At 38.4% G+C, this 1102295-nt stretch overlaps 7 protein-coding genes, 1 long non-coding RNA gene and 1 pseudogene across 14 annotated transcripts; 3 read left to right on the forward strand and 6 right to left on the reverse strand.

Annotated features, from left to right (window-relative positions):
- Nucleotides 1-24218: 24218 nt before the first annotated feature.
- LOC113084623 (myosin light chain 4 pseudogene) lies at nucleotides 24219-25143 on the forward strand (annotated as a pseudogene).
- Nucleotides 25144-110933: 85790 nt separating this feature from the next.
- LOC113069496 (uncharacterized) lies at nucleotides 110934-119221 on the forward strand. The gene is made up of 6 exons (XM_026242600.1): nucleotides 110934-111177; nucleotides 112232-112274; nucleotides 115710-116773; nucleotides 117154-117309; nucleotides 118130-118228; nucleotides 118664-119221. The coding sequence occupies exons 3-6, from the start codon at nucleotides 115724-115726 to the stop codon at nucleotides 118958-118960; spliced, it is 1602 nt and encodes a 533-aa protein (XP_026098385.1). The 5' UTR covers nucleotides 110934-111177; nucleotides 112232-112274; nucleotides 115710-115723; the 3' UTR covers nucleotides 118961-119221.
- Nucleotides 119222-262073: 142852 nt separating this feature from the next.
- Nucleotides 262074-742037, forward strand: LOC113084639 (astrotactin-2-like). Of its 3 annotated transcripts, none has more exons than XM_026254923.1 (23): nucleotides 262075-262502; nucleotides 347527-347714; nucleotides 404432-404831; nucleotides 462364-462513; nucleotides 499109-499210; nucleotides 511290-511436; nucleotides 515948-516115; nucleotides 531445-531529; nucleotides 532995-533069; nucleotides 535526-535663; nucleotides 567908-568058; nucleotides 584071-584237; nucleotides 584437-584625; nucleotides 635605-635729; nucleotides 637385-637489; nucleotides 638926-639105; nucleotides 661428-661690; nucleotides 673707-673840; nucleotides 674637-674785; nucleotides 714111-714252; nucleotides 733227-733327; nucleotides 735178-735361; nucleotides 741639-742037. In XM_026254923.1, exons 1-23 carry the CDS (start codon nucleotides 262190-262192, stop codon nucleotides 741874-741876), a joined length of 3894 nt encoding a protein of 1297 aa, XP_026110708.1. In that variant the 5' UTR covers nucleotides 262075-262189; the 3' UTR covers nucleotides 741877-742037. The 3 variants fall into 3 exon arrangements, with proteins under 3 accessions (XP_026110709.1, XP_026110708.1, XP_026110711.1); XM_026254926.1 differs by lacking the exon at nucleotides 262075-262502 and adding an exon at nucleotides 343279-343450; XM_026254924.1 differs by lacking the exon at nucleotides 462364-462513 and having other exon boundaries at nucleotides 262074-262502.
- LOC113084671 (E3 ubiquitin-protein ligase TRIM32-like) lies at nucleotides 644838-655845 on the reverse strand. The gene is made up of 2 exons (XM_026254931.1): nucleotides 655491-655845; nucleotides 644838-650193 (listed from the first exon to the last, which is right to left on the reverse strand). Exon 2 carries the CDS (start codon nucleotides 650186-650188, stop codon nucleotides 648203-648205), a length of 1986 nt encoding a protein of 661 aa, XP_026110716.1. The 5' UTR covers nucleotides 650189-650193; nucleotides 655491-655845; the 3' UTR covers nucleotides 644838-648202.
- Nucleotides 742038-749084: 7047 nt separating the features above from the next.
- On the reverse strand, nucleotides 749085-870707 carry LOC113084678 (pappalysin-1-like). 2 transcript variants are annotated; one of them, XM_026254936.1, is made up of 24 exons: nucleotides 869596-870707; nucleotides 862856-863148; nucleotides 861593-862362; nucleotides 856394-856539; nucleotides 854354-854647; nucleotides 853378-853570; nucleotides 852428-852549; nucleotides 845064-845562; nucleotides 834444-834572; nucleotides 833382-833473; nucleotides 828194-828390; nucleotides 806128-806235; nucleotides 804797-804932; nucleotides 804464-804677; nucleotides 801136-801304; nucleotides 791816-791999; nucleotides 790517-790718; nucleotides 790159-790351; nucleotides 789022-789169; nucleotides 784571-784686; nucleotides 764587-764658; nucleotides 764436-764486; nucleotides 763539-763637; nucleotides 749085-753510 (listed from the first exon to the last, which is right to left on the reverse strand). In XM_026254936.1, the coding sequence occupies exons 1-24, from the start codon at nucleotides 869981-869983 to the stop codon at nucleotides 753406-753408; spliced, it is 4920 nt and encodes a 1639-aa protein (XP_026110721.1). In that variant the 5' UTR covers nucleotides 869984-870707; the 3' UTR covers nucleotides 749085-753405. The 2 variants fall into 2 exon arrangements, with proteins under 2 accessions (XP_026110721.1, XP_026110727.1); XM_026254942.1 differs by lacking the exon at nucleotides 764436-764486.
- Nucleotides 870708-883039: 12332 nt separating this feature from the next.
- Nucleotides 883040-884991, reverse strand: LOC113069497 (protein ALP1-like). Its single transcript, XM_026242616.1, has 3 exons — nucleotides 884045-884991; nucleotides 883842-883956; nucleotides 883040-883623 (listed from the first exon to the last, which is right to left on the reverse strand). The coding sequence occupies exons 1-3, from the start codon at nucleotides 884614-884616 to the stop codon at nucleotides 883486-883488; spliced, it is 825 nt and encodes a 274-aa protein (XP_026098401.1). The 5' UTR covers nucleotides 884617-884991; the 3' UTR covers nucleotides 883040-883485.
- A 40853-nt stretch (nucleotides 884992-925844) lies between these two features.
- On the reverse strand, nucleotides 925845-958152 carry LOC113084698 (zinc finger protein 618-like). Of its 4 annotated transcripts, none has more exons than XM_026254944.1 (13): nucleotides 957245-958151; nucleotides 953414-953508; nucleotides 942544-942814; nucleotides 941964-942041; nucleotides 940607-940654; nucleotides 940361-940450; nucleotides 938480-938551; nucleotides 936212-936301; nucleotides 934614-934706; nucleotides 931999-932043; nucleotides 931619-931696; nucleotides 930602-930724; nucleotides 925845-930179 (listed from the first exon to the last, which is right to left on the reverse strand). In XM_026254944.1, the coding sequence occupies exons 3-13, from the start codon at nucleotides 942779-942781 to the stop codon at nucleotides 928648-928650; spliced, it is 2487 nt and encodes an 828-aa protein (XP_026110729.1). In that variant the 5' UTR covers nucleotides 942782-942814; nucleotides 953414-953508; nucleotides 957245-958151; the 3' UTR covers nucleotides 925845-928647. The 4 variants fall into 4 exon arrangements, with proteins under 4 accessions (XP_026110729.1, XP_026110728.1, XP_026110730.1 ...); XM_026254943.1 differs by having other exon boundaries at nucleotides 957146-958151; XM_026254945.1 differs by lacking the exon at nucleotides 957245-958151 and adding an exon at nucleotides 956907-957135.
- A 106939-nt stretch (nucleotides 958153-1065091) lies between these two features.
- LOC113069710 (uncharacterized) lies at nucleotides 1065092-1067577 on the reverse strand. Its single transcript, XM_026242836.1, has 2 exons — nucleotides 1067345-1067577; nucleotides 1065092-1067256 (listed from the first exon to the last, which is right to left on the reverse strand). Exon 2 carries the CDS (start codon nucleotides 1066835-1066837, stop codon nucleotides 1065092-1065094), a length of 1746 nt encoding a protein of 581 aa, XP_026098621.1. The 5' UTR covers nucleotides 1066838-1067256; nucleotides 1067345-1067577.
- A 12763-nt stretch (nucleotides 1067578-1080340) lies between these two features.
- LOC113069500 (uncharacterized) lies at nucleotides 1080341-1081492 on the reverse strand. Its single transcript, XR_003279734.1, has 3 exons — nucleotides 1081186-1081492; nucleotides 1080966-1081052; nucleotides 1080341-1080675 (listed from the first exon to the last, which is right to left on the reverse strand). It is a non-coding gene; the product is annotated as an uncharacterized LOC113069500 (long non-coding RNA).
- Nucleotides 1081493-1102295: the final 20803 nt, after the last annotated feature.

Consider the following 1102295-nt stretch of genomic DNA (forward strand, 5'->3'; position numbering starts at 1 on the left):
GGCAGAGAGGCGTGGGAATGAGGAGTGAGGCCAGGTGTAGTGACTGGAGATGGACTACACCTGCGCCCCACCGCCGGTATCGAGTCCCACGTAGGAGATGGAAGGCTATAAAACTGGAGCGACTATAGTGAAGGATGAGAGAGGACCAGGCCTGGGCCATATTTTATGTGTTTGTTTTTTATTTATGCGCACCAGTCATCCGTGAGGGGCTGGTGTGCTGTTTTGTGTTTATCTTGAATATTAAAATGTTATTTGATTGTGTGCCGGTTCCCGCCTCCTTCTTCCCGCTGATTAGGGAGTTATTATCATTACAATTATCAACTTTTCAGTTTGTTTGCAATTCTGTAACACACTTATTGCAGAACACTACACACATTTTCTTATATTAGATACTTTGTCAAAAATGAAATCACCTGTTATCATTGGGAAGTCGCGGGAATACGAGGACAAAGATGAGGACCAGTGCAGAGACATGTATCAAATGACATCAGGGCTACTCTGGTGGGATAAATCATGGACTGTCCATGAGGGAGGCTAGGCAAAGATTCCACCCTAATCTCAGTTGATACACAGTAGCATTTATAATAAGGACATTCCGACTGGAGAAAAGGTATATCTTCAAGATTCTACCCCAGACTGTACATACTGTATGTGTCACATGATTATGTATACAAAAATGGGTAGTGCTGTGAAGTATATGTAAAGGAATAACATTGTGATGTTACAGTACAGTAAAGTTTGAAAGTACAGAAAATAACCTAATCAATGACATCTTGTGATGGCATTTTCTACAGAATGGTTGGACGACCTCCTCAAGGTGGAAGGGAATGGCTCTTTACTCAACAATAAGAGCTTGCCATCATTGAAATGGTGTGAGAAAATAATGCAATCAGACTTTTTGAGTTGCAACAATGCTTACAGTTCCCTATCTGTTGGTCACTACGAGTTATGTCGAACGACATATGGGGTTTCACTCGGGAGGGCAATCATCTTTGACTTTAAGAGAAAATGGCAATGAAAATTGGCTAGTGTATTTAACATACCTGAGCCACTCCCCGCTCCAACGGGTATAAATAGGGTTACAGGTGTGTCTATTCATTAGATTTTAGCTTCAGAGCCAAGTAGTTGATGCATCTAGTCTCTACAAAGCCTTCATCTGTGTGTTCAAGAGCTGTTCCTGGTCGGTGTGACGGTGCAGTACAGTGGTGTCCCTGTGATGGAGATTTCCCTGGGCGCTTCGGCTGAAAGAGCAGTTTCTAAAAGAGCAAATCACTTTCATTTTCAAGATGCCATTTCGTCCATGTCCTTCTGGATGCGGTTGTTTCCTGTCTTCGGTTGACAGTCACGAGCGTTGTCTGCAATGTCTGGGCATCCAACATGCTGATGCGCTCGTGTATTATTCATGCTTCTATTGTGGGTGTATGAACATGGCAGCGCTGCGATCGCGTCTCTCACTCCTCAAGGGGAGTGCAGCAGACCCCTCTGTTGCCACCCGTCCCGGTTTCCCTGGCTCGAGCAGGGGACCCGCCGGCCGGCGCTCTCTGTGAGATCTGAGGGTTACAGTGAGAGCTTCTCTGCCGGGCCACGATCCCGTCTCTCGCTCCTCCCGCAGCACATGTACCATGCAGCTGCAGATTGATTCTTGTCTTCCGGTGCACTGCCCGAGGATCATATGTCGAATGCTGCATCGGGGGATGGGTTATCGACCTCTGAGGATGAGGCGGGGCTTCCCCTTTCGGGTGTTGTCGCTGCTGCCGAATCTGACTTGGAGTTGTCAGCCATGCTTGCCCGGGCAGCCGTGAGTATCGGGCTGGAGGTGACTACACCGCCCAGCCCTCGCGGCTGGATGATTGGTTTCTTGGAGCAGAGCGTGACTCACAACCTCGTTCTGCTCCGGTTCCTTTCTTCTCGGAGGTGCATGAAGAGGTGACGAAGTCGTGGACGACCCCTTTCACCGCCAGAAGCCGCTCGTCCTGCATGCCATGGCTATCCTGCAGGTACATCAAGCCAAGGCACTATAATCAATGCATGAGAGTGGTACCGACCTGAGATTTATGCAGGAACTGCACACGGCGACTGACTTCACCTTATGGGCGACGAAGGTCACGGCACGGTCCCTCAGGAAGGCAATGTCCACACTGTTGGTCCAGGAGCACCATCTCTGGCTGAACCTGGCTGAGATGAGAGATGTTGACAAAGCCCGCTTTCTCGATGCTCCCATCTCCCAGGCAGGCCTGTTCGGCAAAGCGGTCTAGGACTTTGCCTAGCAGTTCACAGCGGTGCAAAAGCAGACTTTAGCTATCCAGCACATCTTGCCCTGACCGTTGCCACCATTCCGTCGCGGGCAGCGCCTCAGCCTGCCCGTCGCCATGGGTGCCCCCCTGCATCCTCCACACCAGTTCCGCCCGACGCTGAGAGTTCTTCGACGCCGGTGAGTCGAGAACTGCGCAGGAGAGCAGTGCCCCCTTTGTCACTCCTGGCTGCTAAGTCCTCTAAAATGATGACTAAGCGGCCCTGACACAGGCAGCTTGGAGATGTGGGAGACTGCTCATCAGGAACTGGCGGAGACAGCGCCACTCCTTCCCCAGAGGAGGGCCGGGTGGAGAATCCTCAGTTTTTGTTTCTTTCTGTTCCCACTTTGTCAATAAAAGAGCAATTTCCCTTTCCTTTTTTTGGGTTGACGATGAGCGACACACTGCCTCCTCATTCTCACCCACGATGCCCCCTTTCGCCAGCGGTCAAGAGGTCGCGGTTTAGAGACGCAACGCCTCTCCATGCATCTCTGGCCAGTTCTTCTGGGAACACAAGGAGTATGGCTGTGATGACTCGGAACGCGGTGCCTTCCGGGCCATCAGACACAACTCCCCATCGCTTCACCAATGCGGGTATGTCGACTGTAACTTTGGTGCCATTGTACAGAGTTTGGGAGCGTGGCTTGTGCTGCCCAACCTGTCACGCTGGCTCATTCGGATGGTCCGACTCGGTTAAGCGATTTAGTTCACCCGACGACCTCCCAAGTTCAATGGTGTCCTCGAGACTTCGGTGGCAGGAGCGCTGTCTTGAGAGACAGGAACTTAAGCTCGACTGAATCCAGCTGCTCAAAGGGACCCCTCTGAAGCCCTGCCAATACAATAGAGAGGTCCCAGGAGGGATTCAGGGGTGACCTAGGAGGATGTATCCTTCTGGATGCCTCTGTCTTGCGCAAGAAGATTGTTGTCCTGCTAACGAAGGACGCCTCCTTCAGAGGCAGGACAGTGGTACCACTGAAACACTTTCAAAGGCTCCTGGGGCATATGGCATTCACAGCCTCTGTCACGCTGCTCAGGTTTCTCCATATGAGGTCACTTCAGCACTGGTTGCACTCCCGAGTCCTGAGATGGGCATGGTGCTGCGGTACACATCGTGTCAACATCACAGCTAGCCTCAGGCTCTACGCAAGTATGTGTTTCCCCCAGTGAGCCTGCTCGCACAGATGTTGTGCAAGGTCAGGGAGGACGAGGAACAGGTCCTGTTGGTTGTTGCCCTACTGGCCCACCCGGACCTGGTTTTCGGAATTCATACTCCTCGTGACAGCCCCTCGCTGGCGCATCCCCCTGAGGAAGGACGACCTCTCTCAGGGGCTTGGCACTGTTTGGCACCCGCATCCAGATATTTGGAACCTCCACATGTGGCTTCTGGACAGGACCTGGCAGACCTAAGTGATGTACCCCCAGCAGTGGTAGATACTATCACTCAGGCTAGAGCCCCCTCTACGAGGCAGGCCTATGCTCTGAAGTGGAGTCTGTTCACGAATTGGTGTTCTTCACAACGAGAACGTGGGCTGTCACCCTCCACCCTGAAAGTGTATGTGGCTACCATTGAAGCCCATCATGATGCAGTGGACGGCCGGTCCCTGGGGAGGCATGACCTAGGGAATGACTCTGTTACGTATGTAACCCTCGTTCCCTAATGGAGGGAACGGAGACGTTATATCCCCATTCCACAACCTTGAACTGGTTGCTGTTGCCGGGACACATTCTTGGCTCCTCAGCGGAAAACCTATTGATTGGATGCACCTATCGCCCTATTTATACCTGTTGGCACGGGGAGTGGCTCAGGTATGTTAAATCCACTAGCCAATTTTCATTGGCGTTTTCTCTTAAACTCAGGGATGATTTGCCTCCCAAGTGAGACCCCGTATGTTGTTCAACATAATGTCTCCATTCCCTCCATCAGGGATCGAGGGTTACTTACGTAACTGAGACATTTTTGCCTATTGGTTACACACGTTTTGCTAAAACTCTACACACAAGCAAATAAGGCACAGTACTGGGAAATAAAGCATTAACATCAATGTCAAATTGAAATTCTGCTATCAAAACCTAACAATCCTTTGGCAAAATGTCACTCTGATGACAAAATTATACCCACTTGCATCATATGAATACACTTTCAGATCAGCAGCAACACACTAGTCTGCTTTATATATAAAAAAAACTGCAGTCTTTTGTATTCAATGTTTTTATTCAGTTCCACAGAGGGCATGTTTTCACAAAAAACATTTCGCATGAGGCGCTGCTGGCAGTGCTGTTGTAACTGAATGATCGTTTCACCTGAGGCACTGGTGACGGTGCTGTTGTAGCTTTATGAATGTTCGCCTGAGGCTCTGCTGTGGTGGTGGTGCTGTAGCTGAATGATCGTTTCCCCTGAGGTGCTGTTGTAGCTGTATAATTGTTTCGCCTGAGGTGCTGGTGGCGGTGCTGTTGTAGCTGTATGATTGTTTCGCCTGAAGCACTGGTGGCGGTGCTGTTGTAGCTGAATGAACGTTTCGCCTGAGGCGCTGGTGGCAGTGCTGTGGTAGCTGTATTATCGTTTTGCCTGAAGCTCTGGTGGGGCTGCTGCTGTAGCTGTATAATCGTTTCTCCTGAGGCTCTGTGGCGGTGCTGTTTTAGCTGTATAATCTTTTCGCCTGAAACGCTGGTGGCGGTGCTGTTGTAGCTGAATGATCGTTTCACCTGAGGCACTGGTGGGGGTGATGTTGTAGCTGAATGATCGTTTCACCTGAGGCGGTGCTGTTGTAGCTGAATGATCGTTTCACCTGAGGCGCTACTGGTGGTGCTGTTGTTAACTGCAGGCTCGACCGCTGAGGCACTGTATTGGTGGTGCTGTTATTAGCTGTGTGGTCATCCACCTGAGGTACCGCGTAGTGGTGGGCCAGATTAAGGGCCAGATTAAATGGCAAAACAGAGACAACAGGACAAGGTAGAATGGGGAAACAGAGACAAGACAACCAGGTAAAATGGGGAAACAGAGACAAGACAACCAGGTAAAATGGGGAAACAGAGACAAGACAACCAGGTAAAATGGGGAAACGGAGACAAGAGAAGTGCAACACAAAACAAGGAGTCCAGGAGGGTGGTGGACCGGCGGAGGATCAGGGGGAGAGATGGAGGGCCAGGTCCTTAGAGGGAAACAGAACGAAAGACACAGACAAGAAACCCAGGAGGGAGGTGGACCGGCGGAGGATCAGGGGGAGGTACGGAGGGCCAGGTCCATAGGAGGAAACAGACAGAAAAAAACAACAAAAAAAAGAGTTCGACTGAGACATGATGAGTCTCTGGAAGTTCTACATAGGCGAGGAGAGACTCTGGTAGTTCATCAGAGCCGTGGAGAGGCTCGAGTAGTTCCACAGAGAAGTGACGAAACTCTGGTAATCCCATGGTGTTTATACTGGATTCCAGAAGATCGGTGCTGACTTGACTCTGCTCATGAAGATCATTGGTGACTTGTATTTGTTCATGAAGATCAGTGGTGACTTGACTCTGTCCTTGAAGATCACCAGTGACTTGACTCTGTCCTTGAAGATCACCAGTGACTTGACTCTGTACTTGAAGATCACCAGTGACTTGACTTGATTCTGAAAGGTCAACAGTGACTAGCCTTGATTCTGGAAAGTCCATGGTAACTAGCCCTGACTCTGGAAGGTCCATGAGCACCTGACTCGACTCTGGAGGGTCCACGAGCACCTAACTCGACTCTGGAAAGTCAACGGGCACCTGACTCGATCCTGGAAGGTCAACAGGAGCCTGACTCGACTCTGGAAGGTCAACAGGAACTAGCCCTGACTCTGGAGGGTCCATGAGCACCTGACTCAACTTTGGAGGGTCAACCGGAACCTGACTCAATTCTGGAAAGTCAACGGGCACCTGACTCGACTCTGGTAGGTCAACTGGAATCTGACTTGATTCTGAAGAATCAACTGGAACGTGACTCGACTCTGGAGGGTCAACGGGAACCTGACTCAACTCTGGAGAGTCAACGGGAATAAGACTTGACTCTGGAGGGTTAACAGGAATATGACTTGACTCTGGAGGGTCAACTGGAACTTGACTCAACTCTGGAGGGTCAACGGGCACCTGACTCAACTCAGGAAAGCCCACTGTAGCTGCAATCCTCTGCAGTAGCTCCGAGCTGGCGGCCATCTTGTGCAGTGGTGCTGGGTTGGTGGCCATCTTGTACTGTGGTGCTGGCTCAGCAGACGTGACGTGATCAGTCTCTGGATCAGCAGACGCGACGTGAACACTCCTGGGAATATCTAGGATCTTTGGCAGCATGGAGAAATAATCCAAAAACGTCTCGGCAGCCATATTGGGCATTGGCGCTGAGCTGGCGGCCATCTTGCACCGTGGCGCTGGGCTGGTGACCACCTTGTGCTGTGGCGCTGTGCTGGCCTCCATCTTGCCTCGTGGCTCTGGGCTGGCGGCCATCTTGTGCTGTGGAGCTGGGCTGGTATCCATCTTGCCTCGTGGCGCTGAGCTGGCGGCCATTTTGTGCTGTGGTGTTGGGTTGGCTTCCATCTTGCCTCGTGGTGCTGGGTTGGTGGCCATTCTGTGCAATGATGCTGGGTCGGCGGTCATTCTGCGCAGCGGCGCTGGGCTGGCGACCATCTTGTGCAGCGGCACTGGACTGGCGACCATCTTGTGCAGCGTCGCTGGCTCAGCAGACTTGCGCCTCTTTTCCCCTCTCCGTCCACCATGGTGAGACGGTGGTTTCCAACCAAACTCAGGGTCGACAGGGGGCCACAGTAGAGAGCGATGCCGGACCTCCTCTCGACCACTCACTCCTGAGCGACCTCCCCTGGATCTACGGGACACGACCAGGCGAGTACCCTCAAAACCGTTCCTCACCCGCTCGGTGACTGGGGAGGAAATGTGAATAGACATACCGCTGGATCCTTTGTGATGGAGTCCTTCTGTGACGATTCGTGTACCCAGAAAGACACAGGGAGAGGGAGAGATACAAATGCAGGTAAGATTTTTTTATTGAATAAGGGAAATCCAAAATCGTTGGCAAACAAGCCAGGGTCAAAACCAGAATGCAGTCCAAACAAAAACAAACAAACAAGAAAGGAATAGGAAAAGGGAACAGAACGGGAACTCAGAATATGAGGAAGGAAGAATCTCAGGGAACGAGAAGGCTGGATACATATGAACGGTAAGGACTCCATACAAACAACAGGGAAAGACTGGTATTTATAAGGAGGCTAAAGACAATAGATTGCCTGCACCTGGTTCAATTAACTGGAGTGCAATTACTGTAAAGACAGGACCAGACTAGAGGAATTCTAGTGCCTACGGTGAAGTGCCTAAGGGGAAGTGAGCCCATTAGTGTACACCCAGAGAAACAGAGACTAGACACCATGACAGACCGGCTGGTCTGCATGAGCGAAGACTAAAGAATACACAAGATGTGTCACTCCTTTAGTTTTGAATGGCATGAGGGACGGTGAATGGGCATGAGTCAAGGGGGGAACAATTTAGACTGTTCAATTTGACCAGCCTGCGTGTCTTGTGGCTGTGAGACATATTGCTGTAATCAGCTGAAAAGAAGGGTATAGGAATGATGTTGGGATGAAAGGATGCTTGTTAGTGGAGATTTATGAACGAAATGTGAGCATTGAGATGAGTGCAGGTGGAATTACGTCTTGCCTGCCGCTAGGGGGCGCTGTGGTTTGGTGCTGTGGAGGATAATTCCCGTAAAGTGGGAAAGTGGAGTTGCCTGAAGTGCCGAGGGCTCAAAGTTTGTTCTGACAGAAGTTTTATTTAAACAAAGTTGCTCTTTTTTTATGTTTTAAATCTAGTTAAAATCCATTTGTTGCATGTAAAACACAGTAGGCTTTAATTAGTATACATTTATTGTGAAATGACTGCATTTCCATGTCAATCCATATTATTTTTTACCGCAAACAATGCGTTGTCATTTTAATTCAGCACATGCAGCACAGCAAAAATAAAGTCTGTATGTAAACGATCGCTGCACAGCTGCAGACGCACTGCTCCTGGAACGCACTGATGGACCACAACCGCGTGCAGCATGAACAATGGAATCCGTTTACATGGGTGCGTAAAAAATTAAGCAATCGCATGCGCACTGCAGACGGAGTATGTGTGAAACGGGTGTAATGTAGAATTCGTTTACAGCTTTCTCAAGCAGTTTGTGATGCACTTGTCTAATGCACCACCTGTCTTGAGAAACCTTTCTAAAAGACTTTTAGTAATTATTTTATTTGGGTAGCACAAATATTCTGAATGCCTTCGGCAAATTCAAATGAGCCAATTTAATCTAGATTAATCTATATTAATTCCAAGATTACAATATATATATATATATATATATATATATATATATATATATATATATATATATATATATATATATATATATATATATTAGAGGTGGGAATAGATTAAATTTTTAAATCTAGATTAATCTCACTGTGATCTTGAAATTAATCTAGATTAATCTAGATTAAAATGGCTCATTCGAATTCTGCCGAAGGCATTCAGAATATATGTGTTACCGAAATAAAATTGACAAACAGTAAGTCTTTGAGAAGGGGTTTATCAAGATAGGTGGTGCATTAGAAAAGAGGCTCATCTCCTGTTTCCAAAATGCATCACAAAGTGCTTGAAAAAGCTGTAAACTAATTCCACATTGCACAAGGTGCAATCAACCTTACGCCTGTTTCACACCAATGTTTAAGTTTTTTTTTTTTCAAGTTTGTAGGTGTCAAGGTACAGAAACTAAATAATTAAATGTAAAATTGCATTGGATAGTCTTCAATCTAAAAATGAAATATACAATCAAACCTACATTTATTGAGACACCTTCAACATTTCTCACATTATTACAGTTTTGCTATATATATGAAAAATGATATCTGGTGTCTGAATTATTTTTGGTTTGACTGTTAAAACTAGTAATTCCGTCAAGAGTAGTGAGTGATTTTCATTTTCATTTTCTTGGATTAACATTACAGCAGCCAGTAGCTAAATTAGGTGCGGTCACTTTAAGAGACGATGAACGTATCCAATATAATACACATCCCATTTTTTCCCTCATCTGTTTACTTTCACTTAAGAAATAACTGACAGTTTTTTCGAGCATAATTTCCAAGTTGGATATTTTGACATATTTTGTATGTATTTGGTGGCACAAGAGCAAAAATAAGCAAATTCGATGTTCAAGTGTTTTGAGACGCCTTTCTATTCGCAGAAGAGAGCTCGGTTCAGTGTCGCTGTCCGTGATATAGAGTTGGATCAGAGTCCACCTTTGTCGAGTACGAGTCAAGACCAAGTCCACAAACATTGAGTCCAAGTCCGAGTCCGAGTCCAAAAGGGGTCGAGTTGGACTCAAGTCCGAGTTCTTAAAGGCCGAGTCCGAGTCGAGTCCGCCCGAGTCCAGAAAGTAATTAAATTAAAAAAGATTATAAATTGGTATTATACATTTTTACATCCTATTAATATTTTAACCTTTCAACCCATTAAACCAATGGCAATATAAAAATGTAAATAAAAAAAAATACCACTGTTACATCTAGTCATTGCCATTGAACATTTTTATTTTATGTCAACAGAACTAGTTTCCTATCAAAAAAGGTTTCAAAGGTTTTATTGTATTACAAGTGCATGAAAATACAAATGAACCTATTTTATTATTGTATCACACTATATTGTCCTCCAGTTAAAGATGACATTTCAGTTATTTAATGCCTCTCCCCTACATTTGACAGAGGTAAAGTGCAGCCAATGAGGAGATCCTTAATGATGACATTATGAATTTCTTGTTGTCTTGGAGAACTTGCATCATAAAGTTGCATTGCTTGTTTGGTCAGTTCTGGTCTTGCAAATCCTGCAATGCTGAGCTGTGCAGCATCTGTTGGTTGCTGCTGCTGTCTTTGGTAGTCGGTTGCATCGGTTTTCGGATCACCAGTACACTGAACCGAAAACCGTTTCTTTCGGAGGCGTCCGATTTGAGAACCGATGAACTGATGATACTGCGCATGCGTGTAATTTTTCAAGTATTTTCTTAAACATCGGAAAGTGTGATAAAACTATAAATATATATATACGTTTTTTTTTTTTTTTTTAAGATAGGGGCTACATGTTTCTAATCTGTATATTGTAGATTATGTATGGGCCAAAGGGGTTTTCAGGGAAGTTGGACAATAATTAAGACTCTAAAGATTCCATGTTTAATATGAATAAGGGATGATTTATGAAATATCTGTACTGTATTTATAGTTAATGATGACAGATTCACAAACTGAGTTAGTAGTAAACAGAACATGAACACGAGTAGAGCAGCTGATGATACTGAACTGCAGCATGTGCTGGTGTCCTGACATTTTATCCTACCCTGTCAGATTTTCCTACCCGGGTTTTGAGCGATTCTCGTTCTCGAGTCAAGAACCGGTTGTATCAGTTTTCAGATCATCAGTAAACTGAACCGAAAACCGTTTCTTTCGGACGCGTCCGATTCGAGAACCGAGGAGCTGATGATACTGCGCATTCGTGATTCAGCATGAAGCTGACTGACTCACAGCGCGTCTGAACCGAACTGATTCTTTTGGTGATTGATTCTGAACTGATTGTGTGCTAATGTAATGAGTGCGGGTAAACCGAGGGCTTGAATGACGGGCAATCTGACGAAACATAAATTCATTTAATAACAAATACATCGCAATGGATTATGTATCCGGTGAACTGTTTTTTTTTTTTTTTTTTCAACCGGTTTATTGAATCAAACCGTCCGAAAGAACCGGTTAGCGGAAAAGAATCGAACTTCCCATCACTATTCCACACTGATATCCAGTGAGTGGTGCGTGTGTTTCGTCTGCAAGCGTGAGACTTCTGCCTGCCGGTGTGGTGCAGTAAAATGACAGAAGGGGAGACATTCATTAATTTATCATTTCAATGTTATGCTGGTTTTATTGTTACACATGACGTGGACTCGACTGTACTCGGAATATTTTCCTATCTAAATTGGGACCAAAAATTATCCAGCACCTTATAAAGCACCATGTATTGCTTATGTGTTTATTTTATTTTATTTTATTTTTTTTTTTGAAATTATTATTTTTTTGAATTGCTAATGCAACCTTTTCACACCACAGTCTGAACAAAATTAAGCATTGCATGGTAATTGGTCAACAAAATATTGATTGTGTGGTGGGTGATTGTAATCCATTACATACATTTCTAAGTTCAAAGTTATGACATTATCAAGACAAATTTGTTCTGACACAGTTTAGTTCTTGTCATATTTTATAACCATTTTACAAGCGATAGCAAATAAACTGTAATAATGTGAGAAATGTTTAAGGTGTCTGAATAAATTTTAGTTTGATTGTATATTTCATTTTTACATTGAAGACTATCCAGTGCTATTTTACATTTAATTATTCGGTTTGTGTACCTTGACACCTACAAAATTGAAAAAAAAACTTAAACATTGTGTAAATAGCACAAATAAATAATAATAAACAAACATACAAATTAAACAATTTCAAACAGGGCCCACTGGTACAACCTTCACCGGGGCCACGCTGACCCAAGCTATGGCTAAGGCTATTTTATGTGTATCTATTCGGTCACCGTGATTTTGACAAGACATGTTCCTGGATCAACATCTTCTGATGATCCTGGATCAACATTATTGTTCAAAAATATAGACTTAAACCAATCCCTACCCCTAAAACTAACCCTACCCATAATTTATTCCCAAAATTAGTTGGAAATGATAGCTGATTGACAATGGTGTAGAAGCACCTAACTCTGGTTGTAAGCGTAAAACAGATGTTTTCTGAAAAGTGATATCTCAATTCTGACTGGTTGATTGGAATGTTGTTCCAGGATCAACAAGGACATTGATCCAGGAACATGGTGTTGCGTTCTTGCGACCCAGTGGTTGGAGACCTCTGCTCTAACAATTATGCCACGACTGCCCCTTGTATCATGTCTGAATATTATAATGCTCAGCTCTATATTTCTTTGCAGCTCAATTTAACCTACAAATTTGCAACAATGGAATGCATAGTTGATAAAAAAAAAAAAAAAAAAAAAAAAAAAAAATGAGGTTTTTATTTACTGGACCAAAGACCTGCCCATGTAATAACCTAGAAAACTATCTGACACTAGATGGGTGCGCTGTTAATTCCTCATCTTCAGTTAAACAAACTCCAGCTGGTCCAACATGCAGCAGCTAGCACTCTTACTAGAAGCAGGAAGTAAGACCACGTTAGCACGGTTCTGTCAACTCTACACTGGCTCCTTACTGAACAATGAATACATTCAAAAATCTTGCTAATTACATATATAATGCCCGCCCTGAATGGTTTAGCTCCTCAGTACTTGAGTGAGCTCATTTCATATTATAGCCCTTTACATCCAGTGCAATCTCAAAACTCTGGCAATTATATACCTAGAACATCAATATCTCTGTAATAATCTACCTATCGTTAACAGGGAGGCAGACACAGTCTGATATTTTAAATCTAGATTAAAAACACATCTGTTTAACCTGCCTTACACATGATACACTATAACTTTTCTAGAATTCAGATCTGTTAAAGAATTGGTAGGCTCCATTAATTTGGTCAACTGGAACCGGGAACACTTCCCATAACACCTGATGTACAGTACTCACAACATTGTAAGAAGAATGGCATATATACTAACATTAGTCTCTTTCATAGTTCTCATTTCATATCTTACTCAGATATCCAGTCGTTATCAAGAGCAGATGGTGAATCAGCACCACCATTTATTTATTTTTTAACATGCAAAAAAAAAAAAAAAAAAAAACTGATTCAGTGTGCAATGGCTTTACAGCTGCTTTGACACAACCAGTATTGTTTAAAACGCTATACAAATAAAGGTGACTTGACTTTTTAAGTTTCAAGAGTTTATTTTTATTTTTATTTTTATCTTTTTTTTTTTTTTTTTTTTACATTCTCCTGTTATCAGATGTGATTATATTTACAGCTTAGATGTTGCATGCAACAAAAGTCTTTCCAAAAAAAAAAAAAAAAAAAACATTCAAAAAAGTAGACATGCAATACTGATCTTTGCATCCAGTAGATTTTTGAGCCACATTGTAAGTTGATTAGAAAGATTTCCTCCTCGCAGCACATTTTCCCTTTCATTGCACTCTACAATCGATGTGCTCCACTGCACATTGATTAACCTTCCGCCCAATGAAGAGAAGATTCAGAAGGACACTCAGCAGCTCTCAATGCATTTCCATCAAGCTTTGTCATCTCATTCTAGAGGCACAGTGAATCATTTACAAGTGAACAAAGAATTGCAGTTCCCTCATCAGCAAATAAATATTTATGAAGCTTTAAGTTGAAGAGCACAGTGGGGAAGTCTCCCCGGTTACATAATGCACATTTGACCATTATTAGCACTCTCACTGTTGTCATCTTGTACATCTAAATGCAATTTTGCATTCTGATGAAAGCAAATGTGTGCAGGCATTATCTGATATTACAGGTGACTTTGTTGAAAAGAATATAGCTAACTGGACTGGCAGGTACAGATTATCAGGTGCTGGATGCTTTTGAAAGAAGATTGCAACCAAAAAGGAAATGTATTTCATTATTTACAATCCTGTTCTCATGTCCCTGCAACCCAAATTATATCAATATTATTATGAGAGTAACTCTTTAGTAGGGATGCACCGAATCCAGGATTCGGATTCGGCTGAATACTGTGCTTTTTGACGGGGTTCGGTTTCAGCCGAACCTTAGGTATTTTTTTCACCGAACCGAACCCTAGGCTTGCGTTACACTGGATGACGTCATGCGGCCATTGATTGCATAAAGGTGTTTATATGAGGAGGAACAAGGCCCGACAGTTCGATCTAAACTGAACTGTTCAGGAATCTTGAGCAGCTGGGATGATTTATACCGTAGCAATACAGAGCCAGCCAATCACATCGGGTGCTGACGTGGAGATAAGCATTTTTTTCGGTGAGCCTCTTCAGTGGTGGAAGACAAACCAACAGCGATTTCTACTGCTGGCAAAAATCTACCTCTGTGCCCAGTGAAAGATTTGTCAGTACTGCTGGGGACATTCGTTCCCACACTCGCAACCGGCTGTCACCTGTTAATTCAGATTTTTTTTCTAATTAAACTCTCATTTCATGTGAAAGATTAGAGGTTTAACATTAATTTAATTATGATGCAGGAGATGTGTGTGATCTTCCATAATATTTTTCGTAATATTTGGCTACTATTCTAATTGTAACCTATCCTACTGTTATAAACGAAAACTAAACAGCCTACTATCCATGTTTATTGAGTTAATGTTCAATTACATTAATTTCGGTTAAGTCACCAAACATATTCTGATTTTTAAAAAGAAAAGAAAAACACTTTTCTTTGCGTACTGCACTTTTATTGAAAGGTTTTGGTTGTTTACTTGGGTAAGCATAAGCTTGGTAATTGTCAAAAAAAAATCTCACTTGTCATCCTGGCATAATGTTGCCTATTCTTTTTATTTTATTTTTAAATTTAAAATAAAATAAAATGAAAAATACACTGCTGTGGACGTTGTTTACTTAATTAATGTGTTTTACTGTGTTAATGGAATAAGGATGCGAGTAGGATTCGGTATTCGGTTTCGGATTCGGCCGCAAAAATCTGGATTCAGTGCATCCCTACTCTTTAGTTCAGGCACCAATTCTCACTATTATCTAGTTGCTTATAAGCATGCCTATTATTAAAATATTAGCTGCTTATTAGTACTTATAAAACACACATTCTGCATTACCATATATACATCCCTAATCCTACCCAATAACTAAACTAATAAAAAATCTAAACAGCAAATTAGAAGCTTTTTATTATTACAATTATTTCCAAAAGTCAGTTAATGGTTTGCTAAATGCAAGAATTGGACCTTAAAGGGCACCTTTTATGCAAAATAAACTTTTACATGTTGTTTGGACATAGATGTGTGTTTGCAGTTTGTGAACAGAACCACCCTAAAAAGACAAAATTGCACCAAAACTTTTTTTTTTTTTTTATTCCCCATTAAACCAAATCAGTCTCATGCTGTTCTGATTCACTAAGCATTGTGACATCACAATGTTTAGACGCCACCTATGGCCACTGACACCACCATTTTAGCATAGACCCCGCCTTGAGTGTGCCATACACAATCTGCCATTTTAGTCTTCATACCAGAGCATTTACAAGCAGCATTCAAGTTAGAAATGTCTTCTTATTAAGACATAAGGATGTCATGGTCTAATGGTTTGAGAGTTTGACTCCTAACGTTAAGGTTGTGGGTTCGAGGCTTGGGCCAGCAATACCAAGACTGAGGTACCCTTGAGCAAGGCACTGAACTCCCAACTGCTCCCTGGGTGCCGCATAATAAATGGCTGCCTACTGCTCCAGGTGTGTGTTCATGGTGTGAGTGCACTTTGGATGGGTTACATGCAGAGCACAAATTCTGAGTATGGGTCACCATACTTGGCTGTATGTCACTTTCACTTACTGAGTGTACTTCGGTTACACTGTTTACTTCCTAGGGAAGTCGTGGCCTAGTGGTTAGAAACTCCTAACTCTATGGTTGTGGGCTCGAGTCTCAGGCCAGCAATACCATGACTTAGGTGCCCTTGAGCAAGGCACCGAACCCCCAGCTGCTCCCTGGGCGCCTCAGCAAAAATGGCTGCCCACTGCTCCGGGTGTGTGTTCACTGCTGTGTGTGTCACCATACTTGATTGTATGTCACTTCACTTAAGTGCAATAAGAACAGTACTTTGTTTATTCACATGCGCGTGACAGCAGCTTTCTGTGCCTGTGCTTCGGGTGTGTGCGTTATGTATAGTGTGTTACACTATATTGGATGTTTAAACTGATATGGCTTTAGAATACAATAATTCAGTGTGATATACACAATGTTTTTTCGGCAAAATATTTGAGGTATGAGCTGTAAAGGTCTTGAGCTGTATCCAGTCTTCCTACCTCCTGTCCCACAACAGTTTTTCGGCATCCCTCCTCCACCCCAACTCCTCATTTCTAATCTATTTATCCCAAATTAGGGATGGGGGAGTTATTTGGGTTCGGGCTATGCTCCGGGCCCGGACCCCTCCCCCAGGGTAGCACGCCAAAATATGCCTACTATTCAGATTAGATGTAAGGATGAACTTGTGAAACATACATGCACAAAAAACTGGATATTTCTGCTTCCACACAAAATAGGCATTTTCAGAATGTTATAATAAATGATCTGTGGGGTATTTTGAACTGAAACTTCACATTCACATTCTGGGGACACCTGAGACTCACACTACATCTTGTGGAAAAAGGGCATAATAGGTGCCATTATTATTTTATTATTATTATTATTTTTTATTTGTATTTTATAGAACAAAAGAAAGCAGTTATTTTCCATGCAGTGACAGAAGAAAGGTGCATGAGTTGTACAGATTACTTTCATGCTGCTTTGTGTTACTTTGGTACTTTGTTCACTATGAACTGTCAGTTAGGGAAGACAGTGTGTAAAGATTCTTCAAAAAGTTTAAATCATTTAAATGTGATACTCCACCTACTGCTCAAAATTCTTAAGAAAATGCACTGAAATCTCATCATCTTATACATTTCAAAGTTATTCATAGAGCGAATATAACTCCATACTAAATATTCAAAATGAAACTACAACCCACTGCCATAGCTGTAATACTGCGTCAGCAGGTAATTTTCTTCATAGGTTTTAGGAGTGTTCTACTGTCAATTATCTGTGGACACATGTAAACTTTGTTTTATCATTTTTAATACAAAATGATTACATGGCTAAGCCAAATGTATGTCTTCTTGATGATGATTCTGCCTTCTGTATAAGCTCAATACAAAAAAAAAAAAAAAATTCTGTTTGCTGCTTTTACAGCTGCAAAAAAGACAATAATAAAAAACTGTCTCAGGTTACTTTTGTAACCATAGTTCCCTGAGTAGGGAACGAGACACTGCGTTCTCTTAGGGGTCGCTTTGGGGAACACATCGTCGTGACTGTTATGTGAGAAATATTTCCACCTAACCTCGGTCAGGTGGAGAGCTGGTGGTTACAGGGGAATTAGGCAAGGGAGGATAAGAGCAGAAGTTAAAAACCTTGTCTGAATCACATCCCTCAGGTCCTGCTTACCTCCTTGTGACCCACGATTCCTCTTGCCCCTGCCCACAGGCGGTGGAGGAGCGCGAGCCGCGACACTAACCTTCTGTGTCCGTCTTTGATCCTCAGAACGAGACGGGACAGGACCCCTATGTTGTTCGGGCTCAGACCTGAAGCTTCGTGGAATGAAGGATTTAAAGGGAGTTGAGCGCGCCCTTGCTTCCCTGAACTTCTCGACCACCGTCTCGACGGAGGTACCTAAAAGCTAAGAAGGCGAGACTGGAGCATCGAGAAGAAAGCCCCTTTCTTTCTTCCTGATGCCTGCCAGGTTCACCCACAGATGTCTCTCCATTACTACCATGGCAGCCATAGACCTACCCATGGCGGAGGCTGCCTGTTTGGTAGCACGGAGAGAGAGGTCTGTGGTGCGGCGCAGCTCGGCTAACTGGTCAGCTGAAAGGCCCTCACCTTTATCCAGGTCCTTCAGCAGGTCAGCCTGAGAGGCCTGAAGCACTGTCATTGTGTGCAATGAAGCCACAGCCTGACCTGCTGCTGCGCATGCTCTGCCATTTAAGCGGGATGTATCCTGGAGGGGCTTAGATGGCAAAGAGGGAGATTTAAGAGAGGATGTTTCCCCCACAGAGAGATAGCTAGCCAGCGTCTCTTCTACAGGGGGCATCTTCTCATAGCCATTTTCACGCATGCCCTCGATGTTAGCACAACTCGTATGCTGAAACCGATGGATTCGTATAAAAAATGGCATCTTCCATTCTATTTCGACTTCTGCATGTAAATCAGGCAAGAATGGAAGGCTCACCTGGGCTGGAGGGCTATGGTCAGATAAATAACGTTCATCAAGGCGACCTCGTGGCGTTATTTTGCTGGTACGCTTCCATGACAAGTCTAACTTTGCTGTGGCACAATCCATAATCTCTAACAGCTCCACATACGCAGGGCAGGAGGATTGAGAAGGCTCAGCCTCAGCTTCTTCACCATCCTCAGACATCTCCTGCTCTTCCTGGGTAGAACCCAGCAGACCACTAACTTCTGTATCAGAAAGGGTTAACACATCTTCCTCCTGAAGTTCACTCTCATCTGCCGCAGAAGAGGGTGAAAGGGAAAGCCCCTCTCTAAACTCCTCAACGAGATCCACCGGTGATCCCCACAAGCTCCAATCATAGGTTCGCGCGTGCTCTTCGTCCAAACAAGAGACACAAAGACTGTGTGTGTCATCAGTTGTCAAATAACGCCCAAACGGATGCACACACTGTTTAAACGCCTTGCTAGTGGATGCCATGATAAACAAAGAAAGATCGCTCTTACCGTGGTTGTTTCTCAGATGCACGCTTCAAACAAAACAGTCAATGAAGACGAAGAAGATAAATGACGTGCTCTCCGGTCACTTATTTATAGTCGGACCGGTAGTGACGTCAGAGGCTGTCGCCGGCCAATGCGTTGGTGTTTTTTCAAAGTGTGCTTCAGACACAGGTCACAACGAGGTGTTCCCCAAAGCGACCCCTAAGAGGCGCAGTTCAAAGTTCCCTCGAAAGGGAACTGGTTTACACCACAGACGTGTGGGAAAACTTATTGGATCTATAGCCTCTTAAAATAGTTGCCTGTGGATGTACAACAGCACAAATTAATAAGGACAAACCTTGTTGTTGTTGATGTTCTTGTTTTCTATTCTAAATGGATTATGTGGTTATTTGATATATGTAAAAAAAAAAAATAATAATAATTAAAAAAATGCACAGAAAGTATTATCATGCGCTTATGTTGAATGTCTACCTCATATTCATCCATAACCTTTTATTTAGGCAAACATTAACATCTGTACCAATGGCTCAATGCATTCAAGACATGCAGCTGCCCTCTGCACTCCATTATGGATTTATAAAGAAAGTATTTGATTGCTTGATTTGCTAGCTCGGAGGGAGCAGCATGATCTGATCTGACATAAGCACAAACAAGACTTGTATATCAACGGCTTTTAGAGTTGAGCTGGTTTAAAACAGTGGTGTGATACTGGTGGGTAAAACACAAACTAATAATCACAATGGGCCAGATTTACTAAACGGGGCAAATTAGTGTGACAATGCACAAAATAACGAACACAGCGGGATAATTTCTATATAAATTGTGCGTCTGAAAGGGAAACTCAAATGCAAATGCAATAAGGCCACACATTTCAATGCTATTTATTAGGGATGCACCGAAATTTCGGCCACCGAAAATTTTCGGCCGAAAAGGGCCTTTTTGGTTTTCGGCCGATAGACTTTTATCACCGAAACAACACGGCCGAAATGTTGTGATGACGCAAACAGAAACTGCGACCTGCACATGCACCTGCATAGAGCAGACCACGAGCTCCACGCAACATTCACTTAACACCAGTGAGAACATTCTCTCTCTTCGTATTCCTTTATTCACAGCACTAAAACGTCTCCTAACAAAGAGATTAAGACGGACCACGAAGTGAAAACAAAGAAAAGTACAGACTTATAGAGTCTGTTAGCACACGTCTCACTGAGATCTTTTCGGATCCTCTGCACTTCATCGCGAATGTGCTTGATCCGCGTTATAAAGACCATTACTTGGATGCGGAAATAAGGCCGCGCTGGATGCGGAGAACCCGTGTGGAGACGGAAAAGCGCCAAGCGCAGGAGACAGATCAGAACGCAGAAAAGACTCGTCTCTGCACCAGATGAGGGGCATGCACCATCGTTGTCTGATATGTTCAGTGGAATTCTGCAACAAAGTGCCTCAAATAATAATAATACGTTGGATATTTTGTTCTTAGGCTACTATATATATATATATATATATATATATATATATATATATATATATATATATATATATATATATATATATATATATATATATACACACACACACACACAAACATATATACATACATAATATCAGATTGTAGCCATATTTATGCTAGGTTTTCTGCTAGATTTCTGCTTTAATTTGATAAAAATGTTTATTTATGCCCTGGCCCTATTTAAATACACTCTCTCAAATATTTCTTAAATGTCAGGCAGATGACAAGCTCAACTGCTCAACAGCTAGATGGTTATCTGTCTGAAGTCCCCATCCCCAGAAGTGATAACAGTCTTGCCAACTGGGGAAGTAATGCACTTTCTAGTCTTACGTAGAAAAATTTCAAATGCACTTCACCTAAATGCACTTTGTTTTTATGAGAGAACAGTTCATTTTAAAACCTTTCTGCAGGCCAGTAGCACTGTACATTATTATTAAATATACACATGAGTGGGATACATTTTTAGTTTGAATTTTATTTTATACTGTGCATTGTTGCAATGTGCTTAATAAATATTTGCATCATTTGTAATTGTTTTTTTATGTTTTTTTTTAAATAAGTTATGTAATTGTAATTATCTTTGAAACTTTAATATTAATTTATGCAATTGCAATGTCTTGATTTTAGTAAAGTTAGTACACGGTCATAGCAATAAATGCAATGGTACTAATAATTGGCATAATTTCTTTCGGTGTTTCGGTTTTCGGCCTTGGTTTTCTCTTTTTCGGTTTCGGCCAAGAATTTTCATTTCGGTGCATCCCTACTATTTATCTCTTTAGTGAATCCTGACAGCAGGTTTTATTTTGTTTTGTTTTGTTTTTTTGTTTTTTTGTTTTAACACCACATGAGGTTCCTTTATCCACACCATAGGAGATTTGAGCAACTAAAGACCAAGAACAACAAGAAAAAGACAGTAATGTTGGTGATTTTTAACATCCAATGGTCTCTTTATTTTTGATGTAGGACATGCTCCCACTCTTGGATTTTGAAAAAAAGCCATAAACACAATTTATATCAGAATTATTAACAAATGGTTTTAGTTTCTAAATTTCCAGCACATAAGCAACAATGAGTTTTACTTATATATCCGCCTAATACAATTATATCGTTGATTTTTTTTTGCAAAGACTCTGTGCTTGGATGTTGTTTGTCACTATCACAGTTTAATTTGGAGAGCAATTTATGTGTATATATATATATATATATATATATATATATATATATATATATATATATATATATATATATATTAAATGAAAATAATTACAAACATACAAGGCATTAACCAGTTAAGCATCTCGTATACTACAGTATAGATTGAGCAGAATCAGCAATAAAAAATAAATAAATAAATAAAATAAATAAGTAAATAAAAAAAACATAAATGAAAAAAAAAAAAAAAAAAAAAAACTTAACGGGGCCATTTCAAATTAACTTAAATGTTTCAAGTAAAGTAAATAATTTAAGGGCTTTCCTTTCCTCCACAAGTTTAAGAGATTTACTTAGAAGACTCAACTCATTCCTCCAATGAGTCAAAATAGGTTTGATTTTATAATACCTGCATTTATGAATGAAAAACTTACCAAATAACAAAAGAGAATTAAGTACAAAATCCACATTCTTATTTTCATCAAAAAAACATTTAACGCAAATAAATTAACGGAAAAAAAACAGAAATATACAAACGTGCGTCATTAACGTAATTTGCGTCACGCAGTTGATGATATTGGGCGTAGGCGGGAGTCTAATCAGCATCTATAATGGCGAAAGCAGTTGGTTGAATGCTGACTAGAAAAATAAGCACCACTTTAGGACAAAAATGGAATATTGAGAGGAGTAGAAGAAAGGGAATCTGGTGAGATTTTCTGGATTATGGGTTAAATGGAGAAAAGTGAGATATTTGAGAGAAAGACATGCACACAGACACGAACAGAAAAATCTTTAAAGAAAATGGGGAAACAGGCTTGCTAGATGCGTTAAAAAAAACATTCTACATCCATGAAATAAACACACACACACATACAAAAAAACACCAGATTCAAAACAGAGATATTGTATTGCAAATGTAATATGGTTTGCTCAAAGGTTTCTCTGTCATTGCCCAGGAATAGTGAAGTATTAACTTTGCACGAGATACTTCTGAAAGAAAGACATACAAATGGTTGTCCTACAGAGATATGAATTTTGTTCTTCAGTTCAGATCATTTGATTTTAGAATAAGTTGATGAAATACTGTGGTTTCTGTGTCTTTTTCTGTTAAGTTAATTTCTGTCTAGAATCAACTGAGATGATATCTGTAAAATTGCAGTGTGTTTCCTGTCCAAATGTATGTTCAGGTCATTTGCTTTTTAATTTAATGTTAAATGTTCATATTAAAGTGACTTAATTCTGAATTTGGTCTCTAGGCAGACTAGTTTACAGTATTAAATGTCTTCTGAAAACTTTTAAAATTGAATTGAGATTGAAACTGTTCTGGTATAGTTCTCTTTGCTGGATATGGCAATTTTGTGAAATGACAAAAATAAACATGTTGTATGCCTTAGCAGCTGATTAAATGCAAATTAGAAAAATAAGCTGTTCTGTTTTAGTTTGGCAAGCAGGTAATTGAATTGAGATTGAAACTGTTCTGATGGTTCTCTTTGCTAGATATAGCAATTTTGTGAAATGACAAAAATAAACATGTTTTAAACAGTGATAAATAGTGTATGTTTAATTTCACAATAAGAGTGTGATTAATCGCAGTTAATCGCACAAAAAGGGTGTGATTAATCGCGATTAAAATTTTTTATCTATTGACAGCGCTAATATATATATATATATATATATATATATATATATATATATATATATATATATATATATATAAATATATATAAGAAAAGGTAACAACATCGATCATAATTTGCATACCCATTTATATATATATATATATATATATATATATATATATATATATATATATATATATATATATATATATTTGATGTTGTTACCTTTTCTTATCAGTTTTGTCATCCCACAATCAACAAAGGGGTGGAGGCAGTGATGTGTGACAGCCCATAAGGATGGATAGTGATTCAGTGACATTTTGTAATTGGTGTGCAATACCAAAGGGCATGAAAATATGTGTCTGGGTTATTTTGGGTGCAGTGTAAACAAGTTTATGAATTTAATCCCATTTTAAACAATTTCTATCGAGTTTGAATTGAAGAACAATACATTAAGTTAAAATATCTGTGTATTGGTGTATGCTAGTCTAAAGCTAGTCTAAAGTGCTATGTGACTTCTTACATTTGTCTGCTGTAGGTGAAATGACAACTGAGGAACACCTGTCAAAATTCACAGTTACATTCCGTGTTAGCTCCACCTCCGTGTTACATTCCGTGTTAGCATTTTCTGTTTGTATAAACTCAAGATAGCCAAAACTAACACATTGTTGGGTACCTCCTTATGCCTCAGGTCTGAAATAGCTTTGTTGTAAAAGTCCAGCTGTCACACACTCCCAAAAAGTACAACATTAACTGTGGTTATATTTAGCCTTAGAATTGATCCTCAGATTAAACAAGACGCAGGTAACCAGATAGTTACAAATATTAAGTAAAGTTTACATTTAAAGTGAAGAATGACTTGTTTGGTGAGTGAAAATATGCTGACATGTATTCCATGTTTCAGAAATACAGGATTATTATTGAAAGCAATTAAGATGTTTTTTTTTTTTTTTTTTTTCATACAGGCATTGCTCATGAATCAGTTGTTCATTCTGTGTAAACCCAGAACACCAGCCAGGGCTTTGAGAGGAGTCTCTCTGTCACCATCAGTGGCAGCTGGGAACAATAGCTCATTGTTGACGCCCAGGTCTATTTTGGATTTCTTCCTTTTATAGTGTGTTACAGGACCTGCTTGTCGGCCCGATCTCTCCTCCCTGGGGTCAAATGATATAAAAGCTTTAACAGACAATCTGCCCTGAGTAGCTCCCTCCCATCCTATCTGAAGCTTCTGACTTCCCTGCTCATCCAGGAGGCTCTTCACATCATCACCATGGCTCCCAAGAAAGTTGAGTGCAAGAAGCCTGAACCCAAGAAGCCAGAACCCAAGAAGGAGGCTGCACCGGCCCCGACTGTCACCAAACCAGCTCCGCTGCCTGAACCTGAAGCCCCCAAAGAACCCCCATTTGATCCCAAGGCCGTCACGCTGGAGTACACCGCCGACCAGATTGAAGAGTTCAAAGAGGCATTTCAACTGTTCGACCGCACACCGAAAGGAGAAATGAAGATTACTTATGCCCAGTGCGGGGACGTGATGCGAGCTTTAGGCCAAAACCCAACCAACGCCGATGTGCTGAAAGTCCTGGGAAAACCTAGACCGGAGGAAATGAACTCCAAGCTGGTGGATTTTGAGACCTTCCTGCCAATGCTGCAGCATATCTCCCGCTCGAAGGATAAGGGCAACTTTGAGGATTTTGTGGAAGGACTGAGAGTTTTTGACAAGGAGGGCAATGGCACCATCATGGGTGCCGAGCTACGTCACGTTCTGGCCACGCTGGGTGAGCGGATGACAGAGGATGAGGTGGATCGACTGATGGCTGGACAAGAGGACACCAACGGTTGCATCAATTACTCTTCATTTGTCAAACATATTCTTTCGGGTTGAACTGGATTGTTAGGAGCTAACTGAATGGATGGTGTGGATTTTTATTCCTTGAAATATGTTGTTTTACAGTAATGTTTCATTTTAAATTTGAATGGTGTTAAACCTCAAATTGACATTTTAACATCCTCTTCAAAACTCTTTTCTATACATTATGACTACTGTGCACGCCTGTGTTTTGTAGATTTCGTCCAATGGCATATTTGTTCAATAAAATCAGATTAGCATGGCTTTTTTTCTCTTTCTCTCTTTTTTATGAGGGAGGTGCAGTATTGCCTTACATTGTACTCGTCACTCTTCAGTAATGGGTTAATATTCATCCAAAAAGAAAAAGAAGGGGTCGGATGCTGTCAAGCTCAAAACAAACAAACAAACAACAAAAGAAAATCTAACTTTTGTTATATGGCAAACCTTCTGAAGCCATACAATATCTTTGTGTAAGGAACAGATGGAAATTTAATTTGTTGCTGGAAGTAAATTAGCCCTTCTGCTGCAATTCTCATTCATGTTCACATAAATGCTCATGTGGCATATCAAGCCATGCCACACTAGGTTTAATATAAATGGCATTTGGTTACGAGACACACAAACACCAACAGTATTCATTGTAATTGTAATGGCACAATATTGTATTTGAAAGTAGTTGATAGTGACTTTATTATGAGCGAACTATTGCTTAAAGCTAAATTTTTAATGCAATCCATCGGTTGCACGGTAATGAGGCAACAAAACATGTTTTCACATCAAAACACTGCCCCAAACCACTACACATCTGACTTATCATATGTCTTTAACTGGTAAAAAAAAAAAAAAGAGAATGTTCAATTAATAATCACTTTTACCCACAAAAGTATTTCATCGTAATAAAACAAGTCTCTATGCTATTAGTACAATGACACATTCTTAATGAAGTTTTGATTCACTTCCATAGTGAATCACATTTAGCTCTGAGATGGAAGCAGTCTTGCTGAACATAACTCATGCAGCTATCCTGCATTTTTGAATCTGTGACCTTTTCCCATGCAGCCTGCAGAGTCTGGGCAGCTTTTTGAAGACACCTTGGGATTTGGCTTTGATGTGGTATGGAGCTTCTCTCTAGAAGAAGGCCAGGCAGGGGGACTGTGTACGTGCATCAATGTGAATGCATGCTATATAATCTCAGCTCAGGAGAGGCAGGTCTACCAGCCATGTACTTAGGAAATTCAGTTATCTATGGATTGTAGGGAGGGTGGTTTAGAGAGAGAGCACTTGAAAGAGTGGCCAAGAGCACAGAAGAGGGACAGGGGTGATCTTTAAACACCATCCTCCTGTCATCAGGCTGACAGCTGCCCCGGGTCTCCCATCTGTGATCCCTGGTGTCAGGCTCACACTTGGCTTAGCCTGTGTGGCAGCACATAAACATGAATTTCACACCTTTGGATGCAAACGTGACGGTGCAAGAGACTTCTGTGCTTCACCGATGCTGCTCAACAGGACCCAACGTTACTGTGATGTAATCCGGCCCTGAATCGGAGTCTGTCCAGGATGTTCTTAATGGGTTGGAGAAGCGGCGCTCATTTATATACATCAGTTTGCAAAGATGTTGAATGGAATGCAAATTGCCAGATAGCTTAATGAGCTGGTTTATGAAAATTTAGTGTTAATAGTGGTACAGGAAAGTGGAAAATATGACCCATATGACTTTCTGTATGAAACAGACAAAAAAATAAATAAAGATAAAAATAAAATAAAAATAGGTAGTGAATTCAATGTGCTTATCTGGTCTTTTCATTTTTCAGTCGGGGGAAGAAAAAGAATACTAATAAATACATCAACTGCTCCATGGAAAACAGAAGCTTTACATAACTACAAGAGACTTTAATGGAGAACTGAAGTCAGGAAAGGCCTAACTGCCTCACGTTTTTTCTTCTCCAGAGTTTTACTGGGACTTGTCGAGAAGACCCAAGACAATCTCATGGCAATTCCTAGCTATTACATCTTGCCAAATTGTTTTACGGTGTATGTTTTTTTTTTTTTTTGTATTTTTTTTTTTTTTTTTGTATGATCTGCTCACTCCCTAATGATGGCTATGTTGAAGGGTGGTCCCTCATCCTTACTCTTTTTCGAAAAACTATGTTTTTTTGCAACTCACATTGTACAAATGTACACATTCATATCAGTTTACAAAACCTCAGAGGACGAAAACAAATCATTTGCACATACATATGGTAATTGGTTTGAATCTCTGAAACATTTACAATATCACATTACATACTGGATCTCTTTCCATCCCATTCACAATTAGAATGATGTTCACAAAACACAAATCTTAAACGGAAATACACATAAACTTGTGTTCATTTGAAAAGTCAATAAAGCAATTTAAACATGAATTACGCAATATTTTATTAGATTAAATAAATAGAAAGAACTGAATATGAGAACTGAATGTCATGACAAACATTCTGATGTAATAAAGCACCATGATATCAATCAACGTGATATGGTTTTTGGAGTAAATCTATTGATGATGATAACGTAATATGTTGTTAACTGTAATTAATAAAAAATAAATAAAAAAAAAAACAGCAGCAATCAGAAATCCGCCTCGTTTTAGAGTGATTTCAGTGATACCAAACCACTCTTTTGTGCATCATAGTCAAGCACAAGCAAAGTTTAAGTATTTGAAATTGCAAACTAGTTATGAAAGCTTCAGTGGAGCATAAGATATCATTGAATAACAGCTGTCTATTGCTCAAAGAAATCTTTCAAAGGTTCTCTTTGACAATGGAAATTTGTAGTTTACACCTTATTTGGATAGTCCACTTCAGATATTCTACTAGCTACAATACAAGTAGCTTTGCAACTCCATGTGGATTAACTCTCATTAGAGTGTTAAGAGAGGCTCTTAGGTTAGTGTTAGTAGAATAAGCTGACACGCAGTTGAAAAGTTGCAAATAGTCAGTAGAATATAATGGTTCTGTTGAGGAACCATCACCTGGATATCACGCAGTCTACAAATACTCTAATTACTGCTAGTTGAAATAGAGTTGCAAAGTTACTTATTGTTGGTAGAATGTATAACAAGGACTTTCAAAATGAAGTGTTATTTCAATTCCAAAAAAGAGAGAGGAAAGTTTGAATATTGTGTAATGCACATTCATAAGCTAGCTCTCCAAATCAAATTTATCTTGTGCTTGATGTTTACTGTACAGTAGCAAGGATGACATTTATCATTTCTCTATAGAGCTTTATTGCTTCAAAGATATAAAAGACATTGACTGTTTCCATGGAAACTATCAGTAAGTAAGAGAACTTTATTTCCTGTGTATCAAAAGTAGAATTGAACATTCATAATGTGGTACGTGGTTGCAGAGGCTTAGCAGTCTTCCATTCACACTTTTAAACCACTGACAGTGCTGCATATGTTGCAACTGTCCTGACAGGGCTGCTGGTGAAGAAACAGAGTTGCTGATTAAATTAATGGTCAGGCTGGAGTGAGACATTGGTGTTTCATAGATAGGTGATCGAGAGCAGTTATGATACATTTTTCATCATTAACATATCCTTTTTCATAAACAAGTGAAAATTTGCTGAAAATATGCTTACCACCAGGCAATTCAAGATGTAGATGAGTTTGTTTCTTCATCAGATTTTGAGAAATGTTGCATCCCATCACTTGCTCACCAATGGATCCTCTGAAGTGAATGGGTGCCATCAGAATGAGAGTCCAAACAGCTGATAAAAACATCACAATAATCCACAAGTAATCCATAGCACTCCAGTCCATCAGTTAACATCTTGTAAAGTCAAACACTGTGTGTCTGTAATAAAATAAATCAATCATTACAATGTTTTTAATGTCAAACTGTTGCTTCCAACTAAGATATCAGTCCTTAATACATACTGCACGTCCTGATTTTGCTGAGTTAGATGTGTTCCTAGGTCAACATATTTTGTTGACCCTGGAACAACATTTTACTCCAAAAATATATTCTTGACCATATCCCTACACCTAAACCTAACCCTAACCATGAGTAATCCCTAAAATCAGAGGAAATGATAGATGAATGACACTGACGTACAAGCACCAAACACTGATTTTAAGCATAAACTTCACAAAATCTATAAACTGATTCTTCAAATCTGTTTGGTTAATCACAATGTGTAAAAATCACAACTTGGTAAAATCAGGTTCTGCCATGCGTATTAACTCTTCCTCCAGTAAAAAAGTAATCCGGTCTGAATCAGGAGATACATATTACATTCAATCCACCTGGATTTGTAAAATGAAAGTTAACTCAAGACTACATATTTTTTGTTTTGTTGTGGTTTGCATAGGACTTGATTGAGGGAGTAAATGTTTAGTAGTAGTAGTAGTAGTAGTAGTAGTAGTATTTATGTGTTTTCAGGGGTCTCATTTATAAACGTTGCGTATGCACATAATAGGCATAGAAACTGCATACGCATTTTCTTACGCACATATCTGGATTTATAAAAAAAAAAAAACTTGGCATAAATATGTATGCTCTGTACGGACATTATAAACCATGCATACAAACTCTTTTTCATGGAGTGAGAATTAATATTTTCATGTCGATATACACATTTACATTAAACTATTCCACTTGCATTAAAGAGATTAACACTGAAATTACATAATTTTACAAACAACATAATTACATAATTTCATTCACAATAAACAATTTTCCTGTAACATGTTATTTTTATTAAAGCGAGGAGTGCTATAGGTGCACAATAATTAATCTTTAAACTAAACTACAGACCACATGTTATGAGAAATATTTTAGCGAGAACAATGATCGATGATGCTCACTTACTGCGATATTATGGCGGACACTGCTGGATTACTGTACAGCCACAGCTGCACGGAGGTGTTAATGTCATGTAAAGTCATCTCTACAAAAAAAAAATTCCACTATATTTGAAGGACATAACTAGGAGAAAACGGTAAGATTTGCATGTTTCCTTTTTACAATACTTTGTCAGTGACGTGCCGAATCAGACAATACACTGCAATACGTTTATCTGTTTCCACTAAAATAGCTAAAATATGTTTATCTCATTAGCAGAACTGCATAAATTTAATTTGAAATCGAAATTCTATTTGGCCAGTGTAAAGGAATGAGGTCATCTAAAATATCTGAGAACTATTTGAAACCATTTTGTTTTTATGGATATTTTCATGTATTTATTCTACAGCAAAGCAGGGATACTATTTCCCTACTGTCTCTGTGTTAAACATGGTGTCACGTGAATGGGAATTCACATGTAAATGATATGCAGATGAGGTAATGCACAGTAAAAAAAAAAGGCGTTGTAAGCTCCATATATGGTGATTTTGGTGAGTAGATGAGGTGGAAATGCACATACGCACAATCTTCCACTGACTGGGATTTATAAAGAGATTTTTGCGCAGGTTCTGGCATGCGCATGGTTTTATAAATCTGAAAACTTTTGGCCGTACGCACAATCTAGCTTTTGTGCCTACGTAAAATTTTAGGATGAAATCTACGGAGAGTTTTATAAATGAGACCCCAGGTCTTTTTAGAACGTGAGTATTTGTAATTGTATTTTATTTTATATTATTAAAACTGTATTTAAGAACCATCACAATGGAATCTTAAGAACATTAATAACTAAATGGTTTACAAAGTAAGGACTTTACAAGGTTGCACAGCTGAAAACACATTGTGAAGAAACAGATACTCTTGAGAGTGCAAGCACAGATATGAAAGCTTCACAAACCTCTTCACCTGTGCTGTTCTCTACATAGACCACTAAAACTTTCTTACAGACCTTTCAGAGCAGCCCATGTAAGTGCATTTACACACAAATCAATTGCAGGAAACAAAGTTTAACTCACCCAAACATTCAGACAAAATGCCTTATGTGGTCTTATCATCATTACTATTTTTTCCTACCTTGGTGATTGTCATGACAACGGCTTAAACTATCTAAAGACAGCTGCTTTTTCTCTTTCTCTCAGAGTATATTCTGCTTTGTTGTATAGAGCATATGTTCCTTCCAGCAATAAATTCTAAATTGTGAGGTTAAGCCATACGGCACAAAATTAGATTGCAGTAACATGTTTTTCCTTTAATGTTAAGAAATGCCTCTTAGCAGCAAAGAGCAAAATACAAAACAGAGATAATGGTCTGCAACCATTTTACTAAGTCTTTAATTGGCCTCAGGCACACAGAGGATGTTATGAAAGGTGCTCAATACACATTTCCACTCCTGGAAAATGAAAGAGAAAAACCATCCCGAGGGCAGAGAAACAGAAGGCAACTAATTCAAAGGTATTAGTAAAAGAAATTGCTATTAATTTAGAGTTCAAGAAATAAAATATAATAAATCCCGCTAATCCAAAAAAAAAAAAAAAAGGTTTATGGGATGCAAGTGCATTAATTAGTCTGTGAAACTTATTATAATTTTTTCAAGTGACATGAGTGCACAAGGTAGTTTTAGTCCTGAATATGAGCAAAACTTCAGCTTTATGCACATACAGAAGCTGCAATGAGCAATTTTATTTTATAAAACTGTTTAATGACACATTATAATGCAGTGTGTATATAGTGACATTTACACTAAGATGTTATGCACAAGTGGTGAGAATCACAATATAATAATACAGAATATAATGTATAATGAATAGTAAGCTGCATGCAGTTATACTATTCTTATTATTAGAATAAAATGCAATATATGTAACACAGACACTGTAACATATCAATCTAAAAATCATCAATTGGAAATTAATGTATTATTAATGTTCTCCTTCATTGTCTGCCAACAATAAACAAATAATATGCTAAATGAAGCTTACTAAGAATGTCAGAAGTGGAGATGGAATTCAGGTGGAGGTCCTGTCTGAATAGAGAGAGAGAGAGAGAGAGAGAGAGAGAGAGAAAGAAAGAAAAACCTTCAAATTAATTTGTGTATTTCTCCCCTAAAATAAGTATTCAAACAAGTGCATTATTAAAATATAGTGTAGTGTGAATTAAATGTAATAAATCATACATAATGTGGATTCATGTATTGTAGAGGAAAACAATCTGCAGGCATGCCCTTCGGCTGCCAGATTCAGACAAACAGAATACATGAGAGAATGGTTTATTAATCACCATTTTAAACTGAAATGATCAAACAGTTACTCATGCACAATCCATTTATGTAGTTCACAAACCAACAATAATTGGCTCCCTTGTTTCCTTTTTCTTTGTCTTTGGGGTTGTCTACAATGTATACTGCCAAGCAATTTAATTGGTTTATTCTAAATAATTACATGATGTGCTATTTAATATTTCATAAATTATTCACATATTATTCACAAATCAACATTATGATAAAATATATAAAATATTATTATTTTAAAATCATTGTATAGATCATTCTAATATGTCATTAGTGTGATAGATGAGAAAAGTATTGATTAGACATTACATAAAGTGTATGAAATACAGTATAAGTATACACATATTTTGATTCAACATTGCATTTTTATTCATTTTTTTATTTTATTTTTTGATATAATACTCAGATATAATAAGCAGTATTAGTATTTGATATAATTTTTGATATAATAAGCAGTATTATGTATACTATTTGAGGGATGAGGAAAGGCCACAAGGAAAAGTTGAGGAAGGTAAAAATAATATTTTTTGAGTCCAAACATTGAATTTTGAATTAAATCTGAGTATTCATATAAAAGACATGACCCTGTCAGGAGCTTATTTATTAATTTTATTTTTTCCCAGCAGACGCCCTGTTGAAAATCCAATTAGGACAGCAAGGCCAGATTGTGAAAGTCGCACTGTTATTACCAAAAAAAAAAAATAAATAAATAAAAAAAAAACATTGGCTTACCTGTTAATGTTTGAACACAAACACAATAAATTGCATGCCAGCTAAAGGGATCACAGTTCAAGAACCTTTTGAAAAACAGGCCTAATTATGGTCACTTTTTGAAAGAAGACAGAACTTATTTAAGTCATAAAGAAAAACAGTTTAAACAAAACATTATATATATATATATATATATATATATATATATATATATATATATATATATATATATATATATATATATATATATATATATTTACATTACATTTACATTTATTCATTTAGCAGACGCTTTTATCCAAAGTGACTTACAGATGAAGACAGTGGAAGCAATCAAAACCAACAAAAAGAGCAATGATATATAAGTGCTATAACAAGTCTCAGTTAGGTTAACACAGTACGTAGCATGGGTTTTTAACTAATATAATAAATAAAAAGAAAACAGATAGAATAAAAAAATAAAAGAATAGAGCAAGCTAGTTAGAGGTCTTTACACATACACACATACATACATATAAAATTGCATAATAAATGAAAAGAAAATATAATACAAAAAGATTAGAAAGGTAGTTAGATTAAAGAATAGAATTAGAATAGTGAGTGTTAAAGTTAGAGGGTCAAATAAAGATGGAAGAGATGTGTTTTAAGCCGATTCTTGAAGATGGCTAAGGACTCAGCTGCTCGGATTGAGTTGGGGAGTTCATTCCACCAGAAGGGAACATTTAATGTAAGAAAGTAATGAATAAAATAAAACAAAACACCAAAAGCAATACAACAATTCATTAAAGAAAGACAGTCTTGAATAAATGTGACTTAATCAACTTTTTAAAATCACCCAACGTTGGTGCATTTCTGACGTGCAGAGGAAGTACATTCCATAGCTTAGGTGCTTTATATGAAAAGGCTCTTTCCCCCATGGTCTTTAGCTTACATGATGGCTGGTGAAGTGAAAGAGAGTTAGATGAGCGAAGAGAGCGTGATGGAATATAAGGACTGATGAGTTCACAAAGATACTCAGGTAAAAAGTAGAGGTCAAATATTATGTTTTGATGCAACTCATCTGCACATAGCTTACATCTCTGCACATCATCTGTCTAGCAGTCCTTATAGCATCGCTATATATATTATATTTCATTAATGGTATTTAACTCTTCATATTTTTTTCTCTTTATTTTTTTTTCTTCAGATATTTCATTATTTGTATTTAATTTCTCGCTTTCTCTCTCTCTCTCTCTTTTTTTTTTTTTTTTTTGCAGTCTAAAAAGAGTATGCCAGACCTACATTTCACTGCTTGTTGTATGTCATATAACTTCAATGTGACAAATAAAATCTTGAATCTTATGTTGTGTAATAAATATAAAACACACATAAATAGTCAACTATTGCTTTGATGCACATGAATTAATGGAACTAATTTAATTAGTTGGTCAAGTGATTATTATATTATTGGTATCATGTCAGTGGAAAGTCTGGATCTCTGAGCAGTGAAAGCTCTTAGCTCAGTCATTCAGCATGACGATAAGGCAGCCTGAGGCAGTAGCTCTTCCTCCTCGTTGTGGTGAAAGCTAATTGGCAGCAGATCGCTTGGACATCATCCGTCATCGGCTGAACCAAAACACTATCTGCTGAGACCAAACAAACCCAAGTGACCCTTCAACATGTAATTAAGGCCCAAAAGTTTTAAACAAGTGAATAAAAAGCATAATGGCACACAGGAAAATTAAAAGGGAAGATTAAAAAATGCAATTAAGCAATGTAAATTCCCTGCATGTTACTGCATTTAAATACTATATTAATTCATTGTTTTTGATGTTAGTTATATAATTTTGCATTGATTGTTAAATCTTATGTTCCTAAATATAACTATAATCTACAACTTTTGCCTAAGTGAACTCTTAATTTTCTGCTTATTAATAGCTATAAGGTAGTTGTCAAGTTTAGCTATGGAGTAGGGGTTCTAAAATGCTCTTGCAGAATAAGGCATTAAAATGTGGTTTATAAGTCCTAATAACAGCTAATATACTAGTAATAATGTTACAATTACAAACCCGATCCAAAAAAGGAAAACTGTACAAATTGTGAATAAAAACAAAATGCAATGATTTGGAAGTTTCAAATTTCAATATTTTATTCAGAATACAACATAGATGACATAGCAAATGTCTAAACCTAGAAAATGTATAATTTAAGGGAAAAATACGTTGATTTTTGGCATCAACACATCTAAAAAAAATTTGGGACAAGGCCATGTTTACCACTGTGTGGCATCCCCTCTTCTTTTTATAACAGTCTGCAAATGTCTGGGGACTGAGGAGACAATTTGTTCAAGTTTAGGAATAGGAATGTTGTCCCATTCTTGTCTACTACAGGCTTCTAGTTGCTCAACTGTCTTAGGTCTTTTTTTTTGTCGCATCTTCCTCTTTATGATATGCCAAATGTTTTCTATGGGTGAATGATCTGGACTGCAGGCTGGTCATTTCAGTACCCAGATCCTTCTTCTAAGCATCCTTCTGATGTTGTAATTAATGCAGTATGTGGTCTGGCATTGTCATGTTGGAAAACACAAGGTCTTCCCTAAAAGAGACGATGTCTGGATGGGAGCATATGTTGTTCTAGAACTTGGATATACCTTTCAGCATTGATGGTGCCTTTCCAGATGTGTAAGCTTCCCATCACACACACACACTCATGCAACCCCATACCATCAGAGATGCAGGCTTCTGAACTGAACACTGATAACAACTTGGGTTGTCCTTGTCCTCTTTAGTCCGGATGATATGGTGTCCCAGTTTTACAAAAAATAACTTTTTGATTAGTCTGACTACAGAACAGTTTTCCACTTTGCCACAGTCCATTTTAAATGAGCCTTGGCCCAGAGAAAACGCCTGTGCTTCGGGATCATGTTTAGATATGGCTTCTTTTTGACCTGTAGAGTTTTAGCCGGCAACAGAGAATGGCATGGTGGATTGTGTTCACTGACAATGTTTTCTGGAAGTATTCCTGAGCCCATGTTGTGATTTCCATTACAGTAGCGTTCCTGTATGTGATGCAGTGCCGTCTAAGGGCCCGAAGATCATGGGGATCAAGTATGGTTTTCTGGCCTTGACCCTTGCACACAGAGATTATTCCAGGTTATCTGAATGTTTGGATGACATTATGGACTGCAGATTATGATAACTTCAAACTCTTTGCAATTTTTCTCTGAGAAACTCCTTTCTGATATTGCTCCATTATTTTTTGCCACAGCATTGGTGGAATTGGTGATCCTCTGCCCATCTTGACTTCTGAGACACTGCCACTCTGAGAGGCTCTTTTTATACCCAATCATGTTGCCAGTTGACCTAATAAGTTGCAAATTGGTCCTCCAGCTGTTCCTTATATGTAAATTTTAACTTTTCCGGCCTCTTATTGCAACCTGTCCCAACTTTTTTTTTGAATGTGTAGCTCTCATGAAATCCAAAATGATGTTTTTGTGACATATCAGGACACAACTCTGTATAATGACATGGGTATGACACAGGTATTACAAGGACTTGGTGACTTATGAGGACATAACCCATGTCTCCATTTTTCAAAACGCTTATAAATCATACAGAATGAGTTTTTTTTTTGAGAAAGTAAAAATGCACAAAGTTTCCTGTGAGGGTTAGGGCTAGGGGTAGGGTTGGTGAAGGGCGATAGAATATACAGTTTGTACAGTATAAAAACCATTACGCCTATGGGATGAACACACTTTACACAAAAACAAACAAACGTGTGTGTGTGTGTGTGTGTGTGTGTGTGTGTGTGTGTGTGTGTGTGTGTGTGTGTGTGGCATTGCACTCCTTCTGTATATTATTGTATTTATTCACCATCCAAACTTAAATGATTGTATTTCATGAACGCTTTGGAATACAGACATAAAGTCTATTTTTAAAGAAGGAAATAATTAGGTTATTGCTGCAATGAAACCATTTATATATATATATATATATATATATATATATATATATATATATATATATATATATATATATATATATATATATAATATTTGAAAATATTTTATGATTCCAGCAAACCCATCATTTCATCACAATTTCACCATAAAGTTAGGCACATCAACCATTACTCCTTCAAAAACAGCTAAAAGCCTTGGAGTTATGATTGATGATCAGCTGACTTTCTCAGACCGCATTGCTAAAACTGCAGATTTGCTTTATTCAACATCAAGAAGATCAAGCCCTTTCTTTCGGATCATGCTGCACAACTCCTTGTTCAAGCTCTTGTTCTGTCCAGGCTGGACTATTGCAATGCCCTCTTGGCAGGTCTTCCAGCCAATTCTATCAAACCTTTACAATTAATTCAGAACGCGGCAGCAAGGTACATTTTTAATGAGCCAAGAAGAATTCACGTCACACCTCTGTTTATCAATTTGCACTGGCTTCCAATAGCTGCTCGCTATTGTTTGCCTACAAAACTACCACTGGCTCTGCACCCATTTACCTAAATTTGTTACTTCAGACTTATGTGCCCTCTAGAAGCTTGCGTTCTACAAGTGAACGTCGCTTGATTGTGCCATCCCAAAGAAGCACAAAGTCACTTTTATGGACTTTTAAATTAAATGTTCCCTCCTGGTGGAATGAACTCAATCCGAGCAGCTGAGTCCTTAGCCATCTTCAATAATTGGCTTAAAACACATCTCTTCCATCTTTATTTGACCCTCTAACTTTATCACTCACTAATCTAATTATATTCTTAAAAAAAAAAAAAAAAAAAGAATAATGTAAAAATGTAATGTAAATGAATCTACTTTGTATTTTTTTAATTGTTATAATAAATCAAAATTATATGTCTAGTTAAGTTGCATTCCAAATTTGAAATTGATATAACAAAAAAATACAAAATCCACAAGGTGACACCCAGACCCCAAACTCCACTGATTTATTTATTTATTTTTGATGCAATTTTTTTCACAAAGGTATGTCACAATGTATGTATATTTATATATATGCATATATATTGAGACATTGAGATATTTCTGACACTGTGTATTTTGTCAAGATTATCTAATATTGTAGTACATTTTGTAATATGGCATTTGGCACCACCCACCAGGGGGAGGAGGCTGTTAAACATTTTTAAAGTACCATTTCCATGGTAACGCAATGTCCAATTTCAATACTGGAATGAGAGGATACATTCTGAGTGTTTACCATGAATTTAAGTTAATTCTCAGAAAATGTAAAATGGTTTTCGAGTTAAGTTTCAGCGACCATATAGATATTAAGCTGACTGATTTACTGAATGATAGATTTGTTCTTTTTACATAATTTAGATTGGATATTAAGTGGTGATCTTTAAAAAGTAACAATTAAAAAGTCCACATTATTTTTATATCTAATATACTAGTATATTAAAGAAGCATTTCATTGTTAAAAACACTAAGCAACAGTATACTAAGCAACAGTTTTCAATAAAATGACAGATCTGTTTAAAGTCAGGCACTGCTCTCAGACCATAAACAATGATAAACCAGATCCATTATTTATCATCCCTACCGAGCCTTAAATCAACATCAGCATGATTGAGGAAATAGATTTTTTTATCAAATAAGCAGCAGTTCATCACCTCACATTTCCAGGCTTGTGTTTGTCTGTGGGGTAGCTGCCAACAGGGAACAACTTCTAGGGAGAAGAGCAGGTCAAGGGGTCGCCATTCCACTTATGTCTGCATGTAATACTGAATAAATTGGCCCACAAAGAGAAGAGCAGGTCTGTGTTTTTTTTTTTTTTTTTTAGTTTTTTTTTTTTTTTTTGCAGTTTTTTTACAGCAGGATTCAAGCCATTCTTGTTTTAAATCTGGTCTTCATGTCACAGTGAGTGAAAGGCTATTGTTTGGACGGCTAAATGAGATTCACATGAGAGGAATATTGAAGATGAAGCATAGTATTACCGCATATGTTTATCAGACATTTTTCCCAAATTTAGTGTAACTGATTGACATATAGAGCTGGTTTTATGCTTGTTTCTATTTTTATTTTTTTATTTTATTTTTTTATGCCCAACATTTCTGTTCCACATTGTGGTGTTGAAAGTGAATTATAAATAAATAAAGAGTTGAGAGTTTGAGTTTAGCTAGTTGTGGTACAATCTTCAAGTTTGGACAAAATGTATAATTTGGGAATATCTCCCTTTTTATTATGTATCTAAATTGTATCTTTTTTTACAGAAATGACAATTCAGAGAAATGTAAAGAAACGTGTAAAGAAACAAATAAATAAATAATTAGTGATGAAACAATTTTGACTAAGAAATTGCTAGTAAATTTCTCAAATAATTACAAAGCAATGACAATTAACACAAAATACTGAAAACACAACAATAATATTCTTTACTTACAACTTTGAAAAATCGTATTCGAGTTGTTATAATTTCCCAAAAAATGATACAGGTGTGATATACCATTAAATATTGTTTCATCTGTGGCTATTCTGGTCTAATCCAGCAAAGGCCACACATGATGCTGATTCAAAACCAAGTATTTTATTATGTTTTATATAGACAAAGACATAAAAATACCATACAATTAGATAGTGACAAATTCCTCAGTACAGTCTGTTTGATTTAATTGCTAAATCTGTGTTTACACACAGATACTATACATCCACCATTTGGCTTGCTACTGTTGGCAGAATGAATTTAGCTGTAGGAATAATAAAGCTGAAATCAAATAAAGCACTCTGCAAATGTGCAAACCCAATTGGAGGGGCCATTTTGTAATTGCCATAATGATGCTACAGCAGCAAAGGCATTCACCATGAGGACTCAGAGAAAACTAAATGTAAAGATGTCTTTTTCTCCTCAGTTGCTTAACCCTGAATGCTGCCAGAACTTACACTAGTGGTAGAAAGTTTAGATACTTATGTAATGTTTTTGAAAGAATTATATTCGGCTAATCAAGGCTGATTATATTGGAATGTTAAATGTTAATATGATTTAAAGCAACTGTTTTCTATGCAAATATATTAAAATGTAACATTTTCCTGTGATGTAAAACTGAATTTCCAGTATCATTAATCCAGTCTTCATTGTCACATGATCCTGCAGAAATCATTCTAATATACAGATTTGCAGCGTAAGAAACATCTCTGATATTTACCAATGCTGAAAAAAGTTGTGCTGTTCATTCATTCATTCATTCATTCCATCAGAAACCATAAAAAACTACCATTGCAAATGTGGGATAAATACAGTATTGTTCAAAATAATAGCAGTGCAATGTGACTAACCAGAATAATCAAGGTTTTTCGTATATTTTTTTATTGCTACGTGGCAAACAAGTTACCAGTAGGTTCAGTAGATTCTCAGAAAACAAATGAGACCCAGCATTCATGATATGCACGCTCTTAAGGCTGTGCAATTGGGCAATTAGTTGAATTAGTTGAAAGGGGTGTGTTCAAAAAAATAGCAGTGTGGCATTCAATCACTGAGGTCATCAATTTTGTGAAGAAACAGGTGTGAATCAGGTGGCCCCTATTTAAGGATGAAGCCAACACTTGCTGAACATGCATTTGAAAGCTGAGGAAAATGGGTCGTTCAAGACATTGTTCAGAAGAACAGCGTACTTTGATTAAAAAGTTGATTAGAGAGGGGAAAACCTATAAAGAGGTGCAAAAAATGATAGGCTGTTCAGCTAAAATGATCTCCAATGCCTTAAAATGGAGAGCAAAACCAGAGAGACGTGGAAGAAAACGGAAGACAACCATCAAAATGGATAGAAGAATAACCAGAATGGCAAAGGCTCAGCCAATGATCACCTCCAGGATGATCAAAGACAGTCTGGAGTTACCTGTAAGTACTGTGACAGTTAGAAGACGTCTGTGTGAAGCTAATCTATTTTCAAGAATCCCCCGCAAAGTCCCTCTGTTAAAAAAAAGGCATGTGCAGAAGAGGTTACAATTTGCCAAAGAACACATCAACTGGCCTAAAGAGAAATGGAGGAACATTTTGTGGACTGATGAGAGTAAAATTGTTCTTTTTGGGTCCAAGGGCCACAGGCAGTTTGTGAGACGACCCCCAAACTCTGAATTCAAGCCACAGTACACAGTGAAGACAGTGAAGCATGGAGGTGCAAGCATCATGATATGGGCATGTTTCTCCTACTATGGTGTTGGGCCTATTTATCGCATACCAGGGATCATGGATCAGTTTGCATATGTTAAAATACTTGAAGAGGTCATGTTGCCCTATGCTGAAGAGGACATGCCCTTGAAATGGTTGTTTCAACAAGACAATGACCCAAAAAACACTAGTAAACGGGCAAAGTCTTGGTTCCAAACCAACAAAATTAATGTTATGGAGTGGCCAGCCCAATCTCCAGACCTTAATCCAATTGAGAACTTGTGGGGTGATATAAAAAATGCTGTTTCTGAAGCAAAACCAATAAATGTGAATGAATTGTGGAATGTTGTTAAAGAATCATGGAGTGGAATAACAGCTGAGAGGTGCCACAAGTTGGTTGACTCCATGCCACACAGATGTCAAGCAGTTTTAAAAAACTGTGGTCATACAACTAAATATTAGTTTAGTGATTCACAGGATTGCTAAATCCCAGAAAAAAAAAAAAGTTTGTACAAAATAGTTTTGAGTTTGTACAGTCAAAGGCAGACACTGCTATTTTTTTGAACACACCCCTTTCAACTAATTGCCCAATTGCACAGCCTTAAGAGCGTGCATATCATGAATGCTGGGTCTCGTTTGTTTTCTGACAATCTACTGAACCTACTGGTAACTTGTTTGCCACGTAGCAATAAAAAATATACTAAAAACCTTGATTATTCTGGTTAGTCACATTGTACTGCTATTATTTTGAACAATACTGTAAATAAATACATTAAATAACTTTTTTCTTATCATTCAAGGACGTGTCACAGTAAAAATATGTATAATGTTACAAAATATTTAAAATAAATGGATTTCTTTTTAAATCAAAAATCACAAAACATTTATCAACCAAAATATTAAACTGCTGAAGTGAATGCTTCAACTACTGTACTTCCAATATTTATAATAATAATAAACATTTCTTGTTCTAAATATTCCAGATTTCTGACCCTCACTGTTTAGAAAACATCTCGGTTACATATGTAATGTCTCGGTTATGTATGTAACCCTCATTCCTGAAGGAGGGAACGGAGATGTTATGTCAGAAAGAGACTGATGAAAGGGGCCGAGCCATTGACCCGGTTGTTCAGCGGAACAGTGATGTGGCAAGGGGACATAACATCTCCGTTCCCTTTGTGTCCCCTTGCCACATCGCTGTTCCGCTGAACGGCCGGGTCACTGGCTCGGCTCCTCAACGAAGTCTTGAATGCGAGTTGCTCGCTCTGCTCCTTGTATACACGCTCTGCGGGGTGGAGCTCGCAATGCAAATTCCACAGACCAAGGTTCTCGGCATACCATTGGCTCGTTTTGTAACCACTCGAAGGTGATTGGGCTCTCGGGCGAGATCCCATTCATCAGTCTCTTTCTGACATAACATCTCCGTTATGCGGGGCAGAGCTTGCAATGCAAATTCCACAGAAAGAAAGAGACTGACGAATGGGGTCCCTTACAAAATGCCACATGGCTGTCTTCAGGAGACCTGTGTGAGTGATAGCACCATGTCGTGAGGCCAGCACGAGTGAGGGCCTATAGCTTACACAGAATGCACTGGGTGGCATATTCCAGATGGACGTATGCTAGGAGGCTGCATGCTCATAGGAGGACTTACAGATACATAAACTCTAAGGTACCCAGCCCAAGGGTGGAAATTTCAACGACAGAGATGGCAAGGGGCTTGCCAAGGAAGACACATGCTGCGAAGAGACTTTCTGTGGACATAAACATGTGGGATTGCCCAGAAAGGAGAATCACAACACATGGAGGCACCTAGTCCAACACAGGGCTGACTGAAGGGGCATGTACACAAGTACTGGACATCAACAGTGCTAAGGGGAACCCAGGGTTCTGAACAGAGGAATTCACCTGAATAGCGCACGCATCCAGTCCGCGGAGTAGAATAGCGCAGCAAATGGATTGACACCGAGCAGCTCCTTACTGGCCAAAAGGTGCGAGAACCAGGAGAACACGGGCTCTACACAGAGATTATAAAATCTTGCAAATGTGCTAGGTGTCGCCCAGCCCACAGCTCTACAAATGTCTGTTAGCGAGGCACCATACGCCAGCGCCAAGGAGGAAGCTACACTCCTAGTTGAGTGAGCTCTCACCCCTAGGGGGCATGGCAGGTCTTGAGCCTGATAAGCCAGAACAATATGATCCATTTTCCAGTGGGATAACCTCTGCTTGGAAACAGCCTTTCCCTTCTGCTGGCCTCTGTAGCAGACAAAGAGCTGGTCTGAGGTCCTAAGTAGGGTGACCATATGCACCGTTCATACGGGACACGTCCCAGCCAGGATTTTAATATTGCCTAAAATATCCAGGTTTTGGCTATTTGCAATGTGCAGGTTGCTTAACATTCATGAGAGCTATAAAGAGCAGAGCAGACGGCTCCTTATGCTTTCGAATCGATTTCACGTGTTTGTTCGTTCGGTTGACTTGAAGCATTTTTTGAGGATTTGTGCACAGCGAAGCTTCATGTCAATCTCAAAAATTTGCATCACTTTGATCGTTCCCTCTAGATCTCACCTTCTCACACGCAGCCCCACGATTGGTTGATTATGTACAATACCTGCATGTTTTAGCCATTATTAAAATCCTGGCTGGGACGTGTCCCATATGGTCGCCCTAGTCCTAAGGCACTGAGTTCTGTCTACATTGCGGAGTTCACTTACTGGACAGAGCATCGCCAGGGCTGGGTCTGCCTCCTCCAGGGGCAGTGCTTGCAAGCACACCACCTGATCCCTAAAAGGAGTGGTGGGAAAATGCTTGCAGGTCCCCAACCCTCTTTATCGAATTCAAAGCTGTCAGGAGCGCAGTTTTCAAAGATAGAAACTTTAGCTCTACTGAGAGCAATGGTTCGAAGGGAGCCCTCTGCAGTGCCGATAGAATCACTGTGAGGTCCTAAGAGATGACTTGCTGAGGGCGAGGCAGATTGAGCCTCCTTTCTCCTCTCAGGAATCTGATGCAACTATGTAAGTTTTGTTTAAAGGTGGAGATTGGTATAAGAGATGTTAGTTTCATGGTAGTTTGTAGTATGTTTCAGTCATATACTGCTGCAAAGCGGAAAGCATTACGTCCAAAAGTAGTAGAAGTAGGGGGGGGGGGGATACTACATTTAATCAAATTACTTGATCTTGTGTAATAGGTAGTGGTGGAAATCATGATTCTTTCTAGAGATTCGTTCATTTTCAGTTCATTCACCAAAATGATTCGTTCAGAATCGTTCAATGATTCGTTCAGTTATCATTTCTTCACTTCATACACTTCTTGTTCTATCACATGTTCTACACAAAATATGCCAGCAGGTGGCAAAAAAAGCCACATGTATCGTTCATTCAGCTCGTTCACGAATGACGTGTTTCAGTTCAGTCATTTCATTCACGAATGAGATGTACTAAATCATTCAACTCGTGCAAGAGCGACATGGGTATCAGTTCAGTCATTTCGTTCACGAACGATAAGATCTCTAGATCTAGTTCAGACTCATATGAAACTCGTTCATTTTAGGGCGTATTCGTTCACTACATTGAACAAATCACATACTCTGTCACATCTCATACTCGAAGGCTATTGGCTCGAGGTTGAGTAATTCTTTGACAAGATGAAATGTTTCAGTTACCCGGTTCACCGAGCTGCGTGTGCGCGTGCCCTACTAATAGTGCCGCGCTGCTGTGGAGGGAGAAACTTCACTGAACGAGAAATATGAGTCAGTGGATTACGTGAATGAGAACGATTCGTTCACCTAAAAGATTCGTTCAAAAATAACGATTCGTTCACGAACGACACATCACTAGTAATAGGAGTTATGAATGGCATGAAGAACAGATGACAGATGACAGTGAGGTGTCTTGTCCAGGATTGTCTTGTATATGAAGAGAAATCAATGATGGAGTCGCCGGGTATGAATGGAGGGCCAGCCCAGTTTATACAGGTCACAGTGATGAGTGTGAAAGGGTGCACTAGTGTCAAAACTATGTGCATTGTCTCCTTTGGTTTACAGTTGAAGTAGATTGGTCTTTCGAAGTGAGATCCCAATTCGTCGGTCACCAATGTGACATCAAGAGTGACCTACTGAAAGGGAACATGAAATACAAGGTACAATCAGATCACAGCAGTGTGTATTTGTTCACATTTGCAGAGAATCATTTTCAATTGCATTTGCGCAACTGCTCAACTTCATGGAACATTCTGTCCTATAATTGCATGAGATTATTGGAAGATTTTAGAGAGAAACGAAATGCAAACTTGCAAGAAAATGGCTATGTTATTGATCATTTGAAAATGAAGCTGCTACATTGAAGGGTAAAACAGGTGAGAATATGAATGTGAATGACAACAGAGAGGATTTGAACTCAAAGTGTTGGTAATTCTGTACTACATATTTTGTTTTTTGTGTTTTTTTTTTATTTTATTTTTTTCTTAAAAAAAAATAGCACATATATTTACAGATGCAGTTTTATTTACACTCATAGTTGACATTCTCTCACACAGTGTGAGGGGTGAATAATATGGATTGGTTTAATGACTGAATTAATCAATTTAAGCAAACAGACACACATGCTGATAATTTCCTTGTGTCAGAAATTATCATATCCCAGCAGCTCATAACAGCAATTAATTTCCATTAAATACAGTTTTATATATTGCACATGTGCAGCATTGCACACGTTCAACTCCCCAAAAAACATCTTAACTCCAGAGTTGTTTGGAAAAGGCAATTTTCAGCTTAAAGTCTTGACAAGCTTTGTGAAGCATGATGTCTCAGCCCTACCATCAATCAACACCTGTTTGACTGCAGGCCAACAGAGCCAGACACACTTATTTCTCTGCCCTGTAAGAAATGTCAGCTTTTATGTCATGCTTTTTTCTCTCGATGCTGTTTAGATCAGATCACAGTGGAGATCATCTATATATATATATATATATATATATATATATATATATATATATATATATATATATAAATAAATGTTTTTTATTATTATTATTCTTAGGGAACATATTCAATAACTCTTGAATATGTTTCTTAATCTGAAGTGTTACCAGAAAATATGATGTGCATTTTGTAGTTTTTTTTTTTTGTTGTTGTTTTTTTTTTCTGGCATCATCCATTTGTGAGGTGAGGAAAACATGTATTCTCCCTTAGTGAGCAAACAAACTGCCACTAACACATAATTCATGTCTTCCTCTGAACCAGATTACAACAATTTGTTCCATTTTCATCTCATTTTCACATGTATGGATGATTCAGAAGACATTATTTTATGTCTAATCCTGATTTCAAAGTCAGAATTATGGCCAGCGACAGAAGAAATAATGATCCTGATGTTTTCTGCTTCAACTGTGTTTTGTCACAGCAAATGACAGATTTTGTTAACAAAAAAATACAAATAAAAATAAAATGCATATATTTCCAACTTATTTGCTGATATATGAAAAAATGCATGTTATACTTATTTTTGAAAGTAGCCTAGGCTCTTATTTTTTTCTGCTTGTGTGTCATGATGAATTAGGCCCTATGTGTGGAAAAAAGATACAAATGCATGTTTGCTCTACATGCTACTTTATAATAATAATAATAATAATAATAATAATGTATAACATCAGTCTTTTCTCTTGTTATTTTGTCCTGTAATTTACTCCATAAGAGCAGTTAGACAGTTAACCCTGCTGATAAAACCATGATGATTTCAACATTGAAACACGATGATAGAGACATGAAAAACAATGCAACAAAACCCAATGCAATGGAGATGGTTTCTCAGCCTCTCAGTTGGGTCCTTTTGATCCATGCTGGGAAAAAATTGTGCACAGACCATTTGCTGGTAGGCCTTACCTTAAATGGGTCTGGGCAAAGCACCCCTATATCCACCTTTCATTTTCCATTTCAATCAGCAAATGCAGTCATTACTGCAGTCCATTTGCTGCTGCATTATGTTGACAAAATAGCCCATTACTATCATGAAGTTGGAGAAAAGCAACAGGATTTTTTGTCTGAATTAATTCCAGGCCTCAACCAGAGCTAGAATTATGACTTCAGAAATGTTTGCATTGCAGGCCTCATTTACCTTCTGCAAAACACGGGACATAAAACAAACTGGGAAGTGGAAATCGTGTTCTATCTCACAAGCTTGTATACATCTTTGTGGCTTGCGCAGGTCACTGCTGAAAAGGAACGCAGTTCAGAGATATGCAGTCCTCTACACCAACATTTCAGATAAATATAAGGACAGCTTAAAAAATAAAAAAAAATAATTCATAATTTGTGTGAAAGGGCATAACATTTGTTGGTGTTTTAATGCCACATTTGTTCATTCAGCCAGAAACTGTAGTGTGTGTATAGGTGCGTTTTCGGAGTACCAACAAAAACACCATGACCAACATACTGTCAACCATCTATCAGTACGTTATATGTGAAATTATCTAGGAAACCAAGTACACATCTCAAAAAAAATAAAAAAAATAAATAAATAAATAAAAACATTAAACATTAAACATTAGAACAATACATCAGAATTAAATCAACACACACAAAAAACACTGAATGGGTTAAAATCCGGAGGGGCGTGCTTGCACAGTGAAGGAAATGAAACCCTAAAGGCAATGAACTTGTTTGCAGGTTGTGACGCTAGGCTGAAGTCAACCTTTCTTTGAAGCTGCTGGTGCTAACTTTACATTGTACTAACCTTAGCATTAAATGTCACGCCCAGAGAATTTATAAAGATTTTTTCTGTCAACCTGAAGTCAAGGGTTGAATGCTTCAAATACGACAGTGCAAACAAAAAGATGCCCTTTTGCAAAAAGAACAATATAAATCTAAATATGGTCCTTTTTTACATCTGATATAGACATTCAGTCCTGTGTGTCTGCTACATATGGGATAATAGTAAATAGTATACTTTCAAAGACAATACAAGTAATTACCTTAAAGGAGGCCTGTTATTCGATTCAATTAAATTTTATTTGTATAGCGCTTTTTACACTAAAAATCATTGCAAAGCAATTTTACAGAAAATGTTTTACATAAAAGTTTCTATAGTATTTATTAGTAGCTTATCAGTGGTGACTCAGTTTATGTACATATGGCAGAAATGTACAGAAAACAAAAACAATTAAAGATGTAATCAAACAGACAACAAACACTATTAACAGTAATTATTATGATGCAACCAAAATTACAGCAAAATTTGGTAGTTCTGTATGTTGTTTAGGGGTTGGCACCAACTGATGTCCTCTAAGGGGTTGGCATCATCTCTTCTCAGGAGTTATGGATCCAGACTGAAGCTTGTTTAAATCCTAGATTACCAGAACAGAAAAACAGAAAGAGACATAATTAGGATAGCTGCTGTTCCAACTAAGCACAATTAATTAGTTTAACCCAAGCTAAAAACTAATAATGTGCATTTGATCAGATACAACTGCAGTCCATGATTATGAGATGCATTATTCGAATGCTTGACAGAAGAGATCTGTTTTTAATCTAGATTTAAACATAGAGAGTGTGTCTGAACCCCAAACATTATCAGGAAGGCTATTCCAGAGTTTGGGAGCCAATTGTGAGGCTAGGTACTACCAAGTCCAGAGTTTTGTGACCCTAGGGAGAGTGATGGATTGTATTGTGTGGTAGATGACTAGTTAGGTACGCAGGAACTAAACCATTAAGGGCCTTATAGGTAAGTAATTATATTTTGTAGCTGAAATGGAACTTAATAAGTTATTTTATTTATTTATTTTTTACTTGGCACTCAAGACTACGAGTTTCTTTCTTTAGAAAGTGGGTATTACTGTTGTACCATGGCCAAGTAAATTTTTTGTACAAGAACCTTTATCAATTTGATGGGGGCAACAGCTTCTAAATAATAGAGAAGATAGTGTCCATGTTGCTAGTCATTTTGTCTTGTTCATATGTGTTTATTAGTACAAAGAGTAATGGAGATAATTCAGGCAGGTTATTTGTCAATCTGTCTGTGGTGGCTGGAACAATAGTTCTGCCCAGATGTTAACACGGAGCCATTTAGTTAATATCAGTGATACACAGCAATGGTCAGTAACATCATCACTTTGAGGTCAATGTCAATATCAGTAAGATCAGTGGCGTAACGAGCCAACACCGGGCCCTTAAGCAGGATTGTCAAGGCGGGCCCCCCTACAACACGTGATGACGCTACGCGCACCAAAAAAAATAAATAAAAAAAAACTGCTGGTGTCGGCGCACCGTAATAACACATTGTTACTGTTACTGTCACTGCTATATACACATAGGCATCGGTCCAAATACATAAAAAAGATGCTCACTTACATTAAAGCTGCATTTTCCAGGCTTTCCTCTGTGCAAAGTCCAGATTGCGCGCACAGGCATTCTCAATTGACAGTATGGCAAGTCCAGAGAGACGACTCTGCCCCATTGAGCTCCTGGGATAGCTTTTTATCAGTTTTAATTTTGAAAAAGAACGCTCTGCAGAGGCCACTGTCACTGGGATGGTCAGAAAAATCATGAAAGCAGTGCAAACCACTTTTGTGTTTATAAGTTGACAACTCCATGTCTGTCTCAAGTTCAAAGTTTTTTACTGTTTTGCACGCAATGCCATGTTCACCCGGGGATTCCCCAGTTCCAATTAGAAACAAATTACACCAAATTCATCATTGTTCGTTTCAAACATTTATTTAATTTTCAGTCAAATATGCTGTTGTCATTATTTATTCAAATCAATTCGCAATTTTTTTTTAAATGAGATCAAACTAAAAGTAGTCAAATGCGATAGGGGGACCCGGCTGTCAATCAAAATCTTCCAGTAACGCGGGCGGGCCCCTGATTGGTCCGGGCCCATAAGCAACCGCTTACCCTGCTTACCGATAGTTACGCCTGTGAGTAAGATCGAATCCATGGGATATAATTAAGTCTAGCGTATGATTAAAACGATGAGTGGGCCTGGTGACATTTTGCTCAAAAGAGTTTATTAGGTCAGTAAACACAATTTATAATGCATCATTTGTATTATCAACGTGAATGTTAACATCTCAGACAATAAGTGCTTTATCAACGGTAACCAAAAGGTCTGAGAGGAAATCTTCAAAATCTTTTAGAAATTGTGTATACGGCCCTGGTGGTCTATACACAGTGCCAGAGCAAGAGATACTATATATATATATATATATATATATATATATATATATATATATATATACATTTTTTTTTTTTTTTGCAACACCACCCCCAAGACCTATACTGTAATTTGGTGGAGAAGACTCATTTAGACCAATATAATCATTTTGATTTAGCCAGGTTTCAGTCAAGTAGAGTACATCAAATCGATTATCTGTGATCATTTAATTTACAATAACTGCTTTGGGTGTGAGTGATCCACAGTTTATGTAAATGTAAAAATTTTTTTTTATATTTTTGTTCATTTATTAGAAATTTTTCTGGTTTAATCACAATCAGAATCACAATCAGAATTTTTCTAGATCCTGCATTAAACTTATAGTTTGACTTCACTATTTGTGGAAAAAAGTCTAGGACACTCCCAGAAAAGATTACAATTATTAACAAACAGCAGCTTCTGTTCTTCACACCATGAAAATAGACATTAATTTAAAGCAAAGAAGTCTACTGAACACTTTTGTGTCCTTGGCGATATGTGGGAAGCAGTCCTGACAGGATGAGCATCGTCGCGGGTGATGTGCTGCACACTGTCATGATCAGGCTCCTGAAGTCCCTCTTCGGCGTCTCCGTCTGCCGCAACATGGTGTCGTCATTTCCCTGTGAGAAGCACGACCGATCCGATGCTCTTGTCGCCCTTCAGGGTCATGGGTATCTAAGTGGAAACATAGAGAACATGAGCAACATGGAAACAGTGATTGGGGATAGGGGAGTCGTGGCCTAATGGTTAGAGAGTCAGACTCCCAATCGAAAGGTTGTGAGTTCAAGTCTCGCGGAGGGGACCGAAGTGGTTCCGGGTGGAGATCTCAAAGACTCCCTGTTGAGGGGGAGAAGTCGTTGCCTAGTGCTTGGATGGTGTCCTGGAACCGGAGTGCAGGACACCTGGGAAGATTGCATCCTGTGCAGAGAAACACATGGAGTAGAGGTGGTGGGACTGTTAGTAGTGCACTCTATACTTACCCTGGAATGTTTGAGCGTCAGTCCTGGTGGTTTCCAGCACGGCTCTCCACTCTCTCAGATGGGCCTGCTTTTGCACCAGGTCACGAATCTGCTTGAACATTTCCTAAGCTGCTCTTAGTGCACATATCCACCAAGCAAGTAACAGTGAGAAAACAATTGTAAAGTGTGTGAATAGAGTATTAGCAATGTACGTGGTGATGCTAAAAGGCTAAAAGCTGACACGGGAAATATGTGATAAGGCGCCCGCAGATTGTTTTAGTTGTAGAATACGATAGAGGATATATTCACACGTTACAGAAATGAAAATGGTGGTGTATAAAATTGATTTTAAAATAAAAATATAGACTATAGAGAATTAAGTTGACTTAGTTAAATTAAGCAACAAACAGGAACTGACTTTTTTTTCATTATAGGTACTGTTTTTAAAAATATGCTGAAGTGTACTTCTTTTTCACCAGGGTTTAGTAAATGTAATGTGAAGTACAGCAGAAAGACAAGCATTTAGTTCTAGAAATCGTTGATTTTCTCAATGGCCTCAGAATGTGTTGCTTCTGCACTTCCAAATAATTTACATTTTAAATCCGTCAGAAGTATGACAAACCTGAAATTGTTGGAAAAGCCATTTAAAAAGGGTTTCTTTGTAATTGTAATCCTTAACCAGTTACAAGAAATGATGCTCTGCTTTCTTTCTGTTCAGCTATCAACAAATAATAAATCTGAGGCATTTAGTTAAAGGCCAAACTCATATTAAAACCTTTTCTGTCATAAAAATATTCTTCTGCTTGGAGTCTTACTCTTTGCTTGCCAGATTGCCATTTCTAGGAGGGGGGGGGGGTGCTTGGCACTGCTGCCATTTGTTTGGATGTGTGACCTTTTAAATACTGTAGAAATCTAAAGCCATCTTGTTTTTCCTCCTGAAATTCCCCAGATGTGCAGCTGGAGAGAGACTTGATGGAAAGATAACCTCAAGGTCATCTGTTTTCAGAGTCGCATGTTGTCACACCAGCATGTTAGTGACCGCTGCTTGTTTGGCTCAGAAAGTGCTATCAAAACAATATTTCTGTTGGACAAGGATGATTGCAAAATTTTAACCTAGAAAAAGGTTGCTGTTAAGGAACAAAATACAAGCACGATTGACACAAAATCATGTGATCAGATCTGCTGGGTGTGCTCTGAGCTGCACACATGCAAAACTAAAAAACAATAGGGTGCAAGGAAAAAATAACTGAATAGTTTAGCAAATTATATTTTGAAAAGTTCATTTGAAACAAACCCTCAAAACCTATTACATCTCTTCCCTTTGCTGTGCCTAGCAAACTGTCTAAACTGAATTATACATGCACACACTCAAAGGAGGAGTTTGAAACTGCTTAATTTTCATTCAGAGTGTTTCAAAAAATGATTTTTGAATTAAAAAAAAAAAAAAAAAAACTTGTGGGACAAGCAATTGGAAGACACTTACAGTAGACACACGTATAATTTGTTATATATATATATATTTTTTACATACAGTAAAGGCATACTTAATCCTCATGAAACATCCTGGTGTTAAGTGAACAAGATCCTGTTACTGATGTAACACCACCCACAACAAATTAATAAAGAAAATATCTGTTGTGTTTTTCGCACTTTATTTATTTTTAAGGCACAATATGTAAATTTTCGCCACTAGTATGTATGCAATGTAATGTAATGAATTATTATTATTTTATTTTTATCACCTGTACCTACCAAAGTTATAAAAAAAGAATAAATTATATAGAGAATGCGAGCGAAAAACATTTTGCGTTATATTGTCAAAGAAGGGTATGTCTGACTTCAGTCTAGCACGAGTTTAAGCACTCTCAAAAAACACTCCTTATAATCAGTAAAGCTATAAACTGTTTGATGAATGAATCTCCTACATCCATCATACATCCATCTGCACTTTGTTGTTTATGATGAGAGAATACACTCAGTGAGCTCACGCACTGAATGAAACTCATCTAAATGCCACTGATTGGCTACGGTGTTCATAAACTCAACAGACTCGTGTGTGATGGGTTATAACACACAACATTATAAAAATGTGGAATAAGATTTTTGGTGCAACATTGAGCAGATCTAAAATTAATACTGGAGTCAACACTTTCCACTTATTATATTTTATTCGCAACTGCTGTAACGCAGCAGCATTTTTGTCCACGTGTGCTGGCATAGTTTCTACAAGCAGAAACCGATATTGCGGATATTTCGTAATTGATAGGCGACAATGAACCAAAATGAGCCTTCATTTAAAACTGGAATTTCTCTGAATTCTCAAATCCTTGGGAACTTTTTGGATAACATTACTGCACAACTGCATGAAATATATAGCAATGTGCTAGTGATTTTATTTATGAAAATCTTACATACAGTGTATTGTGGCTTTAATTGTTTTAAGGACTGTCAAATATTAATAATAATAATGCCAGGCTCTGTGTCATAATGGTTTATTCAAGGCCAAATTTATTCAGAATAGGTGTCAAAATTGGAGTGATATATTGACCAAAGCAGTGAAAGATCTTAAAGATAATTTTGCATGCTTTCTGGTAGATATATGATCTATAGTCAAGTAAGTGTGGTGACTGATTAACTTTGCCTTCTTAGTGCTCAATTCCAATTTTGCTCAGATTTTTATTTTTTATATAGCATTATTTTCTAAATCAGATTTCCAGTGTGAACCGATCATGGTTCTGAACTGACCCACATGTACAAAACAACACCACAAACAGCCAGGTTTTCAATACAAAGTCTGACCAACTTCTTCTCAAAATTAGTCCAAAACTAGCCAAATCATGCTCTGGTAGGTATATATTGCTTTGGTGGGGTCGCTTTAACCCATGGAGTTGAAAAACAACCTGCGGCAACAGTGAAAAAGTAGCCCAATTCTGCTGGGAAGCTGTGGACTTGGCAACACTTGCACAGTGCGCTGTCATATGGAGGTAAACACGGAGGACATAAAGTAAGCGATTAAGGATTTATTTATAGCATGATCTGCTGCAGAAGCCAGACAATATGAAAAGACAATAATGACAGAAGAAAGCAAAGTTTTTAAACTTTTATGATATGTGCCCTTATGATTTACTTCTATAGTCACTGTAATAATATGTTCTGGCATGTACTTCCACTAACTACCTTTCACAACTGTCTTGTTAACTTTGGTTATGTAAAAGCTTTGAAGAGACAGCCATGAGTGCAGAATCGTGATTTAAAGTTGATCTAGACTGACATACAAGTTGCATGAATTCTGATGTGACCGCAGTGTGAACAATCATATTGCAAAACATCTGACCTGTATATCTGATTTTGTATCACATATGGAAATGCCACTAATCGGAATTTAAAATATTATATTCCATTTGGTTTGTGCTTCTCACATTGGCATACGAATAACAAATCTGAGTCATATGTAGGCAAAATTTAAAAAAAAAAAAAAAAAAAAGGGAACAAAATCAGATTTGGGCCAAATTTGCCTGCAGTGTGAACATAGCCATAAATAGAGCTCTTGCAGGTTTTAAATTGAACCAAACAAAAATACAACCAACAAAATAAGTAAATGGGGAATATTCTTCAGAAGTTGAACAGGCCAAAATAATAAACGAAACTTCTGTAGTTGAAGACCGCTTTCTTATACCCTAAACAAAATAAAAAGTACAATATTTTAACCTAACTCCCTAACCAAAAACAGAGATCAAAAGGTTACAATAAACAAAATGGTGTCAAACTGATTACTTCTTCCCAACCCTCTATATTTACAATAACATACAATTATTTACAAGATAAGGCAAACAGGGTTACAAGGAGAATCCAAATCCACATCATAACAAGCAATAGAGTAAAAATACCAAACAGTTTCTACTTACAAAAATAGTATCAAAGTTCAACAGAAACCAAACAGCCAAAAACCAACAACTCTCTCTCACTGCACTGCACTGGAGAAAGGAAGTGACATCAGGGCTTTTAAGGTGTGCCTAAATTTGAATGCACCTATTCAGATGGGCCAATCATTAGCTTGTAGGAGCCAATCAGCATCCTACCTGGACACAAACACTTTAAAATACAAAAAAGGAGGCAAATGACAAAATGCAAAACAATGGGTTGTAACAGAAACATCAACATTTTTATATTGTTATGTTATCCTCCTCTTCAGGTAGGACAGCAGAAATTGCTGGTAAGTTCTTATATATTATATAAGTGATTCGTGTCAGCTGGTGATAATAATTACTTGGGAAATTGAGACCAATGATACTGGGTGAGGGTGGAGCCTGGTGATTCTTTGACAATGACAGAGTGAAATAAACGTTACTTTTTTATTTTCTTTTTTTGTAGAAATACTGAAATAGTAGCTTGTAAAACACACTCCCATAAAACAAATAAAATAAAATAAAAAATACAAATTATATTGTAAAAGATTATATAAATTATATATTCTATGTTATACAAAAAAATAATAATATAGCATACAATATTGATGATGTTACTAGTAATAGTAATTAATTACTTTTTTAAAGTAACTTACCCAACACTTGTCATAACAGCTGGGCATTCCAAAAAAGGCGAACATAACCTATCCAATTTTTTTCCCCTCTTCTCCAGAAATATCCACATCCACATGAAACCACAAAACAATGAAGAATACATGCAAGTCCAGCATGTGGCACTGTAATTCTACCACAGAGATAAACTAAAAACAGAGAAGAAGACATGGACTATGCACATAAACCTTGCATGTGGTACACAAACGAACATGGAACAATACATTTATTAATCTGTGTTAATGTTAGTTAATAAAAAGAAAATCACTCAGTGTGTGTTCATGTTTTTGCTGCTGATACATGATGTGTCTGACTAGGAGTGAGACGTGGGCTGATGTCATCATCGTTTTCCAATTGATCCACTCTGGGACCCGGTTTCCAAAAATATCGGTTTTACTCTCCCAAAATGCCGGATCTGTGTGGATGAAACGGCTATACGTTACAAAATGTGTGCGTATACAGAGAAACTCGTCTCCGTGTGGACAGGGCCTGAATAATAAACAAAAAGAAACCGACTAGAAAGTGTAAAATAAACAGAACAAACTGGCAAAAAAACAAAGAATAAACAAAATGGATATAGAAGAAAAAACAAGCAATAAAAGAAAACAAATGTGCAGTAACAAGCGATTGTGCTGATTAGAAAACAACCTCAGCTGTGCGCGAACACTCGAGAAAGAACAAAGAGAAAGGAACAAAACAAAATCAAAGAACAATGAGATCAAACCTGGGTCCTGACAGTACCCCATCCCCCAGGAGCACCTCCCGGTGCACTAAAAGCCTTAATAAGCAAGTGGTCCAGGACTTGAAGCAGCAGGTACTCTGTGGAAAGCCAACCCTGTTGTCCATAAACATATCTTGAAGCCATCCTCAGGTGATGGTCCGCCGAGATTGTAGTACATCCCCTATATCAGATCAGAGCCTCCCTGGCCTCCTGGTGTGTCAACTTAGGAAGCGAAGCACCACAACAACACATCAGGTATATGATTTTTGGAACCCAGCCTGTAAGGGTTAGTCACACTAGGCACGGTTGCCTTGAACTGAGACCGAGCAAGATTATCGCCCCTCACCACTCCCCCACTGACCTACACTTAAACTAAACTTTCCAGGCCAGGGCACGCTTACGTCATGTATGAGATAATGGAGAAAACCACTTTCAATACTATTCTGCCGAATAATTAATAATAATTAAATTATAATTTATGCCGTGCAATAAAGAAAATTATTACAGAGGCATCTGAGGTTAATCAAATTGCAGCTTTACTCGCAAACTACACTTCCTGTTCATTTATAAGGTAAGAAACAAAGCCATTATAAACCTAAATATACTTGATTTAATTAAAATTATTGAAAAGTGTAGGGTAGTAGTAGAAAGAGAATATTTTTGCGGTCGTAATGTTGACAGTAGCACACACAAAATAGTACCTTTTTTCCATGCTCAGACGCGGTTAGTGGTCACACTGCATGCGTACTGCACCCGAGTCCAACTGAACCATGCCCTGGCCCACCTCTTCCAACCAGGACAGGGCCTGCTAAATGAACCACGCCTAAAATGATGCACAATAAGCCTGACTGGCATTCATTCGTTTAGCAGACTGAATGTATTCCAAGTTCCTATAGTCAGTCCAGACCACGAAGGAAATAGCCGTTACCTCTAACCAGTGACATCACTCCCCCAGAGCCAGTCGTACGGCAAGCAACTCTCAATTGCCAATGTCATAGTTTTGTTCTGCAGAAGACAACCTGAGTAAACTGTGCACAAGGATGCAGCTTATCATCTTGAGGGGATATGTGAGAAAGAACCACCCCAATACCCGCCTCCAATGCATTGACCTCCACCACAAACTGCTTTCAATGCATAATGTTATGTGTAATGAGCATTGCAGCAGAAGAAAAATCTGTGTTTACATTTGTCCAAAGCACTCTGAGCTGCTACAGGACAGGTGAATTTAACTTTGGTGGAAATAAAAGCTGTCAAAGGGGCCACTTTCTGACTAATGTCCTGAATCACAGAGAGAAATTGGCTAAACCCATGAACTGCTGTAAATTATTCTTTGAGTTAAGCACTGGCCTGTTCGAGATGGCTTTCCCCTTATCAGGGTCCATGCAAACCCGTCCACCAAAATTATGGACCTCAAAAATGTAACCGATTGGGCATGAAAGGTACACTTCTCTGCCTTAACAAATAACTGATTCTCAAGTAGCAGCAAGAGCACCTGCCTGATGTTCTAGATGTGTCCCTGGAAGGAAGGAGAGAATATTAAAATAGCGTCCAGGTACACAAAATAAATAAATAAATAAATAAAACTATTGATCATTTCTCTCAGCACATCATTGACAAGTGCTTGGAAGATGGCCAAGATGTTGGACAACCCAGACAGAAGAACCAAATATTCAAAGTGCACTGTGGTAGTGTTCAAGGCAGTCTTCCATTCATCCCCTTGCCTAATCTGAAAATAGTCAGCATTGCATTGATCCAATTTTGTGATCACGCCCCCTGCAAGAGTTCGAAAGCTAAAGACATAAGAAGCAGGGGGTACCTGTTCTGAAAAGTTACAGTATGTCATTCAGCCCCGATAATCAATACAAGGGCGTAGAGAGCCATCATTCTTCATCACACAAAAGAACCCCACACAAGAAACAAGACAATGTATGTATAAAAAATAAAAATGGACTCCAATTAGAAATAGAATTATCTGCCCAGTTAATGCGGGGAGCATGTAAAGAAATCCAAGGATGGCCAAACACTAAGGGAGCTACAGGGGATTTAATTAGATATAGCTCCAACCTCATCCTGGTGATTAACTACACTCAGTGGGCCTGTTATTGACTAAATCTATGAGAGCCAATCTACGATCAATTTATCTAACGATGCTTTTGAGAAACGCAGCCTTGTTTAGTAAAATAGACCCAAAGAGTGTAAAAGAATTCAATGCACAATGTTTTGCTGTTTGAGTCCATAGCAGTATTTTTGTGAGTTTTACCAAGGAAGTTGAAATCCTGATAAAGAGCATTGTAAGAACGATTATATGACTCCATCTTTTGTATTAAAAACACAAATAACGTGCAGATTGCAAAATTTTGTCACATTCATATAATCCTGTCTTAACAGAAGAGTTGTCAAGAGTAGGTATGCCTTAAAAGTCAACAAATCTCTCAACTAATAACTTAATATGCATCTTGTAGAACAAATCACAAATTTTTCAGCAATTTGGATTTGATTTACATCTGGTTTGGAAAGCGAATTGCAAATTTGCCACAATAAAATACATAAATTTAATTATTACCTTATACAAGTTATGCATCATAGTGCCAAAATCTGGAAGCCAGATCATAACCAGTTTTTCCGGCACAAATAACAGACAAATGCCCTTTAATCCCTCTGAATTCTGGGACATGACATGTGACCTTCTGCAAGGACACAAGCACATAGGGCTAATAGCCTTGGACTCTTCCTTTCAGAGTTCATTGGATCGCTTCACTTGCTCTTGTTAGATGTGGCATGGTGGATGAATTTCACACCGTCTAATTAGAGCAGAGTGCTGGATGGTGAGGCGAGGTGGGAGGGCGTGACTGCTTTGCTGAACAGAGATGTTGTCAATGCAGATTCCCAGTGGCATTAGCACTGGCAGATCGATATTGTGTCTCTTAATGAGAGCCTTTGATAAATGAGGAAGTCAACACTGTTGGCTTTGCTCTGGCCAGTTTGCTCTACTCTCTCGATCAAAGCAAATGTTTTGAATGGAATTTCGAAGGTTGCAATTATCTTTTAACGTCTACATAAAAGCATGTTAATGGCAAGCAAAAAGGTTCTTTATTTGAAGCATAAAATGGCAAGAGGGAATATATGATAAGGACAGGAGAAAGAAATTTATGGCTATGTAATCGCAAAATAACATGCATGACCCCTTGCTGTCATAGTCTCCAATCAGTATTGAGCTCAAAAGAAATTTGGACAACCTGATGTACATTGGATGATTGCAGTACTGAATATGAAATACAAACAGAAAGTTCATTTGCAGCAATAGTTTATTTGTCTTAAACATAAACTTCACTAAGGTTTATTGGACTAATGCTTAAACAAGTCAGATAAAAAAAAAAAAAAAAAAAAAAAAAAACCTTTTTCAAAGGGAAGAACTAATCACTTGATATGCCATTCATATCAAGAGTTTGAAAGAGGTTCAGTTTTGTTTGATGCACAGAGCATCATGCAAACTAAATATCTGCAAACATAGATACTGTATATGCTATACTGGCAACTGTGTTTTATTTCTGTGCCATTTAGTGGTGGCTTTAAAGGGTTAGTTCACCCAAAAATGAAAATCAGCCCATAAATTACTCACCCTCAAGGCATCCTAGGTATATACAGTATGACTTTCTTCTTTCAGACGAATCCAGTCAGAGTTATATTAAAAATTGTCTTTGATCTTTAAATCTGTTTAATGGCACTCGGTGGGTGTTGCTGTGCTTCAGTCAAAAATAAGTTAAATAAAAAGTGCCCATCCTTAATAAAAAAGCATCTCACTAAGCTCCAGGGTATGAACAAAGTCCTCCTGAAGCAAATCAATGAGTTTTTGTAAGAGAATAGCCACATTGTAATGTAATGATTAATTAAATCTAGCCTGCGCACACTGTTGTAAATGGAAGCAGCTCCGGTAGGATTATGTATGAGGCCATCTTTGCGCATTCACTGATAAAATGTGATGAACACAAGTGCAAACGAGAGATCAAAACAAAACAACAGCCACTAATTAGAAGTACAAAAGGGAGGATTTGTGAAGAAGATTGAAGAATTTTGATATAAGCCATTAGAAGAGTGGTTGTCCTTTGCTAAATTAAGGAAACTGTGCTTCCTTTGCTCCTGTTAATAAACGTTCGTTTTCATGAGACTCACCAGCACATGAGCAACGCGGACCTCGTACGTCATCCTCCCAGATCTGCTTCCTTGTACAACTGTTGGTGCAAGCTACATTAAACTGATGATTACATTTTGAATTTGGATATTTTTCTTTCAAAAATGCATTTATTTTCTACAGGAGACATTTGTTCACCCCCTTGAACCGTGTTAGATACTTTATTCATGGATGGACACTTTTTACTTCACTTCTTTTGGACTGAAGCACTGCAACACCCGCTGAGTGTCAGCTTGAAAGTTGAAAGACATTTTTTTATATAACGCGGACTGGATTCGTCTGAAAGAAGAAAGTCATATACACCTAGGATTCGATTCAATTTAATTCAAGTTTAATTGTGTAACACTTTTCATGATACAAATTGTTTCAGAGCTACTTTAAAGAAAATTATATTTTTACAATATATTTAGTAGTAGCTTATCAGTGGTAATATCAGTTAATGTACATATGGCATAAATGTACAGACAAATCAATCAACTCCCTGGGGTCGACGGTATCGGTGGTGCAACCAGCTTACCTTCTTTTAAGATCAGTGCGAAAGACACCAGAGTTTGAGAGTCAAATGTGAAAAAGCTCTACCTCCTTTAGTGGAATTTGCTATACTAGGTACTACCAAAAGTCCAGAGTTTTGTGACCTTAGGGGGCATGATGGATTGTAATGCGGTAGAAGATTAGTTAAGTACACAGGAGCTAACCCATTAAAGGCCTTCTAGGCAAGTAATTATATTTTGTAACTGATACGGAACATAATCAATGCAGAGACTGTAAAATTGGGGTAATATGACCATATTTTCTATACCTGGTAAGGACTCTAGCCACTGCATTTTGGAATATTTGTAGCTTGTTTATTGAGGATGCAGGACAACCACCTAGCAGTGCATTACAATAGTCCAGTCTAGAGGTCACGAATACATGAACTAGCTTTTCTGCTTCAAAAACAGGAAACATATTTTTTAGCTTGGCAATGTTTATAAGATGAGATAAGCATATAAGAATGTTGTTTTTGTAACATGGGAAATATGATTTTCAAAAGGCAAGTTGCTGTCTAATATAACACCAAGATTTTTGACTGTAGAGGAAGTGACAGTACATCCATCTTGTTGCAAATTTTAATCCAAGAGATTCTGTGTGCTGTTTTTAGTCCAATAAGTATTTTCTCTTTCTTATCGAAATTTAATAGGATAAAATTATTGTTCATCCAATCTTTTACATTTTAACACACTTTTATCTTAGATAATTTAGAAGTTCTTCTTCAGGAACTCAAGCTGTGTCGAACACTTTGGGGATCTCTGTACATCAATCTGTCAAATGGAAGGGCGAGTCGTCATGGGCGGGGTGACGTAACGACCAGGAAGCTATAAGAGCACATGCCGAACAGCTAGCTTCAGCTTCACATCTTTCAGCAAGCGCTCTGTGTGTGCATGTGTGTGCATAAAAAGTAGCTAAATATGTCAAAGAGCAAGGTGAAAACCAGACATTTGAAGGGCGATTCCAGTTCGCGTTATAAATAGTGGGTTCCTCCTTACCCTTACTACATCACGAGCAGGGGTACACACAGTCTATGCGTGGTTTTGCCTCTTGAGGGGGCCGACTGTCCACATTGCGAATGATTGCTAATGCAAATGCTTCGATCCCGGAGGACTCTCTTCGAGGAGGGAGTCTTCACCAGCGTTCCCTTTGGTGCTGGCCCTGCTTCTGCAGAGGCAGAATGGCAGCTGCACTTGTGGGGTTTGCAGGTGGATCTGTAATGGAGTGGAGTAAGGGAATGGAGATGGGCCAGTCCTCATCTCCTTTTTCATCTGCTAGATGCGACCACACTCTGGGTACGCAATCATGCTCTGCAGTTTCTTCCCCCCAGGGTGAGGAATCAGGACTTCACTTCTCTTCGTCCGAGTAGGTTGATGTGGAGACTGTCAGCTGGGATTCGCTACCCCTATCGCCGCAATATGAGGAGCTATTGGAAGTGGTTAATCGTGCTGTAGACAGGTTAAAAATTGACTGGCCTACCGAGAAAGAACAAGCTACTGTATATGAATGCTTTCTTTCCCGATCTCCACAACGAAATTGCGAGATAGTGGAATCACCACTATTCTACCCTCCTCTTCACCCCTGATTTGTGTAGTGGGGCTGGTAGAGCGGGGTTATAGAGCGATGCCATGGGTGGAACAGACACTTGCGAGCTGGCTTGGCATCGTCTCTAAAGACTCTGGCATTGTCCACCAAGCCACTCAAAACGACTTCTAAGCTGGTGGGCAAAGGGTATGCGGCAGCAGGTCAGGCTGGGGCATGCCTTCACACTATGGCAGTCCTTCAAGCATATCAAGCCAACCTGCTGAAAGATATTGACGACGGGGAGGAGATCAAGTTTCTGCAGTTTCTGCAGTTTTTTAGGGGTACATTTAAGAACAATTAAATACCTTTTTAAGTCCAAGTAAAGAAAATTAAAGGGAACATACATCAATACGTTCTGTAAGTTTAAATGTCTAAGGAGCAGAGAAGGCTCATTAGCAACACTTTAAGTCTTGAAAATACACATTCCAACAGAGCTCCATGGAAATAACTTATGTACTTTAAAATGGCGGCCTATGGAATGAGTGGTTGGTTAGGCTCCACTCTCCTAGCTAAAGTTTGCATATTATTTTTATTTATTTATTTATTTTTGCAGTTTATTGGATTGTTTAATGAGGCAAAAAAAGTGTTCCACCATCAATTATAAACAACTGATGTGTTTATTGATCAGTGGCTGTATGGTGCTGTTAAGGTTAAGGTTAAGGTTATCCGTTAAGGTTGGAAAAGCAGCAAACTTCACCTAATATTCGACCAGGGTCAACAACGGAACAAAACAAGTTGTATTGTTATGGATATGGACATTACATTTTATATCGGAGGTTTGGACAGAAATCGTTGGGACATTACTACAAAATGAAACTCACTAAACAAAACATGGTCAAGTGCAAGAGCCCTAAGTTGCACATTTTGATTACGTTGCTACTGCTGGCTGGTGATGCTCATTTGATTCCTGGACCAAATATGGGCAAAAATGTAAGCTTAAGCACGGCTCAAATTGAACCTGCAGGCTTTGTGAATAATAATTTTTTCCGGGCGTGCAAGATCTCACTGAAAGTGCTCCTGCTGCAGTGAGAACCGGTGTTATGCCAAGGTTGCTGCAGTTTTAAATAAACAAATGGAAAGGATATCTATATGGCTCCTGGAAAATCATCTTACTCTGAATGTTAAGAAAACTGTCTTTATTTGCTTTTCTAATAGAAAGCAAAAAAAAGTAATAATTTGAGAAAATAATAAAGAAATAGTGGAGGTAGATGAGCTTAAATTGTAGGTACTAAAAAATTACCTAACTTTTTTAGGTTTTAGACTCACAACTTAAATTTGATGAACATATAGAAAAGCTATCAAAAATGATAAGGAGTAAGCTAAAATGTTTTAGACCTATTAGAAAATATATCTCAAAAGAGGCAGCTCATCTTTTTATGCATGCAATGATCTTCTCCCGCATCTCGTACTGTATAACAGGACTCAAACAAGTAACTCCTTAATCAAAAAAAATGAAATGTTGTATAATGCATGTATAATAATCGTGCTCTAAAAATATTGGATAAAAAGTCAAAGCAATGGCATCATTGCAACGTCTTAAACAAATTTAATATGTTAAGTTTCTCAAATTTTAAAAAGCTGTCATATATAAAATAGATTTTTAAATGTTTGCATAATAAGTCACCATCTGTTCTATATAAATTAATAAAGAGACAGGATAATACAAGTAGAATTACTAGGAGTTCGGCAGGTGGGAATTGTAGGATGCATTTTTGTAGAACTACACAAAGGTCCGATATTTGATTTACGTCAGCTGAACCACTCAGTTATGTCACTAAAGTTCAAAATGCTCACCATCACTCATGTTGTAGCTCAAATCAGATCTAAGGACTGGTTTGTCACAATAGATCTCAAAGATGCATACTTCCATGTGTCCATCCTTGCACAACACAAGAAGTTTATGAGGTTCTGAGCTTACCAATATCGAGTACTTCCCTTTGGCCTTGCACTCTCATCCTGCACGTTTATGAAATGTTTAGATGCGGCTCTAATTCTTCTGCGTATGCAGAGCATCCGCATTCTGAATTGTATCGACGATTGGTTGATTGTAGCTCAATCAGAGCAGATGGCGGTTCGACATCGATATGTCGTTCTCGCTTACATAGGGGAGCTGGGTTTGAGACTGAATCCCAAAAATAATTTTTTGAATTCAGAACCATTCCAGTTCTAAGACCAAGACCATCTCCTGCCTCAATGATTACAGACCTATTGCCTTGACAGCAGCAGTCATGAAATCATGTGAGCGCATCATACTCAATCACCTAAAAACTGTCACCTCCCCCCTCATGGACCCATCATAGGATTCATCACCAACAACCAAGAAACCGAATACCGTGCACAGATCAACCAAGCAGTGACCTGGTGTACAGACCATGATCTCCTACTCAATACATTAAAAACAAAAGAACTCATCGTCGACCTAAGACGTCAGCCATCCCCCAAAACTCCAGTGCTCATTGAAGGAGAACCCATCTCCATCATTGATACATTCAAATTCCTTGGGACCCATATCAGCAACAACCTCAAATGGAAAATCAACACAGATCATATCTACACAAAAGACCATCAAATACTTTTCCATCTCCGACAGCTCAAGAAGTTCAGAGTAAGGTTTCATCTCCTGCTCCGCTTCTATATGGCCATCGTTGAAAGCATCCTCACCACATCCATCACAGTTTGGTTTGGCAGTCTTGACACACTTTCCCGGAAGAAATTACAGCGCATCATCAACAGAGCATCCAAAGTCATTGGTTCACCCCTACCATCCCTTGAATCACTATACCATAAACGGACACTACGCAGAGCCCACAAAATAATTTCTGATATCACCCACCCTGCACACTATGCCTTCCAGCTACTGCACTCTGGGAGGCGTTACAGGACAATCGCCTCCAGAACAACTCGCTTCAAAAACAATTTCATCCCAATAGCAATACACATTTTGAACTCTGAACGCTGAGGACTGTGGATTAAGCATGACCCCTTATGTATTATTATGTATCAATGTGTCTGTATGTATATATATATATATATATATGTTATTTTATTTTATATGTTTATTGTTTGTTTAATGTAATGCTGGAAACTGTACCAAAGAGCTGTACTGAAAACAAATTCCACCAGCTTGGCTATGTGGTCACTAAATTAAAATCAATCAATCAATGTACTTTCTCCAGTTCAGAGAACCACCTATCTAGGTGTAGTGTGGGATTTGACCGCGATGCGGGCACGTCTGTCTGCTGCTCGGATTGAGTCGATCCTCACATCAGTCAAGAGAGTCAAAGAAGGCCAGTCACTCACTGTCATACTGTTTCAGATACTGTTAGGTCTGATGTCAGCTGCGTCCAACGTTATACCTTTTGCCCTGCTGTACATGAGACCCCTACAGTGGTGGCTCAAGACCAAAGGATTTTCCCCAAGGGGCAATCCACTTCGAACTATCAAGGTCACAAAGGTCACACAGCTCCTCTGGGACTGGACGATATGGTACAGACCTGGCCAATGCTTCATCTGTACGCCTTTCACCCTATTGCTCTGCTCCTGGGAGTTATGGCGAGAGTACACCGGGATGGGGTCTTTCTTCTATTAGTGGCCCCATTCTGGCTGGGCCGAGTATGGTTCACAGATCTGATTTCTCTCCTCGACGGCTCTCCATGGGAGATTCCAATCAAGGCAGATCTACTCTCTCAGGTGCCGGGCAAGATAATTCTCCTTCATCAGGAGTTGTGGAAACTGTGGGTGTGGCCCCTGAGGTGGAAACTCTTCACCTCATGGTGCAGAGACTACCAGCTTGACCCTGTTAACTGCCCAGTTGGTACAGTTCTGGAGTTTCTCCAATCTAGGCTCTCTTCGGGGTTAACTCACTCCAACTTAAAGGTTTATTTGGCGGCCATTGCTGCTTACCATGTCCCTTTCAATGATCAATGGGTACACACCCCCTAGTTACATGTTTCCTCCATGGTGCGCTGAGGCCTCCAGTATGGTCCTGTGACCAACCCCCCCCCCCCAAACGGTACTTAATTGTGGTTCTAAAACCAATACATGATATCTCGGATATACATCTGACTCTTAAGAGTGTACTGTTACTGGCTATCACCTATCTCAAGAGAGTTGGAGATCTTCAGGCCCTCTAGGTGGCCCCTACCTACCTAGACTAGACTACACTAGCCCCTGGTATGGCCAAAGCATTTTTATACCCTTGAGCGGGTTATGTTCCTAAAGTTCCCTCTGTCATGCCACAACCCATTGTACTGCAGGCCTTCTGCCATCCTCTCTTTTCGGGAGCAAGACCAGGTAAAGCTAAATTGTATGCTAAATTGTATGCAAGTTCGAGCGCTGGATGAATACATCCACAGAGCTGCCATGAGGAGAAAGTCAGACCAATTGCTTGTATGCTATGGTTCCCCTAAAAGGGGATTTCCTGCATATAAGCAGACCCTCACTTGTTGGATCGTCAAGGCTATCAGCCTATCCTATGAGTCCTCTGGTCTTCCCCCTCCTTTGGGAGTCAAGGTTCACTCTACTCGGGGTATGGCGGTCTCTAAGGTCTTCTCAGCAGGTGTGCCCCTCTTGGACATCTGCAACGCTGCGGGATGGTCCATGCCCTCTATGTTCATCAGATTTTACAATCTAGATGCTATGGTTACCCTAAAAGGGGATTTCCTGCATCTAAGCAGACCCTCACTTGTTGGATAGTCAAGGCTATCAGCCTATCCTATGAATCCTCTGGTCTTCCCCCTCCTTTGGGAGTCAAGGTTCACTCTACTCGGGGTATGGCGTTCTCTAAGGTCTTCTCAGCAGGTATGCCCCTCTTGGACATCTGCAACGCTGCGGGATGGTCCATGCCTTCTACGTTCATCAGATTTTACGATCTAGATATGCGAGCCACTCCTGGCTCTTTTGTTCTCTTAGCATTCGATGTAACTCGAGTTCCTGAAGAGGAACATCCCAAGGTTATGAATGTAACCATTGTTCCTAGTAGGAACGAGATGCTGCGTCGCATCTCCATACTCCCGGCACCCCTGCCGGCACTTGCTTCCCTACACGAAACTGAAGTCAGCTGCGCGGCATGTGCTTTTATAGCTACCTGGTCATTACGTCACCCCGCCCATGATGTCACGCCCATCCATTGGACAGATTGCACATGATATTCAGAGTCGGTCTCGCCAAAGGCATTGCCCAAAGCGTTTGAAGGTTTGGTGTGCAATGTCATCTGCTGGTGTTGGTCCATTGTGATATTTCCATTGTGAAGTAACTGCACCCATTTACTAAGAATTTTTTTAAGCACTTCATGCTTCCCTCTGCTGACCAGCTTTTTGAAAATGATGATTTCATTTTCCAGCAGGATTTGGCACCTGCCCACAGTGCCAAATTCACCAAAAGTTGGTTAAATGTTGTTGGTGTGCATGACAGGCAAGCAAACTCACCAGATCTGCACCACATAGAGAATCTATGAATTGTCAAGAGGAAATTGAGAAACAAGAGACCAAAAAAATCCAGATGAGCTCAAGGCCTCTGTCAAAGAAACCAATTTTTTTTTTTTGATTATTTGTTTGTATTATTATATTTTTTTTTATTGGTCTTATGAAGTATCTCTAAATTGGTGAGATAATCAATTGTTGGGTGGGTTTTTGTTAAATGTGAGCCTACAGTAATTCCTAACAATTAAAAGAACCACAGACTTAAACTACTTCAGTCTGTGTGCATTAAATTTCTTTAATACACGAGTTTCACAATTTGAGTTGAATTACTGAAAAAAAAAAAAAAATAATAACTTTTCCACACCATTCTAATTTATTTAGATGCACCTGTATATCATGATCTATAGTGTCAAACGCAGTACTAAGATCAATTAAAACTAACAATGAGATGCAGCCTTGGTCTTGGTTTGCAATATAACAAGTGCAGTTTTTGTGCGATGATGGGGCCTGAAACCTTTTCTTTTTTTTTTTTTTTAGAAATTACTAGAAACAAATTGCCCCAGTATTCATATTTTTTATATATCTATATAACAATACACATTACATATGACATATATGACATATAGATAAAGTATGAAACCAACTCTATTTAAAATTGTGTTTTGTCAATTTAGCTGAATATCTTATATCAGACAAGCAGAATCCCAATAAAAGAGATTTGCCTGAAAAGTTATTTTATTTCTGTCATAACAACTCTCGGAGTTTAGCATGGTAATGTGCATGGCAATGTTAATGTGTTTGGTCTTAGTGGAATTGATTTGCTATGCTTCTGCTGCAGAGCAAGTACTGAGACTTGATATTGTCAATACAGACAAGCTGCTGTGAGTATGTTAGAAATACTGCTTCTCCACATATAATATACATGGAATTACTTATTGTTAAGTAATTATGTTTGAAAACATAAAACAAAGGCTCCATCCCCTGTATATGTAAACTGGAATACTGATAATTAACAGTACACCTTTACAGATCTGTATTGGGTTGGCATGCCGACAGCGTTGTAGCTGCACAGTAGTGGTGTACTGTAAGACGAGAACAGAATATATTACAGAGAAAATAAAGCTAACAACTTGTTTTTCATGGAGTCCCACTGGTGTGACGTTCAGGGATGTGGAACAGACACTGGGACTCCTTTGGTGACTAAGGCCTGCTGCTTCAGGCTGACATTACAAATAACATGGAGACTGCAGTATCCACACCAATAGTGGCACAACTGTGAAAGTCTCCACACAGTTAAACTCCTTAATGAGGTCCCTGCCAAATAACACCCCAGGACCCCAACTAATCAGATGGATCTTCTTCACGTTAACACCTGCCTGCCTTTTACATGTCCTTCTTCTCCTCCTGTTCCTTAATCAGATGTGCTGAATCACATCCAAAACACAACAGGCAGTAACATCAAAATTAACTGGCTTTATTCAAGTCAAAAATAATATTTAGATTCATGCATTTTGTTAGATGTTTGCTTGCAGTTAATTTAAGATTCAAGAACAAATTATTGCAGTGTGTTTGTTGTGGATTGATTATAAATGGTGCTCTCCTTATTCAGATCAGACACATTTTTCACTGGAATATTTGTTATTATGAATTATATGAGTTTCACAGTATTTAACAGGAAAGTAATAGAATTGATGCAAACTTCAAAAATGAGGAAAATCCAAAATATTCAATAAACAGCTCTAAAAAGACAATAGTGTCATTCAGCTCCTGTCAGTTCTATGTTTATTCTGATCAGTTCAATAAACTGTTTCAGCTTCTGAAGACAGTAGTGTCATCTTTCAGCTAGATTCAGTTCAGAGTTGATCGAGTTCAGTTCAGCAACAGTTTGGATGCTGGATAATTCATGGATAATGAACAAATTCAATTCAGTTGTAAAGCAGACGACAACAATGTGATTATATAAATATTAATTATTGGTCAGTGAATGGTCAGTGTGTGGTCCAGATGAGTGTATTCTGTAAAAGCTATGTATAGTTTCACTGCAAATGCTGCATTATCATTCAGCATCATCAGCATAATTATTTTTATGTATTATTTTTATTTTTATTTTTAACTGAAGTGTATTATTTCTGAACCAACAAACAAAATAAATAAAAAATGAACAAAATATATTTAGAATTATTTGCTACTGATTTACTCTGCATTTAACAAGGGGATCAATGTGCTAATGGTTTACTTATAATTAAATATGAATGTTTAATTAAAAAGTATGCAAAATATCACACACTTCATCTTTAACTTGGAATAAATTAAATGGTATATTCACAGTCAGCTATTGAGGATGATGCATTAGAATTATAATTTGAAATGCTTGGCATAATTTAATCATTTTCATGCAACTTTTGGGGGATAATTATAATAAATACATATTCATCAAAAGGCTGATGTAGCAATGATCCAACATCATCTTCATCTTTTTTTTTTTTTTTTTCTTTGATCCAATGGATGTTTGAAACCGATCAATGCATTTGATCATTTGATCTGAGAGCTGCAAATATTTACAATTGTTTTTTAATGCTGACATTGAAGAGAAGAGAGGGCTACACGATGTAATTTTTCAATGCAAACATCTCAAATACACACAAAAAAGAGGACGCCCATGGCCGTTTCTGCTTCTTTGACTATTTGTGAAAGACTACATATTATGTTGAAGGAGAAGTCTATTCAGATGCAAATATCAGCAACCACCTCACACATACACAGACGCATACACACATGCACACGAGCGCGCGCACACACACACACACACACACACACACACAAAAACTGTTTTACACCCCCCCCCCCATCTATTACTCAAGCTTTTGCATCACAAGGTCATTCACTTCACTCTGCCTGTATCTATTCATCAATACAAACCTGAAAACAAGAAGAACCCAGCAAACTGATGGTTGTTTGAGGATAAATTATGAACATCCTATTTTAATCTGTATCAACATTTTGTTCAGACATAAAAGTTAATTGCAACTGAATTTTCTGTCTTGTTTGGAATTTATGATGTAAACATGCTTTTTTTTTTGCACCAGTGGTAATGACTGATGAGTCACAGCAATTTTACGCTTTAACTTTCAACTCATTTTTCTCCCCTTTTATTGCTGAAAACCACAATGAAAGGGCATTTTGGCTGTTGCAATTTTAATGTAGTTATTAAGCAGTGAGGAATGTGATCTGAGGGGCTTATACATTTCTATATAATATTTATAGAGTGAATAACATAAAGTGTATAAACCTCAGATTGAGCACAAAGTTTTATTTATTTGTTTGTTTGTTTGTAAAGGAGTCCCATGTTTCCTGGGCTTGTTTGTAGAGATGTACGATTTGACCGAAAATGGTTTTACATATCAATAGCCACACGACAATAAAAAAATATATATATATTAAATAAATAAATAAATACGAAATAAAACAGTACAACTGCAAAAGTACAAAACATAACTGATTTCTTCACTTTTACATTTTCAACCATCAAGCATTCATTTTAGTACAAAACCACAGGGGTCTTTAAAGCTTCACTTTTGTTGGGCTCAACTCATTAGAAGATGCTTTGTTCACAGTGCTTTCCTGAATCTGAGGAGAAGCATTTGCTCTGAACCAAGCCACTTTGAGACTCTGCAGCTGATCGTGTATAAATAAACACAGTGATGCACTTTACTTTGAAAACACACCGGATATATACTTAATTAATTATAGGCCATCACATCCTTTGTGATCTGATATTCCATATCACAATTTAGATTTTTATTAATAATATACAAGTAAGTATACAAAATCTGTATGTGTTTTATTTTGTAACTTTGTACTTAATAACTTTGTAACTTTAACTTACTTTGAATCTTAGAATTTGACTTGATAATCAAGCTAATCTATATCAAAATTACGATCTGGTAATATTTATTATACATTTTACATTCAACATATCTAATTATTAGATTTGAATAAATGCACAAAACCTTCTATAGTGTAATCTGTTAACTAAGTAGTTAAGTTACCTCAGATGAAATAAAGTAGTATTGGGTCATTGTGTGTTTTACTGTCATCACATGGCAGTGTTTCTATAGCAAGTATCACATGCCTTTATTTCTTTTGTTTTGTTTGTTTTCTCTCTCTCTCTCTCCCTCCAGTTTTCTGCTCTTATCTTCTGTGGTTTGGCTTGTATGAATGCTCAAGCAGTTCTTCACACAATTCTCTTATCAGCACATCAACAGAACGGCTCCTGTAAATCCCTCGCCAGTGTTTTCTCATCTTGTACGCCACAAATATATACACACTAAATAAACTCTGTTTTGATCTCGCCAAAAGAAGAACAGACGAAACTAAAGGAAGCTTGTGATGCCATTATCTATGCCAGTCCTACTATCTCTCTCACTACTATATCTTTTTTTTTTTTTTTTTTTTTTTTTGATTTCCAGAGAATCTGTCCCAACTTTCCTTTCCATTCAAGTCAATTTAAAGTTCTGTGTTCGATCTCTCCTGAGCTGTCACATTTCTTTCTACCCCTGTCACCTCAACATGGTTCAATCGCTTTATTTCCACCTTTCCTCTGTCCTCTATTTGTCATTATGGGGTTTGTTCAGAACATTGCACTCATGCAAGATGCTTTATGCCCTGAAAGCCTTGCAGAGCTCAGCTCGGAGAGTTTAATGCTCTCATCTGAAAGTGGCGAGTGATTTTTATCTCTTTTTGCAATCCAGTTTCCAATGTGACTGACTATAGGGAGGAGTTAAGAACATTCCTGATGTATTGCAGTTTCTAGGCATCTGTCTAATACAAGAGCACGTTAGGAGAGCAACAATTAGGCCGTATGGATCCTTGTGGTCAATGGTTAGTGAAGGAGTTCGGTGTCTAGAGACTGCTGAGACTGCAGTCATGGATCAATGAGTGTGAGACTGAGCTGAGAAAGAGATATGCATGGTTGAATGAGACATACTGTATATAGACAGGAAAGCAACAATGGATGTCTTGTGTAAATGGTAGCTTGGGACATGAAATGGATTTTCACCATTTGTGAAATACCTTTTATATTTCATTCCAGTTTCTAAATGGGAATCATGGTAACAAACTCAATGCGTAAGTATATTCTGAGAGTAAAATATAAGAAAGCAGATTTTTTTTTTAAAGCACCTTGTAGATGTTTGTATTTAATTCACAGATGTTTTGTTCTATTTAATCAAAATTAATTTTATCAGTAATGGTCTAAGGAATTTTCACTAATGTGATTTCACTATTTCTTTAAAAAGTTTTCATTTGCTGCTGTCATATTTTATATCTTTATGTGGCCACAAATCTCTTGTAAAAGGTAGATTTTCCCTTTAAATTCTAAATGTCATTATTCATGCATGGACAGCTCCTCTCTTAATTTGTCATGCAGAAAGATGTATACATTTGTGAATGATTATGATATAAAAATTGACAGGTTGAATCCATTCTGAAGCCGGTACCGTTTAAACTGTTCTTCACCAATCAATTATACATGAACTCAGGTATTTAGGGAAAAGCTATCCATTTGAGACACAACTGTGACTGCTTTCCTTTTCCTACACTAAGCGAAACAGACGATGGTTGGATGAGGACACCGGTGATGTACAATCTCAAGCCATCTGGAGGCAATAAACCAGAAGCATATGTCTAACAGTTGAAAATAACAGGTTGAGAAAATGCTCAGTGGTGTAGCCATTTAATCATAGCACAATGTGATTGAAATACATTCTGCAAAAGACTGACTAGATTAATGAAAAAGAGCATATGGACAACTATTTAAAACAATGAAAAGCGTTGGAACATATATGATAAATACAGTATGGAAATGCAATATATATGTACTTAGTTGATGAAATATTGTCACATTTTTTTATTAGTATTATTGTTTTTTTTTTAATTGAGTGATTTATTTATTTTAAATCAACAACATGAGTTTAGGTTAAAATTGAAATATTTGTTAAAAAAATAAAATAAATAACAATTATTTCTGAAGTATTCCATGGCAGCTACCCACTTGATTAATCTTGTATAACCGATACTGCATAGAGAAATACACATATATTTTCTCCAGCTTACAAGGCTACCAAAAATAAAAAAAAGTAAATAACATCCTGGTCAGATAATGTTCCTTTCCATTTGGCTTCATGAATAACCCATTATATTTGATCATTATATAAATGGACTGCGAACCGCTTTTAAGTTGTCTGCCCTGGGCGTTGTTAATAAAGGAACTGCAATTAATGTTTGTTAGATGATGCCCTTTTTAAATTGAACCTATCATGTCTCATCCTTTGTGAACCGTGATACTAATTGGCTTATTTTCGTTGACTTCAACAAGCTAGATTTGATTTTATGAACAGAAAGAAAGGGCTCCATGCGAATAAGTAAAATGGATGGTTCAAAATTGTACGTAATAAGTGAGAGGGGCATTAAAGTGATGAATTTTGGGGGGGTTGTTCTTCATCAAAGGGGCTGAATCTAACCTCTTTGCTTCTGAAAATGGCTGAAAAGTCATTTAAAAGAAGAATAGGTTCAATGTGAAAGAAAGGGAGATTTCCATCATATCCATGGTAACTAGACAGATAATATAACAGAAGGGCTATAACAGAAAAGTTACACAATCATATTTGGGGGTCAGAATTCATCAGTAATTTATCAGTGTTTAATAACTTTCATGGTTAACTTGTAGTGCATAGTCACCAATCATCCCCGGTTACAGTGAAAAGCATTAATGATCTATGCATTGAAATTGTCCCTTCACTAAGCCCCACCTTAATAACATTATTGCCCGTAATTCAAAAGTTAGTCTTAGTTTTAGTTTTAGTATGATATAACGGTCCAGCAGCATTGGAACTTGTGAAGTATTTGTATTACTCCTCTGGTCTGTGTTTGTTCTAGTCAGACTGTCAATGTATGTGTTAATGGTGGGGATTTTAACTGACACTTTCCGCATATAACATCAACAAACCAGTAGATTGTGAGAAGTCTTTATGAGTGAGTCATTGAATTATTCACACAATGAATTCATTCACAAACACTGATTCATTCAGGAATTATACAAGCAGCTGCCTCTATGATTGAGTCAAATAATAGTTCACTTAACTTGTCGTTGTTGTGGTTGTTGTTCTTCTGTTTGTCATTATATGACTATATGAGTGAGTTATTTACCGTATTTTTCAGACTATAAGTCGCACCTAAGTATAAGTCGCATCAGTCCAAAAATACATCATGACGAGGTAAAAAAACATATATAAGTCGCACTGGACTATAAATTGCATTTATTTAGAACTAAGAACCAAGAGAAAACATTACCATCTACAGCCGCGAGAGGGCGCTCTATGCTGCTCGAAGTAGGCTACAGGAGCACTGTGCAGCATAGAGCACCCTCTCGCGGCTGTAGACGGTATTGTTTTCTCTTAGTTCATTTCTCTTGGTTCATGTCAAATTAATTTTGATAAGTCGCACCTGACTATAAGTCGCAGGACCAGCCAAACTATGAAAAAAGTGTGACATATAGTAAGGAAAATACAGCAATTATTTGCAAACTCAACTCATTCAAATACAATGTCATTAAAGAATGAAACAAGGGAGTATCTCTGTATGAATGAGTCATAAAATTATTTACTGAACAAATTTGTTCAAAAACACTGATTCTTTCAGGAACAGTCAAGTGTCTGTCTTTATGAGTGAGTCGTTGAATCATTCACGTTTGCATTCTTATGAATGGTTGTTGGCAGGTCATCTATAATATAATATAAGATAATCAGTGAGGATACATGCATAAATGTTTGCTTTTATGATTTTTCACACCTTGAACCCAATAAAAACCACTAGCTTATACATTTGCAAGAACAAGAGCAGCCCATCAACGTGCTTCATTTGAGTTGTGGAAGTCTTCGGCAGTGCTGCACAGGAATATTCGAGAAGAATGTTGCCAAAGATATGTTTTTTTAAGGAAAAAAATAACCTTGTTAAGCTTCCCAAAGAACCCAGCATTGCATGATCAGTGTTGTTGTTTTTTTTTTTTTTTTTTTGGGGGGGGACAGAAACAGAGTTTTGTGTATGTGTTTTTTTTCACGTCATTTCAGTGACAAATTCTTTATAAACAAGGTCCATGTCGACGCTGGATTGGCACATCGTTTGATTCTGAAAGATGGAGCAATCTCAGTGATAAATGAGCTGAAACCGCAGGTGGTAAGTAAAACTGCATTCAATTTCTTTGTTTTGTTTCCACTTGCCGCACAAGTGCTCGTGACTCTTTAGTGCTGCCTTCGGTACACCTCCTGGATCTCGGCTGTTTTTGGAGAGAAGCATAAGGCTGTATCTTTCTTTTTATAAATCTGACAGAACTAAAGACTCTTAGGGGATGTAAAGGATGCAATAGTAATATATAGGTACTCAAGGTTAACAAGAGATTGTCCGAAACTGTGTGTGTTATGTCCCCTTTAATGCATTATACAGATATTCATAATCTACATTGTAAAGAATTATAATTTTTCATGAATCAGTGTAACCTAAATTAAAATGTTTGAATGTGTGTTTGAGTGTTTAGTGCCTTATGTTTTATAAAGGTCTAAAAATGAATAGATAAGTGTTATTATATATTATAACTGTGGTTACTATTATTTATGAGATCATTATAAGGTGCATTACAACAGTAATTAAAAACTACTTTTAAATTGCATTATATACAAAGTTTTAGGTTCTTTAACCATTGTTTACTATTTATTTCATTTCATTAGTTGTCAGTAATACTGCAAATTAAGAATACTGTACTTTTATTGCAATTGTACTGTAATGATTTTTTAGTAATACTACAAATCAAGAATACTATACTTTTATTGCAATTGTACTGTAATGATTTTTTAGTAATACTGCAAATTAACAATACTATACTTTTATTGCAATTGAACTGTAATGTTTTTTTCAGTCTACTGAAAATTACAGTAATTAATATAAATACTTTATGTATGTTTGTATTTTTACAGTAATGTTGTACTATGATAGAACCCAGCTTGCAAAATGTAACCACTGTTGATTTAAATATTTTATTATTATTATTATTTTTTTTTTTTTTTGAACACGCCAGTGGATGTCTAGATGCTGCTTATAATAAAATGTATATTGTGGTGCAGTAAGCATTTGACATGCTGAATTAGTGGTCACAATTTACAATATGGTCCCATTTGTTAACATTAGCTTATGAATGAGCTTACATGAACTAACAGGGAGCAATATTTTGACAGTATTTATTAACATTAGTTAATACAATTATAGTTTCAGCACATGCTTTGTTCATGCTCATTCATAATCAACTAACAGATGCAACTTACACACACACACTTTTAAAAATGTATTGTATTTTTACAGAAATCTTCTAGCAACTAATTGCCGTGAATTTACAGCAAACAATATACAAGAAATATACTGTTGATTTAATACAATAAAATGCTGTGTTTATACAGCAGTGTTGCTATGATTACAGTAGCATTAATACAATAAAATGTTGTATTTTGTATCGTTGTCGTACAATCCTCGACAATGGTGACAATCCCAAAAAAAGAAAAAAAAAATGCAGCAATGCATGCTGGGAGCCATGAACATGTTTTGTATGCTGGCATGAAACATGTCACCATTGTTGTGTTTATTACGCCAAATGTTGATGTCTGAAAAACATGTTTTTAACGAAAAGTTAGCAAAAACAATATTTATTCACTGTAAAACAGCAGTATAACAACCCCAACAATGTTTCAAATTATTTATTTTTATATCAGTTGGGTCATTTAAACCATTTTAGTTCAGTCAGTTGGTTGTTATTAAAACAGACTTGTTGATCTGCTTCATATATGCAGAAATGTTTTCTGAAAACAACTGCAGAAAGTTGAGGGTCTAGAGCACAACTGAAGCAAACCCTGATCTCTATGATGGTGATCTCAAAATAACATTTTAATTAAGACATCAACATCTTAACCTCTGTGAATTCTCAATAAGAACTTCTGTAGATGCATGACATAAATAAAATCATTCTGGTTAGTATTACTACAAGTGAAGCTGGTAATGCTGTTTGTGGAGTTGTTTATTCAGATCTTGAGAGATTTAAAGTCTTGTATCTTCAGTTCACCTAAGACTGTGGCTGAAGAAAGTTGTAGTTTGTGTTCTTCTCTTTCTTTCTTGCTTGATCACAGCAGGTGTTTGAATGACTGAGAGAATGTTGCAGGAACATTTTACTAACCTTAAAATAACATTATACTAATATTGAAACTGGACCTTTTTATGTTCTTGGAATGTTACAAATCAACGTTCCTAGAATGTTGAATTTTTAAATCAAAATTAAGTTGAAAGAATGTTTGAGGAACATCATACCTTTTCAAAAATTGCTTTTAATATTAAGAAAACTGGACTTTTTATGTTAGAAAGAATATGAAAGTACCAGTTTTAATGCTATCCCACAATGCTTTGTGGTGTCTGTAAAATAATGCTTCTACAGTGTAGTTACAATAATATTACAGGACTGTCCATAAACTTCCCATCATGCATTTGCATTTACAATAAAAAACATGAATACAGTGTATTGTTGTAAAATATATTGTAAAATTACATCAATTGCTAACAGTGCACACATACTTAAACTTTGAAATTAACTTTAACTAAAAAGACAGCTGTGACAGAAGTGTTGCTCATTTATAGTTGATGGAGTTCATAATGTTAACTTATTGAACTGTTTTGTAAAATGTTACCAAATTACCAATTATGCAATTTGAAGCAGGGTTATCTGGTTTTATATAATAGTCATTTGCTGTGTAATTATGGAAAATTACCAAATCTGCATTGATTTCCATCTAAAGTACTGAATATATTATTTGATAATACATTTAACTGTGTAACTTCCCACATGTGGTTTGAACCTTTTCCCCTTTGATTCACAGGTCAATTCTTACACAGGCCTTAACCTCTGTATTATCCCAGCTTTGTCTCTGAGGATATTAGGTATTTTTATTTTTATCCCATATGCCATTGTGCATGTTTTTCCTTCAACTTATGCACATTCTGCAATAAACTGCTGAGACCAGTCAAACACAACAACACACTATCATTTTTAAAATACAGGCTGCTATTCTGCAATGTATTGTGAAAACACTTAAGCCCAAGTAAAAATAACATATAGTATAGAACTTAAAATTAAACTATCATGTAAAGCTTTTCGAAGGGTTAGTTGGGACTGTCACTGAAGCTCTTCATTTCCATGAAGTCTTATGGTGAAACAAAATAATCTTTGATCGAAATTTAGCAACTGAGTATTGAATGTCTCCAAACCAATAATAAACTAGAACGACTTACTGTAATTTTCAAGACAATTGAACCATTCAGCATGGCTATTACTCTGTGATTATTGTGTTTGTTTGACCTATCCACTGTGGTGAAACACAGAATAAATACTGCTCTCTATAAGAAAAGCGTTCCTATCATTGGAGGTTAATTGAGTGTCAAGCTCACACCTGGGTATGTCTAAACCATCAAGACATTTCCATTTGACAGGGAAATTGTGGGAAAGCAGAGAGTGGGTCTGGTTCAGCATAGATAACACACAACAGCTGAAAGCCATATAGTACATCTGAAGTTGAATTGGCTTTCAGACAACAATAGATAGCCAGTAAAAACATTGCTTCACTGAGTAGAATTGCTTCTTCATGAAAAACTGTAAAGTTTGCATTGCAATTCCAAATGGTTCCACTTCTTTGCACTGCTGTAGCCTTTAGCAAAATCAAAATCCCATTCACGTTGTCAAACAGTAGGGTTAGATTCGACTGACTACTTGTTTGTGGTGAGTAGCTTAATTTAATATAAAAATCTAAACTTTAACAACCATATAGACTGACACTATGAAACTGCCATCTTGATGTCACTCTACAGTATCTGACAGAAGATGGATAATGTGCACTTCCTGACATCATTCCCTTTGGATACTGTTCTCTGAAAATGCATTAAATTGATAAGCTTAGATAATGACATGCAAAACAATTGACACATTTCTACTTCCAAGCCTGCAGTGTACATATTTTGTTCAAACACACACACACACAAAGCAATATACAACAAACAAGTTAATAATCAAACTAACCTATGATTGGTGGGGATGATGACGCTGTGTTTTTGTCTGCTCCATGTGCCCGGTCCATGCTGTTCCACAACTTCTACTCCAGCATCAGCTTTTGTAAAACAACTTGATAGCTGATGATTTTACTGACCAAAAGGTGCTACCGATGGCCAGTCAATCTTTCCACAGCCAATCACAGCCCCCATCCTTGATCGGGCCCCTGGGCTTAAGCCCCGCCTAGCCCTATTGTTAATGCATACTAACAATGCCCTATTGTACACACACACACACACACACATTTGTTGAAAAGTGGGGACATCCCATAGGCGTAATAGTTTTTATAATGTAGAAACTGTATATTCTATCGTCCTTCACCAACCCTACACCTAACCCTAACCCTCACAGGAAACTGTGTGCATTTTTACTTTCTCAAAAAAAAACTAATTCTGTATGATTTATAAGCGTTTTGAAAAATGGGGACATGGATTATGTCCTCATAAGTCACCCTCTCCTTGTAATACCTGTGTCATACCCATGTCATTATACAGAGTTGTGTCCTGACATGTCACAAAAACAATAGCACACACACACACACACACACATTTGTTTTTGTGAAAAGTGGGTTCATCCCATAAGCATAATAGTTTTTATACTGTACAAACTGTATATTCTTTGGCCCTACACCAACCCTACACCTAACCCTAACCCTCACAGGAAACTTTGTTCATTTTTACTTTCTCAAAAAAACTCATTCTGTATGATTTATAAGCGTTTTGAAAAATGGGGACATGGGTTACATCCTCATAAGTCACCCTCTCCTTGTAATACCTGTGTCATACCCATGTCATTATACAGAGTTGTGTCCTGATATGATACAAAAACATGCCCACACACACACAGCACCTTTAAAAGGGTTTAAGGTCCTCTGTTTTTGTATTTAAGAGTATTTGTTTACTTATGGTAAAAATCACATTTTGAGTTTTCTCATTCTTTATTCTAAAAGCTCTCTGAAACTGCTTAAAATTTTTTGCTACACACACACACACTTGTGGCAAATTGAATTCTGTATCAACATACTAAATTGCTTGGCATAAGATTTTCTATGTTTATATGCTCTGTAGTCTACAGCTAGACTGAAAAACCATATGATTTTGGCAGAAATACTGTTTTATTGTGATTATGACGATAATGATTCATCTTAGTTTTTGAACGCTGCTGTCTTAAATGGCAGAAGCAGCAATAGTATACAATGAACAAGCCAAGTATACTATATCCTTGAGTACCTTATGGCTTTACTTGAAGATTTGCCATTTTTTTTATAAAACTGTATTTAAAAATACATAAATACACTGTAAAACCCGACAAGTTAACTCAACTCAAATCGTTTGAGTAAACCGATTGCCTTGACTGTAATACCTGACAAGTAAACTTAACTCAAACGATTTGAGTAAACAGACATCCTTAAGTTATGTTTACTCAAACCGTTTGAGGAAACTGATTGCCTTAAACCATTTAAGTTGAAAAAACTAACAGTTATGAGTACTCTGAACTTAACTCAGTTGAGTTCACTGAAAGAAGATATACATTGCAATTAAGTAATTAAGTGATTAATTGAGCTTTAGTGATGAACACCTGCTGTTAACAAACATAATTACTGAAGAAAAGAGAGAAAGGAACAACAGCTGACTTCAGACACAGCCTCACTCAAACCTGACAAGTTATGTTAACTCAAACCGTTTGAGGAAACTGATTGCCTTAAACCATTTAAGTTGAAAAAACTAACAGTTAGGAGTACTCTGAACTTAATTCAGTTGAGTTCATTGAAAGAAGATATACATTGCAATTAAGTAATTAAGCGATTAACTAAGTGCTGATTGAGAATTAGTGATGAACAGCTGCTGTTAACAAACAGAATCACTGAAGAAAAGAGAAACACAAGAACTACTACAACTGACTTCAGACACAGACTTAGATGAAATCAACTGAAATAAAATACATGAAATCTCTCAAGATCTGATTAAACAACCCCACAAACAGCATCACCAGCTCCACTTATTAATAACCAGACTGGCTTTATTTCTGTCAGACGTCTACAGAAGATCTTATTGAGAATGAACTAAGGTTTAGATGTTGATTTTATTGTTTCATTTGAAGTAACCATGTTAGAGATCAGTGTTTGCTTTAGTTGGGCTCTTGACCCTTGACTTCTGTCTTAGTCTTTTCTCTGGCTGTTATAACTGTGTGTTTCTAAAACACATTTGTTGTAACTCAAAAGCCCAGAAGAAAAGCCATCAGGTGTTAACCTGTACCTAGGTGTAGGTTGTTATACTTCATATAGGTGATGATAATTATTCATTATTGTTCACAAATATTGATCTGTACAGAGTCTAATCTCTGAGGAAACAAATGTGTAATTAGTAGAAGTGAATCTAATACAAGTGACCCTAAGAGTCTGTGATAATCAGTTAATATAAAAATGACTTCATAAACATTTTGTACACATTTGTCTTCTATACCAGTAACTGGTCAAACATGGACATCAATAATCAGAATATGAACCTCAACGATGGTGACAAAAAAACATGCTGCAATGCATGCTGGGTACTATTGTAGTACAAAACTCATCCATGGCTCCCAGCATGCTCTGCAGCATTTTTTTTTTTTTTTATGGTCACCATTGTTGAGGTTCATATTCTGATTATTGATGTCTGTGTGTGACAAATTGACACCATAGAAGACCACACTGTTTGGAAAGTCTTTGTATTAACCGATTATTACAGAACCACTGGCTCTTAGAATCATTTACTATAATCAATCAAATTACACAACACATATTGCATCAGAGATTAGACTCCCAGCAGTTCAATAATTGATGATTATCATCACCAATATAAAGTATAACAACCTACACCTAGGTACAGGTTAACACTTGATGGCATTTCTTCTGGTCTATTGAGTTACAACAAATGTGTTTTAGAAACACATGGTTATAACAGCCAGAGAAAAGACTAAGACAGAAATCAAGGGTCAAGAGCCCAACTAAAGCAAACACTGATCTCTAACATGGTTACTTCAAATGAAACAATAAATCAACATCTAAACCTTAGTTCATTCTCAATAAGATCTTCTGTAGACGTCTGACAGAAATAAAGTCAGTCTGGTTATTAATAAGTGGAGCTGCTGATGCTGTTTGTGAGGTTGTTTAATCAGATCTTGAGAGATTTCATGTATTTTATTTCAGTTGATTTCATCTAAGTCTGTGTCTGAAGTCAGTTGTAGTAGTTCTTGTGTTTCTCTTTTCTTCAGTGATTCTGTTTGTTAACAGCAGCTGTTCATCACTTATTCTCAATCAGCACTTAGTTAATCACTTAATTACTTGAATGCAAAGTTTTAAAACTTACAGGGTTTAAATCAAGGCAATCTGTTTACTCAAACGGTTTGAGTTAAGTTTACTTGTCGGGTTTTACAGTGTAAATAAATAAATAAAGGCATACATACCTACTTTTTTAACATATGCCTATTATAATAACAGTAATCATTTTTTTTAGCACCTGGAGATGTTACTTCTCAAAGCCCTTTTAAATGACAAATAAAACATATGAATACAACAAATAAAAATGTATGAAAATGGCATGCAATCAAAACTTAAAAATATGAATAATATAACAATTAATATAACAATACACATACAAGCTACCCTAATAGAATGAGTTATAAGCCTTTTAAGTTTGCTGACTTGGTAATCTAAGAAGTAGCACTGCCATTGATATTGATTTATAATTCCTGAGATTGGATTTGGAAGATTTTCCGTATCTGAATCTTCTCTGCTGGTATTTTTAGATTTTCAAGTATTTTAGAATATGACTCAATGTACTTTTTGCTAATTCTAAGGTGCCAGCCTAGCATACCAATTATATCCAGTTCTGCAAGACTGAATGGGAGTAGATTAGTTTCATTTTACCAAGAAGCTAGGATACAACATTATTGCATTTTAAATAGCTTCTTAGACATTTACTCAGACCACTTCACTTTCCATGTCAATTCAGATTGCCAATCTGTGCACAAGATCATCTCCCTGCCCAATTTATTCTTTATAGCATTTTTGGTTTGAGTCAGATGAGTTTTAGGGAAAAATCCTTATAAATCATTTTATACCCTTCTTGTATCTCTCCAGCCTTCAGAAGCATGAGCTTTTTCTGTGGATGTTTGAGAAATCTATTTCAGGTGTTTGGCTTGTTATCATTCTCTTTAATTGATCCCACTAAAATATACAACAAATAGAAAATACATTTCACCTATGAGCTCTGGCAAACAGCAACAGCCATAGAATCTCATCATTCAACAGATCATTTAATAAGGACTTTTTATACAGTTCCTTGCACATATTTTAAGCTTAAAAATATATACATATATATTTTATCAGCATGCATGGTTTGTAAACAAATACATTTTAACAAATCACATGTGAATTACTCTCAGTCGTACTGTTTTGAGATGCAACATTCCATCTATGAGCTGCTCTATCAGAGTGTCACGAGAACCCCTCCTTAGAACAGTATTTGAAAATCCACTTATCCAGGGTGTGGTTTCCACGGGGGGCTGCGTGGGATTTCCCCTTTTCTGGTCAATATATCCCCGTCTCAAATTAATTAATTTTATCCCGGGTGGGGATAAATTTATCCCCACCTCAAAGTGATAAGTTCTACTACACTAGTGGCGAGACGGATCACAAAACGTATCACGGATCCATGGTTTGATTAAAGTCAATTTTATTTTAAAATGCGCTACTTTGGCTGGCTCTGATATAACTGCTGCTCAGCCTCTCTGTATTCACCACTCTGCAGACTTGCTCAATGTCTGATTGGTTACACCTCACAAGTAATAGCCTATCACTTGCGAGAAGGTTGAAGCTGGTCTGCTGGGCAGTGGAAATGCAAATTTGGTGACTTTGTCGCTAGATAGATTTAGCTACTTTTTTCCAAAAAAGCGACTAGCGACAAATCTAGCGACTTTTTGGGCAATCATTATTTAGTCTCTGAGACTCTCAATAATGCCGACATGGATGCACACATTGTCTAAACGCTTGCTAGTAGTCGCAATGATAGACAGAGAAAGATCGCTCTTACCAGTTCTTTCAGAAGCACGCTTCAAACAGAACAGTCAAAGAAAACGAAGAAGAAAATGACGCGTTCTCCCAGTGCCTGTTTATAGTCGCGCCCGCAGTGACGTCAGAGACTGTAGCCGGCCATCAAGTTGGTGTTTTTTCAATGTACTGTATGCTTCAGACACGGGTCATGACGACGTGTTCCCCATAGCTGCCCCTAGAGGACACAGTTCGAAGTTCCCTTGAAAGAGAACCCAGCATTATGTGAACAGTGGATGCATTTTGTTTTGTCGGGGAACAACAACAGAGTTTCCAAGTGTGTTTGTTTATTCCCATCATTTCGGTGACAAATGTTTTATAAACAAGGCCCAGTTAGATGATGGATTTGATCATTTGATACTGAAAGATGGAGTGTTCCCAGTGATAAAAGATCCCGGTCATGAGCTGAAAAAGTGGATGATAAGTAAAACTGCATAAAATGTTTATGTTTTTTTGGCAATGGGTGCGCAAGTGCTTGCAACTCTTTTGCTCTGCCTTCGGCACACCTCAAGGAGCTTGGCTATTTTTGAAGAGAAGCGTAAGGCTGTATCTTTCTTTTAGAAATAAAATAAAACAAAATATTATTTAAGGATATGAATGATGCAATACTAATGTATAGGTACTTAAGAATAACGTGAGATTAAAGTCGAAAACTGTGTGTGTTATGTCCCCTTCAAGTGAATATGTGTGATTCAAGTTTTGTGTTATTTCTAGAGTATCTGGTCACTGTTTGCTTTCATTATTTGGAAAAGAGCATCATGGACTTTAAAAAAAAATCATGTACTTTTATGCTCCTCAAAAGAAGAAAAAAATGTTTTGAGTACAAGATTTTGAGTAAATGATGACTATATTGTGTGAGACGCATTCTGAAAATGTGTTTGTCGCTCTAACTTTGTTAAATTAAATAAATATGCAACCACTGCTGTGAACAAAAGTAATACTTTAGTTAAAACCATGATTTTCTTTCTAGATTGTTATATAATTGCCACCATAAGATCTGATGTATCATCTGGCAAGACTGATGAAACCATTTGCAATGACCCAAAATGCAAGTTGTAACCAAATAAATATCCATGACTACAATATTTGTTTACAACAAAAGCAGAAACAGCATGTAAACATTTCAGAAATACATGTGAAATATCATGAGGAATCAGTGTAAAGAAAACTGTCCTGAAAGAAAGCCAAACCAAACCAAACCAGTCCAAAATGGGCAGAACAGAAGTGAACATTTCGACCTTCTCTTTCATTCATGCAATATTGAGACATAAGCATCATCATTTGCAATGTGGTCTGTTCCTGTGCTCCATGCATGACAGTAATGTTTGTGGCTGGAGTGGAGGGAGAAATAAATAAATAAATAACTAAAGAAGAAAAAGCCTCAAGAAATCTCACAGCGCGCTGTGTGTACTTATACAGTGTTTCTAATCCCGGGTGAGATTTGACAGATGCTCAGAGAACCAAACAAGACACATTGCACAAAAAGAAATATATCCCAGAAGGAGACCAGAGGAGAAGTAAACATCCTGGAAGAAAGCACGATGCAGCAGATAATCTTCAGATTATGAGCAGATCTTTTCTATATGTAGCCGGATGTTTCCATTGCTTTTGCAGAAAATATTGCTTTTGTGGTATTGTGTGTTCATATATTGGACTTATTGATGGAAATACCTACATTTAGTCCTAATATGATTAAGCTACTCTGTATTTTTATTTTATTGTATTTTCTTTTTCCACCTGTTTCATAGTACAGCAGGTGAAAAGTATGTGTCTGACCTGTTAGTTCGTAAAAACACAATTATCTTGAATAAACATTATCTGAAGAATCATTCTGTAGCTTAAATGCTGCGTCACTGCAAATAAATACATTTTCAGGGTATATTTTTATAGAGGTATGAGTCTTAAAACACTTTTTTTTTTTTCATTTTAGGGGTCCAATACAATAATCTAATGTAAAGTACTGTAGTGTGTCAAGTACACAGATACCAGAGTGAGTACAAATGACCCCCAACAAGAAACACAAGCGAATCATTTAGTGTCCTCTGTGATTTCACAAATAGTTATGTTGACTGGCAAATGAATCCCAGAGACTATAAATAAATAACTATTAAGGAATGAAGCTCCCATAACATATTCTCTCTTACACAACAAACATAAATCTATTCTAAACCCTAATGAGGGACTATAGGCAGCTTTTTTAGGCCAGTGCTTTAAGGCAACTGTGCTTTCTTTTATAGATAAGGCAATCCCGGAATGCAATGCTACAGTTTTTCAGCCAAGTTTCAGATGGAGGTTGGCTAAAATATACTGGAGGAATATATATATATATATATATATATATATATATATATTAAAAGATTAAAAGTTACAATTTATTCACAGGCTGACAGCTGCTGTTCTTTGCTTGCGGCAAACAGTGCAAGTCACTTGCAGCATCATGGAGGCTAGTTCATCAACATCTCTGCTACTGTCATATTTTCATTTTGGTGGTTTAATGCGCATTAGCATTGAGCTATCATATTTCTAGAGAACTGAAGGGCATACCTTACATATTTATAATTTCTTTTTTTAATTTAGTGCTTAATTTTCTTTGTGAAAATTCAGACTCGCACAACAGTTCATTCTCAAAAGTGCAACAGTTAAATGCACATAAGAGCTAAAGCAGCATATGCAGCACTGCCCTCCAGCAGAACACATGTTCCTAAAAACATCAGCTAGCATGCATCCACTCGTTCTCCTCTCCAGCAAGAGTATCACAAACAGGTTATGGAGTGCTGCACGGGGGAGCCGAGGCCTCATTACGCCAGTAGCATGAGGATTTTTATCTAGTTCATATGGAGAGCAGGCTCTGGATATTGATCACATTTTGCTGTGCTTGAATACCTGAACCATGACAGACACAGGAGACTGGCCTTGTTTATTTATATGAAGGCAGCAAACCCTCTTATGTGATTTATACTAAAAGCCGTACTTCCTCCAGATACCCAATTACACCTTAAAAAGCTCTTTTTTCCCTTCTGATAGAGAATAGGCTTTACCAGCTATTAGATTAATAGACAATGAGGGAGATTCTGATCTCTAACAATAACAAAAATTGTGACGTTGAACATTTTAGGGTGCCCGTTCTAGGGAACTCTAATGCTGTTGACTCTGTGGGAGTGCAACCGGTATCTTGGGAGATTTATTCGAGTTTATGGACCTTACTGCGGCGAGATTAGGATTAAGAACAAAACAGAAAGTAACTCCCTGTACATTGGATGAGTGTTACCTGGTGGGGCATAGCCGTAATTCCTTCCTCTTAAAATGTAGTTCCCTTTCTCGAGCCTTCACTTTCTCACACAAATTGACATTGTTGTGTAAAATTACTGGGAGAACCCATATTTGGCTAACATTCAAGTTTACATTTAGCTAACACTTGCCAACATTCTAGTAATGCGAATCTGCTGGGTCTGCACAAGTTTGGATATGTGAAGATGTCCCCATTAAATGTTAACAAACTATCTCTCACCAGGCGAGACGTCTTCACTGAAGGCACTGATTTTGCCATCAGTGTTGTGTCAAAGGGTTAACTCTCTCCACCTTGTTACTCTTTCTGATTGGATAAAGATTGTGAGAGTTCAGATGGAATTTATCGACATGCTCGAAAAGCAGCTGCCAGTTTCAGATGCCAGTGAAGGAGGTAAACTGCTGATGTCAGTAGAGATATCAGTACACCCATCTGTCTGGACTCAGATGCTGATAAACTTTAACATCACATAGATCTCACTCTCACTGAGAGCAGCCTGCTGTTCCACTCATAGGTTTGCAGACATGCATTGATGTTACTAGCTTTTGTCTAGTTCCAATTTCACATCAGGGTTGAAATAATGCAACAGTGAAGCGATTATGCATTATTTATTTATTTTTTATACATTTCATTACTGCTTGCACTCAGAAAGGCACATATAACAAATGAAACCTTTATATACAATAAAATATAGGATAGCATACAAAATAACCAAATAAATGTATATACTCAGTCACGCACACATTGATTTTGACTTGATAAAGCCTTAACTAATAGACTGAATATCAGTCTATCTGTCTTAAAGGGGTCATATGGTGTGTTTTAAATGTTTCCTTTGTCTTTGGAGTGTTGCAAACTCTTGGTGTGTGAAGAAGATCTGTAAAATTGCAAAGACTAAAGTTTCAAATCCAAAGAGATATTCTTTAAAAAAGTTAAGAGTCAACCACACCCACCTAAAATGGCTCACCCCCCACTGTGTGTGAATATTTGCATAGCACTGGTCAAAGATAGAAAGCTTAACTTGTGTAGAGGGAACTTAACAAAGAGGACGATATCCGCTTTGTCATGCCTAGAGTTGATCCGTGCTGGTCCAAGTAGGTATCGCTGCAGCCCGGAGACCTCCAAGTAGGAGGAGCTTTTGCCGCAAGTGGGCTGGACTTCACGGAGACCTCCAAGTAGGAGGAACTTTTGCAGCTAGTGGGCGGGACTTTACAAATGGGCGGGGTTTACACAGAAATTTCAAATTGTGTCATTGCCGGGGTGCAGGCGAATGAGAATGGCATAAAATAGCGATACTAATGAAAAACAGATTTATTGTTTTTCATTGTAGTTAAAATTTTATTAACAAGAGGTTGTTATTTAATTTTGTGACAACTGCAAACATTCAAGTATATTAAATGATATTCATTTCATAATTACATCAGTTTCAAGAAAATGAATGAGTAATTTAAAGCAATAAAATGTTTACTGTATGTTAATGTTTTTCTTTAATGCAAGTTTGAAATCTGAGGGAGAATTATATTGTTTAGATTGTTACAACCCCCTTGGCTCTAGGTGAAACAACATTACAAAAGGCCACACATGGAAGTATTATTTTTTGTATTATTTGAATAATAAACATTTAATTAAAAAAAAAAAAAAAAAATCTAAATAGTAATATGAGAATTAATAATAAGAAAAAGCATTCCAAGATTTAAGAGGAAAATATTAATGGTACTAAAGTCCAATTTAAGACACTCTTTTTTCCATCTCCTTTTTATCACCAACTCAATCACAGGTAACGCTCCACACCATTCAAAATTCAAGTTTTATTTGTTATATGACATGCAAAAAGCAGTGAAAAGTAGGTCTGGCATACTCTTTTTAGGCTGTGCAAAAAATAAGAGAAATTGTAAATACTAATAATGAAACAACAGGAGAAAAATAAAAAGTTTTTTTGAGGGGGAGATAATTAAATACAAATAATGAAATATACACAATATTAAACTATTAAACTACTATACAGATGATTTGTAGAGATGATACACAGAAACTGCTACACAGATGATGTGCAGAGATGTAAACAATGTGCAGTGAGGAGGAGTTGCATAGTTAGGTTGTGTCAAAAAAGTGCAGTGTGCAGAGAGTTATTGGGTAGCCCTAAACAACTAGTCTATAAAGTTCAGCGCGTTTAATATCCATGTTTAGTAGTCTGATAACATGAGGGAAGAAACTCTTCCTGAGCCTCTCTGTTTTTGCCATCAGACTGCAGAAGCTTCTGCCTGACTGTAGCAGATTTCCAGGGTGTGTGGGATCTTAACAGCCCTAGATTTACATCTCCTGGTGTGGATTTCTTGCAGAGAGGGGAGAGATGTTCTGGAGATGCGCTTAGCTACTCTTTGTAGGGCATTTGCATAGCTGCTCACTCTCTCCACTGGGGTCCCTTAAATGATGATTGGGGTAGATCCACTGCTGCCTCAAATAGAAAAGAGTTATTTTAAAATATTATTAAAATTTACAATATGACTGTTTTTACTGCATTTCTGAACAAATAAATGAAGGCCTGGTGAGCATCAGACTTCAAAACCATTACAAAATCTGTCCAACCCCATACTGTCCGGTAGAATAGATATTTAAGGAACCTGAGGTTTAAATCTGCTTGATTTTTATCAGCATTGGAACACTTTGCTGCTGCTTTCACTCCAAGGCTATGGATTATATTTTTACTGGAATGAAGTGTCATTAGTCACTAAACATTCAGTCCAATGACATCCTAAAATAATTCACTGTTGACAAGTTAACGGTTACTAAAGTACAATGATAACATTAATGAAAGTACAATTAGACGTCCACAGAAGGTAATGTCTTTTTAAATTCCAACATTTGTCATTTAGGACAGTCTCTGACCATACCCCTGGAGCAATTTTAGGGACAAGCGCTGTTGCAAATGTCCACCTTTAAAGTATGAACATAATTTATCCACACAAAGACCCACCCACACACACACATTAGTCAAAATTCTTCAGACACAATAAATTACACATCTTGATGCATAGAAAGAACAAAAAAAGGGTGAAAGAACAGAAAAATCAGGAAAGTGATCCTGTGGGTTTGCAGAGAGAGGCGGTAACCAGGTCATTGAAACCAGACTTGAACTTTCTGTAACACAAAGTTTACACATAATGTTTTTGTTTGTTGTTGTTTACTACAATGACAAAATTCATTTTACACCTTATAGGCTACTGTTGATATGTAATGCATGGTAGTGGACACTGCAGTTATCTTCATATATCATCCACTGTTATTGAGAAATGAATTTGGTAATTAAACAAAATGTTTCAATTGCATTACATTATTTGAATTAACGTTACACGTAAAAATAGATAACATTTTAAAAATATAACAGCATGTTTTGAAACAATGATCACCTTTGTTAATGTCAAGCATACTCAGTTAGTTTTAACTAAGACTCATTCTTATGGAACACTGTACTAAATCTATTAATAGTTATTGATCGCTTAAATATCAGTGCAGTTATAATACATAGGCCTACATATTTTACGTAACGTTAGTCACAATATGCTTATGGTCTTCAGTGTCCATAATCTGCAGCGTAAATCCTAAATATGTATTGCAGAAATATCTAGCACAAAAGGGTAACAGACACAATAAAGATGTAATTTATCTGTGCTGCTAATGCTGTTTTAACGTGATCTCGGAATAATCGTATGAGTTTTGAATGTAAAAACTGCACATGAATGTCCTCCCAATTTCAAACTGGAATGCAAAGAGCTTGTAATCACGATTTAACTATAAGACTAAAACATCAACCGCCAAGATACTGCACTTTTTCACAACGTGTAATACGTTGTACAACTCTAAACTTACCCTATTCAAACTCCTCTTTCTTGACGCTGAAAAGCCTTGGGAAGTTGACGTCGTCTTTTTTTTTTTTTTTTTTTTTTTTGGTGGGTGGGGATTCGCAGCGTGCATTAACCCCATGACATTAAATAAACCAATCAAAAGACTCTGGAGGTTTGTACAGCCCACTTGGAGCTGAAGTCCCACCCATTTGGAGCTAACTCGCCCATTTGGAGCTGGCTCCAACCTCCGTTTATACCCATCTCTGCTGGTCGCTGAGGAATCGCCTGATCGGCTTCCATAGTGGACAAAGCGGAGTCCAGCCTGGGGTTGTTACATGTGGTTGCCGCAAGCCTGGCGGCCGCTCCTTTGTCAAATCCACAAGCCACACCATTCTCAAATCAGCTTCTGCTCACTCTAGCCCGCCGTTTCTAACTCTGTTTAGTTGTGGAAGCAAAACTACTTTGTTTTGCCTTCCAAAAGAGGACATGTCTAGAAATCACTGGTAAAGTTGTATTTACAACACTATGCCAGAACATTTCAACCCAAATATTCAGACGTTTGCAACACATTTTATGGAGGAGTGTTTCCTGATCCTGGAAGACTAGGCTGTTCTGACTCTGTAAGTGTGTTTGTTATATTAAAGAGTTTGCAACTGATGATTCAAACGTGAGTTTTAAACAGTGTAGAAATTCAGACATGGTTTTATGTTTATGCGGCACGATGCAACGCAACGCTTAAAAAGGCAGTATAAGTCGTTATAATCAGTAATTATGTCCCCACTGGATGCAACAAATGCCTCGTTTGTAATGGGTTTTATTGGTTTGCCAATCAGTGGTGGTCAGACTTAGTGTAAATGGCATCTGCTAACAAGACAGGTTACAGTATTTACAGGCTATTAGTGTAAAGAGAAGAGTTGAATAAAATGATCAGTTTTGGTATTTGACACATCAAACTGTTGATTGTCTGTTATCAGTATCATCCTAGTAATGACATACAGCCTATTCAACAGTGGCCTACAGTCCATATAAGATGCTCTGCAAACCCAAGCCAATTTAGAGAGTGAATTTGTTTAAAGACTTATTCTTAACAATATTTCCATAAATATTGTCATTTGAGTTGTAACATAAAGGTTACATGAAAAAAATATTGGGAATGTAAAATGATTCATTTGTCAAGCAGAAGTAATTTTCTGCAAATCAGGTTAAGGAAGCATTCGAGCAAGCAGATCCACATCAGCTATGAATCATCACTATTGCTGTGCATTCTCACTGGCTTGTTTGCCTGTGGGTAACTGTATTTTTATCATGTTCTATCAGGCAAATACAATTTTGAAAGTCTGATATCAACATTTCTAAACATATATTAACACTCTGGGGTCGACAAACGTTGATATGTGAATTGTGGAATCTTCTCCTGATAACCCAGAAAAGAAATGAAAGCTTTAGCCTAAGTTCTGCCAGGAAGTTTCAATTACTTTGTCACTTATTACCTTCATCATTATCCAATCACGTCTTTATACTTCGGTATAAAAGATCGTACTTACACATGTTTGAGTTCTCAGATGCCGACGTGATAACAACCTCCACCCTCCCCACCACCACCAGGATGTTCCTGTCCTTACCTTCCAGGGGGGTCGGCTGCGCCCCTGCCTTCGTCTTCAGGCAGGAAATGCAGGTCCGCTACCTTCAGATTACAAACCATGGACGGGGCCTTCCGCCAAAGAAATTAATAATTATGCTTGCTTAGTTGTCAATAAATGTATGCTTCGTACATCATTTTATCTCCTGAGTCTTTCTGGTAGAACTTAAATTATGTCATGTGTTAGTATGCTGAAGGATCATATTACCTGACAACATGCTTGAGCAAACTTATTGAAATAAAAACATTCATGCTTGATGAATATTGTGTTTGGTTACATCAGGTCGAAATATGCTCAGTTAAACAAGTCACCACTGCTATGCAGTACATACACAGAATGCTGTTTCAAATGCTGCTTTTGTGTTGCCTGTAGAGAAATAGTTATTATATTCATTTATGAGAAAGTCTGGATGTGGACTGTGGTCTGCTAATGAGTGACCTCTGCTCTATTTTGTCAAGTTCCACTCTATCTCTTTAGCAACTTGGTGGTTTGTAAAGTGGGACTAAGTCTCCACTTAGTCAAATTCTGGTTGACCTTACCGTAATCAAGAGTGAGTTTTGTGTGTAACACCCAGCACCCATCACTGTGGCACCCAAACAAATGTGCTTCATTAATATGCAGATTTAATGTGTCCATTTGTCATTGCTGATGGATTCTGTGATGTGAAAGGAAGCAGCACATTGGTCAAACATAATGTGAGGAATACTGCGACATCTGTTAAATGTGAAAATATGGTGATGCAAGCTTTACCAGGTACAAAATCCACTTAATTTGCCTTAAATGATCAGACAGTTCCTTCACTTAGCTAAGTGTTTTGTTTTTAAGGTGTTGGGGACATGCATATTAATATTTATCACCTCTATGAGCACAGAAAGATTTGTGTGGTTAGATCGCCTAATTGCGATTCTTCTTTCACAGAAAGCATCTGTGTGATCACCTAAAGTCATCCGTCAACCACACTATTTTCATTAGCCCTAACAAGCTTTGTGATGTTATGAATCACAATGAAAGTCATTAGGCTGCATGAGGACTGTTTTTATCAAAGTGTTTTAAATGGTTGAGAACATGTAAAACTGCACTGTAACACTTTTTATGAAGCCTGTATTTATAACACATTATAAAGGTATTCTTAAGTTTGTACAATGAATCCATAAACTGGGACATGTTTAAACAGGCTGCCACATGCAATAACACCACTGACCTCCAGGAGTACTCAGAGACTGTTTCTGCCTACATCAATAAGTGTATTGATGATGTAACGATCACAAAAACTATCACTGTCCGGGCTAACCAGAAGCCATGGATGACGGGGGAGGTCTACAGACTCCTGAAGACACGGAATGCTGCCTTCAGGGCTGGAGATGAGGTGGGCCTGAGAACAGCTAGGGCCAACCTGTCCCGTGGCATCAGAGAGGCTAAGAGACAGCACTCCAGGAGGATAGCTCATCAATTCAGCGACCGCAGAGACACTAGGAACCTGTGGCAGGGGATACAGACCATTACGGACTACAAGCCCCCACCACGGACCTGTGACAACAACATCTCTCTGCTGAACGAGCTGAACACCTTCTTCACTCGCTTTGAGCAACAAAACAGCACCACTGCACAGAAGACTCCACCTCCTCCCAGCGACCAGGTGATGACGCTGACCCCAGACAGCGTGAGGAGATCCTTCAGCAGGATCAATCCACGCAAAGCTCCGGGTCCTGACAACATCCCTGGGCGTGTACTGAAAGACTGTGCAGCAGAACTGACTGATGTCTTCACAGACATTTTTAACATCTCACTGAGTCAGGCTGTTGTTCCCACATGCTTTAAAACTACCACTATCATCCCAGTCCCGAAGAAGCCATCTCCATCCTGCTTCAATGACTACCGTCCTGTTGCACTTACCCCCATCCTCATGAAGTGCTTTGAACGGCTAGTCATGCACCACATCAAGTCTGCCCTCCCCCCCTCCCTGGACCCCTTCCAGTTTGCATATCGGTCCAACCGGTCGACCGATGATGCCATCTCCACTGCCGTCCACTCAGCACTCACCCATCAGGAAAAAAAGGACTCTTATGTCAGAATGCTGTTCATAGACTTCAGTTCAGCATTCAACACAATCATCCCTCAACAGCTCATCTACAAGCTGAGTCAGCTGGGGCTCAACACTTCGCTGTGCAACTGGCTGTTGGACTTTCTGACTGGAAGACCTCAGGCAGTACGGGTCGGCAGCAACACATCCAGCACCATCACACTGAACACTGGGGCCCCCCAAGAATGTGTGCTGAGCCCCCTCCTCTTCACTCTGCTGACCCATGACTGCACACTGTCACACAGCTCCAACCTCTTCATTAAGTTTGCAGATGACACGACGGTGGTGGGTCTCATTAGCAACAAAGATGAGACAAACTACAGGAGTGAGGTGAGCCACCTGGCTGGGTGGTGCAGTGACAACAATCTCTCTCTGAATGTGGAGAAGACGAAGGAGATTGTTGTAGACTTCAGGAGAGCACAAACTCAGCACATTCCTCTGACCATCAATGGTGCGACTGTGGAGAGAGTGAGCAGCACCAAGTTCTTGGGTGTGCACATCACAGAGGACCTCTCCTGGACTGAAAACACCGCAGCACTGGCCAAGAAAACAGCGTCTCTACTTCCTCTGCAAACTGAGGAGAGCCAGAGCCCCACCCCCCATCATGTACACAGTCTACAGAGGGACCATCGAGAGCATCCTGTCGAGCTGCATCACTGTGTGGTATGGCGCCTGCAATGTGTCCTGCCGAAAGACTCTACAACGCATAGTGAGAGCAGCTGAGAAGATCATTGGTGTCTCTCTCCCCTCCCTCCAGGACATTTATGGAACACGTCTCACCCGCAAAGCCCTCTGCATCACAGGTGATCCCACCCACCCATCACACAGCTTCTTCAGGCTGCTACCATCAGGGAGGAGACTGCGGAGTCTCCAGGCCAGGACCAGCAGACTGAAGGACAGCTTCATCAACCAGGCTGTCAGGAAGCTGAACTCCCTCCTGAACCTGCCCCCCCTCCCCTCTTCTTCCCCAGGCACCACTGAACTATGAACCCCCCTAAACTGAGTTTTATAAATTATCATACTCTTAAAAGCTATAAACACAAATAAGTAAATATTAAAATACATAAACAAATATATTACATATACATTATAATGCCTTAAGAATACCCTTATAATAAGGGCTTCATGGAAAGTTTTACCAATTATGCTTTTTTCAGGACTGAATGGGATCATCAGAATGTGTCCATTCGATTGGTTTTAGAGGATTTAATCCACCCAAGTTGATCTTGAAGATTTGTGTGAGGTACAGATGAGATTTAAATTATTATTCACTCATAATTGTCTGGAAAAATTAGATTTGAGTGATCTGGCAGATGGGAAGATATTTGTGAGCACGAATGTTGGTCTGTTCTTCACAAAGAGCGTCACATGATTCTAGAAGACTTGGAATATAATACTACCATTTAATAACTTAATTAATGTATTATTATATTAGTCTTGTGTGTAAACAACATCAAAAACAGCAATCACTAGCCAATGGCAATTGCATTTCCAGGGTATGTATGTGTAAAGGGTAGATTGATTGATTGATTGATTGATTAGATTTTTTTCTCCTTGAAATTATGTTTATATCTTGTATTATTTTTTTTTCTGCCACATAATGAGGCAACTGTAACATCAATTTACATCATTATAACATCATTCAAACTTTTTTTCTCACAGTTTATATTTTTTTATCTTTATTTTATTTTTATTTTTCCTCTGAATTGCAAGAAACAATGTCAGAATTGTGATATAAAAATTGATATAGTGATATTAAACAGTTTCTGTATTAATTAATTAATTAATTGTTATACTGTGGCAGAAACAAGCTCCCACAGATTTAACATGAAATCCAAATATAGAAGAAGAAGAAGAAGAAGAAGAAGAAGAAGAAGAAGAAGAAACATAATTATTTAAATGTTGGAAAAACAAAGATGTGAGTCAGTCTGAGACAGTTTGAGGTTCATCAAGATTAAAATACATTTACATTTAACATTCATTATTTAGCAGATACCTTTGTCCATCTTTATCCATCTATGTGTTTAAATGTATTAAATATGTATTTGTAGTCTACTTAAAATCTTATTTGTAAAAACTATTTTAAACAATAAAGAAAACTTATCCAAGTGTTCACACTTTTATGACTGATTCTTAAGTACACACTTAAGTACTCCTTAAAAAAATGCTGTTTTTAATAATAATTAATAATCTTTAGGGTACACTTATTTATATAAGTATAAATTACATATATAAATGTAATATATAAATCACATATATAAATGTAATATATAAATCACATATATAAATGAACTCTAAAGTTCAAATAATTCCATTTGATATATATTGAAGGTATAACAGATTTTAACTGAAAATAACAGTGTCCAAAACCTTACATTCAGTCCACACTTACGTATATTCTTTTGAAGAGCATTATTTCCATAATAAGTGCTCTTTTTGAAAGTATGCTAAAGTATACTTCTTTCACATTTATTCATTCTATTCAGCCTATGTAAAAGTACACTTCATTGATAAAAAAAAGTAAACATACATGTGCAAGAACTCACACACACGCAGATGTTTTCTGTGCTTCTGAACACACACAGAGACCTGAGGCTGCTGCAGGCTTTGAATCAGTCTTATCTTTCCTCCCAGGGACGTTCAGCGGTAGAAAGGCAGAGAATGCTGAGATGACTGAACCTGCTTCAAAAACCTGTCTTATTGAGCAGCTGTGGCGCGGCGGCACGGGGCTATCGGCCATCTACACCCCGACATCAAAGACGCTCACCAGCACTTCTCTCATGGGTCTGCGACAATGTTTAAATGAGCTGAATGCAAGATTAGATTGTCACTCAAATGACTTATTAGGAAATAATTCGGTGTGGAAGACTGACACTGCCAATAGAAGTGCAAACCTAACAGAGCAATGGCACATGACCCTGACACGTCAAGGAACTTGAGTTACATAAGCTGACTCTTGAGCATTTTTGATGTTCTCTCTCTAACATTAGTTAACTACTTAAGTTAACATGATCTATGAACAAATAATACCTTTGCAGCATTTTATTCATCTTAGTCAATGTTAATTTCAACATTTATTATTTAAATCAAAAATTGTGCTAGTTAACATTGGTTAATGCACTGTGAATTAGCATGAACCACAAGTGAATATTTTCATGAATTAACATTAACAACGATTAATAAATACTGTAATAAATGTTTTGTACATTGTTCATTCGTGTTACTTAATACATTAACATTAACTAATGGAACACTATTGTAAAGTTTTACCAAAAAATTTAGTGGTTTTAAAACAATGAAATGTTCAAATCACGGTATACTTTTAAACCGTTAATCGGCCCGGGCCTAATAGTTACAGCACACAAAAACACAAACACACCTCAGTACAAGCACAAACTAACTTAATTATTTATTTGATAAATTCAGGCCAACAGCTCTTTGCAATTAAACATCCACTGATGAATAAAAGCTGCATATAACAGAGTATGACTGGCGGAAACACGTGTAGGCCAGCTCACATGTGGAAGATGATTATTCTGAAACAAAGGAAAAGTCAAACTTTTGTTTAGTTGTGATTAAAGAGCCTTGACAGCTGACATAAAAATATTCATGGAACATGTTTTTATGTATCTATTCCTGACTTGGAACAGAAGTGCAGTGCTATATTTAGTTAGCCTGTGTTGTTTTTGTAAAGAGTAAACACTGTGATATGATGCATTCTGAATAAACGAGCCTTGTATTTCTGTTGTTTTATATATGATGTGCATAATGTTTTCAATAAATCCATTTTCTTATATATTATATATATGGCAAGCCGTTCAGGAAATAATTATATTTATAAAATTAAGTCTGAATATATATAGAATGAAAGTCTGAAAATATAAAATGAATGTCTGAATATATGGAATAAAAGTCTGAATATATGGAATGAAAGTCTGAATATATAAAATGAAAGTCTGAATATATAGAATGAAAGTTTGAATATATAGAATGAAAGTCTGAATATATTAAATGAAACTCTTAATTTATTTGAAAGTGTGAATATGTGAAAAGAAAGTGTACATTTGACAATTCTCACTGAATAATGTGTAGCTTGTTTTAGCCTTTTGAATTGTGATTCATTTAAAATGTCATTCACAGAAATTTTCCAATACTTTCATGAGCTACAAGACTTTTTTGCAACAGTGGGTCATACTCCAAACAACATAAACAATTTGGAGCCTACATCACGTCATCTCGAGGATCATATTTCCATTCTTGCAACATTCTTAGCAGTTATGGACAGTCATGTTCAACAAAATGTTGCTGAAAGAACCTTATGCATCATTCTCGAAGGAATTTATGAATCTCTTAGGGAAATGTTGGATGAAATAGTCCTCCAGGTAGAAGCTGATACACAAGTGCATGGTAGAAGTGCACATTCTTCATCACAGAGAGGAAGGCTGAGGTGAGTGATGATAACTGATTGTACTTTAGCCTCTTTGCAAGTTGCAAACAAAATAATTAATACAAGTTATGCATTAACACTTTGTGAATTAGCACATTTTTGTTATTTTGTTTTTTTCTCGTTTGAGGTACAACAAATCAGCTGCTCTGTTGAGTCACATGCGGGACTTAGCTGGATGGCCATTTAGCTGGATGGCCATATCACGAATGTTGTCTGTAAACATTCGAACACTGTACAACCACAGGAGACAACTTGGTTTAGTGGACCATGGGAGTTTCACAAGCATTTCAAATGATGATCTAGATCGTCATATTACTGAGGTTCTTCAACAAACCCCTGGATCAGGAGAGACATACATCACTGGTAGTTTGAGGGGAAGAGGGATCAGAGTTCCGCGATGGCGAGTACGAGAGCGTTTAAGAATCATAGATCCAGTGGGGAGAGCCTTAAGAGGACGAAGGGCTATTCAATGGAGGGTCTACAATGTCTCTGTCCCAAATCAATTGTGGTATGTGTTTTGTAAATTTATAATTACTCTCTAGCTGGTTAATGAAGCAAGATTGCTGCTGTTGTAAAATCAAAATGAAAAAGTGAGATAATGCAACATATGAAAGTATAAGCATGAAAAAAATTATATTTAGATTAATACATTATTTATATTATTAGTATTTATTTATATTTCTAACAACAGTTTTTTTGGCAAGAAAAAGACAACAAAGCCGTGGTTTATATATGTGGTTTATAAGAATAAGAATAACGATAATAATAACTAGGAATTCCAGAAGCCTTAGTCTGGATCCAACCCTTAAATGAAGAATCAAAAACCTGAGAAGAGACGATGCAAACCATCAGAAAACATACAGAATTACCAAAATTTGCCATATGTTAAATACATTCAGTTTCCACAATATATAAATGTATTGTATAAACTTGATTTGCTGTTCTGCAAGAGGTATGACAGAATACATTAGTTACTGATTAGCTGTTACTTCAATAATTACTTAATAGTTATACAGTAAGAAACAGTATTTAAGTGTTACTATTATGGTTGTTGCTGTTGTAAAATCATCATGAAAATGTGAGATACCGATACATAAAAAAAAAGTAAAAGTATATACAGGAAGGAGGAAGAAAAATACAAAAAAGTTACACTTTGATCCAATGTGGTTTATAATAATATAAATAATTCTTATTTCAGGCATATTGACACAAACCACAAGTTAAATCCATGGAGATTTGTGTTTCACGGTGGAGTTGATGGCTATAGCCGCTATATTACCTACCTGAGATGTTGCACAGACAACAGAGCATCAACTGCCTTGCAACTTTTCCAAAATGCAGTGGATCTGTTTGGACTCCCACAACATGTCAGGGGTGATGCAGGTAGTGAGAATATTGATGTTGCAAGGTTTATGATTGAGAATCGAGGGGCAAACAGAGTAAGCTTTATGGTTGGTTGTAGTGTTCATAATCAACGCATCGAAAGATTGTGGGCAGAACTTAACAGGGTGGTGTCAGCTTATTTTAAAGATCTTTTCCTTTTCATGGAAAATGTTGGCATTTTAGATAGCAACATCCCACTTCACATTACGGCTCTTCATCATGTTTACCTCCCAAGAATAAACAGATCTGTTGATGAGTTTATAAGCCAGTGGAACCACCATAGTTTAAGGACGATGGAAAGCCACTTCCCACTGCAACTTTGGAGACCTGGAATGCTCCAACTTCCTGAAAATCAAGGACCACTCAATATTGCACATCTGCAAAGACCTTATGATCATCGCCGGTGTCATCATGAGTTAATCACAGTAAATCCCTTGACTGAATATAACTGGAATATAACTTTTTTTTTTTTTTTCGCAGCATGTAACTTGCTTGAAATAAATACTTAGTCTGCTAAGTAATTTTGGTAATGTTTATCACATTGAAGTTATTGTGGTGACAGAAAAATGCATTAGCATGTAAAATTATGATTTAAAAACAAAATACACTTTTCTTTCACGATGAACCATTGAACATTATCACCATATAAATAGTGTATATTATATGATGCATCCTTGTAAACGTTGTAACATAACCCTGTTGTTCAAGGTGAAACCTGTATTTTAAGTTATTAAATCCATTCATTTTATGTAGTTTTGTGTAGTGTCATTTTGTAACTACAGTATATTATATAAAATGAGAATAAATGTTACATTAAAACGTCTTGGATGCACAAGTCCCACCACTGTAGACACAAAGAAAAATATAAGCCAGTGCACAAAAAGTAAGAACAGAAAAACATTTATTTAAAAGAAAGCCATACAAAGCCTAAAAATAAATAACAATTTTGTCGTAACAATGAAACCGGGGAACATGGCTGTTCAGGTTAGAAGACTGGAACATATAGCTTGAAATACATCTTAAAATGTAATGAAGAACTTCAATGTCTTTTATTGTTTTTTCATGTGCTGTTACAGTAAATACAGAATGTTGGTATCAATGAATAACAGTGAAATAACAGCAATAGCATAAACAATTTAACATAACTCAAGCTCTACATGCCTCTAAAAAAATTACCTCTCACGCTCTTCCAAATCCTGGTGAATTGCGTATTGCCAAATCCATGTCAGATCTGAAAGCAGTGTACACTGCATGAACTGCTATGCGTAGAAATATTTTCACAAGTACTGGCCACTGGAAATCGGGAACAGGTAATGAACTCAAGTCTTGGCTTTCCTCCAGAGAGACATTGTTTTCAACTGTAAAACAACAAAAAAAAGAGTACCACAGGTCTATGTTAAATGATACCACTGGAGTAATGCTAAATTGTTATAAGAGTAGTTATATTTGAAAGGGTTGCTCATAATGTCACATGCAACACTAACAACAGTCTGGTGAGTATAAAGAGCCATTTAGCAGAATAAAAGATAGAAGTTGGTGAAGACTGTAGCAAATAATATTTCTCCAAGCCTCTGTGTATAAGGCAAGGTTCAAAAAGAAATGATTGATCGAGTCAGTGTGGAAGAACTTGACTGGTCTGCATAAAGCTAACTCCAAATCCCAGCTGAACATCTCTGGTGTGTTTTAAATGTGGACCTTGAGTCAAAAACTCATCACCAAACACCAATGGCATGTATATGGACAAACGTATTTGGACACCCCCTTCTGTAGAACAGAAAAATGCACTTCCAAAACTTTGGCAACAAAGATGGAAATATAATTCAGGTATATAAAAGTTGATTGCCATCTCTGTTGCAACAGTTTTGGAAGTGTCTGAATGAATGTACATTGGGGATGACCCAATACTTTTGGCAAAATTAGCTTTAAATTTTATATGAATTAATTTATAGTACATAAACACCAATTCAAACATTGCAATATAAATATATATATATATATATATATATTCAAAAACTATTTTTGAAAATAACGGACTGCGTTGAAACTTGAAATACTAAACTTACTTTCAGCATCCTGAGGATAGTCTTGCCAGAAAGCCAGGTTCCGGCACTCTGCTTGAAATGCATTACTCCCTCTTTCAGAATGAATGATTTGGAAAAGATTCTCCACATCATTTGCGGTTAAGGCCTTTTCAGCCTTCACAAAATGGCACTTTGACTGAACAGGATAGTTTTGGAGAGCATCTAGGACACCCAGAGACGTTAAGCCATCTCTGAACCTAATAAAAAGGAAACACGCTGTAATGTGTAGTTTATGTGATTTGAAACATGTAGCACTAGTATTTTTCATTTTTAATTAGATGAGGTTCCACAATGAATTATTATGCCCACCTGTACTGGTGCACTATAAAATGGAAGTTGAGGTCAATCATAAAATTTTCTTATACTGTAGGCACACTTTTTTAGCAACTCAAAAACTTTTGTTTGTACATGCTTTCCTCTTCTATCTCTTGTATTTCTGCGATTTTACAGCCATTAAACTATATTTAATTTTTCTGACAAAGTACAATTACATTATGTGTTCAGATATAAACATACCTTTCAAATGGTGCACGGGTCCGCTGAAGGACATACCAATGAGCCAGATCCAAAGCAGTCTCCTGTTTGTTTTCAAGTGTTATGTGTACATTGTGACCAGCAAGACTGATTAAGCTAGCAGCCTGTGCAACTGCATCTTGTAGTTGTGAATCAGTCTGGGCCTGTAAGATCTAAAAATATATATAAAAAAACATTGTTTGAATGAAAATATACAACTATTAGCTGTAACGTCAATGTTAATGAGTGCATGCAAAAAGAATAATTTATATCAAAATACAATATAATTAAAGTAAAATATGCCTACCGACTGCAACTGTGACCTTGTTTCTTCATCGGTAATATTTTTTAACCTTTACATTGTCAGGGCCCTTTTGAAGACACTCATACATAAGTTCAGACAGGAAACATGGACTCTGCCCCCCATGGGCAATTGACATTGCCATGATCTGGCCAGCATAGAATTATGCATTGTCTTTCATCGCTATTATCAAATGAAATTAAAACATCATTGTCATTGTAAGTACAACATTTGAAGATTCTTAAATTTCCTACTAAATAATTTCAGGTACAATATATTTAGGAAACCAAAAGAAATCCTTTACTTGACATCAATATGAATTTATAAGTAGTGTACCTTTGGAGTTGCATGTGAGGACTTTGGCATTAGATGGTCCTTCAAAGATGCCAATTTTGTCCTTGATTTCATGTAGACAGAGTCGGAAAATCTCCCGAGTAGGTCCTCCATTGTCCACAGCACCCTCAGATGAACCATAGTCATCAGTAAACTTAACATCCACCTTCTTCTCGGGTGAAAAATTGGATCTGCCCATTGCTCTGGATGTTCCATCCCACACATTTCTTCTTATGATATTGAACCGTACAATCCTGTCATTATTTACTCTAGAACCAGTCTGCTCCATTATTCTCTCTAAAGTCATCCTTGAATCACAGAAACAATAATAAACAATAAAACAATACAAAAATGACAATGGTAACTAACTCCCCAATAATGTAACATACAAAAATTATATATTTTTATTTTATATATTTTATACACTTTTACACCATGAATTAAACAACAATTTATTAAATATAAACAATATTATAAATATTGCTGAAACAATAACCACAGAAAAGATTTGATATGAGACATTTTGCACTCATAAATATATTTCTGAATCATTTAGGTGGTATTTGTTTATTGCTACGAGTCTAGGAAATTAAGCTATTGCTATGATACATTAGAATTAAACATTTCTACATAACATCTTCTACTGACCTCTCATTTGTGCTGGACTCTAAGGACCTTGATATGGCTTCCTGGAGATCAGCGTCATCGGAGAGGTATTCTTCCTCAAATAGGTCAAGGTATGTACAAATTTTTTTATATATCAATATTTTATAATGAACAATGTTTAAGTACATATATGATGTTAACAGAAATAGCTGCATTACTACAGGACAAATATCATCCTAGATGTAATAATAATATTGTCTACTGCTGAGTGACTATTCTAACACAAAATTGTTAGAATACTAATTGTTACTGTAAACAAGGCCTACTGACGTTAAAACCTGACCATGACAATCCTGTATAAAAAGAACATGTACCTGTAGGTTGTGCTGGGTGCATTGGTTTGGGTGGGACTATGGGATGCCTCAGAGGTGTTGCTAGCAGAGAAGCATGGTGTGTGTCCAGTGCCACTGATAGTGGGACCAATCGAAAAGGTGTGTGTAGCCACTAGAGAGCAAAGTCCACTAAAGGAGTAGAGCTTTCTCACAATTGGCTCCCAAACTCTGGAATAGCCTTCCTGATAATGTTCGGGGTTCAGACACACTCCCTCTTTTTAAATTTAGGTTAAAAACACATCTCTTTCGCTAAGCATACGAATAATGTATCTCTTAAATTGTGAGTGTAGTTGCATCTGATCAAATGCACATTTTTATTCTTTAGCTTGGGTTAAAATAATTAATTTTAGTTTGTTGGAACAGAAGCTATGCTAATGATGTCTCTATTTTGTTTCTATGTTTTGCCATGGGATTTACATCCCGTGGTAACTAGGATTTACACAAGCTCCAGTCTGGATCCAGAACACCTCAGAAGAGATGATGCTGACCCTCAGAGGACCTCAGATGATGCTAACCTTGAATCAACAAACAGAACTAACAATTATTGCTAGTGTGACTGCATCATATAATAACTATTACTTATTAATAATATTAATAATGTTCATCACCTGTCTGACTACGTCTTGTCTAATTTTTCTACAAATCATGTCATACGTGCACAAACTGACAGTCACCACTTATAAGCTACTACTAAATGTTGTAGAAACATAATTTTCTGTAATGTTGCTTTGTAACGATTTGGATTGTAAAAAGCACTATACAAATAAACTTGAATTGAATTGAATTGAATTGAATTATGTATGCACAAGGAGTCTAACAACATCCGGTGCACCACAAAGAGATGTGATCTCACATCACCAAGTCCATGTGCGATTGGAGAAAAATAAGAAACCAGAAGACTAAATCCAGAAGAACTGTGTGTCAAATATGCTTGAAGAAAGATCTAACAAAAAATGCTGTAAATTTTGGATGAAAATAATAATTTCCAAAAATAATGAAAATATTTAACTTAACAATTAACTACTATTAACTAAATCATATTAAAGTTTGTGTTTCGACAGCTTTTGTCCTTGGTACACTTGCAAGTAGTTTTGCAGGTGAGTTTCTTCAAGCATCTTCTAGGTGTTTGGTGTCTGGATTTAGTCTGTCTCAGTTCATTCATGTAATCACATATGCACTTGATGATGGTGAGTTCAGATCTCTGTGTTTTGCAGACCAACTGTTGTCCTTGTGCAAACAAAAGTCTAATTTGATTATTACACTTCATGTCAAAAGAAATGTTTTGAAATATGAATTGATATTTCCTATATACACAATACAGCAAAATATATTAATAACTGGCTTATAGCAATTTTTGGAGGCTCAAAATTCTAGGGTGCATACGAATTTTGACAATACTGTAATTTAAAATAAATAAAAAAATCTTCTGCACTACTTACATATCCTTTCTCTTCACTTAAAATGACCTTGTCAGGCCTGACATAAATGGACTTCTGATGAAAAAGTTTTTTCAGAAGGTCTCCACCTAAAGTCTGTTTGGAAGTCAGGGATGGCTCCACTAATTTGTTGTGGCACGACATCAAGATTTGTAATCTGACGAAATAAAAAGCACACTGTATATGAAACTTATTTTGAAGCAAGAAAACCACACAACAGTACATGGAAAGGTATGGTTTCAATACACCATTTGTCTACACATTCAAATTTTTATACTGTCAGTTTATCAGTTGGTCAGTTAATATAAATTTAAAAGAATTAGATATTTACAACCATAATGTATTGGCAAAATCCAATATTTTGTTAATTTTGTTACATATCACAACAAGGTATATTTATCAAAGCACATTATATTACTAGTATTACTGCAAAAATATAAAATAAGTAATAAATGTGATTAAACACAACTAACGTTTACTTGCATCCCTTGACAACTGGCTGGAAGGCTGATGTTATAGTCTGCATAACTTTGTCGGCGTCCCAGTCACAGCCTAATTCTAAGGCAGATTTTATATGACCATTTTCAAAAAGCCAAGCTTTCTTGGCACGCCTTGGCACATGTGTAGATGTATGGTCTGGCAGGAGAATAACTTCTTTGGTGAAAGACTGAGCCACCGGACGTAAACTGCCTAGTGCCTGAAACCTTAACATTAAAGAAAATCAACATATTCAATTCAATTAAATATGTATGTACTTTATATTAAGTTATCTTTTCTGTTTATAAATTGGAAGCTGTGTTAAATTAATTTATTGTAAAATGTAGTTGATATTAAGATTTATTTTTATCTAGTTTATAGACAACATTTGTGCACAACCATATGTCATTACAGCAGTGAAAAACCCAAAAACTACTAATTCCAAAGTTTAACTACTTAAGCCTCATTATTCTACATTACATTTAAAGATGTACAATTGTCTACATATGAAATCACACTTAACATATTTCTGAATTTTGCTATGACAAAAACTCTTATCACTCCCAATTAATTTTGTTCTTACCTCTTATGTCTAGGGCCCTTTCGAGTGAACGGGCGAAGATTGTAGATAGCTGTGGGTGGTCCCTGTGAGGTAGAAGGCATGTTTCTTTCTGTAATGTTTGCTTGATAAGCAGGATCTCCCTGGGCTGTGAAGTTCACCGCATTCGCTCTTCCGCGGTGAAATAGTGAATAAATTTCTTCATCAGTAGAACGATGTTGAGGACGGATGCCAGTATTTTGGCCCGTACACGCATTCGCAAGGGTGTTAATTAGATGATCGTTACTTAAAATTGCTGCTACTTCCGTGCGGACTCGCTCATTGCTCTAAATGTGTAAAATAGTAGATGAATAACACAAGATGGCGCTGATAACATCAGATATTCAGAAATTCGTTTTATATATTCAGACTTTCATTCCATATATATTCAGAAATTCGTTTTATATGTTCAGACTTTCATTCCATATATTCAGACTTTTATTATATATATTCAGACTTTAAGTAAACTTTCAACTTTTCATCCCTCTTGTGTCCATTTGTATTTCAGTCAGTAATTGTCAAAATCATTTCAACCCAATGGCTATCTCTCATCTAGGAGGTAATATTATTAAAATAATTTAGTCTTCCTTGACCGATGTCTCCATATCTGCCTTTCATTAATTACTGCTGATTAAAAAAGCCTCTGAATGAGCCAAAACATGCCCTGGATGCCAGCCAAATGAAAGTGGCCCTTTAGAAATTTATGGATGTGTGACACTGAAATCTGATGCACACTAATTTGGCAACAGAAACATGATGAAACACACAATAAGTTTGAACCCAAGCAGACGGGTAGATGGTTGTTTACTGTGACTACCTCATATCTGCACTGCAATGTGTGCTGTGGAAATACACGTCTCATAAGAAAACACTGTTCTACTGACTTTTATGCAAATGCCTCAATAACTCACTCTGGTGCTGCTATCAACTCTGTGGAGCACAAAAAGACAATATAGAAAAGAACATTGACGACCAAAAGCAGCTACGAATTGTAATGAAATAAAATGAATCACATTTTATAAAGGTTAAAAAATAAAACTCTAAATATGCAGTACCATTCAAACCTAAAACAGTAATATTGTGAAATATCATTACACATATTTATCTATATGAATACAATGTAAAATTTAATTTATTGCTGTGATCAAAGCTGCATTTTCTGCATCATTACTCCAGTTTAATTCTAATATGCTGACTTATTGCTAAAGAAGCATTTCTGATTATTATCAATGTATAGCAGCATTTATTTGCAATAGAAATTTTTGTAACATTATAAATGTCTTTACTGTCACTTTCGATCAACTTAACGCATCTTTGCTGAATTAGTATTTATGTAACTAACAGACTAAATAACTATGTAAACTATTTATTTATTTATGTATTTATGTATTTAATGTTATAATTATAATTATAATTATAATTATTATTTATATTATTTATTTATTTATTTATTTTTAAATCATTTTCTGTTTTAAATTCATTTTAAATAAGTAAATTTTTTTTGTAATTTAAAAAGTTTTAAAATTTCTTGTTTTAATCTTGTTATTATTTTCTTCATTATTATTTTACTTTCGTTCAGGGCCGTGCAGAGACCTTTGGAGGGGCAGGTGCTCAAAGTATAAAAGGGGCACATGGAACAAGGCTTTAAATTGCGCTGTTCAAAATATCAATACAGCAATATATTGTGATGCATTCCTTGCAGATTCACATATCGATATGGATGGTTATGTATTGATACAGCAGCAAATGCTTTGATGCAAAGAAACAATAGAGAAGACAATTTTAAGTTTAAAATAATAACAGCTCTGGGATTAGAAACTGAAATGTCTTAAATTGTCCCAACCTGATGGCTTTTTCTTCTCTGTTTCAGCATTAATCTATTATTTTAACCATCACTACTACTCTTGCACCTAATCAATAAGTCCACCTTAAATACTGATACAAAACATAAAAAAACTGATCCACTGGAATATAGTGATTAATATTATTATTACTGTTGTAGTTGTTATTGTCTAAAATTGAACACCTTTGCAATGTAAACACACTGTAAAAAGTGCTACACCCACAAAGTAGGTTTTAAATACTTTAAATATTTTTAATGTAGTTTATTTTATCTGTTTTATACAAAAAAATAATAAATACACTTCCTCTTTACTTAAAATATATCCGTTTTTATATAACAATATATTTTAAATAAAACTTTTTCAATTTATTTGGGTAGCTATTTGTATGTTGTTGTTGTGTACAGGAAATGTCATAAAAGTGAGTTGGCATACACAATTTATTTGAGCAGCTGTCGATGTGGCAGGTGTGTTCATCAAACGTAAATATTTTAACATTTTTATAAGTTGCCATTATTCCTTTTTCACTGGCGGGAACTTGCCCAGGCAGATGCAGCATATCGTCCTCGGCACTTCAACGGTCAGTTCGCTGCAGCGGATCTGAATTTCAGGGACTGAATAACACGGTAAGTTGAGCAAATTTAGCCGATTAATTGGTGATGTAAAGTCACGCGAAATCGCTTATCGTTACTCCACTAGGGAGCTGAGGTTGGGTTTGCAAATTGTACTGTATAACTAGCTATCGTGCATACATGGCAAGCTAAGTTTGCTGCACAGTGGCAACGATCGGCAGACAATGTCGGTTGAGACCGTGTTTTTGACATGAAATGAAATAAGTGCTGTAATCCAGCACGTGTTTTGTCTAGGACTTTTGCTTAAAACCGTTTAATGTCAAATATGAATTTAAATTAATGCTAACTAACGATAAAATTGAAGCCAAAGTTAGCTTTAAAACACATAATACGCGTGACTACAGCACTGATTTAATTTCATATTAATAACTGTCTCCGTTGGGGGATTCAGCTGTCGTGGGGTGCTTGTGTTATCAGCAGCAGAGATGCTAGCTCACCTGTTACTAGCAGCCTGCTTACATGTAACATTTAGGTTGGACGTGTTTAAAACCGCAGATATGTAGGTAATAATTAGTTGCTCAGATGCCCTCAGTTATTTTTTTAGATCGCACAGATTAAATTTCGGGATCATATGCGATCGAAACGGTCGCAATTTTGAGCCTTCAGGCAATAGTTTTGTGGGCAATTAATGGAAAGTAATGGCGCTTTTTCACTGCATGTTACGGTTGACTTTTTTCCCCCATTGGGTACAGTACCTGGCTGGTACTTTTTTTTTATTATCAATTCGGTTGAGGTTCAACCTTTTACTGTCTATGGGTTCAACTTTCAAGTGAACCGAGCCGTTACCTAAACGTGACGTGTAAACTCTACTGATTACTGATTGGCCGGTGAGAATCGTCACTACCTGAGTCGTGACAGTAGAGGCTGCGCAACTATAGACGTGAATAATTTTTCAGTTTTTTTTTAATGCTGCATAGTCAATTAATGACAGATTTGTTTGTTGAAAACAAAAACTATTGATAACCTATTACTTATTTATTATATTAAGTTATATTTATTTACCACTGATTTGTAACCTTATTCTAACATGCATTTTCCTGGTCTTTAGATACCCAAGCGCTTTTGTTACCTGGGGTCTTCGAGCTTCACAGGTAAGAAAAACTACAGGATATATACATATTACAGCTATAACTATATGATCACCTTTCTGTATCTTCCTCCCCACAACAAACACCAAAAATCACCAAATAGAGCAGTTTCTTATTATCAGTCAGTCTTTCTCTGAGGCAGTTTGGTAAGCTGTCAGTTGCCACTAACATTTACTCAACTTTAAATCCTTAATCTAGTTAAATATACTGTACAACTAAATACTACCAGGCTTTAAAAAGTGTATCATAAAAATTCAACATAACAAAATCTAATGCACCATTAAACTGAATAAAATGACAAATTTCTTTCAAATTTGATCTTGTTGAAAACACTTAGAATAATGCAAGTACACAACTGAAAGTATAGAAGTGTTTTTTGTAGACATTTTAATACAAAAAGTTACATATTGCTTTAAATTATTTCAGTGTTAATAGTCTTGGCATGAACCTGAGGGGTTTCATCCTTGTATCATTATTATCCTTAACATTTGTAAACAAATAGGTGCTTCATACTATTGTAACTGCAAAGTTTACCTAAGATGTCATTATATGCCTTTAATTTCCTCTCTGATTTATGTAGCCACAGGTAAAAATGAGTTGGCTATGCAAAAGATGCAGTGAACACTTACCAACCAGAAGTGACATTTTGAAACATTATAGACTCCATCATGGAACTTTCAGCCATAGTCATTCATTACCATGCATATACTTGGAATGTCCATGTTCTTTCAAAACTTGGAGTGGTTTGCATTCACATTTGTCTCGATGCCATGTGGAAAGTCAGACACAAAGACCTGAGACTGTCCTGTCCTTTACATGCCTGGTGTGTAGGACACAAGGGTTTCCAACAGAGAGAGAATATTTTGCACATGTTGGCCATCACCTTAAAAGTAATGAGACTGTTGAGTGCATGTTTGAAGGGTGTGATTTTCAAACCAATATTTATGGTACATTTACAGCACACAAACACAGGAAGCACACTCCTCATATTTTGAGTGATTTTAAAGGAGCTGTTCTTTTGGAAAAACAAAATGAGGTACCAACTTTTGAACCAGATAACACTAGAGCCACCCATGATGAGAATATGGATGAAGGTAGTGGAGAAGGAACCAGCTCAGGTGCACATTCTGTGGAAAAGGATGACAGGCACTTATTTGTGGACCATATCGCTTCTTTCCTGCTCAAACTGGAAAGTGTGCATAATGTCTCAAACAGGTGTATAGATGAATTAATAGATGAAATGCAGTTTGTGTCATCAGCATCCATACCTGTTATCAGAGACTTTTTTGAATCACACTTGCAAAATAATAATTGTGTGATTGATAGCACAGTAGTCACATCTTTATTTGAGGATTTAAATGAATCCAGCCCCATAAGCATGGCTTTTGATAAGGCTGGCCCGCTGTCGTCAGCTTTCAAAAGGAGACGGTACTTCCTACAAAGGTTTAACGTTGTAGAGCCAGTTGAATATATTCTTGATCCGAATGAAAATAAGAGTTTTCAGTATGTTCCGATCCTTGAATCATTGAAACAAATTTTAAACAATGAAGATATCAGAGAGAAGATGCTCACAGATAATGGACAGTCAAGTATTCCTGCACAGTATAGATCATTCCGTGATGGTGCCATTTATAGAGAGAGTGATTTTTATTCTGAAGAGCAGAGAATCTGTATATTCCTTTATGTAGATGATTTTGAGGTATGTAATCCCTTAGGAACATCTCGAAGGAAACATAAGATAACAGCCGTGTACTGGATATTGGGAAATATCCAATCCTGTTTTCGGTCCACACTAACTTCAGTGTATCTTGCACTTTTGTGCAAAGCTAATGATATTAAAAGATTTGGCTATGCAGAGGTTCTCAAGCCACTCTTGGATGACATAGCTTTACTGGAACAAGATGGTATTTTGGTTCCTGTCCTTGGGAAAACTGTCAAAGGGACTGTTTACTGTGTAGTTGCTGACAATCTTGGTGCACATTCAGTTGCTGGCCTTGTTGAAAGTTTCTCAGGACCATACATTTGCAGGTTCTGTCTTGGAGAGCACATTGACTTTCAAGAAAAGGAAGTGAGATCAGGTGCTTTTCACATCCGGACAAAGGAGGATTATTCCGTTCATGTTAAGACTCTACAAGCAGACCCTGCATTACCCCACTGCTTTGGTGTGAAAAGGCCTTGTCCACTGACAGAGAAACTAAACCATTTTCACATGGTTGAGGGCTATCCACCTGATATTTTGCATGACCTTTTTGAGGGGATAATTCCTATGGAACTAGCACTGTGCTTTAGTGAGTTCATAGCCAAAAAGTACATCACACTTGACGAGCTTAACAACACAATCAAATCATTTCCTTACAAGTGGGGAGATAAGACAGACAGTCCACAGCCCATTCCCATTGCATTCCCCACTCGAAAAAGTATCGGAGGAAATGCCCACGAAAATTGGACCCTCATCAGACTGCTTCCACTAATGATAGGACACAAAATACCACTGAATGATCCTGCATGGAATGTAATCATGTGTCTCAAAGACATAGTTGAACTTGTGGTAGCACCAACCCAAACTGAAGCAAGTTTGTCATATCTTGATGCAAAGATTTCTGAGCATCGGCTTAGATTACTTGCTGCGTTTCCTCAGGTTAAGTTGATCCCCAAACACCACTTCCTGGAGCACTATCCAATGCTCATTAAAGTGTTTGGTCCTGTCATTGCATTTTGGACGATGCGATTTGAGGGAAAACATCGTTATTTCAAACAAATTGTAAGACATACAGGGAATTTCAAAAATGTACTATTTTCCCTCGCAACCAAGCATCAGCTGATGATTGCACACCATCTGCATGCAACTACAACAGTTCCCACGTTCAGTACTGCCAGAGTATCCCAAGTGCCCGTGGCTGTTTTGCATACAAATGTACATAATGCAATACGAAGAGTGTCTCCAGGTCAGACTACTGTACATCTTTCCAACACTGTGTCAGTTTATGGAACTACATACTCTAAAGGCATGATTTTGGCCTATGGGTCTACTGCAGGACTCCCAGACTTTATTGAAGTTCTTCAGATAGTAATTCTGAGAGACAAGGTCTATTTCATTGCTAAAGTATTCATTTCTTGGTATGATGAGCACTTTCGAGCATTTGAGCTGGAGAGCACAGAGCTTGTAGTTTTTGTTGAACAGAAGGATCTCACTGATGTATGTCCGCTCTCAGACTATAAGGTTGCAGGAAGGCGTATGGTGACGCTGAAGCGCCATATTTGTCTGGAATAGATAGATGTCTCATATAGCGTTTGGTATAATTCAAGTGGTACTGATGTATGCATTTTTCACAGTTCTCTTCGAGTTTCTTTGATATACCATTCGCACACAACAAAGAATGATTGCTAAACAATGCCAGACTGAATGTAAAAATAATGTTGTTTTGTCATCTTTTTAAGGCTACTTCATCAAAATGGATGCAGCTTTAAAGTTTCGAGTCATCCTGGACCATGACATAAAGAAACTTTGTCTTCCTGGAATGCCTCATACAGTTACGGAGTTGGAAGAAACAATAAAACAAACATTTGGAATCTCAATGGACATAAGCCTTCAGCGCAAAGACCAGGATTTTGATGACTTTGTTACTTTAAGTTCAATTGATGACCTGAATGATAGGGACACACTGAAGGTAGTGTATGTTCCACCTGTCGTTTTGTTTACAAAGGTTGACATTCCTGAGCTCCCAACAGAAGATTGCTCCGTCTCAAGATCAGTCACAGAAAATGACTCTGCCTCTCAACCATCAACATCAAGTGGCTCCATCTCTGCAGAATCTGATGACACTATAATACTCAGTCCCCATAGCCCTGGAATGCACAAACCATGGCCAACTGAGTTTCCTATTCCAAAGTTTTCATATAACACTGAACTAGTCCTTCAAAAAGGCAATGAAAACTACCTCAGAGATGGTTCCCTTTTATGCAAAGAGAAGGTCTACCCTGGTGTTAAGTCCAACATTCTGGAGTGTTTAGCTGAGCTCATCTTTTCTTACACTCCCTACCCAAGTGATGCACAACGTTGTGCAGTTGCAGAGGCTCTCATAAAAAAGAACCCATGTTTGAAGGAGCCTGGCTCCTTCAATGGTCTCTATGGATGGCAGCAGAGCCTGAAGTATAAAATAGGAAACTACAGAAGCAAACTTCGGATGCATGGGATTCCAGAAGTCTTGGTGAACTCTCTAAAGCGCAAATCTTCTGAAGACAAGCAACCAGCAAAGAATATAAAAAAACCACGGAAAGCTGAGGTTAACTACCTGCCCTCTCATCCAGCCGGGGAAACAGAAGATTCCCTTGAGAGTAACAGGCTGGAGTTGATTTCTGAGACAAAGAAAAAGAATAACAGCAGAGTTATAAATGAGATGATGTCAAGAACCTTCAGTTTGAGAAGACAGGAGATTGTAGGTCAAGCCCCAAGTGTTGCAGATCTTCTAGAAAGATGGCCTGCTCTCTTTAAACCATCACAGGTAAGGTCAACTCAGCAAAGTTGACTAGATGAAGTCAAATTCTTTGTCATTACTGGTATGTCTAAAAAATACAGTGCAGTATGCACTAAGTCAACAGTATCTTCAGTTAAATTTCACATTGCTCAGTAATGGTAAATGGCCCATAGTTGTGAAGACATGGCACATAAGGCAACACACTTGACTAAAGAATACATTTGATTCTTGCATTTTTCATACTTAAAAATAACTGTATAGTGAATATGTTCCTTTACTGCTTGACACGGTCCATGATTTCATTTGTTTGAAAACTAATTTGTATACAGAACTCTCATGTTGTTTAAATCACAGAAAAAACATATCACTTTTGGTATGTAACTAAGATTGTATAGTTCTCTTTACAGATCTGTGAAGAGTTCCTGAGAATCAGTGGCATATCACTTGAGTCTACATTTATGTCACAGTTGGACAGACATTCTCCAAAGCTGTTGTCACTTTTCAACGCAAAAGGAGGAGCCATCGGTCAAAGAATCAGGTTCCAAATGATGACACTCATCCAGGTAATTTTCCATCCAAAATGTATTCTCTATTATGTACTAAGTCATCAATATTTCACCATGTTCCTAATGGGAAGGATGGTGGTGTCTGTGTATCTGCAGCATATGTTAAAATCTACTGAGCCAGTTGTTATGACACATGATGAGCACATTCATACTACCCAGAGACTGATCATAACACCCTACATTGTCAGAACCCCTCCTCTCATTCTGTAAAGGACAACTACATGTAAGGAACTGTTCTAAGTGTAGTGTAGTTTAATTGGATAGTCAGCCCCAACGTTAGTGACAGTGAGTTAACATGACCTTCCTATTTTTATGATCTATTGTGAAAAAGTTTGCCCGAACATTCAGTCAAGTTACACTTCCTCTTTGTAGTCCAGGACTGTTTTTTTTGTTGATAGACATGCTGGCTGCATATGTACGTAAGTGATGCAATTCCCTCATTATTTTCCAAGAGTGTGCCTTGCTCCTAAGCAGTCTCTTTACACACAAAAGGTTCACTAAAACATGTTTAAGAAAGCATTTTAGGTGAGAAATAGACAATGTACTAATATAAGCTTGATTCTTATTGATGAACACAGCCTACTTGGACAGTTAAATCTCAATTTTGTGAACTGTCCCCCTTGACTTTTTTGAGTAAACAACATGCAAAAGTTTTTTTTTTTTTTTCTCTGAGATGCTGGTGGTAGTGTGAGATCTTATAGTACAGTGGTGTATGTAGGACATTTTACAGCAATTGAATGGTTGAAATAGAGAGGTTCTGTGGTTTGTGCTACTGTCATCAGGCCGTGAATTTTGATCAGATTTTACTTTTTGACAGGATCCATCTGCCTCTGTGGAGAAAAGGAGAGAAGTGGTCCTGAGATCCCTGATTGAGTACATGGGGGAGAGACAGGAAGACCTCATCAGTGTCCACCATGTATGTATTGGGCTTAAAGCTACTTGTCTATTTTTCTGTGTATATGTATTGCTTTTGTAATTATATGGGGTAATTACATTTGCTCTTGAAAGATATTTAAACTCTGTAGCTTAATAAACAGTAATGTGATGACCAATCAGGTATAGACAAGGACAATTGCATTGTTTAATTGTAATGTTTCCTTTGAATCAGAAAAAGACAACACATGCTACAGTAGATCATGATAGTATAGTACCCAAACTCTATGGCATTTTCTTGATAGACTTCACTCTGGTCACATGCTCTAGTCACAGTATCTGTCTAGTATCTACCAGCTTAAGCAACAAAATTAAAATTTTGACTTTGTGTCTCATCTGTATACTAGCTTTCTGTATATACATCTCATTACCTGTTTTTCTGACCAAACTCTTGATTCTTTTATGTCTCCACCAATAGAATCGTGATGAAACAGAGGTGCACGCTGAGCTTGGCAGTTGCCCACTGAAGATTTACATGTGCCATCAGCCTGACACGATTGGTATTATCATCGAAGGACAGCCTGTTGTCAGAGGTGTGCCAGACCTGGCGAAAGCATGCTGCCTTCTGTTTGGACTTACCTATGCCCTCGACCTCAAGTATCCCTCAAAACTAGTGCATACATTTGAGTTATATCAGAGACTCTTTGTGGGATTGGACCCCATGCGTCCCAAGCCATCATCCAAGTATGCAAATCTCCTCACCAAGTTGTCTTAGATGATTTCTCAATGTCATCTGTCATTGTTCCCCATCATTTGAAAACATGTAATCACTTGGGTAGGTGAGTTAAAACCAACTTAAGTGTACTGCAACATAATCAGATAATTTTATAATCTTCAGGGTGATTTAAATATTTGTCTCTGAATTTCACCAGTATTTTGATTTAAAATAATTAGTCTTAAAGATTAAAATTTTTTGTTGGTTTTTGACCTTAAAAAGAAAAATGCCACCGCTCTTCCCTCAAGCTTAGACGAGTTGATACGTACCTCTCCCATCTCAGTGTGTGCACTCAATCACTGTAGCGAGCGGTGCCATTATGCTAGTGTTTAACTTATTTTCAACCATTACTTAGGATCTAAACAGGTATGAATGTAGAAGCCACCAAACACTTCAATGTTTTCCCTAATTAAAGACGGTTACATGAGTATTTACACGAGTAAGCATGGTGACACAAAATATAATGCAGGGATTTTCTAAGTGGATAAAAAATTATAACTATAACATATGGCGGAAGAGCACTTCACAGCACTTCAACCTCGCACAGTAATACTAAAGTGCGATGGTTTTCCAGTTTTCATCCGGTTAGAAAATTGGCATGTTATATTTTGTGTCACCATGCTTACTCGTGTAAATACTCATATAACCGTCTTTAATTAGGGAAAACATTGAAGTGTTTGGTGGCTTCTACATTCATACCTGTTTAGATCCTAAGTAATGGTTGAAAATAAGTTAAACACTAGCATAATGGCACCGCTCGCTACAGTGATTGAGTGCACACACTGAGATGGGAGAGGTACGTATCAACTCGTCTAAGCTGAGGGAAGAGCAATAGTGGAATATGGAATAATTGTGGTGTTTTCCTTTGTCTCATTTGACGGATAAAAGTTGCTCAGGTAATATAATTTCCATGGTTATTTTACTTTTGTGTTCATTGTTCAGTGCCTTAATTAATGTGGACTTTGGAGTGTGTTCTGTGCCAATCATTACCTTATGAGGTAACGTTATATACTCAAACAGTATTGTGTGCTCAATTTGGGAGTTCTTAAAAATAATAGTTGTTCAAAATATAGAAATACTGCAATCATTTTTGACATTGCAATTCCAGTGTGATACAATGTGATGTTATGGCTCACATTTACCTTTATCCAAACATTGTAGATTGGGCAGTTTGGATATTTCACTTTACGGTTCAAAACAGGTTGAAAATACACTTATACAGTGTTTGTTTTATATTATTGTGTAAGCGCGGCCACATTTATTGGCTGTTTTGAAGTCACAGTGAAAAGTGACACTGGTTGACATGTTTAATAAATGTTATTGTCTTTAATCTATCTTCCCATCTTTTTTGTCTTCAATTGAATTTGTAATTTTTATTGACAAAGTCTATTTATGTAAAGTTTAGCACTGGAGTGCTCAAAATATAGACATTTAGATTTATTTTCTGAGGTTATAGCCAGGACTCAATTAAAATGTTTATTCACATATGATTAAGTTAATTTTAATAAGAACGTAAAGTTCATAAAACCTAATTAAAATGAGTACAGGTTACTTTGTAGCAACTCATAAATACGTTACCTGTACCAAGAAAAGTAAGTTTTTCTAACGGAGTAATACTAGTACTATGAGTTAACTCAACTTGATTTTGTTGGGTTTGAATTAAGTAATATTACAGAGTTTATTATACTTAAAAAAGGCTACAAGTTGACTCAACTTAAAACAGCCAATGCAGCCACTTGCCTCACTTTTTATAAGTTTGATCTAGGTATTACTTTTTACAGTGCAAATGACAGGCTACATTTGTTATTCATCTCCTTCACAGTGCACTTTGATGTCAGGTATATTATGCATTTTTTATTGACACTGATATTTTTACATTTATTTCCAGAGAGATATTATTGAGTTTACAGGCTAAAGTGGTCTTGCTGTTGAAAGTACTGTTGCTATTGTAGAAAAAAATATATATTTGCGTCACATTTAAAATATAATTATATAACAATTAATTCCTGAATTGTTTTTATTTTTATAATGATAATGAGAATGAGAGAATGAGAAAACCTGAATAAGCCTAACCAGTGTTGTGATAATTATTTTTAAAGCACTCAACGTGTTAAAAAATAAATAAGTACTGTAATATAATAAAAGTTTTGTCAAATAACATAAAAAAGACCAGACCCTTAGATGCCTGTGAAACTTTTCTCCCTCAAACAGCTAACGTTAGTGTTACTTTTACACTACAGGCTACACACAGTAACATATCTGCATGTTCTCACATCACATCGTTCTTGTAAAATAATAATAAGTAAATAAACATCAAAATCACTTCGCTGAGAATGAAACACCACTTACCAGCTGCCACGGTTCTGAAAATATCTTTGAGCAATTAAAAATGCGCGTGCAGCATGAGGAATCTTCCCGGTCAGGTGAAAGGTCAACATATTTTACATATTTTATATTTTTAACATATTTTATTCATGACTAAATTATTATTAATAAATTGTAATAATATTTTGATTGGGCGTTGACAAAAGGGTATGTTATTACAAAAAAAATTGAGGAAATTTTGCTTTGACAAAAGGGCACTTTTGTTGCAAAGGAGCAGGTGCTCAAGTGAACCGGTTCTTTCGGACAATTCGATCAAATAAACCAGTTGAAAAAAAAAAAAAAACGGTTCACCGGTTCTTTTGCGCTCGATGTAATGTCATTAGCGATGACTGCCCTTAATTCAAGCCTTCAGTTTACCCTCGCTTATAACATAAGCACAGAATCAGTTCAGAATCAATCACCAAAAGAACCAGTTCGTTTCAGACGAGCTGTGAGTCAGTCTGCTTCACACTGAATCACACATGCGCAGTATCATCAGCTCAATGAGCGCTTCAGAACTCCTGACCTGATATTTAGATATACTATTCTTCAATAAATATATTTGTTTGACAGGGAAGCTGTGCGCAAACAGGAATATATATTATTTAAAAAAAAAAAAAAAGCACCCCAGAAAAAAGGGCACTTTCTCTCCAGGAATAAAAAGGGCAGGTGCTCAAGCCCCCTTTGATGTCTATGTGTGCACGTGCCTGCTTTCGTTTATGTAAAGCACTTTGAATTACCATTGTGTACGAAATTTGCTATATAAATAAACTTGCCTTGCCTTTTAACTAAAAGTTGATCTGTTAGCCAGCACCCCCCAATGGTCTCCTTGCTGAACTCTGCCCTCCGACAGCCCAACCCCCCCAAACACACACACACATTCACACACACCATACACACAGACTCTTCACCCATCTTCATCACTACAACAAGCTTACAACAAGCAAAAAAAAAAAAAAAAAAAAACTGTAAACTTGTTATTAATTGCACTACTGTCTGTTCATCCAGGGACACTGAGTAATCCATTTGCACACTGAAATATTTTCTATGCACTTTGTATGCCAATTACAGAACATACTGAGATTGCTAGAAATGCAGCGTTTACAATGAATTCTGGTCATATGGTCAATTATCACATGTTAATGTGCTTATGGTCAGTTATAGAAATAGTAATCATATGAACATACAAACAAACACTTCAAGTTTTGGTTAAGAAACCACACTGGCTCTACACAGAGATTATAAATTCTCACGTGTTAGGTGTCGCTCAGCCCGCAGCTCTACAGATGTCTGTTAGCGATGGCACCATGCATCAGCACCCAGGAGGAGGCTAAACTCCTAGTTGATTGAGCTCTCACGCCTAGGGGGCATGGCAGGTATTGGTCTGATAAGTCTTGGATAAAGCTTTGAGATAGCTTTTCCCATCTGCGAGCCTCTGTAAAAAAAATAAAAATAAAATAAAATAAAAAGCTGGTCTGAGGTCCTGAAGCACTGAGTTCTGTCAACATAAATGCGGAGCACACGTACTGGACAGAGCAGTGCCAGGGCTGGGTCTGCCTCCTCCTGGGGCAGCGATTGCAAGTTCACCACCTGTTCTCTAAAAGTAGTGGGGGGAACTTTGGGCATTGCCAACTTTTGACCACTGCGAGGTCCCAAGAGGGAACTTGATGAGAACGAGGTGGAATGGCCCCTCTCAGGAACCTGATGACCAGATTATGCTTCCCAAGAGACTTACCATCAACAGGGTCATGGTGAGCCCAAATGGTCGCAACATAGACCTTCAGGGTGGAAGGAGACACCCTTTGTTCCAACCCTTCCTGAAGAAAGGAAAGCATTGACCCGATCAGGCATCTCCAGGGGTCTTCAAGACGTTAAGAACACCAAGTGCCGAAGAGGTTCCACTTCAAAGCATAGGCATGTCTGGTAGACAAGGCAATAGCCGAAGTGATGGTAGCTAGGTACCTAAACCTTCCGTGACCCATCCAGAACCCACACATATATGTTCCAAAGATCAGGATGTGGGTGCTAGAGGGTGCCCCGTCTCTGAGAAAGAAGGTCCTTCCTCAGAGGAACTGTTCAAGGAGGGGCTGTCACGAGGAGTACACGTTCGAGGAACCAAGTCCAGCCGGGCAAATAAGGCGCAACCATGAGGAACTCCTCCTCATCCTCCCTGATCTTGCACATACTTTGTGCAAGGCTAATTGGGGGAAATGCATACTTGTGCAAACCCAGCATCCAGCTGTGCACCAGAGCATCCATGCCAAGGGTGCCCTCGGTCAGGGAGTAAAACAAATGGCAGTGGGAATTATCTGGAGAGGCAAACAGGTCTACCTGAGCATCTTCCAAGTGTTCCCAAATCAGCTAAACCGACTAAGGGGTGGAGTCTCCATTCCCCAGGGCGAGACTGTTGACGTGGAAGCTCATCAGCTAACAATTGAGCCTATCTGGGATGTGAATGGCATGAAGTGACTTCAGATGCTTCTGACTCCTCAAGAGGAGACATGCGACGGTAACATAGACTGCTCTGACGGTTGATGTACACTATGGTCGCAGTGTTGTACGTATGAACCAGAATGTGCGTGTCCCTCAGCAGGGCCCTGAAGCGTTTCAGAGCAAGCCATACTGCTAGCAACTCGAGGCAATTGATATGCCACTGAAATCTGGGTACTGTCCAGGAGCCTGACGCAGCATGCCCGTTGCACATGGCACCCCAGCCCATGGCAGAGGCATCTGTTGACACAACAACATGTCTGGACACTGGTTCTAGGGGAACACCAGCCCTTAGAAATGAGATATCCTACCACGGGGTGAAGGTTCGGAGGCAGGCTGGAGTGACGGTCACTCTGAGACATGAGAAGGAGACATGAAAGTACGTGTCCTTTAGCTCGATCGCTGCAAATCAATCCAACGGAAACTCAACCAGCTGCGCCGTTTGTGAGGGCATGTGGTCCGAAGAGGGTGGCGCGTCTGGGAAGCCCACATGGTAACCCTCAGATCACCCTGGCCACCAGCCAAAGTAGCCCTCTTACAAGAAAAGGAGCTAGATCGGGGTGCAGCAGAGAAGACTCTATACCTTTTAAGGTAATCAAGTCTCAATCATAACACCAATATGGTCATGTCCCCACAATGAGAATATGAGTCATCCACGAACTAAGTCTCAGCGTGCTGAAATCCCAGACAGGTGATACAGCGATCCTGGCCGTCACAAGAAGCCATATGTCAACCGATCCCAGAAACACACGGGTGGAATGACATCTTAAAAAATAATCAACCACAACAAAAAAAAAAAACTCTTTTAGAAAGCTCTTTCAGAGGTGCTGAAGCATTCAGGGGAATGCGGGAGCTGAAGGCAGGAAGCTTTTGACGAACCGCTGAATTGCACTGTCGCACCAACACCAGCTGACATGCATTAAGCGAAAGCTCGAATACGAGTTGCTTGTGCTGCTCCTTATATACCCACATAGCTGGTGGAGCTCGCGATGCAAATCCTGAAGATAAAGGTACACTGTGTACCATTGGTTCATTTTGTTACCACTTGAATGTTATTGGGCTTTCATGCAAAACCGACTGAAAGGGAACATATATTTACCTATAGGTATCATGGGCACATTAACGCACAGGCTGAAGCCCACTGGTCTACACTTGGGAGGGGCCTACTGGGCTGCTGGGAATTTCTATTTTTTTAATAATTATTTGTATATATGATATGGGAGTTTGCAGCAGTGGCAACATCATTCTGTAAACAAATTCAAACACACATTTTCAGAAATGTCCTGCTTGTAGTATTTGTAGTGAATGGTTTAGTTTAGGTTTCCCCCACACAGTTTGTATAGTTGGTATGTTCCACCGCTATGCTGTAAGCTGAATGCACAATGCGCTAGTAAAGAAGAAGAATGAGTTCTATTTTGTGTGCGTGTCTCTATGCATTCCAGCCCAAGCCCGATGACCCCGACTTTTTACGCCCCACAGGCCAGGCTTTGTGCAAATTTTCACGTCATAGCCTGGCCAGAGAAGTGCATCTTTACGGACTATGATTATAATGAACCAGTTTTTGTAATTTAAAGCTATATATATATATATATATATATATATATATATATATATATATATATATATATATATATATATATATATATATATATATATACAATCATGCCCAAAAATATCGGCACCCTTGGTAAATTTGATCAAAGAAGGCTGTGAAAATTAATCTGCATTGTTAATCCTTTTGATATTTTATTTTACAAATTCACAAATATTTATCATTTCATTGGATAATAAGAATTTAAAATGTGGGGAAATATCATTATGAAATAAATGTTTTTCTCTAATACACATTGGCCACAATAAAGGACACCCTTTTATTGAATTCTTTTTGAAACCTCCTTTTGCCAGTTTAACAGGTCTAAATGTTCTCCTATAATGTCCGATGAGGTTAGAGAACACCTGACAAGAGATCAGAGACCATTCCTTCATCCAGAATCACTCCAGACTCTTTAGATTCCCAGCTTCATGTTGGTGCTTCTCCTCTTCAGTTCAGTTCTCTCATTTTCTGTAGGGTTCAGGTCAGAGGACTGGAATGGCTATAGAAGCTGCTTTGTTTTGTGCTTAGTGACCCATTTCTGTGTTGTTTTTGAGGTTTGTGTTTAGATTATTGGAGAGTTGCAAGATCCAAACATGGCCCATTATAAGATTTCAGTCAGTCACTTACTGATTTTTTATCTGTTGGTATTTGATAGAATCCATGATGCCATGTATCTGAACAAGATGTCCAGGACTTCCAGCAGAAATATAGACCCACAACATCAAAAATACAGCAGTATATTTTTTTCTCTGTGTTCACCAAAACCCACCTTGAGTGTTTGCTGCTATAAAACATTTTATTTATTTATTTTTTGTTTCATTTCACCATAGATGCCAGTCCCATTTGAAGTTCCAGTCATGTCTGATAAATGAATATGCTTTAGTTTGCATTTGGATGAGCTAGGATAATTATTTGTGAAACCCTCCTAAACAACATGTGGTGATGTACTGTAGGTGCTGTTTGACCATTTTTTAAAGGTTTTCTGAACCCGAGACTCAACTATTTTCTACATTTCTCCAGCTGTGATCCTTGGAAAGTCTTTAGCCACTCAAACTGACCTCCTCACCATGCATTAGGACGATATAGACACACATCCTCTTCAAGGCTATTTTATAAAATTTTCTGTTGAATGGAAATTCTTAATTATTGCCCTGATGGTGGAAATGGGAATTTTCACTGCTCTAGCTCTTTTCTTAAAACCATTTCACTAATTTGTGAAGCTCAATTATCTTTTGCTGCACATCAGAGATATATTCTTTGTTTTTTTCTCATTTTGATGGATGATTCAGGGAATTCGGCCTTTGTTTCACCCCCTATTTATATTTCTGTGAAACAGGAAAAAGTGGCTGGATAATTTTATGTTTATAATCCCCATAAAGTACTCAAAATTGTGAATTTGAATGGGAATATACTTCAACATTATTTTGCTCATAAGAATTAAATAAAAGGTTGTCCTTAATTGTGACAAATGTGTATTAGAGAAAAACATTTATTTCATAATGATATTTTCCCCCATTTTAAATTCTTATTATCCAATGAAAGATTAAATTTTTTGTTATTTTTTTTTAATAAAATATCAAAATGATTTACAATGCAGATTAATTTTCACGGCCTACTTTGATCATATTTACCAAGGGTGTCCATAATTTTGGACATGACTGTATACATATATATGGGGGGGGGGGGGTATACCACATATCTTAAGGTGCCTCTTGCTATTTTAGACCAAACTCATCATAAGTTTCATGACATTAAAATCACTAGTAATATCAAAAGATTGCTGAACTGAGGTGAAAACACCAGTAGTTTGGTAAATGCTAGCAAGGTTCATGTGCTTGGGTTCTTACCTGCACATCCCATCTGTGACACAAGATCTCTGAATTATTAGTTAAAAATTAATTAATTAAAAAGTACATTATATTATATTTTATTATATTATATTACAGAAAGTACATAACCTCATCACTGACACTCATTTACCCACCGTTATATAGTCAATTCAGAATAATGCACAATTTAAATTTTTCAATTTTTATTTGTTTAAATTGCTTAGAAAAATAATTTAATCTAGTAGATCTTAACCAGGTGACCTCAAAGATGATTTTCTAAATGTATAATCCTTATAAATTCAATATAAAAATTAATAAATTATTATTAATAGAAAATACAAAATTATTAATCATAATTTGGTAAACTATTAGTTTAGTATCTACATTTAATAATAATAGTCAATTTAATTTAGTAATAACATGATAAAATCATTAAATCAAAAAAGAAATGCTAAAAACTATTATTAATATTCTATTCATGCTCTTAATCCTAATTTAGTATCTAGGTAAAGTCTTTATTTAGTACCAAAATTATAACATTAAAATTAATATATTTAAATTATTGCACTCTTAATTTATTGTTTTAATTTTAAGAAGGTAAATTTCTTATTAAAGGAGGGGGGGGGAATGCTCGTTTTCACTCAATATCCTGTTAATCTTGAGTACCTATAGAGTAGTACTGCATGCTTCATAACTCATTCATAACTTTTTTTTTTTTAAGGTGTAGATTTGGAAAGTGCAGTTTGATGACAACATCGCATGTTGTTTACTTGATGTGCTTACACGCCGATAGCTAAGTTAACAACACAGAGATATTTGAAGCAGTTTTACTCACCGCCTGCGGTTCCAACACACGATCGTGACCCTTTTTCGTTGGGACTGCATTATCCTTAAGAAATAAACGATATGCAAATCCGGCGTCAAACTGGGCCTTGTTTGTAAAACAAGCATCTTCGAAATGCAGGGAACAAACAAAAACACTTGCACAGCTCTGTTGATGCTCTGTAAAAATAAACTGCATCCACTGGTCCCTTAATGCTGTTTTTTTTTTTTTTTTTTTTTTGGTAATCTGTGCAGGGTTGTCTTGCCCTGGCAACCAAAAACACACTTCTTTTGTGACATTTCGCTCTCTCGCTCTGGTCAGTGAATGTCTCTGCTCTGATCTACGTGAGAAGTGCCCTTAAGACCCATATAAGGAAATTCCCCCATCTAACGTCACACAGACCCTTACTCGAAAAAAACTCTCCGAAACTTGTGACAAACCGGAAGGAGTATTTTTCGAACAAAAATACTCCTCCAAACGTACAACTTAATTTTTGAAACAACGTCCATGTTTAGCATGGGAATCCAACTCTTTAACAGTGTAAAAAACCCAGTATGCATGAAATAGCATTTCACCAACCCCCCCCCCCCCCCCCCTTTAATATTGTTGTTGTTGTTGTTGTTGTTCTTCTTCTTTCTTCTTATTATTCTCATTAATTATAATCTTAATCAAAATTAAAATGCAAAAAATCTAAATCAATTATTGAAATTTTTGGAATCAAAATTTCCATATTTATGTTAATACACAAGTCTGAAGGCAGCTTTGTCGTAGTTAATTACAGCATAAATAATATCATATCAAAACAAAGAGGAGGGCTTTGAAAACTGTCTTTGGCAATAGAAACTACTAAAACAAAAGGCCTGATGCAAATCCGTTGTGTCTGTCCTCACTCAACCCACCACAGTACAATGCATAGAAATATGTATATAATAATACATGTATACAATATTTATAAAATACAGTATGCTTTCTGCATCCACATGAGACAGTCATTTGAAAAAACGATATGACTGTTATCCAAAGGTTCGTCAGTGACCTGTGTTGACTGAGTCGTTAATGAAATATTCTCTGCATCAGTGGAGCAGAAATAATGAGAATGTGTCTTTGGCTTGAGTTATGCTTCAGCCCATGAACTTGGCAAGTGAGCTTGAGACGGTGCAGTAAGGTGCCCAGAAAAGGACATCGCCCCCTGTTTGACACTATAGGCACTTCTAACAAATTAAATTAGTCCTGTTACATTTTTTATGTGCACTCAACTCACATCACAGCCAAGTATTATAAGTTTTAAAGACATAGTTCACACAAACATGACAATACTGTCACCATTCACTCATGTTGTTACAAAGCCCATAAGACATCAAAACATGCACATGTTACTTTGCATATAAATGAGGTACAGAGCGGAACTTAAAGGGATAGTTTGCTCAACAATGAACATATGTTAATTTATTCACCCTCATGCCATCCAAGATGTAGGTGACTTGTTTTCAATGGCTACCAACTAGGGCTGTGAATCTTTGGGTAGACAGTGAATAAATTTGATTCACGATTCATAGGTTTGTGATTCAATTCAAGAATTATTTTTTTTTAATTTATTTATTTATTTTTGCAAATTCAAAATGATTCAATTCGATTCGATTAACGATTTGATTCTGCATTTTTTTAAGTGCATTCACAGGATTATTTATATCCTTCCCCTAAATTCTTTGCATGCTTAGTCAGTGGGCATATTACACAGCAGCATTTATGGTTAGAGAAGCATGGGTTAGAGAAAAAAAATATAAAAAGCCTTTTTCCTATGATAGATGCATGACATGGCAATCTAAACCTAGATTACTTAATGGCCTAATGGTTAGAGAGTCGGACTCCCAATCGAAAGGTTGTGAGTTCGAGTCCCGGGCCGGCAGGAATTGTGGGTGGGGGGAGTGCATGTACATTTCTCTCTCCACCTTCAATACCATGACTTAGGTGCCCTTGAGCAAGGCATCGAACCCCCAACTGCTCCCCGGTGCCGCAGCATAAATGGCTGCCCACTGCTCCGGGTGTGTGTGTGTGTGTGTAAACTGCTCTGTGTGTGTGCACTTCGGATGGGTTAAATGCAGAGCACAAATTCTGAGTATGGGTCACCATACTTGGCTGAATGTCAAGTCACTTTCACTTTCATCATCTTATGCTGGGTACACACCAAAAGACAATGGGGCTGATTTTGGGCCCCTTCCTACAATCCTAGCTATGTCCTGATTATCTTGATGGTTCTACAGATTATCTTTAAGATTTGACCTTAGTGTGAGGTGTGTTAAGAGTGTCCAAACCTGAAAGGAAGAACGTCAGAGCCTCCCAAATCGCAAATCATAAATATTCAACATGTTTAATATTTACGATCAGAAATCCTGATGTGTGGGGGGAACCCAAGGACAAACACATGCACGCTCTGGAGATTATTATGTGAAACAAAATAATATCAAATCGGAAAGCGAATGATAAAGTTCTTAAAGAGTGATGTAAGAGCTTAGCTTTTAGCAGCATTCATTGACATAATAACTCCACGGCTAACCTTCTCCAGGGCAGGTTATGTTCTGGGTTAGAGTTTATAGTTTAAATAAACATTAATGTATACAGATCATGTAATATAAATAAGCTTTAGTATTAAAAGATTGCACTATTTAAAAAAAAAAAAATCTGAACTTACACGTTCAAATTTCTATCACTATATATTTTCAAATGTATAAACTGTTAACAAGTTTCACTTGATTATTTATTTTATTTGTCCTCCATATGTCACCGTCTTCAACTGGTATGCCCGTCTTCTGTGAGTGTTGAGTTGAGCTCCAGAGGTGGCGTTGTCTGCTCACGACCCTCCAGAGGCATCAGCATCCGCTCATGACCCTCCCAAGACGGCAGCATCCACTCACGACCCTCCCGAGGCGGCGGTGTATGTTCACGACCCTCCCGTGGTGGCGGCATCTGCTCACGACCCTCCCGAGGTGGCAGTGTCTGCTCACAACCCTCCGGCCCTCCCGAGGAGGCGCCATTCATTCTTAGAGCTCCTGAGGCGGCGGCATCCGCTCAAGACCCTCCGGGGTGGCACTGTCCACTCACTACCCTCTCAGACCGCAGCGTCCGCTCTCAGTTTCCCCGAGGTGGCGGTGGCGGCATCCGCTCACAGTTCCCCGAGGCAGTGTCCACTCACAGTTCACCCGAGGGGAACCTATCTACCTCTTTCTCCAGGCTCTCTTCCACTACACGGGCCTGGCCCTCCATCCCTCCCCCTGATCCACCTCCATTCCGCCTCCCTCCATGATAAATGCTGGCGAGCCGGAAATGCCACCAAAACTTTTTTTTTTTTTTTTGGAACCCGGGTGGTAAAAAAAAAAAAAAAAAAAAAAGTGCCCAATGAGCCTGCCTGGAGTTGAGTCTTTTTAATATATTCAAGGTTCTTATGATCGATCCAAACAATAAAGGTACCCCCAACCCTAACCAATGACGCCACTCCAACAATGCTAACTTGACGGCCAACAATTCTCTGTTACCAATGTCATATTTACATTCGGCAGGTGATAAACGATGGGAGAAAAACACTCAAGGGGGCATTTTGTCATCTGAGGAAGCTTTTTGGGAAAGAACTGCACCTACTTCGACCTCCACCTCGAACTGACGTGTGAAATCAGGGGCGACTAAGATGGGAGCTGACACAAAGCGACTCTTTAGGTTGACGAATAACAAGCAGGTAAACTGTATGGAATGGGGAAGGTCGCTGGCGGCCCGGGATCAAGTGTGGAACCGAGCAGCAGGGACTGAGATGGGGATCCAGCAATGGGTTGAGGAGGTGAGGAAATCACAGCGACTGCGTAAGTGAAGCCATCCATCTTGTGTGATAACAGGAAAGAACTAGGATGATAAACCAGGCAAAAACAATCCTGTCTTCGGTTGACGGTCACGAGCATTGTCTGCAGTGTCTGGGCATCCAACCCGCTGAGGCTGCGCTCGTGGATGATTCATGCGTCTATTGTGGGCATATGAACATGGCAGCGCTGCGATCGCATCTCTCACTCCTCGAGGGGAGTGCAGCAGACCCCTTCTGTTGCCACCCATCCCGGTCTCTCTGGCTCGAGCAGAGGGCCGCCGGCTGGCGCTCTGGGAGATCTGAGGATTACAGTGAGAAGTTCTCAGCCGGGCCACGCCCCACGGACCTCTCACTCCTCCCGCAGTGCCTGTCCCGTGCAGCTGCCGATTGATTCTGCTGGGCCATCTCACGGCGGTCCCAGTGATTCTTTCGGTGCGCCGCCCGAAGATCAGGTGTCAATCGCGGCATCGGGGGATGGGTTATCGACCTCTGAGGATGAGGGTTCGGCGGGGCTGCCCCCCTCGGGTGTTGTCGCCAATTCAGAATCTGACTTGGAGTTGTGGGCCATGCTTGCCCGGGCAGCCGTGAGTATCGGGTTGGAGGTGACCACACCGCCCAGTCCCGAGCCCTCGCGGCTGGATGATTGGTTTCGCGGGTAGCGCCTCAGCCTGCTCGTCGCTGTGGGCGCCCCCCTGCGTCCTCCACACCAGCTCCGCCCCGTGCTGAGAGTTCTTCGAGGCTGGCGTGTCCCCCGTGTCACTCCCGGCTGCGAAGTCCTCGAGGAAGTCGATTAAGCGGCCCTGACAAGGGCAACTCAGAGATGCGGAGAACTGCTCTTCAGGAGATGGCGAAGACAGCGCCACTCCTTCCCCCAGAGGAGGGCCGGGTGGAGAATCTTCAGTTTCTGTTTTGTTCTGTTCCGCCGCTGGTGGAACGGCCAGTGGCACCCACATTTTCAATAAAAGAGCAATTTCTCCTTCCTCCGAGTTGCAAGGCTCGTGGGCTGACAATGAGCGACGCACAGCCTCTGGGAGTGTGGCTTGCCTGAAGGATGCAATCGAGCCGGTCCCTCCAGCCGAGATGAGGACAGGGTTTTACAGCCCTTCATCGTGCCCAAGAAAAGCGGTGGCCTTCGACCTATCCTGGATCTGCGAGTCTTGAATCGGGCCCTACACAAGCTCCTGTTCAGGATGTTGACGCAGAAACGCATTATCAAATGCGTCTAGCCCCAGGACTGGTTTGCAGCGATCGACCTGAAAGACGCGTACTTTCATGTCTTGATCCTCCCTCGTCACAGACTGTTTCTACGCTTTGCTTTCGAGGGTCAGGCATGGCAGTACAAGGTCCTCCCCTTCGGGCTCTCCCTGTCTCCCCGTGTCTTCACGAAGGGCGCGGAGGGCGCCCTTGCCCCACTCTGGGAAGTGGGCATCAGGATCCTCAACTATCTCGACGACTGGCTCATTATGGCCCGGTCCCAAGAAGAGTTGTGCGATCACAGGGACTTCGTACTCCGGCACCTCAGTCAGTTGGGGCTTCAGGTCAACCGGGAGAAGAGCAAGCTCTCCCCTGTGCAGAGAATCTCTTATCTCAGTATGGAATTAGACTCTGTGAGTATGACGGTGAGCGTGCCCAGTCAGTGCTGAACTGCCCGAGTTCCTGCAGAGGCAGGAAAGTGGTACCACTGAAACACTTTCAGAGGCTCCTGGGGCATATGGCATCCGCAGCCGCAGTTACGCCGCTCGGGTTGCTTCATATGAGGCCACTTCAGCACTGGTTACACTCTCGAGTCCATAGATGGGCATGGCGCCACGATAAACATTGTGTCACCGTCACACTGATGTGTCACCGCCTATTCAGCCCCTGGTTGGACCTTGCTTTTCTACGGCCGGCGTGCCCTTAGAACAAGTGTCCCGGCACGTTGTTGTCACAACAGATGCCTCCAACTCGGGCTGGGGCGCGACATGCAACGGGTAGGCAGCTTCAGGGTCCTGGACAGGTCCTCGACTGCTTTGGCACATCAACTGCCTGGAGTTGCTGGCAGTGCATCTAGCTTTGCGACGGTTTCATCCGCTGGTGCTGGACAAGCACGTGTTGGTCCGCACGGACAACACTGCGGCTGTTTAGTACATCATCCGACAGGGCGGTCAACGATCACGTCGCATGTCTCAACTCGCCCGCCAACTCCTCCTCTGGAGTCAGATGTGGCTCAAATCGCTGCGCGCTGTCCACATCCCGGGGGAGCTCAATCGTGCAGCCGACGCGCTCTCACGACAGCTCACTTTCCCCAGGGAATGGCGACTCCATCCCCAGATGGTCCAGCTGATCTGTAGTCAATTCGGGGAAGCCCAGGTTGACCTGTTTGCTTCCTACGAGTCCTCCCACTGCCAGCTGTAGTATTCCCTGTCCCAGGCCCCCTGGGCACAGATGCACTGGCACACAGCTGGCCTCGGGCTTTACACAAGTATGCGTTTCCCCCAGTGAGCCTGCTCGCACAGACACTGTGCAAGTTCAGGGAGGACGAGGAACAGGTCCGGTTGGTTGCGCCTTACTGGCCCACCCGGACATGGTTTTCGGAACTCATGCTCCTCGTGACAGCCCCTCCCTGGTGCATCCCCCTGAGGAGAGACCTTCTCTATCAGGGGCTTGGCACCATTTGGCACCTGCGTCCAGATCTCTGGAACCTCCACGTGTGGCATCTAGACGGGACGCGGCAGACCTAAGTGATCTGCCCCCAGCGGGGGTAGACGCTATCACTCAGGCTAGAGCCCCTTCTACGAGGCAGGCCTATGCTCTGAAGTGGAGTCTGTTCACGAATTGGTGTTCTTCTCACCGAGAAGACCCCCGGAGATGCCCGGTCAGAGTCGTGCTTTCTTTCCTGCAAGAAAGGTTGGAGGGTGGGCTGTCACCCTCCACCCTGAAGGTGTATGTGGCTGCCATTGCAGCCCATCACGATTCAGTGGCCGGTCCCTGGGGAGGCATGGGGATTCCCTCCTGGGATCTCTCTATTTTCCTGGCGGGACTTCAGAGGGGTCCCTTTGAGCCGCTGGATTCAGTCGAGCTTAAGTTCCTGTCTCTCAAGACAGCGCTCCTGATCGCGCTCACTTCCATCAAGAGGGTCGGGGACCTCCAAGCATTTTCGGTAAGTGAAGAGTGCCTTGTGTTCGGGCCGGCCTACTCTCACGTTGCCCTGAGACCCCGGCCTGGATACGTGCCCAAGGTTCCCACCACTCCCTTCCGAAACCAGGTGGTGAACCTGCAAGCGCTGCCCCTGGAGGAGGCAGATCCAGCCTTGTCGTTGCTGTGTCCCGTAAGAGCGCTTCGCATATACGTTGACCGCATCCAGAGCTTTAGAAGCTCCTGGTCTGCTTTGGAGGTCAGCAGAAGGGGAAGGCTGTCTCCAAGCAGAGGTTTGCCCACTGGATAGTGGACACCATCGCCTTGGCTTACCATTCCCAAGGCGAGCCGTGCCCCCTGGGGGTGAGGGCCCACTCCACACGGAGTGTGGCCTCCTCCTATGCGCTGGCGCACAGCGCCTCTCTGGCAGACATCTGTCGAGTTGCGTGATGGGCGACACCTAACACCTTTGCGAGGTTTTACAACCTCCGTGTAGAGCCGGTTTCTTCCCGTGTGTTGGGTAACAGGTAATTGGCGGGAAGGGCTGGCTGGGTGTCACGCTTGCTGCACCATTCCCCCTAACACGGGGATGCGAGTGCCTTTCTTCTCCCAGTAGAGTTCCCCGGTTGGCGTACCCTGGTGGAGCATCCTCCAGCACCCTCGGCAGTCAGACTTGGCGGAGCAGTCTGTCGCCAGGCCCAGTACTGGCGTTAACATGCCCGGAGTTCCGGTCAGCCCCTGTACTGGGCTAGGTGTTCATATGGCTTGGTTCCCTACGGGTAATCCCATATGTGTATTCTTCCACGGTAAGGTTTCCCTCTTGGCAAACCCGTGTCTTCCCTTTACAGACCCGTTCTGTCAGTCTCTTCTGGCAGCCGTTCCATCCCTACTCCAAGGAAGGACCTGCCTCAGAGACCCCTTCCATATGTAGTACTGCCCCCCGGGTCAGTCCATATCGGTTACCCATATGTCACCTCCCTACGGGTAGGATGTGGTCTCCGTAGCGACCTCTTCATAAGGCTCGCTTCCCCATTGTCTTGCCAGCTGAAAGAACAAATAGGGAAGATTTGAAGCAGTCTTTCTCTGAAGGTTGAAATCCCTTCCATTAACTTTATGTGGGTGGAACAGCAGCATGGCCTTCTCCAGCAGCGATGTACTCACCCTTTGGCCCCTTCGGTACCAAGGTCAGTGAATTTGCGCTGGGGCTTTGGGAAGGTTACGACCTTAAGCGTAGCTTTTGTGGCACACCAGGGCTTGTCAACAATTGCAGCGCCACAGGGTTGTGACGAGGTTCAGGTTGTGGCGTTTTCCATAGGACCCCATTTGTCGGTCGACATAACTCGTAGTGACCGATAGATAGGGAACGTCTCGGTTACATACTTAACCCTCGTTCCCTGATGGAGGGAACGGAGACGTTATGTCCCCATGCCACAACCTTGAACCATTCGCTGTTGCCGGGACACGTTCTCGGCTCCTCAGTGTAAAACCTAATGAGTGGATGCACCTGTCGCCCTATTTATACCCGTCGGCACGGGAGTGACTCAGGTGTGTTAATCCACTAGCCAATTTTCATTGGCGTTTTCTCTTAAATTCAGAGATGATTGGCCTCCCAAGTGAGACCCCATTTAGTAGTAGTAGTAGTAGTAGTAGTAGTAGTAGTAGTCCTTTATTGTCACTAGTCACAAGTACCAGCAAAATTAGCCATCAACCTGTCCATACATACATACATACAATATGACAGTGGGGTAGACAGGACAGGAAGACAGGGTATTTGAGGAAGAAATAAGTACAGCATAACATTAGGTAAGTGAGGAGAAAAAAAACCAACACCCAGACTATGCTCCTTATGGGAGCACAGTATGAGAACAGGAAAAACACCTCAGCACAAAAAAGCACATAATCAATACACCATAGACACACAACTTTGCAACTGGGTATGTAACTTGGGGTGGTTGAGGTAATCCAGCGCAGGCAAACAGCCATCCGGTCCCAGCAGCTTGAAAGCGCTAGTCACAGACCCGCCTGCCAGACTGATGGAACAAAGCATCGAAGGCGGGGGATGGGGGTTGGGAGGGTGAATGCATATCTGTATATGTGTAAGAGTTTGTGTATTTGTAGGCCTGGAGAGTTGAGACTCTCTCTAGATGCCTCAGTCCGCAGATTTTACAGCGTCACAGCAAGTTGCCATGGAGACGTCCTTGGTCAGGTCCTAGATAGAGTCAACAATCAGCAGGTGTCTGTGGGAGAGGGTGGAGGAATGCAAGAGAAGTCAAGCTGCCCTGCTCGCCTGGGGGATTTTTGTCATCCAGCCAAGGCTGGTAAAGAAGCCAAAAGAAGATAAGATACCAGTTGTTTGGTCTAGTAGCCGCATTTCTTTTCACGGTCACTATGATTTTTCATTGTCCATTGGTCTCCAAATTCTCCAATTTCTTTTCCAAATCCGTGAGCTTCTTCATGATGTTATCCATATTGCGGTTAATAGTCTCAGTCTCAATGCTGACCGCTCTGCCCACTACTTCAATCATGACGGGCAGCCTTGTGAGGCTTTGGACGGCTGTTCCCGTCTTCTTAATTTTCCGATAACCCAGGGCAAAGCCTAATCCAATCAGCAGAAGACCTGTTATCATGGTTCCGAATAGGTAGATGTCTTCAATGTCCTCCACGGAAAGAGTCGCCAGACACACGACCCGCCAATTCGCCCACGCGTCCATCGTGTATCCAGCTGCAAACGTTCCGGCAGGGAAGTCAGGCTCCCCCGAACGCAGGCTTCTCGTCGAGAAGATGGTGTCAATTGTGTTGAGAGACCAGTTTATGTGGAAGATTTTTATTAGTAAGATTTTAATCAATCCAGAATAATCAATGTGAATCTAGCCATTTTTGTTGCTAGTTGTTTTTCCTTTATAATCCTATAGGAAATGGATAGAAAGGAATATGGTTACGTGCAGGAATGTACAGGGCTAATGAATAACATATGGTTAGACATACATTAAGGACCTCCCCTCCCTAGGGACTTAGGTAAAGTGTAATCTAAAGGAAAAGTTTTACCATGTGGAACCGCCCTGTATAGGGTATATAATGAGATGCAACCTAGCATTCGACAGAACTTCTTGCAACAAGCTCTCGACTTTGTTTTGCTTAAAATAAAGTCTTTTCTTCTGAGAGAAAAATCCCTGACTGAGTTTGATCCTTGGGAGAACTGGCAAAATACACCACAGATTTGGCACCCCAGATGGGACTGGAAAGGAGCAGAGTGGACGACTGCTCTTGAGCTAACTGATGAGCAACACACACACAATGGTGGCCACCATAGAATAAGGTAAGCATTTTTGCTTATATAATTAGTGTGTGTTGTTGACTGGTCAGCTCTGAGTGGTAAGGACACTTAAAATCTGCTCTTCCAAATTTAGAAAAATAATATGATATCTAAATTGAAAAAGGGGTTTTACTCCAGAAGAAATAACTGCATGCACATATTTGGGTTATTAATAGGAAGGCCTTGGAAGGCAACCTCGATTTAAGACAAATATGGTGTAGGCAGAAAGACATGGCATGCTGTGTGTCTGTGTTTATTGGATAGCTGTGCCAGGTAGGACAGTGATAAACGGATAAGCAGATTAAGGAATCGCGAGGAAAAGTCCCATGGATACCGCTTTGAGAATGTATAAGTGAAATTCTCGAAGGACTGAATAGATGGGCCCTTAAGGACGCTCTAGGTAGAGCGAGCTCTAGGAAGAGCTGTGTTTTGTTGTGTGAATGTATCTGTGTCCGGACTGAATGAATGTGTGAACAAAGAAATTCCGTGTTGGGTGGGTAAAAGTTGCGCACCATTCTTGGACCGTCACTTCAGGGTGGCTGGGTGGAGTTGGACGCAACTAGTATCCACTTGAGAGGGATGAATGTATTATGAGCCTTGATAATAAAAGGACAATTAATGTGTGATTATCCCTTAGATAAAGGGAAAAAGTATGCAAGAATAAGCACTCTGGCTCAATAAAGAGTGTAGCAAGTGTGAATGGGTTTAGGAAAATAGCATCAATAAAGTTTGAACCAAGATCTATAATAGATTTTTGCATTTAGGATGTCTGTGTGAAAGGGGAGAAAATTTTCTGAGCCCAGTGTAGTGGGAGTGAGAACAAAGGAGGACGTTTCCACAGTAAAGTTGTATTACATGGGTGGAGCAAGAGGTGCTCTCCCCTCCTGGACCATCACTTGGGAGTGATCAGGTTACAGAGACTGGTGTTGAGAAAGGATAAGTGCAGGAGCCCTAAAACAATAAAGTCAACTGTATGAAGGTTGTTTTAGAGGAAAATAAATACCAATGTTCCAAGAAATGGACTAATATAGAAATGGCAGATATGGTGGAATATAGAAATAATAATAAATCAATTAAAATAAGATATGCATTTATTATTGAACAACTTTTATTAATAGATGAATTTAAAAGATGCACGTGCTTAAAACTTTTTTAGTATGTGAAGACATCTAAAATTTGTTTCTTGTTATCCCTGGGACACAGTATGAAAGTTAATCCATTACAGAGTTTCAGAGATTGGGCTTGTGTAAATGTAAAAAATAAAAGAAATAACTTGTGCAATGTGGAATGAAAGCAAGATTGGGTGGCCAAGTTAAAAGACATTTGGATTCAAAAGCTATAGGCATTTTACAATAGGAAGGGAACTAGTTGCTTAGAGAATTAAATTTAATTATTTTATTTACAGTAATAGGAATTATTTTATGTTGGTTAGGAAACATTAATTCACAAATACCAGATTATTCTGAATCATGTATGCAAATATAGAAGAAAAATGATGATTGAAGTCCTTATTTTACCATATGCATGTCATGCTGTTATAAAAAAAGGTTTATTTTATTTTATTGCAGTATATTTAGATAATAAAGGTAGCTGATTTTTGCATTTTGCAAAGAAGAAAAATGCTTGCTATTTTCCTGCAATGAAGAACTTGCTTTACTAACAAAGAATAAGAGAACTGCTGTTTTCAACCAGATGATTTAGTTTTTTATTAAGGGATCACTGAAAGAAGAGGTTGAAAAGTGAAAATTAGAAAAAGAGCTGACTGCTCAGAAACAATTTGGTCAGAAGTTACATAGGTACATTTGATTAATGCAGTCTCTGAGTGTTAAACTTTCAGATGATTTCTGGAACAGTGCCTTGACAAAGGAAAGCAATGAAATGGAGTCTGTCGAGGAATGGCAAAGCAGCAAACACAGCTGCAGAGAGAAGAAGAGGGAGGGGCTGATGGATGTTCCCCTCCCCTCCTGAAAGAGAAGAACACACTTCAGCAAGGAGAAGACTGAAATTAAAGCAGGAAAAGGTGAATCTTTCACTTGAGACTTTTCCTGAGGGTGAAAAGAACATTATGAAATGCAAAACTCTGGCAGAAAGCAACCAGAAGCCAGACTGAGAAGAAGCAGAAAAACAACGGAGACCGTACGCCACAACATTAGGTCTTTGAGTGCCATCACAGACTGATGACCCAGTACAACAGCCCAGGCCTGATGATGTCATCAGAAGGACTTCCATCCCTTCAGTGCACAGGTCCTGCAGATTCAATGAACACTATAGAGACAGCTTCAGATGTTAATTATTTTATTTGATTATTTTATTTACTATGTTTTAATCTTGATTATTCACTGGTCTCACAGCATTTCTTTAAATTCTGTGTTTTCACTAACTCTCTCAATCTGCTTTTCAATAGGTTCCAGTCCAGCCTCATGTCTTAAAGAAAAATTAATTTTGACAGACAGAAGTGAGTACTTGACTCACCAATCAGATAAACATGGAGCTGGATTTGGCATAGTAAGACAGTTTCATTAACCAACTAGGGGAAAGTGCACAACTGAATACTTGACAACAATGCTGAGCTCTTCGGGAAAGAAGAAAATAAATTAATAAATAAAAAAGGGTATCCTGATGAACAATAGGAAAAATATATATGGTTGAAAAAATAGAAATATTGGTCACTCCATTTTGTGTAAAGGTAATTTTCTAAGGTAAAATTGAATAAAATAATGAATAAAAGATTATTCCAAAGATCCAAAATCATGAAATCACATATACTGTCATCACTGGGGATAACAAAATGGAAATGTAGATGGTCATGGATCCAAGATATGCAGAGATCTCCAATCCTCTTCTCAGAGTTGCTCATGAGCAATAACAAAAAAGTATTTGACTAAACTTTAAATTAAACAAACACATGACATTTGAGAAATGATAATTGGCTCTCTCAAATGCCCAATGCCTAGGCCTAATACTCTAAACAAATTAATCTAGGAGATTTTGGAAAAAGGAAGGAAAGAAAGAAAAGAAAAGTTTTTGGCAAAAAAAAAAAAAAAAAGGGGGAGTGAAAGTGTGTGAAAAAGTATGAATGATGGTGTTGTATGGCATGAAAGAGAGTGTCTAACGAGACACTGAGGCAATTCAATCAATTTGCCCAAACAGCTGTATACAAATTTGAATGTGGGCCCACAGGGCAAATTTATGCCCAGTAAAATAATGACCATGGATGAATTTGGTTAAGTTTCCTGGTCAGTACCTAGGTCTTTGTTGTGGCAGAAAGAAAAACAGTGCCACACATGCGCAGCGTATAACATGGGAAGGCAGAGCAAAGCAAGCTTGCTCTGTCCACCCCACATCTAACTTTCTTTTCAGCATATCATGATGGAGCTGATTGTGTCAAAAGGATGAAATATTATCTCTCTGACTGTTAAAATAAATGCAGTGGGTTGAGTGTTTTCCAGGTCAAAAGGCCTATGCTACTGAGCAACATAGGCCTAGATAAAATATCCAGTGATATAGTGGAACTCAGTTTACAAAATAAAAAGATAACTAAATAAGCAAATTGTTGAGAATAAAATTAAAAGGAATTAAAAAATAGTAAAGACAGCACTGAAATTGTGAAAACTCAAAAAGGGGCCAAGACAGCCCTCAACCCACATTACATTTCCACAGGTCACACCAAGAAGGACGACTGGCAAGATGAACAAATTAGCATGCTTGATAACACTAACAAAAAAACTCTGAAGTTTTCCATTTACAGGTGACAGCAGTTCCAGTAAGGCCAAGGAATTCTTCGCCCCATCAAAGAGAACCAGTGAGGGTGCAGAAATGATCTCGAGAGCCTTGCACGAATCAGAAAAACGGTTACAGAGTGACACCTGAGTTCACATCTCTAACCTTAAAATACCCCAACCAGCTTCAAAAACTCCACACAGCATGAAGTGATGGATGAAGGGCGTGCTGGTAACGACCCACCCTTGCCAACGAGGGAAAGACCATTGCAACGACTCGCAAAGAGTCTCCCTGGTGAAGATGGAATGAGAGAATGATGGGACTGCTACTGAGATCAAAATACTTGGGGGCAGATATGAGCCAACAAATAGAAAAGAAAAGGTGGAAAGAGAATTTTAAGTAATTGTAGATGAAGAATTTGAAGGTTATGAGAAGGGAAATATGGATGTAGGAAGATTTGAAGGGAAAATAGAGCAATTTGATGCAACAAATAGAATGAAAGGAGCAAAACAGAAAAGCTCAAGATTTGTGAATTGAAGAAGGAAAAGTATGTGTTATGTTTGGGGAAAATGCTGTATTTATAGATGGGAGCATTTAATGAAGTAATGATCAAATTGAAAAGGCTAAGAATGATAGATAAAGAAAATGTTGGAAAAGATAATAAAATGTAAGACTGGTTTGATTTACAGTTAGGAGCATGTGGAGCATAGTTTATAATTAAATAGGGAAAGTTTTTAGGAATTGCATTAATGACAGGATATTTACTATTTTACTGTATACTTCCTATATTGAGGTCACTAGTCAAAGCCACAGTTAAGCAAATTAAATTCAAAGATGTCAAGATAATGGGAAATTGATACATAAGGTATCTAAGCTGAAGATCAACTCTTATAATCTTGTGATATTCAATGTGTGATGTGATTTGTATTTGTATGTGTATGTATTTTTACGCCTTTTATACAAAACTGTGATAACCAGACAAATGCTGAACCAATTGCACATTCATGCTTTTAACAATGTCTACTATTAAAGAGGGGTTAGGGAGACTGGATCTTTTACTCACTCCATGTCAAAGTAGGAGAGAGATGTTTGGTCCAGTAGTCCCTCAGAGTGGAATTTCATAATCTAGTCACTGGGGATAATACAATGTGACTTATTTAGTCACTAGGTAGTGTAACTAATATGACTGGATTATGGAGTAGCACTCTGGATAATAATAATCAAATGTGAGACTTATTAAGTCTCAAAGGGGAGAATATGTGGAAGATTTTTATTAGTAAGATTTTAATCAATCCAGAATAATCAATGTGAATCTAGCCATTTTTGTTGCTAGTTGTTTTTCCTTTATAATCCTATAGGAAATGGAAAGAAAGGAATATGGTTACGTGCAGGAATGTACAGGGCTAATGAATAACATATGGTTAGACATACATTAAGGACCTCCCCTCCCTAGGGACTTAGGTAAAGTGTAATCTAAAGGAAAAGTTTTACCATGTGGAACCGCCCTGTATAGGGTATATAATGAGATGCAACCTAGCATTCGACAGAACTTCTTGCAACAAGCTCTCGACTTTGTTTTGCTTAAAATAAAGTCTTTTCTTCTGAGAGAAAAATCCCTGACTGAGTTTGATCCTTGGGAGAACTGGCAAAATACACCACATTTATCAGATCCATATTCCAGTTTAGGAGAGCAGTGCAGAGAGAGTCTCTCAAGTAGACAAGACAAGAGAAAAACAAGCGAAGCAAGGAAAGGCAGGGAGGGAGAGGAAAGAAATGCGACCGCCTCCGTTGAGAGCAAGAGAGAAGAGAACGTCTCCGTTCCCTCCATCAGGGAACCAGGGTTACGTACATAACCAAGACGTTCTCCTCTCTTAACCAAAAACACACTGGTCAATCAGACGAAGGTCGTGATGCTGGATGTCCATGAATGTTTAGTTTGTCTAGTATAGTTTGTCCAGTTAGGCTAAGTTTGTTATGAAAGGTAACACCGATGATCATGATTTTGATGAGTACTGTAAGTTGACCTGAAACAACCTTTCCATCTAACGAACACATTCCTATCCCTACCCTAAATATCAGAGGGAAACAATACGTAGATATAAAAGTTCAAGACTCCCACGACTCAGCAAACCTCATGCAGTTTCAGGATCAACAAGGGTTTTGATTCATGTACTGTACATTACCCACTGTAAGCCCTTTCTCCATGCAAATAAAATTGCAAACATTTCACTTCACACATTCACTTTTTCAGAAACCACAATAACTAGCTGTTCACCATCATAAACAGAATAACCTGGTGCTGTCAAGAGCACACAGTTCATCCATTTACAGTCTCCCACCAGAAGAGCCCAGAGCAAAAGCACAGGCCCACTCATTTCACATTGTGTTTCCTTTCATAATGGCAGTCAAACAAGCTTTCCCAATTCTCCGATTTGCCTTTAAGGATCCACTTTTTAAAAGAGAAAAGTTTAAGCAAACCCCAAAGCAGTGGTAAGAATCATAATAGGGGCTGTGCAATGTCTTGTTGTTACAGGCCGTATGTTTCATCACAAGAGAAACGTTTAACAAATAGGTCAGTGTTTATTCTGTAGTGCTGGTGCTATAAGAAATATAAAGAATCATTTTAAATGGATGGGATGCTCTTGGTCACAGCATGTGCTAGAGTAATTTTAATAAGCCCGTCCACATCCTGCTTTCATTTTAAATAGTCCCCTGCTTTCTAATTTATTTATTTATTTATTTATTACAGAATATGAATATCAATATTTCATCCAGTGTTCACCAAGATCATCACCAGACCAAGTTTTACCAATTGGATTTTTGATGATTAATACTGCCGATGTATGTATGTCTAATGCTGTTTAATAAGGTCTAATAAAGTATAGAACTAAAAAATTCAAACTTTTCCAGACTGTTTCTCAATTTGAGCAAGCAATAATAATTGGAACACTGACATGCAACTGTCAAAATTAACAAGCACTGTTCAAACCTTAGTTGGTAATGATTTATTCAGGAGTTTTATGCTTATTTAAAACTTTCTCAATCAGAGATGTCCCTGATCTAGGAATCCATACTTTACTGCCTATTGAAAATCACTTAATACACAGCCATATAAATTATTGATTATAATGGAATAAATAAAGGAATGAAAAGATTGATTGTATTAATGAGTGAGTCACTCATTATCAAAATACAGCAAAAATGGGCATCTAAAATGTAAGTAACAATACTAACTAAGAAAATCAGGATTAGATTTGTTGTCATGCTGATATCTGGAGAAAAAAAATGCATTCACTATCTATCTATCTATCCATACACAAACCCACCCACTCATCCATTTTTATTTTTTATTTTTTATGTGGGAAGTATGCCCCCGAGACACAACATCTCGTTCCCTGGAGGAACCATAGTCCCATGCTCTTCAGGAACTCAAGCTGCGTCAAAGGACACTTTGGGAGCGAATAGGCCCACGAAGCCTCTGCCACATCTGTACCATGGTATCCAGCCCCAATGGAGCTGGATGAGTCAGAGAGAGAACCAGAGGGGACAGTGCGATGTCTCTCGAGTCGCAAACAGTCCACCTAAACTGATCAAAACATTCTCCGATCTGCTTCACCACCTAGGGATGAAGCATCCATTCCCTGGCCTCGGAACTGCTTGACAGTGAGTGACCAGCCTTCTCTGATGCTCGTGACTGCAGTCTGGATCAACTCGATCCGAGCAGGAGACATATGTGTCTGCATCGTTGTCAAATCCCACACCATGCCCAGATAAGTGGTTCTCTGTGCTGGAGTAAGGACACTTTTCTTGCCATTAAGTCTTAACCGCAGCTCTTTCATGTGACCGTGAACGACATCTCAATGCCGAACCGCCATCCACTGCGATTGAGTTAATATCAACATTGTTGTGAAAGTGTCGGGTGAGAATGCAAGGCCAGAGGAAGAATCGGTATTTTGTGCTATGTTTGTCCCTTCAATGACACTGATGCCAGAGATATACAAATAAAAACATTATGTGAAATAGCAACTTATGAATACACATAATTAATTGTTAACACTGGGTAAAGCATTAGCAGTGTGAAACATGAAACAAGATAACCCTGGATAAATGTCTGTATTTAAGTTATTTTATTTAGCCTTACATGATATCTTACCATTTGCATAATCTTCCATTTTAATGTGCAATATTATTCTTGTAAAGGGATTCTCAGCATTGCCACAATCACGACGAGATACAGTTTTAACAGTACTGAAGCACTGAGAGTTTCACTGATTTTATCACTGTTAGCAAGTTCCAGTCTTTCATAGGAGTGGCATCAATGTCATGTTCAATGGCAGCCCCAAGCGCCACTTTGACCTAACGTGACAAGTGGTGCACACAGCATCACGAAAGACAGTTGCTAAGTAACAAGTGTTAAGTGTGCTTGAGGTCTTTGCTTTTGATTAATGTAATTTTCTAAAATGTGCAATCTGCTAGATTACATTATGTGCACCAAATCAAAAAGTACTATCTCTCTCTCTCTCTCTCTCTCAAAAACTTTAGTATAATACAGTGCAACTGAACACTAAGTTTCCCCCATTTTCTCATTGTGCTCAGAAACACATGAAATAATATGTACTTTAAACATTTAGTATCAGTACATTTTGCTTGCACAGCAAAAATAGTTTTTAAGTACATGATTGGTTCACATTATTCCTGCATAATGAAATCTTGCAGACTGCACAGAATCGATACAATGTTGTTGTGTAGATTGCAAATAATGTGATTGAATCATAGCCATCTCCTTGTAGCCCAAGACCGGTTGCCCCCTGAAGCTAAGCACGGTTGAGCCTGGTGAGTAACTTGATGGGAGACTTCTTGGGAAAGCTAGGTTGTTGCTGGAAGAGGTGTTCACAAAAGCTGCTACACCTTCACAGCAAGCTCAACCTGCAAACCTCACAAAATAAGTTTTCATCTTCAGCAGTAGCAGCAGGACCAGAGCTATGAAACACAGATGCCTGTCCCACATCCTGAAAGAACAGGGACAAACAAGAGCAGAGCTTCCTTATTGGAAATTTATCACGATGAGTGTATGTAGTGCCCTCAAGCACTGAACCTGTGCTCCAACAAAGAAACAAAGGTCATGTGTGTCTCGGGCATGGAGGCTCACATTTCCTAAAACACTTGCTTGACTTCTTGTTCCTCAAAGAGCTTCGCACACACTGAACAAACATCTCCTGAAGACAAAAGAAATCTGATGATGTGGATTACAGTCACCTGCTTATACCACGGGTTGTGTGGTCCAATAAATTTGGAAGTATTTGCATACATGCCTCAGACACATGTCATGCTGATGACATCTCCCATAGTGTCTAGAGGATGCAGTCCCCTCTCGGGAAACCATGGTTACATGCACAACTGATCATTATCACTTATATTATCACTTACTGACCTTTTACAACTTAATTTTGTCATGAAAGCTGAGTTTGCTGTCATATTAAAGAAGAATTTTCAACTTTGTTAAACAAACAAAAAAAAATCTGTTAGTATATATATATATATATTAGTGGTGGGCCGTTATCGGCGTTAACGTGCTGCGTTAACGTGAGACTCTTTCGGGCGATTAAAAAAATATCGCCGTTAATCTATTCTCAAAGTTGGGTTGGGCGCTGGGTCTATACTACGCAAGCGATGATGACTTTCACCTTGATAGTTTAGCGCGGATGTATACCTAGCCGAATCTGTAGGGGGCGAGAACGAGTCTTTAAACCTGTGTGTATGCCTACTGTGAAATTACCACATCAAACGTAATGTGCTAACATGGATGCAGCAAATACATAAAGAAAATAAAAAACACAAAATCAAAAAACTAAATTAGGCAAAATACTATTTAAACACAATTATTTATTTTTAACTATGGTGAGTGTTATTTACTTTTAGACAAACTGAACAAAAACAAAAACAGAATATTTACCCAATATAAAAATGTCACTTTAAATAAATGACGTGTTCAGTTCATGTTCATGTTTTTTTTTACACTTTTTTTAGTGTATAGTTTTCTACAAGTAAAATGTGTTATCTGAATATTTCATAAGCTAGACTTGTATCGTTGAAATAACTGCACATGTGACAGTATAACCACTATCGGTTTAATATGAAGCTCAAAATATGTACTCAACTGCACAATGACTAATTGGGTTCTCATTAGCATACGTTAAGTTTGTTACAGCGGCTCGTTCCGGTTGTGCTTTAGAAAGAGATTTCACAGAGTGCTGCAAGTCAACATCAGCAGTAAAAACATGCGCAGAGTATGAGAAATATGGAGCTAATTAAAGAGAGTAATTGCATTTGGAGGCAACAGACGTAATGTGTGAAAAGAACAACAGCAGAAAATCCTCTCCAGGCCACTGGAACAGGAAGTGCATCAGTTAGTTGTGACAGTTAATCATGTTGTAGAAGAAAAAAGTAGTTAATGCCTCTAAAGGAGCTCTTATCATGTACAACACATGGATGTTCATAAGAGACAGTGAACGCTCTCGTGAAGCATCAGGAGGTCTTTGATGTATTTAATCCAAGAGAAAGAAAAGTAGACAGGAAAGAAAAGAAACATAATGCTTTTATGCAGTCAAACGCGCGTCTGGGGTTAGAAACACTGAGTGGTCCTCCTGAGGTTCAGTAAACGCATAGTATGACCAAAGATTTATTATGCATAAAACATGCCAGTTTCAAAGGGTGTCAAACTGTTTGAGCCACTTTTGTTGAAACATTTCTATTCATTTATTTAATTTCACACTGATTTCGATAAAAGTACAGCTCGTCTTAGAAAACCATTATTTATTCACTCTTGTGTCATTCTAATCCTGTATGCCTTTCTTCTGTAAAACACAAAAGAAGAGCTGCTCTTATCCAAACAATGACGAGGAATGAGGACAGACACTAAAAAGCTTCGCATTCTGCTTTCCAAGTGGACCCTTGTGAAAAAGAAGTGTGCTTAATTGAATAGAATGTGAATTTGTAGTGTACATTAAATTTTATATCTTTTAAAACTGTATGAGGGAGAAATAAAATTCTAACGCTAAATCCAAGCTGTTGTCTGTTGCGCTCTGCCTTGCACTTTCAGTCCTTTATGATTCACTGTGCTTAAATAATGTATTTTATGTATAATAGCACTCAAATCGTATACATGCATGTAATTAAACTTGCAACATTGCATTTCAAGACCAATGCGGCTTCATTGATGTGGAACCTGATGCAGCACATCTTGAACTGCTTGTTTGAAAGTTCTTCACCCAAAAATACTGTATGCACAGACATTCTTCAAGACTTCTAGACGGCTTTGACATCTTTAATGTCAGCGTGAGCATTTTGAACAAGCCTTCTGTTCGCGGTCCATTCCAAAACCTCCATCTGTGTTTTTCATTGTGCCACAAAAAAAAAAACAAAAAAAAAAACATGTTCTCGCACTGACACAAAAAGAGGGTCTTGATATACACTTATATTCTCATTTGCAAATTAAATGGCATTTGCCCTTCACTGGGTAATTTCGTTCCAGCTGGGCACAGACGCTGCATCCCTCTCTATCGCAGACAGACAATTTCATTAGTTTCTCAATGCCACCAGATGTAAATTCTGACTCGATAGCAACCACCCAGATAGGCCCCAGGCAGCCGTGAGCTTCCCTCATTCTGTCTGAAATCCACGCCACCGCCATTTCATTTCAAACAAGGCTTGCATTCAGACAGAAAGTGGAATTATGGGATTGTGTTTTTTTATGTGATTTAGGAATTGTTAGAATAACCAGACAGCCTTATATTGTTCATCAGCCGGCAACCTGGCCATACATCATCATGAAAAGTCATCAGAGTTCAAGTCTAAGCAGTTTGCAAACTCCAAAACATTTTTAAAAGCATTTAGAGTTTGTCCTGCAAAACATTTGAAAGACTTTAAGTTTGTCTAAAATAATGCATTTAACGTAAAAAGGACAAGGTGAAATAAAGTGTTACCAAATTGTGTTATTTTAAAATTGAATATCCAAGAATCAATATGTTTCCTGAATGTGTACAGCCTAAAAAAGAAGTGTACATAACTGTATTGAATATCCACTTTTAGTGAACTTATCATCTTATTAAAACTACCTGGTCTTATGGCAAACATGTACCTGGGGGCACTTTTTCGCTAGACGTAAATCTGCATGTAAGGAAGTTAAAATGGCACGGTTGCATCAACAAATGTGATTTTATATCAGTTTTGCATTTGTTAACACTAAACGTACATATTTCAACGTAATAAAAACATGCCAGGGATCTCGTATTGAACCTGTCTTTTAGCATCAGTCAGTGGAGATTTCTCTTTGAAACTGTAGCGAAACTTTCAATAAGGTTCGTAAAACCGGTGTTGCAAAAAAAAGTACCCAGAGCTACGTATTTGCCATGAGACTGGGTTGTATTAAAAGAACAAAAAAAAAAAAGATAAATAAATAAAAAAAATATTGCAGACAGTAGTGAAATAAATACTAAACTGAAATGTACTTAAATATGGTACGCTTTCATGATAAGGTATTTTAAAAATTGGTCTCTGTAATAATGTGAAATTACATGTTTTACTTGTAAATGTACTCTAGTACATTTTGTTTTCAGCAAGACTTTAGATCAGGGATCACATATTCACTACTAGTAGTATTTATGTTAAGGTATGGAGTAGAGTAAAGGGATGCAGAATAAGGCATTAATATGTACTTTATAACTAAGACAGCCGATATGATAATAAGTAACTAGTTAATAGGGAATAGTGTTCCTTAAATCTAAAAAAGTTACCATGTTTTCTTTTGTTTTTCTTCAAAAGAAATACAGTTTTAGTGTTCTTTTTAAAGCGTACATCCCCATATTGGCTTCTATGTGAAGAATAATTTAGAATTGAAACTAAATTAGGTATTTTAGACAGTATAACATGCTGCCTACCTACTGATCTTCAGCTGCATGAACAGAGCTATTAATGTGGAAACAAGAAGCATGAAAGGACGTAAGAACTGTAAAAACCTTTTTGAGGACAAAACAAAACTCTAGACATGTACAGCTGGGAACAATCTTTTCTTTTTGCATATTAAACATTTGGGCTACATTCCAGAATGAGAACACTATATCCACAATTTACAATATGAACAGGCACAATTTTAAAAGCATTTTGGTTATTTCTGAAAACGACACGTGTAAGGGAAATTCATAATATTTTGATGAATGCACAGAAGTTCTCCAAAATTTATTCTGCTGAGAGCATTTCTAAGAGCTCAAGAGTTATAAAGAAATGTAATTCCCTGACAGGTTTCAAAGAAATACTGTTATGTCTAGCAAGACTGTGTCACAGTTATAGAGAGACAAACGCTCAAAGCGACTCAAGGTGAAAGTGTGATGTTTGGTGGTTCTCATTTAAATTACTTTAAGGCCTTGTCCACAATAATACATTTTCAACTTTTTCTCTCCGTTTTGGCCTTCCATCCACACTGAGATAGCGTTTTTAGTCAAAGAAGTTTTTTGAAAATGCTCTCCAAAGTGGATAAATTTGAAAACGCAGTTTTCGCGTTGTAGTGTAGATTGTGAAAATGGAGGCTTTTGAAAACGATGACACAATTTTAGTCATGTGACGCATATTATACCAAAAGATATCTGCGTTTATACTGGTATTGTGCATGTAATGTGCTATGCACTTTCACACTATTGCTACAAATGTATTACTTTCTACACTCTTCATATCCCAGTCCTGCAAAGGTGAAAGCAAATTTACTTGTAATTGCTATTTGTGGCAAAACATAAGGGCAGTTGCGTTTTAGATCAGACATATGATTGTGAGTGTGTGCGACCTGGACGTGTTGGTGAATGGTGGGTTCTTTTCGTAAATAAAATAAACCCATCAGAAGAACTGCATTAAAACGTCTCATGTTTGTTCCACATGTATCATCTACAATGAGCTTTTTTTTTAGGCTTTGCACATGCGCAGAAACCAAATTTACTGATGTTTCAGTGTGGATGAAACAACTTTTGACAAATGCTAGTGTGAACGAAGAGTGTTTTAAAATGAAAACACCACTTTCAAATGCATCCGGATTAATGTAGACGTAGCCTAATTGAAAAAAAAAAAAAAAAAAAAAATTTGAAGGCATGAAGATTAATGGAATAAGAGTGAAATGTTTTGGCCATTCGCATCAACACATTTCATCAAACACTGCCCTTCGAATTAAAATACCCCCGGTACCTTCGACTTCTTTTCACATAAAATGAGGTTACTTTAAAGTGTTCTGAAAAGATTTTACCCCTTAACATCTTTCACTGAAATCATCAAGAAAATAAAAATAAGAATTAAAAAAAAGAAAACGACTGCAAAGGTTTCTGTCCAAACCCAGGACATCTATTGTATTATAAAACAATAACTGTTATGCTATGCTAAATAAAGACAAAAATATGAAGTAGCACAATTTTTTCAGCATTGATAGTAATTAGAAATGTTTCTTGAGCAGCAAATTAGCATATTAGAATGATTTCTGAAGGATCATGTGACACTGAAGACTGGAGTTATGAAGCTGAAAATTCAGTTTTGTATACAAGAATTAATGATTTCTTACAATGGACTGTATTTTGATCAGATAAATACAGCCTTTGTGAATAAGAAGCCATCTTTCATTAAAAACAATCTTACCGCCCCCAAACTTTTGAACATTAGTGTGTATATTTATAGGAATGACCCAACTACTCATTGGCGCTGTGATCAAACGCCCATTACTTCAGTTTCTCTCCTCACACTTGATGTAAGGTGTCCTATAAGACCTTTGCCTCCCTCATCCTGAGAAATAAATCAGCTAACAAGCGTCTCATTAGCCCCGATTTCCCTCTGAAGTGTGAGAAGCCCTTGTTTGCTAAGTGTTTGCATTCACACCTCTCTCCATCTGACTGAAAGTGCAATTTCTGATCATTTTCATGATCATACGAAATGAAGATTTTGTGGCATATATGGTAAGTGGAGCATTGTGTGGCTTTGTGAAGCTATTAGCAAGAAAAGAGCTGGAGTAAAAGCCAAGGCCGACATGTATTTTCTCAGCTATTTTTAGGTCACCCTCAGAAAAACAACATAAATCATCCCTTGAGCAGGCCAAGATAAATATTAATTTGCTGTCAAGGACAGGTAAATGTATAAGGATTGTCGCTGCTGTGCCATTGAACGGAATGGCCAGTCACCAATAGTTAAGTACAATTTATGGGTCTCCCTTCAAGACCCGCCACTTTTGCTTTGAAAGAAGCCTCAGCTTTGGAGACCGACGGGGGATGGAGGTGAACCGGCTTGACTCTGACTGTGATGCAAAAGGAAGAATATTCTAAACTTGCCAGCATAGCAGAGGAGCTTTTTCTCAGCACATCCTCCCTGTGGATTACCTGTCACGGCCTGTAAGTTGATGCAGGAGACTACAGTGACAGGAAGGACATTACGGACTGACCAGGGTCTGAACTCCTGAGAATACCGGCAGAGATCAGGCATAAATTATAGCACGGGATGTCCATGTGTTGATGTTGCAGAAGGGTCGCGTGTCAGTCAGGATTTCTCTGACCGAAGCAAATTACTGTCATTTGTCTTTGAGGAGCTAAACGGCAGAATCATGCACCTTTCGAATACTAGCAGCTGCTGTGGATTTACTAACGGGCCACCTGGGCGTCTCTCTGGAGGCCTTGGAAAGCTGTAGGGCCTCAAACTGTGTCAGGTAGAGTGCACACATGTGTCTTTTCGAGCAATTTATCATTGCAAGTGAGTGTTAATCTTGAAAATGTATTCAAGTCTAAGTTTTGTCATGAAGACACCTGCTCCTTATTTGTAAAGTCATGTTTATTTGCATTATGCCTATACAGATTGTTTCAAAGTAACTTCAAATTAATTATCAGGGTTACAATAAAATACAGCAGTGTAATGTTGCAAACTTCTTGGTTGCACTTTATTTTACAGTACGTGTACTTACATGTACTTATAGTGTACTTACAGTGTATTTATCTAAGAAAGTTCTGGTAATACAAGGTAACTACATGGGTAGGGTTAGGTTTAGGGGTAGGTTCAGGGTTAGTACCTAGTTATTACATAGTTATTGTAATTACTATAATAAGTGCATAGTATGTACATGGGGAACAGGACTGTAAAATAAAGTGCTACCAACTTCTTTAATGATAAAACAAATACATACATAATAAATAAATACATAAAAAAATATGACAGTTTCATTATTCAGCTTAATTTAGTTCAACGTTGGGTACCATCTTAGAATACTGTTCCTTCATCAACAACAAACTACACAGAAACAAATGTGTAACATTATAGTAACTACTCATAAGTAATAAGGAACCCTTGAGTAACAAATTAGTAAGTAACACTCAATTAAATGCAGTAGTTTACTATCAGCTAATCAGTAACTATTCTGGTAACGCTTTATTTTAAGGACTAATTATTACTATTGAAAAGGATGTATATATTGGCTGTTTATTAGTATTTATAAATCATAATGTTCATTCTGCATGACCATATTTTAGATATCTTACTCCTAACCCATACCTAAACTTAACAGCTACCTTACTAACTTTTAATAAGCAGCAAATTATGATTTTATTAAAGGGGGGGTGAAATGCTCGTTTTCACTCAATATCCTGTTAATCTTGAGTACCTATAGAGTAGTACTGCATCCTTCATAACTCCAAAAAGGCTTTAGTTTTATTATATTCATAAGAGAAAGATAGTCTGTACCGATTTTTCCCGGAAAAACACGAGTGGCTGGAGGCGTGACGTGTGGGCGGAGCTAAAGAATCACGAGCGCCAGTAGACTTTTGAGTTGAGCGCGTCTGGAAGCTGTGACACCGTGAGGACAAAACCAACCAAAATAAACCATGGCTAACAGTCAGATTCAGCATATATTTATGATCCAGAATCAGATGCAGAGGCTGAAATTGAACAAGAGCAGCATCAGCAATCAGTCTCTATGTGGTATGTACTGAAACTGTATATATTTGCTTAGCGGTTTTGGAAAATGACTAAGTTCCACTTTGTCGTCTTTTTTTTTTTTTTTTTTAAGCTGTACATGTGGAAAGTGCAGTTTGATGACAACATCGCATGTTGTTTACTTGATGTGCTTACACGCCGATAGCTAAGTTAATAACACAGAGATATTTGAAGCAGTTTTACTCACCGCATGCGGTTCCAACACACGATCGTGACCCTTTTTCATTGGGACTGCATTTTCCTTAAGAAATAAACGATGTGCAAATCCGGCGTCAAACTGGACCTTGTTTGCAAAACAAGCATCTTCGAAATGCAGGGGAACAAACACAAACACTTGCACAACTCCGTTGATGCTCTGTACAAATAAACTCCATCCACTGGTCCCTTAATGCTGTTTATCTTTTGGTAATCTGTGCAGTGTTGTCTTGCCCTGGCAACCAAAAACACACTCCTTTTGTGACATTTCGGGACGCTCTCGCTCTGATCAGTGAAGTCTGTTGTGCTCTCAGTGCTCTGCTATACGGGAGCGTACTCTTCCGGCAGAAGTGCCCTCAGGACCCATATAAGGAAATTCCGCTCTATCTAACGTCACACAGAGCCATACTCGAAAAAAACTTTCCGAAACTTGTGACAAACCGGAAGTAGTATTTTTGGAACAGAAATCCTCCTTCAAACGTACAACTTAATTTTTGAAACTTTGTCCATGTTTAGCATGGGAATCCAACTCTTTAACAGTGTAAAAAACTCAGTATGAATGAAATAGCATTTCACCCCATTTGTATATTGTCTTATGTTGTATGTGGCCTTTTTCTCCTACGATTATTAAAAGTATTATTTGTATATAGTCTTCCTCATGCGCCTTCCTTACACACCAGCATAGCCGGTAACACTTACATAATCAATAGATAATATGTTAAAAATGTATTGTATTAATACTTAATTGGAGAATTATGGTAAACCAGTAGTAACTTTTGAGTTGGAACTTTTTTGGTCACTAGGTGGCGCTTTTAAGGGCAGCCGCATGACTTTTGAGCTGCTCAGAACATACCTTTTTTTTAGCTTTTTAAACAGTACTAACTTAACATAGTCTAGAAATGCACAAACGGATCACCTAATGGTGTGATTTTATTCTTAAATTGGGCATCAGGACATCTGGATGGAATTACTCTGAGGAGATATTTGATGGATTCTAGGAACATTGCGGCCTACTCGACTACAGTTGGATGGATGAAAATTCTCCACTGCAACCTCTTAAGTAACTACCATTGTCTTTCCCCAAGTTAACAATGACACAACTCAGTTTTAAGAACAATTTAAACTTTATAATAAGCCTGAAAAAATATGCATTCCCTTTGGCCCCTGAAGTCAAAACCATCTTGCAGCAAACTGGGATTCTACGACTTAGATCTCGCCCAAGGGGTAAGAAAGCTGGGAAAAATTACATTCACACAATATGTACAATTGTTGGAAATCGTCCTTCTCTCTGTGGGACTACAGTGGATGCTAAGAACAAGCTGACTGAGTTAAGTTTGTTTGCTTCTGACTGTTGTCACCATCCCAAGAACTTAATTTACATTAAGACAAACCAACATAAATCAAGACCAATCATGCCTGGTTTTCTACTTTCCAATGTGCGCTCCTTACGCTTCAAGTGCGATGAGTTGTACAGTATAGCTGTGAATAATAACTCAGCAGTTATTGCTGTATCCGAGACCTGGCTAAATGCTGATATCCCAGACTCAAATGTAACTCTGCCAGGATATACAATACATCGGCGGGATCGTGAGGGGTGTGGGGGAGGAGGAGTCGCTTTGTATGTCGATGAAAACATCACCCAGATTCGACTGACTCATGTAGAAGAAGACAAACATGAAGAATTGTGGGTCTGGTTACGTCCCAGTCATCTTCCTCGAGGGTTAAGCTGTATTATTGCTGCTGTGCTCTATTTTCCTCCACAATCTTCAACAACAGCACAACCTGACACACTAATCACTCAGTACCTGGATCGTTGCCTTAGGTATATTGAATGCAACTACCAACAGGCTGCAATTGTCATACTTGGTGATACAAATAAGTACAAGTCTGAAACCATCTGCAGTAGACATGGTCTGAAACAAATAGTGACTGGAGCAACAAGAAATAACAGTCAATTAGACTCAATCTTTACTAACATTTCCTCCATGTTTGAGTCACCAGAGCATATGCCTCCTGTTGGCTCCTCTGACCATGAGACTATCCTACTAAATGCTGGAAACTGGCCCATCCAGCCCGTCAAGCACATTTTTTGTAGAAAAAACGTACTTCTGAAACAAACAGGCAACTGGGCCATCTCATGAATACCTCTGATTTTTCTCACATTTATGAGGCTACGGACCCTGAGGCTAAGGTTAGTGCCTTCACTTCCACGATCAAGTCTATCTTAGATAAAACAATTCCATTTAAGAAAGTCTCTATCACAAATAATGATAAACCTTGGATGACCATACAAATCAAAGAAAGACAACGTGCCTTTTGTTCTGGCAATAAAACCTCCTACAGTAAACTAAAAACAACTATTGCCAAAAAAATTAAGAACGCAAAGAAACAATATTATAATCATGAGGTCGAGAAACTGCAAAACATCAAGCCTAAGCAATGGTTTAAGTCTGTGAAGGCTTTAACTGGGATGGATGGTTATAAAAGTGATGTGGTGTCTCAGGATCATAACATCATGCAATATGAGTGTGACAACTTGGCAAAGCACTTTGCTTCTGTCTGGGATTATGCAAGTCATATTTCTCCGTCTGAGGAAGAGGTTGCCTGCAAGTTATCCAGTTGTAGTATACCTCTTTTGAGTATTGGACAAGTTAAGGTCAGACTCCGCAAAGTGAAAGCAGCAAAGGCTGCTGGTCCCGATGACATTCCTCCTTTGATATTAAAGACATTTCACGAGGAACTGGCACCGGTGCTGTGTGATATCTTTAACACGTGCATGCAAAATAACATTTTCCCAAAACAATGGAAGGAGGCTGTGGTCAAGGCTGTTCCCAAAAAAACAAAGCCCAGTTTTCCAGTAGACTATCGGCAGATTTCATTACTCAGCTGTGTTGGAAAAGTGTATGAAGGAATCCTCAGAGACACAATTCTGGAGGACACCGTTGCTAAAATTCAACCATCACAACACGGCTTCATGGCGAACAGATCAACTGACACTGCTCTGATTCAGATTTTGCAATCTTGGCATGATGCACTTAACACCAATCCTAAAATCGACATCCATGCTGTTTTTGTTGATTTTACTCGAGCTTTTGACACAATTGATCATTGTCAACTGCTCTATGCCTTAGCTGAGATGAATGTCAGACGACAGCTTTGGCTCAGTGTAAGGAGCTATCTGAGTAACAGAGAGCAAAAGGTGATGTGGGGCTCCTGTGTGTCTAACTCCTATCAAATTGCAGCTGGTGTCCCTCAGGGGGGTCTTCTATCCCCTCTGCTTTTTGTCATCGCCATAAACAGCTTGGATTCCTTTCTGCCTCCCTCAGTAATTCCGGTCAAATATGCTGATGATTTAACAATTACTGAATTTTTAATGGGATCCCTACCAGGATTAACTCAGAAGGCCTTGGACTCAGTGGCGGATTGGGGACAGGAATTTTCATTGGCAATGAACAAAGGTAAGACAGTGGATATGATCATTAGCACCAGGAAAGATGAAAACATTCCCTGCCCTCCCTCTCCCGTAATATCAGGATATGCAATTGGCAGAGTTTCCACCTTTAAATTGCTTGGAGTCCAAATTTCTTCTGATCTGTCATGGGATGCCCACGTTAATACACTATCTCTGTGTTGCTAAAAACGCTGTCTCCCTAGTGATGTTTTAATGAAAGTATATCTGACATTTATACGGCCAGTCCTAGAGTATGCTAGCCCGGTATGGGGTGGATTACCTAAAGGTCTCTCTGATGAGCTAGAGAGGGTCCAAAAATGTTGCTGCCGGATAATAGGTGTTCCAACTTCTACTGTCCCATTACTGAGTCAGAGGCGCGACGAGGCCACTATACGTACTTTTATAAAACTACATTTAATTATCAATGAAGATTCGGGAGGAGCGCGTCAGATACTTAGCCTAATCATCACAGGTGGACCACAATCAAGTAATCAATCCCACAGTATAAATATCGCTGACTTACCTCTATCCATTGACGGTTTATCAGCATCCCTCCTCCACCCCATCTCCTCACTTCAAGTTCACTTTACAATATACGGGGAAGGGGGGGTACTCTAGGTTCGGGCAATTCCCGAGCTCGGAGCCCTTCCCCGGACAGCACGCCAAATACGCATACCATACATCAGCTAATTATATGTAAGCGTGAACTAGTGAATCAAGGACAGTTCATCACCTCTGCATTGTTTCCTGTCTGGATGACATGAACTTTCTTTTATTCCACGTGCTCTTAAACTGTTTTATAAATAATTTACAGTTTGTTTTGTTTTTTGTTTGAAGCCTGTTTTGTTTAATTTATTTATTAATTGTATATAAGGTTGTTTCGAGTATGTGTTCTGTTTGATACATTTCAGGGTTTTGTTCTTCAATATCCTGCCTTGTCAAACTCTAAATAAAACTAACTAACTAATGACTCAAAAGTTATTAAATTTTTATTAAAGATTTATTATGCAAAACCTCTGGACTCCGCCCCTTACCTAAACCCCACATTTCTGAACACTTGATCTGCACATTAGAAATAATTATGTGTTACACGTAATAATTATTACAATTTACATGGTTTACTGGGAGGTATGAAAAAAAATCAAGAAATAGTATTTACTGAAAAGTAACAATAACCATGAACTAACACATTCAATTGAGTGCTATTACTTACTAATATGTAAACTGGGGTATAGTTAATAGTGGTGGCAAGAATAGAAATACGGACTTACTCACCTGCTGATCCTGTGCAGTTTTTCATTAATTAATAATAATAATAAATGTCTCGGGTTTCGTTCTGCTTGATATAAAAGCCATTGGCTGGATTAAAAAAAAAAGGTATTTGAACTGAGATGGTTTGTGACATTTTAGCTTGATGTTCCTTTTAAGGCCATGGATACAGCCCAAGGTTTCTCTGAAGGGAGCAATTGAAAGCAATTCCAACTGGGTGGGTGTAAAGATTTGCTCTTCAGGAGAGAACTTTGAAAACGTTAAGCCCAGATATATGACTGATGCCCTTTTCAACAAAGCATTGGAGAACATCAAATACCAGCACGAAAGATCCTCAACTTCTCAAACAGTCTTTTTAATCGCAGCATTTCACTTCGAAAGCAGTTCATCTATAGCAAACACTAGCACATATTGCCAATTTCAGAGGCCTCCTCTGACACAAGGGCTGTTATATTTTTGCAGATATTCTCTATTAAATAGTAATTAACCTAGAATGCTCCCCCATATGTTGTGTAAATTTGAAGATAATGACTTATAAATTGGTCTTGAGGAATTAAGCAAAAACCAATTAAAACCTGAGTAATGGCAAAGCACGGTTTATTACCTGAAGAAATCTCTTTTGCTTTGAGTAAAACGAAACAAAATAAATCGGTGAACAGAGTGCTGTATAACATCAGTTGTCCACTTTGAATTGTTTGTAACATTGAAACACGCTGAGAAAAATTGCTTCATTAAACAAAACATCCCGCCAGAAGGGCAGACAGTTAATTAAATGATCCTCACGGCGCTCTGAAGAGAGGCTGGTGCACAGTGTAAGGATGGATTAGATCTGAGCCAGACCTCGATTGCTTTTACATTTGAACAAACCTGCTTAAATAGTACAGAAGCTTATATTTCACAGCTCGAGTGCTTACACAGATGGCTGTGGCTGATCTCAGTCGGAAGAACGCTCAGAACCAACGAACACTAAACTGGGAGGACTGGGGCTTTTAAACACAGGATAATTGGGGAAGAACTAGACACAACTGGAATCAAATTAACAATCAACATGAGAGAGAGACTGGGTCACAGTGAGCAAAACCACACACAGACAGGTTCATAACCCTGACAAGAGCAGGTTTGTGTCATAGTGGACATTACATTACGGGTTTATTGTATGGGAACAGAAATGATGAATTGCTCATGAAAATCAGAGCGCATCGAAGCCAATATGCTTTCAGAATTTACAACAGATGACTGAGTAAATGAATGTATCAAGCATTTATCTAATGTCCTGTTTTAGCCTGTAGACCCAACAGTCGTCACTTCCTGTTTGTTGTTGACGGCTGTACTGCGTTTGAGCTCCGTCACTATATTCTTTTCATTGACTATTTTTAACTTAAAAATCAATTTTATACATCATCGTTTCCGTTTATATAACGCGTGAATATATCCTCTATTGTATTCTACAACAAAAACAATCAGAGCGCCTCGCTATCACTAGTTTTATTTTGATATCCCGGGTCTGCTATTAGCTTTTAGCCAGTTAGCATCAGCAAGCGTGGTTGCTGCTAACTGCGCTTACATTGCTAATACTCTATTCACACACATTACCACTGCTGTACTCACTGTTACTTGCTTTAATGGCGGATGAATGTCTTCACTCTGTGCAGCTCGAGCTCGAGGCCGTGGGGAAGCAGATTCGCGACCTGGAACATAGGCAGGCCCAGCTGAGAGAGTGGAGAGCCATGCTGGAATCATCCCGGGCTGACGCTCACAAGGCTGGGGTAAGTATACAGCGTGCTGTTAACAGTCCCACCACGTCTACTCCGTGTGTTTCTCTGCGCAGGCCCGGTGCACCCAGGACGCGATCTTCCCAGATGTCCTTCACTGCGACGCCGGGACACCACGGACCCTGGGTGCATCCACAGCGGAGGACGCGAGCCGGGTCCCGGGCGATGACTTCTCCCCCTCCTGCCTTCGAGATCTCCATCCAGAACCGCTTCGCTCCCCTCCTCGAGACAGGACGCGACGCTGTGATCATCGGAGACTCCATCGTCCGACACGTAAGTGCTACCTTAGCCGAAGGTAAAGTGCACACTCATTGTTTGCCTGGTGCTCGTGTTCTCGATGTTTCTGCGCAGATACTCGCGATCCTGAAGGACGACGAGAGCCCCAGAGCGGTCGTGCTTCACGCCGGTTTTAACGACACCACGCTGCGGCAGACGGAGACGCTGAAGAGGGACTTCAGGAGCCTGATCGAGACGGTTCGCAGCACGACGCCCGCGGCGACGATCGTCGTGTCAGGACCACTGCCCACGTTTCGACGAGGACACGAAAGGTTCAGTAGACTTTTTGCTTTAAATGAATCGTTGTTGTCATGGTGTAAAGAACAGAAACTGCTATTTGTTAATAACTGGAATCTTTTCTGGGAGCGTCCTAGTCTGTTTCGCGCTGATGGATTACACCCCAGCAGAATTGGAGCGGAGCTTCTCTCTGACAACATCTCCAGGACACTTCGCTCCATGTGACTAGTAAGACAATTCTCAAATAACCATTATGATGAGTTTTGTTCCACCCACTTAAATGCTAAAAGTACTTGCGCTGTAAAACCTATTAAGACTGTGTCTGTTCCCCGAATAGTGAGGTCAAAATATAAATATAAAAATAATGTAGGATCTAGAAAAAATCTTATCGTAATTAAACCAGAAAAATTTAAAGTAAATGAACAAAAACAATTTTTAAAGTTTGGGCTCATAAATATTAGATCACTCACACCAAAAGCAGTTATTGTAAATGAAATGATCACAGATAATAGTTTTGATTTACTCTGCTTGACTAAAACCTGGCTAAAACCAAATGATTATTTTGGTCTAAAATGAGTTTACTCCACCAAACTACTGTTATAAGCATGAGCCCCGTCAGACTGGTCGTGGTGGGGGTGTTGCAACAATATATAGTGTTATTCTCAATGTTACCCAGAAAACAGGATACAGGTTTAACTCTTTTGAAATACTTCTGCTAAATGTTACTCTGTCAGACATGCAAAAGAAATCGAATGTATCTCTTGCTCTGGCTACTGTGTATAGACCACCAGGGCCGTATACAGAATTCCTAAAAGAATTTGCAGATTTCCTCTCAGACCTTCTAGTTACAGTTGATAAGGCGCTAATCATGGGAGATTTTAATATTCAAGTTGATAATGCAAATGATACATTAGGACTTGCGTTTACTTACCTAATAAACTCCTTTGAAGTCAAGCAAAATGTCACCGGGCCCACTCATCATTTTAATCATACACTAGATTTAATTATATCGCATGGAATCGATCTTACTGCTATATATATTGTACCTCAAAGTGATGATATTACAGACCATTTCCTTGTATCGTGCATGCTGTGTATAACTGATATTAACTATATGTCGCAGCGATACCGTCTGGGCAGAACTATTGTTCCAGCCACCAAAGAAAGATTCGCAAATAACCTGCCTGATCTATCTCAACTTCTATTTGTACCCAAAAATACACATGAATTAGACAAAATTACTGAAAACATGGGCACTATTTTCTCAAATACATTAGAAGCTGTTGCCCCAATCAAATTGAAAAAAGTTAGAGAAAAACTTACTGTACCATGGTATAACAGTAATACTCATTCTCTCAAGAAAGTAACTCGTAGTCTTGAACGCAAATTGAGAAAAACTAACTTAGAAGTTTTTAGAGTTGCATGGAAAAACAGTATGTCCAGCTATAGACAGGCTCTAAAAACTGCTAGGGCAGAGCATATACACAAACTCAGAAAATAACCAAAACAATCCAAGGTTTTTATTTAGCACAGTGGCTAAGTTAACAAATTACCAGACGCCACCTGATTCAAATATTCCACCAACGTTAAATAGTAATGACTTTATGAATTTCTTCACTGATAAAATAGATAACATTAGAAATACAATAGCGAATGTAGATTCTACAGCATCTAACACTTCAGTTTCATCCATCGCACCCAAAGATAAACTGCAGTGCTTTACAACCATAGGACAGGAAGAGCTAAATAAACTTATCACTGTATCTAAACCAACAACATGTTTATTAGATCCTGTACCCACTAAATTACTGAAAGAGCTGTTACCTGTAGCCGAAGAACCGCTTCTCAATATCATAAACTCGTCGTTATCTTTAGGACACATCCCAAAACCATTCAAGCTGGCGGTTATCAAGCCTCTTATTAAGAAACCAAAACTAGATCCTAGTGTACTGGCAAATTATAGGCCTATTTCAAATCATCCATTTATGTCTAAAATTTTAGAAAAAATTGTGTCTGCTCAATTGAGCACCTTCCTGCATAAAAATGATCTGTATGAAGAATTTCAGTCAGGTTTTAGGCCCCACCATAGCACAGAAACTGCACTTGTTAAAATTACAAATGACCTGCTCCTTGCGTCAGACCAAGGCTGCATCTCATTTCTAGTCTTACTTGATCTTAGTGCCGCGTTCGACACCATAGATCATGACATGCTCATAGATTGATTACAAAACTATACAGGTATTCAAGGGCAGGCTCTAAGATGGTTTAGATTCTACCTGTCCGATCGCTACCATTTTGTTTACTTAAATGGGGAGTCATCTCATTTATCTTGAGTAAAATATGGAGTGCCACAAGGATCTGTCCTAGGTCACCTTCTATTTTCAAAATACATGTTGCCCCTTGGTAATATTATTAGAAAATACGGAATTAGCTTCCACTGTTATGCTGATGATACTCAGCTATATATCTCAACGAGACCAGATGAAACTTCCAAATTATCTAAGCTAACAGAGTGTTTTAAAAATGTAAAAGATTGGATGACAAATAATTTTCTCCAATTAAATTCGGATAAGACAGAGATACTAATTATTGGACCAAAAAACACTACACAGAATCTTGTAGATTACAATCTGCAACTAGACGGATGTACTGTTACTTCCTCTACAGTCAGAAATCTGGGTGTTATATTAGACAGCAATTTGTCTTTTGAAAATCTTATTTCCAATGTTACAAAAACTGCATTCTTCCATCTTAGAAACATTGCCAAGCTATGAAACATGTTATCTGTTTCTGATGCAGAAAAGCTAGTTCATGCATTCATGACCTCTAGCCTGGACTATTGTAATGCACTTCTAGGTGGTTGTCCTGCTTCGTCAATAAACAAGCTACAGGTAGTCCAAAATGCAGCAGCTAGAGTCCTTACCAGGTCAAGAAAATATGATCATATTACCCCAATTTTACAGTCTCTGCACTGGCTACCTATTAAGTTCCGTATCAGTTACAAATTATCATTACTTACCTATAAGGCCCTAAATGGTTTAGCTCCAGCGTACCTAACTAGCCTTATACCACGTTACAACCCATCACGCACCCTAAGGTCACAAAACGCTGCACTTTTGGTCATTCCTAGGATAGCAAAGTCCACTAAAGGAGGTAGAGCTTTCTCACATTTGGCTCCCAAACTCTGGAATAGCCTTCCTGATAATGTTCGGGGTTCAGACACACTCTCTCTGTTTAAATCTTGATTAAAAACATCTCTTTCGCCAAGCATTCGAATAATGTATCTTTTTAATTGTGAGTGTAGTTGCATCTGATCAAAGGTGCATTTTTATTCATTAGCTTGGGTTAAACTAATTTTACTTTGTTGGATCAGCAGCTATGCTAATGATGTCTGTACTTTGTTTCTATGTTTCGCCAAGCTCCAGTCTGGATCCAGAACACCTGAGAAGAGATGATGCTGACCCTCAGAGGACCTCAGATGATGCTAACCCTGAATCAACAAACAGAACTAACAATTATTGCTAAATGTGTGACTGAATCATATAATAACTTAATTAATAATATTGATAGTTCATCGTCTAGCTGACTACGTCTTGTATTATTATTATTATTTTTATTTTTTCTAAAATCCTGTCAAATGTGCACAAACTACTAGCTACTACTAAATATTGTAGAAACATAATTTTCTGTAAAGTTGCTTTGTAACGATTTGTTTTGTAAAAAGCGCTATACAAATAAACTTGAATTGAATTGAATTGAATGTACTGCTTATGTAATTTAATATCACACTCACATATTCTTCAAGACATCTCATCCATGCAATGGTATGCTAATTGAATTTATTTAATTTAATCAACACATTGCTGTGATAAACTACTTTCCTAGATCTTTCCCTTTTCAGCCTCTCCTGATTTTTGATTTTATTTATTTCTTCATCTATGTTTATTTTCTTTGCTCCAGTGCCAGAATCTGTTGTAAATGATGCCATCTTCTGGTTCCACCTGTTAAGGAGGAAGCGTCATCTCATTGATACTCATCCAAACAGGAATATGGTCTTGACAGTAATGATGATTGCAGATGGTTGGTATTGTAAATCAGTGCCACTGTTGCAGACTCAGGGGTAGTTGCACTCAGTGAAAGGTACTAATTGTCCTTCATGTTTAAAATCAATGTTTTTTGTTGCAGAAAAATGCATGAAAAATAATTTGTAATTTAAATTATTTAAATGACTTATCCTTTTAGAGTTATGTTAAATATTAAGGTGAACCACAAGCCTCTTTCACAAGAAAAAAAAAAAAAAAAAACTATAGCCCAGAGGCAGGATTAATAATTTTGCTCTAAAATATGTTTCTAAATCACAGCATGCTGGTTCTGCTTCTCTTTAATATAAGCCTCAGAAATACAGTACTATCCACATTTTCACCTCATTTAAACCTTCATCTTAATGAAAGCAAGCAACACTGGTGGTTACATTCCTCCCTTACACATATTTACTCCAGTAAAAAGTAGGACTTCTATTTACTTTTATAGTTAAGGCATCCTTACATGACTAAGTTAAAGCTGCAAATGAAAACTGTCATTTTGCATTATTGACACACTGTTTTCCTAATTAATGTTGTTCAGTTGCTTTGACACAATGCATTTTTGTTTAAAGCGCTATATAAATAAAGCTGACTTGTAGACTCCAAATCAGACTGCATTGTGGGTATAAACAAGTCACAAATGCAGGGAATTAAATGGTTCAAAAACTCTAAAATGACTTGGAATTACTTTTGTGGTGCTTTTTATCCTTTCTCGAGTTTGGAGTTTCTCATTTTGCTTTCCACTGAAGAAAGAAGAAAGAAAGAAGTTCATTTAAACCTGTTCCTTTACAGAAAGCCAGCAGTCGGTTGGACAGACCGAGTCACACCTGACACGCACTGGTTAATCCTGCTCTGAGGCCCTTCAACAGGTGCCTGTCTGATGGTGGGCCGTAATGACCAGTACCCCCATTTATATCAGCTGAGTCTGCAGCATGAAGCCCATTACAGCTGCTAATGTGGAGCTCCTCTCCACTGAGCCTCTGTGCTCCCTGCAGCTCTGCTGTTCAATAAAAAGATTTTACTAATCCAATGCTCTTTCATAATCACATATCAAAGCATCTCGACGAGGGAGATTAAATCACTGGAGGCCGTCAGTGCATGTGATGGACCTTATGTGCTTTGAAGGTGCTGGAGGAACAAATTGCACCTAAATTTACTGTGTTGTTGTGGAGCTATTGCCATGCATTTGTTTGCATTTAGGGAGCCTTTGTGTGCAATTAGATGAAAAAAAACCAGACCAAATTCATATGCAATTATGTCCACGGTCCATGGGAGATATACTCAAAAGTAATAAGATCTTTAAAAATGACATAATAATAATAATAATAATAATAATAATAATAATAATAATAATAATAATAATAATAATAATAATAATAGACATCACACCTGAAACTACAATCTGCTAAATGTCAAGGCTGAATTAACTACTAAAACAATTAATAAATTATTATCATCATCATCATCATCATGATTATTATTATTACTATTATTATTATGCCAGAATGTATTATTTAGCATGAATATTTATTTATTTATTTATTTATTTATTTATTTATATTTATATAAAAAACACAGTATATTTCTATCCCCATGACAGCATTATTTATGCATACCTATGATTTAAATGCATATTTCCTCTACAACAGTGATGAGCCAGTCTACATCTTTAACTGCATCTGTTATAAAAACCTGTCAACAAAAAAATCTGCAGTAATTTTATCCTTTTATTTTTTGTTTTGATTGAAGGGATATCTCATATATGTGTAATTCTGGAGAAAATTATACACATTTGACTGTAAATGTCATTGATATTTATGTGTCGGCAATTACTTTTAACTTAAATAACTCTTCCATTCCCATTTGCAATCTTTACCTTTTGTTACAGTCTGTCTTGTACCCCATCCCAATCTTTTAAGGAATTTTAAGCTGTTTCTGTTCCCATTGTTTCAGTGTTGCATTCCTGTATTTAGATCCTGGGTGTGTTCCAAACGGATATATCACCCTTCAAAGAGCACTCCGGAGTGAAAACAATCCTGGTCTCCCTATTGAGGGGTCGTTCCAAACTGATTTATTTAATACTGGCCACTTCAAAGGGCCCTTTCGGAATTAAGGATTTATGGTTTATGGACACTTTGGGCCCTCATGATGCTTTGCACAGGGAAGTTGTTTGGCATCACAGAATGGAAACAAAAGGAGGCTCAGAGTTTGACTTCACCGATAAATGTATGTATAGTATTTTTCTATACTCCTTTAATGTTTATTGAAGTTAGATTTGGTACAATGGTATGGTAAATAAATAAATAAAACTTTACAGCTACATTTATCAGTCCATTCAAATGTTTCAAATACATAGAAACAATATACATTGCAAATACATATTACATTGCATTACATACACAGATATACATTATATTTAACATTAAATATGTTTGGGGGTCAAACGTCTTACAAAATGTATGGCAAAGGCGCCTCTTTGAACTTCTTGTTAAGGTGATGCAGAAGTGTGTTCCAAAAAAAATTGTTTTTTTTTTTTTTCATTCCTACACCCTTCATCACTTTGAAGCTCTTACTCTGGAGGGTTTAACACTTTAAAGGGATTAAGGCAGCCCTTCTCAAAGTCCGGACCCTCCTCCATTTTGTATTTCAAGAGCATTAATTATAAATTGAATATATTTTTTTGGAGATGATAAAAAATTAAGGCGAAGGCGAGATATAAACATTCGTTGTCATGACATCAAGTTAGGGTTTGACGTAACCAAGCGAAACTTCACCGCTGTGTAATATGAGTTATTTATTTATTTATTTATTTATTTTTATCATGGCTATTCAATTGGTGGCCCGTGGGTCTAATCAATCATCTTCATCCAACCCGGGAGAAGAGTAACACACACACCTCAAATAGATTCTTTTGCTCTAATTAGTTTGTCCACAAAGTGGCTACACTGGCCTGGGCCATTGTTTCACAGACGAAAAAGAAAAGGAAGACACTCACCGACAAGTGCTCACATGAGAGGATTATGAGATATCAGGATTTAAAGAGATAGCACTGCTTTTAAAGTAAAACCTGATGAAGTCTGTCACTGATGTAAATAAAAGATAAAAAGAAAAGGAAATAAATCCACTGCTCTAGTCACTAATTAACTTTTGTAGTTTGAGTAAAGATAAATGTATATTAATTTTATAGTTTATACATATACATTTTGTAGTTTGTGAAGACTGTTCACTTAAATTAAAAATGTAAAATTTTCTGAATACTTTTTTTTTTTTTTTAATAATTGCTTTCAATTATATTGTAATGTTGAAAGGCTATAATTATTGCTTAAATCCGAGGGGAAAAGAATTTAATAGAGATATCAGTAAAATTATTGGTGTAAATAATACTGGCCTCCCCCACATGGCCCTCAAATGAAACTAAATGATTAGCCCTGATTTACATCTGTAGGCCCTGTCTAAATGAACATGGTTATTTTTAAAAATGAAGCTTTTTCTATGCAGTTTGGCTGTTGATCAACATGCAAATGCAGCTCCAGATCACTTAAAGGAACACTCTGACTTTTTGGGACTTTAGCTTATTCACAGTATCCCCCAGAGTTAGATAAGTCCATACATACCTTTTTAATTTCTGTGCGTTCTGTAAGTGATATTTGAGGCTCCCACTGCTAGCCTAGCTTAGCACAAAGACTGGATGTAAATGGATAATGGTAGCATAGTAATCCCAATAAAGGACAAAATAATGCAAACATTTTCATATTTACATGTTGTGATCTGTATAGTCACAGCGTTTACAAATAACAAGGCTATATGAGACAGAGACCATTTTTAATCATATAAATACTGGGAACTATATTCTCACTAGGCGTAGGAGCACAGCTAACGTTACTTGGGCGGAGTGATTAGGTATGTATGGACTCATCTAACTCTATATTTTTGAAAATGCCTGCCAGGGTGAAGATTTGACAAAACTGTGGTTGCAGTATCATCATGTAGACAGTGTAACCGGCGTTTTTGGTGTGTGATGTCAGATCCAGCATTGTTATCTCCACCTACTGGAAACTTTTTTAACTGTTGAGATTATATCGTATATCCCCAACTGCTGGTTTGGCTTGCTCTTGGCAGTGCAGCATATCCTTTGCGTTTTTATGTGGACAGAGATTTATAAAAAATTATAAAAATACAATGTATGTGTGGACATGGCCTTATTATGAACATGGCCTTAGATTTCCCCCTGTTCCTTGTGCTATCTGGTTTACTTTCTCATTTGTTGGAAATTCAGTAGCTCCACCCCCTTGTTAGTCTAGTTACCCTGCGTATTTATACCCTTATATTTCAATATTTGATTGTTGGGCATTGTTTTATTTTACGTAAATGTTTGCATGTTTATGGCGAGACGCCTAATTTTAATAAATTGGAAATCACCTACACCTCCCACTCATTCTTCATGGATTAATGATATCTTTCATTTTATCAAACTAGAAAAAATTAGGCATACAATAAAGGGGTCTTCTGACAACTTTTATAAAATTTGGGGCCCTTTTCTAGATTGTGTAGGGAAGTGAAATGGTTTCAAACACCTGTCTATATCCCCTCTGGCAGTAAAGAATCTTCTTACACGCAAGATTAACCTGAATATGTCTTTGGATGACCAAGCTTTATATGGCTTCTCATTTTTTTATTTATTTCATCATCTCTCCTTTTTTTTTTTTTTTTTTTTGTGTACTTTTTACTTTTTGGTTTATGTTGCTGTTCTTGCTTATTGTTTATACTTATGTCATTGTTTTATTCTCTCATGCTGAATGCTGTTTGGACGTAAGTTGCATCATATGACGGATCCATAATTGTATATTTCCTTTTTATTATTCCTTTTTTTATAACTTAGAATTAACTTTATTCTGTCTCTATTTGCTATTTGGATTTGGTTCTTTCTATGAACAAAAGAGACGGAATTGATTACATTTATGTAATATTACAATGGTATCTGTAATTGTGTGATGTTTATGTGAAAAAAAAAAAAAATCAAAATAAATGTTTGCATGTTTGTTACCCTGTTCGGATTCGATTATTTTATTATTTTTGTTATTATTATTTAAGTAGTGCTGGGAGAAGCCAACCTTTTTGAAGCTTTGAATCAAATTGAACCAGTTGCTTCGCAGAATGATTCACTGCTTCAAATTGTTATTCATTGTTTTGTTTGTTTTATGGAGAGCTTAAATAGGCCAGTAAGAGACTATTACCTACTACTCATAATTTTAGTTACACAAACGTTTGATTAAAAATGACTACAAAATCAAAAACCATAGACGCTGTTTCAATGTTTCATCAATATCAGTGAACTCGAACATGATTAATGGCTTCATTCAAATTTTGAACCATTTCACATCAGTTATGTTTTAATAAAGCCTTGTTTACTGAAATCAAGTGACTTTCCCTGTGTTCCATTTGGAAGGTCTCATCCCTATGCCCTAATCCCTTCAAAGGGTTTACCCTCCAGTGTGAGAGCTTTCAAGGGTTGAAGGGTGTAGGGGACCAAACAACTGTTTTTTGAAGTGCCCTTGCTCCATCATCACGTCCCCACAAGGAGGGGCCATCATCATACAAATAATCTGAGCAAACGCTCATGGGAACCTGGAATGTCCATCAGTTGTACCCTTCGAAGCGTCCGGTTTTGAGCACTTCGGTTTGGAACGACCTTTCCAAAATGGGGAGCATGATTGTTTTCACTCCGAAGTGCTCTTCGGAGAGTGATATATACTGTTTGTAATGCACCGTTTGGCAGTTTTTTGTTTCAAAACAAATGATTCTCAAAGGTTACAAAGCTTCAAAAAGCAGGATTTCAAAAATGCCCAACACTAGCTTCAGGAGTGAAAACTTTAGCAGGTCTGCTCTTCGGTGTCTTGTGTTCTTTAGTCCAAGAGCAACGCTGGTAATTTTAACCTCTCAAATTACTTCTGACAGCTATATACACACAATTTCAGTGTAATTAATAATAATAATAAAAAAATACATTAGATTAACAGAGAATATGAGCATGAGTGAATTTAATAAAAATGGTTACCATCCAGTTAATACACTTGTCAGTAAGAAAAGGATTCCTAAAACTCAAATTGAGTTTTACCCTTTGACTTCATCTAGAAAAAAGTAAAATGTGTGACTTTCTTAATTACAGTCATTTATTAAAAGAAAAATATTATTTGCAAATTCATTACTTTAAACTAAATTCTGAGGCTTTACACAGCGCAAATCTATGAATTAATGTTCCCGAAGTGAGGTAAACTTCAACAGATTTCCCCTGCTCAGGGAGTAGGGAGCAATGAACATTGTGTAGGGACCATGTCAATGGGAATACAGTTCATGCACAGAGCTCACTTCTAATGAGCTGATTATCTGAATCAGGTGTGTTAACAAAGAGAGACATAACAAACGTGCAGAGCTGGGGTGTCCGAGGACTGGAATTGAGAGCCACTGCTTTAATTACATTTGTGGCAACCTCTGCTCCAATGTACAAAACATGCCTAAAGCCTTGATAAATGCAGTGACTGAGGGATTTAGTTGCTGTTTCATGTAGGAATGTGACATGATGTAGTAATCCATTCAAAAGTTATACAACATTTACAATACAATTATCATCTATAATAAGGATATAATAACCTTCATGTGCAAGACTTTTGCTGTTTCTAAATGAATAACCATTCTTATTACCAATGTTTCTCTTTTCTGTTTCTAGGCCTATGTAGTTTTGTGATTTTTGTGGTTGCACAATACAAATAATGAAAAATACTATATAGCATTGTTAATCACTTTGTAATTGTAAAGTGCAATAGTTCAATATGCATCTAATATGTTTTATATATTATACTTAAAACTAATATATAACTAATAAAGGCTAATGCTATTCATGTAGTCATATGCTGAAATTCTCACCGGACTGAGTTCTACAGCCAAACCATTCATCAATCATGCTAAAGTTTGTGATGAATACTCAGCCCAGCGTAAGCCAAGAAAGGTTGATGTCCATTTCTTCTAAGCACACAAGAACATGTGACTTCTCTTCAGTAAAGGTCTGTGGCTAGTTCATTTATCCGCAGAAACATTTGCTTCCTTGCAGGGAAGCATCTTTTTTTGTAAGGGAGGATGTTCTTTTCAATGGCAAGCCGTGACCTTTTGTTAATTGTTTGATTGCACATTAGCATTGCTAAAATGAGAACGGGTGAGTCAGCGGCTGAGCTGACTACATTCTGCAATGGAAATTCTGCAGGCAGGTTTGCACATGAGAATATGCAAACATAAAGAGACCAATACAGAAATATTGACAGATTATTTAAAAAAATTTATTTATTTTTATTTTTTATTTTTATTTTTTTTACATGAATGGACATGTAGCTATATCACATGAGATCTTGAATGGATCATCCAGTGCTATAACAATGGTTGTCACAATGTTTTCATGTTAACTGTCAATATGATTTGTATATCAGACCAAATGCTGTGCATCAAATTCTATTCTAGTGTATTTAGTACTTCTGAAACTGAAAGCACAAAGCGGTAAATATGCTGGAACACACTGCTAGTAATCGATTAAATGTAAAATCTATTATGTAATCAAACTCCAATAATGAAGTACTTGTTATTAGATTAAGATTAGTTATTTTTTGTTGATTATATGATTACATATTATTCAAACAATAGCTTTAAGTTATTCATAATTTATTGATTATCCCCCTTCTTTTCATCTTTTAAATTTTCCTTTCTAAAATCTAGAAAGTCTTCAGGTTTTTTGAGTTGCAGTTAAAGGTCAAATGTCTTACAAGTAAACAATTTAAATACTTTTTTTATTATTATTGTTATTTTAAAGTGATTTGTTTTAATTGTACATTTTTATGATTTGATTATTTATTAGCTTTTCATTAAACTCTTGAACCCCAGTTTGGGAAACCTTGGTGTAATGTAATGTTTAATGCACAATGAATGAAATATATTTTGTATATATTGTATTTTTATATCAATGTGGATCAAATTCATCCTACCTAAATCAATGTGATAAAGGAGTTAGGTCTAGTAATCTAAGCACAATCAAAAAGTAGTCTGATTATTTTACCTAAATGGGTAATGTAATCGATTACGTTACTAACTAGATTTATGCAATTTGAAATCAGTAACAGACTAAAATTTGCAATTAACCTACACAGCACTAACGGTTTATTACATTAAAATAATAAACATACAATAAGTCAACTAATGGTCAACTCGAAAAAAAAAAAAAAAAAAAAAACTTTCCTTAGGATCACTGAATGAATAAACATAAAGAGGCCACAAAAGTCCATTCATACCTGTTTGGAGACCTTGAATTTATACCAAAATGCACCACATGTACGTAACGTTCATGCAAAAGACTAGTTTTTGTTAATGGAAATTGACTGTTAACACAAAAGTCCATGAGAGCTAACCAATTAACATATAAATGAATGCATATTTCAACCATTTCTTATCATGTGTGTTCAGCACAATGCCTATAATCATTGGAAAGGGGGTTTGATAAAGGAATAATGCATGAGCCAAACACTCTTCTTGGACCTTGTACTTTAAACTATGTAAATGAACCTCACACCAGGATGGCAATACCGTGACTACTTCTGACACGACTGCTGTTTTCTGCATGACTGAAAAACAGCAGTTTGTGTGCACTTCCAACCCACGAACCAATTTACTGTGCTGGAGCGTGAGCTTCTCCTTAAATCATCATTGCTCATTTCTGGACCAAGTCCAGTCTCATGAGCGGAGCGTGTGTCCGAGAGAACAGCCCAGCTGGGTAACACATGATGATATGAACCTGACACTTTGTCAACATGAATCCCTCTGTCTGTCTTCACTTCTGTGCCAGGATACAGTAAGTTTTTGAAATCAAATCACAAACTCTGGATTAATGTAGTCAGCTATGTTAGCTAACTGTGCAGTTCTAATAAAAGCCCTGCTCTGGTACGTGCAACTGTGAGGTGCACCTGCAAACAGGAAAAAAGGAAAAAAGGGAGACATTTGTGCATGGAAAAATATGATCCATTGCCTGGACTGAACTTGCTAGGACAACTTTGTTCATTTTCTTTCTTTCTTTCTTTCTTTCTTTCTCTCTTTCTTTCTTTTTTAATAAGAAGATAAAATGTTAAAAATCAAATGCAACTTGAGGCAAAAAAAAAAAAAAAAATACTAAAACCTATGAAAATTTGTCAACAATGAGCCTTGCAACAATATTTAGTGCTGTTTTTTTCCTCCAATATGGACTAGTTAGTTAAAGGAATAGTGCACCCAAAAATGTTATAGATTATAGACTTCTAATGGTATTTTGGCCAGAAGCAATGGATTAAAGTTAAAAGTGTCATAATGGATTTGTTTCTTACAAGTGAAGACATGAGAAACATACAGTGTACATTGTGATTTTTAGAGAATATTTCTTGAACTAATTTTAATTTTAATTTCTAAATTTTATCTGAAAATAGTTTTCTTGTTTTTGTTTGTTTGTTTATTATTATTATTATTATTATTATTATTATTATTATTGTTGTTGCCTTTGGTTTAATTTAGTGAAATCTTTGCTCAAAACAGATGGCATATTCCAGTGCACTAAGAAATTGATACACTCTTTAAAAACAGTCTTATCATGTAACATTAATTATATAATGTACATTTTATAAAATATATTTTTAATAGACAAAAAAAAACTTAATTATATTCTATATTATTATCTTATTTAATTTTATTGTTGAGCGTTGCAAATTTGATGAATCACAGAAACCTACTTCTTTCCAGCCACACAATTCGCAGTGTCTCTACTTCTGAGTAACCTTCATTCCAGCCACTTTTCACATTCAGTGATTGGTTATCTGTGGGGCCGCTGCGGGCAGATACGAGAATGAATAATTGACACACGTGAAACTTTATTTGGCATGCCAGGGCCGATTCTTACTGCATCACCACAGAGATGTGAATCAAAGGTGCCCCATGCAGATCAGCTGCAACCGGCCATGTTTTATTAATCGATATTGGCCATTTATAGAGCTACACCTCTGGCCTGTGCTGGACAAACGTGATGCCAAGCTGAGAGACGATGCACGCTACATCAAGAGCAGCTAATTTGTCTGTTGAGAAACTCATTTGCATTACAGCACCTGAGAGAAACTTCAAAATGGACTAAAAGCGTGACAATCCAGACTCCATTTTTCTCACAAGACATTATGTCTCACACAGAGAAAGATGATTTCTCACATTTCTACCAGAGTTAGGTCCCGTATGGTTAACTTTTGCATGTGCAAGTAAGTGAGTGTTTCACAGTCATTATGTTGCTTTGTTTGTCCAATGAGACAAAGGTGAACTTATTAACACTTTAGTATGGGACCAATTCTATTAATTAGTTGCTTATTAGAATGCCAATTATTAAAATATTGCCTGTTTATTATATTGGCTGTTAATTACTACACATAAAGCACATATTCTGCATGACCATATTCTACATCCCTAATCCCACCCAATACCTAAACTTAAAAACTACCTTACTAACTATCAATAAGTAGCAAATTTATTGAGGCAAAAGTCATAGTTAATAGTTTGTTAATAGCAAGAATTTAACTTTAAAATAAAGTGTGTCCCAAGCGAGGTAAACACTTAGAATAGGGAACACTTATTCACAATTAACTACGACTTTTCCCTCAATAAATTCTTTATTTGCTGCTGTAGCATAAGGCAATAATTTGTGCTAATAAATGGCTGATATTAGTTACATGCATGCCAATAAGCAACTAGTTCAGAGACCCTAAATAAAATGTTACCACAATCATTTCTGGAAACTAAAATATACTTTAATGCCATTTCTATTGAAATGTCATTTATTTAAATATATTTGTAATTACACATTTACACATTATACATTTAACATATATTAACTTTAAATGTAGTAATAACACTCTTCAACAAATAACACACTACAGTTAAAATTACTTTACATGTGCTTTAGTATGTTAGTCAACACATCAAAACAAGTGTACTTTTTTTAAAGCATGACAAAACATTAACATTTCAAATGTATTTTAAAGCAAATCTTTTAATTTGACATTATTACAAAGATTACAAAGATTTGATGTGCACATTCAAAACAATATCTAACGTAATTTTGCCAAGGACAACAATGCTATGTTATCCACCTGAAACAGCTCACCACTGAACCAAACCAGCAAGGAAAAACAATTTTAATTTGTTATTGAAGAAAAGATAGGATGAAAAAATGAATCAAATGCCAGGCGGAAACATTTATTTCTCTGTACAGCTTTGGTGAGAGCAAATCCAACAGTTGATTTAATAGCTTAATTTGTAATGTAATTTACCTTTGAGACCCTTTTGGCATCTGCAGCTGTGGTAAGTGCCAGTTCCTGCCCTGGCACGCCTGCTGCTAAAGGCCAAAATGAATAAGTAGTCAGTCTGTGTGCCAGTAAAAAACACCAGGGCTCTGTTTCCACCCTCATAAAGCCCTGAACTGATATTACAGTGCTCAGTGCAATAACTCTGTTATTCATTTTGTTACTGTAAGTCACGCACAATGCTATTTGCACATCCTTGTTTCCCAAAATCACCCAAATCACTCATTGCACTTAATTTCTGATGATGATGATGAGAATATTGTGGTTGTGGTCAGGCATTGGGCCGGGAAAGGCCTGGAGAGGCTCTTCACTGAATGAGGTCAACTGAAGTGGGGACGTCCAAATATAGCAGCTCCAACACCACCTGAGAGACCGTGAAAGTGCTTGTGAAAGTGTTTATCTCTTAATTCACAAAGCTTAATGTATCTGGCCATTAGTCTACAGCACTAATTGATTTCTTTGTTTTAGAAGTGCTAGGGTCACGATATGGGGGAATATATCCTTGTGTATTTGCCAACCCAGGTATATACTAAAGAAACATGCCTGTGGCGACATTTCTACAAAATGACATTATCATGCATGTTTCGCGCCATTTTCAAAGGCAAATATACAGTGAGTGACACTAAAAGCACATTCAGTTTTATCGAAAACTGATAAACATGAACCAGACAGCGTTTTATGTTGGTTATTGCACGTATCACAGCAGTTCAGAAATAAAAGGTACAGTAAGAGATACTAAAGGGTTAATACTCTGTTCATTTTGAAAACAATGTAGCACCTACTCTAAAAATAAACAAATTGTTGACAAAAGCAATTGTGAGAGAGATAAATAAATAAAAAAGTGTCTTTGAGCTCTTTTATTGTGACTTAAGTTTGACAGGACTCGTAGTGCGCTTTACATCGCAAGTGCAGTGTTGTCTCGGGTGTGCTACCTAGCAAGTTTACTATGTCAGAAAAGTCATACATATGCATCTGGTTGTACATCAAAATGTTTTAGCTTACAAAGCATGCACAACGGTAAAGTGTTTTCTTCAATAATCTGGTGTAATCCTTTGAATGAATGTAAATAAAACATTACTGCCTTTAGTGTTAATTTCGTCGGGAATTTGCGGTGAATTGTATGTATGTTTTTATCAACCTGTCATCCAACCAATACGCTCGTATAGGACGTTTGTCCAAATCTCTGAAATACGACCCATCAGAGCGTATACTACAATTGTGCCTCTATCGGCAAAAGGTAGTTTTCATATTAATGTTTTGTACTCTTTTATTTGTACTCTGATTTGCGTTTCGTGTAGCTCAGTTGGTAGATTGTTGCATTATACCTTGTTATGTAATCATGCTTTCATGGGTTCGATCCCAGGGAATGGACGTGCACAAAAATGTATATACTCAATAAATCATAATTTAGCATGATTTCTGTGAGGGTTAGGTTTAGGGGTGGGGTTAGGTGTGGTCATTCGAACGGATAAGCCACCGAGTAAAATATGTAGGAAATACTGTGAGATCGGTATAAAAAGCCCAAACGTTGCATTTAAATAAATGTGTGTTTTGATTGGTAATGGCGTTATACGTCATTTCATGATGACAGACGCAACGTGATACTGTCATTATTTTTAACTTTAAAACCTAAATATATAATCGTTTTTTGTTGGAGGACAGGCTCGTTTTTATAGGACTTTTGTAAAAAACTGTAAGCAGAATCATATTGTTTCCATTTTTATTTTTTTGCCATTTGCTCACTCTGACTGCACTGTTTTAGTACCCACTTTACTACCATACTTAAGTGAATCACATAATGTTCCCCAAAACAATCTGGCTAAATGTAATTGTCAAACAAATTTATGCAGTTCCCCTCTTTGCAGGTTTACTGAGTTTGTTAATCCCTTCTCAAGCACCCCTCTATTTTGGCATGGTGATACAAATGGCATAGTCAAAATAAAAAGGTTTCAGCCTACGAGTCTTTATGACTAGATGCATAATCAACATTTCAAAGCTGACAGCTGAAAGTTATATTACATGCACAGCATTGCTGTGTGTGTGTGTGTGTGTGTGTGTGTGCATATTGTTTGACCTGTCCTCTTATTAGATCATGTGCATGAAGTGAATTGATGACCTGTGGTAGTAATGCTTTTCCTAGGATGACAGTTGCTGGTAGATATGTGTCTGTATATGGACACCATGACAGATGGACAGCTGGACAGCTTCATTCTTTAGTTTTGACCAAGACATGGTTTGGTCAAATAGGGTTCCAGTTTCTTGACAACCGATACATAAATATGGCAAAAAAGAAAAAGCTAATCATAAAAAAAAAAACAATCTAATAACCAGCATTGTACAAAATTGCAAAAATTACTATGATTTGAACAGATAGCAAAGTATTTTTTTCATCATTGTAGCTACATTTAATTCACACAAGTAAATAGCCATACAAATCAAGTCTTCTCCCTCCTCAAATGTTGTGTAGCATCATTAAATGCAATTGCTCTTTTTGCACCATAACTTTCTCAGACATGTTGAGATATATAACAGAGCAATGAACATGTCCTTAGAGGCAACAATGTGACCCAATCTCAAAGCCCTGAGGCAAAAGACAATTTCAGAGACTTTCATAGGAGCTCAAGTCATTTCAGTTCGGGAGAACTGTACTAAGATGGAGCGAGCTGTTATTACATAAGAGCAGATTGTCTCTGTCTTGAAATGCGGACTGGTAATCAATGTATGTGTAACTGCCTAGTCCTTAAGATTGTTCTTTAATTTAATACTCCCACAGTCTGTGTGCAGAGCCCTTGAGGGATAGCAGACATTCATTACCCTTTATGATGCAACCAACTCTGTGTCTGCGATACGTATTGCATCAAAATGTTTCCCCGGAGAATATAAAGGAATCAAGTTACCTCTGAATTATACCAGCTGCATTATAATATATGCTATTATATGTTGGTAATTTTGAAAAAAATGAACCAACATTTATTTTTAGTTCAGTTCACAATATTGCTACAAAACCAATTAGATGTTGGCAAAATAAGTAAGTAAGCAAGTGGACGATCGCCATCAGCAAACCCTTGGTGACTCCAGGACAATATACAGTAGCTGTGAACTCTGCATCAGGGCTTTTCTATAGTGATTATTTTTTGATTAATCAGTTAGGCTTTATGTATAAGAGAGACATGATGTTTAAAAAATCAAGGAAAGATTCTGTGAAATCAAATAAACATTTACGTTTAATCACAGAGAATGCAAACATTTTGTGAGTGAAGGCAACATTTTTTTTTTTTTTATTTTTTTTTTCGGGAGGAACTTAAAACTTGGGAAAGTGAAAGCATTAAAATGTAATTTGTCCTCCCATCTCAAGGTTTCCCAATCACCACACCTCTTTAGGCACTGAGATTTACACCAGAAAAAAAGAAAAGAAAAAAACAACAGCAGGACAGATATACCCCAAAATTGTTTAAACTCCTTCTTCAACATTAGTATCTGTGAAGACTTTGACTTAGGTTAGTCATCTTAAATTGCTTAGGTTATTGGATGTCTAATAATTAAGCATTTGGCACTGCCTCTGCTTTAATTGTGAAATCCCATGATGCTTTGCACAAAATCTTGGTGGGACATAAACAATAACCAGTGATTACAATTAATTTTATTCTGTGCAAATAGTAGCATGTATTTACATAACTCGATACGCACAAAATGAATCTTACGAAAAAACAGTCATGGAACACATTTTCTTAATTTTATTGTGCTTTCAGTAGGCTGTGCAAAAATCCTTTAGAAAGCTAAGAGAACCAGATTCTGGCTTTTTAATAACTCGTTTTGTGTTTAGTCAGTGTCTAATTTATTTACACATCTATATGTTACTCAAGACAGAGAGCAGTCACTCTTGCATAGCATGATGGAGTTATTGCACCAGTCACATTGCACAAAGTCAGCCAAATGTAGTAATATGTAGTAGTGTGCTGTAGTATGAGAACTTATTTTTTATTACCACACATAAGTTGTATATTTAACCAAGAGAAAGAGCATTAACCATATGTTGAAATGAAGCAGGCTCTGAATTTTGTTGATATTTCTTGTGAGCTATACTAGCTAAATATATTCATGGCCTAATGGTTAGATTTTTTACTGCTAACCCTAAGGTTGTGGGTTCGAGTCTCGGGCCAGCGATACCAGAACTGAGTGTCAAGTCACCTTTATTTATATAGTGCTTTAAACAAAATACATTGCATCGAAGCAACTGAACAACATTCATTTGGAAAACAGTGTGTCAATAATGCAAAATGATAGTCAAAGGCAGTTCATCACTGAATTCAGTGATGTCATCTTTGTTCAGTTTAAATAGTGTCTGTGCATTTATTTGCAATCAAGTCAGCAATATCGCTGTAGATGAAATGACCCAACTCAAGCCAGAGGCGACAGCGGCAAGGAACCGAAACTCCATCGGTGACAGAATGGAGAAAAAGAACCTTGGGAGAAACCAGGCTCAGTTGGGGGCCAGTTCTCCTCTGACCAGATGGAACCAATAGTTCAATTCCTGGCTGCAGCAAAGTCAGATTGTGCAGAAGAATCATCTGTTTCCTGTGGTCTTGTCCTGGTGATCATCTGAGACAACATCTTTATAGGGCATATGTATCCGGGGCTCTAGTTGCCCTGGTCTCCGCTGTATTTCAGGGATGTAGAGGTCCTTTCTAGGTGCTGATCCACCATCTGGTCTGGATACGTACTGGATCCGGGTGACTGTAGTGACCCTCTGATCTGGATACAGACTGGATCTGGTGGCTACGGTGACCTCTGAATAAGAGAGAAACAGACTAATATTAGCGTAGATGCCATTCTTCTAATGATGTAGCAAGTACATCGGATGTACTTCCGAAGTGTTTCCGGTTCCGGTTTACCTAATTAATGCAGCCTAAAAATCCTTTAACAGATTTGGATATTAAAATGATATTAGTATGTTATATGTAAGCCAGGTTAAAGAGATGGGTCTTTAATCTGGATTTAAACTGCAAGAGTGTGCATGCCTCCCGAACAATATTAGGTAGGTTATTCCAGAGTTTAGGTGCCATATAGGAAAAGGATCTGCTGCCCACAGTTGATTTTGATATTCTAGGTATTATCAAATTGCCTGAGTTTTGAGAACATAGCGGACATGGTGTAAAAGGAGCTCATTCAAATACTGAGGTGCTAAACCATTCAGGGCTTTATAAGTAATAAGCAATATTTTAAAATCTATACAATGTTTGATAGGAAGCCAGTGCAGTGTTGACAGGACTGGGCTAATATGGTCATACTTCCTGGTTCTAGTAAGAACTCTTGCTGCTGCATTTTGGACTAGCTGTAGTTTGTTTACTAAGCGTGCAGAGCAACCACCCAATAAAGCATTACAATAATCTAACCTTGAGGTCATAAATGCATGGATTAACATTGCTGCATTTGACATTGAGAGCATAGGCCGTAATTTAGATCTATCTTTGAGATGGAAAAATGCAGTTTTACAAATGCTAGAAACATGGCTTTCTAAGGAAAGATTGCGCTCAAATAGCACACCTAGTTTCCTAACTAATGACGAAGAATTGACAGAGCAGCCATCAAGTCTTAAGACAGTGTTCTAGGTTATTACATGCAGAGTTTTTAGGTCCTATAATTAACACCTCTGTTTTTTTCAGAATTTAGCAGTAAGAAATTACTCGTCATCCAGTTTTTTATGTCGACTTTGCATTCCATTCGTTTTTCAAATTGGTGTGTTTCACCGGGCCGTGAAGAAATATAGAGCGGAGTATCATCAGCATAACAGTGAAAGCTAACACCATGTTTCCTGATGATATCTCCCAAGGGTAACATAAAAAGTGGTAAGAGTAGCGTCCCTAATACTGAGCCTTGAGGTACTCCATACTGCACTTGTGATCGATATGATACATCTTCATTCACTGCTACGAACTGATGGCGGCCATATAAGTATGATTTAAACCATGCTAATGTACTTCCATTAATGCCAACAAAGTGTTCAAGTGTATGCAAAAGAATGTTGTGGTAATTGTGTCAAATGCAGCACTGATCTAATAAACTAATAGAGAGATATACCCACGATCAGATGATAAAATCAGATCATTTGTAACTCTAAGGAGATCAGTCTCAGTACTATGATACGGTCTAAATCCTGACTGGAAATCCTCACATGTACCATTTTTCTCTAATAAGGAATATAATTGTGAGCATACCACCTTTTCTATTATCTTGGACAGAAAAGGGAGATTCGAGATTGGTCTATATAATTAACTAGTTCTTTGGGGTCAAGTTGTGTTTTTTTTTTTTTATTTATTTATTTATTTTTTTTATGAGAGGCTTAATAACAGCCAGTGTGAAGGTTTTGGGGACATATCCTAATGACAATGAGGAATAAATTATAGTCTGAAGAGGATCTATGACTTCTGGAAGCACCTCTTTTAGGAGCTTAGATGGTATAGGGTCTAACATACATGTTGTTGGTTTAGATGATTTAACAAGTTTATACAATTCTTCATCTCCTATTGTAGATATTGAGTGGAACTGTTCCTCAGGGGGTCTATAGTGCACTGTCTGATGCGATACTGTAGCTGACGGCTGAATGGTTACAATTTTATTTCTAATAGTATCGATTTTAGAAATAAAATAGTTCATAAAGTCATTACTGCTGTGATGTTGGGAAATGTCAACACTTGTTGAGGCTTTATTTTTCGTTAATTTAGCCACTCTATTGAATAAATACCTGGGGTTATGTTTGTTTTCTTCTAAAAGAGAAGAACAGTAATCGGATCTAGCAGTTTTTAATTATTTTCTGTAGGATAGGTTACTTTCCCGCCAAGCAATACGAAATACCTCTAGTTTTATTTTCCTCCAGCTGCGCTCCATTTTTCTGCTCTGTTTAGGGTGCGAGTATGCTCATTATACCATGGTGTCATACTGGTTTCCTTAACCTTCCTTAAGCGTAAACGAGCAACTGTATTTAAAATGCTTGAAAAGACTGAGGCGCCCTTGAGCAAGGCACTGAACCTCCAACTGCTCTCCAGGCGCTGCAGCATAAATGGCTGCCCACTGCTCTGTGTGTGTTCACTGCTGTGTGTGTGTTCACTGCTGTGTGAATGCACTTTGGATGGGAAAGCAAATGCAGAGCACGAATCCGGAGTATGGGTCACCATAGTTGGCTGTATGTCACGTTACTAAATGTTGCCATTTCACAGACTAGTGCTAAGGACTTAGACGGAGATTGTGTGTTTGAGTGAGACTGAGAGCACACAAATGTGCAGCAGCCAACTGCTGGACTCATAAAGTGTTTATCCATTTGTTACAGTATGTTTGCGGTTTCTTTTCCTAGACATATAAACAAATACTGTAAATGCTTAAGCAGAGCTAAAGTAACATGTGCCCATTGTCCTTTGGTGGAGTCATGTGCAGCTTATCACCTGTGTTGCCAACTCTCTCAAGACAAATAAGCAACCGCAGATTCAGAAACAAGCCCAAAACAAGCCAAATATTATTTGATTATATATAATCATCAATATTTATCAGAAATTGTTTATTTTCAATAAATCAGCCTGCAACACAGTATACTGAACCCACTCTGAGTGTGAAGTTATTATACAAAAATCATCTAACTGCAACAAAGCGGAAGGGCACACTATGCAATGTACGATGATGAATTAAGCTACAGCACCTCTATTATTCCACCGGTTGGCTATGAGCTGTGAGCAGATAGAGACACCAAACAAAGCTGCTTGTCAAGTTTTCTTAACAAGCACACACACACACACACACACACACACACATACACACATATATATATAATTATGTTTTTAAATAATTCAAAAAAAAAAACACAAACCTTGATCCATGATTTTTTTTTTTTTTTTTTTTTTTTTACTCACCCTCAAGTTATCCCAGGTGTGAATGACTTTCTTCTTTTATTTTTGTAAGCAATATTTTTTTTTTTTTACTTTATAAACAGTAATTTATAGTTTCCGCTAAGTGTCATATGCTTGTTATCAAACACCGTAGCTGCGTATGACATAGCGTAAGGTCCAGTGACATTTCAAATCCAGTGACAAATGTGGAAGCACAATGGAGAGAACAAAATAAAACACTGGAGCTTCTTTTGCTCCTGTAAACAAACGTTGTTTCTCACATTCTCACCGGACCTTTAGCTACACCTACACCATCTATCAGAATCATAACAGAAGATAGAGATTACTGTTTATTTATTTTTTAATAATAAAATTATTTTTGTATTATTATTAGTGTATGTATGTATGTATGTATGTGTTTGTTTGTTTGTTTGGGAAGATCGCAATATTACTTGGGTCCCAACACATAGTCCAATGACTATGATACAATGCTGTTGTTATGGAGTAATTTTTGCTATATATTAAATGTAATGGATTCAACTGTTATATTAAAATACAGTTACATAAATGTATCAATAGCATATAAGAGCAATATAAATCAATTAAAATACAAAAACAAACAAACAACCTTTTATTTTAAACAAGCACCACTGAGTTGTTTCCCTATTGATCGGAATTTAAATATTCACTGTCTGAAAGTCAATATTTTCCTGGCAGTCCTGAGCATGTGACAGAGTGGCTTCAGCCCTTCTGCCCAGTGATGCTTCTATAACTCAACAACCAGAGGCACTGGGCGGCTGTGTGTCCTCAGCTGTGCAGCCACTGCCAGTTACTCTTGCCAAAGATTTGAATGTTGTGTCCTCTTCTCGTTGCTGTTGGTATTCAGCTCATTCACCCTTTCTAAGCAGAGGGCAATGGGGAAAACGAGAAAATAATGCACTTCCGCTAGCACTGGGACTGTTCTTTGGCTTGGGCTTCCGAACTCTTGTTTTTTTGAGTAATGGGCTGGCAGAGCAGTCTGTGTGCGTTACTGTCATGCCTTTCCTGCAATTTTTAATCTTTAATGAGCTAAATATAAAAAAATAATAATAAACATGTACAACCATTTTTCATAGCAGACGTGCCTATGGATTAACAAAGCCTGCAGGTGTAGAAAGAAAGAGAACTTGTCAGTTTTGTTTTAAGGTGCAATATCTTTTTTTAACATAATATGTTTGCAGATATTTAGGAAACATGCTAAGTTCAATTACTTGTTCCCCAAAAAAAAAAAAAAACAATGCTACAAGAATTTATTCTAATTTGAGATGTGAATTCCATATCGGAATGCCAGTTTTTGTGTTGTTCTGTGTGACTTCGCCCACTGCGGGTTTACCCAATAGTATCACCATGGAAGCAAGCAAACAGAGTCAGGAATCACAAACGCTACCTGACTTAAAAAGTCCCAGGATCGATCTGAAAGGATCTATGATCAGAGGAATATTAAAACGCAGATAAAACAACATACATTGTAAAGCCATTGTCAGTCATGCTCATTCCTTGTTGCACCTGGCAACCCATGTGAGCGCCAAGTCTTGAGGAGGAGAGGGCAGGAGAAACAACTCTACATCATTATGAAATTGGACTGCAGTATCCATTTCAACCGCTAACTGCAATATTACATACTGAACCTTCAATATAATGCATCATTTTGAGTAAAAATTTCTGAAGATCTGTAAATCCGACTAGCACTGCAGTGACAGGTAACAATAAGCAAACACGAAAGCTAGGAAGTGTTTTATATCCCAAACCCCTTTTACTTTGGCATGCAACTCGAACGAGAGCATCCAGTCAGCATCAAGCACTTAAAACTGACAATTATCTGCAATTTGGATGAGGTCGACTACAGTAGAGAGCCAACTGAGAGATGGTCTGTCTTTCTCCATCTATCAGAGTATCCTGGTCCATGTCCATGGGGGCCTATTGTGTAACAGGTTTTTACAGAAGTAACTGAATTCTAAAGGAGCCCCAAAACACCTTGGAGGATGAACGGCACCGTGACATACATTTGCAAGCTTTTGGATGGGATTGATGGCGTTCACTTAAGTTGTGTTACCATGTCGTATTGATGTCTTGCATATGTTGCTCACCTACATGCATTTGATTCTCATCTGGAGGTGTGGGAAAAGCCTCTCTACTGGCTTGGCAATCCTTCCACAAAAGTGGCATTAAGCATTCAAGAGCTGCAGATTCTGCTGAGTGTGAACAGACAGGTCTTAGGTTGGCTGCTCATGCATTCTGGTTGTTATTTTATTGATGCTCTAATTTATGTGAAGTCAAGCCTCACAGCTTAAAGAACTAGGACTGACACGTCCTGATAGTTGTCATTTTGGCTGCTTGAGAGCTGTTTGATCAACAAAACATGCTTTCAGATAGAGAAGATCAGTGTTTGGGAAGTTTTTTTTTTTTTTTTTTCTTCTCTACACAAAAAAAAGGAGTACGTTTTGCAATAAAATACCATTTCAGTATTTCAACTTCAAAGTTTCCATTAATTCAATGTTATGTCCTCTTTCTTTGTAACATTTGTGACATTCACTAGCATATATAAGTGGAAAATGATTCCACACCAAATTTTGGTAACATTTTATATTATAGTGTCCTTGTTACACATTACATGTACTTAATATAGTAATACCTGTAAATTATGCATAATTACATTCAACTAACTCTAAACCAAAACCCTAACCTTACCCATAATTAATATTAGTAGTGCTAATATATATAATAACTTGTAAAGCACACCTTAAAATAAAGTGTTCTAGACATCTGCACACTTTAATGAATGTGTATGTGCTATAAATGCATTTAAAGCGACATAATTTCATTTACTTACATTTGCCTTAGTTCCCCCTACTCGACTCAGTGAAAACCTGAATATGCACTCAACTGCCTACTTATACTTACGCTGTGATCACCGGCAGCTGGATGCAATAATTGCATGCCAGTGTGCATTGGCTTATTTAGTTTACTCTTGAAATGGTAAACAAGATCCCAATTTGTCGGTCATCTGACGTGATGTCTCTGTTCCCTCATTCAGGGAACGAGGGTTACATATGAAACCGAGACGATCTATTCAAAGGTGTGGACTGACTTCTTTTTTTTTTTTTTTTTGTAAGACTTCACACTGTGAACCAAGATAAATATCAGTTTGTTGTGTTCAAATGGAAAATAAAATGCTACAAGAGTTCCCTTTCAATACTTCACTCATACTGCGTCGAAGATGCTTATGGGAAAAACTAATTTTTTCTCCTGAACTGAAGCCTTATTCAATCATGCAGTGAAACTGCACAATCATTGGTTCGTGCAGTGTTATTAAAACAAAACAATGGCTCCGCAGCGGTGCTGCACAAACCTATGGCCCGCCAAAGACCGTCAAAATGGGCAGGGAATCTGGCTATATATTGCCCGCTTCGCCACAGGAATTCAGATTTCTTCTCCTTCATCGACAACGTAACATTGCTTCACTGATCTCCACTGAACTGCTCATCATTGCAGCTCGTGCAGAGCCCCTCTTTATGCTCGTCAGCCTCCCAAGCAAGCGCCCGTTGCCACCGCCGCTGCCCAGCCTGTGAAATCCGAGCCTCTACACAGTTCTCGCTCAGCCACCAGATGGTTTCAGTTCCATAAACACATGGGAGCCCGGCCCATGGTAGTGCTGGACCCTGCCCCACCACCGTCATCCTGATCTACAGGAAAGAAACAGGAGGGGGCTAAGTCTCGCTGTGGCGGACCACCCCCCAAACTGTATTGTATGTTTTGCCGTCCTTCTACAGGTGTCGACGAAGTTGTTTTTGATTTCGCAGGGTGGTCACCACTTCAGTGCAAAATGAGAACGCTGATGTTCTTCGTGCTGAAGTAGAAAATCTGCTGGTGAAGGGAGCTAAAGAAATCATTACCCCAGCACACCATGACTCAGGGTTTTACAGCGGTTACTTTCTAGTTCCCAAGAAGGATGGCAGGCTGCACACCATCCTGGATAAGACATCTGAACCGTGCCCTCATGAGACAGTGCTTCAGAATGATCATGTTGAAACAAATCCTCTCACAAATACACTCAGGGGATTGGTTCTTTTCGCTGGATCTGAAAGACGCTTACTTTCACATCCAGATAGCCCCCCATCACAGGCCGTTCTTGAGATTTACCTTCGAGGGTGTGGCTTACTAATACAAGGTACATTTACAAAGTCCATGGATGCGGCTCTCTCCCCTCTCAGGCAGAAGGGAATCCGCATTCTCAATTATGGCTAGTTCTAGCTCAGTCAGAGGGGGAGGCATTGGGTTACAGAACTTTGCTCCTCAGCCATCTGGAATGCCTGGGGCTCAGGGTGAATTTTGCCAAGAGTTCACTGTCCCCCAGCCAATGGATATAATTTCTGGGAATAGTATTAGACTTAGTTACGATGAGGGCAACAATGGGGAATGAGCGTGCCGCGGCTCTACAGCGACTCGTGGCCTCTTTCAAAATAGGTGCTTCTCACCCCCTAAAAACATTCCAGAAGTTGCTGGGCCTCATGTCAGCAGCATCGCCGGTGCTGGAGCTCGGGCTGCCAGGAATGCGCCCCCTCCAGTATTGGCTGAAACCACGTGTTCCACCTCATAGGTGCACCCTAGTGATTCAGGACAAGCCAAAAACACGGTTTGGAAAATGGATTCACGGTGTACTCGCTAGGAGGAGCCAGAGGAGCTTGATTTTTTTCACAGATTACCTGTCTCATATTCTACTGTCAGAACATAATGACAGGTTTAATAAATATGTAAAAAATATATTTTTACAAAAGTTCCCTACAGCAACTTTAAAGCCCGGTCGCTAAAGACCGATTTGCTGTTGGCACTAGCGTCAGTTAAGCATGTGAGCAATTTGCAAGCACTCTTGATAAGTCCTAATTGCCTATAATTCGGGCTAATGACTCAAAGGTCGTCCTGAAACCAAGGCATGGCTATTTACCAAAGGTGCTCCCCACACCTTTCAGAGCACAAGTGGTCACTCTCTCTCTGCATTACAAAACACAGAGGACGATCAAGAGCTTTTTTTTTTTTTTTTCTGCTTTGCCCAGTGAGGGCTCTAAAAGTCTACATAGAGCGTTCTGCGCCGATAAGGCGATCAGAGCAGCTCTTCATATGCTTTGGAAACCACGCCAGAGTGTTACCGGTCTCAAAGCAAAGACTTTCGAAGTGGATTCAGCTAGCAATTCAGCTAGCCTACTCTTCTTTGGGCCTGCAAAGCCCAACTGGAGTAAGAGTCCATTCGACTAGAGCAGTACTCCTTCTTGGACATGGTCTAGTGGTGTGACTATCACAGAAAATTGTGCAGTGGCTTATTGGAACTCGCCATCCACATTTACTAGATTTTATAATCTAGACGTCCCAGCACTTCATGCTAGGGTACTTTCTGTGTAAAGGTCACCTTTTTGTTCCTCATTTGTATGCTCTTGGCCATTCTTTGCCCAATACTCAACTCTGCTCGTATGCACTTGGGCCCTGTAGTACTGAGGCGATATGTACAGGGGATGATCAGGCTAGGCCAGACTTAACCTCATTGAGCTTATGCTGCTCCTAGTTGCTATTGCCATATCTTTGTATCACAGATCAAGTATGATTGTGTAGGTCGTCCCCCCATCTTAGCATGGCGTGATTGAACTGGGTTCCCATAAGCATCTTCAACGCAGTATGAGTGAAGTATTGAAAGGGAACGTACTCGGTTACTAACGTAACCTCAGTTCCCTGAAATACAGTAACGAATACTGCGTTCCTTGCCATGCTAAAAGGCTGCACGACTCAGTCGTCGCTTCAGTCTAAGTTACCTGAATTCATGTGGCAAAGCAGCCAATATATAGCCAGATTCCCTGCCCATTTTGCCAGGCTTTGGCGGGCTTCGCTGCCATAGGTTCGTGCAGCACTGCTGCCAAGCCATTGGTTTGTTTTAATAACACTGCATGAACCAATGGCCGTTCAGTTTCACTTCTTGATTGAATAAGGCTTCAGTTCAGGAGATAAAAGGAGTTTTTCCCAAAAGCGTCTTGGACGCAGTACTCCTTCCCGTATTTCATTTTTCAACCTTGAAACTTTAAGCATCATATCCATAACATTTCTCATTATTTTGTATTTTATTTTGTCAATCTAAACTCAGTTGAACATTATTCACTCTATTCTCCATTCTATTGTCCTTAAGTATTTAAGACTCTTGAGAAAAAAAAAAAAATTCTGAAAATGACCAGTGATGGATCTTAAAATGCTATTGTTAATATATACATGTATATCTCCATGAATATACAGTGCATGGCTTCTGTCGTCTTACTGTAGTTTATAATTTTAGCAAATAAAAGGCATAAAAACAATTCCCTACAGCAAGGGTGACCACCCGTCCAGTGTAGCGCGTTCGCACACAGCGTTTAAATCCCAATTCATGCGTCCCACAAATTGAGACTGTGTCACGTATAATCAATGCTTATCTATAATAGGAGAAATATATATATATATATATATATATATATATATATATATATATATATATATAATATGGATGAACGACCAACGGTCGACAAGTCGATCTTGGAAACATTTTAAGTTGATCGCGAAGATTTTTCAAAATCTGAGAAAAAAAGGTGCGAGCCTCCGGTGCGAGTTGAGAGGTGCAATGCCTCCGCTGACTGCGCGCGCACCTCCCGAAACAAATGAGACATTTATACTTGACGCAACTGTTTTAGACTGAAAACCAACTGATTTAGACGCGGGTGCCGGTGTGATGAGATGTACTAATATCCATCTGCTCGGGCATGATTGTTTTAGGCCTGTAATTGATTGATTATTGAGGTAATAGGGGAGGGCACGGTTCGCTGAAAAAAAGAAAAAAAAAAACGTTTCTGTTTATGCATGCGCATTCTGGCTTCCCAAACATTACAAAGAAATGAAAAATAAAAATAAAAAAATAAAAAACTGTACAAATCATTCACTCTTGTTTAACGCTAATGCGGTATATGAGCAGTAATTTATTTTTAAAGTGAATAAATTGTAATGAAAAATAAATAAAATTCAATAGCTAAAGTAAATCGTAAGTGGAAGTGCATTTGTCGATTCTGTCATCAGCATACAGTACATCAGCAATTACACATGTTTAGGGGAAGGTGGTATGTGCTAGAAATGGGTAAACCACTATCAGTGAGTCTGCCCATGCGGTGGGGGCACCACCGCGTAAGGCAGTGTCCCACATTGTCCCTCAGAAACATACCCCTTGTTCCCCCTTGGGCTTTAATAGCAGGTGGTCACCCTACCTACAGCTTTTGCTTGTGTCTTGTTTGTTGTGATATATTTACTGATATTTAAAAGTAAACATTAGAATAACTTTAGACTGTTAATAATATTTCAAGATGACAGCCGACTGAACTGAAGCAGCTTAGCTTTACTTGATTATCCAGACATTTTATTTTAATTTTTTTTTTTATCTCAAGAGTCTCTGATTCTGGTCATCAGGCTTTTGAGTGACATTTGTTTCCAGAACCTTTACTTTCACTGTTTCTCAGTGGAGGAATGATCTTCCCAAGACTTAAAAACATCTCCCGTCATTTGAGGAACATTTATTGTTTAACACTCAATCATCATTGGAGTGCATTGCATTATATGTTTTGATCATTTAAATAACAACTTACTAAGACATATTAGAATTATGAATGATATTTATATAATTTTATGTAAGTATCTGCTATACTTTTATAAAGATCCTATCGATTTATGTTGCAAGCATCAGAATTTCATATTTTTGTCCATAAACATCGGCATCTGCACCAAATTGATTTCTTTTTATTTTTTTGCCTCTCTCTCTCTCTCTCTCTCTCTCTCTCTATCCCTCTGTTCTCAAGTATGAGCTCCATCTTCTCACTATATTATATGAGCCATAAAAGTCTGATGTAAATTCGATTTTTTTATTATTATTCCAAATGTCAAGCTTTACAGAGTTAACATAAAAACATGAGAAAATCAGGTTTCTGGAAATAGTCGTGACTAGCTAGTTCATGATTCATCACAGTGGTGGTTAAGAATTGAGTTAAACTGTTGTCAGGTAAATGCCATTTATTTGTTTCTTCTAATGCTTGCCTATGAAACCCTACCCAAAAATGAAATTGCGGGTAGGGGTTATGCTAAAAGGGTTGCATAACTGAAATCCCTTTCAAAACAAATGGTAAAAATTTAATAAATACAACGCAAGCATACTTAAGCCATTTTGCTAGTCTTGGTGGGTTCAGCTAAGGTCTCCCAACCGAATCTGCTAAAAATTCTAAAAGCATTAAAACAGTCGAACATGGGCAGCTTGAGAGACCAGATACAACCAGCAAACTGGCTTTGGTTGGTTCAGGCAGTTTTATTATATTTGTATTGATTTGATATAGTCTTTGGTCGATGTATCTCATCACGGTGGGACTATAGCACATTATGTTCCTGCTGCTCATCTGAGTTTCTGGCTCTTGTAGAGAAGTTTAATAAAAACAACCTATTGACCTGTTGTGTGGTTCATTACTGCCATCCTGTGTGCAACTGCCATAGTCTTTCTATTGTTCTCTTGTTATTGTTCTAATAAAATATACCTGCATCCTGTCTTGGAGGATGTGTAGACACATCAGATAAGATGTTTTCACCTGCATGTCTGTAATATGTGCTGTTTTTCACTTTTGGTGCAATTGAACAAACCCTTAAAATCATCCTGCACCGTTTGAGCTCCAGACATGAATGAGTCATCAGGTTGTGTTAGTTGTTAAGGAGAGGTTTGCTGTCATTTTAGTTAACTGGTGGACAATAAAATGAAATAATAATAATAATAATAATAATAATAATACATAGACTTACCCACAAACAATTGTGATGATACCCAGAGCAACCACCTAGCAAACACTCAAGACCACTTTAGCAAACTCACTCTCAGAAGAAAAGAGATACAAAATCTGCCAATGGTGCAGTAACTCTTTCAGAGGGTACTGGTATATACCATTTAGGAACTAATATGTGCACACAAGGTACTAATCTATACTTTTAAGGTGCTAATATGCACCATTTATGGATAAATAGAGTACAAACGTGTACTTTTTGAAAAGGTACCACAGCCCCAGTGACAGCTTTTGTAACTATTCAACTTTTATTTTATTATTATACCAACAATCATCACTTCTGTCTTAGCGGATGCATGTGGAAACATCAGGCAGATCAGCCTCATTGTTTGTATCAGTATTACACAATATTTACAGGTGAAACTGTACTTGTGTATGTTTGGATACTGAATTTTACTATTTGGAATTATCAGTAACATCTAAAACAGAAACATTGTTACATATTTGAAGGTATAGAAACTTTAAATATGTACAAATCATCTATACGATAAATATACTACAATGTATAGACATGTTTTAGACCCCTTAACCCTACACTCAACCTCAATATCAGTTGATATTCAGATGGTTTCCACTTTAGAATTAAGTTCACCAATAGCCCTAATCATTGGCAACTGGTGAGTAAGTATTGTTCATCATCTGTGTGTGTAAGCTGCTACATAAACGTATGTGTATAAGTGTAGTATAAATTAGCATGACAAGCCATTAAATAAAGCTAATTACAGACATAGTTCATTGTTAGATTGTGCTAATTAAAATATTAAACAACATTAGCTAATTAAGCTGTTAATGTAAATAGATGCATTAGTGTATGTGTAAATTAACATTAACAAAAAAAAAAAAAAAAGTAATCCTGAATAGTGGCATTGTTCCTTGCTAGTTCATGATAGCTAATGCATTAACTAACTTAGTATATGCTTGAGTTAACATTAACAAAGATTAAGTGATGCTGAACAAATGTGCTGTTCATTGTTAAATTATGTTAACTAATGTTAACCAATACAAAAGTGTTACCATTTTAAGATTCAAAAGTGTTTCCTTTCCCCTAGCATTCTCTCATAAAATAATTTCATTATAATTACATTCCTATGATATTTAGCATTCTCTTGTAAACCATTTGCCTGATCTCACAAAATATTTTTTCTCGTAAAAGTATTGTGTCCCCCCCTAAACTTTGTGTTTTCTTGCAAAACATTTGCATTATCTAATCTCTCTTCTCTGCCGAAACTTCCCCACATTTTTTTTTCATTCTGTTGCAAAACGTTTGCATCCTCTTAAAAACTCACAAAATATACTGAATTCTTATTTTTTATTTATTTATTTATTTATTTTTTCTATTCTGTCTCATATAAATTCACAAACGTTTTGCGAGAAGAATGCAAAAACATTGCTATATAAATCATATTATTTGTTTGGTTTTGTTTGTATTTTTTATTCATTTTTTATTATTTTTACTATCAGTAATTTTTATTAACAAGATTCGTACTACAATATAGTTTTTCCAATCCCTCGTATTATTTTCACTTCAAACATTTTGTGAGAGAACGCTAAAACATTGCTGTCACAATCTTGTGGAAGGTAGGCACACGAAGATGAAGGTAATCGAATATAACATGTAATAATAATCTAAGATGACGAAGATTCGTTCAAAACACAGGGAAACACAAGCAGTACACAAATAAAATACAATAAATGACAAGGACTGAACAGAAATGGGGAGTACTTACACTAAAGTAAGAGAGGGACTAATGATAGAAATTAACAGGACATAGGTGAACATAATGAACTAATCAATTGAACTAAGGAAAATTAGGTCATGAAACAAAACAGGAGAACAGAAACAAGGTCCATATGGTGACAACTGCAATATACATTAATTATTATTATTATTTTTATTGTATTTTTTTTTTGTGTGTGTGTTTATTTATTTGATTTGATTATTTATTTTTTACCATCAACTTGTTTCTTAACAGGCTCCATACAATTGTTTTATTCTCCCACCTCCACATATTATTTCCATGGCAAACATTTTGCGAGAGAATGCAAAACATTGCTATAGTTTTGTTGATGTTGTTGTTGTTGCTTGCTTGCTTGCTTGTGTGCTTGTTTGTTTATTCATATTTATTTATTTATTATTTTATGTATTTATCCAAGGTCCGATGCTAAAGTGCCCTTGCGGTCCAGTCTGCCCTCAGTCTGCGATTTCTTCCAAGGGAAGGGGTGTGCGATATTAATATTTTTGATCGTGGATGATAAAAGTGTCTCACATATATGCTTTTGAAGAAATATCATTGTATTATGCTGCAACGCACATTCTATCAGCTGCAGTTCTGGCACCGCAGAATGAATATACTGCAACAGCCGATATATCCAGTACTATAGACATAGGTATTTATGTCTATGTCCAGTACCGCTAACTCCCACACAGAGTACGTAGTAGGGCAATAACTCCCAGGGGGGCACCATCCCAGTTGCTCAAAATAACGTATTTGTGTATATATACTTAAATAAACATGTAAACATAATGATAAAAAAATCTATTTTAGGGTGAAAACAGTAGACAGGCAAAGTAAATGTGATAATCTTTTTTGGATGTTGATAACATTAAGTTAATAATGTGTTTTATGGACATCACAACACTTGCAAAAACTAATCCTTGTTTTTATTGTAGTAAAATTCTCTTGTGTGTCATTTCTGGATGCTTGAGACTATAAAATTAATCAGAACAACTGTATTAGTAAAATCATAACCATAGGCAACTGTCTAGGTACAATTGAAATTAGTAAATAATAATTATTTTATTATTTTAATTATTTTCACTTGTTCAATAAACTTTTTGAATGCTACTGCTAAATACTTTTGTACCTGCAAAACACCGTTTATTTTTATTTGATGTGGTTTTATTAACAAAGTTCGGGAGAAGCACGATCAGATAATCATCCAATTTGGCACAGGTGCATCTCGTTTAGCTAATAATCTTAAATAGCACGCAAGCGTATATATATCCAGTCTTCCTACCTCCTGTCCCACGACAGTTTTTCGGCATAGACCGTTTGTCAGCATTCGGTTCGCTCTGTCCGTCATCTTATCACAGGCCCAATCTTCCTTCCGACGAAGATATCTATCCGCCGAACACCAACAAGCGTCATCGCGTCAGCTGCTCTTCTCACCAAGCCACACGTTGTGGCCAAAAGCTCGTGCAAATCCTTGAGCTCGCCTCACTCGACAACACGATTTTCTCGCCAGGACCGGGCTCTCTTATAATGCTGGATCGCAGCCGTGCTCCAGTTCTCAGCGCAGTAAACCTCTCTCGCTTTTTTAGCCGTGGCGCAGTTCGATGCTGCCTCCACTAGCGGCGAAGACCGTGCGTTATTGTAGTGGCATGTCGTTCGTGAAAGAATCGTTTTTTCGAATGAATCTTCTAGGCGAACGAATCGTTCTCAGTTTACACTCATTCATGAAGAATTTTTCAGAGTTGTCATCCACAATGAGCGAGTTTCATATGAGTCTCAGAGATCGAGAGCTCTCATTCGTGAACGAAAGGACTAAACCGGTATACATGTCGAGTTGATTAAACGGATTAATGTCGTTCGTAAACGCAATGAACTGGTACATATCTTAACAAAATTGATGAGAGTAAACCGGGTCAGTTAGCCATTTAGCATGTCAATCTTGCAAAATGTAAAGCGCAGTTATAGGTACTGTGCACATATTGTTTACATGTTTAGCATACAAAAGATAAATTCCACGTTTAATCCCCGATTTATGAACGTGAATATATAGATCAATATATGAACCGTCTGACCAAACAATTAAAATGCTAATCATGCAAGAAAACCTCGTGATTTGCTCATCTGAACAATTTAAATAGACGTTATATATAGAATGCGCTTATGAAGACGCCAAAATTTGTTAAACGGCGTTATGACTTAACTCTGTCCGATGACGATGCCACTTTTTAACCACGAAGCAAAGGCTTTTTGCAGAGTTGTCATCCACACCGAAATGTCTAAAGACATTACATTTGCTTTACTGTGCATGTTTAAACCTCACTGAGATGATACAGACATAAGTTTCATGCAATTATTCCGGCAGGATCAATTATTTAGGGACATATTTCACCATTTACTGGCATGATTATTCAGAATTTTTCACGCTACTGCCTCGTGTTTGGCTGCAGAACAACAAGTGTGAGTAAATTTTCTATCGTCTTTTTAGGACTGTTATATGAAAAGCATGCAAAGTAAATGTCTTTAGAAACGGCTTGAATTTGAATTACTGCAATTAACGTTACTGCTATAGACATGTCTATTGGTACAATGGTTTATAAAACTAAACATGCTACATCGTTTCAAAGCCTCTATTTTCACAGTCCATACTACAACAGGAAAACAGCATCCCAAATTTATCTGCTCCGGAGGCTGTTTAAAAGGGCCCGAAGGCCAAAACAAGAGGAAAAGATGCTTTTCCAACAGGACTGTATTAATTCAGACAAGGTTTGAGCAATTGTCAAATCAGCCAACAACTACAGCAGCCAAAGCAAGCATGAAGCTACTTTTACTTGCAACACGGGCCTGCACATCTCAGTATTTCCATCCTGTTACTTCTGCTAGCAGTGCAGGCTACACAGGTTCTTCAAGACATCACACACCCCAGCCCCTTCCCACGACCCACAGCTACAGCAGCTGAAGCAAACGTGAGGCCGCCTCCATTCGTAAACGCGCCCTCAACTCTTCCGCTCCCTCATGCTACTAACCATTTTTCTGTTCAGTGGCCTCCAGCTCCAGATTTGCCAGAAGGCAGAGGGTACCAAGACCTATTATTGGTCAGGCCGATTATTTTATTTATTTATATATCTATCTCGAACCCTCTTCAGCCAACCCCTCTAACGCCAGCTCATCCCCTTTCACTAAAACTCCTAATCTACCATAGCTAACTCTCCTAACATGCCCTATCTATCTGTAATGGTCAATCCTCACTTCAGCCATCCTTCCGCAGGAGCTTTCTCTGTATCTCCCCACCGCCGCAGCATTGTCCGCTCCCGCAGGAGCCTTCTCTATATCTCCCCACCGCCGCAGTATTGTCCGCTCCTGCAGGAGCCTTTTCTGTTTTTTCCTCACTGCCGCAGCAGTCTCCGCTTCCGCAGGAGCCTCTACCTATATTTCACCACTGCCGCAGCAGTGTCTGCTCCCGCAGGAGCCTCTACCTATATTTCACCACTGCCGCAGCAGTCTCCGCTTCCGCAGGAGCCTCTACCTATATTTCACCACTGCCGCAGCAGTGTCTGCTCCCGCAGGAGCCTCTACCTATATTTCACCACTGCCGCAGCAGTGTCTTCTCCCGCAGGAGCCTCTACCTATATTTCACCACTGCCGCAGCAGTGTCTGCTCCCGCAGGAGCCTCTACCTATATTTCACCACTGCCGCAGCAGTGTCTGCTCCCGCAGGAGCCTCTACCTATATTTCACCACTGCCGCAGCAGTGTCTGCTCCCGCAGGAGCCTCTACCTATATTTCACCACTGCCATAGCAGTGTCTGCTCCCGCAGGAGCCCTTTCCATCCTTCCCTACTGCCGCAATTCTCGCTGCCGCAAGAGCCTCAAAAAAATAAATAAAAATAAATAAATAAATAAATAAATAAAAATATATATTTTATGTCCATTCTCCAATTCAACCTCATCAGGCTCGCTTTTGTCTAACTCCGGAACGCCCAATCTAAATTCACGATGGACCCTCCTTTCATCAACGACTCTGGTTTAAAAATATTAGTAATCAAGTATTCTTGAAAAAAAAAAAAAAAAAAAAAAAAAAAAAAAAAAAAAAATCCATCGATTAATCGAGTAATAAAATAAAATGTGTTTTTGCTTAATTATACTGATGTGCGCATGCACAGTAAATCTGATGGGTAGGATAAAATGTCTGGAGATGTTGTTCAAGTCCTTATTTAGTGAGACCGCAGACGCAGAAATTACCGTGAGCGTAACGCGCGCTTCAGTGTGTGTGTGATAAAGGAAGTCGCGCTCCTGCTCCATTCATTAACAGAGACACACAGAACATGCAGGATTTACATTTAAATACTGTTCTGGCTTAATATTTAGAGATATTAATTCGTGAATTGGATGTAAGTGCAATTACCTATTTTGATTCATTCATTCATTCATTCAAAAAAAAAAATAAAATAAAAAAAATAAATAAATAAATAAATAATAAAATAAATAATAATAATAATAATAATTGGCAAGTTCTTTGCCATTCCGCGTTCAACTGTAAATTCCGTTTTTGTGACTGGATTCCGCGATCCCCTCCACGTTTTCTGCATCGTGGAAATTGTAGGGCCCTAGTTGTGGTATGCTAGCTCTATCTTGCAATGGACACATGCCACAACGTTCTCTTTACATCCTCAAATCAAAACACTGCTGACTCCTTGCAGTACGTGATTTTCGGACGCAGCGCTTGTCTCCTTCCGCCAACAAAAAAAAAAAAAAAAAAAAAAAAGCGTTGTCACATTTTAAAAAATACAATAAATCATTGCGAAAGAACCTGACGTGAGATTTAGAATAAATTAAAAGAGGCTTCGAAGCAGAGGAATTTGCCTACATCATTTTTTGTAATCGCGTTACTCGAGGAATCGTTTCAGCCCTAAACTTAAGCAGCTCAAAAGGGGCCTCTCACATAATCCGATAGATGCCCTCGGTTGTTGCTCATCAGACATTTAAAAAAAAAATATATATATATATATATATTCCTCCTTAAATCATGTTGTGTACTTAAATAATAGAAGCCTCTCAGTTATCGTTTCTTCGGCCAAAGTAAGGGCCCTCCAGCCATCGTTACAATCTCCTTGCCTATTTCAGCATCGGACAGGGCTCTCCCTTCCGGTGCAGCTGGGCAGTGGCTCCCTTCGGTCGCAGTGTGAGCCTTTCATCTGTCATTGAGTTGCGCTGCGCGCTCAGCGGCAGACGGGGTTATCCCTCCCGGTGCAGCAGAGCCACAGGCCCCCTTCGGTCGTTGTGACAGCCCTCCATCCGATGCATCAAATTAAGCCTCGTATACAGTCGCAAGGGGGACTCTCCCTTCCGGTGCAGCAGAGCCGCAGCTCCCTTCGGACGCAGCGAGAGTCCCTCCATCAGTCGCGTTTTCTTGCCTACTCCGTATCGGACGGGGCTCCCCTACCGGTGCAGCAGACCCACGGCTCCCTTCGGTCGCAGGGTGAACCCCCCCGTCTGAGTTATGTTGCATGCTCAATGGCGGACCGGGATCTCCCTCCCGGGGGAACACAGCCGCTGGCTCCCTTCGGTCGCAGCAGGAGCCCTCCATCCGATGCATCAAACCGTGCCTCGAATCTTCTTGCCTATTCTGCATCTGATGGGGCTCTCCCTTCCGGTGCAGCAGACCCACGGCTCCCTTCGGTCGCAGGTTGAACCCCCCATCTGAGTTATGTTGCATGCTCAAGGGCGGACAGCGTTCTCCCTCCCGGGGGAAAAGAGCTGCTGGCTCCCTTCGGTCGCAGTGAGAGCCCTCCATCAGACGCATCAAGCCATGCCTCGCATCGCAAGGGGGACTCGCCTTTCCGGTGCAGCAGAGCAGCAGCTCCCTTCGGACGCAGCAAAAGTCCCTCCAACAGTCGTATTCCAGTTAGCGTCAATCAGGGCTCTCCCCTCCGGGGCAGCACTCCTGCTGCAGAGTTGCGAACCCCCTACGGAGGCTGGGAGAACCCTCAGAGGCAAAAAAAACGTGCCTCCATAAACCCGCAATGGGGGACTCCCCCTTCCGGTGCAGCAGAGCCGCAGCTCCCTTCGGATGCAGCGGGAGTCCCTCCAACAATCGAGTCTCTTTGCCTTCTCAGCATCGGACTAGGGCTCCTCTTCCGGTGCAGCAGACCCACAGCTCCCTTCGGTCGCAGTGTGAACCCCCCATCTGAGTTATGTTGCATGCTCAACGATGGCTAGGGATCTCCCTCCCGATGGGGTACAGCCGCTGGCTCCCTTCGGTTGCATTAGGAGCCCTTCATCCGACGCGCCAAACCGCGGCTCGAATCTCATTGCCTATTCAGCATCTGACGGGGCTCTCCCTTCTGGTGCAGCAGACCCACGGCTCCCTTCGGTCGCAGTGTGAACCCCCCGTCCGAGTTATGTTGCATACTCTATGGCGGCCAGGGATCTCCCTCCCGATGGGATACAGTCGCTGGCTCCCTTCAGTCGCAGTGAGAGCCCTCCATCAGATGCAACAAACTGCGCCTCGTACTCAGCCGCAAGAGGGACTCTCCCTTCCGGTGCAGCAGAGCCGCAGCTCCCTTCGGAGGCAGCAAGAGTCCCTCATTTCTTGATATCAGGCATCGTGCTCCTCCCATAAGCGGCACGGAGGGCTCGCTGGTAAGACGTTGCGAGCCGCAGCTCTCGTCGAACACTGCACGGGCTCTGCCGGTCGCTCTGCATTTTCTTCCCAACACGCATATTTTGGGGGGCGACTAAATTTTAGGTCTCTGGCTGCTGTCCTATGTCTTTAAGCTTCTTTTGGGGAGTTATTTGGGTTCGGGCTATGCTCCGGGCCCAGACCCCTCCCCCAGGACAGCACGCCAAAATATGCCTACTATTTGCCTTCAGATTAGATGTAAGGGTGAACTCGTGAAATGTGGTTTTATTAACAAAGTTCGGGAGAAGCACGATCAGATAATCATCCAATTTGGCACAGGTGCATCTCGTTTAGCTAATAATCTTAAATAGCACGCAAGCGTATATATATCCAGTCTTCCTACCTCCTGTCCCACGACAGTTTTTCGGCAACCCTCCTCCACCCCAACTCCTCACTTCTAATCTATTTATCCCAAATTAGGGATAGGGGGAGTTATTTGGGTTCGGGCTATGCTCCGGGCCCAGACCCCTCCCCCAGGACAGCACGCCAAAATATGCCTACTATTTGCCTTCAGATTAGATGTAAGGGTGAACTCGTGAATGTATTATGTGTATGTTTTTTGTAATGTGTATCTTTTTAACAGGTTCCATACTATCAAACTGTTTCATTTCTGTTTTTCCAGGATGCATTTGGACATATTAAGCAGGTTATGTTCACTTGCAAGTTGAGTCATTGGAAATGTTGGTCAAGTTTCAAATCACACCTGAGATGGAAGTGGTCATATGAATGTATGAGGCTAGATCTGCCAAGATGTGGAGCCAGGCTTTCCTTAAAAAGAAGTGATTTTTTTTTTTTTTTTTTTTTTTTTTTTTTAACACGAGGAGGTGTAGAACTGGCACACAGAGGAGTGAAGTAATGCCTTAGTGTGAAGAGTCCATTGTGCCGGTAAAATTATGATAATACCCTACAGCAGTAGTGCTAAAAATCAAGCGCACTTAAAGCGATTCCCTCTCCCCTGAGGTCTGCACACAGGTGCTCCACCTGCTGAGCCCGTTCCACACCTCCATTATTTCACCATACCTGTGAATATCACAAGATGCTTACAGCCGTAATTAACTCCATCATGCCACACTTAAAATCAGGGGGAAAAGAAAACCTTACAAAATGACCCATTTCCATTTTATTCAAGCTGGTCGCCTGTTGTTGAGATCTCGCCACTCTGCGAGTTTGAGTGAAAATGGTAAACACTAATGACAGCAATCCAAAAAATTCAGAGCTGGCCCATAATGAGAGGGTCACCGCATTTGCACCTGAACAGATGTACTGGAGGGATTCATAGGAAACTGAAGATAGACACACCAGAGTTATGCAAGCCTGAGCTTGTCCCAAATCCCACCAGAACGCAGAAAAGCATATGCCTGACATAGTTCAGTTACTGTTCTGTGGTAAAACTGCTGTTTAGGATGAATGGGTTGCGCTAGTTTGTAATTCACATATTTGCTATACACATGGTGTTTTAGGCATGCATTTGTTTGGGCAAAAATACAGAATGACTATTTGAGCACAAAAGCACGTCCTTGGAGACCAAAAGCATCTTCAGTGGCATGGAATCAGAGTAAGAATTTGTGCACATTATAGAGTTTATTCTGAAAGAAGGTGCCAAAAATAACTGTGCTGCTGACATCAGCGAGAGCTCTCATATTCCAGCTGACCTTTGTTACATTCACACATGACACACTGAGACACAAAGGCATCTGTGCTTGAAAGAAGAAAACCTTTGAAAAACGAGTGTGCTTGCATGACTCCTTAATCACCATAGAGGGGGAGAATGTCTAGCTTTCTACCTACCCATTTGACAAAACACACACATGTATGTATATGCATGTATATATACTGTATGTATGTTTGCTTACTCCTTTTTAGATTACTTTTTATCTAAATGGTTTATATATATATATATATATATATATATATATATATATATATATATATATATATATATATATATATTTTTTTTTTTTTTTTTTTTTTACAAAATAAGTGCACACACACACGCACGCACGCACACGCACACACACACACACACACACACACACACATATATATATAATACTATATAATACTATATATTATAAGTTATATTATATTAAAAGTTAATTTAGTTAATAATTAAGATTATACACATGAAAAAAAAAAGTGTCAATTTAAAACTAAAGATCATATATGGACCCAATCTATCTAGTTTTAAAAGTACACCATTCATAGCGTTACGTTATATGTTAATATAGCACCTTACAGTGTACAAAAATAACACTCAGTGTGTAAAGAATTACACTTGCTATTTTTATTCACATTTTACACTATGGGGTGTTTAATATCCCTGGTGTTGTTTTAATTCTTTAAGTGTTACTATTATTATCATTCTTTAAGTATTCTTTTCAGTGCAAAAAATGCTATTGTATGGTTAATGCATAAGATTAGACATAAAATCTTTAGACAGATGTATAAATTCCAACTTTTAATTAACAAATGGGCAAAGTGGCACCTTTAAAGAATATACCGGATGTGTAGATATTAATTAGTCAGTCACATTCATTTAATGTTGCACAGAAGCATAAAATAGTTAATAAAACACAAAAGCATCACATTTATATAGACATAAATTGTCAGGGTGCGGTGTGGAAGAGAAACAAGTAACCGTGAAAGATACAATAGACAGTATTTAATACTTTGCAGAGGGGTGATCCAGAGTAGGGTGAGAGCAAACAGACACACTCACCAAACAGTGCACAAACTGCAACTTATATGAAGAACATAAATGAGGATAATTGACAAGACATACCTGAACATAATGACACAATTAACACGAGACAGAAACTAGAGACAGAAACTAGGTCACACAGAAAACATGGGGAATAAAAACGTAAAATAATGACGCAAATATGATTTGAATATAGATTTGAACAAGATTGCAGCAAGATACTTGTCGACAGTTGTGTAGCATCCATGAGTGATGTTCCTCATTGTCCCAGAGTGGTCTCTTCAAGGTATTCTTCTTGTTTGTGCCTGCATATCAAATAAAAAAAAAAATAACACTCAAGGTCAGCTCTCCAATTGATTTTATTTATTTTAGTCTTTCATATACAACACATCTGGCAATATTTTGAGGCAGACAATAGGTAGTGACAGAAATGTCTAAATGTACCTCTTTGAAGATGTTTTTCAGTTTGATAGAAGGACATTTTTTAGATCCATTGCAGTCTTATGGTGATAGTGGAATCAAATTGAATAGGAGACAAATAGATGCAATACTTCTGTCCCATTGTAAATAACACATATATAACAACTTCAACAAAAAAAAAAAAAACGAACACATGAACACAGATTATAGATAATGCATGAATATAGATAATCTTCTGAAATATAGTCTAACCTCAAATATCAGTTCCATCCTCCTTCACAGCTGATTCCAAGGTCAATCGGGTCCTTAAGGGTCTTGGGACCCTTGGAACTTGGCTTCTTAAAAAAAAATAATGACAACAGTATCTCTCTCAGGAACCATTCTGCTAAGTCACACAGTGGCTCTGTTCAATCCTGAGCATTAGCATGCATCTTGGGTGATGCACAAGTGAACACAAGACAGATATGGCCATAATCTTTTATTACAGTGTTAGATATGATTTTTATTCCACCAAGGATTTGTTTTTCATTTTTGGGTCAACTCACCATTTTCTTTTTGTAGTTTGATATAATAAATTAATAATTAGTAAATTTCACGTGTGAACATAAGCAGATAATTTGTGTCTGCCCAGTTAAACTGTAATTTAGCATATTAATCTGTGTGTTTTAAATTGTACCACTCAGAGAATAACATAGATGACACAGACTCACAGTTCTGGCTTCATCTTCAGCATTCTGCTCCTTTCTTGAAGGGCTTCCATCACTCACATACAGTGTCATCAAACTTCCAGTCTGCAATCTTATGAGAAGAGCTTCCTTTAATTGACACTGCAGAAGTAGTGGCTAATTGAATTGGTAAAATTGAATTTATATTAGGACTGTAAATATGGTAAAATAATGGTGATAAAATTTAAGTATGCTGAGAGCACAGTTAATTATATGCTAAGAATAAGATCTTTTGACGCGATTAGTTATTGAATTTTTTTCTGACGTAGCAAAGCAAAGGATGTTTCAAACCAGGTTTCTGTGACTGCCATTGGGAAACTACAGTTTTAAGAAGAAAATACTCAGCAACGGTGTTGATAGTTTGTCTAAAAGCCTATTAAAAACACCACATAGATAAATAAACAACATAAAAAAAAAACTTAATTTATTTACATTTAGTAAGTCTGTATCCACCCAGGGCCGGTGTTCTGTCGATTTGTCCTACGCTGTCAGATTTTCCTACTTCCCACTAAAACAGTGGGTACAACGAAAAATCCTACTGTAAAGTTATGATTTATTAATGTCTACACCTACCACAACCCTAATCATACCCTTACAGTACTACAAATACAGTAATTATGTGTTATATTCGTGGTTGTAGCTAGAAGGGATACAGTTACAGGAAACCAACAATAAATATTAGTTTCTACCAATTAGATTGCGTTTTTATTAAAGTCTACACCTACCCCAACCCTAAACCTACCCTTACAGTAATGCAGATACATTAAATATCGTTGTTTAGCATGAGACAAAGGACGCGATATTGATGTGCACGTGCGCAGTAAACCTGGGTAGGAAAATCTGACAGGGTAGGATAAAATGTCAGGACACCGGCCCTGACCAATTTGCTGCCCTAGGCAAGATTTTACCTGGCGCCCCATGCATCACAGCCCATTTCTGCCTGTCATTGTGTTCATGATTTAGCATATATATATTTCATATACAGTATTGTTCAAAATAATAGCAGTACAATGTGACTAACCAGAATAATCAAGGTTTTTCGTATATTTTTTTATTGCTACGTGGCAAACAAGTTACCAGTAGGTTCAGTAGATTCTCAGAAAACAAATGAGACCCAGCATTCATGATATGCACGCTCTTAAGGCTGTGCAATTGGGCAATTAGTTGAATTAGTTGAAAGGGGTGTGTTCAAAAAAATAGCAGTGTGGCATTCAATCACTGAGGTCATCAATTTTGTGAAGAAACAGGTGTGAATCAGGTGGCCCCTATTTAAGGATGAAGCCAACACTTGTTGAACATGCATTTGAAAGCTGAGGAAAATGGGTCGTTCAAGACATTGTTCAGAAGAACAGCGTACTTTGATTAAAAAGTTGATTAGAGAGGTGCAAAAAATGATAGGCTGTTCAGCTAAAATGATCTCCAATGCCTTAAAATGGAGAGCAAAACCAGAGAGACGTGGAAGAAAACGGAAGACAACCATCAAAATGGATAGAAGAATAACCAGAATGGAAAGGCTCAGCCAATGATCACCTCCAGGATGATCAAAGACAGTCTGGAGTTACCTGTAAGTACTGTGACAGTTAGAAGACGTCTGTGTGAAGCTAATCTATTTTCAAGAATCCCCCGCAAAGTCCCTCTGTTAAAAAAAAGGCATGTGCAGAAGAGGTTACAATTTGCCAAAGAACACATCAACTGGCCTAAAGAGAAATGGAGGAACATTTTGTGGACTGATGAGAGTAAAATTGTTCTTTTTGGGTCCAAGGGCCACAGGCAGTTTGTGAGACGACCCCCAAACTCTGAATTCAAGCCACAGTACACAGTGAAGACAGTGAAGCATGGAGGTGCAAGCATCATGATATGGGCATGTTTCTCCTACTATGGTGTTGGGCCTATTTATCGCATACCAGGGATCATGGATCAGTTTGCATATGTTAAAATACTTGAAGAGGTCATGTTGCCCTATGCTGAAGAGGACATGCCCTTGAAATGGTTGTTTCAACAAGACAATGACCCAAAACACACTAGTAAACGGGCAAAGTCTTGGTTCCAAACCAACAAAATTAATGTTATGGAGTGGCCAGCCCAATCTCCAGACCTTAATCCAATTGAGAACTTGTGGGGTGATATCAAAAATGCTGTTTCTGAAGCAAAACCAAGAAATGTGAATGAATTGTGGAATGTTGTTAAAGAATCATGGAGTGGAATAACAGCTGAGAGGTGCCACAAGTTGGTTGACTCCATGCCACACAGATGTCAAGCAGTTTTAAAAAACTGTGGTCATACAACTAAATATTAGTTTAGTGATTCACAGGATTGCTAAATCCCAGAAAATTTTTTTTTTGTACAAAATAGTTTTAAGTTAGTACAGTCAAAGGTAGACACTGCTATTTTTTTGAACACACCCCTTTCAACTAATTGCCCAATCGCACAGCCTTAAGAGCGTGCATATCATGAATGCTGGGTCTCATTTGTTTTCTGAGAATCTACTGAACCTACTGGTAACTTGTTTGCCACGTAGCAATAAAAATATACTAAAAACCTTGATTATTCTGGTTAGTCACATTGTACTGCTATTATTTTGAACAATACTGTATATCAGCTTTGCATCACAGAAATAAATGATAATTTAAAGTATAATAAATTGAAAACAAATTATTTTAAATTGTAATAATATATCACAATATTACATTTTTTCTGTATTTTTGATCAAATAAATGCAGGCTTGATGAGCAGAAGAAACTTCTTTCAAAAACATTAAAAATAGTAATGTTTCCAAACTTTTGGCCTGTACTGTATCCCCCCAAAACTGCACAACTGTAGAGTAAAACATTAATAAAAAAGTGATAATAAAAAATGCGTCTTAAAACTGACATGATTGTACAAAATCACAGTCTGGGGACTCAGAACTCAGAACAACTGCTAACATTAAGTTTAAGGTAAAAATAACTGCCATGAAATTATAGTATCTTACTCCTATGCAATAAATTGTTCTTTCACTACATCTCTTTCCCTCTGTCTTTATCCTCTTCTCTTCTTTTTGGCACTGTATCTATAGCAGACTATGCTCATTTATAATGTGTCATGTAAATCCGGCCTTCCGTCACAATCAGGAAACTTTCACCGTGTCTAGAACTGGCGCGAGCTGCCAGGCCCGTTTCTATGAGCTGTGTGTTAACAAAAGCAGTGCTGTCTACATTGGATGCGGCGTCGGGCACGCTACACAACAAATTCATTATTTTTTTGCTTTATTTGGTAGTATTTTGAATTAATGGTTTTTAAATAGTAGCCTATTATTGTAAAAAAAATAATAATAATAATAAAAAAAAAAAATCACTCGTTCACTCGTTCACTCATTCTGGCGCACCTATGGATGAGTGGCGCCCTTAGCATTTGCCTATACCGCCTATGCCGCGGGCCGGCCCTGTATCCACCCAATCAATAATAACAATAATTTCAATAATAATAATAAAAAAAATAAATAAAAAAAACTTGGCAAATTCAGGCAATTTACCATAGAAATATGTTGATGTTTAAAGTTTATAACTTTTCCAACACAACCTATGATTGGATTGGAGAAGACTGCAAAAGTCGATTTTTTTAAAGAATGTCAAATTTTGCACAGTTTGATATGTGAAGTTTTTCTGCAATTTAAGGTCATTTAGCTACCTGTGGTCCGATCGCCATAAAACTTTGCATGCTTGTTTAGAATCGCCTGTCTCTTGTGCTCATTGAATTGCAAATAATCGATTATTAAAGATTATTAAAGTTTGGTTTGATTGTCCGCCGGTTGCTGCCTCCTTCTTCCCGATGATTATGAAGTGAATGCGTTACGGTGGTGCCAAAACCCGGGAGAAGCGCTGCTGAAGATCCCTCTCTGCTGTGGTGAATCGGCGGTGCCATCGAGCAGGCGAGGAAAGTGCCACCATAGACGCTCAAGTTGTTGGGCTGGAGTGGCCATCCAGTGCCCCGTGGAGGAGATCACACAGCTGGTGGAGGGTCTGGTAACTGGATTTTTTTTTCTCCTCTCTCTCGTCTTCGTCACTCCTCATCCTTCCATCTTCTTTTCTCTCGCCTCATCCGTCCTACACCCAGGATCCCTCAGGTCACCGTGAGCAGTCCCCCCCAGAGGAAGGCGGGGGGGCGGGGGATGGGGGGGGGACTGCAAATTGTGTTGAGTAGAGTCTCGGGAGTACCCCCCGGCCTGCGAGGGAAGATGAGGGTATGTGACGAGTTGGGCGGGGCCGAGAGCCGTGGGAAAGGGGCGAGGCCGGTGGAGTGATTGAGAAATGAGTGACACCTGCTCGACCCACCGGTCTCGAGTCCCACGGAGAAGATGGAAGGATATAAAACAGGAGTGACGACCGTGAAGGACGAGAGAGGACCAGGCCTGGATTTTAGTTTGTGTTTTGGATTTGTTTGTGTACAGCAGTCGGCCGTGAGGGGCTGCCGCGCTGTTTTGTGATTATTTGATTATTAAAGTTTGGTTTTATTGTCCGCCGGTTCCCGCCTCCTTCTTCCCGATGATTATGAAGTGAATGTGTTACAGTACTCAGTATTCATTGGCCAATAATGTCCATGCATTTTTGTTTGTTTGTTTTTTGAGATATGCCAATGTCCTTATGAACACCCATAGTATTTTGGAAAAAGACACAGCATAGCAATTTTCATGTTATCACAAAATCCAAAAAATAACATTATGATGTTTTTTTTTTTTCATAACTAAGAAAGCATCTTCTTTTTTCCTTGTGTTTCTATAGCAACTGGATGAAACAGTAAATTGGTCAAACTGTGTTCTTGTTCTGATCTCAAACTGGGCTTTGAAGAGACCACATCACCACAAGAGTGACCATCAGTCTGTTTTATTAACATCTGTCCTCTGTAACTGTACAGGACATGTCATGAATCATGTGTCCTGTAAGTATCATGTCCTGCATGTACACTAGTGTCTCTTTGTGATCTATAAGACTGTTGTATTTATATACACATATAGTTGAGTCAACACACTGCAGCAATCAGTGTTCTTCAGAATGACATGATGTAACATGCTGAAACCCCAGAGGGCAAACTGAGTTTACCGCTGTTGGGCAGATGCTGGATAAGCACGGCTTTTAATTTGATGACAGAATTCAGCATTTTACAAACACCATGCTTTTCACATCATACAGCATACTGACAGGGAGCAAATGCAGAAATAAATACACAAGTTTCTTCAGTCAAATAAATAATACCGTAATTCCTCAAATAAAAACCGGTAGTCGAATAAACACCGCGCCTCTTATAGTGGCCAGGGGCGTGGTCAACACAGACAAATAAAGGCTGGTCTTAAATAAAGGCCGGAGGGAAATTTGTGCAGCAGAGCCAGATAACAAACGTTCATGCCCACTGCCGGAGCGTTTCTCGTTCTCGAGTCAAGAACCAGTTGCATTGGTTTTCGGATCACCAGTACACTGAACCGAGAAGCGTTTCTGTCAGACGCGTCCGATTCGAGAACCGAAGAGCTGATTCTTTTGGGATTGATTCTGAACTGATTCTGTGCTAATGTTATGATCTCTGTCCACTGGAACACTATCGCTTTTAATTTAAAACAGGTTATTTAAAACAATTACTTATCAAACACATAGAATTAGAAATAAAGGCCTGCCTCTAATAAAAGCTTGCTTCAAATACAAGCCTGTTACTTTCTGCAGTTCAGGTAAATAAAGGCCCCGGCTTTTATTTGAGGAATTATGGTAATGTATGACACATTGTTATACACACATTAAAACTGTCAGGTTAGTCGGCATGCTGCTGGTTAAAAGTTGAGTGACAGATGCTGATACAGTAGATACCATACAAGATGTTTTCATGTCTGTGCGGATGGAGCAGTGGTAATCCTTTATGATAAATTAAAATATACAGTACCTTAATAGGTTACACTTTAGTCTGGGGACCAATTCTCACTATTCACAATGAATATTGCCTCAATAAACTCCTAATTTGCTGCTTATTAATAGTTAGTAAGGTAATTGTTAAGCTTAGATATGGGGTATATTTAAAGGATGCTCATGAACAGAGCTGGGTAGATTACTTATGAATTGTAATCAGTTACTGATTACAGATTACATGAAAAAATTGTAATCAGTAATATAATCTCTTAGATTACACATTTTTGGTAACGTAATCTGATTACTTTTGGATTACATTTAGATTACATTTGTGCCAACCCTTATTTGATATCACATATATTCAGTTAACCTGATCTTGTACTTTTAAAAATATATATTTAAATATATAAAATATTCAGCAAAAAAATCCACAATAGCTTATTTGTCAAGTGCAATATATGGACTGTTAATACTTAGAAAATACTAACACTAATTTACCTTGCTGTTTGAGTTTGCTAGTAACACTGAAAAAAAAAAAAATCACATCTTATGATTTTAAAGCATATTTACTTATAATTAAGCACATTTTGAAAACCAATATTGAAAAACATGAAATTCACAGCAATATCTCTACTAGGTAAAATATTTAATCTAAAAAAAAAGAAAAAAACTAAAAGTGAATAAGACTGTATCAATGAAAAATTATCAAACAATATAGCTACACTGCGAACGTGAATTTTGAAAAAGACTAAACTCACTCAGCGATGACATTTCTATCCATCTCAAACCATTTTAAGTGCAAAGTAACAACGAGGAAAAGACAAATAATAACAAAATAACAAAAATTTATATTAAAGAGGATGAAACTCAGAGCAATAACATTGCTAATACAGGGCTCCACATTAAGTGTTTACATGAGCTTGTCCTTCAGACAAGTAAATCAATCATTCACTTGTCTGAGTAAAAAGTATACTTGTCCGGAAAAAAAAAAAAAAAAAAAAAGTTTTTTGGCACAAATGTAATTTATTCTGAATCAGACTAATCAGTGCTCTATCATATATTACTTTAATACTTATATATTTTTTTTTGATATTTACCTTAAATTGATTGCTGTTACACTTTAACTTTATAAAGGAAAATATTTTCCTAAATTGATTAAATGTAGATATCTACATATAAGATGAATTCTCACATGTGATCAATACATTACGCTAGAATAATAAGACATTAAGGTTGTTATTATTATTAAAATGAAATCAGTAACAACAAACTCCATCTGTCCAAATGAATAAATTATGTTATTAGATTAATGTTTTACTTTTTTGGCATACAAAATATGAAATATTGGTAGAATGCAATGATACTTTTAAATATGATATTAAACCACCATTAGGCGTTTACAAGTCACTGTCTTAATGAGTGAATCACTGATTCAACGGATTCATTCAAATAGCTGATTCATTCAATAAATGAAGGAGGTAACCGTTTTATAAATGGCTCACTGAATCATTGACTCATTTAAAAATGAATCATTTATGGCTTTGCTTAGAATTATTTTTGTTTGAAATGAAGTAAAAATCCACAATGTCTCTTAACTGTAAGTCAGTTAATATAACTTGTTTATTTAAATGATGTATAAAATCAATATCACATTTGCAATCGAGCTGACAGTTGGAAAAAAAAACATCACTCCTGGTCGTGTGATGTTGCACATATTATACAGAATATTTATATTTTTTGTATCGCAATGTTTGTTTCTTTGTGTGTGCTGTTCTTATAGTTTTGATTTCTCCGCGAGTCAGACAGACTGCACAAGCCTCAACCGACGCGACCTTGATACTATCAATACATTATCTGTTATAAGTTACCGTTTACACTGAAAGTAATAAAATCAGAATCATTCTCTTCAAAGTTTCGGTGATGGCCTAGTTATTTTTTGTTGTAAAAATTCTGATCAGTTTGTCCGCTCGGGCAAGTAAAATTCTCTTTCACTTGCCCCTTCACAAAATCCACTTGTCCCGGACAAGCGTTAATGTTGAGCCCTGGCTAATATATAAAGACCATTTCCAGGTCAAATATTTCATCTCAAAACACTTGAAGTGCATAAGGTAGTAACAAGAAATATCAACATTACAAAAATATATTAAAGGACATGAAATTCCCAGCAATAACTTTGGTAGGTCAAAGATTTTCATTGACAGCAAATTAATCCATTTTAGGCAGAGTTTACACTGAATAGTGACATTTTGCCATGTCTTTAAAAAAAAATTAAATGATGTCTGAACATCCAGTGATTAAAGGCTGCGTTCCCCTCCATATTCCAATATCTTGCTGATTTCTTCTGAGCGTGATTCTGACACCCCTCCCCCTCTCCGCCGGAAAAACTCGAAGAATCATGAACGTATATAAACGGAAGGTTTATTAGGAAAAAATATAAACGTAAAAAAAAGAAACATAGGAGAATCAATGATTTGTGCATGACTTATTACCATTGTGTAAATAATATTTAGTAGTTTACTCTAATTACAAGTACTTGAGATTTGGAATCTGATTACGTAATCCAGATTACATGTAATCCGTTACTACCCTGCTCATCTCATGAAATATTTGCTTTATAATTACTAATAAGCAGCCAAGATGCCAGTAACATGCATTCTAATAATCAGCTAGTTAATAGTGAGAACTGGTTCCTAAACTTAAGAGTTACCCTTTAATTTTATTTCTGGTAATATTTTTTTATTTGTATTTGTATTTTTATTTTTTAATGTGTCCTTGTTATACATGTTACATTGTAATAACAATGAATTATGCATAATTACATGCAAGTAACCTTAAAGCAAATCCTCATCATAACCCTAATCATACATGTTATTTAAAATCACTCAGTACTATGTATAAATACACTGTAACAAGGATGTCTTAAAATAAAATGTAACCTAATTTCTATTGGATCGTGTATGCAATGTATTTACATATAGGCCTCTTTGCAATTTTACGATATGAAGTACACTACAAAAGCACATGTAATACAATTAGGCACACTTTTTTTTTATAGGTGCATGTGGATGGTTATCAAGAGGTTTCATTTCAGGTCTTTTCCTTTTACTTCAAACATTCAGGTGAAATCCAGTATTGACACCCAATTGTCCTGTTTGACACTGTAAAGCTGCTTTGACACAATGATTATTGTATAAAGCGCTATATAAATAAAGGTTTACGCAAATTACACAAGGATATACTTAATTTGAACAGTTTTGAGATTCCATATTGAATGGTTCACTATACAATGGCATGCCATCTTGTTTTCACATAATGTGTTTGGAAACAGTGAAATCGGATTAGATTTTTTCCCACTCTTCAGAACACCATCCTGTCTCTCCGACGCTGCTGATGGACGTGACACAGAGAGTATTGGATTATATTAAGAAGTAAGCGTGGACGCCGGCGCCCTGTCATTTCACGTTTCAGGTGAGGCGCATCTGGATATGCTGAATTGAGCGCAGGGATAGAGAGGAAGTCTCCCTCCAGATGATGGTCTCAGTGTTGTTATGAATCAAAGGCTGTCAGATCCAAAGTGGAGACCTGGCAGTCTCATTTTGAAATGCAGCATTTGTCCTTAGAAACAGCCGGAGAAAGAGGATCCGTATTTGGGTTCGCAAAGGATTTATAAGCATGTAGTGTTACATTAAAGGGATAGTTCACCCAAATATGAACATGTGTTGTCAATTTACTCCATCCGAGATGCAGATGACTTTTTTTTCAGTAGAACAGTGAAGATTTTTAGCTAAATCCCTGTTCCTTGGTGATTCATAAAATTCAATTCAGCGGCTGCACATTTTTTGAGAATAAGAAATATTTAATAAAAAAAAGCATATCAAGGAATATAAAATTAAGACCCATGGCTCCTGACATCTTATAAAGTGAAACGGTCAGTCTGTGCAAGAAACTGAACATTATTTACAGCATTATTACCTGTAATCCAGAGGTAAAAGATCCGGAACAGAGCACTGTCCAGTCACGAATGAATCATTCTTTTGAATCAGTTCTGTTTCGTGAACTAGTTGAACCAGCTCAACAAATTGGACTGAACTGTCTGAAACAGTTCACATCTCAAGCAGCACTGATCAGCAAGTTACTCACTTTCAGATGCCTGACAGTCACGATATACTGTCGTATCTGATCCTATGATAATTGAACTCATTCAGCGCTCCAGTTCCTCCAACAGTCACTGCTGAGCCACTTATGTCCGCATGTGTGAACCGAGCATGGAAATGAAAGTTGTTTCATGGTTTATCATAGCGTGTATTGGGTGCTTTAATAATAGAATTGAATATGTCACATAACTGCGTGATTTTGTAAAAAAACTGGTGAATTGAACAAACTAGTTGAAACAAACTCTCTAAAATAATAAGACCACATAACAACTCAATATATCGTCAGGAGCCACATGTATACATTTTTTGGTCCTTGATGTGCTTTTTTTTAATTCTTGAAAATGTGCAGCCCATGACTTGCATTTTATAAATCACCAAGAACCAAGGATACATTTAAAAATCTGATTTACTGTTCTACTAAAGAAGAAAAAAAAGTCATGACATGACATGACGTATCTTTTGAGACCACTCGTGATTGGATATTGTGGAAGAGAGTCTGATTTCATGACTTACTATGCCGTTATACATGTTGTTGACACACTGATGCTCTCAAATATACTTGAGTTTTAATCTCATCACAAATGTGCCCTTGCAAGTAGAGTTATCTTTACTGAACTTCTAATGTGCTCCACATGACCTGTGTCACAAAATTCAGGCATAATAAAAACTCTGTTAGTAAAAACTCTGTTAGTGAATATATATATATATATATATATATATATATATATATATATATATATATATATATATATATATATATATATATATATATATATATATATATATATATATATAAACGCATCTTATTTGAGTATACACCAGTATTCACACAAAAAAAAAGTGTTTTGGTCTTGTGTTTCAACCTTTGAATGTGTTTTGAGTTTCGATCACTAAAGTTTTGGACCATGTTTATAATTCAACCATGAGACCGGGTAGTTATAATTGCTTTAAAACACTGTTCATACTTAATATTTATTATTATTATTATTATTATTATTATTATTATTATTTTTTTTTTTTTTTTTTTTTTTTTTTAAAGAAATTTGCTTTTTTTCAGCAAGGTCACATACATTTGATCAAAACTGATCTTGAAAATATAGTTATAGTTTTGTTCTTCTAAGAATAATAATAATAATAACAATAATAATAATAATATCTTTATTAATCAAAGATGCATTACATTGATCAAAAGTGAAAGTAAGGATATTTTTAATGTTACAAAATATTTCTATTTCAAATAAATGCTGCTCATTTTTTTTTCTATCCATCACCGTATCACTGTTTTCACAAAAATATGAAACTGTTTTCAACACTAATATCAATCTGAAATATTTTTTGAGCAGCAAATCAGCATATTACAAATGATTTCTGAAGGATCATGTGACACTGAAGACTGGAGTAATGATGCTGAAAATTCAGCTTTGCATTACAGTAGTATGTTACATTTTACAATATATTCATATAGAAAATAGTTATTTTAAATTGCAATAATATTTCACAATTGTACTGTATTTTTACTCAAATAAATGCAGCATTGGTGAACAGAAGAGACTTCTTAAAAAAAAAAAAAAAAAAAAAATATATATATATATATATATATATATATATATATATATATATATATATATATATATATATATATATATAGTAATATGTAATATATATATATATATATCTTACCAACCTCAAACTGAAAGTTAGTTTTTGTTAAATATTCAACATTTCTGATAGATGTTGGGTTTATATGAGACCTATGACCATCAAAATTCCCCAGATGTAACAACATCTGAAGCCAACATATTGATGAAGAGTTTGAGGAATGAATGAATGAATGAATGAATGAATGAATGAATGAATGCACTAGGAAGGCAGTACATTCCATCTTCCCATCACAAACAATGTTTATATGTTTCTGTGAGCTGCTCACCCACAATATTGAAATATATAAATATTAGAAGGAAACACAACCGGAAAAGGTCAGAATAAATGTTTAATGCTGACCTTCCTGGTCAACAATTACATGTAAGCTGACTGAATTTGCAGGAGCGCTAAACCGAAACTCCTTCCTCTAGGGACTGCTGAAAGACAAGAGCAACTCGACATTTGCCCAATTGTCTTGAAGTTTCAGATAACAAAGGGGGAAAAAAAGAGAAAAAGACTGGTTCGCTGCAAGTTTTAATTAAATAATGCGTCCTGCACCCACCTCTGCTTTCTGTCTGCCTCTCATTTTAAGATCAAGGTGGGTATCCTTCAATCCCAGCATTGTGTTTGGTGAAAATAAAGGTCAAATATAAAGGCTATGAAAGAGGTAATGAACATCGCAGAGCTCGCATTTCCAAGAATGAGTCGCATCACCCTGCACAACAAATTTACATTACGGTAGAACCTCTTTATTCTTTTGATGTGCCACATGCCGACTGTAATTGATTCTGTGCTCTTCTGTCATGCATTTCCCGGCTAGTGCAGTGCATTACAGGCAGAAGAGCTTTCTGGAAGCTCAGAGAATAATGAAGACCAGAGGGTGCGTGAATTCTGCATTATCACACAGCACTGCTGTGGAAGATGCACTGAGGAAGATGCAGCTGGGACACTGACATTCATTACAAATACATTTTTCCTGCATAGCCATACACTTGACTAGCGGCATAAACCCAGAACCGCCCACTTACATCTGACTGACAAGGTAAGTTACAGTTTGTGAGTAGGCTGCATATGTGTCAGTATATATTCAGAGATGTATCCCTAAATGGCTTATTCAGTGCCAAAACTAGCCTACAGCTTCAGTGTGTAAGTTTCTGTATTAAAAATAAATAAATAAATTAAAAAAAAAAAAACTTCCCAAGAGATTTTATCATAGGATAGGTAATACTAGCCACTATTATAAATATGTTTTGATAAATGTTTAGACAATGCAATAAACAACATTTTAATATTTCACAACTATTTAACTATTTTAATGTGGTCTCTAACCAGGAAAACTGAAGAAGAACATCAAATCAAACCATTTGTGTCTTATGCTACATCTATGACAATGTTCCATAATTTATTTCTGTGATCAAAGCGGAATCTTCAGCATCATTACTCTGTCTCTAGTTTCATTGTCACATGATCCTTCAGAAAAAAAATAATAATAATAAACCAGGAAACCCTGAAGCTACTTTTCAAAAGTTTGGGGTAAGTAGAATTTTTAAAAGACATGTACAATGTTACAAAAGACTTATATTTCAAAAACATATTATTCCCTTTCAGTCAGTCACTCTCAATGTCACGTCGGTGGCCGACAAATTGGGATATCACTTCGATAGACCAATCTACTTCCGAATGTAAACTAAACAAGCCAATACACATTGACATGCAGTCATTGCATCCAGCTGCCACTGATCACAGAGCTTTTTGCTTTGGAGCCGAGCGACAACATCATTCCGCTCCATCCAAGTGTCTTCGGTGAGCTACAAGTTCAATGCGCTCTTGGAAGCCTTTGGTGTTGGTGGAATGGCGCTTCAGCAGTGGTTGTTCCTGTGTTGAGTGGGTTTTACACTTCAGGTTGCACTACCCCCTGTAAAAGATAAAAGAGATAAAAGATGCCGTTTTACCCGTGCATTTCTGGTTGCGGTCATTACCTGGCACCGGGTTATGGACACACTGGCACACAGCTGGCCATGGGGCCTACGAAAATATGCATTCCCCCAGTGAGCCTTTTCGCACAGACAAAATCTAAAAAAATCTAGGAGGATGAGGAGCAAGTCTTGCTAGTGGCGCAGTATTGGCCCAGTCTGACTCAATTTCTGGTCCATGGATGGGACACAAAGGTTCTAGGTGACCTACCCTAGGAGGTAGCAAACACCATCACTTCGGCGCGAGCACCATCTACGAGACAAGCTTATGCCTTGAAGTGGAACCTGTTTGTCGAGTGGCGTTCTTCTCGATCAGTGGCAGTTGGATGCAATAACTGCATGCCAACGTGCATTGGCTCATTTAGTTTACACTCACAGTAGATTGGTCTATCAAAGCAATATCCCAATTCGTCGGCCACCGCCCAACTCTCACATTATCTTGAGACCCCGGCCTGGGTACGTGCCCAAAGTTCCCACCATTCCTTTTAGGGATCAGGTGGTTAACCTGCAAACGCTGCCCCTGGAGGAGGCAGACCCAGCCCTGGCGCTGCTCTGTCCAGTACGTACGCTCCACACCTATGTGGACAGAACTCAGTGCTTTAGGACCTCAGACCAGCTCTTTGTCTGTTACAGAGGCCAGCAGAAGGGAAAGGCTGTCTCCAAGCAGAGGTTATCCCACTGGATAGTGGATGCTATTGTCCTTGCTTATCAGACTCAAGACCTTACATGCCCCCTAGGGGTGAGAGCTCACTCAACTAGGAGTGTAGCTTCCTCCTGGGTGCTGGTGCATGGCGCCTCGCTAACAGACATCTGTTGAGCTGGGCGACCCCTAAAACATTCACAAGATTTTATTATCTCTGTGTAGAACTCGTGTCCTCCCGGGTACTCGCCCCTTTGGGGCAGTAAGGACCTGCTTGGTGTCAATCTGCTTGCTGCGCCATTCCACTCCGCAGACTGGATGCGTGTGATATACCCCTCAGGTGAGTTCCTCAGTCAGAACCCTGGGTTCCTCCAGCACTGTTAATGTCCAACACTTGCGTACATGCCCTTTGGTCAGACCTGTGTGGAACTAGGTGTCTCCATGTGTTGTGATTCCCCTTTTCTGGGCAATCCCACGTGTGTATGTCCACAGTAAGTCTCTCCGCAGCATGTGTCTTTCCCTTGGCAAGCTCCTGCGGGCTGGGTACCTCAGAGTTCTTATGTATCACCAACTTGGTGGATACCTGCCTTCTGTAAGTCCTTCCCATGGGCGGGCAGCCTGCTAGCATACAATCCAGCTGGAATATGCTACCCAGTGTATTCTGTGTAAGCTATAGGCCATCACTTGTGCTGGCCTTACGACAGGGTGCTATCACTCACACGGGTCGCTGGAAGACAGCCATGTTGCGTTTTGTTAGGGACCCCATTCGTAACGTCGAACGTGACCGACTGAAAGGCAACATCTTGGTTACGTATGTAACCCTCATTCCCTGAAGGAGGGAAAGGAAACGTTACGTCCCCTTGCTACATCGCTGTTCTGTTGAACGGCCGGGTCACTGGCTCAGCTCCTCAGCGAAGACTTGAATGCGAGTTGCTCGCGCTGCTCCTTTTATACCCGGTCTGCGGGGCGGAGCACGCGATGCAAATCCCGCAGACCAAGGTACTTTGTGTACCATTGACTCGTTTTGTACCACTCGAAGGTGATTGGGCTCTCGGGCGAGATCCACTTCATAATGTCTCCGTTCCCTCATTCAGGGGACGAGGGGTCCATACGTAACCAAGACGTTCTTTTGAAGTGTATAATCATAAAAATAAATTAATAAATATATATATTTTTTTTTTAAATCCAAGTTAAAGCAATGTATAACAGTTTGCACAAAAAAGTTTAAATGATAGTGATAATTCAGCTTTCATCACAGGAATAAATGACATTTTCCAATACATTCACATAGAAAGCTGTTAGATTTTAAACTGTAATAATATTTCACAATATTTTTGATCAAATAAATGCAGCCTTATTGGTGAGCAGAGAGACTTTTTCAAAAACATTTAAAACATCTTAATTAAATTGTAAATTAAACAAAGATTATTGGAGTATTTTTACGAAAAAATTATATTTTATTCAAAATTATATTTCTAATACAAGAAAATTATATTTTATATCATTCAAGAGAGAGACAGAGAGAGAGAGAAAGCAGTTCTTAATTTAAAATTTAAAATGAAAGCATTAGAGTAAAGTGCAAATCACAGAATACCTAATCACATACATTTCTATCAAAGTGACCAACAGTATACATTTATATTGTCAATTTATTTACATGCATACTCCACATACATTATGTATTCTATATATATATATATATATATATATATATATATATATATATATATATATATATATATATATATATATATATATATATATATATATATAGTGAATCAGAAGTCAATTCTGAATAGAAAGCACACTTTCCCGTCCTGAAAGCCTGTATGCTTTATTTGCTCTAATGCGGCCTGCCACTTATGCTCACTCTTGCTGGCAGCGAGAGATGTCTTCTGCCATATCAACTCTTTGAAATACATAAATAAGTAAATACTGTTGTTCAGATTCTGCCATTTCTCTAATTTCAAGTGTATACTGATGGTTTGAAGATGAAACAAAACAGAAATCAGGCTTGACAAGCGGAGGAACATTATGTCTGAAAAATATGTTCAATTTCAGTTTTCTTCTTTTGCAAGCAGTTATCTAGAAAGGTGTTATTTGTAGTGTTTTCTAGTGCTTCTCAGGTAACATATTTCCACAAAAACTTATCAAATATGAACTGGACAAATTTATATGCTGAATTGTGAATAATAAAAATACTCTGTTATATTAAAAATGGAAAGAAACAAACAAACAAAGACAGAATGTCATAATCAATCAATAGACATGGTAAATTACCAGCTTTTTGGTTTGTAAAAGCAAAGTAATGGCCATTAATTGACTTAAGTTTCTCTCTCTCTCTCTCTCTCTCTCTCTCTCTCTCTCTCTCTCTTTGTGAAAATGTTTTTTCTTTTGATTATTGACATGAAAAAATATTTGGACAAGAGCTGAATCCAAAAAGAAATCTAATTTTTATTCAAGTGCATGCCAAAAAAGTAGTTTGTGCCCCAAATTGTCATGACGGGGTGAAAGTCCCCCACATACCGTCCCGCTGTCCCTCATTAGCGACCTGTGCAGCATTAATGTCCCAACAAAGAACAAACTACATCCTCATACAGCCCTACGGCAAATAGTCCTAACAAAGTGACTGTGTTCTTGGCACAGAGCGTCCACAGCCACCCACCATGTTTCTCAAAGTTAATTTTAGGCAAAAGAGTGATTTGTTAAATGATTGCAGCCCAGCAGGTTAGGATCTATTTTTACACGAGGACAGCGATGGCTGAGCACGTGTGTGGCTTCAAGAGTACAAACTACAGTATCGTCATCCGTGGAGCAAAGACAAAAGGAGCGCGAGACACAAGCAGGCCTTTTATTTGCGATAGTAATGCCTGGCGATTCTCAGAGCTGCTTCATTTCGTGATAATTAGTTGGCATTCTCAGCAGAAAATAAACAAATAATGGATGAGTGTGCTGGTTGTGTGCACAGCTGAGCTCGGTGTTTGCCAGCATCAAAGCTTCGCCCCCTCTTGCCCCAGCATGTGCCTGCTAGATGCGCAAAGACATACAAAGACACACACATGACACATGGTCGCCTAGGCCGTACATTTTAGCAGAGTTCCTATAAAGACTGGCATGGCTCCCATAATCCTTTGCACAGGGAAGTTTACTGTATTTATGAGTATTTGTTTTATAAGTTGTATGGCATAATTTAGAACTAAATAGCATGAATTATGTATAGGCAAAATTAATCAATTTAAAGACAAAGAGCAGCCATTGATAATATCTAAACATGTATCTAAATCCAAATGTAATAAAATCAATTTATCTATGATGACAATTTCTTAGGAACTAGGGTTTATATATTATAGGGCTATACAGGCATCCAGTGACTTCATAGTGGTATTACAGATGATAAATGGTTCAAAATGTATATCTTATTAGTCAATTTACACATAATGCGTTCAGATTTATGGAACTCGTGATGCGCTGAATCTCCTCACATTAGTGTCATTAGCAGGACAACCAGTTTGAATGTGACAAGAAACTGCAGTCTGAAAATAAATTAATACACACACACACAGAGAGAGAGAGAGAGAGAGAGAGAGAGAGAGAGAGAGAGAGAGAGAGAGAGAGATCATTTGGAAGTGTATCAATGTTGCTATTTAAGATTTGATTGTTTATTTAATCAGTTTTATGTTATTTTGTATGTAATCTTAAATGAATTTGTTTGGGATTGGGTTGGTCGGGAGGATTTTGCCTAGGGCGTCAAAAAGCATAGAAACGGCCCTGCACACACACACACACACACACTGTGAGAGAGATGCCATGAATCTCTACTGCCCCCTACAGGAAGATACACTGCAAACGTTTCCGGTTAGATTGTTTTTATAAGCAGATACTGTGAGCTGTTATTCCCTGTTCAAAACACACGCAAGTGCACTTAAAAAAAAACCTTTTCAAGCTCAGGTGAGAAGAAAAATCTCAGATGAAATCTTGTCGATCTCAGTTGTTTCACATTAGACTTGGGGCTTTTTATTGAAGTCAGTCTCACACACTATGTGTGTGTGTGTGTGTGTGTGTGTGTGCACATGTACACATTAAAAAAAATGCATAACATCTGTATAACTTAAAATTAATTGCAAAATTTTAATTTAAATGAAAACTTTAACTTTTTTCTCAAAAGTGGTCAGTAATATAATATTTTATAAATAATGCTAAAATAACACTGATCAGCACTGTAAGGTTAAAAAAAAATCATAGGAAATAAATGAAAAGGGTACATGACATATTCTGCCATTATCTGTTAGTTTACAGATTTGCTGTTCAGTCTTAATACACAACATAAGGAAATGCAAAATCAAATAGTTCGACATAGGGGTAATTTCAAATAAACGTAAAAAAAAACTAAATAAGTAAATGAAAATGAGACTTGATTCCTTTGCAAGAAACTTACAATAAATAAATATTTACATTTACTAAAACTAAAACTGATATAAACAAAAATGACGCTACATATAAATGTTTAAATAAAGTACCTATAATAAATATTATAAAATCACATACATTGTATAGACATTTCCTCTAAACCTATAAAAACATCCAATGCATAATTCAAATGAGGCTCTATTTTTATAGACTTTTCTTCAAGTTTGAGCAATATGTCCTTTGAGTTTCTATTGTGGAGTTTCACAAACATAATTTGAGTAAGTGTCAGTTATTTCTTCTCATACAGACTTTCTCAATAGCAGTACTTTATCATTTGACCCAGCTTCAGAAAGACACGCTCGAGCAGGACTTTGAATATATTCACCCTCACGATTGCTCACACAGCGAGTTTCCACCACAGCCAGCTTCTAACATGGCATCACTATGGTACTGTTCATTATATTCCAGCCTCTGACAAGTAAAAATGAGCTGGGATTCCAGCAGGATGCCTTCTCAACATCTCCAACAACAAATAGCCCATGAGAGCCACACGGAAATATTTTCATTTCATGAAATACAGGTGCACTGCAAAAAAAGAGAGAGAGAGAGAGAGAGAGAAAGGATTTTATTTGGTTGCCTTGAAGGAAAGCTCGGCCTGTACAAATACAGCCCAGGCTTTGCCTCAGGAACAGCTGTGTGTGAAGATAAAACTTGTGAAGTTCGTGAAGTTGTTTTGCCTGAAGCCGAAGATGTCGACATGAGCAAGCAAACCCTGATAATCTTGACATGAACGTTTCTCAGCTGCTCCAGGCTGCCCGCTTCAAACCGTGCACAAATGTGATCACTGTGTATGAGTGTGTACGACAACTCAGTCCTAAAGTCACTACTCAAATAACCAATGGTGGGTATATATATATATATATATATATATATATATATATATATATATATATATATATATATATATATATATATATATATATATATATATATATATATACTATAAGTGCATGATGTACTTGATGTACAAATTTTGATCACTCAAAATTTCACAGAACTATTTCAATTTAATATAGTGAATATGTTAAAATGTAACTATTTTCCGCATCATTACTCCAGTCTTCAGTGTCACGTGATCTTCAATTATCATTCTAACATGCTGATTGTTGAAAACTGCGGTGCTGCTTCATATTTGTGTGGAAACTGTGATTCATTTTATTTTTCAGTATGCTATAAAGAATAGGAAGTTTAAAAGAACAACGTCTATTTGCATTATTTTTTTTTTCTAAGATTATAAATGCCCTTATTGTTACTTTTGATCAATTTAATGTCTCCTTGTTAAACAAAAGTATATTTTTTTTTTAACGGGGAAAAAAAACTGACTCCACATTTCTGAACAATTATATAGATATAGTATGCTTACAAATAATAAAAATTTGCATCACTATTCAATGAGAAATTAATATCAGTAACAATTTAACAGGATATGGCCAGCAATTCCATTCTGCCAACAAAATTTATCTCAAAATTAAAACAAACCGGGATCATAAAGAGGGATTAAACCAAACAAACTAAAGCAACAATCTGGATTTGATAATCTTTGGACATTTTTCACATTTTAACAGCCTTGTCACAGATGCTTTTGGAAGAAAAAAGAACAAACATATAAAGATGTAACCATCCGTTTAGCCTATTCACCATTTTAATGGTGCCTTGAGGTCCACTAATGCCTCGAAAATAACCTCCAAGCACAAATAATGGCCTGTGATTTGGCCTCATTCCAGAGAAAGGCAATGCTAACGTTTGATTAATGGTCCCATCGTGCACTTCCCGCTCTCACTCGCAGTAGGACGATGTGAGCGGCCCAGTCGTGTGTAGGTGACCTTGTGTGTGGTGCACGAGTCTGTCTAGAGATACGTAGGCTGGAATCCACGTCCAAAATCCAGCATCAGCAACATTTTCTGCTTCGCTGACTTTTCATCTGAGGTGCCCTCACACTTCACAAATCACTGAAGAACTAGCCAAACTCCACATATGTTTTCCCGAGAGCAAGAGCCGAGCGGCGACCGGACAGATCGCAAGCCAGCGGGGAACATGAAGCCAAGCAAGGCAGAAGCGCAGCCATCACAGAAACACTATTACGCTTCTCCCTGACCCACGGCTACATAGTTACCTTCTGCTAAACTCACTGTCACTGTTCGGATGTAATATATATATATATATATATATATATATATATATTAACTTTGACTTCAAATTAGCAGCAACTCAAGTTTTCAAGTTTGTAGTGTAATACAGACAGAATGATTGTCACTTTAAAATGTAGTGTAACCATATTGATAAAAAGGAACGTAAACTGCCATTTTGGGGTGATTGTGTCACAATGTGTCTATGCAGGTACCACACAGGAGGCATGAAATAGATCAAACAGTCTTTAATGACAAAATGATCCAGCATAGGAGATGAATGAACACAACAAGATAGCAACGAGTAGACCCGACAAAAGAAGACCGAACAAACAGGAACTAAAATACAAGGGATAATTAGTTAACACAGGTGCAAGGAATCTAAATCAAACTAAACGAGAAAAGGAACATGACCAGATAAGTAAACACAGGAAAAATTAGGGTGGTAAAACAAGTCCAAAAGTCTGACAGGTCAGGGGTTTTACGTCTTCTTTGTCATGCTCTCTTTTCTCACTATTGAGCAGCATTAAGTTGTCATGAAACAGAAGTTGTGAGTGTCCTTTCTGTATTTTGATGCAGTACCTATTGATGTATCCTAGTGAAATGTCTTCTCACGGGAAAAAAATACTTTTTGGGGGGTTGGCTCTTTCAGGAATTGACTGGATCATTGTTGTTTGATAATAAATGTGTTGTTGCAAGGGATTATTGCTGAGATAAATCAGGTATGATAAACACTGCATTATTCCATAAAAATAAGTGTTAAATTTGATTTCATGGTGACTTTAATGGGGCACCCACACACTCATCAAGTCTTCATTTTACAGCACTTGCCCAAAGTGGTAAGTTAAATCACAGAATCATGCTGGGAAGGGTTTGCTGGCCTCCGTCTGTTCAGGGCCTTTGATTCCTGCCAATTTTCCTCATTAGAGAGTCTCTTAACCACTATTAGTTATTAATAGTAACCTCCTTTTTAGACCATTTATCAAATTCTCATTAAATACTGCAGGTGACATGATGATCACATGGCCTTTTACCTTCAGCCGCCTCACATTCACAGCCTGTATAGGATCTCAGTGAAAACACAGTGAGCTCAAGAAAGCATCATTCGGACAGTGTTACTTCACAAACATTTCAGACTCAAACGTATTTACAGTTTTATGTATTTGGATTTCATTTGCGGTTTCCATGTATTTGGAATACACTTTATTTTCTACATGTTTATCGTGCACCAACAGAGTAGTAATAATAATAGTAATAATAGTAGTAAGTAATAATAATAATAATATCAAAGTATATATATATATTGTTTGAACTGTTTGAACATCTTTTCCTGTGTTCCTACCTTCCTCTTGTGAGTGGATTATTAAAGACTGTGATATTAAAGAACTCCTAGTTTTCTCGTTCCATGCTCTCCTAAGTGAAATGTGACACTAGTCACATTTTAACCATATTTGTACTTTCTTTTAAATGTATAAACTGAACTGTTTTCACAGTGAACAAATGTATACTGATTCTTAAACATTTTAATACATGCATTTTAAAATTATGATTGCTTAAATAAACGTATGTATGACTGACATATGACATATATGTAATCTAAATAAATAATAGACATTGGTAAAACTTTCTGTGAAGCCCATGTTTATAATACATTATAATGGTATTCTTAAGGTATTATAATTACTGCATAATGCATTATATAATAGTAATAATACTATGTTATATCAACTCATGAATAATCATAACAGCAATTATAATACATCATATTTCTTATTTATTTGTGGTCATAAGTTTAAGAGTATGATTATTTATAACACATAATGAACACCCTATTAAGTCTACTTCATTTATAGTATAATGGACTGTATCATATCTTGACATTGTTTATTTAAGATCTACACAGTATCTTACTACAGCTTGTGAGTGGTTAGATGTTGAGTGTTATCTGAGTGTTTCATGTAGAGCTAATGTTAATTTATTGATGTGAGCTTAATCCTTCAATTGAGAAAAATGCAATGTTTTATATAGTTACATTTTAATTTGATGGTCCCCTTAATCAATCGACTATAAGCAACTTTGCAACTACATACCAACTAACTCTCATTAGAGTATTAGTATGCTCAAGAATGGCAGAATCCAGTATGGTAGAATAAGTTGATGTACTTGAAAAGACACTTACAGTATAGTCAGTTTATCTGTTGGTTGACCATCAAAATAAAGTGTTAGCATATATTTGACACAGTAAATCATGAGATTTTGATTAAAAAAAAGTTGTTAAATTATATTTTCACAACAAGAATTATTAAATGGATAAAATCAAATTTAACAGCTAGACAACAGTGTGTTCGAGTAGATAATAAAAATCTCACAATCACTTATTGATTCAGTTGGTGCACCTCAAGGATCAAAATTAGGTCCCCTGTTATTCAGTTTGTAATGTGTTTGCTTTGCTTTTTGTACTTGTGGATTATGGTTCTTACCATCAACCTGCCATGGACTGCAGATGAAAATTACATAGTAAGACTTGTTTACTCATGTTGATTAATGTGCGTTTTCCCTTTATAAAAAATACAAATACAAATATTTACAGTAGCAGACTAATACTCTAATGATGGCTAGTTGATATGTAGTTGTAGATTTACTTATCAACAGCTGTCTAAAGGGTACCATCCAAATAATCAAACTGATATTACTATAAAAATAGTTCAAAGCAAATCAAAGCAAATTTTCATATTACAAATTTATCTGATTTGATATCTGATCTATTGGCTGTTTGAGAGAAATAAAAATATTACTATTATTATTACTACTACTTATAAGTGGTCTTTGACCGCTTTAAGTAAAGTAGCATAAGAAAAATGGCAAGACATGAGACTTATAATACATTATAACTATGAGAAATATAAAACATGTTCATTGTGTTATATATCATCATACTCTTAAAAGCTATAAACACAAATAAGTAAATATTATAATACAATAAAACTGTTCTTATAAATATTCATGAGATGATACAGCATAAGTTTTTTTTTTTTTTTTTTACAGTATAATGCATTGTGCATTCATTATAATGCCTTAAGAATACCCTTATAATGTATTATAAATGTAGACTTCATAGACAGTGTAACCGAGAAATGTTATAGGTAATTAAAATACATACATTTTAAAATAAGTCCTAGAGAGAGAGTGAGAGAGAATTAGAATCTATCAATCTATCTTCCTCCTGTACCTCCTCATAGAAATGGCACTGTGATATGATCTATCTATCTTTTTTTTCTCTCTTTTAGATAAACAACAAGGCACAATATGAATGCAGTCTTTTCCAGAGTTCATCTAATGACCCACTAGTTCATCAAATCCTCCATTTCCAGCTTTCATTAAAAAAATGCCTTCCAAATCCAGGCTCCAGGCCTAGCTTTACTACCTCATAAATCATATACTGTATATCTTTATGACCAGACTGGTCAGGATTGTAATAAAGATGAGTCAGTACAGATTTATGTTTTTTTTTTTTTTTTTAGTAATTTTCACAGTGGGGGGCTGGATTTAAGCCTTTATGCCAACCAAATGCCACTTGCACATAGCATTAGTATGTAAAAGCTGGCACTGTCTGTGCTCTGCAGTGTGAGAAACTAATCATTAATAGGCTTTAAGAGAATTCTAATGGTGCCTTTACCACAATGCATGAAGGAATTAAAAATGTATGAAAAGATATTGCTTCATATAAAAGCTCATAACTTTGGCTCTTAAAATCCCACAGAGAACAACACAGCAGAAATTACAACAGCTAATGTTATTCTGAATTATGCTATAAAATCTGAAGGGATGTCTGGTGAAGCTATCACCCGATGGGATCACAACATTCAATCCTTTTCATAAGATCTGTAAATGTTTAATGCATTGACTAAATAATCACCTTATTTGATTGTTAACTGTCTGCAGGCAATTTGGAAATGTTACTGATTATGTTCTAATAAATTAATTTAAGGTTTTTTTATTTTTATTTTTTTTTTTTTTTTAACTAATACTGATTTATTAATGATTGCATTTCACTGAAAAAAAAAAAAATTATATATATATATATATATATATATATATATATATATATATATATATATATATATATATTAGGGGTGTAACGATACGCGTATTCGTATTGAACCGTTCGGTACGACGCTTTCGGTTCGGTACGCGGTACGCATTATGTATACCGAACGGTTCGTTGGAGTAATTAATTATATTTAAAAAAAAAAAAAAAAGAGAGAGAGAAATATAATGATATGCGTTCAACAAGGTAGCCCAATAACCCAAACAACTGTAACAGGCAACGCCCCTGACACTCCCGAAGAAGAAAAAAACACCATCTTATATGTTTATGTTAGGCTACTCAGCAGGCGCTCGCTCACTCAGTACGCGCTGAAGGCTCGTTGCAAAATAGCCAATGCGTTTAACAGACTAGAAATGAGAAGATCCTCCAATAACCAACAGGTCTGGTGTTTGGGTGCACTTTGGATTCCCTTTAAGCTATAATGGTGATGGCAAGAGAGTGGTGGATAAAAAAACAACGGTATGTCGCATCTGCAACATGACAGGGTACACCAGCGGGAATACAAAAAAAAAAAAAAAAAAAAAAAACACCAGCGGGAATATCTGGGATATATGCGTCAGTACTATCTGGGAAAAGACGAAAAAAAGGAGAAACATGCACGCAGCAAACTATCCCTGCAGCATTTAGACACTATAGCTTACAGGGAATCCAACCCAAACACCAGACCTGTTGGTTATTTTAGGATCTTATATTTCTGGTCTGTTAAATGCATTCGACATTTTGCAACGAGCCTTCAGCGCGTGCTGAGTGAGCGAGCGCCTTAGGGGCCGTTCACATATCGTGCCTAAAAATGCATGGAAAACGCTAAGCGCGTCTTTCTCCTCCTTTCCAAAGCGCTCGGGCAGAAGCGCTCATGAGGCGTCTGTCTTTGCTAAGCAACAATGACGTGCTCTCTCCATGAGACGCGGAAATTTCAGCGAAGGATAAATGGATTTGCAGCTCTAAAAATCGCTTGCAGTAGCTCTGCTACTAAATTTATTTCAAAATTGCAATCCATATACAACTATGATCAGCTGATCCTTCATCTTGGCTGAGCTCTCAACGTTGTTACGGGAAAGGATGAAGCTGATTGGTTGGTTCTTGTCACATGACCCGCGGTGCGCTTGCGGCATTCTGAAAAGTTGAGATGTTTTTACATTTTGCTGTATCTAAAACGTATCGAACCGAACCGAACCGAACCGTGACATCAGTGTATCGCATCGAACCGAACCGTGAATTTTGTGAACCGTTACACCCCTAATATATATATATATATATATATATATATATATATATATATATATATATATATATATATATATATATACTGTCTAGTGGTGTACAATAAGTATCAAATACTAAACTAAATAAATACAAAAACTGCTGTTTTTAGACCAAGTAACTTTCAATTCAAGCACTAATATTAGCTTGTCCTATTACTAAACATAGTTAAACTTATCAACATATGTAAACACAATATTTTCAGAAACCTCTAATCACCAACAATATAACGTATTTTTATCTTTTTTTACCATACGTTACATACAAAAAACTGATGGCCTTTTAACGTTTCTTCCAGCTCAGAAATTTGAAAGCTGCTTATTACTGTAGATCCATGTGAAATAATATTAAGCTACTCATTGCTCTATAGAAAGTTAATGACCCACTAGCTACAGTAAGTGTTGTGATAAGACTAGATGCTATTTGATAAAGTCTAGTAATAAACTAGTAGTAACCTATTAATTACTAAGCACCTGAGTGAACTTTGCATCTGAAGTAGACTTACAGACCATTAATGCAACCCTGCAGGAGTTATGGTTTGGCTGGTTTTGCTTTGCCATTGACCGCCACATTATCTGTGTATTCTAATGAATAACATATATATTAGTTTGCTCTTAACAGCATGAAATAGGCATGGTTTTCCTGTCTGCTGCATTAAAGGTCACATATAGGGAGTGCTTGGAATAGAAGTGATTTTAAAATACTTTAGTGGGAATGCCAACTCCATGAGCACCTTAATCGCTCTGATATCAGCAAAGACGTTTATCGAACCGCACCGCAGTACACATGCTAGTTCATCTGTGCAGACCTAGCAGGAAAGAGAGAGCACAGCAGGGCACCCAAATCAAGCTAGCGCAATGATTGCACCACTAATAAAGTGTACCTGAGCTACGAGACGTGCCACACGCCCTATAGCATGGCAGTAATCAATGTGAAGTGACTGGGTAGGGATCAATGGGCTTCGGTGGCTGATGAGCTGCGATCAATAAGAATGAGTCGCTGTGGCTTGCTCTCCTCTCACCACCGTTAGTGGTTCTGGTTCAGTAAGAGTGAATGCTGGTTAAGTCATCAGACATTTTGACAGAGATTGAATAGGACCATTATGAAGGTCATTGTGCACGTCCACACTTCCAGAGAGGTGTGCTTGAAGTCAGTTAAAGAGTCATGATTGCATACTTTCATTTTTGGCTCGACCGTTGTATGGTGTTGACACAGGAACTGAGTGGGGATAGGTTTTGATGTAAGCACTGGATCTGAAACCACTTTATTATGTCCTTTTTTTCCCCCACAGGAAATCAGAAAATAGGTGGCCGAGAACATTTTTAGCATCCATTTGTGGGACAATCAATGGAAATTGCTGTTTTGTTACTTTGACCAAATTGCTTTGAAACAGCAGTTCTCTGAAGTGGGTCTAAAATGGATTCTGTTCTCTTTGGAAGTCAAAATAATATTGAATGCTCATGAATTAATTATATACCAAGACCATATTGTAAACAAAAATAAAATAAAATAAACAAATTTATTAAGACAATCTGAAAAACTTTGGTTTATGTATCTATCTTGAGGAAACTGTCTAATAAACGGCATGCCAACCTCAACAAAACATCACATTTTAGTCTTGGATGCTGGGAACCCAGTGGAAAATACAACTGTCTGTAATTGCCTCTAGACTGCTGAATTCAATGTTAAGCCAGGTATGGCAACCCACCATCAGCAATTTAAACCTGTGTGAACGAAAGCGCAAGAACAGCAAGATGGCTGCACTGTCCACCACACTTTGAGCACCCAAAAGAGCTGACACAATGAATCCTGAACAAAACAGTCTGAATTTACTCCCAGTCCAATCCACTCACAAATAACCCAATGAGACTGGCAACCATACTCAATTAGCTGGGATCTGCACAGTTTGTCCTTCTGAAAATGAGTGAATTGTTTCCTCGATGTATTCAAGAAGGAAATAAAATAATTGCAATTAGCTAGAAGTCCGTTAAAATTCATATTCATTTTTTTGTGAAAGACATAAAAGTTGATGTCAAATAACAAGAATACAGGAAGTTATATCACAGAGAAGATTCCTAGAAACTCAAACTCTCATATAAGATAATTTTATTATTATGACATGGACAATTGAGGTTGCTAAACAAAGTAAATACTGATTAATGAAATACTGTTATGATCACACTTTATTTTAGGGCCTAATAGAAACACTTTAGTTTTGGTAACAATTCTCACTATTAACTAGTTGCTTATTAGCATGCACACTGTAATATTGGCTGTTTATTAGTACTAATGCCTTATTGTGCATGAGAATATTTTAGATCTATCCATCCTACCCCATACCTAAACTTAACAACTACCTCATTAACTATTAATAAGCAGCCAGTTAGCAATTTATTGAGGCAGAAGTCATAGTTAATAGTTAGTTTATAGTGTGAACTGTTCTCTAAACTAAACTGTGACAATACACACTGTATAAAAAATAATTCAGAGCAATCAATATGTATATATATGTATATGTATTCAGTAAGTGGTAAGTGGTAAGAAGACAAAATGGTTGACATGATGGTGAGCACACGGTATTTTTTTTTTTTACACAAATATTGATCACTTTTCTATTTTTATGTAATTTTGAACATGTGTTTAAAGGTTATATGTATGTCACCCTTTTTAATACTGTATTTCATCAATTTCATTTGTCACATTTTCACTTTTACAAGAACACTTTATTTAAACAATATAGAACCAGAACCATTATAGAACCATTCTTACCACAATGTTTCCTTGAATATATTACAGGTTCAATCCGGCTGGAGGAATCTGGGGTTACACACCTTGCTCAAGGGCACAATGGTGGAGACTCGTGGTGCACTCCTTGCAGTGGACAAAAATTTCAGGTATAGCAGCCCTGAGCCTCAGGCCAGAAACATACTCTGTGTAAGTGTGTGGTCCTGATATGCACAATTAATGGGTAAATACATTATTGTGCCATTAACAAACCAAATATTTATGGAGCCACTAGAGTTACCGTCAAATGTCTATGCCATTAACATGCCATTTAACTACCCTTAACTTGAAAAGATTCTCATCAGACTGTTGTTCTGCCATGAAAAAAATTACCATGCAAGAGAATATCTCTTACTAATGCTTCTGTAACACAATTTGTATTTGTGCTTTGAATTGCATTCAAATGCATGCAACTAGACTTGAAATTCAGTTTGTATTTAGAAACTAACATTGTAATATATTGATATTAATATTAATATTAATAGAAAAGTAATCATTTTAATTTTGCATGTCTCTTAAACCTGCATACTTGTGTATTTGCATCAAAATACTGCTGAGTTTGACTGCAAACACTACCTTTGAAAAAAAAAAAAATATGAGAATATGAAGCTGATAAGCAAATCAAGTGTGTTGTCCCAGCTATGCATGATTAAAATGGTTGGTTGCATTTTATTATTTGCGTGGTTGGACTTTATTTTTAGAACCAATTCTCACTATTAAACAGTGTGCATATCATATTGGCTGTTTATTAGTACTTGTAAAGTGTCAGGGTTTTGGTAAAGGGGTGGAGCGAGGACTCAACAGTGCAGGAGATGGGCTTTTATTAATAAAATAAAACAAAAAACCCTACTCCTTGGGGGTAAAACACAGGTGACAACAAGACAAGGCAAGGCAGGACACAAGGCACACACTCAACATTCAAAGACAAACTGGCACAGGACTACAATCACAGGAAAAATAGACAGGGAGCAAATGAGGAGGATGACGAGGGAGAACAAGTGAGGCAACTGAAACAATCAGGTAACAAGATGGGCGGGATCAAGACAATTAACATGAGAGCATGACACACAGAAACAAAAACACAAGCACATGGCCACCAAAACAATCACAAGCCATGTGCTTGAACAAAAGAAGAAACGAACACACAGCTTATAAGCCAAGTGTTCAACCAATACATGACAACATGAAAGCACGCAGCCAATGAAAAACTCAAGCTGCGTGCTACACAGCACAAGACATAACATAACAGCATGCAGCTGATAGGAATACGAACTGCAAGCAACAACAACAACGCAGCCGAACATGAACCGCATGCTACATAAGACAATACACATGCAGACAGAAGAGCACACGGCCCGAGTGAACTCAAGACCACACGCTTCCACAACAAGATGAACATGGAACGCGAGTCTCCGAACCCCGACACAAAACCGAAACTCAACAAGACATGAGTGCCGGGATCCAAACAGCACGCTCCAACATGGAACTAAGAAATAGAACGTGCAGATGAGCGTGCATGGCTCGAGAACTCTCGAAGCTGCCTGCTCACATAAAAACAACAACATGACGGGAGTGTCAGGGCTCCGTCACAAAACTATAAATAAACTAGACCGAAGTGACAGAACATTAACATAACACAGTATTGTCATTTGGACTACTGTGGTACTACTCTTTGACACATCTGTAATAAATTATTATGATTCAGTTAAGATTGTGTCTATATGTTATGTTTCTCTTATAGACTGCATACTCTATACACTCACTCTTTATTGGATGATTTGTTCTTTATAAAAATAAATAGAAAACCAATGCATTTTGGGTCTAGGCTATATAAGGCCCAGGTGTGGCTCAGATTTGGGGATTCTGGTTTACTTAAGGCTGAGAATTGGCACCAATAATAAAACATGTTTTGGCCCAGTTAAAGGCCAGCTAAGGCTGATTAACTGGCTGAGATTCGGGCCGGTTATGGCCCATGTGTGGCCCGAGTCTTTAATCCAGTTCTGGGCCACTTCAGGGCCGTCATTCTTTGCAGTACCTGGGCCGAAGGAAAAGGGATTATGTCATCCGGATCTGGGCCAGAAGACATTTGCTATTTGGGGTAGTGGTCCAGATCGTGTTAAAACTATTCTTCAAGTATTGTGAATTTATTTTTCTTTAATATAATTTCTGAACAGAACTTTGATTTCTCAAGCATAGTAAAATCATTTCGGCACGGAGTAAAGGTGGAGCGGTATTTCACATCAGTGTAGCGAGGAGTGGAGCTAGGAGTGGGAAATAGAGAACCTGATGCTGAGCGGGAGCACACACTGCTCTGTGTGTGCACTTGGATGAGTTAAATGCAGAGCTCCGATTCTTAGTACTGGTTTAACATACTGGCTAATGTCAAGACTTTCACTTTCAATACACCCAGCACAGATTTTCATCTTTTAATAGGACCAATAACAATAATAATGTTTATTTCCCCATTTGCTATTTAACATAATTCATGTCCCCTTGAAACTCCCCTCTCAGAATGATGTGTGATTATGGGTCTGACAGTGGGATGGAGGTTGATGTGTTGCTCTCTCACTGAGTTCTCAATAACTGTCCTGCTGGACTCCATATTCTGTCAGAAATGCTGTTGCAGCTGTATTTGAGAGATGCCACTGACTGTGGCTAACACATGCCCAAGAGTCTCTTCACACCTGACCCTTTATAGATCGGTGTGCTATTCTTCTTCTTCTTAGTACTGTTTTCTTTTACCTATCAGATTTTAACATAAACTGATTGTCTAGTACATGCCATAAGATATGACAATAGATGAGTATGATGAAATTGCTTACTGGCCTTGTCTGTGTGAAGTAATATCCAATATTTCCTCTTCAGTGTCATGTCCATGTAAATCTGTACATGGATATCAGAAGGAGAATGCTCACCTATCAGACTAAAATTCAGTGTCAGTTATACACAAACATGAAAAAAAAGACATTCCAGTTTAATGATTGGTTATGCTGTCATGTGCACAGAGATGTTCAGTCAACAACACTCAACAGTCCAGAGAGGATTAGTTGGCAACCTCTTTTCAATTTTTTTTTTTTTTTTTCAAAAGTACTGTTTTAACATGACACAGTGTCAAACCTGACAGTCAAGGCACAGATCCTCCTCCCTCAGCTGATTTATCTGCCGAGTACTGACAGTCACCACTGATAAGCTAATACTAAATATTGTAGAAACTTAATTTTCTAGAAAGTTGCTTTGCAATAATTTGCATCGTAAAAAGCGCTATACAAATAAACTTGAAATGAATTGAATACTCAATATCAGCTTTTGTTTTACTTCATTGGTCTTGCCATTAAAAAACACATATATTCGCATGTGCTTCAATCTTCTCCATATAAGAAATTTTGAGCTAAAAATAGGTCCATTATTTATTATTAATAGTGTCACACAGAAGTCATTTCCATACAGAGCAGCTTTATGTTTGCCAATACAGTGGCTCCGCATGATCAACTTGAACCTGTTGCAAAATCTGCATGTGGAAATCTGCTGACATATTGGATGTTTTTTTTTTATTTTTTATTTTTTATTTTTTTTTATTGGTCACTTGTGAGCATTTGAGAGCTCTTTGGAGGCACAGCATTTAGCTAGACCCATGGTAAACAAAATGGTCCTCCACTTTATAGTAATATTGTTGTCTGGTACAGATATGGTTACTGAGAGACCAACCAATACATTTTTAAGCCAAGTAGAATGTGACGGATGGTGCTATTTGTCCCGCCCCTCATCCACTGTGATTGGACGACTGGGTTTTACCTTAAATTGAACCCATTTTGAAATCTGCAGGTGGGAAATCTTTAAACCTTACACAAAATTCTTGATCATCTCAGTGGAAAAATTAGGTGAATTTTCATTGGGGAAATCCAATCAATGGTTCATTTGACCTCATCTTTAAGCCTGTTGTGAAATCTGTGTGGGGAAAAAAGGTTCGTCCTTATGCATAATTCCCAATTGCATGGATTCCTATTGAAATGACTAGATTTCGATCAATGAACACGACCACAACAATGGTCAATTTAAGATAAAAATAAAATTATAAAATCTTCAAAAGGAGTAAAACTTCCAAGATAACAAGTCCTTTGCAAAAAAAAATACATTTACTTCACTTTGTTGTTTATTTATTGTATATAAAACTAAACTAATTGTACACTGCATACTGTGTATATATACATATAAATGGTTTTATTTGAAATGTAAGTGGCCTATATTTTGCCCAATGTTTTGCATTATTCATGCTAGATAAGACCTCTTTATGTACTGCTGTATTGTACAGGCCATCTGCCATTCACAATTTTGCTTTAACAATCCACTAGTCAGTTGGTTATTCCAAATTATTATGGAATAATATGGAACACAAAACAGCTCTCAAAAAAGTAGAGACACTCTGGCTGACAGCAAGCTCTCCCACCATCCACAATATAACTAATCTCTGGTTTGTCTTCTTGCAAATGTGATCTACAATCTCTTAGAAATTCAGCTTGCATTTACTGTAAAACCAAGGACCCCGTGTACCTGAATACATAAAACAAATGAGAGAAGCTCAGGGTCACACAGACTCAGGTCTTTTGTTTTTCAACATTCATTAGTGATTAACTTCATTTACATCTTAGAAACCTGTTTGCTAGACCTCTCAATTATTCCTACTCTGCATTTTCTTTTATATTTTTATTATTATTTTTTTTTGTGTGTGTTTTTTTGTTTTTTTTTGTAGACTGAAAATAGAAGCAGTCTCAGCAAACATCTATGAGGTGTAATTCTGACATAACTTTACCATTTCACTGTGGCCATTAAATAACTATGGAAGTAATTTGTTTTATATAAATTGTTTATATTTTATTTTATCTGAAGGATAAGAATATTAATTTACGAGGAAATCAACTATGTTATTAATAGAGTTTGAGTTGATTAACCAAGGACATTCATTCAGTATCAGCTAAGACGGTTGTTCTCAGAGGTGGTTGCGTTAATTCCAACAAATGTCCAATTAAATAAATAATCTTGTGGGGAATCCTGAGAGATATCCTACCAAGAGGCTTAAGCATTGTAGTCCGATATTATGATTTCAGAGTGTTTTACAATGAGCTCAAGAGAGACGACTTCAAAGGCTCACCTCCTCTGACTCTCTGTTCTCTGTCTGATAGATATTCAGGCCCGGTTTCAGAAGCACAGGCGACTATGAGGAGAAAGAAAAACAATGCATAAAGTTCACGCTAGCCCATGTTTTATTCATGTTCTACACTAACTGGAACAGATAAGCAGCGTCACTAGTTTTTCCATGGGATTGGATTGGTTGTAGAAATCAGTCTCACTCTCCTCGGTTAAGTTTTATTGGAATGCATTGAGAAATCCTGATCACATCTGACTCATTACATTTCTATCTATCTATCTATCTATCTATCTATCTATCTATCTATCTATCTATATATCTATCTATCTATCTATCTATCTATCTATCTATCTATCCATGCGTTTATTTACTGAAGTGCAAAGAAAGCCAGATGTAGCGATCAGCATGCATCTTCAGTAGTGTTTTTGTAAACCCTGGTCATTTTGAGCACAATGTTGTTTGCAGAATTGGATTTCATGGGTGAAGTGTACCTGCCGCACAACATTTGCTGTGTGGAGTGAAGCACATAGCGATTTCTCCCCCCTGCAGCTCTGTTCATTTTGCAGAGCTCTCTGCCTGACCAGCCCTCCTCTGCTGAGAGTGTGTGAGGTACATTACTCTTCTGTGGCCTTATGTGCTGAAATCTAAGGCAACACTGCCCCCTCTCGATATTTCTGTCCTGATACTGCAACACCTGGGTCATTTCTTCTTTTCTTTTTTTCTTTTTTTTTTTTTTTACTGCTGTACCTTTAGTTGTATGTAGTTTCTGTAATGCTAACAGAATGTAACGTTATTTTGATGACAATTGTAAAGTCAAAAAAAAAAGGCCCGTATTGCAGGTTTTCTTTCTATTTCAATCGTTATGCATAGCAACCAAATTACCAATTGCAATTCATGCAAACCATAGTTGTGAAAGTATTTAAAATGCATGCCCATGTTCAAGTAATTGTGAGATTGCAATATTTTTTATTTATTTTTTCCGAATTTTATATACAGTATTAAGACATGCATGATGGATGCATGAAATGTGCTGCCTAATAGGAAAAACACAAATATACATAAACCATAATATCAAAACCCTTTTTAAAATTGTAGAACTTTTTGCATAATCTAAACACAGGAATGGCCAAATGTGTCATAAAAAGTACAATAAAACATTATGATTATAGAGAACCTGGAATACCTGCCATATTTCTTTCTACATTTTAAGGCACAGCACCAAAAAAATAAAACACACAAAAAAAACAAAAAAACAATGGCATTCATAGTGCTGAAAGGTAATTCTGATTTGGGATAAACTGGATTCACTGCAGCTTAGTCAAGCTCGCTGTGGAAGTGTAATTGGGGGAAGCTAATTGAATTTAGAGAGCACTTTAGGACAAAGCCCAGGGGATATTACCATGGCAACCTCGCACGGAACCTCCGTTGTTCCACCTATAATGCAGCTTCTCGGGTGTTAATAAGATCTCTATCCCAGGAGACATGGCTTGTATCACTTTCTCTGTTTCTCTCTGTTTATACTTGTCTCTTTTAGTCCTCTACACAAGCAGGAGGACAATTCAGCTTCAAGAGTAAAACATAAAACCTCACACCGAGGTCATTTCCAAAATGTAACCTATGCAGAAACAATATCTTTTGACCTGAAGATGTAATATCAGTGTTCTGAGGCTGAATGTGAACTTGCCCTCCAGTACTTCTCTACATATCCTTATAGGAATGGTTTTTATTATTATTATTATTATTATTATTATTATTAATCTGTTTGCTACTATTTCTGTAACCTTTATTAATGTTATTCAGTATTAAATTATGGCATTTTCTATTAGCAATATTAGACAGCGAAAAGAAAAAAGAAGAGCCAAAAGTAAGTCATTTAAAACCCCTTACTAGTAACCCCCCTTTTTTGGCATGGAGACCGAAATTACATTCCCAAAATAAAAAGGTTTCTGCTCATGATTCTTTCTGACTAGATACATAATCAACCTTTGTTCACAAAGCTGACACTTTAAAGTTTACTGTTCAGGAAGCAGAATCACTCAGACTGTTATGATAATAGAGATATAAAAGCTCAAACATAAAAACAAAAATAAAAATATTAAAAACATATGTTTTAAATGTATTTTAAAAATTGTTGATGTAGGAAATGAGTTTGAAAACACAGTGTAGCTAAGGCCATAAGTCTTCCAAAACTTCATAAAAAATGTCATAATCGAATCTGTAAAACTGTGAATTTTATGAAATATTTTCTAAGGCCATGTCATGTGTGTTTTTAGAGAAGGCAAATCAGATTGATTTATGGCCCTTGTCATCTCTGTAAGATCTCACATGCAAACTCTCCTGTGTATTTTGTATGTGTGTTGGCTTTGCAAAACTCCCCATTCATGATTCTATTGTTCTCACCAAACGAGTCTTTCACACCTCCGCCAGGTATGACACATTATCAGCATTATTCTTTTATCATTATTCTTTTGTTTTTATTCCACTTTTATTAGCCTTGATTGTGGTTTTTCAGGCTTTACAAAGCAACAAAGCAGCGATATCACTTCAGTCTCTGTTTGCATTTAGCCCTTATTTATCAAAAGTCTTACTATAAAAATACAACAAAACATTTTATTACGACCTTACGTGAATTATTGAGACAAAAATGCATTATGAAGAAGAAAAGCACCTGCTATTAGTAGCATTGTAGCTAACGTTAGCATCAAGCTACATCAGACAATTTATGAAATTATTAGTAAGTTACACTTTTACTCAAAACTCACTTTAAACCCCGATCGAGTGTTTATAATAACTTCCTTTAGCGATCAGGGGTGGAATTTGGTCGTTTACTGTTGTAAAAATATGTTATTTGTTGCCTTTTTCATCGCTGCACAAGTTAGCATTTCCCATGTAAGTTACATTTTCGATTTTTTTTTATTAAAACGCCCCAGATCTCAAGAAAATCTCATACCAAGCTTTACTATCGTAATCGCGGGTTTATTATTCGGATAGTTTGTGTGTACAGAGGTGTTTCAGTGTTGTTTTGGCCAGATAACTACCAGGAAGTGCACAGGAAGCATGTGACACGATGTGGCGGTGTCCAGATATGACACTCTCAGATTGACATTGGGAAGGCCCAATCGGAGTCTGAGTGACACACCGCACGAGCTGACAACACAGCAAAACACAAACACAGATCGCTGGGAGAGGCTGTTTATCATCTGATCGCGTAAATCAGTGGAAAATGAATAGAAATGAAAATTCTGTCTGAAGAAATATGAAGTAAACATCAGTAAATATATCCATATATCTCCGCAGATATGCATCTTTTGTCTATAAATCCTTATTGACGCTGTTCAGTGAGTCTATGTGAACACAAATAAACCGCTGCTGACCTGACTGAATATGAGTGAGTTGTGAATTTCTATTCAGAATGTGGCATAATACGGATTTATTATTTTGCACTTCTGACATAAATCACTACATATCTGTCACTGCAACAATGTTTTATCAAAATATTGGTCAAATATCGAAACTAGAGTCTTTAAACTTTCAATTGATGCACAGTTTCTCCAGATGAAGTAAGACAGTGATGTTTAATGTGCTGTGAAAGTGAAACAATAATAAACTGGGGCCGTCTGCGATGTTTGCACGTAAAGGGGTTAAGAGGTCCTGCATTTTTAATAATGGTTATTAGAATCGCATGCACATGTATTGAGTTCATATTAATGTATTAAATTAATGATGTTAGATGTAAAATTACAATTTGTGCCACTTATTAAATGTGGATACCAGTTTCTTCTGTAGGTGATACTAGCCTTGGAAGTAGCAAATACTTTAGCTTGCAGTGGCCCGCTCTCACCAGGCAGCGGTGAATATGATTCCACCACAACAAGAGGCAAAGGGAGGCTTTGCTGACCCTGCAGAAGGGAGCACTCAGTGGCTGAATATTTCATAGTGACTTCCACATAATTAAGGTCAGTCATTTCTCCACTTTTCCTGACCATAAGCCACTATTTTTACCCCTTCTCCTATCGTTTTCACCATTTTTGAGTGAGTCTAAGAATGTTTACTTAAAAACACAAGCATGTACAGTACATGCATGTTGCTTACATATTACTGTGTTTGTGATGAATACAGTGCAATTAGACTTGAGCCATTAATACGTTTTTAAGATACAGAAAAAAGCACAAATGTCAGGGCATGTCAAAACATCTCCAGGGCCCCCAATCCCCTCAGACCTCAGAGGGTTAAGGCAGATGATGTCCCTGAATTCCTTCTGGGAAGCGGCGAACTGTCCTTTGGTCTCCCCAGCTGTCAGCAGATGACAGCGTGAGGCTCTCCCATGACGCCAGAGGTACTGTAAACCTTGTGCTGTCTTCTCCTATGATCTTGTTCATTTCTCTTCCTCGATATTTAATTATAATGAGATGCCTCTGTTGCAAGCTATAGTTTGTGTTACGAGTGGTTTCTTGTTCTCATTCATGGAAAAATCAACTAAGCTTCATGCTGCACTTTGAAGCATGCTTTATAGAAAATAAAATTTAATTAAATTAAAAATAAATAAATAAATAAACATATCAACTCACATGTCACTACAACACATCTTACAGGCAAGTTTCAAAACACTAATTTAGCGGCTATATACTCTTTTTACAGTTTAAACTATAAAACTAAAAATGAAGAACTCAAACTCTTTTTCCAGCAGTTGCTTGTCTCTCTTTCTTTTCCTCCGATCTGTATTGTCATTGTCATACAAGGCTTGACTAAGTTTATTAATCACCATTCAAGAATAAAAGACCAAACTTACTGGCAAAACATGTTTTAAAGAGCCACACAGATGGGAAATCAAAAATTACCTGTATTACAGTGTATGATGTAGCTGTCCATCAGTGTAAACAATGTGCAAAGTAATTAAACCAAAAAATACACGATTTATAAAGTTATTGGCTTCTAAAGTAAGGAGTCGTTATAGATTTCAAATCTTTTGCCCATCTCTATGTACATCACTAGGAACACTTTGCATAATAATCTCCGCCTACCGTCTAAAATTCATTTTCACCACAATACCAGAGCAGTACAACAAATCCCTTTTGTTGTGTTCACAACATTTCACTGATGACTGCTTTTTGATTATGAAGTTATGTGTCTGTTTTCTCCCGAGCGTCTTATCAGTATGTGTGCTGTCTGCAGCCTTTGTCTGCGCTGATCTTCATTTACAAACACGTCATTAAAATGAAGTGTAACAAGTGCTGCTAACAGATATTCTGTGATAAAGTAATCCATAAGAAAACAACGCGATGTCTAGTTTTTCACGTCTCCCTTCATTATATCTAATGTGACCACCCCCGCGCTGAACGCGCTATTCAGATTCAAACTGAAGCGCGCGGTTTGGATACACCCACACAGAAGAAAAAGCAGCGAGACTGTTCAAGTTTTTTATTTTACTGTTTGCTTCGCGATGAGAGGAATAAGACATAATTCACCCCAAACAGATGCTAACGCATGGTTTACCTTGGAGGTGTGTGCGGAACAACCAATCAAACCTGACTATGTTAGTTGACCAATCAGAACACAGTATGCTACCAAAAGGTGGGGTTTAAGGAAACTGAATCTTTTGAACAGCTTCGCGCGAACCGTTTGGGGATCTCTGAGAATTGAGGTAATTTTAAAATGATATTTTGACAAAATGACAATGTTTTTTAACCTTGGATGGATTTAAACCTATTGTACAGGACTTATAAACAGTGATAGGAAGCTTAGAATTTTCATCTTACTGGCTCTTTAAACAAGAGCATCTCAATCAAATGCCAGAGTTTATCGTAACTCTTAAGATGAAAGATGGAAAGCTGAAAGAAAAAGTGAAAACCAACATAATGATATCAACCTACAGGCTTAGTTCATCCAAAAATGAAAATTAAGTCATAAATTACTCACCCTGAAGTCATCCTAGGTGTAAATGACTTTCTTCTTTCAATCGAATGCAGTCAGAGTTATTTTAAAATTGTCTCTGATCTTTCAAGCTGTTTGATGCCACTCAGCGGGTGTTGCACTGCATCGATCTATGAAAAGTTTAATAAAAAGCACATCCATTTAAAAAAGAAGTTTCTCACAAGGCTCCGGGGGTGAACAAAGGCCTCATGTAGTGAATTGATGTATTTTTTTTAAAGAGAAATATCCATATTCAAAACGTAATTATCAGTTTAATCTAGATTGGCTCACAGTTTTAACCGAAGCAGTTCCGGGGGAATGACGTATGAGGTCAGATTTGCGTATGTGCCATTCAGAAGTAGCGCAAAACAACGGTCACTAATTAAAAGTACAAAATGAGGATTTGTAAAGAAGAATGTCATAGGATTTTGATATTAGTCAAGAGGGGACTGGTTTTCCTCTTTTGCTGAAGTAAGGAAAATTTGCTTCCTTTGCTCCTGTTAACAAATGTTAGTTTTCACGAGACTCACCGGTGCATGCAGAATGCTGACCTCTATACGTAATGCTCCCGAAACTGCTTCCGTTTTACAACAGTGAGCACAAGCTATATTAAACTGATTATTACGTTTTGCATATAGAGATTTTTTCTTAAAATAATGCATCGATTCACTACAGTAGGCCTTAGTTCACCCTTCGGAGCCGTGTGATACACTTTTTTTTTTAATGGATGTGCTTTTTTTTAAACTTCTCAAGGACCGATGCAGTGCAACACACGCTGAATGGCATTAAACAATTATATTTATTGTATTGGTAAATTTGCCTATTTTGTGTGATTCTGCAACAATTAAATGTAGTTTATTGATTTACTTACTTGTTTAGTTGATGACAAATATGTGCTTGTCTTTACTATCAGTGGCTCAGAACACATATTTCATAAAGAAGCACACTTATAGCTCTTGTCTGGGCTTGATTATGTAGCACTTTTTTGATTCTTCAAGCTGCTATCAACCACTGAAAACAATTTAGTAAACAGGGGAAAGACACCATAAACTGCTATGAGAAATTAAATTACTCTTTTTTTTTATATTTACCTGTTCCAGTTTGTGATAAAGCTGCTGTTAAACACAGGGCTTTGTATAGCTCTTCACTGCCTGCCTTAAAACTACATCATACAACACTTCTTTAACTGTCAATGGCTTTAGCATAAGCCACCTCAAAAGCTCAGATTCATTGTCATTGAGGCAGCATTCTCGTTATTTCTCTGTGACCTTCTTGGTTTTCATGTTATTAGCTAAGGGAGGGGGATAAGAAAATATTTTCTGTTGAAAAGACCAGAGCTAATTATCATGGAAAATAAGCAACCAGATGTTCAGTGTCATCATGCCGATTTAGCACATGGCAGCAGTAGAGAAAAGCATCTGTGCTTACTGATAAGTCTTGAATGTCCTGTGCTTTTTATCATCATTACATTATTCATTATGCAAGTGCATTTCATATTAAAAGTGTTTCTTCAGATATCCAGAGTGGTTTGTTTCTTACCCTAGTATTGCATCACAAAATGGGGGATTTATTTAAAAGAATGTTATATTTACAGTATAGGATGAATGCATTTTGTTCTCTGAGGTGAATATTTCTGTTGTGTTCATTGGAACAAAAACTTATGACCTTAATTTCTGTCAAATGCCATTCTGACACATCAGACACATCATCTGAAAAATAGTTTGGAGCCATTGTATTGCATGTTGCATTTTTATTATTCTCTCTCTCTCTTTCTCTCTCTCTCTCTCTCTCTTTCTCTCTGTTAAATAAATGTGATCGCTCTCCTCACAAATCAACAAAAAAATGCTTTACATGTCTTATAATTTCTAAACATTAAACTGACTAAACATTGAGTTTTTTATATATATATATATATATATATATATATATATATATATATATATATATATATATATATATATATATATATATATATATATATATACTGGACATTTTATATATATATAATAAACACTGTAGATTTTGTTATGCTAACATGTGTGGAAATATATAAACCACGTGTGTTACAACTTACCCCGCATTACTTTGTAAAATACTTAAGTTCTTAAAAAAAAACTTAAGTATTAATATTTTAAAGAACTTAAGTATTAAAAAACGTTTAAGCCTCTTCACACCAAGCACGATAAAGATATATATATTTTTTTTTTATTATTGTTTGTTTTTCAGCTGATTAACAATAAAAACATTGACAGCCATCAATCCTGATCTGACGAGCTCAGCAGTTTAAAGTGGCAGACGTGTGTGCTTAGAATAAATGGATGATATCGTTCGCTGGTGTGGACGCTAATGTACTTATCTTTATAGTTATTGTTCTTGGTTTGAACGGGGCTTTACTCAATTATTCAATTAACATGTACATTCACTCCCCCCACCTACAGTTCCTGCTGCCCCGAGACTCAAACTCACAAACTTTGGATTACAAGTCACCATTAGGCCAAAACCTTCCCCAAAAAAGGGGTCATATGATGCAATTTAAATTATTCCAATCTTTTTTGGAGTATTACAAGCTCCTGGTGCAAAAGAAGATCTGTAAAGTTGCAAAGACTAAAGTCTCAAATGCAGAGAGATATTCTCTATGCGGGGCATAGAGGAGAAACAATAATGTAGACAGTATGTGGAAAATAAAGTGTTTTATCTTAATCTTAATCCGCATAAACATTTTATTACACAAAATACACAAAATAATGTTCTTTTTAACAACATCATACGACCCCTTTAAAAATGGTATTGTGATTCAGCCCGCTCGTACTGGCCCACATATTGACTTAGTACCATATCTTTTAACAGATCAGATTTCAGATCAGTCAGAGTTGAAGATCAAAATTAAATATTGTTCAAGTGGATTCTGGGAATAATAGGTAAATCCAATCCATCTGTGGGCTTATCTGGCCGTGTAGCTGATTGCTATCCAACGGAGTGTGTCCCTGCTCTCCGCTCTCAATAGGACATTAAGTGATGTGTACACTGACAGAGCAATTCCCCTTCTCATCTACTGAAACCACTTCAGACACATTTAGCTTAGCAGGGCCATCCTGAATGAAAGAAGTGGGCCAAATCGTTTGATCCACTCAGTTATAAATACAACAACAAATGTTCTACATGACTAGTGTTTTAGTTTCACTAATATGATGTTAACGAGCATATGTTGTTTGCATCTTGTGGATAATGGTTATGTATTGGGACTATTCACTTTTACCTTCTTCACTGTAACCCAGATTCTTTGCTCTTATATATATATATATATATATATATATATATATATATATATATATATATATATATATATATATATATATATATATATATACTAATTAAATAATTACCTCGGAGTCTTGCAATAAACAAACAAACAAACATACAAATGAATAAATAAATAAATAAAGGTTCACTGAACAGTTCTTCGACTTCATCACTGTGAGCCTTTTATTTGTTAAACAGGGTGTGATGAAGCATAGATTTCTTTAATATGTGAGCACTCAGAGACGCAGCCCTTTAGAGGACAAACCAAATAAAGCATGCACAGTGTCCACGGCAGCTACACCTTCACATGATAAGTTAAATCAGATAACCTTGAATATTGCAAACCTTCAGCAGATAGAAACTCTACCTGCACCAGGTGAAATGGGAGAAAGTTTAAAGATTTTACTGAGTAAAATCAATATAAATGTAAAATAAAGTGAATATATGATATAAAAGAACAAAAAAAATATATAAATTATAATTATATAGTCAAGTCAAGAGGCAAAGCATATTGAACCAGCGCACTGTTCACTGACAGTTTCTTCTGCTCATCAGTTTTAATTACATTTTCTTATTTAAATTTGTACTTTAATTTTTAAATTTTTTTTTATATATAAAAATTTAGTGAAAGCAATAGTATTGTGAAATGTAATCGCAAATTTGAATAACTGTTTTCTATTTAAATACTGTTTATGGTAAAATGTAATTTATTGTTTTGATTTCACAATTATATTTCCGCTCTTTTGAAGCAAAGCTAAATGAACAATGACCAACTCTTCTGCTTCGATGCAGCCCCCCATTGACCCTCACGTAAGATAGACTCATTTAATTAGCTGTCTGAATGAGGATGTGCATAAAAGGCTTTCTTCTTGAGCATCTTGAGCATCTTGTTAGGTTTTGTAAGCATATACATCACATCACTTCATATGTGCTCAAAGTATTTTAAATCCAATTGAGAAAGTAGTCATATTCAAGTATTTAAATGTTTATTTTCAGATTATTGCAGGTCTTTAAATCCACTCAACATTTGGATCAGTTGAGATATTTACACAAAGGCTTTTCAGTCCAATGGAGCCATCCGTTTGATTATTAACACATTTTTTCAGTGCATAAAAAAAAGCTAATAAAAAAGGGCAGTTCTTGATTTTATGCACCAAGAAGCCAGACATTAAAATTATCCAGTAGAGAGCGAGAGAGGTCGTTTCAAAATACAAGTATCTAAATAAATAATAATAATCTATTGTAATGACACGCACCGAAGAGTCATTCCCAATCAGACCAGGAGCATGTGTCTCTTTAGTTCACGTGTTTCTCAGGGTCTGTAATGTAATGCTATACACATTAACATTATGGGATACATGTGAGTGATGCAGTAAAGCAGGAGAAGCCCGGCGTGAGCAGGGAACTAAACGTGTGAGGCATGCTTGCAAAATTTAGCTTTTATAGTCTTGACAGATTTTTAATAGAGCTTTTGATCACAAGGAGGATGCAGAGGGCTCAAAGCTCAAACCTGGAGGGCCACGGATCGGACACGTATGATTGATGCATCCCAGGGCCAGATGAGGTCTATTTTCAAGCGAATTCACAGCCTGTTGAGCACCTTTTAGTGGTCTGCTGGCTTTGTTCCTAAACAAGAAAGGCAGGATAAACTGGAACGCAATCAGTCTGTTTCATCGCGGCATGCTTAAGCACTAATACACACATATAATCAGTGTCCTTCACAAGGGCTAAAGGTTAATCTCTGCATCATTCATCACTCTCCATCGGTCACCATTATGCATTATGCTACAAAGGTAAGCGTCGCTTTAAGATTAAGCTACATGTGATCTTTGAAAAGCAGGACACAACAGCCTTCAAAATGTCCCGCACAGGGATCAAAACTTATCACAGAAGCACAGTTTCACAGTAACACAGCAGGGATGGGCTGATTTTTAGTCTGGGATGCTGAAAAACAAACTAAAGCATGCTTCTTTTGACTCCATCTATAGCATTTTGCTGCTTATTTTCCATGTTTTCGTGTACTATGTTTGATAAGCTATTATTTGACATAAAATTAACCTAGCATGGGTAACACTTTAGTTCAGGGACCAATTCTCACTAATAACTAATTGCTTATTAGCATGCATATTATTAACATATTTGCTGTTTGTAAGTACTTATAAAGCACATATGAATGCCTTATTCTACATGACCATATTCTACATCCCTAATCCTACCCAATACTTAAACTTAACTTAAACTTAACTACCTCACCAACTATTAATAAGCAGCAAATTAGGAATTTATTGAGGCAAAAGTCATAGTTAATGGTTTGCAAATAGCGAGAACTGGACCTTAAAATAAAATATGAATAAAACAGGCTACACAATTGGGACAGTACCCTTTCAAAAGGCACTATTAATGAAACATTAAAGTGCTAATTTGCATACTTTACATACAATGTACTAAAATATATCTATTTATTTAATATATAAAATGTATTTAATTTTGATGTTTATTTAATTGCAGGAAAGACTAGTTCAGGCATGTTTCTAATGTATACATTCATGTCATGTTTAAAATAAGCCTAAAATGAAACAGCTAATAATAATTAATTTGCCTTCGCTTATGTTTAACAATTTTTCAGTGTTCAATAAACCCTTTCACTGACCTTTTTCTATTTTTTATAAGAAACAATTGATAATACATTAGATTATTTTCCTATTTTGTTTCATTGAAAAAGTGCCATAAATACACACACACACAGTTTTCCTTAGAAGTCAATTTTTGCTGCTTTCTTCATCCCTGACGCCCAGTACCTTTGATAGATCCGACAGTTTCAGCCATCGATACAAACCAGCAGACTGACAGCTATAAGAATCAGGATTATTTGTCTGTATAGAGCTGTAAGTCATGGTGGAGAACGAGAGAGACACTTCCCACACATGCTGACTGCAGTAGAGCCCTCGATAAATCTCCCGTTTTTATGATGCTTCTCTTTTCAGCTTTCATCCAAGTGTGTTTAGGCCCTGTTGCTGTCTCGGGGCCTTGGGATGACACTGGGCGACAGTCTCTGGCACAACAATGCCATTGTTCTCTTTTTAAAGAGAAGCGAAACCCACGGCCGGGCCTAAGAGTCTGTGCGCTGCAGGATTCTGTTCAAATACTGCCATCTGTGCCTTCAATTAAAGCCATTCACACAACAGAAAAGTTCCAAGGATGAATTCAAAACAATCTCTGTGTTAGCAGAGCAGGAGCAGGACAACAGCAAGGTTAACCCTCTCTTTTCTGCAGTGGTGGTTCTGGGCCATGCAGGGGTCACTTGTGCTTTCAGATGGCACATTTTTATAAATTCATCTTTACCTCGATAGTGATCTTAGAATCTATGCACATCTAGGCACTTTTCTGCTTTAGGAAACTATATGACACATACACATATAACACATCTATGCACTTTTTTGCATCTGTAAATTATGACACATAGTATATGTATATAACACAAACAAAACATATCCACAAAACCACATATCCACATGACTGAAATGACATATTTCTCTCTGAAGCACGCAGTCTCTGCATGCCTTCTTGCTTTGAGTCATTTCCTCTTGACATAAAAGTTAGGGCACAGTATTTTTATTTCCATTACTGCCACCCACAGACCAATCTGCACATTGCACCCAAAATAGTTTGGTGTGACACACAATTGCAAATGTAGGGGGCCCAGTCTTGCCATGTCTGCTTAGGCTATTTGGGATTGTTGTTTATGCTCGTCTCGTCTCTTAAAGCCGAGCCAATCCTGATTATGGAATTATAAAAGTAGGCAGGTGCAAGGTCACAATTGGATTTTAGTTGATTATATATATATATATATATATATATATATATATATATATATATATATATATATATATATATATATATATAGTGTCATTTAAAAAAAAAAAGTGCATACATATGATGTGCATATGAGACAGACTTGTAACATTAAGGTCATGGGTTTGATTATCAGTACCAGCAGGGATTGTAGGTGTGAGGTAGTGAATGTGCAGTGAACCCCGAGCTGCTCCCCAGGCACTGCAGCAAAAAATGGCTGCCAATGGTGCGTGTGTGTGTGTGTGTGTGTATTAACTACTGTACTCACTGCTGTGTGTGTGCACCTGGATGGGTTAAATGCAGAGCATGGGACACCTAGAAACCGCATAGGAAACCATTCAGAACTCCAAAGAAGCTTTATAGTTTCGTAATCACTAGTTTTGCACTCACACATCTAGTCATTTTCAAAGCTCAATGTTATCAGCTTTCTGATACTGCCTTAGCTGAGTTTGTTTTGTTGGACTGAACTCATATCATGCATCTTTGCAGTAGAGCGCTGTTCATGGATTTCACTCGGCTTGCTTGGCTTGATTACACCTGCTCTCATGACTGTGATCTCCAACCCAGCAGAATTAATTTGTAAACACTTTAATGGTGGGTTAAAGCCATTTTATTGGCCGTCTTTTCTTTACTTAATTGGATGGCATTTTAGCAGAAAACAAAAGAGACATATGCTGAATGCTAAACATGGAAATTTATGTGTAAACTCACAAAGCTGAAAAAAATAGCACTTTTAGCAAGAAATAAAGAGTGTCAGGACAGTGTTAGTGCACTTTTTATGCTTTTAACAGTCCTTTATTAAAAAAAAAAAAAAAAACACTGTGGAAAACAATGTTTGTTAAATGCATTGAACTATAAGGTGTTTAGCAGTTACAAGATTTTTTACTTAATAATGTTAATGAAATTGTCAGTCTTCTAGAGAGCTGTTGAACAAAGCAAACTCTTTCTTTCAAATAAAACATATAAATCATTACAACAACTAAATACCAAATGAAATATGGCACTGAAATAATGTAACTGAATGTAAATAATATAACTGAAGTAATATGTTACCAAACGCATTTAGTTTGGACATTATTGACTTATTTAAAAGTGTATTTAAAAAGATGCACCATAAACCATACACCATACAACAAGTCCCTCTGTCAGTTGCTCTTCCTGTTGCAGCGATGGCCATGTGTTTGGGCCATAGACAGAGCCTGCGACCTCAGTCCTGTGTCTGTGCCAGCGAGCTCCTTGCCTGTCCTGTCTTTACTACAGTGCTCACCTGTGGACCCCTTTCTGACCTGTCACAGCCAAAGTGGTCATTTTTTAAACTATCTGACTATGACTATGCCTGTCATGTAATGACCACGGAAGCCATTCCTAAACTCTCTGCCTGTCCTGTTTCGGCCACAGGGGCTGTTTCTAACTTAACTGTGCAATCGTTTTTCAGATTCTCTTGATTCGGCAGTGGAGGTCACCGGCTCCACCTGTACATCCGTGGTGGTCTTCAGCCCCGTCTGCACCACAGTGGTGGTCTCCAGTACCACCTGATTTGCCCTGGTGGTCATCTGTTTCACCATGGGGATCTTTGAATCATCTGCTCAGCTGTGGTGGTCTTCTGCTCTGCATTGGGTATCTCAAGCTGAACCGAATTCCTGTGCTGCCAGCCCTGCCTTGGTTTCTAAATCCACCTTTGTCACCTGTCTAGCCTGCTCCGCTCTGCCTTCTGTACTTCATGCACCATGGACTTCTGGCCCACCATCCCTCCCCGGGTCTGCCTCCGCTTCACTTCCTACCTGGACTTCTCTGAGCAAGTAAGTAGCATCTGGAATCCTTAGAAGGGGGGCTATGTCAAAATCGCCAGCTGGAGGACACTCCACCGCAGACTACTGGCACTCTGTCATGGACTTCATTCCCCATAATCCTTTGCACAGACTCATCAGCACTCATTGTTTTCACCTGTGTCTCATTAACCCTGTTTTCTCATTCTATATAAGCCTAGTTGAATCAGTCATTCATTGCTTGTGTCAAGTCTCGAGTGTGTCTCTGTTGCATTTCTAAGCCTTGTATCCTGGTTCCCTTGTGTCTTGTCTCCTGGTTTTGATTCTCCGGCTGTTATTCTGGAATTCTCTGTTAGCCTCAGCCCTGAACTCAGTCTTGGTTTAGATTGTCTGTTTGTGTATGACCGTTGCCTGTTTTTTGGACTATGTTTGTTGGTTACCCCTTCAATAAATACTGCATTTGGATCCTCAGCCTTCATGTCTCCGTGCAGTTCATGACAGAACTATAATTTTTCCTTTGAAGACCAAAAAATAGTAACTGAAGGCAGTCAACCGAAAGTAAATATTGCACTAAATAATATTAAAATATAAAAAATTTAAATGCTTTTGATATGGCATGGTGGCAAAATCAAAAGACGTCATAGTTCTACTCATATGAGTAAACTGAAGAACATTGGACATAAACTCTTTAGTAATGATAATATGTTAGAAAAAGTCAGGATTATATTAAAGTCTATTTTCAAAAGGATCAATGCAGTATTCTCACACCATTTTTCTTCAAAATATAAAGTCAAGCATCTTTGCTGGAAGCTTGAAGTGAAGATGCTATTCTCAGACTGTTTGTGAGATTGTAGATATTTTTATCCTAGTGTAAACTCTACTTAATTGCAGTTATAAATGTGTGTGTGTGTGTGTGTGTGTGTGTGTGTGTGTGTGTGTGTGTGTGTGTGTGTGGCGTCAGTCAGGTGCACTGGAGCATTTTAATACTTTCCTAACATACTGAAAGCAATAATAATAGATGACAAACAGCAGGACCATAACACGTTGTGTCACAGAGTTTATTTTTCAGCATTTGTCTTGCTTCCAATACATGTTTTAATATAGTTCTTCATTTATCTGATGCAATCAAAGTCTGTGGCACTGTCAAAGTTTGTATAATATATGCATATTTCCATTAACGTTAAATATGCGTTGTCAAATAGGGAAGACCTAGCAGCCGAGATATGAATGTTGACTTCAATAAATGAGAAAAAGGAAACATAAAAGGATGGAAAAAATGAGGCAGTGACATAACAAAAGGCCAATTTGTTTTATAAATGACAACCATATAAACTGTCATGGCTATGTATAATGGTTCAAGGTTTTCTGCTCCTCTCAACGATAAAAGTTCATTTGTTATTTTATGGCAGTATAACTCAGCACAATGGAGCGCTTCTCCCATCAGCTGGACATGTGCCTCGAAGTTACGGAGCTGAAGGAAATCAGACAGGAGTTTTTCAGGTTATTTCTCTTTTTCTCCGAAAGAATGTATAAAAACAGTATGAAATACTTTCCTGAACAGGAGCTCCCACACAAACAAGAGCAAAGCAAGAAGAAGAAAAAAAAACTGTAAGAAAAAGCTCCAGGCTATTTGAGATATGACTGCTGTACTATACCATTCCCAAATATATTCTACTGATCAAAAGTTTGGGGTCAGTAAGATATATATCTTACTGACCCCAAACTTTTGAGAAATAGCATATATTTGGAAATCTCCATATAAATTGACAATGAATATTTCTAAATAGCACCAGATTAGGGGCATTACACAACTGCAGTACACTGTTTTGGAGTTTCAGAACAATGATGAGCCTGAAGACTAGAGGGAACTGCCTCATCTCAAAGTGTTGAAGCAGCAGATTTCAGAAGCGATGGTTCACACTGACCGCAGATTAGCAGATACAGCAGGTCCATTAGTACAGATAACCCAGTGTGCTCATGCTCTCCAGCAACACAACAAAATAAAAGCAAGCTCCTTTATCAGTTCAAGAAGCCTTTTACTATCCAGCATCTGTGCTGCAACTCAATGAAACGGAACGAGTCTTTCTGAATTCAGCTCACCGTTGTGTTTTCCACACCTCTCATTAGCCTCGGTGCGGTGCTCATTTGCATCTCTACAATAACACACCTCAACACAAACTGCAATCCGCCAGTTGATTTCTGACAGCTAGAGGGTTTCTTATCACTGTTGTTTTACTTTACTTTGAATATTTTGTATAATCAAATTAGTCCCCATCTGTGCTTTTGACTCAAGACTGAAGTGCTTGTGAAAAAAAGTATGTTTGACTGATCAACCGGTGCAAATCACCTGCGTGTAAATATATACCTTTATTTTTTTTTTCTGTGTTTCCTTGGAAACACATTTAATGAATGAATCCATCCTCTATGAACATGAAGCTTTTCAGCGGATGTTTAGGACAATTGAAAGGAATCAGGGGCTTGTTGATCAAATTACTCCACATAACTAAAAAAAAAAAAAAAAAATAAAACACTACAAAACACTAAATCTGCTTGGGTTCAGCTCCATCACAGGACATTAATTCTCCATTCACGCTTGGTAATAAATATTATGAACCCAGTAATGGAGTGTGTTGCTCTTTAAAATGAAAAGCTTTGGCCAAGTCTCTCGTCATGATTTCTGGCTTCCCCAGGAACTGCTTTTTGTAAAAAAAAAAAAAAAACCTCTGAATCATTGGCTAAGTGCAATCATTAAGAATCCAGACAGCTAATACAATGAAAAAGCCCTGCCGTATGGTATCCCACATGAATACCTATAAAATATTAGAAAAGCTTGAAGAATTATTAAAGACATTTTTATTGTTATCATTCTCTATGCTCCTGCACTCTTATCACGGTGTAGTGTTTTGTAACTTCGTGGCAGACAGCATTGTTAAGAAAAAACAACAACAACAAGCGAACATGAACAGTGTACTGTAGAGAATACAATAGGATAGAGAGAAAAGTAATTTAAAAAATGGCAATCTGGCAAGAATATGACCTGGGAAAGCTTGTAAAACTCTACAGATAGCTGCTGTGGTTTAAATTAGTTTTTTTCACCAACAACAGTTTACACACTGAAAAAAAAGGGGGGGGGGGGGTGCTTGATGTTATATTTTGATTATATGATTATAAAATATTTCGGTTTCAAAGAAATGCTGTTCTTTTGACTTTACATTGTAGTTTTCACAAAGAAATTCAGCAGAACAGCTGTTTACATCTTTGGTAATAATCAGAAATGGTCCTTGAGCAGCAAATCAGCATATTAGAATGATTTCTCAAGGGTCATGTGACACTGAAGACTGGAGTAAAGATGCTGGAAATACATCAGGTCACATGAATAAATTATGTTTTACAATATATTCACATAGAAAACCATTCTTCTACATGTTCAAATAACTTAAGCTTCGGTGAGCAGTAGAGACTTCTTTCAAAAACATTAAACCATTCAGAAACAAATAAATAAATAATGCAAAAATAATAATAATTAAATAACTGTAAAGTTAATGGGACATAATGTAATATGGAAGAGCCCTGGGTGTCTTTGTTGGTGACCCAGAAAAATTAATAAATTGTGGCCTGACTTCCTCTGGGCTTTTGAAAGAGAATACTTCATGCTGTTCAGCACCATGGACAGCGACAACCTAACACACACACACACACACACACACTCACACACACACGCGGCTCATTCAGATTCATATACAAGGCCCGAGTGCAAGATTCTATACTAAGAAACAAGGATGTAAATGATGATTTGAATAAAACTACTGTGCTGAAGTAATGAAAATTTAATAAAAAATCTTATTGAGAATAGTTAGGATGACAAGTATAAAACATCCCAGCCCATTATGATGATGGGAGTTTAAGGAGAAGTGTGCTTCATTGTCACATAAATAATACAAATCTTACTCATCCTAAAATTAATACCAAATACATGAGATTTTCCCATGCTTATGATCATATAATGTATGTGCTGAAGAGGCGTTGTGCATGCCTCATATTCATATTACACCCTTATCATTTGAACAGCATCACCCTCCAGCTGCAGAGTATAAATAACTCTGAAAGCAATAAATAAGCATGCTGTTCTGGAGCCTGTGCTGCACCAGTCCAGAGGAAGAAAGGAAGGACAAATCGTTCATTTATTTGTGAAAATCAAGATAACAAGCATGGCAGACCTATGGCTAAGATGGAGAGGAGAGAGGCTGGACTCATTACATGCACTAAACCTGCTTAAAGCGTCTCCGTCTAGACTGACGCTTGCTGTCGTGTTGTTTGTCAAATTCAATTTAGAGAAATCAGAGGACTCCTTGGCACAGAGGTCAAGGCAATTTCGACGACAATGAATCTCATATATCCTCTGGGGGAATGTGAGAAAAAGCCCTGTTAGCTATTAAGAGTGTATCGTTCTCTTTACATATGTGTCGAAACACCGACACTTGCTCGCTCTCCCTGTCTGTCACATGTCACCGTCTGTCTGAGTCATCGGCAAGTTCAGCCAGAAGAGACACTGTATGCAGTCAATGAAATATATCAGTCCTCAGTCTCTTGAGTATCAAGTAGCATGAAGATATCAGCGAACGGTTAAAATATGGTGCTGTGCAAAGCGATCAAAGTATATTAGGACAGTTAGAAACTATGTAATGGAATTGTCTTTTACAGCACTCTGTATGTTAAACAAATCTGAACAGGGGCAGTGACAAATCACACACACAGTACACAGCTGGAGAACGGAGGGGGTCTCTTCAGGAGGTGGTTTCATAGGGCACACGTTTGTTTTTTTGTTTTTTTTTGGCTCAGTCGCTGTGTGAAGTGACATGCAGGAGCTCCAGGTGTCACATTCAGCTCAGCTCACTGCTGTTTCATGTGACACAGTCAAGTTTATCTGCATGCGTTTAGCAATCTATTATTCTATTATGTGATTCAAATCAAAGGATAATGATTTTAAACAAACACACACACACACACACACACATACACACACACAAAAACCTTTAAAAATATATTTACAGGATTTATATATATATATATATATATATATATATATATATATGTGTGTGTGTGTGTGTGTGTGTATATATATATATATATATATATATATATATATATATATATATATATGTGTGTGTGTGTGTGTGTGTGTGTGTGTGTGTGTGTGTGTGTGTGTGTGTGTGTGTGTGTGTGTGTGTGTGTATATATATATATATATATATATATATATATATATATATATATATATATATATATTTATTTATTTTTTTTTATTTTTTTTTTTTTTTTACTGAAATAATAATAATATTACAATTCCAAAGACAAAAACTTTCAAAGTAAAAAGTTTAATTGTTGTGACGACCATACAGATCCAAAATGTTACTTAATGCAAGTCAATTTGTTAAATGCTTAGCCTTTTACAACTTAATTTCACCATAAACAAAAGCTAAATTAGTTATAATTTGAAAGAATTATAACTTATAATAAAATGAACAATGTTTTGTTAGTCAATATTTAATTTTGTTTACGAACTTTAAGTAAACACAACTTCCAAAGACATTTATGTTTATTTTGCTGTCATTAAAAAAATGCATCATGCATGTGCTAAAAAAATAATAATATTACAAATACAGTCATTTCTACAGACAGTACAGCTAGCCAAGTGTTCTGCAAGCCAAATTACTATTTGAACAAAATTGTTTAATTTATAGTTTATAGGGAGTGTTATTTGCTTTTAGACAGACTGAACAAAACCTTATTAATATATAATAAAAATGCAATAAATAAATAAATTATAAATATACTACTACTACTAATAATAATAATACACAGTTGTTTCCCTTTTTCAGTGCAGTACAGTACAGTTATTTACAATCAGGACTGAATTCAGGTAAAGTAAGGATAGTTTTGCCACTGATATTATTAGGAAAAATGTCCCAATTGACCCTAATTCACCCCTATATGTTATCCACTTTCAAAGACCCTGAAGTCACTTTTGTTCATCACGGTAATGACTCAGAATGCAGTACAAACCATTTTTCATAACGATTACCTGAGCTGTTCGTTTTATTATGGATACTATAATATAGCAATAAAATAACGATTTCTTTTTTTTTTTTTTGCTTCTTATGCAAAAACAACAACTACAATAACAACTAAATAATTGTAGTATTTCTAATGTTTTTCAATTTCTGTATTGAATAAGTGGTGGTATCGCTTTGGTTTACTGTGTATACATTAATTTGTAAGATCTCATTGTGTACTGTATGGATGATGCTATTGTTTGAGCGATCATGTCTCAGTGCTGCCGCCTGCCGGTCGCGCTCAGCACCGCCGTCGCTGCTATAAACCACCAGCGCTTTACATGAGACGCTCAATCCACGCGCAGCTGCACCGCGAGCGGAATGACATCGAGAGACGCGCGTCTCCTCCTCCCGCTGCTGCTGGGGCTCCTTGCGAGCGGGACCCGGGCCGGGGGAAAGCTGGACGAGGACCGGGACAGCAGAGGAGAAGCGGAGAGCCCGTGTGAGGTGAAGACCGTGACCGTGTCCACTCTGCCCGTGCTCCGGGAGAATGAGTTCAGCTTCACCGGCGCGGGATCCGGGAGTCTCGCCGGAGGGGAGTCCAGACTCCTGCTGTTCGTCAGGACTGACCTGCCGGGTCGCATCTCGGTTCTGGATGACCTGGACAACACGGCGCTGCCCTACTTCACCTTAGGTGAGACTCGACCGTCCGTGAGTGCATCTAGAGCTGAGCTGAGAGATGAGAGATGAGAGATGGGAGATGAGAGATGGGAGATGATCTCTGCGCGTTTGAGTCTTATGAATCTGAGAATGAGAGAAGAGCATGCTTTCTTCCATGAGCAAACGAGCAGAATGACCATCGCAGGGCTTCTTATTGTGTTCAAAAGGGATTCAAGTGTTTGATAGGTTTCTCACCCTCAAAACTGTATTGAAGTATCAGGTTGACTTTTCCTATAGTTGCAATGAAAGTAAACATGACACTTTTTCTGTTTGACATCTTAGAGAGCTCAGGTATAAACTATGCATGCTGTAGATGGAAGTGAATCTTTTCAGTATAATATCTTCTGACTGAAAGCACATCTCTAATTACGGTAGTGCTCTAATGCTGGAGTCAGATGAACCCTGCATCCGATATTATGGGATATTTCACACTCATCTTGTCATCAGATTCTGCATCATCTTAGTTAGGTAGGAGGAACGTATTACAAAAAATTAGTACTATTCAAAATAATTGTTAGCATTATTATTTGCACATACAGTTAATTGTACAGTACCCCATTGGGGTCTCTGGGATGAAAACAGCCAGTCAAGTAGGTTACATGGTTCTTCAGGCATGTAGAAAGTTCTTCATGTGTTGTTTGAGGTTCTTTATATTATAGTCTTGGTTTTGGGTTATTTATCAGCAGATGCATGGCTTTCTAAAAATCAGGTGATAAAAAAGTCTAATCTGCATCAATTATAGGCTTTTTTGTTGTTGTGCATCTTAGAGAAAGATGTTTCAGCAAATGTAATATGCACATTTGTGGTGGTCAGGGTTACATTTATCTCTCTGGTATGGTGTCTTTGAAGGAATGTTTTGCAATGCTTTCAGCTTTCTATTAATGTATTCAATATTTAATGATAGTCTGGTGTGCTTAACATGAATGCTCAATAAATCATTGAACTTGTGTCTTGTAACAGTACAGTCAGTGCACAGGAATGAATGAAAAACAGTGATGGCAACTGCTCTATATTGACCACCGGGTTGCCCTTTCACCCATATATAGAATTACAGTTACGCTCAGAAACAATATTGATGATGACTGCTACTGGAAGAGGAATACTAGAAACTATCACTAAACATATAGATCACATGATCCAGCGTGTTGTGCAGACTTTATTTGGATGCAACACATGCTACTATTAAATATATCCCGAAGCCATATGTGTAAGGATGAATCTATATGCGTTATGTCAGCAGAGCATTTAAGTTCGTTCAATTAATTGGTGTAGACACATGGCCCATGTTTAGTCCCACAGATTTGGGTCTTCTGTGCAGAAATCTTGGAACACAGCTAGGATTGGAGAGCTATCAGCTGTTCTTTGAGTGGTGAAATCACAAAACAATTGGTGTTAAAGAGGCTAGGAAAATCCACAGACTGCTTCAAAGCAAGCAAAGCTGAAGTGAATGAGTGCCGTATTGACGAAACAAATGATTTCTCAATATTTTATGTGATTTTGTTGATAATTATATTATAAATGTGACAATAAGCTGATATGTTGTATGTGTTTGCACTGGTAAAGTGGCTGGTTTAGGCCTGTCACGGCCAACTGACCCCTGAAGAGTTTTCATATTCTTTGTTTTTGGTTCATTCAGAACAGTGACAGATATTAAAGTGCCTGTTATGCTATCTGAAAGGTTCATAATTTGGTTTTGAGAATCCCCTACAACAGGTTGACATGCATGCAAGGTAAAAACTTTTATTTTCTTATAAAATGCATGTAAGTTTACCTTAATTTTCAACGATTTTCTAATGATTTGTTTGAAGAGTCATCTTTCCAAACCCCTCCTTTGTGTGAGGATGCCCTGCTCTGATTGGTCTGATCGATGACCCAGTCTGTTGTAATTGGTCTAGTGCATACAGCGCAAGTCAGCAACAGAAGTCTATCACAGCTTGGTAGTAAAGACTCATAACTCAAGTAATAAGAATGACAGGCATTTTGTATTATTCAACTCATTTCTAGACAATAGAGGCCCACAGCTGATTAGCAGAACTATAAAGTGAGTTAGCCAGAGACTTACAGCTGCACTCACTATTGTGTATACACAACACAACACAACACAACAAAACTACATATTTTGCACGCTTAACAGAACATCAATGCAACAACTAACAATCATACTATACTTACGGGTTGTGATTCGGAGGAGCAAACTGCTCCAAACAACCTTGGCACTGACCCATCTTTCAAGAACAATCAGTTTACGAATCCCATGTTGAACTTACAGAGATTGGAGAAGCAATGGTGAGTGAAATGACAGAAACACTGCAAAAGTTTGGGATTATACTGGTGTGATATCTTAGTAAAGATGGATTTGAATCACTGATTCTTCACAGCCTTGCCCTTTGGAAGTGAAAACACACTGGATACAACTGGAAACAAACTTCTCGACATTACATTATCCTCGCTAAAAAGCGATGGTGTTTGAGGGGTGTTTTTGCGGCAGGCATTATGCAAATGTGGTAACTTGTGATGTGTGAACCTCACAACTCAATTAAGCGATTCAGAATCGACTCTTTCTTTTGAGAGACAAAAACTTTATTTATGATGTTTACATTCACATACAGTGTTTAGACGTATTTACACTGCAATTTACATTTTTATAAATATTTATAATATACATTTTAAAATATATATATTTCGAATATTGAAAGATTCTTTTTCTATATATGTATATATATATATATATATATATATATATATATATATATATATATATATATATATATATATATATATATATTTTTTTTTTTTTTTTATGTATTAATGTAGTGTTTATTAAATTAAACTAAAACTGCCAGTAGTGGTAAGTCGCGGTCTTAATGATTGAGTAGTTTAATATTTCATTTAACCAATTTATTTAAACAGCTGATTAATTCAGAGACAAAGCAAGTGACTGTCTTTATGATTAAATCATTGAATCATTCACATAATTTAGTATGAAAAAAGCACAATGTGTGGCTCAGAGACACAATGGTTCTGTTGTTGCTTCATCTAGAATATTTTTGTTTCCAATGTCGTTGATAAATTGTGCAAATGTGAAAATATAGTGACAATTGATAAAAGCATGTTTGCTCATGATATTCCTATTGTATAGACATAAGTTAAAAACAGGAACACTTTAAATTAGGGAACATTATTCACTGTTAAATAGTTGTTTATTATATTGAATATTACTAGCATATTGACTGTTTATTAGTACTTATAAAGCACATATAAAAATAAAATAAAATATAAATTCAGCATGACCATATTCTAGATGCCTTATACGAACCCAATACCTAAACATAACTACCTGACCTACTACAATAATCAGAAAATTATCAGCTTGTTGAGGGAAAACTCTTAGTGAATGTGTTACCACACAAATCTAATCTATAGAGATAAGAATTATGCAGGCATTTTTTCTCCCGTATCAACACAAATACATTACCTAGTGTAAATCAGTTTGTCTTTAAATGGGGGGTGAAATGCTATTTCATTCATACTGAGTTTTTTACACTGTTAAAGAGTTGGATTCCCATGCTAAACATGGACAAAGTTTCAAAAATTAAGTTGTACGTTTGAAGGAGTATTTTTGTTCCAAAAATACTCCTTCCGGTTTGTCACAAGTTTCGGAAAGTTTTTTCAGAGTATGGCTCTGTGTGACGTTAGATGGAGCGGAATTTCCTTATATGGGTCCTGAGGGCACTTCTGCCGGAAGATCGCGCTCCCGTATAACGAGGCTGAGCAGCACAGACATTTCACTGATCAGAGCGAGAGCGTCGCGAAATGTCACAAAAGAAGTGTGTTTTTGGTTGCCAGGGCAAGACAACCCTGCACAGATTACCAAAGAAAAAACAGCATTAAGGGACCAGTGGATGGAGTTTATTTTTACAGAGCATCAACGGAGTTGTGCAAGTGTTTTTGTTTGTTCCCTGCATTTCGAAGATGCTTGTTTTACAAACAAGGCCCAGTTTGACGACGGATTTGCACATCGTTTATTTCTTAAGGATAATGCAGTCCCAACAAAAAAGGGTCACGATCGTGTGTTGGAACCGCAGGCGGTGAGTAAAACTGCTTCAAATATCTCTGTGTTATTAACTTAGCTATCGGCGCGTAAGCACATCAAGTAAACAACATGCGATGTTGTCATCAAACTGCACTTTCCACATGTACAGCTTAAAAAAAAAAAAAAAAGACGACATAAAGTGGAACTTTGTCATTTTCCAAAACCGCTAAGCAAATATATACAGTTTCAGTACATACCACATAAGAGACGCATTTGCTGATGCTGCTCTTGTTAAATTTCAGCCTCTGGATCTGTGTCACAGCTTCCAAACGCTCTCGACGCAAAAGCCTACTGGCGCTCATGATTCTTTAGCTCCGCCCACACGCCATGCCTCCAGGCACTCGTGTTTTTCCGGGAAAAATTGGTACAAACTAACTTTCTCTTATAAATATAATAAAAATAAAGACTTTTTGGAGTTATGAAGGGTGCAGTACTACTCTATTGGTCCTCAATACCCCCCCCCCCCCCCTTAATGGCATATAGCAGTTTTTTTCTTTATCAGTCTGTTTAGTAGATCCGCTGACCTTTTCCTGAAAGTCCCTTTGTCAGCCCTTGGAAAACAGTTTTAGGACTTTGAGAATCAGGTTTGCACTGGTGGCTAATTTTACTCGGTCTTCCTTCAGCCCAGTGACCCGTGCTCAGCTGAATCCATACTGCAGCGGCAGGACTTTCAGCTGGGAGCCATCCAACCGTTTTGGGGCTCTGGTGATGAAATACCAATGAAAGCCCTCTTAAAATAGAGGTTTAGTTTCATATGTCAAGTGCTCTTTGATAGAAGCGAATCTATATCCTTGTAATGAAGATCTCCAGCCGGACTTCATCAGCAGTTCTTGCTGAAAAATAAGCGAATGGTTGAAAATATCGATCATTGGCAACACGACAGTGCTGCTTTTGTATTACAAGTTCATGTTTGTCTTTCATCAAGATTTATATGCAACAGACAGTATTGATACCGAACAGGATGTGTCAGCACATCAGCGTAGTCTCGAAGACCTGTGGCTAACATTACTATTACTATACCTCATAAGACAATTGATTTATTCTGGACAAAATATATATTAAATATGTTTTATATGTTGTAAATGATGAAATGCATTCTTGATATTGAAAAAATATATATAGTTTAATATACCAAATATACAGAAATATATTTAAAAACATATTTTCTATTAGTTTATTTAGATTTTTTTTTTTCTTACAGTAGCCTACATTTTTTGTCTAAAAGCAAATGTAGATGGAAAAGTCTACTAGAGTTTAAATTTAGATTTATATATGAAATGTGCACATATTTTCTTGGATTGAAAATGAATGCCATTTTTATTTTTATTTTTTTATGTAAATATTTTTACATATATATTTTGTGAAACATGTTTTTGCAAATTCAATGTAGGTTTAAGGTTTGATCAGATGTGAGATACCTAGCATAGCAAAACTTTAACACTTTGTGAATTTGTTACCTCATGGTATTGATGCAAATAACATTTCATTCAATTGTATTTTATAGCAGTGCTCCAGTTTATTTAGAGAGCAAAAATCCAGAAACTACTGAAACAGCGGGAGGTAGCAGAAAGGCTTTTGTGTTTTCGTCTCTCATGCTTTCTCAGGCTGCTTGCAATGAAAGATGAAGAGCGAGGAGAGCGTTTCGCTGACCGTCGCTCAAGCGCTAACCTCCAGTCTCAGGCATGATTTATTACCTGAAGCGCTCGGGATGTTCAGAAAGACAGAGAGAAGATTAAAAACCGACATGATCAAAGTTTTTATCTGTACTTCTTGTTGGTCTGCTTTTTTCTGGTCTTTTCAATCTAAGCGAGGATTTTCCCGGAGTGTGAAAACACAACTGATGAGTCAGTTCTCAGTGTACATACAGCTTACAAATATTATATTACTATATTCCTCAGCCTTTGGCAAATTCTATTTATATCTTGATATTTACATTTCATATTCATATCACTATCAAAATCATTGTGAATACACTACTGTACCATTCAAAAGGTTGAGGTTGGTGTGATTTTTTAATCTTTTTGAAAGGAATGTCACCATGGCTGAAAAAAAGGTGCAATATTCTGAAATATTATTACAATTTACAATAACCATTTTCCATGTGAATATGTTCAAATATAATTTATTCCTCTGAATCCAGCATCATTAACTCCAGTCTTCAGTGTCACATGATCCTACAGAAATCATTTTAATATAGAAACATTACTGATTATTATCATTGTTGATATCAGTTGTACTGCTTCATATTTTTTGTGGAAACTGTGAGAATATCATTTTGTTTTTTTAGGATTCTTTGATTAATGTAAAGTTCAAAAGAACAGCATTTATTTCAAATATAAATCTTTTGTGAAATTATAAACTGTCACTTTTGATCAATTTAATGCATCATTGCCAATATAAAAGTATTGGTTTCTGGTTATTGGTTTATACTCACTGACCTCAAAGATTTGAGTGGTACTGTATGTACTGTATACCAGCAGCTACTGCTCCAGATTGGCACATCACTGAATGATTTTGGCAAATTGATCTAAAATAAGATCTGCCCTTCATGCTTTGCGGACTGTAACCATGCAGAATATTTGAGTCCCAGCAAACGAAGCACGAACGCTGATGGTTAATGCAGGGGCTTCATATAAACAGTCTCTGCACTGTACAGATGAGCTGCAGCTACCAGAGAAACCAGGAAAGGCCACAATTACAATGTGCACGTTTTTCATTGATTTGTCTAACCTTTTTAAAATGTCACACTAATCGAAGGAGGTTTGTGGGTATAATTAGTTCTCCCTCCCCAATGCAAGGGCAATTAGAAGAACCTGGGAGACAGAGTATGATTATTAATTACAGTATTTTAAAAATGATTACCATTTTGATCCAGTAAAGACCCATGATAAGCTGCACTATGGAACTTCCAGTTGAATTATATATATATATATATATATATATATATATATATATATATATATATATATATATATATATATATATATATATATATAAATTTCCTTCCACTCAACCTTCTGTTAACATGCTTGGATACAGCACTCTGTGAACAGCCAGCTTCTCTGGCAATGGATGTTTGTGGCTTACTCTCATTGTGAAGAGTGTCAATGATTGTCTTCTGGACAGCTATCAGATCAGCAGTCTTCCCCATGATTGTGTAGCCTACTGAACCAAACTAAGAGGCGTTTTGAAGCATCAGGAAAATTTTGCAGGTGTTTTGAGTTGATTAGCTGATTGGCATTTCACCATATTCTAATTTGCTGAGATCATGAATTGGTGGGTTTTTGATAAATGTGAACCAAAATCATCACAATTAAAAGAACCAAAGACTTAAACTACTTCAGTCCGTGTGCATTGAATTTATTTAATACACAAGTTTCACAATTTGAGTTGAATTACTGAAATATCACAAATAATTACAAAAAACAATAAGTAACTAGCTGTATAAAATTATACATTTTTAAATAGAAAGACTGAAATTTAGCCCAACCTCCAAAATATAATTTAGAAATCTTTACATGTCATTAACAACATTTTTGCTAAATAATTAATGCAAGTGCTTTATCAAAAATATACATATACACAAGCTTGTATACCTTCTTTTTCTTTATGTGGGCTTTAAGATAAAGGCAATACAGAAGTGAATGGGAGTATGATGCTTGTCTCATAGCTGATTGTCTCTGCAGAAACCGCAGCTGGCATTCTTTACCTCTCTCACAATGCATCTACCGCTTTATGTGTGGCATTATGTGTGTGTAAAGTTTTGGCAGTATACTAAAAAGGACAAAAACACACACAGTGAACTTTCCAAAGTGTGTTTAATAAGAGTACTCGACAAAGTGTGCATCTGTTTGATTGGATCTCCCACTAAAGAGTCGCTCTCAATTATTCATGCTAAAGTACATCAGCTCTGCTGCATTTGCATTTATAACTCTCTTTGTCACTTTTATAGCAACTTTGAGGAGTGAAACAGTCAGTCTGGTTTTGCCATGCAGTGTTAGAGCATCTTACAATGGACACTTCAGACAACAAATCACACACACTAGTCAAGACTTCAAGACTTCTGGTTTATAAATGGATTTAATTAACTTTCTGTGGGCAGCAGCGTTTAGATTTACACAAACCCTTGATGAATTAAAACCAAAATTATTTGACAAGGGATATACGGGCTCTCAAATAAAAGAGCAGCTCTGATAGATCTTAAAATAGAAAGTGTTGTGCGGACCAAATGTTTTATACTAACACAATGGGCAGACGGATATTGGATTATTTAAAGGCAGTGTAGAAATATGTTGTTCCAAAAACTGTTTTAATTTAACCTAATGTGATGCATATTTGTCATTCATAAATACATGAAACAGCTCTGATTTATCTAGTACTAAACTGAATGTGTTTTAAATACAGAATAACTGAGTTTAAATATTTATCATTAAATCATTATTTCAATCATATACATTTGAACTAATTGAATGTTGATTGTTGCATAGCTACTCATATTGAAATTTATGAACAAACTGAATTTGAATTTGAACAAATGCATTTAAAAAAATAGGAGCTTCTTTCACATCTTTTACAGCCCCTGCTACTGCAGTATATGCTTTTATTTGGTCCTTTCTTGGCACACAAATGAAAGAAAGTGGTATGGGTTTCTAACAATGAGGGTTGATGCATGACAGAATTAATATTTTCGGTGAACAATTTCATTAAATGTTTGCCTATATAAGTTGACCAGTAATCATGCAAAGATGAATAATGTTCCAGTTTTCCATGCCTCTTGGGGTTTCTGGAGCACATTTGAGTTCTTCTGATCAGCCTGATCTTCAGGATGGCCGTTCTGACAGATTGTGTGTAGTTGTTGGTTTGTAGTAGACTGCTAAATCCAAAGACACAGACATCTTCATCTGCTTGACTTCAAAGGTCAGCTTTAATCATTTGTTTTATAGAAGTAGACTTATTTTGATCTGTTGACTAATGTACTAAAGCACATGCAATGCATGTATTTTTTATTTTTTTTATCTTATATTTAAGTTATGTTTTAATGCACTAATTTGCAGAATCACATATGTGTAACTACAACATTTAAAATATATTTAACCATAAATGCTTGCCAGTTCTTTCAGCAGTACACACACACACACACACACAACATATTTCAAAGAAAATAGAAATACTTATGAAATTAGAGATAATAATGGACTGCAATTATACTTTTTCAGGTGAAAAAGCACTTTAATGTTGAGATAACTGAGCTTTATATGAACTGAAACTATAATTGATTTTTCATTTAGTTGCAGTTAACATGCAGCTAAGTGTCTGAAAACATTTTATTCAATTCACACTTAAATGTTCTTTTCAAGTATTATTTCCATAATAAGTTGTTCTACTGTGCCTTTTTCACAAGTGTATGTTAGTCACTTTCACAAATGTGAGAAACGTTGACTTATTTTTTTACTGTCCTTGTGCAATAGTGGTATTAATCAAATTTGCAGATTTATACAATACAATACATTTTAAGAGATGTTATATTTAAAGAATCTGCTGATTCAGATAATGCCAGTTTGTTTTCTTGCTACTTTTAATGCTTGTGATTTTTCCTATTGTTCGAGATGTTTATGATAGGGTGCATGTAAACAGCACAGTATGAATGAACAGCAGCCGGATCGGTGGATATTATAAAGCTTCCCTCTAAAGCCCTGAGGAAGAGCAGTAGGCATTGTGTCAGCATCCCGCCTTTGTTCTTTTTACAGTCTTTTCTCTTCATCTTCTTTTTTTTTCCCCTATGAAAATTGAAACCACCGGTTCCTACATTTATCATGACATCGGCAGAAAAACAAAACCCACCCCTGTTTTTGGTCTCTTTTCCTCTCGCCTGGATGAATTGGATTCTGACAAGTCAGCCTTTTGATAGATATCTTCTGGGTATTGTTGACCAAGAATATGGTACAATTCGCAGACTTGATGCTTTCGCTGCAATCCCATCCAGACAATGACTTTAATTCACAGCCAGGGAGTCGCACACTTTAGTCTTGTCCTACGATTACTGCCAATGTTCAACAGCTGCCTGTGGCTCTGTGTAATAAAACATTCTGATGCTTCCTTAGATAGAAATGGGCCACTAAAAAACTCCCATCCTCAGTATCTGGTTATCGTGGGGTTAATGCACCTGACACTAATTCACGTTTGCTGTTGTTAGTCACTTCACCTGCCGCTCAATAAGACCCCATGCGGTTCTTTAATGAACACTGTTTTATGGAAGTAAAAACAACAAGAGCAAACATGAGCTTTTTTTTTTTTTTTGAGACTAAGGGTTATAACAAGTCTTAAAATACATCTAATAATGTTCTTTTGTAAAACATAGTTTTGAAGAGGAGCATGGGGAGACCTGTCAGCCACATGCAAACCTCTTCTCAACATATATTTTATAGAGAAACATACATGTGATTTGAATTTGTTTAAGCAGTGCTGGATATGATTAAATACATAATTCAACAAATAATTTGACCAAGACATCAAACTGTGTCATTTAGAGTAGCTCCTCTTGCCATGTGAATTTGCAGGCCAAAGTTCAACAAAAACACACAAAATGTGACATTTCTTCACCTGAGCTTATATTTCTGGTCTCCCACAGTCACATAGGAATAACTAAAGGAACAGTGTCTTGTTGTTCCTTTCCAGAACCTTCTCTGTTGTGGAATGAGCTGTCAAAACCTGACTCCAAACTCCTTCAACTTTCAAGAAACAGTTGAAAGCAGCATTTACCCTCTCCCCAACCCTAAACCAATGCACTTTAAATAAATAAATCATTCATAGCCTAGTGAACTATTATACTGGGAATATGCTTTTTGAATAAAAGCATCTGTCAAATGCATGTAAATATGTTTGAATGAAAGTCTATGGTATAAAAAAAAAAGTCTAGTGTCATTACCCCTTAAAGGGACAGTTCACCTAAACACGACCTAAAACCTGAGAGACTTCTGTCCTTCCAATGAATGTCCAGTCCCCAAAAATGGTGACGAGTCACAAATTTTTTAACGTATTCCATATGAATTGAATCTACTGAAGAGACACAATCACTTTACTGTATATTATGGACAGGTTTAGTTTAGGCTTTTATTAATGTATGAACATTTATCCATGCACGCGCATCACAAATGGTTAAACAGAAGCTCAAGCTTGGTTAATGTGCAAGCTCCAATTTTGTTATAACGTATCGATGAACTGTCCCTTTAATATTTCCTATAGACTCTGATTCTCTGGCATTCTGGCTCCAGCATACATTCACACACAAGTCTCTCCAGCAATCTGTTGTGCATCATCAGTGGTGTCAAGTCACACATTTGTGGACACATTTATTACTAAAACAAAAAAGTTTATTGTTCTCTTATGGGAGTCCAGCAGTAATTCATTGTGCAATCCAGCGTTCACTTTAAAGATGCTTTTCAAGTCTCACAGTCCTGATTTCTTGAGCAGCATTTGATGAGTATTTCTCTCCGTTCAGATCGGTTTCCATACAAACTGTGCATACTAGGTTTGTGGACATGGAGGAAACAATACAATAGATACAGTGCCGCTGGATGATTTGGTTTGTAAGGGCAACGGTGGCATGGCTGAGATAGCAGGATGATTCTCGTGATAAACTCATAATGACAGAGCCCAGTGCAGAAACTGAGTCTGCTCACAAAGGCCATCCTGGGTCGGTCATCGCTGCCCTCACTTCTGCCGTTACTGGAGCACTGGGTTCACTGCTATATGTGTGGACATGTTCTAATGCTAGCATACCGCCTCTGATATTAACTGAGGCACCAGCCGTTAAGGTCTGTCTGTACGATTTTTACTCCACAAGGAAATATGCTAATAACATCACACAACGATCAAGAACGCACCTGATTTCCTCAGACAAGCAGCTGTTAATGATGACAGCAGGTTGTTGAAAACACCTCCTCACTTCTGAAGCATGAGAAATGTGCCAACAAAAGATCAAAATCACCAGCAGGAAAGTGATACGTCTTTTGACAGTCAGCATTAATATCTGATTCATCGGGCTTAATAAAAGTTTGATTGTGTGAGACTGAGATCATCACTGTTAAATCACCAACGCCCTTGTGATAAAAAAAAAGTGCACTTAATTGTTTTACACATGTACTTGTAATGTACTTCAGATCTTAAAAATATGAAATAAAAGACACTTTCATGACTGTTTCTTAAATACACATTAAAAAAAACTGCACTTTGCAATAATCTCAAATTACACATTTTACTTTAAAGAACCTATTAAACTAAATGTAACTAAAGCACAGGTAAAATATTTGATTATAATTTGAACTGTAGCATTATTTGGTATCACAGTTGAACTGTTTACAAGTAGTAAGCGGCAACTCTTTCATTTTTACAAATAAGTAATTACAAATATATGTAAATACAAGTTTCGATAGAAAGGACATTGAAGTTTATTTTAGTATACCATAAAAGCGTCTCAACACATTCAGCACTTTAACCACACTGCAAAGACAATATAATTATAACATTAAATATACATTTGTACTTGTGTCCTACTTAAGTGGGTAAAAAATAAAATAAAAATAAAAAAACTATAAATTACATTGCATTTAGTAAAATTACAAGTGGTCAGGAGAAATTTAAAGACGCTTAAAGACGGTATTGGGACAAAATTTAGGAGATCTTGCCATTTTTGTTTGTTTGCCGATTTTGTTGTTTATTGTCAGAATACACACCTACAGTACCTTTTTTATAATTTTTTATATTTTTTTCTTAGAATCTGAATTAGAATTGAGAGAGCTAAAGTTAGAAGGAAATAAATAAATAAGATATATAAGTCAACACGATGACATACTGAGTCATAAATATGAGATAAAAACAATTAGGACATTAAAGATATTTTTTTATTTTTTTTTACATACAAAGTCAATTATGAGATAAAACTTTACAATTATGACATCTTGAAATCATGAGAAAATAATAAATTATTAAAAAAGTCAAAATTGCAAAAAGATAAAATATTAATAAAAAAAATCACAGTGTTTGTAATAATAATAATTTACCAAAGCATTATTATTATTATTTTCATTATTCTGTGGCATAATATGCTTACATAGATACAAAGTGAGCGATACAAGTTATTTTAAAATTACACGTAGAGATGTACTTATGTCTTACTATAGTGGGTCAAATAAATAAATAAAAATAAACATTCTGAAGTATCTAATTAAATGTACTATACATTCAAACTGTCATGCATTTTATTTATTTGCACTTGATATGCAATAAGGTGTTCGAAAACATTGCATTATTCAGTTTGCACTATTAATTTAAAGCATATAATTTTCATAGTAAGTACTCTTTTTGAACATATGATAAAGTGCACTTCTTTTTCTCAAGGGTGGCTCTTTTCTGGGATTCCTGAAGACCTTGAGCATTTGTTTGTTTGTATCCAGTGATTTCATCTATATAAGTGCTTCAATAAGAAACCGAGTTGCCCTTTCGTCCCTGGATTGCTTAAAAACAAAACTGTCCAAAGAGAGAGCACACTCAGGTAAATTTTTAATAGCTGAGGCCATCAGCTGGGAGAATTAGTTATGACAGAAGAAATGCAGTGAAAGAAGGGGACTCTGTAACCAAAGGCTCAGGAGCCATGAAATATTTATGCCTGAATATGAACCGAAGGGCTGCACCGTCCTTCACCGTCTGTGTCTCGCTCTCTCCACAGTCCCGCAGATCCATGTGGCATAGTGTGCGTTTCATCAGTAGCATTAGAATTATTCCAAAAACAAATCAAAGTTTGATGCTGCTTGGTCTTTGAACATGAAATCAAAATAGAAATCACTCGTATTCCCCTTTGTACCACTTGCTCAGGGGTCATGTGAAGATAGAAAATATAAATATTAAAATGCTTTTATTTGTTGTAATTCCATTTTTGCTCTTTGATACTTTCTGAATACTGTAATTAATGGCATGTTGATATTGTTTAGTTGTCTAAAAGAGACGTTCTGAGCATAAATGATAGGTTATGGCATAACACTATTGACCAACAACCAATTACAAAACCCTCCCACTGAATCAATTCACTGCAGCTTTAGAGCAGCGCTGTGTGAGAGGCCTCGCTGTTTCGGTTTTAGTTGCATTTGGTTATGGACCATATAAAGGAAAAAATAGGGTTTTACTTACAGTAAACAATGCAAAGATTCAGCATTAGTAACATTTTGTCCCCATCAGTCAGATTTGACATTGCAAATGCATCTTGGATCATGGTAATCCACTGGATTCCTTAGATAGAGTTGGAGTTGCAATTTTCCTGGGCTATCATACATCATAAATTGCTCTATAACCGTGTTAAACCAAGCTGGTCATCAGGCATGTCTGCTGGGATCTCAGCTTCCATCAACAGCTTCAGAGATATAAAACGCCCCGGGAAACATTTCCCATCAGGCTAGCCAGCAGCAGAGAGAATGCTAGTGTGTGGCAGATAAAAGAGGTGCACAGGCCAGATCTGAGCATCTACTGTTCACACCTGGCTGATTTCAGACTAGTTTGACACTGGAGTCTGGTGTCAATGCTTCAGGGTTAACTGGAAGTGGAGTCCACTGAAAACACCACCTAATGAGACACGACTAATGAGAGAACCTAAAAAAAAAAAAAAAGGTAGCATTTTTTTTCTTTTATTTTATAGTTATTTATGTTTTTCATATAATGAGGCTGTGACTGAATCCTGTTCATCTGTGGCTGTCCATAACTCGGTGTTTGCATTTGGAAACACTGGATTCGGAAAATAAGAACTTTAAAGATGGTTTGAGATGGTCCTGTTACGTTTATGAACTTTCTGTTCCCTTACTTGGTCTTCCTGTTTTTGTTTTGTTAATTGATTATTCCCCACCTGTCTGCAGTTCCCTCATTACCTTCTGTGTGCTGAAATACCCTGTCTGTTCAGTTCCTCCTCGTCCGTGATTGAATGTGAATGTAACTTAATGTATTTGTATCTTAACCTATTGTGAAGTTAATGTGGTGTTGTGTATAGTCTGTATTCTCCATCGTCATCCAGTAAACTCCTCATTTTGATCACTATCCTCCTCGAGCACTTTGTCTTATGTTTAGAACACACCTCATTTGTAACAGGTCCAGGGACAAAATTAGGAGATCTTGCCATTTTTGCTCATCACCAAAAGGCATTTAAGATAATAATAAAAAAAAAAAAAAAAAACTCTCAAATGCACAGTCCCAAACCCTTCACAGCATTGACAAGACAACTACAGTAGCATTATGAAATATGAATGTAACTTATGTAGTGTTTAAAAGACGTTTTTAAAGTTTGTTTATTGTCAGAGTACACACCGACTTTCAAATGGTTGCCAATGGAGGAAAAGTCTTTAAAATCCCATTTGTTTCTCTTTGACAGAAATGGGATTAGACAGAGGGCAAATGTAGAGGGGGTTTAATTTTTTTTATTTTTTTTTAGCTAAATAGATATCCAAATGTATCTACTCTACAATTTCAAATGAGATCTTAACAAATTTAGACTTTTTTTTTTTTTTTTCTCTTGGATAAAGAATATCACATGCTCTCATTTTCAACTGATTTTACCACCAAAACAGCAAAATTGCAGTCTTGTGTTTATTTGATTGGGTAGTGTTGGAAAAAAAATAACAAACATTTAAATGTGGTTCATTCTGAGTGCAAAATGGAGTTTTGTCAAAGATTAAAGCAAGATTTTATAATTATATCATGTTTGACTTACTCTATCCCAGAAGTGTCTAGTCACATTGTTTTTAGAGATTTTTTAGGATACACATATGAGACCATGTTTTGGTAAATCATGGTTATGACATAAATGTCATAATTATGACATACAAGTCAAAATTATTACATACTAAGTCATAGTTTTGAGGTACAAGAAAATCATGACAAAAAATTTAAATTATGAGATAACAGTCATGACATAAAAAGATAAAACTGTGACATACTACATGAATTATGAGATACAATGCTTGCATTATGACGAGTTGAAATTATGAGATACAAAATCATGGCATAAATTGAAATTATGAGAAAAAGTCAAAATCACAAGATAGAAAGATAAAGTGTTTATTCATTTTACATTTAGTCTTCTTTACTATAAATAGGGCTGGTTTATATGACACTTTAGCATGTAACTATTACATGATTCAAGTAATGTTTTCTTTATTAACCTTCTAGTAAATAATAAATAAATAAAAATGAATAAATAAATAAATACATAAACATTTCAAGTGAACCACACATGAAGTTGTCAGTATGATCACTTGTTAAATATCGATGTCAAATATCATGTTTTTGCAAAAAAAGATGCAATAACTACAACTACATTTTGTACAAACTTGTTTTATGCATATTATATGTTCAGAAATAATAATACGAAAATGCTTTAAAAAATCTCAAAAGTCAAGGTAATTCAAAATGTACAAAAATGCATAAAACCGGTAGAATATTATAAATGATCGGTAAAACAATGAACAGCAGCTTTCAGCCTGCGTCTACAAACATGAAATATCACAGTGGTAGTTCTTTACAGGTGTTCATTTGACTGTGATGCTTTTCCATAGTTTTTTTCACAGTAAACATGAACACGACTGACTGTTGCGCTCGTGTCTCTTGCAGCGTCTCATGCATGAAATGGCTTTCTAAAAATGCAGTGCTCAAGTTAAAAGTTTTCCATCTTCCTGCATTTTTCCTATTCCACTTCCCACGTCGCTTCTTTGTCAACATGCACGTTGTTCCTTTACAAAGTGCGTCACACACAAGTGGTTCATCATGTGCACCAACATGCAGTTAGATCATTCTTTTCTCATTACTGTTAACATCGGCAAACTGTCAAAATTTCTAATTTTAAAATTTGGTAATATTTTTATACAAAATCTTAATTCCTCAATTTATAAAAAAAACCCCACCGCCCTACAGTAGCAATAAAGAAATCCACTTTTGAGCAATCAAGTGTTGCTTTTAAAGTGACAGCATCTACAATACCAACCGGGCTCAACTGAAACATGCCAGTCAAAACCTCTTCCAAAACCTAATATGCACACTTTGAGACATACTGTATTATGCAAATATTACCCTCCTGCTAGAGAGAAGGAGCCCATTCTTACATTCCTATGACTTCTGGATGTTTTCCAGTGAGTGAAGACCTGAAAAGTGCCGGATGGTTCTCTAGAGCACATCCTGACTAACTGCTGAGCAACTAGCCCAGTGTGGGATTGTCAAGGGATGGTCAAATGATTGTTTGAACTGCTTCTCACTCTCTGGTCTCATTGCAATCCACTTAGTACTCCATTAGATCTATAGATGGTTGTCTGTATGCCTCACACAGGAAGAGGAACTTTGTGAGGAGTCTGTTCTCTTTGACATCAGTTTTGTATCCTTAGCATGCACTTCACATGGTGTTTGCACTTCACATTGCTGATGACAAAAAAAGTATTTTTTTTCTTCTCTTAATTAATTAGATCTTTTCTAATAAGTTTAATGTTTAATGTCATAATTGACTTTTTATCTCATAATCTTGACTTATCTCAAACTAGAAACCACTCAGATAGCACCACTCTGCACGCGTCACTGACAAAGTAGCCTATTTTAAAAAGAAACTATAAAAATTACCATTTTCTTCAAGTTGTATCCTTCAAATAACAGTGGCATTTTTCATTAATATCGTAGAGATTACTTCACACGACATCAACACCTCTGTGCAGCTGTGGTTGTACAGTAAGTACAATGGACAGATCCCCATAATATTGAAGTAAGTGCACATCATTGATCATTGTTCCCACTAAAATATTTTCGCATAGCATGACATCTGCAGTTTAGTTTAAAGACAAATTATTGTGCATCTGTAGCACTGCTCGCTGTCAATTATGTCATAAGACATAATTCACCCCAAAAAGATGTGATGTGGTTGAGGATTTGAGATTTGGATTTTGTCAGAAAAAAAGAATGAAGCACTTTATTCAGCAGAGATCATAAACATGAGTCTCTTTTTATTTATTTATATACTTGTACTAGTTTTCACATAACGTGTAAACATTTTACTAGTTAGACTTTTTCTGAAGACTTTTTCCAAATATAATTCCTGACTAAATGTATAATCAAGTGAAACATTATGAAGTTTCAATAACAATATACAATACTATACCATTCAAAAGCTTGATGTAAATAATATAAATGTAACAAATAAATGTAACTGTAACAAATGTAACAAACAATGCTGTTCTTTCAATTTATCCCCCCTAAAAAACCTGAAAGAATATTCTAAGCTCTCTTCAACATTAATAATAATAAAAATAATAATTACAATAATAACAATAAAAGTTTTTTTTATTTAGTTTTTTTTTTTTTTTTTTTTTTGTAGAAAATCAGATTGTTAAGAGGATTTCTGAAGGATTGTGTGACTGGAGTAATGATGCAAGAAATTCAGTTTGAAATATTGTTTCCTAATAAACTGCACTCACAAGTGAATATTAAATTATGTTCTGGGATAATTAAATATATTCTTAATAAACTACAAACATAAAATTATATACTCTTATTTTGTTCTCACATTCTTTCGTGTAACTCCTCACTCACAGTGGCACAGCTGAATGAGAGGCTCATTATGCAGCTCATTATGCAGGCCTTTGTCTTCTCAGGTGTAAATCACAATCATATTCATGATAGTTGACGCCTACTCACATATGACTTTTACCAACAAAAAGTGTCTTAGAAAATTTAAATCAATATATTGTTTTCTGTGAGTGAGTAAACAAGATAACATAATTTAGAAAGAAAAATTCTAGGCTACAAGCTCCAGTTCTCAAAAATCCCTGGAAGCATTGTTCTTTATGTGTTTTATGGCCTTTTCAAGTATTTCAACATTTTTAGTTTTTCACTAACCACGCATAAAAAATGTTTTTCTCAAAAACACAATCATGTACATACATGCATTTTACATATTATCGTAGCCCAACTTCTGCTGATTACAGTACGATTAGACTTTACCCATTTAGATATTTATAAGAAACTGAAAAAAGCACAAATGTCAGGGCATGACAAAACTTATCCAGGCACCAAAAAAGAAATGAAAACAGTTTTTAAAGTCATTCCTTATTTCATTACTTTTCTCATGCCAGGAAACAGAGTGTGTACGCATGGTCTAGAATGTCTGTAAGATGCGTAATGTGTATGTCTAATCATCTTCCCTTATTATGACTTCTTTAAAATGATCCAAAGACAGCAATTTCTGTAGCTTCAATTTCGATTGAAGGTGATTCCAGTCAGATGAGGCTGGATACACAAAAGCTTTCTTACCTAATTCAGATGGAACAGCGAGAATGTAATAGTATGAAAACATCGAAAATCAAAATATTTCTCAACAGTTTTCTGTTGTACAAGACAACAAAGATAAGGCAACATCCCCAAGATGGCTTTATAAATAATTAAGTACTAATGCATTTTTCTCCTACTAGACAAAGAGGGCCAACCCAATGTTATACAAGGCACAATGATGAGTTGAGAGTTTACAGTTTGATATTAATCTTAAAGCACCATGATAAACAGCATCTACAGTAGAGACAAGATATGAAAGTGCAAATTGATACACTATGTCGCCGAAATCAAGTACAGATAAAAAAAAAAAAAGGAGCAGAAACTAATTTATTTCATCTAATTAAATGACAAACAAAGAGAACAGCAGGTCCCTTTCTTCTGAGGGCCCCTCAGGTATCATGGCAAGGGGTGATCTCCCAGCAGGAGAAAACAGCAGCCCCTTTTTTTTTTTTCATTCTCCTCCACATTCAACTTCTCCACCTCCATTTAAGTAGCAGGGACGTTCATCCTCTGCTGAAGGATGAACACCAGACCCCTGCAGTCAAAGCTGTGTCTCCTTAGTTTCCTCATCATCCTGAGTTAACAAAATCCCAGTCTATTCTGTTAGTGTTTGTCGGTACTTGAATGTTTTCCATGTGCTCTATTTTCCCCATTTGGATTATGAAAGACTCTCGTTTTATGAATTCCTTGTTCCAGGCTCCCTTGATTTCTTGTGAAGTGCGACACATAATTTAAATAATTTACTTTAATAATTGATGATCTCATAATTTATACTTTTCTGTATAGAAAACACCCAGATTGCAATAGCTTAGAAAATACCCTGCCAACAAGCATATTGTAAATCCATACAAAATCATGGTGTGGAAGGGTGGACTTATACATTAAGTCTTCTAAACTTTGAAACATCCCCTTCGACATAAGCAAATTTTGCATTGTTTACGAAATGTAAAATCTAATTTTAATTTTTACTATTATTATTAATCTTTATAAGCCACTGTTCTTGCAGTATTGTAGTATTGAGCATCTCTGCCCACAGACATCAATTCCAGCCAGTGGCTGTTTTATGCCTGTGGAGGAGCTGTGCTCTGCAGATACAGTTTAAGAGAACTGCATAACCCTGCTTAATCCATCATGACTTCAGGCTCAGTCAGAGATTCATTTGATTTTAGATCAATATATCTCAGATCAGATTTATTTATTTATTTATTTATTATTTAATTTACAAGGATTACATCTTAAATTTCCAGTTATCATTTGAATTTGACATGAACATGTGGTGTTGGGTAATGTTAATTTGCTTGATGGTGAGAACAGTAGCTAGGCAGTTTAAAACAGTGTAAACATTTTTACACGGGCTCTGAAAGATACAGTATGGAATTTTTGGCCACCAGGGGTCACTCAATCAAAATAATAACATAAGACGTACTTTGATGACGTCAGGAAAGAGCTCATGGGAGTTGTTGTTCATTGGAACACGCGCTCTGTCGCTCCCTATCATTCCTCACTCATTCTAACTTAGTATTTTGACAATCACGTCTTTTCGAAAGGAGAGCTATAGACGGTTTCAACGGCATCAACGTAAACAAACGTTAATGCGCGTGAGCGCTTTTGTGGACCTAACTTAACCTCCGGTAGACTTCCAAATAGGATCAATAACAACAGCCAAGTCCCTCTAGAGTAGATATTTTTTGATAACAAACAAAATGTTTGCTGTGTGGATCAGGCGGACTTAATGAAAATGCAATTCATTATTTGCCAACAGTTGATGTTTTAAAGCATAGACATAAAGCGCGAGAAATAGAGGTTTCCCCAGTAACAGCTGTAAACGAAGCAGAGCTGGTACGCTCATACGCTGCTTTATCAGGCATATAACATGCAAGTCTTCCTTCAGAAATACAGCGATATAAAACGACCTGTGCCTCGCTTTGATATTTAAACATATAAATGTAAGGAATTATTATTATTAAACGTGCAGTACTTAACGTTACTCAATGAAGCCTTTTTGAAAAAAAATCAGTTTTAAAATTGTGGTGAGTCTCCAAAAATAAATAAATGTATGGGAAACACATCCCACAGCACAACCACCTGAGCCCAACTTCAGTCTACTCATCACCTTAACTTTAACTGTGTTTGTAGAAGGCACTGCAGCCAGACCGATATACACAACACAGACCGGAAGTTAACTTAGGTCCAGGCGCGTGCGCCCGATGAACCCATCTAGCTAGTAGTAATATATGTTAAAAAACACGGCCGCCTTTCGTTAATAATTATAATTACGTTATACTATGATATCGAACAAGTTAGAGAACTGCATTTGAAGCTACTTTATTTAGCTAGATATAAAACAAATGTAGATTTACATGAGAGCTAGTCCGTCTGCGTTTTACACAAGACATCATATCATTTCACAAAATATACGGATAGATACCGTTAGCTGAATGGATGCATACCTGTTTATCAGAATGCAAGCGAGTTCGGCATCTCTCTGTAGTTTCAGCTTGTCACTAAGCTCTCTCTGTCTCGGAAATGCAACTCCAATATTTACCCGTGTCTTGTAGCTTCTCTTGTCCCAAAACAAATCTCGGGTCATTTATTTCACCCGTGCGTTTGCGCTTCACAGAACATGCAGGCAAAGCATAATCATGATCCATAACTAAGTTATTGATTGAGGTTTAAATCCGAATATAAACAATATAAATATAAAATATAATAGTCTCGATCAAGGCTACTACTTTTTCTTCTTCGTCTCGTCTTTGTATCTGTTCACCTTTGTATTTGGCGGTTCCGCAGGAAGTTAGATAAACTAGAGCGGTCAAAGTTTATATGACGCCATAGACGGGCGACAAAACGGAAATAAAGAAACGTGCCGTGTCTTCTAATTAAACTATAATTTTCTCCAGATTTGAAAGTTCATGGAAACTGTCGGGATGATGTAAGTACACAACTAAAAAATATATATAACATAGATATAGTGATTTCTGCTATTTTTAAAGCAGAAAAATTACATATTGCGCCTTTAAGTGTTGCCAGTTAGTATCTTTTAAGTGAACATTCAGAGATCAACACATTTTGTGGAAAAACAAATCATAACCCCCCCCCCCCCCGTTTTGATACTTTTAAAATATTAAGCTACTGTAATTTGTTTTTGTGTAAAATCAAAAGAATCACATCAGCAAAGTTGTGCTTTGTTTCTGAAAGCAACACCAAAAACTTTCATTTGTTAAATATACTCTGTAAATAAAATATTATTTTTTTATAAATACAGAAAATGATTCTGAACACATCATACACTCCCATAATAATTAATATGGTTTCAGAATGACAATAAATATGATATATTATTTTATGATTTTATGATTATTTTATTATATAATAAGACTGGACATGTCTTTGACCAATGCATTACATATTTTGTATTATGTTTTGTTTTTAATTTTAGTTCATGTTTTAGTGATTTTGTCTTTTTTTAGCTTTAGTTATCAAGATTAAAAAATGGAAAAAAAATGTTGTTTTTATGCAATTTATTTGTTTTTAATTAATGTTTGTTTCTTTTCTTATCTTTTTTTTTTATTTTAGTTAACTCTAATAACACTGGTGTGAGAAGGCGGGTTCTACAGGGAACGGTTGCAGATTTTCTCTTATGGCCAGTTGTTGTTACCCCAGCACACGGCACACATTGGCATGCATAATGATCATGGTCAAATTAATCAGTAGCCGTGATGTTTCGCTCGCAGGCTTAGCTTTGATCCTCCACCCAATTATACACGGCTGTGTTATTGCAACTCATGTAACCCAGGGGTCCAATGGGCCACGTACTGTATGTTTAGAGACCGGATGAGCAATGTCGACCCAGCTATGCTAATTTGTTGCTGTGAATTTATGGTTGTTTCTCATGTTCCAGTGAGGTTAACAGCACAGGTGTGCTTGTGTGTTTATAAACTCAACCTCTCATCCATATTTATCAGCTCTGTCCTTCACAAATCCTCCAAGCTGCAGTAACATTCATACACATGGCTTTAACTCTTTGGATAGGCTTGTACATTTTGATCCCAATCCTTTTCTTGGACATTTGCCTCACTGTTAAAAACAGCATTTTCATCCATCTTAATGGTAGTTGCTTGGCTGGCGCATGCAAGTGGTTGGTTTTTTCTCCTATATACTGTTCTGCTATAAATTGCTATCAATACATTGACTTGAACATAGTATTTCGGGAATTTTTTGTACAAAACTGCGATATATTGCTAATTTATACATTGTGTCAAAAAAAAAAAAAAAAAAAACCTTAACAAGAAGAAAAAAATAATAAAATAGATCATGAGCGGGACATGTGCAAAAGACCACAGAGCTGTGCTTCACTCAGAAACACACAGGACACATATTTATTTCATTGAATTTCAGCATTTGCAATTTGATTTTGCAATATAAGCCATATTGCAATATTTATATATACATGTATATATTGTGCAGCCATAATCTGGATTAAGCCATATTTACTTTAAGAGGTGACTGATCACTGTATGCTCAACAAACAGTGAAAACCATAAATCTGTATCATATAACACAACCACTTGCCCTAAAGGAAAAATGGGTTTCGGTGTGTATTGGTGCTGGTATGACATCTAGCAAATGAAATGAACTGCTGAAACCATGACAAACTTTGACCCTCTGGATCTTAACTTTTAAGTTTTAACCTGTAGGTTGATGCTAGCTACCAAGTTTTATTTTTATAAACCGAATCATTGCTAAGATAAGAGTTGATTTTGTTGATGGACTAAACACAAACAATCTGGTTTGTCAAGAATATTAAGACTTGAAACTTTGCTTTTAGTATTTGGTAAATTTCTGATTAATTATTTTTAAATGAGTTCTAAAAGATATTTTTTGCCAAAAACATTCAAATTATGTTTTACCAAAATTGTGAAAATGCCGGAAAATCTTGTGCCAAGAAAGGGAAAACAAAGTTCCTTTCTAGATAATTTGATTCAGAAGTTATACAATAAAACATACATAAAATATGGTAGAGTCGATTTGTGGTAGCGTATTCAAATTTGGCAAGATATATGAATGCATAACAACTATAATTCAGACAGGTAATTTGCATTTTTGTACATCATTTTGGGTTGCACTTTATTTTACAGTGTGTGTACATACATGTACTTATAGTGTACTTACAATGTATTTATCTAAGAAAGTTCAGGTAATAAAAGGTAACTACATTGGGTAGGGTTAGGTTTAGGGGTAGGTTCAGGGTTAGTACCTAGTTATTACATAGTTATTGTAATTATTATAATAAGTACATGGGGAACAGGACTGTGAAATAAAGTGCCACCTCATTTTGAAGTTCCTTTTCTACAGTTTTCTATTAATTGGCAATGGTGACTACGTTAACTGGGTTGTTCTACTTAAAAATTTCATGTTTAATATTACTTGTTGTTTCCTTGTATGTGTGAAATGTACTAGTGTGTTTTTTTTTTTTTTTTTTTTTTGCTTTTTTCTTCTCAGTGTAGGACAGGCATGGACAACTTTGATAGTGACAAGGGCCAGCATGTTTTTCACTGTTATATCAAGGGGCCAGATTATTAATTCACACTTACCCCATGTAGACTGTTTTACCCAATTTCCTTTTTATTTAAGAAATCCAGTGTTTATAATTAATGTTTGGCTCATCATTGAAATTGAAACGTGCACTATAGGTGCATAGCCAAACGTTTGATTGTGGAGGCTATTAGTGTGCCACTGCATGATATGCAGGCACCTACACAATTTTGTTTATTATTTGTGGCAAGTTTTATCCTCCCTAAAGAGTAAGTATCTTTCCATGACTCAATTCTTTTAATGTTTTAAAAATAATTTTAATGTTTTGATCATCTGAGGATTATACACTCACCTAAAGGATTATTAGGTACACCATACTAACACTGTGTTTGACCCCCTTTCGCCTTCAGAGCTGCCTTAATTCTACGTGGCATTGATTCAATTAGGTGCTGAAAGCATTCTTTAGAAATGTTGGCCCATAGTAATAGGATAGTATCTTGCAGTTGATGGAGATTTGTGGGATGCACATACAGGACACGAAGCTCCCGTTCCACCACATCCCAAAGATGCACTATTGGGTTGAGATCTGGTGACTGTGGGGGCCATTTTAGTACAGTGAACTCATTGTCATGTTCAAGAAACCAATTTGAAATGATTCGAGCTTTGTGACATGGTGCATTATCCTGCTGGAAGTAGCCATCAGAGCATGGGTACATGGTGGTCATAAAGGGATGGACATGGTCAGAAACAATGCTCAGGTAGGCCGTGGCATTTAAACGATGACCAACTGGCACTAAGGGGCCTAAAGTGTGCGAAGAAAACATCCCCCACACCATTACACCCCCACCACCAGCCTGCACAGTGGTAACAAGGCATGATGGATCCATGTTCTCATTCTGTTCACGCCAAATTCTGACTCTAACATCTGAATGTCTCAACAGAAATCGAGACTTTTCAGATCAGGCAACATTTTTCCAGTCTTCAACTGTCCAATTTTGGTGAGCTTATGCAAATTGTAGCCTCTTTTTCCTATTTGTAGTGGAGATGAATGGCCTTCTGCTGTTGTAGCCCATCCGTCTCAAGGTTGTGCGTGTTGTGGCTTCACAAATGCTTTTCTGCATACCTCGGTTGTAACGAGTGGTTATTTCAGTCAAAAATACTCTTCTATCAGCTTGAATCTGTCAGTCCATTCTCCTCTGACGTCTAGCATCAACAAGGCATTTTCCCTTTTCACACCATTCTTTGTAAACCCGAGAAATGGTTGTGCATGAAAATCCCAGTAACTGAGCAGATTGTAAAATACTCAGACCGGCCAGTCTGGCACCGACAACCATGCCATGCTCAAAATTGCTTAAATCACCTTTCTTTCCCATTCTGACATTCAGTTTGGAGTTTAGGAGATTGTCTTGATGAGGACCACACCCCTAAATGCACTGAATCAACTGCCATGTGATTGGTTGATTAGTTACTTGCATTAATGAGAAATTGAACAGGTGTTCCTAATAATCCTTTAGGTGAATTTATGATCCAGCGGGCTGTATTTAAAGACACGGTGGACCGTCAGCTGCCCATCCCTGGTGTAGAAAATCCAAATGAAAAACTGATATGAAGCATAGACTTATCATCAGATGATGCATGATCAGATGAAATTAGATCAGACTGTAGACCCACATCAATGATTCTAAAGGGTTTTTAGCATATTCTGCCCTGCCAGCTATGCAGTAGAAATCAATACAGCAAGTTTAGTCATATCTGTATGAAAAGCTCATTTCATTCAAAGCCACAGATTCATCACTGGCAAACACCGAATACAGAGGCATTTCATCTTGCACATTACCCAGATCATTTGCAAGTGCATTGACTGTGCTCCATTAAGAAACTTTATCATTTAACCAAGCATTGTGACAACGAGCTACAAAATGCACCTACAGGGGCAAGTGGGGTGAGTCATCACTTTTCACCTCGTTTAAATTAGCAGTCACAAGGGACCGCTGTCAGATGACATGAGAGGAATTCATTAGATCTGGAGCAGCCTTAGCATTCACCGACAGAGATTCGCTGGCTCTCTTGATTGCTGGAAACACAGGAGGAGTTCATACTGGCAAAATATTATAAGGACTTCCATTCCATTTGCAAAATGTACAATGCAGAAACAGAAAAATAAAATAACCTTTGCTGTAGTAATTTGCTTTGTAGCTCTGTGATGTTTTCAGATGAAATGTTTTCTTCAAACCAATGGGGACAGAAGACAGTGGTATCTGTTGCCTTCAAGTGACGTGATCACTCAATAAGCATCCATGGCACCAAAATCTCATAATTATCAATAATGACTTTTAGATTTAGAAGTAAAAATTCTCTCAAATCAAGCCTGAAGTATACTTTGGTTTTTAAACTTATGCACAGCTAGTGAGCTCATGAGCCTTGAAAATGTTTTGCACTTTTGCAATAAGTTGGTCCACCAAGTAGCGAGTATAAACATAAAACTACTTTTTACCACAACAACAGTGCTACAGTTTGAAGATATTTTTATTGGCCAACCCGTTTTACACTGGCTTTTGGATTATTTCATCTTACATTAAATGTATAGGCTATATTTATGGTCTTTTTATGCTGCATTTGGATCTTGACAGCTGCTGGTCACTGTCTTTCATTGTGTATTTACATGAGAAGTGTGAACAATCATATCTTCATGAGCTCATGCTTGTGACCTTATAACCATAAACATTTCAACCTGAGACATTTGTGCTGTTTCATTTTAATAAATGAATGGTCTGATTGGACTAAACTTTTTAGATTAGGAAACACATGTTCACTTTTAACTAGTTGTCCCTCAATAATATTAAAGTTGTTGTTGTAATAGTTATTTTTAGTAGTGGGTTGGGTTAATCTAAAGTTACTGGTTACTGGGAGCATTACACCGAAGAAAAAAATAAGCATCTGAATCAACTTAAAAACATTAATCTATACCTGGAAAATTTTATTAATGGGTTAAACCAGGTAATAATGCTATTTAATGTCACAATTGCAGGTTAACACTTTTATACCGTGTAAATGCTTTTTCCAATGGTGCGTAGCCTACACTGAATTATATTTTAGGGTTTTGGTTTTTATTTATTTTTATATTTTTTCACATATCTTTGCAGTGGTTGGGTTTTTCAATGCCAATGGCTGATATAATGCACTCCTGACATATGTGTGAGGCTAATACCTTTTAATTAAATGTTCGATAAAGACTGTATTTTCACTGTTGGTAACCGAGAACATAAAACATGCATTACCTATTGACTGATCCATTGGTAAATTTGTAAACTGACACAATAGAGAGAGAGAGAGTTAATCAGCCAGTCAGATACAGTTATTCACAGATGGTGACAATGTCAAATAAGAGAAGTTTATAGTCAACAGTGTGTTGAGCAGGCAGATTTTGGGATTTAAGTGTGAAGCTTGTGCCATAATGAGGGGGTGATGTTCCATACACTCAAGGGCAGAGATCTCTTCCAAAGCAATGACCTTTGAAGGCTATTATCTTTGCCATCAGTTGATGTTATATGTCCACATCTCCTCTCCAAACTGTCAAGGTAAAGGCTTCGAGGGTGAAAATCTGTTGGTTTTGACAACAGTATCTCTTACGTGTTTGGAAATGACATCTATTGATTTTTGAGGCTGATAAAGCAGAATATTACATCCTATCTAACAAGAAGTCAAGCTGTATTTGTTCAAGGCCAAACTTGCATATTACTTTTTTGGCATTTGCATTGCTATTAGGGTTGCAATAATTGTATTTAATTTTTTGCCTTTCAAATAAGGCCATTTTCAGACTATTTGCTTTTTTAAGCAAGCTAAGGTAGAAAATGCAGCAGATTGCGAAAAAACAAATGCTCCAAATGAGCCAGGTGTCCCTCAGTGTGTTCGTCAAGCATTTGAACGGATGTTGCACAAACTCCAACAAGCCACAGACTGTGCTTTTACCCTTTGAAATGTTAATTGTAAGATGACATTTGACATTTTCAACAAAGTAATCATTAACAGGCACATAGTCAGTCAATCATAATTGAATTAGCTGTGGTCAGTTTATCTTTTAATTACATTTCGATCATGTTTTATTGAATCTGAAATCCCTAGAACTCCCAGGTGTCTGTGAAATGCGTTTCGTCCATTATGTGGGTTTGCGACAGTAAAGCATTCAGTCACACTGCAGGCACACAAATGAGCTGGAATTTGGTCTTTGAAAGGCTCTTTTCAAAGCGCACCAAGCCGAAATTCTTCCACCATGTTCTTTCATTGACATTCGCTGCTGCTCTGATGATAAGAAAAATGACCACCACTCTGAATGCCAGTGAGTCACCAAAAGGCCTGCTATAGTGCGCCTTATTGTAATGTTTATTTTGAGACGATGCATCGTGTGACATTATCATATTTACTAGCGGGGAATTGCACATGCGAGGGAGGGTGATCAATTTCTCTTGATAATATCTCCGATGCGCCTCTGAGGGGGAGACGCATTTTGTCTCTTCTGTGTAAGACATCGAAATCCAGCATACAATCTCTGTTATTATTTGGAAACTAAGTATTTTTCCATTGCACACTATGTGTTATCCCAACAGGAGAGATCACACAGCAAGTTACCCTCAACAAACAATGTTCTTTTCCCCCAAAAAGCACCATTTGGTATCTGTGATCTCCAGGGGTTTGATTGCCTCCGTGTCTTGTGCGATCCTGCCTGCAGAAAAAGGACGGTTATTATATTCAGAGTTAATCTGCTCAAGTGCAGTCTGGGATTTATTCAGCGGCTGTGTGTGACTTGAACGCGCCTCGTCCACTCACATGAGCGAAGAGGCGAAAAGGGGATTATCGAAATCCTTTTATTAAATATTGATAATAAAGCTGAGATATCTCCCGGAGCTGATAAGCTTTTCTCACATCTCTGCATTGACGAGAAGTGTTTAAGCTCGTAAGTGTTGATGGGAAGCTTTTTCTCCTCTCTTTGGAATCACATAAGTGACAGAAAATATAGTTTAATCTAATTGTATATATTTCTGCTTACTAGAGTGTCGTGTTGTTAGCTTACATGCTAATACTATATACTCTATTAGAAACATGCAAATCCGTTTAACACAGGATGTGTTCTTGTGATTTCGAACTGTTAACCACCTTAACTGCAATTTAATATATATATATATATATATATATATATATATATATATATATATATATATATATATATATATATATATATATATATAAATTGATATTAGCTGCAATCAGCTGAACTTAAGAGCTTTTTCGGCCCATTTAAGTATATATTTACGTTGTTTAATAATTATTGATGTTGTATTTGAAATATGGTTAAAGTGTTCGGCTGAATGCAATATAACTATATTGTCATTTATTTTCATAGTATATTTCAAATCTCACATTTGTAATGATGAACTTGCAGTTTGTTCATCATCACCCTCATCATCATCATCATCATCATCATCAATGTTTTACCTGCTGTTTATTTATATTTAATGGAGCCGACCATCACTGCTATATATTTGACAAGGATGCAAGCAAACAAACAAATAATAGTAAAACATTTTATTTGACATTATTACAAAGTGCACTTTTTAAAAGAGTACTTAAGTGTGTTAAGAAACATAGTCATGAAAGTCCCTATCATAAATTACCTCACACTTATGCGTGATTATATGTACTTAGATTGGACGTACACTTGAAGCACACATTCAATACTATTATTAGCATGCTTAGGTCAACATCTTCATTTATGGTGAATGAAGGTGACAAAAGACCAAAAAATAATAATAATTCATAAAACAACAAATTAAACATAGCGCAGGGTGATAAGAAGAACACAGTGTCCCGTGTGAACAGCCCTCATGAATGAATGAAAAGCTGAACAAGCTTGTAAAATGTGGCAGAAGTGGACTTTCCTCCATTACTCCATCTGGATTGTTTAAAGCATTTTTCCTGCTTAAATATCTGCTGAGGCTTATTTAAATGTCTTATTTGTCAGAGCAGAAAAAAAGCAAAAGAAAGCATTGTGTGGCATTTGTTTGCTCCTCTATAATTAGCCGGGCTCCCCGTGTGTGTGTGGTCATCCTGTGGCTTTTTTGTGTTATCGGGCATGTCTTGGCTCCAGATAGGTGGGCCATTTGAGACATTTTCTTTTCTTTGCTCTGGACCCGTGCGATATCGGCTCCAAACACATGGACACGGAGCACATTACTAGTGACTTTTACCCGACTGGTGGTCAACGGCCGCTAGCCACGGCTGATAACCACTGTTTGTGCTGAAGGTCTTCATTGCTTCCTTCGCCGTATAATAAATATTCAGCTGTGATGGGCCTGTGATTTGCCTGCCAGACATGAATGTGGCTGTTGTGATCAAATATACAGACGCGTGTAGTGCAGGGATTATTGGGGTTGTGATGGGTCATTGCAGGGTACAGAGGAGACCACAGCACTGGGCTGAGAATAGATTTCCTCTCCTGTACGTATGAGGAGCATGACTCATTTTTAGATGAACGCCTGTGGCTACATTCTTCTGTACTGAATCTTTACTCTTTTCAACTGGGTTTTCAACTCTGGAGAAAATATTGATAGATACACCAGAGCTGAATTGGATTTTAGGAGCCACACTCCAGTTCCTTTTTTCTTTTTATCACAGGGCTTTCTGGAAGACTCTTGATGAACTGTCAGTCGTGTTATTCTGCCAAAAAATCTTTAACTCTCAAATCAATATTTTACATCCATTTATTTATATAAGTAGCCTTGTAATTACTTCAACCCGATTACCTGCCAGGGTTAATTTGGCAATTATGATCAGCTAACAGTGAATGCATCCTGTATTGTTCATCTCATGTTTTAAAGGCAATCATGTGAACTTATTAGAAATACAGTTTTGAGATCATATTAATCGAAAGACTACATAACTTTTACATACCTAAAACAATATTTATCGCACTCTGTGTGTATATATATATATATATATATATATATATATATATATATATATATATATATATATATAAACTGATTTGAAAAACTCATTTTGCTATTGAAAATTAGACTAAATCTCATATAATGTGTTGGTGTGTGTGTGTGTTATATGTATATATATATATATATATATATATATATATATATATATATATATATATATATATATATATATATGTAGAATGCGATTTTCATGCACCTCTCATCAGTAAAGACGCTCCTGTGATTAGAAATATCGCCAGCACGTGTGTTCAGATCAGGGTTGCCAGGTTTTCACAACAAATCCTGACCAGTTGCTTCTTAAAACTAGTCCAAAACTAGCCCAAACGCATTTCCAAGAGGTTCCCTGATAAAAAATTGCTTCCTGGGGTTAAAATATACATTTTTGGGAAGGGTTTCCCTGGTAAAATTCGCATTTTAGGGGATAAATATCACGTTATTGGTATTGTGATTGCTTCAAACCGCGCACATGAAAAACAACCGCAGACTTGGCAACACTGGTTCAGGTGGAGCGGCAGTTACTACACAGAGCCGTAGTCTACCGACAACTAACATAAAATCGCTTTCAAAATCGACAAAGAATCGCCTGCGATTTTAACAACGATTTTGTGTAGATTGTCAGTGAATTACGGCTCGGTGTATTAAATTCCAACCAGTGTTGCCAAGTCTGTGGTGGTTTTTCAAGCCTTTTGGACTAGTTTTGGACTAGTTTTAAGAAGCAACTGGGCAGGATTTGTTGTGAAAACTTGGCAACCCTGATCTGAACGCAAGTGCTGGCGATATACTTCTAATTACAGGAGAATCTTTACTGATGAGATGCGCATGATATATATATATATATATATATATATATATATATATATATATATATATATATATATATATATAATAAATTAAACCACTTTGATATTTTGTCATACTTGCTAAATTAATTCTTAATTTAACTAAACACAATTAATTTCTTAAATATCTCACTAATCGCGTGTGTGTTTGTGTGTGTGTGTGTATATATATATATATATATATATATATATATATATATATATATATATATATATTTACACTGGGGTGGCATTGAACTTAAAATCTTGCTGTCTTTAAAAAGATTTTATTACTGGCCATTTACCCACATATATAAATAAGCCCCGAGCGCTCACACACACATACGTTCAAACAATAAGCTTTGACATGATGGGATAGTTGTGCGGAGATGCGCTCAGGCTCTCTTTTATTGATTTCTGTCAGAAAGGCCACTAAAGATTTATAAGTGTGTGGATGAACCGCACGCCGCCACACTCACTGGCTCCTGGACGTTTGTCTTAATTGTCTTTCTTCCGATCTGCAGAAACAATTAGCTAATAACTTCAAAGCAGAATTTACATACTCTGTTGTGCTGTTTTTGATTTAGGAGCGTTGTTCGCATAAACAGAGCCATTAATTTGTTTACTGTAATCACACAGTAAAATCGGCCCATTTCTTATCTGTTGACACAAATGGTAGCGATTACAACGCCCGGATCATTGTTTAAACAGTGTTTATCTTCATCCTTGGAGTTGTGCTGCAAGACAGACTCCCCCATCAAACGCTCCTGATTGTAATTCGTCACCAGTCAGTTTGGGAGCCTCCGAGGTCTGTTAGGAGAGCGGACGGAGAGCTTTTTGCTCATATTTGCATTCAGGAAACTGGTGGAAGCTGCTTCCATCGCCCAGCTGTATCGGGATCGTGGAGCTCTTCTAATCTGTCTCTACATCTGTCATTCAGATACATGTTTCAGGCTTTGGTTACTGTGCTCGGGGCTAGCCAGAGGCTTGGGTTACCCTTAAGGTGGGCTGGACCATGTACGTGTGTGTGTTTGAAGACTGATGGGTATTGAAAATCCCAAATGATCTCTGAATGTGAGGTTGTTTCGAAAGACTTTCATTTAAATGAATGGAATAGATTCGACATTCCAATCAGATTTGAAGAACCAGTTTATAGATTTTGTGAAGTGTATGTTTAAAATCAGTGTTTGGTGCTTGTACATCAGTGTCATTCATCTATCATTTCCTCTGATTTTAGGGATTACTCATGGTTAAGGTTAGGTTTAGGTGTAGGGATATGGTGAAGAATATATTTTTGGAGTAAAATGTTGTTCCAGGGTCAACAAAATATGTTGACCTAGGAACACATCGGACTTGGCAAAATCAGGACGTGCATCGGACACACAGTAAGATATTTAGCAGTGTGTATCAAAATGCATCATAATGGAGACAAAATGACACCAAAAATCGTCCTGTTCCTCAAACAAAGAGGATTTGGAATAGCAGTCTGCTGATATTTTAGAGAGCAGGGTGACTTAAGGTCGATATATATATATAAAATAAAAAAATAGTACAATGTAAAAAAAGTGATTTTTCCAAATTACAAAGATTACTGGAGTGCATTTTACAAGAAACAGAAAGAAAAAAAAGAGAAAGAAAGAAAGAAAGAAAGAAAGAAAGAAAGAAAGAAAGAAAGAAAGAAAGAAAGGAAATAAGAAAGGAAGGAGGGAGGAAAGAAAAAGAGAAACTCTTCCAGTCTTTCTACTTCAGAATTTCAAATTAGATTTTTGTAATTACTTGTGAAATTGAATTGCAATTTCCAAGATAAATTGTTTCAAAAGAAAATTGAAATGATTATTATTAGTATTAGTAGTACTATTATTATAAGATTAATCTAGAATGGATATATATATATATTTATATTCTTTATATATTTTTTATTAATAGCTATTAAATAATAATAAAAAACTGTAAAAAATCAGTTTGATACTTATTCTTGATTCATTTATCCTGTTAAATATAGTATTTTATTCACAAATAATGAGATGTAATAAAACATGAAAAAAAACAGTTAAACAACAATTATTTTAGTTTAAAATATATTCTTAATAATTTATTAGACAATACTGTTAAACAATAAAGGAATGGAATTCCTGTGTGTCTGCTCTTCGTGATGCTGTAAAAAATAAAAGCCCTGTTATGACCGGAGCACTCTGCACATTCTGCAGAAATTCTATATTTATGTTTCACAGAAGAAATAAAGAAAATCATTTTCAAGACTTTTTTATGTCGTAGCCTGGTCTGCGTGCATGATATATTTCAAGAAGAAGAAATATAGGGTCTCTTTCAGAGAAAATGTTTGTTTCGTTCTGGGAAATAGATTTGATGAATCAGTTTTCATCAAGAAACCATAATAACATCCAGATATAATAAGTCCAGCCTTAAAAGCATCTATAGTAAAATCAATCATCTGAAGCCAAAGCATATATAAAGAATTTCTGGGAAATCTCTGTAAGATTTCAGGACAAAGACAAATTAAGAGATTGATGATACACATAGTTTGGAAATGAAACTACAATTTGTATGCTGTTTTCTGTAACAATGATAATCATATTCCACTTCCTTTAAACAACAGCGCCATATACGCGCTATTAAAAAAAAAAAAAAAGACCGTTTTTGGGACGTCAAATGTATCTGTCATATTGCCTCGACACACTTTCCCATCTACAAATCTGCACAGCTCTGGGGAAGAAGTTGAATGCCCCATGCTTACGAAGACATTTGGGCCAATTAGGGCTCTCCCTACGGAGTTAAGTATCACAATCTAGCAGAGGTCTGGCACTCAAACTCTGCTGATTGGTGAGGAAGAGTGCAAACAGAGCAACTAAATCTAGATTGGCAAGCGATGCTGTGCGTTTGAGCTCTTCCAGCCACTTTGAGTCAGTAGGTGAGACCCCACTGTCAGCATTTCAGTGTTTCAGCACCGGACAGCTCCCGTCCAGGCCAGCCGCTCTTGTGTTTCACACCAGGAACAGATAATTAGCCAAAGAGCAGATGAACGCCAGTACAGTACATTTTAATTCAAATGTTTAAGTCACTTATAATTAAAGATAGATTATAGCAGTCTGTCTCTTGTAGACATTCCTTTGAATATCTAAATACAAACTGTCCATTTTAGATTATTCTGGCCAAGAACCGGCCACTTAGGTTGTGGACTATAGCCACTTTGCCACTGTCATATTTATATCATATTCATTCTCTAATGTATGTAAAATCAGCATTATCTTTTTTTTTTTTGTTGTTTGTTTTTTTGAGCAAATATGATTCCTATTTTGCAAATACTTTCCTAAGATTACTAAGTAATTCAACTCAATAAATTACACTTGTAATATAAAAAGATGAACTTTAGATAGAAACGTCTTGATTCTATAATCCTATATATATATATATATATATATATATATATATATATATATATATATATATATATATATATATATATATATATATATATATATATATATATATATATGAAAGAGCCTAGACAGACCCATTTTATTTATTTATTTAAACAGAGATTAAATTTATAATAATATTTTCTTATAAAGACACATCTTTTTGATTTAAAATACAGAAAAACTGGATTATTGTGAAATATTTGGAAATAATGATTTAAAATAATTTAAAATTCAAATTTAAAAGTATTTTTTTTTTTGGTCATACTTTACCATAGCCTTAACTACTATTTACTGACATTAACTCTTTCCCCGCCAGCATTTTTTTTACATTTTTCAATAAACTTTCATGGCCCCAAGAACATATGTTTAATGACTGTCTGAACATGCAATACATCAAAATAAAGAACAGAACCAGGATCACACTCAGTAACATTAGCCAGTTTTCATTTATATCCTGATCATTGCTGATGATCGTTCATATGCATAGGCGTACATACAATATATCTCGTTTCCGCGTTTTCCTTGCATACGTTTTTGTTCCACACATTCTAGACTCATTCAGGAGATGCGTAATGTGTAAAGATGCCCCGGAACATATACCTGCGAGAATGCCTATATAATTCCGTGTTTGGCAGGGAAAGAGTTAAATACCAGATTATGGATTTACTGTGTAACTACATTGTGCCTCCAGTTGGAATGACCTGCCTAACTCAATCCTAGCAGCTGTACTTTGTTACCTATTATTTTTTTAACACTATGCTATATAAATATGACTGATACAAAAACTACTAAATAAATACATATTTGTGACTTTGTAATCAAAATGTGTTTGTCCAAAACTTTATTTCCCAGACATATTGCACAGTGCGGAATATTCGCTTCACATATGGTGGTCAGTAAACAGACTGTAGGTGCTCCATGAAAAATAGAGTCTGAGAAAGAGACTGCGGTCAGCTCACACACTGATACTGAGAGCTACTTGAATGTTGGCCTGCTGCTACCTTTCACCCTCAGCCACCCACAGCATGTTGAGAAGGTTCGGCGTTTGGCTGCTTAAGCCTGCAGAGTTCTGCTCTTCAGCCTCTGCAGATGCAGCCGTGGGGGTGGAGATGTGAACAATCTCATTAGGCTTCTGAATGAACCGTTTTGTCTCAGCAGTCATCGATACAATGCCAAAGAGTAAAGCTGCTATGGACTCAGAGATGCAGAGCTGTCTGATTGTACCATCCGCTGGTACTCCGTTTGCTAAAATGCTGCCGTCTCTATTTATTATGCAGGTATAAAAACAGCAGCCTATGGTGCGCTCTGCATGGTCGACGCTGAGCTGGTTAGCCAGCGCTAATGCCAGCGGGAAATGAAACGGCTTTCTAATAACGACTGACAGGGACCATCTATTTTGGTCATGTGATACAGCGACACAGGCTGTCTGAATCCTGCTCGATATGCTCGCTTCCCGTTCATGATGAAAACACAACACACACTTGGCAGATCCGGGCAGAGCCGAGGCTTCAGGATACTTTCACATCAGCTTTATTGCTGTGGATATACTCTTTATTATTTTTTCATACATGGCATGAATGTTTTATTGGGGAATGCCTGTTATTCTACAAGGATCTCCCAAGATTTTTGTGGAAATGCTGCCTATTTGAATTTGCTGAAACAAAAAGAAAAGACTGCCTGGCTGTGATGTAGATTCTGAATTTGGATTTGCAATTCAGTAAGAAATTAGAATCTTTAATGATTCCAGAAATGCTTTGACTTTGGATTTTCTTTATTTTAATCACCTCATAAAAATGTCAATCCAATGTTGACAGTGGTGGAAAGAGTACTGAAGATCACTTGCTTGATATTTGGATTTAAATTATAATTTATTATATTTTAAATGGATATTAAATGCAATTAGCTGAATTTCTGAATTGGAGATTTTATTGGTCATATATAAATATAGGTCAGGGTTTCCTGTTAAATAATTGTGCAATAAAACTGTCTACACGAAACAATGATTGTGTGGATAAATGACATTGAAGTAAACGTACTTTAAATTAAAATGTGTAATTTTACATTATTAGAGTGCATTTTAGTGTACATAAGTGCACTTTTATGACTGTTTAACAAAGTTAAGACACTTAAGTGGCCCTTTATTTCATTAATATTATAATATCTAGATGCAGATCTTGTGAAAATATACAATGGCACACAATTATTCATTCTTATTTTTCAATATCTCTAATTGTTAAAGAACAATAACAACCTAGCTACTCTCTAGCAGCCATCCACGCTGAGTCGTAGTGTATAACGCAGGACCGAACAGCATTTGGCACGCACGTTTATATTTACTGTGTATTTTTACAGTGCAATTATGATGTGCCCTTTACAAGGAATGCATCATTTAAAAACTGTATGACTCGAGAGTCAAAACCTGAAAACTAAGCAGAAATTTCATGTGCCCTGCATTCATGAATCCATTATTGCACCTCAGCTTTGACGGGATTTCACATTCTCGCAACAAACCAGACGGCATGCTTTAATTTTAATTTCTGAGCTGAAACATTAATCAGAGCAGCGCCGCAAGGGGGTGTTGACCTGAAAATGATGCACATTGTGTTAAAATCGTCTTACCCATACCTCACGGTAGAACGCAGTTGACCGATGTTGAATAGTATTCAAATGAATGCACTCCCAAAATAAAATCCATTGCCAGAACTTGAAATGTGTAGTGTGCTACACTTCCATTCCGGCTGAAGCAATAAATCATATCATTCAGAGCCGCTGCAGGTTAGTTATGTGCTTTCTAGGAAATGGAGCATGATGCTGCACCGGACTCAAAGAGATTCACAGTATGGGAGCGTCACACATCAGGATGTACACTCATGTGTGGCATTATATAGATTGGGTGTGAGAAACCCTCGAGCACGGGGAATGAGAGAAAGCACTTTTCTTTGGCGTAGGTGTTAAAAGTCACCACCTGGTGCATGCGTTCACAGTTTTAAAGAGCATAATTCCTTGTCTACATTCTCTAGCCAAGATGTTTATCAAGACTAACACAAATAAAATAAATGCAGTGAATGGGTGCCGTCAGAATATCCAAAATGAAAATCTGCTGAGCATTGTTTCTTCATCAGATTTGGAGAAATGTAGCATCCCATCACTTGCTCACCAATGGATCCTCTGCAGTGAATGGGTGCCGTCATAATGAGAGTCAAAACAGCAGATAAAGCATCATAATAATCCACACCACTCCAGTCCGTCAAGTCCAACTTCAAAACTGTTGTGTACTGTTATTATTGTTATTAGTATTATTATTATTATTATTATTATTATTATTTTACAAACACCAAGGTTGTGTGTTCATTTAACTTATGTCCAAATCCACAATTCTGAGCTTACAAGAAGAAATCAAAGAATCAAAAATGCAATGTTTAAATCCTTCTTGACCTCTGCTGAACACCGTATGCTAACTGTTGCACTTCGTTGTGATTTACATGCATATTTATTACTGAAATGCTGGAAAGTACTTACAAGAACAATAGTCATAAACTGCTTCTCCAGTGAGTGAACGAAAAGAACAAAAGGAAGAAAGAGAAGAAAAGCAAGAAAACACTTGAAATGGATTCATTATTTTGGCTGCAACAGGAATACAATGCAATTTTAAAATATGTTTTTTATAGGCCCACAACTACATACATAAAAAGTTGTGCTGTCAAATAATTAATGGCGATTAATTGCATCCAAAAAAAATACAATAAAAAAAATGTTTACATAATATATGCATGTGTACTGTGTATATTTATTATGCATATATGTAAATACAAACACACATACAGTTTGTTTAAAAAAATATTTACTTGTATATAAATTTATATATTTATATTATTTTTATTTATATATATAAACATAAATAATTTTCCTTAAATATGTGCATGCATGTGTTTGTATTTATACCTTATGCTTACCTTATGTAAATAAGAGGTTGCATCACTTATTCTACTAATCTCCACATTTTGACATACATTATTTCAGAGATAAAATAATTTTTAACTTTGAGAGATTCAAATAATCAAACACACAAAAAATATATTATAATAATAGGACATTAATAAATATAAATTTATTCTCACTATTCCAAGCATATTACATTTTATTTACAGCATACAGTCATGCAACAGGCCGTGGGAGCAATGCATTCCTGGGTTCACAGGATCATAGAACTTGCTTCCCAAATGTGAATAAATTACCAGTGAAATACAAGAGTTTTATATCACTGAGGTGCCATGCAAATTTGTCTTTACAGATGTCCTCATGAGAAACAGTTATCATCCAAATAGGGCTTAAGTGATGTTTTTATCAGCTGTTTGGACTCCCCTTCTGACGGCACCCATTCCGTTACATTTCTCCAAATCTGAAATAAACTCATCTACATCTTGGATGGACTGAGGGTGAGGACATTTTCATCACATTTTCATATCTGGGTGAACTATTCCTTTAAGCTTGACATCACTACAAGCATAACAAGCAGGGATAAAAAATGACTTTGTTATTGGATCATATGTTTACAATCTGTATCATATTCTGTAGTTATTTTGGTGAGAAATTATGCATTGAAATATGAAAATAAATGATGAAATAAGTACATTTTTCTCCCAGGGATTTATAGCTGTCTTAGGCTTTGCATAATTAATGAACTTACACACATAATACTGGTAATTATTCAGAGTACAGCAGCAGTGAAGTGATATAAATGAGCGTTTATGCATCAGCACTGGGGTTTGAGTGAATTTTAACAGACTTCAGAAGCGTGGTGCTACAAACATATATCGAAGAGCAACAGAAAAATGAGTTTCTTGACCAGCAACATTTCAATTCATTAAAGATGATGTTTCTCAGGTAAGAGTGTAGAAATGTTAAGCTAGTATCTTGCATCTAATAATGGAGTTCATGCAACACTGTTGAAATCATGTCATGACATGTATATTACAATATCAATGTAACATCTATTATGTTAAAACTGGACTTTAAGATTTTTTTAATAGCAAATGTTTGCATCTGTCATTCGCATTATTTCAATTTTCTTCTGACACTCTGTTTCTTTAAGGGTTCAGACTAACCGAACAGAACAATTTGCATTGTCTTCAAGAAAGCACTTTACTGAATAATGTGCAGTCGAAAACAATGGACAATTATCTATAAATCGCATGCAGTTTTATGCTGTTGTTATTGGATGCTTTGTTTGAGGCGACGATCAATGATAAGCCTATTATCAAAATTCAATTGAAAAAGGGGGAAAAGTCTCATAATATTGTCTTAAACTGCTGGATAAAGCTGGAGTCTGAGATAAAGCTCGTCACATATCTTTGGCACATTAGTTAAAGGATCAAACATTCAGCTCACATAACGGATTTCCCTTGTGGATGCATACATGATGTTTATGTGCTGCTCATTCATACTTTTTACTGGCTGTGAAATTGTCTGTTAATTTTTATTGTGACCGAGGATTTAGGGCCCACTTCTTGTGAACATCAGCACAACAGAGTCGCTTTCAAACTCATTTCCTTCTGTAATGAGTTCAGTGAAAGTTGAGGTTTGTGGCATGCGGTTGATTAAAATTAAGTAGAAAAAAAGTTTCTACTTAATTTTAAATCTGGATTTATACCTTTTTAAGTGCTTAGTGGTCGATGAAAGATGTGTGCTCTGTATATTTTGACTGGATGTAGATATTGGCTGTTAAAATCTTAATAAGGCCACTATTCTAGTGGCCTCTGATGGTAAGGTTAATATAGACCATTTGTTTTGTTAATGTGAAGTCATAGAGGCAATGTGTATTAGCCTGGGAGATGATAAAAGTTATGAAAACCGTCTGGTACAGTTCATAATACTGCTACTACTAATAACTATAATAACTATTATTATTATTATTTTGCACAGCATGTGTGACTTGTACCCACAATGTTTACAGAAGATGGCAGTTTCAGGACTACAGATTTGCATATTGATACATGTAATAGTAGAACACGTTGTAATTGCTATCAAAATTTTGATATTTATGAAAACACCTGTTATGATGATCATATAAAGCCAGTAAGCCACAATTTATGCGCATTGAGAAACATCCAACATATAGATGTTGGTAACAAACACAACAACAACTAAATATCTGTGCATCACTTTTTTAATTTAAATAGTTTTATTGTGGTAATCATCAACAGAATCGCTTGTCTGTTGACTTGTATCAAACCCACAATGTTCTTTCCAATCAGTGGAATGTAGCATAATGACATGGTAAAATAATAATAATAAATAAATAAATACAGTATATAGCACCATTAATAAGCATCTGGCTGGCATTTGTACGATCTATTAACCAGGTGCATTTGATTTAGGGTTTCTGTAAAGACTAGACTCTCACCTCATGTATATTTCATTGAAGACACTGCAGCGTGCGTCATTTATATTTCAGTCCTGACACTTCCTCCGCTGCTCCAGACTGACTGAGGTTTACTGATCTTTACACGTCCTCATTTTCATGTAATGCCTCAAAAAGGTGAAGTGAAGGGCGTTTAATAAGTGAATTTATGGGACTAATGCTAAGTCAACTTTAATTATTCATTTGTCTGGTAGAACTCATTAATATCAAGAATGCATTTGGCAAGCATGTTTTACGTGTTGACTTATTCATTTGTTTTTTCATGCATAATGTTTATAAAGTATTCATGAAATAAAAATAAATAAATATAGAAATAAATTGCATGTGGCAACATTTTGGGAAAAAAGAGGTAGTTTAAAGGGGACATAAAACACACAGTTTAGATCAACCACATGTCAATCTTAAGTACCTATAAAGTAATATTGCAGCCTTCATATCTCTGAAGAGTCGTTTCGTTTTGTCAGATTTATAAAATAAAGCTAGAGCTTAACGATTCTCTCAGAAAACTGCCGAGCTCCTGGATGGGTGCCGTGAGCGGAGCTAAAGAATCATGAGCACTTATGCGCCGATTGAAATTTGATGCAGATTTACTTACCATCTGCTGTTCCAGCACATGACCGGGATCTTTTAACACTGCGACCACTCCATCTTTCAGTATCAAACAATGTGCAAATCCAGCGTCCAACTGGACCTCATTTTTAAAACATTTACCACCAAAATGGCGGGAACAAGCAAACACGTGTTCCAAACTCCATTGCTGACCCGGAAAAACAACCTGCACCTGTTCATGTAATGCTGGGTTCTTTAGGAAGCTGAACAAGGTGATCTTTCCCTCACATCCAGAAACACACTCCTTTGGAGTCAATCTTTTGGAGCAAGTCCAGTGCAGTGGTGCTGATGACTTCTGCAACCTCAGTGAAGTGCGTTGATGGGCTGCTCTTGCTCCTTTTGCTGTGTGCATATCACAAGTGCGATGCTGTACCGGGTGAGCTATTCAACAAGTTTACTACATCAGAAATGCCAAACATGTGGAGCTGGTTATGTGATACAAACAAAAAAATAAATTAAAAATGAGCTGATAACAAGCAACCATGCAGAAATGAGTCTTCATTAGTTGATATTCTGCCCTGTTATCTTAATTTGCGTGAAAAGGTTTTAAAAGTTGCAGTGAGTTGTATGTATAGGTATGTTTTTGGAGTTTTGCAAAAATGTAGGTGAAACCAGTTTTTTTTCCAATGAGTTTGAGATGTTTATTTAATGTATAATCCATTTAGTACATTTCTTGTATAACTAACTGTAGTGCTCTGTGCTAGACTGCTACATTGATATAAAATGACTGATTATCATGCCACCACTAGAGCAGATATTTGATGAGGTTTTCGTCTGCACTGTGCAGTAGAGAAACACTCGTTGCATGAATCATGCATGGCCGTCCTTCTGCTTGCTAATGAATGAACTCCCTGCAGTCAGTCGAGCATGTTGACTCTCACACCGTCAGCTTACTCTACCAGCAGAATCCCAACGGTGTGCTGACAGATGGGTCCGTCTTAAATTCAAACATGAGGAGTCGTCACTGTGTTTGCGACACTCATGAGTGGCTTTCTTTTGATCAACGGCCCGATGCACGGAGCAATTGAATTAAGAAGACTGGAAATTATTATTCATGCATTTGATAGGCTTAGCTTCTGATCTGTGTGATTGAAATCAGAATCATAAACAGAGAAGCAAGCAAGTTGATTTGTAGGTGTCAAGACTGTAGATAACCCACAGTAAAGCAAGTAACAGAGTAACCAACTTCAGAAGAGGTGATGCTGCATTGTACTAAAACAGAAAATAAATTATGAAAATAGATGACATGAGAAAAAATTATAACTGAATTATGACTTATGTCACAACCGGCTCCAAGCCGTGGCAAATGAAATGTTACATTTACATTTCAGTTTGTTCATCACACAAAGCTATCTTCTGCCTTTAGGGGGTGTTTACAGCTGTGGTTTTCAATCCTGGTCCTTGGGACCCACCGCTCTGCACAATGTGTGTGTCTCCCTCATGTATCGAACCTGATTCAGATTATCAGTTCAATAGGAGAGATCTCCATTAATTGAAGTGTGTCTTATACAGATGTGCGGAAGAATAGTAAAACACTGGTTAACAGGTGTGAAAACTTTATACGTATTTTGGCTTTACATTTAAAATGACAACAGCATTGTAAAGGCCTGGGAACACAAACTTTTGACAATGTTTTTCAAAGTGCAAGCTTTAAAAAATAATACCACTAACATCTCTATGTGAACTTGTGGTGACGTCATGCATATGTATATTACGTGTTCAGTCTATAGGTATGTGTATATGCACAGGCGTGAATTATTTCCACAAACTGAGATGGCATGTTGTTTTCTTTTTTTTTTTCTTTAAGCATTAATGTCCACCCCTACACAAAATGGGGCATAAGCAGACCATACAAAATCTATGAATGAGTTCATACAAATTATCAAATAATTGGCCAAAACACTGCCTTGTGAGTGTTTGAAATAAAAGGTCCCATGACATGCATTATTTTCTTTGTTTAAATGATTTTTAATGTTTCCTGAGGTGTACTTGTATTGTTAGTATGATTTTTACATTTTAAATTTAGAAATAAAAGGCATTTTTATATCCTGACATTAGCCCTCTGGCTTGATTGCTCTGTTTGAAGAGGGCGTGTCTGCTGTGAGACTCCGAGTAAACCACAACTGTTGTGATTGGCTGACATCATTGCATTACATCTGTAACCCTTCTCAAATACTTTTACTACAATTATTATTATTTTTTTTTACTATTACAGCTGTCGAGATTAAAAAATCATGGAAGTGTTGATTATTTAATTATTTTTTCGATCTTTCCCCATCACATGAAAGGCTGCAGTGATGAGCATTGAGTAGACAGAGTCTGTTTATCGCGTGGATGCAGTGATCTCGTCAGTATTGCAACACGTTTTCTCTCACAAAATGCTTTCACCACAACTAACAGCAAACACATGAATACAGTAAGAGCATTCATTGTAACGGCAGTTTGGGCAAGTGTGCAGATGTACACGCGATGTGTAACAGCTCCAGAAAAAAGCGAGCTTTCTTTGATCGCTCTCTGTAGTTAAATCACAATTTAAATAACAGTTTTGTTTCATGCTACTAAGAGAAACAACGTGAATTTGATCGTTTAGTCACTGGCTTGATTCACTGATGCATAAACAGTATTAAACGATTTAGAAAGAAAGTCTGTGTGAACTTGAATGATTAGCTACACATCAGAAATCACTGATCACAGATCAGGCATTAATGAACACTGTTACTCACTAAAAAAGTCTGTTTGAAACGCCTGTGCTGACATTGCGACTGAATTATATGTAAATATTTGGGCGGGCAAAGCAGAGAAAGGGGAGGTAACCTTTTCCCTTATGACGACATGCGGGTAAGATTTCAGATCGCCCCCGTCTGAGCTCTCGTTTTCTCAAAGAGAGAGAAGGACCCCAGGGCTTGGTTTACACCTATTGGGATTTCTAGCCACCGGGGGACCATATACAGGCTAGGGGAACTCATATTAATGTTAAAAAACCTCATAAAGGGAAATTGTCATGCCATGGGACCTTTAAGTAACTGAACTCTTTATGCTGTTTAAATGTGGCACATTTTTAACAGAACTAATCATAGTAAAGTTCTGTGGCAAACTTTGTATGCGGATCGCGTGCGTAAAAATAGCTTATGGTTTTGGAATTACATAACAGAGTTTGTATTTTTCTAAGCTACTAAAATAGTGTGTCATTTTTTAAGAACAGAGTCTTTGAAGGGAAATGTTTGATTTGTGGGTTCAGGCTGCCAAAAAGACAGCATATAATGATGTATGAAAGCCAAGTCGAAACTAGCAGTGAGAGGCCAGAAAGAAGTTTTATGATGTTCTTTGTTCCCATAAGAGATCCATGACCATTGTAATGTTGTATTAAGCAGCTGTATTACTGGTAAACAACATGAAGCCTTTCTCAATGTTGGAGTCTCCTGTGGTTACAGACGGGAATGACTCACTGTCTAATTTTTCATCTTTATTGTCATCTCTCGATTGCTTTGCCACAAATCAACTGACGTCCAACAGAACCACTGACTCATTGAGTCCATTTAAGAGAGAAGCTCTTCAACCACTTAGTAATAACTCAATAATATCAAAGAAATGTGCCTGGTCAATATAAAGTCAGAATTGAAATTGATTTTCTCATTATCAGTTACTTTTGGCTCGGCCTGGTAATGAACCCTTCATCGATTTTTCTTGTTTTCAAAATTCAGCTTTCTATTCCCACACCAAACACGCAATTAACAAACTCTCTGGGAACCATTATGCAGTACAGAGAGAAACACATTAAACATCACCATTCCAATTGCACATACACCATTCAACAAGATTGCTTTTATTGACAATGAAGGCAGGCATTGAATTACCTTGAAAAAAATGTTTTTATCAATTTTCCTAACTTTTTTTTTTTTTTTAAAGAGAACTTAACAATAAAGTTTCAAAAAAGCTAATTTAAAGAGATGTCTTGTTACAGACGCTGTGGTTCGTAATTTACACAAACAATCACAGAGTCTGAATATATGAGGGTCATTATACGAAAACGTGCCATTTTGTGTCCCTCAGGAAAAAAAAGCTCTGTAAATCTTAATAAAACATAAAAGAAATAGAATATTTTATATTTTAGTTTCCATAATGTCTCATAATATAAGAATAAATTATTTTCTGTTTCTTTGGTTTTTAAAGGATTTTAATCACATTTTTGTACAAAGCATCTTGAAGAAATGTTGAAAATGGCCTGTCCCTCAGTAAGATTTTTCTACTTCTACTTGCTATCGAGGCCAAAAAAGTCAAATTATCATAAAAAAAACATATACTTGTATAAAGCCTTAAGTGTCAGTTCATTAGTCATAAATGGATTTTATTCTTAACGTGTCAAATAAAATAAAAAAAACACACAATTTAGTCGGGTCCCTAGGTTCTCGTCAACCCTGTTACTTTTTATAAAAACACCTCTTTAAAGATAATGGACTGTTCCAAAAGTTGCATCAGTTCCAGGAAGTGACATTATCTGACTTTCATGAAGTTGATGGTAGAAGACAAGTAAGTGTTCTCTTCTTTTTAATGAATTTTCTTTGAGGTTATGTAATGTCTGAAAGACAGGGACACGCTCATTGTGTCAGCCCTGTTACCAGAAAAGCATATGTTAAAAAGTTTTTGTACATATTTAAAAATGTACATATATGATAATATTTAAGCCTCTCATTAAGGCACGTAATGTAGTGTCATTACCTATACCTCATGGCTAGTAATGGCCGGCAATAACCTTTTTCGTCAACCCTGTTACCGTCAACCCTGTAACCATTCCAGGGTAAGAGGGTTGACCCAAGTACGCTTTTGTGTGTCTTACCCATGTTGTATACACAAGAAGGGTTAAATCAAGGGCAACTGGACTAGGTACGTCCATATTTGAAGCTATTGCCTCTCATCCAAGGGGTTTCTTCATTTCTAAATGACTGATGGGGAGTGCCAGGCATTTAACCTCTGTGGGGTTGTCACCCCTGAGCCAACCCTTCTTGGATAACTATGACCTGGATGACTGAGAATTTTAACAGACATACTTTTCTTACAAATAGTACACATAATATACATGTTTTTACAGTTTTTATCCCTAAAAATCATGTTTTTTTATTTATTCTACTGATAGATAGGCTAAAATATGTTGAGGTTACTGATCTATACTGATACACACAAGTGCATTGGGTTTTATAAATGTGCTTTATAAATCAAAAGTCATTATTTTTTTATCATGAGAAGTCAATAAATTAACAAGCTTTTCAGTTTGCATTTGGGATACTCTCCATACATTTACTCCATCCAAATAGTTTGAAAAAGTTTTCTTGTCAAAAAATAAATCAAGCTTGTGTGACTTGTATGATTATTTGATGGCATGTGAACTACTTACATTTACAGTATGCTACACAATCATAAATAATCAGGGCTGGGGTGTAACGAAATACATGTAACAGCGTTACGTATGTAAAATACAAAATATGAGTAACTGTATTTCGTTAAAATTACATTTTAAATAAGGGGTAATCAGATTACAGTAACATCTGAAAACTATTTTAGATTACCAGTGATTACTTTTATTTTGATGTAATTTATTAATTTAATATTTAAGTTTGGGGATTTCAAACAATACCACGACTGATTTTTTCCCGTTACAAGCACATAACGACACAAACATTCTCCTAGAAATCACACTATGCATTCAGTCAACAGATCCATACGAAGCATGCATAAAATAAAGGTTTATGAAGTCAAACAATAGCTTTATGTGGTTTACAGATGAACTTCTTTATTCATTCGAAATGTTCAGTATCATCTTTGGCTTGGTAATTCAAGTTCACGATCCAATTCGTGAACAGATGATTCTTATTCGTGAATCTTTTAAAATAATAATTTCCTTTATTTATTTATTTAATGAAACCAGTGTGGAAACCAATGCTTCACTAACGGGATAGATCTGGGTCAGGGTATATTCTGGCAAACCGTTTACCAATCAAGTTTCTCAATTGGCAAAGCAAACTGTGGTACACATCACTACCAACACAGAATGGGTAAATCTGTGTTTTCTCAGCACAATATCATAGAAAGTATGAGGTTTGAGAAGTAGAAGGCGGGGCAACAGTTAAAACATTTTAAAGTTAAAGTTCATGCAAACAGATAAGTTTCTATTTTTCATCATTTTTATGCTAAAATATCTCAATAGAGCCGTCTACATAATATGCTGATTAGTCATGTTGAATTAAAGGTTTATGAATGTCCAATTAAGACTCCATTACAACCATAATTGTAACTCACACAAGCAGTATAATCAATACGGTAGCTGTTGTCAACCCTGTAACTGATGTGTCAACCCTGTTACTTGTATAATATTCTAATATAACTTAAAAAATGTAAATAAAAATGTAATCAATTAATTGTAAATGTTTAGTAAGAGAGGCTAATAATCCACTCAAAATTGAATTGAGGTGTTTAATTTTTGTTTCCATACATTTTTCTTAAAACAGAAGATGCTGGGAGAGTGTAATTTGGAAATGAACGTATTCATCCCTTAAAAAAATAAAACTTTCAATATTCTCAATTCACAAACACTCTTAATGTAACAAGGGGGAGTATATCTTCCACAGTATATCAGATTTGTTCTATACATGTATTTAAAACCTTTTCAAAAAGTAATTAATATGTTGGTAACAGGGTTGACCAAAAACACACATTTAAATTAGTTAAATGAAAAAAATGAAAAAAATAAGATAGCCTGAGATGGCACGGCACATTTTCCTGAGAGGTAAGGATCTACTTAATCCAAAAAGGGGCTTAAAGATTTTCAAAACAGAAATTTGAAAATCAAACATTAAAAGTGGGAAATGGCACGTTTTCGTATAATGACCCGCGAGCCTTACAAACAGCATGAAAGGAAAGTTTGCAGTTTTTGTGTTTAACTTCCATCTCTTGCCGCTCTTTTGCTTATCGGAGACACACCTGACAACCGGTTTGCTAGATTTCAGGCCAGCTTGAATCGTTTTGTAGCTGCTCGATGCGAATGGAACGTGTCTCACACTAGCAGTGCATCAACAACAGACATTGCAGCCTGGGACTTCGTCTCACAGACTCAAAACATGCAAGCGTGTGCTTGGCTTGGATTTCAGAAAAAAAAATAACAAAAAATAATAAAGGATGCACTACAACTGAAGGGTTATGCAAGCATTCAATCACAATGGCGATGACCGTCTACTCTCAGATTCAAGATGTCTTTTGAAATAGATTATTCTACACACACTACGAGGGCATTTTACTCTAGCGACTTCGATCAAAACATTACTGCAGGGCTTATTCAGATAGTTTCATAGGATTCTATTATTTTTTTCCCAGGTTGAATTGTATTGGTAAATGAAAATCCTGTGATCACTGACTGCTCTGCAAGGATGTTGTTATTCCCAGACAAACGTCTGCTCCATCATAACTCTCCAATCTCACACTCATTCAGAAAGCGCCGCCTTGAGACCCTTGCACCAGGTTTGATGTCAATGATGTCAAATGCTTTGGCTCTTTGCGTCTCATGTTGTGTCATGACTTGAGAGGTTGAAGTGTGTGTTTTCGTAAGCGGTGAAAGCGGCAAAAGCGTGTGACTTGGGCTGGGAACATGCAGATGCATGCACACATGTTCACGGCTGCAGGCATAGATATTACAACAAATGTTTAAATTGGGTGTTTTGTTATTTAATATTCATTAAACAAATTCGGTATCATTGCTTAAAGAGGTGTTAATAATTATTTTGACCCAACAGCAAACCAACAGCAACACAATAAAGACACAGCAGCAATATATATATATAAGTAAGCATCATTCCTCCAGTCTTCAGTGTCGCATGATCCTTCAGAAATCATTTGAATATGCTGGTTTTCTGCTCAAGACATATTTCTAAACATTATCAATGCTGAAAACAGTTGTGCTGCTTCATATTTTTGTGGAAACCATGACAGATTTTATTTTTCAGGATTAATCAATGGATAGGATGTTCAGAAAAACGACATAAAAAAAAAACCTAATGATAATAATAATTTTTGAAACATTATAAATCTCTTTAATATCACTTTTGATCAATTTAGTGCATAAATCATTTTTGAGTAAACGTATTAATTTATCGAACTTTCGAGTTCAAACTTTGCAAACAGAAGATTGACAGAAATGATGGTGAAGTTAAATTAATGGAAACAAAGATGTTATAATACATCTAAAATTATACAATGGAAAAAAATTCAAAGCACAGCCATTCAGACATATTTTCTGTTACAGATACTGGGCAACCAATCGTATGCCTTTGACTTTCATTCCTCACTACTGCTGCAAAAAAATTAAAATTAACAAAATAAATGGCCAAATTTTTCTGAATCTGAGGCTCTGTCGATCTACACTACACTGTTAACATGAATCTGTTCTGTATGTTATTTCATTAGACAAGAGTGTGTGCTCTCTCTGAATATATAGTGACATTTCAGCAGGATCTTCAGCAGAAGACCGAACTGTCTGAGAAATAGTCCCTGGCATGTCATGACAGCATACATCCAGCACACGTCACAAACCAGACGTGAGGCTTGACACAGAAAACCCCAGCATAGGAAGTGACACTCACCCCCACTGATGTGAGTGTGGCATCAGCATCATGACATCATCGATCAGGAACTAAACAGCTCATCTGTGACAGGAAAAGTTCACAACATCTCAGTTGATATTCTTTATTTGCCTTGAAAATTAATGATGTGTTTGCCTGTGCAAATGTAATGTTTTCAGGTTACTAGATTTTCTAACTTCTATACAATAACAATATTTTTTAAAAATATTGAGATTTCATGCAAATTATAAATAATTATGAAAAAAAAAAAAATATATATATATATCCTTTATGTTTTTAGATAATTTACTTTAGTAGTATTTTAAAAGTAATACATTCCTTATTTTTTATTTATAATAATAATAATGTTGAGGCTGTTGTTGTTGACTTGGATTACAGCTGTTATACATTTATGTCTTAGAGACAATATTAATATTAATAATGGTTATATGTGTGTGTGTGTGTGTGTGTGTGTGTGTGTGTGTGTGTGTGTGTGTGTGTGTGTGTGTGTGTGTGTGCTCTTGTTTTTGTGGCATATCAGGACACAACTCTGTATAATGACATGAGTATGACACAGGTATTACAAGGAGAGGGTGACTTATGAGGACATAACCCATGTCCCCATTTTTCAAAACGCCTGTTTTTTTGAGAAAGTAAAAATGCACAAAGTTTCCTGTGAGGGTTAGGTGTAGGGTTGGTGAAGGGCCATAGAATATACAGTTTGTACAGTATAAAAATCATTACACCTATGGGATGTCCCCACTTTTCACAAAAACAAACGTGTGTGTGTGTATTGCTATATATAAAAACATAAAGGATATGACTTATGACTTTGCAGTAGAAACGTACATACTTATGTCTTAATTTAGTAACTTTCAAGAGTTAAACTCTTGAGCTTTTATTTTGTCGTAAATCTTACACTTCTGTGACAACAGCTTCACAAACATTTCTTATTACAGATCTAGTCAAAAAAAAAAAAAAAAAAAAAAAAAATGCTGTAATCATCTGTCCACAAATATTTTACATTCAAAATCTAAACATGTAGTTCCAGAGGTTGTTCAAATCTGTATGAGCAACCCTTATCCTTGCTTGGTTTATTTGCACCATTAATGATGTATTCTTTATTTAATGTGTCATTAAGCGAACACTTCCTTATACAAAGTGACTTGCACTTACTACTAGACTGCATTCCTGAGGCAACCTGGATCCCATTATTGCTCCAGTCCATTAATAACATCTTCCAGACCTTCAACACAACAACACAACAAGCTTTGAGTTGCTAGCCTGGAATTTTAACTACTAATCTACACGATGCAGTATTTTCCAGTAATGATTGCTGATTTCTCACCCTTATGCCCTGAACATAGTCAATCCAAGTATGTGAATGCAAATGCTTCAGGCTGTGCTCGATTTCATGCATCAAAATTCTGGGAGTTGTACTGTGAATTCATAACCCTTGTGAAAATGAAGTACATTTAACATACTTTTTAAGAAGAGTATATATTAAGAAAATATTATACTTTAAAATAATATACTTAAATGGGGGGTGAAATGCTATTTCATGCATACTGAGTTTTTTTACACTGTTAAAGAGTTGGATTCCCATGCTAAACATGGACAAAGTTAAAAAAAATTAAGTTTTACGTTTCAAGGAGTATTTTTGTTCCAAAAATACTGCTTTTGGTTTGTCACAAGTTTCGGAAAGTTTTTTTCGAGTATGGCTCTGTGTGACGTTAGATGGAGCGGAATTTCCTTATATGGGTCCTGAGGGCACTTCTGCCGGAAGAGTGCGCTCCCGTATAGCAGAGCACTGAGAGCACAACAGACTTCACTGATCAGAGCGAGAGCGTCGCGAAATGTCACAAAAGAAGTGTGTTTTTGGTTGCCAGGGCAAGACAACCCTGCACAGATTACCAAAAGAGAAACAGCATTAAGGGACCAGTGGATGGAGTTTATTTTTTACAGAGCATCAACGGAGTTGTGCAAGTGTTTGTGTTTGTTCCCTGCATTTCGAAGATGCTTGTTTTACAAACAAGGCCCAGTTTGACGACGGATTTGAACATCGTTTATTTCTTAAGGATAAAGCAGTCCCAACGAAAAAGGGTCACGATCGTGTGTTGGAACCGCATGCGGTGAGTAAAACTGCTTCAAATATCTCTGTGTCGTAAACCTTGTACACCTTTAAAGAGAAAAAAAGACGACATAAAGTGGAACTTATTCATTTTCCAAAACCGCTAAGTGTAACGGAGGCCAGCGAGTAGTGCTGTGCAGGTAAACTTCCCCGATCTCAAGAGACGCACTAGCAACAGACGCTAGTGGCTGTAGCCATTTAGCCTCCTTGTTAGAGGAGACCTGGGTTCGAGCCTCGTGAGGAGCGAGTGCGAGGAGCGTCAGAAAGGACCCGGGAGAGAGGGGTTACATAAGCAAATATATACAGTTTCAGTACATACCACATAGAGACGCTGTTGTAGTCATTGCTGATGCTGATCTCATTCAGTTTCAGACTCGGGATTGACTGTTAGCCATGGTTTGATTTGGATGATGTTTTTTTTTTTTTTTTTTTCACGGTAATGTCACAACTTCCAAACGCTCTCAACGCAAAATCCTACTGGCGCTCGTGATTCTTTAGCTCCGCCCACACGTCACGCCTCCAGCGGCTCGTGTTTTTTCCGAAAAAAATCGGCTCAGACTATTTTTCTCTTATAAATATAATAAAACTAAAGGCTTTTTGGAGATATGAAGGATACAGTACTACTCTATAGGTACTCAAGATTAACAGGATATTGAGTGAAAACGAGCATTTCACCCCCCCCCCCCCCTTTAAATGTGAACTGAATGTAATGTTTTCAGATACATAATTGCATGTTATTGTAATTAAATGAAAATGTCTTATGGTTACATTTATATTAAATGCAAATAGTTGAACTTGGCCCAGTTAAATAGCATTTAAATACATCTTTATATATATATATATATATATATATATATATATATATATATATATATATATATATATATATATATATATTTCATAAATACTTTTATTGAAATATGATTTACGTGTACTGTTCAATGTACTTACAAGCATTTACGATAAACTAAACCATACTTTAGTGTAAAAAAAAAAAAAAAAAAGAAATCTGTAAAACAACCATTTAGGAAACAGTCATGAAAGTATCTCTAAGTATACAAGCATTATTTATTTATTTATTTATTTATTTATTTAAGTATCTTACAAGGGCACTTTCAATCCGATTAAACAAATCCGTTTTAATGACAGATATTTTGAGGAAATTCTACTGCCCACTTGAGTACTAAGGTTTGTTAATGCCACATAATGACGTATGCTAAGTATGTAGGACTCCCTGCTTGCAATGCTAAAGATTCAGGCCTGTTTCTGGTCTACAATAGACAGTGTTTCGCATCACATCTGGATATGATCCACATTCAATAGTTCAAGGTAATCACAACATTAAGGGGCACATCCTTTTTAAGACTTTTAATGCTGTAAATTTGGAAAAACATGATAAAACACATTCTGATCTAATCAGTTTAGTTTAATTAAAACACTCCTGCTGGTATTATGAACTGTGTTTCTCATTGTCATGTATTGTTTTCTTTGCTCTGCAGGAACTAAAAGCTATGTAATGAAACACATTAATCTTCTGAATGGGAATGCATAGAGGTCATTGCCACAGGTGATGGTCTTATGCATTAATGATATTGATTTTCCATCAATTCTTTACATCAAGGATGTTTTTTGTGGTCACTTGCATGGGCTTGAATTTACTGTTCTTGTATAGTCTTATTTCACTGGATGTTTTCCTTGCATTTCCTTCATAGATGATCCTTACACTAGCCTGAGCAAGGTCAAATCTCTGATTTTCATGCATGCGCTTCATTTGGCACACGCAAATTAATCTCATCCAAGAGACATTAAAGATGTTAAATGGGCCAGTTTTGGTGATGGGCCAAAACTGATGCCCTGTTTGCATTGCCTGTTCCAAAGCCAGCCACATTTTAACCATCTTCATTATTTTTAACTCAATCAATGTAATTGTTTTTAAAATGAACAGATTTATTCCGAGCAGTTTGGGATTCGAAATTCGAATAAATGTGCAAATAAGTAGTCATGAACTAGGCCGTGATTTTTTTTTTAGGAATGCACCCTAATGGCCAGAGGTGAAGGTGTACCAAGCACCTGATAGGCCAAAGAAATTGCCTCAATGACCCAATTACTAATTGTTTGCTTAGACACCAGGGATCCCATCCTGAGTGACCCAAAACACACCAATAACTGGTCAAACCTCCTCCATTGAGAGGACTTCCAAACATACATCCAAAGTCTGTGAAGGGCAAAGCAAATGAAGCCTCTCTTGGTCTGCTGACTCATGTGGTGGAGGACAGAAGGCCTGTAAAAATATTGACCGGGCTGCATTCTTTGGGACCTTAGGCACATAACCTGGTCTAGGATGCTGGATGGCTTTCACTCTACCAGGACTGAACTCCAAGCAGGACTGAGGGACAGAAAAAGCTTGAATGTCCCCAACTTGCCTGAGGGATATAATAGCCATCAGGAAAACCATCTTTAGCGTGAGATGTTTCTCTGACGCTGTTTCCAATGGCTCAGAGGGGGCCAGGGATAACCCCTCGAGAACCATTGGACTGGCATGAGCAGCAGGCCTCATCCTTCGTGCACCATGAGAGAACCGTGCTACTACTAAATGGTGCCTCCCCAGAGGCACTAGAACACTAGAACCGCCAAGGGGTAGATTTTACCCGTGGCTGTTTTTCAAATGTACATAACAGATTTAAAATAACACATTCAAGTCTCCCAGTCATTGACTTTTACTAAAATGATGTAATTTTTTCTTCTCAAAAATGTGCAGCCATTGACTTGCATTTTATGAATCACCAAGGACCACAGATTCAGCTAAATATTCTTTACTGGTATACTCAAAAAAAAAAAAAAAGTAACCTTTATCTTGTATGGCCTGAGAGTAAACTAACAACATATTTTTTTTTTTTTTTGAGTGAATTATCCCTATTTATCCAAAAGATATATATATATATATATATATATATATATATATATATATGTGTGTGTGTGTGTGCGTGTGTGTGTGTGTGTGTGTGTGTGTGTACAAATACTTAAATATTAAAAGTAAGCTTAAATATATAAAAGTGTTGGACAATAATAATAATGTAAACTAGTGTAACGGTGTAAACTGGTGTAACGGTACGTGTATTCGTACTGGACCGTTTCAGTACAGGGCTTTGGGTACGGTGCACGTGTGTACCAAATGACCGAATGCAATATTTTGTGTGCGGAACATAGGTACATTTTTGTGTTTCCAAATGAACACATTAAGTGGGGGAAGTTTCCGCGTTTAGCGCAAATCCCGCCCTGCAGCTGATTCTAAGACCGGTGACACACTGGCTGCGTGCCGGCTGCTTCGCGTTTTCTGACGCGGTGCTGGCGCGCTGCTGCTGCTGTAGGTGACAGGGAGGCCGCCGACAGACCAGGATCTTGTCTTCACGACAACAATATCTATACTTCATGTTGAGCATAAATATAAAGCCTACTGATAAAGGACACCGTCAACAGTATTGACGGCAAAATACACTATGTTTGACAGGTGCAATATGCCAGTGTGTCACCGGCCTAAGGTTTGAAAAGGCATCACGCGAGTGTGAACATCACTACAACTAGGAAAAAAAATGATTGTAATTCAAACGCAGCTCCCGTCGGCATTTAAACAGACCTTTGCTCTTAATTCCAATCGGTCCAACTCAATAACGAAATCTGACCAGGTCTATAAGCTGGGATTGGTAATGCTGCACTGTAATCATACTTATTTATTTATGTTTTTAATTATATTTTATTATATGATATTGGTTTGAGACTGATTTTATTAAGTGGAGAACTTTGCAGCAGTATTTTATTTCTTATTATTTTATTTTATTATTATATATATATATATATATATATATATATATATATATATATATATATATATATATATATATTTTATTAAAAAATATTTTTTTAAAGTGTAAACAAATTGTAAAAAAAAAGTTTCTAGTAATAAACAACCCTTACGTACTGAACCATGATTTTTGCGTACCGTTACACCCATATTGTAAACAGTTGAATGCCTTTAATACAGCATTCAACCTTCTTTCAGTAGTTACTGACTGAACTTACTGTATGAACAGGCTACAGCTGAATGTCGTAGATGTTGAAGGGAATCTGATTTTCACTCTTCTCTTCAAAACTCCTCACAGTATTTTGATAATATTCAAATCTGTTGATTGTCAGTTGATGTTAAATTTAATCTTGGTGCTGTCAAGGTTTTATGACCATGACTCCACCTTTTTCATATTTTAGCACTGGTATCTGTTATTACAGAAGTTGCAGCTCTTTCATAAATGCTGGATTTGTGAAATCTGTGGTTGGTTTTTGTGGAGTATTTCTGTGCTGTTTGGACACAGTCCTGCTTAGCGACTGACGGTTCATGTCATTCACTTTCAGTTTTGACCACATTTCTTCTTTGCTGAGGAAGTCTTGCCATGCTTTGTGTTCAGTGTCATAATTGTAAAGAGAAAAGAGCAAAGAGAAGCTTGTGGTAAACAGACTACCGTGATCTGCCTCTTTTTGGACGTCTGACAAGTCACTCATTTCATGGGCCACTTGTTCTAAACACAGCTGAAGACTTTAACTACACCTTCATTTTTGATGAGTAATATGCATTGCTATGAATCTATTCAGACTTTTTTTTCATTATTTTTTGTTTTAGTTTTATTTTTGCACCCTCAGATTCCAGATTTTCAAATCGCTGTATATCGGCCAAATATTGTCCGATCCTAATAAACCATACATCAGTGGAAAGCTTATTTTTTCATCTTTCGGATTATGTATATATATATATATATATATATATATATATATATATATATATATATATATATATATATATATATATATATTAATAAAAAAATGACACTTAAACTGGTTTTGTGGTCCAAATTATATTGACTGAGAATTTATTTTCTCCAACACCTGTACATATTTATTTATTAATTTATGTATTAACGTAGAAATACCTGAAAAAAACACCCTCAACCCCCACATAAAGTAGTGTGTGAAACAACCACTAACTTTGTTGGCAACCGTACCCAACCCTGGGGTAGTGATATTGATAAATACGGTGTGTGTGTGTGTGTGTGTTTGAGTTTGGAGAGTGATGCAGCTTCATGCGTGTGTCCTCTCAGAGGAAGCACACGGTTTCGCAGTGACCCCTCTGGGCACCATATGGCCCTCTTTCCTTCTGAACAGGAGAAGGCGGAGCATCTGCTCAAAGTTTGATGTTTCCAGCTCCTGGCAGAGATCGAGTAGATTTGTCTTGATTTCACTGATACAGATCACATAATGATGCTTTCCACTGAAGCCAAGTAAAAGGAAATTCACTGACAATATATCACGTTTAATTCTACACAGTGGTGTTAATTAGTAGCTGATATATTAGTGGCCTAATTTTCTTGCATCTACTGTATATCTTGAATTTTGGGTGTATGTTTGGTGACATTTTTGACACAATCCCACAATAATTTCTGACACGTGGTCCTAAAACTATGGGGCCTTAACAAACTTCCAAGGGGGCCTCAAGATGATTATTAAAGCGTTAGAATTAACCAAAACGTAATATACATCTTTCTAGTAAAGCTAAGTTCTAAAACATTTTGGGTGGAGGGGGCCTTCAAATATTGTTGTGGATAATAGGGGGGCACTGAATTCAATTATTTTGAGATCTGCTGGTATAAATCACATTCTTTATTTAATTATTTGCTTAGTTCCCTTTCAGTCGGTCACTCTCGACGCCACGTCGGATGACCGACGAATATGGGATATCGCTTCGATAGACCAATCTACTTCGAGTGTAAACTAAACGAGCCAATGCACATTGGCATGCAATTATTGCATCCAGCTGCCGCTGATCACTGCGTGAGTATAAGAGGGCAGCAGGTGCAATGCATACCAGCTTTTCGCTTCGGAGCCGAGCGTCAGTATCGCTCTGCTCAACTGTGTCTGCTGTGAACTACGAGTTCAGCACGCTCTCGGAAGCTTCGTGTGTTGGCGAGACGGCGCTTCAGCGGCGGTCGTTCCTGTGTCGAGTGGATCTGCACACTTCAGGTTGCACTACCCCTGTCGTGTTGCAAGCGGCCATCCCCCCTGTGCGCCTCAGCACTGAAAGAGCATTTCCTAAAAGAGCAAATTCTCTCTAAAAGAGCTTCACGGGTGCGTCTTTGTAAAGACGACGGATCGTCCTTATAAGGATGCCGTTTCACCCGTGCGTTTCTGGGTGCGGTCGTTACCTGGCACCGGGTGATGGTCACGATCGCTGCCTCACGTGTCTGGGCGTCGAGCACGCTGAGGTGGCTTTCGTGGATGAGTCATGTTCTCACTGCGGGAATATGACCATCTCGGAGCTGCAAACCAGGCTCCGCTACCTTCAGGGGGGCGGAGTCCCGTTGCCGCGGCCGCGATCTGGGGCTCGTTCTGGCGGCCGACAGACGAGAACCACTTCCGGCAGTAGCGCGAGTGGTTTGAGGATCACAGTGGTGGCAAACCCCGCAGGGAACCAACCCTCTGGGGACCATCACTCCTCTAGCACCTCCGATCCAGTGGAGCAACCCACGGAACGCGCTGGGCCCTCTTCAAAGAGCGTACCAGCGGTATCCAGTGGGACTCCCCCCGACCAGATGTCGATCTCAGCATCGGAGGGAGAGCTGTCGGATCACGGTTCGGTTGCGCTACCGTCCTCTGGGATGGTGACAAAGCCTGATTCGTATCCCGAAGTGGCAGCTATGCTTTCCCGGGCCGCCGAGAGGGTAGGGCTCGAGTGGAATCCCCCACCGCGTCCCGAGCCCTCACGGCTGGATGATTGGTTTCTCGGGGTGGTGCGCGCTGGTTCTCAGCGCCCCACCCCAGTGCCTTTCTTTCCGGAAGTGCATGACGAGCTCACCAAGTCGTGGATGGCACCTTTTACTGCCAGAAACCAGCCGGTGGGCTCCTCCTCCCTCACCACCCTCGAGGGCGGTGCAGCGAAGGGGTATTCAGGAATCCCGTCGGTGGAGCGGGCGGTAGCGATGCAATTGTGTCCTAAGTCCGCCGCCTCCTGGCGTGGAGACCCGGTGCTCCCTTCCCGGGCCTGTAGGCACTCGTCTGGTCTGACCGGCAGTGCCTATGTGGCTTGCGGGGAAGCTGCTTCCGCCTTACACGCTATGGCGTTACTGCAGGTGCACAAGGCTAAGGCACTGAAAGACCTGCACGAGGGTGGTCACGATCCAGCGCTTCTGGAAGAGCTCCGAACCGCCACTGACCTTGCGCTTCGAGCGACGAAGGTCACCGCGAGTTCGCTGGGTCGTGCGATGTCCACATTAGTGGTCCAGGAGCGCCATCTGTGGCTGGGTCTGGCAGACATGAGGGACACCGACAAGGTCCGGTTTCTCAATGCCCCTGTGTCCCAGACCGGCCTCTTCGGCGACGCAGTCGAGATTTTGGCCCAGCAATTCTCGGCTGCCCAGAAGCAGACTGAGGCGATCCGACACATCCTGCCCCGGCGGGCAGCTGCTGCTATCTCCACCCACCCGCCGGCTGCAGTGCCCCAGCCTGCTCGTCGCCGAGGGCAGCCCCCTGCATCCGCCCCTGCTCACGCGTCGCATCTGCAGCAGCCTCCAAGTGGTGCCGTTGAGCTGGGCACAGGCAGGCTGCCCCTCCCGTCCTGGCCCCCGTCAAACCTGACGGTAAGCAGAAGAGCAAGAGGCCCTGGGACGGGTGACCCAGAGAGAGGTAGCTGCTTTCTGGGGGATGGTGTAGGCACCTCTCCCTCCCCTGGAGGAGGGCCAGGCGGAGAATTTGGAAATCTCGACAGGAGAGTAGTTTCCTCCCTCTCTGGGTCCCAGGAGGGCACGGAGAGTTGCGGACGGCCAAGCAACGGACCTCACTCATCCTCCTCCTTCGCCAGATGGCAGCTGCGGGCGGTTCGAGAGCGTCAACAAAGGCCCTACTCACGCACCCTCTGCCAACCCGTGGAACCAGGTGAGCCCTGCACCCCACACTCGCACCACACTCCGGCCTGCTCACAAGCCGCCCGAGTTGGGCCCCTGTGTTCCACCTCGCTGCCCCACTGCGGGTACGGCTGTGGTTCTGCTGGTCCCGCTTGTACGGTTCTTAGGCGCCTGGTCAGCGCTACCCAGCCCGTCTCGCTGGCTTCTGCGAACCATCAGCCTCGGCTATGCGATTCAGATCGCCCGGCTTCCCCCCAAGCTCTGCGGTGTCCGCTTCACTACAGTGGAAGCGTCCGATGCCCCTGTCTTGCGGAAAGAGATCGCAGTCCTACTGGCGAAGGCCGCGATAGAGCCGGTCCCTCCAGCCGATATGAGGAAGGGGCTTTACAGCCCGTACCTCATTGTACCCAAGAAAAGCGGTGGGTTACGACCGGTCTTGGATCTGCGAGTTTTGAATCGGGCCCTCTATCGGCTACAGTTCAAAATGTTGACACAGAAACGCATTTTCAGGTGCGTCCGTCCCCAAGATTGGTTTGCAGCGATCGACCTGAAGGACGTGTACTTTCATGTGTCCATACTTCCGCGCCACAGACCTTTTCTGCGGCTTGCGTTCGAAGGACTAGCATATCAGTACAAGGTCCTGCCCTTCCGGCTGTCCCAGTCTCCCTGTGTCTTCACGGAAGTCACGGAGGCAGCTCTCGTCCCTCTCAGAGAGCAGAGTGTTCGCATTCTCAACTGGCTGATACTAGCACAGTCTCGAGATCAGTTGTGCGAGCACAGGGATGTGGTGCTCCGGCACCTGAGCCTGTTGGGCCTTCAGGTCAGCTGGGAAAAGAGCAAACTCTCACCATTGCAGAGGATCTCTTTTCTCGGTATGGAGTTGGATTCGGTCGAACAGACAGCACGCCTCACAGAGGAACGTGCGCGGTCGGTGCTAGCCTGCTTGAATACGTCCAAGAGCAGGACGGCGGTCCCACTGAAACTCTTTCAGAGGCTCCTGGGGCATATGGTGGCCACAGCGGCACTTACACCGCTCGGCCTATTACATATGAGACCGCTCCGGCACTGGCTTTATGGCCGAGTCCTGAGGTGGGCGTGGAAGCGCGGCACTCACCGGGTCCAAGTTACACCGGCCTGTCGCCAAACCCTCACTCCGTGGTCAGATCTGACATTCCTTTGGGCAGGGGTGCCCCTAGAGCAGATCTCCAGGCATGCTGTGGTTTACACGCATGCCTCCACCACCGCCGGGGGGGCCACGTACAACGGGCATGCAGTCTCAGGGGTTTGGACGGGCCCGCAGCTGCAGTGGCACATCAATTGCCTAGAGTTGTTAGCAACGCACCTTGCCTTGAACCGTCTCAAAGGTCTCTTACGAGGCAAGCCTGTGCTGGTCCGATTGGACAACACTGCGACTGTTGCGTACATCAACCACCAAGGTGGTCTGCGCTCTCGTCGCATCTTGCAACTCGCCCGCCACCTCCTCCTTTGGAGTCAGAAGGTTCTGAGGTCACTTCGTGCTGTTCACATTCCAGGCCTGCTCAGTCGTACAGCCGACGAGCTGTCTTGAGCAATGCTCCCGGGAGAATGGCGACTCCATCCCCTGACGGTCCAGCTGATTTGGAGGCGGTTCAGAGCCGCTCAGGTAGACCTGTTTGCTGCTCCAGAGACCTCTCACTGCCAGGCTTTCTACTCCCTGACCGAGGGAACTCTCGGCACGGATGCACTGGCACACAGCTGGCCGCGGGACCTACGCAAGTATGCGTTTCCCCCAGTGAGCCTTCTCGCACAGACGTTGTGCAAAGTCCAGGAGGACGAGGAGCAAGCCTTACTAGTAGCGCCATATTGGCCTACTCGGACCTGGTTCCCCGAACTAGTGCTCCTCTCGACAGCCCCTCCTTGGCTGGTTCCTCTGAGGAGGGATTTACTGACTCAGAGACGGGGCACCATTTGGCACCCGCGTCCAGACCTTTGGAAACTCCATGTTTGGTCCCTGGACGGGACGCGGAGGTTCTAGGTGACCTACCCCAAGAGGTAGTTAACACCATCACTTCGGCAAGAGCACAGTCTACGAGACACGCCTATGCCTTGAAGTGGAACCTGTTCGTTGAGTGGTGTTCTTCTCGCCGAGAAGACCCCCGAAGATGCCCGATTGCGGCTGTGCTATCCTTTTTGCAGCAAGGGTTGGAGCGAAGGCTGTCTCCCTCCACCCTCAAAGTCCAGGTTGCCGCTATTGCTGCGTACCATGACCCTGTGAATAGGAAGTCTTTGGGTAAGCATGACCTCATCATCAGGTTCCTTAGAGGGGCCAGGAGGTTAAATCCATCCCGGCCCCCCTGTATACCCTCTTGGGACCTGTCTCTAGTGCTTAAATCACTACAGCAGGGCCCATTCGAGCCTTTGCATTCAGTTGAGCTAAAGTTTCTTTCATTGAAAACTGTGCTCCTGCTTGCACTGGCCTCCATCAAGAGGGTAGGGGACCTGCATGCATTTTCGGTCAACGATTCGTGCCTAGAGTTCGTGCCTAGAGTTCGGGCCGGCTGACTCCCAGGTAATCCTGAGGCCCCGGCCTGGCTACGTGCCCAAGGTTCCCACTACACCCTTCAAAGACCAAGTGGTGAACCTGCGAGCGCTGCCCCTGGAGGAGGCAGACCCAGCCCTGGCTTTGCTTTGTCCTGTTCGAGCATTAAGGTGCTACGTGGACCGGACGCAAAGCTTCAGGACCTCAGACCAGCTCTTTGTCTGTTACGGAGGCCGGCAGAAGGGGAATGCCGTCTCTAAGCAGAGGATGGCCCACTGGATTGTGGATGCCATAACCCTGGCTTATCAGGCTCAGGATGTGCCCTGCCCGTTCAGGCTTCGAGCTCACTCAACTAGAAGTGTTGCATCCTCCTGGGCGCTGGCTCGTGGCGCCTCGCTGACAGATATTTGTAGAGCTGCGGGCTGGGCGACCCCTAACACGTTCGCTAGGTTCTATAGCCTTCGTGTAGAGCCGGTATCCTCCTGTGTTCTCACCTCAAACGGGTAGTGGCACTGAGAGGCCCCGGTTAGTGTCGGCTTGCTAAAACTGCTCCAGAGTGTCCGAACTGTAGACCCTGTTGAGTTCCTCCATCACCCTAGGCAGCTGGACGCGGCGGAACGTCCGGCGCCAGGCCTTCATGATGAATCCGTGAGAACCATGGAAGGCTGGGCTCCATATTGAGACCTAAGCGGTACTCGTATGTGTATAGTGCACGGTATAGCCTTAGAGCCCGTGTTTCCCCGGCAGACTTCTGCCTTCCCAAGAGGGTTTTAATCACCTCAAATTTCTCCGTATACTCCTAAGCGGATGCTATATGTGTATTTGCCTCCGAGACCTCCTTCGGGAAGGATGGGGCTTCCGCAGCGTCCCGGCTCCAAGCGGACCGGGTACGTTTTCCCAGTGTTATCCAATCTCACCCAGTGAGGTGGTGCTTTGACAATGGTGAGTGGAGCTACTTGTTCTGAGCCCCGGCCTACACCTAATAGGGGCGAAGGCGGCTCGCACAGGGCACTGGAAGGGGCAGCACCCATGGCGCTTTGATAGGGATCCCATATTCGTCGGTCATCCGACGTGGCGTCGAGAGTGACCGACTGAAAGGGAACGTCTCGGTTACGTATGGTAACCCTCGTTCCCTGAAGGAGGGAACGGAGACGCCACGTCCCGTCGCCATGGTTGCTGTACCGCCGCTGAGCTGCCGGGTTCCCGGCTCGGCTCCTCAGCGAAAAACTGGTATGCATTGCACCTGCTGCCCTCTTATACTCACGCAGTGATCAGCGGCAGCTGGATGCAATAATTGCATGCCAATGTGCATTGGCTCGTTTAGTTTACACTCGAAGTAGATTGGTCTATCGAAGCGATATCCCATATTCGTCGGTCATCCGACGTGGCGTCTCCGTTCCCTCCTTCAGGGAACGAGGGTTACCATACGTAACCGAGACGTTATTGATTGCACTTGAAGCAGGCAGGTACTTTCGACTGCATTAATGATGGTTGTAAATAAATCACACAAAGCACGGGTAATTTAGTGGTAATCCCCACTGTTGTGGTCTTGACTGGTCTTGCAACAAAATCCAGAGTCCACTTAGTCTGAGACCAAGACAATCATGCTACTCTATTCTAAAATAATTCTACAATTTTAATCATTATAATTTTTTTATTTTTATCAGTATATTTCAGCTTTTATTTATGCTGAGCAAAGTTTTTTGGATGTTCTTGTATGTTGCTTAGAAGGCAGTATAAGAAAACCAAAAAGAACCCTCAAAAACAGATTCTTTATTATTATTATTTTTTTTATTTTTTTTTTGGTGGACAAAAAGTGATTCCAGAAAGTCAACAGGTCTGACATGAACTTGTGATTCCAAGTTCTTTCCATTTTAGTGCATGATATTCATCGGACAGTCATTGAACATAGAAGCATCTGAAACCATATCTGACAATTAAGATTATAAAACAACGTGGTAAATCTGTTTGAATTAATATCCAATTCATTGTAGTATAATAAACAAATGAATAAATACAATTTAATGACTAAGTATATATTTGTTTGTGCCATGTTTTCAATGCAACTTTCAACATGAAATAAATCAATACATGCATACATACTGTACATACTCTATTTAAATGACTACATACTCACTTAACCTGTATTAAGGCAATAATCCATTAGTCTTTTTGGTACAGACAGTGTTTCTGAAGCTTAATCGTGCCGTTGTATATTTTTTAAAGCACTTTAATTTTGTACTTTCTGCACAAGGGATCTGTGTAAATACAGACTATATAAAATAAGCGTTAGTTTGAATATGCAGTCGGGCCGTGCCTGTCTCTCTATCCCAGAACAGGGACAACAATGTGATGTGTCATTGGGCTCAAATCCAGATGACAGCAGGAGACGGCGTCCCCTCACCACAGGCCTGTTTTTAATTCATTAGTGTAACCCCATTAATAACTGGATGTGTGACTTATCCAGACTCCAAAACACACCCTGCATTACTCCCAGCAAGGGCAATAACACTGGAGGGCTTCACCCGCCCCTCAGAGACTGTCCTGTCCCTGCCCAGTGTCCCGAACACCTCAAACTGTATGTGTGTGATCTCATGACGTCAGCTAGGGGCCGCGCTTCAGAGCCACCACACATCCTTGTTACGGCCCCACTGTTGTTCTGAACCTTTGTGATGCTGAGCTTTACGCCCCAGATGTCTTTCCAACAAAAGCTTCCCGATGCCCGCAGTCAGCAAAACACTTATCACTCGACTCCTGGCTCAAGTGCTTCTCCCAAAGAAAAGCAATCAGCACACTTGGCAGACGCTGAGCATCAAGTATCTGATTTTCACAAATCATATTCACACAGTCACTGAGGCCCATAACGGCCATATTGGTTGTGATTTCAATGACACCGCACAACAGAGAAACATGGCAATGTGTGAAACATAAGCTCGCTTTTCTTTGAGAATATGCAAATACTGGAAATGTTTTAGTAGGTTTGCACATACAAACAGAGAATGAACAAACGACTCAACCTAATTATTACACTTTTATATTACATTATTTTCTCCAGTCATAATAGGACAGAACTTAAGCTTGAAGGCCTTGTGCAAACGTAGTACACTTTAGCATACTTTAAAAAAAGAAATATTTATAATAGAAATTATAATACTTTATATATATAAATAATACTATGTAAAGACTACTACTACTATGTTTTCAGACACTTAGCTGCATGTTAACTGAAATTAAATGAAGGTTAATAGCTTAAATTAATTAATATATATATATATATATATATATATATATATATATATATATATATATATATATATATATATATATATATATATATATATATATATATTTTTTTTTTTTTTTTTTTTTTTTTTTTGCACATGCTTAAGTATTTCAGTTGTGTTCATAATAATTAAATTTCTATTGAAACTTGTATGTGATTTATTTCAAAGTTGCGATTTAGTAGCTTACATTTTAAAAACATTTAAAACATCAGTTAAAGTACATATACTTTATATATACAGTGTATATACTTTTAAGATTTGAAGTACACTACAAACTACACTAAGTACAAGTAGAAATATCATATTCAATATTCATATAATCAACTTTGTTCAGAGTTGTTTGTTTGTATCTCTTTTCCTTGGCACAAAAATTGTCTTCATCATTCCTGAGGCTCTGTTCATTTCAGATCATTTAAGGCCATCGTTTGTTTGTTTTTTTGTTGTTTGTTTGTTGGATTTACACCTTGACAGTGAATGTGTACCGCAGTCTGTCTCTCTCTCTCTCTGTGTGTGTATGTGTGTGTTTCTTGCATTGCCAGTCACACGGCAGTGAAACAAGTGTGCATCAGCATTGCTTAGCCTGATAAAAGCTGGCAGGCCAGAAGCACTTTACTGTCTGCCTTGATGCACCTGGAGAGATCTGCTCAAACCTGCCTGTCTGCTTGCACCTGCCAAAACTCTGTTCAATTATTCACATCACCAGCATCTTGATAAACATCCACAACTTCTAAAATTAGATTTAAACCAGATACAGAATCTAGCATCAGATCAACATTCAGAGCATCTGAATATGGAGGCTTGTGATGTGTTCATATGTGACATTTAAACGTTGACCGTTCATCAGTAAACGGCAAAACAGATCACTAAAAATAATACAATTATTCAGGAGCTTCTTTTTTTTTCAGTATTATTTAAACATTTATTATTATTATTTTTCCTTTTAACTGGCATTCATTTCTCTTTATATTAAGAACACATGATAAAAATAAATAAAAATAAAAATCCAACACTGCAGAGTTTGTACACTAACAAGACACTAATGAGACACTAACAAGTGATTATGAGAGCACAAAAACTGAACGATGCACATAAACTTTTCTTGTAAAGCATTTCTTTTGAAGTTTATGTACAAATTATGTGAGCTTTTAAATGTTCACCTCAATTCTATGCCGGTGTTCATAATGAAAATGTCAATATTAATTGAGGTTTCCTGCAACAGTCATAATCTTATTTAGTGTGGTAAATATTATTTAACTGTAAAGTGAGAGCAAAGCTTTTAGTAAAGCTGTTTTCTATGTGATATGCATTAAGCAGACGCTTTTATCCAAAGCGACTTACAGTGCATTCAGGCTATCGATTTTTACATATCATGTGTTCCCGGGGAATCGAACCCACAACCTTGCGCTTGCTTGCTGATTTGCTGCTCAATAAATATTTCAGATTATAATCAGTGTCTGTCTGTCTGTATGTTTGTCAAAGCTCAGCAACTACCTTTTGACATGCTAGAAACATCATAAAACATCCCAGAATTCACCAGTAGCACCCTAGAAACTGCGTAACAACTTATTAGCAACCATCTTGCAATCATATAGCAATGCCAATGTAGCCATCCACCATACCCTGGCAACCAACTAGGAATCACATAGCAACACCTAGCAGCTGGCTTGCAAACACATAGCAATGCCCTCACAACCATCAAAAAACCCACACGCAACCCCCTTGCAACCACCCAGAATACCATATGAGTTGCCTAGCAACACCTTACCAACAACAAAGGAATACCCTAGCAACTGCACAGCAGTACAGTCACTAACAGGCTCCCAGAATTCCCCTAGAAACCACACAGTAAGCTATCTGTTTGAGAGACTGCATGAACTTAAGTTTTTTACAACTGTTTCAAACTTTCTGTCTGGGCCAACAAAATGGGCGACACGGAACAGAACAAGACACCTTAAATAGTAAAATTTGATAGTAAGAAAAAACTAAAAAAAAAGTGGTATTATTTTTATATTTAAGATTTAATTTGACTTATTTTGATATATCAAATAAAACTAATTGAAAATGTAAAAAATATATATTGATTTTTCAAGTAATATACATATAACTTAACTATAGTAATAAGACTTGACTGGGCTTCAAAATCTAGTGAGAAGTACAGGCAGGGGCGCTGCTGAGGATTTTGGGCCCCATGAAAAGAATCTTGACAGGGCCCCCAACACAGCTGAGTTAATATTATTAATTTACATAAAATCATGCTCTTTTATGGTATTTTGAATATCATTCTAATATATTTAAGTCAATCAGACAATTGAACATCCCATATTCACACCTGTAATTTGTCCTCTGCAATACTGCACTACTTCAGTACTGTATAATGTATACAGTGCATAGCTGTACATGTGTCATATAGTGTATTCACATATATTTGTATGAATATTTGTACTGTACACTGGCAATGGCAATAAAGTTAATCTAATCTAACCTAATATCTTTAACATGACAGTTGAAATGTAACGGAAACACTGAAGTGCGGTTGAGAAAATTGAGTTCCCTTATCATGCACTTTTAACACTAGAACGGCCACCAGCATTCATTTTAACTGTAACATTTAAACTTATGTTAATTATCTTTAACACTAGAATGAACACGGCATCATTATGACCGTTTTGAAATTTGCATAGTCAATAACTTTGTCTAAAGATTAATCATGCTGTATTTGACAATATAGGGGACAGTGTAGTAATACAACTCCACATCATCTTCAAGAGATGCACTGAATCCTCACAAACAGCTGATAGTTCGAGTTCATGAAGTTAGACTGCTTGCAAGACAGGTGCAACAGCGTGGACCGCAGCAGGGTGCTGAAAGTGGGCGCCGCCTCGTACAAAAGATGCCTACACCGGATGCATGTGAGGCAAGGCCGTGCACCCTCTGCACCCTGCTCTATCGAAATGTGCCAACTTATCGAAAAATGCTACAGTAGAGACCTAGGGCCTCGTGTACAAAGCGTGCGTACGCACAGAAAAGTGCCGTAGACTACGATCATTGTCACGGGCGGTCCACTAACAATTTAGGCCTAATAACAAAACCACCTTTTCTTGTGAAATATTGGGTAACATGCTGTCGACCCTTTGCCTCTTTCACTTCTCTTATTTTTTTCTCTTTCCGTTTTTGTCTTCCAGATTTTTGAGGCATTTTCACATTCTCTGTCAAGTTGAATCTGCCGGCGCTATTGTGTTGCCTTGGTTACTGGATACAATTTGGGTGGACTGAACCATTTTATGATAATCGAGAGGGGGAGAGGGGCCCACGGACGTTTGTGTTTCCTAAACAAATACATTATTGACACCAGGAAACAGCAAATAGAATAATTTAAAGTTAATAATTTTTACTATCAAATATTTTTTTTAGCACCACAATTTTATTGGGGGCTTCTCTGGGCCCCCTCTTAGTCATGGGCCCCGAGAATCGTCATCGTTTACCCCCCCTTTACAGCGCCCCAGAGTACAGGTAAATAAGTGAAAAAGATATGTTGTCAAATATAAGAGGTGCCTAAAGTATAATGAACTATTTCAGTGCACAGTATTAGCAAAATATGCATATTAGCCCCATGCTTCACTGCACACTTTTCAAATTAAATATTAGCACATTTTAATGCCACGTGGACATCTTATTATATGCTGAAATGGAATCACTGCCATTCAGGGGCATGAGCTTTATTAAAAAGCACAAAATCACCCACTCCCATCAGAGCTGTGTTTCCGTTTGCTTTGTAATTCTCTAATAAGTGTGCGTAACATGGGCTCTTTCTGCCAATGTTGTGTGTTAAGTCTCCAGCCATTAATGAGACCTGTGCTAATGAAGGCTGGTCGTGGGACTCACTGGATCTGACAAAAATGCTCATTTAGTTATCCTCTGCCTTCTCAGTGGTGAGAGATCATTTCATAGCCCTCAGAAATGAAACATTTATTATGAGGGAGAGGTGGGTTAACACTGTTCATAGAATGAGAGCGGTGTCACAAGTTATAAACAGGGTCGTGGTCTTCGAGAAAATACACACGTAAATATTGCCAGCAGAGCCACTTATCCAAATGATATTGCTTGTAGTTAAATTTTGGGGATGTGGTCATGTACAGCATATTTACGTTCCTGTTTATTACTGCATCTTGTGTAATATCTTTCATTCACTTCTTTATACTAAATAAGTTTTTCTGAATCAAGAATTGTGAGATATAAACAGAATTGCAAGATATAAAATCAGAATTGCAAGACATAAACTAAGAACTGTGAGATACAAAATCAAACGAGATATAAAAACAGAATTGTGAGATATAAACTCAAAATTGTGAAATATAAACATAATTGAGATATAAACTTAAAATTGTGAGATTCAAACAGAATTGTGAGATATAAATGTTAAATTGTGAAATATAATGATAATTGAAAAATATAAACTCAGAACTTCGAGATATAAATATAGAACTGTAAGATTTAGACTTAAAATTGCAATATAGAAATATAATTGCAATATATAAACTAAACATTATGAAAATTAACATAATTGCAAGATATAAACTTAAAATTGTGAGATATAATCAGAATTGTGAGATATAAACATAACTGTGAGATATAAACTCAAAACGGCAAGATATAAACAGAACTGAGATATAAACTCAAAATTTTGAAATATAATCGGAATTGTGAGTTATAAACAAAATTGTAAGATATAAAATCAGAATTGCAAGACATAAACGAAGAATTGTGAGATATAAAAAAAGACCTGTGAGATATAAAATCATAGCTACGAGATATTACAGAACTGTACAGAACTGTAACTCCAAATTGTGAGATATAAATAGAATTGTGAGATATTAACTCAAAATTTTGAAATTTTAACAAAAGTTTTAGATATAAACTCAAAATTGCTATCTACAAAATTTTGAAATAATTTTGAGTTTACATTTTACAATTTTGATCTTCTTTTTTTTTTCAGAAATCAGAATAGTAAGGAAAAGAGTAAAAAAAAAATTGAGATGAAGTGTCACAATTATTATTATTTTATTTATGTATTTATGTATTGATTTTTTCTTTTTCATGGTGGAAACAACCTTCCATAAAATACAGTATAAAACATGAACAGAACTGATTTGAGCAACCCTCCACAAACACTGCAGGATGAGACTTGCTCTGATGTTTAATGCATTTGGTTTAGGGGTTTGTTCTAGGTACGAGGATCTGTAATAGCGATGCTTGCGCTAGTAAACACAACTGATAAGGAAATAGATCGCACATGTCCCTCAGCACGCTGTGATCGCAGTGATGCAGATGAATGAGACACTAAAAGATCTGACTGTAAAAATCCTGTGAGAGTAGCGCACAGTTTCTGTCCATGTGAATTAAACTGTATTACAAACCACAGAAACATCATCATATCTGTCTTCAGGTGCTTCACAGCAAGAACAGCAGGCTGTGATGTTTCAAAATGTGACAAATGTGTTAAGCTTCCTATTGTAAGAATGTTTTGTTCTGACTGTCAAAACATCTGTCACTTTCTAATGAAACGCACAGAAGCTGAATCAACAAACGGTGTGATGCGTTGATGAACCATCATTTCAAGCAAACATTCCAAGCAGATTAAAAATTACAACCTATATAGTTAAAATGTTGCATAAGCCAATCGTTTCATACTGTTTTTCATTAAATAAAATATAAAAAAAAATAACTAAACAATTATGCATCATCTGATTACTGATTCTTATAGGTCATTGCAGAATTCTAAGGTCAAATAATTTAGCATAATTATGTTGAATAGTAGTATTGACCGTAATCTCAGTAAGAAATATATTACATTTGTACTACAGCTGTACTTGTCTCATTTCATTCCCTGCTCTCGTCTCACATTAAAATATAAAAATGCCAATAAATATTTTATGTACATTTATTTATTAATTCAGTAAGTATCATGTAATGCGTAGGATAATGCACCACCAGCCTTGCTTTAGCAAAGTAAACTCTGACAGGGTGGATCCCAACTGACTGTACATTATTTAATACATATTTAATTAAATCGATATAGTCGTTTTTACCAATGAACTACAATGTATATTTTTTAATATATAAGAATACTACACAGCATTTTTTTAAAGACATTACCATTAAAATCATAAATTAAAAATATATAAATATGAAATATATGTGTATAAACAATGAGTCCAGGCAGTAAAAAAGAAGACTGTTATTGTGAATTGTTATAATAATATTAGTTATTTATTGTTTGTTTGTTTGTTTGTTGATGGAATAAATGCAGACTTTGAAATCACAAACATAACTAAATAAATAACTAACTAACTAAATAAATAAATCATACGTACATAATCCAACCTTTTTTACCTGTTTTCATTTGTGCTTGATCTGTACATATTTCTCTCCTGATTCAGACAAACCGACTTTTCACTATAGGAAGCCATGTAAAGTTAAAAATAGAGTCTTAATGATGGATTTGTTTTTGATAAACACACATCTTTTGCCTTCACAAGACATTCATTGATGGACTGTTAATTACTTATGAATCATCGTGATGTTTCTGTCAGCTGTCTGGACTTTCTTTCTTACGGCACCCAGTCACTGCAGAGGCTCCATTGGTGAGCTAGTGATGGGATGCTAATGCTTCTTCAACAATCTCATCTATATCTTAGTAAATTTTCAGCATTACTGCTTTAAGTCAAATTTGCACAGTTGTTATTTTAATTCAGCGGATAATTTTAGACGCAACATATGAGTGCTGTGAGTGACTTCTACAGAGCTGTTTCATTGCTAACAAGCCCTGAAATGAGAGCAAACTGAGATTTCTAATGAGACCCAGCACTAGAAATGAACGTGAACGGAATACCTAATAAAATAAATACCTTGCTCTTGTCTTCTGAAATGAAATTTCTGCTCACGGCTGTGTCGCGTAGTCACCGACAAACGTGTCATTCATTCTGACAAAGACGACGGCGACAATGCCACTGATTGAGAGTTTGTTCGGCAACAGCCTCTGGCTCCAAACAAACTAAAACCCACTTCAGTAAGTCAGCCACCAGTCACACATGAAGGTGGCGTCACTTCAGGTGGGCATCAGTCAGACGCTGGCATACAAACAGACAAACAAACAGCACGGACACAAATATGAATAGCGGCTTTTGCTCTTTTAACCGCTTGACTCATAAAAAAACATCCAGCTGTGTTTTTTTCCCCATAACTCGAACAGACAAACAAATAAATCTATAAATAGATTATGTAAAATGCTAAGTTTAAATGTGACCATCTACAGTGGGGCTCGAAAGTTTGGGCACCCCTTGCAGAATCTGTGAAAATGTGAGTAATTTTCAAAAAATAAGAGAGATCATACTAAATGCATGTTATATTTTATTTAGTACTGTCCTGAGTAAGATATTGTGCATAAAAGATATTAACATTTAGTCCACAAGACAAAAAAAAAAAAAATGCTGAAATTATTAAAATAACCCCACTCAAAAGTTTGGGAACCCTTGGTTCTTAATACTCTGTGTAGTCACCTGATGATCCTCGACTGTCTTTCTGTTTTGTGATGGTTGTGCATGAGTCCCATGTTTGTTCTGAACAGTTAAACTGAGCAGCGTTCTTCAGAAAAATCTTTAAGGTCCTGCAGATTCTTCAGTTTTCCAGCATCTTTGCATATTTAAACCCTTTCCAGCAGTGACTTTATGATTTTGAGATGCATCTTATCACACTGAGGACATTTGAGGCACTCAAACACAACTATTTAAAAAGATTCAAACATTCACTGATGCTCCAGAAGGAAACAAGATGCATTAAGAGCTGGGGGGTGAAAACTTTTGAACACGATGAAGATGGCCAAATTTGTTTTATTTTGTTGAAATATATAATTTTTTTTCCATTTAGTTCTGCCCTTCGTGAGCAACAGAAGATACTTGTATGTTTCCCGGTACACAAATTAAGTACAATTTACCTTGATCTTCAAATTCCAAAAGTTTTCACCCCCAGCTCTTAATGCATCTTGTTTCCTTCTGGAGCATCAGTGAATGTTTAAATCTTTTTAAATAGTTGTGTTTGAGTCCCTCAAATGTCCTCAGTGTGATAAGGTGCATCTCAAAATCATAAAGTCACTGCTGGAAATGGTTAAAATATGCAAAGATGCTGGAAAACTGAAGAATCTGCAGGACCTTAAAGATTTTTCTGAAGAACGCTGCTCAGTTTAACTGTTCAGAACAAACAAGGGACTCATGCACAACCATCACAAAACAGAAAGACAGTCGAGGATCATCAGGTGACTACACAGAGTATTAAGAACCAAGGGTTCCCAAACTTTTGAGTGGGGTTATTTTAATAATTTCAGCATTTTTTGTCTTGTGGAATAAATGTTAAAATATTTTATGTACAATATCTTACTCAGGACAGTACTAAATAAAAAATAACATGCATTTAGTATGATCTCTCTTATTTTTTGAAAATTACTCATATTTTCACAGATTCTGCAAGGGGTGCCCAAACTTTCGATCCCCACTGTATACGCTGCTCTCCTATTCTGTGTGCGCTCACTGGCTGTTCTCTCCTCTGTCATCAAGGTGACCTGCATTTTACATCCTATTATCAAGCCTCCACTTCTAGCATTACGCTTTTAAAGCAGCTAGTCCTATTCGGTGATAATACAATTTAGCTGGAGCCGACACAAAAAACACCCTCCCTACGAGAAAATGAGCATCGTTATGGAAAACAATGCTGCTGATGTTTATGGCTGAAGTTATAAATGGTTTGTCCTGCCACTGTTCATCCAGGATTACAAGGGCAGGCGGCCAAAAAGGCCTAATGTATTTAAAGTGACACATTAAAAGGATAAACAGTAGCTTTATCTGCAAAGGACATTGACTTTCGTCGAAAAGCAGCAAAATCCCATTAATGAAGCAGTTGGCCAAGTGATTACACATCTCAGCATCACGAGGGGCAGAGCCACCATGTTGGAGAGGAAAGCAGGTCATAATCATACACACATAAGATTTCTAATCCAGGGTGCAGGGCTGGGAAACCGGCTCCGGTCTAGACCTCTTTTCTAGTCCATTCTTGTACAGGCCGGGGGACTGTCTATTACAACTGCTTACGAGAAACAAAGACCGACTACACCTCATACATACAACATTGTTCTTCTGTATTTAACAGACACTTATCTAAGATGATTTGCTGAAGACTTACTACCGGTTCAGTCCCAGTTCAGCGATACTCTGACACTTATTGCTCACAATGCTGTGTGTCTCAGATACGCATCTTTCACCCTAGGGCCTGTTTTCACCTAGTCACTTCATGTGTTTTCTCTGATCAGATAACATTCTGATCATGAAACGACCAGGTTTAAATGCCCTCCGAAACGCTTTGGAGACGGATTTAAATCTGATCACTCAAGGAGGCGGTCTGGGAAGAATTCCATATGAAACTGTTGAGGTGTAAATGCATCTGGTTGCTGAAACCACATATGCCAATTTTACACCTCCAAAAATGTTGATATAATAAATGTGTGAGTACGTTATAGGCTATTTGACACGTCATAGCCACGTCAAGACAGCACTAATGCAACACTGATCACCACAGATGAGTAGCTGAGTATCTCTTCAGAAAACTGACACACATATGAAACTAAAAGTAAGTCTCAGATGATTAATAGTAAAGTTGTGGGACTAAACAAATAAATAAACTGATTAACTGCTTTCGTTGACTGCTTACATTTGCATATAGCATGGAAATTAAAGATCAAATTTATATATGTTTTGCAGAGACACATTTATTTATTTTTTCAAATCAGCCAAATAGCAGTCAGATCAGAAATTTTGTGAATTTGTTTACATTTCCTGAGCATGTTACTGGCTGCATTTTTACAAAACATTAAATTTGTGGTTTATTTTGCATTCATCTGAAACCATTAAACTTTGCTTTTTTGAAAATAAAGATTATTTGTTGGAATCCATACTCAAAAAATTATCTGTTTTAAATAAATAAATAAATAAATAATGGGTCATTTTGGCAAAAAAAATGTTTGCCCCAGTGGTCTGGGCTGTTTTAACCCAAATATTGTTTTACACTTATAACTGCTAGGTATTAAAACTGCTTAACCTGAAGTGGATTATAAATTAAAATAACTTTAACCACATAAAATCAGAATGACAACAGTAACAACATGAGCAACAGTAATCATCAAAAGGTAACATAGGTAAGAACAGCATGAAATGGACGAAATATAGGGAAAAAATGTAAATTTTACTTTAAATTTTAAAGTAAGAAAAAGTGCAAATTAACTTATACAGCCCACTCAACATTGTGACCAAAATAAAATAAACAAGCAAACAAATAATAATAATTAAATTATTATTTATCATTATTATTATAAAGTTATATATATAAATTATTTTTCTGCCACCATTAATAGTCCCACTGCAGCCAAGCCAAGAAACTGAAATCATTGTGTAAATACTTAAAGTAAGGATTTAGGAGCAATAATAAGGGTTTAAAGAATCAGATAACTCAGTGTTCCATAATAAAATAAAATCTTTCTAAGATTTGCTCTTTGAAAGATTATTTGGGGAAGCAAAAGTGTAGTTATCATGTGGCATCACTGTGAAAAACCCCTTCTAAAACAGTTATAAAAGTAAAAAAAAGCTGTACTATATCCTTTCATTGGGTTACATAAACCCATTCCAAAGGTTACGGAGTCTGTGACTAGGAGCTCAGCAGACAGTTTATGTTGTTGTTGTTTTCTCAAAATGTTATGTGCTTATATGAGCAGCCTTTCTGAAGCAACAGACTGAGTGAAAATGAGTTTTACTCAGCTGGACAAATACTTGACAATCAGCTGGTAGTGTCAGGATCAGCAGAAGGGACTCAAATGCACTGTGAGGGAATCAAAGATTTCTTGAAAACACACAAATTCTCAAATCACAGGGGTACACCATCTTGAGACAGCTCGACCAGCAGGAAGAGAACTATGCCCCAAGAGGTAGTGGAGGGCGCTATGACAAAAGATTTATATCACAGTATTTTTCAAAATTATACTGGTTTCATGTTTTTTCATGCACGACCTTGTGTAACTTATTTTCTACTGATTGAGAAAGGAAATAGGCTACTGCAGTAGATTGACTTAGAATGCCCTATTTTATACTGTCATGATGAGTGAATATTGTAGAAAAATTCCACTCTAAATAACGAAGAAACACAACCAATTAATACATGTTAACCAGGAGTCACTCTCATTTATAATCACGATATCTTCCAACTGAATCATAGCTAAAGCCCCGTTCACACCCCCAGCGACTTTTTTGCTGCTTGACGCAAGATTCGTGCTGTGAAGACGCTTGTGGGTGTTTCTACTGCTTGCTCTTACACTATTGGTAGACTGCACGTCTTGACATATCTTTAGAAGATGTAATCACAAATATATATTTGTGTATTCTCTGCTTATTTGCATAAAGTTGAAGAATTCTCAACTTTAGTCACTTGACTCGCATCGCTTGGCGCGCCCAACATTCCGTCACCAACGGTCACTGTCGCTCGTGTCACTGGAAGTCGCCAACTCTCCATTGAAAATGCATGGGATTATGTCGCTCTGTTGATGTGTGTCACTGGCAGTGCGAACGGGGCTTATGGCAAAAAAAAAACAAAAAAACACTAAAGTTGCTAAATCTAGCGCTGAAGTCATGCTCGTGTGTGTGAGTCAGGGGAGCTGATGGCAGTGGGTGGTGGATACAGTGTTGCCAACTAATTTTCAGAGAAAGTTGCTAAAGGAAGGTCAATTTGTTGCTTAAAGTTGCTTAATGACTTTCCGATGTCACGATTCAAAACTGCGATGACATCAAATCGAAGCAAAAACAATATAGATAAAAAATCTTAAATATTTTTTTAATATAGATTTGTTTGTAAAATAGTATGCATAATATAAATATAAATAACTGTATTTTAAATACATTGAATTATTAAAGACTTACACATTTTTGAATGATTACAATTTAGTTGTTTTTTTTTCTAATAGCTAATAAACTAGTAATACTACACATTCTCAACAATTATGTTTTAAGCGGTGTATTAGTAGTTAGTTTGTATGCTACACTCTAAGAAATGTCTGTAAAAATAGGACACGATCTAGTATGTTAATATGAAATCATTTTCCGTATTGGTTTTTTACCTGCATTTTAAATTGCACATTGTGTTTTTGGGTTACAGTGGATAAATGGATAATGTCCTGGAAAATTACTAGTGTCTTTTCCATTTTTCTTACTAACTGAACAACAATCACAGGTACAAGCTACTAACAAAGTGTATCATAAATGAAAAAAATATTAAATTATTATTATTATTATTAAATTGAACAAGTGCAAATAGCAGCTAACTTAATTAACGTGATGTGTGTTCTGCTCAGGCATCTTTGTTTTCCTCTTTTTGTGTAATTTGAATGGGAAATGTGTTATTTTTTATTGTCTGGGTCACTTATTAAAAGTTGGCAAATATTTTTTTTTTTAAAATGGCAAAATTTATTGCTAGGCTCTTTTGGAAGAAAGAAAGTTTTTAATACAGCAACAAATCATAAAGTCCTCAGAATCAACTTGAGCAACCAGCAGACAGCGGACCTAACAAGACACAACTCAAGACCACAAAGCAACACTACTCAGCATGACACAAGGAAATAGCATGATGTAATAAAAGGACAAAAATATATATAAATAAGAAAATTAGGAAAAAGTTAAGTAAAACTAAACAATCAAAACAAAATGGTAAAGGAAATATATTTAAAGGACACATTATGCCCCTTTTTACAATATGTAATACAAGTATCTTGTGTCCACAGAAATTGTCTGTGAAGTTTCAGCTCAAAATACTCCACAGATCATTTATTATATCATTCAGAAAATGCCTACTGTATTTTGAGTATAAGCAGAAACACCCTGTTTCTCGGGCCTGTCTCTTTAAATGCAAATGAGTTGCTGCTTTCCCGCCGTTTCCCAGAATAGAGCTGTGCCAGGCTCCTACCTGTCAGTTTTGGTTCTGCTTATCATGTTTATCGCGGTGAAATCTTGCGTTTTAAACCATTTTAGTTTAAACTTCTGATAAGCTATAAGGTTTTCTGAGTGCATTTATCAAAACCACACTGACAGAAAGCGGACAACACACAGCATGTGAGTACTAAACTAAGTTCTCATTCACACACAAGTTTATGTAAAAAAAAAAAAAAAAAAAAAAAACTCGAGTTACAAAAAAAGTCGGTTATGTCTGTGAAGGTAACCTTAAACTGGGGGCTGTTTCATAAAAGATGCGAAGAAAAGCGGTGATTAAAGTCCAAAACTTTACTTGAACAAATCAATCGGGACTGAAGCGGTTTCATAAACAATCTTAGTTCAAATGTCTCACTACTAATTTGATCCAGGTTCAATGAGTTAGGATAATTTGATCTGCAAGTTTATTATTAAGCAGCCCTTAATGTCGATCATGGATCAAATCGATCCACCGTGACAAACAGCGAATATTTGTGCGGTTTAATGCATTTGAGACATTCTGTTTTCCCCAGTGCATAACTGACAGGTCACATTTGTATATGTTTCATCTGTAAATGTTAGAAAGTAAGTCATATCAATTTTGCTGTCAGGAGTGGGCAAGGCCTACGTGAGCGACACAGACTGAGCGCAACAGAATAATGACGCAATAATTCTGAATAAAATATGCATTCTGTTAAAATATTTGTTGTTGGAAAATAAAATCCTACATATGATTAAATTTTAATCATAGCATTACCTGTAAACCAAATGTAATATAAGTCTTAATATCTCAAATGAGTTAATGTGTGTTCCTCTTATTAATTAAAATGTGGTCTGTTTTCTATTATTTATTTTCATTTTTAATTGTGTTGAATTTTTGGATGGTACTGTTTTAATGTTTTACTAATACCCATAAAAGGTGCAGCAGTCATAAAACCAGATAGAAAGACTGCATGGTTAGAAACTGCTGATCAACTGGATGGGCAAACTGCAACTGTTAAAATATTTTCATCTTACATAGTTTCCCAGCATAAATTGCCACCGTGAATGAGATTGATCTATGGCAATTTTGCTTTTTGAAACCAAATCAAGTGAAAATATTCACCGGCAGAAGTGCCCTTAGGACCCATATGAGGAAATTCCGCTCCATCTAACGTCACACAGAGCCATACTATGATAAGCGAGCATACTAAATCACAGAATATTTAAGTTGCAATCTCTTACGGCAACGTAAATTATTTTACATACTACTAATATAATTACAACTGTAAGTTTTTGGTACTGTTCTGTAACAAAAAACTGCAATCTTACAACTGTAAAGTTGCATCAACTTCTGAATGAAAATACAACAGTGTTAGTAGCCTAGTGAGAAGGGGGTGTTGGGGGTGTTTCATCAAACCGCAGTTTTCGCAATATAATTTGGCTCCACTGTCATGTAACAAATCAGGAAACTGCTTCACGCGTTTTTTTGCGCTTATTTTTGTTGCGCTTATTTTTTCTTCAAGTTTCACCCTGGTTTCAACGCGGAGTTTGCAGATGATGTTCACGTCACGTAATTACGTCACTTCATAAGGTTCCCATGGCAATAGGGGAAAAATGACGCTTTACTTGTGTGAAGTAAACGCAGCATTTTTCAACTTTCTGCTAATATATATATGTGAGTTTTTTGCCTAGCCCTGCATATTTTGCTTTCTGAAATTGCCAATTCATGCGGCAAAAGAGTGGCGTATTTAAAAAAAATGCGACCCCGCATAAATATGCGGCCTTTGGCTGATTATGCATTAAATCAGGCGATCGCATAATCACGTTTCTCTGGAGGGACTGACTAAAGCATCTGTTCCACCACTGCAGTGTAACGATTCATTTTGTAATAAGAGATTTCGTTTGAATGATCTCTTTTTCTAATTGTATTATATGATTAAAAATAAGACAGTCAATGTGGATCTTCAGATTAATTTGAGGAGTTCTGGTCTGGTCTCAACACACATTGGTCTTGGTCTCAGATTTTAGGTGGTCTTGGCTACAACACTATTTTCTGGTTCATTATTGTGGTTGTTGCCTGCCTTGACTGGACTTTTATGTTTAAGTGTGTGTTGTTACCCTTGATAGCTTGTTAGTAAAACTTTGTAGTCAGTCTTTTGGATTTGGAACAACTCAAGGGTGTGTAAATAATGACAGTTTCGATTTGTACAGTAGGTGAACTTTCCTTTTAATTTAAACTTTAATAGTCAAGTGCTTAGCGCTGTGATCCTACATCATCATCTTGGTGAATCAAGTCAAGCTCTATTGCAATGAGAGTGTTTGAGGGATGCTCATTTTTAAAGAGTACATTCAGTTTCTGGCAGCATCCTTCATAGCTGGTCTTAAAAAAATCTACTCAAAATATTTTTTGTCCTTTGCTGTTTGTCAGAATGGGTGCAGATTTAAACAAACTACATACATTGACTGTTTAAAACCCACCAAACATACCATGTTGTTCCCGTATGCTTTTGTCAGGCCCTAATTATATATATAATTATATTTTTTTTTAAAAAATGTATTCAACTTCGAGTAGTGGCCATAATCCACTCCAAATTGATCTAAATGGCTTGAAACGTTTGGCTTGTTGCCTGGAAAACACGTTTTTAGGCTAATTGAAGCTGATAGTGTCATCTGATATAGCGGGACGCTGCTACTAATATTCACTTGACCACTTGTCTTTTATTGAAGTTTATTTTCTTTGAATGTTTGGCTGGAGGGTCGCCCACTGAAGCAGCGAGTCTATAAAACAGGACATGTTTTTTATTATAAATAATCTGTTTCATGTCACGGTCGATTGCGTACTCTCTGCTCTTCGCAGTTTTATTTAAAGACAGCTGATTAAAAACTGATGACAAGTTTCACATGTTACAGATCTGTAATACAACACTCAGCAGTTTCTGTCGCAAAGACAGGCCCAAAGATGCTGAAAGAGGTGCTTTTAGAGTTTTATACAAAACAGACTCTTTTAAAGGAGGTAATAAAGGCATCATAATGCCTGCTGATCATCTTTGACAAGATAGAAATGAACTGAAATACCTTTAAAATAATATATTTAAGTACAAACAGAATGCAATGTTTTCAGACACTTAACTGTATGTTAATGTCAATTAAATGTTTTTGTTTGTTATTATTATTATTATTTTTGCTCACTAATGGCAGTGAATGGGTGCCGTCATAATGAGAGTCCAAAGAGCTGATAAAAACATCACAATAATCCAAAAGTAATCCACACAACTCCAGTCCATCAGTCAAGAACGTGTTTGTAAGAAACTAATACATCAAGACATTTTTAACTTCAAACCATTGCTTTCAACTGAAATACTATTCTCCATAATCCATAATAACTCCTGGCCTGAATCTGAAGAGAAATCTGCACAGATCAACCACCGTTTACAAGCCAAAACAGTCCAAAAGACCTCTTAACAAACGTGTTTAAGATTACTGTGATGCTTTTACCAGCTTTTTGGACTCTCATTCTGATGGCACCAATTTACTGTGCTAGTGTAATGCTAAATTTCTACATATCTTTCTCAAGTTTTTTACATATGCTTTTGCATGTTAGTCAACACATCAAAATAAGTGTACTTCTTTGAAGCATGACAAAATTGTATTCAAACATGATTTAAAATGAAACAAAGTATAACTTTTAATTTGACATTATTACAAAGTGCACCTTTAAGTGTGTTAAGAAAAAAAAAATCATATCCTTTTAAGATTTCAAGTACACTACAAGTGCACAATCAATACAGTTCACTTTTTTGACAAGGACCATACTTTAATGAAGCTTAACTTCGAACTCTCTGAAGTCTCCAGAGATCTGGAAGAGAAATATCAGAGCTATAATGTCTTCCTCTGGACATCCGGCATTTGTATTAGAGGTCAGGAGCTTCCTGAGATCCGAATGTCCCGTTCTCAGCATTCCGGCCACTCTGTGCTCGTCCAGGGTCAGTTTCCTGCTCCTCATTACTGGTGAAACAGCTTCATCTGCAGCTCCTTTGAAAATATCAGGCTTATTTGCTCTTGAGGTGTCGCCAAGAGGTCAAACCACAAACATTTCATTATTTTCAGCGGATAAAACAAGTATGAGAATAAAAATCCATATAACTGGATTGTTTTATTTTTTTTTGCATTGTAACATTACTTTTATGAGTGTTAAATCCAGCCTACAGCTGACCCGGTGTTTTGTCTGTGTATCACAGAGATGTCGGGGACAGGGCTGGACATCTCGCAGGTGCACTGGAAGCAGCAGTGGCTGGAGAACGGGACACTGTATTTCCACGTGTCCATGAGCAGCTCTGAGCAGCAGTCACAGGTCACGCAGCCCACCGTCCGGGATCCACCACGTGTGCTGCATGAACACATGCACCTGCTGCACATCTCCGTCATGGTGAGTACTGAACACACACAGCTAATACCATCACAACTCATCCTGTCTTGGATTTAATCAGAATCAGAATGAGCTTTATTGCCAGGTATGTTTACACATATGAGGAATTTGTTTTCGTGACAGAAGCTCCGCAGTACAACAGAATGACAGCGACAGAACATAAAACACATAATAAAAGAATAAAAAATACAAATAAGTAGATAGTGAATGACAATATACAAATGACAATTGTAGGCAGGTATATTACAAAATGCAGTTATGTATGTACATATATATTGTGTGCAAAATTTAAGTGTATACTAAGTATGTGTGTTAGATAAATAAAGTGTGTGTGTATATAAATATAAAGTGTAGTATGTTCACCGTTATTATCAGCTATTCATAAGATGGATTGCCTGGGGGAAGAAACTGGTCCTGTGTCTGTTCGTTCTAGTGCTCAGTGCTCTGTAGCGTCGACCAGATGGCAACAGTTCAAAGAGGGAGTGTGCTGGATGTGAGGGGTTCTCACTAGCTGCTGCCTGTCTGTCAGGAAGCTGTTGATCCACTGACAGACGGAGGTGGGCACGGAGAGCTGATTTAGTTTGGGCAGGAGGAGGTTTGGGATGATCGTGTTGAAGGCCGAGCTGAAGTCCACAAACAGGATCCTAGACCGGTCTGTCTAGGTGTTGCAGAATATAATGCAGTCCAATGTTTACTGCATCGTCCACAGACCTGTTTGCTCTGTAGGCAAACTGAAGAGGATCCAGCAAGGGCCCAGTGATGTCCTTCAGGTGGGCCAGCACCAGTTTTTCAAATGACTTCATGACTACAGACGTTAGAGCCACAGGCCTGTAGTCATTTAGTCCTGTAATTTTGGGTTTCTTAGGGATGGGGATGATGGTGGAGCGTTTGAAGCATGAAGGGACTTCGCACAGCTCCAGCGATCTGTTGAAGATCTGTGTGAAGATGGGGGCCAGCTGGTCAGCACAGGATTTCAGACAGGCTGGTGTAACACAATCTGGGCCTGGTGCTTTTTTTCCTTTTCTGCTTCCGGAAGACCTGGCGCACCGCATCCTCGCTGATCTGAATTGCAGGTGCCCCACCTGAGAGGGGGGATGCAGGAGGTGTGAATGGTGAGAGTGCTTGATTGGAGAGGTGTTCAGGATGGGTTGCAGGAGTTGTGAAGGGTGTGAATGGTTGTGTGGGGAGGCGTTCAGGGCAGGTGATGGGTGTTCTTTCAAACCTGCAGTAAAACTCGTTCAGATCGTCTGCCAGTCGTTGATTCTCTACAGTGCTGGGGGGTGGTGTCTTGTAATTGGTGATCTTCTTTAGACTTTTCCACACTGATGCGGAGTCGTTGGAAGTGAACTGAGTCCTTATTTTTTCAGAATAATTCCTCTTTGCCACTTTGGTCTCTTTTTCCAATGTGTATTTAGCCTGTTTATACAAGACATTGTCCCCCTTCACGTAAGCATCTTCTTTGGCCTGACGGAGCTGTCTGAGTTTTGCAGTGAACCACGGTTTATCATTATTGTAGATTAGTTGAGTCTTTGTAGGAATACACATATCCTCACAGAAACTGATATATGATGTTACGGTCTCTGTGAGTTCATCCAGATCGGTGGCAGCAGCTTCAAAAACACTCCAATCAGTGAGGTCAAAACAAGATTGTAAATCCTGCTCTGCTTCATTAGTCCATCTTTTAACAGTCCTTAATACAGGTTTAGCAGATTTAAGTTTCTGCCTGTAGGACGGTATAAGATGAACCAGAAGGTGATCAGAGCGTCCCAAAGCTGCTCGTGGAACAGAGTGAAATGCATCCTTTATTGTGGTGTAACAGTGATCCAATATATTACTGTCTCTTGTGGGACAAGTAACATGCTGTCTGTATTTTGGCAGTTCACAGGACAGATTGGCTTTATTAAAGTCCCCAAGAATTATTAAAATGGAGTCTGGGTGTTGTTGTTCTGTGTCTGTGATCTGATCAGCGAGTTTCTGTAAAGCTGAGCTCACATGCGCTTGCGGAGGAATGTAAACACTGACCAGAATGAACGAATGAAACTCCCGCGATGAATAGAACGGCTTGCAGTTAATGAAGAGTGTTTCGAGATTTGAGCAGCATGTCTTCTTTAACACAGTTACATCTGTACACCACCGTTCATTGATGTAAAAGCATGTCCCGCCGCCGCGCGATTTCCCAGTTGATACTGATTCGCGATCCGCTCTGAACAGCTGAAAGCCCGGCAGATGGAGCGCGCTGTCCGGTATGGTGTCATTCAGCCAGGTTTCCGTGAAACACAGAGCAGCAGAGTGAGAGAAATCCTTATTTGTCCGAGAAAGCAGAAGGAGTTCGTCCGTTTTGTTGGGTAGAGAGCGGAGATTTGCCAGATGGATGCTAGGCAACGGCGTTCGAAATCCGCGCTTCCTGAGTCTGACGAGCGCTCCCGCTCGCTTCCCCCGTCTGCGCGTCCTGAAGCGCTTGATCAGCGCCGCCGCTCCTCCGATAACAACGTTCACTAAAACATCTAAATAATTGAAATCCGGAAAAACATCTTGTGGTGCGTTCTGCCGAATGTTCAGCAGTTCTTCCCTGGTGAAACTGATTGCAGGAATATAACTAAAGACAGGACAAACTAACAAAAACACAAAAACATATGCAGAGCTCGTCACGGAGGCAGCCATCCTGTATCGGCGCCAGCATTAATGACCTTAACAAAACATTCCAACATAACAAAACAAAATCAATTCAAGTTCAGTTGCTGCCTAAAAATATTTTATATAAAAATATTTTCACTGGATGCATATAGTTGTTTTTTGCACTTTGCATACAACTGCATTGAGTTCATCACACTGATGCTTTGGCAGACAACTGCTCTTAGACAAGAGTATGAATGAGAGAATAATATTTAAAGTAATAATAAAAACACAGTGCTTGCTTAAATTGTCGAATCATACTTGAAGAGTAAAAAAAAACAAACAAAAAAAAAACATTTACTTACCTGAATCAAAATTGTGTGGTGTAAAAGCTAAATCCAGCTTTCTTGCGTCACTGCTGCAATCCAGGCGCGTTTCTTGGAAATCTAAACACATTTATTTCTGAACGTTATTTTTGGGCAAAAAGGAGCACCAAACCAGTGAGTAACAATGATCTAAATTTAATTTGGACATTTTAAACACCAGGATTAAATAAATTTTAGCAACCTCATTGTGCATCAAGCACCTCCCGCCATTGTTCTGAATACACTCATCCACTAACAAAGACCAGGAACAAAGACACTTTCTTAAACCCGTTAATAGTCATTGAAATTGTCTATTGCCAGGATTTTGCAATATTCAATATTGTTATTATTGTTTTCTTTATATGTATAGATTTATGTAGAATAAATGCAATAAATGGGGAAAAATTATTATATATGAATAAACTAAATGGGGAAAAAGATAACCAAACAGACAGACACAGGGCTCTAGAGTGTGACCTCATTTTTCAATGTTGCGACTAAAAAAATCAGAGGTCTCAACGGTGAGACCAGCTGTTTGATGGGGAAAAATACGTCTCCCCTACTCTGAAAGTCTCCCTGTGGTTCAACAACAGACACTAGAGCCCTGCATCTTAGCCCAATTTTCACGACATAGTCCTTTTATATTTTAGACATCCATCAATTAGTGATGGAAAAAAAATGCTGCACAAGTGGAAACAACACGTGACCGTGCTTCCGCGACTGTGAAGAGCGACTCAACAGTGTTTAGTGTCCCGCTGCAGTGCAGCTGAACAGTTCTGCGGTCAAATACACACAATGGGCTTAAGCTAACCGCAAAGCGACGGCAAAAGTAAATACCATAAATGTGACAGGGGGATTTATCATATCTATGAGGCATGTTTTCACTGAGCTTTGTACTCATGTTAAAGACGACACGGCAGAAAGCACAATGCTTTGTTGATATTATGAGTGCACACAAATAAAAGTAGACCCTTTGCAGTTACAAATGATGTATTACGCTTACCTTTATGAGCAAAAATTACGGTGTATCCACTGAAAAAAATGCAAGTGATCACGCTGGCATTTCAATGTCCTGAAGCATCTCAGCACAAAGTATTGGATGTAGCGCACATGTATCTGGGTCTAATGTTTAAACATTGTTATATGCTTGAACTGTTTAATATCTATAGATTTTATTTTAGGCAAGTTGGGATGATTTGAGATAACTTGAAACTTGAAAAACCTGAAATTCGAAATATTGAGTGCACCTGACTTTTGTGCACAGTGTGAAAAGTTAGTCTAGAGCCCTGAGACAGACAGATATATATATATATATATATATATATATATATATATATATATATATATATATATATATATATATATATATATTATTATATATATATATATATATATATATATATATATTATTATATATATATATATTATTATTTATTTTTTTTACAGTGCAAAACAGCATCAACAAGCTTTACATGAGCAGCAGAGAGAGGACAAAAATAAAGTCAATATCCGTTATTGCATCAGAACCAAACCCCAGTTTCCACTTGGCAAAATAAACAAACACCATTCTCTCCTGTTCTGCATTTTCAGTCAGAAAACATTCTCTGTCTCCTTACAAATGTGTGTATGTAGTCCATACACTGTCGGCCACAATAAGTTCAAGACCCTTATTTAGTGAATTATCTGTCTTCCCAGCCCTGACCCTCCTGAATCCCTGAGCCTCTTGTGTTCCCTCCCAGCCTCCCTATCCCACCTCCTTTTCAAATTGATTTAACCTGTTATGCTGCGTTCATACCAAATGCGATTAGAATGTCAAATTTGCATCTTCTGCGTCTAGTTTGCCGCTTGCACATTTTGAATGTATTTGCGCATCTAGAGCGAAATAGACATGCATAGAAAGCAAGAGTTTGAAGCGAAATTGACGCGTCCTCTGAATAAACAGATTATCTTGTTAGCGAAAAGTTGCTGTAGGCTATATTAGAGGGAAAATAGTTGTAAAAAACGGTGGGAAGGCAGCGGGTCGATAAACGTGCACGTGACTCAAAAGTTAAATGTGTATTTACAACACACTCTTCCAAGCGAGGTCCTTTTTATTCCTGAAATATGAATTTTTCCAATTTTTCCAATTTTTCCAATTCGCGTCAAATGCAAAAATGCACAAAAGCACGAATTCGCATCTACCTGCGCCACGCTAAATGCATCATTCGCGCCGCGAGATCTCCAGACGCGCGTAAATGCGTCTTTACATTGACTTAACATTGAAATCATTTGCGCCAGACGCTCTATTCACGTTTGGTGTGAACGCAGCATTAACCAACGCCCCCAGTATGGGACTGAAAGCTGAAAGTGCCCTACCTAACATAAAATTATAACAGTTCCTTTCTTCAGTGTGTTAAACATATAATGTTAGTGTCTTTGGAAAGAAGACCCTTTGGGCTTTACTTTTTATCAACCAGATTTGATAATGCTCAAAAATATTAAAAGTTATAGACACTGAAGGGCCTTGAAGTTTTTTTTTTTTTTTTTTTTACCACACTGAATTTCTTTTAATTTTTTATTTGATATAAAAATACATTAAATCAGTCCTGGAGCAATCTAGAAAAGTAATCGATTGAAAGTCACATGTCTCACAACTTTCTATTTCAAGTCTGAAGATATCATGAAAAATGAGATTCTTGCAAACATTTTTTTTGAGACTCTGTCTAGTCCCTCCGCCCCCAAATATATAGAAAAAAATACCAACTGTATTGAATAATACAATAAGAATCATTTGAGTAAGAAAAATAAAAAAGATTTAACTTTGTATGCCAATTTTAGAACATCATGAGACTGCTAGAAATGCAGCATTTACAATTAATACAATGAAAATACGTCTTGATGTGCTGATGGCCAGTTATAGAGATGGTAATAATACAAATGCACCATAACGCCAATAATTCGCACTATATTCATATAGATGGCATTTACATCGATAGCTGTGATTACACAGTAATAGAGAGCTGATTTGCACTCAAACATATAGTCATCATGCAGATACAGGCACATTCAACATAAACACACTCACACATAAGAAAACTGTTGAAAAATAAAACAAATAAAGAAGAAAGGCGATCACTAAGTTCCGCCTCCATCAGCTGACAGGTGCGTCACAGCGTGCGTCACAAGCCGCCACCAGAATTCAAATAAATAATCTTTGAATAAATACTTTGCCTCTGACTGTCAGTAGCTTACATTCTGGAGATGAGAAGAACACATCTGTCCACATTCAAACAGAGGAGAAAGGAAATGTCTCCTGTTGAATCTACTTGCTGCATTGGAATAAAGTGGGTTCCTTTTGTTGTCATTGAAAAAGGGGTTTCCTGAAGTTGCTGATTGGCTGGAAGTTCAGTAGTCGTTGAAGTGATGTCTTGGGAAGCCCAGGTTTGGGCGTTGTCTGAAGATGCAGAGTTGTGGGCTGGTTGTAGTTTTAGGTGGGCACTCGAGGTCAGACTCAGAGGCGCAAAGTTACAAAACTCTCAACAGAAAAGCAAAGGAACTAAAGTAAAAGAACAGAAGTAAAGTTTGACAAGACTAGGTGGTGTTTTCCCTCATCGTGCCTAAGTAGCAGCAGGTGTGCAGGCCGATGCATGCTGGAACAGCGCTCAAAGAAAGCAAAATGTAATGACAAAAAGCATTGCTAAGAGCTAACAGTGTTGTGGGTAACGCGTTACAAAGTAACGCGTTAGAGTACTCTAATTACTTTTTTCCTGAAATGTGTAACTTAACGCGTTAGTTTCGTGCGTAAGTAATCAGTAACTTCGTTATTTTTTTAAAAAAGTAATCCGTTATTTTAAGGAAAGGAAAATCCCGACTGCAGCCTGCTTTTTGTCAGACAGTATGCCTAGGTCTACTGTGCCACCTGCGGATGTATCAGCGGAGCCGAAGCTCTGTGATCGTAAAGTCAATGGCTGTGATGCGTCTGTGCCCTGCGCCTGACCCTGTGTGTGTGTGGTTTTTTTTTTTTTTTTGAACTCCCGGCAAGATAGCAGAGAGGACAGCGTTTGGTTTATGGAAGTATGCACATTATTTTCAATTTGTCAACGAAAAAGAAATCGACTGTCGGACAAACGTTTCGAAAATCTGCTTCTGCTACGTTTTAATCACTACTTTGAAGAGTAAATGTAAGAGGACTGTGTTACAGCGAATTTAGGCTTGTGACTGTGAGTGACACTTTAATAATAATTAGTTCGCCTATTAAGCGATTTGTCATTTGCCTGTGTGGCAGTGAAGGATTTAATTCGGTTTGTTATCATTTTTGTTTGACAGGCAGCTGTTAATTTCTGTTAGATCATTGGCTGGCTGGTTGTTCATCATTTCTAAATGGATTTAAATCTGCAAGCATATTTAAGGTTGTGTTTACAAGTAAGCATACTTGTACTTTGATAACTGCATTATGTAAAGTTAAAGAAAAATCAGGAGTTATCTTGTGGTGCTCATAATATACAGTAGCCTAGGCTACCCGGGCTGGGTAAGTGCGAATTTTGATGAATAATATGTTCTGTGATAATAAATAAATAAAACGCCATGTGGAATAGCCGATTGCTGACTGTCTTTCCTGTTATTGTTATCCTGCAGTGTTAATTTAGTCGGATGAATGACGTTATTCATTGTCGGGAGTCACGACTTCTAGGTGCATTTAAAGGGGCCGGGGGCTGTGTCTGTCATGTGTGAGCCGCTGCAAACGGCTTTTAATTTTTGGTAACGCATGAGTACTCTAACGCGTTACTTTTATGAATAGGTAACGCTGTATCATAACTGATTACTTTTAATTGATGGTAACGTTGTAACTTAACTAACTACTTTCCAAAGTAACTATACCCAACACTGAGAGCTAAAGCAAAAGCTAAGAGCAAAATTTGATGGTGTCCTGAGTATTTAAACTGACCTTTCGTCCACACCTCGCATGTTGTCTTGAACGATTAGATATTGTCTTCACTTGGTGTGTTGTGATGTTTCTCCACACCCATAGATAAATCAAATGTTATCTTATCAATCATGTGGTCCATATTTTCCCGCTCTTGCAGTGTATATTTTTGGACATGATTCCTATAACAAGAATATGATACTTCTGACAAATAATTGATTGCCAGAAACGATTCAAGCAAGAAGATTCAAACACACACATACTAAACATGAATTTGAATCCTTAAGCTATTCAATAGTTTTAAAAAAGACATACACAATAAGTGATTATGATTGTCACATGTGTGGGTTACATATATAATATGTAGTTAAGCCATGGACTGATATTCAGTCTTTTTGAGTTCATTTTGGTGCATCTATATCTGTAAAAGACAGTTTCAGTGCAAGACCAGAGGTTAAAAGGTCCCCTTAAAGGAATTTCAAGCTGGTTATTTTCTTCTAGGTGGGGGGGTGGGGGGGGGGGGTTGTCATTCTATCATAGGTTTACATGTGATGGTCATGCTATGCAACCCTTTGACCATCAGTTTTGATTACTTGCCCCAAATTTCTGAATTGGAATTGTCAACAATTGTTATTTTGTTCTAATGTTGAAAGCTGTTCAACTGCTAGTTAGTGGACTTGCTTCCGTCTTGTGGTGCTAGGATTTGATTTACTACATCAAGTTATCTTGAGCCTTTCTGTGGAATTCGGACCCTCATGTTTCAACCATGCTCCTGATTGAATCTTTAATTTGTCTGGTTCGGGTCTGATACCCTGCACGAAATTATTATATATTCATTTTTTTCATTCATATTAAATACATGAAATCAGTCCTGGAGCAGTCTAGAAAAGTAATGGGTGGTAAGTCACATCTCATGAGTTTCATTTCAAATCTAAAGTAGATACCATGAAAAATGAAATTCCTGCAACCATTTTTCTGAGATTGTCTAGGTCCCAAGATGGTATAGCGAGGTTCCATGGAGGATTTAGCCTTCTCAGCGTAAGCGTGTGTCATAGACAGTGCTTTCGCTGAAGTGGTGGTGTCCACTACCTCTTGGGGTAGGTCACCTAAAACCTCCACTTCCCGTCTAGAGACCAGACATGATGTTTCCAGAGGTCTGGATGTGGGTGCCACAGGGTGCCCCATCTCTGAGTAATTAAATCCAGTTAAACAATACATTTCCGTTTGGCAAGAAAACCTAAAAAGGTTTATGTAAAAAAAACACGTTAACTAATGTAGATAAGAATAAATTACATAAATGATCTTCTCTGCTGTAACACTGTTTTACAGTATGAGCTGATAAGTATTTGTGTGTTTTTTATTATTGGTTAAATTACATTTATTAATTTAGCTGACACTTTTATCCAAAGCGACTTACAATTGCTATAAATGTCAGAGGTCATACGCCTCTGGAGCAAGGGGTTAAGTGTCTTGCTCAGGGACACATTGGTATCTCTCAGTGGATTCGAATCTGGGTCTCTCACACCAAAGGCATGTGTCTTATCCACTGCACCAACGCCAACCCTAATGACATTGATATTTGTATAGAGCTGTGGTGGATGCAAGCAAAATCATGCACTTGAATTAGTGAATCACACTGTTGCCGAATCACTGGCATCAGAATGTATTTCTACAAGTTGTATAAAATCGTTTTACAACCAAAAATTTGAAAATTTTATGATAAAACCTTGAGATGCACTAACAGCTAAACAACTGACTTCAGATATTTCGGTTATTGAAAATTGTACATTTAGGACAGTGTGATAAATCATATTTTAACATCATTGCAATTTCTTAATAGTTATGCATAATTGTCTGTCATTGTCATGCTGTTTATTTATACTTAAATGTTTTTTGTTATTATTTTTTTCTCTTCTCAAATGAATACATTTTCTGACCATTGCTTTACTTAATTTTATCTGGCAGCTGTGTGCACTCTCAACTCTCTCTGCATTTAGAGGAAAAATGGTTGAAGATAAAAACCTTTATTATTATTATTAATTAATTTATTCATTTAAAGGTGAACTATTATGTTGTTTCTCTTGTTCAACTTTAGTTAGTCAGTAGTGTTGTTGTTTGACCATAAAAAAAGATCTGCAAAGTTGCAAAACTCAAAATCCACTACAAAAGTGTCACAAACGAGACAGGAGGCAGACAGGATGGACCGTATGTGAGTTTTATTAGCAGAATGCTCCGAACCAGACGGGAATATCAGAGTGAGAACGAGTATGGACCAATATCAATACAACGGAACGATCTCTGATCACAGTAAGTGGAAGTGGAATCACCGAAGGAGGACTGAAGGCAGAAGAAGATTGGCCGATCTTTGAGGGTTCTCAGAAGATTCGCGGATTCTCAGGCGAGTGTTGAGATAGAGTCTGTAAGCCATGTAATGACGAGATCAGACGGAGACTGAAGGTTGAGAGTGGGTATATAAGGGTGAGCAGTGATGAAGGATAGCAGGTGACGGTGATGAGGATGAAGAGATGCAGGTGATGACAATTAATATTCAGGGGATGACGAGCGAGTGGGTGGAGGGAGTGATGATGATGGTGGTGGAATCCTGACAGTACCCCCTCCTCCCGAGGCGGCTCTTGACGCTTGAGAAGAGGGGCATTGGCGACGGCGAGGCCTACCACGACCTCTGGGGGCAGGACGATCAGGATGGTCTGCATGAAACTGGGTGAGGAGGGTTGGGTCCAGAATGTCTTCGCGGGGTACCCATGAGCGTTCCTCGGGGCCATAATCCTCCCAGTCGACTAGATATTCCAGCCGGGGGCCTCGTCGCCGCGAATCCATGATGTTGCGGACACGGTAGATAGGCTCCTCTTCTACTGGAACGGGAGGAGGAGGTAAGTCCCTAGGTCCTGGATCTGAGGGAGGAGAAGTGACAGGATCAATGAAGGGTTTTAACAAGGAGACGTGAAATGAGGGTGAAAACTTGTAATGAGGTGGGAGGTTGAGCCTGTAAGTGACTTCATTCAGCTGCCTCTGCACGGTAAATGGTCCGATGTATCGGGGACTCAGCTTACGGCAGGGCAGGCGAAGGCGGATGTCTCGGGTTGAAAGCCACACCTTCTGACCCGGTTGGTACTGGGGAGGGTCTGTCCGTCGACGATCGGCTTGGGTCTTGTGCCTTCGCACTGCCTGTTGGAGGTGAACGTGAGCTGAGTCCCATACCCTCTCGCTCTGATGGAACCAATAGTCAACGGCTGGAACCTCCGAGGGCTCCCCAGACCAAGGGAATAGAGGAGGTTGAAAACCCAGGATACATTGAAAAGGAGTGAGCCCGGTGGTGGATTGCCTGAGAGAATTCTGGGCGTATTCAGCCCAGGGGAGGTAGCGGCTCCAGCTGTCCTGGTACTGGTGGCAATATGACCTGAGGTACCGTCCTATCTCCTGGATCTTCCGCTCAGTCTGGCCGTTCGTCTGAGGGTGGTATCCTGAGGATAGACTAACAGTTACCCCAAGTAGTCGGAAGAAGGCTTGCCATACCCGAGATATGAACTGCGGACCTCTATCTGATACTATATCTTCGGGAATTCCAAAATTTCTGAAAACATGGTGGAACAAAGCCTCCGCGGTCTCAAAGGCGGTAGGGAGTCCAGGTAAGGGGATCAGCTTGCAAGCCTTCGAGAACCGATCCACTGCTACTAGAATACAGGTGAAGTTGTTAGATTTAGGAAGGTCAGTCATGAAGTCTACACCTAAATGAGACCATGGACGACGGGGTATAGGAAGAGGTACGAGTTTACCCTCCGGGAGTTTTCTGGGAGTATTAGAGATGGCGCAGACTGAGCACCCTTGGACAAACCGGGAGACATCTTGGGAGATGGATGGCCACCAGTACCGTTGACTGAGGAGCGAGAGGGTACGCCTGCTACCTGGATGACCAGAGCCCGGAGCTGTATGAGCAGAGTCCAGAAGGGCGGTGCGGAATTGTTGAGGTACAAAGGTGAGCCCCTCTGGACCTCCCGGCGGAGCGGGATGGAGACGGTTTTCCTGGGATATCTGATCGTCTATGTCCCAGAGGATTGGACAGGCGAACACGGCTGGAGGGAGAATGGGTTCAGGGCGGTACTCCTCAGACGAGGAATGATGGAGGCGAGAGAGAGCGTCAGCTCTTCCATTCTTACAGCCGGGTCGGAAGGTAACAACGAAATCAAAACGGGTGAAGAAGAGAGCCCAGCGGGCCTGACGAGGATTGAGCCGCTTGGCTTCTTTGAGGTATTCCAGATTACGATGATCGGTGATTACTTGAAATTGGTGATTGGCTCCCTCCAGCCAATGCCTCCACTCTTCCAAGGCAAGCTTGATTGCAAGCAGTTCCCGATTTCCGATGTCATAGTTTCGCTCCGCCGGGGACAGCTTCTTGGAGAAGAAGGCACATGGATGGAGTCTGGAAGGTTCACCCTGCCGCTGGGAGAGGACTGCTCCTACTCCAGTAGAAGACGCATCAACCTCGACGACAAATGGCAGATCTGGATCAGGATGGGCGAGGACGGGAGCGGTTGAAAAGGCGTCTTTTAATTGTTGGAAGGCTTGGATGGCTTCGGGGGAGAAGGATAGAGACTTGGTCTGGCCCTTCAAAGAGGAGGTCAGAGGAGCACTGATAATGCTGTAGTTATGGATGAATCTCCTGTAAAAGTTGGCAAATCCGAGGAATCTTTGAAGCTCTTTCACTGTAGTGGGCTGCGGCCAGTTCTGGATGGAATCCACCTTCCTCTGGTCCATTTGCACACCATGCTGATTTATGATATAGCCCAAAAACTGTACCGACGTGGTGTGAAATTCACATTTCTCCAATTTCAGGAATAAGTGATGGGCTCTCAATTTCTGCAGGACCAGAGTGACATGGCGTCTGTGTTCAGGAAGTGATGATGAATAGATGAGGATATCATCCAAGTAGACTACAACAAATCTATTGAGGTACTCTCGGAACACTTCATTCATATAATTCTGAAAGACTGCAGGGGCGTTGGATAGGCCGAACGGCATTACCCTGTACTCATAGTGGCCGGAAGGGGTGACGAAAGCAGTCTTCCACTTGTCACCCCGACGGATACGGATTAAGTTGTATGCACTGCGCAGATCCAACTTGGAGAATATACGGGCCCCACGTAGTTGTTCCAGGGCTGCTGGGACCAGAGGAAGGGGGTAGCGAAATTTGACCGTTTGGGAGTTGAGATGGCGGTAATCAATACACGGTCGCAAGCCTCCATCCTTCTTAGCCACGAAAAAGAAGCTGGAAGCGGCAGGTGAAACCGATGGTCGGATGAACTGCTGCTGAAGGGCTTCTTTCACATACTCCTCCATGGCCTTCTGTTCCGGGATGGAGAGAGGGTAGATACGGCCTTTAGGTAGAGTGGCTCCAGGTAGCAGGTCGATGGCGCAGTCCCATGGCCGATGGGGTGGTAACTTGGTCGCCAACTGCTTGCTGAACACATCCTGGAACCCCCTGTACTCAGCAGGAATCTCCACTTGATGCTGGACTTCTGGACTCTCAACTGAAGTCGAACAGACTGGGAGTTTGGGTTTGAGCACGGAGGACGAAGAAGAGGGAGAAGATAGGGCTTTCTTCTTGACTGGAGCTAGACAGGTATGTGTACAGTTTTCTCCCCAACGAAGAACCTCCCCGGATTTCCAGTCAATGGTGGGCTGATGTTGGATCAACCAGGGGCGTCCCAGGATGAGCTCAGCAGTAGACTCCTCCAGCACCAAGAATGAGATCTCTTCTGTGTGTAAACAGCCAATGCGGAGCGTTAATGTGGGAGAGACATGACTGATTCGACCTCGACCCAGCGGCTTTCCTTGGATGGTTTGAACTCTGAGCTCTTGAAGGCTGCGGTGCTTGCGGACGTTCAGTTTTTGGAGGAGCTGGGTTGAAACGAAGTTCCCCGCTGAACCGGAGTCGAGAAGGGCTTGCGCTGAGACACAGATATGCGGGGTTAGTAGATGAACCATGGTACGATTTAAAGATTCCACTTTAGGAGGGATCTGAATGGAGCTTACCGCAGAACGTTGAGGTCGAACAGGACAGGAGCAGATGAGGTGATTGTCGCTCCCGCAGTACAGACAGAGGTGAAGCTGGATACGACGCTGGCGCTCAGAAGGAGTGAGATGGGTGGAGTCCACTTGCATGGGCTCAGGTGCTGGAGGAGAAGCAATGGGAATCGAGGACGGAGGACTGACAGCGGTAGACGGATTGTCACAGGCAGATAAGCGTTGTGAAACTCGAATGGTCTTCTGAATGAGGTTCTCAATTCCCATGGAGTCATCATAAACAACCAATAGCTGACGGATGTTCGGATTCAGGCCGTGGCGGAAAGCGGTAATCAGGGCCGACTCGTTCCAGCCACAGGATGCCGCCAGGGTGCGAAACTGGAGGGCATACGTACTGACAGAGGAGTTTCCTTGACGGAGATTGTAAAGCTGATCGTGAATTGAGAGATCTGAAACAGCCTGGCCAAAGACTTCCTTAAAATGAGACATGAAACCTGACAGGGACTTTAACACTGGGGAGTCTGAATTCCAAAGAGATTGTGCCCACTGGAGAGCTCTGCCAGAGAGTAGAGAAATAATAAAGGCCACCCGGGCGGAATCATCGGTAAACTGATGCGCTTGCATTTGGAAATATAGTGAAACCTGAAGCAAAAAAACGCTGCAATCCTCCTCCTCACCACTGAACGGCGCTGGTCGGGCCATGGGACTCGCAGAGGCAGCCGGCGAAGTAGCGGGTGTTTGCGGAAGTTGATGTTGGCGTGCTGAGTGAAGGATTGCTTCAGGGATGGCGGAAGGGTTGTCCGGTAAAGAAGAGAAGATTGACTGGCGCACTGCTCGCACTAGTTCGGCAAACGGGTCTTGAGATGGATTTCCCCCAGGCTCCGTAGGATTCTGCATCTTTGGTCTGATCTTCTGTCACAAACGAGACAGGAGGCAGACAGGATGGACCGTATGTGAGTTTTATTAGCAGAATGCTCCGAACCAGACGGGAATATCAGAGTGAGAACGAGTATGGACCAATATCAATACAACGGAACGATCTCTGATCACAGTAAGTGGAAGTGGAATCACCGAAGGAGGACTGAAGGCAGAAGAAGATTGGCCGATCTTTGAGGGTTCTCAGAAGATTCGCGGATTCTCAGGCGAGTGTTGAGATAGAGTCTGTAAGCCATGTAATGACGAGATCAGACGGAGACTGAAGGTTGAGAGTGGGTATATAAGGGTGAGCAGTGATGAAGGATAGCAGGTGACGGTGATGAGGATGAAGAGATGCAGGTGATGACAATTAATATTCAGGGGATGACGAGCGAGTGGGTGGAGGGAGTGATGATGATGGTGGTGGAATCCTGACAAAAAGAAGACATTTTACAGAAATCTAATTTCAAAAAATACAATGACTGACTCATTTGAACTACAACGCATATTTTCCAGGATTTGTGATATCACAAATACAGATGAAAGGGACGAGACCTGGTTGATCTGCACTAGAGAACGCAACGAGTGTTTTCACTATGTCAGAGACACACTAGCTTTCCCAAGGCGTATTAACTTAGAGTGGTTACAATCATCAGGGTTTCAATTTATTTGATTTTGACAATATTTACACTGAATCTTGCAGGCGGCTATGGTATGGTATACACCTTTATTTGATACAGGACCTCTTCTAGCCGTTCATGCCAGACTGGGAAGAAAGGTGTTGTAATAATGTATAATAGGCCTATGTGAAAAAGAATGTGTTTTTTTGAACAACCTAGTAAGAGAGCCTGTTCTAGTACACCCCCAAAACGAAATCAAGACTTTGCAAAAGAGAACAATAGGACCCCTTTAAAAATTATTGTAAGAACATGTTTTCAGTATGTTATCCATTATAGTAGTTTCTGTAGACGTTGAGCTTCAGCAGCAGAGTTCAACAGTCAGGTGCAAAATCAGTCCCTGAGCAACAATAAGCATCTACTATAAAACACATCATCTCCAGTGGAGTGTGTTTTCTAGAAGACAATTCACACACACACCTTCACATTTATCCTCAATCCGCCTCCAGAGTCACACACACTGACTGAAATCATTCAGACATGGCGGATCAAAACTGGAGTGGCTTAAAATGAGCATCCATAGAGAGAAGCTCCTCTCCACTTCATGAAAACAAGGTGTATCTGTCTGTGTTCGCGAGCGGCCAGCAGCGCCCTGGCATTTTCAATGAGAAGCATTTAACTGTAATTCTGTCAAGGTAGTGACAGATTGAAGGTGTTGAGCAGTGCTCTTCAGCCAGCGAGCTGTCGCTCAGCCTCTGTTCACACTCACTTGTTTGCTTTCTTGAATTTGATCCCCTGGTTAGAACAGCAAAATATTTATCAACTGATGGTCATTAAATGTTTAAAGCCTACTAATTTTTATTGTTAATCGCTCTGTTGAGAAGGTTTAATTTGCTACAATTTCAATATTGTAGCACTAGGGTATATAGTTTATGTGGTACTAATGTAATCTAGTGGAACTTCAGAAATAAAATATTTTTTAACAACCTTTGCAAACGGCGCTTTCATGCACCATCCCCCAACTCAAACATCACAAACCTCTTACAGGACTATAAAAGTGAAGGCATGTCCCAACAGGTAAAAGTAGACTGCTTGTAATTAAAGGCATGTTATAAATACTTCTAAATTTAACCTTAGCTTACCTGTCAAGAAGAAACACTACAAGTTTGTTGTATCGATTGATACCCAAACATTACTTTTAATTCTTCCATCTTGTAGAAACGGGTTGGGTTCCATCGGTGTGTATGTTGGATTGTTGGAATTTACAATATGGATCATTAAATAGTGTTATTCTTCATCTTCTTTGTCGTACGTGTGTTTACCTTACAATGTTGACAGAAATCCACTAGACTTCTAGGCAGTGAATAGATGTTTATTCTAGGATTTAAAATATTTGAATACGTTTCATTATCTTGAATATGTGCATGGCAACATTAAATCAGGAGATGACCTCTGCATTATGCAGCACCATGTCTCCATTGAAGGTCATGTTCCACTAGAGCATTGACCCCTAAGCTCGAAAATACCCAGGGATGGATGAAGAATAAACGCTGAAGTGCTCTGAAGTGGCCCGATTTATATTCTGTTGAATATCAATGGAGAGATTGGAAAACAGCATTTGGCACAGGGCACCCTTCAAATCACAGAGAACTGAATCATTTTACAAAAGAGTGGACCAAACTGCCGGTGGAGAGGTTTAGAAATGTCCTCAGTGGCCACAGAAAACACTCCACACCAGTTGTATTGTCTAAAACATGTTCTACCAAATATTCACTGAGACTGTCAATATTTTCTAGGCAATTTAAGGATTTCACAGTGTAACAAGCTAAGCACTTGCAGCCTTTTGCTTTGGTCCACTACAAAAATAAATAAATAAATAAAAAAACTCAAAGATGTAGATGTGTTTGTGTCTTCATGGGAGCAGATTTGGAGAGATAAAACATTATATCACTTGCTGACTAATGGATCATCTGCAGTGAATGGGTGCCTTCAGAATGAAATTCAAATAGCTGATAAAAACATCATAATAATCCACAAGTAATCCACACCACTCCAGTCCATTAGTTAACATATTGTGAAACCAAAAGTTGTGTAAGAAACAAATCCATCATTAAGATATTCTTAAAGGGATTAGCCCATAAATTACTCAACCTCAAGTCATCCTAGGTGTATATGACTTTCTTTTTTCAGGTGTATCCAGTCAGAGTTATATAAAAAAATAGTATTTGATCTTTCGGTTACACTTTATTTCGATAGTCCACTTTAGACATTTTACTGACTATAAGTAACTTTGTAACTACATGTCAACTACATATCAACTAAATCTCAGAAATTTGCAACTACATGTCTACTAACTCTCAGAGTAGACTGTTAGGGTAGGTTTAGGGTTAGTGTTAGGGTAGGTTTAGGCTTAGTTTAAGTTGACAATAAGTTGACAAAGAAAGTGTTAGAAGATATTAAGCAGACAGTCTACTAATACTCTACTAACTGCTAGTTGACATGTAGTTGCAAAGTTACTTACTGCTAGTAAAATGTCTAAAGTGCACTATCAAAATAAAGTGTTACCGATCTTTCAAGCTATTTAATGGCACTCAGTGGGTGTTGCGGTGCATCAGTCCAAAGTTAAATAAAGAGCACCCATTCATAATAAAAATGTCTTGCACAGCTCCAGGGGTGAGCAAAGTCCTCCTGTAGTGAATTGATGCAGTTTTTTAAAGAAAAATAGCCATATTTAAAATGTAATAATCACTTTAATCTAGCTTGTGTTCACTGTTGTAACAGAAGCAGTCCTGGGCATATGATATATGAGGTCGGTTTTGCTCATGCGCCACTCATAAGTGACAAACGCAGAAGTACAGGGGAGAGATCTAAACCAAACAACAGTCACAAAATAAAAGTACAAAATGAGGATTTGTAAAGAAGAATGTCAAAGGATTTTGATATAAGCCAAGAGGAGACTGGTTTTCCTTTGCTAAAGTAAGGAAACTTTGCTTCCATTGCTCCTTTTAACAAACACTGGGTTTCACAAGACTCACTGGCGCATGCGCAACACCATTCTCATATGTCATTTTTGCATGCATTTTTCCTTCCTTATTTAGACTAGATCACATTTTGACTGGAGAGGCAACTATTATGGATTATGGACTCAGAAGAAATGGTTTGAAGTTATAAATTGTAGTAGTATGAATTGAAGTTAGAAAATTGTTCCAAAATATTCCAATACTGTAATGCCAAGATAAGAGAGATTTCTTATCAGCAAGTATCTAGGTAAACAGAAGAATAATATCTTCTCATGGTGCTACAAATAGACAATGTCAGACAAAAACAATTTAAACTGAAACATAAAATAGTAAAATTGTTATAAGTGGGCAGGTCAAGACAGCACACTAATGCTATTTAATGAGTTTGGCTTTTGTTGTTTTTCCAGTGATGGTAGTGACATTCATGCTCAAGCTCTACTTCGAACTTAGATGTTTTGCATGCTGATTTCATTTCACTGTGAATATGTGAAAGCTAATGTTCTTCAAATACTTTGATCTACATTCTCTCATGATATTGTCAGTGTTGTGTAAATGTTTGATATTCATGTCTCATTATAGTCATTGTGTTTTTTGACAATGGCTCCAGCATTAGCAAAGCACACACTAAAAACAGTGCACTGTGTTAAATTACAAATCTGCTTCAAGTTTTCTTTGATCCGCTCATTTTATGAGCCATTCAGGCTAAAGGGCAGCCATGAAAGAATGAGAGACTTCAGCTTTCATACGCTTTATTGATTTCTGTGTAGCACAGAGTAAATCACACGCAGATGTTTGTTACTCCAGTGAGCAGCTAATAAAGGACAATTTACGAGACCCTACAAGCACCGTTACCTTTAGTAGTCATGTGGATGGTCATACTGCATGAAAATATCCTGGAAGAAAGAAATAATTTGTTACATTTGTACAGTGGATTTAGAGTAATAGCCTTAGCAGGTGACCAATACAAAAATGTTGCATTTAGATTAAATAAACCTAATTACAGAATTGCCCTTTAACAATAGTTAATGTTAGTTAAAATTTAAAGTACATTAACAGCCTGTTCTCACTCACTGAGAATTTAAAGCCACTCTGTCAGTCAATAGATGGATGGATGGATGGATTGATAGACAGGGACTCTCCATAGGCATAATGATATTAATACTGTACGGACTGTATTGTCTATCACCCTACACCAACACTACACCTAACCTAACCCTCACAGAAAACTTTGTACATTTTTAGATTAAACAAAAATTACAGAAAATTACTGTCATTACTGAAATATGTCTCCTCATAAACCACTCAGGGCCCGGTTCCCTGATAACGTTCACTCTTAGTGTGCTAAGAAGACCTCGAAAGATATATCTTACCAAAGTTGTTTATGTTCCTAAGTGCATTCCCCGAAGTGTCCCTTAGGAAGCTTCTTAGCACACTGCCTCTTACGTCCGACGCTACATAGGCGCTGTCCCGATTGAGGGTGCTGAATCAGTTGGCATCGATTGCTCAGGAATCGATTTTCCACTTCACGCGAAGGTGCATTACAGCGTAAAGAAAGACAACACATTCTATGCAAATGAAACATTCATCAAATTATTCCAGTGACATTTATTTTAACATAGTTTAAGTTATCAGTAAAATATAGACTATACATTAAATTCTCAAATGGTCAGTAATATTTTCACAAGATATGTTGTGACTGTTAGATGAACCGGGTATCCCTCGCTAATCTTCCGCCCTCCTTATCCCATTGTGCCACTTGTGCCGCTTCTTGACATGGGTTTAACGACTTCTAAAAATTGTGTAATACACTTTTATATTAATGGTAATAATATAAAAGCTGCAGTTATTTCTGTTTAATGCGTTATTGATTGCCATTGGTTAATGTATTCAGTAAAAAGCAACCTATCTACAATGAACAGAGAGAGAGAGAGTTAGATACAGAATATGGTGGGGAAGCAACGTAAAAATGGGACCAAGCTTTTAGTCAGAGGAACTTGAAGATTTGCTGGACCTTGCCACCAGTTCAGAGATCACACACCTATGGTCCACTATAACCTGCACGTTTATGGCCACGTATCCCTTTCATGATATGTACGCCTGATCAATCACTGATGAATTGGCGATAGGGACGAGTGTGCCATCCACCAGGATGTAATCACTGGCATGGCGCAGAAGGGCGTTGGTGACAGTGTGGACGCTCCTCAAAACTGAGGTTTTGCTTAGGCCATAGCCCTCTCCCATGACATCGATGAAGCTCCCTGTATAGGAAAAAAAACGTAGCACTGCAAGCAGCTGGACTTCAGGTCTGAGAAGGTCCAGCAGCTCCATAATGAGTTTTCTTGGGAGACATTTTTTTTAAACATAGCCACATCAGGCAAAATGAAAAAAAGGGCTTAAGTTTTGCCGAATATAAAAACTGACATGGACTAAACAGCTCCACGGCCGGCGCCGTCTATGATTCAATACAAGGACACGTTGGATCGCTGCCATAGTTGGTCACTTACTGGACACCGCCATCCTTACCCATTTATAGATCTTAGTCATTTAGAGCCAAATCGTTTGCTAGATTTTAATTATCAAAAGAGATTGCCAATTTAAATGCTTTAATGACATTACGAAATAGCCTAGGCTAATTACCACCATATTAGTTCTGATACCACATAAAGTCAACTTCATAAATAGGCCTGTATCCATTGCATAAATATTATATTATATTAATATTATGAGTCTTAAAATGTCGGCAATATAAAATCATTGTTGTCATACCATAGTTTGACTTGTACTGCGCTGATTTCTAAAGACTGCTGCACAGTGGCGGTGACTAGCGTCTTGAGCTCACATAACGCTAAGAGAGAGCTTACGAATAGGTTAAGAACTTCTTAGCGATAAGAACATTTTGGGGAACAGGGCCCAGATCGTTGCGCGCACACACAACAGTTCTTTATGGCTCTCGAATCAAATCTGATGTTTTTTTGTTTGTTTTTTGTATTACTCCGCTTGCAGCATTTTTCATTTTGCAGAGTGTCGTGGACGAGACCTGCCTCACCTCGGCCAGACTTTTGCTGCTGGCTCGGATGTCTCAATAGTAGTTTAACATAAAATATAATTTGTTTTGGGTAAATCTAAAAGACAATCTTTGGTCTCACTAATTTGTTTTTCCAGAGCAAATACAGGTGCTTCTCAATAAATAACAATGTCATGGAAAAAGTTCATTTATTTCAGTAATTCAACTCAAATTGTGAAACTTGTTTATTAAATAACTGCTCCGGGTGTGTGCTCACAGTGTGTGTGTGTGTGTTCACTGCTCTGTGTGTGTGCATTTCGGATGGGATAAATGCAGAGCACAAATTCTGAGTATGGGTCACCATACTTGGCTGAATATCACTTCACTTCACTCACTTAAATAAATTCAGTGCAGTTTAGTTTAAGTCTGTCTTTGGTTCTTATCATTGTGACGAATTAGGCTCACATTTAACAAAAACCCACCAAATCACAATCTCAGGAAATTAGAACACTTCATTAATGATTTTTTGGCCTTCTGGAAAGTAGTTTTGTTTACTGTACATTTACTCAATACTTGGTAGGGGCTCCTTTTGCTTTAATCACCACCTCATTTTGGCGTGGCATGGAGGTGATCAGTTTGTGGCACTGCTGAGGTGGTATGGAAGCACAGGTTTCTTTGACAGGGGCCCTTTAGCTCATCTGCATTGCTTGGTCTCTTGTTTCTCATTTTCCTCTTGACAATAGCCCATAGATTCTCTGTGGGGTTCAGGTCTGGTGAGTTTGCTGGCCAGTCAAGCACACCAACACCATGGTCATTTAACCAACTTTTGGTGCTTTTGACAGTGTGGACAGGTGCCAAATCCTGCTGAAAAATGAAATCAGCATCTTCTAAAAGCTGGTCAGCAGAAGGAACCATGAAGTGTTCCAAAAATTCTTGGTAAACGGGTGCAGTGACTTTGGTTTCCAAAAAAAAACACAATGGACCAACACCATCATGACATTGCACCCCAAATCATTACAGGCTGTGGAAACTTAACACTGGACTTCAAGAAACTTGGGCTATGAGCTTCTCCACCCTTCCTCCAGACTCCAGGCCCTTGGTTTCCAAATGAAAAACAAAACTTGCTCTCGTCTGAAAAGAGGACTTTGTCCAGTTCTTCTTCTCCTTAGCCCAGGTAAGACGCCTCAGGAGGAGCTTAACAAGAGGAATACGACAACTGTAGCCAAATTCCTTGACAAATCTGTGTCTTGTGGCTCTTGATGCCTTGACCCCAGCCTCAGTCCATTCCTTGTAAAGTTCACTCAAATTCTTAAATTGATTTTGCTTGACAAACCTCATTAGGCTGCTGTTCTCTCGGATGGTTGTGCTAGAGGTCTATTATTTCAAAAGCTGGATCCGGACCCGTGTAGATCCGAGAAATGCATACCCGGACCCGTCTATTATTTGAAATCTGGACCCGAACCCGCCGGGAAGACACAGACCAGACTGGACCGCTTGTCACATATTCCCAGTGTTGTAGTCGAGACCAGCTCATTCGAGTCCGAGTCCAGATCGAGTCCAGAGAGGGTCGAGTCCGAGTCAAGACCGAGTTCAGAAAGGGTCGAGTCTGAGTCAAGACCGAGTTCAGAAAGGGTCGAGTCCGAGTCAAGACCGAGTCCAGAGAGGGTCGAGTCCGAGTCAAGACCGAGTTCAGAAAGGGTCGAGTCCGAGTCAAGACCGAGACCAGAGAGATTGGGTCTTTGACAAGACCTAAAGAAATCTTCAAGAGTATGTAAAATGTTTGGTGGAAACAATAAAGGGTAAAAGGGCCACATAGTATGTGGTGTAAAGGTAATTTTATTAGTATTATGAATTGTAACTTGTCAATATTAAGTGCTCATTTTCACATAACATCGTTGTACCACTATACACATCCATATAACCTTTCTAGTACAAGTAACATTACTGTACCACTATACCTGTAAATGTTCAACTGTAACAGCTTTTACATAACTTTTAACCCTGAAGCTTAACTAATGACTGCTAATATCCTTACAATGTCTTGGATTATGTGCACTTTAGATGTTGTGAAGATTACAGATGGGCATAATTACTTTTCAAAAAAATAAGTGAGGAGACCATCCTGCTACCCAACCAAGCACGATGTGGTCTCATGATCAATCCACCCCAACTAAAAACACTCTCTACTGGTGCAGAGGAAGCGGGGACTGACAACAGTTACCATTTTATCACTTTCTGTAACAGCAACGGATAATCTAATGCTAATTTCCCTGGATGGTGCGTTTTAATGCAGGGTAAAATACACACTAGTCCAAGTTTTTTTTTTTTTTTTGTTACGGAGGGCATACACACAAGAGCCAACTGACTGTCCAGGAAAATTTCATGCAAAAGTGTGTATGTGCCAGGGGAAGAAAGCTGGATGAAATGCCATATAAGTTCAATGCATTCTGTCAGATTTGTTTTTGGGGGGAGATGATTAGTGTTGAGACAGTCAGTCTGTGTCTGTATTCATTATATAAGTTTATAAAACGATATTAGTTTTTTTTTCTGTGACCATTTTGTCCTACTTTGTAACAATAACACAGTTGAGAGAAATAATGTAAGCAATGTGGCTTTCTGGAAAGCGGGAGGCAGGAGGGTAACTTAAGGCCGGTGACACACTGGCTGCGTGGCTTCTCTGCTGCGTGCCAGAAAGGTGGTGGCTGCTTCGCGTTTTCTGTGTCTTTACACACCAGAAGCGTGCCTGCACGCGGCGCTTGGCGCACTGCTGCTGCTGTAGGAAACATAGAGGGAGGCCGCCGAAAAACCAGGCTCTTGTCTTCATGACAACAATATCAATTATTTTTATTTTTTTTACATACCTACTGATAGGACACCGTCAACAGTATTGACGGCACAATAGAGTATGTTTGACAGGTGCAATATTTTAAAATCGTTCGTTATTAATTTATTTTTTTAATTACATTTATATCTGAATTTATGCCAACCTATAGACTTTCAAATATCAAAATGTCATGAATTATGTATTTGTGTACAAAATGACATATAAACATATTTTACTTTTTTGCCTGGAAACGCTTCCAACATGCACGCGTGTCGCGTGAAAAATAGGCGTCGGTTCTATTTCTAGCATGCACGGGTTTTCCGCACGTCTCACGCAGGCAGTCTGCAAGCTCTAACCTGTTAACATGGGAGCCGAATTAAAAACAGACACGCCACGCAGCTGAGACGCTTGCGCCACACATCCAGTGTGTCACTGGCCTAACGTCTCACGACAAAAGAAAATCACCAGTCATTGGATGTCTCAAACATACATCAATTTAAATAAACATTAACATAAAGTAATAATCATGAAATATTTTGTTTGGGACTCGAGTGGACTCGGGCATAAGTCCGATTCCTAATATGTTCGAGTCCGAGTCAATACCGAGTCAAAATGCACACGAGTCCATGACAAGACCGAGACCATTAAAATACGGTCTCGAGACCGAGTCCAAGACCGAGTCCGAGTCTCGAGTACTCAACACTGCATATTCCACCTTAAATTGCTATGGCAAGCCAATAAACCTGATGCGAAAAATACAACTTTTTGTCTTACCTAATTTGAGGAGCCGAAGTCTCTCTTCCTCTCGCCAATCATCACAATTAAAAGAACCAAAGACTTAAACTACTTCAGTCTGTGTGCACTGAATTTATTTCACAATTAATAAAGAGTTAATAAATGAACTTTTCACAACATTACAATTTATTGAGAATTTATTGAGAACACCTGTAGTTTCGGCTGAAGGCAATGCATTATAACTTAGCAACTATCATGATGGCTGTTGTTGTAATTTAAATATTATTATTCTATAAATAGTATTTGATATAATTAATAGTAGTATTTAGTAATAGTTTGGTATTGGGAAAGGGGTGTGCTTGTGATGGTGATTTTAGTGACATATTCCATGATATCACATGGTTACGAGTGTGATATTGGTCATGTGTGACCTTTAGCTTAGATAATAGATGACATTATAATTTATTTTATGCCTGTACACAGAGTAGTAGGAGGCAAAATTGTAAGTTCAGTGACTTTGTTTCCACCCACAGCAGTTCTACATAGCTCTGCTGCACTTAATATAACATTTAAACATAATGGTGTTATAAACAAAACAACAGACACAAATAAAACATGAATCTGAAATATGGTAATTTCTCCAGGACGATTAAACACACTTTTGAAACAATTCAATGTAGTCTTTTGTTTCTGTCTTTTATTCTTAAAAGTAAGTTATTGTATAAGATATTTTTAAATTAGTTAGGAATAACATGAATAGAAAGAGCGAATATAAAGTAATGGATGGAAAGAGATGCATAAATTACACCTTACATAATTCATTCTATGAAACTCTGTATATGCAAAGTTAATGAAAACAACACATGACATTCTTTAGTACAACCATGAATTGAGTGCTTTAAGAAACACAGTTAGCACAAAACATTTACTCATCAATTCAGTGAAAACACAACTGAAAAAGCTGGGCAAATTCTTAAACGCTATATGATAAAGAAACCATTACCTGCACACAAAGCAGTAGGAGACAAAATGGTCAGTCCAGTGACATAATAGTTCCACCTGTTCAGAATACATTTCACTTGGTTAGCACATGGAAAATACATCAAAATGGAAAAAAAAAAATTACCGATATATGAACAGAAAACACACTCTACACATCAGTCAATGTCTTAAGATACCTTTCAATAATTTTTTTAAACAGTTTCTGACATTTCACATTATTTATATTTTTTTTTATTTTTTACTTTTAGCATAGAGTGACAAAACAACTCCCCCACTGCAGTTCTCCATAGCTCTGCTGCAGACTGTTCATACTCAGTGGGCAGCAGCGCCACTGGTGCAGCCAGGACGAAGTGCAATCCCATTAACGCAGGATTTACTTAAAGAACCTTAGGACTGTAATATTTATCTCATCACACACACACAGGCCAAAAAGGCCAAAACTTTCAGCGGGCTTATCGTCCATGTCCACATGTGCATACAGGGCTCTTTCAGTATGTGGCGACTTGTGAGTGTGAATGTGTTTAAATGAATTTAAGTCATCAAGATGTAATTTCTGAGCAGACACAAATGAGGCTGATCGTACGTCTCATTTCCCAGACCAGTGATATGCTGCAAATCAGCAATATAGAGATAAAACAAACACATGCATACATACTTCTGGCTTCCCAGGCTTTCCACTACATGTTGAAGAATGGTTACAGGGATTTGCTCCCATTCAGACACAAAAACATTAAGCCAGTCAAGTTCTTCCACAGCAGATTCAGTAAATCCTTTCTTTGTGGACCTCGCTTTGTGCACAGGAACATCGTCATGCTGGAGCAGAAAAGACCCTCCCCAACCGCTCCATCTGCTGTAGGTTGGAAGCACACAATTCTCTAGAATTTACTAAGATTTGTTTTGAATGGAATTTCATACCTGTAATTTGGGAGGAGGTGTCAGCACACTTTTGGCCATGTGCATACATGTAGACAGGCAAATGCACTTTCACTTTTTCACTTTCACATTGATATCCTAACATGTTATTTAAATGGAAGCGACCTGGAATGGAATTTGTATCTTCCAATCTCACTGAGCATGCAGTCAAAACACAAATATGTTAATAGCGTTATCAGTTTTTACAAGCTGGGATTAAAGTTTTCACTTGTAAAAGGAGAGATTTTAACGCTAGCATGTGTTAAATAGCAGATTTAGTGTTCAGCATATTTAAATGAGGAAATAACAGAGGGTGGCTCTCGTTAAATTAGCATACATGCCAGTCACGTTGCATGAACACTAGCGTGCCAGGATAATGATCGCTCTGTAGGTTACAGTCTTACCGCGCTACACTCAGATAATGAGTTTGAAGTCCTTACAGTGTGTACACACAGGTGTGGAGGTGTTTACTGGGAGAAGAAATGAGGAAGTTAAACAAGGTGTTCAGATTTCACAATATGTGGATCTAACCAGTTTTTACAAGGTCTTGATTATACATATCGTTTGCAGTATTTAGTCATTAAACATATTTACATAATCATATAATTAATGTAATATTGCATGCGATTTCAAAATATCTAACGATACAGGAGCACAAATGTCATGATGACACATCAAACCCAGAATCGTTTATGCATCTCTTTCTTTTGTTAAAGAACACTGGTAACCACATACTTTTGGTGACTGTTGGCTTCCACAGTATGGACCTTAAGAAATGTCTTTCTTAGCATTGCCGTGAAACAGAAGGTGTAAAAAACTTTTTTTTATTATTTTTTTTTTTATTTTTTTTTACGTTTAAAAGTGTACCTTGTGTAATTATTGTAAAAAAAAAAAAAAAAAAAAAAAAAAAAAAACCTTCTAATTATCATTTTGACTCTGTTCCAAGTAATAGTGCCTATTTCGTGTGTGTTTAGTCATATCTATACTTTTCTTTGAATATTTAAAAATAAATAAACAATTATGATGTGCAAAGATAAGTCATGTACAATATAATAAACACTGCAATATCCAATAAGAAAAAAAATAGAAAGAATTTAAGCTGATTTCTATTTTATATATTTATTTTTTTTTAATCTGGTCCTAGAATCTCACAGAGATTTGGGATTGTTCTCTTTTAACTAGCTAGCGACCACTGCTTTAACCACATGACAATGCCCTGGCAACCATCTACTGTACAACAGCATTGCCAAACGTTTGCATAGACAAGCACCATTCACATCTTCCTAAGTTAAACTTTCAGTCAACATTTTTTATGCATGGCCTTACATTAACCGGCTGAACCCAAAGGTATTTGCTTGAATTTGTAAGCCATTCGTTTGTCAGCTTCTGTCTTGTTTTAACTTAGCTACATTAGAGATCTCTCGGCCCATTTTAAAAAGCACAAACCCAGTGCGGACGCTGTTGTTTACATCTGGTGCTCATTAGCTCCTGTGCACTCATCACAGTCCAGAGATCTTCTGCCTGACCGGCCACAGCAGGCCAAAGCGGTGATTCTGCATGCTCCGTGCGTCCCCTCGCCTTTGCATAATCGTTTAGACTGACTGCTCTCGCTGCATGTGAAATGTTGTGTCTGTTTCAGGGATCTGCCTTCAGGGCACTAACAGACCACCATTGATTTGTCTTTTCATCCTCATGTGCTGCTTATCAAACCATTGGCTATAGAATCAGGTGGGCTACTGGAGGTGGTCTCCCTCTGTCTGTGTTTTTATACTGGGCTTTACCTTCTACCTCAAGGCTTCATTTGGAACACTACGTGTCTGGAATACAGATAGAGAACAAGTGACCCCTCACACAAACCCCCCACCTGAATGTACCCAATACATTATTAATAACTCTGTCCTTATACGATCCAGACGATAGTTATGTTTGCTATGGCTATTGCTCTTGTTATTGCTCATGGATACTTTGCTGAGAAACGCAGCCTTAAGCGTTCACCTCTGGCATGCTACTGGTCACATACAGTACCTACTGTTTATGATGTGGCCATCAAACGTTCCTCTAATTATGTGTCTTGTTGAAGAGATGCGTGTTGCTACTTTTCCATGCAATGTCAAACTGGTGGATGATAAAAATTATGAAAAATGGACTATTGCCTTTAAATTGACTTTAGACTTATTCAAAGGTTTGGGGTCAGTAAGATTTAGTTCTTAGGAAATGAATGTTTTTATTTAGCAAGGATGCATAAAATCCTGAAGAATCCAGACAAAAAAAAAAAAAAAAAAAGATTAAATATAGCACGGTTTCCACAAAAATGATAAATGTTTCTTGAGTAGCAAATAAGCATATTAGAATGATTTCTGAAGATCATGAAAAGATGTCAGTACACACAACTTTTTAAGTCCACTAAAGTTAATTTACTTTCCTTTCTGATATTTTTTGGCGGACAAAATGGTGGATTCAGCATTATGATTGGTCAAGATTGCTTACACATACTCAGACAATATTTGATTTTCCATGCAGTCTTGATAGAGGGCTTTCTTGTTATTTTGGTGAGTAAGCAACAACTTATTCTAAAAAAAAAACACCTACATCAACATAAAACCTAAAAACGTAACAGTAAAAAGCACTTAATTTTGCCACCACATAGCAAACACACATAACACACTACCATCATGGTGATGAGTTTTACACTTATATATTTTCATCAGAAAATGTATGAAAAATGTTGTTTTGAAGATATTTAATTGTGCTGAAATAGTCAGGTAAGTGTCAGAATCTAATTAAATCAGTGCAACTTGACTGACCCTCCATGGTTGTTTGCATAGAAATCTGACACAATAAGGGATATTCAAAAAGCACTAGCCAGACAATACTTTTTATCTCTCTGTCTGATAATAAAGATTATGTTTGGTTGTATGAAGCCCCTCTGGCTTTACAGAAGGTCACATGTTGAGAGGGACATATGGAGTTATTAACATTTATTCCCAACTAATAACTGTCACACATCAAAACCACACTGATGGTGACATGTATTAAAGAAAACCACCTGACAGCAGATACCTAACATAATTACCTCATCTCACTGAGAGGACCACATATCTGGGGAACCGCTAGGAGAAACTGTGATTGTGAATGAGGTTGAGATTGTGTATTAGTGCGTGTGTATTTGGGTCTGCCAGTAACAATGAAAAACATAGACAAAATCCACTCAGATAAAACAACAGAGGATATAGATTTACCAACAATGGTTATTGTGTTCGTGTGGAAATGATGACATGAATTGGAGAACACTCAGAGCACTTCCAGTGTTCCAGTAAAATATGGCTGCTAATAGCCTTCAATCTGTCATAAACAGTGGCGTAATCTCTCTTTATCCCAAGCGATATTCTTTTGCATGTGTTGGATGCTGTCAATCACAGAAGAGTCTGCACAGGTCACTTCTTTCCCACTGATGAGTCTTTTGCCATGTCTGTCAGCACCTGCTTGACACATGACACAAGCGTGACAGGATACGGGTCTGCAACACGACACTGAGTAATGTTAACTCATGTCTGCTTCAAAAAATACTGTCTGTATTCAAACCAGGGATGTATATATATATCATTGAGATATTATTATATGTTGTAAAAATGTTTAACCTGCAGTTGACCCTTAGCAAAAAATCACACACACACACACACACACACACACACACACATATATATATTTATATATATATATATATATATATATATATATATATATATATATATATATATATATATATATATATATATATATATATATATATATATAATTCCATACTATGAAGTCTTTTATTAATATTTAAACAATTCATATTCTTATTTTACATTCTCAATTTCATTTTTAGTTTTTTCGTTTTTTTTGCAATTTAGGTGCATGGTTTTGACACGTCATTTCTTAAGTCTGTATATGTTTTATTAATGATTATTTCCGCTTTAGCTTTAAGTATTATATTAGATCAACTTAAACTAATTATATTTCTGTTTTATTTTATTTCCCTTTCAGTTAAAGGTTTTTATTTTGGGTTTTTATATAACCCTGAATCTGACTAGTGAGTGTCTAGATTGCTTAAATTGTCCAGTCATTGGTTTAAAGGGAGTTCTCTGAAACTTTTTTTGCTGTTTTGCCTTTATTATGATGGAACAGAGAGTATCTGTGCGGTATGTGTGTCATGTATCATTGGTGTGCTGCCCAAGAGGCTATTGGCACTGATTCGATAAGAGTTTGTTGCCAGTTAACTGACTGTCCTTTAGCATATTAACAGTGAACGGTCAAATCCTCTGAAATCATTCTCTGAAAGGTTGCATCTCTAAATTCATTCTCTTAAAAGGACCACTGCTATCCATTAAAACACACTTTGCCTGGTTTCTGTTTCTTTTAGCATCTCACGCCATGAGCGTTTTTTTTTTTTAGATGAAATGTCAATTTAAAATAGTTCATCTTGGGGGCGGAATGTTATTCCAGACAGACTTATGATGATGAGAACAGATCTCTGTGTGGAGCTCTGGCTGCTGTCTGACTCCTTGTACAAACAAAAATCTCACTGGATTATTACAATTAATGGAAAAAATTAATGTTTGGAAATGTAAACTGGCATTTACTACTGACACACTACAGCAAAATATATATATTTTTTTTGCCTCTAACTTTATTATCAGTGTAATGTTATAATAGCATTCTTAATTTAACAAGATCAGTCTCTTGATTTCTAATAAAATAAGCTGTTGTGTAGTTTTTGTGTAGTATAGATGCAGATGAATCTTAGTTGAAGCACAGATAGGCACACAGAGCCCAATAAACTGAAGGTCTGGCTCAGGACCAAAGGCACAGAGATTAATGTGCTGCCTGGCATGAGCTGAGCTAATGCACTGCGTGGACACTTTTAATTATTTTATTAAAGTTCGAACCAATTACACTTTAATTGTCCTCCATTAATTGTTTCGGCACTGTCCCGTGTTTTAGGTCTTATGGATGTGCTATATCATCATGAATATCAAACAGCGTCTAATGAGTAGTCAGTGGCAGATATGAACATGAGAGAGCATGCTGGAAGACATTATGATGATTTATTTTACTTTGGTCATCTCAGCAGCTTTTACTGCTTCCTAAAACATTGCTTAGCTATGAAGTGGAAAACTGTATGTTCTTGACACTGTGTACGAAAATATTATAATCAAATCAAACAGATTTTGATAATAAATAAATCAAAATCTTTACAAATAAGCATGTGATATTAGCAGTGTTGGTCATCTTACTTGAAAAAAGTAATTAGTTACAGTTACAAAAATACTCCCAAAATGTAATTGAGTTAGTAACTCAGTTACCACATTGTAAAAGTAATTAGTTACTCAGCAAAGTAACTGTGATGTTATTTTTTTTTTATGTTCTATAACGCTATTATGTCCTATAACATCTTTAAAATATAAGATGTTTATATTTACTGATTGAAGAAAAAAACACTACGAGTATTTTAGAAAATGTTGTATTTATTTGAACTCAATAGATTGCAGCCTGCCATATGATATGCATAGAAATAAAAACATATAAAAAATAAATATTGATTATAAAATTCAAGTACAAAATTAAGACCAACAAATTTAAACTTGGGTAAAAAGAAACAAAGGGAAACCTGGCCATTAGAGCAAATCTCTGTAACTGTATATCAGGCCTAAAGTTACTGCACAATAAACAGAACACTTTCCAACTCTTATGGTGCGTTCACAGCAGATGCAAATAGAGCGTCTGGAGCGAGTGATTTTAATGTTAAGTCAATGCAAAGACGCGAATAGACAACCTCTGAAAATCGGCGAAACACATTTTTAAATAAACGGTACATTTGAGTTTAAAACAACTACATTCTCGCATTAAATACTTTTAAAACTACATTTCATTACACAATAACAGTAATATTTACAAAATGATATGAATAAAAATGGTGGTTGAAAATGCTGAGTGAACTCAACTGGCAGAAGCCCCCCCATGACGCGAATTTGCGTCTGTTGTGAAGGTAATTTCACGCGTGAATGAAGCGTATGAACTCAAAATGTTCAGCTTGAGGCAGACGTGGATAAAGTATTTTTTCCTGGGCATACCGTGCATGTTACAGAAACATTCTCGCCTTTAATTTCCGGTAACGTTGCAGTGAGACAGCATGAGCAGGGCACCGCCCAGCCAATCATCATCGGATTTGCAATAGTGTCAGGCAGCTGATGTGTAGCCACTAGACAAAGCATGACACCTTGCGCTTTATTCACCCAAATTGTAGTAACGCGACACTTTACATTCTCAGTAAAGTTAACCGCGTTGGAACGATGAGAAAAGTAATTAATTAGATTACTCTATTACTGAAAGTTAAACTCCGTTAGTAACGCGGTTATACTTAAACACCAGTACTCCCAACACGGGCTATTAGTATGTAATTATGAAAATTGAGGAATATAATTTTAAAAACTTACTGTATTCAAGGCCATATATAATATGTATTAATTCCTATCTATATAAATGTCATGTATTACATATATAAACGTGCATATGTTTGTGAATATAAGAAATTGATAAACAACAAATTAGGAGTTTACTGAATTAAAAACGTGTACTTAATAGTTAGTTAACAATGAGTCATTTAAGAGTGAATAGTACCTTATTACACATCTTATATATTTGAAATGTACGTAACAGTAGAAGATGCTCAGAAATATTTATCCAAACAGAAAAGGAAAATGTGAGGAAATGCAAAGCCGTTTGTAATTGCATCTGAATGGTCTACTGTGTTGCTTGTTGGTCCATTTTTAGTACTGTATTTTCCGGACTATAAGTCACACTTCTTTTCATAGTTTGGCTGGTCCTAGTACTTATAGTCAGGTGCAACTTATTTATCAAAATTAATTTGACATGAACCAAGAGAAAACACTATCATCTACAGCCGCCAGAGGGCGCTCCTGTGGCCTGCACTGAGCAGCATAGAGTGCCCCTCGCGGCTGTAGACGGTAATGTTTTCTCTTGGTTCTTGGTTTCTAAATAAATGCGACTTATAGTCCAGTGCGACTTATATGTTTTTTTTTTCTTGTCATGACATATTTTTGGACTGATGCGACTTATACTTAGGTACAACTTATATTCCCAAAAATATGGTATATTGATTTGTAATCACTGCTCTGTTTCTCCCATTGTGTGTGCGATAGAGTCCATGTTTTTAATTGTGACCTGAATTTAACTGCTTTATTGCTGCAGGCTGCTTTCAGCTTCTAATCAAATGTTTACATTGTGTCAGAGCTTGATGACAGAGCCTGCTTCTGATCCGACATACATAAATGATGTGAGAGAAACTCACAGGGTCTCTGCATCTTCTGGTCATATCTGGGTAGAAAAAGAACTAAATATTATGTGTTAGGATCATTAGGATTGTGTGTGTTTGTGATTTTAGTGCAAACAACAACAACTGTGTTTTAAGCACTTAACCCAACACACAATCCAGTTTACACACTGGAAAAATGTAATGATCAGGAAGACATGGCAGCATTTTTTTTTTTAATGATCAAACTTAGAAATTATATATTATTATTATTATTATTATTATTATTATTATTATTATTATTATTATTATTATTATTATTATTATATATTTTTTTATGATCAAACTTAGAAAATATATATAATTATTAATATTAAGTAGTTTAGGTTAAAAAAACTTTGTACAGCTAATTTTATTAAACTTAAAGTCACTATTGTATATAATAATAATAAATATTAATATTAATAATAATAATAATAATAATAATAACAATAATAATAATGATGATGATAATAATAATAATAATAATAATAATAATAATAATAATAATAATACTAATAATAATAATAAAACAAATAAAAAATAATAATTGGTGGAGTGATTCTAAAATACACTGACAAATTGTGTTTATTTATTTGTCTGTTGGTAGTTTGTTTAGTTGTTGATAGTACATTTCACAAACAATAAAAAAACAACAACAAAAAAAAAACAACTTAAAATACCATTTTTTTTCTCTCAGTATATGCTAGATATGTAACGTCCTTTACAGCCAAATAGTCTGAACCAATGGTATTACAGTCAACTTAAGTAAAACCATAAAAAAAAAAAAAACGTTAGTTGAAATAAAATAAATATATAAATATAAAAATAAAATACAACTATTTATTTATTAATAAATGGATTCAAATGACAAAGAGACAACTAAATTAATAAATCCTTAATTATAATTTAAATGAAAACAGAAATTATAAAAAATGAATTCAAAGTATTAACAAAGACAATATTAGAATCTCACTGACAATAAATTAACACTTCTGAATTGGCTTGCGAGATGGGAAAATGTTGCCACACAAATTGCATTCAGTGTTTTTTGGACATGTTTATGCTGTTACCAGATTTGTCAAATTTCTTTAGTTAATTGTGTGCTAAATGCACATGCTACCGCTATTCATTAGTGTTCAGTAGCCCAGTGCCATGATGTTTTATTGCAATCAGGTGACACATAGTGTTCCTTTGAATTAGTTCAATCCCATGTTAAATCCTGACACTGATTAAGGTCAACCTGAGACTGATTTTCAGACTGAATGTACAAAACAATTGGCAGCGCAATGGACTTTTGGCATGAATATCTTTCTTTTTTAGCAGCAGAGAAATGCAATTGAAAGGAAGAGTTCTTGGAAGGAGAGGAGGATTTGTTAGCATGCAGTTGGTTATTTATTGATCTGCACTTATTGATGTGTCAATTAAATTAAATGTTCTTATTTTGCCTAAGAGCAATACTGCCCAACCGCTCAGTGAGATAACAAACCATTAATAAGTGCAGATGCAAATCGCAACCCTCTTGTATTGCGTGAGATCAGAATAAAATCTCATTTCTACCCCGAAGCACTTCAGGGAACAACCCGAACGAGTTCACTAATGACTAATTACTCCTCAACCGTTTATTACTGAAGAGCCTTCAAAAGTTTAAAACTCATCTTTCAAATATTAGGACAAATTATATTACTGTGTCTATATTATGCGTTCAACATCTGCCAACTATTTTTCAAAGCTTAATATTTGCTTGTCTTAACTGGTTTGGGCAGGTTTTGCTGGTCTCACAGCTGGTGTTCAGATGGTTTATCTGGTCAGATACCTGGTCTAATAGAAATACGACTGAAAACTGGCCTAAAACTCCAGCCTGGTGGCCATCTAAGACCATCAAACCACCAGAAAGTTTACACTGTTGTTTAGCAACAAGGTTAGCAAGATAAACTATTTATTTCTTTACATTGTAGAACATTAAAGATCTTTGTAATTGTTACCACAGCTTTAATGCAATATTTGCAGATGTCTTGTTACATGAAATTATTTGTTTAGCATGTGTCTTAATGCAATAAAATGTAACAATGAATACATAAGTATTAGAATGATAACTATAATTAATGCAGTTCATTGCAAGGCATAACTGATGCACGATACAGTATATAAAGGCTTTAGTTATGTTTTCTCTCCAATTAGGCACTTTGTTAACAAGCAGACATTAGAGAGTACTGCTGATAAAGATGCTGGTCAGTGGTCCGTGTTCAGCAGATGAACTCGGAGAGGAAGCGCTTTGATCGCTGATCTGACAGACGGACAGACAGCAGGAGTGACGCATCCACAGCGACACACCGGGACAGATGCCTCCCTTTGTTCTTTTCCTTTATCCATTTCTAAAGCTGTTTCCTCTGTGTAGAAATGATTTTACATCTCAAGACAAGGCCAAAATTGTGCATCATGACAGTTTTATTTATAATGTAGTTTTTTTTTTACAACCAGTAGTAAAAGTCTCAGAAAAAGCCACTGAGGTGGGACTCCTTCTCCTATATATATACTAATATTTACACTATATGTATTCATATTTACCTTTTAAAGGGGTCATCCAATGCTGGTTTTATTTTTTATTTTATCTTTTGGTGATTGATTCTGAACTGATTCTGTGCTAATGTTATGATCTCTGTCCACTGGAACACTATCGCTTTAAATTTAAAACGGCTTATTTAAAACAATTACTTATCAAACACATGGAATTAGAAATAAAGGCCTGCCTCTAATAAAAGCCTGTTACCTTCGGCAGTTCAGGCAAATAATTTATTTGAGGATTTACGGTGTATATATATATATATATATCTCATAATACACCTAACATAATACATTAATAAATCACAATACAAAATATTAATAAAACTAATAAGAGGGCAGAAAATATATTTGAACTAACACTTGGCAGTAGAAAGTAAGACAGCTAACTTTTTGGAACAGTGTCATTGTCAGGTCAAAATCAGTAGAGCGCAGACTTTCAACACACAGAAGAAAATGTTATTTAGTTGAAGTATAACATTGGCTGTATCAGTCCCCTGCTGTATGAGCATGTCAGTGGCACAGAAGGGACGTACAGGTGCCTAATTAAACGTTATTAGTGTGTGCTGGGCCCGAGAAAGCTCTTGATGGAAACAGACCTCTTAACACACTAGCCCAGCATATGTAGAGACGACAGCAGGTGCAATGCTCAGGTCCCACAGCCCAACATTACATCCTGGAGCCTGCGGCAAGACCGAATGCACATGGCTGGGCTTCAGTTTACCTGGATCTCAGGAGGGATGGAGAAACGCTGGAGGTGTGAGGATTCCAGCAAAACTGCTACTGCACAAGTGTTAAGCAATAGTAGGCTGTGTGTGGATATGCACGAGCATGTGTTTCACGGAAGGGACTGCAAGGAGCAGAAGACCATCCAAGTTAAGTTGCAAATGAGGTTAATTGTTATGCGGGACAGTTATTGGACCGTACTATACATATATTATGATTCTCCATCCGAATGCTAAAATAGCTTCATTTTTTCTCACTTATATTGGTAGCTAATTAGGAAGTATATAAAATGGTTTTGTAAATAAATGTCACAGTGCACTTTTGTAACTGAACCAATAAGAGCTGGCTGTTCGGATCGTCTCAAGCGTAGTTTGGCTGGTTTCGCTCAAGGTGTTTCTGCGAAACGAGTCTCTTGTGCTTTCCTTGCATTTTTTAATTGGTTTACTTCAATAGATTTTTTTTTTTTTCCCACTCCTTTATAAAACCCTGTGTGAATAGTAAAATTACTATACTGTATATGTGCAATATCTTAGGGGTGAGTTAATATTTAACTAGATTTACAACCAATCATTACAGTATGAAATATTAATTTTAATCTTAATGACATCGGCTTTGTTCTAGTTCATACGAGACTGTGTACTATTTTATCTGTAATAGATTTTAGTTTTTGTTTTCACATTTGATGGTTCATATTCAATGGTTAATTTAGCCAAAATATGTATGATTTCTTAAAAAAATTTACATAAAAGAGTCATAATTGTCCATAAAAGCATCTTTGTTTGACATATTTATATGAAAATTTTCATTCATTCATTCATTCATTCATTCATTTGTTCATTCATCCATTCGGTCAGTTATTCGTTCAGTACATTTATTATTTTACTACATCTGATTCAATATGCAAACATAAATGAGATTGTAGGCTATGGTAGGAAAGATAACTTAATACCCCATCTTATAACTCCAGGATTCAGCCAACTGGTACAATATATGCAAAATTCAGTATTATCCAAACAAAATCCAAAATTCTGATCACAAACAAATTCAGAAATACATGTTTGATTGTCCTGCAACTATACTGTACTGCACATCTTTAATATCCCCAATTGATTTTAGGAAAGAAAGAAAGAAAGCAAGAGATGCCACTAATACTAAGAATATTGAAGCATGATTTTACTGGGTCTTTACTGCAAATGAACACTTATTTGCTACACATATCACCAACATTTTTCAGAAAATCTGCAGCAAATTTAATGACTTTGGACTGCAAATACCAGAGAGGGAAAAGGTCTTTGGAAGGCCTAGAATTTAATATATTATGAAAAATTTTACACATTTTGGAGCCTGTCATTGTATGTAAAGTGCAGCAAGACATTTACAAATGTTTTGAAATGTCCAGTTTTGTATGAGGGTGAGCAAATGATGACAGGATTTAGATTTTTGACTGAGCTATCTTTTAAAGTTATCTTATAGTTCATACGTTAGCTTTATTGCTGAATGACTGGACAGTAATAATCACAGCAGTGTTTGGTAGGTACAGTTTCTGTCAGAAATGAATTGAGCACCAGTAGCGGCTTTAGTAATTCTTCAGAGGACTTTGATTGATTGTCAACCTTCTCCTGCTTTTGAATTTCTCATTTCCTATTCAGAGGCTTTATTCATTTCACAAGGCTTGACAGTTTCCGAAATGAGACCTTCGTAGCTCTACACATCAACAGAATATAATGGAGTTTGTTCCTTCTCTCCATTTCTTTGCTGGCAATATTTCAGCACTGTTGTGCTGTACTATAAACAACACATAAAAATATACGAGTCAATTATAATATCACTGTATCACTATCTCTGAATAACAGTCACTCTAATGCATCATCTTCTACGCTCCTAGATTTCTGCCCATGCTATCTTAATGAAATGTTAATTAAATCACTGACTTGCTTTGCTATGTTCTTAAGTCTCTCTTTGTGGATTAATGGGCATGAAACTGCAAACCGTTTGCTGCAGATGAGCTCTGCATAACGCGTCATTTTCTCTAGGAGACAAACAAACGTAATACGCAGCCTAAAGTTAGAATACATTTGCATATTTTGGCAGATTGAATTTTCCGCACTTTAATTTACCTGTCATAGATCTGCTCAACAACAAAACGTACGGCAAAGCTTCACGAACAACACTGAGATGTGGTGTAACCAACATAAAACAAACACGCAATGTTACGGGCTCTTGATGAACATATGAACATTTGCTGTTAATTTATTCACTCTCAGATCATCCAAGATATACAGGACTTTTTTTCTTCAGTAGAACAGTAAAGGGAATTTGAGTGGTCCTTGTTGGTTCAACAAGGCACTCTCACCATTCTCACCTCCTGCATCCCCCCTCTCCCCCACACCTGCAATTCAGATCAGCGAGGATGCGGTGTGCCAGGTCTTCCGGAAGCAGAAAAGGAAAAAGGCACCAGGCCCAGATTGTGTTACACCAGCCTGTCTGAAATCCTGTGCTGACCAGCTGGCCCCCATCTTCACACAGATCTTCAACAGATCGCTGGAGCTATGCGAAGTCCCTTCATGGTTCAAACGCTCCTCCATCATCCCCATCCCTAAGAAACCCAAAATTACAGGACTAAATGACTACAGGCCTGTGGCTCTAACGTCTGTAGTCATGAAGTCATTTGAAAAACTGGTGCTGGCCCACCTGAAGGACATCACTGGGCCCTTGCTGGATCCTCTTCAGTTTGCCTACAGAGCAAACAGGTCTGTGGACGATGCAGTAAACATTGGACTGCATTATGTTCTGCAACACCTAGACAGACCGGGGACTTATGTGAGGATCCTGTTTGTGTACTTCAGCTCGGCCTTCAACACGATCATCCCAAACCTCCTCCTGCCCAAACTAAATCAGCTCTCCGTGCCCACCTCCATCTGTCAGTGGATCAACAGCTTCCTGACAGACAGGCAGCAGCTAGTGAGGCTGGGAAAATATACATCCAGCACCCGTACAATCAGCACCGGAGCTCCCCAGGGCTGCGTTCTCTCCCCACTGCTCTTCTCCCTGTACACCAACGATTGCACATCTAAGGACCCCTCTGTCAAGCTCCTGAAGTTTGTAGATGACACCACACTCATCGGCCTCATTCAGGACGGTGACGAGTCTGCTTACAGACAGGAGGTAAAAGAGCTGGCTGTCTGGTGCACTCTCAACAACCTGGAGCTTAACACCCTCAAAACAGTGGAGATGATCGTGGACTTCAGGAGAGACCCCTCTGCACTCCCCCCACTCACCATCATGAACAGCCCTGTGACTGCAGTGGAGTCATTCAGGTTCCTGGGAACCACCATCTCTCAGGACCTGAAGTGGGACATTCACATTGACTCCATTGTGAAAAAGGCCCAGCAGAGGTTGTACTTCCTTCGCCAGCTGAGGAAGTTTATCCTGCCACAGGAGCTGCTGAAACAGTTCTACTCCACCATCATTGAATCCATCCTCTGCACTTCAGTAACTGTCTGGTTCAGCTCAGCTTCTAAATCTGACCTCAGAAGACTACAGAGGGTAGTCCGGACTGCTGAGCGAATCATCGGTTCAACTCTCCCATCTATTCAAGAACTGTACTTATCCAGAGTGAGAAAAAGGGCTGTCAAAATCACTCTGGACCCCTCACATCCAGCACACTCCCTCTTTGAACTGTTGCCATCTGGTCGACGCTACAGAGCACTGAGCACTAGAACGACCAGACACAGGACCAGTTTCTTCCCTCAGGCAATCCATCTTATGAACAGCTGATAATAACGGCGAACACACTACACTTTATATTTATATACACACACACTTTATTTATCTAACACACATACTTAGTATACACTTAAATTTTGCACACAATATATATGTACATACATAACTTCACTTTGTAATATACCTGCCTACAATTGTCATTTGTATATTGTCATTCACTGTCTACATATTTGTATTTTTTATTCTTTTATTATGTGTTTTATGTTCTGTCGCTGTCATTCTGTTGTACTGCGGAGCTTCTGTCACGAAAACAAATTCCTCGTATGTGTAAACATACCTGGCAATAAAGCTCATTCTGATTCTGATTCTGATTCTGATTCTGATTCATAAAATGCAAATCAGTGGCTACCATCACAGAGAGTCAAACAAGCATAAACAGGCAACACAGAATTCACACACGACTCCTGATGATATATTAAGATCTTATGAAGTGAAACAGTCAGTCTGTGTAAGAAACTGGACATTATTTAACATCGTTACCAGTAATCCAGACCCTCAGGCAAAGGGGGACATCTGATTATTTTGTGAACTGGTTCTTTTCAACGGTTTGTTTCAATGAACTCATTCAAGTAAACAGTTCACTAGTTAATTTACATAATCACACAAATACGTAATGTATACGCTATTATATTATTAAAGCACCCAATAATGACGCGGGATGTGGATGTTTAACATATATAAAGTGAATAAACGTCTTCATCAGCTCACATTTTTACATAAATGATGAGAAACCATAAATAATAATAATAATTTGGCCCCTTCATTCCAGTGCTCGGTTCACACTTGTGCTTATCAGCGGCTAATCGACCTCCGGTCCGAGTCGAACTGTTTCTTCAGTTCAGTGTTGGAGGAACTAAAGCACTGAATGAGTTCATTCATCATAGAATCAGATATGTCGCTATTTTGGATCATTTCAGGTCTGAGTGACTGTCAGGCTTACGCAGTTGAGTTTTGATTAAGTAAATTGTAGATCTGTGCTGCTTTCAGTCCGATATGGTGAACTGGTTCAAATAATTCACTAAAAAGAACCGGTTCAAAATAATGATTTGTTGGCATCACTCTGGAGCGTTTGTCTGAGGCTCTGGATTACTGAAGTTGCAAATAATGTTCAGTTTCTTGCACAGACAGATTGTTTTGCTTCATTAGACCTCAACATATCCTCAGGAGCCACGAGTGTTCATTTTCTGTTCTCTGTATATGCTTATCTGACTCTCAAAGTCCAAAAAGAAACTTTTTATTTAAAGTTCTGTTGTTTTTTGTTTTAATTTATTCCTCAAAATTGCTTGGTAGAAACTCACAATTCTGAGAAATACTGTAGTTTTGAGAAAAAAGACAGAATTGTGAGATAATTTGTTTTATTTATTTATTTATTTTTCAGTGGGAGAATCAGGCTTCCATGCAGAAAAGTTCAGTAGATACAAAAATATCAGCAATTTGCATAAAAAAAACAAAAAATATATGAAGCCTTATTTTTTAACCATTCCATTTCTTTCTTTTGTAACATTAATTATTTTAAGATTAAGATTTATGGCACTTAATGCAACATTGTAATTAATACAATCTGTATATTAATACAATTCTGAATTTAATAATACAATCAATCATTTTTTTTTTTTTTTCTCTTCACTTCACTTAACCATAAAACAGACTTGCCGTCTCATCTTTTCACCATCTATGCTCATCTGACTGGCGCGTGGTAAATTACACTTTTCTGAATAATGTCAATCACAGTTTTTATTTTTTTACTTTCCTTTTTGATCGTGCATAACTTCATGGATAATTCATGAGCAAACTGAATAGGTGTTTTTATTGTGTCACAAAAATGAAATGAAATAAAAAATAAAAAATGAATAAAGCTTCAGAATCCAAAGCAGCCAGTGCAATTTGTTTTCCTAGAAATTAACCTTGCTGGCTTTTAAATGCACATGACAGTGATTTAGAAGAAACAAAGATCTGTGTTTTTACTTGTCATACTTTGGTGACACTGCAGTCAGATTTTTTCTTGGCTGAGTCTCATGTATTTACGATTGGCAAAGCCTCCGGCTCCACTTCTCCACTTACCTTTCCACCGTCTGCATGGTTACCATGGCAATGGTTACCGTTGGAGAACAGGAGTCCAGAGACCTGGAGAGCTCCAGAGCGTGGCTGCAGGGAAAGCAGGATTGTTGGATGATGGAAGGTTAGTTAGGAATATTGCTGCACTTTTTACTTTGAAGGCTTTTCAGAAGCACTGATGGTCTGAAAGTGACTGGACAAACAGCTCCTGAAGCCAGCGTTAATTTTGTTTAAATTTGTTCATTAAGTTAAAGACTTTGTTAAACAGATTAAACATAAGCACTCTTTACTACTGTTGTTTCTTCAGATGAACATACAATCAGTATGTTGTTGAACAACAGTACAATCCACTGAACACACTATACTTCAGTCTCTCACAGCCTCGATTTCATTCCTGTCAAAAAATTTAATATGCAATATTAACAGCTCTGAATCAGTCTTATTTCATACCAAAATCTGAATGAATGAATGAGTGAATATGTTTTGCACATTTTGGAGATTAAAAGGTCTGGTGACAATTAACTTTTTTTTTTTTTTTTTTTTTTTTTGGAAAAGAGCTTTAAAGGTCCCGTTTTTTCTGCTTTTTTGAAGCTTTGATTGTGTTCACAGTGTGCAATAAAACGTGTTCATGTTTCGGGTGTAAAAAACCACAGTATTTTTCACACAATTCACCTATCTGCATACCGCTGTTTTCACTGTCACAAAAACGGGCTGATGTCTTCCTTGTTCTATAAAGTCCCTCCTTCAGAAATACGTAACGGGTTCTGATTGGGCCAGCGGTTCCTGTGTTGTTATTCATCAGCAGCTTAGAGCAGGCTGACCTCCTGGTAATGCCATTGGACTAGTTTTGAGAAGCAAGTGGACAGGAGCATGTGCAGGAGATGTATTTATAATCACAGGAGCGTTTTTTACTGACGAGACGCACATGAAAATCGCATTTGTTTTTTTGCACAGCCCTACCATCTAGTTAACAAAGCTAAACAGCGTTGCCCTTTGTGTAATAAGTTACAGAAACTGTTAAACGCACCAACTTAAATAATAAAATACACTTACCAGTTGTGGTCCATAAACAACGCCTTCTCCAGACAAACTGAACAAAAGGGAACTGCTCCATCTTTCATGAATAATATTTGTGCGAATCCGGCATTAAACTGATTGAGATTGAGAAAGCTGTCCTCAGCAAAATGAGCTGCACATAGTTTTACATGTGGATTATAATTTTTGGGAACCGAGTTAAACATAAATTGTAATCATTAATCTCCAAGTACAGCGTCCCTGTGAAGCCCAAACAAAGATGATTGGACTCAGAGATGAAAATAACAACGTTTCCACAACATGGCAACAAACACAAACACAACTCTTCCTCTTCTCTGTGAGAGCGCAACAAGACCACACCCCCCTGTTTGTGAATTCATGTGGGCGGAGGTTATTCAAAAAACTGTTTTAGTGACGTCATTACTGCAGGAACTAGAGGGATGTAGTCCAAATGGGTTGTTTTTTGTAGGTGAATTTTGTTAAAGCAAATATCTCGCTTGGCATTGAACTTTGAGCTTTAGAATTTTACAGATATTATGTATACTCTAACAACAACATTACACACTAACTAAAGTTTAAAACATGAATCACGAAGAACGGGACCTTTAAATATTTATATATATATTTACTTTTGTATGAGGGGGAGTAAATGATTAAATACTTTATTAGTGTGCCAGTTTTTGTAGTCTATAGCTTCATTGTTTTATGACTGGAGAGTAATAATCACTGCAGTGTTCAGCAGATAAAAAATAATAATTGTAATATATAAAAAAAAATTGCAATTTACATTAAGGACATGAAGCCTAATTTTGAAAATAATACAACAACAAACATTAAATACTGTGCTGATTGTTGAGATTGGAGAAAATTATAGTATTTACAAACCATGTCTGTGTTAAGTTTATAGTTCTTGTAAACTTCTGACCTTGGGGCCAAAAATGGCCAAGCTAAAAATGAAGTGCATAGGATAGGATATAGGCTTGTTACTACATTAATGATATTACTTTTTGCTCTGCTACGTGAGGCTGCAGTAAAGCATCAATCGCACCTCCTCTTGTTGTCTGGTTTCTGTAATTTATTTTCATAGACAGCACACAGACAATCCTGCCCCAGTGCTCCGCCACAGATTAAAATGTGACAAAACTGAACGGCAACCACATTGATCACGCGGACAGGAATGTCAGCTGGGGAGTCGGACACACAATCGCGTGTTCCAGTGGGAGATTGATGCACAAGGCTTTTGTGTGGCACACTAAAGAATACACTTGGCTCCTCTGGTTTTGTGTTTTTTTCCCCAGGTATCCCTTGCTGGTTAAGCATTTGTCTTTTGCTCGGTTTAAGATTTGAAAGAGAATGTCAAGAGGGCAGTTGTCGTTCTGAACAAAAATGAAGCACATTGATTCTGAAATATTTACCTCAGTAGAACAGATGTGGTGGCTAATGCAGTATTATTAAATATTTTTTTTGGTTTATTTGCCTGATGCATACTGCTCCCAAAACCGCTAATGACCTGACAAAATAACACAAATGACTGCAATGCAATTTCTGGGAATTGGGTATGCATACATACATAAATACTTAATCTTACTCACTTGTTTGTTTTTTCAGTCTACTTGGGGACTGCATTTAAAAGGTCTTGAAATAAAGAGCTAGCCAATGGATTTGTCCAAGTATGCCAGGCTTGTGGCTTCAGATCTTCAGAGATTTGTGTTGAGAGATTAAGTAGCAAGTAAACTAGACATCCATTTGGCAGTTCTTTGCTAGAATAAGGTGTAATGTGGACCAGACTTTATGTCGCAAGTCAAACGTCTTACTTTGTGAGACAATGCAAAATGTGGCATTTTCCAAAAAAACAAGTAAAATGTAACTGTTGCGTTGCACATAATTGAGACATGCCAAGGACATATTTTTAGAACAGTGTTCCTAACCTTCCATCCTGTTAAAGAAATTGAGCATTATATCTGCTCATTAACATAGTTGCACCTCCTCGCTCTCCGAGGATTCTGACGAGCTCTGCAGATATTCATAGCATCCCGCTAATGAGTTTTCTGGAGATTGTCTCACATCTTAATTACTTTGCTTTACCTGCTAGACAAGTTCCTTAATCCCCTTTACATAACTCCGACTCCAGAAGAGTAGCCAAAATAAGTTTCATATCCAATTAACCCTAATGCTCCCCTCAGTGGTTTTGAACTCCCATTCTTGCTTTGCATCCAAGACCCTAGAAAGCCTCTTCTGAATTGTTCCATGTTGCCATATCGATCCATTCAAATTGAGCTTGACTTAAAAGCCTAGAGATGCTGTGGAAATTATACGGGATACTTTTGTTACCCCCTAAAACTCTAATAATGGCAGATGCGAGCAATGTGCATTAATGACTGCGGTGTCAACCGACAACATCTGTGCAGTCTTAGAGCTCTTAGCTGCCGGGACTCTCTAGACACCAGAGCCATTAGCCCTGCTTCATCAGAGTGTCTTTTGACCAGAGAGGGTGGGTTTTCCAGTCTCCCATAATGTTCATTGTAGGATTGGAAGAGGGGCTGATGTTAAAGAAAGAAGGGCATATTTGCTCTCAAGGTTGGAAATGTAAATCGAATAGAATAATGACTGACTGAGAGCTATGACGCGAGTGCAGTACATTATTTTGAGCTACCATGGCATAGATAAATCTAGTGACTCTTCCGCCTGAGTACTATTCTTACAATTGACTAACAACAAATATACAGACCTGAGACTCTGTGAGCAACCCAAGCTTATTGGAAAAATGCCTACGGCATCATTTCTGCAAAATGATATTATGTTGCACATTTTGTGTCATTTTCCAAGTGAAATGTTCAGTGAGTGGCGCAAAAAGCACTTTCAATTTTACATGAAACAAATGAGCGTGTATGTAGAAATGTTTTATTACTCTGGTTTTTGTACATATCCTGGAAGCAAAATGTCTGGTTAGTGTCGTGTTTGAAGATAAAGCACTACCTAACCTAACCAGTAGTGCTAATAAAATATAAATGAGATAACCACATTTGCTAGAGCAGCCATGCCATTTTAGCTTGCTTCATCGAGTCTTTGAACAATTTTATGATGACTCATGTTTTACAGCACTCGTACATGAGTGCATCACGTCAAAAGTGCAATGCTGAACCAGGTACGCTACCAAGCAAGTTTACTATGTCAGAAAAGCCAAACATATGGAGCTGGTTATGTGATGCAAATGCCATAATGTAGTACTTTACAAATCATGCACTATGGTATCAATAATCTGCTCCTGTAATCATAATTCGTGTGAAAATGATAAAACATATTAGTGTTTTACTGCCACTAGCGTTTGTTTCAGCTGAAACTGAAGTGATCTGTATGCATTGGTCTGTTGTTTAACTGTAACTTGGATTGTTTATTTTTTGAGACTCTTGTCCAAGTCCTTGTTGAGCCCTCACTAGGGTATACTTACACATTCTCACTGAAGAAGGAACTGCAAACATGAACTTTGGTTTATTGATATCTAGCTTTACACTTTCCTCTTTATGGCTTGAAATCCTGTAAGACTGACTAAGCATTTGTGACAGAACATGTTTTTTTTTTTTTTTTTTTTTCATGGGACGTCCAACACCAGTTGTAGATGCCTGAGCTTGGCAGAGTTTTTTGAGATGGAGGACTTTGGCGATGTTTGTAGCCTTCAGACGAGAGCCCAGCACACTGACTTCATAGGAAATGCTGAGAGAATTTTCTCCTAGGGTGTCATGTTTCTCAACAGTGAATGTTTAGCCAGAAGCACTGGCAGACATTTAAAGTCAAGAAGGAAGCATTTTCCCCCAGCCATTTGGACTGATATTGTTACTAGGAGAGAAACATGCTGTTGAAATGTAGTTAAATCTGTCAGGATGGCAGAAGATAGTTATTTCAGTCATGGCTTGTGATTGACCAAATGATGATCACACAGTAATTTTACTGTTAAAATTCTCCAGGCCAGTCTCAACATTGGCTGCTTTTTGCCATGGGCCGCATGACGAAACCAATTGGGTGGTGGATTGACCTCTCGTGTTATTGCCACTCATAACGGCCCTGGCGTAGTAATTACAGTCCATCTCAAAATGTCAGCGAGAAGGGCAGAGCTCAGCAAGGCTTTACTCCTGCAACTGTTAACTATTCCTCTCTCTTACAAGCACTTATTTAAAGAAATGTGTCACAAGGTGTGAGTGAGCGGATTGCTACTTCGCCCACCACTGTAATGAGCATGCAGTGATGCATGATTATCAGGCAATTATATTTGGTTACCATGCAAACAGGGTGCATCATGGGACATCATTAAAGGCAGAAAAAAAGAAAAAAAATCACAGAAAGAGAGCTCTGTTTTCCAAATGGCAGCCATTACCGTAACACCGGCCCGTTTGTTTCCGATTTCCATGAATATTAAAAGGCTCTCTGTTCTCATGCCTGGAGTGTCATCTGGCATGACAAATTGAGATTCAGTTGCATTTCCAGTCAAAAATAAATGATGATTACCATCAGATGAATTTCCTAGAATGTGAGTAAGAATTGATTTAATTGTTCAGATTTATCCGAGCTCCCTTCACAAACTGAGAGGGCGTTTTAGATTGGACATCTCTATGATTAGAGAGACAAAATGATCGATGACCGATGATCAGCCACATTCCAACCAGAATTCAGTGGAGCTTCCATCTTTTAATGTTTGAGCGCTTTCATGCCTGAATTCAGCCTTTACAACAGTTTGGTATGTTTTAGTATAGCATGGTTTGTTTAGCATGGTTTATTGTTTATCTATTTTATTGAAAAATTTTTTTTAATTGTAGTTGCTGCAAATTGTAAAATTGTACACATTAAGAAATAAAAAGTGTTTTGTGAAGAGTCATTTGAATGGTGTGCACTCACATGAGATGTGGTCTGTATTAGTGTAATTTGCATCAATGATCACACTGATTCACATTGAAAGCAGTGCAGTATCGAACACCATTATGGTATCGGTATTTAAAATGCACAAAGAAGATTGATGCCAGTGTATCTACAGGACTACTAAATCCCCAATTAACTTGTGGTATATCCAGAAATGGAGGACCCTTTGACTATTTGTCATCCTATATCTGGAAATATCTATGCAAAGCAGAGCATCTCCATATATCCCAATGATGATGGTTCCTTTTTATTTCAAATGTGTTTTTTTTTTTTTTACCATAAACTTGCCTGCATTAAGGCTAAGGGGATTAAATCACTTAATTCACTATTAACTTGATTCTGCAAGTAGTGAGCTTGAGCCTTTAATGCTCACTTAGTTTTCCCTCCCAATGTGTCCAATGTGTGTAATGAGGTCACGTCTGTCGGACTGATGTCCGTGTCTCTGGGGTGTTGTGCGCTCCGGACGACTCTCACTAACTCTTCACTAATACCCGGCCGTAAGTCCAAGGGACAGCCAAATTGCTGGACAAATGTGCACTTTGTGTAACGTCAGAGAAGCAACAGACAGAAAGAGAGAGTGAGGGGTGGAGGAGAGGGTGGACAGATCGACTGGACATATTGTGCTCTGTGTGTGTTGGGAGGGGGTGGATGCACAGCCTGAGTCAGTATTAAAGGCCACAGTGACACCCATGTGGAAGATTCTTACTCAATTTTCTCAGGCTTAATGTAATCAGGTCAGAAGAACGAAATTGAATCCAGAATCATCTTTTCATATTAGTTCAAGGTTTCATTTAAAATTTCATTTCAAGCTGGATAAAAGGGATTGTAATTGAGATCAGGTTTATGAGCAATAACGCTGCATCAGACGTGGACCTCTCAAACAGTTTAAAGAAAGGCCATGTGAGTTTTGGTACAGAGCTGTTTTGCTGCTTCTGGTCTTTGAAGGCCGTAATTGGAGAGAACTTTTTAGTGAGTATCACCTAGGGTTCTCTCCTCACTCTCTCCCTTTAGATCTGTCAGTCTAAAAGTTGATGTCTTTTTCAAAACCCAAGGAAAAACAGCCTCGGTGGTTAAATAGAAGTCTCCCCTGAGAGGGAATGAAAAAGAGAGGAAAGACAGTGATCGCAGGCGGGGATCCATATCTCTGATCCACACTAGGACTGAAGTGGGAGGAGGCAGCTGGCACAACACATGGCACTTAAACATCATACTGCGCGAAGAGATGGCAGCACACAGCTCTCGGCGCAGGCGTCCACTCCGACTCTAATAAGCCCGCTCGCATGTCAAAGCCACCCAGAGATCCCTGTGGGTAACAGCTTCCCATCTACCAACATCCCAACACCCCAGGAGTCCCAGACTAAACAGATGCTGGAGCGTCTGCATCTATCTTTCCATCCCTAGCTCTGTTCCAGAACTTAGGCAGCTGCTTTCTGTTGCAGTAACCTTATCTTTATCCTTGCTGGACAAAAAAAAAATATATATATATATATATATATATATATATATGTACAAATTCATAGGTCTTGGCTGGTTATAGCTAGCTTTCCCTGCCTGACCAGCTCACAACTATCCGAAAATGACAGATTTGCTTCAGACTGGCTTTTACAGGTAGGAAAGTTGTCTTTTGAAATACTCTAAATAGAGAGCAAATCCCTGCACCACTCTCTCCACGCAATGCACACAGGAGACTCAAGCATAGTCCTTTTCAAGGAAAGTCAGTTCCCTCATATTCGTGATTCCTTCGGCCATCTATTTTGGGCATGCAAGAAAAACTCCTCTCTACCTGAATGGGGGAGTACCGCCATCTCAAATCTGCCTTTCAAACTCAAATTTAAATAACATTTCAGATCTGCAATAAAATCGAACATGAACTGTTTATTAAATATTGTGCCCACGATTGAATAACGCCATTTTTTAGGTTGTTCCTGTCAGTGTGCATGTGCTGTTGCAATCACAATTCTATTGAATATAGAGCACCAGAAAGCAGCTGCAAAGATGCTATGACTTTTCCAAATAGCTCTTTTATGTGAATTGCAGTTTGTACCATTCGTAGCAAATCAAGTAAACTCTCTTGAGTATTTTACAGTCTTTGACTCAACTAAAAACTGACACAGCAATATTTTAAAAGGCAAAAAAAAAAAATGCAGTGCATTCTGGGATAGCCCGCTGCTTAAAGGGGGTGTGAAATGCTAGTTTTCACTCAATATCCTGTTAATCTTGAGTACCTATAGAGTAGTACTGCATCCTTCAAAACTCCAAAAAGTCTTTAGTTTTATTATATTCATAAGAGAAAGATAGTCTGTACCGATTTTTCCCGGAAAAACACGACCGGCTGGAGGCGTGACGTGTGGGCGGAGCTAAAGAATCACAAGCGCGAATAGGTTTTTGCGTTGAGAGGATGTGGAAGCTGTGACATTACCGTGAGGGAAAAACCATCATCCAAAACAAACCATGGCTTACAGTCAGATTCAGCCGTTTATTTATGATCCAGAATCAGATCCCGAGGCTGAACCTGAACGAGAGCAGCAGCAGCAACGACTCGCTCCGAGCGGGGCTCGAACCTGGGTCTACGGCATGGGAGGGGACGCACTAACAAGGAGGCAGAGATATTTGAAGCAGTTTTACTCACCGCCTGTGGTTCCAACACTCGATCGTGACCCTTTTTCGTTGGGACTGCATTATCCTTAAGAAATAAACGATGTGCAAATCCGGCGTCAAACTGGGCCTTGTTTGTAAAACAAGCATCTTCGAAATGCAGGGAACAAACAAAGACACTTGCACAACTCCGTTGATGCTCTGTAAAAATAAACTCCATCCACTGGTCCCTTAATGCTGTTTTTTTTTTGGTAATCTGTGCAGGGTTGTCTTGCCCTGGTAACCAAAAACATACTTCTTTTGTGACTTTTTGCGACGCTCTCGCTCTGATCAGTGAAGTCTGTTGTGCTCTCAGTGCTCTGCTATACGGAAGCGCGCGCTCTTCCGGCAGACGTGCCTCAGGACCCATATAAGGAAATTCCGCTCCATCTAACGTCACACAGAGCCATACTCGAAAAAAACTTTCCGAAACTTGTGACAAACCGGAAGGAGTATTTTGGGAACAAAAATACTCCTTCAAACGTACAACTTAATTTTTGAAACTTTGTCCATGTTTAGCATAGGAATCCAACTCTTTAACAGTGTAAAAAACTCAGTATGCATGAAATAGCATTTCACCCCCCCTTTAAAGTAGGCAATGCTATCTTTAAATTTGGTCAAAATAATCATGGTGCATGCTGTTTGGATAAACTTTACTTGATTTTAAACCTTAGTCTTTTGTGTTTGTGTGTCATATTAAAACCTTCAAGATGTAACATTTTACTTATGCGGCTTGTGTTTTGTATGCCTGTCTGTGTGTAGGTTCCATGATATTTTTGCCAGAGAGATTAATGTAGTCTGTGCCTCTGATGTTGACGTCGACTTTGCCAGCTCTGGGAGTTGTTTTCCTGGGCGCAGATGGTAGGAACAGTGTGTAGCAGGTGCTGGGTGAAGTTCGTCTGTTGTGTTTTTGTTTTTTTCTTACCCAGAGTTTGCCCTAAAGGCATGGCTTCCTCTGCTGTGATCACCTGGTGAACAGACGACAGGGATGATTTTCACTGGCCGTCCATGTTGCTGGAGGTGTGATGTACTTCATCTGCCCTACTGTGAGGCAGTTTACTCTGGTAAATGTCTCATCATTAGAATGTAATGAGAGCTAGATTTAGGGAGTGTTGCTTGCTGCTGCCACAAGGCTAATGTGTCTAACTGGTTTCCAGCATGTCAATATATGTTGGTTAATTTGTTTTGAAGTATTATTTTGTTGCTCTTCTGGGTGGTTGCTAGAGTGTTGTAAAGAGGCGTCTGAGCAAGATTTTTCACCATCATTATTCACCAGGTGGAAATTGTTTTGTACACCTGACTAGTGGCTAGGTTTAAAATGATCTTTTAGAAAATATAGTGCATTTGAACCTCGTAAGATGTTCTGTTCATGTTCTGTTGTTTTTCATCTGAGCTCTCCTAAGACTGTGCTTTGATATTTTTCGAACTGCAGGTTGTGTATCTCCGTAATGGAACGCCTTCAAACGTTATTACTAATATGCCAGATGGTCTCAGAAGTCTGTCATGCATTATGGTTTTGTTTATTCTTCATTATCGTTTAAACATAATATTACTGGATGTCTGGAGACCTCTTGTTGCCTGGCCAGATGTTTGCTTGGGTGATGGCACGTTTGGCACATGAAATTAAAAACATAATAATAATAATAATACACCGTGTACTGATGTTTGAATTAATCTCCCTTGATACAAGTACAGTAGTCAAATATACTTCATTGAATACAAAACACGGTGTTTAGATAGTACAGTGTGGAAAAGGCATCTAATTTGGTCTGCTATATTCAATACAGTTACCCATTTTGAAATGTTCTGGCTTTATCAATAATAATAATAATAATAATAATAATAATAATAATAATAATAATAATAATAATAATTAAGTAAAAGTGTATAAACTTTTTTTTTCTCTACAGAGCTTGGCTCTTTTATCTGGTGTAGTGTTTCCATTTCCATTCTTAACATTTGCTAAGCAGCCCCATTGTTTCCAGGCTTGAGACAACAGACAGTGTGCACAGAGACTCCCAGGAGTGTTGTAAAGTTTAAAGAAAGGCTTAGCCTTTCTCATTTTTCTGCATTTAACTTTAAGGGAAGTTTACTTTCAGTGGCTGAGCTCCTGCTGGAGATTAATGAACACATTCGGTCGGGGCTGCATTGTTCCCATCGAAAATGCCCGTCTACAGTGCTATGATTTATGGACAGCCGGCAGTGCATGAGCTGTAATTTGAGAGGGGTTTGTTTTTCCTCATGAAGATGGAATTTAAAATTCTGAGATTAATAACTCCACTCTATTCATTTTATATAGTACTACAGGCGGAGAAAAATGAGGAAAAAAGGAAGGAGCAGAAGGTACAGACCACAAATTTTAGCCCTTGGATGCCATGTGCGATAGCTGCAGTATGTGTGTGTGTGTGCTCTTAGTCATTGATGTCACTTCCTGCATTGTGAGAATTTAATGAATATGTGAGTAAATTCAGCATGAAATATACAGGCATGCATTATCTCAAAATATTTGATAGGCGGTTTCTGAATATTTATCTTGAGTAGGTCAGTTTCTGATCCTCATTTGTTTCTTCTGCTTTAATCTGCTAGCTGTGTGATTCACATAGATGAATTAATGTAGTGCTAGTTCTCAGGAGAAAGAAAAATCTCGAATGAGATCTCTATGATCTCTTGATTTTTTTTTTCTTTAATGAGAATAATGGAGAGCAAATTGAGACTTTTACTGAAGGCTCTGGCTTCTTAGATGTTTCTTGTGAGGAAAAAAAGAAGGTCTCAGATGTATTTCTTTTAAAGTTTCAAAAGATCCCAGTGTCTCAAAAATGAGCTCAGAGGTATTTTCTCTCCGCCAGCACAAGCAACAAATAAACATCAGAATACAATTTTGGGCCCTGGGCCATTGGACGGGCCCTGATACCCCCTTAGGTGTGTTTGCAGAGTCATGGATCTGGTTTATGATGTACATGTGTATAAAAAAAAAAAAAAAAAAAAAAAAAAAACACAAAACATCCTCTGAGCAGTAACATTTCATATACAATTCCATGTCACACTGATTTTGAGAGGAACTCATGAAAATACATGGCACGAGCACAATGCAGTATAACATTTAATTGTTTCAAATAATGTTTCATGTTTGCATTAATTACAATTTTACGCTGCATGCTTTATCTGTCAGCTCAGTACTGCTCTCTAGAACACAACTGCAGGTTTAAGAGTATTACACACAAACGGCTCGAGAGAGAAGAAATCTTTGATGTCCCTGACACGCCATGAAATGAGACAAACCATGCAGCAATGCATCTTCAGCTGTTTTATGTGTATTGCACCTTTAGGCCAGACACTCAAGCTTGAGAAGTAACGAGCAAATCTCAGTGGCTCCATACAAGACAGTGAAACAAGAACAGTGTTTGAAGTCTGTGGCCATGCATCTTATATTACTGTAGCTTACCCAAATGCATGCTTAATTCTGGCATCTATTTTCGAATCATCCAAGTACCGCTTCTATATACCCGCAAAATCTGCTAATTTGTATTTTGCATAACAAATCAGCATGTGACAAAATTAGTTCATAAATACCAGGTTTGTCCAGCTAATAACAACATAGATTCTAGGGATTGACTAAGCTGATTTGACAATGAATGCAACAAGTATGACATTGGAAAATATCAACATCCTTGTCTTGGGTGTCCAATCCTGCTACTAGAGGGTCACTATCCTCCCTAATCCTAATCCAATCACACTTGAACCAGCAATCTAGATCTAAAGGATTACTAGAAATGTACAAACAAGTTTGTTTGGACAGCTTGGAGCTAAACACTACAGAACATTGGCCCACCTGGTGGAGGCTTGGACAACAGTGTTCTTGTTGGTCCTAGTACAGGGGTGCCGGAACTTATTTGCAGAGGACCAACACAATGTTGAGTTTAGCTTCAACCTGGACTAACACACCTGTATGTAAATTCTCAACACTCATCCAGACCTTGTTTACCTGGTTTAAGTGTGTTTAATTAGGGTTGAACCTAAACATTGCAGGACATTGATCCTTCAGGAACAGGAATGGGCTCCCCAGTCCCAGTAAAACCGGGATGTCCAGTCCTTTCCCTGGAGTTCCAACCAATCCCAATGTCTAAAAGCCTAAATTCACTGGTCCAGGTGTGTTAATTTAGGGTTGAATCTAAACTCTGCAGGATAGTGGCCCTCCAGGAACAGGTTTGGACACCCCAGTTGTATAATATGGACAATCTATATACTAAACATGTTTAGTTTTAGTCTAAGGATTAGATTGGCCTGGGCACAAGACTTTAACAACATTCTCGTTAAAGTTTTTTTTTTTTTTTTGCCATATGATTTTAGATTTGAGTCAGGGTCAGCAGTGTTTTTTCAGGACCAAACATCCTCCAATCATATTAAAACACATCTGAACCAGCAAATCAAGAATTACTTCATAATTGCTAGAAACTTCCTGGAAAGTGTGTTGGGGCAGGATGGAGCTAAACTGTGAAGGACTTTGTTCCTCTAAGAGCAGGATTAGATTCTCCTGTTCTACAGCCTCCAGAATTACTTACATACATTTTTCTGATGGCTGTCTCCTTATGGTGTCCTGAGGAGTAAGAACATAGTTGTAATTTCAGCATAGTTAATGGTGGGGAAATTATTGGAATGTTCTTTCTTTTGGAATTCTGACATTTCTCTCTTGTCCTTTCTCTTCAAGGGTGGTCTGATTGCTCTTCTGTTACTTATCCTACTCTTCACGCTGGTACTCTACACCCGACAGCGCTGGTGCAGGCGTCGTCGTGCCCCTCAGAAGAGTGCCAGCACAGAGGCCACGCATGAGATTCACTACATCCCCTCTGTTCTATTGGGCCCTCCGCAGAGCAGGGACAGCTTCCGTGGGCCCAGACCCCTCCAGCACAGCTCTGTCATTGGTATGCCCATCCGTGAGACACCCATCCTCGACGACTGTGACTGTGAAGAGGACGAGCAGCCCGGACATCTACTAGATGGGAAAGCACGTCTAGAAGATGACTTGAGCAGCCAGGGCACCCAAAGTGTGGACAGTCTGTGGAAAGGAATGGGAGAGGCCAACCATAAACACTGTTTGGATAACAGAGGTGAGATTTCTGTCACTGTCTGTTCTCTATTAGATAACCCTAACCTAACCCTAACCCTAACAGATATATTTTAAGAAAATATGTGGATGGTTTGGATCTGATCCTCTACATATTTGAATTGTCTGCATGATTTGCCAAGAACAGGTTTCTGGAACCACATTAAGATTTTAGGGTTAGGTTTAGGAATTGGGTTTGGGATTAGCTGAGTTTGGGACTTTGGCAGTTTTCTTGATTTTAGCTACAGCTGTGTTCCAGTATCATGCTCATGGTTATGCCCAGAGTTATTCCATCCAATCCTCATCATCACAGCTGAGGTCTGCTTTTTAACCATTGAAGCCACGCAGACATCAGAAACTGAGTTAACCAATAACTGTTAGCAATCCTTGTCTCAAAACAGTCCGGTGTGCTTTAAACCAATACTTATATTCTTACTTATATCTTCAGTGTGCTGGTAAAGTGCATTCTCTATTGTTAAAACATCATAATGATAGTTGTGAGGGGATTTTTTTTATTTCTTTTTTCCCCCTCTATCTTTCAAGTGACACTGACGTGGCACATTTGAGCACTTCTTGGTGTTTGATGTGAAGTCACCTGCCAACCGCAGGCTAATTATAGCCATTGACCTGAATTCATTGTAAGACATAGACTGAGAGAACCAGGGGAGAGATAGAGAGCCATTGAATCTAAGTTGATGAGTTGGTTAGATCTCCGTCCCAGGAGAGGGCAGTCAAGGCCATAGTGTCCGACATATATTCAATACAGACTTAACAAGTACTGTCTTTGGTTTTGAATAGTGCTTTCCAAATTTGTTGTTTGTCATAAGTTTATTCATTTTGAGAATAGATGGTTATTGTTCTATCCATCCATTCTCTGTGTTCATTAAGTACAGAATGCCATGTTTGATAGGTAGCCTGCAGTGATATATATATTTTTATAGTAAAGGAATAATTAATTAATTACTGTAAAAGAAAACATTATTTATCTCATTTATAAATTGATCTGCTTCCAAGAATTATACCCAGTTTGATTTTTCATTAACAGAGACATATGAGTTGTTTAAGAATATAACTTAAATGTGTTTTGCAATTTATCGTCAAGTTGTGAATACTGTCCTATTGCAGCACAATTCATAACAGAGAGCCCCCAGCGTCATTGGACGAAAAAGGAATCTGTAAACTGAGGACTGAGGCTTGATTAAAGCTGTTCAGGGTGCTTGAATCATCAAATTCAGTGTGTAAGGTCGCATTGATCTACATTCAAGGAACGCCTTCAACTCTACATTGGTTTCATTTAAGTATGAAATGAGATTTTCTTGTGAATTTTAAACAGATAAATTCTCCATTTATCAATGGGTGACCTTAGTGACTGCTGAATTAATAAGTCGCAAGATAAAAGAGATATAGAAATTTTGATGATGTGATATTTAAAGAGGGTCTAAAATGGTGTTATTTCTGTTTAACCCTGTATGGCAGCTGGTAAATTTCCACAATAACTTAAATTAATTAGTTATCACAACTTTAAGATTGATTGAATTAATGAATGAATGAATAAGTAAGCAAGCAAGCAAATAAATACTGTATTATTTTAGTGTCATGTCTGTTACCCAAAGGATATTTTTATCTTTGTTGCCAGTGTTGTGCTGCTTTTCATAAAAAAGGCCATTATTGATGAACCTTAATTATATTATTTTGATTAACCACCTGTATTTTAATGGTGGTTATCCATTAATTGGAAAGTACAAAACAGATTTTAATTGTTAAAATGTGTGATTATATTTGGTGTTGAGCGATGTCTACAGTGTAACATTGCGATGGATGATGACATCGGCGGGATGCTGTCTACACTGGATGTGGCGCGGCATGACACCACAAATCCCTGACAGTAAACTGCTGAGATGTTTCCATTTATGACATGGCGACACAAATCTCAAATGATTTTCAATGGTCCCTTTGTCGCGTCTTGTATAAACAGTCTTAGCTGATGCAGCGCAGCGCTACATGACAACTTTCGCATCCGGTGTAGACACTGTGTAAGGAGAGATAGCTGAGGACGATGGCGATTGATTTGCAGATCCTCAGTACCACTGACAAACATATAATCTTGTAAAATGTGTAGTACTGCCACTCCACTGTATAAACAGAGTACACGTGATCACAAATCTCAAAAGTGATTGTGCATTCATAAAGGTGCGGCAGGGGCTGGGGGGCATCACAGATGCCCATGAAACATCACAATTTCTACGTCTATCAGCCCAACCCTAATTATATTTACATTATCCTCCATATACAATACACAGGTGCCTTATTATAATTCCAGAAATGTTATGAATTTCTAGCAGCCAAAGTTGGCAGTTTTTCACTGTAAATAGAACAAGATTTGTCTTACAGTGTTTGTTCTTCTGTTCGTGTCTCTATTTGCCCACTGATGCATCTGGATTTTAGTGGAGGATGATCATTGTATCTGTATACTTATATTAAAGCATAGTCTATAATTGAATGTTTTGGATAAGATCTGTTGTTTACTTTAAGTGTGTGGCAGGATTTAATTGGCTCTTGCAGTCTGATATTGCTGCGTGTCTGTGGATGAAGGATGAGGATCCATCTGAGTGATGTTGACAAACAGGAGGAGGTAGAGGCTGAATAAATAATGAAGCATATTTTCCTGGCGTCAGACCCAAACTTGCTTCATGAATTCCGTATCGGATCCAGCTCTCTGCTATTCATTATTATTTCAATTAATTCTGAGAAATATACAGGTGGCAACCGTACATGCAGATGTGTCCTTAAATCTGGAAAAATAAACCAGATCACCAACTCACAGGCGAGCAGTGTCCTTATGCTTTTTAATTCCTTTGTGTGTGTGTGTGTGTGTGTGTGTGTTAGTGTTAATAAGAGCACAATGATTTGCCCTCTGTAAAGGATCTTCTAATTACTTACAGCATGTAAATACAAAAAAAAAAATGTTGAACAAAATGTGTTCGGTTGTACTGAATGTGAACTTGCAGAGTAATTCAAATCTTAAAAATAGATTTAATGAATAGAAGTATTGTACTCCTTTGTGACTGTTTTTTAACACACTCAAGTTCACTTTTTAATAATGTCAAATAGAAAAATTACTTTAAAATTCATTTTAAAATCGTTTAAAATATAATTTTTCACATTTTTTATAGAAGACACATTTTGATGTGCTATTTAACATACTAAAGCAAATGTGGAGCACTTGATTCTAATTTCAACTGTAATGTGTCATTCATTATTACATTTAACATTTCAAACACAACATACGGATTCCAATAGAAATTAAATTATATTTTAGTTTACCATAAATGCTTGTTAGTGAATTCAGCAGTGCACTTTAATCATATTTCATATGCGTGAAATTACATATTGAGATTACATTAGTACTGTCAAATTGATTAATCGTGATTAAACACTTTCAAAATAAAACTTTGTTTACATAGTACATGGGGGTGATATGCTCGTTTTCACTCAATATCCTGTTAATCTTGAGTACCTATAGAGTAGGACTGCATCCTTCATAACTCCAAAAAGTCTTTAGTTTTATTATATTCATAAGAGAAAGATAGTCTGTACCGATTTTTCCCGGAAAAACACGACCGGCTGGAGGCGTGACGTGTGGGCGGAGCTAAAGAATCACGAGCGCGAGTAGGCTTTTGAGTTGAGAGCATGTGGAAGCTGTGACATTACCGTGAGGAAAAAAACATCCAAAACAAACCATGGCTAACAGTCAGATTCAGCCGTTTATTTATGATCCAGAATCAGATCCAGAGGCTGAACTTTAACAAGAGCAGCATCAGCAATCAGTCTCTATGTAGTATGTATTGAAACTGTATATATTTGCTTAGCGGTTTTGGAAAATGAGTAAGTTCCACTTTGTCGTCTTTTTTTTTTTTTTTTTTAAGCTGTACATGTGGAAAGTGCAGTTTGATGACAACATCGCATGTTGTTTACTTGATGTGCTTACGCGCCGATAGCTAAGTTAATAACACAGAGATATTTGAAGCAGTTTTACTCACCGCATGCGGTTCCAACACACGATCGTGACCCTTTTTCGTTGGGACTGCATTATCCTTAAGAAATAAACAATACGCAAATCTGTCGTCAAACTGGGCTTTGTTTGTAAAACAAGCATCTTCGAAATGCAGGGAACAAACACAAACACTTGCACAACTCCGTTGATGCTCTGTAAAAATAAACTCCATCCACTGGTCCCTTAATGTTTTTTTTTTTTTTTGGGGGGGGGGGGGGGGGGGGCAATCTGTGCAGGGTTGTCTTGCCCTGTCAACCAAAAACACACTTCTTTTGTAACATTTCGCTCTCGCTCTGATCAGTGAAGTCTGCTGTGCTCTCAGTGCTCTGCTATACGAGAGCGTGCGCTCTTCCGGCAGAAGTGCCTCAGGACCCATATAAGGAAATTCCGCTCCATCTAACGTCACACAGAGCCATACTCGAAAAAAAAAAAAAAAAACTTACCGAAACTTGTGACAAACAGTGTTCCAAAAATACTCCTTCAAACGTACAACTTAATTTTTGAAACTTTGTCCATGTTTAGCATGGGAATCCAACTCTTTAACAGTGTAAAAAACTCAGTATGCATGAAATAGCATTTCACCCCCCCCCCCCCCCCCTTTAAAGGCCTACATATAACACTCTACAGTTCCGTCAATTGCGTTTCAGTTGTAATGCATTTTTTATTTAATCACAGTGTCTGAAAACATTACATTTAGTTCACTCTTAATTATATTATTTTCATAAGTGTACTTAAAAGTATGCAAAAGTAAACGTATTTTTCACAAGGCATCATAAAACAGACAAATAGCTAAAAGCTTTCTGCACTTTTATGTTTAAAAATACTAATATATGAACACAGATTTCTATTTGTTAATGATTATTAGTTAAAGTAGATTATTATTACCAAGATATGATTTACTATCAATATTGCTTGACATTTACTTCTGTACATTTTGCAATTCACACTGTACTGTTCCCAGTGAGCTTTACATTTTCTTCACAAAATATAAGTCGGATCTTTCCTGTAATAATAAATTAAATGTGTGCTCTGTTCAGTTTGCTGGTCCCTCATGAGAGTGACAATATTTCTGCTTTCATAAAGTTGTCCTTCAGTTAATCACTGCACATTAATTATTGCCCAATGAACAATAAAAGGACAAGCTGCACTATTGTAATGCGGTCAGCTCAGTCAGAGAGGGGCTTGTCTCTGCGGACAGAGGGGAGTCATTCTGCTTTTCACAGCAACACTTCTGCATAATTGATTATGTGGGATATGAGTCTGTCGAGGGAGCTTGATCCCGGAATAATCAAGCCTCACTGCCAGTCATCTCACGACTGGAGAGGTAGACGTGATTCTGATTGTCGCATTCATACATTTTCAGTTTATATACACTATAACGTGATTTTTGGGGCCAATAAACTGGATTGCTTTGGATTGTAAACACTTCAGGGACCAGTTTTAAGAAAAATGACCCAATGGTGAATAAAATAAAAGCAAATAATAGAGAAAATATAGGAGCTGTGTGATGGGAAAATATAATCATATTTGCTCTGCTCCAAAACCCCTCGCCAGGGTATACACTATTTTAAGGCTGTCAATCCAATATAGTGGACAGTGGACATTTCAGATCTTGCTTGGAAAGGAAAGGACTGGACAGGACACCTGCCCAATATGGTGTCCCATACTCAGAATTTGTGCTCTTCATTCCACCCATCCAAGTGCACACACACAGCAGTGAGTAGTGCACACAGTCTACACACACTCAGAGCAGGCCAAGACTGCCTAATGGTTAAAAATAAAAAAAATTAAAAGAAAACTATATTCCATTAATAATAATAAATAGAGCTGAATCAATGAAGGCTGTCATCTTGTTCTCTTGCTCGGCTCTTTGGTCTGTGGGCAGACGGCTGGCCTGTTAAATTAAGTATTCCTGAAAGCTGTGATGGGTCATCAACCTTTCACTGCGCATGAGGCAAAGACCACAATTACCATCAAATCATATTTACTGTTCATCAGAGAGCGAGAGAGAGCAGTACTGACAACAGTGAGACGAGGATGTGCTCAGTGTGTGTGCGATTTGTCTGAAAAACAACGTGTGTCTGTGTTTCTTTCTTGAAATGCGTTGTTAATGTATTTGTAGGCATTTTTGTTGAAAATCTACCCTCTGCCTTTAGCTTGTGTCATACTGGACCTTGAACTTCCTGTATGGATCAAAACTCTGCCTGGGGTCTTCAACACAGAATCACCCTGCAGAAGTTGTTGCTCTAAATCCTCTGAGACTGTCGACACGGGCAGGGGGCACCACTGGACGGATCCGATAGCAGGCGTCCTGCGTGGAAATACTGGCCTTGTTTCAGGGTTCAGCAGTCATTCACAGTGACAGCATCATGTTAACCGCTGTGAGAAGGGACCAGTGGAGAGGAGAGCTGATATGAGACCTTGAGCTTCTCTCACACTGTAAAAAATAATTCAGTGGCTTAGTAAATTTCACAAAAATAAAGAGCTATATTAACTTAATAAAATCTTTTGAAATCATTTAAGTGATATTTTGAGTGGGTCAGATTAAAAAGAATAATTAAAAATCCAACAAATAATTTCTATAAAATTTACATATATTATTTAAGTTTATGTAATGAAAATAAATAAGTATTTAACTAACTAATTATATTTTTAATATACCTTCAATATTTCTGGTGAATTCTAATAGAAATATTTGATAATTATTTACTTGTACTGATCTGTTTTAGAAACTAAAATTATTAAGTATTTCCAACCAATTTTCCTAAATAAAGTTCCAGCTTAATAAATGACAGTTTAAATAAATTGAGTAAATTTCGCGGCTAAAGTGATCACGTGTGCAGCTCCGCAGGAAAAAAAAATCTGCTTTCCTCAGCAGCGACGTCGACTAGCCATACACCTCACAGCTCCTGGTAAGTAAGGTTAGTCAGCTAATCCTACTTACGTTTGTAACACTTTATTAAAAAGTTAATAATTATTAAGCATTTTCTAACAATTGTCTTTGTATTTTACCTCATATTCAACAAGTTTCGTAGCTTAATCGAAGTCACCTGAAGGACGGCTTTCCTCAGCAACGGCAAGACCCGCACTCCTCTCATTTCGTGGTACGTTATGTAATTTAGCCAGCTAATACTAATTATGTTTGTAATGTTTAATTCAGAAGTTAATTATTAAGGATTTCCTAACAATTGTGTTTGTATTTTGCGTTATCTTAAGAAGTTTAACAAGTTTCGCGGCTCAAACAAGAGGCACCTGTCACTGAAGGACTGCTTTTCTCAGCAACGACGTGAACAGCATCACTCGAATTTCCTGTAAGTAACGTAGTCCTTTTATAACTATGTATATTTGCAAAAAATGTTTTCAAAAGTTGATTAAACATTGACCGTGTGTACGTGTACATAACAGTGTAGTTTTCGAAGTTAGTTAGTGGGGCAGCCATATGTATGTTAGTTTTTTTTTTTTTTTTTTTTTTGGAGTGGGTTAACGTTCGTACTATTTGGATCACCGTTTATTTCAACCGCCATTTGAAAGTATATCGATAAGTGTACTGTGGTCAAGCAACTATAACTATACATGCCCAATGGAAAACGATTTTGTACAGGTTCCCCTTTGGGGTCAGTGGCTTGTCAAAAGGGAACACTTCATTTATGAACTTTCAAATGACAAAAGCTGTCACGTTGTTGTAAAACATCATAATTACTACACGAACTCAAGTATGAGCTCTTAAATCACCACTACAAATATGCCATGCAAAAGTATTTAAAATGGCGTGGACATAACATAGACTGGTGCGTTTTAATCAGCTCCCACTATAGGGAGTCGGACAGTTTAAGACCTGCTCCATTGTAAAATCATTCTAGTGCACTGAAACCTAGATCACATACAATACCGGTCAAAAGTTTGAAAACCGTAAGCTTTTTAATGTAACAAATCCAGACCTGGTGGGTATTGAAGGACAGCGGAGGCTGGGGGAGGGGTACATTGTTTTAATTGAGTAAACTTACTAAATTTCTTTAGAGTGTGTTTAAATATATTCATTTTGATTTGAAATTATTTGTTATATTTTTGTTCCCTGAAACAGATCAGTTTAATTTTCCATCCTTAAATAAATTGATAGAAATTTCACAAATATATTATATGTATTATAAATAAACAATTTGTTAGTCTAATACTAAATTGTTTTAGTGGAAAAAATAAAATATAACTGTACATTTTAGATTAAAATAAACTGTTGTATTTTTAGTCCGTTAATATGTTTACATTTATGCATTTGGCAGACACTTTTAGCCAAAGTAACTTACATTGCATTTCAAGGTACACATTTACAATTTAATAAATTTTTGCTAGCGCCGACGCTCTACTGTTTGAGCTACAGGAAAGCCATCTTTTGTATAATCAAGTGAACTATATTCAGAGATTTTATTAAGTTAATAAAGTTAAATATTACTGTAATATTTACTAAGCCACAGAATTATTTAGAGGGTTAAGGGTTGAGTGTGAGGATTAATGCAATGCATATTTTTTTCAAGTAGTGCAATTAAACAAGCTTTTTTGTTTCAAAACCATTAGTCATTTTACTTAAATATTAAACATGTTTATAAAGAAATTGGTTGAAATAATGCAGACCTCAATAAAAGCCTATAGCATTGATTTACAGCATAGAAGCTCGCAGTTGGTCTCTTTTCGTTTTTCTTTTAGGTTTATTGTTAAAAATAAATGTCCCTATGTAGAAAATTAACCTGTCCTCTTGTTAAGAAGAATGCTGTTAATTTTTGCAACTCCTCCCCCTAGTAAACTTTGTTTGAGATTTTACCTATCATAAGGTCCAACAGAATGTTTGCTTCTTCAGGTGCTATTAGTTTTGTGTATTTGTCACTTTCTTGTAACATTCAGTTTTGAATGTTAGCTCTAACCAGTTATCTTTAAAATTTGCCTGTAGGGTTCAGCTGATCTACCCGTCTTCGTACAAGCAGAGTTGGCAGAGGAGGTCATAAAAATCTACATCCTTCGGAACAATAATGGGGCAGTCAGCGACGTAATCTTGGGAATCTCAGCAGAGCCTGCTGCCATCTTTCAGGAGTCACATTGGATTTGAGATATCCCAAGACCCACAAATACAGGTCCTTCTCCAAAAATTAGCATATTGTGATAAAGTTCATTATTTTCCATAATGTAATGATAAAAATTAAACTTTCATATATTTTAGATTCATTGCACACCAACTGAAATATTTCAGGTCTTTTATTGTTTAAATACTGATGCTTTTGGCATACAGCTCATGAAAACCATAAATTCCTATCTCAAAAAAATAGCTTATTTCATCTGACCAATAAAAGTGTTTTTAATACAAAAAAGTCAACCTTCAAATAATTGTTCAGTTATGCACTCAATACTTGGTGGGGAATCCTTTTGCAGAAATGACTGCTTCAATGCGGCGTGGCATGGAGGCAATCAGCCTGTGGAGGCCCAGGATGCTTCGATAGCGGCCTTAAGCTCATCCAGAGTGTTTTGTCTTGCGTCTCTTAACTTTCTCTTCACAATATCCCACAGATTCTCTATGGGGTTCAGGTCAGGAGAGTTGGTAGGCCAATTGAGCACAGTAATACCATGGTCAGTAAACCATTTACCAGTGTGAGCAGGTGCCAGGTCGTGCTGAAAAGTGAAATCTTCATCTCCATAAAGCTTTTCAACAGATGGAAACATGAAGTGCTCCCAAATCTCCTGATAACTAGCTGCATTGACCCTTGCCCTTGATAAAACACAGTGGACCAACACCAGCATCACTGACTGTGGGTACTTGATACTGGACTTCAGGCATTTTGGCATTTCCTTCTCCTCAGTCTTCCTCCAGACTCTGGCACCTTGATTTCCAAATGACATGCAAAATTAGCTTTCATCCGAAAAAAGTACTTTGGACCACTGATCAACAGTCCAGTGCTGCTTCTCTGTATCAATGATGGCCTTCTGGACAGCAGTCAGGTCGGCAGTCTTACCCATGATTGTGGTTTTGAGTAATGAACCAGGCAGGGAGTTTTTAAAAGCCTCAGGAATCTTTTGCAAGTGTTTAGAGTTAATTAGCTGATTCAGATGATTAGGTTAATAGCTCGTTTAGAGAACCTTTTCATGATATGCTAATTTTTTGAGATAGGAATTTTGGGTTTTCATGAGCTGTATGCCAAAATCATCAGTATTAAAACAATAAAAACCTGAAATATTTCAGTTGGTGTGCAATGAATCTAGAATATATGAAAGTTAAATTTTTATCATTACATTACAGAAAATAATGAACTTCATCACAATATGCTAATATTTTGAGAAGGACCCTGTACTCACTTGAGTTGTTCCAAAAACTGTTTCTTGAGCTGGATCCTCCAAAACTCTGTTAATGTTCAGAGGTTAAAAAATTATCTTCTTGCATAGTAGTGGTTCATGATCATCCCACAGAATGGGTATTCCTGATGGAAGTGTTTCTGTTATCGGATTAATTCTGTTGAAGACATAGTTCACCCCAAAAGATGATGTTGTCATAATTTACTCTCCCTCAATTTGTCCCAAACCTGTACGAGTTTCTTTCTTCTGTTGAACACAAAAGATATTTTAAGTGAAGTGACGTGACATTCAGCCAAGTATTAAAGAGTGTTGGTTAACACAGTTAAAGGTTGCAATTGACTTTGCATAGTATACTTTTTTTTTTTTTTCCTATTATGGAAGTCAATGGCAACTTTCAACTATCTGTTAACCAACATTCATTAAAATATATTTTGTGTTCAACAGAAGAAAGAAATTCGTACAGATTTGGGACAACCCGGGGGGGCGAGTACATTATGACAACATCATCTTTTTGGGTGAACTATCCCTTTAATATTGATGTAAGTGTTGCTTTTATATTTTTTTTATGGTTTAATGTTGAGTGTGACTGCAAATGGCTGGTATGCACCAGGAACGAAGATGTCATTTCTCTTACGGCTATCGTATTTTACATGTAATCTACTTGAATACTAAGATGGATGAAATGTTTCATAAGGTTTAATCATTTCCCTTATGGCTACTTTACAGTTTTTAATTTTTGCAATCTACTGGAATATTAAAATGGATACAATGTTTCAAAGGTTGATTTTAGACTTTGTCTTATGTTTAATTGACAAATACATTTTCAATAAAAAATGTGTGTCTTTCTTTATTTGGTTTTATTATATTAATTATAAAGGGTAAATGGTGTAAAAAAAAAAAAAAAGTGAATGCAGCATTTTGATAATTTATAGTCCAATATTAAGTTAAATTCACTTTTACATGTAGTAAACGCAGCACATTTTTTTTGGTAAAATTTCATCCAATATTTCAATTATATCTACTCAATATTTTTTGTTTATTTTACATAGAATTACAGTTGTGGTGTTTTATAATTTTGATTATATCCAATTAATTTTATTTATCATATAAAGTAATTCAGTTACTCAGATTTACTTAATTTTTTTACTGACAATTACTCAATTTAAACAGTATATTTCATTGATTTCACAGCTTTAAAATTTACTCAATTTTTTTGAGTGTAAAAATGTTTCACCAAAAAAATTGAGTAAATAATAGTTAAACTTTTTACAGTGCAGAAGAAGTGATGGCCTTTGGCCTACCCCTCATTCTGGTCAGACAGATTGTCATGTCCGGTGTGTTTGTGTGTGTGTTTCGCTCTGTAGTTCTGCAGGTAGGGCTGTTAGGGGCTTTGTAAGCTCTGGATGTGCTCAGGGTGTCAAACACAAAAACACACCTCACTTTTATTAGATAGAGACAGTGATGACTCTCTCTCTCTGTCACACACGCACACATACAAGCAAACACTGATACCTGTATGGACACTTTGTCATATATATGAGGTTTAACCCTTTAGAAACGATTCAAAAAAAAATGTAATGAGGCATTTTCTCCTGATAACCCTGAAAATAACTTAAATTACGCTTTCAGTTTTGATCGTACAGATAAGAGCAATACTTTAGATTCAATCGAATCTGTAAAGGGTCTACATTTTTTTTAATACAGACATAACAACGAAACTTTGTGCATTTATAAAATAAAGTTAACACACAAGGTGCGCTGTCTGCAGCCTTTGTCTGCGCTGATCTTCTTTTACAAACACGTCATTAAAATGAACTGTGACTCAGTGAATACTCAACGTAGAGACATGAGAGAGAGATCTATAGAAAGCTTCACATGTGTACTTTTAAACTAAACAGGTACCTCCGAAAAGAAATATTCTCAGATAAAGTAATCCATATGAAAACAACACAATGTCCGTTTTCCACGTCTCCCTTCATTATCTTCTAATGTGACCACGCCCCCACAATGAAGCGCGCGGCTTGAATACACCCACACAGCGGAAGAAAAAGCAGCGAGACTGTTGGGTTTTTTTTTTTTTTTTTTTTTTTTTACTGTTTGCTTCGTGATGAGAGGAATAAGACATAATCCACCCCAAAAAGATGTGATGTGGTTGAGGATTTGAGATTTGGATTTCCTCAGAAAAAAAAGAATGAAGCACTTTATTCAGCAGAGATCATAAACATGAGTAAGTCTCTCTTTTATTTATTGATATACTTGTACTAGTTTTAACATAACGTGTAAACATTTTACTAGTTATTCCTGACTAAATGTATAATCAAGTGAAATATTATTATATTATTATAAGTTTCAATAACAAGATACACTACTACTACAGTATTAGAGTATATTGTTATTGAAACTTCATAATATTTCACATGACAAAACTTCTCCAGGCCCCAAAAATACTCTTAGACTCCAGAGGGTTAAACATACATTCTAAACAAATTCTTAGTGATCTTTTTTTTTTCTTGTTTCCAGTAAAAATAGTTCAGTCAAAATATGTAAGATTTTAATACTTATTTTATTGAGAATATATAATAAATATAAGCATGTATGTTTTGTCTTACAGGTTTTTATTTTTATTTTTTTAAGCTCATTGTGTGAAAAATAAGAAAAATACTAGGTAAAAGTTGACATGATGGCGTAGTGGCAAATTATAAGAGACGATGTCATAGCTTTGGCAAAGAAGTTCAAATTATGAGATACAAGTTGTTAAAAAAAATTGTATTTATGAGTGATAAGTCATGGATTAGTGGAAATTATGAAGAAAAATAATTTAGACTTTTTATGATGTCATTTATATGTACATCATTAGATCTAAGAGGAGAAATAATTTGAATATAGCAAAAAAAAAAAAAAAAAAAAAAAAAATATATATATATATATATATATATATATATATATATATATATATATATATATCAAAAAGGTTTTTATTTATTTTTTTTTTTTTTTATTATTATTATTTTTTCATCTGACACATAGACTCGTGAAACAAAACTGTCTTTAGTTTTAATTGCTCTCAGCTGGAGTGTTTGGCTCATACTGTGATCACTGAGAAGTTTAGGTTGAGAACTACAACAGCAAAACAAAATTGGACATTTTCTTAAAATACCTGTATTGCCTGATTGTTTTATCATCCATGCATTGTAATTCTGAAAAAAAAAAAAAAAAGAAAATAGGTTTCTTCAAGACGCATGATTTGAAGTGTGAAGTTTGTTATTTTCGGTTTTTATGCAGTTTTTCAAAGTAAAATAGTTGAGAAATGTAAGGTTTAAAATGTGCAGAGGATTTGAAGTATACATGTGTTTATAAATAAAAAGGCTCATTATGAGTAAAAGGTTTTTTATTACAGCTTGCAGATCTTTGCTTCACCACAAGCTATTTGATTCACGGGGAGCAGATGTGCTAAATGGCTGTGAAATTGCAGGGCATGCATACGCTTGAGAAATCTGCCTGCATTTTCTGGCCAAAATGGCACATTTTTCAAACCTTCATGAAATATACAGGCTTTGGCTTAAAGTACGACAGACATAAAGTATGTACTCTCCCAAAAATTTCTCTTTATAAATCTGTGAAATCCAGCAGAGAGAATGTCGAGTATGTGTTAGATCTGTATAGTGTTGGCAGTCCGGCTGCATGATGCGACAATTTATTTTTTATTTTTTATATCTCATAGATATTAGACATGACAGCTGTTGTAGGCAAGAAGCTTCAAAAAGTTTATTAAAAGATACTAAAAGTCTATAATCAAGCCATTTTTCCCCCACTTTGATATGACATTAAATGAACATTATTGTCATTTCTATGCATCAATTTGACAGTCTTCTTTGAACAGCATACAAAGTTTAAAGGTCCCGTTCTTCGTGATCCCATGTTTTAAACTTTAGTTAGTGTTTAATGTTGTTGTTAAGAGTATAAATAATATCTGTAAAATTCTAAAGCTCAAAGTTCAATGCCAAGCGAGATATTTTATTTAACAGAATTTGCCTACAAAACACAACATCCTGTGTTGTGATTCCTGTCGAATCACAACACAGGAACCGCTGGTACAAACATTTTTATGAAAGTAAAAACAACAGTATACAGATAGGTGAATTGTGTGAAAAATACTGTTGTTTTACACGCGAAACATGAACACATGTTATATTGCACACTGTAAACACAATCAAAGCTTCAAAAAGCGCAACCTTTAAGGTCCGCAAGTTGTTGTTGGTTTTTGATAGACGTCTCTTCTGCTCACAAAAGCTGCATTCATTTGATAAAAAAATACAGTAAACATGAATTTTATGCATCTTTGTTGAATAAAAAATATTACTTTCTTTGTAAAAAATGGAAAGTATGCAGTGACATGATTAAGTTCAGGCAATATGACGACCAAATAAAACAAAATAAAATAAATAAATAAATAAATGGGACGAAAACTCAGCCAGCCCTGACTGACAGTGCAGATGCTTTTTTCTCAATGAAAGCAGCACTCATGAAAGCTTTAATGTTCTGTGTTGGTGGATATATATGCAGGCATGCATTTGTATGTTTGTTTGGCTCTGTTTAAGTCTGTGGACTGCTCTGTCGCAGCACTCGTGCCTCGCTTGTGTTTGCTGCAGACAGATTATCCTTTCCCCGATAGTCACTTTAGTAATAAATTCTTTCCGCTGCGGCTCTGCCGTGGAGCTGAAATCCAGAATCCGCTGACAGCCGCCTTTAAATGACACAGATGAATGGAAGGGTTTTACATGGAAGATGCAACACAGATATACTCTCACAACATTATCCTGCTCGCTCTCCCACTTTAAATATGATATACACACAGAGCATCAATCCTCCTCCAGCTCTTTATCAATTACCTGTGACGACTTCCTTCCCACATGCGCTCTCTGCTCTGAATATATCTGTAGGCTGCTCTCGCTCACAACTTCTCCAGGTTCAAATTATTATTAGTTTTGCGTGTGTCGCCTGTTGCCGGGCAGCTGTGGTACAGTTAAAGCTAATGGTCAGCAATCACATACTTTAATTTGCTCATGCAGTTTTCACCATTAGGACGTTCTTAAGTGCTGAGAACGATTGTTTCACTCGAAACTGATGTGTGTCATAAGCAGTGCAAATTAAGCCATTCAGAAATGTTATATGAGTTTTGCAATTCCATGACTCTAATGAAGCAAAAATAGTAAACTTCAATTTAATGTTAAATTTGCTCTATTAAAAAAAAAAAAAAAAAAAAAAAAACTCAAATGACATCTTGGTAATATCTCAATTGTTTCTCATAGACAGCGGTGCCATAGTCTCATAAAGCCAGACCTTCAGACTGATCCATGGCAGCTTTCATTGGCCAAGGCCAGCCCATGAGACCGACGTATCAAACGACCAATTGCAGTTTGCTTCATTTCCGCATCACATTTCGGTTCCATTTTGAGAATGACAACAGTGTTCAATTACCCCACCGAGTATTTGAAGATGAGTCTGGTTGATATTGTAATGTTTGCTCACTGGCTAAACTATATTACAGACGTAAATAACTGGAACCGACACAGAGCTTTCTTCACTGTGTGCTTTTATTAGCCTCACTCTCTCTAATCTTGCGGGATGCGAGATTTGCCCGAGGGCTACGGTGTCACGTTTAGGACATGCAGTATCAGTCAGGATGTTACATCTCCCTTCTCAAGAAAAAAATAAAATAAAATAAATAGCATTACCCAAGCTATTTAATTCTGCACAACATTAATTCTGCACAACATTAATTCTGCGAACATAACAAATGTGCTGAATGCATATGTAAACGGTCTGACAAATACAGTCTGTAGTCGTTAGCGTCATTGCTGTGATGTAAACAGGTACCAGGTATCAGTTAAATGACATACGACTTGTGCACCAATAAGTCAGTTTTAAGTCAGAAATAATGTTTTAATTTCCATGTGATTCAAGTAACTTACAGGTGAACTAGTTGTGTAAGAAAAACAGAACAGGCAGTTAAACTGATTGCACAATGTTTCAGAGGTAGCAGGCAAGTAACAGGTATTAATAAAACATGAAAACACCTTTCTCTTGTCTCCTTTTTTTTTTTTTTTTTAGGGCAGCGATCTGCCTACACCCTTTACATTATAGGTCAAGGATTTGTCTTGGCCTGGAGATGCGACCAAACCTTGTTGTGTAATTGGGCTTTTGTTGGTTAGTTGGTTGTGGATGGTCTGCAGGTTCGGGGTGTGGTGGCTGTGTGTAATTGGTGTGTGTGTCTGCATGCTGTGTGTCTTTGGTGTCTTGAGCATCTCTGCTGTCACGGAGGTGCCAACGGTTGTGCCGTAGAGTCTGTCCATCTTCTGTCTGGATGTGGTAGCTCCTGTGTGTGTGTGCATGTTGTGTTACCGTTGCAGGTCTCCAGGAGTCGTCTTCATGACGGAAACGAATGGGTGTGCCGGCAGGTAGGTGAGGCAGTGGCCTGGTGCCTCTATTGAAGTATGCTTGTTGGCGGTGTTGACATGCCTTTCGTCTGTTTTGGACAGCTCTTTGAGATGCTACCTGTGGCTTCAGATGCCTACTGGTCGCTGGGAGTATGGAACGCAGTCGTCGGCTCATCAGAAGCTGGGCCGGTGACTGAAGGTTGTCAACTGGAGTGTTCCTGTACTCCAGCAGAGCGAGGTAGGGGTCTGTGTTTCCAGCTTTTGCTTTGTCCAGGATGCGCTTTGATGTCTGGACGGCCTTTTCAGCAAGGCCGTTGCTCTGTGGGTAACGCGGACTTGTGGTGGTGTGGGTGAAGTCCCATGCGTTTGCGAAGCGGCAGAACTCCTCAGAGCTGTAGCATGGTCCGTTGTCATTGATGACTGTCTCTGCGATGCCATGACGAGCGAACACGGATTTGAGTTTGGCAATTACTGCAAGTGAAGTGGTATTTGTGAGCTGCTCCATTTCAAAGAATCTACTGTAGTAGTCTACAATGACAATGAAGTTTCAAGTGTTCCATGTGAAGAGGTCTGTGCCTACCACTTGCCATGGTCTCTCCGGTATGTCATGGGACCACAGTGGTTCTTTGGGGTTAGCATCACGTCGTTCCTGGCATATACTGCACTGTTCTACCATTGCTTCTATTTGTTGACCAGAACAGGAGGTCTCGTGCTCTGTGTTTGCTTTTCTCCATGCCCATGTGTCCTGCGTGCACGCGCTGGATCATGTCTCCTCTGAGGCTCAGGGGAACTATGATTTTCTCACCTTTGAAAAGTATTCCTCCCATCTCGGAGATCTCATCTCGGTGGTTCCAATATTCTTGGATGCTGGGTGGGCATTTCCTCCTTCCTTTTGGCCATCCGTTCCGTGTGGCTTTTCTAAGTGCAGTAAGCTGTGCATCCTGTGCTGTTGCATCCTTGATCTCCAGTAGCTTCACTGGAACAGTGCTTATGAGTGTGTGTACCTGTGCTTCCATGCTCTCCATAAGGCTGCTGTCCTGGTGCTCGATGGATTTTCGGGACAATGTATCGGCCACTGGGATGTCCTTACCAGGCCGGTGGATGATGTGTATGTTATATTTCTGGAGCTGAAGTATCATTCTCTGTAGCCGCGGTGGTGCTGCAGCCAGTGGTTTTCGGAGGATAGCTTCCAGAGGTTTGTGGTCGGATTCTACAATCACTCTCCGGCCGTACATGTATTCGTGAAAACGCTTACAGCCAAATAAATCTGCATAAAGTTCCTTCTCTATCTGAGCATAATTCACTTCGGTGCTGTTGAGTGACTTGGAAGCGTCTACTTGGAGTCTCAGTTCTTTTTGTGGGTTGAAGTATGCGAGCACTGGGTGGTCCGTTATCAATTTTTTCGTCTGTGTGAATGCTTCGTCATGGTTTTTGTCCCATAAAAACTCACTGTCCTGCTACAGCAGTTGTCGTAGTGGTGCGTTTATCTCGGAGAGGCGTGGTGCGAATCTGGCCAGGTAGTTAACCATTCCAAGAATGGTTTCTAACTCTCCTCTGCTTGTGGGTGGTTGCATGTCTTGTATCGCTTTCACCTTCGCTGGGTCTGGCTTGACACCTTTTCGCGAGAGCGTGTGACCGAAGTAGCTGACCTCTGATACACATATTTGGCATTTATCAGGATTTAGCCTTACCCCTCTTTCTCTTGTGCGTTTCAGCATGGCCCTGAGGTTGTTGTGGTGTTCAAGCTTTGTCTTGCCGAAAACGAGTATGTCGTCGACGATGGCAGCCACACCTGTGAGGCCTTCATAGGTCTCGTCGACGCACCTTTGGAATTCGTCTTGAGCTGAATTTATTCCGAATGGCAGCCTCAGGAACCTGTATCTGCCGAATAGGGTGTTAAATGTTGTTAATAGGGATGATGTTGTACTCAGCTTTATGGCCCAATAGCCTGATCTGGCGTCGAGGACGCTGAAGTACTTCGCTCCGGCGAGCTCTGTGGTGACATCCTCTAAAGTTGGTAAGGGGTAGTGTGGCCTTTTTATCGCCTTGTTGAGGTCTCTGGGGTCCAGGCAGACCCTCAGCTTGCCAGTCTGGGGTTTTTCTACAACAACAAGAGCATTAACCCATTCTGTGGGCTCTGTCACTTTGCAAATTACGTTACTCTCTTCCATCTTGTCGAGCTCTTTTTTTAGTCTGTTTTGTAGAGTGATCGGTACTCTTCGTGGTGGGTACACTACTGGTGCGGCGTGTGGGTCAACATGGAGGTTGCACTCCCCTGGAAACTCTCCTATGCCCTGGAATACGTTTGTGTATTCTTTAAGGAGGCTGTCTGTATCGGTGCCTGGTTTCGCTTCTTCCTCGGCCACAGTTAGTATCAGCTTGATTAAATTAAGGTCTAAGCTAGCTCTCATCCCTAGGATGGGAGGTGCCTTGGTGTCCACTATGTAGAATTCAAGCACAATGGAGGTGTTTTTATACTTGCACTTTAGATGCCGCCATATCCTGAGATTTTTTGAGTGGTTGGTTTTATGGCAGTGTCTCTGAACAGTCTTTCAAATATCTGTACTGGAATTGCATTGGTTTGTGCGCCAGTGTCGATTTTAAATTTAACTTTCTGAGTCCCGATTTCAATATCAGCATAAGCTTGTTCGTTACATTTTCCTGTGTTTTCACTTGTGAGTCTGTCAATAAAAAGTTCTACCTGCTCATCTTCAGTGTCTTCATCCATCGTGGGAATCACTTTTCTCGTGTGGTTGTTTGTATGTAGTTCGACTTTCAGGCCTTTGCAAAGTGATTAAATTTTTTGCATTTCATGCATTGCTTGCCTTTAGCTGGACAGGCGCCGTCTTTGGTCGTGTGCAGGCTGCCGCATCTGTCACATTCTCTTTGTTCTGTGGCGGGCTCTCTCGGCCTGGCTTTGTGACTCGTGCGCGCTGATCTGTGTTCCAGTCTTCAGGCTATGGCGTGTACAGCGTCGTTATTGGGGTATTTACTTCCAATCATCTCTTTGAGTTGGACTTGTGCTATCTCATGAGATTGCACAATGTCGATGGCTTGGTCTAGCGTTAGCTCCGCGCCGTTGCTGAGCAACTTCTCTCGCACTCGCGGTGAATTTGTAGCGAAAACAATGCGGTCTCGCACCATCTCGTCGCTGTTGGGGTATCCACAGTCCTTAACTAACAGCTTCAGCTCCGTGACAAAGTGTTCAAAAGTTTCCCCATCACCTTGTGTTTTCTCATGGAAACGATATCTTGCATATATCGGGTTAGACTTTGGTGTGAGGTACGCGGTGTACTTATCATAGTATGTTTGTAATTTCGTCGCGTCTTCATCTGTTAGTGTCCTTGTGTTGAAAATGTCACGCCCTTTTTCCCAGATCCATAGGAGGAGATAGCTGCATTTGTCCTGTTTGCGTTTCTCCCGTAGAGGTCCGGAGAATATTAGCTCCGCGTGCTGCTTGAAACGCCGCCATGCTTCCGGCAAGTTAGCCGATTCCCAATCCATCTTGGGTGCTGGGACGCCGAAACTATCCATGTTTCTCTCGGGACGTGAGTACTAGTCTCTACTCTGACACCATGTAATGTTTGCTCACTGGCTAAACTATATTACAGATGTAAATAACTGGAACCGACACGGAGCTTTCTTCACTGTGTGCTTCTATTAGCCTCACTCTCTCTAATCTCGCGGGATGCAAGATTTGCCCGAGGGCTACGGTGTCACGTTTAGGACATACAGTATCAGTCAGGATGTTACAGATATGTGCAGATGACAACTAGTGGTCTGTCACATCACTAACACATGTATGGCACAATATGTGTGTTTTGCAAGGTTATTTTTTTGGTCAATCACCATGTTTAAGCCTGTCAACACGCTTAAGTTATGAATACTGGAAACTGAACTATTGTGTAGCTGAGGAAAGACAAAACTCTTGTAAAGAGTTTTGACAGAGAAAAGAAAAAAAAGAACAGTGTTGCTAACCTCCAGCTAACAGAGGACATTCAAGAAACTTTGGGTAATGTTGAACATGCAAACTCCTTTCTAAGTCCAAAACATTCCTCCAGTAATGTTAATTGAAAATTTTTTTGGGAGATAATGTTCTCTTTAAAAATTTATGAATGAATGAATATCTCATTTATGGGAGGCTTTTAATTCTGAAATGCTCAAAGTTAAATGTTAAATGGATATTTAAATAAAGAATTAAAGTTCTATCCTCATTTATTCACCTTCAAGTTGTTCCAAACCTGTAAGAGTTTCTTCTTCTTGAGGATGAGCAAACAATGACATAATTCTTCTAAAATGTTTTCTTGACTTAATAATTCTTATTAAATGAAATGTTGTTAAAACATTGTTCATGGAATATTGGATTTCTAAAATGTTTAATTGCATGTTTGTACAGCATTTCAATTAAATTAACCCCCCCCCCCCCCCCCCACACACACACACCATTAAAAAGAGAATACTTTCTAAGTGAAATCAGCACATTCCAAAATAACTTTTTTCATAACTTAATGGGAATGTTCTGTATGTCGGAGGATGATAGCAGCAGGAGGGTCATGAAAGAGTTTAGGATAAAGACTAAAATTAAGTTGTGATGAGACAATAGAGGCACATAAAGAAGCTAAGGTGAAGAGGCCGGTTAATGAGTCAAACCACACAGCGAATTGAAGGATGGAGGGAGCTATTTAAAGCTATGCTTTCTCCATCCTGTGCTCCTCTTTTTCTCATTAGTCACTAGCATGAGAACACATACTCACAGTCTAATTGAAAGAATTCCAACAGCATTAAAGTCAGACCGTTTCTAAATGCCTTTGTACATTACATCATGATGAGGTTGAGGATGCAGCTGTGTCGACTGTGCTGGTGTTTGACAGAGAACATCATACCACAGCTGTATGTGCTCATCTGTGAACATTCATTTGGGATGGGAGCGCTGCTTACATGCCTTAACTGTGATTTATTGTTTTGCCTCTGTGGTACAAATGTGTGACATCGTGAATGGACGTGAGTGGATGTGTGCAGAGAAATACCTTAACAAAAGTTGAATAATAATAATAATAATAATAATAATAATAATAATATACAGTAGCAGCTGAGTTGCTATGTAAATGTGTTTAAAATGTGCTAATGAATATGGTTGCAATGTAATAATCATGTTTTTATGCTTTCAGTCTTTTTTTATACCTATAGCAAACAGTAAGCATGATATGAACTATTTATATGGTTAATAATAAAATCAATCAGTATGAAATACTGTTTTTGCCCCCATATTGTCATGCGCTGAACTCAAAGATCTAAAACTTTTTCTATGTACACAAAAGGCCTATTTTTCTCAAATATTGTTCACAAATCTGTCTAAATCTGTGTTAGCAGCACTTCTCCTTTGCCGAGATAATCCATCCACCTCGCAGGTGGGGGGGGGGGGGGGGCTTGGGGTCCGAAAACCAGTCAGTATCTGTTGTGGCCACCATTTGTCTCATGCAGGATAACACATCTCTTTCACATAGAGTTGTTCAGGTTGTTGATTGTGGCCTGTGGAATGTTGTTCCACTCCTATTTAATGGGTGTGCAAAGTTGTTGGATATTGGCAGGAACTGGAACACACTGTCGTATACACTGATCCAGAGTCAAGAGTCCAATCCATGTTCTCATTGTTATATGAGAGGAGGCACTATTACACATATTCTAAAAGAGTGCAGAATCTCTGGATCCAAAAACAAGCGAAAAAGCAGAAATAAGTAATAAAGCATTGCTTACATATGTGTAAGCTAACACGATCACACTCAAACATTCAGCAGCATATCAATGAAAACAGCCTAATCTTACTGAATGAAATGTCGATGTGCTGTTGTTGCTATTTGTTGATCAATTTTTAGTAAATTACCCTGTGTGAAGATCATGGCAAATGCATTTTGACCAGAAAACTGCTTGTAGCTAGTTTTTAATTTATGTAGTTTTTTCTCACTTCAACTTTTATAAGGAGAATATTGAGACTCACACTGTGGCATTAGCAGATGGACTATGTCTAAGTTAGTGTTGGACGCTGCTGGGGACATCCAGTCAAAGACAAGGTGAAGGCGAAAATTACAATCCCCTCAGCACATCCCTGATCTCTGACTGAACTCAACTCCCCAGCTGCTGCAGGCAAATGTGAGAATGTCAAGCAGTTGAAGGAAGAAACATTTAGCTGTTAAAATTTCCCACATAAATCCCTTCAGTTACCTTCGAATCAACCGCTTCAACTGACTCTCACAAACATTCACTGCTGACAAGGTCTTTACCTCATTTTACTCTGATCAACTAGTTCTTCTGCTATATTTTTACAGGAGTGTATTTTTACAATTCTGTAGCATACAGTGATTGTTGACAGCCATGCATGGACAGATCAGGGAGAGAAGCAAGTCAGCCCCCCTGGGGTACAGAACAGATCCATTGTATGCATACATAATTCATTGAATAATTACAATTGACCAACTATTTTTAATGTATAAAAAAGTTTTTAAAAGTGAGAACTAACATTAGTTCCAACTTTATAGGAATTTTACAGGAACATTTTATTTTTGTTAGGTGGGCCACTCCCTCCTCATGCATCCGTTTCTGAACACCAATTATAGATGTCACAGACGTGTAAATGTGGCCAGTCAATGTTGCATACACTTTTGTGCTGATGAGTTTCAATAATCGTTCACAGGACATCAGTCAGCCGCTCATGCTTGACAGAGCATCACTGGCATCACCTCAACAGACCCCTTCACTCAGCGCACGATTCACAGGAAATCACTCTCATTTATGGCACATTCCATTAACTGAATTATCTGCAGCTCTGATGAATTGCTCAGCCATAATAATTACATTTGCATAATGTCTTTTCTGGTTCATTTCCGCCCTTACATGTGTTGATAATTACTGAAGTGCCGGCGTGTCATGAACCTGCAGACGTGTCTGTGGTGTCTTACCTGGGCTAAGGAGAAGAAGAACTGGACTGTTACCCAGTGGTCCAAAGTCCTCTTTTCTGATGAGAGCAAGTTTTGTGTTTCATTTGGAAACCAAGGGCCTGGAGTCTGAAGGAAGGGTGGAGAAGCTCATAGCCCAAGTTTCTTGATGTTCAGTGTTAAGTTTCCTCAGTCTGTGATGATTTGGGGTGCAATGTCATCTGCTGGTGATGGTCCATTGTGTTTTTTGAAAACCAAAGTCACTGCACCAATTTACACAGAAATCTTGAAGCACTTCATGCTTCCTTCTGCTGACCAGCTTTTTGTGGATGCTGATTTCATTTTCCAGCAGGATTTGGCACCTGCCCACACTGTCAAAAACATCAAAAGTTGGTTAAATGACCAAAAGGAGCAAAAAAAAAGAAGGCAAAAGGAGCCCAGACCAAGTATTGAGTACATGTACATGTTTATTATTGGTCTTATAAAGTATTCTAATTTGTTGAGATTGATGTTTTTGTTAAATGTGAGCCAAAAACCTGAAAATACCTTTTCAGTAGCATTGTTTCTGGAAGTATTTTCCCAAAATAGATTTTCAATAATTTCTAAACCAACCAACTTAACCAGCCAACAAACTTTGATTGAAGTTTTTAACTTGTCGGTTTTCTTTGGTGGATCAGTGTAGGTTTTAACTGTCTGAGTTTTTTTTTTTTTTTTTGTCTTCTGGCCTCATTCATTTAATTTGAGGACAGCACTGATTACCCCTGATGGATCCTTTTCACAAGACGAGTTTGGTTAACGGCCTTTGTGTAATTATCTCCTGCTCATCAAGCTGCCTCTCTTTCTGTATGTCGTTTGATTTAACTTTTTCTTTTTCTTTTTTTGCCGTGAAGATGTCAGCATTTGGCACTTCAAAACACATTTACAGTACTTAAAATAGCAGAGGTGTTGAAGGATCACCATATGACATGAGAATGTGATGCTCTGGGTTTGTACTGGAAGATGAGAAAACGAACACCAGTGCGATGAAACAAATGATACTTCAATTACATGAATATGGGAAACTTTAGAGATGTACAGATGTTACAAATCCATTTAGGAGAATGCAGTATTAAATTTGTGGAATTAATAAGTGAATTTCATTGTATCCTCAAGGAGATTAATTAAATATGGTTAATTCCATCACATTTTATTATTATTATTATTATTATTATTATTATTATTGACAGTATAACAGCTTCATTCTATTTCTGTGATTTCTATGCCATATTCAATTTGTGTGAAGGAGTCCATCAGTTTACCCATAAAATGCTAATACTGATTAACATAAATACAGATAGAAATTAGGCAAAGTAGACCAAGTATTTATATTAATATAATGTACAATAGAGTAAGAATATAAATGCAGTTAGGTTGAATGAAAACAATGTGTGTTTGGATAATTGAAAAAGGTTTGTTCTTAAAAAAAGAAAAAGAGTCATTCCAAACCCATGAGACTTTTGTTAATCTTTGGAACACAAATGAAAATATTAGCAATATTCCCTCATCTGTTTTGTCCTTGATTAGAGAAAATTATGAATGCATATTTTAAATATCTTAATTTGTGTTAAAAATGATCAAAAGTATTTTTTGGAACAATATTAAAAAGCCACACAAATAGCATCTTCAAGCTTCAAAAAAGAAAAGAAAAAAAAAGTATAAAGTCAGGGCTGTATTTTAAATAATTTCATGACTTTGCTTTGAGTGGATGTTGCCCTTTTTATCAGTTCTTTTGTGATTTGTATTCATCAAATAATCCTAAAAAAATCAAATGCATCTGGTTTTCCGTAACTATTAAGCAGCACAACTGTTTTCAACATTGATAATAATTAGAAATGTTTCTTGACCAGCAAATCAGTATATTAGAATGATTTCTGAAGGATCGTGTGACACTGAAGACTGGAGTAATGATGCTGAAAATACAGCTTTGATCACAGTAATAAATCAAACGTTACATTAGATTTATACAGTTATTTAAAATTGCAATGATATTACAAGAGACCTGATCACTCTATAGGATGAAAACCTTATTTAGGCATGTATTCACATATAAACACTGATCAAATTCAAAACACATGAATGTGTTAAAAACCTCATTGGTTCTTGCACATCAAGCAAACATGTTAAAGCTTGTTTACTATACTTAATGTGCATCTGATCAACTAAACATGCACTCTCGGATATAAAAGTACAAAAGGTGTCATTGAGGCAGTACTTTACCCCAAAAAAATATTCATATTAGTTCTGTAAAAGTACATTTTATTACCAAAATGGTACATATTATTACCTTTGAAAAGTTTTCATCCCAGTGACGGCTTTTGTAGCTTTATTTCTTAGGCTGCATAATCATGTGCCAGTATCTCACATGACGCTAGTCTAACAACTGTAATTATAATAGGAATAGGCCAGCATGGCTTTGTAGGATCACTCATTCGTAAAAACCTAAAACACCTCTTTCCAATCTGACCCTTTAGCCATTACAATTCTAACACCATATGTATGGGATTGATGCCTAGTCTTCTGGGAGTGATTCAGGACAAAATCTGCATTAAGAGCCAATTTAGCTGCAGACTCCTGTGTCCCGCAGCTCTGTATGTTATCAGCAGGTGACGTGCAGAGCCGCGGCTGGCATACACACCGCAAAGACACATTCATATTTCATCCGGCCTGTGGCAAGAGAGGCTATAGATAGCAGACCCTCCTCACTCGAGCAGAACAGCAGAACAGAACGAGAGCAGACACTGCCAAAAACAGTACCTCTGCATCATATATGTGCATCAGATATCAGATTAAATATTAAATGAGTTAATTACGTTTAAAGAAGGATGCCGTATTTTCCTAAGCACACAATTAGATGAAGTAAATGAACATGGGACTGAATTTTCAATCATTTCATGACTTTGCTTTGAGTGGATGTTGTTTTCATTAACTATAATCCTAAAGAAAAAAATGTATCCGTCAGACTTTGTTTTTGTATTGGTGTTTTGCTTCTCATGTGCCTTCCATGGCCATATTTGGTCCTTCCTCTTTCCTTTGTGTTAATTGAATTCAAGGTGTTTCCTCTGTTGTTTCACTGATCCCAGATATGTCTCGTCTTCCCAATGTCCCCATGTCCGGTGTATAAATAGTGTTCCTTGTTTTCAGTTCTTCATTGGCTGTTGTAAATATCATTTATGTTTCTGAGATTAAATTTTCATGTTGAAGAAATATCCTTGCTCCTGTGTATATCGTGACGGTATCCACAGATTTTTAGGCTCTACTTTTAATGTTATCTCTATGCACCCGGGGTCTGAGAGTAACACAATTTGGATTCTCTGTATGTATGTACTGTACATGTGGAAGAATTGACAATAAAGCAGACTTGACTTGACAAAACCATTAAGCAGCACAAACATTGATAATGATCAGAAGCTGTGACACTGAAGACTCGAGTAATGGTACATGAAAATTCAGATTTGATCCCAACAATAAATTACATTTTAACATATATTTAAAAAAGTTCATTTGAATTGTAGTAATATTTAACAATCATACAGTTTTTTTTTTTTTTTTTTTTTTTAATCTTTGATCAAATAAATGCTGCCTTGGTGAGCAGAAGAGCATACAATTTTTTTTTTTTTTTTTTTTTTTTTTCATATGCACTGGGAAAATGCTAACAACCAGACAAACAGACCCCAGTTGGTGAGTGGTTTTCTGTTCTTTATGTATGCTTCCTTTTGTATGAAAATAAAAAAATAAAATAATAATAATAATAATATTAATAAAAGCAGAACACGGAACAACTCATCTTTAAGGCATATGGATTTGGTCATTGTGTGTATGCAGTGTTATACAACAGAAATGGAAATAATTCATGAGCAATGTGTGAAATGTGTTTTCATCCTTGCATTTAAAGTAACATTAATTGTATTATATTTAAAGCTTAAATATGACCTAAAAGAGTACAGAAAAAGTGCTGTCCGTTTTGAGAAACTGTATAAATCCAGTTATTTTTTAATATTTGCTTTGCACAATCTCTCTCTTTCACACACACATGCAAAAACCTCTTTCTTAAATTACAAATCAATCGTCTTCAGTTTTAAAAAGTTTCATGAAAGCAAAGGTCAAGCCATTCGTTTATATAATAAAAGAAGAAAAACTCTGGAGAAATGAAAGTTTCTAGAGGTGAGGGGTTCAAAGACAAAACTAAAGCTGTGTCCAGTTGTTTTTCCCTCTGCTTTCTTTTTGAAATAGTTTATGCACATCTCTAGAGCTTCTTCCATCTGTTTGGAAATTACAAAGAGGCTAAAAGAAAGAAAAGAGTGACATGAAAATAGGTCAAGTGAAGACAACTGATCTTTCAGTGCTGCTCACAACTACTACTTTTATTTAAGTATCTTTTTGCTCTCTTTCTCTCTCTCTCTCTCTCTCTCGCTCTCTCTAAAAAGATTTATGTTTAGCTTGCTTTATAATTTTATTCATTCCACTCCCCCCCCCCCCAAACTTACTTTTAGTTAGTTGCCAAGGCATCATATGCAATTTTCATTTTACATTAGTTTTTTTTTTGTGTAGTTTTTTTTTTTTTTTATTATTCTAGTTGTTATATTTAATATTTATCTAATAATTCATCTAATACATACATTTTATTTCAGGATAATTTAAAGATTATTTCATAGTTTAAATTGTTATTTATTAATTAATACTCTCAGTAACAGCACTGTAATAACAAATCGGTTTTAACTTGCATTACGTATATAGTTTCTTTTCACCTACAATTAATGATTGCAATGAAGATGGTCATCTTTGTGAATCTTCCTCTCTGATTTTGATGTTGCCATAGTTACCAACACAAAGGAGGCTGAAAGTGTTTCCTGATTACAGTATATCTGTGCTCTCATTGACAGACGCTCTGCTGAGCATTTATGGATTGACTTGGCACAGCGTTGATGGATGTTGATTGTGACAAAGCAGGAGGCAGCAGGCCAGTATCTGCTGCAGCCCCTGAGGAAACACCGCACAGGGATTTGTTGGCACAATACTGGAGACAATCAGTCACAAATTTGATGAAATATTCTTTAAGTTTTGTAAATATATTTACCCTATGATAACTGAATTGAAAAGGGAGGAGACTGGTTGCCGATCTGGATTTATCTCTGCTCATTTTGTGTAAATAATTTAGTATAAACACTATTACAGCACTGGGAATGGGAATTGTGTAAGTGAAACATTAGTGTATAATAGTATCCTAACTAAACATTCATTCATTCATGAAAAAAAAAGGTTCCTAAAATTATCCATGCAAAAACAATTTATTTTCTTTTGATTTGGGGTGAAAATAGATTTTGGTGAAATCCCCCCATGGAATTTTTTTTTTAGATGCACAATATCAGCTGTGATAATTTTTCATGAAGTGTCTCTAACTGTATCAGTACAGTCTCAGTTGGATCTAGTGAAGTCAATCCATAAATTACCATTATTTTACTGTACATCATTAGCATAAGTATTGTTCTCGGTGTCCTTACTATCCATGTTGAAGGACCTTCACTGTCAAGCACAAAAAAGGAAAGTGGGACAAAGGTCTGCTAAGTGGAGCGTTCAGCTATTCATGACTACAACCTATTAGACACAAATACTGTACATTTGACAAACATCACCTTCTTTTGCCAGTGCACTTTTTTTTACTGTGTAAAGAAACGTATTTCATCTTAAATCTTTTTATTTTTTTCAAGCAATTCTGACTTTTCTCAGAATAACAAGATATTAACTTGTCCTTGTGATCACAAAGTCAGAAATGCATGTTCCCTATCGATACAGTCAATCTGCTTCTGCTATAAAACTTATTTTTCTTAGAATACTGAAGCCTTGCTAATAATGCATTATAACTGCATGGCCATTGGTTCGTACAGTGTATTAAAAACAAACAAATGGCTCGGCTGCAGAGCTGCACGAGCCTATGGCAGCTAAGCCTGCCAAAGCCCGCAAATTTAGGTGGAGCATCTGGCTTTATAATTGGCACTTGGCCATTGGATCCTCAGATTTCTTCACCCACAGCGACAACTACAAGATTTTCACACTACGAGAATAGAAACCTTCACCGGGAACAAGCCTTGCAGTGGAACAAGACCCTTCTCTGCTGCCCTTGGCATCTGCAGCAGCGTGGTCTTCCGGTCCCCTGCTGCTATCCAGCGAATACAAAGATCAAATTTCTGCGTTTTTTCAAATGAAGCTGCACTCAAAGAGACAGAATGCATCCACTGTGAGAATATGAGTCTTTCCTCTCTGCGCTCGTGGAAAGTTTTCTTTTCAGAGAGCTACCCTTCCCCCTGGAGCATGTGAGGAAAAAGCAGTGGGTCAGAGGAACAAAGCACTCAGTGATAAGTGAGCCCATGCCGGCTGAGCCCCTGCATGCCTCACTCTCTCCACATAGAGAAGTTTCTCCTATCCTCTTCCCTCACCCATACCAGCATCCCTCTGCGGCTGCGATTAATCTGGTTTTGTTCGGTTCGAGTGAGTGTGATGCCATGAATGACAGTCTGTCCCTGATTGGATCAGATGCAGAGGAGCCGTCTGGCTTGTCCTTCGACCCTGACCACTGCCGTCTGCAGAGCCCAGTGCTGAACTATTTCGCATCCTGTCTGAAGCTGTTCAAGAACTGGGTTTGGATTGGTCTCTGTTGGAGGAACCCATCTGCAACCGCTTGGATGAATGGTTCTTACTAGGTGTCACCATCATGCCCCTCTCCATTTTTCCCTGAGGTCCATGAAGAGATCAGATCAGATCTCAGAGTGCCCCCTACTTGGCCTGCCTGCGTGCCTCCTCTTCGTCCACCCTCCACACAGTCAATGGTGCAGAAGAAAAGAGTTACGATAAACTGCCTCCCCTGGATGAGTCAGTGGCCATGCATCTCTGCACACCCACTGCCATCGGCTGGAAGGCAAAGGCTGTCCATCTGTCCAACCCTGTGCAGGACTGGAAGAGCCTACTTGTCTGCTGGTCAAGCGGCCTCTATGCTTCACTCCATGGTGGTCCTCCAGGTCCTTCAGGCCAAACAGAAGTCATCCCAGGCAATGTGGCACTTCTTGCCAAAATGCCCCAGCTCTGCGTCGTCAGCTGCACCTCAAGCCGAACAACTGTCTAGCTGCTCGGCCCAAGATGGTGCCGGTGCCTCAAGCGTCAACCTGATCCACGGGACAGGAAAAGGAGGTGCAAAAGTCTCCTTATTGCCGGACCAACCCCAAAACAGCACCGTTTGTGTCTACAAGCACCCCGTTTACTTACCACTGTTGCAGTGAGTAAAACAAAACACAAGCATTTTCAAAAAGAGAGCAAACTTTCTCTTCTGCATATGACAAGCATTGGGTCACCTCAACGTTCCTCGAACCCACCCAACAACTTGCCACTCGGGCCAAGGCCCGGTGGGCCATTCCCTGGATGTCAAGTTGGGTTCTGGGGATAATAAAACAAGGTTATTCACTGCAATTGAAGTCACCTTTATTTATATAGCACTTTTAACAATATAGATTGTAACAAAGCAACAATTCACTCAAAGAACCCCGCAATTCCACGGCATGATCTTCAGAGCAAGGATGCACATGTCCTACACACCGAGGTGATGAATTTGCTGGTGAAAGTAGCCATAGAGATGGTTTCCTCAGCTCAGAGCGAGTGAAACTTCTACAGCCGCTGTTTCCTCATTCCCAAAAAGGATGGCGGCCTAAGGTCTATCCTTGATCTCAGATGCCTGAAATGCATCCTCATGAGACAGCCATTCAAGGATGATTATACGGAAGTAGATCTCATTTAGATAGTCCCCCACCAGAGGTGATTCTTGAGATTTGCCTTCAAGGGAGTGGCATATCAGTACACGGTCATTCTCTTTGGACTGTCCCTGGCTCCCCACATGTTTACGAAGTGCATGCATGCAGCTCTGTCTGGGGCTTCATACTTTTCTGCCAGGCCTGAGGGGACACCATGTGCTAGTCTGCTCAGACAGCATGACTCTGGTATCATACATAAATCGCCAGGGTGGGTTCTCCTTGATGCCCCTCTTCATTCTGGTAGCGCGCCTCTTCGAATGGGCTCATCTAAACTTGCGCTCACTGAGAGCAGCGCATGTGCCAGCCAGGTTGAATGAGGGAGCAGACATGCTATCACAGAGCAACATACCCTCAGAGGAGTGGATGCTCAGCTGCTTCTAGCAGGCCCGTGGCCCATCCTCCTGAGGCAAGACCTCCTCTCTCAGGCTAACAGGATGATATGGCATCCCTGGCCCAAGCTGTAGGCTCCGCACCTCTCGATGGGAGTTTGCGGACCTCCCAGAGAGTGTGCTAAACACAATGGTTTATTACCCGCCAGGGGCGCTGCACAAGATCCCGGGCCCTTTGCATTGACAGTCCTAATGCCCCCCCCCCCTCTCTTCCTTTGGGGCCCTGATAATCAGTACTTGTTTTACCCCCTGTCCGGCGCACCTGTGACCCGATTTCCTGTGACATATCTTTGATGTTGTTCTTCCTGTAGAAGATGTTGAATAAGGGCTGTTCCACGTCCTAGCCTAAGGTCTATGTAGCAGCCATAGCAGCCTCACACGCCCCTATAGCTGGCCAGTCGGTGGGCAGGAACAACATAGTTGTTCACTTTCTGAGGCTCAATCAACCCCGTCCGGTCACACTCCCTACTTGGGACCTGCCCATGGTGTGGAGCCCTCCTTTCGAGCCACTACAGTCTATTGACCTTCATTGAGACTATCAAGCTACCATACTCTTTTTTTGGCCTTCAATGCCCCATACTAAGTGCAAGCTGACCTCAGTGAGTTTGGCCTTATCGCTTCTGTGAGGCTTCCCTACAATTACTTGGTCCCTCTGGGCCCTTTGTGGTCATGGCAAGTTTAAGTATGGGGCGTTTCTCTAACATAACATGGTAGGATTGTACTGGTTTCCCATCAAGTCTTAACACATCTTACTGCGTTGCTGGCCATTATATGTAAATGCATGATTATGTTGTTGCTTCAGTCAAAGCAACCTAAGGATCCTATTGCAGAGTGCATGCTTATATAAACAGATGCCCCACCCAAATTGGCTGGCTTTGGCGGCTGTGCTGCCATAGGCTTCTGCAGCTCTGCTGCTGAGCCATTGATTTATTTTTAATACACTGCATGAACAAAGGGCTTTGCAGTTAAACTGCGTGAATAAAGAAAGGCTTCAGTATTCAGAGAAAAAATAGTTTTCCCATCGCGCCTTAGCAGACACAGTACTTGTTCCTGTGCTATATCTCAGGGAACTGAGGTTACATTAGTATCAGAGTACGATATGAACTCAAAATAAAAAAAATAAAAAAACATTTTGAAACTGATTAATAAACACATTTGGAGAAAAAAAGTGTGAATTTTAAGATACTCATGGCTTCACAGACAAGGCAGTGATAGATCTTTGCCCGAACCTGATGGGACCCGATGGGGCTTAATTTATATCATTTTACATGGGCTATGGCTTGCGCTCCGGTTTGCGAGGTAAATGAGCGATCATGTGATGCATTTAGATTAGTGAGAGAAAGATGCGAAAATGGATGCTGAGTAGGTGTAACGGAGGCTTGCCTCTGGTGATTACGTTTTGGTTGCACCAGCAACTAAAGCAAAGTCTGAGGTCGTGGAAAAGTTTTGACCATGTTTATGAGGAGAATAATGAGCCAGTGGGTTATGTTACTGGAAACACCATCTGTGAGCGCAGGAATGCGCTGAAGCCAGTGGATTCACTGGCTTTCTTCTTTCAGAATAATCCAATCAGATTTTTTTTATATTAAAAGTTGTCCTTGCCCTTCCAAGCCTTTCAATGGGGGTGAGCGGGTGTTGTCAACAGTTCAGAAGACATTAAATAAATTGCACACATCTGTAATTAAATCTTTAAACACAATTTTCTCACAGTTGTGTTTATTAATACAGTGGATTCAATAATTTTCCTACACAAAAACATGTAGGACTAGCCTAATCTTGGTGAGTAAAGGTTTTTCAAATGATAACTAAATATTAATTGAGTCTTAAATGCATAATGTAGACGGAGTATATAGGCTAATGTTGACATTATTCTTTTATTAAATTTCAGCTGCTAGTGGCGAAGCAAATCCGGTGGAGCCTTTATCTTCGTTTCGTTATTGCCAAACACCCATCCTAATTTAGAATTTATCTTCATTTAATTTGTTAAGAAAGACTCTAGGCTAAATGAGCCTGTGCCTTAGAGTGCTGAGATGTTACAATGTTACAGAGGACTTATTTTATTCCTTAATTCCAACTTCCAAGTAGCCTATAGCCTACGTTAGTCATGATAAATTGATGACAAAAACATGTAGAAAATATAGCAGCAAGCAGCAATTACGGGGCCAAGCACTCCAACTGCAAATTTAGGAGCTAAGCATAGCATGGAGCATCACACGAAGTGCAACAATCAGCAATTAAAACAAATTTAGGATGATTGTAATTAAAATGGCTGAAAAATCATAAATACAACCACTAGTAATAACATTAAATGGCCTATCACTTTTGACCAACAGGTGGCGCTGTAATCAAATCATTTTGGTGTGTTCTGTGTGAGATGGCAATAACACACAAGAAGTTTAGTGTCAATATTATAAATCATTGCAGAGATACAGCCTGATGTTTCATTTTGGCATTATGCCTCAATTTCGTCGCAGTGGTATGCGAGAATAGTTTTGTGTATCGATACAAAATCCATAACCTTTTGTCCGCATAGTCTAAAGATCATCGGATTAAATTTTTGGCGAAAATCGGACTAACGTTTGAGGAGGAGTTTGAAAAAGTATATTTACAACATAAATCAAAATGGCGGACAGGAAGTTCGGCTTACTCTGCCATATTTGGTATCTATGTTGTCGGCATAAACCAGGGAACATTCTGAGACCAGTTTCATTGCAATAGGCTAATACATTCAAAAGTTATTAGCATTTTTATGTGTAATTATTCATTGTTAATGAATGGTTCATTACTCTTGACCAATAGGTGGCGCTGTTACCAAATATATGTGGCATGGTCAGTGTGAAGTGACGATGACACATACAAAGTTTGGTGCAAATATGTCAAAAGTGTTGCAGAGATACAACTCTTTGCTGTTAACTGTCATGTTGTCTGTGTGCGGCTGTAAGGAAAGCGGGGGGAGGGCGAGCCCACTCTGAACTACGGAAGCCTAAGGGGAGAGCCGGTGGTGGAAGTTAAAGAGAAAACCGATTTTCATTAAAAACAAATCGCCCTTAACGTCAAATTCGAGTTAATCGATAAAATCGATTTATCGCCCAGCCCTAGTCCCAATATGCCAAACCATTGCCTAGATATAGCCTCACGTGCATTTTTTCATGCTTTTCGTCATGTTTTTAGATGAAGATGAAGTAGATGTAGATGAAGTGACCCCAACTAAGCAAGCCAGAGGCGACAGCGGCAAGGAACCAAAACTCCATCGTTGACAGAATGGAGAAAAAACCTTGGGAGAAACCAGGCTCAGTTGGGGGGCCAGTTCAACTCTGACCAGACGAAACCAGTAGTTCAATTCCAGGCTGCAGCAAAGTCAGATTGTGCAGAAGAATCATCTGTTTCCTGTGGTCTTGTCCTAGTGGTCGTCTGGAAAAGGTCTTTACAGGGGATCTGTATCTGGGGCTCTAGTTGTCCTGGTGTCCGCTCTCTTTCAGGGTTGTAGAGGTCCTTTCTAGGTGCCGATCCACAATCTGGTCTGGATACGTAATGGATCCGGGTGACTGCAGTGACCCTCTGATCTGGATACAGACTGGATCTGGTGGCTACGGTGACCTCGGAATAAGAGAGAAGCAGACTAATATTAGCGTAGATGCCATTCTTCTAATGATGTTGCAAGTACATCGGGTGCTATGGGAAGTGTTCCCGGTTCTGGTTTACCTAATTAATGCAGCCTAAAAAATCATTTAACGGATTTGGATATTAAAAGCATATTAGTATGTTATGTGCAAGCCAGGTTAAAGAGATGGGTCTTTAATCTAAATTTAAATTGCAAGAGTGTGTCTGCCTCCCGAACAATGTTAGGTAGGTTATTCCAGAGTTTAGGCAACAAATAGGAAAGGGATCTGCCGCCCGCAGTTGATTTTGATATTCTAGGTATTATCAAATTGCCTGAGTTTTGAGAGGGTAGCAGACGTGGAGGATTGCAATGTAACAGAAACTCATTCAAATACTGAGGTGCTAAACCATTCAGGGATTTATATCTAATAAGCAATATTTTAAAATCTATACAATGTTTGATAGGGAGCCAGTGCAGTGTTGACAGAAACGGCTAATGTGGTCATACTTCCTGGTTCTAGTAAGAACTCTTGCTGCTGCATTTTGGACTAATTGTAGTTTGTTTATTAAGCGTGCAGAGCAACCACCCAATAAAGCATTACAATAACCTAACCTTGAGGTCATAAATGCATGGATTAACATTTCTGAATTTGACATTGAGAGCATAGGCCGTTATTAGGAATATAATTGTGAGGATAATACCTTTTCTAGTATCTTGGACAGAAAAGGGAGATTCGAGATTGGTCTATAATTAACTAGTTATTTGGGGTCAAGTTGTGGTTTATTGATGAGAGGCTTAATAACAGCCAGTTTTAAGGTTTTGGGGACATATACTAATGACAATGAGGAATTAATAATAGTCAGAAGAGGATCTATAACTTCTGGAAGCACCTCTTTTAGGAGCTTAGATGGTATAAGCTCTAACATACATGTTGTTGGTTTAGATGATTTAACAAGTTTATAAAATTCTTCCTCTCCTTTAGTAGAGAATGAGTGGAACTGTTCCTCAGGTGGTCTATAGTGCACTGTCTGATGAGATACCATAGCTGACGGTTGAATGGTTACAATTTTATCTCCAGTAATATCGATTTTAGAAATAAAGTAGGTCATAAAGTCATTACTGCTGTGATGTTTGGAAATGTCAACACTTGTTGAGGCTTTATTTTTCATTAATTCCAGCTGCTCTCCATTTTTAGGGCTTCTCTCTTTAGGGTGCGGGTATGCTCATTATACCATGGTGTCAGACTGGTTTCCTCAACCTTCCTTTCAATCCATGATTACAGTCATTCAACTTCTTCTGGGCTTGATCCGCGTTATAATGACCATTATTTGGATGCGGAAATAAGGCAGTGCGCACGAGAAATGATCCAGGCCGCACTGGATGCGGAGAACCCGCGTGGAGACGGAGAAGCGCCAAGCGCAGAAGACAGATCAGAGCGCAGAAAAAAAAAGACTCGTCTCTGCCCCAGATGAGGGGCATGCACCATCGTTGTCTGATATGTTCAGTGGAATTCTGCAAGAAAGTGCCTCAAATAATAATAATACGTTGGCTATTTTGTTCTTATACACACACACAAACATATATACATACATAACATCAGATTGTAGCCATATTTATGCTAGATTTTCTGCTAGATTTCTGCTTTAATTTGATAAAAATGTTTATTTTTTAATATACACTCTCTCAAATATTTCTCAAATGTCAGGCAGATGACAAGCTCAACTGCTCAACAGCTAGATGGTTATCTGTCTGAAGTCCCCATCCCCAGAAGTGATAACAGTCTTGCCAACTGGAGAAGTAATGCACTTTCTAGTCCTACATAGAAAAATTTCAAATGCACTTCACCTAAATGCACTTTGTTTTTATGAGAGAACTGTTCATTTTAAAACCTTTCTGCAGGCCAGTAGGCCTGTACATTATTATTAAATATACACATGAGTGGGATCAATTTTTAGTTTGAATTTTATTTTATACTGTGCATTGTTGCAATGTGCTTAATAAATATTTACATCATTTGTAATTATGTATTTTTATGTTTTTTTTTTTTTTTTTATAAGTTATGTAATTGTAATTATCTTTGAAACTTTAATATTAATTTATGCAATTGCAATGTCTTAATTTTAGTAAAGTTAGTACACGGTCATAGCAATTAATGCAATGGTACTAATAATTGGCATAATTTCTTTCGGTGTTTCGGTTTCGGTTTTCGGCCTTGGTTTTCTCTTTTTCGGTTTTCGGTTTCGGCCAAGAATTTTCATTTCGGTGCATCCCTAATATAATAAATAAAAACAAAACGGATAGAATAAAAAAAAAAGAATAGAGCAAGCTAGTGTTGGAGGTCTTCACACACACACACACACACACACACACACACACACACACACACAGATATATATATATATATATATATATATATATATATAAACATACATGCACATTTTGAGTTGAGTTGAAGGTGATGGTCCATCATCCAGCAAGAATTGTCTGTTAGAAAATCTGAGATGCTACCATCGGATCATCAGGATGGAATGAGAGGTAGAGTTGAGTGTCATCAGCATAGCAGTGGTATGAAAAGCCATGTTTCTGAATGTCAGAACCTAATAATGCCATGTAGACAGAGAAGAGAAGTGGTCCAAGAACTGAGCCCTGAGGCACCCCAGTAGTTAGATGTTGTGACTTGGACACCTCACCTCTCCAAGATACTTTGAAGGACCTATCTGATAGGTAAGACTCAAACCATTGAAGTGTGGTTCCTTTGATGCCTTTTGCCAGTTGGGTTGATAGGAGGATCTGGTGGTTAACCATGTCAAAAGCAGCGGACAGATCAAGCAGGATAAGTACTGAAGATTTGGATTCCGCTCTTGCCAGTTTTAGAGCTTCAACAACTGAGAGCAACAACTGGAGTTATAGGAGCCTGTCTAAATGATGAGGAAAAAACACCAGTTTGGCAGGATGTGTTGATGATGTGAGTGAGTGCAGGTACAACTGTGGGATGAATGGCTTGAAGGAGATAAGATGGAATAGGATCAAGCGGGCAAGTAGGGATATTAGAAATGATGAGTTTTGAGACTTCTGCCTCAGAGAGTGAAGAGAAGGTTTAAAATGAGTGTATGTTTGGTGGTGATATGAGCTTGACTGATTTTGGTGTGGAAAATTGTGCACTGATGTGTTTAATTGTATTAATGAAAAGGGTGGCAAAGTCGTCAGCTATTAGAGATTAAGCAGGAGGGGGAAGGGGGAGGAAAAGAAGTGAGGATATATATATATATATATATATATATATATATATATATATATATATATATATATATATATATATATATATATATATATATACCATCTCTGAACGCTCAACACATCAAACCCTGAAACAGATTGGCTACAGCAGCAGAAGACCACACAGGGTGCTACTCCTGTCAGCTAAGAACTGGAAACAGAGGCTAAAAGATTGAAACTAATATTTTATGAAAGAATAATGAAACCAAACTAACAACACCAAACTATGTAAATCATATTCGGCACACACAAGGGTAAACATACATTTGAGAGATCCTTTTGCCATGACTGAGTCATGTTATGAGTGCATTTTAATTATTTGTTCTCCCTTGGTGATCAGTTGGCCAGTCGTTTGTGCCTCTGGTTTGTTCTATTGTCATGCTGGGAAGAAGTGCTGTCACTGGGCACTGTTTTTTTCCCCCCAGATCTTCTCAAATTGAATAAATCACCGGGGGAATACACACTGCTGAGCATCTGGCTTATTTTCAGTATGTCATCTTCTGCTCTTGCTTCAGAGTGGGCCAGCGGAGGAGAGGATGTGTGGATGTAAACACACACAGAGAGAGAGAGAGAGAGAGAGAGGATGTGGTGGTCAGGGGTTTGGGAGAGTCTCGCCTCCCTGTGGAGTCACTGAACACAAAGAAAGCAATTGAAATGGCTTCCCGGTGGACCTCCGTCTCTTCGAGGGCTGTAATCGCTTTATTTCATCCATATTAACATTGTCTTTGACTTTACACATTAAAGCCTGAATTCCATAAAAAGTATTGTTGTTCCATTAACCATCAGGAGGCTAAAAGAATGTGTTATTTTCTAGTTAATGTTTCCTTGAATGTGTAACAACAAAGCAAGCATTTTTGAGGAAAATACCCTGATGAAAAACATGGTTTTCCATTCTGGTCAATAGGGGTGTGTGACAATGCCACTATCACCTGCATCTGTTGCAATAACAAAATGCTCTGTGTGCAGCCTGCTTGAATGAGACCCAGAAGAAGTATATAAGCTGATTTTCCTGCTAAATTTCCTGGAACAATTTGTCCCCGAAACTTTTCTTGCGATCTACTATCCTATTGCAGCCTGAAGTACTGTAAAGATTAGGCAAAATAGTCTGATGAAGTAGGACTGTGCACATCTGCTCCTCCCAGTCCAGGAGTGGGCGCTAATGTCGAAAAATTATTATTTCATACAAAGCACGTTCAATCTTTTTTCTTTTCTTTTTTGTCACCATTTCCGTTTCCCGCTGGATTTCATCCTCGATACTGCACCTTTTTGTTTTTTTTGTGCTTGCTGGATTATCATTCACCTTATTTATTTACTCTACTGTTCATATTTTTTATGATCAGCCCCTTTTAAACAGTAAGCTTTGTTCATTTATAGTAGATACTTGTGTGTATATCCAGTGCGGTCTCATCGCTTATACACAGTATGTGACAATCACAGGTATATTTGTGACATCTAAAAGTGGTCCTATCGTGCCTATTTTTAAAAGATGAAATATAAGTCTTAAGTGTCCGTGAAGTTTCTGTCCAAAATACCCCATATATAATTTATTATACTATGCTAAAAATGGCCATATCCATCGTCATGTGCACTGATGAAATGTCTAATTTGATTTCAAACAGCACTGTGCAGCCTAAGCTTCATTCCACCCTGACGTTTCTCCAGTGAACATGACCATAATAGCATTCCTGACCACAGCAGTTTGTCTGAGTGACGGTCAAGCCGGCCGTTTCTCTGTCAGATTACAGGAGCAGAGACGTTCAGAGATCTGCCTCTAACCTCCACATCCGTCATCAGGCTCTCAGGTGTTTATAGCTCACTGTCAGTCCCATCCTCTCTTTATTATAGCTCTTGTGCTCCTATGAGCGGCTGCTGGATGCGAAAGCACCTGGACGAGTGATTCTCCAGATTGTAACTGACTTTGATGGTGGTTCTTTCTGAATTATGGTTGGCCGTCACTTCTTATGTCTTAGTGCTCAGCGAGTAGCGGAGTGGGTAATTGGCATTCTTCTGTCTCGTTCTCCTGTGTCACGCGGGACCCATCACCATGTAATAGACAGCAGTGTACACAGCGCTTTAGCTCAGGCCTGCCCATGACTGTGTGGCTTCGGTGGATTATCTGAAGGGTTTGAAAGGCTTTGCTCCACTGAGATCAAGTCTGCTCTGCACACTGCTATTGGCTGTGTCCAATTCCTAAAGACACTGTCTTGCGGCTGATAAGGGAGGCGAGGAGATAAGATAAAAGCGAAGGAGAAACAAAGGGCGCAGGACTTCAGAGGAGGCAAGAGAATCGCCTTCAGACGCAGCTGTGGTTACGGTCACTCTTCAGAGTTACGCAGTTTATCTGTGATCGCAGAAATAACTGACAGGTGCTTATGACAGGAATCATTTTGCAGTGACATGTGCACATTTCCACATTACTCCACGCTTTCTGGACAATCTTCAAATAATTCCTTTTCAAAATGTAATTTTCTGCAGCGTGACAGGGGGCAAAAACAAACTAAATTATGGCGTGTCAAACCACTGGTGACTGAAGTGATGGTCGATTTGACAGAAAGCGTACACAAATGAGTCACATTGCAAATTGACTGATTTAAAAAACAAATCAAATGTTTGGTGACAGTAAGGTTTGTAAGTTGTATTTTACAAGGATGCATTTATTGACAGTAAAAGACATGAAAAATTAACTTTTCAAATAAATGCTAAAAACTTTCTGTTCATAAAACAATAAGAAAAAAATAAAAACACCAATTTATTAATAAAGTTTAAAATAATCAATGATAGGTTGGATATAAGCACCACTGTTCAAAAATCTGAAGTTTATTATTTTATTATTATTATTATTATTATTATTATTATTATTAGATTTTTTCTAAATTAATTCAACAATGATGCATTAAATTGATCAGAATTGATAGTAAAGTAATTTATAATGTTACACACTATTTCTTTTTCAAATAAATGCTGTTCTTTTGAACTTTATATTCATTAAACAATCCTGAAGAAAATTATAGTGGCATATAGATAAAAAAAATGAAGCATTTTTTACAACAATGATAATAATCAGAAATGTTTTTTTGAGCAGCAAATCCGCACATTAGAATGATTCTGAATGATCATGTGACACTGAAGACTGGTGTATATATTCCAGAATATTCCGCTTTAAATCACAGCAATAAATTACATTTTAAAAAATCTTCAAACAGAAAGCTGTTCTATTAAATTGTGATAATATTTCACAATATAAATGATTTTACTAAATTGTATGATCAAAAAACATTCAGCCTTGGTGAGCAAACAGATTTTTCTTTCAAAGCTGTGTTCCTGTGGCCATGAGTTTCTGTGTTCTGGAGTTTTGTGGTGGTGTTTGGCTTCCTGCTGCTTGACTTCCTGTCGTTTTTATTCCATGTGGTCTTGAACTCCTGTTGCCTGATATTTCAGGCTAGGCAGAGCAGATAAAAGATGTGTCTTTATAAAAAGTAAAAAAAGCATGCATTCTCGTACTTCTGATATTAAGTTGTTCATCTTCTTGAGAGATCTCTCTTTCAAACCCATGTATACATCTTCCCTCATTTCCCCGTAGCAGCAATTATGAAGATAAAGAAGTCAGTGGTTTGCTGCTCTAGCTTTTAATCTAAGCCAGTCTTTTTTTTTCATACTTTTGTGTATTTTACCACCCAATTTTCTGTCAGAAACATAAATAGAAATAATGTGATTGACAAGTATGTTTGCACATACAAGGAATTTGTTCTGGTGACAGAAGCTATAATAACACAGAGAAAACAACAACAAAACCACCACACAGATAATAAGAAGTAAAGATACATGTGAATAACACAGACACATTTACTGTAATGATAAAAAAAATAATAATAATAAAAAAAAGTGGAGTGGGGTACTAAGCTTGTGGTCTTTGTTACTGTTGCTGTTTCCAAAGTCCCCAAATTGGCTTCTTGCAGATCTTCATTGTTTCTCCTTAAAACATGGGCGTAGGTTTGGTCTCAGCTTTGGTGGGGACACCCCCATACACCCCCCCCCCCCCAGGAATTATTTTGTTGTAAGATACCAGTGATTTAATGGTGATTTCCTTTTTTATTTCAGACTGTTGGAAATACAGAATACCACATACAAAATGCACTCTCAAAAAATAAAAAATAAAAACCTGAGACTGTGTAATGCTGAACAACCAAACGTTTAGGTTTAATTATTATGTACATTAGTATTTACACTAACAAAATATCCTATGTCACAAGGAAACAAATCTAAATAAATAAATATAATAACCCTTTTCTATTATAAACACTATTTACTCTCCAGTACCCTCACGTTTATGTTGACTGCAAGATTCTAAGTTAAGGTACAGGCTAATTGACATTGTTACTTGCTAACGTAGCAGTCTATCATCCTGGGTAACACATACTGTCACCAGTTAATACTATTTTCCACAGTGGAATCTGCATTTGAAAGCCTGGTCAGTCAATACTGCTAGTTTATTTGTGTGGCTAGCTAGTTATTTTGCCTACTTACACTCTGACTCTGCTTTACCTGCTTTATGAAAAAGCTTCTTACTGTATGTCCCCTTTCTTCTTCTTGGGTGGCATCTACAAAGTACAGTAAGGGGCAAAAGTTGTCCCGGCCCGCGCGTGTAGCCTGTCAGATACCCCGCCGCCAATCAAATTACAGCGTTTCTTGTACTATCGTCGTCCTGGCCGTTAGAATCGATCCAAATAACAGTGCAAAGATCCATATAGCAGTTCAAAGGAGCTTGCTAAATATTGGTGGGGACAAATTAGTCATCTCAAAATACTGATAGGGACTAGTACCTAGCGTCCCCCCCTTAACCTACGCCCAAGCCTTAAAACAACATAGAGCTTGGCACTTACATTAGAGCAACTGCAACTTGACATTGAACTTAGTACAGTTTAGCAGGTTTAGCAACAACAGCTTAGTACTTTGACATTTATTTGTCTTGAAGAGAACCTTTTAATCTTTCCTGAGAAGGGGGGATTTGCAAGTTGGCACCTTTCAGTTCCAGCATTTTGCTTGCCCAATGATGTCTGAGGTGGACATTTTAATGCCTATCTCTGGCATGAGGTCTATTTGCAAAGTTCAATGTCCATGTTTAGAACAATTTCTTTAAGGTTTTTCCCATGCATAATTTACTTTCAAAACTAATTCCAGAAGACCAAACATAAATGTGTAATCATTGACCCATGCATTCATATATACAATATATACCATAATAGGTATAATAGGCATAATAGCATTGGTTAAGTATATACAGTTCTGTAAATGGATATGAGCCATTTGTCAGCCACAAAGCAAAACCATTTTGGTAAGGCTGAGGGAGTCAGTGGTAGTTCAAACTTGGGTCTACAGAATGAATGACTGTGATCAGTGAAACAGCACATGATGATTGCATCAACTTTTGATCAGAGGAATGCAGAAGTCCTCAATCCCCTGTCATCAAAAGATAGTGTTGTTTATCTTAAGGCACAAGCATCCTTTGTTGTCCACAACGCCTGATCTAAACAGAATGAAACTTGGTGGTTGCATTCTTGCTGATGTTCACTACAGAAAAGTAGGGGATAACATTTAACGGTTTGATGAGGTAGATAGCCTGGAGGAAGAAGTGTCTGGCAGTCCTGGTGTTCAGTGCTCTGAAGTGCCAGCCAGATGATAAGAGTTCAAAAAGGAGATGGTTTGGAGTTTAGAGATCCAGAATGATTGTCAAAATATTTTTCCTCATTCTGGATGTGTACAGTTCTTGAAGGTTGGTAAGTGGAGTACCAATGGTCCTTTCAACAGCCCGAACCGTCCTCTGTAGTCTTCTGCTTTTGTAGCTGAGCCAAACCAGACAGTTATAGAAGTACACAGGTTCTGTGACTGCTGATTAGAACTATGTGAGCAGCACCTGAAGTCCACTATCATTTCCACTGTCTTGAGTGTCTTCAGCTCCAGGTTGTTAAGACTGCACCAGACAGCTAACTGCTCAACCTCACTTCTATATGCAGACTCATCATCATCCTGAATGAGGCTAATGTCTGTAGTGACATGAGCAAACTTCAGAAGCTTGATAGAGAGGTCAGTGGAGGTGCAGTCTTGGTTTAGAGGGAGAAAAGCAGTGGGAAGAGAACACATCCCTGAGGGGTACCAGTGCTGATGCTGAGGCTGTTTAACATCAATTTTCCCAGTCATACTAGCTGTTGTCTATCTGTCAGAAATCTGATGATCCACTGACAGAGCTCGGGACAGAAAGATGGTTCAGTTTGGTGTGGAGAAGTGCTAGGATGATTATATTGAAAGCCAAAAAAAATCTGTTTTCTTTTTATTTAAAAAAAAAAGAAGAAAAAAACGATACATACACTGCATTAGGCTAACAAAAACTAGTCACAGCACTTACATATTCTTGCCCCTTTGTAAGTCTGATTGCTTCTATTGTCCTCATTTGTAAGTCACTCTGGATAAAAGTGTCTGCTAAATGACTAAATGTAAATATAATGCAATGCATTTCTAATGCTGGGATCTTTAGGAAGGATAAGGTGCAGTTTCTTTAAATCTGTTGACTGTCTTACTCAACATCTTTATCCAACAGCAGATTATGATAGATGGACAGATCTGAGTTGTTCATAAACATTTAATTTTGACCTTATATGCTAATGAGCTCTGCTCATCCCACCCCCTTTCTTTGCAAATAATCATAAAAAAATACATAAATAATAATAATGTGTGAGACTTACTTTTTGGGAAGGTGCAGCTGGTTTACAAGTAATCATTCTTATTTTATACAGAGTTAGTTTTGAGTTCTAAAAGTTGCAGTTTTTTATAGTTTTTTTTTTTTTGTTTTTTTTTTGAATAACCTATCATATGTGTGGAAATATCAATTACATTTTGATTCTCCTTTAATGATTCCTTTAAAAGAACACAACAAAATCAGTTTTTCTGCTGTCTGTCCAAAATGTTCTTGTTGCTTAACCATTCCATTCCGTGCTGATCTGGCTCAGCTAGTAGATATGATCTAATTTTCCACTATGGGGCTGATAATGGAGCTTATAATGCAAATGTGTTAGTTGTTGCCTTAGTAACACGAGTGTTTACAGACAGCATAAGATGAAAATAGTGAATAGTGACTGCAAGGTTATGAAGATAACACTTTATATTGATAGTTCACTTTAGACATTCTACTAGCTATGAGTAACCTTGCAACTGCATGTCAACTAACTCTCATTAGAGTATTAGTACACTGTTAGGTTAGGGTTTGAGTTCGAATAAGTTGACATGCAGTTGCAGAGTTACTTATAGACATGTATTTCTTTGTTGTTATTATTTTGAGTTTGTCATTTGCAATGATTTATGGAATTGTACTTCTTTATTTCTCAAATTTTCTATTACTTTTTGGTTTCAACTCAAAGTTTGTAATGTTTTGATTTTCCTTATCTGGTTGGTTTGGTTCATGGCTTATAACACTTTAATGAAGATGTTTCAAAAATCCCTATGGGAAACATGTATAGGAAAAATAATTCCTGGACCAACTCTCTTGCATCATCAAGGCCTGCAAATATTTTGTCATTTTCAACACCAGTGTTGCTTTTATTCAGTACACATTCCCAAAACTAAAGTTGCATGTTCCACTGATCTGTGTTTAGTGTGATCAATAAGAATTGAGCTGGCTGAACAAATTGTCCAATCTTGGCTGTTGTGAATGATTTTGCAAGTGAACATTTAAAACAATGCTCACCTAAACCCACAAATCCCATTTAAACACAAATAATAGGATGGTCCTTGAAAGGCAACAGATTGCATTTATAAGCACCCAAATCAATAATCTGTCACAGCACAGGCAAGACAGACATACAGCAAGCCATCAGAGAAGAATGAGTGGCATCTGAGTAGTACACAGTAACACACAGCCTCACACTCAAGGATTTCATCTTCGACTCCCAACAGAACAAACACGGGCCGTGGACATGAAATATGCATGGAGCAGTTAACCTCCCATGTTGTGGCAGGTACTTCTCACTGACGGCAGGTCGGGTCTTAAGTGGATCCTGGCCAGCCTCGATTTGTTTGGTTAGCCGCGGCTGGATTAGCCATGAGCACTGTCAAAGACCCAGCGGAATAATGAGCATTGCCGCGTCTTTACGAACCTTTGCTCTCGCAGCTCTGTGTAAGGGCGCAGCACTGACCATCCACTTTTTCAATGCCTTGTTTATGGAAGTATTTTTCCAATTCATTTTCTGAATGGGGATTTTTAAACAGTTGAAGCGTGTATTTTTAAGCCATGATTTAAACCATGTATCTCACTCCAATTGCAAAATGACAGACTTCTTTTTATTTATGAAAACAAAGTACACTGTAGAAAACTGGTGTACAATTTACAATATATCACTATTTCATTCTATATTCATTTACATTTCAGTTTAATCCTACATACCACATATATCGTTCTATTCACCGCGGGAGTTTCACTCGTTCATTCTGGTCAGTGTTTACATCCATCCTCAAGCGCATGTGAGCTCAGCTTTACAGAAACTCGCTGATCAGATCACAGAGACAGAACAACAACACCCGGACTCTGTTTTAATCATTCTCAGGGACTTTAATAAAGCCAATCCCCCCTTGTGAACTGCCAAAATACAGACAGCATGTTACTTGTCCCACAAGAGACAGTAATATATTGGATCACTGTTACACCACAATAAAGGATGCATATCACTCTGTTCCACGAGCAGCTTTGGGACGTTCTGATCACCTTCTGGTTCATCTTATACCGTCCTACAAGCAGAAACTAAAATCAGCTAAACCTGTATCAAGGACTGTAAAAAGATGGACTAATGAAGCAGAGCAGGATTTACAATCTTGTTTTGACCTCACTGATTGGAGTGTTTTTGAAGCTGCTGCCACCGATCTGGACGAACTCACAGAGACCGTAACATCATATATCAGTTTCTGTGAGGATATGTGTATTCCTACAAAGACTCAACTAATTTACAATAATGACAAACCGTGGTTCACTGCAAAACTCAGACAGCTCCGTCAGGCCAAAGAAGATGCTTACGTGAAGGGGGACAATGTCTTGTATAAACAGGCTAAATACACATTGGAAAAGGAGATCAAAGTGGCAAAGAGGAATTATTCTGAAAAAGTAAGGACTCAGTTCACTTCCAACGATTCCGCATCAGTGTGGAAAAGTCTAAAGAAGATCACCAATTACAAGACACCACCCCCCATCACCGTAGAGAATCAACGACTGGCAGACGATCTGAACGAGTTTTACTGCAGGTTTGAAAGAACACCCATCACCTGCCCTGAACGCCTCCCCACAAAACCATTCACACCCTTCACAACTCCTGCAACCAGCCCCAAATGCCTCTCCAAACAACCGTTCACACCATTAACAGCTCCTGCAACCCATCCTGAACACCTCTCCAATCAAGCACTCTCACCATTCACACCTCCTGCATCCCCCCTCTCAGGTGGGGCACCTGCAATTCAGATCAGCGAGGATGCGGTGCGCAAGGTCTTCCGGAAGCAGAAAAGGAAAAAAGCACCAGGCCCAGATTGTGTTACACCAGCCTGTCTGAAATCCTGTGCTGACCAGCTGGCCCCCATCTTCACACAGATCTTCAACAGATCGCTGGAGCTGTGCGAAGTCCCTTCATGCCTCAAACGTTCCACCATCATCCCCATCCCTAAGAAACCCAAAATTACAGGACTAAATGACTACAGGCCTGTGGCTCTAACGTCTGTAGTCATGAAGTCATTTGAAAAACTGGTGCTGGCCCACCTGAAGGACATCACTGGGCCCTTGCTGGATCCTCTTCAGTTTGCCTACAGAGCAAACAGGTCTGTGGACGATGCAGTAAACATTGGACTGCATTATGTTCTGCAACACCTAGACAGACCGGGGACTTATGTGAGGATCCTGTTTGTGGACTTCAGCTCGGCCTTCAACACGATCATCCCAAACCTCCTCTTGCCCAAACTAAATCAGCTCTCCGTGCCCACCTCCGTCTGTCAGTGGATCAACAGCTTCCTGACAGACAGGCAGCAGCTAGTGAGGCTGGGAAAATATACATCCAGCACCCGTACAATCAGCACCGGAGCTCCCCAGGGCTGCGTTCTCTCCCCACTGCTCTTCTCCCTGAACACCAACGATTGCACATCTAAGGACCCCTCTGTCAAGCTCCTGAAGTTTGCAGACGACACCACACTCATCGGCCTCATTCAGGACGGTGACGAGTCTGCTTACAGACAGGAGGTAAAAGAGCTGGCTGTCTGGTGCACTCTCAACAACCTGAAGCTTAACACGCTCAAAACAGTGGAGATGATCGTGGACTTCAGGAGAGACCCCTCTGCACTCCCCCCACTCACCATCATGAACAGCACTGTGACTGCAGTGGAGTCATTCAGGTTCCTGGGAACCACCATCTCTCAGGACCTGAAGTGGGACATTCACATTGACTCCATTGTGAAAAAGGCCCAGCAGAGGTTGTACTTCCTTCGCCAGCTGAGGAAGTTTAACCTGCCACAGGAGCTGCTGAAACAGTTCTACTCCACCATCATTGAATCCATCCTCTGCACTTCAGTAACTGTCTGGTTCAGCTCAGCTTCTAAATCTGACCTCAGAAGACTACAGAGGGTAGTCCGGACTGCTGAGCGAATCATCGGTTCAACCCTCCCTTCTATTCAAGAACTGTACTTATCCAGAGTGAGAAAAAGGGCTGTCAAAATCACTTTGGACCCCTCACATCCAGCACACTCCCTCTTTGAACTGTTGCCATCTGGTCGACGCTACAGAGCACTGAGCACTAGAACGAACAGACACAGGACCAGTTTCTTCCCTCAGGCAATCCATCTTATGAACAGCTGATAATAACGGCGAACACACTACACTTTATATTTATATACACACACACTTTATTTATCTAACACACATACTTAGTATACACTTAAATTTTGCACACAATATATATGTACATACATAACTTCACTTTGTAATATACCTGCCTACAATTGTCATTGGTATATTGTCATTCACTGTCTACATATTTGTATTTTTTATTCTTTTATTATGTGTTTTATGTTCTGTCGCTGTCATTCTGTTGCACTGCGGAGCTTCTGTCACGAAAACAAATTCCTCGTATGTGTAAACATACCTGGCAATAAAGCTCATTCTGATTCTGTTGCTTATTTTAGAAATATTTCAGTACAGTCATACAACAGTTCTGATGCACATTTGATGCCTTTTTCAGTGGTTCTATGGAATGGGCATTGGCAAAAGCATTCTTAACAGTTCTACAGAAGCATCACTTCTTATAATATCAAAACTGAGGATTGGTCTCTTTCCAAAGGTTTTTGTTTAAAATCTATTTCTCTGTGGATGAAATTAATGTGGTTTACTTCTGGAGCATGACTGTGGTGATTTATTGAAGCACATTTGTGATTCACAGCTTAATCCTCCCAAGAGCATCAATGAAATCTTCCAAAAAGCCTTTGGAAATTGAACTTCTGATGTGGAAATGGCCATTGCCAAACTGGACTTTGGTTTTCTGCTTTATCTTGGTCAGTAAAATGGAGATGTACAAGCCTCTTTTGCTAAATACATAAGAAATAATTCGAAATTAATTTAGGGAAATTAGCATTTTTACAATATTGTTAGGCCTCAGTAAGAGATTAGTCAAATGAGAGTTCAGCAGTATCGACATTGACAGAGCACATTCAAATTGAATTAAGTCGTTTGGTTTTCATTTGTCTTTGTTGTGGGTCCACTCTGGAGAAATATAATTTGACTCAAAGTCTACCACTGTGCTGCACAGATAAAAGAACACGTGGTTCACAACATAACTGCTGTTAGATGCTTTTCTAAACGCTGTTCGAGGCTGTTAAGAGTTGCATTGATTTCAATTTGGCATCACTTCATTAGCAGGCATGCTGACCATCATTTAGACACATTCCTCCATCAGGATCCTTGATGCCATGGCAACCCTCCAACTTCAACATATTACTCACCCCACACTGTTTCTGCTTTGAACTTCAAAGATACTCTACAGCTATACAACTGGTGAACAATATAAAAAAAAAGTTATTTATATATATATATATATATATATATATATATATATATATATATATATATATATATGTGTGTGTGTGTGTGTGTGTGTGTGTGTGTGTATAAAAATGTGTGGCACTCGCTGTGGTCTTCTGCTGCTGTAGTTTATCTGCTTCAGGGTTCAGAAGGTTGTTCGTTCAGAGATGTCCTTCTGCAAACATCAGTTGTAATGGTTGATTATTCGAGTTACTGTTGCCATTCTATCAGCTTGAACCAGTCTGACCTCTGGCATCAAGACAAAGCAAGGCAAGTTTATTTATATAGCACATTTCATACACAGTGGTGATCCAAAGTGCTTTACATAAAATACATGCAAAATAAAATAATAATATTGAGAAAATATATAATCACAACAATAAAACAAGGAATTAAAAAAAATAAATTTCAAATTTCAAATTTCAAAATTTCAAATTATTTAAAATTTCATTTAAAAGGTTTAAAATGAATTTAAAATAGTTAAGAATAAAATACAATTAAACATAAAATATAGTGCAATCAGTCTGGAAATTGCATAGTGCTCATTAAATAAATGGACAAAGAAACAGATGATTTAGCACATCTGATCTCTTCTGGAAGCTTGTTCCAAATGCGGGCAGCATAATAGCTAAAAGCAGACCCTTTGTTTTGTGTGAACCCTTGGTATTTCTAACTGACTCAATCCTAATGATCTGAGTGGTCTGTTAGGTTTGTATCCAGCGAGCATATCTGCAATGTGTTTCGGTCCTAGGCCATTGAGTGATTAAAAAAAAAAAAAAAAAACTTTTAATGACTGTTTGAACAAGGGCTTTTATACCAAATAACTTTTTGTTGTCCAACATGCCCAATTTGCTAAACTATCCTGATCCTGTGGCGAATTATGTATGGAGAAATCCTTCACCTGCATTCATAGTTGTGTGGATTCCTATTGTAATGAATAGATGCTGAACAACAATAGATATGACCTAAAGGGTTAGTTCACCCAATAATCAAATTATGTCATTAATAACTCACCCTCATGTTGTTCCAAACCCATAAGACCTTTTAGATTTAGTCCAAGAGCTCTCAGTCCCTCCATTGAAACTGTGTGTACAGTATACTGTCCATGTCCAGAAAGGTAAGAAAAACATCATCAAAGTAGTCCATGTGACATCAGAGGGTCAGCTAGAATTTATTAAAGCACTGACTGTACTGCTGTGAAGAGAGAACTGAAGATGAACACCGAGCCGAGCCAGATAATGACTCGTTCTCAAGTCAAGAACCGTTTCTGTCAGATGTGTCTGGTTCGAGAACCGAGGAGCTGATGATCCTGCGTATTTGTGATTCAGCCTGAAACAGAATTAGGGCTGAACGATATATCGTTATCGTATCTATATCTAGATATGAACTTTCAAGATATTAATAATCGAAAAAAGCAATAATATAGACGATATAGATTTCCCCTCTCTGCGCTCGCCCTGCATACAACTCTGGCAGTCACAACAGACATCAGTTTTACGAGCATCCTTGACTGCACCGCTAAAGCCAGCACACACACACTAGGGATGTGGGAACTATATTGTGAGAGGGGGGGCGGTGTTTCCATGGTGACGCGTCATTGCTTGTCACGTGACACACTGCAGCAGAAACAGCGCTGAATGAATGATTATCTGCTTTTATATCATTTTTCCTTTTTTATTCAGAATATTCACAAATGTGTTAGTTATGGCATTAAATATCTGATATTCCAATTGTCAAATACATGCAAGTGTTAGAAAGACATTAGAAAGAAAGAAATGAGTGCGGGAGATAATGTGGCCGGTGGCAGTGCAGAATCTGACTTGGTCCCAAAACATAAATCATCTTCCATAATTTGGAAGTATTTTGTGTAACCCTCCTCCTCAATTTAACTTTTTAGGGATTTATCAAATGCACATGCACTTAAACACTATAACCCTTATTTGCCAAATAAATAAATAAATAAAAATAAAAGAATCACACCAATCGAACACAATTAAATATCAGACCACAAAGATTGAATGTTCAACTCAAAATGTATTTATATAAATTTTCAGAAACATGTGAATTTCCCTTTCAACAGGTCCTTATTATTAAATAAAATAACTGAACATTACCCCGGGGTTTTTTTTTTTTTCTACTTATAAGGCTCAGTTTTGTGGTACCACAACGATGGCGCGCTTGTTGGAGCTCGGGTGAAATATTTCCAAAGGATATAGTCTTTACTCACAGTTCCTTGGTAAAACAGGAAGATTATTGTGCCCGTCTGTCCAAACCGTTCTGTCCCGTGGTAAGATACGCAATGAAGCTGTCCTGAACCTCCGTCTCGTCCGTGTGCAAACACAAGACACCTCCGGAATCAGCGCGAATCATGAGCACATTTCTTACAGCAACATGTATGGCCGCATCCGACGCACATGGCTATGCAGTAACAGTTCGCACATGGCTTCAGTAGAGTCTCTGTGGCCGATTTGACCAGCTCCAAAACAAAGCTCACTCTCCCGTTTTAACAGGGTAACACAATGACAATAAATAAATAAATAAATCCCCTGGCTCTTAACTTTGATTAACAGTAATCAATCGTGCAGAACTTGCAATTAGCTCATAGCTCTCCCAATTTTTTTTTTTTTCCCCCTCTTTCTGTCTCTCCCGGTTTCTTTTGTCCCGCCCCCTCAAAAATCCGGTAGTTTGCCAAACTGCTCTCTGGATGGCACTGATTGGATAATAAACAAAACTGACACCTAGCCACCCAATGCAAAATAAAATAACAGAGGGTTCAAAGGTTAATCACAACAGAGGATATTTCAACCCCTTACAATTGTATAACTCAATAACAAATATGAATTAATATCAAATACTTGTAACAAACAAACAAAAGTAAATATTACACACCAAGAACAATTGAACTGGCCCAGTTCTGTTAACAGAACACAATAAACAATATGTAAATTTTGCAGGGTGCTACATTTGGATTCAGAAAAGACGATGTAAACCAGAGTGACGTGGTGTGCAGGTCGTGCTTAGCAAAAGAACACATAGTCATATCGTATCGATACTGAGATATCTGGCATGAAAATTGAGATATGTTATTTTTACCATATCGTTCAGAACTAATCAGAATGACACACAGAGCGTCTGAACAGAACTGATTCTTTTGGTGATTGATTCTGAACTGGTTCTGTGCTAGTGTTATGAGCATAGGTAAACCGAAGGCTTGAATCAAGGGCAATCATCACAAATAAAGTCATTAAGTTGAGCGCAAAAGAACCGGTGAACTGTTTTCTTCAACTGGTTTATTGAATCAAACTGTCCGAAAGAACTACTGGTGATCCGAAAACCGATGCAACCGGTTCTTGACTCGAGAACGAGTCAATCTTTTGCCTCAGCTCGGTGTTCTCTTCAGTTCTCTCTTCACAGCAGTTCAGACAGTGTACTTTTTGAGTAAATGAATTACTCCGGGATGTTGGTTTGTTTGAACTCAGAGGGAGTGTCTGCCACATTAAAAAAGTTAATGGAGACGTGAACTGTTTTAAACGATTCAGTTCGATATAGTGAACTGGTTCAAGAAGATCCGGTTACATCACAGATATCACAGCAGAGTTTTGAACTCTCTCTCACAACAGACATTGAAGAGAAGACAATGCTAAATAAAGTCGTAGTTTTTGCTATATTTGGACCAAAATGTATTTTCGATGCTTCAAAACATTCTAACTGACCCTCTGATGTCACATGGACTACTTTGATGATGTTTTTCTTACCTTTCTGGACATGGACAGTATACCGTACACACAGCTTCAATGGAGGGACTGAGAGCTCTCGGACTAAATCTAAAATATCTTAAACTGTGTTCTGAAGATAAACGGAGGTCTTACGGGTTATTAATAACATAATTTTGATTATTGGGGGAACTATCCCTTTAATATTTATGGTTGCAGCACTAACCTTTGTCCTTCACTCTTCAGAGTCATGTCATAGCAGAACCATTTAGTTTCTCCAAAGAATCTTTCAGTGAGCAGTTTAAAGAATAATTTTATCCAATTGTGAATAATATTTTATTAATCTGTAGAAACTAATTTAATTTTTTTATTTTTTATTTTTTTTTATGGAACCAGTGTTGTCAATAAATAACCCTGTTTTTTCAGAGTGTCGGCTGGCTGGTTCTACACTCTTACAAAATAAAAGCCGCAAGCTTTTATTTTTCTTCTGTATGTGCACAGCGATAAAATGCTTTCACAGCACGTTTATCCACACTGATCTTGTGTCTAGTGAACAGTATCTACACATAAGTTCGACACTTAGATTTAGCAAGCAGCTGCTAATTAGACAGAATGGCACACACCAGTGAAAATCAGCAAAATAAATTACCAGTTGCTCACTACAGGGACCACGGCCTCATCCATCTGCAAACTTCTCCATCAGGGGGCCTTCAATATAAAGCCTCACAGTACGGCGAGGAAATCGCCCCTGTCCAGAGCCATTATGCCTCCGTGGAGAGAGCGGCCCTCTACATATCTCAAGTTAATTGAAGTTGTGATGCAGTACCGGCCGTAGGGAGTAGCGATGCGTCTTTGTAATGGAGGTGGGAGATAAATTGTTTGCGACTTTTTGAGGCATCTCATCCCACTCCATCTCTCTGTTTCACCTCCTCCCACTCCTGGAGCAGACAAAGGGGAAGTTTATTTTTATATATTATGCCTCGGCTGCAGTGCAAATGGGCCAGAACATGTTGAGATGGGTCAGCGGCGTCCCCTGAGGCACTCTGATTTGCTGCCAGTTGGAAATACAATACAAACATTGCAGCATTATGGACATCGCGCCAAATGTTTGTTTTTGCTTTGGCCCCCCGTTTGGAAGTACTGTTGATTTCCAAATGGGGGGCCAAAGACATTTACTAAAATCATGCAGTGACCCCGTGCAGAATTATTTATTTATTCATTCACTTTTTGGCAAGCCAATTTGATCTTTTTGGCAAGCAAATAAAACACTTTAAAATGTACTCGCCACCACCCTTCACGTGGTTTTAGTTGAATTGTAAAACATTTGTATAACTTTATAGTGTGACTCTATGAAATAATGCAAAACATAGGGTCATAGTCAAGATTCTTTGAATGCCCCCACACATTACTAACAGATTTACAAAATCAAACATTTAGACTTTAATGAAGAATGAAGTTCACCAAAGAGCACTTAAATTATTGAAATTATAAAAAAAATTAAAACCCTGTACTTACAGATAAAGTATAAAATATCACTTAAGTTTTTCAACACATTTTAAATCAATGTTTTAAACATCTTTGTCATGTTTTAACGAAGTACACTTATTCCGATGTGTTGATTTACATACCAAAGCACATATAAAGTGCATGATTAGAATTTTAACAGTAGTTAACTACATTTAGTGTATTTTAATTATACTAAATTGCAACTTCACAATTATATATGTGTAAGTACAAACATGACATATGCAGTAGAATGACATCATAAGTGTATTTTAGTTTACCATGAATGATTGCCAGTACATTCAGCCGCACACTTTGACCATATTTCAAAGGCAATCAAATTATGAGACAGAATATAAATATGTACATCTGAAAAGTTCAGATAATATAAATTAAAACTACTGAACATCTCAAATTCAATTGCAATGTACATGCAATTTAGTGTCCAAGGTGCAAATAAGTATATCCTTAAGTATTTAAAAAAAAAAAGTTTTTTCTCCTTTCAAGGGGATTCCGCCACTAAAATGGTTTATCAGTCTAGTGTGGCAGACCATGACAGGCCTGCACATGGAGCATAGTGAAAACCTTTCGGGATGAATGGGTAATAGGACTGTGGCACAGGCTGCTCTAACAGATATCAAGGCAGGATCTCACTTATGCTGTTGTGTTCAAATGGGAGTAAATTCCTGCAACCATGTTCCCACAATCTTTCCAGAAGTGTGAAACCAGTTGAAGCACCATATCAGCCATGGTTTTGAAATCAAATGTTCAAAAAGCATGGTCAAACACTATTAGCCAGGTAGTGTATTTCACCGCTATTAAATGTATTTGGGTCTTCTGGGCTTTTTTCAAGGACTGTTTCTGCAGAGCATTGACTCTGCAGGAGGAACCCATCTCGAGAGTATTATGACTTTTACTCTCATGGTGATAACAAAAGGTCTTTTACTTGTGCAAACTGCTGAAGAGGAAACTCTCTTCCCTCATGCCCTGCACTTTTTTCCACATTCTTTATCTTTCTTTCCAAAGTGTGCACATCAAAGCCCGCCTGTTCATGATAAGAGCAACGAGATGATGTGGAGCGATAAGAGAGGACAGGAAAGGAGAATGTGTTAAAGACACGATAAATGAAGTTCTAGAGATGCATAACTCATATGCTATCATTTCTCTTTTAAGGACAAAGCGTTTACTGAGTAAATCATCTCACAGCCTTTACGCTCATCTATCTTTTCTTTTTTTTCTTTTTTTAAACAGGAATAGATAAGCATGACTTCAGCATTTTCACTCATGTAGTAAATCATCGCTGCCCTCCAATGCCTTTCAGCAGCGGTGTGTGTCTTCCAGTGTCTCATGGGTTCGTGTGTATATGTGTGTGTGTTTATTTTAGTGCTGGACCCTGATCAGGAGAGCGTAGAGGCCCTGATGCAGAGGTTTAAAGAGAGTTTCCGGACCAACACCACGATGGAGATCACACACTTCCAGAACGTAACACACAGCTCCTCTACTGGCCGCAAGAGAGGACAAACTCACAACAGAGGTTTGCAATACACTGACACACTCAAACATCATCTCTTGTTGGGATTGCTCAAATAAACTTGCCTTACATAATAGAAGTCAATCAATCAATCAATCAATCAATCAATCAATCATAATTATGTATTTAAAGTCAATAGCCATTGGCTTCTTAAAATAAAATAAAATAAAATCCAGAGAGACCAACTCTTTTGCTTTCCTCATTGCGTGTGCTGTGAATGTGAACGAGGAAATAGAGAAAGAAATATAGGTGAAAAGTCAGACGAGAGGAGTCCTCTATCATGCTGTGACTGGCTCATTACCCTTCCAGATGCTCACAACACTCTGCAAATCAGTCTGAATGCGTCGAACTAGTGGGATTGGACAAACTGATTACAAAGTCAACCACACGTTCAAACCAAAATTAACTTGACCTGCGAGTGAGCTGGTTCTCAAGAAGCATTAAACCTGCTACCCTCTGCCTGCAACCATCATGACACTTGTGATGACAGAGAATCTGGTCACTTATGGTCAGAAAATGATATAACAAAAGATTTTTACTTGACTTTGTATATATATATATATATATATATATATATATATATATATATATATATATATATATATATATATATATATATATATATATATATATATATATAGAAAACCAGTATAAATAGTATCGGTTGCTTAATGATAGTATATGTAGTTGGCATTCCATTAACACTGTGTAAAAAACATTTAAATGTTTTATGGATTTGAACAGAACTAAAATATAGATCCCAAGCACAGAGGCGACTTTGCCTCATCCTTACATAAATTCAGCTCATGCCCATGACACCCAATCAGGTGAGAGCTTAAGGGCCGTTTCATAGTCAACGCATCTGTACGCATACGCGTCCCTGAGGCTACACATCGTTACGCTACGGCCGCCATTATGCGTCGGTGTGTAGCCAAATGTGTCGTCCTAGTTTTTGATACGCGACGCGCCGATTCACACAATACTATGCGTTGTCGGTGGGGGCGACATTGCAAGTATTGTACATTAATTCAAGTATATTGTGTTTACAGAAGAAGAAGGTTTGAATACAATGGCGGGCGAAGAGGAAAAATTATGCGAACTTATACGTATTCATCCACATTTATACGATAGTTCATCAGCAACAGAATACACTCCTCTTCAGTTGTCATTGTGATCTGAATATCACGCAACCTGACTCTACTAATATCACCCGACTCTACTACCCCCTGTTGCGTGAGCAGTGTATTGCATACACGCATCACCCGTGACGCTTGCGTTCACTGTTTAGACTATGAAAGGGAGCGCGTCGCTCGCGTTGCTTGCTCGCGTTTCTCCCGTTGACTATGAAACGGCCCTAAAAACATCCACCCTGAAATGAAACCCGAGTGAATGCGTTGTCTGCCGGGTCAGAGCACTAAAATAGAGAAGTGTGAAAAGAATCCATTTTAGCCTCGATTTTTTAACGCCTCACCCCTCTTTCCAGGACCCTTAATTACTGCCCACAAAAAAATTGCCTTCAGCACAAAACTCTTTTCTGCATCCATTGAGGATAACAAACAGGCTAATGGGACAAACTCTGGCGCAGAGCTGGAACTCAATTAAAGCGAGAGGAAGTGAGAGTTCACCGGGCCGCTACGAGCAGATTACGCCTTTCCAAAAATAAAAAGGAACCAAATGAATCAAATATTACATGAGAGGGGGGTCAGTATGATACGCTAATACCACTGTGCCTGACGCTGCATTCTGTGTCGAGAGTTTCTCATTTTCTCTCATGGCTTGTGATTTTGCTTTCCACACAGTTCCCGCTGCACATTTGCATAGATTTACATGCGGGGTTGGTCTGGTAAGTAGATTAAGACTCAGAAAGTTTGAGGGAGGGGAGCTGCTTATGCCAGTTTTATGGTCAGAGATGCCAGGCTGACACACATCCGGCTGCTGTAGAAGTTCTTGGGGCTTGTGCAAGCATTTTAGTGAAATATTTCAATGTTCTCATCCTCGTTTTGTTCTGAAAGGCCTTTCTTTCTCATACAATGAAAGCCTATTTTGACTAAGCTTTGATAAAACATTGATAAAGGAGCATCATGCAGTAAAATTACAATCAAAATATTCCATATGCATATATTTTATTCTAAAGTCATACGAATTTTAGTGCTTATATGCTAAAAAAATATTTGCGCTTTAATACCTTCAAACATTCTTGGTTACCAGAACCATTTTGTATATTTGAACCCAAATCTGTTGTAAGACATATTTCAGTACGTCTTTTTTTTTTTTTTTTTTTTTTTTTTCTTAAGTTGGTCTTCAGTAGATCTTTATATGTCATGTCATAATTCTGTTGTCTCTGAAATATGGTTAAAATTACTGTTGAATGTACTGACAAACAGTTATGAAAAACTAAAATATACTTGTATGTATTTAAATATATTTGGAATTTACATTTTACATTACATTTACATACATTTTTGTACTCATAATATATTTACTTTAAATACAGTATAATACTGAATAACACACTACAGTTAAAATTGTTATTTTCACTGGTACTTTACATGTGCTTTAGTATGTTAGTCAACATGTCAAAAATGTTGTTCTTCTGAGCAAGACAAAATATTATTTAAAATTTATTACTTTTTAAAATTGTACTTAAGTGTGTTAAGAAACAGTCATGACTCTTTAAGTACACTTGGCCATTCGTTTCATTAGTATATTATGTGAAAGTATAGTGTTAAAAAAATTCGAAATGTGCACATCCAGTACAATTAAGCACACTTCTTTTTCATAAGGGTGTTCCCTTATGAAATTCCTCAGATTTGCTGACATTATTCTTGAAATTTTACAAGTTCTGTTGTAAAAGTTCAGTTTTCTCATCCTAATAAGCTTCATCAAGCTCAGCATGAGGTTTCTATTTGTGTGCCCTCAGAGTCAATTAATTACCATCGTGGATCTTTTACGCCACTCAATCAGAATAATTTTCCAAAACAAGACAAGAAGGCGAGAGGATTCTCGGCTGGTGTCAGTATGGTAAGCATGTTGGCAGGCACGGATATGAAGTGTCTCTCTGACAGTGATTAGCTATGCTAACGTGACCTGTGCTGCTGCAGGGGAGAACACCATCTGTGTCCAAAGCCAAGAGGTCTGACACCAGCACTCACACTCCTGACACTAATTATTCACACCCTCTGCCACAGGCTGAAGAAAGGAGTCAGGACAGTTGCTGATTGAGATTCAGGTCTTATCTGAGTCTCCTCAATATTTTATGGAATTTTAGATTGATCGATTTTTTTAAGGAGACTTTTTTTACAGAATGTGATGGCAGGGTCAACAGCAATGTAGTCTAAACAATCCCTGTTCACACAGATCCATGAAAAGGACTAAAAAAAAACTGGATTATGCATGTCAGACCAGTAGCTGGTAATGTCACTTTGCAAAGAATCTCTGAAACACATAATGAACATGACATCACCGTTTTCACAAATGTTGTTTTTGCACCTTGGAACCTGTTTTCAAATGTTTGCATTTTCAGGCCCCAAAATGTATTGGTCATGTAAATGAACAGACAAAATGCATAAAAGGTTTTCCTATTTTAGTTGAAACTGGTGTTGTTGAGTGATGTCATTGTATATTGTTCTCAATTGACCCTGTGACTTAGTTTCTGGAAGAGGGTGGGGTGACACACCGGTGTGCAATTACTAATAAATGGCCACTGCTTATTCTCAGTGTAGAGTGTGCATGCAGGGCAAACAGAAGTTGACTGTCAGTGTGTTAAGTTTTTATCCTCCGTTATAAGAACCGGCATTCCCAGCTCTTTTGGGGATGGCTACACCAACAGGTGTCTTGTAAACACCCCGTTATGCTGAGTTCATACTAAACGATTTTAGCCCCAACAAATTGGTGCTCGCAGTCTGAATTATTAAAGATGCGATCTGAGAGAATCTGTGATGCCCATGAAATATCTGTCATGCTAAATATCTGGACCTGTCTGTGATTCAAAATCCTGCTGTGTGAAATGAGTTCTGACTGAAAAAGACATCTGTGATGACCTAAAGCCAATGTGAGAGTAAGACACAGGCCAGCGGGAAGTTTGAGGAGGAGTTATTTCCTTATCACTTCTCGCATGCATTTAGTTTTGCAATGTCCGTGTATTTGATAGACATTGTATGTTATTCACTTCATCTGTGATAAAGTATGCAGCGAGAGCATCACTACCAGCAGCAGAAAGTGTCTGACTTGATGTCTCCACTTTCAATTCCGCCTCCGACTGCAAGCGGTTACTCTCGCCAATCAGTCTGCGCAGTGCTGCGTGAAGTCGAACACACCTGTTGGCTCTCCATAACTACCTGAGATAGATGTGTTTGGCTGTGCCTCGGGTTTAAAATACTTTTAAAGACATTTGCTGCACAATGGTTAATAGTGTGCAAGAATTTGTCTTCCCTTACAGAAAAAGGATTATACTTTGAATTAAGTATATCAATCAAATCAATGTAATGTACTAGTGTTATATTTCTAAGTGTGCTATTTCAATAATTCTTGGAACAGAATTACCCCACTTTTAAGTTTAAAGGTGTATTTCCTTTTCTTTTCTTTTTTAGTTTGAGTAGTAAAGTTTTTGAAGTTAAATAGTATGTATATATAGATAGATATTATTTTTTGTTTTGTTTTTTGTAGTTCAAGTAAAACAAGTTAAAAAATGTACAGTTAGTTTACTTGCTTTATACTTTTAATTGATGAAAATACACTTTGAAGAGTACTCACTGTAAACTTTTATTTTTTCTTTCTTTTCTTAAAACTTGTTTTTAAGTCAACCTAACATTTTACTTAGAGTTGATGTTAACTCCTGTGTACGCAACCATATACAGTATAGGCAGTTGCCTATACAGCACAGCTGCTCACTAGGGTTTGGGAAATATCTTATATCTTCATATTATTTAGATGGAAAGCTGCTGCAATTCAATGCCACTGTAAAAGGACAAGTGAAATACATCACACAGACATTCTTTTTCTCCTGCTGCCAGTAAATTGATTCAGTGAAAAATAGGCCCACAATCAAATATGTATTGAACAGATCCATTTTGTTGACAAAGCACTTGGTTTATGAATACATTTAATAAGTGTCTTGTGCTGTGTGTGAACCCAGCATGAATGCAGTGATATTTCATCTTAAAGGCTGCTCCTTTATAGGCATGGCTTGTGGTTCTGTTTCCTTTTTTTTTAGCAGAAACTAGATCTTCCTGTCTTGTTGTGTTTATGCTAATGCTTCTGCAAACTGCAGTTAATTTGTGTACATTTTCTAGATTAACAAAATGTGTAAGAATCATAAACTTGCGTGTTTTTGTAATAACCGAAAAGAAGGAAAAACGCCTCTGGTTAATTGACTGTAACCCTGTTCCCTGAATAAATGCAGGAACTAGATGTTACGTTTAATTAACACTGATGAGAAGATTCTCTGTTTGATCCACTGTGAGTCATGGAACATGCCAAGAGTGATTGAATTCTCGTAGTCAATGATGATATTTCAAATTACCAAAACAAACACGCCCCTACCACAAAAGGGACTCACCCCTATTTTGATAACTCCGCCCCACACATACGTATGCAACCCAGGCAACAATTATGGCAGAATCTGCTTTATAACACATATTATCTTGCTTTTTGGACACACTTTGGGAACTGACACTTGAAACAGGCACTGGAGGAGGTTTAGATGCTCCAGGGTTATAGGGTGTGGAAATGTATGTGTCTTTATCAGTGTTTGAAATAACGCCGTTTAAAAGAATGGCGTTAGGTAACAACGTAATTTGTTCATTGTTAACATTACTGGACGTTAAATGCGGTGTGTTACTATTTAATAAGCATTGATTTAATAAACTATGTAATCCGAACGCACCACTGGCTCACACAGGGAGTAAGGAGGTGGGTTAATAACGAGATAAGAGATTATGATTGGTTAAGGCAGAGTAATTTGTTTCATGGTAGCCAATCAGAGCCAGTGTTTATATGCCAGTGGCGCCAAACAACACACATGCATGAACACAACAGCTAAACAGAGATTCGCAGCAGCAGCAGCAGCAGCAGCAGCAGAGGTGGCGAGTCAGGCAAGCGATGAAAATTTGCCATTTTCAAGATGGAGATATAAGCACTACTTCAAATTCATTGCGGTCCAAGGCAAGAACTGTCACATCCACACAAGGAGAGGAGAAGACGGGTAAGTACTTTCGTGAAGCTTTATTAACATAGGATTTCAACAGAGCTGGTAAGTGTGGTCACAGACGGTGAATCTTCAAGCACTGATCAATAGGTGAGTTCAAGTACAAAGCTAGGCCTGACAACAAAGAGTCACTTCCCTTAATCGCTGTATCTGAATCTCCACGGAGTCACAATACGGTCCACAAGAAGCAGGTAGAAGATCCACAAAGAGCGTCCATGTAATCTTGATTCCAGCCGGTGAGTGAATGAGTGAGGTGAGTATTTAAAGGTGTGGTGATTGCTGGTGCAGGTGCAGGTAATCAGTATTCAGGTGACGGTTCACGTGAGCGGTGCATGGGAGATTGAGTGGATGGTGACTGGCAATGGTGACTGGGGCTAAGGGAACGAGCTGAGGGTGTGACACTACCCCCCGCCCCACGGGTGACTCCAGGCATCCTAGAGCGGCGACGGGGACGACCACGACCTCTGGGAGCCGGGCGGTCCGGGTGTTGTCGGTGGAAATCTTCGAGGAGAGCCGGATCCAGGATGTCATTGCGTGGTATCCACGACCTCTCCTCGGGACCGAACCCCTCCCAATCTATGAGGTATTCCAGGTGGCCGTTCCGCCGCCGGGAGTCGAGGATCTCTTGGACCTGGTAGATGTTGTCTCCGAGGATTTCGGGTTGGTCTGGAGGGGGAGGCGGTTCTGGTTCTGTGGAGGAAGGAGAAACTGGATCAGTGTGACGTTTTAGCAGTGAGACGTGAAACGTGGGTGAGATCCGGTAGTGTGGTGGTAGGTCCAGGCGGTAGGTGACGGGATTTATCTGAGAATGGATGGTGAACGGCCCTATGTAGCGGGGACTCAGCTTTTTGCAGGGCAGTCGGAGGCGGATATCCCGAGTGGAGAGCCAAACCTTGTCTCCAGGTAGATAGACGGGATTAGGCGATCTGCGTCGGTTAGCGGTCTCTGTATGTCTCCGAACTGCCCGCTGGAGATGGACGTGAGCTGAGTCCCACACCCTCTCGCTCTCCTGGAACCAGTGATCTACCGCGGGCACTTCAGAGACTTCTCCTGACCAGGGAAACAGCGGTGGTTGATAGCCTAAAACACATTGAAAAGGGGTTAAGCCTGTAGTGGTTTGGCGAAGGGAGTTTTGGGCATACTCAGCCCACGGCAGATACTGGCTCCAGGTATCCTGGTGTTGGGAGCAGTAAGTACGGAGGTACCGTGAGATCTCTTGAATCTTCCGCTCGGTCTGGCCGTTGGTCTGAGGGTGATATCCAGAAGATAAACTGACGGATGTTCCGAGGAGTTGGAAGAACGCTCGCCAGACCCTGGAGACAAACTGAGGTCCTCTGTCCGAGACAATGTCCTCTGGAGTGCCATAATTCCGGAACACGTTGGTGAAGAGGGCTTCGGCGGTCTCGAACGCTGTGGGAAGACCCTTTAATGGGATTAGTTTGCAGAATTTAGAAAAACGATCAACAACAACTAGAATGGTAGTGTACCCCCCTGAGGGGGGAAGGTCAGTGGCGAAATCCACCCCTAGATGGGTCCAGGGTCGGCGAGGAATGGGTAGTGGTTGTAATTTACCCACGGGAAGTTGACGAGGTGTGGTGGTAACGGCGCAGACCGAGCATCCGAGGATGTACCGGGTAACGTCACGAACCATGTTAGGCCACCAGTACTTCTGCTGGATGAGCGAGAGGGTTCGCCTGCTGCCAGGGTGTCCTGAGCCAGGTGACGTGTGCGTACTTTCCAGTAGGGGGAGTCGCTGGTTGGTGGGCACGTACATTAGACCCGTGGGTACCTCCGGAGGTGCAGGCTCCTCGAGGGTGGCGGCTCGAATTTCCTCGTCGATCTGCCAGAGGATAGGCGCGAGGAAAACGGAGGGTGGTAGAATTGAATCAGGCTTGTTGGTGTCTGGATCTGGTGAGTACATACGGGACAGAGCATCTGCTTTAGTGTTCTTGTGACCGGGTTGATACGTGATCTGGAAATTAAAGCGAGCAAAGAAGAGTGACCACCGAGCCTGACGAGCATTGAGTCTTTTGGCATTCTGCAGATATTGGAGATTTTTGTGGTCGGTGACAACAGTGAATGGGAACTGAGCTCCCTCTAGCCAGTGCCGCCACTCCTCAAGGGCGAGTTTAATGGCCAACAACTCACGGTCTCCGATTCCATAATTGCATTCGGCAGGAGAGAGTTTCTTAGAGAAGTACGCACACGGATGGAGTGAGCAAGGTTCACCAGACCTTTGAGACAACACGGCTCCAATGCCGTGATTGGCCGCATCAACCTCTACGACGAACGGCTTGGACGGGTCAGGATGTCGAAGAATGGGTGCCGAGGTGAAGAGGTGTTTAAGATGGCTGAAGGCCTCTCGAGCTTGGGGTGTCCAGCGCAGCCGGCGTTGACCTCCTTTTAGAAGGGATGTTAGAGGAGCCGAGTGCAGGCTGTAGTTCTTGATAAAGCGCCGATAGAAATTGGCAAAGCCAAGGAAACGTTGGAGTTCTTTCACCGTTGTGGGCTCCGCCCAGTTGGCCACAGCATCTACCTTGGCTGACTCCATCTGAACTCCCTCCGCAGAGATCACGTATCCGAGGAAGGAGACGGTAGTGCAGTGAAACTCACACTTCTCAGCTTTTAGGTAGAGGTGGTGGTCTCGGAGTCGTTGTAAGACGTGGCGGACATGGGTTTGGTGTTCTTCTATGTTCCGGGAGTAGATCAGGATATCGTCTATGTAGACAATGACGAATTGGTGGAGATAATCACGGAATATTTTGTTCATGAAACTCTGGAAGATGGATGGACTGTTAGCAAGCCCATAGGGCATAACCTGATATTCGTAGTGCCCGGCAGGGGTGATGAAGGCAGTCTTCCACTCGTCTCCCTCTCGGATACGGATCAGATTGTAGGCACTGCGGAGGTCGAGTTTGGTGAACACCTTGGCTTCCCGCAGTTCCTCCAGAGCCGCCGGAACGAGTGGTAACGGGTAGGCGAACTTGACGGTGGCGTCATTTAGCACTCGGTAGTCGATGCATGGTCGAAGTCCGCCATCCTTTTTGGGGACGAAGAAGAAACTGGATGCAGCTGGAGATGTGGACGGCCTGATGAACCCCTGATCGAGAGCCTCCTGGATGTATTCCTCCATTGCCACCTGCTCAGGACGGGAGAGTGGATATATTTTCCCATGTGGTAGCTTGGCACCTGGCAGCAGGTCGATACAACAGTCCCAGGGCCGGTGTGGTGGTAATCGGGTGGTTTGTTCCTTGCTGAACACATCGGAGTAGGAGGAGTAAAGGGCAGGTCTACCCATGGAGGTGGAGTGCAATTGAAGGTGCGGCGGCGCAGACTGTGAGTTCTGGACTGGTGGATGGTGAATGTGACTCTGGCATCTCGGGTCCCATGCCTGGATCTCCCCTGTGCTCCAGTTGATTTGTGGGTTATGTTGGGCCAGCCACGGCCTACCCAGGACGACGTCAACAGTAGCGCGAGGAAGTACGAGGAGGGCCAGTTGTTCCCGATGTCCGTGGGGCAGAACGAGCTCCAGCTCGTGTGTCCTTTTAGTTATTTTGCCACCGCCCAATGGTGATCCTTGGATGGTAGTGATACGGTAAGTGGTCTCGTTCTGGACGATGGGTATACGGTGCTTGGTTACGAAGTGAGATGAGACGAAGTTGCTTGCGGCTCCGGAATCCACCAGGACATGGATGGAAAGATTGCGTGAGTTAATTGTGATCTGGGCTCTGATATGAGGTATGTGAGATACAGATGGGGTAATGGAAACTGTACTCACCATTGGGCGAGGCGGACGGACCGGGCAGGCGTGGATCAGGTGAGTGGCCTCGCCACAGTATAAACATAGCCGCTGCTGAATGCGGCGTCTCCGTTCAGAGGCATCTAGGCGGTAGGAGTCGGTGTTCATGGGTTCCTCCTGGTCTCGTTGGGGCGAGGGCGTTCTGGCTGATGGAGAGATGGTATATGAGGCCGGGGAGGCACAGGCCGAGAGGTGTTGAGCAACATTTATAGTTTTTCTGATGAACGTCTCGAGATTGACATTATCGTCGTAAATGACCATTTGCTTTCTGATCTGGGGCTTTAAACCTTTACGGTATGCAGCTAGCAGGGCAGTTTGGTTCCAACCACTGGTGGCGGCTAATGTCCGGAAACGGAGAGTGTAGTCATGTATTTCCGTGGCTCCCTGGCGGAGATTTAAGAGTTCATCATGGGTTGAAAGAGGAGTTAGAGCCACCCCGAACACTTCCTGGAGGTGGGTGACGAAGGCGTCGAATGAGGATAGAACCGGACTCTGGGAGTTCCAAAGGGCCTCTGCCCATTGTAGCGCTCGTCCGGTGAGGAGAGAGATCATAAAGGCGACTTTGGTGGCCTCATTGGGGAATTTACTGGTATTTGCGTTGATGAACAGTGAGCACTGCAGAATAAACCCACTGCAGCCACTCGGTTCACCCGCATAGCACGCGGGACGTGCAAGGGGCGTGCTGTTGGTGGTGGTAGCACTAGTTTCGGTGGGTGGTGAAACTGACTGTAATACTTGGCGGAGAGCAGTCACCATTTCGGTGAACGGGTCCGAAGCCGCTCCCTGAGCAGCAGCGTTAACATCCATGGGAGATATGAAGTTCTGTTTTCGGGGCTGGAATCCTGTCACATCCACACAAGGAGAGGAGAAGACGGGTAAGTACTTTCGTGAAGCTTTATTAACATAGGATTTCAACAGAGCTGGTAAGTGTGGTCACAGACGGTGAATCTTCAAGCACTGATCAATAGGTGAGTTCAAGTACAAAGCTAGGCCTGACAACAAAGAGTCACTTCCCTTAATCGCTGTATCTGAATCTCCACGGAGTCACAATACGGTCCACAAGAAGCAGGTAGAAGATCCACAAAGAGCGTCCATGTAATCTTGATTCCAGCCGGTGAGTGAATGAGTGAGGTGAGTATTTAAAGGTGTGGTGATTGCTGGTGCAGGTGCAGGTAATCAGTATTCAGGTGACGGTTCACGTGAGCGGTGCATGGGAGATTGAGTGGATGGTGACTGGCAATGGTGACTGGGGCTAAGGGAACGAGCTGAGGGTGTGACAAGAACGTGCATGTAATGTGTACATGTAATGTGATACACACACATCTACAAAGCTAGTGGCAAAAAAACACTTTTCTTACAAAGATGATACTTGAAGTGCAGTAAAAAACTCTTGCTGTCTGTTGTTGACATGCAATAAATATCAAAAATTATATACGAACACCTGTCTGTTCTACTCATTTTAGCTAACTTGTGGAAACTTTTTTTTTTACAGTAACGCAAATAGTTACTTTCCCTGGTAACGAGTTACTTTTATTATAAAGTAATTCAGTTACTAACTCAGTTACTTTTTGGAACAATTAGTGAGTAACTATAACTAACTACTTTTTTAAAGTAACGTTTCCAACAGTGGTCTTTATCATATCTGAATGGGACAACAATACGATTGCAGATAAACAAACAAGTGAACATGACACATGAACATATTCAAGGAAAAGCCAGCATATATTAAAAAAACAATGTTATTCACCTATCGAGAAGAAACAAAACAAACTCTGCATCCTATTGCAGGCCTTCCCGCTCCTTGAGTTCTCTCCAGCTCTAGAAAGCTGATCTGATATTTACAAGGGTCCTACTTCTTGCCTTATAGAAAGCCTTCTTTTTTTATTCTGCAGACGTTTCCCTCTTTTTTTTTAATCTGCCATCTCTATTTTTCTGTCGTCGCTCGGCTAATGTCCATCCTGTGTACTCACTGAGCACTCTCCCCTCCACATCTTGCGTAGACACGTCTCTTACTGCTGATTGGCTGCAAGTTTGTTTTGGTTCTCTGCCCAACTTTTTGAAAACGTTTTTGAAAAATACATACCCCACCTTTAATAACCTCGGTGAGAGACATCACTGGAATGTGTAACCGTGAGAGGTTATAAATAGACATGACATACAGTACAGACCAAAAGTTTGGACACACCTTCTCATTCAAAGAGATTTCTTTATATTCATGACTATGAAAATTTTAGATTCACACTGAAGGCATCAAAACTAGGAATTAACACATGTGGAATTATATACATAATAAAAAAGTGTGAAACAACTGAAAATATGTCATATTCTAGGTTCTTCAAAGTAGCCACCTTTTGCTTTGATTACTGCTTTGCACACTCTTGGCATTCTCTTGATGAGCTTCAAGAGGTAGTCACCTGAAATGGTCTTCCAACAGTCTTGAAGGAGATCCCCGAGAGATGCTTAGCACTTGTTGGCCCTTTAGCCTTCTGTCTACGATCCAGCTCACCCCTAAAACATCTCGATTGGGTTCAGGTCCGGTGACTGTGGAGACCAGGTCATCTGGCGCAGCACCCCATCACTCTCCTTCTTGGTCTTCAGTGTGACTCTACAATTTTCATAGTCATAAAAAAAAAAAAAAAAAAAAAAAAAAAAACTCTTTGAATGAGAAGGTGTGTCCAAACTCTTGGTATGTACTGTAGATGCACCTTCAAGTTATACCTTTGTTTGAAGACACGTCTAGACATGCCCACAGTGAGGCAATGAGGTGCAGCATCTCATTCCCAGTTTTTCATTCCCAGTTTTTCAGTAAATAGGGTTACAGTCAGGTAACCCAGGTAACCTGAGACATTTCCATGAAAAGCTACAATTCAGTAATGCTGATAAGAACAAAAATGCCCCATGCTGCACTGGGAAGTGTCTGGACCCCTCAAGGTTGTGTTTGAAAGTTTGTGTCTGAAGAGGTCTCAGACATGACATCGGGATGCCTATTCAAGGACATGTGAACATGAAGTAGTATGGCCAGTGAACTATAGATTCTGATGAACGTGTGTGGGGAGGACCAGCCTGCCGCACCAAACACTTGCTGCAAGGGGACACCTGTTGCTGGAGCCTTAGAGGATGGTAACCCCCGGTTGTATGGGCCCTAACTCTAAGAGGTGAAGCTTGACCTTGAGCCTTGTCGGCTAGGACAGTATTAACCCTATGGGACATTGTTTGCCTAGTGGTAGCTGCACCCTGGATGGACACGGAGAGTAAAGTCTTTGATGCTCCATTGTTGCGAATGGTGGAGGGCAGAAGACTTCAAGAATGACTGGATACATGGTTGAGAATGGAACTTTAGGAAGATAATTAAAGTGAGGGTACAAATAGCTTTGACAAGCTCAGGGGCAAAGTCTAAGCAGGATGGCAAGACTGACAGAGCCAGCCAGCACTTCTTAGTTGGTCCCCTTCAGGGTCCAGACATAAAGGTTACAGAGCCTGAGATAGGAGATCTCTCCTATTCGGAATCCCCCCTAGGGAGACGCCGAGAAAGGATAGGCCTGAGCACCGCATTCTGGTCAGTCAACGAAGTGCTCTCAGTAAAAGAATAGATCCTTGTTGACAGACCAATTTGTGTGACTACTTCGGTGTGGAGTTTGCACTGCCGTTGCGTCAAAGCTTGTCTGGACAGCAAGTCTGCTACAACATTATATGCCCCATAATGTAAGTCACCCTGAGGGACAGAATGGTTTCTTACCTTGGGTCCCACTCTAGGCGTGTGCTGTAACTCTTCTCTGCATTTGGGGATTGGCCCTTGGATGAAATCCCCTGGCTCTGAGACATAACTGAAATGGATGTGCAGGAGGCCCAAAGTCATCAGTGTGGATGCTGCCGCCATGAGACGTAGAACATTTTGAAAGTAATGAACAGTAACTTTTTGGCCTAGCTTGTTACTTTAGAAAGGAATATTTAAAAGATGAAAAAATAATAATAAGTAAGATTCAATAAATTATTAATAATTTATTCTTATTATGTGAATTATATGTAAACATGTAATCAATAAAAATGTAACTGTGGTCTGACATTGACATTTTTTTGTTGTAGCTTTAGTTTCAATCAATTATTTAAGTTGTTAAATGCCCTGCTTTCATGATATAATATCACTGTAGCATGAACTTTTTCTATTTTCCATATATATATATATATATATATATATATATATATATATATATATATATATATATATATATATATATATATATAATTGGACTGCCATTATAAAATTGTAAGATTTTGACAAACATTATTATATTATTATTATTATTATTATTAGTTTTTTTTGTTGTTGTTGTTGACAAAATCCAAAAAAATTTATAATGGCAGTCCAAGCAATTTTACATTAATAATGTTTATCCTAAATACATTTATTGGTGATGTTTTAGTGTCTCTATAACTGTAGACTAAGTATTGATAATAAAAAAAATTAAGAAACAAAGCATAAGTATTACAATTTGATCTATGTATTGTTTTTGGAATGGGAACGAGTGACATTTCAAATATTGAAGGTTTTAGAGGAGAGGTGGACTGTTATTTTTCTAAGCAATCAGACTTACAATTATTATTCAAATGCAGGCTGGCTGTTTGAGTGAGCACACTGTCAATTACTGTTGAGTGTCAGTCATATATTTTTCAGCGCATTTTCTTGGGTGCATTTGATGATTCATTCATTTGTAGAAAATAAGAAAAGAACAACCCTGTCCATTAATATGCCTGTTCCCCTAAACGAGCCATTAATCAAAGTTTGAAGATGCACATAAACCAGATGAGTAGAGTAGCAGTCGTTGGAGGCTGGCCCAGCCGTAAACATCACACCTGCTCTATGGCACCCATCACAAATAGCTCAACAGTGGGCACCTATGATTCTAGAGCATAAAATGTGTCACACGTATTTGTAGTCCACTTATGAATTTACTGACCTCGCCTGGGGTGGTTGCTTTTATTGCAAGTTGTTGTCTCAATCTATTCTGAAGATTGCACTCTCTTTCTGCAGTATCAAGGAGAGAAATTTAGCAGTGGCAATATATTTCCAGCAATTAGCAGAATCCAGTGGGTATAGAGAGCCACCGTAAAGAAGTAGAAGAAATTGGCTTCTGTCAAATCATATTTGGTTTATACTGCTCAAAGAGAAATTGCTAGGCTTATTATATTTGTGTATACAACCAAAAAACTTTATATGACCTTAATAAAAACCTGCAGATGCTTCTCTTTAAAAAAAAAACAAAAACAAAAAAAAAAAACTGGAGGGTTCTTCAGCCTTTCTTATGCTAGCCATCACCAAAAATGTAATGTTTGAAAGAATAAATTGTCCATAGCGGATCTTCTCATGGTAACATTTGGTATGCTTTCATGAAAGGGTGACATTATCTAGATATGTTGAATTTTTTATTGTCTTCTTTAAAATCTCTGGAACATGAATGGGCACTATAGTAGTAGTGGTTTTGTCATTTTCCGTATTCTGTATAACTCACTGATTCCCAACCCTGTTGCTGGAGGCACACAATTTGGATATATCCCTTATTTGACCTATCCATATCAGGTTTAACATGATAATCAAAATAATCGGGTGAATTTTATTGTAAAAAGTTAAAAAATGTGTACTGTTGGTATGCCTCCAGGGACAAAGTTGGGAAATGTTGCTCTAAAGCGTTGGTCACTTTTCATTCCATTGACTTCAATTCATATGCATGTGAATACAACAGACAGGAAATGCAAGTGAATGTGAAAACATTTTGCATTCCGTTGCGTTCCAAAGTTTACGTTTGGTGAACTCTTACCTGCAAATTCACATCATGTGAAGACGTGGGACCAGTAGAAGATCCATACGTCACTGTGTGACCTCTCTATAAGTGCTCTCTATACGCGCTATTTTATATAATACATCTTTAAAATATTATAAAAATATTATAAAAAAGAAGCTGAATGGTTCGCGGTGCAAATGGAAACAGGAACAGATGGTATATATGAATGTGGACATATTTTATATTTCTTTATTGCTCAGTGTATATATATATATATATATATATATATATATATATATATATATATATATATATATATATATATATAAATTAGGGCTGGGCAAGTTAACGCGTTTGTATCGCGTTAACGCATTAATTAATTAACGCCGACAATTAGTTTATCGCGCGTTAACGTACTTTTTATTTTGAAAGTCCGTTGCTCACTGCATTTCAGTACACATAACTAGACTGTAATAAAACAACCGAATACAACACAAACCATGGGTCACAGGAGGGGTGGGATGTTTATCAGTAGGCTACTGGCTGCTTGGGATGAGCTACAGCAAAACAGAAAATCATGTCCAGAGTCGAATTCCATCTGGTTGGAATGTCTTGTATAAGCGACTCCTCCTTTTTTCTAAGTTCAATTTGTTTTGTTCTAATTCTGCAGCACTCGCTGCACTGTGCTTAAAATGGCCCGCAACCTTTCTGCATTTGGCCAGGACGTTGTCAAACGCGCTGTTGTGCAGAGATACTATGACAGAACGCTGGAGACTGTGCACGTCGCAGAGGACGTGTTCAAAAGGCAGATGTCTCGCAACAGCTATTATATTTCTTGTGCTATCTGTGCTAAGTGTGCTGACTTTATTTGAAATGTCCCACTGCTGTGCAACAGGAATAAAATCTACTTATTTGTATTTTTTTGTATTTTTTATTCTTTTATTCTGTGTTTTGTCGCTGTCATTCTGTTGTACTGCGGAGTACTGTCACGAAAACAAATTCCTCGTATGTGTAAACATACCTGGCAATAAAGGTCATTCTGATTCTGATTCTGATCTGAAAATGTGAATGACCTTGTGTGTCTTAGCAACTGGCTAGGTGCAGATGAGTAAGTAAATGTAAAGTTGGAAGAATGGATAAATGAAGTTAATTTTGTCCACTCAACCTGCATCACTGCTTGGATTTTTTTTTTTTTTTGGTCTGAGATTCTCAGTCTCTTAAAGGAGATTGATGTTGTTGCTCAGAAGGGGCCAGTTAAAATGTTATGATTGAGGTTCTGGACATAATTTATATATATATATATTTTTTTTTTTACAAACTAAACAAAACTTTAATATTTTATTTAATAAAACATATTTTTTTTATTTATACGTTAATGTTATATTTAATATGATTACATTAATGTTTAAGTTAAGATGTACAAGTAATGTTAACTGCTACTAACTTTTAACTGTTGTAAAAAAGCACTTTATTTGTTTAAAGCTTTGACAAACAAAATTGTATTGCACTTTTGTTCATACAGCAGAACTTTGAAAGAATAAAATTACACAATACACTACTTTTGATTTCATTATTGAATTTTGCGCATGCTGCGATTAATCGTGATTAAAATATTTAATCGTTGCCCAGCACTAATATATATATATATATATATATATATATATATATATATATATATATATATATGTATATGTATATATATATATATATATATATATATATATATATATATATATATATATATATATATATATATATATATATATATATGTATGTATATACATATATATATGAATATGCATGCTACAAAAATAAAATTGACAAACAGTAAGTCTTTGAGAAAGGGTTTATCAAGCTAGGTGGTGCATTAGAAAAGGGGCTCATCTCCTGTTTCCTAAATGCATCACAAAGTGCTTGAAAAAGCTGTAAACTAATTTCACATTGCACAAGGTGCAAACAACATGGAGTTAAGTGAGGTTAACTAAAGTTCGGGAGCAGGGCCACGCCTCAAACAATCACCTGACTTCCAAACCTCCATATATACCGGGCCACCTCATACCGCTCTGCTAGTCTAATTCTCTCGAACCCACCCTTCCCTCCCATTCTCATCCATTCAGCCAACCTTATCCCACATTATATTTCTATCAGGTTGTATCAGGGGTCCTCATTGTCTGGCCTAAATATACGCTAGAGACGATACCCCCACCCTGAGTCTCCCTGAGCCATCAATTCAAGATTCCCTGATCAACCTGACCATCATCCCATTCCCTCGACCCCTTCAACCTCTTTCAACACTTCCCCAGTTGAATAGCTGGTTTGTGGCGTGGTCCTAGCTAGTGAACTTACACCTGTTTCACACATACTCCGTCTGCATTGCAGTGTGTATGCGTTGCATATTTTTTACACACCCATGTTAATGGGTTCCAGTTGCGTTCCAGGAGCGTTGCGTTTGCAACAGTGCAGCGATCAACCGATCACATGGCAGTTGCTTCAATGCATTTAGGGGTGTGGTCCTGGTCAAGACAATCTCCTAAACTCCAAACTGAATGTCAGAATGGGAAAGAAAGGTTATTTAAGCAATATTGAGCGTGACATGGTTGTTGGTGCCAGATGGTGCCAAATGTTGCTTGATCTGAAAAGTCTTGATTTCTGTTGAGACATTCAGATGGTAGAGTCAGAATTTGGCGTAAACAGAATGAGAACATGGATCCATCATGCCTTGTTACCACTGTGCAGGCTTGTGGTGGGGGTGTAATGGTGTGGGGGATGTTTTCTTGGCACACTTTAGGCCCCTTAGTGCCAATAGGGCATTGTTTAAATAACACCGCCTACCTGAGCATTGTTTCTGACCATGTCCATCCCTTTATGACCACCATGTACCCATCCTCTGATGGCTACTTCCAGCAGGATAATGCACCATGTCACAAAGCTCAAATCATTTCAAATTGGTTTCTTGAACATGACAATGAGTTCACTGTACTAAAATGGCCCCCACAGTCACCTGATCTCAACCCAATAGAGCATCTTTGGGATGTGGTGGAACGAGAGCTTCGTGCCCTGTATGTGCATCCCACAAATCTCCATCAACTGGAAGATGATATCCTATCAATATGGGCCAACATTTCTAAAGAATGCTTTCAGCACCTTGAATCAATGCCATGTAGAATTAAGGCAGCTCTGAAGGCGAAAGGTGGTCAAACACAGTGTCAGTATGGTGTTCCTAATAATCCTTTAGGTGAGTGTATATATATATATATATATATATATATATATATATATATATATATATATATATATATATATATATATATATATATATATAGAGAGAGAGAGATAGAGAGAGAGAGAGAGAGAGAGAGAGAGAGAGAGAGAGAGAGAGAGAGAGAATTTGAATTTTAACAAAACTTTTATTACAAATTCATCTCACAGTACAATTAAATTACAATGTGCATAAATATTAAGAGCAACCTCAACTCACAATAAATGTGTAAAAAACTAATCACCCTCAGATACAGAACACAAAGCCTCGTTGCAACACCAAAAACCTTCAAAGGTTATGAGATCATCCATTTGCTTGTGATAAGCAAAATCAATCGATATTCTTGCTTTCACCATGTTTGAAAACATTGCTACTACATTCTGTCCCAAATTTTGCTCAACTTTCTTTTTTCTACTTATGTAAATAGCCAATTTTGCTTGGCCTAACACACAATTTAACAACTGACACACAAATCTGTTTTTCAACACATATTTAAAACCAAAAATAAATAACACAGTAGAAAAAATTTCATTACAACTCTGAAAAATGGCTCCTAAAAGCAAAAATAAAGGCTCTAATCTTGCACATTTTACAAAAGCATGAAAGATGGTTTCTCTCTCAGTGCAAAAAGGACATTGAACATCAACCTCAGGATTTAAAACCGAAATAAAAGCATTCACGGCGACAGCGCCATGAAGAATTCTCCACTGTAAGTCACCTGTCTTTTTCGTCAACGGTGGTTTATAAAGTGCTCTCCACTCAGGTTTTCTATCTACATTCAATTTAAAAAAATCATGCCATGGAGTATCAATTTTCTTACTTACCTTTTTGTTAAAAATAACAACACAATACTTATACAAACTTCTCCCAGAACAAGAAAGGAAATCTACACACAGGGATTGAACAGTTTTTAAAAACACTCCAGAAACCTCTTCTAGATTCGGTGAAAGAGACAGACAAGGAAAAGAGTCTTCAGGATCTGGTTCACAGTGACCATCACCATACTCAGCCAACCAAAGTCTTTCCGTTGCATTGAGGAGCATCTGCCACTTCACCAATATTTGTGCAACTAGACGGGTTGATCGAATCCCCAGATGCTGAGCCGTTGCTTCATCATTCATGAAATCCGTTCCTGATACTTCCAGTAACTGTCCCAAAGTGATGATTTTACTGTCAGTGAGTGTCTTGTTAAGTCCTGGGTACAGTCCACTGGCAGACAAATCCAAGCGTGCTCCACGGATTAAAGGCTCTTCTAACAGCCAATGAAGTGACTCAGCAGATGCGATGGAGGATCAATACATGCAGCCCTATGCCATATTGAAGAAGCAACTAAATTATTTATAATTAATATACGTCCTCTATATGACATTTTTGGAATTAACCGTCTCCATTTATCTAGCCGGCCTTTCACTCTTTCAATGACTCCTTCCCAATTCTTTTGCACTGTTAACTCATCACCAATATACACTCCTAAGTATTTAAAACCTGATTTTCCCCAAACTAAACCTTTTGGGAGATCTGGTTTCCCACCTGCCCACTCACCTAAAAGTAAGGTTTCACTTTTACTCCAGTTTACACTGGCAGAAGATAACCCTTTAAAAGTCTTAAGTAAACCTGACAAAACTTGGATGTCACTTTGCCTACTAATCATAATTATGACATCGTCGGCATAAGCTGACAATGTAAGATTCTTTACACAGTTTGGCAAACGTAAACCATAAAGTTTGACCCGTATTTGCTGTAAAAGTGGCTCTATTGCCAAAGAGTAGAGCATACCAGACAATGAACACCCCTGCCGGACACCTCTATGAACTTTAAAAGGAGCACATAAACCACCGTTAACTTTCAGAATACTCTCAACGCCACTGTAAAGAACTTTAATACAATTTATAAAATTTTGACAAAACCCAAAAGCCTCTAAAACTCTCCACAAATAGCGATGATCAACACGGTCAAATGCTTTCTCCTGGTCTAATGAGATTAACCCACAGTCTAGATTCACCATCTTGGAGACCTCTAAAATATCCCGAATCAAAGAAACATTGTCAAATATTGACCTACCAGGAACACAGTAGGTCTGGTCAGGATGGATGACACCATCCATCGCTCCTGCCAGCCTGTTAGCCAAGGTTTTTGAGAGCAGTTTGTAATCGCTACAGAGTAGCGAAACGGGCCGCCAGCACTTTATGTCCGTAAGGTCACCTTTCTTGGGCAGGAGGGTTAGCACTGCTCTACGGCAGCTCAGAGGCAGCTGGCCTTCAGCCAAGCTTTCATTCAATACCTCCAGAAGGTCTTCACTCAGTTCTGACCAGAAGGACTTATAAAAGTCTACTGGCAGGCCGTCAATGCCTGGCGCCTTACCAGACTCCATTCCTTGTAGAGCCTTGTACATTTCACCCATGCTCAAAGCACCAGAAATCTCAGCATTGACTTCCTCAGACACCTGGGGTAAGTCACTGAAAAAATCACTGTCACTCCTGTATTGTGGCCCAAGTTCATTTTTATACAGGTTTTCATAGAACACAACTGTTCTCTTGCGAATGTCCGCAAAGTCTGTCAATAAACCTCCAGACTCAGACCGCAGAGCATGGATGACTCTGCTCTGACCGTTCTTTTTCTCCAGGTTAAAAAAGAACTTGGATGGAGCATCCATTTGGTCCACACTCTGGAACCTTGACCTGACCAGAGCCCCCTGTGTTCTGATGTTCAATAAATCAGACAACTGTGTCCTTTTCTTTGACAATGAATCTAAATACCTCTGGCCATCAGTTGACTCAGCTAATTCTAAAAGTTTTAAAATGTCAGTCTCCAAGGTGTTCATAATCAAACTTGTCTCTCTAGTGACGTTTTGAGTATACTGCAAACAAAATTGTTTTATTTGGGCTTTCCCAAAATCCCACCACTGTCGTAGAGACTTAAAAGAACCCTTTGTGGTTCTGAACTCATCCCAGAACAGTTCTTAAAGTACCTGTCACTTAACAAAGTAGTGTTAAGCTGCCAGTATGCACTTCTTGGTTTAATGGAGTTTAAAAACACTGAACACAGCACCATACTGTGATCAGAAAAACTCACTGGGGTAATTAAACATTTCTTTACAATATTACAGTGATGCTTAAAAACATAAAACCGATCCAATCTTGCCAGCGAAATCACACTGTCACGAACATGAGTCCAAGTATACTGTTTTTGTGCCCCATTAAATTGTCTCCAAACATCACATAGCTCATGGGTCTTGACAAACTGGATCAAACGATTACGAGACGGCAAGTGAGGTTCAATATGGTTTCTGTCCAAGTTTGACTGTGTACAGTTAAAGTCACCACCCACGAATAAATATTCTTCTACACAGCATTTTTGTAAGACCAAACACAAAGTATTTAAAAATAGCATTCTTTCTATTGGTGCGGTTGGAATATACACGCAAATAAAAACAAAAATAAAGTTCTCAAAAATAGCTCTTACTTTTAAAAGCCTGCCCTTAACTACTTCATCCACCTGATAAGAAGTTGGATTTAAAGCTTTAGAAAAAAGAATAGCCACCCCTCCACTGACGGAGGTGTTGTGGCTCAACACAGAACCCCGTCCTACTCCTCAGCCCAATCAGCAGCATTCCTCAAGTCACTATGTGTTTCTTGCAACATAAGAACACCTATTCTTTTTTGTTTAACTACTTCAAACATAGCTGTTCTTTTTCTAATTTCTCTAACTCCATTTGTATTTAAAGTCGCAATATTCACTTCACTCATGCTTGGAGAAATGAAAGAGACTAAGACACAAATTAGCACTCCATACACACACACCACATTACTAGCTGGGCTGCTATACTTTCTCACTACCATCATTGGCATGGTCAGAAGTGAGTTTTTCACAATCTTTTTTAGTCGATATAACTCCTTGTTTGTAAACAAACTCTCCGACATAAAAAACCTGGTTTTATCAACGAACTGCTTTGTGTCAGAAAAATAATCAGCTACACAGACCCCTCTCTTGTTTTTAGTAGCTTTTAAAAACAGTTTAATGTCTTCGACTTCACAACCTCGACTAGAGAGAGACTGACGCTAGAATCAGAAGATTCACTGTCACTTTCACCACAACAAACATCCACGTCAGCTTTCTTAGCTCTAACCGTCTCAAACTCGTCAGATGTTTTCCTTTTCGACGGAACTTTGAAATCAGTCTGCTCTGTCTCCATTTCAATGCCATCACCAAACGAATCGAGCAGTAAAAGGTTAGGTAAATGTACACTTTTTGGCGTATTCGATGTTTTAACTTCACCCGGTCTATTTTCCTCAACCACATTTTCAGGTTCTTTTACCTGGATCGCCACACTCTCGGCCGCGAGTGGATTCACTGCAGCTCTGTCCTCCACCGCACCCGTCTCTGTCGCACCTGTCCCCGCTGCACCCATCTCTGTCGCACCTGTCTCCACCGCACCCGTCTCTGTCGCACCTGTCCCCGCTGCACCCATCTCTGTCGCACCTGTCTCCACCGCACCCGTCTCTGTCGCACCTGTCCCCGCTGCACCCATCTCTGTCGCACCTGTCTCCACCGCACCCGTCTCTGTCGCACCTGTCCCCGCTGCACCCATCTCTGTCGCACCTGTCTCCGCTGCACCCGTCTCTGTCGCACCTGTCTCCGCCGCACCCGTCTCTGTCGCCGGCCGAGCCTCGTCTGACGGACCAGCCTCACTAACATTAACATCATCAGCCGCTGCCCCGTTTTCTGTATTTTTACCAGGACACGCACGGATCAAGTGCCCCGCTAATCCGCATTTAAAGCACTTCATCTTGTCCGTGGTAACATAAACGACATAATCAAACTCGTCCACTTTTATATGCAGAGAAAGATCTAAATCCTCATCTTCTTTTAGGATCATGTAAACGAATCTCCTAAATGAAACCACATGTTTCAAAAGAGGAGATCCACTACCAATCGGTATCATTTTAATAGGTGAGACCAATTTTCCATATCGTGATAAGATTCTTACCAAAGTTTCATCGCTAATGAAAGGCGGAACGTTCGACAACAAAACTTTTTTTGATGGCATAGAAAGTGGGAGAACATGAGTAAAAAGATTCTCAATCACTATACCATTCTCAACTAGGTCATTTGCCTTCTCAACAGAGCTAAGAAAGATGACAATGGCACTGTTCATTCTGGAGGCTGACATGATATGTTCATGCCCAACGACCTCTCCTGCAGCCAGGCAACAGTCTTCCACGCTCACTGCGGACGCTACTTTTACTCCATGGCGCCGCGTGAGTTTACTCAAACCTTGCATACGTGGGGCCGTCATGCTGCCCACGGAAAAAAAGCAGGGTAGAACGCGGCCCAAACCAACAAATACACCACCACTTCTTAACAATAACCCATACAACAAAGAAAAGAAAAGAAAGAAAGAAAGAAAAGAATTCACTCACAAGCTCCAATTCACACGCAAACGTTCCTCTCTCACTCAGCAGTCACACGTCACACCGGAAATGAGAGAAGAGAGAGAGAGAGAGAGAGAGTACAATACAATAAGACGCTTTCGATGCTGTCCAAAAAGACAGTACAAGCAAGTATTAATCCATGTTGTGTTTACTGAGGGGAAACTGTTATATACTATTCCCACCCAGATTCGCAGCGGCGTCCAAAAATCTTTTTCACGTTCAAAGTCTAGTGTGACCGCCCCTTAACTCATGCCAGGACATTTAGCTCCAACCTTCCTGACTAAAAGATTCCAAGGCCCTGTCACAGTTGGCACACTTCATGTTTGTGGTCTTGTGGACTTACAAAGGCCACCATTTGTGTTTCTGACTGTAAGGTGCCTCATTAGTCACTTTAGGTTTCAGAAGGATTCTCAGCAGCCTTCCACAAAGTTCCATAAAGCAACATTATGTCATAAAAGTTTGGCTCGAAGGAAGACAGCAAGGTCTTAGGGTTCCTTGGGACGGGGCCTAATTATCCTTAAGACCTTGATTACCTGGTTAAGGTGTTTTAATTAGGATTGTAATTAGAATTTACAGGACCTTGTCACTACGGGAGCAGGATTAGACAACCTGGTCATCAACATTGCCATCAGATTGTATCAGTAGTTTGCAATTCTAGCCCTCAAGATCCACGGCCCTGCAGAGTTTAGCTCCAAACCTAATCAAACAGACTGCCTGCAATTTCCAAGTAATCTTGAAGACTCTGGTTAGATTGTTCAGGTGTACTTGATTTGGGATAAACTCTGCAGGTCAGTGGACTTCGAGGGTTGTCCACCCTTAAGTTTTTAAATGATTGATAAGGTAGGCTATTTTTAGGACAAACAAAGTATACTGATCCAGGCATATTTCCTACTCTATGTAATATTTCCTACTTTATGTCTCCCATCAATATCCTTGTGTAATACGATGAGTGTGATTGTGCGAAGTAGAATGTGCTTTCATTGATCATTGATCTCTCTTGATCATTTTGTTGGTCTTGGAACAACATTGTTGTCAAACAAGCATAAACCTAAGCATGTAATATTTTACAGAAGCTTTTAACTACTTGTACAAATTACTGTTGGTATGCCTCTTGGAACAGGGATGGGGATTGTAATGAAAACATGTCCCCAATACAGTGCTTTCTGACGTCCTCTTTTCCCAGATAGACATTTAGGGATTTGTCTACTCCACTGGATATTGGCTCACATAGGATGGGAACACCAGGATATATTCATGCTCCCTACCAGACTTGTGCAGTGTCACTGTTACATCAGTGCTTTCAGTTTCAAAGGATATATCAATGATGTGGAGTAGCTTGGCAGTGGTTTCCTTAGAGTAGTCCTTTCAGAAGTGGTTTTAACCACAAGTTGTATATCCACACTGGGGATCTTGTATTGCTTTTCACTTTGAAGCTGTAGAGGTGAACTGTCCATGGTGCTGAATCTGAGCTGAGCAACAATTTTTTTTTTTTTTTTTTTTTTTTTTTTTATAGAGATGCTCCAATTTCTGACCAGATAGACTCATTCCAAAACTAAATGAGCTGAGCAGGTGTGACAGCAATTCACTTTGATCCTGGGAGAGAGAGAGGGTGAACAATGAAAGGAAATGTGTGAAGGGAATTGACAGGCCTGCAGGCAGATGAGAGGTCATTTGACTGGCCACATCTGCATGTGCATTTGGGTGGAGATCACCTGTGAACTAAATATACTTTATAGCAGTCTAGGACCTGTGGACTAAAGATGCTGTACAGCAGATTGTGGTTGACTAATTTGAAAGAAGAAGAAAGCACAGATAATAGGGCCAAATTTTGTGTTTTGTTTAAAATGAGGGCCAGCTGAGGGTCATTTAACTATATGGACATGCCTATTAGTGCATATAAGATCTAATACCTTGCTTTTATACAAATGTTATAATATATCATGTAAGCATGACCACCATGTTTTACTGACCAATCAGTACCCACTGATTTCTAATGTACTAAAAGGCTTTACAACTGATGCCTTCAGAATGCAATATTCAAAGTACTTATACCATGTTGTTTAGTACCCATACAGAGCAAATTATGCAGTTAAATGCCTTATTTTGATCTTCGTGTAGAATGAAGTACAAACTCCCTAGTTGTTAAGAGACAAACAGAGGAGGTAATTTCATCGAAAATGACTCCTGACTGAGGCTTTCAGTCTCCACCAGAAGCCAGTGGTGTGTTTAGATTTTCAGCTGCCCCACTGGGTCACTGCTTGCCAAAAAATCAGCCGCTCCCACTGCCCATGTCTGCATTCGATCGGCTGTTCAATGCTGGGAAAACGACAGGACTCAAGCTTTCAAAGGAAAATAAACCCAGACTCCATTGTGTCCCTCAGCACCTTGTATTCTCACAGTCAACTGTCAGAAAAAAGAAACATTAACCTTGAATTGTGGTTATTTTATTACACTGATCTATGTTTTATTCAATTATCATTGAAACATTCCCTCAAAAAGATAAATAAAGAAAGAAAGAAATAAAGAAATAATATTAATGTAATGGCCCTGAAATCATTGAATTGCCATTAGAGTTTTATGGCTGTCAGTTAGCAAGTGTGGATCTCACTAGAAATGAGTCATACGCAAAATTATCCATGACTTCTCTTATTAGAGATATAAAAGTGCGCTCAAAATGAAATATGTCACACAAACATATTGAGGATTAGCAGACAGGTAGATGTATTATGTAAAGAGCTGTTTCCACACAAAAGCAGTTTATAGTGTCTAAAGCATCTCCTCCACTGACATCTATTCAGACAAAACAGCCTGTTGTCTGTCTATTCAAATCTAATTTTAGAGGCTTGTCTAGAGGAAGGGCTCAGGCTGTATTGCCTCATTAAGTGTCATTTAAAGGGGCCCTGTCCTAAGTGTTTGGTCTTATTTCATTAGTTTAGACATCTTCTACCAACAAAACTATGATGTAATTGCTTAACATGGGAGTTTTTACACTATTTATTTGTTTATTTTCTGATATGTTGGTGTTTATCTTTCACTTGTATGTTGTAAGTTGCACTGGGTAAATCCAGCTGGATGAAACAAAAATTGTGTGCGTCTTCAATTTAGGTTTAATCCTCGCCATAGTCGCAGTGAGGCATGATTATGAAGGGTGTTTTGAAGGGACATGGACTGTATAAAGATGGACAAATGGCTATTCTATCTATCCCTCCCTCCCTCCCACAGTATAAAGAAGAGTCTGACAGAACTCTGTATCTTTTTTTTTTCTTTTCTTAATGCTATTTTTGTCAAAGAATTTAAATCTGCAGTGCTTTGAAACATGTCTACGGGTTTCATTAAATGCGTCTCTGTGTGGTCTTTGGTCTGAGACGTCCCCACAGACTTTTCTGATGTGTGTTTTGACTGTTTGATCCTGGGGATCAGTCGCCTTAATCTCTTAATCATTCATAGCGAAAATGTATTCAGTCTGTCTGTCTCTGTCTGGCAGCTCTCTCCGTTTGCCTTTTTGAAGAGCAAAGAGCATTGTTAATAACTGACTTTAGTCGAGCTATGTCAGCCCTGTACTAAACAGCAGTCCGGGAGAAGCATTTTGGTGAGAACAACCACGGCAAAAGTGAGGATGTTCACATGACAGCAGGAGGGAAAATAATGAAACTGCAAGCCAGTGTGCTTTTCCCTCCAGGGAACCCAAATCCAGATCTAAACCTCTATGATGTTTCCCTCTCCAATCAAAAGTCTTTATCAGTGTTAATAGATCTCTGTCTGTCTGTCTGTATTATTTCCATTCCACTCACAATTAAACAATTAAAGTCTCTCAACCTCTCCTTCGTTCGGAAGAGACTAGAATTAAAATGTCTCCAGGGAGAAAAGAAAAGAAAGGAAAATAAAAGAATAGAAAAGAAAGGGGAAAAGACCTACTGCGCTGTGTAAGATGAGTTTTGAACAGATTACTGTTTTCTATTTGTAAATGAAATTGAAATCTATTAAATATCTGTGTGTTTTTGAAATGTTGATGGGAAGTTATTTTACAGCAAATTGGATTTTGTGAAATAAAATATTCACACAAATGAAAACATAACAGACAAAAGAAGTAAAGTTTGTTCTGAAAAATAAAATCATAAATTTATGTGAAGCTTGTATGTCATTTGTACTGGACATGTCTGGATGATGATTATAATTAATATTTACTAAATTAAATTAAATTAAATTAAATTAAATTAAATTAAATTAAATTAAATTAAATTAAATTAAATTAAATTAAAATACATACAAATAGTGCCTTGCAAAAGTATTAACACCTTCTGAACTTTTCCACATTACAATGACAAACCAAAAGATATTTGATTGTGATTTTATGTGATAGACCAACTCAAAGTGCCATGTAATTGTGAATTGGGAGGGAAATTATAAATGGTGTCCATTTTTTTATTTATTTATTTTTTTTTTATGTAAAAAAAAATACATACAAATGTGAAAAAGTAAAATGGGAATGAATAATTTTGCAAGGCACTGTGCATGCATATATGATTTATACTACTGTATGTTAGTATTTATTCATAGTTTAGTACTTTTCATGTACTGTACTATACTGTTCATTCATTCATTCAGCCATTCAATCATTCACTACACTGTACAAAGTGGTAACTGATACCTTACATGGCCAAGTCACTAAGATGATGGTCTTTATAAAGAGGGTTCGTGTATGTATGTATGCATATATGTATGAAAAATATGAATATGAATACATTTATTAATACTTTAATTTATTTGTTTGTTTAAGGGTAAAATATGTTTGTGGAATAATATGAAACATGAGCTGAGTTTCAGCTATACAAATTTTGGCAGAATCCTAAACTTATGTCATTAAATTATTTTATTTAAATATGAGGTGTATATATATATATATATATATATATATATATATATATATATATATATATATATATATACACACACACACACACACACACTCTTCCCTACAATTTATTTGCAGGAAGAGGATGTGATGTGAACGGTTTTGTGAAGTCCTGCAGAGGCTCACTGTTTTTGTTTTTTTTCTCTGTGCTGTTCATCATCCGTTTGACGTGTTCTGTGATTGCTCTATACTGTAGTTAGGAGAACGCCTCTCGAGTGCCCTGCACTTCATAAAGCTCTGTGAAGTGTGTGCTCCCAGCATGCAATGCAATCAAGCAAAACCACTCTTTTAATTCCAGACGCTCAATAATCCTACAGGCCTTGAAAGAAAACCTGCTAAAGGGAGACTTCAGGAGCAATTTCTGCCTCATTTCATCACACATGCTAATTTTGTTTTCCCAAACAGAATTTGTTTACTGAATCAACAAGAAACCCCGTTTGTTAAGATGTGAAAGGTAACAGAGGCGTTTCTTCAGTCTTTATTCATTAATGTTAACCTCTCAAGAAACGGCCTTTTTATTCTTCACTTTTCATCTTCAATTCTAGTTCCTCGTCTCTGTTTTCTCCCCGAGTTCAATAGCTTTGATCCTTCGTTTCAAGTATGTTTCCTAACGCACAGCTAAACTCGATTGGCCTCTGTTTGAGATGTAGCTGGATTTGTCTGGTAATTGGGTTTACCGCTGCAGGTCTTTCTTTATTAGCATGTGATTGTGTTTGGGGTCCTCGAGTCGCGGGCAGACAGCAGTGTTTTATTCCTCAGAACTTGAGTAAATCATATCACAAGCAGAAGTCGTACTTCTGTTATTTTATTACACCAAATTTACAGTGATGTATTGGACATATTTAGACTTTTATTTAGACATTTTAAAGAAATGCATTGACACATTAAATTGATCAAATGCTATCTAAATGAGGGCATTCCATAGGCATAATGGTTTTAATTCTGTATATTCTATCTTACCTTACACCAACCCTACACCTAAATCTACCTCTTACAGAAAATTGTATTTTTATACCAGTTTTACAAATAAGGACATCCCCAAAGGGAGGTTTTTGGATATTTTGTCAGGTTTAGCTCACTTTTGGGTACAAATTTGCCCCCAAAATATGGGCAATTTTTTTTTTTTTTTTTGTATATTGCACAACATGTTAACTCCTGTGTAAGTTGCAGTGTTACTGTTGGATGTATTGACCTGGAAGTTAATGACTGGACCTGTAACTTTAGCTGAATGCTACTGTTCTGTAAAATAATATTTAACACAGTCGACTTAAACTTTCCTGCCTCTGTCCTGATTTTCAGTGCATAAAAACCGACTGTAGAATGTTGTTGTTGTGTTTTCCAAGTCTATGAAAAAACCTTCCAGTAAAAGTGGTATGATTGGCTGTGGAGAAAACAATATCTGTTGGAAGCAGGTGTGAGTTGAGTCTCTCTGCGTGTTTCATGTAAGAGGCCTCATTTGTGTCACACAAGGAGTTGGTTTTAGAACAGTGAGACACACACAGAGAGAGAGAGAGAGAGAGAAGAAAAAGATATTAGCTTTTTAAAACCAGGCATCAAGATACCTTTTACACCACAAATGTGTGACAGCTTGTGAAGTTGCTTTTTAGTTTTGCTTGGTGTGATTGTTTAATGAGTGTGATTGTTAGCTAAAGATAATGAACTGAAATCAAAAGACAAAGAAGTAAATTATATATACACAGCCAGATATATCAGTAAAGAGACAAATAAGCATCAGATAACTGTAGGAAGTCTAGAGGCGTCAGTAAAATTAAACATTTACATGAACGAATTTGGTGGACACTTGAATGCACTTTTATTTCAGCACAGGCCTAGTGTGTGTATTTATATGGCTCGAATTTTTGTCAGTCACATATATTTTGTGTTTTACATGTTTTGCAAATTGTGCTGCTTCTGTATTTGGAGATACTTTTTCTACATGTTTCTATGATATACTGAAAAACAATGGAGAGCTTATCATAAGTTTTATATAAAATGAGTCAATATTTGCAGTGTTGACCCTTGTTCTTCATAACCTCTGCAGTTCGCTCTGGCATGCTGGATATTAGCTTCCGGGCCAAATCCTGACTGATGGCAATCCATTTTTGCCGTATTAGTTCTCTGAGTGGATCACAATTTGTGGGCTTCTTCTTGTCCACTCGCCTTTTGAGGGCTGACCACAGGTTCTCTATGGGATTAAGATCCGGGGAGTTGTCTGGCCACGGATCCAAAATTTGAATGTAATGATCTTCGAGCCACTTCTTTATCACTATTGCTTTGTGACATGGTGCTCCATCATGGTGGAAAAGGCATGCATCATCACCACATTGCTCTTGGATCATTGGAAGAAGTCACTCTTGCAGGAAGTTTTGATACCATTATTTATTCACAGCAGTGTTTTTGGGCAGAATTATTAGAGTGCCCTCTCCCTTGCATGGTTGAAAAGCAACCCCACACATGGATGGTCTCAGGATGTTTCACTGTTGGCAAAACACAGGACTCATGGTAGCTTATAGCTGTTATTTTAAATGCATTTGATCACTCTACGCAATCTAGAAACACTGTGAATGAACACCAGAACAGCTTAATCAGCTAACTTAAGCAGTAAAACCAAAGCCAGCCGCGAAAGTCTAGCCATCACCACAGAGGGCGACAGAGCTGAGGATCACCCCTGAGCCGGAGCCTCATGGATCGTCTTACCAGGTGGATTTAATTGACTTTTGTTCAGAACTACCCAGTCTTCTTCCATCATCTGAAATCTCTGTATGTTCTGTTACAGCCAAAGAGACCATTTTTTAACAGTCTGTCTGTCCCATCATGATCATGGAGATCGTGCCCAAACTGTTTGTCTGCCCTGATCTGTCTGCAGTGTCTATCAGCCCTGAACAGTTTGCCTGACCTGTCTCAACCATGGAGGTTGATCTCTGGTGCTCCCAGTGCTGAGAGTGGCCATCAGGGAGTAGGTGGTTAGCACAAACCATCCCTGAAACCCCGGACTGCTCAAAACTCCCACCAAGCCTCCCTCTCCCAGTACCTCTTCATCAGTCCTCACCACCACCTCCGCTGTCCCCTGTCAGCCCTGCTGCTCACCCTCAGCCCTCCATCTGTGATGTGGGTTTGCCATGGGTTTGCCAGTCTTCATCGACGTTGTGGCTGGAAGATCCCTTGTCTCCACCTCCAACCTTCGAGTTCCAGACTCCGCCTCAGCCCATGAACCCAGAGGCTTTCATCATGACTCCTAGCTCCCTCATCTCTGTTATGGCCCATCAGTCCACCAGTTCCACCATGCAGGCTTCCTTGTCCCTCTGGCTCCACTTTGGTCAGTCGTCGACCCTCCATCGCCTCAGGACTCCACTCCTTTGGCTGTGCCTTGTTGATCCATCCCATAGGTTCAGCTGGGCTTCTCCCTCCCTCCAGCTTCTCTTTGGTCTCTGTCGCTCCGGCTCCACCGTGGCCTTCCGGATCCCTGCCTATGCCTCGGTTGCCTGAGCCATCTGTTCCACCTTGGCCCTCCAGATCCTCCCTGTCCCTGGCTCATCAGCTCTGCATCTGATCTGCCCTGGATCCTTCTGCCTCCATCCTGTCTTTCTGTTGTCACCACCTTGGTCATTGACTTGCCTGCCTTCCTGCCTGCCCTCTGCCATCCCCTGCTACCATCCAAGCATCACTTGTTTGTCTTTCTCTTTAGTCACCTCCTTCCCTTTTTAGTTCTGTCACAGACATGGACATCTTTTCTGTTTTCATTTAGTTTCTTTCATCCTTTGATTAGTTCTTTCAGTTCAGCTGTGTTTGATTAGTTCTCATCCTCACCTGTTTTTCCCTCTTTATCTCACCCTACTTAAGTTCCCCTTTCAGTTCAGTTAGCTGCCTGTGTGTAGTTGTGTATGCTCCCTGTGTTACCCTGTGTTTTGTATGAATCTTCCTCATCTTGTATAACTATTAAATGTTATTTGGATTACCTCTGTCTTCATGTACCTCCCTTCACACGAACGTGACATGATGCATTTATAATAGAACTGTACTGAAACATGAAACATGAGTCATATAACAGTTTTAAATAAATAAAATGCGGATATCTGTTGGTGGCATTTACAAAATGTTATGTACACAATATCATATCTAAAGGAAATAATACAGAAAAATGAAAAGTATTATTGAAAACACAGGGGTGTAATGATACACAAAAATAATGTTTGCAGTAAAAATTATGTTTTTGGCACAGCAGTGTGTTTGTGTCTCTGTGTGTGTGTTAAACAGTGGTTTACCAAATAAACTATGGCTCTGTCTTTAAATATATTCATATTGCATAAATGGGGGAATTTTTTTTACAGAGCTTACACTTATGGATGCGAAATATTGGTCACACTGTACTTCAAGATGTGATTTTCACTATGAACTATTAAATATTAAGTACAACTTCTGTCTCAATAAGCTTCTAATTTGCTGCTTATTAATCATTAGTTAGGGAGTTGTTAATTTTAGGCATGGTGTAGGGTTAAGGGATCTAAAATAAGGTCATGCAGAATAAGGTATGTGTACATGTGCTTTATAAATATTAATAAACAGCCAATATGCATACTTGTTAATAGTTAGTTAATAGTAGTTAGAATTGTTCTTTAAAATAAAGTGTTATCAAACTATAATATTGTAAAATGTATTTTGTCTACTTGTGTTTCACATGCATGAGTGCGCTGGTGCTCTTTCAGTAAAATCTGTTTAGTGTAGACTTGGTTTGCGGTCAGGATAAGCCTTTATGAACAAATTTCTAACATTTACAGATAAGGATTTAATCGTTAGATATAAGTTGTGTGCTGAGGAAAATCAGAAATTCATTAAGCAGCACACTTATCAGGGGGACAAGCTATTAAACGATATGCTTATGAGAGAGTTTGAAGTGCTCAATATAAAACGTGTCATGTTTAGGGCAACAGATAATGCTCTTTTTCAGCAGCAGCTCACTCGGTGTTTTGATTACACAGTATGTGTCGTATCATGCCAATAACCTGACTTCCACTCTTTTCTCTTAATGAACCAACTGACCAAATAAGATCTGGCTCACTCTAATCGCTAATTAAACCAGGCATCAATAATAACATGACCTAAACTCCCTAAACACAAATCAGGTTCACTCCAGCAAACACTCTCCTCTGCATACTCACGTACCACTGAATGGCTGCAATTGAATGTCTATCATTTTAAGAGTCCAGATGGAGTCTCTGCGGAGCACTGAGCTGTAAGTGTGACCAGATCGGGATCACAGGGACGAGAGCGAGTCTCAACATATACTGACCTATCACAGCACTTTATGGATGTCACACAGCATTCATAAATCACAGACAAATCATCAAGAATAGTTTCAGAACTGTCGTTCAGTTTTATTAGGGCCATTAAATGTTGAAATTCAAGGTGACACTGAAAAGTATTTTTCAAAGTATGAATATAAAAAATAAAAAAACACTTGTTTGCATCAAGAAATATTAGTATCTGAATTGTAATCCTTTGCTCATAGTTACTTTGTTCAGCCTTTACCAGTGCAATTATCACTATTAATGTTTGGAATTAACTCCAGTGAATGAATGAATAAAGGGTAACAACACTTTATAAAAAGTATGCAGTGGCAAACAACTTCTGAATCATTTGAAAACTATTAGTTAATAGTTAATTCATAGTTTCAAGTTTTGTCTCTACATTGGTAGTGCTTTGGACAAATAGTGAGCTCTTCATTCATGGTCATGGTAGTTAACAATTTAGCATTGTTTAACTGGCTCATATGTGTTGAGTTAGATCATGTTTTATAATCCTTTTTAACAACTTGTTAAACATACCCAACTAATGTTAAGTATTTAAACCAGTAGGAAAGTAGTTGTTAATGGTTATCAGGAGTACAGGAGCTCTAATTTTAAATTACCAATAACCAACCTTTGTTAGACATTAATTACATTACATAGGCAGAAAAATGTACAGTGACAATAATTGCATAGATATTGTATGTTTTTGTGTCTATACACAGGCATGTTACAGAAAATGCATACAGATACTCATGATGTAAAGTCATTTGAAAATATCAGGTGTAGGATACAATAAAAAAAAAAAAAACAAAGGATAAAAACCTCAAACTCTTAATAAGCTAATAAAATATAATTAGTATATTACAAGTGACAATGAATGAAGAGCCCATGTAGGGTTGTGCCGGTTTCAGAATTGGTGATGACGGTTATGACGTGAGTCAAATGTCCCCCGGGCGGGCGATAGCGTGTTTCATTGTCTCGCCACCATGCTAGTGGATCTGCCATAGAGTCAATTGGTTGTTCTTGGAGATAGCGGGTTAACTCCGTGTCAGCGGATCAGTAAAGGGGCAGAGATTTCAGACCTCCGTTTATTAAGGAGATCTGTCTCAAAACTCATCATCGGCGCCAAAGTTTTTTGAGCAAATTTCAAAGCCGCACCCACCCGCCATCCACTGATTGTTTTGCGGTCTATGGACGATGCAATGCTTTGCTGATGCGAGCCGCAAAAAAAAAAAAAAAAAAAAAAAGCCATCGTCTGTTCTAGAAAGGATGCAGCAAAGATATTTAATGCTAATGTATGAGGCATAGGCCTACGCTGAGTTTCATTTACGGTGAGATGCGCTCTAGTTCAAAGTGCAGTGCAAGTGAACGCGGCGTGCTGGCGCTTCCATGTCACGGTTATCATTGTCTGCTATATTTGCTTTTTATTTATTAAAATACATGCAATTGGTTGATGAAACATCTATTAAAATTAAGATAAAATTTGTTCAAAACTAAATTCGTTTTTAAGAAAGGTTTTCTACAAAGCAAAATTTAATGAAGTGTTAAATATAATGTCTGACGATTTACAAAACTTCATTAAGTGGTAAAAACCATGTCTCCCGATATATTGCGCATCTTATGATCCTATCTAAAAAATGAAAATAATTTTTAATAAAAAATGTTTGTAAAAAATATTTTAATGACACGGTTTTGGCGGTTATAGAGTTCTAATGACGGTGTTCAACTACAACCGCCGGTCTCACGGTTATATACTAACCGTCACACCCCTAAGCCCATGGTTTGTACACAGCCTATCAAAAGAGACATTCTATTAATATATTATGAATGAACTACAAACTGAGAGTTTGCAGATGATTTATTAAGTGTATAAAGTGTTTGTGACAGATGTGTGAGATGACAGAACTGTCTGTGTGTTTTTGTGTGAAGCTGGAGTCGTGTTGGTCCGTCAGGGAGATTCTGGATCTGAAATGGATGATGACACTCAACTCAAGTTCTACACGGAGCACAGGGGCCGGCGCCGCAGCAAAGGTAACTGCCTTCATTTACCCAATATACTCTTACATCAGTCACTTTGCACATGAAACCGTAATAGAGATTTCCAACCACTGCCAAATCTCAGAACGCTCGATTCCATTTTTTTTTTTTTTTTTAACCGAACATTACTTAAAATATTAGGGTTTCTTTAAGGTTGATAATTTAGATCATAAGGGTTTCAACTGTGGAAAAAAAAGAAGTGGGAACCCCTTCCATGAACAATTGAGTATTATGTACTCTGGCCACTATAGACTTTCTTATTTGAAGTCAATGAATGCAAAATGTTCCATAATATCTTTTACTGTCAACTTATACGGAGATTAAGGCACCTTTTTACGAATAAAGTACACAATATATATATATATATATATATATATATATATATATATATATATATATATATATATATATATATATATATATATATATATATATATTAGGGGTGTAACGATACGCGTATTCGTATTGAACCGTTCGGTACGACGCTTTCGGTTCGGTACGCGGTACGCATTATGTATACCGAACGGTTCGTTGGAGTAATTAATTATATTTGAAAAAAAAAAAAAAAGAGAGAGAGATAGAAATATAATGATATGCGTTCAACAAGGTAGCCCAATAACCCAAACAACGTAACAGGCAACGCCCCTGACACTCCCGAAGAAGAAAAAAACACCATCTTATATGTTTATGTTAGGCTACTCAGCAGGCGCTCGCTCACTCAGTACGCGCTGAAGGCTCGTTGCAAAATAGCCAATGCGTTTAACAGACTAGAAATGAGAAGATCCTCCAATAACCAACAGGTCTGGTGTTTGGGTGCACTTTGGATTCCCTTTAAGCTATAATGGTGATGGCAAGAGAGTGGTGGATAAAAAAACAATGGTATGTCGCATCTGCAACATGACAGGGTACACCAGCGGGAATACAAAAAAAAAAAAAAAAAAAAAAAACACCAGCGGGAATATCTGGGATATATGCGTCAGTACTATCTGGGAAAAGACGAAAAAAAGGAGAAACATGCACGCAGCAAACTATCCCTGCAGCATTTAGAAACTATAGCTTACAGGGAATCCAACCCAAACACCAGACCTGTTGGTTATTTTAGGATCTTATATTTCTGGTCTGTTAAAGGCATTCGACATTTTGCAACGAGCCTTCAGCGCGTGCTGAGTGAGCGAGCGCCTTAGGGGCCGTTCACATATCGTGCCTAAAAACGCATGGAAAACGCTAAGCGCGTCTTTCTCCTCCTTTCCAAAGCGCTCGGGCAGAAGCGCTCATGAGGCGTCTGTCTTTGCTAAGCAACAATGACGTGCTCTCTCCATGAGACGCGGAAATTTCAGCGAATGATAAATGGATTTGCAAGCTCTAAAAATCGCTTGCAGTAGCTCTGCTACTAAATTTATTTCAAAATTGCAATCCATATACAACTATGATCAGCTGATCCTTCATCTTGGCTGAGCTCTCAACGTTGTTACGGGAAAGGATGAAGCTGATTGGTTAGTTCTTGTCACATGACCCGCGGTGCGCTTGCGGCATTCTGAAAAGTTGAGATGTTTTTACATTTTGCTGTATCTAAAACGTATCGAACCGAACCGAACCGAACCGTGACATCAGTGTATCGTATCGAACCGAACCGTGAATTTTGTGAACCGTTACACCCCTAATATATATATATATATATATATATATATATATATATATATATATATATATATATATATATATATATATATATATATTTTTTTTTTTTTTTTTTTCAGTAGTTAGCCAAAATATGTTTGTGTAAAGTTGTGTGAAATATAGCACAAAGCAAACCATAGTTCACTGTGCACAACAAACAAGCTAAACTATGTGAAAGTAGGCAGTGAAAGTCAAACATTTCACTGGATAAACATTTACAGAAAACTCACTTAAATACTTTTTGGCATACTTCATACATCCGACCTCAATCCGACACAACTGCAGAAAGCACTGTGCCTTTTGAGTTAACAGGCTCCCTTAGTCGGAGCTGCCTTATGGGAAACTGTTGTGTTTGCTACATTTGCTAACTTAGCCATTGAAAAATGAGAGGTGGTTCAACCTGGAGCTCCTAAGAGACACGCTGCCTCATTGACATTTGGGCAGATTCCTATATATCACAGCTACTGGAGAAGAGGCATAAAAATCATGTTGAGTGGGGGGGGGGGGGGGAAGAGAGCAATCGCGCAGTTAGCTTACACTTGCGAAAGCCTACAATCGCTTCCCTATGTGCACAGTTTATTTTTTTTAAGTTTCGCTTTTTGCTTTCTTTATACCTAATAAGTCTTCTGTGCAGTGCCATTGTCAGTATGCCATGGTAGGCGCACATGAGAGCAAACTCTCTCCGCTGGAACCGTCTTGCAGCACTTCTTCGTCTTCAAAAAATCCTTATTACACCATCGTATCGATGACATTGTCTCATCTGATGTTCAACATTGTATTTGGTCCAGACCAAAGCAAGTGAACTAGCGGACTTTCCTGGTGTGAATACAGCCTAAAACTAAAATTAAATCAACCAATTAATCAAAGTTACTAGTTGTTAATGTTACTTAAAAAATAATCATTAATTTAAATTAAATAAAATACAAATATTTTACAAGGCAACATTTCTAATTTAATTGAAAATACTAAAATGAATAAATGCAAACAAATAGAATCTATAAAGACATACAAAATTTTGAAAGCGATAAAAACTGACAACAAACCTATCGCAATTAATTAATTAATTCAAAATACTAACAAAGTGTATTTAATGATATGAAAATAACACCAGTTTAGACGTCCACTATTGTTGAGGTGGTGATTCATGAATCAATGCAGCAGATTGCATCACAAACCTAAAGACACACATCAAACAAAACTAAATGGATTTTTTGGAAACAAAGATCTCTCAATGCAAAGCTGCTCATCGTGTCTGTAAAAGTGGAGGAGGAGGCAAAACCAGCCGCTCCCTGTTGTTATTTTACCAGGAATGAGAGACAAACAACTCCTGGTAGAGATGATTAGCCCAGCGTGTAACATCAGAGTCCTGCAGTCACACTCATCTATCACCAGCTTTCAATACGGCCCGCTGAGAATTCATGATGAATCACGAAGCGGCGCCTCACAAGAGACAAACATCACTCTCAGACTGTTTAATCGCGCAATGATGAATTTAATACAGAAATATGAACTTTAAACTGTAACTGTGTTTCAAATCCCAGTGAGCTGTGTACCTGTTGTAGACAGCATTTTAGGCTTCATATGCACTCTTTAATGCTGTTCTTAAAAGCTAGGCAGCATTTTCTCAAAGTGATTAATAGTTCCACACAGTTTAGGCTCTTTGTGGGGGGGGGGATGTGCTTCTAGAGCATTGCAAAACTCCAAAAAATACCAATACGTACATTTCAATGCAGTTTCCAGGTGAAATGAACACTAGTGGCAGTAAAACACCAACAACCTTTATGTTTCTGTGCAGTTCCTTGCACAGTATGCATGTTATGAGTTCATACTGTACATCTTGATATTTGTATTAGATATGTTTGGCTTTTCTGATGTAGTAAACTTGCACAATAGCGCACCTGGTACAGTAACCATTGCGATTCGAAGCGCACAAGTACGAGTCCCATGAAACACGAGCTACAATAAAAGAGCTCAAATGCATGTAGAATAGGGGTGTCCATGGTTAACCGGTTAACCGATTAACCGTTAAAAATTGTGTAACCGAGTGAAACATTTTGCTCGGTTAAGTGACGTCAATGGCGTGCATTGAATTTAGTTGTAATACATTTTTGCCCCAACAGAGACCGCCAGAGCGCTCCCAGACATTTGTAATGTCCACAAGAAGAAGTCATTTTTCTAATATGAAGCGGGCTAATACGAGTGACGGGGCAAAATGCAAGTATTGCAATGCAGTGCTTAGATATACTTAAAGTAAAACCTCGTTTTTGTAATCTCAACAGCCAACACCCGGGCATCATTAGGCCGGTCAGGACACACTGGATGCGTGGCGAAAGCATCTCAGCTGCGTGGCATGTCTGTTTTTAATTCGGCTCCCATGTTAACAGGTTAGAGCTTGCCGACTGCCTGCGTGAGACCCGCGGCTCAGGCGCGGCTCGACGCGTGCATGCTAGAAATAGAACCGACGCCTTGTTGGAAGCGTTTCCATGCAAAGTATAATAGGAAAATATGTTTATATGTCATTTTGTACAAAAATACATATTAATTCATGACATTTTGATATTTGAAAGTCTATAGGTTGACATAAATTCAGATATAAATGTAATTTAAATAAATAAATAAATAATTATCGATTTTCAAATATTGTACGTGTCAAACATAGTCATAGCCTTAGCGAGGCGGCCGCGGAGTCTGCTTGTTACCTTTTGCCTTATACATTTTTGGCTTATTCTCAAATTCAGATTGTGTTAATGGGCGGCTTTATTAGGCAGTTTTAATAGGACAATTTGACCGGAGAGATTAAATTTTGTCGGACATTCCTTTTTTTTTTCGGCCAATGTCCGGAAATTACTATGGTTATGGTTACTATGGCACACTATGGTTAACCGAGTATTAACCGCTAAGGGCCTCGGTTAACGGTTAATGAAAAACTTGAGAACGTGCAGCCCTAATGTAGAAGCAACAAAAAAAACAAAAAAATGACATGGTTGCTTCAACAAATGTGTTTTATCTAACATTTGCTTTTGTTATCACCATCGGTTAGGTTTAGTGAAGTGGTATATTAATTTCAAATGTGATAACAGAAACCTTTTAGCACCACTCGCCACACATTTAATTTCCAAAATGCCATGATACATACAACAACCAATGTAATAAAACATAGCAAGATTCATGTTTAGCTATTACCAGAGATGGGACCAAGTCACACATGTGCAAGTCTCAAGTAAGTCCCAAGTATTTTTTTCTTGGGCAAGTCAAGTCAAGTCAAGTCACAAGCTATGTCAAGTCAAGTCCAAGTCAAGTCACCTTTATATTGTTATTTTACCTGCAGAATCTGATCTTAATAAAGTTAAAAGACAAGATATAAGTAACTGTCAGTAAATTAAAATAATTTGGATTTGCATTGTAAATACTCATGTTCAGTAAAATACATCATGGAATCAAACAAAATTGTAACTTCCTAAAATTATTTATTTTTCACTTCTGCCAACAGTGTTTGAAATGTTTTACATTTTCAACATTGAGTCCATAAAACTAAACATCCAACAGACTCCTCTCTGAACACCTCTCTCTCTCTCTCTCTCTCTCTCTCTCTCTCTCTCTCAAACACAGTTTACATACAACATTAAACTTTGTTACATTTCTCCCCTCTCTCTCTCTCTCTCTCACACACACACACTCTCTCTCTCTCTCCCTCACACACACACACACACACACACACACTCTCTCTCTCTCTCTCTCAGAGTATAGAATATAAATATGATGTATTTTCAGTTGTTTCATACTTTTTTGTTATGTACAGTACAGACCAAAAGTTTGGACACACCTTTTCATTCAAAGAGTTTTCTTTATTTTCATGACTATGAAAATTGTAGATTCATACTGAAGGCATCAAAACTATGAATTAACACATGTGGAATTATAAATGGAATTATATTCATAACAAAAAAGTGTGAAACAATCGAAAATATGTCATATTCTAGGTTCTTCAAAGTAGGCACCTTTTGCTTTGATTACTGCTTTGCACACTCTTGTCATTCTCTTGATGAGCTTCAAGAGGTAGTCACCTGAAATGGTCTTCCAACAGTCTTGAAGGAGTTCCCCGAGAGATGCTTAGCACTTGTTGGTCCTTTAGCCTTCTGTCTGTGGTCCGGCTCACCCCTAAACCATCTCGACTGGGTTCAGGTCCGGTGACTGTGGAGGCCAGGTCATCTGGCACAGCACCCTATCACTCTCCTTCTTTGTCAAATAGCCCTTGATGCCTTCAGTGTGACTCTACAATTTTCATAGTCATGAAAATAAAGAAAACTCTTTTAATGAGAAGGTGTGTCCAAACTTTTGGTCTGTACTGTATATAACAAAAAAGTATGAAACAACTTAAAATACGTCATATTTATATTCTGTATTGTGTGTGTGTGTGTGTGTGTGTATGTATATGTATATATATATATATATAATTGGGTAATCGCGGCAGCTACATTTGTTTTTCTGATTAATTGTTTTGCTCTATGAGAAAGACATGGTAACAAAATATTCGGGGCTTATGCCCTCTTAGCCCAGCCCTAGCGCCGCCCCTGGTTTTTGACGGCCTGCTAGCGGATCATTAGGGGCCGTTCACATCACGTCTTTTGCGCGCGCAAGTTCGTTATTTCCAATGTAGGTGCGCGGTATGTGCGCTCATAATGGAAGCAACGCGCTCACGGTGCGCGCCGCATCGAGTTAAAAACATCGAAACTTTTCAGAATGCCGCAAGCGCACCGCAGGTCATGTGACAATAACTAACCAATCAGCTTCAACCTTTCCCGTATCAACGTTGAAAGCTCAGCTAAGATGAAGGAACAGCTGATCATAGCTGTATATGGATTGCCATTTTGAAATGAATTTAGTAGCAGAGCTACTGCGAGCGATTTTTAGTGCTGCAAATCCATTTATCCTTTGCTGTAATTTCCGCGTCTTCAATGAGAGAGAGCGTGTCATGGATGCTTAGCAACGACAGACGCCCCAGGAGCACTTCTGCCCGAGCGCTTTGGAAAGAAGGAGAAAGCGGCGCGACTAGCGTTTTCCACGCGTTTTTAGGCGCGAACTATTGAAGACAAAAGCGATGACCCTCGGTACCTCTCAGGCTGACATGTTGATGTGATGTGATATCTGATTTAAGTGGGCGTGGTGTGTGTAAGGTAGAGAGGGCATGACTGATGATTGTGTCCTGATCCAGTCACGACGCTATTCTCAGCCTGCGCTCCAGCTGAGTAATCAACTTTATTTAAAAAAAATAATTTATATATTTTATATTCAAACTGAAAACATGATGTGATTAACACTCAAGTCATTCAAGTCATCGTGTCTCAAGTCAAGTCAAGTCCCGAGTCTTTAACTTCCAAGTCCTAGTCAAGTCTCAAGTCCTAAAAATAGCGACTCGAGTTGACTCGAGTCCAAGTCACCAAGTCACAAGTCCCCATGTCTGGCTATTACAGAGAAAATAAAACATGTTTATCTCAACTCACTGGATATTTCACTTAGTGAAACATGCAAAAATCTAAATAATGATATATTGTTGCAGAAATGCTGCAACAGGCCTGGGTTGTTTCTAACACATGCTGCTTCCATCACACCTCAAATTATGTTGTGTGTTCAATAAACTGATGTAGTGAAAATAATAATAATATTAATAATGTTGTTATTATTGTACTGTTTAAACTAATATCATAGCTAACACTCCTAAATACTCCCAAATGCTAATTATTAAACTATATAACAGGTTAATAATTTGACAAAATTCTAACCCTATTATAATGGCAAGCTTAATCATATAAGACCTAAACTTAACTACCTAACTGACAGTTAATAAGCAGTAAATTAGGAGTTAAATTATAAAGTCACTGGTCCCAAGGCGGGTTAGCATGTGCAGTTATTTGCAGTTGTAGATATTATGACTGCAGACAGGAAGCATCTTTCTTCTTTGAAGGCTGTTCAGATATTGCACTGAATGCTGAGAAACACAAATTTATTTTCGGCGTCATACTTTTATTGCCTGTTTGTTTTGAAAGGCTCTCAAACCATGAAATGGACTTGTTTTGTACTTTTCCCTTTTAGTGAATGGCTTGAGACTGTGATATTATAGTCCTCCTCCCAAAGCAATCATCACTATTGTTATTGCTCACAGTTTTTCCCACACTGTTTGTGATACGGATGTGAATGATACTTTAAATCATACAGCTGGTGAGAGGTTTGTTGTTACCTTTCTGAATGGTCGAGCTTGCAATTTTTACCAGGAGTATGATAAAACCCATAACGTACATTGAACCCAAGCCATATCTACAGACCATAATATATATCATAGAGATTTGGGGCAGACAAAACATTTGGTGGTGGGTTTTGCACATGCAACAACCACCTATTTATTTATTTTATTCACAGTTATCTTTTGTAGCGTGTTCTCCCTTGCAAAACTGCAAAAATAAAATAGAAAGAAGAAAAATAAATTGGCAAGCACATTTTATTTCGCTGAGTTTCAGCCCTTTTCATTGTGGTGGTGTCGGTCTAAATCGACCTGTATCAAAAGCTGCAGTGATAGAACTGCTGAAAACCAGGAGCTCTGAGCAGAAGGGCCAGAACAGGGTTCATTATTGATTCCTCAAGCCACTGTTTGCTCTTCTGAGCCGCTATAGCCATGAATTATCAGTTAAACTCCATCTGTGTTGATAGCTGAGCCATATTCAAGAGGATATTGTGGGTGTGCATTTGTACATTTGTGTTTGTGCATCTAAACAGTGGTTGTCATGTTTTATATGTACAGTCCTGTATGCATGAGCGTTATCAATGCACAGCCAGTGGTGTTATTGAGCACTGTGTGGAAGATGCTCTCTAGCATGAAGGACACACAAGTGTGAAGCTCTGCTAAGCTTTGTCAAGGACTTGCTCATTCACTTCTAAAACCCGAGAGAGTGAGTGTGTGTGTGTGTGTGTGTGTGTGTGTGTGTGTGTGTTCAGCGTTAACATGCTGTTGTGTCCGTACATATGCTAAAGTGCTCTTAGGTCTTTCACAGTGATTGAGGCCCGTTCCACGTTTAACATTGTGTCGTTGTACTTCATTATTTCAGTGACTATTCAATGTCTAAACACTGCAGTATTCCTCCCTTTATGCATCTTTAAGTTCTTTGTGTATTAGTCATGCATATGAATCATTGTAAAAAAAAAAAAAAAAAAAAAAAAATATATATATATATATATATATATATATATATATATATATATATATATATATATATATATATATATATATATATATAATTTGCCAGTATAATGGGGTTTATTTAGCAAAAAAAATATTTAGAAAAAAATAAAATAAAATAGCCGGTTTTCCCTCTTGTGTCTATATGCCCTTATTTGGTTATCTTCCTGTTCCTGCTCCCTGATTGTTTCCAATTTGTTTCCAGGTGTGTCTCGTCTTCTCCTGATTATGTTCTTAAGGAGAGTTTTGTCCAGAGTTCTTTGTCCGGTATTATATGTCTACCCCTCGTCGTACATGTTAGTTCCTGCCTGTTCCATGTCCTCCTTTATGTGGTAAAATAAAGACTATTGTATGTTAATCCTCTTCGTCTCCATGCTTCTTCATCTCCAGTAGGCGAACCTTGACAAAACCTATACATGTAGGTAGCAATAGTTATTTATAAACCCTACAAGCCCAAATGTGTTATTTCAATCCCGTCACAGTTGGTTTGGAATTAATGTGCTTAAATTTGAAAATGGGCTACATTAGTAAGATCTGGTTACATCACTGTATTTATTTGTGCATGTCTTGTAATAAATCATACATTGTAATTGGAAGACAACATTACAACAATCCTGTTAAATGCTTTTGCAACACATCACTTTATTCAAAGTCAATTGTATTGTGTTTTGGGCCAATAACAACATTACTATTGGGATTAATGTAAGGTTCTTATTAAGAATTTAGCTCAGAATAGTTCTTGAATATGCATGATTCTGAAGAATGACTCTACAAGCCAGTGGATCAAAACTGCATTATATATATATATATATATATATATATATATATATATATATATATATATATATATATATATATATATATATATGTATGTATGTGTGTCTGTGTGAAGGCAAAAAAAAAAAGAAAAAAAAAAACTATTCAGTGAGTTGTGGGGAGAGAAACTGTAGAAAATTTGTGCGACAAAAAAAGATAAAATAAAAGTGAACATTAAGTAATTTCGATTTTGGCCTCAGTATTGACAGTTTTATATATCTAACAAGAATTGTTCCAAACCATTAAAACACAGAGAAACACACTAGTGATTCAGTGTTTTTGAATAAATCAGTGAATAATACGATGACTCACTTATAAGAAAAGGCATTACAATGTAACTTTTGTATAAAAGCATATAAAACATATACAAAGTAGGTATAGTATAAATAATTTTAAAAGGATTCAAGGCTTTTATCTCACTTTGTTTTTTTTTTTTTTAATTGACTGATTTTATTTCCTGTCAATGTATCCAAGTCAAGTTTCGATTTTAAATTGTGTCATGCAAATTGGCCTATAAAACATTGTGCACCACTTCACAATAACTTTCATTATTTAACTGCATTACTAACATGAACTACTGGTAAAAATATTTCTAAATCATTTGTTAATCTTAGCTTTTGTAATTTAAACATTTACGAAATGCATTATTATAATCACGTCAAGTTGTAACTGTTAATATTATTCATGGATTTTAGCTAACATTAATTATTAATTTTAACAATTATTCATGAGTTCAGAACCACTTCCGGATGGTGCCATCATCTCATTTTTGATTGTTTTACACATTTGTTTACCTGTGTTGATGTCCACCAGTTTCAAATCCACATGTTCAGAGCCCATTGTCATTTTTTAAAGATATCTTCTGGATCTCCAGTCGAGATTGTGCTAATAATTGTGCGCTGTTCACAGACGGCTACAGTTAGGAACAGATTGTTCTGGAAGAGACGTGAGATACTGTGAATGTTGCACTGTGAAGAACACGCCAGGTGTGACCCCCTGGAGCAGCGCCGAACACGGCAGAGATACCTAAACTAATATAAGCATCTGTGAGATCTCTGGATGCAATTTACAGAAATCTCAGGTTCTTGAAGTTGCTTGAAGAGAAGTTACTTTCACTTTTTATTTCACCCCACCAGGCCCTCTATGACACTTAGTCGGGTTTATCTCAGTACAGTTTCCAAGACAACAGTGATTATATATTATTTTCAAGCTAACACTGAAATCTAAGTCCTGTCGGATAATGATGAAAACCCATTATCTGTTTCTCTGCATAAAGAAATCAGTCAAGTTATAGCAAGGACTTTTCTTAGCTACTTAAAGAACACAATAAATAGCATAGAGAGTTTGTTTGTTAAGCATGCCAATATATTCATAAGAATATTAACGATTATATCGATTAATGGTATCAATGTTACCTGTTCATTGTTACATGCTGTTCTTTGATTTCAAAGCATCTAATCTTCACCAAAGCTGTCAAAACCTATTTGTCGGTTCTTACTAGATGTGGATATTAGAGTTTTAGTTTAACCTCTATCTCACAGACAAATAACTGCTGTTGGACTTAAAGCTTTTTTGTTACATAAATCTGATCATCATCATCACAGAGCTGTGAGACGTGGGAATAAACACTCTCTCTCCCACGTCCACTCTACAGAGAGCTTGAGGATTCAATTTATGGCCCGGCTGTCCTCAGAAAGCATCAGGACGCTTGTCTTTCCTTGTTTTATTGAAGCATTAGAGCTGCTTGCTTGCTGTATTAAGTGTTCCAAACTGACCTTTGTCTAAGCTCCGCCCCTCGTCTGGTTGTTGTTGCTCACCCAGGCAAGGTTTATAGAACGTTCCATTGGAAGGAAGTGGAGAATGTATTCTATTAGACAGTGACATGATTAAACTTCAGAATCAACATTTTTCATAAGCAACTAAAAAAGGAAAGCTTTTGAAACATTGAGATTAGTGTGAGTGAACAGAATCGTTCTAGAGAGTGTTACACTTATGCATAGTTATTTTAGCAAATCAGCATATCAGAATGATTTCTGAAGGATCGTGTGATACTGAAGACTGGAGTTATAATTCTGAAAATTTAGCTTTACATCACATGACATTTTACAAAACATTATTTTAAATTGTAATAATGTTTTCATAATATTGATAAGTCCATAATATTGTAAGTATAAGAAACTATTTTTTTTTTTAAACTGTCTTAGCAAAGACACAACTTTTGAACAATAGTACTGATAATGGTGGAAGGCAGCAGATATTTGATGGTGAGTGGGAGAGGTGTGACATCGTGAGAAATAATGTCACAGCAGGAGTCTGATCTGTATAATCGTGTTCTTCTGTCTTTTCCCACAGGCTGCCCTCAGAGTCCCATGAGCAAGGCCACGTTAACACTGATCACGGTCTGCACGTGTGTGGTGGCGGTCGTGTACGGCACGCAAACGTCCTGTCCTCTCACCGTCAAGGTCACGCTCCATGTTCCTGAACACTTCATCGCTGACGGTGAGCAATCTACAGTCAACCACACTGAATTATTTTAAGACTGTTAGTGACTGTTTTTTTTTTTTTTCATAGGGCCTTTTTAGTACATTAAAGTAGATTCAGAACAACATAACAAACTAAATTTTAATGATATCAGCATTAATTTACCTGATACCAACTTGGTGAATGGTAGGCCTTTTTATATTTACTGTGATGTATTTAGGAGACACTTGTATCTAATGTGACTTACATTGTGTTCAAAGAATCTTTACACTGTTATTTAGTTCATGCATTTGAATAAACAACCTTGGTTGGCAAAATTATACTTTCCAAGTGAACTAGCAGTGTCTTCAGATTTATCTGAAACAGATGTAAAGGTGCAGTATGTAGAATTGAACTACTATAGGTATTGCAGTCCAAAATCTAAATATTGGAGAGTTTTTTTTTTTTTTTTGATCCGGCCCCTCCTCCTCAGACTTGACACATGCACAGGTTGCTAGTTTGACTACAACAGGAAGGAGCACACTTCAGGATGTATGAGATGAAATATGCTGTGTTTTCCATCAACTGGCAACCCGGGGTGCCGAAATACAATTGCGTAAACTGGCAGTGGGTGGGTTTCCCAAACCAAAGCAAAGGAGAATAACTGACCGGTGCATTGTTTTTCAGATAAACAAGTATGTTTCTGAAATATCTGCAAACATATTATTATGGTAATTGTATGCTTTAGTAGAGTAAAAAACTTGCATACAGCACCTTTAAGTGGCTCATGTTTCAGGGGGCTGCAATGCAAACATCAAAATGTATCAAAATGTAGCAAAATGTATTAGTCTACAAATCATGTACCATTATGAATGTATTCTAAGCTTTTGAAAATAGTGCTAAAATAGTAAAGTGCAATGCTTTACTTGGTCTGCTATTGAGCAAGTTTACTATTTCAAAAAAGCTATGCACATGGAGCTAGTTATGTAGTGCAAACATCAAAATGCATACAGTAGGAGAAAAATAAATAAATAAAATAAATGTCTATTTATGGATTTGGAAAGATTTTCTGAAATTGCATGCTAAATCTGATTTAGCTTTGGCAGTTTTTCAGTGTATCAGAGAGAGACTGAGTGAAAATGAATTGTCATGGCCAAAGCCATGGTCTTAGGTCTTATGAGTTCATTTCTGCTCAGATCTGAATTTATGTTCAGATATAACTCTGAAATTCCAGTCTCTTAAAGTTTCAGAAGAAAGCAAAGATGTCTGTGGTTGTAGCAGTGTGTCACAGCGCGAGAGCCAGCAGAAGCCATGTGATGCTGATGCTGCAGTTAAGAGCTGCTGGACCATCTGTCAGAGATGCTGTCGGCTGCTTTAACCCTCAGAGAGCAATCGTGATCAACATACACACACACACAGTGCATGATGTGAAATTAAGATTTATATTTAATACATTCATATTTTGAATCTGTCTAAAATCTGAGTGGTTTGATGAAAGAAACAAAACAAAATGGAGACTAGAGAAACTGCAGCTGCTTGTATTGGGCCGACCTAAATTGCAGATGCCACGGGCAGAATGTTCTGATACTGGATCTTCTTATTCCACTGACTACACGAAGGAGAATAGGGCCTCAACATCAATTTTCCAGCGCACTTGATTTTGGGCGACTCTCTTCAGCTGGGCCCATGACCATCCGGCTGCCTTCATCTCTGCTTCCGTGCATCATCTAAAATTGGGTTATTTCCAATTTCTGATTTAAAAACAAAACAAAAACAGATGTAAGTAAGCTTAAGCTGTAAGCACCGGCAGGTCAAATTTACCCATATAATGCCTATTTTCACTTGCTTACTGTAGAATTACCGTAAACAGTAACACAACGCACATTCAAATGATGTTTTAGCCTACTCATAAATGTTAAAACTTTGGATTAATTATTTTTTTTTTTTACAATTTGTATTATTTGCTGTTATTCCAGTCTGCACGTTTCCTGAAAATATAATAATAATAATAATAATAATAATAATAATAATAATAATAATAATAAAATATGTATTTATATTCCTATATTCCTCTATGAAAAGTGATTAGTGAAGCCTGCTTAAAATAGCCTTGAACAAAAAACATAAGGACAGAAAGATAGTTTATGACTACAAATAAGCATTTTATGACTCTAGATATTACCTTGTGAAGACAGTGGTATAATACAGTGACATAATACATTTCTTAGCCATATCAAACAGTTGTCATGTGCATGGGTAAGTTTGACCTGTGGGTGGTTTTAGGTATACAACAACCCCTGGTGGCTTAAGTGTTAAAGACTTAATAACACACACACACACAGATCTTAGAAGATTTATTACATGTTAGGTTTCTGTCATACCTGACCAATCAAACAGCTCTCACAAAAACCTGCACATCATTAGATTAAATACAAGTGTAATTTGGCTGATTTATGAACCTTTTATTTAGTAAAGATGCATAATATTTCCTCACAAATCAGCTGTCATTAAATTCCACCATGTTAGTGAGGACATTTAATTGTCAAAAGTATAACAACACACGCACACACACACACAGACACACACACACACACACACACACACTGGTTTACAGCTGTCTACTGTAAATGGAGACATTTAATAGAAAAACCATATACTTTTTAACTTTTTAAATACAGCCAGTTATTATAAATACTGAAACCCAACCCTAACAGAAAAACAAACAAACAAATATTCATGTGATTTTTATTCAAATTTTACAAATGAAGATATTACCTTTAGGGTGTTTTGGGAGCTTTTATCAGGTTTAGCTCACTTCTGGGAACATATTTGTCCCCAAAATATGGTTAAGTAGGTAATCCACACACACACACACATTCCAGGACCCAACATATCTTAATTTAGAGAGCATGTTTTCTAGGTGATTTGTCTGACGTACTCTTGTAGGTTTGCTGAGGGTCATGGGCTCCATCTGTTGTGTGTGTTTTTTTAGAAGATGCAGACAATCTAAATTTTCAGATCACTCGTATTAGCCCACACTTTGCACATAACTTCTGAAAAGGTTATATAATTAGTATCTATACTTAGTATACTTACATTAGTCTGAGATTTGAAGAGGTCACAGTCACCAGCAACAGGTTCCTAATTAAACTTCTTCACTCAAATTCAGTGGCTGATTGTTTCTTCTGTGGTATTCAGAAGGTCATCTCTCTCTCTCTCTCTCTCTCTCTCTGTTAAATGTGGACTTACACACACACACACTCACACAAAACATTTCTCTGAAACCCCCACCCATTTGTCAAACTCATTTCAGACATGGTCCATTGCTCTGAGCTGTAAATTTAGCTTATGCTATAGCCTTCCTGTTTATGAGGATTTCATAAAGGGCATACAATGCAATCAGGTTTTACATAGAAGTAAAATGCATGGTGAATTTTGAGTGCACACTTGTGGACAAACTTCATTTTTAAGCCCTGACCCTATATATATATATATATATATATATACTGTATGCATCATTATTTTATACAGCCAACAAAACAATATTTAAGTTAAGTTTTTGTTGTTGTTGTTGTTTTTGTTTGTTTGTTTCCCCCAGATATTTGTTGACTGCTAGCTAGACATTTCTTCTTCCTCCAGGAAGAACTTTGTTCTCATCATACTGGCGTGTTGTGAAGTTCAGGCACAATAGCTGCCATGCTGTGTTAAATCCCTGTGTCTCTGCTCCACTCCTGGGCGTCTCTGAGTGGGTGTCAGTCTGGCAGGCGTCCACACGTCCCGCTCAGCCTCCGCTCGCGGGTTTAAGAAGGCAGACAGGATTATGAAGCAGCGCAGCAATTTAATTTAAGTCCCTTATCTTTGGGAAGTGCTGAATTCACACATCAGCAGAACAGGTCAGATGGACACGTCATCCTGAGAAATGATGGACACACAGACACACATTTAGAAACACTGTTTAATTCTGCTTTGGGGAGAACTGGCCTTTGACAGATACTGAACGGCTCATCATTCTTGTTCAGTGTTTGTTTGATAGACTCTCGAACAATGATCTTAGCCACTGCATAAAGAGGCCTGGAGATCTTTAGATGTTTCAAGATATACCCTTAGTCTTAGGATGTGTTTCCACCAGTTTTCTTAAAAGGACACTCGCTTTTAACTAAATATTAAGTAGGACTTTTGCCTCAAACTCATTTCTAAACTAAATTGCTGCTTATTAATACGTAGTAAGTATTTGTTAAGTCTAGGTATTAGGTAGAATTAAGGGATCTAAAATATTTCTCATGCAGAACAAGGCATTAAAATGTGCTTCATAAGTACTAATAAACAACCAATGTGCTAGTAATATGCTAGTAATATGCATGCTAATAAGCAACTAGATAGTAGTGAAAACTGGTCCCTACACTAAAGTGTTACTATTATTTAATAGTAGTTAATTATTATAAGCAAACTCTGTCCTAAATATTTTTCAGCGTAGGACATCGCAGAAATGCTGTGCTGTCCTTGAAGGATACAAGATAAACCTGTATGTTTTTTCTGTGTTTCTGTTATAGGAAGCAGTTTTGTGGTGAGTATGGGCAGTTTTCTGGATGTCTCCAACTGGTTAAATCCAGCCAAACTGACCCTGTACTACCAGACCAACACCTCCACCCAGTGGGTGAGAGACTACTGCGGCCAGAGAACGACTGACCCCTGCGAACAGCTCTGTGACCAGGACACTGGTGAGGGAGCACACACACACACATCTTTGTGGGGACTTGTCTTATACTTGTACCATTTTTTTTTACATTAATCTAAACCTACCCCTGTTTTTTTTTTAAATTTCAGATAAAACATTGTTTAATTTCAGGTTTTACTATCGTTTATATGATCAGAATACCCCACAGTGGAGGATAAACCTGTACACACACAAACACACATACAGTACTGAACACTTATGGGGAAACACATTTATTTGCTCGTGACCTTCTGTGGTAATCTGTGGCTCAAGGTCTTAGTTTGCAGGGCGTCAGTGTGATAAGCGTGCCGGTGCCTGGGGATCGTGGGAATAACACAAGTCCTATGTGACGTCTCCGGCCCAGGGGCTTACGAGCAACACACTTGACATTTACAGTTATTGTCTAGAATGTGTCTTTGTAGCTGCTCCTTTGCAATATGACCCAGTAACACTTGGTGCTCTTAAGACTTATGTACGGGGTAAAATACAGACATTTACAGACAGACAGACAGACAGACAGAAGCAATAAGACCAACAAGAGAGCAACAGAAGACAAGTGATGTGACAAGTCTCATTCAGTCTAGCAGAGTACACATAGCACGCTTTATGAATTATAAGAATTAGAAAAAGAAAGAAATAAAAATGAATAAAATAGGTAAGTGCTATTAATTGGTCAGGTGCTGATGAAAATGGCTGCTTGAATTGTTCAACTGAGGCAAGTTATTCCCACCAGCTGGAAACATGATGATAATTAACAGCTTTGTAATAATTAAGTTGTAATTCAAACCATTTAAAATATATTAGCTTTAAATATAATAATCCCATAACACACTACAGTTAAAATTATAATGTTATAATAGTGTTATTTAACACATCAAAACAAGTTTTCTCTTTTTAAAACACACACACAAGTTTATTAAAGGGGTCATATGATATTGCTAAAAAGAACATTATTTTGTGTATTTTGTGTAAGGCAATGTGTTCATGCGGTTTAAGGTTCAATAAACACATTATTTTCCATGTACTGTACATTATTGTTTCTTCTTTATGCCCTGGCTTTCTGAAACGCGTTAATTTTTACAAAGCTCATCGTTCTGAAAAGTGAAGTGTGCTCTGATTGGTCAACTAACCAGTGCCTTGTGATTAGCTGAATACCTCAAGCGTGTGACGGAAATGTTACATCCATTAGGATATTGTGATGCCGTCTCCCAGCGCGACGAGACAAAATCAATAAAACCCATTACAAACGAGGCATTTGTTGCATCCAGTGGGGACATAATTACTGATTATAATGACTTATACTGTCTTTTTATGCATTGCTTTGCGTACATAAAACAATGTCTGCATTTGTGATCAGAGAAATGACACACTGTCACTCTACACTGCTTAAAACTCACATTTGAAACAACAATACTACAATGAGAATAAAAGTTACACCTTCTTTCTTTGGGTGAACATTTGGGCACTGCTATGCAAATCTTCCCACACAGTGATGTCAACATGTGGGGGCGTGTTTAAATTAAGCTTATTAGGGGACGTGGACGGGTCCTAACTATAAAGAACATCTCTTTGGATTTGAGACTTTAGTCTTTGCCACTTTACAGATCTTCGTTAAAAATTTGTTAAGATCTTCGGAAAAAAATTAATTGCATCATATTTAAAACAAAATGATTTAAAATATACTTTAAAATAAAATATCTAATTTGATATCATTTGATATTATGTTCTAAGAAACATAAAGGTGTTTAAGTGCACTAACATGACATTTTATTTCATTAATATTATCTGCATATACATTTTTTTTAAATGTACTTTTAAGATTTTAAATGCACTACCAGTGCACTTTCAATACAATTAATTGCACTTATTTTCCACAAGGGAAACGACAGGGACAGAGTTCACTTTTTAGGAGTGTTAAGTCTGATTCTGTCTTATGCTAACACGTGTCATTTCTGAGTGTTGCAGTTATATATTCATAAGAGAAATGTAGTTGTAAATGGCATGTTTTGTGAGTTTGTTTCCTGTAAACGTTTCCCATGTGTTTATATACACTGAAATTCAATTACTGTCTGTGGTAATAAGAAGTATGCAGCAGATGATGTCCATGTTGTTCAAATCCACAGTACTCCTTTCACTGTTTGGCCTCAGTCATTATAAATGTCTTCAAATGTAGTTCTGCTGAATCATATAGGTCTGCATTTATTTTTAGACACAGTGAATAATAGAGCTCCTCCATGAAAGCTCCAAACTCGAAGCCACTGTTGTGTGACCTGACATTTAGATGCATTATCTACCTCTTCTTATTCTCTTTTAACTGGCCTTGAAGGAAGAGAAAAAAAGAATGGTTCTATAGAAGTATGAACCTGTTTTGGATTATATCCTTTTTGCTTTTAGCACAAAACGTCGCATGAGATCACTAATGCACAGTCAATGGTGCTGCAGAAAGCCACATCAATAAACACTGCAGATTAGATTCAGAAATATGAAGGTGAATCTGGAAACCAAGAGGAACGGCAGTCTGAAAAAGTGCAGCATAAGCTAAGTGACGGTGTGTGTTAGAAGAGGAAAAGAGCATTTGAAAGGCAGAAAGAAAAGATGGATAATGTTATTACCAAGGTGAAATACAATTAAACTGTTATCGAAAAACACAGGACAAACTTTATTGGTATTTACTGAGTCACACTTTAGTTTGGGGACCAGTTCTGTGTGTGTGTGTGTGTGTGTGTGTGTGTGTGTGCGCGTGCATCCATCTTATTTAATTAAATGTATTTATTCAAATGTATTTCCTGTTATTTTTCCTCGTTTTATTTATTCATTTGTCTGCACTGTACTTTTCATTCTTAGTTTCACTTATTGAAAGAAAATGTGTTTTTAATATCTGTAAAATAAATAAATTAGCCATTTTGTATAAAGGACCTGTGCATAAATGAGTGCACCCTTGATTCAATTCAACAAAGCTGTAATATTCTAGTAATTAATATATTAATGTATAATATATTAATGTGGTGAGGTTCTTGCATTATATCACACAAAGCAATTTACCATAAGCACAGAATTAGAATATGGCATAAAACATTTGCGAATAAAGCACTGTTTCCATCCCATGTGTTCAAGAAAAGAAGAAAAAAAAAAAAAAAGTTGTCTCTTCCTGGGAAACTGGTGCAAAATATCAATAATAAAAATGAGAGTTGCTGTAAGCAGGGAAGCCTGTGGCTCTTTTTTCCTACATAATAAATGAGTCGTGCCTCAGAGCGACAGTAATCTTTCATTGGGTTGCCTGATGTCTGGGAAGTGATCGCGTGCGACAGTTCTGGGAGGTGATTATACAAAATCATTTTGATGATGGACTTCTGTTGAGAACTTTGCCATCTGTTGAGGCAAAGTCACAAGTTTTTTTTTTTTTTCTTTTTTTTTTCTTTTTTTGATGCACATTGAGATATTTATTTATTTTGTAAGTGTCTTTCCATCATATTTTGTTTGCATGTCATATTATTGGATAAAAAAACAAAACAAAAGATCTGACTCAGTTGAGTGCGTTAAGTCTTTAATGTGCGTTTTTAAAATATGTGTGCATCTTGTCGTTTCCATTCAGCATTGTTTTATGCAATATTCTAAAAGTCACATATGTAGAAACTAGGTGGATGGAAACATAACTACTGACCTTCAGCACTCATACATCCCTATATGAGAGTTTCACTGCGGGAACCAGGCACTTCTCACTGTACTCCTCCTCTAACAACACCATAGCATCTAACATCATTAAGTGTGGATTCCCAGGATTGTAAATATGGACTTTGGTAAAGACTAAATGAGTGGATTGTGTTTTGGCTACAGTAGGTGTTTAGCTGTGGACCACATCCATGCATTTCACTTCTCTGTATTGTATCTTACTCTATGTCAGTCACTTTTCATAGCTTCTGCTGACTCTGAGACACTTATTTGGCACTCCCCCCCCCCCCCTAGAAAAAATAAAAAATAAAAAATCACAAAATGAAAGTTTAAAGTGAAGGCCTGATTATTTAAAGTGTTGTTTTTTAATTTCTGTGTTTTGTTTTATTTTCACACTTAAAACAATGTTGTTGTTTTCTTTTTCTTTTTTTCTCTCTCTCGGACCACTGTCCCCATTGTGAGGACAATAAATCTATGTTTAGATCAGTCCCTGCCAAATGTCCTGATCGTTGTAAGGATTAAGTCTGAGAATGATTCAGTGGGCTATAACACTTTTAATGGCCAAGAAATGACTCCACTTTAACTCGTTTGGTTCAACATGCTGGTCTATTGATTTCAGTTACCTCAAATTTAGATTAATAATAACTTTCAAGAGGGTGTACACATTTTCATTTTAGCACTTTTGAAAATCTTATCTTAAAGGGGGGGTGAAATGCTATTTCATGCATACTGAGTTTTTTACACTGTTAAAGAGTTGGATTCCCATGCTAAACATGGACAAAGTTTCAAAAATTAAGTTGTATGTTTGAAGGAGTATTTTTGTTCCAAAAAAACCTCTTCCGGTTTGTCACAAGTTTCGGAAAGTTTTTTTCGAGTATGGGTCTGTGTGACGTTAGATGGAGCGAAATTTCCTTATATGGGTCCTGAGGCACTTCTGCCGGAAGAGTGCGCTCCCGTATAGCAGAGCAGAGACGAGACATTCACTGACCAGAGCGAGAGCATCACGAAAAGTCACAAAAGGAGTGTGTTTTTGGTTGCCAGGGCAAGACAACCCTGCACAGATTACCAAAAGAGAAACAGCATTAACGGACCAGTGGATGGAGTTTATTTTTACAGAGCATCAACGGAGTTGTGCAAGTGTTTGTGTTTGTTCCCTGCATTTCGAAGATGCTTGTTTTACAAACAAGGCCCAGTTTGACGATGGATTTGAACATCGTTTATTTCTTAAGGATAATGCAGTCCCAACGGAAAAGGGTCACGATCGTGTGTTGGAACCGCAGGCGGTGAGTAAAACTGCTTCAAATATCTCTGCCTCCTCATCTCTGATGGTTTTTTCCTCACGGTAATGTCACAGCTTCCAAACGCTCTCAACGCAAAAGCCTACTCGCGCTCGTGATTTTTTAGCTCCGCCCACACGTCACGCCTCCAGTCGGTCGTGTTTTTCCGGGAAAAATCGGTACAGACTATCTTTCTCTTATGAATATAATGAAACTAAAGACTTTTTGGAGTTATGAAGGATGCAGTACTACTCTATAGGTACTCAAGATTAACAGGATATTGAGTGAAAACGAGCATTTCACCCCGCCTTTAATCTGAACAATTTTGATATGCTTCAATGGTAATTGATAAACCAGACTTGATGGCACATGATATTGCTAAAGAACCATAATATGTGTTCTAAGTAAAGAGTAATTGCTCATTCATGCTGATAAATAGAAAGTTAAAAAATGTTTTGTAACAATATAAGTGCCATTTTCTTGATGCATTAAAGTATTTATATATTTATTTATTTATTTATTTACTTTTAAGCCCAAACCTTAGAATGGTTGAGTTCACATTTGGATCTAAATAAATCATTTATAATAATCAGAAATGTTTCTTCAGCAGCAAACCAGCGTAATGGAATGATTTATGAATGGTTATGTGACACTGAAAACTGGAGTAATGACACTGAAAATTCAGCATTGCGTCATATAAATAAATAATATTTTTTAGTTTTTATAGAAAACAGTTATTTTAAATTGTAACAATATTTCACACTGTTCCTGTTTTTACTGTGATTTTGATCAAATAAATGCAGCATTGGTGAGCAGAAGAGACTTCTTTTGAAAACATTATTCCAAACTTATTTTCCAAATATTTTCAAACCTTTGACCAGTTAGATTTTTTGTCACCAGTCTTTGTAAATTTGTTTCTCATATGAATGGCAAAGTGCTCATCCTCTCTAGAGAGGTTACAGGGAGACATGGTCTGCTGTCAAATTTCAGATAGATCCTAGCAAGACTAGAGAGTCTATCAGAGGTGTGACTGGCTGAATATTTCTCAGTGTTCTGGATGAGCTGCATACTCTGGGAGGATGGCCAGCAGTCAGTTTCAGTAGTCCAGATGAGAGCGGGACAGAGACCGTACCAGAATCTGAGGCTCTGTCCCATTGCCACCTGCAGCCCTCTTTGTTCCATAGAGCTTAAAAGGTCTAAAAATCATTGGTTTGATTTCCAGGAAAAATAGACCGTAGTAACATTGTCTTCATCCAGTGTCTGCACTGTTTCTCTCCAAGAGTTATAAAAAATACAAAACCAGAGTAGCAGGTCTCTTGTAGCCCCAGGTATTTTATGTTTATTGTTGTATCAGTTTCTGGTAGTTAGTTTTTTCGTTGTTCTTATTGCAAATAATACCAAGCGATATATATTAATATTTATTTAAATACGGATTTAATATATAAGGAGGTGGAAGAGGCTCCTCATAAAGGCCGCTAGAGTGGATGGTTTGGAGAGCAATCAAAAGTCTATTCAGCGTTTGTCGAGTGATGGTGTGGAATCAGTGATTTGCCTGATGCCAGATGCTTTCTCCCATATTTAAGCATTGAGGATGGCTCTGGAGCTCTAGAGTTATTGTTATGTTAATGAGAGAGAGTTCTAATCTCTCCGGCTCTGTACAGAGAGTGATTCTGAGCTTTTCATCAGCTGAGCGTTCGGTCAAGAGCTGAAGCATTTTGCGTTACTCTCTTCATCTAGTTGAGTCCTCTTTGAATCTCTATGTCGTCTGCTCACTCAGCCATTTACATTAGACTTCAGGCTTGCAAAAATCATATCTAATCCGAACAGGAGCAGAATAAAGAGACACGAGAGGTGTATTGACAGATGTAGCTGTCTGAGGTTCATTGCTTCAAACTTTATTGTAGTTTCTCGATATACCATGTATAAATGTATTTTTTTTTTACCATATGTAGATGTACTGTACAATGGGATTCTTTGTTGCTTTTCACTTTAACTATGCATGCATGAAGACAGCAGACACACTGCAGTACAAGAACAGACAATAGAAAAAGAGCATGATGCAGAATTCTTAGGGATAAATACACAGTAAAAAATAACTCAGATTTTATAAAATTAGATAGCAATCTCTTACAGTTACAAGGTGTGTTGTACTGTTTCCTGATTACTGTGTTAATATTGTTATTATTATTATTCAACTTAAAACATGCTGTGTTGCTGAATATTTCATATGAAGTTACTATTGAGCATACTGTATTTAATCTTCTCTCAGAACATAGCTATTTTAAAAAAGCAGTTCACTGTAAATATGCATATAGTGCTTAAGTGATGTCTATATTCTTTTAATATCCATTAAGAGAGCTGGGGTTGTAATATTATTGCAGTAGTTAAATACAACAGTTTCTCTGTGCTGTCCAGAAACACTGATACACTGGTTAAATGCAAATTAACTCTAGACTAATCAGCTCAGGTTTTCAGCCAAACGGAACAATTATCACAATAATGGTGATCAATGGTGATTTTTTTTTTTTTTTTTTTAATCCCACGATGCATATAGAGGCCCAGAATATCACAGCATACTGAAAATCTAATCAAAATAAATAGAAGGCTTATAAGATATATATATATATATATATATATATATATATATATATATATATATATCAATGTTAACACAAAAGGACAGATCAGTATGTGTGTTTATATATATATATATATATATATATATATATATATATATATATATATTATAAAATAAAACAATTTACATTTCCACTATTTATAAATTACAATATCTAGTGTAATGAAATAAATAAATAAAAAAAAAAAAAAAATATATATATATATATATATATATATATATATATATATATATATATATATATATATATATATATTATAAAATAAAACAATTTACATTTCCACTATTTATAAATTACAATATCTAGTGTAATGAAATAAATAAATAAAAAGTGTTGTTTTGTGGTATATACCTTGTCTGTTTACAATCAGCTTTTAATTTGCAAAAGTAGATTCACATACCTAAATTCCTGTCGTGCATTAATAGTTGAAAATACTTGCAGAGCAATTTGTGTAATAACAGTATGTTTCTGATCTAACCACTGTCTATATTCTTCACCACGATATAAATATTATATTAACATTGTGAGAGATAATTTAATTGCTTTGAGGAAATGAATGTACTTGGATTCTCTGAACATATTCAACTTGTTTACAGCATGCACTTGTGTGTGCAGTATATAATACTTCTTAAAGAGGAAATGTAAATGTGTGGTATTCATGTTATAACATAAGCATTGAAATGGCATCCTTTGTTTCCGAGCATATTGGGTGAACACTTAGCCGTGAAATCTGGAGGATCCTTAAGACATTGCTTTTATGCATTAATAGTATTAATCTGGTGCTTCTCGAACATTTCAGTTAGACACTTATGTCATGATTGCATTGCATTATAAAATACCTAATGAATGTCTTTATGTTCACCAGAGACTTCTAACATCATACATGTGTGAGCACTATGAGAATGAGTAATTCATCACTGAATTTGAAATAAATGAATAAATGTCTCCAAGTGCTCTGAGTGCCACTGTGCTGGTGTATCTCACAGGTCCTGCCATGACGCAGCCTGGCCAAGTATTATCAGATGCTTCTCTCTGTGTCGAGCGAGATGGAGAATTGGCTGATAGAAGCCTCTTGTCTTTCCACACACACTGAATCTGTGAAAGAGTGTTCAGCCGGCCGGGACCGATGCCAGCACAGTCTCGGCCCACAATCAGCTTTTGATTAAACCACAAGGTTATCAGCTCCGATTCTCTGCCCCGCTCTCCTCTCTCATGGGCTGCTTCAGAAATATACGTTTGCTAGCCAAGGCTCTCTTGTATTCATCTATAAATATTCCTTGTTTTCTCTGTCTCTCCTACACAACTAAAAGAGGACAAAATGGCTCTGTCATTCCATAGTGTTCAGAGTTTATCAGCCCTATTCTCTCTCTCCTACTCCTGTCCATATGCCTCTGTGGGAGTGTAACATGATAAATCTACTCAAGGCCCATCGGCGGAATTGCTTCCCTCGGGATTGTGTAACACCAGGAAATATTCATCTGCACAACAATATCTCTTTCTCTGTGCCCACGCGTTGAACCTTGAAATCAGAAAATTGCTCATGCAGCCTTTCATGAGAAACTTTCTAATGAAAGCATCTATTAATCACTAGAGTTCAGATATTACATTGAAAAAAGAACCTTGATAATCAGAATTATGCTAGTTGAATATTTTTCATTATCATTTAAAGGGTTCATAAAATGGCTAATTAAAATGTTCTTGATATTTACACATATGAGAGTCTACTCTAGTTTCAGAACGCAAAACTAACTCCCCGGTTTAAAATATGATTTATCATTTTCTACCCTTCTGAAATACCTGTATTTGAAATTGGGAGAACTGTGACATCACTATTTCCATTTGGCATGCCCTTAACATGCATCATCATCATCATATGTAATTATCAATAACAGGGGTGAAACTGCTGCATTTGATGAGCATCCTGAGCTGTGATTGGTGTAGTATGTAGGGAACGTGATGTACTGCTGTTTCTTCATTAGTGAGGGAAGCCAGTCACTAAACCATCAACTTTACACCGGTCCTATTAGCAGCCTGAAAACCAATGTTAAGAACACAGAATATAGTTAGCTGTAAAATGGGTTAAATTCATGAAAGTAAACTCATAAAACAACAAATTAATAAATATTAAACGCCAAATAAATGAAATGCAGAGTGAAAGACACCTTTCTTTTGTGCACTTAAAATGTAAGATCAAAATATCCAACTTCACAGTGTAGCAGAATAATAGTCAACATTTTTCATGCTGGTAACCTGAAAACACTAGAGTGAGTCAAGCCATTCAGAAACTTTGAGGAAAACACATATTGTATATATTGTAAAGAGCCCTTGAATGTTACATGTTTTCTTTAAGTGTGAACACAAGTCCTTCAAAGAAAGTCTCTAAAAAACATTCTGCAACTTTGTTGAAAAAGAATTCAATGTCTTCTCTAAGTTTCACTCACATACACAGACTCTCTTCAGATAGCCTAACCTTACATGTCTTCGAAGGACGAGCATTTATAGGCAGTCCACCTGCACAGTAGCTCAAATCATCATTGAGAGGCGTTTGATTGAAAACCTCTAAATCAGAATAATTGGCACATCATCTGCAGAACCAGCACTTTATGCTGTAGGAGCGTTTTAGTGCATTTGAACCTTCATTTTAAAAGATTGAAAGGCTCATTTTCTGCCATTTCTAACAGAGGGGCTGCTCCCACGCAGATTTGATGGTGCAGGTATCTGGCATATGCATATGCGCACACAGCAAATGAATTATTAAGCTCATTGCTATTAAACTAATTGCTTCTGTTGCATCTGAGTGTGCAGTTCCACTTAAACTGCCAGACATTTTTATTTCTTTTTAATTTCTTTTTGTTAAGTGCCACTATTAGGCAGGTCATATATATATGGAGTCCATTTAGGGACATAGTAGTTGAAAAAAAACATGGAGTGGGAGGAAAAAATATTTTCCAAATCGTATGTGTTCTTTTGCAAAGATATCATCATTCTTTTTCAAAACCAGCTGAGTTCAGACAAACACTTTACATCTTGCCGTGGTTCATGCAGCTCTGTATATTCTCAGTGGAGCAGTTCATAGAGTTTCATTTTGAATTCGGAGCTTAGATTAAGACATGGTTTTGGGACATTCTAAAACACTTAATGTGGCATAAATAGGGGTGGGACAAAACACTTATCCCACGCGATGACACACAAGACTGGGTTCACGAGAACGAGACGAGACAAGATTTTTCATTACACTTAAAATCCTTTTTATAGTTAAATTACATTTTATTTATTAAAAAGCTTCAGAAATTCTGTGTTGAATATTTACATTTTTCTGGTTATCAAATGAAGACACAAAACATTAAATTATTTTAGCATTTATCGTTTAGTTATTGAAAATTAAGCAAACTTTATTTTATGGCAAACAAAGGGGATTTACTATTAAAATTAAAACATGGAAGACATTTTGTGTGATTAATCCTTTAAAAAACAGTAGTCATAGGCTATGTACAGTCTACAAAAAAAAAAAAAAAAGTACCAGACTTTTATTTTTGACGGGTTGCCACTAATCCTTTTACAATTCTGTGTAAGTGATATGACACTAGTTTTCCTCAAATCAAATGGTAAATTGGTCATGAAGTGACTCTCAGAGCAGTTTTGGAGAGGTTGTTCATGTCCTCCGTCCTCATGTAGTGAGACGACAGACGCTGAATTCACCACGAGCATCAGGGGTACTTCTTTGTAGAAAATGATACCATGCGTATGTGCCATTCGTTAACAGTGTGACGACCCTGAGTCTTCAGATCCTATTGGATGGAGTGTGGCAGCCAACCAATCTAACATGTTGAAACCCAGAGCCACTCCAGAGAAACAGTCCCACAGAGTGTGTGTCTTAGTTAACAGGTAACACACTTATGTAATGGTACTAATTAGCAATTAACATAAGACCAATCAGTGACGTTATTATTGCAATGTGTGTTGGTAGGTAGAGCACAGGAGGTGTATTGCGGCAGACTACTGTGCAAAATGCCGATTATGAGATCGTAATGTCAAATGAATTGGTATCTGAAGCATATCGCTAGGAATTTAGGAGGTTGAGAAGTGCTCTTATCTTGTGTTTGCCAGAAAAAAAAGAAAATCTGTTTGATCGTTGGTGTTCCTCTGTAAAAATTATCACTTAGGGACAGTTTAGAGAGCTCATTCTTTTGGAAGAGTTTAAAAGTTGTGTTCCAAGTTGCTATGTATCTTTATGAACACAAAGTTACTAAATTGTCTGATGCTGTGCTTATGGCAGATGAATTTGTTCTCTCAAAGTTCTACTCATTTAAAGGAGTTAAGCAGGTCAAAGTTGAGTGTTTCCGTAAAGAATAAAACTTGCAGGTCAGCCTTATTTTTATAGCCTCTGCACCTACAGATTAAACACATTCACGGCTGTAACAGAGCTCCGTAGTGTCGGGTATATCTTTCTCTTCTCTCTCTTGTTGGGCTTTTTTTTTTTTCTCTATCACTAGTTTTCTCTGTGTCCTAGGACCCAGGAGTCTTAGTGAAATTAAGTGGGACTTATGGAGATGAGTATTAAAATTTGTTGTAAACAACATTATTTTTAAATGGTGTTTTTTGTGTATTTTTGGTTTTTCTTTTGTCGGTTCTTTAGACAACCTCCTTTTGGAGTGGGAGGTGTGACGACCCTGAATCTTCAGATCCTATTGGAGGGAGTGTGGCAGTTCCTGATTGGTCTTCTGTTAATTCCTAATTAGTACCATTATATGTGTTACCTGTTGACTAAGACAGGCACTCGTGGGATTGTTTCTCTGGAGTAGTTCTGGTTTTCAACATGTACGATTTTGTTGATTATGTTACCCTTTGTCCCCCTTTGCACTTCTTATATCACGTAGTTGAAGTTGTTGTTAGATTTATTTTCCTTGTTTTCCGTTATTACCCTAGACTTTTATTGTTTTAAACTAATACAACAGCAATCAGTGATAATAAACGTAAGTATTTGCATCGATATCCTCTGTTTGATCCCTCTTATGTTGCGGCTTTAAAACGAGCAGGTCGTAACAACGGAGACATGCAGAACATGCAGGATTCATTTCAAATCAACTTTGCGGCTTTATATTTATATATAAGGTACATATTGTGGTCTTATTTAAGTGTAATGACCTTCTTTTGATTGATCAATTCAAAATTTGACAAATTCTGTGACATTCCGCGTTAAACTGTGAATTCTGTTTTAATGACTGGATTAAGACTACACTGCGTAATTTTCCCACTTACCATATGTCCGCTTGCCTGATGTGAACACAAAATATCACATTATTACATACCACCACTGGTGAAAGGGCAAATGAGGTGTAAATATATTTGAAAGGTCTGGGCGAGGGTATCGTGATGTTCTCGCGAGACCAGTCAGATCTCGTCATAAAAACAAGAACTGTGACAATGGAGGACCTAATTCAGTATTAATTATTTTACTTAAGCAGAATATCTCTGAATATGATTGCAGCGTAGTAATGCAAATTATGAAATGATTAAGGTATGCTAATGGACAAAGACGCTAATAAAAAGACAAATGGTATACAGTTTAATAAAATTAAATGGATTAGCATGGTGCTTGCCTGTACAGAGTATGTATTTTTAATGAATTCTGTATAAAATTTAGGCTTCTTATATTAAGCCACATGGGCAATTTAGAGCTGTCTGTTCATATTATGGGATAATCTGATTGCATGTACAAAGTATACATTTTTAATAATTTCTATAATATTAGATTTTTTTTATCACCATCTTTATTAAGCCATGTTAAGCGTTTTCTTTATATTGGCTTTTGTGCAGTGTAGCACTGTTCATATTGCGCGCTCATCTGTAGTATATTTTATTAATAAACTGTGTACTGAATTCAGCCTTTTTATACTAGTGCCTTTCTAGTTTAATTTCTTTAACATTTCATATATTTTAGATATTAGTAACAGAGTATAGATATAGACCGTGGTCATTATTCAGAATTTTTTTGACTGCTGAATAAGGATTTCCAGAGAGCTGTTTAATAAAATGCAATAGATTACTTCTATTGGTTGTCACTATATGTTCATTATGGTTGGCTGCCACTGGCCTTTCCATCCTCTACTTTACTTTCTCTATTTGTTCCAGTGCAATATGTGTCTAAATGTGCTTGTTTTCAGAAGAATAAGCCATGAAATGGGAGCTTAAATGGGATGAATATCATTAGCATAGTAGGTGTACAGATGGGTGCATATTATTTCTAATATTTGCCACTACGGCTCATAAAATATGAATATCTGCCTGTGCGGTTTGTAAAATGACTTCTCACATTGTTTCTTTTCCCCTCCAACCAGAGCTGGTTTTGAAATAATCTTTCATATTCAAGTGACATACTTCTATATTTTATCTGATTTCTCTTGCTTTTCAGGCTTGGCCTTTATTGTAATTTGAAGAGAATGATAGAGTATGCTTTAAATTTCCCAAGCCAATTTTTAGTTTGGTTTGTATTATGAATCATAAGCTTAAAAACTTTAGGCAACTCCAGAAAGTATCTTGATTTGCATATGCACGAACAAAGCAGAATAAGAGGCAATGGAAATTATACTGTGTGGCTTGTTTCACTGATGACAGAAATAGACAGGACCATAGACTAATATTAAATCTGAATATATTAAACTATATCTAATGCATGCTGATTGTTACTGTTATTTATGTTCTTCTTTGTTATTGACGTTTATAGAACTCCTGTCTAGAAGAGATTAATGCATACAAATATACAAAATAGTTTTACAGTCTTTCAAAAAGTGAAATCTCTCCTGAAAAAAAATTCAGTCAATAAACAAAAAAAATAAGTGACAATTCCTTCATCATTTATTCACTCTCATATAGAAGCTTGTTTGAAGTAAGGGACATAAATAAATAAATGGTTAAAAAGAAATAGCAAGGTATAAATTAACAGTTTTGAGATATAAACTCAATGTTGAGAGAAAACAAAGTCATTTTATCATGAATACATGACAATATTTTCCCTTATATTTAAATTAATTTATATTTTAATATGTTTAAAGTATTTGCGTTATCATACAACATAGTTAATGCTTTAGTGATTTTCACGCCACACATACAATACAACAATATCTTCATTGGAGTCAAGCCTTTGATTAAAAACATGCCATTGACATATTTTCTTGAGATTCACCAACCCGATCTCACAGCAATTCGTACATTTTTCACAAGGTGGCTTATTCGTACGAATTCGTACGACCACACTCGTACAAATTCATATGATTGTTGCCAAATTGTACGTATTTTACGAGTTGCACAATTCGTATGAATTTGTACGAATGACCCACACCTAACCCCGCCCCTAAACCTAACCGTCACTGGGGTCGTATAAAATCGTACGAGTGAGGTCGTACAAATTCGTACGAATAAGCCACCGCGTAAAATACGTACGAATTGGTCGTGAGATAGCGTTGGATTCACCCCACAATCCCTCTTTCCTAGAGGAGCTGGATCATTCTCGTATCCTAGCATCAGTAGCTCTGTGATGTCTTTCAAGATCGGAGCCGTCTGATAGTGAAGGTGTCAGAGGCAGAAGCAGCTCTCGCTCTACACACTTGACTTGACTGTATATAGGACAGACTTCAATTTGAAAGCCTTTTGTCTGTGTGTGCGACAGCAATGGGTGTCACGTGGACATGCGGTTGATTTGCCAGAGGGATAAATGAACATAATCTGTCACTGTGTTGTGCTCTCTGCAGGGGAATGCAGCTGTCTGGAAGGTTATGCCCCTGACCCCGAGCATAAACATCTCTGCGTCCGCACAGATTGGGGCCGCAATGAAGGGTGAGTGCTGCAAACCACTCTGTCAACGCCTCACAAATAGGCCGGACTAAAAGCCAGGGCAAGAGAAAGACTGTAACGCAGAGAGATGCGATTCATCACCTCACCTCATGCCAAGTGTAGTAACTCCTCTTCCTGTCTCCTAATGAACTCACCCGAGCAAACCGCTGTCTAATAAAACAGCAGCAGAACTTTCAGCCCAGACATCAACTCCAGACTGAGACTTAAAAAACATGGGACAGTGCTGCATTTATGATTTAGAAACTGTAGTCCATTTCTGATTCCAAAGTGCATGACAAAAATTGCTGCTAATGGCGTAATCTGTTACATTAGACATTTGAGGTAATATAATTGCACTACTTTAGATTACTTTTTGATGTATTTTATTACATTGATTTGAACAGGATAATCTTCTACCATATGGATATAAAAATACAAGATAAGAAAATATGTTCTGTTTATTGTCATTACATGATGTCAAGGTTTCCCAAACGGGCTTTTATGAAGAAACTGCAGGGGGTTTGTGAGTACAGTCCGAGTGCCGTCACGTCCGGTTTCGATTAGTAGTGTAAAATAATTTCCGCCTGCATTATGTCAATGGGCTGCAGCCGATAAGAGAATTAAACTAGATTGGTTGAACTTGACGATAAACATCAGTGTTTCAGATGGTCTGTTTAGTCTTAGACGATGCCGTACCAGATGTGTAATCTTCCAATTGAACATGAAACATTATGTATTAAGCGAAGTGATTGTCAGCGTTGCCGGTGTCGCCACAGTCATGAGATAAATGAGAATCTGCCCGCGGCTGCTTTTATTTATAATCTTATTGTTTTTATTAGTGTGCCATTTTTTATTATGATTAATCTCCAATGCTATTGACAATATAATGCTATCCATTCACTGCGCTCAAACAAGAATGATATGACACATTTAAGCGCGTTAAGCTGGGTTGAATAATATTAAAACATTTGAACGAGCCCAATTTGATCTAATATGTAATAATTGTATTGGGAAGTTAAGTGACTGAAAGCAATGCTAATCATCATCACATCAATTTTATTTCAATTCCCTCAGTGGCTTATGTAACCATGTATTACTGTGTCTTCGGAAGTCTTTCAAACACTGCAGCATCCTAGCATCATAATGGACGTTTTTGCCACTTCAGATAAGCGTCTCGGACATGTTCGTCAGATTATGTGAAACCCCAGTTCAAGGTTGTGCAGTTCTGATCTGGAGGGCCACCATCACCTGAAGTTCTGAGTAACCCTGATGACCCTGATTAGCTGGTTCAGGTGTATTCATTTATGGTTGGAGCTAAACTCAGCAGGACATTGGTCCTCCAGGAGCAGGACTGGACATCCTGATTTAGTTAATTCCTGTTACTATTATTGTTTTTAAGGGTGTTATTTTATGGCTAAGACCCTTAGTGTTTATACTCACAAAGCCTTTTTGTGTGTTTGTCCCACAGTCCATGGCCTTACTCAAACCTGGAAAGAGGTTACGACCTTGTCACAGGAGAGCAGGCTCCAGAGAAGATTTTCAGGTAAGAACCAGACCTCTCCACCTGCCTGTCTTCCAAAACAAGGTCCCAGTCCAGGCAGGGCCCCCCCGCCTGCTGTCAGTCACCCTCACATTGAACACAGGCCTTCACAGATCGCCTGCGGGGCAGCACTGTGGGTTTCCTGATAGGATTTGCCCTAGGCATGTTCCACCCGAAAGACGAGGGAGTTTCACCGGAGCCCTGGGCTTCTTTCTGTTTTAAAGCAGGGTCTAGGGCCACTGAGAGTGTTTAGTGGCTGCGTATATTTATTTTTCATGTCTTTGAGAAAATGGTGGCGATAGAAAGGGAACAAGGACAGGTCACAAACCGCTGCATGTCACTTTGGATTTCTGGATGTTTCTGTCCTGCAGGCGTGACGGTCTGAAAAGCTTCTGCCCTTAAAATATCTGATGTAACTCGTCACATGGATTGCAGAATGCTTGACTGCAGTCTGAATGATGCATGTTGATATTTCTAACCAAGCACATTGGAAATATGACTTTTCCTACATTTCTGCAAAACTTGAAATACAAGTAGACATTTTGTGCCACTTTTCAAATGACACGTCCACTAGAGGCACTATAAGCAAGTACATTTACATAAACTAGTACATTTAGCAAAGTGTCTTCAGTTTTTTCTCTGAAACACTTTATTATGATGAATAGTGCACTGCAATTCAGAAATAAAATGTCCAGTGAGTAGTGCTGCAAGGTTAATGCATTTCGTGTTTGAAAATAGTGAATCTCCAACACTAAACACTTAACAAAGTACAAAAAAAAAGAAGCCTTTGTTGAAAAAAAACAAAAAAAAAAACATGCTATTTTAGTTTTCGAACAGCCAAGCGCTTCACGTTGCAAGTGCAATGCTGCACCAGGTGTGCTTCCAAGAAAATTCACTCTGTCTTAATATCATACATATGGAGCTGGTTATGTGATGCAAACATCAAACTGTATTCATTTAAAACTAATCCATTATCATAAGTGTTTTGAATACAGCATAACACAGAATCAAAAGTTGTTGGCGTTTTACTGGACACTGCAGTGAAAAGTTCGTATGAAAGGTAGGCAGAGTCGAATATTCAGAGTTTTATACACATAAAAGTGAAACATATCAGTATGAGAAAGAGCTTGTGTGTTAATGCAAAACGTACCATTATTTACTTTTTTGTGCATGTTTTGATATATACCGTTACTGTGATGTACAATAACTCATAACATGATCTGGGATTTTGTCATGCAGTCCACCCATATAGTTTGATTATAGCCATTTGAACTAAAACTAATAATGCATCTTACACTGGACAATTAGCTGATGTGATGACAGTATCTCACATTGATTTGCCCTATTAAATTCTGTCTCTCGTAATTAAATGTATATTATTTTCCAGATTTTCAGACTACAAGCCTTAAGTTTTATTTATTTTTATCTTTGGTTCTAAACGCGAAGGTGAAAATAAATGTCATTTATATCATCCATTCAGTCTGTCCTTACTCACCCGAGCTGTCATCAGTCTTAACCACCTGACGACTCAAGCCATTTAGTTGAGCTGGCAGCAGTTGACTGATAGTGGACTGAGGAATCAATCGATGCCCTCTGAAGTGTCGATTGATGGGCCGGAGCAAGGTCTGGGCTAGCGCTGGCTTATTTATGAGTGGAAGTATGCATTGATCCAGAAGTAATTCAGATGTGCTTGTCTATATCCAAGGTCAGCGACCGGCCAGACTCAGTTCCCACAAGTGTGCCGGAGACACATGTAATCATACAAATTTAATTCACAGAATATCAATTCACTGGCTAAATTAATATTTTATTTCTTTTAATCAAGATACATAATGATTCATAAATCATAATGCTTTTCAAAATCTTCAGTAAAAGACAAAACATCATGGTAGTCTGCAGTGTCTTCTGGTTTGTTTGATTATGAACTTTATTGGGATGAGTAAAAAAAGAAAAAAAAAATATGAATCTATTAATCTGCATTACAATTAAAGAGTTGTTATTATTATTGTTTAGTCTCAAATAATATTTTCAGTTTTATTCATTTAGTTTCTATTAGCTAGTTACAATAATAATAATAATAATAATAATAATAATAATAATAATGTTTTGTTTAATTTGCCAAATGAGTCGCTGTGCTCTTTTACAGGTTGTGATTTGCCGCCAGGTTCTGAAAGTCTTTCATTGTGAAGAATATGACAAATCCTATTTTCCATTTTCTTTATTTGCTATATATTTTCATTGTCTTTTTTCTTTCATTAAAGACCTTTGGATACATCATTAGCACACAACTACTGTCTAGTGTGATGGTCTTAATTTGTGCATGCTGTGGAGAACAGATCTTCCCCTCTCTCGTTCAGTGTGTCTTTGTTGTAATAAGCAGCTGTCTTTATTCAGGCATGTTCCACAGGGTCATTGAAATTCAGCTGACCCGTTACACTCTCGTGTCCCTCCTGCTGCAGGTCATCCTACAGTCTGGGTCAAGGCCTTTGGCTGCCAGTCAGCAAGAGCTTTGTGGTACCTCCGGTGGAGCTGTCAATCAACCCTATAGCCAGCTGTAAGACAGACGTGTTGGTGACAGAGGACCCTGGAGAAGTGCGGTGAGTTAATCACAGCTCAGCTCAACAAGACTGAGAACGGCTATAATAACACACACATGTGCCACTGCAGTAATTGATAAAGCCTGATCTCCATCTTTACATATACTGTGTATATAGTGTGTCTATATATGTATATATGTATATATATATATATATATATATATATATATATATATATATATATATATATATATATATATATATATATATATATATATATATATATATATATATCTCATCAGGTATATTAGCATTGCTTCATTATGTATTTTTGACCTAATGTTATTGCACAAATTTTATTTTATAAATCTCGTATCTCACTGTAAGTGGCAGAACTTGTGTAGAGTATGTACCTTATTCACTGAATTCTTCTTCTTCTTCTTCTATATATATATATATATATATATATATATATATATATATATATATATATATATATATATATATATATATTTGTAATGCAAATATTATGAGAACTTTCCATTTTATCATCCTGCAAACTTTATAGAAATGTTACTTATTTCTAGATGTTCTGAAACTGGAAACATTTAAAACCATGTAGTTGCAAAGATACTTATATTGGGTAGAATGATGGACTACTGAGGCAAAGTGTAACCAATAACTCTGAACAAATGTTCTATTAATATTCCTGGAAGAACGTTTGTTCAAAACTTTGAATTACGTGTCAAATTTGAGACTATTCCATATTGGCTGGATACTTGCTGTTTTTTTTTTTTTTTTTTAGTTTTTTTTTTTTGTATTTATTTGTGAAATGTCCTAGCAATTTCTGAGTTAAAGTTGTTCCTACACATTGATGACCTTAATAACTGCTTCACAACTGCCTAGCAACATCCTTGCAGCCAATCAGAAGAACTTAACCTAGCATAGCACTGACTGTAAGTCCTCCTACAGCTTTCAACATGTGCATCATTTTCATTGGTGAGCTTGTATTTATTTGACATTTATTTAATCATTTTAATTAACTATTTATTTGACTTTGGTTCGGGTTTATTTTTTTCTCAAATAAATAAAGTTTCCTCCAGTAAATCTGTGTGCTACAGTAAGTGAGATGTCCCGTTATGAATAGAGTTCCCTTCATCTGACACTGCTCTTGCCTCTTTCTTTCTGAAAGCCCCAGAGCTGCTGTTGGCTGAAATGTCCTCAGGGAAACAAGCTATTTACAGTATTACTTTTTCACAACCAAGCTGTTTTCATCATTATTGCATTCTCAACATATGGCAAGCTGTTTCCGTGGTGTCAGCGTGTACTCTAATATGAATCAGGTATAGACTAAGAGCAGGGGCTTCATACACCTGTTTATTTGTGTATTTAAGCACAAGTAACAGCCTGGGTATAGTCTGGTGTTATACTGGTACTTTCTGATTCTGTTTACCTAACACCCTGGCACACACACACACACACGCACGCACACACACACACACACACACACACACACACACACACACACACACACACACACACACGTATGGTTTGCTGTCCCTGTGGGAACTCTCCAGAGATATAATGGTTTATATGAATCACAGTGAGTCGGTGTGTATTAAGGTTTCATTCCCAACTGGCATAAAAAAAATATAAAAAAACAGCACACACACAATTTCATCCATTTTCACTATTTAAGTTTTATAATTTTGATTAATTAAAAACATATACATTATCTGGCCACTTTATTAGGTACACCTTGCTAGTATCAGGTTGGACTCCCTTTTGCCTTCAGAACTGCTTTAATTCTTCGTGGCATAGATTCAACACGGTGTTGGAAACGTTCCTCAGAGATTTTGCTCCATATTGACATGATGGCATCACACAGTTGCTGCAGATTTGTCGTCTGCACATCCATGATGTGAATCTCCTGTTCCTCCACATCCCAAAGATGCTCTACTGGATTGAGATCTGGTGACTGTGGAGGCCATGTGAGTAAAGTGAACTTGTCATGTTCAAGAAACCAGTCTGAGATGATCTGAGCTTTGTGACGTGGTGCATTATCCTGCTGGAAGTAGTCATCAGAGGATGGTACACTGTAGTCATAAAGGGATGGACCTGGTCAGCAGCAATACTCAGGTAGGCCGTGGTGTTTAAACAATGTTATTTAAATAATAGTAATCAGTCAAGCAAATCTGCAGCTGAAAGTGACAGCCAGTGGTTCACCATGCATCTTCTACCAGGGAGTCCTGGCCAAAATGGCAGCACACAAAGTTTCACACAAAAATATTTCAAGACAAACAAAACAAAAAAAGTCCTGTCCAGCACTCAGAACTAACAAAATATATAAATGTTAATTAAAACAAGAATATGATACTTTCAAGTAAGACGCACCAAAAGGTTTCTAAAAATATTTAAAGATGGGAGCACGTCTAGCATCAAAATACTCTGCCTTTCATTCAATAATATAGGCACATAACAACGGAAAAGAAACCCCAATTTGGGTCTGAGCTTTTTTTGCTAGATTTTCAAAATATGAATATTAAAACCCAACCTTTCATCAAGGATTTCTGTTTAAAGCTAATTTTCTAAAATTTACAGATGTGAATTAATGTTGTACTGAAGCATTTTAGACAAAGAACTATCCTAACCATGCAGCTTAATTAAAAAAAATAATAAAATACAATTGCAAGTTGCATAAAAAAATTATGAGGGAGCATTGAATGGTCATGATGCTTTGGACTAAGAGTGTTAAAGGACAGGGAATTTATATCCTGACAAGTTACAATTAAATGATTTTTCTTCTTTCTTGATTCAACAGTAAATTTGTAGTTAAAAGCCTGCCAGTGAAAGAATTATGTTCTCGGTTGCAAGTACATTCCAGAAAATGTAAGCATTTCTGGCACACTTGAGTATTATCTTTGCCAAGAAGTAAAGCGGTGTGAATGTTGTTTAATCTTGCACAATAGTTTTACTTTCCATTTGGTGTCCGGAAATAGGATTATATTCATTTCACATAAAACATCTTCTCTCTTTTATCCTCTCGTACACTTGGATTATTTCTGAGCTCTGATGATGAATAGCATTCATCAGCAGTTCAGTTTCAGCCCAGAATGAGGTGGCCGTGACTCTGGCCTTTGGGAAGCGGGGACAGTGACCTGTGATTGCTTGTATCTGAGTTCCTCCAGAATGGAATTGAAGCTGGCTTTGCTCCAGAAGTATTAGTATGTGTAGCTCCGTGTCTCCTGATACTCCAGAGGTTATCTCCATCCTGAATGGAGTGACGCGTCACAGCACTCGGGAAAGTAAACACTTCTAATCTCCTTTATGCCACTGGCTTAATACAGCTGTCAGCTGCAAGAGAGGTCATGTGAGCCTGTGCAAATAAACCCAGCCTTCAAGGTTTAGGAGACACGGTTGTGTCCCCTTCGACTCTAGTTTGAAAAGATGCAAGCTACTTATAATTTAAAGTAGTTAAGATAAACTTCAAACACATACCGAGCTGTTTGTATACAGGCCATCAACAGAAGAGGATATTTGTTTTTTTTGTACTTCCTTGTATTCCTGTGTTTTTCTTCCTGGCCATTTGTTACCATGGACACAAATTATGTTGCACACCTGTTTGTTGTTTCCCCCCCTCATAAATGTGTTCATTACCCTCAGTTTGATCAGATCTGTTTTGTGATTTGACTGATTTTATTCATGTTTGATTTTGTTGTGAGCTGCATTTCGATCCCTTCTCTTCCATTTTTTTTTCTGACCCGCTGTGACAAGATATTATTACACGAATAAAATTAAACATTTCAAATATCATTTCAAATTCATTTTGTTAGAATAAAATGTTAAGATATGGGTTATTTCATATTCTATCATTATTCAGCATAACTGACAGATTTGTGTAAAAATTAAACATAATTATTTTTACCTGTACTTATTAAAATATATCAAAGAATAAGTGATCATTGCTGAAAAAAAAAGGTAAAAACTCTGTGGTTCGAATGATTGTGATTTGTTTTCTAAATATGCCTGACAAATTTGATATATATATATATATATATATTCTTTTTGTATTTAACACATTTATATTTACACCTAATATAAAAAGAGGAAACCCTGTTTATTATTACTATTGTTGTTGTTTTTTATTATAAAATAACAGGCACCCTTTTTATTGTTATTATTATTATTATTATTATTATTATTATTATTATTATTATTATTATTATTATTTATTTTTTTGTATCAGAAAATGGTTTCAATTAAGGTGAAATTAACTGGACAAGATACATTCACACTAAATGCAAAACAAAAACACAGGAGACCATATTTGTTATGACAAAACAGCAACATTGCAATCAATATTTCACTGTTAAAGTCCTAAAATGTCATGCAGGGGCAACAAACTGTGAATTGTTGAAGCAATAACAAGCAGCGCATTATGTTTCAAAAGTCAGTTAACTAGTTTTGTCCCATTCAAACATATCATTTTAGAAGGAGGTAAATCAAGCGTGAGGCCTTTTAAACCTGGAGCTAAATAATGAACTCGAGCCGCATGATTTCAAAGATTTTCTACAATTAATCCTTACGAAAAAATGATTGTTATTATTATTATTATTATTATTATTATTATTATTATTATTATTATTATTATTATTTCATATTTGCCATGTAATACATAACACTTGTTTCCCTCTTTCTCATGCATAATGTACTGTATTTCACACAGTGTTGTTTTTCCTCTACATTTCTCTGAAACAAACAAGTATCTTAAGTGTTTAAGTGTGGAAAACATAGCCCTAGTTCAATCAAACTCTAACTTTACAGCTTGCATACATTCTGGCCATGCATTCATTAAAGATCACTGATAAACCCACACCATTAGAACACTTACAATAGACCTGTCTATTACTTTAATAGCCTACATTTTGCATTGATCAGCAGACCTTTAACACATAAACCCCAACGACAGTGACGACCAAGACAAAAAGTAAGACATGAGCTCTCAGTAACACCAAATAACTAAAAGTTACAACAACAGTATAAATAAAAACAGCAAAGTGTTAGAGGATAATCAGTAGTCTGCACAATTTACGCAGATCAGACAGAAAATAATGGCAACATTTAAAGGTTAAAACCAGATATATTACAATCACAGTTAAAGGATATGGAATGAAAGTTGAGATTCTGATTTTCAGCAAAGTGTTTGCCAAATTAAAGTGAATTATGACTGTATTATAGGCTTAAAAAGCAATGGATCTGTCCAGAAAAAACTTTGTGTGTAATTACCAGCCAAGCATATTAGATTGTGTGAGAATCTTGGCATTTAAAACCCAGACTTGTGATCGATCGTGTGCAGCTTGTGTGCTGTCCAGAGAGAATCATTTGAAGGAATACATCACAGGATGAAGGGATTTTTTCTTAAAATGCTGGTGTAATTTCATCATTTTAATAAATTCAGTTTCTTTTATTGGTTACTGATTAGATGTTAAGCCAATCATCACTATGGCTTGTATTTAGGGTTCGTGAACAACCCCCTTAACTTAACTAACTTTGGAATGTAACTCATCATGCATCGGTCACACTTTAGTTTAAGGGTCACTATTAACCCGTTAGCCAGCACCCCCTATTATGGGATTCACAGTTGAAAGTGCTCTACCTAACTTAAAATTGTAAGAGTTCCTTACTTATGCTTGTTACACACTTGTTACACACAGAATTTTGGTGTCTTTGGAAAGAAGACCCCTTGGGCTTTACTTTTTATCAACCAGATTTGATAATCCTCAAAAATATTAAAAGTTATAGACACTGAACTGCTTACCACACTTAAATATTTTTTATTTGATATGAAAATACATGAAATGATACCTGGAGCAATCTAGAAAAGTAATGGGTTGAAAGCCACATGTCTCATGAGTTTCTATTTCAAATCTGAAGAAGATGTCATGAAAAATTATGAATATTTTTATGAGACTATGTCTGCACCCCCCCCCCCAAATATATATATATATATATATATATATATATATATATATATATATATATATATATATATATATATATATATATATATATATATATATATATAAATACCTATTAACTATTTTTGTCATTAAACATACCACTTCATATATATATATATATATATATATATATAGTTTTTTTCGGCCCCACTTTATATTAGGTGGCCTTAACTACTATGAACTTACATAAAAAAATAAGTACAATGTACTTATTGTGTTCATATTGTATTGTAAAATACTTTTGCTGCTATTGAGGTGGGATAGGGGTAAGGTTAGGGAGAGGGTTGGAGGTATGGGTAAGTTTAAGGGTGGGTTAAGGTGTAAAGTATGGGTCAACAGTGTAATTATAAATGTAATTACAGAAATTAAATACAGATGTAATTACATGTAGTTTTTTTATAAATATAAGTACAATGTAAAAACATGTATGTACACAATACGTACATTGTACTAAATAATTAATGAAAATGTAAGTACATAGTAGTTAAGGCCACTTAATATAAAGTGGGTCCGTTTTTTCAATTATAAAAGATTACACAGAAACTAAGAAATCATATAAGTGATTTATTTGAGCACAAGAAAAAAAAGTAATAATTTCAGTAAGAAAAAAAAAAAAAAAAACAACAATCAAAAAAATAGATTTAACTTTGTATGCCAATTACAGAACATCATGAGATTGCTAGAAATGCAGCATTTACAATGAATTAAGATGAAAATATGTGCTGATGTGCTGATGCCCAGTTATAGAGATGGTAATAATATAAATGCACCATAAAGTCAATAATCCACTTCTCTATTCATATAGATGGCGTTCATCTATAATCGTGAGAGCTGTAAATACACAGTAATAGCGAGCTGATTTGCTAACTAAGACTTTTGCCTGAAATAACTTCTAATTTGCTGCTCATTAATAGTAAGGTAGTTGTTAAGTTTAAGTATGGAGTAGGATTAAGTGATCTAAAATATATATTTGTGCACAATAAGGTATTAATATGTTATTAATATGTGCTTTATAACTACTAATAAACAATCAAAATGCTAGTATTTTACCTAATAGTGAGAATTGTTCTTTAAAGTGTTACCGAAATCTACATTTACTCATCTACCACAAACATTTATGAGTTTGAGCAATATTCTGTTTTCTTTTTTCTTTTTTTTGATGAATGTTGGTAACTAAACAATTTTAGTTGGTAACTAAAAGTTGATTATAGCTATTTTACTTTGTATAGTATGATAGCCATATCTCTTTTTTTATATATATATTCAGTTGTCATTGGCTACTGTCATTTTTTTTTTTGGAAAACAAAATATCTTTTGTATTCAGCAGTAGAAAGAAAATCATACTGCACATGTCGTCAACCCTGCTCCTGGGGACCCGCTGTCCTGTAGAGTTCAGCTCCAACCCGAATCGAATACACCTGCACCAGCTAATCAAGGTGTTCAGGGTCAGGTGTGCTGGAGCAGGCTGGATTAAACTCTGCAGGACGCTGGGTCCATGGGAGCAGGGCTGAACAAGTGAAGGGGGAGTAAATGAAAACAAAACAATCCATTTCGAGTGAACTGTCCCTTCATGCTTTATTATACTTCATACTTTTTTCCCCGACATGATAAAATGGCCATTAAAATCGCAAAGAGCCAAGCCGTATACCATTAATATGAACAGATTTTCGGTTTAAATTGGTTTTGCTGACCTACATCAGAGCTTTGTTGAGATCTTTGCAATACAAAAAAAAAAAAAAAAAGAAAGTAGGATTCGCTCATTTCACCCCTTTGTGATACACAAAAAGGCTTTAGGATCAATACTCATCTGCAACGGGCCCATGACAAAGCACTGAATTCCTGCATTACCACAAGCCTATCTATTAGAATCTCTAGTCACTGTGATTCATATACCAAGAACCTGAACTTCAATCGCTGGAAATCTGCTGCAGGTTTTATGTGACTCATAGATTTTTACTGCACTGTTTATAGAAGCTGATCCCGCCTGATTTAGACGGAGCTTTTGAGGGACTCAAACTGTCTAAGGTCATGTTTTCCCAGACATCTACAAGCAGCCGTGCCATTAGAGTCCGGCACATCTGTGGACTCCACAGGTCAGCTTTAGTCCACCCTGAAGAGCTGCACTATCCGAGACACACCATAAAGTCAATAAAGTCCCCCAGTCAATTCCACTCCAGGCGTCTCCAGCTGTGCTCAAAGCACATTGTACTGTCAATATGAACGTGTCAATAAGCTGAGAGGGCATGCAGCAGCCACAGTGCATTGATGAATAGTGCATTCAATGCAAGCACGCAAACTGAACATTACCACAAGCTAATGTCCTCCAGAGTGCACATCACTCATCCTGTCATACTCCGGTGCCAAACACACAGCCACTTTCAGGATTGTTGACTATTTTAATGAATATCTGTAGGTCATTTCCACAGCGTGGTCTGTTTTAGTTTGTCTTAAGGCAGGCCTTGTGAAAAAGAAGTGTGCTTAATTGTACTGAATGTGCACTTGTTATGTACTCCAAAGGATGTTTTCTCTTCTCTTCTCTTCTCTTCTCTTCTCTTCTCTTCTCTTCTCTTCTCTTCTCTTCTCTTCTCTTCTCTTCTCTTCTGGGCAGCCATATTGTTTAATTAGTGCTAAGTGAAATTAATTACATATTCTTTCTGACTGTCTTTGTGGTTAATGAAGCATTGTAAGAAAAATATGTTAAAACATGCATATATCTATATATAATGAGAACAAATCTTTTGTTTATCATCTTAAATCATAATTATGCTGGTCTCAGCAATAACCCCCTAAATTTGCGCCCTGATTTTATGTCTCATGTTGTACGTGTGTGATGAGTCGCACCTTCCGTTGGGGAGAAAGTAAGTGTGATGAACCTGCCTCGTGTCGAGTTGCCTCATTTGTCTTGCATGTTAAGTATCTCAATTAAGAGCGCAGGGCTGTGCTAGAGCTCCCTCACAGACTGCAAACATGTTTATGAATTACAGGCAGAGCCACATTCATCAACTTCAGAGCAAACCCTGGGGAATTATATTTGTCGGATAATCGTGGCCAAGCACAATGCTGCCACCCAACAGAGGTGATTCACTTCTCTGCAGGAAAGACAAGAGAGATCGATGATGACAACAATAATAATGTCACTTTGTGCAACTTAATGCTGTTATTTGTATCTAGCTGAATTCGGTATCTGCATTGGCACAAAGACACGATAAGCCAGAATGGTAAAAAGACTGACTACTTTTCATGTACTTACCAACAATATACTTGCTTGGATTATACTGACTTGTATAATAAATAAAAATAACAGTATATTTCACATGACATTATAGCAGTTGGCAGTCTATGGGACAGTCACAAGCCTCCAGGTATTCATCCAAAATATCTTAAATTGTGTTCTGAAGACGAACAGAACTTTTACAGGTTAGGAACGACATGGAGTTAAGTGATTAATCAAAAAAATTTCATTTTGGGGTGGAATAACCCTTTAAGTATGAATAAAGTATTAAACTAAATTGTAAATTAAATTATAAACTATCCCTTTAAGTTCACTTTAAGTATAAATTAAGTATTAAATTAAATTATAGTATAAAAACTCTGCACTATTATTAAACTATTAACTATTAATATAAACATTTCCCCCTTTTCTGGAATTCCTCACATTTGAAATAAAGCGAAACACCATTCATAAACAAATGCTTTATGAGTTCAGAAAGCCTGTTACAAGCAAACTGTTTGTCAGAGTGTTCACAGTCAAGCCAATGCGAGCCACTAAATGCTAACTAACCATCTGTGGATCTGAGGCTGACAGAAACTGTGAAAGACTGAAATTAGTTTTTGTAACGCTCATGGCACCACAAGCAGCATGAATCTGGCACTGGAGGTAGTGAGTTTTGATTTCTCCCTCGCATTACATCAGCTCGCTGGGACATACTGTCCAGTTAGCGTCACACACTGCACTGAGGTCACTCATTTACATTATTTTTTTCTGGACAACAAGCTGATATATATATATATATATATATATATATATATATATATATATATATATATATATATATATATATATATATATATATATTGATTTTGTATCATAGAAAACAGAATTTAATAAAAAATAAAATAAAAATAAATGCAGTTTTTGTCCATAAAAGTAATTAAATTTTGCAATATTTCCTTAACCTTTATGTAGTCATTTCTGAAAGACAAAAAATGTGTTTCAAGAAAATACAATAGAGATGAATGTGAAATGCATTTTCAATTTATTATTGTATAATATCATGCTCTTTGAACAGCTGAGTATTGTTTTATACAGTTTTTACTTGCTTCCAACACTTTTTTTTTTCTTTTTTCTAAACCAAGCCATCTGCAAAGCGGTAGCATGCGCTAACCTGTTATTTTCCCCCTCCACCCACCTGCACATCTCCCTGCGTGTTTGTCCTCCCCGTCTGGGACTCGTTTTCCTGTGTTGTCGCATTTGGCAAACAGGGCTGATGTTCAGCGCTCTCTGTGTGTGACTCGAGCAGATGCAGGGGGAGCTGAGAGCTGCCAAAGTTGAGCAGCAAGTTTTCATTCTCTTGGAAAGGTGATTATTTGCACAAATGCACTGCAGCGTTATCATAGTGTAGACAGAGTTTCTGCAGCTCTTCACAGATTTCCACAAATTAAGGCCTTAGAAAGGTCTTAAATCAAAGCAGAAATCTTTAATTGGTAAAGTCATGGCATTAAATGGCTTATTTTCCAATACACATATCTAAACATCCCTTAATGATGGTAAACATGTTAACACTTTATTTTAGTTTAAGGATCAATTCTCTCTAACTAGTTATATATTAGTAGTATGCATACTACTGCCACTACTGTTTATTAGTACCTATAAAGCACACATTAATAACATATTCCGCATTACCATATGTTAGATCCCTTAACTCTACTATATATTAATAAGCAAAAAAATTTGGAGTTTTTTTTAGGCACAAAAAAAAAAAAAAAAAAAAGTCTTAAATTTGCCCCCATACAACTTGCAGAAACCCTGGTAGGGGAAAATTAGAGAATCTGAGCTTGAGAATCTCAGGTTAAAGGTTATCCATTAGAGATGTGTATCTATTCATGTACATAGATTAAGAAGTCAAGCAGTATTGGGCTTTAATTTGCATTGCTAAAGATGGTGGATTTGTTTCAAAACTGCTTCTCTGATGAGGCTTTGAGAGGATGAACTTCTGAGAGAGGGTTTTAAAATGCAGACAGAACACTAAAACCTTTAAGTGTCTCCCTTAAAGCAAGTCCTGTTTATGAGATACTATAGAAAGGCTGTAGAAAGATTTAAAATTGCTGCTGTAATTGTATAATGGTTTCTGTCAAGTCTGTAATAAAAATTTTAACAGACACAAGATAAAACATTACAGAGCATGAAGAAAGAAAGAAAGAAAGAAAGAAAGAAAGAAAGAAAGAAAGAAAGAAAGAAAGAAAGAAAGAAAGAAAGAAAGAAAGATACTTTAGGTAAAAGTTTTTACCATATGCATAAATATAAATAAAATAAAATTCATTTCTGAATGAATGAATGAATACCTTTGGATAAAAGTTTCTGGAAAATCAAATCAAATAATGTGCATTGGATCTATAGTACCTAAAAAAAAATAATAATAATATATATATATATATATATATATATATATATATATATATATATATATATATATATATATATATATTTTTTTTTTTTTTTTTTTTTTTTGTATGTATGTAATTTTATGACTAAAGCTGACATGAATATATAAATATTTTCTGCTAAAAGCCACCGTATGAGGGTGAACATTAATAACATTATTATGTAACATTATTAACATAAGACATTTATGTATTAATTAATTAAGTCATACATTCATTTGCAGTGTAAATAACATTAAAATAATCGGAAGAACCATTTGTCCCCCCATTTTAAAGAACATTTTGAGGGATAGAAAGGTCCATGGATCCATCGGTGGATCAATGGATGGGAACCGTCAATGCCAATAGGGAACCTTTATTTGTTGTTTTCTGTCTATGTGCTGCCCATGTCTTAGCTCAACACAGTTTCCACTTAGTTTCCTTATGCCCATTTTTCAGACCTGCCAACATGTACGCATTTTTCGTACTCTGCAAGCATTTTGACCCATAAGTACGCTTGTACGATTCGCTGCTCTCTAGGTACACATTTTGTTGTGTCTCGCATTTCGCTGATTTCAGTTTCCATGCAATCTATGACGCTGATTCTGCCGCTGATCCACAGCGTGTGAATGGAGTGAAAAGCTTTCGGCCAATCAGAGCGCTGCATGTTAACCCACCGCCCACCTGCTCCTCCTATCCACAAGCTTAGTTTGCAGTTAGAATTAGAAAAGTGGTGGAATGGCTTGAAATCTAGAAGGTTTTAGACAGGCCAGGTGCTGATTAACGTAAGATAAAGGTAACAGTTAGGCTATGTTTAGCATAATTGAATTTATGAACATTAAAAGTGACCTTGACATCATAACAAGCAGTCCAGCTGTGACGAGCTCAGTTCAGTTCACACGTTCATGTAGGCTACATGTAAAGGTGGCCATGCCAATAACGCACCTAAAAGCTGTCACAAAGAACCGGCAAAAGAAATGATTATGGATATTTAATGAATATAATTATTAATAAAGTGTTTTCGGTATCAATGTCGTGTCGACTGCAAAGATAAAGTTGACAATGCTGTCTCGCGATCTTCGCAGTAGTGAACGTGCCAGAGAAATGCACATTTCATACGGATTAACGTGACATAAGCAGAGAGCAGTCTGTTTTCTTTCGTTTTGAATTGTTCTGTTCAACCCTCTGGAGTCTATTGACACGTATACGCGTTATGAGCCATTTTCTCCTGATAACTCCTAAAATAACTTAAATTATACTTTCAGTTTTGATCGTACAGATAAGAGCAAAATTGAATCTGTAAAGGGTCTACTTTTATTTGTATACAGACATAATAACAAAACACCTTTGTGCACTTATAAAATAAAGATAACAAACAAGGTGCGCTGTCTGCAGTCTTTGACTGCGCTGATCTTCATTTACAAACACGTCATTAAAATGAAGTGTAACTCCGTGAATACTCAACGAAGAGACATGAGAGATATATCTATAGAAAGCTTGACATGTCTACTTTTAAACCAAACAAGCTGCCGAAAACAAATACTCTGTGATAAAGTAATCCATATGAAAACAACGCCATTTTTCACATCTCCCTTCATTATATTCGACCACGCCCCTGCGCTGAACGCTCTTTTCAGATTATAATGTTAAATCAAGTTTTTATTTTTTTATTTTACTGTTTGCTTCGCGATGAGAAGAATAAGATGTAATTCACCCCCAAATGATATTTGAGTATTTGAGATTTGGATTTCCTCAGAAAAAAGAATGAAGCACTTTATTCAGCAGAGATCATAAACATGAGTAGCCTAAATCTCTTTTAATTTAAACTTTTTTTTTTTTTTTAGACTTTTTCCAAACTATAATTCCTGACTAAATGTATAATCAAGTGAAACATTATGAAGTTTCAATAACAATATGCAATACTATACCATTCAAAAGCTTGATGTAAATAATATAAATGTAACAAATAAATGTAACTGTAACAAATGTAACAAACAATGCTGTTCTTTCAATTTATTCCCCTGAAAAAAACGGAAAAAGAAAAATTATCCGCTCTTTTCAATATTATTAAAAATCTATTAATATGAGCACAGACATGTTTAGTTCTCTGGTGACAAGAAAAGTCATGATTGCCTCCAAAGGCAGCATTTGTTACACAGGGGCTCTGTTCCTGTTCCACAGGGCTCCTGTTCCTGAGTTTAGCCCAGAGTGGGCTTCTGTCTCCACGTCAAGCTTAGAGAGGGCTGTTGTGCCCTCTACTACAGAACACTCTCAAGACCCCGTTCCTCCCAAGATGCCTGTAAACCTCTCCAAGCATTTTTTTTGGGTAGTAGGGCTTCTATAAGTGAAGTGACATACAGCCAAGTATGGTGACCCATACTCTGAATTCGTGCTCTGCATTTAACCCATACAAAGTGCACAAACACAGGAGTGAACCCCCACACACCGTGAACACACACCCGGAGCAGTGGGCAGCCATTTTTACTGCGGCGCCCGGGGAGCAGTTGGGGGTTCAGTGCCTTGCTCAAGGGCACCTAAGTTGTGGTATTGCTGGCTCGAGACTCGAACCCACTACCCTGGGGTTAGGAGTCAAACTCTCTAACCACTGAGCCATGACTTTTGCCATAGAGGTGCAGGATGGGGCCACAGCCTCGGAGGCTGTTCCGTCAAGGCCCGCCATCCCATGTCTGTCCTGAAGGACATCCAGAGCACTCCCCCCCGAATGTCAGTGTTGTGTCTCCTATGTGTCTCTGCCTGCCTTTAGTTACCCCGTGTTGGACTGTTTACTTTGAGTTCAGCCCACGTCTTGTTCTTCATGTCGCCATAGAAGGCAGCTGTGACACACTCATTATAATTGACTGAACGTTCAGACACAAACCACCTGAGTCTGCCCTTATTATGGTTAAAAAAATAGCACAATGTGTTTCCCTTTTCCAAGGAGCAACATTTGTTCAACAAAGCCACATATTTGAACGTTACGGTAAGACTGATAAGTTTCAAGTGGTTGCTTAAACTTTACAGACACTTCCAGTGAATTGATTATCCAGCATTCAGATCCCTAAAGAAACACTGGCCGTATTCTATGATCATGCACCTATTAAAGCAAAGCGAGGCTCATTACAGACACACATCAAATACAGTCTCATGCTGCTGAGCTGTCGGCGTCCTTCTGCTTTAGTCCATCTTTTACAGAAACTCCAGTGGATTCGTAAATTGGTTTTGTCCTAGACTCATAAAATGCCAACCGGTTTTGGACAGTGGTGGTCAGAGGTCAAGCTCTTATATTGATTTAGTTGAAGTAGAGGTATAAATTTAATGAAATATGCTCCTACGACCCACGACTGCAGGACTGGAGATGAAAATTTGCCTGAATGACTAAATCTGGCACATTTACATGGTGGACTTGTTTGCTCATGTTGATTAATGTGCATTGTCCCTTTTTAAAAAACAAACAAACAAACAAACAAATGACGCTCTGAGTCATTGTGTTTTTTCAATCAGTTTTCTGTAAAATTGTAAAAAGTCTCTATATATAAGTCTCTCTATATATATTTCAGACATAAGAAGGTAACATTGAGAGGTATTCATTAACACAGTAGCCTGTATAAATGCAGTAGTAGTAGTGGGTGTATTGTGTGCAACAAAGTGTATGTTTTAGTTAGCAGTAGCAACAATAGTTAATTAAATGTTTGGGCCTGGTCATTTGGTTGATCAGGTGATTTGCTTGTTGGATAGTTACGTAGGTTGGTTGCTTGGTTACTTGGTGATTTATGTATAATTGCAGTTAAAGTGCCAGAGGATAAAAATCTCTGGATATTGGCTGAAGCAATTTCTCACTTTCATTATATTTGTAATTTATCAAAAGAAAGTCGTGGAGCAGAAGATCAGAAGAGCCAAAGGAGGGCTGTATGTATGATTAGACTGGGAGAGCCACTCACCACGACGCCTGCAGTTTAATGGAGGAACATCATTTATTCATCATTAAGTCTGAAATGCAGATTACATCTGAACAGTGATTAAACAAAATGAGCCAGAAAGGAGGAGGAACTGATAGAGTGAAACAGAAGAGGAGAGAATGTGAGGTGTAGAATAGACAGTAACAGACATGCTGCTTGATTTACACGTGATTTTCATTCTACTGAATGGTCAGTTAATGCTATCATCATGTATTCACCCAAGCTGTTTGTTCACCAATTAAAGGCAGGGTAAGTGATTTGGTTCAAATACATTATTTTATTTTAATTTTAATTTTATTTTATTAATGATATACGCCTCAGGCCGATATAAAAAACCCTTTTAATAAAAACCCTTTAAAAAATTAGATAAGTTCTGTAATTATTATGTAAAATTAGATAAAAGACCCACATACTAGAATTACTCGAATACAATAAAATATGTTTTCTATTAGAGTAGGAGAGATTCATTTCTTTTTTTCGCATTGTGATATTTTAAAGCATACAGTATGCATAAGGCAACCTTTCAGATTTGAATTAAATATAAAGTGACTTGATATAAGAATCAAACGGGTTAATTATTTATTTATTTGTTCCCTTTATTCTCAGAATCAAAATCAATGTGAGATACTAGAGTTTTCTTATTTTGAACTTCTCCTGTAGAGCATAATGAGGTTTTAATTATACTTTCAAGACCTCTCCATGTTCACTTTGACAGACAGAAAACTATGTTCAAAGACAGAGAACACTTGACCATTTTTAGAATCTCTTGTTTATAACCCACAAATTAAAATCCTTTTTTCACATTTCATTCTCCTTGACCACCTAGACATTTTCTTTTTTTTCATGTGTGACTTTACATTGCTCAGAAATTACTGCATGTTGTTGAAAATTATTTATAAAACTACTTAAATTTTTCAAAAGAAAATTGTAATGAGAATTTAGAAAATCCTGCAATATTTTAATTAGTGGTGGGCCGTTATCGGCGTTAATGTGCTGCGTTAAAGGGAGACTCTTATCGGCGATAAAAAATATTGCCATTAATCTATTCTCAAAATTGGGTTGGGAGACATATTATGTGTGAAACAGGCATAAGGTTGTTTGCACCTTGTGCAATGTGGAATTTGTTTACAGCTTTCTCAAGCAGTTTGTGATGCATTTTAGAAACAGGAGATGAGCCCCTGGTCTAATGCACCACCTGTCTTGAGAAACCCGTTCTCAAAGACTTAACGTTACTTTTAGTCATTATTTTATTTGGGTAGTACTGAATGCCTTCGGCAGAATTCAAATGATCCAATTTAATCTAGTTTAATCTAGATAAATTCCAAGATTACAGTGAGATTAATCTAGATTAAAAAAATTAATCTATGCCCACCACTAATTTTAATTGGTTGAAAATGCTAACCCTTGGCTACATAACGTGCTAAACATATAGCATTTTCACCTCTCTCTTCTTGGTATTTTCATAAACATGTAATGTGAGTGAGAGAGTGTGTAAAGCCATGCAAGTTCAAAGCTGATGAAGAGCGATAAATAAACCATTTGAGTGTTTTACTTGGTTGTTGATTGTAATCTCGGAAGCATGCGCTAATGAAAACTACACGAATGCTTTCAGGGGAAACTAGTAGCAATGTATTGATTTTACCCTATTAAGTACTTTTAGTGTGTAGGAAGTCTGTAGTGAGGAATACATTTTCAGTTCTGGAACTCACAAACACATTACAAGTAAGGCTAGTTATGTCATCTGATTACTTGTTTGAAGTTAAAGTAACGCATTATTTACTTTTTCAAATATGTAACATACGTTCCCTTTCATCCATCATCTTCTACGTTACATCAGAAAGAGACTGACGAATGGGATCTCACCCGAGAGCCCAATCACCTTCAAGTGGTTACAAAACGAGCCAATGGTATGCCGAGTACCTTGGTCTTTGGAATTTGCATTGCGAGCTACGCCCAGCAGAGCGGGTAAATAAGGAGCAGCGCGAGCAACTCGCATTCAAGCTTTCGCTTCGGAGCCGAGCACATCGCTTACTGCTTTAACACCACACCTACTGGTGTTGGTGTGACGGCGCAATTCAGTGGTTCATTTGGGTTTCCCGCGTCAGCTCCCCTGAGCACTTCAGCACCTCTAAAAGAGCTTTTTCTTTTAAGATAAGAGATTAACGGGATCGCCGCATCACAAGGCGGGCTTGAGTCCTCTGGAGATGAGAATTCAGCTGCGTTGCCTCCCTTTGGAGTTCCAACGTTCCCCAAGTCCGATCCCGAGCTGACGGCCGTGCTTTCCCAGGCAGCTGAGAGCATCAGGCTTGAGTGGAACCGTCCACACTGTCCCGAGAACTCGAGGCTGGATTATTGGTTCCTGGGGGCTCCTCATGCTGATTGCCAGCACCCCCGTCAGGTTCCTTACTTTCCGGAAGTACACCAGGAAGTGACCAGTTCATGGAAGGCATTTTTAACTGCCCGAAACCATTCTGGTACTTCCTCCATCTTCACTGCCCTCAATGGTGGAGCGGCCAAGGGGTATGCTGGGATTCGACCTGGTGGAGTGTTCTGTTGCGATGCAACTGTGTCCGCAGAGCACCTCCGCATGGCGTGGTGGTCCCAAGCTGCCCTTCGAGGCCTGTAAGTTTTCATCCACGCTTGTGGCCAAGGCTTATAGAGCTGCGGGCCAGACCGCTTCTGCCCTGCATGCCATGTTCTCCCTTCAGGTCTGCCAGGCCAAGCTGCTCAAGCAGCTGCACAGGAGCAGTTCTGACCCAGGGGTTTTGCAGGAGGCATGCACTGGTACTGACCTCGCTTTCTGGGAGACGAAGGTCACTGGACGCTCCTTGGGTCAGGTGATGTCCACTTTGGTGGTCCAGGAGCGCCACCTATGGCTAAACCTGGCAGACATGAGGGAGTCTGGTCCGGGTCCCTAGAGGCCACGAACGACAGTGGCCGATGTGCTTCCTCGCCACTCTCATTCCTCTCTCCCTTTGGCAGTTTCCACGCAAATCCGGCTCGAGAACGCTTTGCCTTCTCATGCCCACTTTGCTACTTGGAGTCAGACAAGTGCCCGCGCTCTCCCCCCGCTAAGGGACGCTATGTCTCCCATGCCGGGGCTGTCTGCTCCACCTCACTGCCCCACTGTGGGTATGCCTGTACTCCCTTTGACCCCACTGAATCAGTTTCTGGGAGCCTGGCTAGAGCTTCCAAGGCCTTCCCGTTGGCTCATCCGGATGATAAGGCTCGGCTCCGCGATTCAGTTTTTGGGGCGTTCGTGCGACGATGGTGGGCAAAGATGCTCCTGTCACACACGTGAAGGTCGGGACCCTGCTGGCAAAGAGCACGATAGTCGCCCTCCAGCCGACATGAACTCAGGCTTTTACAGCCCTTACTTCATAGTACCTAAGAACACAGGTGGGTTAAGGCCAATCCTGGACTTGTGTGCCTTGAACTGAGCTCTGCACAGGCTCCCATTCAAAATGCTAATGCCCAAGTGCATTTTCGAATGCATTCGTCCGATTGATTGGTTTGTAGTGATCGACCTGAAGGACACGTACTTTCATGTCTCCATTCTTCTTTCGAAGGGCAGGCGTTTCAGTACAAGGTTCTCCCATTCGGGTTGGCCCTGTCTTCCCGCGTCTTTACGAAAGTAGCAGAGGGAGCCCTGGCTCCTCTCAGGGAACAAGGTGTCCGTATCCTCAACTACCTCGACGACTGGCTGATTCTAGCTCACTCTCAAGTACGGTTGTGCGTGCACAGGGATCTGGTGCTCAGACATCTCACCTGACTGGGTCTTCAGGTCAACTGGGAAAAGACCAAACTCCCCCCTGTGCAGAGGATCTCTTTTCTCGGTACGGAAATAGACTCGGTCGCCATACTCATGTGGCTTACAAACAAGCATGCGCTGTTACTGCTGAATTGCCTGAGACAATTCGAGGGAAAGAGGGTGGTTCCACTGAAACTGTTTCAGAGGCGCCTGAGGCATATGGCATGGGTGGTGGCAGTCATACCGCTCGGGTTACTCCATATGCTTCAGCACTGGCTTCACGACCGAGTCCCGAGATGGCAACTGGCAACTGGGCACGCTCTGAGTGACCGCCTGCCTCCGAACCTTCACCCCTTGTTTGTTCCCCTCATTTCTATGGGCTGGCGTGCCCTTAAAACCTGTGTCCAGGCATGTTGTTGTGTCAACAGATGCCTCTGCCATGGGCTGGTGTGACGTGTTCAATGGGCATGCTGCGTCAGATGGGACCCCGATTTCAGTGGCATGTCAACTGCCACGAGTTGCTAGAAGTACGACTTGCTCTGCACCGCTTCAGGGCCCTGCTGAAGGACAAGCACGTTCTGGTCCTTACGGACAAAACTGCGACCATAGCTTACATCAACCATCAGGGTGGTCTACGGCCCCGCCGCATGTCGCAACTCACTCGCCATCTCCTCTTGTGGAGTTGGAAGCATCTGAGGTCGCTTCCTGCCATTTACATTCCAGGCAGGCTGGATCGTCCAGCCAATGAGCTCTCATGGCAAAAGTCTCGCCCCAGGGAATGGAGACTCACCCCAGTCGGTTCAGCTGATTTGGGAACGCTTCGGAAACACTCCGGTAGACCTGTTTGCCTCTCCAGGAAATTCCCACTGCCAGTTGTTTTACTCCCTGACCGAGGGCACCCTTGGCACGGACGCTCTGGCACACAGCTGGTCGCTGGGCCTGTGCAAGTATGCATTTCCCCCGGTTAGCCTGCTTGCACAGACGTTGTGCAAGATCAGGGAGGACGAGGAGCAGGTCCTCATGGTTGCGCCTTTTTGGCCCAGCCGGACCTGGTTCCCTGAACTTGTACTCCCCGCGACAGCCCATCCATGGCCAATTCTTCTGAGGAAGGACCTTCTTTCTCAGAGACGAGGCACCCTCTGGCACCCACGTCCCGATCTTTGGAACCCACACGTGTGGGTTCTGGACAGGTCACGGAAGGTTTAGGTTGCTTCCATCACTTCAGCTAGAGCCCTGTCCACCAGACACGCCTATGCTTTGAAGTGGAACCTCTTCATCACTTGGTGTTCTTCACGGCTTGAGGGCCCCCGGAAATGCCCGATCGGTTCAGTGCTTTACTTTCTTCAGGAGGGGTTGGAATGAATGCTGTCTCCTGCCACCCTCAAGGTCTATGTGGCCGCCATTTCGGCTCACCATGACCCTGTTGAAGGTAAGTCTCTTGGGAAGCATGATCTAATCATCAGGTTCCTGAGAGGAGCAAGGAGGCTCAAACCGCCTCGCCCTCAGCATGTCCCCTCTTGGGACCTCGCAGTGGTTCTATCTACACTGAAGTGGGCTCCCTTTGTACCAATTCTCTCAGTAGTGCTAAAGTCTTTATCTTTGAAAACTGCGCTCCTGATGGCTTTGGCTTCGGTGAAGAGGGTCAGGGACCTGCAAGCATTTTCAGTTGAGGAAGCATGCCTGGATTTCGGGCCAGCCAACTCTCAAGTTGTCTTGAGACCCCGGCCTGGGTACGTGCCCAAAGTTCCCACCACTCCTTTTAGGGATCAGGTGGTGAGCTACGTTACATCCCCTTACCACATCTCTGTTCCGCTGAATGGCCGGGTCACTGGCTTGGCTCCTCAGTGAAGACTTGAATGCGAGTTGCTCGCGCTTCTCCTTATATTCCTGCTCTGCGGGGTGGAGCTCGCGATGCAAATTCCGCAGACCAAGGTACTCAGCGTACCATTGACTCGCTTTGTAACGAAGGTGATTGGGCTCTCGGGCAAGATCCCATTCATCAGTCTCTTTCTGATGTAACGTCTCCGTTCCCTCCTTCAGGGAACGAGGGTTACATACGTAACCGAGACGTTACTTTGTTTTCCCATTTATTACTTTGTTTTTGCTACTTTCCTATCCCCATGTTGAAAAAGAAAAAAAAAATTAAGAGTGAGGCACTCACATTAGCCTGAGGCTTAATAATTTCACTTATGGTGTGAAATGGCCTTTACAGTTGTTTTTATAGTACACTCAACTCTCATATGTGTCTAGCTCATGCTGATTCTGAATCCTTTATGGTATGAATGTTTAAATTAAAAATAACAGAATATACATTCATCTATGGTCTCACATGAGAGGCCCACGTCCTCCGTGCCAGAAGCCATTAAAATGTTTGTCTTTAATTAACTCCAAAAGTTAATGGATTACTGCCGAGGGTTTTTCAGAACTTTGCATTACTGTATGTGTCAAAAGTGAGGCCACACAATGTCTGAATTCCCATTAGCCCAGTCTGTGACCCTCATCAACCCCATTCACCAGTGCCCTCTGAAAATGCCACTCTCATACAGAATAAATGACTGGCAAATCAGCTCCATAAAATTATGATTGTAATAACAGCTAGAAAACTATCATCCCCTGCACAACCTGTATCACAAAAGAAAACAATATTGTGTCTAAAAAATGAGCTCAGATGGCAAATAGCCTTGCTAGCAAAAGAAAACTCTTTACAGTTTTGCTTGTTTTGATTGACTTTTCAGAGTTTGAAAACAGCATAGTGTAACCATTGAATACATTAACAATTTTGTAATTAAATTTTTAACCCAAAAGTTAGGTAGGTCCATGTTTACCGACAGTTGGGTTGAAACAACCCAGCATTTTTTAGAGTGTACTCTAAAAAAAATTAAGGCACCTTTGCTGGCTTCTATGATTGAATGAAGAACATTTAAGTTCCATAGATCCTTTATTTTATATATATATATATATATATATATATATATATATATATATATAGTGGAAAATGTTGTTCAGAGTATAAAATATTCTTCGCATTCAGAAAAAAAAATGTTCCTTTAAGAAATATTATTCTGTGGCATCCCTGCATGATAATAATAAAAATAATAATAATACTTGTGTTATTTTAAGAGTACAAATAGTAATTATTGAGTACAAGTTGATATTTACTTTAATTAATTTAGGAGATAAGTGGGCGGAGGTTAGAAATTTGTTCCAATTCAGAGGAACAGAGAGAGCAAATCTTCTGGAAAAATGGGATCAGCAGGTGCCACACACTCTCCGACCACAGAGGACAATCATGAACACATGGTGGTCTTCCAGCAGCAGTCTTGAAGGGCAAATTCTTGCATTTTATGTGGGCAGCTACTGGAGAAAAGGGTCATCTTTGGATGGCTGAAAGTGGACTGGCTTCACGTTCTGGATCACCAGTTGAGGTTTAATCATGCTAGCTTGACTATAGTCAAGATACAAAGCAGTGGTCTAGTTTTGAGAAGGCAGACCGAATAAGGTCTAAGGGTTTTTTTTTTTTTTTTTTTTTTTTTTTTTTGTTTGTTTCTTGTGCATGTTAACAAATGAGTGTATCCACTCTGGGAGCAGGAGCCTTTTTATAAACAGCTCATTTTATATTAAAGTCTGACTGAAACGATATGTTCAGAACTGATTTTTTTATTATTATTTTTTCTAACCATGTTAATAAACTTTCAAGACTTGAAAACTTTCAAGTTTATTACTGTCCGACTACTAAAAACAAATTTATAGCTGACTTAGTGACTTTAAGATCTCACTTTAATCTGTAGAATTATTATAAAACTAATCCTAATTCTATAAGTACCAAATATATTTTTTTTTTTTTCTCTCTGTACAGTTTAGATACATCAGTGAAGACATAACTGATTTGAAATAAAACAGGTATTCCAGTTTCACTAACAGGAACCCTGATCACTATAATGATGTCTTTGTGTGTCACGGTGTCTTGTCTCTGTTTCCATGGGTGTCCACTAGTGGTCTCCCTTCCCCATAGGCACCTTACCGCAGGCACTACAATTCTCACAAAGCCTTGTCCCTTCATCACAGCAATTGCAGTCCTGTTAATTGCACTCAAGTGTCTTCACTTACCCTGAGTCATTACCCTGCCTATATTATCCGGTCTGTTTCCATTTGTTTTCATGGAGTCCTTACATTCCGTCACCAAGTTTCCTCGCGTTCCTTGTGTTCTAGTTTCTTGTTCCCTGTTTGTTTGTTTAGGACTGATGTTTGGTTATGACCCCTGCTTGTTTTAATTCTGATTTTGCATTACCCAATTTAAATTCATACTGCACTTGGGTCACTCGTCTCCTGTGTTCCCGAACGTGACAGAAGGGCTCATCTGATCAGATCAGGTGTTGTGGAATTTTTTTTCTCCGTTCCCCAGCCAGCATGGAGGACCGGAGGAGAAGATTCGGTAAATTAACCACCCTCTGTCAAAGGGGGAATGAGGTGGTTGGTGTGGCACAGGAGTTCTGGACGTTGGCTGTAGGATCAGGGTACAATGACGAGCCCCTGAAGGACCTATTTAACGTCTGCCTGGATGACCCTTTGCCTGGGTTGGAGATGAAGGGGCTGGAGATCCTGGACTTTTGGGGGTTCATCAGTTACCTACAACATCAATCTCAGTGGGATACCTCAGCCACACCTGTATCTCCCGGTGGGATGGCCGACTCTAGACCAGGGTCTACAGACAGTAGGACCGCCAGCCCAGCACCACTGCACAATATGGCCGCCAGCCCAGCGCCACAGCGCAAGATGGCCGCCAGCCCAGCGCCACGGCGCAAAATGGCCACCCGCCCAGTGCCACTATGCAAGATGGCCGCCGGTCCAGAGCCATGGCACAAGATGGCCGCCTGTCCAGCGCCTCTGCACAAGATGACAGCCACAGTTGACCCTCCAGAGTCAGGTCAGGTCACCGTTGACCCTCCAGAGTCAGGTCAGGTCACAGTTGACCCTCCAGAGTCGAGTCAGGTTCCCGTTGACCCTCAAGAGTCGAGTCAGGTTCCCGTTGACCCTCCAGAGTCAGGTCAGGTCACCGTTGACCCTCCAGAGTCAGGTCAGCTCACAGTTGACCCTCCAGAGTCAGGTCAGGTCACCGTTGACCCTCCAGAGTCAGGTCAGGTCATCGTTGACACTCCAGAGTCAGGTCAAGTCACTGTTGACACTCATGAGTTAAGCACTACCACAGTTAGACCTCAGGAGTCAAGTCAAGTCACCGGTGATCTTCAAGGACAAACTCAAGTCACTGGTGTTCTTCACGGGCAAAGTCAAGTCACCATTGATCTTCATGTGCAAACTCAAGTCACCAATGATCTTCATGGGCAAAGTCAAGTCGCCAGTGTTCTTCATGGTCATGGTCAAGTCACTGACTATCTTCATGGGCAATGGCAAGTCACCATTGATCTTCATGAGCAGAGTCAAGTCACCGTTGTTCTTCCTGAATCCAGTCTAAACTCTGCAGAAATAAAAGAGTCTCTCCATGTCTCTGCTGAACTACCAGAGTCTCTCCACGTATCTGCTGAACTACCAAAGCCTCTCCACGTCTCTGCTGAACTACCATAGCCTCTCCACATCTCTGCTGAACTACCAGAGCCTCTCCTCATCTCTGCGGAACTTCCAGAACCTTGTCACGTCTCAGCCGAACTCTCTGAGTGCTCGACTGATCCTGTCGTGGCCACGGAGGCCACCCTTAACTTGTTCATGTTCTCTGTTTCAGACTGGCCTATCCAGACTTGCTCTCCTGTGTCATCGATCCCACTGTGGGGGTCCTCTGCGCCGCCCTGGTGGGCTCCTCTCTCAGCCACACGCCTGTGGTGGTCTCCTGCACCGCCCTGGTGGACTTCTGTCTCGACCGCACGGTTGTTGTGGTCCTCGGCGCCACCCTGGTGGGCTCCTGTCTCGGTCACACAGCTGTGGTGGTCTTCTGCGCTGCCCTAGTGGGCTTCTGTCTCGACTGCACGGTTGTGGTGGTCTTCTGTGCCGCCCTGGTGGGCTTCTGTCTCGACCATACAGATGTGGTGGTCTTCTGGGCCACCCTGTTGGGCTTCTGTCTCAACGGCACGGTTGTGGTGGTCTTCTGCGCCGCCCTGGTGGGCTTCTGTCTCAAACACACGGATGTGGTGGTCTTCTGCACCGCCCTGGTGGGCTTCTGTCTCATCCGCATGGATGTGGTGGTCTTCTGCGCCGCCCTGGTGGGTTTCTGACTCAACTGCATGGCTCCAATTTCACCTTGCTCCACCCTGGATTCTTGCCCTGTCGGTTCGGCCCTGGACCACTGAACTTTCTGTTATCTCCTGGACCTGTGTTTTGTTGTTGTTTTGTTTTAGTTTTTTTGTTTTCTCTCTTTTTCCCTCTATGGACCTTGCCCTCCGCCCCTCCCCCTGGTCCTCCGCCGTTCCACCTCCCTCCTGATCTCCTTGTTGTTTTGTTTTTGGCACTTCCTGTCTCTGTTACCCTCTATCCTGGTCTCCTTGTTTTTTTTGTGCGCTTCTTATCTCTGTTTCCCTATATTACCTGGCCCTCCGTCCCTCCCCCTGGTCCTCTGCCAGTCCACCTCCCTCCTGGTCTCTTTGTTCCTTGGTCTGTTCTTGGGTCCGGGGGCGGCGCAGAGGACCCCCACAGTGGAGGAGGGGGTAATGTCACGGTGTCTGGTCTCTGTTTCCCTGGGTGTCCACTAGTGGTCTCCCTTCCCCATAGGCACCTCACTGCAGGCACTACAATTCCCACACAGCCTTGTCCCTTCATCACAGTAATTGCACTCCTGTTAATTGCACTCAGGTGTCTTCACTTGATAGTCATTACCCTGCCTATATTATCCGGTATGTTTCCTTTTGTTTTCATGGAGTCCTTACTTTCCGTCACCTGGTTTATTTGCATTCCTTGTGTTCTAGTTTCTTGTTCCCTGTTTGTTTGTTTAGGACTGATGTTTGGTTATGCCCCTGCTTGTTTTAATTCACACTGCACTTGGATCTCTCATCTCCCATGTTCCCGAATGTGACATTGTGTTTATGTTAAGAAATCTTTAAGGTATATGAAAGCAGAGTTTAGTTTGCAGTGCAGGCTCATGCAATAATGCATCGACTAGTCTGAGTGATTTCTTAACACTAAAGTGAAAAGAGCACAATATTATTTTCCTTTAAAACAATTGATATTTATTCATTCATTTATTTGTATATTTATAATTATTTATTCTTAGAAACTTGTCCTATGCCACAGTTAATGTTTGGCTCTGTCATTAAGGCTTTCTACGGGATCAATTGTATTATGAAAGGCCCTATGCATTGAAACATGAATTGAATGAATTATTTGTAATTCTTTCCTGAATAATTCAGTGATCCTGGAGAGACTATTTGGACTATTTAGGATTTATTATTATACTCAGGGGGAGGCTCAAGATCAGGGATTGGTGAATTATACACCGTTACTGTTGACTGTCCTGGCAATAATCTTTTTTGCTTGGCATTGCAAAGGCAGTGATTCATTGACAGGCCTCAGGCACGTGCTGAATCAACAACACTTCAGCAACACACTTACACAGGCTTGACATCTTTCCAAACAAACAACACATGGGAGACCAGGAATCATTCATTTTCTAGAATGCACAGTTTATTTTTAGTTAATGAAGTCAGAAAATAAATACATACATACATTTTTACAATGTAAAGCACTAATACAATCCCATCCACTGTTATTGGCAGTAATGTTGACTGTATGTTAGCTAATCACCATAATTAGGATTTACTTTGAAAAATATTCACTCAGAAATGGCTAGCAACTTTTGCACATTAATTTTAAAAAAAATCACAGCATGTAAGAATTTGAATTAAGCATGTAATTCTGAAGTAGAAAGTCTAAAATGGTGTTTTCTTGTAAAACATAATCCAAGAAACTTCAAAAAATCTTTTATTTTTATTTATTTTTTATTTACTTTAAACAATGTCCACTCAGAAATTGCTTACAAATTTCAGAAATAATTAAAAAGAAATGTCAAGTAACACCGAACTAAGCATGAAATTTATTAGTAAGACTGAAACAGTTTTCTTTTAAAACATACTACAATAATTTTAGTTTTATAGACACATTTGAATATATATATATATATATACAGTACAGACCAAAAGTTTGGGAACATTAAACAATATATATATATATATATATATATATATATATATATATATATATATATATATATATATATATATATATATATATATATATTACATTGTGGATTTAGTTTAAAACACTCAGAATAAAATTCATAAACAATTAACTGCAACTGATCCACTGAATTTAACAAAATGTTTAAATAGAAATAATGCAATAGTGTTATATATAATATATATGTTATTATTATGATTATTATTATTATTATTATTATTATTAAGACTAGCACTCCATCTTGACCATGTTTTCACGATTGCAAAACATTTTTTTACAGCTGCCACTGGACTTCAGTATAGCTATATTTATCATTATTTAATGTGATTTAAGGACTAAATCCACCTAAAACATCTATCAGCAGATTTTGAAACATGTCTGATGTGATCCATCTCATAGAGAATGGCTGCCGTCCAGTGATTCATTTCTTGTATTTTTATTTTGTGTGTATATTTCTCAACTTTTTCAACATTCTCAGCACTAGATTTGCAGTGCAGTGATGATTTATGTGTGGGCAGACATATTTATGTGAAGTCCAGGTAGGTGAAACACTAGCTGGGTGTATGTGACCCTTGACCCCTGTCCATCAGCCGCCCACCTTTCAGGGAGGAGCTGCAGCTCTGCCCCGCCGGCATCCATCAATAATTCAGACTTCACATTAATTACAAAAGGGCTCTGCTCTCTGTGTGTGCTACGGGTTTACAGTCATCCATCACCCCTTTCAAGCCACTCACATAAAGCTCACATTCCTCCTGAGGTGCAGGGAGAAATCTATTCTTTCATTTCTGCAGGTCTCTCGGCAGGTGTTTGTTTGCGCGCGCGTGCATTAGAATGCAATCTGAACTGTTAAGATATTGCCGCTCACCAGCTTTCATCAAATAATTAAATTAAGACATCACAAGAACGGGGCGGGTGAGAATGATTCAGATTGTCAGTAGTGGGCCCAGCTATGAAATGCCACGGCAATATCATCCTCCGGTGCATCACAAGACAAATGGCTTTCATCTAACACCACTGTGGCCCCTGATTGAATCAGCAAAATTTTTAGCAAAGGAATTATCCCGATAATAATATTTCACCTGTTTCATACCCACCTCAATAGATGCAGCAATGCAAAAATGGTTCATCAACTTTATTTCTCAATAAAAATATGTAAAATAAAAATAATAATAATACTTTTTAGCTCCCAACAGAATAAATGTGTACGAAATATATCTACAGTTGGAGTTTGGGGCTAGGAATTATTCTCACTATTATTATTATTATTATTATTATTATTATTATTATTATTATTATTATTATTATTATTATTATTATTATATATTCAGTAACATCATTTGCCAGGGAGTAAAAAAAAAAAATAGAAAAACAACAACATTATTTTCATGAAAAAGTGCATTTTCCACTCAAAATTTTCATTACAGTATATATTCAGACAAGTTTTTTTTTTTTTGCAATTATGATCATAAAACACCCCCCCCCCCCCACATTTTTTATTATTAATTAATTATTTAAAAAAAAAAACATTTAAATGAAATCAGAAACCATGCAAATAAAATCAAAATATGTATAAAACTAAAATCAGTGCAACTAAAATAACACTATTCTTAGATACTCATTATCATAAAATATTACTTTATTTTTTAATCAGCAAAAATGAAAGGGGCTAGACTTCTGTAAAACATTTCTGCATTACAGTAATAAAAAGTTTAATAATAAAGTAAAAAAAAAAGTATATATAATTTCTCAGAAGTATGTATATATATATAGCAATTGTGAGTTTCCTTTTTTTCTGATTATGTTTTTTTTTTTTTTTTTTTTTTTTTCAGATTTTGTGAGATTTACCCTTGTAGATGGTTCATATTAAATGTTATAGTGATTAGCAATACTGCATTATACAGTGATTTAATCATTCAGTGTCCTGTATTGTACTGGACAGAAGATGTGTTGTGAATGAGTTATAATTGCTTGTTAATGCTGCTGTGTGTTTGTCTGCAGAGCTTGTTAGGCTGACATGTAATGTGAGCAGGCAGGCTGTGGGCAATGCCAGCGCCCTTGCCATGGGAAATCATGTTCCATCTTGTTAGGGGAAGTTTGGATGCTTTGGCCTGTGAGGACCGCTAATAATCACCCCAGCGACTGTCACGGCTGCAGAAGTCCAGCTGCTTTACAGAGCCGGCCAGAAACACACTTATGTTAGGCACATGTGCCACTGTGGCCAGCTGAAGACACACGTGAACTTACACATGATCACTTACAGTAACATGAGTCATCAACACATTTCCAGGTCACGTTGATTTTGCCCTGAATTAAAAAATAAAAAAGACAAAGTGTAATATTATTTCCATAATGAATCATATTTTGCCTCATTTTCATTCTGTACACAATAAGACATCCTTAAAGGGGAACTCCAACCCAAAATTAAAATGTTGTCATTAATCACTTACCCTCATGTCGTTCCAAACCCATAAAAGCTCCGTTCATCTTCTGAACAGTTTCCAAAATATCTTAAATTGTGTTCCGAAGATGAACAGAGCTTTTATGGGTTTGGAACGACATCTGGGTAAGTGATTAATGACCAAATTTTCATTTTAAGGTTTAGTATCACAGGCGGAGGGTAAACCAACTCCAGGGTAAGACTATAAGAAGCCAAATCTATTAACTACCAACAACTACAAACATCATAAACCTGTCTTTTTTAGGCAAGAACCAGACATGTCATGTTGGCTAATAAAATATGTTTAAAGGAACTGAATTTGCATTTAATGTGATCATAAGTTAATTAAAGTATTATAAATTGATAATTAAATAGGCATAACATTGGCTGCACTTTATTTTACAGTATGTGTACTAACATGTACATAGTGTACTTACAGTGTATTCATCTAAGAAAGTTCTGGTAACACAAGGTAACTACATGGGTAGGGTTAGGTTTAGGGGTAGGTTCAGGGTTAGTACCTAGTTATTACATAGTTATTATAATTACTATAATAAGTACATATTATGTACATGAGGAACAGGACTGTAAAATAAAGTGCTACCATAACATTTCCTCATGGTTATTCAAATGGCTAATAAATTAGGTCTATGTACAGAACTGACATTATCACTAACTTTGATCTATCGCACACTTAAAATAACTAACGTATCATTATAATCACTGAAACTGTACACACTGCGAACTGAATCCCTTACTTACATTGTACGTACATCTGCACTTTGTTTTATATGATGAGAGAATTTGCGTAATTTCAGTCATCGAACATCTGCGCATTCAGCAAAGCTGATGAGTTTCTGCGATGCCTCATCTGAACGTCTCTGATTGGCCATTGCATTCCTAAGCTCAACAGAATAGGATGTGTATGTTTATAATGTGCAACACTGTAAAAACGCCTAAAATGAAATACATTGCATCATGAGAAAATCTTAATTTAATGCCACAATCTACACTTTTTATTCATATACGCTTTATTAGCAACAGACGTAATACATTTCATTTGTTTGTGGAGGGGCATTTTTGTCCAATTTAGTGCCATTTTTGCCCCAAGACCACATGGCTAAGCCTTACACATGCTCCGCATATGCGGAGTGTCCCTTTGAACGCTCAGAAAAAAAAGGTACAAAGCTGTCGTAGTAGGTAGTAACGTAAGGTATAAAAGCTAAAAGCTACATCTCTGTGCCCCATTTATCTCTACGTGTTAGATAGAGCAATGCTAATTTTGCTATCCAAATTCACACACATTTAACTTTAAGCTCCAGTTCTCACAGTTAACTATTAACTCTGACTTATATATATAGTGTATGATTTTCATCGTCACAGTAGATCACTGCAAATGTTTGCCACATATCATGGCAACAGCAAAGCACACAATATTTCTGTGACCTTGTGCTTTCAGCTCCATCCTCATTGGAAAAATAATGATATGTCTGTCTCTGCCACAAGACAAGCACATGTTTCAAATGTGTCCTGCTCAGAGTAAACGCTGTTGTGCAGAGGACAGACGATGTGCTGCTCGTTTTGTCCTCATGCTGAAGCACTGCATATTACATTATCTAATTAGTATTTTTAGGTTCAAACAGTAGATGTATACATCCTTATTTCTTTTTTTTAATGTCTGAGAACACACTCATACACATATCAATTAATGTTTATCAGTAATTGACTCATATTTCAATATATATATGCTATACCTTCTGAAATGAAAAAAAAAAAAAATACTGTCAAGAGTTTGGAAACATCTAGGATTGATTGATTGAATTTAATTTGTAGTTATTCTGCTTACCAAGGATACATTTATTTGATAAAAAAAAAGAAGCAATGGAAAAGAACATTTTTTGTAAAACTTAATTTATTGCTGTGATCAAAGCTGTATTTTCAGCATCATTACTCCTGTCTTAGGTTGAACGTTTCTGTTCAACAGTCATGGTTTCCACAAAATTATTTAGCAGCAAAAAATATTTTTAACATTGACAATAATCAGATGTTTTAAATAAATGTTTATTGAGCAGCAAATCAGTATATTAGAATGGTTTCATGTGACGCTTCAAACAATAGTAATGATGCTGAAAATTCTGATTTGATCACAGAAATAAATTACATTTTACAATATATTCACATGGAAAATAGGTTGTATTAAATTCCAGTAATTTCACCTTTTTAATTGTAATTTTGATCAAACAAATGCAGCCTTGGAGACTTCAGCATTATTTATAAATGTTATTGATTATTTAATTGAATTAATCTCCTGTGATTGTCTTTTAGGGAAGAGGCCATCATGTCCACATATTTTGAGACGGTGGACGATCTGCTTGCGTCGTTTGGTCCGGTGAGGGATTGCTCCAAAGATAATGGAGGATGCCGGAGAAACTTTAAATGTGTTTCAGACCGAAGGATGGACTCGACCGGCTGCATGGTGAGTTACCACAGGTCATCTGACATCGCTCTCATAACCACTGACTGCGGTCAAACTATCTGATCCACAGCACATGTTGAGACTCTCAAGCTCTCATTCCAGGAGAACAGCATTCTGGCAAATACCTCTCATTACAGGCAGACAAGTTTGTCTCGTGTTACATGTGTAGATTAAAAGGAAGGAAATGAGTACAAGGAAATGCGGTTAATGGCTTTTTAGGGTGAGATCTGCTCATAAAACAGGGAAATTGATGAGCTCACAGCGCTCTGAGCTGATGGATGAATCAATCATACACAGCACAATGGGCGTTGATCACTCACACACTCATTAGGAATGAAAGTCTGACAGTGATTCTGCAGTCTTATCAGCTGCAGTGCTTTAAAAGAATAGTTCACCCCGTATCTTTCATTAACGCTTGAGTCGTTTCAAAGCCATTTCTTCTGGGGAACACAAAAGGGCAAATTTTGAAGAATGTCCTAATCGCTCTTTTGTTTTGTAATGAAACAAGACGGTGTCAGATTTGAAGTCAGATCTGATGTAAAAATGATTGGTTCTCACATCTCCCATCACATCATAGATGTAAAAAAAGTAGTGTAAAAAAATTAAATGACAATGACATGTGGTATATAACTTGCAGATACTTGAATATTGCTTTACTTGCAAATAATATACTGTTAATGAAATAAAAGGCCACTTAAGTGTAAACAGAAAAACGTTCATGACTATGTTTCTTAACACACTTTGTTAAGATTTTTTTTTCTCTTTCTTTTACTTCATTACAAATGTGTTATATATATATATATATATATATATATATATACATTTTAATAGAAATAGCATTAAAGTATATTTAAGTTTATATTTTAGTTTTATAAATGCTTTTCATAAATGCTTTTCAGTGCCAGTAATTACAAAATTATTTATAAATTTATACTAAAATCCTACTTTAAAAAAATACTCTGATAAAGGTATGCTAAACTGTTCTTTTTTTGTTTTTGTTTTTCAACAAAGGGGTAGTGCATCTAGATATCTAGAGGCATGTTCATACCTGATATTAAGATATCTCAGTCTATCCAACCACAAGTGTAAAAAAAACGTTCAGAAATCCAATGTGCACTCTTTCATGAATGCTCATGTGATTCCCACCAACTGTAATCGCGTCAGTGAAACAGTGTCCTTAAGGGCTCCAGGGAAGAAGCTGTCTTGGTGAGAGGAGGTCCTTGTGCTCGTAGACTTCTGTCATCTGCATTGGAGAGTCAGGTGAATAGAGATAACGCCAAGGATGTGATGAGTGCAAGGTGATCTGGTAAGGCCTGTTTGAGCCTCTCAGGGTGATGGCAGATGACAGCCGCTGATCTTTCCAGCAGAGCGGTCCTGGAGCAGGAGACAGAAGGAGACCAGCCCGTGATGAATGAGACTGTCTATGATTGACCTGTAAAAAGAAGCAGGATGATGGAGTGTTTTCAGCCTCTGAAAGAACTTTCTCTTGTCTGGCTTTCGTGATCATGATGTTATTCTTTCGTTTGATGTACTTGAAAAATGTATTCTCTCTGGGAGGGATGAGGTTGGCTTCAGTCTATCTTTAACAAAAACACCGGTCTGTCATTCGGGCTTCATCTCAGTCATCTCTTTAGATCAGGAGACTCTGTTCCTGCTCCTGGAGAACCACTGTCCTGCAAAGTGTAACTCTAATCCTAATTTAACACACCTGAACCATCTAATCAGGGACTACTGGAAAATTCCAGGGAAGTGTTTTGGAGCTAAAGTCTGTAGGCCATTGGCCTCTCAAAAGCAGGACTGATGGCTCAGTTGGATTGAAACGCCTACATGTAAACAGCTCAGTGTGAATCAGATTGCAGTTTAGGGTTCAGAACATTCAGAATGTGAAATCTGATTGGATTAATTTGGATTGATGAAAACTGGTGCATGTAAATGTATTTGGCAGAGAGATGGACAGAATGTGGTTTCGAGTGGCATCATTGTTTGTGACCTTAGTTTGGTTCTGCCTGAACAATTTGTCGTCCGTAATAGGAAATCAAAGTGGTGGATGGAAATTACTTATTCATCTGATGCTCCTGTTTCCACTTGGTATTGTTATTTTGGTGCTCAGGTCAGACATGGTAAGCCAATAGCCTTTGAAATCTATTCATATTTTCTAGGGCTGTCCCCGTAGTAAACGGTTAGTCAAAAAAAAAAAAAAAATAAATAAAATCACTGTCCATGATTGGCAGATCCTTAACGAATGCTCCTTGTGGTAGTTATAGTACATTAGTCAGGAAATCCAAACGTGCGTCATCACTCATCAACCCCAAATATGGCTTATCATTGAAACATACAGGTAGTAGCAGCTTCACACTGCTGTTTGCTCTAACATTAACCTTCATCAGTGTGCTCTATTAAGTGCATATCCAAGTGTTTGTGTGGAGTGTGGAAGCTTTTAGTGCTCTTAATGCATGACATGATTACAATGGAAACAAAATACGCCAACACTTTACTCATACAGATAACCATCTCAGTCTTCATGCACTGGTGCACATCACAAACTCAAGCGAGGAGAAACTCAGCATATAGGCTGCTGGCCTCACAGACATGAGAAACAGAACTATAAAAAGCTTGAAATGCCTATTTTAAAAGAAACAATTTAAACAGAAAACAAGTGATTAGTTAACCATTTTTAAAGAAAACCATCACCCCTTAATTCATCACACCCTACTTAATTTAGTAGCTTTGGAACTTAAGTGGTTTTGAATAAATGTGATTTTACTGAATGGACCATAGAAAATGGTTTACTTTAAAATGTGTCAATTTTATTAGTTCATTAGTTATTAGTTTTACAAAAAAATTACATAAATGTAATGTGTGGTAGGGCTGCAGGCTGTGCAGGTATTGGGGTTTTTGCATTTGGATTCAAACTCCGAGTCTAGTTTCACTGGGGTTGTCTCAGGTTGATTTAAATTGATTTATACATGTAGAGTTCAGGTAAGAAGTGAGATGGGCTGGGTACAGATCTTATACGCAGAGAAGATGATTTTTCATGTCTTGACATGATAGCATGACATTTCTGTGTTTGGGAATGAAGTTCCACTTAATTATATCCAGCATTAGCAACTGTAGTACAATTTTTAATTTCCAATTTCTTTTTTTTTTCTTTTTTTTTCTTTTTTTTTTCATTTAATGACTGTGCCATTTTACTGCTACAACATTTATTATTAATCTCTTCCCCTCATCGCTTGCATGCCAGTGATTTGCCCTTTTCATGTCAGTTTACTTATGGTAAATGTTTTCATAATTATGCTGCCTTTTTTTTATTTAGTCAAATAGATTATTTTCTTGTGATTTTATTATTGCTTTTTTTTTTTTTTTTTTTGCAGAGCACAATCCACATCTTACTTTTAAAGTAAAAAATGTCCAGCTGATGAAAGGAACGTTTATCATCTTCAGAGTATTTCTTTTCATTTTTCATGTCTTCCTATGATCACTATGTGAAAGGGAAAAAAAAATAAAATAAAAAAATCTCTACCTACACATTAATGTCACATATCTTTCTCAGAGCAAGCATTCATATGATTGCAATTTTGCAGCAAATGGCAGAAAAGTGTGAAAGGAAGTTTTTTTTTTTTTTTTTTTTTTTTTTTACCATTACCTGTGATGGATTTTGAATCTGGTGGCCATTATAGACTTGTGGCATGGCAAGAGCATTTGTAAAGGCAGTGACATCATTTGTAATCTTGCCAAGCTTTGAATAGGGTCTGTCTTCAAAAAACACAGCGTATCCTAAAAAAATCAACACGGCACTTTCGGGGCATTTGCAGCGATCGCTGCCTAATCCTTTTAAGCGTTCACTTCACCTCTATTACTGAGAGCGTGGAGAAATAGCAGAGGACGGAAAAGCTCTGTAAAGTCCCTCATGTCACAGATGCTGAAGAGGCTAAAACACATGGAGACTCCATCCAGAGTGGTATCGTGACCTTGGCCCAAGTCAAGAAATCCAGAAATGAATCCACTTCAGCCAGCAGTTAGAAGGAAATTGAACAGCTTTACCCGAGTGTCAAGCTTGAGATCAGAGTGATCTATTTAAAGGTGCGTGTTGAATGGGAATGCAGTTTTATTTCCGAGATCTAACCATGACCTGTGATTTTCAGTGTTATATACTGTTATATAAGGAGCCCTAAAAATTGGTTGCATTATATCAGACTCTCTGAACAGAAACTACACAAGTATACCTGGGTAATAATATAATAAGTGTCTAATGCCACTAACGACATTTATTTTTAGATGACTTAAAGTATCCAGAGTTGCATTTCAAATCTTCATTGGTGAGCAAGTGATGGAATGCTACATTTCTCCTAATCTGATGAAGAAACTAACTCATCTACATCTTGGATGGTCTGAGGGCGTGTAACTGAATAAGAGAGCAATCACATTTCAGACCAGATGTCAGTTTGTTGTTGTTATGATGAAATGTCAAAACATTATATATTAATATAGAAATGAGATATGCATATAAAACCCTGTTTGGTTCTGTCCTCTGGAGCAGAGCGGGTGGTGAATGATGATGATTCATGCTCCTCACCTCATGTTTGATAATCCACCTCAGCGTTTCTCCTGGAGTGGGCGGTCAGACACAGATGCGAGCTGACTTTAGAACAACAGCCAGCATCCTGCTGCATTCACACTGCCACTTTTAAATACTTTTCAACAACTGCAATCTGCTCCGACTCATTTGAATGGTGAAACATGATTTATTTTGGAAGGAAGGTTTTCAGCAAGGACCTCCCAGAATGAAATATATACGGTATGTAGAACAACTAATAAGATCGTCCGAGTTTATTTCATGCTGAGCTGTGAAGGCTGATCTGTTGCCAGTGGGTGATCTTATTAAAAGTTTCTACCAGAAAAGTGCCTGCCCTCTAACTGCCAACAATTTCTTCTTCTGATTCATTTATTGCTGCTTCTTGTTTTCCCCCTCGTTGTCTGAACAAATGAAAAACAGGATTCTCAACATCTTGCTGGGATTCTAAACATTTCAAAGTGCAATCAAGTGCTTCCTTTGTCCTGTGGATGAAGAGCATTTTCTGTTTCCTCCATCATGTTCAGAAAAATAAATATTATTTATGAAAATATTATTACAATTTCAAATAAATACTTTCTATGTGGAAACACTCAAAACATGGTGCTGAATAGCACTAAAAGTGGTTAATTGGCTCGTAATCAAGTGGGCGACCACTTTAAGTGTTATATAACACCTATCTTTAAAGATGATATACAGCACTTTTGTTAAATAGTGCTATGTAGAACCATAAGAGGAACGCAGTTCTCCTATCTAGATTTTAGAGATGTTACTCGACTCTCATATGTTTGCTATGCAAGAAATTTTCTACAATAGCAAAAGCTGTTTTGAATAAATTGTAGGCTTTTCAGAGGTTGTCACGGTGTCTGGTCTGTGTTTCCCTGGGTCTCCACTAGTGGTCTCACTTCCCTATAGGCACCTCACCGCAGGCACTACAATTCCCACAAGCCCTTGCTCCTTCATCACAGTAACTGCAGTGTTCTTCAAGGGCAAAGTCAAGTCACCAGTGATCTTCATGAGCAGAGTCTACTCACCACGGACTGCACGGATGTGGTGGTCTTCTGCGCCGCCCTGGTGGGCTTCAGTAATTGCACTCCTGCTAATTGCACTCAGGTGTCTTCACTTCATAGTCATTACCCTGCCTATATTAACCAGGTCTGTTTCTGTTTGTTTGATGGAGTCCTTACTTTCCGTCACCTGGTTTCCTCTCGTTCCTTGTATTTCAACTTCCTGTTCCTGTTTGTTTGTTTGTTTGTTTGTGTTTTGGACTGATTTTTGGTTTTGACCCCTTGCTTATTTGATTCTGATTTTGGATTACCCATTAAATGCACACTGCTATTGGATCTCTCGTCTCCTGTGTCCCTGTATTCCCGATCGTTACAGAGGTCAAAAAGTCATGTTATCACCAAAAAAACCATGTTATCCTCAGGACATACACTGTTGTATGGCAGTGGTGCTATAAAGCACCTTAACGACTTCTAAGAACCACTGAAGATTTATTTATTTATGTGTGTTTATGCATTTAACCGAGTTGTGTTTTAGGGTTGAAGGAAATGACCGTGAACATAACAGTGAAGGTCCTGGTAATTTTCAGCCATTATCCGTTTTTCAGTTTAGACAAAAAAAAAAAAAAAACTACATCCATGTTTAATTTTAATTCACTCTAAGGCTGAATGTTTTCTTTCTCTTCTTTCTTTTATTAGACCCTTCAGGGCTTCTTTTCTGTTATGTTTTCTATGTTAAAAAGCCCATGCTGGTTTGATGTTCATAAAATTCCTCTGTAAAGCATTAAGGCAGCACATTTATTCATACACAGGGACCTTTCTCTTCCATATGGCGATTGTGTTTAGTTTCTAAAGGCGCTTAGTTTAGTTTCTCTCATGTATTTTTATTTCTACTGCAAATTAAACCGCTTGAGTGTCCGTCATTTGAATTTCCTCCCTGGAGTTCAAGTCAGGTGTGTCCAAACCATTATAGTGTGGGGATGGCTCCCTCCTGTGCCATTAGCATAGAGAGAGAAGATGCTTCCAAACCTTTGAAGGACGGAAAAATGAGACAGCTGGAGAAAGATGAGGTGACGTGATGGACAACACGGAGAGAGAGAGAGAGAGAGACGGAATAATGAACAGAGCAGAAGGGAGAGGGAAAGGAAAAGTGAAACAAGATGAAGTACCATAAGAAGGGATATATGCTGAACGAGAGCAGAATATAACGAGGGAAGAGAGAGAGCAGCACACATGTGGAATCATTATTCTGAAGGACTTTTACAGGGACTGTTCTGCCAGCTGTGATTTTTGTAGATCTCAAGAAAGCCGTGCAGCAGGGTTCGCTCACCAATGCCAAGTCAGAGTAAAAATTGCCTTTGGCAAGTCATTGCAGTGACTCGCCAGTTGGCTGGAAACTTTATAAGGAAATGCAACATAATACATGGCTTAAACAATGTAACTGTTGCAAGATATGTAAAGTGCTTACAGAAAAGAACATCTGTCACGGCTCACACAGCTTAGATTTAGATCTCAATCTATTACCATATAAATTTATTACTTAAGGTTTTTTTTTTTTTTTTTTTTTTTTTTTTTTTTTGAATAACTTTGTTATTCAATGCCTCAATTAAATGGATAGTTCACCCAAAAATGAAAATTCGCTATAAAAAGTAAATCACCCACCATCCATGGTGTAGATGCATTTGTTTCTTTGGCAAAACAGATTTGGAGAAATGTAGCATTACATGACTTGCCCAGGAATGGATTCTCTTCAGTGAATGGGTGCCGTCAGATTGAGAGTCCAAATAAACTGACAAAAACATCACAATAATCCAGAAGTACTCCAGTCCACTCCAGTCCATCAATTAACGTCCCGTGAATAGAAAAGCTGTGTGTTTATCAGAAACAAACCCAGCATTAAGGCATTTTAATTTTAAAGCATTGCTTCTGGCTAAAATGTGTTTTTGACTGTTTTATTTTGTAAATGTTGTTTGATCTGTGCATGCATATTGCTCTCTTGATTCAGATTCACACAACTTTTTTTTTTTTTTTCACTTGAGGAAGTGTTATTTTGGCTTCACAGGATGTTAACTGTGATTGGAGTGGTGTGGATTATTGTAATGTTTTTATCAGCTGCTTGGACTATACAAATAAATGTACATTTTGACCTGTCTTGGAGTCAGAATTTGGGGCAATATATATATATATATATATATATATATATATATATATATATATATATATTTTTTTTTTATTTTTTTTTTCTCAATTTAATTTTTTCAATTGGCAAATACGCCAGAATATGCTGCTCAGATTGAATTGTATCAAATTGCATTGGACTGAACAATAAGGCAGTTCATAAGTGGCCCCATTATTTTGCTTTCTGGGCATTTTAACACCTTGAAAAACGGAATAAAAGGGTTTACTTGTCTAAGTGCTCTTCAAGTGAACTTCATCAAATAGAGACGCTTGTACTTCACTCTTGATTTGCAGCAATCCTGCGTTAATCATAAAATCCTTTTTTTTTTTTTTTGGTGTGTTTTCCTGTTTTGGCACCATCTGATAAGGTCAAGTTGAGATCTGGATGCCAAGAACAAAGGAACTTGTATGTCAGCTGCGCATTAATCAAATGAAAGGAGGTCTAAACTCACAGCAGCGTTCACAATCGGCAGAGCGGTGCACAATCAGAGTTATTCTACAGAAGGCTGCCATTTCAATTTCTGCTCCTTTAATAGTTTAATGAATGCAAGTATTATGCACAGCAGATATTATCTCCTATCTGAGATGAGGTGCCAATGGAGACAAAATAACAAAACGGCCGTTAGAATTATTTTCCTTCCCATAACCTTTTGCTGTCTCGTTGTGAGGTTTTTACATTAATTGCCTGTAATGTTTCCTGAAATGGTTGATACTGTTTTGTCTGGGATTGGAGATGATTTTCCTTCTTTCCCTGTTTATGAAGCTGCTTTAAGGAGCATCATTGCATGCACTGAATTATGTTATTTTGCAGCATTCGATGACTGTGCCAGTCCTGAAAAACTCAAGCCGCCATTGACCCACAGGTCAAACATCCCTCCGAAATAGCTTTATTAGGTCACGCATGTAATTCAGACACTTAATAATGAGGGACATGCATTCATTAAGATGAAGGCAGCCGCTTAATTGCACAGTGTCTGATTAAAAACCTGGAGGTGATTAGATTGACTAATGAGAGTAAACGCGGAGGCAGTGGATCGAGCCACAGAGGTTGCTGTACTCCCTCATTTCTCTCGTCTGTGCCGTCTGTTCTGATGGAGATCATGAACACTCGTCTTGTTTAGCAACCACTGAGCATTTTACATTTGTGCTTTAGGAATGTGCTGTAATTCTTTAGACACTTTTTGTGGGTACACCTCCTTGAGATTTGTTTCCCACAGATTTTCTCTGTTTCTACTGCTCTGGAAAACCGTACGTGTTTGCGTTGTATTTATGTGTAACTTTTTATGAAAGTGGCAAACTGGGAAAAAAATAAATAAATAAAAAATAATATATGTATACTTGTAAAAATTTGTTTTCTTTGCCAAGAAAGTGGCAAGATGACAGCCTCTGAACATGGTCAATACCAATCTTACATACAGGAACTGGACTAAAAATGCATTCTTCAGTTATGGCTCCCAAAATCAATTCAATGGGTTATCTTTGTAATGCTATAAATTAATTACAACAATAAAATAAAACTGCATCATGAACAAGAACATGAACAACAATATCACATTAGACCACAAAAATTGATCTTAAATTCAACTTACAAAAAGTGCACTCATATTTGCCATGTTACATTCATTTAGTTGACTAGTGCTATGTGCTGTATTAACAAAAACATAAATGGTATTAATAAAACATGGGACAAGCTACACAATATCACATTCATAATCGATTCATCTGAAGAATGCAATATTGCATAGATTGTCAGCTATGCAATATCAGTGATCTACAGTTCTGTGTATTAAATTCATCTGAATAATTAATAAATTTACTGATGAGATGCGGATGACAATCCCAAGCGATTTATCGTGCAGCCCTTGTTTGTTGATCACAAAGTACAAAGTAGATGAGGAAAACTAGGATGCTGGGTGTATTCAATGTGCCTCTATTATTGTCTAGAGTGCAGGGAATAGTGCGCTGTGATTGGTTGAGTGGATATATCGCATGCTGCAACAAAGGGAGACGGTTTGGAGAAAAAGGGAGAAAGCATGACCTAATAACTCAGCGAATATTGCATGATTGAAAACAATCAAAAATACAAAATTTCCTTATGTTGTATTAAGGGGCTTTTCATTTTTATCTACAGGCTAATGAACGCTTTTGAACGAAAAGTCCTGACCTTGGCCGTTGGTCCACTGTACAAGCATACATATCGATGTGTACAAGGGTGCACGTTCATGAGATTTTATTTGACATGCAATTTACCCTGACTCACACCATTAAAAAAAAAAAAGAAAAGAAAAAAAAAAAAGTTGTGAGAAATCATAAATAATAGGCTAAAACTGCGACATGAAGAACTGGAAATTGTACAAGAAGTAGAATATTAACTTTTAATGTTTAATTACATGTAAAAAACAATCAAAACAATCAAGCAACAATCGTGGCTTATTGTTGCATGATATGGGCTAGGCCTAGTTCTAACACATATATAGTTACATTGATGTCACAAATTGAAACTTACATTTAATTATTTGCTTATTTATGTCTGCAGGTCTTACATATTTATTTGTTATCTGGCCTTTTTAAACACATTTCATGCCTATATACAGAGCCCATGAAATGCCGAAACTTATGTTAATGAATTAAGAAATGTATCACTTTGTATTGTTTCTTTGCATTAATTAAAACATGTTTAATTAATAATTAATCCATTTAAAATAAATACATACATACATACAGTTTCATATACAGAGTTTGGCCATGCGGGAGATTGGAGTACAACATAAAATGTAAAAAATAAATATATAAACAGATTAATTAGTCAACACAATAGAATGTAAGATTTTTTTTTTTTTTTTTTTTTTTTTTTTTTCATTTAATAAGAAAACAGCCCTTGATTTACGACATTCGTTTCCAAACACAGAAACCAGGTAGAGCTCAGCACGGGTCTCAATCCTATGCCCTATAGCCAGCCCTTGGCTCATCTTTTTTCTCTCTCACCATTAAAATAGTTCTGTTTTGTTTTTAATTGAAAATGAATATTTCTTGTTTCATTATTAATTAATCTATTAAAAATACTTTTTTTTTTTTTTTTTTTTTTTATGACCAAGTGGATAGCGGCAGACAGTTCAGTTGATCACGTTTGATGAATTTAGCCTTCTCAAATCATCACAAATTGCTTAAAATAAAATCTGTAGATATTGAACACTTAAAGCATAGTACAATATTAGTTTAAACATTTTAAAGTGCACTGTTAGGTGTATATCTAAGCCTTTGAGTGGAAATAAATGCATGGAGGCGCCAGTGAGATCCCTTCATTCTGTTCTTCTTAACAGTGGAAACAAAGCCTGTTGCACATAAATGAAGTCCATACTGTCCATCCAACAGAATAGTAATCACAATAATGGTTAACTGTATTTATTTGTTACAGCCTATTACTGTTTATTACTGTTTATTATTATTATTATTATTATTATTATTATTATTATTATTATTATTATTATTATTATTATTTTATACTATATTTTGTAGAATGGGATCTAAAGTAGCCTGCATTGATTTCACAGTAAAATTCTGAATATCAATGCAATAAGTATCAAGTTGCATTTTTGCACTATTTGTGCTGTTCTTTATTGCTTGCTTGCTTTGCTTATGTATGGATGTTTACTTAAGTTCTTAACAAATGTGTTTTTTTTTTTCTTTATTATTATTATTATACTATTTTTTTTTTTTTTTTCAATTATGTATGTAATGTCGTGGGAGTTATAAATGCTGTTTATAATAATAAATACAGTATGTTTAGAATCCAATGTCAAATATTATATTAATACGAAAGGCGAGAGCATTACTTTATGCATTTGTTATAAAATTTTGACCTCATTATTAATATTGAAAGGGCTGTTAAAAGAACTACTTTTAAAGAATGAATTTTCTGTTGTTTAGATGAAAGAAGACGTGCATTATAATCCGAATGACAACAGGTTTTGAGCTGAAATGTCATGCGTTTGCTGCTTCAGACTCAGATTAAAATAATAATAATAATCACTGTGTGCTTGTGAGAGAATGTTAGAGATTACTGCATGTGTTAGAGATCGAAAGACTGAAGCATTAATAAACAACAGTCTGATGAATATTATATTACAGACACAGGACTGATGCTGTTGACTGTGATCCTTAATCAGGTCTATATGAAGAATATCTCAGTATATATTATCATATGTGTGTTATATGACCCAGTGTGCTCATCCTATTGACCCACTTGAGCATGCCATTAAAATGACTAAAGCATGATAACACTGCAAAAATCCCCCTGCACCACCCTTAAAAATAAATATATTTTCCGCTTATTCTTCTGATGTGCTTTGAAGCACTGATCTTTTATTTCTCGCTTGATGTTGTTGTTGCTTTCTTTGAAATCATCCAATCAAAGGCCTTTGGTCTTGAGATTCAGAGTCTTTGGTGGCTCTTTGGTACTGAAGCTGTGTGCTCAATGACATCACATGTGACCTCAGAGTGGCTTTGTCATAATGGTCTAATTGTATGCAGAAGAATATGGATATGAGTGTGGATTAATTTTCAGCTCAGACAAGCAAACACACTTTAAAAATTAATATGTTTAATATGTAATTTGCCAGACTACAATTGTCATTTCAGTTGTCGATTAGATCATCTTTGTGTTTGCTACAGACATACATGTATTCATATGAAAATTGTCAAATCATTAATGCGAGTATCAAGTCTGTATTATATCATCAGCAACAGACAGACACCTCACACACTACCAGCTCCCGTGGGATAGCGATGTGATACATGTCCAATTAATGTGAAGCTTGTCGAGTGCCGATGTTGACTGTTATCTTATTCCAGTCTGTCTATCTGTGTAATACCAAAAGCATTCTCTCATCAGAGATTCTTCAGTATAATAGATCAGGGAGCCCCTGAGCAAAGATTCAAAACATCAAGATTTACATCAAACACAAACTGAATAAGAAATAGAGTGCAAGCTGTGTGAAGAACGAACATCAGTGGTGTGACCTCAGCTAGAACATAATGAAGTTCATTTCAAGAGTATGAAACAGCTTTCCAGAGTGAAGTTCCCAGAAGAAGTTAACTGGTAAACATTTTCAAACTACCGTAAGTCTGTGGCCATTATGTAGGAAATCCGCCACCTCTGTCATGGAAATCTTCTCCATTACAATTATTCTGTTCAGACTGTTTAGCTCAGACATACAGTAAGTGAAAACATCAAAACACTGGTGGAAACTGATGTTGAGATGAGTATTCCAGAGGTACCTGGATGGCTTACTATTTTCATTAGAAATTCGAAGTGCAGATCTGTGCATACTTCAAGGGCAAATATTGCCCATAATCCATTGCGTGTTGGACAAGGATTTGATTAGAACTACAAATATGAATAAAAAGTGTTTAAAAACTACAAACATGGCAGGTATAAATAACAGGACACAGATACATACTTTTCATGTATTGATTCATCAATATGTGGTTCTTTTTTTTCTGAATTTCAAAAGTTTAACTTTTACTTAGATCAAATTTACCTGAGCACTATATCAAACCATGCCATTTAACTACTGATAGTGTAAGAGTTTTAGGTGAACCAGTAGTTAAAAATAGCCACATATCTATGAAATTATGCATAGAGAAACACAAACATGCGCCACCATCACATAAGCAGCACTCTGGGCACTCTTGTTTTTAGGAGGTGTTCATTTGCTCTGCCACAATACTTTAGGATCAATATTTTCACGTTCTGAAGGCTTCAAGTGCCAGTAAAACCAAGTAAAAATGCATATGCTTTTCCAAACGGCTATAATATTCGCTGCATTGCATGTAAGCGTTCTGCGCATGCGCAGTGTGAAACACAGGACGCTATAACAGGAAGAAGCTCCAGCGTATCAACTACCAAAGTCGTCTCTGTTTATCTAGCTTGGCATGAATGTATTTGAGAGTAAATGGGGTAAAACCTTAAGCTTTTTCTGTGTTTTCATCATGGCGCTCGCCGCTGTTTTTTACTATCTTGAGAATTCAGAGATCGACGAGACTTTTCCTGACCTGAATAATTTGTCACACTGCGCATGCGTGAAATGCGTTAAAAAATTTGACGTAATTAACGACAAACAACTAATTAACGTCGTTAACTCGCTATTTTTGACAGCCCTATATATATATATATATATATATATATATATATGCACAAAACTCTGCATTTGCACATTCCATAGCAAATACTTAAACTGATAACAAGACATGATTCCAGTAGCTGATTCAGAAGCACCAGATTTTCGTAGCAAAGTCAGAATGACCTCCTCTCCTAGGTTCACGAAACAGTTGTCCATAAAATGCATTGCTGTTCTGTTGTAAGTAATTTTAAAGATTCCTAAATGCATCTACTTTCGGAAGGCCAAATAAAGTGCTTTTGCATTTGCATAGATACACAGCATCTCCCTGACGTGACTGCTTCATCAATAACTGCGGTTATTGAAACCATGTCACTATCTTTGCATCATTAATGGCGACATTAATCAAATATTTCCACACAGTGATGTAGACATGTGGGGGCGTGTCTAAACAAGGTGTTTTAGGGGGCCGTGGCAGAGTCTTAACTTTTTTAATGAACATCTCTTTGGATTTGAGACTTTGTCTTTGCAACTATACAGATCTTCTTCATGCATCAAAAGCTTGCAACACTCTAAAGAAATACAAATTTTTAATCCAATCATATGACCCCTTTAAATGTGACAAGATAACTGAGGGCAGTTAAAAAGTTCAAAGAATGCACATAAATAAGCAACATGTGCGGATCGTGATTTTGAGTCAGTTATAGCAAAAAACAGAAAATAGTTATCATCAAATGCTACCCTTTGTTTTAAAAACAGTTGACGATAAAAAAAAAGAAAACGTTTTAAATAAGCTCCACATTATACTTGTTAGAAGCAGTGACTTCAAATGACGTGTCTTGCTGAAGTTGGGATTCATGGATCTGCCCAAGTCTTAGGTCAGATATTCGACTTCAAATGACATTATTGACCAGGGGTCTCCAAACTCTGCACTCTGAGTTTAGCGCCAACCCTGCGTGTATGTGATTTCCATGCATTTTGGATGATTTTATAAGATAAAGATATTTACATAAGAAGTGTTAAGCTGATGTAGCGAGTAGCTTATCCTAAACTGCCACAGATAACAATTCTGCTTCATTATGGGATTGAAATCCACATTATATGGAAATCAGAAATTATTTTAAACTCTCAGTGGTGGTTTATAGTGATATTTTAGTAAAAGCTTAGTATTAATCTCATAAACTGTAATGTTCAGCTTGATGCTAATTGTAGCTATATATATATATATATATATATATATATATATATATATATATATATATATATATATATATATATATACACATATATATAACTGGGGCTGTAACTGGGGCAGTATCCTTTCAAAAAAGTATTCTTCCTTAAATGGTGCATAGAAGTACCTTTAGTGTAAATATCAGTACCATATGCATTTCTACCTTTTTAAATGGGTACCACGTAAGTCACAGCTTTGTGTACTAAGGTTTCTGTTTTTTGTTTTTTAGAGAGAGCGTAATGTTTGCTATCAGTATATAACTATTTCAAACTTAGTTTTACCCCTAAACAAAGAAAGAAAATAGGACCATGAGTATAGGGGTCTTAAAAAATCAAGCTACTTTTAGTAAAAAAAAAAAAAAAAACAGACATTCAGCTTTGGCATAAATGTCATCCAATCACAATTTAAGATGTGCTCGAGGAGCATTCAAGCAATTAGTCTTAAAATGTTCAACCTGCCCAATGATACAGAGCACAAAAAAAAAAAAAAAAAGACTTACATTAAAGGAGAGACCCGAGCCGCATCAATGAGACTTTTGACTTGGGCATCTTAGTTACAGCACAAAATACCCTATCAACTACATGAGAACACTATGCTCGACTTTTGCACAAGCAAGAAAAGTTGGAGTTTCTCTAGTCTCTGAATATGTGGGCCGGTCAGTTTGACATGTCTGGATAATGAGTGTCTTATTGAGGCTCTGGATCTTTTCCTGAATTCTGTGGCCCTGCCTTGGCAACCCTTATTAGCACCCTTTCCTTCTTGAGAAACTGCTTTGTTCATCACATAATAACTCCCCACTGAGAATACAGTACATGCGCTCTCTATTGTTATCTGGTAACAGAGAGTCAAGACCAGCACACAGATGTTGATTCCCGTGTCCATCTCTCTCATCCCACATCATTCACAGTGCCCAGAAGGACTGCGGCCCATGAAGGACGGTTCGGGCTGCTATGACTACTCTCTGGGAACGGACTGTACGGACGGCTTCAATGGAGGCTGTGAGCAGCTGTGTCTTCAGCAGCTGGTTCCTCTTCCTGATGACCCCACGTCCAGCAATGTGCTCATGTTCTGCGGGTGAGAGAAAACACATGTGCATGAATATGAACCCAAGCACACAAAGAGCACGTAGAAAAGAATCACCCCCTTTTTGGTTGAAATGAAGATGGACACAGTTTTTGTTTTACCCAGCTGAATTTCAGCTTGTATTTGATAAAGATCCCTTTAACATGATCTGGATGAAATCTCAACACTGTCACTGTGTGTGTGTGATCAGGTGTGTGCAGGAATACAAGCTAGCCGCTGACGGCCGCTCATGTCTTCTCCTGGCTGATCACTGTGAAGGGCCGAAGTGCCCGAAGCAAGACTCGCGCTTCAACGACACGCTCTTCAGTGAGATGCTCCGCGGGTACAATAACAAAACTCAACAGGTGACCCTGGGACAAGTTTTCCAGATGACCTTCAGGTGAGTTTTTGTGCAGTAAGCTTTATGTCTGGGGTGTTTGGCAATTTAGTTTGTTTTATTCTTCAGACTCTTGAGGGTCGTGCTATAGAGTGCAAGAGCTATAGGCTCTAGAAGTACATTTATTGAGAAAAAAATAAAATAAAAATCATATTGGAGAAAATGAATGGAAAAATACTTCTGAATGGCACTCAAAAGAGGAATAATGCGTTTGCTCTATAGCAGTATGCTGTGATAATTTCAAGACACATCAGTTATGATTTGTGTACTTTTTTTGGTCTAAAGTGAGAGTAATTTTGTTCGACAAACACATTTCTCAGAAAGGCTCACGTTTGAAGAGAAATGCAGTTCATTGACAGCCTACACGACTGCTTCCATGTCTATTTGCAGCTGTCACTCATGTTAGATGGTGTGTTGTGGCGCAGCAGTTCTTCTGATGAACGTAAAACACTCCATCTTTATTAAGTTATCAGTGTTGTGTGTTAGCAGCAATCCCAGCTCTACACCACCACTGTCGGACCCCACAAAACCATTCAACTGTCTGAAAATAAAGATTGTCTGATCGTCTGCATTTGTCTGGAGGTTCTTTGACTGTATTGTATGCAAGCATGTTTCTAGACAAAAAAAAAAAAAAAAAATGTCTATCCACTTGTATCACTTCTATCAGCTCTGACTGATTGTTCATATCTCACAGTTCATATCTTTTTAAAAAAGGCTGAGTTGTAAGATGCTAAATTGCAATTGTGATGTATAAATGAGCAGTTCTGAGAAGAAGAATTGTCAGATGTAAACTCTTTCAAGAAATAAAGAAGGATCTGTGAGTTTATATCTCACAGTTCTGTGTTTTATCTCGCAACTGATTTTTTACTCAGAATTGGGGGGTAAAAAGAGATGTTTTTATTAAATTAAATTTTCATTTTTTTCTTATTATTTTCTCTTTTTTTAATTCCATGGCAGAACCAGGCTTTTTCAATGCATTTAAACACTATCTGTGTCTCGTGCTTTTATGAACTGGATGGTTTGGTGAAGCTCAAAGAAAATGGAAAATAATGCACTTATTTCCAGCATGAACACAATTTTCTCTGCAGACTTTGGGACAGCCGTGGATTCAGTTTTTTCAGAAGGGCTCAGTCATGGTTTGCGGTGGTCTTCCTTTATTTGCTTTAGTGTTATGGCTTTTTGAAGGCAACAGAATGAGCCTTGCGTGATGACCAGAGGTTCTTTTCTGGCTTCTGCCAAAGTAAATACAGCGTATACCTCACCTCACAGCTGGATGTCACAGTTTTACACTAGCACAGTTGTAACATCAAATCTGCAAGAAAGCATTGTGCTTGTGTTGTGTCTTTGTGTGTTGTGACTTTTGTATGGCAGTATTCTCTGTAAATCCTCTTTGGATTTATATTCATAGATGTTAAATGTGGTAACACTTTATTTTAAGGACCAATTCTCACTCTTAGCTAATAGCTTATTAGCATGGATCTTACTAGCCTACTGGCGGTTCATTAGTATTTATAAAGCATACATTCTGCATGAGCAAATTTTAGATCCCTTAATTAACTCAATACCTAAACTAACAACTACCTTACTAACTATTAATAAGCAACATTCCCAGATGAATGTTATAATAAACCCAAACACACAAAAATATGCTAAAATGGAGATTGAGACGGTCCACACATGTAAATGATAACAGTTTGTGTGGAGCAATATTTACTGTGAACAAAGCCTCTCTGAGATGCACATACATAGCTTACACACATGAAAAAGTGTATATATTAAATCTGCATCGCATATATTTATTTAACTGAGTCATAGTGTTTGTGAATTCACAATAGCATTATGCTTTATTATGATTTTAAAATTAGTTTAATATATCAAGCAGCCATGGAAGATAATCTAGCAGTGGATTTGATGGATTCATCTCCATGGAATGCCAGTATTTTGCCTATTGCTCGACACGGTCAAAGTGCAATTGAAGAATTTTTTAAGAATGAAGAATTAACCCTTGTGCATTGTTCAAATTCACTACCCTTTCATTATGTTCGGGATGAAAACATCCACTCAATTAAACTGCTGTAAAGATGTGTCGGATTCATATTTTTTTTGCTTAAATCTGTTAATCAACTTCAGTCATTACATTTACATTTATTCATTTAACTGACGCTTTTTATCCAAAGCCACTTAAAATTGCTATATATGTCAAAGGTCGCACGCCTCTGGGGCAACTAGAGGTTAAGTGTCTTGCTCAGGGACACATTCGAACCGAAGTCTCTCCGACCAATGGCATGCGTCTTATCCACTGCGCCATCACCACCCCTGTCCATAACCTACCTGTTACTGGGGGGGGGGGGACACACAAAATGACTTATTTTAAATATAAAAGTAATTGTGGCTGGATTTTTTTTTTTACTTTTTATAACAGTCTTGGGCATGTCAAAGATTAGTAGAAAAATTGGCTTTGATGCATTGTTAGATTTAAACACTTGCATGCCATCGTGCTGGTCATTTAATGGTGAGAAGAGCAGCAAGCAATACGAGAAAGGGCTTGACTTGAACCAAATTTTTAGAAATGATTATGCAGCTTGACCCCTCCAGCGAGCTGCAGCTTATTTGAAGTTGGTATTGCAATTTGGTTCATAATACATTATATTCATAAATTTGATGCAAAGTAGATTTTATTACAGGATTTTAAGGTTTTTAACTGGCTTTTCCATCAAGAAAAGACGAGCATTTCACATGTACTGCATTGCTAGTTTTTGTGCAGCATTAGATTAAACATTTTTCTCCCTAATTTGTTGTTGGTGGCTGTTTTTGCCCCATTGCCTTCCATTATAATGACATTTTTTGATTGCAAAGCCATGACACCATATAATCATGCATTCTTGATTGTTTGTGGTTTTCCCTGTTGGGAAGAGGTAACATTTCTTATTTTTACAGTTGATCACTAGGTGGGACCATTAATCCTTTAGATAGGCCTGTGAAAAAAAAGGCTTAGTTTCTGGCTTGTATATGGAGTTATATGGAGTATAACAGCATATTATATGCATTGTGTGTATGTATGTGTGTGTGTGTGTGTGTGTGTGTGTGTGTGTGAGAGAGAAAGAGAGAGAGAGAGTGTGTGAGAGAGACCTTTGCACACTTACCTTGATGTATTTGAGAAAATCTAAATGTACACCTCAGCTCTCAGAACTACATGGAGTAAACAAAAGTGTATTTATGCACCTGCCTGCTGCTGAAAAGAGCTGAGAATATTTTTCAGTTTTTTTTTTAGGGGGAATAAATTGAAAGAACTGCATTGTTTTTACATTTGTTAGAGTTATCTCTATTTGACACATTTATATTATTTACATCAAGCTTTTGAATGGTATAGTATTGTATACTGTTATTGAAACTTCATAATGTTTCACTTGATTATACATTTAGTCAGGAATTATAGTTTGGAAAAAGTATTTGGAAAAAGTCTAACTAGTAAAATATTTACACGTTATGTGAAAACTAGTACAAATAAATAAAAAGAGACTTACTCATGTTTATGATCTCTGCTGAATAAAGTGCTTCATTCTTTTTTCTGAGGAAATCCATTTCTCAAATCCTCAACCACATCACATCTTTTTGGAATGATTTATGTCTTATTCCTCTCATCGCGAAGCAAACAGTAAAATAAAATAAAAACTCGAAGAACAGTCTGGCTGCTTTTTCTTCTGAGTGGGTGTATTCAAGCCGCGTGCTTCAGTTTGAATCTGAATAGCGCGTTAAGCGCGGGGGCGTGGTCACATTAGATATAATGAGCGGAGATATGAAAAATAGACATCGCGTTGTTTTCATATGGATTACTTTATATCAGAATATTTTTTTTCAGCAGCACCTGTTTAGTTTAAAAATAGACATTTCAGGCTTTCTATAGATATCTCTCTCATATCTCTTCGTTGAGTATTCACGGAGTTACAGTTCATTTTAATGACGTGTTTGTACATGACGATCAGCGGAGACAAAGACTGCAGACAGCATACCTTGTTTGTTATCTTTATTTTATAAGTGCACAAAGGTGTTTTGTTATTATGTCTGTATCCAAAAAAAGTAGACCCTTTACAGATTCGATTGATGTATTGCTCTTATCTGTACGATTAAAACTGAGAGTGTAATTTAAGTTCTTTTCGGGGTTATCCGGAGAAAATTACTCAAAACGCATATATGCGTTAATGGACTCCAGAGGGTTAATGGTGGTGATAAGTATAGACTAAACAAAAGCAAAGTACGTGGATTTAAACACTTGCATGCCATGGTGCTGGTCATTTAATGGTGAGAAGAGCAGCAAGCAATACGAGAAAGGGCTTGACTTGAACCAAATTTTTAGAAATGATTATGCAGCTTGACCCCTCCAGCGAGCTGCAGCTTATTTAAAGTTGAAATTGCAATTTGGTTCATAATACATTATGTTTATAAATTTGATGCAAAGTAGATTTTATTACAGGATTTTAAGGTTTTTAACTGGCTTTTCCATCAAGAAAAGACAAGCATTTCACACATACTGTAGGCCATCCATACTTTTCACCATCAAAAGGCAGCAGGTGCATAAACACACTTCTTTTTTATTGTTTACTCCATGTAGTTCTGAGAGCATGAGGTGCATATTTAGATTTTTTTCAGATACATCAAGGTAAGTGCACAAAGGTCTCTCTCACACCCTCTCTTTCTCTCTCTCTCTCTCTCTCTCTCTCTCTCTCTCTCTCACACACACACACACACACACACATAAACACACAAACACTATAATTTGCTGTTATACTCCATATAACTCCATATACAAGCCAGAAACTAAGCCTTTTTTTGCACAGGCCTATCTAAAGGGTTAATGGTCCCACCTAGTGATCAACTGTAAAATTAAAATTTTTTACCTCTTCCCAAAAGGGAAAACCACAAACAATCAATAATGCATGATTACATGGTGTCATGGCTTTGCAATCAAAAAATGTCGTTATAATGGGAGTCAATGGGGCAAAAACAGCCACCAACAACAAATTAGGCAGAAAAAATGTAAATCTAAACCACAAAAACTAACAATGCATCAAAGCCAATCTTGTTACTTATCTTTGACATGCCCAAGACTGTGATAAAAGGTAAAAAAAAAAAATCCAGTCCACAATCACTTTTTAAATTGAAAATATGTAATTTTGTGTGTTCTTTTCCCCCCAAATCAGAAACATAATTTATGAACTTGGTAAAATCTTGGATTTTTTTTTTAAACATTTGACAGTTTTGATCAGGACTGAGGTTGATTATAGATCTGAGGTTGCATAAATAGATTTATATCTCATCTGATAAATTTTTACAGCAGTTTAATTTAGTGGATGTTTTCATCCACAAAGTTTTTGAAAAATTTCAAAGCATTTTCCCAAAATATGGATCAAAATAAGATTTTTCACCAAAAATCATTATATTAGCTCAAACACAGAGAAAGTTGTGGCAAAAATAAGACTCAACTTTACCCCCTAGTGGACGAAAACGTCCCCAACAACGCATAAGGGTTAAGTACTAAGAACAGCCTAATACATACTTATTCATGTTAACCAATGCATTAACCAGTGTTAACAAATGACACTTGACAAATGAAAAACCTACCTACTTGCTGCCTTAAATTTTAAGTATAATCTAACTGGCTGTGTAATAAATGCATAATAAATGCTAATAAATAATACATGTTAGTAAATTATGTAAACGGTCTGTTATTCATAGAAAAAAAAATCTTGACAGGGGCGCATGGATGCATGGAGACTGTGGGTGCTCCAGAGAGGGGACAAAATGTCCAAAATGAAAAGTGGATTCCAATGCAAGAAAAAAAAAAATAATCAACATCCAAGAACTTAAGTTAATAAAAATATTTTTAAAGAATAGTAAAAAAAATAAAATAAAAAAAAATGTTGAATAATTTTTAAGGTTTAAATTTGATTAATTGATTTGATGATTTGATAATATAATGGAATATATATAACATATTAATACAGTAAATAAATTTATGTATATTTGTGAGAACTTGGAATACAAAAAAAAAAAAAAACCTGATTTAAAATCATGCTTGTGTAGGTTTGCACACTGGGTAGGCTTGGGCAAAAATGTGAAAACCTGCCACACATTACCAGAAATGCAATACGGAAACAATGGATGAAGCAGTTGAAAAATGTGTAATGATTTGCACACATTCATGCCCTTTTGTCTTTCTTTCTTCAGTGAAACACAAAAGAAGTATAAAAGAATATCCAAGCCTGTGTGGGATGTGCTGCTGAACATCTCTCGTACTGTACGTTCTGGTTTTGAGTTTGTTCTTGCCTTCAGTAACAATTAACTACATTTTCTCTATGTTTTGATTGTAGTGTGTCTGTCTCTGTCCTAGGCCTTTGTTTGACCCTCATCACACTATGTATTGATTGATTTAGTTTTCTCTTGAGGGTTTCATGTCCTCAACATCCCTTCAGCAGATGCTTTGATATGTAGATGCGGTTCTTTATTAAATACAAACCCAGCAGAAGGGCGACGTGACTCAGAATTGATGCGGCCCGAAGAGCCACAGATGCTTTCAAACACATTTCGCTCCTGATAATAATGTTCATCAAACATTGTGCCATATATTAGTTAGATTTATGCAGCTTTGGCCATATGCATCCATGGAAACAGTTTGTGGAAATGAGTCATTAGTGGCAGAGTGCCTGTAATGAAATAGTAAACAACAGCCAGGCAAATTCTATTTGTTCAGAATAGAATATGATTTCTGATGATGTTTGCTTTCGGCAAATTAGGGACTTAACATCAAACAGTGAGTTCCCTTGGAAACAGTTTTAATAGCTTTCATTAATAAGTCATTTTCGTAACGGTAAATATTTATTTTAGCGAGTTTGAATATGCACCTTTGCAAATCAGATTTGATTGTTATGGTTGTGGAGAATATAGTCAGTGATTAAAGTCTGTTCCTCGTACAAAACGTTTACAAGACTTGGAATATAACATCTCTTATGAAAAACTAGTGCACTGTTTGTACTGAATAAGAGCTTGCAGTGTACTTCAAAATTAATAATTAATTAATAAAACTATTAATATGATATTAATGAAATAAAATGTCATTTAAGTGTACTTAAAGACAGACACTTTTTCTTAAAACACTTTAAAATGTAGACTTTAAAAATGTGACCTCTGTGTCAATGTAATGCAATAATAATGACAATAACTTTATTCATCATGCACTTTCAGCTTTTACATTCAGAGACAGCTATATTGCACACTGCATGCAAGTGTATTATTATTTTTTTAGAAATAAGTGCTTTTATTTATCTATTCACTTTTTTTTGTCTCTGTTGGAGTTTGCCGGCCTCAACTCGCTGTTTGAAACTGCATAGAAAACAGCTGTGGGAACTTTCTTTAATTTTTTTTTGTGAACTGTGTTCGACAGAAGACAGAAAATCATAGTTTTGAGTGACAGCATTCTTATTTTTTTATTTTATACTTTACCTTTGGATGCTTGCATGTGCGTGTGCGAGCTGGTGAAACAGAAACTTTTCGTCTCAGAACGGCTTTCGTGGGTAGCTCTTTCGGCTGACAGTTAGTGCACTTGTTTCCCAGCATGCCTTTCTCTCTGGGCCCTTCAGAGATCTGCATCAGGATGGCCACAGTCAGCGCCGCCACAGCGACTAATAGATATTGACATGCCAATCTGAGAAAAGAGGCTCGGAGACTCATTCTGACCCACCCGAGGGCAACATTTCCTTTAAAAGGAATTCAGTGCTGGTCTGGAAAGATGAAGACCATCCATCAGAGATGACGGCGCTTTGTAGCCTTTCTGAGACGGCAGGCTGCATCCGAAGATACACTTTTACCTCACCATTGAATTCAAAGCAATTTAAAGACCAGATAATCCTATTTAACTTAAACAGAAACTGAAAATTGGAGGATTTCTGATGCTTCTTTTCTTTTTTGAAATGTTGCATTCAGATACATTGTGTGCTTCAGAAGGGAAGACATTTGATTAATGAAAGTTTAATCATCAGAGGAAGGAAAGAGCAGCTGGAGGCAGTAACATTAGGAGAGGCATTTACATCTTACAAACTTTGTTTCCTCAAGTTCAATTAAATAAAAAAAAGCAAATCAGTTACAGTTAAATGTCTATTTAGTGCGTTTCCTTCCACACAGGAAGAGAAGAAAATCTCAGGAATTCAGAAAGTGTTACTAGCGTCGCACGTTACATAGAAAATCATTTTAACACCTTTGGACCAGAACAAATGTTCACTGAAATAACTATTGCTTTTATTAAAGAGATGGATTCTGTTGCTAAGAGAAGAGATCCTTCTTTATTACCTGAGAGTTTTTACTGGCAGCTTCAATGAATATCATTTACTCACACTCACGTCATTCCAAACCTGTATGACATTCTTTCTTTTGCAAATTCTGAAAATAATATTACTTTTTATTTATTTACTTTTATTTTTTTATGTTTTTCTTCTTCTTGTTCTTCATGCTTACAATGAAAGTCGGTGGGCTCTAATGATTTTTGGACACTTTCTGTGGTCTAAAACTAGCGTTGTAGAAGAATTCAAAGGTTCCATAATGCAGAGTTTTATTTATGTTTTTATTTTTATTTTCTGTTGTTGAAAAGACTCATGTCTGTAGTCTTACCAGTCAATGTCAATGTTAAAGCAGTAATTCAGAGAAGAATGAGCTATGACTCCACAGAGACATGCGAGTCTCATATCAGATTATAGGAAGTGCCAGTCAGTGTCAGTTACTGCCATCAAGCACGGTCCAAACAGATATTAGCTTTGACTCAACCTTCAAGAAGAAAGTAAACATTAAATCAATTAAAAACAATGTCCTTATTCAGCTTCCATTTGTACAATACTACATTTTGATTGAAAATGTACAACCATAGAGAGCTCAGTCAAGACAATGGCTGAGAAGAATCGAATAGATTTTCAAGTCACTGTGATTAAAAGTAAATACATCACACCTCTAGTTGTGTGTGTGTGTGCCACTGACCGTTTGACAAATCCAGCCTCTGAACTCTGTTTTCACCTTTTGTTAATGAACTGTCTTAACGGATAGCAGGTCACATTGAGACTGCCACTGTCTGCAGGCTTTCAGGATAATCTCGCTCATCCGCAAGAAAGACCTTCTCAAAAAGAGAAAATGAATCCTACGGTGAGTGTCAATAATTTCCTGGAAGCATCATGATTGTTTCCAGACCAAAGCCAGTTTGAGGACAGAGGTTTTGAAGACTGGGCACTTAATAGCTCTAATAAGGAAAATACCTACAATCCTGTGAAGCATTGAGAAGTACGAAGCCTAATTAAAAAAAGGATTGTGAAATATAAAATTGTTCATTTGTTGATTGTTGTTGATTAAATCCATATAAACAATATAGTTTGTGTTTATTGCAAACAAGGCATGCGCAAGCATTAAGATATTAAGTAAATATCATGTTCCATGATAATATTTTGTAAACTTCGTACTGTAAATATGTCAAAACTTAATTTTTTGATTAGTAATATACATTGCTAAGAATTTATTTGGACAAATTAAAAGGCCATTTTCTTTCTCTCTCTTTTTTTTTTTTTTTTTTTTGCACCCTCAGATTCCAGATTTTCAAATAATTGTATCTCGGCCAAATATTATCAGATATATATGTGTGTGTGTGTGTGTGTGTGTGTGTGTGTGTGCTAATGGCTGGGAACTGGGTAAATAGTGTGTATATATAACAGTTATTATATTTCAGTTCACACATTTTTAGCTGCAAGTTGTAGATTTCAAGACAAGTTTAATCTGTAACTGATAAAGCAGGGAAATTATATACAAATTTTAGATAAATAGTTCTGAGTTACGTGCTAAAATGAAAGGTCTTATAACCACTTTCTCTTTCAGAATGTAAAAACATCTAGACTGTTGGTAGCAAGCAGAGGCAAAAAAATGGAATATGGCTGAGCCTCCAGGAAGCACTTAATCAATATGTGACTGAAAGCAAATGAGAATGCTAATAGATGAACTGTCATATGTGCATGAGTCCAGTGTGCCATTAAAACAGACTGAACCCCTTTTGTTTGAAACATTTCAGAGAGAGAATAAAGAAACTTCATGCAAAATGGCAGTACACTTAGTTAAATTCACCCCTATATGTTCTTTTTTTTTTAATAATGGCATTTATAATATTGTCACAAAAGACACTTGCAGTATGCTTTCACTAAAAAAAAAAAATACACTGTTAGAAAGTTTGCTCTGCATTAATGTCAAATTACTTGAAATTACATTTTATATTGTTATAATAATCTGGATGTACTGCATAGTACTGATGACCTATAGCTGATATTTTACTCATTCTATATTAGAAAATGTCTGCCTGCTAATATCACTCATTAATTTTTAGTTGATCGATTCATATTGTGGACTGACTTTGCATTAAGACTGCATTATTAAAGCAGAGAGCAATGAATGTACCTTCGGACACCCATGCATCTCATTCATCCATACTGATCAAGCGGTACAAACACACAGACATCCAAACACTTGAGTACTGTCTGCATTAGGCTGCCCGACCTGGAAAACTCATCTTTTGATGCCTTCTGAATGCTGTGTGCCTCTGGCTTAGTGTTCAGAGCCACTTCACCCAAACAGCGTTATACACACATTCATTTGAAGTTCCAGGTTGCGTAACTTCCAGGTCTTCTCTTCTTTTTTCATAACATCTATTTTCTTACAATATACTTCTCCAAAAGCTTTTATTGTGAGTGGTTGGGTCTCTATGGACGGTAGAAACAGTAAAAAAAACCTCAAAAGTCAACTATGCAGTGACCCCTTTTGGTGAAACGAAGTAAAAACATTTCATGCAACTAAAACCCGATGTAACAGTGACTGGAACATGTCAGGCTGTCAGTGCTTTATATCCTTGTTAACTCACGATTCATTATTTAATGACACGCGTTTACAAGCTAAATAGCCGGAGAGCTGCACACGACGCAACGCTGTAATGTTTTATAGGCCGGCTGACACATGCTGGCCACTGTCCCTCTGTCCCGCTCCACTGCCCTCAATCTGTGAATGGATTGTCAGATGAAGAGGAAGGAGGAGACAGAGGCAGTCAGATGAAGAGAGGAGAGACAAATGAGACAAGTGAGGAGAGGTGAAAGAAAGATGAAGAGTGAGATGAAATAGGGTTTTCCAATATAAAATCTTCACTGATTTTTATAAAGCAAACAAAAGAATAACGTTTTATATTGCTAGTAATACTTGAAGTTGAACACTTACTAGATTGAAGAGCTTTACTTGATCAATACATCATTTTTATTGAAATGCTAAATCTTGTTAAAAAGTGTCAAATGCACCAGGCTTTTTGAGGAATGTTATTTGTTCGTTTCTTAACCATCATTGCATTGCATTATGTTTTTATACAGAGGTACAATTAAAGTTGCTCTTTAACAGTTCAATGAACATTGCTGAATAAATATAAAAAAAAAAAAAAACTTGCATTTACTGTAAGACCAAAATTGTTCAGTTATTTCAATATTTTTTTTTCTTCTCCCAGTGAAAATAGTCCCACTACATCCAAAGCTGTCTATATAGCCTCCAAATGCTGCCAAGAAAGACTGTAATGAACACTGTAAACCGGGAATAAAATTAATTAATAGATACAATTTTACTCCCTCTATTATTTGTAGCAGTAGTATTATTTATTAAACTGAACAAATCTGACTTGTATTTCTGTGTCAGACCTACACCGTAGCCTATGCATACATGCACTCCCTTACAGAGTAGCCTGACGTGCACCTCTCCAAAACACCTTCTTATATAAAATAAAACAAAGCAAAGAACACGTCTTATTTATTATACTACATAGCATTATACAACAGTAGTTGTCCGTGAAAATATATATGACATATATATGACATAAAAAAGCACTGCAGGATATTATAAAAGTGTGCATGTGTGACAATTTCCCCATTTGACAGACCATAATACCATAAAAAAAAAAACTCCTTAAATTCTATCTGATGCTAATTAATCTGTTGACATTTTCTATGTCTATGAAACTGAGAAGAAAGAAAGGACATTCATGACAGCTCTTCACATGCATGCTTTTATTACACAATCCTCTCCAATGGCATTTCTGAGAATAGCATACTTGTTTGCTGATCAAACTCTTTATACAAACCCAACTATTACACTTAAATACAGTAGCTCAGACACTAGCTGCTAGACATTATACAAGGTTAACATGAATGCAAGGGTGACAGTTTAAGCATTTGGCATCATGCCTGGTTTCAACACAATGCTCAAGTTGCTTTCCACCAGATTCACACATACTCTGTAGTGCGTATGTGGTGCATATATATATATATATATATATATATATATATATATATATATATATATATATTCTTTCAGTGCCCATGTTAACTGCTCTGCATCAGAAACACTTTGGGAAATAGAATACCCACTCCTTTTGTAAAATCAATGAGCGCATCTGAAGACAGAAGCACTCTACAATCCAAACATCTAGTCTATAAAACTTGACAAATGCGTGTGGTCATGGGCACGTCTGTACCATGGCATCCAGACCCAAAGGAGCTGGATGTGTAAGGGAGAACCACAGAGGACAGTGAGTTGTCTTCAGAGATGCCCGCAGATAGAATTGAGTCTTCCCTGGGCCAACAGGAGGATCTGGTGTTCCAGTTTTCAAAGTGAACACAACCACAGACCCCCCTGTCAGTTTATATATGAGACCACAAAAGTGTTGTCTCAGCAGACAAACACATGACCTCTGACGTCTGGGAAGAAATGTTTCAGAGCCTGAAACACTGCCAGGATCTACAGGCAATTTATGTGCCAAGAGAGATTATGGTTTTCCCTGGACTGGAAATTCTTTTTTCTGACGAAATCCAAAACTCAAATCCTGAGGTAATCCTCAGCACATCTTCTTGGGGTGAATTATGTCTTATTCCTCTCAGGTTGAAGCAAACAGTAAAAACAGTTTGTTTTCCATGGTATGGGCATATACATGCCGCGCACTTCATGTGGAACATTACAATCTCAATAGTGCGTTCAGCATGTGGGCGTGGTCACATTAGATATAATGAAGGGAGACATGAAAGACAGACATTACTTTGTTTTCATATGGATTACTTTATCACAGAATATGTGTTTTTGGTAGCACTTGCTTTGTTTAAAAGTAGACATGTCAAGCTTTCTATAGATATCTCTCTCATGTCACTTTGTTGAGTATTCACTGAGTTACAGTTCATTTTAATGACGTGTTTCTAAATGAAGACCACCGGAAACCAAGGCTGAAGACAGTGCACCTTGTTTGTTTTCTTTATTTTATAAATGCACAAAGTTTTGTTTTTATTATGTGTAGATACAAATAAAAGTAGACCCTTTACAGATTCGATTGATGTATTGCTCTTATCTGTACGATCAAAACTTTAAAAAAAAAAATCTAAGTTATTTTCTGGGGTTATCAGGAGAAGATGCCTCATAACGCGTATACGTGGGGATGGACTCCAGAGGGTTAAGTTTTACATGATGACACAGAGCACCCAACACAGGTCCCTGAGACAGGAATCAAGGCATCTTCTACATGTCTAAAGCATGAAGGCAGTAACTTGCGTTACCTTGATCATGCAAAATTAGTTGTCCCTCTGAGAAAACCCCTTGGTCCTTAGAAACCACTGCAGGGGTCTTATGTACAACAGGCAAAAAAAAAAATATCACATTGGGCACTGCTGCCATTAGACCAAGCAGACTCTGAAACACAAGCCATAATCCTAGCTCATTCATATCAGCGATAATGGAATATCGATGCCAAACCGCCATCTTCTCTGACTGGGCTAAGATAAGCCATTTGTCGATGTTGTTTAGTATGCAGATGCCCTGGAGTCTAAAAGGAGTCATGGCAGCATCCACACATTTTGTAAAAGTGCTAGACTAAATGGAAAATTTGGTATTAGTATACTTTGCCCCCGAAAGCAAACCTCAGGAACATCCTGTGTTTGGGAAGGATGGAGATATGGAAGTATGCATCCTTCAAGTCTATGGTGACGAACCAGTTATTGGTCCAGATTTGCGTCACAATCCCTTTCAACATCAGGATCTTAAATCTGTGTCTTGATCTTGAATGGTGCAGATCTATGGTAGAACGCAACCTCCCATACTTCTTGGGAACCATGAAGTATCTGCTGTAAAAGGCAGACTTTCTCCAGAGTGAAGGGATGCACTATATAGCCTCCTTTCCTAATAGGGTAGCCACTTCATGTTCCATCAATAGAGCCTGCTTGGGATGTACCACAGTAAGTTTGACCCTGTTGAATTGAGGCAGATGAAAACCAAACTGCATTCTGTAGCCCCTTTACACTGTCTGCAGTACCTACTGAGACACATTTGATGGTGTCTCCAAGCTGCCAAAAAGTATTCTAAGGGAATCAGCCTCTCGAGACAGGCCTCTAGTTTTGTTAGAACAACTGTCTAACTAACCTGAAGCAGATAACTAGTGGGGGGTGGGCATGGGTTTATCCTCAGATCTTCTTCGCCAAAGTCTTCCTAGAAAGAATGAGAGTCCCCAGATCCACCTTCCCCCTAGTTGTTTTTGGCTAAGAGTGCCACCTCAACTAAAAAGTAAGGAGCTGGTAGATGGTTGAGGCTTCTCCAGCACTGAGCCCCTAAGACCTGGATCTGGTGAGGGAGGTAATGCTGCTTCCTAGCCTCCTGTAACATCTTGGCGACCGAGCTCAATGCATCACTGAAGAGGCCCAAAGAGACAAGCGGGGCATCCAGTCAGAAGAACCTGCCCTTATCCCTCATGTTGGACAGGTTCAAACAGAGATGTCCCTGGCCTGCTTCAGCCCCAGGTTGTTGGAATTATTGGAGACATTGGGGCTGAATATGTGATCAGAATACGGCCTTTCCCATGATCTCGCAACCTCAGCATTGAGATCAGGGAAGAAACTTGCATGCTTCACTCCCAGACAGGCAACACACCGAACGCGTGTATCCCCACCCATGTTGAAGTGACAGCAGTAGGGAACACACAACCTGAAACACTGCCTGTAACTCTCTTTGCCATTGTGCATATTGACTGACTGATTTATGTACTGGCACACACACACACACACCATACACACACTTCGACGACGTACACAACACAGAGCGCTTGCTGAAGAGCAGAAGCTAATGTTGTTTACACTCTGTGTGCTTTTAACCTCAAAGTGTCCCAAAGCATTTCTCATGTAGCGCAAGTTCCTGAAGGGGAATGTTTATTTATGACTTTTACTTGCGATTTCATTATTTTATTTTATTAATTTAATAATCATCTTGGATCTTTCTTTGATATTCTCACACACACACATTAGCCGTGTTTCCACTGCTGGAACTTTACCCAGGAACTAGGGACTTTTGGCTGGTACTCTAAGAATCTAAAGACAGGACCTAAATAAAGTTCTAGGTAAAAAATCCCCCCTCAGAAAATCCCTGCTCACGAGGTAGTACTTTTTCAAAGGTCTTGAACTTTCGGGGATGGGACTTGGGCACTAAAAATGCTGATTGGTTGAATTCATGCAGAATTGGGATTTCAGCCACCATTCATTCTGATAATTTTCAAAATATTACTGTCATTGTGTCATGAAATGTAGTTTTAAAAGTATTTCAGGTAAGCATGTAGATGTTTATAACTCAAATATGTGGTTAATTTATAAAGACAGAGCCTATTTAAAAATGTTTCTGCCATTTCGGAGCTCAGTGCTTATGTTTACCAACGAGAGCGGTCTCAACTCGGCTGGTCCTTCTGACATTTGCTGCTGGCTCTGTCTCTTTAGTGGTTAAACAAAATATAATTAGTTTTGGGTAAATCTAACACATAATATTTGGTATTTATTCAATTAACCTATTAATATGGTAAAATGAAAATAAAAAAGGCAATATAGTTTGATATAATATTTTGTTTCATTGTGTTGTAGTCTATATTCACATTTCCCTGAACTACATTTCTGTGGCTATTAATATGTTTAATATGTAAGTTGTTGGTACAATTGTTCTGTGGTAATTTTGGTGGAAACACGGCTATTGAAGTTGTAATTAAAACAAAGATTATTGGAGTATTTTTACAAGAAAACACTATTTACAATTTTCTACTTTAAATTTCATGTTTAATTTCATGCATTGCTTGCTGTTTCTTTGTGATTACACTGTATTGCTAAATTGAGAATAAATTCAAAACACATTCATCTTATACTGTATATTGTTATAAGTCCTAATCAAACTGATTGAACAACAGTCACTCATGGAATATTTCTCAGAGTGTTTTTATTTGAGAAGCCACTATAGATATTTTAAAACAAATCCCAGCCATTAAATCCCAGTGCATAATCAGTATATAATCTGTTTACTTTTCCATTACATTATGCCTCGATAAACCACAGATTCAAAGCTTCCACACTCTGTAAACAGAGTGCTATTGTCTGAGTGGCATATAAATTACCATTCACACCTCCAATGTAACTAATAACTCCCTAATTTGTAATTCAGTGCTGTTTTTTATTATTTATTTTTTTTATGAAGATGATAAAGTGTTGAGTCTGCAGTGACTGGCTGCGTAGCTGTGCTCCAGGGTGACATTGCTGCTTTATCAATGTTGCCAGCGCTCTCTCTCATTACATATGCATTGAAACAATAGATACTAAAATAAATCTATCAAGATTATTACTCTCATTCTCATCCTCATAAATCTCTGTTTTAAGGATTTAAGTAGTAAGGCCTGAAATAGTCATTTCAAGGGCACAATGAGACAAATACAACTGGAGAAGAAAGAAAGAAAGAAAGAAAGATAAAAAAAGAAAGAAAGAAAGAAAGAAAGAACTGTTCTGCTATGTTCTGTTCTATTCTATTCTATTCTATTCTATTCTATTCTGTTGTTTTCACTTTGGAGAAAAAAAAAAAAAGTTAAGACTCTGACCAGATGATTTGGTCAAGTGGTGAACTAATAATTTCAAATCTGCATTATCATGATTTCTTTTGAATATAATCAATATTTGCACCAGAAGAGTTTAGCGAATTTGGATATTGAAAATGTTTTATGAAATTCTCAAATGAACAATATATAAATACATTTAAATTAATTTTGTTGAATAAACAAAAGTAAAATTAAAAAGTAAGTAAAATTAATTGTCTATTAATTCAATGATGTTGGTTAGCATAATGGTTATTTAACTCTGTGTTAAAAAAATAATATATATATATAAATATGTTGCATATAAGTTACAGACCTGGCCCCATAGTCTACAGTTTAATGGGTGCTAAATGGCCAATGTTTTCCCCCATTATCAGGAAGCTGCTGAACAGATCAACTCTCTGGTCTCCCCATCTGACTTCAAACACATTCCAAGAGAACTAAAAGACCATCGCACCAGAAAACTACAACATTCTCACAATACACAACACACACATTAGATTTTTTTTCTGTTAGACTATAATTAATCAGTTACAAATGTATCTGGCATATACATGTGTTGTTTGTATGTGTCCTTATTATATTACAATTAATACTTACAATAAAATACTTACAATTCTATTTTTCATTAGTTAGACTCTCAATGCTTATATTTAGGTATATGAGTGTATCTCTGCTTTAAGATCTACTAGATGTTTCATTCTTGGTATCAAAATGATCTGCTCTTTAATCCTCAAACAAGTATGTACACTGTGATTGTCAAATGAATCATCCTATGTATACCATATTTTGGGTAAAACTGCACCAATGGCTATTTCAACGGTTCTCAATCCCAGCCCTCGTGCCCCCAGCTCTGCACATTTTCTATATCTCTCTCTGTTAACACACCTGATTCAGATAATCAGCTCATTAGAAGTGAGCTCTGTGCATGAACTGTGTTCCCATTGACATGGTCCCTACACAGTGTTCATTGTTCCCTACTCCCTGAGCAGGGGAAATCTGTTGAAGTTTACTTCACTTTGCGCTGTGCAGCATCTTCACACACAGACAAGTGTGACAGCATATACCTCAATAAATAAATTCTATTTAAATTAACTTGCACTTTGAGTGGAACATATACGTTTGCTTCGAACTGGAATCATGGCAGAATATCCTGTGATGTCCACTTTGCAGGGCACTTACGTTCAAATAGAAAAAAGACCGTCTGAAACCATAAGAGAAACATACAAAATGTGCAGAAAAGGGGGTCGCAAGGACTGGAATTGAGAATCGCTGGGATATTTCACCCAAAATGTAGGTGTGAATAGAAACTATCAAAAGTCCCTCTCCCAGACTAATCTTAGCTCAGAAACCCTTTCATTTGAGACGGACACTATCCAAGACTCCTCAAATCTCTCCTCTTGAGTTTGATTTTCCGGCAGTTTTTATCTTCAAAATATCTTTGTCGAACTTTCATATCTTCAGAAGAGCCAGAAGAAAATCTCCAGCTTACTTCTAAAAGAACTTATCAAGAACCTCCATTATCTACCACATCAGAACTCTTGTTCAGCAACAAAGCCAATGCAAGTCACCATATATCTTATTATATATTCAAGAAACTTTTAAAAACCAATTTATATGATATACGGTGTGACCTGTACTGAACATCACTGTATGTGTGTGCATGTGACAAGGCCAGTGCATTAAAACCGTTCAGTTTCTATATTAATGTGCTGCTTTAATTGATGCGCGCACACACACACACCACTGGCACACAGAGATCTCAGATTGCACTGTGCCAAATGTAACATTCAGAATCTCATAAATTTCTTTTCAGTGCTGCCACACTACTTTTATTAATTGCTATTGAATTGCTACATTAAATTTCTCAACAAAGAGGGGGTAAAACCACTATTTTTAAGTAACTAAACTCAGCTTCATTGTTTGTAGAGAGAGACAGACCCAGACAATTTACACCTCTCTCTCTCTCTCTCTCTCTCTCAAAATGGATATATTTGAAAAAAAACAAAAACAAATCGAGTAGTTTGCATTACTGGATATAGATGTCGGTCATTTAACATTTCTATTGTAAAACTTATTGTTAAAAGTTGACTAATATTAAATGATTTGCAGCTTCATCTTACCACAATCTCTTTACCGTTTAACTGATGCTTCACCTGCTCTGCTTCTGTGAACAGTAAACCCCGCCTACTTTAATTTGATTGGCCATCTCAGTCATTTTGACATCGACGAGCGCTGTTAGACCACTGAGGCTTTGATCTGAAGCACCTAGTATGTGCAGCATTCGCATGTGCATCCGTAGACTTGCGCAAGTTAATTCACACACTTTAATAGTATTTATAGCTCCTAACAGGCTGTGTGACTACGTGAAGTCATTACCTAAAAGTGTATATCAGTATGCAGTTTTCCCTATTGCTCCCATGCCAGCGATTATCCCTTTGTGTGCAACTGTTGGCACGTGTGCCTTAAGTTGCCGACCCCTGGTATATGTATTGCTGGATATTGGAGGAGAAAAGACCAGCATTGAAAGTATGAATAAATTAATACTTTGCCCTTTTTAACTACTACTTGTCTTTGTCTTTGCTATTTCTTTTCTGTCTGGTCTTAGTGAAGATTGCATACACAATTAGGCACTATTTGAAGTTGTTAATTGAATTAGTTATTTAACAATATCATATATTTAAAACTGACAGATTGGCTTAGAGTGGGTCAATAAAGCCCTGTTTTCCTCTTAATTTGCAATGGCGTCTTCACATGTATTCATTTCCGTGCACTTCTGAGAAGATATATTCTGGCTTCTCAAGTTGGAAAAGATAGTCCTTTAAAACAACAGTGGATAAAGTCAATAAAATCTCCACACCGTTCTTTTAAAATATTGACAAGCCTGAAGAGGAAAGCCCATCTGTTCTGTACTGCAGCCTGAGGCTCTCAGATGAGCTCAAAGACTTCATTCGTGACTTGTCTCTGACAATACGGCAGACCAACCGGATACATCCCTGCCAATAATTGGCTGTCAAAGAGATACAGAAACATGTTGTATCTTCAGCACCAGTCAAACTGTGAGTGCGGCACGGATGCGTCTGTTTGGTCTCTGCGTGTGAGGAACATTCACACTTCGACTCATCATGAGATAATATTATAAAACAGAAGCTGCACAGACTGTGACAGCTGCTAATGGAAGGAGCTCAACTCAACTGTGAGCTTGATATTTCATTTTCTGTTCCACAATAAAGAGATGACAATGTTATGGTGTATATCAGGAGTGGGGAACGTTGATCCTGGAGGGACCGTGTTTCTGCAGAGTTTAGCGTCAACCCTAATCAAACACACCTGAACAAGCTAATCAAAGTCTTCAGGATACAGGTAGGTATTTTATTTGAATTACTTTTTTTTCAGGGTTGAAGCTCAACTCTGCAGGACAGTGGCCCTCCAGAATCAAAGTTCCCTACTCCTGGTTTATATATCATGACACCTTGTTTAACTTATTATTGGTACACTTTATTAAATGCAATATAGACCATTTTTATTCAGTTGTAGATGCTTTGGTCAGTCTACCATCCATTCACCAACCCAGGCTAATTGGGAAAACAATGATGACATTTCTCTGACATAATGTCACATCTTGCTCATTTTACTTCACTTTCAAGGAGAAATGTCCGGTGAGTGGTGCTAAAATCATGCTATTTTTTTTTTTTTAAGCAGATGAAAGTGAATCAGTAAAAATGTATTGTATTGGTCGGTGAATGTATAGTGGTAGTTCAGAAATGTAATGTCACTAGAAGATTAATGCTATCATGTTTGAAAATAAGGTAGCACCTGCACTAAACCCTAACATAAACCTAACTGATAATTTTAACAAAAGCAAATGTGAGATATTATTATGACTCGTTTTTCACGGGACTTGTACCCAAACACTTCAAGATCACAAGTGCAATGCGGTACCGGGTGCACCATCAAGCAAATTTACTTTTTTTAGAAAAGCCATATACATATGAATCTGTGATAACAACACCTCAAAATGTATTTGTTACAAATAATGCACTATGGCAAAAGTCTTTTGAGTTCATATCATAGTATTTTGCAAGGAACAATGCGATGATAAAGGTTAGTTCACACCTATAATAATAACTATAAATGTAACAAAAGACACTGGTTTAAAAATCATTCGAATTTAAAAGAAAATAGCACAGCCCGCACCGCAACTATAATAATAATTGCTGTTAATAGTTTTCATTGTCTGGTTGACTACGTCTTGTATTAAGTTTTCAGAAAATGTCTAAATATTGTAGAAACTTAATTTTCTGTATAGAAAAGTAATTTGTATTGTAAAAAGCGCTATACAAATAAACTTTTAATTGAATTGAATAATGGCACAGAGATTAAATATTTTGAAATCACTTTCAGAAAATGTTTCCAGCTTATGGATGATAAAAAACATTGACAGCCAATCAGAATCCATTCTTTAAAAAGCTCAAGCATTTAAAGTGGCAGATGACAAAACTGCAGCACACTTAAAATAAACAGAAAGGTATCGTGCAATGGTTGAACTCAATGGTTGGGCCTTAAAGGAACACTCCGACTTTTTGGGACTTTAGCTTATTCACAGTATCCCCCAGAGTTAGATAAGTCCATACATACCTTTTTTAATTTCTGTGCATTCTGTAAGTGTTATTTGAGGCTCCCACTGCTAGCCTAGCTTAGCACAAAGATTGGAAATAAATTCATACTGTTAGCCTAGTAATCCCAATAAGTGACAAAATAATGCAAACATTTTCCTAATTACATGTTGTGATCTGTATAGTCACAGCGTGTAAAAATAACAAGGCTATATGAGACAGAGACCATTTTTAATCATATAAATACTGGGAACTATATTCTCACTAGGCCTAGGAGCACAGCTAACGTTACTTGGGCGGAGTGGATACTTGGGCGGAGTGATTAGCGCAGCACCCGAGACGCGCCGTGGTGATGAGCAGAGTGTTCGCTCAGAGTTGGAGTAATAGAGTCAGCAATTACTAGATAGTACATTTATAGTGTACAATCATGGGTGTTTGCTGTATTGTAAAGAGCTGCGACAATAAACAGGGGAGACCAGGTAATACTATGATGTTTCATAGAATTCCAACCAAAAACGCTCATAAACGACATAGATCCAAACAAACCTGTAAACACCATCACAAAGTATTTCGTTTGCTCTGAACATTTTACTGTGGACGACTATTTTGAAAAAAATGCAAGTTGCCACACGGACAATGAAACGTGTGCTAAAGGATACAGCCATCCCATCGATAATAAAGACAGGACAAATTGGATCTGTTGCTGCGGTAAGTGTTCCGTTATGTTTTGAGATGACTAACATTAGCCATACTGTAACAGTGCCATGCTAATGTAATATAACCTTAGTAGTGACACTATTACGTGAATAGGGGCTCCGTGTATCCCCTTTATTGTTATTATTGTGTTGTCATGAACACACTGCTCGTGATCATTATAACAAAATCACTTACTTGGTGGACAGCTGACCATTAGGTTCACTCGGCATATGGGGCGTTTCTTCCAGTTGATCTTGTCACAATGGGGGGAAAAATGCGACAACTGCCAGGTGTATTAGGGCAGAGAAATCTTCCATGGTAGTGACACAAATATTTTGATTGTCATCAAGCCTTGACATTGATGGCAATACCCGGTCCCATTCATTACACCAAAGGCACTCGGTTCTATCAGCATAGGTTGGCATGTTCCACATTTACAGCGCCAGTCTGTGTTCGTTCTGATTCTCGCTGTGACATCTTGTCTTACAGCTTCCAAAGTTTGTAACTCCTCGTCTGTGTATTCTGGCTCAAAACTATATGGTTCTGGATCTTGGTTTGATACACAGTAAAATTCCTCTGAGTCTGACAATTCCTCAAAGTCAGCCATGATCACGAGTCACGTCTAGCTAGTCACTTGTTCTGTTTACGGAACCATCAACAGCGCGTCTCGTGTGCTGCGCTAATCACTCCGCCCAAGTAGCCACTCCACCCAAGTAACATTAGCTGTGCTCCTACGCCTAGTGAGAATATAGTTCCCAGTATTTATACGATTAAAAATGGCCTCTGTCTCATATAGCCTTGTTATTTGTATACGCTGTGACTATACAGATCACAACATGTAATTAGGAAAATGTTTGCATTATTTTTTTTCACTTATTGGGATTACTATGCTAACAGTATCCATTTACATCCAGTCTTTGTGCTAAGCTAAGCTAGCGGTGGGTGCGTCAAATAACACTTACAGAACACACAGAAATGAAAAAGTTATTTATGGACTTATCTAACTCTGGAGGATACTGTGAATAAGCTAAAGTCCCAAAAAGTCGGAGTGTTCCTTTAAGTCTTTATTATCCCTTATAACACATTCAGTGTATTTTAAGCTGGAAGAGATACATAAAAATGTATTATAAATGCATAGTTTTTAGTGAGGGAACAAAACTTTGCAAATGCGATAAGACTGTTAAATAATTTTTATAAAATATATTTAGCCTTTTCCAAATATCTCACACACTTTTGGGACTGATTTTTGTTGCGGAACTTAAATCTGTATGCCCAAAATTAATTATTTTACCATCTAATTTAATTAATGAAACACTATTTATTCTAATGATTATATGTTCTTAGAAATGCCATAAAATTTTATATTATTATTATTATTGTTGTTGTAGCTTATTTGTAAATTTTAATTTTAAAGCATTTCTCAATTTTTAATTAATAAAAATAGGTAAATGCAGTGGTAATAATATGGCAATATTCAAAACTTTGACTTGTTTTCACATTTGCTCATTAATGTGAAGTTGCTGATCAGATACAATATGGTTTTCACTGACAAGTATAACACTGTAAAAAAGAATTTGTTGAGTCAACTAAAAAATTTTTGTTATCTTGACAAAAAATTTCTTGTTGAAACAACTTCAAATTAGAGTGGAGTTAGTCCAGGTAACAAATTTATTTAAGTTGACTTGACTATTATTTTCTAGTCCAGTCAACTAAATCATGTTGTGTCAACAAGGATTTTTTTTTTTTTTACTTCGATCAATAATCATAAACAAATTTTACCCCACTGCCTTAAATGTTTAAATAAAGACAACACTTGCATTCACATTTAAATTGAACAAGCAATTTGCTGTCAACACATCAACTGATAATTGATAAACAAAACAAAAAATACAAAATACAAACACGTCTAAAGATCTGAACCGACACGTGAACGTGTGATATATAATAAATAACATTGGCATGGGATTGAGAAACAAATAGTTGCATTTCAATTCATCAGATCAAAACCACAGGGATTGTTTTTAATTTCATAACTCAATATGAAAATCAGAAGGTTGAACTTTGCATATTAACCCTGCACAAGTTCACATGCACTCCCCCCACCATAATGCAAGTCATGGTCAAAATGAGAAACCAAGATATATGTATATAATATCACAATTATATACCATGACTGTTTTATAAATTAACGATTCTTCGGGTCCAAATGGACCCAGAATGTGAAAAAAATATGTGAGAACATTAAGAAGGTTACTGGATAATACGTCCCTCTTATGAAAATATGTGTGAAAATGAGTTTCCCATTGAGCCTTGGTTACCATTCACCTATTTGTGTAATAAGCAGTCTTTTTTCTCCTCTTTTATCCTAAGAGACAAGTGTGCATATTTCAGGAACAGTCCCCCCAGATTAAGTTGCCACACCACCATCCATCACTTTTATGCAAAGCAATTTACAGTGCATTTACAGTGGCAATCCCCCTGGAGGAACCTGAGGTTAAACGACGCTTGTATGATTTCTAAACTAAAAAAAAAAAAAAAAAAAGAAGAAGATATTTCATGAACACTTCCCCAGTCTTCTCTCAGGACAAATGGGTAGACCTGTCTCCCGACTATCGCCACTTTTTGAACCAATATCATTGTGTCAGGTTGGCTGTGAATCTCATCCAAACAAGCTCTAGGCTCAAACCAGCAATTTTCAAGTTACTAGCCATCCATCCATTCCTATATCTCACAAGTAAAACTAACAATGTAATCTGGCACTGAATGCATTTGTTTGACATGCACACTGGAGAATATAATAATGCATTTACTTTCATACATTTGGTAGATGCTACACATTTAATCAGTTTATGCGTTCCCTGAGAATCAAACCCCATTACCTTGACATTGTCAGTGCCACTTTTAGAGGTACATTACTACTTTACATTACAGCTATGCAACCTTTTGAAAAGAACAGTGATTCTGAAAACTGTGCAAAAGTTTGTTGGCATCTGTAAACAAACGCTGGTTGTATATTATGTTATTTCACATCAGAGTTGCATCAATGTTTTAGCCTCAATGAAATAATGAAGTCTGGTTTTCATGGTTTGCTACAAAGGATTTACAGTTTTATAGTCTGACAGAATGAAAGCATCACTTTCTACAGAAAGATGTAATAAAGAGTGTTTCTTTATTTATGGCTTCTGTATTGAGTAACTCCCACTGAAACTCAAAATACAAGAGCGAGCATCATGTCGTGTTGTAGCGCAGTATTTGGATGCAGCCAGTAGTGAGGAATCATTTGTCTCAGTTGTTCTCATATTTCCTCATGATTGTTCTGTAAGCAGGAGGTGAGCAGAACAGGTGGGCAGATTCACAAATGTGTCATTATTTCATGAGGGAGTGAGTTAGAATGGATTGTATGCAAAGAACAACCAAAATTAGGAGTAGGAGTTACATTATTACATGTGTACAATGTAAAGTTACAGAGCTTTTTCATGCACCTACTCTACTATAAATATCTATGTGTTCACCTTTGTACATAAGTAACATTTCTAAAATGTTAAATCAAATGTTAAGTATCAAGTTCTTTTATAGACAATGATAAGTAATTAGGCTTGCATTAAATTACTGAAAGTGAAGCTACCATAGTAAATGACAGTAAAATCATAAAGTAAAAAAGTGCACAATCAGTCTCAAGACAGGTAGTGCATTTTAAATATATATATATATATATATATATATACAGTGACCTCAACAGGTGCAATAGTATGTTTTGTTTTCTCTTCCTCTTCATCTTTTTTTTTTTTTGTTTTTTTTTTTGGTCTGTATTTTTAGTAAGTTTGTGTTGAAGTCATAATAACTATTTTAAGTTAACTCAACTTAATTTTATATTATATGAACAAACTATTTTAAGTTGACTCAACGTAATTTAATATTATATGAACAAACTATTTTAAGTTGACTAAACTTAATTTTATATTATATGAACAAACTATTTTAAGTTGACAACTTAGTTTTATATTATATGAACAAACTATTTTAAGTTGACTCAACTTAATTATTTTAAGTCGACAATTTAATTTGCTATTATATGAACAAACTATTTTAAGTTGACTCAACTTAATTTAATATTTTATGAACAAACTATTTTAAGTTGACTCAACTTAATTTTATATTTTATGATCAAACTATTTTAAATTGACTCTTCCTCTTCATTTTTTTTTATTTTTTATGGTCTATATTTTTATATTTAAAGTTTGTGTTGAAGTGACTGTTTACTTTGAAAACAGGTGTGTTCTGAATCACTAGATGGTCAGAAACCTTGAGAAACAGGTCTGAAAACATTTGTGTTGCCTCTGTTGATTTGTGCAGATGAATCCATCCCTCTGGTGGTGGGAATTAGCATTGGCAGCCTCAGAGAATATGAAAAACAAGTAAAACAATGTTTTTGTTTCTACAGCGATACAGATTTTTGTTCTTAATATATCCAGTTAGTGTCTGTTTTATCTCATATCCAAAGCCAGTTTACATCAGGTTGTGGCTGACAGATCCTTCAGCATTAATACTGATGTGCAACTGATGTCCAGATGTTCAAGGAAGAGTGGATTAGTTCTTCATATTCATCAGCAAGGAAGATTTGTGTTTCAATTGTAACCTTATATTCTTGTGAAATGATCAACATTCATATACTTACATGGACTACACAGTTCATTCTATAGCACATTCTGGTCATGAACATGTAAAACAAAAAATCTTTTTCTTTTGGTTTGTCAAGCCATGCGTCATTGTTCCTAACCAATGTGGAAAATATTGTTTTTTAAATTAAATGCATGTTATAACTATGGACAATAAAACATTTACTGCATTTATGTATTCATTCATTCATTCACTCACTCACTCACTCACTTTTTTAAATTCATTCTTTCATTCACTCACTTGTTCATTCAATTTTTTAATTAATCCTTTCACTCACTCATTCACTCACTCTTTTACTTTTTTAATTCATTCTTTCATTCACTCACTCCCTCACTTTTATTAATTTATTCACTCACTCTCATTACTTTCTAAATTCCCTCGAACAATTCTGATTCATTTTTTTATTTTTTATTATATATATATATATATATATATATATATATATATATATATATAATTTTTTTCCAAAGTGAAACCAACTGTCTTCTGGAATAGAATGAAATATAATTTTTATTTCTTTCTTTTTTCTTTGTGAACAAAATAATTAATTACAAGGTTTACTCAGACGACAAGGACAGTGTTATTTAGGAGAAACTTTTATTTGTGCAGAATAGTTAGGGTGACTGGCTCTCTGCGGGTCAGACTCAGGGTGATTTCATTTGGTAATCAACAGATCTGTGTGAGAGCGAGCAAGTAATCTTTATACTTTGGCTTCTCTCTTACTCTCTCTCTCTGTTCTGCCCTTGAATTTCCACTCTGTTCATTTTTATTAGTATTTTAAGTTAGTTCTTATTTTATACTTTTTAGTTTTTAGCAATTTTCTTGTTTTGTCATTTTAAGTTACATTAGTATCAAACACGTAACATTCAACTGTAAAAAAAAATAAAATAATAATAAATCATGTCATATTATAGAAGATGCTTTACCAGTGTCTATTCAGAGAGCTATTTATTTATTTATTTTTGGCTGTGTAGTTTTTATTAATTTGTATATCAATTTTAGTACATCAAGTTAAATCAACATATACATTTATTTACATTTACATTTATTCATTTAGCACACACACACACACGAGTTGTGCAGCATGTTCCGAAAGAAAGGGCTTGATGTTCTTGATGTTGAATAAAGCAAATCTGCAGGATCTGACAGTTTTAGCAATGTGGTCTGAGAAAGTCAGCTGATCATCAATCATAACTCCAATGCTTCTAGCTGTTTTTGAAGGAGTTATGGTTGATGTGCCTAACTTGATGGTGAAATTGTGATTGAACGATGGGTTTGCTGGAATCACAAGCAGTTCTGTCTTGGCAAGGTTGAGTTGAAGGTGATGGTCCATCATCCAGGATGAAATGTCTGTTAGACAAGCTGAGATGCGAATAGCTAGCGTCGGATCATCAGGATGGAATGAGAGGTAGAGTTGAGTGTCATCAGCATAGCAGTGGTATGAAAAGCCATGTTTCTGAATGACAGAACCTAATGATGCCATGTAGACAGAGAAGAGAAGAGGTCCAAGAACTGAGCCCTGAGGCACCCCAGTAGTTAGATGTTGAGACTTGGACACCTCACCTCTCCAAGATACTTTGAAGGACCTATCTGATAGGTAAACCTCAAACCATTGAAGTGTGGTTCCCTAGATGCCATTTGCCAGTAGGGTTGATAGGAGGATCTAGCGATTAACCGTGTCAAAAGCAGCAGACAGATCAAGCAGGATAAGTACTGAAGATTTGGATTCTGCTCTTGCCAGTCTTAAAGCTTCAACAACTGAGAGCAAGGCAGTCTCAGTTGATTGTCCACTTCTGAAGCCAGATTGGTTGCTGTCAAGGATATTGTTGTGTGTGAGAAATGTAGAGACTTGTTTGAACACAGCTCTTTCAAGTGTTTTTGCAATGAAAGGAAGAAAAGAAACTGGTCTGTAGTTCTGTAAAAGAGATGGGTTGATGTTGGGTTTCTTAAGTAGTGGAGTTATACGTGCCTGTCTAAATGATGAGGGGAAAACACCAGTGTGGAGGGAAGTGTTGATGATGTGAGTGAGTGCAGGTATAACTGCAGGAGAAATGGCTTGAAGAAGATGAGATGGAATAGGATCAAGCAGGCAAGTAGTAGGGTGATTTGAAAGGATGAGTTTTGAGACTTCTGCCTCAGAGAGTGAAGAGAAGGATGTAAATGAGTGTAAGTTTGCTGGTGATATGAGCTTGAATGATTGTGGTGTGGAAAATTGTGCACTAATGTGTTTCATTTTATTAATGAAAAACGTTGCAAAGTCGTCAGCTATTAGAGATGAAGCAGGAGGGGGAGGAGGAAGACAAATAAGTGAGGAAAATGTTTTAAAAAGCATGCGAGAGTTAGATGAATTGTTAATTTTGTTTATGGTAGTATGTCTTTTTAGCAGAGGAGACATTAGCAGAGAAAGAAGATAGGAGTGACTGATACACAAGATCAGTAGTATTTTTGGACTTGCGCCACACCCTTTCAGAAGATCTAAGTTTAGAACGGTGTTCGCGTAGAACATCAGATAACCAAGGGGCAGAAGGGGTGTTACGAGCTGGCCTGGAAGATAAGGGGCAAATAGTGTCTAAACAAGATGTACGAATGGAGCAGAAAGTATCAGTAGCACTGTTCGCGTCCAAAGATGCAAACAGTTTAGGGGAAGGAAGTGAAGATGAAACCATTGCAGATAGCTGGTAGGGTGAAAGTGTGCGTAGGGTACGTCGAAAGATGACATGTGGAGGGGTAAGTGATGTGTCAGAGACCATGTTGAGGTTAAGAGGAATGAGGAAGTGATCCGACGTGTGCAGTGGAGTAACCAGAACATGACCAGTAGAGCAGTGTCGAGCATAAATAAGGTCCAATTGGTTGCCTGATTTGTGAGTAGCAGTAGTTGACACTCGGTTGAGATCAAAAGAGGCAAGCAAAGAGTGGAAATCAGCAAACAGAGGTTTATCTAGATGGATGTTGAAATCACCAAGCATAACTAGGGGAGTACCATCCTCAGAAAAGGTTGAGAGCAACGCATCTAATTCATCCAAAAAGTTAACCAGTGGTCCTGGCGGTCGATAGACAACTACAAAATGTATTTTAAAAGGGTAGGTAACAGTAACTGAATGAGATTCAAAGGAGCTGTTGATACCCAAAGATGGTAAAGGAATAAATTTCCAATCATTAGAGATTTGCAGACTAGTACCTCCACCTCTTCCAGTCAAACGGGGGGAGTGGGAAAATGAGAAATTATTGGAGAGTGCTGCAGGTGTAGCAATGTCCTCTGGTTTGATCCAGGTCTCTGTTAAGGCCATGAGATGAAGCTATGAATGACTAATAATAGAAGTAATGAAATCGGCTTTGTTTACAGCAGACTGGCAATTCCAGAGACCAATAGAAAAAGAAAGTAGTGTATTAGCAGACATAGGCAAAGTGTGCAGGTTGTTAAGATTGCGCTGTTTACATTGAGTGATGCATGGTTTATTATTATTTTTTTTTATTTGACCCAAAAAAGTAAGTTACCTGATTGCCTTCAAATTTTCAGTTCATTTAAGTTAAAAAATGTGTTTTTACAAGTAATTTTGTTGTTTCAACTTTTTTTGTAGTTATTTGAATAACTTTGTTTTGTTGTCCTAATTTAAGATTAAATGTTGTATCAATTTATCTAAGCAATCAAAAGGGATTAAGTTAACTTACAAATTTAAGTTGACTCAACTTAATTTAATATTTTATGAACAAACTATTTTAAGTTGACTCAACTTCATTTTATATTATATGAACAAACTATTTTAAGTTGACTCAACTTAATTTTAAATTATATGAACAAACTATTTTAGGTTGACTCAACTTAATTATTTTAAGTTGACAACTTAATTTTATATTATATGAACAAACTATTTTAAGTTGACTCAAATTAATTGTATATTACATGAACAAACTATTTTAAGTTGACTCAACTTAATTATTTTAAGTTGACAACTTAATTTTATATTATATGAACAAACTATTTTAAGTTGACTCAACTTAATTTTATATTATATGAAAGAACTATTTTAAGTTGACTCAATTTAATATTATCTGAACAGTTTACTCAATTTAATAAAATATGAACAAAGTATTTTAAGTTGACACAACTTAATTTTATATTATATGAGCAAACTATTTTAGTTTGAATCAACTTAATTATTTTAAGTTGACAACTTAATTTTATATTACATGAACAAACTACTTTAAGTTGACTCAACTTAATTTCATATAATATGAACAAACTATTTTAAGTTGACTCAACTTAATTTTATATTATATGAACAAACTATTTTAGGTTGACTCAACTTAATTATTTCAAGTTGAATTAACTTAATTTTATATTCCATAAACTGTTTTAAGTTGACTCAACTTAATAATTTTAAGTTGGCTTAACTTAATTTTATATTATATGAACAAACTATTTTAAGTTGACTTAACTTAATTTTATATTACATGAACAAACTATTTTAAGTTGACTCAACTTAATTTCATATAATATGAACAAACTATTTTAAGTTGACTCAACTTAATTTTATATTATATGAACAAACTATTTTAAGTTGACAACTTAATTTTATATTATATGAACAAACTATTTTAAGTTGACTTAACTTAATTTTATATTATATGAACAAACTATTTTAAGTTGACTCAACTTAATTTTATATTATATGAACAAACTATTTTAAGTTGACTCAACTTAATTTTATATTATATGAACAAACTATTTTAAGTTGACTCAACTTAATTATTTTAAGTTGACAACTTAATTTTATATTATATGAACAAACAATTTTAAGTTGACTCAACTTAATTATTTTAAGTTGACAACTTAATTTTTTATTATATTAACAAACTATTTTAAGTTGACTCAACTTAATTTTATATTATATGAGCACACTATTTTAAGTTGACTCAACTTAATTATTTTAAGTTGACAACTTAATTTTATATTATATGAACAAACTATTTTAAGTTGACTCAACTTAATTTTATATTATATGAACACACTATTTTAAGTTGACTTAACTTAATTTTATATTATATGAACAAATTATTTTAAGTTGACTCAACTTAATTATTTTAAGTTGACAACTTAATTTTATATTATATGAACAAACTATTTTAAGTTGGCTCTACTTAATTATTTTACGTTGACAACTTAATTTTATATTATATGAACAAACTATTTTAAGTTGACTCAACTTAATTATTTTAAGTTGACAACTTAATTATTTTAAGTTGACAACTTAATTTTATATTTTATGAACAAACTATTTTAAGTTGACTCAACTTATTTTTTTTTAAGTTGACAATTCATTAGGACAATGTACCACTTAAACCACATTACCAGTGTGTGAGATTATCCATACATATATTTATATGGCAGTCTCAAAAAAAGTTGCAAAAACTTAGTTGTTGACAAAACATCATGGTTAAATTCGTCCAACACTTTGGGGGCACTTCCTCAATCCTCATTACATCTATATAAGGAAAACCCGTAACGGCAAAGATGGTGGTTGTATGCACATGTCCCACACCTCCCGCTGAAAAGGCAATCATCTGCTTTTAACAGTCAAGTCGCAGAACATTTAAGCCTATCATCTGGTTCCACTGACACATGCGCACAGTTGAGGTTTGGCGAGATGTGGTGTGTGCAAGATGGGTCGAAATTATTAATTTTTCTTTCATGACAAAAATCATTAGGATTTAAAAAAAGATAATGTTCCATGAATATATTTTGTAAATTTTCTACCATAATTGTATCAAAACTTATTTTTTTATTAATAAAATGATTTGATTTGGATTTGAAATATTTTTCACAATATTTAGATTTATTAGCACCATCAGATTCCAGATTTTCAAATAGTTGTATCTCAGACAAAGATTGTCCTCCTAGCAAACCATACATCAGTGGAAAACTTATTTATTATTATTATTGATATAAAAATCTAAATAATAAAATAAAAACAATTACCATTGTAACTGGTTTTGTGGTCCGGTTTCACAAATAGGCTTGAATAATTACGTTGTCTACTTTTTATGGTACATTTTATGGTCTCTATTCACTTCGAGTCATATTAGATAAGAGGTTGTAGCAATTCCATTCGGATATGGATATGTAAACACTTAACACTGTCAGTTTTATCTGGTTCATGTCACTGATCTTCTCAGCCAGGTATTTCTGTACACTTAGAAGTCGTTTATTTCCTCTAAGGTGTGGCCTCTTTTCTTCAGCTTCTGAGACAGACACTCTTGTTTTGAACACACACACACACACACAGACACACATAAACAAAAAATGAAATTCAAGAACTGATGGAATAATCTCAGACTTTATATCCGACCACTTTCAAGTGGAAATTAACTAGCATATGTGATCTGTGCTAGCAAAATAAGTCACAATGAGCAAAAATTAGTTGAGTTTTTTTTTCTCATTAAAATTTCCTTCAAAATGATTACTACCTACTAAAAAAATTACTACTGAGCTACACCCGTTTGAAGTTGGGAGATTTGGCAAAGTCAACTCTTTTCTATTTTCTAAAGGTTCCTAAGCAAAATCACAAAGCAACATTGCATCTTTTCCTGCAATTATTTTCTTAATAATAATTCACTTTTTTTATTTTACATTCAAGCATTCAAGTAAGAAAAACAAATAATCAAATGTAAAATCCCTTTATTCATTACAAATAAATTAATTTTTAAAACTATAAAAGCAGTTCAATGAGTCTTTCTGTGTATACAGGTGCTGGTCATATAATTAGAATATCATCATTTCATTTCAATAAGTGAAACTTGTATATTATATCCATTCATTACACACAGACTGATATATTTATTTATAACTGACAAAAAAGGAAAATGCCAAATTCATTATCTCAGAAAATTAGAGTATAACTTAAGACCAATACAAAGAAAGGATTTTTAGAAATCTTGGCAAACTAAAAAGTATGAAAATGAAAAGTATGAGCATGTACAGCACTCAATACTTAGTTGGGGCTCCTTTTGCCTGAATTACTGCAGCAATGCGGCGTGGCATGGAGTCGATCAGTCTGTGGCACTGCTCAGGTGTTATGAGAGCCAAGGTTACTCTGATAGTGGCCTTCAGATCTTCTACATTCTTGGGTCTGGCAGATCGCATCTACCTCTTCACAATACCACACAGATTTTCTATGGGGTTAAGGTCAGGTGAGTTTGCTGGCCAATTAAGAACAGGGATACCATGGTCCTTAAACCAGGTACTGGAAGCTTTGGCACTGTGTGCAGGTGTCAAGTCCTGTTGGAAAATGAAATCTGCATCTCCATAAAGTTGGTCAGCAGCAGGAAGCATGAAGTGCCCTAAAACTTCCTGATATACGGCTGTGTTGACCTTGGACCTCAGAAAACACAGTGGACCAAGACCAGCAGATGACATGGCACCCCATACCATCACTGACTGTGGAAACTTTACACTGGACCTCAAGCAACGTGGATTGTGTGCCTCTCCTCTCTTCACAGCCATCAGCATGGAAGAACCTAGGAACATAAGCATACTGTCACAGAGACAACAATATTTATCATACAATGCCAGGTATAAGGCATAAACTATAGCAGAGGTGAAATGCAAAAAAGAAAAATAATAATTTACAGAATGTATATATATATATATATATATATATATATATATATATATATATATATATATATATATATATATATATATATATATATAATACATTTTAGTTTTACTTATTTAGCAATGCTCCTACAGCGTGGACATCAAAATGTGTGTGTTTTCATCCTCTCTGTCAGCAGCTCCCTTCAGAAATGTTAAAATCAGGAACTTCTCCTCTGTCATAGAGGTTTTTTTTCTGGCACTTCTGAAATCACAGAACAAGTGTATGTATTTATGTGTTTACCATGAAAGATCAAAAACTGAAGGTTTCAGCCCATTTTCACGCTCTATGTAAGTGATGTAACGTTATCCGGTTACGTTACTGCACATTTTAGGATTAAACAGTGCATACTTTTAGGGTTAAATTAATTTGGTTACTTGCATTCATCCGTTGATATATATATGGAGAAAGAGAAAGAGAGAAAGCTCATCTACACACAATATGACATTAAAAGCCCAAACTTAATAAATAAGAGCTCATGTCTATCGTTACCTCTTGTAATTAGTTAGCCTTACGGTTGAGATGCTATCAGACTTTTTCTGACGACACTAAACCATTTCTATAAAGCAAATATTAAACGGAAGCATATAATTTAAATGAAATAAAGTGTCAGAAACACTTTAATTTACTATTTATGTAATTTTATAGACTAAACTAAAAACCTAAAATAAAAAAAAATAGTGAAACCACATTGAGACTCAGCATTCAGCTGCTTGACGGTTGGGCTGCCGCCTCATTTCCATGGTGACGTCCTCCGCTCCAGTTCAGTGCGCGACTCCATTACAGCACGTAGAAGTCACGCAGAATTTCACTGTTATTTCAAAATCTATTTTTGGGCTATATTTGGACCAAATCCAACGAACCAAGCAAAGAACAGCTTTCAACATCAATTTATGAAGGCCATGACGAGCCCAGTTGATTTAGACAAAAAATCATAATAATAATAAAATAAAAAATTAATAAATAAATAAAATATAACGTTTCCAAATGACCTATGGTGACAATACATGCCACCAATAGAAGAAAGCAAATTACCAATAGAGACCCACAGCAGGGACCATTACTGTGACCATTAAAACCAACAGAATTCCCATTCTAACCATTAAAACCATTACAAATTTTGTAAAAAAAATATATATATATATTTTTTGTTTCAGCAGTAGCCTACCCACTAAGACCATTACAGTTTTCCAAAGAAACCACTAAATTTATTGGAGTCATAATGGTTTCTACTGGTGTCCAGTGGATACCACCAGAAGTTTCCAAAGGTGTTCTATTGGTCCTTAATGGTATCCAATAGACAAGACATGCCACCAATAGAAGAAAGCAAATTACCAATAGAGACCCACAGAGACCAATACAGTGCCCATTAAAACCATTAGAATTCAAATTAGAACCATTAAAACCATTAAAAATTCTGTAATGGTTTCTATTGTTTTTTTCACCAGGGCACTCACTCATTCACTTTTATTAATTTATTCACTCACTCTCACTTCTTTCTAAATTCCCTCGAACAATTCCGATTCAATTTTATATATATATATATATTTTTTTTTTATTTTTTTTCCAAAGTGAAACCAACTGCGTTCTGGAATAGAATAGAATATAATTTTATTTCTTACTTTTTTCTTTGTGAACAAAATAATTAATTACAAGGTTTACTCAGACGACATGGACAGTGTTATTTAGGAGAAAAATCCATACTGTCCAACTTTTATTTGTGGAGAATAGTTAGGGTGACTGGCTCTCTGCGGGTCAGACTCAGGGTGATTTAATTTGGTAATCAACAGATCTGAGAGTGAGCGAGTAATCTATATACTTTGGCTTCTCTCTCTCACTCTCTCTTTCTGTTCTGCCCTTGATTTTCCACTCTCTTCTTCCAGTAAAGCACATCCTGGGGTGTGTTTCCCAAAAGAATCGTTAGCCCACTATGGTCGCAAGTTCCGTCGTTACCAACGTAGTTTAACGATTCGGTGTTTCCCGAAACCATAGTTCAAACGAACATTCAAAAACTGCATCGCAAACTTGTGTCGTTGGAACGACAGCTCTCCACCTGTGGTTAGAAGCATAGTTCGTCGTTAGTTTGCTGTGTCAACGTCATTGATTGCGCCGCACCTGGGCTGTGTACTATTCAGAGTTATCGACCCTGTGCACTATTCCTTTAGAAGATTTCACCATCCAATTTGAGTGATTTAAAAGACTTAAAGTTGTGGTTTAAGTTTATCACATAATTCACCTTTTTATTATTATTACAAATTCAGTTTGAAACTATATAGCAGCGTGGCGGTCGCGATTATTCTCCCTTCGAAGTGCCCTCTGAAAGCATTAATCTTGCCGATTAGAACGCAGCCATTGTTTCGTTTGTGCAAAGAAACGGTGAGTTTGTTAAGTGAGTTATCTTTGTTTAATTTTAATTTAAAAACATTCCAAAATACATATGTCTCATATAATAATATTGGTAAAACAGTGTGTTCGAGGTTTTCACTTATATAAAATGTTAACACTCAAATTACAGTAGGCCTATTTTTATAGTAAATTAATTTTAATTTTAAATGGATGTACCTAAATAAAGTAACAAAAATGTATAAATAAATGAGTGCACCCTCTTCAGCGACCTGTAAACTGCAGAAGTGGCCCACACAAAAGAGTCATGTGTGCTTCCATCACCCACCCATTAGGCCATCACCCACCACCTCCATAAATTTCCAACAGCATAATAATGCAATGTAGCTAACAACTCAATTTAAAGCATTGTTTCTTCTTATTGCCCTCTGAAGATGTGAAGCCTGTTGAAGGGCCAGACTGGAGAAGGCCAGATGTTTGAGACCTGGGCTTTGAAGGCAAAGGCCTGGTTGATGCACATGTATCCATATCTCCAAGGATCCTTCCATTGCAACAGGCCCCAGGATGGCCAAAACTGTCTCTTCCTCTGTAGGGACAGGAGGAACCGAACTGATACCCCATCAGTCTTGTTTGCTTCCCTCTTACGTGCCACAGCCCTCTGTTTTGTCACACTTGCGAAGTCCCTCCACTCATTCCTGACTTTGTCTGGGCTTTGTCCAGATCCATAGCTAGCATTGTTTATTTTTTGAGTGATTTCTGCACAGATTTTTTTTTTTGTCAGCATTTGTAATGCTATTTTTCAGCTTTGAAAATAGCTGGACTTTACTATTTTCCAACACCTTGTTGAAAAGAACTGCAATTTCAAGCATTGAAAATTGGGGTTTTCGTGTCCTTTTAATTAACACGTCAGAATGTCAAGAAGACATAAATAGGAAAGATTGAACAAAATAAGCAATCCACAACAGTAGCCTACATCAGTTTTTCAAAACCCATCTTTTTTTAATTGTGGTTAAGTAGCCTATCAATATTACAAAAGAAATAGTATTTATCTGAAATTTTGAAATTATTGACATTGGGATCAGAAAAGAGCACATTTTTAACTGTGTGTGTATAATGTATTGCAGAACAAACGAATGATTCATTATTACGTGACTCTAACATCATTTCAAAAGCGTAATTCGAGTCGAAGAAAAGAGAAAATAAAACCAAATTACTGTAGGTGGTGGAATGTGCTCATGTCTCCAATCAGCCATTAGATCGAAGAAGAAGAAGAACGACGGCTCAAACCATCGTAGTTTGAACTATGGATCTGCGACACAGGTACCATGGTTTCGGGAAACAGTTGTGACTAGGTTGTTCGTTTTCATAAAGATGCATCGTACTATGGTGGTTAATCTGCGAGCCACGTTGTTGTATGGGAAACACACCCCTGATTAACTTACACTGACCCTTGTGGTTGAGACTTAATTCTAATGGGGGGGGGGGGGGGGGAGAGAGAGAGAGTATAGTTGCAGGTCATCTTAACAGTAATGTGACATCTACTGGTCAGTTTGCATTTCTGTCAGACAACTATTCAGTCAGTTTGCATTCTGTCTGATATTTACATATATTCATTTTTATTAGTATTTTAGGTTAGTTCTTATTTTATACTTTTTAGTTTTTAGCAATTTTCTTGTTTTGTCATTTTAAGTTACATTAGTAACAAACACGTAACATTCAAATGTAAAAAAAAATCCAAAACAAATCATGTCATATTATAGCAGATGCTTTACCAGTGTCTATTCAGAGAGCTATTTATTTATTTATGTTTGGCTGTGTAGTTTTTATTAATTTGTATATGAATTTTAGTACATCAAGTTAAATCAACATATACATATACACTGTTAAAAAATTATTTGTTAGTTTGACTCAAAAAAGTAAGTTACCTGGTTGCCTTACCATTTTTTAAGTTAAAAATGTGGGTGTTTACAAGTCATTTTGTTGTTTCATCTTTTTTGTTATTGTTTGAATAACTTTGTTTTGTTGTCCTAATTTAAGATTAAATGTTGTATCGACTTATTCAAGCAATCAAAGGGATTAAGTTTACTTTTAAATTGACTCAATTTATTATTATATGAACAAACTATGTTAAATTGACTCAACTTAATATTATATTATATGAACAAACTATTTTAAGTTGACTCAACTTAATTTATTGTTATATGAACAAACTATTTTAAGATGACTCAACTTAATTATTTTAAGTTGACAACTTAATTTATTATTATTATTATATGAACAAACTATTTTAAGTTGACTCAACTTAATTTTATATTATATGAACAAACTATTTTAAGTTGACTCAACTTAATTTTATATTATATGAACAAACCTTTTTAAGTTGACTCAACTTAATTTTATATTATATGAACAAGCTATTTTAAGTTGACTCAACTGAATTATTTGAAGTTGACAACTTAATTTTATATTTTATAAACAAACTTTTTTAAGTTGACTCAACTTAATTTATTGTTATATGAACAAACTATTTTAAGTTGAATCAACTTAATTATTTTTAAGTTGACAACTTAATTTATTATTATTATATGAACAAACTATTTTAAGTTGACTCAACTTAATTTTATATTATATGAACAAACTATTTTAAGTTGACTCAACTTAATTTTATATTATATGAACAAACCTTTTTAAGTTGACTCAACTTAATTTTATATTATATGAACAAACCTTTTTAAGTTGAATCAACTTAATTATTTAAAGTTGACAACTTAATTTTATATTATATGAACAAACTATTTTAAGTTGACTCAACTTAATTTATTGTTATATGAACAAACTATTTTAAGTTGAATCAACAAACTATTTTAAGTTGACAACTTAATTTATTATTATTATATGAACAAACTATTTTAAGTTGACTCAACTTAATTTTATATTATATGAACAAACTATTTTAAGTTGACTCAACTTAATTTTATATTATATGAACAAACTATTTTAAGTTGACTCAACTTAATTTTATATTATATGAACAAACCTTTTTAAGTTGACTCAACTTAATTTTATATTATATGAACAAACCTTTTTAAGTTGACTCAACTTAATTTTATATTATATGAACAAACCTTTTTAAGTTGACTCAACTTAATTTTATATTATATGAACAAACCTTTTTAAGTTGAATCAACTTAATTATTTAAAGTTGACAACTTAATTTTATATTATATGAACAAACTATTTTAAGTTGACTCAACTTAATTTTATATTATATGAACAAGCTATTTTAAGTTGAATCAACTTAATTATTTTAAGTTGACATCTTAATTTTATATTTTATGAACAAACTTTTTTTAAGTTGACTCAATTTATTATTTTATGAACAAACTATTTTAAGTTGACTCAACTTAATTTATTATTATATGAACAAACTATTTTAAGTTGACTCAACTTAATTTTATATTTTATGAACAAACTATTTTAAGTTGACTCAATTTAACAATCTTCACTCAACATACACTCAACACTCAACGGTTGCCTTACAATTATTAGTTAAATCAACTTCAAGTCAAGTTAACATGACAAAAGCTTCTTTGTTAAAACAAATTATTCTGAAATAATGGAGCACAGATAAACCATAACTTTAACATTTATTATAACATTAACAAAAATATAAATTCATTGAATTTAAGTTATACTTTATATAAATGAGTAGAATTACTTGTGTCTTGAATAAAAACATTAAAACACATCAAAGAAACAGGATACAAGCTTTTGATAAATGTCAAACTTGAGAATAAAAATTTTTCAGTGTCATCAGCTTGAATTAAGTGCAATAGAATTTAAAAAAATAAAATTCATGAAAATGACACATGAAAATAATTTGCTCAAAACAATATTTTGTCTGCTCAACAAAACAAAAATGAGTATGGAGTATGCACAACCTCATAGAGTGAATGAAATGAGAAAACTGTTGAAAAGCAAACCATAAAATATCATGTCACTATTCATAACAAATCTCAACTATCATTAAAAAGCATTTCTCAATTAGTTCACCCAAAATGAACTTTTTCATTACTCACCCTCATGTCATTCAAAACCTGCAAAAACCTGCCACAAAGAAACAACAGCATTAAAATCATGAACTCAAATGTCATTGTAAAAAAACAACCCTAAAAAAAAAACAATGACTGTTGCATAAATCAGACGTTTCTGTAACGCTAACGTTAATGAGCTTAAACTTATTTTTTTGTACATAGTGCCGCGAACTGTCAATCACTCCTGTACGCGTGCATCACTGTCCTCCTTGCAGCTGCAGCAACTTGCGCTCTCTTCATCAAGATTTAAAACAAAAAGGAGACAAAAAGGTCATATTGTCTTTGTGCATATAAATTAATTAGATAAATGAATATCTAAATTCGTGCCTAGCCGCCTACGGACTACGGTATTTTTTTAGAAAAAAGATGCAGCAGCCAATGAGCGGCGGGGGCTGGTTGTAGGACAACTCAACCTCCGCAGACAGTTTTTAATGTTTATCAGACAATAACTACTCAAGATTTTGCTTAAGTATAATTTTCGGGACAATTAGGACCAGATTCAGGATTCGGGACAATAGTTTAGATTTCGGGACAGTCCCAAATTCTTCGGGACGTCTGGTCACCCTACCTAAAAGAGCTACTGCATTACTATATTAGCTTCTGTGATATCATTCAGGCTAGGTGGGGAGTCAGCTAGCGAGTCATCTAATTCTGACAGTGATGTTTTAGTACTTAGATTCTGAAGCCAGGAGAGAATATTAAAGGGGGGGTGAAATGCTATTTCATGCATACTGAGTTTTTAATACTGTTAAAGAGTTGGATTCCCATGCTAAACATGGACAAAGTTTCAAAAATTAAGTTGTACGTTTGAAGGAGTATTTCTGTTCCAAAAATACTCCTTCCGTTTGTCACAAGTTTCGGAAAGTTTTTTTCGAGTATGGCTCTGTGTGACGTTAGATGGAGCGGAATTTCCTTATATGGGTCCTGAGGCACGTCTGCCAGAAGAGCGCGCGCTCCCGTATAGCAGAGCAATGAGAGGCTGAGCACAGACAATCACTGATCAGAGCGAGAGCGTCACGAAATGTCACAAAAGGAGTGTGTTTTTGGTTGCCAGGCCAAGACAACCCTGCACAGATTACCAAAGAAAAAACAGCATTAAGGGACCAGTGGACGGAGTTTATTTTTACAGAGCATCAACGGAGTTGTGCAAGTATTTGTGTTTGTTCCCTGCATTTCTAAAATGCTTGTTTTACAAACAAAGCCCAGTTTGACGACGGATTTGCGTATAATTTATTTCTTAAGGATGATGCGATCCCAACGAAAAAGGGTCACGATTGTGTGTTGGAACCACAGGCAGTGAGTAAAACTGCTTAAAATATCTCTGCCTCCTTGTTAGTGCGTCCGCCTCCCATCGGAGACCCGGGTTGGAGCCTCGCTCGGAGCGAGTCATTGCTGCTGCTGCTCTCGTTCAGTTTAAGCCTTCACAGCTGTCACTGCTTTCAAACGCTCTCAACGCAAAAGCCTAGTCGCGCTCGTGATTCTTTAGCTCCGTCCACACGTCACGCCTCCAGGCGCTCATGTTTTTCCGGGAAAAATCGGTACAGACTATCTTTCTCTTATGAATATAATAAAACTAAATACTTTTTGGAGTTATGAAGGATGCAGTACTACTCTATAGGTACTCAAGATTAACAGGATATTGAGTGAAAACGAGCATTTCACCCCCCCTTTAAGTGTTGTTCACTGAACTTGTAATAATACTGATTGTGTGAATATCACACGGCCATGTTGATTTGTTACTTACAGCTGCAAAAGCAACGCATGCACTTTTTACTTGTAAAACTCAAGGGTGTATGGGTAATGTAGTCTCTGCTCTCTGTTGGACTAATTAGGAAGCTCGCATTGTGAGGGGCACTCTGAAAAGTGGCAACGCAGGTGAAAGATTAAAACCTCTATTAAAACAGATGTCCAAATGAGCTTACCGGTATGATAAAAGCACGTTCTGGGCGCACAGAGAGGTAGCGGTAAGCTCAAGAGCTTTATTTGGAAGTGGCGGTACTGAGTACTGGTGCGTACCGGCCCACTTAAAGCACTGGTTTGAATTGTTAACATATTAACTAACATGATCTTACCACGAGCAATACTTTTGTTACTACATTTATTAATCTTTGTTTATCTTAGTTTACAAAAACACAGCTGTTCATTGTTTGGTAATGTTAATTCACAGTGCATTAACTATGTTAACAAATACTGTACAACTTTTGATTTCAACAATGAAGTATATAGCCTGAATGTTGAAATTAACAATGTTGTAGAAGTGCAGTTTAGTAATAGTAAATGTTAAATAATATGGTTACATAGTTTAATAAATAGAACATTATTGTAACATAAGTGTTACAGTTTTTTTTATTATTTTTTTATACACCAATTCAGACGTCTCCAGTCTCGTGAGTTCAGTGTTGGACAGGTCAGTTGTTTAAACCATTCATCAAATTGAATTGGTCTAAATGAATCATTAGTTTGTGAATCAGACGTGAACAGTACGTGTTGTGTAATTATCTCTGCAGTTTAGGATATCGCACAAATTTGACAACACAGAAAACATTTCATCACTGGATAGTGATGTTCGACACCATCGTGTCAATTGATTTTGATTAATATGCGCGAGGGAGAGAGAGCAAGACAGCACTTGTGATGTTTGAAGACGGTGAAGATGAGCATGCGCGTGTGGCCAGGGCACTCTCACGCACTCTCTCTCTCTCTCTTCTCTCTCTTTGCTCGTTCTTATATGCGCCCTATTAAACTGACAGGACTTAAAAGCACATGCAAATGATAAACTTCCACTCTATGATGGTTAAGCTGTTCAATTAATCCATGAATCACATTCGTCAAGGGCCGGGGAGCAGCTGGCCCATATGTTTAATGAATAATGGATCAATTACGACCTGCGATGTGACTATCCTGGATTCGTACATCACGATATCGATGCTTAGACGACACATTGTGCAGCCCTAACACGAACCGTTTCAAACGATTCAGTTAGATTCGGTGAACTGGTTCAATAAGATCCGGTTACATCGAGTGATTCATTCGCGAACCAGATATCCCTAGACAGCAGTGAACCCGCTCACAACAGACACGGAAGAGAAGACAATGATGAATAAAGTCCTAGTTTTTGCTATTTTTGGACCAAAATGCATTTTCGATGCTTCAAAATATTCTAACTGACCCTCTAATGTCACATGGACTACTTTGAAGAGGTTTTTCTTACCTTTCTGGACATGGACAGTAGACCGTACACACAGTTTCAATGGAGGGACTGAGATCTCTCGGACTAAATCTAAAATATCTTTAACTGTGTTCCAAAGATAAACGGAGGTCTCACAGGTTTGGAACGACATGAGGGTGAGTTATTAATTACATAATTTCCCTTTTTGGCTGAACTAACCCTTTAAAACAAACATGATATTTACATACCTCACAAATTTTGATAAACTTGGAGGTTCCTCTTTAAGGAAGTAAGGAAGCCCAAGAAGGACAACTGCTCTTCTACGTTGGTTAGAGCTCTGCAATGAACAACACTGTTTCAAATAAAAACTAGTAGTCATAAGCCACTTTTGCACTGTCAGGCCAGTGCAAGCAAGGGCAAACAGTGTGCCAGGAGGGTGCCAATACAGGTCCTTCTCAAAAAACGTGCATATTGTGATAAAAGTTCATTATTATTATTATTATCTCAAAAAATTAGAATATTTCATCCGCCCAATAAAAGAAAAGTGTTTTTAATACAAAAAGTCCACTGCAGTCCACTGCTTCCGCAGGTCCCCCAATGTCTGGAATCGGTCCTTCTCCACAATCTTCCTCAGGGTCCGGTCACCTTTTCTCGTTGTGCAGCGTTTTTTGCCACACTATTTCCTTCCCATAGACTTCCCACTGAGGTGCCTTGATACAGCACTCTGGGAACAGACTATTCGTTCAGAAATTTCTCGCTTGAGAGTGTCAATGATGGCCTTCTGGACAGCAGTCAGGTCGGCAGTCTTACCCGTGATTGCGGTTTTGAGTAATGAACCAGGCTGGGAGTTTTTAAAAGCCTCAGGAATCTTTTGCAGGTGTTTAGTGTTAATTAGTTGATTCAGATGATTAGGTTAATAGCTCGTTTAGATAACCTTTTCATGATATGCTAATTTTTTGAGATAGGAATTTTGGGTTTTCATGAGCTGCATGCCAAAATCTTCATTATTAAAACAATAAAAGACCTGAAATATTGCAGTTGGTGTGCAATGAATCTAAAATTTATGAAAGTTTAATTTTTATCATTACATTATGGAAAATAACGAACTTTTATCACAATATGCTAATTGTTTGAGATTGACCTGTAGAAAATTCAAGGAATAAACTGAATGGAAAATAATACATCAAATTATGTTCTCTAAATTTTGAAGCTGTTTTCCAATGCAAATATCAAATTTTTTCTTAAAGAGTTCACCCAAAAAAAGAAAGAAAATTGTAATTTACTAAACCTCAAGTTGTTTTAAACCTGAACGAGTTTCTTTCTGTGACAAGTCCCAGATAGTCTAACACAGTACACAACCCCACAATGTGTTACAACCTCAGATCACCAAGATTTATTCTTCTATTACCTGAACCACAGCACTGCAGACTGATGCTGCTCATATCGGTCATCCACAACCGTAATCCCAACAGTCATGTCTTTGATGAATTCCTGCTCTGAGTTCCTGGAAAAAATTCCCTGAAGCAAATCGGCGGCTTCAGCTGCATCCATGTTAGCACATCACGTTTGATGTGGTAATTTCACAGTGTATATATATATATATATATATATATATATATATATACAGTCTTGTTCAAAATAATAGCAGTACAATGTGACTAACCAGAATAATCAAGGTTTTTAGTATATTTTTTATTGCTACGTGGCAAACAAGTTACCAGTAGGTTCAGTAGATTGTCAGAAAACAAACAAGACCCAGCATTCATGATATGCACGCTCTTAAGGCTGTGCAATTGGGCAATTAGTTGAAAGGGGTGTGTTCAAAAAAATAGCAGTGTCTACCTTTGACTGTACAAACTCAAAACTATTTTGTACAAACATTTTTTTTTTCTGGGATTTAGCAATCCTGTGAATCACTAAACTAATATTTAGTTGTATGACCACAGTTTTTTAAAACTGCTTGACATCTGTGTGGCATGGAGTCAACCAACTTGTGGCACCTCTCAGCTGTTATTCCACTCCATGATTCTTTAACAACATTCCACAATTCATTCACATTTCTTGGTTTTGCTTCAGAAACAGCATTTTTGATATCACCCCACAAGTTCTCAATTGGATTAAGGTCTGGAGATTGGGCTGGCCACTCCATAACATTAATTTTGTTGGTTTGGAACCAAGACTTTGCCCGTTTACTAGTGTGTTTTGGGTCATTGTCTTGTTGAAACAACCATTTCAAGGGCATGTCCTCTTCAGCATAGGGCAACATGACCTCTTCAAGTATTTTAACATATGCAAACTGATCCATGATCCCTGGTATGCGATAAATAGGCCCAACACCATAGTAGGAGAAACATGCCCATATCATGATGCTTGCACCTCCATGCTTCACTGTCTTCACTGTGTACTGTGGCTTGAATTCAGAGTTTGGGGGTCGTCTCACAAACTGCCTGTGGCCCTTGGACCCAAAAAGAACAATTTTACTCTCATCAGTCCACAAAATGTTCCTCCATTTCTCTTTAGGCCAGTTGATGTGTTCTTTGGGAAATTGTAACCTCTTCTGCACATGCCTTTTTTTTAACAGAGGGACTTTGCGGGGGATTCTTGAAAATAGATTAGCTTCACACAGACGTCTTCTAACTGTCACAGTACTTACAGGTAACTCCAGACTGTCTTTGATCATCCTGGAGGTGATCATTGGCTGAGCCTTTGCCATTCTGGTTATTCTTCTATCCATTTTGATGGTTGTCTTCCGTTTTCTTCCACGTCTCTCTGGTTTTGCTCTCCATTTTAAGGCATTGGAGATCATTTTAGCTGAACAGCCTATCATTTTTTGCACCTCTTTATAGGTTTTCCCCTCTCTAATCAACTTTTTAATCAAAGTACGCTGTTCTTCTGAACAATGTCTTGAACGACCCATTTTCCTCAGCTTTCAAATGCATGTTCAACAAGTGTTGGCTTCATCCTTAAATAGGGGCCACCTGATTCACACCCGTTTCTTCACAAAATTGATGACCTCAGTGATTGAATGCCACACTGCTATTTTTTTGAACACACCCCTTTCAACTAATTCAACTAATTGCCCAATTGCACAGCCTTAAGAGCGTGCAAATCATGAATGCTGGGTCTCATTTGTTTTCTGAGAATCTACTGAACCTACTGGTAACTTGTTTGCCACGTAGCAATAAAAAAATATACGAAAAACCTTGATTATTCTGGTTAGTCACATTGTACTGCTATTATTTTGAACAAGACTGTATATATATATATTAAACAAATAAAATCTAACGCCCCCTCATCTAAGCAAAGGGGTTATGGACTCTTCCCCCAAATTGCGACTATCACCTCAAAAAAGGTTCCATAGCAACCAAAGGCACACTATCTGATAACATTAGGTTTATAGCAACTCTTAACTCAAAGTCTCTCAAAAACAGACACATAATACACATAAAAAGGGACTCTTCTCCAATTATTTCATAGAAAAACCTTTCTTCAAATTAATTCACATATACGTTAGGGTGTTGTGTATGCTGTTACTTTTCTGTTATATTGTGTTTTGTGTATTGTATATGTTTTATGCATGCTTATGATGGATCACTGATTAATGTAACCTCATCTATATGATGATTGTTATCTATGAGTTCGTATTTTCATGATCTAAAGGAGAGTGTATATTATTATATGATGCCTATGCAACACATAAGTTTTATAAGAATCTTAAAGATTCTTCTCTTGAACCCCCCAATTTAATTTCATATGCAAGACAGTATACTAGAGACAAAAGGTACCATTCCTCATTGGCTCACTCAAATCCTTAGGGTGTGACATCATCCCCCTATATAGATCACTGACCACCAGATCAGGTTGTTCTTTTAGATTCGGGAATTCCAGGAGAAGATGCTGAGATAAGAGCCTTAAAACCACGCTCAGCTTGTGCCAGGCCTTAGCCTTGACTTCCCATTCATCAAGATCCTTGATTCGAACTGGTCTTTCTCATCAACTCACTTCAGCAGAGACCAACTGGAGCCCCAAAGTGCATCAGAACTTTCTTTTTCTTTTTCCTTAGAACTTTGGTTTCATCAGCTGTTGCACTGAACATTTAACTTTTAACCTCTTAATGATTTCAGTACTATTTCTGACAAAAATTTGTTTTTTCCCCTTCTGAATCCCACTGCTAATGTATATCATAATCCATTCACTTCCAAAATAGTGATAAAGTTATTTTGCTGTTTGCAACCTCTGACTCTTTATAACTTTATTAATAAGAAGATTTAATATCGTTGCCTGTTTGTGTCTTGGGGAGAGCCCTGTTATGAGGCTGGGATACATTTATTTGAGAAATGTCTAGGAAGAAGCCTATAAAAATGGTGCATTCAGATACACTTTATGGTCCTGCATTATTAGAATGACACACAATTAGCAACAGATTTTTGAAGACATCTTCAGTGAGCATGTGACACGAATAATGAAAACAGGCATACAGAACCATCAGCAGAAGCTGTAATAGCTCCTGAAAGTGGGGGATGAGTATCCATCTCTTCCATATAGATATTGCTGTCATCTCTAGACAAAGAGAGCAAAAAGTCATTTTAAATAACTGCAAGGTGTTTAATATTACATATCCGCAGCATTAGAAATTAACTCAGAAAATGTGTGATACTGAAATATCCTGTTTTCAAACCTATTTCCATTCAGTTATTTAAACTGAATTTAATAAGTTTGCGTATTAAATGGCTGCACTTTAATTTGGGGACAAATTCTCACTAGAAGCTAACTACTTACTTCAAATGACAATGAAATTTAGTGAAAATAAATCATTTGAACTAGTAAGTGATAGGCATGTACAGTGGTTGGCACTCAACAGGGACCAATCAGTTTTCAGGAGGAGTTGGTGACCCTGTGACCTGTGAATCTTACAATGGCTATGGAATTTCTGATCTGTTTTGAAAATTATTCAATAAAAGATGTCTTTTACAGACTGAGGCTAATCAAAATTTTGTTTGCTATAAATGTTTCATAAAGAGAAACCTCAATAAAAGAGATGTTTGAAGAGGGGTTTTAATTGGTGGCTAATTAGACTGTATAATATAACTACAATAAGACATGCACACAGACATTGTTTAAATACCTTTACTGGAGGATAACAGTAAGCTCGCATTTACTCAGCTGCCATTTCTATTTGAGTCAAAGATAATTTGTTTTTATCTGCTGTTTCTTTCACACGGTCGCGCACAGGTTTCCATGTTTTATGGGGACATCACATAGGCGTTAAGGATTTTACTGTACAAGCTAAAATCTACCCCTCACTCAAAACTACTGTAGATTTTCAAAACACTTAATTCTGCATGATTTATAAGCTTGCTTACTTGTGGGGACCAAAAAATGTCCCCACAAGATCAATATTTACTTGTATTACTGTACTTATGTATGTATAAGTGTGTAGTAAAAGTGGTATTACTATACATTTGGTCCTCATAACGTACGGGAGTACCAAGACCACACACGCATACAATTCCACCAACAATCTCTGAAATCCAAGTTGAGGAATTGTAGTTTTAGCCTATGTTTGCCAGTCTGTACAGGCAGTAGCCAGCCACCTTAAAAAGGTCCTGATGTGACATGAACTAAATGTCTACTGAATAATGATCTTTGCATGACAACTTTAAAATATGTTGTTGTTTTTTTTTTTTTTTTTTTTTTTTTTTTTTTTTTTTTTTTTTGTTCTGCATATATGAGAGCAAAGCAGCACAACACCACAAAGTTTATTATTTTCTCTAGTAATGGGCTACTGGTAAAACACGGCTTCAGGTTTTTTTTTTTTTTTTTTGGATGAACCAGTTCACCAAATCAGACTGAACAGTATCTATCGTACGTGTCGGACATGAAAACCTTCTGCGGAGGGAAAACAAATTAACAACATGTACAAATAAAACATTTTTGGAAAGGGTGATCTGATGGGCGTAGTTGAGTTAACAGTAGTGGTATAGTTGAAAGTTGAGTCATTCGTTGGTTAATGGTTACAGTGCTTATCGTGTCACATGATCACTGAACTGGAGAAACCGTAGTGGACTTGCTTGAATCGAGCAGACTTCTTTATGGTTTCTCATGATTTATGTCAAAGATGAGTTGTTTAAGACTGGTTTATTCATATTATATGCTTTGGACATCTGTGTTACAAGTCATTACTGGTAATTTTAATAATAGCATGGCGTATACAGCATGTTACATCATTGCGTGATTATATAAAGAAACTGTAGTTTTTATTTTTTTTTACTGGCTCATTGAAACAAATTCCCCCAAAGAATCAGTTCACAGAAATGAATCAAACTTCCCATCACCACTATCTAAAATTTTGTCCGGTAAAATTGTATTCCTGTAGCTCAATTGGTAGAGCACTGCCTATCAAGTGCAAGGTTGGTGGTTCGATTCCCCGGGAACACATAATATGTAAAAATTGATAGTCTGAATGCACTGTAAGTCGCTTTGGATAAAAGCGTCTGCTAAATGCATAAATGTAATTTTAATTTTTACATTTAAAATGCTCCTTCCTTATCACAGTCTCCTAGCAATGTCTAGTCTAGTTGTAAATCACAGTTCACGGTTGTGTCCTAATAAAGGTGCAGTTGCTGATTAAAAATATCAAGAGCTCTTCAATATATCCCAGCTTCAAGTTTTTGTAAGAAATCTGTATCAGCATTCCAAACTCAACAACAACAAAACTGTCTAATATATGTCTGATGTTTTATCCTCATTTATGTGTGAATTTCAGGGATAATAACTTCATCAAGGATTTTCCTCAGCTGGCCGATGGGTTGATGGTGATTCCTCTTCCGGTGGAGGAGCAGTGCCGAGGAGTTCTGTCAGAGCCTCTGCCAAACCTGCAGCTGCTCTCAGGTGAATCTTACACACCACAGGACAACTGGGGGACATGCAAATGTGATTCGATTTTCCTCGATGGCACAAAAACTCAACACATTTCCTCTTGTCCTCTGAGGGACTGTTGCTTTAAAGGCGTCCTATTTACACTTTCACACTCTTTTCCCTGAGGTCCACTTATAATGTTAGAAGATGGTTAAGTTTTGTAAGCAACGAAATGTCAACAAATGTCTATGACTCCTGGTTGAACCAGGCCAACTGATTCATTCAGGGTTGGTATGTCTAGTTTTTACTAAGACAAATGCTGAAAACGAACCAACCTCAGGTATGTGATTAAATATATAGTCTAAAATGGATAGTTTGAGTCCTGGCTTTTGCTGACATTTGCGCAGAATGGGAAAAGAGCTCCGAAACACGTATGTGACCGTGCGGGAGAGACGTGGACAAGGTTTATTTCATCTTTCTCTCATGCTCTTTCCTCACAGTTTCACTGGGTTCAAAGAACAAGCAAATGTCTGATTCTCATGATGAATCCCCTTTAAAACAGAACATAACATGAGGAACTGACAGTAATCATAGCATCAGCTCAGTGGACGGCCGCTCTCTGTCTCAGAGAAACCAGCGGAGCAGAAAGCCTTCATTTCCTCCTCATATCGCTTTTGATCACATCTCCAATTCAGAGCTGTCCTTTCATTTATTTGTTTTTACTCCGGTTCTTTCTAATGTGGACTCCACACAAATGCGGGCTCCAATGACAAGTGGCTAATTCAATAACAGCTTGTCTTTTTTCCAGGAGTGAGAGTGGAGAGTTGTTAATGCTCGCTGCAGTAGTTCATATGAGATTTAAACCATTATTAGATCATCTCTCAGCATGAGATGAAAAAAAAAAAAAAACATGATACGATTGATGCGGTGCTTTGAATGGCCTGCTGCTGTCATCCCACACCATACAAAAAGGATAAGCAGAAAGTGTTTTTGAAAACAGGAAAGCTCAAGCTTTGTTCCTTATTGGTCCAAAGGGTCTAATCTTCATACTGACATTTAATGAGAAATGTGTTAACTTTTGAACTTTATAAACCGGTTGATGTAAATGCTCGTTCACACCGAAGATGAAAACTACAGGCCTAACTGTCTAAAATGTTAATGATTGCTATTATTCTGACAAATGTAAAAATATTAACAGCAAATCATAAACCATCCGACTTTAGAAAGCACAAGAATCTAAAACAGAAGATTATATAACTGCAAGAGCGTGCTAAGCATGTTAGCAACATCTAGAAATAAATGCATGAATGCAGCCTCTTGTGAAATTAACTACACTTATACATTTAAAGGAGACTTCTAAATAGTATATTTTAAAAGAATACACTTAAGTGTGAACAGAAAACCCTTATATAATATTATTTCAAATTAGAAGAAAAATTACAGTTTAAATTTATTTTAAATGCTAGATATAGATATAGATATAGAATTTCACTACAACTGCACATGCAATGCATTTAAGCACACTTTTTTTTGGTTTTTAGAAGAGGCTCAGTGGAGTATTCAGTTTTTCGAGCCAGTAAGCACCTCCTTGAGTAAAACCCCTGTGTCTCATGGGAAACTGTTCATGTCTGAAATGTAGCTATTAATAAAGTTGCAGAAGTGCCCATTTATGTGTGTCTGTGTTACAGGAGATGCTCAGTTCAGTGAAGCCACAGGATACCCCATGATGCAACAGTGGAGAGTGCGGAGTAACCTGTATAGAGTGAAGCTCAGTGCCATCACCCTGTCTACAGGTACCACGAGAACCACACAAACAACTCCTCCTTCCCCTGTGTGTATATGTTCAGCCCATGTATACTTAAAAGGGTTAATTCACTCAAAATATGAAACATTTATATTCACCCTCATGTCATTCCAAACCAATATGATTTTTGTCCTATGTAACATGCAAGTAAATTTGCTAACTGCTGTGATTGGAATGGTGACAAACTCAGAAGACTCATATATTCAGCTTGACTTTGTTTTCTTTACATAATATTAAATTCATGAAAATTTGGCACTCCAACAAAAAGACACTTGGTCTCATAATAGTGTTAAACTGTTACAAACATACTTACACTATTAATAAAAGTACTTAGCGGCATTGCCTCTGAGGACAAAAACTTGGCACTGTCGTAGATTTTAATACAAGATATTTAGAAAGAAAGGGCAGCATGTTGAGAATAATTAGAAAACAAGTCCATGCTGAATTGAGACTATCAGATTCTCATTCAATTGCTCAGGCATGTTTTTAAAAATGGTTACAGTGAAAGTCACTAAACAAGGCTTATTAAAAAAAAAAAAAAAAATATATATATATATATTAATAATAATAATAATAATGGCATGTGAAGACATATCCTTTCATACCCACTGCATCTGTAAAAGTCCTATAAAGTCATAGTATGAGAATCGAACTTCTATTAATTCTCACACTGAGCTGATGTAAAGTCACAATGTCTTTCTTCAGCTGCTTTAAACGAATGTGATATAAAAACTATACACTCTAGAAAAGAAGAACTGGTCAGTAGCACAAACAGATAAGGCACTATTTAGCATATTTTGAAAGTCAGTATGACAAAGATTGGACAAAAAGGGACAATTTTCAAAATATATTTTGTGGTCCACAGATGAAAGTCAATCACACACACCAGTTTAGAACAGCATGAGGAACATTAAACAAAGACCTAATATTCTCTTGTTGAGTGAATGTTTGAGATTTTCATTTTCAATATTTGTTATAGATAAATAACTTAATAAAATTAAGTGTTAAACAGTAAAATATGTGTGAATGATTACGTTAATAACGTGATGATAAACAGTAGTTTGTAACATCAAGCAATGTAACGGCCTGTTTTTATACTGTAATAATAACTGGAAGCGGCTGAAACTGGAAGCCTTGCACATTCAGGTTAAAAAATGGCCGTGCCTGCTTTTACATTAAAAATAAGCTGGATAGGTTTTCATTGAAAATGAATGAGATAAAACACTTCTGGAACAATGGCACTGAAAAATGGAAAAGGCATTATATCACTGTCAAAGTACTGGAATTGTAGGCGTAATACAGCAAGTTTCACTGACCTCTTAAAAGGTCTGGTGACAGGCAAGAAATATACAACAATCATAAATCAAAGATTTTCTCAATATAAGAAATTAATTGTTTCTGTATGTGTGCTGGTGCTTTGGACAGATTTCTCAAAGGTGCTGAAATCCCTGACGTCAGACAGCTCACGGGATGAGTTGCTTGCGTTTATTCAGCAGTACGGCAGCCATTACATCTCTGAAGCACTGTACGGTTCTGAGCTCACCTGCAACATCTACTTCCCCAGCAAGAAGTCCCAGCAACAACTCTGGCTCCAGTACCAGAAAGGTAAGACGGAGGTAAAAGAGTCAAGGAGAAGGTCAAGATAGGAATCATAACATACAAATAAAACAAACTCACTTTATTTCATGGGGTTTGTTCATTTATGTTCCTGCAGTAAAATGCTCTGTGCTGAACATCAGAAATTACACCAGTGGGTTCTGGACATGTGAAAGATTTGAGTTCACTCATATTGTTTAAATATGGTATACTCATACAGTATGAATGACCTCTGAGTCAACAACCAACTCTTGACACAACAAATACAAATCCAGAAGGCCTATGGCAGGGATGCCCATCGAGGTCCTTTTTCCTGCAGAGTCTAGTTCCAAACTTGCTCAAACTTGCTTAGCATGTGACCTGTATCCGGATGTTGTCCACATGCACATTGAAATGTCAAGTGTAAACGCGCTTCTGATCGAAATGTTATCCCATCAGTGTGTCCTGGTCCAGAGGTAATCGGGGACATACTGTGATCGGATCTCATTGTAATGTAAATGCAATCCAGCCATTGTGTCCGCATTCTCAGACTGACATCATACAAAACCCTGCCCCGCTCTCTCCCAAACTGTCAGAAGAAAAATGGAGGTCACCAGGCCGTGGATCGTTAATGAGAAATGAACACTTAACACCATACCTTCACCGGACGTGACAATTATTGCACCGCAACTTTGTGTCAGCACGTCAGAAATAGGACGAGGCAACACTTTACTGTTGGGTATTTGTCGTGTCGCACTGCACCACATCCATTGTAGACACCAAAACTGATTATAATGGGTTCTACAGTATTTTGTCTCAGAGTAGACAAAGTGTCAGACTTATTTGAATATTGCACAGGAAAGAGATCCGATCAACTATTCAGATAGATAAGTCAGTTGATGTTGCCAAGTGTAAACATGCCATCTGCTGATTGACTGATGATCCGATCTGCTTGATCAGATCATGGTGATTGCATGTGAATGCCAAGTGTAAACGCAGCCCTTAAATTAGCTTGTAGAGTTGTGTTTGATTAGAGCTAAACTATGCAGAAAAGTGGACCTCGAAGGCCAGAGTTGAGAACTCCTGCCAGAGTGAATGTTATTGAGTGCACTCATTCAATCCCATAATGCATCGAAAGAACAAACGTACAATCGATGTACACTCAGTGGCTAGAAAATACCCATAATGTACTGTGAGGGTTGTGTTAAATGAATTCTGGTATCTCACCAGAAAATGGCTCCTGCAGCTGAATCTTCCATCCATCCATATTTCAAACTGCTTGTCTGACGTGTGTACAGCGTAATGTCATAAACATATTGCTTTTTAAATAGTTTACTTACATATTTAAAAAATTGTTATGGGATAGTTTTCATGAGAGAGTTCAGGATAAATCTTTCCATTACTACTATAGTAGCCAAATGGGTTTCAAATGATTATTAAACAGCAATCACAAACTGTGCACTTGAAATGGGTGTCAGACAAAGGAGACTTGCAAAATGCGCAGTGTCTGGGGCTCTGGGAATGCGGTTGGGAACCATTGAACTTTGGTAGCAAACCTCTACCTGGAGATTTGGATCTGAACGCTGCAGGAGAGTTGTTCTCCAGGAGCAGGATTAGCAACCTCTGCAATCATAGATAAATAGGTCTATATACCATAAAAATAAAATATAATCAACTGTTAAATAACAGAGCAATTCCCTACTGCAATTCACTAACATTTCTGTCATTCCTGGTTTGAAATACAGTAGTTTCTAGATGTTGAATCACCACAGAGTTCTTTACACAGACTTGTGCACTGAGCCCTTTTCCATAATAGTTTCATGCATAAGAAATGTTGTACAGGATTCAGTAAACCAATGTTTCGCAACTCTGTTCCTGGGGGCACATCAACAGTACACATTTTGGATGTCTCCCCGATCTGATTGGGAAGAATTTGAAAATGTGCCTCCAGGGACAGGGTTGGGAAACACTGTAGAGCTAATCAACACATCAGTATTTTCTACAGTCCAAAATTGTACTGTCAAACAGAACGATTGAAACCAAAATGATTAAAACTTGTGGAGAAAAAAATACAAATAATAATAAAATAAAAATAACATTGCATACAAACATTTTAGTCAGCTTAAACCACATTTCCATCATAATATGATCATCTTTTCATGAATGCCAAACAGTATTTTTGACATAATACTACTGAATAAAATTGGCGGGGGTGTTTTTGGACAAAACAACTGCATTTTCAATTTATTTCCTACTATTGTGAAAAATAAATAAAGAATAACAAGTTTTTATTTTGCACATCTCTGGTTGCAAGAGACAGTTAAACAGAAAGGTGTATAGAGAGATTGCTGTAGATGGTGAGCAATATATTGCGAAGATCAGCATATTGGGAAAGGTTTAAAATGGTTCTCAAACTGTGGAATCGTATAGGCGTTTCATTCACACTGATCCGTTTTGGGAGATTGAAACTTTTGGAAACCGGGTCCCAGAGTGGATAAATCTGAAAACACCTCCCTTCTGTTTTCGTCTGGACAGCGAATCTGTATAAATGCTGACATCGTCAGCCCACGTGTCACCCCTAGTCTGACACCACTACATCACGTAACAGCAACAAAAACATGAACAAACACTGAACGATTGTCTTTTATTTACTAACATTATCACAGATTAATAAATGTATTGTTCCATGTTCTTTTGTATACTGCGCGCAAGGTTTATGAGCATGGTCCAAGTCATCATCTCCATTTTAGTGTATATCTCTGGCACAATTACAGCACTACATGCTGGTCTGGTATGTTTATTACATCGTTTTGTGTTGGTTTTGTGGTTTCGTGTGGACGCAGATATTTCTTGAGATAAGAGAAAAAAAAAACAAAAAAAACAAAGATTGGATAGGTAAATCTCTGGCTTCGTGTGGAGTTCCTTCGGGTAGGAGGCCACATGACCCTGAAAGATTGAAGGATTTCAATGTAATGCTTCTGTAAGGCTCATGCATAGACCTCATTTTCACATCAGGATTGTGGTATGAGAATAGGTCATGTTCTCTCATTGGCACAATCATGCTGATATATCTACATATGTGTGCAGAGCAGTTTTATTCCTGAAAGCAAAAAGCGTTCAAAAAGACGTGATATTTTTCGCTGTGAGCTTGATCTCCTGATTCATATCCTAAGGAGTGCTTTTTATGACTCAGAACCATTACAATCAGCACTCATTTTAGAGCAGGATACTGATAATGAAACAAGATGTGAAATGTTTTTAAAAAGATATGACCATATTCTAATTCCCTTAACCCTACCCCGAACCTAAAATAAACTACTACCTTACTATTAAAAAGCAGCAAATTTGGCATTTGTTGAAGGAAAACTGTTAGTTAGTAGTGAATATGTGTTCCCTATTCTAAAGTCTCATCCTCCAAATTACTTTATATATATTTTATACTACTGTACTGTAGGTACTGTGTGTTTAGTTAGAATTGGACAGAGGGGAACTGTCAGGGCCCTAAGAGCCTCAGACCAGATCACCCAAGCCTGAATTTGATGTTGCCAGGAAGACCATCCAACCTGGGAACCAGGATGGTCATGAGGTAATTGTGCCACTGAAACATCCTGCAAGTTCAACTGGTTGTTGCCCTAAGATCAATATAAAGCAAAATAGAATCCATTATAATGGCACTCAATGGTGCTGTTTACACTGCATAAAGTACATAGTCCTGTCCTATTTCTGACTTACTCCACATGCTTGAGCCACTTCTCGCAATAGGAATGTACAAGTTGACAGACTGTGTGTTTGTCTCTGCACAGCCTTCCAAAGGACCCCAGTGTTGGGTTAGATGGTTAAGTTTTAACTGATTGTTAAAAAACTAAACTAACATTTATAAGTGAACCTCGTGGAAGATTAAATAATAAAAAAGGCATGTCATCTGCCCTTAAATAATTTTGAACAGCACTTTCTGTGGAAGGACAAAGTATTGCATGCAGGCTGTGGCAAGTTGTGTATGTGTAGTAAAAAGAACTGGCCTCTGATAGTGTCCACCTTTTCGGTAAAAATAAAGACTGATATTGGACATTTAAAGCTGGATATTTTTGGTTAAAAATCAAAAAATATATTATTAGCTGAAAGCATTTGGAAATCGGACAGGGCATATATGTACTTTATCCAGTTTAAACCTCACCATTGAGCAAACACCTACAAATCAATGTTTAAAACTCTCCTTATTCCGACTCGTAAGCTCATATAGTAATGGATCATCCAAAAAGGCATCTCGATAAATCACTGTTAAAACAAATAAACCTCTTTCAGAGAAGAACAAAATTGTTCCCCAATGAAAAGTTCAGTCAGGAGCACTATGTTTTATTAAGGATGTTGTAGAGGTCCTGAACATTATTTTGACAGGCTTTTCTCTGAGGGGTTCAGACTCTGAGCGTCAGCTGATGCCGGCTGTCATGCCTTGGTCTGCCTGAACTACACTTGAGATCCTTTCTTCACTTAAACTACATAGGGCCTTCTAGTAGGCCTCCATACTGCAGCTTTATTTGTGCATGGTCATTTCTTGCTCATTTTACATTTATATTACATTTTACATAATATAATAACAAAGTTTAATATAACCGACCCTACAACCCTACAAATAAGCGATTTGGAGAATTGATGGATGTTAAATTGAGACAAAATATTAAACATATTACAATTTGTAATAATAGTCTATTGTTATCACACTTAACAAGATCACTTATTAGATCACACTTGCACTAAATTTCCCAGGCCGGAGCACAATTACATCATGTGCCAGATAACAGAGAAACACACTCTTGTTAATATTCTGCCTGATAAATTTGTTATTTATGCCGTGCCTTGATCTTCACTTGTAAGTATAAGAGAATTATTACAGAGGCAGCTGGCCCTAATGAAAGAATTTGCAGTTTAAATTGGAGACTAATTCCAGTTCATCAATAAGGTGAGAACCAGACCAATAATTAACATGAATATACTTGATTGAATTAAATTAACTGAAAAAAGTGTAGTGTAGTAATAGTAGTAATAATATATGGTTGCGGTCGTAATGATGACAGTAGTGCACCCAAAACAGTAACTGTTCTGTACTCCAGCACAGTTAGCGCTCACACTACATGCATATCGTGCCCGAGCCCAAACGAACTGTGCTCTGGCCCACCTCTTCCAACCGGGCCAGGGACGACTAAATGAACCTTGCCCGAGCGAGACACAGATCGAATGATCACTAATCAAATGAACCAGCCTTGGGGGGTCAAACGGGATGATCGCATTACTTCCATAACCCTAAACAACACCAGCAATTATACTATGACATACATAACCAGCACAGGCAGAATATTTCCTCTCAGGGTTGATTTTTTTCAGGACCTCACTATGAGATCAGTTATGAATGACAACTTTTTTTTTTTACAAACTACAAATACTTTATGTCTTATATCTGAAAGCCAGGGATCAATACCCATGATAGATGCATTAGATTGAGACTATGGTCACATATTGAGTAACTGATATTGGGATTGTAAATATACCCTTTGACAGACTTCTTTGAAATCATGGTGACTAGACTATAAATGTGTGTACAGTCTTGAATTTACTTTTAATTAAAAGTTTCCAACAGGTGACCTGGTAATGGATTATTTATTCATTCATTCAGTATACTGAGGCAAAGATCTTTAATACAGTTTAAGTTAGGAAAATATTAAGCTGCAGTGAACGAAGATGGTGGAGTCATAAAAGAACAGACAATCTCAGGTCTTGATTTTATTGCACACAACTGATCATGAACAATACAAACACAAATTTGGGACTCATTTTACTGATACCAACATCAATGCAATGATTATGTTTAGATCTTATGATAGTAATGTCAATTCAGAATCTCCTGCCATCAAACCCTGACAAAAGCACAATGGTGTGAGAAAATACTCATTTTCTAGGCCCTTTGACCTTAAGTATGATGGGTAATGTTAAAAAGTGACTTATGCAACAAGTCATAAACAAGTGGCATCACATAAAAAAGGAAAATAAATCACTCGTGATGGTCTTCCACTGAATTGTTCATTAAAGAAGGACAAAAATATATATTGCATTGTGCATAGAGCTTTCTGTGTTTGCTAAAAGTAAAAATATGTAACAAAAGACCAGGGGCCTGTACCATGAAGCTGGTTTAGCTGGCTAGCCAGGTTAAGTTTCCGTTGAGTTTGCACCAATCCTTGGTTTTAGGTACCATGAAAGTGGCTTGGTTTTTAGAGGCATTCATTGCCTTAGTAACTTACACTCCATAGCTAATCTGCTCCGGGGCAGATTATGTTCTGGTTAGAGATCTTAAAACCAAAATTTGACCAATCAGCTTCAAGAAAAGTGATGCATCTCTGACGCAATAAAGCCACTTCTCCAGTTTCTCTTACTCCAAATTAAAGGACGCTAGTAAAGATTTTTAAAGATAAAATTGTCTGATTTCTAGAAATGATTGTCTTTTATAATCATTTTATATGATTTATATTATTCTACCATTAATCTATTACTAAAGCTAGATTAGTTTAATAATAAATCATTAAGCTTTTATTTTAAATTAATATAAATCAATAGCTTTAAACAAGACTACATATGGGCTTAGATTTTTAAGTGTTATTATACCTATAAATATTTTCAACTCTATAAACTGACTTTTACTTGCACTTATTTTTTCTTCTTTCATGGATGGATCGTTTGCACTTGTAAATGTGTTTAAATTCTTCATATTGTTAAATCTTTTAATCTTCGGTAGTAAACACACTGACTCTCTCATTAGAAGTTAATCACAGTTTCAAGGCATGCGATTGGCTGTTCATTACGGTCACTCTTTCATGTGCACCTGCTCCATTAATTCGGGATCAAGCCTGAGTTGACAGAGAAAGTTGGCCGGACTGGTTTGGTTTTGTCAACTCAAAACTAAGCCTGTAACCCCGAATTTGTTCAGCCACCATCATGGTACAGACCCCTGGGACTCACTCTTCATATGTTGTTTTATGCATCCAATATGATGCTTACCAGATCTTTAATAGCAATAATTCTTCTAGCTATTTTTCCATTATGCAGATTTGGTTAGCATATCTTGATTAAGCTGTTTATTAAGATGATTGCATTTTCCTGTGTTTACTGGAAAAGGTACATGGTATTGAACATTGAAACCAGCAGGAAATCAATTTGTCAGTGACTAGACAGATCAAGGTGATGACAGTATATACTGGTAAACATATATATATATATATATATATATAATGACATTAAGTGGGACCCCATTAAAAGGATGAGCACAATACCCAATAACCCAAGCCAAGCAGGACATTATTATTATTATTATTATATAGAAGGCCATAGATAGACAACAGCCAAAACTAGATTAACAAACTGACAGAACAAAAGGAGAATGAAAGGTGTTTGTTACATTATTTTCTTTTTCTTTGTGTCTTTTCTTGAGCATTTCAACATAATTTGTTTGCTTTAAGTATTTTTCTTTATGGTTAAAGCAATAATAATTATCTAATTAATTTAATTCTGCCCACAGTGGTGCTGTGTAAAGGCATTAATTAAAGTTTTCTTTAAAAGCCTTAACATGGCCAGGTAACTCATTGAAAATTAAGTTACATTCTTTTCTAATGGCTTGACAGTGTATATTACTAGTATCTCTGGATGTCTTGTGAAGGAGGAGTGCATTTGCTATAAGGACAATGCAGACTGTCTGCATCTGTTGGTAAAGACAAATGCATTGTTAAAATGTAATAAAACCAGAAAAATACTTTACACAAATGTGCAGATGGAAATGCATTGCCAACTTGATATATTGCATGCAATCCAGTGACAGTAGCTGAATACCTAAAGGAGATAACCGAGTCTGACATAAAAGATGTTTTGCACGAACATCTACTATGTCATCCTTTGCAACCCGGAGAATGCAATGCATACTTGAGTTGTGTTATAAATTGTGATCATAGGTTTCTATTCTAATCTATTCGTGAATATTTTATATAGCCTTAATCTGCTCCAGCACACGCTTGAACCAACAAACCCACATTAAAAAATAAAAGTTGAATGCTCTCTACAGCATTCAAGCAGGAGAGTTTCCATCTCTTAGATACAAGGACACTTCAATGCAAAACATAATTTAATATACAGTGTAATACAGCATGTAAACTGCGGAGTCATTTCCCTGCTTCAGTTGAACTATTGCAGTTACTCTGATGACAGGCTAGTAAATATCTCCTGAATTTAACAGGCCTTTGGTTCCTGCAACAGAGTAATGCTATCACAAACTGGAGTACACTACAAACCAATTCAAGTAAACAATAAGCAGTATTAGACAACTCTGTAGTAACAATAACATTTTTCAACTGTATTGTACTTTAGTCTAACAGTATTTTATTATACAGAAGATTTGTATTGTTAAATAAATCTTTTAATCTTTTACAGACAGAGGCTTCAGGTATGGAGGGGCACTTTAATAGTAAGGGCATTTTGTGAAGTCATTACAACAACCACACATGAACATGACACACACAGAAGTGTTCAGAGTCAGCATGTTTCACATTTTCCATGTAAATCCTTCCTGTTCAAGAAATATTTTGGGTTCAGTACAAGTTAAGCTCAATCAGCAGGACTTGCAGCATTATGTTGGTTACCACCAAAAATAAATAAGTCAACACATTAGTGATTATCAACATTAGACCATAAATCCTTTTGATTGAGCCTTACTTGAATCAAAACAAGAATATTCCTTTGATATTATTTATGACACAACTATAAAACAAATTACCTTCTCAGTAACTCCACCATCTTAATGTCTGTACAGCATCACAGAGGGAAAAAAAAAACTTATTTGCACACATAAAGAACAAAATTTTCAGTTATTGCCATCAGTTGTGCTAAATTTTAAAATCCATTTGCCCAAAGCATTCATAATAATACCCATAAGTCATCATCCAGTTGCTTCATGGCAGTGGTGAATGGTTGCAGCTTAGCTCCCTGATCCTGGCCACTGCAAGGCATAGGTCAGAAATCACTGAGAAACAAACATATTTATAATGAAGCCATTGCATAAAAGTGACAAGTCTTCTATATTGTCCACACAGCAATCTTAACATGTAGAGGAACGTCTCCTTTGCAAGTAAGTGTAGACCTTCACACAGTGGTCCCAGCAATCTAAGACAAGCAGTTGTCCCTTCTGTGTAACTGCAACCCCTACAGGGCATGTTAACCCCTCCTGAATGAGAATATTATAGCCACCTTCTTTAGGGAATTGTAGTATCTCCTTACGGCCACTGTCTGTCACGATCAAGTCTCCATTAGAGTCCACACACATGCCGGTAATGCATCGGAAGTCCTCATTCTCTGAGAAGAAGTGGCTGAGTTGCTTTCCCAGCTGGCCATCCATTCCCACCGACCCAATTGAGAAACCCCCCTCAAGGTGGTGTTCGTTGTGTCTATTCTCTATGTTTAGACCCAAACCCTGTGTGAAGTAGACTGTACCTGAGGAGTCGCAAGTTACAAATTTGGGCCTGAGAGCCGAACATAAGCGGTTGTAATTCACAATACCTACGTTACGATCCACGGCTAGGCACCACAGCTTCCCCCCCTCTACATCTGACACAACGAACTGGCCTGAAGGCATGGCCGCGATTCCCCATGGCTTGATGAGCTGGTTCTTGTGACAGGCGATGCAGTGGCCATCGGTGGTATAAACCTTCACGGAGTTATCATAGTTGTCAGTGACACCTATGAGGCCCTGAGCAGTGATTGCAATGGAAAGTGGGATGAGGTTGGGCAGGTCGGCACCTAGGAAGCTCAAGACGAAGTTGTCGATGCTGCTTGGGTTGCGCCGTATCTCCCTTTGGAAGCCCTTGCGGTTGAAGATCTGGATGCGGTAGTTTCCTCGGTCGGCCACAAGCACCTCACCCTGTGGCGTGACGCAAATGCTTACTGGCAAATTGAACATGCCCGGCAGATTGCCCTTGCAGCCCATCTTTTTCACAAATTGACAGAGTTGCCCACCAGAAGCTCCTGGAGAAGGTCCACCACCGTCAACAGACTTGGACTTGAAGCTACCGGGAGAAGCGCAGACAGCTTCATCAACTGCTGTATCCATGTCAATATCACGGTAAATGTCAACTAGGGTGGCAGTCGAAGTGGTGAAATCAAGTCCAGCTTTTTCCTCTGCATTGACAATGCAGGGTTTTGTGGTCAGCTGCCCCACGTCCAGGGGTTTCGAGCACTCCATTTGAACAAATTCAGGTTCTTGTAGTTTCAGAATGACATTCAAGTTAGTTTTTAAGTCCAACTCTTCTTCTTCATGGTTGCTCGCTTCTTCCAGTAGAGCAATATCCGTCTGCCTGATCCTCATGGTTAGATAGTCACACCTTGACACCACCTGCACTTCAGCAATATTGAGCAGGTACGTCTGCTCCTCCAGTATCTGGGCATTGAGTTTCTCTATTTCAGCCAAGGAGGTGGCAAAGGCACGGCGCGAGCGGCCAAGTTCCTCTTGAAGCTGCAACTCAGCCTTGGCATATTCCTGCTGTACAGCCTTATACTTCAGTTTGATTGATTTTGTCACATTGTCAATAGCTGCCTTCTTCTTCTGAATATTTCCCATTGCCTCCCGCATGTCAGGAAGCTTCCCACTGATGTCCTTCCGGCGCTGTTCAGCAGCCACGCGAATGGCCTGTACAACATGACCCTGACACTGGTGGCCATCGTTTTTACAAATATCACACAACACAATGCTGCAGTCACTGCAGTACTGCCGTGGCAGGCGGTTTTTACAAGACTTGCACATGAGACCCATTGTAGAGCCGCATGAACTAGCACAGTCAATGATCTTCAACACAGTGAGATTGTCAGCCAGCTGGGAAATACTGCTCATACGAGACACCTTGCTGCAGAAGGGGCAGCGAACGCCATTTATCGTGCTGGCGAGGAGTTTCTCAAGGCACTGACGACAAACTGAGTGACCGCACTGCAGCAGTTTGGGTCGAAGCTGATCCTGGTTGTACGTCTCCAAGCAAATGGGGCATTCCAGCACCTCCCGAACCAAATCTGGATCAAGAGACGTTGGTGTGGCCATGGTGCCTACAGGGGAGGAGAAAAGTCATGTCTATGTGTTCGATGTGCATTACATTACGTCACAGTAAACAAGTTAAAAAACACATCTGTTATAGGTCGAAATTGTGATAAGGCCTAGTTTACAGTTTATTTAATCAAAAACACAAAAAGCACTTGATCCACTTTATTCTCACTATCTGCATAAACTGAAACATTTTAGTGGACAGAGTATATCACCTCATTTGTGATGATTGAGAATGTAACGATTAACTGCGAGTCAGTCGAAAATCGATTCAAATATGTGAAAATTCAAATTGGTAGAGATGCCTAACAAATCACAATACAGTATGAGTAGGAGTTTATATGACTTTATCTCTGAGGGGAACTGACTGTTTTTAGAAGTTTACATGGTTCTTTTCATCTTGCCTCTGAACAGCACATTAAAGCTGTGTCCATAAGTGCATCTCTGCTTTAATCGACCAATAAGGGTTTTTCATTGGCCGATGCCGATATTTAGAAATCAGGGCAGCCGATGGCCGATATACTGTATGATGGCGATTTTTTGGCCGATATGTTTGGCTGATTTTCTTTCTTTTTTTTTTCTTTCTCATTCATCTCATAAAAGTGAGTTTGAACAAATTATTATTGTAGGGTACAAGATGGTAATAGTAGCACAATTAAGATTAATGATACATGGCTCTTAAGCTTAACTTAAGCAACTTCTCAAAACAGTTATGAAGTATGGTTTTTGTTTATGTTTACTGACAGACACCAGTGTCTCCCACAGACTGCAAATTAATTCTCTGCCAGCAGGAGGTTCTGTTGGAGCGGAGATAACAGCTGTAATAAAAGAAAGCTGCTCACAAACGCTACTTTATCAGGCATTACAGAAAAGACGTAATTAAAATGACACCCGCGCTGTTTTTTAATTTTGAAACGTGAAGCGTTCATTTTATTTAAAAAAGTATTTGTGGTGGTCAGTTTTGATATAGTGACGAGCCATCACAAGTCACTCAATGTATAGGAAACACTGGACATAGGTCAGCTATGGCCATAGTGATAACAAAAATAAAAGATTTCACACATATTACAAAGCCTGCTACTCCTAACTGCTTAAGAGTGAGCAATGACATCGTGGAGATTGGATATTTTCGGACCTACACAAACATTTCATGAGGAAAGTTAACGTGCAAGTTATAATCAGCCCAGAAGTTTCGTTTGATTTGAACATGTTTCTTCTTTCGCATGCAAATGACTTCTTGCATTTACAGTATGAATACAATAACTTTCCAGCATCAATTCTAGTAGGGTAAAACGTAATTACACTTTCGAAAAAAGGCTGTGTTGCCCTGCAATTAGCTGAAGCTGTGTGTGAACAAGCACTTGTTGCAGAGTGTGAGCTGCTCCGTCTCTCACGCAGACTCAGAGGGAGCCCGCTGTGCACCAGCCTATAAATCAGCCTAATCTGAGGTACAATTGGCCAATGCCGATTTAATGAAAAATATAAAAAATCTCCAGATCAATTGGTTGACCTCTATTCATAAGTGCCACCTGCTGTCAGAGAGTGAATCTGTGTCTCATTCAGCTTGTCTGCCGTTTCGTACAGATGTTTTATTTATTATAGTTTTACAGAACTAAAGTAATTATACAGTCTAATTTAGATTAAAAACAAAAAAACAAGATCATGATTCAAATCCAGTGGTTGCCTCTAATTTTAAATGTAAAGAGCACAGACAAAGCCTTAGTTTGTTCTATTGTTGTCCCGGTACAAACATTTCAATATTCGGTAACGATACCAATGAAAATCCACGGTTTTATTTTTCAACAGTAGTAGCAGTATCACATACATTCTACTAAATAATAGTAATATTTCTAGCACAATGCCTTTATGTAAAAATTTACTTTTATTTGAAGGGCTGATGTGAATACCGTAAAATTAGGGCTGGGACAACACGTCGAGGTCATCGATGATGTCGACGCAAAAAATACGTTGATGCAAAATATGCGCATCGATTCGTCGACCTGTTTTTATTTCTCTAAAAAACGTTTGCAAAACGTTTACCTTGTGCGCGCTGAATATACGTGATGGCCGGATCACCATTCTGTCCAACGTTATATAACCAATCCAGGGGGTTTTCTGCATTGATCTTTTTTTTTGGCGGCTGTCAAAGCCTTATTTGATCGGTGAGTGATGTAGAATAGAATGACTGCTGCGCCTGACAGGGCGCGTACGAGAGAGAGCCCCGGCTGTGCGCGCACACTCACAGTCTTCAAACAACACTAGCGCTTCTTGCTCTCTCTCTCCCTTATGCATATTAATTAAAATCATTAAACACGATAGAAAAAGGGCGAAACACCAAAGTTTCACGCATGTGTTCATAAGTGCACCTCTGCTTTAATCGACCAATAAGGGTTTTTCAGTGGCCAATGCCGATGCCGATATTTAGAAATCAGGGCAGCCAATGGCCGTTATACTGTATGATGGCGATTTTTTGGCCGATATGTTTGGCTGATTTTCTTTCTTTTTTTTTTTTTTTCTCTTTCTCATTCATCTCATAAAAGTGAGTTTGAACAAATTATTATTGTAGGGTACAAGATGGTAATAGTAGCCCAATTAAGATTAATAATACATGGCTCTTAAGCTTAACTTAAGCAACTTCTCAAAACAGTTATGAAGTATTTGTTTTTGTTTATGTTTACTGACAGACACCAGTGTCTCTCACAGACTGCAAATTAATTCTCTGCCAGCAGGAGGTTCTGTTGGAGCGGAGATAACAGCTGTAATAAAAGAAAGCTGCTCACAAATGCTACTTTATCAGGCATTACAGAAAAGACGTAATTAAAATGACACCCGCGCTGTTTTTTAATTTTGAAACGTGAAGCGTTCATTTTATTTAAAAAAATATTTGTGGTGGTCAGTTTTGATATAGTGACGAGCCATCACAAGTCACTCAATGTATAGGAAACACTGGACATAAGTCAGCTATGGCCATAGTGATAACAAAAATAAAAGATTTCACACATATTACAAAGCCTGCTACTCCTAACTGCTTAAGAGTGAGCAATGACATCGTGGAGATTAGATATTGTCGGACCTACACAAACATTTCATGAGGAAAGTTAACGTGCAAGTTATAATCAGCCCAGAAGTTTCGTCTGATTTGAACATGTTTCTACTTTCGCATGCAAATGATTTCTTGCATTTACAGTATGAATACGATAACTTGCCAGCATCAATTCTAGTAGGGTAAAACGTAATTACACTTTCGAAAAAAGGCTGTGTTGCCCTGCAATTAGCTGAAGCTGTGTGTGAACAAGCACTTGTTGCAGAGTGTGAGCTGCTCCGTCTCTCACGCAGACTCAGAGGGAGCCCGCTGTGCACCAGCCTATAAATCGGCCTAATCTGCGGTACAATTGGCCAATGCCGATTTAATGAAAAATATAAAAAATCTCCAGATCAATTGGTCGACCTCTATTCATAAGCGCCACCTGCTGTCAGAGAGTGAATCTGTGTCTCATTCAGCTTGTCTGCCGTTTCGTACAGATGTTTTATTTATTATAGTTTTACAGAACTAAAGTAATTATACAGTCTAATTTAGATTAAAAACAAAAAACAAGATCATGATTCAAATCCAGTGGTTGCCTCTAATTTTAAATGTAAAGAGCACAGACAAAGCCTTAGTTTGTTCTATTGTTGTCCCGGTACAAAAATTTCAATATTCGGTAACGATACCAATGAAAATCCACGGTTTTATTTTTCAACAGTAGTAGCAGTATCACATACATTCTACTAAATAATAGTAATATTTCTAGCACAATGCCTTTATGTAAAAATTTACTTTTATTTGAAGGGCTGATGTGAATACCGTTAAATTAGGGCTGGGACAACACGTCGAGGTCATCGATGATGTCGACGCAAAAAATACGTTGATGCAAAATATGCGCATCGATTCGTCGACCTGTTTTTATTTCTCTAAAAAACGTTTGCAAAACGTTTACCTTGTGCGCGCTGAATATACGTGATGGCCGGATCACCATTCTGTCCAACGTTATATAACCAATCCAGGGGGTTTTCTGCATTGATCTTTTTTTTTGGCGGCTGTCAAAGCCTTATTTGATCGGTGAGTGATGTAGAATAGAATGACTGCTGCGCCTGACAGGGCGCATACGAGAGAGAGCCCCGGCTGTTTTGTTATATTTTAATTTCACAAAGAAACATGCAGCGATAGCCTAATAAAATGACATCTTTTCATGTCTTCAATTTCATAAAAAAAATAATTAAATTGAATAATGAAATCAAAATGGTGAATCGATTTGAATCGTGAGTTGAGTGAATGGTTACATAGTGATGATATGCAGATTTACTGGAGATGCAAGGTGAAAGTGAAGAAATTAAGAAAAATATGTTTGTAATGTAAAATAGTATATAATGAACCAGTATATATATAAGAAGAAGAAGAAGAGGGTGAATTCTTAGTAGTATTACAAAAACAAAACTTTGAGTACACTCTACTATTTCCAGGTACAGTGTGAACATTTGCCCCCAAATCAACCCTAATTATTGGATAGCCAATAAGGTTTTATTTGTTTATTTATTTTTGTCTTATATATATATATATATAGCCAATACTTAAATTAATATATAGACACTAACAAAAGGCCGATATAATGTAATAATTCAATAAAGCCAAATAAGATGTATGCACTCCAATTATGTTAAATCAAATTATCCATACACAATTTAAGTAAACTTGCTAAATAAAAGTGGACTGTCCATTAACATGCTAGTACAGTCCAGAACAATGGACAGGAGGCTTACCTCAAGGAAACCATGGGAAAGTCATGTCATTATAAAAGCAGTCTGATGGCATGCGGTGAAGCAGATTGTGTTCTACCACACCTACTAATGCATTTTTACCTAATGAGCATACATTTGTACTAAAAAAAGACAACAATGTCCAAATAATATGGAATGTATGAACTTAATACAACACTTATAATAATGAATCACCAGCAACAGTCTGTTTTGTGTTTGTTTTGGTAGCCAGGTGGCTAACTACAAAATAACCAGGTGTCTGGATCACGCATGTGATTTCTTTTATCAGTTTAATGCATGCAATATTTAAAGTCCCACTAACGTAGATCATCATATAGATTCTGATTGTAATAATATTTACATGTAAATCAGTTGATTTACAGGGTCAGAGCTTCAAAACACTGTGATCGGAGTCTCGTCATTCTTATCTATTACGTGCACAACATCCAAAGTGCATGCTAAAAACATTCATGCATGGTTCCTTATTGATTTTTACATGATTTCCTACCTTCAGTTCAACAGCAGCTTTTACTTAATGTGACGAGGCGCGTCTCGCATTTCAGCGTGTGCGCGGCTGCGCGTGACACTGCGGAGCTGACGTCATAACGGCGGGAGAATCCCGCCCCGGTGAGATTCGTTGGTCGCGGCGAGGGCAGTCGCGTTCCGTGTCTGTACACTGATGTGCGCAGGAACGAATCAGATGTGCGGCTGCCGTTGTCCTGCGTGATGCGCAAAGCTTTTTCAGTGGCACTTTAGACTGCTGCTGCTGGAAACACGTGGGTGGATCCGAGATGCACGAGAACCCCCGGGAACATAAACACCTATAGTGTTGCAAAATGAAAACATTATCCTTTTTTTTTTTTTTTTTTTGCAAATATACATTTGTGATATAATTAAAAGTAAACGCGGGACTGAGAGTCTGCATGATATTAAATTATATTATATTAGAAATCCAAGAAATAGAATCTAAATATGAAATAAATGCTAAATATGATAATAGAAACATTTATTTAGATGTTTAAATTATGCTTTATTACAGTTTCCTACAGATGCATGAAAGAAGGGGGAAGAAGTGTAATAATGATCCCTGCAGTATCATACTCCACCGCTAGATGGAAGCAGATCTCTTTCTGAAAGTATCCCTCTGTAAACGTACATAATATTAACAGTAGCTACTTCAGTACTAAAAAGTGATGGGGACATTATTATTTACATTACGTTATAGTTATTTTGAATGGCGACAGATGACATGCAGCTTGTCAAGAGTTTTCTTGCATATATGGTTTTGCATATATGGTCATATCATTTCACAATGAAAGGAAAGATTGGGAAGAAACCTTAGTAATCAAACGAGTTTGCAGAATTGTCTGAATATTAAAATAGCAATGCTGTATTTTATAGTAATTAATTTAATACAGTTTCTTTTTCCCCCCATTATTTATATTTAGCATAATCCTATACGATTCTTCAGTTGTTTTCTCCATGTATATAAATATCACTTTGCCACATCACATTCATCTCTTAATTAATGGTTGTTTAGTTTTTCTCCCAACATGACAGTGACAGGACACACCAGGATGGCAAAAAATGTATATATAATTTGTAAATACCATTCATTTACTATATTGAGAAATCAGTTATTAGCCATTCACTTTCCAGGATGGGTCTGCATGAGCTGTGATATTGTTAAGAATATGAGTTAGCATCTGCAACATGATCTTTATAGAGACTAAACAAAGGGAGTAAGCTACCCGTCTGTCCACTCATGGAGTATTAAACAGTGACAAAAGACTATCCACTTTCACAATGAAGGACTGAGAATAGGGTAATCATCATTCCTCTCTTGTCTACTTGTTAATTGTAAGAGTGTTGCTGTCAATATGTGTGGTGAGTTATTATTATTATTATTATTATTATTATTATTATTATTATTATTATTATGTTTACATCAGTTTAGACATTTAAAATGTGTGCATGCATGTAATTGGTTAAACGTGTGTGTGTGTGTGTGTGTGTGTGTGTGTGTGTGTGTGTGTGTGTGTGTGTGTGTGTGTGTGTGTGTGTGTGTGAAAGAGAGAGAGATAGAGAGAGAGCACGCTCCAGACAGACCTCAAGTCTGTGCATGTATGGTAGGGTATTTTTCTGCAGTACATAGTCACACCACTAGGTGACAGTCTTTAGTCAATAATTGACTCGTTTATTCAACTGATTAGTTTAAAAATAAATAAATAAATACAAAACAACAACTGCTGATTTATTCAGAAAATAAGCAAGTTGCTAAATTTCCACAGAAACTGATCCATTCATTGGCAGAATATTATTGATTTCTTCGGCAGACATGTTTTTTTTGTGTGTTTGTTTTTTTGTGCATTTTTCCCAGGAGTCTCCAGTATTTTGAACGTGTGCAAATGTTCAAATGTAACCCTCTTTGTAGTTGTTAACATTTTCATAAATAACTTATTTAATTACACCTTTTTTCCCGCAATAACTGTAAGAGATTACAGTGACGTTTATTTTGTAATTAAATGACATAACTCCGTTAAATGTAACTAGTTACTCCCCAACACTGGAAAAGAGGTGCTCCGGGCGAAGAAAACAAAATTAGCAACAGCTGGACAGAATAATTTAATTTCATATCTCAAAGCAATATTGGCAATGACTTTTGCAAAGTTATGTCGCACGGATTTGTATATCTGAAACAGTGGGGAAAAAAACGTTACTCAGCATATTAAATCACAACGACACAATCGCGCAGATGAGGCACAGAAATACATGTGATTCTGTTACCATGCACATGCACCGCAGTCTTTAAATACTGTGAAGTGTTTCCATTAATGTAATACGATTTTGAATAATAATTAAACATTAATAAGTCATTTTATTATAAATACAATTGTATATAAACAGATGAAAATAAATATTTAGTGCTTTATGAAAATAACTTGAATATTCTGCAATAAACCTAAAATGTGGTGTTATGGTAATCAGCGAACATGACATTAGGTCTTTTACTATGCATGATGGGATATGTAGTCATTATGTCTGTTCAGAATTTAGGTAAACAGTATTTTGTCTCTTTGAGTCTTTTCAATAAGAAAAAGCAGATGTCATAGGGTTTTTATTTATTATAATTTTTTTTAAACAACAACAATGGTTAAACTCACACCAGCAAAGAGTGTGAACACACATGATGAGAATTTGTACAGCCAGATGTCTTCCCTTTGCCTGTTGGAGAAACACTTCGAAAGGCGCTGCTTCATCTCAGTATGATTAAGCCCACTGCAGGAAATTAATCATTTAAAAAGCATACTGTAGGCTGTTACCAATTACTGTGGCCATGTCATGTTCTCTTTCGCCATGTCCTGTATGTGCGGTGAGAAGAGCGCAAACACTGACATGCTGGGGTTGACACTTCTCCCTGTCACTGCACACACAACGGTCTCGGACTGTGTGCTCTCCCACTCCTCCTCCTCCTCCTCTTCCTCCTCCTCCTCCAAGTGTTTGCCTGTCATGCTAAAGTCCATCAGAATGACTCATGTGGTCGCCAGACACAGTGGACAGGAATGTTCATGGAAATCAGCTGTGGAGCGCAGAGAAACAGCTGTTGTTGTTCAGAGTCACACATCTGTTTAGCCATCACACGGACATCACAGCACTCAAGTGATATCCTTCCTCACATAATCGCATTGTTTTGTGTCTGCCAAGGGTTCTGTTTACGAACATGGTGAACTGACGCAATTCATCCCCTTCTGAAGCTATTTCCTTCGAGATAGATGTCTGACATGTGCAGCCGCATGAAGCCCAACATTCCTCTTTAACATGATTTATATAAAAGAGTATTTATTACAGAAATAACATACTTAAAAGAATACACTTAAATGGAACTTTTGTAAAAAAATATTTTTTACATATTTGTTAAACCTGTCATTATGTCCTGACAGTAGAATATGAGACAGATAATCTGTGAAAAAATCAAGCTCCTCTGGCTCCTCCCAGTGGTCCATTTGCAGAAACTCCATCGCTCCCGGTAAAAAATAACCAATCAAACCAAAAAGTTGCACATTTGAAAATACTTAAGCTGTTTCTGTAACCGCTCCTTGTCCAGTATATAGTGCACTATATCTGGTGTCATCCATTTTGTAGTGCTGTCTGAATTCTTAGTAAACGACTTCATTCCCTACATTTGTTCACTATTTTTTTACCCACAGTTCATTCAGTTTACAACCAGTGTACACTTGCCATGTCCAAATTCCCACACTTGCATTCTTGGCCACTTGAGAGGCCGTGTGCGCGGCAGGAAGAAAGTGCACAAGACCGTCCAGATCTTAAAAACACTGAAGCGCAGTGCCCTTAAAGGGATACTCCTCCCCAAAATGAAAATTTTGGCATTAATCACTTACCCCCATGTCGTTCCAAACCCGTAAAAGCTCAGTTCGATGACTTTTCATACCTTTTCTGGTACCTTTTCCGTTGTTAACTGAGAAAATGCACAAATAAACGCTGAAAATGAACGTGGATTTGTGCATCTTCTCAGTTAACAATGGCTCCGTGTAGTAACAGCTGCTCTATTGTGAAATCACGCACCTGATGGAATTTACCGCTGATTAGAGAACCGGCTTTACTGACGAGATGTGCATTAACGATTGGCCGATCGTGATCAGAGCAGCCATAGTAACAATGAAAATGAATACTGAGGTGTACTTAAAGGGATAGTTCACAGAAAAATGAAAATTATGTCATTAAAAACTCACCCTCATGTTGTTCCAAACTTGTAAGACCTCTGTTTATCTTCAGAACACAGTTTAAGATATTTTAGATTTAGTCCGAGAGCTCTCAGTCCATCCATTGAAGCTGTGTGAAAGGTATACTGTCCATGTCCAGAAAGGTAAGAAAAACATCATCAAAGTAGTCCATGTGACATCAGAGGGTCAGGTAGAATATTTTGAAGCATCGAAAATACATTTTGGTTCAAAAATAACAAAAACTACGACTTTATTCAGCATTGTCTTCTCTTCCGTGTCTGTTGTGAGAGAGTTCAAAACAAAGCAGTTTGTGATATCCGGTTCGGGAATGAATCATTTGATGTAACTGGATCTTCTTGAACCAGTTCACCAAATCGAACTGAATCGTTTGAAACGGTTAGCATCTCCAATACGCATTAATCCACAAATGACTTAATCTGTTAAAAAAAAAATTGAGTTAAAACCAACCAATATCCCGGAGTAATGCATGCACTCAAACAGTACACTGACTGAACTGCTGTGAAGAGAGAACTGAAGATGAACACCAAGCCGAGCCAGATAACGAACAACAGACTGACAGACTGTTATGAGCGTGGGTAAACCGAAGGCTTGAATCAAGGGCAATCATTGCAAATAATGCCATTACGCCGATCGCAAAAGAACCGGTGAACCGTTTTCTTCAACTGGTTTATTGAATTGAACTGTCCGAAAGAACCGGTTCACGGAAAAGAACCGAACTTCCCATTACTACTGGTGATCCGAAAACTGATGCAAACGGTTCTTGACTGGTTCAATAAGATCCGGTTACATCGAGTGATTCATTCGCGAACCAGATATCACTAGACAGCAGTGAACTCGCTCACAACAGACACGGAAGAGAAGAAAATGCTGAATAAAGTCGTAGTTTTTGCTATTTTTGGACCAAAATGTATTTTCGATGCTTCAAAAAATTCTAACTGACCCTCTGATGTCACATGGACTACTTTGATGATGTTTTTCTTACCTTTCTGGACATGAACAGTAGACCGTACACACAGCTTCAATGGAGGGACTGAGAGCTCTCGGACTAAATCTAAAATATCTTAAACTGTGTTCCGAAGATAAAAGGAGGCCTTACAGGTTTGGAACGATATGAGGGTTCGTCATTAATGACTTTAATTATTTTTGGGTGAACTATCCCTTTAAGTGGGTCAAAATCACACTAACGTTCAGCTAATTGCATTTAATATGCATTTAAACTGTAGCACAGTTTTCATTTAACTGCAGTTAACGTTATTTAATGTCTGAAGACATTATACTAAGTTCACATTTAAAAACAAATATATTTCCAAGTATATTATTTATTTTTCTGTTGTTTATTACAAGGGCTCACATGCATTCAAGGTGTAAGGAAAATTTAGAAGTGTTAAAGTAAAACCTTTGTTGAAATTGATATAAAGGTCTTTCAAAACCATTTAAAAACCAACATCAATACAACATTACGTTTCCAAGAAGTAGATTTTTCATGTTCGCCATTACAATTTTCACACCCTTTTTATAAATGCATGAAAGTAACCCACCTGCTCCAGTTCCTGTGTTAATGGGCTCATCACTATCAATAACTTTGTTTAGTTGTGATCCAGAAGCGGACAAGATCTGAGTTACAGATATCTGCCGTAAGACAAGGTGTTCCAGTGTCGTCCTTCTGTCTCTCACCTTCCCAGAAGTCACAGACCAAGGCGGCCGGCGGGACTTGAAAGCAGTGCCGTTCATCAGCTACCTGTCGGGCCTGCTGAAGACGCAGCTGCTGACTGATGACCTGGTGGCTGGTGTGGAGATCCGCTGCCAGGAGAAGGGCACCTGCCCGGCTGCCTGTCACCTGTGCAGACAAGCAGGCCGTGAGACGCCCAGCCCGACGCCAGTCCTCCTGGAAGTCAGCCGTATCGTGCCCCTGTACAGCCTGGTGCAGGATAACGCCACTAAAGAGGTAAACGAGGGCTGTGTTCAGTTAAGTCCTTCAAATAATAGTTCATATAAAAATCGAAAAGGGGTTCCCAGTCTGTTTAGAATTTTTGGAAATCCATCTAGACTACCGTTCAAAAGTTTGGGGTTGATAAGTATTTTTTTGAAGAAATATCTTATGAAAAATAAATGGATAAAAACAGTAATACAGTGAAATATTTTTACAGTTTAAAATGACAGTGTTCTATCTTAATATATTATAAAATGTAATTTATTCCTGTGATGCGCAGCTGAATTTTTAGCATCATTTCTCCAGTTCTCAATGTCACATGATCTGCAGAAATCACTTTTAATGTGCTGATTTGCTGCTCAAGAAACATTTCTGATTATCAGTTTTACCACTTTATATGTTTGTGTAAAATTTGATACAGTTTTATTTTTCAGAATTGTTTGAAATATAGAAAGATCAAAAGAGCAGCATTTATTAGAAATTTTTGTAACATTATAAATGTCTTTACTGTCACTTTTTAACAGTTTACAAGTTTAAACCTTAAACTTTTGAATGGTAGTGCATGTACTGGAAACCCGCCAAAAAAAAAAACAGTTCAACCAAATGATCTAAAGTTATCTAAAGAAAAAAAAAAAACTGAAAAAAAAAACTTTGTTTGGTATTGTTGAGGCATGTGAAGTTTTATGTGTCTTAATAAGTTACTTATTAAGATCAATTGATATTAATCCCCAAAAAATGAATAATCTAATAAATAACAAATTAATAATCATGAATGAACTAAATATGCACATGATCTTGCATCAACATTTGTTCTTTAAATGCATGTGAATAAGAGCTGAATCCTTTCTTTAAAGTTTTGTTCAGCTCACACGTGGAAGTATTCCACTATTCCAGACACACCTGTAGATGGCAGGAATGACTTTCATTACGCTTCAGCAGGGGTTCTCTTTCTGGTAGGATGTTACAAGCTGAGAAGACTGAGATTAGTTGGAGAAATTGGAACATGAACTATTATATATTAATATCGTAATAGAAGAATAATAAATATGTTCACAATCTTGCACCCATTTCTTGGCTGAACTGTTTGATCATTAAATCTCCCCAGTCCTTAAATGAGGAGAACGCATTAGTAGATGCTGCACCTTCTGAGTCACACGCGTAATGAGGATATTACATTTAGTTTTGGAGCAGATTTGCAAGGGGCTTTCTTTTCTCGCATAATCCCTCGTACTGCTGACGTCTTGAAAGGCAAGATGCCATTAAATGCTGTCTCGAGTGTGACTCACTTACCAACCCACTTTGGCCTGGTGTTTACGTACCTGACGGACGAGCGCTCTGGGGGTCAGACCCGCTCCATAACACCGATTCCCCCAGCTAACTGCTTCTCGCTCTGAACTGTGTGTGTGGATCCCACTAATAACAGGAGCGTCAGGAATGCCAAAAGGCTCTCAATCGATAGCAGACGATCCCTAGTGGGCATCTGTCGACTGGTAATCAAACAAGAGAGAAAACTGCAGCTGAGTCGAGTGGGAAAAGCTCAGACTAGAGCGTATAGCATGCTCAGAAGATACTGTGAGATTACGAGGATGATATTGATGTCATCGACTCTGGAGACGAGCCGGGACTCCTTGCGGTCGCAGCCTGCTGTCAATTAGAGTAACAGACACAAAGACCTACAGAGACAATGCTGTCATCTTTAACTGAATCCAAAAAATTAGCTCCTTTCGACTGAAATGAGAGCGGTTCATGATCAGGACCTGATAGAAAAGAACTAGCTTTAGGTTCAATGAGAAACAAACACTGATGTTCCTGCGTTATCTGGCCTTTGTTTTGGCAGTGTGGTTTTGGAGTTACTCTAATTTCATAAAGCAGGTTTTAGCATAATTTTCGTAGATATGACAACCTGATTTTGATGCTGCCATCAAACCTTTACATCAGTCGGTTTGCACAGGGAGTTTATGAGTTATCCTTTGATTCCATCCCCAGCTGATTTTGATGCAGGGATCAGAAGATTTAAGAAATAAAGTTAAAGCAAAAAATGAGCAAGGCGGCATACAATGTATGTTTTGAGTCCTCGCCAGATTGAGCTTCTTTGTCAGTCTCTTTGTAAAGGAAATGTGGTTATGATCTGAAATTATCAGTTCATTTCCTTGAAAACACTATAGCGGAAAACAGGCCTGAAAAGGATCAAAAGTGAAATACGCAGGGCTTCTCATGTGACAGTTTTGATCCTGTTTTCATCATGGTTTCCCCCCTTCACAATCCAGCTACACACACTCACACATACACACTCATACATGCTACTTTATATATTTGTGCAAGTAGGAAACTCATCAGTCATTTTAAGATTAAGGAGGAACTCTTAGGACACAGAGAAGAGAAGAAAAGTTCTTTCCAGCCATTTTCTCTTACATCTGGCAATACGTTTCTAATGCATCTCTAATCTGCAGTCAAACATACCTTTAAAGTTGTCATGAAATGAAAATTCACCCCATCTGTTTTCCTTATGCATGTTATAGATCTAATTGTGAAAGAGGTATCCCTTCATACATACACATATATATATATATATATATATATATATTTTTTTTTTTTTTTTTTTTTTTATTTTTATTCAATGCCCACAGCTCAAAATCCAGTTAACAACCGATAAATAAACCCTTCATTTTCTTTTTCTGTAAGCTGCAACACTGTACATCACAGTGTACATCACAACGTGGAAGAAAAGGTCTGTCCCTACTTCCGTTTTATTGAAACTATATTCCGAATAAAGCGAATACAGATGCTTCTGGCTACATGCACTCTAAGTCCTGTGGTTAATGTACTTCTGAAAGCACTGCATCATCGATTAGGCTCTGACACAAGCATGTGTTACATTCAATGCATTGCCACAAGAGGCATTATAGCAAGGAAAAGAGTAAACTCAAGACCACACACATTGGTCAGACATTGGTCTGCATGCTGTTGTTAAGTACAGTATGTTTCTGGTCATAGTTATGCCTGTTTAACAGATCTTGCATACTCTGTTGTCAAGGTCAACATTTGTTGACAAATAGTCTATTTAAAATTGGCATGAAATCAAAAAAACAACCAATGCATTTTAAAGGTTGTTTAATATACTTTATTGTGAAAAATGTAACCATGAATAATTGGTGTCACTCTGATGTACGTTACAATGCAGAAGAAAAGATCGGTCACTACTTTGATTATAGTGTAAACTACATTATAAGCCTTCATTATGGAAGCACGTTTCCACTAAAAAGTTTTGAGTTGAGTTTATAACCCACAATTTGTACTTTTTTCACCTTGTATTTCTGAGCTATAAACTCACAATTCTGAGAAGATACAGTAATATATATATTAACAGAATTGCAAAGACCGTAACTCAGAATTTTTTTTTTATATCTTATCAATTTTACATTTAAATTTTAATCATTTTAACATTTTATATCTTATTATATCTATATTTTATATCTCCAATCTTTTTTTTTTTGTCAGAATTGCAAAAAGAAAGTCTGAATTGTGATTTTTATTCATTCATCCATCCTGTTGCAAAAAAAACAAAAAAAACATCTCCATCCTTCACTGTAGAATCAAAAAAGAAAAGATGAAAATTTTGAAATGATGAATTTGTATCGTTAAATTTAATGCTTTTTTTTAATGCTGCTCTGTCTAGACCAACAGACTAGACAGAGCAGGTTAGTTATGATATAATAGGGCTGTGCAAAAAATCGAATGCGATTTTCATGCACCTCTCATCAGTAAAGACGCTCCTGTAATAAGAAGTATATCTCCAGCTGTGCGTTCAGATCAGGGTTGCCAGGTTTTCACAACAAATCCTGCCCAGTTGCTTCTTAAAACTAGTCCAAAACTAGCCCAATCACGTTTCCGGTTATTGGTATTGTGATTGCTTCAAACCGCGGACATGAAAAACAACCGCAGACTTGGCAACACTGGTTCAGGTGGAGCGGCAGTTACTACACAGAGCCGTAGTCTACCGACAACTAACACAAAATCGCTTTCAAAATCGACAAAGAATCGCCTGCGATTTTATCATCGATTTTGTGTAGATTGTCAGTGAATTACGGCTCAGTGTAGTAAATGCCAACCAGTGTTGCCAAGTCTGTGGTGGTTGTTTTTCATGTCTGCAGGTCGCAGCGACCCCAATACAAATGACGTGATCTTTAGCCCCTAAAATGCGAAGTATACCAAGGCAACCCTGCTAAAAAACGTATATTTTAACCCAGGGAAGCAATGTTTTATCGGGGAACCTTCTGGAAGCGGGATTGGGCTAGTTTTGAGAAGCAACTGGGCAGGATTTGTTGTGAAAACCTGGCAGCCCTGATCTGAACACACGTGCTGGAGATATACTTCTAATTACAGGAGCGTCTTTACTGATGAGATGTACATGAGTAAAGACATGCACAGCCCTATATAATAAAATGGGTAACGTTAAGTTATAGCTAGCTAATTATCAAATGCAGCTACTGTTAGCCAACGCTAACATTAGCACGTTTATCGAACAGCCTTCGATACATTTCTATGTTATAACTTCCTGAAAACAAATACACAAACATATAAAACAAACTTCTAGCGAAATACTAACAGCATCTAACTTACCAATCCAAAAGAAATGTTGCAAGATCGGAGTCGAACCTCATTTCTTTCAGGTCCATCAGTTGTCTCCAGTGATTAAAAGCAGTGCCGATGTTTACTCTTGATTTGTGTTTCCGAGCGCGGTTGTTTCCCTGTAGCGGGTGACGCTCTCTTCCCTTAACTGAAATGAACTAGTGGGCTGTACTTTCCACATGATTGACATCAGGTTCAAGTACACGCCCACAAGCCATGCGAGTTATTCGTGTATTGTAGGTTGGCTGGTGGTTATGTTGCCCGCATACCGCCTCCCATGGCCGAAACTGATATTACGACACCTGTCGGGCCGGGGCTAGTAATGCTAATGCTAATTAAGGTTGATATCTCTGCAGCACTATAACTTGACATTTTTTTTATGACATCATCGCCCTTATTTCTTCTCATTCTTTTGACGCGTGTAGGTCATGTTATGGATATTTTTACCTCAATTTTTGCATATGGCACCTTTAAAGTCCTGACACTTTTTGAGTTGCTCTGTAAAACTTCCTAAAAGCAATTCCCAGAAAACGAAAAAACTCAACAGATGGATTCTTATATTTTGTGTGCGTTGTAATTGAGTATATGGTTGAGGCTGCTTATTGGAATAAAACTGCTCAGTTAAGGAATTGCCAAAGGTGTGCACCCAATCCGATCATGGTACAATCTTTGTTCTCCAAAGAAGAAAATGACAGATACTGCCCATATAGTTTGTATTAAACCCAAGGCAAGATGCTGACCGAAATCAATTTTCCAGGGAATGCTATAGCCATGTATTTTGCTAGTCATTTAAGTGGATAGAGAAAGCAAATCAAATCAGCTTATAGGCACCCTTGAGCCGGTTTGCTGCTTTTCAAAAATGTGTACTTTTATTTGAATTCTCCGTGTCCCCTTATGAACCCTGGATTCAATCGAAGCCATAGCTCTCTTCCTGGAAGATGGTTTAGGTTTTCCTAGAAACAGGGACATTTCCTTCACTACATTAGGCTGAATGATTGGAGAGACCTGTTCACTGAGGTCTTGGGTCATCAGAGGAATCAAATCCTCTGGCCAGCTGGCTAATGTTTGCACATATCAGACACTGATTGGGGACAGTAATAGGGTGAGCTCAGATGAGTTACAACAGATAATCGCATTTAGATGTCATGATTGCCCCACGTCTTGTCATTGAGAATAGGTTTCTCTGAGGTCTTGAGAGTTAAGAGGTTTCGTGGAACTATTGGTTATCGACAGTTTCGAAAAGCAAAGCAAACATCTGTCGTAAACAGTTTTTGTACTTAAGTGTATTTGTTTACTGTGCTATACTGCACAACCCACTATTTCAATTCTTCAGAAAACTTGATTTTGAATTTTGTAGGCAATATATGTCAAGTGAAGTTGCAGATTGAATCGTTGTGAAGAAGTGGTGTAAGTGTTTGAGTAAATGTAAATAGTTACTGTATATAAGTATCTTTTTTTTTGGAGTGTCCAAGATTTTAGCAACTTTTAATTTTTGCTTGACTCTTGAAGGAACAAAAAAGTATACAGTATACTTTATAATCTTTAATCCATTAAATATATGATGAGTAATGCAATTACTTGTTTTTACTTGATTTTGCATGGCAACTTTCTCTGCATCAGTTTATATATCTATGAGTTTTCAGAGACAGTAGGTTTGTTTGGTAGCTCAGAAAGTAAGGAGAAGTACTTGACAAATCAGTTCAAATCTGCATGTAAGGAAGTTGAAATGGCACGGTTTGTGACGCTTCGCGACCAGTGAGACACAGGGAGAACGAGAAATCCAATCGCAGGCATGTTTTATTTGAGGTAATCCAAAATCGGAGTAATCCAGAGCGGAGCAGAAGACCACCACATCCTTGTGGTCGTTGCCGGAGTGGAACAACGAAGGGTAAGGACTCCATACAAACAACAGGGAAAGACTGGTATTTATAAAGGAGGCTAATGACAATAGATTGCCTGCACCTGGTGCAATTAACTGGAGTGCAATTACTGTGAAGACAGGACCAGACTAGAGGAATTCTAGTGCCTATGGTGAAGTGCATAAGGGGAAGTGAACCCACTAACCTGACTCAACTCTGGAAAGTCAACAGGAATCTGACTCAACTCTGGAGGGTTAACGGGAGTATGACTCGACTCTGGAAGGTCAATCGGAACCTGACTCAACTCCAGTGGGTCAACGGGAACCTGACGCAACTCAGGAAAACCCACTGTAACTGCCATCCTCTGCAGTGGCTCCGGGCTGACGACCATGTTGCGCAGCGGCGCTGGGTTGGTGGCCATCGTATACTGTGGTGCTGGCTCAGCCAACGTGACGTGAACAGTTTTGGGAATCTCTAGGATTTTTGACAGCCTGGAGAAATAATCCAAAAATGTCTCTGCGGCCATCTTGGGCATTGGCGCTGAGCTGGCGGCCATCTTGCACTGTGGCGCTGGACTGGTGGCCACTTTTTGCTTTGGCGCTGTGCTGGCGTCCATCTTGTGCTGTGGCTCTGGACTGGCGGCCATCTTGCCTCGTGGCGCTGAGCTGGCGGCTATCTTGTGCTATGGCGCTGGACTGGCGTCCATCTTGCCTCGTGGTGCTGGGTTGGCGGCCATGCTGCGCAGCGGCGCTGGGTTGGCGGCCATTTTGTGCAGCGGCGCTGGCTCAGCCGATTTGCGTCTCCTCTCCCCTCTCTTTCCAAAATGAGGAAACGGCGGCTCCCATCCGAACCCCGGGTCAACGGGAGGCCACAATGGAGATCGCTGCCGGACCTCCTCTCGACTACTCACTCCGAAGCGACCTACCCTGGTTCCACGGAACACAACCTGGCGAGTACCCTCAAAGCCATTCCTCTCCCGTTTGATGGCTGGGGAGGAACTACGTCATCAGGGAAGGTCCTCCAATGCAGAGGGGAGGGGCATTTTAGATCACAAAGCCAAACTATTTTTTTTTGTGTGGATTGACTTGCATGGATGAATTGTTCACCACAAAAAGATCAATTTAGGCAAACAAAGTAAATATGGTCAATTTTGATTTGATTTGACTTTAATTACCATTAAAATCAGAGATTCTAAAGTTGCTGGCTGATGATACACTGGGGAACTTTTTTGGAACTTTGGCCAGTGTTGCCATCAACAGGCAACCAGGTGAGATACAGGGCCCATGACCAATCTAAAGTATCCAGGTATAAATTTGTTACCCATCCTCAGTGGTAAAGTGCCCAAACAACATTGCTCAAAAAAAAGTTACCCAGCAAAATTGCTCAAATATTTGCCTTTTTGAGACTTTAACTTGAGTCATAATGGAATTAGTGACTTGTTATTTTTAATGGGGTCATTGTTGCTAGTGGTCAACCGATATATCGGCCAATATTTAGCATTTTTCAAATATCGACATCGGCCGATGCTTGGCCAATGTGTTTGAGGTGGGACTTTTATTTTGATGGCGCTGAAAGCGGCAGCGCCTGAGCATACACAGTGCTCACACTCTCTATCTTGATCATCGTCATAAACAGTTCTGTCCAATACGGATAGAAGTCTGTCTAATAATCAGATAGAATGGTTAAACAAAGAAATTAATGTATACAGAAACTATTACAACAATTTATTTTATATTTGTCCTATTAGTAATAGAAAGGCAAACATTATAATACTTTCTCGTTTGCCATCAGCATTAAGCAAATATGCATTTATATAGTTTAAACAAATCTGTGAATGTCTAATGAAAATTTCACAAACCTTGCAAACTTAACTGTGAGAATACTGAGTGTCCTGTTGGTTACAGTGTTTACTTTTTTATAGTATAACTGTATTAAATATTTATTTATTTGTGAAAAATACTGTCATCGAAAGTATAATTATGCTTCTTTCACACATTTATTTTTTTAATCCATTGTCAAATGATTTAAAATTTCTTAAATATTAATAGCCTAATAATAATAAATATATATTGGCTTTATATCGGCTATTGGCCCCCCGCTTGCCAGGATATTGGCATCGGCTGTCAAAAAACACATATCCATCGACCACTGTATTATATCTGTACTTTTACTGAAGCATGGTTTTCAGGAAAGTTTGCTCCTGGCTTATAAACATCTTTGAGCTCCCATTGGTCAGTGGGAGTTTAACTGGGTGGGTGTGGCGTTGTGGGTCCACCACCTTTGACAGTTTGTGAACAGTTTGGCTGCATTTACACTGCAAGTCTTAATGCACAGATCCAATCTTTTGACCATATCCGATTCACTGGCCCACTTGTATACATTAATTTTAGACACGACTGGTATCAGATATCTGTGTTTTAAATAATTCCCGCCCAAAATGATTGTCTGCAGATATCGCTTTTCATATGAACATGTTAGATCCGCTGGTTTTGAATGGCCGTGCTATAATTTTTTTTATTTTTTTATTTTTTTATAATTAATGTCGAGTGGCCATTATTATTTGCCAGCATGGACAACAGCTGTCATGGATATTTTGCAGCAAAAAATCTGACTGATCAGATTCCCTATATCAAAGTGTTAATGTATTTAATAGTTTTGTGGTTCATATTAACCTCTAATATTATGTACCACATGAAAGTGCTCTCTGTATAGTTTAGAATCTTGGTTGGGAGAGTTTTATTTTAATTTCATTTTTATTTTTCTGAAAACTAAACTACCAGTATCGGTATTAACAGATCGTATCGGCTGAGAAATGTATTATGCCGAATGTATAATGAGTGGAAAGACCGGAGTGCCGAAATTGCACAGCTTGTACAAACATATCCACATCGCTATGAACAGATGCTTTCTTAAATGCAGTTTTCTGAGTGCTGTCATTTTTGTTGTGTGTTTATTTTGTATTTGAGAGAAAAGTACGGAGCATATTAACATATATTCATGTAAACTCCATTTGCAGCAGCATGGGCAGCTTCAAGATTTTCGCTAACAGTAAATTGCTGCTCGGGTATTTCAAACTTCCTTTTACCGTTAAGAGAATAACAACAATAATTTGCTGTCAGTATATCAGGGTCTTTAGGGTTCCCCATCATACACCCTTTCTGTCCGACCTCCGTTAGATTCCCCCTCATAACACACACACACACACACACACACACACACATACACCCCTAATTACCCTCCTTGTTTACTTAGGCTTAGGTTACTCTGCATACATAAACATAGCCATAATCGGTTTGTCTATTTTTCACATGTGCAGTTGAGCAGTCAAGCATGCTTTTTCAAGGAAACCACTGGAGGTCGATGTGTGTGCACGTTTGCGGCTTTGTGTTTGTCCATGAGCAGGGCTGCTCTCATCAGCACTGATATTTCATGTTTTCAGATCATCTGTTTCCCATTTGCTGAATCTTTTTTAACACTTTTTGCAAATTGCTGAATGCCACACTAATGTGCGTATTTGTTAAACCAGTTCAGTTTCCTTTCCTTCAAGCGGCACATTTATAGTGTTGGCTGGGAATGGCTGATCTGACATGAAGGACAGCAACTCTTGAATTCATGGCCAACACGCACAGCAAAATGTGCCCTTCCTTCACATCCAAATGCATTTTATTTAGTTTTATGTTGCCCTTCTGTGGGTTTGTCAGACTGTTGTTCGACATTGTTTTACTGTCCATGCCTTATGTTTCTGTGGAAACTACTGCTATACTACTACAACTACTACTACTACTACTACTACTAATAAATAAATAAATATTTTTTTATTATTATAAGATATGATATAAGATATGGTAGATATTTTTCTTGTTTATAATACTTAAACTTGCTTTATTATTTTATCTGGTTTTAAGGTTTTGGTTCATGACTGTTGGTTTGACTGTTGGTACTCACTCTCTGTTTTGACTTCCACAACTCTGTGTCTCTGCCAAGCATCTCTCATGCAAGTCATTATACCGCAATGGATTGCAGTCTTTCCCTTCCATCTCTCTGCTGTTGTAATAACGTCTCATTCATCAAGGCCGTTTAAAGAGAGTTGCCTGTGCATAAATAAGGGGTGAGGTTTGGCAGCCAGAAACCTGCTGATGCTATCAGGGAGATGGGCGGCTTCCTCATCACTGTCTGCCACTGCCACCTGTAAGGAAGGCAGAATTTTCTGACTGTTGTTCTCCTGCTCGACTTTTAAAAAAAATAAATATAACGCTTTTTGCAAGAAATTCACTGTAAAAAATGCAATAAGTTGTTGTATGCATATCTGAACATGCAATATGTCAAAAGTAAGAACAGAGCCTCTGAATAGAATGCAGTGAGAAAATAGTCCCCAGCAACTCTATTGCTGCAACTACACAAACTAGCTGGGGACTATTTTCAGGCACTGCGTAATATCATTGTGCCTGCTGCACACATGGTATGGCAGCAAAGTTCATTGATTATTACACTGGAATGAGAGTATAGTTCCTCGCCATATCAGCCTAGAAAATCACAACTTTTCATTTTCCATCGGTCTTAGTACACAATGTAACTACAGAAGAGTCAAGTTTTAAATAGGAAATATACAGAAACTCTTTGGTCATTTTTGAGCGAGATGCTAACGGTCTAATCAGATTCAATGATTTATACTAAGCTAAGCTAAAAGTGCTACCACCAGAACCGGAGATTGGCTGAATGGATTAGAAAATGGTAAAACACAACTCGTTAACTCTTGGAGAGTTGGAAAATTAGTGTCCCTTTAGGTCCCACATATTTTTTATTTATTTTTCATATAAATCTAAACAGTCATTGCTTAGGATGTCCATCTTTAAATGTGCCAGTTAAAGGTCACAGCATTGAAGTTACATACAAATGCATTTGGTATGCATTCTTTCACAGTTTATTTGCTTATATTTTGTATATATAACACTTGATGATTATCTTATCAAGATAACAAAATATAGTGGTCGCACACCAAATGAGAAGCACAACGCTGTGTCGTGGCTTGGGCAACTGACAGATCACACACCAGACACATTCAATTGGAGCAAATCATCCAAAGCAGTTCATCTAATCACCAAACAAGCAGAGATCACTTCAGCCGGTCGACAGCTGGTCAGTACTCGACGCAGCTCCCGGACTCTGGAAGAGAATGACTTCCTGTCTGTCGGTAATAGTGGAAAGGTGGCTCTCGTCTCGCTGCGTCCCGTCCCTCGGCTGTGTCTCAGTCGCCCTCTTCCTTCTCTGCCCCGCCCACACTTGTCTTATTATTGCCCAGAGACGGAGTCCCTTGACATTCACATGAGGCCTGACCTTTTTTGAGACCGTTTCCAATTAAATCTTGGCAGGTTCTTGTCTGTACAAAGTTGCCTGAGATGGCCTTAGCCTGCCTAACTTCACAGAGATGCACCACTTTTCAAGTGGAGGTGGCGGAGCGTGTTGATGACTCATCGAGTACGGCAGAAGGATGTCTGCTCGTGGAGATAATTGCATTTTTCTCACCTGTGCCGTTTATTTTGTAGGCCTTCAAAAGTGCCGCGATGAGCTCATACTGGTGTGCGGGGAAGGGTGATGTCATCGAGAACTGGTGCCGCTGTGACCTGACGGCGCTTGGCAAAGACGGGCTTCCCAACTGTAGCCCCCTGCGGCGGCCCGTGTAAGTTACCCGCATCTGCAAGCATCTTCATGCAATGCTTGACTCCTGGCACCTCTTTTTGGCAGAATATTAAGGCATCCTAGACTTAGGCAAGACGTGATGCTGCCAAATATGCCTCATGTTCACTGCCAAATTGTGAGGCAGCATCTCATCAAGACAATTGTTCGGTGACTCAGGATGTCCATTACATTAAATGCTGAGTCACATAATGAAATATACAAAATATGTTTAAGAAGTTTCTTCTGCTCACCAAGGCTATGTCGAATATACAGCGAAACGGTAATATTGTGAGATATATTGTAATTTATTCCAGTGATGTCAAACTGATTTTTCAGCATCATTACTCGAGTCTTCAGTGTCACGTGAGCTTTAGAAATCATTCAGATGTGCCGATCTGTTGCGCAAGAAAAATTTCTGATCATTATCCATGTTGAAAACAGTTGTGTGGTTTCATATTTTTGTGGAAACTGTTACTTAAAAAAAAAAAAAAAAAGTTCAAAAGAACAGTATTTGAAAAATATTTTTTTGTAATATGATAAATGATGTCATTTTTGATCACTTAATGCATCCTTGATTAATAAATAAATTACTTGTTTATATTAATTAAAAAAAAAAGTAATAAAATCTGCACATTTTAAAAAGGAAGTGCAAAAAAAAGTGGACGATATTGTGATTCACGTTTACTCTGATTCAGTAAATGCCTACTGCTTAGGGAGCTCAGCGGGTTTCGGAACGGAGCCATTCTGTCAAATCCTACTAACACACACACAATGCTGGCTTGTCTTTATTTTCCCAGACTGAGACTGGCTCCACACCTGGAGCCCTCCAGTATGATGGTGGCGCTGGAATGGATCGATGTGGAACCCCTGATTGGCTACAAGGTTTCAGATTACATCATTCAACACAAGAGAGTAGAGGACCCATCAGAGGCAGAAATCTACACAGGTAAGAACAATATTACAGAGAAGAATGCCTTCTTCATGTAATTGTAATAAAGTCTGTGCAAAAACAATTTCTTAAAATAGGGGAACTACGTTTGGAATAATTAAGTTTGTTTAGGAGATTGTTTGAAAGAGGATCTGCTCACAAAGGCTTCATTTATTTGATAATGAGAAGAAAAAAAGATAATATTGTGAAATATCTCTACTATTTAAAATAGCTTTTTACTTTTTGAATGTATTGTAAATTTGTAATTTATTCCTGTTATAAGTGACTGTTCCTGTTATGATTTGCTGCTTAATAAACATTTATGATTATTTTCAATGTTTAAAAACAAAGTTTTTGCTGCTTATATTTGTGTCAAACCTGATACATTTCCATTCAAAAATGTTAGTAAAAATGGAACAACGGCATGACAGTATTTTAATTATTTTAATATTACAAAAAAAAAAAAAAAAAGTTTTATTTATTGTGTTTACTTTCTATTCATCAAATAATCTTGAACATAATAATAATATGCAAAATAATAATAATAATAATAATAATAATAAAAAATTGAAATAATAAATCAAATAATAATAATAATAATAAAATTAATCACAGTTTTACCATCACATGAATTAATTGAATTTTAAAAATATATAAAAATAGAAAATAAGTATTTTTGTTTAGTTTACAATATTACCTTTTTATTACTTTTCCCCTGCATTTTAATCAAATAAATACAGCCTGGTGAGCAGAAAGGACTTCTTTCAAAAGCATAAAAAAAATCTAAATTATTATAAATTTTTGACCAGTAGAATATATTGATGTGAACAATACAGTTTACAATTTATTGGCATTATGTGTTGTTCTACTCAACCTGATACAGCGTTGCTCATAGAAGCTTTTTTTTCTCTCTCTCTTCTTAAATTTCACTCTCTTTTGGCCTAATGGATATTGTCCAATCTTACGAGATGCTTCCAATCATTTCGATGTGAATGTACCATTCTTATGCCTGTGGTCAATTTAGAAATCTAATTTCCTAGTGCTGGGAAACTGCAGTTCAGTCCGGGTTCTACAATGATGTTGTCCTCGTAGCCTGCGGTCAGACTCTGAATACATAACTGATCGTCTTGTTGATCAGGTCAAATCTGGTTCAGCTTCCGTGGCACTACGGTTTCAGGGGCAGGGGGAGATGAAGACGAGGGAAGAGACGGGGTAATAACGGTCCGTCTGACTGACAGTGACCTGTAGCCGTCTGTCCGAGTCATGGCTTGTGAGTCAGAGTTTAGGTGACAGGAATCTAATAAAAGAGGAGAGATGAAATGTTAAGGTTGAACAGGCTGGGTTTAGTCATCTGATGAGTGAAAGCAGGAGATGAAGACAGTTCCTGGCAGGGGGACAGATGGTGTGACGTCTTTGACTCTGATCAGTTAGAGAGACTGACTGCAGGGTTACACCCTCCAGAGACCAGACCTGAGATCAGCTGCTCGTCCTGTGTTGTGTTGCTCATGTGAGGCTGTTTTTACACGTCCTCCAACTGCTTGGTCCGAAACAGAGTTTGAATGTCCCATTGTAATATTTGGGTCTGAACCGTGTGTTCAAACATTCATTATGCAACAGGTTTAATAGTATTAGTAGTATTAATAAATTAAATAGTTAATCTTTTATAAATTCGATTAATTATTCATAATTTTTTTAAACAGTTCAAACAGAATATTAAAATGGAAAACATGGTTTTAATGGAAAACTTGTTTAATAGGGCCTTAAAATGTTGTTCGTGTTAATCTTTTAATGTAAATTTCACGATTTCAATGAATTAGACAAGTTTATTTATTAAAATTGAATTCAACCATTAAAACAGAACTATTAAAACAGAAAAAAAATAGGAATGAAGAAAAAAAAAAGATTAAAGGTCAAACTAAAACTAAATTTGGGGGAAATAAAATAAATAGGGCCCAGAAACATACAATAAACCCTCTTTATATATATTTCTTTGCCTCTGATGCATTATGCACACAGAACAACACTTTGGTTTGTCTGCAGCAGATGCAAGAGGTGCAAAGAATGCAAGATGTTCTCTAAAGATATAATTAAGAGGAAAGCACTGCATGAGAGATATAAACCATAAGCAAACAATTCTGCAAATGATACATCATCAAGAGTGTTTCACTCTCACACACCCCAGACCACAGGCCACCAGTAGACTTAGAAAACCACTTTCATATCCAATGAATCAAACTATGAAAGCCCTGCTCCGTGTGAAAGCCCCTGAGAGAACCCGGTGATGTCAACATGCTCATTTTCTATCCTGCGATTATCAGATGGTGACCATAATCAAAGGTGAAAGACATACTGACAGGGGCTCTTTTTTTTCATAGATTCAAACATCTTTTGGATCATGTATCGCATTCTGTAAAATCCGAGAAAAAATACACTCTGTTTTACAACAAAGGGATCAAGTGTTTCAATATGAAATTAGCGGATTTGTGGAATAATGGGAGACATTTGGAAACTGGAATTCTTCAAGGAGGAAATTTGGTAGTTTAAAGACAGGATACCTGGGAAAAGAAAATGCTATTAGGGTCAACGAGGACAAAATATTTTCTAGCTAAACAAATGTTTAAGTCAGCTTTCTTAATGCAAATAATGGTATTGTTTTGTTTTGTTTCTGTTTTTATCAATGGAAAAAAAAAAAAATCAATAAATTGCTGCCCCTGATTTTCCCTTTGCAATGATGTCATAAATTCTGAGCTGTCAAAATTAGCGCATTAGAGGAACACCATGTAACTCTTGTAAGTTCGACCCAGGTTATGAGTAAAATATGCCATAAAGCAGGTCACACTCTTCCTCTGGCAGGTATGGGTGGGGCTGTGTGTACTGACCCCAACACCAAACTTACAGAGTGTGGTTCTAGCCGCGGCAATAGAATCTGTCCCGTTAAGAGGTGTTCTACCACTGAAATAATTTTAGAGACATTATTTGAAGGTCGAAAAACTACATAGTGTTGCTTTAACGCAGGCATTTTTTTTTTTTTTTTTTTTAGTTTAACAAGTTAAAAATATTGAACGCAATTAACGCACAGGTGGAGTTAGGGTGGGCCACCCCACTCACAACTGTTATTATAAAAAAAAAATTTGGGACAAGAATTGCATTTATTTAGATGCAGAACTTATATTCAACCACATCAAAAGGGAGACTTTTCAGATGTGCTCTCCAACTTCACCTCAGTGCTAGTCAAACAAGTGTGAGAAAGGTATAGGGAGCTTCAGTAGAACAACAGTGAACTGCGGTCAGATGAGATGTGGTCAGGCCATAAGTCAGTAAAAATAAATCTTACTGTCCTGTCAGCCATTATACTGAGCTCGTAGCACGTGCTCTCCAGTTTGCACAAATGCGCTGGTGCGGGCTGTAGCCTGTAACATTTCATATCAAAGCTTGGACTCATGGAGTTACCAAAAAAGTAAATTATGTTTAATGTTTAGGAGTCGGCCAAATACGATAACACCACAGACCTCCAAGAGTACCCAGAGACACTGCCTACATCACCAAGTCTATTGATTATGTAACAGTCACAAAGCCCATTACTGTCTGGGTCAACCAGAAGCCATGGATGACAGGGGAGGTCTACAGACTCCTGAAGACATGGAACGCTGCCTTCAGAGCTGGAGATGAGGTGGGCCCGAGGACAGCCAGGGCCAACCTGTCCCGCGGCATCAGAGAGGCTAAGATACAGAACTCCAGGAGGATAGCTCATCAATTCAGTGACAGCAGAGACACTAGGAACCTGTGGAAGGGGTTACAGACCATTACGGACTTCAAGCCCCCACCGCAGACCTGTGACAGCACCATCTCCCTGCTGAACGAGCTGAATGCCTTCTTTGCTCGTTTTGAAGCATAAAACAGCACCACGGCACAGAAGACTCCACCTTCTCCTCGACCAGATGATGGCGCTGTCCCCGGACAGCTTGAGGAGATCCTTCAGCAGGATCAATGCACGCAAAGCTTTGGGTCCTGACAACATTCTTGGGCGTGTACCCCCCCCCCCCCCCCCCCCCCCCCCCCCCCGTCTCCTCTGACTGTGGAGAGAGTGAGCAGCACCAAGTTCCTGGGTGTGTACATCACAGAGGAAAGCACAGCAGCATCTTTACTTCCTTCGCAAACTGAGATGCCAGAGCCCTTCATGTGCACCTTCTACAGAGGCACCATCGAGAGCATCCAGACGAGCTATTCCAGGACATTTATGGAACCCGTCTCACCCGTAAATCCCTCTCCATCACAGGTGATCCCACTCACCCATCATACAGCTTCTTCCTTTAGGCTGTCAGGAAGCTGAATGCCCTATCGTCTTTGACCCACCCCCCCATGCCCCCCACCAACTCCCACAAACACTCTGGGACCTGCACCAGACACTTTGTACAGCATTAGTCACTACCTCATTCAGCATTGACACTTTAACCAGATTAAATAAGCTCTTTTGCATTACAATCATTGTATCTGCACTGTTTACTTCACTGGTTTGCACTCTGTCTGTCATGTGCCTTGTGCTGCTTTACTTATCTTTCTTTTTTTTACATGACCTATTTTCATATTTGTATAGTTGTACTTTATATTTTATTATCTGTATTTAATGTTCTACTGTTAGTGTTATCTGTTCACACCAAGGGTCTGAGAGTAGTGCAATTTCAATTATCTCTGTGTATGTACTGTACATTTGGAAGAATTGACAAGAAAGCAGACTTGACTCGATTTTATTCTAATGTTACTGATAAATATTTATTTATTGACTTTTGTCGACTTATTCTCATGCACCTTTGTTGTCCCCAATTCTTTACACCAAATATTAAAAGTGAGTGCAAAGATGTAAATCTCAAAAGAAAATCAAAATTGTGAAATTCTTGTGAATTTGCAAAGAAAATGTATTAATTGTCATAAATCATGACATAACACAAATAATTAATCATCCTAAAAAGCATATAATTTTTTTTTTTTTTTTGTTGAGTACATTTGTAAGTAAATATGCTGGAAACTGCTTACTTCGCTACATGGAAACGAGTTATGTCACCTTAATTCCTGGTATTCCTGCACATACATCAGGAAGTTCCCAGCTTTGCAGGCTTTATGTCAACAAGTTAGTAACGCAATAGTACCTCGTGTTAATACATAAAAGCCAAGTTCAGTATACATATACATATACATATATATATATATATATATATATATATATATATATATATATATATATATATATATATATATATATATTTATTTATTTTTATGTTCTGCTCAAAGATGCTGGCCTAAAGAGTTAAATGCGTAAAGATTTCACTTGAGATTCATGACTTTGGCCAAGTTCCCATCTGCTGTGAACAATCAGTACAGATCTGAACACTTTCTAAAACCAGTGCTTAGACTGTAATATTTATATATGGCTACAAAGACTGTACAGTTAAAAAGTGAAAAAATAAAAATCACAACCCCCTTCTCTCTTTTGGCTCCATGGACAAACTCATGTTGTGTTTAAAAAAAAAAAAACAAAAACAAAAAAACAATCCACAACCAACCACTGTGTTCACCTAAAGCAGTTGAATCACTGCCAACAAATATGTTTTAAATTTACTAATTAAACTAAATAAAATGTTTAGAATTGTGCCGACCAATGCTGGGAAGCCAGAATGTTCTTGTCTTGCCATCTATAAACATCTTTATTACACGCTGTTTGCCTCACAATTTTGTACACATAAAATCAGATTCTCGGCAACAATGTGTCACCATGCGTTACCATTAGGTTAACATCCTGAGCCTGGCTGACACATATTCACACAGCAGGACAAGGAAGGGTTTACATGAACTGCAAGCCAGTTCTAATGGGTTTAGACAAGACCAGACTCACTTTCTGTACTTTTACTGTCTCCACTTTGAATAAAAAAAAAAAAATGGATTGTGGTGAAACAGAGTGTTACCTTTATATTAAATTCATATTGATCGCTGATTTAGAAACAACAGTATGATTCTCCATTTTTGGGCCAGAGTTTTCTGTTGAATTATTATTATTTTTATTTTTTTACTCTTTGTGTCTTTTTGGAGTTGCATATAATATAAGTAAAACTAGTTGTCCTAAAAGTCAGAATGTATTCCTCATGGATGCAATCAAGACATTAGACAAGCCAAAATCAACCATTTAGTTCATTAATGAGGAAAAAGTGTCACAATTACAGCATAATGGCAAAATAATGACAACAATAATAATAATAATAAAATGAATATGGATGCAGGGGGTATAAATGTCAGGCAAAATATCAGCTCAAATACAAGGACACAGTACTCAAATAGGAGTAGTATATCAACAAAACAAAAAGGAAATTCTTACGTGAGCATTTTGATCAATAGTTTCCTGTAAAAAAATAAAATAAAAACACATCACTTGGGTCAGAATGTGGATTAAAGTGAAATAGCAAGTACCTAACATCTGCATGGTGGCATTTTTTTTCTTCACCATTGTCAAAAATAGATTTTATTGTGTAGAAATGAGAAAAATAAGTGTTATATATTGATCATCTGGCCTGAAAAGCTGGATGAATTGGAGCTTTTCTTCAGATGTGTTGTGAACATGTTGATTGGAATGTTTTTGCCTTTCGACAAGGAAAGTGTTGAATTTTTGCATTGAGAACTGCTGTAAACCTCTAGATGGCATCCGTTTGCTGAAGCACAGCTCACTTTCACAGTCGAGGACTCGTGCAGTGCTGGAGGAACCAAGTGAGTTGCCTCATGGATATTGCTATCTGCTAGCTCTAACCTTGTCAAATTTAACGGAGATTGCAGTTAACCGTAGTCCCTTTTCAAAATCACATTTTGAACTGGCTTAAAAGGACTTGACCTGCTGTGCAGCTGACATTTGTCTCTCTCTCATCTCATTCTTTCATTTCCCAACACATTTGTCCATTTGATTTAGGGCCAACTGCTTTAATTTTCCAGAAGGATTCGTATATCATCCAGACATCAATGCATTTTATTTTATTTTCTAAAACGACATTGCTCAGTGTTTGCGCTTTCAGGAGATGTGTTTGAATTCAAGCTGACATCTCAAACTTTTGGTTGCAGACTTTCCTATATTGGCAAATCTGAGCATGGTATAAGATGTTGTTGAGATCTCTTATTAAACTATCAAAGAGAAACGAGATTGCTTAATCAAGCAAAATTTGCTCTATATTTAATATCATTGCTGTCTAGGAGAAATCAGGGAAATCTTTTTTTTTTTTTTTTTTTTTTTTTTCGGAATTGTTGGTGATGATGATTTTTTAGTCAGTTTTCAAAAGGTACACTTTTGTACCTTTTAGGTACCAATATGGACTCTTTAGGTACAAATGTGTGCCTTTTGAAAACGTACCGCCCCAGTGACAGCTTTTGGACCAGTTTTTCTGAGAGTGTAGGATAAATACAAACAGACTCAAATAAGATGCCCTTTGAAAGACAGTAAGAGAAAAATGCTATAAAATGCAGTGTGTATAGATTGGTTGAAATGTCGGATTGCAGACTCTGGTATCTTGACATTAAGATATCTTATGAAACTACAAATGAGACATGCGAGATTCCTTCATCAAAAGTTGTCATTCGCTCTCTACTTAATCTCATTGCTGTCTAGGATATCAGATATCAGGGAGATCTCATTCCTGAATCATTTATGACGATCAATATTTAGACTATCATTTGCTCTCAAAAAAGCTCACATTTAAGGGCAGCATAATATTAATGTCATACTTTTTAGTGGCAATATTTGTATTTATTCTTTTGGTGATCACTGTCATATCTGCCACAAGCTCCAGTGCTTTACAAAACAGCAGCTTATGAAGTTTCTGATATTTCATGCAATTACAAAGTTTCATGCATAATGAACGCTGACACATGACGTTATGCACTTGTCTCATATAGACTGGCGACAGAGCTTCCTGCTGTAGCAGGATTTCGCAGTCGCAAGACCACACATGTTGGTCTGAGTTTTTAATTTGGGTGAGCTAGCGTTTCTGTTCATCCGGCAGCCCGGAAGAAGCACGATTCTTCCAAATCTGCTAATTAACGAGGAGAAGGGTGTCAGAGTGTGAGTGTCTCTCACAGTTCCTCGCTGTGGACACATAATGGGAGTCTGCAGGATGGGTGGGGGGAATTGCAGAGGGAACCTGCTGCCACATGCCAATGATGTCATCTCACAGCTCCGCTGTCAGACAGCGCTATAGGACATTCGATCTTTGATTCTCATCTCCATTTCAGCCTCCCGTCACAGCATGTTTCTTATCGGGAATCCGTCATTGTCTGACACCTCCTGCTCCTCATCTCCCTCGCCGAGGACTCGAGCCTTCGCTCCGTGGAGGGCTATCCTTTAGTTTACATAACAATTCCGACATCACCTTTGAGTGGAGCGCTATCCCAGAGTGCCGATGCTTGTTCATAAGCCAGCTTATCTGAAGCGAGATTCAATTAAAAGGAGATAAAAGGGTGTCCTTCAGGATGAGTGGAGATAACGAATTGGAGAGACTCAGCTGACTTGCTTTGGTGCTTAATTAAGGATGACCTCATCGCTAAAAATGGCTCCCGCTTCCCTTGGCGTCATGAGTGGGCCATCAGCAGATTGGAGTACAGGCAGAAAGCCAAGTCTGGCTTCTTTATTCAGCACACACATACACATTCGCTTGCACATACTCGCAAAACACTCGTGGTAATGCAAAGGTGAGGCTGAATGGATTTTGAAGCGGTTTCACAAGGCATAGACAGTTAACGTGGCATGCATATGAACACAAGAACAGTCACATCCAATTAATTCAATGGATGCAATGATGTGAATTTTTTTTATTATTGTCATTTTAAAAAAGGTTGACATCATCTTTGGTCTCCTTCAGTTGATGTCAGATGAAGTCACTGTGTTTGGGACTTGAATTCAGGAGAGCTGGTGTCACAATCTTAATATATGACTGATCATGTGGTGGCCAATTAGCTCATATGGCATTTAGATCTAAAAGTGCAAGGTTACTAAAGGTCAAAGCCAAACAGACCGATTTAAGCCTCTTAACGACATATAGAATTTTCTCTCGTTATCAAACTATACAATTTTATTTGCTAGAGCGGAGCTTTCCAAAGTGTGGGCTGCAAGTACAGTAATAGCAGGAGGGTGTGGACTAGGCTAAATCAATCGGATCTGATTTTTCCCCATCATAATATCAGTTTGAAATTTCTCCAATATCCAATCTTCATTTTTTTTTTTTTTTTTAAGTGAGGTGAGATACCTTGCTTATTGCTAATTGTGTTGCATTAGTCATTTCTAATGATTTAGCTGACAATAGAGTGCTGCAGGAATGAGTCATAAAACCCAGAAACATGTTGCAATTTTTTTTAAAAAAATTTGTACTTCCTAAGTTTTTAGTCAAATGTCTAAAATAAGGTCTGTGTTTAACACAAGCTCAAACTGTTTTCTTGTTTTATTCTATGACATAAAATACATCAGTAAAACCCTCAGAAAAATGGCTGTTGGGAACATTAAATATCATGTTCTAACAATTACTGTATTAGAATGATTAATCAAGCTTTGATTATTCAGCTTTTGCAATCATACATACACTATTCATATTCATACACATATAGCTGCTTCATATCAAAAATAATAATAATTACAATAATTACAAAAATCAATCCAATTATAACTGAATGCGGACACTGACACTATTGTAAAGCAGTCTATTATATAAATTGTTATTGAAATAAGTGTGATGTGACATTGCAGAGCTCCTGCAAACATCCACATCTCTCTGATCTGATGCTTTCTTAACTGCTGTTTTCTCACTGTTGTCACTGTTACTAGTCGCTTTCACAGCCTCCTTGTGTCTATAATTACGCTCTTGCAAACATCACAGTCAAACTTTCCAAATGTGGATTTTAAATAAAGAATGATCAAGTCATGCAATCATGATTTAAATTGTTTTTATCTTTTTACTTCTGGTGATTGTTCAATCAATCAATCACCTTTATTTATATAGTGCTTTAAACAAAATACATTGCGCCAAAGCACTGAACAACATTCATTTGGAAAACAGTGTCTCAATAATGCAAAATGATAGTTAAAGGCAGTTCATCATTGAATTCAGTTATGTCATCTCTGTTCAGTTGAAATAGTGTCTGTTTTAATTTGCAATCAAGTCAATGATATCGCTGTAGATGAAGTGACCCCAACTAAGCAAGCCAGAGGCGACAGCGGCAAGGAACCGAAACTCCATCGGTGACAGAATGGAGAAAAAAACCTTGGGAGAAACCAGGCTCAGTTGGGGGGTCAGTTCTCCTCTGACCAGACGAAACCAGTAGTTCAATTCCAGGCTGCAGCAAAGTCAGATTGTGCAGAAGAATCATCTGTTTCCTGTGGTCTTGTCCTGGTGCTCCTCTGAGACAAGGTCTTTACAGGGGATCTGTATCTGGGGCTCTAGTTGTCCTGGTCTCCGCTGTCTTTCAGGGCAGTAGAGGTCCTTTCTAGGTGCTGATCCACCATCTGGTCTGGATACGTACTGGATCCGGGTGACTGCAGTGACCCTCTGATCTGGACACAGACTGGATCTGGTGGCCACGGTGACCTCGGAACAAGAGAGAAACAGACGCTATTAGCGTAGATGCCATTCTTCTAATGATGTAGAAAGTACGGTGTTATGTGAAGTGTTCCGGTTCCAGTTTACCTAATTAATGCAGCCTAAAAATCCTTTAACGGATTTGGATATTAAAAGCATATTAGTATGTTATGTGTATGCCAGGTTAAAGAGATGGGTCTTTAATCTAGATTTAAACTGCAAGAGTGTGTCTGCCTCCCGAACAATGTTAGGTAGGTTATTCCAGAGTTTAGGCGCCAAATAGGAAAAGGATCTGCCGCCCGCAGTTGATTTTGATATTCTAGGTATTATCAAATTGCCTGAGTTTTGAGAACGTAGCGGACGTAGAGGAGTATAATGTAAAAGGAGCTCATTCAAATACTGAGGTGCTAAACCATTCAGGGCTTTATAAGTAATAAGCAATATTTTAAAATCTATACGATGTTTGATAGGGAGCCAGTGCAGTGTGGACAGGACCGGGCTAATATGGTCATACTTCCTGGTTCTAGTAAGAACTCTTGCTGCTGCATTTTGGACTAGCTGTAGTTTGTTTACCAAGCGTGCAGAACAACCACCCAATAAAGCATTACAATAGTCTAACCTTGAAGTCATAAATGCATGGATTAACATTTCTGCATTTGACATTGAGAGCATAGGCCGTAATTTAGATATATTTTTGAGATGGAAAAATGCAGTTTTACAAATGCTAGAAACGTGGCTTTCTAAGGAAAGATTGCGATCAAATAGCACACCTAGGTTCCTAACTGATGACGAAGAATTGACAGAGCAACCATCAAGTCTTAGACAGTGTTCTAGGTTATTACAAGTAGAGTTTTTAGGCCCTATGATTAACACCTCTGTTTTTTCTGAATTTAGCAGTAAGAAATTACTCGTCATCCAATTTTTTATATCGACTATGCATTCCATTAGTTTTTCAAATTGGTGTGTTTCACCGGGCTGCGAGGAAATATAGAGCTGCGTATCATCAGCATAACAGTGAAAGCTAACACCATGTTTCCTGATGATATCTCCCAAGGGTAACATATAAAGCGTGAAGAGTAGCGGCCCTAGAACTGAGCCTTGAGGTACTCCATACTGCACTTGTGATCGATATGATACATCTTCATTCACTGCTACGAACTGATGGCGGTCATATAAGTACGATTTAAACCATGCTAATGCACTTCCACTGATGCCAACAAAGTGTTCAAGTCTATGCAAAAGAATGTTGTGGTCAATTTTGTCAAAAGCAGCACTAAGATCCAATAAAACTAATAGAGAGATACACCCACGATCAGATGATAAGAGCAGATCATTTGTAACTCTAAGGAGGGCAGTCTCAGTACTATGATACGGTCTAAATCCTGACTGGAAATCCTCACATATACCATTTTTCTCTAAGAAGGAATATAATTGTGAGGATACCACCTTTTCTAGTATCTTGGACAGAAAAGGGAGATTCGAGATTGGTCTATAATTAACTAGTTCTCTGGGGTCAAATTGTGGCTTTTTTATGAGAGGCTTAATAACAGCCAGTTTGAAGGTTTTGGGGACATATCCTAATGACAATGAGGAATTAATAATAGTCAGAAGAGGACCTATGACTTCTGGAAGCAACTCTTTTAAGAGCTTAGATGGTATAGGGTCTAACATACATGTTGTAAGTTTAGATGATTTAACAAGTTTATACAATTCTTCCTCTCCTACAGTAGAGAATGAGTGGAACTGTTCCTCAGGGGGTCTATAGTGCACTGTCTGATGCGAAACTGTAGCTGACGGCTGAATGGTTGCAATTTTATCTCTAATAGTATCGATTTTAGAAGTAAAGTAGTTCATAAAGTCATTACTGCTGTGGTGTTGGGAAATGTCAACACTTGTTGAGGCTTTATTTTTCGTTAATTTAGCCACTGTATTGAATAAATACCTGGGGTTATGTTTGTTTTCTTCTAAAAGAGAAGAAAAGTAATCAGATCTAGCAGTTTTTAATGCTTTTCTGTAGGATATGCTACTTTCCCGCCAAGCAATACGAAATACCTCTAGTTTTGTTTTCCTCCAGCTGCGCTCCATTTTTCGGGCTGCTCTCTTTAGGGTGCGAGTATGCTCATTATACCATGGTGTCAAACTGTTTTCCTTAACCTTTCTTAAGCGTAAAGGAGCAACTGTATTTAAAGTGCTAGAAAAGAGAGAGTCCATAGTTTCTGTTACATCATCAAGTTGTTCTGAGGTTTTGGATATGCTAAGGAATTCGGATACATCAGGAAGATAACTTAAAAAGCAGTCTTTTGTGGTAGAAGTGATGGTTCTTCGATACTTGTAACAAGAAGTAGAATTTACAATTTTGGCTATATGAAGTTTACACAGAACTAAATAATGATCTGAGATATCATCACTTGGCTGAATAATTTCAACACTATCAACATCAATTCCATGTGACAGTATTAAATCTAGAGTATGATTTCGACAATGAGTAGGTCCTGAAACGTGTTGTCTAACACCAATAGAGTTCAGAATGTCTATAAATGCTGATCCCAATACATCTTTTTCATTATCGACATGGATATTAAAATCACCAACTATTAAGACTTTATCTGCAGCCAGAACTAACTCGGATGTAAAATCACCAAACTCTTTAATAAAGTCTGTATGGTGCCCTGGTGGCCTGTATACAGTAGCCAGTACAAACATAACAGGGGATTTATCATTAACATTGGTTTCTCTGGATAATGTTATATGAAGCACCATTACTTCAAACGAGTTATACTTGAAGCCTGTCCTCTGAGAAATCCTGAAAACGTTATTATAAATTGAAGCAACTCCTCCCCCTTTGCCTTTTAGACGCGGCTCGTGTTTATAACAATAATCTTGGGGGGTGGACTCATTTAAAATAATGTAATCATCAGGTTTTAGCCAGGTTTCTGTCAAGCAGAGCACATCTATATTATGATCAGTTATCATATTATTTACAAAAAGTGTTTTCGTAGAAATGGATCTGATATTCAATAAGCCAAGCTTTATCATTTGTTTATCCATATTGCATTTGTTTTTTATTTGTTGAACCTCAATTAAATTGTTAACCTTAACTTGGTTTGGACGTTTTTTGTATTTTCTAGTTCGTGGAACAGACACAGTCTCTATAGTGTGATATCTAGGTGAAAGAGTCTCTATGTGCTGAGAATTAACTGACCTCTGTGACGGGAGGCAGCTAGCAGACGGTCGGTTTAGCCAGTCTGTCTGCTTCCTGACCTGGGCCCCAGTTAGTCAAGTATAAACACTAAGACTATTTGCCATATTTCTAGACAGAAGAGTGGCGCCACCCCAGGAGGGATGAAGACCATCTCTTTTAAACAGGTCAGGTCTGCCCCAAAAGCTCGTCCAATTGTCTATATAACCTATGTTATTCTGTGGGCACCACTTAGACATCCAGCCATTGAGTGATGACAATCTGCTATGCATCTCATCACCACGGTAAGCAGGGAGGGGACCAGAGCATATTACAGTGTCTGACAGCATGCTTGCAAGTTCACACACCTCTTTAAAGTTATTTTTAGTGATCTCCGACTGGCGAAGTCGAACATCATTAGCGCCGGCATGAATAACAATCTTACTGTATTTACGTTTAGCATTAGCCAGCACTTTTAAATTTGCCAAGATGTCAGGCGCTCTGGCTCCCGGTAAACATTTGACTATGGTGGCTGGTGTCTCTATATTCACGTTCCGTACAATAGAATCGCCAATAACTAGAGCACTTTCATCAGGTTTCTCAGTGGGTGCATCACTGAGTGGGGAGAACCTGTTTAATGTTTTGATCGGAACAGAAGAGCGGTGTTTTGACCCACGACTACGCTGCCTCACCGTCACCCAGTTGCCCTGCTGCAGGGGCTCTGCTGGAACCGGACAATGTACAGGAATCCCTGAGCTAGACGCATCCAAAGCCATATCTAGAACCCTAACATTCTTACTGTCCTCAATTAAATTTTGGATGCGTGTCTCTAATTCTGAAATCTTCTCTGTCAGCCTAACTGTTTCCCTGCATTTATCACATGTGAATCCCTCATCAGCGACAGAGATAGATAAACTGTACATGTGGCAAGAGGTGCAAATAACAATTGTAGGAGAAGCCATTACTCACCGTGCTTGATGAAATATTCTTACTGCGGTTGTTTGATGAACTTGTGGAAAACGAGAGGAGAGGAGAAAAGAAAACGCTAATGACAAGCTAACGAGTGCTAACGCTTTGCAGGTGTGCTGCAGTCACGGAAGAGTGAACGATCAAAGTTAATCTGATAAGATTGATCGGTAATATCAGAAATATGGTGTGAATTAAGTTATATTTTACAATTAAAAAAACAAACAAACAGACAGTGATAGTAAGAAAGATTATAGAGAAAAAATATAAAATAAAAACAGCTACATGGAGCTATGATTAGCTACAGAAGGCCAACAGGAAGTAGAGAAAATAACAGGGGACGATTGTTTTTAGACTTCAAAATTAATATAATAGTTGTGCCTGTTTTTATAGATTAAAACACAAATTAGCAAAAATGACGCATCTGGTTGCATCACTTGCATATATATTTTTAATATCTAGAGCTCTATAATAAAGCAATAATATTCCTGATGCCATTTACTACGCTGCTTCTCCATGAAAGGATATTTTCAGTGCTTGTACAAAATACAGGAACACGTTGAGTGTTGAATCAGATCCCCATCTTAAATTAATGAATATATAGTACAGCAAGACATCAAATCCTTAAGTGACCAATCCCACAGAAAGAAGGGAGCTCTTGCTGACTTTTGCTTATGCCTAAGCAGGGGGATATAAGCAGGGGTCTCATTTATTGTTAAAATGTTAATTAAAGCTAAGCACAGTCTTTATTTGCTTTGTCGTGACTTGTCTACTCTTGTGTTGTTTTGTCTTGTCTTTTTGTTTAGTTGTTTTGTTTTAAGGTTTTACTTTACAGGGTAAAGCCATCACATTTATTTTCAAGGTTTCACCTCATTCCTCTCCAGGGAAGGTTTAATCAATGCTTCTGTATAAAGCACACTGGCTCAAATCTCATGGTTAGGGCCATTATACAGACTGTGTCTCTACTAATAAATTGAATAGACATAGTGATGTCAGATTAGCAAATGGCCTTAAAATACAGAGCTGCGATCAGTCTCTCTCTCTCTCTCTCTCTCTCTCTCTCTCTCTCTCTCTCTTTCTATAATGGTCTCTTAAGGGCATCATGCTCTTTCTGACGTATTAGCAGGTTGACTAATAGCAAAGACTCCAACTCTTTATTACCTTTTCAGAAATGCAGTTTATCAGAATGTTGATTTTACAGTATGCAAACACAGATATAATGGTTATGATGAAGACTGTATGGTGCACCTTAAAAGTATTCATAGTGTAAAATTCATTACATTCATAAGTGCTGTTCCTAAATAATAATAAGAACAAGCAATTGAGATCTAGTGGTTAATATTACACAGCTTAGTAAATACCTCAATACCTATGTAAATACTCAAATATTTATTTAGATTTATATTCAATTCATTAAATAAGATGGTCACCAAAAAGTACAGACTTTAAGTTTCCATTATTGTTTAAATAGTCAGTATATTAATTTACTGTTGTATGTGTGCATATGGTCAATATCAGGGCCGTGCAGAGACCTTTGGAGGGGCAGGTGCTCAAAGTATAAAAGGGGCACATGGAACAAGGCTTTAAATGGCGCTGTTCAAAATATCAATACAGCAATATATTGTGATGCATTCCTTGCGGATTCACGTATCGATATGGATGGTTATGTATTGATACAGCAGCAAATGCTTTGATGCAAAGAAACAATAGAGAAGACAATTTTAAGTTTAAAATAATAATAGTTCTGGGATTAGAAACTGAAATGTCTTAAATTGTACCAACCTGATGGCTTTTTCTTCTCTGTTTCAGCATTAATCTATTATTTTAACCGTCACTACTACTCTTGCACCTAATCAATAAGTCCACCTTAAATATTGATACAAAACATAAAAAAACTGATCCACTGGAATATAGTGATTAATATTATTATTACTGTTGTAGTTGTTATTGTCTAAAATTGAACACCTTTGCAATGTAAACAAATGACAGGCTACATTTGTTATTCATCTCCTTCACACTGCACTTTGATGTCAGGTATATTATGCATTTTTTATTGACACTGATATTTTTACATTTCTTCTTTTACATTGTTCTTTCGGACAATTCGATCAAATAAACCAGTTGAAAAAAAAAAACGGTTCACCGGTTCTTTTGCGCTCGATGTAATGTCATTAGCGATGACTGCCCTTAATTCAAGCCTTCAGTTTACCCTCGCTTATAACATAAGCACAGAATCAGTTCAGAATCAATCACCAAAAGAACCAGTTCGTTTCAGACGAGCTGTGAGTCAGTCTGCTTCACACTGAATCACACATGCGCAGTATCATCAGCTCAATGAGCGCTTCAGAACTCCTGACCTGATATTTAGATATACTATTCTTCAATAAATATATTTGTTTGACAGGGAAGCTGTGCGCAAACAGGAATATATATTATTAAAAAAAAAAAAAAAAAAAAAAGCACCCCAGAAAAAAGGGCACTTTCTCTCCAGGAATAAAAAGGGCAGGTGCTCAAGCCCCCTTTTGATGTCTATGTGTGCACGTGCCTGGTCAATATGTACATTTATATGCATACAAATATATTTTATAAACCTAATCTAGATGTTAAAATGACTTTCCAGTTCAATTTCAATACAATTTCAATACAAATCTTTCTTTACATAAAATATAACCTGCAAACATTTGAGTATTTTAAATCAAAATCAAATATATATTTCAAATCTCCCATCAAATGTGAATGAGTTATCCAGGTTGAGCTGATGCCAGAGAGAGTGGAGGTAGTTTAACAAGAGTATAGAAGACAACTTTGACAACTGTAATCGTAAAAATATAGCTGCAAGTTGCGATGACGGTCCCAAGCCAAAGGCACCAAGGCCACCCCTTCAGCCTCTTGCAGTCTGGTTTTAGGATTACACCAATAAAAGAGTTAGTCCAGAAAATAGTGTGAATAGTGTGAAACACACACACACACACAAGGAAGGAACAATATATACAATTTTGGTATAACTTTACAATAATGTTTAATTTGCTAATATTAGCTATTAGTTCACCTTCAGTTGCTGGTCCTCATTGACTTCTATAGTGTAAAAAAAACAACACACCCAAGTCTCTGGGGACCAGCAACTGAAAGTGACCTATCCCTTTAAGTTCAAAACTTACTAATACATTATTCAAATTTAAAGTTCTATCAGTTAACACCAGTTAATGTACTGTGAATTAACATGAACATGAACATTTTTATTAACTAATATGAACAAAGATTAATAAATGCTGTAAAAATATATTGTTCCTTGTTAGTTCTTGTTAGTAAAGTAAACTATACTATAAAGTGACCTATATTTGTCTGTGTTTCAGTCAGTCTCGAATTGCCCACACGGAAAGCTCTTAGGAAACGGTGTCACTTGCGCAGCGCAGTACGATTTTAAATCTTTTTTTAGTACTGAACAAGGCTGGTAGGACACTGTATATGACAAGTCACGTAAAGTGATTTGACTGATTTGGATGTTACGTACAAAGGGTGACAGTGTAATGCATTAAAGGAAAAGAACATTCATATTTTCATATTCACTGGCAAAAATCAGAATCGAAACTAAAAAATTAAATAATCATTGAGAGAAAAGGGGGTTTCGGGGCCCTGCGCAACATGAGTACTTTATATATAGGGAGGATCAGCTCTGATCAGCTCTGTTACCAGATATCAAGAGTTAAAATCCTCAAATCAGAGCTTCTCTGTTAAAAAGGATACATTTTTAGGCCAGTGTTTAGCTTATTGCAATCTGGCAACACTTGTTCTCCATTGCAGAAGCACAGATGATGATCTGAAAACACCAACAAACAAATAAGCTGGCGTTTAGCAATCTCCATGTGAGATGTTCATCTTAAATGAAAGTGACGTCTGTGTTCTGTCATGAGAGCTCGACTATATTGTTAGTGATTGTGGTTACTGAAAAAATGCACTTACTCAACCGCTGTTGTTTTAGTAGAGAAACATTATTGCAAATTGGAATTATTTGAATTACTATTAGGAATGTTATTGTTAAAATAAAGTATTTATTGTTTTTTTTTTTTTTTTTTTGGTAGTTTTCATAATGTAGACATAGAGAGTGCATATCTATGTATTTGATATTAAGTTATATATGAAATAGCATATGAGGTAAAATAAACTATGTGTATGAGTGAAGATTCTATTTATTTGTGATTATATTGATTTGTGCAATACATGAAATGTAAAAATAAATTTCTCAACTGAAATTAAAAAAAGTTGTCCAGCTTGATGAGAAAAATAGATACCGAGTTTGGTGACTGTAAGAAAAACATCAAGTTTGACATGTTTGCTATGTTTCCATAAATGCAACAGTATTTAAGAGAACAAGAATCGCTTTGCAGTTTTACATTGTTGTGCTTTGACATTATACATTATTAAGCTAAAGTTTGTAGCACATCAGGCAAAAATATAAGGCTGAATTCAAAGCATTTTTAAAATGACACGTATTGCTTCCAGTTGGTGCACTGTAAAACCTGACAAGTAAACTTAACTCAAACCGTTTGAGTAAACAGATTGCCTTGATTTAAACCCTGTAAGTTTTAAAACTTTGCATTCAAATAATTAAGTGATTAACTAAGTGCTGATTGAGAATTAGTGATGAACAGCTGCTGTTAACAAACAGAATCACTGAAGAAAAGAGAAACACAAGAACTACTACAACTGACTTCTGACACAGACTTAGATGAAATCAACTGAAATAAAATACATGAAATCTCTCAAGATCTGATTAAACAACCCCACAAACAGCATCAGCAGCTCCACTTATTAATAACCAGACTGACTTTATTTCTGTCAGACGTCTACAGAAGATCTTATTGAGAATGAATTAAGGTTTAGATGTTGATTTATTGTTTCATTTGAAGTAACCATGTTAGAGATCAGTGTTTGCTTTAGTTGGGCTCTTGACCCTTGATTTCTGTCTTAGTCTTTTCTCTGGCTGTTATAACCATGTGTTTCTAAAACATATTTGTTGTAACTCAAAAGCCCAGAAGAAATATCATCAGGTGTTAACCTGTACCTAGATGTAGGTTGTTATACTTTATATCGGTGATGATAATCATCAATTATTGAACTGCTAGGAGTCTAGTCTCTGATGAAATAGGTGTTGTGTATTTTGATTGGTTATAGTAAAAGTGATTCTAAGAGCCAGTGCTTCTGTAATAATCAGTTAATACAAAGACTTTCCAAACAGTGTGGTCTTCTACGGTGTCAAACAGTCACACACAGACATCAATAATCAGAATATGAACCTCAACAATGGTGACCATAAAAAAAAAAAAAAAGCTGCAGAGCATGCTGGGAGCCATGGATGAGTTTTGTACTACAATAGTACCCAGCATGCACTGCAGCATGTTTTTTTGTCACCATTGTTGAGGTTCATATTCTGATTATTGATGTCTGTGTCTGACCAACTACTGGGATGGAATACAAATGTATGTGTACAAAATGTTTATGAAGCCATTTTTATATTAACTGATTATCACAGACTCTTAGGGTCACTTGTATTAGATTCACTTCTACTAATTACACATTTGTTTCCTCAGAGATTAGACTCTGTACAGATCAATATTTGTGAACAATAATTAATAATTATCATCACCTATATGAAGTATAACAACCTACACCTAGGTACAGGTTAACACCTGATGGCTTTTCTTCTGGGCTTTTGAGTTACAACAAATGTGTTTTAGAAACACACAGTTATAACAGCCAGAGAAAAGACTAAGACAGAAATCAAGGGTCAAGAGCCCAACTAAAGCAAACACTGATCTCTAACATGGTTACTTCAAATGAAACAATAAATCAACATCTAAACCTTAATTCATTCTCAATAAGATCTTCTGTAGACGTCTGACAGAAATAAAGTCAGTCTGGTTATTAATAAGTGGAGCTGGTGATGCTGTTTGTGGGGTTGTTTAATCAGATCTTGAGAGATTTCATGTATTTTATTTCAGTTGATTTCATCTAAGTCTGTGTCTGAAGTCAGTTGTAGTAGTTCTTTTGTTTCTCTTTTCTTCAGTGATTCTGTTTGTTAACAGCAGCTGTTCATCACTAATTCACAATCAGCACTCAGTTAATCACTTAACCACTTAATTGCAATATATATCTTCTTTCAATGAACTCAACTGAATTAAGTTCAGAGTACTCGTAACTGTTAGTTTTTTTTCAACTTAAATGGTTTAAGGCAATCAGTTTCCTCAAACGGTTTGAGTTAACATAACTTGTCAGGTTTGAGTGAGGCTGTGTCTGAAGTCAGCTGTTGTTCCTTTCTCTCTTTTCTTCAGTAATTATGTTTGTTAACAGCAGGTGTTCATCACTAAAGCTCAATTAATCACTTAATCACTTAATTGCAATGTATATCTTCTTTCAGGGAACTCAACTGAATTAAGTTCAGAGTACTCATAACTGTTAGTTTTTTCAACTTAAATGGTTTAAGGCAATCGGTTTCCTCAAACGGTTTGAGTTAACATAACTTAAGGATATCTGTTTACTCAAACCGTTTGAGTTAAGTTTACTTGTCGGGTATTACAGTCAAGGCAATCGGTTTACTCAAACGATTTGAGTTGAGTTAACTTGTCGGGTTTTACAGTGTGGCACTATGTGATCAGCATCATACAACGAACAAACCGCTGAAATTGATCAAAATCAGACAATGTATGTGCATGTAATAAAACACCTGTTTCTGCTTTATTGCCATAAATATGTTGCCTCACCATGGCCGAACTTTTTGAGATATCAAAAATATATCAGAATCAACTGAATATGGGCATGTGTCCTTATCAAATATTTGAATTTTGCAGCAGATTGACATTCTTATAATAGCTTTCTGTTTCATGGTGAAACACTGTAATTTTTCAGGCCACAACAGACACACTTGGATGAAAACTTAAGATCTTCGCAATTTTGCATCACAGAGGCCTTATGATTACTCTCACCAAATTTGAAGATTATCGGATTAAAACTGTCGGAGGAAAATTGCAAAAAATGCACAAAAATCGTAGAGGAAATTCAAAACGACTGACTTCCTGTTGTTTTTAGGACTTTGCTCCAAGATACATTTTTGTAGTATTGGGACATGCATGCATGAATTTAGTTTAAATACTTGGAACATATGGGGGGGGGGGGGGGGGCACTATCAAGCCATTTTTCCATAGCCAATTCTGAAACCCATATCAAATGTAAATTATCACCAGTTCTGACACATGTTCAAAGATTTGTGAGTTTTTGTTTCTATAGAAATGGTTTCTATTTCTGCGACGTAGCAGTTGGATCAACAACTTGCAAACTATGACAATGATAATCTCAGGTACTGATTATGAATAAGTTAAGTCAACTTTTATTAATATGGTGCTTTTAACATTATAGATTGTGACAAAGCAGCTGAAAAGCATTAAATGGGAAAATTGACAATAATGCAAAAAGGCAGTTCATCACTGAATTCAGTCATCATGTCATCATCCAGCTCAGTTCAGTTTGAATGGTATATGTGCAATCAAGTCAATGAAATTGCTGGCAATTTTGCGTCACCAACTAAGCAATCCAGAGACGACAGCAGCAAGGAACCAAAACTCCATCTGTGAGAGAATGGAGAAAAATCCTTGGGAGAAACCAGGCTCAGTCGGGGACCAGTTCTCCTCTGACCAGACGAAACCAGCAGTTCAATTCCAGGCTGCAGCAGAGTCATTATGCAGAAGAATCATCTATTTCCTGTGGTCTTGTCCCAGTGGCTGTCTAGGGGACAATGTCTTGACTGTGGATCTGTCACTGGGGCTCATCTAATTGTACTGGCCTCCACTGACATTCAGGGCTGTAGAGGTCCCACCGTCTGATCTGGATACATACTGGATCCAGGTGACTGCGGTGACCATCTAGTCTGGATCCAGACTGGATCTGGTGGCTACGGTGACCTCCGAATAAGAGAGAAACAGTCTGATAATAGCGTAGATGCCATTCCTTTAACGATATAGCAAGTACATTGTGTGTTATGAGAAGTGTTCCTGGTTTCCTAATTAATGCAGCCTAATAATCATTTGGATTTGAATATTAGAAATGTGTTAGTGTGTTATGTGTAAAACAGGTTAAAGAGGTGGGTCTTTGAGAATGCTGTGAACTTGGAGGACCATAGTGCAATAAAAGCTCATTCAAATACTGAGGTGCTAAACCATTCAGGGCTTTATAAGTATTAAGCAGGATTTTAAAATCTATACAATGTTTGATAGGAAGCCAAAACAGTGTTAACAGAACCGGGCTAATATGGTCATCCTTCTTGGTTTTAGTAAGGACTCTAGCTGCTGCATTTTGGACTAGCTGGAGTTTGTATATTAAGTGTACAGAACAACCACCCAATAAAGCATTACAACATATTGAGACCTAAGCAGTACTTGTATGTGTATAGTCCACGGTATAGCCTTAGAGCCCGTGTTTCCCCGGCAGACTCCTGCCTTCCCAATAGGGTGTTAATCACCTCAAATTTCTCTGTATACTCCTAAACGGATGCTATATGTGTATTTGCTCCCAAGACCTCCTTCGGGAAGGATGGGGCTTCCACAGGGTCCCTGTTAAAAGCGGAACAGGTACGTTTTCCCAGTGTTATCCAATCTCACTCAGTGAGGTAATGCTTTGATAGTGGTGAGTGGAATAGGGGCGCAGGCAGCTCGCACAGGGCACTGGAAGGGGCAGCACCCATGGAGCTTTGGTAGGGATCCCATTTTGCGTCGGTCACCGACGTGGCGTCCAGAGTGACCGACTGAAAGGGAACGTCTTGGTTACGTATGGTAACCCTCGTTCCCTGAAGGAGGGAATGGAGACGCCACATCTCCTCGGCATGGTTGCTGTACCGCCGCTGAGCTGCCGGGTCTCCGGCTCGGCTCCTCAGCGAAAAGCTGGTATGCATTGCACCTGCTGCCGCCTTATACTCGTGCTATGATCAGCGGCAGCTGGATGCAATAATTGCATGCCAATGTGCATTGGCTCGTTTAGTTTACACTCGAAGTAGATTGGTCTATCGAAGTGATTATTTTTTTGCGTTGGTTACCGACATGGCGTCTCCACTCCATCCTTCAGGGAACGAGGGTTACCATACTTAACAAAGACATTTTTTAAGTAAGAAATTACTCCTCATCCAGGGTTTTATATCGACTATGCATTCCATTATTTTTTTTCTAATTGGTATGTTTCTCTGGGCCACGAAGAAATATGGAGTTGAGTATCATCAGCATAACAGTGAAAGCCTATTTTAGGAGCTTAGATGGAATAGGGTATAACATACATGTTGTTGGTTTAGATGATTTAACAAGTTTGTACAATTCTTCCTCTCCAGTGGTAGATAATGAGTGGAACTGTTCCTCAGGGGATCTATAGTGCACTGTCTGGTGTGATACTGTAGCTGATGGCTGCATGGTTACAATTTTATCTGTAATAACATCAATCTTGGAAATAAAGTAGTTCATAAAGTCATTACTGCTGTGCTGTTGAGAAATGTCAACACCTGTTGATGATTTATTTTTCATTATATTAGCCACTGTATTGAATAAATACCTGGGGCTATGTTTGTTTTCTTCAAGAGAAGAGAAGTAACCAGATCTAGCAGTTTTTCATGTTTTTCTGTAGGATAGGGTACTTTCTTGCCAAGCAATACAAAATACCTCTAGTTTAGTTTTTTCCACCAGCTGCGCTCCAACTTCTTTAGGCTGCGAGTGTGCTCATTATACCATGGTGTCAGACTGGTTTCTTTAATCTTCCTTAAGCGTAAAGGAGCATACATATCTAAATATAAATGCTAAGAGAGAGAGAGTCCATAGTTTCTGTTACATCATCAAGTTGAGTTTTTGGATGTGATAAGGAATTGAGATAAAGTAGAGTATGATTTTGACAATGAGTAGAACCTCACAGATGTTGTCTAACCCCAATAGAGTTCAAAATGTCTATGAATGCTGATCCCAATGCATATTTTTCATTATCAATGTGGATATTAAAATCACCTACAAACCTTGATTACATGTATAACCTGAGATGTTCCCCTTTAAGGGAACTCCAGATTGGATCCACTAGGGGACATTTGGGGGAATTAAATAACCACTACGCCATGCCCTGGTTTATGCCTAACCACCTGGTGAGGAAGCACCAAAATAGTGACAAACATATACTGATTACGGGGGAAGCCAAAGATGCCTGGGTGGCTAGAATAACTCAGAGGAAATGAGGAACCCAACCAGTCACAAATAATTAAAGCAGGACATCCATATAGCCAAGGGAATACAACTGTCCTCAGCCTCAAAGTATTCCTAATGGTAATGGGTCATATACTTAAAACCTATCACAGAGGAGACAGCCTAAGCATGGGAACTATCAACAAACAGCAACTAACTTCTGATAAGTCTGCTATAAGTGGGCCGCCTACCAAATACCCTCTATCACAGCGGAGGCATCACCATGCTAAGCAAAAAGTGAACTTCAGGGGTACCCATCTACTTAGAGTGGAAGGGGGCAACAGCCAGCACTAAGAAGTCCTAGTAACAGAGTGCTGACTATGAGCGTGTCTCTTCTCAGTCACCTTTCTGAGATCCCCTTTACTCTGCTTAGTGTCACGGCTCTAACATGCTCTACTCCTGGAAGATGGAGGAGCACGAGTGGCCACACTAGTCTTCTGGTCCTGTCTGCAATCCTCAGATTGGAATAGACCTGTCCTCTCAGAGGTTTTGGGAGATGATCTAGTTTGGCTAGGGAAGTACCTCTTAAACGCTACAGACTGTGCCTTCACCTCCTTCAATTTTCTAACCACTGCCTCAAAGGATGTGCCAAAAAGCCCAGAAGGCAAGAGAAGAAAAAGTTCTTCATAACTTAATGACATTATACTGCTCAGAAAATTAAAACGGCTTGATTATTGAGACTGTTTATGTTGTTGGGGCATAAAAAAAAGGAGTGAATGGATCTTTATCATTGTAGAGTGGTTGTGTCCACACACTTCTAAGATGAATAATATGCAAACAACATGTAAAAGTGAATTTTGCATCTGATGCCCCATTTAAGAAAGTGAACCTGTGGTAGAACCACATATTAACTTTAAATGCACACAAATACTCAGGAGATCATGTTGGCAAGAAATATTCTTGATTAGGCAAATAAAATACTTTTGTGTTTTGTCCTGTGAACTTTCTTTACATTGCCAAAGGAAAGGGTATGGAACAGCTGCTGTTGTGCTTCTATTCTTCTTGTACGCTTTACAGAATGTAGTTGGACTTTTCTGAACTTGCATTGATCTTAAGTGAGTGTAAAACCAGCAAATGTCAGTGGACATTAATGAGACAGAGAGCAATGCTTTAGGAGATGAAAGAAAGAACTGGATGCCAAAGCGGCATCGCTTGAGAACAGACGACCTATTCTTTCCACTCCCATCTATTGTTTTGGCCACACTGTTTTTACGGAAACATATGAGGGACTTAATCAACTTAGATTAAGTGCCCTCACTAGAGTTTTAAACAGAGTTATGTCTGCAATACAGCGATTGCTCCAAATCGAAACGTTAATTTTAGCGTGTCAGCCAGAATTACGCAGTTCCTGAACCATATAATTGTGATTTCAGTTTGGTTTTTATTTTTATTAGACTGCAAACATGGCATGGCACAGTAATTCAGCATTATGGTGACACATAAAACTGCAAATCTTTTACAGCAGGAGGAAGATGCATGAGTCCAGATGCTTTAAATGACTTGAATAACTCGCATCATGGGCCTTATTGGATAAATGAGAAAAATACTTGTTCCAGCCTTTTTCCTTCAGTTCAGCTTGATTTGCTTCCTCCCTGCCTTCTCTAGCAAGAGGTCACCTAACATCTGCGACAAGGTTTTAATCACTGTGTTAACTCAACATCACGCAATATGTTTCTCCAGTAATAGAATGTCTCCACTAATCTCAACCGGCTGTTCACGGTTTCTGTTTATATCTGCATATTCATCTGATAGGTAGCAGCCACTTAACAGGATCCTGGGAAGATCACAGGTACTCCCTGATACTGTGGTGAGACCACACATGCTGTAACAAGGCAGTTTCATTGTGCACTTTTTCTGACCTCCATCCTTTTCTATCCAAACTGACTGAAGTTGGCACTGCCATTATACTTTTTACAGTGTGAAATATGCAAAGTGTTCATAACCAGTGTTGCAATCATTGAGGCTACATGTTTGCATTGGTTTTGTTAGGAAACGCCCAGGAAAACTGTCAAACTGTAATTCCTCAACACGAATCTTGAGTCAAATGTTTTGCGTAAACCACATTTCTGCTCTGAAAATGTGAGTAACCATTTTACTTAATACTTAAAACACAGAGGCTTTTAGAAAGTTTTCATACCCTTGGTTCATAATATTGTGTGTTAAGCATCAATGACTGCTTGTGACATACTGTATATGTCACAGTTATGAGTCTCTCAGTTGGGTGGATCCCACTGTGGTTGAACCCAAATGTCTACTGAATGATAAACAACCAAATCATTTTCGTCATGACCAGTGTGCTGTCAAACTATGACAAAAGACTACAGACTGTCATTGATTCTTATTATACAGCTCACGATTAGGCTAGATAAAATAGGTCAGATTTTTTAACAGCTTGTACCAATGCAAACTCTCTGTTGACGTTTAAAAAAAATAAATAAAATAAAATACTGTCAGGATGTACTGAAAACACAGTGAGAAATTAGTGATGAAAAGGCATGGATGCGGTTATATTTGTGGCTAATTTTACTTCATATACATTTGCAGGAGTTTTCTTTTCAGATGCAACATTTTTTGAGAGAAAAGTATTTAAAAGAATTATGCAACGTAATTTACTAAAGTTTTTGGTAGTTTATTTATTTAAGTGATTTCTGTAAAGTCACTGGACTGATGCTGCCATGTGATTGTGTTGCAACTCAGTTTATTGATTTATGATGTATTATAGATTTAATAGTGATTGTTGAATTTAGTAACCAATCCTAATCACCAATCCAGGCCTCATGACCTGCCTGTTTTTGTGCCTGAAAATGTCTGTCTGGATTACAAACGGCTTTTCATTAACTAAATATTGATTCTTAGTTCTGTAGCTAATATGATTTTTGTGCATTAATTGTTATGTGGAGGGTAGGGATGAACTCAAACGCAGACAGGATGCACAAAACACAGGGTTTAATGAGGACAAAAGAGGAAAACAAAACCCACGAGGGGGAAAACAACGACTATGGCAGAGACTAAATAACTTAACAAGACTGGGTTGACACGATAAACAAAGACTCTAAACACTAGAACACTAACTACAGATAAACTATAACAGGTATCACAACGTCTTCTTGAAAGAGTAACAATATATCATAGAAACAATGAACCGCACAGGACAGTGAACACAAGGGGATATAAATAAGAAGACTAATGAAGACACAACAGGTGGCACAGGTAAGGCAATCATGACAAAACTAGGATAACAAGGGGGCGGGGCAAGGGAACGAGACAACACAAGCACATGGCCTAACAACCAGGCCATGTGCTTGTACACAAAACACGGGCCTGTCATGATCCTGCCTCAAGACTAGAAGAAAATCAAGGACACGAGGGCAAAATCATGACATTAATGTGAATATTTTGTGGATGATTGTATTTCATGATACAGAAAACCTTATATCACAAGATGTAGGCTAAACTTATTGCTAGATTGATAGAAAAAAAAGTCTGTATTGCTAGATCTGTAGTATTAATACATTTGAAATTTCAAGAAAAAAAAAAGAGATATGAGCTCTGATCAACAAGATAAAAAAGTTGTGAGAAATAATTTCAGAATTGTGCATTATAAACTTGCTATTTTGAATATAAATATAAGTATCTGAATTGAGAGACACTAGCTTAAAATTGTGAGATATAAACTTGGAATTGTAAGAAATACAGTCAGTATTGTGAAATAAAAAATGGAATTAATATATTCAATCATTCATTTATTCATTCTTTATTTTTATTTTTCGGTGAAGGAATTTGGAATCAACAAAGTTGTTGTCTATTAACCCTAGATTTGCTTGACAGCTATGATTTCTCCACTAGTTTTTCTCTAAATTAAAACTTTTTCCTTGCGATTTTGCTAACACAGTCCAACCAGCTGTAGCTAACACATCTCTGATTTACTCTGAATCTAACTGAAACATTCAAACACTTCAGATATAGCATGTGTAGAAATGAGAGCTGTACTCACAGTTCTCATAGCCCAGTGATAAATCTGTGTCTCCTCTGCTCTTAATGAATGAAAGCAGACTGCTCGCATGGACATGGTGTTCCTGCCTGCAGAACCCCTGGCAAGGAGAGAGTGTTAACCAGTAGGGGTTAGCTGAGGTAATGTCTGTCCTGCCAGGCTGTACTTTAGCACAGCTGGGGTATTGGTATGGCTGTGAATACAGAGAGAAGACATTTAAAAGATCCCCTCAGAAGGTCAAATGTGTGTATACTAGAAGGTAAGCATGTTAGCTTGCAGGGCCAGATAGCATGATGTTCAGTACCACTAAAAAATAAAAAATAAATAAACTAATAAACAATTCAACTCTTGCCGTATCATATAAACCACTCCTCTTCAGCAAAGATACACTCACATAGAGAGTGTCGGCCAATATTTTCTACAAAATGTGTATATAAATGTGTCTCCAAAAACATCATGATCAGCACTTATTGTAGTTTGCATTTTGTTTAGACTATTATAATGCTGGCTAACACAACATTGAAAATTGCAGTTTCTTACTCATTGAAAAATGGCCATTATCAACCCAGGCTCTCCCTGTATTTTTGTAAAACAAATATACCTATTACCTATACATACAATTCACTGCAGTTTTCAGCTGGAATGAACAATCTCAAATCCAGCCAAGAGTTGCATAATAAGGCAATGCGCGTCCAAACTTAAAACTAACATTAAGACTATGTAGTGTTGACCATTTCACAAACAGCCAAATGAGAGTGAGTAGCACTTCAAGAGCATGCATTGCCATGTATGAACTCACAAAAACTTCAAGTATTTTAAACTGCTGTGCAGATCTCACAATATTAGTCAAAAAAAAAAAAAAAAAAAAAAATATATATATATATATGCAAAATATTTTACCTTTAGGGGTTCAACAGCTTGAGCAGTTCACTCAGAGGGATACATTAGCACCTTCTTAAGGTTACATATTAGTACCTTAGACTAGCATTATGTACCCTTGCAGTGTTATTTTGTACTATTGCGGTTCTTTTATGATCCCTTTAGGGGTAAAGAAGGTACAAGTGTTCTTTCGAGGGTTCTGCCCAGTGACAAGCTGTTGTACCCCTAAAGGTAAAAAAGGAAACAGCCCACCTTTAAGTGCCAACACTCTACCGTATGGACATACAAAACTCCGGAAATATGCGACTCACGCAGCTTTGATGTCCACACATGCAAGGCCATGAGATTCGCTGTGTGCCGTGAATGGAATTGCAGCGACAGAAAGTTTTGTATTCTAAACACGTGTACCACAGACTACAGCTTTACATTGAGATTCCGACTCTGTCAAACCCAATGTCAGATCTCCAAGCACAGTCTCAGTCTGGACGGTAATTGCTCCACTGTGTAAATATAAGTCGTGTCAGATATAGCATGCACGTCTCAGCTCTAATTCGTCCAGGTCTTAAGCACCAAAGCAGATGTGGCTGATCATTTTGGACGTGTGCATAGATTTCCTTTCTGGGGCTTGTTGACTTCTTTTTACAGATTTTCCCCTTTAGGATTGCTGGAGTATGTGATAATTACTCGCAAAAACCTAAAACAGCCCTACGGGTGGCAGCTTTCCACCTTCCCAGTCATGGATTGGACTATTGATTTATTCTGATTATCAAAACATACAAAGATAGCATTTCGAGCCAAACCTCATACGGAAACATCAAAAAGAGTTTTCCTCCCCCTGCCTTCTGCCGTACCTATCAAAGCCTCTTATTTCCCTTCACTACTGAACATTCTCTTCGCTGAAAGCTGTCAGGGGGCCTGTGAAATCTTTCTCCGCTCAAGCATTCCATGCATTTTTGTGTCAATGTGAGGGTAATGGACTGAGAGCCTGGCGGTGTAATACAGATAGTCATTCTTAAGCACTTTGTTGACCTTATGTCACCGCTAATAGTGTGAAGAAACAAACTGAACATGTCTCACACGGTTCCCAGACAATCCTGGCTTGTTTGTTTTCTGGCAGTTGTATGTATTTCAGAGCAAGACTGCTCTAAAAGAGTCACTTAGCTAATCATGGCCCATGCGGTAAGTGAGACACTTCTGTGTGTGCATGGCATCGCTGTACAGTACTTCAGTACAATTAATGTTTAATACAAAAACAGTTGACCTCTTCTGGGTGCATGGGTTCAAGCAAATGGAACATAGCTGCAAAGATGTTCCATAAATTCTTCCTATATAATTCACACAAAATCATAACATCTCATGTTTACACAGTTCAAGAGCCTGAGGACAGTAATGGCTGCTCTTGAACAAAGGAAATGCTTTAGTTTTTGGTTTTGTTTTCTCCAACCAAATATATGTGTTCAGGTCCAGTGTGGTTCTGCTGGATTTATAGATTCGTAGAATAACCTCAACTGAAAGATTACAGTTTATAATTGAATGTGATGTGGTACTGTAGGTATTGCATGATTCTGTATCATATGATTTGTTTAAAAAGTAAAAATAAAAAATAATAATATATATATATATATATATATATATATATATATATATATATATATATATATATATATACAGGTCCTTCTCAAAAAATGAGCATATTGTGATAAAAGTTCATTATTTTCCATAATGTAATGATAAAAATTTAACTTTCATATATTTTAGATTCATTGCACACCAACTTAAATATTTCAGGTCTTTAATTGTTTTAATACTGATGATTTTGGCATACAGCTCATGAAAACCCAAAATTCCTATCTCAAAAAAGTAGCATATTTCATCCGACCAATAAAAGGAAAGTGTTTTTAATGCAAAAAAAGTCAACCTTCAAATAATTATGTTCAGTTATGCACTCAATACTTGGTCGGGAATCCTTTTGCAGAAATGACTGCTTCAATGCGGCGTAGCATGGAGGCAATCAGCCTGTGGCACTGCTGAGGTGTTATGGAGGCCCAGGATGCTTCGATAGCGGCCTTAAGCTCATCCAGAGTGTTGGGTCTTGCGTCTCTCAACTTTCTCTTCACAATATCCCACAGATTCTCTATGGGGTTCAGGTCAGGAGAGTTGGCAGGCCAATTGAGCACAGTAATACCATGGTCAGTAAACCATTTACCAGTGGTTTTGGCACTGTGAGCAGGTGCCAGGTCGTGCTGAAAAACAAAATCTTCATCTCCATAAAGCTTTTCAGCAGATGGAAGCATGAAGTGCTCCAAAATCTCCTGATAACTAGCTACATTGACCCTGCCCTTGATAAAACACAGTGGACATACACCAGCAGCTGACATGGCACCCCTGACCATCACTGACTGTGGGTACTTGACACTGGACTTCAGGCATTTTGGCATTTCCTTCTCCCCAGTCTTCCTCCAGACTCTGGCACCTTGATTTCCGAATGACATGCAAAATTTGCTTTCATCTGAAAAAAGTACTTTGGACCACTGAGCAACAGTCCAGTGCTGCTTCTCTGTAGCTCATTTTCCTGCACACGCCTGTGCACGGTGGCTCTGGATGTTTCTACTCCAGACTCAGTCCACTGCTTCCCCAGGTCCCCCAAGGTCTGGAATCGGTCCTTCTCCACAATCTTCCTCAGGGTCCGGTCACCTCTTCTCGTTGTGCAGCGTTTTTTGCCACACTATTTCCTTCCCACAGACTTCCCACTGAGGTGCCTTGATACAGCACTCTGGGAACAGCCTATTCATTCAGAAATTTCTTTCTGTGTCTTACCCTCTCGCTTGAGAGTGTCAATGATGGCCTTCTGGACAGCAGTCAGGTCGGCAGTCTTACCCATGATTGCGGTTTTGAGTAATGAACCAGGCTGGGAGTTTTTAAAAGCCTCAGGAATCTTTTGCAGGTGTTTAGTGTTAATTAGTTGATTCAGATGATTAGGTTAATAGCTCGTTTAGAGAACCTTTTCATGATATGCTAATTTTTTGAGATAGGAATTTTGGGTTTTCATGAGCTGTATGCCAAAATCATCAGTATTAAAACAATAAAAGACCTGAAATATTTCAGTTGGTGTGCAATGAATCTAAAATATATGAAAGTTTAATTTGTATCATTACGTTATGGAAAATAATGAACTTTTATCACAATATGCAAATTTTTTTAGAAGGACCTGTGTATATGTATATATATATATACTGTATATCTATATATATATATACACACACATATATATATATATATATATATATATATATATATATATATATATATATATATATATATATATATATATATATATATACTTTTTAAAATGTTTCATTATATGAGCAAGCACAAATAAGGCTTTATTTGTGCAAGCCTTTAAATTTGTAGTATTAAAATAATTTAATGGAAATAAACTGGTAAACATGGTAAAAGCACTTATTTTCAAACAGTGATTTAACAAGGTTTATAAGACATTGAATTTATAAATACAAACCAAACCAAACCCCAATGCATGATATTAATCGTATGTTTGAGGATGCTTTGATAATACTAACTAACTAAATGTTTCTTGCTTTATACTATGATATGAGCTCTAAGCACTTTTACCATTGTGTATGATTTGTAAATTAATTCATTTTGAAGTTTGCATCTCATAACCAGCAGCAAATGTATGGCTTTTCTGATGAAGTATTCTTGCTCGTTACCTCACCCGATACAGCATTGCACTTGTGATGTGAATCACTCGGGTATGACTTCAGTGAAACCCAAGTCACTACTAAAGACTCAAAGACAAATGGCATGGTTCCTTTAGTGTTTTTATCTCATGTTTGTTTTTCTTGTTTTTTTCTCTATCGGATAGGTTTAATGTAGGTGGCATGTTATTTTTAAACACAATGGAGCATTAACCTTACCAGACTTTTCACTTTGAACTTCCCGTATGTGTACAAGAAGCAATGTAATGAAATGTTGCCAGTTTCAAGTTCTGTATCTGATAAAGCTGAACATACTATTAGCGTCACTGGTTGGACATTTCACTTTTAGTGTTGCTAAACATGCAAGAATCAACATCAACATTTTGCAGAAATGTTGCCACAGAAATGTTTTTTAGCTTGGCTTGTTTTTGTTTGATATGTATATACTGTATTTTTATGCACATTTTGTATAGCATAGCCTATACTAGCTCTCGTAGCCTTCAATTTGCAAATTTTTAGGGGACAACGTTAGGCAGAATGTGTAATAATACTTCATGATGCCTCACACAACCTTTCACCATATGGAACACTGGAATATTTACTATGCTTTGTTTTGACGGTCAACTTCAAGGGAGGTACAAGAGAAACACTGTATCATACAGAACGTGGGCCTCTTGGACGAGAGGAAACTATGCATTCATTTAGGGTCAATCCATCATTGGGATTATTCAACACAGAACCTCTGCGGTCATACATGTACTCGGTGTAGACTTACCATTCCATTGTTTTCCATTTCATGACTGTCAAAAACATACAGAACTTCTTCTTTAGACATGGGGGCCACAAAGTGAAAGCAAAGGGTTTTGAGACCTTATAAAAAGACGTCTTGGCGTGGGCACACTTGAGGTGTTGGAATGCGAGCGGGAAACTTCCCTTGTATACAGTATGCTTTCTGGGAAAGAGGTTAAATCATTCGTTTGCTCAATCCTCCCTTTCTAGACCTCCCCTCTGTTGCCCATTTTTACTGTATCCTTGGGAAGCACAACGCAGACACGTTCTGCCGTTTTTATATGTATTTTAAAACATGTTAAAAACTGATGTGAGCCTACGACGTATGTTCATCTAGCTTCAGAGTTGCTCAAAGTGGAAGTGTCAAATGTTGTTTTTGCAGCTTGTTTTTTTTTTTGTCCACTGTGCCTCTTAGGTCATGCTGGAACGTCTCGGTTATGTGCATAACCCTCGTTCCCTGATGGAAGGAACGGGGACATTAGGTCGAACGACATATGGGGTCTCACTTGGGAGGCCAATCACCTCTGAATTTAAGAGAAAACGCCACTGAAAATTGGCTAGTGGATTTAACATACCTGAGCCACTCCCCGTGCCAACAGGTATAAAGGGTGACAGGTGCATCCACTCATTAGGTTTTATATTTAAATTTACATTTATTCTTTTTTTTTTTATCCAAAGCGACTTACAGATGAAGACAGTGGAAGCAATCAAAAACAAAAAGAGCAATGATATATAAGTGCAAGTCTCAGTTAGGTTAACACAGGACACGTTGCATGGGATTTTAAATAATATAATAAATAAAAAGAAAACAGAAAGAATAAAAAAAAGAAAAAAGAATAGAGCAAGCTAGTGTTAGAGGTCTTTGCACATACACACACACATACATATACAATTGCATAATAAATTAAAAGAAAATAGAATACAAAAAAGATTAGAAAGGTAGTTAGATTTTAATAGAATTAGAATAGTGAGTGTTAAAGTTAGAGGGTCAAATAAAGATGGAAGAGATGTGTTTTAAGCCGATTCTTAAAGATAGCTAAGGACTCAGCTGCTCGGATTGAGTTGGGGAGTTCATTCCACCAGAAGGGAACATTTAATTTAAAAGTCCGTAAAAGTGACTTTGTGCTTCTTTGGGATGGCACAATCAAGCAACATTCACTTGCAGAACGCAAGCTTCTAGAGGCACATAAGTCTGAAGTAACGAATTTAGGTAAATGGGTGCAGAGCCAGTGGTGGTTTTGTAGGCAAACATCAATGCCTTGAATTTTATGCGAGCAGCTATTGGAAGCCAGTGCAGATTGATAAACAGAGGTGTGACGTGTATTCTTTTTGGCTAATTAAAAATTAATCTTGCTGCCACATTCTGGATTAATTGTAAAGGTTTGATAGATTTGGCTGGAAGACCTGCCAAGAGGGCATTGCAATAGTCCAGCCTGGACAGAACAAGAGCTTGAACAAGGAGTTGTGCAGCATGTTCCGAAAGAAAGGGCTTGATCTTCTTGATGTTGAATAAAGCAAATCTGCAGGATCGGACAGTTTTAGCAATGTGGTCTGAGAAAGTCAGCTGATCATCAATCATAACTCCAAGGCTTCTAGCTGTTTTTGAAGGAGTTATGTTTAAAGTGCCTAAGTTAATGGTGAAATTGTGATGGAACGATGAGTTTGCTGAAATCACAAGCAGTTCTTCAGTGGCTCAGGTATGTTAAATCCACTAGCCAATTTTCATTGGCATTTTCTCTTAAACTCAGAGATGATTGGCCTCCCAAGTGAGACCCCATATGTCATTTGACATAACTCGTAGTGACCGACAGATAGGGAAACTGATTTTAGCAAATGACTGTTATCAATATTTCCTCAAAAGCTGACTTTTGTTGTTTGTTAAACTGCTCGTCACAGGAAATGCATCACATTTATTTATTCAGTGGAGCATGCAAGCAAATGTTCAACAGAATATTCATACTAATGTTATAAAACCAAACTGAATGGTGAGTGGCAATGACTTTGAAGTAAAAAAAAATTCCAAAACAAAAAAGTTAAGTCATTGACACCAAAGGTTCTTGTGTTCCTGCTGAATTGCCACACCAAATAACTTAGAAGATTGAAATGTAACATACTGTACAAGTCATTGGGAATACTGTTATTATGCATTTTGTCATGTTTTATCATCTTTTATGTATTTTAATTAGTGGTGGGCTGTTATCGGCATTAACGTGCTGCTTTAAGGGGAGACTCTTATCGGGCAATAAAATAAATATCGCCGTTAATCTATTCTCAAAGTTGGGTTGAGAGCTGGGTCTATACTAGGCTAGCTATGATGACTTTCACCTTGATATTTTAGCACAGATGTATACCTAACAGAATTGCACTGTAGGGGGCGAGGGAGTCTTTGAACCTGTGCATGCCTACTGTGAAATAAATTATCACATCAAATGTGACGTGCTAACATGGATGCAGCTGGAGCCGCTGATTTTGCTTCAGGGATTTTTTTTTTTTTTTTAAGAAGCTTCCCAATGGAAACCTAAACAAGACCCACGCCTGTTTCACACAAAATCCGTCTGCAGTGCGTATGCAGTCTGTGTGCGTTACGTATGTGGTGCTGAAGCAGCACGGACTCATACTCATTGTGCTTTCACACAGGACACGTTTGCAGTCCGCTATTTGGTACATAAACTACCGCTGCACTGCTGCAGACGGCTGCAGACGAAACGCTCCTGGAACGCACTGACGGACCGCAACCGCATGAACACTGGAATCCATTAACATGAAAAAAAAGAAAAAAAAAGAAAAAAAAAAGAAATGCTTACGCACTGCAGACAGATTATGTGTGAAACAGGCATAAGTTTGTTTGCACCTTGTGCACTGTGGAATTCGTTTACAGCTTTCTCAAGCAGTTTGTGATGCATTTTGGAAACAGGAGATGAGCTCCTGGTCTAATGCACCACCTGTCTTGAGAAACCCATTCTAAAATAATTACTTTGTCATTATTATATTTGGGTAGCACACATATTCTGAATGCCTTTGGCAGAATTCAAGTGAGCCATTTAAATCTAGATGAATCTAGATTAATTCCAAGATTACAGTGAGATTAATCTAGATTAAAAAATAATTAATTTAAAATTAATCTATGCCCACCACTAATTTTAATATTGTTTTAACTATGTGAAGATGTTTTAACTATATGATATCATCTGAAATTATTGATTACTGTATAACATTCACTTTGCAAAAATTCACTTTGCAAAAATTCTTTCACAGATATTGAAAAGTTTCGGCTGCAGGCATATTATTATTAAAACTAAAATGAAAACTAAAACAACAGAAATATCACTTGAAATAAAAAAAAATAAATAACTTAGTATTCATCTTATTTTATTTCAACTATTTGCCAAGACATAAATTCTCATTTTGGTACTTGAAGAACTAAAATAACTAAAACTGAAATGTAAATTATAAGAACTATACTACAAAAAAAAATGATGATAAGATAAATAAATAAATAAATAATCAATCAATTAATAAAAAAATAACTAATTCTAAATATTAATACAAAAATATAATAGTATATCAATGATATTACAAAAGCATTGGTCATCTGTTCATACCAGGCTTAAACCAGCCATGATACCTGCACACACACACACACACGTTTGTTTTTGTGAAAAGTGGGTTCATCCCATAGGCGTAATAGTTTTTATACTGTACAAACTGTATATTCTATCACCCTACACCTAACCCTCACAGGAAACTGTGCATTTTTACTTTCTCAAAAAAAAAAAAAAAAAAAAAATCTCATTCTGTATGATTTATAAGCGTTTTGAAAAATGGGGACATGGGTTATATCCTCATAAGTCACCCTCTCCTTGTAATACCTGTGTCATACCCATGTCATTATACAGAGTTGTGTCCTGATATGTCACAAAACAAGAACACACACACACACACACACACACAATAATTGGCGGATGCTCAAATCCACTATAATAAAAAAAAGGATATTGTTTTTGTTTCATGGAATGTAGTTTTTAGGTGATGTTTAAACTTTATATATATATATATATATATATATATATATATATATATATATGAAATTTAGCCAGAAATTACTCACCCTAAAGTCATCCTAGGTGTATATGACTTATGAGTTATTTTAAAAATTGTCTTTGATCTTTCAAGCTGTTTGATACCATTAATAAAAAGCTCATCCATTGAAAAAAAAAAGTGTCTCACACGGCTCCGGGGTGTGAACAAAGGCCAACTGTAGTGAATCGATGTGTTATTGTAAGAAAAATATCCGTATTCAAAACGTAATAATCAGTTAAATATAGCTTGGACTCACAGTTGTAAATTGTCATAAGGGAATGATGTATGAGGTCAGATTTGTGTATGTGCCACTCAGAAGTGACACGCGGAAACTCATGGACACTAATTAGAAGTACAAAACAAGGATTTGTAAAGAAGAATGTCATAGGATTTCAATATTAGCCAAGAGGGGACTGGTTTTCCTTTGCTGAAGTAAAGAAACTTTGCCTCCTTTGCTCCTGTAAACAAACATTAGTTTTCACGAGACTCACCGGTGCATTCACAAAGCTGACCTTATGTCATTCCCCCGGAACTGCTTCCATTTTACAACAGTGAGCACAAGCTAGATTAAAGTGATTATGCTTTGAGTATGGATATTTTCTCACAAAAACTTTTGTTCACCCCCCGGAGCCATGTGATACTTTTTTTTTTTTTTTTTGGATGTGCTTTTTAATAAACTTCTCATGGACGAATGGAGTGCAACACCCACTGAGTGGCATCAAACAGCTTGAAAGATCAAAGACAATTTTTTAAATAACTCTGACTGGATTCATATGAAAGAAGAAAGTCATATACACCTAGGATGACTTCAATGGGAGTAATTTATAGGCTAATTTAAATTTTTGGGTGAACTAACCCTTTAAAATAAATGTCCTTCTGTCTATTTCTGTGTTTCTCAGGAGAGGTTCTGAGCCTCATGGATGATCTTTTCTCGGGTCTGGGCTCATCATGTGTGGTAGCAGGACGCAGAAGTGGAGAGCATCCTCACAGTATGATCTACTCTCTCATTTTCAAGTGCCTGGAGCCGGACAGCCTTTATAAGTAAGAGCCACAGCAAACATCAACGTTCAACAAAGATTGTAAAAGGTGCTTTGTGTTATGTTAGTACATGAAAAAGTTAGTTGCTTTTCGGGATATTAAAATGATTATTTCTATACCAGCCTAAAGGGATAGTTCATATCAAGGGATGAACTCTGCAGTGAATGTGTGCTGTTAGAATAAGAGTCCAAACAGCTGATAAAAATCACAATAATCCACACCACTCCAATCTAGGGAAGGATTTTCACGCACATTTCGTCAGTAAAGCTGGTTCCCTGATTAGCGGTAAATCACCATCACCTGCTTTCAAATGGAGCGGCATTTAATAGACAGAGCCATAGATCACTGACAAGCTTCGCAATATCGTTTTCATTATCGCAGATGAATTGCCTGCGATAATGAATTCAATATTGCGTAGCTTGTCAGTGATCTATGGTGCTCTCTCTCTCTATCTATCTATCTATCTATCTATCTATCTATCTATATATATATCTATATCTATATCTATATAAGATTAATCTAGATTAAAATGGCTCATTTGAATTCTGCCAAAGGCATTCAGAATATGTGTGCTACCCAAATAAAATAATGACTAAAAGTAAGTCTTAGAATTGGTTTCTCAAGACAGGTGGTGCATTAGACCAGGGGCTCATCTCCAGTGCGTATGCGTTTCATATTTTTTTACACACCCATGTTAACGGATTCCACCATTTACGCGGTTGCGGTCTGTCAGTGCGTTCCAGGAGCGTTGAGTCTGCAGCAGTGAGTATGAGTCCGTGCTACTTCTGCACCACATACGAAACGCACACGGACTGCAGACGGGGTATGCGTGAAACAGGCGTGCGTCTTGTTGAGGTTTCCATTAGGAAGCTTCTTAAAAAAAAAAAATTCCCTTAAGCAAACCCGGCGGGTTTGATGTGGTAATTTCACAGTGGGCATACACACAGGTGCGAAGACTCGTTCTCGCCCCCTACAGTGCAATTCGGTTAGCGGATACATCCGCTCATTTTTTTTATTTTTATTATTATTATTTTTTTTTGCTTCTGGCTTCTTTTGTAATTCATAATAGTGAAAAAGTCCAGCTCCTGTTGTCTTCTCACATCAATATCCACCAACATATGATTGATCTGTTTTGGCTTGTAAACAGTGCTTGATCTGTGCAGATTTCTCTCCTGTTCCAAATAAGACCACTTTTTTCATGTATACAATAATATGAAGCAACGGTTTGTAGTTAAAAACTTCTTAATGCTGAATATGTTTCCTACAAATTATGCAACGTTTGGCTTCATGTGATGTCAGTTGATGAACTGGAGTGTTATGGATTACTTGTGGATTATTGTGATGTTTTTATCAGATGTTTGGACTCTCATTCTGACAGCACCCATTTACTGCAGATACAATGCATGGCAGGGAGCTATAGGACACAGTGTCTCGTTCCCTACTCAGGCAACTTCAAACTGCATCCTCTAGGGGGCAATATGGGGAACAGTATACCCATGCCGCTATGCTGAGGGGAGTGCAGGCCAGAATCATGGCGAACACTAAGTACAAACTCTACCATTCCCATGGGAGTTGCCCCTGGAAGTTTAGACGGCTGTCTGTGACAGTACCCCTTATGGCCAAAGGCCTAAGCTACATACCCAACTTATATGTTAGGGCCTCAGCCCAGGGTAGAGCTGAAGGCTTGGAATCAGAAAGATTCCTTTAAAGTGATACGGCATAGAATCTAGCATTTTAAACTAAGTCTTGCCTGTCACACAGGGGCTACCGCTAGCTTTCGCATAAGCTTGCTGAAGGAGCTGTCTCAAAAGATCCCTAGTAGAAGCACCCTGTTTAGATAGGTATCCGAGGATACATGGGTGGAGTAGCGCCCAAGATCAATGGGGCTTTTACCAGGTCAAGAAAGGGCACAAAGCAACCGCGTGAAGCCCTCACCATATAGGATTTTAGAAAGAACGCAGAATACTATGGAAATAATAGTGGAGCACTCTGGAAAAAAAAAAAAAAAAAACTCTCATATGAGAGGAGAACTCTGAGCTCAGAGCAGCGGGCTCATAGGCGACACTTCTTGGAAAAGGGGAGCACTACTAAACTATCACAAGAATCGCCCAAATAACCCCTCATGTTGAGGGAAGCAATGCTTGAAGTGTATAAAGAAATACAAACTGGGTGAATGAAGCCCAAGGAACCAAGGTCTAATCATCTCAAGAAAGGGAACGAGGTGAAGCACGTAACCCTTACTGTACAGGATTTCAGAAAGTAGTCTTGAATGCACACTTACCAATTACGTGGATTTCAGAAAGTGCGCAAAGTATTTGCATTCACACTGTGGTTTTCAGAAAGTACACAGAGCTTAGCATGTGTACCTAAAGGTTCCTAAGCATCACAGAAGTGCTGAACCGCATGGGAGAGGCAAGCTCAAAGTTAGATATAATATCATCCTCCTGAGGCTTTTTCTTGTCCGCCGACTTTACGAGCTTGAAAGGGAAAGTCCTTCTTTAAACCATTCAGACAGATCCATCTGAAATTCTGACAAGCTCATTCTCCACTGTGCCTCAGCAGCGGCGGGTCCTGAACCGCGAGAAGATGGCCGCCTTTTTCCTTTTTTTCCTCGGAAAGAGAGACAACACGAGCGGAGCTTTTTCATTGAAAAAACACTCACAATGCATGCAGATTGCCTCCTCAAAGACATCGCGTCTGTGCTCTGTACCCAAACAAATTACACAAAGATTGTGTGTGTCATCAGGTGTCAAATAACACCGACACTGATGCACACATTGTCTAAACCCTTGCTAGTAGTCGATATGATAGACAGAGAAAGATCACTCTTACCAGTTCTTTCAGATGCACGCTTCAAACAGAACAGTCAGTGAAGACGAAGAAGAGAATGACGTGTTTTCCAATTGCCTGTTTATAGTTGTGCCCGTAGTGACGTCAAGTCACCATAGTGCCCCCTAGAGGACGCAGTTTGAAGTTCCCTTGAAAGGGAACCATGAATCTGTGTACAAAATCTGCATTTGAACAAACACAGATACAAATAAACACGGACCCACTTTATATTAAGTGGCCTTAACTACTATGTACTGACATTTTAATTAATAATTTAGTACAATGTACTTATTGTGTACATACATGTTTTTACATTGTACTTATATTTAAAAAAAAAACTACATGTAATTACATCTGTATTTAATTTCTGTAATTACATTTATAATTAAACTGTTGACCCATACTTTACAACTTAACCCACCCTTAAACTTACCCATACCTCCAACCCTCTCCCTAACCTTACCCCTATCCCACCTCAATAGCAGCAAAAGTGTTTTACAATACAATATGAACACAATAAGTACATTGTACTTATTTTTTTATGTAAGTACATAGTAGTTAAGGCCACCTAATATTAAGTGGGACCATAAACACAGATACAAACACAAGTACAGCTGGCTTGGGAGATCTGGGGCCCGTTTCACTAAGCAGGTTCAACCAACTCTGAGTTTAAACTTGAACTTGGAACTTGAATTTTTGGTTACAGAACAGCTGAAATTAGTTGGTTTAATCAACTCTATATTGACTGACTCTGAGTTAAGTACGTAAACCACAACTATAAAAAGCCATTATCAATGGAGTACCGATATTAGGATTCACCATGGCAACAGCTCCCGCCAAAAAGCCATCTGCATACTTCAGACTCAATACAAATAAAGTTCTTGTCAGTGTTATAATATCACAGGTGGCAGAACGTAAGTTTAATGAACTAATAGCTAATCATGTTATGGTATCTCATGGGCAAAAAATAAATAAATAATAATAATAATAATATTAATATTTAAGTGCATTTTTCTTATTTTACAAATGATCTGCCAATAGAGTAAGAAAAATACTGTAGTGGCTATTTACACTAAGTGGAATTAACATACTTTCTTAGCTATATATCCTATTTACAGTAGGCTAAGTGAAAATTAGCTCTAGATGCTATTTACAGAAAAACTGTACAGTGAAAATCATGATATATGATATATATAATCATGCTATATTCATTTTACCATGTGAAAGTAGCAGTTCTTTGCAACAGGCTAAGTGTAAATAATAGACGCTAGTTATACTTTATACTGGCAGATACATACTAGGCCCATGTGCACCTCAGTATTGTTATACATTAACGGGATGCAATAATAACAGATTGTAAATGGTTATATTTATTACAATTATAAATAGTTGCATCATTATTAAACACTCATTATAGGCACTTTACTTATGTGACGTGATGGGAAAAGTGAGAAGAATGAGCTCTGCAAAAGCCGAACTCTAACCCAGTCAATCGCGTTACAAGCTAGTTTTAAGTGCCCAAAACATCTACACCATTGAAGCCGTTATTCACATGTGTCGTATTTAACCTTATGTGTCGATGGAGGGCGGAGTTACAGTACAGTAGATTTTCACTTAGTAATGGACACTCCGAATAATCTTGTTTTCCATTTCCATCCCCCATCCCCCCCCCCCAACAAACAAGACTAAGTATCTACTAATTCGTATATAGAAAAATCTATCTTTATTTATTTATTTATTTTTTATATTAGTACTTTGGGGGGAGAGGAGACTGAAAGAAACTCTGGGTTTACCAAAGAAAACCTGCTCAAGACCATTATTATCCTGACTATTATTAGAGCAAGGTTAAGAACAAATCCATTTATGCATCACATGTGTTTTATGGTACCATTTATTTATTTAAGAGAAGTCCCTGTGCATTTAAATGATCCACATAATTATTAGTTATTATTAAATCACTTCCTTCTGATTATATTTTCCCAATAAATGTTTCTTTTTAGTTTGTGATGGAACATTGATTCAATGATGTTGCAGAAAATAATTTTAATTAGCCATGTGCAAATAATACTGTTGTTGTGACTCCATTGATTCTGTTGATTCTAATTCATTAAGACAGATAAAATTGTTAGCTCAGTAATAATATTTTTAATACTGTTGTTGCCATTTTGGTTTCAATCGTCTTTGGTTTAAATTTGGCTTTGAGGATACTTACAGTTCGGCAATGAAGACATGGAGACTGGAGGAAAAGCAAGAACAAGCACTGCTGTGTCAATGTCTTTCCATTTTCATCATAAGCAAGTGTGACTCGACAAAAATATTTGCTCTGGTGGCGTGGCGTTTCTGTGCCACATCCTGTTTTTGGTGCTCATTCAAAGCAGGTTGTGATTTGTTTGGAATATTGTTTGGAACATTTCTCTTGTCTTTCTTTTCATGGAGGAGAACCACAGCTGAGTCTTATTAACACCAGTGCATTGTGGACTCAACGGCACCAAGTTTTGCAATGGACAATAACAAGATCACACTGAATCATTCTGATTTGAGAATCATCCTCATATGTTAAAATGGAAGACTTCAGCATTAATTTCAACATTTATGGTAAAAACAAATCTTTTTAGATGTGTAACAAGCAGGATAATGTACATCCAGCCGGTTGTTATCTCAGAATAAACCACTTCAGGTTTATACAAATCCTGATTACCCTGTTGGGATTTATTCTGAGATAACAACCAGCTGGATATTCATTATCCCTTACATAAGAATCATCCGGATTTACATTATCTTGCTTATTACACACCTACTTGCTACTTAAGTAGATAATCAATAAAATATTGACTTGTTGAAATATTTTATTAGATCTTTAATTGCAAAGCTTCCACAAAATAAAAGAAAAAAACAGCTCCTAACAAACATTGAACCATACAATGTCATACAATGTTGAGACAAAAAAAATAAATAAATAACATTTTAAAATCTTACCTGTTTATTATGTTAAATTCATGACAGTGTACAAAAAAAAGTTCCTGGCAACAAGACAAACAGACCTACAATAATGCCACAGTATCATTATTATTATCAAAGTCCTCCAGTTTAATAGTGAATAAAGTTAATAACTGAGGCACAAGATGACAGCAGCTATGTTCCAATGAAACCAGCAAGAGTGTGGCGTTGATTTATGAAAGACATGAAAGTAGCCCCGGCCTCAAAAACTCGGATGAGCGTGTGTAATTCCTTGTTGCTAAAGATCACAGTTGTTATCAGAGAAAAAATCACCTTAGAATCCTGCAACTGACCAATCAGAATCAAGTATTCCAGAGAGCCATGTAATAAAGCAAGATAATAATAATAAAAACTGCATATAACAACCAATTGTAAGTAATTGGTAGAATTTTAAAACTAATACAAAACCTGACCGGGTAGTCTGTCTTGAGATGATATAATTGGGCTGATGTGATCATATTTCTAAGCTCTATTAAACACGATGGCTGCTGCATCTTGAACCAATGGGAGCTTAGTAATCGAACCAGCAGGTAAAACCATGAGTAATACTTACTTATGTTTTGACGGTTGTCACGACAGAGCTGGCTTTTGTTCATTAAATGGGTATTATAAAAGACCAAGAGTTAAAATAATGATATTGAGGATTGATTAGAGATTAAAACAATAGTCATTCTGAAGAAAACACAAATGTGGACTGCAGCTGTAGTCTCTGACCTGCAAGTGAGGAATCAGCACAAATGTGATACATTCAGTCTGGATGCTTTGGAACGACAAATCCTTCCAACACTGACCTGAATGGTCCTAAGACCATCGGAAAGGAAATTTATGTGGTTTGGATATGGTGTTAAAGTTCATCAAGTGTGGTATTACCCATTGATATTTCTCTAAGTTGTTTATACAGCTCTTTTTTGGAGAGGTAATAAAATAGTTTTTTCTTTGTTGGGACTCTCGTGTCAGAACATGGTTTTCTCATGAACATGATGAACCGCAGCAGAGTCAAATTTAATTTTTGAGCCACCTTCTTCCAGGCTGTCTGTAGAGGATGAGGGGTTCAAGAACATTGTGTACATTTGAGTTATTTCCTAAATGTTGTGTGATTTTCCATCTCATTGCCACCTTGGTCCCTCACCAATGTTCCCCAGGCTTTTGGGTTCATTTAAATGAATTTTTCACTCAGAAAAGAACATTTTGTCATTTTTATATATATATATATATATATATATATATATATATATATATATATATATATATATATATATATATATATATATATATATATCTTCATATAACATACGTGACATTTAAATGATTCATTTTAGCAGATGATTTTATTCAAAGAAATTGTTCTTCTTGATTACTTATGCTGCACACAGATTCCAGAAATGCATTAATGCTACCAATTATACATATCTAAAATATACACTCCTTCTTGCAGGTTTTATGAAGGTAAATTGAAGATTTTTGGAAGACCCTTTTAAAAATAAATTTTAATAAAATAATTTAAAGGGGATGCAATACATCAATGTGTTCTCTAAATGTAAATGTCTAGGGAGAACATAACACATCATTAATATAATTTCACAGAAAATTCTACTTCCAAACCACTCTCCATTAATTTTAATTCATTTTTAAGCATTTATCTTCCATGTTTTTGTCTTGTTTTCCAGATAAAATATTTAAACATTGCATTTATCTCCTCTGCATAATCCTGAATGAGTGGATGGATATACCACCTTATGTATGTATGGAGGAGTGGCATAGCATGCAAAATCCACTAACCAAATTCCATTGGCTTTTTCTCCTAAACTCAAAGGTGATTGGGGCTAATAAGTAAGACCCCTTAAGTCGTCTTGACATAACAACTGTGTTCCCGCCAACAGGGAATGTATTGGTTATGTAAGTAACCCTTGTTCCATGAACGAGGGAACAGAGACGTCACGTCGGTGACAGACAAATTGGTATGTCACTTAGAGAGACCAATCTAGTTTAAGTGTAAATTAAACAAGCCAATGGAAATTGGGATGTGATGATTGCATCCAGGTGCCGTTAGTCACTCTCAACGTCATCTGTCACCAACAAATTGGGGTCCCTACCAAAGTACCAAGAATGCTGCCACTTCCAGTGTCCTGTGTGAGCCTCCTGTGCACCTTTTTGTTGTAGGCCATGGCTTGCAAAAGAAAACCAGTCACTGTTGTCATAGCACTACCACTCAGTGAAACTGGATAACACTGGGAAAACGTACCCGAACCACTTGGGAAAGGAATGTTGTGGAAGCCCCATCCTTCCTGAGTGAGGTTTTAGAAGCACTTACACATATGAACAACCATTTAGGTGCATATGGAAGATTAGAGGTGATTATAACCAACTTGGAAATGGAAGAAGTCTGCCAGGGAAAACATGGGCTCTGAGGCTATACCTTGGATATACACATATGGGATCAATTTAGTCGCTACATATGGAACCCAGCCCTCTACCGGTTCTCAATGATTCATTGAGTGAGGGCCTGGTGCCGGAAATTCTGCCACTTCTGGCTGCCGAGGGGATGGAGGAGCTTGACAGGGTCTACAGAACAGACCCTCTGGAGTGGTTTTAGCAAGCTTTGTCTGGTTTATGTACCATCTCAAGGCTCGGACATAGCAAAGCTAGGGCTTGCAGGTTCACTACCGGATCCCTGAAGAGGGTGGTAGAAACCTTGTGCACATAGATGGGCAAGGCCCTCAGGATTACCTGGAAGTCAGCTGGCCCAAAATCTAGTACAGTGGGCACACAGTGATGAAGTTAGGCATTAATTGTCGACCGAGAATACGTGAAGGTCCCCTACCCTCTTGACAGAAGCAAGTCCAAGCAGAAGCAAAGATTTAATTGATAGAAACTTCAGCTCAACTGACTGCAAAGGCTCAAACGGGCCCTGGTTTAATGCTTCGAGCGCTAGAGACAGGTCACAAGAGGGTATAGAGGGTGGCCGGGGAAGATTTAACCTTCCTGCCCCCCTAAGGAACCTGATGACCAGGTCATGCTTCCCTACCTACTTCCCTTGGATGGGGTCATGGTTAGCAGCATTTGCAGCAACATATACTTTAATGGTCGAGGGAAACAGCCTTCACTCCAACCCTTGCTGCAGAAAGAAGAGCACGACCCTGATCGGGCCCTTCCTGGGGTCTTCTCGGAGAGAAGATCATCACTCGTCGAACAGGTTCCACTTCAAGGTGTAAGCATGTTTCGTAGACAGTGCTCTGACCGAAGTGATGGTGTCAACTATCTCCTGGGGAAGGTAACCTAGAACTTCTGTGTCCCATCCAGGTACCAGACATGAAGATTCCAGAGGTCGGGACATGGGTGCCACAGATACGTCAGAGTAATCTGCCAAGGAGGGGCTGTCATGAGAAGTTTTAGGAGTGGGCCAATAAGGTGCCACGAGCAGGACCTGCTCCTCATCTTATGAATGGGGTCTCCAGTCTCCTGGGAGCATAGCTCGTGACAGCTCGTCAGCCATATGTTTGAGCAGACCTGGAATGTGAATGAAACGAAGTGACCTCAGAACCTTTTGATTCCAAAGGAGGAGGTGGCGGGAGAGTTGCAACATGCAGAAGGAGCACAGACCACCTGGTCAGTTGTTATCTGTTTCGACCAGCATGTGCTTACCACGTATGCACCCTTTGAGAAAGTTCAATGCGAGGCACACTGCTAACAATTCTAGGCAATTGATATGCCAATGCAGTTGGGGTTCCGTCCATACACCCGTCACTGTGTGCCCATTGTAAGTGGCCCCCCAACTGGTGGTTGAGGCATCTGTGTAAACCACAGAATGCCTGGAGACCTGGTCTAGGGTACCCCTGCCCAGACAGTATGCATTTCCTCTGGAAGGGGTGTTGACTGTGTGTGTGACAGAATCCAACTCCATACCGAGAAAAAAATATCATATGCATTGGGGGGAGTTCAAGTTCCAGCTCTTTTCCCAGTTGACCCGAAGGCCCAACATGCTGAGGTGCAAAAGCACCAAGTCCCTGTGTGCACACAATTGATCCCAAGACTGAGCCAGTATGAGCTGATCATCATGGTAGTTGAGAATGCGAACACCCTGTTCTCTCAGGGGAAAAAGGGCAGCCTCTGCAACTCAGGTGAAGACACAGGGTGACAGGGACAGTCTAGAGGGTAGGACCTTGTACTGATATGCTCGTCCTTCAATCGCGAGTAAGCAGGAATGATCTGTTGTGTGAAAGGATCAACACACAAAGTATGCATCGTTCAGGTCGATCACTGCAAACCAATCTCGGGGAAGGATGCAACCGAAGATGCTTTTTTACATCAACATCAAGAACAGTAACCAGTGAAGGGCACGATTCAAGACACACAGATCCAAGATTGTTTATAACCCACCACCTTTCTTGGGTACAGTGAAGTAGGGGCTGTTAAACCGACATGCAACAGGTGCACAGACCACCTGATTCCACAGGTTGGCAGAGGGTGGGTGACCCAGGGACAGAGAAAACTGCTCTCTTGTCCAGATTTTCCAGATTCTCCAACCCAGCTCAGAAGGTGCCTTCACTGTCCCCCAAGAGCAACTCCTTCTCTTGCTCTTCTACCCACCGCCAGGTTTGACCTTAGATGGGTGGGGGGCCTGCTTATGCCCAGCTCCACAGCAACGCTTGCTTGGGGCTACTGCGGATGCAGCATGGGAGTAGGGGCGGATGCAGGGGGCCACCCTCAGTGACGAGCAGGCTTTGGTGCTGCGGCCGGCAGACAGGTGAAGTCAGCAGGGTGTGCACCTCAGTCTGCTTCTGTGCATCTGAGAGCTGCTGGGCCAGGCTCTCGACTGCATCACTGAAGAGGCCAGTCTGGGACACAGGGGCATTAAGCAACCGGACTTTGTCAGAGTCCCTCATATCAACCAGACACAACCAGTTTTGGCACTCCTGGACGACTGGGCTGTATAACGCACAACCCAGATGCCGTGCAGTGACCTTCGTCGCTAATAGCATGAGGTCAGTAGTGGTACGGAGTTCTTTGCAAACTTCTGCATTGTGACCACCCTTGTGCAGGTCCCTCAGTGCCTTAGTCTGAAGAACCTGCAGTAACGCCGTAGTGTGCAAGGCATAGGCAGCATCTCCACAGACCATCATGACCATCACCCGGCGCCAGGTAACAACTGCATGCAGAAATGCCTGGGTTATACGTTGTCTATAGCTAGACCCACATCGTCTTTACAAAGACATAATGTTGAGTTTGCCACGCAATTTTGTATATAAAAAGATGCACCTGTGAATGCTCTTTTCGGGAAAAAGCTCTTTTAGCATGCTGAAGCACACAGGGGAGATGGGCGCCTGCAACACAAACAGGGAGTAGTGCATTCTGATGTGTGCAACCCACATGACATGGGAAAACCACCACTGCTGAAGTGCCATATCCGCCAACACAAATGTCTCTTAAATAGTGCACTGAACTTGTTCAGTCTTCTTCTCTCAGTAGAGTAGTCAGGAGCAGAACAATGTGATCACTTGGTTCTGAAGCAAAAAGCTGAATATGCGTTGAACCTGCTGTCTTTTTATGCTCACGTTGTGATCAGCGGCAGCTCGATGCAATAATTACATGCCAGTGTGCATTGGCTCGTTTAGTTGATACTAAAAAATGAAAATGATACTACATAATATTAATTTAGTATCAAGTAAAACTATTTTTATTTTAAATGTTGTTTAGATATTTTTTGTTTAGATATTTTTTGTTGTTGTTGTTGTTTTTTTGTTGTTGTTGTTGTTCTTTTGTGTGTGTGTGTGTGTGTGTGTGTGTGTGTGTGTATGCAACATTTAATGCCAGGACATTTTAAGGCCTTCATTTGTGGAAGGGTGTATTAAGACTTAGAAAACCTGTCTTGATAGTGACATTGTCTGAGGCTGCAATGATGCCACTTTTTATTTGCACACAACCAAAACAGCCTTGTAAGACTAGTAAATATGACGAAGCAAGCTACTTTTGATATTATCATCTTTGTTTCTGGAAAGATCCTCTCATTTTGGTTTCGAGCCTTAACACATCCACCACACCTCTGTCCTTCGATAAGACCTCAGTTTACACAAAACGTTTAGTTTACAACTGAGACCAAAAAGGGTCATCTATAGTTCATTTCATCAGAAGATGATAACAGTGCTCATGATTCTGTGCTGCATTTCTCTGGCTTTTCAAACAGTATTTGTAGTATTCAGAGTCATAACTCAACACATGATGTGTGTGTGTGTGTATGTGTGTGTGTGTGGTTTATTGAGCTATTGCTCAATTGCTTTATTGCTCATTTTGTGCAATGTGCGTGCAATTTCTGTTTGTTAGTAAGGAGAATTCTGGTATTTAGTCATCTGTAAATCAGCCTAACATACAGGACTTATTTTCAAAATTATGGTTATATTCCAACAATTACTTAACAATCAACCTACATGAACAGCATAGCATAGTTGAGTCACGAGAGAAAGAGCTGAATTTTGAGAACAGACCATAAAAGAACGATCCTATGAGGGCAGTATAAATCATGGCCACTGACACAGCGAAACATGATAAACCTGGTATGACCCATACTGTGGCTTGAATTATGAGATGCCTGAATTATGCATATGCTCTCTGAGGTTTAGGGTCCAAATCTCTGTTTAGCTGTAGATTTGCTCATGGTAAGGCCAAAACAATCCATAAACTATCGTAGGTACATCTGTCTCCTTAAACACGTTTGATTGCTGTTCTGGTAGATTTCACAGTTTGAGGGAACAATGAAAAACAAACCCTTCAAGGGAAATATGTGTTATTTTAGCTATAACGCTCTGGAAGGCAGCCTATTTTGAGACTATGACAAGATCTTTAAATGCTTTCTAATTTCTGTTTTCTAAATGGCTGATATTAAGATTAGCATACCGTTTAGGAACACTATAAACATTTTACTTCCAAAATTATTTTGTGCTTCAGAAAAGCCACATGTTTGGTCTCTGTAAAAAATAAATAAATAAAAAAATAAAAAAATAAAAACACACAAGATCTAGAGTATAAAACAGCCCAGGTGTATTGTCAAGCTCCTAAAAGCCATGTGCCTTCTAGCAGTGATTTAGCAGAGCTTCACTCTGAAAGTATAATTTCAGAGTTAATTATTTCTGGTGCAAAACATATAAGAAAACTTTATGGACTGACTGAAAAGCTTCCACAGAATCCCTGTCTGACACAATAAAATTCAGTAATATTATTAGTTTAACTGCATTGACACTATCGGTCAGATGAGAACAAAATTTGAACTGAATTGAGCTGAATAATGACACTAACTTTGCAACATCAAACCTGATATTGAATTGAATCATCTTTAAACTAAATTGAGCTGAATATTGACACTATTGTCTTCTGAAGAGCTGCTTTACTTCTGAAATTAAATATACCATAATTTAGTTTTTTTATATATCTTAACTATCTGTTTATTTTCTGTTTATTAATGTAAAGCTGCTTTGAGACAATCTGTTTTATATAAAGTGCTGTATAAATCAATGTGACCTGACATGTCAGCATCTGTTCCTCTCCCCATCTAACAAATGCATGCGTCCTCTGTCTCCATTTCCATTATCATCCTCCATTATCAAATGGTAGTGGTTACTAAGTCAAACATCACTATAACTAAATTCCTCTAACTTAGAGCTCCTGATTAGGGGTGTGTGATATTTATCATCTACGAAAATATTGTAATTGTTGTTTAATGATGTGTGAGCTGACATTATCAAGTACTCACTTTTGATAAAAAATCTAATAAAAATAAAAAACAAATCCAAAAGCATTCACTGAGTGAAGTCTATTAGAATGCCTCTATAATTCAAGTTGCGCCTGAGCACAATCACAAATTATTTTAAAAGAATATAAAGAAATTAATATTGAGTGAGTTATATTTTAGGCACACTATTGTCTGTTTTGTCACTAAAAATTGTTCCAAAAAAGTAGATCAGAACATGCATCCCAGAACACACTGTGGTGTTTAATTCCTGAATGAATCAGATTTTTTTGTAAATTATTCAATAAACCATTCATAAAGACGGTCACTTTCTTTGTTTCTAAATGAATCATCCATTTTAAATTAAAATTTGAAGAAAACAAGAAGTCCCTGTACTGTGTCATCACCTACTGGTGGTTTTAGTGTCATAAATATACATGACAGGCCTAAACCAGCCAAAGTACCAGTGCCAAAACACACTAAACATAATATTGTTTAATTATCATTATCAACAAAATTCCCCAATAGTGACATTTTTTTTTTCAATATCACATACCCCTACTTCTGATTTTAAAAAATCCCTTGAAAACCCCTTAAAACATTGTACAGGATTGCCTTAACCATCACTAACAGCAGTCACTGTATAAGAAGGTATCAATCAGATTTTACTTTCTTGATCTTTTTCTCAGTTGACTTCTCAGTTTGTTCTAGAAAAATGAGAAAAAATTGTGAGCAAATGGTGATTTTTTGCTGAACTCTACGGAAAATAGCTATATGACTGTTTGTTGAAGATCTCAACAGTGTCTCAATCGGTGCTCTGATTTGCCAAAAGCAACTCATTTAACAGCTGAAGGTGCCAGAAATAAAAAAAAGCCATGATCTGAGAAAAGCCAAATATACAGGAGTAACCAGAGAATGGTTGAAGCTGATGTGAGAAAAAAGAGAGATGCACTACATGTCAGCCAGCCAGGAGAAGATAAATGGGGGGGTTCCTGGGGGGCGAAGGGGAATGTGTGTTTTGCCGGCGTGTTTTGACATTCCCAGCGATGAGCCAGACCACTTTGCCTTTGTTCTCCTGGGTGATCTTTATCATTGCCAATTGTTCACAGAGTTCCTTAAAACTGGAGTTGGACTTAAATGGCATGAGCTATACAGAGAGAAGCAAAGATAACTAACATGAAGTAATCTGAAGAAAACTAAGACTAACATAAATAAATAAAATTCTCCTTTTGGAACCCTAATTTTCAGGAGCATAAGGTAGAGTGAGAGCTAATTCAGTATAATGCATAAAATGTAATTTTTGTGACATCAAAGTTCTGTTTTTAGAACTGTTCACTGAAAGGTTCTTTGGGGAACCAAAAATGCTGCTTTTATGGTATCACTGTGAAAACCTTCATGTGGAACATTTATTTTAAGAGTGTAAGGTAGATTGAGAGCTACTTTGCAGCATGCAACAACAAAAACCTTTGGCATCTTTGCAACACCTTAAACAAGCCCAAAACAGCAAATATTTTAGAGTTCCCTGTATGAAGTCCTTAAACCAAACCAAACTACAAATTGTCTGATTAAAAAAAAAAAAAAAAACTCTACTGGGCGACCATGCAACCACATAATTCAAACAATGTGATTGTTCAAGCCAGTGTTGTTCTGATGAGATTGGCAGTGGATTGTGGCTGGCTTGCATTTGGAGTGATGTCTTTTGGTGAGGTTTAGCAAAGGAATGCTACACTCCGTTCAATGAATAACAAGATCAGACAAACTATGCGAGCCATGTATAAACAGACCGTATTACAAACAAAACAATCAGCCGGTGGTTATTTAAATATGGATTTCCAAGCAAAGTAAGAGTCAAAGTGTCGAAAGCGTGCCGTGTAAAAAAACCTTCTTTTTGGAAGCTAGTGGCATTCTTCCATTGTCTTATGCATAGTCAGAGAGAATATCCATTTCATCGGATTCATCTGATTGGCAGCAGCCCTTGTTATAAAACAAAGCTAGAATGAATTTGGAGTTGGGTGCATGCAATGTAGGTTTACGGTATGACCGCACAACAACATTTCTCGAAATGAAGGAACTGAAATAAATAATCAGAATTTGCTTTTCAACTTAATCTGATGCTGGCATATCGCATGTTAACTTGGACAATCTTTTATGTAAATCTACTTAATTCATGGTTACAGTAGACAGCTGTACCAATATTTTGAGCTATTTTGAGGTTATGTGCCACATTTAAGAGCATTTATTATTTAAGCCATAAAATATGAGAGGCTATTGTGCATATAGTCATTGCAAATGGCTATTGTTTTTTTTTTTGCACCTTCATCTTGGACTATATTCACCATATGGCATGGTCTTGAGTACTCAATATCTACCAAAATTGTAACATTGTTATACAAAAATGTATTACACACAGTTTTTGTATAGCAACACATATTTCATGCCATAGCTGATCAAAATAACGTGGACACCCTTTCTAATTAATGGGTTTGAGTAATCCGGTAATTTCCAGTAATGACACGCAGTGGCATTCTGCATAAATGTGTGCTTTCAGCTTCGTTGCAACAGCTTGGGAATAGTAATTAAAAAATAAGGGGCCAAGCAAACGGGCAACGTGATGACCAAGCAAGCATTGAGCATGAGACCAACTTCAAAAAGTACTAAACAAAGCATTTGGAAATTAGTCAAAGCGAAATCCAAAACAGTCTGCCAGCGACATCAAATATGGTGATAATCGCACCCATGGTCTAGTAGGAGTTTTAAAATGCCAGAGAGGACTATAGAATAATTGGTATCTATGTTCTCAGTATGAACCAAAGAACAGGTGACAGGGGACACAGTTCCAAAACTTTTTGAGTATCTTCAGGGCATGGTGCCAATGACACATTTTGAGTTTTGCAACGATTCGCCAATGTGTTCATAAAATAGAGTATTTTGTGACATAACTCTGAATGTTTGATGGTCCAAATGGCCAAGATGGAGAAATTAGGTGTTGTACAACTCAATAATTAGCACCGAATCTAAAGAGACTAGTTTTGTGATTTATGTTCAGAAAAAATATATATATATATTTACAACTCAACAGTTTTTGCTAATTTTTCATGTCTCCTTACCACTCGGGGGCACTGTGTAGAAAGTGTGCATGTAACATTAGATCATGGTTGTCGTGACACACACCAAGTTTGGTTTGAATACACTAAAGCGTTGGGAAGTAATATTCTCTCATCCAATTTGATGTGCTCTTTGTCAAATTTGTTCATGCGTTATTCCAGAACGGTTTCAGTAATCAACTTGAATTTCAATCTTTTTGTCTCCATGGTCTAAAGATGTTATGGTTCGATACCATTAAAAATATATATATATATATATATATATATATACATACACATACATTCACTGGCCACTTTATTAGGTACACCTTGCTAGTACCTGGTTGGACCCCCTTTGGCCTTCAGAACTGCCTTTAAGGGGTCATATAATGCAGTTTCAATTTTTCCTTTCTCTTTGAATTTTTACAAGCTCTTCCTGAGAGATTTTAGTCCCTTTTGACATGATAGCATCACACAGTTGCTGCATATTTGTTGTTTGCACATCCATGATGTGAATCTCCTGTTCCTCCACATCCCAAAGGTGCTCTACTGGATTGAGATCTGGTGACTGTGGAGGCCATTTGAGTAAAGTGAACTTGTCATGTTCAAGAATCCAGTCTGAGATGATTTGAGCTTTGTGACGTGGTACATTATTCTGCTGGAAGTAGCTATCAGAAGATGGTACACTATAGTCATAAAGGGATGGACATGGTCAACAACAATACTCAGGTAGGCCGTGGCATTTAAACTATGCTCAATTGGTACTAAGGGGCCCAAAGTGTGCCAAGAAAATATCCCCCACACCATTACACCACCACCACCAGCCTGAACTGTTGAGACAAGGCAGGAGGGATCCATGCTTTCATGTTCTTTATGCCAAATTCTGACCCTACCATTTGAATGCTGCAGTAGAAATTGAGAGACATCAGACCAGGCACCATTTTTCCAATATTGTGTTGTCCAATTTTGCTGAGCCTGTGTGAATTGTAGCCTCTGTTTGGTGTTCTTAGCTGACAGGAGCAGCACTCTGTGTGTTCTTCTCCTGCTGTAGCCCATCTGTTTCAGGGTTCGACATTTTTTGTGTTGAGAGATGGTATTCAACAAGGCATTTTCGTCCACACAACTGCCGCTCACTGAATATTTTATCTTTTTCAGACCATTCTCTGTAAACCTTAGAGATGGTTGTGCATATAAATCCAAGTAGATCAGCAGCCCATCTGGAACCAACAGCCATTCCACTTCAACAAGTCGTCCTCACCACATGTAGATGCCTAAATGCATTGACTTGCTGCCATGTGATTGGCTGATTAGCAATTTGTGTTACCAAGCAATTGAACAGATGTACCTAATAAAGTGGCCGGCGAATGTGTGTGTATAGATAGATAGATAGATAAATGCATGATATATGAAAAGTGCATATAAAGTATTTAAAGTGTAATAGGCCTAGGATAATTGAGTATGGTTTCCTCGTGTTCATGGGGCAGGCTGGCAGCTTAAATATGGTTAGGGAAATGTGTACTTCTGTAGTACAGTACACTGAGGTGCAAATAGTATCTGCCAGTATTTACTCTAAGTAAAAATAGTCAAGTCAGATTTATTTGTATTGTACTTTTTACGAAATGCATTTCTGAAAGCAGAACATGCCTAATAGCATTTAACTACTATTTAAAGTTTATGCAAAGAAAATATATATGTTTCTACACACACTTTTTTTCTACACAAATAATGTCTGCCTAATAACAATAACTAGGCATAGTCAGTTAGACTGCACAATGGCCAGTCAAACATAGTTAACTAGTAAGGATCAGTCACCCCAATGACCCGAGTGTTCATGCCAGCTGACGGTGGGCGGTTTCTCCCTGTGATTAGCAGTGGAGCCAGGGTTGTTTAGTGCACATGGTGCTGGGTGGTCTGAGAAAAATGCTGAGCAGCAGTTTTAATGTGTTTTGTATTTGCCAAACGGAACTCCGTCATTAGAAGAAGTGGGAGTCCCATTTAAGCTGCTATTAGCTGTAATGGCCAGGTTTTGAGTGTGTGTGTTTGTGTGTGTGCTTGTCGGGCACGCAATTTCCTAATGTAACAGAATCCACTGGAATCCCTGCAGTCCTGCCTGTGTGTTTTTAGTGGTCTGAGGCTCATAAACAAGAACTCCAGAAACACTCTTGCAGGGACACCTTTTTGGTTTTAATGATTTTGTTGCATGATGTCATGTTTATGTTGGCAAAGTTATTTTGTGTTTTTCAGCTCTGTTTGTGCAAATGTCTGTTTGTGCTTCAGTTACATGGAACTTAGAGATTAGGAAACACACTAAGGCAGAACCTTTCTCACGTCTACCCCATCCTCTCTTCTAGGTTCACTCTGTATGCCGTGGACAGCCGTGGTAGTCGGTCAGATGCGAGTTTTGTGACCGTCCGCACGTCATGTCCGATGGTGGATGACAGCAAAGCAGAAGGTACATTGTCATTCTCCTTAGGCTACACGTGTGAATGAACAGAGTGAGACAAGCGCGCCAGTGAAATGTCATCTTCACACCCATCTGAGGTGGCAGATCTTCATGTCTTGTCTGTTTATGATGACATCATCCATAGTGGCTAGACCATTTTACTTGAACAGAATTCACAGTTCTGGCAGCAGTATGAATTACAAGGAAGTACAGCACTCGAAATCCATGTCAATGCAGAAGTAAGATTGCAGAAAGTTCACTCAAAGGAAAGGAAATAAAGAGCTTACCATGCGAGTCAGAACATGATAATGTGTTAAGAAAGAATTAAAGAATGTTATGAATCCGATTTTCGGTTCTCATTTTCTTGACAGAAGTCTGCTTACTTATTTTGAATTTGCACTTGTGGCGAACTTCAAATCATAAAAGTATATATATATATATATATATAAGTACTTCAACATTACAAATGTATAATTACACATATATTAAAATTCATGACACAAGTTTAAGTAGAAATTACATTAAAGTATATTTTGGTTTAAAATAAATGCTCGTTGATACATTCAGCAGTACACTTTAATCATATTTCAAATACAATGGAAGTCATTTTCACAGGCCCAATCCCAATTTTATTTAATACCCCTTCCCCTTCCCCTACCCCTCCGCCTACCCCTTCCCCTTGGAGAGAAAATATTTGCCTAAGGTTTGGGACACCACTACTATGACATCACACGCCTTCATTCGTCGTCTAGCTCTTACAATACACACATACTGGCGTGCTGGTGTGCATAAGAGCCTTTAATTATCGTTCTGGATTAAAGGTGCTGTAGGGAACTTTTGTAAAAATATATTTTTTACATATTTGTTAAACCTGTCATTATGTCCTGACAGTAGAATATGAGACAGATAATCTGTGAAAAAATCAAGCTCCTCTGGCTCCTCCCAGTGCTCCTATTGCCATTTGCAGAAATTCATCCGCTCCCGGTAAGAAACAACCAATCAGAGCTGCGGTCCGTAACTTTGTTTGTGTTCAAAATGTAGAAAAATGTATATAATAAGCGAGTACACCATGAATCCATTTTCCAAACCGTGTTTTTTTGGCTTGTCCTGAATCACTAGGGTGCACCTATAATACGTGTTTATATTCTGATTATTTTAGATTGCTTCAGGGATGCAGTCTGTAATGATATGTCATTGGCAAATATTAGGGATTTTTTGCAAAAATGTCTTTAAGTAACATGGCCGTTAATATGAACTCACAATTAAATGTAACATAAAACAAATGATTACTTTTCGTTAAAATCTTTATTTATGCCAAAAATCGTACATTTATGTGTCTTTTTGTTCGCTGTAGCAGCCATGTTGCAGAGATTATTCATACCCCTTCGTCTCAAGTGTGGTCCTGAAAAATCTTCGTTTGAAGGGCTATCTGGCCCTTCCCCTTACCCCTACCCCTTCAACCAAAAGAGAATCGAGACACCCCTATCCCTTCACGTCAAAGGGGAAGGTCTAAGGGGTAGAATTCGGATTGGCCCTAAATATAAATAAATGCACTTAAGTCCATTTTAAGTGGGAATAATACAAATATAAACTTTAATACACTTTCAATTGTCTGAAAACATTACATTTAGTTCACACTTAAGCTTTTTACTTTTAAAGTATATAATTCTCTATAATTACTCTTTTTTTAAAGTATGCTAAACTGCACTTCTTTTTCACAAGGTTTCACACACACACACACAAAGACCGGAGACATTTGTCAGTCATTTAAAATAAACATCTGAAAATATCTGATTTTTGTTCTTTGAAAACTGACTGTTCAGATTTGAAAATGTCAGATATGTTCTCCCCTCAAACAGAGATCGCTGACAAAGTGTACAACCTCTATAATGGTTACACCAGTGGAAAGGAGCAACAGACGGCCTACAACACCCTGATGGAGGTCTCCCCACCGCTGCTGTATCGAGTACAGCATCACTACAATTCTCACTATGAGAAGTTTGGAGACTTTGTTTGGAGAAGTGAGGATGAGCTTGGCCCCAGGTGAGGAAGACAATGACCGAACAAAGTAGGGGTGGCTGATCCGATATTCAGTTTCAATATTGGCTCTGATACCGCCATTTTCTGCTGGATCGGGTATCGGTCTGACGATACAGATCCAAATCTGAAGTTCTGAATATACTATATTGTGTTATTGTTAAGCCAGACGAAATGCACAAAAACATTATAAAGCACCATAAAGTTTTTTATGCACTATATTCCAAGACCATTCCATAGTTTAATGTCAGGTATAGATTAATATATATATATATATATATATATTTTTTTTTTTTTTACAATTCATAGTGCTCTCTGCTCCAGTGTAGTGATCTACCAGACACCCGGTAGAAAGTAATATAATTTAGAAACAGTACTAAACTCCAGCAAATTAAGTCATTTTTTATGCAAAACCACTGATCTTCATCTACAGATTAAGTATAGGAACATTGTATCATCTTGGTGAGAATTCCACGTTTGAATGCTGAATGGAGAATGATAGTGTGACGACCGGGTGAAGAAGGAGCTGGAAACAAGTGCGAGTTCAACAATTTAATGAAAATAAAACAAACAAACAAGAGTACAAAACAATGCTGGGAAGACAACAATCCAAGATGGTGGGGAGACGGTGAGTAATCCGGATGGTGATGGTGAGTTGGCAGCAGTAGAGGATGCCACAGGAACTACGGGGAATCGAGCCGAAAGTAAGTCGTGATGCTTGTGGAAGTGCGAATAGTGGATGAGGTTCTGGGGGAAGACACGGACATCCAACGCAGAACAACACAGAAGCATAAGACCGTTATCCGACATGAAACAACGTTCTCACAAACACAAGACATGAGACAAGCCAATATATAGGGAGTGAGTAATGAGTGACAATTAATGGAGACGCCCACAAACTAATCAGTGCAGACGCGAAACACACAGACTTCACCACAAAGTGCAAAACACAGGGATCACGGTTTACCAACCGTGACAGATAGACAGCCGCAATGGAGAGAAGAGTTTAAGTGAACTTGAATTTAATGACTTGAGTATTAATCTTTACTTCACATTAAACTATGGAACATCTTCAGAACACTTGGAATATAGTGCACAAAAACTTTATAAAACAATAACATAGAATAGTATATGCATAACATCAGATTTGGATCGGTCTCATCTTACCGATACCTGATCCAGCAGGAACTGGCAGTATCAGAGCGATACCGATACTGAATATCCCACATATATAATACAACATGCATTAAAATCTTCTTCCCTTTGTGCTTCGAACTTTACTATGCGGTGCGCTGCGCGCTGTGACTCTCTGTTGCTTCAAGCACATCATTCTGTGCACGGGTTGCACATAAGTGCTTTGTGCTACTCGGTTATACTCAGTTTCATGTTATACTTTGTGCCACTCGGTTTCATGTTATACTTTTGCGCAATGAAAGATTATTGATAGAATTTCTTGTTGTCTTTTATATATATATATATATATATATATATATATATATATATATATATATATATATATATATATATATATATATATATATATAAAGTTGTTAACCTTTAGTGGAGCCTGTTGAAAGTTAATGTGATGATCCTTTTGATAAAGAAATACTGTACACTTTAGTATACTTTTAAAAGAGTACTTATTATGGATCATTTAACAAATATACTTAATAACAAACTGAATTCAGTTAATTCCATGTTAATTATAGTATAACAAGTATTATAATTTGAGTTTACACTAAACTGTATTTTTAGGCAAAACACAAAGAGGAAGTGTGCACTGTCCCTTCCACTGGCCGCTGGTTCATCTCTGCTTGGCTTGCCATCCTAAACTCCCTGTGAATGTTTGTGTAATCTGTTCTCTGGCAGAACCAGCAGGGGAATGAAACAGAGACCACCAATTACAGTTCATTTTCCCTTTTTGGAAGGAACCAATTATCTTTATGAATATCAACACAGGCTTTGCATTAGGATTAAATATTGTAATCTTGGAGCAGTACATAATGTTTGTCCTAAAAAAAATGGCATATGTTTTATGAAAATTATTTGGGTCATAGTGTGTCTTAAAAAGAAAAAAGAAAGAAAAAAAAAGGTAAATATAGTGGTTGAGCAGGAAATTTGGATTGGATGTGTGCACTGTCTAGTTTTCCACTTCTTACCATTTTTTATTACACTAAACTCAATGTCTTTTGAATGTACTTATTTATTTATTTAATAGAACCATTGTTTTCATTGAAAAACATCATTTTAATGAAAACGAGTAGTTTTTGCAATTTCATATATATATATATATATATATATATATATATATATATATATTAGTGGTGGGCCGTTATCGACGTTAACGTGCTGCACGTGAGACTCTTATCAGGCGATAAAAAAAAAAAAAATCTATCTTAATCTATTCTCAAAGTTGGGTTGGGAGCTGGGTCTATGCAAAGCAAGCTATGACGACTTCACCTTGATATTTTATATAACTGACTCGCTGAGGACAGCCTAAAAAGATGCTCAGGACAGTTGACGGGCCACTGCTGCGCATATTCACGAAAGCTTATCTTTCTCACGTGTTGTTAAGCAGTACCGCTTGTCGATTTAAACATTAAAGCATCCAAAAACTAGACGCGGAAAAGCTGAACAGAGTAGCGTTAGGTGCGCACGAGAGAGAGAGCCGCGTATCACGGACACGGACAGCGACACTGAACCGAGCTCTTTTCTGCGAAGTTCACCGAAGTTCCTCCTGCACCCGAACGAACATATGCAAATCGCAGTTTGAACAAACAAAAAGATGTGAAAGAGCCCAATTCAACACCATGGTGTTCTGGTGTTCAGGGCTCGCGCAGAGAATGGCGTCTCAAAACACTTGAACACCGAATTTGCTTATTTTTGCTCTTGTGTCGACAAATACATACAAAATATGTCAAAATATCCACCTTGGAAATTATGCTCGAAAAAACTGTCAGTTATTTCTTAAGTGAAAGTAAACAGTTGAGGGAAAAAAAATGGGATGTGTATTGTATTGGATGCGTTCATCATCTCTTAAAGTAACCATGCCTAATTTAGCTACTGGCTGCTGTAATGTTAATCCAAGAAAATGTGACTGAATTACTTTGTAGCTTTAACAGTCAAACCAAAAATTATTCAGACACCAGATATAATTTTATATATATATATAGCAAAACTGTAATAATGTGAGGAATGTTGAAGGTGTCTGAATAAATGTAGGTTTGATTGTATATTTAATTTTTACACTGAAGACTATCCAGTGCTATTTTACATTTAATTATTTGGTTTCTGTACCTTGACACCTACAAACTTGAAAAAAAACTTAAACATTGGTGTGAAACAGGCGTAAGGTTGTTTGCACCTTGTGCAATGTGGAATTAGTTTACAGCTTTTTCAAGCACTTTGTGATGCATTTTGGAAACAGGAGATGAGCCCCTTTTCTAATGCACCACCTAGCTTGATAAACCCCTTCTCAAAGACTTACTGTTTGTCAATTTTATTTGGGTAACACACATATTCTGAATGCCGTCGGCAGATTTCGAATGAGCCATTTTAATCTAGATTAATTTCAAGATCACAGTGAGATTAATCTAGATTATAAAATTAATCTATGCCCACCACTAATATATATATATTAGGGGTATACCTCGGTTTTAAAGTCACGGTTCGGTTCATTTTTTGTAAAGTAAGGGAAAGAAATGCAAACATTAAACTGCAGGTTGTTTATTACTATAAACTTTTTTTGTACAATTTGTTTACACTTTTTTTTAAACACTTTTTAATAAAATATATATAAAATAAAAATAAAAATAATAAGAAATAAAATACTGCAGCAAAATTCTCCACTAAATAAAATACTCTCAGTCTCCAATATCATATAATAAAATATAATGAAAAATATAAATAAATAACTATGATTACAGTGCAGCATTACCAATCCCACCTTTAGGCCTGCTCATATTTAAAAAAATAATAATGCAGCATCAGCAGTTTCAGTTTTTAGACCTGCTCAGATTTCGTTATAGCATTGGACCGATCGGAATTAAGAGCAAAGGTCTGTTTAAATGCAGACGGGACCTGCGTTTAAATTACGGTAATTGTTTTCCTAGTCGTAGTGATGTTCACACTCACGTGATGCCTTTTGAAAACTTTAGAATCAGCTGCAGGGTGGGATTTGCGCTGAACACTGAGACTTCCGGCACTTATTATGTTCGTTTGGAAACACGAAAATGTACCTATGTTCCGTACAAAATATTGCATATATATATATATATATATATATATATATATATATATATATATATATATATATATATACAATATTTTATATATATGGGTCAATATCACCATAGAGTGCCTTTCAACCCTCACAATACTCACAAATTTTGATTTTATTTTACCATTCACTTTATGTCATGTCATAATAGTAGACACTCAAATACTATAATAAATATATTATCTGAGCTCCCACAATGTTTTTTTTTTTTTAAATTATGGGCCATTTTTTAGAGCATAAAGCATAGATATGTCCACCCTGTCGTGGACATATAAATTGCAGTTAAATATGTTTTCATTGCACTATTAAAATACAAATTATACTTTCTGAAAGGTATGATGACCCTTTCCTAAACAGGGTTATTTGTTTGCTTTCAAATTATAAATACATAAAAGATTCGCGCATGTATTTTTTCTTATTTGGAGAAATATTTGAATATTTGGACCCAGTTTTTGTTTGTATGTTATTGCCCCCACACCTAGCAATGGATTATATAGGTATGATTACATTATTATTTTAAATATTATTTAAAAATACCAAGATGACAGGGTGGACGAGCCCATGACGGAGTGGACACATGAAGCAGAACACAAAAAGCATGACAAAATATGACAATGAAACATTTATTCAATGTAAAAAAATAAATATGTAATTACATTCTCAATCACATTGATATATATTTTTTATTACAACTATTATCTACAGAAAATGTTTCTATAAAATGTAATAGAACATTTCTATAAATTGCAATATTAACTACAAATGAATGCTATGTCCACCCTGTCATGTGTATGTCCACCCCATCGAGTCTAAGTGGCCGACAGGGTGGACATTTTGTAACACCGACAGGGTGGACATTTTGAGCTTCAATTAGCATATTAGCTTACAACAAACTGTGACTAGCTAAATAGTTAGACGGGTTGTTGAAGAGAATTTGGTATATTTAAACTTACATACTTTGAAAATATTGTATTTTAATCACTTCCTGCATATTGTATGGTGACAGGGTGGACATGTTAAGCTTTGGCAAAACAAGTAAGCAAACTTATATGAAGAAAATTTGTCAGTTGAAAAGTCAGCTGCTACTCACCTCAGCAGTTGAAATTCCCGCCACTGAGGATAAAAAATCTGTTGTGATGATGTCACTAATGGGGATGGCCTCTTCTTAAAGGGACAGATTCCGCAATACGACAGGGTGGACAACCATTCAAGGGACATGGACACCTCCTTTTTTGTATTAATTAAAAATATTTATTTTTATTACAAAATGATCAATACACTCAATTTGAGTAATATCTTATTTAACAAAGTATTAATAGGAAAACATTTTTTTTTTTTTTTTTTTTTTTTGGGCTGTTTTACTCTCATTCAAATTTAATGAGCAGTGCCTGGGACATAGCAAAACAACATGCATCCTCTCATACAAAACTAAAGAAAATATTGAAAATGTATCTAAAGAGTCAAGTAATGCTTCTGTTATGAATAAAAAAACTTAGCCTAATATAACACACCTTTCATAGTCACTTGTATGTTGAGTTATCATGGCAAATGAGTTATTTATGTTCAGGACACCAAAAGGCACCTCACGGTGATATTGACCCATATATATATATATATGTACCACATACCCATATATGCTTTTATATAATATTTATAATTTATTAAAATAAAAATAAGGATGTTCAGGTCTATAAAAACACACAAAAATATTCAAAATAAGTTTAAGCTAGATGCATAATTCATTGCTTTCCTTTGCACGTTTTGTTTATTTGTGGCATTTTATTATATTGAACTTTGTAAAGTTTTAAAAAGGTCAATCTATCTAAAATTAAGTAGCGATGACCTCATCTGCAACAATGTTTTTTTTCTTTTTGTTTGTTTTTTTTTGCATGTTAGGTACCATACTGACTTTCAATTGAAACGTTTTTTTTTTTTTTTGGTTCTACACAAAGTCACCACCTTAATTAAGTCTAACACTAACACCTCTCTTTTTGGTCACCACAGGAAGGCCCATCTGATCCTGAGACGAATGGATCGGATCAGTCTGTTCTGCCGCTCACTGCTCCGCAGTGGCTTCATCCAAAGCCGAACAGAGAGTGTGCCGTACATGCTGTGTCGTAGTGATGACACGAGACCAGGTGGCACATTATGGCACAGTTCACTTCATGAAACCCGGCTAGCCTGCCTGGAGAAAGTCGTAACAGTGCAACGCAACATATATGGAAAGTCAAAATTACGATGAGACCAGAGCTGTTTGGACTCAAACTTCTCTCTTTATGGTCTCCAGCTTGGTTGTTCTTTTTCTAAATCTAACTGACTTTGAGACTGTGAGAGGAGGGTTTATTGTTTCCTCTTCTTCTTCTTCTTTTCTTTCTTCTTCTTTTCCAAATGCAGAGAGCCTCGGATAAGAAAGATTAATTTATTATTATTATTATTATTATTATTATTATTATTATTATTAATTTGTACTAATATAACTAATATTTATTAGTTTTTATTTATTTATTTATTTATTTTTACTTGTTTCCTTTTTAAGGACATCAGTTTTGGTCGAAAGACTGAACTACTGAAGGACTATTTACGAATGTAAGAATTTAACTGCATGGTGCTGCAGAACTTCAAACCAGGTTCCCTTCATTTTGCAAACATATCTCTTGGAATACCTAGCCAAGCAAAACGAGGACATGATCTCTAAGTGGTTTTTCTTCTTTTCTATTCAACCCTTTTTGACATCAATTATATATATATATATATATATATATATATATATATATATATATATATATATATATATATGATTAATTATATAAAATTAAATGAGAAAACTGAGAATACTGTCAGAGTCACAGACATTGCTTTTGAGAACAAGTATAGTCCTGTCACGTATATAATATTTAGGCAAAAGAATGTTCCTTTACAGTGTCCAAAGAAATGGAATGGGTTTTGCTGGCCAATGAGACCAATAGATTTCAAAGTGAATCATCTAATGCATTTGGCAAAGAGTTGTGGTACAAAAGAAAGCATTGTGCAGAACAACTCTGTAAATGATTGTTTGGGAATAAGGTGTTGTTGAAAAGGCATTTGGAATCAAACAAATTGTGAGAACTAAGTCTCAACACATTTTCAGTAAGTTGTTATATTCCATGCTATATTCATTGTGATAGTTAAATATGCTATTGTAAATACAGTTGTAAATGCAGTATGTAATAAGTGAATTTGATTTTTTTGTGTCCGTGGGGGTGGAGTGGTGGGGGGGGGGGTCTATTAAATATGTATATAGAATCTCAAGACGTTTCTCAGTTTTATCTGACAATATGTGAAGAATCAATTAAACTGAGGAAAATCCTGTTATACTACCTCACTGGCTATCTCTATGACATGAATCTATATAGAATGCAGCTGACTTCATCACAAACCTGTTGCAAAACTTTAAGATGCTCAGCATTTAAAAATGTAAGTTAACATAATTTACGGTCTCTGGGCTGTAGGTCTCTGGAGGTATGGTCTGCAACATCGTTTGTTTGCTCCTTGAGCACTGATGACTGTTTGTATTGTTTTGGGATAGTTGTATACAAGTTTCTTGGTTGCTCTGAATTGCAAAACTGATTGTCAACACCAATGAGCCACAGCCATAGAGAGAAAAGTCAAAATGCACAGGGCATGCAAGACAACCAAATACATAATTTATCGGAATAACCTCAGCATGAACACAAAAATATACACAATTTAACATGCAAAACATAATGTCCTGTTTTAATGCATGATTTTAGAATCCATTTGTTGAATCATCTCAGTAAAACTACTACTACAATAGTCACATTTCAACAGCAGCAGCATATATAATAATAAACATCTGAGAGTTTGGGTATATTTTGCCTACTGTAAATGGTGTGCTCAAACCCCTGTGGTTGTTCATTTTTTAGTTTTTTTTTTTACAAATCCAGTTGTTAGATTATGTCTCCATGTATTTTGGTTTGTGTACTTGGGGAAAGCAAAAGAGTTAAAGACATTCCTTAACCAGGTGGACTCTACATGGCAACCTCTTTCTTTGTTTGAACCTCATAAGTTTGTGGCTAGGAGATAAACATCCATCAAAAAGGCCAATGTGAGACTCTTTTAAACCCAGTAACTACTTGTGAGGAGGTGTTTGGTTGAAGAATCAGCACAGGAATGAGGCAAACAATGTTGTGATTTGTCATATTACATGAACGTGTTCCTCGCAAACCTTTGTTAAGAACTCCAATTGTTTCCTGGTTGAAGTTCAGTATGCCCAAGTATTATGACCCATTCAAAAGCTAGTTTGAAGCAGTCTTTGTCCATTAACTTCTGTTGCAGCATCAGTGCAAATGTGGATTTAATTTTGCATCCTTCTTTTCTTTTCTCTCTATTAAGTGATCCACTTTGAACTTATCAAATAATTAGTAATACATAGTGATCAATCTCCTAAATTGAAGACCTTAAAGTTTCTCAAAATTAATATATAGATTCAAATACCTACATTTTTAGTACAAATTTAGTATAAATTCATTTAGTTGATCAGCGATCTTGCTTCAACAGCCACACAAAGTCTCTGTGTTGAGAGAATACATTTGCCTTGGATCTACAAGGAACTCCAGACAACACAGGTCCCAGGGTTGCTGAGGCAGTTTAAACCCTCCACCACGCTGAGTCGGGGCTTGGATATTCAAGGAAAAATCTTAGGATGTATTCAAGGAGTGGAGGGTGCCCAGTTTGCAGGGGCGCTGCACAAGATCCCGGGCCCTATGCATAATCAGTCCTAATGGGCCCCCCTCCCCTTGAAAATATATATTCCAGACTGTGGCGAGTGGGGCGGGGCCGAGAGGCGTGGGAACGAGGAGTGAGGCCAGGTGTAGTGATTGGAGATGAGCTACACCTGCGCCCCACCGCCAGTATCGAGTCCCACGTAGGAGATGGAAGGATATAAAACTGGAGCGACTATAGTGAAGGACGAGAGAGGACCAGGCCTGGGACATTATTTTATGTTTTGGTTTTTATTTGTGCGCGTCAGTCGCCGTGAGGGGCTGGCGCGCTGTTTTGTGTTTATTTTTGATTATTAAAATGTTTTTGATTGTGCACCGGTTCCCGCCTCCTTCTTCCCAATGAATAGGAAGTTCATATCATTACAGTGGTGCCGAAGCCCGGGAGAAGGAGGGATGCGCTGCTGAAGATCCCTCGCCGCTGTGGTGAATCCGCGGGGCCCTCGAGCAGGCGAGGTATGTGCCGCCATGGACGCTCGAGGCGGTGGGCTGGAGCGAGTTGCCGGGGACGGGCGAGCTCGCTGCCGACCGCCCACGATATGGAGGGGCGGCTGCCGTCCGTGAGGGAGCGGAGGAGTCGGCGCTGTTCGCCTGGGGGCCGGAGCCTGCCGCCTCCGTGACGGAATCCGGAGGGGCAGGGAACGGGGGACTCCTGCCGCTGCCCAAAATCGGAGGAGCCGTCGCCGTCCACCGGGCGGCGGAGGAGTGTCGTGCCGTCCGCCGAGGGCCGTCCAGTGCCACCGCCGGGCACCGCGGAGGAGATCACCCAGCCGGTGGAGGGCCGAGCAGCAGTGCGTCTGGGAACCGGATTTTTTTTTTTTCTCTCTCCCCTCTCTCATCCCTGTCACTCCTCCTTCCATCTCCTTTTCTCTCGCCTCGTCTGTCCTACCCCCAGGTTCCCGCAGGTCCCCGTGACCGGTCCCCCCCGGAGGGAAGGGGGGGGGAGTAGAGCGCAGTCTCGAGGGTACCCCTCGGCCTGCGAGGGGCGATGGGGGTATGTGGCGAGTGGGGCGGGGCCGAGAGGCGTGGGAACGAGGAGTGAGGCCAGGTGTAGTGATTGGAGATGAGCTACACCTGCGCCCCACCGCCAGTATCGAGTCCCACGTAGGAGATGGAAGGATATAAAACTGGAGCGACTATAGTGAAGGACAAGAGAGGACCAGGCCTGGGACATTATTTTATGTTTTGGTTTTTATTTGTGCGCGTCAGTCGCCGTGAGGGGCTGGCGCGCTGTTTTGTGTTTATTTTTGATTATTAAAATGTTTTTGATTGTGCGCCGGTTCCCGCCTCCTTCTTCCCAATGAATAGGAAGTTCATATCATTACACAGACTTTTCAAGGGTCCTCTCTTCCTTTGGGGCCCTGGTAATCAGTACTGGTTTTACCCCCAGTCCAGCGCCCCTGTCAGTTTGGAAGCTGTTTGTCGATGATTGTGATCATCTGGGATCTTCAGCACTTTCTTTGGTGGTGCTTCTCAGCCGGAAAAGGAGGACTGTCTACTACGGATATAGATTGGCAGATCAGTGGTTATATCAGACCATTGTGGTAAAGAGATTTACCAGTTGATCTTTGTTCTGTCCCTTCTGAACTATGGTCAGGAGCTTTGGATAGTGACTGAAAGAATGGGATTTTTGGTTCAAGGGACTGAAATAATAAATTTTTTTGCAAGGTTAATGGCTATTCCTGAGAGACAGGCCACGAAGCCTGTCATCTGGGAGAAGCTTGGAGTAGCTGCTCCTCTGTATCAAAAGGAGCCAGTTGTGGTGGTTCGGTCATTTGGTCAGGCTTTTTCTTGGATGCCTTCTCAGTGGAAGTGTTTCAGGCATGTCCAACTGGGAAGAGACCCCAGGGCAGACCCAGGATGTGATGGAAGGATGCAACTCCAAGACTGGCTCTGTATCTGATGCCACCATCCTGTGTGAAAGAAGCTGTAAGACAAGGATATAAATATGTGTGTGCAAATTCCACCTCGGAGTAATGACAGTCCTGCTCTGAGGAAGATGAGAGTGGCAAGGAAAAAGTGTGGCACTCTCTCCCCGCCCCCATGGCCTCAGGGATAGTTCTGGATCCCTAAGGCTTAAACTTGTGCAGCTCTTCAGAGACTGCAGAAGTAATTTCCATCTGTTTTTTATTTGGTCTACTGACCAAACTACAGAATCCTTCAAACTTTTTTTTGACTTGATTAAAAAGGCATCATAGATAAAAACAAGCAGTGTGAATAAAATGTTTATGTTTATATCAGATCAGATCATATCAGATCATTGTTAGCCAACTATGGTCGCATGTTCCGTCGTTACCAAAATAGTTCACTTCAAGTTATTGTTGTTGGAACTTGGAACTACAGCTATGTATTTGTGGTTAGACGTTTCTTGTGGTTAGTAGTTTCTTGTTCCTACTGGGCAACTGATGTTGAAAAAACATATATGTAACAAAGTTTGTAGATGGGAAGGAGGAAATGGGAACCGGCAAACATTTATATATAAAAACGAAAGTAAAAGCAGCAGCCCCTCATGAAAGACTAACACATAAAACAACAACATAAAGTCCAGGCCTGGTCCTCTCTCATCTTGCACTGTCGTCGTTCCTCTTTTTATCCTTCCTGAGCTCCTCCGTGGGACTTGAGACCGGTGAGTGGATCTGGTGTCACTGATTATCTTTCATTCCATTGAGCTCGCTCCGCTCCCATGGCTCTCAACCCCACCCCAATCTTTACATCCCTTTGCAGATCGGGAGTACCCATGAGACTGTGCTCTACTCCCCCCGGAGACCCCGTCATGGTGACCGCTGCGTACCTGGGGGTAAGGACTGTCGAGGCAAGAGAAAAGGAGATGGAAGGATGAGGAGAGACAAAGACGATAGAGGGGAGAGAGAAAAAGAAAAAAAAATCTCAATGCTCCTCCGCCTCTTGGTGGACAGCGATGGCTCCTCCTGTTGAGGGCCAGTCCCAAGTTCCCTGCTCCTCCACAATCATGGCGGATGGCAGCAGGCTCCGGCCTACTGGCAAACGGTGCAGACTCCTCCACTCCCTCTTGGACAGCAGAAACCCCTCTCCGACCCAGGAGCATGGCAGCAAGCAATAAGTCCGACCTCGTCTTCCATTGCTTCAGCACCACTGCCTCAGGCAGCCAGCGGTGGTCTCCGCTCCTTCATGCTGCCCGATCTACTCAGCACCGCAATCCACCTTCCTTCCTCCTGGGTTTCGGCACCAATGTAACAATGTTACAAAGTTCAAATGTTATGTATCAAAGTTCAAAGCACTGTCGTCACTCCCCTTTTTATCCTTCTGGAGCTCCTCCGTTGACCTCAGGACCGGTGAGAGGCACAGGTGTCGTTCACTCCACCGGCCTTGCTCCGCTCCCACAGCTCTCAGCCCTACTACACTCGTCAGAATCAAATTTCATAACAATTTAGGTAAAAAAAAAAAATAAATATAAACTTAAAAAAATAAAAATCAAAGTGATAACAAAAATATGCCATGATGGTTGATTTGATGTAAATTGAATACCAAACATATCGGTCTACATATGTATTAAACCAATTTCCAGCATTAAACCAAAAACCAATAATGTTACAGCATCTTGATCAAGTTTTGACTAGTCTTGACTTTGACGTCCAATTGATATCAAGATTCCCGCTAGGTTAGTCTGACATGTGTACTCACAGAGACCATGTAAATGAGCAAAACACACACTCTAACATGTTGTTCAATCCATATATTTCATTCCATACATATACAAATTTAATTTGACATATTTTAGCTTAAGAGAAATAAAGAGCTGTGTTTTTTCAGGAAACAGTCCTGTCTAACTATTTAGATTCTCCAACAGTGCATGTAATATGGTAGTTAAGCAGCAAGTTTGTCATTGTCATGGTTTTGGAAATGGACCCCTGGACACTGGCTTCTCAGTTCTTTTGAGTCACTGACATGACCTTTGTCATTGTTCAGTGACACAAACACAAAAGACTGCCCAAGTAAATTAATGAAATTTTCAATCTTATAGGAAGTTCTGAGGAGGACCATCCAAATGATGTGGCTGAAAATGAAATGCAAATGACAGTAGGACTGAAAACTGTTTGAAAATATGGTTCAGAAATAAAGATTCTCATTCAGCATTTTAATTCATTTTTTTTCAAATCATGATACATCAGGTATGTTTGCAATAATCCAGAGCACCAAAATATTAAATAACAGTAAAACTAATAGGATTAAATTCAACATTTGCGCAGTGTATTAAAACAATGAGTGTTTAATCTAGGGTAATGTTAATTTATAAATATACTACTATACATTTCTGATTCTTTGTTCATATGCTAATTTATGTTTATTTAAACCACTGCAAATTTTAAATGTATTAGGATATGTATGTATGTATATATGTATATATATATATATATATATATATATATATATATATATATATATATATATATATATATATATATATATATATATATTATACTATAAAACTAGAATAATATATTCTGTAAAACTATTAATAATTTTTATTTTATGTTGGCTATTGAATTGTAAACTAATGTTAAATTTGTGGAACCTTGCTTTAAAGTGTTACCAAAAAACACAAGCATGCCACAGTGTAATGTAAGGAAATGTGGTACGCGCCAAAAAAAAAAAAAAAATATATATATCGTTTCTTGAGTCGAGGGATCAGATAGACCTGAAACTGAACAAATATAATAAAAACACAAACTCTATCCGCACTATCGACAAACTGGATTGGGAATCCTCTCAACTTGAAAAACAATAATGCATTATATGCATGAATGAAGCAGAGGTCAGAATTTTGCTTATAATTTATTATCAATGTGAAGAGCAGACATGGCCAGCATCACCAAACACAAATGGGTTTTTGAATAACAGGCACAAATACAAGAGAATTGGCAAGAGAATTTAGAACAGTGACTCAAATTAAAGGACACTTCAAGTACATCTCTTGATGCTGATGGAGCTGTAATGCTGATGAACATGGTGCATTACTCAAATTTAAATAACTTTCATAAATGTATCGTGTCTAATGAAACTCTTTAAATATACAAGGCATTTTACTGGTACACTTCTTCACAACACTATTTACAACTGGTCAAGACATGAACCTGTAATAAAGATCTTGATACAATTCCATTAGTTTGTTCTCTTAAAGTTTTTCCACCATCCAAAAACAATACAAATAAATAGAAGTTGACTTTTTTTGATGATTTGCTTTGCACATACATATTTTGACGCCTGCGCTAACATATTGGCAGGCCAAAAACAGAAACATGTTCTCTTCAACTGTCCAATGCTATACATGTGAGCTCTGAATTTTGGACATTTCTAAGAGATATTCAATATGTTTGGTACAAATTGGAAAGACTCTCATTGATATAATGGATTTTACCTACTGCAAGATATACCATGATTACACTCTTCTCTTGTGGGTACTGCCACAGAATAAATGTGCTGCATTAACAAACTATATATATATATATATATATATTACTATAACATTAATTTAGTGTCTCAACTGCATTAATGGCAATATATAAACTGTGAGATGTAACTGAATGACATTCTGTCTTTGAATTTTCTTCTTGAATCTAGTTTTTTATCTTTCATGAAAAAAAAAAAAAAAAAACAAGAAAACAAGCATTGTATTTGGTCTTCAACGGGAGAAATGGATAAAAATAAAAATAGTGTAAGAGCCCCAATAACCAAATTTTACATAAAATTTACATTTACAAGACCATTGTACAAATAACTTACATAAACAATAAAAAATATAACTTACAAAAGTATAACACTCTCAATAAATAGTTCTTCTATGTACAGGTTTATATGTTGTTAATATACGCAAAAAAAAAAAAAAAAGAAAAAAGACTAACATACCAAAATATGGAAGCCGTAAATATTACAGGCATGAGGTACAGCGAGAAATCCTATGGTGCATACAGTAGTGTCAAACAACCCACTGAAAACTTCATTTAACAAACCAACAAACAATTTTAGACCTGTACGCTTTTAGACATCTAAAGCAAAGTATATATATATATATAGTATTTGGCGTAATTGCACTCGGAGCTGGTTCTAGTATTTTGGATTGCTTATTTGCACATAGTGATGGAGAAACGTATAATAAGTATGAGAAGAGTGAGAAAATGACTTAAAAAGGAAATAAATCACAAGACCTTTCATAATTGGCACGTTACTTGATGTCTGTGCTAATTTGGCGATGCGGTTGCTTATCAGTTTTGCTGTCCATTTTGGCAATAAATGCTGACTACTGTTATCTAGAGTACCATTACATAATTTCAGGTAATAGCAACTTAATACATTGGTTCTCCCAAGAATATATAACAAAATAAATCTTTATTAATGATAATAATAATAGTAATAATAATAATACATTATTGTTATTATTATAAATATTGTACTCTTGTACTATTGTATTGTATATTGCATCGTATAGATATTTTGACACACATACATATTTATTTGGGTGCTGTAGTTTTCTTCTTCTTCTTATTATTATTAATAATAATAATAATAATAATAATAATAATAATAATAATAATAATAATAATAATAATAATAAATCCTTCAAACTAACTCACAATATGAAAAAAAAAAAACATACATATAAATTACCTATTTAGAGGATTCATTTTCCCACTTTCAGAAACATAAATATTAAAGCCAGTTTTCCATGGTCCCAAAGACAGGACATATCAATCCAATAACATGTTTCCACATGTCACATTGCTCTGCATTTTACGATGAAACCAGATGTGAACCAACTGGAATCACAATTACCATCAGTAATAATATCGCATATGATAATATCACACGATAAAAAGGAAAATCAAAAATTACTAATTCCAAACACCTCCTGTATTACCTCACAAATTGTCCTGCCTAATGATAGAGGCGATTTTAAACTTTCGTCCAACGGGCTACCAAAAAAGTGCAGCAACTGAGATCATTAAGACAAATACTGAACACTGAAACATTACTACTACATCTTGTTCTTCTTTCTCTTATTCTTCTATTTCATTTCATCTTTTCTTTTGAAATCTAAATGACTGCACCTGTGCCACTACAAGCACAATAAAATAAATTATTGACTTCGGCATCCAATCATGAAATCTTTATGCCACATACATTATGACTCAATATATATATATAAACAAACAAACAAAATAAAATATGATATGGTTGCTTGACTTTCTTCAGGTATTATTTCTTTTTTTAATCATAATTGTCATAGTTATTATAATTTAACTACCATACATCCACAATTGCACAAAGTGATGTCCATTTTAAAAAAAATAGACAAAATAATCCTTAATGTACTGCACAAAGATGGCATCCATTCTCTGCAGAGGATTAATCGCTGAGCAAGTGATGCAATGCTACATTTCTCCAAATCTGATGAAGAAACTAACTCAATTACATACTGGATGACCTGAGGGGAGAAATTGTCAGCACATTTTCATTTTTGGGTGAACTATCTCTTAGTAATAAATAATGATTAAAGTGATTATTTTTCTTCTCTCGCTTACTCTGATTGTGTATATAAAGTCATTCCAATTACATTGAAGCTAAATTAAATTATTTTAAGTTTTTTTTTTTGGCAAAAACACATACAAGTGGTTAAAACATTGGCACATGTGCTGTAAGTTACCCTTAAAAACGTTTTTGACTGGCAACAGATTTAATGAGATTCAATGGGTTTGTGTGAGCAACACACCAAAGGTTAAGTTGGTTTTACTTGCTGAAAAGCTTCCCTTCCATCAGAGCACACATATACTGTATATTCCATGTTTGCTGTCAGATTGAAGTATGACACCTTTTGGACGTTTTCTGTGAATAATCAATTTAATTTAAATCTCTTCCTCAGACCAGACCCGCTTGGCTTCAGAAGACATGTATGGAATACTTTTATGGATAAGAAGTACTTATTTTATGATTTTTTTTAAAGCATTTTCACACACACACACACACACACACACAAAAGTGTGAGTAAGTGATAGAGTTTTTGGGTGAACTAAGCATTTACGTAAAATAAAAGGTTTATGAACTCTACATTCAGGAATGTGTGTCTATTTTGCATTTGGACTAGACGAGTTACGATTCAGTACTGGCTGAGCTGTAATAAGAGGTCTTTTGTCTTGATGGGTGAATTGATCAGAGGTAAGTGTTAAGGCAGACGGACGACACACTGGATCATGGCCTGCATATTCCTGTTGTCTGTTGTTTGACTAATTAGCAGCAATCATAGCAGCAACAAAAGCAGCCATGCTAAACAAACTAGTTCATTCTTACCGTATTTATGCTCGGATCTGTCTGTGTGCATTTTAAATGAAACTTAATTCACAATTATTTCGTAACAGAACGTGGGCGACAGGATCTGCAGCCATTCCCCATTGTGCAATTATATTTGATACATTTGTTTCATTTCAGGAACATTCAAATAATTGCTGATTAGTCTTTAAAATCAGCTTGTGATTGCTATCCAGCCAATCGTACCATTCTTGTTTTGGGATGCAGTCTGCTTCTGTAGGGACATGAGACACATTTGAGGGTTGAAACGCCATGCAACGTCTTCCTGGGATGAATGAGGTCAGATTTGATATAAAACTAAAACAAATCAAGCCCTCTAAACGACTTAGAGAGTGCATCAGTCGAAAGTTGTTTCTTCTTTTTCTGGCTTTGGTCAAATCAGTATATTTCCTTCGAGATGCCTAGCTTTCATTTTTCTTCATTTTTTGGAAAGTTCGTGAGTGATCTACAGATGGCATGAACAAACCAACTTTGGTCCTTTGTGGGTACTTGGCATTTGAGATCCTTTTTCAAATGTACTATAAGAGATAACAGGTAGACTTAGACATGAAAATGATGATCAGCTATAATAAGAGAGGTACAACTGTGAAGCAGCAGCATTTCTGGGAAGAATATCTGATCCTATCCCAGTCCGCACACCGGCTTGGTGGAGCGTTTTAACCAAGTGAGTGCAAGTGCTCGCCCTTTCGGTTCTCCAAGGCATTGGGGTCCCGGCAAGCGCACTCTCTTCGGATGTCACAAGTCATGGGGAACGGAATCACCTTGAAGGAGAAAAGAAACAAGTTAAAGCATACAAACCAAAAGGTTTGGAGTACACTCTTAAAATAAAGGTCCCTCCAGGGGTTTTCACAATGAGGTCATTGAAAAGGGTGTCCAAACCAATTTGTGGAAGTTCCACTGACCTGCAGAGTTCAGCTTCAACACTAATTAAAAACACTTGAACCAGCTAATTAGGGTCTTCAGACTCACTAGAAACTTCCAGGTAAGTGTGTTGGAGATGGCTGGAGCTAAACTCTGCAGGACACTGGACCACCAGACACCTCTGCCATAAAATGACCATTTTTGGTTAATCAAAGAACCAACCAGTGAACAGATCTTAAAAGAACCTTTTTTTCTTCTTCTTCTTTTTCAAGTGAAGAACATTTTAATAATACGAAGAACCCTTTTGTACTATTTATGGGATGGAAAGATTCATGGATGTTAAAGAGTCATTGATTCTAACAAAGATCCTTTATTTTTAAGAACGTAACAACAGCTTGCATCATTGGTCATGATGTCTAGATTTGGCAATGCCTTGAAAAATTGATGAGCCCCTTAGAAGGATTGAAAATAGAATTTGAATGTTGTTTGGCACTTGACGTCACAATTGAATGTTGGCAGTGCATCACTGACACCAGCTGCTGCAATGTAGCCTCCCTTGGGGACGGGCCTCAGCTGCTTTTCAGGATAAAATGCATCTCCAGTCGCTTAAAACTAGGACCATATGTGCAGTTCACATTTTCACATTCACGTAACCATTCATCTTAGCCTCAGTGGCTGAGTGATTAGTTCATGACATGAATTCACATGCTAATTTATCTTGGTGCATAACAAAGTGGATTTTCTAATTCATAGCATCGATAATGGAGTATTATCCTGCCTTTTATACCTGAAAACAGATGAGTGTTTGAGTCAAGTCCAAAGTGGAGGCACTTCAGTGTGAAATCTGAATATATGTTGATTCCCTTGAACAATGCAAGCACTTTTCATGTTCATATTGTGCATTTTACTGTAGCTCATTTTAACAGAATATTGTGATTAAGTTAATGTGAATATGCTACTAATTGGAATGGCATTAATTGTTAAGTATGTAGAGTACTGCCATTACAAATAATCTTAAAGCTTCTTCTGTGAAACCATCACAGTGTACAAAACAATTGCCCTGGCTACAAGATGAACACTGAAATTAATATTACAATATTTCATTTCACGATGGTCATCTTCACTACAATCATCATCTGGAAGATGATGCCATTTGCATTATGAAACAAGAGACAACGAGTTTGTAATGTGATATGAGAGTCATGTAACTAGGGCTGGTTTCAGTTACCTGGAGGAATGGACTGATATACAGTTCTTCCATGGACGAAAGTGAACATTAGAATACAAAGTGCTGTCATGAAACTCTAGATGGTGCAGGCCGATATGTTCTAACTCAGTCTGATTTAATTACATCATCAATCACATGGCGCAGATGATTGCCTTATTTTCACATCAAAGCCAATAAGAGCTCAGGATTCAAATACTTGGCTAGAGTTCGCTGTAGCAGTGGCCACGCTTCAGAAACCCTCCACCTTCCCCAGCTCCACCTGTATAGATCTCCTATTGAGTAATTTATTATATATTATATATGGGAGATGTTTCATAACTGATATGTACATAGCAGCAGTATTCCTTACTTGCTCACAGGAGCATGTATTTGGATTTATTGGCATAAGCAAATCTCAGCACAATTTTAATACTATAATCTATCATATTTGTAATTTTAGTACTTCAGCTTATTTCAGCAAGTTAGAAAAGTGAATATTTCTTTTTTTTAGTTTTTCTTTTCTTTAAGTTTTTAATCTATTTTTTTATATTGCATTAATTTATTATTATTTCATTATTAATGGTACATCACCCAGTTTTGCTTCTAAAACTAAAGTAAGGATGTATAGATATGTGCGCTGGCTAACAAGAAAAAAAAAAAAAAAACATATGAAGAAAAAGCTTTTTGTAATGTGAGAGTGCAGTTCTCCAGATGGAAATGTGAAATGTATTTCTAATTAATGAAAACAAAACATGTTTGTGTGAACAGAACCTAACTCTACAGAGCCACTTACCCCATGAAGCTTTTACAAGCATGAACCGGACACATATCAAAACCAGCAGTCATTGCCCTGCATGCCATTTCCTGTTCAACCGTGTGCCTTCCCTCTCATTTGAACACATTCATTTTGTTAACCTTACTGAAAGAAAGAAAGAAAGAAAGAAAGAAAGAAAGAAAGAAAGAAAGAAAGAAAGAAAGAAAGAAAGAAAGAAAGAAAGGGGTGCGCCAATTAAAGCTGTTTCGGCTTTTTTCAGCAGGCAATTGTTGTTGAGAACCCAGAAGGTGGTGAACACTTCAATTTTTTCCTCTAGTACTTAATCACTTTCTCAGACTTCCCCTTCGCTTCCCTTCCCTTTCCTTCCTTCTCACAACATGCAACCTTTAAGAGTTCTCAATTAGCACCCTCTCCTTATCTCACCATCGGACTAAGATGTGGGCGGCAAATTTGCCATGGTTTCCTCTGCCCTTGACCTTTAGGGTGGCGGGACCAGCTGCCACATCTGGGGCTCATCGATGGTGACTGGGAATGTCAGCATGGGGCAGAGGCCAGTCCAGAACACACACACACACGCATTCCCTGACAGACCATGTACGTCATGGCCCATGACCCCCAACCTCTGCAGAGCGCATGCATGTGTCATATTGCAGATGAAGGGAAATAGTATGAGGGGGCTGGGGATCGGCGAACAGACAGAGCACTTCAAAACACACCACGGGATAATGCTGGTCTGCACTGAGGCTCGGTAGCATGTCAATCTGAGAGAAGTTTTTAAAGCAACAGCAATTTGTGTTGCTCCTGTTATTTTAAGATTATTTCTCTAATAAGAGGTTCTGTATATAGTAGGCGACCTTTTCATTAACCAGTTAACGGTGTTGCTTCCTCTACTTTTCATATTGGTCTTGCAGCCTTGCCTTGATATGAGACCACATATTATTTATTAATGTTTTAAGTTGTTGCGTAGCTTGTCAAATGTATATAGACTTCACATTTAGGATAATGATCTATACTTGGCAGAAAAATAGTTTATTCTGATTATTCATATTGGTCTAGATGATGTATTTAGAACACACTTTCCTTCAGTCGTGTGCTCAGGCCATTAAACCTGTGGAAAGTGCATAGTCTTCCACTTTCAGTCTTAGCCTCGATAGAGAAAACACTGTTGTGGAAGTCTCGAAATTCTCTCAGCCTCATTGTTGCTGCAGAAACAGCAATCTTGCAACAATCTTGCATGGCTGGCATTTCATTGCCACTTTTCCCTAAAACAGCCAAGATTAAAGGAAAGAATTTGGAAAACTGAAAAGCTAATTTGGAGATATGGCTCCTTAGCCATAAACTTTGCAGGGCAACCAACATGCATTGATAATTATGTCTTATAAAAAGGTAGGAGACACACATTTACTACAGCCACGACTGCGGGTTGGCCTTTACATTTATTTTTTGGTATGGTATTGAGAGTTGGGAATGCAAACAAGAACCTACTGGATTTGTGTTGTCCCTCAGTTATCTTAAAAGGCCACAGAGAGTCTGATTTTAGTGGTTTAATTATTTTATGAATAATATTAAATAAGTAACATTTCGTTGAAATGTAAAAAAAAACATAAAAAAATTAAATAAAAAGGTTTCTAATTATTTGACCTTTTTACAATGTTTTAACTGCACCCTTAAAAAAGGGTTTCATCCACTTCAGATGTTGACTACTATATATATATATATATATATATATATATATATATATATATATATATACATATTAGAATTACAGAAGAATTACATTTCTACACCTGTGTACACATGATTTAACGATACAGTATCATGTCCAGTATCCAGTGTTTGCAGATAAAAGAAAACTTTAACGCACTTTAAATCACAACAATAGCCAAAATAAAAAAAAATAATAATAATAATGGCTAGTTTAATGGTTAGGGGTTTGTTGAAACCTCTAACCTGCCATTTGATCAAAAGTAAAATTCATCGGCGAGGTGAAACTGCTCAGCTAACATTTCAAGGTTAAGTCTTTCTAAATCACCGACCCTGAGAGCTTAAAATAATCAAAAACATAACTCTGGACTTTAAAATCTCCCATCCTCTGCCAGAAAGGAATCTCTTGTAAAGAAAACCAAAGGCTCTCTCTTTCATTGCCCTAATATGCCCACTGGCCTCCTTCCTCATGCCAACAGCTTGTAGTGATTAGTAAAGCATCCTGCTGTGACTTGAGATTCAGTTTGACTCGCACCTTCAAAGTCCCTGACAGGAATAATACACAGCTAGTCATCCAGAACATCTTAATACGCCAACCCTTCAGAGAACATGACGGGGAGCTGGGATAAAGTGAGCACGACAGGGTGAGATAAGGAAAGGAAACAAACACACAAGCAGCAGGGAAGTGCCTTGGCTGCCTTTGCTTTGGGGTCACCCCTGTTAGGTATGTTTTGAAGCATGGCAGCTGGTTTGAGCTGGTCCTCTGTTGGTCCTGAGCTGGTTATAAGCTGGTCCTGGTTGCATAGGACCAGCATAATACAAGCTTAACCCTTGTGTTATGTTGCGGGTCAATTTCACCCGTTTCGATTTTCTAGTTGTTGGAAATACTGGTTAACCTATGTTTTTTTTCTTGATATTTAGTGACTTTTTCTCATTTATCATCATGAACATGCATGCAAAGTTTCAACATGCTGGTGTTTTTTGACATATACAAACAAAATTACTATTACGTTCGTGATGTTTGCGGGTCAATTTTCAATATTTTAACGCTCTAAGGAAACTGTACTGAACCAAAATAATAACATTTCTTGGTTATATTTTGTTATTTTATTATTTTACTACTTTATGAAGCTAAAAAAATAGGATTTCCACACTTATATCAATACAGAAAATATTTTGTAAGCCACAGATGGTAAAAATGACCTATCATTTATTTTTTCAAGCTACCTGAAATAATATTAAACCTTTTTTTCTTTTATTGATATTTTGTGACTTTTTCTCATTTATCATCATGGATATGCATGCAAAGTTTCAACATGCTGTTTTTTTTTTACATATACACGCAAAATTAAAATTACATGTGTGATGTTCGTAGGTCAGTTTGACCCTCATAGACAGCCATCCAAAAGAAACTGGACAGACACAAAATAATAAAAAAAAAAATATTTCATGTATGTCAGGGCATCAGCTCCATTTCTAAAGTGTAAGTGTATCTAAAAGTGCTATAGCCCTAACCAAACACACTTCGAAAAGCTAAATCATGGTGTTCAAAATTAATGGCAAATTACAAATGACAAACCTGAGCTACCCAAAGAGATTCTGAACATGGAGGGCAGAAACGTGCATCTGGAGTCAGACCCACAGAAAATAAAGGAGTGAACACAGATGATAGGGAAAAGAAAATGGAAGAGATGTGAGGTGTGCCCATTCATGCGCAACAGCAAAACCAGCACCATGTGTGTGAAGTGCAAGAAATTAAAATGCCAAAAGCACACATTTGCTGTGTGCTCATCATGTCAAAAGTAACTTCATTTATAATGAAAATATTTTCATTATACAGCTACATTTAATTGTTCAGTTATGATGTTCTAAGAAAAAAAAAAATGTATATGCAAAACAAGTCAGCATTCTGTTTATTTTCAAATTTTGTCAAAAAAAAAAAAAAATCTTTAAAAATGGTTAAAAAACATTTTCATTAAATCATACCTTCAGATATATTTTTGGGGGACTATTTGAAAAATGTTGATAATAAAAGTTTTCAGTTTGTAAGTGAATCTTTGTTGTTTTTCATAGTGTGATTTTTGAGGAATTGTATTGAATCCAATTAGGGTCAATTTGACCCGCTCCATAAAGGGTGTACACAGAAATCGAACAGTGCACAAGGGTTAAACCAGCTCAAATTAGCTTCCATGCTTCAAATCTTACCTAACCAGCATATGCTGTTTTTTTGACAGGCATCATGGCCAAAGAGCGGTCCCAAAGAGAGACAGACCTCACTGCAGGCATTGCTGGCAACACTTTGTCTTTGTGTGCCTTGTCATTATTGCGGGTTGGGGGTTCGATAACTTGCTCTAGGGCACCTAAGTTGTGGTATTATCGAACCCACAACCCAAGGGTTAGAAGTCAAACTCTCTAACCATTAGGCCATGACTTCCCCATTTGTTGTACATAAGTACATTGTTGTACATCTAGACTCAAATAACTGCACATGAACATAACTTTCTGCGCCATCTGTCTTGAAAATATAAGACTTTTGTATACTGAAGGTTTGTGAAACTCAACTTGCAGTGTAAGTTTGACTGGTTTTGTGGTAGTTACTGTACCTTACTCTAAGCTCGGCTGCCACATTTACCTAAAGCACCTGTGGCTTTTTGAAACTTTGAATCAATTGAACCAATTGCTTCGGTGAAAAAATCACTTTCCCGATGTGCTTGAAATGCCCACTGGGCAGAACAGTGTAAGTGCAACAAAATTTTGAGAACATTTTGAAACAGTTTGGACATAACATACATAAACAAGCCTTGTTTACTGACACCATGTGATTTTGGATGCTTGACGCACTCTCCAAATCTGGGAATGATCACACATGGTGTACACATATATTTGCCATAGATAATTGGATAATTCATTCCATATATTGCTACTGTATATAATTCTACTGTAGTACTGATTTAAAATAAACAAATATTTGGGCTGACAACCCAATCTATGTTGTTGCAATATTCAACCAGCTAAACTTTTTAAACCAGCAACTGGCTAAATGAAAACCTCGCTCCATACACAGATCCTGCCGCAATTTCTGTCAATGCTGTTTCTAATGAAATCTCCCCAATCCTTCTAAACATCAAGTATGTTGCTACTCTACTGTGATTTTCAGTATGAAACTCTCAACCCTCAACTGTTCTTGAGATAAATGAAAATCAGGTGGTGAGGTTACAAACGTTTGTTGTGGGGATGACCAGGAGCACATTTGCAGGGACAACAAACAGTCAAACACTATCTCAAGTAATCATCTCATCAAAATACTCCAGGAATGGCACAGAGAATCAGAGGCTCATAACAAAGCAGACCGCTGCTTATCTGTGCGCTAATGCGTGAACTCCATTGATCTGCACTTGTGTTTGTGGCCATGCCTAGGAAATGTATGAATGAGTTTGGGAATTTGAACAGATGAAGATAATGTAGTGCACATTGGGAACAAAAAAATGGTTGTGGTGATACTCCTGAAGCCAACAGTCAGATTACCTACAGCACAACTCCCGCAATCCATCAATCTCAATATGACTCAATATGATGACTCTTCCCCAAACTCTAGCTATTTCCAGAGACAGCATGTTTTGCAAATCCCTTCTGATATATATTAAGCTACATAAAGCAAACTGATGCTGTTATGAAGCAATGCCATGCAACCAAAACGATCTAGCTCATCAGAAGATGACTTTATCCCCATCTCTCTGACAAACTGTGTGATATACGGTACTATTGGGATGAAGGAGGCACCAGCAATCTGGCTTATGGTTTCAGAATAATTTAACTTTCAATCAACACTGGCGCATGGTCAACCCCAGCTGAGATCTCTGTCTGCTCAATGACGTAGGCTGCATATTGTAAAATTCCCAAAAAAGCTTCCTCTAGTAGACTGGATTCAATGAATAATCACCGTTCATACACTCACAATCTGACTATTTGCCAAATATTTAAGAAGATGACAGTGCAAGACAAGGAGAAGAAAAGAAACAGCTCAGAGCTGCCTGGAAAAGAAAAATAATTGCTAAGTCTGCTAAGTAACCTTATGTATGGGCACATAAGATGATAAAGCACAAAGCTGACCAGGCAAAAAAAGAGAGCCAAGTATGGTGACCCATACTTGGAATTCATGCTCTGCATTTAACCCATCCAAAGTGCACACACACACAGCATTGAACACACACTGTGAACACACACTCGGAGCAGTGGGCATAATTTATGCTGCGGCAGCCGGGGAGCAGTCGGGGGTTCGGAGCCTTGCTCAAGGGCACCTCAGTCATGGTATTGAGGGTGGAGAGAGAGCGGTGTACATTCATTACCCCAACCTACAACTCCCATGGCCCAAAGACTCGAACTCACAACCTTTAGGATTATAAGTCCAACTCTCTAACCATTAGGCCACAACTTTCCCCCAGTGTTTGCTAGCAGACCGATCTCAAATATGCAACACCATAAACGGTGATATCCAGTGAGAAGCGCTTCAATTTGCCACAAAAAAATTATTACAAAACCAAATTGTCTCTGTGATTTAAACTAGTTTAACCCTTGTGTGTCAATTTAAAAAAAAAAAAAAAAAGTTTCTCTGAGGTCCTTAGAGGGCAAAAATAATTGTTATAAAAACTTTAAGTTTGGGAGTACAGTTTGGTTTCATTTTAAAAATACCAATGTCAAATCAATGTTAAAGTAAAAAAACTTTTAAAATGTGAAACAAACAAAGAAAACAAAACAACAAAAAAAGTTATGGAGGTTTTTCTTTAAGTAAACATTCAAACCACACTCTGAGATTATAGCTGCATAATTTATCCAATTGGATCTATAATACAGCAAAAGCAGGAAACAAGAAACATTTAGTTTTTGCTTAATGTAATACACACTTGTGCTAACATTTTGGGATGAGTGTTACTACATTAAAACCATTTACCATGGTTTACCATGGATCTACCACTGTAGCAATGCTCTTTCGGCAGAAATATGGTATATTCAAATTAAATGTCTTCATATCAATATAAACATTATATTCATAATAATTCATAGTAAATATTAATTATTATTATTGTAAATTGCATTAAAAGTTTGACAGTGGTTAAGGAATATAATTTATTTATTATTCTAAATGAATTTTTATTTGTAGAAAACATAGACACCAAATGATTTATATTATGGTGAATTTCCCTAATGGCAATTTTTCTACAATAGTCCTTAGTCTAACTGTCAGAACATTTTTTATATTTATTTGATTTTCTTTTTTTTTTACTTTAACTGTATTTACATTTTTTTCATGCATAATTAATGAATGTACACTTACAATCTATGCCCCCCAACTCAAGCTCAAAATATTTAATATTATTAGTAACTATGTATTTATGAAATGCAATAATTAAAATAGTAATTTATGATCATAATTTTATGAAAATTGCTACTGCTCTGAAATTTTCATCTGGAGCCCTGTTTAGTCTTCGAACAGAATGTAAAATGATGAAGCATCACTGCCAAATCTAAGATATTTGATATTTAATATACAGCTGTGTGGATGTGAAACCAGAAACCAGGCAATTGATAAAATGTTTTGTCAGTTGTTGTGGCTGGTTCTATCATGTTAAATATGAAATTAATGTAAGCCGTCCCTTTATATGAACAGGAAAAAATAATAATAAATACAATTCAAATTTTGGCTGTTGTCTGTCACCTGCTAACAACTACAAGAGAGAAAGGATGACATACAATCTTTTTTTTTTTTAGGAGCAGGTCTATAGGTTTATTAGATTATACCATAATACAATAAAATAAATCTAACCTGGAATTCAGTCCATGACTTATTGTGCAAATTAAAGGGGAGCAAAGTGGAAAAACTGCGTGCCACTAATCTGGCGGACATCCAGGGATTAGTTTCTCAGAAGCGGTCATTGTAACAACTTGATACTTTGCAAACAGGTTTTTGTTTCCAGGCATACTGATAAATACCTGTGTATCCTGAGTCCAAGAAATTATGTAAAGGCAGCCAATCAGATTAGAGTTTGCCGGAAAGTGTTTTCCATTCTTGTGTTCAATACGAGTCAGATGGTCAGTGCATGGTAACATCTAGAATCTCATGCTCGTCAGTGACTTTCATCTCTAAATTTAGTCAGTCTTAGTATGGTTTTGAATTTAGACATACTGTACATAATGGATGCATGAAATATATAACTGAAGAAAAACGTTGCAGACATGAATGGTACCTTCTTAGTCTTTACAGTGGAGTGGCAGCAGTCGCCTCCATCGTAGTTGCAGTAGGCTCTGTTGTTGATTGCATCACAGTAATTGTCACCCATGAAAGGCTAAGATAAAAACAGAAAGAGAACTCATTCTGAGCACCACTAACAGGAGAAATGGAGAGACAGTTGTCTACTTATATGACGAAAGCAGCAGTTTTGCCAAACAAATTTTATTCAGTGCTTCATTGCCTCTAGGCTTTTGTGTCATAAATGTGGCACAGAAAGGAAGAAAGAAAGAAAGAAAGGAAGAAAGAAAGAAATAAAGAAAGAAAGAAAGAAAGAAAGAAAGTAAATAAAATAATATAATAATTAAACCGTCATGACAAAAATAAGAAATGATTATATGATAAAAATATAAATGATGAGATACTAATTAATAATTATGAGACAAAAGTCTCATAAACATCAAAATTAGTTATGTTAATTACAAGATAAAAACTCAAAATTATGCGGTCATGCATCATAATTATGAGATAAAAAAGTCAGAATAAAAACGGTAAATCATAATTATGAATAAGAAAGTTAAAGCAATGTTATGCTAAGTCAGAATAAAGGAATTAAAAAAGTACAATATGATAAGACACTAAATCAAAATTATGAAGATAAAAAGTTTAATTTATTTTGTATGTGGCAGAAATTGGTGAACTGAACCTTTTTTTTTTTTTTTTTTTTGTCAGATCCCTACTTATCAAACAAGAAAGGGCATGTATGGTGTAGGTGAGAGTTACTTAAACATTTGTAGATATACCAGTCTGTACTAGAAACATATCACACCAAGTGACAGGTATCGACAAGCACAGAGGGGAAAACAGAAAGATAGGAGGAGCACTGAACATCACAGTCACTTGGACATGTACTGACTTTAGTGTAGAGATCCTCTACATCTTCATCTTCATAAATCTTCTTGGGCCTCTGCAAATGGAGGTCAAGGCAAGAGTTTTGCCAATGAGGTAGAGGAAGACAGGATAGAGAGCCATTTGAGAGGATATGGACATTTGTCCGGATGTCTTACCTCACATCCTTTTATGCAGTGCAGGACTTCCGGATGGGGGTACCACTTCAGGCCCATGGTGCAAACTATGTGCTGAAAAGAGGAACAACAGAGAGTGGTTTTCAGAAAGACATGCAGAACATGCAATTTTGATGGACGATTGCCATCACAAAGTCAGGACCAATCCTTGTGTTTGCGCCTGAAAATTTAAGAACAATGGCGCTCAGTTAGTGTAATTCTTCTGTTCCCTCCACATGCCAACCGCAAAAAACAAAAACAAAAAAAAAAACGGGAACCCATCCAAATTCAACACCTTATGAAACATGTATAATTGTGTGACCACATAAGTTATGACTGTTTCCAGCATCTAGTTAAGGTGAGATATTACAGGTGTTGTACAGAGAGAGATATGTTCTCGCAGATTAGCACATGCTCTCGAGAAAATAAATAATAGATAAATTAAAAAATCAAGGTTCCAGTCAGACTGACTCGAGGCTTGCCGAAAGTAAAGGATTGTCTGACCTCAACAGATCCCAAATAATCGCTGTCCCAGTAACACGCACAAAACACCTGCCTCTTCTCATGCCATACCCACTGCCCCGCTGCAAACTAAGGTATTCCATGCCAGTGAGCAAATCAATGCAAATAATAATAATAATAATAAATAAATAAAAACAAATAAATATAAAAATAGTGACACTGAACAAGAAGGAACAGAAAGCAATGAAGAACTTCTAATAGCTGAGAAGGGTTTAATATAGCGCTAATACACAAGCAATGTAATGAATGAAGAATAGTATAAATGTATGCAAATATATTTATATTGAAGTATGAACTAAAGTTTATTTGAAATTTAATTTGTAATGCTGAAAATGCACTTCAGTACATTAAATATGATGAACTTTAAATATGTTAACACACTAGTTAAATTTGTAATCAAGTACATGTACTTTAGTATGTTAGTCAGCACATCAAAACAACTGTCTACAGAGCATGACAAACGATTATTAAAACATAATGATAAAATAATATTTTGTCATGCTTTGTACTTTTGATATGGCATATTGGATATTAGAAATGCACTTTAAACAAAGTTAAGTGTTCTCTCCTTAAGCACACTTTCCTGGCTTTTTATGTCATTAATATTAATTTAAAAAAGACGATTAAACTTTGTGAACAATCTTTGAAGTTGGCTCGCAAAAGCCTAGCCTGAAAATTAAAAGAAAATTATAAAACTTTTAAAAAGGTTGAAAGTTTATATACACAGATTTGATAGCACATTGCTAGCATGTTGTTAGCATGAAAATCATGTTGTCAACCTATTTCCAGCATGTTTTTGGAAAACTTACTACCGTAATATGATTAGCATGGGTTTCGATTCTGTCCTTTGACAAACTTTTCTTTTGGCAAACGTTTCCCTTTCCAAATTTCAAATCACATCAGAAAAGCATTTTTATTTTATTTATTTTTATATATTTTTTTAAATTAAGGAAATAAAGTTGACAATAAATGTCGGGTAGGGTTGGTAAGTGTAGGGAGGGCTTTTGTCCCAATAAGGTGGCATCTATTTAATAATTTGAATTACAAAAAAACATACACTCAATAAATTATTGCATACTGTTTAATAATGTATCACAATGTAATTGTAATTGCAGTAATTGCCACTATTTGTGTATATTCTTGCGTATGTAATTAGCAGAATATTCTGATATTTTAACACAGTATAAATAGAACCCATCTCTTATAAATAGAACCACTCAGTGTAAATAGCATATGATTTCACAAAAAAATAAGCGTCACCTATTTGCTTGGAAATATGTCAGATTGCAGAAGAAAAAAGACTTTTAACCATCCAGAATGGAGAAAAGCTTTCACAGAATTGTCCCAGACTGACTGGTCTTGTTGTATTTTCATCATTTAGTGGGAAAAATTACAGTACACTTATGAGAGGATCAGTCCTTCTGCAATAACTTGAGCTTGAGTGGTGAATAATGGTGAAGTTCATTTATCAATTCTTACAGGGGTCTGAACCAACAATATTTTGGTTACTAGCCCTCACTACTATTGACCTCAAACCAATAAAATTCAGATCACTTTGTTTCCCTCGGGCTAGCATGTCATCATCATCTGAATAAGCAATATCCAATTAGATGTCCACGCTCTTTTCTGGCAAAGCACTCTCCCATAGCTCCCGAGATCACATTTAGCTCTCAGGCCTTTTAATAAAGGTTTGGTTTATTAATTAGAGGTTAATATTAGTACTCCCCTCAGTGGACCCAGTATGAACAACGACTCTCCAAAGTGACGCTGACATCACGTAAAAGGCCACGTTCTGCCAATACAGCCTAATGCATCAGCAAGTGAGCAGTAACTTTGCTGATGTCAGGGAAGCTAATAAGTGAGAAAACAAGAGGAGCATCTTAGTAGGTCAGTGATGAAACCTGAAACGAATCGCTCTCGAGGGCCGATTCATGGCGATAACTGATTCACGCAGCCAACAGCCTGACTCAGCAGGAAACATAACACAAAGAACAAAAAATTCATTATGTGAGAATGGAAAATTAGGAACTGTATGGCCACCAAAGCTTCAGTCAGCTTGCAACTGCATTGTGCAATCGCCAGCTTGCTTTTCCACTTGCACACCTTGGCCGGCTATGGATTTATGGGATCTTCTCACTGCACTGGCCAACAAACACAGCACGACTATTAGCATTAGTGTAGGTGTCAGTCAGGGCAGCCCTGGATCCAGGAATTACGGGACAGATCATGCCCTTGCTTGGCGTGCAGAATGGAACAGGTGCTGTGGAATTCAAACAGCATCGATTGACACAGGGTGGCTAGTGCTGAGAGAACAGTTATTGATCTCACCTCAGCCAACCCTGGAACATTCCAGCCACATCGATTTGGCCTCCTCTTCCCCTCACACTCTGTCTCCAGACTCGAATTTCCACCCAGGGAAGATCATATCAATTACACAAATCAATCAGAGATGTGTTGTCTCATTTCTCTGCTGAAAACCGCCTGACTTGACACAAATGCCCATCTAAACACAACAGATGTGGGGGATGGCATTCAGTTCAAGCACAGTGAGTTTGTCTAGCATCTTCAATCAATTCTGAAACCCCCTCATTTTGAAGAGTTGCATTGAAAGTCCAGGAAACAAAAACTTTGAAGACCCCAAAAGGTCAAAAAGACATGGTAAAACATTGATATGAGTCAAGTGGTTTAATCCAAGTCTTGGGAAGAGATACACTGACTTTGTATGATGAACAGATTTAATTTAGGCTTTTACTGTAGTTACTGATGGCACAAAAAGTTACCAACGCAGAATATATTATTATAAATGAAAATTAAATTTAGACTGTCAGTTGTTTGTGAAGTAAATCTGCTGTAAAATGACATGTTCACTACATGGAATGCTTGAAAATGGACATGTCTGAAAAGATTACATAATGTTAAATTAATGCCCATGCATCTTTACCACTGCCATAGCACATACTAGATTCATGTTTGCATAGCATTGTATAACCACATATCATCACATCAACACATTTTGCACTTTGGCGTCTGTTTTTATATTGTATTTCTATATTTGCAAACACACATTTACACACTTTTTTTTTTTCAAATTTTATATAATAGGCTATATAGTATATTCTGTTACTTTCTCTTTTTAAATACTTGAAATATAATGTATTATCAGTAGTAGTTTTTGGTATGTGATACATTTTGGTAATAAAATATATTTTATATCAGGATATCAGGTTTTGGTTACCATGACTTTCAAAGGAGGAGCAAACCTCTCATATTTTTTTTTAAAAGTATCTAAATTTGGATTATGAAGATGAATCAAAGTTGGGTTTGTAACAAAATGAGGTTGATTAAATGTCAATATTTTATTGATCCGTATTTTTTTTTAGGACAGAATACACAAAACAACTTTACAAAACAAGTTTACAGTCTGGAGGAATCAGAGCAAGTCTGCAGATATCGGGCAGTCAGAGTTTAAAGATTTATCAGAAAATAACGTAGTATATGATGGGGACACACTTTAATTTTTTTGCTTCAGACTACAAATCTGTCCAATCAAGTCACCTTTAGCGCTTTATACAATACCGATAATTTCAAAACAGCTACAGTGTTAAACAGGAAAAAACATCCTGATAAAGCAAAATAAAAAAAATATATATTTAAAGTCAGTTCATCATTGAATCAGTGATATCACCATCCAGCTCAGTTCAGTGCTCTTCATATAGTGTCAGATAATATAAAACATGTTTGATATTTTCAGTTGAGTTTATAACACATTTTTATTATTATTATTATTATTGATTTTTAATTTGTCTCCTACCAATGAGGTCCAATGTGATTATTGTTTCTGTCTTATAGTCTTATTGTGTTTAGAATGACTTGAAAGTCTGGTAGCTCTGCAGTCGGAAGGCGCGACCTTGTGCCATAGAGAAGGAAGGAGACAGAGGGGATGGCAAAAGATTGGAACAAAAAGAGGAGGATCAGGAGGTGGCTGCATGACCAGGAGGACCGGGAGGAGGATGATAAACAAAGTCCAGGGTTGTGATGACAAGAGGGAACCAGAGCAGGAGGAGGAGCCAGGAGTGACCCAGGACACAGCAATGATGGTGGTAGTTGGTGATGGAGCCGACGGAGGGAGGAGCCATGGTGGAGGAAGGGCAGACAACTCCAGGGGGCCAACTGATGGTGGCGGAGCAAGTGGAGCCTGATGTGGAGCCTGAGAGCCAATAAGCCAGGGCGATACAGAGGATCCAGAGAGCCAAGGCAGAGCAGATGGCGCCCGAGACCGAGGCGAAGGTGGAGCCAGAGAGAAGGACGAGCCTGACAGAGCCTGAGAGATGGAGGGATGAGGCGGAGCCAGAGGAGTGGACTCCCAGGGCGGCGGATGGTCAATGACAGACCAAGGCAGAGCCAGAGTGATAAGGGAGCACCGCAGAGCTGGTGTACTGACAGGCAACGGTGGAGAGGAGGGAGCTAAGAGCCATGGTGGAGCCGCTGGGTCAAAGGGCCAAGGCGGAGTACGGGTCTCAGAGGCTAAAGGCAGAGACAAGGGCCATGACGCCGATGGAGAGTGGCAGACGAGCGATGAATCCAGCACACATATGGTGGGCTGAGGGTGAGCAGAGGGGCTGACAGGTGACAGCAGTGGCAATGGAGAACCATAAATGACAGGAGAAGGAAATGGAGGGTGAGTGGGAAATCCAGACAGACATATAGTTCCAGGCAGATGGACCATTCAGGGCTGACAGAGAGTTAATAAGAAGGCAGGAGAAAAGGGGGAATGTCTGCATATATGTCTTCATTACAGTACATAGCGGTGCTCACCCTCAGCCATGGTGCAATGGGCAGAGTTTCCCTCCGCACTCTCGCTGTTCATGGGGCTCTCTACCATTGCCAGCTCTGTTGCTGTCTCTTGCACCTGGTCGGATGTTGCGGGCTCTTGCTCCACGGTGATCCACAGCTCTTTTGCAGTTCATGGCGATGGCTTGTCAGTCACGTAGGGCTCTGGCTCTCCATCAGTGGTGGCCTTAGGCTTTGGCTCCATGGAGTGGGGAGATGGTGGGCTGGGTTCTGGGTGCTGAGTAGGGCTGGCAAGGCGGCAACGCTCTCTCAAGGACCATCCCTGGATAGCTGCACTTGTGTGGAGGTGTTCAGTCCAGCTTGATAAAATGAGCAGAGGCAGCGGGCCGGATAGTGTGTCAGGTTGGCCAGAAATACAAAGTCCTTGGTGTGGTCCTTAAGAGAGCGATCCCCCTGCTCCAGTAGGAGGACGGGGACGGCAGGATCATCCATAAGATAAAACAAAAACTGACAAAAAAATTTAAGAAAAAAAAAAACAGGGGGAAACATACTGCTTTCCTTTCAGGGTCCGGTCTTCTATCATGGTGTGGTGCGGGATAGAAACACGTAAATGAGGAAGATACAATAAACAGTCTTGAATATTTCACAGAGGGGTAATCCACAGCAGAGTGACAGCAAACACACACACACAGACAGACACACACACACCAGGATAATTCAGACGTATTTCATAGACAATACCGGACAACCAAACACTGAACAAAATGCAACTTATATGGGGAACGTAAATGAGGATAACTGACACGAAACATCTGAACATGATGACACAATCAAGGGGAGACAGAAACTAGGTCAAAGAGTATGAGGGATGGAAATAAAAATAAAAAAAATAACACAACAGTCCATAAAGTGTGACAGTATGGTGCCCAGTTCCCCTTCAAGGAAAATCGGACACTATAAAGAATGCCATCAGCAAGACCGGTGTCTAAAGCATGTGTGAAAACACTCCAATGGACCGTGCAGCCAATGATGTCATTAGCGAAGAGCACAAAACTATAAGAGGGCACCTGTAATGCTCATCATCAACTTTCTTTGTCTTGAGGGGCTGTTAGTTTGCTCAATGCTTGTGGAAACTTGATGGAGAACAAAGTGTGGAAGTGTGTGCCTTTGTGTCAAACGCAACCTTTGTGTTATGTGTCTAAGAGAGGTCCCGCTGCTGCTGTGGCACGGCAGAACCTCAGAGTAAGGGGTCCACAGGTTGAGCTCACAGAGAGGTTTGAGAAGGGTTTGGATCTTTCTAGATCTTCTATGTTCTCTCATGCTGCAAAGAGGTTTGATAAGCAGAAACCCGCTCTGGTGCTTTTTAATGGTCCATGATCATCAAAAGATTTACACCCTGAAGAGGTTGAAGAGCTGCACCGTACTAAGAATTTGGTTCTTGGATGGTGGAAATAGTGGCTGATGAGAGTCATCTGTGAGTGAATTTAGCAGCCACTGAAGTAATATATAGTACCCTCTGGTCTAATATTAATGGTGAGCTTCCATACATTTGCAAACCACCTGCTGATGTTCCAAACTCTCCCTTGTTGTGAGCTTTATCTCCACCAAATATTTTGGGGGAGCTGGGTCAGGCTGCCTCCCCAGTTTTCTTGGGTTTTAAGTAAGTGGTTCCCCTGAAGTTCCTTTTTAAAATGTTGGGATGCCTCCCCTGATTTCAGAGTATTTTCAAGCAGGCAGTCTCAATAAATCACTCATGCTTTGATTGGGCTGTCTCCCCTGTGTTAGGTTTTCAGGCAGGTAGCACAATAGGGGCTTTCGCACCGCGGGAACCTTTTCATAGTACCAGAACTATATGTGGAACTACAAACTTTTGGACGTTTTCGCACCACAGGAACTGTGTGCGTTTTTAGTACCGGACTTCCTTTTTCGAGAACCAAATTAGCTCCTACTCCAAAGCAGGGTCTAAACAGCACAACTGGTACTACCTGTGATGTAATTATGCAGTGATTGGCCAAACGCATTCCAAAATGCACTCACCCGCTATAATTTAAGAAGTAGTGTAAACATACTGTAAACATTGTGTCAAATTATTTCGCCAATATGAGGAACAGCTATAGATGTACAGACCCGGAAGTGCAGGCACTTGTAGCAAATTCAGCACTGCCAGTTGTCATTGGACATTCTTAGTTCTCCATTCCGTTCTTTCAATTGCTTAATATATACGTCGGCATTCCATGTCCATTATTATGAAACCAGTGAGATACAACAAAAACACAGCTCTGATCACAGCATCCTCCATCCTCCTGTCGTTAATGTTATTCTTCTTTGTTTAAGTTTTTGAACACCGTGCACAAATGTGACCAATCACGGTAAGTAGGGACACAAGTCGGTTCTGGGGCATTTTGAGTTATTCACAGATTCTGAAAGTGTAGTCTCCAAGCTTTCCAACGATGTGTAACACATGGAAATCTGATATTATTTGGAGAAGTTGTGGCCATTTGAAGGTAGGCACTCAAAAAAGCTCAAAAAGAAGAAAATAGCCTTTAAAGATTGTGCAGTTCTCACTGCTGCGAGTGACAATGGGGCTCATTTACATCACATTTAGATAAGCCATACCCCCTGCATAGCAACGACAGACACAACGGGAAAAATTTGACCGCATACTATTAATAATAAAGGAGAATGTGCATTGTAAATGTCAGTAATTTATCTTTTTTGACTTTTATAAAAATGATTTAGAGGCTGGAATATGTGAGTTTGATCTTTTTATAAAAAATCTTTAATCTTTAAAATGTGGCCATCATTTTTAATGTTATTATTTTAATGTTTATGTTAACAAAAAGTACATATTGATGCTAATTTTATTTGTTATTTCCTGGTTTTCTACATAAAACTTTGATTTCATTGTGTAGCATTAGGGTCCGTGTACGTTTTGATAGTTTGTTTTCCAATTTGAAATGAAATAAGCAGAAACGAGAAAACGGCCCATTTATTCGTTTTTCGTTTTTTTTAAAAAAAACGAAAAACGAGATTTCGGCTTGAGTTTTCGTTTTTTAGTTCAGAGGCATAAAACGAATAAATGACTTCAAAATCCGTTTTCCACATATGGGCGGTCCTAAGACGCCCCCTTCCGCCGATTGGTCAAGCAAATCTGAGCATGTGACGTCATCAGTTGTCGCTCAGGTCTGTTCAACAAAATAATAGTCCTCTAACGTTACTATGGCTACCGATTCTTAAACTGTGCAGGGCAGGTCCTGTTGGGCTTTCTTCTGTGCAACTTTACGCGTTTCACAGAAATCTTTACATCAGAAATATTAAATATTAGTCTGCCACCAGCCCGTTTTAATTAGCGGTGCGGAGTTAAATCTGTGTGGTGAAGCTGCGCTAGACAGCGCCGAGCGGGAGAGGATCAATGACCAGTGTTCGGTCAGCAGTCAGAACTTGGGTACCGATGATGGGGAAATACATTTTTACTGAAAATGACCACGCGAGTATGATTGACAGGACGATAGCGGAGACAATTAAAAGCGCAATATACCGTCTGTTAACAAAAAAAAAAAAAAAAAATATATATATATATATATATATATATATATATATATATATATATAATATATTATATAAAATATAATTAATATATTATATAAAATATAAAAAATATATTAATATAAGCGAATTTGTCTTTGTTTTTAATAAAATAATTGTGAACCACAAACCGAGCCTTCGTTTTAAAGGGCGATATCCAAATATATTTTATTTATTTGTTATAATATGGGTATTTTATGTCACCCGTCTTATTAGTTTGATTATAGTAGGCTATACGCGATTTTTTTTTTAATTATTGTACTATTTTACTGTTGTTTTTTTTAATTAACAATATATCATAACAACTTAAAAAGATAAAAATCTACAGAAGAGATTAACAAATAACATTGGTGTTGTCATAAGTTAACTAATCAATGGGAATTTTTCCTCACCGGCACAACCCTATTCTTAATGTTGGCTACATGTTACAGATTTAATGTTGAGCACATAATGTTAAAGGCTTCTTAAATACCATCACATTCAGTTGAAGAGTCAAGAAGGATGTGTTAATTTATTCAATCTTTCATTAGTTGGTGACCCGGTGTGATTATAATAGCATAAATAAAAAAAACACGTAATAGGCTATGTATGCCAATAGACAAAACACATCTGCTTTTCCTCTAGATCACTTCACAGTGTGATGGAAATAAACTTTTCTTAAAGCGTGATGAGGTTTGGTAAAAAAAAAAAAAAATCATTGCGAGCAAATGTCGAATTGTGTTTTGAAATTTAAATCAACAACGTAAGAGGCTTCAGGCTGTCTGATGAAGTCTGTATGGACAAACACCCAGCTTTGCAGTATAGGTGGCACAGAAACAGCATCTGACCTGGCATTTAGATGTACTTTACACACTGTCTATTGCAGCTCAAAGGAGGCACTGTGAATTTACATTACAATTTCATTCTAAGAGGCTATTAAATGTGAAGTGACAACATGAAACACTACTTTTAATATATATATATATATATATATATATATATATATATATATATATATATATATATATATATATATATATATATATAAACACCAGCAGTTGGTGGCAAGTCACCCTGATAATGATTAAATACCAATTTACTCATTTAGGCTCACAATAAGCGGATTACATAATTATACCATGAATATATATATATATATATATATATATATATATATATATATATATATGTGTGTGTGTGTGTGTGTAAAAGCAGGAAGTCCAGTCCTGGCTGTATAATCAAACAATAAAACGAGAAACAATGCATGCCATCAAGAACATTTTTTATTCCACAGGAACTTGATCCAGTTCACTTGTTAAAGGATACTCCACTTTAAAATAAATTCTGTCATCATATACTCGCTCTCATGTTTTTTCAATCCTTTATGAATTTCTTTCTACTCTCAGTCCAGCCTCTCTCATTGTTAAACCATGGTTTATCACATGATCGACTACTGTAGCCTTGTTTCCATTTCTGACTCATCCTCTTCCTCCCCTTCCTCCTCTTAGTCGAACTCGTCCTCTGGCTCTCCCTCCAACTCCTCTTACTCTGTCTGCAGTGTTTGCATCCATTATCCAAAAGCTATTACTTGACCTTTGGCTTATAGACCACTACTAAAGTTATGATTGGTTGCTGTTAAGTAAAGCAACAAGTGTTTGCACATGTGAGGAGTTAGTGTGAGGCACTGATGAATTAGTGTGGCATTTTGATTGGTTGTGTTTATAAAAGGAAATCAAGAAACTTCCTGTCAGATTCTGGTGTGTTGTATAGAAAATTGTGTGTTGTGTTTTGCAAAAAGTGTTTAACGAAATTGAAAACTGAGTAAAAGGCCAAACATTTGTGTATGGTTTTGCAGATTTAGTGTGTGGTTCTGTTGTCTAAATGTCTTTAGAAATTGGTTTTAGAAATTGTGTGACAAGTAATAATTTGTGTGTAAGCAGTTGAAAAAAAAACTGTAAGCATTTTAGAATATTCCCTTGCTTTGATAATAAATTATTTGCTGAAATTTATTAGCTTGTGGCTGATCTGATTGATCATAAATGGGCAAGCAACCACAATTTTATATTTTTTTAAAGTGTTGTTTTCATTTAATGTTTGCATTAGGGTTATTTAAATTAGTATTTAGCTTATTTAGGTTAATTTTGTTTCTTAAATCTGAAACTTATACTTTTTTTGCCATATTGCATGATATTTTAATATACATCACAAAAATTGAAACTTGTCATTAACAAAGCACAATTTTTTAAAACCTGTTCTTTATTGCAATACTATTAAAAAACTTGAACCTTAAGTAATTACTGTGATATGAAATGTTGATACTTGCACATGCCTATTACATAATTCACACTTAAACATTGTTTTACCTGGAATCCGGTGAGCATACCAGGACTGCACCACACGGTCAAGACCAACTGTAGTAACCTGACAAGATAGTGCAGACACGCAATAATGTTTCAGGTCATCTTCCATGTCCAGTTCCTCCTGGTTCACTAATTGCATCAGTGCCCCTTTCACTGGATAATTCACTCTGTTATTTATTTCAGGCCATATTCTTTCAATTGTGTGATTCTGTTTATTTAAAAGGAAAAAAAGGAAAGCAATTAGACTAGCACAACAGCTACATACAGTTAAGGAAGTTAGTTTATTACATACAATCTTGGACCTCTAGAGCAGTGGATCTTAAATCTGGTTGCTTTAAGGAGGTATTTCTACCTGATTCTACATAGAAATTCTAATGTCGTCGTTGTGACCTACTTCAATCAGTTCGTTGAAACATAAAACAGGGAAAAGCTGTTATAACCTAATTGAGTTACATTGAGTTAACATACAATTTCCATTAATGCTTGCTCAGGATGGACACATTCGACACATGTGCACCTGCTCATGAGTTCAATCAAAGTGAAAATCGCAATTGACAGCAATACTCTTCAGCACAATGGTAACCACAAAATTTTATGACAGAAAAAATTGACAGAGTTGACACCCAATTAGATGTACAGTATCTGGAGTTGACCCTTTTCATTAACCATTTATGACAGTTAATTTGTCTGTCTCCCTTTTGCTATTTTTAGTTCAAGAACGTTTCCTCTAAAAATTGTAATGTTGAAAATCTTTGGATTTAAATTATTCTACAGCGCATTCAGGAAAATCTAACACTTTTGGCAAATATTATTTCATGATAGCCCCTGTTAATTATTGCAGTAAATCTTACAGAGTACAGGCATATGTAATTGAATCAATCGACTGCCAATGTAAATGCCACAGGCCGTGACTGTGTCAGAGTCAAGAATGCCTCTGATTTTGTAAATTACCTTCTATCATCTGTTAAAAGTCCCTTTCCTTATCAAATTACTGAAATTATGTTGATAAGATACATGTTCTTTTGTCTAATTATTATTATTATTATTATTATTAGAAAAGGGGGTTCCTAATGTTTTGGCTCATGGAGGATGCCAAAAGAGTGTCTGTGGATCTTTTGCCAAATGCAGTGGAGGCTGCAGGCAGGTATGACCGTGAAGCAAGATCTTCATTGACACCAGTTTCAACTTTTGGCAGAATCCATTTCTGTCACCAGAGGACCAGGTTGCTGTGGAGAGGCAGTTCTCTATGCAGTGTCCTGACATTGCGTCTCTTTTTGAACGATGAGGGGGTGGTGTTGGCGCAGTAGATAAGACACATGCCTTTGGTGTGAGAGACCCGGGTTCGAATCCACTGTGAGACACCAATGTGTCCCCTAGCAAGACGCTTAACCCCTAGTTGCTCCAGAGGCGTGCGACCTCTGACATACATAGCAATTGTAAGTCGCTTTGAATAAAAGCGTCAGCTAAATGAATAATGTAATGTAAATGAACGTGTTGTCAATTTCCAACAAGAAGAGTTCCAAAATGCTTTGAAAATACTAATTGATCTTGTTTGAATTCATGCTTAAGAAAGAAATTCATAAAGGATTGAAAAAAACATGAGAGTGAGTATATGATGACAGAATTTATTTTAAAGTGGAGTATCCTTTAACAAGTGAACTGGATCAAGTTCCTGTGGAATAAAAAATGTTCTTGATGGCATGCATTGTTTCTCGTTTTATTGTTTGATTATACAGCCAGGACTGGACTTCTTGCTTTTACACACACACACACACACACACACACACACACACACACACACACACACACACACACACACACACACACACACACATTCACACACTTAAAAGTAGTGTTTCATGTTGTCACTTCACATTTAATAGCCTCTTAGAATGAAATTGTAATGTAAATTCACAGTGCCTCCTTTGAGCTGCAATAGACAGTGTGTAAAGTACATCTAAATGCCAGGTCAGATGCTGTTTCTGTGCCACCTATACTGCAAAGCTGGGTGTTTGTCCATACAGACTTCATCAGACAGCCTGAAGCCTCTTACGTTGTTTATTTAAATTTCAAAACACAATTCGACATGCTCGCAATGTTGTTGTTTTTTACCAAACCTCATCATTTTGCAGGACAATTGTCTATTACAGTATACAACACATATAAAAAGGGTGCCAATAAAGCTGTGGTGATATACAACACGCTTTAAGAAAAGTTTATTTCCATCACACTGTAAAGTGATCTAGAGGAAAAGCAGATGTGTTTTGTCTATTTTGCCTTATGACAACACCAATGTTATTTGTTAATGTCTTCTGCAGATTTTGATCTTTTTAAGTTGTTATGATATATTGTTAATTAAAAAACAACAGTAAAATAGTACAATAATAAAAACAAAAACAAAAAATCGCGTATAGCCTATAATCAAACTAATAAGACGGGTGACATAAAATACCCATATTATAACAAATAAATAAAATATATTTGGAAATCGCCCTTTAAAATGAAGGCTCGGTTTGTGGTTCACAATTATTTGATTTAAAACAAAGACAAAGTCACTTATATTAAAATATATATATATATATATATATATATATATATATATATATATATATATATATATATATATATATATATTTTTTTTTTTTTTTTTTTTTTTTTTGTTAACAGACGGTATATTGCGCTTTTAATTGTCTCCGCTATCGTCCTGTCAATCATACTCGCGGGTCATTTTCAGTAAAAATGTATTTCATCATCATCGGTACCCAAGTTCTGACTGCTGACCGAACACTGGTCATTGATCCTCTCCCGCTCGGCGCTGTCTAGCGCAGCTTCACCACACAGATTTAACTCCGCACCGCTAATTAAAACGGGCTGGTGGCAGACTAATATTTAATATTTCTGATGTAAAGATTTCTGTGAAACGCGTAAAGTTGCACAGAAGAAAGCCCAACAGGACCTGCCCTGCACAGTTTAAGAATCGGTAGCCATAGTAACGTTAGAGGACTATTATTTTGTTGAACAGACCTGAGCGACAACTGATGACGTCACATGCTCAGATTTGCTTGACCAATCGGCGGAAGGGGGCGTCTTAGGACCGCCCACATGTGGAAAACGAATTTTGAAGTCATTTATTCGTTTTATGCCTCTGAACTAAAAAACGAAAACTCAAGCCGAAATCTCGTTTTTCGTTTTTTAAAAAAAACTAAAAAACGAATAAAGGGGCCGTTTTCTCGTTTCTGCTTATTTCATTTCAAATTGGAAAACAAACTATCAAAACGTACACGGACCCATTAGGACTTTTTTAACAGGATTCTGTGATAACCGATGAGCTAGCTAATAACAAAAGGTAGCTATGGGAAGGTCTAAACATGGACTAAACATGAGATAACGTGTACGTGTTCTTAGAATGAACACAAAATGACAAACTTTGATGTTTATGGAAACTCATCCCATAAGAAACAAAAGTATTCTTGCAGATCTTGATGCCTCCAATGAAATAAGTCGTTTGGGCACACTTTCTCTTTGTCGGGGTCTTCTTTGTGGATGTAACCATCTCCGAAGTTTGCACTGTGCGTCTGTTTGCCTCTAAATGTTACGGATTTCCCCCATTTCTCTGTCTTTATCCCCATCAAATGTTACTATCGATATAGCCTCTGATATCTTACGGTCCAACTCGTCTGATGCCAGTCCAATACATTCTTCCTCGTCATCATCTTCGCTCAGTTGTAGATTAGGGATATTACAGTCTTATTATGCCGCTTTCATCGTCGCTCAGATCGTCTTCAGAATCAGTGAGCACTTGTTTATAAGCATCCGGCTTGTCGAAGAAGTACTTCAAAACATTTTCGGTGTAACGGCCATGGTTCAGCTCGTCTGCGTTCATCTTTGCGGCGTACATCTTAATTGAATTTTGATATCAGCTACAGCCGGCCAGAGCGCTGCATACTAAGTTGCCACGCTTCCCTCGGAGGGCGGGGGCAATAACAAAAGAAACAAAAGCCGGCTTATCCAGTATGGAAATACAGACAGACAATGAAACGCCCCTACTGCGTGCTAGAATCTCCGACAAACAACCTGATTTCAAGCTCAAAATGTAGGCTTTTAAATATACCAATACTGCTCTCAAACACGGAGAGGCTTCTTTGTGATCTCATCTAACAGATTCTGCAAAAAAACGAAAATCACCAATTTGAAAAAAAAAAAAAAAAAAAAAAACGCTTCTTTCTCATTTTGCTCGAAAGTTTTGCTGCCAACTTGTGTCACTGGTTTCCGTCACTGGTCACAAATGACATCGCTGTTGACCAGCTCATATCAATTCCTAGTACAAACTGTCAGTGTGAATGCAACTCTTTAAATGGTACTGGGAAATAGTTTGTGCAAAATTGTCCCAGTATTTTAGTACTGTACATTTAGTTCTGGAACTAAAGCGGTGTGAGAGGCCATATTGACTTTAGGAACAGCTGTTTGAGGATAGCTGTTCTGCTAAGCTGTTTTGCTGTCTGGAGCACTGTTTGTGTGTATCATTGCATGGCATAGTGGGCATTTTGTTTCCTATAGTGGCTATAAGAAAAGACATTGTGCGTTTTCACTTTAAGGAGAACATCTCAGGTTACACGTGTAACCATGGTCCCCCAAGAGGGAACAAAACACGGTACTCCCTTGCCATACCTAGGGTATGCCTGTTTCCATCTCCTTCAGACAAAGAAGTAATTTACATGCATTGCAGGTGCCCTCTCATACTTCCGGTTGCTCTGCTAATGACTTCACGAGCTGTGCAATCCAATGGATTCAGAGAGTTTTCCACGTGCTTCAGGCATCAGTCCACTAGAGGATGCAGTGTCTCATTCCGTCTCAGGGGACACAGGGCTACATGCAAATCCTGAGATGTTTCACTTTGTTTTTGATACTGTAAATTGTATTTTAAAATATATTCCGATTTTAAAAGTTGTGTAGTATTTTCTAGCATGCAAAGATTGAAGATAGCATGTTCCGGCCTGCAGTGGAGCCTGACAGGTGTTCAGTAAGAAGACTGCCTGAAGACTGCCATCATAACACTCCCAGTCAAACACTGCAGTCACAGCTAAAACAATGTAATACTTCTGACAGGTATATTTATATGAAGCTTTTTTCCTATCGCCTGTAATAGGGTCATTGTTGAAATTATAGTGATTACAGATGGCATTTTAACTTTTATGACTTGGCCTCAGCCTCGTTGCGGTTCAGATGAGTTAAGAGATTACTGTAATCATACCCTGTTTTACCAATGCCAGGTAATTGGGAAAGTCATGCATGCCTGAGCCTGCGGCCAATGAACGGTAATTGGATGTCTGCTACATTGCAAAATTACAACTGCTGCATGTGTTCACTGATCAGAGACAGAAGTTAACGACAGAAGTTCACTTTAAAATTTTACATTGAAAACTTAATTCTGAACATTTATTGTTTTCCTAATTGTTTCATTATTATTAGTAGTAGTAGTATTTGTTTTTACAGTTGCAATCAAAATTATTCAATCTCCTTGACTTGCAAGACAATTTGCTGTGGAGGATAACATTTTATGAAATCAATTTAACAAAGGCATCAGTAAAGTATTAGAGAAAGTTTGTTAATACACTTTTGAGTGATTCTGAGAATGGAACATTGATGAATCATGATAAAATTTGAATTGGCTCTAAACATTCATGTTTAAAATTATTCAACCCCCTTTGTGCAGAATATTTTATTCTTTAAAATCTCCAAATAAACTCTGTCTGTAAGTGTTTAGAAGCTTCTGTCACCTCTCTACCACAGTTTTGGCCCATTCTACACCTGAAAAAGCTTTCAGATCACTGATAATCTTTGGTTTTCACATTGCCACTGCTTTCTTCAAATTCAACCAGATATTTGAAATGAGAATTAAGCCTGGATACTGAACAGGTCACTTAAGTACATTCTATGACTGATCCCTGAACCAAGCAGTAGTAGATTTGGATGTGTACTTTGGTATGACTGGCCTGCAGGAAAGTCCATTGACCATCAGCTTTAGTTTTTGCACCAAAGGCATTACAATTCTTGTCAAAATGGCCTGACACTTTAAAGAAACCATGATGTCCTTCATACAGTCATGATTTCCACTTCCTTCTACAGTAAAGAAACCCCATAACAGGACTGATCCACCTCCAAGTTTGAGGATGGAGATGGTGTTCTTCTGTTTATGAGCTTTGCCTTTTTTGCAGCAGACATACCGCTGATCCATGGGTCCAACAAGTTCCAGTTTGGTCACATAACTCCATATAACATTCCTCCAGAGCTCCACAAGTCTACACAAAGGAATTTTTATCAAGTTCAAGTTGTCCTTTGTTCTTCTTGATCAATAGTGGTATTCTACAAGATGTCTCAACATAAAGGGAATACTTGTCTAGTGTTCTTCTTACACACTGCATTGAAATGGTTTTCCTCCTTTCATCGGGTCATCTTGCAAGTCTTTGGCATAACATTGCAGATTTTTCTTAGTTGCTCTGATTAAACATTTTATGATATTGTGCTTTTTCTTCCACAACCTCAAAGATTTTCTGGTAAAAGACACTTTAAGCTAAGGAATAAGGCTGAGAGCTGTGACTCTAGGAACTTTCAATGTCTTGGAAATCTTCATATAGCCTTAGCCTTTCTAAAGTACTACGATATTTATTCTCTTTAGCTTTTGTGAGATCTCTGTTGACATTTTTGCTACTCAACTTCAACACATGCATGGGCTAACTGTATGTGTAACGGCTCAAGCCAATTCTGTTTTTAATAGAGTTTCTAAAAGCTTAATTGTGTTTTTGAGACTGTTTTTTCCTCACCATGCAAATAAGTGATTTAAAAACAGCAATGTTGAATAGGGGTTGAATAATTATGACATAGCAGTATTATAAAAAAATCGTATAACTCAAAAGTATTACATTATATATTGACGATACAATTTTTATTTTATCCTGGATCTTCAGAAAAGCTTGTATTTGTAAAGTACTGCAGTCTCTAGGGGGTTTGAATTTCGATTGCAACCGTATATATAAAGCAAGGAAATGTTTCAAATACAAAGAAATGACATTCTTTTTACTGCAGTTATGTTGGCCTGAGAGGTGAGTGTAATGGTTACAGTTCACATTAAAACCATTGTGTACAGAATATATAAATAAATATAAATACATACCAATATTATATTTTGTTAAATGGTTAGCTTTGTGACTTCGTTTGAAGCCATTAATAGGTTAAATACATATATACTGTATACAATGCGACTGAATTGTTATTTCGACACATTCTCATGGCAGTTTGTAAGTATTTAACATTTTGGTGAATTAGTGGTTGATTCGTATGAATTTGTATGATCTCATTGGTATGTTTTTGTATGGGTGGATCCTCATCGTATGGACCTGATAACGGTCTTAAAGGGACACTGAGTAGGAATTACTCCCATCTAGTGGTGAAATTGTATTTTGCATTCAAACTAATTTTGCTCTCCAGCGCCTCGCTTTTTCAAATGCGCATTGCATCTACGGTAGGCGATATGTACCAAAAAGCTTTGACAGGATGTATTCTAATAGCACTTCGTCGAGTTTTCCTTCAGGTGAACAGGTGTGTTATTTCAAACAAACTGCAACATGACAACTAACAAACAAATGTTACAGTATGAATTACTGACTGTGGAGAACATGAAATATTGTAATTAGTAGTTATGTCTTCTTTATTCATTATATTTTCTGAATTATATGCATTGTTAGATATAAAAAAAATATTATAATATAGACTGTAACACTGACGTACCTGTCGAGAAGAAAACTGGCCACTTCAGCGTCTCTTTTGAAATCTTTATCAAGCATTAGCTCTTTCCACCTAATAAAAGCTTCCCCGACATTAACTCTTGTTTTCTGTAATCTACGGTCACGTTTCCTTTTACGTTCTATTTTTGACTGTTTTGGCGACGATGTTTTCTTCTCCTGTGGCGCAGCATATGTATGGTCCATAATAAGAATTCAATCCAGACTTTTAAACTTGCCGGTGCAGTTTCAAGCGCCTCTCACTGCTCTGCACCTGCGTTTCTGGCTCTGACCGAAAACGCGCTGTGGAAACGCGTTGGCTTAGTACTTTTTGTCCCTCTCTGGTATTATAGTTTTGCAAGATGGCGGAACTACATGGAAGCCTCCGTCAACCTACCTGTCCCATGTATATAAAGATAATAAATTCTTCATTTACAAGGATTAGTTCAAACATTGGCATAGGTATTTGTACACCATTGAGGGCATATTTATGAATAAAAATATTGATTTTAGATAATAAAATACCTAAAAAGTTACTTATTGTCCCTTTAATTGGAACTGACTGATGAAATATGCCGACCTGATGCAGTCTTAATATGCACTTTGTTGCTTTTTTTAAGAAACCTGGTAAAAATATATTTAAATATATGATAAAAATATGTTGTAAACCTTGAAGCTCAATGAAATATATTTTTGTAATTGAAAACATTTAGTTTAAGTGCATTAAATGGCACTGAATGTAGTTTGGACATAATAAATGTCATTATAGCTTTGAATTCCTAGATTGTGCCTCTCGCTGACCCTAAAGTCCAGAGCCTATACACAGATAAATGACACTGATGAATCATCATGCACAATCCAATATCTGCTGTCCAAGGAGTGTCACCTCAAACTTTGAGTCACACTCAGGATGTGTCATCCTGGTGCAACATTACCTGCCAGTAAGCTGAGAGGGTGCACACAAAAACAAACCTTGACTTTGGGAGGGTTCATCCAGTGATGTCTCATAATGCTGCTGGCCGTCATGTTGCTCAGCAGAATGACCACATCATTGTTATTGTCTTTGCATGACAACTCACACTCCTTCCCTGAGAAAAAAGACAGAGAACATAAGTCCACATCTCATGTAACATCTTGAAACACTGCATAACATCTTTATTTAGTGTTTGAAGAGCACTGCTAAACAGTTTGTCTACTCATCACTAAGGTCATTGCAGATATCGACACTTCAGTGAAGTTTAATGGACACTTCTTACAGTTTAACCATGTTAAGATCTGAATGTTACAGCATATCTTCTGATGAAGTTTTTGTAAAGTACTGAGTTCTGTCTAGGGCTGTACAAATAATCGAATGTGATGATCATTTGAATCTCATAAGTAAAGCCGGTTCTGTGATTAGTAGTAAATCTCCATCACCTGCTTTCAAAGAGTTCAGTGCTGCATGGGGAAAAAGAGGGGAGGGGGGCAAGGTCGGGAGGGAGTTCAGCTTTCTGACAGCCTGATGGATGAAGTTGTCCTTCAGTCTGCTGGTCCTGGCCTGGAGACTCTGCAGTCTCCTCCCTGATGGCAGCAGACTGAAGAAGCTGTGTGACGGGTGTGTGGGATCACCAGCAGTGCAGAGGGCTTCATGGGTGAGACGAGTTCCATAAATATCCTGGAGAGAGGGGAGATATACACCAACGATCTTCTCAGCTGCTATCACTATGCTTTGAAGTGACTTGCGGCAGGACGCATTGCAGGCACCATACCACACAGTGATGCAGCTGGTCAGGATGTTCTCGATGGTGCCTTCTGTAGAAGGTGCACATGATGGGGGCCGGGGCTCTGGCTCTTCTCAGTTTGTGGAGGAAGCAGAGACGATGCTGTGCTTTCTTGGCCAGTGCTGTGGTGTTTTGAGCAGCACCAGGAACTTGGTGCTGCTCACTCTCTCCACAGTTGCACCGTTGATGGTCAGAGGAGCATGCTGAGTGTGCACTCTCCTGAAGTCAACGACACTCTCCTTCATCTTCTCCATGTTCAGAGAGAGATTATTGTCACTGCACCACCCGGCCAGGCGGCTTTCCTCGATCCTGTAGTTTGTCTCATCTCTGTTGCTAATGAGACCCACCACAGTCATGTCATCCGAAACTTAAAGAGGTTGCAGTTGTGAGATGTCCAATCAAAGGCCCCCTCTGCCATGTTGGACCTGCCCCACCATATCCCGTTGTTTGAGGGAAGCCTTTGCCACCGCAACCGCTGCCGATGGCTTCCATTTCCTCCCTGTTGCTAGGGTAGGAGCATCACCTCTGATGACTGGATCCCAGGATTCTGTGAGAGTCATTTCCAGCCTTGATTTGGCACATTTGTACTCCTCCACCAGGCTTGAGATTGGCAGGGAGAGGGCTCCATTGCCATAGAGGCCGATGCTGGTAAGGCATCTCGGCAGTCCCAGCCAATTCCTCACTTGTGCATTCACTAATCTCTCCAGTCGAATGGCATGGGATAGCGTGACCTCATAGATAGAAGTTGGCCACATGAGACGGGGCAGCAGCCCAAACTGAAAGCACCACAGCTTCAGCTTCCCTCGGAGAGCAGTGTTGTTGATCTTCTTGAGGCCGCTGATTGTATCCTGCCTGAGTTGCTCCATCTGCTTTGAGTCTTTGAGGTCTGCGCTATACCAGTGGCCGAGGCTTTTGATGGGCTTCTCCAGAACTGTTGGTATTGGCTCGTTGTTGACCTGGAACCTCTCATTAGTAAGCTGGCCCTTGACAATGGAGATACTGTGGGATTTGCTGGGTTTAATCTCCATTCTTGCCCATTTGATGTTTCCTTGGAGTTTATCCAGCAGACATTTGGTGCATGCATTTGTTGTTGTTATTGTCATCATGTCGTCCATGTATGCCCTGATTGGAGGAAGACGCAGCCAGCTCTTCAACCGCTCCCCTCCTACCACCCATCAGGATGCTCGAATAATGAGCTCCCTCGCCATTGTAAATGCGAGTGGAGATATAGTGCTACCCTCTGGGACTTGGAAGAACTTGAACGCAGTCCACAGAATTTCATGCGCCACTGACCCAAAGGCATTGGCGAGATCCAAGAAAACCACATGCAGGTCTTTCTTCTCCTTCTTGGCTGTCTGTATCTGGTTCCAGATGACATTTGTGTGTTCCAGGCCTCCTAAGAATCCACTTATCCCTGCCTTCTGCACTGAGGTGTCGACAAAGTTATTATTCTGCAAGAACACAGAGAGCCTCTGGGCCACAACACTGAAAAATATCTTTCCTTCCACATTCAGGAGGCTGATCTGGCGGAACTGATCGATGGTTGAGGAATTATTTTCTTTGGGATTCTTCCTCCTGCCCATTGCCATGCCTATGGTATAATTCCTTTTTCCCATGCCACTTTCATGAGCTTCCAGAGGTACTTCAAGATGCCTGGCGCGTTCTTATAGAGCCTATATGGAACGCCATTGGGCCCAGGGGCTGAGGCTTTTCTGGCCGGCTTTACTGTGCTCTCCATTTCGCTCCAAGTTGGAGGTCTTGCTTCCAGCTGGTGCTCGTGTGGTTGAATTGGTGACATATCATCCGGGATGCTGGCTGGCACAAACCTCTGATTCCTCAGGTGCTACTCTAGTTCTCTTAAGGGTCCTTTGATGGTCCCAGTTTTCTCCTTGACAAAGAGGTCTTTGACGAACTTATAGGGATCTCTGTAGAAGGCAGTCCTCATTCGTTCCTTCTTCTCATGTTGCTTTCTAGGGCATTCTGCTCTTCGCAGTGTTGCAATACGCTGGTTGATGTCTCCCTGTAGTGCCTCAAGTCCTTTCCTTTCCACTTCTGTGGCCTTCCTCCATTGTTTTCTCAGATTCCTTCTTTCTTTCACCAATCGCTCAATCTCTCGTTGTCTCCTAGACTTGAGATTGACTGATGGGTTCGTCTGCATCCCAAGGTTTGGGGTTGTACTTTTCACCCCAAATCTCACTGCTCCATAGCTGTAAATGATCTCTCCGATCTTGTTCAGCATTCTTTCCACGCCCCCTTTCAGACCTTCTAGAAGATGGACGACGTCTGTGTCTGTGGTTTCCCACTCCTTTTACTGGCAGGATTTAGGCCACAAGATTTGAGGCTTCTGTCCATTCATCTTACTCTCTACTGCTGTCTGTGGCTGGATGGGCTCTGGACTCATGTCCGTTGGTGGCTCTGTGCTTGGTTGAACTTGTCCTGGGGTCTGATACCCTGTGGACTGTGGTGAAAATCCTGCCACTGGGCTTCACTCACCTGATTTGCCCTACCTCTGAGGAAGTAGTGGTCAATGCGAGGCCCCTCGCTAGGCTCTCTCAGGCACTTTTTCCTACCCTGGTGGATCTTGAGACCCTTCTCTGATGTTATCTTTTTCCAGCCACACGCCACTGCCAGTACTGTTACTCCATCAACTCCCGTGCTGAACAATTTATTCATAGTCGTTTCCATTCCAGGGTCTGTTAACGTGTGATCCACCGACGAGTCATCTTCTGTCAACGCTCTCGCAGACTCAAGGGGTATTTTTTCTTTCGAATTTTTTGTAGCCATAGTTGGGTGGATCCAAGTCACTATGTAGTGCAAAGATCCTGCTAACACGGGTAGCTAACCCATGACAGCCCCATTGGGGTCTGTTCCCTCCTGCCAGCAGTCTCTTCAGGCCATCACCAGGTCTTTCCCGGGTTGTCAGCTGCCCTTTCGCAGCAGTCACTGGTTTTGACACCAGATATCGGGATTCTTAGTAGGACTGGTTGTTAAAGATCCGTACTTTCAGCACAACAATTGAATGGGGATGTCATCTTGTGTTGGGTGAAATTTGGCACAGATCTCATGGTGCCACCAGTGCAACACATCTTCAGTTGTGTGCCCGACCTCATTGGGTGTTTCGGCCACTTATCACAAGACACCCTCTGCCGGGGTTGGTTGATCAGACTCGGGTTTGTGTCACACGGTGGTGGCACCATGCGATCATTTGGCAGCCCATATTGCGTCCATACGTTTCAGCCACAGCCAGTGACTGCTCAGTTCCGCTGCAGTGGCAAGTTATTTGATTGCCCTCCGTTGGGACTGCCCTCTGATCCCTACTTCCTTCAAGAGCCTTGTGGTAGAGCTGGCTACAAAACCTCTGCATCCCACCTCCACTGGCCACACCTTCACGTTCCAGCCCCGCCCCTCTGCTTCAGCTGCTAAGTTGGCATATCGCAGCCTCTTCCCATCAAATGCCTCGTCGGTGGCTAAGGGAAGGTGCATCTCATTCCCCTTCTCAGGGAACCATGCTAACATGCGTGACCTTAGAATTTTTCCCTTGTATATACAACTTTGTCATGGATTTTCAAAACATTATAGATCAGTACTAACTGTTCTGATGATATTCACCAAATTAGAGAATTAGCATAAATTTGTGCACAAAATTGCGGTAAAAGTTTTTACCTATGCCATGGCCCTTCTTGCAGCTGATACGGATGTTGGGATGCAGGTTCTGAGGTAGAGAGCATTGACCCTTCACCTGAGGGCATAAGTGGAAACTTCCGGTCCAGTTCCCATCCTTTCTGCAGCGGATGACATTGGTGTTGAGCCCCTGTGAACATGGCAAAACATGTTACATCATTCACTATGACATTCTAAACTTCAGCCAGGGGAAAGAGCAGATAAAGATATGAATATCTATAAATACCAAATTAAAGTGTAATTTGTTTTTGTCATGATTTACACTTGTCGAGTCAAGTCACATTTGTTTATATAACATTTTATACAATACAAATTGTTTCAAAGCAGCTTCATAACAAGAAAAAACAAAAAGTCAAAACAAGTCTCTTTTGCTTACTAAGGCTGAATTTTATTGATCAAAAATGCAATAAAATGATAATAATATGAATTATTACTATATAAGATAACTTTTCTGTGTGAAAATACTGTCAAATGTACATTTACATTTATGCATTTAGCAGACGTGTAATATGTAATATATTGCTGTGATAGAAGCTGCACTTTCAATTGCAATATAAAATAATGTTTTCTCTATGTTAATGTCCTTTAACCTTTTCAGTGGTGAGTTTAAAATATCCTAGAGGTCCCCCGAGAGTTCGTTTTTTTTTTTTTTTAAGATCAGCGCCAGCCAACACGCGAAAACACAGTTTGAATTTGAGTTATGTGACGTCACTGAACGTTCTTATGCCCATATGTGGGACCATACTTCTCAAAAGGTAAAAACAGAATTAAATAGAATTTATTTCTGTGATGCAAATCTGAATTTCCATCAGCCATTAATCCACTATGAAGTGTCACATAAACCTTAAGGAATAATTTCTGATCCAAACTTTTGAACGGTATTATAAATGTTACTGCACCTCATATTGAAGTAATTTACTGCAACTTTTGATCAACTTAATAAATGTAATTAAGCATATTAGCAGACTGTCTGCTTAATGTCTGCTAACACATTCTATTGAGTAACTTTGCAAGTACATGTCAACTTATACAACTAACCCTAACCTAACAGTCTACTAATACTCTAATGAGAGATAGTTGGCATTTACTTGCAAAGTCACCATTTATCCTTAGTCATACCTGTTTGCATGGTGGTTGTCTCAGTGTGTTGTTGGCCCTGTTGCACTGGATCCAGCAGGTGCTGTCAAACTTGAATCCGTCTGTGCACTGGTACATACCATAGAAGACAGACGGAGGAGGTGGACAGGTGACCGGCTCACATGAGCCCTCTAACCAACGACCATCTTCTGTGCACTGACGCTTAAAGGCTCTCCTGCAGGAACCAAGACGTTTCATATGCTGTGATACCGTTCATGTCAAATTTATTTTGATGATAAAAGACAACTTAATTTTTGTTTAACCATGCATGCTGAGTGGTTGTTATTGTTGTATTTTTTGGTTCCTGTTTTGATTTGTGGATGATCGTATGTTTGCGCACCTCTTTGGCTTGTTGGCCACATGGTATCCAGGTTTGCATTTGTACTTGCAGAGGGTGCCCACTTTAAGACCCGTCTCATTGCAGCGTTTGGTCTGCAGCATGGCATTGGGCACAGGAGGAGGCACGGGACAGCGGAGCTCACACAAAGCCTCTGGGAATGACCACAGACCGTCCTCCATACAGGTCAGAGTGTTATTAGTGCCTTTAGATGAGCGACAAAGAGAACAAATCAAATAAACACACATGAATACATATACGTATTCGTTAAACGTTAAATTGATAAAAAAAAGTCACAATAATGACATTTATTATGTTACTAGAGTTTTTTGTTTTAAATAACGCTGTTGTACATTGTATTTATCAAAGAATCCTGGAAATAAAATCTGTCACAGTTTCCACAAAAATATGAAGCAGCACAATCGTTTTCAACATTGATAATAATCAGAAACATTTCTTGAGCAGCAAACCAGCATATGATTTCTGAAGGATCATATGACATACAGTATGACACAGCAGTTCATATGTCTTGTCAGTAGATCTGCTTGTTGGTGGGTGTTTTGTTCTTGTTTTGGCTTGTATTGTTCCTTCTATTTCTCTTGCTTTGTGGAGGTTATGTCATGTATGTTATACTTGCAGCAGCAATATTTTTTTTTACATGCTCAAGGCAGCATGTGGAAGAATTGGCAGTAGCAAGTTTCGGTACTTGCTCTGCCACAGAAGCAGCGTAGCAGATCTATTCCGCCAAAACCAAATAATACATTTTTATTATTATACGTAACCATGCCAATTAATCCGAGAGTTGCCATGACAGATATATAATTAAACAGTACAAATGACAAAGTATTGCCATGACATTGCTAATTATAAAATATACAGAAATCCAAATGCTTTTGATTAATAAGTATTTGGTGATAAATGTTTTTAACCATATTGTGAAGAAGTAAAGTGTGTTCTAAAATGAATAGCTCCTCTAAATTAAAAATAGATGCATCACTTATCAATCATTAAACATACTTGTGACTGCTCATGACTGAATTCCATGTTAACATGCTATATTGCAACTGCAAACAGCTGCAAATCACAAATTATGTGACAATTTCCCAAGTAATAATCAAATAATGTTGATTGTTACAATACGAGCTGTTATATTAAGTTTTCTGCTTTATTTAATTCTCACTATTGCAACAAGCATTTTGTACTACATGCTGGATCCTCAAAATCTACTATGACCCTACATTACCAAGTCAAGTTTTGTTTAGCAAGTTTTATTTTTCACAAAGTTTTTCCGTGTTTTCTTACCCACAAGCTGAGCAGGCTCCTTGCACTGGAACGTGCTCTTCTTGCCGTAGGTGGTGCCTTCTGGGAAATCAAAGTGGGCAGGGTGCACATGATACTTATCTGGAAGCCCACAGTCAACCGGCTCACACGATACTTGCTTGTTCCATTTCCTATCAGCACAGGTGATGGTCACGGTTGAGTCCATCTACAGAAAAAAGACGTCAGATTTTCAATGAGTTCTGTGCAGTTCAATATGTCCTGCTAACCACAAAAGTACACGAAGCTGAGATCACAGTAAAGGACACATCTGTTCCTCTCACAGGTCTGAAAGCAGCACTACTAACTAGTGCTTCAGTATTTTGCATGAGGAATGAAGTGCCAATTAGTCGTGCAATGTGTTGTTTGAAGAAAAGGCAGAAAATATCCAGACAGTCGCACTCATCCGAAACCTACTGAGCTACCAAACTAAATGACATTTTAACCCTAAAAAAACATTATATTAAACCTCCATGAAACTATGATATTTGATATGCACATTTCTAAGGCTTCTAAGTGATCAACATGATCAAAACTTTGCTGAAAAACTTGTCACACACAATCTACGACATGCTTCATGTCATCTGATTAAGGCTTTTTAGTATAATTGTACAAATGCCCACCTTGAGAGCTGTAAAATCTGTAGCGAATAAATTTAGTGCTGAATAAACTGCTGGGTTCATTCCCCTGTGGAAAGCCAAACAAACAGAAAGTGACACGAAACAATGCAATATTTTAAAAGTTTGTGCTACATTGACCTGTCATAGGCACGGCTCAATGGAGCAAGTCGTGCAATCAACTCAAACAGCGCAGAGAGAAAGTGTCTGCTATCGCCACCTAAAGGAATGGAGCGCGGTGCCACAAACTAATCTCATTCATTTAATTCTGAATGTTTTTTTCCTTTTTTTTATGTTACACATGGGTTGGACCTTCTTTTTATTACTTGTACTTGGTTAAGCGCTGCTGATTCGAGTCCTCTTGCTGATCTGTTACCTCCAGGATGTAATTTTTTAAGCATTAAGAGGACTATTCGCCAGGGTGGAGGCTTGGCTGTTATTTTTAACATTATATAATGTTAAAGTGTAAAATACTGTCTGTTGAAATCTGTTGTCTGTCTGTTGAGCTTTGAAGTTCAATTAATGAAGATTGATTTGTCATTGCCAATACTTTTTGCCATGATATACACTATACATTAGGCCTCCTGGTTATAATAAGGACTTTGTAAATGAGTGGGAAAGGAAAGGAAAGGAAAGGAAAGGAATAATTAACAACAAGGTCTGAATGGTATTTGTTCACAATATGTGCTTCTGTACAGCTGCTTAGGTGGCTCCAAAATGGTCAGTTCCTCAACCTCTCCTGCTTTGTCTTCGAGAAGTCTTTAAGTCATTCGGTGGCTTTTTTTTTTTTTTTTTTTTTTGGAAAGGAAAGGAAAGGAAAGGAAAAGATGGGAATATGTGGCCAAGTATGGTGTCCCATACTTGGAATTTATGCTCTGCATTTAACACATCCAAGTGCACAAACACACAGCAGTGAGTAGCGAAAACATGCTTGTAAACCGATGACCAAGGAATTTTTTCATTTGGTTGATTCCTTTAACCTATCAAAGTGGGTCCCTGGATCTACGCACCATTATTGTCATATGGTTGATTTGTTTTATTTGGATTTAATGTTAGAAAACATTTGTATTGATGACACAGCTGACCATATGACCATTAGTTTTAATCTGACTTTTGCAACAAATGGATTATGCTATCAGTCACCTTCTCTACACAGATCAAGGTGTTGCTTTAATGATATTTGAGCGTGGCTTATTATAAATCATGTAGCTTTAATAGAAGGACTATGAGACTATGTTTGGAATCAATGGTGTAGTACTTGAGTGGTTTTCTTCAGGATTTGTTCTGTTCAAATTGGAAATTATGTTCTTGCATCTGCTTCTTTTTTTTGTGCAAGGTCCCACGAGAATCTATTATTGGTCCAACTCTATTTTCTTAATAAATGCTTTCTTTGGGGTAAACTTTTAGGCAATACAATATTATTCATCATTTGTATACTGATGATCTGTGAATTTAGTTTCCTTGAGAGTCCGATGGGTGATTTTTTTTCTAAATAAATTTTTTAGGCCATATATATATGCTAGTTAGACTTATGCTAGTGAGCATAACATGCAAATCTGGACAACATGTTAAACAATCCTTTCGGGTAGGCCCACTAACGTTCATGTACTCATTGTTTTATAATCCCATGTTGCACATAACATTCAGTGCTTTTATAAGCAGAATGTTTTGAGAGTTTTTCTTCCAAATTAAGATTTTCATTCATTGTGTTACTTGATATTTCTCTGTAATTATTTGAGGAAATTTCTAAGTTTTTATTATTTTTAATATATAATACACAAGGATGCAGGTTGTGTTTAACAGCGAAAGCCTTGTTCATAATTTGGGTTTGTTTGACTTGTCAAAAAAAAACTATGTGACAATGTTTTCTGAATCTGCAAAAGCTCTTGAATCCACATGCATGTATGATCTCTTACATTTAATTACATAAACCAAATCAAATAGCAACAACATTTAGAAATATATATTTTAAACTATACTTGCAAATATTGTTTTGTCCTATAAAAGAACTTACTTCATCATGAAGCATTTGGTTTAGTTGATAAAGGAGAACTATAACACTAGACACACACGTTATCGATGAGCTCAGTCAGATATTCTTTCTCTCTTATATACTTCAGCCTTTCCTTTGACTATTTGATACACCACAACAATATCTTCTTACCCAGTCATTACTCACTTTCATATTTCTCTGTACAAAACATATGCTTTCCACATGTTAACTCAATCAATATGTTTAGAATATCTGGACAGAATTCCCAAAAGTGATTGAACTAAGAGTGAGGGCTGACTTATAATAAATTATCACCTCAGACAAGGTCATTTATACTCTTGTGAAGAACACATGTGTATTTGCAGGTAACTGCTGATATACAGGCACACATGCATCAGAGCGAAGCTAAATACAACAACAACAAAAAATCCCTGCTTTATAAAGATTACATATTATCCTGCCCTTTGTAATGTAAGCTTGAATCATTCAAGAAACAGCATGTGTTCAGTATCTGTTCAAATATAATCCAATTCAGAACATCTGTATCAGGGTTATTAAGGTAACACTCCATTTTGATGGTCCACATTAGACATTATACTAACTATAATACTAACTCTGCAACTCTATGTCAACTAGCAATCACTGGATTATCAGCAGATTGTGTGCTAAATATCAGCTAACACTTTATTTTGATGGTTCCCTAAGAGACATTCAAATGATTATAAGTAACTGCAAGACCATGCCAATTTATTCTACTAAACCTAATCTAACAGTCTACCAATGCTCTATATGAGAGTTGGTTGACATCCACATGTCATGACATGACCTAACCCTAATGATAATAAAATACAACTATCTACATAGCATTTAACAAAATGCATATCTTTCAAAAGCAGCTTTGGGAACTGAGCAAACTGGAAATGCCATATTAAAACAGATTTACAAACATAAATACATGCATTTCTGTTGGGTTTAGTAGCAGAACAGTCTTGGTGAGTGTTTGGACTGATTATATTCTTTGTAAATGTGGTAGACTCATAGTGACACACACACACACACACACACATTGATAAACACAAAAACAAACAAACAAACAAACAAACTCATAACAAACACATTTACAACACTGGGTCAAAGCCAATAAATGTTCAGTTGGAGAAAGATGAAAAAAAATGTTTGTGTGGATGGCGAGTTTTCTTCTTTTACACAAATTTATAGCCGAGCGGTTCACCTCATTTGGGCTACTGTGCCTAATTAAACACAGCCATTGCTTTACTGACTTACTGAATGCACACACCAAAACTTTTGTTTAAATGCATCACTTTATCAAACAATGATTAAAATTTAAAAAATGCTTTTTTGTCCCATACCCATAAGACTTTTAGGTTGCGTCAATTAAGTATGTTTGAGCTTATGTTTACCATATTTGATGTGCTCTATGTGTGTTGTTTAGTGTTAATAAATCAGTTAATCACATTAAAGTATGTCTCCTCCAGAAGCTTGGATTAAATTGCTCAATTTTGTTGTGTGTTTATGAATAAAATCACAATTACTTTTTGTAGTCTTTGATGCTCGAAAGTTTGGGTTTCATGGAATGTAAATTTATGGACAAAAATTATGAGACAGAATGAAATGTCTTATGGGTTTTGGAATGACTTGAAGTGTTTCCTTTTCAGTCTCTCCCATTGCTTAGCTGACGCTTCTGGGAAAACTCCTGTTACTCCGATACTGAAGCCTGATCTGTTCACCAATATTCCTTCAACCGGCAAAAGGGGTGGAGCCATCCACTTTATAAGTCAGCTCTGAGCACCATTTTGACTGAAAATTTCTCCATCAGTAACAAAGATAATCTCCTCACTGAGTCTTCAAGCAAGAAACAGAAGAAGAAAGCCCCCGGCAGTGGAAGGAGCCAGTAACCTTCCCCTGCAGAGATCTGATGCATTTACAGGTGACCTATTATGCAAAAATCACTTTTCTCTGATTTTTTTTTTTTTTTTTTCTGTGAAGGTGTTTGAACACAGATGTCTAACCGCAGTGTGTGAAAACAACCAGCTATTAATGGTAAAAATCCACCCACTAAGTTTTTTATGATCCTAATAAATCATAACCAGTCTCTCCAAAACGAGCAGTGTCAGATTTCTCCCTACACTGACTTCATTATAGTGAAAAAGTCCAACCCATTTATGATGATCTCTGCCTTATTAGAATAAACAGAGAAAAGAAGAGAAGCAGGAGTCCACCATTACTGTTTTCTGCTGTAGCTGCTGGAGATACAATGTCAGTGCCAAAGAGGCATTGTGATGTTGTGAGTTGGGACGCAACAACAAACACAGGAGTCTCCATAGGCTCCCTCCATCTGAGCCAATGAAGACACGATGGTTACATTTCATTTTCGAAGGGAACTTCACATACACACTGGACATCGAAGACTTAATTTATATATTGTAAAAATGGGCATAATAGGTCATCACCGGGACAGATTGCCTTCACTGCAACAGCATGAGTCTTGTCCTTCTCTGCTTGTGGATCACCTTCTTAAATGCTATCCCATTTCCTCTCTAGCCTAGAAGGAAGAAACAATGGAGCAGCGGAACTCAAACAATGGGCTTGAGTGAATGCATGCCAATGTAACTCCCACATGCTTCACTTTGCCCGCAATGTCTCATTTCACCTGTGTGTATCACATGTGAGTATCAGTGCTCCTTGCTGTCTGCAAGCGGCTTGATTTCCTTTGGCGGATCTGAGGAGGATGCTGTCACTGATGACTCCATGTCATCGATGGCTTCAGATGCTGAAGAGTGGGCGTGTTCCAGTGTAGAGCATAAAACCCTGCTTTCAACACAGACAACACAGCCCACTGTGGGCAGCGAGCTGATCCAGATTCTGACCAAGGCCGTGGAGGATCTTGACAATTCATGAGGAACTCACCAGAATGTGGCAAGCATCCAACTTGGTCTGTGTTAATCCCTCTACTTCTACCACTCTCACCACTGTTGATGCCACTGAAGAACAAGGTTATAGCAAGCTCCCTCCTCAGAAGAGTTGGTCGCTGTGCATCTGTGCCCTCTATTAGCTCTGGGGTTGAAAGCCTATGAGGCGCATCCATCTAACACCAGAAGGACTACCTCACCCATTGTGAACAGGGCTTACTCAGTGGCTGGCCAGGCTGTCTCAGTGCTTCACACAGTGGATGCAGTCAGCCAGAGTTCCGATACCTTAAAAGGGGGTGCTGCCCAGTGACTGACTACTACTAAGGTCACTGCTCAGGTGATTGGCAATTCCATGGCCAACTTGGTGGTGCATGAGCACTACCTTTGACTGAATATGACATATATAAGGAACGCTGACATGGTCACCTTCCTAGACTCATCAGTTTCTCCCAAGAGACTGTTTGGCCCTGCTGTGGATGGATGTGCCAAGCAGTTAACAGTGGCAAAGAAGTCATCACAGGCAATGTGGCACTTCCTGCTGGAGCGCTCCAGTGCAGTAACTGTTTCAAATAGCCAGAAGGCTCCATCCTCTCCACAGCCTGCCAAGCCAGCGCCACCTCAGCCCCCCCACCCCCGGAATGCTATCCTGGATGTGTCAAGTTGTTTTTGAAAAAACACAGAATGATGATACTCACAGTTCACTCACAGACTGCCCTGCTTCAGAGGCATCATTAAAACAGTAAGGGACAACATGTTCCTCATGTTCTCCGGTCTAAAGAATAAACACTGCTTGCAAAATAAGCTGTGGAAATGTTACTCCAACAAACAGCAAGATTACTTCCTTGTTCCCAAAAAGATGGTGGGCTCAGACCCAGTCTCCATCACAGGCATATGAACTGCTTGCTAATGAGATGGCTGTTGAAGATGTTGACTTTGAAACAGGCCTTCATAAAAATATGCTCAGAGGACTGGTTTCTATCAGTGGATCTGAAAGATGCTTACTTTCACATCCAGATAGCCCCCCATCACAAACCGTTCTAACTGGTCTATCAGTATATAGTCCTGCCATTCGGACTGTCACTGGCACCATGAACTTTTACAATGTGCATATATGCAGCTCTTACCCTTCTGAGCCAGATTGGAATACATATTCTGACTGGTCTTATCCAGATCAGAACGAGAACTCATCTCTCACAGGTCACTGCTGCTTAGTTACCTGGAACGGCTTGGGTTAAGAATCAGTATAGCCAAGACCTATTTGTCTTCCAGTCAGCAAGTGTTTTTTCTGCCCAAATATGTATGATTTTGGGGGCATGCCAGTCACAAAGGAGAGACTTTCCCACGGGACAGTCAATGGTGGTGTGTCCTATAGGTGGGAGGGCCCACTCCACTAGAGAAATTGCCTCCTCCTGGTTGTAGTCCACTGGGATTTATTCTGTGTTATTGTGGCAGTAACCTACCAACCTGTCATGCAACGACAATATGGTTAGCAGACAAATTGTCCAGAAAAAAAAAAGAAATATATATTCAGGCACTGATTAGTTGAGATGCATTTAATCTAGTAGAAGAGTGGAAGAGTGCACTATTAGAGTTCGACTGGATTTCACAATGGTTATCCATTAAACATCTGAGCATAGTGTTTGCATGATGAAAACAAGCAAGGACACACACACAAACAAGTGGAGGGAACCGATTGTTTTGAAGATAATTCCATCTAAAGCAGATTTCCTGGAAGCCTCATGTCTCAACTGAAGCCAGTGCACTTTCTAATGAAGCTCGACAAGAAGCAACTTCACACCATTGTCCTTGCTCCCATGCTGATGTGACAGAAACACACTGTTATGACATTAAATTGCAAGATCTTGTCATAAACATCATTGAGATAAAGAATGTAGAGATCAAAAGCAAGGGCATGATCAATCGCTCTGGGTGTTGTTTGATAAAACTACTACATCACTGAAACCCAAAGGGAAATATAAAAAAAAAAAACACAATATTCCTTAATCCTTTATCATTGAGAGCACAAACTTACATTCCAGTTGCAAAGCAACCAGTTTGAATGAGAACTTCAACATGAGGTCCACACGGAATCGGCATTTGCAGAATTGGAATTGGATTTCTGCAGAATTGGAAGTGCATTGGAGTGCAGTATTCTCAGCTTATTTTAACATAGCTTACTTTTACGTATTTCATGCATATTTTGATATTTTTTGGTAAACTTATTAAAATGCAACAAGTTACCAACAACATTCAAGGCAATGGAGCACCCATTAAAAATAATTTTCTTAATTCACTGTTTACTTGTAACCTCACATCTTTATAGCAAAAACCCATCTGGAAAGCAAAACAAGGCTTTTCTCTGCTGCCCACCAGTTATTTTTATCAGGTTTGCATGAATAATGCTACGACAGTAATTACCTTATTGATACTATATACCCAGATAACACGTGCATGTCTGCAAGATGTGTGTTAAAGATTGCTTCATCTGGAAAGCATCTGGTGTATACAAACATCTGATAGACATCTTTCAAATGTTAGTTTTACATACGTTCCAAATCATAAACATTTTAAAGACATTTTTTAATCTTCTACGTATTTGACATATGATAGGATATGTCCTATAGATGTATTGCAGATATGATCAAACACTCTAAAAATACGACTTGTAAATGCAGACATCAAATAGATGTCTCTGTGATAAACTTGTGGATACAGCCAAACAGATATGCCCAGAATAGGAAGCCAACACATTAAACTGCACATGAAGCGCATTCTCACTGAAAACTGTTATCAAGAAAATGGTTAATATGGGTTAATGCATTAAGATGTTTTGCCCCTCAGGTCTCCACACCTAGCCTGGTAATACCAACCCTGCTACTTTGCTTTGCTTCATAGACCGAGTCTGGAAGGGCATAACTGGCAAGCGTTTACTTTCTCGTGGGGAGACGCTTGTCTTAAGTTTAAAATCATTGATTACCCGTAAGCCAGTCACATAAAATTTGGTTATGATGTGTGTTACGCAACGGCTCAGCCACCTCAGCAGCCTCACACTACTGCTGTAAACACAGGTATGCTGCAAAAACAAAACCGACGAGGGCGACGCAATCACAATTATCACCTTGCTGGACTTTGGCCTCCCCAGTTTCTCGCTGACGATCGGTAACCGTTAATAAATGTTACTTTTCCCAAAGCCTGTCAGGAGTAGGGCCACAACATCACCTCAATTGAAAATGTGAAACAAACACTCTGCGAATAGCATACCATTTCTCCATGTCCACTGTCATTTTCGATTTCCCTAACCTAAACTCGATCTTAATTCGGCGCTTAGCGTCTACGTCACGCTCTCAGCCCGCCCTATGTTTGTTGATTGGCTGGGAGATGGTTTGCTATCTCAGACTGAGTACAGAAGTGAACTGAAATTGAGTGGAAGTATGAAGTCTGATGTACTCAGGCTACTCCACATCAGTCACACGACAGAAAAGTATTTTAAAAAAAATGTAAATAGTAGATGAAAAAATTAAACTTAAAAATTTAAATCCCTGCCTTTACAACTAATTTATATAAAATAAATTCTAAACTTAACAAAAGCCCACAGCAAAATCACTGACACTAAAATTAAACCTAATCAAATTTAATAAAATGTTAATATTTCAAATAATGAATAAATAATATTATAATAACACTGGGGTATGGCCCCCTTGCATTGGGATACAACTTTTGGCCCAACATAATCTTTCTCATTTGTTTGCCCATACTGGTAAGTACCTGGCTCTTGATGATGTCATCATCCCTGTGGATTTGTAGGACATAGCCGCTGTTACACATGACAGTGCAGCGTGCTCCGTTAAAGTAGCCGCCGTCGGTGCACTGCACCTCTGCATTCCGGATCAGTGGCTCTTGGCAATCAATAGCATCACAGGAGTAATGAACGCAGCTGAAAACAAAACAACAACAACGACAAAAATGATAAGTGCAGTGTTGTATTTATTTGAGCCGTTAAAATTTGCACTGTAATGCAGGGTTATCAGCAAACTTCCAAGATTATTATTATTTATTAGTTTATTTATAAAAAAAAAAAATTGAGAAGTCAAATAAACAAAATATTGCTAGAAAACATAGAGACAGAGTCAGTGAGTGAGCTTCAATTTAAATCAATGAGACACAAAATCTGCAAACCTTGAGCTCTGCATATTTATTTTTACTCACTGAAACAATACAAAACAAAAATCTTAGGTACTTATTCACGAAACAACATATTTTTTTGCACAATTACAGTAATGGTCTATGTACAATTTAACTGGATGCCTTTAGATGCTTTCAGAAATGTACATTTCACTTCAGCACTTTAATTTAATTTAAAAGTAAATTTCTGTTTTTCTCAATAAAAAAAATAATAATAATTGTTTCGAAATTGAGAGGATTGTGGGGTGTCTGAGAGGATTTGGTGTCTGATTTCTACACTGCTCTTTGTTAAATAAAGGCTTTTCAAATCTGACCCTCCAGGGCAAGATTTGAATAGCCCTGCATAAAGAGTAATTAATGTGGCCAGACGAACAATGCAGGACAAATTGTAAGCTTAACTTCTTCCCCGAAAAAAAAAAAAAAAAAAAGAATTCCTGGGAGAATAAAAAATAAGTCTCTAATGGAATCAGTTTGTAAATGCAGAGCTGCCATTTTTCAACTCTTATCTTTTACATGAAAACATGTAAATAAGCTCCTCTCCCGAACTTGGAATCACTAAAATATTCTTTATGTAATAATTTTGTATTTTTTATTTTTCTCCACTCACACAGTATTGGTCCATGCATTTAAAATAGTTAAAATGAAATTTCAAGCAGTTTCATCTGTGTCCTGTAATATGCTAGTTAACGAACTAAATAACGTAATAAATAAAAATAGATTTCTATAGAATGCATGTGGTTTTAATAGGCTGGTTTTAACATCCAATATTTGCACTTTAAAAATTCTTGTCACATCGTAGTACTTTTTAAAATAAACTAGTTCATCCAAAAGGTAGAAATGCATGGTGTATTAATACCAGCCAATTACAAGAATTAAGATTTCCTATATACATACATGCAAAAATTTCACAAAAAAACAATTACATTAAACAAGCACTGTGTATGTGTATGTAGGCATTTTTCAGTTACTAATATACGTATTTGTCCTAAATTTCTCTCATTAGTTTGCGAATTAATTTATTGTACACCCATTACCATGTGAGCCAAGAATCCGTTCCAAAGAGACCTCTGAAGACATTAACCCGATACTCTATGGCATACTGCACTGAAAAACAACGTTAACACTAACTTGCTCTATTCTTTTTCTATTCTATGTTTTCTTTTTATTATATTATTAAAACCTTGCTACATGTGCTGCGTTAAGCTAACTTAGACTTGTTATAGCACTTGTATACAATTGCTCTTTTGTTGATTTTGATTGATTCCATTGTCCTCATTTGTAAGTTGCTTTGGATAAAAGTGTCTGCTAAATGACTAAATGTATTTGAAAAAAGGTTTTATATAATTTCTGTGACCATTAAGTTAGGGGCGGGGTTATGTCTGGTCCTACATACAAATTCCTATAAATTTTCAACCTCGAAAAAAAAAAAAAAAATCAAAAATGAGCGAAATCGCAGAATTGGCACAAATTAGCCACCATGTCAAATATCTATGAATTGCCATGAGATCAGGTTAGTGTTTCGTATAGCAGAGTATTATGGGAAATATGGTATTAGTGGTCAAAGGCCTTTGCATAAGCATCAGCATTTAAGTATATGTGCACTACAGAAACATTATGAATATTCTGCGTGCATACTTCTGAGCATTATTTTACTAAAATAAATCAGCCACTTGATGAAGTGCACTATGGAACTAAAGCAAATCAAACTGCTGTCGATAAAGCATCAGAGGAGGCACTTTGCAGTCAAAGGGCCATTCGTGGCAAACAAATAATTTTCAGCTTTAACTGAAAGCGACGTGCCTGTTTCAGAATAACCTCATTCTATAAATCAAGCAAATTATGTTTATTGCACATTCTTACATACATTGACAATATTATATATTATTGTAAGAATGATGAGTGTGTTATGGTCCTAGTGGCCTTGTTCATGCTGTTTTTAACTGGTTTAGTTGCTCACTATGATTTGTTACTAGATCACTATTTCTATATTATTTCTGGCATCACTTAGACGTCAGATGTAAAGGATTTCCTTCAAGTTTCCTGGTAATGGTTCAAACTGTAAGATACTTGGTTCAAAAGTGATTAACTTGCATATTTGTTTTATTTATGAGTGCAGTGATAACTACAGTTTCGTTGAGATTTATATATACTTAAAATGACAAACAAATGTCATGAATTAGTAGTTCATGATCATTTTCCAGCCTCTCTGACCAATTAAACAGGCCATTTGTGGATACTGAGCAACAATGCTTTGCTTGCTGTCAGGTATAATATACCAAAAGCAAGAACAAACGTATTTGGCAGTGGAGCAGAATAATAAACTTTGTCTTCCCTTTGAATTACGTTTATTTTCCTTTCCCATTTTTCTTCTTGTGTTAAGCATAAACCTCCCTACATTTTGTTAGATGTCTCTGAAAACAAGGCTTTATTTTCTTAGCTTGTCAACTGAATGTTGTTCACTTAAGGATATATTAACTGCAAAACAGACCAACAGTATTGAGTAACTGATATTTGCATCAGGTGCTTACCCCATTTTATGGTTAAATGTACTTATTTCTATAGTTTAGTAATGAATAACTGATGTAATAAATATGGGAGGTCATATAATAATGTGTCTGTGGCATCAGAAACTTGAGGAAAACATAACTTCCCTTCAGTGAATGCTCTTTTTTGGACTAAGGCAAAGGTTTTGCATTTTGAATGTTACAGTATGTGTCATAATACTCAAAATATCAAGAATAATTTGTTTCTTTGTAAAAGCCCTTCAACATTCAAAACCATGTTCATACCTTAAGGTAAAATTTTCAAAAATTTAATTTTACTCTGATTCATCAACTTTGTGGATATAGCAGGAGTAATATCTAATAAGGACCATGGAACCAATCATTTGACTCTAGGCCTGACAGCTCACCTTTGGCCCATGGGGTTGTATATTTCATCGCTCTGGCAGCCGCTGATGGTAATTGGGTCGAAGAACTGGAAGGAACGCAGGCCAATGCCGGAGATGGCCACAAGTTCGGAGCGGAACATGAGGAGAATGGCTTTGGTGTGGTAGAAGGCCATACTCAAGTCATGATTCACTGGGATGACCAAAGGATTGGTGCGGCAACTCAAACGCCAGTCGCCTAAACATTTCAGAGAATGGAATGGACACATATGAAAATAATAAGTATTTAGGCAATTGCCAATATTAGAAATCAAAGTCAATAGATATAGAAAACTGTGCAACGTCCCAAGCTCTCACCTAGGCTGTGGACGCTCTCTTTGGTGTCGATCAGTTGTACGGTAATGTTCCACTGGGCATGGTCGATGAAGCTGGTTCCGTCTGCAGCTAAATGGATAATAACGGCTGCAGCAACCATCGGATGTGAAAAAAACGCCTGCAGGAAAAAAGATCTGGTCTTACATTTACACACGTCTTCTTCAGTCAGTCACTATATGAATAAAAGTTGAGATTTTGGTCTAACAATCAGATCTACTCAAAATGCTTAACGGTAAAACCCTTTAGGAAAAAACTGTAAATTTTATCACTACAATCTTTCAGACCAGTGGAAAGAAAAAAATCAAAATGATTAACTTGATTTATCAAATATTTTATTCCTAAGAACTAATTACATTTTCATTTTCTTTACCTGTTGACAATATTTTTGTCAGTGTTTTTCAATGTTTTACCCCTGTCCTGGTTCTTGAGTTTCCTTTTAATGGTCATTTTCCTGTTCTTGTTGAGTTGATTGATTATTCTATGCACCTGTTTTGTTAATTATTCTTTGTATATTAGTTCCTGCTTGTTCCTTCATTCCTTGTCCGGTCAGCTTTGTTACTAGTTGTTTAATATTCCTCCTGAGTTGTATGTACTCTGCGTTTTCGGTATTAAACTCTATTTAACTTAAGTTTGAGACTCCTCCATTCTCCCTTGCCACAAGGAACTGTAACAATTTTAGGATTTATTGAGGAATAAAAAGAGAAATACAAAATCCACTCAGTAAAAACTTTTAGTATGTCAACAAAGTGAAACAAGAATTTTAAACCTGGCTTTATTTAATAATAATTTCTTTATCCACTGCGATAAGTTAACTGGGGAAGAAGAGTGATATGATTACGATACGATTAGATTCTGTGTCTTGGATTTTTAATTGTATGACCTGATTTTCCTTAATTTTGTTCTTGTTTTTTTGTGTTCCTTCTTTTCATTTGTCACCATAGTAACTGAATTGTTAATTTTCACACCTGCTTCTTGTTTTAAGCCTCATTAATTCTAGTATATCTGGCCTTCTGCCATGTGTTTTTTCCTGTGATTTAGCTTATTTTCTCTCTATTATCTTTTTTGAAAAAAAAGAAAAAAAGTTTCATTAAAATTCTGCTCCTTATCCTATTTCCTATCACCTACATGACAGCGATAATAGTTGATTAAAAGTTCATCCTATTCCCATATAATAAGTGACCCTAAAGTAATTAATAAACCTGCATGGCACAGCAGCTCACATTTTGTAACGAATCATAATAAGTACTTTTGTGTTAATCATATTTACAGATTTACATGTCAAATAAAATGATCATAATAAAAAAGAATCTCACCTTTAACCAGTACTGAGGATACCAAGACACACCCTGGGCCTCTCGACATGGAAACCAGGCATACTGAGACACTCCATCAGAAAGGTCAAACACCTTTGACTGGCACGTCTAGGGACAAACAAGTGATTGTATATATATATATATATATATAGCCAAACATTACATAATCAATAATAACCATATTATATGCCATTTTGCAGTTAATTTTAAGGAAGAAGAATGTGGTTTTGTGTCTAGTCGTATTGCTGGTGGTCAGCTCTGAAAACACTGTCTACCCTGATCTGCACCATGTGATGTGTTGAGAATACCGAGAAAGTGATTTTATCGAACCTCACTAAAAAAAAAAAAAAAAAAAAAAAAAAAAAAACTGTATACATCGTTGACATTAGACAAAGACACCATGTTTTGCCCATTATCCTGACCATATGAAATATGATACATGTAACTGGAGCCACTATGGAAACCACACAAAGAAATAATCAAGGATCTGACCAAGAGATTCGTCAGAAGCAACAAACCTACAACCAAACCCTTGTGAAAAATATGAGCTCAATCATAATATATATGTACATACACTAATAAAAAAATAAAACAAGAAACACAGTTAAATTGCATATGTATTATATTTTAACTATAATATATATTTATTTTATTAAAGTTATTAAGTGTCAAAAAACATTACATTCAGTCTGCCTTTAAATGTATTCTATTAAAGTGTATTATTTCCATAATAAGAACTATATTAAAAGTATGCTAAAGTGTACTTTCACAAAGGAAGCTACAAAACTCTACCTCTACAGTGGCTTCTCATCTCCTCAGTGTGTATTTATCACTGATTTGATGAGGTCATTGGGGGAATGGCTACCTATCAGTGGGTGGTGGAAGTCTCCCTGCGGATGCATAGCAGGCCTGTGACATCATTGTAAACCACCACATCACCGCCAGGAAAAGCCCACCAATAGCCCAGCATGAGGGGCTAAATAAACCAATAAAACAAATGATTTACATCTTATTGACTCAAACCACAGGTTACTGGAATGTGAGGACGGACTGTAAATTATAAAAGGAGCTGGAAAAAAAATCTACACTCAGTGCTTGGAGCCAGTTGTGGTGTTTTTTTTTTTTTTCCACAGATAGGAAAACCAAAAAAAAAAAAAAAAAAATTGAAATTGAAATCTTGTGCTATGAGGCTGGTAAAGTCAATAAGGTGGATTACAGTTCAACTTGGTGTGGTTTGGTGACCTGGTCTCAAGTGCAGAAAATTGCATGAAGTGACGTACATTTGCTACAAGTAGTATTACAAGCAGTGGCTATTTTTCTCATCATGTCCTACAAATGATATGTATGTTTTGCATAGCAGGCGACATGCAGAATAACTGCACTCAGCAACTGGATGTTTCAATGTGAAGTTAATTATAAACAAACAACCTCAAGCATTCACTTCTGAAAACAAAGTGAGCCTGGGATGGTTTGACAAATGTGTCCAAAAGCTAATGTCTACCAGCTGTGTAGTTATGGAGTAGAACCCCACCACCTTACTAAATACATATATACACAGTACCACAGCCAAACCACAATATTTTGTTTGTAAATCACCACTTAAGATAAAAGGGAAATGGAGAAGAATCTTGGGAGCCAAAGTGGCAGGCCTCCTGCGTACCTATCCCTCATCTGTCTACATGAGCAAAACTCTTCTTGCTCAGTTCAGCTGAGGCCCCACTGTTAGCTTCTAATGCATGTTAGAAAGCTCCATATGGACTCACAGCTTTAAATGGAGTTCCAAACAAAAGCTTGGGTGTCCAATCAGCCCCATGATCAAGTGTATATTAGTGTATTGTCTTCACAGGGTCATAGCTGAGATCAAACAATCCTTTGTTGAGAACGACTGTCCTGGGGGTGACTTTGGGCTCAGGTTGAATCTCAAGCCTCTGAACCCTCCATTAGAAAAGATGTGGAAATATAACAGGTGTCCTCTGCAGAGGTAAAACAAAGTACTCCAGGGTTGACTCAGTCACATCAAACTGCAGGGTTCTCAAAAGCTTTACTGAAGAACAGCTGTGCGTCCTGGCACTGAATCAGCTCCTGGAATGCTTGATTAAAGGATAAGTTTGATTTTCATTTAGCTTTGTATTGTTATAATCTCTTTAGTATATGTTCATGAACAATGTGCACTCTTTCTCTGTGTTTTTGTTTGTTGCTTTAACAATTGTTGTATTCTCGCCCATGGACAGTCGGATCGACAGAGGGTCAACACCAAAATTTTGCAATATGCAAATATATTTGTGTCACTGTCATCATTTAGAGGCATTTTGTCATTGTTTTTCCTTCTTAAAGCTTTTCAACTCTACTGTTGCTTTTCTTCAGCATACACAAACAATTTTGTGTAACACTGAAAATGAGTGTTTGTTTGGAATCTATTTGCATATTTGCTTGTTTATTTTCCCTGCCAGCATTGAATAAACTTGAACTTGTTTTTCCTGCAAAATTGGGACAAATAAAACAATCCTTTACCAACGAACCACCTAACATCTGCAAGATATTTAACGAAAGACATTTGTGAAGTTTAAACAACCATCATGACATGAGGAAACCCTGCACAAAGCTTGCCATGTGGGGTCATCCTTTGGAAACCATGTAAGAAGGCTCAAAAATCTGCCACAAAATCAGTGCTGGGAGTGAGACGTTATGTCGAACGATATATGGGGTCTCACTTGGGAGCCCAATCATCTCTGAGTTTGAGAGAAAACGCCAATTCAAACTGGCAAGTGGATTTAACATACCTGAGCCACTCCCCGTGCCAACGGGTATAAATAGGGTGACAGGTGCATCCACTCATTAGGTTTTACGCTGAGGAGCCGAGAACTTGTTCCGGCAACAGCGACCAGTTCAAGGTTGTGGCATGGGGACATAACGTCTCTGTTCCCTCCATCAGGGAACGAGGGTTACGTACGTAACCGAGACGTTCCCTATCTGTCGGTCACTACGATTTATGTCGAACGACATGTGGGGTCCTATGGAAAACACAACAACCTGAACACTGTCACAACCCTGTGGCGCTGCAATTGTCAACAAGCCCTGGCGTGCCACAAAACCTACGCTTAAGGTCGTAAAATTCCCAAAGCCCCAGCGCAAATTCACTGACCTTAGTACCGAAGGGGCCAAAGGGAGAGTACATCACTGCTGGAGAAGGCCATGCTGCTGTTCCGCCCACACAAAGTTAGTAGAAGGGATTTCAACCTTCGGAGAAAGATTGCTTCAAATCTTCCCTATTTGTCCTTACAGCTTGGCAAGACGATGGGGAAGCGAGCCTTTAGGAAAAGGTTGCTACGGAGACCACATGCTACCCGTAGGGAGGGGACATGTGGAGATACTGATATGGACTGGCCCGGGGGACAGTACTACATATGGAATGGCTCTCTGAGGCAGGTCCTACCTTAGAGTAGGGATGGAACAGCTGCCAGAAGAGATTGACAGAGCGGGTCTGTCAAGGGAAGACACGGGTTTGCCAAGAGGGAAACATTACCGTGGAAGAATACACTTATGGGATTACCCGTAGGGAATCAAGCCATATGAACACCTAGCCCAGTACAGGGGCTGACCGGACGTCCACTGCACGAGGAGCATGAGCAATGGCAGCCAAATACACTTTCAAGGTGGAGGGTGACAGCCCATGCTCCAACCTTTCTTGCAGGAAAGAAAGCACGACTGTGACCGGGCATCTCCGGGGGCCACACGTGGAGGTTCCAAAGATCTGGACGCGGGTGCCAAATGGTGCCAAGCCCCTGAGAGAGAAGGTCCCTCCTCAGGGGGATGCGCCAGGGATGGGCTGTCACGAGGAGCATGAGTTCCGAAAACCAGGTCTGGGTGGGCCAGTAAGGCGCAACCAACAGGACCTGTTCCTCGTCCTCCCTGACCTTGCACAGCATCTGTGCGAGCAGGCTCACTAGGGGAAACGCATACTTGCATAGAGCCCGAGGCCAGTTGAGTGCCAGTAAATTCGTGCCAAGGGGGGCCTGGGACAGGGAATAGTACAGATGGCAGTGGGAGGACTCGTGGGAAGCAAACCGGTCTACCTGGTCTTCCCCAAATCGACTCCAGATCAGCTGGACCATCTGGGGATGGAATCGCCCTTCCCCGGGAAAGTTGAGCTGTTGTGAGAGCACGTCAGCTGCATGATTGAGCTCCCCCGGTATGTGGATAGCGCGCAGCGACTTGAGCTGCGTCTGACTCCAGAGGAGGAGATGACGGGCGATGATCGTAGACCGCCCTGTTGGTTGATGTACGAAACAGCCACAGTGTTGTCTGTGTGGACCAACACGTGACTGTCTAGCAACAGAGTCCGAAACCGCTGTAAGGCTAGATGCACTGCCAGCAACTCCAGACAGCAGATGTGCCAAAGCAGTCGAGGTCCTGTCCAGGACCCTGAAGCTGCCTGCCCGTTGCATGTCGCACCCCAGCCCGTGTAGGAGGCATCTGTTGTGACAACAACATGGCAGGACACTTGTTCTAAGGGCACGCCGGCCCGTAGAAAGGCAAGGTCCGACCAGGGGCTGAATCGGCGGCGACACATCGGTGTGATGGTGACATGATATGTACCGCAGTGCCATGCCCATCTCGGGACTCGGGAGTGCAACCAGTGCTGAAGTGGCCTCATATGGAGCAACCTGAGCAGCGTGACTGCGGCTGCGGATGCCATATGACCAAGGAGCCTCTGAAAGTGTTTCAGTGGTACCACTGTCCTGCCTCTGAAGGAGAGTACGCATCTTTCAGGTCGATTGCTGCAAACCAGTCCTGGGGCTGAACGCATTTAAGAACACCACCGAAAGACACACTGGGGCCGCTGTAAGACGGCCCAGCAGAATCAATCGGCAGCCGCACGGGACATGCGCTGTGGGAAGAGCGAGAGGTCCGTGGGGCGTGGCCCAGCGGAGAAGCTCTCACTCTAACCCTCAGATCTCACCGAGTGCCAGTTGAAAGGTCCTCTGCTCGAACCAAAGAAACCGGGGCGGGTGGCGAATGAGGGGTCTGCTGCACTCCCCTTGAGGAGTGAGAGAGGCGATCGCAGCGCTGCCATGTTCATACGCCCAAAATAGACGCATGACTCATCCACAAGCGCAGCCTCAGCGTGTTGGATGCCCAGACACTGCAGACAACGCTCGTGACCGTCAACCGAAAACAGGAAACGACAGCATCCAGAAGGACACGGATAAAACAGCATCTTGAAAAGACGCGATTTTCCGTGAAAGTCCGTGATTTGCTCTTTTAGAAACTGCTATTTATACCCGTTGGCACGGGGAGTGGCTCAGATATGTTAAATCCACTAGCCAATTTTAATTGCCGTTTTCTCTTAAACTCAGAGATGATTGGCCTCCCAAGTGAGACCCCATATGTCGTTCGACATAACTCGTAGTGACCACTCTTTTCGTCTAGGTGCAACCTCAACCATCTCAACCCAGATGGTTTATGACAGCACTGATCTCATAACTGAGACATCACCTGGTATGGCTCCATCTAGTGTGTCAGGCCTGAAGCATTGGCTCTCACATTTGTGTGTATACAAGCATCATGTGTGGTTGGCCAATGGCTCCCCAAGTGCTGTCTGTCTGTGAGCTACCTCCACATCACATTAACAGCCCTAGTTCAACAAGTGTCCAACTTGCTTACAGCCAGCAGTGTAAAAGGAGGTTGCCAGTCCAGTCTTCAACAGAAAAACCAAATGTTTTTTTTTTTTTTTATTTATTTTGTATTATAAATGAATCAGTATTAGTTCAGCAGTATCACAAACCAACTGCCCCTTTTCTGGTTTCACAAAAAATCCAATTCAAATAAAAAAAAAATCAGTTGATGGCTCTAAATCTCTGGGCTTATCTATCTCTGAGAGTAGACCAAACCAAGTTAGCTTGCCACATTGCAACATAGCAATTAAAGGAGACGATTAGTGTCCCAAAAAGGAAATGGGCATGACTAATCTGTCACTCTTACCTTGCAAGACCTTGCCAGCATTTTGTCATTGTGTCTGTTCACACCCAGACTCCAGCAGCACAATACACTTCTGTGTGCCGGCAATGGAGCAAATGGCCTCCAGGGCAATGGAGCTTGCGTCATTGCTTGCTGAGGAGCATGTACGCCTTTGAGATCAGCTGGACCACGTGGATGTGACCACGCTATGCTAGCATGTGCTTACTAACTGTTAACTGGTGAATCCCCCCCAGACTAGCGTTAGCTAAAAGCAGCATTCCAGTGATACCACCACATGAACAAGATGTTCTGTTCAAGCATTATTACATTGGAGAACTCTTAGTCCTGTTTGTGCTAGGCCAGGTGGGTGTAAGAAGTACCTCGACTGACCCCGGCAGCAATTAGTCCAAGAGACATTAATGAATGAAATTAATGAAATTAGGAGCAGCTAATTATTTAAATAAGTCAACAGTAATTTTGATGCAACTGAAAGACTTTCCTCCCAGGCTCTTAAACATGCACAGAATTGGAAAGGTTGCATTCATGAAACTGTATGCTATATAAAAATAACTGCAAGTACTATTTCCAAATTATCAGAGTAACAGCCATTATATTTACAAAGTATGAATAGCACACATGCATTTTATTTTATTATTGTATAAAATAGGGATGTGTGTGTTTAAAATAACAGTGTAAATCAAGTTCAAATCAGATGGATGCATATTATATATTATATAATGTTTATGTATATTTAAAATGCTTTACTGACATATTGTTCTATAATATTTTTTTACTTCAATGACACTTACGACACTTTTCACTGCAAACAATGTTCTTTATAGTGGTAAAGAAGAAATTTGATCCACACTCTTGAAAAAAAATAAATATATTAATAATAAAAAAATAAAATTGACAAGAACTGCCCTAAAAATGGTTCTTTTATAGCAACACTGCAAAAACCACCTGTTGGAACCTTTATTTTTAAGAGTGTAGGCTCATGTTAGTCTCACCTCTGTTTATCAATTTGCACTGGCTTCCAATAGCTGCTCGCATAAAATTCAAGGCATTGATGTTTGCCTACAAAACTACAACTGGCTCTGCACCCATTTACCTAAATTCGTTACTTCAGACTTATGTGCCCTCTAGAAGCTTGCGTTCTGCAAGTGAACGTCGCTTGATTGTGCCATCCCAAAGAAGCAAAAAGTCACTTTTACGGACTTTTAAATTAAATATTCCCTTCTGGTGGAATGACCTTCCAAACTCAATCCGAGCAGCTGAGTCCTTAGCCATCTTCAAGAATCGGCTTAAAACACATCTCTTCCATCTTTATTTGATCCTCTAACTTTAACACTCACTATTCTAATTCTATTCTTTAAAAAATCTAACTACCTTTCTAATCTTTTTGTATTCTATTTTCTTTTCATTTATTATGCAATTGTATATGTATGTTTGTGTGTGTGTGTGTGTGTGTGTAAAGACCTCTAACTAGCTTGCTCTATTCTTTTATTTTATTTTTTTTATTCTATCTGTTTTCTTTTTATTTATTATATTAGTTAAAATCCCATGCTACGTGTACTGTGTTAACCTAACTGAGACTTGTTATAGCACTTATATATCATTGCTCTTTTTGTTGTTTTTGATTGCTTCCACTGTCTTCATCTGTAAGTCGCTTTGGATAAAAGCGTCTGCTAAATAATTTCATTTAATCATTTAATCATTTAGCAGACGTTTTTATCCAAAGCAACTTACGAATGAGAACAATAGAAGCAGTCAGGTCAACAAGAAAATAACAACAGTATACAAGTGCCATGACAAGTCTCAGTTAGTCTAGTATAGAACACATAGCCAGGTATTTATTTATTTATTTTTTAATGAAAAAGACAAGAAAAGGAAAAGTACTGGTGTTAGTAGGTTAAGTGCAAGCGAAAAAGATGAGTCTTTAGATGTTTCTTGAAAATGAGTAATGACTCAGCTGTACGAATTGAGATTGGGAGGTCATTCCACCAGCTGGGCACAGTCCAGGAAAAGGTCCGTGAGAGTGATTTTGAATTTCTTTGGGATGGCACGACAAGGCGTTGTTCACTTGCAGAGCGCAAACTTCTGGAGGGCACATAGGATTTAACCAGTGAGTTTAGGTAAGTCGGTGCCGTGCCAGTGGTCGTCTTGTAGGCAAGCAAATTAATAAATGTAAATGTAATGTAAATGTAAATGTTACTGTGCTTGTCTCAGAAATCTGAATTAGTGAAGAGTAACATGGTCCCACTTTATATTAGGTGGCCTTAACTACTATGTACTTACATAAAAATCCAAGTCCAATGTACTTATTGTGTTCATATTGTATTGTAAAACACTTTTGCTGCTATTGAGGTGTGATGGGGTAAGGTTAGGGAGAGGGTTGGAGGTATGGGTAAGTTTAAGGGTGGGTTAAGGTGTAAAGTATGGGTCAACAGTGTAATTATAAATGTAATTACAGAAATTAAATACAGATGTAATTACATGTAGTTTTATATATATATATATATATATATATAACAATGTAAAAACATGTACACAATAAGTACATTGTACTAAATTATTAATTAAAATGTAAGTGTATAGTAGTTAAGGCAACTTAATATAAAGTGGGTCCAGTAACATTAAACTAAGATAGAAAAACATCTATATTAATATTTAAGCATTCCATGTGAGATATACGATCACACGACAATTATGTGCATTATTTCTACAATAATTTAAATGAAACCGCCATAATTGCTACATTTAAAATTGAAACATTAAGGTATACGTATTAATATTCTTTATTTTTATTTATTGCCATCTTTTTCAAGTGTGAACAAGAACTTTGTTGCATTTCTCTTAAATGCTGCTCTTCTTTTAAATCATACCATTTGATAATTCACTTAAAGTTAGCTAACTATTTAAAAAAAATAGTTTGACTGCATTTTAACTACTTTAACTGAAAATGTAGCTTGACAGGCTAATTTAAGCTTCCTCACACTGGTGATATGAGTCATCTGTGAAAGATCACTGACTTCTCAACAGCCCGATTATACATAACTTTTTCACTGGAATCTACAGTATGTAACTGCTCTTTGATTAATTAGTATTAAATGTTTATTCAAATGGATGACAAAGGACTAGTGTAACTGTGAGTGACCTAAATCAAGAGCATCTTTTCCAGGCCACACAGAAGAAAAGACACCGTGTTCTCTAGAAGACAGCCGGCCTTTAAAATGTCAGGTGGTGAGCAGAGATGTTACAGTTTGTGTAAGTTTTCAGATGTGGCTTTCACATGAATGAAAATGTGCTCTCTTGACTTAAGGATCAGTTTGTTCTTCACGGCAAATAGCTTGAAGCAGTGGCTCCAGGCCCACTGGCATCCGATGCTCCAGTACTGAACCTATAACTCCCCCGCACTCTGAAACTATCCCAGCAGATAGATCCCTATCGGCTACGCTCAGTTCCCTGCAAGGGTGAACGGGCCTTGAAAGTATGGGACATGTAAAATCCCTTCTGAATGAGGGGACACAACAAACAACTGAAGAAAACAAAACACAAGCATTTCAACATGCAAGTATTTAAATAGCCCTGATGGGCCACTTCAAACCGCACTACAGGCGGCAGATGGCACTCTAGCCAGATAAAGCTAGAGTTGTGTGCTTTACATGTTTAAGAGTATGCATGAAATATGTGAATTTCAGGAAAACTGTTCAGGACAAATTCAGCCTATTAAAAATATTGTTTTGCATTAAGAAGCAAAATCTACTTTATTTAAACAGTGGCAATATTTTCAGTATTTAATTATAATGTGTAATTTGCACGTTTTACTTTTGTAATTTTTACTTAACAGGACATTGTTCACAAGGGCTGTTTGACACTGAGGTCGGCTTGTAATTTCGCAGACATCTTTATGGTCCACTCAGCTCTGGAGATTTTATCTTCAGGCTTACAGAAGGAACTGGTGCAAGTATCTATGGCAAGCCCAAGCTCTTAAAGGAAAAGGGCCATCTTTTGCAAAAGTCAAGAAAAGTTCCAAAAGGCTTAACCATAAAAAGCCATCTTAAATGATTTTAAGATGTAAATGTATGGATATCTCTAATATTGTTAGTAATATTTAGTGATGAACACTAACTGGACTGAAGCTTAGGTTTACTTGATAATCAATAATTAATAACAATAACATAAAAAAAAAAAAAAGTAATAATCTTAAAAATTATCAGAAATGACTCATCGGGCTTTTGAGGAAAATGTATTTATCTATCTATCAATCATCATTGTAATGCATTTCATTAAAGGTTTTAAGCATTAAACTAAGCATTTAAATTTATTTTTCCAAGACATTGCGTGCCTGTAACTCAAGAAGATATCAAAATATGATTTTGCATTCTAATTCTTAACAAATGTTTCTTATTGAATCATAATTTTCAAGGTCCTATATGGTTTAATCCCAAAGACATGGGGATCTCAATGTGGCTTCATATCCAAATTGCTGAAAATTACCCATTTTCAGGGGTCAAAAATCGAATGATAGTCACTTTGTATACAGCTGATACTCACTGTATTTAAAAAAGAAATGTTTGTAAAATAAACGTCGAGTTGTAACTTGTTTCCCTCTGTCAAAACAATATGCATAGAATATACCAGTCTGAGTGCCAAAAATTCACTAAAATAGTCAAGTTATCTTTCTCTCAATAGTCTATTCATAAGATTCTATACTTGAATCAGTTTCAGGAATGTTTGGAAAAAGGGAAATCCCACACCTCATAAGGAAGAGTGGTTGCTCTAATCACACATTATTATCACATCAATAAACCAAGATTTGCCTTTTTATAAAATGTAAAGCAGAATTATAGATCAAGTAGTATCCACTGCTAAGGGGCATATTTGGCAGAATCACTGATAGCACCTTAACCTTTGAAACATTTATGGTCTCTTAAACTGGAAATAGTTCACGTTTGGTAATTCTTAACCCTGAGGGAATGTGTAATCTTGTTTTAAGTTTCACATTGCTCGTGCTTTACATTAGGGATGCACGTATCGGTATCGGGCCCGATGCTGAGCTCCTGTACTCGTACTCGTTAAAATGCCCGCATACCAAACGCTGATACCATACAGCATGTGTTAAGTGCCATATTCAGACAAAGAAACACAACAGACAGCAGAATGGAGTTATTAGAGATTAAGGTTGTCTAGGTAGGATATCTATGCAATGAATATAATGTTAAACATTCAGTATTAATGCCTGTATAGCTGATAAAGCACGCTGAGTGAATTGAGCAGATGCGTGAGCTTATCGAGTGATATACATTTAATGTAATTTAACTTTTCTGTAAAGTTGCTTTGTAACGATTTGTTTTGTAAAAAGCGCTATACAAATAAACTTGAATTTAATTGAATTTAATCACTGGAAAGTTTGTAGCTCGGTCGGATATGTAAAAAACAAGTACGTAAAACAATGCACAAGTTACTTAACGGTAGGGAGAGGGGGAGGGAGAGAGAAAGAAAAAGAGAGAGAGAGAGAGAGAATTTTTTATTACAATTTAAGTGTTTTAAAGCATTAAAAACAAACTATCCATCCATCCATCCATCCATCATCTTCCGCTTATCCGGGGCCGGGTCACGGGGGCAACAGTCTAAGCAGAGACGCCCAGACTTCCCTCTCCCTAGCCACTTCTTCCAGCTCTTCCGGGGGGACCCCGAGGCGTTCCCAGGCCAGCCGGAAGACATAGTCCCTCCAGCGTGTCCTAGGTCTTCCCCGGGGCCTCCTCCCGGTGAGACGTGCCTGGAACACCTCCCTGGGAAGGCGTCCAGGAGGCATCCGAAATAGATGCCCGAGCCACCTCAGCTGGCTCCTCTCGATATGGAGGAGCAACGGCTCTACTCTGAGCTCCTCCCGAGTGACCAAGCTTCTCACCCTATATCTAAGGGAACGCCCAGCCACCCAACGGAGAAAGCTCATTTCAGCTGCCTGTATCCGGGATCTTGTCCTTTCAGTCATGACCCACAGCTCATGACCATAGGTGAGAGTAGGAACGTAGATTGACCGGTAAATCGAGATCTTTGCCTTACAACTCAGCTCCGTCTTCACCACGACAGACCGGTACAGTGACCGCATTACTACAGAAGCTGCACCGATCCGTCTGTCAATCTCACGTTCCATCCTTCCCTCACTCGTGAACAAAACCCCAAGATACCTGAACTCCTCCACTTGAGGCAGGAACTCTCCACCAACCTGAAGTGGGCAATCCACCCTTTTCCGACTGAGAACCATGGCCTCGGACTTGGAGGTGCTGATTCTCATCCCAGCCGATTCACACTTGGCTGCAAACCGTCCCAGTGCACGCTGAAGGTCCTGGTCTGAGGAGGCCAACACGACAACATCATCTGCAAACAGCAGCGACGAAATCATATGGTCCCCAAACCGGACACTCTCCGACCCTTGGCTGCGCCTAGAAATTCTGTCCATAAAAATTATGAACAGAACCGGTGACAAAGGGCAGCCCTACCAGAGTCCAACATGCACCGGGAACAGGTCTGACTTACTGCCGGCAATGCGAACCAAACTCTTGCTCCGGGTTGTACAGGGACCAAACAGCCCTAAGCAGGGAGCCGCCGACCCCATACTCCCGAAGCACCCTCCACAGGATGTCGCGAGGAACACGGTCGAATGCCCTCTCCAAGTCCACAAAACACATGTGGACTGGTTGGACAAACTCCCATGAACCCTCCAGCACCCTGGAAAGGGTATAGAGCTGGTCCAGTGTTCCACGACCAGGACGAAAAAACCACACTGTTCCTCCTGAATCCGAGGTTCCACTATCGGCCAAATTCTCCTCTCCAGTACTCTGGCATAGACTTTCCCAGGGAGGCTGAGAAGTGTGATCCCCCAATAGTTGGAACACACTCTCCGGTCCCCCTTCTTGAAAAGAGGGACCACCACCCCGGTCTGCCAGTCCAGAGGTACTATCCCCCACCGCCATGCGATGTTGCAGAGGCGTGTCTACCAAGACAGCCCCACAACATCCAGAGACTTGAGGTACTCGGGGCGGATCTCATCCACCCCCGGTGCCTTGCCACCGAGGAGCTTTTTAACTACCTCGATGACTTCAGCCCGGGTGATGGACGAGTGCTCCTGCTTGCTCAACGGAACACAAGTCGGTGGGATTGAGGAGATCCTCGAAGTATTCCTTCCACCGCCCGACGATATCCCCAGTTGAGGTCAACAGGTGCCCATCTCTACTGTAAACAGTGTTGGTAGGGCACTGCTTCCCCCTCCTGAGCCAGAATCTCTTCGAGGCCAACCGATAGTCTTTCTCCATGGCCTCACCGAACTCCTCCCAGGACCGAGTTTTTGCCTCCACGACTACCCGGGCTGCAGTCCCCTTAGCTTGCCGGTACCTCTCAGCTGCCTCCGGACTCCCACAAGCCATCCAGGCCCGATAGTACTCCTTCTTCAGTATGACAGCATCCCTTACTTCCGGTGTCCACCACCGGGTTCGGGGATTGCCGCCTCGACAGGCACCGGAGACCTTACGGCCACAGCTGTAAGGTGGAGAACATGGTCCACTCGCACTCAATATATCCAGACTCCCTCGGGATACGGTCAAAGCTCTGCTGGAGGTGGGAGTTGAAGATCTCTCTGACAGGGGGCTCGGCCAAACGTTCCCAACAGACCCTCACAGTACGTTTGGGTCTGCCGAGTCTGTCCAGCTTCCTCCCCCGCCATCGGATCCAACTCACCACCAGGTGGTGATCAGTTGACAGCTCCGCCCCTCTCTTCACCCGAGTGTCCAAGACATATGACATAAGACATTTTATAAAAACAAAATATTTAAAATAAATTACATAAATTCAGTAAAATAAAGATTGTCATCTACAACAGAGCACAAAGCCCCTCCATAACACTAAACATCCTCAAACATGGCAAGACATGAAGTAACTTTATAAAACCTAAAATCAATCAAAATTCTTGACTTTACCATAGCACCAAACATAGACACCAAATAAAATTCCTGATTTTGTTCAATTTTATCTTTCCGACTCATGTATATTGCCATTTTGCTTTTGCCCAAAACAAAATTTAACAACTGACACTCTCTCTGTCGTCTCTTTGTATATTTAACACCAAGGATAAAAGTTTGCATTGAAAATTCTTCATCAAAAGACTTAACAATAAAGGTTTAAGTCTATGACAATTCATAAAAACATGAAACTCAGTCTCCCTTTGTGAGCAAAATGGGCATTCATGGCTTACATCAGGATTCAACACAGAGATAAAAGCATTTACAGCAATAATACAATGTAAAATCCTCCACTGCAAATCTCCAATTTTCTTATTTAATGGTGGCTTGTAAAAAGTTTTCCAATTTGGCATAAAAACTTCATCCAAACCTAGCACAGTTCACCAAGGTGTATCAGTTTTTCCATTTAATGTTTTTTTATTAAAACATTTCACACATGACTTGTAAAATCTCTTGCCCTTCACTTCTTCAAGGTCCATGACCACTTCTTTTTCTGAATCCAGAAAAATTCCACCTTCCTCCTCTAAAATAGGAGAAACAGTCAAACTTGGAAAAAAATCTTTTATCATTGGGAGTAATTTCTCCTTCACCATGTTTCTTAAGTAATTCGGTCTCTTCTACTGTAAGGATAGTCTGTATCTTCTGTAGTATTTTTCCAACCACTCAAGTAGATCTAAACCCCAATTGTGTTGCCACCGCATCCACTTTCATAAAATCTGGTCCCGCCAGACTCATTAATTGACGAAGAGTCACCACTTTAGCCTTTACAAAGGCTTTTGCCAGTGACATTGATGCATTAGTAATGTCCAGTCTTGCACCATAGAGAAATGGCTCTTCCAAAAGCCAATACAACGATGTGGGGTTGCTTCTCCTTTGGAGTTTAAAAAGACTCCATACTTTAAAAAGATTCCGATAAAAAATTGAAATTTCTCCACATTTAAAGTTTTTGGGTCCAATAGAAATAAGGATTTGTCCAGATTTAGACCTGCACCAGTTTTTAAAACAGCACTTGCCACTGGTCTCCAACTTACAGACTCTGGGCCTGTCAGGAAACGTTGTATAAATTGTAGACGAAACGTGGCTGTCCTACTTTGTAGATGCACAAGTCCTTGACCACCTACTTCCTTTGGTAAGTACAAGATGCTATGAATCACCCAGTGCATCTTATCCCAGAAGAAGTCTACCAACATCGATTGTATCTTAGCAAGAAACAGTAGCGGTGGGTCAACACAAGTCAGTCGATGCCAAAGAGATGAAGCAACAAGGTTATTAATAATAAGGGCTCGACCCCTATAAGACAATATTTTCTTAATCCACTTCCATTTATCCAGTCTACCCTTTATTTTCTGAATCATCCCTTCCCAATTTTTTAATTGAAAAGACTCATCCCCCAAATAAACTCTCAAATATTTTAACCCATCTTTTTTCCATGTCAGACCACCAGGGAGTTTGAGGGGTGCTGTTATCCACTCTCCCACCAAAACAGCTTCACTTTTTGACCAATTCACTTTTGCAGCTGATACCATTTCAAACTCATCCAAAGTTTTCGTTAAGAGGTTCACATCAATTTGCTCTTTTACAGTTACAACAACATCATCAGCATAAGCTGATAAAACAAATGTACTTTCACATTTCCTCAATTTGAGGCCTTTCAATACCTTTCTCAACCTTTGCAAAATTGGTTCTATTGCCAATGTATAGAGCATGCCTGATAATGAACAACCTTGCTTCACTCCACGCTGAACTTTAAAAGGAAAACACAAGCCACCATTAAATTTCAACATACTCTCAATGTCATCATATAATACTTTAATATAACCTTTAAAAACCGAATTAAACCCAAAGTCATCTAGAATCTTCCATAAATAATCATGCTCTACTCGATCAAATGCCTTTTATTGATCAATGGGAATCAAGCCAAAATTAACACCATAAATCTTTGAAAAATCCATCAAATCTCGGATTAAATTTTTGGTTGCACTTTATTTTACAGTACGTGTACTTACAAGTACTTATAGTGTACTTACAGTGTATTTATCTAGGAAAGTTCTGGTAATTCAAGGTAACTACATGGGGTAGGGTTAGGTTTAGGGGTAGGTTCAGGGTTAGTACCTAGTTATTACACAGTTATTGAATTACTATAATAAGAACATAGTATGTACATGGGAAACAGGACTGTAAAATAAAGTGCTACCAAATTTTTTTTATCAAATATAGATCTTCCAGGCACACAATAGGACTGGTCGGGACTAATTATGTCATCTAAAACTTTCCCTAATCTAATCGCCAATACTTTAGACAAAATTTTGTAGTCAGAGCACAGTAAGGACACTGGTCTCCAATTTCTAATATCACTCGAATCTCCTTTCTTTGGGAGGAGTGTAAGAACTGCTCTCCGACTACTAAGTGGTAAAAAACCACTGACCAAACTTTCACTAAGAACTGCAAGCAAGTCTTCCCCTATAATGCCCCAGTATGCTTTATAGAATTCAAAAGGAATCCCATCTATCCCTGGAACTTTCCCGTTTTGCGTACTCTGGAGAGCTTCATACAGTTCAATTAAAGTTATATCTTACACTAAGTTTTGCATTGGCACTTTCTGATAATTTTGGCAGATCTTCGAAGAAGAAACCATCAACATCTTGATCTATCCTATGATCAGAACTATAAAGATTTTTATAAAATGTTACTGCTCTTTTCCTCATTTCGACTGGGTCTGATAACAGAACCCCAGCTTCAGACCTTAAATTCTGAATATACCGTCTTTGACCATTCTTTTTTTCTAGTCCGAAAAAAAACTTTGATGGAACATCCATCTGCTCTACATCCTGGCAACGTGATCTGATCAATGCCCCTTGTGCCTTTCTTTTATAGAATTCAGACAAAGCTGATCTTTTCATGAAAAGGGAAACTAAATGGTCTTGATTTCCTGATTCTTGAATTAAAACTTGAATTTCAATAATTTCCTCTTCTAACTTCTTTATAGACTGAGTTAAAAAACTTGTGACATTAAGAGTATATTGTTGACATAGTTGCCTAATATTTACTTTCCCAATGTCCCACCATTCCTGTAAAGAGGAAAAAATATGTTTCTGTTCTCTAAAAGACTCCCAATAAAACCTGGAAACATCTTTAAACTGTAAATCTGACAACAATGTCACATTAAAATGCCAATAAGAACTACTTATTTTAACAGAACTAACGATCATTCTACACACAACCAAACTATGATCAGAGAAACCAACTGGAAGAATTGAGGCATTTACACGAAAACTAAGATGATGTTTGAAAACATAAAATCTATCTAATCGTGCCATTGACAACACATTTTCACGAAACATGCGTCCATGTGTATTGTTTAACATCATGATTAACATTTCTCCATACATCACAAAGCTCATTCCCTTCTATCATTTGTATCAGTTTCCGGCGTGAAGCCATATGTGGTTCTACATGATTCCTATCTATATTTCTTTCAACCCAATTAAAATCTCCTCCCACAACCAAAAATTCTTCATTATCATATTTTTCTATTACTGTATTTAATTGATCTAAAAACAACATTCTTTCTAACTGGGAGGTTGGTGCATATACACAAATAAAAACAAAAACATGATCCTCAAATTGAGCTTTTATCTTTAAGAATCTACCTTTTACAACCTCCTCTACTGAACAAGATGAGGGAGCAAAATTTTTATTAAACAGAACTACACTGAGTGAAGTATTATGACTCAGAAAAAGAAGACCGCCCCATTCTTTAGCCCATTCAACAGCAATTTTCACATCACTATGTGTCTCCTGTAAAAACAGGACATCGATTTTATTCTGTTTCGCTACTTCATATATCTGAGCTCTCTTTCTGCAATCTCTAGCCCCATTCACATTTAAAGATGCAATGCAAATGTCACTCATAAATAAAAATGAAAAAGAAACTACAGCACAGAGAGCAAAACAGAGGGCATAAATACTATACCATTTCATCATCATTATTCAATTGGAGCGATATACGATATACTTCTTTATCTGTAAATTTTCCTTCACTCATTAAACACTTAATATTTTCCAGAAGTCTTCTGAGATCTGGAAAATATTCATTAATTTTCACTCCTCTCATATTTTTGGTCACTTTCAAGAATTGTTTGATCTCATCCACTCCATATTCAAGACATGACCAATTGGACTGAGAACAAACGGAGCCACTGGAATCAGAGCACTCACTCTCACTGCTTTCGTTGTCCACTTTATTCTCTTCTTGGTTCTTTCTAGCCTGTTTCAGAATCATGCTCTTGTCATTTTTTTTTCCTCTTCAGAGGTGTCTTAAAAACAACCTGATCCATATCCATTAATGTGTCCTCATTTTGAATTACACTCTCCACTTGTGACTCAGTATCAGAAAACTGATCTAACATCGTCTGTATGTTACCAAGAGCTTTTCCACAATCAATACTGTTGCTTTTAACACTCTCACCGATTACAAATTCAGATTTTTTAGCGTTTCCTTCATCAAATTTAACGCTTTGTCTAGTTAGCTCAGATTCAGCATTTTTTTCTACAAACACGATTTTTGGACCACTAGAATTCGGCACATTGGAGCTACTGCCAACTTCTTCGTCTTCATTCTTCTCAGCATTACTTTTCTCACCATCATTCTGCCCACTGTGATGATGATGATGAGCGCTGTTTTCCGGGCAGTCGCGGACCAAGTGACCAGACTTTTTGCAAGAAAAACACCTCATTGTGTCTGTTGTCACAAAAACTGTGTAATCAAAATCATCCACTTTAAATTTAAAATTTATGTCAAGATCAATTCTATTTCTGTTCAGAATCATATATGTGAAACGTCTAAAAGACACTACATGTTTCACTAACTCCGATTTGCATCCTATAGCGATCTTTTTTATGGGAGCAATCAGTTTGCCAAAGTGTGACAATTCCTTCATCAACATCTTATCTTTTATAAAGGAAGGTACATTTGAAATGGTGACTTTTTTTAGCGGGAGTAGAAAGAGGCAGTACTGGAGTAAATAAACCACGTATGTTTATTCCCTTTCCAACAACTTCATTCATTCAACTTCATTGAGGAACAGAACAATTGAGTCATTCATTTTGGACGCTGCTAACACACACTCATGACCCACTACATCACCGACCGCTACACTACACTCCTCCACACTCCCCACAGCCACCACCTTCACACCGTGGCACCACGTGAGTGAATCGAGAAACTTAACCCCTTGAGTCGCCATGCTTCGCAGTGCAAAGGACTGGTTTAAGCAGGCGCTCAGTCAAGCTTATTCGCTAATTTCACAACAAACAAAACAAACAAACAAAAAACACACACAAAAAAAGAGAGAAAATATCTTTTAAAGCCGCAGCGGGCACAAAAAAAGACCACACACTCACCACACCACTCAATCCACTCAACAAACGCCCGCACATGCGCACAGAGAGAGAGAGAGAGAGAGAGAGAGAGCACGCTTGCACACTGTTGTGTGATCCTTGATGTTCACTCACTTAAGGCACGCATTTGGATTAAAACATAAAAAAAAGACCATTTATAGGGGCATTCACTATAGACAATTTATTTTCAACCCTAGGCATGCATGACTTTCAGGCAAAAGTGAATCTAGCAGCCTGTGTGTAATGCACTAGGCAGTACATTGCTACTGTCCCTCTCGTTCTGCAACAAGTGGTTCCCTTCATTATTACAGTAAAGTGTGTCATTACAGTACTAAGTCACTGCAATTGAGCAGCTCTAATACTATTAAATTACAGATGATGAAATATAAAAAAAAATGAACAAAGAAAGAAACAAAATCTTGTAAAATGCATTTTAATGGGCATAATTAAGTGTGAAAATAACCAAAAGATATAACCAAAAATTTTTCAGAGACCAGATATATTTTTTTTCACTAGTGTTTGCAGGACACCATAGTTCATTTATTTAAGTGAGGATAGCAAAATAAACTGACAAATCATACCCCAAAATTATTAAAACAGTGGATTACCAGTAAAAATGATACAAATTTGGGACCATATATTATTCAGACCAAATCTTGGGAAAAAAATTGAAGTTCAGATTTGCTTTAAACTGGATGACAGCATGCCCAGGAGACAGGCATGCTACAGGCAGTCATTAAGGCTAAGGGTTGCCTGACTAAGATAGTTGTGTAAATACGGCCATACTAACAGCTGTCTGAATCATTTTTGGTTGATTGTAATCCATTACATACCTTTCTATCAATGTTATCTAATATTGTCAAGATTATTTTTTTTCTGACACAGTTTAACTATGAGTTCTTGTCATATTTTTATTTCCATCTTCTAAAATATAGAGAATAAACTGTGATAATGTGAAAAGTTGAAGGTGTATGAATAAATTTTGGTTTGACTGCATCTATTTAATAAATTAAGTTAACCAGCTAACATTAACAACTCTTTTGGTTCCTGTACCCGAAATTGTACAAATTTACAAATGCAATAAAAATATCATTATCGGTGCTTGGTATCGGCAAGTACCAAGAATAAAAGTATCGTATAGGGTGAGTACTGGAAAAACTTTCTTTTTTTCCTTGCTTTTTTTGCATACAGTGTCAACAGTCATAACTAGATAAACACAAACACATTTGTTCTTCAACCATAGAAAATGGGTAGGATTCAACAATTTGGAAATTGAGCCACATTAAGATCCTGAATTCTCCGAGACAGAACAATATAGGGCCTAAAAATGAAGTTTATTAAAAACAAGTTGAGTTGCAGGTATGCAAACTTCAGTAACATGACTGTTCTAAGATATATTCTGTGCAAATGGGAAACAAGATAAATTTCATTATTTTTTATTCAGACAGTTCTTTAAACCCAATTAGTATCAGCTGTATGCATTTGGTTTTTGGCCATTACAGATGGGTAAAATTCAACAAATTGGGCATTGAGTCACATTGGGCTCCCCACATCTCTGGGACTCAACCAAATACTACCTTTAATATATATATATATATATATATATATATATATATATATATATATATATATATATATATATATATATATATATATATATATATATATATATATATATATATTTTAAGTTTATTAAAAGCCACAATTTAAAATTATATTGATATATCTTTCATTTTCTTGAGTTATAGGCACACAACCTTGGAAAAAAAAAAATATATTTATGGAACCCAGACAGGTATATTCTACACAATGTTTTCATAGAGGGAAACAAGATCCATTTCTAGTTTAGAGAAATCTATCTTGATAGAACCAAAGCCAGAGCCAAAGATACTAAGATACCAAAATAAAAAAAATATTTCTAAAAGGGAATTAATATATCCTTAATAATTCGTGAGGTACAGACATGCAAACTTTCGTCATTGCATATAATGCAACAGAGACTGCTAAAGTCAACAGATTTTACCAATAGACCTGCTGATCTCTGTGTGAAAATAACATAGCCCACAATGCCAACATAATGCTATCTTTCTAAAATCATTGTACCTTCTGTAATTTGGCTCAAAATCTCAAGTGAAAACTTTTGACGGCCACTCAATAAAATAGTGGATTACTCAGTAAATATACATTCAGATTTAATTTTTTTTATATATTTTGTCAAGTCAGTCTTTACGGGGTTAATAGACTCAAACATTCAATACACTGTGTGAATATGTGTATACGGATTAATTACACTTTCTGCTGGTACAAATTAAGTCTGATTTCATGTCATGTTGGATGAATGATTTTCGCTGAGCAACATGCATCGGATAATAGGTGAACAGACTGTGGCAGGTACAGTACATGAACGTGCAAAGCGTCTAAAGGTCATTCACACTGACACCAATTTATAGTGACATACTGTAGTGACCAGAAGCCTCTCATTTTAAAAGAGAGTTGTTTGTTTGAGGTGACATGAGTGAATGCCGGAAATGCAAAGTTCAGTAATACAAAATGTACAGAGATGTGATGGATTGACTACAGCAAGCGGACATGATTGGCCTCATCACACGGCTTTTGACACAAATTGAGCTGAAACAGCCACTACAGTAGGTAAGCTCAATCGCTGCCTGTGAGAAAGGAACACTAACCTTAGTAATAGCAGGATATCCAGCAGCCACGTCGGCTGGGCAGTACAGCCTCTCTTCATGGGACACTTCCACTGAGGTGGCCCACTGGTCCAGAAAACCATTCGGCGTGTACAGGCCACAATCCTTCACGCTCGTCTCCCGCTCAAAGTCTTCACAGATGCCATCGCCATCATAATAGTAACACATGCTGGGCTCATCTGAACACACGTGTGCATGTTTGCATTTGAGAAAGACAGAGAGAGACAGTTATGTTAGAAAGAAAAAAAAAATCTACAAACACTGAATATACATTTTCAATTAAAGGACAACATTCATTAAAAAAAAATTCCGGTTGTCTTTCACTAAAGATTTGAAATGTACATGGTGATGATTTTGCCTGAACTATTCCTTTAATAGTCAGATGTACTGCATGTTTTAGTCAGAATGCCTTTTTCCCCCTCTAATTTATACATGTAAACAGCCAAATATCACATCTAGGCATTAGGTCTTATCAATGTTTTTGTGTTCAATGTGTTTTTATCAATATCAAAAAAATGAAAGTTTTACATTTACTGCACTATAAGAAGTAATTGCTCTGAATTACAAGTATGTGCAACCAGGGCTCATTGAGAAAAGGGTCTCATGACACTTGAGTGAAAACAGTTACAAAGTGTGTTAATTTTTATCCAAAACATGAATCTTGTTTTATTACAAGATTTTCATGTTTTACTACATGAACAATGTTTTATTACATTGGTTGCTGTACATATAGTGCCAGGCCAAATGAAATGTCAAGTGAGTGGTGCTAAAAGGTTAATGATCTATTGCATTTGAAAATAATGTTTCACCAACAATAAACCTAAAACAATAATGTTAAAAAAGCTAATGTCAGATAAAAAATGGATTGCTTTGAGATCTTTTATCATTTTAGGGATTCGTACCCACTCACTCCACATTTCAGTGCTGGACCAGGTGTGCTACTGAGCAAGTTTACTATGTCTAAAAAGCCAAAGATATGGAGCTAGTTATGTGACGCAAACATCAAAATGTATTGTTTTACAAATCATCCACTTTGACAAAAGAGGTATGAGCTAATTACATTGTATTGTGCAATGAAGCACATGACAATAAATATTTATTATGGGGAGAATATTTCCGGCATTTGCCAACTGAAGCCCGAACAATAAGAGTTTTTGTTTCACATTTTGAATGGAGGTGATGTTGTGCAACACCAATGTTTCTGAGAGAAACTGGACCCGCTTCAAAACTGTGAAGACAAATTGTGATCTTTCTCTGAAAGTGTTAAATTTGATGGCTTAACGTTAGCAATACTCAACATATGTGTCACCACATTGTTTTTAGAGAATCACAACAGATGTTTTATGTAGCAGACACCCAGCATGTCTGATCTGAATCAATCGTGCAATTTACATCAGCGAGGGTCAGACTGTCCTTCTCAAATTGCATTTCTAACCATCATGCTGCAGGTCCTAATAAAGTTACCAGCCAATAGCAGAGAACCTTCTCAGATTTGGCACTTGTGGGTGTTAATTTTGGCCTCTGGATACATCTATGCTACTTTAAGAATCCGGCCAGATGAAGGCATCTTAGTAGACAGGATGTTGCACAAACATTGGTTTCAGATGTGCCTTCCTACCTCAGAAAGCAGGAATTTTTAGGTTTCGGACACATCAGGGTTTTTTTCCAGGGCCATGAGAGAGACAGGAGCTCTGTTGAGTTCTGGAATAGGTGGGATGAGTTTTCCAGGCCATGGACCTGCTGTTCCCCACCCTTTACTGTTTCTCCTCTATATGCCTCTCACTATTTCTCATTGCCAAATCTCCCACTTTCACATTTTCTCTCCCACATTGTCTCTCCATTCACTCCTACTCTGTCTTTCTGTTTTTCTCTCTGGCATTTATTGATTTTTTGATTTTTTGGCAAATTAAATTGAATATTGAATATAGTGCAGCTAAAATAAATTTTTACGACTATTCACACATTTATAGAAATTAACTATTTTAAAAATAATTAATAAAAAAATGTAATGGTAACACTTTACAATAAGGTTCCATTTGTTAACATTGTTTATCTCTATTAGTTAACATGAACTAACAATCAAAATTAGTTCTAAAGTTTTTATGATAACACTTTATTTTGGGGACCAGTTCTCACTATTAACTAATTGCTTATTAGCATGCATATTACTAGTACACTGGCTGTTTATTAATATTTATACAGAACATATTACCGGTAATGTCTTTTTCTGCATGGACATATTTTAGATCCCTTAATTGGACCCCATACCTAAACATAACAACTAACATATTAACTATTATTAAGCAGAATGTGTATATGGTAACATTATTTAATGGACCTGAGCTAACATGGACTAACAATGATATAAAATAATATTTAAAAAAAAGACTAATATATACTGTAACAAAGGTATTGCTCATTGTTAGTTGATGCATTAACCAATGTTAACTAATGGGACCTTTGTTGTCAATTGTTTTTACAAATTTAATCAACTTCCAAGTCATGTCAGTTGAAAACATAATGAAGAATAATTACATACTGTACAGAGTAAGACTGAAAGTGTCAAAATAGTGATAATGAGCATATGTTTAGTGATAAAGAGACACAGACTGTCTCTCTTTCTGTCTGTCTGTCTGTATTTTGGAGGAAGGGGTTCCAGCAAGGAGGACAAAGGCTTGCCGTGCCAAGTTGGCTCGAACCTTGGCATAAATTCCAGCTCTCCCCTTTGCTCAGCTCTACTGATGTTGAAATGAGAACCAACAGAAGAGAATAAACACACACACACACACACACACACACACTCCTATATTTACATATATATATGCACGTCTGTCACCTGTACCTATGACATTGTTACTCTCCTTAGATACAATAAGACGAGCAATTGCATCTTCCTTGGGCAACTAAATTCTAATGTTAACACAGATAACACTATATTGGGAAAAGGAAAACCAAACAATATCTTTTGGTTCAATAGACTGCAGCCACAAAACAATCAGCTGCACAGTCAAAAAGACAAACGCTTCATTCATGATGTTGCCTGATGGCTCCACACAAAAACACAGATATTTCAAGCTGCCACACAGATGTGATTCATCTTCAGCAAATTGTAGAAATAAACTCTCAGACAAAAATGTGTAAATGTCTGATATTCTGAGAAAAAAAAAATGCTCACTTGCAGTCTCAAAGTGGAATGCATACTATGGCTTTGAAAGATCATATCATATTGTCACAAATCCGGTATACGAACTTCTGTTTGTTGTCACCACCAGAATTATCCACCACATGGACTCTCACACTAAACAGACTGTTAAACTATACCCTGGAGTTCAGTTCCCACAATCCATTTCACTCTGATTACGCACATGGTTGCAGCCAATCACACATCCTACACAGGCCTAACTCACAAGCTCTTCTGGGCCGAGTATTGTTAGCGCTTATCGCTGGTTAGCTGATAGCTACTTTAAGGAGCCTTTATTCTAGTCATAGTCATAGCCTAGTCTTGTTCTTCCCCTGGTTGCCCGTGTTCCTGATCTTCTGCCTGTTTAGGATTACTCTTTCGTCTTGCCATTTGGATTCTGTTTGTCCCTGCCTGGACTATTGCTGTGTACCTGGATTATCTGTCTTTGTCTTGCCCTGTTGGATAACGTTCACCGTCGATTGACCCACACCTGTTTGCTGGACTACTATTTGTCTTACCCTCAATATACCAGTTTTCAGAACCTCGCCTGTTTTACGACTTTTTTAAGCTTTGTAAATGGATACGCATGCCTCTTGTCTCGTTCCCTCCGTAACACACACACACACACAGATATATAGATTTTTTTATATATACTGCAATTATTATTATATTATATTATTATATATTATTATAGTTTTCTGCTATTATTTGATAAAAAATCAGTAAAATTGTTAAAAGTGGTTTGATCCCAAAGAACGCATGTGCTTATAAAATGTATATGCTCTATAAATCATAATTTAGCATGATTTCTGTGAGGGGTAGGGTTAGTGGTGGGGTTAGATATGGTCATTCGAGCGAATAAGCCACCTAGTAAAAAATGTACAAATTACTGTGAGATCGGTGTAAAAAGTCCACACATTCCATTAAAATAAACTCGCATTTTGATTGGTAATGACGTTATATCTTATTTCATGATGACGGATGCAACACGATACTGTCATTACTTTAACACTCGCTAGAGGGCGCTTAACTTTAAAACGTAAATATTGGTCATAATAAGATGCTTGCACAAACCTATATGGTCGTTTTTTGTTGGAGGACAAGCTCATGTAATTTATTGCTGAGAACAAAAGCTGAATTTTAAGTATCTTTACTCTAGTCTTCATTGTCACATGATCTTCAGAAATCATTCTAAAATGCTGATTTGCTGCTCAAGAAACATTTCTGATTATTATCAATGTTGAAAACAGTTGTGCTTTATACTATTTTTGTGGAAAACAATAGACTTTTTTTCAGGATTCTTTGAGTAAAGACAGTTCAAAAGAACAGCATTCTTTTTAGATAAAAATTTTTTGTTACATGAATTAATGTTATATTTAATGAATCCTTACTGAATATTAATATTAACCATAACCCCTTGCCTAAAACCTTTGTATATAAAATTAGTAACAACATTCACTCACAGGTTACAAGTGTGCTGTTTCATGAGCAGTATAAGTGTCTTTTTCAGACTTATGGGGCTCTGTTCATCTGTGCCTAACAGAAAACTAAAAAAAAAATATCCTACCACTGTCTTTCAATGATGTAATCTTTCCTCAGGCTCTGACCATAAAAACGGAGACTGGAACTCATTCTATTATAAAAAAAATACAGAGAGAGAGCAGGTGCCAAAGCATCCTTCATGAATTTGTTAGTGTGTTTGTTTTGAATTAAACGTGTTGCAGATTTTACAATGATGTCAAAATTCTAGTGATAAATAGCTTTGGCTCTGGAAGGAGCCAATAAAAGAACTCAGCTAAAGTGCTGCTCTCAAAGATGCTTTTTTTCAGAGTGAGACGATAACACATCTCGCAAAACCGTCAACCAAAACTGACGTATGATAGTAACTACATTTAAAAGCATGCCACAATTTCTGACGCCCAGTCAGATCTGTATGACAGATGGCTGTAATGAGCCGCTGATGCACTTACGCTTTCTCTCCACACTTACCAATACAGTTAAAAAATGGCTCCTCCTTGCAGTGGCTGGAGCAGCCGTCTCCATTCATAGTGTTCATATCATCACATTCCTCTCCCTGGGACCTGAAATAAATCAATGCATACATAATAAACATTATGATGATTTCCCTTGGTGGATATCAATCTGTGTTGCTAAAAGCAAGAACATCTGAAGCCTGCAGTCTGGATATGGCAGTATATTTTCCAACTTTAAAAAGTTTTGTGGTGGCAGTGTGGACGAGGCTTAAGGTTAATCTGATGATCCTCTAAATCAGTACTTCTCAAACTTTTTTTACCTCCACTATTCAACACAAAATGCAAAGGCCCCTTATAAAATATAATATTAACCAATCAATAACTGCAATATAAATTAACATTCTTTGAGTCTGTTATAGGTAAATGAATTAACTTTTTTGTGACTCCGGATTGTTCTTCAATAACAACAATAGTTAAGAGGATAGTTTCTTATATCTTATAAAGTATTAATTAATAAAAATTATAAATATATATATATATATATATATATATATATATATATATATATATATATATATATATATATATATATATATATATATATACACACACACACACACACACACACACAACCACACACACATATATATATATATATATATATATATATTCAGAAGACGTTGAAAAATCAAACAAAAATCCCCAAAACATACAACTAAATTATTTAACATTTAATAAACAATATAATAGTATCTTCAATGATACCAAAATAGCACTGCTTTATATCTTACATCGTAAAAACAAAATTCTGTTTTAATTTAGATTACAAACATACATAAATATATGAATATTATAAATATTCTATTTGTAACAATATATTATTTTCAATAATTTAAAGTTCGTAATGCAGCGCAATATTCAAAGGGCTATATATTATTTTAACTTTAATATTAATGTAAATTATTGAGAGTCATCCTGCAGCCCCCTTGGAAGTTTGTGAGGCTCTCCAGTGGGACCCGGTCCCCGGTTGTTAAGGTCTACTGCTCTAAAGGCTTTGGAAACACATCCAAACACATACCTCTGGATGAGACCATCTCCACAGTATGGCGCTCCAAGACGGTGTGTCAATGGAGGTGATGATTCACTCCTGCTCTGACTGGAGATGGTTTGGACCTGGTATGTGTATATCCCACCATACTCAACATCCCTGTGAGATACAAAGTCACAATTCAATTTTTTTTATCCACTTGAAATGGGATTCTATACATGTCACCACCTCCAAAAAGTCTGGGAGTCTTTCATATATTTATAGCGGCTCACTGAAGCGATTTTTCTCAGGGTGGGATGTTTGTTTTTGCACCAAGCCCCCATTTCCCCATTAGCTTCCAGTATAACTCAAACACCTCTTAACAGTGGTCAATGTGAGATTCCTGATCTTTCCGTGCTGAAAATCCAGGTTTGAGGTGCTTACCCTGATGAAAAAAACTAAATAAAAACAAAACAAAACAAACAGCATATGCTGGTTAGGTATGTTTTGAAGCAAGGCAGCTGGTTTGAGTTGGTTTAAACTGGTCCTAAGCGGATCATGAGCTGGTTTAAGCTAGTTATATACTGGTCCTAAGCAACTAACTCTTGTACCAAGACCAGTTCAGAGCCAGCTAAGGACCAGCAGCTCATCACCAACTGTGGACCAGAATAAACCAGCTGTCATGCAGCAAAACATGATCGTTTTTCAACAGGGAATGCACAAGAGTTTACACCACAAGGAACATTGTCAATCTGACACAGCTCTTTCAACACCCTGAAAACTCTTATGAAATCGTAGCACCAGTTTAGTGCTGATTCTAAAATGATAACACACTCCTCAGCTGTCACTTTGAACCATCGGCTGCTGGCGGTTGAGGTCAGGTCTGAGATAAGAGACATCTGATCTTGTGTCAACCTGAGGAGGCAGGCTCTGTATCCTAACTGAACTCTGTGAGATGTCATGAGGGATGAAGTTGTGCTGAGACAATGTAACCAAAACCAGTTCAGTTAGCGCTGGGCTTTGAGGAAAGGCTCGTGGTGTTCTGGTGGCGAACGATTGCAGCGGCTGATAATGGGCAAAATGGGCCAGATATGTTTCCTCCCTCAGAGGACAGCTGTAAACAAACACTAGGTGCATCTTCTTGTTTGCTTTTCTGAGTGGATTAGACTTCTGTCCACCTCGAATGTCTATTGAACATTTAGTAACGAGAGTAAGTACACTCTATGATACTCTGCTGCCCACCCTCAGGTTTCTGGAGCCTTTGTGAAACAGAGGACACTTAAGAATACTTTTAAAAAGAGTGTGAACTGAATGTAATGTTTAATTGCATCTTAATTAAAATTGAAATAAAATGCATTCTAGATTACATTTATATTAAATGCAATTAGCTGAATGTTACGTTTTTGACACTCTTTAAGTCAGACATATTCATGCATAATTCCATAACTGTCTTTGAAATACAGTTTTGAAGATGTGTACTGCGGAATGCAATGTCAAGCATTTATAGTCAATTAAAATATACTTTAATGTAATTTTAGTTAAAATCTGTATGTAATCTATTTAAATATATTTTTAATGTTGATGAATAATGATGAAGATGCAATTTAGCACATTTATATTTATATCAATTTTAAATGTAATACTGAATAACACACCAAGTTAAATTCATAATGAAATACTTGACATATGCTTTAGTATGTTAGCCAATACCATAAGTTTAGTACTTTAAAGCATGACAAAAGATTATTTTAACATAAAAATGTATAATGTATTTTAATGCAAAACTTTTAATTTATATTATAAAGTGCATTTAAGCTAAGAAAGTGATGAAAGTGTCTTTAAGTACACTTAAGTGGTCTTTTATTGTATAATGTTATTGTATTGCATAATAATTATATTATTACATTATCAATTTTTGTGTAACAATTGTAAGTGCATATTCAATACAATTAAGCAAACTTCTTTTTCCCGGGGGGTGGGGGGGGGGGGGATTCATCATTCATCATCTGTGAATGATCAATATTCACACATCTGTGATGTTACAATTTAAAACAGCTAAACTTTCATTTACATAAACCCCAAATCTCACAGCTTTCCAAAACTACCCAAACAGACACACATGTACACCAGTCATTAATTAAAGTGAGAAAATACACAAAGCCTTCTTTATTTGCATTTACGTTGGACTCATTCCCTGAGAGAAACGCAAGCACTTCTCTGTTGATTAACAAATCAACACTGCCAAATTACCAAAGTGCCATGGACAATACGTTTATAAAGAATGCCACAGGTTTCACGTGAGGCCAAGTGTTTTTGAGCTGCCGTCAGCAGAGTTATAAGGTGCCTGTTCTAATGGGCAGGGAAGCAGTAACATTTAATAAGAGGCAAAACAAATCATTCAAATTAGCACTTGACATGAATGACACCAGCAAGAGGTTTACGCAGCAATTTATATGTGTTTTGGATTAGGGGAAAGACATCTGTGAAAATCCCATAAAATGAAACAAGAAAAACACAAATAAGCAGTTTGCACAACACAAACACACACACACATGCGGATGTACCACACATAAACCTTCAACATCAGTATGTGTAAGGAGATTTATAACAGGAAAACTGCTTTGACCATGGCAGTTTTTGAGACTGCCAAATCCAGGTCAATGTGTGGGAAAACACACACATGTGAAAGGACCACATCATCAAATGCACAGAGTAGATATTTCAGCATTATACTGGACAAATGAACTAAACATCAGTGTCAACGTCAAGACTAACAAAACAAACCAAAAAAATCTACCTTTCATTTCTCTAGATTAAATAAATAAATTTGTCATAGACCAACGCTACTTTTGCGTCATTGAAGGTTAACGCCCCTTTTTGGGGGAAAACAAACGGATTCCCCTGATACAGAACTCGCTCTAATTTCTTGATATCAAAAATGGCAGACACATACACACTCTCTTTGCGGGCCGAGGACAGTGAGAGGTATTTAAAGAAGCTACTGGATACGGTGTTTACAGAGGATTCGCTTTGAAATGGTCGAAAACTGGATTAATAACCCCACGCAGGGGCCAAATATGGACATCTAACTTTACCATTATCTCGTGGAATCACCAAGTAGCATATTTTTGTCATTAACATACTCACAGTATGATAAACTAGACGATGAGGCCATGTCAAGAGGAGTCGGTGGTTTACTTGGATCAAATTTCACTTAATTTAAGCTATTGACAGTTTTGTTGTAGTTAGTAATACAAAGCTGCTAGTAGCTTCGTGATTAACGTTAGCTCTCATTAGGAATGCTACCTTGGCTGTTAACTGATTTTAAGTTTGAAATATTCGCAGGCTAGGACTAAACAATATAAATATTATACAATATCTGTTTGTAATAGTGTCTGACAGGCCTGTACACATCAGAAACAATGAAAAACAAAAGGTCCCTGGAGCGAGTTCTGTATCAGGAATCCATTAGTTTTCCCCCAAAAAGGGGCGTTACCCTTCGATGACACAAAAGTAGCATTGGTCTATAGTCACTAATTTATGCATTTGATAACAAAATAAGATATTTTGAAGAATGTTGGTTTTCAAATAGTTGATGTCGCCATTGACTTGCATAGTACGGAAAATAATACTATGGAAGTTAAGGGCTACCAACAGATGTTTGGTTACTAATCTTCTTTTGTGTTCAACCAAAGAAAGTCTTGGTGAGAAAGTCTTAGGTGAGAAAATGATGACAAAACTGAGTAAACTACCCCATTAACTGACTTGTCGGGGGCGGGGTGGGGGACTCACGTCTAATTTGTGCCAATTTTAGTGGATAGGTCTGTTGCTTCAGAGCAAAAATGTTCCTGGTTTGAGTTCTGGTGGAGGCAGGATTCCTTTCTGTGTGAAGTTTGCATGTTCCCTCTGTGTCTGTGTTGGTTTTCTCCGGGTGCTCTGGTTTCCCCCACGATCCAAAAACATGCATTATAGGTGAATTGGAAGAAGTAAATTGGCCATAGTGAATGTGTGTGAATGAGTAAGTGTGTCCCAGCACTGAAGTTGCATGAATAAGTGCACTCTCAGGATTGGGCTGCAGCAGGAAGGGCATCTGGCATAAAAATTTCCGAATCGGTTGTGCGGATCACTCTGCTGTGGCAACCCCTGATAAAAGGGAGCAAGCTGAAGGAAGAGAGATATAATGATACCAGAACTTTCTGCAATGATCTATAAAAAAGTTATTTAGTCCACTTTCCTAATTGATGTTACTTTGAAATCCTTAAAATGTATGCTTGATCATTTATCCACTAACTTTTATATGCAATCCTACAGTAAATTATGCCTTGTCATCATGCACGTGAACCGTAAATTTTTTTAGGATTTTAGTGTTTAGTTCATGTCTGCAAATGCCAATAACTGTAGTATTTTGATATTCTTTACAACTCTCTGGATAGTTTCAGCAAATTAATAGTATTTGGTCTCGACAGACTTGATACACATGGTGTTGCAGAGCAAGTATGGAGGCTTGCTTTTGCCAACAGGTACACTGTCACACTGCTGTGAGCATGTAAGATATACTGTTGCTGCATGAATAGCCATCTATAAATCCTGCAGCAGATCTAGACAGGTGGAGCTGGGGGAGGTGGAGGGTTTCAGAGGAACAGTACCAACTTACAGCAAAGAGTGAACCAGACTGTTGAAAGGTTGAGAAAGCAAGCTTTTTGGCTGCAGAATCAGCTTGTGCCATGTAGTAAATATGTGATGTGAACAATACATTGCCAGTGCAATGAAGAGCTTCTACTTGCTAAGCTAAGGAAAAACACAGCCAGCACTGATGTAAAATCAGATGAACTGGAAGATGCATTTGAGTATAGCTGTTTTTAGATTTTAAATGAAAATTGATCAGATCTTTGAATGATTGATCACTGCTGTCACTTCTGAATACTTATGCATATCCCTATGGAGAAGCAGTTCCACTTCCAATTGCTTAAAATTCTTACTCACAGATGTGTTGAGGTGGTGAAGGAATCAGTCTCAGAGCATGCCATCATCCTCTGCTCAGCATCCACCCTTTAACACGAATTCATCTGTGTCTTATTAACGCACATGTCTCACTGTATTCTCAACTGTTCTGAATGGGGGCAGCTGATGATGTCATATGATACCATGTAAGTCAGCCACTCTTGAGCGATCAACATACCCGCCAATACGCTTATGACATAAATATATGTTGATGACATGCCATGAAATTAGGTAACGTCAACAAAATTGTGCTTGCAGCTTATTGGTTAAACACTGGCAGAGTTCAACATGTCAATAAAAAATCATTCTGGAATTCTTGAAAAAAAAAAAAAGAAAAGAGACTTGATACTTGTTGGAAGACTGACCACAGGTACACATCAGGACTTATGAAGTGCTTAAAGACAAGAAAAAGTAGCTACTCAAGCGACCTCCTCCAGAGAAAAACGATAGCACAAGTGTTTTCTGCAAAATAATAGAAAAGGTTTAGTCACATTCTGGACAAATGGCAACTGGTGGTTACAAATGAGATGCCAACATCTCATGCAGGCCGCAAGTAGTTCTCACTAAACAATCTACCTTTCATAGAATTCACCAGTGCATGCACAAAGTCATATTTCCGAAACCACAGCAGATTTTGTTTTTCTTGTATTCCTAGTAATCCAGTCGGAGATGATGGAACTGCAGTAATAAAGTGAACACACCAACGAAGATAAATCATTAGCTGGGTCATCCCCAGTTGTTCTGGTTGAGTTATGTCAATCACACACAAAGGAGATCAATTCATAGCGGTGACATTAGAGAGAAACTCCAACATTTCCACAGTGCAAATCTTCCTTTGGAACATGACTTCTGGTAAACAGGGATTACTGTGGTCAGCTATGACGTCAAAAGCTCTACAGCGGTGTATAGCACATGAACATTCCTTATGCAACTTACATCAGTTTGCACATAATCTAGGCCAAATTCATGTTCTTTATGGAACGTTTTAGTCCAAATCCAATTGGGAATTAGGAGGATCTTCAAGTAAAAATGAAAGGAGCCTACACACAATGAAATAACATTGTTCCAAAGGTCACCTTGTTTTAAAAGACCTAACACTGTCTTAACTAAAGCCCTTTAAAAAAGTGGTCAAGGGACATCCCGTAATCTGGATAAAGCAATTGTCCAGTGAGATTAAAGACAGTGGTGCAACAAATCAAACCCCTGTATATGTTCCATCATTAGTAGTGGAGCTGGTAGGATGGTGGAGCTTTTGGAATGCCATAGTCAGTGGACTTGACATGACAGAGGTGAGGGTCTTAGACCAAGGGGGACCAGGTTCCAGGAGGCTTGGGCCCCTAAAGTGGATGAGCTGGCCAGTTGTCTTGGCCTCTCTCTCTCAGTGGCAGGGGCGTCCTGTCAGCTCAAATCAGGGGTGCCCTTTGAAGCCATGACAGGAAAGAGGGCCAGGTCAGGGAGAGGAATAGCATATGGCTGGGGGTTTTCTTAAGGCAAAGAGTCACACACATGCATGGTCAAATCCCCTCAATGATTCACTCCTATGTTCCAGAGCTTCAACCCTTCTCTCATATTTCTTAAAGTCCCATAATGTATGAATCCAAAACCTAAACCTCCCCATACAAATTAATGAGCGAGTGCCAAGTGAGACAGAGACATGGGTGACCCAAATTAGGTAAAGGTGTCAGAGCATATTTACCAAAGATCAATATCTTTCTTGGATCAGGGCTGTGGTAATGAATGCATGGAACCTCATAATATGTGATTGTAATTGATTCGGATCTAAGAATCAACATCACTCAGAAAACAGATTCTCAAACCCAGCTGTGAGTTGACCACAGTTTACTTGAGCCAAAACCTTACCTACCTCACATCAGATCAAAAACATGTCTGTGTTATTCAGCTACAGTATAGTGAAGAAAGAGCTTGCACACTATGGGGAGGAAAAAGTCCTATAAGCTTAAGAAAATTGTGAGTGGAAAAAGTGTCAGTCTGTGCCAATGTGATGTATCTGCACACCTGAATCAAGTTCAGTATAGTAATACACCCTATTACCATACATTTTATTTATATCTTGTTGTATCTTCAGTGACTCTACTCCTAAGCATCAGGTGGCATCACAAATGGTCAATCATCACTACACATTAGTGTACCTTTATTTAATCAACTGCAACACTATTTCAGTGGCAATGTTTATGGACAACCTGTGCTCTCCGAATAAATAAATACATAAATAAATAAGGTACAAAAGCTGTCACTGGGATGGTACACTTTTGTACCTACACTGAACAAAATTATAAACACAAAACTTTAGTTTCCCCCCCCCCTCATTTTTCATGAGCTGAACTCAAATATTTAAGACTTTTTCTATGTACACAAAAGGCCTATTTCTCTCAAATATTGTTCACAAATCTGTCTAAATCTGTATCAGTGAGCACTTCTCCTTTGCCGAAATAATCCATCCACCTCGGAGAAGTGACATATCAAGATGCTTATTTAGACACAGACGTCTAATCAGAACTGTGTGCCTTAGGCTGGCCACAATAAAAGGCCACTCTAAAATGTGCAGTTTTATCAAACAGCTCAATATCACAGATGTAGCAAGTTTTGAGTGATTGTCCACCAGAGCTGTTGCCTGTGAATTGAATGTTCATTTCTTTACCATAAGCTGTCTTCAAAGGTGTTTCAGAGAATTTGGCAGTACATCCAACCGGCCTCACAACCACACCAGCCCAGGACCTCCACATCCAGCATCTTCACCTCCTAGATCACCTGAGACCAGCCACCATCTGAGACAGCTGCCTCAGCAATCGGTTTGCATAATCAAAGTATTTCTGCACAAACTGTCAGAAACCATCTCAGGGAAGCTCATCTGCATGCTCGTCGTTGTCTTCAGGGTCTCGACCTGACTGCAGTTCATCATCGTGACCGACTTGAGTGGGAAAATGCTCACATTCGATGGTGTCTGGCACTTTGGAGAAGTGTTCTCTTTGCGGATGAATCCTGGTTTTCACTGTACTGGGCAGACAGCGTGTGTGGCGTTGTGTGGGTGAGCAGTTTGCTGATGTCAACGTTGTGGATCGAGTGGCCCATGGATCAAAGATCTGTACATAATTCCTGGAAGCTGAAAACATCCCAGTTCTTGCATGGCCAGCATACTCACCAGACATGTCACCCATTGAGCATCTTTGGGATGCTCTGGATCGGCGTATAAGACAGCGTGTTCCAGTTCCTGCCAATATCCAGCAACTTCGCACAGCCATTGAAGATGAGTGGAACAACATTCCACAGGCCACAATCAACAACTTGACCAACTCTATGCGAAAGACATGTGTTGCACTGCATGAGGTGAATTATGGTCACACCAGATACGACTGGTTTTCGGACCCCCCCCCCCAGTACAGTAAAACTACACATTGTAGAGTGGCCTTTTATTTTGGCCAACCTAATGCACACCTGTGGAATAATCATGCTGTCTAATCAGCATCTTGATATGCCACACCTGCGAGGTGGATGGATTATCTCGGCAAAGGAGAAGTGCTCACTAACACAGATTTAGACAAATTTGTGAACAATATTTGAGAGAAATAGGCCTTTTGTGTACACAGAAAAAGTCTTAATCATAGTTCAGCTCATGAAAAATGGGGTCAAAAACAAAAGTGTTGAGTTTATAATTTTATTCAGTATATGTTGTTTAACACAAAAGGGTGAATTTGTGTACCTTAAAGGTAGATCTGTCCCTAAAGGGTAAATATTAGTATCTAAATATATACTATTACCAGACTTAGTGAGTTTTTGTACTTTTGTTATTTTTTCTGAGAGTGTAATATGTTAATAATCAGTTACTAATTGGTAGCTCAATTGGAAAATCCTTCATGTAAACACCTCAATCAATCCGAAATACTGGAAATTACTTGGAAATAAAATACTGGATATGCAAACCACATTAAACCCATAAAACCTTTCATCCCTGTACAACATTTTTACATTAGATGCTTCAAATAACAGTGTTACAACTGGCCCCCTTTTGCATCCATCCCCGTTCTCCTCACTTGTGATCATAGTACTGTGATAGTTGTCTGTGCAAAACTAATCTATGCTGATGGCAGATAAATCTGAGATCGACACATTTCCCAAAACTATTGGAAACACTCTGCAATGTTGAGCTACTATATCAGTGGGTGGCAAGTTAAACCCTTAATTTCACGTGCATGCTGAAGTGGCCAATATGAAAATGCTGACCAGAGACCCAGTATCTGGCCTTAAGTCAGAAAGTGTTCATATATTACTGCCCAAACCAGAGGTGCCCGGCCGAAGCCAAAGGAACCACAAGATGGCACAGATGGCATTAACTTGCATTCTAATGCCAGGAGCTGGACGGAAAACAACCAACAGCTGCATCCTTCTCTTTGTTTCTTTTGGCTCCATTCAATAATTGAAAAAGAACAGAGAGACACCACAAGATTTGAGCAGGGATTTGATGTGCCTAATGCTGACCAGGCACATTTCACACTCCAACTTTGAATTACGTTAGTTTTATTCTGTGGTTAAACAGCTCCAAATCGAAGAAAAGTTCCAAAATAAATATGATATTTCCTGGAAGAGGTAGCAAGCAGTGGCGGCTCGTTTCTTGGAGACAGGGGAGGCATAGCTTCCCCACAATATTGAGGTGAAAATGAGGATGATTTAATGTTAATAAAATTCTCAGAATGTCTCAGAATGTATATTTTTGTTTGCAATTTCACAGTTGTAATACCACGTGAAAGTGCAGCTTTTCTATCGCAAATGTTCCGAATCTGCTGATGTATTTAGGACCGCTAAGTGATAGAGAAGGGGAGGGGAAGGCTGGGGGAGAGATAAGCTCTTGTGCCTCTGTTGTTAAAAGAATAAATAAATTACCCAATCAGCATTGAGTGTTCACTTTCAGCACTGAGGAGTGTTGAGAAAAGGAACATCATAGAGGAGGCTAGCCTCCCTTCTGGTATTTCAACCAATCATCATAGAGACGTAAATTATGTGCTATTGGTTTGAACGTCTCCTGTAGCAGATGGGCTGATAATTTACCAAGCACTTATGATGAGTAGTGATATTGAATATTTGATCGCCAACAGATTTTCCAAGCTGTCATACAAACAGTATACACGCAAATAGAAAAATAAAGGGAGATAGAACTATAGGCTACAGCAGTAGGCCTAATTAAATAGCACAACAGGCAGCTCTCTTTTAACACAGACTGTGAAGAAGGGATGGATGTTTGTTTCAAGTGATAGGACAGGTAAGTGAATTTATATTATCTTGCTGTATGCATGTCGTTTCCTTGACGTTTTCTGACTAAAAGCCACCAAAAAGCCACTTTAATGTGGTTGAGCAAAAGATAATAATTACAGTTGGCAGGGATCCCCAGACCAATACAATTAGTGTGCCTCCTTTATTTTTAAAACCCACGAGCCGCCACTGGTAGCAAGAGTATCTAAACACTAGTCAGAGTCTGAAAACACATAATTGCAGTGAAAAATTCACCAGGAATACAACAAATTGTTTTTGTTTTTGTTTTCCAAAGAAGTGTCAGCATCTTTACAATAAGGTTCAGTGTATTGATTGCATTAGGTACCATTTGAATGAACAATTTGAACAGCACATTAATCATTATATTTATTTATTCAAAAGACTCACCTGTCCACATATCTTCGCATCGAGTCTCTCAGCATGACGCCCTGGGGTGCGTGAATAAATGCCGGCTGCCGCAGGAGCCTATAGTGCAGCGGCTCACATTCTCGACAGAACGGACAGTCGACTTTGGATGTGAGTAGAGTAGCATCAATTTCCAAATGTTGCTCCATGGTGAAAAACTGCACGCCGTACACCTTCTCATGCACATCCAGCTTGATGGTCAGCGGTGTGTCGCAGAACAAATTGCTGGGACCCAGAGACAGGTTGTTGCCACTGACAGTCAATAAGATGATATTGTGGATGGCAGGCAGAATGGTTTCCTCCTGGGAGGAGAAGGTCACCCACACTGTGAGGGAGTCAGGGACCACAGGATATGCGAACTCCAGCTGTAACATGCAGCCTTGCAGAGGGCAGGGAGGAGGCACCTTTTCTTGATCCATGCCGTTATGCGGACTCCACGTGCGGACACTGGGCTCGCATGCCTGCTCTACATCTGGAGGTCCTAAGAGAGGCAGCAAATGCATTCAAGTCAGAATTTCAAAGTTTTCATTTGTGGTATGTTGTCTTTTTGATTTTCCTTTTCCAGTTCATGACAGGACAACTTTAAAGGCAGCTGTGTAAAATATATAAAAAGCAATTGTTGTGTTTTAATAGATGGGAACTACAGTAACTTGAGGCTTGCAAAAAATAAAATAAAAGCATACATGAACCAGATTTTCTCTATGACACTCAAGCCAAGCTTTTGCAAACAGAGGACAGGCCTTAAATGTCAGAAATAGGATCACTAACTACTAGTGTTACATTTGTCAGATTTCAAATGCAGGTATTCAAATAGTTTTAGTCATACTGCATAATTGTTTTGCTTGAAATTATAATTGTGATTACTGCTCATGACTGTTTTTATTTGGAACACTTTCACCTATAAGTACAGAAAACCTCTGATAGGCCAGGATAGGATTTACTGGACACTTGTGCCATCGGGCAACCCCAAGCATTAAAAACCATTTAGGTGACGATTTTTTCCCCCCTCTTAATTAAAATAATAATAATAATAATAATAAGGTTTTTATTGTATTAGGTAAATTACATTTTTGTCTTATCTTTTTTCGTCAATAATATAGTCACTGATAGTGTTTAATGATATTGGTGTCATCTTGTTTTCATCTCATCTTAGGTTTTGTTAACACAACGTTACTTATTACTTCATACTAATTCTGTGAACCACAATAATAAAAACAGGAACCCAGTTCTGTGTAGTATCTGTGCAGGAACAATAAATTGTAAGGTTCAGCAGGAAAAGGAGTAGTGCATAATGAGAAATGCAGCCACACACTTGATGCACTGAGTTTGCAAGTTGTTAAAGTCCATTTTGTCCTACCATTTCTCCTTTACATTCTCTATCATTTCATTGCGACCTGAGGACGAGGCCCGCACAAGGCTTTTTATTTCAGCCAGGCAATTACCTCTCATGTGCTGCAGTCCAGCTATATTTGGAGTCAACAGCAACTCATTTGACGGGGAGTGACGTACCCCAACATTCATCAAATGTGGGGAGAAGCCAGGGCACTGCAGACCGTGTGTTCTCCTGCTTTTCTTTTGTACAATTCCAAACTGGCAACAGCAAAAGCCATTTGCTAACCTCATTTCTGGGCAGTGCACAAAATTCCAGTGTTTAATCAACTGAGCACTGAGTTTTTGGCTTTCTAGGCCACATCATCTCAACACGTTTATTATTGTGAGTATGTGTGTGGCCAGAATAGAAGTAAACATATGATAAAAATGTCTTCGATACTGCAGGTTTACATTCTCACCTCGGTTACGCTGCAGTTGACCAGCGACTGAAAAATAAATAAATAAATGAGAACATATCTTCTTGCAAACACATTGCAAAAAGGGCTTAAAAACTGTAATGAATGAATTCATCAGGTAGTCATTTCATAAGATGAATAACTGTCATCTCTTATCTCAATGACTCCGTGGTGGCCTACTAACCCTGTCCCGGAGGTACTAGTCAGGGTTCAGCCGCCACAGCAGGGTGGGCAGGTTTTCAAGGTGACCTGACAATTCACCCATGAAATAGTGCCTTGCATTTTCACTTGATTAGCTAATCCCAGTGGGGTATTAGCTTGTCTAGGAAAAAGCTCATTCATGGAAAAAAAAGGAAAGTGGGGGGGTTGGTGTTAGTGTGGCTGAAAACGTCCCGATTACGGTAACTGAGTTTATGATTAGAAATGTCAAAAAAAAAAAAAAAAGCATACGTATGCAATTCTAGCCCGAATGAGACTGCATGAGACTGTCTGAATACCAGCAGAATTCACATTTCTGTTGTAGAAAGAGAAACACTGTGCAGAAGTATTATATTTGCTGTTACGCATGTCCGAAGCTGCAGTTGCTGTGTGACGCGTGTTCCAAAAAAAAAAAAAAAAAAAAACTGTACGCACTCTGAGAAAAGGTCGTTAAAATCAATTTCCTATTTTCGTTTTCGAAACTTGTGTTGGTTGGTCTAGTCGATTTGTGCAATAGATTTTCGAACATAAAGTGACAGTCGACATGGACACGGTTTTAGACTAGACGGGAGAAGGGATGGGAAAAGATCTGGGCACAGTTTTTCCAGAACTTTGTGCCGAGTTAAAGCGGTGTCAAGCTTTTTTAATGAAATTTTTTAGATGTATAATGGTGCCCGAATTCGTATGATTTTTATAAATTAAAATACTAATTGAAATAAAGTGAAATATTAAAACTTAAGCTTGTTTCAGCTAGTTTCTTTCTTTTCATCTCATTTTCATCTTCAGTATTAATTAAATTAAATTAAATTAAAACTTTATAGTAGTGGTGGGCCGTTATCGACGTTAACGTGCTGCATTAACGTGAGACTCTTATCGGGCAATAAAAAAAATATCGCCGTTAATCTATTCTCAAAGTTGGGTTGGGAGCTGGTTCTATACTAAGCAAGCGATGATGACTTTCACCTTGATATTTTATATAACCGACTGACTGAGGCCAGCCTAAAAATATGCTCAGGACAGCTGACGGGCCACTGCTGCACATCGTCATGAAAGCTTATCTTTTTCAGGTGTTTTTAAGCCTTACCGCTTGTCGATTTAAACATTAAAGCATCCAAACACAAGACGCGGAAAAGCTGAACAGAGTAGCTGGTTACTCTCATTATGTGTTCGGTGCGCACGAGAGAGAGAGAGCCGCGTATCACGGACAGCGACACTGAACCGAGCTCAAAGTCCCTCCTGCACCTGAATGAACAAATACACATCGCTGTTTGAACAAACAAAAAGATGTGAAAGAGCCCAATTCAGTACTCGTGCTGTTTCGTCTCAAAACACTTGAACATCGAATTTGCTTATTTTTGCTCTTGTGCCGACAAATGCATACAAAATATGTCAAAATATCCACCTTGGAAATTAGGATAAAAAAAAAAAAAAAAACTGTCTGTTATTTCTTAAGTGAAAGTAAACAGTTGAGGAAAAAATGGGATGTGTATTATATTGGATGCGTTCATCGTCTCTTAAAGGGACCGCGCCTAATTTAGCTACTGGCTGCTGTAATGTTAATCCAAGAAAATGAAAATGAAAATCACTCACTACTTTTAAATGAATTACTTTGTAGTTTTAACAGTCAAACCAAAAATTATTCAGACACCAGATATAATTGTTGATATATATAGCAAAACTGTAATAATGTGAGAAATGTTGAAGGTGTCGGAATAAATGCAGGTTTGATTGTATATTTCATTTTTACATTGAAGACTATCCAGTGCTATTTTACATTTAATTATTTGGTTTATGTACCTTGACACCTACAAACTTGAAAAAAACTTAAACATTGATGTGAAACAGGCGTAAGGTTGTTTGCACCTTGTACAATGTGGAATTAGTTTACAGCTTTTTTCAAGCACTTTGTGATGCATTTTGGAAACAGGAGATGAGCCCCTTTTCTAATGCACCACCTAGCTTGATAAACCCCTTCTCAGAGACTTACTGTTTGTCAATTTTATTTGTGTAGCACACATAGCCTTCGGCAGAATTCGAATGAGCCATTTTAATCTAGATTAATTTCAAGATCACAGTGAGATTAATCTAGATTAAAAGAATTAATCTATGCCCACCACTACTTTATAGATATATTAACGGAAAGAAAAAACTAATAAGAATGACACACAATAAAATGTCCTAAAAGTTTAAATAAAGATTACAATATAAAATAATTTATACAAATATATAAAACAATTATACAAATATTGATAAAAACTACAATAATAACTCAACTATTACTGTGTTAACCTAACTGAGACTTGTTATAGCACTTATGTATCATTGCTCTTTTTGTTGTTTTTGATTGCTTCCATTGTCCTCATTTGTAAGTCGCTTTGGATAAAAGCGCCTGCTAAATGAATAAATGTAAATGTAACTATACTAAAATAACACTGACAGTGTCTCTCAGCAGTTGCTCAAACTAAGCCATTTTTAATGGGAAACAGAAGCCCAGGCATTCCTTTTGAGTATGAAGTGTTAGAATTTTCGTACAATTCCTTGAACAATATTATGTTAGCTTCAAAACTATTTTAACATGCTGTGAGGTTTGAAAACAGATACTCTTGAACATTAGCGTCACATATACTACAGCTGTATATGTATGGGTTTTCTAACACAGCAGGTTTACTTGGTAGCTCACGCGATATACGTCGCACTTGTGAGTTGAAGCACACAGGTACAAGTCTTGTGGAACTACTGTTAAAATAGCGTGGTTGCATCAGCAAATGCGTTCTCATATCACTTCTGCTTTCGTTAACATTGGCAGGTATAGGATTTGATTTTTTTTTCTGTAGGGGTATTTGGTATGTTATTTTCCAACACGATATAGAATTAGCCTTTTAGCGACACTTTCCGGACTTTTGAACTTCCTGGAATGAAAATGCTGCAATATAGTTTGGAGTTAATGGAGTTTTACACCAGTCACTGGGCATTTAATTTTGAAACTGCAGATAAACATGCAACAAGGCACATACTATTGGTGTTTCAAACACAATGCCACAAGCATGTATTTTCAATGAACCTGGGTTGCTATAATCAAAGCAGCTTTCTATATTGAAAGCCTGTTGTAAACTAAAGCTGGGTCTACAGTAAATTAATTCTGGGATGAAATACTATTTGAGTTCATTTTACTGCAAATACAAACAGCAGGAGTGTCTTGAGGATATCAGCCACAAACCCTGTGAACTCCACGGTCCGGCAGGTGAAGTGGCAATGCCATCGGGAAGACAGGACAGAAGAGGATGGACGCTAAAATGCGGTCCCTGGCCGAAAAGCACAAACACACATATTGCCAAGCAGCTGTGCTGGGGTCTTCGGGTCATGAATACTGGCGTAAGAGGGGATCGTTGAGATGACTGTGATTAACAGGGCATCACTCCAAGAGGGAAAACCGAAAGCTGCTTACACTCTGGAGAAGCGGCAAGCCCAGGCATGTTTTCGTAACACTGCAACAAGTGCAGAGTGTGACATGTATTAATGTTTATGTGAGAAAGCATGTATATTTATTTTTAAGAGTGTGTGTCTGTGTGCTGCCTAAACAGAGACTGCCATATCAAAGAAATGATGAATGGTCTGTCTCCAACTGTAGAACAGTTAGTGAAAATGATGGGTTCTGAAGTAAAGTGCTCTCTGATAATAAGGTTAACAGCAATCTCTGACCCGTATCCATCACTGTCTGTGTGAGTTCATTATCATCAAAGCAGGTCTTTGAAGAGGAAACACTCCTCCAACTGATAATAAGTCTTTCCTTCTGCTAGAGATATGAATCAGAACTGCAAGACACCATCTCACCATAAAGACATGAACGAATATGCGTCCTGACTGTGGGAAGCGTTTCAATTTTAAAGAAATGCAACGTCTCCCTAGTGGAACCAATCAATGAGTGTAATGCTTTTGAAATAGTCTTGATATGATACACCATATATCATAAAAATCCCACAAAAAGCTCTGATTTGCAGAGTAAGAGCATTCCTCCAAGATGTGAGTCGAACTAAACGACACGATGCTATTTTATGCCAGCCACGCTCACAAACAATTTATAAAGCAGCTGTCTGCGAATTCTGGAGCAGCACAGCTGTGTAGACTATTTATAAAGAAAGAAAAAAGAAAAAAATCCCACAGCCAGTTAAATGTTCACAGTTACACTGAAAACAAATAGAAGACATACTGAAATGCAAAAAAAAAAAAAAAAAAAAAAAATTACATAGATTAAAAAATTTAAATTCTTCAAAGATGCATTAATTCATCCAAGAACTAAAGTGTCATTGTAGGAGAGATGACAAGATCATTGTGAGAAGCCAGGGTCACAATGCACTTACAAGGTGAGGAATCATTTAAAATAAACAAATAGAATTGTTGAAGGAGCTCTGTGTTACCTGCAAGACATCCAAACAATTAATTCATTCTCAATGGCAGCTGCTAGGCTGCCACAAGAGCCCCTAGCAGTCTGCCATATTTGCACATGGACACAGTTGTTTTTGGACCAATCACCTCAGCTGTAAATGTCACATGACTAATCACTTCGGAGTTGTATGACAGTTACCTAATGGAAACACTGATGTGCCAACAAGAGCACACATACCCAAATGCTTCAATAGTTACAGTACTGAACAAATGGCAGCAATAAATATAAAACTAATATAAAGAGAAGAAAGTAAGACTGATTTACAATTTTAACTCATTCCCTGCCACTGACAGAATTTTCCAGTTTCCAGAGTTATGGGTTAGAAGGCGCTATATTACACATCTTCAGAAACAAGTGGTCACATATGTAAGCAGATGAATATGGAAGTGGTTTTGGGTCTGTTGATGGAAGTGATTTACTCTATACAGTATATATCATACTCTTTATATTGTCTTTATTTTGATCATCATTCTGAATCCGATCCGGACTAAATCTTTCATAAAATCGTGATTTTCTCAGCTTTTTGGTTAAAAAGTAGCTTTTTTATGAAACTTGCCCACAATCAAGAGTGTAAAAAAATAATAGTAATATAATAAAAAATAAAAGTAATAATGCATGAAGCTACAAAGAAAGTTTTTTTTTTTTTTTTTTTTTTTTTTTTTTTTTTATTAGGGCTGGGCGATATATCTAACGATATGATCATGCCCATCTAATCAGTAAAGCTGCTTCCGTGATCACCGCTAAATCGCCATCACCTGCTTATAATTGGAGTGCCATTTAATAGACAGAGCCGTAGATCGCTGACAAACTACGCCATATCGCGTTCATTATCGCAGATGAATCGCCTTCCAAAGCCAATGACAAGCAAGTGTGTTTAGAAGAAATGATGTGATTGCTGAGGTACGAAAAAAACTCACCCTCCGCTTCTCTGGGGCTCCAGTGGCCAGACGGGGAGCAGGGGAACGGAGATGAAGAGTTGGAGGCGTATTGCAGGAGGACTCGACCCTCTGCGCATTTATCACATACTGATCCCACTTCTCTAGGAAACCAACAGAGACAGACAAAATGCAACTTAGATACGTCAAGTTAGAAACTTTTACCTACTTTTTTAATAGAATTAGATTTTTTTTATAAACAATTGAATTTGCATTATGAATCTGCAAGAATTCCCTTGTCAACTCCAACGACTCAAGCACTTTTGCCTGAGGTCAATGACAAATCTGGTTGCTGTTTAAGCGGTCTGACTGTGGTGTTAGAATGCAATATTGATATACAGTAAACAATGTCACATGGTCCAAGTGGAGAGTTTGAGAGCAACATGTCTCAACATGCTCCTTCTGAGGGGATTCCCCTGCCGCTTGCCTCAGTGAATTCCACCTGTCTCTCACATAACCGTCCCTCGTGGACAGTCTGCAGGCCCACAAATAAATATATCTGACTGCATTCAGCTCGACAAAATGAAATGCAGATATTCCAGAGCCAACAAGATAATTTTGGAAGGCTATGTGAACAATTCCAATCTATCTATGACAGACACAGTTTAGAAATAGTGCCATTAATTGATAGCATGTGTTAGCGATTTGGCAGGCGCTGAGAATTCTCGGTTGTTTGCACTCCCTCCAATCTATCCTCTCACAGTACTCAAAAAATTATTACAAAATATCTATGACTTATCCTCTTTCAATATTTACAAAACAGAACATGCTTAGACATGTCTTCTCTCTATATACAGTACATCCACATTTATATTCCACAAGCTTTAATACGTCAGATTGCATCTCTCCAAATGCTCGTGATTTTACCACATATATTTGTAAGAAAAAATAGTCCCAAGGTAATGTGCTATGCCACTGCGACCTCAGTTCACCTGTCATAGAAGTGGCCAGAGATGGGTGGAAACCACTCCACAGTAATGGAGTCTTGTTCCTGTTCTACCACTTTGGGAGCCATGGGGACTGGAGGGGGTCGGTAGTCGGGTTGCCAGGATGGGTAGATGAGGTCCAGGTAACAGTGCATGCGAGCCACTTGGTTAAGCGTGAAGGAATCAGTGCAGTCGTCATCTGGGGAAAATGGAATGTAAGTTCAGTAATTTTGCCTAGTTCCAGCCATAGCACATGAAAAAGCTGTGACCTTGATTTGACCTTCTCAAAATGTTGAAAAGGTCAAAGCAAAGAACAATGTGGAAATAGTTTTTTTGTTGTTGTTGTTGTTGTTTTTTGTTTGTTTTTTATTATTGAATTATTATTATTAATTATTTTTTGCCAGTAGGCAATTTGATGTGACATGAGTAACAGCTACCGTTGAACAAAAAAAATAAAATAAATTGTGATAATGCTGTAAAAAGAACAACCACAATGTTGAATAAGTTTGCAAATGTATTCAAACTTCTTCCCAGAGTTCCATAGTTTAAAATATGAAAACGTATAATAAAAATATAAATTATAATTGTAGAATGGCTATAATCTAAAGAGTAAAATAAACTAACCATTTCAAAATTACTACTACAACTACTACAACTATTAACTACTACTTTTGCCACAATAAATGCATAATTTGATGTTCATTTAAAGCAAGGTAGTTATGAAGTTCAGGTATATTGTAGGTTTAATGGATCTAAAATAAGTTCTTGTAGAATAAGGCATTCATTTTGCTTTATAAGTACCTCTAAACAGCTGATATGCTAGTAATATGCATGCTAATAAGCAACTAGTTCATAGTCAGAATTGTTCCCTAAACTAAAGTGTTACCATCTTTTCCAATCCAGATTAAGTCAAATAGTTAGAATAGAATAGAATAGAATAGGATAGAATAGAATAGAATAGTTCCAATAGATATGTTCTTACCTGTGTAACTCATGTAATTATTAAAGGGTGTGTGAATAAAATTGCGGTTGCTACATGTTTCGTTGCCAGGCTCAGGGTCCCTGCAGTGCTTGTATTTGGGTGTGGGATTAGTGTCGGCACACAGATCTCCAGTTTCCAGTGACGGCTCGGTCTCTAAACACGCATCGTTGCAAGACTCGATCTCTGAGATACCTCTGAACACATGGTACAATCCCAGACTGTGACCGATCTCATGGATCATGGTATGAGTGTGGCCAAATGTACCGTAGAAAGACGGATTCAGAACTATGCCACCTAAGAAGAGAGGAGGAAAAGTACACAGTGTAAACCCTAATGTGTGTGTGCTTAAATATTCAGGATTGGTTCTTATTCTAGTAAGTTATACTATACAGTTTAAAAATAATACAAATGTATTTAAGTTGAAGAAACTTGAGTTACTTTTTAAAAGTTCTGTTTCCACTGAATGGCACTAAAACACGGTTCAATGGATAAACCCTGGCATGTTTTTATTATGTTGATATAGCTATGTATTGCTGTATTTACAGGTCTTTCTAAAACAAATTAGCATATTGTGATAAAAGTTCATTATTTTCCATAATGTAATGATAAAAATTAAACTTTCATATATTTTAGATTCATTGCACACCAACTGAAATATTTCAGGTCTTTAATTGTTTTAAAACTGATGATTTTGGCATACAGCTCATGAAAACCCAAAATTCCTATCTAAAAAAATTAGCATATCATGAACTCTAAATGAGCTATTAACCTAATCATCTGAATCAACTAATTAACTCTAAACACCTGCAAAAGATTCCTGAGGCTTTTAAAATCTCCCAGCCTGGTTCATTACTCAAAACCACAATCATGGGTAAGACTGCCGACCTGACTGTTGTCCAGAAGGCCATCATTGACACTCTCAAGCGAGAAATTTCTGAACGAATAGGCTGTTCCCAGAGTGCTGTATCAAGGCACCTCAGTGGGAAATCTGTGGGAAGGAAAAAGTGTGGCAAAAAACGCTGCACAACGAGAAAAGGTGACCGGACCCTGTGGAAGATTGTGGATAAGGACCGATTCCAGACCTTGGGGGACCAGCGGAAGCAGTGGACTGAGTCTGGAGTAGAAACATCCAGAGCCACCGTGCACAGGCGTGTGCAGGAAATGGGCTACAGAGAAGCAGCACTGGACTGTTGCTCAGTGGTCCAAAGTACTTGTCCAGTGTCAAGTACCCACTGTCAGTGATGGTCTGGGGTGCCATGTCAGCTGCTGGTTTTGGTCCACTGTGTTTTATCAAGGGCAGGGTCAATGCAGCTAGCTATCAGGAGATTTTGGAGCACTTCATGCTTCCATCTGCTGAAAAGCTTTATGGAGATGAAGGTTTCGTTTTTCAGCACGACCTGGCACCTGCTCACAGTGCCAAAACCACTGGTAAATGGTTTACTGACCATGGTATTACTGTGCTCAATTGGCCTGCCAACTCTCCTGACCTGAACCCCATAGAGAATCTGTGGGATATTGTGAAGAGAAAGATGACTTTTTTTGTATTAAAAACACTTTTCTTTTATTGGTCGGATGAAATATGCTATTTTTTTGAGATAGGAATTTTGGGTTTTCATGAGCTGTATGCCAAAATCATCAGTATTAAAACAATAAAGGACCTGAAATATTTCAGTTGGTGTGCAATGAATCTAAAATATATGAAAGTTTAGTTTTTATCATTACATTATGGAAAATAATGAACTTTTATCGTTTTGCATATTTTGCAGTGCATATACATTTTATGAACATGTGCATTCTCTGGGATCAAACCCATGATCACATGATTGCATATTGTCGTATAACACGATGCTCTACCAACTGAGCCATACAAAACCCGAATTATGACGCAGATAAAAGAGTACAAAGCATTGATGTGAAAGTGTCCTGTTGCCGATATGGACGCAATTGTAGCATACACTCTGATGGGTTGCATATCAGGGATTTGGACAAACAACCTATGCGGGCATATTGGTTGGAGGACATGTTGAGTAATTTCTATACCTAGATGTGTCAGTGCCTCCTTATCCCATGGCCAGGTAGCAACTCCAGCCAGGTTTTCATCTGTGGAATTGGCGAAGAAGATATTGAGGTGCATGGAACCATCCAGCTTGAGGATCTCTTTTAGCTCCTTCACATCCAAATAGGCCCTGGAGAAAGAAATGGAGACACTTGAATAAAACGAGCACATTGTTTATATTATACACAGAACAAATACTTATTGTCACCTTAAACCCAATGACCATGTTGCATGATGGGGTGCTGTAAGATTGTTGACTTATACATTTATTTGGCAGCCACTGCTTATTTGCTAATCCCATGAATCTACATTCCCCAAAGTTGCTGGAAAACTTAAAACAGAATAGTTATTCCTTTGAAATGAGATGAGATGTCAATGTCTAACTGAGTGATTTCTACAATAGAAATTAGTTTTCCAATTGGAGAATTGAATTGCACAAACAATTAAGTTTGTGCCATTCTGAGGTTTGAATAGAGACACCACAGATCCTTCATGATATTTAAGATTTAAAGTCCTGTTTTAGATCATGCATGGCTCTTGGCCCTTCACCTTAAAAGTTGAAATTATCATTATAATTATCAGTGTATTGCAAAATCTATGCATGCAAGAGAAATCAGCACTGACATAAGTTTTGATCTTTCATTTGCACTCTCTCTAATGTGCCAAAGGAGAAGCTGTCCAGAAACTGTTAACATCATTCTCATGAATCCATTACAACCATGTTCTCTCTTTGCCCATTCTGAGCAGCATTAAAGTTTTTAACAGCAAGCTATGAGGCCAAAGCAGGTGTGCGAATATAAGTGTCTTTCCAGAGACAGGTGCTTTTATGAGCATTTAACTCAACGTGCTAGCCCGATTTACACCAGAGCACTCCATTAGGGCAAAAACAATAACGTCTGTAAGTTTTATAGGCTCACACGACTGTAAAACACCTTTTGAAGGACCTCCCTGAGTTGACCCATGTGAGGAATCCCATTCATCAATTAAACCATCACACAAAATATCCAAGGGAAAAGCAAAGCTGTTGCAACTGAGACAGATGATAATGGAGTATGGCCTTTCACCTGTGACTAATCTCTGGACCAAAGCCATGAAAGACATTTTTCTTATTGCACATCTTTAACATGCACAAAATGGGCAGACATCCAAAGCAAGGCATGAATTAATGCATACGCATGTGTACATGTTGAGGACTCACACAAGTATTTAACTTTTGGCTTAGGGTTAACCACAACTGTGTCTAAGGTTTATGCTATCAGATCTGATCAGTGATCTTGTGAAGGTAACACAAATCTTCCTTTACAGATGGGATGTTTGCTTGCAAAAACAATGTGTCACTGTATGCATTCTTCAAAAAGCATGGAGAAGTAACTTAAACACGTGCCTGAAACATAAAAGACATCATAAGTTGATATCATTCACGTTTTTCAGGGACTCTAACATTGTCTCCTGTTAGCTAGATTCCCAAACAACCAAAGTGGTAACAGGCTCTGGGTCTACAAAAATAAACGTCCGACCACACAGCCATTGTTGTGCCACGCATGTGTTCATCAAGAATTCCACAATTAAGAAGGAATGCTGATGAATGTTTGCGGCGCAGCCATCAGCGTGTCTCCCTAGATGTTGCGTAATCAAAACAAAATAAACAGCCACTTGGGGTATTTATCTGAAAATTATTCTTCTGTTCTCACTCTAATCTTTCTAAACCATCTTTCAACCATCAGTTGCAATATTTCCATTGAAAGCTTATGTTTGGCCAACTGCTGATTTCTGTTACTGGATTGGATATCCAGTGATAAACAGTCTCTTGATGATTGCGACAAGATAATATTTGGAAAAAACCACCTGCGTGTTTTTCGTGACTGATGTCACCTCAGAGCCCGCACACAGAGTCATTTGAAGAGCTTTAGAAATACTACTGGATGCAATTCTGCGGCCTGGAAAGCATTCAAAAAGGCTAATAGAAAACATTGTTTTCCCTTGAAAGAGAAGCACAATTAAGGCATGCAGAAGAAATTCAAGAACAATACTAGGATGAATCGCACAAAAGGAAGAGGTAAAAAGCTTGTTTTTACATCAGTTCATTCACTATTTTCTCTCGACATGGCATGTTTAAACTTTTCTCATGAACCTTCGTGCAATTCTGTAAACAAACATTTATGAATACATTTTGAAAACAAAATTGCTGCTTGGAGACCAGTCTAAACAAGAATCAAATATGCTTCCCTGAAATGTTGGCTTTTACTTTCTAGTCCGCCCAACTAAAACAAAAGCCACCAAAAAAAAAAAAAAAAAACTACTTCTTGAGGCAATAAATCATCCATAGAACAAATCTCATAGTTTAGGGTTACTACAGTGCGTGTGTCCTTTGGGCTATATCTATTTTTGTGAAACAAATATAGCTACATTTCATAGAGTCCAAAAGTTAAACCAGACTTTATCCATTGGTGAAACTGTAAACATGTTGTGCTTTCTATCTAATGGCCTTAGGTACTCAGACTTAGAAATCCAATTTTCAATCTCTTTTTGTCTTTCGGCAAAAATACTGTTGTTTAAGACTTTGGGCAAATCACCACTCAGCAGGCGATAATAGCTCCCCTAGTGGGATCCTTGATGAAAACATCTTTTCTTGAAGTGCTTATGAAAAGCTAGAAGAGAATAGGAAATAATAATAATACTCAGTAATGAAACACAAATTGCCTTTGCAGATTACCTAGAGCAGTCCTTCTCAAATCTGTCCCAGGGATCACTACAAATTTTTGAAGTCTTACTCATCTAACACACCTAATGGCAAGCTCACACTACATGATTGGAAGACTAGCCAAATCACTATGCAACAAGCTTTCTTCTCATCTGTCGTTGTCTTTTCATAGCTGCGTGCACACTACACAACGCTGACAAGATGCAAACACTACAAAACATTCGGTGAACAGGCATTCCCGACCATCAGCGAAAACATGTTTTCTCACATAAAGTTTCATAAGAAATTACAGCGATTATAGGCCATTTCTTGATACATCAAATAAACAAGTCACGTTCTTGCCAAAGCTCTACAAGTTTGCTTTCCAGTTCACGTGTCCAAACACACCAAGGACCACCTGCATTCTTGCTCGAAGACATTGTACGTTTAATTTGATCGACTTTTCTCCATGTATAACCATTTGCACTGTGATTAGCTGAATTAGTTCCACCTTGTCATTGTGTCGCTCACATTACGAGATCACGTGACGATAATATCAAACAGGTTTGACAATGTCTGTGATATATCGAGACAGTTTCAGATCCAATTCTGAACTGTTCATACTTAACGAGCTTCTACAAGCGCAAGAAGCACTGATTTGGTCGTGATCTGGGGGTTTTGTCACAGACTCTGGAAATCTGTAGTGTGAGCTTGCCATAATTCAACTCATAAATTCATTAGCAGAGACTATAAGACCTGAATTGGGTATGAGGCAAACATCCAAAATGTGCAGTGGTGGGGGTCTCCAAGATAGGTTTGAGAAGCACTGGCCGGGATCAGGAGTAATGAACCATGCTACCTTCATGCACACTTTAGTTCCAAGCCTGCTTCAACATACCTGGCTGTTGTTTCACGAGTTCACGCTTACATATAATTAGCTGAGTTATGGTATGCGTATTTGGTGTGCTGTCCGGGGAAGGGCTCCGAGCTCGGGAATGGCCCGAACCTAGAGTACACCCCCTTCCCTGTCTATTTATAAAGTGAACTCAAAGTGAGGAGATGGGGTGGAGGAGGGATGCTGATAAACCGTCAATGGATAGAGGTAAGTCAGCGATGTAGGAGCCATGTAATTGGAAAATCATGTGACCTAATGTTTTTGGGAGTGTCATTCATTAAGAGGGGTTAAAAACACCTGTGGGGTGTGCAGGAGTAAGGGAAGAGTGGGGGTGAGTGCTGGAGCACATATTTTGTTGACCGTACAAGCCTGTACAAAGCTGTACAAATAAAACAATGTTTAAGCTTTTAAGGAAACGTGTCACAAAAGTTATTCCTCCACTCAGCTCCTTAGCGGTCTTTGGACTGTTCATTTTGCGCCGCTACTGTGGGATTGATTTCTTGATTATGGTCCACCTGTGTTGATTAAGTATCTGATGCGCTCCTCCCGAATTGTGTTAGAAAAACATAATTTAGAGTAATCCTGAAGACCTTGATTAACAGGTTCAGAATTTATTTGTATAGGATCAGTTTTGGCTACCCCTGACCAAAATGCTACTAAGGACACAATGCTGGACCATTTTGTTCTATTCAGACGCTCTTCCATTTCAGACCTTGAGCTTACAGTGCTCTATCATGCTCGCTACTGACTTCCATTAATACTGACTACTGATTTTTCGAATACCTTTATTAATTATGTTTTGCTGAATAAATATCTTATTCCACTAATCGCCAATCCGTGCTGCTTCTCGTTAATTTTGCAATTGTGAGCTGGTTGTAACATAATATACTAAAGATAAAAATGAAGACCTAAAACTAGCAAACATTTCCTACATGTGAATGATTACTGTTACATGCCTATCCAGTGCTGACTGGAAAATGAGAAGCCAAGCCAAGGAAGGTTGACGCTCCTTATGTCCGGATTAGAAGTGGAGCTTATGTAGACAACCAGACCAAAGCTACAGTAACTGGGGAATACTGGGGAAGATGTGGCCTAATGGTTAGAGAGTTGGACTTGTAACCTGAAGGTCACAGGTTTAAGTCTAAGTGCCGGCAGGAGTTGTGGGTGGGGGGAGTGAATAAACAGCACTCTCTTCCACCCTCAATATCCATGGGCAAAGTGCCCTTGAGCAAGGCACTGAACCCCCAATTGCTCCCTGGGCGCTGGAAAAAAATACTCCGGGTGTGTGTGTGTTTCCTACTCACTGCTGTGTGTGTGCACTTGGATGGGTTAAATGTAAAGTTATATTATTATTTATATTTTTGGATTTTAATTTGTTATGTGGTCATTTTGCGGATAAAGAAACAATTTAATGTCTTCAATTCATCTCAGCTGCATGTCTTTGAATTGTGGGACAAACTGGAGCACCAAAAAGAAACCCACAACAACACAGAGAGCAAACACATTACAGAAATGACTCCTGGTTTAACTCCTGACACTTAAATTTAGTCTATACTAGATAAGGTGTCTTTAAAAACAGTTTCAGACTCCCTGATCTTAAGTTCTTACCTTAAATGAGAAGCTGGATTGAAGCAAGTTTTGGTCACATCGGTGATGCTAGGGTTACAGCAATCTCCATTATCATATCCATAGTTCTCACAGTTGCACTCTGGTTCACAGACGCCATTCCCTTGTTTATGTTCAGGACATCGTGTCCTGGGCTTGCAGTAACCAGCATCAAATCCAGTCAGGGTGTGATTGCATTCAGGGTCACAATCCTCGTCACCCACCTTACTAATGTCACAGTTGGCGAGTACCAGACGGTTATACAAAGAGGAATTGCTTACATTGTGCACAGTCAACTCCCAGGTGATGTTGTACATGCTAAAGGCTTCATTCAAATGTTGATGTTGCAGGTGAATCTGCTGATCTGTGACGGTGGGTTTGCGCTGAGAGTCGTCAAACACGTTTACAACACGGTATCGTACAGTTTTGGGGTGACGGAAGCTCCAGAATTGATTGTAGTTGCGCACCACTTCTGTGTTATCACACACCGTCTGGCCACAAGCTGGAGGCTCCAGGGTGGTGTCTAAAGACCCCAACCCTGCACGAGGACCTTCATCTGGTATCGGGAAGCTGCCATCCTTCACAGCCAGCCATTTGCGTGCTGGGTGTTCAAATGTCTCCCGGATCACCAGGTCAACCAGGTCCTCAGGGTCCTCGTGTCCACGCATGTCCCTTACGATCTGCCTCTGAGAGAGAGCCTGTCGCCACAAACCAACACGCTCCACGGAGCCTCTGTAGTTATGATTCAAGGCATTTCCACCCACCATCAGCACCTTGAGTTTTAAATCAGATCAATCCATTACATTTGTCTGCTTTTATTTACATACAGTGTGTGTATTACATAAGACCAGGCAGCTTTTTCAAAGGTGAAGAGTGTAACTTTTTCTGATTAATACTTTCTCCTATTCCAGTACTATACAGGTAAACGATACTATGTTATGAGCTCAAAACACTACTACCATAGTATATGATTTGTAAACTCATGCATTATGACATTTGCTTTGAATAACCAGCACCATATATTTAGTGTTTAGTGTAGGTGGTACAATATTTTTAAATGAGATGGAGCATTCAATTTATAATTTAATTTCCAGACAGCTGTGTTATAGGCACAACAATGTATGTCAAAAAAAAAACATCTGAGAGTTTGTCTGTATGGTTCACCTAGAGGCACAGAAATTACACGCTTCACCTTTAACAAATAATTAAAAAAACATAAAACTTACTGTGTGCGATTTTCTGAAACGCTAAAAGAATTAAACTTACCTTACACTTTTGAGTAAGTGGACTGAAGACATCACCTGACTGTTCCCGGCTGACAGCTGTCTGAGCACCATTGACATACAACTTCATATAGAGGCCATTGTAAGTCACAGCTACATGGGCCCAGTGGTTGGGCAAGTAGCGGGCATTCGAGTGAATGGAGGTAACTTTGTGTGCTCGATCCGTTTTAAGGGAGAAGAAGAAACGTGGGTCACGGTTTCCCTGTTCACTCACAGCTTTAATTCCCAACAGCCATCCACGATCACTGGAGGCGTAGAAGCATTTGTCGAAGAGACCTGTGATTGAAAACGAGAACAAATGTGTCAGGAGAGAAATCCAAATACATAATGAACAAGTCAAGAAACAATAATCTAACTCTAGTTTAGTTTAGCTTCTATTTTGTAATGTCCAGACTTCACTTTTTATCCAAAAGTCTGTTCATTTTCACAGTTATTTTGGTGTATAGTGAATACTTTTTTAGTTCACCATTACTAAATTATCATAAAATTACATTCAGCTCACCACAAATATCAAACTAAACAAGGACAAGGGCTTAGAGGTATTAAATAAATTAATATGAATATTAGGAGGGGAGAGGTTTGAGAAGAAGGTATGATATTTGAACATCCTCATTAATTATGGCTTATTTGGGTCCAATAACAATGTAATTTTAAGATATAAACTCAGATATTACACAGTACAGTATGCTGTTTTTGTCAAGCCATGTTTTAAGCATTATGAAACATAAATGTCCTTCCCTCATTGTCACCTAAGCTTGCATTCTGTATCTCAGATCAGATCTGCTGTGTATGTCAGTTTATATCTCATCTTCATGGAAGATCAGTGTCCACTAAGCACTATTTCATGCTCTCACATCAGTCTAACGTGTTCAACGCACTCATGCACCAGATGGACAGTGTTAATCATCTGATCAAAGTCAACATAAGGTTTTGTTGAAATCAAGACAGTGTGGTTTTTTTTTTCCTATACAGTTTCCAAAGCTAAATCAACTATCTAAACAAGATGTCTAATCTGCCGTCTGATGGTGTCTGTCTCAGGTTCTTCTTCAACTGCCAAGTCATGACCATAAATAATATTGATGGTTTAAAGAGCACTCTTCCAAATCTATTTTACATGCAGCAGTCACAATCTCAGCGCTGTTCAGGGTGCTGAAATTACTGACATTAGAACATTGATAAGCTTTTTGTTTTTTTCTATGGCAAATGTTTTCAAATACTCCTTTTCCTCATTCCTCACTCTTCAATCTTCTGCATTATGGAATGAAAACATGACAGAGCTCAATAAATAAATAAATAAATAAATAAAAACAGTATTAAGTCTTGACATTAAGGCTAACACTATGCAAAAACAACAAGAAGAACAATGATTCTTAGAGGCATGAATTAGATTTAAAAGATTAAGCATGACTACATAAGCTATAGTCCATTTCAATCACTTTTTCTTGTTTTGTAGTTTTTTTTTTTTTTTTTTTGCAGAATCTGCATCATCAAAATGTTCTTATTTTATAAGTGACTAATGATAAAGTCTATAAAAGAGCACACTGCGCACTACTAGATTATGTCAATATGAAATAATTCTCCATATGGATTTTTTTTTTTTTTTTTCAGGTGCTTTTCCAATATTTTGGATTATGCATTGCAATCTGTAGTTCATTTTCTGCTAGCCCATTATCTGTCTTTCTACAGATTAGTTTTCTTGCAGCGATAATATCATAACTTTTCCTTAACTTTAATTCCTCGCTTACAGAAAATGATTATTGAATGTGATATCAGATTTCTGGGCCCCACTGTATAAAATAGTGATCATATCCATAAACAGCATAATCATGCATGCATTTATGTATCTTATGGATGCATGTGTGTGGAGATTTTATACTGCTCATCTCTGTAATGTTGGTCAGGCATTTGGTCCAGTGCAAACCCACTGCAAGCCTGAAACAGATGATGTCATCTCAGTTACAGAAGGGGGCGCGGGGTGACGGTTGGGGGGGGGGGGGGGGGTCGCACTCACATCAGATGCCACGCGTAAATCAGTGATGCCCACTGCAGCATCAGTTGTGGATTCTCACTCGGTGACGGTGTGTCTAGTCGTGCGTGACTGCGTAGAAGAAAACACTTTTTGCAGCCAGCATTTTATTTATTTATTTAATTTTTATTATTTTTTTCCTGACTATGACTTTCAAAAAAGACCGACATTTCGTGTCTTTTACGCTCTCTGTCGGCAGAAAGCGGAATCGAAAGCGATGTTGTAGACTAATGCTTACTCACTGAAAGAAAGTAGAAAAAAACCCTCTAAAGATCCGTGGTGGCGCTTGCAAACTCTCCCAGCCGGCATTTCAACGTTGATTCAACGTTGAAACAACGTCAGGTACCATGGTTGAATCAACGTTGAAAAACCTTTCGATTTTGCAAATTGGATCAACGTTGAAATCACGACGTTGATTCACCGTTGAAATCGTGACGTTGATGTATGGTTGAAATCACAACGCTGATTCACTGTTGAAATCCCGACGTTGAATCAACGTTGAATAACCTTTCGATTTTGCAAATTGGATCAACGTTGAAATCACGACGTGGATTCACCGTTGAAATCGCGACGCTGTTTCACCGTCTTACCTGCATTATGGGTGAATAGGGTCGTGCTGCAGCCCTGGGATGAAAGCTGAATGAGGTGTTGATTTTGAAAAGTTAATCAGCGTTGATAACACGACGTTGTTTCCCCGTCGTACCTTGCACCGTGGGTAAATACACCTAGATCCTAGTTGGCATTTAGATCAACAAGGTACATGCAAGGCTAAAAATCTAATGACTGGCAGCAATGGCTTTACAAACAACTTCAATAAACTACCACATGCTCAAAATTGTCAAACAGCAGTTTAATTTTGGAAACATACTGTATAAAACAGATGAAAATAATCCCACACTTTATTATGCAGAGTATGCATGGAGGTAATGCTACAAACAGGTAGTAGAACAATCCAAATACAATAATATTTAAAGGTTTTTGTGAAATAATTTGGCACATAAATGCATATTTTTTTGCAGCACTTACAAGACAAACCCTTGTACCTTTATGACTGAAACCAGTGGATCTTTTATTTTGGTGGAAACCTACAGTTTCTGTCAAAAACATGTTTTAGTAATGTGTCTCATTACAAGAGTTGTGTACATTTGTGCAGTGAAAATGTGTTGAACAGTTCGAGAAGGGAACCTTCCACCAGTTGATTTCTAATGGGAACCCCCCCGGACTGTGTCTTCTTTACCGTGGGGAATGCAGAATGAGATTTCTACCGCAGGGCACTCTAAAATGTTAGAACCAGCAGCCTTAGTGTATACAGTGTGGTTGTGCTTCGGGAGATCCTTGAAAGTGTCCCAGCGCTCGGTCCTTTCTGACGCCGTCCCCTCCACTCTCTCCCACTTGTGCACTTTCTGTACCGTCCTGTATAAAGATTTACATTTAATCATTTAACAGACGCTTTTATCCAAAGCGACTTACAAATGAAACAACAGAAGCAGTCAGGTGTACAAGAGAACAACAACAGTATACAAGTGCCATGACAAGTCTCAGTTAGTCTAGTTCAGAACGCATAGCCAGGTTTTTTTTTTTTTTTCAATATGAAAGACAAGAAAAGAAGGAAAAGTGCTAGCATTAGTTGGTTAAGTTCTGGTGAAAAAGATGAGTCTTAAGATGTTTCTTGAAAATGAGTAAAGACTCAGCAGTTCGGATTGAGATTTGGGAGGTCATTTCACCAGCTGGACACAGTCCAGGAAAAGATCCGTGAGAGTGATTATGAACTTCTTTGGGATGGCACCACAAGGAGTCGTTCACTTGCAGAGTGCAAACTTCTGGAGGGAACATAAGATTTAACCAGTTTGTTTAGATATGTTCACAATGTTTGACAATAACTTTGATATTGTGAAATATATTTAACTGAAAACTGAATGCAAAATAAATCACACAATATTTTCACTTTACAGTTCAGTAACAGTGAGGTTGGAAACAAAGTGGACAACACTATTCATTAAACACTTTATGTATTCAGATGAAAATGTACAATATTAACAAATTATTCACAAGCAGTGTTTTCAGAACCCCCAGTTACACTGTTTTAAACAGAACACTAACATTACAGTGTAGTAAAACAAGTCAAATCAAATTCAGTACATTTTTATTAAACTAAGCACAATCAAAACCTATCACAAAAGGTCAAAGCATCTCTAGCAGAAGTGACAGTGCAATGTAGCAGATGAACAATTTCTTACCAATGTTTCAAGAACAAGCTGGATCCTTGATGACTCTACAAGGGGAAAGAAGAAATGGTTTACTGAAAAGTTCTTAAAAAGCAGGATTTCATATTATACCATTTCTTTAAACCATTGATCTCAAACTCAATTCCTGGAGGGCCACAGCTCTGCACAGTTTGCTCCAACCATAATCAAACACACCTGATTCAGCTAATCAAGGTCTTCAGGATTACTAGAAACTTCCAAGCAGGTGTGATTTGGAGCTGGTTGGAGCTAAACTCTGCAGAGCTGTGGCCCTCCAGGAATTGAGTTTGAGACCACTGCTTTAAACCATTGATTCTCAAACTTTTTAAAAGTACCACTTCAGAAAATATTTGTTATTAAATATTAAGTTGCACCATAATGACCAACATTACATTTCAGCAGTGTAGTAGGCCAAACTATTCAGCTACAGGTCTATAGTTAAAAAATGAGGCAGTTTTATTCTAATAAGAAAATTAATTGTCAGACACTTTACCATGGTAAATACAGTTTGAACATTAACACTACAACTGTGCTTACATACACAGGTAAATGAAAAAAAAAAAAGTTTAAATTAAAATTTAATTTTAAATGTAATTATGTAACAAAAGTTACAAAACTGTACTGTACTTTAACTGTAACATACTTAAATGTGCAAAAAAAAAAACTTACTCAAAGATTAAGTTAAAATGTATTAACATTAATTAGTTTAATTTAGTGATTCACCTGCAAAACAACTAGAGGGGGCCTGACACTTTGAGAACCATGGCTTTAAACAATCCTTTTTTTTTTCTTTTTTCATTTTCATTAATTCATTAAAATTATATTATTTAAATACCGACATTTGCACTTATATGTTGCAGAAAACACTTTGAAACTATTATAAGAATACAAACATATATAACACACCTAATGCATGGGATTCATATCAGGAAAATATGGGAAAATCTCTAAAAGACAGACATTAACACATAACTCACCAGCAACACAGTAGGTGAGCATCTAACTTGATCATCTGTGATAAAGCAATGCAAAAATAGACACACGGGTATTTATTTATCTGCAGGTTACATGTCCTTTTAACTACCCATTTGTAAACTCTGGTAATACTTTAAAGTACTATTTTCAAAAGATAATAAAGATAAAGTTAGCGATTTTCTTACCTCATTTTGACAGGATGTTTTCAGGACCTCGCAGAACACCTGACCTTTCTTGTGTTCACAGTTTTTGTTCTCCATTGACAGGTCACGACTCAAATTCGCTCAAAATAAATAAAAAATGTACAGGCAAATATGAAATAATTCGGGACCGACCGAGCAGTCAGATATAACGAGCAGCAGCTCACAGTTAGCCGCCTCAGTCACTCACAGAAAGACGACAACAACGGTCATATTTTTAAATGTAGAAAAGCGCGAACCGATTCATTGTCCAGTTTCCTGAATGACAGCCAGATTAACCAATCATGATAGAAGTAATAAAATAAAACTACCAATGGGAGTTGTTTCAGTGTGATAAAGCAGCGAAATGTATAGTTTTATTGTTGTTAATGATGATAATATTTAACATATACCTTTAGATTTTAGAATAGGTATCATGACTAAAATATTTTTAAATGCTATTAAAATAATAATTAATTTAAATAATTTAATATAAATAATTTAAAAGCTTGTTAACCTTTTTCTACCATTTAGCATTAAACATTTTTAACATTGTTTCATTAAAACAACTGACCTTATTTCAACCATATTTCAATGTTGAAAGTTGGTCATGTGCTGGAAGTTTTTCAACCATTCAGCTTTAAACGTTGAATCAACGTTGTTTCAACGTTGAAACCACAACTGACCTTATTTCAACCATATTTCAACGTTGAAGGTCGGTCATGTGCCGGCTGGGCTGATTTGTGCTTTCCGGTGTCTGGAGTACCGGAGGAAATGTGATGCGATTTGGTAATGTTTGTAGCCGCAGTTCAGACATCTGCAAAGCTCAGAACAACTTCACTTTTCTCCTGTGTTTTCCTCCGAGTTGAATGGAAGAGGGGGATTTGGGGTCTTACGGGGATTCGAGGGTCGTACGTGTAAACCGCGTGCCTCTCAAAACGCGCAAAGACTTGGGGAGGGGAAAGTCCTGTCCCGCTCGCTCTCTCGAGATAAGAGCAGGAGCGGCAAACCTGAGCTTTTGGCCAGACTTCATTTAGACCAGTGAAGTCCTCATTTGGTCATGGTCATGGTCTCGGTCACTTCAGCCCAAAAGCTAATATCAGAAATTAATTTAAGTGTGTGTGGAGTCTCCGCGCTGACGCACGCCTCTACTTAATCATTCGACTGTAACTGAATGATGGATATGGATGTTGTAACCTAGCACCGCTAAAGTCACCTGGTCAAGCCTCACATGCATTACTTTCTCACCAACATTCATTTCACACAAACTCCCACGCAAAATGCTTAAATCTGTTCCTACCAGCTATGACGGTAGGGGAACGCTGCCCACCCTCAGCTTTGACCCACATCTGGAGGGTGAAATTGCCCTTTGGTATCTCCACACCGGGCTTGAGTCTCAGCTGGTCCCCTCTGCCGGTAAAATAAACGGCTTTTCCCCGAGAGGAGCTCGCATCCTCCACCGGAGAGGAGCGGCGGCGCTGGCGGGGGAGCCGGCGGTCCAGCGCCGGCAGGGAGCGCTTGCCCCGGGGAAGCCGGGTGGCACAAGCCCCCGGGAAGACCGCTTTGGCTTCTCTGATCTTTACCAACTCGCGTTTGGACCGGGTCTTTCTCAGGACCGTCCCGCAGTCTGATCCTACACACAGGACGAGCAGGATGGCGAGACACTGGAGAAAAGTCCAAACTTTCATTTTACTCAGCTCAAGAGAGATGATGATGAAGAGGAAAAAGCGGATGGGTATGATAATGTCCCAGATAAATGCGCACGGACGCGCTCTTCCTCTCCAATGTCCTTCCACTTTTTATTGTTCTTTTCGTTTTGTTTCCTCGTCTCTCAAAATCGCTTGTCAAAGACGAATGTTCCAGATACAAAGATCCATAAAGCTCTTTATTTTACTATACGAGCAGTTCTTTGAGTTGGAGTTTTCTATTTCTATTTTTTTTTTTTTAAAGTGAGTCTTTCACTAGATCGCAGCTTAATTTAATGATTCGATCAATAATCAATGAATGAAGAGCTTCATTCACACGCACCCGCAAAACAATGTTTAAGAACAATTCATGAATGCAGAACACGTCCAAACATGACGGGCTGACATATCTGAGGATGGAGCACATCCAGGTGCGCTTTGTGCTGAAGTTGTCTCGGCGTTAGAAGTTGAAGTGATTGAGATGGTCTGCAGGAGGCTCGGAGGTGTCCAGAGCATCGCGGATCCTCGTGTGTGCTGTGAGCTCCGCTGGAGATCCTTCAGTCTTTTAAGAGTGTGAATGTGATGGAAGCAGGCCAGCCCATGTTTCAGTCCTGCATGAGTTTTCTCCTTCCGTTCCTCCTCTTGTGTTGTGCTGAAGTCACAGGTAAAGCACTGGCGGCAGGAGCGCTTCCACACATGCTCCTCCAAGTGTTGGATAGTGTTTCCAGAGTTGAGAAGGGGGGTGTGTGTGTGTGTGTGTGTGTGTGTGTGTGTGTGTGTGTGTGTGAATCCCTCTAGTGGCTACAATTCAAACCATTTTATTCATTTGAAAGTTTTCACTGCACAGTAGAAGTGCCCAAATTCAAACGGATCCACTTGTTCCTGCTGTTGTTGTATTTGCGTTTTCTTTGTGGTTTGTTAACTTATTCTGTATTTAATAATGTACCAATCAAAATGTATTTATTAGTTAGTTAGTTTTAATCTGAAATAATACATTAAAAAAAAATGTTTACCACAAAATCAATTTAGTTCAAGACATTTTAATGTGTTATTAATATGTATTAATGCAACAAAAAACTTTAACATTTTAATTCAATTAGTTACTTGCTGCTGTTGCTTTGAAATAAAATTTTAAATGTACTATACATTTCTAGGTTAAAACCATTCTGTTATAGAAATGGTTTTAACCTAGAAATTTATAGTACATTTCACTTTAATTTCAAAGCAATGGCAATGCCCTTATGCATATGTGCTTCATTAGAATATCTCAGCCGTACTTTATCATGTAAAAAATACTGTATTGCCATTGTCATTGTGTGTGTGTGTGTGTGTGTGTGTGTGTGTGTGTGTGTGTGTGTGACAACGAGAATGGCATGGAGAAGCACAAAGACCAGGAATTTGCTCTATTCTGAATGAAATTTTTGGAGAGTTTATTTCCTCAGTTCTTTGAGGTGGTCCACCTTTGTATGGCAGACCATCTGGTGTGGAATGCCACAAGAGCTTTTGTTCCCTGTTTGTTTGGTGTAAACGAACACGCAGACAGCAGAAAATTGCTACCTACCATTAAACTGGGCCAAACCAATGTTAAATATTTGTCTCAGTTTTGTCACATTGCAGTGGTGAGACCACATTTTTTTCCTTTGTCCAGACAGAGCAGAAGAATGACACGGGTCACAATGGTCAGGTCAGCCGAATGGTCCTAGAGGAACTTGACACAGAGTACATGTAATACAATCTTGGTTTATACTTCATAATTGCTTTCCTAAATAATAATAATAATAATAATAATTAATCATTAAAAGGTTCTCAGACCACAAACAGAATTTAAGGTGAGTTATGAGCTCCTGAAGAAGTCAAGTATCAGTGGGAATCAGCCATTCTCCTTCCTTAATATCGGAGTTGTAATTGTATAATCATAGGGAAAACAGGCCAATAAAGGCTACACATAAAGCTGTACTGATATTACCTCTAGAACTGTCTAATAATTCAAGTCCAATTATTTGATTATGTTTAAATATGTACTGTACTGTGCCATTGATCTGTTTTTGTTTCAGTGTTTAAGTCAGTATTTATTACTGCAAGCAGGGGCGTAGCAGCCATTTTAAAAGTGGGGGGGACAGCTGTATGGTGATTTGACCCAAAGCTTATGTTCATAATAAATTCTAAATAGAATACCAATTGGCATTTTACTTTTTCAAATTTGGGAACATGACATGATAGCTTACAGGAACCTATTTTTGTTAAATCATACTCAAAATTTAAAAATACTGCAGGACTTTGAGACCAATGGGAGACCATCTATAATTTTTTTTTTTTTTTTTTTTATGAAATAAAGATATTTTATGATATTTACAATATTTCAGTTGCACTACATTTGAACAATAACTTTTTTTTAACAGTTGGACAAAAACAGGTGTTAAATGAGTATACAGATTACATCTACAGTAATTTTATACAACATACATTTTATGAAAAATATGAGACAGATAATCTGTGAAAAAAATCAAGCTCCTCTGGCTCCTCCCAGTGCTCCTATTGCCATTTGCAGAAATACATCACTCCCGGTAAAAAACCAAAACAACCAATCAGAGCTGCGGTCCGTAACTTTGTTTGTGTTCAAAATGTAGAAAAATTTATATAATAAGCGAGTACAACATGAATCTATTTTCCAAACCGTGTTTTTGGCTTGTCCTGAATCACTAGGGTGCACCTATAATAAGTGTTTATATTCGGACTATTTTAGATTGCTTCGGGGATACCGCGGCGGAGTAACCCAGATACAAATCTCACCTGTACACATTCTGGAGAGGTTGAGCAACTGCCCCCTCTCTCTGACAGTGACGTCACAGCCTGCCTTTCCTGCAGACTAGTTAGGACATAAAGTAACAGTTATGAATCAAAAGAATAAAATTTGATAAAGTATTTTAAGATATTCGTTGCAAAACAAATATGATTTATTGTGAAATGATAATTTTACTCCGCGAGCAGCACGTAGACAAACAAAAGACAGCAGAAACCAATAATATTGTTAACGTCTTATTTAGCAGACGCTTTTATCCAAAGTGACAATTAGGAGAGCATTTAACACACTGAATCCGGCGCGACGTGACGAGGTCCATACGGGTTCAATAGGTTAAATCATAACATGAAAACTTTATCGCGCGATTCGTGTCATCGCGACATACTGTAACATACTTACAGTGTGTGTTTGAAAAAAGGATGTAATCGTCCTTTACTTTTTTCTGGGGTGCATTTTATCCCAGACGGCCTAATAGCAAAGTGAACGAACGAACGAAAATTCAGAAGAGCAACAAGAGATTTGAAGCTCATAGCAGACGCGCCCAGGAGATGATTCGCTCTGTGATTGGCTGAATGTTACTTCACTCAAATCTAAGTAACAAATCAGAGAACACTACAGGAAATATTCACGCTGGATCCTTAAAAAAAAAAAAAAAAAAATTAGCAGGGGTCAGAATCACCTGTTTGTAAAAGTGCGGGGGACGTGTCCCCCCCGTCCCCCCCGGTTGCTACGCCCCGGACTGCAAGTACTATTTAGAGTTTACCACCAAGAGAATGGACAGATTAAGACACACTGCCACTGCCAAGCTTTTTAACTAAATATTTAACTAAATTACATTCAGTGACTTAAATGGCTCTGTGTTTGGTTCTGCTGTTGCCTTTCTAAATATGAATTGTTCAGTATTCACTAGCTAGGACCACGCCACAAACCAGCTATGCAACTGGGGAAGAGTCGAAAGAGGTTGAAGGGGTCGAGGGAATGGGATGATGGTCAGATTGATCAGGGAATCTTGAATTGATGGCTCAGGGAGACTCAGGGTGGGGGTAACATCTCTAGCGTATATTTAGGCCAGACAATGAGGACCCCCTGATACAACCTGATAGAAATATAATGTGGGATAAGGTTGGTTGAATGGATGAGAAAGGGAGGGAAGGGTGGGTTCTCAAGAACGAGACTAGCAGAGTGGTGTGAGGTGGCCCGGTATATATGGAGGTTTGGAAGTCAGGTGATTGTTTGAGGCGTGGCCCTGCTCCCGAACTTTAGTTAACTTCACTTAACCCCATGTTGTTTTCTTTTTATCAATTAGTGCACATTTCTTAAACAAAATCTCACTCACCCTCAGGCAATCTGAGATGTAGATTAGTTTGTTTCTTCATGAGAACAGATTTGGCATCCCATCACTTGCTTACTAATGGATCATCTGCAGTGAATGGATGCCGTCAGAATGAGAGTCCACTCTGGTAATAAAAACAACACAATAATCCACAAATAATCCACAGCACTCCAGTCCATCAGTTAGCTTCGTGTGAAATGAAAAGCTATGTGTTTGTAAAACAAATCTATCAAGATATTTTTAACTTCAAACCTATGCATCCAACTGAAATACAAGTCTGTGATCCATAATAACGATTTCTCCAGTGAAAAGTCATCTAATCTGAATCAGGAGATTCTTTAATTCTGTTTTCTTTGTATGCAAAGACTAAAAAAATATATATATTCTTTTATACTTTTATTACTTTTATAACTAAAAGTTAAAGCTGCAGTATGTAACTTTTGTAAATATATATATTTTTTTACATATTTGTTAAACCTGTCATTATGTCCTGACAGTAGAATATGAGACAGATAATCTGTGAAAAAATCAAGCTCCTCTGGCTCCTCCCAGTGTCCTATTGCCATTTGCAGAAACTCCATCGCTCCCGGTAAAAAACAACCAATCAGAGCTGCGGTCCGTAACTTTGTTTGTGTTCAAAATGTAGAAAAATGTATATAATAAGCGAGTACACCATGAATCCGTTTTCCAAACCGTGTTTTTAGCTTGTCCTGAATCACTAGGGTGCACCTATAATAAGTGTTTATATTCTGACTATTTTAGATTGCTTAGGGAATACCGCGGCGGGGTAACCCAGTACCTTTGTGATTATTCATAGACATAAACAGAGAGAAGTAGTTCCGGCTACGATGTTCTTCCGCAAGACGCAAGCAGTTCTGTTTATTAACCGCTAGAGCGTCAAAAGTTCCCTACCGCAGCTTTAAGTCCACGTCCATGCCCTCCTAAAACGCCTCATTTAGACACACCTCCACATGTCTATGTAACAATGTGGGAAAATTAGCATTTTTCCAAGAAGGTGGAACCTTTGATTCTCGCTGTTGCTACCAGCGCCATTTTGTGGAAGTGAAAATACTTTGGGGGAAGTCATGACCTAATGGTTAAAGAGTCGGACTCGCAATCGAAGGGTTGTGAGTTCGAGCTCGCGGGCCGGCAGGAATTGTATGTGGGGGGAGTGCATGTACAGTGCTCTCTCCACCTTTAATACCATGACTTAGGTGCCCTTGAGCAAGGCATCGAACCCCCAACTGCTCCCCGGGCGCCGTAGCATAAATGGCTGCCCACTGCTCTTGGTGTGTGTGTTCACTTTGGATGGGTTATTTGCAGAGCACAAATTCTGAGTATGGGTCACCATACTTGGCTGAATGTCATGTCACTTTCACTTTGTTTGGCCTTCCAAAAGAGGACACAAAGTTGTATTTACAACACTGTTCCAGAACAGTTCAAGCCAAATATTCAGATGTGTGCAGCGCATTTTATGGATGACTGTTTCCTGATTGACTCACAGTCTGTAAGTGCGTTTACATGTACAGTTGTGTTCAAAATTATTCAACCCCCTAGAGACTGCGTACTTTACAAATACAAGTGTCACAGGTCGGGGGGGCCAAGCCGGACTGCACCCACCCCTGAAACCCAGGATCACCTCGGGGAGCGTACCAGAAGAACCAGACGGACGAGAGTATAAAAAAATGAACAAGGTTTTATTTGATTAAAAGCAATTTAAAAGTTCAGTGTTCCTTCCGTGTCTCCCGACCAGAACGGAGCCAGACCTCAGACGCCGGGAAGGCGTGGAGTCGTCGGTAGTTCGTGCCTGTACGGGGCCAGCAAGAGCCAGGGTAGTCTGTCACCCGTCCCGGAGTGAGGAGGGGTATCCGGGTAAGTAGAGCTTGTGGATGTTTCGGTCGAGACCGGGAAAAGGAATAATTTGTGTGTCCACCTCTTTCTACAGGGACATCACATGCAGCATTCGGCCCAGAGGATCCTGCGATCTGCACAGCAGAGTAGGGAATCAACAGCAAGTATGCGTTCTTGAATAAGTAGTGGGGCTTACGGCTGGGAGATGCTTCGGTTAAGACCGGGAAAGGAATAATTCGTGTGTCCACCTCTTTCTACAGGGACATCACATGCAGCATTCGGCCCAGAGGATCCTGCGATCTGCACAGCAGAGTAGGTAATCAACAGCAAGTATGCGTTCTTGAATAAGTAGTGGGGCTTACGGCTGGGAGATGCTTCGGTTAAGACCGGGAAAGGAATAATTCGTGTGTCCACCTCTTTTCATAGGGACATCACATGCGGCGTTCGGCCCAAAGGATCCTGCGATCTGCACAGCAGAGTAAGTAATCAACAGTAAGTATGTGTTCTTGAATAAGTAGTGGGGCTTACGGCTGGGAGAGGCTTCGGTTGTGACCGGGAAAGGAATAATTCTTGTGTCCACCTCTTTTCATAGGGACATCACATGCGGCATTCGGCCCAGAGGATCCTGCGATCTGCACAGCAGAGTAAGTAATCAACAGCAAGTATGTGTTCTTGAAAAAGTAGTGGGGCTTACGGCTGGGAGATGCTTCGGTTAAGACCGGGAAAGGAATAATTCTTGTGTCCACCTCCTTTCATAGGGACATCACATGCGGCGTTCGGCCCAGGGGATCCTGCGATCTACACAGCGGGGTAAGTAATCAACAGCATGTATGTGTTCTTGAATAAGCAATGGGGCTTACGGCTGGGAGATGCTTCAGTTGAATGCCTGGGTGTGGATTACGGTGACGGTGGTGGGCTCTCGGGGTGGTGAGCGTCCGGCATTAACTCTATATATCTTCCCCACACTCTGTAACTTCACTTCAAACGAATTATTGTGCAAACACACCACTTCAGACACGGCACACCCACTCTTAGTGCAAATAGAGCCAGCACTCACCCAACGATAGCTCCGTCCACTTCACAACGGTATCACTCCCAGTCCAGATGTGTGCAATTGATCGAAGTCCCAGATCAGGTCTCTTAGCTTCCCTCCGATAGTGATGGCGCGGCCTGGTCTTCACTTGCTTTCCAGAACTCACACTCTTTCTGTCCTGAATAGCTCCACTCAATCGCTGATATATCTGTTGTACAGCCAGATAGCCGAAACCCCACAATAGTCTTCAAATACCTCCACACGCCAGCCCAAACGTCCCAGGAATTCACCTCTCCTAGGGGAACACATCCAAAGAGAAGAACCACACACAGGGGCAAGCCAACCAGGAAGAATAGCCGGGAGAACGAACGACCAAATAGAATCCACCCCCCCATATGGTCTCTGCACTTCTCTTTTTATGTGGTTACTCCGCCTCCATAATCCTCTCACAGATCGCCACATCAAACTCCCCACACCAGATGTCAATCTGTCATTAGCGTTGTTATTGCGACATCGGGCGCAACCCGGAAGTGGACCGGTGTTACCGCGACACCGTCCCGAGGGGAACACAAAATTCCGGCGGGACTTAGTTGCGCTTCCCTTTCGTCACCCCGTGACATACCCCCCTGCCAAACCGTTCTAGTCCCTAGAACGCCTTTCAGTCACCCATTCTCCATAGCGTGCCGGGGGCCGACCTTGGTTCTCCCTCTGGGACCGTCGTGGTGGCGAGACAGGGTCGATGTCCGCAGGCATATCCATCGGGTCTCTGGGGGCCATTTCTGCGGGGACATTTCCCCGTTCTCCTGGGATCACGGCCCATCCTGCTATCCACGGGGCTACAGCTTCAGGCTCCTTTGGCGCCTCTTCTACGGGGCTGGGATAGTTCGGACAGGGGCGGATCATGTTCCGATGGACCACTCTAGCGGGCCCGGCTTTTCCTTCGGGCCGAATTGTATATACTGGCTGTCCAGGCCGCTGCTGGCCCTCGACCACGTATGGTGCATTCTCCCATCGGTCACTGAGCTTCCCCTTCCCTTGTCGCCGGTTGTCCCTTACCAGGACCCTTTCTCCTGGGAGAAGGGGGGCTTCCCGAGCCGTCCGGTCGTACAGCCTCTTGTTTTTCTTCCCAGCCGCTCGGATCCGTCCCGAGACTTGCTCGTATGCAAAATGGAGGCGTTGGTGGTGGCGCCTTACCCATTCAGTTAGGTTCCCCTCCTCCTCGGTTGCTGCCGTCCCCAGAAATAAGTCAGTGGGCATCCGCACATGCCTGCCAAACATCAAATAAGTGGGGGCGTAGCCCGTGGTACTGTGCGTACTATTATTGTAGGCCTGAACCAGATTTGGTAGCACACTCACCCAGTCGCTCTGATGTTCATGGTCTAGCGTGCCGAGCAAGTTCAATAGGGTCTGATTGAACCGCTCGCATCCGCCATTTCCCTGGGGGTGGTAAGTAGTGGTATGGGTCTTGGTGCAGCCGTACACTTTACACAGCTCTCTGATTACCCGAGACTCGAAGTTTGGCCCTTGGTCCGAGTGTAGGAACTCGGGGCAACCGAACGGCTGGAAGACAGCTCTCCACAGAGCAGTGGCGGTGGTGTTCGCCGTCTGGTCCAAAGTAGGAATGGCCCAGGAGTACTTGGTGAACAAGTCGGTAATGACAAGGATGTTCTGATAGCGGTCTGCCGGCCGACCCAAGGTCAAGAAGTCCATTGCGACTATGTGGAGAGGAGCCTTTGCCTGGATGGGGACCATCGGTGCTCGTGCCTCCTTCCTGGCTTTGAACAAGGTACAACGAGGACAGGCCTGAACGAAGGTACGGACCGTTGCCTCTAGGTTGGGCCAGTAGAAGTGTCGCCTCAAGAGAGAGACCGTTTTCTCGTGCCCTTGGTGGCCCAGCTGATCATGGTACGCTATCAAGAGCTCTTGTACCTGGCCTTCGGGGACAACGATCTGTCGGAGTTCCTCGTCCAGCCCCGGATCTCGGACAGACCTACAGAGTACTCCCTCCTTCACCTGCAGTCTGGCCCATTGTCCCAACAACTTCCTTCCTGTTCCCCCTTGGGCCCGTTGTTCGGCCAACGTCGGTTTTCGGCCCCGTTCCAGCCATCGCATCAAGCCACTGATCTCCCTGTCGGCCTGCTGTCGCTCTTTCCAGCGGCAGGGGTCCCATCCCCAACTCACAGGCATCCCCTCATGTTGAGTCCCCGGCGCCTCCACAATGACCACCATATACTCCTCTCCTTCGGGGTCTGGCGTGGGTTCCGGTGGGTCCCTCGGACCTTGAGCTTCCGGGAGTCGGGACAGGGCGTCAGCGTTGGTGTTCTCCCGTCCTGGCCGGTATCGGAGCTGGTAGTTGTAATTGGCCAACTGGGCCACCCAGCGCTGTTCCACTGCCCCCAACTTCGCCGTCTGTAGATGTACTAAGGGGTTGTTATCAGTTACTACCGTCACCTGGGCACCCCACAAGTAATCTTTAAACTTTTCGCTGAGTGCCCATTTCAGCGCCAGCAGTTCCAACTTGAAGGAGCTGTAATTGGCGTCGTTCCTCTCTGCTGGATGAAGGCTCCGGCTTGCGTAGGCTACGACCTGCTCTACACCGTCCTGTTGCTGGGCCAACACGGCCCCCAAACCCAGGTTGCTAGCGTCCGTGTATAAGACAAAGGGCTTGGAGAAGTCAGCATACGCCAGAATCGGCGCCCGCAGCAACTCGTCTTTCAGTCGCCGGAACGCAGCCTCACACTCGGGGCTCCATAGGATAGCCGGCGATCCGCGACCTCGGGGGCGTCCTGTCCCAGCCAGCAACTGATTTAGGGGCTTTGCGATCTTGGAGAAGTCCTTGATAAAGCGGCGGTAGTACCCCACGAAGCCCAGGAATGACCGGACCTGCTTCACCGTCTGCGGGGCAGCCCACTCTCGCACCGCCGACACCTTCTCCGGGTCGACCGAAACTCCCGCCGCGCCCACACAGTGTCCCAAGAATTTGACCTCCCGCCATAACAGATGGCATTTGTCCGGCTGGAGCTTCAGCCCATATTTCTCCATGGCCCCGAAGACCTGCTCAAGGTGTTGTAAGTGGGAGTCGAAATCTGGGGAATAGACAATCACATCGTCCAGGTATACCAAGGCGGACTCCATCAACTGACCTCCCAGGCACCGCTGCATCAGCCTCTGGAAGGTGGCAGGAGCGTTGCAGAGGCCGAAGGGCATCCGGTCCCACTCAAAGAGACCGAACGGGGTGGTAAAGGCGGTCTTCTCCCGGTCGGCCTCGGCCACTTGTACCTGCCAGTAGCCACTTGCCAAGTCCAGCGTGGAATACCATGCCGAGCGTGTTAAGCCAGCCAGGGAGTCCTCGATCCGGGGTAGGGGGAACGCGTCCTTTCTAGTGACCAGGTTCAGCTTGCGGTAGTCGACGCAAAACCTCCATGCGCCAGTCTTCTTCTGTACCAACACGATGGGAGCTGCCCACGGGCTGCTGCTCTCTCTAACAACCCCTCGATTGAGCATACCTTGCAGCAGTGTACGGACCTCCGTGTACAGGGTAGGTGGGACGGGTCGGTACCTTTCTCTACTGGGCTCTGCATCTCCGGTGGGGATCCGATGTTGCACGACGTTGGTGCAGCCGTAGTCCTCTTCGTGTGCCGAGAAGACATGTTGCCACTTGCTCAGCAGGTCTCGCAGCTTCCTGGCCTGTGTCGGTCCCAGCTCCTCCCCTTGCAGGGAACTTCCCTTCAAGTGGCCGGGCACCTCCTCCCCTAGACTCTGGGGCGACGAGCTCGCTTGGGTAAGGGCCACTTCCACCACCGCGGGGTGTACTTGGCGAAAGCTCACGTCCTGGTCCTCCCGCACCTGATGGGATTCCACCGGCGTTACCTTGACCAGCCGCTGATGTTTATGTAGGTGCACAACATGGGGCGTCCCGTTCCGAACTCTCACCGGGATCCGTCCTCTTCGTGCCACGGCCAAACTTCTGGCGACTTCTACCTGCTGGCCATCCCAGTGGGGCTCCACCAACACCCATTCCTCCACTCCCACGTCCCGCTGGAGGACTCGCACCCATACTAGGGCCTCGCTGTTCGCTGGCACGGACAGGGCATAACGGCACGCTACCCGACCTGTCCCTTCGCGGCCTTGCCGGGCCGTTTGTGCAACTACACTATCATGAACAAATCAGGCTTCAGTAACAGAGTAAACAGAAGTTTTCATAAAGCATCAGTGCATCTCTAAATGTTTGGATTTAAGATTTTTTTTTTTTTAAGGACTATGTAACATTTACTACACATTGCTGAAGCGGAGATTGTTCGTCAGCTCAGTGGAACGGTACGTGATGCGGTCGTTTATGAGCAAATAAAAAGAAAAATGCAACAGCGTGGTTTCTCTCGAAAGAAAGCGCAAGTCATCAGTAAGCTGAAGGCTTTGAAAAACAAAATTTCACCATGTGCTGAATCACAATGGGAGGAGCGGCAGTGGAAGACTAGACTGGCCTTACTCCGATTTATGCTACAGCGTATGGGGAACAAGCCACTCGGCTAACCCAGTAGCGTTACTGGGCAGTATGGCGGCGTCTCCGTGTAGGAATGACGAACAAGAGACAACAGCAAAGGTAGCCGCTTCTTCTTGCACTGTTGTGTCCACAGTTGCATCCAGCTCGGAGACCGTCGAGGCAATTTCCAGGGAAAGTAATTCAGGTGAATTACATAACTATTCTATTATGTACCTTGCTGGACTGTTTGTTCTTTGTTCTTTGTCTGCCATATATCACATGCTTCCTTCAGGTTACTAAACAACATTGTTTTGTCTTTTTAGAATCACCTCAACCACCCCCTGCGAAAAAAGTATGCCAGCTCCAGCACCCACGCCCTACTATGTGCCCACTCGTCATGCCCGTTTTCAGCAGAGCACATCAGACAATACAGACAATCACTTATTCAACCCGTTGCCATCATTGCAGCTTGAGTAGGACTGCTTCAAAACTTGTTATTGTATAAAAATTATTGAATATTTCATAGTACTGGATTAGTAGTAGTAATATATAGCACAAATTATATAATATTTATATTTGTGCATAATTATCTAATGGCACTCTATTGCTTGCCAGGTACAGATTTTTTTTTAACTGTTCGAACACTTTGTAGTGTTTTTTGCATTTTTAATATTGTGTTACACTTTTTTTCTAATTGCATTGTGTTTTTTTTGTAAATGTCAACACTTTTTATGTCTTATGTACATCTTATTACACTTTATCCTTTATATACACTTATTTTCTTTATATCTTCATACACTTTTTTTCCAATTAAACTTAATTTTTTTATTTTTTTTTACATTGTTTTCTTTGTCATACTGTGTACTTGAAATGGTTACATTTGATGTAAACAGGCACAACACACTTTATATCCTATCCAAAATAAATTATTTTTTATTGAGAATTGTTGACGTTTTATTTGTTTTTCATGTGTAATTTCACAGCTTTTGGTACAGATGGATGTGCATGCAACCAGAGGTGTAGTGGTAAAAAAAGAGGTGGGTAAACTATAAATTCTGGGTGACCACATCGTTTGGTGGTTCACGTGAGATGATTGACAGCTTAACAAACTAATGATATTGCACTGATGTCATAGCTGACGCGAATCAATAACATTTTTTTTTTTATTTTGATGTAGTCTGTTGCGTGTCGTTCATTTTGAACGAATCTTTAATATGACTCAAGATTGCCGAATTGTTTCAGAGAGTGATTCGTTCATTTTGTGCTGACTGCACATGCGCATTACACAACATATGGGTTCTGAATCGACAGATGAGGTCCGAGTCTTTTATTCTTCATGTCAGTCCCATAGAGACGGGAAGAGAAAAGATTAGTTCATTTTGCTGAAAGAGACTCAAAGATCCGAGTCAGTAAAATGATCCGAACTTCCCACTACTGGCAACACGCAAGCAATTGGTCAACAGTGACAGTTGCAGCGCAATATGAAAGACTTCATCTTTAACAACAAACAACCTATGAAACTAATAATGAACAATATGAAACTAAAACGACATAAGCTTAATTAAAAATGTAATAGGAACTGTAGGCTATTTAGAGGTGGATAAACTCAATTTAGAGGTGGATAAACGCACTTTGGAGGTTGGTAAACGCTATTTCTGAATTAAGGGAGGTGCGTAAACGGCGTTTACGTACGTTTAGCCTCCACTACATCCCTGCATGTAACAGTGTAAACAAGTTAGAAGAGCGTTTTCATAGCCTCCCGAATTGCTTGAGCATTACAGCCTCCCACTCCCTGGAAAACATCTTGAGCATGCTCTTGCAAAACATCTGTGATGTTCCAGTCAGGCAGAAACGTTTCTTCGTGCATCTCACAAATATTGTTCAGAACACAAGAAACAGCAACATCAGACATCAGTGCGGTGTTGACATCGTTGCGCTTCAGTAAGCACCACCAACGCCCTTTGAGTCGTCCGAAGGCGTTCTCGACAACCATTCGTGCTGAGCTCAGTCAGTAGTTGTACAGCCGTTGTTGAGGGGTCAGCGCTTGGTGATTTGTGAAACCCTTCATATGCCATTTCTTGAGCGGGTATGCAGCATCACAAATTAAATGGACAGGAACCTCAACTCCATTCACAATCCTTGAGTTCTGTTTAAAAGTAAAGAAAAAAAAATCAGCAAATTGATAATGATCATGCATTCTGGTTGCATACCGTTGTATATTGATTATATTGAAAAATAAATAAATAAATAATAATAATAAAAAAAAAATATATATATATATATATATATATATATATATATATACATACACACACACACACACACATACATATATATAATAGCAGCAAATTAAATAGTGATTACCTCACGTGGAAACAGGTAGCCACTATTTTCTTCTGCCATTTGGAAAATGGGAGAGTTGGACAACACACGAGCGGCATGTGTGCGGCCAGGCCAGCCTACATACACATCTGTGAAGCTAGTTCAGGAGACATGGAGTTAATATCTGTTCACGTGAAAATATAAATTTGGTAAAGCTAAAAACAGCTTATGGACTAGATTCTTACCAGAAGTTGTGGTCGACAACAGCTTGAAGTACAATTGAATGCCATCCTTTACGATTGTAGTAAGCTGCAGCATCTTCCTGGGGAGCAATAATAGGGATGTGGCTACCGTCTATTGCACCAGCACATAATGGATACCCACGTTCAGCGAATCCATTTATAGTGTTTTGAAGAGCTTCTCCTCTGGGCAAGGAGATGAAACGTTTGAAAACGTTCATGGTCATTTCATGAACCAGAGTACAAACAGTCAACAGCCCCACACCAAAAAGACAACTGATTGTGCGGTATTCGCCAGGGGTAGCATACCACCACAAAACAATAGCCAATCTACGGTGTGGTTCAAGTGGCTTTCTCCAGTTTGTAGACTTTCGTCTCAGACTTCGCTCAACAAGTTGCAGAACAAACTCAAACGTGGTGCGTGACATGCGAAAGTGCTGACGCCACTGATCGGCGGTGAAGTTTTCTAGGACATTAGTCCAAAATACAGCACCTTGAGGTCTTCGTAGCATCCACATTCTTCTATCAGAAACACCCAGTTGCATGAGCCGTGTACACAGAGTGGTAGCTTTTAGCATCCGATGGCGCCTCTGTGCTCTAAGTCGCACTGCTTCACATTGTTTCCTACTCTCAGCAAGCTTTGCTTCCAGGAAGTTTAACCTGCCACAGGAGCTGCTGAAACAGTTCTACTCTCCCATTATTGAATCCATCCTCTGTACTTCAGTAACTGTCTGGTTCAGCTCAGCTTCTAAATCTGACCTCAGAAGACTACAGAGTGTAGTCCAGCCTGCTGAGTGAATCATTGGTACAACCCTCCCTTCTATTCAAGAACTGTACTTATCCAGAGTGAGCAAAAGGTAAAATCACTCTGGACCCCTCCCATCGAGCACATTCCCTCTTTGAACTGATGCCATCTGGTCGGCACTACAGAGCACTGAGCACCAGAATGACCAGACACAGCAACAGTTTCTTCCCTCAGGCAATCCATCTAATGCACAATTGATAATAACTGTGGAAAACAACACAACACTATTTATATGTAAATACACATACACTTATTAACCTTACACACATACTTAGTGTACACTTCGATTTTTGCACATAATATACCTGTACATACAAAACTACCTACTGTAATATACCTGCACATAAAATTGCCAATTTGTATATTGTCCTTCCTTATCTAATTTATTTGTATTTTTTACCCTTTTTTATGTGTCATTCCTTACCTACTTATTTGTATTTTTTTATTCTTTTACTATGTGTTTTTTTGTTCTGTCTACATCATTCTGTTGCACTGCGGAGCTTCTGTCTCGAAAACAAATTCCCCGTTTGTGTAAACATACCTGGCAATAAAGCTCATTCTGATTCTGATTCTGATGCACTACAATTCATCTTGCACTGTTCCCCAGCCAGCTGCTTGACTTACGATGTTTCTCTTTGCACATATACAGTACTATGTGAAGCATTCACATTATATATTTTTCTTTTTTAGTCTATGTATAAGTAAACATTTATATATAGTATATTCATATTCAAAATCTGTCAATAAGTTAGTTGTGTGTATGTACAGTGTTTATGTGTTGCATTTGTATTTTCTTGTTTATGTATAGACAAACAATTATAAATAGTAAATTTATAGTGAAATCTGTCAGTAGGTTAATTTTGTATAGGTATAGTATTATGTGAAGCATTGGTATAGGTTTTTTTTTTTAGCTTATGTATAGGTAAACATTTATATATAGTATATTTATAGTCAAATCTGTCAGTAGGTTAGTTGGGTATATGTTTATACTGTTTTACTTCATTGTTGTATGTCTGCATTTATGTAGCACCATGGTCCTGTGAGGCACGACATTTTGTTCCTCTGCAGTGTTGGGTGTAACGCGTTACTGTAATAATATTACTTTTTTCAGTAACTAGTAGTGTAAGGCATTACTCGTCTGAAAATGGTAATATTATTACAGTTTTCCCAAGCTAGTTACTTGCGTTACATTTGCCAGTAGCACCTTCATCACACACACAAGGCACACAACACAGAGAACAGAAGGGAAGGGAAGGGAAGGAGGGCGTGAATGGAACAGTGATTGGTCTGGGTTTGGCACGAGGTATCATTTACCATCACTGATTGGTCGACAGCCGGCAGCAGAGCGGCACGCTCAGACAGATGGGGAAAAATGGAAGCGTCAACAATGGCTAGCTCTTTTTCAGAGGAAGGTTCCCAGCAACAGAAAGCTAGTTTCGACGGGTGGAGATTCAGTAATTATTTTGTAGGAGTGCTCCGATCACGATCGGCCGCTCGTTAATGCGCATCTCAGTAAAGCCGGTTCTCTAATCAGCGGTTTATTCCATCAGGTGCGTGAACCATATGTTCATACAACCGTGCCAATAAACGCTGAAAATGAACGTGGATTTGCGCATCTTCTCAGTTAATAACGGCTCTGTGTAGTAACAGCTGCTCTATGTGAAATCACGCACCTGATGGAATTTACCGCTGATTAGAGAACAGGTGTACTGACGAGCAGTAATATAAGTGAGTTGTGTAAACAGTGATTTATGTGACTTCAATTATTTCTTATTAAACTGAAATCGAAAAGTAAAAAGTATTTTTTGGAAAAACCACATCCTGGTGTTAGTCTTCATATGCTGCTGAATAGTGTTAACACGGATATAGAAAAATAAGGAGTGCAAGAGATTGATTCCTAATGTCAGTTTATTTTTAATTAATACTATAGTAGTTCGGTTCCCTTTACATCTTTAACTACCCGTTAATTTATCAATTGAATGGGTGACCTATCCTCATTAATAGAGCAAACATTTGCCCCCCCTGAGAGAATTGGCAGGAGCCGCCACTGATAAAGACCCTAAAGAACACTCCTCCTTTGTATGTTCTCCCTCCATCTGATGCATCTCAGGCAATCATAGAGTAATTAAGAAAAAAAGATGTAACTAGTAATATAACTAGTTACTTTCTCCAGGGAGTAATAAAGTAAAGTAAGGCATTACTATTTTTGAGAGTAATATGTAATATGTAATATATTACTTTTTTGAGTAACTAGCCCCAACACTGTTCCTCTGTACTGTCCCCACATGTAGTGGAATGACAATAAAGCTCAACTTGAACTTGAAATTGAAGGATCTATTGGAGTCTTAGTTTACTGCATTTACAAGAATCTCCACTGGCCAGTTGGTAAAACTGAATGGTAAACAGTTGGTAAAACGGATACATTTCTATAGCTTTATTCTTCTAAGCTTACACGCATATAACTTGAGCTGGATGTGCAAATATAATTTCTCAACAAAGGAGGTGTAACTCACATGAAACTGCTGGTGTCATTCAAAGAAAGCTTTTCAGATCCCACTAGTCACATTGACGTCCTAACTGAACAACTGCTGCTTAATTGGAATCACAAGCAGAACAGTTGGTGTCCCTCCATTCACTCTAATCTCTAAAACAAGACAGAGGTGATGCAAACCCCATTATGTTCCACTCATGTCATCCAAGAATGAAGTCATCCACAAATCCAGCCAAGATCCCCACATGAAGAGGGGCTGATAAATATTTTCTAGAGCGTCATAAGTCTAAAACATGTTTCAATTCATGAGTTTAAATGGGAATTTAAATTGAATTTGCCATGTGATACACAGGATGTTAAAGTGTAACTGGAATAATAGAAATATTAAGGAAATTGGGTTATATATGAAAGAAAATTCAACATAGATGCAAAACAGAACATACTTTGTGGGGAAAAAAAAATACATCCTTTTTTTGTTACACATTTAGTTAAGCACAATACCTATCTGTAACAAAAAAATCTTTCAACAGCAAGATGAATGTTTCTTATTATACAACAGTTCTTTCTGGTCCTTGAATCTGATTGGCTAATAACAGTGTGATATTATTTTTAACGGAACTCTTCAAATTGCAGCACCGTTTGTGTCACTCCGCTTGCAGTATTTCTCACACCGAGTGTCATGGCTGATGCCCAAATATGCTTTTACTGAAGCAACTCAGCGGTCCTTCGTTACAAGTTCTAAAGTGACATTCTCAAATTAGTAATGGAGGCTTGTGCTCAGCTTTTAAACTGTGAAACTGAGATTTGAACTTGTGGCAGAAGGAAGTAGTTCCACACAAAAGATGGCTTTTAAAGACACTCCGTTGATGTTTCATATTAATTTAAACACTCGTGCCATCGAACTGTTTTATAAACGAAATATCACACTTGAAGCCATGATATATGGCTGTATATCGGCACACTGTGATACTACAGCCAAATCACAGCAGTGTAAATATATAGCCATATCTCACGTCTACTCATGAGAATAATAATTGCTTATAACAAGAAGAAAATAACAAGAATAATATGATTTTATGTCATAGTAAATATCTTCTAAATCTCTAAATTAGTTATGTAGTCCCTAATAAAAAAAAAAATTAACTCCAAATTTAAATGCTTTCCCCCTTGAAAATAATTTCTTCATGTCTTTATATATCTTGAATATAGACACACTTACCTCATTTATTATTTGCAGTGCCATGATGCTAACTAGTCCCCACCTATACTCAGTCACAGCAGCTCAGACCTGCTCCACTTTCACTCAGTTAACTGAAGAGGTAAATTGTTAAATGGTTATTAGAGAGTGAATCCGTGAGTGAATTTAATTAAAAAAACAAAAAAAAACAAAAACTGAATGGATTTGGATAACATGGATACATGGATAATTTGTCTATAGGCAAGGCATGGTGAAGGCAAGGTGATGTGCATGTGAAGTGTCAATTCTCACATCTCCTTTATTCACCTAAACCTCCCATGTCTCCTTCAAAATGAATATTCACCGCCTTTCTACTTGGGCTGCCCCCTCCAGTAAACATAGACGAAAAGGACTTAGGTTCCGAATCACTTGCACTCAGTTCCAGCAGTTCTGTTGTGTTTTTGTTAAGGGATAACGCAAACTTTTGGGTTGGCCAGCAAAACACATGTCATCACTGTATCACTCTATTATTGTGATGGAACAGGAAACAATACTCTCTACTTCTTCATTGTCTGGTCTCCTCTCTCCCCGTATGAGGACTTACCTGGCTTCAGTCATTCTTCAGTTGCAGGCTTCACTTAGCACCTGCAACTAGCGATGGGAGAAACAATTCTTTTAGAAGCTTTGATTCAACTGAACCAATTGATTCGCAAAAATGATTCACTGTTTCAAAGAACTCGAAACAACAACACACGGTGGTGACGTCTGCTGGTCAAAAGGTGGAAATGCACAGACGCATAATAGAAAATGCAAATGCAATACAAAATAATAAAATATCATTAAATAAGAAGTGTCTGTATAATATGTGTGTGTGTGGTTTTTTTTCATTTGCATTGCTTGTTTAGATTGTTTTATGGAGAGCTTGTCTAAACAGGCCAGTAAGAGACGATTAACTAGGCTACTAATCATCCTTTTCAAAACACAAATGTTTGATTAAAAATGTGTACAAATCTATAAAACTGATCTAAGATCAGGTAAAGGGTGATTTCAGTGAGCTCGCATGATTTACAGGATTACAGAGATCAAATATCATACAAATATAATACAAAATATGGAATAAAAAAAAAAAAATCAATAACATAACATGCATGCAGAACTGAAAGTGTATTTTTAGCCTCAAGTCAATGGATATTGCAAACAAAAGTGATTACCCATAAGCAAACTTGCTTTGGCATGTGGCCTAATGGCTTTATTGAATTAATGCTACTATGACACTGCACTTGCAGTTCAGTCTGGATTCATTCAGTTCATTAAGTTAAAAGCTAAAATTACATGCGCACACACACACACACACAAGACATGACTGAATGCTAATTTTGTTAAGTCGTATTCAAATTTCACATTATATATATATACACACACACGCACACACACACACACACACACACACACAGTGGGTACGGAAAGTATTTTTCACTCTTTGTTATATTGCAGCCATTTGCTAAAATCATTTAAGTTCTTTTTTTTTTTCCTCAATGTACACGCAGCACCCCATATTGACAGATAAACACAGAATTGTTGAATTCTTTGCAGATTTATTAAAAAAGAAAAACTGAAATATCACATGGTCGAAATAATTCAGGCCCTTTGCTGTGACACTCATATATTTAACTCAGGTCCTGTCCATTTCTTCTGATCATCCTTGAGATGGTTCTACACTTTCATCTAGTCCAGCTGTGTTTGACTATACTGATTGGACTTGATTAGGAAAGCCACACACCTGTCTATATAAGATCTCACAGCTCACAGTGCATGTCAGAGCAGATGAGAATCATGAGGTCAAAGGAACTGCTTGAAGAGCTCAGAGACAGAACTGTGGCAAGGCACATATCCGGCCAAGGTAACAAAAACATTTCTGCTGCACTTGAGGTTCCTAAGAGCACAGTGTCCTCCATTATCCTTAAATGGAAGACGTTTGGGATGACCAGAACCCTTCCTAGAGCTGGCCATCCGGTCAAACTGAGCTATCGGGGGAGAAGAGCCTTGGTGAGAGAGATAAAGAAGAACCCAAAGATCACTGTGGCTGAGCTCCAGAGATGCAGTCAGGAGGTGGGAGAAAGTTATAGAAATTCAACCATCACTACAGCCCTCCACCAATCGGGGCTTTATGGCAGAGTGACCCGAAAAAAGCCTCTCCTCAGTGCAAGACACATGAAAAAACACTGGAAAGACTCCAAGATGGTGAGAAATAAGATTCTCTGGTCTGATGAGACCAAGATAGAACTTTTTGGCCTTAATTCTAAGCAGAATGTGTGGAGAAAACCAGACACCGCTCATCACCTGTCCAATACAGTCCCAACAGTGAAGCATGGTGGTGGCAACTTCATGCAGTGGGGGTGTTTTTCAGCTGCAGGGACAGGACGATTGGTTGCAATCGAGGGGAAAGATGAATACGGCCAAGTACAGGGATATCCTGGACAAAAACCTTCTCCAGAGTGCTCAGGACCTCAGACTGGGCTGAAGGTTCACCTTCCAATAAGACAATGACCCTAAGCACACAGCTAAAATAACGAAGGGGTGGCTTCACAACTTCTCCGTGACTGTTCTTGAATGGCCCAGCCAGAGCCCTGACTTAAACCCAGTTGAGCATCTCTGGAGAGTCCTGAAAATGGCTGTCCACCAACGTTTACCATCCAACCTGACAGAACTGGAGAGGATCTGCAAGGAGGAATGGCAGAGGATCCCCAAATCCAGGTGTGAAAAACTTGTTTCATCTTTTCCAAAAAGACTCACGGCTGTATTAGATCAAAAGGGTGCTTCTAAATACTGAGCAGAAATACTGAATACTTCGGACCATGTGATATTTCAGTTTTTCTTTTTTAATAAATCTGCAAAAATGTTAACAATTCTTTGTTTTTTCTGTCAATATGGGGTTATGTGTGTACATTTATAAAAGAAAAAAGAACTTGAATGATTTTAGTAAATGGCTCCAATATAACAGAGTGAAAAATGTAAGGGGGTCTGAAAACTTTCTGTACCCACTGTGTATATATACACAAAGTGAGTATGTAGTTATTCAATCTTGTTTAATAAGTAAATAAAACGCTCTTTAACTTCTGTCTAATGACATAATGTAGCAGTTTCAGAGTATCTGTCAATTTGGCACTGAAAAACCCCATAAAATGTACACCTTTCCAGACACCACGGGTTTAACACAAAGTTCCTATCTGGATATAATTAAAAGCAATTCTGACGTTCAATTTAGGCACACATGCAATATATAAACCATAAGTTATTAACCACCATCATCACTCACATCACGAAAGACTCTGGAGAGGATCCTCACATTTCAAGCACTATAAAAAGCACAATTTTAAAAGAAATGTATTCTTGATAAAGGAGGATATATTGCATTTTCCTGTGAAATATCTCACCTAGAGATGTGCTGGGATAAACTTATTAAACACCATTAATAAATTAAATGAGTAATAATTATATTTTCCAATACTATCAATTTGTAATGTTATTACTGAGGAACACTATCATTAAAATATCCAATAGCATGATCATAAATGTTAAACTACAGACCGGTTACATCTATGCAAATGCAAGTAGATATAACTAGTTAGTTTGAACTTAAGTGTGTCTTCAGCTTTGTAGTTTTCGGAAGATTGCAATGAATTCCATCCATCCCCATTTATTTGTCCCTAATCAGTGTATTACAACACAGACTATTGCTGGTTCTTGGCCTGAAACCCACTTTCATTTAATTTCTCCAGTTCTGTTCATTCAATATAAAACAGAGACCAGACAGAAAGCAGCATGCAGTAATTGCAAATGTAAATGTGAAAAACTGTCGATGTGTTTGACATGAATCTTTCTGGTAAGGATCTTACTGCCTGAGAGGGAGAACCAATAAAGACAGCTAGTCGTTTCCTGTTTTCAACAAACAGCTAGACAGAAGAAAACTGAAACACATGTTTGATGGGTCATCAGAGGGGCTTGCTGTAAAATACAGCAACTTAAACCGCGAAGTAAAGGTTTTACTGCCACCTAGTGTCTGCTGAGGTGTAGACCAAGAGGAAGCGGAGCAGAAGTTATGGACTAGCTCATGTTAACTCTTTATTTGATTGAATGTGCACTATTTACTATACTTCACATTTTAGAAGTACTCTTGCAGATACTATAATATTACTCAAATCTAAGGCTTCTTAAGTTTAATTAAAAGAGGCATTTTCATAACTGTTTCTTAAGTACACTTTCTTTTTATATAATTGTACTTCGTAATAATGTGTAATCAAGCTTTACTTAAACTTACATTTTAAAACCTAATATTCTAGTCATGCATTACAGAAGTATAGTTATGTTGATGTACTGACTTATATACTAAACCAAAAATAAAATAACAGATTTTATACATAACTGATTATCATGTTTAATAAAGTGACTCATGTGATGCTCTTCTTCTTTCGAAGTTATAAAGCTTATAGATCTGATATTAATATGATTACAGCCAATCAGAAACTACTCTAAACTCTGAGCACCATTTCTCAGTTCTTAAAGGTCACTTTTTTTTCAAAATACTTCATGCAATTCTCAATTACAGTAAAATTCTGTAAATTAAATTACAGTAAGACTACTGTAAAATTTACAGTAACTGACTGGCAACCCTGCTGCCAGTATTTTACTGTAAAATTTACAGTATTTTTTTAATATTCTGTATACTGCATTTTTACAAAAAATATATTATATACTGCATTTTTAATACATTGTATATGGCATTTAACAATTATTTAAATAGCAAATGCACACATTCAAGTAGTTTACTGTGCAAAGCAATTCTTTGAAAAAAAGCATGTGTGTATTTGCTAAAAAGTATGTAAAATGATAGCATACAATATATTTTCCCTATTGCTGACTTAACTTTAACTGCATAAAGTGTTATATAATGCATAACTTAATTCACCCAAAAAATACAAAAAATAACATTTTTAAAATCAAAAAAAAAACCAGGTCAAAATGTTATATATCAATTTCAAATTTACATTAAAAAAATGACATAAAAAGTATATTATTTTGAACTCATTTTTATTTATTTTAAAATTATTTCATTTTTTTTTAAATGGATATGAAATTTTGGCATGATTTCTTTTTTATCACTTGGAACATATTGGCCATCATGGACCTAGACACAAAGAAATATTCAAACTGCGTTATAACCGAAACATGACCAACATTGTCATATTAAAACAGTTCACCCAAAAGTGAAAATTCTGTCATTTCTCACCCTCATGTCATTCCACACCCTTAAGACCTTTGTTCATCTTCACAACACACATTAAGATATTTTTTATAAAACCTGATGGCCCAGTGATGCCTATATTGCTAGCAAGATCATTTCCTTTTCCAATGCCAAGAAAGGTACTAAAAACATATTTAAAACAGTTTATGTCACTACAGTGGTTCAACCTTAGTGTAATGAAGCAATAAAATAAAATAATGACTATTCAACAATATCTCGTGATGGATGACACTGCTTCATGAAGATTCGAAGCTTTATTAATCTTTCAGTTCAAATCAGAGCATATCAAACTGCCAAAGTCACATGATTTCAGTAAATGAGGCTTCGTTATGTCATAAGTGTTTTGAAATTTCAATGGTTCATGTGACTTTTGCAGTTTGATACACGTTCTGAGCAAATGATTTGAAACAAAAGTTTCGTAAAGCTTTCTAAGCTTCATGAAGCACTGTTTCGAGACCGCCCATCACTAGATATGGTTGAATAAAATCGTTGTTTTGGGGGGTGGGGGGGTTTGGCAAAAAAAGTATTCTCGTCACTTTATAATATTTAGGTTGAACAACTGTAGTCACATGAATTGTTTTAAATGTTTTAGAGGCTTTCTGGGCATTGAAAAAAGAAATGATCTTGCTAGAAATGCAGGCTTCACTGAGCCACATCTTAATGTGTGTTGTGAAGATGAACGAAGATCTTACGGGTGTGGAACGACATAAGTAATTATTGACTTAATTTTCATTTTTGGGTGAACTAATCCTTTAAAAACCACAAAGACATTTTCAGTTAGCTTTCATCATTAAAGAATAGACCAATATGGCCAAACAAGTCATACAAAAAAAAAGTGATGCATGACTGACCGGAAGGAGCCGCGCACTTGCAGAAGTCATACAAACTTTCCATCAAACAGATAAAAATCAACCAAATAACAATTATGCTCCAGATGAAGTTCCATCCCAGGATTCAAAGTGTGACTAGAAATATTGAAAAGAGCAAAGAGGACAATACATTAGTTATATTACAAAACATAATAATACTTTCAGAAACAAATAGGGGGAGGACAGATACAGTTAGTGACAGATACAGGGATGAGAGGTACAATCAAAGGCAGAAAGAGAACAATAAAAGGAAGACGCAATCTTGGTGTGTGTGTATCCTTACATTTCAGAAATTCCATTGGAATTTGCACAGAAGAGTGGCAACATGTGGGCTGACTGCCACACATTTTCTTCTGTATCACTCGTCCTGTTTTTATTTCGATGGCACTTTTCCCTTGGCTTTGGATCCTCTCTCTGGATTTATGCCCACAAAGCACCTAAAGGGTCATGAAACAGACAATATGTAATTAAGATTGGTTTTAGGACCTCCAAGAAAGATGGAGATGTCCACTAATAAAAAATAAAAATAAAAACATATTTAACTCGATAGCTTGCTGGTGTTAAATAGGGAGACAAATATATTCTCTTCTCGAGTTAAGACACATTGTTTTAAAGGCCTCAACTGAAATAACACTTATAACATAACATTATTAAAAGGAATGTTCTCATATAACTTATCTATAAAATGCTGGTTCTGAAGTTGTTAGAATTCAACCATTACCTTTGAATGAACTCCAAGGTACACACTGCTTCCTCCTGGTACTCAAGATTAAACTAGTAATAAGCAGCAAACAGAGTGGCAAGGCCGGACAGGAAACTGGGCTGAGTGCCCTCACACACCACCTCGCATTCAATACTCAGCATCCAGTGCCCACTTATCAAAGTGTCTCCTATAACAATCAATATCACAATAGTAATTAATACCTATACCATTTTATTTATTATTATTATTATTATTTTGTATTTCAGATTTTTACATTTACATTATATACTATATTTAGTTGGGGTGGGATAAAAATTAGATTCTTAAATGTATCGCAATGCATAAGCAGACGATTCTTAATTGATTCACAAATATCAAAAATCAATTTTCTAAACGTTAATTAATGTAACGTTGACGGAAAGTAAAAGGCGGATCTCTGAAACGCGGAAGTGCATGCCCAGACAGTCTGTGACATGCACATATTTATTTTACTGTCTATGGTGTGTATCCACTGGCGCAGAGCAAGCGTTTTGAGACCTATAACGTTACTTGAGCGTTTTCAGTCCATTTAATGGAAGTTGAGCTTCCATAGTTGCATATGGTTTGTGGTGGATCGATTATGCAGCAAAATGCCTCCTTATGTGAAACAGACTGCAAGCACTTTGTTTTTTTCTTCCTGAACCTTCTGGTTGTCCGTTTATTTGAAATGACTCGAAAAAAGATTCGTTCATTTTGCTGAACGAGACTCAAAAGTCAGATTCGTTAAAATGATCCGAACTTCCCATCACTACAGCTGATGATAAGATTCAAGTCATAGACGCAATAAAACAACTCGTTTGTTTATTGGTCAGTTTCGCGCATGATCAGTTCATTTGTTCAAGTGTCACCGCACTGATAAGGTGCCTTTGTGCACCCTGTGCCAAAATACACACACGATTTGCCTGCCGACATAAATATAGACACATATCTATAAATAGCATATTTAATCATTTCAAGGAAAAAGTATTTGGTCGCCCTAAGGTAATAAATTAGGCTAACTATACAAAGCTTTATATCAAACAGATTTGTAAAAGTTTTCACATTAACGTTACCTGAAGTTAGCAAAGGCTCAAAAAAAATCTACATCTCACTGGTTACGTTAACCTTTTGGAAAAGCACCACTGAGAATTTATATGACACACATCCTCCGTGAGCGGTCCTCACTGACCGCGAGGCTTTAGAAACGCGTTTTATTTCGGCCCCCGTGTTAACAGATGACTGCCTGTGCAAAGTTGTTTTACATCAGAAAATAATCACGACGAAGTGTGAGGATAAACACGAAGTTACCGTGAATATAAACTATAAGCACTGAAACATTTAATTCATAACGAAGGATTCCAGAGATTTTCTGCCCATGGCCGCTATAGCGCCGGGGATGTGTGAAATCCTACCGCGACCGCGCTACTGAAACCCCGCGCAATTCTGCCTCGCTCCCCGCGGACGGATGATGCTTGAATCTGGGGTTACCAATATAATCCGCGAATGTAGATGCATTCATATACTATAAACTACCAAACAAGAAATATAAAAAACTGAAGTCACTTACCACAGCTGTGAATCACTCCTCTTGCCTTTAACGTTAATCTCCTTGAAGACCTAACGATGCAGCTCTGAAGATTTGAAATTTACAGCAAAATTCTGTAAATTTGAGTCAGACCCACACGTGACCCCAGAATGCATTGCAGTTTACAGCAATATGCTGTATTATTAAAAAACAGTCCATGGCTGTAAAATAATGCTGTAATTTTTACAGCAATTCATTACAGTGTGAAACTGATGCATTGGTCGTACGCGCTCCGGACCATGACCAGATTACTTGTTAAAGTGCACTGAAATACCTTGTATCTGCAGACGATGTACGTCTGTTTGTGGATTGAGACTTCTTCACCGCCTACAGGCTCAAATCATCCTTGCAAGCACGGGCAAGCGTGAAATGGAATAACGGAGCAGTTTGGTAGCTGAATTATAGTAGGCCGCCTAATAATGATAATAAAATACAATAATAGGAGAATGATTCTAATATCGTCTTGACTATAATCGATACGTAATACTATCACCACCACCTAGGATGAATAGGCATAACTTCGAAGCAGAGGTGATGTCAACTTTTGCCAGAAGAGAACCACGAGTCATTGAATGATGAAAAGGATTTTTTTTTTTTTTTTGAGGAGATACAGAAAAGGCTCCTGCGCGAGCAGACACTGCTGCGGCAGTGGGGAGATACAAAAAGGGCTCCTGTGGGAGCAGACACTGCTGTGGCAGTGAGGAGATACGGAAAACAGATAAGTAAAGGGGAGCATGAGAAGAAGAGGAGAGATAGCTGCTTTGGCCGCCTGCGGAGCTTGCTTCGACTGCTGTAGTTGTTGAAAGTGGAAAAAAAAGTATGGTGACCCCCACTCATAACTCGTGCTCTGCATTTAACCCATCCAAAGTGCACACACACAGCAGTGAACACACACACACACCATGAACACACCCCTGGAGCAGTGGGCAACCATTTATGCTGCAGCGCCCGGGGAGCAGTTGGGGATTCGGTGCCTTGCTCAAGGACAAAACAGTCATGGTATTGCCAGCCCGAGATTCGAACCCACAACCCTAGGGTTAGGGGTCAAACTCTGTAACCACTAGGCCCATCTTCCCCCTCCTTGGCTGTGGGAAGAGTAGACAGGTTAGTAACATTTGATGGGGCAACCTAAAAAATTAATGCGTAGCCTACTGTGTTGCCAGCTTAACGATTGGTTGCCTAATTTGACAATTCCTTAAGCCTTTGTCCACATTAGTACGTTCCTGTTGGAAAAGCATCATTCCTCTTGTTTTGGCCTTCCGGCCTTTTTAAACAGCCTCCAAAATGGATACATTTGGAACACTGGTTTCACGTTGTAGTGTAGACTGTGGAAACAGAGGCTTTTGAAAACAATGAATATCATTTAGTCTTGTAAAACATACCAATAGACATGATCATGGCAATAACAGTTATGTGCTATTCACTTCCAAGCAGTTTCTAAAGATATTTACTTGCATGCTTTTCATATTATAGCCCTAGAAAGACAACAGAATTTTTACTCACACTTGCTGTCCTGCGGCAAAACGAGGGTAGTGGTGTATTAGATCAATTCTAAACGATCACGCCAGTAAATGGTGAATATGTCCCTAAATAAATTGGTCCTGCCAGAATAATTGCATGAAACTTATGTCTGTGTGAGGTTTAAACATGCACGGTAAGGCAGATAATATATTTGGACATTTCAGTGTGGATGACGACTCTATGGATGACAACTCTGGAAAAAATGCCTTGGCTTCGTGGTAAAAAAAATTAAATCAAAATAATAAATCGTCATCCAACAGAACTACGTCATAACCTAATTTAAGAAACTTTAAGCCACCTTCCATGGCACACGACATTTGGACACGATTGTCACATTTCTCCCTCTAGGCAGTCGTGCAGAACTTTCAAACTGGTCATGCAGCAACTGTTACCTTGGCATGTTCACCATGGTAAAATTCATAATTTTAATGAATATAATGTATGAATACATAGTCACAAATCAGATGACCCCAAAAATAAAACAGTAGGTTTTATGGGGCTAATCAAGTAAATAATGGTTTAATAATTATTTTTCCCATAATTATTGTAAACCACCATTTTACATAAATTGTGTTTGAAGAATAATGTTAAAGTTAACAAAATATTCTGACCTCGCATTGATAGATTTGATTAGAATACATCACATCCGGTTGGGCGTTCGCATACGGACGTCACAGAAGTTCAAATATTTGAATGCATCCTAGGCTCAAATCGGATCAGAAATTTCCATATACGTATGTGATCGGAACTCCACGCAGCTTCCGCACTAGCACTTTCTAGCCGCGAACCTGTATTTAGCGTCTTCACCTGAAAATGTATTGATTACGACATGCGGTCTGCGCCGCTAGAAGAGGCAGCCTCAAACTGGGGTAAGAACTGAGGTGTGATTCCAGCGCTCGAGGAGAGCCCAGTCTTGATCGGATCAATCGTGGTGTCGACCGAGGCGAGCTCGGGCTTTGCACGGTCTATTGGCCAAGACGTGTGGCTTGGCAAGAAGAGCAGCTGTCGGGATGACGTTTGATGGTGCTCAGCGGCCGTGTTTAATGATCAAGGGTATCAGCAAAAGTAGCAGATCTGAAAAAATCCCCGGTATGGATCTCCTTGGTGGAAGGAAAATTGAGTCTGTGATAAGATTGCAGACAGAGCGAACCGGGATGCTGACAAACCATCAATGGAGACAGGTAGGCTCCACCTGTGCTAATTAGGCTAAGTATCTGACGTGCTTCTCCCGAACCTTGTTATGAAACTACATGTATTGTCAGTTATAACACACTGACCTAAAAATACTATAAATAGGGAGCATTACATAAATTATGAACTTTTATCTTTGAAGTTTAAATTTAAAAAAAAAAAAAACTATTTAAAAAATACTATGAAAAAATATTTATATTAGTAACATATTGTCACAGGTCGGAGCGGACCACAGGTGTTGCGAGTCACGCCCCTTCCTAATTTCCACCTCGAGGAGGTCCCACGAACACCCCAATGACCAGACACACGAGATAAGTTAAGGATAAATTTAAAACAACTTTATTTAAATTATTTAAAAAGATAATCTAGGGAAGGAGAAAGGGGAATCTAAAATTGGATTTTCGTTTCTTGACAGGAGGGGACTGGGCCTGAGAAATCTGGAGGCCGTTGGTAAGTGATCACAAAGGGAGGGGGGGCAAGGGCTCTCACGTCCTTTCACAGAGCTCCCGCCAATCACCTGACTGATCCTAAGTCCTTCCTTCATGGCTTGATTTCCCGTGGCGCCCTTCCCTTCTCCTGAAGGCAACAGAACACACGATGAGTAATGGGTAAGACTGAGAAGAGTTCCTTGTTCCTATATTCGTTGCTCTTTAAGTTGTACTTCACCAGCGTCTGGACAGCTCCTCCCCTCCAATAGACCTCCTAGGTAAGTACAAGGTAACACACAAGCCCCTGGGGGCACAGGTAAGCAACAGAGGTAAGTAAGCAGCAAGATGACTGGGTCTTTCCCCTGGACGTACACCGGTGTATTTGAAGTAAGTAACTTTCTACTTGTCGCACAGATAGGTATTGAACAAGGTGACTTACTTGTCACACTGGACTTACAGAACGTATTTAAGGTCAATAGCTTTTATCTCGTGCAGACGGGTAAGTATTCAACAAGTGACTGTATCTTCACGCTGGGCTTACAGGGCGTATTCAAGGTCAATAGCTTTTAGCTCGTGCAGACGGGTAAGTATTCAACAAGTGACTGTATCTTCACGCTGGGCTTACAGGGCATATGCAAGATCAATAGCTTTTAGCTTTCCCCAAAATATCCGCACAATACCTTGTCTTGCATTCACACTTCACCTCCTTCAGGCTGGATACGAGGAAACGGAGTTATAGGTGGGCGTAGGTAGAATAAGTGGGCACCGCCACGACAGCCTACGTTCTCTCCAACAGAAACTTTTCCCGGCCTGGAGGGCGAGTACAGACAACAGGGACATGGCACAGCACTGCAAGACTTCAGGTGTACACACGTCAAAGACAGACTCACCCACTGCACTACACACACTTCAGTGATTTTTAAGGTCGGTACTCCACGCCCGGTCGGATTTCGTCCTGGAGGAGTTTACGGTCGCTGGCACGGTAAGTGCTCCAAACTTTGCGGTGTAGCCACAGCCAAATAACATCCGTTCACCCCCACTTTACTTCGGCTCACCCACTCGTCTCGTCCTCCACGATGGGGCCGCTCAACAAGCTGTTAATCACTCCCGGCTGATATAAATCATCCATATCCAAGTATGAACAATGATATGTAAACAATCCAATGTACTCACAGTCTTCGTGATACTGATCTTCTCCCGCTCTCTTTCTCATCCAGATATAAACAGTAATATATGCAATCCAATGTACTCACAGTCTTCGTGATACTGATCTTCTCCCGCTCTCTTTCTTTCCCCAGCTTCTTACAGACACCCGGAAGTGTTATCGCCGTTCCACAGTAACGCTATTTTCCTGCGGGACCTTCATACAACAGACACGGGTGAGTATGGCTTCTTTCCACAAAACTCCCCTTGGGCAAACCTGTTCCAGTAGCCGTATTTAAATCCTCCAATTCGCTTAGCGACTCCACACTTGCTCTCATCTGCTTCACCTTGCTCCAGCGCCCAAAACACTTCGTCTCACTCGTGGCGTTCCTTGGGAAACAAAACAACACTCCTTCCTGTATCCTTAACACTCTCTATATACTCCCAAACTGCCCCGTCTGCAATCGCCACGTTATTGAGCACACCTGCTGAAGATTTCCCTTGATTTAGGGCGTCCGGAGTTTCCAAAAGTGACAAGGGCTTACACATTTTGGTCTGGGCGGAACTTCTCCTCTCACTTTTAGTTCCGCCCTCAAAGTCACTCTGTGACATCCTCCCCCGCCAATCCGTTCTAGTCCCTAGAACGTCCTTCTCCTGTCCAGTCCCTGTACCTCGCAGGGGGACGTCCCCGGTTCTCTCGTTGGGACCCACGGGGTGGGGACACAGGGTTAACCCGGGCAGGCACATTCGGCCGTTCTCTTGGGACTATAGCCCATCCACTCACCCATGGTGCCACAGGCACAGGCTGCCTCGGAGTCTCCTCCCTGGGTCTAGGATAATTCGGGCAAGGTCGGATCATGTTCCGATGGACTGTACGCTCTGGTCCCGCCTTCCCCTCGGGCCGGATGGTATAAACTGGTTGGCCCGGCTGCTGCTGTACTACTACCACGAAGGGGGCGGCTTCCCATCGGTCACTCAACTTGCCTTTGCCCGGTCGCAAGTTATCCCGCACCAGGACTCGTTCTCCAGGGAGTAAGGGGGCTTCTCTGGCAGTACGATCATATATCCTCTTGCTTTTATCTGCAGCCACCTGTATCCGCTTCGTCACTTGCCCATATGCAAACTGCAGATGTTGGTGGTGACGGTCCACCCACTCCGTCAAGCTCACCTCTTCTCCCCTCGTCGGTGCCCCCAGCATCAGATCCACCGGCAGCCTCACATGCCTGTCATGTCACATGTCAGCAGCCATATCACCCTGGAGCCCAAGACCGGTTTCCCACTGAAGGTAAGCAGGGCTGAGCCTGGTCAGTACCTGGATGGGAGACCTCCTGAGAAAACTAGGTTGCTGCTGGAAGAGGTGCTAGTGAGGCCAGCAGGGGGTGCTCACCCTGGGGTCTGTGTGGGTCCTAGCGCCCCAGTGTAGTGATGGGGACGCTATACTGTCAACGAGCACCGTCCTTTGGATGAGACGTTAAACCGAGGTCCTGACTCTCTGTGGTCATTAAAAATCCCAGGATGTCTTTCGAAAAGAGTAGAGGTATGACCTCGGCATCCTGGCTAAATTCGCCCATTGGCCTCGGACCATCATGGCCTCCTAACAATCCCCATATCTGCTGATTGGCTTCATCACTCTGTCTCCTCTCCACCAGTAAGCTGGTGTGTGGTGGGCGTTCTGGTGCACTATGGCTGCCGTCGCATCATCCAGGTGGATGCTGCACACTGGTGGTGGATGAGGAGATACCCCCTGTCTATGTAAAGCGCTTTGAGTGCTAGAAAAGCGCTATATAAATGTAAGGAATTATTATTATTATTATTATTATTATGCCTGCCAAACATGAGGAAGGTCGGGGCGTACCCCGTAGTACTGTGCACACTGTTATTATATGCTTGGGTCAAAGCAGGTAAAGCACTCACTCAATCTCCTTGTCGCTCCTGGTCCAGAGTACCCAGTAGACCCAGCAGAGTCTGATTGAACCTTTCACACCCCCCATTCCCTTGGGGGTGGTAGGACGTAGTACGGGTCTTGGTGCATCCGTACAAGTTGCACAGCTCCTTCACTACTCGAGACTCGAAGTTGGGCCCTTGGTCGGAGTGTAGGAGTGTTGGCTCAACACTCCTACCATGCAACCTCCGTCCTGTACGGGGCCCGTCTCCGTTACCTCTTCCTCTCGGTTCCGTTCCTCCGGGAGCCGGGACAAGACGTCTGCGTTCACATGCTCCCTTCCGGGTCGATACTGGAGCTGGTAATCGTAATTCGCTAGTTGGGCCACCCATCGTTGCTCTACGGCTCCCAACTTCGCCGTCTGTAAGTGAACAAGGGGATTGTTGTCAATAATTACTTGTACCTGCGCTCCCCACAGGTAATCTTTAAACTTCTCACTCAAGGCCCACTTCAAGGCCAACAGCTCAAGTTTGAACAAGCTATAGTTCGCATCGTTCCACTCTGCGGGATGGAGGCTCCTGCTGGCATAGGCGATCACTCGCTCTGCTCCTTCTTGTCGCTGGGCCAACACTGCTCCCAAGCCCGAATTACTGGCATCTGTATACAAGACAAAAGGTAAGTTAAAATCTGCATAAGCCAGTATGGGTGCTTGCAATAACTCCTGTTTAAGTTGTTGGAAGGCTGCTTCACACTCGGCGTCCCACGTGATGGATGGAGACCCCCAGCCTCGGGGCTGTCCTGTCCCTGCCAGCAGTTTGTTAAGGGGCTTTGCGATTTTGGAGAATCCTTTAATGAAGCGGCGATAGTACCCTACGAACCCCAAAAAGGACCTGACCTGTCTCACCATCTTCGGAGCGCTCCACTCCCGTACCGCTGCTACCTTCTCGGGGTCTACTGCCACACCCGCAGCGCTCACACAATGGCCCAAGAACTTCACTTCTCTCCGCAGCAGATGGCATTTGTCAGGTTGCAGCTTAAGGCCGTGTCGTTCCATGGCCTGGAATACCTCCTCAAGGTGTTGTAGATGGGACTCGAAGTCAGGGGAGTAAACTATAACGTCGGCGAGGTATACCAACGTTGACTCCATCAGCCGGCCTCCCATGCACCCATGCATATGCCGCTGGAAACGTGGTGGGAGCGTTGCAAAGCCCGAAGGGCATCCGGTCCCACTCAAATAGCCCGAATGGGGTGGTGAAAGCAGTTTTCTCCCGGTCTGTCTCTTCTACTCACACTTGCCAATAGCCACTCGCCAAATCCAGGGTTGAGTACCAGGCGGATCGGGTTAAACTGGCCAGTGAGTCTTCAATTCGGGGCAGGGGAAAGGCATCCTTCTTCGTGACCTGGTTCAGCTTACGATAATCTACACAGAACCTCCAAGCTCCGTTCTTCTTCTGAACCAGTACAATGGGCGCAGCCCAAGGACTACTGCTTTCCCGAACAATCCCTCGATCCAGCATGCCTTGTAACAAGGTACGGACTTCCGAATACAGAGTGGGTGGAATAGGGCGGTACCTTTCACGGCTGGGTCCAGCCTCTCCGGTGGGGATCTGATGCCTCACTACATCTGTACATCCGTAGTCCTCGTCATGTGTTGAAAACACATGCTGCCATCGGGTCAGAAGCTCCTCCAACTTCCGGGTCTGGGCTTCCTGTAGCCCCTCCCCTCTTAAGGACTCATTCCTGAGATTGCCGGGCATTCCCTCCCCCGCCTTCTTCGGGGGTACATCCGACTGAGTCAAGGCAACCTCAACCACGGTGGGGCAGACCTGTCGAAAACTTACATCCCTTTCTTCCCGCACTTGATGGGGGCCGACTGTCGTTACTCTGGCTAACCTTTGATGCCGGTGCAGCTGGATTGGGTAAGGACTCTCATTTCGCACCTTCACTGGGATTCTTTCTCGGCGGACCACCGCCAATTCCCGGGCCACCTCCACATTCTGACAGTCTAGGTGGGGCTCGAGTAACACCCAGCCTTCAGGCCCATAATCTTGCTGGGGAACCCTCACCCACACGAGGGCCTCACTCCTCGCAGGTATAGAGAGAGCATATCGGCATGCCTCTCGGCCGGTGTCTTCTCGGTCCATCCGTACCCTCGCCGTCTGAATTCGACGGCAGTCAGCAACAATTCGCCTCCATTCTTGTTGTTCTGCCAGGGGGATCGTCTTCACAGGCCTTGCCTGAAACAATTATACCCAGCACTCGGCGATCACATTCATTCCCAGCAGGGCTCGATGAGTCCCCAAGCAGTGATACTGGACTACCACAATCCCCTTCTGGGATACAACGATTCCACGAATCTCTACATCAGCCACAACATACCCGATGTACGGGATGTCCAGTCCATTTGCCCCCTTTAAGGTCAGCCATGAGGAGTCGCTTCCTTTCATACTCCGTTGGCCAAATACTTCTCGTGACAGGCTTTCAGAAAACAAGGTGACCTGGGATCCAGTGTCCACCAAACAGGGTATTTTAACACCGCATACCTTCGCTTCCACCACCGGACTCCGTCCAATCAATCCGTCCTTCAAATCCGTTATTCGAGATGGGTCTTCTAAAGGGGGCCCGACGACATGACCCACTGTGGCCGGTTGTCCTAAAAACATCCCCCCCATAGAGCATCTTCGAGGTCCGCACTGTCGGCTGTAATGTTAAGCCTCCCCACAACGGTTACAGATGGGCCGCCCCTGTTCGTCCCATTCAAAGCGTGGGCGAGCCGGCCGACTCGATCGCTTCCCTGGGTCCCGGCCGCCATCGGAATATGCTCGCTCTCGAGGGGCGTACCTTACCTCCTGGCTAGGGACCCCCAGCCGCAATTCCTCCAACATCGTTATAGACAGCTCTTTCATCTGTTCACGGACATCCTTCATAAGCTCCGTCCGCAGTCCTAGTAGGAACTGATCCCTCAGAAGGATCTCTCCGTCCTCCAGGCCGTGATCTGGACATTTTTGCAATCTGGTGAGCTGCTCCTGAAGTCGTAGTGCATTGGCTCGTATGGGCTGCCGGGGTCCTTGTTTGCAACTAAAGAACTGGGCTCGAAGGACGGCAACGGGGGTGGTGTCTCCGTATTGCTCAGACAGGAAGTTAAAGATGGACTGGGCCGTAGCCTGCACAGCTTCCGGGGCGGCCTGGACAATTTTATTTAAATTATTTAAAAAGATAATTTAGGGAAGGAGAAAGGGGAATCTAAAATTGGATTTTCGTTTCTTGCCAGGAGGGGACTGGGCCTGAGAAATCTGTAGGCCGTTGTTAAGTGATCACGGGGGGGGGGGGATGGGGGGGGTGGGGGGGGGGGCAAGGGCTCTCTTGTCCTTTCACAGAGCTCCCGCCAATCTCCTGACTGATCCTAAGTCCTTCCTTCGCGGCTTGATTTCCCGTGGCGCCCTTCCCTTCTCCTGAAGGCAGCAGAACACACGATGAGTAATGGGAAAGACTGAGAAGAATGCCTTGTTCCTATATTCGTTGCTCTTTAAGTTGTACTTCACCAGCGTCTGGACAGCTCCTCCCCTCCAATAGACCTCCTAGGTAAGTACAAGGTAACACACAAGCCCCTGGGGGCACAGGTAAGCAACAGAGGTAAGTAAGCAGCAAGATGACTGGGTCTTTCCCCTGGACGTACACCGGTGTATTTGAAGTGAGTAACTTTCTACTTGTCGCACAGATAGGTATTGAACAAGGTGACTTACTCGTCACACTGGACTTACAGAACGTATTCAAGGTCAATAGCTTTTAGCTCGTACAGACAGATATGTATTCAACAAGTGACTGTATCTTCACGCTGGGCTTACAGGACGTATTCAAGATCAATAGCTTTTTGCTCGTGCAGACGGGTAAGTATTCAACAAGTGACTGTATCTTCACGCTGGGCTTACAGGGCGTATTCAAGGTCAATAGCTTTTAGCTAGTGCAGACGGGTAAGTATTCAACAAGTGACTGTATCTTCACGCTGGGCTAAGTATTCAAGGTCAATAGCTTTTAGCTCGTGCAGACGGGTAAGTATTCAACAAGTGACTGTATCTTCACGCTGGGCTTACAGGGCATATGCAAGATCAATAGCTTTTAGCTTTCCCCAAAATATCCGCACAATACCTTGTCTTGCATTCACACTTCACCTCCTTCAGACTGGATACGAGGAAACAGAGTTATAGGTGGGCGTAGGTAGAATAAGTGGGCACCGCCATGACAGCCTACGTTCTCTCCAACAGAAACTTTTCCCGGCCTGGAGGGCGAGTACAGACAACAGGGACACGAATACAGAGTGGGTGGAATAGGGCGGTACCTTTCACGGCTGGGTCCAGCCTCTCCGGTGGGGATCTGATGCCTCACTACATCTGTACATCCGTAGTCCTCGTCATGTGTTGAAAACACATGCTGCCATCGGGTCAGAAGCTCCTCCAACTTCCGGGTCTGGGCTTCCTGTAGCCCCTCCCCTCTTAAGGACTCATTCCTGAGATTGCCGGGCATTCCCTCCCCCGCCTTCTTCGGGGGTACATCCGACTGAGTCAAGGCAACCTCAACCACGGTGGGGCAGACCTGTCGAAAACTTACATCCCTTTCTTCCCGCACTTGATGGGGGCCGACTGTCGTTACTCTGGCTAACCTTTGATGCCGGTGCAGCTGGATTGGGTAAGGACTCTCATTTCGCACCTTCACTGGGATTCTTTCTCGGCGGACCACCGCCAATTCCCGGGCCACCTCCACATTCTGACAGTCTAGGTGGGGCTCGAGTAACACCCAGCCTTCAGGCCCATAATCTTGCTGGGGAACCCTCACCCACACGAGGGCCTCACTCCTCGCAGGTATAGAGAGAGCATATCGGCATGCCTCTCGGCCGGTGTCTTCTCGGTCCATCCGTACCCTCGCCGTCTGAATTCGACGGCAGTCAGCAACAATTCGCCTCCATTCTTGTTGTTCTGCCAGGGGGATCGTCTTCACAGGCCTTGCCTGAAACAATTATACCCAGCACTCGGCGATCACATTCATTCCCAGCAGGGCTCGATGAGTCCCCAAGCAGTGATACTGGACTACCACAATCCCCTTCTGGGATACAACGATTCCACGAATCTCTACATCAGCCACAACGTACCCGATGTACGGGATGTCCAGTCCATTTGCCCCCTTTAAGGTCAGCCATGAGGAGTCGCTTCCTTTCATACTCCGTTGGCCAAATACTTCTCGTGACAGGCTTTCAGAAAACAAGGTGACCTGGGATCCAGTGTCCACCAAACAGGGTATTTTAACACCGCATACCTTCGCTTCCACCACCGGACTCCGTCCAATCAATCCGTCCTTCAAATCCGTTATTCGAGATGGGTCTTCTAAAGGGGGCCCGACGACATGACCCACTGTGGCCGGTTGTCCTAAAAACATCCCCCCCATAGAGCATCTTCGAGGTCCGCACTGTCGGCTGTAATGTTAAGCCTCCCCACAACGGTTACAGATGGGCCGCCCCTGTTCGTCCCATTCAAAGCGTGGGCGAGCCGGCCGACTCGATCGCTTCCCTGGGTCCCGGCCGCCATCGGAATATGCTCGCTCTCGAGGGGCGTACCTTACCTCCTGGCTAGGGACCCCCAGCCGCAATTCCTCCAACATCGTTATAGACAGCTCTTTCATCTGTTCACGGACATCCTTCATAAGCTCCGTCCGCAGTCCTAGTAGGAACTGATCCCTCAGAAGGATCTCTCCGTCCTCCAGGCCGTGATCTGGACATTTTTGCAATCTGGTGAGCTGCTCCTGAAGTCGTAGTGCATTGGCTCGTATGGGCTGCCGGGGTCCTTGTTTGCAACTAAAGAACTGGGCTCGAAGGACGGCAACGGGGGTGGTGTCTCCGTATTGCTCAGACAGGAAGTTAAAGATGGACTGGGCCGTAGCCTGCACAGCTTCCGGGGCGGCCTGGACAATTTTATTTAAATTATTTAAAAAGATAATTTAGGGAAGGAGAAAGGGGAATCTAAAATTGGATTTTCGTTTCTTGCCAGGAGGGGACTGGGCCTGAGAAATCTGTAGGCCGTTGTTAAGTGATCACGGGGGGGGGGGGGGGGGGGCAAGGGCTCTCTTGTCCTTTCACAGAGCTCCCGCCAATCTCCTGACTGATCCTAAGTCCTTCCTTCGCGGCTTGATTTCCCGTGGCGCCCTTCCCTTCTCCTGAAGGCAGCAGAACACACGATGAGTAATGGGAAAGACTGAGAAGAATGCCTTGTTCCTATATTCGTTGCTCTTTAAGTTGTACTTCACCAGCGTCTGGACAGCTCCTCCCCTCCAATAGACCTCCTAGGTAAGTACAAGGTAACACACAAGCCCCTGGGGGCACAGGTAAGCAACAGAGGTAAGTAAGCAGCAAGATGACTGGGTCTTTCCCCTGGACGTACACCGGTGTATTTGAAGTGAGTAACTTTCTACTTGTCGCACAGATAGGTATTGAACAAGGTGACTTACTCGTCACACTGGACTTACAGAACGTATTCAAGGTCAATAGCTTTTAGCTCGTACAGACAGATATGTATTCAACAAGTGACTGTATCTTCACGCTGGGCTTACAGGACGTATTCAAGATCAATAGCTTTTTGCTCGTGCAGACGGGTAAGTATTCAACAAGTGACTGTATCTTCACGCTGGGCTTACAGGGCGTATTCAAGGTCAATAGCTTTTAGCTAGTGCAGACGGGTAAGTATTCAACAAGTGACTGTATCTTCACGCTGGGCTAAGTATTCAAGGTCAATAGCTTTTAGCTCGTGCAGACGGGTAAGTATTCAACAAGTGACTGTATCTTCACGCTGGGCTTACAGGGCATATGCAAGATCAATAGCTTTTAGCTTTCCCCAAAATATCCGCACAATACCTTGTCTTGCATTCACACTTCACCTCCTTCAGACTGGATACGAGGAAACAGAGTTATAGGTGGGCGTAGGTAGAATAAGTGGGCACCGCCATGACAGCCTACGTTCTCTCCAACAGAAACTTTTCCCGGCCTGGAGGGCGAGTACAGACAACAGGGACACGGCACAGCACTGCAATATTATAACTACATATGACAATATTATAACTATTAGTAACATATTGGCTGTTTTTTAGTACTTATAAAGCACTTATTTATGCACTGGGGCATTGAGGGTTCTAGTCCTCACCCTCTCTCGTATTTGGCCCATCAACCTCATATCTTATGTCTTCTCTGATAATGCATCTTGGAAAGTATCTTCTGGAAAGTCTAATCCAACCCAGGGGACTGGAGGCTAGAATAATACTGACATACTGGAATGTGAATTATATAAAACACAGCAATAAAGGTAGGGATTTAATGCCCTTTTCTTTTTCTCCTCTGCTTTGACAGGTCAATTATGCAGGTCATCCAGAAAAGAAATGAGCTTGAGAACAATGAGTGGTTTGTGTGACAACAAACCATCACTGGATCAGTGTTAATTTCGTTGACTAAATATTTTCGTCATTATTTTCGTCACGAATATATTTTTGCCGACGAAAACGAAACGAAAACTAAAATAGAAGGCACTGATGGAGACTAAAACTATGACTAAATTGATTGACATTATCGTCAACGAATAAAGGACGAGACGAAAATAGACTGTGACGAAAATCAAATCAGCAGACGGGAGAGATGCGAGGAATGAGCAAAAGAACCGGCAAAACAGAACAGACTGCATGAGAGAAGAGAACCAATCAGAGCCTGACTTGAGATGTGAAGCGAAGGTTTTCAGTTTTTATGAGCTCCCGGGAAGACGGCATTCGAAGAGGTGATAGGGACTTTAAGCAACAGCCTCTGGTGGAACGGCAACGCCATTCTGGCGTTGTATTGCACCTGCGCGAATTTAACTGCTACTCTGTGACGTTCTAATTTAACGGTCTACTACGGGAGAACAGCTGATTTGCCGGAGTCGCTACAACATGAGAGGTTAGGTAAATAAATCAGTGTTAATTTCGTTGACTAAATATTTTCGTCATTATTTTCGTCACGAATATATTTTTGCCGACGAAAACGAAACGAAAACTAAAATAGAAGGCACTGATGGAGACTAAAACTATGACTAAATTGATTGACATTATCGTCAACGAATAAAGGACGAGACGAAAATAGACTGTGACGAAAATCAAATCAGCAGACGGGAGAGATGCGAGGAATGAGCAAAAGAACCGGCAAAACAGAACAGACTGCATGAGAGAAGAGAACCAATCAGAGCCTGACTTATTGAGACGTTAAGCGAAGGTTTTCAGTTTTTATGAGCTCCCGGGAAGACGACATTCGAAGAGGTGATAGGGACTTTAAGCAACAGCCTCTGGTGGAACGGCAACGCCATTCTGGCGTTGTATTGCGCCTGCACGAATTTAACTGCTACTCTGTGACGTTCTAATTTAACGGTCTACTACGGGAGAACAGCTGATTTGCCGGAGTCGCTACAACGTGAGAGGTTAGGTAAATAAATGTTATGTTTTTAGACTTATTTACATCATACAATATTAAAAACTCCTCTTCTGACAAAAGATTGTCATTTAACGCCAAAAGCAATCCTTCTCTTGCTTTTTTAAATTATATATTTTTTTGGATCTCAATAAATGAATTAATGCTGCTTTGCGCTGTTCTGTTTTACCGTTGCTTAGTGACTTTTACCTTCTTGGCTACAGCGGTGTGACGGCAAACTTCCGGTCGCTGTAGCCGTTCCATTTGCAGCTGTTGCTTAAAGTCCCTACTGTCTAAAAGAGCGACAAAATGTCCACAGCTCACTTCACGTTTGACGACGAACAAAACAAAACAAAGTGTAAAGCACGCAGAGCGCTCATTCGTGGCAAGAACACAACCAATTTGAAAAGACATTTACAGACGAGCCACCCGGACATTTTCTCAAATGTAATTTTACAACGATGTTCTTCTGTTTATTGAGCTAAGCAAAATTGGAATAGTGCAGTGCGTAGATGTTGTAGCATTAAATATTATGAACTGAAAAGTACTGTAAAATAGCCCCTTCTTCAAGTTAGATGAGAGCACAATACTAATACGTAATATCATGATAAATACATTTGATTAATACTAATGTTTAGTATATTTTATAATGTTCTACTTGTTGACAATATCACAAATGTTTCTATATTAGTCATGTGAAACATGAATGTTCACATCCTATCATTATACATACAAATCTAGCAATATTGTAGTATTTAAAACATACAATATTGCTAGACAAATGAATACCTTATAAAATCTTGTTCCTTTTTTTTATCCACCTAGCTGCCAACTTATTAAATATTTACTTTAAATGTATGCACTTATTGTTCAGCTCAGCTGTAAGCTTTAAGGTCCTGGACCTAACTTTATTTTTCTTTTATTGATGGTCAATTGGCAGCTAGTTATTGTTTACATTATCATGACAGTGTTTGTTGCTGCATAAAAGCTTTTGAATCGAAATAAAGACACAGTTGTGTTGAAATAAAGTTGAATTTGTGTTGTATATATTTTGGTTAAGTTTGTTTCCTATACCAGCTGTACAAAATTGTCTAGTAAATCTGTTATTGATTTTAGTCTTATTTTAGTCGACTAAAATACCAAGCAATTTTAGTCGACTAAAATAAGACTAAAATTAAAACAAATCAGATGACTAAAACTTGACTAAAACTAAAAAGAATTATAGTCAAAAGACTAAGACTAAAACTAAATTAAAATTTTGTGTCAAAATTAACACTGCACTGGATACTGCTGCATACATTATGATGTTAACTCATCTCTGGCCTGGTACACCTCAGTCACTGTCAAATCACTTTACTTCTCCTGCAGCCTGTTTTTGTCAGGTTGAATCCATCTTCATACACTAAGATAAAACAATGCAGTTTGCCTCCTTTACTCTCTAAAATATGTATTTTTACAGTAAGATGCATCATACATGAATGTTTGTACCCTGTTTTGTTAATAACAGAGGCAGACTCTGAGGCAGACGTGTTTGCTCACACCGCTCTTGAATGCAGACTTTTCTGTCTTTTAGTATGTTTTCTGTTTTATCTGCCGTGCTTACATTGTTATACATTGTCTTACGTCTTGGCATTCATTGTCGACAAGAACGTACAAATTTAATTGCTCAGGGAAACTTATTTTCCTCACTGGGTATATGACAATAAACGCTTTGAATCCTTAAATCCTTATTTGGATACGTGTACAGTGTGCAGTTGCTAAATCAGCGTTTTGTGTTTCTCTAGGACCTTATTCACATTTCCAAAAATATCATCTGCCAGTACTCTGTGCCGAATTTCCCCAAGTTTTACTGGATTGTTGGTAATTACCATGCCAACAATGGCAATTTCCTGTACATACATTTTTTTTGGTTTATCAATTCTCTGGGAGGCAACATTTGGATCCTAAATCACAATAATTATGGTAATATCATTTAAAATGTTAGTACATGAAAAAAAATTCAACATAGTGTTGTACTGTAATATCTAGCTCAATTATCATTGAAGGATGTTCATATCACCTGTTGTTTTGCAGGAAAATGTGTAATATTAATGCAACTGCTCAAAGAGAGGCCACAGCCTACAAAAGGGCCAATAATTTTGCCCTTATCACATCAGAGATCACCATTCTTGGATGTCTTCTCCTTTGTCCTCCACTTAATCCCCCTCTCTGTACCACTCATCTTTCCCCACCAACCTGATGACTTTGATCCGTATTTCCAAACAAAATCATTTGAAGCCATCCTCTTTTACTCAACCACGGTAATGAGACTAAATGGGTAAGCTTTCAGCTGATATTGCAATAAGCTGTTTGGATTTAATATCAATGCATTTTTCTGGTAAAATGTTCTTTATTTTTTTTATAATTTCTGCAGAAATGCATGAAATTTTACATCATCCATTTTGAGTGTGTTTTTTAACAATTCTGAAAGCGTGTGTTAGCATTTGAAAAATGTGCTGAAAATATATAGCGTTTTGCAGGAGGTGGAGTATGAATGACAAAAGCGTTTGTGGTTTTTGGTAGATGAGGTCATTAAATGCATTTTGTCTGAAGGCAATGCAAAAAACATGGCAACTTCGAAATAAGCCTATTCAAAATCTCAGAGGTTTGCTCAGGAGAGGCATGTTTAAAGGCTGTTGGAACCAATCCATTCCCCTGAGAACTTTTTAAAATTAAAAACATCTTCGAGAAATGTGATGGTATGATGAAAGTATATTTGACAACTGAATGAGAGAGAGAGTCAAAATGCCTGAAAGAGCTGGGAGGCAATGTGGATTCAGAGTAAATTACAACTTTTATTTTTGCACCTGACGTTATTGAATATGCATTTGTAGGAGTTTCCCTTTCAGACGCAAAATTTATGGGAGTTATATTTTTGAACATTTTATTCCTTTATACAGAGGACAGTGGAGAGATGACTGTAAAGTATTGGGTGGAGAAAGGAAAGCGGGACCTGCTCAGGACCTTGAGACAGGAATCAAACTTTTGTAGCTGTAAACATGGTTGCACTGTATATGTCGGACTCGCTGCACTAACCACAAGGATATCAGCACCAATGGTAGGAGAGTTTTCAAATGAATCAACCACCCCAGTTTATTAACCTTTGTGCTTGTCAAATTACTGGTATTTGTCCCATTATTTAATGCCCCAAAAAAGCATGTCTTAATTGCACTGCTCTTTGGTAGATTGTGTTGGTCATTATGGAAAGGATCTAGTTATGTCTGTGTTCTTTCATTTGTGCATTGTCAGTATATTATCCACATAAATTTCCACTCCCATTAGCACTTTTTTGGAACTATGCTCTCACGCTTATTTGCCCTGTTTACTACATCTGGCCCAAAGACCGCAAAAAAAAAAAAAAAAAAGCAGTCAACAAGGGTTTGGTACAGGGCCTTTGGTTAAAAAAAGAAAGAAAAAAATACCTACCACGCCCCTCAACCCACTGATCACTAATGAATAAAGGGAGTAGAAAGTGTAAGCTAACTCACCGGTATATAAAGCAGATCAAGTCAACAAAGTGACCAGTGAGTGCTGTAAATTTCACATAAACAACAAAAACATAATTTAAGTAAGACTTAATTCTACATTATTACAAAGCATTACATTTTGTTAAAGTGAGCACTTAAGCACATAAAGATATCAATATCAATATGATTTATAAAGCAGAAGGAAAATTAGCTGACACAGCACATAAGTCACTTTATTTAACTTTATAGTCAGTTATTATGAAACAAACAACTGAACAGGTGAAGGTGGCGTTCACTTCATTGCTCTCCGGAAGAGCCTCGCAGTGGGCAGAAACCTTGTGGAATTTGCAGAGCCCTTGGGTTCATTCACAACTCACTCTTTGCTTCTACTCCCTTGCCACCAGCAGCGGCTGGAATGAAGTTGCTCTGTTCTCGGCCTTCTGCCGTGGCCTGAACCCCATCTTGCATCAAAAGATGTCCATCTACGAGGATACTGTGAGGATACAATGATAACTACTTGCCATATCGAATCCAAAAAACCTGCTGCAACTGCCTCATCCAGCCTCTTACCTCCAGCACAAGAGCCCATGATCAGGAATAATTACCACCTATCCTCCATGGAATGGTCCCGTCGACTCATGGCCTCTGTCTCTACTGTGAATCCAACGATCACCAGCTACGCACCTGCCCCGTTCATCCACCACGCCCAGCGGTGAGTACTATCCAAATTATTATCTGTCCAAGGAAAGCCGCTGGGACTGGTGCAGGACGTGCATAATCCTGGGATACCCCTGGCTCTCTAAACATCAACCCACCATCCACTGGAATTAAAGATCTACCTGTTCTGATCTCAGTTCGAGCAAACCTCTCCATCTGCTCCACCTCCTTGGAAAGCCCAGACTCACTGCATGTCACTCCTATTCTTCTTGAGTATCAAGCGTGCCAGGAGGTGTTCAGCAAGGTTACAGCCACTCACCTTTCATCTCACTGGCCATGGGACTGTACTATTTACCTGCTGCCTAGGGCCAAACTACCCAAAGGACACGTCAATCCAGAGAGAGTCGCTATGGAGGAGTACGTTCAAGAAGCTTTTCAACAGGGGTTCATCCATCCATTCACCTCACCCGCAGCATCTAGCTTCTACTTCATGGCCAAGAAAGATGGGGGTCTGAGGCCCTGCATCGATTACAGTGTACTCTATGGGGAAATTTGCTTATCCCTGTCTTCTGGTTTCGGCTGCCTTGGAGGAACTGTGTGGTGCCCGAGTCTTCCGCAAGCTGGATCTAAGGAGAGCTTATAACCGCATCTGCAGGGGATTCATTCCAAACAGTTATGCACGAGACCTTCAGTGACATTCACAACTGGTTCGTCCTCATCTATATCAATGATATACTCATACTCACCCAATCTTGAAGAACACCATGATCATGTCACCCACCTACTCCAACGTCACCTGTATTTAAAAGCTGAAAAATGTGAATTCCACAAATCCACCATCCAGTTCATGGGCTACATAGTCACCCCTGTAGGAATACAAATGAACCAGAGGAAGTTGTATACAGTTCGAAATTGGCCACAACCCACTACGGTAAAAGATCCTGGGGGTTCGCAAAATTCTACCACCGCTTTATCGTCTACTACAGCCAGAAGGCGGCACCACTCACCTGTCTCCTCTGACAGAAGGCCAAAATCCTTACCTGGATCCCAGAGGCACACCAGGCCTTCCTCCAGTTCAGGTCTGCCTTCTGCACCTACGGTTCCTTCACACCCAGATCCCAGTCTCTGCTTCGTGGTTGAGGTGGATGCGGAAACCCTGGGAGTCGGTGCCATGTTCTCCCAATGGAAGGGTGAATCTCCAGTACTCCATCCACGTGTGTACCTCTCATGGAAATTATCCCTGGCAGAGCAGAACTATGATGTGGGGAATCTGGAGTTGGTGGCCATCAAGTGCCCTGGAGGAGTGGCGGTATTGGTTAGAGAGTGCCCAACATCCCTCTGAGATGATCACAAACCATTAAAACTTGCAGTACCTCTGAGAAGCCAAGCATCTTAAACCTAGGCAGGCCTGCTGGGCATTATTCTGTACATGCTTCCACTTTGTGGTCACTTACTGTCTGGGGAGTAAGAATGTCAAAGCAGACACACTTTCCCACCAAAACCAGCCTGATCTAGCCCCAGAGGAACCAGAGTCCATCCTACCACCTTCAGTCTCCATGTCTCCCATCCAGTGGGCACTCGACGACCAAATACATGCTGCCACTCCGCTCCGCTGAGAGGTCCAGAAGGTGTGTCTGGCCCTTCGGGATTCTGTCCACACCTATCCAAGAAATGGGCACCCAGGCAGCCACCGAACCCTCTCGCTCCTCCAGAACCGCTAGTGGTGGGCTAACATGGCCCAAGATGTCGCCCGATATGTCAAGGGATGTTTGGTCTGAGCCATCTCCACCATGCCACGATGTCTGCCTGAGGAAAAATATTCTGGCAGAGTACGGCCAGAATTCCCTGTACCAGGAAACCACTGGGCTCACTCCATTTCAATGTGTGCTTGGATACCAGCCGCCACTATTTCCCTGGACCAAGGAGTGTTCAGAAGTCATGAGAGGGTTTGGGACTCAGCTCATGTCCATCTGCAATGGGCAGTCCAGAGACACAACGTCAATGTAGATGCTCATTGCTCTGCAATTCCCGTCTATCAACCCTGGGACCACGTCTGGTTGTCCACCCGGGACATTCAACTCCAGCTGCCCAGTAGAAAGCGGAGTCCCCAATACATAGGTCCTTTTCCCATAGCATGACGCATAAACGAAGTCACCTACAAGTTACACCTGCCTGACCAGTACCGGATCTTACTCACCTTCCACATTTCCTTGCTAAAGCCATTGCTAATCCTCTTCTCCCTCCCTCCACGGAACATGAGGTATCTCCTCCTCCACCCGAGGTCGTCCCCTATAAAACCATCTACAGAGTCAAAGAGATCCTCGACTCCCAGGGGCGAGGTGGCCTGCTCCAGTACCTCAGACTGGTAGGGGTACAGTTCTGAGGAGAGATCGTGGGCAGACAGAGAAGTCATACTGGACCCATCCTTCCTCAATGACTTCCACCAGGCCCACCCTGACCGCCCTGCTCCCAGGGGGTGTGGTCATCCTCGCCATCAGTCTCAGGTGTCAAGAGACACTCGTGGGGGAGGGGGTAATGTCACGGAATCACCAGCCACACCAGCCTCCTACAAACGTTCACAATCACCTGATTAGTAATCACGGACACCTGCACCCACTTACCATGCCATTCAAGTGAAAGTGAAAAGTGAAAGTGAAGTGACATTCAGCCAACTCAGAATTTGTGCTCTGCATTTAACCCATCCGAAATGCACACACAGAGCAGTGAACACACACACACACACTGTGAGCACACACCCGGAGCAGTGGGCAGCCATTTATGCTGCGGCGCCCGGGGAGCAGTTGGGGGTTCGATGCCTTGCTCAAGGGCACCTAAGTCGTGGTATTGAAGGTGGAGAGAGAGCTGTTCATGCACTACCCACAATTCCGTCCGGCCCGAGACTAGAACTCACAACCCTTCGATTGGGAGTACAACCCTCTAACCATTAGGCCACGACTTCCCCCTTCAAAACGCACTCACCACAGTCACTAATCGGCTGGGGCCTGTTCTTTGTACGTCGCTAACTCACAGTTAGCTGGATTTGAATGTTGACAATTTGGCGTGATCTTGGATCATTTGGTTCTTCGAAGCTCATCCCGGAGTTGCTGTCATAGCAACAGGTCCGTAAGCTTAAACCTGCTTGGGAGCAGGCTTATTTAATGTAAACAGGATTAGATTGCTTCTTTTCAACCAGAACTGATACTCAAAATATGTCTGATACCACCGCTACTTTATTACAAGAGTTGTGCATTATTTTGAGTGATGACTGCTATTATAAGAGTGGCTTGATGGAGTGCAGGAGATGCAGATAACATGATATTGACCCTTAAGAAACCTTCATTAATGCTGTCACGTAACAAATCTGTCCAAATATAAAATTAAATAAATATATAATTTTTACATTGAAATAAAAATGTAAAGTATGCACAACTATTATAAATTGCGAATCTAAATAATTGGGAATCATGAAAACATTTCTAATAAAATAAAAACATGTATCTATTATCTGTTTCATGTATCTGTTATAACATTTATGTAGTTTTGTTTCCTTGGCTGTTTCCTTATAAAAGTGCAGAAATTTGTTTTTCGTCTGGTGTCATTTTAAATTATATGACGTCATTACATTGCCGTCTTGCCACCAGCCAATCGCTGCACTGCTGATCATGGTTTAGAGTATCGATACATATCCCCTTTTAAGCAAACACATGAACGCGCAATTATCTCAGATAACTCAATCCAGCGATACTAATCATACACAACAGGTGTGTTCGAAGAACCCAATTAGCCGGTGTTCTGTCGATTTGTACTACGCTGTCAGGTTTTCCTACCTCCCACTAAAACAGTGGGTAGTACAATTCCACAACGAAAAATTATACTGTAAAGCTATGGTTTATTAACGTCTACACCTACCACAACCCTAATCATACCCTTACAGTACTGCAAATACAGTAATTATGTGTTATATTCGCGGTTGTAGTTAGAAGGGATACAGCTACAGGAAACCAACAATAAATATTATTTTCTACCAATTAGATTGCGTTTTTATTAAAGTCTACACCTACCCCAACCCTAAACCTACCCTTACAGTAATGCAGATACATGAAATATCGTTGTTTAGCATGAGACAAAGGACACGATATTGATGTGCACGTGCGCAGTAAACCCGGGTAGGAAAATCTGACAGGGTAGGATAAAATGTCAGGACACCGGATCATGATTAGCACGATGAAATCATCTTGGATGTGTCATTTGATCTCGGATGTAATAAGCGACGTACGAAGAACGGGCCCCGGTCTCATGGTTACAAGCTCCTCATGCGGATCCCTTGCCTATCTGTCAGCCTGTCTATCCTGGAATCCTCAACTATCTATTGAAGTTTAAGATTAGAAGTTTCCGCACCAATAAGACCATTTTCTCTGCTTCCATTGATCACTTCAGTTTTGACACTCCTATGTTGAGAGCTATATATATATATATATATATATATATATATATATATATATATATATATATATAGAAGGCCGTTCTGCCTTCTGTCTGCGATCCAGCTCACCCCTAAACCATCTCGATTGGGTTCAGGTCCGGTGACTGTGGAGGCCAGGTCATCTGGAGCAGCACCCAATCACTCTTCTTCTATGTCAAATAACCCTTGATGCCTTCAGTGTGACTCTACAATTTTCATAGTCATGAAAATAAAGAAAACTCTTTGAATGAGAAGGTGTGTCCAAACTTTTGGCCTGTACTGTATATTATATATATATATATATATATATATATATATATATATATATAATGCAACAAATATCTGCTATGGAATGTAGTACAGAATGTGGACTTATGTTTTATGGTGTCTTCTATTGGTCTTATATTTGTCCTTTAGAGCTTGACATCTCCTAACATTCTATTGAAAGGAGCTCCAATTGTGAAAATGTTTTTTTTTTTTTTTTTTAATCTTACGATGATGAAAAATACAGTAAACCGTAATATTGTGAAATTTATAATATTACAATTTAAATGGCTGTTTTATATGTTGAAATGCAATTTACTCCTGTGATCAAAGCTGTATTTTCAGCATCATTCCTCCAGTCTTCAGTGTCACATGACCCTTGAAAAATCATTCTAATATTATGATTTGCTGCTCAAAAAGCATTTCTGATCATTAATGTTCTGATTATTATCTGGCTGCTTCATATTTTTGTAAGGTAAGATTTAACATATATGTAACAAATTATTTATATTTCAAATAAATTATTTTCTTTAACTTTGTATTCATCAAATAATCCTGAAAACAAAAGTTTTGTAAAAGTAATTGAGCGTAAATAATAACTGATAATAATTAAGCAGCAAATCAGCATGTTAGAATGATTTCTGAGGGATCACGGGACACTGAAGACAGGAGTAATGACGCTGAAAATCCAGTTTTGATCACAGCAATAAATTACATTTAAACTAATTAGCATAGTATATATTTTTTTATTATACATTTCCTAATGACAGCAATTGAAAATGTAAATCTCAGATTTATAATGTTTTTGTGAAAGTTTGTTAATAGTATTTTACAGCTTTATGAAACATTTTCTTAGACGTGAAATTACGGAAGAAAGCCTGGAGAGATAGACAACAAACATTCACTTTATCTTATGTCTACTGAAAACTGCAACGTTAATGTTTCTATAGACTCCATTGTGATGAATAACGTACATTGCATTAAAATCAGTATAAAGGTCCTTGCACATCAAAATTTTAATCACGGACAGAAACCTCACATACCGAGTCTATTGCGTATAGAGAATGGGAATCTACGTCACACCATTCTGGATTCCGCTATGTTTTAGGTCACGCCACAGACAATTTATATATATATATATATATATATATATATATATATATATATATATATATATATATATATATATAAATAGAAGTACATTTCAGTTATTGTAACATGATCAAAGTAATATAAAAAATGAATTTCAAAACAAAGTTTTTTTTGCTTGTTTGAGGATATTTTATTCACACAGCACATACTACAGGAGTAGATAGATTCTCAGAACAGCGCAGTGTACTACTGACAGTTGATAAGGAGAGAAAAAACTCTATCAGTCATGTTTAGAAAAATAGTGTTGTTAAAAAAGTATAAATTAGACCTACTGCTGAACAACTTAATACACAAAATCTGAGGAAAACAATAAAATAAAATAAAAATAAAAAAAGCCTGTCAAAGACAAATGTAGGCTGGACAATACTGAAAAAAAAAAAAAAAAAAAAAACTCAAACAGAAAAAAATATTACTAATTGAGCATCCATAAATAGTTGGGATTAAAACAGTGTTTTATACTTTCAGAGACTAGTATTTGTCAACAGAAACTTTGACTGCTGCTCAGAAGCATGTTGCATTTGACCAGTTCTCATGTTTCCTCAAAAACAATTTACACATTCGTCCAAAAAAAAAGAAAGAAAGAAAAGAAACCCTTCATGAAGTCTCACATATTCATAGACTGAGTTTATCAAAATAGCGGAAATGCTTGAATAGAAAACAGAGGTAAGATGTGTTTGGAGACTCTTTGCAAAGACAGTTTTCTGAGACATTTCTGCCCTCTTGTGGTTACGGAGAAAGACGACAATATTCAGCAGCAGCTATTCCTATTTCTGGGTCAGGTTTATCAAAGTCATTTTAACATATGGACATTTCTGCACAAGGTAGCCAGTATAATACTTTGTATTTTGGGGTATGAGAGGTAACAAGTCCGATCAACATGCGTCCCTGCTGATTTTCTCTACAGCAGATCAGTTTTGTATGAACTAAGCTATTAAGCAATTCAGGTTCTATGACGCGTACACAATGTAAATAAATACGGTTGTTACTCCTGAGGGCTTATTTTGCATTCAGAGAGATCAGAAACCTTTCCCACCTCCAACACGGGGGATGGGAGTGGGGGGGCAGGACTGGCATTTAAAGTTGGACATCAGTAAGGTTATGCTGGGTACACAGCAAAATATTTTTTACATCTTATACGATTTTCAAAATGTGATAGACCACAAACATGAGGATAAAAAAAAAAAATTCTAGTTAACCATTTTGCTCCTATAGTGTGTGATGTGCCATGATGTCACAAAGACAGCACACCACATACAGATTTTCTGTGCAGAACCGAACACCGGTGATCACCGCGAGATGCATGCCGGTTAGAAAAGTGTCCGAGTTACGTCTGATTTGCTCTGATGTCATGCTGACGTGTTCCAAAAAACTCTCGCGACGGCGAAGCAGCTGTGTCGGATTGAGCAGTCGAGCGCAGTTGTTCTCCACCGACTGTGCTGATGGGAAACGACTGACTGACGACACAACTTCATGCTCATTGGCTGAGAATGTCAACTGATACATTTTATCTTTATTCTAAGAATTAGATTACCCATTTATTCATTTATTTATATTTACATGCGAACAAAACAAAAACAAAACACGCCTAGTGGAGTTAAGAATTAGGACATGCGTTTATTAAATTTTTCTTGTAATTAGAATTCCTTCTTGTAATTTTCACTTTATTCTATTGTATGTGTCTGTGTATAAATAAATAAATCCATTAAAAATATACATGAATGAACGGTTTAGCCATTATGCCTCTTATTATGCTATCTTTGTGCCTTTTATTATGCTTTCATTATGCAATCTTTGTGTGGTTTCATCTGAGAAGTGTCAGGGACTGTCTTAAAACAAGGGAAGAAATTCTGAAGAATGTTTACTACAAAACAGCTTTGACTTGCATAGTTTGGAAAAAATGTTATGAACGTGATCTGCACATGATGCAAAAACAGTGGTATTTTGATTACATCCACTTCATCTGCGATAAAAAACGTGAACGCGATGATCTCCATTGCTGACGTTTGCAGCCGACAAAACAGCGAGATTCAGGAAGTGTCAACTCTAAAGGTCTTTTTTGACCCCTGCCCTTACTGCAGCCACCTAGTCTCGCCTACATTTCAGGCGAGGCAAGGCACATCTCAAACAAGCTTAGAGTCTCGACTGTGAACACAGGGAATCTCGCAAAATCTTGCGAGACTTCAGAATAAGCATGGCGGACGATATGCAGGAAGAAATTGCAATGATTGTGTTTGAAATGATTTCATAAATGACAGGTATAAAAATTTGTGCTGTTGCCACAAATCAACAAGTTGATAATCTCTGCTGTCCACATCAATTTCACTTTGTGCTGCACCATGAATGCTTCCGTCTTCCATCATCTCGCTTTCTGATTGGATATTTTTTCCATTCACGTGATAATCTCCAGAGCGTGCGTGTGTGTGTTTGTCCTCGGGGTTCCCCCCACACATAAGGATTTCTGATCGTAAATATTAAACGTTGAATATTTACGATTCGCGATCTGGGAGGCTCCGACGTTCTTCCGTTCAGGTTCGGACACTCTTAACACACCTCACACCAAGGTAAAATCTGATGAGATAATCTTTAGAACCATCAAGGTAATTGGGACATAGCTAGGATTGTCGGAAGGGTGTGGAATCTTTTGGTGTGTACCCAGCATTAGGTTATGTAACAACGATCTTAAAAAGCGTCTGTATGGCGGCGCCAGACACAACATGAAGTTTACAATCTGGTATACAAAGATGTATATTACACAAATGCATAATATACAAATATATATCTCCCAAGCATTTAGTGTTCAGTACTTTTGCACATTTTTGTGAAGATGCTTACATTGAGTTATAGCGCCGTCATGGGCTAGATTTGACAGTGACGTGTGATTGACCTGAAGGCTTTGAGGTTGGAAGCGGTACATTTCTGTTTCCCGCCTTCGACTTCGTCGGGAACGAGGCATTAAAAATGCTCAAGTAGTGACAACAGCATTAACATTAGGGCTGCACGATGTGTCGTTTAAGCATCGATATCTGGATGTACAAATCCACGATAGTCACATCGCAGGATGTGCGATGTAGGCTGTTGTAGTTGATCCGTTATTCATTAACTGTACGGGCCAGCTGCTCCCCGGCTCTTGACGAATGTGATTCGCGGATTAATTGCACATCTTAACCATCATAGAGTGAAAGCTTATCATGTTTATCAAACACATTATGCATGCATTTTTAAGTCCTGTCAGATTAACAGGGCACAGACAGAGAGAGAGAAAGCGCGAGAGAGAGAGAGCGAGTGCGAGTGCGAGAGCGAGAGCGCGAGAGAGAGAGCGCGAGAGAGAGATAGAGCACGAGAGAGAGATAGAGCACGAGAGAGAGATAGAGCACGAGAGAGAGAGAGATAGAGAGCGAGCAAGCGAGCCCCGGCTGCACGCTCACCGTCTTCAAACAACACTAGCGCCGTCTTGCTCTCTCTCCCTCGCGCATATTAATCAATTGACACGATGATGTCGATGTTTAAATCAATTAAAATGAGAATGTAAGTGTGCTCACCCCATTTTTGGTTGTAAGAAAAAATTATATTACATTTCATATCGCAATATATATCGTAGAAAAATCAAAAGCGCAATGTCATTTTTTCCCAGTATCGTGCAGCCCTAATTAACATTAAATTAAAGTAGCTCGCTTTAGGGCTGTGCAGATTCAAAACAAAACCTGCCCAATTGCTTCTCAAAACTAGTCCAATCGCTTTTCCTTCCGGGTGATAAAAATACATGTTTTTGGCAGGGTTGCATTGGTAAAATTTGCTTTTTAAGGGCTAAATATCACGTTACTGGGATTGGGGTCGCTTTGACCCGCGGACATGAAAAACAACCTCGGACTTGGCAACACTGACAATCTACACAAAATCGATTTCAAAATCGAAGGCGATTCTTTGTTGATTTTGAAAGCGATTTGGTGTAGCTTGTCCGTGAACTACAGCTCTGTGTAGTAAATGCCGCTCCACCTGAACCAGTGTTGCCAAGTCCGAGGTAGTTTTTCCATCCCAATAACGTGATATTTAGCCCCTAAATTTTCACCAAGGCAACCCTGCCAAAAAAATTTGTATTTTAACCCCGGGACGCAATTTTTATCGGGGAACCTCCTGGAATCGCGATTGGGCTAGTTTTAGACTCATTTTGAGAAGAAACTGGGCAGGATTTGTTCTGAAAACCTGGCAACCCTGATCTGAACATACATGCTGGACATACACTACTAATTACAGGAGCGGCTTTACTGAGGAGATGCCAATGAAAATCACATTAGATTTTTTGCACAGCCCTAGCTCTCATAGAAGAAAGCACGGGAAAAGAGGTAGGCCTATGCGTCTTGACTCATTCCTACATTTTGACCAGTCTTTCACTATGGCAAAACAAACATAATAAAACCCTAAAAACTGTATGTTGCTCACATTTTTAGTGATCTTACTGGGATACCCAAAAGCACAAAGTAGGTTATAATAAGCAGAAAAGACAACACTGCAGAGAGTGTGCTGTTTAAAAGCATCAGCGTCACAAGCATAAAACAGCAAGTGATCAACGGCGGTTTAGGTAAAATTGCACAATAACACAATGTGTCTTTGGTCGCTAATCTTTGGTCAAACATGGCGGACACCAGACAGGTTAAACTGTTGTCAAACATTTCTTGTTCACAGCCACGAAATGCCAAAATGGGAGTTTGTGGTGCTTATCATAGCAATCCAAAATTCTGTGGTGTGTACGTCAGTGTTTGGGATTAACAACCGTATTTACTAGCATGTGTGATTCTCAAACTGTCTTGTACCTACAACAACAGAGGAGTGCCTATAATGTCTATACAGTTATTCAAAGTCAGTCCCTTTCTACATACAGCAAATATTGCCGGTAACCATAGGAACAGATAATGATAGTCAATAGACTATAAAAGGATTTCAGATTTTTTTTAGGGACTGTTCATATATGTGGTGAAGACAAGAACTCTCCGGTTCCGTCCACGTCCCCTTTCACATTGGCCCATTTCCTAAATAATTAAGAATTTTGTCTCTCTCTCTCTCTCTCACTACACAATACCACCATTTTACATAACCTGAGAGAGGTTGACAGCCCTAAGCGCACACCTCATGCTAACCCATTTCAGTGATGTGATAGACTACTTCACTGCCATTTCAGTCCTACAGCATATATAACTCAACCCTCAAAATTTGGTTGTGACTCCTGAAAATCTGTCAATCACTATTGTTACAGAATGTGGCTTTCACTCTTTTATAACAGATCTGTGCTTGAACAAAACCTCAAGAGGACTGGCAACAGTTTTCTGCTGTTGTTTGAATGTTTACTATTTGTTTGTAGATCTCTGCCACTTTAAAGATAAAAATAATAATAATAAAAAAAAAAAAACATTCTTATATTGTCTGCATGCATATATCTGTATAATCACACAAAGATATTCCAGGCATTACAAGACAAACTATATAATACTAAATCACATCTCTCCTTGGAAAAACTACTGCAAAATACTTTTGAAGATCATTTCTTTTTATAATGGAAGTGAAAATTGTTCCTTCTGTTTGTTTACTAGAACAATTTGAAAAGAACAGTTGTTTAAAGGCAGTGGACACTTATGAGGGCGAAACCGTTATGAGGAAGCATGAGTATTATGAGAGAACTCTACAAATCTGTTCGGAAATGGCAATTATTCACAATGACAAACTACTTTTAAAAGATACTTTGGTCCTAATCTAGGCAATGTTTTCTCTAGTTAATGTTATCGCTAATCTAATAACCTGCTGCAGATAAATGATGAAAATAATGGTAAGAGGAATCCAGTGCATAAATAAAAAACTATTTGTTTAGCTTTATCCTCTTAAAAATGCATTCAAACAATAATGCAATTAGCTGCCTCTGTTCAAGGAGGTTTGTACTGAGACAGTGAGAGACAGACAGTTTCTGCATTTCGTAGCCCTATTTTCACTTTTTCAGAAACAAGAACAGAAAAAAAAAGAAAGAAATCTGATCTACTGGACCAGAACCACACAATATCAGATCTTTCCTACTTCCGTGACCCAATGTTATTGGGGATCCAATCTTGGGGTTTAAGTGGCTGTTTCAGGTATTGCAGATTGTATTGTAGAAATAAATTATCCCAGTGAGCTGTTATGAAAAAAAAAAAAAAAAAAAAAAAGGCTGCTACAAAGGTGCAAGGCATCTAAGTCAGCTTGACAGTATAACTTCTGCTACGGAACATTTATTGCAACGTTATTGTGAGAACTGACAAAATGAAATAAAATAAATAATTGTAAAACTGTTTATCTATATGATCCTAGTATACATTTGAGTTCTGCTGGCCTTGCACTCCTGAGGGTTAACACACTCGTCCGGTTAACTGAGATTAGTGAATCAGGACTTACACCTCTACAAGCTTGATCTGCCCTCTGATAAACCGCAAAAGAGAGGTATCGTTCAGATGTCACAGCAAAGAGTGTTTGTGGTTTTTCTAAAGGCGTATTTGCAAAGAAATGGCTTTTTCTAAGTACCCCATTTTTTCCTTCGCTAGATGGAAAGTATGTCGTGTATGATTTCAATAATCCATCGACTGGATTTCAGATGGATTCCACAGAACGAAAAGACAGATGGATGAACCACATACTGATTAAAACACCATCACAATTTTAAGTAGCAGTTCAACTGAAACATCGAACACACAAGTTCACGTCCGTGTCCTCGGGCAGACTGTAATCTTCATTGAGTTTCTTTTGTTGCAACTGCCTATGCCAAGCTACTATATAGTCTGAAGGGGTGTTTGTGAATTGTGAAGTTGTCAATGTACCTTCCCTTAGTAAATCTCTATCATGTGCCTCACTGATAGACACTTACTGTAAATCAGATTTTTGGAAGGGGTAATGTGAAGTGACCGGTACATCCGATTCAAAAAGTCTCCATTTCAAACAGTCTATGGTGCCATTAGCTTAAAAAGTCCTGAGCCGTCTCAAGCAAAATTACTCTTGAGGAAGACCAGCTTGTTCATCTCCTCCACAGTGACCTGCTGCTTTCTCTTCATGGCTAAGGTCTGCTCGCAGATGCTCATGCACTCTCCATGCACAGCTACAGCCGGTACAGCCAGCAACCACAGCGCTAACCTCGACAGCTTGGGGTATCTGTCCATGACTGAGCTCCAGTACTGCAACAGGTCACCTGTGCCATTAAAAAGTGGTTCACCGAGGTACTGGAACAACTCTTTTCGTACCTGTGGCTCTTCAGGATCACACGATGGCCTCTCCAATCCACAGTCCAGACGGCCACGCTTGGGTGCTGACGGTCCTTCACTATCCCGCTCATCCACAGACGTACCCCCAGAACCACCGCTTCCGGCTTCCCTCATATTAGCAGCCATGTCACACACCCTTGAGATAATGTCCTCGTGCTGGTATGCAGGGACTGGCCGCAGCTTCAGCTGTGGATCCAGGATCATTGCGACTTGATGGACACGTTCCACTTTGAAGTTCTCCTTCAGGGCTTCCAGGAAGTAGTGGCAAAGCTTACTGCCAGCCCCTGCTTCACCGGCTTTGGAGGTGAAAAGTTTTTCGAGACGGAGGTAGACGGGAAAGACGTGTTGGAGCGTGGGGCAGCGTTCCACACTCAGCTCCTGTGCTGCCTGTCTTAGTGGCGCAAGCAAACATGCAAGCGTGCCAAGCAGGTGCTTGTTCAGGCCTTGCAAGAGCGGCACAGTGCTCTTCGAACGGCCGTATGCTTCACAGGTGGCCTCAAAGTTCTCATGAACCTTGAGCAAGGCCTCTGCAACTGCATCCCAGCAGGGTGGTGCGGCAGGCTCTTCCCCAGTTTTCCCTTCATGACTGAAGCTAGTCGTCGCAACAATGTCGCGACAGGTAGCCAGAAGCTCTCCTAGTTCATGGAGCCCTCGTGCTTGCAAGCTGCGGCGACCGAGAACAGCCTGAACCGTGGCTGTTAGAGAGCAACCTGCGCAACGAAGGCCAATTCCGGTTCGACCACAAAAGGCTAACGAAGACAAGCGCGGCTCTGTTACATACACTGTTCGGATTTCTGACATGACAAACTCTGACAGAACATTCTGGACCCAGTGGTGTATCTGCTCAGGACTCTCCCTTAAAGACGCCTCCTTGAGTCCCAGCACGTAGCGTCGGAGTTTTACACCCTCTACTTGATATGCTGTAAGCAAATAGCAGGAGTCTGGCCCTATAGTCTGGGAATGGCAGGTCACTGCAATACCCAAGGAAGAGTTGGACCCCAGGGCGCAGGTAACTTTCACTTTGACCTGATTGTACATACGGGGCAGCTGTTTTAATGCCAGCGAGCTCATATCTCCAAGGGCTTCACGAATGGAGTAGGCCCCATTACGTGAACCTGTGTCCACTAGGGTCTGCGCAAGCTTCAGGAAGTCTTTGCTGCTGAGGACGCCAAGAAGGCTGAGGTCTACGCACATTACTCTCAGCAGACGTTCAGCCACTTGTTGTCTCTCCTTTTCCGGGAGTAATCTGCTCTCTGCAAAAGCAGAAGGAGACAAATACATTAGGCTAAGTTACTTTACAAGTTAACTGATTTAACAAATGCAAGCCATCATATCATCAAAACCAATAATATAGTTAAAAACTGCAGAGAAACACATGCATGTATGAAAATTTTGCCTTTTATGAATTTGTAAATAAAACTTAAGTGCATGCTGTGGATTAATCGGAGCCATCCCTGATTTCCAAATAAATGTAGAAAGTCAGCAAAAACAACTGCATTAATTTATTTTGCAACAAATGTTAAGTTTGAAAATTTAGCAACCAAAAAGTTACTAACAACAGTAGTCAAAAAACTTAGTAACTGGATAGCTTTAATTTACTGGCCCAAGCAAATAATGTGTTGTGATTCAAGTGTGAATGGAGTCTGGTAATGCTGGAAAGAAAGAACGAACTCACGAAAAGATGGTACATGGTTCCTCTGTTGTGCTGGCTGAGGAGGTTTCCACATCTGCTCCTGTGTGGCCACAGGCGCTTGGCAAGGCTTTGGAGACTCATCTTTAACATGGTTCTCATTATCAGCTAAAATTGGATTAAAACAGAAGGAGGAAAGGAAACACATGATGTACTCATTCTTGGGGAAAAGCATAGGTATTCATAAAAAAAAAAAAACAAAGAAAAACACGCTGAGGGGTGAAAACAACTTACAAACGAGAAAGATCAACTGATCAAGTTTCACACAGAATTAACAATTTTCAGATTTTCTGAGATGATTTTGACATAAAAATCTTTGGAATTTACCTGAGTAATGTAAAATAACCCAAGAGGGTTCCCAAGTACCAATAATTTTGCATGGCTTTTCCATTATGTTTTGTTATTTTTTGAGTGGGTGCGGGGATTGGGTTCATTTGAAAGAAACTGAAGTTGCAAATGTCAAGCCTGTTAAATGTTTCAATGGTGAGCCACAATTTTGTTTTCTTTTGACTGCAGAAATTTCCAAGACTTTTGTTTTGCTTGAACGTTTTGGAGCTCATTGACTTTGATAATAGGGAGCCTAAACATTTTTAAATGTATACGTCCGTGTTCCGCTGATGGAAAAATCATACGATTTTGATGTAAATTATGAACTTTTTTTTTTTTATTCCTTTTTTTTGATGACAATGAGAAAACTGTTAAACAAACAGGTATGCCGGGAGTGTGAACTTGACCAAATGAATGACAAGCAATTGTGCAGGCGTGGATTCCATGCATGCCTATGAACAAGTGATGAGTAAAGATGTTAAATTTACTGATCAAACAGAGCAAAAAGCACATGCATAATATGCAGTGCTCACAATGCATTCTGTAAATTTGTGCCCTTTGCATAAAACTGTTACCCAAGTGGTGATGCAAAGAAATAATGTAAACAAAACAGAGTGAGTCCAAATTTGGATGAGCTCACAGCTGAAAATGTTTTCATTTTCTGGGCTCACTCACCAGCATGGGACTGCATGTGCTCCAGGAGGTTGTTGTAGAACTGGAACTGAATTCCACAGGCTCCACACGAGTAGGTTTCTGGAACACAACGTCCAGTTTCTCTCAGAACACAGCAACGTTCTCATAACAGAGCGTAACCGGCTAGCTTCACACCAGAGCACTACATATAGCTAACAAATTTAGGTCAGCGTCAGGCATTCAGGCTAAAGGTTTTTTACTTAAAGGTTTTAACAAAATGGCAAGCCATGCAAATGGCACAAAATGGGCATGAATGAAGTCAGTCATGATTTACAAAAATAAATAATATGGACTATATGAAACACGAGAAGACTGGTATAAAGCAAAAATGAAAAGGTAAAATGGATTTCCAAAATACATACTCTGAGGGCTGGGACGGGAAGAATAAGTCCGGCTGTTTGGAGTATCTGGAGGATAAATAATTATCCATGAGTTTTAACCATGAGTAAACTTCCATGCAAAGGCAATAACAAATTATTAGTGCACTTAATTTTTTTTTTACTGTTATACTATTAAATATGATTATCAGGGTTTTGAGGAACGCTTATTTGTTAATGTCTCAATTATTACTGTATTGCACTGCATCTTATTTGGAAACACTCAGTGACAACTGATATTTATACAAACCCGATTCCAAAAATAGTTGGGAAACTGTACAAATTGTGAGTAAAAAAAGAATGGAATAAACTTATATTTTATTCACAATAGAATATAGATGGCATATCAAATGTTGAAAGTGAGACATTTTGAAATGTCATGCCAAATATTGGCTCATTTTGGATTTCATGAGAGCTACACATTCCCAAAAAGTTTGGACAGGTAGCAATAAGATGCCGTAAAAGTTAAATGTACATATAAGGAACAGATGTAGGACCAATTTTGCAACTTATTAGGTCAATCGGCAACATGATTGGGTATAAAAAGAGCCTCTCAGAGTGGCAGTGTCTATCAGAAGTCAAGATGGGCAGAGGATCACTAATTCGCCCAATGCTGCGGCGAAAAATAATGAAGCAATATTAGAAAGGAGTTTCTCAGAGAAAAATTGCAAAGAGTTTGAAGTTATTATCATATACAATGCATAATATCATCCAAAGATTCAGAGAATCTGGAACAATCTCTGTGCGAAATCACAACATGGGCTCAGGAATACTTCCAGAAAACATTGTCGATGAACACAATCCACTGTGCCATTCGCCATTGCCGGCTAAAACTCTATAGGTCAAAAAAGAAGCCATATCTAAACATGATGCAGAAGTGCAGGTGTTTTCTCTGGGCCAAGGCTCATTTAAAATGGACTGTAGCAAAGTGGAAAACGTTTGTGGTCAGATGAATCAAAATTAGAAATTATTTTTGGAAAACTGGCTACGTAGAAGAAGGATCCGGGTACTGAAATGATCAGCCTGCAGTCCAGATCTTTCACCCATAGAAAACATTCAGTGCATCATAAAGAGGAAGATGCGACAAAAAAAGACCTATGACAGTTGATCAACTAGAAAGCCTGTATTAGACAAGAATGTGACAACATTTCTATTCCTAAACTTGAGCAACTTGTCTCCTCAGTCCCCAGACGTTTGCAGACTGTTAGAAAAAGAAGAGGGGATGGCACACTGTGGTAAACAAGGACTTGTCCCAACTTTGAGATGTGTTGATGCCATGAAATTTAAACTTCTCAGTTTAAACATTTGATATGTCATGTTGTATTCTAAAAAAAAAATATTGAAATTCAAAACTTTCACATCATTGCATTCTGTTTTTATTCACAATTTGTGAATTGTGTCCCAACTTTTTTGGAATCAGGTTTGTATACATTTTATTGTAAGCAGTCTGATGCAAGTTGATCCTGTTGATTTACATTACAAACGATCAAAATTTTATATTTTCGACAATAGAATATATTAGCACCTGCACTACATTTCTTATTTGTGCTAATTCGGGGCCTCTGAATAAAACTGAGGTGTTTTTATGGAATGTGAGTTCCATATCATCATACCATTTGAGCCATTAAAGCCTGATGTATTAAAAAAAAAAATAGATTTTGTTTTAAGTGTTCAAAAAACACTTTTTTTATAATTATTATCCTTTTATATTTCAGGCTTTACAGGGCCCTCGTTCTTGTGATGTTTGTAGTGATTAAGTGTAAATGGTGGTGTGCAAGTGGTGTAGTGTTATTTTCTGCTCTAGTGCACTTATGCGTTCTGTGTGTTAAAATTCACTGCTGTGGTGAACTGGAGGACATTGCAGCATCATATTTGAACATTTCAGGCTCACATTTAAATAGAAATCTCATTTTCTAGTCTAGTTTCTTGAAACTATGCAACTTCGGTTGTAAAGATTAGACCAGTCTTCCAAATGGTGAGCTGTCTTTTCCTCATTTAGCACATTTCTTTAATGAATCTGCTACAGTGCAATACAGCTTTGGCAAATTAAAGTTTGCACAACACAAACCATACAGGAGTGCACTATGAATCCTCAACCAGTGAAGCAAACAGTGTAACTCATTCATACAAGGGGTCATTATAGATATAGAAAGCATTGAAATCTACCAAAAAAATAAATAAACTGCCTGTTGAATTTCAGTTGGAAACACAAAATTATGACAGCAGTTGACCTTGACTAACATTATATAAAAAGAAAGTGTTGAATACATGCTCTTTAAGAAACATTGTAAAAACATAGTAAAATAGTAAAATCTCAAGAGTGAACACACAGTTTAGTCCTAGCACAGCGCATTACTAAACAAAACTATTTTTCCAGTAAAAGCATCTATACATCCTTAAATATGATAAGAAGCAAAAGATACGCTTAATTTGAAGGGAAAACAAGTTTATTTTTCCAGTCATGTTTGGAGGTCTGTCTGCAGAGAGATGCTGCAGAGCTTTGATTGTGACAGTAAAATATCACTGCGAGCAAAGGGCAAACACTTTACGAGATTCAAATATCAAAGGTGAAAGATTTCAAAGATTTCCGTGTCTCTTACCACTTGAGTTCTGGGAATTGTTGATGTCAGCACGACTGGGCTGGCCTGCCTGGCTAGACATTTTCCCTTCCATTTTAAGACTGTAATTTCCTTCTGCAAATGCAAATGCAAAAAAAAAAAAAAAAAAAAAAAAAAAATCAAAGCAGCTTAAATAATACATATCAGTCATATCAGAAATATGAAAATGCTCATTTCGTCCTTCTTAGTGCATCATTTAAAATAGAACAGCCATTTTCCATGAATAGGGAAGAAATGGGATTTTAAAACTATTTCTCTATGATTTATAGAAATGTTAAGCTGTTCAATAATTTATATTTATTTATTTTTGCCAAGCAACATATATTATAAAAACTATTTTTTTCCGAAGGCTCCTAAGAATGTGAATATTTTTCCTGTCTGCTGCCTTTCACATTTCAGGATAGCTTTGGTGATTGTGTGTTCATGGTGCTATCAGCCACTAGGACTTCATTTTAGGACTTCAGATCATCATTTTTCTTCACATCTAGAGTGATAAAGTCACTTGGCAGTTACTCCACAAATGACCAGTCCAGAACAGAGTGCCAATAAACAAAGATGTCAGCGTACCAGACAAGCAAAAGCCATTGAGATGAATGGGAATGCTAATGGAGAGCTTTCTCCAGGGACAGGATGTAGAAACCTTTTCACATATTTCATTCTAAAAGTGTGCATAAGCTCAACGAGCTTGTGCAAAATTCCCTTACAAATTTCAGTCTGCAGAAGATATTTAAGCTTTATTCTTTAACATTTTCTCTTTGCCCAAAAATAATCATATTTGGAGCTTACAATGACTAGCTTTACAATGCTTAAAATAATTGTATGCAAGCCCAATTGTGTACTTCATTCAGGGAAAGTGCCAGCCAACCAAATACAACAAAAGTGGTAACATATTTGAGGGTAATGATGGTGACGGCAATTATAAGCATCAGAGACGAGTGATAAATTCTTATATTGCTACATTTCTTGACTATGCCAGTAGTAGAGATTGAAAGTCTGAAATGTTTCTAATGCATAAGATTAACCGCCCAACATCTTTCACAGACAAATAATCATATGCATCCATAATTAATCATAAAAAAAAAATGCTTTATTGCAATCGACCATCTCCATCTAACATCTTCCTGCAAAACCACGCGTCTCTAAAAATTCTACAGCTCATTTAGAATAATCAGTCACTTTGAAACAAATTGAAATTTAATTCTGGTAGCATCTCTACAGTCTCTCTGACCCACTTCTATATTTTCACCATACTTTAAATAGCTTTCAATGTCAACCTCGACTGCATATCCTCAATGCAGGACTAAGAGATAAATGAGAGGAGAGACGAAGGACAAAGATAATAAGAGAGACACCTCAGCAGAGCACAATAACAATCTGAGATCCTGGTCAACAGAAATTATGATATTGGTATACTAAGTTACATTAGATTTGTGAACAAGCTTCCGCCATTTCCATATTTAATGATTAGAGCTTCCTTTACGGTAAGTGTCTAATCTATAACTTCTACACACCTCTATTCATCTTTTGGCAGATAACTGCAATAAACAACACAAAACACTGGTAAAGATGTGAGAACTTACTTATTGGCGCGTGAAGAGCCACATGTTCCTGATAGGGGTTGAAGTATTTGTATTGTTTTCCACAGAACTCACACGTGTAGCTTCCCGTTTCTACAGAACACAAAATACACTAATCAGTCAACACAATTTTTTTTAGCCACACATTACTGCTGACAAACGTAATAATTCTGAGATTCATTTTTCCACTTGAACCATAAAGACTTATTTATATCAGATTTCCCTTTTTTTTTTTTAAAGCAGTTCACCAAAAAATGACATCATGATTCATTCTCATGTTTGTCCATACAGTTCAAAACTAGATCCCAATAGAGGAGAAAATAAAATAAAATATTTTTATAGAAATGTATGCAGGTTTGCAGTGACATGAATAACATGACAGAATTATTTTTCAGTGAACAATTTAAGGCAGTGATTCTCAACCAAGGGGTCACGATTTAAAGAATATATATATAACACTTTTATAATAATTAATTTTAAAAGTGTAAAAATTAAACACTTGATTTGCATTATTAAAATGTAAAAAAATAAAAATAAAAAATATATATATATATATATATATATATATATATAATTATTATTATTTTATTTGTTTTGCAGTTACACTCTATTATAATAATATTTTAGAGTGTCCCTAATTCTGCAGAACTGGGAACAGGTAAAACACGTAGAAATTAATAATATACATCTACAAATTATCCTTAAAGATGGATAGATAGATAGATAGATAGATAGATAGACAGATAGACAGATAGACAGATAGATAGATAGACAGATAGACAGATAGACAGATAGATAGATAGATAGATAGATAGATAGATAGATAGATAGATAGATAGACAGATAGACAGACAGACAGACAGACAGATAGTAGCAGTGTCATTTTGATCAGCGCTGACTTTCATCAGAGACAGAAGAAAACTAAGAGCAGGGAGAGCTGTGAAGAATTCTCTCATTTGCAGCCACACAAGAGATACATTGCGAGCACAGAGACAGATAATCTGATCATAATGTTGCAGAAGCCCGGTTATAAGCACACGGGCACCTAAGCAGTATCTGACAATTCATTTGCATTATTCTTTTCAGTCTTCCTAAGTAGGGCTGGCCGATACGGCAAAAAATATTACCATTATATTCTTCTGATATCAAACGATATTGGTATTCATCACGATATTCATTTGCTATTAATGGGAAGGAATTTTTTTCCACATGTTTGTTTCATCTTGAGAATGAATGTAAACATAACTTGTTTGTTCAGAATGAAACTCCACAGAGTAAATTAACTTAATTTGGGGCTTTGTGAAATCGGTTTCATTTCCTCCTAAATTCTGTTTTCCATTTCATTTTTTCTGGATTCTGTGTTTTATGACTTAATATGAATTTATCAAACATGTGTCTCTTGTCTGATGAAATGAATTAAAACAACTTGAAAATTTAATGAAAATATAACAACTAATTAACCACAAAACATTGCATATCAGATGCTACACAACCAATCTGTAGAATTTAAAACATGGATGAAAACCAATATCTCGGTTGTACGAAATTCCTGATTTAATTATTATTACCTTGAGCAATACATTTTAGTATACAATAGTAATACATTTCTATCACACTTTCTTCAAATTAAACCAGACTTTTATTTTGAGGGTTTGTTGTGAGTGAGTTTGACAATAGTTTTTCTCAAGTGAAATGCTGGTGAAGTGAGTCTCAGAGCAGCTCTGGAGATGAAGTTGATGTCCTCATATATTGAGACGGCAGATGCTGAAAATACCGTTAGCATCCTGCGTGTTTGCATTTGCGTAGTAGACGAAAGCAAAGTCCCTGTGAAGGAAAGTCTGTTCACTCGGGGGCCTTTTTTGCAACGGTTTCGAGCAGCTATTTCAGGCATCCAAGACCAAGTCCTATCTACTTGAATGGGAAAAACAGATATCTCAAAAACTGCTCGCCAAGCTCAGATTTAAAATGCATATTTCAAATCAGAAACAAAAACTGACATCATAAATGTTACTTCTTACATTCAGGTAGAGTTGAAAAACAACTACCAACGTGCTTATTGCACACCTCAGCACACTGACTGATTCTGTGGCTTTTCGACTAATCAATATTGAGTAAAAATACCCAGAGATTATCACTGTATACACATAAATGTTATCCCAATCTTCATATATCGTTTATCGTCCAACTCCTCGTCGGAGGTCCCATAACCTCAGCTTCTGACACAACATCAAAGTGACCGATATGAAAGAAAACCATTTTAAAAACTCTTACTTGGTCCCATTTTCTGGTAGGATTCAGTCTCCTCTTTAAGGTCTTCCACTGGTATCACATGGTCAAACGGATCTGGACAACACAACAAGAAGTAAGCGTTTCATCTTAAAGCACAGCTGGAGTCTCAATCATGTAATCAAGACAGCATAACATCACTGGTTCTCGCAGTGTGGGTCTTAATAATGATTTCATGACATTAGAGATAGCAATGTTATGCATTAGTATTTTGTCATTAAAAATAGAGGGACAGTATTAACAAAGAATGAGACGAGGATTTTATGAGGAGGATTGGAGGGTATAATGAATCGATAGCTCCTCAAACACCATCTTAGAAAATTCACCTTTCAGTAAAATGTCACCCGTGTTATTGCCGCTGGAGTTACAACCCGTGCATCATTTGTGAAATAAAATAAATCAAAAGAAACATCAAGTTGTACTTCGTGATTAGTAATAAATGTCAAGTTGTTTATAGATTTTATGGGGAAAATGTTTTGTAGGATCAAGATTAATCAAGAGAAATTATTGAGTGTTTTTTTGTTTTTTTGGCTTATTGTTCATTAGGAACGTCTTTGGTCAGAGTACTATTGAAAATGTAAAAAAAAAAAAACAGATTGCATCATATTTTTTTCTCCCCACAAATATTATACAAAACAGGACCTGAAACTTTTTATTTTTTCTTCGATAAATGATCAGTGCTCAACCTTCAGAAAACGTTGACTGTTAATTTTAGATGTAACAATTCAATTCAAGTTTATTTGTATAGTGTTTTTTACAATAAAAATCATTACAAAGCAACTTTACAGAAAATTACAATTCACTCAACTCGCGATTCGATTCACAATTTTGATTTCACGGTTCAATTCGATCCATGTTTTTTAAGACAGATTATAAATTAAGTGTCCTTTTATTATTGCTTGGACAAAATGCTGTATGTTTCTTTGTGAAATTGAAATATAGCTATAATAATATACTAATATAGCACTTCCGTATTATTGCACTTTTGTTGCTTCTATTGTCCTCATTTTTAAGTCGTTTTGAATAAAAGTGTCTGCTAAATAACAAAATTAAAATATAATGTAAATAACAAAACTAAATTGAAATTTAAAACAAGCCCCTAATCAAACAACACAAATAAAATACATATTTTCATATAAATTGTCTGTGCTCTTTCCATTTAAAATGAGAGGAAACCACTGGATTTTAATCATGAGCCAAACAATGATCCTGCATACATGCAACTTGAGCAGTTTTTAATCTAAAGATTAGATTGCATCATTTTGAGATTTGAAAGAAGCAGCAGTTGTAAGTGGGATAACCCTAGCTTACATATTTTTAACGAATAACGCTTGCAATTATTATTATTTTCTTGATTAACACATTAAAAATATTTAACACAATTAACATGGGTTGGAGCTAGGGTTTGCCAACCCACTTACAACTGCTGCTTCGGTCTCTTTTTTTTCTTGACAAAAATTGTGTTCATTTGGACGCAGAATGACTATTTTGACAGCACTACTACTGAATGATAGGCAAATGTATAATATTGCATTCATAATAATTAATCTAGTACACCTATTATTAGCTTATCAACTAAAATATTAAATTTGTGCACATAAAATATTAAAATATGTCATGGGAGTACCCATTTAAGTAATAAGTAAAGGAACCTAAGTAATGGTACCCAAAATAAGTAATGGTACTCATTTGTACCCTTTTCTGTGGAAAGTGCCTTGAAACATTATTGAGTGATTTAAATGAAAACTTGTGATCGATTGACAGCAACCATGTGTATACTGAAACAAACAAATAAAATAAAATATATATTTTTTTAATCACACAGAGTTTGGATATATTCAAAATCAAAAGAATACCCAGCCTCACCATCCACTGCATGGAGGTCTCGGTGCTCCTGAAAACAGCTGTAGTACTTGTATTTTTTCCCACATACGTCACACGTATAGCGGAAAGAACCTGGATTAGAAAACAAAGACTTGTATGAACAGAAGCTTGAGAGATCATTATGTGATGAGATGTTGGGAAACAGAGAACAAAAGTTTTACTCACTCAATTTAAAAAAATCCCAGGTCAATTACACAAAAATCTGTCCCATGAATAAATGCTACTCACTATTGATTCCCAGAGATGCTCCTTCTCCAGAAGCAGCAGCCTCAGTCTCTGAACAGAAAGAAACCACACACAATGCAAACAGATATATAACTTGGTATTGAAATGTGTCAAATTTGATGATTCTGTTCTTGATTTGGATTTCAACTCCTTAATGATTCTTTTCCAGTTCAATGCTTTTAAGGAAGCATTCATCACCCAATAACTAAACTATACTTCCATTTAAATGCTTTTAAAACCGTATATTTTAATGTTATTCAAAAGAAAATTTATGCTTCAGTTCAACAATGCAGCAACCAAAAAACATAATTACTGTTTTTTTTTTTGTTTTTTGTTTTTTACATATAAAAAAAAAAAAAATTACTAATGATCTATGATGGCATTGAGTATAATTAGATTTTCACAGTACATTTTGAAGTCAAATGTTGGTTTTAATAATGAGACTGAGATGCTGTTATCCTCCAGGTGGATTTACCAAAAAAAGAAAAAAAAAAAAAGGGTTCAGAATGGCAGAGGTTTTGTGAAAAGCCCTTTAAAAGGCAGTAACACCAATGAGAAATGATTACAGATGAAAATTTTATAAGCTGATTGTAGGAACACCAGATCAGCCGTTAAAGCTGCACACGGATGGTTCTTTGATGAACAAATAGTCTAAACTGAACAGTATTGTTATGAATCAGAAATACGCAATTATGAATGTCTTTACAGTATTTTTTTTTATTAATTCTGTGCATCCTTTGGGGATAAGTGTCGACTACATTCAAAAACAGAAAGTTTGAATGCATGAGTGTATGCACTAATATCCTCCCTTTATTTAATTACTCATTAAAACTAATTGATCATTTATCATTTCAGAACTCCAATTTAATGGTCTATCTTTAACTGCATCAGTCATTTCCACATATATTATACAAAACAGAAACTGAAACTTTCTCCCCCCCCCCCCCAAAAAAAAAGCTCAGTGCTCAACATTGAGAAAATGTCAACTGAGATGTAATCTGTTGGAGATTGAACAACGTTTTTATTTTATATGAGGTTTTATTTGACTTATACAGATATAAATGTGCAAACCTCAAACTGTCAATATAACCAAAAAATGGGACATGTCTAAAAACTGTAACATTCATGAACCAGTTTGATTGATTCAAGCAGTAAAAAAAACAACCATCTTATTCAGATTCAACAGGTCAAGGATTCTCAAATCTGGCCCACAAGATGCCCTTTCCTGCAGAGTTTCACTCTAACCCTAATCAAACACCCCTGAGCAAGTTTGATCAGGGTTAGAGCGAAACTCTGCAGGGTATTGGCCCTCCAGGACAAGATTTGAGGAAACCTGGGATAGGTCAAGAGCTGGACGCACCTGTGTGAGCTCGGACATGCGTCTGAAAGCAGTTGTAGTACTTGTACTTTTTACCACATACTCCACAAACGTAAGAGCCTGTAAGAGAGGAAACGGGTGAGATTTGATGATTAGCCCTTCCTGACAAACATGACACTGAAGATAAAGAATTACAGAAGGTGGAGACTTCAACTTGACATCGCAGCACATGAAAAGTCTTCCCCCCCAACATATTAGTACATCAGGATTGACATTTCACCACAACATGATGTAAAAAAGTTCATTTTTTTTTTTTTTTGTTGACTGAATAAAATTATTACCATATATAAAGTGCATTCATCAATAAAATGAATTAATTTCATTAACAGAATCAAGTTCATATAATATATATTATTTAAATAATTAGAATGGTAAAGTTCCATTTGTTAATATTAGTTAACATAAGCAAGCAATGAACAATACTTCACCAGCCTTTATTAATCTTAGCTCATGCTAAATTCAACATTTACTTCGACATTTTGTTGTATTACTTGAGAATGTTTTATGAAGTAAAAACATGACATAAATGCTGAATCTGTACATTATGTACAAGAGCCTTCACCTTGTGTTTGAGAGTTGCGAGAGCTTCCCAAAACAACGCAGATCTCCGCGGGATTGTTGCCGTCACTCGCTTTGCCGTTACTGGCCACAGACTCGGGGGATGCCACCTCGGTCTTCACGCTCACTGAGGGCAGCTTTGGAGACGTTGTTGGGACCGCCTGTGTTGCTCCAGCCTCTGTGGGGACAACAGCCGTGTCCTTGGGCTCCTGGCTGGGGTTCGGCACCTCCTGACAACTCATGACTCCACGTCTGCTCAGCAGCAGCTAAGGGAACTGCAAATGATAAAACCAGCAAAGGGTAAATCATTCTAATATGTGTATATGCATTATATTTAAATATATGTGTATTTGTACATTTATCATATGTTTAAATGTATAATATTAATAAAACTCTGTGTCTTCGTATCAGAGGTTAACTATTAGATAAGAACAACTTTAGAGAAGAACAAGAACCAGTCATAAATTCAGAGACTCCATACCGCAGCCTAACTCAATTTAACACAGAATTTAGTAACGCCAAAGAAGTGTTTTAAAAGCGTACAGTATTTGCCTTCTGTGTGGGAGACATTCATAAAAGTGCAGAAGAGCTGAGATTTATGTTTAGGAAAATAACCACAAATGCTGTATATAATAACTCTCTGCGGAGAAATAAAGTCAGCTTGATGCATATGCACTGCAGTCTATAGTGTGTGTGTGTGTGTGTGAGAGAGGAAGTGTCTGTATCTACCAGGGGTGTTTTCTACAGAAGCCCTGAACTGCAATATGGAGAGAAAAAAAAAATTCTGGTGGAATTATTTTTTTATTTTTTTCTTACATTATTCCTGAACCTATGCCCAAATATTTATTTATTCCTTTCTCTCACTGAAAGTTTCAAAAACTTTTCCTCTCTTCAAAGCTTCAAAGAGAAACACAGAGAGCAAGAGAGAGAGAGAGAGAGAGAGAGAGAGAGAGAGAGAGAGAGAGAGAGAGAGCTTGTAGCTTTCAGTACTAACCCCAGCCACCAGGTGCCACTATATTTTGGTACTGCATGTTAAATATTAGCTGGCTATCTTTTTTCCCTCTGTCTCTATTCTGGTCTCTTGAGGGGGAAAATAACAGGGGGCAGGGTTTCATATTTTATTGAAGCACCCCTGGGCGCCACCATTGGCTAGCGGACCCCCACCTGCTGTTAGCATTCCATTGACTCCCATTCATTTTGGCGTCACTTTGACAGATAATAACTTCACATCTGATGTGTTTAAGACTCCTTTTGTCCATTCATTATTTCTAAAGAAACACGAAAATGTATAAAAGGCCCCATTACCTTGTATCTTACGTTGTGGCCCCTAAAAATAGGCTAACGATTGCATCATAACCTGCGTCTCTCTGTCGCACAGTAGAGAAATTACCGTATGGACAGGAGGAGAAGCTCGCAGGCAATCTTTTACTGACTATGAGGCTATCGGGGGGATGTGGAGGCATGAAGTCAAGGGAAAAGCCCATAGAGAGTCTATAAAAGCAGCGGGACAAAATTATTCAACAACGTCTGCAAGATTCGGTGGGAGATTCAGATTTCTCTTGGCACAGCGATTAGAAGACTTACAGGTTGCTCTCATGACATGTATGTTATCAAGCTCAGTTTGAGTCTGCGCAGTACGCTCGACCCCCAGGAAGTGTGTGCATCTAATTGATTTCACTTGTCTCCATTGAATCCAATGGGGTCGCTGGAAAATACAGGGACAGTTTTTAAAAAAGAACAAAAAAAGGTTTCTGAAGAGTTTTTGGGAGACACTACCTAACCACTACCTGGTTCAGGGCTTCAAAGTTTTCTTTGAGGAGGTAAGAGGCAGTTCTTTCCTCGCCAAAAAAATTATAACAATAATAATAAAAAAAAACAAAAAAAAAAACAGACTCATCACAAATGGGATTGAGCAATGCATGGATCACTTGTTTTTTTGTTTTTTGATTTTCTTACACAACACTGTCCAACGGCAGAAAATAAAGATGCTTACAGCATAACATGAATGTGAGGGGCAGGGTTAACAAACTAAATATATATATAAAGCTATTAGCAGCAATTCTAAAAAGGTTTAACCTGATGGACCAAAATAAATAAAAGTGGAAATTAAATTAAATTATACAGACAAAAAGCGCAAAATTATAAAAACGTTAAAAATCAAATAAAAATAAATCATAATTTGAAATATAAAGAAATCTATAATGGTATCTCGATCCTCTAACAGCACTGGTGAGGAGGGGATGAATTCACAGGACAGAAGTCAGTGCCTCTATCACACTTCACTGTGCCATAATTGTGATGATGCACACCTGTCATGCCTGCACATGGACGAGTGAGTTAAACACACTGGTGGAAATGAACAGACCAATTACAAAGATCTCAGCACTTTGATCACTTCCATCAAAGCTGCCAATCTGTGACTGTGATCATCAGTGTTCCTCATGGTGACTGTTCAGAAGAACCAAGCGCCCCAAAATAACATTCTAGGTTATTTTTTTTTTTTTTTACAACCATAAAATAACGTTCCCAGAATGTTGTAAGGTGGATATTTTTAACCTAAAAATAGCTTATGCAGAACGTTCCCTAATGATTATTCTTAAGTTAGTTGTATAACCCTGTAAACTATCTTTCCAGTGAAATGTGCAGATGCTTTTGTGTACTGACCACAGAGCCTTGAAATATGTTTAATACAACATTTACTAAAATACAGAAATTAATGGTCATTTCGTTTTACTGTCTGACTGGCTTGTTGGTTGATCAGTCTCTTTATTGAAAGATTACTTCAATTCAATGCAGTAATGAGAGTAAATATGATTTCAGACGGATAGCCCAAGCCTAGCTGAAAATAACATTATGTTGATCGAGAAGTCTTTGTTTACAGATCAAGAGAAGAATGTCCCGCTGTACAAACTGTACATTTCAGTGATAAGAAATGAAATGTGAATAAATGTCATTTCATAAACCATGAATTGAGTTGAAGTCATTTTTATTTGGTGCACAATCTGGGTACCCTCTAATCTTACACATTAATGGACAAATTTAACATTATTTAATTTAAAAACCAAGATTTTTTTTTTTTTTTTTTGGAATACTGATTATGCATTTATACAGATAATTTCCTTGCCGCTTCTACTGTACTGCGTTGCGAGTGTGCTGGACGATTACTGATGTACAGCGGGGGAATCATTTCAGAGTAAAGTGGTTCTGGAAATGTTCTGGGAACCAAAAATTGTTAGCTGGGTTGAGCAACAAATTGGACACTAGCTGGTCCAACTTGGTTTTAAAGTCAGCCTATTCTTCCATCACAAGTAGAGTACAGTGTGGATAGCAGCTCTTAATTACAGTGATGTCCATCAGAAGCAGAGCCAGGAGGCATTGTTAGTGTGCACAGGTACGTTCTTTCACGGATTCGTTTTGAAAACCAGCTCCAAACTGCGGTAACTATGAGCAGAATTTCAACACTGTCATCTAATGAGAATTTATTACTCTCAGGCTATTTCAGGAGATGACTGGGAGAGATTAGGCTGACAGCCCTAGTTTCCTTCAACCAGAACACACAGACACGTTTCCGTCACAAAAAAAAAAAAAAAAAAAAACCCACTGTGAAAAAATTATTTTTATTTTATTTTGTTTTTTACCATTTTACATTTAAATGGAAGTGGTGAAACAAAAGGACAAATCTACTCTTAAATTTAATCTGAGTGGGCAACTCAAAAAAGCCTTTTCAATTTATATGCTAATGATCTCGGAATTAAAATTTAATAACTGGGAGATATTGAAAAGCATACTTGAATTATACAAAAAATAAATCCTGAAAGAATAGACTAAAATTAGAAATTCGAGGCAGCACGCAGGCCAGCGCTGAGCCCTTAAACACTTATGATTACATTTTTTATGGAAATCAAAATTGCAAAACAAGCAAGAGATGAAGAGACTGAACCTGCTCCATTGTGCTGCTATAAAAACTGAAGAGAGATTTCTTGTGTTCTGGATCAGGGCATATATATACATAAAACATTCAAATAAATCATTACAGCTCCACAATTTAGTCTGTTGTGTATGCATTACTTGTTCTATTATTCAGTGTTTTTTTTATTTTTATACATGTATTAATTCATATTAGGGTTATTTATCATTTATTATAATATAAATGCTTAATTGTTAATCATTGCATTGATAATTACATTCCCTGCCTTTTCATTGAGTTGGATGTTCTATTATTTCCCCCGGAGCTTTAATCGTCCGATACTCTCTAATGTCCAGCAGAGATCAGGGGCCTTAATATTTGCTGCGTTGAATTCTGGCTGTTACTTCATGATTTTTATCCCAACTTATAACTTGCACTGTTATTATTTTATGTGCACGAAGACAACGGAGACACTGCAACCACGTACACTACAAATAAGAGATACATGATCGACTGATGTGTCATTAAATGCGTTTGGAAATAAGAGAACCAAACGAGTCATAGGAAGAGACTTCAGTCGATTAAACAGAGTATCACCACAGTGTGCATACTAAACGTCTAAAGGTGTATGAGATTTAGCAAGCACCACTAATAATAAAAAAGTGAGGAAATATACAACAATCTTAAATCTGCCCAAAACCGCCAACCCTTCACAGTATCGGAGCAAAAAGACCCACAATAAAAGAGGCCATCAAGAGAGGCCTACGGCATCTCGAGTGTCACTATGAACCAACCGCATGCACACTTCAGAATAACTTATGACAACAGTTCTGTAGATGGGCTACAAAATGACCAATGTAGAGGACAGAAACATATTCCACAGCAGAGCACTGCTTTTGAAGTAAACAAACAGAGCTTATTACGCTCAACTAGGAACAATGTGCACAATTCTATCAGATTTATAAGGTTAATTATTTATAAACTGAAGCCAACACAGAAGAATACATCAACTTTCTAAACATGCAAACGGTTCATCACGACTTAAAAATGAAAGTTTTAACCCTCGCTCTGAGTTTGCATGTTTTGATGATGTCCACAGGTTTTTGTTCAAGAAATGACACTGGCTGTAGCAATTCTATCATAAAGAAGTGGCCAAATATTAAAGATAATGTGGACATGTGAAAATTAACATTTAGCAAATATATGTATAAAAAAAAAGATTAGATTATGCATGCGATAGGCATTTGATATTATACATAAATGTACATGAATTATTATTATATTGTTTAATTGCATGCATGTAAACAGTTTTGTTGGATAAAATTACTAATCAAGATAATTGACTGATTACTCAATTATGTAAAAAAATAGTTACTGAAATCTCTACTTTATTCATTTTAAAATGATTTCTTAGTAAACATGAAATATATATATTTTTTTAAGTTAGTTGAAAGCGCATGTTTATACATATTTATGTGCAGTCTACAAATGCACACGTGACAAAATGTTCATGTAATTAAATGTTTTAGATATTTAAAGGCTTGTTTAAATTATATAAAATGCATACTTGCTAAATGCAGATTGTAGATGAGCAAGTATTATAACATTTGCCTTAATATTAATAATAAAAAAACATTTTTTTATAATACTTTGCATACAATTTACTTTCTTTGTTTAACAGCTCTATAATAACTTATTAGATAGAACTGTTAAACAGTGACAGTAAATTACTTAAACTGAAAATGGGAGCTCTGCGTTCTGGCGGTCAACATAAAGGTCCTGTGTGCTGTCAAAATAAAGGCCTCCCTTGTGACATATCGGACTATACAGTACTAATAATAAAAAAAGTCAAATATTATACAACCACTAGTTTCAAATACATTAAAAAGCTAAAGAATAACTCTAAAGGAAAAATAAAAAGGAATAAGAATATTTTCAGATTCCGTATCTGACAGTTTCAGTCCAGATTGAAATGTTTTAATTGTAAAGAAAAGTTTGAAGACATATATTAAGTCCAAGTATTTGGTGGTGTTTGCTTTGTACAGTGCATGTTGAATGCTATGATATATCATATTAGTGAATGCTGGCACATGTAGGATGCAGATGTAAATTTACAGTGCCTGCAAAACATATTGCACCAATCAGAAAATTGTATTTTACTTTTAAGCCTACATGCTGCAGCAAGATACACCACACTTCAAAATAACAGACATTGTATTTAGTGAAATGTTAACACACTATCATTATGTCTTTTTAAAGTTTGAAAGTCCTGAAACTAGTTCGCCAACCTGTAATTGGCAAAAAATAAAAATAATAAAAATAATAAAAATGTTTAAGAAATTATTTGACATATATTGGTGCTCCTGTTTTTGTGACATATCAGGACACAACTCTGTATAATGACATGGGTATGAAACAGGTATTACAAGGAGAGGGTGACTTATGAGGACATAACCCATGTCCCCATTTTTCAAAATGCTTATGAGTTTTTTTTGAGAAAGTAAAAATGCACAAAGGTTCCTGTGAGGGTTAGGTGTAGGGTTGGTGTAGGGCCATAGAATATACAGTTTGTACAGTATAAAAAATATTACGCCTATGGGATGTCCCCAGTTTTCACAAAAACGTGTGTGTGTAGGCCTGTCATAACAAATTTTTCTGGACAATAAATTGTCCAAGAAATTAAAGCGATAAACGATAATATTGTCGTTCTAAGACCAGTTTCAACTAATATAATGATAATGGCATGATAACGCAGGTACACCTTTTCATAGATCAATAAACTTTTATTTTATGGCAGATTCCGAGCAAGAAATAACATGTTGACTTTGTGTGGCTTAAAATGTATTAATTTTGTATGTTTGTATGTTATATTATGTTTATATGACGTTAACCGAAAGTAAACATTTTGACCAATGAAGGGCCGTTCACATATCGCGTCTTTTAGGTACTCAAGTTCGTTATTTCAAATAACGTGGTGCGACACGCTTGTTTTTTCCAGGCCCGTCCGCACCACATCTAGTTAAAAACATCTCAGCTTTTCAGAATTGACAAGAACTGTGACAACATGTGACAAGAATGAACTCAATCAACTTCCTTCAGGGTGAAATTCCCCATTGCACCCAACTTTTCTTCGCAAATAAATCTTGTTCGTTACAGCAAGGGTTTTCCAGTGGTGGAAGTCCATTACTCAAATGTCCTATCGTTGAAACGGATATCGCGGCTGATGGATGCTTAACAACGACCGAAGCCTAAGGAGCGCTACTGCACGAGCGCTTTGAAAAGAAGGAGAAAACGACATGTCTAGCATTTTCCACGCGTTTTAGGCGCGACATGTAAATGGCCCCTAATAAAACCAGTTAAAAGTTTTTTTGTGTGTGTGTGTGTTAACTCACTGGGCGTGTTGACAAACGCAACCACACGGCTAAAGACATATTTAGCAGAGCAAGCCAAATGAAGCGAGCGAAAAGTAGGCCCATTTTGACAGAAAGGGCAACGAAGTTACTTGCAAAATATGCTACGCGGTATTAAAATAAAGCAGTAATGCAAGTACAATGCTGTATCACTTGAGACACAAACATCCACAAGCAAATGAAAGGCGCTTCCCAAAGCTGGTCACTCTAGCGAGAGGTTATCTCGTTATTCCCGGGACATCTGTGCCATCGGAGAGAATGTTTTCTACTGCGGGCTGTCCACGGCTGCACTCAAGACTAACACCACATCATGACATGTTACTTTTTTTTTTTTATAAAAAAAAATGAAATTATCACGGTCTAATTTATTATTTATTTATTTTTCGGTCGATTAATTGATTAATCGACTATCGCGACAGGCCTACGTGTGTGTGTGTGAACTTGAGTACTTCTAGGTGAATAACCAAGTGCAAGCAAATCTGTGACCGTGACCATGTTAACCCTTTCTTGCAAAAGGTCAGATTTTCTTACTTCAACTGAAGCACATTAGAAGCACTCTGGGATATTCACAAATCATAATGGGATAACATGGATCATCAGTTTTGAACAATCTCATAGATTCCATGTCAGCCAGAGCACAAGCTGTCATTTAAAACAAAACCAGGACGTGCCAAATAAAAAGAAATATACATATTATACAACTACCTAAACTAAAGTATTATTAATACTGTATTCACCAAATTAAAACTACATTACAAAACAAGTTTTCAGCATAGTTTTATCGCCATCAAGTCGTTCTAAATGCAAATGTTATACATTTCTTTCTCTGGTCTATTATTATTATTATTTTTTTCATCCATGGAATGAAAAGGTTGTTTTAGACCCCAGAGACTTTCATTGTATGAGCAAAAACAGCTGAAAACACATTTTGACGAATTTTCAAAACATTCACGCAGTTTAGGAACAACAGGAGCTTGAGAAATTGATGGCAATTAACATTTTTTGATTAATTATCCCTTTAAGAAACTGGACACTTAAACTAAATTAATGCAGCACTTTGTCCTAAGGCGAGCTCGGGCTGATTAGAAATTTCCCACGGAGCAGAAGTTTGGTCTGTATCTGATCACCTCACGCTCCTTCAGGCTTTGGGGTTTAAGCAGGAAGTGTCGGAGTGTTGTGAGACGGGTTCATTTTCAACTGATTCAATTGACAAGACACTAGAGCAAAGTTACCTACTGTTCTGAAGCACTGCAGAATTAGAGTTACCCTTAAATATAACATCATCACAGAGCTGTGGGACACTCATAGGCCAGCGATAGCCAGCATACAAGCATCAGTGCGAGAGCCGACATGTCTGGTCATGTCATGTGCATGTAAGTTATAAACGTATGCCAACTGAAACCACTGAAAATCTGTACAATTTAACAATTTACTCCTATAGCCATGCTGAGATCTCTGTATCTCTGGAACAGAACCATGTAAAGCCTAAAAAATGAAGATAAAATCATTGTTTTACTGTCTTCAACAGTTGTTAAAGTAATGGTATTATTATTTATTTTTTTACCCCTAATGTCTGTAAAAATAAGATGACTGTCATCTTTCTAAAGTCACTTTGCAATGTATTTTGGTTCCAAATCTCAGGTGAAGATACCACTTTGACCCCGCTTCTTCAAAACATACATCCAATGCATTTCATATTTTGCCTTTCATATATATATATATATATATATATATATATATATATATATATATATATATATATATATATATATATATATGCTAAATTTGACACAGAGCGACTATATAATATATGCTATTTAATTTCAAAGCAGACAAAATAACAAGGTCAGAATGGCCTTAATCAAAATAATTATTCACACAACTCTAATTTGGTACTAATGTCATCTCTGAGTGCTCTGAAGTATGGCGCTTTAGAGTTTGCTATGGAGCAACAAACTGTATGAAGTCATTGTAGCATCTTATGAAATCTAGGTTCCCAGAGTGATGTAACGTTAATAGTTACCAGAATAAAAAAAGGCCCAAATTCACATATCCTACAAAAAATAAAAAATAAAGGCAATTGGGCTAAGGATTATTCTACGGAGTCACAATATCACAGAGTCGTTTTGTATTCATTGCTTTTGGGGGAAAAAAGCAGGGCATAAATGGAGTTTCTTATGGATTTAACAGAAAACACTGCACTGTTACTTTAGAGCTCAGTTTCCACACCTTATGAAGAATTTCAAGCAGCAGTTCACCCAAAATATATTCTGCTGTCATCATCTATTCAAAGATGTGTTGTATATATACTCAGTCGTATCAAATATGCTTTTTAAACATTTTTTAAGTACCGTTTACCAATACCAGTCATTTATTTATAAATGTAAAAATTTTGAGTCACACTACATTTACAACCAGCATTAACATTCACAAAAAGGTCAAATTATCATATAATAATTTTGAGAAACCAAATTGACCTTAACACACAGTCGTGCATGTCTTCAGTTTTCCTTTCTAGGACTACATTTATATATATTTATTATGTTCTGCGTTATTTTATTAATTTATTAATAATAATAAAATATTATGCAAAACTAAAAGAACCAAGACTTAAGTGTTTTCTTCATTAAGATTTTTTGGAACTATTTTTTTCATATAAAAAATTTAATTTTACTCAGAAACTAAAAGCACATACACATGTGGTCAGAATTGTTGGCACTCTTGGTAAATATCATCAAAGGCGGCTGTGAAAATAAATTTGCAATGTTAATCCTTTTGATCTTTTATAAAAAAATAATAATAATAAAGTTCGATTTAAGTGATAAAAATAAAAATAAAAAAAAGATCAAAGGGATTAATGTAGATTTATTTCCATAGCCTTCTTTGATCATATTTACCAAGGGTACAAACAATTCTGACCACGTGTGTAAAAGCAAAGCACTCAAAATGTATTCATGAATAAAATTTACAGTATTTTGAATTTTTTTTTTTTTTTAACAATATTCCAAGACTGAAACCATACAATAGCTTTGTGCAAAGAAAAAAAAAAGGGAATCTAAAAACCTGTTATTTACTGATAATCTGTCACGCTACAGAAGCTGTGAAATCTCACCTGTGCTGAGATATAATAAAAAATATATATATATATTAAATGGTTGAATGAAGAATGAGATATGAGAACGGCAGCAGGAAAAGAAAAACTTTAATTTGGTCTGTTTGTCAAAGAAAGCTATACGGCTTCAGAACAGTCAAATACAGACAAGCGATGCAGACGGCTTTAACAATACTTCAATGGTGGTTCCTTTTGCAGCTTCAAAGCTGTAGCCACCAAATCATATGGAAAAGAGTTAAGTGAAGATTCTGCAAAAAAAAATCTTCTTTTGTGTTTAACAGGAAAAAATAACAAAAAGTCAGTAAAAAATTACAGCATACAGCTTTGAAACAACAATTTCTATATTTAGATGAACTATCTCTTAAAGTCAAATGGAAAGGCCACCCTGCATTGGCTCACATGGTTTGAAACATAGATGAAAACTTCATTGGTAAAGGCAGTTTACCTTGTGGTGCAGAGCTCGCAGGAGTCAACTGCTCTGTTCTACTTCCTCTCCTTCCTTGTCTGCTTTTCTTGAATTCTTCCAAACAAGGGTACAATCTGAAAACAAAAGGTTTAATGGGTTAAAAATTAGCCACTTGTTCCAAGTTACATCTACAGGCATTGAAATGCAGTGGAAAATTACAGACCCTGGACGCCTTGCATGGAAAATCCCTAAATTTATTGCACAAAAGGGGGAAAGGCAGGCTTCTGAAAATTTCCATGAAAATTCTATTCTTAGATTAGTAACAGTCGGAGGGCAGAGTGTGGGTTTTTGTTTGAGTAGCAAATCCTAACCAAAACAGGCCTGATTCCACAATATTCAGCTGAATACTACCTCCAACCAAAGCATTTACAACTCCAATAAAACCACCACATAGAAGAGCATTAAAAATGCAGTATATTTGCTGCTTTGACACCTCCATAGTGGTGATGTTTATTTTAGAAAGTGGAATCTCTGTTTTGAATGGAAAAAAATAATATGGCATTTGGAATTTATGTGGCGCCTAAGTTCTGAGAGCACAATGAAAACATGGGACTTTTTCCTTCTTGTAAACCTAGCAATAACGTTTTAATTTTCTGAAAATGTAAAAATAATAATAATAATAATAATAATAAACAGTTTCTAATGAACAAAATCTGAAGTGGCTAAAATTGTTGAGTCCATCATGACAATAAAGAAAACGGGAAATAAACAAATACTATGAAAATGTACATTTTCCAATTCAACTTTTCTTAAATCATTATGCCGGTAATACAATTTGTACGGAACTTGGCTTAATCAAGGTTTATTTAGCATAGTGGCTAAATGAACAAATAACCAGATGCCACCCGATCTAAAGATTCCCTCAGAGTTTAATAGTAATGACTTTATTAATTTCTCCACTGATAGATAACATCAGAAATACAACAACAAAAGTAGATTCTACAGTCTAACACTTCAGTTTACTTCAGTTCACTACCATTTTATTTAAATGGGGAGTTATCGCCTTCACCAGTAAAATATGCCACAAGGATCTGTCCTAGGTCCTCTGCTATTTTCATTATACATGTTGCCCCTTGATAATATTATTAGAAAATACGGAATTAGCTTCCACTGTTATGCTGATGATACTCAGCCATATATCTCAGAAAGACCAGATTCGACTTTTTAAATTATCTAAGTTAACAGAGTGAGTTAAAAAAATGTAAAAGATTGGATGACCAATAGTTTAATCCTATTAAATTCGGATAAGACAGATATATTAATTATTGGACCAAAAAAACAGTACACAGAATCTTGTAGATTACAATCTGCAACTAGATGGATGTACTGTTACTTCCCCTACAGGCAAAAATCTGGGTGTTATATTAGACAGCAACTTGTCTTTTGAAAACCACATTTCACATTACAAAAAAAAACAAAAAACTTCCAACTTCAAAAACATTGCCAAGCCACGAAACATGTTATCTGTTTCTGATGCAGAAAAGCTAGTTCATGCATCTTTAGACTGGACTATTGTAATGCACTTCTAGGTGGTTGTCCTGCAACTTTAATTTACAAGCTAGAGTCCATACAAGGTCAAGAAAATATGATCATATTACCCCAATTTTACAGTCTTTGCACTGGCTACCTATTAAGTTCCGTATCAGTTACAAATTATCCTTCCTTACCTATAAGGCCCTAAATGGTTTAGCTCCTGCGTACCTACTGGTCTTATACTGGAATAGCCTTCCTGATAATGCTCGGGTTCAGACACACTGTCTCAGTTTAAATCTAGATTAAAAACGCATCTCTTTCGCCAAGCATTCGAAAAATGAATCCTATAATCATGGACTGTGCATATATATATATATATATATATATATATATATATATATATATATATATATATATATATATATATATATATATAATGTGTATTTAATTATGTATTTAATTGATTTTTTTCTGTACATTTCTACTATATGGACATAAACTGACAGTCACCACTGATAAGCTATTACTAAATATTGTAGAAAATTTTCTGTCAAGCTGCTTCGCAACAACTGTATCATAAAAGTACTATACAAATAAACTTGGATTGAATTGAATTGGTAAAAATGCACAAGATGCATGTTCTTCTATTTTGGAGGCCATTGAAAATATATTTAGTTTTTGACATTTGTTCACCTAAAAATAAAATAATAGTTATGAAAATGCCATTTATTCACGGTCATGACCTGCTATCATTTGTGGAACAAGAAATCATTTTTTTATAATTTTTGTGTATTTTTTTGTCCATACAATAAATGTCGATGACAACCAAAGTGGCTTTTGAACATCTTTTGTACCCCACAGAAAAAAAATAATGAGTCATAAAGCAGTGGTTCCCAATCCTGGTCCTGGGGAACCCCCAACACTGCTGTTTCTTGTATCTGACACACACATTTGAGGTCTTGGGAGTCTTCACTTAATGAGCTGATGAGTTGAATCAACATCTCCCAATTCAGTGTTGGGGCTTCTCCAGGACCAGGATTGGGAAACACTCTCATAAAGGGATGACATGAGGATGAGTACATGACAGAAATAAATTATCACTAGATCACAAAGGACACATTTGTCTCATTTGTGTATTCAGTACAAGTAAAGGTGACTTGTAAGAATTCAAAAAATAAAGTTCTCCAATCTCCAAATATTCTCACTTCCCTCGTGTAACTACAGCAAAATGATTCCGACACCCAACACGTGTGACCATACATATGATGCGCCCAGCTGCTTTCTGTTCACGACACAGGAACAAAATGCCAAATATTCTGCACCCACTGTCAAATCTGACTGATCATAACAATATTTGCAGTTGAGCTGTGAAAGAAGGGGGAAAAAATCAATAGTGTGTGAAAGGATAATGCTAGCTGGTAAGAGTTGCTTGTCATTTAACACTATTCTGTTTTCTTTCGACACTGGGGAAATGTGCTGCATTTCGAAACGGCTTGACTGAAAAAATAATAATAATGATGTAAATATTTAAACGAACAACAAAACATCATGATGAAGTTCAATTAGACGCATAAACGCAAAAGCATCCACAACAAAAGAGCCTACAAACAGACTTAACCACAGCGGTCGAATATATATAGGTTTTTTTATTATTTTCTTTTTTTTTTTTTTGTTTTTTTTTTATGTAACCTCGCAAGCCAAATTAAATGTAATTTCTTAATTTTTCGAAATATCTACCGACAGGTGGCGCTAATTTCGCTGCAAAAACGAAAACGACATTTACATTCTAATTTCATCAGTAAATAATGCCGTATTTTACTAATCACACTTTCGTTCCTCTCATCTGCATCGAAGTTCAGTTCATGAAGTTATCTAGGGAACAAGCGAACAGTTCAAGCAAACCCTTCTTTCCAGTCGCCAGAGACGAGTAAAATTCACAGGAAAATTCAGCAAACATGGCTGCTGCGTGTGCTTTTTGTGTTTTCAGATTGTACCCTACCCCGTCTGATTTCAACTCAACAAATTTCCCGCAAAAGCCTCTGGTCGATCCAAACACACGAGCGACGGAACAGAACGAGCAATGCAACAATTCACTGCAACACAAACTCGCTGCAAAACTTTATTTCGAAAGCAGCTCCGCAAGAAAAAAGAAAAAAAAAAGAGAAAAAGAGAAATCAACAGATCATGCACTGCACGAGACATTCAGATCACATTTGAGAGAACTGGATGTGATCTTACCGCGCACACAAACATGAGCTCCGGTAGTCTGCGACCAAAGCGCCCGTTACATTCTGTCTTTTGTGAATGAGGAAAGACGCGGCGGCTCCACTTTGTTACCTCCCAAAATGATGCGGGTCATGCGGAGAAATTTTCTGGGAATGAAGAAATCCTCCCCTTCGGATCTCAAAATGACGAAACGAGCGGGTCTTTCCGGGGCTTTTTTTCTCTCTCCCGGTCTCTTCTAGAAACAGCGCTCCAAAATTTGATTTCAATGAATTTGTGTTCTCTTCCTGATATGTCCACGCCACTGGCCGACGCTTCACTGCTGGTGAGGTGTATTAATGTTGCGGTCTGCCCCACGGACACACTCATCCGCCATCATGCAAGGGCAGCTTCTCAATTTCCAAATGCATGAATATTACACAAAGCCTTTATGTGGCTGATATCACGTCAGCTGGCTTTTGGGTTAAACAAACAACATAACTCAACTATTGGCATCCAAGTAAATTTAAGAACGCAGAGCAAGTGTTTTTTTTTTTTTTTTTTGTGGCCAAACTTTTTTTTTTTTTTGTTATCTGCTAGAATTAAGAAAACACATCTGTTAGATCTGCAAGTTACTTGTTTCCCAGTTTGTTGCCTAAACTGTAATTCAAGTGTTTTGAGCAATTTTAGTTAGCCTATGTTTTGTTGCTATAATATTTTACAGAGCGATACAAACATGTTGTGACAAGTAGATAAATGACCTAAGTTACAGTAAATGAAGATTATCTGTAGCGCGTATTTTTTTTTTTTTTTTTTCTCCTCAGAAACCATGACAAATTAGAAATGAACCTCGAATCAAAGGACTTTTATGTATACTGAACTGTTTCCTTTTGTCCATCTTCACTTCTCAAACTGGTCCCGTCTCGTCAGCGCCTCTAGCGGCGAGTCCCTGGATGGTCTGGAAAAAATAATGTGATTCAGGAAATTTAACATGCAAATTAAAAATTTTACAGACGCAAATATAACAGTGTTTCTGCGAGTCCTCATATTTAGAAGCTTAAAAATCACATTATTTGGTAATGATTATATATATATATATATATATATATATATATATATATATATATATATATATATATATATATATATATATATATAAAGTGCCATAATTTAAATTTAGTTTTGGAAGTGTCTGAAATGTTTTGTCTACATTGTAGCTTACTTATGATGTAAATTGTACAAAAATAAATAAATACATTTAAAAAATCCTAAAACTGTATTTTCTGGTTAGGGAAAAAAAAGAGATATGTGCAATCTCAAACACCATCTAAAGTAAAAAGCCACTTTCCACAACATGGTTAACTAGGTAAATGTGCTATCGGCTATTTACAGAATACATCAGTGAAAAAAAAAAAAAAAGAGTCAAATAACAAATAGTGAAGCAAATATGGAACAAAAAAAATCATGACTATATATATATATATATATATATATATATATATATATATATATATATATACACACACACACACATATAATTATTATAAAAAATGCTGTTCTGTGAACAGTTCTTTGAGTAAAAAAAAAAAAAAAATTGAACTAGATGTTAGAAACCGTACAAAAGCATACAAAACCACAACTTTTACATTTGGATAACTCAAAACCGTTACAGTTGTAGTCCTTTTTCAGACATAAGATGCATTTGCTTTGTGACTTGTATGTGCAATCAGCTGCATTTGTGTTTGAAAAGGTGTGACCCAAATGGTCCATGCAGCCAAACAACCCATTCAGGGAAATGAGCAATATGATTCGAATTTCTAAGTGACACTTTGCAGGGTCTCCAGTGGGATGTCCTAACAGTATGGTGTCTTTTGTCTGTGACACATTTGTCTTCAAGTGTAAAGTTCTGTCCCACAGACAGGGTTGAGATTTATTGAAATATCACTTCTGATTGAATGTGCTACAATACTAACTAGAATAAATGAATCTACACAAAAACTATGTCAAGCTTCCTGCTTTTTTTCATTTACAAACCACTAAAAGACTGCTGAGTCAAATACAGCAAAATCAAACACACAGTTGCCTGATGAAAAGAACAAAAACAAAACAACACCAATAGAAACCATGACAGACATTATAATGGTTTCCACTGCCATTACAAACAAACTATCAACTATCAACTAACCATTACCTAATTGTTTGTGTTGCCACACATCCCGAGTGACATTGCATATCAGCGACTGTAAAATATGCATATTAGGTATGGGAGTTGCATACGTTGAGTTTTGATATTTGGATAGGGTCATGTTTTTGATTGGCCTTTGAACTGGTTTTGTTAGTCAGACCTGTTAACCCTGTCCAGTAGTGTGTTTCGGCCTGTTGTTGTTATTCTATGAGGATTTAGTGGTTTTAATATGCTACCAATAAAAAACAACAATTTACCAGTACAGACCCACAGAGTCCATTACAGTTTTCATTAAAACCAATCAAATTCCAATTATGATCATTATAATTTTTTTCCCCCAGCAGGTTGATCTCCCTTTCGAGATCATTTAAAAATATAATTGAATGCAGCTCACTTAGAGTTCACATTTACAGGAAGACTGAAGTATTTAAGGGCTATCTTAGGAGAGCTACATGAAACTAGAATATTCAGAATTTCTCATTAGCTGATGGATAAATGTTAAAGTTTTATTTCTTGAATTAGAGGACAGAATTGTCCCCCTTAGACAGGAGAGAATTAGGAAAAAATCTAGTCATTGGATAAATTAAAAAAAAAAAAAAAAAAAATATATATATATATATATATATATATATATATATATATATATATATATATATATATATATATATATATATATATATATATATATTGGACATATAAAAAATTATGAATAGGACTCTCTTGATTTATAGGAGAAATAAGAATCAGGAGAACTATATACAATTTATAGCACTTAGAAATTGAGGACAGAGAAATATGAAGGAGGCAAAAAGTAATTTATACAAGGAAAATAAGATCCTAAATCTTTGTGGAAGGTGCTGAATAGTTTCCAGAATTACCAGAAAATGTAAAATTTGATAAAAGTTAAGTTGGTAATAAGTTTAATTTATTATTTTCATTAATTGATTTAAGGGGTGTAAGTATGAAAGTTCTGGATAAGGTTAATGATAGAAAACATTTTTTTGCCAGACATGTCAGTTTTCTCAATACGCAGAGATCTAAAATTACTTGCATCATTTTTAGTCGTTTTTTGCACATTGATGTTTCGCATTTTAAGCATCTTGATTGGTTACCTATAGAAAGCACAATATAACACATTCAATAAAATATAGAAGATTACCAATGTGCCTTCATATTTGAATGCCTTTTTTCTATAGATTAAATGAGCAACATTATTGCTATGCTTTGTAAAGTATTAAGGATATTACATTATGTAATTTTAAAACTATGTATGGTTGTAGGTCTTTTTAATACTAAGTTAATATGAATAAGTTACCTCGATATTAAAGGTTTTCAAAATATGGCTAGTTTTAGTTTAAAAGTTGGCTCTTTGTGTAAAAGTGGAATATTTTATTAGTAATAATTTCTGTATTTATAATGCAATGTCAGTACCTGTTACCAGGAGTGACATTTGTGCCTAACATCAAAGATCACAATGGAAACAAGTTTTTAAATGTATTGTGTTATCCTTGAAAAACTGAGTGTATTTCAGAACAAAAAATGCATTGCTTGTCTAGCAAGTCTTTGTGAATATGCTGATTACATCATGTTTTCCTCTGTCCATTCCATCCATTCATCTTTGAGTTTTGCAATCTCTTAATCAGATAAGGTTCCCCTTCATGCTGGATGGTGTTCACAGCAACATGGGTTTTCACCAAACATTAATTTTGTAATCTTCCAGATTGTTTCGTGTTCTGTCCAGGTTCACACCTCTTCAGTTCACAGCTTTACCACGTTTTCTGTTTTCCAATGTACAGTATGAATGCAATGTTTTCCAAAAACAAACAAACAAACAAAAACAAACAAACAAAAAAAAAATCAACATGCTATGTATTGACAATAATTTCACCCAGGTTAGACAAAGCCAGTGGCCTATTTCAGTGGTCCTCGGGAACTGGTGTCCCACTGCTGTGCACATCTATGTATCTTTTATCTGGCGCACTAAGTTTAAAAAGTTTAATTGGAGCTAGAATAGGTTTCGGTCTGTTCTGTTCTGTTTTGTTCTGTTCAGGGTTTTTTTTTTCCTTCAAAACTGGACCAATCAGCTGTGAGCAAATTTAGTTCTTGCCCCAAATTAAAGCAATTCACAGTGAAGGCTATTGTCAGATTCCAATATTAGTGGATGCCAATGTCAATTTATTGAAGGTAGTAGTATAGCACGGTAGTGATGTTAGCATGTTGGCCTTTAAAAACAAATCTTACTCCAAAATACTTACTCTCTGTGGGACAGAACTTTGTACATGAAGACAAAAGGCCTACTAACAATACTATTGGGACCCCAGTGGAGACCCCTTAGAAATTGTAATTGTATGGGCCATTGTTGATCCCATCTGAGCTGCAGCCATAATGTAAATGCATCTGACTAAAGATAACTGAAAATACACCTAGTCTTTCAGATTTTAGAGACGTTTGACTGACTTATTTTGGTAACGTTTCATTAGATTTATTCTTTATAAATTAATCATGTCCTTAATGAATTACATAAGCAATTAATAATATATTGACAAGTTATATTCCACTTTTAATATAAAGTAATATAAATGAATACATAAAACTACAAGCATAAGGAAATATAAAATATGGCTGGTAAGGGGCTACAATGAGCCTCTTCCCGGGCTGTTTTTTTTTTTTTTTTTTTAACAAAGCATGAACACATGTTAGACTGCACCCCATAAACACAACCAAGCCTAAAAAAAAACAAACAACAAAAAAAAAACAATAGTAAACCTCCCCTTTAAGCTTTTTGTGGAGATTTTTTGGTCACACTATATTTTAAGGTCCAATTCTCACTATTAACTAACCATTAACTATGACTTTTGCCTCAATTAACTCCTAATTTGCTGCTTATTAATAGTTTATAACAGGGGTGCCCAAGTTTAGCTCCAATCCTAATCAAACACACCTGAAGCAACTAATTAAGGTCTTCAGGCTCACTTAAAAATTAAAGGCAGGTGTGTTTGATTAGGGTAGGAGCCAAACTTTGCAGGACAGTCGATCGCCAGGAGCAGGGTTGGGCACCCCTGGTTTATAAGGTAGTTGTTAAGTTTAGGGTATTGGGTAGAATTATGGATGTCATGCATTATATGTACTTTATAAGAACTAATAAACAACCAATATGTTAATAATAGGCATGCTAATAAGTGACTCGTTATTAGTGAGAATTGGACCCTATACTAAAGTGTTACCAATTTTTTAATCAAATAAATTGTTAATTCAGTTAGATTTTCTAATATTTGCCTTCTTAGGCCCCTATCATACACCAGACGCAATGCGGCACCAGGTGCGATGCAAGTGGTTTTTGCTAGTTTCATCCTGATGCAGTTGTCATTTTCATGTCCTGTGCCATGTTGTTTAAATTTCAAATGCATTTGCATCCTTTTGTGCGCCCATGGTTGTGCTATCTGTAAACGAGATTTCTAAAGTTTGGCACAATTTTTTTTCTTTGTTTGTAAAGAGCGCTTTAGTAACATGTAGATGGGTACGTGCACCATGCGTGTACACTGCTTATTACACACAAGGATGTGCAGCATTTAATTCCGCCTTGGCACGAGCGCAAGTGGCTTGCATCTAGTTAAGGCGGGGATACACTGTACGATTTCGGTGCGATTTCGGCAAGGTACCTCACACTGTACGAGTAGATCGCATGCGATGTAAAGTCAAAGCTCACGATTTGTGTGCGATCACTGTACGGTCCGATCGTCGAGTTGCGATTTGACTGCTCACACTATACGTGGGGAATCAACTGAATCAACACATAGGATCCCTCAGAACCCTGATGTTTGTTGCTGTTTCAGAATAAACATGGTTTCCCAGGATAAATGCACTGTTTTGTTGATATGCGCAATTCTGAAGTGCTGAAACTTCCAAAAAAAAAAAAATGCTCGGAAGACGTGGTCAATGGTTCATCCATTTTGCATGCGAACTGGAAGCAAGCAGGCATTTTCTTCCCTCTTTTATTTTTCTTTGCCATAACTCCACAAATTATGCCTCCGTCACTTCAGTCCACACTACACGCCATGTCACCATGGTGCGCAGTGAGGGAAACACGGAAAAACGGTTCGTAGCCCTGCTTCAATAGGACAATACCTCACGAGAGGCGACCAACATTTCTGACATGTCAGAAATCCATTCGAACAACTGATGCCGGACGGGAGAGGTTAACCGCCTCTCGTTTCCCCTTGTACACTGCACGACAAACGACGCACGAAAATGCTGAAAATCGGCCCGAGCCGAAAAAGAGTCGCACGAGTCAGAATTTGGCTCAAAATCGGATTAAAATCACACAGTGTATGCCCGGCCTTACAGGGAATGTAAGATGAGACTGTAATTGGTTAATGGAAGGTTATGCCCAAAACACACCCATTACTCATTAGAGCATAGAGACTACCCTTTTAGACCATGCACCAGATTGGCTGTTCACTGCCGATATCACCCTCTCAAAGAATATTTATATCATGGGTTATGAACCCGCTGAACCTGATCTAAACACAGTAGGATTTATTAATTTTTTACTTTGTTCAGCTACCTTTGTGTAACAGGCCTCAGGGGTTTTAACAACATTTCTCATGTCTCTCCAGCACTGGATACCCTTATTTAACACAGCTAAATTAACTGTCATAGTGTCTGGTCTTTGTTTCCCTGTGTGTCCACTAGTGGTCTCACTTCCCCATAGTCACCCCACTGCAGGCACTACATTTCCTACAAAGCCTCTGTCCCTTTCATCACTGTTAATTGCACACCTTTTAATTGCACTCTATATATATACTGTCTATATAAACCGGTCTGTTTCCAGCTGTTTCATGGAGTCCTTGTTTGCCGTCACCTGGCTTTCTCATGTCCCTTGGTTTTCATGTTTCTGTTTTTTTGGACTGCTTTTGTTGTTTTTGTCCTTTATGATATAAATTTTTCATGTTGGAGCCATATGCTAAAATGTTAATATATATATATATATATATATATATATATATATATATATATATATATATATATATATATATATATATATATATATATATATATATATATATACATAGCATTATGCAAATTTTTATTTTATGTCACAGGCACCAAAATTACTAAAGATCACAAACACTCTAATATCAAGATATCCATGCTCTCATCTAATGCAGGCATGTACTCCTTTAACATTTTGACATTATTATTTTTATTTGTTTGGATTATATTTTGCCTCACATGCAAAAACCTCAGTTTGGGAATTTAGAGTATTCTCTCTCTCTCTCTCTCTCTCTCTCTACTTATTTATTCATTTATCTAATTATCTATTAAATCATTCATTATTATTTATTTATTTTTTATTTGTGTGTGTGTGTATTCCATAAGAATTATTTACAATATCTGGAGGAAACAAGCTGTAGTTTGAACAAGCCATTAGTTGTAGTACTTGAAAATAGTTTTCTGTTAAAGAGAATCTCTCCTTTTAGAGTAGACTTTGAGCTTGATAACCTTGCATATCTCAAACAGAATTACACAATAACTAAAATTGAAAAAAAGTGAAAAAGCATAATAAATACCCCTTAAAGTCTTGAATAGCTTTTGAGCTCTTTATCATGATTCACAAGTGCAATGCTATATCAGGTGCGTCACCGAGCAACTTTACTACATCATAAAAGCCATACAATGTGGAGCTGGTTACTTGATGAAAACATCAAAATGTTTCAATTTTACATATCATGCACTATGGAAAAAGTGTTATGAGTTCATAACGTCATATTGTGCAAGGAGTTACACAAAAGCCTTTAGTAATTGATAATCTGACCCTGTGTTCATAATTTGTGTTAATTTCAGCAAGAACAAATTAAAGGTTTTGTGTGTGTGTGTGTGTCTGTGTGTGTCTGTGTGTGTGTGTGTGTGTGTGTGTGTGTGTGTGTGTCTGTGTGTGTACTCTAATTGTCTGTGAAATCAGATGTAAAGAGTCAGAGTTTCTTTTGGAATGCCAACCAATGCTGCTGAAAGCTTGTTGATATATCACATGCTCCAACCTGAAAGTTGTTTTATTTCAAATCACCAGTAGGAAGATTTAGTGTTCCCTTTGGTGAAGTATTCCAAATAATAATGACTTGAAATGTTATAAACTTGCTTGCTTTTGACCTCATGAATTACTAACTGATAGACACAACGGTGGGAAATCTGATTCAATCAGTCAGCGCTTAACGAAGTCACTAAGGTGCATCTAACAACTCTAAGAGTTGAGATCTAAGAAACTTATTTTATGATTGCAGTTTGGATTTTAGTCTTGTAGGATAGATCTTGTACAGAGAAAAGTTTGTACTCTCTAAAAGGTTAGTGTTATCCATATGGATCCCCTCGAGGATGTGTCCTCTCTTCTTTATTTATTTTGAATACAAATCTTTGTAAGTATACTTTTTAGAAATAGACATATTGTAAAATTTGCAGATGACTTTGGGATGTTTATTGAGTAAGGAGGTTCTGTGGTTGATAATTGTGTTACCTGGTGTCAAGATGTTATTGTTGTTGTTGTTTTTTTACTTATTGATGTCAAAAGATATTACTTTTTAAGATACTTTTGATCTTACCTCCAGGAAGTTATCTGTTCAGTATAAAAAAAAGTTACAGAACAGTTACAGTTTTTATGAAATTTAAATATCAAAGTGTGTCTACTTGCTAATATATATATTTACATGGAGTAATTATTAATAATTCCATGAATTTTATATATATATTTGACATTTTCACTCTTCAATGAAACCTATTGGTTATTTAAGTGAAATCATCCAATGTGCATGCATAATGTAGCTATTATGACATTTCTTCTATTAAAATTGTCTATCAGAAGAATCAAGCCAATCTCTCTGACATCTTTTATGAACAATACTTGAGAAAGGCACTTTCTATTTTTGAAACTGTTTGTCACGGTCCCGTCTGTTTCTCCTGTGTTTTCCCCGTGGACTCCATTTTCCCTCAATCCTTCATGCTCCTCCACCTGTCCCTCATCATCAATTTCCCTCACCTGCCAGCAATCTCTCCATCAACAGGACATTATATTCTTTCTATGTTCACCCCAATGTTGTCTGGTCTCGTGTTGTATAGCATTAGGTTTATCTCCTGTTTGGATCTTTGTTTTGTTAATTAATCTACTATTATTGAAGCTCTCTGTGTCTTTGGTCTGCAGCAAGTTGTCACACAGTTGACCATCCTTTATATATATATATATATATATATATATATATGTGTGTGTGTGTGTGTGTGTGTGTGTGTGTGTGTGTGTGTGTGTGTGTGTGTGTGTCCATCAGGAGGTTGTTTTAGGACTCTGGTCAGCAGAACCAAGATAATTAAGGCCCTCTCTTGGGTTGGTGATCACTGTGTTTGTATTGCACTTGATATGCAATATAAACCATAGACTGGTTCTGTTAAGATACTTAGTATGTGTTAACTGTGTTATTGCATCACCATTATTGTATTCCTTATGAAACAGAAGTATTTGTAAGAATAACATGCAATTAAAACGTATTATAATTTCAATTTAAATTAAAATGCAATTAGCTGAACTTAAGAGTGTTTGACCAAATTAGGTATTTGTATGTAATTTAATAATTAGTTTTGCTGTCTGTAATAGTTAAAGTGTACTGCTGGTAAAGGCCAAATTCACTACAAGTGGGCATTCAATAACATGAAACACACTTCTCTTTCAATAGGGTCATAACTCTGTCTGTAGTCTGTTTTTGATATTGCTGCAAAACGAATCTCCCCTTGACGAAAAGTGAAGGAAAGAACAGAAAGACAATGGATCTCGAGAACTCTTGCTGCAGTGATGAACACAGAGCACTAGAGGACAGTCAAACCCTTCTCTTCATGTGATGTCAGAACTCCGAGGGCAGTATAGATTTGGATATAGTACAGATTTATATTCCTCTATAGATTTGAAAGTTACTGCTTTCTTTCTTTTTCTTCTTCTACTTTCCCACACATACACACAAAGTGATAGTTATATAACAAAACCCCTTCTTGAAAAGATCTAGAAAACCATTAAGGTGTTCTCATTAAATCAGGTTAAACACAAGGGAGAGCCCCATTAGGGTAAGATAGTTACTTCATCGAACTTTACATCAGAGGTATAATTTACTATATATATATATATATATATATATATATATATATATATATATATATATATATATATATATATATATATATATATATATATATTATAAAACATGCATTGCATAGCACTAATAGCTCTGAAGTGTTAACAAAAATGAAATCACCATAATGATTAGACTAAACTCTTCATGAAGAACCTTTAACATCCAATGCAATCTTTCCATTTCACATTTCACCTCTTTATAGTAGAAAAACTGGTTTAAAAATGATTCTTTTCTGAACTGTTTGGTTCTTTGGGTATCCAAAAATTCTTCTTCTATGGCATTAGTGCGAACACCCCCTTCCGATACCTTTAGTTTGAAGAGTGTTAAAAACATGTATTTTACATATCAAACCAAAGGGTGCCGTTCCTAAACACATTTTACATCAGTTCAATATCAAAAATCAAGACAATATCAGCAATTATAACATAATAAACTATAAACCAAATTCACATATTGATTCATGTGTCATAAGTATGACAATATACACAAAATAATCTAAATTACATAAAGACGTGCCCTGTGTTCAGAATCATGTAATACAGCTCCCAGCCTAGCATGAATAATGCAGTTACACTGCTTCAACCTAATAGCTATTTCCGATTTCTCTCAAGTAAACGTTACATAACCGTACTTCAGTAATGTTTCGTTTCTGGGTCGAACAAGCCCTATAAAGGAAGAGCTGGGATTTGTCTGATTAAAAAATGAGCCTCATCAGGTGAGATTGAATTAATGACATCCGTCAGGGATTGGATCCTGCGAGGGTTGGAGAGGAAATGGAACTTGAACATTGACATATTCCAAATGATGTACCTAAAATTGGAATCCCATTAGTGCAACGTGCAAAGGAACTCACCCCTCACAACATGCTGTGGCTTTAGGAAGAAAGCAATGCAGCAATATGAAACCATAAAGCCTGGAGACATGCCACACATGATTTGTGGAATTACTATGATCAAGCATTTTTTGACGTTCATCATGAACAACGAACTAATAATTTAGTTTTTCTTTGTGGTCTCATCAGTTCTGTATTGTTGTAGCAGGTGCCGGACAATGATTAACCAGTTTACCTCCTACATCTTCACATTACCTGATTGCATTCCACTCTCTACTGTGAAAGTACCAGGAAAGAAGTTGGGACTTTCTCTCATGCCTCTTTTGGCATGTATTTAAAGTAAATGTGTGAGTGACACTTTATTTGGTCCCACCTACTATTAGGTGTCTTTAACTACTATAATACTTACATCAAAGTAATGATTGCATTTATTGAATTCATGTTGAACTGCAAAACACTTTCTTGGGATGCAGTTAAGGTTTTAAGTACTGTTATTTAAAGAACAATCTCGGACTGATTTAACCCATAAAATGTAAATACAACCAATTAATTTTGGTTAAATAAATCAGTTAATTTGATCATTTTAAGGATACCATTTATTTCCCCCAATATATAAAAATGTAGAGTTTGCTAGTTCCTTCATTGTATTTTTTTTTTCATAGGAAACTGACATATATTGCACCAGCAAACATAAAATAGACTGATTTAAATAAAAATAAAAATAAAATGCACCCCGACCCCCAAATGAGGCTCTTTTGCGTACACACTAATTGTCCTTCTCAGGTTTTTTCCCTAGTTCCATCAGCAGCAGTGATCATCTCCAGAGAGCACAGTGTGACTTAACTTGCAAATCAAGTGTTTGAAAGTACAGCAAAGAACTTTCAAATACTTCCTCTACCTGTTCCACCTCTGCATCTCTCTTCAGGCTCTCTTCAACTCCTATAATGTGTGGCTGTGTTGCTGTGATACTGCAAGTCTTACTCATCAAATCTTTAGTTTCGCTTTCATGAGTTCATGATGGAGCGATGCACACATGTACAACATGAATCAGGGCTTTCATCATGCCAGGACTATATAAAGGCAGTAGAAAATAAATGCGAATAATGGTCAGCAGAGGACAGTCTGACAATATGTGGACTGTACTAATAGTGGGATTTTATATCTGCCAGCACTGTGAAAAAAGATTTAGAGGTGAAATTCACCAAATAGAACACGCTGTTTTGAAAAAATGACAAAGTATAACATGTTCCATATGGAGTGCTTTTAGGAAGAGTGCACTGTTAAACATTTTAGTGTGAAATGACAGTGGGACTTCTCTTGTACAGTATCTAACGGCACTCTCAGAAAATGTATTGACAGCCAACAGTATCATACTGTGTTTCAATAGTGTCAATGTACAATGAAGACACCCGGCATGCAATACAGCATGAATAGATCATGCTGTTGTCACCTTTCTGTGTTTTGCTTTGCTTCCCGTGGCCTAGTTTTGCCTGTGTCTTGATCAGTTTATTGTTTCCATTTGTTGTGTCATGAATTATCCCATTAATCCCTGTGTTTACAAGCCCTGTCTGTTCCTTAGTTCCCTCTCTGCTATTATTTGTATTTTGGTCTACACGTTGTGCTGCCCCAGCTCCTTGATTCCTTGTGTTTGCTTTGTGGATTATAATAAAAGACAGTACAGAGTACAGCAACCTGTGCAGCTGTAGAGTTGTTGTTTTTTCCTGTTTTTATTTGTTAAAACAATATCTTAATGTTCTTGCTAAGAACAGTTTGACTATCTTAAAGTCAGGCAATAGCCTATTTAATATTCTAGCCTGTCATCATTTTGACAAATGCTTTAATTTGTCACACTTCTGACATGACTAGATCATAAACTTGAATATGAATATGCAAGCTTAAAGAGCCCAAACAAATGGGATCACCAATCACCATTATGGTGACTTCAAAACAATTACAGTAGTAAACAATTACATTTCTCACAGTGGCACAATTAAAGACAAATTCAAGTAACAAGAGCAGTAAATTACTGTAATATTAGCATCGTTCTGCTGTTCATTTACAGTGTTTTGTAAGAAAATTACCCAGGGTGCATCGATTCCACAAAACATTTTGGACTTTACTATTATATTGTAAAATAATACTCTTTAGTCCAGTACATTTCTGGCTTTGATTAATTTTTTTTTTTTTTTTTTTTTTTTTTACTTATTTTGGAAATAATATAGTAAAAACTGTAATGTTTTCTGACACTTAACTGCATGTTAATTGCAATCAAATGAAAATGCATTATTATCAAAATTATATAAAAAAATTATAATCACATACCTAACATGTGCTTTAGTATGATAGTCAACAGATCAAAAAAAAAAAAAAAAATATATATATATATATATATATATATATATATTAATTAGGGCTGTCAAATGCAAATCACTATAAATCACTATATTTGCAATTACACCTGAATCCTAACCCTTTTTTTTCTGAAATGCATACCAAAAGATAAATAACAGGACACAGATACATAATTTTCATGTATTGATTCATCAATATGTGGTTATTTTTTTCTGAATTTCAAAAGTTTAACATTTACTTAGATCAAATTTACCTGAGCACTATATCAAACCATGCCATTTAACTACAGATATTGTAAGAGTTTTAGGTGAACCAGTGGTTAAATATAGTCACATATCTATGAAATTGTGCATAGAGAAATTTGAAAGAATGAACTCAGAAACACAAACATGCGCCACCATCACATAAGCAGCACTCTGGGCACTCTTGTTTTTGGGAGGTGTTCATTTGCTCTGCCACAATACTTTAGGATCGATATTTTCACGTTCTGAAGGCTTCAAGTGCCAGTAAAACCAAGTAAAAATGCATATGCTTTTCCAAACAGCTGTAATTTTTGCTGCATTGCATGTAGGCGTTCTGCGCATGCGCAGTGTGAAACACATGACGCTATAACAGGAAGAAGCTCCAGCGTATCAACTACCAAAGTCGTCTTTGTTTATCTAGCTTGGCATGAATGTATTTGAGAGTAATTGGGGTAAAACTTTAAGCTTCTTCTGCGTTTTCGTCACGGCGCTCGCCGCTTTTTTTACTATCTTGAGAATTCATAGATCAACGAGCCTTCCCTGACCTGAATAATTTGTCACATTGCGCATGCGTGAAATGCGTTAAAAAATTTGACGTAATTAACAACAAACAACTAATTAACATCGTTAAGGAACTATGTTTGAGAGCCTTAATATTAATATATATACTTTTCATGTTACTGCTACAATTAGACCCTGTCTCAACTCTCTGCTTGCTCCCATAACAGGACATGACAAGAGAAAAAAAGGAAAAGAAAACCTGATGGTTTAAATTTACTTTGAAATAATAATTATTTAAAATTGATTAATGACAAATTATGTGGAGGCAGAGAGGAAGATGCTGCAAAACTTTCTCAGGATCATGGACAATTAGAGCTGAAGATCTTTGCCCGAACCCGACGGGACCCGTCGGGACCCGACGGGTTCGGTCGGGTTCGGGCTTAATTTCTATCATCTTACGCGGGCTCGGGCCGGGCTCGGGCTTGCGCTCCGGTTTGCGAGGTAATCGAGCGGTCATGTGATGTGTTTCGATTAGCGCGAGAAAGATGCGAAAATGAATGCTGAGCAGGTGTAACGGAGGCTTGCCTCTGGTGATTACGTTTTGGTTGCACCAGCAACTAAAGCAAAGTCTGAGGTGTGGAAAACTTTTGACCATGCTTATAATGAGAATAATGAGTGAATAATGACGCACCATCAGTGAGCGCAGGAGCGCGCTGAAGACATATACAGTGGATTCATTAATTTTCCTCCACAAAAACATGTAGACCTAGCCTAATCTCTGTGAGTAAAGGTTTTTCAAATGATAACTAAATATTCATTGAGTCTTAAATGCATAATGTTGACAGAGTATTTACGCTAATGTTGGCATTATTCTTTTATTAAATAAAGCAAATCCGGCGGAGCCTTTATCTTAATTTCGTTATTGCCAAATACCCATCTTAATTTAAAATGTATCTTTTTTTTTTTTTTATGACTCGTTTTTATTGGTGCGTTGGTCTATTTATAGGTTAAATGAGCCTATGTCTAGAATGCTGAGATGTTACGATGTGACACAGGACTTATTTTATTTCTTTATTCCAACTTCCAAGTGGTCTAGTCTACGTTAGTTATGAGTAAATTATGTTAAAACATGAATAAATTGCTCATTGTTGGCAAAAGGCAAAAGAGCTGTGTGCGTACGCACATTTGAATAATGTCGGGCTGTAAACGGGTTCGGGCTTTAAAAAAGCTGTCAATCAAAATTTACTTGTCGGGCTCGGGCCGAAACCTGTCGGGCTCGGGTCCTGTCGGGCCTAACTTTTAAGGCCCGATTACAGCTCTATGGACAATGCCTCTCATTCCTTGTATACCAAGATGTGACGTGTGGATCCATTTGCAAACTTAGTTAGAAGATGTGGACAAATACAGGTGAGGGCCACACAATGGCATACTGTCATGGAACGTTCTGCTACGACCTCCTCTGGCAGCATCAGATCCCTCTCTCCTGAATATTAGGACTGCAATTCCCAGTGTCCCTCTCCCCAATCATCCCCGTCTAACCCTGCTTAATTATCTTGATTACCTTCTAGTATTTTCACCTGCACCTTGTGTTCTCCCCTTTATATTGACTGCTGTTCCCTTTTATATTTTGTGAAGTTTTGATTTACCCCTGGTCTGTATTGTTATTATCTCTGATCCTTGTAACCCGATTGATGAGATTATCTGAGTTCTCTACGAACGTCTGCTTAAGTTCCTTTTCATTGCCAGCCTGAGTTTATGTCAGCTGTTCTCTGCTTACTCACCTGTATTAATAAACTGCTGCAGATGGATCTAACTGACTCCGCCGTTTCATCACACATACAGGTATATTGAGGGCAAGACGAAAGAGTAGTCCAGTGAGCGGGTGAGGTCGATCTCCAGTGAACAATATCCAAACAGTGTAATCCAAAGGGTTAATCTAAAACACAGGCTATGGTCCATGTGAGGGGTAATCAAGGACAGGCCATAATCAGGAAACATGACGTGGCTAGACTTTGACAAGAATTAGAAACTCAAACTAAGACTGGGAACTGACAGAGAGATGAGTGCAAACAATACTCGGCCATTTGAGAAGGATCTGAGTGTAATATAGTGTGTGTGTGATTAGTTACTTTAAGTACTTTGCGAGCGCTAAAAGAGTTAGTACTCTACAGCCAAATCTCGTTGTGTATGAATGCGATCCGCCATTTATCAGTAACTCCACAACCCTACCTAGTACGGTTTTCCTCAGTGTTTGCAATATCTGCACAAAGGAGACGTGGATCAGCTGCTAGAATATCTTTCCTTTGATTTTACACTTTTATTTAAATTTAAAGGCGGGCGTACACGGTGCGATTTTTGCTGTCGTACGAGTTCGCATGCGATTTTTTTCAATCGTGTGGAAATCGCGTATTCTCGTATGGTCACGGCTCGTATCATTTGCGATGAATTATGAGCCGAGCAGAGTGGCTTACGAGCACTTCCCGACCTCCCGATCATTTTTAAACATGTCTAAAAAGTTTGTGAGCTATCGGTTTGAATTCGTGCCATTTGTGCGGTTGAACGAGCCGATTTGTTGATTTATCTGAAGTTGACCAATCACGAACTAGGAAAACCACAGAAGAAGAAAGACGAAGACGGCAGCTGAAGTCTGTCAGGAACAGCGAGCGCTGTATGATGTTTCTAGCAACGTATTCCAATGCCTTTTAAGTTCTCTCTCTCTCTCCCTCTCTCTCTCTCACACACGCATATGTAGTTTACAGGGAATCTCCATAAACGTAACGGTATTCTATACTGTATATCCCCATACACTACCTCTATCTTCACGAAAAATGCATGTTTAAAATTTCTATTAAACACCGTATAGTATTTTTTAAAGCCATTTGGTTTACGAGGGCACAGTCCTCACAAACCATGTTTACATTTTAATACCCATTTCAGATATTTATATACCATATACAAGAACACACACACAGGGTAACCAAACGTCCCGGTTTCCTATTGCTGAAAAATAACCTGTACGTGTAGGAAACAGTCACGGCTCGTATCAATATTTTATTTGCAGTTATGAGAGAGGGAGAGCAGTTATATTAGGCGCGTTCCACTTGAAGCACCCTGCACGCACAGAATGATCACCTGTATGACATCAAAGTACGGCGAGAGCGATTCGAATGCATTGGATATGTGTGCTCTCATATCGCTCTCGCGGTAATGTCATACAGTGATCCTTCTGTGCGTGCAGCGCTGCTTCAAGTCGAACGCGTCTATCAACATCGTGTGATTGCTCCTGGAATTCGCAGGTTGTAAAATCGTGTCGTATATCATCTCGTCCGTACGATTTTCAGATAAACTCCCTTGTGCCATGTGCGTGGACATACGATCTTCCGACCATCCGAATTCGCACCGTGTACGCCCGCCTTAAGTATTACTACTTAAAAAATTAAGATTACCTCAGAAAGCATTTCTAGCCAACCCCAACACTTATCAACAATAATAATGATAAATGCTGACGCACAATTATATATTTATTTGTAAAAAAAAGTAATAAATTGTAATTCGTTTTTCAATTGTAATTTTGTTTTTCATATTCCATAGCTATATATGACTACACTATAGACAAATGCAAAATCTAATCTAAATCTAAATAAATTTTTTCAGTCAAGTAATGAATGAATGCATGGTTAATGGAACAATTAGACTATATTTTATTTACTGACAACAACAGGTAGGGTGACCATTTCCGTGGTTCATACGGGACACGTCCCAGCCAGGATTTTAATAATGCCTAAAACATCCAGAGCAGTTTAACCAATAACATGCAGGTATTGTACATAATTGACCAATCGTGGGGCTGCATGTGAGAAGGTGAGATCAAGACGGGAAAGATCAAAGCGATGCAAATATGCGCACATGTATGTTCGTTCGTTCGATTGACTTGAAGCGTCGCTGCGCACAAATCCAAAAAAAAAAAGTGCGCCACAGTGTTTCAAGTCAAACGAACGAACAAACACGTGAAAGTGATTCGAAAGCATAATTAGCCATCTGCTCTGCTCTTTATAGCTCTCATGAATGTTACACAACGAAAAACCTGCACAGTGCAAATAGCCAAAACCTGGATATTTTAGGCAATATTAAAATCCTGGCTGGGACCTGTCCTGTATGAACGGCGCATATGGTCACCCTAACAACAGGAAACGTGAAGAAATTGGTAAATTAAAAAATAAAAGTACCCATCACAATAAATACAAGTCAACAACACATGAAACAAAGCTTTATTAAAACATTGTTCTGTTTTTGAATGTTTACAGACGGTGAACCCACATCCATCGATAACGTCCCTCACTGCTGCAGTCAGACTGAATCTGATCATGATGAGAGAGGGATATCGAGTCTGTCCTTATCTGAGTGCACAGAGAGGACGAGGAAGACCATGATGGAGACCCTGAACCACACAACCCTGAACATGTGGGGACAATCTGACTGCTGCTGTGTCTGAAATTGAATTTCATATTTGTACAATTGCATGCATTGCATTTTGATAAAGCTTCATTACTTCTGTGGTTTAGTGAACTGGATGGGTCAGTAGAAGGTTGCTGGATCAATCTCCGCAGTCGTCTCCACCAGTGTGTCTTTACTCCAGGTGGCTCCAGAGGGATCGAGGTCCCTGTAATAACAGCACTTCAGATAAAAGTGTCTGACAAATGAATAAATGTAAATGTGCTTTTTATAAAAGCTTTTTTGTGTCTTGGGCACAAATGCTCAATAAAGCTGCTTATTTCTTAAAGGTTTTTCTTCAAGGTACTACAGTAATATAAATGCATGCATATATTTCATACAGTTTCCATTTGGGGCTTTAAAGTTTTAGTTCATCTGAACATTTAAATTCAGTCATCATTTACTTCCCTCCATTCTGTTCAATCCTTGTGTGTGTGTGTGTGTTTTTTTCCTGAACCCAAAAAGTGATTTTGGTCAAGTTTCTCCTGCTGGTTTGTGTTCATACAGTATCAGTCAATGGAGCCTGACTTTCAGATTCTTCATGACATTATTTGATGATGCTTTAGAAGCTTCTGAAACTCTGGGTTTATTGACTGATATTGTATGAACAGAAACCAGCAGATCAAACTTGACCAAATTCATATCCTCAGTGTCTTTTGTTCTTTCTCTAGATGTTCTCGCTGGCTCTGGGCTCACTGAGGATGAAGAAACCACAGCAACATCCTGCTCAGATGAAGCAGTAAGAGGTGGAATGATGGAGCATCTCACCCATGGCACTCAACCATTTCCATGATGCTTCTGTGCACTTCTCCTTCCTTAGTGGACATGGCAGTCTGCAGACATTTCAGAATCTACAAAGATGCACAAACACAAAATAAAAGCAGTCATTTTAACAGCACGGTGTCATTTAAAATCCAGGATGGGGGTACGTTTTTTTGCACGGCTTAACTCATTTGGTTATGAGGTTCAGCGTTTCAAGTTGCCTTGAGCCCGGCAGTCCTTTGAAGACTAGCTTAGTTTCAACAAGCAGGCATTTTGGAGATGTAAAGCCAGTGGAAATCCTGATGAGTGTTCTATATTTCTGCCTGTTTTTTTTTTTTTTTTTTTTTTGTTAAAGATAATAAAAGGAGGATATTTTTCGCCTGTTTTGGTACTATGTGCTAGGTATGCCACTTTCAAAGGAGCAATTAATTGGATGTTTGTGTAGACTGGGTAACATGTAAAACTTGGTTCCGTTTCGAGGGAACTTTGAACTGCGTCCTCTGGTTGTTGCAGCCTTTTGAGTATGACCGATTGTTGTCTACTGTTAGTAAATTAGTAATGCATAACAGGGGTATGCAGGTTGTATAAATTTGTATTATAAATTGGCATTGTTTTTGTCCTCTTGGGAGCACTGGAATTATTGATATAGACTTTATGGCCTGTGAAGATTAATTTAAATGATAGAACCAGGAAACTTGATTTGAGTTAAAGCATCTTGATCTTATGTGCTCTAGTGTTAGGGAATTTATTGAGCTAGGCTCTAAGATATTTTCTGGCACTTATAATTTTTTTTTTTAAGGGAAGGTTGTTAGGATTATTTGGATTTTATTGGGGTCGATTTGTTAACTAATCGTCACTTCATCTTTTATGCTAGTTCAAAATGACTTTGCCTGAGGAATTGAGTGTTGAACTTTCTGAGAAGTTTCTAGATAGGTGCACCAAAGAGTCATGCTATTGTTTTGACTAGTAATGGTAAGAAGCGAAAGCTTCGAAAACAGGTTTGGTTCAATTCAGTTCAGGTTCAGTTTAAAAAATTGGATCTTGAGCAGGAGCATGAGCGTAATCTGGTTGAATAAAAAAAAAAAAAAGAGTATGCACGTGAGAGTGAACGTGAATGGAGGCACTATGAGATGAGGAAGCTAGAGCTTGAACTAGAAGTTAAGAAAGTGGAAGCTTCTAAGTCCATTCAGGTTGTGCAGACTTCTTTTGATGTTAGTCGAAACCTTTATGATGGTTCCTCCATTTTGTGAACGTGATGTAGACAAGTATTTAGCCCATTTTGAAAGAGTTGCTTCTTCTCAGAAAATGGCCATAAGACAACTGGACTTTGCTTCTACAGTGAGATCTAACAGGGAAGGCTAAGGAAGTGTTTTCTTCTCTTTCCAAAGAAGATTGCAGATTTTAAAGAGGTAAAAACTGCCATTTTGAGAGCATATGAGTTAGTGCCAGAGGCGTATCGTCAACATTTTCAGGGTTACAAAAAAGATGCAACAAAAAACGTTGCAAAAAAACAAAACAAAAATACTTATGTTGAATTTGCTTGGGAAAAGAGATTTTGTTTACGAGATGGTGTCCTTCTCCAAGGGTAGAAACCTTGAATCAGTTGAGGGAATTTATTTTTGTAGAAGAATTTTTAAAACTGTGTACCAGGGTCTGTATCTACTTACTTGAACGAGCAGAAGGCCCTGACCTTAACTACTGCATCTGTGTTGGCTGATGAATTTGTTCTGACTCACAGAGTATCTTTTCCTGATAGAGCGTCCAGTGAACAAAGTAAAAAGTATTTTCGGAATCGGTTGACACCTCCAGTAAGTACATCAGGCACTGTGTTAAGTGTGCCCCCTGTGAGTCAGAATGTTTCATCAGATAGGAAAGGTAAGGTGGTCTGTCATAAAGCTAGACATAAAATTTCTGAATGTACTGCTTTAAAGAATTCAGCTAACCAAGTTTGATTAGTATCCGGCAGCCATATCACCCTGGAGCCCAAGACCGGTTGCCCACTGAAGCTAAGCAGGACTGAGCCTGGTCAGTACCTGGATGAGAGACCTCCTGAGAAAACTAGGTTGCTGCTGGAAGAGGTGCTAATGAGGCCAGCAGGGGGTGCTCATCTGTGGTCTGTGTGGGTCCTAGCGCCCCAGTGTCGTGATGGGGACACTATACTGTTAACGAGCACCGTCCTTCGGATGAGACGTTAAAAACCGAGGTCCTGACTCTCTGTGGCCATTAAAAACCCTGTGGCTAAATTCGCCCATTGGCCTCCGACCATCATGGCCTCCTAACAATCCGCATATCTGCTGATTGGCTTCATCACTCCGTCTCCTCTCCACCAGTAAGCTGGTGTGTGGTGGGCGTTCTGGTGCAATATCGCTGCCGTCGCATCATCCAGGTGGATGTTGCACACTGGTGGTGGATGAGGAGATACCCCCTGTCTATGTAAAGCGCTTTGAGTGCCTAGAAAAAAGCGCTATATAAATGTAAGGAATTAATTATTAGTTGGGCTTGAACTGCTGGAGATTGATACTCAAGAACAGAATTCTGTGAGTAAGAAGTTGATAACACGAGCAGATGTTGGGGAAAATTATATAGAGTATGCTCCATTTATCACTACTGGCACCATGTCTCTGCCAGGACAGGAGGGAAAATCTGTGCAAATCCTGAGAGACACGGGGGCTGTGCAATCCTTCTTGTTAGAGGGAGTTCTTCAACTCTCAGGTCAGACTGCAATAGGGAAGTATGTATTGATTAGGGGATAGAAATTACTTTCTTAAAAGTTTCTTTACACAAGGTACATCTTGCCTCTGGTCTTGTAACCGGTGATGTGATTGTTGGAGTATGATCTTCTCTTCCTGTGCCGGGTGTTGCTTTTATCCTGGGCAATGACCTTGCTCAGGGAAATGTCTGAGGAACATCAAAACCTGTACCATCTACAGTTGTAGTTTCCTTACCTGTGTCTGCAGATGTTCCTGATGAATGTGGTCAGAGATTTCCCCATGTGTTTCCTTCCTGTGCTGTCAGCCGAGCCAGAAAAAAAAAAAAAAAAACTTAAAGCTTACCAACTGTGTGAAGATGAAGTTTCTTTAGACCCTAACAGTGAGGCAATCATGGAGGAAACTTTACCTGTTCATTTAGAAAATTATGTGGGCAAGAGTGGTCTTTCATCAGGGGAAGCTGGTGGTGGGACAGCTGAAGGTGAATCATTTGGTATAACCTTAACAGAAAACATTACTTCGGATTTATCTATTTTTCTGGTAAGTTTGTATCTCAGCAGAAAGGAGTATCAGATTATCTTTTGCCCACTATTTTTAATGTCTCCAGGGAGAATTTTATTCAAGAGCAGTTACTCAAGTTATCCAAGAGCAAAACTCTTAAACCTTTGTTTTCAATTATTCGTATTGAGGGAGATATTGACACTTCGCTACCTTAATGCTATTTTCTGAAATAAGGGTTGTTGCTTAGATGGTTGGTCACTGAAGATGAACCACTCACTAAAGCTTATGTTCAAGTGGTAATACCTCTTCAATTCAGACAATCTGTGATCAGGTTAGCTCATTATGGACTGGCTGGACATATGTGGGTGAGGAAAACATATGATCGATTGCAATGTGAATTCTTTTGACCTGGATTAAAAAGAGATGTGGCCAAGTTTATTCAAACTTGTGTGCCAACTTACTGGTAAGCCAAACCAGAAGATTCCTGTGGCTCCCCTCCAACCTATTCCAGCGACGTCAAAACCATTTGAATATTGCTTGTTGATTGTGTAGGTCCTTTACCTCGATCAAAGACAGATCATCTGTATTTACTTACAGTTATATGTCTATCTACTCAATATCCAGCTGCAATATCCCGTCAGGTCCATTACTATAAAATCTACCCTCAAAGCTTTAACTTACTTTGTCAACTTTTGACACTTCTATAATTATTCAGTCTGAACTGGGCTCTTATTTTATGAGCCGCCAGTGTGCTAAAGCTTTGCGATAATTGAAAATCAGTCACAACATTTCCAGTGCATATCACTCTTAGAGTCAATGGGCCCTTGAGAGATTTAATCAGACCCTGAAGTCACTGCTGCGGTCATATTGTGTGGAACTTGGGTCTGATTGGGAGGAGGGGCTGCCTTGGCTGCTTATGGGTCTTGGGTCTTAGAGAGGTTATACAGGAGAGTATTGGATTTAGTCCAAATGAACTGGTATTCGGACATGAAGTTCGTGGTACCACTGTGGTCCTTGCTGATAACTGGTTCCCCACTGAACCCTCCAAAAATGTTCTTGAATATGTTAGTGGTTTTCGAATTTCGACTGTATGAGGCTCGAGCAGTTGCCCAGAGAAAACTGGGGAAGTCACAGAGTAAGATGGAGAGGTTGTTTAATAAAAAAGCAGTATCTTGGGAATTTAGGGTTGGAGACCAAGTTTTAGCTTTGTTGCCCCTTGTAAATAACCCTTTTCAAGCCCGGTTTGCAGGTCCTTATTCGATCTATAAATGCCTCTGTGGACAGAATTATCTGTTAAACACCCCAGAATGACGTAATGTAGTACAGGTTTATCATATAAACCTGTTAAAGCTGTATTTTCCTCTTACATCTTCTGTTGGGTTAGTAAACACCGTGAAAGGGGATTCTTCACATTTGAGTGAGAAGGGAACTTCCTCTTCCAAGAGTTTCTTCTCGGATTACTTTGGGGATGATGGCGTTAATCTGCATTCTCGTGGTGTCATTGAGGGACGATTGAATAATTCTGAGATGTATGAAAGAAAGGACCATCATTTACCCCATCTCTTCTGTCTTGGAGTTCACCTTGTCTTCTTGTTAATAAGCCAGATGGATCCTACAGATACTGTACAGACTATCGTAAGCTAAATTCCATCACTATGCCTGACTGTTTTCCATTATCCTGCATAGAAGATTGTGTTGACTGAGTGGGGTCTGCAAAGTTTGTGAGCAAATTTGACCTTTTAAAAGGGTATTGGCAGGTTCCACTGACTGCTAGGGCAAGGGAACTTTCTGCCTTTCCGACCCCCGATAATTTCCTCCAATACCGTGCCATGCCATTCTGGTTCGAAATGCTCCAGCCACCTTCCAGCGCCTTGTTAACAAGGTATTGTCTTGTTTGTTTGGTAGTGAGGCTTATTTGGATGATGTGGTCTTGTTTAGTTCATCTTAGGCAGATCACCAAGCCAAAATAAGAGTTATTTTGTCATTTGACAGAGGCCTTGTTAACTTTACATCTGGCAAAGTGCAAAATTCGGTCACTTAAGGCGGGCGTACACGGTGCGAATTCGGATGGTCGGTAGATCGTATGTCAACGCACACGGCACGAGTGAGTTTATCTGAAAATCGTACGGACGACATGATATACCACACGATTTTACAACCTGCGAATTCCAGAAGCTATTGCACGAAGTTGATAGACGCGTTCGACTTGAAGCAGCGCTGCACGCACAGAAGGATCACTGTATGACATTACCGCGAGAGCGATATGAGAGCACACATATCCAATGCATTCGAATCGCTCTCGCCGTACTTTGATGTCATACAGGTGATCATTCTGTGCATGCAGTGGTGCTTCAAGTGGAACGCGCCTAATATAACTGCTCTCCCTCTCTCATAACTGCATATAAAATATTGATATGAGCCGTGACTGTTTCCTACACGTACAGGTTATTTTTCAGCAATAGGAAACCAGGACGTTTGGTTACCCCTGTGTGTATGTTCTTGTATATGGTTTATAAATATCTGAAATGGGTATTAAAATGTAAACATGGTTTGTGAGGACAATTACTGTGCTCTCGTAAACCAAATGGCTTTAAAAAATAATATACGGTGTTTAATAGAAATTTTAAACATGCATTTTTCGTGATGGATAGAGGTAGTGTATGGGGATATACAGTATAGAATACCGTTACGTCTATGGAGAGTCCCTGTAAACTACATATGCGTGTGTGAGAGAGAGAGCGAGAGAGAACTAAAAAGGCATTGGAATACGTTGCTAGAAACATCATACAGCGCTCGCTGTTCCTGACAGGCTTCAGCTGCCGTCCTTGTCTTTCTTCTTCTGTGGTTTTCCTAGTTCGTGATTGGTCAACTTCAGATAAATCAACAAATCGGCTCGTTCAACCGCACAAATGGCACGAATTCAAACCGATAGCTCACGAACTTTTTAGACATGTTTAAAAATGATCGGGAGGTCGGGAAGTGCTCGTAAGCCACTCTGCTCGGCTCGTAATTCATCGCAAATGATACGAGCTGCGACCATACGAGAATATGCGATTTCCACACGATTGAAAAAAATCGCATGCGAACTCGTACGACAGCAAAAATCGCACCGTGTACGCCCGCCTTTACTTGGGTAAGGTAGTGGGAAATGGACATGTTTGTCCAATTGAAGCAAAGATTGAGTCTATCTGTGCTTTTCCAGTACCTACGAACTGTATAGAATTATGTAGGTTTCTGAGAATGGTTGGGTATTATCGTGGGTTTTGCCCAAGTTTTGCATTTATTTTGGCACCCTTGACCGATTTGATAAGTTCTAAAGTACCTTTAGAGTGAACCACTGTTTCTTAAAAGGCATTTCATGGAGCCAAAGCCTTGTTGGCTAGTGTGCCTGTCCTTGTTGCAACAGATTTATCTCAGCCTTTTTGTTTAGCTGTAGATGCTAGGGATAGTGGCGCTAGAGCTGTTCTTTTACAGAAAAACCAGGATGGAGACGAACATCCAATGTCTTATTTTTCAAAAAAATGTCCATCAGTGAGTTTATTCAGTTGTGGAAAAGGAAGCGCTTGCTCTGGTTCTGGCTATTCAGCACTTTGAAGTTTATTTGGGATCCGCTGCCAGTCCAATTGTTGTTTATACAGACCAATCCTTTAGTATTCTTGCATCGAATGAAAAATCATTACCAGAGGATAATGAAGTGGAATCTCATTTTACAGCCATTTTCCCTTGATATTAAACACATTCGGGGCAGCGAAAATGTCACTGCTGATGCTCTACCCAACCCCCCCCCCCCCCCCCCTCCCCCCAAAAAAAATCATAAAAGTGAAACTCTTTGTAACAGCAATGCACCACAGAATGCCACAGGAAGTCATGTCTTTGGGTGGCTATCAAGCTATATAACCTTCTTCAATCAATCAATCACCTTTATTTATATAGTGCTTTAAACAAAATACATTGCGTCAAAGCACTGAACAACATTCATTTGGAAAACAGTGCCTCAATAATGCAAAATGATAGTTAAAGGCAGTTCATCATTGAATTCAGTTATGTAATCTCTGATCAGTTTAAATAGTGTCTGTGCATTTATTTGCAATCAAGTCAATGATATCGCTGTAGATGAAGTGACCCCAACTAAGCAAGCCAGAGGCGACAGCGGCAAGGAACCGAAACTCCATCGGTGACAGAATGGAGAAAAAAACCTTGGGAGAAACCAGGCTCAGTTGGGGGGCCAGTTCTCCTCTGACCAGACGAAACCAGTAGTTCAATTCCAGGCTGCAGCAAAGTCAGATTGTGCAGAAGAATCATCTGTTTCCTGTGGTCTTGTCCTGGTGGTCCTCTGAGACAAGGTCTTTACAGGGGATCTGTATCTGGGGCTCTAGTTGTCCTGGTCTCCGCTTTCTTTCAGGGCTGTAGAGGTCCTTTCTAGGTGCTGATCCACCATCTGGTCTGGATACGTACTGGATCCGGGTGACTGTAGTGACCCTTTGATCTGGATACAGACTGGATCTGGTGGCCATGGTGACCTCGAACAAGAGAGAAACAGACAAATATTAGCGTAGATGCCATTCTTCTAATGATGTAGAGAGTACGGTGTTATGTGAAGTGTTTCCGGTTCCGGTTTACCTAATTAATGCAGCCTAAAAATCCTTTAACGGATTTGGATATTAAAAGCATATAAGTATGTTATGTGTATGCCAGGTTAAAGAGATGGGTCTTTAATCTAGATTTAAACTGCAAGAGTGTGTCTGCCTCCCGGACAATGTTAGGTAGGTTATTCCAGAGTTTAGGCGCCAAATAGGAAAAGGATCTGCCGCCCGCAGTTGATTTTGATATTCTAGGGTATTATCAAATTGCCTGAGTTTTGAGAACGTAGCGGACGTAAAGGAGTATAATGTAAAAGGAGCTCATTCAAATACTGAGGTGCTAAACCATTCAGGGCTTTATAAGTAATAAGCAATATTTTAAAATCTATACAATGTTTGATAGGGAGCCAGTGCAGTGTGGACAGGACCGGGCTAATATGGTCATACTTCCTGGTTCTAGTAAGAACTCTTGCTGCTGCATTTTGGACTAGCTGTAGTTTGTTTACCAAGCGAACAGAACAACCACCCAATAAAGCATTACAATAGTCTAACCTTGAAGTCATAAATGCATGGATTAACTTTTCTGCATTTGACATTGAGAGCATAGGCCGTAACTTAGATATATTTTTGAGATGGAAAAATGCAGTTTTACAAATGCTAGAAACGTGGCTTTCTAAGGAAAGATTGCGATCAAGTAGCACACCTAGGTTCCTAACTGATGACAAAGAATTGACAGAGCAACCATCAAGTCTTAGACAGTGTTCTAGGTTATTACAAGCAGAGTTTTTAGGCCCTATGATTAACACCTCTGTTTTTTCTGAATTTAGCAGTAAGAAATTACTCGTCATCCAATTTTTTATATCGACTATGCATTCCATTAGTTTTTCAAATTGGTGTGTTTCACCGGGCTGCGAGGAAATATAAAGCTGAGTATCATCAGCATAACAGTGAAAGCTAACACCATTTTTCCTGATGATATCTCCCAAGGGTAACATATAAAGCGTGAAGAGTAGCGGCCCTAGTACTGAGCCTTGAGGTACTCCATACTGCACTTGTGATCGATATGATACATCTTCATTCACTGCTACGAACTGATGGCGGTCATATAAGTATGATTTAAACCATGCTAATGCACTTCCACTGATGCCAACAAAGTGTTCAAGTCTATGCAAAATAATGTTGTGGTCAAATGTTGTGGCAGCACTAAGATCCAATAAAACTAATAGAGAGATACACCCACGATCAGATGATAAGAGCAGATCATTTGTAACTCTAAGGAGAGCAGTCTCAGTACTATGATACGGTCTAAATCCTGACTGGAAATCCTCACATATACCATTTTTCTCTAAGAAGGAATATAATTGTGAGGATACCACCTTTTCTAATATCTTGGACAGAAAAGGGAGATTCGAGATTGGTCTATAATTAACAAGTTCTCTGGGGTCAAGTTGTGTTTTTTTTATGAGAGGCTTAATAACAGCCAGTTTGAAGGTTTTGGGGACATATCCTAATGACAATGAGGAATTAATAATAGTCAGAAGAGGACCTATGACTTCTGGAAGCACCTCTTTTAGGAGCTTAGATGGTATAGGGTCTAACATACATGTTGTTGGTTTAGATGATTTAACAAGTTTATACAATTCTTCCTCTCCTATAGTAGAGAATGAGTGGAACTGTTCCTCAGGAGGTCTATAGTGCACTGTCTGATGTGATACTGTAGCTGACGGCTGAATGGTTGCAATTTTATCTCTAATAGTATCGATTTTAGAAGTAAAGTAGTTCATAAAGTCATTACTGTTGTGGTGTTGGGAAATGTCAACACTTGTTGAGGCTTTATTTTTCGTTAATTTAGCCACTGTATTGAATAAATACCTGGGGTTATGTTTGTTTTCTTCTAAAAGAGAAGAAAAGTAATCAGATCTAGCAGTTTTTAATGCTTTTCTATAGGATATGCTACTTTCCCGCCAAGCAATACGAAATACCTCTAGTTTTGTTTTCCTCCAGCTGCGCTCCATTTTTCGGGCTGCTCTCTTTAGGTTGCGAGTATGCTCATTATACCATGGTGTCAAACTGTTTTCCTTAACCTTCCTTAAGCGTAAAGGAGCAACTGTATTTAAAGTGCTAGGAAAGAGAGAGTCCATAGTTTCTGTTACATCATCAAGTTGTTCTGAGGTTTTGGATATGCTAAGGAATTTGGTAACACGGGGAAGATAACTTAAAAAGCAGTCTTTGTGGTAGAAGTGATGGTTCTTTGATACTTGTAACAAGAAGTAGAATTTACTGTTTTGGCTATATGAAGTTTACACAGAACTAAATAATGATCTGAGATATCATCACTTGGCTGAATAATTTCAACACTATCAACATCAATTCCATGTGACAGTATTAAATCTAGAGTATGATTTCGACAATGAGTAGGTCCTGAAACATGGTGTCTAACACCAATAGAGTTCATAATGTCTATAAATGCTGATCCCAGTGCATCTTTTTCATTATCGACATGGATATTAAAATCACCAACTATTAAAACTTCATCTGCAGCCAGAACTAACTCGGATGTAACATCACCAAACTCTTTAATAAAGTCTGTATGGTGCCCTGGTGGCCTGTATACAGTAGCCAGTACAAACATAACAGGGGATTTATCATTAACATTGGTTTCTCTGGATAATGTTATATGAAGCACCATTACTTCAAACGAGTTATACTTGAAGCCTGCCCTCTGAGAAATCCTGAAAACGTTGTTATAAATTGAAGCAACTCCTCCCCCTTTGCCTTTTAGACGCGGCTCATGTTTATAACAGTAATCTTGGGGGGTGGACTCATTTAAAATAATGTAATCATCAGGTTTTAGCCAAGTTTCTGTCAAACAGAGCACATCTATATTATGATCAGTTATCATATTATTTACAAAAAGTGTTTTCGTAGAAATGGATCTGATATTCAATAAGCCAATCTTTATCATTTGTTTATCCATATTGCATTTGTTTTTTATTTGTTGATCCTTCTGCAGGATAAGCAGCTGAGCTGGTCAATAATTTATATGTACAAATTTTATCTTATCTAAACAAAAATACTTATAGATCGTTACTTTCTGTATAAATGTTTATATATCCTAATTATATTGACAACAATAGTGACAATCTATTGCTGTCCCATTGAAGGAAAGATGCAATATTATTTGTCTATTTTAATGTAGGACACTAAATAATAATTCCATAGAGATACATTAAAAGACTCATATTTTATTTGAAAAGAGACTTGTAGAACTGTATTATACACACAAGCTATTTGTGCTTGAATTGCCACGTGTGGCTTTATTTTTGGTTAAAATTTTACGAAAATCAATTATTGACCAAGCACATAAGACATCAGTGTTCAAAACTGTCTCCTTACTTTACTCAGATATATAACAGTATAAACTTCTAAAAATTATTTATCATTTGAATTATCGGGTCTGATTTTGGTATTGATTTTGGTTCTGATATTGGGCAGAATGAGCAGAAATATCTAATACTTATAAAGCAACATTGTTTCACAACCTAAGTTACTTAATAATTCATTAAACTGACAAGAGCAGGAGAGAGAATATAACCTTGTGTTTCATATTAGATTTTAGAGCCAAAGAATTTGGAACCTTGAAATCTGATTTTCTTGTGGTCACTAAGACACGTAGTGCATGATATAACCACATTCCCTTAGAAACGAGATTCTTTCTCTGCACCACTAAACCTTCTTAGGCCTTTTCTCAGGCCTAAAAACACACTACATCAGACTGGTGGTTCTTGTTGAGTGGAGGGAACTGACATGGCCACTTAAGTGGAATTAAAGAGAGTACACTTTCATGATTATGTATCTCTAAAAAAAAAAAAAAAAAAAAAAATGGCCTTGTTGAAGACCAGTTGTGCCACTGCATTGTGAATCATTTGTAGAGGTTTGATTCTGCTTGATGGAAGACCAGCCAGAAGAGCATTAAAGTAGTCCAGCCAAGAAATGGGCCTGGACAAGACGTTGTGCCACATTTGATTCCATTAGAAAGGGCCTGATCTTTCTGATGTTGTGCAATGCAAACCTGCAAGATCGAGCAGTCTTTGCAATGTAGTCTTTTCGAATTCTTGTGTGACTGTTAAAAATGAAGGAGAATTAACATACAATATCAAAATTATTTATTCCATAAAACATCCATTAACACTTTAGTATAGGGACCAATTCTCACTATTAACTAGTTGCTTATTAGCATGCGTATTATTAGCACATTGGTTGTTTATTAGTACTTATAATGCACATATTCTGCATCATCATATTCTACAACCTTAATCCTACACAATTCCTAAACTTAACAACGACCTTACTAACTATTAATACACAGTAATTAGAAGTTTATTGAGGCAAAAGTCATAGTTAGTTAGTTAATTAATAGTGAGAACTGGACCTTAAAATAAAATGTGTCACTAGAGACTGTGAGTCAGTGAATTTTGTTGATATCTGATACATTCTGTAATTACATAAAAAAATCAGTAATTAATTACAGTGGTCCACACAAATTATTACAACTAATTTGTTTTTGAGAGCCACACAATCTCTTTAGCTTTGGATTGCACTAGTTTTCTAATCAATGTTTAGGTGACAATTGCTTAGCAATAAGCAACTGTGATTTAAGTCTTTTTTTTTTTTTATCAGGCCATCCACAATGTATATTTGGGGAAATTTGCTCACCAGTGGGTCCTCTATAGTGAATGGGTGCCATCAAATTGAGAATCTGAATGAGAGAAAAGCTGTGTGTATGTAAGAAACAAACCCATGAAACTCTTCTTCCAATGAAAGAGTCGATCTTCTTTTGTCTTCTCACATCAAAATCTACATCCACATTTGTTTGGAATAATTTTGGACTGGTTTTGCTAGTAAACAGTGTGTGATGTGTGCATATTTCTCTCCTGATTCAGACGAGATGACATTTTCTCTGGAGGAAACAATATTATTGTTTATAGGCCACACACTTTAAGATTTTAAGACGCGATTTGCACATCCAAGTAATTAAGGGGCGTGGCCCAATTCAAGGCCTGTCACAAATAAACTTTTTGACCAGAAAATGTGGTATCATTACATTTATTTTACTGGTCCCGATCGCATTGGAGCCCACACAATCCCAAATCAAATATGACTCTTGATTGGGCTGACTCTTACTTGATACTCAACAATAGCCAATGAGAGCGAGCAAGCTACACCGACCATATTTTGTGCTTCAATAGCTGAAACTTGGAAGCCACAAACATGCCACAAAAGTGGAGTACTGAGAAAGAAGATCACCTATATCCTTCTTCCCATAAAACAAAACTCGTGGCAGGAGAACCAGTTGATGACATTGATTTTATACCATTTGTTTTTCTTCACAAGTCACGTTTGATCACACAAGTTTCGTGAGATCTTGTCTCACTGTAAAAAATGATACTACAGTCAGTAGGTGTGTGGTCTGGCGGTCTGGTCAAATCATTAAGAGAGTGCATTCAGTGTCTTAAAAACATGCAGCTTTTGGTTTCACAAGATATAAACTGATGGACTGGGGTGGTGTGGATTACTTTTGGACTCTCATTTTGACAGCACCCATTCACCGCAGAGCATCCATTAGTGAGCAAGTGATCCAAATCTGTTCTTATGAAGAAACAAACTAATCTACATCTTGAATGGAAGGAGGGTGATAACAGTTTCAGCAGCTCTTCATTTTTGGCTTAAATATTCCTTTTAATATTTGGTTTTATCATCCAAGCAAGGAAATTTGCAGCTGCTGAAGTCACTGGAATTAATAAACTGTTTGCAGAATCTCAATATATTGTTTGACTTCAAAAAGAAAAGTGATCATACATCTTAGAGAAACTGAATGCAAGACTCCCAGAGAGAAAATGTTCTGTCCTTTTCTAGCTTGCCAGTGACGCAAGTTATTTGTACAACAGTTGTGAGTATTGCTTTTAAGACAATTTAACATCTGAAAATTGCAGAAGAAGAAGGGTAATTTTGTGCCGAACAGATACTTGACATACCACAACAATATTATTTAACCACAATGTATGTATTATATATCGGGATGGAATTGCACACACTTTCCTTAGCTTACTTGACTTACACTGAGCCACTAACCATGGTGTGAATCCATAATATTTGGTCAAATAGAAGCTGCCTCATTTTCTCTGGAAAAATGCAATCTCTCAGTTGTATTTACAGAAAGGGGTGAGCGGAACTCAATTCTCCTGTGAATGTGCGTCATACTAGAGTCATAATGAATTTATACCCAGACTTGCAGATAAATTAGCAATATGTTCTACTTCCACATAACACTAAACCAATCTGTTCTAATTTTTCTTTCTTTTTTTAGCCTGAAACTGAGATGTTAAGAAATGCACAAACCTCTTCTGTTGAAAATATCTGTTTAGTCTGCAGTTTTGTAATTAACATATTTTAATGCAAAACGTCAAACAGTTAAAGCTGCAGTTGGTAACTTGTGACACTCTAGTGGTTAATAAACAGAACTGCTTGCTCTTGCTGAAGAACATCGTAGCCGGAACTACTTCTCTCTGTTTATGTCTATGAAGAATCACAAAGGTACTGGGTTACTCCGCCGCGGTATCCCCGAAGCAATCTAAAATAGTCTGAATATAAACACTTATTATAGGTGCACCCTAGTGATTCAGGACAAGCTAAAGACACGGTTTGGAAAATGGATTCAAGGTGTACTCAATTATATACATTTTTCTACATTTTAAACACAAACAAAGTTACAGACCGCAGCTCTGATTGGTTGTTTTTTAACGGGAGCGATGGAGTTTCTGCAAATGGCAATAGGAGCACTGGGAGGAGCCAGAGGAGCTTGATTTTTTTCACAGATTATCTGTCTCATATTCTACTGTCAGGACATAATGACAGGTTAAACAAATATGTAAAAAATATATTTTTACAAAAGTTACCTACTGCAGCTTTAAATAAGCACAAAAGAACATGCGTGAGATAATGCAAAAGAGAATGCATGTGTATTGTTTTAACAGTGCAAATTAAATAATTTTGGTTCAGTCTCCCCATTTCAGTATTCCTGCCTGTTGTCCCTTGTTAGTTTCTATGGTTTTTGATTATTTTATAATAAATCTTGTTTTATACAAAAGTGGAAACTTTAGCATTAGATAAAAATACACTGCCTTCTGTTGCAGAACCATGCTGACTGTCCAATGTCTCTACCGCAGTTTGTTAAGACTCAAGCCTGTTTCACTGATGATTGTGTGGTCATACTGTGGCTTTGACACTTCACTTCCATTCTTAAAGTAAATTTGTAGGCAATTTGGTGCTTGTTGTCTCCAGTGCTTAGAGTAAACAATTTCATGGTATCATGGATTTAAAACCAGCAACTCGTTGATTATTTGACAATAATACTAATGAAACAAGGCATGATCGCTTTTTTTTCAACTGACTTAGTTTCGAAAAAAAAAAAAAAAAAAAAGTATTTGTAAAAGCCTTACAAGCACTTAAATAATTTGTCACACTTTAGTTTGGGGACCAGTTCTCACTATTAACTTTAGTGAGTAAGGTAGTTTAGGCATTGGGTGGGATTAAGGGATCTAAAATTTGCCCATGCAGAATAAGGCATTATATGCTTTATAAGAACTAAGTAAAAGCCAATGTGTTAGTAATATGCATGCTAATAAGCAACTAGTGAATATTGAGAACTGGTCCTTAAACTAAAGTTTTGCCAATTAAACCAACCAGCTACAAGCTGAATCACATTACAAACTTTGATATATAAAAAAATAAAATAAATGAAAATAGAATAAAATTAATGTGCACTTAACCTGTTTAATGGGGGGAAGAACTACAATCCCATCAATCATTGCAAATTACAATTTAAAAATTAGCAATACAATTTAAAAAAAATAAAGATGATATAAGAGCAATATAGAGAGTTGAGAGAGATAGAAGACTAACTGTGTTATGTTATTTGTATTGCTTTATGCAAGTGGACGGGTACTAAAGTGTTGTTTTGGTGCTATTTATTTGTCACGATTCCTTGATTGGTGCAGACTTCTTTGCAGAATCATGTGTTATTCTTTTTTTTTTTTTTACTTCCAGAACTTGAATGTTGTAATCTATACTAATATATATATATATATATATATATATATATATATATATATATATATATATATATATATATATATATATAAAAGTTTGGACACACCTTCTCATTCAAAGAGTTTTCTTTATTTTCATGACTATGAAAATTGTAGATTCACACTGAAGAAATCAAAACTATGAATGAACACATGTGGAATTATAAATGGAATTATATACATAACAAAAAAGTGTGAAACAACTGAAAATATGTCATATTCTAGGTTCTTCAAAGTAGCCACCTTTTGCTTTGATTACTGCTTTGCACACTCTTGGCATTCTCTTGATGAGCTTCAAGAGGTAGTCACCTGAAATGGTCTTCCAACAGTCTTGAAAGAGTTCCCCGAGAGATGCTTAGCACTTGTTGGCCCTTTTGCCTTCTGTCTGCGGTCCAGCTCACCCCTAAACCATCTCGACTGGGTTCAGGTCCGGTGACTGTGGAGGCCAGGTTTGACTCTCCTTCTTGGTCAAATAGCCCTTGATGCCTTCAGTGTGACTCTACAATTTTCATAGTCATGAAAATAAAGAAAACTCTTTGAATGAGAAGGTGTGTCCAAACTTTTGGTCTGTACTATATATATATATACAGGCTGATCGTCGCAGCTGAAGCGGCTGAGGAGAGGACTATAAACGCTGTGCCTGAAGGTGACATGAGAGAAGAGGATCTTCAGATGACTGAAACTAACGTTGTGTCTCTTGTCCCTCCAGACAGCTGCGGATCGACCAGCCCGCCAACCGAGCACTCACCCTTGCACTCAGCCGGCCGGCAAACAGGATCACGTGGCACCGAGGACGAGCACCGGACACTACAGGATTCAGCACCAGTCAAAGCACCTCTCAATAAACACACCCTCCGGGGCTTCACTTTTGCACTAAACCCTGTCGTGTGATTCTTCAGCCCGTGACACTGGTGGAGAATGCGGGGAAATTACTGAAGGATCACCGACTCACACGATTGTACTGGTTCACCAAGTTGTTTTTTTTTTTCCCTCTGCTTTCTCGTCAGGCGTTGACTCCCTCCCCAGCTATGGAAGAGCTTCTCAAGCACCTGACGGAAATAAGCATTCGACAGCGGCCGGAATGAGGAATCCCCACACCGTGGGAGAGCTCGTCGAGGCCGTTGAGCTAGCGGAGATGATGATGCGATGAGAGGCTGGGGAGCGAAAATGAATTTTTTTTTTTCCTAATCTGTAAATCATAACCATCAGAAAAAAAAAACTCTTGAAATATTTCAGTTTGTGTACAATAAATATAAAATATAAGAAAGTTTGCTTTTTTGATTAAATTACAAAAAAACTTTTCCATGATATCCAATTTTTTAAAGATGCACCTGTATGTATGTACATTACCTGTACCAGCTAATCAAGGTCTTCAGACTCGCTAGAAACTTCCAAGCAAGTCTGCTGAAGCTGATTGGAGCTAAACTCTGCGGGACGTTTTCCCTCCAAGAGCATATTTGGACACCCCCTTCTTTAAATCAACTAAACCTTAAAAATGTTTGCTTGAATCTCATCCTTTGACAGGAAATTCACACTGAAACATACCTTTAGATCTGTTATGTCTCATCCTTCTCAACCTTGAGTCTGAATCTCTTTAAGTATATATATATATATATATATATATATATATATATATATATATATATATATATATATATATATATATATATATATATAATTTATAAGACTTTATCAAATAAAAAGCAGAAGCACTGGACTCTAATAAGAGATCAAATAATGCAATCCACAGAACCTGTATGTTTTCTTTAAGTTGCTGTAATTAATTTGAGAATTACTTTGTCAACATTTAAGGATCACACTGAAATATATATTGCACAACTGGACCTGGACATCACTATTTTCTTGCAGGAAAAATCCCCCTGATAAGACAGAGAGACACTTTTCACTTAAAATATGAAGTCCTTATTACCTCCCCTGTCCCATAATCCACTTCTTGGGGTATTAATAGCAAAAATTACAATGAGGGGATAGGGCACTTTCAATATTTATACAGACATGTTATGCAACTGTTTGACGTAGGTCCATGGGCCAGAAAATGAGAGCTGCATTCCTAGCAAGTCAAACTCATGTGGAGAGGCCTGGCTGAAGAATGTGAATCTAACATGGCCTGGCAGAGTTTTTCTTGAGCCACACACCAGTTGCTCAGGCACTTGGACGGTCAGCCAATAAGCATATTGCCTCATAAACCAAAAAATATCCTTGTGATGATTCTCAGCAAGTCGTTTAGCTGTTTATTTAAGAACAGTTGACACTGTTAGTATGTATTACAAATAGCAGTACTATCATAACATTGAAACACCACCAGTGTTGTATCTAGACACATTCTAATTGTCTAATCACATAATTGTTTCACCAGGGCATTGTATATCTTGAAAGGAATAAAGTTTCATAGAAACCTGGTGCTTTTTTCTAAAGGTAGGCAAAAGTTGGAAGGCTGATTGATGGCACATCTGCAATGGAGTCAGTGCTCTCCTTGATAACCTGATTTATTTTGGACAGTCATATGTCATTCCTTGCCCAGACCATTTTCACACACATCTGTGACCAACCAACACCATGTTGTCTCCTGTAAATTCTCAGTGTAAAACAGAGTAATAAAATGGCAAAATGTATCATGGTTACAATGTCAGCAATTCTCTACCTGGTCTCATGGCATAAATTTACCTGAGTGCACTTTTTAGCGAGATGCTAAATACGTACCAATATACATATCACTGGTGTTTTCCAATTAAAATGAGTACTACAGACAATAAATAACTGACACCTTTTATTCCTTTTCACACCAATTTACAGAGTAAATGCTGGGGGATTTGAAAACCGATGCTTTTGAACGTTAGCATTGCACATATCCAGCTTTATATCTATACATTTTCAGAGACAGAAGGTTTGTTTATTAGCTCATGAAGTATGGAGATGGCAAGGAGTTCTGGTTCAAATCTCATGTAACCACATTTTGACAAAGCAGTTCAAATCTGCGTCTAAGGAAGTTGAAATTACGCGGTTGCATCAACAAATATGTTTTTATATTAGTTTTGCATTTTTTAACACTAGGGGTGGATGGTTCTGTTTGTTTCACAGTTTAAGAGTCACGGTTTCGGTTTTTATGTAGGTCTCGCATTAGTTTTTAGGTAAAGACATTGAATAAAGTAATCAAATGTTCAAATGGTCCTGCAGGCGACCTCATAAATCTGTCTTCTTATGATGCACTATGGCTTTATGATTACTCCAGAGCACTTGTAGATCTATAATGATTTTCAAGTGCTACTTAAGTTATGATGCTTTTGGAAAACAGACCATAATATTAAGATCAGTAGTACTTTCAGTTTTACGAAGTTCTTAGGCTTATGAATCTAGTGGGAAACAAACCCCTCATAAGTTAAAGAGAATTGGGGGTACTTCAGGACCATAGTAGGGAACCACTGGTCAGCAATAATGTCCTGGACTTAATTTGAAACAACAGAACACTGCTGTCTGCCTGCATTCCTTTAGGTTTTCACCACTGGAACTTTATCCAGGAACTAGGGACTTTGGGCGGGTACTAGGTGTGTTTCCACCACAGGAACCAGGATCTTAATAAAGTTCCGGGTAAAAAAATGCCTCTCAGAAATTCCCCGCTCACAGCATAGTACTTTTTCAAAGGTCCGGAACTTTCGGTGACGGAACTTGGGTGCTAAACATGCTGATTGGTTGAGTTCATGCAATACGTCAACAGACTATTTGCCTAATCTTTACGGTACTTTAGACCACAGTGGAAATGCAGAAAGCAACAGGTCTGGGGTGGGATACAGTTCCTGGGAAAATAGTTTTTGGTACAATTTTCCCAGATAATTGTGATGGAAATGCGGCATTTGATACCTAATTTTCGGTTGTGGCCAATGCCCAGCTCTCTGTTAAAGGTGCAATATGTAAGATTTCTTTTAATTAAAATATCCAAAAACCACTAGAATATGTTAAATATTTTGCTGACTTTTTTACTTACATTATCCAAAATGTTTAGAACAGTGGTTTTCAACCTGTGGTCCGCGGCCGCGGTGGTATTGCAGGTGGGCCGCCAATTATTTTCTGTTCATTTCCAGTCCATTCTAGGGCTGTGCGATTAAAAGAAAACGTCCTAAAATCACGATTTGAGCGTGCGCATATGCCTAACTCCAGGTTCACACACTGTCTGTGATGCGCCTTTTTTTCTGAGCCAATGTTGACGGATCAGAGCGTTCTCACTGCGGTAAAAGGCTAGAAATAAAACGTGCGAAAATAATTCATGTCTAACACATGAGCATAGAGTGAATTTGTTAGTGAACAGGATGCAGTTTAAGTGAGAGGAGACACGTTTTAAGTGTGCACACTCTCTCCTCGCAAAGCTGCGTGTATCTGAGCAAGCACGACCGGTTTTGTGACAGAGCAAAGGAAATCTGCTGCGAACAGAGAGATTCACACTCGTGCATTATTTTAATGTGCTTTCGCGTTATATTTATGCGCTCTCACTGCTGACCGCATACACATACTGTATACACACTGCAAACACCTGAGGCACCGCTACAATTAATGAGCTCTATGAACAATGCATGGCAAAAAAGAAAAAAAAGTCCCTGTATACAGGATTTTTTATTTATTTATTTTTTTTGCCACAAGTCTATAAATTTTTTTACATCTTCACTATAGTGATAATTTTGACTTATGTCTGTTCTAGAGATGTTACAACTTTTTGATAAAGCTCTGATTGGTTTTCTTTTGGAAATATGTTTCAAATTAATCCTGAATGCATTTATGACTGTAAAAGCACAATTGCAAAATTGATCAAAAAAATCGCGATATTTTTTTTTTTTATTTTTTTTGTCCATATCGCACAGCCCTAGTTTATTCAATAAATATAGTTTAAAATCTAGCTTCTGAGTACTAAGTTATTAACCCAACAATAGCGGGGTCAGTTAATTTTTTTGAAGTGGGCCGCGCAAACATATGTGTTTGGTTGTGTGGGCCGCGAGTTGAAAAAGGTTGGGAACCACTGGTTTAGAAGAATGATTCAATCCAGTTAAATAAGCTATTTTAACTAGTGAAACCGTTTTAACTAGACCGTGTTTATGGTGTAATTGTGTTGCCAGCCAATCACATCATACACCTTCAATTTTGTGTTTTGTTTTGTAGAAAACATCGAAACACCAATTGGCTCAATGGCATCGTTTTGCTTCAATGGCTTTCCACCTTACTCTGCTTCATACTACAATGTCAATAAATCTTTAATACATTAACTAATCCATGAACATGATTTCTTCCTGTGTCCCATCGGATTGCATCGGCTGTGTGGATGAAGATGACAACTCCCATGATTCCACACTCAGTCTCGGCATCATCGAAATACACCTTTCTTTTTTGTTTTGGATATGCACCCTCTAGTGGTGAAAACTTACATATTTCACTGTTAAGACCCATATATACCCATCTATTTGTAGAGTCCCATGCCCACCTCATTGATAAAGTCCATACCCAACTCTCTCCTGAGATACATGACCCCCTCTTTTTTTTTTTTTTTTGAGGTCCATGCCGAGCTCTTTATTGAGGCCAGTAGTAAACTCCATTTTGAGGCCCATGGCCACCTCTTTATTGATATCATGGAATCACCTGCCTCACCGGCCAAACCAGCCTTCTTCACCCGATTACTTATCATGCACACTTGCATCCACTTACCACACCATTCAAAACACACTCACCACAGTCATTCGTTGACTGGTCTCAAGATTACAAGCTTCTCAAGCAGATCCCTTACCTACCTATCAGCGTGTTGATCCTGGAATCCTCACCCATTTATTGAAGGACTAGAAGTTCAGCTCAGATAAGACTGTTTGCTCTGCTTCCATTGGCCACTTCAGTTTTGAATCTTCTATGTTGGAAGCTTCTCCTCAGTTGCCTTATTAAACTCACCTGCTTGCTTGAATTTGCCTGCTTGTCAAGTCAAGTCAAGTCTGCTTTATTGTCAATTCTTACAAGTGTACAGTAAATACATACAGAGAATCGAAATTGCATTACTCTCAGACCCCCGGTGCATACAGGTAACAGTAGAGCCTAAAAATCTAAATCAAATATAAGATACCACTATAAAATAAGGCAATGTAAAAAAAAAAAAAAAAAACACATAATAAAAATAAAGTTAAATAAAGCAGCGCGATGCACATGGCAGATAGAGTACAAACATTGCAGATTAAAATATTTTTAGTGCAAAAAAAAAAAGCATATTCAGTCTGAAAGTGACAAACGGCTCAAGAGCAGTTATTGTATTTAAACTGACTGATGAGGTGGTAGAATGAAATCAGTTACATGGCGAATGTGGTAGAGAGCAGACCAATGTTGCACTAAGTGACTGGTGCATGTCATCTTATGTCAGTCGGGGTGGGTGGGTGTGGGGGACCTGAGGATGTGGGATCTGGGGGGTTGGAGGGAAGGACCTGAGGATGTGGATCTGGGAGGGTGGGGGTTGGAGGGAAGGACCTGAGGATGTGGGATCTGTTAGTTCAGTGGTGCACGGGACAGAAGAGGGATGGGATGGGGGGGGGGGGCACAAGTTTGGGAGCGAGTTAAGCTTCCTGACAGCTTGATAAATGAAGCTGTCCTTGAGGTTGCTGGTCCGGGCCTGGCCTGGAAAAATGGAGCGCAGCTGGAGGAAAACAAAACTAGAGGTATTTCGTATTGCTTGGCGGGAAAGTAAACTGCTAGATCCGATTACTTTCCTTCTCTTTTAGAAGAAAACGAACATAACCCCAGGTATTTATTCAATACAGTGGCTAAATTAATGAAAAATAAAGCCTCAACAAGTGTTGACAATTCCCAACATCACAGCAATAATGACTTTATGAACTACTTTACTTCTAAAATCAATACTATTAGAGATACAATTTTAACCATTCGGCTGTCAGCTACAGTATCGCATCAGACAGTGCACTATAGACCCCCAGAGGAACAGTCCCACTCATTCTCTACTATAGGAGAGGAAGAATTGTATAAACTTGTTAAATCATCTAAACCAACAGCATGTATGTTAGACCTTATACCATCTAAGCTCCTAAAAGAGGTGCTTCCAGAAGTTATAGATCCCCTTCTGACTATTATTAATTCCTCATTGTCATTAGGATATGTCCCCAAAACCTTCAAACTGGCTGTTATTAAGCCTCTCATCAAAAAACACAACTTGACCCCAAAGAACTAGTTAATTATAGACCAATTTTGAATCTCCTTTTCTGTCCAAGATACTAGAAAAGGTGGTATCCTCACAATTATATTCCTTCTTAGAGAAAAATGGTATATGTGAGGATTTCCAGTCAGGATTTAGATCGTATCATACCGAGACTGCTCTCCTTAGATTTACAAATGACCTGGTCTTATCATCTGATCGTGGTTGTATCTTGATCTCTATTAGTTTTATTGGATCTTGACACAATTGACCACAACATACTTTTGCATAGACTTGAACACTTTGTTGACATTAATGGAAGTGCATTAGCATGGTTTAAATTGTACTTATATGACCGCCATCAGTTCGTAGCAGTGAATGAAGATGTATCATATCGATCACAAGTGCAGTATGGAGTACCTCAAGGCTCTGTACTAGGGCCGCTACTCTTCACGCTTTATATGTTACCCTTGGGAGATATCATCAGGAAACATGGTGTTAGCTTTCACTGTTACCCCTGTTTCACACTGCAAGTGTGAGCGGCACGCGAGCAGCGCGTATTTTTTTCGGCGTCCATGTTAATCAATGAGTGCATTCACACCGGGACCAGGAGCAGTGCATAAGCATCAAGCAGGAGCGTCGCGTCAACAGTAGTGAAGTGGGGGTTTCGGCGTCCGGTCTATTTTTGCTCTGCTGCTCACGCTCAATTAAAGTGAAAGCACACTTTTGATGGAAAAATAAATATGATTTTACACAAAACTTTTTCAAAATGCACAGAATAAGCATGTCAAGAGTTTATTAACAACGACAAATTCTAGTGTTTTAACAATTATGCCAGTAAAGAAAATTAAGTATAACAAATATGTATTTACCCATTTAAACTTTTTAATTAATCGTTTTGAGTGAAAGTATGGTGTATTGTTATAAAAACAAATGTTGAAAGAATTATACCCATTGTTTGAAATGGTTATATTGTCTGCCAAACACGCTTTGCAGCCGCTGCTGTGATGCTGTACTTATACGCTTCCAGTGTGAATACTCGCAAGAGTCTGCTGCTGCAGTGACGGTATAGTTGCGCTCACGCTTGCGGTGTGAAACAGGGGTTATGCTGATGATACTCAGCTCTATATTTCTTCGCGGCCCGGTGAAACACACCAATTTGAAAAACTAATGGAATGCATAGTCAATATAAAAAACTGGATGACGAGTAATTTCTTACTGCTAAATTCTGAAAAAAAAAAAACAGAGGTGTTAATTATAGGACCTAAAAACTCTGCATGAAATAACCTAGAACACTGTCTAAGACTTGATGGCTGCTCTGTCAATTCTTCGTCATCTGTTGGAACCTACGTGTGCTATTTAATCACTATCTTTCCTTAGAAAGCCACGTTTCTAGCATTTGTAAAACTGCATTTTTCTATTTCAATTTTTTTTCTAAATTACGGGCTATGCTCTCAATGTCAAATGCAGGAATGTTAATCCATGCATTTATGACCTCAAGATTAGATTATTTTAATGCTTTATTGGGTAGTTGTTCGGCACGCTTAGTAAACTACAGCTCCTTTTACGTTATAATCCTCTATGTCCGGTACGTTCTCAAAACTCAGGCAATTTGATAATACCTAGAATATTAAAATCAACTGCGGGCGGCAGATCCTTTTCCTATTTGGTGCCTAAACTCTGGAATAACCTACCTAACATTGTTCGGGAGGCAGACACACTCTTGCAGTTTAAATCTAGATTAAAGACCCATCTTTTTAACCTAGCTTATACATAACATACTAATATGCTTTTAACATCCACATCCAAATCCGATTTTTTTAGGCTGCATTAATTAGGTAAACTGGAACCGGGAACACTTCCCATATCACCCGATGTACTTGCTACATCATTAGAAGAATGGCATCTATGCTAATATAAGTCTGTTTCTCTCTTATTCCGAGGTCACCGTAGCCACCAGATCCAGTGTGTATACAGATCAGAGGATCACTGCAGTCACCCGGATCCAGTACGTATCCGTCACCTAGAAAGGACCTCTACATCCCTGAAAGACAGCAGAGACCAGGACAACTAGAGCCCAAGATACAGATCCCCTGTCTCAGATGACCACCAGGACAAGACCACAGGAAACAGATGATTCTTCTACACAATCTGACTTTGCTGCAGCCTGGATTTGAACTGCTGGCTTCGTCTGTTGAGAGGAGAACTGGCCCCCCAACTGAGCCTGGTTTCTCCCAAGTTTTTTTTTTTTTTTCTCCATTCTGTCACCGATGGAGTTTTGGTTCCTTGCCGTTGTCGCCTCTGGCTTGCTTAGTTGGGGACACTTCATCTAAAGCAATATCGTTGACTTGATGGGAAATAAATGCACAGACACTATTTAAACTGAACAGAGATGACATTACTAAATTCAATGATGAACTGCCTTTAAATGTCATTTTGCATTATTGACACACTGTTTTCCTAATGAATGTTGTTCAGTTGCTTTGATGCAATGTATTTTGTTTAAAGCGCTATACAAATAAGGGTGACTTGACTTGACTTGGGGACTCCGCAGTCTCCTCCCTGATGGCAGTAGACCGAAGAAGCTGTGTGACGGGTGGGTGGGATCACCAGCAATGAGGGTTCCATAAATTTCCTGGAGGAAGGGGTGAGAGACACCAATGATCTTTTCAGCTGCTCTCACTATGCTTTGCAGAGTCTTACTGCTGCGCAGTAAGTGAATTGCTTTCATTGGTGCTGCTGCAGCAAAACACTGTTTGCTCACATTCATTTTGATCCTGCTGGATTCTGTTCTAGAAAATGTCAGATTAAAATTTCTGCGTTCCTGTAGGACTAGCCTATTTGTTTTTAAAAATCCGACATACAGTGCATTAAATCATGACAGCTCATGTGTGCTTGAAGATGAGGAAGAGCCAGCGTGGCTTTGACTAGATTTATTTGGAGATTACTGCTCATGTCTCACTCGGCACAAATCCAAATGTTTCCATATCCGTAATGTATATGAATGTTAAACCATTATTTATAATGTAAACCTCTTACACATTCGCACATAGATGGAAAAAGATGATCCTCTTCATATGAGCAAAAACGTCCTTGGTTGTCCTCGGTGTCGGACTCAGGTGTCAGGAGACGCATGTGGGGGAGCGGGTAATGTCACGGAATCACCTGCCGCACCAGCCAAACCAGCCTCCTATACCCGTTCACAATCACCGATTACTAATCACAGATATCTGTATCCACTTACCACACCATTCAAAACACACTCACCACAGTCACTTGTCAGCTGGTCTCAAGGTCAAAAGTTTCTTAATCTGATCCCTTGACTACTTGTCAGCCTGTCGATCCTGGAATAGGAATATCTAGTAGAAGTTCAGCTCAGATAAGACTTCAGTTTTGACTCTCCTATATTGGAAGCTTCTCCTCAGTTGCCTTATTAAACTCTCCTACTTGTATGAATCTGCCTGTTTGCCTCATTGACCAGTTGTGACAGTTGAAGTCCATGTCCAGCTCTCTGTTCATTCCCACCTTAACTGGTTTGCTATTTTATTTGGTCTATTCTGATTGAAAACAAATACAGCAATTATTGTAGTTTACACTTTGCCAACACACAATATTTAGACCACAATTTTCAAAGTCTATCATTTGGAGTAAATGAATGAGAAGAGATGAAAAGGAAAAGTTTGACAGTGATAGCATTATGAAAGGCAGTATGTTATAATGGTCTATTAATTATATTAATAGACCATTAATTATATAAATAAATGAAATAGTAATTTATTACATTATTTGATTTATTGATGGATAAAAATGTCACAATTCAAGCTTTTTTGCCAAAATGTGCAAAAAGTTCTATTGAACACCTGTGGCTTGTTGTAAGAAGCTAGGTACGTCTGGGTATCAGAATAGGTTTAGAGTTGACAAAAACATACAAATCCAACCAGGTTTAGATATGTACAGTGTACAGCCAGTCACACTAAACATGGAGAGTGTCAGTTTGATTTACTTGTCACAAGAACCAATGGAACCATTTGAAGGATTTAGATGTGTTGAAGGTGGTGAGGCTTTAAAACATTTTCCGCTGCCTTCTGCTATACATAGATATGTTTATTTTCCAGAGGTTTTTCTCTTCTGTCAACAGTAATGCAGTAATATCTACTATTACCCTACATAATGCAGATAAATGAGAGAATGACTGAAGGTTACAGCCTGCAGGGATAGTTAAAAATCATTACTATCTAAAGATGTACCTTTATTTACATTTTCTGTTCCATACGTATAGATCACTGTAGTGATGCACTTACTGTAGATACAAAAAATATTTTAGCATGTCATTCTATTTTAATCAGCAGTCACATTGCACAACAGATTTTATTCAATACAATAAATGATAAGGTGGCAAGAGTTGATATATCGTAAATGCTAGGCCTATGATCAAATTACTAAAGACAAATTGAAAGTGATGAACACATGCCCCGATCCTTTGGAGCTGTAATAAATTTATTGTATATACTAACTGCTGCTAAAACACAAGGTAACAATTGACCTTCAATGCCTGATGGATGGAATTCAACTATAGTACACAGTACACTATTAATATATAAATAGTTTGTTAATATGTTGGTCTCTTTGGGGTTTTGTATAAAAATGCTGTTGATCCATTGACATTTTTTGGCTTTAGATAAGGCATGTAAGGTACAAAGCGCTCACATTTATAGAGCTTTATCACGTTCGCTTTATAATCTCTTTCTGACAAAGAGGGATGTTTATCCTTGCTTGGTCCAGATTATGAATTTTTATTTATTTCCTTTTTTTAAACAGGGTGGGTGATTATTTTGAAGCTTTCTGTGTGATTATTTTGATTCACAGATGGATTTGATATCCTTCACAGGGATTTTAGTTCTAAATATAGGCTGATATTTCATGTTACTATAAAAGAATTGAAGGCACAGAAGTGCAGTTTGCAGTTTGTAGTCATGTCACTTTATGATTTTACCAAAGTTCAGCCAGTTGATCATGATGGTGCAGCCAGCTTGAATCTCAATTACAATGCCTTAAATTGAATTTGCTGAATGAAATCCAATACTTCTTTCTTATTAATTTTGGGGTGCTATTTCCCAAAATAGTGTCTGTTTTTCCTTCATAGCATGTCACACTTTCTCACAAAATATATGCATTTTGTAGCATTTTAACAAGAAGTGCATTAAGCTTTCTTCAGCAGAAAAACGTCTCTAGGTTACGTATATAACCCTAGTTCCTCAAGGGAACGAGACGCTGCGTCGAAATGCTTTGGGGAACGCGTTTAGCATGAGCGACTCTGAATATCATATCTAATCTGTCTTATAGAAGAGCGTGACGTCACGGGCGGGGTGACATAAGTGACCAGGAAGCTGTAAAGGCACGAGCCGCACAGCTGGCTTCGGCTTCGAGTACCAGCAAAAGCATCGGCAGGGATGCCAGGGGTATGGCCTCGAGATGCAGCATCTCGTAACTTAACATACGTAACCTAGAGAACTTCCTCTTCAGGAACTCGAGCTGCGTCAAAACGCTTTGGGAAACGAGTACCAACGCTGCCAGACTACCAAACCCCGGCCTAGTGTGTATCCGAAGAGCACAGCTTAGGACGAGATGACTGAAGTGCCTAGAGTGACTGGCATGTCTAAGCCATAAAATCTTGCAAAAGTAGAAGGTGTAAACCACCTCGCAGCATTGCAGATGTCCAACATGGACGCACCTGCTAGAAATGCCTTGGAGGCCGCCATACCATGCGTAGAGTGAGCCTTGGCTCCCGACAGCTGGGGACGACCAGAGGACTCATAGGTGGTGTTGATAGTCTCAACTATCCAACGACTAATAGTCTGCTTAGAAGCAGGAAAACCTCTCTTGGGGGGACCGTAGCATACAAGCAATTGGTCCGTTTTTCTCCACAGGGCAGCTCTGTGGACGTATGCATCCAGCGCTCGAACTGGACACGCACAATTTAGCTTCTCTTGGTCGGGCTCCCGAAAGGGAGGAGGACAGAAGGCCTCCAGCACTACAGGTTGTGGTGTGATAGAGGACACCTTAGGAACATATCCCGCTCGAGGGTACATTAACATTTTGGTCATGCCAGGTGCAAAATCAAGATAGGTTGGAGCCACTGAGAGGGCCTGTAAATCTCCTACTCTCCTCAGAGAGGTAATGGTCAACAGAAAGGCGGTTTTAAGTGTCAGATGTCTGTCTGGCCTCCTCAGGGGCCACACCCACAGCTTCCACAACTCCGGGTGAGGGTGAATTATCGTGCCCTGTGCCCGTGAGAGTAGATCTGTCCTGATCGGTATATCCCATGGAGAGCCGTCGAGGAGCGAGACCATATCTGCTAACCATACTTGGCCCAGCAAGAATGGGGATACTAGCAACAGACGGAACCCATCCCGGCGTACTCTTGCCATAACTCCCGGGAGCAGAGCAAAATGGGGGAGAGGCGTACAGACGAAGCCTCTGCCAGGTCTGTACCATAGCGTCCAGTCCCAGAGGAACTGGATGAACTAGAGAGAACCAAAGGGGACATTGTGATGTCTCTTGAGTCACAAAGAGATCTACTTGAGCTCTGCCAAAAACTATCCATATCTGCTTCACCACCTCAGGGTGAAGCTTCCATTCCCCGGGCTTCAGCCCCTGCCTCGACAGTATGTCTGTTCCAATGTTTAGTTTCCCAGGAATATATACTGCTCTTAATGAGAGGAGTTTGCTCTGGGACCACACAAGGATCTGGTGCGCCGGCTTGTACAAGGTGGTTGATATAAGAGACCACCAATGTGTTTTGGGTGCGCACCAACACATGTTGACCTCTTAGGTCTTGGAGGAAGTGCTTCAGTGCACGATAAACTGCTAGCATCTCTAGACAATTGATACGCCATGTCAGCTGGCGACCGCTCCACAGACCAGGGGCAGGGTGGCCACTCATGACCGCACCCCAACCAGTGAGGGATGCATCCATCGCTAGTATTACACGGCGACAAGGAGCTCCCAGCACCGGGCCCTGATTCAAGAACCAAGGTTTCTTCCACATTTCCAAGGCACGGAGGCAGTGCCGCGTGACCTTGATAGTTCGAAGTGGATTGCCCCTTGGGGGAAAATCCCCTGGTCTTGAGCCACCACTGTAGGGGTCTCATGTACAGCAGGCCAAGAGGTATCACGTTGGACGCAGCTGCCATCAGACCCAACAATCTCTGAAATTGTTTGACGGTGAGTAACTGGCCTTCTTTGACTCTCTCGACTGAGATGAGGATCGACTGCATTGCGGTCAAATCCCATACTATGCCTAGATAGGTGGTTCTCTGAAATGGAGAAAGTACACTCTTATTGGCATTCAGTCTCAATCCCAGCTCCCCCATATGTGCGAGAACGACATCTCGATGCCGAGCCGCAACCTGCTCTGATTGAGCTAAAATCAATCAATCGTCCATATAGTTGAGAATGCGGATACCCTGCATGCGAACCTCAGAAACTTCCTGTGTTGTTGAAGGATGGATATTTGGAAGTATGCATCTTTGAGATCTATTGTGACAAACCAGTCCTTATACCTGATCTGTGCTACAAAATGCGTGATTGTGAGCAATTTGAACTTCAGTTTCATAACTGATCGATTTAAAACCCACAGATCTATGATCGGATGAATCCCCCCATCCTTCTTTGGAACTATGAAATACCAGCTGTAGAACCCGGACTCCCTGTCTTGAGGAGGGACCACCTCGATGGCCTCCTCCCATAATAGGGTTTTAACTCCTTGTTCCATAACCAGAGCCAGCTCGGGGCCGACTAACACCCAGAGAGCGCTGAGGCACCGTGTAATGCGGTACACGCCGCTCTACCCCAGTAGGGGCCGGCCTCTGCAGTCTGCAGACTTCTTAGCTGAGGACCTCCCAGCCTGAAGTACGGCCCTCAGATCCGCCTTAGGCTGGGAAAATCCTGGTTCAGTGCGTTGCTTCAACCTCCGGTTCTGACGCTCTGATGATAGACTGAGAAGACTGCTCCCGCCCAGTAGCCCCTCCAGTATATATAAGTTCTCAGAGTGAGATAAATGTCATTATATTCCTCAGAATTTAATGCAAACAAACAATCAGACAAGTAAACATGGTCTGCCTTGTTTATATAATTCATATCTAACTTCTCTATATCTAGCATTTCGACGCAGCTCGAGTTCCTGAAGAGGAACAATTACAAAAACAAGATTTCTATCTTCCTCTTTCAGATTACAAAGATTTGTTTAATTCTCAGTTGATTTTCACATGTATGACATTATTTGATGTTTAAGAGTTATTACTACTGACAGAAGAAAATGAAAACATGCAAAAACAACACATCTTATTCAACATCTTATTCTTCAACTGTGGGTGTTTTACAACATCAAAATGACCACGTTCATTTATACATTCTGTAATAATAAAATCTCCATAATCATCGGGAAGAAGGAGGCGGGAACCGGCGCACAATCAAACATCATTTTAATTATTCAAAATAAACACAAAACAGCGCATCAGCCCCTCACGGATGACTGATGCGGCAGTGGGTCGCAGGTGTCGCTGATTTCCCAATCATTCCACCGGCCTCACTCCTCGTTCCCATGTCCCTTGGCCCCACCCCACTCGTCACATACCCCCATCGCCCCTCGCAGGCCGGGGGGTACCCTCGAGACTGTGCTCTACCCCCCCCCCCTCCCTCCGGGGGGGACCGCTCACGGGGACCTGCAGGAACCTGGGGGTAGGACAGACGAGGCGAGAGAAAAGGAGATGGAAGGAGTAGCGACAGAGACGAGAGAGGGGAGAGAGAAAAAAAAATTCCGGTTCCCAGACGCACTGCTGCTTGGCCCTCCACCAACTGGGTGATCTCCTCCACGATGCCTAGCGGTGGCACTGGACGGCCCTCGGCGGATGGCACGACACTCCTCCACAGCCAGGTGGACGGCGATGGCTCCTCCGGTTTTGGGCAGCCAGTAGGAGTCCCCCGTTCCCTGCTCCTCCGCGTTCAGGAGGACGGCAGCAGGCTCCGGCTCTCTGGCGAACGGCGCCGACTCCTCCGCTCCCTCACGGACGGCAGCCGCCCCTCCACATCGGGGGCGGCCGGCAGCGAGCTCGCCCGTCCCCGGCAACTCGCTCCAGCCCACCGCTTCGACCGTCCATGGCGGCACACTCCTCGCCTGCTCGATGGCACCGTGGATTCACCACAGCGGCGAGGGATCTTCAGCAGCACGTCCCTCCTTCTCCAGGGCTTCGGCACCACTGTAATAATAAAATCTCCATAATCATTGGGAAGAAGGAGGCGGGAACCGGCACACAATCAAACATAATTTTAATTATTCAAAATAAACACAAAACAGCGCATCAGCTCCTCACGGACGACTGATGTGCGCAAATAAAAAGCAAAACATAAAATAAAGCCCAGGCCTGGTCCTCTCTTGTCCTTCACTGTCGTCGCTCCAGTTTTATATCCTTCCATCTCCTACGTGGGACTCGAGACCGGCGGTGGGTCGCAGGTGTCACTGATTTCCCAATCATTCCACCGGCCTCACTCCTCGTGCCCATGTCCCTCGGCCCCACCCCACTCATCACACATTCATTTGGTATTTATTACATATAGCAGGGATCCTCAAATCTGGACCTCGAGATCCACTTTCCAGCAGAGTTTAGATCTAACCCTAATCAAACACACCTGAGCATGCTAATCAATGCCAATCAATGTCTTTGGCATTATTAGAAAATCACAGGCAGGTGACTTTGATCAGGGTTGGAGCTAAACTCTGCAGTGCATTGGACCTCCAGGGTAAGATTTGAGGAATGGGGATATAGTATTTTATCATATTTTCTATTCCGTTGCAGACTGGAAGTTAAATGATACACTGTGAATAATTATTTGACAAACTTGACATCTGAATATTAACTGATGTTTTTATCTTGATAGAGTATAAAAATCTTCACTCTTATTTTCTGAATAAAACAATTATGATAATGATAATTGTATAGGCCACGTTCACATAGCAGCAGAATATGGTTGTCAGCCCTGTACTTGAGTCCTTCATATGGTAACGTTCACACACACAGTATGATTATTTATGGTTGTGACAATCTCATTCTGTAATCAAACTCACACCTGCAGATTTTCAGAACTCATAACCACAACCAAGTCGCTGTGCGAACGGGACATTTCGAGACTCACAACTGTAAGTTGTGCATTTTTAAATCCCAAAAACTGTCACTGTGAACATAACCATTAGTGATATTTGGTTCTTGAATGAATCGTTCTTTTGAGCCAGTTCTCAAGTAACCAGCTGAGCCAGTTCACAAATCAAACTGAATTGAACTTTAGTTCTGGGTTGATGACTCAGGACGCACAGCCGAAGTAGCATGTCCAACTCATAAAGAGCCGAATGAGCCGGCTCATCCCAACTTTCAAAGTTTGCAGAGGATAACATAGGACTTAACAAAAACCGAGTGAGCCGTGGCGAAGTTTGCTGAGGATTACAGAAGATTCTGATGAGTGAGTTTATGATACTGTGCAAGCCTGAGGCAGTGTAAATGACTGTTATTAATTTACATTTTATTAAAACCTGCAAAAACATTTCTGTCAACTGATGTAAATAAATTTTACAATAGTTTATTCTGCATGCATATTATATTTAAAGTTGATTTAGCAAAATCAAGGAGTTTACGAGACAGTTTATACTGTAGACATGTAGAACATATCTGTCTGTGCATCAATGTCTGTAATGTAAATTTTATCCAAGTTGTAGGCTAGTCAATATTGGTCAGAGAGCTGTATCTGACACAAAGGATCTGCGACACCACAAACACCATTAATTAAAGTAACACTCGGAGAGCACACAATGTCCGTTGAAGGAAGGTCTATCCGACAAATCTACGGCCTGTCCCTCTGATCTCAAGTACTATGCTCTCTATTCCAGTTGGTCTCTGGAACTGCCAGTCTGCTGTTAACAAAGCAGGCTTCATTTCTTCTATTACTACTCATTCCGATCTCAACCTCATGGCACTGACTGAGTCTTGGATCAAACCTGAAGAAACTGCCACTCCCGCAGCCCTCTCCACTAATTTCATTTGTTCCCACCCTCTTCGTATGACTTGGAGGGGTGGAGGTACTGGTCTCCTTATATCAAAAGAATGGAAATTTGATCTTCAACCATTACCTACAGGTAACGGTTCATTTGAATCACATGCCATTACTGTAACCCACCCTGTTAAAATTCACTTTATGGTCATTAATCATCCCCCAGGTCAATTGAAAAGTTATTGGTGGAGTTCGATGTGCTGCTATCAAACTTTCCTGAAGATGGTACTCCTCTGGTACTGCTTGGTGACTTCAACATCCACCTAGATAAACCCCAGGCTGCTGAATTAAACACTCTGCTCACCTCCTTTGATCTCAAGTGAGTGTCTACTACAACGACTCACAAATCAGGCAACCAACTGGACCTCATCTACATGCGCTGTTGCTCCGTGGACAACTCTTCATTTGCTCCACTGCACACCTCAGACCACTTCCTCATTACTGCTAACCTAACACTTACTCCTGAAGCGGCACACACTCCAACGCAGGTCACCTTTGATGGAACCTACACTGACTCTCTCCATCTTGCCTATCTTCTGTGGTTTCATCCTCACTTCTTTCACTCTCTCAGTCTCTCCTCTCTTCCTTCTCTGCAAATGTCTTTGCTGCTAAAACATCCTACTACCACAACAAAATGAACAACTGTTGTGATGTGCAGACACTCTTCAAAACTTTCTCTTCTCTTCTTAATCCGCCTCCACCTCCTCCTCCATTGACTCTTATAATTGCCACTCAACTGAGACTGCCCTGCTCTCGGTTACTAAAGCCCTGCGTCTGGCAAGAGCAGCTTCATAATCCTCAGTACTCATCTTTCTGTACCTGTCTGCTGCTTTTGACACCTTTAATCACCAGATTCTCCTGTCCACCCTCAGAAAGATGGGCATCTCTGGAACCGTACTCCTGTGGTTTAAGCCCTACCTCTACAATAGATCCTTCAGCGTGTCTTGGAGGGATGATGTTTCTAAGTCACAACAACTTGCTACTGGGGTTCCTCAAGGCTCAGTACTTGGACCACTTCTCTTCTCCATCTACATGATGTCATTAGGACATATTATCAGCATCATTCCATTCCTTGTGAAGTTCACTCAAATTCTTGGATCGATTTAGCTTGACAGTCCTCACAATGCTGCGTTTCTCTCGGTTGGTTGTGCATATTTTTCTTCCACACTCTTTTACTTCCACTCAACTTTGTGTTAACATGCTTGGATAGAGCACTCTGTGAAGAGCCAGCTTCTTTGGCAATTAATGTTTGTGGCTTACCCTCCTTGTAAAGGGTGTCATTGATTGTCTTCTGGAGAACTGTCAGATCAGCAGTCTTCCCCATGGTTGTGTAGCCTAGTGAACCAAACTGAGAGACCATTTTAAAGGCTGAGTTGATTAGCTGATTGGCATGTCGCCATATTCTATTTTGTAGAGATTTGGTGGGTTTTTTGTTAAATGTGAGCCAAAATCATCACAATTAAAAGAAACTAAGACTTAAACTACTTCAGCCTGTGTGCATTGAATTTATTTAATACACACGTTTCACAATTTAAGTTGAATTACTGAAATAAATGAACTTTTCCACAACATTCAAATTTATTGTACCTCTATGTAAATTGTATTTTTTTAATGCAGCTTATTTTTTTTTTCTTCACAAAACGTTCCTTAAATATTTTTTACACATTAAAACAAATTGTTCTATTCATAACTGAAAGTACTTTTTACCACCATTTACTACATAACTTAGGTTTAATATCAGAAAAACATCAGTTTGAGCTAGGGGTGTAACGGTACGCAAAAATCACGGTTCGGTACGTACCTCGGTTTTAAAGTCACGGTTTGGTTCATTTTCGGTGACATTAAACTGCAGGTTGTTTATTACTATACACTTTTTTAAAATACTTTTTAATAAAATATATGTAAAATAAAAAAAAGAATAAGAAATAAAATACTGCTGCAAAGTTCTCTACTAAATAAAATACTCTCAGTCTCAAACATATATCATATAATAAAATATAATGAAAAATATAAATAAATAACTATGATTACAGTGCAGCATTGCCAATCCCAGCTTGTAGGCCTGCTTCACCAGAACCGTGCCGTGCCTGCTGCTGTAGGTGACAGGGAGACCGCCGACAGACCAGGCTCTTGTTTTCATGACAACAATATCTATACTTCATGTTGAGCATAAATATAAAACCTACTGATGAAGGACACCATCAACAGTATTGACAGCAAAATAGACTATGTTTGACAGGTGCAATATTTGAAAATATATTTGATAATTAATAATTTATTTTTTAAATTACATTTATATCTGGATTTGTCAACCTATAGACTTTCAAACATCAAAGTGTCATGAATTAATATGTATTTGTGTACAAAATGACATATAAACATATTTTCCTATTCTATTTTCGCGTGAAAAATAGGCGTCGGTTCTATTTCTAGCATGCATGCATTTTCCGTGTGGCTCGAGCTGCGCCTGAGATGCGCGTCTCACGCAGGCAGTCTGCAAGCTCTAACCTAACATGGGAGTCGAATTAAAAACGGACACACCACGAGACGCTTGCGCCACGCATCCAGTTTGTCGCCGGCCTTGGAATCAGCTGCAGGGCGGGATTTGCACTGAACGCGGAGACTTCCACCACTTAATATGTTCGTTTTTAAACACGAAAATGTACTTATGTTCCGCGCACAAAATATTGCTTTCCGTCATTCGGTACACACGTGTGTGGCCAGAGGTATAAATACAACGTATTTTCAATGGGTGTTAAAACAGAGTATGGCCCCTTTAAGAGATCCACCGATCTCTGCTCGCGAGATTTCCTGTTTGGCATGTGCGCGAACAGAACAGCCATTTCGTGATGATTCAATGTAGCAGCCGAGTGCTGTGTCGTCGTGTTGGCATCGGGGAGATTTATTTTGAAGTTTTGCTGTCTTCCTGGATGTGATTGGATCGAGTGTGATCCACGTGAACCTCGTGTCTGGTGATAGTGGAAACTTCCAGTCACTACCGTATTCTTTACTTTATCAGTAGTTAATTTTTTGACCATTTTGTATGAGGATTTTGGTGATTATTTATTTGTGTTCTTAAAGACAAAATCCAAATCACCTGATGAAGCAGTAGATATTTTTGGTAATGCTCACTCCAGAGTAAATTATTTGGGAGTGCGAGTATTGTGCTGGTTTTCAACCAGGAAGAGGAGACATCGCTGTCTGCTGCTGAACTACAAGTGTGGTTGAAGATCGGGAGCCAGTGACTGGTCTTCTGCAGAAGAGGAAAAGAGTGTCATATACCCATTACAGACAGAATATCCTTTGAAGTGAGAAGCAACAAGCATTTAACAAAGACTTTGAAAGGACTGTGAAAAGACTTTTAAAATTTCATCAACATGTTACAGCCAGAAGAAGAGCCTGCGGCAATACATGGTGCCGCTAGTGCAGAGGGAGCTGGTAATGTGCAAGAACAGATACAAGAGCTCAGTAGAATGCATGCTGAAGCTATGGCAGCTATTGCCAACCTGAGTAGAGAACCAACTAGGTCCTATGTGTATGTGCCCAGAGAACGTCACATTCAGCCCTTTAGTGGCGATCTTAGCAAAGATGGTAGAAATGTGGATGAGTTTATTGAAGAGGTGGAAAGAGTACTGCTTGTAAGAAACCAGACACCTGAAGATCAAGCTGATTTTGTTCTTTCCCTGCTTAAAGGTACTGCTGTAGAAGAGGAGTCAAGGAGGGAAGCCTCCACGAACAGAGGACATCTTCTTGTATTTGAGAGCGGCCTTTAGAGAAAAGCGTAGTCCGGCCCAGTTATTGCAAACATTCTACACTCGTAAACAGCTGGAGGGTGAAGACCCCCGTACATACTCTCATGCCCTTTCACAGATATTAAATACTGTTTTAAAGCAGTCTTCTAATGCCAATGCTAATGTTGCACTACGAGACCAGTTCATTGAGGGAGTCAGGGATGTAGCACTTCGAAGGGAACTTCGAAAGTTGGTAAGAGACAAGCCACAGTCCACTTTGGTTGAAGTCAGAGATGAAGCATTAATGTGGTCCCTTGAAGATACCAAACTACGTGCTAGTAAGGTAGCCGGTAATTGTAGTGTAAGCTCTGAGACTACAGAAGCTCAGTGTGCAGCTATGGTGATGCCTGTAGCAAGCTCTGTTACACTGGATGATGTTCTGAAAGTAGTAGCAGAGCAGGGCAAAGCCATAGGGGAGTTAACTCAAGCTGTTCAGAGGCTGACTCTACACTGCCCTAAGCCTGAATCTTTAAATCGTCCTAAATCTACCATGCAGCCTAGATTTTCTGATGATGGCCAACCTATTTGCTTTAAGTGTAATGGTGTCGGGCACATAGCGAGAAATTGTATGAGAAAAAACAAACCAGCTGTCAAGGACGATGGATCATCCTCCTTACAGCAGGTAAATGCACACCCTCGGTCGCTATGAGCCAGGCGATGCAAGGGCAAGCTATTGGCTCAACTTACTTTGACTCAAATCGTGACAGATTACTCCAACATGCTGTGGGAAGGTGTCCAGTGGTTGACCTGAAAATTGGAAGTGTGAATGTGTCATGTCTACTTGACACTGGGAGCCAAGTCAGTACAATTACTGAACACTTCTTTAAAGAGCACTTGGCAGGTGAAGATAAGGATATGCTTCCCACATCCGGTTGGTTAAGAATTACAGCCGCTAATGGATTAGACATCCCATATTTGGGTTATCTTGAACTACCAGTTGAAACCATGAGTATTAACCTGCCTGAGTGTGGATTCCTGGTGGTTAGAGATGGACGGAATTCTTCTGCGGTGCCGGCACTCATCGGCATGAATATTATAAGTAGGTGTAGGCAGTTAGTGCATGCTGAGTTTGATACTACTTTAGGTGGGGAGTTAGAGTCTGACTGGAGAGAAGTTTTCCAGCAGATGCAGAGTGTCAGTCAAGCTAAAAAACAGATTGTTGCACATATAGCTGGAAAGGAGACGGTGCATATTCCTGCTTGGTCAACGTCGACCTTGATAGTCAAAGGAAGGGGAAATAGTTGTCCAGAGGGCTATTCCAACCTGTTGCTGGAACCAGGGAAGTTTCCCCTCCCTCAGGGTTTGATAGTAGTACCCTCTCTTGTTTCCACTACAACATCGTTATTTCCAATACGAGTTGTGAATCTCTCCACAGAGGATATATGGCTGCAGCCTCGTACCAGGCTAGGTATTCTCTCTCCTGTTGAATCCTTACGTTCTGGAGAGGGTTGTGAAGTAAAGTTCCAGCGGGTTGAGGCTGGGGTGGAGGAGATTACAGTAAGCACAGAAGAGAGGCAAGTGGTGACCGAGGGCTTACCAGACTTCCTTAATGGGTTGTGTTTGGGTGGAGCTGCTGAGCAGCAGGCTGAGCTTAAAGCTTTGTTACTGAGGTACGTGGATGTGTTTGCATTAAGTGATGATGAATTAGGGTTTTCTGAAAAAGTACAACACGAGATCCATTTGGTTGATGATGTGCCAATAACACAGCCCTACCGTCGCATTCCACCAACCCAGTATAGTGAAGTCAGGGAACATATTACTAAGCTGCTCCAGAAGGGGGTAATTAAGCATAGTAGTAGTGCGTATGCATCACCCATAGTGCTTGTACGGAAAACTGATGGGAACTTGAGATTGTGCGTGGACTACAGGCACTTGAACGCGAAGACAAAGCGAGATGCTTTTCCCTTGCCTCGCATCGATGAGAGTTTCGATGCGTTGCAAGGTGCCAAATTCTTTTCAACCATTGATTTGGCGAGCGGATACCATCAGATAGCCATGCGGGAGCAAGACCAACCAAAAACTGCGTTCACCACCCCGTTTGGCATATTCGAATACTCCCGTATGCCCTTTGGAGTCTGTAATGGACCGTCCACATTCCAACGCCTCATGCAGTCCATAATGGGAGATTTGATATTTCAAATGATGCTGGTATATTTGGATGATATTCTGGTTTATTCATCTACTTTCCAGGAACATCTAAAGAGATTGGAAGTGGTTTTCAGTAGGTTAAGGGAGGCTGGACTCAAAGTTAGGCCTGATAAGTGTAGTTTTCTCCAAGAACAGGTCAAGTTCCTGGGTCATCAGATCTCTGCTCAAGGGATTGGAACTGATCCAGGAAAGGTAGAGGCTGTGAGAAAATGGAAGACGCCAAGTACAGTGAAAGAACTAAGGTCTTTTTTGGGATTCTGTAGTTACTACAGGAAATTTATTGAAGGGTTTTCTAAAATTGCAGGTCCTCTTCACGACCTGGTGAACTTTTGTCTGAGACAACAGAGCATGGTAAAGAGACCTGAGTTTTGTTCACTTTGGACAGAGGAGTGTTGCACAGCCTTCGAAATGTTAAAGGAGAAGCTTACCCCAGTCTTAGGTTTTGCAGATTTCTCTCTTCCGTTCGTAGTTGAGACGGATGCTAGCAAGGATGGTTTAGGTGCTGTCCTTTACCATCAGCAAGGTGACTCTAGGAGAGTGATTGCCTATGCAAGTCGCCGGCTACGTAATGCAGAGAAAAATGACAGGCATTATAGTAGTATGAAGCTTGAACTGCTAGCTCTCAAGTGGGCTGTCTCAGAAAAATTTAGGGGGTACTTGTTGGGTGCAAAATTTGTGGTTGTCACGGATAACAACCCATTGTGTCATCTGAAGACAGCGAAGTTGGGTGCCATCGAGCAAAGATGGGTGGCTCAATTAGCTGTTTTTGATTTTGAGGTGAAGTACCGACCTGGACGGCATAATGTCGCAGCAGACGCCCTCTCAAGGCACCCGTTGGCAGGGGAGCCTGACAGTTCTGAAGAGTTGGATGACTGTGTTGCCATTTGTAATGTAGTCAACAAGGGTACACCTTTAGACCCTGAATTGTTGATTGTGGGTGACCAATGCTGTAAGGTTAGACAGATCCGTGCACAAGAGGGTAGTCCCGGTAAAAGTGACATCCAGGATTGTATGTTTGCTCTTCCAGGTTACACCAAAGCTCATTTGAAAGAATTCCAGCTAAGTGACCCTGTTTTGGGCTCCTTCAATGAGTTTTGGGGTAATCAGAGAAAGCCCACAAATCAAGAGAGAAGCAGCTTACCTAGGCCTGTGTTGTCACTGCTGAAACAGTGGAAATATATCCAGGTGATGGATGGTTTGTTTTACAGGGTTGTGAATGACTTTCGCTTGGGTGAGTGCAGACAATTGCTTTTGCCAGCCTGTTTAAAAGAACAAGTCCTGAGCAGTGTCCATGATAAGATGGGACATCAAGGCATTGAGCGTACACTCAACCTGTTGAGACAGCGTTGCTTCTGGGTCGGTATGTACAAGGATGTTGAGAGGTGGATTAAAAGGTGGTACAGGTGCATTCTAACCAAAATGCCACAGCCGCGAATCCGTCCGCCTATAAAGCCATTTTTAGCATCCAGACCACTGGAGGTGGTGGCCGTGGATTATACTGTGCTTGAACCTGCCACGGATGGTCGCGAAAATGTGTTGATTGTCACCGATGTGTTTACTAAATTCACACAGGCGTTCCCCACCAGAGACCAGAGAGCTGATACTACAGCGTAGATACTGCTGAAGGAGTGGTTCATGGAATACGGGGTACCAGAGCGGTTGCATTCCGATCAGGGAAGGTATTTCGAGAGTGAGGTGGTAGCTGAGTTATGTCGCTTGTATGGGGTAAAGAAAACACGTACAACCCCCTACCATCCACAAGGTAACGCTCAGTGCGAGCGGTTTAACAGAACGCTCCACGAGTTGTTAAGAACACTTTCTCCAGAAAAGAAAAGGCGTTGGCCAGAACACCTTCCTGAGCTGATCTATGCATACAATGTAACCCCACATGCTACAACTGGGTATTCACCTTATTTCTTGTTATTTGGTGTAGAACCACGCCTTCCAGTAGATGCTCTCCTGGGTGAGGAACATCCTGTGAATCGAGGGCAGGATTGGTTAGTAATCCACCAAAGCCGACTCAGGGAAGCTCATGAAAAGGCGAGAGCATTTGCAGAGCAGAAAGCGGCAGAAAGATTGGCTCCATTGAATGACAAGGTTTACTGTCCATCTGTTGGTGTTGGGCAGACGGTGTACTTGCACCACCGCCCTGTAGGCAGACACAAGATACAGGATTCCTGGGCTCCAGTTGTGTATCGGGTAGTAGAGGTACAAGGTACCACTTATACAGTTGAGCCTGTAGAGGGAGGTCCTTATAAACGGGTCCACAGAGTTGATTTGCGACCATGCGAGAGACCTGTAGTTGAGACAGCAGAGGCAGTGAGTAGGGTGACAGCTCCAGCAGCCTCTGAGTCAGTGGAAGCTGAACCTGTTGATCCAGAGTGTGTAATACTGGAAGAGGTTACTTTGCCTCACATGGAAGAGTCGAGAGATGTGGAAATTGAAGTCTCTGGGTCAGCAGAGGAAACGTTAGCAGTGGGTCCTGATTTTGTTCTAGAGAATGATGGACAGCTACCCTCAGAGTTAGAGCACATGGGGGAAGATGGTATTGTTCTTGATGCTGATAGACCCGTGCCAAAGAAACCAGTTCCTGCACCAAGAAGAACTAGCCGTGTCAATGCTGGTGTGCATCCAAACCCATTTAATGAACCCAGGTCAGCTTGTAATTTCCTTCTCAATCAGCCCTGAAGTCTTTTCCCAGGTTTTGACCAGTCTTGGTAGTGTTTTCTTCAGGGAAGCAGTAAATGAGGTTAGGAACCAGCACTGAATGTCATTGAGGACAATGATGGGTTTCAGCAGGGGAGAATGTGGCCAGAGGTATAAATACAACGTATTTTCAATGGGTGTTAAAACAGAGTATGGCCCCTTTAAGAGATCCAACGATCTCTGCTCGCGAGATTTCCTGTTTGGCATGTGCGCGAACAGAACAGCCATTTCGTGATGATTCAATGTAGCAGCCGAGTGCTGTGTCGTCGTGTTGGCATCGGGGAGATTTATTTTGAAGTTTTGCTGTCTTCCTGGATGTGATCGGATCGAGTGTGATCCACGTGAACCTCGTGTCTGGTGATAGTGGAAACTTCCAGTCACTACCGTATTCTTTACTTTATCAGTAGTTAATTTTTTGACCATTTTGTATGAGGATTTTGGTGATTATTTATTTGTGTTCTTAAAGACAAAGTCCAAATCACCTGATGAAGCAGTAGATATTTTTGGTAATGCTCACTCCAGAGTAAATTATTTGGGAGTGCGAGTATTGTGCTGGTTTTCAACCAGTGTTCATCTGCTGGAAATCTAAGATTTTGTTTTTTGTTACATTGGAACGGGTGAAACATCACATTTATTTTTATTTATTTCTGTAAGTCTTCAGTGTCATTACACTGTGTAACTCTTGGAGTGTTAATTTGTATTTAGTAATTTTTCTTAAATCTATTTTTTTGGAATTTTATTTACTTTTATTTATTTATTTTTGCTCCGCTGTGTTTCTGCCGACCGCTGTAACTTCTTTTAAAGGAAACATACAACAGCCAGATAAAACCCCAATATAAAAAAAATTAATCTGTGTGTGTTTCTTTTTCCTGACCACCCGGTTACACGTGCACCATACCGAAAGCCCTGTACCGAAACAGTCCGGTACGAATACACGTACCGTTACACCCCTAGTTTGAGCCCATTCCTGCCACCATATGTTTTGGGGTGTTCAGGAGGTGAATCTCTTTCTGAATGGCCACCACCTCCTCAGAGACTCGGAGGATAATGCAGTGAACAGTGGAATGAGGCACATGTCAAGCACTCTGGAGACCACTCTGTATGATGTACCACTGGCAGACATAAGAGAAACACCAGGGTCTGGATTGTGGCACTTCTAAGAAGTTCCAGCAACACAGTCAGGGACTCCCTGCTCAGCCAAAAACCATTAAAAACCTGTCCAGTGCTGGCACTGTCAGCTTTATCCTGCAGAGCAGGGGTCTGGTCTGATTTAGGAAAAGAAGGAAAATATAAATTGTTTAGCGCTATGACAACGTAATTATTACAAGAAATATTGAGATACTTCAGTAAACTACTTTTAGTAACTACCAAAACCATATTGGGGAAAAACTTAATGTTGTAAAAGACCATATTTTTGTAGTCCTGTGAGAAAAATAAAATAAAATATTATATAATATAATATTAATAAATTGTTTCTAAGTATATGAAAGACTTAATCTGAAGGACTCGGACCGGTCAAACAGAGCACTGTTCAGCTGTCACAATTGCCTTTGCACATTAAGCTGTACTATGCTCTTTTTTAATAAATTTTTTTTTTATTCATTTTTATTTTTATGGTTAACTGCCTAAAAAAATCCAGCTTGCAAAACTATCTCCTTAAGATCACCATGGTCAAGACAATAAATTACATGAAATCACACCTTTGTAAGATATCAGTCAGCATTTGAACTGATATGTGTGTGTTTATGTATGTGTGTATTTGATTTATGACAAAATCAGTCATGTGCTCACACAAAATATAACATGCAAACATGCGGCCAATGAGAACTCATAATCAGGCCTGTTTTTAGGCAATGGCAAGTTAGGCGGTCACCTAGGGCTCCACCAGCAGGAGGGGGCACCAATAAGCGCACATACTGGCACTAAATTTTAGCAGGGTTGTGATAAAGAGTGGCAGGGCAACCCTGAAATATTATCGCCGCGCCAACATCATTTCATCATTTAATTGGGATAGTAATGTTAATCTGACGATGCTTGTATGCCATTGGAACAGAGCACTTTCAATTGCTGCTGGATTGTTGCATACAAAGTTTGCATTTATAGCACTCAACAACACCTTTAGATGTTGGGTTTTGTCAGTGCTTTGGGAAAGTAACCCACTTCTTTTTGCCATGCAATCAAGCTATTTTAATATAATATTGGTACAGTAAATAGTGCACAAAATTTTTGTAGTATTTGTTGCAGTCGAGAATTCTGTTGCAGTCTGCGTTTTCGGGCCAATTTAGATATAACACTAATTTTCAATTTAAAAAATATTGGTATAGTGAAATTAGCTGATTCATAAGATCAATACATCCTTTATTAAAATGCTTCATTGAATTTAATGCATCCTTACGGAAGTGTTGAAATGATAAATTAATTAATTCAGTTCTAACAGTGCTTAATGAGAGCAGATTCATACACAGGGCAGAGAGTTGCATCAATTAAAGCAGGAGATCACATGTCAATGAGTAATAAGGAATAATATAATAAGTAGCTGCATTCTGATTACTTTTATGTGACTGATTAAGCTTTTTATGTAGTTTGGAGTAACAAAGGTTTTTTTTTTTTTTTTTTTTTTTTGACTGAAATAATAATAAAAAACTGACATTTTAAAACAATAACAACAAAAACAGATAAAGACAAAAAAGTAGTCATTGATAATATCTAAACATGTATTCAAATGCAAATGTAATAAAATGTATTCACCTATGGTATCAAAATGGCTAGAAACGGCCCTGATCATGACCAGCTTGTTCAGACAAGATGATACAACAGCACACGCCCAAAGAATCTCACGAGCTGCTGGCTACACCAAATACTACAACCAACGAAGACAACAAATGTTAAACATGTGCACTCACAAAGACGAGAGAGCATGCAGTCCAACCAAACTCAAACTGCACACTTAAACAAAGACTAGATACATGAGTGTCAAGGCTCTGTCACATTACCGACAATAAACCAGACTAAAGTGACAAAACCCTGACAGATGAAAAGTTTTTATTGATATTTTTGAACTCATAATTTTAACTGCTCCCCAGGTCACTTGCTAGGATTTAATTACAATAGAGCTAATAATTCTGCAGTAGAGTGACAATGTTTCGGATCATTATCTAGTCTTCTGTATACTCAATATAGTTAAAGCTGCAAACTCAACTCTTACAAATACGGTAGAACCATCACTTCAACAACAAAAGACTGCTTTGTAAATAATGATCCTGACTTGTCTCAGTTCCTCAGCAAATCCAATAGCTCAGAAAAACTCAGTGTTGTAACAGAAACTGACGCTATGGTATAATGACCAGAACTTGCACCTTAAAAAAAAGCTGCCTGAAAAATGGAGCACAGTTGAAGGACAACAAAACTTGAGGCATTTCATATTGCATGGAGGGAAAGTACTTCTACTTACAGATAAGCTCGAAAAACACACAGATTTGATTACTTTTTATCTCTTTTAGTAGAAGACAAACACAACCCCAAGCATTTATTAAGCATCAACAGGCCCAGCAGCACAGCAGTAATGACTTTATCTGAATCAGAACCAGGAAGATCTCTATTGCCAATTATAATTGCACATACAAGGAATTTATTTAACATTTGTATTGCATAAGTGGGGAACATTTAGCAGTTCATGAGGCAGATTGCCTGGTGGAAGAAACTGTTCTTGTGCCTGGCTGTCCTGGTATTTGCGGCTCTGAAGCACCGGCCAGGTGGCAAAAAAGGGGATAACTTGAATCTGAAGGATCAGGAGTGATTTTCTGAGCCCTCTTCCTCACTCTAGATGTATACAGTTCTTGAAGGGTGGGCAGGGGAGCACCAATAATCCTTTCAGCAGTCTGAACCATTCTTTGTAGTCTTCTGATGTCTGATTTTGTAGCTGAACCAAACCAGACAGTTATTGAAGTGCACAGGGCAAACTCAATGACTGCTTAGTAGAACTGTTTCAGCATCTCCTGTGGCAAGTTAAACTTCCTCAGCTGTGTGGCAGAACGGAATCCGTTAGCCACTTTATTTTTATTTTTTATTTTCTCTAACCAATCAGAAGAGGATACTTAGTGTGACGAACTATTTAAGGAGGGGAATTGTGAGCGGAAGAGGACTGCTAATGGGGAAGTGAAGTGTGTTGGTTGTTCGAGGAAGGTGTTGTTTGTTCGAGGAACGTACAGAAGTATCGTGCTTTTTGACCTACCTGGGAGAGAAGTATGACGGAAGTTTGCAGTATCCTGGAGGTGGGATTTATCGGGGTGCGGATGACGTGACGGCGGGAATGAAAGTGAAACTGTGAGCGGCTTAGATGTAGTAATTCATTTACTCAGACAGTACACTGACTGAACTGATGTGAAGAGAGAACTGAAGATGAACACCAAGCCGAGCCAGATAATGAACAAAAGACTGACTCGTTCACGAGTCAAGAACCGTTTACGATACTAAAACCACCAAGCAACTGATCTCAGAAGATTTAAGTAAAGTGGAAGCTACTGTCGTGTCTGAAGTACGGTTCCTGGTTTAACAGCTTCAAGCGGAAGTGCAGCAGGACTTTAAAGCCACATTCCAGAGTCTGAAAAACAGTCAAGAACAGTTCAACAAAGAATTTCATCAACACAAAAACCAAATGGATGCCTTTTGCAGTGATACTCAAAAATTTCAGTCAGACATGTCTGACCAATTACAAACCCAGGTTGAAAAGATTAAAGAGTTGAATACTAACCAACAGGAAGTATCGCCAGCTAATGTATATTCATCACCAGGTGTTATACCAATTACTACTACCACTACATCTGTACCTATTGCTAAAAGTGATCATCTACGACTTACCTTTCCCACTTTCGGAAAACCACACGAGGATCCAGATCCGCTGAACTACGTAACTCGATGTCAAGATTTTCTGGCATTGCATCCTTTGTCAGATGTGGATCTACTAGCTACATTCCGTACAGTCTTATATGGAACTGCCCGTGACTGGTGGGAAGTTGCACGTACTTCTGTAGTTACTTGGACTGAGTTTGAGGCAGCTTTCCTTTCTGCATTTCTTTCTGAAGATTATGAGGACGAGTTGGCAGAAAGAGTTAGAGTAAGAACTCAAGGCGAGAAAGAATCCATCAGAGATTTTGCTTTTTCATACAGAGCCTTAGGCAAGAGATGGAAGTCAACGTTAACAGAGAATGAAATTGTAAAACTGATTTTGAAAAATATTAAACCTTACCTTGCCAGCCAGCTCCGTAGTCGAGTATCTACAGTGGAGGAATTGGTGAAGCTAGGGCATCAACTGGAGAAGGATAATGAACAGCAACTCCAATATGAGAGCAACTTTCAACCCACACAACAGTCTATGTTACCCCGAGCACCCATGGTTCGACAGATAGACAAGAAACCAGTTCAGTGCTGGAGGTGTAAAGGACATCATCCTCCAGGAAACTGTCCTGGTTATGCATCTTCTAATCAACCATTTCAACCATCCCAGCCATCTCAAAGTAAGAGACGACATCAAAGTCAAAAACAAGAGGTTCAGCTCTCCAATAATGCGGTCTCTGGCGTAAAAACAAAACCTGCAATGACCCATGTTGTTAACAACCCACAATGTACAGTACCGCAACAACTAGTTGTTCCTATTAATATTGGTGCTTGGAAAGGTAAGGCGATTTTAGACACCGGAGCCAGCTATACCCTCATTCATGAGAGTTTGTGGAGGGAACTTACACAAGAGAGTCTTCATCCATGGACCTCAGGACCACTCTATCTAGCAAATGGTGAGGCAGAAGTTCCACTGGGATGGGTAAATGTACTGATTCTACTTCATGATCAGAGTTTTTCTTTGAGGGCTGCAGTCCTTACCTCAACATCGTTGACATATGCAGCAGTCCTAGGGCTGGATTTCATCTTTTTAAGTGGACTTCAACTCGATATTGCTGATAGAAAATATTTTTTTTAAATGTGCCCCTGAAGTGGAATACTTTTTCCAACCGGGACAAGCAAGCATACCCCTGAGCAGAGTTCCATGTCGAAAAAAAAAACACAGAAATCTAAAAGTTTCCAGCAAAATCTTTCTTTAATGAGTTCTGTCCTCCCTCCTCAGCCTCTATTGGCCTCTCGAGATGCAGATTCTACGCCTACAGAGGATCAAGTCTTAATTGACCGTGCATTAAAAGAAGCGATTTTATCACACGATGAAGAAGGCCAAGTACGTCACATTTTGCAGACACATCAGGGGGTGTGTACTCGGCGACCAGGACGTACGAATGTTCTTCATCACTGCCTGTATACTCGTCATCAAGTACCTGTTAAACAGCGCCCTTATCGGCTCACACCTGCAAAGCAAACAATAGTAAAATAACATATTGAAGATATGTTACAGGCTGGCATCATAGAACCATCTTATTCAGCATGGGCATCACCTGTTGTTTTGGTTCCAAAAAAAGACGGTAGTCTCCGATTTTGTGTGGACTACAGAAAGGTTAATGCTCTCACTGAAAGTGATGCATATCCAATTCCCAACATCACTGAGATCCTGGAGTCGCTCTCTGGTGCAGCCTTTTTTTCATCGTTAGATCTTAATAGCGGATATTGGCAGGTACCTATGGAACCTCAGAGCAAGTCAAAAACCGCCTTCATCACATCAGGAGGGTTGTTCCATTTCAATGTCATGCCATTTGGTCTAAAAAATGCACCAGCAACCTTTCAAAGGCTGATGGAGATCGTCTTGAGAGGGTAACTTGGAACCATATGTTTCGTCTATATTGACGATATCATCGTTTACTCCCCATCAATGAGCCAGCACTTTCTAGACATCCAGACCATCCTTCAGTGGTTACAAACAGCTGGACTGACGTTGAATCTAAAAAAATGTAAGTCCTGCCTACAGGAGATTACTTTCCTCGGTCATGTTGTGAATGGACATGGTGTTACTGCAGACCCAAGCAAGGTGGAAACAATTCGCACTTATCCAGTTCCCCGTAACCTTAAAGAGGTCCAACGCTTCCTGGGTTTGGCTGGGTGGTACCATCGATTCGTGGCAGATTTCTCTAGGATTGCCGAGCCTCTCAATGCCCTAAAAAAGAAAGGACAATCGTTTATTTGGACATCACAATGCCAACAAGCTTTTGAGTATTTAAAAACCTGCCTCACATCACCACCCATCCTTGGACATCCCAATTTTCAGTTTCCTTTTTCAGTTTACACTGATGCCAGCGACGCCGGCCTGGGTGCGGTGTTGACCCAGCGAAAGGAGCAGGGCAGTGAAGAAGTCATCACTTACACCAGCCGAACCTTAAATAAAGCAGAGATCAACTATTCAACCACAGAGAAGGAGTGCCTAGCAGTAGTGTGGGCACTTGAGAAGTGGCAACACTATCTGGAACATCGTTTGTTCACCGTGGTTACGGATCATTCTTCCTTGCAATGGGTAATAAATTCCACTAGGACGACCAGTCGACTCATTCGATGGGCTTTTCGGTTACAAAGATTTGACTTTGTGTTGGAATATCGGAAAGGGAAGTTGAACGTTGCTCCTGATGCTCTGTCACGAATGTATCCTTTACCCGAGTGTAATGTGTTCACAAGCAAAAAGGAAGATCCAGAATTTCCTATCACTGTTGAGCGCATATGGGAGGAACAACACCGTGATCCTGAATGTACAGAAATATTTCAGGTTTTGGCCAAAGATGGACTTACGGAGAAGGAACAGTATGCTGTGGTAGAAGACAAGTTATATCACGTTTACTCACCTGACTGATGGTCAAATTCAATACCGTGTTGTCATACCTCGCATCCTTATTCCTACCATTCTCCAATTCTATCATTCAAGCCCCCTCAGTGGACACCTTGGAATCTTTAAAACTTATAAGAGAGTACAGGATGTTGCCTACTGGCATGGTATGTGGACTGATGTTAAGAAGTATGTCAAGTGTTGTGTGAAATGTCAAACACTCAAGAGTGACAATAGAAAACCAGCAGGAAAACTTCAACCAATCATCATGTCAAGACCTAATGAAATGCTTGGAGTAGATATAATGGGTCCCCTACCAAAAAGCTTCAAACAACATGCATTCCTACTCGTCTTTGTTGATTATTTCTCACGATGAGAAATAGAGTAGAGTAGAGTTTTTCCCTATGCGACATGCTACTGCTCCAGCTATTGTTGAAATCCTGAGGAGAGAAGTGCTTACCCGATGGGGGGTACTGGACTATGTTTTGTCAGACAGAGGGTCTTAGTTTGTCTCTGCTTTGTTCACTGAACTGTGTGGAAAATGGAGTGTGACACAAAAATTAACCACAGCCTACCATCCGCAAACTAATATGACGGAAAGAGTCAACCGTACTCTGAAGTCCATGATATCTGCTTTTGTGGAAGATAATCACAAAGGTTGGGATAACTACCTACCAGAACTCCATTTCACACTCAATACTGCAGTGCAGGAATCCATCGGAATGTCTCCGGCTGAGCTTCATCTGGGTAGAAAACTTCATAGCCCATTGGATAAACTGTTGCATGGACGTAACTTGTCTCCTTCTGATCCTTCCTACGACATTGTACATCAGTTGTCTCAACTCCAAAAGAAGGCCAAGGAAAACTGTAAAAAAGCACAAATAAGACAATTGAGAAATTACAACAAAAACAGACGAGATGTAGCCTTCCAAGAGAAAGACAGGGTATGGATCCGAAATTTTCCGCAATCTAATGCCCAGCACAGTTTCAGTGCCAAGTTGGCACCTAAGTGGAAAGGACCATACCGCATTATCCAACAGTTAGGTCCAATAAATTACAGAGTGTCTCTAGAGTCCACAGGAGAGGATGTGCGTAATGTTCATGTGTGCAATTTGAAACCCTGTTTTCCTACTGTGGAGGAATTCGAGTTTCACAACCGGATGAAACTACAAGAGATTTTTCAGGAAACCTCGGATGAGGAAGAAGATTTCCTAGGATTTTAAGGTATCTCTTAGTTCAACAACTAGGAGTTGTTTTTCCTTGGGGGAGGGAGTGTGGCAGAACGGAATCCGTTAGCCACTTTATTTTTTATATTTATTTTTTATTTACTCTAACCAATCAGAAGAGGATAATTAGTGTGACGAACTATTTAAGGAGGAGAATTGTGAGTGGAAGAGGACTGGTAATGGGGAAGTGAAGTGTGTTGGTTTTTCGAGGAAGGTGTTGTTTGTTCGAGGAACGTACAGAAGTATCGTGCTTTGGTATGAGAAATTGACCTACCTGGGAGAGAAGTATGACGGAAGTTTGCAGTATCCTGGAGGTGGGATTTATTGGGGTGCGGATGACGTGACGGCGGGAATGAAAGTGAAACTGTGAGCGGCTTAGACGTTCTCTATCTCGGCTGTCGGGAGAGTTGCGTTGCCTTGGATTAGTCCTCATCGCGTTTCCTGGATGGTGCTGAAAACGAAGTTCCTGTACTTACCAGAGGCCAAAACAAAGACCAGCAGCATCGGGTACAAACTTGACGCACACACAATACATGCACATGACCACAACACGCACACACAATTAATCGAACTTTTTCTTTGACTGTCGGAGAGTATAAAAAGAGTGTGAATTGAAACTAAGCTGTGAATTCATCAGTGGATGGGTTGCTTGGACACATACTTTTTTTTTACCTCGTATATTTGTGAATGTCTGAGAAAGTTCATTGAATTTGCCAGTGTTAACATCATTGCTGTCTCTGTGCAGATCCTGTTTTTCCCTCTTATAAAGAGAAAACGTATATTCCTTTATATTGATTGTTTTTGTTTTCCTTTTTTTCTTCTTCTTGTTTTCCATGGAAGTGTGTTGTTGACAACAGTGATGTTGGGATGTTTTTTTCTTGTGTGGAATTTAATTGGGGCTGAATTCCTTAAAAATAAATGGTTAAACGAATCTGTTGGTTTCTACAAGTTTGATTTGAGTTCCCTTTTTCTATGACTTCATATGTAGCTGGTGGTTGTGAGAATTTATTTATTTTTTGCCAGGATTACATGCCTGGCTGGCGCCCGAACAAACAAAATTAAATATAGAAGTAAACATAAATGTTATAAATGGGCAAGCATCGCTACAGCTGGCAAAGAAAGTACAACCTTTGTTGGGCCTTTTTAACAATGGAGTCAATGTGATTGTCCCACTTCAGGTTCTTAGAGATGGTGGTTCCTATGAATCTGAATGACTCCACTGCTGCCACAGTTCTGTCTATGATGGTGAGTGGGGGGAGTGCAGGGGGTTTCTTCTGAAGTCCACTATCATCTCCTCTGTTTTAAGTGTGTTCAGCTCCAAGTTGTTAAGACTGCACCAGACAGCCAGCTGCTCAACCTCTTGTCTGTAAGCTGACTCGTTACTGTCCTGGATGAGACTGATGACTGTAGTTTCATCTGCAAACTTCAAGGAGCTTGACAGAGGGGTTTTTAGAGGTGCAGTCGTTGGTGTACAGGGAGAAGAGCAGTGGTGAGAGAACACATCCCTGAGGGGAACCAATGTTGGTGGAGCGGCTGTTTGACATTAATTTCCCCGGTGTCACTAGCTGTTGCCTATCTGTCAGAAAGCTGGTGATCCACGGACAGATGATCTGCTCTAAACAGCCGAAAGCCTTGCAGATGGAGTGTGCTGTCCGGAATGGCATCATTCAGCCAGGTTTCCGTGAAATACAGAGCAGCAGAGTATGAGACATCCTTATTTTTTTTTGCAATAACAATGATTCTACACTATCTATCTTATAATTTTAACTGCATTTTATACATTTTACTGTTAAAATTAATTCCTCAGACTCCTTCGGTTTGATATTATTTTCATATAGCATTTTCATCTAGACACAACATTGTCAAAACTGCTTGACCTTGAAACAACACATATGGACTGAAAATATGAGAGCAGAGGCTTTGTGCTCTATATCTCACAGGCTTCACTCTCAACCCCAAAAGCAAGCTCACCAGCAGGAGTTAAAAATAGGCAACAAGCATTGTGACTGCTCTGCAGCTGAGTTATATTTAGATGCATGCAGGGCAGATTCATATCTTAGAAAGATTAATGAAGGTGTGCTACATCACAAAGGTTAGATGCTTAGAATGGAGTCTGACATGGTGAGAAGAGAGTTTTTCATCAGTAATTTAACCCGTGGAGTGGTATCAAGCATTCATTTAGAGTTGAAGGGTGGCTGACTGATTTATTGCAGACTTTCCAGTTCAAACACAACATGCCTTTGAGTACTCAGATCTTTACACTGATCAGTATTATTATTTATGAAAAAAATATATAGTCGATTTCAGGCAAATATTGATTATGAAATGCCAATTTTCCTTTTGAGGTTCATCTATAATGTTGAGTGTAGTAATAAAATAAAAGCTCAGATTCCGAGTTGTTTCACCTTAAAGACTTTATTTCCAATGTGCATAAAGACAATGTAAACTCTGAATTCATATTCTCACCAGAAGTATATTTAACTGGATGCTTCATTTCAAATTTGGTGTGACTTATTTTCTTCCAGTATACAGTGCAGTGTAATTCCCATTTGAGTTTCTCCTCGACAATATGGATCTACAGTAAATACATATTATACAAAGTAAATATTGATATTGCATACCATAGATATCACAAACCATATGACTAATAATCCATATGAATGTCACACAACATATGGGATATGACTTCTATTTTTAGCACCATGCTAGCCTTGTGGATTTTATATAGTCTGGCATTTTGGCTGGCCAGTATTCACAGCCACATGTGCAGAATACTAAATGATTCTGATGAGTCATTCCAATGCAGATCCTTACATTTCTGCTTGGTTCTGCTGACTGACGTCAAGGGTTGGGTGTATGGAGAAGTCATAGACAACATGCTATGCAGATAGTGAGAAGGAATAATAATAATAATAATAATAATAATAATAATAATAATAATAAACAACCTATTATTATTTATTTTTTGATCAAAGGTTGGCATACAAACAAACAAACAATACATAATAGTAATTTACTTACTCCTGCAGATATATGTGTATTGTACAATGTATTCTGTTATTTGCTTTATCGCCAATTTAGAAAAAAAAAAAAAACCTTAACTTCTGAGTTTGTCATTACTGAACTTAATTGAGCTAAGGCAGGGGTATAGGAATAGCTGCTAAATATTGTCAAATCCTTGTAATTTAATTGAGTGCATAAAAGACAATGGCAGAGGTGTAGTTAGTATATTAAAAGATTGCTCTTTAAATTTAAATTAAATATATGATAGATTATTATATATATATATATATATATATATATATATATATATATATATATATATATATATATATAGGTATATAAAAATATATTTTTATTAGTGTAATTACTGATATTTTACTGATTCATCCAGGACAAAATGTAATTTGTATTCATTAAAACAGACAGCCCTATTTTTTAAGGCATCAAAGCAATGAGGCACTGAAATATATGAACAAAATAAATACTAAATTAAGCCTCAATCCCTCAATCCCTTATCTGGGTTGGTGTTCCACAGAAGGGCATCTTTAAATAACAGGCACGTGTGCATTGGACTGTGTGGCAGCTGCACTCTTTCTGAATAAGCCTTAATCTAGAGAGAGACACAAACAGATGTGACAAAAAGACGACTGGGTAACAATTTAAATTACAGCCCCTAAATTTACAGCATAAGTAGACTGAATTTACAGCGTACATTTTCTTGTAATTATAGTGTACCTAGGTATAAGCAGTGGCGGCTCCAGACAATTTTGATTGGGGGGGGCAATGGGGGGGTCCTGGTTTTTTCAAGGGGTGTCTCATGAAAACCAACAAAAAATACAGTGGACATGGCTAATAACTGCATATTTCTGCTACTAAACAACAAAAACACCTTTGCAATGTAAACAAATGACAGGCTACATTTGTTATTCATATCCTTCACACTGCACTTTCATGTCAGGTATATTATGCATTTTTATTGACATTGATATTTTTACATTTATTTCCAGATAGATATTATTGAGTTTACAGGCTAAAGTGGTCTTGCTGTTGTAAACACTGTTGCTTTTGTAGAAAAAATATTTGCATCACATTTAAAATATAATTATATTTTAATTCATTTCTGAATTGTTTTTATTTTTATAATGATAATTCAGAGAATGAGAAAATCTGAATAAGCCTTACCAGTGTTGTGATAATTATTTTTACGTGTTAAAAATAAATAAGTACTGTAATATAATAAAAGTTTATTCAAATAACATAAAAAAGACCAGACCCCTCGATGCCTGTGAAACTTTTCTCCCTCAATCAGCACGCTAGTGTTACTTCTACACTACAGGCTACACACAGCAATATAAACAACGTATCTGCATGTTCTCACATCACATCGTTCTTGTAAAATAATAATAAGTAAATAAACACCAAAATCACTTCGCTGAGAATGAAACACCACTTACCAGCTGCCACGATGTTGAAAATATCCTCTAGCAATTAAATAATGCGCGTGCAGCATGAGGAATCTTCCCGGTTGGATGAGGTCGTAGTCAGGTGAACTGTCATCATGTTGGTCATTTTATTTACGGCTAAATTATTATTAATAAATTGTACTAATATTATGATTGGGCGTGGGCAGGCATTCACAAAAGTTTATGTTATTACAAAAAAAAAAAAAATTGAGGAAATTTTGCTTTGACAAAAGGGCACTTAAGGGGCAAAGGAGCAGGTGCTCAAGTGTACCGGTTCTTTCGGACAATTCGATCAAATAAACCAGCTGAAAAAAAAATGGTTCACCGGTTCTTTTGCGCTCGATGTAATGCCGTCATTGGCGATGATTGCCCTTCATTCAAGCCTTTGGTTTACCCGCGCTTATAACATTAGCAAAGAATCAGAATCAATCACCAAAAGAATCAGTTCGGTTCAGATGCGCTCTGTGTCAGTCTGCTTCGCGCTGAATCACGCATGCGCAGTTATCATCAGCTCATCGGTTCTCGAATCGGACGCGTCCGACAGAAACGGTTCTCGGTTCAGTGTATGAATAAATGTCGAAATAATTATTATTTATTATTGTTCTGCGTAGTTTGAAGAGAAACATTTTTGGATCTTTATCCCGATTATATATATTTTTTAATCAGGAAGAGGCTGGGGGGTCAAATGGGGGGTCAAGGCATTTTTTGGCAGGGTCTTGAGACCCCCCAAGACCCTGGCGCCGCCGGTGGGTATAAGTGAACAATATGCAAAGTTTGGGGAATAAAGGTGCAACCACCTGAAAAATTACAAATGATTTATACTGTAAGTATTTTGAAACTAAGCAGCACCTATATTACATTGTATTTATGACCTACTTAGCTAAGCAACAATCAATACATTTCCAATAAATAATGGAGATTACTGAAAAACAAAACTCGGAAATCTTGGTTAATTAGTTAATGAGTTTGTGCTATGGTTTATAATTGACCATGTATTTTACTTACCTTATGCATATTGTATTTGTCGAGCTCAGCCGAAGCAGCTCCTTAAAACCACTATCATAAAATTACTTCTGATGTTCAGTTTGCATGACATTGTATTCCATCAAGGTTCAATGCAGCTTAAAACAAGCTTATGTCTCTGCTTACATCTTACAAGTGTTTACATAAGATAAAACACAACATGATAGAACACTTGTATATCAGTGGATATACTGTATAGTTTTATATGTTTTATAGCAGAGGAATTATTTTGGTCATCAAATTACGTTTTCATAACAAGATTCGGGAGGAGCACGTCAGATACTTAGCCTAATCAACACATGTGGTCCACCACCAAGTAATCAATAACATAGTATACATATCGCTGACTTACCTCTATCCATTGATGGTTTATCAGCATCCCTCCTCCATCCCATCTCCTCACTTCGAGTTCACTTTATAAATAGACGGGTATATGTAAGCATGAACTTGTGAAACTAAATTTAATTAAAATTATTGCAACATTTGTCTCTGTAGTTACTGTGCAAATATATACTTCTCCTGTGCTAAAGTCAAACTTGTTGCCCCCTTGTTCGGTGAAGCTGCAGGGTAGAGATGAAGATCTTTGCCCGAACCCGACAGGACCTTGATGGGACCTGACGGATTCGGGATTAATTTATAGAATTTTACAAGGGGTTTGGGCCGGGCTCAGGCTTGCACTCAGGTTTGAGTGGTAAATGAGTGGTCATGTGATGCATTTCGATTAGCGAGAGAAAGATGCGAAAATGGATGAACATTACAAATATTTAAAATAAATCCATAGCTTTCCGATGCTCCTTGGATGCTCTCATTTCTCAAGTTGTGCTTCCCTTAATCTAAGGCTAAATGTATTTCACTATCTGGGTCATTATTTAATATAAAACCACACATAATGTTTCTACTGTATCTCTGTCAATCTCTCTGATAATTAGTTAAGATGAGTGCTGTCTGTCACTGTCTTTAATCAGTTCTATGAATTACTGGTCATTCTTTATAACGTAGCAACAATGTTGTTTGTAAAGTACTGTACTGTGCAAAAGTCTTAGGCACATTAGTATTTTCACCCCAAAAAAGGGTTTTAAGCCAGTTATTTAAATATGTTGCTGTAGTGTGTGTGACGATCGTGTACCAGACAGACACAGGGAGAGAGAGAGATCCAATAGCAGATGTCTTTAATATAGGGTAATCCAAATTGTAGTCAGAACAAGCAAAGGTCAACACCAAAAAGACAGTCCTAAATAAAAAAAACAAAAAAGACTATTTTTAAAATGTAAGGAGTAGAAAGTACATATACTTGTGTGAAAATGTAAGGAGTAGAATAAAAAGTCAGCTGAAAAATAATTACTCAAGTAAAGTATAGATACCCAACATTTCTACTTAAGTACAGTAACGAAGTATTTGTACTTCGTTACTTGACACCTCTGAACATGATAGATCATTACATTTTAGCAATACTTCCCGGATGTCTGAAGTATGATCCAGCGCAATACGTACATGAAGCAATGTAATAAAAACACAGCAACATGTACCTATATCAACGTAAAAATAAAAATAAAAATAAAAAAACCCTACCGAGGTCACATATTATTTTGCTAAAGTTTTCGAATCTCTGGGAGATGCTGGTGGCTCCCCCTTGGCAAATCCCCCTCAGGAGGGACCTGCTGTCTCAAACAAACAACACAATATGGCACTCCAGGCCGAAGCTTTGGAGCCTTTATGGATGCTTCTCAATTCTTATTTGTGCATTTAATTTATCATCAATTCAAAGCGTCATCATCTGCACTAAAGGAATCCGCCCTTATGTTGTTAAGACATTCATAGTAAATATTAATAAAGCAAGATGTCCTGTTTGAAATATATGACATGAATAATTCATTAAATATAAATTAAAATTCATTACAATGTTAGGACACTTCCGCAAAGGATAGACTTGTGTATCCTCGCTCATATCTCCTCTGTAAGCTTCCTCGTGGTGCAATTACAGAACTGAGATTTCCTACAAGATGGCTGGGCTCAATCGGTTTCTGGGTCATGGGATGGAGGAGTGAGGAAATGAGGAGGAATATTGAGAAGCACCCCATGTGTGGGTACACCAGGGGTCCTACAGGAGCTAAATGCCCTGCCTCCCCATGTGCTTGTGTCTGGTGCACTTTCTTCAAAGCATCTGTACACTCCAAAAGTGGGAAGTGTTCATTCATTCGTGCTATTGGACTGTAAAAAGGTGGACTAATGAAGCTGAGCAGGATTTACAAGCTTGTTTTGACTTCAATGACTGGAGTATTTTTAAAGCTGCTGCCCCCAATCTGTACGATCTCACAGAGACTGTAACATCATAAATCAGTTTCTGTGAAGATATGTGCATTCTTACCAGGACTCATCTAACTTACAACAACGACAAACCATCAGCTCTGACAGCTCTGACAGGCCAATAAAGATGCTTACAGAAAGGAAGACAATGTCTTGTACAAACAGACACTCTGGAAAAGTACACACTGGAAAAGGAGATCAGAGTGGCAAAGAGGAATTATTCTGAAAAATAAGGACTCAGTTCACTTCCAGCGACTCAGCATCAATATTGAAATGTCTAAAAGAGATCACCAACTACAAGATACCATCTGCCAGCACAGAATCAACAACTGGCAGACCATCTGAATGAGTTTTACTGCAGGTTTGAAAGACACCCCACATCCACCCCTAAACACATCATTCACACCTCCTGCAACCCCCCTTTACTCCACACCTGCAATTATGTTCTGCAACATCTAGACAGACCAGGGACTTATGTGAGGATCCTGTTTGTGGACTTCAGCTCAGCCTTTAACAGTATCACCCCAAACCTCCTCCTGCCCAAACTACCTCAGCTCTCCATACCCACCTTAGTCTGTCAGTGGAAAAACAGCTTCCTGTCAGACAAGCAGCAGCTAGTGAGGCTGGGAAAATACACATCAGAATCAGAATCAGAATCAGAAAGAGCTTTATTGCCAAGTATGCTTGCGCATACAAGGAATTTGTTTTAGTGACATAAGCTTCCAGTACACAGAGACACCAACACACAGACAAAAAAAAAAAATAAATAAATAAATAAGTGTATAAACAATTGTGCTATAAATGATAATGTAATAGGATTGAATAAGATGCAGGGATGTACTAGGATGGAGGGGTAACAAATAAATATAAGGATATTGCACTTTTTCTTTTTTTGCAAAAGCATAAGTGGAGAACATTTAACTGTTCATGAGGTAGATTGCCTGGGGGAAGAAACTGTTTTTGTGCCTGACTGTCCTGGTGTTTGCCGGCCAGACGGCAAAAGTTCAAAAATGGGGTGACTTGGATGTGAGGGATCCAGAGTGATTTTATGAGCCATTTTCCTCACCCTGGATGTATACAGTTCTTGAAGGGTGGGCAGGGGAGCACCAATAATCCTTTCAGCAGTCCGAACAGTTCTCTGTAGTCTTCTGATGTCTGATTTTGTTGCTGAGCCAAACCAGACAGTTATTGAAGTACAGAGGACAGACTCAATGATGGCTGAGTAGAACTGTTTCAGCAGATCCTGTGGCAGGTTAAACTTCCTCAGCTGGCGAAGGAAGTACAACCTCTGCTGGGCCTTTTTCACAATGGAGTCAATGTGATTGTCCCACTTCAGGTCCTGAGAGATGGTGGTTCCCAGGAATCTGAATGACTCCACTGCAGTCACAGTGCTATTCATGATGGTGAGTGGGGAAAGTGCAGGGGGGTTTCTCCTAAAGTCCACGATCATCTCCACTGTTTTGAGTGTGTTCAGCTCCAGGTTGTTAAGACTGCACCCCCTGTTCTACCCCCACTCACCATCATGAACAGCATTGTGACTGCAGTGGTGCCATTCAGGTTCCTGGGCACCAAAATCTCTCAGGACCTAAAGTGGGACACTCACATTGGGACACTCCCAGCAGAGGTTGTACTTCTTTTGCTGGTTGAGGAAATTCAACCTGCCACAGGAAGTGCTTAAACAGTTCCACTCCACCATCATTGAATCCATCCTCTGCACTTCAATAACTGTCTGGTTCAGCTCAGCTATCAAATCTGACCTCAGAAGACTACAGAGGTTAGTCCGGACTTCTGAGCTAATCACTGGTACAGCCCTCCTTCTCTTTAAGAACTGTACTCATCCAGGGTACAGTGAGGAAAGTGAGGAAAAGGGCTAGCGAATTCACTCTAGACCCCTCACATCCAGCACATTCCCTCTTTGAACTGTTGCCATTTGGTCGATGATACAGAGCTCTGAGAACCAGAATGGCCAGACACAGGAACAGTTTCTTCCTTCAGGCAATCCATCTCATGAAAACCTGACAATAACTGTGGAACACACGACTCTATTTATACACTTATTCACTTATTAATCTAACAGACATACTTAGTCTACACTTAAAATTTGTACATAATATACAGGTGCATATCAATAAATGAACAAACAGTGCTCTCTTCCACCCTCAACACCCATGGCTGAAGAACCCTTGGACAAGCCACTGAACCCTCAGTTGCTCCCTGGGATCTGGATATATAGCTGCCCACTACTCTGGGTTTGTGTCCACGGTGTATTCACTTCTCACTGCTGTGTGTGTGCACTTGGGTTAATTGCAGAGCACCAATTCCGAGTATGGGTTACCATACTTGGTAAAAGTCAAGACTTTCACTTTCACTTAATTACTGCCCCAATTCGGCATGGCATTGAGATAATCAGATTGTTTTTTTCTTCTGGTACATTTTGGCATCTAGTGGCATAAAAAAAAGCAAATTTCAAAGGGATACCAAAATAGAATCTGAATTACAGATAGAAAAAAAAATGTAAAAAAGGATTTGGATGTTAGAAGTGTATTAGTGTGTTATGGGTAAGGCAGGATAAAGAGATGGGTCTTTAATCTAGATTTAAACGGTTACTCTAAGGAGAGCAGTCTCAGTACTATAATATGGTCTAAATCCTGACTGGAAATCCTCACAAATACCATTTTTCTCTTAGAAGGAATATAATTGTAAAGATACCTTTTCTACTATCTTGGACAGAAAAAAGATCGAAATCGGTCTGTAATTAACTAGTTCTTTGGGTTCAATTTTTTTTTTTATTATTATTTATTTTTTTATGAGAGGCTTAATAACAGACAGTTTGAAGGTTTTGGTGACATATCCTAATGACAATGATGAATTAATAATAGTTAGAAGATGATCTATGACTTTTGAAAGTACCTCTTTCTCGAGCTAAAATGAAATAGGGTCTAATATACATGTTGTTGGTTTAGATGATTTAACAAGTTTACACAATTATTCCTCTCCTATAGTAGAGAATGAGAGGAATTGTTCCTCAGGCGATCTATTGCATGCTATCTGATGCGATACTATAGCTGACAGCTGCATGGTTACAATTTTACCTCTAATAGTATCGATCTTAAAAGTAAAGTAGTTCATAAAGTCATTACTGCTGTGCTGTTGGGAAATGTCAAAACTTGCTGATGCTTTATTGTTTTATTAATTTAGCCACTGTATTGAATAAATACCTGTTTTATGTTTGTTTTCATCTAAAAGAGACAAAAAGTAATCAGATATAGCAGTTTTTAATACTTTTCTGTAGGATAGGTTACTTTCCTGCCAAACAATACGAAATACCTCTTGTTTTGTTTTCCTCCAGGTGCGCTCCAATTTTTGGACTGCTCTCTTTAGGGTGCAAGGGTGCTCATTATAACACGGTGTCAGACTTTTTGCCTTGATCTTCCTTAAGCGTAAAGGAGCAACTGTATTTAAAATGCTAGAAAGGAGAGAGTCCATAGTTTCTGTTACATCATCAAGGTGTTCTGAGGTTTTGGATATGCTAAGGAAATGGGATACATAAGAAATATTACTTACAAAGCAGTCTTTTGTGGTAGAAGTGATGGTTCTACAATACTTGTAATGAGAAGTAGAATTTACAGTTTTAGCTATATGAAGTTTGCACAAAACTAAATAATTATCTGAGATAACATCGCTTGGCTGCATAATTTCAACACCATCAACATAAATTCCATGTGACAGTATTAAATCTGGAGTATGATTTTGATAATGAGCAGGTCCAGAGACTTGTTGTCAGCTAGCAGGAAACATTCTCAGAACTTTGGCTAACATGCTGTAAAAGATTTTTAAATGTTTGAATAAAACAGTTGAATGTAATGTTAAAAAAATGTTTTAAGAATGTTTAGAATTAAAAATAAATCATATAATGTTAAGTGTAAACAAAGCTAGAACATTTTGAGTATGTTTTGAGGATGTTGTTGAGGTAACATATTCTAAAATGTTATCAAAAACACATTGGCACAATGTTTGAAGATAACAAATGAAGAACATTCTCACAGTGACATTAGTAGAACGTTATAAGAACATCTTTGAGGCTTGAGGTGATGAAATGTTTTCAAAAAATCTGACGTTTTAACAAACATAAAACATTTTATCCGCAACATTTTGAGGATGTTGTTGAAATAACAGATTTTAAAATGTTCTCAAAAACACATTAGAACAATGTTTCAAGAAAACAAATTAACAACATTTTCTCAGCCACATTAGTAGAACATTATAAGAACATTATTCATGCTTGAGGTGATCAAATGTTTTCAAACATTTTTCCAATTTGATGCTCTAACAAAGATAGAATGATAAAATGTTCTCAAAAACACATTGGGGCAATGGTTCAAAATAACAAATGAAGAACATTCTCTCAGCCACATTAGTATAATATTATAAGAACACAGTGGTGTCAAAAGTACTGCCATTCATTACTCAAGTAGAAGTATAGATAATAGGGTTTAAAAAGACTTTTGTAGAAGTTGAAGTATCAACTCAAGCTTTTTACTCAAGTAAAAGTGTAAAAGTACTGGTTTAAAAAACTACTTCAAGTATAAAAGTAAAAGTAATGTAAGGGGAAAAAAATGCCATTAAGAACAAAAGCTTAGGCCGCACCACAGGGGCCTATTGTGTACTACCCCACCGCCTCAAAAAACATTTTTCTAAAGGCCATAGGCCATAATGACTATAATGTTATATTAAAATGTTCATGTTGAAAAATTTGGGATGCACTAGGCTTCCTGTTTCAGCCGCATATATGAAAATACAAAAATGGTGTGCACATCCCAAACATCCAATTAGGACACAGGTGCAAGACAACTAAATGATATAGACAAATAAAGAAGTGAAGTCTGAACACTGAAAACTACTGCTCCAGAGGAATTTAATCAAGCAACGTTTCGACCTTCAGGTCTTCCTCAGCCGCATATATGCCCATTTAAAATGAACACACTTTAGTACAATCCAAATACATTAAAGGACTAGAGATATGATGACTAGTTGCCAATAAGTATTGTTATGGTGCAAAAAGTCAAACTTCAGAGGCTTGTCATCAATAACTTTTAATGGAATGTTTATGTACATCCATGATTAGCTGCAGGAATCTGCGAGGGCAATGGACAAGAACATTGGTGCAGGTTTAGTAACAATTACACTTGTATGGTTGTCTATTTACAGTAAACATTATAGTGCTGTCAAAATGAATGATTATTCCAAGTGATTAATCAAAAACTAAAACTGAAAAAGAAATCATAATCCTGATACTTTCTTGATTGATAGCTTCTTGTATTTGGTACATACGTCTGCTATGTCCAGTGTTCGGGGGGGAACGAGTTACAAAGTTGGTATAGCCTACTTATCACAACATTGTCAATCGCATCGTCAATCGAAAATGCTAATTTATTAAAACATCTCGCTACCGAACTACCTACAGTAGCTTAATTTGTGGAGGACGAAGAAAAAGCACTCATTTGGTAAATGAGCCAGTGAGAAATAATAACTTTTAAGTAGGGTCCAGTGCCTTTTCAATACTTTTAAAACGGTACCGGCTCCTAAACGGTGCCTGAACAGATACTTTAAAAAAAAGAACCACAAAAAAACTATGGATAACTTTAAAGAACATTACAAATATTTTAAATAAATCCATAGCATGTTGTGCAAGTTGTGCTTCCCTTAATCTAAGCCTAATAAATGTATTTCACAACCTGGGTCATTATTTAATACAAAACCACACATAATGTTTCTACTGTATCTCTGTCACTCACTCTGATATTTAGTTAAGATGAGTGCTGTCTGTCACTGTCTTAAATCAGTTCTGTGAATTACTGTATGCTCATTCTTTATAAAGTAGCAACAATGTCGTTTTTAAAATACAGTACTGTGCAAAAGTCTTATGGAAAAAAGAGTATTTTCTCCCCAAAAAGGGTTTTAAGCCAGTTATTTATATCTTTTGCTGTAGTGTGTCAGTTGGAAATATCAGTTTGCCATTAATTTTAAGAATAATCTAGTGCGATTTTGAATGCACAAGCAGTCTGACAACGGCAAAATTAATGTTTGGAAATGTAAACTGATATTTTATACTGACACACTACAGCAAAATATATAAAAAACTGTCCGAACACCATTATTTTAAGTGAAAATACTAACGTGTCTAAGACTTTTGCACAGTAGTGTATGTATAAAGTACGTATGATTAAATTAAGTATATTTAAGTAAGTGTAATTAAAGTATGTGTTCGTTCATATGTGTTAAGGGCTAGATTTTCGCTGGAGGAAACGGCTGTGGTGTGATGAGCGAAAACTTTACAGATGAGAAACCGACTGCTACCTCGTGACCTTTTGTAAACTGTATTTATGACAAAGAACTGCACAGATATGGATATTCTAACAATCTATCGATAAACAAACACCTTGTGTCCTCTGTTTGTTTAAGTGCGCATGCGCTGCTCCGTTCGCGGTCTTCGCCTCTGTGGATTGAAGAGCGCGCTGAAAGACGGGAGGAGACCGGTCTGACGCTGGTTTCATGTGAAATTTAAGCGGACTGACTCTGAGGCGATCGGATACCGGTTCCATACCCAACCCTACTTTTAAGAAATATATTTTTTGATAAACGAACCCAAAACTGTCTATGTCCTGGCTGGACTGTGATGCGATTTGTGTCACATGATGCAGGTGCGATGGATCGCGTACAGACCAATAGGGTGTCGGAATGGTATATGTTTATACTTCTCATCCAACCACAATCTAATTCACTCCATCCGGATGGCGCGATTTATCTGGATAGGTTTTTTTTTTTTTTTTTTTTTTTTTAATGATGACAAGCCGGAATGTAAACAAGCCGAAATGAAATAGCAGTAACGAAGCTATTTTTAAAATGTAAGGAGTAGAAAGTACAGATACTTGCCTGAAAATGTAAGGAGTAGAAGTAAAAAGTCGGCTGAAAAATAATCACTCAAGTAAAGTATAGATACCCCAAATTTCTACTTAAGTACAGTAACGAAGTATTTGTACTTCGTTACTTGACACCTAAGAACATCATTGCGGCCTGAGGTGATGAAATGTTTTAATAAAACGTTCTTTTAATTTGACGGTTTAATAAAGATCGAACATTTTATCCACAACATTTTGAGGATGTTTTGAGGATCTTGTTGAGCTAACAGATTATAAAATGTTATCAAAAACAAGTTGGCACAATGTTTCAAGATAACGAAAGGAAGAACATTCTCTCAGCCACATTAGGAGAATGTTACAGGAACATCACTGAGACTTGAGATTATGTTTTCTTTTTTTTCTTTTTTTAGCATTCTTCTAATGTGATGTAATAACAAAGCTAGAACGTTTGTCCTGCAACATTATGAGGATGTTTTGAGGATCTTGTTGAGGTAACAGATTATGTAATGTTCTCAATAAAACATTATTACAATGTTTCAAGATAACAAAGAACGAACATTCTCACAGCCATGTTATGGGAGCGTTATAAAGTTGTCATTGAGGCCAGGGGTGATGAAATGATTTTCATAAACATTCTTGTAACGTGATGTAATAACAAATTTAGAACAATTGACCTGTAATATTTTGAGGATGTTTTGAGGATCTTGTTGAGGTAACAGATTACAGGTGCATCTCTAGTCTCTGCCTCAGATATCATGCCCATGGAACAATGGCTAAACGTATGGGTCATAAAAGTGGAAACTTCATCAAATGAAGTCTTCATCAAATTGGTTGAATTCTACAGGATTTCCACAAGATGTGTGTTGCGTTCTTTAATGTTCTGCCCTGGAAACAAAGATACCGTGGTGCCAAGCCACCTCATGAAAGAAGAAAGCTTTCGTGTTTACAACCGTGACGACAAGTGTTTATCAGGATCAACTAAACGCAGGATTTTCAAAAGTATGTGAAATATTAAATGACCGCGCCATAGAATCTTGACATAATGTCGTTCCAACAATCTGTCTTCTCTCTGTATAAACACTTTAAAAGTTCTGAATACATTCCTTTGCTTGAGGAATTTAAGGCAGTGATACACAGTTTCCACACATCTGGATCTGTGAAAAAGTAGACTTATTATGCAGTCTGTTTTAACCCCTTTACGTGCAAACATCGCCGATGGCCCCAGTTTATTATTGTTTCATTTTCACAGCACATTAAACATCACTGTCTTACTTTATCGGGGCAAACTGTGCATCAATTGAAAGTTTAAAGACTCTAGCTTCGATATTTGACCAATATTTAAAAAAAACATTGTTGCAGTGACAAATATTTAGTGATTTATGTCAGGAGTGCAAAATAATAAATCTGTATTATGCCACATTTTGAATAGAAATTCACCACTCACTCATATTCAGTCACGTCAGCAGAGGTTTATTTGTGTTCACATAGACTCACTGAACAGCGTCAATAAGGATTTATAGACCAAAGATGCATATCTGCGGAGATATATGGATATATTTACTGATGTTTACTTCATATTTCTTCAGACAGAATCGTCATTTCTATTAATTTTCCACTGATTTACGTGATCTGATGATAAACAGCCTCTCCCAGCGATCTGTGTGTGTGTTTTGCTGTGTTGTCAGCTCGTGCTGTGTGTCACTCAGACTCCGATTGGGCCTTCCCAATGTCAATCTTAGAGTGTCATATCTGGACACCGCCACATCGTGTCACATGCTTCCTGCACACTTCCTGGTAGTTATCTGGCCAAAACAACAGTAAAACACCTCTGTACACACGAACTATCCGAATAATAAACCCGTGATTACGATAGTAAAGCTTGGTATGAGAATTTCTTGAGATCTGGGGCGTTTTTATAAAAAAAATTGAAAATGTACATCGGAAATGCTAACTTGTTAAGCGATGAAAAAGGCTACAAATAACATATTTTTACAACAGTAAACGACCAAATTCCACCCCTGATCGCTAAAGGAAGTTATTATAAACACTCAATCGGGGTTTAAAGTGAGTTTTGAGTAAAAGTGTACTAATAATTTCATAAATTGTCTGATGTAGCTTGATGCTAACGTTAGCTCCAATGCTACTAATAGCAGGTGCTTTTCTTCTTCATAATGCATTTTTGTCTCAATAATTCACGTAAGGTCGTAAGAAAATGTTTTGTTGTATTTTTATAGTAAGACTTTTGATAAATAAGGGCTAAATGCAAAGAGAGACTGAAGTGATATCGCTGCTTTGTTGCTTTGTAAAGCCTGAAAAACCACAATCAAGGCTAATAAAAGTGGAATAAAAACAAAAGAATAATGATAGAAGAATAATGCTGATAATGTGTCATACCTGGCGGAGGTGTGAAAGACTCGTTTGGTGAGAACAATAGAATCATGAATGGGGAGTTTTGCAAAGCCAACACACATACAAAATACACAGGATAGTTTACATGTGAGATCTTACAGAGATGACAAGGGCTATAAATCAATCTGATTAGCCTTCTCTAAAAACACACATGACATGGCCTTAGAAAATATTTAATAAAATTCAGTTTTACAGATTTGATTATGAAATTTTTATGACGTTTTGGAAGACTTATGGCCTTAGCTACACTGTGTTTTCAAACTCATTTCCTACATCAACAATTTTTAAAATACATTTAAAACATATGTTTTTAATATTTTTATTTTTGTTTTTATGTTTGAGCTTATATATCTCTATTATCATAACAGTCTGAGTGATTCTGATTCCTGAACAGTAAACTTTAAAGTGTCAGCTTTGTGAACAAAGGTTGATTATGTATCTAGTCAGAAAGAATCATGAGCAGAAACCTTTTTATTTTGGGTATGTAATTTCGGTCTCCATGCCAAAAAAGGGGGGTTACAAGTAAGGGGTTAATTTGTGTTTAGTGTAAAAAGTATATTGTAAATCTTTAAGTTGACTAAATTATGTACAACTGGTCAAATTTACTTAAATTGATAATGCGTCTCATAACCTATTATGGATGGGACGATACACTTAAACTCACGATACGATGCACCTCGATATGCCAGGGTCACGATACGATACGTCACGATACAATATCAAAAAAGAAAAAAAGAAGAAGAAAATATTACTGTATAACAACAACTTATTTATTTTTGTTTCAGCTGCACACAGGGAAACTCAAGGCCTAACTGGCCAAACACAAACAAGAACACTCCCTTAGTGCTTCTCTAACCCTAGGTTAAGTTATCTCAGGACTGGTTCTTCTTCAAAAAAACTAACATATCAACATGTTCTGGTGTAATCAGTGATCTTTGAGCAGACACAGTGTCTCCTGCTGTGGAAAAGACACGCTCACTGGGCACTGACGTAGCAGGAATGCAAAGGTAGGCTTTGGCCAGGGGGGCAAGTATGGGGTAAGCAAATGCATTAACTTTCCACCACTCAAGTGGACTACTGTTGAGTGGGGACAGGAATTTCTGTAGGAGAGTATCTCCATTTCAATCCCTCTGCTGGACTGCACTGTCTCAACAACAGTAGTGTAGGAGCTCCCAAGGAGATCTTCTAACGCTGTCTTTTTTGGTGGGGGAGGCTGTGTCACGTCCTGCATCTGCCTTTCTCCCTCCACTGGCTCTTCCTGGCTCTGCTCTGCTTCCTGTGCTGCCTCAACCATGACCCTGGCCTTCTCTGCTGCTGCCCCTGATATTGAAGCACTGGCCCTAGTGGTTCTTTCATCTATGTCACTGGTCTGAAAAAAATAAAATAAAACTAGCTCAAACATTTCTGTCTTTCAATCCTTCACTCCCTCCCTCTCTCACAGACACACGCACACAGAGACACACACTCTCTCTCTCTCTCTCTCTCTCTCTCGCTCACATCGACTAATAAAAAAAAAACAATATAAGAATTAAGTTTTCGATAAAAGTTAGCCTACCTGGTTGCGCTGCTCATGAAGTGCTGAAGCTTTTTCACATATTCGGGCATAGACGGACTCGTGTTGTTCATCATTCAGATGGGACAGGCTTCGGAATCGTGGGTCAATCGCAGTGCACTCCTGCAGCATGTCATTACAGTCCCCCAAGTACCGGTCCGAGATGTCGAGTAGAATGGCGCTTTTCTTGTTGTGTCATTTTCGTCTGGTGACATGCTTTGCTCGATCATGAACTTCAGTGGGATTATCAGTGAAACAGTGGGCTCTTTTTCATCACAGACAACTGTTGTGGCTGTCTTCAGTGGCTTAAGCAGTTTCACTATGTCCTCGACATCTGATATATCACTGTTATCCAGAGTGTCAATTACTCTGGCATTCCTTCGGATTCCTGGGCAGCTCATGCGCAGCTGAGACAGCTGCTTGTTGCTCCAGGTAGCGCGCCAGCATGTCGTATGTGCTATTCCACCTGGTTTGGACATCGGTGATAAGTTTATGCCGAGGCAGCTCTAACTGGGTTTGTTTGTTGGTCAGGACGGCGATGGGCGTGGTGCTCTTGTGAAAGAATGTAGTTATTCTTCGCACACGACCAAGAAGGCGCGCGACGCGGGATACAGCCAAGTCTCGCTTACTGGCCAGATTCACAACATGCGCTAAGCACTTGATGTGAGGGTGGAGACCGCTCTCTCTCACAGCAATGTCCATATTGCTTGCGTTGTCTGTGACACAAGCAATGGTTGTTTGTGGCCTTGTTAGCTCCCACTCACTCAGTGCATATCTCAACACGTGAGCTATGTTAACACCAGTATGACTTTCACTTAGCTCACGAGTGTGCAACACAAAGCTTTTTCTCTCCCATTTCTCGTTGATGACTTCTGCCGTGATGGTTATATAACTGTGTGTTGCACGCGAGGTCCAGCTGTCGGTGGTCAGTGCGACACAGTCGGCATTTTTTAGATACTCTTTCAAGCTTTGTTTGGTTTCATTGTAAATTTCCGGGATTACCTTCTCTGAAAAATGTCCTCGACATGGCATCTTAAACTTAAGCCATATAGTCCGCTATGAATTCGCCAATGAGCCTGGTTATCTGTTTTGCACGCGGACTTGATGGAGGTAGAGTTGGTGTCAGCGCTTGTTTCATGGTCAGTTGTCCCTTCAGTAGACTCGTTTTCTCCGGGGCCGTCTTCACATTTTTATGGTGACGTTGAAGGTGGTGGTTCATGTTTGATGTGTTGGATGTGGTGTACGGAATGACAGCATGGCATAGCTTACACACAGTCTTAGTCTTGTCAGTTACTCTATTGCCGTCTTTGTCTTTTTTAATGAGAAAGCCAAAATACTGCCAGACATAGGACTTGTATCCAGGCGGAGCGTCCTCAATTTCGACCTTATTTTACTCCATGGTCGGCTGTTTGGGGGCAAGGCAGTTGGTGCTAATGCTAATAATATTTGTTAGCTTGGTGCAGTGTTGTTATTGCAACATGCGCTGTCTTGACGTTACGACGTACCGCACCGTTCCCCGGATATATATATTTTTTCATTTAGTTTTTTTTACCCTGCCACCATAGACTGTATGTCTGCCCCACATACATACACACAAATATAATACACTAAATTATTTACATACTACGCAAATCATGCAGCAGTGCCATCTATCTTTATTTCCCGATCCATTTTTTTCGACCTCGATGCGTTTCGTCACGTTTTGTATCGCGATATTTTGTCAAACGATATTTCGTCCCATCCCTATAACCTATGCAAATACACAAGTCACCTATACAAAGTGGTAGCAAGCTTTATAAATGATGAACTAATTTGCTTGATAAATTGGAGGCAATCAGTATCAGTAAATCGCCTCATGGCGTGTGCAGGCAGTGCACATCTTGTCGTGAATGTCAGCTGGTAAATCCATCGGCCTCCCCAAAAGAGCCACTGAGCCTCTCTGCCATTACTGAAGGTCGCTTTCAAAAGAAACGGGATGGACCTCATCGGCCATTAGAATGATCTTCAAGAGGGCACTCCCAACACTGCACATTTTGCATCTCTCCTTTGTCTGACACACCCGGTTCAGGTGTTGGCGTCTCTACTAATGAGCTTATGATCTGAATAAGGTGTGTTTGATTAAGGTGGGGTGGTGTTGGCTCAGTGAATAAAAACATGCCTTTGGTGTGAGAGACCTGGGTTCGAATCCATTGTAAGACACCAATGTGTCCATGAGCAAGACACTTAAACCCTAGTTGCTCCAGAGGTGTGCGACCTCTGACATACATAGCAATTGTAAGTCGCTTTGGTCAGCTAAACGAATAAATGTAAATGTAAGGTGAGATGCAGTGTTGGGAGGCCTGCAGGAACATCACTGGGAGCCCCTGGACTATGTAACACGATATCCTGAGGCAGTGGCACTCAGCCAAAGTTTGCACATACTCACTTGCATCTCCACCAAGAGTGTTGCAGACGCACTGTTTCAATGAATCTCCCGAGTGGGGATCCTGAAAGAGATCCTCACTGACCAAGGCACAGCATTTATGTCACATACATTATGCAAACTGTACGAATGATTAGAAATTAAGTCAGTTCACACCAGTGTCTATCACCCACAAACAGACGTGCTGGTGGAAAGATTTAATTGCATTTTTAAAACCATGATTCGTAAGTTTGTTCATGAGGATGCCAAAAATTGGGAAAAAAGGTAGGAACCCATCTTTTTAGCTGTACAGGAGGTTTCCCCATTTGAGCTTCTTTATGGACGTCAGCCCTGAGGGGTTTTAGACGTACTGAGAGAAACTTGGGAGGATGGACCTACTCAAAGTTAAATTAAATTCAATAAGTCATGAACTTGAGAACAAAACTCCACACTTTTTGGAGGCTATCTATGTAGAATTTGTTACAGACTAAGGACAAACAAAGCTGTTTATACAACAGGGGAACCAACTTATGAAAATTTGCATGACAGAGAACATACTTGTATTACTTCCAAAGCTTTACTTAAATCTCTAAATTACTTGCACAGTGTCATGGACTGTTTGAGGTCACACTGCAAGTTGGAGATCTTGATTATGAAGTTGTTTGAACAGACAGGAGGCACATCAAATTGATCACTTCACCTCCTGAAAAAAATGGAGTGAGGCAGAATCAATGGTGACAGCAGTGAAGATGATGATCTTGGACCAGCTGTATTATTTACCCGAACACAAGAAAGTGGTTCAGACCAAATTAGAGGTGATGCTCAAAATAGGGGTGATAGAAGAATCCAACAGTGATTGGGAGAACCCAATAGCTTTAGCTTTTAAGACAGACAGCTCTGTTTGATCATGTGTGGATTACCGCAAAAACATTTTTTGTTTTGTTTTGCGCATCCCGTGTGTGTGCACGCGTGAGTGATAGAGAGGGAGAGAAAGACAAGGTCACACAGTGGAGACTCTTATCACTGTGTCTGTCACGTGACTCTGTTTCTCTTTCATGCTTGAACTGATGGTAAAACTAAGGACATTATTAAATGTCTTTACATTTACTTTGAAAGACGAAGCTCACGTTTATGGAAAGGGTTGTTACATTTCCGACGAACATTTGCGGTGATCAGCCAATCACAAAGCACTGGGTCAGTTAGCCAATCAGAGCAGTCTGTGCTTGTCCGAAGCAGGGAATTTGTAGAAAACGATGCGTTTGAGAGAGGCGGGCCATAGAGAACCTGAAATAATGTACAGCACTTTAAATTATTATTATTATTATTATTTTACATTAAAGCATACTAACATATACTGTTACACCAAATACACAAAATAATGATCTTTAAAAAAGCATCATATGACCCCTTTAAGTTGGCCATGGCAACTAAGGAGTGGCGGAAAAAAGAAAAACAGAACCTAAAGACAATTACACAAAATGCAGTCCAAATCGAACTGAAATGTGACAACTACCTCCCCCTCATTTTATTGATTAAAACTGGCTTTTGCTGGACAAGGCAGCAAATAAAGTAGCTCATTCTTGTCTCTGTGATGTCAATGGTCTGCTGACAAGCATCCACAGGGAAAACACAAGATGAATGGTAATGAATGAGAGGTTAATTTTAGCTCTGACGTATGAGATGGTTAGCTTGTTCGGAATGACCACACCACCAACTGGGCTGCCCAAGACGGCTCCGATGGATCTCCAGGGATTGGGTTGTTTTAAAAGGATGGCTAAAAGGAAAAGAGCACACTGGCCTTAGAATAGTGCATAAAGTTAAAAAAGAGGACAGAGTCACATAGAAAACAAGATACCTAACTATTCATATGTGATCCTTCACAGCAGAGAAAGGCAGCATTATATCTTGCATGCAATGCATGTATTAATTAATTTATGTATTTGATTGCACACTAAAAACACAGCTAACGCAAAAACCAGAAACTAAATTCAAGAACTAAAAACTCAGAAACAATAGAGCCAAATAAACTTCTAAAAATCTGATGAGTTAAAACAGGTGTATTTGATTTGGAGTTCATTTACAAGGCAAGTAAAGGCAATAAACAGGGAAAACATAAACGGTATTGATACAAGTGTTTCATGGACTAGATGAAGGGTTTATAGAACTATAGGTTGTTTTGGTTTTATTTATACTGAACTATTCACCTTATTGCTCACATTGTAACTTTCGAATGCACTCGAATGTGTCACTCACTGTTACAAAGGGATGAAAAGAGTCGAAAGAGGCATGTTGTTCAGAAAATATAGCCAAAATGGCATTTCCAAATATAGCCAAAAACTGAAAACTTTATGAAACTAGTTGAGCACATGTGACAAACACTATATTTATATGGCAAATGATGTCAAATTGCGGAAAAAAACTTTATATTTTTACACATACACTAGATCTTCCCATTGTGTAATTGATTGATTTTGAACAACTTTGAATGTGGGACCACTGACATAATTAAAAAATATATATTTTGTGAACTCCTCCAATCTGACCATAGGTGGCACCATAACAGTCACAAACGTTAAAAAACATCCTATTTATAGCTTGAATTACCTGGAATTTCCAAAAATGCTTTTTAAATCATTAATTTCGGTGTTTACAATTTTGCTCAATAATACACAATATATTTTTTCACTGCTTGCAGCTATATTTAATTTTATTTTAATTTGTTTATGGTGAGATATTTATTATGATATTTAAAATCATTACATATATTCATTTATTTATGTTTTCTAGGATTCCATGATATGGCATTTTGTGCTGCTACATGCTTTGAATGATTTCTGATCCTACTATGTGATCAAAGTGCATAGTGTGGAAAGAAAAGAGACATGAGAATGAGAGCTAAATAAAACAAATTGTTATTCCTTTGTAAAAGTGAAGTAATTTTGTACAGTTCTGTGAAACAGGAGATAGGTCCAACTTAGCATTACGATCATCACAATAACTTGTCAGAAGAAGATCTATGAGAGGAATAAAAACAAACAAACAAAAAACAACTACCTTATAATCAATTCTACATGTTTAATTTTTCAATTTCAAGTGAAATTGTGCTAATATAGGGGTGATATGCTTCCTTTTTTCCTGGTCAATTAACTAGCTGCAGCATTATCAATATAGGAGAGCAATGTTGAGGAAAGCCAAATATGATAACTTCAGATTTGTTTTCATTTAACTGCAGAAACTTTTCACCCATCCAAACTTTGATGTAATTTTCTTAAGCTCACAACGTGGATAAGGAATTAATATCAGTTTTTATTGGTAGGTATAACTGAGTGTTAACTATATAATTATGATAATGGACCTTATGATACTCAAAGATGAAGCAGAAAGGGCGCATATATAAAGCAAAAAAAATCTAAAAAACATCTATTTAATGCCAATGCTCTGTAAAAGCTCAACCTGAGATGAACAAAACAATGCAAGCACAAGTCGTCCCCTTGGAATTATAAGGTTCTATCTGACATTTTTGTCAAAATTGAGTTATTCACATATTCTTATTCTGTGACAACTTATTTACATTATGTGATGGTTTTTTTGAAGTTGTGTACATTTTGGGACTTTTTATTGAAAAAACAAAAAGGTTCTATCTACAAAGACAAACTCTAACTTGGCTCTATAAGGTTCTATCTGCGTGAGCCAATCAGCACTTCGAATTCACAGAAGAGGACCAATCAGGATCAACTTTATATGTCGTGTCACCGGCTTTAGATCCCAGTGTGAGAATTATGGCACGCAACAAAGTTTTTAAGAAACCTAAGATCTACAATTTTATTGACGATCTTGTCAAGGACCGCAGCTCAAATTCCAGGCAAGTTCACTCTTTAATTCAATTCAATTCAATTCAAGTTTATTTGTATAGCGCTTTTTACAAAACAAATCGTTACAAAGCAACTTTACAGAAAATTATGTTTCTACAATATTCAGTAGTAGCTAGTAGTTTGTGCACAATTGACAGGATTTTAGAAAAAATAAAAATAATAATAATACAAGACGTAGTCAGCTAGACGATGAACTATCAATATTATTAATTAAGTTATTATATGATTCAGTCACACATTTAGCAATAATTGTTAGTTCTGTTTGTTGATTCAGGGTTAGCATCATCTGAGGTCCTCTGAGGGTCAGCATCATCTCTTCTCAGGTGTTCTGGATCCAGACTGGAGCTTGTGTAAATCCTAGTTACCACGGGATGTGAATCCCGTGGCGAAACATAGAAAACAAAATACAGACATCATTAGCATAGCTGCTGATCCAACAAAGTAAAATTAGTTTAACCCAAGCTAATTAATAAAAAAGCACCTTTGATCAGATGCAACTACACTCACAATTTAAAAGATACATTATTCGAATGCTTGGCGAAAGAGATGTGTTTTTAATCTGGATTTAAACAGAGAGAGTGTGTCTGAACCCCGAACATTATCAGGAAGGCTATTCCAGTGTTTGGGAGCCAAATGTGAGAAAGCTCTACCTCCTTTAGAGGATTTCGCTATCCTAGGAACGACCAAAACTCCAGCGTTTTGTGACCTTAGGGTGCGTGATGGGTTGTAACGTGGTAGAAGGCTAGTTAGGTACGCTGGAGCTAAACCATTTAGGGCCTTATAGCTAAGTAATTATAATTTGTAACTGATACGGAACTTAATAGGTAGCCAGTGCAGAGACTGTAAAATTGGGGTAATATGATCATATTTTCTTGACCTCGTAAGGACTCTAGCTGCTGCATTTTGGACTACCTGTAGCTTGTTTATTGACGAAGCAGGACAACCACCTAGAAGTGCATTACAATAGTCCAGTCTAGAGGTCATGAATGCATGAACTAGCTTTTCTGCATCAGAAACAGATAACATGTTTCGTAGCTTGGCAATGTTTCTAAGATGGAAGAATGCAGTTTTTGTAACATTGGAAATATGATTTTCAAAAGACAAATTGCTGTCTAATATAACACCCAGATTTCTGACTGTAGAGGAAGTAACAGTACATCCGTCTAGTTGCAGATTGTAATCTACAAGATTCTGTGTAGTGTTTTTTGGTCAAATAATTAGTATCTCTGTCTTATCCGAATTTAATTGGAGAAAATTATTTGTCATCCAATCTTTTACATTTTTAACACACTCTGTTAGCTTAGATAATTGGGAAGTTTCATCTGGTCTCGTTGAGATATATAGCTGAGTATCATCAGCATAACAGTGGAAGCTAATTCCGTATTTTCTAATAATATTACCAAGGGGCAACATGTATATTGAAAATAGAAGGGGACCTAGGACGGATCCTTGTGGCACTCCATATTTTACTGATGATAAATGAGATGATTCCCCATTTAAGTAAACAAAATGGTAGCGATCGGACAGGTAGGATCTAAACCATCTTAGAGCCTGCCCTTGAATACCTGTTTAGTTTTGTAATCAATCTATGAGTATGTCATGATCTATGGTGTCCAATGCAGCACTAAGATCAAGTAAGACTAGAAATGAGATGCAGCCTTGGTCTAACACAAGGAGCAGGTCATTTGTAATTTTAACAAGTGCAGTTTCTGTGCTATGGTGGGGCCTAAAACCTGACTGAAATTCTTCATACAGATCATTTTTATGCAGGAAGGTGCTCAATTGAGCAGACACAACTTTTTCTAAAATTTTAGACATAAATGGAAGATTTGAAATAGGCCTATAATTTGCCAGTACACTAGGATCTAGTTTTGGTTTCTTAATAAGAGGCTTGATAACCGCCAGCTTGAATGGTTTTGGGACGTGTCCTACAGATAACGACGAGTTTATGATATTGAGAAGCGGTTCTTCGGCTACAGGTAACAGCTCTTTCAGTACTTTAGAGGGTACAGGATCTAATAAACATGTTGTTGGTTTAGATACAGTGATAAGTTTATTTAGCTCTTCCTGTCCTATGGTTGTAAAGCACTGCAGTTTATCTTTGGGTGCGATGGATGAAACTGAAGTATTAGATGCTGTAGAATCTACATTCGCTATTGTATTTCTAATGTTATCTATTTTATCAGTGAAGAAATTCATAAAGTTATTACTATTTAACGTTGGTGGAATATTTGAATCAGGTGGTGTCTGGTAATTTGTTAACTTAGCCACTGTGCTAAATAAAAACCTTGGATTGTTTTGGTTATTTTCAATGAGTTTGTGTATATGCTCTGCCCTAGCAGTTTTTAGAGCCTGTCTATAGCTGGACATATTGTTTTTCCATGCAATCCTAAAAACTTCTAAGTTAGTTTTTCTCCATTTGCGTTCAAGACTACGAGTTACTTTCTTGAGAGAGTGAGTATTACTGTTATACCATGGTACAGTACGTTTTTCTCTAACTTTTTTCAATTTGATTGGGGCAACAGCTTCTAATTAAGTATTAGAGAAAATAGTGCCCATGTTGTCAGTAATTTCGTCTAATTCATGTGTATTTTTGGGTACAAATAGCAGTTGAGATAGATCAGGCAGGTTATTTGCGAATCTTTCTTTGGTGGCTGGAACAATAGTTCTGCCCAGACGGTATCGCTGCGACATATAGTTAATATCAGTTATACACAGCATGCACGATACAAGGAAATGGTCTGTAATATCATCACTTTGAGGTACAATATCTATAGCAGTAAGATCGATTCCATGCGATATAATTAAATCTAGTGTATGATTAAAACGATGAGTGGGTCCGGTGACATTTTGCTTGACTCCAAAGGAGTTTATTAGGTCAGTAAACGCAAGTCCTAATGTATCATTTGCATTATCAACGTGAATATTAAAATCTCCCATGATTAGCGCCTTATCAACTGTAACTAGAAGGTCTGAGAGGAAATCTGCAAATTCTTTTAGGAATTCTGTATACGGCCCTGGTGGTCTATACACAGTAGCCAGAGCAAGAGATACATTAGATTTCTTTTGCATGTCTGACAGAGTAACATTTAGCAGAAGTATTTCAAAAGAGTTAAACCTGTATCCTGTTTTCTGGGTAACATTGAGAATATCACTATATATTATTGCAACACCCCGCCACGACCAGTCTGACGGGGCTCATGCTTATAACAGTAGTTTGGTGGAGTAGACTCATTTAGACCAAAATAATCATTTGGTTTTAGCCAGGTTTCAGTCAAGCAGAGTAAATCAAAACTATTATCTGTGATCATTTCATTTACAATAACTGCTTTTGGTGTGAGTGATCTAATATTTATGAGCCCAAACTTTAAAAATTGTTTTTGTTCATTTACTTTACATTTTTCTGGTTTAATTACGATAAGATTTTTTCTAGATCCTACATTATATTTATATTTATATTTTGACCTCACTATTCGGGGAACAGACACGGTCTTAATATATTTTACAGCGCAAGTACTTTTAGCATTTAAGCGGGTGGAACAAAACTCATCATAATGGTTATTTGAGAATTGTCTTACTAGTCAGATGGAGCGAAGTGTCCTGGAGATGTTGTCAGAGAGAAGCTCCGCTCCAATTCTGCTGGGGTGTAATCCATCAGCGCGAAACAGTCTAGGACGCTCCCAGAAAAGATTCCAGTTATTAACAAATAGCAGTTTCTGTTCTTTACACCATGACAACAACCATTCATTTAAACAAAAAGTCTACTGAACCTTTCGTGTCCTCGTCGATACGTGGGCAGTGGTCCTGACACGACGATCGTCGCCGCGGGCGTCGTGCTGCGAACCGTCTCGATCAGGCTCCTGAAGTCCCTCTTCAGCATCTCCGTCTGCCGCAGCGTGGTGTCGTTAACCCCGGCGTGGAGCACGACCGCTCTGGGGCTCTCGTCGTCCTTCAGGATCGCGGGTATCTGCGCAGAAACATCGAGAACACTTACGTGTCGGATGACGGAGTCTCCGATGATCACAGCGTCGCGTCCTGTCTCGCGGAGGGGAGCGAAGCGGTTCTGGATGGAGATCTCGAAGGCAGGAGGGGGAGAAGTCGTCGCACGGGACCCAGCTCGCGTCCTCCGCTGTGGATGCACCCAGGGTCCGTGGTGTCCCGGCGTCGCAGTGAAGGACATCTGGGAAGATCGCGTCCTGGGTGCACCGGGCCTGCGCAGAGAAACACACGGAGTAGACGTGGTGGGACTGTTAACAGCACACTGTATACTTACCCCGGACTTGTGAGCGTCAGCCCGGGATGATTCCAGCGTGGCTCTCCGCTCTCTCAGCTGGGCCTGCCTCTGTTCCAGGTCGTGAATCTGCTTCCCCACGGCCTCGAGCTCGAGCTGCACAGAGTGGAGACATTCATCCGCAAGTAACAGTGAGTACAGCAGTGGTAATGTGAGTGAATAGAGTATTAGCAATGTTAGCGCAGTTAGCAGCAACCACGCTTGCTGATGCTAACTGGCTAAAAGCTAATAGCGGACCAGGGAGATCAAAATAAAACTAGTGATAGCGAGGCGCTCTGATTGTTTTTGTTGTAGAATACAATAGAGGATATATTCACGTGTTATATAAACGGAAACGATGATGTATAAAATTGATTTTTAAGTTAAAAATAGTCAATGAAAAGAAGATAGTGACGGAGCTCAAACGCAGTACAGCCATCAACAATGAACAGGAAGTGACGTCACGGAATCTAGACTGAGCGAGCAAAAGCGAAAATAAAGCGACTCTTCATTTTTTTAGGTCTTGCTGAGCATATTGTTTTCATAGTTAGACACCACACTAGCCAGCAACGCTAGCTTTATAGTTCCTGATATTAAGAGGCAAGCACTAAGGTTTAAAAAAAAAAAAAAAACGAACGAACCTATCCTACACAAAATAGTTAGTTTACAGTAAGTTATGATCATTATGTGAACAAGTGAAAGATCGTTAAAGCAGTTACCTCAGTATTAAAACGATTTAAGAATGATTGTAGACTGTGTAGCTACTCAATGGTATACCATGCTAAATATATATAATATAAATATTGTGTTTAAATATGTATTTATTCACATGTATTTTTTTTCTCCAGGCAGGTGACAAGGTAGATGCAGCAGGGCCTAGGGTCTTACCAGACAAACCAGTGGGGAGCCAGTGACTGCACCTAACAGTTTACAAATTAAAGAGCTGGGCACTACTCAGAAAAGAAGAATCGGGAGAAGTGTTTTAGATAAAGTCTGTGTTTGAAAAAAAAAGAGTCACAGAGAGTATAATAGGTAGACATTTTTTTGTGATTTATATATAGTCAGTGAATCATTTTTCAATGATTAAACTTTATGAATTAATTTGCTGAAACATGTCTCTTTTCTTTTTTTGTTGCAGTTTTTAAAGTCTTAAAATGTCAATATTAAGCCTTAAAGGTCAAATAGTCAACAATTTAATTGATTGGGTCTTAATTATAACAATAAACAATAGCATGTTATTTCAGCCATACTGATGTCTAGAGAGAAAGCCATTTTACCTGGCCCACTTTAGGTGGAATAAAGTCCTGCTCAGATATATTACTGTTGCTTCTTTCTGTCTAAACAAAAGAAAGATTAAAGTAACAATTTCTGCAATAATGTGTTTAATTACCCACCAAATTGTTACTAAAATTAACATCTGCACTCAACAAAATATTTAGACCTAACTTGCTTAATTTGAAATGTCCTAAATACATGAAAGTGCTAAAAATATAAAATAAATGTCATAGAAAGCATAAAATTTTACTTTCTAACACATTTTGAGACATTGTTACAACATTAAGTTTATATTCAATGTTCAAATAATGTTTTGGCAGATAGAAACTTATAATTCTAAGTGAAAAGTGTTTTTTTTTTTAGAATTAGAAGGTTCTATCTGCATTTGACTCATTCCAAAAATCCCCATTTACAAATTCGATAGGATTTTGATATTGTATATTTAGAATACATTTAGGGTCCCTGTTATTTTCATTTTCGAAAGAAACTTGTTTGAAACTTGAAATTTGAAATTTTCTTATATGTAATGCAAAAACTTTGAAGCTCAATATCTTAAAACTGCTCAGAACGCAGATAGAACCTTATAATTCCAAGGGGACGAAGTGACAAATCCCACACAGGAAAATTTTGATTTTGAGCAGGCTTCACAAAACTGACAACAAGCCTTTGAGACCCAAGAGAAGAACCCCCAACTAGAACATAATATGATCAAATTGCAGGAACACTTTAAATGTGGAAGCCGCCTTACCCTCATCCAGCAATTGTTGAAGAAAGCTCGGGACTTTTGTTACATCACAAATCACAGGATCAACCCTATGTACCTGACACCATAAAGAAAACAGCTTATAATAGGAAGCATAGATCTGTTGTGTGTAAAAAACATTGGAAATGGTGTGAAGAACTCCAGGGTTACAGTACTCTAGAGAATAGATTAACCCAGTGGCCAGACCCAAACCTGTAGGCGAGATGGATCTGGATGCCAGATGCTGCCCTGCAACTAAGAGAGAATGTCCTTTTGGGGGGGGAGCCTACAGAGTTTGCTGATCAAAAGTTTCAACAACAGAAACCATGGTCTGGCTGTCCACCATGGTGCCATGAGTACACATGAGTTTTACGTTGTTTTTACTTAGTTTAATACATTTTTAATTTACTTAATTTGATTTTACTTGTTTTATTATACTGTATTGCTAGGGTTCTGATTAAAACATTGAACTGGGAGCTATGAAAACACAAACTTTCATTTGAATACATTAAGTGTTTAAAGAATAGTGTTGATCACTTTGTTTCCAATCCTACTGTTATTGAACTGTAAAGTGAAAATATTGTGTGATTTGTTTTTCATTCAGTTTTCAGTTAAAAGGCGGATTAAGGTGAGAATGAAATACAGGCTTTATTTTTGACACATGAAAAAGGGGATGAACTCTCCTGTACGCTGGAGGAAGGTTGAGGCGGACTGCCACCGGACTAATACTTTTGGTGAGAGTGAACGTGCCAATGAATTTGGGAGCAAGTTTATTAGAAACGGAGCGGAGAGGAATTTTCTTGGTTGAAAGCCACACTTTTTGACCAGTGATGTATGCGGGAGGCTTAAACCGGTGGCAATCGGCCTTAGCCTTGGTGCGCGCCCCCACTTGGAGTAGAGTCTCACGGGCTCTAGTCCATGTGTGGTGACACCTCTGGATGAAGGTGTGGGCAGAGGGGACCAGACTAGGAAAAATTGGTGGCTGGTACCCTAAACTACATTCAAACGGAGTTAAGCCCGTGGACGACACTGGTAATGTATTGTGAGCATACTCCAAAATTGAAAGTTGTTGACTCCATGAGGAAGGATTCCTGGAGACAAACATCGCAACAGCCTCTCCAAATCTTGGTTGGCTCTCTCAGTTTGGCCATTATTCTGGGGCTGAAACCCTGAGGACAGACTGACAGTTGCTACCAGTAATTTACAAAACTCTCGCCAAAGTTTGGACACAAACTGGGGTCCTCTGTCAGAGACCACGTCTATTGGGAGTTCATGTAAGTGAAAGATGTGGTCTACAATGGTCAATGCTGTCTCTATGGCTGAGGGTAATTTGGGTAATTAAATAAAATGAGCCACCTTCGAGAACCAGTTCACCAAGGTAAAATCGAGAGTATTGCCCTGGGAGGGCGGTTATAAAATCTAGCGCTATGTGAGACCGGGGTCTCGAAGGGACAGAAAGCAGTTGAAGTAACCCTTCTGGGGGTGGATTGGAAGTCTTACGAGTGGCACAAACCGAGCAAGCCAAAACAAAACTGTGAATGTCACGAGCCATGCGTGGCCACAAGAATCGTTGCTTGACCAAAAAAATAGTGTGATTAAATCCTGGATGACAAGCCATGTTGGAACAATGCCCCCACTGAATGATGTCTGACCGTAATCTCTCCGGCACAAATAATTCGGTGAGCACCCGGGCGGAGGCGTTACCCCTTCTAAGGGCGTCTTGACCTTTGATTCGACCTCCCATGTGAGAGTGAAGACCACTTATGTCTCGGGTAAAATACACTCGGGAGTAGATGGGCATTCGGATAGGTCAAAAATATGTGATAAAGAACCTGGGCGGTACGAGAGAGAAAAATCTAAAACTTCTGAAAAAAAGGGCCCACCGAGCCTGCCTGGAGTTCAATCTTTTGGCTGTTCTGATATATTCCAGGTTCTTTTGATCGGTCCAGACAATGTGACAGTGACACCACTCCTCCAATGCTAACTAACGAACTGACGTGATGGATCAGGGGCTATCACAATAGGGGCTGAAATGAAAAGGCATTTCAGTTTGGAAAACACAGCCTCAGCTGTGTCTGACCACCTGAACGCTGTTCTGGGGGAGGTCAAGGCAGTAAGAGGGGTGGCTAGTTGGCTAAAGTTGCAAATAAAACGCCGGTTGAAGTTGGCAAATCCCAGAAACCTCTGTAGGGCCTTACGGGAATCTGGGCTTGGCCACTCCACCACAGCCTTAACCTTCTCAGGGTCCATTCGTATTCCCTCAGATGAAATGGAAAGGAACAGACTGTGCATGAAAAGCGCATTTCTCCGCCTTGACAAAAAGCCCATTCTCTAGCAAGCTATGAATCACTCGTCTGACGTGTTGAACGTGCTCCTGAAGAGACAAAGAAAAAATCAATATGTCATCCAGGTAAACATATATGAACTGATCTACCATGTCTCTCAACACATCATTGACGAGTGCCTGAAAGACTGCTGGGGAGTTGGAAAGCCAAAACGGCATAACCCAAACATTCAAAGTGCCCCCTGGAGGTATTGAATGCGGTCTTCCATTCATCCCCCTTCCGGATGCGAACCAAATGATATGCATTACGTAAATCCAATTTTGTGAAGATTGATGCTCCCTGCAACCTCTCGAAGGCTGGAGACTTTAACAACGGCAAAGGATAAGTATTATTTACCGTGATGCTGTTCAACCCCCGGTAATCAATACAAGGTCGCAGAGAAACATCATTCTTACCCACAAAAAAGAATCCCGCCCCCGCTGGAGAAGAGAAGGGTGGATGAACTCCGTTGCTAGAGAACCAGAAATATATTTATCCATAGCCTCCCTTTCTGGAACAGAAATTGAATATAACTTGCCCTTAGGCGGAGACGTACCTGGCAGTAAATCTATAGCAAAGTCATAGGGACGATGCGGAGGAAGAGAAGCAGCCCGGGACTTACTGAATACTTCCTTCAGGTCGAGATACTCCGGTGGCACGTTGGACAGATTCACTGGCTCCTCCTGCAACACAGAACAAGAAACAGACGGAACAGCAGACGAAAGACATGAGGCATATCATTGAGTACTCCAACTGGACAAGGAGTTCTGACCCCACTTTCTCCTGGGTCCGTGTATAGCCAACCACGGATGACCCAGGACAATGGGGGCGTGAGGTGACTGGGTGAGGTAGAGTGAGGTCCTCCCAGTGTGGTTACCCGAGGTGATGAGTGTGATGAGTCCAGTGGTGTGATTAATGCCCGGGAGTTCCTGTCCATTAAGTGTGTGAATGGTGATGGGATGTTCCAGTGCTGTGATGGGGAGGAGAAGTTTGTGTCCAAAGAGAAGTCCATCAAATTACCCTCCACTCCCGAATCCACCAGCGCCTGGCCGTTGAAAGAGCTACCTGCCCACTGGAGTCTCACCGGGAGGAGGGTAGCGTTGGCGGGTCTGGTCATGGAAATCCCGCCCGACAGTATCCTCCCTCCTACTGCCGGGCTTGGTCTTTTAAAGGAAAGTTAGAAATTAAATGGCCGGCCCCTCCACAGTAGAGACACAGACCCCTTGAGCGGCGATGTTCTCTGTCCTCCCGGGAGAGCCGAGCTCGACCCACCTGCATGGGTTCAGGATCGTTCGAGGGGCTGACCGTGTTCCCCTCCTATAACCAGAGAACTGAGCGAAATCTGGTATGGTATGGTATGGTCTCTCTCTGTTGTGGACGTGCATCGACTCGTAGTGCAAGTTTGACCAGTCCATCAAGCATCTTGGGTAGCTCCAACGTGTAAATCTCCTTTTGAGCACGGTCCGCCAACTCATGTAGGAACATGTCCCACTGCTCCTCCTCATTCCATTTGCACTCGGCGGCCAGCATCCGAAGCTTGATGGAATAGTCGGAAACAGAGTTGTTGTTCTGTCGGAGATCGGCAAGTTGGCGGGTTGCCTCGCGTCCTCTGACTCCGCGGTCGAACACGCGCCCCATCTACTGCTCGAATGCTTGGAATGAGGAGCAGCAGTGGTGGTGATTCTGCCACACCGCTGTTCCCCACAGAGCCGTGCACCCAGACAGCAGCGTCATAACTAGTGCCACCTTACTCTCCTCGGTAGAAAATGTCATGGGCTGAAGAGAGAAGTAAATTGGACACTTGGTTAAAAACGCTCTGCATAAATTCGGTTCATCAGAATACCTCTCAGGCATAGGGATGCGCGACTCCGGCCGGAGTCTGTTGTCAAGATGTATAGGGGGTGGTAGAAAACCAGTATTCATAAGCCTTGTCATAATCGAATCTGGGGTAGAGGAAGCTATGGCAGCAATACAAGAAACTTGTGACAATCTGATGTCTCATATTCCTTTGGGTCTCGCTCCCTGTTTGTGCCATCGATTAGTTGTGGCGATCAGTTTCAGCTTGTTCCTCTACACTTGGTATAAACTGTTGAGATTCAGAAGATTCATGGGACTCACAGGCTGTATTCTGAGAGGGTTGTAGCAGATCTGACGTGAATCAGACAAATTAAAGAGTCGATTAGGAACGCAAGCCGAATTCCTCAGAAAGGCAACAGGAAGTCATAAAAATTCTGTGCCACAAATCACAAGCAAGATAACCAATGTAAGGGAAACAGGTAAATTTAGCTCAAAGGGAATCTTTTAAGATTTTAAAGGGAATTTGAACAGAATCACTGTTTCACGGCTGTTCACGGAGACGCCCTGCGATTCAGTGAACTAGCCGTTTAACATCAAATCTGCGCTGGATACTAATATCCAAACTATAGTGAAAACACTATTAATTAGCACAGTAACAAGATTGGCAGTTTCAGACATTAACTTGTAAGCACAAAACACAAGATACTTCTCTTTTCAATATGAATAAGGCTTTAGAAAAAGATTTTGGAAAAAAATCCAAGTCCAGGCACTCAATAGGATGCAAAAGTTAAAAAGCCTTTAATGGTTGGGCTAAAGCATTAAAACACCAACGCGTATCGGCCCATTGGCCTTCATCAGGGTGTTGGTAACAAACAGACAGAATCACGCAGTACTTATAGTTGCATTGGTTTCAGGTGTGCCACTCTGGCACTTGTAACACAATTTTTTGGCCACTAGAGGCAATAGTTCAGATAATGGCTAATACCAAAGATCAAACCATACAAATACAAGATAAGGGATCTCCAAGTGGAAGAAAAAAAAAAAAAAACAGGAGAGAGTAACACCAATACAAACATCTTGTGTACTCCACACAATTATATCCATAAAGTCAAATAAATGTGTAGAGGCTAGTTACCCATCTTACTTCTGGATTCATTGTCAAGATAGTTCCAAAGCAACAGGAGAAAAATATTATTATGGGCATCACAGTACATTAAAAGAACAGTCAACATTCACGGACAACAATACACTGTCCCTATTGAGACACAACTTTTACAAAAAAGGTGAGAGGTCAAAGTCTTCATTAAGACCTCGATGACTAGTAGCCCTCAAGGAATAGATCCAATATGTCTCCCTTTGTTTAAGGCGTTTGATGATATCCCCACCCCTGGCATCCAGGCGAACAGCCTCAATGCCCACTACTCTTAGGGTCGAATCACTCCCATGTTTTGCGTCTATATAATGTTTGGCCATTGGATAGTTCATATTTCCAGTCCGAATGGCATATCTATGTTCAGCTACCCTGTCTCTTAGTCTCCTTTTAGTAAGGCCTATATAAAAACAGCCACAAGTACACTCTAAACGATAAACAACATGGGTAGAATTGCAATTTATAAAACTGTTAATAGTGTAAGTCTTATTGCTAAAAACATCCATAAATTTGTCAGTTTTAGCAATATTCTCACAATAATTACAATTACCACAAGGAAAGTTACCCTTGGGTTGACGAAGCCAAGTTTCACGTTTAGGAGCAGGGAGGTGACTTCTTACTAACCTGTCCTTAAGTGTGGGGGCCCTCCTAAAACTGATTCCAGGGGGTTCCGTGAATATTTCCCGTAAAGTCGGGTCACATTCAATAATGTTCCAGTTTTTCTTTATAATGTGTTTAATCTGGACAGCCTCCTTGCTGTAATGAGTGACAAAATAGGGTTTCTGTGTTGATACTCTATTGGGTCTAGACTGAAGCAAGCTCTTCCTTTCAAGTGATTGGGCTCGATTATGAGCTTGAACAAGAGTTTTTGTTTGGTAACCTCTTTGTTGAAAACGCCGCTGCATATCCAAAGACTGATACTGGAAATCCTGATCTGAATCACATATACGCCTTAGTCTCTGGATCTGTCCAAAGGGTATGTTATCAATAAGCCATGGGGGATGAAAACTATTAGCATGCAGCAAGGTATTACGATCTGTTGACTTTCTGAAGATAGATGTATGTAGGAATCCCTCATTATCTTTTGAGATCCGTAGATCAAGAAAGTTGATAGTGTGTAAATCATAATCCAAACTAAATTTAAGGTTCTCATTTAAGCTATTAACATATACATGGAAGTCTACAAGTTCTTTTTCTGAACCTGAGAACATCAAAATCACATCGTCAATATATCTACCCCACCACAAGATTTTATCTTTAAAAGGGTTGACGTGGGAAAATATATAGCGCTCCTCCCATAAGCCTAGAAACAGATTGGCATAGTTGGGAGCAAAACAAGCACCCATTGCAGTCCCCTTTTCTTGTCTATACAATATGTCTTGAAAGAGAAAGATGTTGTTCTTTAAAGTCCACTCAGTAAGTTGCACTATAAAGTCACTGGGAGGCATCAAATGTTCAGGTCTGGATGAGAGATAGTGTTTCAAAGCCTCTAAACCCTCGTTATGTACAATATTGCTATATAGGGACTCCACATCCATTGTGGCCATAATGCAGGAGCCTATGTTGCCTATTTGTTCAATTTTCTTTAAAACCTGTGTAGTATCTTGAATATAAGAAGGTAAATCTGCCACAAATGGCTTGATAAAATAATCCACAAACTTGGAAGCAGGTTCTGTTATTGAGTCATTCCCGCTGATTATCGGTCTGCCAGGTGGATTTTCCAGATCCTTGTGGACTTTGGGGAGCATATAAAAAGTAGAATAACGTGGGTGTTGACAAAGCAAAAACTCATATTCTCTCTTAGTAATCCAATTATGTGATTTTGCCTCATTAAGCAATTGCTCCTGCTCTCTTCTTATAGTGTTCATTGGATTGGATGAGGGCTTTGAGTAATACTGAGTGTTGTCTAGCTGGCGAAGAGCTTCACTTATATACTTCTTCTTGTCCCACACACAGACAGCACCACCCTTATCAGCACTTTTTATGATTATATCATCTCTCTCCGAAAGCCACTTAAGTGCTTGAGATTCATTTTGTGTAAGATTATGCTGGGTGATCTTTTTTTGTTTACTGTAAAGCTTTTCTACTTCATAGGACACCTTTTTGGTGAAAGTAGTCAATATGGGATTGGTGGTACAAGGTGAAAAAGTAGACTTGGGCCGAAAAGAAGAGTTTACCGTGGTGGTTGAGTAGGTAGCTGCACCCTGTGCGTTCTGGGAGTACCAGGCCTTCAAATGTAGACTTCTATAGAATCGATAGAGGTCCACTTTGGTGTCAAATGGTCTACCTGAATATGTAGGAGAAAATGAGAGACCCTTGGACAAGACAGAAACGCAGTCATCAGAGAGGGGGAGGTCTGAAATATTAATTACTACCGATGCTTCAACCGGCTCCTTGTGATTGGTGGTTCCTGAGAGTGGGTTCTGCCACTTTCCACCCCTCCGCGTTTTCCTCTTCCTCTTTTGTAAGGTTGGTTGTGCTGTCTGGGGCGAGATTCCAAAAAAGCATTTCTGTCATACACATCAGCAATTTTGTCACGGTCATGAGTTTTCATCATAATTCTCATCATCAGTGCTTGGAAGATTAAAAGACACTCTTCTTTTTGTCAAGTGTCCCTTCTTGCCCCAGCCATATATAGAACAATTATGATGAATAAGGCTTTATTAGCTTCATTAGATAAATCTAAGACATATAAACTAATCTAACACATAAACGCACGCACACACACATTCACACGAGTTGCAGGAAGATCGAAAGTTACGGAAAGATGAGTTTAAGAGAATGGAAATATGGAATCCCAAGTTTACAGCAATATGTTAAATTGCATAGACATGAACAACCATCAATCACTTAATTAGCGCTCGCATTGAGTTGCTCAATGGGGTTAAAATTATATTAGATACACCAGCACAACAAATATCTGGGAATACGTTGCCTTCGTTTGCTGTGAAAAGGGACTCCCGTTGAAAGGGGTATCCCGGTGTCGCTGATTGGCTGGAAGTTCAGTAGTGGCTGAAGTGACGTCTTGGGGAGCCCGTGCTTGGGCGTTGGCTGGAGCTGGAGTTTTGTGGCTGGTTGGAGTTCAAACGCGCAGACGAGGTCGACTTTACAAAACTTAACTCAGAACACGAAACTCTCAAACGGAAAAGAAAAGAAATAAAGTTTGACGAGACTAGGTTGTGTTCCTTCTCATCGTGGCATGGTAGCAGCAGGCAGGCACGCTGGAACCACGCTTAAAGAACAGTGAGGACTACACAGCATGGCTAGAAGCATAGCTAGAGACTAGAAACAGACATGGCTAATAGCAGCAGCTAGGGACTAAAAGCCGCCTAAAAACAAGGCATGACTGATAGCACAAGCAATGCTAGAACTAAAAGCAAAATTTCATGGTGTCCAAAGTATTTAAACTTCCTTGTTGGCCACCCCTCAAATGTTGCCTTGACCAATCAGATATGGTCTTGGCTCGGGGGTATCATAAATCATTTGTTTATCTTGCCAAGCATGTGGTTCCTGCCTCGCAGGGTCTAATTTTGGACATGATTCCTATAACACAATTATGATATATTTTACAAATAAATGATTGTCAGGACAATAATCAAAAAAATCAAAAGACATACACAATAAGTGATTATACATGATAGTCAAATGTGTGGGTTACACATGAATGAATATGGAGTTAAGCAATGGAATGATTCATTTATAAGTCTTTTTGAGTTCATTCTGGTCCATATATAATGTACAAAAAGCAGTTTCTTTGCCATTCTCTGGCAAAGTGATGTTCTGTGAAGACAGAGGTTTAAAGCCCTCTTTTTTCAGTCTGGTTCTGCTGGGTGGGGGAAGTCAATGCAAGTATTTAACTTGATCTCCTGGGTTTACATGTGATGTCCAGCGTTGTATTTCAATTACGAACAATAAATTTGACAATCTCTTCTTCAAATTAAAATTGTCAATAATTGTTCTATTGGTGTTAATGTTGAAAGCTGTTTGTGTGAACAAGTTGGTTTGCTTGGTTATCTTGCTTGGTTCTTGTGGCACTAGAACTGATTTATGACTTCCTGAGGAATTCAGCTCTCGTGCTTCAATGCATACAGCTTTGATAGACTCTTTAATTTGTCTGGTTCGACTCATTTATGTTACACCAACCAACCATCTCTTTCACAGAACAGCTTTCAAAATTAACACCACTAGAACAATTATTGACAATTTCAATTCGGAGAAGAGATTGTCAATTTTGGGGCAAGTAATTGAGATGCAACGCCGGACATCACATGTAAACCCATGAGAGTTATACACAATATCCTTAAATACTTGAAATTCCTAAAGGGGGTCTTTGAACCTCTGATCTCCACAGAATTCTTTTGTCAGAGAATGACAAAGAAACGGTCTTTTCTAGACATAAATGGACCAAAATGACTTCTAAATTAATATCAGTCCTTCGCAACTCTATATTCATTTATATCTAACCCACACATTTGACAATCATGTTTAATCACTTATTGTGTATGTATTTTAATAATTATTGGATAGCTTAAGGATACATATTCATGTTTCATATGTATGTGCTTGAATCTGCTTGCTTGAAACTGTCATGACCATCAGTTATTTGTCAAATGTATCATATTCTTGTTATAGGAATCATGTCCAAAATTAGACCCTGCAAGAGCGGGAAAATTCGGACCATGTGCTTGATAAGATAACGTATGATTTATGATACCCCCGAGTCAAGACAATAGCTGTTTGGTCAAGACAACATTTGAGGTGTGGCCAACAGGCCAGTTTAAATACGCAGGACACCATAACATTTTAATTTTAGCTCCTAGCTTGCGTCTAGCTTCTGCTATTAGTCATGCAAGCTTTTAGTTTGCTTTTAGCTGCTTAGCTTTTAGCTTTTAGTTTTAGCTTTTGTTAAGCGTTTGCTATTAGTCATGTCTGCTTTTACCTTGTAGCTTTGCTTCCTAGCTTTTGCTTCTAGCCATGCTTTGAGTCATCACTGCACGCCTGCTGCTACTTAGCCACGATGAGAAGAAACACCACCTAGTCTCACCAAACTTTACTTCTTTTCTTTTCTGTTTCAGAGTTTCATGTTCTGAGTTACATTTACATTTACATTTAATCATTTAGCAGACGCTTTTATCCAAAGCGACTTACAAACGAGAACAATAGAAGCAGTCAGGTCAACAAGAGAACAACAACAGTATACAAGTGCCATGACAAGTCTCAGTTAGTCTAGTATAGAACGCATAGCCAGGTATTTTTTTTTTATTATTAAATGAAAAAGACAAGAAAAGGAAAAGTGCTGGTGTTAGTTGGTTAAGTGCAGGCAAAAAAGATGAGTCTTTAGATGTTTCTTGAAAATGAGTAAACACTGTACTGTACGAATTGAGATTGGGAGGTCATTCCACCTGCTGGGCACAGTCCAGGAAAAGGTCCGCGAGAGTGATTTTGAACTTCTTTGGGATGGCACCACATGGCGTTGTTCTGGAGGGCACATAAGATTTAACCTGTGAGTTTAGGTAAGTTGGTGCCATGCCAGTGGTCGTCTTGTAGGAAAGCATCAGTACCTTGAATTTGATGCGAGCGGCTACTGGTAGCCAGTGTAATCTGATGAGGAGAGGAGTAACATGAATTTTTTTTGGCTCATTGAAGACAACCCTCGCTAAAGCAAACCTGCAGGACCGGTTCGTTTTAGCAATGTGGTCAGTGAAGCTTAACTGATGATCCATCACAACTCCTAGGTTTCTGGCTGTCCTCGAAGGAGTTATGGTTGACGAGCCCAGCTGTATAGAGAAGTTGTGATGAAGCAATGGGTTAGCTGGAATCACTAGGAGTTCAGTCTTTGTATGGTTAAGCTGAAGGTGATGGTCAATCATCCAGCTAGAAATGTCACTCAGACAGGCTGAAATGCGAGCAGCTACCGTCGGGTCATCTGGGTGGAATGAGAAGTAGAGTTGGGTGTCATCAGCGTAGCAGCGATAAGAAAAGCCATGCTTCTGAATGACAGATCTTAAAGATGTCATGTAGATGGAGAAGAAAATTGTTCCAAGTACTGAGCCTTGAGGAACCCCAGTAGCAAGGTGGTGTGACTTTGAAACATCACCCCTCCAAGACACACTGAAGGATCTGTCAGAGAGGTAGGCCTTAACCCACAGGAGAGCAGTTCCAGAGATGCCCATCTTTCTGAGGGTGGACAGGAGAATCTGGTGATTAACAGTGTCAAAAGCAGCAGACAGGTCCAGTAAGATGAGTACTGAGGATTTTGAAGCTGCTCTTGCCAGTCGAAAGGCTTCAGTAAACGAGAGCAGAGCAGTCTCAGTTGAGTGGCCACTTTTGAAGCAGACTGGTTGCTGTCCTGGTTGAACACAGCTTGTTCAAGTGTCTTTGCAATGAATGGAAGAAGGGATACCGGTCTGTAGTTTTCAAGAAGCGCTGGATTTAGAGATGGTTTCTTGAGCAGTAGGCTTACCCGAGGCTGCTTAAATGCTAAGGGAAATGTTCCAGAGTGAAGAGAGGAGTTGATAATGTAAGTAAGCGAAGGTATGACTGAAGAAGAGATCGCTTGAAGGAGGTGAGTGGGGATCGGATCAAGTGGACAAGCAGTAGGATGATTGGACAGGAGAATTTTGGAGACGTCCATCTCTGAGAGTGGGGAGAAGGAGGATAAAGAGTCTGCGTCGGTCATTGTGAAGTTGTCCTCAGTCTGCGGTGTGGAGAATTGGTCACTGATGGATCTTGTCTTATTTGTGAAGAAAGCTGCAAAATCGTCCGCTATAAGAGTCGATGGAGGAGGTGGAGGCGGCTGATTAAGAAGAGAAGAGAAAGTCTTGAAGAGTGTCCGAGCATCACAGCAGCTGTTAATTTTGTTGTGGTAGTAGGATGTTTTAGCCGTGAAGACATTTGCAGAGAAGGAAGAGAGGAGAGATTGATACACACTGAGGTCAGTAGAGTTTTTTGATTTCTGCCATTTCCTCTCTGCAGCCCTGAGTTTAGAGCGATGTTCACGGAGAACCTCGGACAGCAAGGGGGCAGATGGGGCAGTGCGTGCTGGTCTAGACAACAGTGGGCAAAAGTTGTTCAAGCAAGATGTTAAAGTGGAGCAAAGAGTGTCCGTAGCACTGTTCGTGTCCAGAGCAGAAAACTGAGAGAGTGGAGGAAGTGAGGATGAAACCGCAGCAGATAGGCGAGATGGAGAGAGTGAGCGTAGGTTCCGTCGAAAGGTGACCTGCGTTGGAGTATGTGCTACTTCAGGAGTAAGTGCTAGGTTAGTAGTAATGAGGAAGTGGTCAGAGGTGTGCAGTGGAGCAACTGAAGAGGTGTCCACGGAGCAACAGCGCGTGTAGATGAGGTCCAGTTGGTTGCCTGATTTGTGAGTCACTGTAGTAGACACTAGCTTGAGATCCAATGTGGTGAGCAGAGTTTTGAAGTCAGCAGCCTGGGGTTTATCTAGGTGGATGTTGAAGTCACCAAGCAGTACCGGAGGAGTACCATCTTCAGGAAAGTTTGATAGGAGCACATCCAACTCCTCCAAGAAGTTTCCCAGTTGTCCTGGGGGACTATAAATGACCACAAAGTGGATTTTAACAGGGTGGGTTACAGTAATGGCATGTGATTCAAATTAACCAGTACCTGTATGTGATGGCTGAAGATCAAATTTCCATTCTTTGGATATAAGGAGACCCGAACCTCCACCCCTCCCAGTCGTACGAGGAGTGTGGGAACAAGTGAAATTAGTGGAGAGGGCTGCAGGGGTGGAAGTATCTTCAGGTTTGATCCAAGTCTCTGTCAGTGCCATGAGGTTGAGACCGGAATGAGTAGCAATAGAAGAAATGAAGTCTGCTTTGTTAACTGCAGACTGGCAGTTCCAGAGACCATCTGGAATAGAGAGCGTAGTAGAGGTCAGAGGGACATGGCGTAGGTTTATCAGACAGGCCTTCCTTCGACGCACATAGCGTGCTCTCCGAGTGTTAGTAGTGATAGTAGAGATCTGAAAGCACATAGTGACTACAAGTGTAAGAGATATTTGAGAACAAGGTATACAAAAAGTAAAGAAAAAGGCAATACTCAAGTGCCGTGTCAGTCTCCTTGCACGTTGGAGTCGCGCAGGTAGAGTCGATTGTCTTTACACTCATCAGTCTTCACACGAGGAGGGTTCACATGAGGGTTGCCGCGACCGCTGCCATGGTGAAACCTAGCGCTTTTGTATTAGCTTGATTACCTGTGATTGAAGTCAGCTGGACATGCCTCACTATTTAGCAGATCGAAACCAGGCAGTCCCACAATAGGCAAACACAAAACCAAGCGCCACTTCCAGCACGTATGAACCAGGGTAAGACACACAATTTAAACCAAAAACTTTCCTAGCAATGAAGATCGCACACTAGTCTGATGAGAAAACACGACAAAACACTCACAAGCTGCTGTCCTTCAATGTTGCTCGACTGTTTCTTCTGACAAGTGCTTTCCAAACAGCTTATTAAGTACTTTCACTGGCTTTGGCCACGCCTCACTATTTAGCAGATCGAAACCAGGCAGTCCCACGATAGGCAAACGCAAAACCAAGCTCCACTTTCAGCACATATTAACCAGGGTAAGACACACACAATTTAAACCAAAAAACTTTTTGAGTTAAGTTTTGTAACGTCGAGTCTCCGACGTCTGACCTTGAGTGCCTGTTCAACTTCAACCAGCCCACATAACTCCGCGTCTTCAGCCAACGCCCAACCACGGGCTTCCCAAAACGTCACTTCAGCAACTACTGAACTTCCAGCCAATAAGAGCCATTTAACATCAAATCTGCACTAGATATTAATATCCAAACTATAGTGAAAACTATCAATTAGCACAGTAACAAGATCGGCAGTTTAAGACATTAATTTGTAAGCACAAAACACAAGATACTTCTCTTTTCAATATGAATAAGGCATTATTAGAGAAATCTAAGACATATAAACTAATCTAACACATAAACGCACGCACTCACACATTCATACAAGTTGCAGGAAGATCGAAAGTTAGGGAAAAATGAGTTTAAGAGAATGGAAATATGGAATCCCAAGTTTACAGCAATACGTTAAATTGCTTAGACATGAACAGCCATCAATCACGTAATTAGCCCTCGCATTGAGTTCCTCAATTAGGTTAAAATTATATTAGATACACCAGTAAAGGTCACAGTCTGGAGGTTACTTGCATCTCCTGTGAAAAAGGGATTCCCGGTGAAAGGGGTATCCCCATGTCGCTGATTGGCTGGAAATTCAGTAGTCGCTGAAGTGACGTCTTGGGAAGGCCTGTGGTTGGGCGTTTGCTGAAGATGGAGTTGTGTGTGGCTGGTTGAAGTTGAACGGGCAGACGAGGTCAGGCGTCGGAGTCTCGACGTTACAAACTTAACTCAGAACACGAAACTCTCAAACGGAAAAGAAAAGAAATAAAGTTTGACGAGACCAAGTTGTGTTTCTTCTCATCGTGGCTAAGTGCAGGCTGAAGCACGCTGCAACCGCGCTCAAAGAACAGTGATGACTAACAGCATGGCTAAAAGCTAAAGCTAGGTAGCAAAGCTACAAGCTAAAAGCTAAGAGCAGGCATGACTAGTAGCAGAAGCAAAGATAACAACTAAAAGGTAAGAGCAGGCATGACTAGTAGCAGAAGCACATCTAGAGACTAAAAGCAAAGATTTTATGGTGTCCTAAGTAATTAAACTGGCCTGTTGTCCACACCTCAAATGTTGTCTTGATCAATCAGATATTGTCTTGGCTCGGGGGTATCATAAATCATATGTTTATCTTACCAAGCATGTGGTCCGAATTTTTCCACTCTTTCAGGGTCTAATTTTGGACATGATTCCTATAACCGAATATGATAGATTTGACCAATAATTGATTGTCAGGACAATATCAAGCAAGCAGATTCGATTATATCGATACTAGACATGTTTATGTATCCTATAGTTGTCAAAAGACATACACAATAAGTGATTATAACATGATAGTCGAATGTGTGGGTTACATATAAATGAATATGGAGTTAAGCGATGGAATGTTATTCATTTAGAAGTCATTTTGGAGTTCATTTTGGTCCATATATATGTACAAAAGACAGTTTCTTTGTCATTCTCTGACATAGGGATTTTCTGTGAAGACAGAGGTTTAAAGCCCCTCCCCCCTTAGGAATTTCAGTCTGGTTCTGCTAGGTGGGGGGAAGTCAATGGAAGTGTCTAACTCATGGGTTTCCATGTGATGTCAAGCGTTGCATTTTAATTACAAACAACAAATTTGACAATCTCTTCTGCGAATTAAAATTGTCAATAATTGTTCTAATGGTGTTAATGTTGAAAGCTGTTGTGTGAACAAGTTGGTTGGTTGGTTATCTTCCTTGGGACTTGTGGCACAGAATGTTTTATGACTTCTTGAGGAATTCAGCTCGTGTTCCACACACAGCTTTGATAGACTCTTTAATTTGTCTGGTTCGACTCATTTCTGTTACAAATGTGTAATATGACACATTTGCTTTGAACTTCTTTTATTGTAATATTAAATTAATTAAATTAAATGTAAGCATTTAGCAGACACTTTTATTCAAAGCGACTTACAGTGCATTCAGGCTTACAGTCTTTATCTAACATGTGTTCCCTGGGACTCGAACCCACAACCTTGTTCTGCTAACGCAATGATCATCAGTTTGATTTTGATGGTAACCTTTAGACAGCTGCTGATAAGTAACTCTGCAACTACGTATCAACTAGCAGTCATTAGAGCATTAGTACTGTATGTCTGCTATTGTAAATATATGCTAACACTTTATTTTGATGGTCAACCAACAGATAAACTGACTATAAGTGTCTTTGTATTTATGTCAATTTATTATACCATACTGCCATTCTTGAGAATACAAATATGTCACAGGTCGGAGTGGACCACAGATGTCGTGAGTCTCGCCCCTCCCTAGTTTCCACCTCGAGGAGGTCCCAAGAACACCCCAATGACCAGACACACGAGAGAGAGTGAGTATAATTAAAACAACTTTATTTAAATTATTTAAAAGGTGTGAAGGGAAAAGGGAATCTAAAATCCACTCTCGGGGCCAGAGAGTATAGGTCCGAGTCGCTTCTGACTCTCTCATAGGGACTCTCAGGTAAGCCTGTAGGTAATTTGTGTCCTTTCTTTCACGTGACTCAACAGGGTTTTTCTCAGTAGTGCCTTTGTGTTTCTCCTGCAGGAGAACCGTCGGTGAGGCCCTTCCAGTCCCTGCACACAGAGTAAAGAAGGTAAGAAATTCTGATGAATTGGGTGGGGTGCGTACCTGACGCCGTTCGCCACGAGATTCTGGGTCCGCGGTTGGAAACGGTCCACAGGTAAGTATGCAGGTGAATATATTGGGGTCTTGGCCTTCGGTGTACAGGTAAGTATGCAAGAAAGATACACAATCCTTAACTTCTTAACTTTTCGTCCAGGTAAACCCTACGGATGGAGTTTGCAGGTGAGTATGCAAGGGCGATGCACTGGTATTTCACTCGGGGCGTACAGGTAAGTATGCAGAAGGACAACTGGGTCTTTACTTTGGACGTACAGGTGAGTATACAAGGGCAACTAGAGCTTGACTCTGGGCATACAAGTAAGTATACAAGGACAATACGCTGGCTCTTAGCTTTGGGCGTACAGATGAGTATACAAGGGCAATATGCTGGCTCTTAGCTGTGGGCGTACAGAAGGGCATACAAAGAGCAACTGGAGTTGGACTTCGGGCATGCAGGTAAGTTTACAAGGGCTATACACTGGCTCTTAGCAGTGGGCGTACAGAAGGGCATACAAAGGGCGACTGGAGTTTGACTTTGGGCATACAGGTAAGTATACAAGGGCAATACGCTGGCTCTTAGCTTGAGGCGTACAGATGGGCATACAGGGGCAACTGGAGCTTTGCTTTGTGCATGCAGGTGGGTATACAATGACAATACTGAATGGATACAACTCACAGACCCTCGAAGAGGTGGACGTCAGGCTTTAGCCCTTTTCAGCTCGGGAGTCTAGAGAAGGTGTATATGTCACGACAACTGTGGTCTTCTTCACCGGGGCAGACTTCCCAGACCAACACTCAACACGGTCACCTCCAACCGTGGAAACACTCCCACGACGACTCAGAGCCTCAAGCTCAGACCTGTAGGACTGGTAACAGACAGACAGAGTTCCTTCACAAATTTACTTAGCTTCAGTGAATATAGGGAGAAAGACACACCACCTCTCGAATTTGACCAAGAGTGGATAGAAGTACAGATTGAAGTTGGTGCACGTTGGGCCTTCCACGGCCTCAGCTGGTGCCACCACGCTGGGTGACTTCAGGTAGGTTTGTGCCACCGGGTATGTACCTCAGGAATGACTCGAACGCTTCCCTCTCCTCTCTTCCAGACAACGGACCAGAGATCTAGACAGGGGTGAAACTCTGAAAGCACTCCACAAACAGGTATTCATACACAAGGGCTACACAGCAGGATGTTCATGTAGCAGCCAACACTTCTCTCAGTCGTCGTCCCCCACAATATGCACACTGTTCCTTACTTGCTATTGTTGACACGTCACCACTCGGTGGAGTAGGCGTCCAAAGCCACGAGCAGGCATGTATATAAAAAGACGGTCGTCTCACAACACCGGTGCACATTCTTCTCCACAGGGTTTTCTCTCCCAGCCTAGAGGGTGATTACTGACAACATGACACAGCACGACACTGCAGACTTCAAGTGTACACACAGCAAAGAAAAGGACTCACCCACTGGACTCCACACACTCACAGTGTATTAGGGTCAAAACCACATAGGACCGGGGATTAGTTCCTGGACGTTGGGGGCACCGATGCAGCAGACGGCCAGAGGAAACGTCACAGCCACGACAAGGCACCAGACTCCTTTTTCGCTGGTTCCGGCTCACCCACCAATCCTATTACGGTGGGGCCGCTCACACTGGTCACTACTCATAAGAGGTATATGGATATTCCACACTTGCAAAATAACTGTTGAATCGATGAATATTTCAGTGTACTCACACTTTTATTAACACTGGATCTTTCCACTTCTCTTCCAGATAACTGACATCCGACACAACTGGCAGCACGATCTCCTTCCTGCAATCCTAGCAGATCTTCAATGTGTGTTAACTTCACATCACACAATGCATCTGAACACAATGCTCCAATAAAGATATTCGTATACTCAGCCCTGTGTGTGTATCTCTCTTTGCCCAAGCTCCACAGTACACCATACACTCTCTCTCCAGCTCTCTCCTCCGCTCCGTTACACCCACAATAACTACTGGGAATCACCAAACACTTCCTGTGTTTCTGATGCCCTATTTATGTGTCTCCTCTTCACCGAATTGCCCAATCAGTGATCGCCACGCTCAACAAGACACCCGTTCCCAATAACACGCTGATTTGGGTTCGCCGGCGATCCTGGAAGTGGCGGTGTTTGCGAAATATGGTCCGGGCCATAATCTTCCTCATTTTTGGTTCCGCCCCGTCACAGTCACTCCGCCACAAATAATCTAATGAGAGTTAGTTGGCATGTAGTTGCAAAGTTGCTTATAGTCGATTGATTAAGGGGACCATCAAAATAAAATGAAACCATATAAAACATTGATTTTTTTTTTCAGTTGGAGTATTAAGCTCACATCAATTAATTAACATAAACCCCACTGGAAAGACTCAAATAACACTCAACATTCTAACCACTCACAAGCTGTAGTAAGATACTGTGCAGATTTTAAATGAAAAATTTCAAGATATGATACAGTCCATTGTATTATAAATGAAGTAGATTTAATATGGTGTCCATTGTGTGTTATTGTGTTGAGTGTTATTGTTGTAGAATAATCATACTCTTAAACTTATAAACACTACTTTTCCTGTTTGGCTCTCAACGAAGGCGGATGGATTTTCTCTCCTTCTCCTCCCACTTACCTTCCCTGCTTGCTCTCTCGTCTCATCTCGTCTTGTCTATTGTCTAATACTCTCTCTTCACTGCTCTCCAAACTGAAAAATCATGAATTTGATCAACTGGTCTCTCAACGCAATTGACATCATCCTTTTAACGAGAAGCTTGAGTTCGGGGGAACATGACTGCTCTGCCAGAACGTTCACAGCTGGCTACACAATGGACGTGTGGGAGAGGTGGCAAGTCGTGTGTCTGGCGGATCTTTTTGTGGAGGACATTGAAGATATCTACCTATTTGGAATGATGATAACAGGTCTTCTGCTGATTGGATTAGGCTTTGACCTGGGTTATCGAAGAATTCAGAAAACGGGAACAGCTGTCCAAAGCCGTCATGATTGAAGCAGTGGGCAGAGTGCTCAGCACTGAGACTGAGACTATTAACTGCAATATGGATACACTCACGGAGAAACTCACGGCTTTGCAAAGGAAAATGGATGGATTTGGAAATCTTAAAATCAAATTGCAATCTTATCTTCTTTCGGCTCCCCTCTACCAGCACTGGCCTCGGCCAAGGCCAATGTTGGGAACAACAACTACCCCGGAAGAGCAATAAAGAGAGATGCTCTTGCATTCCTTCCCCCACACCACAGCCACCTGCTGATGGTTGACTCTGTCTGGGACCTGATCAAGGCTGTCTCCATGGCAAGTTGCTGTGTCGCTATCACAATCTGCGGACTGAGGCACCTGGATTTGAATGCAAGCTATCCAGACCTACAAATACACAAACTCTTACATACATAAACACACACACACATACGCACATATATACAGATATATATGTGCGTATGTGTGTGTGTATGTTCATTCACCGCCCAACCCCTCCATCCCTCGCCTTCGCCGCTTTGTACCGCCAGCCTGACAAGCGGTCTGTGACCAGTGCCGAGAATGGCTGCAGGACCAGATGGCTGCTTGCCTGCGCTGGATTACCTTGACTCCTCTTTTTCCCCTCGCCTGTCGCAAAGTCATGTTTATGCTGTATTGATTATGTGCTTTTGTTGTTGAGGTGTTTTTCCTGTTATCACGCTGTACTCCCAAAGGAGCATACTCTGGGGGTTATTTTTTCTCCTTTTCCCCTTCCTCATGTTATGCTGTATTCTTCCTCAATTCCCTGTCCTGTCCACCCCCTGTCGTATGTATGTTGTGTATAAGTATGTATGGACAGGTTGATGGCTAATTTCACTTGTACTTGTGACAATAAAGGTCTACTACGTAAGTATTATGATTGTCGTTATGATTATTCAGGAGTTATGATAATTAATGATATAACAAGTTTGATATAGTGCATTATGCATTCATTATAATGCCTTAAGAATACCCTTATAACATATTAATATGGGCTTCATAGAAAGTGTTACCACAAGTTCTGCTTGCGTACAATATGTGAAGGTTATATTGGATGAGTTAGAGTAAGAAAAATATCAGTAATGTCACAGGCCGGGGTGGCCTCCCCCAGTGTCTCACACCACCCCTATTAAGCGTACCACCTCGAGGAGTTACCCAAAGACACCACGAGACCAGACATGGTAATGGGTCTTAAACGTTGCATTTTATTAAATTAAAATAGGCTAAATCCTAAACTAAAAAAAAACAAAAAAAAAAAAAACGACATGCTGAGCTGATTCTCTTCTTCGTCAGGCTGCGCAGAAGGTTCACACCAGTTCCTCTTCGGGCAGCCAGAGGTAAGTAATGGAGCAGACACTGGTAGGGGGTTCACATAGCGGTTCCTCTTCGGACAGCCTGAGGTAAATTATGGGCCAGACACACAGTGACTCCTCTTCGAATCAGGGAGTCAAACAGCAATGCATGAACATGCAATATATTCTTTTCAAATCAGACAGGATGGAACTACAATACTATACAGCTTACACTCAACACACAGTTAGCTAATTTCATTCGGTACTCGAGACCAGCGAGTGTGCCAACTGGGGACACGAGCAGACACAAAGTTATATTGTCCACACTGGTGCATGCATCGGTCACTTTAAATGGTTGCACGTGTTCACTTCAAACTAAGCACTGCAACTCACAGTGAATAAGGTCTCCACTCGCAGTCCCAGCTGACTCCCTCGTCTCAATTGACGATACTGTACATCCAAAACAGTGTGGGAAGTGTACTATGAACATACAACGGGCATTAGAGGCTTCAAACCGGATTTCAATAAACTCCGGGGCAGTTGCACCAAACAGTTGTACAGCGGGTACTGAAGGCATTAGGTTTCCTAATAAAAATGACAGATGACACTTAACTGCTTGACGAAGTAACATAGATCCACTGCCTCTCTTCCTCTGTTAGCATTATCTCCCTTTATGGATCCAGATCCAGATCCAGATCCAGATCCATCAAAACCGCCAATTTAAGGCTACTTCCTCCTAAGATGCAGTCTCTCCCCGCTCTGTGTCCTACCCTCTCCACACAAACGTGTCCTTTTATAATCCCTTTTGCAAATACGTGTCTCTCTCGCGGCTCAATCGCCACTCGTTGCACAGCTGATACTCATTTTCCCATTTACTAAGCCTGGCCGGACTGTTTACACGGAAGGACCCGGAACCGGCCTGATGTTACATTGAGATCGATCCCACAGGGAAACAACATTGGGCAAAAATAGTTCCACTTCACGTCACCCTGTGACAAATACTTTCTATGAAGCACTTTCTTTCTTTTGAAGTTCTTACAAAAACTCATCGATTTGCTACAGGAGGCCTTTGCTCACCCCAAGGAGCCATGTGAGACACTTTTTTTTTTAATGGATGAGCTTTTTAATTAACTTCTCATGGACCAATGGAGTGCAATACCTGCTGAGTTTCATCCAACCTCTTGTTAAAGATCAAAGACAAATTTTCAAATGACTCCAACTGAATTTGTCTTAAAGAAGAAAGTCATATACAACTAGGAGGACTACAGGGTGAGTAATTTATGGCTTAATTTTCATTTTTGGCTGAAAGAACCCTTTAAAATTCTACTTTAAGAACTTACGAATGGCTGGTGGAACCCTACCCTGGTCCCAAATCTGTGAGTTTCTTTTCACTGTTGAATGTGCTTCCTGGGATGGCAGCTGCCATTTTGTTCTCCAGTCCAATGAGGCTTGAACCCGTGGGTTTTCTGACATACTGTCAATGGTCACTAGTTCTGAATTTTTTTTTTTTTACAGATTCTGCAAATGACATTTTTTCAACAATGGTGCTTTACATGGACTTCTTGTTGATAGCTTAGCTTACATCAAACAACTTCTGGCCATAACAGTATTTACAGGTAATTTTAGATCATCTTTGATCTTTATGCAGGTGATGAATGGCTGGATCTTTGCCATTCTGACCATTCTTTGATCTTTTTTTAACAGTAGTTGCTCATTTTCTTCTCTGTGTTTCGGGGATTTGTTGCCATTTTAAAGCATTTGGGATAATTTTAGCTGAGCATCTTATAAATTAACTTTTGAATCAAATTATGTTCTTCATCAGAACAATGTTTGGAACAGCCCAATTTACTTTGCAATTCAAAAGGAAATATATTTTCTAACAATATGTAAAACATTGCTTTCCTTCCTCTTTAATAAAGAACAATTAATCTGTTATTTCATTGTCAACAAAACAACAGTGAGTTAAAACATACAGCAATACAATAAAAAATAAAATAAAATTACAAACAATAGGACAAATACAAAACAAAAAGATCCAAATTAAATAAACAATTTAGCCTATTAAAAATAATGGCCTACTATATAGAAATTGATTCAAGCAATAAAACTTTGTATAGTCCACAACGTATAAATACACATTGGTTCTTGAAGTTATTCTAAGATGAGCGGTGAATGATTCTGTCTTTTTTATTATCGTTGTTTAATTAAGAGTAAATGACAGAGACTGCAGCTGGAATGCACAGGTCTAAAATACTGACAAGCATTTGATTATTTTCAGAACTGGGTCTAAGACTCTGTTAATACTCCATATTAGATCTGTTTGGTTTGATTGGTTTAAATTTCAGTAGATTAAACCACTGAAATTGTTTTTAGAGTTTTGGACTCCATTATCGATAATAATCTAGAATAATCGAGAGGGGAACATGGGGAAAACACAACATAAAGAGTCCAGGGGTGTGACATTATTATACTATGAATTTACACTAATATTTTACAATGCAAGACAAAATACATTACATTAAAGCACATCAAAGTACAGCACTCGGCCTAGAATCAGTCTAGCGACAAACAGGTTAGGACCCCAGTTGAGCTGAAAAAGGAAACTCCCTGTCTTCTGTATACTGTAGAAGTTGGTCATTGGATACCAGTTAGGCCTAGCTATTAACAAGCATTGTTAAATTACATTTGATGATGCTGATTCAGCAGCAGTTTGGATGATGATTCTGCATTGACACTAGCTCTTGCTGTAAAAAGACAAACACTGAGCAGAGTCAAGAGCAACTGCTGTAGTCAGCTTCCTCACATATGCTTGTAGTGTTAATGGTTTCAGCCCATATCTGTCACCGGACCTGTTGAACTGTGAGTAATGACGTGTATACTTCCATAATGTGTCTATTTAAAACCAGAGCATGATATTAATAACTAAGAAAAATGCATGCACTTAAGCATTAGAAATTGTTTCTGAATGGACTGTTTTGTGTGGATTTGAGGAACTACTTAGTTCCACTGTGATCTCACAATGTTTCTGTTCAGTATGAAAATTCATTCAAGGGTGAGTAAAAATCCTGCTAGGTAAAGACATATTCTTAGAAACCAATGCTAACATGTGAATGCAACATGTGGTCATTCTTTTGCCTTGTGACAGCTAAAATAGGATACTAGCTTAGGCTGTCAACGGCGAATTTAAAGGATAAGACAATCATCATTTTAGGAGTTTAAAACGTAGCAATAGCAATTAATTATCATAGAGACTTCTTAGATGTTAAGGTGTGTTTAACCCATTAGGATGCTGCAGCAAAACAACATAGAGTTGACAATAATTTCATATAATTTATACTGTTATTTGGTTTTCAAATAAATGTTTCAACACAGAAATACACAAGATTATTATATAATATCATAGGATGTTACACGTTTTGCATTAATGTTTATATATATATATATATATATATATATATTTTTTTTTTTTTTTTTTTTTTTTTCTTTTTTTATTCTTTGATAGAATGCCCCACATCCATCTGCTACTAATTAAAGTTGTTTTAAATAAACAGCTTTTCATAAACTGTGTAAATAAAGCCACTCACCCTGTATATTTTGCTACAAAATATTCACAGTGAAGATTAAGAAAAAATTTATTTATATTTATTTAAACTGAATTATATATTATCTATTTTTATTAATTTGATTTTATTGTATCGTTGCATTACACACAATTATGTAGTAACAATTAATATTTAAATGAATATAAATACATTACATACAATACATAAATATATATATATTTTAATTAAAAACATTTTAAAACTCTTTGTGAATCTATATAAATTATTAATTATTATCACATTACTAAAAAGAACATTATTTTGTGTATTTTGGTGTAATGCAATGTGTTAACGTGGTTGAAGTTAGTGCATTGTTTCAATTAGGCTTTTTAGGAAAGTGTGGATGGGCGTTCAATTGTGTAAAGAATATCTCTTTGGGTTTGAGACTTTAATCTTTGCGACTTTACAGATCTTCTGCATGCACGGACAGCTTTTAACATTTCAAAGACAAATGACAACATGAAATCACATCATATGATATATTTCAAGTAGACTCTCCTGCACTGATGTAGTCATTTTATTTCAGCTGCCTTCTCAGTCTTTGGTGACAGTATTGAACTTGTTTAAATTCATTATATTTTTCATAATGTGAAGTGAATCAAAGGGAATCAAAATTATACTCTAACTGTTCTTTGTTGGGCTCTTTGCTGACTTTATACTGAGCAATGTGAATCTGCTGAATTTGATCTTATATGGGTTTATTTGGTTTTGTCAACTGTAAACCTATTCTGAAACTAATGCTAAAAAACAACTGGGTTCTTTTCAGTTTAATAGCAGTTTACAAACCAATTTATGATGCAGAGTGATATGCCTAATATGGAGCCTGGATATTATGTTGTCATCTAATTATTTATGTCTTTCTGTCCCCACATTAGATTAATCTTTATCCCTTAATGGGATTCTAATATCATTCTCATCATGTGTCATTGTATCGTGAGCTATTTTGTCCACCACTTCATGAAAGGGGTTATATTGTCAGACTCTGTTCCGTGTTTTGTGTGTGTTTAGTTCTCCCTCATGTTTCCTTATGCCCATATTTGTTTCCTGTTCCTGTCCGTAGGTCCATTTAGTCCAGGTTTTCCCCATTTTGTTTGTATTGTTCCCAGGTGTGTCCCATTTGTTTATGATTATTTAAAGTGTGTTCTGCCTCTCATTTGCTGTTGGCTGTTAAATGTCATTTTGTTTGCCTGATGTCTCAAGTGTTCCCTGTGATCGCCAGCATGCCTTCATTAAAACCTGTTGATATACATTAGCTACTCCATGTCTCCTCGCTTGTTTTAATGTTAAAAAAATGCATTATTTTTCCTGTTCAAAGCATTTCTAAAATTTTATGATTTCTACAAAGCCCCTCTTTCAAAAATCAAAGTGTGCTCTGATTGGCCATTGACCAAGTGTATTGTGACTGGCTGAACATCTCAAATGTGTCGAAATGTAGTGTCCCTTACCATAATTGTTAGCTTCAGCTTCCAAAGCAATTATAAGAATAATGTCATCAGTTTTGCTATATTTCAACAGGCACATCCTGCTTCAGCTCTACTTGAGGGACTAGTGTGAAGCAAAACAATAGTGAATCATGTTTGCAGTCTATTTGCCTCCGGTTTTAAGCAGAAAAAAAGACAATACCATATTTGTAAACATACATCCATCTCTGTCTGAAATAGTGATGTTAAGAATGAATAACAATATCTGTTTCTCTACACTTCACAAAACTTTGCATTTGAACAGTCAATTGCAAATTATAAAGCATTCTTTGGGGGTCTGATTCAAAAGCTCCAGATTGTCCTTGCAAAGTTGGAACTGCCCCATTTTTTTTAGAAACAACCTTTCTGCACAGCCGGTCTTGTACTCTCACAGGTTCAGGAAACTTTCCTCCATAAAAAAAGTGCTGCACACACTCAAACATTTGGGTTGTACTGTTGTGGGACAGTGTTTTAAAAAAATGTTGATCAATTTTTTTATAACAAACAATAACTAGGGCAAGCACGGAAACTTTGGCGCGCATTATTCTAATTTTATTACTTTCAGTTTGTGCTTGTGTCTGACTCAAAATCAAAAAAATCTAAACTATTAATTTAATAGCACACACAAAGAAACAAATATGAACAAACATATTGCAGTAGAAAATAAAAAGATAAAAATGTTATATAATACATGTAACATCACACGACCAAGTGTCTTCCAGACTCTAAGCACGACTGCAAATGTGATATTGATGTTATACAACTTTTATTCAATAAACAGAGTATATTAACTGACTTACATTTTAGACACATTATTGATTGTTTTTGCTCCATTTCGCTAATGAAGATAGTTCCTTATCTGTCGGTCACTACGAGTTATGTCGAACGACATATGGGGTCTCACTTGGGAGGCCAATCATCTCTGAGTTTAAGAGAAAACGGCAAATGACAATTGGCTAGTGAATTTAACATAGCTGAGCCACTCCCCATGCCAATTGGTATAAAGGGCGACAGGTGCATCCACTCATTAGATTTTTGCTTCAGAATTTAGTGGTTGTACTCCACAAAGCCATTCACAGCCATTGCTGTGTGTCGGGAAACTGTTCTGGTTGGAGGTATGGCACAAACAGCTGTGTCCCTTTCAGTGATTCCCCTGGGAGCTTCAACTAAGAGAGCAGATTTCCTAAAAGAGCAAATCACGGACGATTCGCGTCTTTTTAAAGATGCCGTTTCATCCGCATCCTTCTGGATGCAGTCGATTCCTGTTCTCTGACAATGGCCACGGGCGCTGTCTTCCGTGTCTGAGCATTCAGCATGCTGAAGGCGCGTTCGTGGATGGTTCATGCATGCACTGTGTGTGTGACCATGGCAACGCTGAGATCGCGTCTCTCCTTTCTTAAAGGGAAAGGAGCAGGCCCCTCTGTCACTACCCATTCCGGTTTCTCTGTCACGAGCAGAGGACCGTCGGCTAGTGTCCTGGGAGATTTGAAGGTGACAGTGAGAGCCTCTCCGCTGGGCCACGCCTCATGGACCTCTTAGCCCTTCCACAGTGTTTGTCCTGTGCTGCTGCTGGGTGATTTTGCTGGGCTGACTTATGGCAATCCAAACGGGTCATTCAGTTTGCCGCCGGGGATCAGATGTCGATTGCAGCATCGGGGATGGGCTATTGACCTCTGTGGATGAAGATTCGGTGGGGCTGCCCCCCTAGGGAGTTGTCGCCACTGCCGAATTGGACCCAGCCATTGACAGCCATGCTTGCCCGGGCAGCTGTGAGCATCAGGATGGAGGTCAATGCACAGCCCAGCCCTGAGTGCTCATGGCTGTTCGATTGATTCTCGTTGTAGAGCGCAGCTCACAACCGAGTTTTTCTCTGGTTCCTTTCTTCCCGGATGTGCATGAGTAAGTGATGTAGTCGTGGATGGCCCCTTTTTACGGACGGAAGCAGCTCGTTTCATTCCTCCGTCCTCACTACCCTCGACGGCAGGGCAGCTAGGGGTGCATCGACATTCCCCAGCAGGAGAGTGCGATTGCGGTGCATTTGTGTCTGCAAAACGCCGCCACTGGGAGGAATAGTCCGCGCCTCTCATCCAAGGCCCGTAAGCTGTCGGCCGCTCTCGCTGCCAAGGTAGTGCCATCTCTGGTTTAGCCTGGTCTGTATGAAAGACATTGACAAAATGCACTTTCTCGACGCTCCCATCTCCCAGGTTGTCCTGTGTGGCGACGCTGTCAGGCACTGTGCCCAGCAGTTCCTGACAGAACAACAGCAGTCTGAGGCCATACAGCACATTTCGCCCCGACGTGTTCCTCTGGTTGCCACCATTCCATCGAGGACAGTGCCTCAGCCTGCTCATCACTGTGGGCGCCCCCCCTGCGTCCTCCACACCAGCTCCGCCCCGTGCTGAGAGTTCTTAGAGGTCGGCGCGTCGAGCCCCGCGCAGGAGTGCAGGGCCCCCTGTGTCACTTCCGGCTGTGAAGTCCTCTGGGAATATGATTAAGCGGCCCTGACATGAGCAACTCGGAGATGTGGGAGACTGCTCTTCAGGAGCTGGCGGAGATGGCGCCACACCTTCCCCCGAAGGAGGGCCGGGTGGAGAATCCTCAGTTTTTGTTTCTTCTGTTCCGCCAATGGCCGGCGGCACCCACATTTTCATAAGAGCAATTTCCCTTTCCTCCGAGTTGCAAGGCTCGCATGTTGACGATGAGCGACTCACTGCCTCCTCATTCTCACCCACGACGCCCCCTTTCGCCAGCGGTCAAGAGGTCACGGTTCGGAGACACAACGCCTCTCCACGCATCTCTGGCCAGTTCCTCCGGGAACATGAGGAGTGTGGCTGTGAGGACTTGGAACGCGATGCCTTCTGGGCCATCCGACACAACTCCAACACTGCATCTGTTTCGTACATCAACTGGCAGGGTGGTCTACAATCACGCCACATGTCTCAACTCGCCCGCCATCTCATCCTCTGGAGTCAGACGCGGCTCAAGTCGCTCCGCGCTATCCACATCCTGGGGGAGCTCAATCATGCAGCCAACGTGCTCACATGTCAGCTCACCTTTCCCAGGGAATGGCAACTCCATCCCCAGATGGTCCAGCTGATCTGGAGTCAATTCAGGGAAGCCCAGGTAGACCTGTTCGCTTCCCACGAGTCCTCCCACTGCCAGCTGTACTATTCCCTGTCACAGCCCCCCCCCCCCCCCCCCCGGGCATGGATGCACTGGCACACAAGTATGCATTTCCCCCAATGAGCCTCAGGTTTTCAGAACTCATGCTCCTCGAGACAGCCCTTCCCTGGTGCATCCCCCTGAGGAGGGACCTCCTCTCTCAGGGGCTTGGCACCATTTGGCACCCACGTCCAGATCTTTGGAACCTCCACGTGTGGTTCTGGACGGGACGCGGCAGACCTAAGGAATCTGCCACCAGCACTGGTAGACACTATCACTCAGACTAGAGCCCCCTCTACGAGGCATGCCTATGCTCTGAAGTAGAGTCTATTCATGAATTGGTGTTCTTCTCAACGAGAAGAACCCCGGAGATGGCTGGTCAGAGTTGTGATTTCTTTCCTGCAAGAAAGGTTAGAGGGTGGGCTGTCACCCTCCACCCTGAAAGTGTATGTGGTTGCCATTGCAGCCCATCATGATGCAGAGGATGGCCGGTCCCTGGGGAGGCATGACCTGATCATTAGGTTCCTGAGGGGTGCCAGAAGGTTACATCCTCCTAGGACACCCCTGATTCCCTCCTGGGACCTCTCTATTGTCCTGGCAGGACTTCAGAGGGGTCCCTTTAAGCCACTGGATTCAGTCGAGCTTAAGTTCCTGTCTCTCAAGACAGCGCTCCTGGTCGCGCTCACTTCCATCAGAGGGTTGGGGACCTCCAAGCATGGCGTACCATTCCCAAGGCGAGCCGTGCCCCCTGGGGGTGAGGGCCCACTTCACACGGAGTGTGGCCTCCTCCTATGCGCTGGCGCACGGTGCCTCTCTGGCAGACATCTGTTGAGCTGCGGGCTGGGCAATACCCAACAACTTTTTGGATTTTACAACCTCCGTGAAGAGCCAGATCTTCCCATGTGTTGGGTAACAGGTTATTGGCGGGAAGGGCTGGCTGGTTGTCACGCTTGCTGCGCCATTCCCACCTAACACGGGGATGTGAGCGCCTTTCTTCTCCCAGTAGAGTTCCCCAGTTGGCGTACCCTGGCAGAGCATCCTTCAGCACCTCTGTCAGAGGCTCTGTCAGTCTCTTCTGGCAGCTGTTCCATCCCTAATCTAAGGTAGCACCTGTCTCAGAGACCCATTCCATATGTAGTCCTGCCCCCAGGGCCAGTCCATATCAGTATCTCCACATGTCACCTCCCTATGGGTAAGATGTGGTCGCTGTAGCGACCTTTTCCTAAGGCTCGCTTCCCCATTGTCTGGCCAAGCTAAAAGAACAAATAGAGAAGACTTTTTAGCAATCTTTCACCGAAGGTTGAAATCCCTTCCACTAACTTTGTGTTGGAGGAACAGTAGCGTGGCCTTCTCCAGCAGCGATGTACTCACCCTTTGGCCCCTTAGGTACCGAGGTCAGTGAATTTGCGCAGGGGCTTTGGGAAAGTTACGACCTTAAGCGTAGCTTTTGGGGCACGCCACGGCATGCCGACAATTGCAGCGCCACAGGGTTGTGAAGGTTTTCGAGTTGTGGCATTTTCCATAAGACCCCATATGTCGTTCAACATAACTCGTAGTAACCGACAGATAGGGAACGTCTCGGTTACGTATGTAACCCTCATTCCCTGATGGAGGGAACGGAGACGTTATGTCCCCATGCCACAACCTTGAACCGTTTGCTGTTGCCGGGACACGTTCTCGTCTCCTCAGCGTAAAACCTAATGAGTGGATGCACCTGTCGCCATTTATACCCATTGGCACGGGGAGTGGCTCAGGTATGTTAAATCCACTAGCCAATTTTCGTTGCCGTTTTCTCTTAAATTTAAAGATGATTGGCCTCCCAAGTGAGACCCCATATGTCCTATGCCACAGCAGAGCAGTTGCGCAACTCTGAACAACACACACTTTTTTCTTTTTTTACTGAATGATTCAGCATTTTTGAATGAGTCAATGATTCAGTGAGCCATTCATAAAGACAGTCACTTGCTTAATTTATTGAATGAATCAGCCGTTTGAACTAATTGGTTGAATCAATGATTCACTCATTAAGACAAGTGAATTGCCACGTGGTTTAATTTCATATTTAAAAGAATCATTGCATTTTCCCAACATTCCATATTTGTATGTCAAAAAAGTAAAACATGAATCTAATAATATCATTTATGCATTTGCAATTTTAAGTAAATTAATTTATGGAACCTCTTATATCTGATATCTATGATATCTATAAATGCATCTAAATGGCACTTTCAATGCAGCTTTTGTTTTTCCTATGCAGTGGAAAGGTGGAGTCTGTTGATACTGATTTCATGTGAATAGTAACAACCATATACTGTCTTATTATTCTAACTTAATGTATTGATCAAATTTAAGAATTCGTAAATGGTGACGTACATTTAATCAGGTTAGGAAAATATTGTCCTTCATAAAGTTAAAGTGCAGCAATAAATTTAATGCAAATATCACAAATATGCTGATTAAAATTATACCTGATAGAGTACTGATGAGACTATTGCTTCAGAATAAATTACATTTGTGCCAAAAAACAAACAAACAAAAAACACCTTTATTCCCCGGGACAAGTAACTTTTTTACTTGGGCAAGTAAATGACTGATCCAAAGGACAAGCACACGTCAAAGCTTAATGTCAAGCCCTGCCTGAAACTATGCCTTCTCTTTTTGTGTATACATTTCAGAGTGGTATTATGCATATTATTTCCACATACTGACATCGATATGCGAGTGAGTGTTCAGTCGAGGCATTTTTGGAAAGTTTGGATCAGACTTCTTAGATAGAAGAATGTATTTAGTTGGAGATTTTAGCTTTGTAACATTGCAGATCTTATACATACACAAACAGCTATAAAATACACTAAAGTAAAATGAAAACATGAAAGTGCATCATATGACCCCTTTTACTTCCACCACTACATGAGCTGGTATTCATACACAGGTGATCTTCATGCCTATTTGACTTCTATACAAATTGCTCATGGTATTAGATAGTACTAACATGATACTTTCATACTATAATACTAAATCATGTACAGTACATAAAATGTACAATGGCACCATGATCTTGTTATTGCATGATTTTCATTGATTTGTTTTGCAAGGAAACAATGCAGTGTTGTTTTCTACTGAAACAAAATAAAACATATTTGAGTGCTATGCAAAAAGGTGACTTAAGTCAGTTTGACATTTGTTGAAGTGTAAGTTCTGTTACTTTTGTTTGAATGTTCTTGTGTTTAGCTCTTTTTCCTTTGCCTGGTTTATTAGGCCCGATCCCAATTATATTTTATACCCCTTCCACTACCCCTCCACCTACCCTTTCCCTTTGTCCCTTGAAACAGAGTGTTAAGGGGTAGGGAAGACAATATTCCCCTAAGGATCGGGACACCACTACTATGCTGTCACACGTCATCATTTGTTGTCTAATTAAACACACATATACTGGTGTGCATTAGAGTCTTTAATTATCGTTCTGTATTAATGAGCTGCTTACTGACACACACACATATCGGAAATCATGCAGCTCACACATCCAGGAGAAAATAAACTTGTCAACGCTGCCCCACGGCTTTTATTAAATACAGTTTAAATACTGAATCGCTACATTATGTTTTCCAGCGACGAGAGGATACAATCGCTGTTTTTAAGTAAACTCACTCTAAAAAGATAAACGCACAGATGCGAATACACGCAACTTCCATTTCTTTCTCTCTCTCTCTCTCTCTCTCTCTCTCTCTCTCTCTCGAATAAGCAATATTTGAGAAAATGGTTTAGCGATTTCTAATTATAGGGGGGATTAGCCCCCACCAGAGTCTACGGCAGTTATCGCCCTGATCAGACATATGCTGTGGCACTATCATGCAGTCTGTAATGATATGACGTTAGCAAATATTAGCGATTTTTTGCAAAACAAAATTTGTTTAACATGACCGTTAATATGAAACAATTGAATGTAACATAAAACAAATTATTTGTTTTCGTTAAAATCTTTATTTAAGCCAAAAAAGCGTACATTTGTGTCTTTTTGTTCGTTGTAGCAGCCATATTGCCAAGATAATTCATACCCCTTCGTTTGAATTGTGGTCCCGAAAAATCTTTGTTTTAAGGGCAATCTGGCCCTTCCCCTTACCCCTAGCCCTCCAACCAAAAGAGAATCAAGACAGGGGGAAGGGGAAGGGCTAAGGGGTAGAATTGGGATTGGACCTTAGTTTCCATAAATACTCATTAGTTGTCGTTGTGATTAATTTTCTCCTCCCCCCTTGTTAGCCTTGGTAAGCTGTGAATAAATAGCCCTCATATTTCCTTTGTCTTTTGTCTAGCTTATCCACTGGTGAGTTTTTTTTTTCTTCTTCTTCTTTTCTTTTCTTCACCAAGTCTGGTTCATTGTGTTTCTGCTCACTTTTTGATTTTTTGATTTTTTCAGTGCTTTAAGTGGCCCAAAAGAGGTGCCGGTACTCTATCATAGCATGCATATATATAAAGTCATTGGTTCACCCCTACCATCCCTTGAATCACTCTACCACAAACGGACACTATGCAGAGCCCACAAAATAATTTCTGATATCACCCACCCTGCACACTACGCCTTCCAGCTACTGCACTCTGGGAGGCGTTACAGGGCAATCGCCTCCAGAACAACTCGCTTCAAAAACAGTTTCATCCCAATAGCAATAAACATTCTGAACTCTGAACGCTGAGGACTGTGGATTAAGCATGACTCCTATATATTATCTGTATGTATGTATGTATGTATATGTATGTTATCTTATTTTATATGTTTATTGTTTGTTTAATGTAATGAGGGGAGTCATTCAAAAAAAAATTATATATATATATATATATATATATATATATATATATATATATATATATATATATATATATACCCATAGGATTTCCATCCATTTCAGCAAATTATTTCAGCAGCAGTGGCAAGTTCCCTGACTATCATCTGCTGGACCTGTCCTCTGATGCCCAACTCATTCAGCAGCTTTATAGTGGAACTAGTCAAAAAGCCCCTGCAGCCCACTTCCACCGGGAGCAAAACTTTCACTGTTCAGCCCTGCTCTTCTGCCTCACCTGCCAAGTTGGCATACTGCAGCTTCTTCCCTTCAAATGCCTGGTTAATGGCCTCTTCTCAAGCGACTGTCAGATAGACTATTATGATGAACTGGGTGGAGTTGGACCACAGAACCAGGTCTGGACACAGATTGGTGAATGCAATTTAAAATGGGAAAGTGAGTATGTGGATTAAGTCTCAAAAGTTTTTTTTTTTTTTTGCCCAGTCTCTGGCTATATTCAGCTGACCTGAATCAGGGGACAAGCACTAAGCCCACTTTTTCTCCCCTTCCCCTAAAAAGGATTGCCTTTTTGGTAAGGTATTCTCTGCATTTTGGGGCATGGCATTTGTTGACACTAGCTTGGTCTCTATTGCTGCCGCCAAGCATTTCTTAAGTAAAACTTAAGTAAACAGTAATGGCTGTTATTTCATGCATAGCTCTATTCTGATGCATTTTATTGTAAAAAAAAAATTAATAAATGCCTGTCTATCAGGCATAACCACTTAGCTGATTAGTTTCAGGGTTCCTGCTAGGCCTGTCCCCCTCACATAATGCCCTATGTGATTCTTTTGTGCACCTTCATCTCTGATGACATACAGTAGCAGCACTGTTTGGAAATGAACCACCAACTGCATAACTGAATGATAGCTCCAGAGAGAATGTATAGAGAGAAAAGATGGTATAGATTTTATTTTACAAATCTGAGCTTGAGTCTGATGATGAAATGTCTATTTTATCAACCAGACACTGATTCGCAATTAGGACTGGAATAGGATGTTTTTCACTACTTAGTTCGGGGAAGTCGTTGCCTAATGGTTAGAGGGTTGAACTCCCAATCGAAGGGTTGTGAGTTCTAGTCTCGGGCCGGATGGAATTGTGGGTGGGGGTAGTGCATGAACAGCTCTCTCTCCACCTTCAATACCATGACTTAGGTGCCCTTGAGCAAGGCATCGAACCCCCAACTGCTCCCCGGGCGCCCGCAGCATAAATGGCTTCCCACTGCTCCGGGTGTGTGCTCACAGTGTGTGTGTGTTCACTGCTCTGTGTGTGTGCATTTCGGATGGGTTAAATGCAGAGCACAAATTCTGAGTATGGGTCAGCATACTTGGCTGAATGTCACTTCACTTAGTTTGTGGTAGTTATAAGACATGATTGCAGCGTCATTGTTATAATTAATTTAGGTGCACGTGTGGAACTGTATCCGAATTCCAAGTGTAGGTTAAAACCATGGCTGCCACGAAATACAATGGTAGTATTATAACATTTCTGCATTAGTCAAGCATTATATGCCTCTTTTATATAGAATGAATTGTATTTTGAATGATCAATAGAAATTATAAAAATCTACTATTTATTACACTTACATGTTGTGATTCAATGGAGCCAGCTGTTCCAAATAATGGTTACTGATCTATCTTTCAAAACCAAGCATTTTGTGAATCCCGTGTTTCATGAGATTAGAGAAGCAGCCATCAGTAAAATGATGGGAACACAAAAACAATTGAGACTGTACTGCTGTGGTATAATTGAAATAATGTCAACCACTTATTCTTTGCAGCCTCATTATTTGGAATTGAACATAAAACAAATTTACTTTTGCAGCAAAGAACATAGTGTCTTCTCGACATGATGTAAACCACACAGAAATGCAACTGTGTTTGAAGGTGGGTAAAGTCATTTGTGGCTGGTCAACATAGAACATAGGCAGGCATTATACAAATGTGTTACCCCGGGATGTGTAGCTATCATGGAAGTGGGATTTGAGTTTTTTTAAGAGACAGTAACTTTATTTTCCAAGCACTGTCGGATTCACAAATTTTGCAGTTTACATTTACGGACAGCTACATTACACAATGCATGAAAGGCAATATTTAAAATGGCATACTGGGGGAACTTTAAATTCTTTGCTCTACGGAATCCATGGAGGACACTCAAAATGTTTTGAAAGGTCTGGGTCATATTTTACAATGTGCTAATTTTTCTGTGTGACTTTCTTCTAAAATTGTAGAAAAAATTGTGGTAATAACTTGCACAGAATGACGACTTTTAGTAGTTTGTGTTGCATTAAGAGAGTCAAGCAAACATTTCCTTTGAACTGCTTTTTTCTTCTGCAATTTCCATTCACCTATCTTTATAGCTCTTCTCCTTCAACTTTATTTATTTTTTCTTTACCGCAAATTAAACCTCCGTTGAACAAATATGTTTAGTTCTATGTAACTGTCTCACTGGGGTGTTTTTGTTAAGGAAAGGTAGACAGCTATGGGCCTGCAGAAAGTTGTTCTTATCTCTCTTCTGCCTAAAAACGGTCTTAATTATTGTACTTAATTAATGTCCCGATTTGGTGACAAAAAATCCAAAGTTTCCTCAGTGAACAAGGTTAATCATGCACACTGTGAACGGTCTGCAGCTATGGTACATTGTGTGTTCTGATACCTTCTATTGTGACCAGCATCAATTTTTTTTTTTTTTGCAATTTAAGTTACAGTAGCTCTATGATTGATCCAGACAGCCTACCCTTAGCCCCCACCTATGTTGGCAGGTATTAGCCACTACATCCCAGGAAAACCTCCTGATCAAGCCATCTCTAAGTCCCTCAGATCTGTCAGTGGTCTTAATCAAAAGTACTGGTAAAGCTATTTTTGCTGATCTCTACTTCTAATGTATTAACCCAAAACTGATAATATTTTATTGGAATATAAATACATTTACTGTATATCAATCATTTTCTTTGACCGATGCCTTAAAATGCTACCTAGCTTTAAATAAATAAATAAAATAAAATACTTTTATCCTGATTTAATTTAACTTTTTAGATTTAATTTTTTTGTTAAAAAAAAAAAAAAAATTATAAGATGTTGTAATGCAGCCATTGATGGTGTGATCGAGGGTCCATGTGAATAACTCTGTCATATGTATATGTCTGAAGCAAATGTATTTTGATAGGCGGTGAGAGCTAACTCATGTTACATAACTCGCAGACTGACCATTAATTTAAAAACAACCTGCAAATACACACAATCCATTACATTATCATAAACTTGTTCACAGTTGGTGGATGGGCCCATTTAAATGCTGCTGACTTTTTTTTACAGTCAGTTTATTCAATAAAATAACGTATCTAGAATTTGAATTTGAATTCAATGGAGGGGTCTGTACAATAAATTATTATGAGAAAGTAATTAGTATATATGCCACTGAATTTTGCCATTTTAGTGCAAAGTGTGTGTATCATTTGAAGTCACAACCTTATTTACTTTTTATATCCTGTGTAATGTTGTTACATGAAGTAAGCTAAACTCAATTAACTCTTAACGTGTGAAAACAACAAATAAAAGTGAATTCGTCCATGATCTCCATAACAATGCATTTCTGAACAGTTCCTTACTGTAGACTTAGATCCTCCTGAGTCGTTTGGTGCATTGGGCGACAAGTGATCTCCATCGTGCTCGATTGGCTCAATGGTTGCAGCTTTGTCCCAAGAGAGGTTGACGCGTCTGAGGACCTCAGTGAATGTCCTTCGTCACGTGATCTTAGGGCGTTCATGCATCCTTCTTGCTTGCTATGGGTTCCAAAGCATGGGCATTCGTGGGAGCCTGGTTGGTGGCTGTTGGAGAACGTGTCCGGAAAACTGCATTCAATGCTCGACCAAGATTTGCGCTAGCGGGTGACTTGACCTCCAGCGATGCACTTCCTTATTGGTCACCCGATCTTGATATGAGATCTTCAGGATGCACCTAAGATATCGTTGTTGAATGTATTAAGATGGCGGATGATTTTGGCTGTCATTTTCCAAGTTTCACTGGCATAGATAGCTGTTGGAATGATGATGGAGTTGAGCAGCCATACCTTGGTCTTGAGGGCGATGGTGTTCATGTGCCAAAGTGGTTGGAGGTGTCGCTGGACTGTTGCTGCATTTCCAATATGATAGACAACATCCTGGTCTGCTTCGCTGTCCACAGAGATGTGGATGATATACAATATATACAAAGGCAACCACACGGAAGGAGAAACAGGTGTACACAAACAACTGAAGGACTACACAAAGACTGTTCAAACCGAATGTTCAAAGAAACAAATGGCAGAGAGTTGCTCATGAAGGATCCATTAAACCATTATGTGTGTATGTGTGTGTGTGTGTTTGAGAAAGAGAGAGAGAGAGCAAAAAAAAAAAAAAAAAGAGCAAACTCTGCCAGGCGCAAAGGATATCTTTTCTCGATATGAAGTTGGACTCGGTTGAACAGACAGCACGTCTCACACAGGAACATGCTCAGTCAGTGTTAAACTGCATGAATACTTTCAAGAGCATGATGGCAATTCCACTGAAACAATTTCAGAGGCTGCCGGGGGATATGGCAGCTACAGTGACACCGTTGGGGCTGCTTCATATGAGACCGCTTGCCCGAGGTAGGCGTGGCAATATGCACTTTGCCTTGATCCATCTCAAATGGCACTTATGAGGCAAGCATGCATTATTCCGCATGGACAACACAATGACTGTTGCGTATATCAACCTACAAGGTGGTTTGCGCTCCCATCGCATATCAAAACTCGCCTGCCACCCCCTCCTTTGGACTTAGAAGCATCTGAGATCACTTCTTTGCTGTTCACATTCCTGGGCTGCTCAACCGGGCAGCTGATAGCCGATTTGGATATGTTTCAGAGCTGCTCAGGTAGACCTGTTTGCCTCTCCAAAAACCTCTCACTACCAGTTGTTCTACTCACTGACCAAGAGAACACTCAGCATGGATGCACTGGCATACAGCTGATCATGGGACCTGCACAAGTATGCATTTCCCCCAGTGAGCCTTCTAGCGGAGAACAAGGAGCAGCTCGAGCTTGTGGCACCCTACTCGACCACTTGGACCTGGTTCCCGGAGCTATTCCCGGAGCCCCTCCTTGTCTGATTCCTCTGAGGAAGGATCTACTGACTCAGAGAAAGGGCACCCTTTGGCACTGCAACCAGACCTCTGGAAACTTCATGTCTGGTCCCTGAACAGGATGTGAAGGTTCTAGGTGACCTACCCCAAAAGGTAGTTGACACCATCACCAGCACAGACATGCTTATGCTTTGAAGTGGAACCCTTTGTCAAGTGGTGCTCTTCTCACTGAGAAGACCCCCAGAGATGCCGATCAAAGTTGTGCTGTCCTTTTTGCAGTAAGAGTTGGATGAAGGCAGTCTCCCTCCACTTTTTTAAGTTCATGTCCCTGCTGTCGCTGTTAACCACAACCCCATGGAAAGGAAGTCATTGGGGAAGCATGACCTGATCATCAGGTCACTTAGGGGGGCACAGAGGCTAAATTTTCCACAGCCCCCCTCTATACCCTCTTGGTACCTGACTCTTGTGCTCACGGCACTACAGCAGGGCCCATTTGAGCCTTTACAGACAGTTGAGCTGACGTTTCTGTCAATGAAGACTCTGCTCCTGCTTGCACTGGCCTCCATAAACAGGGTAGGGGACCTGCACACAGTTTCGGTCAACGATTCATGCCTAGATGACAATTCGATCTGGCTGATTCCCAGGTAACCCTGAGGCTCCGGCCCAGCTATGTGCCCTAGGTTCCCACTACTCCACTCAGGGATCAGGTGGTGAGCCTGCAAGCGCTGCCTCCAGAGGAGGCAGTCCCAGCCCTAGCTTTGCTTTGTACCGTCCGGAAATTAAGATGTTACATAGACAGGACACAAAGCTTCAGGACCTCAGACCAGCTCTTTGTCTGTTATGGAGGCCATCTCCAGAGGAGCAGAGGATGGCCCACTGGGTAGTGGATGCCATCACCCTGCTTATCAGGCACTGGGTGTGCCCTGCATGTTTAGGTTGCTAGTTCAGAAACTAGAAGTGTTACATCATTTTGGGCGCTGGCCCATGGTGCCTCGCTGACAGATATTTATAGAGCTGAAGGCTGTCCAAAACCCCCAACACGTTCGCTAGATTCTATAGCCTTGACGTGGAGCCGTTATCCTCTTGTGTTCTCACTTCAAATGGGAAGAAGTGACCGGGCTTCAGAGTCTTCTGGCTTTAACTGCTCCAGAGAGTCTGTACAGTAGACCCTGTTGAGCTCCTCCGTCCCCTCGGCAGCCAGACGTGGTGGAGCATCTGGTGCCAGGCCCTCACTCAATGAATCCATGAGGGTTTCATATGTAGAGACCTAAATGTATCCCATATGTATAAAGTCCACTGCATAATTAAATCCACAAGATAACACAAATATACTTTATTTAATCTCACAACTGAACTTTGATGGTCTAATTTAACTTATAATATATATACATAATTATTCCTGAAATAACAGTCTTATTGTCATTCATTTATTTATTGCTAACAAGCCCAGAGAGAATAACTAACCTGAAAGTAATTAAACAAATTACTTTCCTTAAAAAGTAACTAAATCGTGCACTTAGAAAATATTTTTGGGAGTAATGCAAAAATGTCATGCAAAACTTTTAAAAGTAACTGTCACATTGGTTTTTGTTTCTTGTTTAGGTTTTCATGTCTTTATTTTATAATTATCTGTCATGTCCCTTGCCCTTGTCCATATGTCATGTTCCTATTGGTTGTTCTGGTCATGTGTCTTCTTCTCATTGGTTTCAGTAGGTGCGTTTGACTTCATGCAGCGCCACGCAAACTGATCGCAATCTGACTTGAAGAGTGTTGCGAGAGCAGCCGGCTGACTCAGTCGCTGAAGTTTCTGCAGAGCGACTGCAAGAACACTGACAATGATACAGCTGTTGATTATTATTACTATTGGCCAGATTCATCACATGACAACGATCACATATTTCGGGTTTTGTGTAATCTGAGTTTGTTCATGCCTAGTCAAGTGTCAGTTTGTCTTGTATTTGTTCATGTTTTTGGATTTCAATAAATTGCACATTGGTTCTTCAACTCACCTTCATTGGACATGTGGTACAATAACATTCCACCAACACTGCATGAAATATACAATATGTGTTCCCCGAATGCTCCAAGAGGAGTTTATTATAAGATACATTTATTTACTTTATGATAAATTCCAGAAAAATTATTCTTCTCTTTACTCTTTGTCTACTGACCTGCATTCAGAATACTCCAACAGTACTCATTTTGGGTGTTTCTCTTATCTGACTCAACCATTTCAGGTTTAGAGGTCCCTGCTAATGAGCTGATGAATTGAACCAGGTGTGTTTTATTAGGGAGACATAAAATGTGCAGAGTTGAGGGTAATCCATGATCAGGATAAGGAACCACTATATTACATAATGGTGGTCAAAAAACATGCTGTATTTGGTTATGTTAGTGGTATATGGTCTTGCTCCCGAAGGGCCAACTGAACTCTGCAGGACATTGGTGCTCCTCGAGAATGGCTAGAGCAGGTAAACACCTTCTTAACTCCAGAGTCAGATTTGGTCATCTCTAACTCATCATCTTTTTTTGGAAAGAACAAAAAAAAAAAAAAACTTTATTCAAATAACATTTTAATAACTTTATTCAAATGAAATTCAGCTGAACTCACCGAGGCTGCAGCCTCCTGCACTCTTCTTTTCAAAGCAGTTCTGTAAACTTTATATGAAGTTAGTTCCTATGGATCTTGGTTTCCTTCATACCACTGTCAAGAGAAGCCCATGTTAACTGTTCCCTTTCAAAAGCTACTGTCGATGCTGCGCTAATGAGAACATTCTTTGTTCGACCGGTTGTGAAGCATGTGTGTCAAACACGGCAATAATTGGCTTAACCTTGGCAGGTGACGTCACTGATAACGTGCACCTGCAGGTTATAAATAGACGTGAAACGGAAACATCCTCAGGTTTCTTTGTCTTCGGAGACCGCATTTTGTGTGTGTGTGTGTGTGTGTGTGTGTGTCACACTGATGAAAGTATTAGTTTAAAAGGAAGTATGTTGAGAGTTATAAAAAGAAAAAGAAAAAAAGAGAAAAAATTCTAACTATTCTTGCTGATTCTAAATGAGATGTGTGCCTCGCTCTCCGTGGCGATCTCTGAAGAGAAATCGCATGTTTATTGTAAAAAAAAAAGAAAAAAAAAGGCTGCTTTCGCATTCTAGAGTGGCAGTTGTAAGCACAGCGGTTCACTTCCTATCCGCGTTTTGCTCTTTGCTCTCATGAGGAACGAGCTGCTGTGACGGCTGGTGAAAGGACAGTCTGGAAACAATCATGAGTTAAAGGTTTTAATGAGAAGATATGGTGATGCTACATAAACAGACAATGATGATGAGACAGCGATACTCCAAAGGGATGGTGTAGCGGTGGGAAGTCCAGACGGTGGTGTAGAGAAGGTGAGGAATCCGGATGTTGACGGAGTGAGGCAGCAGGAGAGAGTGGCACAGGAACTGCGGGGAATAGAGCCGAAGGTAAGTGTCCGTGGCTGAGTGAACGTGCGAAGAGTGGATGAGGTTCTGAGAAAACACAGACATCCAAACGCAAATCAACACTGAAGCCAGACGGGGGGTAAATACAACG

The sequence above is a fragment of the Carassius auratus genome, chromosome 5 (genome assembly GCF_003368295.1).
Source record: "Carassius auratus strain Wakin chromosome 5, ASM336829v1, whole genome shotgun sequence".
Taxonomy (NCBI): domain Eukaryota; kingdom Metazoa; phylum Chordata; class Actinopteri; order Cypriniformes; family Cyprinidae; genus Carassius; species Carassius auratus.

Bases quoted from the DNA above. Each gene is read 5' to 3' on its own strand.
- LOC113069496 (XM_026242600.1), top strand. From the start codon at position 115,724: ATGGATGCAGCTTTAAAGTTTCGAGTCATCCTGGACCATGACATAAAG. The intron at 116,774-117,153 runs GTAAGGTCAACT...TTCTCTTTACAG, and splicing joins CTCTCTTTAAACCATCACAG to ATCTGTGAAGAGTTCCTGAG. The intron at 117,310-118,129 runs GTAATTTTCCAT...ACTTTTTGACAG, and splicing joins AAATGATGACACTCATCCAG to GATCCATCTGCCTCTGTGGA.
- LOC113084639 (XM_026254923.1), top strand. From the start codon at position 262,190: ATGACATCGAGAGACGCGCGTCTCCTCCTCCCGCTGCTGCTGGGGCTC. The intron at 531,530-532,994 runs GTGAGTGCTGCA...TTTGTCCCACAG, and splicing joins GATTGGGGCCGCAATGAAGG to TCCATGGCCTTACTCAAACC. The intron at 639,106-661,427 runs GTAAGACGGAGG...TCACCTTCCCAG, and splicing joins CTGGCTCCAGTACCAGAAAG to AAGTCACAGACCAAGGCGGC.
- LOC113084671 (XM_026254931.1), bottom strand. From the start codon at position 650,188: ATGGCCACACCAACGTCTCTTGATCCAGATTTGGTTCGGGAGGTGCTG.
- LOC113084678 (XM_026254936.1), bottom strand. From the start codon at position 869,983: ATGAAAGTTTGGACTTTTCTCCAGTGTCTCGCCATCCTGCTCGTCCTG. The intron at 853,571-854,353 runs GTAAGAACATAT...CATTTTCCCCAG, and splicing joins TAATTACATGAGTTACACAG to ATGACGACTGCACTGATTCC. The intron at 784,687-789,021 runs GTAAAAACTTTT...CTTTTTTCTCAG, and splicing joins CAAGAAGGGCCATGGCATAG to GGAAGGAGTGTGAGTTGTCA.
- LOC113069497 (XM_026242616.1), bottom strand. From the start codon at position 884,616: ATGCTAAAAGCTACCACTCTGTGTACACGGCTCATGCAACTGGGTGTT. The intron at 883,957-884,044 runs GTAAGAATCTAG...CTCCTGAACTAG, and splicing joins GTTGTCGACCACAACTTCTG to CTTCACAGATGTGTATGTAG. The intron at 883,624-883,841 runs GTAATCACTATT...ACTTTTAAACAG, and splicing joins GCTACCTGTTTCCACGTGAG to AACTCAAGGATTGTGAATGG.
- LOC113084698 (XM_026254944.1), bottom strand. From the start codon at position 942,781: ATGAGTTGTCAGGAGGTGCCGAACCCCAGCCAGGAGCCCAAGGACACG. The intron at 934,707-936,211 runs GTAAGTTCTCAC...TTGCATTTGCAG, and splicing joins GGCTCTTCACGCGCCAATAA to AAGGAAATTACAGTCTTAAA. The intron at 932,044-934,613 runs GTAAGAGACACG...TTTATCCTCCAG, and splicing joins CAATTCCCAGAACTCAAGTG to ATACTCCAAACAGCCGGACT.
- LOC113069710 (XM_026242836.1), bottom strand. From the start codon at position 1,066,837: ATGAACACTATAAGAAGAGAGCAGGAGCAATTGCTTAATGAGGCAAAA.